We start from the raw sequence: 1,033,717 nt of genomic DNA on the forward strand, positions 1-1,033,717 counted from the left end.
TTTGGGTGAGTTCAGTCCCTGCTGAACTGCGGAGCCTTCAGTGCAGACAGCTGAACTGCCTTCTGAGAGCTGCTGGCACAGCTGCTGCCTTTGACGCTGCGAGTGTGGAGCTGGAGCCAGGGGACCCAATCCTATCCCTATCACTGCTGCACAGCCCCTGCTCAACCCTCAGCTGAGACTTCTCACCTGCCTGTGTCTCTCTGCAGGTTTTCCCTGCGGTCACACAGGGCTCCCAGCGCTTCCTGCAGAGGGCTGGTGTGAGACTCACTTCATTAATGTGTATGCAGCTCCTTGAGGAAAGTGTGATATATTGTAATTACAAAGTGCAGACAGTGTTGACAGGCTGAGTCACTTCTGCTGTCCTCACATAGCTCCCCTCCAGCAGCCCTGCAGCATCACGAGGTTAGAAACCTCTTTCAAAACGCTGACACCAACCTCCATGCCAGGATGCTGGGTACCACATGAACTGTGGTGGTGAATTTGAACCTTTTATGCTAAGCCTGAGCTTAACCAACTCTGCTGACCATGAGCTAGCAGCCCTTCCAGCTCTACAAGGCCCCAGATGTTGGAAGAGGGAGTTTACGAACCAAACCAGCAATATCAGTCCTACAGTAACGTGAAATTGTGTCCATGACTTTTATTTACTTGTGTGACTCTTCCCTTCCTATGTAAGACTAGAGTGGTGGTACTTAGCCAGGTAAAAGCTGACCTCATCTCTCTGCTCACTCCACAATAAAGAAATGGTTTCTAGAGCAGCTGAGCAAACACCGCCTGCTTTCCAGGGACTTTCTCATGTGTAACTTCACAGATATGCAGTAAATGTCACTGTCTCAGTGAGGACACTCAAGGCTATCATTCCATGCAACTGCCTGTTTTCACACAGCTTGTAGACCAATATCTCCTCTAACACTGAGCAGTAGGTTAAGGAGTTGTCAGGGGAGGACAGACAATAACATAGGCACATGCGCCAGCAAAGAACCATTGCATAAGCCTTGCTTAGTTAAAAATGTGAGTAACCCTGCATCCCAGTGTCTCTGTTTTTCTCATATGATGTCTTCCAGTTCTTCTTTTTCACCCTTAATGGAATAGGCAAATTTCCTGACTCTGTGGCTGAGCTCCTCTTTAACCTGTTTGTCTGACTATTGGCCAGGTGGAGGCAGTTATAGGGCAGCAAGTGAGTTGCAAACAAAAACCTCTGTGCTTAAAAACTTTCTTTCTGATCTAATGATATGCTTCTCAGGCATTTGTAACATAAATCAAAGGAAATATGAAAATTAAGGATTAAACTTAGTATGGAGGCTCATCCCCAGAATGGGAGGGGAGGAGGGACACTGGCTGTCTCACCGGATCATGCTTGTGGAAGGTGGAGAGCTTCCTGCTGTAATCCTTGCCTCAACTCAAGCACTCAAGCATGGATTGCAGTTTGCCTGCATCGAGATGTCACACACCTCAAGGTCAGTGGGTTTGTGGAGACATTCAGGGCTACGCCACTGGTAAGATCTTCGTTCTCTGCTTTTTCCAGCTCTCATGAGCATCCTCCCCCCCCCCGCCCTGTGGATGCTGCAGCAGAAATGAAGGTCGGAGCTTGGCTCCCCGCGTCCTTTGGCCACAGCCGAAGGTGAAGCCTAGGGGATGGCTGACCTGGGGGCCTTCTCTGCGTCGTGTTTCCCAGCTCTGGTTTCACAGGAGTCCTGGCGCTCTCAGAGATGTCCCTTTGCAGCAGACTTCCACTAGATGGGGCGATGTCTGACCCGCAGAGAGCCCAAGTGTGGTTTTAAACCAACCGCAGGGAAACGTGGTAGATTTTATCTGTTCCTAAGACTTCTATACAAAAGGAACGTTTCCCAGCCGAGGTACGTGAGGAAGCCTCTGTTTCCCTGTGGGGAAACGCAGCTTTCCTTCTACAACCTGGAACGAAATGATCCCCTGACAACCCCCACTGTGGGAGGAGTAGCCAGTGGCACTGGTGACCCTGTGTCACAAAACAGTGACATCCTCGTATCATGTCCCTGGGTCTGCTCCCTCTCCTCAGACACCCCCTCTCTGGGGTTGCCCCTTCTCTGCCCCTTCTGGTCCCCCATTCCTGGTGCACCATTCTTGTGACCACCCTCACAGCAACACAGTGCCTTCCCGAGTCCAGCTTGGCTTTTGGCAACTAGGTGTTGGTGAGAGCCTCTTGACACCAGCTGGAAGCTTTCTCTTCAGCTTGAGGGTCTGAATTCACCGAAGTTGCATCATGGAGCGATTTCACCCAGTTGTACTTGGCCCCCACAGAGAGCAGGGTTCAGGCAGGAAAGCCTGGACATCAGGTGTCCAAGTGCTGCTTCTACTTGATACCATACCAGTTCTGGAGAGGGTGATTGCACCCACATCTCCCTCCTGCATGGTACCTGACCACATCCAAGGCATTTACCTGGATATGACAGATCAGACATACTCCCCAGGCTGCTGCTCGGGGACCAAACACATTCTTCCTCCCTGGCTTTACTGCCACCAAATGCACACATTGCCAGAGTGCAATGACCACATGCAGCTCTGGTCTGCATGCCCCCATGCTGCACATCAGGGTGCGAGGCTGGGTCTGTGCTGGGGTCCATCTCCCTCAGCATCCCTTCTGGGGTGGCCAGTGCCACCAGAGCTCTGGAGGAGGATGCTCTGTGCTGGAGGCAATCTGGGAGAGCCTGCACCTGTGTCTCCTCACTCTGCTTTTAGTTGCATATTGGCTTGTGCTCTGAAATCCTGACACATCCATGCACAAAGGCATCCTGCCATGCGTGCATACGTCTCGAGAGCTGCAGTGTCGGGTGCTCATGCAAGGCAGTGTGCATCTCAGAAGCAGTCAGTTGCAGAGATGCAGACACAAGGCTGCAGAATCCCAGGCCACCAGGAGGACATGTGGGGTAATGGCCTGAATGGTGATGCTTTGAATTGACAGCAACCCTTTGCTTCTTAGAGGTGTACTGTGAGCGAAGATAGGGAGGGAGTGACAAATGGGTGACCAAAGATGGAGCAAATGGATTAGAGATGAAGACCAGCAGCGAGCCTGAGCTGGCTTTTCTGCCAGGTTTCACTGAGCAACACTCCCCCTGTCTCTTTGAGGCACTGCAATTCTGAATAACATTGTGTTTTGTAAGGCTGAAGGCTGTATGCGTCTGATGTTGCAGACAACTCTCTCCTTTTTGTAAACAGCAGCGGTCAAAAGATAAATCCATCTGTGCAGCAAAGAGGGTGAAAGCTGCAGGTAGCCTTAGCCCACATACTGAATAAGGAATAGGAAGTCTGGGCAGCCTCAGGCAACGTATTTCAGAGCTGACAAGCTGGAAGACGTGGCTTCCTTCAAACGTACCTGGTCTCCCCAGTGAGTAATGATAATAGGATCCAAGCAGGGAATCAGACATCAAGACAGGCTGAAGGTTACGGCATGCTATTCAGATGAGCCGGGCCCCGGAGAGGCGGCCGCTTGCTAAAGCTGCACAACTTTTGTCAAGTGCATTTTGAAAACTTTAACTGACCTTGAAGGGCTGGGATTAAAGGAACATTGATCTGTGGGAAACGGAGACCATTCCTCTTGTTCCACAGTACTTCACCTAATCACTGGAGCAGTGCTTTGATTCATGGACCTTTCAGTTTGACGGCCTTTCAGCTCCCTCCTGTTCCAAAGACCTCTTATGGTTTTTATGAGTTGGAATTGTTTCACCCACTAGGAAAACAGTAGATTCAGGGTGATTATTCAGCAACTACTGGATAACACAGAAGTGGTTTGGCATTACATAAGGACTTTTTTTTAGGCATTGCATACAGACAGACGAACATGCCTGGGAAACTGGGATGACCCTTCCTGTGGTTCATTGTGGGGTCTATTTTGGTGTTTGGTCTGGAGGTACACCCTCTGAACTCTGATGTAATGATCCCTCCCTACAAGATATATACCTTTTTTGGGGGAGGTGGTGGGATCAGCATTTCCAGAGTGCCTGGGCTTTTCCATTGGGTTGCAGATGCAGCTGAACTTTGCTGAATATTTTACCTTGAATCCTAAATGTAGAGAGACAAAAGTCATGGCAAGTTGTATGCTAATACAGCTTTACTGTCCTTATCAACACCGCTAAATAATGAATCTCCATCCGCAAAACAGTCCTGCTTGGTTACCCGTGAGCCAGCAGAGATTTGATCTGACTTCTGTGCTCCAGTTCACATGAGAGGGGACTGTCAGATGGGAAAAGCATTTTTCTCAGTTCACAGAAAGAACATGCCTGTTCTGCAGCCACTGAAAAGCCATAAATGTGACCCCCCTTCCCCCCCATGTCATGTGTAGAGAGTGGCCTTTTATCTGAGGGCTGCACATGATGGTGCTTGTGCCACACAGGGATTGTTCAGAGCTGAGCCTCAGCCTCACGTGCATCAGACCCCTCAGCTATCCTCTGATTCTTTGTGGTGGGCATAAGGCAAAATAAAACTGTTTTGCTCCACCCCTGTGGCATTTTTCTCAGTGCTGATGGGAAGGGTTTTGGCTAATGCGAGCACAGTGAAATGCCAGTTGCAGCTCAGTTAATGTATGCTAAGTAAGAAATTTAATTAGCTGGTAGTCAGTCTGCAGGCTAATTTCATTAGTTTGATGTGCACCATTACCTCTCCTTTCATTTGTATGAGAATTATACATTTCACTTGGATGTGTGTTTTTTCTTCCTTTTCTATTTACAGATTGTCCTCCCTGCTTCCTTTCACTGCCATCCATCCCCTGCTTGGTAATGGTACCTCAAAATGAGCCTCAAGTTGTCTTGGATAGGATAGGATAGGATAGGATAGGATAGGATAGGATAGGATAGGATAGGATGGAGTGGAATGCAATTGGAATGTGGCAGCCCAGCCTCATTAAAACTTGTCTTCTTCATGTGCATTGTACTTTGCACTTTTCAGGGGGGAGGGGGTGCAGATAATGTCTATGCTCCTTGACAGGGCCTTCCTCTTGTTCCCATTGCCTCTGGCTGAAACTTCCCTGGGCAGAGGATGCTTGTGGTTGTCATGTGGCTGCTCTCTCTGTACAATGACATTTCTCACTAACTATATTCACAGATCATATCCATCCATCCATCCATCCATCCATCCATCCATCCATCCATCCATCCATTCATCCATCCATCCACCCATCCATCCCATTTCTTCCTCCCTCGTCTCTGCTCCTTAAAATGATGCCATCTTCTTACTCATTACAGCTACTATGAACCCCTTTTTTATTTTGCCAATCAGGTGCTGCTGCTGAGGCTCTTTTCTGGCTTATATGATGCCTCACCTGAAGTGGAGTAGGCTGAGACCTCTCATTCAAAGAGCAGAGACAAATTGATTGGTGATGGTTTACCTCTCTAAAACTCAGGGTCTGCTCTTTGGAGGCTTTTTCAAAAGGCACTCATGTGCTGTTAGTTTGAGATTGTATTTGCAATAATTTCTTTCTGAAGCTTCTCTGTTGTGCTGTCTGTGCTGGAAATTAATTATTGAGGCAGCTTATTTACAAACAGTGCTTACTTTTCTTCTAGCACCTCCAATGAGATGTGAATAGCAACGTTTTTTGTTGCTGTCACAGAGAGGTAGATATATCAGTGTTAGGCGCCTGGGTTTTGTGCCCCAAGTCCATACTGCTCTCTACACTTCTTCACTGTTTGCACACAAGTACGGTGGAGATTCTGTCAATAACTGTTATGCGCCTTTTGCACTTCTTTTCCTACCCAGCCTCGAAAGATACCGAGCAGCTGAAAACTTCTGAAGGATTCAGTGACCTTCAGCAGGTTTTGTGTTGAACCCTGAAGCCCGTTATGGGCTGCAGCACTGCAGACTGTTTTAAATGAGGTCCTGCTAATGCATGGTGGGTAACTCTTCTTACCCCCAGGTCACCTCAAGTAGTGCAACCGGTAGTGCTGGCTTTCAATGTAGAGAAGAGGGCTTTGCCCTTGCCGTGCTCTGTCTGCCTGCCTGTAACATGGAGGCAATGGGAGTCCCAAGCCTCCCAGGGAGCCCTCCAAAGCACTGCACTGCTCCCCATGTCCTCTCAGCCAAAGCCAGGCTGCTCACAGAGGTGGACGATGGCCATCTGGGAAAGAAGCACTCACCATATGAAGTCCTTCAGGCCCATCTCTGCTGCAGACGGCGTGTCTTCTGGGGCTTGCTTTGAAATGTGCTGCAGTGACATGTGTCCACAGGGAGGAGCCAGTTCACCTGTGGGAAGGGGCTTGCCTTTGTTCATGTGTACTCTGGGACATCAGGGTTTAGTGTCTGCGAAGCGGCAGGGATTTCAAACCCACACTGGCAATGTTTATAAGAACAAACAATGGGGTTGGTGCTTCCCTGTCTTAGTAGATCTGAAAAAGGTCCCCTCCAGTGCCCACTGAAACCGCCACATGTTTCCCCAGTGACCTGGGCTGTGGTCCAGGCTGCAAGTGAGTGTGCCAGGGTTATCCAGCCGCTACAGCGATCTGCAGAGCCATAGCATGAGGGAGGTGCTGACATGTTAGCCTAACTGATTAACACCATCCATCAGTGCCTGATTAAGATGAGCAGAAATGTTTTTTCTTCCTCTGCAGCAGAAGAGCTCTCTTCTGCAGAAAGTGCTTCTCTTAATTACCACTCTGTAAACCCTCAGCGAGACAGAGCATCAGCATCGTAGCTTAATTCCTCTCTGCTGTAACAACCTTCTCATTTCATAAGTGCATAAGGCAGGATAATTCATGTGGGTTTAGGTGCTTTGCCTTTTTTTTCCCCATTTCATTTCTGTCAGAAGTGTCCTTTATTCAATAGTGGAATTACAGAAGATGTAGACAATAAGATGCCTATTCTTACAGCAATTAGAGGCAGATCCATACTGTAATCTTTGTGGGGTGGGATAGTTCAGGCAGAGATTTCAGATCCACTGTTCACAGCTGGCTTGTTTCTATTATCAGCTCATCTGAGCTCCTTCACTCAAAGTCTGGGTAAAACCCTCGTTTGACTGACGTCAGTAACAAAACTTTCATTTGCTTCAATAAGGTTGAAATTTCATCCACTTCTTCTTTTTTAATGTCATCACATGTTTAATTTGAATGAATAAAGTTAGTTTCTGAAGTGTTTCCAGCACTGGTACCTCAACTGCTCAAAGGAGTGTATCAGTGGACATACAAGAAAGTGTAACCCCATAGCAAACTTGATTATGGCAAGGAATCCCACAGGAAACTTAGACAAGGCTGACACTCATATATAGCAAGAGAGTAAAATAGCAGGGAGTGTCTGATGTTGTATGGTGAGATTTGGACAGGATTATATGAGGGGGAGAAATGAATGGATAGATTGCTTTGATGCTATGCCCTGAAAGGCTGGCAAACACTCGTCAAAAGGCATCAAGTAATTTTTGGAAATAAAGGTGAGTTTTTGCTGTGGTGAATGTGGTAAAGACAAGAGAGGGAAGGTAAAATAAGAATCAAATGCACAGGAGGGAAGGTAAGATATAAAACAACATCAGTCAGGAAGCAGGCATGGAGGGAGCGAGGAGCAAGACTCACCCTATGCGTCCCCTTTGCTCTGCTGGCATATGCAGAAAGTGGGAAGCAAATATTCATAGTGGTTTTCTAGCTGCCTGCTGGGTTAAGAAGGGATTATTTCAGCTGAGCCTGGAGGCTTGTGTGGCAGCAGGACAGATGAGAACCGTGGCCTCTTGCACCATGGTCCCGTTTGTGGGGATGTGCTGCAGTGACACAAAACCCCTTCCCAGACATCAGGGATTCTTCCAGGGCAAAACCCAACACAGCCAGTGAAAACTAGAAAAGCTGTTTTGCACTTAAAAGTTGCTTTCTTCTCCTTCCATCCAGAACAGTGCAAAAGTCTGGAGAAGGCTGGTTTAACAAGCCAAGTGAACAGGGGAGAGGTGAGGTGAGGATGCAGAGGCAGGCGGAGGGGAGGGCAGCCTCAGCAGGCACAAGAGGAGAAGTGGTGCAGGGCAAGAAGATTGGAGGGTGCCCAGTCTTCTGCCCTGGGTGATGGGAGGCTGGAGAGCTCAACGTATGAATCAGAGACAAATGCTGAAAAAGCCTTGAGCACTGCCAGCAATGTGAGCCTTCCTGAACTGTTTCTACAACAGGAAAGGAATGCCTACCTGTGCCAAAGTGGTTTTACCTGATGAGCTTTGATGAGAGGATTCAGTACTGCTTTCCACATATGTGGCACAAGTGCCTGAACAAGCCAGAAAGTGGTCAAGGATTCCCAGAAAGCCGAGAGCAGAGCTACAAGCCCAGTGACCTCAATTCTAGCTCCCAAACCCAGAACCAACCTTTTGCTCCACATTTCTGAATGTGGTTCTCCAGGTAGCAAGTGAGACGAATCTAGTCCCCAAACAGAGAGCTGGGGCAACCTTTGAGCACTTCTCAAAGTTCCAGGTATTTCCGGTGTTAAACTTCACAAGCTCTTTAGCCTTGCAATTGAACCTTATTTTGTTTGGTGCAACCAAGGCATTGGTTCCTTCATAAGGGAAGGAGGATTTTGTTTTTTCTTGTTCCCAAGGGCACTTCTCTGAAGTCTCCACCAGCATATTGCCGTATCCAGCTATAGCCACATCAACCCAAACATGGTGCTCAGAGCTGGGGGCAGCCCAGGCTGTGCCCCAGGGACACCACTGGCCTGAAGCTACAGCTGCAGCAGCAATGCCTGCATGAGCACAGGAAATGCAGCTGGCACTGCATGTTTGTGCCATAAGGAAACGCAGAGCCTGGGCAGCCAGTATGGCCATTCAAGAGACAATTCACTGAGTGTATCTCCATTCATCTCTTAGTCCAGATCAGGAACATGCTTTGGAAATGATAATCTTGCCTGCTTCCACTTACCACATTGGTCCTCATGAGAGGGGTCTTGGGGCACGTGTGAAATGTTCCATTTGCAAATATAACATTAAATCCTTGTGGTGTTGCAAAGACCCAGCTTATGCAGCCAGCTACTGTCCCAGTGTGGCAGACTGAGGTTTGTTCCAAGCAAAGGTTCACCTTGAAGCTCTTGTGTGGATGAGCAAATTAACAACCTGGAAAACGCAAAGACCACAAATGCCTCTGTGATCAGTTCTATCCAATCCTGGTAAGAACACGGTTTGGTCAGCCATGTATGAGGCACGAGAGACTCAAAAACTGCAGGCAGACAAAGCACATTTTATCCCCCAGAAGAAGGACAGGCTGTTACAGCCTGATAGCAAACAGAGCTCCCCAGGGAGATGCTCAGAGGCAGGGCTGTGCTCTGAACAGTGGCTCTGGCTTACCACAAAATCAAAACATTAAGGTTGCAAAAAGCCATTTAATGGCCCCAAAGCCCAAATAATGTGTAATTGGTATTCTCTGTAGGTTTTTGATTGATGATTTGGATGAGCAAAATCAACCACCCAAGAAATCCTACCTTATATTCACAGGGGCACTATTCATTTTTGTATGCCTTGCCCAAGACAACTTACAGCTCACACAGCTCAGAGTCTCACCTGTCTCCTTCCTCCCTTTTCTTCTCTCCAGCTTCTTGCTCCTGCACCACTGCTATGTGGAAAACTTCCAAAAGAAAAGACTACAAGTATTTTCCTGTCTTCTTCTTCTTTGCCCTCACTTCCAGACATGGTAACTTTTTAACACTTAATTGTTCTAATTGCTTAATTATCTGTCTCATAAAATCATGATTCACAGCTGTAAAATGCACTTTAGCTGCTGGATGAACATTACATTCGTTGCTCGCATAGAAACCGAGTTGAAGTTATTTTGCTCAGAGAAGAGATGGCCCAAAGTCAGAGCACCAGCTCCTGCTTCAAATCAAGTTGGGTTTGCTGTGGTTTCTGTCCCTATGGAGATGTCCCCAAGAATTCATGGGCCATATCACTGTGTTCCACCTCTGCAGGCTGGTGAGCAAGTGGTCAGTCCTGGGGAGACACGGGGCAGGTGGGTTTGTTTTACCATGTTTTCCATTTCTCTTTCAAGAAGATTATTACTTATAGGTTAAATAAGTTACAGCATGAATACATCAACACTTTGCTGTGTGGCTTCTATATGTGGAAACCACCCATAAACCTTGTCGCTGGGAGTGCCCAGCAGATGACCAATGTGACTGATGACACTTGGAAAAAGGGCAACAGCCAAATGTACAAAATGTGAGAAAAGGCAAAGCTGTCCCTGAGTGACAGAGGATTTGAAATTCCAGGAGGGATTTCCCAGGCAGTGCCTATGCCTTAAAGCAGGCCAGTGTCCCATGTAAATGGAATGCTGGAGCGCTGACCTGTCTATTCACCAGGGCGTGTGCAAGAAGCTTTTTGCTTCAACAGCAGCACTTTCTTGCTGTGGAAGCATGTGCTAGATGATCTCTTGCACACCCTAAATGCCTTTCCCTTCTTGAGGAGGACCAGGCACATTCACACCCTGGAACATGAGAGGTCTGCTCTTGATGCTGATACTGCTCCTCCCTTTCCGTATCAGCCCCATGCAATGAGCTTACTTGATATGCACACAGCCAAAGCTGAATTCGGAGCTGGACTTCTTGCTGCCACATCCGAAGTGCCTGATTATGAAAATGAGATCCTCAGATGGTCTTAAATGTGAGTCAGCTTCAGAAAATTTATTTTTTATTGCTTTTTAATTTTATTCATGAGAAAGAAGGCAGAAGGCAGAGCTGGAGGGAAAGCCAGACAGCATAACTGGGGAGCTGCACCTCCTGGGGACCACTGACATGCATCAGAGTGGATGTGACAATCTGTCTTTCAACCATGCACGCTAGAGCAGAAAGCATGGCACACTGTGCTCATCCAGTTTCAAGGAGGATGGGAAGGGCCTGCAGTACTGCTGCTAGAGGCTTTGGGGTCATGTGGGTCTGATTTGGGTTGCTCCCTGGGCATTGCAAACATGGAGCACACAGCTCCATGGTATTAGATTCATCAGAGCTGCATCAAGAGGCCCTTTTCAGGGCCACTTTTTTTCTGATGCTATGCAAAAGACTTCCCCTAGATGCACATATCATGCTAAGAGAAAATGCCAGTTCCCAAAAGATTTGGGAACACTTATACCAGGAAAAAACAAACGCAAACCAACAAAATATTAAATGGCTTCACTGCTTTGTAAATGATTTGTTAGCATAGTAAGGGTGAAAAAATCTTTCTGAAGTTGGTGTCTGAGCAGCACTTATATCTCAATTATCCCCATGTTGCGTCGCTGTGCATAAGATTATGAGCTAACACATTTTTCATATCTTCTTCAGCACAGGTTTAAGAGCAACATTCATCTCTGTTCACGTCAATTCTTTGGTCAACTGAGCGGCAAAGGTGATGCTTGCTGCCCTCTTGCTGGAGACTCCACTAACAAGGCTGAGTGATTTATTCATTAAGGGCAGGGAAATCAGGAGCGTTATTCAAGAGGCCCTGGTGGGAAATTTGCATGAAAATCTCATGCTGTTCACTTGCAGGAGCCCTTCCTGGCAGCGGGTGCCCTTCCCTGCAGTGCTGTCCTATCGCTTACTGCAGGAAACGGCCCTGCTCTGCTTCCACAAACACTTTAATAGAAATACAGCATGCAAATAACATGCAGAAGGATTTATTTCCCCAAAGCCATGGGACCAGGAAGCTGTTGTCTATTTAAACACCAAAAAGCTGGACTTTGGAGACTTGAGAGGTGTCTTGACAGCTCTGGCCATGTTGAAACACCAGGAATTTGCTCTGGTCCCATTAGAGATCAAAATCCCACATTTGTATAAACTTTGGAGATGCAGGAAAGCAGCTTCCCAGCTCTGCAGCAAAAGAGTGGACCAAGCTGGGCTAACAGGTCTCTGGTGTCTGGACATGAAAATGAATTTGAGTTTAATGTACAAAGTTTGGCTTCAGATCCTCAAATGGGATTTGCTGAAGGTCTGGTTATGCTTGAGTTTTATCTGCCTTTGTCCTGCCTGCTTGACTAAAGGTATTACAGACATTGGCCAGGCTAAATCCCTTTTCTGGTGTACATTAGCACTTATTCCAGATAATATTCTTTGTTTTGTTTCATGAATGATATTGGGACCTCAGACCCATGCCTGTATCCAGGCTTTATGTGTCTCTGTGCTGGGCTGAGACTGTGATGGTTACTGATGTCTTGGACTTCCCTTTCCCCCCCCCACTCATTTCATTTCCAAAGGTCCCTTTCCATATCTCAGACACTGTGCCCTTCTTCATGGTGCTCCATGCTTTCTTCTGTCCTTTCTTTCATGGGGACAGAGCCAGGTCTGGCTGTCCCTTACCTGAGGTTCACAAGCTGCATCTCATACTGAAGAAAAGTCACCACAGAGTCCAATGAGCAAGACCTGTTTTCCTTTTCCTTATGTTTTTCCATCAAGCTTTCCACGTGACTTCTCTGCTGTCTCCTATAGTTCAGCTTAGCCTTTTCTCTCTAAAGGGAATCTCAACATCACCTCCTTCTGGATGCCTGTTTTCCTGAAGCTTGCAAGTACCTAAGTATCCTGGAGATTCTCCTTTTCCAGTAGCAAATGACCAATGGGTATATACCTTTTTATGGAGGAGCACTGGCAGATGCCACCTGGTCCTTCAAGCATTTTATTTTCTTTGCAGGAGAATGGCACAGGAGAAATGTTAGAATTAAACTGAGGCTTTGGGTTTTTTTCCAGTGGACAAAATGTACTGGCCCATAACACACAACTAACAAATGGACATTGTCATTGAATCAGTCCAACCTGGCTTTTATGAGAGGGGATGTGATGTATGAGCCCCAGTGGAGAGGGAAGCTGCAGCATGATACGGGTGATGTGCATAGGACCTGATGCCTGTACGTTAGCCACTGTACCATCTGGTAATTGCAACCCTGACCTCAACCCACCAAGCAGCTGGCCACAGTCTCTAGGCTTGCCTTTGGCACCCAAATGTCTTTGGGATAGGGAGGGGTCTTCAGGAGGAAAAGCCCAGGATGGCTTCAGATGGTGGTTCCTTGCTGGAGATCTGATTTGAACTGCTGGGATTCATCCTTTAAGCAAGTCCGGCTTGTGTCCTGCGCGGAGGGCGAATTTAGGAGTGCAGGCTTTTGGGAGTGTTGATTTAATGATCATTTCAGCAGTCCCTCGGAGTGAGATGCTAGAGCAAAGACCCCTCCAAGGATTGTAGGACATCACACATAACCACTCAGTTCTGCCGCTGAGCTGCCTGCAACCCTCCCTGTGTGGGGCTCAAGGCTTTGGGCTGTTTTTGAGGGCAAGGCAATTTTTCCTTTTCTTGTTGTGACTCCCAATGCTTCCTGTGCCAGCTGCCCCGGGGGCCTGGGCGGGAACTGAAACTCCTGAGTAATTGATACCTTCTATAATTGCACCTTCGAAGCAGTTGACTGGCTCCTGCGACAAGCTCCTGAATAATTGAAGCAATATTTGCAGGTTTTGCACTGAAGTACTAACAGCTGTGGTATGTTTTGATATTTATGAAGCCCAATAAATAATGGATTAGTCAGTGCAGTGAGCCCAGCGTGATGCTTATTACTGCTGGAGTGCCGGAGCTGATGGTGTGCTATTCATCCTCTTTTACTTCCATTGTGTGGCTGAGTATGACTGGTGTCTATTACTGGACTTAATAGAGCTTGCTCACAGGTTTAAGTTACAGTCCTCGAGAGCCAACAGTGTGTTTTAATTTGTTCTTCACTCCACAGATTATAGAAAGACACGCTGGGACTATATTTCAGGGTCACAGTGCATTGTATTGACTCACAGATGTGGAGATGATTGTTTCTGCGGTAATGGAGATGGGCACTAGCCGAAGTAGCAGCAAGTCTTGGCATTAAACTGGGAGTTATACAAAATCCAATCTTCTTTGCAAGCCGGTCTGTGGGTGAATATTGTATGTCTTCTTTGGGATGCCTCATTCACTGCACAAACTTGTCTTCATAACTGAGGCAGTGCTCATAAGATTAAACTCTTCACCCTGCTTTCTGTTATCTGGGCAAATTGTGTTTTGTGGATGAAAATATTTTTACTTTGCAGATAATCCAAACGTATTCCAGATTTCCCCCCATCGGCGCAAGCTGCCCGCTGGGAAGGGATAAGACAGGAGGAAATAACTGTTCAGATCAGCAGATGGCATCCTACCACTCAAAAGCTTCCCTGGCGCTGTAAAAGTATGATAAATATATATTAGCAAGTGGCTGTGCTCTGCTTGTATCTGGAGTAAGCACTTTGGTAAAAAGCTGAGGGGTTTGTTCATTTCTTAAAAGTCATTTCTTTACAACTCTTAATACTTGCTTTGTCTGATTTCCCTGTTTCCTTGGGTGAAAAGAGATATTTATAGCTGACCTGCTCACCCAGATCCACTTGGTCCACACAGCTTATGCAGCGTGTGCCATCCCAAAATGAGCATCTGGAGCTGGCTGGATAAATTGTGCCCTGAAGTGCCTATCAGTCTCCTGCAAAAAAAGTTACAAAGAAAGCCTGGATTGGATGTCTCAACTGTAGAGGTGTTCAATATAAACATCAAATTTCACTCCATGAAACTGGCTGATGCTTGTCCAATAAAAAACGGTGGCACTGTAACTTAGAAGCAACTAGATGCAAAAGTTCCCAGAACAGGTAGCCCAAAGGCTCTGCAGGCAAAGGAAGCCTTTCCATCCAATGAAATGGTTTGGATAAGGATTTATTCCTTTTCTTTACTTCCTTTTCTGAAGGTGCTGAGTGAATGAAGGATATTTTGTCTTTAAAATCCTGATGTAGGAAAAGGCAGTGCTTTTCCAACTATTATTTGTTGGGCCATAAAATCTTCACCGAGAAACTTTGGGCTGAGTTTGTCTGCCGTTGCCACATTGCATGATAAATTGTTTAAAGCCTGCCACTAGAGGAAATGAGAAAAATTTCTCCCATCCCAATTTCCTTGCAAATTATCTAATTATTAGAGTCATCACAGCAAAACCAGAAGTCTTCTGGATCACAAAGAAATCCTATGCAGTTAATGAGGTTTGAATTTCATGTTTCCAAGGCTTCTACCTTCAAAAATGCCTCTTCAAGAAGAGCTGCTGCCCACTGTGAGGAGTCAATAAGGACGAAAAGTGTTGATGTAGCACAAGCTCTGGTTCCCACTCAGACTTGGGATGATGTTTGCTCCTTCCCCTACAGAACCACCGCCACCACCAGCAGCTGACAAACACCTTGTTGCTCGTATTGGCAGCCCAGGAGTGGTGATTCTGCTCATGTTATTGTGCTAGTCTCTCTGGCTTTCAGCACAATTCTTTGCACTGCTGACATGTGCTTACTGTTCCCATTGCCACTGCTGGTTTCCTCAGTGACCATTTACTTCCATGAACACAAGATGCAGGATAAAATTGAAGGCATGGCTGGCAGCTTTTGGGTGAGAATGTGTCCCTTTCTGTCCCCTCCCAGCACTCAACATCATCATGGGTGCAGTGCTTCTTGCTCCTGGCAGCTCCGAGGGTGCAGGCCTTGATGAGCAGCTCAGAGCCGCTGCCTGAGGGGAACAACCAAGAGCCAAATCTCAGCCATTTTCAACTCACTTTGCTTTCTAGACTCTGAAGATCTCCCACTGAGGCCTGCAAGCTAGTCGATTTAAGCTTACTGGTGTTAGGCTTGTTTTTCTCATCTGCTGTTTATGGACCTTAGTGCACAAGCTGAAAACATCTGGAGTGGAGGGTCTCCGTGTTTTTCATGGGCACAAGCCTAACCGTTTCAGGGGAGGGACTGCTTGTCAGGATGGGCTCTCTCATCTCTGGGCTCTCTTTTGTCTTTCCCCTTTCCTCTGGAGCACATTTTAATACATGGTAAACTTTTAGGTGCATTCCAGATTCATGTGATGCCTACATTGCTTTGATGAAGAAAGAGCCAAGTACAGGTAAACCAGCATCCTGAATTTCTTCCTGCCTGTGCATCCAAATGTGGATTTACAGGGAGCAAGCACCAGACAGAAACTGTGGAACAGGACCGGGTTCCTGAGTCTGCTCATTCTTTTCCTGTGGTGGTGCAGAGCAGAACATGGAGCAAAGGGCCTGCCTCATTCAGGTTTTGCTCTGGGCTTGGTTTTCCAGCTGAAGTATTTACCCCACTTTGAGGTGCTCCCAGACGAGGTGGGGGGGAGCAGGTACTCAGGAGCTTGTGCAGGCTGGCTACCAACACTCACTACAAAACATGTCAGTTTGAGTTACTGGACATGCTCAGCACAAACTACATTCAGAACATTGGCGACAGCTGGTGCAAAGACAGTGTAAAGCCTGGATACCTTTTCCAGCAAGGATGAGAGCATTCACATCAGCTCAAAGAGCTGTTTGTTGCTTTAAAAGGACCCAAAAACTACATTTATAGTGAAGGAAGGCAAAAAAACCAAACCAGCCTTGAGGGAACCTTGCTATACTGCAGGAATATGGGAGCATGATTTCCTTTTGCCCTTTCCTGAGGCCTCATTCCTCATTTGCTTTTTATTCTTTTTCTCTCTCTATCATGGCAATGAACATTTTGATTAAAGCTGTTGTCCCAGTGAGGAGGCAGAATGTAGCTTCATGTAATATGAGGCTTTTAATGAGTGTCTTGAAGTGAAAAAAAATCCTTTTTATAAAATCCATTTCTGAATCTTCTCCACCACAGCTGCCGGCAACACAACTGTTGTAGCAGAAGTTGCTGCTTACAAAGAACATTGATGATTGTGGGCAAATAATTGCGGCACTGGGAGAGTGGTCTTGCATTTGGCCATGGGATGGGGAGAAGTCAGTTCCCCCATCCTGGGGTAGATGAGGGGTAGAAGACCTGTTCCCAGCAGCCTTGCACCAGTGTAAGAGTTGCTGCAGGGGTGGTTTCTTCTCTCCCATGGGTCCCTGTTTCCTGAGGTCTCCCTGCTTTCCCCATGTCCCCTTTGGAGATAATCAGACAGGGTGACCCCAGCTGAGGGTACTCAGAAAAAGGGTGTCCTTGGCCTGTCATTTCTTGAGTGCAGTGGAAATGTGAGATGGTGTTTTCAGGTTTTCAATCACAAAATAAGCTGCAGACAGCATTTGGCTTTCGGGGCTTGTTTTGGAAATGAAAACTCTATTTCTGATATAAACACCTGAGTCACACACGAGGAGGTTTTAATAAAAGACACAGGGTCACACCAATGTCATGACGTTGAGATGGTTCAAGATGTACCTCTGTTAACACTTAGCAGAGATGACGGCAGCTGCTCCCAGAGAGCAGGATCATTGTTTACCAAGTTTTCCTGCCACGGAGACTAAATGTGTCTTCCTTTCCTCTTGGCTCTGGAGTAGGAGGAGAGATGCCAAAGAGGAGAGAGCCCTTGTTTCCATATACATGCTTCCATGGCAGGGGGGGTGGAATTAGATGATCTTAAGGTCCTTTCCAACCCTAACTGTACTGTGATTCTATGATTCTATGCTTGCCCAGTGGTGAGCTCCTGGCAGTAGCTGCAGGCAATGGGTGATTTCCTGCTCAGGGCTGTATCAATCTGATGGATTCTTCCTACAGCCAAGGCATGAGCCCCCCTGGGTTTTAGTGTTTCGTCTGTCTGCAGCAGCTGCAGTGGGCAGCAGGAGGGAACTGTGAGACCCTTCACAACTGTGTGCCCCTTCACAGCTGTGTGCCCCTTCACAATGGCCCAAGCTAGTTGGCTACAGGCTTTTTTATGCTCATCTTGTCATTTGTTAAAACCTGAATATTACAACACGGTCTCCTGTCCTTCCCAAACACTTCTCCTATTCCCCCTTCGCTTTGTGAGCTGCCTGGTTCTGCACCCACCACAGGTTTGGAAAGGCTGAGATTGAAAGGTGGATGGGGGTCTGGCTGGAAAGTGGGAGTCAGTAGAACCAGGCCAACACGTGTCTTCATAGCAGGTGGCCTAGTGCAATAGGGAGGACAAATAATTAATCTTTGGGGATCTTATCTTCCTTATTCCTTCACAGCAAAAGAATAAGAACCAAGCAAAGGGTTCAGATCAAGCATGAATTAGTTATTGAAATAAAGAATTTATTTTGCTTATGGCTTATTGGGAGGGCTTACCATGATGCTTTTATACGTCTCTTCCTAGTTTCCAAGGGGTGGCTGGGTTTGCTTTCAGACTGTAACCATGCTGAATGGGGAGAAGACAGAAAGATGAAGTGGGAAGCGGAAACAAATCTTAGGAAGTGCTCTTTGCTCTGAGCCTCCAGCCTCGAGCTGAAGTTGGGAGAGCAAAATAGAAATAAGCAAACAGCTGGCTCAGTAAGAGACAATGATCAGGGAACTGGCAACTTGAGCTTTTTCTGTCACCTGTTCCATTTTTTCCTTTTCTTTTGCAAATGAAAAGCAGGAAGTCCAGGGAAAAATGAGCACTGAGGGGATCCTCACCCCAGCCCTCTCCAAGGTACTTCGGGCAGCTTCACTGCAGCCCCAGGAATTACTGCAGGGCAGATATGTCCTACCACCTGACATGCAAAGTTAAAACATCCAGTGCCTTACCACTTCCACCTTGGGTGAGCTCTGAAGTGACAACATGAGCATGATTAGCAAAAGCAAGAGCATCTCTCCAGGTACCAGCACCAGCCTAATTCCTTTGGTCTCCCTCATGAAACACCCATTTCTCCCCATTTCTAACATCACTATCTACTGGTTTTCCCATGGGAAAGGTGGTATTGACATCCCATATATCCTTTCTATGTCACTCATTTGTTTTCCTTCCTACCCTTCAGAGATGCAGCATTTGTTTGGCCTGAGCTTGTAGGCAGAGCTTGGATGGATTTATATGCTCCATGTCCAAACCCATAGACAGTTACAAACATGGCTGGCTGCCTGGCTTTGTTAATTAGCTACCTCTGTGGTTTCCTTCTGAATTAGTAGGCCACTGTTCATTAGTTCTCTTCTGCTTTGGGATGCTACGGTTGAACATTATGGCATCCAGAAGCGCCAGTTAATTGAGAGTATAAGCTTGATTTGTTTGGAGAATAAAAAAAAATATTAGTTACATTTAGGTGATTAAGCAAAATAACAAGCAAAGCTACTTAGTACTAGTGCAATCTGCCTGCCCTGTAGCAGTGCTCAAGCCTCTTTGTTTCCTGATTCGCTGGCAACAAAGATCAGAGTAAGTGTCTACAATAGTTTCTTGGTTTTGCTGTGAAACATTAAATTCTCTTTCTATGAATCTGGTTCAAACTGGTATCAGCTATGGGGACATCACCATGGGCACTGACAAGGTGCAGGAGGTCAGCACGCGTCACTAGAAATCATCCTTGTCACACTTGTACCTCCAAGTACAAGGGATCACAGCCTTGATGCATGACTTCTTAGTCTTTTAGGGTTAAAAGGCCTTTCATGTCTATTAGGCCCAGAGACATGTTTGTGCAGACTTAAACCTTTCCTGATGATATGAGATGAAGAGGACAGTGTATTGTAGGGTATAGTCATAGACAGGACTTCTAATTTGAGCAAAAATCTCAGTTTTCCCAGGAAATCTATGAAATTAAAGGATTCCCTTTCCAGGTGTAATGAAGGTGTAGGAATATCCAGCTGATCTTGCAGACCACAAGGTGCCATTGCAGGGAACAGCTAGGGATGGCCCTAACTTGTGCCCCAGCTGTTTCAGTCTGAGATAGTCACTCCTGTCCCCACAGCCAGTGGAGTGAAATGGGCACATGGAAAAGGCGCTTGCTCATTTGAGGGAGGTCTCTGAGTTTGGCCCTGGCAGGGTATGGCTCTCCTCTTGGCTTGAAGAGGAAAAAAATACCCGAATTCAGGTGGGATGACTCCCTCCTCTTGCTTGCCTCTTTCCTGATGGAGATTCATCTGCAGAAAAATCTGCTATTGTAGATTCAGGGAGCTTTAGTGCTTGTTTCCCACTTCATAACCCACAAACAGCTTTGGGGAAAAGGGACAATGGATGAAATGGCAAAAATCCCCTTGGTCAAGCTAGCTGATGCCCGCAGGAAGCCTGTCAGCAAGCAGAAAGGGAGAAAAGGTGCAAAGAGCAGGGGGTGATAGCGGTCTTCTCATGAACTGCTACTTTGGGGTTGAACCCACTTCATGATACTCCATGTTTTCCCCAGAAGCGGTCACCATTTACCATGGTGACACCATTTACCAAAGTTACAGGCAGACTAAATGGAGATGTATATTTATTTATGAAGACTTGTTTTCACTTTTCTGAACTGCACCCTGGAGTTTGGGCTCAGTTCAGCAGGAACAGGGCTTCCAGCAACTTGATGCTTTTTTAAGCACTTAACACTAAATAACAGCAGTAGCAACCAGGGTGGTAAAATAATGTTTTATTCCATGAATGAACAAACACTACCATGCCACATCCTAAAGTTCTTTCTACAAAAGATTGTGGACAGAGCAGATTTTTACATTTCTCAGGTCAAGTTCATTTCAGGCTTCTGAGCCTGTTCAGTGTAGCAAAATCTGGACACGCAGCATTCTTATTGTCTATTTGGCATTTTGCCAGATAAAGCAAATTTATACCGTAGTTCTTGTTCACACAATGTCGATGCACTGTAAAGTAAAGAAGATAGTCAAACCCAAACTAGGCCATTTCTGTGGCTTATCAATATATTTTTCATGATGGTCAAAGTACAACCAACATTCAAAGCTTAAAATAAAGATAACAAAAAAGACACACTAAAGAACACAATGGAAACATCATCATTGCTGTCAGGATGGGAGTTTACCCACAGTACTATGTAAAAAGTAGAAACCGGCATTGATATCAAGCTGTCAAAACAAGAAAACGAATTACATTAATTGTTATATTTCCAAGATAGTATTTCTAAAGAGTCCTGATCAGCAAAGAAGTGTTATCGCATGCAGGCTGAAACAAGACTAATATTGGATTTGGGACCTGACAAAGAACTGACTTACATTCCTTTATATACAACAAAATGAAATATACAGTATTAATACTGGCTGTACATTTGGTCAGAGTATTTTACAAGGAGCAACACTAGTCAAAATTGTTGTGATGCAATATGTGGAAGTGAATGAAGGTTGAATGCTTTCACAAGAAGTTTTAAAAGTTGCTTTGCACTGCTATAAAGAAGTGTTAGATATTTTAAAGGAAAAATGTTTTTTTTCTTATTATTTTTTATTTTTATGCTTGACAAAACTAGTGTGAATGGAAGAGATAATTAAACATGTTTGGAATATGCTAAACATTGACCTGGAATAAAACAAAGCCACTGACAGCATATGTAATAAATCTCTGCACACTGGTTCTGTTTAAACAGCTTTTATGAGATGATCTGTGAAGTATCTGGTATAAATCCCTGCTACCATAGCCTCATCTAGCTGTTCCCCAACAAGTTGCCAACCAATTGTTCCAACACTAATAGAAGAAAAAGAATAATTGTGACCAGTGCCTATTTTTCTATAGTACAATAAAAATATCTCACTGGTAAGCTGATCTAGCATATTTATGGGCATATTTTTCAAGGCTGCCAAAGAAAACACGCAGTCTTGCAGGCAAAGGCTATGCTGAGAATGAGAGTGAGATTTCCTTTGCTTTATTCTAATAGAGTTTTTAATGTCTGGGTACCTCAACCCCCTATTGCCTCCTTAGACCCCTCAGGTCTAAAGTTACTTGGTTAATTCAGTGTAAGTTTTTTCCCCATATAGAACAAGCTCAGAAGCTAATACGGTAAGCATGACACTGAATGACAACAGAAGTAAAAGCTATATGAAATTTAGAAATGATTACAGGAAGGTAAAGATGAGTGTAACTGTAATGATATTTCATACAATTGAATTTGTATGTCCTGTAGCAATGACAAACCTTCTGAATAAGGGAAAGAGCAGGTTAGCGTGTATGAATCAGTAACTTTTAAAATAATTGTGCTATAATCTTTTCCATGTATTAGGTTAGATTTGTTTTCTGACACAATGTGATACTAATTGTAGTAACCTTAATGTGGATGATGGATTTCACTGCTACTGCTTGATTGCTTGAATGCAAAGAGACATTAAGTCTCCCAGTCCTCAAAGCGGTTTCTTGGGGTGTTCCCTCAAGTTCAGTGTCTTACCACCTTTACACACGAGAACTCACCTTGTGGCAAACATCAAAAAAGAGAAAGAAAATAAAGGAAAACAAAAAAAAAAAACAACCAAACAAATAAAAAGGTGATGTTGGTTGTGATGGTTTAATTTCAGACAGCAGTTTCTGCTGAGTTCACCATGCTTAATGTTCTTCCATTTAGGAAGGAGTTGCTGTCAAGTAAAGCAGATGAGCTGCTTTCAGTTTCTTTAAATACATGCTAACAACGTAACATCTCTTTCTTCAGGAAAATGATCCAATTGCATATTGTTAGAGAGATCTGCCTTGTGCTTAGCACGGACAAGTAGGGTTAATCGTCATCCTCCTCCTCTTTCAGTGGGGCTAGTGGGAGTTTGTCCTGAACTTGGAAACATGCCACAAAGAAGTTGACAATGGAGTTGTACAAATGCTGCTCCAATGCTGCATTGCTAAAGTAATGGCTTTCGTCAGGGTAAATCTGCAAAGAAACAGGCAAATACACACCATTAGGAGCTTAGATTCTCAGGACTGACCACCCATCTCTACAGCTTGAGCTGTCCTGCAGACACACTGCCTCTCCTCAGCACCATGTCTTCCCGTAGATGCACATGAGGTCCAGGGTAATTCAGGCACCATGGAGCTCTGGGCGTAGACTTGCATCTTCTTTCAAAAGCAAATTTTCTGGGGGAGTATTTTCCACTTAATTCCATTCTGAACAAGTTCAGGCTAAGCAGAACCAAGCCATACTTGCAACTAACAGTGCTTGGTCCTTGTGAAAACTAAAAAAAACCCAGTGCAAATCTTTGGAGAGAAATGGTGTTTGGTTTTACTGACTAAAGCGAGGACTTTAAAGAAAAAAATGTCATTAAGTAAAAAACTGAAATAAACTTGCCGAAGAAGTAATTAAATAGAAAAAATGTGGGAAGCTGAAATAGTTTAAACACAACTTTCTATAAAAATGGAGCCAGTAACTTCTGCACATAAGGAAAGAATGTGAGAGAATCATAAGGGGTTGTCTAGATTGGGATATTGAACAGGGGAAAAATGAATTTCTAGGGCTGAATGCTTGTAGGCAGGACTGAGGTGTCTCACTGCTGCTCGAAGTACCTAAGTCCCAGATGTAGATCCCTCAGCTCTTCATTCAGTCTTCAACTATCCTTTGATGTCTGTCAAGCCCATCAGTGCCTTCAAGCTCCAATGCACTAACGCTTCTTCACTGGGAAATGTGCAGAAGCATCTCAGCCATTGTAGCACTGACCCAATCTGTGCTTGGTTCATTGCTTAGTTCTCGCGTCTGTGCTCCATGCTATCTGCCTTTGTAGCATGATGGAATGAGCATATCCATAACATGAAGCTCTCCAGAAATGCAGCCAGAGGGAGCTGGTATTCAGTAAATCAAGTGTTAGTAGGACTTGGGCACTGCAACACAACCATCTGTACTGTGAAACTGTAGCATGGTCCCTGCCATGGATTGAGCCAGGGCTAGTTGCAATGTCCTGGCTGTAGCTTGGGATGTAGCAGAGGGTAGGGACCGTATCCCCATGCCTGGTGGATGGGTTCGTTCTGGAAGCCTTAATGGCTTGGACATGGGCCATTCAGCAAAACAGAGATGTAGTGGAAGGAGAGGCTTTCTAGACCAGAGTATGGCATTTGCAGCGGGATGTCAGATTTAAGTGACATTTCTGTGCTGAACTTTTCTGGTTAATTTAATTTAATTTAAATTCCTTTTTTTCCTGTAATTCGTCCTGAATTTGTCCTGCTGTTCCCAAAGAAAGTCAACAGACATCAGTTCCTTAGAGATATGTCTCTCAAAACCAAATCAAATCAAATAAGCATGTGAGTATATAAGAACACGTTATACGCTGGCCTTACTTCTACTGCCAGGCTGAGTTTGCAAGTGGCTTTTCAAAGCTTGTTTCCTAACAGCAGTTTGAGTTAAAACTGGGAAATAACTGTTCAAATATGAAAAAAAGAGACACATACTGTACCTGCAAGCTGTAATTAGCCTTTGCCGTAACAAGGTGTGTGATAAGGTCCGCAGTATGCTGAAAATGGATTTTTTCTGTAGAAACAGATTAAAGTCATTAAAGGGGAAAATTTAATTAAGAAAAATCAAAGTTATCCTAAACATGCAATGAGCTCAAATGGCAGGCTAACTTACCATCAGCAGTAGCATGAATGATCAAAAATGTCTGTTCCTTCAGTAATGAGACTCTGTGCGCCAATTTGTTGATCTGCAAAGGTAAAGGTTGTGATAAAAGTCTTGCTAGAAATTAGCAATTTATACAAAGAAAATAGAAGTACTTAATTCTGCTTGATACTTCATCACAAGGATAACAAGCAGAGAGCAGCACAGCACATTCTCTTGGCTACTTGAGTCAATTTAGAGGTAAAATAAGCCCCCACCCTGTCCTTCCAGGCTCAGTATCAGAGGCAGGAATTGGTCAGAGACCCTCGTCTGTTCTGATAATAGTCCTTCACTAAAAGCCTGAACTGCAGAACACATGGAAAAAGTCAAAGCGAATTCCCAGCAAATACAAAACACTGTTGAAAAGCATGCTCAGGTGTCTGTGCCTAAGAGCTCTTCAGAGAGCTGGAGTAACTTTGGTATAGTTTGAAAGCCAACCTCAATTAGCTTTGAGGGGCTGGGGGAAGATATGATGCTAAATTCAAGTGTCCACTGCTGTAGGGCTTAATTAATGATTTCTCTCATCCTCAGGTTGCTGGCTGCAGCACCTAAGCCTTTTGATGGTGCATAAATGTGTCCTGCACTCTTTTCTCCCTCTGTATGGCTCCTTCATTTCTGCTGCCTCAGATGTAACCTACCATAATACAGATTTTTTTGAGTCTGCATCAGGTCGTGGATTATATGACCTCCATAATGTCTGGTCCACAGGTTAGGAGCAGTTCTTCTCCTTAGTAATTCATGGTTCAACTATGGCGTGTAGGAGACGTGTATCAGTTAGAGAGTTGCCTGGAACAGTGCCATGCTCTCTGGAGAGCTCAGGTGCTGTTCCTAGCAGTTAATCCCAAATCAACCAAGAGTACCACTGTTTGCTTAGGCCAATTTTTCAATGCATGAAGAGCATGTGACAATTCAAGGCTCTAATTTCTGGAATATTTTCCTTTGCTTTCAGCTCTATTGACCTGTCTTCAAATTTCTAAAAGGACAAAAAGAGTTTGCAATGATCATGAGTGCAAAATTTGAGAGACAATGAACTCAGTGTTTAGAGAACCAGGATAAAGCTTTAACTGCAGGGTCGCAGGGTGCTACCTGGCTTCTCTGTAAGAAAACAGTTTCAAACCTTTGCTGACTTCATGTCTTCTAGCTGAAGACAAATCTTTCTATATAACAAATTTTGTTTGTGTGACTATTCTTTATTAGGTTTCTCCTCCAAGTAACTGAAGCACATGAACCAACTGATCCCATCACACATACCAAACAATATCTTTGTTGATTGGTACAATGTCTCCTTTTCCATGTTCTGATCAATTCTGGCACAGTTCTGCCTACCTGAAATATCTCATCTGTTCTTACTTTGAAAAGGCCAAGAGAAACTGAGCTTCACTTGACTTTGGGTCAAAAATTATGTCTTGGAGAGAATCACAGTGTCAAGTCTATTGGGATGAACTTTAAAGGAGGTTGTGACATTGCGTCTACTTGGGCGCATCTGGGTAACTCAGCCTCAATCTGTAAAACTGGAATAATCGTATTTACCCAATCTAGAAAGGCAGGCATGAAGACTAATCAATTAGCCCCATATCCATTTGTTACTATAAAGACCAAAAAAAAAGGCTGGAGGACACCCTCAGAATTTTACCAGCAAGCACCTCTTTCATATCCTTGCTCCTTTCCCAAAAGAGAACATATGGAGGAGGAGTTAAAATCAAATTTACATTTTATCAAGGAAATGCAGTGTCCATGCAGTTACCTCGTATGCTCTGTTATCAATCCCATGCAAGCCCAAGTATCTTTCAGAGAAGGCTGAAGCTTGAAAAGAAAAAATGAAAATGTCTCTTTCAGTCATAAGTGAGTACACTGCCGTTTCTGAGTCAAATACTGCAAAAGCTAAAATAGACCTTATTTTCTAACATTGCCTTAATTACAGAGGACATATTTCTAAAAGGTTTTGAAAATCTGCTAAGGATATGTATGATACCCCAGTCTTTCATTATCACCATTGTATTTATGGTTTCTAATCACTCACAGAAGAGCTTTCCTCTCCTTAATGCAACTGAGATACAAGAGAAAAAGCACTATCATGTTGTGACCCTTTCTCCTTTCACATGGGGCCATCGCCATCAACAGCTTACTGCAAGTTCCTGTTGGTCTCAGGGATAACTGTACAGGACCTGAAGGCCAGCTTAACACCATTGACTTTCATGGCAGTCCCCTCATTTTCACTGGCACTAAGTACAAACAGAACTGGTGTCCCTGAGAGAAAGGACCACCATGTGCAGTGGAATATTGCCGCTGGAAAGAGAATGGTGCAGGCAGAACGGACCACAGGTTGCATGGATGTATGGCTCAGGCAAGAATGAAGCACATTCAAGGCAGCCATGGAGGCTGGTGGCAGAGGCTGGAGGGGTTTAAAGCCAATTCTCCTTTGTTTAAAAGGACTGGGTAATAAAAGTGATTTGATTACTCTGACTACCATGTCTGGTCCCACTGGTGCCAGCAAAATTGCTCTTGAGGGAGAAAAAGGGGTTTATGGCTCGTCCTAAGAAGACACACAATACAAAACAGGTGGGATCTTTGGGAAGAAAGAGAAGGTAACTGGGAAAACGTAGGGCATAAACATCATGCGTGGTCAGCATGAGGGTCTGTGCACTTTGGGATGTGGATTACCATATAGTTTGAAGTCTGTCAGTGGGGAGAGGGCAGCTCCACAGGCGAACACCTGGTTCTCTTCACCAGCTGGAAGCATGTAAGTGCTCAGGTAGCCACCATAATCCTGGAACAGAAAGGGGACATTGGCATCAGTGGTCCTGTTGTGAGGGGCTTTTGGGTACAGAAACCCAGCAGCTGTGACCTTGCTATGAAAAATCACAAAACAAGGGACATCTCCCTGGCTTTGGCAGATGCTGCTGAAGATAAGCTCTATATTCATTGTACTCTCCTGAAGGCAGGAGGGTTGTGTGCCCAAGAGCTTACTTCTTTTCATCCCACTGTATGTCTGTAGGTCTAATCAGATATGACACCTTTCCAAAATATTACTCCAGTCTTTATTTAAAATGGACATCCCAATTTCAGCGTCTGCTGTCAGCCTGTTAACAGGTCTCTGCAGAGATGCTGCTGTATGTGTATGTATATGCTGTATGCATACACCTCTGCTGTACAGAGGTGCTGTACGTATGTAGGGATAGATACTCACTCTAAGCCTGTATCTCCCGCAATAAACAATTACTGCTCACAATTCCATTCTCATTCCAAACCATGGGTACTTTGCAATTGCTGTTTCTCAGCCGAGCACACACTGTAGTGCAAATCAGCCTCAGAAATCAATACTGTTGTTGTACATTTGTTCAACACAAGCTAGATCTACCCACATTGCCATAGGCCTTAAGGGACAAGATGAAAATGAAATTAAAGTCTGCAAGGGGGAAAATAATTTATCTGACAGAATTTTTCCGACAAATAGTCACTGTCTGCACTTGGAAATTAATTAAAAAGAAGTAATTGACTAATACATTGGTAAAATGAAAGCTTTCATCTTTAACATCTCTATCACGACTGATAGAAGCAGTCTATCTCAAAAATAAGTAATAATAAAAAAGCCACCACCAACATATTCAATAAATCAGGATTCAGCTCAGCTGCTTATCCAGATCAGCCAACTAAAAAAGCACAGAGGAACAAAGGGAAAACGGTACCTTCCCAAACACACCGACTCTCAATTTGTCAATGTAATGCTCCTTCAGCATTGTCCTAGAATATGAGAGAGGAAAACAGTGGATTAAATATATTTTCCACTTAGATATAACAACCACAGTATCATTTTTATCAGCTGGAATTTGGGGTGGCAGCAGAAAAATCATAGAATCACAGAACGGTTTGGGTAGGAAGGGGCCTTAAATCTCATTCAGTTCCAGCCCCCTGCCATGGGCAGGGACACCTTCCCCTAGACCAGGTTGCTCCAAGCCCTGTCCAGCCTGGCCTTGAACACTGCCAGGGATGGGGCAGCCACAGTTTCTCTGGGCAACCTGTGCCAGGGCCTCACCTGCTCTGGGCGACCTGTGCCAGTGCATCACCGCCCTCACAGTAAAGAACTTCTTCCTAATGCCTATTCTAAATCTCCTCTCTCTCAGTTATGGATCAAGCCATTACCACTTGATCCAGACTAAATTCACACTGCTTTCATGTGAGCCTCTAATTTAATCTTGCAACCTGTTGCAACCAAGCAATGGCAACAAATAGCCTGCACTACCTCAGAAAGTCATAATAAAGGCGATGCTATTGAACTACTGTAATAGGTTTTTTAGTGTGATTATGTGGAGAATAAATCTAACAATATGACAGGATTTGATGTTTAGGGTTATGCTGCTTCTTTTTTTTTCTGTTTTAGAAAGTTTGAGATTTTAAAGATGGATTTTTTCCAAGTACCAGGCCAGCAAAAAATTAATGTAGGAGCTGAAATTCAAGCTTACTTGATTGTAGCTGTATGACTGTACAGAGCTAAAAATAAATAGGTTTTGAACACATGATACAGATAAGTCTGCTGTAGTTTAGCCCTGTTTAAGGCTTATTTCTCTTCCTCTGCACTGGCTAGCATGGTCTTTATCTCACATACTGTCACTTGGTCACAGCTGTATGTCCACACTGTCCTTCCCTTCCACACACCATTAAGGCAACCAGGACTAATGACAATCTTGTGTTAATTATCATTAAAGAATTAATTTCTTCAATAACAGTGTCATTCACCGGACAGCTTCCAACTGATCCTTCTCTTCCAAAAAGCCCAGCCTCCTCTTAACCTCATGCAATAGTTTAGTGCCTTGGAAGCCACTCCCGCGGCCGTCAAACTTCAGCACGATGGCATTGTGAGAGCTGACCATGACGCTTTCCCACGTCACCTCAAATCTCTCTGTTACGATCTGGCTGCCTGGTGTCCCATCCCTGAAACAGAAATAGGCATCAAGCAAAAGCAACAGCAACAAGCATGGGACAAACACCCTCCCAGGGCCGTGAGCTTGCCATGGTAATGGGACTGGCAGCTCCTGCATGCGTTATAAGGCACGGCATGTTTCAGAAAGTGAACACCAGTCTCTGCAGTGATGATGTGCAGAAGGCTGGTTGTGTGGGTTGGGCTTTGAGTCTGGGATGGAAGCTACTGGTTAGTTTCTGCCTCCCTCTTCGCACAACAACTATCACTGTGCTGAGCTTTGAGGAAAGCACAGCAAGCACATCACTAACTGGGTAGGATTCTCCTGTGAAACCTGGGCAGCAACACAGAGGTCAGTTGAGTTTTTCCTTTCTACACCTGCTCTATTCTGTACTTATCTTCTACATTCCCCAGAGACGGTACTATTCTGGTGGAGGAATTTCTTGAGAAGAGCCTGGCTTTGGGGTGCACTGGCACTGCCAAAATATGTTGGATAAAGCTTGCAGGCATCAGTCATCCTATCCTTTACTTGCAAGCATTGGGGTTCCATTCACTGCCCTTATTCAATCAGCTTAGACCTTCCCACCTGGTTCTCAAGAGCGGTCATAGATGGAGCTGTCAATCACTTCTGTCACCACTGCTTCACTAGTATATAGAGGGAAAGAATACTTTGAAATTGATAAAACCATCAGCTTAAAAATGCCAAGATTGGCCCAAAATTTGTGTGTAAAAGGAAGGGGCAGGCAAGACTCCCTCTTCACCCTTTTGTTTGGAGTCAAATCCTGTACAAGGGAACTGTCTTGAGAAATATTGACCCCACTTCAGCCAGACAGCTGGGAAAAGTCAAGATATGATACTGATGATTAATATTTAGGGCTGGTATTAGTGTAGAGCATCCCACTGGTGCTTCCATTTACTTCTTGTCCTTTCTGGGGTTCTCGGAGACATCAGGCAACTCACTGCAGGATTTTAATGTGCATGTGGCTTCAGTCATTTGCATTTATTCGAGTGAGACCGAGGCACATCCAGCTTCAGAGGCAGCCTAATCAAGTGTTGTTAGCTTGATGAGTACCAATCTTCCTCAAGCACTTGTATAATGAAGTACATTTTCTCTGCAGTAATTTTGTGATGTAAAGACATGCTTATTGCAGTGGTTTTGTCCTTCATGGAAGGATGTGCAGGATGGCATTCAGGCCTTCATCAGGCATTCATCACTCCTGCATGAGGCTTCTCTCTTGTGGGGTGTTCCCTAGCAAGGAGCAAGCAACACAGTGGGATGCGCCAGGGCTAAACAGGCTCTTCCAAAGTCAGTGACTTCCCTCCCCAAGTTTCTTTGCAAATTGCCACAAAAACTTGGTAATGTGTATTATTACTGCTAAGTGTTGCATAAAGAAATACCCATCTGCTATGCCCGCCAGGAGAAAATACTACCTACTGAAAATAAATGCTAACATGGAGATCTTCAAAGGTTTTTAGCTCTCTCTTTACTGTCACTTCAGGGTACACTAGCATTTACATGGGAATGATTGCTGCACAAAGGTGTCTAAACTTGAAGCTGCATCCCACTGTAGAACTACCTGTTAAATGCTGGGTGAGTGCCCTAAGCACTGGGATAGAAAATCAACATCTGACTTTTATTCCTTCCCCTCCTGCTTCTGCCCCCCCCAGAATTATTGAACTGCAAGTTGAATATATGGAACAATTTTACCAAATCCTACAATGCACTCAGAGGATTTCACTAGAGCACTCTCCTGGGACCCAAAACCTTTGGCTCAAACACAGGAGAGAAAGGACCTACATCTAGCCTCTCCCAGCTTTGAGGTGAGATGGGGATAGGGGCCAATATGTTAGACTTTGTGCTAAAACCGAGTGGCATTCCTTGTACAAAACATATCTTAAAAGGTTTTGATCATGGCCAAGGTTTCCATGCTGCTCTCATATTATGAACAGAAAGAAAGAACAAGTGAGAACTTACACAACCAAAAGCAAGGGGTAGTGTGCGGTGTCCGAAAAGGTGGCTGGCTTTAAGATCTGCATTGGTAATTCTAGGGAAAAAAACCACAACCCACAAATAACAACATGCTTCAGTGTGGGAGCACTGACATAACTAATAGATTTTTCTGGTGGTTTTGCCACTTATGAGCAGGAACAAAACGGCATTTCATCGGAGGCACTGGTAAATAACACCTTAGAAACACATATGTTGTCAAAGAAAAGACTCATATTATGATAGCTGAGGTGACAAGAAATGTAAATCGGGAGTACAGCACGAGCTGTTCAGTCATGCATCACTTTTACAGCATTCAATTAACATCTGGCAATAGCTATAATTTTCCTTTTCGGCAGCTGGAAGAATGACACAGTCAGAAATCAATATTTCAGGGCAGAAGAGGAGGGGGAAAATCGGTGACGAAGATGATAATTTAAAAGCCAATTAAGTACGGTGGCTGGGGGAGAGAATGCGATTATTTTGCTATAATAGTATGAAGACAGATGGAGAAATATGTATTTTAATCCTAACTTCCAAAGGGCCTAATTTTGCTGTAAAATAGGAGGTAACTGTTCTGAAGCCCACGTTGTTATACTGGTACTGAAGCAGTGTTAAGTGAGAGATGTGCTCACCAAAGCATCATTTAACTGTTTCCTATGGCTTCATATCCATAGCCAAAAATGCTGCCATACAAATGCTTTCTGTATTAATGAGATCACATTTATTTTTAAAATGTTAGCTACAATCCAGATCAGCAAATGCCCAGCAATTAAATCGGTATTAGGAGCATTTTCAGTAGATTAATACACAGATTAACTACTTGGTTTAAGTGGTTTGCTTTGCAATTATTGTCTGACACTCTGCCTAATTAGTTATTCCATCTGAATGCTAATAGCTGCAAATTGGATCAACGGCCCAGGGACAGCCAAAAAGGCCATCGCTTGACTTTAAATACAACTATGCACTATGTGTCGTGTTCCCAAGGCTGTTAAACCCAAAGCTGTCAAAACACAGGGAGGGCACAGAAGAACAGCTACATGGCCAGCTTGTATTTGCTACACACACGTATATATTTTTGGTTAAATGAGCAAAATGGCATTTCAGTGATACCTGCTATTAAGAAATTTAGCATCAAGATGAGTTATTCCTAATAAGCTGCTAGTGTCACTATGAGTTGGCTCACAGGGGGATAGATGTGACCTTTATGACAGGCTTTTCCTGCCCATAAGGCCTGGAAGCACAGGTCTGTTCTTGTTCTTTTATGTACTGTGTTATGTTCCTAATGCCCACGTGGCAAGCAGAACATTTTAAGGCCATTATTATCCTTTTCAAATGGCAAGTGTCTCTCAGCCTTTGCTTTACATTTTATAACACCTGGTAATAGTTGAAATTAGTAACCTGCCATCCATCACACCTCACTGCTTCCGCTTCACTGTATCCAACCTTAGATGTACCCTCCTTTCTGTCATGGGAAATATCATGGGTCATACTTTCAACACAGAGTCTCTGCGGTTTTTTGAGAGTTGCACCATACGTGCAAACTGAGTTTTTCGAGAGCCACTGCGCAACTCTGAGTATGTGGATTTTCCACATATAGGTAAGACGTCTACATACAGCTAAAGGAGATGCTTTTTAGTTTCTTTCAGGTACAACTGGAGAGACAGTCAGAAAATGCTTTGGCTACTTGCTTCTAGGCTTTTCTCTCTCTTTCTGCCATATAGGTAAGTGGGGAATGATTATACAAGTGGCACAAATAACGCGACAGCTGCAGATATAAACTGCTCCAAGATTTCTGACTTCTGTACTCCAGGTGAAATCTCTTTTAGCTTTTCTCCAAGCTGGTTATTTTTTTCAGCCCCCAAATGATATAGCTTTGTTAGAGAATCTTAAATGACTCCGATGGCAGTTGTTGGCGAGTCATATTCATTCACTGCAGTTAAATATTGTATACTGAAAGGCAGTCACAGCTGTAGCCAGCCACCTACAGTATCCCTCTTCAAACCAATAATATGCCAGTCCAGCTAGGGAAAATACCCTGAACAAAAGGGGAACTGCACAGTGTCATCTCCCAGAGTGGCTTTTTGTACAAAGAAAATTTTTAAAGGAAATAAAAACACCAGCCCAGCCCTATCATTTTGCTTTTCTTCAGATGCATTCACATTAAATCCTGTCTCTGTAATAACCCCCTTATGTAGCACTTCCTAAGAGAGTGCTTTGCAAACTGAGTGAGTTTATTGAAAGCCAAAGTAATTTTTCCTCCTGCCAGTCTAGCCAAGATGACTGTATCATTTCACAGCAATAGCAGTGAAAAAGAAAAAGAGAGAGGAAAACGGTTACTTACTGTAGTCGTCTATCTTGATTTCCATGTACTCTACCTTAGGCATTTGCCTGTCATTTACAGCCAGCTGCACATTTTCATTTACCTCCAGCTCAAAAATTTCTGAAAGAAGGATAAAATCACAAAAACTATCGGCATTGTTTGTGAAAAAGCATTTTAGCATTTTATAGTCACCTTAATATTTGTCACACAGGTTTCCTTTTGAAAGGATTTCCTTCTAGTCCTCACAGATGTCTAATTCAGTCTTTGAAGTCACTGAAACCCCTTTTAGGTTCTGCATTGGCAGAAAGCTATATCCCTGAAATCTGACATTCAGCTGATTTACAGCAGATGGGAATCTGACCTTCTTTGTTGAGACACTACTACGGGTCCCACTCAGACATTTAACTGCCATGCAAAGCCAGATATCCTCAAGTCTGTGCCCGAGTTTTGCACACAACAATTGGGAAAAGGGAAGAAACTATGGAGAGTTTCAGGACATGGCTGTGCTGCTACACAAGAGAAAATCCATGCGAAGGAACACCATGGAGAGAGGAGTGGACAAAGACCATACATACAAACCTGCAATATCAGGTTTTGGAGCAATCAGGCTGGGTTTGAAAGAGGCCATTATCTCTGCCATGTGAACCCAAGGAAGGTTTGAAGTTTTGTACTAAATTCTGTGTTTCATTGTCTGTAACATTTTGAGACATACTGATAAACAGATGGGTAACCCAGGCTCCTCAGATCATACTTACAGTACCTGATTATCATGCGCTCATTGCCCATCTCTGCTGAATAGGCAGGCACAGCACAAAAACATGCCCTTCCCAGTTAATACATTTCACAGACCTTTCAGCAAAAGGATATTGGTTCAATGACTATTCACTCTGCTTCTGAGAAGCCAAGCTCATCTCTATTGAAACCACAACCCCCACAGAAGTGCCAAATCAACAGCCTATTACATTTAGTTAAATATTAAGATTCTCATTTAATTATGGCACACACAAGTAGCTTTATCAGCAGAAAGGGGCTTGCCACGTAGGGGAATTTAGTCAAGCTGTTTTATTTGTTCATATAATTGCATTCACAGAAAGCCAGGAAGACTGTGGAGAAAATAAAAAAGATTGGCATATCTCCTAAAGGACTTTCTTTTCTGCTCTTGGACCACAGGGAGCTTGAGTCTGTGGTGTACAAATGGTCATTGCTTAATTAAATGTAAGCACGCTATAATATTCAGTGCAACTCACTATTATCAGATTATTACAGCATACAGAGGCAAACTCCCTTTGTAGGGCAATGGGCTCATATTAAATGAGCAAATTCAGTAACATGCAACTGTCAGTTGCCCTTTATTCAAAAGAGAAAGAATGAAGGGGGGAAAAAAGGAAGCAGGGGAAATGCTAACTGTATGCCAAAAATCATGAATTTCTGCAGGGAATGTGTTCTGTGCATGACTAGATGGAGTTCTCTATGTAATAAATGCTATGCATGTATATCTATCAAAATAGAACTGGTCTTGGTGTGGTTTATGTTCCTTTTTGAAGCCCTTCATTTGCTGTTTCTGTTTTACAGTAACTCTCATTTTATTCACCTAAAAGTATTTTACAAAACTATACAGGAGGCTATAAAACAGCTCATGAGGGCTCTATGCTGTACATGCTGTTATAGCCAGCCAGCCGTCTCCATGTCTATGGTAAAATTAAGGTATTGTGTTTAAGGGGAAAAAAAGAGAGTGACTTTGGAGCTGCAGGTCAGAGCTAAGGAGCTCTCTTGGTCCTGTGGCAACACCCTCTGTGGGATGAAGAGCCTTGTGGGCATCACCAGGGCTGCTCTGGAGGTGTGCTTGGTGAGGGCACTGCTGGGAGGACGAGCAGGTGAGACCCTTGTGCAGAAACTGAATGGTCACTGGTTCAGAAGGACTGAAAACCCTGTAATTTTCTGTCAGTATTACTTAAAGAAGTAATTCTCGTATTCTTTTTTAGATTGGAATAGCTACAATGCCAACTTTTGCATATTTATAGCAGAAGTAGTTTCATGAGGGATCAGACCAGCACATGGAGCTGCACATGAATCCCACTACTGCCAGCAGAAGTAACCCTGGCTCTGCAGCAAGAGCCTTCCTCTGGACAGCAAAATCACTCAGCTCCATCATGGCACTTTTATTTGGAAATTTTAGACCTGTGAAGAAAGACAGTTATGAAGAAATTAAATGTTTATCTCATGGCCACCATCATAAGCAAGATGATCACAGATGGCCTAAGCCATGGGCCAGATCACGTTGTGCTGCTTTGCTTGGCAGCAAAGATGTCAAAGGACAGTCGTGTAGCAGTATAATGCTTTAACCTAACTTGTCCCAGGTTGCTGCTAAATTTTAAGCATGCCTTCCTCTGCAAAGGAACATTTTAATTGGAAAGAAGTATGGAAAAGATGGAAAGATAAATTAGAGTTAAATGCACAATATAGCTCTAACAATATTGGACACTGTTGACGCTAGATGGAACACTACTGAGCATTTGTATTCTAATGGCAAAGGATACAAAATGCCACAAATCTGATTTTAAATTTGATAAAAAAAACCAAAAAACATAATCAGAATTTGGGGTTTCATTCTGCACATCTTGCTTACAAGCAAACTTTTCTAGGTTGGGTAAGGGCTTGAAATGCAAGTTGCCAACAGAAACTGAGAAAACAGGGTACACCCAGGAACTGTATGACGCGAGAGGGAGTTGCATTTTTTTCTTATGTGCTCTGGTGCCACAGGAGTTTTCCTTTGACATTTCTCACCTTTAGTGGGAAATGAAGCAGCTCAGCATTTCCCAGAAACCTTTTAAGAGCCAAATTCCCTACTTTGCTCTGCTGCTTTGCAGAGGCAACAGCAGCGAGTTGTTGTAAATCCAGTTAAGTGAAACTGATACCTGCCATAAACTGATACCGATGTACAAAGCAGCTAGAATAAAAGTGCTCTTTATCATTTGAATCACAGCAGTGCCTGGAGTCCCTAACTGCAGGTTAGGGCTGGGCTAAGCTCTACATTAAAATGGAAGATAAGGGCTTTCCACTAAAATGATGGGAGCACATGAATCTTGATATCACGTGAGACTCAGTCCCACACTCTATTATGAAGTCTCCAGAGACTCATGAAAGAGTCTTGGTTTAAGATCCCTGTATAGAAGGGACAGAGAATGGCTATCTATCTGAGGCTCCCTGCCATGCTGACTTGGGATAAAAAAATTGCTCTTTTTGGATAATTTGTACTTCTATAGGTGTGACAGAGGAACCCCGGAAGCTTCATGGCTCTCTAGACTCTAAAGGGAGTCTGGTAATGGCTACAGCCAGTGTCAAAGATTTTGAGGGATGAAACCTGTATATTTGGAATAATTCTAGCTTCACACTGATGTAGATGTGAATCATCAGCATCAGAAAGCCTTATCAAACAGTAAGTGCTACAATCCCCATGAGCAGATCAGGAAACCAGGAAGGGGTACAACTTGTGGGACTCACTCCTCTCTGCTACCTCTCTCAACCTGGTAATCCGTATCAGAGTGATTTTATTAAAACCGTAGATTAAACTCAGTATTTCCTATTTTTGACTGGGACATAAGCCAGAATTTGTGAAAGACTAACAAGAAGTGCTTATTCTTTTGAGAAAGCTGATAACAAACATTACCAAAAAAACTGGGTTTGTACCCCAAAGAGCAAGCTGTTGCGATGGCAGCACAACAGATCTGCAGCTGCCTTTGATATGCAGAAGCCTTGCATTTAGGCATAGTCTGGGCTCCCTGCTACTGTAAGTTTACCAAAGAGCAGCTATATCTCACTGAACTGCCTGGCTACTTTTCCCTGAAGAATTGCAAAGCTGAAGCCCATCCTTACTCTGTGCATCGGCTGTGTTGTGAACAGTCACCATCGGTACACGGGGACCTTGAAAAGAAGAAGAAAAGGACTCGGTTAAATTTCTATCGAGGCACACACAGATACACATGAACCTGGTTTTGACTTTCATAGAGCTGAAGACTCCTGAGACTCGTTTTCCATGCAAGAGTAATCTAAAAAGCAAATCACCCTGGTATTATAAAGAGTCTATGAATAAATGACAGTACTGTAGACTCGAAGACATATGAGATTTCAAAGCCCTTTCCCAACAGACCACTAAATGCATCTTTCCCTAATTTGTAAACATTATAATTAGCACAAACACAATTAAATCACTTGCTTTAAAAATTATTCTAATGACACCCTAACATCACAGCAAAGCCTTTACATTTTGTATACTTTGGATAACTGTTGGTGTTTTGCAAATGTTTTGGGTTTTGCGTAAGGATTTGTTGCTTTTTCTTTTTTTTTTAATTAATTAACATCAGTTTGTCTCTAAAATGCTGTCTTAAAAAGCAGCATTTGGGTATTGAAATCAGTCTGCATTATACAAAGAGGATTATCATTATTATGCAATGTGCATGAGTGAACCACAGAACTCATTGCCATAAGATACTAAGGTGTTTAGGATGCTACGGTCTTTACCACACGATGCTATAGTCTTCAGTACAGCATGCTGTAGGATGCTATAGTCCTTAGCACAGTGGTGTGGATTCAGTTTTTTATTCAGAAAATCACCAAGTGGCTGATTGATAGAAACACAGGATGGTACATGAGATTAGGTTCATTTTGTAGTTATCAGCTTCTTTCTTTCTGGTTTTCAATTATAATTTTCTGATTTGGAGACAGGACTCTGGGCCAAGATGAGCTTCAGTCTGACACATTACAGCCACTCGCATGTTATTACCATACCTGTTTGTAGTTTTTCCAATGAATTTGACAATACTGCTCAGGAAGGTGGAAGAAGCACTGCAATGATGAAATGGTTAATTCTTAGGCTCAAAGACAGTGGTATCTTACTTTTCTTCCCTTTCCCCATAATGCAATATGATGCAACAGCAGCAAGCATGAGCAGCTGAGGAAAGATCATCTGCATGACCAGTTGAGCTTCTAACAGCAGGGCCAGAGCGCTCCCATGCTGTGTGTGGGTGAAGATCATAGATCATAGAATCATAGACTTATAGAATTGTTTAGGTTGAAAAAGACCCTCAAGATCACCCATAAACTTAACACTGCCTCGTCCACCACTAAACCGTGTCCCTAAGTGCCACATCTGCACATCTTTTAGATACCTCCAGGGATCGCAACCCAACCATTTCCCTGGGCAGCCTGTTCCAATGCTTGACAACCATTTTGGTGAAGAAATTTTTCCTAATACCTAATCTAGACCTCCTTTTGTGCAACTTGAGGCCATTTGCTCTTATTTTATTGCTTGTTACTTGGGAGAAGAGACTGACATCCACCTCCCTACAACCTCCTTTCAGGCAGTTCTAGAGAGTAATTAGGTCTCCCCTGAGCCTCCTTTTCTGCAGGCTAAACAACCCCAGTTCCCTCAGCCACTCCTCACAGCAGTTGTGCTTCAGACCCTTCACCAGCTTCACTGCTTTTCCCTGGACCCGCTCCAGAACCAAAATGTCTTTCTTCTAGTGAGTGACCCAAACCTGAACACAGTATTTGAGGTGGAGCCTCACCAGGCTTCATGGCAGGACATCTCTTGTATATACTGTATTTTCAGTTCAAACTTACCATGTTATGAGGGTGTGCAGCTGGTGTGGATAGCAAAGTTTAGAACTGTCTGTATGAAAGGCCCATGGAGGAAAAGTTATTTGAAACCATGATTCCTACTTTCTTGGGCTCCAACAATCTGGTGTCATGCTGCTAGCATTCAGGGGAAAGCTGTCATCGAGCTACATTTAATATCAAACAACCTAACAGTTTTTAAGCCTCAAAATAAAGGCAGCTTAAAAAGGCTTGATACTGACTGAGATTCAAGCCCCTTTAAGATGTCTTTAGTCCTGCAACCTACAAACAAATTCTGTGTGATCACTAGTCCTGTGCCCCAGCATTTTCTGCAGAGCTGGCTGAGAAAAAGCCCCTGAAATGCTGTAATTGACAGTGGGCACACAAAATGGCCACGAAAACGGTTACTGTGAGCTATCCATACCGATTCAGTAAGAGAAGTAAGTTCTTGAGAGCAAGAAAAACTTTAGGGTCATATGATTGTGCCAGTGGTTTCTCTGAGCTGTCAAGAAACCACATCTCATCACATACAATGCAGAGTGTTTAATGTAGACCCTACCTATACAGAGAAGAGGAAGAAGAAGGTTTTATTTATAATTAAGCCTGACTTTTGTTTCCTAGTAATTGAGAATTTGCTTCACTAACAATCTGATTTCTTTGTTTGCACCATTTTCTTAGAACGCAGCTAAGTGGGTATATGATGCACAGAGGAAAACCACGTTTTACTCATCAGGATTTAACTGAATTTACCTTTCCACTACCAATATACATTGATATGCAGACTGTATTTATTTATAAATCTTCCCTGCTTTTTCCCTTTAGTCCCAGAAGTCAGTCTGATGGAAATCCAACAAACCTAATAAACATGAGCATGATAAAATCATCACTGAAAATAAAAGGAATCCTCCCAAATGACTTCAATCAGAGCCACAGCAGTCCTCTAATTAACACAAAAATGCTTAACAAAAAGAAAGGGATGCAATGCATATAATCCTTTTATTTTCTAATTTGTTTTGCCTTTCTGTGTTGGCACTGGAAAACCTGTGAGAAACTACTAAATAAAGAAAAAAGCAAGTATGTAGTTCAGAAAATTCCATATATTATATATTGTGTTTCTTTAGTCTCTTACCACCTCACTGTTATCTCCCCAAATCAGCATTTTAAAGTGAAGTACCATACAAAAATATTCAGTTTGAGGTAATGTCAAATAAAAATATTTAAAAATGTGTTAGCAGCATCCATAAAAAATTACAGTTTTGAGTTGCTCAGTTTTTATTTTCAACAAATGAAGAAAAATAGTAAAGACAGAAATCTACAGAACAGAATCATCAGGTTTGCGATAAAGATTACTCTTAAATATTCTCAATGATAACATTCAGTTAAACAATGCATTTCACTTGTGAGCAGGCTGAAAGTCTGCATTAAGAAGAAAAGTCACTTTTTTAGGAACAACATAAATTGCTTATTTCAATACCAATATTTAAAGTAAAACAACCTAGTTATATGCCAGACTACGGCTTTTAATACACACGCATCAAAACTCTTTCAACACTCAGAAGTTCAGTGTCTAGTGCCTGACAGGGGCAGAAAGAAAGTCTTGAAATTAGGGAGTGTATATTCATTAACTGCCTTCCATACTTTATTTTTAAGCCTGTAACGGTGTGACAGTCCCATTACACATGCCATCTGGTAAATGCCATCCACTGTCATTTGCGGATCTGAGAGTGAAACCTAATTTGTTCAATGAACTGCTGGGAGCTGACAGAAGCAGAGTGAGGACATCCTCTGCTCTGTGTCCCCTCCCTCCAGAGCCCTTCCAAACAGGCTTTGATTGGGACTCCTGAGCCCTGGCACATTCTGCTGCTTCTGTTCTTTAATCAGCGCTGATGAGCGCCTGTGACTATCCGTCCCCCTTGGAAACTTTGCAAATACTCTGCCTCTTGCTTACAGAGGTCCTGAGTACATATGAGCATCAGGTCAGGCTGGATGTAAGCATTTGCTTGTGCTCCTTGCACAGCAAACCACAAAAGGCTCCACTTAAGAAAGTAAAGTAGACACTGAGCTGCTTTGTCCCTGATCATAGAATAGTTAGGGTTGGAAAGGACCTTAAGATCATCTAGTTCCAATCCTCCTGCCATGGGCAGGGACACCCCACGCTAAACGATGTCACCCAAGGCTCTGTCCAACCTGGCCTTAAACACTGCCAGGGATGGAGTATTCACAACCTCCCTGGGCAACCTATTCCAGTGCCTCACCACCCTCACAGTAAAGAACTTTTTCCTTATATCCAATCTAAACTTCCCCTGTTTAAGTTTTAACCCATTACCCATTGTCCTATCACTACAGTCTCTAAAGAAGAGTCCCTCTCCAGCATCCCTATAGGCCCCCTTCAGATACTGGAAGGCTGCTATGAGGTCTCCACGCAGCCTTCTCTTCTCCAGGCTGAACAGCCCCAACTTTCTCAGCCTATCTTCATACAGGAGGTGCTCTAGTTCCCTGATCATCCTCGTGGCCCTCCTCTGGACTTGTTCCAACAGCTCCATGTGCTTTTTATGCTGAGGACACCAGAACTGCACACAATACTCCAAGTGAGATCTCACAAGAGCAGAGTAGAGGGGCAGGATCACCTCCTTCGACCTGCTGGTCACATTCCTTTTGATGCAGCCCAGGATACAATTGGCTTTCTGGGCTGTGAGGGCACACTGAAGCGGGCTCATACTCATTTTCTTATCGACCAACACCCCCAAGTCCTTCTCCGCAGGGCTGCTCTGAATCTCTTCTCTGCCCAACCTGGAGCTGTGCCTGGGATTGCTCCGACCCAGGTGTAGGACCTTGCACTTGTCATGGTTAAACTCCATCAGGTCGGCATCAGCCCACCTCACAAGCGTGTCAAGGTCCCTCTGGATGGCATTCCTTCCCTCCAGCGTTATCAGCCAAACCACACAGCTTGGTGTCATTGGCAAACTTGCTGAGGGCGCACTCAATCCCACTGTCCATGTCAGTGACAAAGATGTTGAACAAGATCGGTCCTAACACCAGTCCTTGAGGGACACCGCTTGTTACTGGTCTCCAGCTGGACATGGAGCCATTGACCACAACTCTGATATGAAAAGGTAAGAGACCCAGAACATACCCTGTAGCTTGGGTGCCTGTTCACAAAATCACAGGCAGGCCACAGTCCTGCGTGATGAAAGGATGCTGCTGCTGCTGTTGGATTTCTTCCCTCTACCCCAGCTGCACAGGGGTAGTTACATGCAGGACCGTGACACACCCTTAGGCCTGGGACCTGGCACTGCTGCTCCCTGCCACTTTCCCAAAACTATTTTGGATGCTGGTTGGCACCATATGGGCTTTGTAAGCCCTTTATCCCTCTCTGCATCCCTCTGGAAGGAGCACAACAGGATGCGCTGAAGTGCTGTCAGTTGGAACTGCTTCACCTGCCTTGCAGGCTCCACTTCCCTCTCCTTGGGTGCAGCATGGAACCAACTCACTCCAGTAACTTCACAGCAGTTTTAATGCCGCTGCTTTATTTCTAGCTTAAGAGAAAGGAGCAAAACTACTGACAGAAGAACTTCTGTGTGTATAGACACAGAGAGATTTTCAACTAATAAATACAGCTAAAGGTCTGGCTTTATCATAAGGCCTCTGACTTTAAAAACATTACTGTCATTATACATGCTAGAAGTAAATTAAGCCATATCACTATAATGAAATGGGCAAATTTATCATGGAAGATATATCACTGTGATATGAAAGTGCACAGAAACTCAGTGCCTTAGTATTTTGAGAAGAAAAAGCATTGGCTGTGGCTTGTCTTTAATTTTTTAAGCAGCTTTCATTATTATTTCCAAGAGGATTATGCTTAAACACTACCAGAAAGAAGCAACTCTAGATATTTCGGTGGTAAGGTGTAGCTTTCCAGAATAAAAATGGAAAATCACACAACTTTGAATAAAACATTTACCAGACATTTCTTTGTAATACTTTTAAGAGAATATTCTTCAATATTCCTGATGTCTACATGATGTAAACATCATAGGGAATTATATCAGTTGCAACTTTAAACTGAAAATAACGTTTCTAAAATGAATTTGAAGTAAAATTTTGAAAAAGGTCTTAAGTATTCAGAAAAAAACCAAGAAAAAAAGAGGAATTGTCTTATTCTTCTCCTCCATATTCTCAAAGGCTTCAATGTGGCAGACAATTTCAGACCAGAAGCTAAATTCACAGTGTGTAAACAATGAAAATTCAAATACTCTCCGCCAGTGCCACCAGCATATCTCTTAAGCACTGATGAATGATTTAAAAGAGCAGCTGCAAGCAATGGGAGCTGAGAGGGTCTGGCTCTGGCCAAGTGAGATAATTGGCAACAGCCATCTCTGTGTACAGATTTCAGATCTCTTTATTTGCTAATCCATGAATTATTTATACGTGCTGCATAAAGTTCATGTGTTGGGGTGATATTATCAGCCTAATAAATAAAGACATGGGCAGTTCTGTGAACCACTGCTTATGATTAAAATATTTTCCCATTTATAGTATTTCCCGGTCTATGCTACAGACAGATGTTCGTGCCGTTTGCTTCGGCAACCTTGTTGACACAAACATCAAACAGATTTGTGCTGCTATTCACCCTCCCCAAGGCATTTAAGTTTTTAATCTAATCTTTACTTCCTCAAATGTAACTTCTCTTACAAAATCACAGAATCACAGAATGGTTTGGCTTGGAAAGGACCTTAATTAAGATCATCTAGTTCCAACCCCCCCCGCCATGGGCAGAGATGCCTCGCACTAGACCATCCTCTCTCTTTGCTTTGTTCACTCAGGATTAAAAATACCACTTTTGTTGAGATGTTTTAAACTACAGGTCTTTAACTATGCCACTGGCAAGTCTTTGCCTGTCTTAGCATATTAGAAGCATTCACCATTTTGCCATCATTGGCCTTTTAGGTAAATTCAGCAATACCTCTAACTCTCAGAAAAGGGGAACACAAAGCCCTCAGGAATGGTAGGAAATAAAAGGGAAAATAATCAATACTGCCTTGTTCTGGGGCAGTATGCAGGAGTGCACAAACCACAGCGATGGTACTGCTTGTTTCTGTCCTGTCTGATACTGGTAATAAATTTCATGCTTACTTTATGGAAAGCAGAAATAAATCTAGTTGTTCTAAGGCAGTTTCAGATAGCAGAGTCTAGAGGGCAAATGAGCAAGAGATTTGTCCTTAATTATACTACACAAAATAGGTCTGATGCATTTTTCAAAAGGTTGCTTGAGTGAATTAGCATGATCAGGACTTCAGTCCATTGTATGGGATTTTAAGAGGCACCTACAAACAGCGGTGCTGGAAGCTAGGCTGACACTGATTGGCTGTCCTATGGCCACTGAACCACAGAAGGACACGGGAACTCCAGGTCTGAGAAGACCCTCCCTTGCTTCTTCAGGTAGTTGTGTATCATAAAAGTATTGACAAACACCCTGTAAGTATAAGTCTGTGTTTGCTAATTCCCACTCATGTCTTGCTCTTCTGTTAGGAGCTGCCTTGAAGCTACACTGGCTGTCACTCAATTTGCACATTTTAGGTATTGTTTCAACAAGCTTCTTTCTGTTAATCATGAGTATTCCCATTACAGCTACAGCAGTCATGTGTCCCCAAAGCTCTCATCTAGTAGGATGAACTAGACTATTTTAGTTGCCTTTTGTAAGACAAAATTGCTTTTCATCTTATTCTTTAATATACGGTCATTTTACATTTAGTTCCTCCTTCCTAAACAGAAATGAGCAGGACTCTACCCGTGCTTCAGAAGGTCTCTTAACTGGTTCTTATGCAACAAAACTGCTGCTTGCCCAGTTCCATCCTAAAACTGTGCCTTTTCCATGACCACAGCTGGCAGGCATTTTTCAGACATCCAGGGATCAGTACTGCATGGCCAGGCACCCATCTGGTCTTCTGAGGCATTTGTAACTCTTGAGCTTCAAGCAAACAAGACAAATTCTTGCCCTGAGCCACCTTGTGACTAATTTTGGTCTTTGTACTATTAATTTCTCCCACTCCAGTCCCCCAAGACATCTAGCTTCTCCAGTATTTCTCTCTGCCTTCTGATGATGCTTATCAGCTCTGTGGCCTTAACAAATTCCATTAGCTGCATCCAGCTTTGGGTTCCCAGGCTGCTGGCGAGCAATCTAAGTAAGGTCATTCCCAAGGCCAGCTCCTAATGAACCCTGCTGCTGATCTCCCATTAGCCTTATATTTCTCTTTATCATAATCTACTGCCTTCTTTCATTTAGCTGGTACTTAACCTTCCTTTACAATTCTTTCACAAATCCCCATCCTCTCCCTCTTAATTAATATCCTCCAATGTATCACATCAAGTGGGCTGAGTGAAAGCATTTCCTTCCTTTCATGAGGTTTTAGCTAAGGTTTTCAAAAGCCATAATGCAGTAATGCATGTGGATGGTTCCAAAGAAGAACACAGAAAACCTACAACCTTCAAGAAATGTTCACAGTGCACAGTCACAAACTAGAGTGATAAGATCAGCACTGAAAAGGAAGTAGGTTAAGAGAATTTCCTTGCAGAGTTCCCAAACCTGATCATGCACCATGACTGTGTACTTGGAGATACAAGTTCCAGAGGTAGGAGGGGACCACTCCACCTCATGTGGGGATAACTGACTTACCAAAAGGCTGATGTATTTTGTTCTAGTATGCTGCTTCAGATGTATGATTGGAAGAACGAATCTGAGCAGAGAACTCCCCATAACCAATTTTCTTTCTTTCTCCAATTTCTAATTTTCTGATATTTCTAATTGAAGCCCACCTTAATTTAACCCCTTTTAATTCAATTTCAATCCAGACTTTCTGCAAACTTTGAAAAGAGATGAAAGCAAAAGCTCCCCATCTTTTAAATATAAGTTTCTTATTGGATGAATATATGCCAATCCTAAGGAAATACCGTATGTGGAGGAACATTCATGACATTTTCTGTATTCTCTCCCTATTTTGGAAAGTGTTTGGATAACTTAGGACGCCCAAGGAGGCTGTGGACACTCCATCCTTGGAGGCTTCGAAGATGACTAGTCCTGAGCAACCTTGTCTGACTTCTTCTCTGACACTACTTAGAGCAGGAGGTTGCACTACAGACGTCCTAAAGCTCCTTCCAACTTGAATTCTCCTATGATTCTCTGATTTTATGATTAAAAAGTATCATAAATGACAGTGATGTCATGATGGAGAGACTATGTAGCCAAGTTCCGGTAGAGCTTTGGAAGGGGAGGAAAAGTCTTACAGTCCCTGTTACTCCTTCCAGCTTCTCCAGTAAACATACTGCTGGTATATTCAAGGGAAAATGATATTTCTTTGTAATCACAACATGAAAGAAAATACACTCGTCTCAGTGCCATTCACAACTCATTAACACTGACAGAATAAAACCCCACTGCATATTCTGAGTTTATTCCACTAAAAGTGTATTATAGAATCATAGAATAGTTAGGGTTGGAAAGGACCTTAAGATCATCTAGTTCCAACCCCCCTGCCATGGGCAGGGACACCTCACACTAAACCATGTCACCCAAGGCTCTGTCCAACCTGGCCTTGAACACCGCCAGGGATGGAGCATTCACAACCTCCCTGGGCAACCCATTCCAGTGCCTCACCACCCTTACAGTAAAGAACTTCTTTCTTATATCCAATCTAAACTTCCCCTGTTTAAGTTTTAACCCATTACCCCTTGTCCTATCACTACAGTCCCTAATGAAGAGTCCCTCCCAGCATCCCTATAGGCCCCCTTCAGATACTGGAAGGCTGCTATGAGGTCTCCACGCAGCCTTCTCTTCTCCAGGCTGAACAGCCCCAACCAATTCTCTTATAACAAAATAATTATATCCTAGCTAGTTAAGTGATAACTGGTGATGGATATTAACTTGTCATGGTTTAAACCCAGCCAGACAGCTCGTTCACTCACTCCCCACCCTCACTTTTCCTTCCCCTACTCCCGGGGGGACAGAGAGGAGTATCGAAAGGAATGCAACTCCCCCGGGTTAAGAACAGTCCAGTAACTAAGGTATAACACAAATCACTACTGCAACCACCAATAATAATAATAAAGGAAATAACAAAGGAAGAGAACACAACACCTCACCATCAGCCGACCGATAACTCGCTCCCCTTCCGCCTGACCAAGCACTGACCGATACCTCCTCCAACCCTGCAGTCCCAGCCCTTCCGGGTAACTCTCTGTTACCTCCTGGGCATGACGTGCTGTGGTATGGAATACCTCTTTGGTCAGGCTGGGTCAGGTGTCCTGTCTCTGCTTCCTCTTGGCTTCCCCTCCTCCCTGGCAGAGCATGAGGCTCACAAAGTCCTTGGCCAAACCAAAACGTCATTGTTATCAGCTCTGTTCCCGAGCTGAAAGTCAAAACACTGCACTGCACCAGCTACCAAGGAGGAGAAAAATGAGTGCTACTGCTGAACACAGGACAAACAAACAACAAAAAACCCAGAACAACTGCCAAATGTAAATGACATTGCTTCACATTGTCTAGTTGTTAAGCTGTTTTCCTCTCATGAGTTCTCAGGTTTTAATATATCCTTAATGTACTGACCGCATTAATAAGGGACTAAACAAGTATTTTGCAAAGACAAAACAAAGGCCACCAATAAACCTTACAGCTGGTCCAGCTGGCAAACAAGGTGAAAGAAGCAGTTTTCCTTAGAGGAAGCTCTAAATCTTGCAGGATGGTAACATCTGTACTGTCCACAGCAGAATAATGAGTTCAACCAAGGTCACTCATATAGCTGGAAATAACACACATGCACCCTAGTCTCAACATGCAGGAGGCCACTGCCTGATTTGTTAAGCTTCATTATCTGAAGCATTGGAGGAAGCCTGTTGTCATGGTCATTTGTCTCCTATGAGTGGAGCTCAGATAAAATTTTATATGTACAGAATGACCAAATGACAAGAACTCTGGCTGCAAGCAGATGATAGATCATCTTCCTCTGGGCAATGTCAGATGGCTCATATTTAGAAGCAAGAGTCAAAATGAATATGGGATCAAAACATGTAAAAGGAAGGACCATAGTGCTTTACAGAATGAAGTAATTTTCAAGGGGATAGCAGTCTCACCTTTATTCCACAATCTTTTTTTTTTTTTTTTATGCACTGAAAATTACAAGTGTTTACTATTATTATTAAATATTTATTCATATTTTTCCACCATTTATACATGTCACTGAGTATTTATGGGTACTTTACCCTGCATTAAAGTTGTATAACAATACATTAAAATATTTTATAATACAAAAAAATGGCCTACTAAAAGGAAGGCAAAATGTGACTGGAACATCCACAAAAGCCACCATTTTAATTAATTTCAGACTACCTTAATAACTATCTATCTTGTTAACAGCTGATACTAAAGAAGTTATCTTTCAAATTCCGAACTACAAATAGTATCCTCTTTCTTCCTGGAGAAAAACTTTTTGTCATACCTTCTGGGTGTGCAAAAGGGATTTTTCATCCCAGCCTGCTATTTTGAAATGAGGGAGTGAAAATAAGAGAATGAGCACTCCCCATCCTGCCTATACCCATGGGATTTCTGACCCATGAACTGCGCACAAAGGAGTTGAAATGCAAGAGCCAGCCTTGGCTGTTAAGTAAGAAAGGGAGTCAAGTGAATACAAATGTGAATTATATAGTAATTATAATATAAATAGGACCCAGAGATTAAGTCTGTGCATGCTTTCAAACAGCAGAAACTAATTTAAGCTTCATAAGCCTCAGGAAAAGTTCCAAAAGGTCACAGTTTGCCTGGAAGCACTAATTACAGCCTCCCCCTACTGGGTATACAAAAACCCAGGCGTTGCCATAATCATCCTTGTATAGGAAACCATTCTGGTCACAACAGATAACAGCCACCCAGTGACCTAATATGTGAGCAACCACTGGGAATGCCTTCCAGGCATAAGCAGGCCTGCCGTGCTCATTCAGCATGCATTTAGCATGCGGCTGGGTAGGAGCCTGCACACTGTTGGGTCACGCCTGGTTCTTGGAGGCTGTTACCGCATTGCAAGACATTTAGCTGCACTTCATTGTCTCCATGTTTCCTACGCATCTTGGATTTTGTTAGCCAGATATTTTGGCTAGGATGTGTAGCTTATGCAGTAACACAAGGATAGCACATTCTTGTGGACTGCCTCTCCTGCTCTACCCAGAAAGACAACATCATGTTCAGACTCCCACAGCAGTGTCAAACACTTGCTTTCCACCCCTTGATGCAGACCCCAGATTCAGGCCAAGGGTAGCTCAGATGGTTCAGAGAATCTGAAACCCCATGAGCTGCACAGAAGGCAATAAATATCAAACCTTTCTGCTGAAGCATATTATAAACACTTGCTGCGATAGAAAACAACATAAATCTGGGCCACCAGATGAAAACTGTGATTTATTTTTGAATAACAGAGAATATAGATACCACTCTACTCCAGGGTGCAGTCATCAGATGGCCCATAACATACTCCCAAATCATCACTCTGTAGTTCTCTAAAAACTTTCAGCTAGGACTGTCCATTACCATCTCCACCTTGGCCACTTGGTCCCACCCCAGCATTTCCCACTCCCTTGCGTAACCAGGGATGTATGTACAATCATACAGCAAAACACCAGAACAACTTCTAGAACTGATCACAGCAGAAAAAGGAAGTTATAGTTAATTTTCATTCAGTTCAGTTCCTGTACTCAGCTCAGGGTAAGCTTATTCACGGTACAGCTAGCAAACTGCTGAAAAAGCCCTCAAGCTGGACGGGGGATGGACACTCTTTCAATGGCAGCACTGACTTTGTTTTCTAGTCCTTGTAGACATACAGTACTGTGGTCCTCCAAGGTGTACTGATGAAAAATACAGTAAGGCTCTTTATAGGGAGTTACTGCATTTCACAGCAAGGTAAGGTAAGGTAAGGACAGCAGGTAGAAATCACCTTTCCCTGAGCCTCCCTCTTCTGGTCAACCTCCTGGGAGCGATTGCTTATAGTGCCTGCAGTAAGGAAAGTATTTAAAGTTGGCTCTCAGCCTTGGCTGAGGTCTTCAGAGCTACTGATATGGCTGTGCTGAAGTGTGGAAGCAGTTGGTGCATATCCCATTAGTAAAATCCGCATCTGTGTAAACCAGGGCGTGCCTATTGTGCTTCTCTATCCATAGGCTTGGTTAATAGAACTTGGCTAATGGAACTCCTTTTCAGTGCTAGTAGTTGTTTCAGCATTTAATGAAGCCTCTTCAGATTACTTCAATGACATCATTTATTATGAACCTTGCCAAAGCCTAAATTAATTGCTCAGCTCTGTCCATTTCAGCAGGACCATCTGCACTTAGACAGCATTTACCTGAATTTCAGTAGAACTGCATCTTTAAGATGCTTTGCCATTACCAGGATCAACAGATTTATGATTTTATTAGTTGACAAGTTGACACTAAACTCACAGGCTTCAGATGTATTGCCAGGCAGTAGGCTTTCTACATAACTAAGTTTAAGTAAGGATTAAATGTAGGTATTTCCGCTCTGTGCATTTAATGTTTGTTTCAGGCCCTGGAGCAAGATACTTTTACCCACAGCATCAAGCTTTCCCCAGATGTCTGCCAGAGATGCCCCAAACCATGTGGAGTGGTCACCTGGAGAAGTAAAATAGGAATTTCAGCTTCTTGTCTCTCAAAGGTAAGAAAACTACTTTCTACATTTTAACCTGGGTGTTATTGGCAGAAAACACTCCTAATGAAACACTGTAGTACTTGACAAGCACTTTTTTCCCGGTTCAAATCCTTCTTAGATGATCAATACATCCATACCACTCACAAGGAGCAAATTTCTCATACACATACACATTGAAGGACCCTCCAAATCAAAAAAGCTATGGGATGACATTCCCCTTCGCAGCTGCATTGTGTCTCCTAACAACACTCACAGTGCTGTAAAACCATATAATACATAATGATGTGCTTCTAGCCAAAATGGGTTATTATGTTTTTCATAACTGTTTTACTGCTTCTATAAGTCAAAATTCAATCCCTCATTCAAGAGATTGTTGCCTATCTCAAAAGGCACTGAGGGATGCTGCAGTGGCACAGGAGACTGGTCTTGCTGAAGTCCCATCCAGCAACATGCCAAGGGGCTCTTCTGCTGCTCTGGGTTCCTCCAGCTCCCGCTGTGGCTGGTGGGAGTTAAGAGCATTCAGCACCTGGGAGGACCGGCCCTGCACTTATTAAGGCCTGTGATGTAATTACAGACTAGTTATTGAATTGCTATTGAGACGAAACATCGCGCGGTGCTGTGAGCTAACAGCAAACGTGTACAGCCATGGCTTGTTAACTCTTCACTCCGGAGTAATTTAATCATTTCACATGCTGCTTTTGCTACAGGAGTGCTCTCCTGCATACTAATAGTTGGGTTTCTGCTAGGAAGCTTTCTCTGCAGTGAACAGATTGAAGATTCACTGAATCTTTCAAAACCACTCTGGTAATTTATCCATCTATGCCCCTTATTGTCACTGCATATCTGAGCATTGCAGTCAGTAATGGACTGATTTTCATAACACCTCTAGAAAGCTGGAATTACAAGATATGCTTGAGTCCTCTAAAGGAGCTTGTGACAGAGAAAAAAATCAAACCCATGTGTCTTAAGTTGCATTTTGCAGCTAGGATTTCTTGGACCGCTGTTAGTAAATGTGTCTTTGAATTCTCCATGTCTAGATACAGGCCAACAAATTAAAACAAGCATAAAACCCACCTGTTTGTACAGTGTATGTATCATAGGTGTCCGCATTCAACTCAGGATTTAGAGAAGCTAACAATATTATATGTGACATGATTATTTGGTTACAGAAATGGAAAAAGGAAAGATATTCACTACTTCTTGCCAATATATTTGCCTAAATACTGAGTTGGTGTATAGTCCGTAAGTATCCAGGCAAGAGCTAAGCTGCATACTTTCATTATTGCTTGTACTGATGTTTACCTGAGCATAACAGCTACTAAGAACAATCTGGTGCCAGGAATGCTGTTGAGGAGACTGTGATATGCAAGACGTCTATGTGACATGTAAGGTAATACATAAGCAATGTATCCAGGTTTTGTGGACAAAATGTTGCTTTATGAACTTGTACTTTTTGAATGGTAGACACCCTAAAACTGACTTACGGTTCATGGCATTTGCTTGTCCATAGATAGTATAAAACCCCCTGTCTCCAGATTTCCCATTGCTTTCCAGGGATGGTAGGTCTGGCTCAAATGGCACAGGTTAAAAGGTCTGATTAAATGAAGGAACAGAGAAAGATGTATAAAGAGGTTCATTATTCTCCTGCCTGAAGGCATGAACCGACCTCTTATTGCAGGAGCTGAGCAGACATGTCCCTGATGGGTACATTATTGCAAAAATCCTGAAGAGGGTAATTAAGCACCATCCACCGGTGGAGACGGGTTACAGAACTAGACACATTTCTGTTCTATTCCAGTAGCCAATGGTGCTTTTCCTTGGAGAGCTGTCTTGCAATATGAGGAAAAAAATGGGGGTCATGATACTTGACTCAAGATGTGGCCACAGGCTAACCACTAATTCTCACTCTACTACTGCTCCCCACTTGGTGAAAGCATGAGAATGACCATCTGGGGAAAGGTTGCAAAGGGCTTTAAGCATCTTTCCATAACTCAAATGAAACACTTACTGTAGTATTTATTTTGCCAGCAATAAAATTTCTACTTCCTCTTCCCTGTATCCTGCTAAATCTCATAAAGAATTATCCTCAGATATTAAATAATATTAAGCTCTTCCTGTTCAAAGAGATATAGATGTACAAATTACTGCCAATAATGGCTTTGTGATGATCCCACAGCCACCTCATACTAATGGAGAAACTGAAGCAAAATGTGATTTGACACTCGTGGTGAAAGACAAATGTCATGATCTTCTTTACTGAGGGAGAAAGCATTCAGACACTTTTATTCAGAACATAAGCTCTTAGAAGCCCCCCTTTTTTTTTTTGTGGTGAATATTACAGACAAAAATTTCTCATAAGTGATGTGCTAGAACTACTACGTTTTTGTGAAGGTAAGTGTTGACTAAAGCTCATTCCTCTGGGACTTTATGGGATTTTCAGGGGAAAAAGTTCCCCAAACTCAACATTAAAGAAAGTGTAGATTAAACCAACTGAATCAATAAGAAGACAGGCAAAATAAAATGTTACTTTGTTACAGTGAAATTCATCAAAAAATCCAAGCATTTTACTGTTTTTAATTTAGCTTTTCTTTGGAGACCATTCAAGCCTACCCAAATCAGCTGGTAATCCTGTGAGAGAATAATACTAGGAGACTTTTTCAAAAAAGACAGTCTTTATACAATAACAGCACCTAAATATAGCCACAGTGCTAGAAATAATGCCAAGACTTTTATGTTTAATCATATTGTTAAAGAAAAATCCATGGGTTTTATGTCCCTGAGCTGATCTATACCAATGGTGATGGTGCTGGATGCACCTTCAAAGCATGTTCCCACCCACCCAAGCTTATCCCAAGCTGTACAGCACTATGCAGCATACAAGGCAGCATTAATGACCCAGTTTTCCCATTTTTCCAGCCACCTCCAGCTTCCTTTAAATGTTCTTTTGCACAGGAGTGCTGGATAGTGGTTTTTAGTAAAAAGACCTTGCCACATTATCAGAAGAAAGCAGGAGAGGTGCTAGTTAGGAGTCACTGGCTGGGTTTAGAAAGACTGCTGTGATCAAGGACATGAGCCCTGTTTTGCATCCTGGTTCCAACAAGCATAAATGATGAGCTGATGCTTTCTCCTAAAGCAGCCCTCATTATAGATTAGTGATTTCACTTAACATACTTTGTAGCTTAGACTCATGCACACTAAGAATTTCTGTATATGGGGCATTTTTCAGAAGTGTAACCATACACTTCAGACTTGTATCATCTGTGTGGGCAGGAGCTTGTGCTGTGACAACATCAGAAGACCTAAAAATCTCGATAGGTAAAACGACTGCAAACCATGAGTTTAGACCTCTCCATATTACAAGGCTGAACCTTGCTAAATCATGTTCTGGACTCTATGGCGTTAAAACGTGATTAAAAGTGAGGTAAAGACAACCTGCCACAAAGAAGAGGCAGATGATTTGATAAAATTTGGTAGTGACAGTCTTTTCTGAGTCCAGCAAAAATCTGGAAAGTAAAAGAAATGTCCTTTACAATGCGCAGATTAAACACAGTAAGTGGAAGCAGCAAGTAATGCTCCTCAATGTTCCCATGCCCAGATGGTGTTTCCGTATTCCACCAAGAGGGAGGAAAGAAGATAATTAAATTCTCAAGAAACCCTCTGAGGAGCTGATAAGTTCCAAGCTAAATGCTGCCTCTATAAACTTGGAGCACTTGTCTTTAAAACCCATAAATACACAGACAGAATGTATTACATGCACAGTGGTATGAGGAACTTGACTCAGATTATCAGTAATTTAGTTCTGTTGCTTCTTCAGTAGCATCAATCACTTTCAAAGAAGATCTTTAAATTGCAGAGTTTTCCTACTGTGTCCTTTTGCACCACTTGTTCTCTGTTTATGGGACTGACCAGAACTTTATCTGGTAGCACCTAAGTGCTATAAATCCTGTCTTTAAAGATTTCCCAGGCATCATTCAGCACTGAAGGGCCAGTAGCGTAGCTACAGAGCTGTTGTTATTGCTGCTGGCTCAGAGGACATACCTGGGGAAAAGCAGATGTATACCCAGATAAATCCCTTTCCTGTTGGTTCTTTAGGTATTTTATCAAACACAGCTCAGTTACAACATATTCTTTTGCTCTATATCTACAAAATTTCCAGCTAGGAAAGGCAGAAATGACTTCATTCCTGTTACCTGTGATTACTGATCTACAGCATCTAGGCAAGGCTACTAATAACCACAGTGTTAAGAGAGGACATCCAAATCAGGTGATAATACTGCCTCATTTTTGTTAGAAGAGTCTGTTTTGATTTCTCCAAAGAGCGAGGCATCTTTAAAGTCATTTGACCTGCTCAGTACTGGCAGTAAAGACTATCAGTCAGCTACAAACACAGGTTCCAGCAGAGATAACCTTCAAAGAGCTAGGATAAACTGTAGCAATTTTATGGTATTTTGATCAAAACAATCTTACTGTTTCTGGAGGAGAAGGAAGGACTTGAGACCTACAGAAGAAGATAGTGTTCCCAGTTCTGTTATACTGGTGTCTCTTTTCAAAGTGAAAGCTGATTTTTCTCAAATTGGTCAATGGATAAAAGGATAATATGCAGTCCAGAGGCAAAGGCACTTCCCTATCACCAGTCACCACGCAAGCACGAGACAATAGTTTTCTCTTAGTCCTCATTACAGTCTTCTCTCATCTGTGTAACTACCAATTTTCTTTGTGTCATACCTAAAAAATGATTAATCCCTTCCTGATAATGCATGATTATGGGGAACTTTAATTAGCAGGCTGGTAGGAATTCCATGAACAACACTCCCCTTATAATTTTCATCATGTATTAAATGGCATTAATTGCATTAATGTATGCAGGTGCCAGAGGTCTTCCTTTCTATTCCTCTTGTCTGAGCTAGAAAGCATTAACCCTTTGTGGGGAACCATACACCTCTGCAAGTGTATTGAGCTGGTCAAGATCAGCTGATAGCTGAGGTCAGTTGATGGAGGCTGAACAACTAATGTAAAGGATGCTATGATGCCACTGTCTGTAATAGCAGGGACTTGAACTACGGGATCCAGAAAATCTTTGCCAGTTCTGAACAACTTCACAGATTTTTTATGAGAGTGAAGGCACTGTATGCAAACCTGCCACGTAGAGCGTCAGACTACACATTAGCCTGCAACAGAAATGGTTGCATATCCTCTCTTCTCTCACGAACAACCTCATTAGGACTCAAGTTTTGATAGTGCTGGCAGGTTACACTTGGGATTGAGGGAAGGAGTCACTGAAGGCAACGTGCATCTGCTTAAAATGGAAATGCTAAAGCACTACACAGCTCACTATAGTGGTAGTTGTTGATAAGGCTTCATCCTTCTGAGGAGAAGGAGCCATCACCTAAAAACGGTCCTCAGTGCTTTACTGGCTCAGTGTCATTCAGCCTTGCACTGTGCATATCTGAGTCCCACTAAAGAAACAGGAATAAATTGCTTTCCACAGCCAAAACTTGTATTTTCTTACCCTTTTCTCCATGCAATTGATTTTTACATCCTATTCAAGATGAGAAAATCCCAAACTCAATTAAATTTATGTACAAAGTAGCAAAACCTTTCCATCCAGATCTTTTCTCTGTTTTTCTTAGAATCACTGGCAGTTTCTGTGCTGGTTTATGAGAAGAGGCAGAAGCGTAAGCCCATATTTTATGATGAAAATGACAATAGGAGTGACCTTGCTCTAGCACATATTGCTTTTTCAACAGTGTCTAGAGGAGATAATCTAACAGTAGTCTGCAAGGCATCATGTTTCCTTAGATCCTGCAACAATAATTCAATCATGAGCATATAAAATTAGATGAAAAATAAGGTAACTACCCTTCTGGGACTGAGTGGTTGCAATAAATATTGCCTCCTGACATAAGAATTACATTGTCCTCTTGAAAGAGAGGTTACCTTTTATTATATCATACTTCTCCCATTTCAGTCTGTGCAAGGTAGCACTGTTGTTAAGCATAGTCTGCAGGACAGCAAAAACTTCTTTAAGATAATTACATGCTGCCCCTAAGGTACCAAAGCAGTGAGTAGAAAACTTCCAACTCTTAACCTTTGGGATTTCTTTTTTAACTAAAGATATATTTTTTTCCCTTTTCATTGACTTTCATTGAAGTATCACAGAGTACTTTATAAGCATCAGTTGCTTAATCAAATCTTACAAACCTTGCCATCCATTTTAGAGAAGTTAAGCTGAGCCACAGTTGCGTCTGTGTTTCTAAACTCAGTGAAGTTTGCAACTGAAGGTCACAAGCTAGTTAGCAAAGAGGGATAGAGTGAAATTGAGGTATGGTGGAAGTTACTATCTAAGTGTCATGGTCTGACATAAAGTCATATGCAAGTCACGCTACAAACACACTTCTGTAGGCAGTCACAGAGTACACAGCAAGACCTGGTGCTTTTATGCAACGTAGATGGAGAAGAAAGTACCAAACAGCAGTAGCTAGTCTGCCACTCTCTGGTCATTAACATCTACTCCAACTATGAATTGGTGGGAGAAGCAGATGCTGGAACTGTTGGCATAACCCCTTGGGTAACAGATGTTTGTAAGTAAATACCTGTCTGCTCTGGTGGGCTGCTGCTGCTCTACCTGCTTGAGCAACTGCAGGGTAAGGAGGACTCCTTGGGGTATCCTCATTCAAGTAACTTTTCCATCTATTTATTATATATGTATATGAATAAATAGGATTTCCTGCTTATCAAAAAAATTCTACAGTATGGCTGCTTATAAGCAATAAAATAATACCCTGGGAAAGTGAGGCAAGGCCAAGCTCTAGCTAAGCACCTGTGGAGCTGTGGAAAAAGAAGTCTCCTATTAGAGGATCCAAAGTGATTCTCCATCAAACCACAGCAGCTCTACCTTGGCTGTATGCCCAAAGTCTGACAGGACGGGTACTTTTATCCATAAGTCTGCACTTCGGCCAGAACAGATGTTTCCACTGACCTCAACCTCATCAGGTATACCAGGAACCAAAGAGAGCTGACTTCTGTAAGTGTACCAAAGCAGATACCTGAAGTTAGATGCATCCTACTCAAAAAATACTAAAAAGAAATGTTCCTGTAAACTGCCTGAAAGCAAAAAAGTTGAAAGCCTCATTTTCAGTTATGTAAATAAGGAATAACTCCACCAAATGTAACGGACTGGTATTTTTATAAGATCATTGAAAATGGAAATCCTAGCAAGATCTCTCTATTCGTTCATGGATATGTACTTTGCAAAGGTATCAGAATGGAGGCATTGACATAAGCTCCATAGTTCAAGCTGGACTGCATTTGTGCTACACTGAGAATTTAGTCCTGTATAATGAAAATTCAGACAAAGATATGTTCAGCAAAACCAGATCTGTAAACAGATCTAACTTTAATGACCTTATAATGGAGGTCTTGTTTACAACAGCTAAAAATCTGAATAACAGCTTGTTATGCAAAATCATTATCTAGTGTACTTGCATTAATGTACACAGTAACAAAAACTCACTAATCTCTTCAGGTATCACTGCAGGTTTTTGTGAATAAGATACAATGCAATCCAAATATATCACCTCCTAACTGCTGATAAGACTCTGTAGAAATTTTAATCTTGTTATTCACAATGCTTCTAATCACCTTGGTGTAAAGAAAAGGACATTGTCTCTAGCAGCTACTAACACCTTTTCTTCATATGAAAACAAGAAGAAAAATATACAGGTTTTTTCTTTTAAAGAGAGAAAAAACTTCATAAGCATAATAACATTTACAACAAAACTGAATGTTTATTGGGAAATGACAATTCTCTGCATATGTCTGACATAACTATAGATTCAGAGATACACAGGTAGTCCATTAAGTTAATTAGTCCATTTTACAGTTAATGCTACCTTTCTGTATTGTTTTGCCAGATATTTTTTAGAATATCTATAAATGCACCCCAAATACCATTCATCTTCTTGGGACAGAACATGTCTTTACAAATTTCCATATCCAGACGTTTTGCTTAGTATTGTGTTAACCATTCTCCTTTTCAATCTGCTTTGATTATCTTGGTTATATCCCATTTTACCATTTCAAATACTTCTATATCCTTCTGTTCATCACAAAAAGTTACTGGCACCAATGAATACTTGACAGTCAGAGAAGAGGCAGTCCAGACATTTCAAACAGACCACTGATGTTCAGTGAGACACTGCTGAGTTGCTTAATGACAGCGTACACTCTGTCACACACGTTTGTTTTCTACTGAGCTGTTGAAAATAAGGCATTTTGTGCTTGCTTGATGGTTTGTAATACTTCTTTTAGAGGGCAGGCAGGCATTTGAGTAGCTTCAATCATAGTGAACAACTGATGTGTATGTACTCTGTGTGCAATTTAGGATAATTAAATAGAACTAAATTACATAGGATTAAATGCAATGGAGCTCTTCGTTTAGCTTTAACAGCTGGAGAAAGCTGATTTTTGTGACTTTTTTAGAATGTTCTCTATTCTTAGGCTTTTGGATACTATAAGGCATTTTCAACACAGAAAATCTCTGTTGGACCTGTAGACTCCTCCATGTTAAGGCAAATTTATGATGAAACAGCAGTGAAAACTAGATATTCTTCACTTGCATTGTACATTAGTTAGCTTTCTGCAACATGCCATGATCTTGGAAAATTGTCTTTTCATTGCAACTTTGTATGCCCCTGTTCACAGTACTGGCATGAGTTGATGCATTTGGACCTCAATCCCAGCCACCCACAGTTAATCCCAGCTTGCTGTCTTCTCTCTCACAAACTTTCTGATGTCTAGACAACTTTTTATGTCGTCTAGATTTTACTGGTCCTTTAACTTAAGGATGCTTGGCCAGTCTTCCAAAGCTGCCCACAGGTACACAGGATATCTGAGATATCAATGCTGACTCTAAATCCTGTCCTTAGGCACAACAACTTCAGTAATAAAACCCAACATACCTTCACATGTCAATAGAAAGTATTCCAGGTTGTGACTGAAGGATGCACTGAAATAAGTACAGTTTTCAATCAGGTCACAAGACAGACACCGCCTGTTGAAGTTCCCATTTGTGCTTGCACTGAAAAAGTTAATACAAGTCCATGAAGGTCACTGAGCAAATGTTATCTGGAAATAACATTACGTAAACCTTTCTGTCATTAGAACAAGAACATAAATATAATGCGTCCAGCATTAGCATGAGACTAAGCATATCCATGTGGTTGAGTTTAAATCGCAGAAATGGCTCCTTTTTTAAATTTTGCCAGAATGGAGAATACATAACAGGATACTGATGTCTTTTTTTTGTTTGTTTGTTTGTTTGCGAGGTCAGCTGGTTATGAAGGAAGTTATAGTTTTTAAAAGAAAATAGTGGTTTAAATTCCACAGGAGTAAGTCACAGTTTGGTGAACGAAGGCATGAAACAATGGAGCAGTATTTCTACACCTACTTACATTATAACAGACAACAAAGAGCTGGAATTGCTTTCTTTAAGTTTCTTACCAGTTGTCACACTGGTCTGATTTGCTACAGCTGTCTCAGAGGCCAGAGCCCTTTTTTGGGGTCTAAATAGTTGCCTTTATAACATCCAGGTGGAAAGGAACGATTACACTTCGGGATTCACTTTTTAAGAAGGTAACGTGGTGTGTCGATATGCTCAGAAGTGTTTTGTAAGAATCTACTATGTATCGAAGAATGAAGTACAGATTATAAGCAAATATTACTAAATAGCATTGTTGTTTGCATTGTCATAGCATTTTGAAACTTCAAAATGCTTCAAAACAATTAACTAATGGATCTTTCCAGCATGACTGTAAAGCAGATGAGTGTTTTTTTGCTAACATTCCAAGGTAGAAGGAGATGAGGCTGAGCACATGGTTTAGGGCCACAAAGACTGACCTGAGTAGCTCTTGGATTCTTGATTAGGCTCAGATTATGATTTAAATACAATTTGAAGCTACTAAATGAGACACAAAAAGGGGAAAAAAACCCAAACAGATCTTCATCTGACATAAGCGGTCAGAGCTCCAGTGGTGCTCTGTCAATGTCCATATGCCAAGGTTGCTGCTGAGCTGATGCCCTTGGGCTGGGATGAGAGGCAGTTGAACTACCCAGCACAGGAAATCAAATACCTGAAGTGAGGCCAAGATCACTGTGTAATCAAAGTAAGGTCAAGGACATTGACATTTTGGGCATCCCTTTCCTTGTTGCTTATGTGGGGAGGTGAGGTTAATGAGCACTAGGATGAGCTGCATGTCAAGATGGGTGAGGGGTTGGAAGCGCTTTGACTTATGGCAGCAGCTCTTGAGCGGCTGTGTCTGGACATGGGTTTGAAAATGAGATTTTCTTATTTGAATAGAAATGAATGGTCAATATAATTTTTATTTTTATTTTTTCTTAAGAAAATAATCACTGAGCTGAGCTACTCTAAAAAAAACGTGGAATCAAACAGACAAAGCGGTCCCAAAAGGAAAAAGGAAAAATTGTTCAATTTCAGATGATTTAGTTCATTCTAGTTTCCTTCCCACTGAGGAAAAAGGGGATGACATCATGTTAGAGAAGGAAAACGTACTGACTGTCCCTTATCAACTGAGGCTATCACCAGCTCTGCCCTTCGATGAAGATGCTGCGATAACAGCAGGGTAATTGAGAAGAAAAACAGGACAATTGGAATAATAATTCCAAAATGAACATTTAAAAGTTTGGGTTTCCTCCCCTTTGTAATCTCCTCCCACAGTACTTCCCTATAGCTACACTACCAACAGCTTACTATAAACCTACGTTTTAATCATCATACAGTTAGGGAGGATACTAAAGGGATTGTGAAAAACATTTGCAAACATAACATGTTGTTGTTTCTTTTCAAGATCATGAAGACGCGAAGTGTGATCAAATTTCTGTGAAAACTGCTATCCCAAAGTATAGAACCAGTTTCTACCATTAGTTTATGTAATTCTGAATTCTTTCCAGTGTTAAGCAGTTCTGTTGGAAAGTTTTGTGACAATTTATCAATCTTTATCAATCTTGGTACCATTTAAAATTTTCATTAAAATAAAAAATTGCTAAATGTAAAACATTTGCAAATGTCAAGCATTTTGCTCACTATTGCTATGGTGTTCTGCCTATTCCAGTGACGCACTGCAAGATCTTGCAATGCCATTAAAGACAAATATGTAAGAATCTGTTTCTATTGGAATTGCTTGTGTAAAATTGAAAAAATGGGACATTCTGTATGTGAAGTTAGTAAAGCCCATACCTGTATAAGTGTCGCCTCCTTGGCAAATCTTCTGTGCTGTGGAAATAACTGGAGGGAAAAAAAAAACGAAAGGCAAGTGTATAATTAAAAAGGTATTTTACAAGTATCTTATACAACATGTTCCTTTAAATCACCATTTTCCTGATCTTGTAAAGGCAAAGAAAGTTTAAGCTGAATTAGAAAAAACATAGACAGGGACACAGAGGCTCAAGCAAGGACATCATAGGTTGCACTGCAGTTAAAACAAGCATGGGAATTTTTGGGTCATATACAGCAGATCAAAAAGGATCAAGTGATTAAGTAAAAGGCCTTCACATTTTTACCTCAAGATTTCTGGCTCAGAATTTCCTTTAAATACCTTTCCTTTTTTTCTCTAGAACCAGTTTTTACTTCTCTGACCACTTTTTACTCTTTGTTAGATAGCTAATTGGGGTCCAATGCAAAACCCATGGAAAGGTCTTCTTTGAAAATGGGAGTTGGACTTTCAGGTAAGACAGAGTATGAAGTTGAAGAATTTTTTACTGTCCTTGATTTGTGCTGAGACTGTGGTGAACTGCTTTTCTGGCTAAACAGCAAATGCCCTACTGTATGGTGACAGCTTCTCAAAATAATGGAGAGGTGCTTCTGGAGGTGGCCAGCTCAGGCTGGTGTGCAGGATCCAGACTGATCCCCAGATGTATTTCATGTGAGTAATGACAGACCACAGGAGCAAATGTAGCACCCATGGGTAGAATAAAATGTCAGTACATTTAGCCTGGCTGATGAGCTGCACTTGTTTAGATATACATCTTGATTCCACAAATTGTATGTGGCATTTCCTGCTTGACTGGCCAGTTAAAATGCAAATAAGACTTTCGTGTTTGTTTGTCATATAGCTCTGCCATGTGCTATATTGTACTGAAGTTATTGGCAATTGAGGGCATTCGAAAACCCTGAAGGAACACTGTGCTCTTAGTGATAATGTAAAGTTTATAATATTCCAGAGACTTCTTACTCAGCTGCTCAGTGACATCAAGAAACCGAGAGGTGGGAGCCTTGTATCCACCTGAAACTTTGACTGGAAAGGAATTTTCATGGTATTAGATTCCAGAAAGCCTTTCAAATATTTTCTTATGTAAGTTCTTGAAATGTATTTTTAAAAGAAAACATTTACAGAAGGTATTTTACAAGCATAAAGGGCAACTGTGAAGAAGGGTTGGGTTTTTTTTTTTTTTGTATTCTACATAAATACCTCCTAATGCATTGATATTTTTGCAGGTCAATAAAAGATTCTTTCTAAAACTATCTAGGTGGTCAATGAAAACAGACTTCTTTCCTTCAGAGGCTGATATCAGAAGTTGCAGAAGGAGAAATCATTCATCTACACAAATGTATTTAATAGTCACAGAAAGAGAGGTTTGAACTATACAGAGAAAATCAAAATAAGACAAAATATATTAATGGTACAAGAGGTTAAGATAACATGGGGACAGCTTCTCATGCTCTCTTACCTCCATCTCCTTATGCTCATACATTTCAGATGCATGCACAATACGATTGTAACAAACCAGGGCTAAACAAAGGAAGACGGATTTGTCAGGCCAAAGTTTACTTACATTTTATGCCTCTTTTCATCATATGCCAATATCTTTGTCACATCCCAATCGCCAGATGTAATAGACTGTATGTTGTCACTGCTACTATTTGGCTGCCAGAAAGAGAAAAGAATTAGATTTCTTTATTCTTGAAAGAAGATATCTAAGCAAAGCTTCTCTTCTGGAAAAGGATGCTCTTTTGACTCCACTGCCTATTAAACATAAACCATGCATCTGCAATTTCCACCCCTCCTGCTGCTATTTCTGTGAATCTGCAGAAGTAATAGAGTCAAAATCATCTGAACTATAACTCCACTGAAGATAATGGGATGAATTCAGCACAGAACAGCTTCAAACCCCTTCCGCTAATCCAGTGTGCCAAAAAGCTTCTGATTAATCCATTATGGCAGTGCAGGAATTTACTTATTTATGTACAAGTGAAGAGGCATTATAAAAACAAAACAAAGCATTTATATTGTTTGGAAAGAGACAGTTGATTGACTTTTTTTCATCTACGTAGCTCATTTGGAAATTCTTGTTATCATATGCCCAAAAAAGCATCACTGAAGGTTTTCTTTTATGCCCTAAACCCACATTCTACATTTCCACCGGTACAAACTACTACTTTTTACTGCTTTTTGCTTTTGGTGATACCCAAAGCAGTGACAGCAAGTGAGTCACCTGTGATGATGACATGGTGATGTGGTAGAACTTCCCTCGTCCTCCCTGGGGAATGGCTCGGATGAAGAAAAACTTCCGACCATCCTTGGAAAAAATCGGCTCTTCATTCTGTAAACAGCACATTAAGTGATGCATTACTATTAAGTTATTGTATTTAGAATTGCTCAGCACTGCCAAACCCTGTGAAATTCATTCACAGTGAAATAGAGAGTGCTCTTTAACAGCAACCTGAGGCAAGCAAAAAGCCCACTGGAAACTGGAGAAAGTTTTGGAGATTATTGCTTCTTGCTCTTGGGAAAGCAGACACTTTTCAGCTGTAGGAAGACAGGGAGGCAGACAGCAAGGATTGTTCCTTGGCTATAAAGTCAACTCCCATTTGCAAAGCAAAAACTACACATATACACCTGACTGCTCAAAGCAGTTGGAATAAAGCCTTTAGAAATGGTATGAACCTTGCTGGCACAAGTGTGACAAACCCTGTTTACTTGTCTGGAAGAACTGGTCTTGAGGAAACACAACTAACAGCATCTAACTGCTGTCTTTCTCTAATCTCTTATTTATTTCAGTAAATTATTTACAAAGGGGAGGACATCTTGCAAAACTGCCTTTGACACAGAGCTCCCAGCTGAACTGACGATTGACTTTTATTGGGTGCTTAGAACTTTCAACCAGAGAGAGAAGAGAATTAGCAGAAGGAAAGCAAACATCACATATGGCATGCAAACATTTCCTGGAAAGGTCTTTATCTTCTTTTTGTACAGAAACCCCAAGGCACATGAGAAGTCTTTACTATAAGAGATGGTTGAACATCAGGTTGCAAGGGAAAGCAGAAGGATGGTCCATATGGTGTGACACAGTAGCACTGTACCAAGGGAAATCCTCTACTCTGAATCTTTAATAGCTGGGACTAAAACAAGAGCTCAACCTCTGCTGAAGCTCTCCTGTAGTATCAGTCTTTTCTGGGGACTGGCTGAGCCCTGACATCTCTGGTCCAGCTTTGTGGATCCATCTTCTTCAAGGGCAGTCAACAGGTAAACTGTTGTTCAGCCTTTTCGGGCTCTTCCTTTAGTTCAGTGTTAGTCAAACACACTGCTTTCTGCTTGGCACGCATCAAGATACCACATTGAACCAGCAAGAACTTGATTGCATGGTGAGACTTATGGTTAATGCAAACTTCTACAGCAAAGAAATAAACATTTTTACTTCTTATAAGCTAATGTATCATTCTAACTCTATGTTCCTGTGTTCCCAGCTCTTCACTGATTGTTTTCCACTATTTATCAGATTTATCAACACTGCAGTAGAATCCTAGAATCACAAAATGGTTTGGGTTGGAAGGAACCTTGAAGATCACCTAGTTCCAACCCCACTGCCATGGACAAGGTAGCTCAAAGCCCCATCTAACACAGACGTGAATACTTCTAGGGAGGGGGCATCCACAACTTCTCTAGGCAACCTGTGAGTGTCTCACCACCCTCACAGTAAAGAACATCTTCTAATATCTAATCTAGACCCTCTGTAAGGTTAAAGCCCTTCCCCCTTGCCATTTCCATACATGCCCTCGTAAAAAGTCCCTCTCCAGATTTCTTGTAGGCCCCCTTTAAGCACTGGAAGCTGCTCTAAGCTCTCCCTGGAGCCTTATCTTCTTCAGGCTGAACAAGCTCACCTCTCTCAGCCTGTCTTATAGGAGAGGTGCTCCAGCCCTTGAAGTATCTTTGTATTCTCATTTGAACCCTCTTCAATAGATCCACCTCCTTCTTCTGTTGAGAGCCTCAGAGCTGAATGCAGTGCATCAGGGGGAGGGGAGAGGGGAGAGAATCCTCTTCCTCAACCTGCTGGCCATGCTCTTTTGATGCAGCCTAAGATATGGTTGTCTTTCTGGGCAGCAAGCATGCACTGCCAGCTCATGTTGAGCTTATCATCAATCAACACACCCTTCTCCTCAGGGCTGTTCTCAATCCATTCGTCACCCAACCTGTAGCTGTGCTTGGGATTGCCCCAACCCAGGTGCAGGACCTTGTACTTGGCTTTGGCCTCGTTGAACTTCAACAAGTTTACATGGTCCCACCTCTCAAGCATGTCAAGGTCGCTCTGGATGGCATCCCTTTTCTCTGGTGTGTCAACAGCACTGTGCAGCTTGGTGTTATCAGCAAATTTGCTGAAGGTACACTCAACCAGTGCTGCTGACATAGATGTTAAACCAGTGTTCAAACTGTTTTCCCTCTTATTTTCCTGGCTTAGGTTTCAAGTATATTTTAAATCCATTCATGGCTTGTTGCAGCTGCATGAAATTATGGTTTCATTTCGTTCTGACATTGTTCTGGAACCTGAAACATGAAACTCTATATTGTTTTCGAATATCTTTCATTACAGAGAAACCCCATTGAAAAACAACTGTGATAGCTTGGGAGAACCTTCTGTTCGACAGGTTTTCCTTTACTGAGGTAAATAGCAATGAGTTCAGCTGACATTTCTATATCTGTGCCTACTGCATTACATATTCCAGCAATACATCTCTGCCAGCAAGAGCAGGCATTATGCAGATTAGTTTGAGCTTCATTCAGAGTTACAGGGGAAGGAGGTACATGGCATGGATGACAGATGTGAAGGCTTTAGCACTCGGTTGATGTTATGAGGCAGCCTGTGTGCATATTCCTGTTGCTGGAAAGACAATTCATTAATAAGCCCAGAACTTGGTTTAGGATCTTGACAGAGATGGTGACTTATCCTGGATGGCAAATGGTGGGGACATTAGGCTTTTGGAACAGGATTTTATACTGTAGGGAGCTACACTGGGCATGTAATTAAAATATTCTGCATGTGATATAAACAGTTTGAAACTTTGGTTAACTATTGACTGAATCCTACAACACCAGAACAGAAGGGCTCTCCTTGAAAAAAGTAGATCACTTTAATGCTGGTACAAGAAAATACTTTTCCTGTGCAGCAGGTAGGGAATTTTTGGAAGCTTTTGCCACAGGAGGCATATGGAAGCAGCTGGTATCAGGAAATACAAAAAGAGATTGAACAAACTCATGACTCATTAACAGATGCTAAAGGGAATAGACATGGATATAGTCTCAAATGTCTGTAATCATTTTATTGTAGATGGTGGTGAAATATGAGAGGACTGGACTATGGAAAGCAGCAGCTCACACACTGCCCCTAAATACCATCAGCTGCTGTGTCTGCTAAAGATAGGGTTGGAGCAGAGGAAGCAGAGGGGAGGCTCGTTGGGGTTCTTCTGAAGTCTTTATGGCTCTTCTTGTCTTCTTGCTCAGCTAGATCTTTCTATTCAGACAAATGAATTCTACCCAAACGTTCAAGACCAGTTACCAGAAATCCTCTGCTTCGTGCAGATGAAGGACAAAGCTGTTCTCATGTCAGCTGCATGCAGCAATAACTCAGTGCTCTTTGACCCAAGTATAAGGAAGAAAAAAAAGTAAGGTAACTCTTGTATGATTGATTCCACAGAAGCTTAAATTGAGCTTAAAACTGACTAAGTAAGTGTGACTAAATGTCCCATTTGCCTTTCTGAGTCCTGTGTGAACAGTCAGTGGCTGAGTTCAGAAAGCAGGTCTATCCAGAGCTCTCACTTGTGATGGGCTATTGCCCCCAGGGTGGAGGAGGAAGGATGTTTGGAGCTGAGGACTACCCAGTCATCCTCAGACCTGAAGGAATAATCACTGTACAAAGGATGAGCCTGTAGCTAGAGAAGAAATTGGTGGGACTAACCAACCTGTACCACTATCAGTAAAAGAAAGAGGCAGTAACTCCATTTCCAGCAACCTGTTTATCACTGTGTATCAAAATGATGCCACCAAAAACTTCAGCTTTGGTGAAAGAGGTAAGGGATGGAAGGCTGCTGGAAGGCATTGTGATGCTTGGGGGGCCTGCTGCTGGAGTTCAGAGCTGTGCAACACAGGTCAGCACAAACGGTCAGGAGAAGAAGAAACCAACGAGGGTCTCAGAAGCTTATCCCAAATTTGGCAGAATAAGTATGAATGACAGGACAATCCTAAATGCAGTCTGAACTTCTGTAGATCTTAAAGAGGGTCATGAAGTCCTGGAGTAAGGAATAACTATTTTTTAAAAAAGGTGGAGTGTATTCAGTTGTGTTTGGAGAGGGATCACTGAGCATCACCAGATCTGCAGCCACCTGAAGAAGATTCCTCTGGTGGAAGAAGGAATGATAAGGTGCATGCAGGATGGTGGGCAGTGCACTTTGAGAATGTGCATGACCAAACGTGCAGTGGGACAAACATTAAAAAGAGAAATTACCTACTTTATGGTCAGTCAGAGTGTGCGAAAGCCATGTGGACCCATAAGTACAGCACCTCCTAAACCATCCACATGTTAACATGGGTTGAACACTCATCATACTGCAGCACTGTGGGTTGCAGCTTCAGACTGGTCTGTCTGTGCTGTCATGGTTCAACATGCTGTCTGCCTCCTTCTCCACTGCTTCACACACTTTTGGCTGGACTACATGTATTTCCTCAGCAGATTCTTTGAAATTTTGTTTTACTATTGACTAACAATTATAATTCCATGAGAATGACATTCTTCTGGTTCACCCTCAAGTTTTAAAAAGAAAATGAATTAATTTGAATAACCCAATTCTAAAGATCCCAGAACTAATAATTTTGTTCTGTAGGTATTTATTCTTTCAGGGAAATGTCCCAGTACTTGAAGTGTCACAGTGCCATAGCTCTGATAAACAGGTAGGTGGGACATGAATGCTTTTAACTCTGCATTTTGGTAAACACTTTTGTTGAAATCCAAGAAAGTGTTAAAAATGCATATTGGCTTTACGGTGACGATGAAGTCATCTCCTCTTCTAGGCACAGGGGAAAGATCTCTTTCCATTCCCTACCGCCCTCAGCCCTTGGGGCAATGCTGAGCATCCCTGTCCCGACTCTCATGTGTGGCTGGGTGTACCACGCCAATGGCCATCTCTGAACCCAGGGCACCTGCACCAAAATACACGGTCATCATCTAGAGAGAAGCCCATGTCTCTGGATTTCATTCCCCTCCACTGGATCAAATCAGAACTCTTCATTTATGCACCAAAGCTTCTGTAGCCAGAAGCTGCTTTATTAGCTCTGGCAGATTAATTTGGATATTTGAATTATGGGGCTTTGGATCCAATTTCTACTTTATCCTTTCTCTTTTGGGCAACATTATGTCAGTTATGGGGTTGTTATATGAACAAAGGGCTTTACAGGATGAAAATGTCAGTCTTGTTTCTAAGGTTCTCTAAATTCTGTTTTTATTTTAAAAGTCATTTCATGCCATCTATTATCTACATGTAAGAATCATTACTGAGTCATCATGCTGTCAGGATTAAGGCAAGGGAGTCGAGTAGTAAAGGAAAAATGGTGTGAGGTTTTCAACATCTCAACCTTCTGACAGAGCAGAAGTCTTTAGTTTCAGACTGACATGATCTGAAACACTAGGGAAATAGGAGAAAAAAATTGAAAGAAAAATGCAACCCAAAGGAATTGTTATCAGAGTTGGCCAGCCAGCCCATGCAGGCAGTTCTGGAGGTTATACGTCTCTAAACAATTTTGTGGTAATCTCCTCATCCTGCCAATGTCAATGTCAAAGCCTACAGCCCTTGCTGGAGTTAGAATTACACCCTGGTTTATAATTAAATTTGTTCAGGCCACATTCACACTTAAATAATAAACCAATTAAAATGCCAGTAAAGTTTATCTTCAGCAGGTGCTTAGAAATTGTCTTTTTTCTCCCTTGCTGACTCACTGTCTGTATATGACCATCAATGGCACTACTGGAAAATGGCTTCATAAAAAATGGAACAAAATTGTTTACAGCTACAATTACTGTTTCAAAGAATTTATATATTTAAGCAAAAGTATGAGTGAAGTTCAGTCTGACTCTTGTGCTCAGAAGTGCAGAAGAAAGTATATAAATAAAAGCAGTAAAATCTTTCAAAATCCTCAGGCAGTTTTGGTGAACATGTGCCTGTTCTTTCTTGAGCAAAATGTTTGAAAACTCTGGCCCTGTTATCTGACAAGGAGCGACAGATACTTTCTAGCAAAACCTGTACACATACTATATATTTCTCATTACATTTTGAGTCATTTATCCTATTTTTCAGCTATGCAGACAGTGACAGCAGTATTTCTATTTGCCTGTGCTGGAGAGAGGCTCTCCAAAGATTTTGGACTTGAACAAAATTCATTCACGAACTTAAGCCCAGAAGGGAACATGAGATCATTTTCTATGACCTTCCACACACAAACTATTAAATGTCACTGAGTTACCAAACTACAACAACAACATTCAAATTCATGGGTCATATGCCCTATCTTAGAACTTCCAGTATTTCAGACAGCTGAAAAAAGTCAATGTTGTCATCCTTGGAGACTACTTTATATCCCTGGTGAGTAACTATTGATACTGACTTTTTTCTCTCCTCACCTCCTGTTTCCTGCCTACTGTGAAGTTTGCCCCTATTCCAGGAAGGCCAGATGCACATCAATTCCCATGAAAAAAAGCAAAACTCCTGTATACTTTTCAAACCAGATGTATGGAGTACTTTGAAGAAATACTTTAAAGAATGAGGCAAACAGTTAGATTCCTTGGTCCTACTGATTTGAAATTGGGGTACTTCTCAAAAGGAAGTCTGGTCGAAGAGGCATATAGAATAAGCTGGTCAAACAAGCAGTTACCCATCATACTGGCTGTCTACAGGACACCTGGCTCATATGCATATGCCTATACTAAAATGTCTTAACCAAGGAGTCTTCATCCTGGTCTGAGTCACACTCCTGAGCTCTTTCAGTAGCTGCCTAATGTGTAATTCATCTTCTCCTTAAAGAGGTTAGGGGACTTGCACTGGCATTGAACATTTTCACATCATTCTCATAATCAGATGCATGCACATGCCCAGGAAAATAACATTCCAGTTTTCTAGACTAATGTGACATATAGTTAAAGGTAACTGCAGAAAATACAATTATCTTAACAATCATATATTCAGTCAAAACTAGAATGTAAAGTAATTTTGTTGTCAGAAATACAGGTGAAAGAGCTCTATAATTCTTCAGACTCTTACAAAAGCTTTTGAAGAGTACTATCAAATGTCTCCAAAGTCCATAGCAAATGTTATCTTAGTTTAGTACTGGATGTCTGACTCATTTGGCTGTAATGAACATCATTCTCTAAACTCAAACTCGGTACAAGCTGTTGGGAGATGCAGCAAAACAAACTGTATTTCCCTGGAGCAGGCCCATTAAGGACTGGCAGATCATTTACTACAGTTAATCAGGACAAAGTACCATCTTTCAATGACTGTCCATGTAATAGGCAAATGACCAAAGAATCACAGCAGTGTAAAAACACAGGTTTCAGTATACTGCAGTAATGGAGGCCTCAGTAAATAGTGGTGAAAAGATTAAAACTATCCTTGAATTTATAAAATAAATGAAGCCTGTGAAGTTTGGTTGTTTAGAATTTTTTAAGATACAAAATATGGGCAATTTAATTTTTTCTTGACTTCGCTTGCCTTTTAAGGTTTTGTTTTCAATGCAAGCTAACACTGTCCTGCAGCACATATACTCTACTCCTGAGTATAGCAATAAAGGATTATTTGAAATTCTTGGAGCACAAAATCTATTTCCTCTGTAAAATCAATTTTTATTTGGATCAGACATAGCCCACTGCTGCAGGACAGCCACTGGAGAAGAGGAGATCATTGTTCCTGTTGTGAACTGATGTACTGCAATTTCTCCAGGTTCTCAGATCTTCTGAACAAGCTGTGACAAAAATGTGAAATGTTTTAAATCTGGACTTGGAAAAATATAGTACAAGATCTTTATCTGACAAGCTGCTCCCTGTCTGGCATTCACATATCCCATGAAAAACAGTCCTGTGTTGCGGCCAGATTGGTATCAGCAGCTTCTCTCTCAAGAACAGCTCAGTCAAATCTGAGGTCCCTTCACAAACTGACTCCTGGGGAAGTGTTATAAATGATCTTCCAGAGATTTACATGCTTGAGATCTACGTGGTTTATATAGGCATATGCTGGAAAAAATTCCAAACCGACATACAAACAATAAAACAAACCTTTTTCACAAAAAAAAAAAAAAAAAAAAGGATAAATCCCATAAATCAAAACTCCTTGTGGGTTTAAATTTGCTATATCTCCCTTTTTTTAGCGTCTATTTTCATCTTTGTTTTATTTCATTTGGGCAATGGCAGCACATAGCCATACAAAGTAATAGTATTATGTACTAAGTTACAGTGTTAGAAGAATTACATGGCAGAGTTGTCTGGTAAAACAGGATATTAAACTCCATCAGCCAGTTTCTCCCCATTCCATGCTCAACATCAGCTCTTGTTTTATCTGCCCCATTGACAATTTACCTTAATTTTTTACCTTTTTACATCTGCAAATAGCTGCAGAGTAATACAGAGAAAAATGTCAAATTTAGCTTAAGTGACTTAAAAGTCCTGTCTGCATGATTTTGGCTCTGAATGGACATATGCTGTCTCAGTAAAATTGACCTTTGATCTTCTGTTTTCAATAGTGGACTTCTTTCCTGCCTAGAAGATCAGAGAAGAAACACCAAGAAACACTGTTAAAAATCATTAGTCTCAAAGCAGGGTATGAAGGACCGACTCTGAGGTTGATGAGTCTTACAAAGATATTGTCAGTGGGTGAATTTGCACCAGCATCAGCTTTTTCATCTCTTTTAAATCCAAGTAAATTGCAGACTAAGAAAAAATGGGCTCTCTCAGGGAAGATGGCATCTTTAACAAGAACTTGTTAATTACTGAGAAATTCTTTTCTATAACACAGATCACGCCATCTCTGAAGCATCTTTCTCAGGTCTGGAAATCAGTTTTTATCTTTGGGGAAAAAACAATGAAACAAAAAACTACCAAAACCTTGATCACAAAGAGAAGATCATTATTACCTGTCTGTGCAGCCAGCCTTCACTTTCATCTTCATGTTTCTAAAACAGAAAAAGATCATTAATACCATACTTCTCATGTATTACATTTTGCTTGTCAGTGCAGGAAGCAGTTGGATTGAGTCTGAAAAGTTGTTCAGAAATACAAAGAAACTGTTTAAGCATGTGCTCCAGGAGTGTAATCCAACGGCTGCTCTCCTTGTCTCTCCTCCCTCACGAATAGGCATTCTCATTCAAGAAAACATTTTACTGTCTACAGTAAATCCACAAGATAAATTATACCCCAAAGAAATAAAGAAATAAAGAAAGGTTGAAATGAAAGTTGTTAAGAAAAGACTCTGCATGGTGCTCTATGCACAGTATTGCATCCTTTTTTCAATGGATGGATATACAAGAACAATTTTCTGCTGCGGAAACACCTATGCCAGTTTAAAAGATGGTATCTGGTAATACTTACACAGGTTATAGGAATACACCATTTACATTAGTGTGTTTATAGAAGGGATTAATTAAATATAATTAAAATGAAGGTAGATAAGCATGAGCCATTTTTAATGCCATTAGATACATATAACCCTATTAAACTAGAATGACACAAAGATATTCAGGATAAAAACTGTTGATATGTGTGTGCTCGTGCATACACAGTTATTTCAAGACAAGTAATCACTCTTACACACACACACACTGTTCCTGGCTATGTAGAAGATGCAAGAAGAACACCACCACAAAAGTAAACATTGCAGACACTGTTTATATTCTGTGATCTATGTCAGGTGACTTGTTGCCAGGTAAAATAACTGAAAGTATTTTCATCTTGCACAGGTTATGATAACCAATGGCAAGTGACCTTTTGGCTCACTTCTCCTACCTTCGTGCAGACTCCCGTGGTGGCATCGCATAGCGTCAGGATAGACACGTTCTGGGCCCTGTTCAGCCAGTTTACTGCCACCTTGGTGCTGGTTGCCCATTTCACCATGGTTATGTAGTAGTCCCTGAAAAAACAGGCATGCATAAATCACAGTAGTGACATCCTAATGAATTGAAATGTGGCAGAGCAGACAGAGGCTGCTGCAGGCAAATGGTCCAGGAGCAATCACTAGTTATTAAGAATGTTGCATCTTGATGTCTCTAGGCTGCCTTATGTATGGATTTCAAGCCTTAAAAATGACATTTTTAGGGCTGTGCAGGTGTTTTATCTGCCACTTCAGAAAGCCATTTTCAAAGAAGAGACAAATGCAGAGATAAAGAATCTTTCAAGCTATTCTGTCTTCCGAGAAGGACTGAAATGCCTGGAGCTACAAATTCATGCACAGGTGGAAAAGAAATTGCAAACAATTTCCATTCTGAGCACACTAACTGGCTGACTCAGACCCATCACTGTCAGGGTTGGATTCTTTATGCTTATGAAGAGTTAATGGCCTCTAAATATGCCTACGACACACCAAAATATCCACGAGTGTTACACTGAAAAGAAAATAGCAAGAAGGAAATAGTTTAGAGAAACACAGGGTTTCTGTAAAGCAGCTACATCTGTTGCCATGAAGACGCCAGCAGAGATATGACAGTTTCCATCGGCAAATCCAACATCCCACACTCCCTGTACCATCCTCTACTGCTGGACATATTCAGGTTGTGATAATACTTAGAATAAATCAGCAGTGTGGGCTGCACGGTCCTGTAATCAATATCTTTAGGAAAAGTCCTATACTTCAGTATATACGTATTTACATTGCTCACTGTGCTATAGTGAGCAATGGAACCACTTAGGTTGGGCTGAGCTGCAAAATACAGAATCACAAGTAAGTACGTGGATGGTCACCTCTTTAGAGCCAGTATGCAGAGGTACTTGCAGATGTCCACCTCTGCAGCAATTCAGGGCTTCACCAATTTATCTGTAGGGTAAAACTCTGGCTGAGCTGACAAAGCTGGTGATGTTATAAGATACTGCTGGGCTATGTGGGCCAAAGACATCCTTAAATTATAATATGACTTTTCACAGCATACAGTCTATAAAAAATTTATTAGTTCATTTGTTTGCTATAAAATATGCATAAGGAATTGTTGCTCTCATTGGAATTAATGTGGTGTGTCACTGGAGAGTACTTTATGTTCTGGCAAGCACTCCTACATATACTGAAGAGAAAGGGCAAAAGCAACAAAGACCCATTTGTCTAGCAAAATAACAAGTTGGAAATTGATTTTGTAGTTTTCAGTAGTATCTAGTGCCTGAATTTGGCTGGGGAAAAATAACAAAGGACCTCAATGATTGCATCCACTGCACTGGAAGGAAGGATACTTCCAGGTGAGACAACAGCAATCGGAATTTTTCATCCTGAAATAAAACTGTAATTTTACTCTTTATCAGTAACAACATAGGCCCTAAGAGGAAAAAAAGCAACAAAGCAAAATTAAACTGCATAACTGTCTCTTCTTTCTCTCCGAAATTAACTGAGCAGATTCAGACACCCCAGAAAAGGAGTGCAAACTTAGTACATATTGTGGCTTGAAGCATTTTTTCTGTAAATCCAATTTAAAGTTTGAAGGACATAGATTCAATTTTTACATCCCTCTCATTGTTTGAGCACAGGAGCCACAGTTCTTTCTCAGGAACTTTTAATTATTATTTTAGGTCAAACATTAAGTTCCCTACCACCCCAGAGATAGGTATGAAGTCTCAATTTCTCTCTGAAGCCTCTCCCAGCCATCAAGCCCATGGATACCCTAGCCAGCAGACACCTGCAGATACTTTTATAGTTATTATTCTAGTCTCACACCAGTGTGGAATCTTCAATTCACTTTACACATCTTCTGTAGGACAAACAGGTTTTATGTTTCCCATTTTGCAGAAGAGAATAAGACAATAAGGTGTGATTGATCTCAGTTAATTTTAAACAGTTCTGCCAGCTGCACTGGTTGAGCAGCCAGTGATGAGAAAGGGGGAGCCAGTGCACTTCCCAAGCCCTTTCTGCTGTCCTGTCCTAGATTTGATACGGAGCTGATGTAAGGAGAACCAGTTTCTTCCCATAGAGCAAAATCTAGACCAGCAGGCACCTGACCACGTAGATATCCACATCGAAGTGGATTACACCCTCCAAAAGGAAAGGCATAACTCATTTGAGCTCCTTTAGGAAGGGTGCAGTTACGTTGAGCTGTGCAATCTATTTCCCCATTCCAGTAAAGATGTTGCAGATTATTTTTCAGCACCATTATTTAAACCCTAATTTTACTTGGCTGCTTTCTGGAGGTATGAACCTAAATTATGAGGCATGAATCTACAATATGGATACTTGAAGTATGACAACAGTAATAAAGCCATAAACACCACAAAGAACAGACAGTGATATATTACATGGCAAAGTGACAGGCAGCAGTCCAGCCTGCGGTCCCTGGGATACCGCTGGTTCCTGCTTGTGGTCCAGACTCACGTTGTCTGAGCTCCTCCATTATTAATCTGTTCATGACCTATGCAAGGACCAATGCTGATATCTGCATTTGGGGAGATAACCTTTTCCTTTAATTTTCCATCTGGGATGCAAATATGATGTGAGAAATAAGCTGGATCATGGTCCAATTCTGAGAACCTGCTGATACAACTCTTGGAGTGCAATGGCTTGCACAAAAATAAAAAATGCCTGACAGGCATTTAATGTTTTAATACATCTCCTCCCCTTTCCCTCACCCTCCTGAAATCTCCACCTCTTCCCTTCACTTTCTTTTCCTCACAATAAAGCATGGCATTAGAGAAAATGTGGCAAAAATGCTGAGAAACAAAGATATTTAAAAGGAAAAATCACAGTTGTACAATTTCCCCCAAAATATGTTTTCTCATTATCAGCTTTGGAAATTTGGAAAATTTCTGACTTCCTTTAATTCTTAAAAAAAAAAAAATCAACAAAAAAAAACAAGACCCTGGCATATCTTCACTTTATTCTCAGCTTTATTAATTGTACTGAATCACTTTGCTCCAGATGAAAAAAACACCAAGGAGTACTGCTCTGTCCATATATCATCTGCTTGAACAGATTGAGCACATTGAAATGCTTCAGATAGGGCTACTCTGGTTGAAGATCCTTATCATCACTTCTCCCGCTTCTTTGAACCTCCCTTCTGTAACTAACTGTACAGTATATCCCTCTTGTCTATTTTAATGAAATGTTATCACACTAATCCTCTCATTTCAGAAAACATATGCATAATGAAAATGCACCCCTATTGCTCTAGCAGCACAACTTATATCATGCCCTAGGGATGGCAATTGCCATGGTTTTGATGAAATATACAGAGACTAATTAATGATGATATATTTCACATAATTTTACAATATTGATTGCAACTAAATAAATTACAGCCACCCATAACCATATAGAACAAATTTATTAACAACACTTGGATCCTACAGTGTGCAGTTATTACTATAATTAAAATGTTTCTGAGTCTCTCTGTTTATAGAGTAAGCTAGCAACAGAAAAATGATACTGCTCAGGAGCTGCAGTCCTGATACTGTGGTTCGGATACTGAGATGCTGAATTGCTGCCTGCTATACAGATCTGATGTTGAATTTTTGAAAGGCAAGTGCATTTATGCCCATTTGGTTTGGCACGGGTCATACATCTTTTGTTGCATAAATGGATTTGGAATATTTTAGAGTTATCCACTGAAAATATGTTCTGAGGCTGACACTAGGTTTCCCAGCAAAGAAAGGCAGCTCCCACCATAATGATCCCACCAGTCCAGTACCCTTTCATCAGATGGCTAAATAGCCTATCCACACACCTTATATATTTATCATGCATAATGAAGATCACCCCTGCACCCTCCCCTGCCCTGTGTCACTATCTCTGTGCTGCAACTGTATCTTTATTGGCAGTGGAATTACAGATCCAGCAATCCAATTTAGCATTCAGTAAAAAAAGGTTAGCATGCATGTTGGTTGGGCACTCCTACATGAACAAGTGATGGGCTTGGGAATGATTATCTTTCATTTGTAGGAACTTAAACATGAGAAGCTCAGGTTAGAGATAAGAAAGAAGTTCTTTACTGTGAGGGTGGTGAGGCACTGGAACAAGTGTTCCAGGGAAGTGGTAAATGCTCCATCCTGGGCAGTGTTCAAGGCCAGGTTGGACAGAGCCTTGGGTGACATGGTCTTAGTGTGAAGCATCCCTGCTTATGGCAGGGCTGCTGGAACTAGATGATCTTAATTTGTTTCCAACCCAAACCTTTCTATGAGTCTATGATCTGAAGTTGCTTCTCTCCTGAACAAGGTAAAAGTAGCTTAACGTAAACATAAATGTAAACCACAATATAACATAAACACACACACTGTAAACACCAATGTAGCTCAAGCTTTCACCACATGCTGAAGTTCAAGCCAAACTTTTAATCTCTTGCTGAATGCAGACTTAAGCGCTTACATAATTAGAAATGGCTATCTAAGTAGTTGGCTGAATTGCAGACCAACTTCTAACATACACTTGCCCTAAAACCAGCAAAAATCTTTCCTTTTTATTTTTAATGAAGACTGGGCAATGTATTTGTAGAATGTCCACCTGGTTTCATTCCCATGTTCACATCATGAAGTGGTGAGCTCACATTTGCTGTGTTGTAGGGCTGCCCTGTTTCTGCCTCATGGTCTTTCATACAGGCTGAAAACAACATCCCTCCTACAATGCCCGCGATTACACGTGAAATGAATGTGGGTTTATGGATTTGGAGATATTCTCTAAATTCTCTAAGTTCTCTAAAAATAACCGTATTCTGAAGTGAGTCTGGGTCACAGCGATTTCAAGTAAAAAACTAATAATGTTCTATAAAATACATGCAAAAAGGAAAATAATTTGAAAAATTTGTAGCAGGTGTACACAGAATAAAATTCTTCCCTAGTGGCAGGTAAAAATATTGTAAAATGATCTCGAAAAGAGTCAGAGTCTGATTTAAAACCACAAGAGAACTGATGTGCAGCATCCTGGGGTGAGAAAGCACCTACCTCATTCTCTGATCGTCTGGGGGAGTCATCTCCAGGTCGTGGGTAGGTCCGTTCAGACCAATCACATGCAAAGAAATAGTCGGATTTTCCATTCCAGCCTGGATTTTAAAATAAGAATAAATTATCATATCTTGCACAACACTGAATGGTTTTGATTTATTATACCTCCGTGGATTATAAAACAATTCCATTGTATGGGGTTACACACTGGACTGCTGCAGTTGTTCACAGGGAAACTGCAACTGTAGTGATGTAGTGGCATGGAGGTGAGGAAAGGTTGGCAGGCACAACCAAGGGGTAATTTTAATTAGGACATCTTTAGTCCTTTACCTTGGTAAAAAATACCACGGTGACTGGAAATACCTCTATTTTAATGTATCTTTTCATAAAAGGTTGTTTAACAGGGTGATGACAAATATAATAAAATACTGATTCATTTTGTGTTGCAGGAAAAGGGCACCCCTTAGTGAATCATTCGTTATTTTCCACAAAACCTGCATGCACGTAGATACTTCTCCTGTTAAATTATGGTTCAATTTGGAACAACATGTGAGGTCTTAGGTAACCAGTACATAAAGCAAGACACTCAGAAGAAATGATTGCAGCACAGCACACTCCTGTACTGTCTTATAATAGAGAATTACAACAGTAACAGCAGCAGTGTGTCAATACTGGGAGAGAGAACTATTTGTTTTATTTTCCCTTACCTTTGGATAATGATATGTTTTAACAGTAGGGTAAAGGCTGCCAGTGTATACCGGGATCTCCATAGTGGGGACTCTGGAGGCATTAATTGTTGCATACGCTAACCTGGTGCCATCAGGAGACCACCAATGAGCAATATGAGTCTTTAAGATCTCCTCTAATTAAGAAAAAAAGACAGGAAAGAGCAGGAAAAAAGGCTATCAGATGTAAATTACTAATTAGTAATAAATGAAACTGTAGATATGGAAATCCCAGTCTAATCACAGCACGGGAAGGATGCCACAGGAATATCAATTAAAAACACTCATTAAATCCATGTACACAAATGAACACAAATGATAACAATTACTCTGAATATATAGGTTATTAAGCATAATTACCTTGCTCAAGAAACATCGTATTATTCACATTAGTACACATATTATGACAGCATAAAAGGCCCTGCTACTCCTACAGTGCATCCTGTACATAGGAATATGTATTGTATCATCACACAGGACATATATGAACATATATCTATGCACGTGTTGGCAGTGCTTGGGTTCCTGCCTGTCTGATGGCAACATAACCAAGGCTCCCCCGGTGCTAATGGAGAACTATAATGACTGAGGGTTTAACTTGCCTTCATAAGGAGTTCACGAAGTCATACTAGGCACATATCAACGGTTTATAGTCAGATAAAAATGCTTCCGCTACAATTTAAATCTTCCTAAACTCTGTTGCCAGTTGGGAATAAACAAAAATAGCAATTTTCTGTACCTTATGTAATGCTGGAACTTGGAAACAATTTACAAGATACTAAGCTTTAGAGTCTGTGGCTTTGATACCATCTTGACTTTTATCCCTATTTCATTTTTAAAATCCCTTTTGCAAACAACTTTTCCACAAATAGCCAGCGTCAGAGACTGATTCTTTTTGACACTGAATTTTGGAATTACAGATATTTTTGTGATTGGAATAATGCAGTTGTTGCTGAAAAGGTACTCAGAAAGATATGAATACAAACATGTCAGAGTTGAAGTTTGTAAGGAGAAAACAAGATTGCCATCATAAGAAATCACTTTGCAGACTGTGAGAACCTAATTCTCATCAAACACAAATTCAAAGGACTTCTAATTTCTAAAACTTTTTCCATATCATTTAATATCCTTCCTTGTGAAGATGACTTCAGCTTATAGATACCCAGAAAACCTCTAACATTCACTCTTTGTCCAAATTGTCTCCAGTTACTCCAGTTACTGACATTTGGAAGACACTAATGTGACTTTTTAAACCTCCCATTTTTCAAAAGGTAATAATGTGATGCATTTTCATTAAGAGGCTTAATATCCCATGAGTCATTCCTATTTAAACCATACCACAAGAGCCTGCACACGCTGTACAGACTGATGGGCAGGAAGTCAGGTCCCATTACTTTAATGTGAGAATAAGAATTAAAGAGGCTGCAGAGTGTTTCTAAGCCTTTGCCATGAAGCCCTGCTACACAAGTCCAAGGAGCTCCGATATCTGCTATTATTACTGGTCATTGGAAAAACGAAGATTTTCAGAGTTCAGACCCATCATGTTTGGACATCACCTTATGGTGAGCCCTCAATCAAACCAGGACATCGCTGTGGCCTGAAAAATAGAAACTTACCAAAGACTGTTTTGTTTCTTTAAAAAAAAAAATCTTGGACGAGCAATCCTTGGAAAATAGACAGGCAATTATATACATCATGGAGAAAATTAACAACTTGGTTAATCCAGGCTTGCATGTGGTTTGAGATAAAACTTAAGGTACCATTAGAAAGGGTACAAGGGAAAATCATCCTAAATAGCTATGCTTTCTACAAATAAAAAAAATGAATCAATACTGAATGGCGACATGTAAGTAAGGTTTTGGAAAGACATCTAGGAAGTTGTAAGTATTACATGGGAAAGCATGTCTGGCAAATTTGCCTTGCTGCGTTTTTGTACCTGCTGTACGTACATCTGAAAGATGCTGCTTTTGACTCGTATATTGGTTGCTCATTGAAGAGATAATTAAAAGCATAAAGGAAAAGGAGTAAAAATGGATGGCAGATGAATCCTTGACATTTTAACTTTAATTAGGAACGACTTTATTCAGCAAACATTTTCTCCAGCATCTCAGATTAATGAAGCAGTTCTGTTGAAGGTCACATGCCAAGAAAGGTTTTAGAGCAGGTTTTGTAGTCCTCTGTTAATGAGATTTAATTGTGTGAACCTTTGCCTTGAAACAAAGCCAGGACCTTACCACTATTAGAGAAATGAGTTAGCTTCAGCAAACCAGAGAACATTCTTATAAAGTACAAAATGCATTAGTACCAGAAAGTTTCAGCTGAAATTACAACATTATTTGCAGACAAACTGTTCTTGGGGACACTTTATTCCTTGCACTTTCATTCACCACATGCTCAGAAAATCAGTTGTACTCAATACTCCTCGGTCTTTCTGAAGTTAGTTCAGATCCTACCTCTCGTATATGAGAAACCAGGTTCTCCTTAAAGACCAACCACCCACTCTGCATATACCTCATGACCACCTCTCTAAGAGTATAAAGCAATAATTGATCACAACTCAAAGCTTGCAGTTGCTGGATGTTACATGATGTAGGGATGCTGTGACTCAGCTGCGGAGATACTTCTCAGTTGCTGGTGAATTTGTGCTCCTTTCTCTTGCTTGCCAGCCATCGCACTGGGGCACACGAATCCTAGAAATAGTGAGGATGAAGTGTGCAGTTCTTTAACTGAAAAAGGACTTCTTAGACTTTGCGGCTGCGTTAAAGTGGTGTCTGAAGCAAAGCAGTGCTTATTCCACGTTACCACATTTACTATCAACCCTCTCTGAAACAGCTGGATGACCTTGTTTATAAGTAGTGACTCTTTGGTGGGGATATGTATTGGCCAGCTGGCAATCCAGTAAAATTCTCGTATTTAAGGAGTGTTACAAGATGTGCATTTTAATCCCCCTTCTAGCTGAATAAGATGTAATTAACTGATCATTTCAAAGCTCTGTGGAACAAAGAATTGTTTAAGCTAACAGACCCTCAGGAGGAGTATTTGAAGTCCGAGGTCGGAGTATATTCAGTGACATGAAGCAGAAAAGAAGTCCCTTGCTGCAGTTCACAGCTTCCAAGTAACAAGATGTGATGAGTTTGGGTTTGGATATAGCATTTGGCTGTGATACCATAAGGGCAATACCTGAATGGACTGCACAGTGGATGGACAATTTTATTAAGTGTGTTTATTCAAAAGTAGCCCAGTACATGTATAAAAAGAAAGGAATCATTTGCTTGTTGCAAGCTTTGAGTTAATGTCAGCAGTACTTGCAAGAGCAATGCAATAGCAGACTTGTATCTTACATTAGGTAAGAAACTTCCCAAGGAATCACAGGAAATAGGGCTGCAAGGGATTTCAGAAATTATCTGGCTTCTTCCTCCATGGGCAATATCCACTCCAATCCTGTAAGGAATCTTTACAAGTGGATTTTGCTATTCCTTTTGATACTGCTATAGCACCTTTGGCAGAGGTTTGGCCACAGAAATCAAACAGTTTCTATTTTCTACCTAACCACTGAACAGTCCCACTGAAGTGCATCTAGACCTCTGCCTTCTTTTACAAAATCAATGCAGGGAAAAGCATCAGGGATTCATCTTTTGCAACCTCAGTGGCAACCAGCAGATTTCTGTCATAGTGACCATGTTTGGAAATATAAACACATGGCTTTAATGTTATGACCCATAATCTGCCATTGTGGTTTTGCTCCAGACATTTCCACAACAAATCCACTGCCCATGCTTGCACAGAGTTCTAGATTGGCAGAGCTCCTCTTTGTTAATGGGTGCATCTAAATGCAATGGCCATGCGTGTTTCTTCATACATTTCTAAAAGTCTAAGTAGCTCTGCAGCCTTTGTCCATCCTCAGTCATATCTGTGAATTATGACATTCTGTTGAAGGTGGCAAAGTTGTCTTATTCTTAGGGAAAGGATGAAGCCTTCATGAATGACTAGATGGGAAATCCATCGGTAGCTTAAAGGTTTATTACAATTTTGGTATCTTAACAGTTTTATTCCAGTTTTTGAAGCTGCCACAAATAACTTCTAATTTTCAAGTGTGAATTAATGGAAACAGAGACTTGCAAAAGAAGACAAAGATGCTTGGACAGTCCTCTGACAGGTACCATTGCAACCCCTTTCTTGTTTTTCTGTCATCACAGTCACCAGAGGCATATAGCTGTATTAGTGTATAATCTACTGTGCATACTACAAGCATCAATAGTCCAGTTCCCATGTACAATGAAAACAGCTGAAGAAACCACCCTGATCAGTCACTTTCCTTTGGCTGTCCACATGCTTCTGCTCCGCACAAGGCAGGATCCTGTCAATTCACAGCCATCCTCCAGATATGCCTGAGCCCATGTGTCCACATTGCTATCCCTCGTTGTGAGTGCAGTGGAAGCCATACCAACACTGCTCTGCTGGTCATGGCACATAAAGCCCTTCTACAGGAGTGAGCAAGTCAGTGAAAGGCCGTTCCTAAGAGCTTTTCAATCTTTAACTGCTAATGTGTTCCAATAAGAAGGCCCAGGAAGTATATTACAATGAATGCAAAGAAACCGACCTTTTCTCTTCCAAAAAAAAATTACTCACAGATCTGTACTGCAGTTAAACAAGAGATCTTCTGGAAAGCTGAATGGTGTGTTTACCCTCGGTGAAGCCTGTCATGTTATACTGATGTATGGCAGTTAACAACTGCAATGTTATTGACTTCAAAAAAGTAACTTACATTTACAATAGTGGAGGAGATTGGAGACTGAGCAGGAAGAGGTTTTTAACTGCATCTAGAAAAGTAGAGGCTTTCTGCATCTTAAGAGGTCAAAATAAGGGCACAGTGGGTAGAGGTACCGAACAGGCTTCAGCTATTAAATCAATCAATTTCTTTTATACAATAAAAATTCTCTTCCTGTTCAGGACATTTCATTTTCTTCTTCAGTTGGAAATCAAACCGGTATTATGAGTGTTGTGCTCACAGAGGCCAAAGACAGATAATAAAGTTTGATTCTCCTTTGAATAGATTCAGAGATGTGCACACACACACACAAACATATCTAGTTTTCTGTCAACAGACCCATTGATTTCTGAATATTTCAATTTTTACACAAAGTATTATCCAAGATTTTGTCTGTCAGAGGGAACTTCCCCATCTATGTTAATTATTGCAGATGTGGTAAAGTGCAGCAATTCCAGGAAGCATAATCAATGGTTTTGTTTGTGCAATGCATTGTTGCTAGTGCTCAGATCATTAAGTATCTGGTGTGCTGAAGACATTTTGCTGCTTTATTAAAACTGTTAATAAAAAGGAATTTTAAACAAAATGAAATTAAAGCCTAACATAAAGGCCATGGCTTACACTAGGAAAGAAAGCTCAAAAGAATTTGTCAGTAGAAAGCATCAAAAGAACATGAGAGGAAGAGAGATCAGAGAACAGAAAGGGGGTCTAGGAAAGGAGAAAACAAAGACTTCTGAGACAGCAAAACCCCCAGGGTTCTCATAAAAACATCAAATAAATACAAATGCTTATTTGACAGCTGCCATCTGTTTTAAAATCAATTACTAGATCATCTCAAAGCACCAACCACACGTCCAAATTGATTACTATTGTACAGTTTGAAAGCAAGTACTTTTACCCAGTTATGGAAAATTCACTGTTCATATTGGCCTTCGCTGACATGTGTTTCAGGGAAGGCTTTAGAAGGCCACTGTGCCATCTTTCAAACACACGCAAGCAAATTCTTAAAAAGTTGCTATAGTGTAGATCTATACCAACTTCCATTAAGTCACTGCAATAGGTATAAAATGGGTGTAAAAGTAGCTATGTGTATGCAAATAGAATAAAACTGCTTTATATTTCTATACGCAATCTATATTTTCATGTGTTGACATTATTTTATGCTGATGTCAGCAACAGCCCTGAAGCATTATTGATTTCAGTGCAATTATTCCTCTTTCACAGTTGTTTAATTGAGTCAGGTGGAAAACCCCCTAGTTTTGCAGGGGCACTGAACAATTCAACAACCTTTCGTAGAAAAAAAATGTCTCACAGTCATAGAACCATAGAATAGTTAGGGTTGGACCCCCTGCCATGGGCAGGGACACTCCACACTAAACCATATCACCCAAGGCCTCGTCCAACCTGGTCTTAAACACTGCCAGGGATGGAGCATTCACAACCTCCATGGGCAACCCATTCCAGTGCCTCACCACACTAACAGGAAAGAATTTCCTTCTTATACCCAATCTAAACTTCCCCTGTTTAAGTTTGAACCCATTATTCCTTTTCCTATCACTACAGTCCCTAATGAAGAGTCCCTCTCCAGCATCCCTATAGGTCCCCTTCAGATACTGGAAGGCTGCTATGAGGTCTCCACGCAGCCTTCTCTTCTCCAGGCTGAACAGCCCCAACTTTCTCAGCCTGTCTTCGTACAGGAGGTGCTCCAGTCCCCTGATCATCCTCGTGGCCCTCCTCTGGACTTGTTCCAACAGTTCCATGTCCTTTTTATGCTGAGGACACCAGAACTTCACACAATACTCCAGGTGGAGTCTCACGAGAGCAGAGGGGCAGGATCACCTCCTTTGACCTGCTGGTCACGCTCCTTTTCATGCAGCCCAGGATATAGTTGCCTTTCTGGGCTGCAAGCGCACATTGATGCCGGCTCATGCACGTTTTCTCATCGGCCAACACCCCCAAGTCCTTCTCCACAGGGCTGCTCTGAATCTCTTCTCTGCCCAACCTGGAGCTGTGCCTGGGATTGCTCCGACCCAGGTGTAGGACCTTGCACTTGGCATGGTTAAACTCCATCAGGTTGGCATCAGCCCATGTCACAAGCGTGTCAAGGTCCCTCTGGATGGCATTCCTTCCCTCCAGGGTATCAACTGAACCACACAGCTTGGTGTCATCGGCAAACTTGCTGAGGGCACACTCAATCCCACTGTCCATGTCAGCGACAAAGATGTTGGACAAGACCGGTCCCAACAACAACCCCTGAGGGACACCGCTCGTTACTGGTCTCCAGCCGGACATTGAGCCATTGACCACAACTCTTTGCGTGCAGCCATCCAGCCAGTTCTTTATCCACCGAGTGGTCCATCCATCAAATTGATGTCTCTCCAATTTAGAGACAAGGATGTCATGTGGGACAGTGTCAAACACTTTGCACAAGTCCAGGTAGATGACATCAACTGCTCTACCCCTGTCCATCAGTTCTGTAGCCCCATCATAGGTCACCAAATTGGTCAGGCAGGATTTCCCCTTAGTGAAGCCATGCTGGCTGTCACCAAGCACCTTGTTGTTTTTCATGTGCCTTAGCATGCCTTCCAGGAGAATCTGCTCCAAGATTTTGGCAGGCACAGAGATGAGAGTGACTGGTCTGTAATTCCCCGGGTCATTCATTTTCCCCTTCTTGAAAATGGGGGTTATATTTCCCATTTTTCCAGCTGTTGGGAACTTCACCTGACTGCCATGATTTCTCAAATATGATGGCCAGCGGCTTCGCAACTTCATTTACCAGCTCCTTCAGGACCCCCGGATGGATCTCATCAGGACCCATGGACGTTCAGATTTTTAAGATGGTCTCAAACCAGTTCCTCTCCTACAGTGGGCGCAAGGTCTTCATTCTCACAGTCCCTGCATCTGCCTTCCAAGACTTGGGTGGTGTGGTCAGAGCCTTTGCCAGTGAAGACCGAGGCAAAGAAGTCATTCAGAACCTCAGCCTTCTCCAAATCCTGTGTAGCCAGTTCTCCTGAGAGCTTCCTGAGGGGCCCTAAGTTCTCCCTAGTCTGTTTTTTATTTGCTATGTACCTGTAGAATCCCTTCCTGTTATCCTTTATATCCCTAGCCAAGTTTAATTCTAACTGGGCCTTAGCTTTCCTAACCTGGTCCCTAGCTTCCCGGACAACATCCCTGTACTCTTCCCATGCCGTCTGTCCTTGCTTCCACTTATTATAAGCCTCTTTTTTCAATTGAATTTTCCTCAGGAGCTCCTTATCCATCCAAGGAGGTCTCCTGGCCCTCCTGCTGCACTTCCTTCTAGTTGGGATGCAACACTCCTGAGCTCGTAGCAGGTGATCCTTGAATATCAACCGACAGTCTTTGGCCCCCCCTGCCCTCTAGGGCTATATCCCATGGAACCTTCCTAAGCAGGTTCCTGAAGAGGCCGAAGTCTGCTCTTTTGAAGTCCAGGGCAGTGAGCTTGCTGCACGCTCTTCTCACTGTCCTGAGGATCTCAAATTTGACCATCTTGTGATCGCTGCATCCAAGGCTGCCCTGGAGAGTCATGTTTCCAATGAGCCCTTCCCTGTTGGTGAGCACGAGGTCAAGCATGGCACCTCTCCTTGTCGGCTCCTCTATTACTTACAGAAGGAAGTTGTCTTCTACACAATCGAGGAACCTCCTGGATTGCTTGTGCTGGGCCGTACCATCCTTCCAACAGATGTCAGGGTGGTTGAAGTCACCCATGAGAACAAGGGCCTGTGAGCGTGAGGCTTTTCCTATCTGTCTGTAGAGTGCTTCATCCACAGATCCCTGTATGTAGTCAACAAACATTCTCAAGGTGCTTGGGCCATCGTCCAAGAGATCCTTAAGAAAACCTGAGCTGCAGTGCTCACCCCACTGACCATTAATTCCTACTCAAAATACACAGTCTCCTCCGCCACTGACAGGCAACAAGCTCATGAAGGATAAAATATTACTTGCCTTCATGGTGGTTTTGAGGACTTGCTTTAGAAAGCATGCTTTAAACAGCAAACCCTTGATCCAAGAAACTCACCACCTGATGGCAGCAGCATTATGCAGGCATGAAGCTGAACAGACACAAGCAAGGGGCTCCCATGTGTTTGGCAGTTGCAGGAATGCGGCAGCCCCTCATCCCAGGGAAAGGAGCCCAGCCAGCTCCCTGAGGAGATGATCTGTGTCTTCTCAAGCACAGGGAAGGCATAGGCTGCATGTGCCATTAATTTCCCCTTAGCCGTGTGGTTTAATTGCTTGAGCACGTTTTCCACACACTCGGTCTTGCAACCCCTTGTTCCTGCAGAGCATTGTATTGAGACAGTGGGTGAGGGTTTGGCAAGAGCTTCCTGCCTTGCTGTGCCCAAATGCCGAGGACCTGGAGAGAAGCTCATTTCAGTAGGGTGGTTCATGCTGGATGCTGAGGACAACCCTATGGGACTCTTCATGTGTTCTGCATGGTCAACAAAGTTGTGTCTTGCCTCCACATCTCTTATCTGGGCCGCAGAGCTGCTGCATGCCCTGAGCCAAGCCCAAGCTTGGCAAACAGGCAAAGTCCACAAAATCTGAAGGCAAATGGGCCATGATCCACCTTTACTTCTGCAAGATGAAAGTGGCTCTGTGTAACACCACTACGAGCTGCTGTGCTCCAACAGAAGATAGTCACTTCTACATGCTCTCTAATACCTGCCAAGGACTCTTGAGGGAATGATACAGCAATGAAGAGCAAACAGCATCCAGCAGAGCCAGAGTATGAACATCGGAGGCAGCTCTGCCTGATGCCATGGCCAAATCCTGATCACTCCAGCCTGGGCTCCTTATCTGTAATCCCAACTACCTACTAATGCTAGTGGGGTAGGGTTTTGTTTTGTTTTTCCTTTTGGTTTGTTTGTTTTCTTTTTCCCTGGTTGGTTGTTTGTTTTCTCTTTCCCTGGTTGTTTGTTTGTTTTCTTTTTCCCTGGTTCATTGATTCTCCTGATTTGTTGTGTTCTGAACACTAAAGTATCATGTTCTTATAAGAGTCAGGGCATTGGGGTGTTGATTACAAGGTTATTGACAAATAGCTGCCAGACCTTCTTTGCTGTCTGAGTGCTTGGGGGCTTCAAAATATTGGTTGTATTGATTACAGTCCTGATTCCCTCCTCAGATACTTCTCTGCAGCTCCTACTAGAATACATGCAGGAGGCCAGGCTCAGTAATAACTAAGAAATCATTATTGTTTAAAGTCTTCCTCATTAATACAAATAGATTTGTTGAAAAAACAAAAACCAAACAACCAAACCTAACAAAATGGATGCACATAACTGTGTGTTGGCAACTGAGAAGTACAGTTGGATTCTCACAATTAAGAATTCAGCTATTTGGAAATAGCCAGAGACGCTGGGGGCTCCTCCAGGCCATCTTCACATCTCACCACACCAAGCAAACTCAGCTGTACAAACCCCACCTGGGTTGCAAAAAAACATGCAGAGGAACTGTCCCTTGGAGCTTTCCTGTGTCTGGATCCTGTGTCTCCCATGGGCTTTCCAGCACCCCAGAAGGTCTGCAAGTCCCTCCAGAGCAGCCATGGCAGGTAGGCAGGGTTACCGGACATCAGAGAAAATGCCATACTATCCTGAGGTAACATCAGTATTTCAGGGTCTTGTTCTCAATAAACACTGTTCTCTTTGGGCAAACGTGGCAGAACAACTCCATACCCTCCTTCTGCTCTCTTCAGAAGTTTCCTTTTCTGTGCTTCTGGCTTTTTCTGCCCTGTGCACCACCCTTAGCAATCCTTAGATTTTTGCTTTCAGAAGCATTAATGATTAACACTCAGAACAGCTCCTAACAATTGGCAGGTTTCCTCTTTTGGTGGTGTGAGTCTGTCTCAGCCATAGTAAAAAACTCTTGGACCATTCTGGCAAGACAAGCATGTAGACATTTCATCAGCACAGGCAAGTCTGTGATCTGTCAGGATGTCCAGATATAATAATGAAAATAGGACTGAATTATGAAAGTAGAAATATTACTTGGAGATCAGATAACCACATATTCCTGTTTCTCACTCACTCCGAAGAGCAAACATATGTAGAAAACCCATCCACAGCAGCACACTGCTGTATGCCATGAAGGCATAAATAAGAATGTATTTTTCGATCACCTGGCATAAACATAAACCCACAGGCTGTCGTCAGCTCTCCATGAAAGCCTGTTAGTTAGAGGCACTAAATCTGTAGAAACTTTGCCTGGCAAAAGTCTTCTGAGTCATTTGCACTGCAGCTCATTGCTGTGGGTAAATGTTCATTGCAAGGTCGTAGCATATCCTTTCAGTTGATAAGGACCTAGACAAGGCAAAATTCATGTTGTCCAACTGACTGGATGCAGCAGGGCTTCCTATAGGCAAATCCCAATTTTTTTTTTTTTTAATCTCCTCTTTTTTGTGTTCTTTCTTTTTCTTTTTCTTCTTCTTCCACCTCCACCCCCGCTGCTTAACAGGTTGCTATGGCTGGAAATACAATTTGCTTATCTGTGCGACGCAGTGAGACAAATCAAGGCTTTCATTATGTGCTGCATATTACTCTGTTCAAACCTGCTCAAGTAGCTTCCACTTCACCTTTCCTTTAAATTAAAAGTTACAGGTTCTTCCCAACTAATCTATGGGGTTTACGATAGGAGGAAGATGGACAGCCAAGGTTGACACTGGGGATCCATTTCAATAGCTACAGACATATCAAGAAAGTTAGTGATCACAAACCCCTCTGAATTTGACTATCAAAAATTCATTAGACGATTGCAACAGTTCAAGAACACAAGTGCCCAAAAGCAATCTCTTTTAATGTTTCATAAAGAAATTTGAGAGATAAGAAGACTGAACAGCCTGACATCGCTATTAAAGAACTTGATTCTTCAACTCCATGGACTTTTATCAGCACTTGCACAAGCTGTCATTTATGTGAATCACTCGCATGATTTATCCACCCTGCGCAGACCTGCTAGTCACCTAGCAGGAGTGCTAATATATGTCAGTTAATATTGCAAAATACAGCCCTGCTTTATAAAATGGGAACTGTAGCACATTGGCTGAATTAAGTTTAGCTCTAAATTTCTTACCCAGTTTAAACTGCTACAGTCATTGAACAGCTATTAAAAACCCACTCAGAGTTTATATTGACCTACTATGGCAATATTCACAGGGGTTTCAACCTGCACAGTGATTCAGGATCTGGATAACAAAGAGATTTAGCTCAGTAATGACTCAGAGAATTAATTTGATTTTACAGTACTGAATAATCAGAGATCAATAGAGTTATCCAGGAATAATAAAAAAGAGAGCAGGATAAAAACAGGATTCAAATTAGCTTATAGCAATATTTCAGAAAAAAACACTCATTAAATAACAAAACCATTTATTATTAATGAAGCTAATGACATGCAATGAGGTTATACCACTGATGGATTAAGTGTGGTTTGACTGCGTTTATCAGAATGGTGGCACTTGCACTTTGAACAGAAATTATGTTTTTCCTAGGTGCAAGTCTCAGGTAAGTCAAACCTCAGGTAAGTCTATCAAACAGAAAAGTCAAACATACCTGTAGTACAGTTCACCTATCAAAATATCTTTCATCTCTAGCCCCAGGAAATACTTATTTTCAATATTTTTGAGCTGTGAACTACTACTGCATAGTAATTCTAAATCTACTGGCAAAATCTCACATAGTCACCCTCTTTGGACCTCTTGGAATTACCAGGGAACTGCAGACCTCAGTCTAAACCCCACTAATGCCCAGACGATTCTTAGAGATGCTTTGGGTACAGGTAATGTCTTTAGCTGCAACATGACAAAAGGGAAAGCCGTGTAGTACCCTGCACCTAGGGCAAGGGCACCAAGTCTGTGTAATTCTGATTGACATACACAGCCCAGAAACTCCCATAAACAAGTGAGATAATAGTAAATGAAACACGATGTTTTACATATGCAGAATACCCAGCAGCAGAGAAAGGCTGGCAAAGCATAAATTGGTTTGCAGCAAACAACATTTCTGCCCCTAATACTTAGAAGCCCTCTATACTAATGGAATAAACACATGCTCAGACAAAGACAGAAAATTAGGAAACACCTTTGGGGGGCAGAAATAAAGCTACTGTGAGTGTTTCTATTCACATTTGTATGAAGGCTTCCAAGGGCACTGCTGGGGTGAGCAAGGTGGTGTCGCCCATCTCTTGCTTCCAAGAGGGTATTTGGTCTCAGTGCGTTGCCCAGTGAAGGTCTGGTCCATGACACACTTCTCATCACAGACATTACCCCCACATATGTCTGTATTCACTATTTTAATTTTTCAATTTATGACCATTCTAATTTCCTTGGAGAGTCCAAAGTTTGTGTCTCTAACGACTACTGGTTTTACTTTAAAGCTACAAGAATTAGACTCTTCTAATGAGAGTTTTAATTGCATAGTGAATTAGATACCAGATGAGGGTAACTATTCATATTGGCAGTAGAATTCCAGAGATTTAGATTCATTTTTTTTTTATTTTGTTGTATTGATTGGAGTTTTCTGTTCCCTCCTGCATCTTGTTTTTCATAGTTGTACATTGATCCTATTATTTTCAACATTTTAATTTCAGCTGACAAAACCCCCATCCATAAACCACCACATAAAACTTGCAGAAAAAAATTACCAAAATGCATAGAAATGTACACATAAACACACACACACACAGAGCCATGGAGTAACAGCAAAAACAAATTGTCTGTATAATTGAATCTAAAACTGGTAGGAACAAACTTATTAAAAATGAATATCATAGGCAATTAAAAATTTTAAGGAAAAAAAACCCTGATTAATTAACTGCAAATTATAAGTATTACTTTGAATTGTGTTGTACAGAACAGTATCAAATTACTAATTATCCTTGCCCACTTTGTTCAAAGATCATGAATGTGCATTTTAATTTACACTGGAGTAAGCTAAATATACTGAGAACCAGCATGCAGAATTCTGCAGAAATCACTGGGGAAGAAGGGAAACTCCTCCATTACCATATAAATGACATGCACAGAGTTATAAATGACACACACTAGATCCAGCTCATATTGTTCCTTCAGATGTAGCAGGCAAATACCGGAAATTAAAATAAAGCTTATAACCTACCAGATAATAAACGTAACCAATACCCCCAAATCCCCATCTACCAAAGATAATTTTGTCTTCTGTTTTTTGCTGATTAAGGGTGGCTTTGAAAAAAAACACCCTTCCTTTTCCCCTCTTTATCTGTTGCATTTATTGGCAGGATGGAGATGGCTCCATTTTTATCTACCTAACAGTTTACAATATCTAGCGTAAACTAATTTTCATTTCTAAGGCCCTCACAGCCTGCTCTACCCTTAAACACTTCCTATTTAGTAACAAAGACAATTCCCACATAAAAAAAAGACTCATTATAGCATCTCCTTTTTCCAGCGGTATATTTTCTCCATGACATCCACGATGCTAGCAGCTCTGCTGTGCTGAGATCAAGGCTGACCGGCAGCTCATTATTCCCTGAAGCAGTCTGGGGCTGGGTCCGGTTTTGGGGGTGTTTGCGTAGCACGAGGCACAGCCAGGCCAGCAATTTTCTAAATCATGTTATTCCTGAAGTATTTGGAATGGGATACACTCAGAGACAACAATTTTAACACATATTGCCCTTTATTTCTAAGGCTTCCTTGGATGCCCTTCATCTTTCCATGGTAACTTTCCTCCTGGAAAACACAGCAGCTTGAAGCTGGCTAAACATCCCTTCCCACCAATGATGCACGGCTGAGGCAGCTCCTGATGTGGGTACTGTGCCCTGCTTCTGCATGTGGGAACATTCATCTGAGAGGGTGGGTGTGATTTACTCTTCAGGACTCTTCAGAGTGTTATTTCTTTGTCATTCACTCCAGCCCCTGAAGATTGTGTGCTCCAGTCTGCAGTTATAAATCCCAATTACATTATTGGCACGTTAGGTGTGAGGTTTCCTCTCCATCAGGCTTAGCGGATTCCACAAGTACGTGAAAATGCTCAAACCATGGTTACATCAGGATTACACAGATTTTTATTAGTTTTCAGTGTGAAGAGCATTTCTTTAAGGAGTGCTAACAGGATATCTGGTTTCTGTTTCACAGATACGTGCTCACAAACTAAAACAGCCACCATGATATACTGCTATAAACATCAGCACCTGGTTGACTAATAGTCTGTAAATTATCTTTCTGTGCCTTGTGTACTGAGAGTGCTGGCTTACTGCAGGTTTAAGTCCAAAACTATAACTGGTATAAATAATATATCTAGTGACAGATACTGAATAAGTATCCAGTTTTTGTTTTTTTTTTAATGTAATATAAAGTAATGTAACAGTGTTATGCCTGGCCACTTTTGTGTTTGAAGGAGCCAAATCCACTTCTTTCATACCTGTGAATGCACTACATGATTCATTATTTTCTACTTAAAACAAAAAGTAGACATCTATTCTGGAAAAACTGCAACTATTTTATGCTTTCTTTCCTTTTTTCAAGTGGTCAGCAGAGTGCACAGTGTTTCCACTTGTCCTGGGTTCAGGATCTAAACTACAAACTTAAAATGAAGTCAAGTCAGCCAGGAGAAGTGACTCGTCATCTTCAAGTTATTTTAGCTGCTGCATTGAAGACAAAGGGCTAGTTTTGCCTCTAAATCATATTTCAGCTGTGCTTTCAAATGCATACTGTCTCCTAGAATAGAACTGGACAAACATGGGGCAGTGCTGGTCAGGGACATCCTCTAGATGTCCTAGGAATGCTATTTTGCCAAAGACAAATGCTTTGTGATCTGTCATTTACCATCAAGCACTTGGTGGACTTGCCTTTGTAGTTTCTACGCAGGCCAAGCAAATAATTCATGCAGGTGAACATCAGTTCTGGGAGGGGAACAGAAAGGTTGGCTGCTTTAATTGTAATATGCTTAGTTAGGGACAGCACTTGGGCTTTGAGCAACATGGCTACATCCATCACGTTGCCACTTTCCTCCTCCCCCAGAAAAAGGAGCATTCCATCCTCCAAGACTTGATGGAATGGAGGAAAACATACCTCTTGGCTTCTCCACTCTTTTTGCAACTTCCCTTCAGGCTGAGGTGCCATACAGCAGTGCTGTGCTGTGTTATCTGCTCATTAAAGATAACCTTGGGTCTCAGTAAGGAGTAGATCATGTACCGTAACACTTCCAAATGTCAGCTTGCACTAGAAAAAAAATGTTGTTCCGTCTGCATTTCTGACTTACTACTCCCACCTCCCATCTGGCACTGCATGCTCTCTGCTAATGCAGCCAAAACAACCCCGACAAAGTTACCATTTCTCCTTTTTGGGGTTATTATTCTCTCGCATCATTTTAAATCTCACAAAAGCACTGAAACATTTCTAATGCATGCCAAGCTTTCCTGGTTGCGTATTTGCCAGGTCAGCATCCAGTTCAAATTCTTCTCACTAGCAAGGTCAAAACCATGGCCAAAATTCATAGGTAGGTTTTTAAACAAGAGATACCCCCTCACAGCCTTGTGGTGTTCTTACCCAAACAATATAGCATTTTGACACAATTCAACATTCCAGACAAAGGGGCTCTTAGAAGAATCCTGAGTTCATGGGTGGGCAGAGCTGGACTTTTTGTTTGTGTCAATCTGTTGTCACAAGCCGTACAAGCAGAGAGATGCCAACTTCTTCCACTGTTGCTCAGGGTCTGGTGTTTACCAGTGGTGCCCATGAGCCAGAGCAGCAGCTCCACTCACAAACCTGGCTAAAACAGGGAAATTCCCAAATCTACTCCCTGCTCCACAGTGCCAGACAATAAGCACATTAACTCCCTGAATCTTCTCCTAACACTCCAATCCCACCATTTTTTTTTTTTAATCTTCAAGAGCTGATGAGACCACCATAATTATACCAGATGCCAAATATTAAAGGAAAGAGATGAGAAGTAGGAAAGGCTTCTACAATACCTATGGTTGGCTGGAAAATGATTTCTCCAGTGTATCATTGCACATGATACAATCTGGGCAAGACGTGCTAAATCACAGGGCTTTTAGACCCTTATCAAGAGCCTCCAACATACAGACCTTTGGGCAACACACAGGGTCTTGGGGGGAGAAGGATAGAGAGGAGGGAGAGATCAAAACCAAGATGACTTTAAAGCCCCGTAATTCATCCTTTTCCTTCTCACATACTGCAACTTTGTGATGTGCCTCCGAGGGGCAGCACAGCCTCAGTTATCGCACGTCAAATGGTTAAGCTGTTGGGGAAAAAGCTCTTGCCTCCTATCCGGTTCTCACTATTTCTAGCCTGCTGGTGATACTCCAGGATAACACGTAACAGTCTCTGGGTTAGTATGGGTCAGTTCAGTAATCAAGCGAAGTTTAATTTTTAAAATGAGATATTGAATCTTTTAAATCATCTCTGTGCCTACAGTCTGAGGCAGGGACTGAAAAATCAAAACAAATACAATAGATACAATGATCTTCAGATAACTCCCATCAAGTAAGATTTATTTTGATGTCTGTTTTCAGACTGTTGCCTTCAATTTTAAAAGCACAATAGCATGAAAACATAATGTTTTGCTTTTAGGAGCTGTTTGTCTTTGGTTCTATTTCTTGCCAGTTTCTCAAATCTTTAATCCAGCTGTCTTGAAAGCCTCCTTTAAAGAACTGCTTTTGATCTAGTCTTATGCAGTAGCAACCAATGCTGATTTTTTTTCTGCTGCTATTGTTGTTAAATCAAATACAAGACAATGACTCAACTTTGAGGAAAAGCAAAACTAATGTAGGAGGCAAATGCTTGTGAGTCATATGTGTAAAAAGGGAAGGACTGAAGAGATTTTATCCTATTTTCTGGGATTTGCAAATCAGGTAAGAGTCCATCAGCCCCTTCATCATGCAGAACAGAAGTAACAGCGAGGCACAGCTGGGGCAGCATTAACAGCAGACATTTGCCTTCTGCTTGTAAGGTACCTCAGGGATTGGAAAGGCTTCCGTTCTTGTTGAAATCCCTTGGGACCCACCCAGCCTTTCTGCACAGTGACTCACATAGACATATCTCTCCAGTTATGCATCCATCATGCCCTGTGATCAAACCTGAAGGGGGTTTAATATCATAATAGTATCAAAATAACCCTGCCAAGGGTCTGTGCTGGTGGTGACCCCAGGAACACTTCGAGAACAGCCAGATCTGGGTTTTTGTGTGGTGCTCTGTACCTAGGGGCCAAGGTGAGTTTCTCACCTTAGTTTTGCGTCCTAATTTCTCTCATCTCATCTGAAACCAGGTCAATAATTGTGTCTCAGTTTGTCTGTTTCTAAAAAGATGGTAATAATTCCTGTTCCACTAGGACATGATGTGAAGGTTTATTAATTGATGGTTGCAAATGGCATTAAGATCAAAGCAAAATAATTGCCTTGGTGAAGGTCATAATTAGATGTGTATCAAGAGATACAACTGACTGTCATCTTTGATGCTTATTTAATCTCATTCTTGCATTTTAGCTACAAGTGTGTGTGTGGTAAGGAGCAGAGCTGTTCTGACAAAGGCAACTGCTGTATTTAGCATGGAGTTTAAATGCTTTGCTACACTGGCACCCAAACAACCCCGTGAAAATAATGTTATACTCGTTGGAGACAAGAGAAAGGCTCACACTACAGGCAAGACAAGAAACAGACTTTGCAGTGGAGCAGGATGGACCTCTCCAATAGGGAAAGCAAGGGACCACATCAGCTATCCGCGGTCTTGGAGGAGAGGCTCACCTGGCTCTCCTTTGCTGCAGGTCAGCTCAGGGGCAAGCCTTAATCTGATCAAAAAGGGGATTATGAAAAGCTCATCTGACTCAGGCTGTGAAATCATGCTCTTGAATCCTAATAATTTCTACACCAACCAGTTGTCATGTCAAGAAGAATTATGATCTAAAGTCAGGGGGGGAAAGAACAAGCTGACACACTTTTGTGAATCCCAAATCCTGCTGCAGACAGATCTGGAAGACTTCTTGCTTGAAAAATAATTATGTTTCCATATAGTACACTCTAAAAAGTCCTTTGGGAAACACTAAGACTCATATTTCTAAATGTAATAGAACTGGAAAGTATTCCATGATTATCAGAAGAATCTGAGAAAATCAAAATTAACACTGTAATTTTGGAGATGATTTCAAGAAGACAAGCATCAGAATGATGGATTTTTGTACTCATAAAAGCTTATAAATGACCTCATTTTAAAAAGAGAACTTAAAAAAAAAAAAATCTTTTCTGCACTCCACTCACTTTTATACTGAATATTTTATGTATCAGGGTTTTGAATTAAAATTCAAATAACACCCTCCCCCCAAACACACCACCAAAGAACCAGCCGTACACACTAATCAAAAGGAAAATGGGATTTCATCTCTCATTGCTTATTCCTCATCAGGATGCTATTTGCATACTATATTTTTTCCAGCAAATCATGCAGATTTCTTACTGTTTGCAGCAATCCCATCGAATCCTCGACAGTGAGTAGCTGCTCCTAGTCCTCCATAGTCTTACCACATGGTGGCAGTATAACTTCCACCTTCCTGCTAAGGAGGAGAGTTGCCTCTGATTTCCTCCTTCATTACTTCTTACTCTAATTATTATATCTGCAGGTGGCAATTACAGTCTTCTGAGTTTCTGCTTTCCATTTCCTCTATAAATTTAATAGAGTATTGTTGGGTTTATTTTTCAAATAAACTCTGCAACATTTCCAAGGATATTAAACCCTGTTCTATAGTAGTTGTTTTTGTTTTTTTTTTTCAGCTAATGCAATACTGTATGTTTCTCTGATCTCTAATGAAGTTTTGAGAACCACTCTGGAATTATTCCTTTTTGCCAACAAGCACTCATATGCCCTTCAGTATTAACTCTTTCCCTACAAGTACTTCTCTCCTTTAGACTATGTTGCTTTTATTGCCTCACTTGAATTGCAGGGGAGAAAGGAAGGGGAATCTCAAATGATTTTAAACCATCTTAAAAAGAACACACAAAACACACAGGATTATGTACATAACAACAACAACAATAAAAAACAGTAAAAGAATCAGCCTTGAAAGGAATTACAGATGCGTAAGAAAAAGTGACCCATGAGAGCTCAGGGCTTTGTAAACCACACTAATGAGTACACTCAGTTGCAAAACCATCTAGGAGACCTAGCTACATCACCAGGAAATTATGTAAATAAAAGCACAGGGCACTTGATAGTTTGCTTTGGTAAGATGCTTCCACTCTGATTAATATCTCAAAAATCCTTTAAAAGTGAAAAGAGATTCCTTCAAAATCCACAACTAAGGAATTTGACAATAAGTAGCATTTTAAATAATTATGAACAAATTACAGTATTTAGGCCTTAGCAGCATTTTGTGTTGCCATACTCTTTGATGTGACTAAAACCAATAGACCAATTTTCCACTGCAGAGTGACATGCAAGAACTTTTATGGTCTTAAATGGTCTTATGATTGGAGAAGAGGGCACAAAAGATTTTCAGTCATTATTCCAAAAACTCAAAAAAAAACAAAACCCCCAAAGTAGTCTAATCATGATTTTTTGGTATGAAAATAATAGCTTGTCAAGCTGGTAGCACAAGCTGGCTGAAAGTGTGATCATTCAGGACCAAGATGACATAGGTAAACACAGAAATGGCTAACTACCCTTTAGAAGAAAAGAACTGGGAAGAACTGCATCAAATCCAGCTCCACATGACACAGCTGTGCCATGGAAATATTTCTCCAAGCAGGAAATCCAGTTTGCAATGGAAAGAGGGGAAAGCGGGTAAAGAGGCTGGGGAAAACAAGCAGTTGGTGCTGTTCTTGCTGGAGGCTGCAGACCTGAGCAGACAAAGAAACACTGGTTTATTCCTCAATCTTATCTCCGGTGCAGAAGCTATGGACTAGCTCTGCCTTGGTGGGCAATGAAACATAGCTTGTGATACATCACTCCACTCCATGTTTGCCATGGATTTGAAGAAAACATCTACTGGTTACAGCATTGCTCAGTCCTGCAGTCCTCAGCCCACATCCCAGGAGACCAGAATGTGATTAAAGGTTTCTGCCATCCACCTGGATGTGGTTCTTTCTGTCTGTCCCATCCTGGCTGCATCACCACACACCAGGAGCAGCTGCAACCTCTGCAACCTGTCCTGTTGCCAACACATTGCATTTGCAGGCACTTGGTGTCCCCAGCAGTGCACACCACAGCCAATGCATTCCTGGCCACTTGTATTTTACTACTTACTCCTCTGAAAGTTTTAAGATCATCTTTAAAATATGCCGTTTTCTTACACTTTTCTAATTACTTCTAACTCTTGTGGCATAGTTTCCCCTGTAGACCTGTACCCATTGAAGACTGGAAAACAGCTGGTGCAGAAGCTACACCATATGGTAGTTACTTATAGGAACATAAACTAATTCAGTGTTGAGGGTGATACAATCCCTGGATGCTTTATCTTTTAGAAACTGACAGTATGTCAATATGATTGCTTTAAAGATCTGTTCTAATTCTTCAGTTCTCCTGATGCAGAGCAAAATCCAGGTAGAGTCACCTCCATGTCCTGGTTTGTATCAACCCCATAGTCACCACTGGGCTTCTATGACCCGGTCTGAAAATGTTTGTACTGTAACATGCATGGCTTTCATGTAGTAAAGGTCTGAGGTTCAGTGGAGAGCAGGTAACCCGAATCACTGGTGTGAAAAACTCATTTTGTTTTCCCAGTACCAGGATCTGAGCACGCTGTTTCTCATGCCTCATGCAACATCAAGCACATGCAGCACAGTTTGGAATATTGAAGGTTGTTTTTCATGTACAAAGGTTTAACCTCCTGCCTGTTCTCCTGGAGGAAACAGTGGACTCCAGCTCTCCAGGGGCATCCCTCATCCCCAGCCAGCCCTCAGCAGTAACTCACCCTTGAATTTCACAGGTCATTACCTCCTCTGCTCCTCCAGCCAAAGACCCTCTCTGACCTCTGACTGTTTCCAGCTGGTATTAGATTTTGGAGCTGTAGTATTTGTAATATTTTTTTGGTTTAGGTGTTTTTTTTTTTCCCCATTAGGAGAGCTGACATTCTCAAATTATGAGCTTAATTCTGTCATTATTTCTGATATTCTTTTGATTTCCCTACTACTACACAATGGATAGACCAACTCTCTAGTGAGAATCACATATCTCAGCAGAATTTGCACCCCTTTCATGTAGCTTTCACTCATTCTAATTCAGACACAGTACATTTATTTTTGCCTTTTTATTTCTTATGGCAGATACTCTTTATTCAGGCCAAGGAGCAGTGAGACAAAGAGGCTAGCTACAGCCTGGAAGACTCTTACACGTGCACAGACCCCAAGCTCAATTCCACTGACACAGAAAGGATGGATTTTTGTTTTAACAGCAGAGAAACTGATCACTTAAATGTATTCTCTGCGCTTTATCATATCAAACCACAGGTTTGATTTCACGGAGGAAAAACAGCTCTCAAATTGGAGTGAATTTGCAAATACTCTTTAATAGTGACACTCTTTTTTTCTTTTTTCTTGGAATAACATCAGTTTAAGATAAGTTTAAGATAACATCAGTTTAAGATATTTCCTTTGCAAGACCCTCTCATTCAGCACCATAGTGCAGATCCAGAGCACCACTATTAGCTTCCATGGAGTTATTTCAGACTTCAGCTAAGCATGGCATAGGTCAAAATCTATGCAATATTTAAAGTGCTAGTATACCAATTAGTTATTAAAAATACCAGCATAATCAGAAAATGGGGACACAGATTTCTGATAGAATATTTTACCCAAGGCTACTGTAATGGATTTGGTGCAGAGAAATAGAACTCATGTACAAGCAGAAAACCATAATAGCTCTGTTACGCAACTTTAAATATGCCACTTTTTGGAAATACTTCATTTGGTGATACAGTATCTATTTTCAGATGCCTACCAGGGCTTCAGGGCAAACACAAACAACTTCACTTGCTGGATACCTCTTAAGAGAACTGGCAGCTGCTGGCTGACCAGTGAGATCAGGATGGACACTGGCTTCCTTCCACGGCCCCAAGGAGACCACTGACCACAGTAAATAGTATTGTGTTTTCCTTCCAAAAGCCTGAATGACGGTGATCCAAAAATCAGAGGATGGCAGGTGCTAGGTTTGGCTTGAAGCCCCCTTCCAAACAACCTTCTGCAGAAAGGGAAGGTTAAAGACCGGGTAGGAGCTGGCAAGGTTTATCACGGTGCGGTGCCGCATTTTGAAGCCAGTCCAGATAACAGCGCATTTTAAAGTTCTCAGGAGCTTGCTGATTTCTAGGCAGGCATTCATAATGTGCATTGTAAATGGTTCAATTTTCCCTGACCTTAGCCAACTGAGAAGGGCCAGCAGCCTCTTTGTGGTGATGCAACCCATAATGCAGGCTTCCTTATGACAGAGGAGCCGTGACCAAAGCAAGAAGGTGAGGGAACTTGTACCAAGCCTTTCATGACATGATCTGGTGAAATTTAAGGCTCTTGTCTTCTGCTTTAACATAAAAAAGGCAAAACAATGTCACATCTAGCTCACCATCCTTGCAACAAAATTATGTGCAGTGGAAATTATGTGCAGTGGAAATTCCCACTGCAAACGCTTGGCTGAGACCAAGAGCTGCTCTTCATTCTTACTTTGCCTGCAATTGAAATGGCCAGATTTTATGCACATTTGAGATAAATGAGGAGGCAAATAAAGGTGCACCAAAAAATAGTCACCTATATTTTCAACAAACAGCTAAATAATGGCTAAATGGGAATTGTACGGCCCTGAATGGTCAATACTGAATGATGCCCAATATGCAAAACAGAGGAAAGCTTTCTGTTTTTATATGGTGACAATGTCACTGAAGCACCACACTAGCTTTGCTACCTCACCTAAACAAGACGAGAAATAAGGGAACATATTCTACACTGCTTCCATAACATCACTGAATAACATCAGCATGTACTTGAGGACAAACCGGTGATTTTTAGTCTTGGGGTGCATCTGATGTTGTTTCCCAGTTCCAACTGTTTCCCTTAGCCCCATTTACCCCATAGCAGATGTGTAGAACTGCCCATTCACCTATGTCCATGAAATATCTTCTTTGTGACTAAAAATACCGAAGTTCTTAAAAACAAATTAAAATCTGTATTCACTGTCCCAGTGACTCTTCACATATCTTGTCAAAGAGGCTTCATTTATAGTCCCATCAGAGCTGTACCCTTTTAAAGTCTGGAGCCCTGGCTTTAGCATTCTTTCAGCAAGAGATTTATTTATCTGGTGTATCTTAAAAAATTCCATGATGACTCAGTCTAATTCTTCATATCATCCTCCCCTACCAGGTCTTGAAGCTACTAATTACTGGGAAAGGTTAGCCTTACACTGTGAAATATTAGGATATCTCATCTCCTTCTCTGGTAACAGAACAGGAATTTTAGGATTTACTTGTTTTCAGCCTCATTATGAATGTCTTTTTTCAAATTTGGGTATAATTCAACCATCAAAGTTCCTGTTTCTAAGCATAAGTTCAGCATTCTCATACCATGAAAAATGATGTATAGAGACAAATTAGGCAAGGCACTGCTCCGGCAGACTTATCTAGCATTTTCCCAGTATTATTACCACTTCCAGAGTCCCAGGATTAATACTTCTGAAGTTAAGAAATATACCTACTTCACTTACTTCAAATACTATAAGCATCAAAGATACTGCTCAAAATAATTGCTACTTGATTTGGCAGCTGCTACCAGGCACTGTACTTCTGAGACCAGCCATACATGCTCTAAATACACCCTCTGATTTTTGTGAGATGTTGATTAAATTATGGAAAAGATTTTTCTTTATTACTGTGTTCTCTTTCCTCTCTTTATAAAGCCTAGAAAAGGAACAGAAACACTATTAGCATGAATCAGCCCGTAGGTTTGGACGTGTAGTTCCCATAAGCTCAGAATGAGAGTTTCGGGAAAATGTATGTGAGGGGGAATTTGGAGCCTTTAGTAGATCTTGCAGCAAAAAATTCTGCAGTTTCATTGTCTTAATGATGATGACATCCTGGCTTCTCCCACCAGGTGTCACTGCGAAGTCACATAAGAGGATCTCTTAGTGATAACATAAGGCACAGGCAGAATGAAGATGCATAAGGCATACGAATCATCACTGAAAAAAGTCTTTTCTCACTGCTCCTCTTGCTCCCCAGCCAAAAATAAAGCACAGAAACACCGCTGTACATTAAGTTCAACAGAGCAGAATGTAAATTTTAAATGATGGATGCATACAGCTTATATTGCATAAGAGTTTTCAAAGTGTGCCATGTGAGCTAGGGTTGGTGCTTAGTTGCCAATGTGATTCTCTCTGACGTGAGCATGAGAAGATGTCCAGATGTGACATTACAACCACAGTGTCAGGACTAAGTCTGGAATGGGAGTGCTCACTTTGAGATGATCTTCAAAGACTTCCAGGAGAAGCCCTTTTCACTGCTCTGGTAGTGATATGAGATGAAGGAGTAACTCACATACAACTCTTCCTTTTGGAACCAAAGTCCCTAAAACCCCAAACCCCTGCAGACCAAGTTGCAAAATAGCTTCTAAGAGACTATTCTTCCATCTGAGGACACATGCAGAAAACCACAAGGAAAACCCTCAGCTTTGGGTTTTGGGATAGACCCATCTATAGGTGAAAATTCTTCCTTCCCCTCCCACCTGTGACAGGAGCACACACCAGCGTGCCCTATCCCACATCCACATGGTTTCCAAGTGTACAATTAGCAGCAGACCGCAACTCCAGAAGCTGTTCACCTTTATCTGTGAACACAGATTTGCCTTTAACAGTGCAGCCTAGAAAAGGTCCCTGTCCTGCTCAGCAAAGCCAAGTAAAGGGACCCAGAATTACTCTTCTGGGGTGCCCCTGGTCTAGCAGCAGCATGCCAGCACAGAGGGATATCCTCCTGCCCCATTCCCCAGGATTCAGCATCACACAGTTCCAAACTCAATGTGCTTCCAAACTGCAACACGGGGACACCATAACCTTGTCTTTGTTACTAAGCAGGATCACACAGGTGACCTCTGGCAGAGCGCCTTGTCACCCTTTCTCACAACACCTGAGCACTCTCCAAGTGCTTGGTAACACATTAAGATACTTTAATTACACCACGACGGAAAACATTTCTTTTGAAGAGTGCTCTAACAAATTGTTTAAATGAAATTAATTTTATCTGCACTTTACTTTTAAAAACGTACATTACTTTTGTTAAAGTCCTATATATGTAATGTCCATATGCATGCTCTTATCCTAGCGCTTTGGAAGTATAAAGTACTTTGTGCTATAACACCACTTGTTTTAAAATTATCTTTAAGACTCATTGTTGCTATAACATATTCTCAAACCAATAGCAATCATGTATCAAACTGAAATATAAAACATTCTTTGGTAGTGCTATGCATTTAAATGCTTAGCTGGTTTCAGCTTCAGAACTTTAAACTCTCTTTTATAGGATATCACTCCATTTTAGTATAAGCATCTATCAGGCACAGCTCTGAAAATATAAAGTCAGACTATGAAAACATTGTCAGTACTTATTTTAGTAATAAACCCCATGTTTAATCTATGCTTCCATGCTACAGTAATCTATGTATCAACCTATAACCTTCCAGCTAAATGCACTAAGTAGATTAAGCTCTGATTGATCTGCAGTGTTTTTCTCTATATTATCAAAAGTCTACAGATCAGCATAAATACCTTGAAGAATTTTTTCCCCTTTGGCAGATTTACAAAAGCAGAGCTTAACTTGAATTGAAATGAGCTTCTGCATTTTTCCAGGGCAAAAAGCCTGTCAAATCTCCTCTAGATCTGCTCTACTTCCAGACTTAGTAAAAACCTGTGATTAATAGTACAGTACATCTATTCTGTCGTGACAAAAAGCACGACAGAAGAAAAGTGATTCCCTCTGGGTCTACCATTCATACGAAGTGTCAGGAGTTACCCCAACAGTGGCACTGCTGGAACTGTCATCTGCATAATGTGCTGTGGAAACAGCTCTTGGAAAAGTGGTGTGTGTGTGTGTGTGTGTGTGTGTGTGTGTGTGTGTGTGCGTGTGGATTTTTGTGGATGTGCTCTTGCTGATTATGGTAAAAGACCTTAAAAATTTGCTTCCTCAATTCAAAACACCAAGTTGTTTTTCGTGGGGTTTTATGTGGCGTGTTTAAGGGAAGCAAGAAGCAGGTTGTGAGCTGTCACAGTAACCCAGCAGGTGCTGTGGGGAGGGCTCAGCTGCCACTGCTGGAGGTGGTGAACTTCAGCAACAAAAAGAGCATGCAAGGGAAGAGGAGCGCGCTGAACTCTCTGTGATCCTGTCTCAGCGTTTGTCACAGCTCCTTTGCAGACTATCTGCTGGAGATGGCTGCACAGATGGAATGAGATTTCTACATATGCTCAGCATCCATCCCGGGAGCTCGCTGAGATGGCAGCAGTGCAAACAAACATCGGTCTGGGCATCCCACCCAGCTCCATTAGGGAGATGGAAAAAACACATCTACAAATGCCTGTGGCAATGAGGGAAGAGGGAAAATAGCCCTGAGGTAGTAAATTTTAATTTTTGTCCAGATTTCAAGCAACTCTGGTCTGGTAAATTTGGATTTAAAATGTTCCGTTTATCCCACTGAAGAGGAGCCATCCATGAAAAGGAGCAAATTTGGAAAAAGAAAGGTGCCAGTAACAGTGTGCTGGCAGAGCACCCCAGCTGCTGCTATGGTAAAACTTCAGCCTCATTGACAATGATACCTGAATTCCCATAGCCTCTGCTAGGGAGGTATCATCCACCTCCCAGTGGTGGGAGAAATTCCAGTTTCTTCTGGGATCCTGCTCCATCCATCCATGCATGCAGAGACCTGACATTTGAACATTGCAGATCCATCTGATCCCATGGCACCACAGCTTGTTCAAGCATCTGCCATGAGTCTTCAGTCCTGACTCTGGTCCCAGGTTTACCTCCATCAGGACTGCACAAGTTGACATGGTGCAAGAGAAGCAGCTTGTATCACACAGTCTAGCTCTATTTGATCATACATTCATTCCTTTTCCCAGTACATTAACATAAAGTTATCAAGGAAGTTCATTATAGAGGACAAACCTGAAAGTCAATGTCAGCCAAGAAATTGCCTGAGCAATCCCGTAATTGAATAAAAGTATGTGTCAGCAAAACAAGTGTCATCACAGCCTTGCTGGCATGCTTGGATTTCACTGGCTTGACAAACGCCTCTCAGCACGGTGCTGTGTACAAGGCTCTACAAGAAGAGCTCATGTACTAAATGATGTTAATCAGCAAAATACAGATACTTATACGCACATTTGACCTACAAACAGCCCTGCCCACAACTTTAGCAATGAAATCAATAAATAATGAAAAATAAAAGAAAATAAGCATCTTGTAACTTCTTAGCCACTCCTCTGGTTACTTCTGTGCTTCACAAAGAGGACATTTACCTGCAAATATTCTGTGGTACAGGTTAAACACATTTAAATATCAAAAGTAATCTAAGCCACTATCAGATTTTTCTGCTGATGTGTTTGATGAGTTTGTACAATGATTTATGGGACCAGCTTAACTTGGAGTGGCAAGAAAAACAATTTAATTTCACTCTCTCATTTTTGAGTCCAACAGCCCCAGCTTAGCTGTGATACAGAGTAACTTAAGCAGTGATTAATATTTTTACACCAATTAATGGTGAACAGAATTTTGCAAACTATTCTGTTCCATTAAGCCTCAAGGAAACTGGGAGCAGCCCACAGGACACAGTTAATAGATGTATCTGGACACTTCTTTCTATAGAGAGAAGAAAAGTTTTGGACAGTTCTGGCACCTACAGGAGAAAGTGTGACTTTAGAGGGAAACTGTGACAGGAAAGAGACAGTGACAGGTCCCAAAACCAGGATCCTTGTGAAAAGGAACTGCTGGCAACATTAGCCAGCAACAGAGAGAGGCATGCATGTTGTGCACACATTATGTAATTATAGACATATATAAAAAACTTTAATTCTGATAAAATACTAGCTTAAAAGGCTGTAACATCCCCAAAAGAACTGGGGATTGATGAGATCCTTTCCTAAGATAGTGAGCAGGTGAGATTATTTTGCAAGCAACTGCTCACAGACACCTAAATGGCCATTTGCCAGCTGAAAGGACCAAAGTAAAGCAGTGCTCCAGGGGTGACCCTCTACCCCAATAGGCCAATTTTCAATAGAAAGAAGCCAATTACTGTGAGGACCTGCCTGCTTTTAGAAAAATTTTAGGTAGCAAGATCTGGGCAGCCTCCAGAGCTCACCTGGTGCTCTGGAAAACAACTGATCATGTAAAATTGTTTCTCCGGTCTTCCTTTAAAATAAAACCCCTTTCCCTGCCCAGTTCTGTCCTTTTCTGTGATTTGAAATCATGGCACATCTATGAATGATTGCAGGTGCCATTAAATAATGAAGCAGCTCTGTTCATTAAAGCCTGGTGATTTATTACCTTTGGACTAAAGGGAAGAAAAAACAGCCTGAAAACAGAATTCTTACATCATTTCACATTATTTCCAGTCCAGCACTTCAGACAACTGTTAGAATAGCAGATTTTCAGCTCTGTGGTCCACCAGTCACCAGAAATATAATTCCGAAGGTCTAATTCCAGGCAGTTCTGTAAATCTAGAGTGTGACTTAAACTCATAACTAACTGCTGCCCTAAATGTCATGTCCTACCTTCGTACAGCCAGTCGCTGAGCCCATTGAAAATAACACCTTCCTTTCCTGTGGAGACCACTCGGATGGCTTGTTTCCCCACATGGGCACAGTAATAGATGTTATTCTCAAAGATAAATATCTGATTTGAAGGGAAAAAGAAAAAAGAACAACATTAAACAGTGGCTCCATTATAAAGTCCTGCATTTCGCTTTTACAATAATCGGCAGTACAAAATCACATATCACAGTTTTATAGTACCTTTTGTCAAAAAAGGATTTCCACAGTTTGCTTCCAATGCCTAATCTATCTATTAGCTAATAGAAAAATGCTAATTCACAACAAACTGAAGCCCTGGTCCTTTGATACCAGCCTTACTTTTCCTCACTCCTGTCTTCATTTCAGAAATTGAGCAGTTCAGTTAGAGGGCATGAAATGAAGAATGCCATGGCTTGGGATTTTGAAAAAGTGGTCTGGGACACAGTAGCAGTTTTCAGAACTGATGTTGATGCTATGCCGTGACTGATTTGGCTACTGGAAATGGCTCCTTGCTTGTTTCCAGCTCCTGCTTCCTTAAAACACGGCTGTGTGGATTCCAGTTTTTAATGCAGATCCAACAGGAAAATGTGTGCATTGAATAGGGGGCAGCCTACGTGGCTGCAGCATGCTAGCCAACAAAGCACGAGGTTGATGTTTTGGCTGGGGAGCAAGTGCACATGCTATAAGGACCCAAAGGGGTGTGCCCCAGTCCCCAGGTTACCCTCCTATGGGAACCAGGGTGGATGGAAAAAAGGCACCCTTGTGTTCTCACCTCCCTGCCAGTATGGATGCAGCTGCCATAACCTCCAGCCTGCCTTTGGAAACCTCTCTCCTTCTGTTGCAAAAATCTAGTGGATTCAGGTTGATGAAAGATTACACAATCAAAATGTCATGGGACCTTGCTGCTCCTCGGGAGGACAAAGGCAGACCCACACAGAGGATCACCATCAGGTACCTAAGTCTGCCTCTGCAAACACCTGCTCACACACCTGGTGCTGTCTGTGGGAAAGCAATTCCATCTTTGAGAAGAATTTATAAACATAAAATTCTTATCAATCATAAAAAATTCAATTCAAGCTTGCCAGGAAAGGTGCCTAAGACAAGACTCCCAAATAAGCCTCCTTTTTTTTTTAACTTATTTCATGTGAGTCATTAGATCCCCTTGTGACCAGCTGCCAACTGGATCTAACTCCATTCACTATCACTCTTCGGGATTGGCTCTCCAGACAGAATTTTCACCCAGCGAAGTGTACCTTTGTCTAAGCTGTGAGCAGCCAGTTTCCCCAGGAGAATGCTGTGGGCAATGGTGTCAAAGGCTTTACTAAAGTCTAGGTAAACAACATCCACAGCTTTTCCCGCATCCACTAAGCAGGTCACCTTGTCATAGAAGGAGATCAGGTTAGTCAAGCAGGACCTGCCTTTCATAAGCCCATGCTGTCCGGGCCTGATCACCTGATTGTTCAGTACATGCGGTGTGAGGGCACGCAAGATGATCTGCTCCATAACCACCCCCAGGTCAGACTAGTGCCCTGGGTCCTCCTGGCCCTTCCTGTAGATGAGCATCACACTTGCTAACTTCCAGTTAACTGTGACCTCTCCAGTGAGCCAGGACTGCTGATAAACGATTGAAAGTGGATCAGCGAATGCGTCCGCCAGCTCCCTCAGTAACGATGGGTGGATCACATCCAGGAACAAGAGACTTGCGTGTGACCATTATGAGGGCTTCATTCTGCTCCCTATCCCTGCCTTTGAAATATTTTTAAACTTCATTCAGATTGCAGACATGTACTGAACAGGGTATAAGAAAGCCATTTAGACTGAAAGACAAACTGTTAATGTAATTTAGAAGACATTTTCAGATGGGTTTCTATACACCTGACGATACTGGAATAAATGTTAGGTATTTTAACCACAATAGTAGAATGTGATTTCTCATGTTACATTCATGAAAAGACAGAACTGGGAACAATATTTGCTTTCAGCTTCTGTTTCATATCCTATGTGTTTCACCTAAAGATGAGCTGGAAAGATTCCAGAAGAAAGTATAGATCCTAATTTAATTTCAGCAGCAGTTACAGCAAGTTTGCCTAAAGGTAAAAAGTATGACTGAAACTGTAGCTTGTTTTTGTCCTTTTAAACTAAGAAAAGCTGCATCCAATTAATTTTTTGAAAGTAAAAAAATGTTGTGGAAAATACTACATTCCCTTTTCTACCTTGATTTTTAATAAGCAGAAGAGCCAGATGAGGGATGCTAAGTAATGAATTTTATGTGTTAGCTAGTCTGCATACAGGAGGGTTGCTTAAATGTACATAAATATCAGGAAGACTAAGCAGAATAAGGTACTTTGCACCCAAATAAATCCAAATCTCTGTGCTCAAGAGCTAAACGAGCTGGGGACACTTGGGTGGGGGCTTTTCTACAACAGGCACGCAGTCGAGTTATTCAAACAATACAACCCTTCCCTTGCCCAGATTCTCCCAGCAAACAAAGGTTTTACAATATTTTGTACTGTATTAAATCTTAACTGAAATTACAGGAAAAATAAAGAAAGTGGATTGACAACCTGTTCCTGCCCTTTGCTCTGTAAAGCATTGTAATGTTTTCTGTCATCACTGTTTTGTCTTTCAAAGCTTCATGGCACTCATCAGGCTGCATGAGGTATCCAGTAGCTGCGATGGAAAAATAATATAGTGCTCTGACTTCAAACTGTCTCCGATATCATTCAGAGCCAAACTGCAGCACCTCACAGAGAATATAAAATAATCCTCCTAACTACAGTGCCTTCTACCCTAAAAATGTCAACCATAATCAAGATAAAAGATAACTGAAGCGGCCCAAGGAAGATTTCTGTGTAATGTATCTTATAAATTAGGAAAAAGCTTTTGAACTTCCGTTATTCATCAAAATGAAATGTCTTTGGATTACCTCATATTCTGGGTTAGAAATCTATTAGTATTACAAAATACCTATATAATACTTTTTTACTCTTTTGGTTCTGTGATATCAAAGCAATGCTTTGTATTAAATGATTACAACCCTCTCTGCTAATTAGAGGATAAGAAATTTTAGTAAAGAAAAACAAAAATATGTACGGATATCACTTACACATTATTTTATACTTGCTTTACATAACAGTTTTAGAGTAATATAGAATGGCAACAGAATGGGTCAAGCTCAATGGCTCATGCCTCTCTGTACAGGAGACAAAGACCAGACCCAAATTTTCTGGTGTCTTTTCTTTTGATGTGCCTATTTGAGCAAGAATTTGCCCCCGACATTCTTGCAATATATATGACTTTTATCATGGACAGCACATGTAGTCTAACGCTGCACACACCTAATGGTATGGACAGTAAACCTGTGCTGTGTCGGGAATATATCCCCATGTTGAATACCGTGTTTATCTGCATCATGACAGCCCAGAGGAAAGAGAAGATATTCTGAAAAAGTAAGAACAGAAACATCCATACTTAGACTAAAGAAACTGAAATCACTAACTCTATAGAATAAACAAAGAAGACATAATAATGGAAAGGATGAAGAAGAAAGGAAAAGCAGGCTTCCCCCTTTCTATTTCTCCAAAACAACAGGGAAACCAATGAAACCTAGAAGAAAGTGGTTTACACGTGGATAAAAATAGTTTTTCTGATCAAATTAGAAGTAATGCATGGAACTGCTACCCACCGGATGTAACAGAAGACAAGAACTTCATTCTCTTCCTGATGGGTATTAGGATATATGCTCAAAAGATGAAGTACTCAACAAAGATAACTGGAACATCCAGGAGGACTAAGAAGAAGGTGGTCTGGAGGTTTTGTTCTGGATTTGTTTATTTTGATGCATTCACTTAACCCCAGAACAATAAAAATCATTGGGGATTTTGCTGTTCACTTTATGTAGCTCAGGATGTCACCTGAAACTTTCAGCATAAGATATAACGTCATTAGCCTCTGTATCAATACACCACGAACTCATGTAAGCTGGGAAGAAATATCTGCCCATTTGCAACTTGCATTACTACTGATTATGTCAAACTATTTGACATCCTTGTGTGACACAACTAATATTGGAGGAAAAATACTAGACTGATTGGGCCACAAACCTGTGACAGTAGGAGATCAAAGATCAAATATTCATCCAGTAAGATAAATTTGCACAGTAAGGTAAATGTTCAAACTAATAACAAAATAAAATTTAATCCACTTAAAACATAGAAGAGCCTTAACAACACTGACTGACTTAAGGAGGAGTCATTTAAAATGTTTTTGCAAATGCTTTAAGGGCTTCTGAAGTAATGTTCTCTACCAAAGTGAACCAGAGTGGTATTGAGTAATTATGCTGCAGTAATTAAAATACTGGTACTTTTAAATGGATTAATTTATTCACCTTTTCAGGAATCTAATGAAAATAATCTCTTTAAGACCACTGCAAAAGTCACAGTGACCAACTATTCTGAGCAGATTAATATTCAACCCGACTTCCTTCCAGCCAAAGAGGTGAGTGAAGCTCCTGTTTCTTCACAGACCAAGAGAAAATAAAATCATACGCATTAATCTGCATTTTTACTGCTTCTATTTATTTTCCAACTGTAGAGTGGCAGTCTAAGTTTATGTTCTCTTTACCCCATCATCTCTAACATGTATAGCTTGTCGACTGAATGAGCGATATCACTCAAATTTATCATCTCCAAGCATAAAGTTAATGCCTGGATGCTTATTACTTTAAATTATTACCACATTGTAGAAGTCTGAATGTTTCCCTCACATTAGAAGGCAGCCCTCCACACTGCAAGGCGAGCCCACAGGATTTAATTGTGAGAGAGTAGTCAATATGGAAAGGTTGGCCACTTAACATGGACAGTTTGGTCAAGAAGAACTGGCCTTCATGTATAGACAAGCACAAAGTCTTGCCTTCATGCTGTTTTAAATTCCAAATCAGTCTAAACTTCCTTCAAGACTGAAAAAAACCAGCCACAAAATGGAAGACTCAGTGAGTGCAAGGATATAAATACAAATCAACATGCTACTCTCTCCTCATCCAACACAATGTACTTCATTGTTTTCTGTTTTAAAATATTAAAGCCTTCTCCCCATGTAGAAACCTGCTCTTTTACTGGCAAACCAGTTCACCTGAGGGCACATTCTGCAGAATAAATAACAGATTCATTTTATAATTCTGTGCATCTCCCAAAAATGCTTGTACAGAATCAGTAAAAAATATCTGTGTAAAGGTAATTATCCATGGACTACACTGTTGTAGATGTTGAACAAATTCACAGAAAGGGCACTTCCTGCCCCAACAGCATATCATTTTAATAGAAAAGTACTTCTGTTCACATTCTACATGTGAAAAAATGAGAGACAGGGACACCAAAGACAAGACTTAGCTGCCCAAACATAGGCATTTAGAGCCACTTTAAGCCCCTTCATGCATCTAAAACACCTAGCAGATATGATAGATGACATATGGGAAACCTCTGCTCTCACAGAGTAGCATCTAGAGATCACATACTTTTAACGCTATTTAGTTGAGGTACTCTAGGAACCTACGTTTAAATAGGTAAATCCTATTTATTTTAAATGTTGCACAGGAAGACTGGCAAAACCATGGGTCCAACTTGGGTAGCTTGAGCTCTATTCCAAACCATCAACCATAAAATCACTCTTACTGTAATTATTTTACATCAGGTAGATTATTGTAAGCTTGTGAAGACTGTGAGAGAACAGATCCAACATGTGCATCGCCCTGCCATGAAGTGCATGTCTATAACTGTCTGTTTATTGGGAGAGTGATGGTCAGCTTCAACATGATACACTTGAACTCATACTTCTTTTTTCAAAGTCAGACCTATGGCTACTGCAAAATCCCTTTTACTGAATGATAAAGTTCCTGTATGTATCTTGCTCTGTACATCTGCCGTTGTACATTGTCAGCATTGGTGGGATTCAATACTGTGTAGGACTTCGTGGGCTTTTGTAGATGGCATGATCTAGTCTGCCTTAGACAGATGCCAAGTAGAGCCAGCAGAGAGATGCTGGTACCAATGAAGACATAAAGGAGAATAAAATCTGCCTCACTTCAGGGATTATTCTACAGCAGCTTTTATGGTGTGCTGGGTGCTCCCAAGTCCATACAAAGTCAATCAATACAATTTGTATAAGTTAGATATCTACCACTTTGACTGAGTACAAATACCCAACATCAAGATGCCTTCATCCCCTCAAGCTGTGGACCATTAACTCTGGGACTAATGACAGCACAAACATGAATTTAAATTAGACTATCAGTAGATTAATATGGGAATAAAAAAAACCAAACAAAACCAAAAAGCACAGTAAAAAGATGAAATCAATCCGGGAGAAGAGACCATCCTCCCTCCCAGCACTACTGATAAGCCAGACTCTGGCTTCCTTGCACATATGCTTTAAAGTCTTCGAAAGCCCTCTCCTGCTGCTGCAGGATGGCACAGACTCAAAAGAAGGGCTGTAGCATATATTTAATGACTATTGCCTCAGTGTTGTTGCTCATAGTCCTAACCACATCCAGGTCCTTGGGCTCTTCTACCTAAACCCCAATCACATCAAATCTCTTCATCAACAGCCACCCATTTTACCACATAAATCCTATCAGAATACATGGGAGCAAATTCAGGTAATAATTTTAGGTAAATCCAGCCATCTGTAAAGTTAGGCAGTATAACAGTATAGAACCACATCACTTTGGTATATAATTGGGGAATCAACTGCCTGAAATAAAACTACGTGCAATTTAAGGTTCCTACCATCAATTATCCATTCAATCAAGAGTGCGTGTGAACTTTTGTATTGAGTTTACATGGCAACTTTTTGGTAGCAGCAAGCAAAAGAGGGATGAAGGAGTGGCTTCTGTGAGAAGACACCAGGAGCTGACCCCATATCAGACAGAGCTAATTCTAGACAGCTCCAAGACAGACTCACTGCTGGTCAAAGCTGAGCCCATCGGTGACTTTGGTAGTGCCTCTGTGACAATATATTTATAAAAGGTTAAAAACGCTGTGCAGCATATGTGAGAGAGTGAGAAAAAGTGAGAGGAACAGCTCTACAGACACCAAGATCAGTGTGGAAGGAAGAGAGGAGGTGCTCCACGCACAGGAGCAGAGATTCCGCTGCAACCCTTGGCGCAGACCATGGTGAGGCAGGCTGTGCCGCTGGAGCCCATGGGGGTCGATGGTGGAGCAGATACCCACCTGCAGCAGGGGGATGCCTGAAGGAGGCTGTGACCCCATGGGAAGCCAGTGCTGGAGCAGACTCCTGGCAGGACCTGTGGTCCCATGGAGAGAGAAGCCCAACCTGGAGCAGGTTTGGTGGCAGGAGCTGTGACCCCTAAGGGGACCCACTCTGGAGCAGCCTGTTCCTGAAGGATTGCACCCCATGGAAAGGACCCACTTTGGAGCAGTCTGTGAAGGACTGTCTCCCATGGGAGGGACCCCATGCTGGAGCAGGGGAAGAGTGTGGGATGGAAGGGGCAGCAGAGATGAAGCATTATAAACTGACTGCAACCTCCATTCCCAGTCCCACAGTGCCACTCGTAGAAAGGAGGTAGAGAAATGGAGATTGAAGTTGAGCCTGAGAAGAAGGGAATGTGAGGGAAACGAAAGGCATTTTCAGTTTTGTTTTATTTCTCACTATCTCAAACTGTTATAATTTATTGGCAATAAATGAAATTAATCTCCCCAAGCTGAGCCTGTTTTGCACATGAAGGTCATTCCTGAAAAGTCCTGCATAGTATTTTCTCACTCAATCCCACTGAGGAAGGGGTGTGACAGAGCAGCTTGGTGGGCATCTGGTACCAATCAAGGTCAACCCACCACAACAGTCCCACAGTTTAACCAAGCATGTGGCATGTTTTTAAAACTTTTCAGTATAACATACGTCCTTAAAATCTCTTCTGTGTTATTTTTTTTTTTGGGGGGGGGGGGGGGGAATGTCAAGGATGGGAATATTTTGTGCTGAACTGTGCATTAGTAGCTAGCTACATATTTATATGATTTTACATATCACATTGGCCTGAAAGCCTCAGGAAAATACACAGATTTAACTTCCCAATATGTCCAGGAAGGAGAAAAGTATTACCTCTTTATTTACATGCAAAGTAACAGGTTGAGGTCTGTAACAGAGTCACAGCACATAACTGGGGTTTGAAAATGTTAGATCACAAACACAGATAGTTTTGAGCTTGATCAAGCAAGCTCTCCCTGGAAATGCACTCACAGAAAGACCTGTCCATTCTTCCCTCCATTTCTAGTGCTCTCCAATTCCATTCAAATATTTTGGAGCTAGCCCTGCTCAAGCCAGGTTTGTTTTTCCACTGACATAGGAAACCTGGAAGCTGAGGACCATGAAAATGAAAAACTGCAAAGAAAGGAAGATATCCTGCTGTTTTACCCAAGTTAAAACTTGCCCTTATTACACAGAATCAGCATGCCCATTCTTGCCCATGCAGCATCTCGAAACAGAATGATAATTGTGTTTTCATTTTGGGATATGAAGGAAATCTGATGATCACCCTACTGGAAAAGGTTTTGTCATTTTCCAGTTATCATACATCAACTGCAGCAGAAAAATGTGTGATCTATTCAAAATCAGTTCTAAAGCTTGTTGTTGATTGGCTATGCATTATTTTATGAATATTCTGCCAATTTCTTCCTTAAACCTCATAAAATACAAACTTTGATGTTCAAATAGCTTCCATTAATGCATTGTCGTGAGTGTAGTTCTTAACGCATATGACATGATTACACCAGCTTTTACCAATTCTTCAAAAAGGGTGATAAAACCATAAACTGATCAACAGTGAGTTTACATAATAAGAACTATTATTTTAATTAGGCTTTTCTTGTTGCCATTTAAATATAGCTTGATAGCAGGAAAGAAACAAGACATAAGACAAAAAGCTAAAAAATATTTTCATTCTGTCCATCAGATGGTTCATGTTTGCAATTTAGGAAGGAGACAGATAACAGATATGATGGAAAAGTGAGATAAAGAATTTTTGAATCAACTTCTCTTTCTTTGCAAAACAAAAATATCATTATTAAACCCAGCGACAAACCAAAATGCCATTATTAAACCCAGTGACAAACCAATTAAATTCTTCCACACAGTCAACACATTGGAAGCACATCTTGATAAATTATTGACAGAAAAGGCTACAGTTTCAGGTTTTTATACCAGGATTTATCTTTGCTTTAATTCAAAGTAAGAAGCTAACTCCTGACCAAGCCAAGGATTTAGAAGACATGGCAAATAGATAAGGCTTACTTTAATTCAGCTCTCCCCTCCCCAGAGATGGGCAATGGTGACATTTAGACCAAAGTGAGGCCTATACCAGTTTTAAAATGATTGTGTGGGAAGGCTTTCAGGACAGAGAAGCTGAAAATACCCCAAGGGGCCACTAAAACTGGTAGTACAGATTAATGCACATAAGAATAGTGCTGATCCATAAACACATCAAAACCAGTATTTATGGAGGGGAGAGTGAAGGCTTGTTTGCATCTGATATCAGTAGTGAAAGACATTAACTGCATGGAAATCAATGCAACGAAAGGAAATGTAATTGATTCTGCAAAGGAAAACTGTCAGAGTTACTGTAAAAGACAAATGAAAAATCTGCTGCCTTCATTGGCTTCAATTACATATCCAGGAAGGGTAGTGAAGAAGAGTCACCACGTGTAAATTGTGTAAATATCCTGATTTGAGCTCTATATCTTAAAAATTGCTAATATCCCATGTAAAATACATATTTAAGGCCTTAATTTTGCTTTCACTGCACATGATCAACTAAGAGACTAAGTTGGAGAGAATGGAAAGGCATCCTCCATGTCTTCAAATAAAGAAGTATTTTCCACTTCTATGAACAGTGTCTAAGCCCCATTTAAGAGCTCCTGAGAGAGGATGTGGCTCTCCAGCTCTGGGGTGGGATTCTCTTCGGGGCTGGGGGACATGATCACCCTGTCTGTAGGGGGTGGAGTAAGTGAAGGAACAGTGGGAGAAAGTCAGAAGACTGCAACATCAGAGGTGTCAAAAAGGATGCTGGAGGATCTGAGAGACCCTGCACGAAAGAAGGTGCAGGCAGAACCTGAGTAGGTAGGGCTAGTAAATGGAGACTCCTGTGAAGGCTGGAAGCTGGTGACTTCAAGCACCATGAGGAAGAGTCCCCAGCTAAGGAGAAGCTGAGCACACCAGTCCACAGAGTAAAGCTTTCATACTTTTCCTGGGAAATTGCCATAGCTGGGTGAAAAACACAGATCTGCAACTGATATTATTCAGTTATTAAGCATTTTCTAGAAAGCCTATATATTGCAATACCCTGTTAGTAACAGGTTTTTTTTTTCTAAGATCATCATTCTTACTAAATCACATTTGTGGTGTATCTACAGTATTCAGTAAAGTCTGGAGACCTTTTCTCCAAGAAACGTTAAAGCTCCCTTTTGAAAGCAGAAGATTTTGTAAGATCCTGTGTTTTTTAAGGTCTTTAGAGACAATCCAAAAGTGGCAAAATCAATATTCTAAACTCCCATATAATGGGCTATAGGAGTAAGGACTGAATTCTATGATCTGGAGGTACATTCCCAAACTTTTTTCTCTTTGAATTCATCATGGAATAGATTTTTTGTATTCTCCCAGCTAAGGTCCTTAAGAGCATTAATATTCTTCTCAGGTTTCTACAAGCTTCTTTACATTTTTGACATTGCATCATTACAAACTGTGCATTTCCGTTAGTATTCTGTGAGCAGGCTAGTCCACAACATGTACGTATTCTAATCACACCTAGAATCTGCCAGAGTGCAGCCAAATAAGCAATTATTATGATTCTGGAGATTTTAAAATATATGTTTCAAGAAAAATAGATTGTCCTATTTTCTACTTTTCAGGGAAGAAAAAAGGTTTATTTCACCTCAACAAAGAGAGCCATGTCTGCTTGGATTTCCTTGCCCTGGATTCTAATGGGGTTATTTTAATTCATAACTGCCTTGTTATATTAGAGAATGTATCAGTAAATGTACCATTTAGTATGGACTCTGATTCTGCTTTAAAGTTCCGCTTGATGGATTATCTTGTATTCTGTAACCTAATATCGCTGACGGTTATGTAGGGCATCACTATAAATTAGATTATTTAATATGAGATGATACAGTGTTTCATTTGAAATATTTTATTGTATTATAGAATGAATATCTGGCTAAGGAAAGCATAGATATTACTTGTCAGCATAAAGAAACTGGGATTCAGGGTTCCTTCAGGTACACATCTGACCTTGGAAAGTGAGCTAGAGAGTGTAATATTCCTCTTTAATAAAGCGTTTAGTAATAGAAATGATAAACATCCATTCCAGCAACTGAAGAGTAGAGCTAACAGAACTGTTCCTAAAGCTTTCTCATGGCTCTGACGAATGGCAGTTTCTGGGGAAGGAGAGACCACCACAACACAGGTGAGCTACTCCACAGTCCCTTAGATGGTACTGCTTAGGCTTGATTGTGGCACCCTAACATCTTTCACTTGATTTTTACTCTCACCAATGAATGTTGCTATATAAAGTAAAATGTAACTATTTTCAGGGCACAAACCAGCAGCTTTCCGAGAACAACACTTTTCAGAAGTATTTATTTCAATGGACATCATCTACCAACCACGGTTTTGTAAAATGTCAGAAACCCTTATGCACAGACCTAAAGCAGATATCTAGCTGTTAGAACTCTGAAATGAAAAATGCCTTTAACAGAAGAGATATGTTCAATATCCATAAAGCACAACTGAAATTAAAGATACATAAACACTTTAAATCTCTGTAACGTAAGACAATTTTCAGTGGAACTGACTCTATGCTAGAGTTGCAGTGTTAGGAATTTTGCACTACAATTACATTTAAGTTACAGAGGAAGCCTATGGCAGTGTCTCACCTCCAGAGGTGATGCCATAAACACTATATCGTCCTATGTCTCATATTTGGATGTAAGAGCTGTAACTTCTTTTCTGATTTATTGATAAAACTTCCCTGGCAAAGAACCAATTTATTTTTTTTCCACTGAAAACTTTCATGCCCACAAAAAGACCAACATCTTATTTACAATAAAATCACTTGTATCTTCTTTCAGTAACATTTATTGTAGCATCTTCAATTATCCTAAATATCTTGCTCTTTTGCCACTGATGAAAATGCAGTACCAAGAATACTGAGATGGGAAGGGACACAACCATTGTTAGCAGAGCACATAACACTGACTGTGTCAAAGCTTCCCTTTGGTGTATGAGGAATGAATACATCAAGCCCACTGATGTCAAAGGAAATTACAGTGATGTGCAAAAATAAAAATAGGACACTATTGCCACTGTAATCAAAGAGATCAAAAAGCAGAGCGCTCAAAGGAAAATAAACACTTTTGCAATGGAATTTTTTGAATAAAAGGGGGGAGGGGGGTGTGAGGTTATGGGGGGAGAGAGAGGAAGGAGAACCCTCAAACACAGTAACTTGTCTAGGTATTCAGTATATGTATAATGCATATTACTGGGATTTCACTAAAAACTCCAACAAAACCAAAACAAAAAACCCAAACCAATCCAAACCATATTCTGACACTAGATAAGGGGAAGAAGAAGAGGAGACAGCGCATCATTATTCTAAAACTCTTGTTTTTCCAGAATGCAGGGACCATATAAAAAGATATCAGAATATCCCTTACCATGCTTAAATAGGGCTTATATAAACATTAGGAAGGGGAGGGAGGGAATGGGGGAGGGCTTTACTTCCTTGCAACTAGCAAGATAACCAAGCCAGAATAATTACACAGAGCTAAGTATTGATATAGGTGTCACTGCAAAAAGAGATGGTGAGAGAACAGCAGCTTGAAAATAATGATGCAAAAATCTATGAAATAATGGTGCACAAACAGACATAAAGAATTATACACACAGCAGTTCGAAAGCCCTGCTGGACTAGGAACAACAGCGGATGGTTCTGTACCTCCCGTGGAAATGGTTCTCCTCACTTGCTATCTGCAGCCCTTCTACCTGGAACTAAGCTGGCATGACAGACACAAATTCAAGCAAGGAAAAACCTGCTAATTAGAGGAGTTACTCCAGTTTAGTTCCAGGTGTCATCACTTCACCAGCTTTTTTGCATCTAGGTATCCTACTTGGGAAGACACTGTGCTACAGTGTTAAACTGATAACAACAAATGAGATGGATAGGTTAAGGCCTGGTGCAGCAGGATCTATCATTCAAATGTTTTAATATTTCTCTTACTTGTATCACACTTAAAACAGCAATATATATGACAATAAGTGTTTACCAGCATTAGCATTCACTGTTTGAGGACATCTGCAAACCCCCAACATGGCAGGGGCTGAAAAACTTGCTCCTCCTTTTTTTTTCTCCCTGGCATTTGCATTTCACTGAAATAGAGATTTCTTAACGCAACTTCTGCACCTGCTGTGAAACATAACTTCTATTACTTTAGAACCAATTATACACTTGATTGCTGCACAATCTACAAGAATAAAAGTTAGCTCTTGCTCCAAAAAAGTTCACACTGGAAAAGGTTTATTGACTGTGAATGCTGGAGAAACCAATTTTAACCATTCTGTGGGGTTGCAGTAAGTTCAAGGGCATACAAAACTTCCAACAACTATAATCCCCTTCCTGTATTTTTTTGGTACTTTAAAAAAACAGTGAAAACAGTAAAGAACTGACTGGCCAGGAGAACCTCAAAAAAACCTTTCTTTCTGCTGAAGAATAAATACTATGATCTATGAGAGAGGTTTTCTTGAATTATAACTGCTGCCGACAAAGTTGCGCAGAACTGCTTCCCCCAGCATCTGATGTGTCACCGTTATCATTAGTATCTGTCAGGGCTGCTATAGATTCTGATTTAAAAAAATAAAAAGGAAAATAGCAGCACAGCATTAGTTCTCCTGCTTTTGAAACTGGAGTTTAACAGCTCCTGTGAAATGTAATTCAGTGCTGTCAACACAGGCAAATATTGACTGCACGTTATTAGAGCGGGCCTACTGCTTGCTCCTTCCTTAGGTCCCTATTGTCATATACGTGTACCTACCTTAAAGCAAATATTTTGAACCTGAATGTGCTTATTTTGGGATGGCTTAGATTAAAGCCTCCTGAAATCTTAAGGTTTTTTGGATTCCTTTAGCACCTTAGCCACAAACATCCACTAGGCTGTCTCTTGCTCCTGAAGCAGTCCTTGACTTTAGCTGTGCTGCCAAGCAATTCAGCAAAGGAAACATCTTCACATCATCACGTTGTATTTTTTCTTGGTTTTGTTTTTGTGGGTTTTTTTTTGTTTGTTTTCAGTAAATAAATAGAGGTGTCCAAGCCTGTCAGTCACACAGGTTTCATGAAAACTGAGTTCATGGTCAGTGACTACTGAACCTTGCATAGATATTACTGGGGGAAATGCACCACAGAAACCTTAAGCCCTCTGCATGTGGGCAGAACCTCACTCTAAAAGATGTAACATGTGAAACTGATAAAATATTCCAGTAAGATCAATTAGCAGAAGCTTTTTATTTGTAGCAGAATTGAAATTCTGAAAGTGGGTAGCTGTTGAGTCATAGATCAGAAAAAGAGAAGAAATCTAAGGAGTGAAGATTTTAACAAGGGATAAACATACAGAGAACAGGACAAAGGTACAGCCTAAGACTTTTTTGCAGTCCTATGATGTCATCCACATCCCCATATTTCTAGAAAGCATCACACAAACTGAAGATAATACAGCCTAGTCCCTGAAAACCATCAAGGCCAGTGGGCTGATATTAAGGGGGACTTGGGCTGGTGGGGGCACCATTAAAACGGTAGACTGTGTTTATAGACATTTTGCATAGTCATTTGCACCCACAAATAGTGAATATATCATACTGCTATTCCAACTTAACAGTATTTTTCATTCATTCTACAAAGGCATAAATGATGGCTTATGTAGGGCAAGTGAGAGGAGTGACCCCTTTAATAATAGCCACATTTGGGAATTCTGTTTCTTCTGTACTGAAGTTAGTGGCTCTCTTTCTATTGACTCAGGAGCTTATATTGGGAAAGGCCAGATTCTTCTAACAGCTTTGGAAGACTTAATTTGTTAAGACTTTGGCTGAGCTCTGAGAAAGGCTGAAACATTTTTCCAAGGTGCCAGAAGCAACGGCTTTTTGCATTCTGATCTTCTGGCATAGATTTTCTCAGATCCAGTATCTGCCATTATTTATACAGTCTTTTGGCATGTGTGGCATCCTACAGGCTACTAAGAAGTCAAGAACCATGCTCTGAGGAGTTCTTCATCTAAAAATTGGCATATAATTTAATGAGTAAGGACAAAAGAAAACAAGATAAATAGAAAATTGCTCCTGGGAAAGTTCCACTGTTTATTTTTAATCGCAAAGAATGCAAATCATTCAGGCTGTTTCTGTTTCAGCTTTGTTTCTTCTTTTTTGAATGATTAGACATGCAAGAAAGAAAGGGGTCATACACAGCCACCAAAAGTTCCCCTAGGAAGGATGAAATAGAAGCTACAAAGGGAATAACAAATTTCAGAACCAAACCCTCTTACTCTCCTGCCCTACCTCTCCTTTGTGTTGCCAAGGAACAAACCAGGAGATTTCAAGGGGAAAGCTTTTTATTCCCTGAAAATTGGGGTATCTTCAAGGTGATGCAAAACCCAGTCACCCACCCTTTGCTCCCACCTTTCCTGGGAGATGCAGCACGAAGTCAGGTTGCAGACTGTGCACAGAGGGGGGCTGCTCTGAGCAGCACTGGGGCTGGCACACACTCAGGTATCTTAGCACAGTTGTAGGACCACCCTCAGATACTCTACCATGTGTTTGGTCCTGTAACTACCCAGAACCAGGGGAGCTGACAGGTACTTCTCAGTTACTACTTTTCATCTCACTTCACATTTTTTCTCTCCTTCTCCTTGAACACAGCCCAGCCTACATTTAGCAAACACATTCACATGATCAAGTTTAAATAGACTGATTTTTCTCTGCCTTTGAGCTTGATTTTGTCTCCACAGAAGGAGACACAAATTTCAATGGTAATTCTATTCTGAGTAACTCAGTCCTGAAATACAGAACAGTGAGCATTGTATGCGTTCTCTATCAATCACATTTATAATGCTTGTAGATTTTTAAACAAAACCCAACATTTTCTGTTACCCCTGGCAATTTTCTGCCGATCATTAGCTATAAATAGATTATATTGATGCATATAAAAGCCTGCTTATTTTATAAATAACTGCTATAATTTTATTTTAAGGTAAATGACTGGCAAGGAAAATAGCAAAAAGGCACATTTGTTAGAGATATGCACTAAACTACCAGTGACATGCTCCTCACCCACCCTGATTCCAGATGCCAGAGCAGGGAACACAGGTGAATTAAAGGCCAACAGATTTACATATTTGGAAGCCAACCCACCCTCTTATTTCTCATCCCCCCCCCCCCCCCCCCCCCCCCCCCCCCCCCCCCCCCCAGAAACAAAAGAACAAAATCCGCTTTTGCAAGATAATTTACGCGAAATTCAGTAGTAACAGGAATATTTGAAGGTACTTAAAAAAAATCTGCCATGTGACCCAAAGAAGTGACACATGCTAAACTTGAGGTCTTAGGGAATTCTTATGGAATTAAGTTTTCAATGTATATTTCTTAATAAAAATTAGTGGCTAATGATATAAATTTTTTCAGCATTAAAGGATAAAGCTGGGATTACAGAAGACTTTTATTCCAGGCTGTATATACTGTCCTGCTGTATGTACAATTTATCCATTTTGATATGAATATTTTTCCTTTCTGTATAGTTATGTTACTTTGGTAGAGAAGGCAATGGACAAAGTAAACTGGTCATCTTGATTTTGGTATGAAAACAAAGTTAAACCTTATTTCCAAAGTGGAAGTTAAGTACACCCATTCAGCTTGGTAAAACTAACATGAATGTGGATTGATAACATTCTGTGACTGAAGGTGCTGAAGGCACACAAGTTCACAGCAAAACTACACTGAAGACAGGAAGATTCACTTGTGAAACAGAGGAAATCACTGACTCAACTCAATATTAGCTTTCAGTTAGCAGATATAGCTTTTGCTGTACAGTGTGAAGCTCATTTCATTAGACTTAAAATAGAAAGAGCTAGTGAACACTAAATAAAAAATTGCTGGTCTGCTTTTGATTTCTTTGCCAGGTCCTAGAGGTATTCTCCATTTTTAATCATAATGGGTTATCAATTGATTGTACATTGTCATCAGTTGGCCAGAAGCCTGATGATGAGGTCCCACTGGTCTTCACCAATACATATAAGAGTTTGGTCATGATTAGAACTCAATCTCTGTGAACTGGTACAAACTGCTCAGCAGTGATGTGCTGGGCAGCAGACTAAGGAATTTGAAATGGCACATGTTAGAGGATGAAAGTGGGGCATGTTTATGTGTGCAATGAAAAAAATGAGCTCCTCAGAAGTCATTTTGCATAGATGTAAAGGCTGCTGCATCTTGACTCCTATCAGGTTTGAGGCCAATGACTCTGTCAAACTTGATTTTCCCAATGGAGCAGAGGAGATGCTTTCCTGTTCCTGTATCTGCTATGTTTCTCCCCTGCCTGATTTGCAGACTGGCAATTATAATGTCTCCTATTGCTGTTTTTTAAATCACAAAATTTGAAAACAATCTAGTTAAGGACACAGACAAAAAATCCCCAAGAGAGAACTGGGGACAGGAGACATATGCCAGATTTTCTCAGATAATGAGCTTTTATAGCTCATTTCTTGGTATAAAAATTCCATACCAAAAAAGAAGTTGTCACTTTTTCTTTTCTTGTTACAGTAAAAAGAGAGTGTTTGGAATACTTGATTTGCACCAGGAAATGAAGCCAGGGGATCTGGCCACAAAATATGTGCTTTAAAACCTGGGCACATCCAAGATGTCAGTGGCTGAGGGACAAAACACTGGAGATTTCAGGATTTTTGCAGTATGCAAGGCTCCATAAAACACAATGAACCTCTGACAAGTGGTTGTAGTATTAAAAAAAATAACCAACAAAACAACAAAAAAGCAGAGAACTCTGAAAATTTTCCAGAATCCACGTCTGTCCATTTTGCAAACAACTACAGGGCAAATTCAGGGCAAATCCATTCTAGACAGATACATGCTCCAAACAGGGAAGCTAATATTAACATATCCCTAGTGCCAAGTTTGCAAGTCTGAAAACACCCCTGTGAAGCAATGATATGCTAACTAAATCACACTGCCTATTATCTCTATAATCTGTCCTGTGTCCAACACTGGGAGAAGCAGGTGCATCCTTTCAAAGAGCTTTCATAAAGTGCTCTTTCTGTGTATTTTTAGACACAATTACTTTTCAGTAAATGCATATATTTGGGAATTTTATAAATAAATTACATGATAAAACAACCCCCATAACGAAACTAACCACACAGGTTTCAAAAAAACTAGTCAATATAGAATTATTCTTTCTGTACTTCCAAACAACAGCAGCATGGTCTCTAAATTCATTTGAACACTTATTCTTTCTCTTACCAGCTGTTGCCCTTTTGGACCCCAACCAGCATACTGAAGCTTTGCATTGCTGACCTCAGGGGGATACAAATTCTGGGGATCCCTGCAAAAAGAGAAAAGTAAGATTTCAGCTTCAGAAATGTCCTTAGTTAAGCTGGTGCAACCCTGTTTTGAAAATCCACCATGACCTTGTGAGGTGTCTTTCAGCTGAAATAACTTAATATTTAGTGCCAGATTTCAGTAGATTTTTTTACCGTAAGGTAAGCACTATACCGCTTGCAAGCACTGGTAAGACCAAATATTGAAATGAAAATTTTTGTTTCTTATATGAAGTTTAACATATTAGTTCCACTGCTGACTTGCCTAAGCCTCAAGAATTAGTCAAGGGATAGCAAACAAAGTATTTGTATTTATCAACACTTATGATGTCCACAAAGGATAAATAATAATTATATTTTTGAATCATATTGCTACAAGAAAAATAAATTTCATCGTCTTCACCCCATAGCTTTTCTGCCTGTTTTCCTTTGAACATGATGGCAGAAATGTTTAGCAACTGTATAACAACTGACATGTAGCCTGGCTTCGAAGGGAAAAGCTCCCATTAGTACCAAATACCTAATTATTTTTTAGAAAATAAAATCTAAATGCTTTTCTTGTTCTTTCATCCATTATCTTCATTTTGTAGCAGGACATCAGTGAGACGTAGCAAATGAAATATAGAAAAAGGAGGGGTTTTTTTGGTAAATGTCAAAGCAGCACAATGTCATTTTATCACAGCACAGACAGCGTTGCCTTGACTGTATTTATACTCAGCACAAATAACGACATTATATATTCTGAAGTCACATTGTTGCCACTCTGTATATAGTAATATTCTACAAAGAAGAACAGCAATAAAGCGTGGATACAGTATGCCTCATTAGAGGATCTCAAACTGCTTTAAAAAGGGTATCACTATCAGTGGCCTACAGATAGGAATAACAAGTCAATTTTAGGCCCTCACCACCTAAAAACAGCAAAAAGAACCAAAGCCTTCCTTGCCTTTAAGAAAAAGTCCTTTTCTTCTTGTACACAGTTTATCTCTTCATTAAAGGCAATGTTTTCCAGACCATATTTTCAAAACAGAATAAAACTGAATGCAATGATTAGACATTAAGTGAATTCTCTTTATTGCCTCTTTTGTGACGTGGTGCTGTACCACTGTTACACTGCAGCTCTGCCCTTTCAGGCAAGAACTCCCTTGGCTGCACATTCCCACTGCACTGTTGTAGTTTCCCTCTTCCATAACTCCTGCAGTTGGTATAGCAACTTCTGCTCTCCTGCTGGAAGGTGTGTATCAGTGGTTACAAATGATATTCCATAATGTCTGCAAGGCCCCTGGGAAGAGGTCCACAGAGCCAATTAAATTGCTCAAGATGACATGTTTGATGTAGATGGGATCCACTAGGAATGGGGAGGAGGAAGAGTGGTTTGTTGACACACTGACCCTTCGAGTCTCAGTGTAATGCAGGGTGCCCAGATAGCCTTTGGCTCTATAGACGAAGTGTCATCCACAACTGTTGCTGGCAGAATAAAATTTTATCCTTTCTTCTCATGGTTTTCAACCAGAAGGTGTCATTGTAAGGTATGGATAAGAGAAAACATAATTCTCATACTGAACTCCTGCTAACAGGAGCTACAAAATTCCCATTCCAGAAAGAAGAATAAACATAAATACAACTTCTTCTGGATCTTTTCATACTTATATGTATTATATACTTAAGTTTCAAGTCAGCTATTTCTGTTCAGACTCATTCTCTTTGGTTAGCTATCTTGATTATCTTAACAGAGAGTAACTGCTGAGTGTAGATGAAGAGAAAAAAATAAGGAATCAAATAAAAACTTCTTATGGAAGAAAAAAAAGTTCTTCACTATTTGCCAGACAATCTAGCTCTTGTGTTTGTTTTTTTTTACCCATGGTGAGGGGAGGAGCAAGATGTTACAGATAAAGGGGGAAATATCATCCCTAAATAGATTATACAAACTGTAAAAAGTCAAACCTGTAACACTTCAGGTGAAGCTAAGGGACAGATACCAATTACAGCCAATAACTCAGACAAGAGCCCAGACATGTCCTATCAGTTCTGCTCATTGCATCACCTTTTAGAAGAGGAAAACTCTAACACTGTAAGAAATGATGCATAAACCAGCTTTGGTAGCTGATAAGGCAGAAGCAAAAGCACTCCCTGCAACCTACCTGCAAAGAGCTCTGCTACGGACAAAAAGGCAAATCCATCTTCTCTTTTTTTTTTTGGCATCATTGAGAAAAAACAGACTTGCATCTCTTGAGTTCCCTTGTAAGTTCTCCAGAATGGCTGGAAAACTTCCTTTCGTAGCAAAATCTTGTTTGCTTGCTTTAACACCTTTTGATAAATATGTGGATAAAAGGGCTGACTGGTGGAATTGCATGTTGCCTGGAGGTGCCTGATTTACAAACCTAGTTACTGTAAACCACCTCTACATTCAGAACATAACAGCATGCATGTTCAGGTTGTGATGTAGGGCACTGAAGATAGGTGGTAGCCAGGCATCCATCCTCATGCTATGAGTTAATTCTTTTCTACCACAGGCTATGAAAGCAGTCTAAGATTATAGTTTCCCCCCACAAACATTCCTAAGAGATGGACATTTTCCTCTTTGTAGATTTTGACTTGTTCCTCGTCTCTTCTGAAGAGAATCGCCTTCCCCAGTGTTGCAACATTCACTTCCCCACGTGCAGGAAACATCAGCATCATTTGCAAGGGGATTAAGAAGACATCCCTCCTTGCCAAGTCTGATCTAGCAGGCTTCAGAGAAACAGCAGGAATGATCTGGAAATGGGCTATGCTAGCAGTGCCAAGGGAGACTGGTTCACCTGTGAACCTCACCATGAAAGACCAGATACCCACATACGTACTTGGGCCACATTATGTGCATGGACTGCAGTAGAATACACATGGAATCCCTCCCTGGTATTCCCAAAAGTGATTAAGGGATTCAGACCAAATGCCCACCTACATGGCTGGAGCACTTGCCCATTTTCCAGCCACTGCATAAATGGGTTCTCATGCAGGTCAGCTCCTTCTGTGAGGCATGTTATTGTTGATAAGCTACAGTCTTCCTTAGCTATACCCTTGTTTTTCCTCCAAACAGCCTGCTTAAAATTTCCCTGTATTTTTTTCTTGAATCCGTCAATATTATGGGTCATCTCAGCCTCTCCAAAGAGCCAGTGCTCCTCACAGACCCTCATAATTAGGACTTGTTTGGATCTGATCCTTCCCCTTGTGAGCTCATTTGTGTAGGATGCTGGCTTGGAAATGGGCTATTCTGAAAGTAGTCTGTATATCTCCTGTTAGTGGTTTGGATAAAGAATAAGGTTCATTACACCCTCTCACTGTTTTCATAATTTCCTTATGAAAAAGAACCTTAATCTTCATTTCCCACCAAAGAAATAGCAAGGCCTTATTATTTTTTTCATCTCTTAGAATGACTGATTCTAAAGCTCAGGAAAGAAGCGAATAATAATGTTATTTTAGGCCAGACAGAAGATGGAGCAAGTGCTGTATAAATTTTTCCTTGTTAAGGTGACATTGTCTGCACCATAGACTATTAAATTGCTCCAGACATGGGCATGATTTCAAAATTCAGTATTCAAAAAACATCACTAAAGTAGCAAATTGTAGTAAATTTGCTCATTTAGATGAAACTTTCTGCCAAAAATTCTCCCTTCAAAATTTCAGAATAAGGAAAACTCCTGAGTGCAATTAGTGTGCTGTCTGCCAAATAATTTTTGCTTGTAATTAAGCTTAGAACATATATGTAGAATAAAAGAAACTAATCAATCCTATCAGGTTGCCTGGTTTTGACCTTAAAGAATACTATGATTAATGAGGAACTAATTTTAAAGAGATTGTATTGCTTTTGGTGAAATTTTTACATGCATGTGTTCCATTTTCTGACAGTTTCTGACCAATTTCCCTCAGAGACCTTATGGCACAGTCTTCCGATGAGCACAAACAAGACAAACTGTTCTATATAAAGTTCTTCAAAACCATCTTAAAAACAATAGAATTTTTCCACTGTAATTGAGGGAGAGGCTCCTTTTACTTAAAAAAAAAATGTTTTACAATGACTGAAAAAGTCTGAAACTGAAAAAAGCAGTTAAAGTCAGGAGTATGTTATAGGGTGTTCTTCTAGGGTTTGATTTAATAACTATTTTAATTTTAAATACAGAACAGTAGAATTTGTACAGAAATTCTTTGCACATGCTGCCAATGTGAGCAAAAATGCAACAATTTGCACCAAAGGCTGCTCTACACATGTCCATCCTCTAAACAAATAACTAAAACTATGTATATGAGCTGGAGTGAGTTCTCAAGAACAACTTTGGAACTCCTTGATTAACTGTGCCATAATTTTGGAAAATATAGGAAATACATTAAGATTTCAATAGAATATGTAAATAAGTTAAAGAAATACAGTTAAAAAAAAAGTGTGGGTAAGGCAGAAATATCCCCTCTTGTTATTTGCATCAAGACAGCACTGAATATTTTGAAAGACAGCAGCCCTAAGTACATCAGCTTACAGTACTCTAAGGATTTTTCATGGTTAACTGTAAAAATAAATCTATCTATCTATCTACCTACCTACCTAAACTGTCTGTCTTAGCACCAGAACATCTACTTCTAAAAGCATAAAATCAGACAGCAGCTTAGACAGATTTCTTCTTCCTCAGAAAGAAGGAAAGAAAAATGAGATATAAACCACAATTAGAGAAGAAACCTAGAAAGGTTATAAAAACCTGGAAACTTCATAATATTTAAGAGGTTTGATGCATTATGAGAAAAAAGTACACTTTTAGAGATAAAAAGAAATAAAAAAAATAAAAGCATGCAAAACATGTGTTCATAAAGGTATAAAGAACCATAGATAAGGACTCATAGAAAGAGGGAAAGATTTCCAAGAAATAAGAATGCCATCTTTTGGGAAGCAAAAAGGCATTGTTAAACAATTAAATGACTTGTTTACTTCAGTATTCACCAAGGAGAAGAGCAGACAGGTGCCATTAAGAAAATTGCTTCCCAGGAGATACTCAGCCCTGCAGAGACTTGCAGTGAGATAGAATAAAACATAATGCAAATGGGAATCAAAGACTTGCCAGAACAGAAAATGGAGAAAGCAGACTGTCAGAAGATGCAACTAAAAGAATCCTCCTGGAATTGTAATAAAAGTACTTAAATAGATGGGGAAGGCTCTCCCATTCATCTAGGCTCATCTGCTATTCACTGTTTAATGCACATCTGCACACATGCACATATTCTCCTTACAGAACTTTTCACAGAACAAAAGTAGAAGGAGGTAATGAAAGCAATTTGAATTTATTAATTACAACTACAGATACACATCAGATCATTCAGCTGTTCTTAAAAACTGCTGAGCTCACCAACCATCTTGTCCAAGATGAATTAATTCTATGAATGTAAAACATAAAAGATAAAAAGCAAAGGAATCTAAAACATTTGTTTGTAATTTGGCAATCCAGTCAGATTCAAGCCAACAATGTGAGCTCAGAGGTCTGATTATAGTCTACCTGCGTCTGTAAAGCATCCATCAACATAATATTTGGTACTGGGCTTGCAAAATCTTGCTACTTTAAAATCAATCGCTTGTCAGAAAAGAAGCTACCAAATTCTGTTAGGGATTATGTGAAAAGATGGCACAGGCTTGCCTTTCTAGAGAAGATCTACAAAACCTGATTTTTAAAAAGCATCAGAGACTGGTATACAGCTAGGTGTCATGGTAATGCAGGCTGGAGGACTGAGGCCCATTGATCCAAATCTCTAGGTTTCCCTGAGTAAGCAAACAGTGGAAATGGTCCTTAGAAACTAGTAGCATTACTTTAAAAATGATGACATTATCATGTTTCTTATGTGACCCCTCTAAATCATAGATGACAGAGTGAATTTTTATTACATTTTTAAACAGAACTTTTGTTCCTGGAGTCATATTTTGTCCCCTAAGAGACAATGAGATGTGATAGCATTCAGGTGATATACACAACTGCTTAAAAGTAATTTTCTTTCACTCATGTAATTTTCTCTTACTCTATAGAAAGTTTCTCAGCCAGCTCTGATCTCAAAGCTACACAAGGCATAAAGAAAGGCACTGGATTTTATCAGGATTTCAACTCTATTTATCTATAACAGAGGCATGGAAAAATGAAAATCTAAATGTTTTAATGCTGTCAAGGCTACTCAGAATTACAGCTAGGCAAAGATTCAAAATACTGGTAAAAAAAAAAATACAGGTTGAGGACAAACAAGCCAGTAAACACAGATGTTTAAGGACAAACTCAAAGATCTCAAAAATGATGAGCACGGGATAAATGTACATGGTCATTCAGAACAACTCTATGAGTCCCCAGGAAAGGATGTTTGTGATGAAACCTTAGCATTTCCTATCCATCTGACCTTGTCTGACTTCCAAACCATGATAAAAATATATCACCATGATGTGATGCCTGCAGAGAGCAATATGGGTTTATTAGCACATAAAATGAGATACAGCTGTGATCTACTACTACCAGAGCCAGCGGAAGTGCCTCGTTACGATATGACTTCACTGGATGCTGGGTAACGCTTTGAATTAGGCCAAGAGATTGATTCTTGGGTTTGTTCTCTAGACTCATCTAATAGTTTGTGTTACTGCGTTTCAGACAAAACCAGAATGACTCAGTATTCTCCACATCTTTTAAGAGTCTTTGAGCAAATCTTATTTCTTCTCATATCAACAGGATAAGGAGATCTTGGAGTCTTGTGTATAGGTTCTCAGGAATATTGAAACACACTATTCTTCTAAACAGCCTCTCCCCATACAGACCAGGTTGTCATCAGTTAAAATAAACAAGGCATATACTTAATAGACTCATTATTTCAATTTCTTATCAACAGTGATATGATCACTTTCTAGCAATACCACAACTAGCCTGATTTCAGATAAATTTCAAAAGTGGACTGCAAAATACTCTCCTTATTTAAAGGACCAAAATATCACTCTAGCCCTACAGTTCTGCCTCATGAGGGGGCCTATAAGGATGCTGGGGAGCGACCATTACGGACTGTAGTGATAGGACAAGGGGCAATGGGTTAAAACTTAAACAGGGGAAGTTTAGATTGGATAGAAAGAAGAAGGTCTCTACTGTAAGGGTGCTGAGGCACTGGAATGGGTTGCCCAGGGAAGCTGTGATTGCATCATCCCTGGCAGTGTTCAAGGCCAGGTTGGACAGAGCCTTGGGTGACATGGTTTAGTGTGAGGTGTCCCTGCCCATGGCAGGGGGGTTGGAACTTGATGATCTTAAGGTCCTTTCCAGCCCTAACTATTCTGCAATTCTATGATAACAGACATGTATAAACCTTACATGTGCAAGAGAAATGCTCCCATTTGAAGTGGGGTGTAACTTTTGCCTTCACAACTCTACATACAAAACGTCCTTTCATTCCTCTATCTCCTTCTCATGTGTGACATGGAAAATAAGCTTTTCTATTCCTGTCTTATCTCCTTAAATTCATAATGGAGCATTCAATAAATTGAGGATTAGGGTAATGGGTGAAGAGACATCAGGGCTGGTGTGACACAGTCTGGGCTATCAGCCTGGGATTTTGCCACCTTTGCCATAAAGAGACTTTCTCAGTGTTTATGGTATCATGGAAAGCCCTGAATATGTCATCCTTTCTTCAGCCAATGGTCTTTTCTTGCATTTCCTGAATTTCACCCCATATGTTCTGAATTCCCTTAGGGGGCAGGATGCCTATTTTAAACTCCATGGCAGCGAGGAACTGGCCATAATTTTGCAGGTTTTGGTCTTCAAAACTGGCTTTTTCCGAGGTTCCCACATGCAGTAACACGCAGCGCACATTCTTTGTGCTGTGTAATCAAACAATACCGCACTGAGAGTTTAAGTAGGCTGAAAGAGTTTATCACCCAACTATGGCAACAAATAATCAAGGCCCAGGCTGCAGGGTGTCTCCACAGCCTGACAGCAGCGGAGCGAAAGCAGCCCCCCTGGGGAAACGCATGTTTCTTGTTCCTAATTTACTGGACCCCCTCCCAGAACCTTGAATATTAGGACAAAAACAAACAAAGAAGTCCCAGTCCCCACTATGAAAATCCACACACAGGACTATTTCATTTCTGGGAAGGTGATACATAGAAACAGCAATTGTAGGGGCTGTGGTTAGTTGCCTGTTCAGTGGTCTGCACCATCAATTTACACATTCTCTTTCATCCACCTTTTTTCCCTTTTCTGGGAAAGGGAACCAGTTCAACCTTGCTAAGTATAAATACAAAAGAAAATCCATGCCAACATGCCAAGTTTTGGTGGTGGTTAGTGTTGGGATGTGCATGTACCCTGAGGTATGCTTTGGAGGCTGACCACAACCTGGGGACTGGAGGAGGTTCATTTGCACTGAGACACACAGACATTTCCAACTCCAGATAAGCTGCTCACCAATGAAACACATTTTATTCAATAATATAATTTAATAGGAGCCCTGCCTCCATTTCAGGGTGCCCCCTCAGACTAACACCAAGGAAGAGTTTGCTTCAACCCCCTTTTTTTTTCTCTTCCTGATGAGCCATAAGCTCTTGACCTTTTCTGTAACATAAGGAGGTTGGTTGCTGGGCTTTTCTCTGCAAAAATGCTAACATCTGCATCTAACTATTAATTACCAAGATCTTTTTTAGTTCTTTTAGTCTTAGCAGTCATTGCTCTAATCCTTAATATCAAGTCCTCCCATCAGGGGACTATTCGTTGTTATTATTGCTATACATGGTTTCTAAGGTGTCCACCCACATCACAACTGATTCTGAAAGAGAGAAGCATGTGGTAAGGGCTGCTTTGCCTACACAGAAAAGGAACATTTACATGAAAACTGCTATACAGTGACCAACATGGGTGAGCAAATGGTAAATCCCCTCAGGAAATGGTATGTTGTTGAGCTGCTAAAGTGGATTTCTTCCCACCAGCACAGCCAAGAGTCCTGCCTGAACTGCTTTCTGAGGCTGAGCTGCTTTCAACCTGCCACTGCTTGGAAGTGAGTGCTGCTCAAATAACAGCTTTGCTTAATAAAATGCTGGCTCACTCTTTTTAAAGAGGTACAAAATGTATTCCTAAGCAATAAGCTGGTATGTGATTTAACCACTGTTCCAGTGATTTAAAGAGTGTTTAATTCAGATGATTATAAAAAGCAAGAAGTCCAACGGCTCCATCAGGGTTTGAGCCAAATGTCAGTAAAAACTGAAAGATCCCTACCCACTTCAGAGGATTTAAGGTCAGGCTCCACCATCAAGCTATCAAGTTTAACTATTTCAAGGGTCATTTTTCTGTTGTCAAAATACAACTGAAACAGCATGTCACATTATCAGGATGGTGTTATATCTAGTCTGGCATAAAAGCCACCACACTGCAAATCAGAGGCGTCTTAATTAACTATATAAACTATCTTGAAAAGACAATAAAAACTATGGAATGATAATGGTTAGAGGGAGGAGAGAAAAGTAGCAGTAACAGATTCTTCAAAAATTGTAGAATGAATATTTCTACTTTAAAAAATTTTGCACTGTTATTTGTTTTTACATATCTTTTTTATAAGGGTTTATTTCAACCTCCTTATAGCATTGTGGAAGGAAAATATTCAGCTCCTTTAAGTAAAATTTAATTAGCTGAAAACAGACTCTATTAATTACAGTACTTTTTCTTCTTAAGATAAAACGTGGACTCTAGTACAAGTTTATAAACGTTAAAAAGTTAAATTGTACAGCACTCTCTGCAGTAATTATCACACATCACTTCTGTCAGGTAAGCAATGTTTCTCTCCTTGCTTTGCAGATGGGGACACTGAGGCACAAGAAATTTCTTTAATGCTACAGAAAAGGTGCATAACAGGCCAGAACAAAATACAGTAGAATAGCCTTGGTCAAATGGACAGATGCCTGCAGCTAAGGCAGTTCCCTGAAGCTTAAACATGATTTTAAACAATGAAACATTCTCCTTTTACTGTGAACATAGAAATTTGGGCATTTGGAAGGAAAACCTTGTCTTTCAAAATATCTTATGATAGGGTATGCACAAATCTGATTAAGATTTATTTAATTAACTTTACCTCTTTCCTGCCAGTAGCTTGTACAGGAACATCAGTGAGAGCTCTGCAGAGAGATCTACAGACATCACTTTGAAAATCTACTCACAGTGAAGCACAGGTTCAGTCCCTCCTCCTGTTATCACTTCTGTGAATCTCCAATGCATATTTTACACTCACTCTGCTCATGGAACTTCTCTTGAAGTCACTGGGAGTTCAGTGTGGGGGATGTGTGCAGCATTTTACAGACCCTCAGCAGTGTAAGCAGGAAGAACTGACCTCAGCTCCACGATTGGTTTTGTGATCTCATGTTCCTCTGATTACACGATATACATTTGGTAAGAAATATGGATTCTGCTTAGGCATAAGTGTGTACAATTCCCTCACTCCCATACACAAAATCAGTGAGGAATGGGAATAACTTTCTCGTGATCCCTATATTTAGAATCTCCCATTGACATGCCCCAGCTGGATGTGCTAACACCGTGCTGAGAGCTTATACACAGGGGTTCGCACTAATCCCTGCCACTTAGCTCTGCTTAGAGGGATACAGTTCAGGCAGGACTGGATGAGTACTAGGAGGTCTGAGGAAATATATGTTCTATGCTGGGCTTTAATTCGGAGAATGCATACCTGACAGAGAACTGAGAAAACGTGTAACATTTCTGCTGGCCACAGCAAAAAGTTAAAGGCTCCTTGGGTACTCATCCAAAAGTAGCTCTTGCTTAGGACTTGCAGTGCCAGATCAAACTAGTGGTCCAGAAGAACACACTGGTGTGAAATGACTTTAATACTGCTGAGGATTAGGGGAACAGTATGTTCGGCCATGGCCTGACCATAAAGCCCCTGAACTTTTTTTATTAGTTCAGTGAAGGTTGTGAATGACCAAGATCATCCGTATTAGACTCAGTAGGAGCAACATTATTAAAACCCATAAAAGAATAAAATGATTTTTGGTGGTTGGATTTCATAAGTAGGTTGTTGCCTATATTGTATTGCTAAATTTTTGTTTTCCAAAGCTAAGAAAAATAATATTAGGAAATAACTGTATATGGTATTTGTGTTTCGCTTTTTCCCAGCGCCGTGCGTAAGAGCTCCCTGTTCCCTCATCCAGACCCACAGATGCTACCGTAGCAGCTACAAATTACAAGTAGCTGGCGATTACCATGTGGCAAGTGCAACTGTGGGGTTATGAGAGGAGGACTGCAAAAATATTTATAATGCAAACAGCTGTAAGCAGTTACCGGCAGATACATCTGAGCACCATTCAGAGGAAAGCAGATGGGAACGTAGGGAGGGTACCAGGGAACATGAGCAGCAAGCACAGAAGCTTGTTCCACTAGATGGCAGCCGGCGCCAGCATCTCAATTTTGGGTGAACAGCGGAATAAAAATGGATTTCAGGCAGGAAAGCTGAACTGAACATAACCTCCCTACACACCTCAGCCCAGGAATATGAGAACTGTGGATTCTAGCTGGCTCCCCTGTGAAAACTGAAAACCACGGGATATTGAAAACAGAAGGTAAATGTGGCAAAACCAGTAGGGGTTTCTACCCTGAGTTTCCAAGATGCTGTGAGGAGGCTGGAGTAAAAAACAAAAAGATATCTTAAACCTGTGGAGTAAATATCTCTGCAGGGATATTTATTCTTTCTTCTACTTCAGGTTTATCTTAATTTTTAAATAAGAGCCTTTGAGTCTATGTCATTGGTTTATACTAGTTGTCCTGTAGAGAGCCAAATTGTGCTGCTGCTTTTTATTGGGGAATTAACATCCATAACAGCTTTCATGGAAAAAAATGTTGCAGTCCTGCACTCTGTATGAAATTCCATTTGCGAATATACATGCTAAGGATGTGCCAAAATTGACTTGTCAAACTTATGGAAAGCTTAGGATAAAATCTGGAAAATACTGGTATTAGCCCCTTTTGACTTCAGACACAGCCTGAATCTGGAGAGTCTGCAGAACACAGCAAAAACAATTAAAAATTTCTCTTTAAAAAGCAATTTATGCTGGCAAATTAATGTCACTTTATTTAAAAGTGATGACACAGATCAGATTAATTGGCTTCCTTATTAGATAGCCTCAGCAGGGGTGTAGCAAGGGCATGAGCGTGTACAAAGTGTAAACTGTCTGTCCTTCCTGATGAGGCAGATTGCAGCTGAGGATGAGGAACAGCGTAGAGAGAGCACAGGGAAAGCCACGCTATCACAGCCTGGTTCCAGGAGCATCTAATGAGCAGGAGGGATATTGTGGAGGGTAGCAAGTGTGTTCAGCAGCAGTCACTACCTCGGCTGTTCATTTAGAGATAGGCTAATGTGCCACTGGCACATACCAACAGGGCATAAAACCTGGCGCCTACTTGCAGAAGAGGATTAACGCATTAAAAGAGTCTGTAGAAATGGCAAAATGGTTGTTGGTCAGTGCCAAAAGCTTTTGTCACTCGTGTTACAGTCAGGTAGAGGTCAAGGGTGCTGCCTAAAGGTTGCAAATTTTGTTGTGATGTTTGACAACATCAAACTGAACTGAACTTTGTGCTGTGTTGGTGTGCCTGGTCCTGCTCTCAACAATCTTCATCCACACAAATCCATCAGAGCAATATTCCTATGTTAAACATGAAATACATGCTGAACAGATTACCTGTTCATCCAACAGAGGCTCTACTTTCAGTTGATGTATTTCATCACCTGTTACCTACCCATGTTCCAGGGAAATGGCAATGTGCCACCCCTTCTACCCCTTGCACATACAATGATCACCTGGAAGATCAATGCAATTATTGCTCTACAATATGGTTTTCAATGCCTGTAAAAGCACTTTCAGCGTGTATCATACCTGTAGCAACACAGAAAGCGCAATCCTTCCAACCCTCCTCCAGCCTGTGGTTGCCTGAGCCATCACTACATCATGCTGTAGGGACACTGATGCCTCAAACACCTGTGTGCCTTCTAGCACCCTCTCACTTTCTAAATCTTCCTGTTATACTGGATATTTCTTCTCTGACACATCCACCCCTCCAACTGCCTGCACCACTACTCAACCAACATGGAGACCAAGCTGAAACACAGCTGAGTGTGCAATGCAGTTGAAGCCGAGGGAACAAGAAGCTGGTTGTTAGGGATGAAGAAAGATCATGCAGTAGTAGCAAACTGCCTGGATGACTGTATTGCTAATTTTTAGCAGTTTTAATACTACTATGCATGATACTTCCATTTTTTCCACCTTTATTTTGTCTAGAATAGAACTCTGTTGCCAGTCAAATGCTTTTGTTCTTAGCCCGGTTTATTGCAGATACAAAGCTTATGTGCTCATGCTGTGAGTTCATCCTGTTGCTCAACACCGTTTCAGCCCACAGGCTAATTTCAGATATATTGCCAGAAAGATGGAGTTTTCAAAACCTAAATAAATCCAGTCAGTTCCTGGAGGGGAAAAAAAAAAAAAAAAAAGGAAAGAAAAACCAAAGACCACATTGAGGCAGGGAAGGAAAAAGGAAAGAGACTGAAGCAGCCTGGGGCATGTCACACTGGGACACCAGATTTGACATGGATGACGGTGAGAATCCTCCTAATTCCTATGTTTCAGCTGTACATGGAAACAATTTAACCTCGAGCTCATGATTTTTTGTGGCGAGTCAATCACAAGACGCAAGCTGTAGGGAAGCAGGCTTCACAGGCTCCTGGGCTCATAGACTTTGAAACATGTATGTCTCTCTAGTACAGACTTTTTTCACAAAGTGCTGTTTCTCTGTTGCGAGATAGAAGCCAAAGAAAGTTATTTCAGCTTTGTTGTCTGGTTTTGGTTTTTTTTTTTTTTTTTTTTTTTCTCTGTTTTTGTTTTTTTTTCTGGTTTTGGGTTGGGTTTTTTTTTTGTTTTTTTTTTTGGTGCGAGTGGGTAAGTGTGTGGGACAAATCTTTGAGGAACACCTGAATGTAACTAGTATTTTCATGGTGAAAAAGTACTGAGAGATGTGTTTGTGTCTTGCTATTGAATCTGTACTTCTCTATTGTTAAACCCACTAGTTACTGTGCCAAGGAAATTGGATTGGATGTAGGTGTTGCAATGTCTGACTAACATCATTCTTGGGTTAAACAGTGAGGTCCCCTGAGGACCACCCAGTGGAAGGCTGCTGATCCACTGTACACAGGCATAGCGGGAGCTGCCTACAAAAAGCAGTGGGAAACAGCATACAGGCATGGCCAAGATCCTGCCTTCTCTCGGGGGTAGGCACCTGGCCTATGGATGCAGAAATTAACAGGACTTTAGGACCTGCTCCAGTGCTTTCCTAAATCAGAGACACAATAGTTTGTTTAATACAGTAGTATGAGTGGGAGAGAGTGGATATAAACTGAGAGGGAAGGTTCAGAAGGGATACAAGGAGATATTTTCTCCCCATGAGGACAGTCAGGCAGTGGGACTGGTTTCCCAGCAGTGCAGTCCCCATCCCTCCAGGTTTGGTTTTCAAAATCAAGCTGGATAAAGCTTTGAGTAATCTGCTTTAAGTGGGAGGTTGGAACTTGGAAGAGCTTTTCCAGCCTGAGTTACTTGGTGATCCTATGATCACTCTGTATATAAACCAAGCAAATGTTGTTTTTAATTTTGCAGGTTTTGTCAGTTATTGCAAGAATCCAAAACATTACTACCTGTTTAGCCATAATGTATAGAAATGAGCTGCAGGGTGATAGAGTTGGAGCCACGGGTAACCTGAAGCACCACAAAGCTGAGAAAGGGGAACTTAAACTGCAATTAATCAAAGCTACGGAAGGATCCCCTCAAGCTAACTGATGCCTGTGTTAAACACTGAGCCCACCTCAGGACCTCCAGTGAATGAAATGCACTGCATGATGGAAGTTTATTACTTGTAATGATACATAACCTTCTATGGTACATGCTTTAGGTAAAGTGATATGTTTTCATTAAGTTTAGAAATGCTGTGCAAAGCCTGTATGCCATTCCTATTTGTCTGCATTTACCTCACACTCTCTGAAAAGGTAAACTACAAACCTGAAGGCTCTTAGCTTCAGTAAAATTGTGAGTGAATGTATCTAAGCAGCATTGGGAACCTGGGAACAGACTACTGGTCTATCTGCCTTCAGATGGGATGCAAGACAGAGAGAATTTGTATCAAGGGAATATGCCAAGAGACACAAATGAAGGGCAATGACTCAATTCTGACCAAATATAAGTGACTAAACAACCCTGGATAGGTCCTCAGACAGTGCTCTGGTGAGGGGCCAACTGCAGCTCTCAGCCAGATGTCAACACATCTATGTTCTAGCCAAAAACTTGAAAACTGGAATATGAAATTCATATAGTCTGACCCTCTGGGGAAGCTGAGTACTTCTGTTTCCAGACTATGTCATCTTTTGTATGACACACAGCTCAGTGGATGCTGCAGCTGAATGCCAGACCATTGCAAACGGCTCTCATGGAAAACCATTTGTCACAATACACATTATTTTGCAGAATTCTTAATGGCTGAGTTTTAAAATGTAGACATTGAAAAATTGCTTACCCATGAGGTATTTTGCTGAGGACATAATATGCCGTATATGAATGTTGATACACCTGCAAAATGAAATTAAAAAACAAAACAAAACAGGAGATTAGTAATTGTCACCTGTGTTAATAGGGTTCTTTTTCTGCAAAAACAGTCTAGCATTTGGCTAGGGACCTCTTATAAACACTACAAATTCAGAAGTAGAAAGGAGCAATACATTAATTCACCTAGCGCTGTTGTGTGTTCTTTTAATCTTGTACTGTATTACAGTGTTTGGCAAATCGTATACTTCCAGATGCTCTGTGTCGTTACCATGACTACCAGGTCTTTGATTAAACTGGGGGCACATGGTCTCTGCAAGGGCTAAATATAGAACAATCATTAATGAGGACACCTTGGTCAGCTGGAGACATTCTCCGTCATCATAACAAGACACAACAGGGGTAGAATATATATTTTGTTGCTTTATACCCACACAAATAAAACAGGGAATTATGCTGGGTGATCTCAGAGAGGGTTGTAGGACTCTTGTCAGTCAGCAAACAAAACCTTATTGACTTAGGGAGTAAAGCTGACCTCACGTTTGTTTGATTGACATTCTAAGTTGCATCTTCATGCCAATTTACACTCTAGGCCTTCAGGAAGAGCTTGTCATCAGTTCATCTCAGAAGGGAGAGTTTATTACTTATTTTCTAAGTAGTACACAATAATACCAGAGTTAAGGTCAACAGTTTAAGAGTTGGTGACTTTCTGTTAATGACACACAATTGCTAACAGCAATCTGCTGTTGCCCCAGTTGAGCAGTGCTGAGCAACACAAGTGAGGGCACTAGTGTGAAAGGTCAAATATGAATGACTTTATACACATTTGTAGAGTCACTCACTTTTGCAATTCTGTCTTCTTACTGTATGCTACTAAATAAAAAAAGTGTCATCTGACTTCCACTTAACTCTTTCAGCCACTTGCTCTGCAATAGCTCTCATAAAGCATCCTGTTCCCAGAGGAAGAAGGAGGAGCTTCTTGAACACCTGTTTCATCAATCAAGCTTGTATGATCAAAATTCTTTTTCATAGGTACCTCTGGTTTTGCACAATTATTTTTTTTTTAATTTATGCCAAGAAATCATGAGATGTCGTGGATAGTGCTGCTACCTCAGCAGTGGCCATCCCAAGCACATTGGGATGTGCATCACAGACAAGTAAGCATGACTTACTACCTGTCCCTCTTCAGGGTAAGCCTGCATAGTGGTGTCTGTAGCAGGCTTACATATTTTGAGCACTCTGTAAAGAGACAGGAAAACACAAGGCACATCATTGTAGATGTAGATATTACTCCAAACTTCTGTTATAATTTGAACCTGAACATTAAATCCTTACATTGCTGCATAAACCCCATGAAAAAAAGGCTACCACGAGAGCAGAGAGGTGAAAGCATTGGATTTCCTTCTTCCTCTGTGCAATTCACTCCCTTCATTACAAGGACATCATCAGGTTATAACCTGAAATCGTATCTCCTTTTAGGCTTTCAGATACATAAAGACCCCTCCAGCAAGGTGATCCTGTACTGTATTGGTATCAGGGAAGGTCTAGGAACACAAATGAAGTCACTGCACACTAGCATTTATCATAGTACAGGTGTCCTTTTTAGATGCACTTTTTTCAGATAATGTCAATTAAATTACCATTATCTCATCTACATCCAATCAGACCAAAGAGCTCTAATTTTATAATGCTGATATCGAAGACCTGGCTGATGTATGTTGTTGCTTAGATTTTATTCCAGCTTTGGTGAAGTTCTAAACCTGCCAAAATTCCTTAAAGAAAATGCACCGGAAGACTAAATTTGTCTATAGAGCTGAAAAAACTAATTATAAATTGCCATTAAATATTGAGCAACTTTTGTTTTCAAATACCCTGGTAGTAGAACGTAGAAAATGATGTAGACATACAAATTGTGATCAGAGGCAAGGACTGCAGTTCAAGCTAATAAGCCATGCTCTGTTATCAGCTATCAGAGGCAGAAGCCAGCCCCCAGAATGAGTATGAGCAGATCCCTTCAGGGGAAAATAGAGAAGTGTGGCAGGCTGGATGGAGAAGAAACAGCCATGGAAGGTTTGAGCAGGGCATCTGCGTTGTCCCTGCTTGAAAGTACAGAGTCCCATACGGACTAGCCATGCTAGACTTTAGAGCTGTCTTAGAGCCATTAATGGAGACTGAGATAAAACTCTGTCTTTGCCAAGACAGTTTAGCAGTGGGGAAAACAAAAGTTACAGTGCTTTCAAAGAACTTTATTTTCTGAACATCATCTTTCATCCTCTTGGATCTTTGGCCAGACTCTAAAATATCTCACATCAGCTGTGCCTGTAGCATATAGTCTTCAAACGCTTGAAGCTGGCAGAGTTCATTCACAGCAGCAATCCTTTCTCAAATGAATCCTTAAAGTCAGTAGGTTTGTTCGCGTAAACAACTACTCGTATGATCAAAGATTTCAGGATCAGACATTTGTTCTTATTATAGCTCTTAAGGACAAGAGCACATGCAGCTCCAAAGTCCTTCTACTCCCTATTTTAAACCTGTTTGGAAAACACATTGTGCGCAACCCTCCCAAGCAGACAGGAATCCAAGCGAAATATCACTTAATGTCTTTTTGGGAAATTAGATGGCTGCTTTCCTCTTACTGCAACAGTAAACATTTGGCTGCAAACCAAATGAAGTTATTTTAACTTTTTGAGATAATGATGATGATGCTGTCTGCTTTATATCTCAACTAAAATTTCTGCTGGGGTCTAGCTTAATTAGGCTATTCACTTACGAGGAAAACCCCACACCAGGGAAAAGTGAAGGAATGATATGAGCACTCATTTGAAATTTATAGCTAAGCTTCAGCCACTGGACAGTGCTTAAAAGTCAGTATTCGTTTCATTTAACCTCCAATGTTTCAGACGCTTAGGTAACAAAAATAACTGTATTAACTCTCTATGTTCTCCTCTATCCAAGGGGTGTGGCAAAAGCCATTGTACTGATTTGATACACTTAGCCCTGATTTTGGGCTGGATCCCAGAAGCACACAGCTCCTGTCAGCAGAGAGGCATATTTGAAAGCAGCAGAGATTTTGGCAGGTCTTGTGCTCTGTAGACCCTGTATGCCAAGACATACAACAAAAGTTAGTACACACTTGGGACTGCTCTGAAGGGGTCTAGGTATTACCAAAATTGGGTCATAAAAGCTCCCATGCCAGCTGTGACCAATGAATGCTGTAAAAGTCATTATACTAAACCCACCATGTCAGAAACAGTCTCCCACTGGGCTTCTCATCCCAGGTCACAGCACAGATCTTGCTTACTTTCAATCTACATTATCTTCTGCAACATGCGTGTGTCTACACTGGAATCATAAAGGGGTTAAGAGACAGATGTATCTGTTTCCACTTAAGTCTTTGAAAGGCAATTATCTTTCCAAAATTCAGAAAAATACAGGACTGATTATATATGACAACATTTTGTTGTGAAGCCACTGACCTGACCAGATGACAGTGGAAATGCAAACACCGCAGCAGGTATAGCAGAAGAAAAGAGCATATGCCTTTTCCTGCCTCCAGATTCCAAAATAAAAAGTAAACTCTGGTTCCTGCAAGTTACAGAAACAAAGAGGCAATGTTTGCCACATTGCTGCAGAGCAAAGTATGGTGTGGATGGTAGAGCAGCATCTCCTTGAAGCGCTTGCTTCATCTCCAAGGGTACAGGTCCTAGTCCAGCAGGGCTTACTTACATAGAAAATATATGTTATTTAAGAATAGAATGGATTTGGACTCATTTATTCATTGTGACTATTCAAATACTTTAACTTAGAATCCATTGCTCTTGTTCTTGCCCCAGAGCAGCTGCACAAATACTTAGAATCATAGAATAGTTAGGGTTGGAAAGGACCTTAAGATCATCAAGTTCCAACCCCCCTGCATGGGCAGGGACACCTCACACTAAATCATGTCACTCAAGGCTCTGTCCAACCTGGCCTTGTGATGGAGCATTCACAAATTCCCTGTGCAGCCCCTTCCAGTGCCTCACCACCCTTACAGTAAAGAACTTCCTCCTTATAACCAATCAAAACTTCCCCTGTTTATGTTTTAACCCATTACTCCCTGTCCTATCGCTACAGTCCCTAATGAAGTGTCGCTCCCCAGCATCCTTACAGGCTCCCTACTTGACATGAGTTCAAAAAGACAAATGGAATCCTGGTTATCTCCCTACATTTCACCTGATTTGTCACACAGACACAAGCTGAATATGAAAAGCATTCACCTTCATTAACTTCTTGTTAAAAGTTTGAAATTGTCACCATTAGTTTCAATTTGACACTGCCTGCGCAACTCAAGGGATTAGGAAAAGGATTTAGATGTAAATGAAGGAATTTTCAGAAGGAGATTGTGAAATGTGTTTTCAGTATATTTTGGCTGGTATGAAAGACTACACTACCCACTGGGGATTTTTCACTAGCAACAGGAAAAAAGGAAGAGTTTAGTTTACACTTCCATCTTCTGTGCTGGTCTCTGTCACACTTTGTGGGCTGATACCATGCTAGTACCAGTAGTAACCAGCATTTAATTGAAAGGCTTTCTTTTATGTTTGTATGACATGTTGCTGAATCAATACAAACAAGAGGCACATCCAGACTTTCTTTTAAGAAGGTTTACAAGCAAAGAAGGGTGAAAAAACCCTTAGAAGAAGACTCCCCAAATCAGCCAAGACCTCTCATCTTCTAACAGGCTGTTCTATTAAAACAGATCATTTAGGGTCCTACCATTCAGCATATTAAACAGTTCATGAACCTGAGGTTAAACCCAGGTGGACTGGTTGCCATGATATCATGATTATTATTTACTCAATAAACACAGGAATAAACTATCCATTTTCTAAATGACTCCACAGAGCCACCTAGTCCTCATGCAATACTGTTATTTACATTAAAGAATTGTCTAGAAAAACTCACAAAAAATCCCCTAAAATTTAGAGTTTGGAAGAGAAGAGGTACAGGGCAGAGTAAGTGCAGGTGCAAGCTGTGTTACAAAGCAGTTTGCAAGGCTTAATATAAAATCTGTAGTATTTAGTGTCTTCTTTTTCAGAAATCACATGTTTCACCCCCAAAGTCATACCAGTACCCCCACATTAAAACAAACCTTCTAAATAGTTATCAGAAATAAAACTACAACGGTTGATTAAGTCTGAAAATAGCACAAATATATTTAAATGTAATTTAGTTACCTGGGTGAAAGGAATCACTTTTTATTTTGTAACAATAAAATATAACTCCAAATAATACATCCCCTCAGGATTCTTAGCAGACCTAAACTGTCTTTACAGTAAAAATACAGCACAAGTGGCTGGTGGAACGTGAACTGCCAGATGCATTAAAAGGGTTTCCCACAGAGAATTTCTAAAATGACATTTGCTGGAAGTAAATTAGTATCCTGTTTTCCTACTTGTGCTATGAGCAGACAAATCCCAAAATGCACATATGAATGTCAAATTGGTTGAATAATCCCAAATATTTGAAATAATTACATACTCCACCTTTCAAAATGGTCCTAGCACCCTTAAACAGTAACTCATGCGGTGATACAAAATACGCAGGTAAAAGATGATTTTCCATTTGGCCTTTAATATCCATGATATTTAACCAAGCTCTGAAGTTGACAAATTAAGAGGGAAAAGAGAATAAAGTAGAATGCAGGAAGGCTGCTGCTCTGCATTGGCAAACAGCTCATGTATTTGGTACCCTGCTATCTAATGATGACATGAAGGAGAGTGAAAATCAGGTTCAGAGTGAAAATCGGGTTCAGAATGAAAATTGTAAAAGCAAACTTTTCCTTCTCCGGTGCACAGTAAAGGATGACCCAAGTCACTATCACAATGTCATATTGATTCTCCTATTGGTCAGTCACCAGCAAGCAAATATTGTGTTATCTTCACAGGGTAACTATGTCATATATACAAGTCTTCCAGCAGAGAAAAAAAAAATATTGTCTGACCAAAAATATCATAGAACCATAGAATAGCATGGGTTGGAAGAGACCTTCAAAGGTCATCTAGTCCAACCCCTCATATCTCACTGCCAGCACATGGTATTCTGTGGAGAATTAAAGCATCTCACTGTACCTCTTTGCGGAACTTTCTGTATTTTTTATGAAAGTCAACATTAAAGACTAAATTTTTAATTAATGAGTCAACATCATTTGCCTTGACCAAAATTCTTTATGATAGCATTGGTTTCATTGGGGCCATACAATCTGAAAACTGAACTAAGGGTCCGTAACTTGAACCCTTCTGTTGCCATTGTCTGTTACACTGGCATTCTGAAAGAATGGAAAATCCATTCCTGTAACTGACCACTAAATTCTTGGTAATACTTTGTTCAATTTCTCATCCTTCATTCTCCCATGTATTTACGATTTGGAGTACAATGGATTATCTCTGGCTGAGGCATGGTTCGTGGGCAGTTAGGTAGTGGCCTTTTCACTGTTTTCTAACAGTGGAGACAGACTGGTCAGTGGTATTCTCCCCAGCCCAACTATTTTACCAAAGTATTACCACAATTTTATTGCTAATGGACACTCCATAGTAATCAGCCTCGAATTAAGTTTTCTCAAAAAACTATTCCTTTTGTATCAGTGTAATAAAATAAAATAAAAACCCAAGCAAACAAAAAAAAACACGCCAAAATCCATACTGGTATTTTGTACCCTACATTCAGGGAAGCTCAATTGCTTGCAAGAAGTAAATGAATCAATAAAGCCATATAATTTGAGGTCTTCTCAACATTCTCACCTTTCAAATTCATTGTGATACTGACCTATTTTGTTTTCCTCTGAGACAGCAAATTCTTTTTTGTCTCTACGTTGAATTATCCCTTTATACTTCATCACTTCCCAAGTAATACAGTCTCATGCTGTGTGCCAACCTTTTTCTATAGCCCTCCAAGGAACACTGGCTATTTCTCTTTGTCCCTCTAATAGATTAGGAAAACCATAATAAATGCTATCAGTGAGCATTTCCTGTGCCTTGGTTCAGTTGGCAGCCAAATAACCCACAGCTGTTATCGAATACCTGATTTGTGATGCTCTCATCCACTGCACTGTATTCAGCTCATCAGGCACATGTGTAATGTGGTCGCTGCCATAGAAAGTGCACACTGAGAGTGCTGTGCTACCTCAGGACAGTCAGGAAAGGACAGAGATGGGGGAAAAAGGACCTTGAGCAGGAAAGGAGGTAAGAAGAAGGGGTCTCTGTACCAATTGACATACAGGGCATTTGGCAACTTGTTGCCTTTGTTGTAATTGTCTCTGTATTCCAGAGGAACTAACCTAAAATAATGTTTCATGAAAAGGAATAAGCTATATACACAGGGAAGGCATGTATTAGAGTTGACTTATGGGAGGAAACCATTTTTCTTGGAAAGAGGAGGGGACAATCCCCTCCTGTGAAATGGATGAAATGACACAGCCAACACCAAGCAGTCAGTGTCTCAGAGAGACTCAATAGGTCATCACCTCAGCCCAGCCACACAGTTGTGAATAAGGAGCTGCCCCACTGCTACCCAATGCTATAGGAAATCAAGGATCAGTGGTTAGGTAGCTCCAGAACCAGGAACAAATTTTAGCAATCAATTTGGAAGAACGGAATAAAACGCTACGTATAAGGGATGAAATGTAGAAGAATGCAAGAGGCAGTATCAGGAAAAGTCTTTGCATGGTTCTGTTTTTCAAATCTTTAAACAAATCAAGCTCTAAGACTGAAAATTAAATCATTGCACTAGGAACCTGAAAGAGCCTTTCTCTATAAGCTTGTCCTTGGTGCATAGAGGACAATCAGAACAGCTCTCCCCTCACGTGGCACTGTGAATGTCCTGCGACCCACACTGGAGAGGCTTCCTCGGGGCAACAACAATCTCACATCAAGATGACATCAGGAAGGGACAGCACATTCATGCCTTAAGGACTTGCATTTAGAAGCATTTGTAACTCAGGCTCAAGCCGATTGTAGTAGGGTCATAGCTGCAGGCAACACACACAGTTAATATGTAAATCTCTCCCACAAACATGCTGTGGGAGTGCTGGATTAGAAGCTGATTTTCCAGCCACCAAACCAAAGGTCTCTGAACCAGCAAAGCCAAGGAGTTACTTCTTTGCAAATAGCATCTTCGCTAGTTTGCAAGATAACCATAAATAAATAGTGACAGCAACATTCACAACAGTAATAGTGGGACTGAAGTTTTGTAAGATAATGCTGTTACTTCATGTTCCACAAACTTGATTATCTACCTCAGTTGTTTCATGATAATAATTCTTTATTAAAAGATTTGTTTCCAAATTACACGTTTGAGAGCCTTATACTGCTGATGATGCCGAAGGGAATTTAAAGGCCAGCTTTAGGATTTATGGCTTTGTGACATGGTAGAGGCAAAGTGGATGCTCTTATTGTTACAAATGTAGCTCCAGAAGCGATTTAGGCTACAGGTATTAACACACAGCTTGTGTGCCAGATCTCACCCCTAGGAGACCGTTAATCCAATCTGCCAACTGCTGCTGCACCCTCATACAGCTCTGCCCTGCCAAGCAATTACAAAAGCCTCTTTTTGCTCCCGAGCCACCTGTCCCACACAGCGCTCCACTGGCACCATCAAGCGCTTGCAGTCACTGGCTTAAAGGACGACTGCTCCATTTTAAATTGGGAAATAAAATGGTAGCTACAAAGCACTCACTAGGATTTTTGCAACAGCCTTTGTGGACTTGCTCAGGTTATTGGGAAGCATCTATAATCAGGTTACTAAGAATTATGAGTGTTATGAATAATGAGCTCATTTTGTTGTTGATCTTGTTTTTAAACTGTTATCGGTATTCACATCGCAAGGTATAAACTCCGAGGTTCCTGACCCACTCTGCAGCAGGCATAGTGCAAGACTGGATGGAAATTCTCCAAGGGCTGCACTTGCCTGTTTTATAGTTCTGTTCAGAAACTTAGAAATGAGAATTAAATTATCTAGTACACAGTTAATGTTGTGATTCTAACATACCAAACAATATATCAAAGGAAAAGTAGTAAAAGAGAAACATTATTACCTAATAAGAGTACAAAAGTAGCATGGGACCAAATAATATTTTTAGAAGGAGACTACAATTAGACCAAACCCAGGAAACACAGAAAACCTGAAAATCCATTCACAGGCATACATACACCCACACCCACCCCCCTCAACTGTGATTCTCTCAGAATATCTGTGGTCATAATAACATCTGTATTATGTCAGACCGGAAGTCCACTTACTCTCTATCCTGGTTCAGACAGTCTCGTAGAATCATAGAATGGTTAGAGTGGGAAGGGACCTTAAAGATCATTCAATTCCAACCTCCCACCACGGGCAGGGACACCTTCCGCTAGACCAGGTTGCTCAAAGCCCTATCCAACCTCACCTTGAGCACTCCAAGGCAGACACAGCTTCTCTGAACAGTCTGTTGCACTGCCTCGCCACCCTCATAGTAAATAATTTCTTCCTAATATCTATTCTAAATCTCCCCTCTTTAAGTTTAAAACCATTTGTTTCAGTTTAAAACCCCCTGTCATATCCCCACATGCCCTTGTAAAAAGTCCTCCAGATTTCTTGTAGGCCCCTTTACATAGTGGAAGACTGTTGTAAGGTCTCCCCTGAGCCTCCTTTTTTCCAGGCTGAACAATCCCAACTCTCTCAGCCATAACCCAAAGCTGCTTCAGAAAGAAGACTAGAGTTAGCTTATTTATAGTCATCCTTCCCCAAAATACTTTTGCAGGTTCTCACAGCTTGGAGTCACTCTCTTTGCGGCTGTTTATTTTGAGGGATGTCCTTGCCATAGACCTCCCCAGTCATTCTTTACTGGCATTTACCCTTTTTTTCACCTACAACCTCATGTGGTGACACCCTCTTGACCCACAACGGTGCCAAAAGCCTGTTTGGGGTATGATTCTTCTGAACAGTCTTCAGTGCCTAGTTTGGCCTTAGATTTACACCCTGGAGTACACTGCTTATAAAGGCAGCCCTGGGTAGCTGATGGAGATAGGGAATTTACATTGTTCACATCTACATTGACTTGACTGACGCTCACCTTCGCTGGAGTTACAAGCCTGAATACTGAAGGACAGCATGAGAAATCAATGCTTAATTATGCTTTGAATGAAACATTAGATAATGACTTCTTTAAATAATAAAAAAAAAAATCTTGAGCTGAACAGACTGAACGTGGAAAGATTCTAAAAACCTCTTTTTTATGAAGTTTACAATGCAAATAGTGCAGCTTTGTAGCAATTATGTGAGAAGCTAGCCATGAAAATGGGCTGAATGCTTAGTACATCTAATTAATTTATTCACTTTTAAATAATTCACTTTAGTGGCAGAAATTAACAACTACAGAACCACAGCATGTGTTCTTTCTATTAAAATTTACTCTTAGCATATAAAAATTGCTTTTTCTACTACAGCAGTTGAAAAGGTGAATGCTACAAAGAAGGTAGCCCTGTCATTGAAGTATTTTACGATGGTCATAAGATCAGGGCGCTCTTTGAAGACTCAGAGAAAGGAATACAAGACAAGAAAGATGGGACCTTCAAAAAGCATTAGAGAGCAGCAGTTTAAGAGCACTGAAGTGGATGTGAAAGGAGAATGAAAGTATTCAGATACATGCCAGGGACTTAGTAAAAAATGCTCTCTCTGTTCAGTGAAAGATTTATTTTCCAGTTCCATATGAGAGCAGAAGATTCTGAGCTGTATCTCAAAGTACATGTAGATCTAATTCACTGGAAGTAGCATTTCTATTTTCTGACATAAGGAAAAATAAACTGAAATCATATACGAGACAGCGGGACATTTTGTGTGTCATCTCTTTGATGCTGTGGACACCTTCCAAGGGGGAAATGGACTGTGGTGATGATGGACATATCTTCAGAAAGTGGGAAGAGAGCAAACGGGACAGGAAGAAGCACATAGCAAGTTCTTTGCCTGCTCCACAACCTTTTACAGCACCAAAATCAACAGCATCACTGTACAGGTACACTTCGACGTAGGACTCATGCTTTTAAAGACCTGACTAAAGCCCCATGATTCTTTTCTCTTTTCAAGAAAAAGCTTTTTATGGGCAAAGAATAGAAGAAAAGAGAATAGAAGATTCCATTTTCAAATCTGGGTCATTAGCTGCCCAAGAAGGAACATTAATTGTTGGTTTTAACACAGCCCTGATAAAAACAGAGTTCTGCAGGCAGTTAAGAAGATAAAAGGCACTTGTTCAGGATAAACAGAGACACATACTCCTTGGATTTAGGCACATAACTCAGCTAAAGAGAACATTTGTATCAGAACATTTGCATTTCTGAGTGTAGGAATTTCACTGGGGTGCTCTGAATAGTAACATAGTAAGATCTCATTTTTGAGAAGAGGGCACTAAATGTATCTTTTTTTTTGCCTATTTCAGTGATTATAAATAAATAAATGAGACTGAAATCAGAAGAATTAGATTATAAACTCCTGGAGTCTGGGACTGCTTCCTATGTTCCTGCATAGACACCAGAATTAAATTCTTTCTGATCTTACTTTCTAATGCCTACTAAATAACAGTTCTTTTCCCATTTGGCATCCTAGTCTTACTGTATTTATTTCTTTAAAATTCTAAAACAACTATCTGTACTTATCAAAATCCCCATTTTAGATAAAAAAACAAAATGGGATTTTTTTTTGTCCCTAAAAATTTAAGAAGCAAAATTATGCTAAAGACAGGAATTCACCTTTAATGTAATTCTGAAGCCTCTGTATGTACCAAGGGCACTAGTTCTTCATTAAGTTTTGGGGTTTCTTTCCCCGATAGTTACATTTATTTCATTCCTCTTAATGCAAAGAAAGTTCCCCTGTTTCGCTACATGGATTCCCATATGAGTGCAAAGAAGAAAACTGCAGTGATTTTACCGTTGACTCTCTGATTTTGACTACCTAGGAGACCTTTATAATTATATTACCCATGCTTTATTCAAAAATAAATTGCAGGTTATTTTTAAGATATTTTGTGAATTTTGTTAGAACATTCATCTCTACCAGTCTGTCTGTTCAAGTTAGCTCATCTGTACACTCAGAAAAGGAAGTAGAATGAAAAACCTAATCTTATCCATGCAAAGATAAAATGGTTATTTTTGTATCACAGTGTTTTGCCTTGAGTCTTTTTATTTTCCCTTCTCTGTCTGATGAAAATCTCATTTGCTAAAGAAAACATTTACAGAGGAAGACTGCTGATAGCTGATGCTGACACATAATACACCTATGTACTCTTGCATGACAGGTTAATTATTTCTGACTTTTGAGATTACTCTGGTCTTCCCTGGAACTGTGGATTTGCTTTTCAGTTTACTGATGTATATCTGTGCCTGTGAATAAATGTAGGATACAGTTTGTTGACCTCTGCTACATGAGAAAGACTGTCCAACTTAGCTCGAAATATTATTTTGCACTCAGTCATGTCTGTGCAGTTTGAGTTGAAGTCTCCCAGTTCAAATCAGGATGCTTAAAGTTTAGTCCTAACTCCATTTATCTACATTATTAGAAGAACAGAAAGAGTTTAATCCTTTGTTTTTAAGAGAAAATAGTTAAAGCTCAGGGGTGGCACAGCAGCTGAAGTCAGCATACTCATTTTTTACTGCTCTTCGTTTCATGAAGTTTTGTTGCAAGAATCACACTAAACAACACTCCCTCGAATGGAGACTCAGTAAGAAATCGAGATTTGCTGCAGTTTTATTAAAACCATTGGTAACGCACGAGGGAGCATGCACTAGCAAAACTGGAATGTGGGGATGCAGGAAGACAGGTTGGGCAGAGCTTCACTTTCCAGTTCAGTCAGATAGATCATATCGTGTTTTATGAATGCATCTAGATCACCATTTCAGAAGCACAACTTCCTGCTGAATACATTGCTCAGTAAGAGGGAGCAACAGAGCTTAAAAATTGGGATTTTTATTCCAATAAAAATTGGAATAAAAATGTGGTTTTATTTTACGTTTCCACCAGGAAAGAACTGCAGGCCACAAGTAACCATAGTGACCCGATAAAAAGAGGATCTCCAGCAGTTCCTTCAGAGTTGAGATGATTCCACTCCTAGGGTACCTGCTAAGGATAATGCTGGGGTGAGCACTTTCCTTGGCTGTCGTGGTTTAAGCCCAGGCGACAACCCAGAACCATGCAGCCGCTCACTCACTCCCCCCCCCGCCTTCTTTTCCTGCTCCCAGAGGGATAGGGAGAAAGAATGTAACTCCCATGTGTCAAGATAAGAACAGTCCAGTAACTAAGGTATAACACAAACCACTGCTGCTACCACCAGTAATAATAATGATAAGGGAAATAACCAGGGAAGAGAATAAAATGGCTCACCACCTGCCTACTGATACCCAGCCCAACCGAGCAGTGATCTAGCCCATCCGGGTAACTGCCCCCGGTTTATATACTGGGCATGACGTGCTGTGGTATGGAATATCTCTTTGGTTAGTTTGGGTCAGGTGTCCTGTCTCTACTTTCTCCCGGCTTCCCCTCCTCCCTGGGACAGCATGAGACTCAAAAAGTCCTTGGTCAGAGTAAACATGACTTAACAGTAACTAAAAACATCGGTGTTATCAGCACTGTTCCCAGGCTGAAAGTCAAAACCACAGCGCCACACCAGGTACTAAGAAAAATGACTGCTACTGCTGAACCCAGGACACTTGCCTTTAAAGGGTGAAAATATATTTTCCATGGGTAATAGGCACAAGAAGTCTCCACCTGCCCGTTCCTCTTTGCTGAGATTCAGTGCCTATTATTTCCCCTTATTAAGACTGGAAAATAAAGGAAAAGTATGTAGATTTGTGATATGCCATTTCATTCCACTTTTTTTTTTTTTTTGCAGAATTACTGTGACAGACACTTAATTTGAACTAGAAACCCCCTGCCCCATGGCCCAAGGAATTTAGCTACCAAAATACTATTGCAGTTCATGCATTCAAGGGCCTAAGCCCACTCTAACTCCTTGTTTAAGCTGGAAATTTTCCTGTAATTAAACTGAGCTGTGCCAAAGCAGAAGGGTGCTGCTAAGAGCAAAGAGCCATTCAGGCTACATAAAAGAACACATTTTCCGCTAGAGGTTTATAGAGATTTGAAATGAACCATGAGGGTTCTCCAAAACAAATAAAATAAAGAATAGGTTTAACCTCTGTTCTTTCCCTGTGTTAGACCAAAATTGGTCCTGAAAGTTACCAATATGAAATTAGTTTCCACAGTTCCTCCTTCAAAAGGCAGCTCTAGGCTTAAACTTGTCACTAACTATTGCTCCTCCGTCCTGTGCCTGTGTCCAGAAATCCCTATTCTAAACAGACAATGTGACAGCAATTGGACAGAGTGATGACTGTTGAGCAGTCAGAACAAATATTGCCACCACCTGATAACATGTTTACTCGATTAAAATGGGTATCCCCCCTCCCATAGCAAGAATGTTTAATTTTGTAAGCATGTGCAGCAGAAAAGCTTTAGCACTGACAGGGCTCTGCTACCAAAGGCACAACTGAGGACATCTGAGAAAACAGTGTTTGCACAATACTGTAATAGAGTTTTGAAAACCCATAAATCCCTCAAGAGTTGTGTGGCAAACTTCCCTCTCTGTGCTGCTGCAGATATCAAATATTAATTGGGCTGAACCAATTACTGATACCAACACATGTCAGAAAACCTCGGCATATTGGTATGTCTGACAAGGATATTGCTGCTTCTACCTGAAATGAGTTTCATCAGTAGAAAAATTTCCCAGTTGCTCAGACTGCATTTATTAGCAGCTCTGGATTACTTAATGCCAGGTGACCACAAAGTGCTGATGTCCTGGGTGAAATGCCTACCTCCAGGTCTGACAGAAGAGCAAATGGAAATGTAGAAATGGTTTTGGATCAACCTACTCTGATGCCTTTGAAAATCCTCTTTTGTCTGTCTTGCAGTTCAGCCTGCACTGAAAACAGCAGATTAGGGAATTTATTCATGGTGGTTTTGAGATTAGAAGAGATAGGCAGTCTTTCACAAAGAGTATTTTAAGTAGACCAGATTCATAATTAAAAAGCCCTAAAACCATCTCCTTTTAAAATAAAGGATTGTCTGTAAATTTTGTGAAATATTAGCTGCTGCTTCAGCTTCAAATCCAAAGTAAACTATCACTCACAAATTAACCTCCCCTATGTTCTCAGTACTTTCTTGTTAATACAATACTTCTGGACACAAAAGTCTTAGCTTTTGTTATGTAAATGTAGCTGGAGCACTTCTGTTCTCCTTATCACTACAAATAGGATAAGAAGCACATTATTAAACAAGATATTTACTCTACTGATCCTGGCTGTTGAAATAATATGACTGAAAGCAGGACGCAAGAATACGTAAGAAGAAGAAGAAAGAAGGCAGCCCCCACTTTCATTCCCATAGCTCCAAAGTCACCCCACTAAAACCGCACACAGACACACTCATAAAAAAGGCTGCAACATTCAGAAGCTGCAAGCATTTCACTGAAATACTATAACTCAGCTGAACTATGTTAGTAATACTTATTGTATGGAAAGCAACTGAAGATGTCGTTTTCATAAAAAAGACCCCAAATTTAGCAAATCATTAGATTTTACAAGCGACTGGTCTATGCGGTTCTACTAATGCGTTAACAATTTGACTTCTGCTCATAACAGAAGCACTGAACAAGTCCCCCGATGAACAGACAAAAGACAAGATAGTTTGCTTGAAGATACATACATAGATGTAATAACAGAAAAGTATTTTTAACTCCATATATAAATACTATGGAGTTAAAATACAAACTCCAATATAAACTCCACAGTATGGGGACTGACTTTTTTTTTTTTTCTTATTTTTATGTAGGAATTGAAACTATGGTTATTTACCCTAATAACAGGTAATTAATTCTCATAAGTAAACAAATTTACAGTGCTTTAGGCTTGAAAATTGGTTTAGCCACTAGCCTTTGATAATAGTCAACTATGTTTATATTGCGCAGCTTTCTCCAATAGAGGAGCCCTGGTTTATGAGCAGCAAAGATTCAAAACTGCATTCATATGATAAAAAAAGATATGAAAGTTATAAACATAAGCTTTTTGCTGCAAACGCTCCACTCAGAAATTCTACTGATTTACAACAAACACCAAAAAGTAAACAAATCACTACACCAGCTAGCATTATTTTATGTTCTAACTGTGTTCACTTTACAGAGTGTAATCACTACACATTTTTATTGTTCCTGAACAACACCGGCTAGGAACGAAAAAAAAGTAAATTTGAAATATATTTATTGCCACAGTAAGAAAACAAGTTTATGCAAACCCATATCCACCACTGGCGAATTCATTTCAATTAAGTAATAAATATCATAGCTACAAGATTAGCAGTATTACTGATGATAGCTATGACAGTGTCTAATTTTCAGAGGCATATTTATCATAATAGTTCTCAACTCAAAAGGATGTTATGAGGATTCATTAATATTTATACTCATTAATGTTTTGGAAAATAACGAGCATTATAGTATTTTAATTTTTACACAACTAATTAAGCAGGATGAGGTTGTAATTGGAGTCATAAGCACAAACCCTGTTAATTCCACATACCAACTGGACTTGGATAAATAGTAAAAAAAAGAATAACAGCAAAATAATAATACGCTGCTTTCTATAAATAATGCTTTTTTACTTCTTTCATCTTCTAAATACAAAGTCCAGGGTTTGGACTATGTCTCTCCAAAGTCTCTTTGGTCCCAGCCCTCCCATGAGATCTACGGCAACATGCAGGGAGAAAAGAAATATGGAACTCACCACACAAACTAATCCAAGTAAAAAAAACAACCCAAACTTAGCCTATTCTAATTAAAATGATGATTAATTCTTTGCAACTTTCAGCATTATAAAAATTCATTCTTTCAGCTGCTAAAAGAGGTAATAGCATCTTTTGTATCAGCTATAAAAGTCTCCAAGCCCTAATTGTTGTTCAGAAGACTTAGCAGTTTGATCTGTATTAATCAGCCACAATTTCCTGCGTGTAATTGCTCTTAACTACCTCAAACATAGTAATGGACTGGTAAATTGGAAATGAAGAACAAATAGCTTTAAGAAAATTCTTAGCCACTTTATTTCCTCTCTTGCATTACTACAGTTATTCATAAAAAAGGTAATTAAATATTCTCTATTTAATGTCTCACCACATCACTTGAGAAAATAACTTCTCATTTACATTCCTCTATTTCTTTCATCACCATTATACAAACTCCACTGGTTAACTCTGACTATGACAGAAAGCTATGCAAGCCGATGCGGTTTGGTTACTCATTGTTATTCTTACACCATCATTCACCCAGTCACAGCAATGCTACTGACTTCAAGAGGTGGTTTGTCACTTATCTGTGACATAAATGGAATCCCATAAATGGGATTCCAGCCCAAACACCATAGAGATTTCTGTGTCTCCCCAGAGACATGGAACTCCCCCAGCAATTTGAGTGGAGCCATGTCCTGGGCAAAAGTAGCTTTGACCTGACATCGGCAGAGAGAGACTTGACCCTCTGCAATTTGTCTGCTGAGATGCCACAGCTAAATTTCCATGTGCCTGTGCGTTTTGGGGTTATTGAACTCTATAGCCAGAGCTCCGCACACTTGTTTTGTGAAGGATGATTTGAAATCAAAATTTTTCTATGGTTGTATTTATTCCCCAATGCTTTCCCAAAACTTCACCTTGTGGTTTCAGCCCCAGGTTGGACGTTTCTTCAGTGTAAAGAAATAAAACTCAAACAAACAACAAAAAAAATTGCAAGAGTATTTTAAAGACAAAGAAGCCTGGCGTCTTCCCTATGACCTTTCCAGAAAAAGAACAAATCTCTGTGTTCAAGGTTAGAAAAGCTCCCTATTAGCACAAGGCTTACCTAGAATATTGCTGCCTGAAAGATTAAACTTCTGTAAATACAAGCGCTGCAAAAAAAGCATTTACAATTAAATCTGACAGCCTGACTAGCCACAAAGTACCCATGCCAGTCTCACAACAGCCTGCAAAGCTTGTTGGGAGAAATATGTTTTAAGGAACATGCTTTAATTCAGCATCCTCTAAGATGATGAAGTGATAGAACAGGAAAACACATATCAGTTGCCTCAATATCTTTGCAAAAGAGGTGCCTGCCAGTCCAGGGCCATGTTATTCCAATGTGGATGTCAGTGTTCATTACCCAGACCAACACTAAGCAGAGTCATTTCTGTGCAAATAAAGAAAAACAGCCTTGGATGGAACCATTACTGTCAGGAAAAGATTTTGTGGCATTAAAAAAAAAAAAAAGTATTTCACTTCATTGGAGTGACACCCTATGTTTTTCTATTTTGATGTTTACTGCTAGCTGGTATTAAAAATAGGGGCTGAATCTATTAATAGCAGAATTCACATAAATGATTAATTCATATTATGTATATTAAAATATTGTACACGTATATAAATGGAGCACAATGGTATTGTGTAAAAAAAATTGATGAAAACATCTATACTCAAACTAAAAGGCAGCACATCACACTTTCAAAAGGAAAAAATAAAGCAACGCTTTCTGACACTTATAAAATAAGTACACAATAATTTCAAGAAGTCTCCTTTCTGAAAGTATTTGCAGACTTTAAACAAATGTCTTTTGACCTGAAATTTCCTTTTGACTTTGCAACAAGGGCAAACTGCCCAAGGCTTTGCTAATCAATTTCTTGTGTTGCAGAAAACAACAGAATTTGAATTTTGTCCAAGAATACAGTTTGAAATGCAGAAAATGTGGAAAGCTAACAAACATGCAATTATTTGCAGCCACAGTCTGCATACCAAGTGAGAAGAAAGCTGAATTAGTAATTTAACAGTTATTGCAACTTTAATACACAGAGCCACCCATCATGGCTTAAGGATGCAATATTCAAGATGGAATTTTTACTACCCCTCTATTAGTATGTTTCCTATTAAAAAATATCTTTGTATTCTTTGTAAGCATGGATCTTAAAGGAAAAAGGAGGGGGGCTTTTTCTGGTTTTTGTTCTTTTTTTTTCTTTTTTAGACGACTATTTCAGAAACCCATGATATCATAAACTCATATACGAATACTTGCACTATTTGCAGTCGTCTCTTATACTGAATACATTTCACATCCTGAAATCTTCCCAAGGGTCATGTTTTCAGCTTGCCACCCTGGGTTTTCCTTTCTGGAAGAATATGTGGTGCGAGGAAGTAAGCACCTGGCTGTGTGTTGCTCTTTCTTCTTCAGCCAGGCACTTTAAGTGCCACAAATCAGAGTTTTGCCTGTACCTCAAATCCAGAGGCCTGGAAACACTGAAATACAGAGAAGAGAATGCAGAGGGAACATGTCCAGCCTAGCCTTTCTATCGCCATCCGCCTTCTCCTCCTTTACTGCCTACATAAAACGGTCCTCTGCAGGCTGAACACAGAGTCTGGGCTGCAAAAGCCTGCATAACTTTGCATCTTGCAGATCTTCCGAGTATGCAGTCGTTTCAGTGGATAAAGGTTGAGAATAAAAACTGAATTTCTTAGTAATGCTTTTAAGGACTTTTTTTTTTCTTTTTTTTTTTAATATTTTTTGTCATTATGGACATTTTTCTCTCGTTCTTAGAGGAACTGAGGAACCCTTTCCCCTTAGGGCTCTTCCTGCTCGCACAATGCAGTGTTAGCACAGGGCATTCACAGCCAAAGGCCAATCTCCACTAAAAGAACTGAATTTTACAAAACACCTCTGGCACACAAGGCAGGGGGGTTTTCAGGCAAAGGTTTTGGTTGCTTAAGGGCCATTAGGCTGTATTTAGATTTAATTTAATGCTTCCACATCCATCTCTGTTCAGAGGTCTGCTAAGCTTCCGGTAAGTGAAGTCTCACCAGCTGCGTTTTCCTAGGAAGAAGTTATTATGAATTATCCCTAAAGTTTCTGAAACAGTTTTATTTGAACTTTTTCTAACACCAGGCATGGTTCTCCTGACTTTTATAGCACTGTGAGTGAGGAATAACTCCAAAGATGACAGCAGAGAAATCAGATGAGCAACAGAGCCACAACCTCTACAGCCTAAAGGACCAACAAATTTCCTTTGTTAGCAGCTGAAACTTGATTTATTTTATGGAAGAAAAATTACTGTTACTGGTGAGTGAATTATCTTCTTTTTGAGGAAGTGGTGCAATTCTAGATTATGGAAACAATATATATAGGGCTTATAGTTTATCCAAGTAGTACAACATAGCTATCATTCAAACATTTCAGGTCTTATACCAGCAGAATTTAAAAAGAAAATAAAAATTCCTCATGCCAAAGAACTGCTTCCCATGTATTTGAATCTTTAGTCATCATTTAAAAATTTGACGTTCCATTTTTCTCTTTTGAACTTTGGTAGAAAATTAGCCCTAATTTAAAACTTAGTAGTAACCCAATGGTGATTTCTTACAAGTGATTTATACCTAAACCTCTGAAGAAATGGATTTATAATGAAAGTGATAGCTCAACCCTAACTGCAGCACTGAGAATGGTGACACTATAATTAATGCATTGTTTCAGCTGTGGGAATGGTGACAGTTGTTTTTTTTGTTCTGGGGAAGAAATTTATAGTGTGACTAAAAAGGCAAAATGGAAAAAATATCACAGAAAAGAAACAGAACTCCTTTTAGCAAAGATATTAATTTACAATCCCCCTCCCAGCCTGGCAATGACAGTGTTTCCTCTACGGTGTAATTTATACCATTCTCCTCTACTAGATGGCAGTATGACATACGCTCAGAATATCTAAGTGAGGGGTTTTTTACTTGGTTACATAGGAAGCAATTAATTTAAAATATCATCTTACTAGCACAGAAATGGAAGGAAGAAAAAAAAGAACCACAAAAACTTGCCAGTGGATGTGTATATTGAAATCAAATCTATTTACTTACTGGTTCAACATTAAAAGCAAAAAGTGCATATTCCCGGTCAGGTGATACTTCGTATCGAATAGCCTTTAAAGAGACCTAGAAAATAAATCAAACATTGAAACAAGTCTTTTTTTCCAATGACATTTAGAACTAATTGTTATGACATCTTTCTAACAATGAAGAATAATACTGCCAGACCAGGAAAAATAACTCATCACAGCTCTTTTCAAACCTGGAAATGTAATGTGGGCACTTACACGCTTCCCTAACAGAAAGAATAGCTGCATTGCTGTGATCCTGAGCAAGCAGCCATCACAAAAACCCCCAGAACTTTCCTTACAAACTTAGTGCACCATGGCTGCCGGGGTAGCTGTGGGCAGCAGGCAGTATTAATTCCCTCTCATCACCTGCAGTCACTGGCCAAAGTGAAGGAGATAACAGTAAACACCTGCTGGAACAAATCAGTGTAAAGAAACACCACTACCTCTCCTGGTTAAGACATCAGTGGGAAAATTACCCTATTTTCCATAGTTAAAAAATTCTTTGGGATGCTGTGGTGATAGAGCTTTCCAGGTGCGCCCTGACCTGGGCTCTGCAAAGCTGAACTTCAAGGCTTGCTGACAAGAAAGGATGCCAAAATATCTCAGACTTGTCAGGACTTACCTTTTCTTTGTTCCACTTATCATTTGTATAGTGCAGGCATTTCTCCTTTCTGGTGTATTTCAACATAATACATTACTGGCACATATGACATCAAGGTCAGAGAGAGGTACCACTAACATGCCCCTCATACACTGCTCTTTAAATCTCACCTTCTCACCTAAAAAATTAGATGCAAATCCTTGCGAGATTCCCATTGAGCAAAATGGAAGGGGGAATTTGGGTTGCAGCATCCCACTCTGAGAGAGCTCCCCAAGGGCAGTGGGGGTGGAGGCAGTGAATGAAGAACCCATGAGACAGCCAGAGGCAGAGGGGACTGATTATAGAATTATAGAATGCTTTGAGTTGGAAGGGACCTTTAAAGGTCATCTAGTCCAACCCCTTTGCGAGGACCAAGTTCTTCTTCAACTAGATCAGATTGCTCAGAGCCCTGTCCAGCCTGATCTTGAATGTTTCCAGGTATAGGGCATCTATCTTTCAGGCAACCTAATGGGCTGATGGACCACCATGGATCAGAAGGAGGAGTACCAGGGGAGCCTGACAACCAGCAGTGTCATCATGAAGGCAGGTTTTATTTATTGTTATAACACAGCGAAAGTAAAACATGCCAAGGCAGCAAAAGTTTTTCTTACCCAGTGCTGGGAAGAAAGAGGCCAAAGACAATGTGCCTGGATGAGGTGTAACAGCAGCTCTTGTATCAGGACTTTGTGGATAAATGTGGAGGTGATACTTTGCAGATTTATTTACTGAGAAGGCAGAGGAGCAAGGGCAGAATAGGCAGTAGAATGGCCATGTCATGAAAAATAGGATTACCTTGTAACACTGCACTTTTCTTACAAAAATTAAAAACCAGGGAAATAAACAGAGGACAAATGGAAGCAGTTTTACTTCAACAGACTTTGACATTAAAGGAAGCTAGCCCATTCCTTGACCCTTAGCAGAATGAAAGGGGTTACACTCTAGTAAAAGAGGATTGCTTATGTGGTGTAGGTTGAAGGTTAAATGGCAATATGTGAAGTTTAAAGTTGGGTCCAGCAGTAATAATTCAGTGATAAATTCTTTTTCTCATTAAAAAGAATTAATACTGTTCTTGAGATTTTTATAAGTCATATACAGAAAAATAAAATCAACCTGGAATGTAGTTTTACAGTTTTCTTGTGGATCTACTTTTAGCTTTTGAGTTTTTAAAGCTGTTTTCTGTAAATCTTTGGTTATTAAGATAAATCTCTGTTAGCCATCCTCTACCTTTGTAGTTTTACAAAGATACAGTACAACAAAACCATCCTAAGTTAATCAAAGAGGTACTGCGGAAGTGACATTTTTTACCACAATGACATGATTCATATCTCATTGTCGATACACACATAATTTACTTTGGAAGTTAACTTCTTGCTAGAATTATTAAAAACACTCTGACATTTGATGTACTAACTTCTGCCACAATGCTGGCTTCATCTACTACAAAAAACAATGCTAAAAACCACTTTCATCATTATAAATAATTATCTGTATCAGCTGTGAATTCATTTTCTTTTCATTCATTTTAATAGCCAACTACTAACTTCTTTTCCCAGTAATTTCTTAGGGTTGCTGTCACATGCAACTCCACTTCCATTCATCAAGCCTACTCATTAACAACACTGAAATTACATTTCAACTATTAGGCAAGAAAAATCAGCAAACCCACAAATTAAAAAATAAGCATTTGCATGAAGGAATGTGGAGAATGCTACCAACACACAGTATATTATACCAATTGTCTTTTCTATTAAGCATGCAAAGACGAGAATTATGCATCTTTCAATTATATAGTGTATGCAAGACTAGCTTCAAATATCTATATGATACTTTCCTGTAGTATGAAAGAAACTGAGTTTGCAGAATAATAACAAAAGCTGGAATTCAATTTCACATTATCAGTCATAGCGTAGCCCATAGCATTACCAGTGTATTGCTTCTTGACAATACACGAAGTTGAACCCCAAGTCATTTTCTGCTTTACTGATCCAACTGCAAAAGAACTGTGAAATTCTGCTACTCATTACAGAAAATACTTACAATTTTTTTGTTTTCTATTAATATTGTTGAATTGTTAGTTTCGACATTCCTCAGAATCACTGTGCCATTCTGGTTTCTATAAATGAATTCATTGTCTACAAGGAAGAAAAGAGAAGAACATTAAGGAAATTTGGAATTGTCTGTGTAGAAGCCAGTTATGGACTTGAACCAAAAGTACTGCTGAGAACTTCCCTCTAAAGAACACATTTTTTTTTAACACAGCCATTGATGTGATGTTAAAATGGCTTCCAGGCTAGTCATTAAATAACATGGTTAGTGTTTGTCAAATGTTTATTCTGCCACACTTTCCCAGAGCTGAATGCAAGAGGGTGACTTTTTCTGAAAGCACATATACAGCTTGCTATATTATTAGTGTAGGAAAAAAGAAGGTTAAAAAACATTCCTAACACTTAAAGGTTTCCAAGGTTCTCACTCTCTGTAGGAGTTTAATAATCCAGATGCCTGGAAAGTCTCTGAAAGGTAAAGGCAAATCACCCTCTAAAAAAGCAGATTCTGGAACCTTATATTGTGCAGATCTTCCAACTCTGCCATTTGTCCTGCAAACTTATACCAGAAGGAGATGCATGCAAAGAAATTGCCATTTCCACATGGAACAAGACAAAGAAGCTTGTCCCTATTGCACTTTGGGACTACTACAGCACTCAGGACATCTGGACAAGGACAAGAGTCCCTTCCAGAATCCTGCACAGGCAGAAGACAGTCTCCAGCTCTCAAAGTTCAAAGCTTACTTGACAGAAAGGTTGGTGTAGACATACGAAAGAAACTCCAAATGAGGGTTGGATAGCAGGTCAAAGGTTCAGGATGAAAAAACATAACATTAAAGGGCTGTCATCTTGTCAGATGTCATAAACTGAAGTTCAAGTCTGATCAGTGCTTACACGCACTGCCTCACAGATAAAACATAAGATGTAAGTCCCAAGCATCCTACAAGAGTAGGGTTACTGTTTTTTTGCAACCGGGCTAAATGAAGATTGAGAACTGATGAATCCCACCAAACTTCTGCCTCCAGTTTGAGTTAAGGAAACAATTCCTCATTGCCTACCCTCACTGTGTTTACCCCGGGGTTGTTATCACAGTGCATCCCACAAGTGTTAGGGACACAGAAATGGTTAAACATTATCCATATTGGCTGGGATAAGTCAAAGGCAAGTTTAAATCCTACAAGATTCATACAAGCACAGACCCAACTTACTGTAACCACAAATGTGTGTGCTGCCCATCTTGGGGTAACATGCTGAAGACATGACTGGGTCCAGAGCCTCAGTCTTACAAAACTTTGGTGTACAGACCTAGCATACTCCTTCCTTATCTGTGTTTCAGTCTTATTTCTAAGCTGGTGATGACAATTCTCTTCACAGTCATTAACCACCTTTGAAAAATGCTCTGAAAGTGTAGATGAAAAGCTTTAACTTACTACTATCAATAAAAACAGTCATCTCCTACATATCACAGTTTTACATGTAAGTGTAGGAAGAAAAAATCTTTCCTGAGATTGGGATGAATCAGATTCTGTGAGGCCAAATGGTTGCTGCAACACAGACGATCCTCTCCAAACAACATGATTTTAGAGACTTCAGATTCTCAGTGTCCAAATCACAGCAGCAGCCCTTCAGTCTCATAGGTAAATTTCTGAAAGCATCTCTTTATTTCAATTATGGAATAAATTTTAGTAATACCTTGGGTCATCAGTAAAAACATAAATTAGGTAATTTGACACCAGAATAATGAAGAGAGCTCCTGTTTTGATTTGACAGTATTAAAATTTTGTCATTAGCTCTGGAGTGTTGTCCAAGAGCATGGTATTTTCATGCCTGATGATATTCTGGACCTTAAAATACTGCTTCATACAATTTATGGCTGAACAAACTAAGATTCTTAAACCTGGGAAAGAACTGATTGAACAGAACTAGAGCAGAAATCAAAACAGTTATAGGCAGCATAAAGAAGACAAATAATGAATGCTTGTTCCTTGCCTTTTCCAAAACAAATATTGGAGGCATTAAATTATACCAGCCAGTGACAGATCCAACACAAATAAAAGGGATTATTTTTTCACGCATAAAGTAAACAATCTGTGGAAGTCACAGTCACAGAGTAGAGACAGTGCCAGGACCGCATATGGGTACAAACAAGAATTAGAAAAATGGAAGAAAAATCCATCGAAGACTATGGTCTTGAGGTGAGACACTTTTCAGAAAGCCCCTGTACCTGTGATTCTGAGGGACTCAAAGTATATCCTGAATTATCATCTTGAGAAATTCACCTGCTTTTTAAATTCTTCCCTAAGCATTTGCTCTTGTCCTGACCCAGACACCAGAAGAAATGATGCAAAAGATCTCTGACGTCTGATCCAGCAGCGACTTATTTACAACTTTTAACTTCCAGCTTCCAGATCCTTAAAAATGCCTCTATGCTAACAATTTAGGAAGCTGTAGTCGTTTAAGACCAGCTGGTAATTCAGTACCACGCAGTCTCTCTCTCACTCCCCCCGCTTCCTCCCCCAGCTCCCAGAGGGATGGGGAGGAGAATCGAAAGAATGCAACTCCCATGTGTCAAGATAAGAACAGTCCAGTAACTAAGGTATAACACAAATTACTACTGCTACCACCAATAATAATAATGATAAGGGAAATAACAAGGGAAGAGAATACAACCGCTCACCACCTGCCAGCCAATACCCAGCCCGACCACATAACTGCCCCCAGTTTTACATCCTGGGCATGATGTGCTGTGGTATGGAATACTTCTTCGGTCAGTTTGGGTCAGGTGCCCTGCCTCTGCTTCCTCCTGGCTTCCCTTCTTCCCTGGCACAACATGAGACTCACAAAGTCCTTGGTCAGGGTAAACATGACTTAGCAGCAACTAAAAACATTGGTGTTATCAGCACTGTTCCCAGGCCGAAAGTCAAATCCACAGCACTGCACCAGCTACTAAGAAGGAGAAAAATGACTGCTACTGCTGAACCCAGGACAGAAGTGATACAATAAAAGGTATTAATGCTTCCTACACACCTGGCCTTTATATCCTTATACCATTAAGGATGACACATCATCTGTATGCCACAAAGGATGAAGTTATATGTGGAAAGTATACAGTCCGAATTTTAATTTTCAGGTATTCCAGAAATAACTGGAATAACTAAACTGAGACAAAGAATATTATGCAATTATGAGATATTTTGAAAAAGATTAATGCTTTAATTGTTACCCTATGTTGACAGCACAGAATGTTTTCTAACTGCATACTAAGTTCAGACAGAAAAATCACATTTTAAATATGTCCAGCTAAGCATCTAGGTAATTGTAAGCCTCTTAGGGTATTTTGTAATTGCAGAAAAAACTAGCAATGAAAAGTTCAGTACACAGGTAAGTATCTTATTAATCTAATGAGTCTGTGGGGCTGCTTTATTTGGTAGCTGTTTCTTGAGCATTGTATGAACTGATGGAAGTTACACTACTGCCCATAATGACATCGCTACTAACATTTTATTGTTCCCTATGCTCTAAAAAACCTAACATTTTAACAAACTGTGAAACTTCAAGATGACTACATAAAAGTTGCTCCACACTTGGAAGTAGATGAAAGAATTTCCATTATTTGTTAAGGTGTAACAAGTTTAAAATCAGGTGCAAATCTGCTGCATGCACTTCTGGTACAAATAAGGAAGAATAAATGAAGCAGTGCTGATTTGTTAGGGCTGTAAATCTTGCTATTATATTCAATACAAGCCATCAACACAGCATCTGAATTAATGAACAGAAAATTGGTCTGCTTAAGAGAAGAACAAATTGATCTGCATTATATTCCAAGCAAAACACTATGAGGTTTAGGTGGTCTGTATGTCAAATTATCATAGTCCTCATAAGAATCGATGAATAATATTCCTGGATTTCTGTTTGAAACATGTGATTTGTTGCAGTGCAAGAGCATTTATTTAAATGGGACAAACCTCAATCAAAGACAAAAAGCAATGCAGTAACCTCTGTCTGTAATGAATTCTGTCCAGCGAGCTGATGAGGATTTGCAGCCTGATTTATAGTTGTCACCACAGCTGATAAAGGTCATCACTGCTTCTCATGTTTTATACCTGCCTTTCTTTGGGGCTGGTTTTCAGTGTCAATGATGCTGAAAATGGTAACTTTCAGGCATAAAGCCATGTATTCCATTTCTTTAACAGCAGAGTTCACTTGACCAACTTCTTGCCACTCTTTCAACTTCCAGGAAATTGTGTGGTTGGTAGGATATATTACGTGTCTGTGAGTATAGACACAGGTATGTAGTCAGGCTTACGGGTGTGACTGATTCCAGAAAATACTGATTATTAGAAATAATGGTACAGAATCAGCATAGAGGAATGGGGGGAACTTTGGCAAAAAGTCTTAAAAGCCTGCTAAGCAGAACAGGTAAAATGAGAAAAGCCAACACCAAAAATGTATCTGCCATGTCAGAGCTTCCCAGCTTCTCTGTACACCTGTCTCAAATTCAGTCAGGAATAAACAAGCAGAGCAAAAGGATCTAGTGACAGGGAGCTCATGTCCCTTGCAGTAGCTCTTGTCCCTTCCTCACCAGGAACAGTACACATGTGAGTTTGCTTAGCCTGGCAGCTCTGCTCACTGGCCTCTTGTTTAGGCTGAAACAAGACAAAATGATGGGATTTTTTTCTAACAGAATAATGTTCTCAAAAACATTTTTAACAAAGCTGTAATTTGTTACCGGTTTAGCAAGTGACAAATGAAAAGCATTAAGAAAAAAGAAGTTATGAAATTCTGATGCAGAGCGTCAACAGTAAGAGTTAGCAAAAAGGAGAAGGTAGTATCAGGACTGTTAGGACAGCTCCAGTTGTTTAGAGCCACAGACTTAGAGGAAAAGGCAACTTCTCAAGTCCTGCAGTTTCAGATGAACAGACATGAAAGATAATTGAATGAGTCTCAGTCTGATGAAAGTCGGCGTTGAGGGAATTATCGTTCTCAATCCTTAAGATTAAGGAAGATTGGTGAATAAAGGAAGTTTAAGTCCTGAAGTTGTTCTGTACCATTTCAGATAAATGAGTCTCTAGATACCAGCAGAACCATCAAGTCTGGCAAGCAAATTATGCTGTGTCAAGAGAGCAGACGGCAGCACACCCGGCAGGAACGAGCCTGCATCGCTCCCCGGGGCCTGAGGTCACGTTGCACTGGTCCACATATGCTGCTGGGCTGGAGCTCTGTACTAGGACGGCGAATGTCACAGGGCCACAGAGGGAGGACTAGCACTCTTTCTCATCTCTGCTCCTGTAGGAAGGTCTTTGCTAGATGTGAACTCTGGCATGCCCCACAGCAGCTGGCAGGTACCTTGCATCTAATGGGCTTTACAGTGGTGTTAGAAATCCTGAAGGAGTCCTCTGAGCTTTGCAAGAAGTGAAAACACCACATCCTATTCAACCCAACGAAGCCAATTATTGCAGCTGAAAACAAGTCAAGAGCCTGATGTTATCACCCTCTCTCTTCCAAAAACTGAAAAGCTGTTGTGAGCTTTTTAATGACCCAAAGCAGTCAGGTCTTCAGAATTTTACTTTACCTCTGAAGGACAAGCCTTCCATCAGCCCTGCAGCACTGCCCACAGCGATGCAGGGCAGCACTCGGCAGTCAGCCAGGCTGACCCCCTCCCCCCTTTGCTGATGTGATGGCAATGCCTGAACCAGCCAAGGGTTTCTTGGAGTCCTCCCAGGCAGGTATCGATCAGACACAACTGGTTAGCACTTACCATCTAACAAGATAACAGGCAGGAAGGCTGCAACAGTAGGACAGATGCTTTTTCAAACAGAATTGTTATTTTCAGACTGGCAACAGCATGTACTACAGTTGTATTCATTTGGAAAAATACGTGAGGATGAGGCAGTGGAATTAGAATAAAAAGAAATAATTTTATTCTTATTTAGGATCCTAACAAGATTTTTGAAGGGCCAGGTGAGCCCCAGCACAGCAGATGGAGACCAGAGGTGGGGAAAGGATTCCGGCGGATTTGGACATGCCACAGCCCTCACTCCCAGGACACACACACCAGGGCAAAAGAAAAGGGTCCTGTTGGAGAAAGCAAACTTAAACTACCCACAGCTGACCTGCAGCACATGGGGTGAAACAGTCATACTGGCTTGTAGTGATTACCCACATTTGCAGGATTGGGGAAGGCTACCAGTTTACACTGAAACACAGTCTGTCTCTATGGGAACAGCATCAAAACCAAACCAGGTACCCAGGCAGGCTGTGGGCTGGGCAGCAGGGAGTGTTCACTGCTGTGACTGTCGGCATCTGCACCCACAAGCCAGCCCACGTGCAGCAGAGCTGAGGAGAGTAGACATCAGCACCAGGCACAGCACTGGATCAGTACAGTCATCCCCATAGCTCACAGGAGCATCCTGCACAGAAAGTAGACTGGGGTGATTTAGGATTTCCTGCAAAAAAAATACTGCTTTCTAAGGGACACAGGGAAGGGAATAGGACAAGCTGGGGTTAACAGGCTACTGTGTATGGGGCCAAGACCTTAAAAAAACTCTTAATCCTGCCAAATGCAGCAGAAGCATGGGTCTGTTATCTTCAGAGAATGATTCTGGAAGAAAAAAGATGAGGTTTTCGGAAATAATGGAAGCAGAGAGGAAAATGACACAACAAGGTAAATTCACAGAGGAAATAAAAACTGTCTGAAAAAAAGCCAGCAAACATCAACAAGAAGCACCAAACAAGAGGAAGAAGGTGAAGCCTGATATGAGCAGGGAGAAGGATGAATACAGATAGTCTTAGGGAAATACTTATTTCACTTTGTATTTAGTAGGCCTGCAGGATTATTGACTCATTCAGGACAATATCTGCTAAACAGGAGTCATGTAGGTGAGCAGACCCCCAGGATCTGCACTCCCTGGGGCAGGTGTGGTTTACTCCTCAGAATAGCACAGGCAATCAATGTTCAACAAACACTAGGACCATGCATGCTTTCTCATTGTTGTAAAACTGAACCACAGAGAACATAATGCAACATAAAAGCACAATCAGTACCCGATGGAAGCCTATTCACGTGTCCAGACAGATGCAATCCCAAATTCATGTGGAAAAGAAGACTGTTGTGATGATGCATTTAATGCTATGATCTGTTGTTCTTTTGAGACATACTGCAGTGCATCTATTTGATATTTATAGCATGTACCCATAAGCAACTGAATCTGAAATTCCCTCCCCAAAACAGAAGCCAAGCTTGTTTTGATACTAAGCTGCTTTCCAGAGAGAGAATGCAGAGAAGGCTTCCCATCCCCTGTCCCCTGATGCTGCAGTAAGGTGGCTCTGGGGTAACAGAGAGAGGAGGAAGCAAGGATCACAAGTAGTGAACAGCATTTACAGACTCAAAGCTTTACCTCACGCTCAGCGAGAGCTGGTACCTGAGGAACTTGGCACTTGTAACTCTCCACAGCCCCCAACTACCACCCTGCCTTTTGTCTTCAATCCGCCTGCCCCCACCAGCAACTCATTTTTCTTTAGCCTCACTACTCTGCAGTGCAGAAGTAGGAGTTATGCTTTGTGACAATTATGCAAGGGAGCAACAGGGGACAGTGAACAGCTTGCCTTTAACAACACTGCTACAGCCTTAAATTCCAGGAGACGACTGAAATCCCATTTTTATCTTTCTGGCATTATGGGTCATTATCCTTTTACTGTTTCCAGCTTTTCTTTTTTTTTTCTTTTTTTTTTCCACATGAGATTCTGAAAGGAAAACTGCTTTAGATAGGTGATTTACTGTAATTTAGCTAAATGCTGTATAACACATTGCATTGGTATATTAAGTAAGTACAACATGATAGAATGTGCTTTATTATGCAAGAAGTGGTTTTAATTGCTCATCATCTCAATGCAGTTGCACTTGGTGCACCAATATACCGCTTTTACAGTAGTAACAGTAATAGCTCAGGAAAATTCCCATATCAGTGTGCAGGCTTTTAAATTAACGTGTCAGATGCTCGAAGGAGGCCAAGTTCTGGGAAAACTTAGAACTATAAAAATAAGTAATGCCAGTCTGTTTCTCTTTTTTGTTTAATCCTGTATCTTTTAAGATCCAAACTCAAAAAAAAAAACCACCTTATTCAATCACATTGAGAGAAAACCTCGGCACCTGAAATCCAGGCAGAGCACACCTTTGAAATTTCAGTCCCAAATCTGAAACCAGGTACAATTATGCTTCTGCTTCTCATTTGTGAGACTGAACTCCACTTCAAAGACCCCTAATCTGGGAACTCTATAGGCTCAGATCACGGCTTAGTGTCATAGGCATGAAAAGCTGAGGAACCTCTGAGAAACGGAGAACATGTTTCAATTTCAAAGAGCTCCTCTTTCCTGCTTCTACCTGCTTTTATAACACGAGGAAGAAGGGTGGGGGGAAAGAGGGACACTACAATTAGGAAAAAAATGAATGAGAGTTCCTCTGGAGTAAATCCATTTTGACTCTTTCCAGGGCAAATCATCCCAATCACAAAATTGCTGCAAAATCCTAACAACAACAGTAAAAATATACACCTTGTCGCTTGCTGCTCTCAGTTTATCTCCCTGTAATGAATGACAGAAACACGGGGACTTTCAGCACACTGAACTGACTTTGCTGCATTTCAGAGCTGAAAAAACTTCCTCAAAAATTCTCTGCCATCCATTTTCCCTGTTCAGTTGTGCTCACGCCATGTGCTCTTCAAACCCTAGATGTTACAGCAGGAAAACTGCAGATAACCCCTAGGTTACCCAAGTCCAGACAGCTAAAGATACACTCATCCCTTGGATCCCCTACCACAAACTTCCTACATTCAGCACAATTGCCAAAAGCAATTTAACCACAAACAACTAATTTCCCAGGAAATGATCCCTTGATGCCTTTATCCACACCCCATATATTTTTCATGGTCTCACCATGTGTCAAAACAAAGTGTGGACAGCAGGAAAAATATATATCAACTTATCCCAGCTCCGCAATGTGGCTGGAGTGGGTGACACAGCCCCAAACACACAGTGGCACAGGTTTTACTGTGAGAACAAAAAAAACCAAAAACCCTCCACGGCTTTTGCCAAAGTTTTTGTAAGCTATTGTGAGAGCCTAAGCTACAATTCCTGCTTGGTTGTCCCCATCTTGCCTGCTCCATGCAGGTAGAACCACAGAATCATAGAATAGTTAGGGTTGGAAAGGAACTTAAGATCATCTAGCTCCAGCCCCCCTGCCATGGGCAGGAACATCTCACACTAAACCATCTCACCCAAGGCCTCGTCCAACCTGGTCTTGAACACTGCCAGGGATGGAGCATTCACAACCTCCCTGGGCAACCTATTCCAGTGCCTCACCACACTAACAGTAAAGAATTTCCTCCTTATATCCAATTTAAACTTCCCCTGTTTAAGTTTGAACCCTAACCCTAACCCTAACCCTAACCCTAACCCTAACCCCTTGTCCTACCACTACAGTCCTTAAAGAAGAGACGCTCCCCAGCATCCCTATAGGCCCCCTTCAGATACTGGAAGGCTGCTATGAGGTCTCCACTCAGCCTTCTCTTCTCCAGGCTGAACAGACCCAACTTTCCCAGCCTATCTTCATACAGGAGGTGCTCCAGTCCCCTGATCATCCTCGTGGCCCTCCTCTGGACTTGTTCCAACAGTTCCATGTCCTTTTTATGTTGAGGACACCAGAACTGCACACAATACTCCAGGTGAGGTCTCACGAGAGCAGAGTAGAGGGGCAGGATCACCCCTTTTGACCTGCTGGTCACGCTCCTTTTGATGCAGCCCAGGATACGGTTGGCTCTCTGGGCTGCGAGTGCACACTGCCTGCTCAAGTTAATTTTCTCATCGACCAACACCCCAAGTCCTTCTCCACAGGGCTGCTCTGAATCTCTTCTCTGCCCAACCTGTAGCTGTGCCTGGGATTGCTCTGACCCAGGTGTAGGACCCTGCACTTGTCATGGTTAAACTTCATGAGGTTGGCATCAGCCCATGTCACAAGCGTGTCAAGGTCCCTCTGGATGGCATTCCTTCCCTCCAGCGTATCAACCGAACCACACAGCTTGGTGTCATCGGCAAACTTGCTGAGGGCGCACTCAATCCCACTGTCCATGTCAGCGACAAAGATGTTGAACAAGACCGGTCCCAACACCGACCCCTGAGGGACACCGCTCGTTACTGGTCTCCAGCCGGACACTGAGCCATTGACCACCACTCTTTGCGTGCGGCCATCCAGCCAGTTCTTTATCCACCGAGTGGTCCATCCATCAAACTGATGTCTCTCCAATTTAGAGACAAGGATGTTGTGTGGGACAGTGTCGAACGCTTTACACAAGTCCAGGTTGATGACGTCAACTGATCTACCCCGTCCATCAGTTCTGTAGCCCCATCATAGAAGGCCACCAAGTTGGTCAGGCAGGATTTCCCCTTAGTGAAGCCATGCTGGCTGTCACCAAGCACCTTGTTGTTTTTCATGTGCCTTAGCATGCCTTCCAGGAGAATCTGCTCCAAGATTTTGGCAGGCACAGAGATGAGAGTGACTGGTCTGTAATTCCCCAGGTCATCCATTTTCCCCTTCCTGAAAATGGGGGCTATATTTCCCTTTTTCCAGTTGTCAGGAACTTCACCTGACTGCCATGATTTCTCAAATATGATGGCCAGCGGCTTAGCAACTTCAGGACCCATGGATGGATTTCATCAGGACCCATGGACTTGTGCACGTTCAGATTTTTAAGATGGCCTCGAACCAGTTCCTCTCCTACAGTGGGCGCAAGGTCTTCATTCTCACAGTCCCTGCATCTGCCTTCCAAGACTTGGGTGGTGTGGTCAGAGCCTTTGCCAGTAAAGACCGAGGCAAAGAAGTCATTCAGAACCTCAGCCTTCTCCAAATCCTGTGTAGCCAGCTCTCCTGAGAGCTTCCTGAGGGGGCCTACATTCTCCCTTGTCTGTTTTTTATTTGCTATGTACCTGTAGAATCCCTTCCTGTTATCCTTAACATCCCTAGCCAAGTTTAATTCTAACTGGGCCTTAGCTTTCCTAACCTGGTCCCTAGCTTCCCGGACAACATCCCTGTACTCTTCCCATGCCGCCTGTCCTTGCTTCCACTTATTATAAGCCTCTTTTTTCATTTGAATTTTCCTCAGGAGCTCCTTATCCATCCAAGGAGGTCTCCTGGCCCTCCTGCTGCACTTCCTTCTGGTTGGGATGCAACACTCCTGAGCTTGTAGCAGGTGATCCTTGAATATCAACCAAGAGTCTTGGGCCCCCCTGCCCTCTAGGGCTATATCCCATGGAACCTTCCTAAGCAGGTTCCTGAAGAGGCCATAGTCTGCTCTTTTGAAGTCCAGGGCAGTGAGCTTGCTGCACGCTCTTCTCACTGTCCTGAGGATCTCAAATTCGAGCATCTCATGATCGCTGCAACCAAGGCTGCCCTGGAGCACTACATTTCCAATGAGCCCTTCTCTGTTGGTAATCATGAGGTCAAGCATGGCACTTCTCCTTGTCGGCTCCTCTATTACTTGCAGAAGGAAGTTGTCTTCTACGCAATCGAGAACCTCCTGGATTGCTTGTGCCGGGCCATACCGTCCTTCCAACAGATGTCAGGGTGGTTGAAGTCACCCATGAGAACAAGGGCCTGTGAGCATGAGGCTTTTCCTATCTGTCTATAGAGTGTTATATAGTACTTTTGCTCCAAGCACTCCCTGCTTGCCACAGCCCAGTGCAGCATAGGTCTGCCTCATTTAGTCTGGCTTCATGCAGGGGAGTGAATAACCCAAGGTTTTACACGAAAATGTAATAATCCATTTGACACTGAGAAAAAAAGGAATCCATGAATAAATTTTCATTAGAATGTGACCCCACAGCTTGCTTTCTTGATTCCTCTGTGCATTTCCTTGACTACTTCTCTTTGCCACCAACCAAATTACACTTGTTAGCGGCCATGACAGAGAGAATGAACATATAAAAGGGCTTATTTTCCTTTTCATTATTATTATTGTGGGTGGAGTAGTGAAATGTCAGTAGAGACTGAATGAGACCTTTGTATATTAACAAGAAAATTTGCTGTGTATACAGCTCTGGATAAAATTTCAATTATCTTGGTGTGATTTATTGCATGAGCCCTTTTATGCTACCCTATCATTTCAGATAGGGTAAATCTATCTGGTGAAGTATGACTGTGTTGAAGTTTAGCTGTAAAAGAAGTCTGGCAGAACCATGGCCATCACCCTGACTTAAGGTTTGTGAAAATCAAGGCAGGTAAGACATGAAATCCAACATTCTGCACATTTTGGCTACCAGTCCATGTTTACTCTGTTTGGACTGGACACAAGAGGGCACCATATTACACAGCCGATGGAAACACTTTCAACACTTGCAAGAAACCATCAATAAATAATTGGACACAATGATGAGCAATGGACCAGGCAAGGAATGCTGCCTGAAGGAGCACGAAGGCTTCCCACACCCAACCACAGGGAAACTGCTATTGGAAGAACAGTTTGCAGCTATACATACAATCCCATTGTTTTTAAACTAAGTGATAATAGAATGAAAAACTTAGTGTCAATTAAGTACATAGCTTTCCCTTAAAATTTCAAATTTGCCCACAGTGACTGGGCCAGCTCCTGCAGGGACCCTCATGCTAAACCCAAAAAATTATTCCTGAATTTCTTATATCACTTTTTCTTGTCCCTATTCCTCTTTCCACCAAGGAATCAACATCATTTACTGCCTTGTTGGATGTTGGTCTTGAGTCAGTTGTGGTTTGCTGATAAAAGGTCAAACATGCTGATGCAGGTGCTGAAGTGAAGGAGCCAATAAGACACCTGGTTTAATCACAATGGATAAAAATTGGTTATGCCAAAAGAATGCCTGGTCCTTTCCTGAATCCTGGTCAACCTTTTGTCCAAAAATATCTTCTTAATGGGTTCTCTATGGATTAAAAACTTTCAGCAGGTGGCATTAAAATCAAAGAATGCCCTTATTCAATGAATATGACTTCTTCATAATTTTCTTGATTTTCTATCCTTACATAATTTCTTTGTTACTCAGGGCAACTCTTCTTTTTATTATGCATTTCCATGCTTCTGTCATGGTCTTTGTCCTCTTCTGAACCATGTCTACTCCCATTAGAATCTATCTGTTTTGGATAGAGCAACCCAAACTCACTGTAGCGATCAAGGTGATAATGTCCCTCAAAATGGATAAACCCATGCTATTTTCAGTATTGTTCTCCTCTGAATATAGTCCAATATTGTTTTCCCTAGAAAATGTTGATTGCAACAAAAAATTGATTACATATTCTCAGTTTCCTGCCCTGGAGAAGGAAAGCAAATATAAAATATGCAATTCTAATAAACTCTTTCATGTTTTTCATACTCATAGTATTCTGGCTTGATAATTTAGCCATATTAGCCATTCTGTGCCCATTAGGAAAAAGATAAGGCATACTACAATAATTGGCATATAATTCTACTTATAAAAATATCTTTGTTTGTGAGGCATTAAAAATAGAGAAGAAATAAAGAATAAATGTGAAAGGTTAATTTGTTTTAAGGCCATATCTTATTCATGCTACCAAGATTGGTATCAGCTAAATGCTTCAAGGTAAAAGGTGACAGTAAATTCTCACAAACGCTGCCCTTGAGATTAAACCTGGAATTAAACCCTGGAAGAAGTAAAGTAGAGAACACATGGAACAAATATATATATATGTGCACTTACATAAATGTACAAATAGGGATATTTTTTAAATGGCTTTATGACATTTCTTTATGTCACAATTCACAACACCCACTCCCACGGGGAAGGTGAATAAGGAAGTAAAAGATACTTCTAAATTATTAATAAGGGTCCTGGCTTATGCACAAGTTTTCCAAGAAACATGTCTTGTAAAATGAGTCAGTTCATCAACCAAAGTAATAATAAACAGCAGTAAAAACAGCTTCACATGGCACAGAGCATGTGCATTAACCCCATTATGGGGCAGATGGGCCAGCTCTATACCTCGCTGGCTCCACTCTCTGTTGATGCTGCCAGACGGCTGAGAAAGCAGGGCCAGCTGCAGGAGCAGGTTTGGGGCATGGGCTCTTGTCTACTAGAAAATAGGAAACTTGACTGCTGAGCAGAGAACAAGTGTTTATTAGGGTGACAGTAAATTACACTATTGGAAAACTTTCTGGACACTTGATCCAAGCAGAACTGATGAATAGTAAATAGTAGTAAATGTTTGTCCCAAGTTTTGCTGGTTCTTCTCAGCCTGCCTGAAGGTACCACAGTATTCAGATATTACTACACTGCATGTATGGCAAGGCCAATGCTTTCAAGGAACACCTGGACTGACTTATTCTGCATAAATGACCACATTGAACATAACTGCAATGAGCCCAGAGTCTCTTTGAATTGCTAGATTTACCACTCCTGCAATGTACAGCTGATTTTTACAAGGTCCTATGCATGCTAACATAACCATCATTTATCCAGTAGATCCAAAATTTTGCCCTGTATGGGGAAATTGTTTCTGAGCTGAAACATATTTTTCCCTCTTCTTGGCTTGGGCATTGAAATTTCCAACTGCCTTTTTACAAGACTTTATGTTTTCTCCATCCATGTAATTGTAAACTGCTTTCCTTGGAAAGTGAAAATGCTTTGAAGTCAATTATCCAGACTGAATGATAACAATTCTTAAGAATTAACAAATCAGGTATAAGACTTCAAAAGAATCTGATATCTTTAAAATGCATTTTCTAATGAAATTAAACATTCGATTCTTTTCATTAACTTTCAAATATGTTTACACTTTGAATGCCTATGCAGATATAATTTTAATAATGTTTTTGAGTACTAAAAATTTTAAGATTCATTTCATTTTCTTTCTGAATCAAAGTAAACATTTTTGTAAGTCATTTGTCCCTAGAAGCTGGGACTTTAAGTCAAGTAGCAAAATGAAAATTTGTCATTATACCCAGCTGTCAGCATCGTGAAGGCAAACACCATGCCCCATCGTACACAAACCTGGTGGTTACATGTTCAGATCTTTCTCTCCATCAATCAAATGTTCTAGTGAGTTGTTTCTCACTCTCCTTTTCCTTGTGCTTTGTTTTCCTTCTTTCATCTCTTTACACTTGTGTTCTTACCTTGCTAAGCATGAGACCAGAAGTGGATTTTAAGAGGTGTTACACTCTGATAATAAGGGATTATTTCTCAGCATTTCTGTCTCAGGATCACTTACAGGACCACCTTATTTTCTGTCAGGGATTATTTCTCGTTACTGGCAATGGAAAGAGATGTCCACTGTAATCAGATTTAAAACGCAGGAGTATGTGTATAGACCCAGCCCTGGTTTCACACAAAGTTGAGCAAGTCCTGCTGGGGACCTCTATCGCATGATTTTATGGCATCGTGATCACTCAGTATGGTATAATATGGTACCAGGTCATACAGATTTTAACTCTAACAGAGTGACTTCTGGGGTGAGGGCCAAACAAATTATATTACATGCATGCATATGCCTTGGAATTCAAATAATTTGAACACACTTGAAAGGTCAACCCCAATACTTCTGTGTAATCTTTGTATGTAGCTCCCATTCTCTCTAAAATTATATATTAGAGATGGAAAACATTCAAGAAATGACAAGGATGGTTCCAAGGCCCATTAAGCAGATAAGAGCAAGATTCCAAGTAAGCAAAAAGAAGAAGTTCCTTATGTGACTGGTCTTAGGCCAGTGAAACTAGTTGACAAAGGACATGGTGGATGCGAGAGGGTCTGGTGGACATCTGGTAAATGGCTTGGAGGAGAAAAACATTTTGGGTTATGAAATAGAATAACTACAACAGGATTTAGTAATTCCCTGACATAAAAAGTGTGTGATGTTTGCTGCCCTCTCACTCATCCTTGTGCACACATATTGACTGTCATGGAAACAGAATTTTGGTCTGGGCAAACCTTTGGTCTCTTCTGTTCTTAATTGAATTTTCAATGACTTAAGTTTTGTATATCTACATTTTAAAATATATTTCCTTGATCACTGATAATTATCTCATTCTAAATTTCTTTTAATGAATTATATAAGTCTGGTACTATTTCATGTAAGAAAACAAAAAATAGTACTGCTTCTTATATGTTTAACAGCTTAATACAGTCAGAAGATCCACCCTCATGAGGGACTTCCTTTTTTAGATATGTAACTCTTTGCCTGAAAAATTTTCAGCTATAAATAGCTGAGATAAAGTTTAATTACCAGAAATACAGTATTTCCGGTCTCCGTATGATGACATTTTCATATCTCAGCATATATATATTTAATGTTCATTAAAAGGAACAAGTGAAAGAATACATACTGATCTAATTAATCCTTGGTAAGCACTCTATGTTCAACAAGTGTCCAACAGCAGTGGAGCAAGTTCAGGGAAAGCTACTGACTTAGGAAAACATGCTCTGCACTAAGTAGAAATCTCCAAGAAGGAAGCAAAGTTGTATAGGGCAGTGTGAAAAACGGAAAATCGCCTTGGTTAAAAAAAAAGAAAGAAGGAAAGTTGCCTTCTACAGAATAGAGGGCACCTAAAGGTGGACTGTATAGAAAGACATAAACCTGTCTGGAAATCACTACTGAAGGTACCAGCAGTACATAATAATCATGATCAGCTGCTTAACAAGAGGCCCAAACACTCTGAAGAGTTCTCCCCTCTCCATCATCCCTTTACAATCCTCCCTTGAACGTGCTTCTTGCCCAGCACATCCTCCAATTACGCACTTCATTTCTCCCTTTGTTTTTCCCTATGTGCTCATCTCCTAGGTGATCCTTTCACAAAATGTTTCCACCCTTACACCAGCCCAATTGTCAGGCAAACCTTCAGAAAATTCATGCAAACCCTCATTTATAATCTCCCTTACCTACAGTTCAAAACTGAGTTCCCTACCTATCTACCCAGATTTTCTTAGCAGTGCTGGACCTAAATGAAATACATTCCTTACTCTTTCCAAAAGCAACCCTCCTCATGACGAGACACTCCCAATCTCCTAGGCAAGGGAGAAGACCATCATGTTCTGCATTCAGCTTGCTCCATCACCTAGAAGTACAGCTTTCCTTATTTCTCTCCCTCGTCTTTCCTGTGTTGCCTTCTTTTGAAGAGGCAAAAGAAACAAAACAAAATAAAACAAACCCACCATAAATTTATTTTAATAGAAATTCAACCATCCAGCCTGCAATTATGACTATTCTTTAAGAAGTTTATTTAAGACAATTTTTGACACAGCAGTCCTCCTTCCCCTGGGGCTGGGGACAACTGGAAGCTCACCCTTACCCGCTTGGCAGGTGTCAACTTAGAATCATATCTATCAGTGTCACACTGTTGTTCACGTGGATTTTTAACTAACACCCGATGAGACAACACATAATCCCTTTGCCAGTTAAACCCCTGTGAAACCAGTGCCTTTCCTTTGGCTCTGAGAACAGCAAGTTTTGACTTCAAACTACTCTGAACCACATGAAAAAACCTGATCCTTTTTTAACTGGATTCAAACTGTTAAGCACATAGGCAGAACTGCCCTGTGCGTTGCTCTTCTTCCAGAAGCAGAAACACTGCTGATGTGAGCCACATCTTCAAAAGTCCCCCATGGACGCAGCCACTCCCTGTAGCAGCATGCTGTTTCCTTCCTATTTCCATTCCTGCTGTTCTCCTGGGGTTTTTTAATCAAAAAGTTCCCCTCTGTGAACTGGGTGCAGCTGCAGTAGTCTGCCTGGCTGGCAGGGTAAAAGGACCCAGCACTGAATTTAGCAGCTTTGCCTTCACCACCAGCAACACAGAACACAGAATCGCTGTTGTACACCAGGTGTGACATAAAAGCGTGAAGATGGGAAGGACAGAAAAGAAGGCAGCTTCAATCTAATTCCCATGGATTTTTACATCCAATCTGCAAACAAATATTACACACAAAGGAGCCCAAGTGGTCCTAGTTTTCACACACCTGTTCAAATTATTCCCCAAAGCTGCTCCTCACTAGCAGACATGGTCACGGCAGTAGGCACCGCCTTGCTTCTCAGTTAATTGAGAGAAAAGCACTAATTTTAGTGGAGCTGGGCTTGAAAGGGAAATGGGGAATCTGTTTCAGCTAATGGCTGCAAAAAGTATAGGAAATTAGCTTGCTGGTCCAACATGTGAGAGTGTGACCATCATGTTGCCTGCTGGGGAGATGCCTATTTTTTCTGCTTTGTTTAAAATAAATCAGTGGGAACAGAATTAGGTGGTTATGGGGAGCAGGTGTTAGTAGAATCCAGACAAGAGGAAAAGTGAATACAAGGACATCTCCTGCCTCTTCAAGCCATCCTCTATTTGCTAACTGTTCCCTTTGATACTACCCTTCCAACTGAATGTATTTTCCAGCTCTTCATCTTGGGCCATTAAGCAATTTCTCAAGCAACATGACTGTACTGATTTCCATGCTCATTTTCACCCTTTGCACAACTCCAGCTCCTGCTTCTCCCTGTACACCCCCAAGATCTTCCCTCCTTTCCTGGGCTCCTCCCCAGAGTGACTGTGCAGCCTATCCTCCGTGTCCAGCCTCACTCTGCCAATGTCCTCCTTTTCACTCATTCCCTTTCATCTCACTCCTCCCAGGTGATTTTCATGCCAGTGGCCCTGTCCTTGGGCCACACTCTTTGCTCAACCTGGCAAGATGCAGAGACATATAGCAAATATAAAGCTAGCACACTGAACATTTGAGGTGATTTTTTTACTGCCTGTGAGCATTTAGATGTTCAGTAGCTAAAGCCCAATTCTGGTACCTCAAGAGGACACTGACTCAGAGGCTCAACAGCAGTCAGTGACACACAGGGGAATGCTTAGAATTTAGTAGGCTTTAGAAAAATCAGGTTAGCTCTGGAGGCTACTAAATAAAAGGATAAGCACATATGAAAATCTTGATCTCCTCAAGACATCAAACTACGCAAAAAAAAAATCCCCACAAACAACCCTCCCCCATTTGACCATTGCAGAATTACTTCTACTTTTCTAGGGCGCATGATTTTTCACAAACAGGACTTTCTCCAGTACATTTCTCCCTCTAAACTCAGAAGTCACTGTACATGCCAAAGGATGATTTTTCCCATGTAACATCAGTGCATGTGCCCCAGCAGCACCCCAACACTGCAGAGAAGCTAGGTACTGATGCAGTGGTGAAGCCACAGTATAGAGCTTCTCCTCAGCTTGCTCCTGCAGACTGTATTAATTTTTAAAAGAGCCAAATTGATTTCTCATTTCATTCTCTCAAGCAGTAATGAACAAAACAGCTACATGGCAGAAGTAGTCTCTTCCACAACCTATTACAGTATCTTAAAAAGCCATTAATTCCTAGGTTTTCTGTCTTTGGTGAATAGGTTACTGTCACCACTGAACTTAGGCAATTGCCCAGCAGCTGAAAGGCAGGAGTAGGGCAACTTTTCTGCAGTGCTCTGAGAGCACAGATCCACAGAAATCCCCGAATAAGATGATCCAGGATGGGGTCTAAAATAAAAATTTTGGTTCAAATGGAATAACATATGCCTTTCTTCTTTCTCATTGTAGCAGTTGTGACAGAGCATGATTTCTTACCTCCTCTGCTTTGGCAACATAGGACATCACTTTATGAAGGCATTTAAATTAGAGTAATCAAACATCTCTAAAGTGCATGGACACTTCCACTGACACCAACACAACCTAAAAGCTCACTGTGTGATCACTTTACTAACACTGATACCCTCATGAATCACAACAGAGTTCCTGAAGGCCATCCCCAGCAAAACCTTTGCAATGGGGAGTGTGTGAGCAGCACTGCCACACTTCTGTGAAGTGCTAGACCAGAAAAGCCTTCTTCAGTGCTTTCCCTGTATCTTCTTCTGTTCCACACAGCATTTTCCTTCAGTGATGTGCCTGTACCTCAGGATAAGGTCATTGTTACAGCTCCTCAGTGTTGTGGGGCTCTTTGCAATTGGGGCTGGAAGTTCACTGAAACCGTAAACACCACAAACCAATTGGTTTGTGCTGAGCTTCAGGTAACTTGCTTTGTGTCTCAGAAAATATTTCCAGAACATTTGAAAGGCCAGGGCACTCACAAAAAAAATTTCTGCCATGAGGTAGGATATGAAGTCTAGCACACCAGAACTGAGAATGGGACACATTTTCTTTGAACCATTAAGACCAGTAAGTGCATTCATTTAAACCTTTTTAACACATATATCAACCACATTAAAATTAGTTAACTATTAGTTAACTGTTTAACTAGGTGGGCAACAAAGCAAATATCCCAATAGAGTAACGCAATTTTCTTTATGCCTTCACCAGAGTTACACTAACAAAACGTGTGAGCAGTTTCTAGCTTACATCTATTTAATGTAAGACAGGTTCTGGGGAAAGTGTGTCGGCCTCATCTGGCAGCACCTGGGTTCAAGGGTACCAGCAAGGAGGTGTAGCTCCTTCCTAAACACAGGCCCCAAACATGCACGAGACTGCAACTACACTGCCCAAGGGAGACCTTACAACAGCCATCCAATACCTAAAGAGAGCTTGCAAGAAATCTGGAGAGGGGCTTCTACAAGGGCATGTAGAGATAGGACAAGGGAGTATGGCTTTAAATTGACAGAAGGCAGATCTAGATTAGACGTTATGAAGCAATTCTTTACTATGAGAGTGGTGAGATAGGTTGCCCAGAGAAGCTGTGGCTGCCCCATCCCTGGCAGTGTTCGTGCCAGGTTGGATGGGCAACCTAGTCTCCTTTGAACAACCTGGTCTTGTGGAAAGTGTCCCCGCCCATGACGGGGGCGGGGGTGGGGTAGAATCAAATGATCTCTAAGGTCCCTTCCAACTCTAACCATTCTGTGATTCTATGAAGACAGCTTTGTTCTGCCACTGACAAGCAGAAAGATGAGTCTTTCTTTCAAAGCTGGCAAATGAAGCTGCTAAGCCACTAGCCATCATATTTGAAAACTCATGGCAGTCAGGTGAAGTTCCTGATGACTGGAAAAAGGGAAATATAACCCCCATTTTCAAGAAGAGGAAAATGGATGACCCAGGGAATCACAGATCAGTCAGTCTCACCTCTGCGCCTGGGAAAATCTTGGAGCAGGTTCTCTTGGAAGGCATGTTAAGGCACATGAAAAACAATGAGGTGCTTGGTGACAGCCAGCATGGCTTCACTAAGGGGAAATCCTGCCTGACAAATTTGGTGGCCTTCTATGATGGGGCTACAAAACTGATGGACGGGGGTAGAGCAGTTGATGTCATCTACCTGGACTTATGTAAAGCGTTTGACACTGTTCCACACAACATCCTTGTCTCTAAATTGGAGAGACATCAATTTGATGGGTGGACCACTCGGTGGATAAAGAACTGGCTGGATGGCCGCACACAAAGAGTGGTGGTCAATGGCTCAATGTCCGGCTGGAGACCAGTAACGAGCGGTGTCCCTCAGGGGTTGTTGTTGGGACCGGTCTTGTCCAACATCTTTGTTGATGACATGGACAGTGGGATTGAGTGCGCCCTCAGCAAGTTTGCTGATGACACCAAGCTGTGTGGTTCGGTTGATACGCTGGAGGGAAGGAATGCCATCCAGAGGGACCTTGACACGCTTGTGAGCTGGGCTGATGCAAACCTCATGAAGTTTAACCATGCCAAGTGCAAGGTCCTACACCTGGGTCGGAGCAATCCCAGGCACAGCTACAGGCTGGGCAGAGAAGAGATTCAGAGCAGCCCTGTGGAGAAAGACTTGGGGGTGTTGGTCGATGAGAAAATGAACTTGAGCCAGCTTCAGTGTGCGCTCGCAGCCCAGAAAGCCAACCGTATCCTGGGCTGCATCAAAAGGAGCGTGACCAGCAGGTCAAAAGGGGTGATCCTGCCCCTCTACTCTGCTCTTGTGAGACCTCACCTGGAGTATTGTGTGCAGTTCTGGTGTCCTCAACATAAAAAGGACATGGAACTGTTGGAACAAGTCCAGAGAAGGGCCATGAGGATGATCACGGGATTGGAACACCTCCTGTATGAAGAGAGGCTGAGAAAGTTGGGGCTGTTCAGCCTGGAGAAGAGAAGGCTGCATGGAGACCTCATAGCACCCTTCCAGTATCTGAAGGGGGCCTATAGGGATGCTGGAGAGGGACTCTTCATTAGGGACTGTAGTGATAGGACAAGGGGTAATGGGTTCAAACTTAAACAGGGGAAGTTTAGATTGGATATAAGTAAGAAACTCTTTACTGTGAGTGTGGTGAGGCACTGGAATGGGTTGCCCAGGGAAGTTGTGATTGCTCCATTCCTGATGGTGTTCAAGGCCAGTTTGGACAGATCCTTGGGTGAGATGGTTTAGTGTGAGGTGTCCGTGCCCATGGCAGGGGGGTTGGAACTAGATGATCTTAAGGTCCTTTCTAAGAAGCAGTCAATCTTTTGGCCTGTGGATGAGTAGCCCAGAGAAGACTGCAATCCAGCTAACTTGTGTTTTAGCTCTTTAGCAAGGCAATTTTAGTCTGCCAGGATGCCAAAGCAGTACCTTAATGCAAATCTTTTTCACAATATAAAATACTAGCACTTACAAAGTTCTTAAGAATTATTTATAGTTTGCAAAGCAAACTATAAATAATTCATTTATTCCATACATATCTGCATCATTTGAAATGCATCAATGGTTGTATCAATACAGTGCAATGGATTTACAGTGCACAGGATAGACTTGGGGACATTTGGGCTATCCAGGTATTGTTGATCTGAGCATTATTACTACAGGTAAACTGAAATAAATTCCTTCAGTTATTACCTGATTATTTTTTTTCAGCATGGTAAATAAAACTTATTAGTTCTAGGTCATTAAATTTAATATTAGACTTTAAAAGAGCCTAGAGATTCTATGACATTATTAGTAGAACATGCAACAAAACATATGTGCTTCAGTAATAAAGATAAAAGAATGACTCTATTATATTTAGATATTAGTTACTAGTGCATTTTTCAGACCGAGTTTTGAGATAAAAGCCAAGCTGCCATTCTCAGATGTGAGATAGGCACACGCTGGTTCTGGCTCTCACTGAGTGAGAGGATTCCAAGTAACTGAGCCATTTCTAAACACGCCATTGAGAGCCTTTCCTAATTTACCCACTGTTCCTTTTTGAATAATAAATACAATTTTGCCAGTGTTTCAGGTGAAGCGAGTGGGCAGAGACCTCAGAGAGAAGGACTTGATTTTCATATTTTTTTAAGTCAACTTTCTATGACCCTGAATGTGTCCTTTGGTGTCCTGCACCTCAGTGCTCCTCACTGCTTGAATATATGGTGCTCTTCATTTCAACCGTTATTATTCTCATGTGGCTACAACCTCTCTGCAAGGACTGTCTTGCTGTGACTGGGCAGTGTCTAGCACAAAGATGCACTCCCGGTTGGAGCTTCCAGTCACTAACATACAGCCAAAAATCCTGGCAACAGCCACTGCTGTATACACTCTGTCTTGCAAGATGCCAACAGCAAGGCTGGAAACACATACTTCAGGAAGTAAGTAATGACGGCACGTTGCATCCAATCAATTGCAATAACCACGGGCAGTATATTAAAGGCTGCTATTATGTTTTTCTAATAACAATGGCAGCCAAGTACTTTTGATGTGGGAAAAATGTATTTGCCATTAAGTACAAAGACAGAAGATGAGCGTAAGTCTCTGAAAGTGATGATATGATTTACTCCCTACTGCTTTCCTTGACATTGGCCTCAATGCTGCCTCCCTGTGAAAAAGGAGTATCAAATTCACAGCTGATAGGAATCACTGTAGCTCCATAGAGCCACAAATACAGCATTCATAACCCAACCAGCTTCTCAGGCCAGGTCCGTGACTACGTGACTACAATGACTACAAATTACTGTCTTCAGGAGAAATCGGGTGACTGAGCTGCTCTTCAGCAGGAAATGCTGGCACCTTTCCTTATTCCATTTTTACCCACCATTACAGGAACACTGCAGCATCCCATGGAGCTTTTCAAAAACACAAGATAAAACCCTGTGTGGGATGAATTACAGGAAAAGCCTGGTAATTGTAAAGCCTAATTACAAAGTAATGTGGAGTTTGAGAGCAGAACTGCTAAGCAGTTAGAGACTGAACTAATGAGTGTGCAATCTGTCAACCGTGAGAAGGCTAACGAAAGGCCAGCACAGGACAATCCTGACACGGATAAGCAAACAAAGAAATGTCCAAATAACACATTCGAGATACACAGTATGAAATAAGCTGCTAACTGGAGCTTGTATGCATGCTTAGCATATGGACAACATAATTATACCTGTACAGCAAAGGCAAGTTCACAATAGAGGATGGTAATAGAATGGCGCGGGGTTCAATGCATCAAGGGATGAGCAGAAGAGCACAGAAGAGGGTAGGGGATGGATGGGGCTGGAAAAGAGACATGGCTCAGATTCTTTGCACTTGGATTACAGAACAGGGAAATGCTGTTTGATCTCTAACACAATCTCAAACTTCCTGTGTTTTATTGCTTTCTACCTACTATACCTTATATACTATACTATTATGCTATGTTGTCCTGAAAAGTGAAACACTCACAAGAAATCCAGTGTTTACTTACACTATGGAACAAATCTAAGTGATAATAGTTCCTGGCAGTGGAATTAGAAATAAACTCTTGAGAAGTCAATTCTGGTCTATGTATGTGTTGCTCCCCTCCAAAGTGTTCTTAACTGAGTCAATGACAACAATTGGACAGTAGAAGACAACAGCTAATTAAACAAAAAAAATCTTTTGTCTCATTAAAGCTCTAGAAAAAAGTTAAAATTGGAATTTGAAAACTAACATCACAAAAATTGTAGGAGATTCAAAGTTCCATCTTTCACACATCTCCCACTTTGTGTAAGTAAATTTAATTGCAATTCCAATAGAAAAGACGCAAACATATCCATAAACCAGCCACAAACTCTGATTGAAAGGTTAAAGCCTGTAATCTTTGCACTGAAACTGTAGTTATGTCAGTTTTGAGACAGGTTCTCACTTTTTTTTCTTTTTTTTTTTCTTTTCACCCTAGCTCTTGTAAAATCAATGGAATGACAAATCATATGAAGTTGATCAGAAATACATTATTTTTTCACTTGCCCACTGAGAATCAAGAAAACACTTAAACACCAGGTCATCCTATCAATTTCAGTGAGCTTTCAACATGTATTTAAGTGCCCCCCAGAATAGTAATTTTTAATTTTTGATTTTTTTTTTTTTTTTTTTAATTGTAACACTTGCCCTAAGGCTCATCCAAGTCAAAGGAAAGACCTTGCTCCTTCAGAAGGTTTGAATCAGTCCCTTGTTAAATGGGAAGAAAATGGGTATTATACTGACTGAACTATTTTGGGAGCAAATGCCTCAGGTGATTCTAATACTCCTAAACATGTAGCATGCTTCATCTTTGATGAGGCCACCAAACTCCAATTTTCTGCAATAATGAAGAGGAAGAGGAAGGAAACAAAGCTTTGAAGAGCCCAGATGACTGAATTTTGCAAATCTCTGAATGTCCAGATATCAATCACCATGATATTTTGCTATTTATTTAGCAGCGGCAGAAGGGGAAGAAGGGTACAAAACAGCTACCTACAATTTAACAATTATGCAGATTCTCCACAAAACATCAACTCAGTTTGTGAGTTGACATGCAATTTTAAACATGCAATTTTTGAATCTGTAATTTTTCTGCTAAGGCATTCTAGCACTCTTGTTATACCAAGTTTATTAGTTTGGCTTTGGCATTCCAAAAACTGAGAATAAGAGACCAATAGCAATGTGCACTTGGGAATCAGGCTACTGGTCTTTTGTCTTGCTTATCAGGATTATCAAGACCTTAATCAGGATTTCACCATTTAGCTAGAGAAAGCTGTGAAAAGCAACTATAATGCAGAAAAGTAATTAATGCTATAAAATGGCTCTGAGTCCTTGGATGAATGACATTGCAGATTAGCGTCTTGCCCTTAAATGTGAAGTCACCCTTGGGTAATTGTAAGAATATCTATTGACTTCATAAAATTTCTCTTGACATATTAAAATCATTATCAGTGGTGTTAGTAGCACAGCAACAGAACAAGTCCTTCTAAAATATCTGTGCATGTTTGCACAATACTGCTTAGTGCTTTGTCCTTTACAGGAACAATAATTTAGTAATTTTAGATCATGCAAGACTTATGTTAAATTGTGCTGGAGGCAGTAAGAGTACATGGGAGAATGGAGAGGGATATTAAAACATTCAAGATTGGAGTCTTAATAAAAGTTTATATGGCACCAGGATGTAACCATAATTGGAAAACCAATGGAAATACTTTTTTTTTCAAAGACTGCTGTTTTGTGGAAAATGTGCCTTACATCCATGTAAAACTATACTCATCAGAGGGAGATATTACACCTAGCTCTATGGCAATACTTCATTCTCTGTTCCTGCAAGTTTAATTCATTATCACTCCCTTGTACTCTAGCAAAGAAAGAAAATAGCACTAAAGGTCTTAATAATGCACTTCTTCCTTCATAAGGGACATTAGGGATATCAGTGCTAAAAAAAAGGATGCTAGGCAAATAATTCTGAATTGCAATGCAGGTAATATATTTCCATTATCCTCAGACCCAGATACTGGTTACGGGGATCACCATTCCTCCAGAGAATGCAGCCTGAAAAAGAGCTCCCACCCATTGGCAGGTGTGTTTGTGAAGGTGCATGTCATCCGCAATTGTTTTCCCCTGAAGTTGACTTGGTGGGAGAAGTCAGAGACAGCTGTACTGAGGGCAGCTGGGGAATGTGTTAATTCAGCACTACCCTTTAACACGTATTAAAATTGTTCCCAATGGACATAACAGACAAGGAAAGCCAAACACAAAGATTGATTTTACCCAGTTCCCCATGAAATTCAAAAGAAAAACTAATCACCTCAGTGATAATAGGAGTTGGACTGGAACCTACATGAACAGCATACTGCAAATCATTTTTTGTTGCCAAAGCTTGTTCTGACTGCAACAATTTCCAGCAAGAGCTGGAATTTACATCCCTCAAAACAGCTCTACTCCAGCAAATACTACATGCATTAATTCAAGCATTATTTGGTTTTCCCCTGACTAGAAAATGCAACGCAGTGGAGGATAAAAAGCACACATGGCTTGTGTATAAGCACCAGCCCAGCTGCTGCTACACCACTATTTGCCTGTTGCTTAGCAATGCTTCACCTCTCTGCCAGAAAAAAAATGCTTTGATGAGGGAATATAAACCTGAAGTTTATGGTTTATAGTAAAATAATGACTGCTAGTGCTCCAATCACTTCTTCCAATCACGTGCTACATCACATACTGAATGCTGGAAGCTTTTGGGACAAAAGGTGTAGTTTTCGGTGCCTAGCTATGAGCCCACCAGGAGAGCCTTAAACAAAAAAATAAAATAACAGTGCAGAGGTGTTTGCACATTTATCAGGAGGAAAGCTGGAATAGGAATTTGAGGGCACGGTTCTGGGCAACTCTAGCTGCTCTTGCTTAAGCATGGAGCTGGACAAGATAATCTCCTGAGATCCCTTCCAATGCCAACCATTCTTTGAGTCTGTAATTTCTGAAGCAAAATAAAGTAAGAACACAGTAAGAATAAAGAAGGAAATAAAAAAAAGAGGTTCCCAGAGAGCGAAGAAACAAAGCAAAGGCACTGTGACATGTTCATTCCTCACTCACCAGTTACCCATTTAGCCTCCGGGTCATGAATTTTGAAATCGTCACTGAAGAGATCTTCCACTGTTATCTTCTTCTTCTGAGACAAGCTATTATCTTCAACTGTAAAACATTCAAAACCAAACTGCCATTACTTCAAATCTGAAATGTATCTGAAAGTACAACAAATGTGAATAGAGCCATGTTATATCTCATTCAAAAATGGTCCACATTAAGCTTTCTGTTGCACATAAGCCACTTCCAATTGTCAGTTTTGTAAAAGGACTATCTAGTGGTTCACAAACAGAAACATCCTGGTCATTTATGCCTTGACTCAGCAACTACAAAACCACCAAGATATGGTCCAAATCACATATTTTCAGGCATAATCTGATAAAAAAAAATTAAGAGTCATGAAAACACACCTACAAATGTCATAGTGCTATATAACGCTGATTATACTTAGGAATTAAAACTACTTCACACTAAGACTATAGTGAAATCATTAGTTAAATTTTTAAAAACTAATTAAAAGTGACTAAACTTTTATAGCTTATATTTTTATTTCCTTAAAATCTGTCACTTTTCCCACAAAGAATTATTCCCTGTATGTCTTCCTCCACTGTCCTTCCTACAGGCCTCCCCACATTTCTCATGATTTAGTCAGAGGTCTCCAACAAACTTGTGATGCAAAGCACAATCTGATTTCTTCCTGCATATGTATTATTGTTACAAGGAAATCTGTCCCATTTGGATGTCACCAAGACTAAATATGCATGAATCTAGCTGAATGACACCAAGGCACAACTTTAACCACTTGAAGTTTGTCACAGCTAACATCTTCTAATTTCTATCAACACCTCTCCACTATGTAAGTTTACATAAACACAACGCAGATGCTCCTGGGCCTGTAACTCAAGTGTTTATGTTGAATCAATGGATTCTTGGGCCTTAGAGATGAAGAGCGCATGTACTACATCACAGAACTCTATAGTGGGTAATTAGTTAATATAAAAAATGGATTTTAATTTTCTCAAAGCTGCAATATTTAGAGAAAAATTAAACCCCAAAAATTTTTATGAACAAATTCCTTCTTCTCTTTTTTCCACCAACAGTATTTTTTTTCTTTTTTTGTTATGACAAGCAGTCACCTTTTATGAATAATTTCCATTCAACTTTCAAATTTTTGGTCAAAAAATATTTTCATGGAAAGCTTTCAGTCAGCGTTAAACACATTTGCTCTTTAAAGGAACATGTAAGGCCATACTCTGAGTATTTCACAGAAGGGATGTGTGCTTCAGCATCTCTCCTCACTACAGTATCCTCATGCCTGAAATTTGTTAGTATCATGCAGCCTTAGCTATCTTTAAAATTGCTTAGTACAAAACTCCTTGCACTGAATACGCTTGCTATTAGAAACTGTGGAATCAGACTCTCTGAAGCCATTTATTACACAAAAAAAGTCTTCTTTACTTACTTCCGCTAAATTGAAGCCCCTGAGCTACCTGAGATCACTGAAAATGACCTCTGAACAGTGTTCTGTTCCACTAAAAGGTGTTTCAATACAAACTATCATTTTTATTATATTAAATTATATTCTTCAATTTTATATCTTTTTTCCAAGCCTGGATGAGGTTTCAATCACACTTCTCAACGTGGCTTCCAAATACCAAGACACATTAATACAAGTCCTCACCCAAATCCCACTGTGTGACAGCATTATGCCAGGTTCTTCTGCATAATTTTATTTATTAAAATGGAAAATATAGTGCAGAGGAACTCCAGGAAACTGTTCCATGTAGCTCCCACCATGGTTCAAGGCTCCAGCACTGGATACCTGGGGAGATCAGGCAGTGTGGAGCATGAGGTTGGAGCCCACATACAGCCTCTGAGCTGGAGATTTGCAAAGGGGCAGGATGGGAAGCCCTTTTCATCCCCTCCTTTTGTGCAGGGTGGAGACAGCCAGTCTGGGAGCTGCACCACCTCTATACCCTCAAAGCACTTCAAATGTTTTGCAAGAGAAAGCTGGAAGAGGTAAAGGCAGCGACTGAAGCATGCACACTCAGGAGACTCCCTAAGGCAGAGAGATCCCCTCTCTGTCTCCTTCAGTGGGCTGTAGTTGTTGCTATAGGTCCTATAATGAACCATGGAAAACATTAATCAGCCACAGATCTGGGAAGAAAACAAATAGCTAAATAATCAATCAAACAATGATTTTTTAGTAAAGCATTCAGATTTACTGACCTCTCATCTAACTCACAGGTAAGTCAGAGCACTCATTATGAATGCCCACTCTATTCCCCCAGCCCCAGTGGAGACATGTGGAGGAAGAAGTGCAATCTTAGGATCTCAGATAATCCAGCCTGAGCAGCAGCCTCTGAGAGTGCCTTAGAGGATCTCAGCCAGCTGGTGGACACAGGCTGTGTCCATACTCAACTGCAGGGACCTTGGGAACCTCCTTGGATTTATGGAAGGAGAGGATCAAGCATGTGCCACCACCTTTTTGTGGTTGTTTCCTGCTCCCAGAAAACCCTGATGGCAGCTGCCACCCAAGCTGCCAGTATATCAGCATGGCAGCAGTGCCTGTGTCTCAAGGACTTGTGATTTGAGTGCCAAGTCAGAAACCCATCATTCAATCAGCAGTTACATGCTGAGAAAACCAAGTGAAAATCATGTCTCTTTTATACCTGACTCAAAGTTAAAGGCATGATGAGAACCCTGTGCTGCTTAGACTTTGTAGGTTCATCTGTCTGCATCTCATCCATGAAGTCAGTGCATCCAAAAGGATATGGGCTGGACTGATAAAGCCTTGTTCCCCAGAACACAAACAGAACAAAGATCCAGAAATCCAGAAAAAGAAATCAAAAAAGGGCTATGAGCTGACCTCCCTGCCTGTTTTGCCTCTGTAGTACCAATCATTTTTTTCAAGCTTCCTCTCAACTCTAGCAATGCTCGAAGGCTGCTTGATGGGTCAGGTTTCTGTTACCTTTGGGTTGCCATCTCTCTTTCCATCACCCTTGGGGTTCAACTATAGGTCAGTGTCAGACGCTTTCCTCAGATATGTCTCAGATTATTGTGCATTGCAAGCATGTGGACACAAACTTTCACCACTTAGTGCTTCTTTTGAGAGTTTTGTTCTAGAATACCAAAGGATATACGAATCCTAGAAATGCTGAAATTTTATTACGATTTTTATGAGACCTAAGCGTTAGCTAGCAATAAAGCACTGCTACCGTAATTACACTGTCTGCTGAATGCAAAGAGCACTCTTCCTAGTTTCTAAGCTAATCTTAAAGCAGGTTGAGTGACCTGCCTCTGAGATACCCAGACCAGCAGGGATTTCAGCCTTTCTGCAGCTGAATCTTTCTTTAAAGTTTTGGGCTGATTTGCAAAAGAATCTTGAAGAGATATATAAATCCCCTTTTCCTCACTTATTAAATAGCTTAATCATTATCTGCTCTCCTAAGTAAACCTTCCCCATTCCACACTTTACCACTTGCTCTTGGTTTGGCAGAAGACTACCCAGGAGACTACCCCCAGTTTTCATAGTAATGGGAAATACCGCCTCCATGATGCAAGTCATGGGTCCACTTTTCTTTGTCTAAACATGGTTCTACAAGACTGCATGCTGCAACACTATCCCATATGTGTCCCAAACTACTTTCTGTAGACATTGCATGATGCTCAGCACTGGGTTTAGAGCATCTCTGAATTGCATGCCTTGATACTGCACTGCAAAAGAGGCTTTCAAGCCAACAGCAAAATACTTAGAGAAGCATAGTTTCCCAGCCAGGAAGATGGCCAAGATAGGCAGGAACAAGGAAGGAATGCAGAGGTTGTTTGTACCAGTATGACAGTGTCAGGCTGGACTCCATTATTATCATCAGAAGGAAGACTTAAAATATTTGAAGTATTCTCAAGCATTGTGCTCTGCCCATGCCAGGCTGTATCACTCCACTTGAAACATTTCACGGTGTCTCAAATGTGAAAATGTTTTTTTTACTTTTGTTTTGTTTTTCTGATGTCACTCTTCACTTGGCAGCAGCTCCCCATCCACAAAACTGCTTTGCTTCCTTCCTTTGCTGTCCTCCTGTCCCTTCCTTGCCTCTTATTCAAATATCCATCACTTATTTTTCAGTTTGGCTAACAAAGCATACACATTTCTTCTTCCAGTGAACTACTTTGTGGCAGGGAAAGCAAACTCTGCTTCTCCTTTTGGATAGACTACTCCATCTTCCCCAATCCTACCTTGTTAGGATGTGCTGTCCCCAGTCAAGATTATCAGTATAATATTTTTTACATTTGTCAAATCAGCCTCTATGTCTCACTTAGCACTGGCCAATGGGAAATGCCTGTGAATGAGCCTCCTGCCACCCTCTGCCGTAGTCTGTCCTTGTAACAAGCTCCAAGGCCAGTGGCCCAAAGAAGACTGAACTCAGCTGCTGCCAAACCACAGCAGTAACCTCAGATATCTATTTTACCCTTGGCAGAGTCTCACAATGAAGCAGTCTGGATCTATAATAAAAACAGAAGCAGTACTGAGTTCAGAGGTTTTATATTTGCATGTGGTGGACAGTTCTAAAACACCAGCAGGGGAAAAAACAATCCAAATCCAGTTGACTAGCAAATAAGGTAATTAGAAATCTAAAAAAATATGAATGGAAATTTTACCATAGGAAATGACTGCATATTCCTAACTTTTAAGCACAGAGACCCTCTCAACGGTGCTTTCTGGAGCTGTTGCAAAGTACATAGTAATAACTGTGTTATTTATGTATATACATGTGTGTGCATACATATCCCAAACAGATAACGTCCTTGTGTATGCATATATAAACACACAAATACACTTGTGACTTTTATTTATTTATTTAATGTGGGTATTTCATATTACATTAAATACAAGGCCATTATAATAACCCATATTTACTCATGTTTTCCTAAATTAGAGAACATTAGCTACAGGTCTCAAAGCTCAGCACACCTTTTCTGTTTAGGCACTTATCAGGACAACAGAACTGCAGTGTCTGTAGTCACAATAGTCATTACTGGATTTTATGTGTGATTTTATTTATGGAGAATTGGGAGTAGGGCTCAGGAGAAGTCCTAAATGAGGTCGATAGTTGAACCCAGAATTGAAACAAGAAGTGTTAAATCCTCACCAGATATCATTCTGACCATCAATATAAACAGATTTCAACTGTATTTAGTACTATACAGGTATGTTTATGCTTCTCCCTATGTATCTGTCTATACAGAATCCTGGTCTTTGATGGAAACTGCGCAGTCTCATCTATGAAGTCTGAGCCAATGACAGGTTCTTGAAGCTCACAGGTTTAGAAATCTATGCTTTGGTGTGAAGTTTTGAAAAGTCTGGGGCTACACTTCAGTAAAACAGAAAGCAACATTTCCATAACTAATGGATAAGGGATGATATTTCTCACTGCAAGTAAGTGGTGCCTGATGTGAGTACAGCCCATGGACCATTCTCCAAAACATCTCAGAGATAGATGAAGTGCACTGTCCAAATGTGTTAAATCTGAACCCTAGCAAAAGTAATTTCAGAAATGACCCTTAATTAAGTTTAACCTTAATGAATTTCGTTGTGTAATTACTCTGGCATGACCATGCGCTACTTACATTTACACTAAAAACTTCAGGATAGCATGAAATAAACTGAACATGGCATGACAACATATAATCAAAGAATAATGTAGCAATTGTTCCACTCATTTTCAAATTAACTCAGTGCAGTCCTGTACTTCTTAATTTATCATTATCTCCAGTATTAGCAGTATGTGGGGTAAGAGCTGTGTCAGGGAAGATGGCCCAGATCTGCTGAACTGCATGTCAGTTTATAAAGTATGAGCTAGAAATTTCTGCCACACAGCTTAAGTCCCATTTTTCTGCTTCACCATCGTGTGCTCTTCCATTTCCTAAGGTTTCATTTCTCCCTTTTTTCCATCCCCCTCCTCAGCAGTGTGCTCTCTGTCCTGCTGTCCCCTAATCGCATGCACTCATCCGAGAAGTAGCCCCTTTTCTCCTCTAAGTCCCTCTGCAGGGATCCTTCTGCCTTCTCCTGTGTTTTGTAGCTCCTCACCATTTCTGATACTGAATTTTCTGTCTTGTCTCTCCACTGTTTGTCTTTTTGTATTCTGATCACAATCTTCTTAGAGCCATGAAAGAGCGTTATTTCTACTCTGTAAGTAGGCATGGAAATTTACAGGGCTGTATAAATAATAATAATCAATAATCATAATAATACCACATTAAAATTCAAGCCTACAACCTCAGCAGCTACTGTAAGAGAAGTAATTTACAGAGGTTATGTGCAAAGAACTTTGCTGAAACTTGGTAAAGGGGTAAATTTAAAGAATCTCTTATTAGGAAGTTACTAATTATTTACTGTGATTAAGGGCTATCTGCCACATAGTTATCTGGAATTGTTTTGTAAAGCTGAAACATGATGGTCTGATCTAAGAATTGCTCCAGCTGAACAGGGTAGTATTTAGGTGCCTAAGCATAGGAGATGCCATCCAGCTGGTGGCTGTTGCTCCATGTGGGCACGAACTTCAGGAAGTCCTGTGTCCTAACTGATTGCCCTATGTCGTTGTCTTTCATACCCTGCACATCTAAAATGACACTACCCATCTACATTTAGGCAGCCAAGTTTCACACTCCTACCTTTAGCTCCTCAGGTTACATCTTTGAATTGAAATTCAAAACTCAAAAACAATCTACCTCGGAATAGCCTGGAACTCAGCATCACATCAAGATAAAGAACAGAAAGGATGACTCCTTTGATGTCGACTATACAGTCAGTTTGCAAACACTTTACAGAGGAAAAACAGAATGGAAGTGAGTTAAAGGTTATAAATACCTGGTGTCAGGAGAATAACAGAGGTGACAATCAGGGAGCAGATAACGAGAATAACAAGTAAGGCAATTGCAATTCCTTTCCAGTTTCTTTGAGGAGGATTACTCCCCACCAGCTCCTAGAAACATCAAAGGAAAGTGAGCATTTAGAAAAGGCACTTAGACAAGGAAACAAACAGCAGAATCCAAACAGCAACCTATGTCTGCAGAAATACACTATGCACCATGGGTGAAGCCCGTAAGCCAAATACAATTCATGTAATTATAATACATTTTGGAACTAATTGAATCCATCCCAAGTCATTTTATGCCATGCACCCATAGGATGCTTGGTAGTGAAACCCACACTCTCCATTGCCTCCTTGCATATGGGCACCAGCTGCCCACACCAGCATTCATCCAAAGTCATTTATCAAAAGCCCATTTCCTACCAATCCTCATCAGGTCTGGGAATACAGAGTTTTATAGTAACTTTCAAGAGACTGGTATAATAAGATGCCAGAGAAGAATATAGGAAGATAAATAATTCACAGGGTCATGTACGGACATAAAAATCAATAAGAATATCCCCATGGTGAACTTTTCTGCTTTCCCAGAAAACATCACATCTCCTCAGGCCACTTCACATGCATTTCTAGGATGATAGATCTAAGCACATGAAGACAGGCTTCACGTCTAGCATATACATTAAATTTAATCACATCCTTAAAATTTTAGAATAAAAGCTCCATCACTATTCACTTATTAGCTTTGATTGCACTGTGGTTATACCATATGTTCTGTCTACGATGCATATAGCACTCTTGCTCTCAAGACTGAGGCTTTTTCGAAGTGCTTTGTTTGCATTCACAAGATCTTAAAAAAAAAATGCACTTTATCCTTTTCATGCTTTTTTGCTGGATTCCCTTTAGCACTGCACATTAAGTGTGATTTCATGCACGCACTGAAGCATCCCCCAGGAACTGTATGAAATATCAGTGCACTCCACTTCCTTGGAAGGCTGAATTCACTCAAAGGATCTGGCCTCACAGCCAGAAAGAATCCGGATGCGCCTCCTCCTCACTGACCTCACCAATTTAGAATTTTTGCCTCATCTCCTTTACTATGAGGGATGGTGGGTCTAAATCAGACATGCTGACATTCTTCTTCTTTCTTTTCTCATGAAAATTAAAAGCTTTACAATAGACTAAGATCTGTAACTCAGAGAGTTTGTTTCACTTACTGTAACTTTCTTTTTTATACACAGTAATATGACTTTTCCATTACAAGTGCTACATATTCGCAACAGAAAGCCAGGTTTGAGGCATTAAACATCTCAGGTAGCATCTGTATTTCATTATTTATTCTAGTTCCGGAAAAGACACAGTGGTTCTCTTCCTTCTGGCAGAGAGTTAACATCACCTCCCCTCTTTGCCTTCCCATCATTTGCACTTGGTTTTCTGTTGAAAATGAAAAACAATTAGAAGGAACAAATTTATAGTTTATTATTCTTACAGGAGAAAAATATGAAAAGTAGGTCAGGTGCCTTGAGAAATGCAATTTTACCAATAAGCAAACAGAAAGAATATAAATATTTGCATTTTTATAGCATCTTTACCCTACGCATGAACACAAATCTTAACTTAGCCTTCTAACACCTTTTTTTTTAGGAAACTGCTACAGTCTCCACTTTTCAGATGATGCAAATAGGCTCAAAAGAGAGTCTGTGACATTCCCAGGGTCACACACAAACTGTGAAATAAAGCCAGGAAAAAAAATCAAAGTCTTCCTAATAAGTGGCAGAAATATTCTTCCTTTCACAGCAGGGCACAGTGGGACCTAGTGGAGTGACTGGAAAACTGAGGAGAAGCAGTTGAGAAACCAGTCCCAACCACTCAGCCATGCTCTAAGAGTGTCTAAGGACAGACGTAAACACAGCCTTACAGGACTGATGGCAACAGTGATATTCCTGAAAATAACCTAACAAACCTCTCCCTTTCCAATGGTCAGAAGTTGAAAAAAAATGACAGAAAATAGTTCACAGACTTGAATTTGATCTATAAACCCAGATGTAGTTCAAAAGCTTATTAAAACCTTGCATTAAGTGAGGTTTCCCCATCCATGAGTCCCAGTGTGATGGAAATCCATACACATGCTTAAGCTTTCAGGATATCAATACTTCTACTGAATCCATTATCACATCATAATCCCATTAATTTTTCAAGCATCCAATCAATATTTGAGCAAAATCACAACGAAAGAAGGCTGGGAATTTCTAGTGTATCAAGAGGAGGAAAGCTATTCATAAAACAAACGCTAGGGTTTAATACACTGCAAGGAAGCAGAAAGGAATGATTTCAATTTAATTTTAAAACTCCATCAGGAGATTTTCCCTCATAAGAAACAAGAAGAGATAAATGACATCTCTAAGAAAGGTAAACAGCTTTATTCAGCACAGGTTTGGAGAGCAGCTTTTTTGTTCTTCTCAGTCATTTGAAATTTCTTTCAATGGAATAATTTACAGTAAAACTGCTGCACACACATCATACCACATGCATGATAGCACCACTGCCTTAGATCTTTCCTGTCTGGATTTCTGTTAATTCCAGAGAGACATTGCTGTGTCACTGTGACATGCTTTTACTTCCAGGAGACTACAGCCTCACCACCAGTTCAGGATACCCTGTGTCCTTGGCACCAAACTCCAACCAACTAACATGAGTTCCCACAAATGGACATCAGCTTCCTAGCCCCATTGCCAGGAAGGTGTTTAATTAAGCCCTAGACAGGTGCAGATTCAAGCACATAAATAACGTTCTTGAAGTGGCACCTCAAAAGGTTTCCAATACACAGAACAACACTATAATTTGACCATTCCTGAAAGATCCCAGCTTGCAGATATAAACACAGAGACTGAAACCAACCAGCAAGCAGACACCCTTCATGAACCATGGCTGCTTTGCTTGGAAATAAACGAAGCATGCACAACTTCTGCTCTGATGAAATGATTCTGCCAAAAACAACATAAAAGGAAACATTAAAGCAAAGTCACTCACCAGTAGGAATCACCTACTCTCTGCTTCTCACAAAGGACAAACACAACGCCTGCATGACCTCTGCAAGCAAGCTAAAGCCTTGTTTTTTCAGCTTGTTTTTTCTCTTTTTTTTCCTTTGCTGTTTGTTTTCCATGCCCTTATTTCTCTTACATAAAACCTTATTTGGTTTTGGATTAGGAAAGTAAAACAGATGTTACTACGGGTTTTAACATAAGCGCACTTCATTGATGCTGCATACTAAAAACTGTGAATGTTATCAGTTTCATCTTAATATATGACTGAAAAATAACACTACCCTCCTGTGAAGTTGACTTTGAAGCCATAAATCCAGACATCTACAGTATTTTAAGACTCTAAAATACAGATCTGTGATGACATATTTTCCTGCCTGTGAAAGAATCGCTGTACTGACATGTTACGGATGAAGGCTGGATGCTCTCCAATCCAAGATGCTGTCAACAAAATTATTTCTGGCATGTTTATTTGAAACCCGCCAAAAGTCTGCCAGCATAGTGGCCATATTACAGTAATACAATAGCTTCTTAAACCAAAAACTCATCAAGCACAACTTCTGTTTGGTTTTTGTTTGTAGTTGTTTGGGTTTTTTTTAATAGCCATGTCTATATTGCTAAATGAAAGAATACAAACATCACTTGTCAAGTACTGGTATTATTTAATAAAAGCTATACATCCTGGACCAAAATCTCTGAAGTATCAATAGCAGACGATGCGGTGGGCGTCTTCGTCTTTTTCAACTTAGAGTTGCCACTTCTGTGCAGCACCAACAAAACTTAAGTGTGTTATAGAGGAATATATACAATCTAGATCCATGTGCTGTATGTGAGCGCCTTGCTGAAGCACGTGACACTGGCCTATGGCTGCAGACAGGAGACTGAGTTCTAACCTCAGTTATACCAGCGTAAATCAGAAAGAAGAGGAAAAGAAAACAAAAAACCAGAAAACTAAAGAAATTAATGCTATGAAACAAAAGCAGGTGAAAGATATTATATTAGCTTCAGAGGTGGCAGGATGGGGTTTGTAGGAGTGGTTTTGTGTGGTTTCCTTACTTGTCATTCTTGCAAACTCTGCTTCTTGGGTTTTCTTTTACTTGTTTCTAAATTTTAACTAAATAACCTGAAATATTACACTAACAAACAAATAAATGAAAAATCTTCTAGCAAGCTTGCTAACACACAATTAAAAAAATATGTATTCTACTTTCAAATCCTAGTACCTTGTTCTGAATTAAAACTTCTGTTTGATGGCATAACAGTGAGTGCAACATCAGCTTACCCAATTTCAGAACATGGCACAGAACAGTAACTTTCCCGAGCACTTAAGGTGCAGGAACACTGCTGTCGCTGGCAAAACCTCCTGTGAAATTCAGTGGACAAATAATCTTGCTGTTAAGCAGTTCTCCATAATAAAAAATGTCTGCAGATTATAACTGCTAAACAGTACAACAAATGAGATAAAGAGCAGCTAACCCATATGGCTAGATTATTAATCTTGTGCTGCAAAAAAAGAAATGTTAATTGCAATGATAATGGCGGTAAACTAGATGCATTGCAGTGGTTACAGCAGGAGGTTCACTGAGACCTCTGATTATATGGCTGATCAACAGTGCCTTACTGTCATCGCACTCCTCTGCATGCCTGGATCTTCTGATGCTCTCCTGCCTTAAATTTAGGATGGAGGTTCTTTGTGGGTGGGAATCATTTTGGGTATCCTGCTGGGCACAGCAGAAACCTCAATCACTAAGAATTTACGCCGTATCATAATATGGACACACAATAATAAGCACATAACTGCATCTTTCTCATCTCTGAATTCAAGCTGAGTTACTTTTGTTTGGGGCATTTTTATTCATTTTCCTTCCTTTTGTCCTCCTCCCCACTTGCCTCCCTCCCCCCTTGCTGCTGCAGACACCCTGAGCTGTGCTCCAGCTGAAACGTGATGCTGAATAGCAATCAGTTTGCAAACAGACTCAGAGACAGAGCCTACAGCAAACTCAGCTGCTCAGATGCTAAAGGTGACACTTTAGAGTGAGAGGAATAAAAACTTGGTTTGTTTTTACAAATGAGGCATGGTGTGTATGTGGCTTTCCTGCAAAACCCCAACAGAAAGACTTGGAGGAATAAAATCATCTTGCCTGTTGCAGTGATGAAAGACAACTACATTATGTTTTTCTTCATCTTCTGTTGATAATAAATGCTTTTACTAATAAGGAGCAATGACTTACTAACAGTTAACATCTTTGTTTTCTAATCCCCAGCACCATGAGAAAAATCTTTTACCCTACATACAACACACCACACCACCCCGCCCTGCTCTTTCATGAATGCCCTAAAGCCATTGCTTTTTGGCCCTGTAGCTCCATCTCCTCTCACAATTTTCTGCAAAGTGCACATAGGAAAGTGCTTTGAGGTTCAGCATTAATGGAGTGTTTGAAAGCGAGTGAGAAAAAGGCTGTATCACTAACACTCATCTCTCTGTAAAAATAAACCTTGCGTGTTTTATGCTTTGACAGAGCTTTCAGTCTTGCATGTTCCCATTACAAAGCCAATAGGAGAAAGTGAATGCCATCTGCATCTTACACCTAAGCACTAGCTTTAACAGATGATGGGTCTTCCACAGTTTTAGAGCAGAAGGCACCAGATCCTCAGTTAGCATTGACTGACACAGATCATTTGCTCCACTGGAGCAAAGCCAGTCAGTGTCATCTACAAATGAAACGCAGTGCTACTTCTATATTTAAAAAAAAAATCTGTAAAAAGATCTAAATACAGTAGTATCTGGAATTCCTAGCTGTCATGTATTGCAGAAATGGGTATTTAATAGCTTCCCATCATTTTTATGAGCATTATGATGAAACAGTTTTGGATCACCTCCAGACCTAGTAGCACTGAAAGATTAATTTAGCATCTCTATATTTTGAACTGGCATTTCAAATGACTTTTGTACCCAAGTATAGAAGACACACTGCAACATCCTTCTACCCTCTTAAAATGTATAAATAAGCAGTGTTGCCATTTAAAGCATTCCCAAATTATTACTAGTGCTTAGGGAGAGAGTGACTACATGGAATTTCCAAAATAAATTAGAAGTTGGGAATGTGGACTCTGAAATCCTACCAGGAGCCTGCTCTCTAGGTCTCAGAAATTCAAGCTGTGAACACCAGCTGGACCTGTTGCATGAAGAATGGCTCCAGCCAAGAGCATGGCCATCTTCTGACTCATGGCCACGAGAATGGAGATGGCAATATTTTAGGTGTGTATTACACATAACACACGTGATTAGAGCTACTTTTAGCCGAGAACTATGATGGTCTGGATTTAATGCCATCTTATTAATCTTCTTCAGTTTCCCACCGTCAGTTTGGTTCAATCATCTGCTGTAACCTAGATGTTTTTTACAGCACCTGGTACGTGGGACTGTGAATCCTCACAGGGGCCCTTAGCTTCTACTGTAATTCAAGTTATAATTAAAGATCCATTCCCAATGGTGACAGAGCCCATAAAACCAACAGCATATCTTTGATTTTATTTCAGTGTTTGATATAAGTGCACACATTTATCCACTAAAACAGTAGCAAATCATCTCCTAGGATGAAATATCTGCCGCGGCACCAGTAAAATTTGGTTTGACGCTAAGGATTTTATTCTGTAAGAGTCTCTATGTTCACCAAACCTGTGAAAAGCCTTGGCAAGCCCAAATGCCACAGCTCACATCACTGACCCCAGGACCCATTTATGTCACAGCACTTGCTTAGCTCCAGTTTTCCCACTATAATGCTCTGACAGCCTGGCTCCTCCTACACTGAACCACAATGCGTACACAAACCTTGAAACGGTTCATACCCTTGACGAAAACAGCTGCAAAAGGTGATATCGCCAAGCCATGCCAGGATGACACCTCTCTACTCTATTTATTGACGAATTATGATCTCAAGAAATGGCAAAAGAAGCTTCTCTGCAAGATTTGAGAACTTGGCAAAACCACCTCCCAGTTTTGTTGTCTCCCCTAATTGCAGCAAAATGCCATTCTGCTATGTTTGTAAAAAGGCAATTATAATTTTCAGTCAAACTGTATTTCAGAAGAAAAAAAAAGAAAACTTCATTCAATTTATGACTCAGAACACCAAGAAATAATTTATGATTAGGGAAGTAGTGAGGTATTTAATCTCCCTGGGTAGAAAGACAGCATTAGAAGTTCTGTTAAATATGATATTTTACTAACTCCCAGGGTTTTTTGTTGGTTTTTTTTTTTTTCTTTTCCTGTAATCTAGTTTGTAAATAATTTGTTTATAAATGGCACAGGAAGGAAAACACGAGGTGAAAAGAATTTAATTCCTGAATAATTTGTTTCGGAGCAACGTGAGAAAGAGCTGTGAAGACAGCTGAGTTTTGAGGTCGCCATGCTTCAGAGACAGTGAGAAGAGGAATATAAAAATCATGTGTACAGCAGGGGGGGAAGAAAACAGGTTTATCAATTTCATTTTGCACTCTCCTGAGGTGCCTATCAAACTCAGGATGCAGAAATTGCACTGCGTGCTAAGAAAGTAAAAATTACCTTGTCAGGTTACTTGCAAAGACTTCTGTGGTACAGTAATTATTATATAAACTTATGTGTGAATTAAAGCAGCTGCAGGCTAGAGGAGGGCTGCTCCTCTGTTGGTTGACGTATGTAACTCTCATTAACGTACAGCAAAGTTTCATGTATATACAGGGAAACAGAAAACCAGAAAAAAAGAGAATAGAACCCTCAGTACAACCTACCATGCCAGCCACCATCTATCATTACTATCTAAAATAGATCGGCTGCTTTTTGTTCAAAATATGTCTCTCTCATCATCCCTTCTTATAGGATGACAGTGGATTGGGGATTTCAGGTGAGGTTCTTGGCTGTTGCTAGGGCTGTAACGCAACAGCTCCTGAAGTTCCTATGGCCATGGAAGCAGTAGGGCAAGTCAGGTCAGAGACAGGATGGATCCCAAAGTCCTGGAGTCACCTGGGAGGTGAGGGACATGGACAGACCAAGGGGCAAGAGGATAGACAGGATGGGATAACACTGCAGGGAGGATGAGGCTGCAGTAACAAATCAGAGCTTTTGGGGGAGAAAAAATCTGATCAGAGCCTGTAACAATGGGATTTCAAAAGGTACCTGAACCTCCATGCTGAGACATGACATAAAATGCTTTTATATACTGAATTAAAACGCCTAAATTAACAAGCATGTGATGATAAAATCTATTTTCTATGCTAACTAAAACACTCCCTGAATTTAGGAAAGAACTGGTAAAAAAATCATGTATTTCTGTCCTCCGTGGGACTCGAGTGATGTGTGTTTTACATAAAAGCTCGGTTCAGAAGGAAAAAAAAAAAAAAGCTAAATAAGTCAGTAGGATCTCACAAGAGAGAAAACTTCCTCTGCTTCAAGCCAGAATTTGCTATTAAGCACAATAACAACATTTTTAGTAGCATGCCTGATTCCTTTAATTTTTTCCATATATCATAATTAGTCAGATTATGGTGCTGCACTTCTCAAGCATGTGAGTATCCTATTAAAGTCAAAGTATTGTGTAGGAGGTATGTAAAAAGCAAGCTCCAGAGTTATTCTTGAAGTTAAACTTCACAGATTATTTTTATACATCTTTTACACAACTTTTATTTCAAACAGCAGTCATTTACTGTTTTAAAAAAAAACAAACAAACCACAAATTTGATGTATGGATGTTTCAAAGACAGCACAATTGCATTATTCATCACTGTAGAAATATTTATATTAAGATGCTACCTATCTTATAAGTTTACCTTTAAGAGAAGCTTAATTTTCTGTTGTTTCTAGGATCAAGTCATATTCGATGTGTGAGCCTCTAATGCCGTTTCCATCTGAAGTATGCAGTCAAGATTTTAATGAAAACTATAGAAGGAATGTTCTTCTCTGATACAAAGTTTAAGAGTGTTGAGAAATGTTAAAACAGTGCTTTTAAATTAAGACATTAGCAGTTCTTGGAGTAGGATGCAGTACAAAAGCTCTCTCCCAGCTAAGTCCCCTTCTCTACAGCCCAGATCTTTTTGCTTAGTATCATCTCCCCTTCTTTCCATCTCCTAAACCTTTCATTCCTGGTTTCATAAGGATATACAAACCAGTAAAGAAAGCAAAGCAAAGGGCAATTGTCCCAAGGGCAATTGGCAGAGGACACCTCTCAACCACCACAGCCAAACACTCTCACACCAAAACAGTCCCTGGCTCACTCTCAACCCCAGACTTTGCTGCAGCATTTCTGGTACAATCCTGCTAGTAATGGGCCAAAACCATGCCTGGGAGCATGCTAACAAACAACACCAGTGATCACCTATGCTTGATCTCCTGCACTCCTCCAAGCTACTTCACTATATAAAAGGAGCTGTAAACTCCTTCTGAATCCCAAGTCCTAAACCTAAGCTACAGACACAACTCACCCCCTATACTGCAATTATTACTCTTAAGGAACATAATTTGCTTGAACTTGTACTGTTACTCACGCAGAAGTAAGGAGCAAGAGACACAACAGCAAAAGGATGGCTGTCTTTTCCATTTTTATGTTGTTAACTATTTCTTTCTGGCTAGCAGCAACGTGTGAGCATTGCTTGGATGATGAGGCAGGGAGCAGAGTCCACAGGCTGCAAGATGGTCCTCAAAATAGCTGGGAGACATTTCAGTTTTCCTAGCAAGATTTGCTCAGGCTTTCCCCAGATATTCTTGACCCAGAAACCACATCATGGATACCCTAATTTGATGTTCATGAAGTTGTTTGGTTTTTTTTTAAGTCTAATTCCCCCAGGCTGTTGTCCAGCTCTAGTTTAAGAAAACTGCAGTTAGAAGAATTACAGCTCTTCAAAGGGTACTCAGGCTGTTTGATGACATGCCAGTGGGCTGGCTCAGCACGGAGTGCTGCTGTCAGGCAAAGTGACTCCAAAGTCTCCAAAGGTTTATGAGTCTTATGCTGGGTCTGTTTTAATTGATTTCTATTTTTACGAGGGTTCTCACAGCACATTACAGTCGTTTATTTTCATTTTCAGAATTTTCTGGGTGGCAGTAACCACAACCAACAAACAGCAAGTCACTTTTCCTCAGGAAAGCGAGATGCCAACTTTCCCATATTGAGCTGTGTTAACTGTATCGCAGCTCTGCAGGAGCATGACTCCTTGTATCGAAAGAATACTTCTCTTAGTAATTTTTTTGTTTGAAGGAAATATCCTTAATTCAACGCGATCCTGAGACTTAGCCAGTGAATTATAGAATGGATCTGAGGCATCCATGTTCCAACTAAAAATGAAAAACTGTTTTTTTCTCCTAAAAGATCTATTTCACAAGGGTCACAGACACCCAGCAGCAAAGCCACTGTATTATCATGATCATTCTTAATCTCCTTATGAGGAGAGGCTGAGGGAGCTGGGTCTCTTTAGCTTGGAGAAGAGGAGACTGAGGGGTGACCTCATCAATGTTTACAAATACATAAAGGGTGAGTGTCAGGATGATGGAGCTAGGTTTTTTTCAGTGATGTCCAGTGATAGGACAAGGGGCAATGGGTGTAAACTGGAGCATAGGAGGTTCCATGTGAACATCAGGAAAAATTTCTTCACTGTGAGAGTGACAGAGCACTGGAACAGGTTGCCCAGGGGGGTTGTGGAGTCTCCTACGTTGGAGATATTCAAGGCCCTCCTGGAGAAGTTCCTGTGTGATGTACTCGATGTTACCCTGCTCTTGCAGGTGGGTTGGACTATATGATCTTTTGAGGTCCCTTCCAACCCTTGGGATTCTGTGATTCTGAGATTCCCTGCATAATTCATGTTAGCATCTTAACTTCACTGACAAAAGCACCTCTCCTCCTGGATCATGTCACTGGTTTATCTGTCTGCTTTTCACTGGCTTCAAGATGTAAAGTTTCCACCCTAATCAAAAGTATTCCTTTAATTTTTTGTGATTCTCTCACTTCTGACATCAAAAGTGAGAGAGTGTGGGTTAGAAAGGTCTCCTTTGTATTTGAAACTGAAATTGAACGTAGGGATATCATATTGATTTAAACATGCTGTAGGATTTGAAAAGAGACAAATCACCCAAGCAGACAGAGTGATTTGTGTGTGGCAGTTTCATTCCATCCCGTGAAAAAATGCTCCCGAGATGAGAAGTAGAGAGGCAAGTGTTCAAGAAAGGAGTTTTTTTCTCCACACTCACCAGCCTATTATTCCCTCAAGAGGCAAGGTTTGGCTTCTGAAATTAAGGGGCAGAGAACCATGCCCACATTTCCCTACAGTGCTCAACAGAGCTTCAGATCAACTCCTGATCTGAACACACCTAAAAAGGTTATCTGTCATCATCTCTCTATCCATATCACTAACTTTGCAAGACTCAAAATCATCCTATATTCATGCAATGCTGCAACAAACATCCTAGTACAGACATCCCTACCAAGTACCCCAGACAGCTTTCTTATGCAATGTTGCAAACACCATGCACAGGTCAGTGTCCTCAGACACATTCAGATCCTTAATTCCCCGTGGCTTCACGGAATTCAGCTGACTAGCAGTCAAGGCATAGAAACACTCCTGAGGACTGGGGCCATGGTGCCTCCCTTTTCCATATCTAAATTCAAAGATAAAACTCTTCCATAACTAATAAAAGAGTTCAGAAGTGATCAGACATATAGCAATGAGAGAAGGCAAATGATGGTTAGGATACTGGTATTTTTAAAGAGAGAGACAAGCATAAGCACAGCCACGATTTAATTTATCATGTGAAAAATCTGTCCAGAGCAGAATGGGAATACTACCAATTAATATACTCTACAGATGTGTCTTTCCAATAAGCTGAGTTGCAGGCATCATTTTTCTTTGACACACATCATAAGGGAATGAAAAGGTTAATGTAGAGCATGTGAGTGCATTTTTAAAAATCAATTTAAGGGAATTTTCTCTGCTGTAGATTAGGCTTTGGCACCAGGGAAAACCATCAAACTCAAATTAACAAAAGGAACAAAAGAGGTTAATTAAAACTACATTATGATTGCATTGCTTATTGGTGCACACAAAAAAATCAGCAACGTACACTTCATTTTTACCTTCTTTGATTACAAAAAGGCTATTATCAGTGAAAAATGATGTTGAATCATAATTAGAAGCAGGACCCTCACTCCTACCAGCCTGCAACGTTCAACATTTTCCATAATGCAAGTCATTTTGGTTAGAAATCCCATTTGTCAGCTCTCCTCATGTTCACCAGATCGCAACCCCTCTATCTCCAGTCACACATGCTTCTGTATACTGTGTACTCCTGTATTCTGCAGGGTTTGGCTTCTGAGCTGCATATGTCCCATTCAGCCAGACCTTACATTGGCTTAGCTGCATCTGAAGGCACAAAGAAATTTAAGGTCAAAAATTATGAGGCTGTTTGACTCATGATATGTGTATAGAAGATCCAAACCAGTTTTCAGTTTTTCACTAATTTTAACTGGCAGAAGAGTGAACCTCAGCTGAAGTCCTGATTTGGCTCCCTTATGGGAACCCTTAACTTCATGGCATTGCTACAGGCTCTCTACTTCCCGTTATCTGACTTGCACACTGTTGACTGCTCTCCCCTTCACAAAGACTCTATATAGGCTTTCTTCTTTACTTGGAGAGGACACCCAGCAGTGCAGTGACATTCACACTCAAAGCCACAATAAGCACTTGTCCTCAAGGTGACAGAGCTCTACACAGTGTTTCCCAAAATTACCACCAGTCATAGCCCTTGTGCTTTTCTTAAGTGACATTTGCTGTCACCAAACTCAAGAATTGAAAGGTGGTGTCGAGGACAGCAAGATTTTATGACATGTTCTGTGTCAACGAAGTGAAGAAAGAACATGACACAACTGATCTGTGCTCATACATCGGCTGATGTGCTGCCAAAAGGTATCAGCAGCACAATGAAGGGACAGACAAGTTGTATGAGCTACTCCAGATAAATCAGCTGCGTTATTTTCCTTCCACTTAATTTACATAAATATCTGCATTATTCCCCTCTTGTATTCAGCAGGTTTTCATCTGATCCATCACTGAAACCTCCCTTTATGGACAGAAGATAATTTTCAACATAAAGAATCTGTTATTTAATGATGACAGATGAATCCTCAACCACTGTGAAATTCTGCATTGAGGAAGAGAAGGCCAAGACTGTTCTGCTCTTGGCATTTTTTGCTCCTGCAGTGTCCCACACATTGCTGACTAGGCCCCAGATTGCCCTGCCTGTCCCTACACAGTACGGTGCAATTTTGTATCTCTTTCCAGAAATTCTTCATCTGTTAGTAAATAATGGCAAGCCTATATGATTATATATAACTATACTAATTAATGTCTGACCAGGCTGCTGTAGACCATGTACTCCCTCCTCTTACGGGTAGTTTCAGCTATGAATGAAGGGAGTGTCAGCTGTTAGTCTGGGTTGCCAGGATAAAATATAGTGTCAAAGCCGCCTGAACATTGAAAACAAACCGATAAGACACGTTATTCAAATATTTGCAGTAATTTTTGTCACATTTGTTTGGACAAGGGAAATGAGTGAAGCAGGATAAAAACCCCCAAACCAAACCAAACCAAGAACCAACAACCATAAAACCAACCAAAAAACAATTAGATTCATTTACCACATTATATTGCTACAGCAGATATGTATAGATGCATAAATACACACGCACATGCACACACCTTTTTTCTTCCAGCTTCTTGGCATGGGAAAGCAGCAACTTACTCTCTACACATCCACCTACTTGGCTCTGCATGAGAGGGCAGTACTTTTTTACCCATTAGTTTTCATCCCCTTTGAAACGTGAAACAAACTGTCCTTTTGTAAGCTGAGCAGAGCTGGACCTTGGCTTCTCTTAAGAAATAGTTCACAAGTCAGTAGCTGCAGCCCCTTCCCTGGTGGGTAGGACTAAGTGACAGCAACGAACTGCAGCAGAGGTTTATTGTTCCAGCTAATCCCCTGCCCATACGGTGAGGGACTATGACTGTAGTGAATAATTAATGAAAAATGTGTCTGATCATAAATTCAAAAGAATCAGAGGAGCTGCAGAATTAAAAAGGTAGTGGGTTTCTTCTTTTTTTTTTTTCCTTTTCTTTTTTTCCTATGTGCTTCTTTGGGCCCACAGGGAAAAGGAAACCCTTAAATCTGAAAGCACACCCCATTGCCATGTGGGGTCCTGAGAGCATGGTGGTTGTTGGTGTGATGTATCTGCCCTGTGTGTCCAGCAGCTCACTAGGGCACCTTGAGCTGTGCTGTATCTGAAACAAGGATCTCAGTGCTACAATACCTGCCTGAGAAGCTGGGATAAATGCTGGGGGAGTCAGCCTGGGCTAAACTTAAGGCTTTTGCAGACACATGCTCTTGGGACTGCAGTGTGCTAATTTAAAGCTAGGACTTGTGACAGTGACTGCAAAGCAGACACGCTCTCATTTACTTTTCAGTAGGAAGAGGATGGAAGAGGAAAAAAAAATAAGGTTTTATGACCTCTCCTTGTTAACGAGAAATATGTTAAGGCTGTGCTTTAGTGTCCAACACTTTTTTTGCAGTCTTGAAATAGAAAAAAGCATTGCTTTTTTTTGTACATAGTATTTTGCCTTCATAAAATATCACTATTGTAGCCTTATAATGTAAAATGAAAAAGTTACAGTGTTTTCAGGAAATCCATATCAAACTAATGGGGCTTTACAAAGCTTGGATTGTTCTATTTTCATCTTCTTGGTATGAATTTAACAAAGAAAATCGGAATCTAGTTCATTCTCTTACATAACCCTTTGTGAAGGACTCAAAATTCACATCAACAGTATTTCATTCCTACTTTCCCCTTAATTTCCATTTTGTTTAATAGCTTCATCACTATTTATTTGTGATTTTGATATTTTTTCCCTTCCTGAGAGAGAGGAAAACTCTCCTGGGGAATAAGACAAAGAGCTGGAATCTGTCTGGTTCTGTTGCGCTTCTGTGAAAAATATAGTAACAAACAAACTCCCTTGCAGGGAGTAAGTTCAGTTTTACTTTTTTTTTCCCCAGGGGTCTGGTAACACAATTTGAGTGATGCCAAGAGTCCAGATGCAAGCGCCACGTGAGGAGGTACTCTCAGTGCGAGTTATGCAGTTGCACAGCACATCCCCTTTGCAGGCTGGAGACATGAAGTGCAAAATAATCAATCTTCCAAGGTCTTAACAAGCTCCTCTATTACAGGCCGTACCATGCAGTCAGTTTCTAGAACGACAAAAAAATGTCTGGCACAGATAGAAAAGACAGCTAGAAGTTTGTATCAAATTTCTTTGTGAAATTTCAGGAGGTACTTAACCTTTGTCCTATAACTTTTCATGGGAAATGAGAACATTTGCCACCCAGGCAGGAAGTCATTATCCCAATGGGAATGAAAGATGTCTTGATATAATCCTGATCCTTTGACAAAAAGAATTCTGAAGCCAAATGCCCTCGAAACACAAGCCTATGAAAAGTCCGTGCTTGGGTTCATGCGGAGCCAAGAGCCTCCCATATTATATACCATGCACACTTTATATACCTCTTAATTACAACTCAACTAATTTTTCACTTACATTAAGCCCTATCTAAAGCACTTAAATTCATAGACCAGCAAATGCATCTGTTGCAGAAAAAATAGATGGAAAAACCCAAATGAGAGAAATGGCTGAAAAAAGGTTAATTTGTATAGACTTTTCTCATGCTTGTACTAGTTCAATTTTCTGATATTGAACTATTCCTTTTCCACAGCACTCAGTCACTTTATGGTAGAAACGTCAAATCATGCATGGTGGGAGTCCACAGTACAGATTCAGTTTTTGATCCAGTAATTTGTTAACCTCACTTTGCAGTGATGCCAAAGTTACAAATACCTCACTGAGTAGTGATGGTAACCCCTAATCTGCATCCTCCTACCCCCTCACTGGTTTGTAGCTTTTGTTGCCACTGAATTCCCTACAGTTTTCTTTTTCATAGTGTGAGGAGATGGGAAACCCCAACTTTAAGAGCACACTTTTGTGGGGAAAACTGAGACTTTACTAGGTCATCTATTCAAGTTATTTGGGTAATTACATCAAAAGCAGGGCTAGGTTAGTAAAAACCATTTAGATTCCTGACTTCACTCAGTTTCACTGTAGGCAAGGCTCCCAAACATCTATAGAATTCGATGCCCCAGTCAGTAAGAACCTCCCTATTTGAGAGAGCACCCTTTAGGAGCCAAATTCCTATGGGTTCCCCACTCACATGCAGTAAAAGAGAATCTCCTGCAATGGTTTTGAGCCAGGCAAGTAGCCCTTGAAGGCTAGCCTAACACACAAGAGGGCTGCTGGCCAGGGCATGAAGCAAGGGTGCGGGTCCCTTGTTCCCAGAAGCCAGAGCTCCCTGTGGCACACCAACCTTCCTGCTCTGCTCCTTCATGCCAGTGATATCTCCTCTGAAGCTGTGGCCAGATAACAAAACACTCCTGCTCTGCAGCTGGTCTTGCATCCATGCCCACAGGCAGCACATCTGTGGTATGAGCAACAAGGCGGGGAGGTAAGGACATCATTTCAAGAAAGAAGAGCAGGCAGTTACAGCTAATCAGCTGTCTTCATCACCTTGTCAGGCCAGGAGCATTTAAACTCAGCTGAAGAATACCATCAGGAGTGCTACTTGTTATCTGCTGTTCTGCACAGGTAGATGTAATCTCCATATATTTTATTAGCTCCTGTTATGCTGAAGGAATGGATAAAACATACAGCTCCAGCTTACCACTTTTATTATCAATTATTAAAACATTTGTTGCAAAGGGAGCAAGAATACTGTTTTGCTCTGCTGCTGCTGGGATGATTGGAGCACTCACAGCAAACTGCCTGCACACCGTTCAGTCTGAGTCGGCAAAGACCGCTGTGATGGGTGGACACGGGATCAGCAAGAGGCGGGGATGCTTGGCCTGCATGATAATGGGGTTGCTCTTGGAATCAGCCTCCAGAAAAATGCTTCCCATGTCCAACAGGGATGACATTCCCCTTAGCCCAGATAGAATTTGTCATCCTCTGGGTACCACTTAAGCTCGGAGCTCAGATGGATGGTGTGTGGTGTTTGAGAATGATGTGCACAGTTCTTCTGAACAGCAAGTGCACCCCTTGTCTGCATGCAGGCCATCTTTTTTATTTGTTTGTTTTAAGGAAAATGTGGCAATTAGGCAAAGGAAAATAGGTAATTTAAAAAGAACAAAATCCAAACATGACTCTATTTTAGTTTTGCTTGTCTATCAATGCCTTATTAAATAACTGCAGTGTGCCTCGGAGTATTGATGATTTCTTAATCTAAATATAATACAACACTGTACGTCTGTATATTTTGGGCAGCTCCTAAAATCAGTAACTGCATATAAGACTTCACTAAATACTTTTTGAGACAAGTTAAGAAATGCTGTTGTTGGTTAATGCATTATACTGCATCATGGCTTTTCTGCTTCCTTTCTCATAAGGTGCTTCCTCCATCCACAGGGAAAATACTGTCAGGAAAGTGGAATGGTTTCCTTTGGTTCACATGTCCCATAGGCTCAGGTGTAGACGAATTGAGGAAAGCATTTAATGGGATGCCTTTCTGTAGTAGGGAAACCATATAAACTTGTGCTCAAGACACATGGACTTCAAAGGGATGCAGATATGAGTGCTTAGGCTCCTACATCTTTTGGTAAATATCATAAACTTGCTCTGCAGAGAAAGACCCAAGATACAATGTAGGTGGCTACAACAGGCGTATCCTTTCCCTGGCAGGATGATGCCTTCTTTGTGCACAAACCCCTGCATCACCTCCCTGCAGCACCCATCCCCCTGTGAACAGCGTGGAGGGCTGAGCCCAACTCATGGGTGTCTGTCTCTAAGTGGATCTGGTCCTTAATCAGGAAGGAGAATTATATATGGCTTTTCACATGCTAATGGCTCAAGAATATAAATTATATTTAATATAACATATTAAAAACCTCATAAAACTTCATCAACATGGCAGTATATATCCTGTGTTTTCCTGCTTTTTAATCATTTTAATAAATCTCATAGAAGTGATGCTGCAATGTAGCTATTCCAAGAGAAAATTATCAGGAGTGTAAAAATAAGGGAAACAGCCTGCTACAACACACCTCAGAAGACAAAACATGACAAGGTGTTTACAAGGTTCGGACAGAAAACAGAAACTCCTATTAAGTTTTGGTATGATTGATACTGTAGATTTAACCACTCCATCACGAAAGGCAAACCAACAAAACAGTGGTATGTTTCCTTGTCTTTCTTTAGCTTGTATCTCAAGGGTGCTTATAAATATTTAAACAGCTGCATCAGAATTCATCAGTTTTCAGAGAAAAATTAAACCTCAACATTGATATCTATGATATAATGACCTACAAATCAGTGCATAATTAATCTTGATACTAACTGCATACCCTTGTGGTTTATGATTTATTATGGGTTATTAATCTAACATCTATGGGTATTACTTCATGCACATACAATCTAATAACTGATGATGCAAGTAGCAGGTCCTACTTTATAATTAAGACATTAACATTTTTGGAAAAAAATACTTTTATATCAATTGATGGTACTCTATTTTCACTTCTCTCATGGACTTATTAAAATTAAAAATTATACCTGAAATATAGGTTATATACACATATAGTACTTACACTTCCATCTTCATCCTCATTGCCTTTTTCATAATGCTTCATATCGTATTTTTGTCATTTCAAAACAATCATAGAATCATAGAAGGGTTAGGGTTGGAAAAGACCTTAAGATTATCTAGTTCCAGCCCCCTGCCAACTGTGCAGCTGTGTCTGGTATTGCCCAGACCCAAGTGTAGGACCTTGTAGTTGGTTATATTGACTTTCACTGGCCCACCTCTCAAGCATGTCAAGATCCCTCTGGATCCCATCCCTTCCCTGAAGTGCATCAACCACACCACACAGCTTAGCGTCAATGGCAAACTTGCTGAGGGTGCACTCAATCCCGCTGTCCATGTCGTCGACAAAGATATTATATAGCTATAGTTTCACATACTTACAGCTTTCTTATATGTATGCTTATTCAGGGAGGATAACATCCTCTTTTGTTTCTTCTATTTAGACTGCGAGGGGTTTAAGCATTTCAAGAGGAAGCTCATTCAATTTAACTAACAAAGCTCTTCTGGACGATGTAACATGTTGTAGGATACAACAATTAGTTTTATTTTGGTTTGCAGCTCTAAATTGTCCTTCTCCCTACATGAACTCCAGCTACTGCAAGACAAGTGGTTACATACTCATCAAAGCAGCTATCAGAGATACAGTCCCTGTGATTGCCAGACAGGTCCTTGCTTGTCTTTGAGGAATATGTCCAGATAGAGCGAAAAGGGAAAGCCAGCACACGTCAAATAACCATTCTTTCATCAGCCAAGAAACATAAAGAGGAACAGAAAATAATGACCAGAACTGACCACAATACAAACATAACCATTCAAAAAGAAAAATTTCCTATACTAACAACACTTCTTTACTCCTATTTCAGAAAATATTCCTCCTCAGTCTAATAATTCATTTATAGACTCCTCTAAATTCAGCCAGCCTCCCAGTGAGGTAATGGGATGATTACATAAATTGGCAATTACCAGAAAAAATGCTGCAGCTTCTAAAGAAGACAGCTATGTTTAGGTTGGCACTGCATGGGGAGGGTGAGATGCAGGCAATAGACATATTCATATATTCACAATAAATATAAGATAATTTACTAGCAGTGATTATCATTCTGCTAATAACCAGATTTTCAAATTCTTAGCAGTCTTGACAATGGACACTAAAAGTTCCATCAAAACTATGACCTCCCTGTGTAAGATATTGTCCTAACATTATGTGTAAAGAGCTTAATTAAAAGAGGCAGTGTTGACTCTAAAGCTTCTGTTAAGCAAATCACTGTTGACAACCTGAAATGTTTTAACGTCATTAGCATACCTCTGAGGCAAGCCAGCAGCTGAAAGCCATGATGTTCTCTGAAATTGTTAGCGTTTCTCCCAACCTTGTTCATAAGAAAGGGCTTTCAGAATCTCCCTCTTCCTCTGTATATTGACACAATGTCAGAAAGTTGTTGATCTGAATCAGATTCATGTGAATTAAGATATATTCCAAGAGCTCTATCTTCTGCTACTGAATCCCATACCAAGACAATGCCTTTCAGCAGATTCACACCTAAAATTGCAGTATTCTGGCCACAGTAAAAAACAACTATGTTCACCATATGTTTGCTGGTTAAAATAAGATTCTTGCATAGATGTGACGGCTATCTCCTTTGAAATAGGCAACGAGCTACCACATGGATGCAGAAGTTAACCAGCAGTCAGTACACCACTAATGTCCAAGCAGGTGGTACTCCCTGCTGTAGCAAGAGACACATCCTGCTCCCCAACTCAGCAGTATGTGTTCACACAGAGAAATCAGCCTCTGTGCCCCAAAGTTACTCTTTCAGGTGAAAGCCTACTAGCTTTCCAAATTGCTGTAAAGTTGTAAGCCAGATCCATGCTAAGATAACAGCTGTTTGCATATGACACCCTTAGAAAGCAGCTTGCCATGCTGTCACGGCGAATAACAGAAATCTGCTTTAGTTTGTTCTTCCATAAGTATTCCCAGCTATGGAAAGATCTAATCCTGTTTGTAAAATTCAATTACGCTCTGAAAAAAAAAAATAATTACTCATTAAAGTTTTATATAAACAGTTCTGAGCCAAGAACAAAGCTGCACCACTACTTCAGTAAATTTCAGGATTAAAGAAAATCAATACCCTGTGTCATATTCCTGTAAAATATTATCTGCAGTATAGCTTGTTTTCTCATTTCACATGAAATTAAAATTTAAGTACAATTTTCAGTGGCTGCTATTATGACATAAACATTAAATAAAAAAAGAGTAAGAAATATTCACCTTCCATACAAGCATGTTTCTTTTTAAATAGGTGGCCAACTAATGCCCTGAGTTTTTGGAGTGGCTCAAGAGGCAGAAGCCTGGGTTTGAATAGCCACCCAAAAGGGAGGCAGCGTGGGCAGCACCTGCTTTTTATTAGACATCTATCACAGCAGTGCAATGACAGTTTTCATTTGCAGTGAACCAAAAATCAGTCATGCTGTTTTTTCACTTGCTATCTTTGCTTTAGCTTGGTATTTTCGCTTTCAGGGAAACCTAAGGGGGTGGGGTGGGGCAGGGAGGACGTTTTGGGAGAAGGAGACAGCATTAGAATTTGCAAATGTTTCTCTGGCTGGCGGTAACTTACAAACCTCAAGTGTAGAAACGGCACAACTGTGTTTTCTCTCTCTTCTAAAGCAGATTCTTGTAAGCCTGAACATTAATAAACGGTATTTTTATCCCACTGTGTCTACAAGGTGATTTTTCAAATTCCTGTTGGTTTAATAAAGAACCAGCACTTGAAAAAACACTGCTGTTTAGATAGACATCTTCAGACAGATTTAGGCGTTTAACCGGAAGAGTCAACATTTGCATTTCTCTGGCAGCATTACCTAGGCTTTCAGGGCAAACTTCTATACTGTTAAATGGGCTGCATGTTGTGCTAACCTGCATCCCTGCCTTGTCCCTAAGCATGTGCATACACTAAGTGATTCAACGTGGCCTGGCCCAGGCAGTGAAACTCAGTTGTCCACACGATAGCAACTCCTTGGCATGGCTTTGACCATGCCATTTGTTTGTTTGGTTTCTTTTTTGTAAAAACAAATAAATCCCAGGGGAATGTTTTGAGTTCAGCCCAAGAGCATCAACTGGCCAACTTGATTTGCAGTGTAAAAGAGCTTAACAGCGTGCAGTTGTCAGACCATATCCTTCCTCACCAAATAGGCTATTGCAACATTTAGTTTATTGGTATAGATGTGAAGTTTCTGCAAACTCAGGAACAAATCCTTAACGAGCCAGGAAGAAAGGCAGAAGCTTATATTTGTATTCTGTTGAATGCTTGCTGTCCCCTCTTACATTTCTGGGATGCATGCTTTTCCAGAATCAATGTGAACTTTATCCCAAGAACAATCTGATAAATTCCTAAAGAACTGACACGAAAATCTTGGAGGAAAGAAGAAAAGCAAGCCCTTCTCTTCTCAAATATTTAATAGGTGGAACCTGTAAAGAATTGTTGAAGATCTGCCAACATTTCCAATGATTTTCAAAGTCACACCATTTTCACTTGCTCTGGAAATGCTGATATCAGCAAGCATGCCCTTCTAAATAATTTATTGACATTTCTACATAAATTAGATACTTAAAGGTGAACATGCCATGAGCCTTGGGGAGGCTGAGTGCTCACTACATGGACTATAATCCAGACAGATTTCCAAACTGGCTTAAACCCCAGCAGGCTCACTGCTTGGAAATAGTTCAAGGACTCCAGAAGACTGCATTACGCTATTGAAATGTCACTTGTGGTAAAAAACATTCTACACAAAAATAAATCACCATCAGGTAAGGTATAAACCTCAGATAGTTACAAATTGATTATTTAAGTCACATCTTAGTTACTGCTCACAAAAATAAGCAACGTAAAAATATGTTTATTTCAGCTAAGGACAATGTATTATAAAAGACAGGGAAGTTTACAAGGCAGAGCCATCAGCTAAAATACAGGTATACGTAAAGTTTAATTTCTTCAGTAACACATTTTAGTCCTGCCTATCAGTTTTAAAGTCATTATGGGCTTGTTTCCTCCTACAACCTATATAATCGTAGATGGCTGGTTTGCAGAATTTGGCGACTGGAAAATGTTATGTTCTTTTTTTACCCTGTATCTACTATACTTAAAAAAACTCCTTGACAGCTAAGAAGAAAACAATCTGAACATGAAAGATATTTTGAGAAGAAAGTTGAGGAGAAAACTGTGAACAAAACTCACTGCACTAGCAAGGAGTAGATCAATATCTTAAATCTCAAAAATTTGTTTTGAGATGAGAGAGCGAAAAAAAATAAAAAAAATCAAAGGCAGCTCCCATCCTGCCTAGAGAATCACTGTAGCCAAGGTTGTGTGGCTATTGTTTGGATGGTTCCCTGAAATATATTGGTATAAGTGATTGAGAAAAGCAGGAGATGAATTCTAAAGGGGAGGGAAAGATGATAAAAGCACAATTTTCACCAGAAACCATGAGAGTAGATGCGGTAAAGTTGCTACTGAGATAGAAGAAAACAAGATGGAACATAAACAAAAATGGAAATAAGCAGGACAATCAGCACCAATATCTCAAGGGATTAATTAACAAAGTGTAAAACAAAATATCAGGAGCACAAAAGACTGATGAAATCAACACTAATGGCCTAAAATTTAGGCAAACCCTGAGTTACTGCAGCTGCATGGGGAAGGAAGACACCAGAGATAACAAGTGACTGTCAGTAAAGATGGTCTTATTTCCCAGCTCTCTGGGTGACTAACCACAGCTCAGCAAGAGATGGAAAAGGAGTGCTCAGCCCTCTGCGTATGAACGCGATTGCAAGTGCAAGAATTCTTGTTTGAATACAACCCATGGTTTGTATTTATTCAATGGGTTGATGTTCTCATCATTGGGAGTCTGTGGGAAAGGACACAAAGGAAGATGCCAGCATAGTTCACTTTTCGGCTGTTAGACAAAAAACTATTTGCAAGTGTTTCTTTGATCTAATTCACAGCACAAACTCAGACTATTTGGGGGGCCCAAACAAAATGAAGAAACTAAATGGATGGTGACCAATTAAACTAGGGAATTTTCAAGATAAACAGAATTTGTGCATTCTGTGTTTTTTCCTGTTTAGTCTTGAGAATGGATTAAAAATGTTTCATTGCCTGCTGTTATGCAGTTAATACCAAAAAAAGGGAGAAGATTAGACATTTGTGTACTTGCTGTAAACTATGAGCTTTGCCTTGCTCCCTGGCTCTGTGTGCTTTTCAGGATTTGTTTTTGACAAATCAGCTCTTAGGAGATCCAGATAATGGTTTTCAAGCCAAATAGAAAATAAGGTATAGAATCATCTTCCTTGTGAGAAAAGATGCAGCAAATTAGTTAATGAGAATTCAGTCACCATACTGATCTAAAACATGCCTGACTTCCTACCTTGCTACTTGCCATTCCTAACATTGCTACCTGTTCAAGATGAGACACCCAGAGGAAACAGAATCCTGCTCTCACATTTACACAACACCATTACTTTATTTTAATGACTAACACGCCCTGTTTAATAAAGCCCTGGCATCAACTTTATTACATCCTGTACTGCTAATGATTTGGTAGTCATCTAATGCATTAATCTTGATTCATGGCTCATTTGAAATATTTATCTAGTACAAAATGCTTAAGCGAAGGTCAGTTGCATGTAAATCTTCAAAGATAAATTGCAAGTTTTGTCTTGCCTCTAGCTCTAACTACCTACAGCCAGCTACAGACCAAGACCCACTGAGTACCGAGATCCCTTACTCTGCATCCACCCCACACACATTAGAAATGTCTGAGGCCCTGATCTAAAGCCACTAAAATTCCCTGCATGAACAGCACCATTTGTGGATGACCAGGAATCAACCTCAAAAGGCCTTTGCATCATTCAATGGATGAAGCAGAAGCCCCTATTACTAGGATATTAACAAATATAAGTGAGAAATAAGGCGTTGATATAGGTAAGTTTAGAACTGCTGATGCAGAAGCACATCAAAAGATATATGGAAACTGCTGAAAAGCACAGAATGGTACCTACAATATCCATAGGCACCGGTGACGCTGACAGGTAGAAGACAAGTTTATGAGATGGTCCAGCAACTGTGGGTGGCAAAATGAGCCACGTGGCAACAAACATAAGATTTTATTACTGAAGGAAGAAATTTATTTTCAATGCTTTTTGTACTTATAAAGGAACATATACAAATGCTTTTATCTGGTTTCATCATAACTTCTCTGACAGTGAAAGTACGTACTGGCCCTAGGAAACTCAAGTCATAGGACATGATGGGATCTAGAGCATAGGCATAGGGATGAAATCACTGGAAAAGCTAGACAGGCCTTTCTCTAAGTGTAAAAGCAGTACACTGAATCCCAGCCACAAACGCTTCTGCAAGCCTATTCCCAAGCCACATAAAGCAAGGTAAACAATAGAATGCCATAGGCTGTGAAGCCTGTAACCAGCTTTTTTGCCACTTTTCCTTTATGTATCTCAAAACACCTAGGAAATGTCAGTACTGCCTCCAGAAGCACTCACTTCATGTGCTACTTCTGCATGTGGTATGGGATTTTCTACTTGAACACTTCAGCATGGGTTGTTGGCTGCAAGATGCTGTTGAGGCTGAAAGTTAGCTGTAAAAGCTGTGGCTGCTGAGGACAAATCCTACACAGGTATCTTCTCTACACTTTGTTTGCTTTGCAGCTGTTTTTGTTCCCTGTGCACTGTCTGGTGACATGAATCATGGAACAGAAGGAACAGTTTAATCAGTAAAGTGTTTAATTGCTAAAAATTACTCCACAACCACAAACTCACAGCCAAGAGACAACACTGTCGCTGAAGATGCATTATGAGAGAGAAAGAAAGAGGTTTGAGTGTCATTAGCAAAACAATAATAAAATAACCAATAAAATTTGAAAATATGATCCAGTGAGAGCATATAAACATGAAACAGTGTGGTCCCCAAGATTCAATCATTTATCATTACAGATAATTCCATATAATGTGGTTTAAAATAGCAAGCTATGTTTGTATTTTAAGGTGTGCAGACATATTTATTACATGCAGCCAGTTTACTCATATTGCTTCACAAATTCAAGGAAAAATGCAGTTTTCATCAAAATGAATTACATTAAGTGGTTGCTGAACATTGAAAAGAACAGAGACTATTGCTCTAAAGCAAAAGATCTACCTGGAAACACATGTGAGACCATGAATTTCTAAATATTAAACAGTGCGTCATATAGCAATGATTAAAACAAATCTGTTGCATTTCTGATCCTTTATGTGCAATGCTTCCTTCAATACTTACTCACTTTGCTATGAAGATGTATGTAAAGAGCCCAGCAAAATAACCTGCCTCAGCACTGCTGTTGTAATTAAATGCAGTCACATGTTGGCACAAGTAATGACCACCATCTGTTCAAATCCATGGCTAGTCTGTCCTTCACCACAAATCACAAATCTCCACATGTCCAGCAAAATACCCATTACCAGCTGATTCTCCAAAGCACCATATGAATAATCTGAATATGCAACATGTTAGTTACAGATGAGTGCTAATGTATACAGCCTCTAAAAATGCTGGCCCCGTTTTGGATGCTTTGATACTAATAACATTAAATGCATAAAAGAAAATACACTAAATGACCTGGGTTGCAAAGTCAGGTCTCAGGAATTAGAAAAAGCCAAGACTTATGTTGTCTCTTCAGGCTGCAAGCATTTGGATGCAACATCATACCCTGGTTATAGAGTATTCTTGCCTAACTCTACCATCTAATTTATTTCACAAAGTTTATTTCACACTGTGGGTATGCTCAATTGCAACTATTCCACTGTTTTCACTCCATTTGTACATCTGGCTTTTTCACTACTCACTATTCAAATATCATTACATTAAAGATTTAACTCCTTTGAAAGTTTCCCATTAGCATGCCTCCACTCTTAGACAAGGTCTGAGCACTTGTGAAGGCTGAACTCTCCCACTGCTCATGTGGTGGATTTGCAAGCTCATGGTCTGCCTACAGAACAAAGCTCAGCACTTCAGCATTGCTTCGAGCTCTCATTCCTGCCTGGATTAATCGGGCATGGCTATGTCAGAGAGTATCACGTCCCAGCCCGCTAATAAAAATCTGGACACCACCTCTTCTGAGACTTGCACAATGGACATCTTAATTGTTCCAAATGAGAAGGAAATAAATGGAGCACATTTCTGATCCCCTTCATTTTGAAGATACCATTTGTACAATCATACCTGTATATAATTAGTTATTATGCATGATCCCTTCTAGGTCTCCCAATGACTAACTAAGCATCACACAATGTATATTCCCTGTGAGATGACACGTTGCCACATCTGTGGCAATGACATCATCATTACTGAAAATATTAGAAGCTATGGTCTGCCTGACATAAGTAAATTCAAGGGAATGAAATAAATACCTAGTTCCAAATTATAGTATCATCCATCTAGACTTTCTGATAGTCCTGAAAGACAGATGGTCTAGCAAATGGCTGTATTCATCATACAGATACAGATTAACTCCTAAGACATGTTAAAGCAGCAATATTTGCAGCAATGTCAACCTGCAGGTGTGAAAGGGGCCTTCTGTGAAATAAATCCGTAAAATTTCAGACGATTCTTCTTTCAGAGATTCTTCACTATCAAGAAGTAGTTTAACGATAAATTGAAACTATTAACTGATTTCCCACTAGTAGTAATGAGTATGTCAATCCCAGACTCCATGATTCTTACTTTGAAACAACTCTTTTAGACAGTTGGAGATTTGCCTTGCTTCCCAAACTGTGCATTTGGTGTTCCTGGGAGAGCACTGACTGTCATAAGACAAAGAAAGTGCAGAGGAGCAGCTAATGGGAGCAGTAAGGCTCAGTGTTCAGGCCTCTGTCCAGCCCTACTATCAACTCATATATATATGCATGTGCTGCAATGTGTAGGTATACGAATACATTTGGGAGACACATCTTATTGCCTTACAGTGCAGTCATAGACTTCACCGGTGCATAGTCTTACAAATAGCAAGGTTTTGTGTATTGTATACAAGTACAAAACATGATTCTTGACCTTCTCAAAGTGTTATCTGAATTTATCACCTGACAACTCTTACAACAAATAATCCCAATTAGTTCTCAAAATAGGAACTCTGTACCATACTCATCTTAAGGGAGTTTCTGAAAGCACATACTGTCTCTGAAAGAAAAAAAAACCACAAAGTTAATCCTTACATGATTTATTATCCCTTTCATCTCATGCAATAATTCAATTGCTCTTTGTGTCATCGTCTGATCCTGTAGACCTTTCTCTTCTAAGTTGCCCTGTTTTTTAGCGAAGAGAGGAAGGGATGCAGGATTAGGTCTTGACTTCCAACCAATATTGTCCTCAAAGCAAAATACTGCATTCTGGCTGCTCTGAATTGCCATAATAGTAGGTGGCATAGAGAAAGGGAATATTTCTTTTGTAAATAAGGTTAAAGTATGGTGCTTCAGTTTTTCATTTGAAGAGAGCAGAGAATTTCCTTCTCCCAGTCTTACTGGATTCAGAAAGTCACCCAATAGAGCATGCGAGGATGGGATGCAGAGTATCTGTGGAAAGATCCATACGGTACATGCAGATGGGATTAATCTACTCATTCCCTAGATGTAACTGCAGTTTCACAGAAATTCGCCTAAAACCACATTTATTTGGCAGTAAATAAGATGACTAATTGCAAAAGATAGCTGCACATAAATCCTAGGCTGAATTTTCTGGCATATTTCTAGTTGTCATATAAAAGAAAATGACATACTCTCTCAACTCATTTTTCCTAATTAAACGCAAAATATGACATTATTCCTACTACTCTTATTGGAGGAAATTAAAGTTATTTCAGTTTAACTATGAAATGCAGCATATGGTTCCCTGATTACTGGTATACTGCGCAGCAGAAGTCCTGGGCAGATGATTTCAGGAGAGGATATGACAGTGCCTCCTACTGAGACCCAGTCAATCCAGACTTGCAAACTGTTCTGTATAGGGTTCTGTGAAGGTGATGTGGCCCTAAAACAATGACTACAGGATGTAACATCAAAAAAAACCATAACCCTACAACAGCAGTACAGTGCAAGACATGTTCTGGATCTACAGTGGGTATTTATTGTTGCTGCCTTTACCTACCTAAGAGCTCTGTCATTCTGTCCACATAATGGGAAGCAAAATATGCGGGTTTATGAATTGCTTAACATCTACCAAACAATACAATATTTCCCATGTGGAAAAACACATGCTGAGAGGAAAAAAGAACAGCCCCTTTCATCCCCCTCTTCCTGCCCCCCCCCCCCCAAAAAAAAACCCTATAATTTAAAGTGCAACATTTCTCAGCACTGGACATAAAAGATAGTAAGAACTGAACACTGTCACTTGCCCTGACTGTCAGCCTTTCTTTATGCATGAGAATTTTGAAGTCTAATGAGTATGCACAGAGCATTCCCACTGATTCACCACCACAGAGAAGAGATTTGGCTGGGATTTCATCCAGAAAACAGCTAAGAAAATATCAAAATACAGGTATGGGAGAAGCTCTGCTGTGCTCCAGGATTCTACCTTCCCTTTGTAATAGAGTGATCTCATGTGACTGCAGCTGTTTTCTTTGCCTTGCTGCATGTAAACCATCTTTTAAACCTCACTTTTCCATTAGGAAGCTCTCCCAGACCCAAGGAAAATACACTGCATGCCAGGGCTCTTCCTTGCAAATCTCATACACTGAACATCTCTGCTCTGCACAGGAGACCGAAACATTTGGATACCATGGCCAAAAAGACAGACGAGCACCATTCTCCACTTTTTTTTTTGAGCATTGCCAACCCTTCAGTAATCAAAGATCATGAGTCAGACTGATTCATACAACAAATTATGAAATTACTTGAATATTTTCAAACAGAAAACCTAAAATGTATAATTAGCTCTCTGGATTTGGTCGTTCCAACACATTCATTTCAAGGGCTTTTTTGTTTTCTTGTTTAATTGCTTTAAGTTGAGGTCTGCATGTAGCCACTTGCCTCCTGGAGCAGGGACATCAAGTCAAATGTCAAATATTGTGAGAACTGTGATAAAAACATAGCTTACAACCCAGCTAAACTTCCCTCTCCATTCATAATTTACCAGAGGAAGCCAAGTAAGCCCAGATCTGCTGCTCTTCAAATCTCACTTGAAACTTGTTAAGATGTCTATAGAATGCCCTTGATAGTGGGAGAGAAGGCTGCAGTATTTGTAGCAACTGTGTGTGGCTGGGATTATAATTAGATGGGTCAGGAACACAAACAACAGGGAACAGACCACAGAATGATGAGAATACAATCTTTTGCTGTTTTTCCATCTTCATGAATACATCTTAGCCTAGCAATACACTGGGCCATTGACTCATCAATGCCAAAGACAAAATTTTGGATCATAAGATCTACATACTGAGCACAGTTACACTGACAGTCCTGAGATGCTGGCTACTCTTGGAAATCTTAAAGTCAAAACCAGTCTTTTCACTTCAGAGATACTAATCTCCTTTCATTTGCTGCTGCTTAAGGAGTGTCAGCAATGATAGGACTGCAGAACACAAACCTTAGATGTTATTTAAATATATCAATTCAGAGGGAAACATCAGCAAGATGCAGGAACAATATGAGCAGTTCTATCAGCCAGAAACATTTTATATCTAAACCTTGAACTTTCTAGAGGAATATTCAGACTCCAAGAAACAGCAAACCGCTGTATAATTCATCTTCATAATCTTGATGTGTGAATTTTATCACTGACATACTACCGCACTCCTGGCTTTTATTGTAGTCTGATTCCCGTTAAAGGTGTCCATTTGGCCTTGTTGAGGTATAATGCAATAAAATCACCTTTTTCTGTTTATTTATTTTGCAGTGAGTGAGGGACCCAACAGCATTCTCCTGGTGGGAAGCTAAAAGCTAGACTTACACTTGTTTCAACACTGTAAATCTATTGCAATACCACTGATTTCAGTGACGTATTATGTGATTACATCTAGAGAAAGCTATAGCTGGTGATGCAAGCCGTTCTCCACATACAGCTGGAAAGTGGGAAAGTGTTTTGAGAAAATACAGCTGTACATTTGCCCCTTTTTGTAATCTTCTGCAGCTATCTGCTACTGACCATTGTCTGAGACAAGGCACTAGACTAGATGGATCCTCTGTCTGCCCTCCTAACACCTTTTTATGTGGGTTTTTTTGTAAAGCAAAATCTCTGAAAGTGCACCTAGCCTACTCATTTAGCCTATAGAGTCATGCCTCAGAATCCATTTCTTTAATTACATACAATATTTGGATCCTCTTTTTAAGGGGAGATTGTAAATAATTCACTGTTTTATACATCTCAAAAATCACCTGGTATTGAACAAACCATTTAAACTAACCTGGTTAATTTGGAATCGATAATATAATTAATTGTCAACTTCATCTGTCTTTTGAAACAGTGGAACAAAATAGCTTGTATCAGTTGAGGACCGTAAGTCTGTGTGAAACACTGGAGTTGTATTCCTGCTTCTCCCTCCTAAGCAAGATTAATCAGCAGATGGGTTCCTTGGTTTTAGGAATGCTTTCTAAAAGCAATTAATGACAAAAGAAAAAAAAAGGTTTCACAACTTCATCAATCTGATCTAGTGTCTGATTTGATTTTTAAATTGTTAGGCTGAATTGTACTACTTTATGTAAGTCAGAAGGACTTGTCCTCCCTGTGTTACTGTGACATTCAGAAGTACTCTTGGGCTCACTTTGCTTGAAAGAGGCTCAAGGTACAGAGACTAACAGGAAAAAAATCACAGTCTCATTGGCTCCAATGAAGGAAGAGTTCAACTTGAAAGACTCCTCCAGTGCCACCTGGTACAGTACACAGGTCTTCCGTTAGTGCCACAACCACCAGACATAGCCTCCCTCACCCTTACAGAGGAAAAAAGAACCCTCTTAGATTTATAATACAGTGCATATTTCACACACCAGCAAGGGCAGCAAGCCTACCAGAAAAGCAGGTTGTCACCAACCTTACCACTCTCTTGACTGCTAATGACCCAAAAGCTGAAGGATCATCAGAAATGATGCTCACACTTAGTTTTCCTAATTACTGGTCAACCAGACACAGGACTAGAGGGAATAGCCATGGCTGAGAGCTCCCAAACAGCCCACACTGCAAAAAGATGAACTGCTACAGAAGTTAATTCCTTCTCCTGCAGTGGAGAGCTACTCTTCAGACTTTCAATTTCCTGTAATGTCCAGTCCATACATGCTACAGATCATTATTATTTAAAGCCGTTTCTAAAAAAGCATTTCTTTTATCTATCTTTCTCTTAGCAGAATGGCTTTCCTATCCCACAGGACCTGTGCTGTAGAATGGAAATCAGGACAGTCTGGAAAAGTCTGTTTTCCATTTCTACCCTGAGAGCAGCTTTGGGGGGTCCAGTGCTCAGCCAGGAACACTGGTGCCTTGGTTTGGTGTGATGCCAGGCAACATTGTAAGTGAAGATCAGTGGCAAATAAAGGGGCCAGAAAGCTATAAATAAAACAGTTAGAAAATGTATGCCTCCATGGAGATATCAGAATGATTTAATGATTTAAAACTTCCTTTGCAGAGTCTTCCGATTCCCATGACTCTTACTTAGTTTAATAAAAGCTGCAAGCACACAGATTTATTCACTAGTATTGGCAAACTCCTGATATTTCCTTAATGATTCTGTTCCTTTAGCCATGCAATTAATAAAAAAATGCCTTTTTTTAGGAAAAAAAAAAAAGGCGGCTTTAATGGCGCACAGGAAGTTTGTTAACATGATTTGAATGACCCCTTAGAGATTCAGAAAACTGAAAGGTAATTCAAGACAACATAACAGTTTAGATTTCCTAATTTCTAAGACAATCATTAACTTCTTGAGAACTTAAATCATGATTTATATACCCCTGAGGCCAAAATCTCTGGAACAGTTAAAAGCCCTTTGTTGTTTTAGCTGACCAACACAGTATGGTATTGCAAAGCAACTACTAGTGAAGACTGCTCTGGTAGTTGAGATTTCTTTGATGTGGAAAAAAATATATAAAAAAGAAAACTTGCTGTCGTGGTTTAAACCCAGTCAGGTAACTCGTTCGCTCACTTCCCCCCTTTCTTGCCCTCCCCCTGCTCCCAGAGGGACGGAGAGGAGAATCAAAAAGAATGCAACTCCCACGGGTTGAGATAAGAGCAGTTTAGTAACTAAGGTATAACACAAATCACTACTGCTACCACCAATGATAATAATGATAAAGGAAATAACAAGGGAAGAGAATACAACACCTCAGCACCAGCTGACTGATAACTCGCCCCCCTCAGCCCGACCAAGCTCCGACCGATACCTCCTCCAACCCTGCAGTCTCCCAGCCCTTCCGGCTAACTCCCAGTTGCATCCTGGGCATGACGTGCTGTGGTATGGAATACCTCTTTGGTCAGTTTGTGTCAGGTGTCCTGTCTCTGCTTCCTCTCAGCTTCCCCTCCTCCCTGGCAGAGCATGAGGCTCACAAAGTCCTTGGCCAAACCAAAACATCATTGTTATCAGCTCTGTTCCCGAGCCGAAAGTCAAAACACAGCACTGCACCAGCTACCGAGGAGGGGAAACATGACTGCTACTGCTGAACCCAGGACACTTGCATGCAACAGGATTGGTTTCCAATACTGTTAGTGCAATTTACTGGTGGGCTCAATGTGGCCCAATGGTTGATGTTCGACCCATCTCTCCTTATGAGGTATTTCTCTGATCCCTGATTTGGTAACTGGTCCAGCAGCTGGACTTCTCATGAGCCCTCTGGAAATTGTAATGCGCTGTCCATAAGCACAAGTAGGACTAGTGAAAACCAAGTGTGCGTCTCAATGACTTGCAGATTTTGGAGGCTTTGTCCTTAACATTGTGCTGTTGGCAAAGTCACACTCCCCTAATGGAAAAGACCAGCAGCAGGAGTGACAAAATCAGAACAGAGCCCTGATTAATACAGTTTGCCTCGTTGCCCTTTACTGTATCTCTAGTGACAACAGCCAAATTCAGGGCTGGCTTTGTGAGCAGCTCAGAACCCAGACTGCATGAAAAAACAGATCCCCCTTCCCCTGAAATCTCTGCTTGTATGACTCAAACACTCTGTGATCATTTCCATTCTCCCATAGCAGATGCCCCTGTAACACATTTGTTCTTGCAGGTTTACTGATTAAAATAGCTCAAAGAAGAGTCTATGTGACTTGGCTTTTAATATTTTATTTTAAAAAGACAGAAAATCACCCCCCCCATACTTTGTTGACTTGCCTCATTGGATAACAATTTTTGGCAAATGTTATCACCCAGCTGAATTTAACACCATGCTAATTTGTCGCAGTACTGAAAAATACAGAGCACACTTGTAAGAGTGTTAAAAACGATGACGACAAGAACCCAAGCTCTTCTCTGATAATTACTAGGAATCTTGTGCCCTTTTTACAACTGAGATCTCCAGAGAAATTCCCTCACCCAGTTTAAAATTTTAAGATGAGCTGCAGCAGGCAGCAAAAGTAGTCATCAAATGCTGTTCTTCCCATGCCAGCCCTGCTAACTTCAAAGAAGATGCACAGGAAATGGAGAATAATTAAGCCTGATTTTCAAAACACGCCATCTCAATACAGAGCATCACTGCTAAACTTTGTCCAGTAGCTAATTTGTCAGTTACAGAAAATTTGAGAGAATTATGAGAAACACTCTGGGGACAGAACGGCGTCCCAAATATCACATTTGATTATTAACCATTCTGAGGAGAAAAGGGATCTGATTCAAAGCTGAAAACAACTGAAAGATTAGTTAAGAGTCCTCTCTAAGCAATATTCTTAATTAAGTTTGTACTCCAGTGGGAATGCCAAGTACAGGTAAGCCTGAATATATGTAAGAAGTTATGCCATAATAGTGATTTGGTATATGAAAAATTTGTATGCTCAAAGTGCAAAAAACCAGAACTTTGCTCCTTTCTAATGTATAACCATGCAAACCTCTCTGGGGTTATTTTTAGACATAAGGTCCTTCTTTGCTTTTTGAATCAGGTATGACATTTTCATCATGCCAGATTCCTCTCTTTGGGCTTTTTGTGTGCTGGTAAAATACAGGGGCTTGTTAGCTCTTCTGATGCAACTAACTCAGCATTTGGATCCCCAAAAGCAACTATAATGTATCTGGGCAGAGAAATAGCATATGCCATGTCTTGTGCAACAAAAGCATCCAGCAACTTGTATGAGGTAACATAATATTCATCCTCCCAGTTAAAAGGGCACAGTACATTAACAGGCTTGTACTTCCATGCTTCAGGCTCCCAGGTTCATCGGGGGGGAGGGGGAATGTGGCAGTAAGTCCATTTGAAGAAATATTTCTAACTTTGGAGCTAGTAAAAAGTTTTGAAACAAGAGTGGTGAGCCTGACACGATACAGTCACTGAAAGCAACACTTCTGCTGGGAACGTGCCAATTTGGATGAAATCTGTGGAAAAGCTGTTTTATGCTTACAGTGGTCTGAACATGAGAGAGACCATAGCAATAACAATAGAGGTAAAATACAGTTGAGGGACCAAGAGTAACAACTCGGAAGTAGGTCAGACAAATTTACCAGTTTCAGAGCTGAGAGCTGAATTTGGCCACTATTGTCCCAGGTGAGTGTGGTTTTTCTCCACATGGCCAATCTGTTTCTCTAGTCCAATTAATATTTAATTCTTTATGCAGCTGCAACAAGAAAGACTGAGAGAAATCCAGCCCACAACAGCTAACTGCTACTGGTTAGCACATTCCTTGGGGAGGAGGGAGAATGGCAAATTCCCTCATTCCTCTGCAGTTCTTAACCAAGAACTTAGTTCTTGGGGTTTCATCCACAAAACAATCCCCTCCCAAAAAAAAAAACAAAAAAGCCCCCCCAAACACAAAAAAACCCACCCACCCAACCAAACCAGGAAGAGCATATCTTAAAAACAAACAAACAAAACAAGACACAGAACCACAAACAAACAAGTCCCTTAAACAAACCACAAACCTGAGCATTTTCTTAGAAATATTTCTTCCACAAAGAACCACAAAGTGTAGTGCAACTTTAGTCCCTCTGTGGACTCTTCAAGTCAGTGAGACTCTTCCTGTATCTGTTTTTCAGGAAAAGCTACAGTTTTTCCCTCCCTTTGAAGACATCTCACAGCAGGCTTTGCACCAGCGGCACCCAGACCTCAGGTGAGTTTGGCAAAACACACCTTTCTCTCCAAAGATTGCGACCCAAGGTTAGTAGAAGTGATCAGATTGGTCAAAGATTGTACAATCTTAAGAAATAAACATAAAGGTTGAATAAACAAAAAAAGTTTAATACAGAGTAAAAATCCTGTGATGAGGTCTAGTTTACTCAAGCCTTTTATGTAGGTCAGTCCTACCCCACCCCTTTGAGATGTGGCAGCTCTTTTCACCTCATCTCACCTGCCCTTCTGATACCCCCCCAAAGCCACTGGTATTGTCTGCATCTTCTCAGCCTGGCTGAACCTCTTCTGAAGAGTGTCAGAGGTGCGTATCAAACCAGATGGCTCTGTACTGTCTGATATCCGCTGAAACATCAATCAGGATGTGTGATACCACCAGCTAACACAGTTCTGCTTCTCTCCCTCCCTTCTTCCTTCCCATTCTTGGTTATTTTTTATTAGCAAATTAAAAACTCAGTATGTGCCCTGATGAAATCACTACAGTAGTTAGCCAACACATTGCACGCATTACTTATCACAAATGTTTCTCCTGCCATTCTCATCCGCAAGTGAATCACAAGCCAAAACAGCCCAACTGTGGATAATATATGTTTTTCAGAAGCTGCTCAATACACTGAAGTTACCGAGGGATCCGTGGGGGTTGAATGATTCCCACAGCTACCACAGTGCTAAATACCAGCTGCCCATTGCTAAGACAGCCGTTTCAGCAATGGGACACCTTCAAATGAAGTAGCCAGCGATATTTCTGCAAGAAACATTACCTATGTGGGGAGAATCAACACTGCAGAAACTAGACACTGATCATTGCAGAGTCTACATCTACACCATGTAATGGAAAAATGGCTTATCTTCTGGCACTGCAATAGTCAGTGTACAACGCCAGCATTTATTGACCTATCCATTGTGACACAATTAATGGCAATTTGGCTCCAGCAAAAATGCATGTGATTGACCCTACTTCATTAGTCTGGAGACTATGTTACAAACTGAGAGCAAAGCAGTATGATTTAACAGATGAACTACAACAGCCAATTCATTTAATCTTATTTCAACTCTGACAAACCCAGTTACCTTTCAGAGACAATATATTAATGAAACACCCTCTATACAAGTATTGGTACAAGATTAAAGAAAGTAAGTGTCTTTTCTCTGGATTTGTATTTCAAAGATCTCCATGTGCTTAACTTGATTGATTCAAGCACTAGGTATATGACACCACACATTTATAACACAACACAAAAGAATTCAAACAGCAGATAGCTGACTCTGCAATAAATTCTTTTTCTAAACTAGAACATCAGCTTATGAAGCTGTAGCTGCAACAATATGGAGGTCTGCAAGAAACCATTGCTAATGACAGACAGGCTAAATACCTTTCGATTATAGGCTGTGGTGGAAAAACAAATAAGGCAATTTTTCCTAGCCTCCTGCACTTTTATGTGGTGCAGACACAGACAAACCCTTGTGTGGCCTCAGCGAACCACCTGAGACTACAGAGCAGCCTTGACATTGGTTTGAGTGGGCCAGAGCTCCAGTTCAAAGGGCAGGAGCAAACCAGACCTACAGCCAGCCAAAACTCGAGAGGCAGAACATTATATTAATAGCAGTAACAACAGAAAAGGTTTCTGACAGAACATTTGCTTAATAGAAAGTTGATTTTTTTTCCTTATGATGTTTCCAAAATGAGTCTGCTCTTGCCTGTTTTCAGAGGTATACTAGCCACAAACCAAGACAGATAATACATTTTAATTTGGTTCAAAGCCATTAGTTTTTTTTCCCAGCCCTTGGGGAAGAACCATTTTTTTGGTTTTGCTTTAGAATTGCTGCAGAAAGAAAAAAAAGAGATCATTTGCACAAGACTATGATGGTCTTCCCATACCCTGCAGATGCACCAGGACAGCATGGGGAAAGAAAAGAGCATGCAGCCCACAGTGGAAGAAAAAGCACTAATTACATTTGGTATTTTCAAAACACCAAAAGGACATTAGGCAACTAACGAAGTTGCCTAATTCCCTTAGGCAATGTGATAATCCTAGCTAGACCAGAAGAGTGAGACAGTACACCAAAAAACCTGCAGTTCCTTCTGCGCCTGGCTCTCAGCTGGGATAGCTCAGCATCTGCACAGAAAGGCAGAGCTGTTTTGCACCCGTTGAGAATACGGCCCAATATTATTAACATCAGTTAAAAATGTTCCACTTTTAACATTATCCATTATATTGTATTCTACAGAAAAGAAAACCTAACTCACACAACGCCGTTTTTATACAGTACCCTGGTGATACAAAATCCACTATCAGACATGATCTGAATTAGGAAAACTATCATTCACCCTGACTTGTCATTGATCACACTTCCCTTAGAGACTTAAAACAGCTGAGAGGAACAGTTTATGCTGAATAGACTTGCAGAAACCTCCAGCATTGAAAACCAGCATCAGTCCTTTCAGGGCTCTAGCTCCTGTGGGGAGTGGGAGGAGGAAGAGATACGGTTGGCACAGACTGCAGCATGCTGTTGCTGCAAGGGCTACTTGCTTTCACCTATCCTCCCTTTAGCATTTGTGAAGATACGTGTTATTTCTGCCTTCAGCATTCATTCAACAGTTCTTGCTGGGTTGTCTTGCTATGCCACTTATTTTCTAACGGATGGTTCAAGCACATGATTAGCCTCAGGTTATTTGAGTCAAACTAGCAGGCAAATTAGAAGTCTAGAGAAATTAGGAGCAAAAAGGCACTTGGAAATGAGCACTGAAAGATACGCAAACTTGTCTCAGACCCTCCTCACACCTCCTTCTTCTGTTGCAAAAGCCAGGGGGAGATTGTTCTACTCTTTTCTTACAAAGCTGAGGGATTTAATCTTACCTGGCTTCATGCCTCAAAAGTATATAAAGTTGCTCAGGGCCTGTTGTTTTCTGTAGCTTCCATTTTACACTCCTGTCCTACATCTTTCTTACCCACTTGCTCCAGGTGTTTTGTTCAGGAAGGGGTATGGGTGTTGTGTTGTTTTGGGTGTTTGTTTTTTTTTTTATTTTACAAATTATTTTGATTTTTTTCTTTTGAAGATAATTTGTTTGCTGGAGAGAAGCTTAGCCTGTGTCCATCAATTCAGCAGTTAAGCCTTCTTTTGTTTTCTTCTTGTGAGTTTTAAAGATGTAGATTGGATAGTCTTGAATCAATGATGTTATCAGTATTATTTTTTATTCTAATGCAAGCAGTAGCCCATTGCTGATTTCCAGCACAGAATCTCCAGTCATTTTGATACAGTTCAGCTTTAATAGACTGAATCATTGGCTGCTTTTGTCTCTTACATAAAAGAAGAATCAGCCTCAGTAATCAGAGCTAAATCTCAACACTAGGAGGAAAAAAAACCCACTCTACTTCCCTGTGCCAAAACCTCCACATGCCCACTGCATAAAGAGAGCACTGTTAAAATCTCTTTAGCCAATGCCTAATAACCAAAGATCTTTTAATCTGGTGAGATATTTTACCAGCACTTTGATAATTAGAAGAAAGACATATTTCACCCTATTAAATTGCCACGGAACTGTCCATAAATTACTCATAGTAAAATTCACCTGGCAGTTTCAGTTATTTCTCATTTTGCACCTTTTACCATATGAAAATATTCAGGTAAAGGTTCTCCCATGAGACAAAAGACATTTTTTCATTTCATCCTATTAAATTCCCTTTTCTGATTATTTTAAGTTGTTAAAAAAGAGCAGGTTTGTCTTCCTCTAAAATCTACCCTTCCCTTACTCACTTTTTACCCATAAATGACAGTTTTGCTGCATTTCAATTACATTGGCATTACAAGACACACTTTGATATGACAGACAAATGAGTCTGCTTGTGTGCATCACCCTGGTGAAAAATATTCTGTAGCAGAGAAAGATTTATGACCTTATCTCTCAAATACCTTTCCAGGTATCATTCTACTACATGACACGCAAGTTCAGCAGCAGGGCATGCTGCAACAGCGCAGCACTGGAAAGAAAGTACCATCTGTTCATTGGAATGGCTGGTTTTTAATGAAGGCTTGTGTTCTCTGAAACTTAGGATACTCACTTCTGAAATCATTGCTACATACAGCACTCAGGAAAAGAAGAGAAAGGAAAGCATCCTGTTCCAAAAATAATTGTTACAGTTCCCAGTGCAAGTCAAAGGGGCAATGTTAGGACTTCCTACCAGAAGTGAAAAGGACTTCCTATAAGAAGTCATTCCTGCAAGTCAAGTTATTGCTATTCATGAATCATAGAATGTTTTTTGGAAAGGAGCCTGAATATCACCTAATTCCACCCATCCTGCCACAGGCAGACACACCTTCCACTAGACCAGGTTGCGTAAAACCCCATCCAACCTGGCCTTGAAATGAAGATGCTCTAAGTTCTGCTCTCATCCTGGGTTTCTTTTAAATGCTAACACATTCAGTTGCCATAACAGGAGAATTAGTTGAAATTCAGGCTAGAAAGAAGCAACGCCAGGTATGAAAGACAGCAACAAGGCAGTGGTCCAGCTGAGGACTGTGGTACAATGGACAGGCAGTTTGCCTCCACCTTTCTTTGACTCAGGTCTGCTGGAATTAGCTCTTCTGAGAAAATCAGTATTTATTACTTCAGGACATAACAGTTGCCTACCACATGAACTCACCTGGAAGACTGGAGGGTTTGAAGACAAAAAGATTAAAAGCTCTTGCAACAACAAGCAAGAAAAAGGTCTTATGCAAGTAATGGATTTTTTATGGTTTTTCATGTTTTCAGGTTTGTGAACAATTCTGGCTGGAAGAAGTTTGGATCTGCTACACAAATTTCATTGTATTTACAAGAGTAATCAGTGACAAACAATTCCTAGTAGTTGAAACTTGCCCAAGTAGTAAGATACTATTGTATGACTTCAATACTATTTACAGGGAATGTAGCTTGTACTAGCAGTACTGGGACAAGCATGAGAGCATTGATTCACATATTTGTTTTCATGGATTTCTAGAGAGAAACTGAGTTGCCCTGCAGGAATGAAATATAAGCACACTCCCTGCTCTCTAAATAGGCAAAACCATCTGTAAACTTTTCTGTTGAGCTGAACTGCCGAAGGAAGCATCAGTATTTCAGCCCCTCAGAATTGCGCCAGATATTATCTATATAGCAGATAAAGCAGAGATGCAATTTTACAACTTTCTGTAAGGAAGTGTTAGGGAAGAGTAGACAGAAGAGTTTCTTTGGTACCAAATGACCAAAACCATTTGGGTTTCCATCTGCTGAATATAAGCAACTGACCCAACAGTTCCTGAAAAATACAACCGAATGGGTGAATTTTAAAAGTGATCAAAAGAAAACGCTGCAGAGAAATATAACTGGGAAAAAAATCATCCTTTAAAGAATGTTAACTTCCTGTTCCCCACAATGAAATGAATGAGAGATGCCTTCTCATCCCAAAATGAGAACAAATACCGTGGCCTGAAATTCTGCCACAAAGGATACGCTACAACACCCTTGCGATGTTTTGTACATGCCAGACAGGTTCCCCCCGCATCATTATTTCTATTGCAAAAGGCTCTAGTCAAAAGTGCTTTCACAGTTTCAGACATTGCAACTGATGCATAACCCCAGCTTAAAGACAAGTAGAGCTTTATCTGAACTGCATGAAATGACTGAATATGGAAAAGAAACAAAAAAAAGAACAAAGGTAACAGGAATAGAATAACAAAGTCACATAGATGCACAGCCTGACCATCTTCAAATTCGGTTTCAATTTTATTACAGATTCCAGTAATCAGGTAATTTGTTTGTAAGCTAGTATCCATTCTTTTTGGCTAAATTAACATTAATGGACAAAAAATCTTAAGGCCTTAGCTATGTATGTGCTCACACACCTAGTTAGGATTAAGCCCTGAACATGGAAATGTCCTCTCATGCCCAAACTGACCGGGCAGCTCAGCCTTCATAGTCATGATCTCTGGCACCTCTGGTGAAACATTCCCCAGGATGATAAACAGCATAGTTGATTCAGAGGCATGAAATTTTCTTGAGGACATTGGTCTAGTTAAGAGCTAGACAAACCACTGAATAGTCATCAGGTGAGCCTCTGGTCACCGTGGATTGACCAGTTAAATTTACAACGGTGGAATATAGATTAGTACTGGCCACAGAAATTACCAAACTATTTTTGTTGTGCTTTCCTGGTATATACTGCCTATTTGTATTTCTGAGTGAATTTTGCTCTCTATAACAAATGATTAGACCTTAAAAATTGTTAGATTGCATTAAAAAAAAAGGCTATAATCAAGTTGAAATTACAGAAATATTTTATCAATTTCTCTGTACAGGAAAAAAATCTGTTCCACCTTGATTTATGAGGCACAAATTTTCAAAGAGACATACACAGCTGGTGTAATAGCTGGTGTCATGAGATCATTTAGTAATTAACCATTAATACTATAATCTTTGGGCACATTAGGACAGTGTTAAGGGCCTAATTCAGAACTGCATTTATTTGGATATCTTGATGCAAACTTTTAAAGTTTTCTTATTTAACTTTGTATAAGCAGATCATGATGGTACATATCCTCTAAGAGAACATCCATTCACCCTTACTCCAAGGATACATAGAGACAAGAGATCACATCCAGGGATTTGCTTTGATATCCTTCCAGTTCCTATTTGAATGACAAAACCCACCTCAATCTTTGTTCCCTTGTTCTCATGGGAGAGCAATTTCAAGAGAGAGCTGCCAGTAGCCTTGTGTAAACATTTAAATATTATGTTTTATCCATGAAAAACTGGCAAGATTTGAAGATCTGAATATCTTTTATAGAGCAACTGATAGTTCTGACTGAAATAGAGGCAGTAAACTTCAATATCAGTACAAAGTAGGACACACTGTTCTGAGCTTCGTTTAGTTGTGTTAATTAGCTAAACAACTTGAGAGAAGAGTGTCACGAAGGGTAACCAAGGGAAGAGGTGATAAGGCTCATTTCCTTATCAGTTGGACAGAAAGCATAACAGAAAGAGCTTATCAAGAAGGAAGGCTTAGAAAAAAGATAGCAATTCAAAATAAAAATGAATCTGTTTTGTCTGTATTTCTAATATCCCTCAGTTACGTTTTTTATCACAAATCAGCATCCTCAAAAGTATTTTGTACATCTCCCTTGAGAAGCAGGCTCAGTAAGTCAGTGATAAAGTAATATGCTTCTATGAGTACGGGCTTTTCTGTCTTTTTCCAATTATCAGTGCAGAAGTATTTTGGTGCAAAGTCACTGTTTCACTCAAAGAACTCCAGGAGGATATTTGGTACATTAGAGAAAGTACATCACACTCTAAGGTTTTCATGTGTAGAGCTCACTGGAGATTTGGTCGTCAAGAACATTTTTTTGTGGTGGCTCTGGATATATTTTGGCAGCTTTTGTATTTATTGTTACACATAACCTGATTCTACAAAGCTTCTGATAATCAGTTGGGTGAGGTTTGGGAGAGTTGTTAAAAAAAGGATAGAAAGGAGAGGATAAGCATATGTTACTTTTTCAATGCAGGAAGTAATCATGGAGTGATTTTCTGTATCCTGCATGGGGTAGTAGCATAAAACCCCTAGACATTTTCTAGTAGTGTGCTCAAGTGTGCTGTTCAGGTGGTTTCTTCAAAATTATTCCATAGGAAAGTATCTTGCTGCACAAAAAGTTGCACTGAGACGGCTGAGATGGGCTATGTGCACTTTCCCTTCAGTGCAGATGCAGCAAAGTCTAACTACATTATGAGCATGGGGTGTGTTTTGAATAATAGCCTGTTGTGTAGCAGTAACAGTGTAGGCTTGATGAGTTTTCTATGAAGAATACTTTATAGATTGCTCTTTTTTCTGTTGAACATGACACCTACAAAGTTTTCCTGATATAGGACTATTCTTAGGGAAATTTGATGGAAGACAAGGTAGTTAAAGAATTTGTGCTGAAAAGACAGAGAAAAGACCCGTCATACTGGAGAATTACATGTCCTGCTCTTTTCAATCACATTAGTAAGTGGGTATATACTTGTCTGCTATCCGTACTGAAAATTCACTCTGGATGTCCAGCTGTGATTTTATGTTGCTTTACAAAACCCTAGCAGCTATTAAAGTACATTTGCTCTGGGGATTTCATTATATGAATATTTCAAAATCTATTTGTCAATGAATAGCAGAATCTCCAGTCGTTTCTTGGAGGTCAATTCACACTGAATGTTTGTTGCCTTCCTACTGACAGCTGAATGACAAACCAGTGCAAGCAGAACCATTTGAAGTAATAGGAAACGAACCTATTTCTATGCTAATATGTTTGAAACACTGTGTTTCTCTGACAGTATCACAATGTTGGAGTTTATAAAATGTCTACACAATATTTGTTTGCTTGCTGTGCTGATAAACAAAGATTCATTATTCTAATTTTGTCCTTCATTCTGTGTAACCTTTGCAGAAAGAAATAAAAGCTCATAAATAACAGTAGTGATAAATTAGCACAGAGAACTAGACATATTTACATGGACACAGACTTCATATTGAAACACTAATTGCTGCAGGCAAATTTAGTTTTCCCTTTAATCAGATTTTACAGGTAATTAGCAGTCAACTAAGATTAATTACAATTCATTTTGTGTTACTGTCATCTTTTGGTCACAGAAAGTTTACACAGTATTTTATTTGCCAGATGCAAAAGCTAGCTCTTACATAGACATATCAAGGTTACACTAACATGTTTTTAGTTCACCACACACCTCTTAATTGTCTTAGAAATAGGCTTTTGCATGAGATACCTGCTGGGACTCAAAAGAGGCATACCAGATCTCCAGCAAGCCATTCAAAACTCCCATAAAGCTGCAAGATGATCCACCCAACCAGACTTCTGCTTTTTCAGCTGTAGTCAAAAGGGTTATCAGACCTGTTCAGTACATCCAGTGTGAGACTGCACTTCCATATCCCACCCCATGCTTCCAGGCAGCCAGATTTATGCAGTTCTGCAGCCTCTCTGACACTCCTTCCCCCAGCTGCTAATACGTCCTTCAGCTGTTGAGGAGCTGTACTGCATTGTCAGGACAGGATCTGCCAAATGTTCAGAGAAGCTCAGATAGCTGGAGGGCTCTCCAGGTGTATCTTGGTATTGCAGTCCTTCCAGTCAAGCAACCCCATGCATGCAAAATATCTCACATCATAGAACACGCCCCAGGCAGCCCAGGGGATATTGCCTGGGACCTGTCTTAATGAGGCTGGGCATCTTATAGAGACATCAGAATAGCAAGCAAGCCTGTAGATTTATGGCAAAATTTGGATCTTGGAAAGATTATGGAAAACTCAAGGTATAATTGCTTTGCAAAAATGTAAGGTAATACCTTGACAAGGCTGCAACTTTTGACATGGAACCAGGTTGCACCATGCTGAGATGCTCTTGCCTTGTTTCATACTTTGACATGTCTATAATTTTGGTCTGCTTTTCTCTCTCCTACCACAACCCATCTGCTGTCACTACTCAGAAGTCTCATACAGGAGCCTCCCTGCCTGAAGGGCTAGTGCTCCCTGGCTGAATCAACTTGATTCACCAAGGCTCACTGTCAAGTTAATAGAGCTACCAGTTTCCGTCTCCTCCCAGGCCACTTTGCAGACATGTATGAAGTCCCTGTCTTTCTTTATGCCTTACTGCATCAAATAATTGAGTTCACATTACAGATGTTATTCTATACAGAACCAAAGCACCTCCTGACCTGTCACCATTCAGGAATGAGAAAATGGAGAGCAAAGGAAATGAGATTTTAGGCCTCATCACATATAGTCAGCAATCAGAGCTGCTACTGAAACCAGAAAGTACAGAAAATCACATCTTCTGAAAACCTGTTCAGAAAGTGAGCTGTAAAGGTCAGATACAAAGCTCATAGCAGGCTCATGGGCTCCAGCATCCCAGAAGGCATCAGGGCTTAACTCTAAATATCCTACTTCCTGGGTGCAGGAGGTTTGAAAACTGTATTGGGGTATACTTCACCTGAGGTGTAGAACCGAGAAAAAGGTCTATCAAAAGACAGCAGCTGAAAGACAGAAATCATCAATAAACAGTTCTCAGGAGAGCCACGCTGCCTCTGTGCAAATGAAAAGGGTAGCTCTGAGCAAAATTCACTTGTAAGACAATTCTGTGAGGGGGTAGATCCCTCTGTGGAGCACCAGTGGCCCAGTGTCTCACAGGCTATATCTCATGCAGATCCCAGGACACAGTGTTTCTTTTTTGGCTTCCCTTAAGACTTTCTAGGCATGGTAAACTCTAACGTGGGTGACACCAAGACTTTGTGAATCTGGGGACACAGATGTCATAGTCAGATGGACAAGGTAGGGGCAGAGAAATGTGGAACTGATCTCTCCTCCTGTCACCTGCAACTTGTGCTGATGTTAGGTGAGAAAACACTCTTTGATGGGTTTCAATATTCCTCTCCAAACCAAAAAAGGCTCAAATGTCATAGTCTGATCTCAAAAACAAATGAACAGAAAACATTGTGGGAAGTCACACAGACATTTTCCCTTTCGGTTTTCCTATTGCCCTCTTCTCATCTACTTCAACAAAACAAAAAGAAGAAACAACCCAAAATGCATGAACAAAAATGAAGTGGATATAAATTTACCATGATTGTTCAATGTGTCTGACTGTGGAGCACACTGAAACTGCTTAGACTGGATGAGGAAATAAATCTGATTGAGAGGTGAACAACTGGGAGTATTTCATCAAACTCACTTGAGGCAGGAAAGCAGAAACACACATAAGGTGTGCCTCTGCAAAGCATCCAGGTGCAGTTACAAAAATCACAAAGTGCATTGTATATGTGTAAGAACAGTTTGAAGAATGGCAGGGTTCCCCTCACAACAGCATGGAGAACTGTTTTATGTAATATCAATTGCCCCCTGATCAAGTGAAAATTCTATTGTGAACATCTGCCCCAGATACAAACCACTCAAATGCCTGCAGACCGTCAGAGCATCAGGATGCTTGTTAAGTCTATGAAGCCTTTCTTATAGCAGGGCAATATGGCCTTTGAGTTGACCATGCAACTGTGATAATGCAATTGTAGAGTCATGACACAACTGAAAAACAAAACCCTCTGGCACCCCGTTTTTGACTTCTCGGGATGAATCATTCAGCACTGAAATAATTTAACAATACCCTGCACTCATAACCTGTTTTCATCCAGTAATTTCAAAACACTTTACAATACTTGGCAAAGTTTAACCTACATTACCCCTGTGAACTAAAAGCTACTCTACAGAGATTCTTTTAGAGGAAAAAGTGAAAGAAGGTCCAGTGTGAATAAATGACATTACCAAGGCTACTCTAAAAATCAGTGATAAAATTGGAAACAGGAACACTGACAGTCCAATTTCCATCCATTAATCTTGGCAGAGTACTTCTTTTTCTGCAGCTGTGCTGTAGAGGTGATCACAATGACTGACTGTAGCAGTCATATCTCCTAGTAGAAACAAATGTATTAAAATTAATTAAATTAAAAAAAATAATTTAATTAATGAAAATTAATTCTGCCTGCACATCAATTCCATCTTTGCTTTTTCTTAATCAGAGCCTGCAAGCTTTTTTGCTTACCGATCATACATCTAGAGAACTACAGACAGAATACCAGCATCACTTTCTGGCACCAGAGCAGCTGTCTGGTTCCACACTGGCCTCTGCAAAAACCATCTGACTGTGAGGTCTGCAAGTGTCCCAGCACTGTTCTACCACATGAGGTGGTGGGGTCCCGAAAGGCTGTATTAGGCATGCTCAGCTGCTGTGAGCATTATGTCCACTGCTGTGTAAAACTGGTCTTCTTTCATTAACGTAGTAGAGGAATCCTTTCCAGCATTTCTGTGCTCCACACTATTATTAAATTGGAGAATGACAGCTTTAGTAAGTCCTTAATATCTGCTTAGTATTAGGAGGATATTTTTCCTGTCCCCTTCATCATACTTCATGGTGATCCATGCAGTCATACAGGAGTGAAAAAGATGATGAGAAAACACTCAAGAAAGCTGACCTGTTGAGGCCAATACAGAAGGAACTGTTGCCCTTGTTCCTGCACAGTTCACACTTGAGGACATGGACAGACCTGACATAATGTTTTTAATGTTCCCAGTTATTCAGTTCCTTGGATCCTACTCTGCAGGGTTCAAGGGACTGCCCTTGTTGCTGTAGAGCAGTAATTACACTACCACAATGTGGTTTCAAAGAAATAAGTTTTTAGCTGAAGTTGCTGCATGTGTGAAACTAAAGTAATGATTCTGGCAAAATGAAAATGGGGCTTATGATTGTATCTGTGTGTTTGCACAGCATCTTGCACCAGTTCTGCCCAGGGCCTTTGGGCACCACTGCAGCATTAATATCAATGTTCCCTACAGACAGAAAGTTCATTAAACTCAGTCAGGAAGCGAAGTGAATTCAGTAGACAATGGAAAGACCAAAAGACCAATTAAGTGAGGCCTTATACATCATTCATGGAGGCTTCCACCAGATTTCAATATAGAAGTCCTGCTTCAACAAGCTAAGCAAATAATTTATCAAAGGAAATAAAAAGTGAGAAAACTTTCCATACTTATATATGATGAAGTATTTAAAAGTATTGCTGCAGTTTATGCAATACTTCAAATGCTAAGTAAAGATCCAGAACCTAATTTACATCAAACAAGTTCTTAATATATACTATATTAACTTTAAAATCAGCAAGAATTTATATAAAAGGAGTTATAGCTGTCTCCACAAAGAAATCTTTAATTCTTTTCCCTTTCAATATTCCTCCATAAGTACTGCTCTCTAAATTATTTTTTCACTAAAATCTCTGAGGCTGTGGTTTAGATTTCTCTGAACAGCATGTTGGAGCATGCTGACACTAGCATGTATCTCTTCTACCAGGCTTCTTATCTTCCATCCAATCCACAGTATCAATACTCTCCATTGCCACACTCCGTTTTCTTCCTCTGACTTAATTTGTATTCTTCTGATGCAATATTCTCATCCTTTCCCAGTATCTCCTTATGGCAGAAATGCCTTCAGCAGTAAAAATACATTAGACGCTTCTCCCTAATTCTGAGTCACTTGTATTTATTCTGAATCACTATGAAATAACACATTAAGCTCTATATTTAGAATATGTTGCAAATATAATGGGATTTGAAATATATTTCAACAACCACCTCATGCCATAAATCAATATGAGCAATGAGTCAGGAGTCTGCAAATACATAACTAGAAGCAAAATCCAGATCCTTCATGTAAACTCCTACATAGTAGGAGAGCAAATTAGCTATCTGAAGTAACTTCAGACATCTAATTTTGAACTATACTTTCAGATTTTGAGGGGTATGATCCTCTGACTTTAGAGGAACAAGCATTTAATAAGATATGACTCATTAGATAATACCTTAGCTCATGGACTCCCAAACTACAGCACCTGGCAGCATATCCTCAATTAACAGGTTTTGGGCCAGTTTCACACCACACCAGCAGGCAGTTCACAAAACAGCCCCCCAAAAGGATTCCCACATGGGCAAACAAGAACACAAATAAACCAGAAAAATATCAACAACAAATGAAAATTCAAAGTTTACCCTAAACTTTATTTTCTCATGCAATTATGTACAAGAAGATTTGGGATTCTTTTTTTTTTTTTTAGAGTAAATAATTTCTGAACAGGAAAGGGGGAAGACACTGATCCATGGAAATACACACAGCATTCATAGAAGCAGATGCTCTCATGGTGCTGCTGTATCTTGGTTTCATTGTTAACCTGCATTAAAAAAAACCCAACATAATTTAAGAGAACCCATCAAGAGCTTGATTCCCTATAACATTGCAAGTTTCCAACATATTAAGAGATAGCTAGAAATCCTACAGTGCTTTCTTAAGGATACTATTCTCTGCAAGTAACTGCTTTAGATGCTGCTTTCATGTAGTATAATCTTTCATGGAGACAGAACATGACCATGGTACAACTTTTCTCTTACAATGTAGTTCACATTATGAGAAGTCTTCACATAACCCCTCTTGGTTCAATGTCTGTAAGTAGCACCAGTCCAACTTTCAGCAATCATGAATGAAAATATCAGGCTGGAATTTCTTCAGCAACAATACACAGCAGGAAACTATGCAGCATGACTGAAAATGATTAATAAGATCTCCTTGAAATAGGGCAGCGACAAAACTCTCCTAGTACTTTCAAACCCCAGTCAAGTAAAACCAAACTGAACTAAACAACAAAGTGAAAGTTAGATACTATACTGAGGACCAGAATGATGCTTTATCTGAATGGGTATCCTATTTCCAAGTGTTACTAAAACTTTTAACCTTGGAAAGGTGCATATGTGTTTCACAGATGAGAAACCCAGAACAAGTGAAATCTTCGATAACAGTACATTTCAGTATAAAGAGCTATGCCTTAGAGAGCAAGCAGGGTTAGGTAAGCAGAAATCATGGCCCTGTATGGGCTAGTTTAAAACTCCCAAATTGCATGAATACTTCAAATAATTTAGTAACATTATTTACTTCAATAAAAAGTAGGTACTGCAGGCTTACCAAAGGAATATTTCAGTATACTTAGTTTCTTAGGCCATTTCCTTCATTTCAGTTCTGATTTTATAACGAAAGGTAAGACCTAATCTCAGGTCAGAGATGTGTGCTTATTAATCTGCTTTCTGGGAAGGGAGGTTATGTCTATTTATCTTTGTGTATTAAGGTTAACTATGCTGTCATTTAAGGTTATGAGGTGTCCCCTTGTTTGCGCTTGGCAAACTAAGACAAAATGTCATCCTTCATAATGCTGATTTGCCTGATCAAGAAATAATTCAGCAACTGATAATGATACCAAGAAATAGATTTACTAAGAGATGACACAGGACAAGACAGTCATAACTATTCTTCAGAAGGGAAGACAAAAATGCTAGCAGTTAAAACAGAGATCATCACCACTGAGAAAAAAGTCTTATATATAATGTGTTGGGGGGGAAGAAATAATCAAATAATTCTGCAAATTATCATTCTGACATATACCTAATCACAACCCTAGTCAACTACTGCCAGCCCAATGAATGCCCTGAGCACAGCACCCGCTGCCTCAGAGAAAGAAACCCATGCCACCATAGTAAGAACTTCCTTCTTGAATCAAAATATAAAATTCCCTTGTGAAGGGGCCTTACACCTGGTCAAACCTATTAAACATCTGGTAAATAAATAGTAGAGTATTTAAAATAGATGTCCCTAGCATACAGCAAAATATTGATAACAAGTTTAAATAATAATCTACATTAATAAAAATCTCTGCAGGAAAAAATATTGGTGCATAATACATAGGAAATTAGAACTGATATTTCTATAATGCTGCCTGTAAAACATACATACACATAAATTTATATACATGAACAAACATACATACACACATACATGATCCTGAAACTTTCACACACCAAGACATTTTAATTTTACTTCCCCCCCCCCCCCCAGTAAATCTCAAAATGGTTGCTTCCTATTCCATTATACTTTCTTATCCTCTATTTGACAAAAGTTCTTCTGTTGCATGGTGGCTGTGATAAATAGGCAGCCTATGAAAGCAGTATTCTTTATACAGCTATATGAATTACAGTGTCTTTTAATGACTACCTACAATTTTCAGTAAAGGAAGATTTTGTTATAGATCAAATATCCTGGACCCCCTTTCAGTAAAATAAGGAACAGAACAATTGACTTTCTGTAGTTCTTCAGAACAAGAAATCAAGAATTCCAGATGTTTCAAACAGTTTTTAAAAATGCAGACAATGCAAGTCTAGGTGTATTTATGCATAAAATAAATGGTCTTTTATTCTAACTTTACATGACCACTTAAAATAAGGTCTGTTTTTCTGCAGTAGACTGTTTCCCTTGGGTTGCAGACAGCAACCTTGAAACCTTGTACAAAAGAATGCAGATCATGATATCCCAATAGTGATGGAGGATTTAAAGCCCCACTACTGAGTACTTTATGGTTCTTTCTTCAGCATTTCAAACAGGGAGGACAGTAAAAGAAAACAAAATGTGTTTTCACGGGTACTTCTAAAATTGGGTGAATATTGACAGACAAATTCTCAGCTGCATGTCATTGTTTGCTTTGTCAGTATTATATGAAAATTTTTTAATTAAAAGATACCTCCTGTACTCTTAATGGATCTGCTTTTATGAGTCAGGTGTACAGGATTTGCCCATAAATGTGACACAACCAGTAATATAAAGGCTTGAGAAAGAAGTAACTGCAATAACAACTTATACTTTATTCATTACAAATACATAATTAAGATGTTTATGCAACTAGAAATGGAAAGAACTGCAAAAGATACGGGTGAAAAGGGGGGCACAGAGCAGCTTAGTATTTAATAAATGCATTGGCCTCCAACTTAAATCATGTATATTTGCAACACATCTTAAAAAATTAAGCTGCATGGTGACACTTTAATCTGGTCCTAAAGCAGCTGGAAGTTCTTTGTCTCAACTGCATTTAGAAGAAATCAGAAGCACTGCCACGCATACAGAATCAGAACATGTATCCTTACTCCACCACACTTGTTTTCTTGAACATAGCAGCTCATCAAGATAATATATTTGTTATAGAAAAAAATATGCCTTTAACTGGAATTATTCTACACCTGATATTAGTCTTTTCTTGTGCTTGCATTTAGCTCCTTGTAGTTACCTGCTTCTTTTTCCCCTCAGTCCCTCCTACTTCTGCTTATCTCTTCAGTATGAGTTGTATTCCAGAAAACAGCCCTTTGGGGGCCATGACTGTTGCTTACTGGGTTTTTTTTTATTCATGCCTAGCCCAATACAGCTTAAATTGTTCCTGGCCTTCAGGTGGTATTTCAGTAACGCATGCTAATATACAATAATAAAACATCTGTGTGGTATGGGAGTATCCTGGATGCTTTACAGAAACGAAGAGAAATACAGATCCTCTCCTGAACTGTACATGACTTCAAATTTCAGTTTTGCAGCCTCATCTCCAAGAGTACATCCTGAGGGTATACAGAAATCACAGAGGAGAATTAGTGGCATTTATAATGGCACACTTTTTGCTCAGAGGTATATTTTCCTGCCTGCAGAGTCCCAGTGAAGACTACACGGTGCTGTGTGGGCACAAACATCCAGCCTGAGAGCAGCTAGCTACAGGAAAAAGGTCTGGGGCCAGGAACTCTCGTGATGAGTGATTATCAGCTTGCTAGCTCTGGGCACCAAGGAAGTCCTGAATTCTCAGAGGCAGAGAGAATTACAAGTAGACTTCTGCACACTCATTGGAAGGCTAATGTGAGTCTACCTCATTTTGGCCAGAAACCTTGGACACAGGTTGCAACTTGATTGTGTGGGTGATACAGACAATGCTGCCATCTAACCAAAACTTTATGTATTGAGAGGGAAAAAACAAAAAACCCACAACAACTAAAGGAGGAAAGGAGAGGAGAGGAGAGGAGAGGAGAGGAGAGGAACTGAATCAAAGAGCGTTGAAGAGTTCAAGATGGGGAAAAAAATACCCAACAAAAACCAACAACAGCAAAAAACCATACATGCACATACAAAACCCCCCCCAAAAAACCTCAACGCTCCCCTCCCCCAACTAAGGAAGTCCAGTGTACCTCTGTTACAAGAATGTGGGGAGATGAGCAGGTAGATGGAGAATAAACAATGAAAATTACAGAAATTCAGGAAAGCGAAACATTACAGCTATAAGTCTCAAGCGGCTATATTCTGTGTGTGGATCCTTGATTTGTCAAACACTAAAACTGGAGCCCTATTCAGACCTTCACAGGAAAGAAAGCCTTACTTATGCTAATATAACATTATTCAATATACAGAAAATACACATACATGTAATTCCAGCTGTAAGGCCTTAGTCTGCCTGGAGATCTTCAAGCAAATTGCAGTCTTTCAGGTGGAGATTTACAAAGCTGTTGAATCTGTACTACATGAGTTTTCCCTCTGATGCATCTGAGACAGAAAAGCTATCAGCTTCACACTTCATTTCTGGCGACATATATTATTCTTTTGGGAATTACCACAGCCACCCAGGATTTAGAGACTACTTCCCAAGCTGCAATATTCCTGTCACTTAGCACTATGAAATCTGAATTTCTTTGCTTGATGAAAACTTGTGGGACAAGTGTTAAAACATAAAGGAATCCTGAGAACTGCAGCCAAACCTAACAACTTCCAATACTTTTTTGCTCAGAACCTCAAAAGTCATCTCCTAGACACTCAAAATTAACTTAAAATTTGCCTTTGTACAGTTTATGAATTCTGGTTATCTTAGAATCATAGAATCATAGAATAGTTAGGGTTGGAAAGGACCTGAAGATCATCGAGTTCCAACCCCCCTGCCGTGGGCAGGGACACCTTACGCTAAATCACATCACCCAAGGCCTTGTCCAACCTGGTCTTGAACACTGCCAGGGATGGAGCATTCACAACCTCCCTGGGCAACCCATTCCAGTGCCTCACCACCCTAACAGGAAAGAATTTCTTCCTTATATCCAATCTAAACTTCCCCTGTTTAAGTTTGAACCCATTATCCCTTGTCCTGTCACAACAGTCTCTAATGAAGAGTCCCTCTCCAGCATCCCTATAGGCCCCCTTCAGATACTGGAAGGCTGCTATGAGGTCTCCATGCAGCCTTCTCTTCTCCAGGCTGAAGAGCCCCAACTTCCTCAGACTGTCTTCATACAGGAGGTGCTCCAGTTCCCTGATCATCCTCGTGGCCCTCCTCTGGACTTGTTCCAACAGTTCCATGTCCTTTTTATGCTGAGGACACCAGAACTGCACACAATACTCCAGGTGAGGTCTCACAAGAGCAGAGTAGAGGGGCAGGATCACCTCCTTCGACCTGCTGGTCACATTCCTTTTGATGCAGCCCAGGATACAATTGGCTTTCTGGGCTGCAAGCACACACTGAAGCCAGCCCATGTTCATTTCTCATTGACCAGCACCCCCAAGTCCCTCTCCGCAGGGCTGCCCTGAATCTCTTTGCCCAACCTGTAGCTGTGCCTGGGATTGCTCCGACCCAGGTGTAGGACCTTGCACTTGTCATGGTTAAACTTCATGAGGTTGGCATCAGCCCAGCTCACAAACGTGTCAAGGTCCCTCTGAATGGCATTCCTTCCCTCCAGGGTATCAACCGAACCACACAGCTTGGTGTCATCGGCAAACTTGCTGAGGGCGCACTCAATCCCACTGTCCATGTCAGCGACAAAGATGTTGAACAAGACCGGTCCCAACACCGACCCCTGAGGGACACCGCTCGTTACTGGTCTCCAGCCGGACACTGAGCCATTGACCACAACTCTCTGTGTGTGGCCATCCAGCCAGTTCTTTATCCACCGAGTGGTCCATCCATCAAATTGATGTCTCTCCAATTTAGAAACAAGGATGTCATGTGGGACAGTGTAGAATGCTTTGCACAAGTCCAGGTAGATGCCATCAACTGCTCTACCCCTGTCCATCAGTTCTGTAGCCCCATCATAGAAGGCCACCAAATTGGTCAGGCAGGGTTTCCCCTTAGTGAAGCCATGCTGGCTGTCACCAAGCACTTTGTTGTTTTTCATGTGCCTTAGCATGCCTTCCAGGAGAATCTGCTCTAAGATTTTGCCAGGCACAGAGGTGAGACTGACTGGTCTGTAATTCCCCGGGTCATCCATTTTTTGCTTCTTGAAAATCTTGTTTCCCTGAAACTTGGTGTTGCTGAAAAGAGAGTATCAAATCTCTTCTAATCCACACAAAAAGGGCTATGGAATTTTATATCTGTGATCTGCACAGAGTTACAGCCCAAGTCAGAAAACTGGCTATGGAAAAGGAAACTACTCCATGTACTGATCACCCAGCCAGCAGGTCAGCCAGACCATGCAACTGCAGAGTTCATCCTCCATCCTTTTGCCCATGTGGAGGCATTAATACAAGTCTCTTTATTCCTGTGCAGCCACTAATTTTCATATTGGACTTAATATTTTTGAGATCACTGCCTGCTCTGCCACATTTGTCTGAAACCAATTGCTGGATTCCACAGTTAGTGACAGAGATGGACAGAAAGGTGCAGGCGGAGACAAAAAGCACGGCTGAATGTATCTTCCCAACTCAATCTTAGACGTGCTTTTTTTCAAATAAGAGGTTTTGGTGTCAATATGCAAAGACCTTGTCCTACCATTATGTATAGTTTTAGGTATGAACTAACCTCATAAATAACTTTATTCCATTTTTTTTGTCACATTCCAAGCTTCCTATATGAGTGTTTCACTTTTGCTCATTTCTCCGCAGGCACTACCACTTCCTGTATTTCCTGCTGAATTTCTGAATAAAAAGTAGTTCCTGAATCTGGGGTTTTGAAATTACAATAAAATTACTGTTATGATCCCCTCTGGTTGAATACTGTCTCATATCTAGTTTCAATGTAAGCAACTAAAACATTTCTTCTATATGAATTACAGCTAGTAGTTACATAATCTTCTAGCAATGATTGTTGTTCTTTGCTGAGATATACAAAACAATTTATCCTATAATTCTTGCAAATGCAAAAAGTCTGCTTTCCAAAGGACTAAATAGCACATACTTTTAACTTAGTTTACAATAATTTAGTTTATTCTGCCTACAGCTTCTTAAACCAATAGATCTCAGGTTCTGTGGTTATTAATGAGCAATGTTTAGCTCATGATAAATACAGAAGATAAAATCCCTTCTGCATACTAGAAATCTGAATACAGAAGGTAATACTAATTGTAATTCTCTCAGGAAGACAAGAAGTGTTCTGTAAATGCTAAGAAACTTTCTTTCATTTCAAGTGAAACTGAAATAATGTCTGTACATATTTTGTAAAACCATTTCTCTTTAAGTCATTCTTAAATACATGTATCATTATCTGAGATGGGGTATACAGAACTTGATATGAAACTATAGTTATGTGATACAAAAAAACACTACAGGACAGCCAACTCATGTAAGATATTTTTTAAAAGTATTAGTTGAAACAGTCTCCTAAGAAACTGAATGGTGCTGAAGTATTGTGGATCTCCATGGAAGGCAAATAATGTCAGCTGTTAGAGAACATTGCAGGAAACCAGAAACAAGTGAAAGATCACTTAAAAATGAATATAACTGAAACGATAACAGTAGGATTTTGTTCCTTAATCACAGATGTCATGTACTATTTTAGATGCCATAGGGCATCCTGTTTGTTTTCTATCTGCCACTCCAGAAAGATGCAGGTCTGAAGTTCTCTGTATATATCAGATGTCAAGGCTATGCAAGAGTCTTGGACAACTAAGGGCATGAAAATGGCACAAGGCATTTACACTTCAAAAAATTAAAAACCCTTCCTAATGCTAAGAAAAAAACTATCACCATACCTGAAATCATTTGCAGACACAATGAGTAACTGTGAGGTAACGGCTGCTTATGTGCAATATCATTTTGGCCTACCCTCAAGCTTTGCCTTAAGGTCAAATCATAAACATGTCTGACATAGATGCTATCTTACACCAGGACCAAGTTCCAGCTCTTAGAAATAAGAAAGGCTTTAGTAATTATCACAGGAATTTTGTCTTCAGTCTAGTTCCTACTGGAACAGTCTCACATAAATTTCTATTGATGTGTGTCTGTAGGCTCTTTCCAATAACTCTCTATGTAGAAAAGAATGTAACTGATTTTTAGGCAACCTAAATATACTGCAGGTCTATTAAACAAATCGTATAGTTTAATAATTACTCTGATGACTAATGATATCACTGCTTATAGTCAGCAATGAAATTTCTCAGCATTATTGTTGCCTTGGTACAGTAGGGATGTTAAGAGGAATGCAAGTTTAATGCTTGAGGATGTTTTCAGTTCCATTGGCCAAAGGGGTTGGAGTGAGTAATGACTGTTTCATATAATGTCAAATAGAATACCTTTATCAGAAACAGAGCGTTTCTTCCAACACAGCACTTCAAAGAACATTCTCAAGTCACTGCGAGATTGTTCCTAAAGGAACTTCAAACACACTATTGTTAATTTAAGCAAATTCATGCTTTATGTAACAATGCCTTCTCCTATGCAATAGTGTTGAGCTTAAAATATCTATCAGAGTTCATGCAGTGCTGAGCAGTCATTTTTCTGTTTACAGGTATCAAATAAATACATTAAATACCACACTTTTTCTAATAGTAGCAATAAAACTGAACAGACAGAAATAGCTCGTTGAAATGCAGCGAACTATTCATAACACAAAAAGTTGCAAAATATCATTATAATAAAAGGCAGCCACAAAGCATAGCTAAAAGTCTCTTATCAAGAGACATCAATAACGTCTTTGATGTACCTAAGCCAAAAGTGGGACTCTAAGAAGTATTTTCTTAGAACTGCACAGGGAAAGGCTCATAATATGTACACAAGAGAAAATGCTTCCAAGGCACTCATTCCAGCACATTTGCCAATAGAGAAAAATGTACAGTAACTGCAGACATGCAAATTGCAGACACCAACAGTTTATTTCCTTTTTCTCAGGGGCAGACATTGCCCCAGTGGGCAGAGAGAAGATGTCTCACCCAAATTCACTATCAAAGAGCTGTTTAAGGAGGAAACCACACGAAGGCAATGCAGTTACCAATAGACCTGACGGAAATAGATGCAGTAGTAGCAAATGTGGAATTTAAGATTTATTGAATAGCTCCTATATTTCAGGCGTACTCCAAGCACAACTGAGTCCAGAATTCTCTGCTAGAACACATTTGTTAGCAGATTGCAGACGTTTTCCCACATAAATAGGACTGGCATCCTGAGGTCAAGAGAGGAGCACAGAGGGATGAAAGCATGGAATAATATTAAATCAGATCTCTGCTGAAAGAAGGTTCAGAGAGATTCTAAAAAAAGCCCTGATTTCGACTAGCTCTGCACTGACAAATTCCCGAATCCTTCCCTTTTATTGCTTACAGTATTTCTCAGATGACATGTCTTTGAATAATTTGGATATCAGATGAAAACCAATCTATCCTGTGGCTAGATTCTGGAAAAAATATGTCATCTAGAGCAGATTGCTAAGAAATAGAATTTTGCTGAAATATCATAGATCTGCAAGAGTTCATGGAAGATAAATAACATGAGCTTTTAGCAAGCATTGTAAGTTCCTGGGAAAGAAACCAAGAGTCACAAAAGAAATCAATATAACTGAAAGGATAACGGTGTTTCAAGTAGGAGGGCTTAGTCACTCCAAATATGTTGCCTTATAGGCACTTTTTAAATACTATCATTTCAGGAAGCCTGATGTGCAGTGACTGGTTACACTACATTCTCTTCCTATTTATAAATAGTAATCCTAGTTCCTAGAATTAAAAATTGGGTTTGGTTTTTAAATGGTTTAGTTAGAAATGTTTTCTGTCATGATTTGGAGAATGGCACAACTGGAATATTTAAGCCAATTGCTATAGATATGGCAGACCATATCTTGCTCACTTTAACAAAATAATCTCAGTGATGGACCCATTGCAATGGCTCAGGCAGATGAACAGGTACTCTGTAAGGAGTGGGATGGTCTAGGTCCTTCAATAGGCCAACTTGGAGAAATGGAACAGCTCAAGAGCTCCATAAACTTTCTACCATATGATGAAAGCTACCTCCCATAAACTTCTCCAAAGAGTCATGCTGCCACAGTAATGAAGAATGCTGTCCTTATTTAGCTGAGGAATAGCTTCTCCATCCAGACCTAGAAAAACAACTGAAGTCTTGGAGGAAATGGAATATGAAAATACATTAGTCATTAACTTCACTATTAAATGGAGCTTTATAGTGCACACCATAATTCACTTTCTGGTGAAATCTCATTTCCACATTTTTTCTTTATCTTCCAGAAATTTACTGGGATCAAAGTTTTTACTCTCTTTCTTGCTAAATTAGCTACCTTGGAACAAAGAACTAATTTTTTTTTTTCTTTCAGAGGAACATACATCAATCTCACAGATGCCCACAAAAAATATAGATATGCACTAGGACATGGAGTTTGGTCTCAGTCTTTCAGCAATATAATCTTGCTCCTCCTAAGAATAAATCTTGAAGTGTAGTAGATAGATGAGTGAGATTTCAAGCTACAAAATAACAGAGACTTCCAGAGTTTACTCATGTCTTACAGATGGGCTTATGTGAGTGCACACCATGTGAGATCCCCACTGTCCTTAAGAACATATTTAACACATAATATTAGAGATTTAGTAATACATTCCTGTTGTGTAAAAGAATGAAACCTTGTTATTCTTAAGACTAATTTATACCTAACATTTAAAATCTCATCATCATACAGACTGCTACTATCTCATTAGGGTTGTTGTTAGAGGTTTTTTTGGTTCAGTAATAATAAACACAAAAAAAAATGAAACAATAAAGAAATGTGATTTAAAACAAATTTAACTTTACACTTCAGTACTCATAAAACAGAAAGAAATGAGATACTAGGAGAGAAGGAATAATGAAATCACTTTGTTTGAATTCCCCTCTGAATTGTGTTGCCAGAACCACTGCAGGCAACAAGCAATATAGAGTTTCTCTTCTGTGCCACCATTCAGCTGGGCTTGTAAACTGCAGGTTGAACTTCCCTCGTGAATATAACAATGAGAGAAGGGGTTCCAGTTGCAAGTGCACTTTTCCTCACTTTCAGTGTCCCACTGGAGAAAACACTGATTTTTAAAAGTTACATTCTTTTGGCATGAACACGTTACTCATGTCTGTTCATTGATCCTAAGCATTCTAATGTGCTCAATGTATAACCCTGTACTTTAGGATCCTGGTCAAATCCTAGGAAGAAAGTGCCCTTTCTATTGTCTTCCTACTCTTTTCTGTTTCAGTATTTGTGCTCATCATCAAGATGATCTCGTACTTTACACTTAGATTTTAATTTCTTTGTAAATAGAGACCGTCATAATGGCCAGAACCATTAGGTATTATTACAATATGAATAACAACTTGATAATCTAAAAACTAGGAGTTATACTTGGTGGCTAAGAGAGAATAAAAGGCATTGGAAAGTCAACTGAATTAGAAAAATTAGACAAAAAATTAGAAAATGGTTTCCCAGAAAAGCTTGTATCTTCATCTAGTCTAGCCACCCCTACATGTGGTCATTTCCAAAACAGAATTCAGAATGATAAACCCTGTTTAGCACAGTAAAGAAGCAGTCCTCCACAATGTGCATCTCAGTTTGTACCTGGCCATATCCGTGCTACTGACAGTTTATTATTGCTATTTCATATCACAACTCACCATGGTAGGTGGAACCCATTAAACAATGGAAAAAAGATAGTGTGCTTGAGCAGTGGGCTTCCACAAGGGAGAGAGCTGACAGAGGTTTTCCAAAGCACTCCTTTAGTTTGTGAAAGTGGCCAGCTTCCTGGAGTTAAGATAGGTATTTAAATTCAATTGCTACCTCTCCTGAATTCTAACTATGAGGAATACTTGTATTTACTTCTGCAACGTCAAAGGAAATAATGTTTTCCCTGTGAGGTCTCATAAATTGTAGCAGTTAAAATGTTTCTTCTTTACCGCTAAGAAAATATGCAGGATCAGGGAGTCTATGCCAAAGGTATGGTAGAAAATTATACTGGGAGTGGGAGGAATGTATTGTAGCATTGACTTCAGTACACTCTTATTTCCAAAGTCAAATAAAGACATGGTAGGTGCACAGAGTAAAGCTGTGATGAAAAAATTTCTCTTTTGAAGGGGAAAACAATTGCTACTAACATAAGATATTGTATGTATATAAGGGATCAAAAACGTCTTAAAAGGGTGCAGAAAAAAGAAAAGGCAAAATGTCAGACTGTATGTGCATGGAAGAAGAGAAATAAATTAACACTGCTAAAATTACAATTCTGACCCAACAGCACTGGATGATTTTGCTAGTGATTCTGCAGACAATTTTGAGCCTGAATTGAAGGAAGTCTCTCCTCTTCTTCAGTGAGAGGAAAACAAGTTCTGCTCCCTGAAGGCCAGATTCTGCCTCCTCTGTGTGTAAAACAGGAATAAGAAAAAAATCCATTTGTCAATTTATACTGCCAAATCTTCACAGCAGTGTTTGATAAGAACCCGACACAATAGGAGTTTAATCTATGATGCTTGCTGTAATATAAATAAATGCTAAAACTTGACTCTGAGTCATTTAAATATGACTCTGTATGTCAGATAAAAACCTCTATAGGTTACCTCAAAGTTTCTGATGTTCAGAATCACGTCAATGAAATTCTGAATTCAAGGTTAATAAGACCAGTGCTGCATACCCATGCTATGCACTAGCAAACAACAATAAACACTGCCAATACCTAATTTTAACATCTCACATACAAGGTTGTTCTAAATAAAGCAAGCTAACAGCCCTTAGGAAATACAAGAACTTCACTGGGTTCAAGCATTAAGTAATGCGTTTTTTCCCAGTGTATTTTTCAGACAATTTGCAATATAAATCACAGTTTGTGACTTGCAAGTACTCACCACTGGCCTAACTCTGCTCACACTAAAGTCATCCATAAATTCCTTTTATCTTTTCCAGCAACAGAGACAGGATAGAGCCAAGTGTTTTTGAAAATCTCACCTCTATGCAACAATAACAGACAAAATCTGCCTTAAGGTTAAGGTTCACAGGTTCACACACAGGCAGTAAATTGGGAAATGTCAGATTTAAGCCTCAAGGTCCACAAGCTCTAATTCAGCCCCTTGCACATACGTATTGTCCTACAGTCTAATTACATATCCTCCACACTTCCAACTGCCTCAGACATTCCATCAAGTGGCTGGTGCTCACACACGTAATGAGGCCTCTTCAATATTTCATTTGATCCTCACCGTTGTGTGTGCAGCCTTATTTGCAGCACACAATCCTAACCTGCTTTAAAGGCAGATTTATCAATTTTCTCATAGCAGTTTCTATGGAGCTCATCACTACGGTATGTGAGTGCTTCAAACATTCACCACTTTCTTTCCACAGCACCTCTACATGGCAAAGAGAATATATTATCCCATTGCACAGACAGGGAGCTGAGTCAGAGAGTGATTAAGGCCAAACATTTTGCTAATTTAGGGTGTTCAATTTCACTCACCTGAGATCAGTTTTTTTTCTGAGTAATTATCATAACTTTGTATAGTTAAGTATAGCTCCTATCTAGTTCAATTGTAGCCAGAAATGTCTAGCACTTCTGAAAGTCAGAAAAAAAACCCCAAACCTGGTTTAGAATCCAGAGTCTTACTGAGCAACTAAATCCAGCTGAGCACTGAGAAAGAAATAGGACAAACAGGAACTAAGAAACCTGTGAAAAATTTGGCTAAGGGGATCATTCAGGTTCATATAGAAACTACAGCACAAGGGTGTGAGAGGGCTCAGTAGCATTTAACCTCCTCAGCCGCTAGACCATCTTTCTCAGTCCCTACACCCTGTCTGGTACCTTCAACAACTAAACCCAAAATCCTAGATAGTAAAGTCATCGGTATTATACTCCAAAAATCACCTTTACTATCAAAGACTGCTTTTCTGAAAGCCCTTAAATTAGACATTTGGGTTTTTTTCAAGCTTCCTAACATTTGGCTCAAATCTTATTTGATTGTTTCTTTGGATAGGAGAAGTTGGTTTCGGTTGGGTAGGTACATCCATTTATGTTTGCATGTTTGCATGTATTTCTTGCTAATACATGGATGTAATGAAAATAAAAGAAATATTTTGGGTGGTTTTCTGTATCATGAAACTTTAAAAAGGAGTCAAAGTTAGTCAAACAATCAAAAGCATATGAATTAGATATGATTAAAATCTAACTATTAAGCCAAGAAATAGAGGCAAAGGTTTACCTTACTTAATTGGAAAATATTTCTTGAAAACAGCATTTACTGCAGTTAATCAAGTGCTAGAATCCTTTTCTTTTGGAAAATGCGGGACTGTGGGGGCAGTTCCATGCCACTTTTTCTGCTAGAGCCACAAGGATGGGGAAAGCCCACTTGGAGTATTTCAGGACAGACAGAGTCTATAGTTTCAGATGCAGAACTGCCAGAAAGAAACAGTGTGATTCTACTACTGATTTTCCTTCTTCCCCACACATATATTTTTAACACACTACTACATCTGTTTTCAAGGGAAGGCTCCTTTTCCTCCAGCCTCCACACTTTCTCTTGTCCCTCCTTGTCCTCGTTAGCTGGAGCTTACTGAAAATGCAGTTGCTTTACCATTTTATGAAAGCCAGAAAGAGAAATTGCAAGGGTTTTCCTGAAAACCTCATCATATTTCTTTCTCTCAGGCCAGTGACCCATGGCCACAGAACTATCTGTCTAGTAGGACAGCTAAAAGCAGCACTGTTAACGTGTCGCTCATGCCATTCCTATTTGCCCGCTAAGGAATGACATATATTCTGTCCCTCAAGGGAAGCAAATACATTTGCAGGTTATAAAATACTCCTGTCACTGCTGGGTGAGGACAGAAGATACTGAATTTTCTAGGAGAAAGGCAAGTTTGATGATGGAAGCATTGAAGACTTGGGAGGCAAGGGTTAAGTGCCGGGTCTAAGACAGCTGGATCATCTCTTTGTGCCTCTATCCTCTGTCTAAAAGAAAAAGCGCAAATTAAAGGTAAGTGTGCAGCCTGTAATAGTTAGGAAGACTAACCAAAAAATGCTCTGTTCAAGCTTCATAAGGCGTGCTAGCATCCCTATCACTGAGGTTAAATTCATTAGCAGTTGTGAGGCACTCAGATACAAGAGGAGTTTTCATCAGTGCATCCAACAGGCAGTTCTGGGGCTCATTTTCTCCTGTCTGCAAAGCAGTCACCCACAGCACTTGGATTCTTTTACACAAACCAGCAGATATAATGAAATTCTTTTCCCTTCAGGAACAAATAAGAAACCACTTCAAATTTAAAGACATCTGAAGGGAAAGGGCACTGTGCTTTACTCTAGAAATGAGACATTTTTCAGAAGGGGTACCAATCTGCTTTTTCTTTCCCAAGTCAGTTATTACTTTGGCCAGCAGAAATCCAGTAGAAACTGGAAAGTACTGCCTCTCAAAGGGGTGAGATACTGCCCAACATCTTTCTGGAAACAACTTGGCCTTAAGACAGTGTTTTCTTGCTTTCAGGTTCAGAGCTAGTGGGTGCTGGCAGGCACAAGGATTCATTTGCTGATTTTCATGGTGGGGTTGCATGCCTGTGTATCTGTTTGTGCATGCATGAACATATATAATCATAGTGTTCACAAGTACTCCTGATGGAGTGCTAATATCCACCCTTACTTGTTAGAGTCTAGGAGGATTTTGTTTAAAAGGCTGTCAAATCCCTAGAAGTGCCCATATAAAGCCAAAGAGCCAAGGGTGTCTGATGTTATTTAAAAGAACTGGAACCTGAGTAATTGAATGAATGAATAAATGAATGAATAAATCATTGTTAACATTGTCAAAATGCTTAAGCAATGTAGGACATGTCTGCACCTTGCAACAAACAGCCTGAAGCCAGTGCTGACCCAAAGTGATAGTCCCCACAGCAGCAAACAACACTGCACATCACCGGCTCAGAGGCTGAAACACAGGAGCAATTTAGCCCTGGGCAAGTCACTTCATTCTCGCATTAAGCTTCCCTTTCTGCCAAGTGTGGGTAATACAGTTTACCTACATCACTGAGATGTCAGAATGAATACTTTTAAAAGCAGTTTGTAACATAAAGCACCAAGAATGTGTTAGGTATTATCGCTACATGTGGAAAGCACCATTTTAGCAGCACACACCTTTCTGTAAGTAGGCTATATTTAAACAACATAATCCCATAATTACATTTCATTATCATTAATAGTATAAATATTTATTTTAGAGCATCTCCTGTCCTGTGGTCTTTCAGAGTCTGTTATATTTCAATTAAAAAAGAAAACAAACTATATTCTATCATTAAAATGCCAATTCAGTTCCATTACTACCTCTTGGATGAAAAGAAAAAGATAAAACTCAAGAGGATTATCTAATGCCTTAAAATCTGAGAAAATGCTACCTTTTCCTTCTTAATACTGATCAACAGATCACCCTCAACTTTGCAAAATTAACCACCATAATTTGACTACGCAGAGGTTCAAATGTGTTTGCTTCAAGTGTGCTACCATTTTAGTTGTTTTCAAAAGAAAACAGAGGAGAAAATATACGGCTTCTAGCAGTAGAAAGCTTTAAAAACCCATCCTTTTTAATGCGCAAGAAAAGTGAGCCTTCAAAGCCTGTGCATAAGCACCTACATAATTGGCTGGATTTTCAAGAGCATTGAGCTTTCAGTGGTCCCCAGTGAGACCAACAATAGCTTTCGGATGCTTAACAATTTATCACAACTCAACAGTTTCTCCCCCGGGCATTATTTACCAACTATGTGGCATAAAGAAAGAAAAAACATTTGAGACTGTCATTTTGGGTTGGACTTGGACACCTAACTCTATTAGGCTCCCCTAAAACACCCCCGAGTATCTTTACATGTTTTATTCCTGGATCTTAAAGTGAAAAAACCCCACAGACTTAATTTAAAGAAACACTGCACGCTAGGACTCAAATCTAAAAGCCGTATCATGCTGGTAAGGGTTACATAAAGTAATGATTAATTAATCTTTTTCCCCGTTCAGGCTTTACTTGCCTGTCAATAAAAGACACTAGATGACTTCCTGGCCAAAATATGCATTATTTCCAGCTCCCTAATGTCACTGGAAAGCAGGCAGCAGTTCAATTTGCCAGCAATAATTCACTGTGCAGAATCAAAATTCTGCAAGCAACCTCTTCTCATCTGTTACTTTCAACATCTCCCACAACTATTTGATTTTCTTCCTGGCTTTTCATGTTAACTGGTCATCTCCTGCCAAATCCCAGCACTCTAAATAAGGCTCTGCAGCTTGTTCAGTCATTATAGCTGTGTTTCAGGCATGCAGAGTGCATCTCACAATGAACGGGATCGCATCTTTCAGTGGCATCAGTAAAACTCAGGAGGATATTTGTCCCAAATGCTCTCCCCCCAAAAATCAGGAACTAGCCCAGCTTTTTAAAAGTTGAATATGTGGCCAAAGTTTGAAGCATTACCCAACTGAGAGTAAATGGTTAGCAGGCTTTGGAATCTGCTGCTAAAAATGGATGGGAGCCTTCAGTGCCACCCTCAGCCATCTGCCTCTGCTGCGGTGTCAGAGAACGCTGCAACTGAGGCACCGGGAGGATGAATGCCACAGCCAGGCAGCGGGAATCGACTGCCTCCCATCTCCCAACCCCTTTACAAACCACCTCCCAGGTGGGAAGGACTGAATCAAAGAGACTAGCAACAGCAGCAGCTAATTCTGCAAAAATATTTCTTCCCTTAAATCCATAATTCCCGCAGGCACAGGTGGATTTTTCCTTGTCTTCTCTTGCTCACTGGAATTTCACAAAGCAGACAGCAAAGATTTCATTGGTCTATTTGCTTAAGCTAATAGCCTGGCTTAATACAAGGGTTTTTTTGTATCTTCTTCTCCCTCCCAGGACATGAAAACAAAAGGAACACGTACTGATAGTTAACATTTGCAAAGACAATCAGCACACATGAACAAGTGAATGCCACTCTTTTTTTCAGGTTCAGGTCTTCACTTTTGCACGCTGCCAACACAATCGGTCTTGAAGAATCCCTTAACTGAAGTTGATCTATTCTTGAGTTAATTGTATTATTCACGTTGACAAAGAATATAAAATATCCTGTTCAACAGATTTTTGGCTTTGGGCCATGGACTGATTTTCATTTGGTAATTGAAGGTTTATATGATGGAAAGAAACTCTGTGGAAACTGTCAAGACAATGAAAAGCAATGAAGTATAAACATCCGAGTGTCACCTAAATTCAGTCTCCTTAGAGCAACTGTCATCTCTTGTTTTATCAGCAGTTTCAGCAATAAAAATAAATAAAAGTTATGCATTACACCTGACAAGCAGCCAACCACACGTAAAAGTACAAACAGTATTTGGTGAATAGCTTGCAACAAGTTATTACCTTTCTCCTCACAAAAACAGTTTCTCTGTGACTGACACAAAACATTTACTCAAGAAATGGGCCAAAGAAAGACAAAACATAGGTTCAGTGGATATTGAAAGCCGTGCTTCTTGTAATCCATATGCATTCATGACCAAAGATACAAGATTCTGGATAGAACAGAACGAAACATAATCAGGAAAAAGGTTTAAAAAATTATATCACTGTCTCCCTAGATAGTCACTCCCCAGAGAAAAGAGCACACTCACGTAGCTTTGTTATAATCTCTCAATAACTGCTTTCCCAAACCTCTGCCACATATATTCCTCTTCTCCTCTGCAGCATTACACACAGCCTTGTGTATTACAGTAGACTGTGCTGCAGCAACTTAGCTGAAGAAAGAATTGGTTCTTACTTAAACTTTTTCATAGAGGTCAAGGAAAATGACAAAGAAGCTATTTGGGAAACAAAAGCAAAGAGAAATAAGCTCTAGTTTCAGTAGGAGGACTAGAAGTAGCATGAGCACTGAGCATCCCACTAGGATTCATTTAGGCTTATATTTTTAGCCTCAAGTACATGCATTATTTCTCATGTGTATTTTACATGGCCTGTTGAGCTCAATTGCTCCATATCTTTGTGTACATAAAACAGTATTTCCTTAAATCCAAAGTATTGAGCTTTGCTGTGTGTCCTCCTTGCTGCCCTAAGGATCCACCATATCATCGTCATTGCACCCAAGGCAGTCCTTGAACTTCACATTCTATGCCAGCCCTTCCTTGTTGGTGAAACAAGATCCAGCATAGCACCACTCTACATTGGCTCCTCTATCCCTTGGAGAAGGAAGTTATTATCAATCCATTTGACAAACCTCCTGAATTGCTTATCCCCTGCCGTGTTGTCCCTCCACCAGATACTGGGGTGGTTGAAGTCTCCCATGAGGACTGGGCCTTGTGAATGTGAGGCTGCTCCTATCTCTCTGTAGAGGGTCTCATCCACTCAATCTTCCTAGTCAGGTAGCCTGTAGTAGACCCACACTATACTGTCACCTATTCCTGCCCTCCCTTTAATCCTGACCCATAAACTCTTGGTTGGCTCCTTATCTATGGAGCTCCATGGAGATTTGAAAGACCTCCTCAAAATATTTTGAGTTAGATGATTTAGTGGTAATACCCCTGCATGAATGAACTGCACTTCATAGGAAAAAAAACAAGCAAACAAACCAAAAAACCAAACGACCCAGTGCATCATAGTTTTAAGCAGTCTCTAATTTACAGCAGGGTGAACACTGAAGACTTAAAATCTGGGCTTAGGCTGTGACAGTGGCTGTGTGCTCTTGATCACTGTAGTCTTTCTGGAATTCGCACCAGGATACTGAAGAGCAAAAAAACATGGCTGCCTTTTCGCATGACACAGACAATTTATTTACTGACCCACCCAGATGCTAAGAGCATTATAACTGACTGAAGCAGTTCTAAAATTTATAGAAACTTACAGGCATTCATAGGAACCTACAGGAATTTATAGGAAGAACACTATCTAGCATGAAGATTTGGTAGTGGACCTACTTGGACCCCAAGTACATTCTACTCACCTCCCACCTCAAGGTCAGAGGGAGACCAGCATGAACAGTATTTCCTCACAAGAAAGAAGATGGGAGCCAATGGGTGCTAAAATAAATCTTTCAAAACAAATGACGAGGGAACCAGGTCTGCAACCTTATTCCAGCAAGTAAACATGGCCTGATTTATATTGTGGTCCCAATCCTGAAGTTCATTCCCAGAGTTCCATCAAAGTTCACATATCAACAACCTGAGAGAAATTTTACTTCTGAAAGAAGCATTTCCTATCATCATGGCAGAACAGTACAAGACAGAGATCAACTTGAAGTATTAGCTTTTTCTATCATAAAAGCTGTATGCAAACAGAATGGCCAGCTGGAATAAAACTGTAAGTTACAAGTTTGTTGCAGATTTGTTACAAGTTTGTTATAGATTTAAAGCCTCGATTTTCTACATAAGGTTACAAGTTTGTTATAGATTTAAAGCCTTGATTTTCTACATAAGGCTTTTCAGGTTAGTGAAAGATACCATAGGGGCCAGCTCAAAGCTTGATGAAGTCAACAGATTTATTCTTAATTTGGCCGCTCGCTCAAAATATCTCTTCATCGTATTTCAGATATATGCACTTTCTAGAGTTCCTTAAAGTTCTCTGTTTTATACAGGGATACTCTGTCAACATTCAGCCCAGTATCAATGATGAATTCGTCAACACACTTGAGTGAAAGATACCTCATACATAACAGCACAGTCTCCTTATCTCCCTGGAGGGCATTGGAAAGCCCAGATTGTAAACAAGGAACAAAACCAAATGAAGACGTCACCTATTTACTTACTATCAACCTTAAAGATGTTATAGGCAGGAAGGTAACATTTCTTAAATAGATGAGCAGTAACTGAAGTCAGCCACTTCTTTGAACAAGGGAGCAAAGAAAGTCAAAACATTTCCTCAAATATATATATTTTATTAATGGACATATATTATTTGCTAAAGACTTTCCAGGGCTATTTCAATCAATTTCTCTTCATATTTTTCTGTCCCATACATTCGCAACTGCTTTTTGTTTTGTCTGGCTGTTTTAGCTTGGATTGTTGGAATAAAACATCTAATTATAGAATGACTTTCAACAGCAAAGTCAAGCATCAATATAATCCATTTAAAACTATGTATTATACCTTATGAGAAAAAGACCATGGAAAAGAATTCTATTTAATGCAACTGAAGCCTCTAATGATTAAGCTTACAAAGATTAATTTCAAATACTTATTAGATTCAATGTATCATCATTCTCAGCAACATTTGTAAATTAACTTTTACATCAAGGATATTGGGACATGAGAATTATAAAAACTAAGGCTGCTATTATTATTAGAGTCTACTAAACTGTGAAGTGCCAGGCTTCTCAAGCATAAGAAACAAAGTTTAGCTACAAATTTCCTGCTACAAAGACTAGTCATGCTTATTATACTCAGTGCAATGGCATCTACAGAATATGAAATAACAATAAAAAAGAAAAAGTTCCTTTATCTGTCCTCACCTTCAGCAATTCCTCCTTTTTATCTAGTACCGTAGTATCTCAGAAAAATAAAAACCCTGAAGTTTTTGCTTACTTCATCCTTGAAGGTATGTAGCATTTGCTTTGCCGTAGACTGTTTTGTGCAATTAAACCCCCATGACTTCATGGCTCTTCTCTCTCTCATTTTCATATGGGTTAAGTTGCAGTATGTTTTACCTGTCCATCCTTGAGTTTCCCTCTACCAGTAGCCACAAAATGCGGCATATGTATTTGAAAATAACCTGTTTGCTCCTGGCCATGGAAACAGAAAGATAAAAATGTAAGGCTGCAATATACTTAAGGACGGTTACAACTTAATGTACCATTCATTAATTCCTACAATCACATTACCACTAAGTATCAGGCCCCTTTAAACCCTACACAAAAAGAGTTGAAAGGTTGGTCACAGTGGGTGATTAAGCTAAATTAAAGACCCAAAATGCATTTCACATAATATGCTACTTCATACATTCACCCCCAGTCAATTACATGTTTATTATGGTATATCTGACAAGCTAAATTAACAATAAATTAATATCTAAGTTGCGATTTCACTTTTGTCAGTAATATACTGCAACTAAACCTTAAATATCTGCATGGAACTATTCAGCTACACACATAAGCAACGGTAATGGAGTCAAAAACTGCAGACTAATTGCTTTAGATGAAAGCTTATTATCTCTCCAATTTCAAGCTCAGCAGCAGTTAAGCAGTAATATAAACTACTTTAGTCAAAACTTTGTGAACCTTTTATAAAATTTACTTTTATTTTTATCTCTTTTATTTTTTATAAACAATAATAGCAACAGACATTTGTTTTAAAGCTGACAAAGGTAAGGATGTAACATGGTTAAAAAAACCCAACCAACCAACCCTTCAGCCTTCAGATTTGCCTGTTTTTACTATTTCAATGAAACTGTTCTTCCCCTTTCTAATGTGCTTTTGCACGATCATTTAATGTGTAAGTTCAGTTTAACTCAAGTAAGTGCATCAGCCTGTTTCATCCTCATTCACCATGAAACATACTCAGGGCTTAATTCCTCACTCATCTTAGACTTGTGTGTTCACATCTGTAAAAGTGGGTGCAGCAAGGGCTCAAGGCTTCCCCACACAGGGAAGGTAGCAGTATGTGTATGCCCACCAAAGAACTGTAAGGGACACAGCAAGTCTGAGGCAGCAACAGAGAGACAATGTCTAGACATTCCTGCCACCTTGGTGATTCAGCGGGATCCCAACAGCTAACTCTCTCTATCCCAGCACGTTCTAACTAACCTCACCTATCCTCTGCCCATGATCACCTGCAATTTGGCTTTTTTCTTTTAAGGTGGTCATAGAGACAGGGAAATGCCTTCTAAGAGCATTCCTCACTCTCAGTGATGCAGGGAGATTCCCTTACCTTTTTGCCAGCCTCTCCCATCAAGACCGCAGAGCACAGCCACGATGCTGGTGCTACTGGGCTATTTAACAAGACAAGATCCTGAAACAAGTCCCAGCACACTGGGACGAATCCCACTCTGAGAAATTATGGTCTATCTGCACTTTTCACCTGCAGTTTCTGTGACAAAATAATATCTCATAATAATAATAGCCATACATGCTTGCCAGTTACCATACATTATGTGCATCATGTGTACATCACACAGGTTGTCTCCCAAAAAAAAGCTGTATTTCAGCAGCAGAATGGTACGAGCAATGAGGGCACACTCAGGGATGGGTAATGCAAGGGAGAATGAGAGCAGCAGAGCCCTTTCCCTGGGCAAGAAGAGGACTTTAACCCTTTTCTTCCTATTGTTCTTCTGGGAATCTTCTCCCCTGGCAAAGACAGCTACTGCTTTTTCCCCAGTGCAAACGCCCCCCCTCCCCCCCCCCCCCCCATGTGACAGAACAGAAGACAATGTCTTTAGCTAATGCATTATTTAAGTACTTATTTTGAAGGCGGGGTATTTCTGAAGAGACACAGGGTATCTGAGAGCTGGCAAAAATACAGCTATCTTCTCTGCTTCACCCAAAGCAATAAACAGTTCGTAGTGTGTTACAGGATGGAGATACTCGGACAAATCACTGCCCAAGCCCACAACATGAATACCCAGCAAAGGCAAGAGAAAAGGCAGTGCTCTGAACTCCCTTTGGCAAACAAGGCTTGCTGCTAGTCCTCACCTTGCACCTCATTACTCTGTTGGTGACAACACATCACCCACAGACTGCATGGGGAACAGCCGCTGTCCCTCACTGTGAGCCCTCAGGAAGGTTGCAAGGCCTGCTGAGATCTTTCACTGAATGCCTTCCTGGTAATGACAAGCATCATTGCTCTCTCTGTACAACTTGGCTGTGGTAAAGGAGACCATCACCCTAACCATAACACTGTTCAACATGGCCACAGCTGATTTCCCTTCTTCCCCTGCCTCAATGCTCCTGTTGCCACCTCCCTCTGGGACAAGGAAGGGTGTTGCCATGTGCTCCTTTCTTATTAACCAGCTGCCTACTTGGCAGACTCTTCCCCTACAAGCATTTTCCACCACCAAATCTGATCTTGCTTCTGCTGCAGCTCCCATAATTCCTCCAGATACCTAATAGTAACTCTCTAGCCCACTCATCTTCTCTCTCATTTTCCTTGATCTGTGGAGGATTTTCACCAATAGCAGTGGGAAGTAGCTATGTCCTCTCCACTTCCATCACACTTCTCCACAACTTCCACAACTTTTGGTAGTGCTTTCTCTCTACAAGCACCAGGCTCTATGCTTCAGCCTTGGCTCATAGCCTCATGTTGACTTTCAGGAAGATGATCTCCATCAACCTCCTGGGCTTCAAACTTCAGCATCTGGCTTCCACTTCTGAAAGGTTTTGTTTTTACCCTTGACCACACATCTCACTGGCTCATCATCTCCCCATTTACTTCTCCATTTCATCTCTGTGCCTACTAATTACACCACAGTATTCCTGTTGAAAAAAAATAAGTACTCCTTCTTGAAAAAGGTCTCTTTTCATTATGCAACCGAGAGATGAAAGAAGAATCTCTCTTTCACCTCAAACTATAAAATTGCTTCAAGTTCCCAAAATCTTAAAAATAAGATACAATCCCAAAATTCTCTGCATTATCTCTCTCTCATTTGAGAGTTTGCTTGTAAGTATCTGAAGTCCTGCCAGGATTTACCTCTATCTTGATCTTTTCCTGCTGAAATTCTTATTCATCTCTAAGTCTTCAGAATAAGTTTTAACTTTCAGGTTTTCTTCTATGTCCCTTTACCTACACTCTCTAAACATCAAGGAGTACGTTTCTCTGATATCTCAGGCACTCGTGCAGCCCGAGTTACTACACTATCTTTGAACTTCGTATTTAATTTACTTATCCTCAGGAGAACCTCCAGGTCTGTTTTTGTTTTTTTTTTTTCCAACTTAAGGCAGCAATGGACTATCTTGGCAGAAGAGCAGCTGCTGACTGCCACCAAGGATCTAAGTCTGACATTCTTGCTCAAAGACACAATAGAAATCTGTAGCACAAAAAACCCTAAGTTTCATGTTCCAACACTGAACCACCATATAAAGCCACCTGATAATCCCACCCAAACATTGCTATTAAATCAGAAATTGATATTAACTTACCTTTCCCTTCTTGATCACCTTCATTGATTTCAAATATAGATACCTCTCCAAATTCCTTTTAACAAAGCTTTTGAAAACTTGCTCAATGCACTCTCACTTCTGCAGCTGGTTCTTCTCCACATCTGCAGTGGCCGTTTAGTGAAGAAGTGTGCTCAACTTTCCTTTTCTGCTGCTGCATGCACTCTCCTTTCTCTGAATCTATTTCACTTACTTAAATCCCACTTAAGAATCAGAGAAGACAGGATGGAAACACAAAAGAAAGAATGAAAGGAAGGAATAAAGAAGGGGCAAAACAAAAACCAGTCCTGAATGCAAACCATACAGAATAAACTACATAAATAATAGATATTACTGTACTCTACAAGTTTTAAAAGTGCTACCTTCTCTCATATCATCCAATGTGACTGTGATTCACCACAACTCAGTGCATGATAAAGATTGCAAAGAAGCAGCATTAGAGGCCTAAGAACTGAAAGCAGATAAAACCACTGTTCATGAAATGACTGGAGCAAGCAATGCATAGCACTGCTAATGGTCCACAACTGGAATGAAGCATCAGATGCTCTTAAGATAAGAGTTAAAAAAAAAAATCTTTTTTTTTTTTTTTTTTTCTTGTGGAGTTCAAACACACTCTCATGAACCCTAGATATCTGGTGAACTTCAGAGACAAATTATTCTGTGTTGATCCAACAGCAAAAGAAAGACTTAATGAGACAGGCTGCAACACAAGTTACCTCTGACAGGAACGGAGAGAGCAGCAGTCAACCAACACCGTCCCAAGGACAAGTGGTAGAGCACGCCCCATTTGATCTGTCAAGGTATGGCCAAAGTGTACAGCATACGTGATTTCAAGTAGCATCTTAAGGAAGCATACCAACCCTTACAAGCTGTGCGCTTAGAGGATCACCAACCATAATGTGGTCTTGACACATCTAAGGGTTTCTAGAAGGACTTCCATTCCACTGAACAACAAGAAAGCTTTTCTACAGCCTTCTCCTTTTGAGACTCCAGTTTTATGACAAAAATGTTTCCTTCCATCTCTATCTCTCCCTCCCCATTACTTAGCTGCCTGCATTCCTCATGGTGAATTAAAAGCTTGAAAAGACTGCTAGTTTGATGCAATTTCATGTTCTTGAATATTGTGTTCTCAGGAGCACTATTACAGAAATTTAATCTCTTGAGAAATAGATCAGATGCCATTAACAGAATGAAACACAAATGTTCTCTATGACTTCCTGAAGAAAGACTGTGTTGGGTCTACAAGATATGTAATTTACAGAGTTGTTATCAAGAAAAAAAAAGTATTGTCTCATATAAACAATGTTATTTTATAAAAATTATGCATTTGAACAACTAGCACTAAACGGTTCCATTAAAACTAAAACCCCGCTTTGTTTCCTATATGTAGGTCAGAGTCGGGTTTCTTCTCTTTCCCTTCTCTTTGGCAGACACCTTCCAAAAGTGAATGTTGCCCCCTGACTTCTGCAGAGCTGTAATAATCAGAGCCAGAATACTGCAGCAAGGCAGTGAGAATAAGGGATTCTCACAAGCAGGGACTCACCTTTGGGATACAACTGTTTTCAGCCCCAGCCAAGAACATAGGAGCTGCACTATCACAAGTCACTGAGATAATATGCTAAATTAGCTCATCTCCTGGGAGACCCACTCCTATCTGTTCAGCAGCTCCAGGCCAAGCTCAGTTCAGGCCACTGGGTACTGCAGAGGTATGTTATGGTGCTCTTCAATTTCTCTGTGTGGATTTTATCCCACTGGGGTGCTGCAGTGGGGATTGACTGTGCCAGCCAGTGGCACCGTAAATCAGGGCTTTCTTGTAACAAATTCACAGCTCAGTCTGTTTCCTAACATGAAGCTACACTGCATAATCTCAAACCTTCCCAAGAAAACATAGAGGATTTAGTGGTGGTTCTTTGTGGTCTAGCATACACCAGGGGAAGGTATTGACAAATAAAAAGGCAACATACTTTCCCTACTTCAAGAGATAAAATTCACAGCTTACAATATGTGCCTGAACCTGCTGTACACTACAGCCTATTTACAACGTGAAGAGATCCCGCACTCTTTGGAGCCAATTTGTATTGCTCACGTGATGTAAGGAGGCTTTAGTGTCACAGAGAAACAGGATTGTTGCAGTCTGTCAGGTAAAGCATGTTGAACTAACCAAGACACTTGGCACCCAAGGATGACGATTTTCTGGACAGCACTTAGGTGTGCGAAGCAGATCTGGAATGATTTTAAGTCACAACTCACAGGAAAAGGAAAATAAAAAAAAATAACACTTAAGAATATCTTCAGATACAGGAACATAACTCACATGAAATTACACTTACTTAACTGCATTTCCCCCACCCCCCCCCCCCCACCCCGTTAATGACATGGGCATCCAGCACTTTTGCTCAATTCAGGACTTCACTGCTGACTAAATTTCTCAGTTCTACTCATCTACTATGCTCTAACTCACATTTTTAGCTGCCTCAGAGCATACAAACTGTCTTCTTTCTGGATAAAGCTACATGAGAGGATGCTTTTCAACCACTAATGGACATTCAAACCAGCCTAGAACTAGCTCAAAATATCCCCCTGTCCAAAATGTGTATTTGGGACCTCAATGCCACCTCTCTCACTCTCATGGGGTGGGTCCACACTACTGGGTCCACACTACTTCCCAATGTAAGCACACCCATATTTTTTAGTTTAATCTGCTCTGTGAACGAAGTAACAGCATAAGACTTAGCTCATCATGGCTGAGGATTCACAGCGTCTTGAAGGAAGACAGCAGGGTACATAGGGATTGCTACAGGAATCCCAAAATTACCTGATCACAGCTATGTAGGGGAAAGCCCTGCACAATGTACCTAAAGTGGAGGTATTTTTTTATTTTAATAAATATGCCCAAATAAAAGCACATTTCAGCATAGTATATTAGATACTCCAACTATACTCACTCTTCATGATACTACAGACTATTTCTGTGAAGTACAGAGTGGCAGGGGAATATTAGAAGCATGAAATATTACTCTTTTCATCATTTTATTCTTGAGTCTGACTAGGTTTCCCAAGTTAAATGTCTTCTCTCTCCACTTGAAGGCACCTATTATTTGGAATTCCACCTGTTCTGTAAAATTTAAAATTGATTACCTTAATGACAGCTAATAGGCATAACTGTTCTATTGATCTGACTCCACTCCTCCATGTAGCCCACTTCAATAAAAGGCAACACTCGAGCTGGCTCCTTACTTAATTTTTGGTCTTTTATATGGAGCTGCACACAATCATTAACAACCTTGTCTAGGACATGTACAGGGTAGAGCAAGATCTCACTCTCTCTGACAGTTTTTCTCTATGGAGCAAAAGAAACAGGAACAATCATTTATTCTGAGTGTTCAAGTACCTAATTAACCAATCAACCCTTTAAATATGTTTTATAAAAGGTGGTCTTTGAGAATCTGTGATCATGCTATCCTTGATATGCTGACTCATTTTTTAAAATACTTAAAAGTCTCATTTTAGCACATTATGCCTCTTACCACATCTTCATAAAAACCCAGCCTCCTTATTTTTTATGTATGACTGTAGAGCTATTTACATTCCCAAAGGTCATTAAAAGTAACAAGAACTGGGCTAAACTATGATAACAAATTTACAGGCTTACATTGAAATATAAAAATCTTCAGGAAATATGAATTACTAAAGCACATTGACACAGTTCTTGACCTGTTGTTGCTATTTTCTTCTCCTTTTCCAATGGAAATGTGGTTTTAATGGTGTATTCACACATCCAGCAAACAATCCCCAAGACAGAGAACAAGATTCACTAGTCCCCTTGAGCCAGAGCCCAAGTCTATTAGTATCTGCAGGCTTTTCTATGGACTTCTGAGCATTGGGTCTAGCAGAAAGCCAACTACAATCATTGTACACTGCACGGTATCCAACTTCAACCATTTGAACAAGAAACCATAGCTGTGTCAAAAGCACCTAAGCATACAGAGACTAACACGTTCAACTTACATCTTGATCTAGCAACAGGACTTGACGGTAAGAGAGTGTTACGTATCACTTGCACTTTCTGTACATGATGCCCAAAAGGCGTAAAGTTCAGACTCATGAAAGAGATAAGCAAGGTGATAAATGATTAAAATTCTGAATAGTTTAACTGGCATGGAAGTGAGCAATACTGCTTATCAGAAAGAAACTATATAATAACATTTTTAATTTAAAAAAGGAAAGAAAGGGATGCTTACTGCATGGCTTCAAGTAGGTAAGGCACTGCATTGCTTATCTGCACATCCCAATCATTTCCTAATTATTACAATTTTTGTAAATCTTGAGAACATGCCTTCATTTGCATCTGGACACATGGGTCTGAATGAGGTTTTTTCATTTATGCCTGCAAAGCTTCTGCAGATGTTTTCAAACTTTCCACACCCTGTTCCTGCAGTGCCTTTTCGTGCCCAGCTTCTGTTTGGGTTTGCATGGTAGGACACAGCATAGACTTAAGCCAAGTGTGTCATTTGCCTGCCTCTGGATCCAGGGAATGTCACAGCAAGGAATACAGAAAAGGGACAGTCACAATCTCTTACGACAGCAGCAGCTGCTTCTGAAAAAGAGTCGGGCCCCTACAGACAGACCAGCACTTTGCCTTCAATTTTCTCCCAGCTACAATTTTCAGTTTCTTGATCAGTTTTAAGCAAGCAAAAAAACCTCAGCAATTCTTGGTGTTCACAAGCCTGAAAATAGAATTTCATCTGGAAAAAGAATTTGGATAGCGTCTTTTTTCACTTATGAACTGGTTTAAGTAAAATAAGAGGTTAGATCTGTGTTTAGTGTTGGAAGATAAAAGTACAATCAAAACAATGGACACAGATTGGATTCGACCCCCCACTGTCAAACCATTTTACTAATCATGTACTGTGAAAACAACAACAAAAAATGGAAGTGAGCAAAGGTGCTTACAGACTCTAACATTAATATTCATCAATATCATTGATATTTATATATGCTTGATATTTCTATCTCATGCTCACACTAGGGCAGAGCTGAGAGAGCATGCACTTTCAGAATATTTAAGCATACCATATGGGTATAATTGCAACTCAATCAGTTATAGAATAAATTCAATCAAGACTCTGCATAATACTAAAGACCCAGTCTAGGCATTTTATATTTCATACGGGAAGAGACAAGTAGCAAAGATGTGGCATGCCAGTAGCAAAGTCATGGCATGCCAGCAGCAGAATGGCATTACGCAGGTAGCACTACTTGAAAGAAAAACATTGCTCCTTCTTAAAACACAACCGACTTACACTTCTTGACTTACAAAACCCAGCAGTTTTGCACAGCTTTAAGAAGCAGGAGGTGACAGCCCCACAGCTCTCTTTGTTCAGAAAAGGCACTTATGCACCCCTGCCTCCCAGGAAAACAGCTAGGCTAATTTTAATCTGCAGCAAACTGTGACAAACATACATATGCCAACAGAAATGGACAGGGAAGCAGAGAAGCCCAACACATGTAAGGTTAAATGAAGGCACAGTTTCTTTACCCTCAGTATGAAAGTTGTTTTTTTTCTTAGTTTCACTGAACCATTGAGCCTGTTTTGGACATTAGTAAAATGTCACCCTGAAAATGCAGATTATAAAATGCTGTTTGTGGTGCCTGGTGTCTTCCCTTGCTCTTCCCTTCCCCAGTTCCCTAAAATAAATCACCAAGTTTAAAAGAAAAAAGAAAAAAAAAAGAAAAACAACGTGCGAGGCTCTCAGCTCATCGAGCCAGGAAGAACTATTTTAAGAATTAATTTGTGCCCTGAGAGATCTGTTTAAATTATCCTCCCATGCTGTCCTAACTGAAGATTAAAGCAGCGAACTTCCAATGTCTTAACGAGACGATGAAAATTGAAGAACTGGAGCATACAGGCTTCCCCACAGTCCCCCTAGGCACAGGGCTGAAGCCGGGGAGGGGAAGCTGGTGCCAAGGAGGATGGAGCTGCTGGTCTGCCGGTGTGCCAGGAGCCCACAAACCTTTGCCATCCTCAGCTGGAGCTCTGAGATTGCAACCAGGCTTTCCCTTATGCCACCACTTTCTAACTGTGCTATTCCTTTACCAGTGAGGATATGTCCCCTTTTTCTGCCACCCACTGCTTTTTTGACAGGGAAAGTTTTGACTTCATTTTGTCCTGGTAAGTGCAGTCAGATAGAAATACACTCTGAAAACTAGGCACGACAGGCAAAATTAAGTCTTTAACTTTCTACCTTTACAGAAACACATAAAGCATCTACCAAGTGAAATAAATGAATCAAGTTCAGATATGGTGTGAGCATTGCAATTTCCCCCAGAGTCAGTGGGAGTTATGCCTACTTACAGCTGCTTCCCCCCCCCCCATCACTGCTTGTACACACACAGCCTGAGCACACGCTGTACTCTAAATGTCCCTCCAGGACAATGCCAGACAAAAAAAACCCTCCAAAAACCCCTGAAAGTGCGTGACAAAGTAGGAAGCTGAAACCCACTTTTGCAGTTTTACATCCACCTGCATAGGGGCTGTTAAAAACCTTTACTCCCTTCCTCTAGCGAGAAGGGGCCTCTGTCCCAACATCCTGCTCCCTCCCCCTTGCACATAAGGAACAAGTTACAGAACAAACCTCTATTGCCTTCAGCAAGAGGTACAGGCTGTTAAAAATAGCACAATTTCAGCTCCCCCCCAGCCTCCACACACACCGAGACAGCAGACCTTGAACCCAGCTACACAGTACTTTCCTCCTGCCACTGACTGGTGACTCAGTTGACAATTTTAGGAATGTACACCAAGAAGATTAAAATATATATATATTAATAATAATCATACACAAAACACAGAGCTATACAATGCAAATCTGTATTTGTTTGAAATTGAGGAAAATAAGCATTACCTGATCTTGTTGTTGGGCTTGTTTCCCTGATGCATTTTGCTCCTTGGCTGTAGTCATGCTCACCTATTTGTGCCCACTGCAGTGGCAAACAAGATTTTACAGTGTGTGTGCGTGTGTAAGCTTGTCTGTGTGTGTTCAGACATACATGCACACACACACACACACAAAGACTAAAGGGATAAGGATGAGTAACTAGTCCATCACTTAATCACCAGCTGAGAAATTTCCCACCCCCACAAAAAAGAAATAAATAAAAATGCAATGTAAAAAAGCACTAGTCTAGCTGTCTTCCCCCTTGAGCCTCTAAAATAAAAGCAGAAGCAGGAGCAGAGAGAAGGATGCTGTGGGGGCTTCTTCAATTAGCAACAGCCTCTGCAATCGTCACAGAAACAATGATAACTGCTTGGCAACCAGCAACTGGCAGCTCGGAGCCGGGAGGCAGCGATGTGGTCCTCGCTCCCCACCTCCACGGCAGCAGCCCGCGCGCTGCGCATGCACCGGCCGCCTCGTAGCACAATGTGCTGCTCGCTGGCAATGAGCAGAGCTGAGCTCGGCAGTCATCTCCCCTCCCGCAGCAAGGGGAAAGGGGCGCAGGCAGCCGGCGCTCAGGAATCAAATCCCACGTTCCCGGTGCTGCTGGCAATGGGAGTCCCGCAAACAGAGTTTCCAGCTTCTCCCAACTTGCACAGGTTTCAGTGCCCTGGCAGTCCCTGGCTATGAAGGAAAGCTGTGCCAAGGGCAGCCTCTGCCCCGCTGCCAGGGCAGTTTTGAAGGATGCGGCATGGACTCAGGGAAGCAGGTTCCCACTGATGGGACACGGAGAGCATCAACACTCCCTGGGGAGCTGCTTGCCTCACTGCCAAAGGGTGGTGCGTTCATCAGGGTGAAACATGTGCCCAGCCTCCCCCAACCCTCTCCATGTCCCTGATGTGACGCAGGCCACTTTGCATTTCTGATATCCTGGCTGCCTCCTGCGTGCTTGCAGCTGCCATGTAGGTCACATTGCCGGGTGACACACCACCAGCGCTGCCTGCTCCACTCCACGCTGCCATAGCTGCCATAGCATATTCCTGCCATAATGGAGGTATCTCCAACATGGTGGAGCTGTCAAAGAAGCCTTCCTAGCCCACTCACCCACCTTGCTGTCAGCATGGGGTGACATGGGGTGTGCTAAGCACAAGGCATAAAGCAAGTACCAGTATCCAGTAACACTCAGGGGATCTTAATTGGACAAAACTTAGAGCAACATGAAGTTTGTTCAGTATTCGCTTGAGACTGGTGCAAGTCATAGCCCACCTCAATATCAGGCAACATGAAATTCCCATGTTGCTCTCTTTCCAAGAGCACCTAGATCGAGCCCAGAGCTTGCCTCTGTGCTGTTGTGCTGTACAAAGCTAAACTTTTTCTCACACACGTGATAGAATCATAGAATCATAGAATTGTTCGGACTGGAAGGGACCTTAAGATCATCAAGTTTCAACCCCCCTGCCATGGGCAGGGACACCTCACACTAAACCATATCACCCAAGACTCCATCCAACCTGGCCTTGAACACCACCAGGGATGGAGAATTCACAACTTCCTTGGACAACCCATTCCAGTGCCTTACCACCCTCACAGTAAAGAACTTCCTCCTTATATCCAATTGGATCTCTGCCGAGTCCACAGGTAACTAGCTAAGGAACGGGAACATGAGAGTATTTATCTGACAAAGAAGTGATTATGCCCCATTCGATCCTCAGTTTTACAGCACAGATTTATTATACATTCACCAGGAACACTACTTCGCTAGATGCAGTGTGCCCTTACACCTGGGATAAATTTGATCCTGTTTCAGGAACATATCAACAGCAGGACAAGTTTTCCTAGACAGTATCTACTAGCTACCAGTCAGACCTCCTAAACATTTAATAGAATCATAGAATGTTTTGGGATGGAAGGCACCTTAAAGTTCATCCAGTTCCAAGCCCCCTGCTATGGGCAAGGACACCTTCCACTAGACCAGGTTGCTCCAAGCCCCGTCCAACTCGGCCTTGAACATGGCCAGGGATGGGGTTCTGTGTGTCCCTGTGGGGAGAAGACACAGCTTCTCTGGGCAACCTGTTCTGCATTTTCACCATTACATATCACATCAGTTTATAGAAACAGCAACATAAAAGATCTCCAACACAGAATTTTGCTGGTAGGAAAACTGGACAACTTTGCCTGGTCCCAGGAGCCAGGATCCTGGCAACAGTTCATTAAAAAAGTGAACAGCACCTTTCTAACAAGAAGCAATAATTTACAGTTAAATCTAACAGCCTGTGTCAAGCTCTTGCTGGGTTATATTATGACATGGTCCGAGCTTACAGTGCAATTTTATCTCTTCAGTCCCAACAGTTTTAGTCACAATATTTTGTATACATTTATAGAGAGGTTATTCTTGCTTACACATTTTTCCCAGTCATCAGAACAGAATTGCTTTCAAGGTCTTCTAGAAGTGAATCAGTTTGAATTTTCCAATGGGCTTGGTCTATTTTTCTACCTGTAGTGGGTAGGAATGAAGGCTTGCCTTACTCCACACTTTAGCTAATTTTCTTTCCAAAAGGAATTCAAAGGAAAAAAAACAAAACTGTATTGGTTGGGGTTTGGGTTTTGGTTTTGATTTTTCTTTTCTGTTGTTTGATTGTTTTGTTTTTACTTTGTTATAGTATATCCTGTGAATTTCTGCAAAACATCCCTTTCAAAACATAGACCATTCACTGTGTCCCTGACCACTCAGTACTTACACTGGCAATCACTGAACTTAACTGCACTGCTGCTGAAAATAAATATATTTGTACCTATCTATTTACCCTTGCCTAGCCTACCTATGTGAATTTAATTTTTCCACAGTTAACCATTAAAGACAAGCAGTTTTCACTAGTTTTCTTGAAATTGTCACTCCTCCTTACAATGTAGATATTTCCAACTAAGCTTGCTGTTGGATGCACAAGAAGTTAATTGTGTTAATTAATCCAGCAGTTAGCTGTCCAAATGCTTATGGCTTAGCCTTATTACATAAGTGCGTTACTATGAGAACTGACTGTTCTCACTTTACCTCCCAGTGTTTTGGTGCAGCTACCCCAGTGTTATTGAAATGCCTTGACCTCTGCTTGGAGGTGCCTCTACATCACCCTTGACCTGTGCAGGGGTTTCATCCTCTCAGATGGCCACGAGCTGCTGCTCATTGACAGGAGGATGTGGAAGTCACATCCTCCAGCTCTCTGCCACCATCCTTCCTCAATAAAAGGGGTTCAGCCATTCAGAAATACTCATTATTAACAGACATAGAAGAATCTGCTCACGTATTAACAGGGCTGAGGCCATCCATCCTGACCTCTGTGCTATGTTAGGGTACCAACTTTATTGCTTGGCTGAGTCACCACTCATGAAAAATTAATACACCTCTATCACAGGACAAGAATCAGTATGTTGCTCATACAGAGCAGCTGCCCAGGCAGAAGGATTTATACAGACAGCCCCATTTAGGGGGTTGCAGGAGGCACTGGCAAATAAGGACCCTGGGAATATAACTTTCCCATCCCACGGCATCCCACCTGATCACAGGAACACAGGCAGCACATTGTTCCTTCCTGCCAGGTTTGAAGATGCATCAGGCTGTTCATCACCTACCACACATCACTTGCAACAGGTTTGTCTTCATTGGCTGCCTGGGCTGTGTAAAGAAGCTATCTCCAGTTCCATCCCTGCCACACAATATCTGCATTCCCATCATGAGCATCTTTCATTAATCCATGTAGTCAACATCATGCCACCACTGGGACAACTCAGGAGCATTGCTATGAGCACAGACGCTAACCAGGATGCATGTTCAAAATGCTAACCTACACCCATGTGAACGTCATCCCCACACTTGACAGCAATTAGCTCCTCTGCCACCAGGCAGGACAGCCAGTCATTTTCCTCCTATCGGGAGAGGAACCAGTGACAGGTGAAAGGAAGTCTTCCCAGCTTCTCAACTCATCTTCACCCAGAGTGCTTGTTTCAACAATATCGTGCAGTGCTGCAGTAAGACAGATAATTTTTAATTACCTTGTAACAAATTAGTCACACATGTCCTACAGCCTTTCCCGTTAGAAGGGAAGTGCTTCATTCTCCTGAGACTGGCAGGAACAGGACTGTGGCCTAGGATCATTCTCAAAACACTCTTTGGAGTTCTCAGAGACCAGCTCTACCACCACCACAAAGCTCCCTCATGCTCAAAGATTGTTGCAAATCTTTTACATTGCAAATAGAAAATAATGCTGCAATGGCTCTGCAAGACAAGGTGGACTAAAACCTTAAAAACTCATTGCCATAAAGACCTATGAACTGTCAGGAGCTAAAGCACAATAACTATTGTTTATGACCATGCATTACAGCAAAACAAGGTAGGGAAAAAAAAAAGGCAGTTTGTTCTTACTCCCGAGCACTTTTAAGCAGATCAATTTACTAAGACTATCCTTGATTCTGCCCTTCCATGTAGGCAAGACTCTCTGCTGTCTGTGGATGCTGAGCAGCCACTTCATGGGAAGCAGCAATGGGCTCTCAGGAGTCAGGGTAGAGCATTCCCATTGCCTCTATGTTATAAAGGCCAGATCCAACAGCAGTCTATGTTCACAGGGAACCCTCCAGCTGCACACATCTGTTCAAGGGAGTATAGACTACGCAAGGGCAGTAATAAGCCTGTAGCAGCAGCAGGTACAGTTACTGGATGCAGAACCCTTCTGCTCCTTTGAAACCTGGTGTTCTGGCTGTACCACACTGAGCTATTTATTCCCTCTTCATTACCACATCAAGGAAGTTGAAGCCAGTGGGCAGAGTGGGTAAAAATGAATTCTACTTGATTAACTATACCTTTGAACAGTCTGCTAATGTTCTGCCCTCTCCAGATAAAGACCAGATCCCATGGAGAGCTATGTATCTGAAATTCTTAGTGGATCTAAACCATTAGAACCCAGGGTGCGGTAATGTGCTACCTCTAGCAGAACACACCACATGATCTGCTTTTGTACAGCCAGTCCCTTGGAGCTTCACACTCACTACCAGCTCCCAATGGTTTAGCTGGTTTGCTGTCAGTTCAGAGAGGACACATGGCCTGGGAAAGCACATACTGTGTTATGTTATGATAATGGAAAAACCTATTCACAAGTAGTTTACAAAGGGTAAGTCCTAAGGGCTACATTTTTTTTTTTTTTGGGATGCAGTGTCATGGAGATAGTGAATGTTAGTAAGATAACTCAGGAAGAGACACAGGCTGCAGCCCAGACACTCACTAAAAGAAAGGGGAGATGAGCCTGTAAAAACATCGTAGCCATGGATTTCAGCATTCAGTCATTTGAAAGGTGACTGAGGAAGCTTGGATCAAAACAGGATGCAAGGGGAACAGTGCTCAGTATGTATTGGTGCTGCTTTTCAGGAGGGGAAACAGGAGAGTGGGGGCACAAGTTTGACATCCTGCAACAGCTGTCTGAGAAGAAGGTCTACCTGACTCATGCTCTCCTAAGACAACTGCATACTCCCCAAAAAGTAAATCCATTTAATCTCCAAGTCTGATTCAAAACATCTGCAGCTGCCCTACTGCTCCACTATTCCGGCTTCCTTAGAAAATTTCAAGGAAGAACAAGAAGGGTCTTCACAAAGCAGGATGTATGTCTGCAGGACCATCATCACGGTCCTGCAGATGTGCCAAGGCATGCTGGTGACAATTCACTCTCCTCAGTTCCAATGCCAAGATATCATCCACACAAAAAGCGGTGGCACAGCGCCTCTTCAGTCTGGACTTCTGTAGCCCAGAAGCACTGAGTGAGAGGGATCTGTGCTCCTCCACTGCAGATCCTTCTGAAGGTCAAGTGCTCCTCACGTAGGGGATGCCAGAGCAGGACAGGCAGCTGTGAAACCATAAGGGCTGCATGGTTAGAAATTCTCTTTACAGGAGTTTATGTTTTTAGATGCTGCAAAAGCAGCCAGTCATCCTGCCTGTTCATTGTCAAGATTTCTGTTCTATGCTCATCTGAATAAGCTTCGGAGAGGGAGAATTTGATTTTTCTTTTGTTCTGAAAACACAACTTGTGCCCTGCCCCTCTCCAAGAATGTGACAACAGTAACATCACATTAGTGCACAGCAATGCACCCAGTCAGAATTGGGAATTGGGAATACTTAGGTGGTAGGTCAGCTGACATCAGCTTTACTCCTACAAAGGCAGCAGAGCATCTGTATTGCTTACACACCATCCCTAGCACTGCTTCTCAACCTTGTTCCATACTAGAAGACAATAAAAACACTAAATCTTGTTCCAAATTAATCCCTAAATTTAGCAAGACTTCTCAGCTTGTCAAAGGGCATCCCCAAAATAATCTTATTACCAAGGGGGGAAAAGCTTTGGCCTTTAAGGATATGGATTAGTTAACTCAACCTTGCATCAGCACTGTTAATACTGCCTCCCTCTGGTTGTCTCCAACATGTTTGTTCTGCCAAGGGTTAGTCACGGGGGAGTCTATGTCCAGACAAATTTTCAGAGGGTTTACTGAGGACCTCTGTAGCTTAGGGACCCACTCAAATGCTTTTCCAGATTTCAAAGGTTCTGTGAACATGCTAGAGGCAATAATAGATGATGGAATATAATTGCAGATAAAATTATATCACGTTTCCATTGCCAAGATCATTAAGAAAGAAATTTGGTGTAGTATTTTCATTTAACAGATCAAATCCAGTTTATTTACTCAATGCCTTTAATTAGCTATTTGCATGAATGTCTGTTCCTACAGGGGATACACTTCAAAACATTCCTCCAAGCTTGAGAACTCCTGCTATCTGAAACAAGCAGGTATGTGCAGCAGAGGACAGACAGACAACAGGCATTGCAAGAATGACTTGTGGCTCTGTATAACAGTCCTATGGTGTTGCTACCATTTGTGCACTACAAAAGCCTTACTAAGTTGCTTTTTTTTTAGCTTTGAGTATGAGAAGATGGTTTTAAGTGATTAAAATAGTTTTATTTGATACGCTGTATCCTGCTGCTTCCTATTTCTCGCTGCTGCTCCAAGTTCCAGGACTGGGATTCAAGCTGTGAAAAAGTCTGCTCACTCACGCGCAGCAAGGGCTGTTTGGCATAGCACTTTCCTGCCTAAACTGGAGCGTGACTCTGGGGAACACAGCAGGTACTTGTGCCCTTCTCACTTCTGGATTGTGTATCCACTTTGGTTTGCTTACCCTAAAGATCAAGCATGTGTAGTGTCAGAATTTCCTACTTAAGTGGATTATATTTTTCAAAAACATTACTTTTGATTGACAGTGGGGTTAATGTTTTGAGTCAGCATATATACTTTAATACATCTTTCCAGCCTCAAAGGCACATGATTAGAAATGCCATAACTGTTTGGCACTACGTTATCCCTGCAAGGAATACAGACTGTACCGCTGGCTTTTTTCTTCCCCTCTGCCTGTTCCTGCTGGTGTGACCTTGGCAGCTGTAATGCAACAGATGCCTCTTTCTCGCTTGTTTATCTGTGCGTGAGAGACTTCTGAGGCCCCAACTTCAGTGCCAGCTGTGAATCGTCTCCAGATTGTTTTTTCAAAATTTGCCTCCTCACAGTCTGGCTTAGTATTTCTGCTCCCTGCGATCTTAGGGATCAATCTTCACTGACATTCCCCCCCCCGCCCCGCATTATCATTTCTGAGCAGCAGCTGAATTCCTTCCTCATTGACTCAACATGAGCTCTTTTTGACTGTTGTTTTAGGAGTGGAAGGATTTATTTCTTTCCTCCCTACTTGTTTTCCTCTTTATTTAAACATAAGTTTTACAGAACAGCTGCAATATAGATTTTGTAACTCAAAATAGCCAGGTCAGAAAATGTAAGAGACCACCAGCAATGAGAAGAGATAACAAAATACACCCCTCAAATCAGTGTCAAACAGAGAATCCCCATCTTCACAACAGCTGCAAAGATATAAGGCTATTTAGCAGCCTACTGCTTGGAAAAGGGAGAGCCTCATCTTCATTTTTAGCTCAACAGTGATTTATAGGATGAATAAATGATCTGCATATAAGATGATGACTGGTTTAAATGTAAATGTTGTGAAATTCTTATGTAAGCGGATACCATTGCTTGAGAGATCCTTGTACATAAAAGCCACAGCTGGAGCAAGTGGCTTTTTAAGCATTTGTTTTATGAAGTACACTTTTCTTTGCAATGGTTGTTATCTTTCATTAACTTTTATATCAGCTTTATAAAAAAAACCCAACCAACCAAAAACTTGAACTTACAACATGATCCGTACACTTTCAGTACTGAGGTTATGCAAAATACTCGACACTGGTAAATAGATGCATGTAATATACTTTCATCTTAAAGATGTCACATCTGATTGAAAGTTATACTACCACAACTGATGAGGTCTCAAAAGTGATGCAGGCAAAAGGACCAAATGTCCTCAGTTACGGAATGCAAAACCTGACAGATGGCTGCATCGGATCCCATAGGCTGGGCTCAGTGGAGAGCATCTGCTTAGGACTACTACCACCTGTAGCAAAGGGTGCAACAATTGGACCCTGATGAGCAGTGGCCCATTGAACACCATGGTAGCCTTGTGATAACTTCTCAGAAACGTTCCCAAACACCCAGAGGGGCAAAGGTGTCAGCTCTGCACCGGCACTAGTATCTTCACTTAAGTTTACTGACTTCCCAAAATGCTTACTGAAGTTGGATGGCTGGTGGTGGTCACTGCCCTCAGTTACTGGTGGGGGTTGTGATGACTGCAAGTGTTTGTATACTAGTGTGCTTTTTCTCAAGTAGATCCCTTGGGATGAAATCTGTTATGGTAAACATAGGTTGCTGCATTCCTACTAGCTGTACAGTAGATAAGTTTTTCTACTAGCCCAAAATAGCCTTTTCAAGAGTCTGAATAATGAAAACACTGCAGACACTTGTCTTCTCTAAAACAGTCACAAAGGCTCTTCCTATCTGCTTCTCATCTTTATTTTTGGGGAAGGCAAACCCACAATATATTCAGATTTGAAGGCATAAGGAAGAGGCAGGAAACAACACTTGGGCATAGTCCTAATTCACTGGGCGGGTGAAACAAATGGTGCACAGTTTTTTGTCGCTTCACTCACTTTCCCCTGCTGTGCCTCAGTACCCGCCCTGCATTCATCTTTCCAGATTGCATGTCTGGCACAGTACATGCACTAAATCAGAGGACAGCTGAAACTTGTTACCAGTATTCTGAATGCCCTCTAGTGGAAATGCTATTTATGGAAAATGGGCCAACTGGAAAAGCCTCCCCAGAACCCTTAACACAGATGTAAAGGTCTGTCTTTATTAAAAAAAGAGAAAGAAGGGGATGAACAGAGTTGACTTATTACTAGTACAGCCTCAATAATCTGGTTACCTTGTGAAGAAGCAAAGAAAAACCATAACGACACCTTGCTCTAATTTAAAAAAAGAAATGACCAGCAGTTTTGGTGTGCCAGTTGGAGCACCTTTGAGTGGTTTCGTTTTCAGCAGATGAGAGGTGTTTTGGGGAGTGTGTTAGCACTATGTCTTTGTTTTAAGCGCCTCCATGGGGTACTCTTCAATTCTGAGAATACTGCACCAAATCAGAGTCCCAACTCACTCGAAATCAGATGACATGGTAAATAAAGAAAGTGGAAATCTCACTTCATGATGAGCAAGCACATATGGTAAACTACATAGCTTCCTTAATTCAAACTTAAATAGCATAAGTAATTCAAGTACTGTAGCAGCAAGGTCCTGTTCCCATCCATTTATTCAATCTGCTTATAACAAGAGAATTGACGCAGAAGGGATACATGAGGTCTGTATATCCTATATGTCTTACTGAAACATGGAGAACATTGGGGCTCTGCATACATCATAAGACCTCTAAAAAGCGATAAGACATCCTTTACTTAGCATTGATAATCACAGAATCATAAAATAGTTAGTGTTGGAAGGGACCTTCAAAAGTCATCTAGTCCAACCCCCCTAAAATGAGCAGAAACGTCTTACACTAGATTAGGTTGTCCAAAACCACATCCATGTTCTTTAATTACAGAGACATAGCAGGTATTCAGCAATGCCACCTCAGGCACTTGGGCAGAGCTGAAGCAAGGGCAGATTGCACAGCACCTGGTAGGCCACAAGCAGAGGAGATGAGAAAGCCCTCCCATCTCTACTTGAAATTACAGGACTGCTTTAACTTTGCCCCCACCTGTCCCTACTGGAAGCAAGAACAAGGCTTTAAAACGCTGTGACTGATGGCAGCACAAGAGCAGCAGCAGCAGAGGTGGGATGTCCAAAATGTACAGGGAGCATAAAAGTCTGTTGCTGGGGTTCAGGACTACTCCCTGTGTCTTCCCATCTGAAATGTTTGTTCCTTTGATGTCTAACCCCCAGACAGAGGAAGGGTGAAGCAGTAATTGTAAGTAGCAGTGATTTAGGTACATGTAATTGCTCTGGATGTCTAAATGCTGCTTCAGAGTCCCAGGAGTACTGACCAGCATTCATTAAGTGGCTGAGGACCTTAACACAGAGAGGCTCGGTAAGTCATTCAGACTGCCCCACTACAGTTTCCAAGGCTTCACTGTTTTTTGTAAATACAAATAAAATATGTTACAGCCTTCCTAAAACATTACACAAATGCTTACTATGATGTACTTAATCATGCCTTCCCACACACAACCCAAATCAACAAATGCATCCTTTCTATAACAAGAGGGTTCGTCTCCGATAACACAGTTTTCACCATATTATTGTTTGATATGGTATCTGTGACCTTTCCATTTTACCATATTCTGAAGACAGTGAAGAAATAATGAGACAAACATTTCAAAATAGCCTACAGCTGAATAAATAAGTACATCCCTGAACTATTCCACGAGAAAAAAAAAATTAAAAAATCTGTGATTTCCTTTAGTTTAGAAAATAGCACAAGGATGGGAATTTGAGATATCTGGAGACTAACAGAAAGTTCCATAACATTGCTATGCAACTCCTACGCATCCTATGGGCTGAAAAAAAAGCTATGCAAAGTTGCATACTTTTCCCCTCAAACATATATATCCCTCAGGAAACCATTCAAGTATTAAATTTGAGCTTGAGTGTGATAAAGTGTACCAGACAGAACCATCTGCTTGTCAAAAATAACTAATGCATGTCTTATTCGTATACCTCTCAAATTGCATGTAATCGCATATGCGTAATATGGCTCTCATACACATTAAAAAAATCAGATCACATGTACATCACAGACAGAAGTGGCACATGTGATTGCCTACATATGCTGTAGTACAACAATGTCCACAAAAAAGACAAAAGCTGAGCCCGCTCCTGCTTCCAGTTGTCAACCCAAGACTTCTGTTATCCCAGCCTATGGTCTAGTTACAAAAAGGGATGCAGAAGGACTTAAAATACCACACCTAAATGTCAGCAGTAGGAGACAATAGCAGATCAATACCAGGTGCTTGGATCAGGCTTTGCTGTGAACAAGGTGTTCTGAAAGGCCCTGGGTTATTGCCCAGCTCTACCTGGGAAATATCTATAACTGCAATGTGTTGCATTTGGAAAGCTTATGCTTTGACTTCTGCTGGTGTGGGAAGTAGCTGCAGAGCAGGACATTTAGAGGCTTAAGTTGCAAAAGCCTGGAAAAGTGGAAATAGAAGTTGGCTAGCAGAAAAAAAAAAATCAATTCTGTGCCTTACAAAGCAATCCAGAGCACTGAATAGTTGGTTAACAAGTTTTCACTCTGTGTTGTAGCTTGGTGACATCAGAACAAGCAACAGCTACTCTGAAAGGATTAGTACGAGGAGAAAGCACAACAGATTGATGGGAAAAACATAAACATTCGTGCTTGCCCGTAAATCCGAGCTCAGCATGAAAGGAAAACTAATGTACTAAACTTTAACAGACAGGATTCTTCAGCAGGACTTCAGCTGATCACTTTGCCTCTTCCAGTAGTCAAAAAAAGTCAAAGTAAATGGGCAAATTCTAACCAACAGATCAGGCTTTTAATTATGTCCAGAAATGAAGTCAAGAGACAAGCTTTCCAAAATAGATTAATCTATTTTTAATGTTTTTCCCCTTCCTAGATGCCAGAGACGGGCTACATGTAATTAAAAATTACAAAAATAGCAGAGAACAGTCAGTTATAGTCTTGAAAGGATGCTTTCATTTGGTATTTCATGCAAAGTGATTTAACTGCAGATAGTACTGGCAGCAAAACCACATACACCTGATTCAAAAGTTCATCTTATCAGTTAAGTACTAGCTGTGTGTTGGTTTACCTCTGTGGCAGTGGTAGAATGCAAACCAATACTAATTTATAGTCCATCCAGCATTAAATTTTGATGCTCTCTTATTGACTAGTCCCTTAGGATGGCATGAATGATAATAAAAATGCACTCTTTTGTATATTATTGTTAAATAAACTCAGCAGGATCATTTTCTTTGGTACAAATATATTCCTTGGCAACAGAGGATTCAGGCCATTCCCCTAGAGAAACCTTTTTTAAAGATTTAATTTTCTCCCCAGTAAGAGTATGGGATGTTAACAGAGGTTAACACAAACATAGATGGTAGAATTAATCCTTATGATACATGTAGACCTTTGCTGAAAGAGCCCACATTGTGTCACAGAGCATGCTACCAGAACGCCTCTTCACTTTGAGTACCCTGCCATGAGGAAGAAGGGGTAGTTAATTTACCTGGGACAAATCCTTTTCTATAAGACAGAAACTTCAGTATATTCATCAGATCTTGTACTGTAAATGAGGTTTAGATTTCTATAATCAAAGTTATCTGATTGCTTTAAAAGACTGATAGAGCTTCCATCCTGGTAAAATCCTATGCATCTTCTCTCAGATACTAACACTCCTTGACATTACTCTGGCTCTGTGAAGTGGCTATAAGTGCCTGTAAGTGCAATGCACATCAATTTTAAAGCCTCCTTACAGAGTCAGAGAAGTGCAATGCAGGCACAGTATAAATGAAAACCATTTTTGTCTGATGAAGTCAAAACCAAAAAGCATCTATTCATAAAATAGTCCTGTAGTATAGTTGACTGCAATCAATGCAGTCAACATACTAGAAATCTGTTGTAATGAAATTAAATGAAAAAATAACCTTTTTTTTTTTTTTTAATTATTTATATTACAGCAGCACCCAGGAGCTGCACAACCCAGGGTTCCCTGTGCTTCGTACTAGAGATGTTTCCAACAGAACAACAGACCCTGCTGAAAATAACTTACAGTCACCAGAGGAATAATTTGCCTGGAATCTGCCCAGCAAGCTGCTGTCTCTTCCTAAAGAGACCATTTTTACTATCAGTGAGTTTCTTTGTCCACACAGGACAGACATTTCCTTTTTCAGCACTCACTTCTGAGGCACCCAGTTAAAAGACTCTGTGTGTGCAGCATTGCATCTCTCCCCATCCTTTTATAGACTGTTTCAAAGTACACTTCCTAGACACAAAAAAGCTTGAATGGTTCACATCATCATTCAGTAGCATCTGTTGATGTTATATCTCCATTAGGGTTGAGTGAGGACTTAAAAGACAATTCCCTGCACAGGTTTCCAGCCTCTGTCAGTCCTCCATTAGCAGGTGAAGTTTGATGCACCCTTCACTGAACTCAAGGTGTGTTTCTACTTGCAGTACTGGGCTTGGACACTGAGACCACAGCATTGCTAGGGGCAAGGACCTGGGCTTTACCCTACAGCTCAGCATTATAGGAATGTACAGCTCTGTGTTAAGTACCAGGAAGTAATTCCAAGAACAGGGCTTTCTGCCTTTCATAGAATGCATTTCTAAAAAGTCATTCATAAATAAGACTCCTGATCCATATGTAGTGGGACACAATGGGTATTTACAGTCCAGAATCCATTACAGTAAATATTGCACTATTTACACTCATCTGCCATAACTCTAATACTATTATTATGGCTGTCCCATTTAATGTAGTCTAGAAATGCTCTTCAAGCCAGTATCAATTATATTTCCAAATAAACTAATGCTTTGGGTTAAACAAAGGGAAAACATTCTTCCTCTGAGAAATTTAATACTTCGTATCTACATCTATTGCAAGTAAATCTTGTGTTTTATTCAATTAACTACCACAGAAGACTACAATGATCCAGAAAACATTACATGAAAACATCAATGCTACAATAATAACATTGGATGAGCCATGAACTATTACCAATAACATAATCATGATGCATCAACCTTAATAAGAACTTCAAAATAGTCCTTTAATTTCACAGTAATTATTTAACATTATTTTCAACTCATCTCCTTTTCCACTGACATTTGCACAAAGCTGTCTCTAATTTAAAGGCTGATATTTTGTGACACATGGCATGTAAACTACCAGGTAGCATGAATTTTCTAGAATAGTATGTGTCTCATCCTCTTCAACATCACTGTTTGCAGGGCTAGATACTGCAGGCATGTCAAGACAAGCACTTGGTACCAAACCCAAACAGATTTTTTTCTATTTTGCAACCCTACAAGTCCCCAGTGATGGTCTGGATTTGCCAGTCTAAGCCTTACCAATCTTAGGAAAGGTTTCAAATGGAATGCCTTTGACTCCTTTCCCTTCTGTACTAAAACCAGAACCAACTCAAAACCCAAATAAAACCCAAACTCAGAGGTTTAAAGATGAGATACAGGGAGAAAGAATTTCCAACCTAACCCATTGTGCCATCATATTTGATGTAACAAGAAATTTTTGCAATATAGTCTCACATAATGGGTGCGACTTGATCAGACGTATCATTCCAGCCTCAGTGATGCTTTCAAAGGCAATACTATTTCTCATTACATGCACAGCACAGCTCTTAAAATGCCACTTTTCTCATACAGATCAGGGTCTTTCCAGCAGCTGTCTTTATAATTATGTTTATTATCAGCATCAATTTCCGTTTCACCGTTCACCTCAGAGGAACAGCAGATGCCTTTCAACATTTAAAAGGCAAACTGACAACAACTGCTTTACCCACTATGGAAACACAGTCAGCGCTGGGGTGAAATGAGGCAGCTTTTCCCAAATCACAGTAACCCCTAATAGCAAGTTAGTCACCAACTAGGGAGTAACACTGGCCATTTTTTTCCAAGATTTCCTTCAGCTTTTATTCAGGGTTGAAATACATTTGCACAGAGGGAATGTATGTATAAATATATACATAAATACATATAAGCATAAATATATTTATGATGGATAGTGTGGAGAAGCATGTTTGGAGAGATTACTAGAAGCAACTAAATCTTCAGGAAAAGAATGATTTATTGAGATTTCTTTAAACTCCTCACTCAGTGAGGCATGTGAGAAACCCAAACTCCATTAAAAAGAAGAAAACAATCAATTTCTGGTCTTCCTGAAGAAAGGGAAAACCTTGACTTCATTAACACAGAAAGTGCAAAACCCAGAAGAGAGATGAAGAGGCCCCAAAATACATTCCTTTTTAAAATACCAATACTCTCTATTTTAAATGCCAATAATATTTTTCTTTTCTTTTTAGTATGGATTATTACTTCTCGAGCATTCAGGTCTGATATTGCAGCAGCTCATCTACCCAAATGTTTAGCAAACTTGACAATACTTAGCTCTAGTATCTTCAAAGCCTGAGAAAGCACAGGAACATCATCATTTCACTCATCAGATCTGTTTAAGAACAGTACAAAGTATCGCTCACAAGCCATAACAGAAACAATATCATCCCAGCAATAAAACCATGGAATAGAAAAATCACAAAAATATTATCCATTTTCAAGTTTCATGAAAAAAAAACCAACGATCAAAAGTGAACAAGATTTTGGTCATGCTTCTTTCACTGGAGAAACTCTAAAGGAAAAATTACAGCTTAACACAGAGTAATGAAATTAAAAATTTTATCCTCAGCTTGAAGAAGGCTGCCTGGCCAAAACTGAAATTAAGCTAGCTTTCAATATGTAAAATTTAAAAGCTTTTTCTGGTTTTCTAGTTACTTTTGCTAATGTTATCTGTGATGCAGAAATGCTAAGTTGAATGACTGCATGAATCTGTCAAATATCATAATAAAACTGGATGCAGAAAACTTCACAGGTAAGGCTATTTCTGAATGAAGGATATCTCTGCATGAGCAGGCAAGATAAAAACCAAAAAATACATTACACTGGATCAAACCAATGATCAGTTTAACTGAGCTCATAGTGTGACAGCCAGAGTCAGCCAAAGTGCAAAAAGACATTCACAAACCTGCTTAAAGGCACAAATTTTCTATTGTTGAGATATTAATATTCCTTCCAAAAGCTTTTTTTATACAATTCTAATCTTTATGCTTACAATTGTGAATGCTTTTTTACCAAGTAAACAGAGAAGCCCAGAGAAGACCTGACTAGAAAGTACAAGTGGATAAATTAATTGTGTAAAAAGCATAATTAATTCCAGGAAGTGTAAAAAACAGGAAGGATGCTGTACTTTCAGCTTAGCCTTTATCTTCATCCCTAATACTTAAAATCTGACTAAAGTCATGGAGTTTGATCATCCCTGCTAAAGCATGCTACTGCTATTCATTACAGCAGCAGTATTCTTAATTTTGGTACAATTTTCATATTCTTCACAAACCTGGAAGAATTTTTCTCTTGCACCTTCTTGTGGCAACAAGCTCTGTGTGTGAAAATAATGTCCCTGTATTCAATTTGAACTCAAACATTGGAAATTACAGGTTTTCCAATAGTTCATAAGCTTTTGTTTTCCAGGGAAGTGGTGTAATCACTGTCCCTGGAAGTGCTCAAAACCTGTGTAGATGAGGAGCTCAGTGATATAGTTTAGTGATGGTCTTGGCAGTCCTGTGGTAATGGTTGGACTTGATGATCTTAAAGGTCTTTTCCAACCTAGTTGATTCTGTTATTATTCAGATTATGCCTTGCAGCAGAACTTCAAGTGATACAGAGAAATATCTGGGGGAAGTGGTAAGAAGGAAAACTATTTAACAAGAGTCTGGGTGGGAAATCTTACTGCTCTGTTTTATGCTACTGTGGTTTCTTCCTCCCTGTACCTTGGAAAATGACCATGGCTATTTGTCTAACTGCATGTGAAGAAGAGGAAAAGATGTTCTGATAATCTGTTTAGTCCCATCCCCTTCTTTTATCCTCTTTGTAAGAGAAAAGGGCTCCAAACTTCCAGGTGCCTTGGCTCTGTGCACCACACACATTCCTTACCTCTTCTCATACCGCAAGGTTATTTTGTACATCCCCAATTGGAAACACGCTTCTTATTGCCTGGCTGCTGAATGACTGATTATTTCTCTTTGTTCAACAACCTACTGTCTCCTCCTACAGGAGACCATTCATTTCTGCCCAAATCCTTCATGCCTCAGCACCTTTCAAACACTCACCCAAATCCCTCATCTTAGGACCTTCCTATCCCCTAACCATGCCATAGGTCCATTTACTGCGTCTCACTTCTGCCATCTCACTTACTGCATCTCACCCCATGCCTCAGGCTTCCTCATGATGTTCTTTTTGTGGTCTCCTTTCCAAAACTAAGTAACACCAATATTTTAAAGTTTTCCTATGCATTAGATTTACTCAAGCCTCAAAACATACTCATCAGCCACCTCTGAGCCCTGCCCTGCATGCAGTGTTCCCAATGAAGTTACAGTGCTTAATTATATTAATATAATCACATTATAATTACCCTCTGTATTATCCTCCATCCCATGTTTTTTAATGTATTTTAACATCTTGTTTGCATTTTGTTAATTCCTTTTTTTCTGAATCCTGCTAAGCTCCTGGCCTCAGTGATGTATTGTGGAGATGTAGCTCCAGAGGTGCACTCTAATCCAAGCAATTACTGTTGTCCGTTATCAACTAATTTCCATTGTCTACAGAAAAACTCAAGGTCACACTATTCCACTGCAGCTTTGGGCTGATCACCCAAAAGAATATGGCACTAATAATTCCTATTTAAATGCTACAACAGATGAATAGCAAACACATTAACAGTAGTTCAGCTATGAAGATTATGCTAGAAGTGGAGATTATCACAGTGCCAGATCCCTGAAGGTGCTGAGTACTCACAACTCCTATTTGCATTCCTTCTGGGTCAGTGCAAGAGGGCTGGTTCTAGTATGGTAGAGTGCAACACAGAATTGCAGTGGAGTGCATGGAGTGCATGAAAACTGCCTTCCCTTCACACCATGGTGTCATGGTCTGACTATAGCTCCACCTGCTTTGAATAAAAATCTCACCTGCTAGAAACCTGCTACAGCTTTTTCTGTCTGCAAAAGAACACAAAACTCCCTGAGAAAGAAATGCATGCCACCAAAAAGGGAAGGGGGTGAAGGGAAGGGTGTAAAAAAGGTGGTCCATCCAGTCCAAGTCTACTTACTGCCTGAGGACATGGCAGGGTAGATGTAACACTGACATCTACACTTTGAAGTGCGAGGAGACAAGCAGACCACTACGCCTGGGAAAGGGATGGACAGCTGCCCACTGCTTCCTGGGGCTCCTGTCTCCAAAGTAGCGTGGGAATCCTCCCTGGGGAAGAAGCCCAGTGCAGAGAGAAACATTGGCACTATCATAGTGCATTCTGCATCTTCTGTTAAATATGTCCTGACATCACATTCAGCTGTGCTTGAAACAGTCCAGTGTGTCATGATTAATACTTATGAAGTCAATCATCACCCCTGACAGAGCTGAGCTCCTTCAGGTATAGAACTGTGCCTGAAGGGCAGTCTCTGCCAACAGCAAACATAAGATTTTTACACAGGCTAAAGGTTATCATGCACAGCTTTGAATGGTTTGTCATGGTCCTGCCCCCTACTAAACTTGAACTATAGCACAAGAAAGGACAAGATTTACCCCTTTTCCCCTACAATATTTTAAGTCTAATGCTCAAAACAATGCAAATGTTGCACAAAGATGTGAAAGAGTGCACATAATGCTGATAGACAGTGCAGAATGCACATTTGCTTTCCAGCTCTCAGTTATCCTTCTGCAATTTTAGTGAAACTATTTGTTCTTCCTGAGCTAATTTTTAATCATTTTCAGGAGATAATGTGCATTTATTAAGCAGATCAATATTTTGTATGCTATGCTTTCAGGAAAGTCAGATGAATTATACACTGCTTGACATTTTTCTTCTGGTGCAATAACATGTTTCAGAAACTCAAGAAAATTTATAAGCCAAGAACTCCCTTTTCCTGAGTCCAAGCAAACAACCCTCTATCATGTGCTTGCAGAAGTGAAACATATTTCTCCCTTATCAGTTATATTCTTACCAAAGAATTGCATTGACACTGGATTTTTTCCATGAGCATTGCTTATATATAGCAACTGCATTAGCCCCTCTGGCAATCCTCTTGAACCACCCCATCCTTGGATATGGATCAAAAAATAGTTGCCAAAGCTTTCAATTCCACTTGCTGCTTCAGTCTCAGTTCTCAGATGTAACTCATCTGGACTCAGTCCCTTGTCAACTTTTAACAGCTCTAATTGCCTAACTATCTGCTCTGGCATAATCATAAAACCTTTTAGCATTTTGTATTGCCCCCAGGAAAATGCATTCTAGTCTCTGCAACGACCTTCAGCTTTTTCTCTTAATACTAATGGCAAAGAACTCATGGAAGCTCTTCCCAATGACGACTGTCACTCCCTACTCATGTCTCTTAAGGCCCCCGTTGACCTCTGCATTGCCCCATGTGATATTTAAAGACACTGGTGCTGTTTATCTGTAACCCAGTTACTATCTAACTGGCCCAGCATAATTTTTGGATGCTTTTTTTATTATTATTATTTTTAATTTTTTTTTCATAGCAAGGATGTGACAAGACTGACAGCTGCATTGAACAAAGGGCCTCATTTATTTTTTTTTAAAGGAAAGCCATAATTAAACATTCTGTCACTCTATCTGTACACGTGCATGCACACATTCATTTGGGAATTCACTTTGGATGTGTTCTAGTTTAGACATGTAATTTTCTTAATTCAAACCTCCATCACATTGGGATGCTCACAAGGGGAAGAGAGAAAATAATCTGAAATAAAAACCTGTCAGTCCTTACATCCAAATCTTTGAGTTTCTGATGTTTCTGATCCTTGCATTCATCTCTGTTTGCAGAGGGGACTGAATGGCTGAAACACTGGAGGGAACATGTACTCAACAAAGACTCTTAGGGCCAGACTCTCATTTACATTACGCTTCTTCCTGTGCTACGCTTGTCAGAATAATGTGAGGGGGAGTTAAAATAAATTAAAATGAGAATGAGGATGTCACCCCTTTTCCTTTATGCCATCTTTCCCAGCAATTCAGCTTTTTGCTACTGTTTTTTCTTCATATACTACACAGACTTTTCTAAGCACCAGGCTAAACTATCCATCACACACGATCAGCTCAAATGCTTTATTGCTGGTGCCAGTTTTCCCATTCTTCAATGCATTTTATCATGCATTTTCCCTTTTGCCACAATGTTACCTCTGCCATAATGGCTTTCTCTACTGAAAAAGAGGTTGCTCTGTCCCTTGGGTTAACCAGCCAATCCAAGTTAATTTAATCTAGTCTCACTAACCAGCTCCCTCTTCATCTTCACTACTATTTTTTGTGTATAGTCAAACACCTTGGTAGTAAAGCACATAGACCAGTAGCTGTCAAACAGAGAGGAGAGATTCCCATGTCCCATATATGTATGACCTGAAAAGTCCAAACAGGCACTCAGCTTTTTGGAAGCAATACCAAATGGCAAACATAGTTCTACTTCCCTCATGAAAAGCTTTCAACTAGGCCAGGTTTTTTTAACCACATCCCCTTCCTCCACTTCACCCAAAAGCATTAATTTTGTGTTATGCAGAGATAAAATTAACTTCATTATCTGTGAGTGTTTATCATTTCTATGTCCCTTTGTAGTCTTTGTCTTTTCTGCCTATTACTCCTAGTTCCTCCCTATGTGGCATCACACACAAATTCATTAACAGGCTGTTTACTCCCTCTTCAGGATCATTAAATGAAGATGCTAAATGAGACCTGACCTAACACAGACAGCTGCAATAAGCATTTCCTTGTAAATAGGGTCTTTGTCATTTATCAAAAACTTTGTACTAATTTTCAGTCCACTCAAAGCTGTTTGCACTGAGGCAACTTCTACAAGTTTTCAAATTTAAACTTGGCCCATTATTTTACCCAGACAGAAGTTAGTAAAAAATGCCTGCAACACAAACCCAAGAGTTCTTCAAGATATTAAACTGATCTCTGCAGACTCTCCCTCCAAGCTGGTAAGAAAAGCTGAACACATCTATTCCTCATTGCTAACATATATATAGATGTGCATCTGAGAGATGCGCATCTATATACATGACAGGTGATATAGATATGCATACATAGAGTCATCAGCAGAACGAAACAGAACTGGTGATCCTCAGTTGTCTGCAGAGTTGGAGAAGCCATGTATAGGGTACCATCAGCCCTGGGCTGTTGAAGGACACAAATCAATTGGAAAGAGTCCAGAAGACACTCACTGATCTCCAAAAATACATCATATCTGAGGAGAAACTTAAACGAATTCAGATGGTTTAATTTAGAGAGACAGAGGCTGAGGAGATGTAACATCTCTCAGGAAAAGCGTGGGTATAATTAAACTTGTCTTCAGACAAAAGGATGAACTAGATGACCTTTAGAGATCCTTCCCATTCCTATTTTCTCTGATACTTTGATTGTGTAGGTCGCCTGCCCAAACTTCTCTTACAGACAGCAGGCATCACAGCCCTGAGCAGGTCCTGCAGCCCTAAGGTTCTTGTTTTAGACCCAAAATGTATCTACTGCTGCTCCAGGGTTGCATCTCCCCTTGGATCCTTTGGATGAGGCAGCAGATGCTCCGTCTCCTGCCAAATCTGGATTTCAAGGGCAGGAAATTCAGCAAGTGCCATAATAAGGGCAAGCGTTGGAACTGCTGCACCTCAGGGTGCCAGGGCTAAGGTGGAAGTCTTCACACCGGGCATCAGAGAGCATCTCAAATGTGGATGTTTCACTGAGACACCCACACCAGAGAAGGGAGACACCCAACAGCCAGTAAATCCCTTCTGGAAAGGTAGATCTTGGTGGCACACTAAGGACAGGGAAGTTGCTTGCAGCATTGCTCTCTGTTACATGATTCTGTCAGCTCTTTGCCAAAGCAGGATATTTCTCAAGTCCTGCTGCATTTATGTTATTGGCTTTTTTTATGCTTTTAACCATCTTCTTGGCCTCTCTAATGAAGAGGTGTCATGGTGCTCACCACAACTTATTACCAGAGATCACTTGCCTCAAAGCACTTCCCTATAGTCTTTATTTCTGCTAATACTTACAGACAAACATTTTCCCTCTTTTCTTTTCCTTAACAAACAAGGCAATGTATCATTCTCTGCTCATCCCTCCTCAGCTATCACACTAGGTACTAGTCCCTACAAACCCTCCCTAGCTACTGCCAGCATTCTGATGAAGGAATGTTTACCTTCCTACATCTATCTCCACCTCCAAAACAGCTGCTTCTTATGCTCTTTTGGATTTGTGAATTCATACAATCTATTTACAGATATAAATACTTTAACTGTAGTAAGTCTGACATGTTTTCTTTCATAGTCATGCTGCTTAATTAATCTGAAAAGTGCCCATCTCTCTTTCCTTGGAGCAAGGCTTCTGCTCATGTTTGTGCTCCCTGCTGAACTCACCATCTCTTCCCCTGCTTCCCTGGAGATATTAATTGTTCCTTTTTCTCATGTATTGTCTGAGGTATTTTCTCAGCCTTCTCTGTATGGGCTGCATACAGCTGAGAAATAACTTCTCATATTTAGAAACAATTGTCACCATGGCAGTTTGGAAGGAGGGATATTTGGCTTTAATCAGACACCTTGGGTAACTTCAAGCATCCCTCCTGTTTGATTACTGAAAGGGGAAAAACTACCTGCGTTTACTTTAGAAATATCTGTTTGAGACCTAGCTGTGTAATCCAGCCCAGAGAGGAGATGCAGCTCTTGGAGAAGCAAGCACACAAAACCTTTTCTTCAATCACAAAGATTCATGGAAACATTTCCTTCCATTTTCTCATCTTATTTACCTACAAAACATGCTCTCACCCCATCCCCTTTGGCTCCTTGCAGCTCTGCTCCTGCCCTGGCTCTCTGTAGAACCTCATCCCCACAGTATCCCCAGGCCAGGCAGGTTGCCCCACATTTCTAAGGAAAAAGGGAGACTATTGCCAGTTCACCTTTCTTCACAGCAACTCTGCTCCCGCTGACCCACACAGCCCAGCACTGTCTCCTCCTTTTTCACCTGGGAAGGCAGACAGATGCATAAGGCACCGGGGGAGTTGAATTCACTGTCAAAATACGTTCCCTACAAACACCCTGCTGGCTGATAATGACTGTATCGCTCCCCTCCACCACCAAAAGACAGAGGAGAGAAGCACATACCCAAAAGCTTAAATGACAAGCCTCAAATGACACAATGTTTTTTGTTTTCTCCCTCCTCATCTGCAGACAGGCATTACCGGCCCTGAGATCTAGTGGGGTATCACTAAAGGAGGTTAGATTAGCACCTGTGAGCAGCGACACCCACATAGGAAAATACTCGCACTGCATAATTATAGACATTAGGTAATACATGCAGGAGTCCTCTGTGCCAATTTTGCCAGAGAGCAAGAAGACAAAGAAAATATTCCCTTATGCTTGGGAAAGGGGGGAATCATCCCTCCTTTTTTTCCCCACTAAACAATATGTAAAATAATGTCCATTCCTATTTTTTCTATTCTGGAGAAGCAGGTACCCTGGACCCTGCCCGTCTGTGGTGCTTCCCATCCACCACAAAGCTAAGGTCCATGGACAGCAGGATGACTTAGCACAACTCACAGGTGGGACTCTGCCTGACTGGGTTTCCCATGGCCTTGAAAGCTGCTGATCAGTCCTGCCAGAGCCTCACAAAATGTTTAAAAGCTAACCAGGACTCACATTCGGTATCCAAAGGAAACTCTAGAAAGGGTTCGCATTTGGCATCCAAAGGCATTGCTAGGACCACTTTGGACACTTTGACAAGTACCCTTACCACGTACTATATTTATTTATATATATATATATATATATATATAGACACACATGTGAGATTTTCTGCAGTGGTTGGTTGATTTCTACTACCAACTGCTTGTAAATCTATATACAACAGCCTCTCTAAGCAGCTGAATGTGTCAGCTGTATATATTTCTGCTGCATCCATGGCTGCAGCCTGGCCGTCCTCTAAACCAGGTATTACTTTAATGAAATGCTAATACTCAGAAGCAGCTGAGCAAGTGTCTGAGCAATCAGGCAGCAAAAACAAGCAATGAGTTAGAGAATGGATTATCCAGATTCCAGCATCCAGAAAACTATCTGCTACATCTATTTTTCCCCCAGTAAAAAATACTGCATTTAGTAAATCTCTTTAATTTACAGGAAATGAAGTAGAAAAAGGAACTAACCACAACCTTGAATACAGTCAGGAAACATCTTAGATGAAATAAATTTGCAGATGGTGAGAAATGAAGAATGGGATTATAATGGACTATTTCAGTACAAGTTTTTGATGTTTTGTGGAAATGTTTTTGGTTTTCTTTTTTTTCTAAGAGAAATGTTTAATGACAACTGCTGAAAATCTATACAATGCAGTACTTATGAACACCATGTGCTGCCTTGAAGTTGTGAGTGTGAAATTCCATGCAGCAGCAAGAAAACTACTAACAGAAGAAAGAGTATTAAAGTATTTCTATTCTAACACTTTAACACTACGAATCCCATGTGCGATCTTATGGCAGGCATAAAACTCATGTAATGTACAACTCAAACAAAAGAAGTTTGCGGAGCAGGAAAAAAACTCTGGCATATTATTCAAATGTTAATCACATCCAAAAAAGTACTACAGGCATAAGTATTCAACCCTGTAAATCATGGAAAATCACTCAGAATATTTCATTACCCCTTACATCTGTCCATCATCTTTGTCTGAGCATCAGAGCTTTGCACTGAAAAATACATCTACATCCAGAAATGCAAAATGGAAAGGAAACCCCCAGAAGTTTTTACTACCTCCTCCTCACCAGCAGCCTGCCAGGAAAAATCTCTTTCTGAATCCAGCAGCTCAACACACCGAAATCTTCTGGTTCATGATAACCTCAACCTCATCCTAGCATTTTGACCTCTCCAGAGAGTCTGTCTGGAGGTAAAGATGAGCTACATACTGCAGCTCTTCTTTTCCAAGGCAGACTAAATGAAAATCTAAAACAAAAGCGAGGTGATACAAAAGGTACAAAGCCTTTAAAAACCCTAAGACTTCTGTTCAATATGAAAAATAGTGGAAAATGTAGTACTTTCTTTGTAACCTCAGCTCGAGTGCTCTTCATTTAAAATCTCATCAGCATAATCATCTCTCTTTTAAAGACAGAAAACTAGTGCCCAATTATGACTTATGGTCACTAGAAGCCATTATCTTTGCTTAGTTGTGACTACAGCTGTCACCATATAAATTGCATAGACCAACTGGGTTACCATTATATTAGCCGTGACAGCTAATAATACAAATACTGTTTTGGGTCCTAATGATACCTCTGCTGCAGATTCTAAGAAAATACTTGTCTTATTAGGTGGTGAGAGTTGCTTCTTGGGTTTGGTTTCTATATAAAAATCTAAACACATGAACAGAGCAAAGAAAAATGTTATTTATAATCCTAAATATCATACCATTCCCCAAAGTGACAAGATCAATATTGCAGCTTGGCGCTTGCTACTGTGACAGATGGTGCTATTAAAATACTGAACGTATCTTTTCTGCAGGAAAAAAAATCATAAGTGAGGACATTATACATTGTCCTCATCCAATTTGCATTTTAGGTTACTAAAAAATGGTAAAAAAAAGTAGGAAACACGTGTTCTTTTTTCAAATATAACAAAACACTAAAATAGGACTATTATATCCTTTTTTTTTGGAACAGAGAAGTGAGAGATGCTTGCAGCAGTCTAAAGACTGTCAAAAAAGAGTTTCCATTATGTTCCCAACTGTATTTTGCATCAATTTCACCATGGCACTTTCATTTTAATAAAAGTCTGTACAAGAACAGATGAGGTTAGGAAGATCACTGATGCCTTTGTGAGCAGCTCCACTCGGTCTGCTGGGAGCCTTTTGCAAAACACACCTCAGAAAAGCCGAGTAAGAGTCAGTTGTTTCCTGATTCCTCAGATATTTTAAATGAAGATTAGTTTAGACACTTACTCTGGGTCAGCACTCAGGGAGCTCATTGTACTGCGGAAGATCCTCCCAGCTGAAATCTTTTAGGCTGAAAGCCATTTGCAAGTGCTTTGGCAATTGAGATTACTCATTGATAGAAAGTTCCCCATTTTTATTCCTACCTATTAAAATTTCCAATTTGTTTTAATTACCTCCCTAATCCCCATCTCCAGTGTTTAATTCTCCGTTGTGAGTTTCTGAGTTGCAATAATTGGCTTTGCTCCAGTTATTTATTTATCTGCTCATTTAGATACTCATACTCAGAAGAAGAGGAGGTATTGGATGGTGAATCAGAATTTTTTTGTATTAGTCACAGCTTTGCAGATTTTTCATGTAAACCTAGACCTGACATTGCCTTTCGCATACCCTTTTTAAAATGGCAACTTTTCTAAAGCAAGTTCTGTTAATTATATTCTTTTCATTTCCAAGGAATTCTGGGCATTGATTTTTTTCCTTGTCTTTTTTTTTTTTTCTTTTTTTCATAATAAGAATTGGCTGGAAAAGTGAAACATTCCCAGTGGGAGAAAACCAAATCTTCCTATAAAAAAATGTTTCTATTTTTCAAGAATCTTCTGAATGACAAGTCATCAAAGTAAAGCAGGGCAAACTCAAGGCAGAACCTTCAACATTTGCGTTAGCAAGTAAAGGTATTTCTTCCTGCCTGCTGCTGGATCCCAGGTACAGCAGCCCTTGCTTTGTAGCCCCATCTACACTGCCTGATTGTTATTGCTATTACTGTGGGGCAGAGCCCCCATGTGCTTATGCTGATGAGAGGGGTTTTTTCTGTTGATGGTGTTACACTACCCTGAGCGCTGTGCACCAGGCCCAGGTTACGCACACTGCCTCCATATGAGGACTGTTGTATTAACCATATACACTCTTATCAGTAAAATGAAACAACTCTATTTTGACAAGGCCACAACCTTGATGTTGAATTTCTATTACATCAAACAAAAAACACAAGAACACCTCTCATTTCAGGTGCCTGTGTGTGGTGGAAGGTGAGTGTCTTGACCAAAGGGGACTCTCTTGGATGACAAAGCCAACACAACTGGACAATTTAATTTACTATCTACAGGACACATGCCAGCGACTGTAAGTTTCTCTCCACAGTCAGTCCACTCATTCAAATGCTGGTTTCTTTAAAAAAAAAGGATTTCTGTGGGTTTCAGAGCTCCTTCAGTAGTGCTGGACAGGTTTGGGTAATGACACAGAAGTTTAGGGACGGCCGTTGACGGTGGTTTTCCTGGTTTTTTCACAAGAGGAACTAGATGGGGAAGATGTTTCTAAGGCTTGGAAACTGGACAGTGGATGCTGGCAATAGGAGGTCTTTTCATGTAAGAGATGAACTTTATTCTCTGGACTAGCAAAGGACAAAGGGTTAGTCCTAATGAATGCACGTTTTTTTAGGAGAATGCAATCTAAAGGACGCTTCTAATATAGGAGAATTTAAGAAATAATAAAATCTTGCAATCATGAAATATAAAGTTCAGTATAAAGCATATAGTCATTATAAGACCACATTGAAGCTGATGAATATATCACATCAGAATCAGGAACTCTGTTCAAAAATTGGGGTACATGATGAAAGAAAGGTGAACTTCTACATAACACAGGATATAAATTGGTGCTGGTCTGTAAGAACTGATTCTGTCTAATGCAAAGGACATAAATCTAACTTTGTTTTAGTGTGCCTTCTAGCTGATACTTGACACACGCTGCAAACCTGCTGTAGAAGAGCACAGTGCTGTACTCTAGTTGCTCCAGTGGCAGGACAAACTGCCAACTGTTGTGCTTTACAGAGGGTTAAAACAGCTGTAGCTAAAAAAAATAAAATAAAATAAAATAAAATAAAATAAAATAAAATAAAATAAAATAAAATAAAAGGAACATCTCCCCTCCCCACCATAACTGCATTGTCTCCCTTTATTAAGGACATGACAGGATAAAAGAATGGTGGTTAATGGTTACCTTAAATAGACACTAGAGAACTTTCTGAAGCTGGAGCCTTTCAATAAGGTGTGATTTGCACCCCAGGCAAATAAAAAAATAAAAAATAAGCAGCATGCTGTTGGTAATGAAAATAAATAATATCTGAGCAACTGGTAGAAGAACCTTGGTAAACTGGGGAAAGGAAGCCAAAAGGTGCTTTGGAAGAATCAGGTCAGATGATTACTCTTACAAAGAGCAGAACTATATATTTATAGGGATCAGACAATAGCATTTTAGATGCTGTCAGGCAGGGCTAAGAAAGGATAGCCTGACAAGAACAAATCCAAGAAGCCTGATAGAAGACGTTAACCCTGGTGTTACTAAATACAATGTAGTCGATCCTGATGTCTAAATCCTGGAACAAATTAGATATCAATTTAAATCAGGAACTGCTCAATGTCTACAGATTTCCATTTTTGCTGAATTGAAAAAAAAAGAAGAAAGAGCAAGCTGAGATTTTTAATGTTAAGAACAGAATGTAGAACGAGAATAAATAAAATCAGAAAAGGGAAAATTAGGAAATTACATGAATTCCAGTCTTATACAAGCACTGACTCTGTAATTAGAGGTGACTGAGTCGACAAGTCAAAGCAGTCACATTTTAAACAGATTAATCTTTAAGCTAGATTCTGCTAGAAGCAGCAGAAATAGTGCTCTTTATATAACCCTTTCTTGTGTCTAGGTAAATAGGGGAAAACAAACCAGCCCTAGAGCAGACTGGTGGGGAATATGAGAGCCCTCCACCAATTACACAGGAGAGAGAGCCCTGCAGGACTTGGTAATTCTCCTCCAAGCTGTTTAAAGGCACAGACTTCAGATGGCCAGTTCTTCATCTGCACAATGATTGCTTTTGTTTACTAACTCAAAAGTCCTCTAGGAAGTCCAGCACGGTGTTCTTTACTTACTGCCATGTTGATTTAAGACTCTGTTATTCTCTTAAATTTTCCCTTTTCCTTTTAGGGAGTTTCTAAATATCAAAGGAAGTCACAGTAATTTTTTAAAATCCTTTTTTTTTTTTCCCCTACCCAGACAGCCTTGGAAAGAAAGTCCCCCCAAATCTGTGTGCAGTTCAACAAAGACCAACTTGTAAGAATCCAGGGAAGTCCACGAAAATAAAACAAGCAAAACTACCAGAAACTCCTTTCCCCAAATACAATACCAGCAAGATGCATAGGTCAGGCCAGAAAAACACTCAGGCAAAGAGAGGTAAGTAATAGCTATTCACACATGTACACAGTTTCACTTTCTGGGTCTACTGTAAACTTCCTACTAAAGAGGGGTTGGTAGTGAGGTGAAGATAAATGAACCAAGATCATGAAGGTGAGGAGTTACCCAGTTCCTGATATACCAGCAGTGGGAAGCTCACAGGAAAGTTTGTTAGCAGCACCACTGCAGTGTAAAAGTGGCGATCGAAAGAATGAGAAGGTAAATGATTCAGTCTGACAGCAGAGAAACTAAATGGATTTCTTTTCATTTCTCTTTCACTTCAGAAGGTGAAGGGGAAATATCCATCCCAAGGTGACACTTTATAGGTAATGAAGCTGAGGAGCTTGCAATGGCAGATGTATTGAGAAAAGAGGTGAAAGAACAGTTCAATAAATTAAAATGCAATAAATCATTCAGGCTGGTTGGTATCACTCCAAGAACATAGAAGAAATGAAGGTGAGTGACTAACATAAATGTGTATTTTAGTACCAAGCCATTTGAAACACAGCTTCAAAGTGGGAGTGGGTGGCCAAAGCAATAGCTGTTTATTAAAAAGGATGCTAGAGGGTGAGTGAGGGTGAGGAGCTATGCATTACCCAGTCTTGCCTCAGTAACAGGGGAGGGCAGAGGGGACACTGAATGAGAAAGAAAAGGATGGCAAAAAGCAATTCAGCGCTTATTAAAGAACAGGCAGAGATGACCCAACCTACAAACCGCTGTAATATTTGCCAAAGCACCTGAGCCAAATAAGAGGAGAAAGGAAAGCTGGGGTCAAGCCACTAAGCATGTTACTTTCTCAAAATAAATGTTACAAAAAAGCTGAAGAATAACAGTGGATTTCCAAAAAAGACCTTCCAAACAGACTGTCCTCAGGGTGATATTTGAGTAATAACCCAGGAACAGAGAGGAGTAGACTTCTATCACACTTTAGGAAAGCAAGCGTAATACTGGATGTGCCTTTATTCTGGCATACTGCAGGTTGACAGCAAAGAGTCCTAAAGCTCAAGGGCTGCTCCAGCTCCTGGACATGGGCTTCATCTGACTAAAGGAAGATATCCACTCCTATGCTTTCCATGTGATTGGTAGCTTTCTGGTCAACAGCTATCTGTCAGCACATCCCATAGTGATGGGGTGTGAACCCAAGTGAACCCAGGTACGAAATCACACACTTAAAGTGACATTTTCTCTCCTAGGACTAATGAAGAGAGTCTGGAGGGACTAGATCAAATATAAACCCAGATATGAATTTTTCTGGCATTTATACTTCAGAGATACCTCGTACAGTGTGATATCATTGCCTTTAAGACACCATTTTCAACCCCCCCCACAGCAAATGTGTATCAAACCTGTATAGAACATGCCAACACTACAGAGCTGATTCACAGCAAAACAGGGTCCTGACTACAACACATTAGCTGCCTGTGGTATTGAGAGATGTCAAGTGAAGATTACAGACTAGTTGTTTTGAAGGCATCCCATACCTGAAATGCAAATCAAGTCTCCTCCAGCTCTTCAAAGCAGGATCAGCTCTTAATCACAAAGGTTTACCCTTCTCAACTCCTATAGAAGAGCAACAAGCAGGGGAGGAGGGCTGAAAACACCAGACAGCTGGAGTGCTTTCCTGGAGAGCTATTATCTGCTCAGCCAGGGATGAAGCTCCAGGGGGGACACCAAAACCTTTTAACCTACTTTTCCCTCCAGTCAGACATTAAAATGCAGCAGCTGTTTCCCCATGGAAGGCAGTGCTGTGAACACAGCTGGATTTTCACTCCACAGATGAATCCTACTGAGGCCACAGTCTTCCATGGATGGGTAAGAGAATGGATTCTCTCACAAAGGCAGGCCTTGCTCAAGCTACGAAGCCTCAAGGAGAGCTGACTGACAGGTTATGTGCATGTTATTTACTGGCAGTTAAAAAGAATAAAATATTAAAAAACCTGAAAAAATATTTTACTTGGCTTATTCTTTCTTTCGCATGAAAGATCACCTTTTTCTCACTCAATATTCTTAGGATGGACACAATCCTATCAAAAGAACAGATACTGCAATGATCTTATTAACAAAATGAGGTTATTTTACATGACATGGGTTTGGAGTTGGCAGAGGAAAGCCCACAACTCCAGTGACAAGCCCAGGCACTGGATCTCCCTGAAGACCACAAGCCATGTTCTACACTATAAAACCCCAAAGTTGATGGTAAATTCACAACATCCATCTCCGATCTTGCTGGAGTTTCAGAGACATCTAAATTTACCAGTCTCTTCCCCTCAATTCTCCTTCTCTAAATTTAGGATTCAGACAAACTAAGAAGCGAATAAGATTTTTTAGAGACAAATGTTTACATAGCTCCTCTCTGAAATTTCTGAGAAAACAATCCTTGCACTCCCTTGGTTTCTGCCTGCCAGATCTGTCAAGTGAAGTGAACAGTTTGAAGGGGTTAAGTCAAAACTCACAAATCAATTTAAATGGTAATCCAAGACCTATTTAACTTTAAGGGTGAAGTTTGCCACTTGCTGTGCTGCTTGTAGCAATTTCAGTCCGTCGCTGCAGGAACCCAAGCCTAGACCCAGGGAACCACCGAGATCAAATACTCAGCTCAGACTCCAGCGTAAACACCTCTCAGCTCTTTTAGTCCTCTAACTCCAGTCCCCAAAACTCTCTGTGTTGAGCAGATCCCAGAAACAACAGGAACATGACAGATTTTCATGAGGGCTCACTACAGTATGTTGTGAACCTAGAGGCACCAGCATAACCTGTTAAGAGATATCTTTCTACACACAAGAAGGAAAAAAACTACCTTAATATCCTGAGATCTCAAAGAGGATCATCTGAGGCAGACCTGCCTGGTCCTCTGCACAGCTGTACTAGTTACAGAATTTAATTATATAACATTTAATTGTATCATCCCCACAGCAGACTGGGGTTGAGGAAGTTTAGGTGATAGTTTCTCCTATTCAGTGTAGCTGAGAGCATGCACTTTGCTAATCATAGAACCATAGAATAGTTAGGGTTGGAAAGGAACTTAAGATCATCAAGTTCCAACTCCCTTGCCATGGGCAGGGACACCACATGCCACGTCACCCAAGGCTCTGTCCAACCTGGCCTTGAACACTGCCAGGGATGGAGCATTCACAACTTCCCTGGGCAACACATTCAGTGCCTCACCACCCTTACAGTAAAGAATTTCTTCCTTATATCCAATCTAAACTTCCCCTGTTTAAGTTTGAACCCGTTACCCCTTGTCCTATCACTACAGTCCCTAATGAAGAGTCCCTCCCCAGCATCCTTATAGGCCCCCTTCAGATACTGGAAGGCTGCTATGAGGTCTCCATGCAGCCTTCTCTTCTCCAGGCTAAACAGCCCCAACTTTCTCAGCCTATCTTCATACAGGAGGTGCTCCAGTCCCCTGATCATCCTTGTGGCCCTCCTCTGGACTTGTTCCAACAGTTCCATGTCCTTTTATGTTGAGGACACCAGAACTGCACACAATACTCCAGGTGAGGTCTCATGAGAGCAGAGTAGAGGGGCAGGATCACCTCCTTCGACCTGCTGGTCACGCTCCTTTTGATGCAGCCCAGGATACGGTTGGCTTTCTGGGCTGTGAGGGCACACTGAAGCCGGCTCATGTTCAGTTTCTCATCGACCAACACCCCCAAGTCCTTCTCCACAGGGCTGCTCTGAATCTCTTCTCTGCCCAACCTGTAGCTGTGCCTGGGATTGCTCCAACCCAGGTGTAGGATCCTGCATTTGTCATGGTTAAACTTCATGAGGTTGGCATCAGCCCACGTCACAAGCGTGTCGAGGTCCCTCTGGATGGTATTCCTTCCCTCCAGCGTATCAACTGAACCACACAGCTTGGTGTCATCAGCAAACTTGCTGAGGGCGCACTCAATCCCACTGTCCATGTCAGCGACAAAGGTATTGAACAATGCATTGTTGAACTAAGGCAGGAAACTACTGGCTGTTTGCTTTGCACCTGTGCAGTTCTCTAGCTGTCTCCCACACAATTATTATGGGGCCTGTTTGCAACCTTCAGGTCTTCAGAATTTATGTGTAGGCACCAATGACCAGGGGGGATACATTTTAGAGAATTCTCAACACTTCTAAACTGTGAGCAAGCCTGACTCACAGATATTTATTCTTAATCCAATACATTTATCACACAAACATATACAGAAACCCCAAAATATGCAAAACCTTGGATTGCTTGACATTTGGAATTGAACTCTGTTCTACCTGTGCCAGAGGGAGTTTAGTCATACCAAGCATTGTACAAGGTGAGTATATGTATAGGCAAACCTGTACAATTATGATATGGTTAGATCTTTCTTTTTGTTCTGTTCTGTTTTTCTTTTTTTACTGTGTGCACATTTCTAGGCACACCTTTTCAGACACTGAAAAGATTACAGTACTTCAACACTTGACATTTCTTTATCATCTTTCTTGCAAAGATTCCAAGCAATCTAAGACAACAAGTATGTCTCATAGCACGACAATAAACTCAATACAATTATTTCCATTTCAGCCACTCAGGAAGCTAAAAAGTAACCTGCCTAAAATGTAACAGCAGAACCTGGAATAGAAGTTTGGAGCTCTGGCTCTGGACAGTGATCTAACTACTGTATATTCTGGCTTCTGCATGGATTCAATAAACTCTGCAGGAAGTCTGGTTATCCAGAGAAAGCAGGCCCCAGTGGATAGGGGGCTGAGCTTAGGAGACAAAAGTTCATTCTTGGTCTTCCACGATTATTCTGAGCAAGCCACAGTCTCTGGCTCTCTTTCCTGAATAATAACATTAATGGTACTGCTTTATTGAGCAAGTGCATTGTTGGAATTAACCCGTTGCTTTAATTGGTGCATTGCTGCAGATTATTAAGTACTGTTGAACACCTGCATGCTAGGATGAAGATAAAATTAGCCTTTGCTTTAGCTGAATTTATCTCGATTTATCAGCTACTACTTCTTGAAGCTTTTCCTCTGCAGTGCTTTTTCCTCAGCCCTCTGCACTTATGCTTAAGTGAAATGATTGTATCCCACCAGCCCTTTTGAGCAGGATAATTGGCAATTACTTATTTTTGACATATGCAGGAAATCTAGTAAAGCATAATTCAAATTCTGTTACCAGCTATGAACTCTTTCTGCAGAACAGTGCATTACAGTGCTCATCTCCACTGCCAATATCCCTGGCAGTTTTAATTCAAATCTCAGAGTATTATGTGGAGCACATTGTTTCTTATCTTCAAGCTCCATGCTAGAGAAATTCTTTTGTTGTGTAACCTTGAATCTTTTTCCTACACTTTTTGAAACTCCTTCAACACTTGACTGGTTAAAAAGAAAACAGAACTGATTTTATCCTCCTTCTCTTTGTTTTCATGGCTGAAGCTTTCTGTATAAAGTGTACTAATTACCTCTTGCTCTTATTATAAACAAATATCTCTAGCCATGCAAAGTGCCAAACATCAGCTAATCTTACTAAGACACTTTTTAATGAGAGTAGAACGAAACTGCCCACAGATATGCCTGGTGGAAATCTACCTAGAAACCAGAGTAATAGGCTCATTATAAAAAGATTACACATTTGATATGCAGCTTCCTCGGTGGGCACAACATGTGAGTGGAGATTATCTGTGTGCATTTAATAAAAATAACTTTGCCACTGGTAAATTATACCTTGGGCCATTGAATGCAACGGGTATACAGCACATCATTGTATTTTAGCTGCATCCAAATCTTGATGGATTATCCCAAATATCAGATCATGCAGTGGCTGAATAAAAAGTCATTAGTGGGTGTTTTACTTTCATAACTCATAGTTGCTGAAAGGAACAAGTTGGTTTGGAGACTGTGAAACAGAGAACCCCAGCTAAATTTTTAAATTAGGGCTTGTTTTCAGTTAGTAGAAGTCTTCTTAGTTTTGTTTCTTTCTGAAGAAATTAAAAGAATAATTTGAAAAGAAAATACTGGAAGTTAATTGAAGATTTTTTGGTATTTCTATTATTTATTCAAGTCCCAGTCTTAATAAAACCCATGCCAATCTAAATAATATTTCTAGGGAGAAGCTGGTGCATTGACCCAGAAAACTATTCCACCCAACTCCAGCTGAAGACAAATAAGTGAGACTAAGTAAAAAATCCTTTGTCCTCTGTGTAATGTCTAAAGAGAGATTCTTACTCTTCAGAAATATCAGGGCAACTTTTAGAAGTACATGCAGCACAAGATAGCATATAATTTATTTTAAAATAGAGTGCCACATTTCTAACATTAGTGTTTATTGGGAATTTCTGTACAATTTAATTATGTGGTGTGTGAAATTATCGATCTGGTAGTTTAAACACTTTTTAAAAAATTCACTCAGCTATAAACTATTGGACTTTTTAATGATGTCATTCTTATAGCTTACCATTATCAGTGCAATAAAAGAGAAGCCATTTCTAATTAGATTTTCTTAATGTGATACTGTTCATTATGGATTGATTTTCTCTTTCCCTTGTCTATTTCTAAATAAGTTAGGTGAAGTTTCGTTTCTGTGAAAGTAGAGGTTAATTTTCACTGGCAAAGAAGCAGAGGTATTGTACAAAAGGTTTATGAAAACCTCTTTAGGAGACTTTGTAAAATCACCTCAGTGTTAAGTTTCAGTACCATTAGCATTCAAGCCCTAAGCTTCAGCTTTAATAGATGTTGAAAGATTTGCAATATTACACAAACTTGTGAAGAGTCTGAAACTTTTTTCTTTAATGAACATAGATTGCACTACAGCAAAGCACTGCTGTTCAGCAGTGGTGCTCTTGCAATGAAGTGATTCACAGAAATAAATTAATGACACTACTACCAAAGTGATTTGCAATAGGGATTTTAGTGCTGGTAAGTAGAGGAAAATGAAGGGCTTTTCATAGAATCACAGAATATTTTGGGTTGGAAGGGACCTTAAAGCTCATCCAGTTCCAACCCCCCTGCCATGGACAGGGACACCTTCCACGAGTCTTAAAATCCCACCCAACCTGGCTTTGAACACTGCCAGGGATGGGGCAGCCACAGCTTCTCTGGGCAACCTGTGCCAGTGCCTCAGTACCCTCACAGTAAAGCGTTTCTTCCTAACATCTAATCTAAATCTACCCTCTTCCAGTTTAAAGTCATTTCCCCTTGTCCTATTCCTACCTGCCCTTGTAAAAATCACCCTCCATCTTTCTTTGCAAGCCCCTTTAGGTACTGAAAGGCTACTATAAGGTCTTTGCAGAGCCTTCTCCAGGCTGAACAAGCTCAGCTCTCTCAGCCTGTCTTCAAAGGAGAAGTGCTTCAGGCAAAGAAAGTCTTAAAAGTTCAGATTGATGCTGGATCTTCCCATTATTTATTTAAATCAGATAATTTTAAAATATTCCTTTTGCACATCATGAACTCAGAGCTTTGCAGAGAACCATGATTTCAGGTAGACTTCAGTGAAAACATGGAAGTTATTCGACACATGATAACAGCGGAAACAATCCCACTTCTAAAATCACAGGGAAAAGAAACGGAAAGATAAAAGAAGGGGAACAAGTTTCATACCATCACATTGGCATCACAGAGTGATCGATTCCATTTAGCTGAGTCAATTTGCTGGAGCCCTCTGGTCTTCCTTGTGTTACTCAAAGAACAATGGAAGAGAGGTATTGACTAAACTGCAGCATTTGCTGCTGCGCAAACACATCCTGGTGGCATCCTGGTGTGCACAGAAATTTGGAAGGGTTAAATGTAAAGACAGCAGCTCTAGGCAGTTGCTAGGAGATGGTGTCCTGCTGTGACACCATGCATCAGACAGGCTGTTCCAACAGTACAATAGTCCTGTGAGTCACCAGTTGTATGTGCCTTCACTTGGTAGAGAGAAAACAGTTCTCACCTGAAGGTTAAGCACTCCCCAGCCTTTTTATGCGTTTTCTTGGATTAATTATGTTTTTAAAATAAATTATTTAGTGTGATTTCCCTCAGGCCTCAGTAAATCCTACAAAACCCAGCAAAGTTGTGGAGATCATCTTTACTTAAGCAAAAAGAGCAGTACGGAAGTAGTGCTCATGGCAGTCTGGAGGACAACTACTCTGAGCATGAGTGAGTGTTGGGATTGAACCAACCAGCTGAATTTCTGGTCCAAAGATCTTGAAGTCAAGAAGCACAAAGGGATGCCAGGCAATAGCAGGAAGGCATAAAAAATGAATGACATACGGATTATTATAGTAGTGCCTGCACAGTGTAAAGTAAGCCAACCTTTGAGAAAGATGTCAGCGTGAGCAAGGTTGTGGCTGGGCAGAAAATGGGAGGATGTGTTAAGTCAGTGGGTTAGTCCTGTTAATTTTGAAACATTTGTTACCATCTTAAAATAAAGTCACATTGAATGTCTGCATGTTGTACTCTTACTGACAGGAAAATTTACTCCTATGAGGAAACACTGATGAGAGAGCTTAAAGAAAGTAAATTTTAGAGTATTTATGACTGCTTATGCTAAGAGAGGAAGCACATTCTTGTCTTTAAGGAATACATGTCAAATCTGTATGTTTTGTCTCAGTCTTGCTTTAACATATTTGACAAATCACTTCTTGCGTTTCTGTTGTGCATCTGTAAAGCAAGTATATTGATGTTTCCTTTCACATTCTTGTCTGATCTTTTTAGATTATAAATTCTACAGGGCCACCACATTTCTTTATCATTAATGTAATATGCCAGCACTTTAGAAGCATTAATGGATTATACTTTCACTTAACCTCTCATACTAAACACTAATAATAATCTCCATTTTGGAGATGGAGAGTTGAAACACAGCTCAAATTAACTGATGTACCCAAGGTCACACAAGAAGACTGAAGCTGAGCCAGGGCACTGACCCGAAGTTTTGCCCTACGCTTCTATAGGAAAATCATAGGAAACAGGTGTAGAAGAGCCTGCAAGATGCTGTTTTTCTACCTGTCTTTCCAAAGCCCTAAGTAACTCCCCATAGGCCATTCCTGAAAAATGTTCATCCAGGATGACCGGAAGCAACTTCACTAATAGGGATCCTGCAGTACTGAAAGCTGATCCTATACCTCCTTCGCTTAAAATTACCGCTATTTCTTAATGTCTAATGTCAATTGCACATTACTGAAGCCTGTAATTTCTTGTCATAATAAAAACCAAACCTATGACTTATATTTTTCCAACACTTTTAATTGAGGCCTTCTTACAGTGTTATTTCTCATGAGAAGACATATTGCACAATGATTTAAATGAAATTCTACAGCAACTCATTAATTTCTACTGCTGTAACCTGTGTCCCTTCCCTGTCATCCTTTTATCCATGCAACTTCAAGAGGTGTTGAGTTTGGCTCTTCCCCAGGCTGAACAAAGCCATCTTCCTTAGTGTCCCAGATCTTGACCATCTTGGTGGCCGCCTCTTGATTCACTCCAGTTTATTAATGTCTTTTTTTTTCCAGGGATCCCCAAACTGGACACAGTACCCCAGACGAGATCTCACAATGGACTGAGGAGAAGGACCAGTTATAAAGCTTGGAGAAACTGCACAGAAATTAAAGAAATGGGGGGGGGGGGGGTGTTGGTTGGGAGGGGTGGAAATCTGTGCTTGGCCTAGCTGGAGGAGTCAGATAAGTCAGCTGGTCAACACTGTTTTGATAAGAAGCTTTTTTCAAAACAATGGAAATGTTCTTAACAGGTTTCTCCTTTTTGCAACAAATACTAATTTTAGTACCAAATGACTGTCATGAAATAAATCTGGTTTGATTGATGGAAGATTGGCCACTTCACCTATTTACCAGACTACCCACAGTAACCAGGCAACTTATTTTGTGACATGACTAGAGGTGCTCTTGAGTCCAAGACAGAAAACAATATGTAATTCTGTCAAGGAGAAAATAATATGGAGCTCAAGAGCTGTCTCCCATGAAGGATTTACAGTGCCAATTATAAATACATATTTTGGTTTTAACTTCAAAACATGAAAATGCACTCCTCACCCCCCCCCCCCCCCGCCCGAGGAAGAAATCAGGTTGGCACAGATTTTTCTCTAGCTCATCTTTTAAAATAGTATTAGGCAAATATGGTATCAGACTAGTTTTGCTGATAAATGCTTAGTGGTTTTGGCTCATGATTACACCTTCAATACCAGATCAAGTCAATAGGATTAGACCCATAATGTCTCTCACATCTCTGTTCTGCACAGCTCAGCTTCAATAAAATATATTTAAAGGATATTTACCTGTCTCTGAAAGGTGGTATGAGGATAAATTCAGCAGTATTTCCACAGTACACTGGAAATATACCTGAAATTTTCAAAGCCACCTAGTGGATTTTGATGTACCATTCCCATTAACGTCAGTGGGAAGTGCATATCTCAGAAATTTCAGCTCTAAAGCACTCCAATACATGAAGAATAATGATGAACACAAAATTTAAGTAGGGAATGTAAGAAGATATACCTAAATCAGTATTCCACATAGACATTTTATTAATATTTTTACATCCTTATATGAACTTTAGGAAATTAAATCAGTAAAATGTGAATATTTTTTTTCTAATTACCCTGTTAAAATAAAAGTTAATCAAATTATTTTTGGAGATCAAATCTTATGATTGCCTCATTAATATTCTCTCTTCTCCTCAGGATGAACAATACTCACACTTACCTCATGCTTATATTAAATTAGGTGATGCTAGAACCTCTTGTGCAAATTGACTTAATCTCCTTAATAATTATTCTATACACAACATCTGGGAGATTCTGCAATTTACACCTTGACAGGAAAGAACTTCTGAAGATATCAGATTTGCTCATTTTGAAAAAGTTTTATGTTTAAAACAAATTGGAGAGTTGAAATCCACTCTCTGAAACTCTTGGCTTCTGTAAACTGTTTTCCCAACAAGGAAAGCAAAGAACAAAGAAGCAACAAATTAAAAACAAAACAAACAAACAAACAAACACCACCCAACTAACCAACCAAAACAAATCCATGTTGGTTTCAGAGTGGGTAAGTGTGTGGTACACTAAAAGAGACAATGAGTAGCCTCTGCTGATGGATTCAAAGGGAGAAGCACACAGTGCCCTTACTTTAGGGAGCGAAATGAATGTCTAGGAAATTGCTTTCCTTGACATGTATTGCTTACTTACCTGACTTTTCAGACATCCACAGCTCTCTCTATCATTTGTCCTTCTAGTCTCATTCCACAGTTGACCTATATGAAATTTTCCTTCTAAAAGTGAATGGTTTCAATTGATTCTACGAAGTCTCTTCTTTTGGGTGAGCCTATTTAATCAAGCCAAGAATCAAGCCAAGCAAAATCTAAACCAGAAGATCTCCAAAGTGTTCAATGCTCCATTTCATGTCCTGTTCCATGAAGAATGACTTTCAAACCTATTATGTGATTTGGACTAGTCCACAGCAGTCAGTTCCATGAGAAGATGGCACCTAACAGAGTGTGACAGGGTAAATGAAATTTTCTATCAAACTTACGCCTTTGCAGCCGGTACGCTGTCATCCTAACACCCCAAGACGAGCTTAATGAACTTCCTACTTCTCTTCTGTTGTTACATTCTGAGCTATAATAAGCTCTAGCAGGACCAAAAGGGACCAGAAGATGTAAAGCTCCCCAATGAGACAGCATACTGACCCTTCTCCATTAGGAACACATGTTAAATCTTCATTAAGACCGACACTATGATTATATTCTACATATCTCTGGTACTGAGGTAAATTCTTTCGTACAGGTCTTCTGAAGTATCTTAGTATCTACACAGTTCTCAGCCCAAGGAAGCCGTGCAACATATGAGCCTGCAGCTTTTGTCATATAACCTCATCTCCATGAACATCATACTGCAAGTGATGTGAATGGTGAATTCTTGTTTACCAGTATTTCATCCTAAATCTTCCCCAGTGTGAAAAGACCACTCGAGTCACAAGGCAATAGGAGAAACAGGTTCCTAAAGTAGTGTTTAAGCAGTAATTCTTATTAGTGTATTCTTCTGTGCTTGGAAATATTTTGTATCACAGTATCACAGTATCACAGTACGTTAGAGATTGGAAGGGACCTCGAAAGATCATCTAGTCCAATCCCCCTGCCGGAGCAGGAACACCTAGATAATGTTACACAGGAATGCGTCCAGGCGGGTTTTGAATGTCTCCAGGGAAGGAGACTCCACAACCTCCCTGGGCAGCCTGTTCCAGTGTTCTGTCACCCTCACTGAGAAGAAGTTTCTTCTCAAGTTTAAGTGGAACCTCTTGTGTTCCAGTTTGTACCCATTACCCCTTGTCCTATCATTGGTTGCCACTGAGTAGAGCCTGGCTCCATCCTCGTGACACTCCCCCTTTATATATTTATAGACACTGATAAGGTCACCCCTCAGTCTCCTCTTCTCCAAACTATAGAGACCCAGCTCCCTCAGTCTTTCCTCATAAGGGAGATGTTCCACTCCCTTAATCATCTTTGTTGCCCTGCGCTGGACTCTCTCCAGCAGCTCCCTGTCCTTCTTGAACTGAGGGGCCCAGAACTGGACACAATACTCCAGATGCGGTCTCACCAGGGCAGAGTAGAGGGGAAGGAGGACCTCTCTCGACCTACTAACCACCCCCTTCTAATACACCCCAGGATGCCATTGGCCTTCTTAGCCACAAGGGCACAGTGTTGGCTCATGGTCATCCTGTTGTCCACTAGTACCCCCAGGTCCCTCTCCCCTACACTGCTCTCTAACAGGTCATTCCCCAACCTATACTGGAACCTGGGGTTGTTCCTGCCCAGATGCAGGACTCTACACTTTCCCTTGTTATATTTCATCAAGTTACTCCCTGCCCAACTCTCCAGCCTATCCAGGTCTCGCTGGATGGCAGCACAGCCTTCTGGCGTATCAGCCACTCCTCCCAGCTTAGTGTCATCAGCAAACTTTCTGACAGTACACTCAATTCCCTCATCTAAATCATTGATGAATATATTAAATAATACCGGTCCCAGTACTGACCCTTGAGGCACTCCACTAGTTACAGGCCTCCAACTAGACTCAGCCCCATAGACTACAACTCTCTGGCTTCTCTCCTTCAGCCAGTTCGCAGTCCACCTCACTACCTGATCATCCAGTCCACACTTCCTCATTTTAGCCGCGAGGATGCTGTGGGAGACTGTGTCAAATGCTTTGCTGAGGTCAAGGTAGACCACATCCACCGCTCTGCCATCATCCATCCACCGTGTTATTTCCTCATAAAAGGCTAAGAGATTGGTCAAACATGATTTCCCCCTGGTGAAGCCATGTTGACTGCCCCTCATAACCTTCTTATCCTTGATATGCCTTAAGATGGTACCAAGGATAAGGTGTTCCATCACTTTCCCAGGGATGGAGGTGAGGCTGACCGGTCTGTAGTTACCCGGGTCCTCCTTCTTGCCCTTTTTGAAGACTGGAGTGACATTTGCTTTCCTCCAGTCCTCAGGCACCTCTCCCGTTTCCCAAGACTTGGTAAAGATGATGGAGAGTGGTCTAGCAATGACTTCCGCCAGTTCCCTCAGCACCCGCGGGTGCATCCCATCTGGACCCATGGATTTATGGATGTCCAGATTGCTCAACTGGTCTCTAACCCATTCCTCATCGACTAAGGCAAACCGCTCCGTCGACCTGACTTCATCTAAGGTCTCAGGGGTACAGGGCTCTTCAGGACTGCCCGCAGCAGAGTAGACAGAGACAAAGAAGGCATTCAGTAACTCTGCCATCTCTTTATCTTCTGTCACCAGGGCACCCATCCCGTTCATCAGTGGGCCTACATTGCCTCTGGTGTTAGTTTTGTCTGCCATGTATTTAAAAAAGCTCTTTTTGCTGTCCTTGACCCTTCTTGCCAGGTTTAATTCTAAGGATGCCTTAGTCCTCCTAGCTGCCTTCCTACATCCTCTAGCAGCAGCCTTATATTCCTCCCAAGTGGCCAGCCCCTCCTTCCATGACCTGTAAACTCTCCTCTTCCACTTGAGCATACCCAGCAATTCCCTATTTAGCCACGCAGGTCTCTTGGCCCTCTTCCTTGACTTCCTACGTGTCGGGATGCTCCGATCTTGAGCACGGAAAAAGCAGTCCTTGAATGCCAACCAACTATCTTGGGCCCCTTTACCTTCAAGCAGCCCTGCCCATGGGATTTCCCCTAGCAATTGCTTGAAAAGGCCAAAGTTTGCCCTGCTAAAGTCCAGGGTTGCAATTCTACTTGGTATTCTACTAGTCCTGCCACACAAGATCCTGAACTCCACCATCTCGTGGTCGCTGCAACCAAGGCAGCCCTCAACCCTTACTGCTTCGACCAGATCCTCCTTGTTAGTGAGGATGAGATCCAGCAGCGCTCCTCTCCTGGTCGGCTCATCCACCATTTGCAGGAGGAAGTTATCATCCACACACTGGAGGAACCTCCTGGACTGTGGCTGGGTTGCCGAGTGGTCCTTCCAGCAAACATCAGGGAAGTTAAAATCCCCCACGACGACCACGGCCTGTGACTGTGAGGCCGCTCTCAGCTGCCTGTAGAAGGCCTCGTCAACTTCCTCACCCTGATCCGGTGGTCTGTAACAGACACCTACAACAGTATCCCCCCTGCCAGCCTGCCCCTTAATTCTCACCCACAGACTCTCAACTCGCTCATCATCTGTCCCTGGACAGAACTCGGTGCACTGTAGTTCCTCCCGCACATAAAGAGCAACCCCACCACCCCGCCTGGCTGGCCTGTCTTTCCTGAAAAGGACATAGCCTTCCATGACTATATTCCAGTCATGTGAGCTGTCCCACCACGTCTCTGTAAGAGACTCTGTAAGAGTCTTTGTAGACTAATAAGCATACAGATTAAGTAATATAGACACAAAGTTCCTGTTATACTAAGGATTAATCGAATAATTACATGTTTTAATAAGTGCTTATATCTTAATTCAAAAAGTTTATGAAGATCTGGATCCCCTCCAAAGTTGCTCATCCATCCACCCTCTTAACTCAAGAGAGTTTAATAAATACACTCTGATGAGTTTTAACCAATAGTTCTCCTGGAAATTCAGAAAAGCTCTGAAATTCTCAGGTAAAAATGGAACAATCTTAAGCCAGAACAAAACACCATTTTTCTAACTTTCTCAAAGGTAGAAATTCTCTCTTGCAATTTTTTCTGATAAGTATAGCTCCCCTGAATGAATATGCTCAAATGACTATCAACTAAGTTATCAGAAGCAATAAAAACCCATGACAAAAGGAAAGATAATACAGTGGGGAAGGAGAACTTTTTCAGCACATTACTGAGAAACCATTAGCAAATAAAAAAAATAAAGACTGTTTTCAAGTAATACCTGTTAATCTAATTCATGAAATGTTCATACGCTTAACTACTGAAAAGCTTCATTCACAGCTGAGAATAACCAGGGATCTTTGTGAATAGTATAATGGTATTAATGGGATCCTTTTGGTTTATGTCAGAATGGGAGGTAGTGAACCCATGCAAGAGGAATGGAAAAGTTTAATAAACAAATATGAACCATGCCAATGGCATAAGAAATCTGATGGTCTGTATAACTTGGAAAAATATGCACCGGAAATCTTGTGTATTTAGTTTTATTTCAGACTGCTCCTTTTTTCAAAAACTAAGGAAAAGCAGCTCTGAGTTAATTAAGATAGGCTAGTTTGAATCCAGACGCTAAAAATGTTCATTAACAGTAGTTAATTTTTTATTTATGCAAACCTGAGGCCACACTCAGCTTAGGGTGGAGAATTCACAAAAATGCTTATAGAGTGCTGAGAATGAATTAATAGTGTTGTACAACTGGGTTAGTGCATAATGTTTCACTTTTTTTCTTCTCTTTAGTCCCTTTTCTGAAACATTACATATTGATCATTGCCAGAGGCAAGATACAAATCCAGTAGATGAACACCTTTTTGACAGGAACTAGCAAACCAGATACTAAGAGGAATTCAAGCTGGACTTGGAACATGGATTTGGTGCCAGGCTCAAGGTGAACGTAACCCAAGCAAAACTGCAAAAGGTGACTGTTTCCCCCTGCAATTCAGTTACTACATATGCAACAGGACATCCATCTTCTCCAGTTTGTCTCAACAATGGAATAAACGTAGCACAAAATGCTAGCACTAAAAGGTGCTCAAGTGGCTGTGAGGAAATGTATCTTACATATGACAGGGAAGGATCCAAACATCTATGGAAATGCCTGAGACTCTAGGTTAGAGTTATAATTTACACATAAAGGGTAATATCATTAATTTAGAAGATGGTTCCTCCTCCTATCTGTGCTAATTCAGGTGTTTTTGGCACTTGCCTTCTAGGGTTACCGTTTCTTTTGCTGACTCTGCGCTGAAATACAATTTCCAGTGAAAAATCTCCTCAGCTTACCTGAGGGATATGTACCTGCCACATTGGCCACACTTTGATAATGGGAACTTTCACTAAGACGAATGATGCTGTGGTCCCAAAGTGCTCAAAACCACAAGGGTCCACTTTATATATCTGGGGCAGAGTTAGCACTGCCAAGTCTACAGGAAGGCTGCAGTAGGGTTTGTCACCAGATCCTTTGAATGTTGACCTTTGAGGGGAAAGAAACATGCAGTCTAGCTGTGCAAACCCAGAGTTACAGAGCAATCCTACATGAAGATGGGCAGTAGAGAGGAGATATAAATCTTAATGAAGACTTCGAGAAATTGCAGAAGTCTATAAAGAAGACTGTACTCATGAAAAACTACCATGAACAATACTAAGTTGTCAGAAATTGTTTCCAAGACAGCATGAACAACCCAAAGCACTAACAACCTGCCTAACAACCATGGTGCTGATGTCTCTGAGGAGACCCCACTGTGCAAGTTGTAACTACAGAAGAAAAGCTGCCAGGCTACCTTGTGTGGTACACTTTGTACTCATTGACAGGACTAGTGTATTAAAGCTGCTTGCTAATTATTACCATAGCAATGCTTGATTGGGGAAAGATGTGAAGGAGCTGCTACCTCAGAGGATCTGGCAGTAGCCAGCTATTGTGCCACCTTCCCATCACATAGGACTCTGTGTTTACAGGGTTCTCCCTAAATTACCTTGGCTCATTCATGCTGTGAACAATATGTCAGGAAAGCAATGGGCAGGCTCTTCCCCGCAGGAACCGCCTTTTGTATTCCTAACAAACTGCAGTAAAATGAAGCTCTGGTCCACTTAGCAGCTTCAGCACACTGTACTAACCAAATTAAGTATGTTTCCTGGAAAGATTCACTATTTTGCAGTGGAAAACTTTCATGGATATTGCCTTGGGAATGTTTTCATCCACAAGAAACCTTGTGGAAAGAAGCAAAAAATATTCATAGTCCTTTAGTTTGGGTGAAAAATCAAGGAAGTTGTTCTCCCTTTTTTTCTTTGTGAAAGGGTAAGTTAGGTCATCAGTTTAGCTAGAGATCAACATTCACAAACAAGCACTCAAGATTATTATCAGTTATTTTATTTGGATGATAACTATAAATTGTTTGTTCATGTTACAAATTTAAGAAGCCCCAAATGGACTCTGGGTATTATACTGAAGCTTCGATATTAAATATTTAGGTTTTCACTGCTTTAACAAATTGGTCAACAATGCCAGTTCTACAGCAACGTATGCAGTAATAGTTCAGGAGCAGTGTATTTTTGATGAGTTACGTGACAGATTCACAGTATCAATTATCTTTAGATTTGTGAAGTAGAACAGAGTTAAAATGAAGCACGCTGTACTAGCTCTTAATGCAGAACTACAGAATATATAATTTAGCATTTACTTTACTGGCAGCATTACCTATATAATGTGTTAAGGCACAAAATAGCCTATCAAATGCATTAGCAAACAAAAGCTATATAAAGTCTCCTAGAACCAAAAGACAACTTATAAATAATTCAAATTACCATGCATTAGGAGTCATTCAGATAAAACACAAAGTGCACTTAACTTGTCCCAAAGAAAACTTTAAATTATCTGAATAATTGTATATAATATCAACATAATATTTCAGTTACTTTGAAGGATAAAGTTGCTTTCTTGGATGACTTTGAAGACAATTCGCAAGCTTGCTCAATTTATGCTGACAGTAATTGCTGTACAGCTGCCTGATTTAGGCAGAGGCGAAAAAAGCAGGATGCACTGTACAAGTTATAACTACAGAAGAAAAGCTGCTGGGCTACCTTGTGTGGTACACTTTGTACTCATTGACAGGACTAGTGCCAGCTGTTCAATTACCTGTCCAGAAAAGACACTGGTTTAGTGGTAGCTGTACTCATAAAAAAAAAAAAAAAAAAGACTTTGGACTCACACAGTATTTATCATTAGATAAACGAAGCACAAAGTAAGATTAAGATGGAAGATTTGGGGAGTATCCCAAAATCATGCTTACAGAAGAAATTTTATGTTTCATGCCAGAAATATCAAAGTTATCAAGGAAGTTATGGAGTGCTGTGATTCTAAACAGTTTGTTGAATCATGTCTTTACCTATTTTTCATTCATTATCATCCATGAAATAACAAACTACATGTACAAGTTTGAAAATACACAAACACAAAAAGTTCCACGCATTCACAGAATTAGCTGTACACATTCAATTTTAGAGGTGGTTTTCTCTCCCACACTGAAACCCATCCTTGCATTAGGTCAGATAGATACAGCAGTCACAATCCATACCGTTGTTTCTGTGGCTTTCAAATTTTGCCAGGAAACCTTCAAGCAAAAGCTGTGCTGCAACAGTTAACAACTGAGTAATGACAGACATATCAAGTCATCAATGTAAATGGAGGGCAAGGGGGGGGGACAATTGTGGTTACATGATTACCATGAAGGTCACACAGCCTAAAATATATATTAAGTGCCCTTATTTATGCTTTTTGTAGCTATTAACTCCTAGAGAAAGAGTGAAGAATGACCCCAGATGCAAAAAGGGGCCGAATTTTGGTGTTTATTTTCAGCTGATAAATACTCAGCATACAGCAAAGACTGAGCACTCTGGTATAGGCATACATCCTCCCAGACACACACAGAACGCCAAAGCATTAACATGCCTTTAGGTAATCACTTTCTTCAGGAAATATTGCCATTATCCTCAACTTATTCTCTTCCTAAGGACTGCAGCTGACTAATTACTGCAAAATAATTTAGGAACAATTAAAGCATTTCTCATTGCTTGTCATTTGACTGAGAGCAAATTTCTTGACAGAGTAATGAGCAAAGGCATACGCTAATCACCCATTAACTGGCGGGGTGCTTAAACATCACTTCATCTTGCTCTAGAAAAGGTTGTACACTGCTTAATTTAGTGACATTGGTTTACAGGTTGGCTCACAGTTTGAAGGCTGCTCAAAACAGGATCCAGATCTCTACTGAACTGAGTATCACATGATACAGAGTACACTTTCTTTTGACTGCAAAGCTGAGATATTTACGCCTCCTCTTCCAACCTGTGGTCTTTTAGGAGGGGTATTTGTGCCCTAGACCAGATGTAACAAGCCGCAAGACTAAGACACCACATACAGAAGTTCACACAAATGATTTTCACACTAAATATTTGAGTAAGATTTGCTATAGGCAACAATCAATTCTGGGTTCTTTTAATGACACAATTTTGCTGTGCTTTACTGAGTAGAGCACAACATGAACTGATGCTGCCCCATCTGCCCTCAGAAGCAGTAGATTCATAATTTAGGGAAGCAGCTCTGTTACTAGCAAAGTCTGAAAAACTAAGTACAGGAAAGAAGAGCTTTGCATGACCTTTCTTCATGTGACCCCCAGATAACAGAAGAAGAGAGCAAGAAACTAGTACTTTGTGCCCTCTCCAACTTGACCTCACACTGCAGTCAGACAAGTTTTGCTCTACATTTTTCTTTGCCATTATCTTCCACTCTCTGCAGAGAATCTGCCGCAGAGGATCCCGATCAGTTTATAAGCTGATACCTAAATGCCCTCTCACTGCTTTTGTTCTGACTGTGAATGCCAACTCTGCTGAGACCATGCAAAACATTATCATGTCCTCAAAAGCACTGGAAATTGGATTCACAGAACTCTTCCCTGGCTGCTTATTTTTAATCTGATTTTTTAAAACCTGGTTGTCTAAGTAAATAAATCTGGTGCGACTATGCTATGTGTGTGCCTTATGTGCGCTTATTTTTGGACTTGTGGCTAATCAACAAAATTTGGCAAAGAAGTAAAGTTCAACAAATATATTAAAGGTCCCAGAAGTTTTGTGGAAACAGGCAGCCTCATTGGGAAGACAGATGAGAGTTACAGAACAATGTGATAGATGATGAACACAATCATGTTAGCAGGCACTGGAGAATCTACCCCAAGGACCATCCACAACAATCTGGATTCAGAAAATTCACTAACTACAAAACTAAGGCTTTTAAATAAAGGAAATTTGTTTTCACAAGGTTGCTCAGATGCACAAAACTTTCCTGGGAAGATCTGTAATCCTCTGTTGCAAATAAAATATGCACTTAACCTTTACAGAAGACATTTCACTTGCCTTTACTGTTTGTTTGTCAGTGAATCAGACTTTTAGTTTGCAGATCAATTTCACAAATTACATAAATGCAGAGTAATTTCTTGGTACTTACTAGAGAGTGCAGAAAACAAGACACAACTGAAGTGACTCTCAAAGATTTTAGTGAAATAGCCAAAAGTTTAGAGTTTTTTGTTAAAGTGCAGGATTTGGGAGGATGGTGGAAGACTCTAGGTCTGCAAAAGATAAAGCCACATACTATTACAGGATATCAGTTAATAGCAACATGCTTTTAAATCCTTGGCCAGTCTAGGACCTTTCTAGTGAGTATTTCTAGATAACTGGTAAGGATGGGTAAGGATGGGTAGGTATGAATGTCACAGGTAATCCTAACAGAAAACTATGCTGAATCCTAGAGGGTCTATCTTTTTAAAAGCTACACTTTCTGCTAGTCCTGCTATTATTGACTTGGTACACACAGGCTGAGGTTAATTTACACCTCTCTGTCAGTGACCCTCATGGAAACAACTTTGGGGCAGATGCTGTATTCCTTTTGTACCCCCAACTGTTATGGAAATTCCTCCAGCTACTGAGCCCTGAAACTCTTAATTTCCTTCATGTTTGTACAGAAAAAGTAGCCCTTCTGCAAATTACAGAATCCCTTGAGATTATCATAACATTTTAGTCACCCAACAAGACAAAATGAGATCATTAAGCAAGTCAAATTTTGCTTTGAGGCAGAGATTATTCAAGGGTGTTTCACTGTCATTGATCTATGCACAAATCCAATCCTAATCACTGCTGTGTCTGAACACTTCTCCCTCTCCCTCCTTAGTGGATATTATCTTCCCAACATGCTTGTGTAGTGTGGAAATGTTATTATATGTGGGTTTGGGTTTTTTTTTAATAGGAATAATCAATTTGCAAGGTAAAGCAAATACTTGTCAAAGCATCTGAGACTAAGGAAAGAACTGAGCCTGGATCTCCAGTAATGTCTTGTCCACGGCACTGTCCTTCTCACCCATTTCTCATGGAGCCTTAGGTTTCGGCATGGAGGACACTGCACGTAACATGTCCCAAGAGAAACAGGGAGGTAGAAGAGGCACAGTTTTTATCAGACAGCTGTAAACTCCAGGTAGGCCCCCTGCAGCCTCAGAGTAAATGTCTGATGTAATAAAATCCCTGACAATATTGTAAAGATTTGCAAAGGGACCTACAGCCCATTGGTCTGGGAAAATGGTCTGAGATTACAAGACTATGCAAGAAGGTAGTGATTGCAATACAAGCTTAAACCAAATACTTTGAAAGTAGGCTCAAACCAGCAACAACCTGCTTTTCTTGATTAAGTTTTGCAACAGGAAGACCTGATAGAGCTGCAATTCTGAAGGCAGCTGTCAGAAAAATGAAGCCTCAGTATGGATTTCAGTGTGGCTGTAGCTGAAGAAGAGTTTTAAAATATTTATAGGACATTCACAATTCACAAATTATAGGACATTCAACCAATCACACTGTCAAACTCTCTGAACATCCTTCCACTTGCTATCTACACAGCAGTTGCTTTATGGTAACAGTTGAAGCATGAGGGTACAGTTAAAAAGAAAATAATAATAAAGAGTTATTTTCTGCCTGCAGGAAAAAAAACCCATACCTCTACCACAAGTGTTTAACAGTGCCCTTACCCAAGTGTTATTTTACTGTCTGCTTAGGCATCGCACAGACTGAGCAGCTTGCCACCATCCTTTCACCTTGATTAAACTTTTCTGAAATCTGGCTTGTGACTGCAATGGGGAATAGCCAATAAAGACTGAAACTAATGCCAATCACAATGCTGGGCTTGCATGTCCATGGGAAATGTATCCCTAGGTTTCAAACACAGTCTTGATGCTTTGGAATAGGACTCTTGAAACTGACTTGTGCCTATAGAGGTGAGAATAGGAAGGTGATGGTCCTTTGGCCAAAGGGCTTTCAGGGGCCCAACAATATTGCAAAGAGTTTTGCAAAACCAGAACAAAAGGGTTTCTCTTCCTTAAGGTAAAAACAGAGGAAACTTTACACCTGGGTCAACTTCTATTTCCAATTAAGCTCCCTATGAATTTTGCCACGCTCATGCGATCCAGACAGCACCACTCAGACATCCGATCTTTGCTCATTGCAAGAGTTTTCATCCCCAGGTTATGAAGTTTTTTATCCTCCTACCCTGTGTCAGTCAACCAGCAAAGCTGATCCAGTTCTGTGGCCCTCTACATTGTCAGGGTGGCCTTGCGACATTGCATTTGATAGACAACTCCATACTGCTATGGCATTATTTGTATACTGACATCAGGGCTGGAGAAAAACACAGTGTAAAAAAAAGACTAGTATACAGCAATAGCTCGTATTACGTAGTCGTACTGATCAGTGCAGGTGGGTATCCTTTATAGGGCAGGTGGTTTTCACACTTCAATCATTCCCTCACAACTTGCAGATTTCCACTTCAAAGATTTGGCAGTGTTGAAAAGAGGTTTTTCAACCTACATGGAGTTCATTTAAGTTAAGAGAGGTTCATCTTCCCTAGATTTGTACTGCTGTAATGGCTTCACTGCTGCAGTATTCAAAGCTCTCTCTAAACACCTTTTGGTGAAGCAATATAGCTCTTCTTGAGAATGACTATTGTATGTGTACACCCACTGCCATGTGTAATGTGACTATGGCATACATGGAGTTTGCATGTCTTGAGTGTACAAGTAAGGATATTTATGTATATATGTAAAAACAGAACACAGAGATTTAGGGCATCTGCTTCTGAATTCTTTTGAATCACAGTTGATACCAAGAACTTCGCATCTATGTTAAACTGCTATTCTGCTTTTAAGTATGTAATTTCTTTGTTTTTTTTTCAATTTCCTTCCCCTATATTGAGGTTGTGAGGATAAGAGAAATTTTTGCCACTGGCAATGGGCTTGTGAATGAGGGGATTTTGGTTTTATGAAAAGATCTTTTGCATGAAGCATGCCTTGGCCAGGGCTCAGCTGAGTCCCAGAAAGACTGGTGGTTCAGCTCTTTTCCACTGCAGGGAGGCCAGAGGAGGGATTACAGCTGGTAAGTAAATAATGGACTTTGATACTGTGTAGAGCCATGTAAGAAACTTATCTGAGCATGCCAGGAGCCTCTCATGAACCACTTTACAGATGTGGCAAGAAGAGAATTGTGAGACTTGACTCAAAGAAAACCTATCTGCTAGTTAGGAGATGAATCCTTAGATGACTGACCTAAATCCCTAGTAATGTTGAAGAATGGCACAGAGAAAACTGTGCTAAATGCAGTCCTATAATTTAATCTTAAATCTTTCTGTAGTCCTATATGTATTACTTAGCAAAAGATAATACCAGGAACATTAATATCGAGAAAAAATGTAACAATACATGAAGGAGATTAGCAGGGACAAGTAATAACTGGAGGTTTCATCTGTTCTGTTTAGCTACACTAATAGAAATTAAAGATTTCTAGAAAACATTAGAAGTAAAAAAGATTCGAAAGAAGTGGCCTGGAGCTTTCTAAAGCAGAAGTCTGAAAGCCAGCTGAGTTCCAAATCAGTGAATAAATATATTCATTACCTTACAGAGAGTAAAATAACTTCATATTAGCAGTATGGATATTTGTTTACCATGCTTGTATGAAGATAATTTAATAATACTATATTTAGTCGCCTAACAGAAATTAAGCTAACTTCATACAAGTTATAGGATAATAAAAGGCAGACTGGTTTCATACCAAAATGGTGTTCCTTGGCAGTGAACCTGTTTTATATTAGCAGATGGCCTGAAACCTCTCCTGAATCTTAATGTATGCCTCTGAACTGAGGTAAGTCAGGGAAGATTTTCTCCCTAATTAGGTTATCTGCCTGTTAATGTTCTTTTTGGGGGTTGATTTTAACAAATTCTCTTATTTTTTACATTTATTTTCTTATCACTTCCTGTCCACATAATCACACATTCATATATTCTGTGTGACTGTAATGCATAAATCTGTCACATCATCTCTGTATCACCTTTTATAAGCCTGTAAAATTTGAAGTCAAATTATTTGTATTTAGTAAATTTGTACTTGTAAAAGAGCTCCATTTCTTTGGAAAATGTTCTTCCTTTGAATCTCATGATTCCAAACTCACATCTAGAGTCTATATATCTAAATTGCATACTAAAGTGTTATCTTGAATGGTGTATATACTTTGATAATGCAAAACACTATTAGGTTTGAAAAACTTTGCACAGCTAGTGCATCTGTTTGCTTCCATTATGGCACATCTCCCCATCAGGTGAAACGCTACCCCAGACTATTCTCAGTGCTGGATGTCTGGGGAGTGACACACTTAAGCCTTTAGGAGCTGCAATGCCAGCTCCCAGCTGCATGATGAGGTTGCAGGAGGTCTGCACTGGTACCGGTAATGGCCATGCCATAGAGAATGGCAATGTTTGAGTTGTGCAAGCCTGGGGAAGCATCATGGCCCATGGACTTGGCCCATCTCTCCCATCTGCCCAGTGCATATTCAGCTGGGAGAGCTTCATCCAGACTGCGAGACAGACATGCTCTTGAAAAACCTTTGGAGAAATCACTAGCACTAGACTGGGGAGTGCCTGTTTAAAAGGAAACAGACATTAAAGTTGGAGTAGAGGAAAAAGCTACTACTTTACATTTCGCCAATAGTTCCTGTGGGCTGGTGTGTAAAGATACAGTTTTCTAATATAGAAAACTAATGCTAGGCTTCTAAGCTTATTTGTAGATGCTCACAAGTAAGCTGCTTTTGAAAGGTCCTGAGTAACTCCAGCACATACAGCACTGAATATCCACATCATGCCTCTAACTCTGGGAGAGACTTAACATCCTTATGGGGAGCCTAGCCTGTAAAATGAGGATAATGATGCCTGCCCACCTCAAAGGGCTTCTCAAGAATTAATTACTGCTTTTGTTGTCCTGGGAAATTTCTAAGTATTGTGGAAGTGATGAGGAATAAATTTTCCTATAGGTAGTCTAACAGATTGTTTTCTCTGCACCCATATCAACCACACTGCACAGACACTGTTTATGCTAGAACAACATTAGTACTTCTCAAGTAAAGCACTGCTGGTGCAAAAAAGGAAATAAGAAACTTTTTTCCCCTAACAGCATCAAGCGAAAATATGATAAAATCTGCAAAGCAATTAGATGCGGTACCACCATAGCCTCATGAAGGCTGGAATTCATTGCAGCAGTTGCTGTTTATCCTCACCGCATAGCACAAAACATAGAAATTACATTTACCCTCTGCAGATCTTGCCAAATTCAAAGACCATTGTATCCTGGGAATTAGTGACAGAAAACAACCCTGACCATTAGATCATTCAGATCACCTCCTTACTGATGCAAGACTGTTCTCCTAAATCAATATTTTAGTCTTTCTTCTAGGTCAGGTGAAAATTTTTGTATAATGGAAAAGGGATTTAGCTGCATCCCCTGGGAACTATTCCATAGCTAAAGAGATGTTAGAGGCAGAAAGCTTTGCTTTATATTCAGCATACATTATTCCATTTAAAATTTCACTCCTTAAATGTAAATTAAACTCCAGCTTGTTATGACAAATATTTTCTCATTTTCCTCATGTTTACATCTTTCATAAATATGTAGACTGTTATAAACTCATCTCCACATTACTCTTCATTAAATCAAAGCATTTTATACATATTTTAATGTTCTTTCATACACTAATTGTTCAAATCCTTTGATCATTTCCTCTCACTGTGTGTAATCCTATGAAAGAGCACTGAAGGAGACAAATTCACAGCAAAAAGCCAAACAAACAGGGGCAAATATGATTTCTGGGTTTGACATGGTAGGAAGAGAGGCCAAAGGAATCTCTTCAAGATATTCTTGGAAACACTTTAATCACAAATGAGGAGGTAGAGTCCTCTTTGCACTATCCTGGTACACACCAGGTAGACAAGAAATTCAGCGAGGAGAGACTGAGGAAGGAAAATGGGCACAGTTAACACATGTCTGAAGGGTACCAGCAGCAGCACACCCAGCTAGCATCCCTGTGAAGGAGAGAACGCTGGGCACAAGGCTGTGGCCAGACCTGCTGCACCCTGCAGCAAGGATCAAACTCCTCAGGGGACTCCCCCAGGTCCCTGAGTGCTCACTGGTGGAAAGCAGCAGCAGACTCACCATCAGGAGCAGTCCCAGGGATGAAAGAAAGAACCTGAGTGTTTTTAATAACGAATTGCATAGAGCTCACTCTCTTTGCAAAACCTCCATGAGATGTGTCTGGATACTCAGACATTGTCCTTGGAACAGACCAGTGGTGTTAGAGTGCTTATAAGCAGAAACATTAAAAATACTATCAGTTTATGTAGAGGCATGATTAGAAGTAGAGGTGAGGTATGCATACAAGAGGAGGACTTACCACAGAAGCTAATAGCTGGCCTGAGCAGTGGGCTAAGTCTTGCCAAAAGGATCTTGACCCCTGCTTTTTGGATAAGTCTGTCAGCTGAGCGTAACTTCTGCCAGAGTTGAACTTGGTATCCAGATACCAGAGTCTAATTTGATTATCACCCATAGGAATTCCATGCACAGGACAGCTAGAGCAAACTGTACTGACTTTAAACTTAGAGAGCAACATAGATGTGCTTAATGGATGCCTTGCATGCAATCCTATTGCAAAAATCAAGTCTGTAACCTGCAGCGGTCAAAATTAATCTTCATACATAACTACCAAGCAAACTCAGAGACAATCATCAAGCCTTAGGGGGATGGGCTGAGAAAGCAGAGGCTTCTGCCTTACTTAATATCTACAGTTTTCATATATCAGCTTTTGTAGTATGACTAAACCAATTAGTTATAAACCAACAAATGCTAGTTCATATTTAAAAGGCAAAAAGCTGTTCAAAAAGAATCCATAAATAATTTATGAGTCACCACAAATCATAGGATTTAGGGGGAGTCATACATGTGTCTTTCAAAAATATCTCAGCCTTATATTTTTATTTTATTGCTTTTAAAATAAACTGAATTTATTCAAAGTAATCTATACTATTACTGCTTCATCTTCTGAGCAAACAAACAATTCTGGCAGAGCTGACAGGGAACACATAGAATGATTACCATTGGAAAGGACCTTAAAATCACCTAGTTCTAAAACGACTTAAGCTAAGAGCTGGAAGTCTCAGTGTCACATCTTTTTACAGTACCTCTGTAAAGAGCAAAGTGCCAAAATACTTCAGTCCACCCTAGTGTGGCTTTTAGATGCAGCTATCAGTCTTGATATGCTCCAGAAGGGAGCACCAAAACAAAGACAGTGTCCTTCTGCGACAAGACTTATTGCCCTATCAATTACTATACATAGCCTGAAACTGTAGCAGATGTTGAGGAGAGTAATATCCCGTCTACTTACTGTCAATCAAGTTACTTTTTCAGAGATACTTGGTTCTCAGGAACTGCTCCACAGAAGCAATAAAAGCAGCAAAATTCAGGAAGCAGCCATAAACCTGTTTCATTCATGTGGTCCAGCAAGAGCTTGCTCCAGGCTTTATGGGGAGCAACTACACAACAAGGCAAGAAATGCTCACTAGAAATCCTTTCCACACTCCGTACAGATCAGATCCCAACTTCAAACATCATAAAATCTATCACACTATTGACTTTCCAGCTAGGAGTCTGGCCATATTCCCAAGGGGCCAACCAATTCAACTCTAAAGCCTCCCTGCTTGCAGAAGTTCAAAGTCTAGACATGAATCTTGGGGCAAATCTGCGTACCCTCTTCTGAGTCACTGCACATCTTTATTATCTGAGAACATTTGTGTGACACAGCTTTACTACACTTAATGCAGCCCAGCTACTCTAATGCATTAACACAATAGAAACGCTCAAGACAAATGGGTACTTTGAATGATAGAGAGCTTTCAGTAACAAAAATGGCTTTCTCAGATGGTTGAGACTAACAGTCAACATATTAAGAAAGACCTTTTTTTTCCCCCTCTTCATCTCTGAGGCTGACAGAATTAGACTACATGCTCTCAAATGTACCCCAGCAGGTCTCTATACACCCTGCTGGTTATATATGCCCTCTTGGGCTTTCTAACCATACAAGGGTGCTTGCTGGCATCACTCACCTCCAGATGTTGTCTTTTCCTTTGTGCAGAAGATGGAAAGGGCATTTTCTTTCACCAGTGAGTAAGAATGACAAAATTATGTCTGACCTCAGAAGGGTGCAAGAGACCCACTTCTTCACTCTTGTAGGTATTAGACGAGAACAAAGTCAGCACAAAAATACTTTTTACCCTTACCATATTGTCTGACACATGAGTTATTTGGAAACCATTAGTAATAAAAGGAAATAATCATGGAAGAAAATGGCCGTAAATAAAACAATGGTATGTCTGAAGCAAGGACAAAAGAGATGAAGGAACTCCTCCAGTAGCAAGATGGAAAGAAAAATTCCTTTGTTTATTAACCTGTAGTAAAACCGTCCAGACTTCACCGAGAGTAATGAGGTAACTGCATTCCTGACCAATTCTCCATCTTAGGATGACTTCAGCCTCGGTCGATGATCACTCTGATTTTCAGCATATGATATTAGGTGTGAGCAAAAGCTGGTCATCCAGCCTGAAGACATGAACTGATAACTGCACACAATAAACAATCTTGTCACAGAGCACCTAGTAAAACACTTAAAAGCAAAGGGATTAAGTCTTTAGAGTTCGGTAAACTTGAGTTTACATAAACAATTTTTTATGAACTGAAAGATCAGAGATCACTAATTTTAGATGGCTTTTACACTCACCAAATTCGTGTAATTATGCAAACTTCTGCATTTGCAGAGGCATTCTGAGCTATTAGCACCATTTTTCTAATATGTGCAACATTTTACTAGAAGGTCACCATACTATTAATGCTATACCTTCTCTAAATGCAGCAATTATCTACCAAGCAGATATGTGCTGTTGCTGGGCAAAGGAGAAGTCATCATTACCATCTAAGGGGACAGGGTGAACAGGAGTCCCAGTACAAACACAATAGTTCCTTTAAAATAAGCCAACAAAAAGCAATAATAAATTATTATAACTAGGCCTTCAGTGACTGCTTTATTTGCCATTAAATTCTGCACATTAGTTTGCAAGAGCATAATCTATAAAATCATCGGATTAAATATTCAATTTAGCACGAGGCACATGCAAGTTTAACCACCAGCAGTTTTCCTCAGGTGCCAGCTTGGTCCAGGTTCACACACTTCCTAGCTTACATAAACTATTCCTTGTATCAAAGATGCATGAAACCTTAGGTAATAAATACTTGCCCTCTACTTGGAGGAGGCAAACTGTAACTGAGCTGTGCAAGAAAGCATCTGTAAGAAAAGCATTTTTCAATAGAAGTGCCAGCAAAGGGGAAAGGGCTGCTCCCTGCTCAGCATTTTGTATTGGAGAGGGGATTAATGGCACTGGCTGTGGCACCAACAAGCTCTGTCCACAACACAGCCTCGCTCCCATGGTCCCACTAGACCCCAGAGACCTCTCACCTCTTTGGGTGATGGGGAGGTAGTATGTGCCAGAGATCTACCTTTGTGCTGGGACCATGGGACAGGGCTGAGCAGGATGACCCATCTGTCTTGACAGGCCCTCAAAGGACCACAAAACTGCCAGTCAAGAGCCACTGGCAGTCTGTTCTCAGGCAGAGAAACCACTGAATCCTACTAGCGAGGAAGTGTTCTGTAGTACTGGAAATGTGTGAGATGGAAGCTTACATTTCTCATTAGCATTTTGTCAGTCCTTTAAATACGGGCAACTAAAAGTCCTTATTTTTTTCATGAAAAGCTATTTTTGGTGAATGTAAATACATTTCAGCTTCTCCCCCATTAACACTTTTGGGAAGAAAAACACATTCATGGCTTTTCCCCCTTTCTCAAGAGAGCGAAAAGGCTATTTAGGAACTTAAATTAGGAGGACTAGACTCAGGTTCCTGTATCTGATAGTGGCATATGGACTCTTTATTTTAATAAACCCCAAGACTCTACCAAGAAGATCATTGTGGCTATATAAAATGAATCAATTGCCAAGTACCAGTTCCCCATCCTTGCTTTATTAGTGCTGAGAAACCTAGTCCATGGGAGCCACACATGCTGATGCAGCCCATGTGGACACCTTCAGAAAGAGCTAAAGGAGACTGACCTGTGGTGGTAAGAGGTCCCTCCACCCTGGAGGTAAATAATGCAAAAATCAGAGAAGCTGCTCATGTTGGCCCTGAATAGGAGAGCTCAATTCCACTGCTGTCCTTCCCCTTTCCCCTCTCTTTAGAATTTAAAAATAAACTAAATCAATTATGAATATGTTGCATCTCATTTAAATAAGAGCAGAATATTTGGAGCTCTCTAGCTATGCAAGCAATGTAGCTAAGCCCCTGTGCCACTTGGCTTCTTAAATTAGATGCAGTCACCCAGAAGACCCTCAGCATCTAATTCTTGACCTATCAAAACTGATGGAGGTCTGCCAATGGCTTCAAGCAGGCCAGGATTTTACTCCAGAAACCTCGGAACTCATCATTCAGGGTCAAAATGCTGACTAGAAATGATAAAGTAGGTTTTGTACAGCATGCTGTCATTGCTAACAGTGATTACAGACATTAGCACAGCATCAGTGAGATCGATTTCCGAATAGATGTTAGCATGTTTTATTGGGAAGTGAGGATCACAGGTGAAAAGCAATTAAAACAAATTAATACTTTAAACAAAAGTTTTAAAACATGCACATTTTCATTTGCTTGCTGAATTTTGCATTCCAGCTTTACCGCAGTGTGACATTTTGAGAGTATTATTTCTGTAAAATGTTGCTTAAAATGCTCCCCCTGTGGTAAAGAGGTTCTGATGTCACCCCCAGTATGACTGTAACTCAGACTGAAATAAAGTTAATAAACAGGCAGCTTCTCCTATATTTACAGACAAAATAACCTCCACATGAAAGGAACTTGCTACGACAGCCAAAATGTTGTGAGGGGCCCTTCCCCTCCAGGTCTTCTTGGCAGTTTATTACCAGGGTCAGCCATCTCACGGTAAGGGAGATGAATACACAGCCCACCAGAAGGCCACCCTTCAGTTCCTGATCTTTATAACTGTGTCTTAGCTACATTACAACCAACTCTATACAAAACCCTCATACCACCAGGATAGTGAATACCTACCTTCACTCATTTTTTAACAATCCAATTAATTAATTTTGTCTGACAGTGCAGTAAACATTTATAGATATGTTTAATTTTATGGGCAGTCTCCACAGAAACTAAAATAACCATTGTCAGGAGTGAAATTACTAACGTGAATAAGGGTTTGCAGGATCAGTGCATTATGTTTCCGATATTTAGTTTTAGCCATAGGGGTTTGCAAAATTCAAATGGAAAGCAGAAACAGCATTTTAAAACAGCATGTGCAATTTCACTTATTCTACATTTTAATCTAAAGTTGCAATAGGATATATTTGTAGATTGCTTTACAAAGCCCATTAAAAAAATTAAATCAAGCCATTTAAAGGCTGGTCACTGAGATTTGTAAGCATGTGTAAATTCTCTAATCCAGTTTACATTTAACAGCTTTACCATCCTTGGGAGTCCCTTACTAACCTTGGGGAATGGCAATCACAGATCTAACACTTACATGTGTACTGAATTAAGTAGTTACCATTTTGGACCAATACAGCAGATATTAAAAGTTAAGTGTAACTAGAAACATTATAAGAGTTATAAAAGGAGCAATACACAGCAATATCTCTAATCTACTTTTCTACTAATTTATAGTTTCACTAATTTCACACTAGTTTGTTTCATTAGGCTCACAACACAAAGGACAAGCCCTGAATGACTAAGACCAGTTCAAACAAACCTATCTTTGCAGGGAAGACCTCTGCAGCACTAACTGCCATGCTCAAGAACATTAAAATGTCTTTCATTATTATTTTAAATCAATGCAGCTTGTTTTCAGCCATCCTCAGCAGCAAACTGCATCACAGACAATGCAGCAGTGCCAAGTGGCCTCCCCAAGATGAGCATTTGGACTTTTTCAGTTTCACGAGCAGAAAGCAGTAAGTGATTGATTCACATTTACATGCAATTGGTTGATGTTTTGTAGTTTTCCTGGTTCACTGAGTACTTTCCACACAAGTCCTTTCGGCATGGCCAAGTCCTGGGCCAGGGCACAAACTGTGGGTCTGGAAGGGAAAATGATGGAGCCTCCTGACTCAGCCATGGAAAGTCCCTGAAATTAGGGGACTTGAAGAGGACATAGCCAAATCCTTCCTCAAACAAGGGGAATACAAGCCACATAAGTCACTGTTGTTCCTTACCTGGAGACTGAGGGACTGGAGTTGGTCCCAGCAGAAGCTGTGGTGTAGTGAGCTGCTGCATCCAAATCCCTCCTTCCTCCTCCTTTTCCTCCCCCTTTTCCCCACCAGCTGATCATCAAAGGTGAGGAGAGGATGAAGCAAAGGGAGGAGCACAAAACCAGAAATCCTGACCCCTCTGTCTCCCTGTGGTAACACAGTAAGCAGTTTCCCAACCCACCTCCCACCCCTGCACCTCAGATTCAGGAAGCCTCTCAGACCTGCCAGCACTAACCAGATCAGCATCAGGCAGGTCACCGGTGCTCATGCGACGGGAAGGCTGCTCCAGCTCCGCCCGGGCAGGCACCCATGGGTGCTGCAGGCTCATTCTCTGCTGTTGGAAGGCAGGAAGTGCTCAGCTAGGGGCCAGAGGCTGTCCAAGTCCTTCCACGCCTGACTGTGTTGAGGGTCTTCTGAAGACTTTTAGATACCTCCTCCCTCTTTCCCACTTTTCTCCCAGTTGTCCTTTTCCCATTAGTGCTCGCTGCAGAGGATGAGAGGCACCCTTGAAAATGGAAGGCAGGGGTGTGCGGGCTGCTAATTGATGTACTTTTGCACCCATTAGTCTCCTCTTAAAAGCTACTAGAGGGAGGGGCAGAAAAGAAGTCATTGAGACATTTCCTGAGATGCATGCTTCCTTTCCTAAATCTGTCTTTGCTTGTTCAGATCTTCAGTGATCAGCTTATACTATGTGCATACGCTTTCTCAGGCAGAACAGGCAGAGCCCCTGCAGGTTGCAATGACACAGCACAACCCAAAAGTACCTGTCCTGCACACTGAAAGATAAAAATGGCATTCTCTGAAAACGTTTAAGCTACACCATATTGCTGCCTGATGGATATGTTATGGAAAACAGTTAGAATATATAAGGCCACACTAGGTGGAATTTGCACTCAAACCCTATTGCCTCAGCAATGAAACTGCAGGTCACTGCCACCTGAGGGAGGGTGAAAGACTTTTTATCTCAAAGTCAGGATTACAAGACTGCATATACATTCTGTCAACAGGTTTAAGCATTGCAGCCTTCCTGCTTTTGGGTCTGGGTGGTGAGGCTATAATTCTTTTAAATTGTAATGCATTTCAAAAGCACTTAAATGAGACATTCTTTTTACATCTCAGTCTCAGTCCCTATGCATACTAACACAAGCCACCTAAAGTAATATTTATCAAGATATGTTTTTAAGAAGCAGCGAGAAAGAGAAATAGGTCCAGAGTCAGTGCTTTTATACGAATTTACAGCCTAAAATACACAAATTATGAAGTAGAAAAGTACAGCTTCTTGATGGAATCAGTGACAACTCCAGGAGCTGTTCTTGAAGAGAACAAATTGCTTCAGCCCACCACCATAAGCACTTCCCAGAGCAAATTACAGGGTTTTTTCAAAAATGCATATTTACTCCAAATATCCCTTCAAATACTTGGCATGAAAGACCATAACAGGGTTTTATAGCTGTCACAGTCTATCAGGTCAAAAAAACATTCAAAAAAAGGGAGTTTAAATACTTATAGGTATGATGGATCACAATGGCATGTACTATTGAGTAAATAATGCGTGCTCTAAACATTTTCTAAACAAAGGTTTACACAAGAGACTTGGTGGCTCTGAAGTAGCCATTACTTACTTTCATAACAATTTTTATGTTTCCATGACGATTGCTTTACTTCTTTATTGCTAACAAAACCTGGCACAGTGTTCCTTCCAAGCTTGGTGCAAGTTATCTTTGCATCATTAACAGCCATTACTAATGAGCTCTCGAGACAGCCCAGCATGTAAGTTAAATATTATAACCTTCAGTCCTCAGGATAGCCCAGCATGCCCATTAAATATTGTAATCTGTAATCTTCTTTATAATGACTGTAGGGGGATTTTTTTTTAAGCAAAGGTACTCAGAACTGAGTACAGAAAGATTGATTGCTTATTGTTGCTGCTGGGTTTGACCCTATAATTAATTTTCCTGGTTGTTTTTCTTTTTCTGTTAAGTTTGGCTTTCTGCACTTAATTAGCTGAGTTGGCTGTATTTTCAGGAGGGTTTAGGTACCAGCCACTTCACCAGCAGGAGTGGATAGTTGCTGAACACTTTGGAAGATGTAACTGTCAGTGATATATGCCAACACTTCGGAGATCCACATGAATTACACGCCAGATCAAAAGTTAATTGAAAACTAAGAGAACCTTCCCATGGATATCAGAAACTGCTGGAGAAACAAGTGAAGTTTCCCTGCCTTTTGCTGAAGGATATTCTATTCGGTAGGAAAAATGACTGATACTTTCCAAGCAATGCTATCTTCTAGTGTATATAATATTTCAAAAATATCTTGAAAGCTTCATACTTTAATAAACAGTTCCTACATCCCATTTTTATTAATATGTTTTTAAAAGAGGACTAGATAATTAGCACTATGAGTCAGGAATAAATCATCATAGCTCCACTGCTTTCAATTTATACTGCTTGTGAGAAAGGCTCTCTATACCTTTCTGGAATCACAGAGTGAATTCATCATCCCCAAATAATTAAGGATTTAATTTAATTATCTGTTAATCTCTTCATTTTATGACTGGATTCTGAAGGATGGCAAGAACTATGGAGAGTTATTGCAAGGGATGTTAATGATAAGTACAGTGTAAATCATGATTTTGATATATCCATAAATACTGAGCAAGTTAATGCCAAGGGTTAAGTGGAGAAAGGGAGTGTGCGCCATATCATAGACATATAATATCCTACATAAATACATTATGGATTATTAAAAATGCACACTCTGCACAATAAAAGGTCTACCCCTTTTGTTTCAATTCCAACCATAAAAGCCCTCTTCAAGATTTTGACATTCTTCTATCCAGAATAGTTTGAAGTAAGAAAAAGAAACAGTAACATTTAAAAGTGACATTTGCTTCTGCAGAAATTTAATTTTGAGCTATATTACCCTGAAATATCAGGTACCACAATGATGGAATAGGGACAAATGCTTTAGGGAGATGAGAAAAAAATGCATCAGTTAAAGGATGCTTAATAGCCTGCAGTTCAATAGCTTTCACAAATAGGAGGTAAAGGACAAAGTGTTCAGATGCACAACAACATACACAGCTATATGCAAGTAAAACATTTCCATCCAAGAAGGACATTTTGCCTCTTAAAACTAAACCACTCCCTGAGCCCATTTAAGAACCATGCTTTGACTATGGTAATTATCTCATCTCACTTAATATGATGTAGTATCTACTTATGCTTAATGGATATGTTTTAATTTCTAAGGAAACTGTGCCTGTTTGCACAAATGAAACTTGTACGATGATTAAAATATAATTTTCACTCAGGCAATAACACTTTTCAGCAAACAAAGCCATAAATAGAGACGTTACTTCTATTTAAAGAGAGACTTAAAAATGTGGAAATCCTCTACTATTCAATGAATGTCCTCACTATGAATTGCTGTATATTATGGAAATCAGCCATTTGTCATAATTGCTGGAATCTCAAATCAAAGCTGCTTTCAAGTACTCAAGTTGATATTATCAGGAAGCAAGTCAACAGATTTTCAGATCAGGGAAAATACACCTTATTTTACTAATAATGCAAGATATTTTATGTAACTTAAATTAACTGGTATCAGATCCCCATCTTCTGAAAGCATCCAAACAAATTCATTTAATGACTTTAAAATTACTTTTAAAATGACAACTGTTTGTGTCATATTTAACAATGAGAAAAACTGACCCCAAATTTCTCAAGAAAACCTATGAAAGTCAGTTTATGAGACATCAGAGAGATGTCCATTTCACTTGTTGCACCAAATTAACTTCATGTCTGGTAAAGAATTATCTGTTCATTTTCTCTGTGGTCTTATTTCCAACCTATAAGACATATAATTGCTTACAAAGTCAATTTGCCCTAATATTATTATTTATTTCATTTTACTATCATGCTAGATTCCAATGCCACATGCGCTTTAAGTACGTTCCATATAGTTCAGCACCACAATGTATTTCAGCTCTAAAATACAGCTTGAGGAGAAAAAAGATTTTTTTTTGGTAATTTTTTTTTATATTCAGCCACCCTTGAATGGCATTTTTAAAGGCCACCTAGGAAATCAGTTTAGCTTAGTTTCTTCAAGGGGTTTTACTCTATAAATGCTGTTGCTATTGTTTCAAATTCTCTAGAACTTTTCTCAAAAGTCAGATTAACCTGAATGCTTAATGTCTCCAGAAATTTGCAAAGACGCAATTGATCTGCAAGACAGGAAATACACAATCAAACCCTGTAATGAAAAGTCTGATCAAGTAACGTGCATGCAGAAGGACAGCTTGTCTGCAAATATCAAAATTATCTGCTTGTCTTTTGTTCATTACCATTGCAATCTTTCCAATACACTAATGCATATTTTTCACTCACCCTCCACAATTTTTTTAATCTCTTCACTCTGGACAATTTGGATTTGTTCATCTCTGATGTCTGCAGGTCAAATACGTATCCTATATGGCTGTAAATATTTCTACAACCAGGCAGGTGCCTTAAAACAGTGGAGTGATATTCTTGAAAACAGAGGCACTCCCTGGCTTTTAATGCTGCTTCCAATAACCACAGAGTTCACAGCTCAGCATAAAGTAACCAATAGCTGAACATGACATTAAAAAAAACCCACAACAAATCCTTCTTTGAGATCAGAGAGGGAGAAGTCTTGATCCATCCAATTCTTGATTTAGGTCAGTGAAAAAAAAAAAATAAGTAGATGCTATTATGCTATTATGTCAGCCATCCAACTTTAAGAAGACTTGTGAGCTGACAGTCGTGGCATTTTAAAGCACTGTCATGATGAGTCTTTACAAAAGGATTGCTTTAATCCTATATAAAAAAAAAATTAAAGCTACTTAAGATGTATGAAAATCACATGATATTACAAAAATATCTGGAAGGTGCTGCAATGGAATGATGCTGAGAAATACCTCATGGAGTGTTTTCTACTTTATTTTTGTGGTTTCCTAAGGAGGTAAGGTTTATATGGTGGTGGGAGTGTGCATACCTGTCATTCCTCCCAAATGATTCCTAACCTTTTTTCTCTTTTTAAACAAAAAAAATAAAAATCTCATAAAACAAAAGTCTCAAAGATGCCAATTTGTAAGTTTCCTGAAAATCAATGAATGACACAGGAAACTGTACTGATTCTTATTCAAACGTAAAGGAGGCAGTGAAAGAATCTATCCAGGAGGGAGATTCCATGGAAAGTCACAAATTTTGCTCACTGTTCATGTTATACAGCTTGCAGGTCGCTATAGGAGAGAAGAGCCATTTGATTTTATTGTTCACTCATCTAGGCTTCGTATGCTCCCTTTTATAATTCCAGGAAATGGAAAAGAAAGCATAAAATGTGTGAAATATCCTCTCTGGTAAAACATAAAAACCCCACCATATTTCAAGTCCATTTCTGGAATGAGAAAATAAGTTTGTTTGACAAACACTGATTTATTACAGGCAGCTACAACTTCAAAGCTACCTCCTGTGGTGTGCAACGAGCCATCCCTACAGATGTGACTACGTAGAGGACACCCATTTAAAGTGTCAGCTCTAATTGAAAGCCTGGTATTGTAACAACCCAGGTACTACCTGGGGGGAAGTCATTCAACAGAGATTCATAAAAGGGTTTTGCTTCTAAAACCTGGTATACAGACTGCCTCTCTCCACAAGAGAAAAGGGGTGACCACCACTTTCTCATGTGAATGATACTACTTTCTTTGCCACATTGTTTTAGATCCTTATCTTGGTGTTATAGCATCACAGAAACCTTCTCTTCCCATCTTAAAATACTGTGCAGTGTGTACCCAATCAGGTTACGCTGCATAGAAGACCACCTTTGACATTACTGGTCAATATTGATGCAGCCCTTATGAAACTTTCTCTCTTCTGCAAGGAAAGTCTAGAGAGAAGTGCTGTGGGTCTGAAGCTGCAAGATTTTGCTTGTGCAATGTGCCATTACTTACACAATATAGCAGAACCCTTACTGGGATATATATTGAGCAGTAATTCAGGACTTGAATCATCAAACTTTCTAATGGTCATGATATGTTCCACTAAATGTAAACCTCCATTTCAAATGTGGATACCAAGTTTAGTTGACACTAAGAGCTGTTATGTACTATTTTCAGAAGAAAATGATAGACCAGACCTACGAGTCTATGTCATTGTTTTATTCTCACTTTTCATGTCAAAGTCCTAATATTTTTCAACCAGGAGCATTCCCATTTATTTTAATGAGAGTTTAATCTGACATTTGTTTAATAAAGAATGAAAGTACTCATGTCTTGTTTTTATGTAAAACAACTAGCTATACCTTATTAGATTTTCTATAAGCACTTCACCCCCCTTTAGTAATCAGCTTCACAATTATCTGACAACAGTATTCCAAACTTTAAATTTTCACACTTGTCAGTCATTCTGACGATGCATTCTTAATCTGCCTGTCATTGAAAAGACAGATAAAAATATTCAAATTTATTAGTGTTTATTGTTAGATTAGTTTATGATCAGTTAGATGTACAAGAATGTCTAGAAACTCTTCTTGATGTTATGCTGGGTTAGTACTGAGGCACCAAGCACTTGCAGTTGAGTTAAATGCAGACAAGTGCTGTTATGGGAGCAAAAGCACTAACTGTAGGTGCACTTAAGGTCCAGTTGTATGACTTCTGCATGTAACTGTGCCTCTGAACAAGACTGACAGCTTTATGTTAACACAAGCCTGCTAGCATGAGCTGGGCCAGTATCTTAGTGCCATTCCCCTCTTTCCTATCTGTTTATGCACCACCAGACACATACAGCTGAAGGTGCATTTTCCTAGACTCCAGTGATACTCAAAGCAAAATTAAGTCATTCCTTGAAATGGTTCCTCTAAGCAGTAGAAGAATCTGCTTTATACTTCTTTGCCCTCAAAAGATGGACATAAGCTTCTGGCTTTAGGTATTGTAATAAATGAAATTGTTCAGGACATTCCTTTTGCTTGGCATAGCAGGGATTACAAATAACACTGTAGGTCCAGGCCAACGTCAAGCCAAATGTGACTCTACCTTGTGGCTTTCTTCTTCGTGGTTTGAATATTATGGTTAGAAGCCATAGAAAAAGAAATTCTGAATTTAACCCACTTCAGAATCATTCAAAATGCTCTCATCAGTTTAAGGGCTTTTGACATTGCAATGTGCTGAAAAGTAGCTTCCCAGCACATTTTTACCACAGTAAAATCCTAATGTTTAAATGGACTGGTGTAGTTCATTCACTATACTCATTACACTGACAGGCACACTTCATGAAAATAACTTCTCCCTAGATTTAAGAAGTCTGAAGCCCACAGATGTCAAAGCACTGGCATTTCCAAAGTATTGCTAATGAGGTGAAGGAGCTGGAGGTCAGAGTTGAGCCCAGCTATTAATGACCAAACCACTCTCTCATGTCTCCCAACTCCTTTCCATACACTCTGGCCTCAAAACAAACCTCTGAGCAAGTGTAAGGTGTCTGTCTAGCTCCTGTCCTTTCCTCACTGAGCCATACAACTTCTCCTACATAACCAGCACTTTGTAAAAAACAGAATCAGCTGAAGAAAAGGAGGCAAACATAGGTACACAAAAGCCATATTCATGTTTTGTAAAAAAAGCAATGGAACATTTTGGACATGAAAACTATCAATTTCTCCTCAAATTCTTACAGATCATACTTCAAAATTAATTTCATCCATTTGGTTGCCGTGGTGGATTACTCATTAACATCGTGTTAACATTGTGCCATTCAGCAATAACTGCTGCTGTGGGGTTTGCTGCTTTGCTTCCAGTAAGGTGAGATGCTCAGATTTTACCCAGTAATTTAGTTAAACATAATGGATGCAATCATCCTAGAGTATTTACTGCAAGCTCAAAATCTCACCTGAGCTGCATTTACTGACAGCAACAGTGCTATGTGTGTTCCTGTTAGTATAATCAGCCTACTATAGCAGCTCTCAAATTAACATAAGAGGAAGAAGATCTGATTGTACTAATCAATCACAGGATTATAAACCACCAGGGTGGAAGGTGGTGAAACAAAAACCTGCATTGCAAGGAGCTATTACTCTCAGTCTTTACTATTATTTCCAGTAAAGACTAAGAAATATTAGTAGGAAATCACAGAGTACTGCTGACAACTCATTTGGGTAGTGGGCACAATTTTGGTCACTCATATTCACAAGAAATGAAAGCAAAACTGGAACAGACACAAATAATGGCTGGCAGATGATTGGAGCAATGGAGAACCTGTCACATTAGAGAAACCACAGGAGCCTAATTAAAGTAAGGCTAAGAGGGGATATGACTGCTATCTATAAATATACTGGGAAAAGAAGCAGAAATGGGGAAGAAGAGCTATTTAAATCCAAAGTCACAGGACAGACATCACAGAGACACAGGACAGATGTATAAACAAAAAATCACAAATGTAAGCTAAAAATCAGAAGATGGTTTGTGACTATCTAACTCTAGAGTACCTTCCTAGTAAGAATAGAAAGGAAAAAATGTTAGAATCATAGAATATTTAGGGTTGGAAAGGACCTTAAGATCATCTAGTTCCAGCCCCCCTGCCATGGGCAGGGACACCTCATACTAAACCATCTCACCCAAGGCCTTGTCCAACCTGGCCTTGAACACTTGAACCCATTCCAGTGTCTCACCACCCTAACAGGAAAGAATTTCTTACTTATATCCAATCTAAACTTCCCCTGTTTAAGTTTGAACCCGTTATCCCTTGTCCTATTGCTACAGTCCCTAATGTAGAGTCACTCCCCAGCATCCTTATAGGCCCCCCTCAGACACTGGAAGGCTGCTATGAGGTCTCCATGAGCCTTCTCTTCTCCAGGCTAAACAGCCCCAACTTTCTCAGCCTATCTTCATACAGGAGGTGCTCCAGTCCCCTGATCATCCTTGTGGCCCTCCTCTGGACTTGTTCCAACAGTTCCATGTCCTTTTTGTGTTGAGGACACCAGAACTGCACACAATACTCCAGGTGAGGTCTCACAAGAGCAGAGTAGAGTGGCAGGATCACCTCCTTCGACCTGCTGGTCACACTGCTTTTGATGCAGCCCAGGATACGGTTACATGATTCTAAGATCCAGTTGAGTAGTTTATGAGTGGAACAGGCTGAAAAAGTGCCTGCTGTATGAGGGAAGCAAACTACCCTGAAAAGCTACTAGCAATTTCTTACTCCTCACAGAGGTCTTGTGACAGAATTAGGCAAACATCTTTCCATGCTGGACCTGCTGCTGGGCTGCACTCTGAGCACCAGCTGTGACCCTCTTTTGCTGGTGAGAGTATACTGCCCCATGAAGTGGTCTTAGGACTGCTCTAACTTTCACCATCTACCTATGTAAGCCCATGGGTCTATATGTCACCAAAGTATTACCTGCTCGTCAGGTCATGATCTGATCTTACCCCTGCACTGTGGATCAGTCACAACAGCTAAGTTCAAATCCAGAGCCGATCGATTTCAGTAACATAGTAAAGGACAGCATAGATGAAGCCTTATTTCCACCAGAATTAGACATCTCCTTGTAGCAAATTAGATTCACATGATACATTAACACTGCAAATCACATCTGAGTTTGAACCTTTGCTTTTAAAGCTAATTCAGCTCACATTTCAGCTGGTTGATTCCCAAGCTGAAGAAGGCACAAGACTCTGTTGGTTCACAGATGCGACAACCCTCAAAGCTTGTTCATTATCAAGTCCAAATGTGTAAACCCTGGTCTAGGGTTTATCATTATATGAACTCCCTCACTTTAACATCCTTCATCAGCATCTAGATATTTTCCTGGATTCCAGGCTGCTACTTAGTTGTTTTAACATATCCATCATTATTAACAGGAGGAATTTGATTGAACATGATCTCTGACAGTTAACAGAACCAATATCTGCACAAGTCCATGGTGACACCTAAGGAAGGAGATGCAGAATGTTACAACAAGCAAAGAAAAAAAAACACCGCAAAGAAAAGCTACAGAGAGGAAAAGGTGGCAACCTGCAGTCCTGTTTGCTCATTAAGTTCTCATGACTGAGAGCAGGAGAATCACACACTGACTCCTGTCAAAGCTCATGAACTGACTCTGGAAATGGATATGGTACCTAAGGCCACAATCCAACCCAATGAAGAGCAAAAATGAGAAGACAAACCCATGGAGAAAAGCAGACGCACACACACAAGAAGTATTGTTGCAAAAAGAGCAGCACCTGCCAGAAGTAAAAGGAGGGGAACTGAAACACCCAACTCGCCTTCTCATTTCATGAAGATCATATAATGGCTGAGGCTTGCAAATGTCTTAGTGCACTTGTGCACTGTGATGAAAATGGGTGCAAACACTCAAAGCTACTGTGTCAGGTAGATGCCGTGCTCAGCTCTGCCCACAGAGAGTTGTGGCTCATGGTCAGAATCCTGGAGAGAAAAATTCTTACCTATAATAAACCTAGACCTTTCCCCTACCTCTCCAGCCAGAGCTGATCATTGCTGTCCCCAAATATAACAGCAGCTTTTGGCCAAACCCCAGAAAACTGAAACGCTCCATTCTTTCCTTGCCACCAAGACTGGTTGTACTCAGTTTGCCACTGACAGCACTGATTCTGCTGCATGCTTAGAAGCAGGACTTTGCATGGCAACCTTTGCCTGTTTACAGCAGTGAGGTAAGGCACCCCCAAACTGTATTTTCCTGCTGACTGCCACTATTGGGAGACTAATGATCAACATGCCCATTGCCTACCCCACATCACCCGCCCTTGTTGGTGCCCAAAGATGACTGAAGATGAACATCTGTTCACTTCAAGACAGTAACAGACAAAACCAGGAGATAACTTTTAACGATGCTACTCCCTAAAATACAAACCACACTACAGTATGCGGCCCCCCAGGCTGTGCCAGTGCGACTGCTTGTGGGGTCACGCTGTGAGGTGGATCAGAAAAGTCGTCTTTTTTTACCACATTATTTTCAAGGCAGTCAGTTCACTTATCAGCACACTGATCTGGCCTGCAGCATGGCTATGCCAGCAGTTACACTGGCAAGCTGAGGGCAAGCAGCTACCTTTGCAGGCGTTACCTTCCAGCCCCTCATGCTGGAAGCTGCAGTGAGCTTCTGAACCTGCACCCTGCTCCTTGGGAACACCAGTCCTCACAGGGTGAAAATCAGCCCTTTGCAAGCAAAAAGAACTAGGAACAAGGCACAGTACAGCAGTATGAAACAGTACAGTTAGCAGGAGGAAATAATGTATATTTAATGGTCTCTACTATTTGTAACTAGAATACATTGACGCACTGAACTAGACAAATAGGAATAGGAAAAAAAAGTTCTTCCTCATATATGAGCATGCACACTTGCAGGCATGGAGCTTTTGCAAAACATAGCACCTATTCCTTAGCTATTCAAAGCCACACTCAGCGGCTGATTTCCAGTCTGCAGGAGATGTGGGAGAGAAGCTTTGAAAACAGCATGTGCTCTGGGTGAAACAAAATAATCTGAGACAACCTGCCATCACCCCTGTCTGTCACAAAATGCCCCCCTTGTTGTAGATTTTATACTTTTTGCAAGCAACGTCTTCATCACACTCAGCTACACAGATTGTAGGGTTCCAGTATGAGGCATTTAATAGGGTCTCCTTCCCTGCATTGCATACGTTCTGCATCTCAGCATGTATAAAAGCTATTGAGCATAGAGAAGAAAAAGCAACAAGATTCTCAGATCTCCACCAGTGTGTTTACAGCATGGTATCCAAGATACTCAATGCCTTCATGAAATTCAGTCCTAAGAGGCAAAACCTTCTTATTCATATTTAAGGTAAATACAGTCAGTAACTAATATTTTTTTTTTCATTTTGTTTTCTAAATCAGCCACCTAAAAACTTCCATTTTCAGTTGCGTGGCACGCCTAAAGCAACAGCTACTCCTGATTTGCACGACTGGGTTCACTAGGGAAGAAGTTCCTGCTCCTTCACCAGCAGCACCAGCATTATGTGACATGCTGTTACATTCAGGAGCCCAATGTTTTGGACTGCAGAAAGGGCTGGGAGCAGCAACAGAGACTGAGGACTGTGGGGGCTACTGACCACTTTAAGAGACATCTGGTTGAACTGCTCTTCTTACCTGGGAGCAAGAAAGCTCAGAAAGTGAGAAGAAGAAATAAGTGGATAGACAGAAGCGCAAAAGAAAGCGCAAACCTCAACTATGCTGGCAGTCTATGAAGAGGCCAAATTTATCACAAATTGTTAAATATGCATTGGCAAAAGATCTGGGGTCCATGGGAAGCTGCACGTTTCTGAGATACCAGATCTCTCCAATCACTCCAGCTTTCCATGTACCCTGCAGCTGGGGCTGCTCAGATGAGCAAGGACTTTCAGGACAAGCAGCTCCAGGGCTGTTCTCCACTGAGTTTCTGTAGCTTGACCGAGCTCAGAAAGCAGGGCACTATATACCTGTTCTATATACAATGAAATAAAGTGAATTACATTCCACCATATTGCAAGAAAGTCCCGATGTTCTGAAATAAAATGAAAGAAAGATACCTTACAAAGTAGAAGTAGAGGGTTAAGCCACTCCTGTCAGATATTTGTCAACCCTAGATCAGAAACTTCCACTGATGGAGACCTGACAACCTTTGCAGGCAATCTATCCCAGTCTCTACAGCTAGAATAGTATTTTTTTCAAGCTCGTTATTCTACGCCATGCCTACACAAGACCTAGGGATAGTTTTTCTCCCTCCACAATTGCTCTTTAGATAAATAAAAACTGTCACTGGGTGTCCTTGTGAGGGAAGGCATTAAACAATGCCTGGTTTTGCACTTTACAAATTAATTTTCCATCCATGGTGTAACATTCATTCTCAGAACTCACAGTATGTTCTTTTATAGAGGCAGGTTCAGTTTCTCTCCCTTATCAGGTACAGATAAAGATTTCTACCTAGTATTTAACGGTGTGTTGCTCTCTGGGGAGTGTGTTTATTCTTTCTATTCTGTTTGTTGCTCTGTAACATTGATTCATGATACAGCACTGTGCCTTGCAGTTTTCTACTTTTGTTTATACATCCTGTGCAGACCCAGGTTGTTAACAACGGTAATGGGTTTCCAGCCTTGGTATTATTTCCGTTTGACTTGCTCAGCCACCTAAGTCAGCCAGTCCCCAACCACAGGGGACAAAAAAATTAAAACCTGAAAGGTCAATGAAATAGACTTGAAGAAAATACACAGCAAGGTAGTTTCTACTCATAAGAATATAATCTGCACTTTAGACAACCAAATATTGAATTATAAACAACATGAAATATAAAGAAATTAGGACAAACACAGACACAGTGACTTTGAAAGATAACCAGGCATGGAGAAGGCAGGTAACTCTGTATATCTAGAGGTTGTACGACCATCCCCTCAGGGTTTTTCCACCTCCTTTAAAGGATAAACTCTACAAGGGAAATAGAAGGCAAATCACTGTCTCTGTTCAGACAGATTTTTCATCTGAAGTCTCCACCAAGGTGAACAATTAATGTTAATCTAGAGGGCATTTTGTGTAATCAACCATTAGCAACGCAATCAACCCATTCATGGCCATCTAGTCCTAACACATTTTGTTCATTATGAAGACAGATCATTTTGAGCTGCTAGTTAAAAGTTAAAAGCTCCTTATCCCACTCCCATAATCATCTAGACTCCGTTAGATGTAATTACTGCCAGGCAATAAGGGAGACTAAGGAAAGGGGCAGACTGAAATATGTCCCCAAGTGCCTTAACTGTGTTGTGTCTTAATTCTTTAAACCCCTTATCATTCTAAAAATATTAGCTTAGCCGCCAAAGGTGGGACTCATTTGGCAAAACACAGACATCTGCCCTGTAAAGGTCTACATCTGAGCTAGCCATCCTCGGCTCCTTTTGCAGATGATGGCGCTCAAGCCAGTGGAGTCACTGTCTCCTAAATCAGACATCCACACCAGGTCAGAAGAGTCATGACCTGGAAGTGCTGGTATTGCTCTTTTGATTATAAAGGGAGCCTGGGATGATTAGATCAGATGGAAATGTCTTAGCTTGATTAAAATGAATTCTGCCCTGTGAATCTCCTGAGGAAATTTTCACCTCTCATAAAATCCACTGTGTTGCAATCCTTGCAAATGTTTTGCACTTAGAAAAAAGGATTCGTGTGCATCTGGATGCATGTGTGCATGAGAGGTCAGGATGAATGATAAATGTGCACAGGGCTGGATACACCAGATACTGATATCCCACAGGGAAGTGCATTTCTTTGCTCTATTTACTAGAAAAGCAGAATTGCTGGCAGGCTCCTTCTGCCACTAGATTTCCTAGCAGCTGCCCGACCACCATGTTAGTGGTTGGTTAGGGCACTTACAGCACTCTCTAAATGCTTAATATTTTATTCCTCCCTTGCAGCATCTGGTGTAAGTCACTTCTGGAAACAGAACACTGGACCAGATGGACCATTAGTCTGTGACATTCTGATCTGGTAATTCCTATGTTAATTTTTATGACAATTTAGATGGGCATTGGCCACAGAGACCAATCTGAGTCAATTTTATTATAGGAAAAGGATGCCTTTCCCCCTGTTCCTTTCCTATTTAGAAACATATATGGTTTTGTTTGGCTTTTTTTTAAATAGAGCTTTTCACAGCACAGTACCTGGAGAGAAGAAAGGAGCACTGCAGACTTCAGGAGTCAAGACCTGGGCTCCCATTGCTACTTCAGACATACAGTGAAAATGGAAATATTTTTCACAGTTGCTATCTGCAGATTTGGCAGATGTTTTTTAAACTTTTTATGAACTTAAGTACTGCATGATATGTACTAGTAAATGCAGTGTTTAGCAGCATTACAGTCAGCATTGTACAGATGCCTGAAGGCTCTCTTATGAGTTGTGTTGGCTGGTACTTAGAGTGACAGAAAAAAAAAGGACTATAGTACAACATGCAATAAGGATACAGTTTTAAAAATTCTTGGTAATCCTGAGCATATCAAAGTCCAAGAGGTCCAGCATAAGCAAACATAAAGGCAACTGATTTCTGAATATCAGACTTCTTTCCAGATTACATTTAAGCTTAAAGGCATCCCAAACTATCAGGTATCATTGAAATACCACTCTGCAATACAAAGTCTGATCTAAACTACAGAAACACAGTCAGAAGGTTAGGCTGTGCCCCCACTTAAGGACAGTTTGATTGATCAAGGTCAGCTATGTATTATACTGACAATTTTATAGCCACATAATTTTCTCTAATTAAACCTCCAGCTTCTATCTAGGTACTTCTCCTTTATGTTGTTTTTGCTTATACATCCTTATGATGCCATGCTGTGAAAAATTATATGGGTCATATAATTTAATTTTGTCATTGCTCTGTTCTTACTTTAACATTTTAATTCTAAACAACATAGAACAAAATTGAACAAAAAAAAAAAAAGTCACGACCAAAGTAGTGTAGTTAGATGTGAACCCTTGCAGGCATTTTAGAGATTAGCAGGGTAACAAATTATTAGTTCCTCTAAATATCTGGATCTGGCTAAAGAAACTAATCACATAAAACTGAATCATTAGCCTTTGGCAAACTGCCTCAGTTTCTGTTAGAACAGGCTGGTACAAGTTGAGAAATTGAATGAGGTTTTTTGGTTTGTGGTTTTTTTTTCGTTTTTAAATAACGTAGGAAAGTAGATAATTTTTCCCTGATAATATTTATAAATGAATAAGGCCTGAAAACACCCAAAAGAAATAGATTTGTTGTTTGCCAGCTGAGTTCATGAAATATTCCTTGATGCTGTATGGCCTTTAAAATATATACTGTGATTGCACTCAGAGGTTAATAAGAAAATTCATGTCATTTTTTTGGCTGGGTTTTGTTTCCTTAAGTGACAGTGATGAAATGTTAAAGTGGTGACTTTGCCAATGAGTTTCATAGGGCTGCACGAGCAATGACAGATTTGTCACTGATTAAATGGAGTTTGCTGCTTGAACTTTCTCTGGGATGGGTTTGTACCAATAAGGCATCCCACTGAGTAGAGAGGACACAATGCTGCATCACTGCTGGTGATCAGACATGCAGCCATCCTTCCCATGTGATGCTGCAGAGGTGCAGCAAAGCACTCTGGAGCACCAGAGGCAAATGCTACCCTTGTATCTGACATCCAGAGCCCAGAGAAGCCAAGCTTTAGTGGCAAGAGCGTCCTGCCATTTCCGTACACCTTATGAAAGAGAGGCTCATTACTCAGATTGCTCAGACAGAGCATATTATCTTGCTGAAATGCCTCTTTTCCAGCTCACCCCTCACATCTGTGTGGCCTCTCTTCCAGAACAAGCATTTCCCAGAATTGTTTTTCTGTTTCACAATAGAAACCAGTTGGACTAAACCCAGTCATGTAAGAGTGCATCTGCACAGGCAGTCCTGAGCAGTGGAATAGCATCCAAGAGACCGTTTATCTCAGAAATGTCACTTGGAGAATGTTTCTGTGTTACCTGAATAGCCAAGTGTCTGATTTGCACTGAAGTGAGTATTTTGCTGTAATATTTTTATATAAAAAAATAAAGTAAATTATGATAAAGGCCTGAACAAAATACAGCCTCATACAGTAGGTTCACAGACTCTATAGCCAGACTCTAACTCAGCTGTTCCAGCTGTTCCAATGAAGGTGCCTGGGGATGGGGACTTCCATTGGAAGAGGCACACAAATACAGAGCCTGTATTTGGCAAAGAGAAGCATTCATATTGAGGGATGTGGAAAATTCAGTTCTAGGACTTCTGCAAAATATGGCACAAAATTCTGGTTACCTCATCATGCCACCCCATACCTCCCCATAGTGCATAGGGAAGGACAGCCAGGGAAGCAGCATGGGGCTGCCATGCCCAAGGGCAGTAAGTAACTTGCCAGGAGTGCTGCTCCTGGGGCCACAAATGTTCAGGCTGGGATGTGCTGGGTACCCTCTGGAGGCACAGGAGCCACAATATGGCTGCCTTTTTCTGAGCCTTCCCACAGAGCTGGGAGGGAGAGGAGGCTGAGAGAGAAGGAATTTATAAGAAGGGACAGTAAGGCAAGCCTGGAGCTCAAAGATACGGGATAAGAAAGATCCTCTTAGAGCACATCTGAAGAGATTGAAGGCCAGAGAAGAAAGAAAAAGAGAATCTCAAGAAAACAGTGATAAAGCAGCATGGTGAGAAGGATATGAATAAGTGAAGGTTATGGGAGGGGGAGGTTGCTGAAAGGCGAAGAGAGGTGCCAAGAGGAAAGATACCCCGTCCTGACAAAGTGAGGACATACAGAAGAAATGCTGTTATATGGGACAGAGTAGCTCCTAGCTCCCAAAATAGAACGTAATCTTCTCCCCTATTTACAGTAGGAAATGGCAATTCCTATCTATAGACATGTTTTAACAACTTCCCATTTTTTCCCTTTTTTCCCCTTGCTGCCTCCATCAAAACCTTCAACTGTTTGAAGTCACATTAGGCAAGTTCAAGACTATGCTAATATTCATGTAGAAAAATTCCTCATAGCATGCCTTTACCTGAATACTGGAGCCAACATTTTTGTGGGATGAAAACTTTCTCCTCTGAAGTGCTTATGAAGGTCAAGTGCATAGGAGAAATCCATTAGTTAGAAAGGCGTATTTTGGAAGAGTTCTGGATGTTTTGCTAAGACAGATGATTTTTCTGAACTGATTTCTGAAAGGAATAAGCCTTTGAAAAAATCATTAATTCCGTCCTGAGTACAATGAACAATAAGGAGAACAAAGAAAAGGCAACATCCTGCTGAGTTCTCTGAAAAGGTATAGATTCAATTTTTCTTAAAAGATAATATCAGAAGCATTACTTTTACTACTTTTGTTGATTTTTACAACTGACAAAAGACGGATGCAATCTATTCAGTATGTAAGTGGGATGATTAAAATATCTTGTTAGATCTCTTGGCTAGTTTGTTTCTTTGAAACAAACTAACTGTCATATTTTCCCTTCTTTTAATTTTACTCAAAGTGTTATATTACAACACTGCTGCTGGAATTTAGTGAGTTAGTACAAGATTTTGGGAGCCTCTTGTGTGTCTAACAGGGAGAAAGTTGAAGTGGTATCACCAATCCAGGCAACTTTCAGTGAGAAAGAGGGTCCTAAGTTTTGTCACTGGAAACTACAGCCCACACTGCTCTCCTCCTGTAAGTGATGACTTTGGGAATGGCTCAAAAAACCATGGGAAACCTACGCTCTATATAAATCCCAAATTTATACTGCATACAAACCTCTGGACAAGCAAATATATGCTCAGGTTGCATTCAATTAAGTTCTGCAGCCCAGTAGGAGAAAGTGGACATGTGCTTCTACCTGTAAAAATTCCAACTCACGTGATACCTGGAGTTAACGTCAGATAGCAGTGTTAGCCAGAAAGCTGAGTGACGCTAGAAGGGCTCAACACCAGAGATTTGCAGACGGAAAAGATATAGCCATTTTCCTCATAGCAATGTGGTCTTACAAGTTCTGGAGACGGTGTTGCGATCTCCCAAGCTCAGTTCAGTGCAGTGGCAGGAAGCAATGCAAAGTCTATATTTGAAAAACAGGGAGTCACGAGAATTTCTAGGTCTGGCTGTACCCATTAGAACCCAATGAGGATCCCCTTAGCAGCCACCACAGCTGAAGTGTGTTTCCCATCCACTGAGAAGGAAATAAAAGGCTTGTTGCTAAAATGGGCTGATGAACAAAATAGCCTATCTTGAAAATATGGACAGTCAGGAGGAAAAAAAAAAAGCATATTTCTTCAGCAGCACTGTGCTAATATAACACTTTCAGTAAAATTAAAAGAAGGGAAAATATGACAGGGCAGCAAATCTTGATAAGCTGATATTAATGACCCTGCCTCTTGTAATGATCAGAGAGGGAACTATCTGGAACAGGCGACTTATTAAGTCTTTAAGTATAAGCAATATCTCCTTGTAAGAGTGAGAGGTTCAATTAAATAATCTGAATTAGTTTTGAAAGTTTGGCCAAGGTAGCTTGTCTAAGGGAGACCGTCTCTGAAATGAGCCTCCATTGGTGGAATGTGCTTGGTTATAAGGTAGCAAATTCCATCAAAATTATAGTATTATCAGTAATGTCACTTTCTGAATTTGGGAAGACAGGATATAGGAGGACAGTGGTGAGATTGGGTGAAAAATCACTGGGTCTGTCAGAACAGTCAAGCTTCTAAAAATAAGCTCGATGTTTTATTCATATTCGTAAATTACTAAATTTGAAGTCCCTTCCTGGTGTTCAGCTTCCAGCAAGGATGGAGTTTGCCTTCTGCCATACAGATGACCCTTGTCTTCAGTTATTCACACATGCCTCAGAAAGAAAGCACTGAGAAGGTAGCACTGAGGGGAAACTATGGCAGAGGCGACTGCAGAGGAGTGACAGCAGAGGATGCAGAATAACCATTCAATGTTCTTTCTACACTGACTCTCTGAGCATACTTATTTATCCTAATAACAGCTAATATTTTCAAAGTTTGTTGATTTATTCTTTCTCTCTTTCTTTCTTTCTTTTTTTTTTTTATTCCTGAGGTTCAGATATTAATTTCCTGTGTATAACTGATGCATGAGTCAGGTAGATTTAGTAAGTGATTTTTTAAATCTAGTTTTTAAGGTATATACATACATTCTATGTCAACCTTTGTACACACACCCAGGAGTCCTGTAGTGTCAGTCACTTTTGTATTTTAACTGACCACTCAGTAAACCAAATGCTATAAACTTTGGGCACAATAACAGCTCATTGCATATTGCTGATGTTTCTTTAAGTTTTGATTTGAGTAAAGAGTGTGAGAGCTCATGACACATGCCAGGCTATCATGTACTGGTTACACAAATATTAGCGACAATTCCCTGTGTTTACTTTCCTCTTTTGTAGGTAGTTTTTATAAAGCCTTTCTCATCTTATTCACCAGGCCTGGACAGGCAAAAGACACTAGGGGGGCTGTTTCTATTTTGTCTGATTTTTTGCTTCTAAACTACCACCTTTTTGCCCTAGGAATTTCTTCCATTGTCATTAGGATTCTATGAAATTAGTGGCAGCAGGGAGTCTCTTTGAGTTTGCAGTTTCAAAGAACACCAAGTCTACTGTGCTCCTCACGATTTGCCTTTTTTCTGTTAATAATTGCACAAATGCTGTATGGATTTGATGAAACAATGCACATTCTCATATTTTCCTCAATATCAGAGAAGCAGTCATATGAATCGATAAAAACTATTCCATTTTGATATAGGTTTAACTCTTGGAAAAGAGTGAAAGCAGTGAAGAAGAAAGGGTTAATAAAACCGCTGTAGGGAAGCATGAAAGAAATCCAACCAGGAGAAATGAGACAGAAGTAACCCCTCATCTAAACTCATCAGAGGCAAAAATGTTTCCATGGTACGAATAAGCAGTATTTCATGCTGTAGAATAACCTTCCAGTCTGTTTCACACAAAACAACAGTTGACTGTATCTACAGCAGAACTGGACAAGACATTGCACAGCAGGGGATACACAAACCAGATAAGCTAAGAGTTATTTTCCAATTCCAATTCTTGATGCTTTTGGCAGAGGAAAAGAACAATTGTTTCAGTAAATTCTATAGATCTGTTTACAATACCAAGCAGTAATGCTGCAATCACTAAAGGTCATGACTGTAATTAAACAGCATTATTCATTTTTTTGCCAGTGCCTCATTTTCCATTTAGATGCTAACCCAGCCAAGCTAACAGCCACCCTTAACTCTAATTTTAAAAAATACATATATTTCAGAGACTTCATAGCTGGACATTTTAGCCTCTTTTGCTCATGCAATGCTTAGAATTTGCACCTTGTCACACAAATATAACCATACATAACTCCTAATGTTTCCTGCAGTCTCAAGGTTAAAATTAATTTCCAGTGCTTGCCTTGTATTTATAGTCAGTTGGGATAGGGCCGTTTTCCACCTAATGAATAATCATTAGTAAACTTTACTGTATTACTTTTTCAACTGCTACTATTGTTCTGGGTCTTGATTTCCAGCTCTGTACCTTTTTTTGCTATTTGTTTCTTTAAGGATTAATTGCCATCATACATGGAATTCTGCCCTAGTGCTGCAAAGGTAACTTCCGGATATGAAATTCATATCCTCAGTTTACCATTAAAGGCTGATGGAGAGAAAAGTTATTAAAAGCTCCCTGTGCAGAAAAGCCTCAGCTACTATCGAAAATACTAAAAAAATTAGTGGAATGGATAGAACCCATGAGTCCTACCATATGAGATATATAAACCATGTAGCTCCTCACTGCCAAGGTGCCCGTTGCTCTGCTCAAACCCAGCAGTAGGGCTTCTAAGGAGGCTGTCAGAGGGCTGCTCCTGCTCTACATTTTGGACTTTGGAGTTTATCTCATATCCTCCTTGCGAAGTTAGCCCTGAGCTATTTACAACTGGAACTGATCCAAAGTAAGGATCAAATACCTGCTCTGAACAAGCAGTTTCTCACTCAGTTTTACAGCCAGCAGTCTGCGAGCTGAGGGAGCACAGAGATTTCCTACAGACATCACAGATCAGACTCTTCCCAGAATCAACAGTCCTGAGCCAACCTGTTAGACCCAGCATGGCCCTGTGGTCTTTTCCCAGAAATACAACTTATAACTCTCCTCACAGTCATGCAATTCAAAATGTTTTCTAAATGGTCTCCAGCCACAGTGTATTGTAGATTTATCATCTCCATGTGTTAAAAAACATAATTCAGCACAGCCAGAGATGTCGAAACACTGAATTCTGAGGGACTTGGCTGCAGGGATAGAAAGTCGGCACAGATCATAGAGGAAGAGAGCCAAAAATGTCAAAGACTATGAGATCAGGAGAGAGATGAGGCTGGAGAAAGTTCAGAACCACGCTCGGACAGTGCAGCCTTGCAGCCAGACAAAACTGCAGACAGAGAGTCCTGGGTTACGGTTCTCTGACAGTCCCTCACGGTGATCTTAGGCAATTATTCTATGAAAAAAAAGGAAAAATCCTATAGTGCTGTGGGTTTGCTGTGCATAAGGCACTGTGACACTCCTTAGTTAAGCAGCACCCTGGATGCTGAATTCTGGCTACCCGGTAGCTGTGATCTGTACTCCTTCTCGACCATACAGAGTATTATCGGTAACTTCCTACCACCACAAAGCCAGCAACATTACTTAGCTTTCAGTTACATAAGTAAAGCAAATATTATGACCATTATTCTAAGCTATAGAAAAGCCTTCCCTATTTCAAATGTTTGTCTCAGCTAAACTGAACGCTTTGATGTCTTTGAATCCCTATTTCTCAGCAAAACTATGCAGACCTTCAAAGACATCCATTGACTCAGGAAAGGGGAGAAAATGATAGATCTGAGTTCCCTCTCTGTTTTTCAACATTCACCCTGTGCAACAGATTTAAACAAATTGAGGGATCCAGAACATCTCGAGTTCAAGTTTTGCAACTTGAAATTCCAAAGCATCACCCTTTTATCTCCTATCTGCATTTCAAATTGTATTTACCAAGTACTTCAATTTTTGCTTTATAACAGGTTATTAATCTGACACAGGATTTTGCAATACTTATGCATTCAAATTCCTGCATAGTTTAGCAGATACATTGACCTTGCTATTATCCTTCCTTTAGGAGATTTATACAGCATTCCTTCTTTGGAAAGATCATTAATTAGCATGCCAATAGAAAAAAATGAAATTGCCTGCCATCTCCTATGTAAATGCTTCCCCATCTGTTCCTTTCTCATTTTCTCTGCACATACTCTACCAAAGGTAGCTGTGGTTTTTATACTGCTCATAGAAAATAGTACATTCTTTGTTGTGCCATTTAAATCTGTTAAATTGTGTTGCATTGTGAAATGTGGCTCTATTAAAGTAATATATAGTTTCATGAAGTCTCTCCGAATCTGAGCCAAGTTCCAGCAAAGGTGGTGGCTGTCCTTAATATCTATGGATTCAGCTTAAAGACTAAAGAATCAGGAGTTGACTTTTTTTTTACATCTTAGACTATTGCCAGTTAAAGAAAAAAATATCCGCAGTTATTAATTAATAACAACTTATAGGAGGATGCCAGTAAGTCCAGTGAAGTCTACTAGTAGTTTCTACATGGCACTGTAACATCCTTCGCAGCTTTCTGTTCTGCTGTGTTTCTCATAGACTTTTTCTTAGTCAAAACAGCATCTACATGTAAGATTTTTATTATTATGTTAGAATGTTTAGAACCGATTTTCAAAGGGACTATTGTTACTCAAGTAAATATTTCACAAAAGGTGGCAACTTTGTGTGGCAAAAATGTAAATGCCCATCTTTTTCCTTGAATTACCAAACAGTTCAGCAGTAAATGATTTAAGGGGAATTCAAAATAGTTGTACTTGGCAGTACTGCTAAGGAGCCAATGGAGATAGTTCAGTTGCCTCCCATCCCAAATGTTTTGGACTATATCCTGATGTACAACAGCAACAATGTCTCATGTCCTTGGCTTTTCATGTAGAGGGGGCAACAGAAATGCTGGATGACCTCATCATTCAGTTTGAAGCAGTAGGTGGATCTGAGGTGGATCCCTTGATAGTCCTCACTCACCACATCTTGGTGCAGGCTAGGAAATGGGTCTAGCACAATGAATAGGTTCCTTTTGGATGAAACCACACTAGCAGACCACCTCCAGATGTGCACATAATGTGTTCCAAACATTAAGGAGAGCACAGAGGTCTAAGACAATGGACTGTGAAATCCTCCAACATGTACTGAGCACTCGTTCCCCAACATTATGCTCACTTTGAGCTCATGCAACACTCAGAAGAGCTTCTTGCACAATGTAAAGGGACAAATGTGTCTGTCCCCGTTCATAATTGCTGATCTCCAACAGCCCTAATGGTGCTCTGCAGGACCATCACAAATCTGGAAGGCCTGATGATGCTCTAAGTGTTTCCGTTACTGGCAGGAGAGATGGATCATTTATGAATCATTCTCCTTAGAGAAGGGAGGAGAAGGGGCTAGGACAAAAGCTGTTGCCTCACTGGGAAGGGAAAGAGAAGGCAGAGCTGCCTTGTGCAGAGTGTGCCCCTCTGTCCCACAGAGCATAGGAATGATCTGGCTCTGCCTCCCTACTACTTTGCAACCCTCACACACCCAAGGTGTAGCAGCTAGCAGAGCTCATGTTCCCCCTCCTCCATGTTCTCTCCTCTCTGCCATTTCCAAGTAAATCTCTGGATCAACTGTTTATTAGCCCCATGCTGCCTCATGAATCTGCTGCTTTTCAGATGCATTTTTCCTTTGCAAACAACTGAGACCCCAGTCTGAGGTCTCCTCAGGACTGTTGGAAGAGTTGAAGGCACACCCCAAGGCACATACAGTGCCAAAAAGGACATGGGGAGATGCATGTGGAGTAACCATGCTTGCCCAAAGGGGGGACTGAGTGTCTTTAAGGGGTGTGAGTGTGTATTTGTGAGAGTGTGTTTATGGGGTGCTAAAGAGATGATAGAGGGACTGAGTCAACATGGCATGTGGTATATAGTACTGTCATCTGTAGGAAGCATGGTAGTGCACTACTCCTAAGAGTGCTAGGCTGAGAGGCAAGCAGGACAGAAGCAAAAGTCTGGTAGGACAGCTTTTCTCCAGACAGCTTCAAGTCACACACATGGTGGAGATATTTGGTGTAGGATATCAGACTAACTCTAACCTGAATTGACAGAACTCTGAAATGTGTATAGTGGAGGATCCTACACATCAACTGCTTTGCTCTACTGATATGCTTCTACTATGCTGCATCACCTGCTGATTACTTTTAGCTGTCATTTTTCCAGGAAGCTACACTCTCCGTGGAGAATGAGGCACCTGAATGACATGAAACACTGTGGTGTCATTTCTAAAACAAAATTATTTTGATTGGTTTTCAAACAGAATTTCATATTTGGGTGTCCTTTAAAAAGCAGGGGCACGAAAGAGAGGGGTCCAACCCAAAGATGGCAATACCCATTACATATAAAAGGAATGATTTTCAACTAGAATATTATCATAAATGTTTCTGATTTGGGAGTGCAAGATTTTGTTGACTACCTGATTGCTCATCACTTCCCACCTGGTAACTGAAGTCTTTCGTGATCAACTCAGCATGTGTCACAGAAAAGCCTTTCTTTGCAGTGTGGTTGTGTGCTGTATTGTTGCTTTAGATTTCCTCTTTATTTCAGGTTGAAAATAGTTTTCTGCTCACTTATGTTCAACAAAGTTTTGTGTACCACATTTCCAATGACTTTTCTGGACATGGAATTTTAAAAAGTAATTAGCCAAATATATTATCAAGTTGTCTTACTCATAAATATCAAATAGTATCATAAAAGAAGCATATGCTGTTGTGCTTCTCCAACTGGGTGCCAGATGGCAATACTAAGATTCAGACAGACTCTGTGTTAGTGAGTTGAGAATACACCTCTCAAATAACTTTTTCTTAGCAGTAGGAAACACAATTTACAGAAAAGTCAACATTTTTTCATGGAATACTTCTGCTCACATGTTTTAGTTTTTCATATCTGCACTACTGAAATACAGTGTTTTGGTTTATCAAAATGAATGCAAACATCTTCATCTAGGTTAACCACACCCTGGCCTTTCCTCATCCTGAGCTGCTGGAATTCTCTCTTTGTCATAGCTCTGATACCTGGCAGTCCTGTTTTCATTATAGACCTGGGTCTCAGGTGTCAGAGTCTTGGCTATGGTTGATATGAGCACAACACCCACCTAGCACAATACCCACCCATGTGTCTTCTACGCATCGAGAATGTGCCTGGGAGGCAGGATGAAGCACTTCTGAACAGTATGTTCAGTAACAGATTTGAATGAAGGCAATGCACCCATCATAATTCACTTAAGCATCTGAAACAAAACTAGTTTAAGGACACTGAGATATTTCCCTTCAGCCAAACAAAATGTCTTTCATGTCAAATCAGAGATATCAGAGATTCTGATTTTCCAACCAGGTATATAAGACTCCTGAGAGAAAGGGAAGGCTCTCCTGTGTTTCTGCATCCAGATAAGACAGGATGTCTTTCTGGACGACACATTGCAGAAATTGCAGGGTTTGACTCAGAAACAGATGAAATCAAAAATAAATAATAATCACATGATGCCATTGTCTTTTGTGAATTTAAATCCTATAAAAAATAGGAACCTGAAAAGCACAACACACACAAAATAAGAACAATAAACCATTAAATGCAAATAACCTGAGAATGAAACACAATGGGGTTTTTTTGTAATGAGGTTTACAATGTAACTGAGCCTATTCCAGGGTGATAAACTGCAGACACAGTGACTTCCAACCTTTGATCATAAACCTGACACCTCCTGGCCAGCCAGCTTACCTTGTCTGGTACCTGGCTCATTAGGCTACTTACTAGCACACTACCCAAACACAAATTTAAATTCTTAAAATTACTGGGCAAAGGAATGGATCAGGATTGTTTTGTCATTACAGTGCAGCATGATCCCTTCAACATTCAGTGATTTCGAGTTTCCTGTCATTCTGAAGACTGCTGCAGAGTTTGTGCACTGCAGTTTGCCTTTCCCTGTGCAATCTCTGCCTCCTTCTGCATGTAGCATTTCCCTAAAATTTTAAGACCTCATTCATGTTCATTTCTAACTTCTTGCAAGCCTATGGTTACTAGACAGAAGATGGGAGCTCTGTCAGCTCCATACACAAACAATGTCATACCAGGTTTCTCCTCAATGTTACCAAGAAAGGTGCTTTCTGCTGCTATTCATTTTCATGTTCAGCACCTTACTTAGAAGCTCAGAACTTTGCTTGAGTGTTTAACCACTTCCATTTTCTTTTCCCCCCTCCACAGACACAATGGGTTTTTTCCAATATAAAGGAGCAGCACAGAGTCTTTGTGAATTCAAAAACATTTTAAAAAAGGGCCTTACATTTCAGCTTCACTCCTTCTCACCAAAGGCAACACTGAAAACTTCAAGGAAGGAGTTCCTACTTAAGTTCTTAAGAATAACTTTCGTTTAATGTTACCTCCCATTTCTCCCTATCAAAGCAAAGAAGAAAAGGTTTTCATTTTGCAGTGAACAAATTGGTTTTGTAATAGGCTCATCACAGAATGAGTCTGCATTTCTGGTATAGTTCTTCAGTTAGAGAACAGTGCAAGCCTGAACTCCCCAGCCCTCAGAGCTGGCTGCAGTCACGACACACCACTGTGAATCTACATCATGCAACATGGCTCTGAACATTCATTCTGCATACATAAGTGCAAACTTATTGGAACACTGCTCTTTAACCTACCCATATAAATCTCCACTTCCCTTTTCACACCAAAATAAATGAGCCTTCAGTAGCTTTGGACCCTGGAATCCTCTGTGACTTAAAGCAGCCTACTTCCAACAGCTTCCTCTCAACAAATAAAACAAATAGAGACAGTTATTGAACTTTCTGTATTCTCATGTAACTAGAAACTGATTAGTCTGATGTGCCAGAGAACAGGGAACATCAAGTAATCTCAGATAGTGTCAACAGACTTTCTAGAATATCTACAGAATCACAGCAGTGGCAATCCTGACGCATCATGTCTCGCTGCAAGCCCATCCGTTCAGTTCTCATGAGATACCACAGTAGCCCTGGAGGGAGAGATCAGATTGGTACTCCTGCTACATCAGGATAAGGATGCTATATGGTGTTTTGTGCCATCTGTTCTTCCAGGTTGTTCTCCAAGTGTCTCATGAAGATATAGCAAAGCATCCAAGGATACTGGAGTAGTACACTGTCACCCTTCCTTCATAACTGCACAGCGTTTTTGCAGGAGTTAGGAGTAAAACTGAGTTCTCCTGAATATTTCTGATACATATACAAATAGCATTGTGTAGTGTCTAATAAAAATAAGTATCATACATTATATGATACTTATAGTTTTTTTTTTCTCTTGTCAAGCGTTTGCATTTGGAGCTGAAGGTTGTTTTTCCAGAGTAGCACAGCAAAGCAACAGTCTACCTTTCAGCTGAATGTGAATTCTGAACATACATACAAGAAAGCAAAGGCCTTTCAGACTGACACCAAAACTACAGAACACGAGACCTGAAAACTTCCTTTGACTTAATGCATACTCTTCACGTAAGACAACATCCTTCAACAAACTCATGTGGCTGACTTGACCACAAAGTACATGTTATCATCTCTGACTCATCCATTACAGCAAAAAGGTGAAGATACTGAAAAGATTACCTACTGCACAGAGTGTACAGGAGTGATTTGCATCTCTCGCCTTAAATTCTCCATGGCATCTGCTAGCACATCATCTCTACTTTAATTTAACAGACTGGGGATGTTGCTGCAGTGCTCAAGACCCAAAAGTCATAGACAAGAAAGGACACTGAGAGAAACACTTCAGGAGCATTTGTAAAATCCAGCATACGATGAGAAAATGAACATGAGCCAGCTTCAGTGTGCGCTTGCAGCCCAGAAAGCCAACCATATCCTGGGCTGCATCAAAAGGAACATGACCAGCAGGTCGAAGGAGGTGATCCTGCCACTCAACTCTGCTCTCGTGAGACCCCACTTGGAGTATTGTGTGCAGTTCTGGTGTCCTCAACATAAAAAGGACATGGAACTGTTGGAACAAGTCCAGAGGAGGGCCACGAGGATGATCAGGGGACTGGAGCACCTCCTGTATGAAGATAGGCTGAGAAAGTTGGGGCTGTTCAGCCTGGAGAAGAGAAGGCTGCGTGGAGACCTCATAGCAGCCTTCCAGTATCTGAAGGGGGCCTATAAGGATGCTGGGGAGGGACTCTTCATTAGGGACTGTAGTGACAGGACAAGGGATAACAGGTTCAAACTTAAACAGGGGAGGTTTAGATTGGATATAAGGAAGAAATTCTTTCCTGTTAGGGTGGAGAGGCACTGGAATGGGTTGCCCAGGGAGGTTGTGAATGCTCCATCCCTGGCAGTGTTCAAGGCCAGGTTGGACGAAGCCTTGGGTGAGATGGTTTAGTGTGAGGTGTCCCTGCCCATAGCAGGGGGGTTGGACCTAAATGATCTTAAGGTGCTTTCCAACCCTAACTATTTTATTATTCTATGATTCTGTGATTGTGCAGTGGGGACATCAGGCATGGGCAGTCCTGCAAACAAATGGGAGGCATGCAGTGAAAATGCAGCAAGGGAAAGGAAGGTTCCCCTCCCCAGTCCCCTCATTACCAGGTTCCAGTGGGTCCAGACCCCAGGGGCACCAACAGCCTCTGAAAAACCTCATCCTGCCTCCAAGGGTTTGGCTGCTGTTGCTCCAGGACAGCTGCGATGCAGTGCAACTGTAACTTGGTTTTCAGGCTGCTGGGCTTGTGTGAAATGAGCTGGGAAAAGCCCCCATTGGGGGCTGATCCCTTTGCTCAGCTGCTGCCTGTGCTCCAGCCCTACCCTGGGTCTTTGACTGGGTGCTGCTACATCTGAGCCAAGTCCCTCACTGGTGCTGATTTGCTGATTTGAATTCTGGCTCAACTGTGGACCTATCTTGTCCTACAGACTTCCCTGGAGACCTGGACCAGCTCTGCACACCTTGCTCCTTGCTCTGTCCTGCCTTATTAGCCCCATTGGCTCCCCAGCTTCTGGCTGACCTGCCCTTGCTGAGAAGACCCACTTTGGCTCCTCCCCAACATATACTCTCTAACAGGATCCTACAGTCACTCCCTGCTTAAAACAAGGGATGTAACACCTCAGCATCGGTTCAGATATTATCTATCAAGGTATAAAAGTAGATTCTGCACCTCAGAAGTGCATTCCTAGAATTCCCAAGCACCTAGAAATTCAAACAAACGTTTACATAAATACCACATACTAGCGTGACATAAAACCACTTACATTTGTTTCCTGCCTTCAAAACTGCCTCAGAAGCTCTACAAATTCAAATGACCACCTCACATTCAAAGAAAACAATCCCACAGGTTTAAATATTGTAGTTTAACGGAACATTTTGCTTTATGTCCCCTTTCAAAAGAAATAACAGATGCCAGAGGAAGGAGTGTGCCAGTGTCACATCGCAAAACCTCCTTTTGCCTGCATTTCCAGGACAACTAGAAACAGCTTGGTCCCTTGCTGACCTCAATACTCAAAGGCTGAAGAGAACAATCACAGCCCTGAAAGCAGACCAAACAGCTGAACAACAAGGAACCTAGAAGGTATAAAGTCAAACTCTTTTTCATAATGGTCACACACAAATCGATAGTCTTTGATACTCATAGTGATTCTTAAATTCACTAAAGCATCTTGGCCATTAGATTCCAAGTTCCCTGAGTTGGAAATACTGAAAAAAAAGTGTTCAACCTCAGAGTCCTCTGAGTTTCTGAAATCCTTACATCTCACTAGACTCGCTGTTCACTTCATTGCAGGGCTGCAATGAATTTGGGATGAGGGGGCTCAATATAACCATTAGTATCATAGAAAAAGCTGCTGGTTTTGAACTGAACTGAGTTCAGGACATGTTGTTGTATTTTCTCTTGAGTCAACAGAGCCTAAAAAAAAATAGAAATAGCAGTGCAAATCTAGTAGGGTCTTGTATCATCTACTGTACCCTTCAGATGCTCCAGGGCAGAGACTTTTCTTGTTCTTCAAATTTTTTAATATGCAGAGGTGCTATTATTTATCAGACTGATAGTTCTATGAACAAGCTACTCATCCAAAAAAATGCACTTACTTACAGAAGAGATAATTAATGAGCCTTATAATTTTGCCCACAACCCTTTCTGAAATTAAAGCCTTGTGGACTTGTTGTCATGTAAATATCTACCAGGAGGCATTGCTTGCCATTAAGTACTACTATTAAAAAAAGAAAAATAAATCCATGAAGAGGACTAGAGAAGAACAAAGGGACATGGAATAAAATTACTTCCCAAGGATAGCTGCAGAACAAATGCCTCCTGCAACCCAAACCTTTATCTTTAATGCATCCTTTCTTCACACCCTATGTAAACACATATTCTGGATTTTGAGCAGTTCTTTCATTATAACATCATTATCAGTAACTGTTGAGAAGCCCACAGCACAATCTATTCCTCCTGAACTTTCCTTAATTGTCACTAGATGTAGTCTTAATGGATTGCCTAAATGTGTCAGTAAAAATTAGAGAAAGGACTGTGGTTCAATGAGGTTAAACTTAAATTAAAATCTGGGCTTTTACAAAGGAACTGAGAAAGACAAAAGGTTCATTCTTTTCTTGTTTTACATTTTTTAATTAAGCATGGCTTGAAAAGCATCTCACACTACCTTTGAATTTCTCATTCACTTATTCTTCAGGCAGAACTGAGATCTCAAGAGAGACAGGGGGAAGTCTGAGACACAGCAGAAAGTCAGTTACCACTTGCCAGTTAAACTTAAGGAGTTTCCTCTCTCACAAAAAGCCCCCAAGCCTCTCAATGAAAAGTATGAGAGGCAACCGTAAGGATGTTTAGCACAGAACAATGGGATGGCAATGACCACTTGCTTGTGAAAGGGAAAAAGAAAGAAAAAAAAAGGAAAGGATGAAGAAACAGGGTTTCTGAGGAACAGCAGAACTGTGATTAACAGAGCTAAGAGATCCAGAAGTGTTAAGTCATGCTGTGGGGTTAATAATTCTCAACCATCTGTAGACATTTCTATAGCTAGAAAAGTAGATCCTAACCAGGTTAAAGTACCCACTGTGACAAAAGGAAGCACTGCTCAAAACAGGAATAGCTTATTTTCTCTCTTATACCTGCTACTTTCACTGGAGTCTAATCAGTATTTAATACTCTACCGAATGGGGCAGGAATAAGGCTTTTCTGTCTCATATCCCTAGGCAGAGTTGTGATCAGTGACATTTTGAGGTTGCTGTCACATTTATTTCATTAACTTAAAATAGCACTGCATCTCTCATTTGGCAGTGCTGTGCCTAGCTGCAAGGGCTGTGAAGAAAACCTGAAACAAGTGAGCTAAGCAAAAGCACTGAATTCCTACTCAACATATAGACAGCTGTGAGACAACAGAGGAGTGGGGGGAAGAGCAGTATCTGTTCTAGTCTCTTCAGATTCTCAGTCATGAACTTTAAACAAACCCTGAACTGGAACACTTACTTCATTAACTGTTTCCCTTTTGATGATTTTTACATGCAAACAGCAAGTACAATTATCATACAGTACCCAAATGTCTCACAGGCATGTTTTGGACCAAATGCCTCATTTATTTTCTGTTAAAACTTGCCACTTCCACTATGACAACTTCCACAAGGCATATGCAGAGTCTCATGCCATGCTATAACCAAACTTCTGCCCAAGTGTGGTCATGCAAGCAACATCCCTGAGTTCCTACTACAGACCACTGAGATCCAGTCAATGCAGCTAATGGAGTTTCAGGCACAGTTCAATTGATGAGACATAGATTTCTATCTTAGGGTGATCTGAATTCTTCTGACTCCAGTAGCTTAATCAACAACCTCCACTATCATGGGAACTTAGTGGGCTGGTTCACATTTAGATGTCTACAGTTCAGATCCCATCTGTAGGGTTTGTTTTGATTGCCTCCAACAAACCATGAGATACAAGCAGAGTTCCATCTCTCTCCTGTGAAGGGGCTGTTTTTCTGAAGATGGCTTTTTCTATTTCCTTACAATGTTTAAATATCCTGTGATATTCCAGGTCTGCTAATATCAAACTTACATGTTTGCTCTTTCATTAACAAAACCCAACAAAGTTTTTTCAGCACTCTTGGAGCTGCAGCCAAGTGTTCTCTACTGCGTGGAGTAAAACCAAAACTTCTCCCTTCAAATCTTCAGTGTAGCTTCTCTGTGAAGCACAAGTGGGAGAACAAGGGCTAAACAAGAACATTCACTTACCAAGCACCAAAAAAGGTGTGCCATAGTATCATTTTGTGTTGCCCTGGCTTTGCATTTGTATAGTGAGCTGTACTGCTTGCCTTTTGGGCGTCAGCTGTATTGTTCTCTTTGAACAAGTTGAAGAATTATTATTTACTATATAAAGACCTATGTAAGTGACCCTCAAACTATAATCTGAAACGTGTAAGTGGTCTGACAGGTAATGCTATATGGTTCACCATAAAATCTCTGTCAGATTAAAGTTGTTGATAGGGATCTGTTACAGAAGTATGGTTTGTCAGCGATCCCTAACTTTGGAAACTACTGCTTTTTCTTAATCCTTACAGAAAAGTAAACAAAATAAACCTCCTTGATATGTTTGCCCTGTAACAGAGGAAGAGAACTGGGCTTTCTTAAAGATCTAGTTTTCAGTAAACACTGTTCTACACCAAGAAAGTGATAGGTAACACAGTAACCTCAGTGGTCAAGGAAAATTCATAGAATAAAAGCTCACTGATTGTACACCATAATAGATAGGTTCATCAAAAGGCCTATTGAAAGACTGTCAGGAAAGATCGTATCTAGCCACAGAATAGTGAGTTTATTCTAAATTTCATTTTTTACATGATTCAAATGTGGCTGTTCTTGAAACATCTGTGTATAAAACACATTTTATCTGGTCGAAATGACATTGCTGCTCTGTCTCTGCTTTGTCTGGAGATGTGCCCAAGAAATGTCACTATATCATTTGCAATGAGACATGGTCACATAAATTCCAGTGTCCTGAAGCTTATCCTTTACAATAACGTATGCAGCTATTAACGACTTCTGAAAGAAACAGCATAGTCAGTGCCTATGTATTTGAAAAATAGGCATCTTTGATACTGTATGCCATTGTTTTAATTGAGCTTGTTACTTCTGAAAAAAATGACCTTCAGTACCTCCCACTGGGCCTCAGAATCAGGGGTTATTTTAGAAGCCACTTATTCTTGTCTTGCCTCAGAACAAGTGACTTGGTGCCTTCATCTGTTGGCTTAATCAAGGAGATCAAGTACACAAAAGGAAAGACACATTTCCTTTTCCAGTAACATGGGGAGAAAAAGTAAGCTTCTGGAAAGAATGAAAGAAAACGTACATTTCCCAGCCAATGGACTGATTTATGTTTACAGTCCTACTGTCAGTGGCTGCTGCCTTTACGTGATTATCTTCTGAGCTGTGCCTTTTTTCTTCTGTGGGACTTCCAGGATGAAAAGCTACCACCTGGAAGCAGGCAGCAAATTTGCACCATTTGTAACTGGTAGGGTCGAGAATAACTTCAGTGTTTTCTGCATTATCCCATTGCATTAGGAATATGGAAGTTGTTGGTATCTCATAAATCAGTATCTGTATAAAGGAATGTCACAAAAACATGCACCACCTCTATCAGTGCAAAGAGTACAGCTCACTTTTAGGTTTATTTCAGAGTCATCACTTTGAAAAATAAACTATCAATAAACAAAACAAAAAATAAAATCAGAACACAGCCATCACCTTGGGAGTAACACTTTCCTATATCCTAACAAACAAGCCCATCAAGATCCCATCAAGAAGAAAGGCATCACTTGAAAGCACATGAAAGTACGACAAATAACTTTCACTTTCTCAGTAATTTTTATCCTTAGTAAAATGGCAGAACTGTCACCAGAATATTTTATAAAACTAATATTTCCATTCAATTTAATTATATGCCTAACATCATTGAGAGAAGTCACTGCCTAGTTCCAGATGGTATTTGAAATATATTGGGTTTTTTATATTAGAAAGTGTGATTGTTAAACTATACTGATTTTTAATGAGCCTCTCAGATACATAAAATACTTTAAAAGTAATATTGATAGCAATGTTGGCACTTTCTATGAAGAAAAACCCAATTTGCATGAGAAAAGAATAAAGCCAAGGGTCTACCAGCCTAAAAACTGACTCAAAATATTTGTATTGTAAATACAAATAAAATGCTTAATAGGGGATTATTTTTTCCCTACAGGTTCAATTGAGGTGGTAACTCTTTAGAGTAAGCAACTGAAATAACAGCTACTTCCCTGCAACCTGTGCACTGATGAATCGTGATTTCAGAAGCCCTTTTTGGCCTTCAAGATGACTGCGCGCAGTCAGGCAGGCTGAGGACCAGGCTGAGGACCAGCATCTGTAGCACAGCTAGGACAAGCTGATTCCCAGGTCTTCAATCACAAGGAAATATTATCTGATCTGCCAAACTATGTGCTGTAATGATGTTTAGTTAGGACCATATGGGAAGTTATTGTGAAAACTGAGTATTTGGTATCTGGAAAAAGCCTGTCACACTCTGGGGAGCGATAAAATAACATTGAAATTGCAGCAAAACCAATCTGTTTCTTTGTTTCCTTTCTTCTCCATGAACAGGGAGTTGTTGTGTTACTAATACCAAGCTGTTCTTGATCTCCTGACAATGTCACTTGTGCTGCGGCACCGTTTTCTGAAGTGGGCAGCAAAGTGCCTTTTCACTCCTAAGAGGAACAGGCTGGAGGAGGTGGCCACCTCACTCACTACTGAGGGCAGAAATAACTAGTGACCTGGAATACCAGAGGCGGAAAAGACTCCATGGCTGATGAAGAGTTTGAAGTGGGGAAAAACTTAGCTTTTTCCATCTCCTTAACCCTGATGTGATGGGGAAGCTGTTCCCAGAGCCACAGCTTCCCTGTAGCTCCCTAAATGGGGCACCTGACACAGACAGGACAAACGTGCAGAGTCACATGTGGGTACAGTGGGGTGGAAACAAGGGCAAAAATCCCACAGCTCCTCCAGGACATCTGTGCCTGGTTATTAGGGCCTGTCACCAGATGGTGGCAGGATACTAGGGGTGGGATTCAACTTGCAGAGTACCTAAAATTAAAGGACCTACATCGAAAATTATCTTTGATTGTCTAGGCATAATTGACCGTATTGGCTAGATCTGTATAGTACCTGTAACGGGCGTTTCCAGTCATGCAGACACTGATATTTAAGTGCCCTAATCTCCAAATTTAAGCCACCTCCAGAACCTTGTAACACCACCAAATGGCTGGCATTTACATGGCATGGAGTGGCTGTTCAGAGCAGGCAGCCAGGAAGGCTGGAATGACCAGAGAACTACACTATTTCCCATTTTTTGTTAAAAATATGTAAGAAAATAGAGAAGAGGCCCGTTTAAAATACCTCTCTATAAAAGACATTGTGTTTTTTGTGCATCAACATTATCACATGAAAAGGATACGAGATCATATTTAGCCCAATTACAAATCAGAATTATCTGCTTAGCATTTCTTTTTCTATAACGTTACCACTTAGACCACAGCAAAGGAGATATAGCACCTGTATTTTAATTCCTTGGTTTTGCTCTCCCCAGTGTGTCTTAAAATCCCTATCTTTACTGGAAGTCATTGTGTGTCAGGGGAAAATTTGCTGACTTCTGCATGCAGGAATTCAGATGGGATAGTCCTTTCTGACATTAACATCTATAAATGTGATTATATTCACACTGAATCATATGGTCAGCTACAGCATGAAGAGGCCAAAAGTTGACATACTGTTGGGACCCAGAAAGTCTGTTGACTTTGAGGTTATTTCTCTTACATGTAATTGGATCTAAGGTGTTTCTTCTTATCTGCAAAAAAACCCTCCATTTACTTCCAGGACAACCTACATCTTGAAGCTGCAAAATGGATTTGATGCTTATGTACCATTTTTGATGGAAAATCTCCTGTCCCACTTTTCAGACATTCTTACAGAAACGTAAAAAGAATTTGGAGAATGCCTTAAGTCAACAGGATTAAGGACTGTCAAGTACATTGCTTAGAAGGTGTAAGTCCTATCTACGTGCTAAGGATTTTATTATACTTTCATGAGAATATTTCCACTGGCAGTTAGGGATGTTTCTAGGGTTTAGCTTTTTTCTCTTTAAGACAGCTAGGGAGGTAAAATAACTGCCAGTTGGGATAATAAATTGAACCCCTGCCTCCCCAGCTTTCTATTGTCAGTTTAATTGAATTTGTTGCATAACGTTTAATCTGACATCCTTTACACTTAATGCTGTATTATCAGTGTGTACAAGTGCTGATGACTTGACCATGCATCATGCTGCTCCCTGGGGAAGCCACCACAGTGCAGGGAGATCTGTGACATGGAGAAGCTGGAAGGAAAGACGTCAAGGTGAAGCAGGGAATAAACATGGCTTTGAGGGATAGATGAACCAAAGGAAGCAGCGGATATTAGGAGAGCAGAAGAGCGTGGCAAGCACAGAGAAAGACTAAGCACTCAGAAAACTGGGCAGCATTAGAGAAACAGGCAGAAAATAGGGAAAGTTAGAGGAGACACAGAAGTTAAAAGCAGCAACAAGCTGATAAAGTCTGACAGACACAATCCTAGCTTTAATGAATCCCACGTGTTTGGGTGTGGTAGAAACATACAAAGCAAATGATGCAGCCCCTGTCCTAATGAAATGACGATCTGCATTTAATTCAGACACATATGACTGAGTATAGGAAGTACTTTCTGCAGTTTGGTACTCTACAGCCTAATAAGTGAGTAGGGAACCAGGACTCAGAGTGGTGTCTGCTGGAAAGAGATATATTAGACTGATCCTGGTATACCTCAACAGATAAAAAGAAAGATAGAAAGAAAAAATAAAATAAAAAAAAAAGACAAAATACAACAAATCTCAGAAAAGTCCACTAGAACATTTTCAATATAAATAATTTTTAAAAAATTCTGTGTCAATTTTCAGAGAAAAAGCAGGATTTTAGAAAATATCTAGGAAAATCATAGTGAAATACAAAGTTTTCTTTTTCTTCCCCACTCTCTTCCCTAATCTTTCCCTGTTTCTTCTGCTTTCCCTTTTTCTCTCCAGTTCCTACTAGACTGATAGAGCTTTCAGAGAATTCACTGTTTGACTCTGAAAAAGTTCATAAAGTAGTACTGGGTTGTGAAAGAATAGTGAAAAAAAAAAAAAAGTCAAAATTATAAGTCTCCACTGAATGTTGCAGACATATGAAAACAGCTGGGGGAAGGAGCTAGCGTGCTTTTCTGACCTGGCAGTGCTTATGTCCAAATCACTGAAACACAGTCAGCAGCAGAATGTAAGATCTCAGAGTCAAACTCTCTAGGGCAGAGACCATCTGTCTGCTTTGTGTTTGTACAGAACCAAGGCTGGTGGGGTGTTTGTTAAAATTAGAAAATAACATTGGCTTTTGAGCTGAAGGGAATTTAGAGACTGTACTTTCAGAATATAGTTAGGTAAACAATGACTTTGACTGCTTTATTAAGTTAGCCTGTCCATGAACCAATGGCTCCAGGAGCCAAGAATTTTCTGTTCTGGAAATATCTGCATTTAACCAAAGGACATGCCATTTACTGGGACTTTAATGCTCTATAATAATACAACCCAAAGCACAATAGTGCTATTGTCTGTTCTAATTCTAATTAAACTCCCACTGCCCAAGTACCTTGCTTGACCATGAACAAATTTCATCATTCTCAGCTGTTACTATCAGAGATGGAGAGAACTAGAAGAAAAACATCAAAGAAACAAGATCTGACATCTATGAACCAAAGAAGAAAAACTAAAGGGTTGTATAGTCTGAGATGCCTTTATCTAGCCATCAGCTGCTTTGATGAGATCACTCAGAGCATTACACAGAAGTGGGCCTGAAGGTTTTGTTTCTTAAACATCCCCTTCACTAAAGACAGACTCACTCAGTGCAGTTCCCATTTGTGCCTGTGGCATAAGGGACATGCTCATCACCAAAGGAACAGGAAGGGAAGGAAAAAATCTCCCTCTGTCCCACTCCGAATGTAAGACCTAGTGCTCTTCTTTAGTGTTCAACTGCCAGAAATGTTGTAATGTTTATCTCATTTTCCTCCCATAGAGACTGATGCTGATCACTTCATGCATTCAAAGACACTAAAAATGACTGGTACTGTCTTAGGCTTGGAATATAATTAAAATGTCTAAATAAAGGAGAGTTCATCCTGTTGTAAATGGCCAACTTTGATGTTGTTTTGAATACAATCAAGTATCTTCAGGGCTTTGGAAGTTACGAAGTGGAAAACGTATTGATCAACAGTGTAACATGGATTATAAACACACAAGGGTGAATTTGTCTCACCACAATTCTTGGAATATACAGTATAATTATGTTGATAGATACAGAGTTCTCTCATTAAACTTACTTACTTTCTAAAACTAGATTTAAGGACAAGAAAGTCTAACAGAAAGGTCCAGCTAATCCAAATGTAGTAAATCCTCTCTGGTAGACAAGTCAATTTAAGACAAATGAACTTTGGCCATACAGCACAAAGAGTGTACTGCAGAGCTCTGGATGTCATGCTGCAAGACAGTGGAGCTGCCTAGGTGAAGCAGATACAGATGTTGAAAAGTACAGTATTCATAAAATCTGTCAGACGACCAGGTATGGAACAAGAGAACCAAGCAGCTGTACAGGCACAGCCCAGGTTCCTCTGGCACACACAAAAAAAAAAACCCGCTTTACACTTCAAATGAGTTGCCTGCAAAGGGTGAAATCAGGCAATCATTTTTTGCTTCCAAGACACATTTGTTCTTCCTTTTCAGATATTCCAATCATGCTGTTAGAGGAAAGCTGGTAAGTCAGACTTATTGTCAGTGGGACCAGAGGTTCATGTATTCTGGTTTCACATTCTTTGCTCCTTTCTAAGTTGAAGTAGACAAAATAATAAGCCATCAGCAATTGCAGGCTTAAACCAGCACATTATCATGCTTTCAATGTAATTATTTCATCAGATGGAGGGAGGCCAACTAAACTGATAGGTGTGTAGTGCATGAAGATGAGCCTATCAAACAGTATTTCAATCACATTTTACCCACAGAAGCGCCTGCTGTATGAACTTTAGAAGCTTTTATGAATGCCTGTTTCTCTGAAGTGGAACCTGCTGTGGTTTGTTGCGGTTTTCCCAGTTGTTTTCTTCTTCCAGGAATTCTTTATTCTTGCTGGAATAAGATTACACTACGATTTTAATGAAAAAATATTTTCTTATTATTAAGCTATAAGCCATAAAGTATCTGGTTTAGTTTTAGTTACATTTAATTTTTTAATTCAACTCACACTTTGAATGAAAACATCAAAAGTCAGAACCATGCATTTACATTAGTGCTACAAGTACTTCTGTACCTTGGCCATTAAGTGTTATACAAAAATGGTCTAAGAATGTCCTCTACAACAAGTGTGACAAACTTTTAAGTAACAAAAGAGATTACAAACAGAAAAAAAGAACTACCTCCCTATTTTAGAGTAGGCATATACTATACATCTTGCCCAAATCACAGTCAGAATTATGTGTTGGAAGTAAAAAATTTTGAGCCAAGTCCAAGCAAAAGAAAGCACTCTTCCTTCTTTACCTTTTCTTAAGCATTCTCCACTTTTTTCTACAGAAAGATACGAGGTGCAACAGTCAAGCTCAAACAGAAATAAATACATCACTGTGACTAAAGTGCTTCCCATCTGATGGATGTATTTTTCTCACTAGTTGCAGATGGGGGGAAAATGCCAATGCCTGCATTTATTTTGATCAATAGCACTGAAAAACCTCACAAAACCCATCTGTAATCTGAGCATGCCCTTGAATGAAGAAAATACAATAAAAAACACTTCCTTCTGTGAAGAAGCCACGAAATAATGCTCTTTATTATTTGTCCAACCAAAGGAGATTGCAACCTCTGTATCTCAGAGTCCATTTTGGATACTTCAGACCATTTTTGTGGCAATGTGTCAAGCAAAATTTGTGTTTAAATATACGTTAGGTTCAAAAGTTGTATTTATTATTGTTATTGCTAAAAATAGCAGCAGCATCAAAAATAAAATTTTGGAGCTTTTTGGTTTTGGTGGGGTTTTTTTGTTTAGGATTTTGTTTGTTTTTTAAGACATCAGAATTTAAAAGCTTAACTCTGTGCACTGAACACAACCAAACATCTTTCTTTTACATACCAAAACATAAATATTAAACCATGGATAGCATTCAGACAGCTTAAAGCACAAGCTTAACAGAATTAAGCATAAGCTTAAATACTGTGGATTTTGAAGGGATGGAAGCCCATTTTGAGACATAAGTAATTTCCTTAACTGGGCTAATGATTACAAATGCATGTTACAATTTCACGATGTACCAAGCTCAAACTGTGTTTGGGAAGGGCACATCTGCCCGAGTTTCAGTGTATTTGATTTTATAAATACCAGCTTCACTTGATGCATGAGGAATATATTTAGCAGGCTGAGAACTTCATCTGATCAATGACGAGCAAGCAGTTAATCAGTAAATCAATCAATGATACTAACACAAGCCCCTTCTATAATGAGGCTTTACGGAGATTTCTGTTTAGTGATTTATATCTCAATATCAAATTGTGACAAAAGTATGGAGTTCAGATCCAGACTTTAATACATAAAGAACTAAGAGTGTTTCACATAGTGATGCTTAAGTTTAGAAGAAATGATTGAGTGCATGACCCAAATCCACAGAGGCTTTCTGCTTTCAGTGCTCTGAATCATTTGTCCTTCAAGGGTATTAGATTTTATTTGTTAAAGTTTACTAGCGAGAGAATGAAAAGACCTAATTTATTTCCACATTTTCAAGCTCATATTTAACTTTTCAGAACAGCATACAATTTCTGAAATGGAATGCATTTCAATTTCCAACAGAATTTGCACCAGGCAAAGCTCTATGCTCCATTACTCATTTGTTTCCTTATAAGCAGGAATGTTAAAAAAGGGACATTCTGTAAATGGAATTAGTTTTTTTAAAAAAGAAAACTACTAATACCATATAATCTCCTCAATTTCTCAAAGTTTAGTCAACATTGTAGCCTGCAGCTAGGACCAAAAGAAGGATTTTTTTTTTTTCATTTACTGATCAAATTAAATATTTTTGATCCAAAACAATACTGAACTCACCATGGTCTAGTGATGCACCTTTCCCAGAAAACCTCTCTCTATAAGACATCTGTAAGATGCAAAAGATATTTACCTCTGATAATTATTAATGGTACATTACCCACTAAGAGCATAAATATACTATAAAGCTTTTGAGATTTAGCCCCATACCTTCCTTGTATATATAGCAGGGAAAAAAAAAAGAAAGAATTCTGTCCCTGTGCAAGGTTAGATCTTTAACGTCACTGAAATATTGCCATTTCAGCAGGCAAAGACTGCAAATGCTGATCATTCTCCAGCATCCTTCACATGTCCTACTATGAAGGACAGTTAACTTCTGCCAGGAACTAGGAAAAAAGACCTGTAATTTCTCAGCACAGTACATCCCTAGCATCCCCAGGCTTGACAAACATGGGTGCTCAGACTGGGCATCTATTTTGGGCACTTCAGGCATAGCTGTTGTGACTTGCTGTTATTTATAAGTTTCAAACCACCTGCATTTCATTTATTTTCACTGCTCCCTTTGGTAAAGTTTTTGTCTTCATAGGAGGTACCAGAACTATGACCACTGATATCAGTAGGACCAGGATTTCATTGACCATCTTTGGCACTACACCACTCTGTTCATGAACATCCACCCTAATGCTCACAGGCAAATGGCACTGAACAGTGCTAATTATGGTCTAGAAACTTGGTGTGAAATACCAGCCTTGTTATTTGAAGTCAAGTTTAGTGTTGGGAGTAATATTTTGCATTATGTTATAGTAGTACATATAAATATTACATGCAATATAATATGCTGCTTTTTTTTTTAAAAATCTATCATTGTACAATCACTGATCATAAGGAATCAACAGCTGTAGGTTTGCTATACATTGAATCTGAGACACTGAATGGGAATAGCCAGCACAGAGTAAGGAAGAACCCGACCTTTTTGCAAGGATGCACCTGATGAATTGCAATCTTGCCCTGGATTAGAGGGTGGGCAAAGAGTGAGTCACAGAAAACAGAAGCTGCCTTGGTCAATGACTTGTCCTTACATCACAGCCCTGAATTACTGAGTGGGGGATAGTGAAAACGATTACTAAATTTCTCTAGGGCTATTAAATAATATCACCAGTTTGGGCATAATATCCTCAATCAGACTATTTCTGCTATCAATCACTTCAAGCCTGTTCCAATGCTTAAGTATTTTTAGACTCATAGTTTTTTGTTGCTAATAAACTTCAATCTTTCTTACTAAACATTAAATCCATTCACTTTTACTCTTGTTTCTGACTCACTGCTCTCCATTTTCTAAGCAGCTCTTCTGCAATGAAGATGCCTTGAAATCCTCCCATTTTAAATCAAACAAACTCAGCATTCCAACAGTGTTATTTTATTTCATTTTTTAAATCTTGTCATTCTTCTTGCTTTCCCCTGGATTCTCTTGTATTTGTGGATATAATTCTTAAAGTATGGCTCAAAGCACAAAAAGTATATATAGCAGAACTATTTCCCACATCCTGCTCATGCTTACTCCTATTAATACATCCCCACATGAAATTCTCTTACATCTTTATAACAGCATCAACAATGCCTATCTGCTTTATGATCCACTCTAACAGCAGGTCCCTATGTGTAGTGCTACTGCCCAGTGAAATACTCCACATTTTATAGCCTTCAGTCTTGTGTTTAGTGTTTATTTAACCTCATTTTAATGATTTTGAGCTATTTGGCAAGCATATCCATGTCATTCTGTATTCTAAACCTGTACTTTGAAGTGTCTATAACCCACCCCAGCCTGGCACCAACAGGAAATGTTAGAAAGTTAGATTATTCTCCATCATCCAAATCACTGAAAATACTGACAGAAACAAGGCCCAGCACTAGATGCTTGGGTAAATTCCAGTGAAATGCTCTCCCAGGTCAACAGCAAACCATCAGTAGGTTACCCTAGTGCTTTTCAAGTAGCTCTACACCCAATCAAATGATTGTACCCTAATGCATTTTCTTCTACACCGCTTGGGAAATGTCGCTAGGAATGGTGTCGAAAGCCTTACTAAATTCACAATATATAACAACCACCACTTTTTATCCACTTGGCAGGTCTTATCTTTTTACAGGAATGACACAATTTATACTTGACAAATCCACATGGCCTATTTTTATCTCCTTATTATGCTCTACAGGCTTATTAATGGATCATTCTGGGCTACAGGAGTCAGGTTGACTAGTCAGCCATTCTCTCAGGCTTCTTTTCCCTCCTTATGTTCATTCCCCAAGTATTCACAGGCAATTTCAGTCAGGCACTCCTGAATTAAATGTGTTTGACTTACCTACTCAATTTGCAGCCTTTTCTCCTCTCCTGTTTTTACCTGGTTACCTATCTCCTTGTTGAAATTAATCACTTTAATTACAGGATCACAAATTTCTTTCAGAAGAATGAAACAAAGCACAATAAAAATTTCAGCCTTTTCTCAGCCATCTTTTCTTTCCGCATAAGTACTTGCCTTTCACTGTCATTTGCCCTGCACATGTCCTAATATATTTAGACTACCTTTTCTTCTTATTTTTTAGGTGACTTGCTTGATGGAAGTTATTCTATGCCTTAGCTCAGTTTCCAGTCTTCCAAAATTCTTACGTTACTCCTTCATGTCTGGCTTTCTAAGTTGCCTTTTGAAACAGATAACTGTTTCAGCCTCTGAGAGCTGCATCTTATGTAATTTGTTGCCTACACTAGAAAATATCAGAAAAACTACTTCACAGTTTCCCCCACAGCATGTTGTTAGCAGTCTGCTTGGCTGCATAAAGACCTATGATCACAGAAATACCCCATCTGTGAACCTGCCCTACCAGACCACACACATCCACTGCAAAGAAGTTTCAACTCATTTAAAAATCTGGTCCAAAATGTGTGTATCTTTTCTTTTTCCCAGTGTGCCTACTTGTGCAAACGCCAAGTCTTTTTTAAGACAAAAATCCATGATGAGCCAAAGCCACAAGGAAAGCACTAAATGAGCTATCATTTGTGGCTTTCACATGCCATTCTTTATTTCAATAATACAATTTAAAATTATAGCAGTGAACACACATAAATGTCAAGTAGAATAGCATTTAGTGGAGAAATAAAACAGAAACAGGGAATCTAATTGTTAGGCTATGCGCTGAAGTCCTGTCCTACCTTTTTTCTGTTCAAGTTCTACAGCTGTTGCAAAAGGCTCTCTGTCAATATGGTCGTGTATTATTGTCAACCTATTTGTCCTTTCGATCAAACTGACAGCAATTTAGCCTGATTGCTATGCAGCTGGAGTAATTTGGGCCCTGCTATCCCAGCTGCATTTCCATGGCTTACTGCAGCACACCTGCAGAAGGACTGCAGTCCAATGGCTGAAGTGCTACAAAATACCCTATTTTGACCGTATTTATGTCTGAAGTGGAACAGCTTAATTACAAGGGAATTGGGATTGAGCACTAATGGAAAGTTGGGATGTTACCTGATACAAGAAGATGACTGCTGCTACTTCAAATGCAAAGAAATCTTTCTGACCGCTTAACACGGTGGTGGTTTTTACTATATCACACCCATACGCTGCAACCAAAATCCCCAGCCTGAAAAATAAATTAAAATTCAAAACTCCCTCCAAGTGTGTGTGCACTTCACTGCACCTGCACACATCCATCAGAGCCAGACTCAGAAAGTGTTTAATTACAATGCAAAATCCTGCGCTTGTATGCTATTTCCCACCCTTTGGTATCAGAGCAATAGCACCAAGAACTATTGTGAATCAGTGCCTCATTTACCACCCACCGCTTAATGTAAGCCGTTGACTAGGATTGATTTCAAGGGTAGGTATTTGCTTTTTAGCTGGGTTCTCAACCAACCTGTTGTAGTCAGTCAAGGGCACTGGCATTTTGCAGGGGGAAGGGCATCTCCTCCCTTTGAAACTGTCTCTGTGTTCCATTAGTTTTGAACAATAAGCAAAATTTACCACATAACCTGGACCTTCATTCACCAGAAGGGAGGTGGAAGCCTATTCATTGAGAAGTCAGGGGAGCAGCACAAATTGTTCCCAGAGATCACAAACATCAACTGGGTTCACAGGAATAACTCACTGACTGATAATTCATCACTAAAAAAATGCTTTGTTTTCAATAATCAACCTTGCCCTACGCAAAATGAAAGATGAACCTGAAAATGGCTCAAGAGAACAATTTGTAAAACCTGTGAACACCAAAACTTAGCTTATTCCACTTACCAGTATCACTGCAAGAAACAACTGACTTCAGCGCTCTTCACCTTGTTTGGCCAATTCCCATATCACTATACTTTTAAGATTACTATTTCTTCATGAGGTTTTACTCTGCCCAGTAATAAATCCCTGAACACAGTAAGGTAGAGGGAGAAACAGTTCAAGGTGAAAATAACAAAGTTTGATTTTCCAAGCTAGTCCTAGGTAACAGGTTAAAAAAAGAAGAGGAGGACCTGTAATTATTTGATATGGTGCCAATTATTAAAGAAAATTCAGCTGACCAGAGTTCATTTCCCATGCAAAGCTACCCTCCCCTGAGACTGCAGGCAATTGGGCTATGAAGCCCTGAGCATGAAATAACAGCATCTTTGGGGATTTCAACCCATTTGATCACTTTAATAGAAAAAGTGATGCAACACCTGTTCATAATCACAGGGGTTCCCTTATATAAGTCAAGTCACTCACTGTCATAGGAGAGTTGTGACTCCACACACCAAGCCAGTATGTGTGCAACACTGGGGTTGTTACTACTTAGTAAAGGCCCAATCATTTGAGATACTGCATCTCTGATTCTCAATATACCCCCTGAAATTAAATAATGAATGATAAAAACTCAGCACTTCTCGGGAGAAACCCTCTGATGGACAAACACATACTATACATTGTCTGCTCCCAGTACCTAAGACCTGGGCACAGATCTAAGAGGGAGCAGCTGGAACCCAGCTCAGTATTAAAACTGATTTATTTGCAATGCTAGTAGTCCATTGAGCTCCATATCCTTTGCAACTTCTCAAATGGCAACTGGCTTCTAGAAGGAGGCTAAAGAGAGGTAGGCTTGGGCTTGGAAGAATGAAAATCATCAAGTAACAAGGGCTTGTTTAAAATTGAAATTACTCCAGAAACAGCTGTTCAAGAAAAGCTATTCAAAATAACTCACCATGTGCACAGTCTTACACATATGAAGTGTCTCAAGATGAGGCTCTTGGACCCACTTTGAAAGTGAACACCACCACCTAACTCTATAATAAACAGAAAAAACACCACCTCACTGATTTCAACCCATCTCTTAAAAAAAAAAAAAATCCAGAAACTGAACTTAGGCTATGCCCCAAGGCCCAGCAGAAGTCAATGCCACAATGTGCTGGGCCCACATTTAAACAAAATTAGATTTACCAGCTACTGTATGTCACTAAAAACTCAGAGCTCCAGCACTGCAAACACAAGCATGTCTATGCCTTGCCAGGAGCCTGGCAGATTCCCGCTGTTTTCATACGTGAGTGATCAGCTGTAGGATGAGCTGCTTTAGCTTAATCTACCTGAGAAGCAGAGGGTAGGAAAGCCAAAAGAGGGGCCCACTGCTGTGATGAGATCACAGAGATTCAGGAACAGAACTCCTGCCATGGGCCATTAATACCTGAGCACCTTCTCTTCCATGCCAGCATGCCTATACAGATTACACTGACAAGAGCTTGCTTATGTATCATATTCATGTAAGGCTCTTGCACCTTCCTGACAGGAAACTAAACTGCTTTTGCCATTTCTTCATTTCATTTTTCAGCAATTTTCCACCCGTGTATGTGGGAATTTAAAAGAGTGACAAACTCATTTTGGGTTTGTGCTGCAAATGTGATCAGCTGGGGTTTTGTTCACATATCACTACTGTCTGAATAGATTTGCCAGACACTCAAACCCAGCTAGCACTGGATGGAGCTTGGGTGAGTGATGTACCTTCCAACTGACCTGATAAACTAGCAATCTTTAACTGATATGTTTTGTCTAACTTGCAGAAACTGCTTTACAGTTTATAGGAATCACAAATTCTGGCTTTCTGGAGTCTTCAGTTCTACAAGTACCTGACTTCGCATTTGGATTCTTCATTAAGTGCCACATTTCTCTAAAACGAAATATACCATGATTACAAACGCATAACTATAAGGGGGTGAAAAAATTCAAGTCTGGTTTCCATAACGGAATGCAGGAAACACAAATGTATATACAGCAAGCACTTTTCTTCAGTCCTGTATTTCCCCTTTTGAATAGTGAGTTTCACAAGGAGAAGACTCTCCCAGCACATTTTTGGAAAGCATGAATAATATGGATCAAAATTCATAAAGAGGTTATCTCTAAATATTTCTACATTTCATGTTAGTTTTCCTGCCTGCTACAGACAGATAATTTTCTGTTTTTTTTACAGCTCTTTCATCCTTCCTCTCGCCCATTGACTTAGTCCCTACCTGCATTTCTATCATGTCTGTATTTCTTTATTGCTTTAATCCTTTAGATGTAACCTTTAAAACCGAGCTCTTACTATTTCTTGCCATCTTAGAGTCACATAGAAAACAGCAGAAGCAGCAGTAGTTTATTTCAGAGTTTCAACAGAGCTATTTGGAAATTTTAAAACTTTTTTTTTTGGTTTCCTGAGGAAATTCTAATACTTGTTGCCCCACACTTCACCTATTGACTTATAACCTCCAGTGACATCTGCTCAGGAGAAGGCTTAGGAATAAATGTCTGGCTTAAGGAGAATGAAAAACCTTGTGGCAAAGACAATCCCCCAGGTCATGGCTGGTCAGATAGCTAGCTATCTGATCAGTAACCTTATTTTCCATGGTGGGAACTTCATTGCTCAGTCTGATTGGATGACCCAACCATGATCAAACAAGAAGGTTTACAACACAAGGCAACTTCTAGACTTTAAGACATAGAAAACCATGCAACTGCAAGATGAGTTCAGTGTGATGCATTCTCCAAGAGGCTTCACCTTGTACCTGCTCAAGGGTAATGCAATAAACATTGAGCATTTAATGGAGAACATGACATGGATGAGCTGAGGGTCCCTGTGAAGAGGCCTTGGGTCTGACTGCAACACACAATCTACTATGTCCTATAATTTAAGGCATTTATTTGGCTGTAGAACTCTTGCATTTGACTGTCTCACTGTTTGCAACGTATTTATTCTTTCTGTGGTGAAAGGAACTGATATTTACTCTTTAAAGGGTGGAAACCAAGGAACTGAGAAACCATGTGCATTGTCCAACTGTCTAAAAAACAGAAATTGAGCACAAGGACTAATCTACTCATAACAGACTTAACTAGTAGCTGCCTAGCCTCTGGAGGGTACCTCTGTTCCTTCTGACAAAGAAGAGGCATTTGAGCTTTAAGCCCCTCCTTTCAGGATGGAGTCCTGAGCAAACCATTCCTTCAGGGCTTGGCACTTGTTCCCTCTCCTTATCCATCTCAGCTGGATGCCCTTCCAACAGGAACCCTAGAAAAGCCTTTAATGTGCACAATTGTTGGAAAGGAAGCAGAAATCTCAGAGAAGAAAAGACATGCAAGGGAGTAATGATTTTATGTAGCTTTGATTTATTGACTAGTTGAGGTTATGTACGTATGGTTATTTAACGCCACTGGCTGGCTGAGCAAACCTGTTACCTAATTCAGAGTGCTTAATGCTGCTGAATGGTCATTATGTTGCTGTAGGCTTAATTAACTGGTGGGTGGCCTATAGGTTTTAATATAGGTGGGAAGATTTTCTGAGTTTTAAGAAGAAAATATTTTATTATTCACCTTCTTTTTTTTGCATACTGTCTCAGTATGGCCTATAAAAGATGTCAGAACACTCATCTGTGTGTCATCATCTTTTTTGTCTGTAGCAATTTCATTTTCTTACACTATTCATAAATATTCTATCCAAAGCCCTAGCCAGTAATACTTAAAAAAAGTGTAGGTTTGAATGCATTTATGTCATCAGAGCCTTTCACGTTTATATTTAGTTGGTATCTTTCAAGATTTGCACTGAGCTGATTTGATGGTGGAGTATCAGTTTAGCCAGCAGACACTGCTCCAGATAGGTCTTAGGGCAAATTCAGTACAAGTGAGGTGATGAGCTTCATGATTTGACAGCCCCCTTTGGTTTCTGATTTTCATGTTTTTTAAGTGTGTGACTTAAACCTGTAATATTTCCACAATGACCCATGTCCCTGTGACATTCAAGGGACAGTCACTCAGACTGCAGGTGTTTTGTGATTTATGTCAGAACAAATGGAGCTATTCAATTTATCCTACATCCAGGACGTTTTTACATAAATCCTGAACTAATCTCCTCTATGTCAGAAATTAAACCCAGAATTACCTATCTGGAGAACATCTGCCTTTTCAGCAGTGAAAACCAGCTACTTGGAAGAAATCTTTTAGCTGTTAAGGTATGTGGAAGGTCCTAGAAAACCTTCCTCAGAAAGGCAGGCACAAATATGTCTAATGCAGAGTTCCTGCAGGTGATGACCATGTTTCTCAGGAACATCACAAGCTGACTCACAACCCTGATGATGATAAGATCACACTGTTAAGGTAAGAGATGCTCTAAGATCCAGCTACATCTCCCCAAGGGAGAGCAGAAAGCAAAGGGATTATCTCCATCTTCCCTGACGCTGGCCTCTGGAGGGTAGCAGGGATGACATGCACACCAGAGGCACAACCACAAGATATGAGAAGCCCATCTTCTCCAAGAAATTAATCTCTTCACAAGCATCTCTGGGCTAGCTCCACACCATTCCTCATTGGAGTGTTTTGCTTCAGAGGGTCTCAGTCCAATATGTGTCTCTAACTGGCTAAGTGACCACTAAAATCTCGTTAAAAGATTTGAGAAAATACTGGTCCTTTTTATACAATGTCACTTCATTTGTTATGAATCACTTAGTTCTATATATTTACCACTAGTGCATTCAGAGGCAATTACTTTGCTACTGTAGACATTTTCTATTACCTGTTTCTCAGTGTAAGCCACTCTTAACAGCGCAAAAGGTGTCAACGAATCTGAGTTCTGACCCACTGGAGGTTTCTTGAAAAGCACTGAAGTGGTTAATTTATACAACTCTAGTAAGAATTGAAGTGCTTTACAACAAGAACATCATATAAGCTCGCCTAAATGTAGGTATTCAATTGAGTCTTGCAAATTCTACTTGCCCACTCAGCTGGGACAAGTAATTATTTCTGATGGACGAGTAAAACGTCATTAGTATTTCCATCCTGCTAAAGCTGGAAGATTAGTCTTTGTGGCTGAGCTGATAAATTTCCATGACAGTTTTGCAAGGCTGAATGAATTAAAAGATGTAGCTGGGCTTTTAGAATTAAACACAAAGCCTGTCCTGATAGGCACGGGCACAGCCAAAACCCTTACTCAAACAGGGAGCCTCTTCTATAGGCAATGGCTGCGAATCCTATAGAAACACTGACAACTACCAAGCTTAAGGTCTTGCTTGGTCTCCCCTGTTTAATAAGGAACAGTCATTGTCTGAAATGCTACAGAAGCATCTAATAGCTGAATAACATACCACGAGTACATACACCAGACAGTATTGTTGTGTATCTAAAACTCCTATTTACCTCATTCCTGTATGAGTCTTGATCACATGAATCACACTTCCTTCAGTGGCCCTGGCATTACACCTTCTCTCCTGAAACACCTTTCAAATCATTTGTACTCTTTTCCTCAGTTCAGTGTTAATGGCTCCAGGCACCCAATACCCAGGTGAATGCCTGCATGTAGTGGATACAGAGTACAGGCAGGCCATGCACTGTAGAGTCTATGCAAGGCTGATGGAGGACACAAAGCCTTTCCTCAGAAGAACAGGCAGGAGAGGTCACTGGCAAGGAGCTGATTGCAGGAGAAAGATTTGAAGATTGCATTAGTCTTCACAGCTCTTTAAGAAAAAAATCTTTTCAAATGAAACCTTTGGCTTGAGAAATAGTAATAAGCACCAGTTCCTAGGATTACTCTGACACTTGAAAAGAAAGGGGTGTCAGAGCAGGAATAGCATGAAATAGCTGGGAGAACTGACATTAAGTGTCTGAATTTGATTACTGCATCTGTATGTGCCTTCACTGAGACCCATCCACCTGCAGCCTACCTCCACACAGAAGTCTGCTTTGAGCTTCCGACATTTCCACCAGCATTCACATGCATGGAAGAAAGCTTAGAATCAATTACATGGTCACATCTGTGCCTTGTGCCTCAGAGGTCACATTGCAATCCCTTGCTAAAGCAAAGGTGTACACTGGTAAAGGCTGTTTGCACAGCAAGGTGAGACAAGGGAATTCACAACTTTCACCCTATATCAGCTTTCTAGCCCCTCCTGCTGACATATCTATACCAACAGTTCCGCATGCCTTCTGTAAGGATTCACCACATCCTCTGCTCATGGAAAGGTCAGCTACGTACATGACAAAAAGGTCTTGCTGTATTTTAAACTGCCACTTATGCTAGATGAGTCTTTGAGGAGACCTTTGTTATGAAGTCCTTATAGAAAAAATGTACTCCAAAATGCCAGAAAAAACAACATTCTTTCATGCACTCTGTGTTTCTCTATTCCTCTTTGTTAATAAAGACTCAGGAAATTACTGCCAGATCCAGATTTCTCATACCCTGATTAACAAGTGGATGTTGTGACATTGTTTAATTGCTAAATAAACTCACAGTCTGAAAGTAACTGGAGACCAAGAAGGACAAAACCAAACGCAATATATTTACCAGATGTACAGAAAAATGGCAAGAAAATCTGCCTAGCAAAAAATCTGATCAGGATACATTACAAAAAAGTAGATGTTAACTAGATTTTTTAAACCATTTTTACTGACATTACTAGATAGGGTTGAGTGCATGTCAGGAAAGATTCTTTGGAAAGTATTTAAAATGTAATTGTAAAACATTTCATTCGCGAGAAAAACCAGAAATTTTTAGCAGCTCCAACTCCTGTCTACAGAAAAAAAAAAAAAAAAGGAAAAGGGAAGAGGAAGGGGAAGGGAAGGGAAGGGAGAAGGGAAGGAAAAGGAAATGGAAAAGGAAAAGAAAAAGGAGCAAAAGGAAAAGAAGGAAAAGGAAAAGGAAAAGGAAGGAAAGAAAAAGGTATCCCCTGGCCACTAATAACATGCTCTCTTCCCTTTCTCTTGCCTTACTTCTGTACACTTACAAGTGTTAACAGCTCCAGGCTTTGAAAGTACATGTACTCTCCCACCTTCATTGCCTTTCCTAAAACCATTAACTTTCATATTCCTTTCACCTTGTGAATTCTCAAAACAACCACTCACACGTCTTTTTTTGACTTACCAAAGTAAAAACTCATTCAACCATACCTGACCTGGGGAATTTGTCAGCTGGTGGAAGACTAAAACTGAAGACATTCGCAGAACATAAAAACACAGCAATATTTTACCTGACAACTTTTTTATCAATCTATGCAAATATATACATTGCTCTTTGGGTTTTATTTCTTTATTTATTTTATATGCAACCATACACAGGAAACTATCACAGTGGCATTAATGGCACAAAGAGATGTAACCAAATAAATGTGCTGGATCAGGATTATTCTGACAAGATTCAGTGTAACAAGTATATAATAACACCTTGTTAATCACCAAAACACATTCCCTTACAGACACCTCCCTTACAGACGACACGGCTTAGACTGGCCTGTGGGCAGCATAACCAGCTTTGACAAAGCACTGAGAAAAGAGATCATTAGTTTCCCAGAACAGCATGTCCAACTTTCAAACCACTGACAAATTATCTCGATAGAGGGATACAGTATAATCTCCCACAGTCTAGTGGTAAAACAGCAAGAATCATAAGAAGAACCCCAAAATGCCAGTTTATTTCAATGATTTATTACATAATTTGTAACCAAATTATTATTCTCCTGAGTGAAATGACTGCATTTTTGATCATGCTGCCAGGAAGAAAATTAATACTATCAACTACTAAATCAAACCAACAGGTTAGAGACCATGTGGAAAGGGAATGTAACATGCCATGTGCAGGGCACACATCTTCTCTCCCAGTGACATCACCATGAATGTATCCACAAGCTTCAGTGGAACTAGCATTAATGCCAGTAACTGGCTCTAATAAGTAAAGACAAAAGAGCCAACGTCACAGATGTAAGCAGGATAGGAAAGGAATGACACTGAGATTTGCTCAAGTGACTGTCAAGTGTCTTGAGACCAAACCTTCATGGATGACTGAATGGTGAAACAGCTGACAAGAGCCCAATGTAAATACATGTAAAGCACATGCAGCACAAAGGAGAAACAATCCTAAAGTTTACGTAGGCAGTGATGGGATCTGAGCAATTAGCACTCAGGGAGGAGAGCTTGTGTTATAATAAACAGGCCTATGAAAATGTCAGCTTAGTGATCAGGAGCATTAAAGGATGCAAATCAATGCTGAGAACAATTAGGAAAGAAATACTGAACAAAACAAAACCACAAAAATCATACCACTGTATAAATCTACAGGACATCCTCATCCTCAAGTCAGTGTCAGCTCCCATGCTGCTCCCTGCCCCTAAAAGTATATAGTAGAAATGGACAATATGCAAACAAGGGCAAGAGTGATGAGCAAAGTCAGAAACTGGCTTCCACATGAGGAATAGCTACATAAATTCAGACTCTTCAGCCTAGAATGAGATATGAACACAGGGGTCCATATAAGGAGGTGTGGAATGGAAAAGGTGAGCAGGGAATGTTTGTTTATTCTATCTTCCAATAGAATAATCACACAACATCACATAAAATGGCCTAAAAGGTTGTATAAATTAAAAAGCTATTGGAAAAAATCATAGAAGAAAAATTCATTCAGGATTACTAAATGCACAGAGAGCGCTGGCTCATGAAATTGCTGAAGGCTAAAAGGATGTCCTTGAAAACATCTAAGAGTATGCTTCTGAATCTGAAAAATCTATGAATTTCAAGATCTTCAGTTATCTAAACAATCGAACCAAAAAAGACCATGTTGGTTTTACAGTATCCTTTTTAAAATTTCTTATTCAGCGATAGAACAGGAAAAACACTGTGATCATAACTTCCAGAGGATCTAGATGCTGAAATGTGCTCTGCACTCAAACAGCAAAGAAAAATACACAGGAGACAAGGTCAATCTGCAAACAGTCTGAGAATAGATGAAAGGGCCAAGTTAATTGGATAAATTTACTTAATTACTCATTGATTTAGCTTTAGCAATATCCTACTACAGCATTCTCTATTTCCTCATACTTTATTGTGGAAACTCAAACAGTCTCATGTACTTTCTTGATTATCCAGGAAACAAGTTGCTGGTAAGTCTGTTTTTTATCTCCAGAAACAAGCAAACAAAAAAGTTTGCTAACTACATTCTAATGGCTTTAGCCTTTTTCATGCTCTATAACAGAGTTTCAGATTGTCACAGCAATAGATAATCCAGAAGAACTCCATCAAAGTGATCAAAACATGCATGACATATCAGTGTGCTTTTTAAAATGTCAGTCTGCTCTGTTAAATCATGCTTAAGCTGTAACAACCTTCCTTCTCAGCAGAAAGCCTTAAGAGTTGTTCATGTTTTGCATTAAAACCTTGGTAAATATCACCAGACTTAGAAATCCAAAAATATCGAGCTGCCAGCAGCACCATCATTTACTCCTTTTGGTTTAAGGATTTTGCTAGATATTGGCTCACCAGAAAAATCCTTTGCCTACTGCTCAAGAGCTATAGATCTTCACCTAGAATTGGCTGGGCAGATGACAACTCTCAACCCCGATTTTGTTTACTGGAGCCCATAGGGAAAACACTTTCTGTTTAGTTCTTCCTCTGCTAGCCAAGAAGCAAACCAGAACCTTTTCCAGCAAAGTAATCATAGCAGCTATCCCCAAAGCCTTCTCCAGCTCACCTTCTTATTCAGGTGTCCCCCACCTCAAACACAAAGAAATACTCTTTCAGTCAAAATGTGGAAAAGCTCTAGAATAATGACAATCTCTGGAAGCAAATGTCTCAGTAGGCAATTTTGCGGTGGAGATGGGCTGCTATTTGATGATAAGGGATGGTGTCAAACAATGTAGGATTCATCACCTGTATCATTTAAGGAACCAAAATTCTTCCAGAATGGACATTTATAAATTCATATTTTGTAAGCCGTTCACCTGTGGGAGTTATAGGGATACACTTAACCCAAAGGAGAGCAACAGCAGCACTTTTCTGTTTATGAGAAACACTTGTGACAGCTAAGAATGCTGAGCACTGCAACGAACTCCATGGGACCTTATCAGTAGCATGTCCATAGGTCTTGTTTCTGCACATCTCTTCTATGCCCCCACAAAACTCCTCCGAAGCACACAACAAAAATCTCTTTTTATTTTTTTTTTCCATAGCACAAAGTATGTACTTTCCATAGTAATAAAATCTACTGAAAGACACTGCTGAAGAAAGCCCAGGAGAATTTCCAGTCCCTTCCAGCACAGCTTCCCAGCTACCACTGACAGATCTTTGTCTTCTCTGCCCTGAACTGTTCTCTTCACAAAAAAGAGCTGGGCATGCATTATTAGAAAGTTTCTGCTAAAATCTAACCAAAATCTCATTATTGCAAATTAAGATTTCCCAGAAGAAACACTTATAAAAAAAAGTCTTTGCACAGCTAAGACTGTTAAAATTGTTTCTTTCAGCTTTCTCTTTTTTTCAACTAAACAAATACAGTTAGTTTTTCAAACTTCTGTAATGTTTCTCAACCCTTCCAAGTTCATCTGGACTCCTTCCAGCTACCCTAATTTTCCCCCAAGCATCATGCCCAGTACTCAGTTTCAGACTTCTCTAGTATCAAATAGAGCTGAGTAATTACTTCCCATAACTTAAATACAACATATCCGTCAATATACACTAGAACGAGCATTACCACTTCTGCAACTGCACACATTTTGGATCTATATTTAACTTGTCATCCACTATATATATAAGCCACAAACCCCCTTTTCTGCAGAGAGCTGCATTGCCAATTATTCCCCATTTTTAACTTGTGTCATATGACTTTCTAACTACAATACTTACCATTGTTTTTTATTGACTTCTAGCTTATTGATTTTACACTATCATTCAAATTTATCATGATCATCTGAAATTCTATGCCTACCCTCTTTGAGAGTGCTTGCAATTACAAATTTTGCAATTCCTTATTCCATTATACAAAATGCTTACAGAACAAATACATACTCTCACCTCCTTATATTAAAATAACAGCCTTTGTAAGAAGAGCACAAGCATGTGGAAGTCTATAATAAGATACAATCATTGCAAGTACGGTATTTCCATTAAAAGAAACACAAAAAGAATTCTGCAGTTCAGAATTTGATGAATTCAAGGCCACTCTTCCCCAGAACCTCCTTCCAGGAGTACTTGTAAAAGAAGTGGCTGAAGGTAACCCTTCGCAGGGGTCCTACAGTGCTTTTTACATGCTGACACACTACTCCTAGGAGAAACAGCAATTAAACAGGGCACTTTCAAAGGCATAAATTTCATATTGTTACTAACATTAAGCTAGAGTCCTGTTCTGCTTGGCAGCCAAACATTTGCATCAATGTAGAAGAAAATGAGCTATCCAGCACAAGAGAATTGCCCATACAGACTGAATTATGAGCTTATATCTAAATCATTCAAATCTGCTTGAAGAAATGGTAGCCTATTACTAATATGCCTACTTCATTATTTAACACAGGAATATAACTCTTTGAACAGATACTGTCAGCTATCCATAAAGAAAAATTGCCGAGCTCTATGTACATCCACTTGCCAAATTAGTTTAGAAACAATGGACTTCCTCTTCAAAAAGGAGTCGGGAAACATGAAGTGACTTTGCAAAACATTAATCTTTCACTTCAAAATATTATCATCAGATGAATGTCCTGAACCTTTCTTCTGAAGCTACTAAGCAGGCTCAAATTCCTCTTCAACTTCTTTAACCAGAGACACAGATCTCCTTGTCGTGTTCAAAACACCATTTCAGGCATGAAGTGAACATAATCTAACCATTTAAGGCCCACTTATGTAGCTTGCAGTCCCATAGGATCTGGGAGGCTCATGAAGTATTTATCCTCACCACATCCCTGGGAGGTAAGGAATGTTATTATCCCCCTTTCACAGTCAAGGACTGGAAGCCCAATAGATGAATAACTGCCCATCTATGCAACAAAGCTCATAACAGTGAGTCCTTAGGTTGCTGCATCCCAAGTCTGCGCAGGAGCCGGATAAGAAATGTATTTGTGAGTGAACCATCACTCAAACACAATGTCCTGCTTTGGCAAGCAGGCCTTGTGCCACCATAACATGCACCAGCAATATGGGATCCAGTAACTCCCATTCATTGTATAGATTTCTCCTGCACTTGCAGGTTTATTAGTCCGGAAAGGATATTGTGTGCTCTCAGCTATTATTTCCTGCATACTACCTCTGAATTAGGATCACGGGATACGTGCAGCAGATTCTCATACTGCTAATACAGCAGATGTTTTTAGGAGGTATTCAAACACTAGTAAAACTCAGTCTACATTCACATGATAGCTCCGATCAAAATATGTCCATCAATTAAAAAGCCAGCTCAAACAATTAACATTTATTTAACTTTATTTTCCACCTTGAAAATCTCAGTTTGTACCATTACATCTCAGATCAATGCTAATGCACAGCTTGCAAACTCTATAGCATTAGTATGGTGGGAAGAGAAGTATAACAAGTAAATTCTGCAGTTGTCATTTTACCTAACGATAAAACACTCCCCAGAACAAGTTTTGCCTAAAGGACCTGCAGCACTAGCAAGTCACCTGCTGCACTGTATCCTTTGGTCATACTCCATGGCATCAACCAGTTTCAAATTTCTTCCCCAGGCAACAATCACAATAAAATATCTTGTCCAAGGGTACTGCTTGCCCAGAAATACAACTATCTAGGGCATGGGAGAAGCAAGAGGATTACCAGAGGTGTATATAGGTAAAGAGTAGCCAACACGCAGAAAACAAAAAGGTATCACATAGGAAGACGTTGCATGTCAATATAAGGCAGAAGGAGTAAATATGGTTCTGGTATAACCTGTACTGCAACAATGTCCTCAGTTATCCGGCTCCAACACAACATGAAACAGAAAATTCAGAGAATCAACAGTGGTGCCGACAGACCCATCTGAACAGGGATCAGTAAAGCACCCGCTGCATCCAGGCCTGCACAAGAAACCTCTAGCCCAATCCTCTCCTTCCCTGCTCCCACCAGACTTCAGAGTTTGGCATCATTCCTGCTGAATTCCCTCCTCCCTGGAAGAGAGAGCTCTGCTTACAGCAACACCCGATCCAGTGAGCAAAACACAGAGGTTTCTGGTCACCCAGAAAGATGTCAGTTTTTAATCTTCTGGCAAACATTAGGCATCCTCATCCAGCATGAGCAGCTTGAGACACACCTGATGTGTCTCCAAGTGATTCCATTATCCCTGCTCCTTCACAGGTAGCAAAAGCTTGTAGGGGGTCTGGAGCCTAAGTCTGTTGGCTTTAAATATTACCACCTGTCACAGCATGCTCAAGGCACTGAGCATGCACTGAGCACCCACCCCAGCCTGCCTACCTGTTCCACTGGAGCTGCCTCCTCTACAAAGAAGTCTTCCATTGCTGCAGCTGCTCACGTCTGTGCGAGGATCCGGGGCGAGGGGCGGGGATGGGGGTGGAGGGGAATCCTGGAAACTGGCACAACCTAGATACACAGACTGGCAGAGCAACCAACGTTTAAAAAAATCTTAATTAATTACACAGAACCCAGCAAAATCCTGAACCACTGAGCTGACTCCGGGGTTGGTTTTCCTTTTTTTTAAGCGCTCGTTACTTCGATGAGGCAGAAGGTACTTTCAGAGGCTTTTTGCTCCCTGTACAGAAGTAAGCGATGATAGCAGCCATCCTTTGAAGAAGACACATCACCAGCAGCTAGCGACGTGCCTTGGCATGAAGCTAAAGCATGACCAGAAGGTGCTTTCTATCAGTAGCAGCACCTCAAAGAAGACAGTTACTTAACCACTGCAGTGCTACAGTGGTGTTTAGAAGAGGTTTTGGGAGCACAAATGTCCCTTTGGAGCAATAGCAGATGGGAAAAGCAAGATGGAGGCACCCTGCAAAGGTACACTGAATGGGGACAGGCTTTGCAAAGTCTGATCTTGTGCCACCAATCGTGGCCCTGTACAAGTCAATGGCTTTAAGTGACTCCATAGGGAGGAAATTCCTACCAGGACAACAGCTCAGGCACTGCCTTGTCTTCATCTTCAAAAACACAGCGGGCTGCACCCATGTGGCTGGGATACATCCCCTTGGCATTACTGGCAAACTTCCCTACTGATTCATATGGGTCAGGGTCAACCTGCAGACATGGACTGAAACAAACTCTCTGGTGAACTTGCAGTACTAGCTAGAGGTTTTCATAATTCACAAGGAAAGTATTTAAAATAATCTGAACAGTGGCAAAAAGCTGCAGAGGATTCCTGAAGTAATAAGAATATATTCCCCAAAGAGCATGGAATTGGAAAAAAAATAATTAATTGAAAAGTAAGTGATGTGGGGTGAAGAGTCATATAACCAATGAAGGAGAAATGCACTTCAGATCTTCACGGAAACAAAATTAGTTGGAATCTTTTTCAGCTTTTCACATCACAGCTTTCTTCCTAGCAATCATATAAGATCTTTTTTTCTGATGAAGTAGAGAAAACAGACTTCCAAAGTTCAACAAACTCCAGTGAACTCTGTAAAAAAATAAAATTACTTGGAAACTTGTTTTTAGAACTACTACAGTACAATCAGACACCAAAGAAGAACCCTATTGAGTTCATTACTAATGAAATGACCTTAAAAATCTACATTTCATTAAATGTGGTATGCACTAAAATGCCACAGGAGAAACAATATGTTATTTTATTTAGTAATATCAAAAGCTGTCATTTTCTGCAGCAACCTGAGGCTACAGAAAAGCATATTCCCATGAATAATTAGCATTTGGCATTAAGAAGTATTTTATCAAGAAAGCTGCCATAGCTCTAAGTAGCATAACTAGAAGTGTTGGATAGTATTAATGAAAGGTTAAGGTGACTGTTGTTCTTACCTATGAATTCGTCTTCGTGGAGTTAAAACCAGAACCTTTTAATCATTGCCAATTTTGTTTTAATATTAATGAAAATAAAACCATATGAAAAGTTCTGTACAAGGAAGAGGAAAACCAGATGGAAAATATCAGCAAGAAAAAACATTACTCGCAACATTCTGACTTGAAAATGGCACTTTTCCCTGTAAATAAATAGCCCAGTTCAGGAAATTCCGTAAGAAATTTCTTAATTTTAAGGATATAAGCCTTCTGGCATCACACTTGGTGTCTCAAAATCTAAGCTGCTCTCTAAATTTTAAAGGACAGCCTTTTTCTCACAGACATTATTTCCCTCACCCTTTAAATATGACCCATTTTTTTGTTGTCATATGTGACTTTCTTGAAATAGATGGGCTTTGTGTTCTTTCACATCACCAACAGATCCCAGCTATCAATTTTTAGTATTGACACAAAGATCAGTATAAGGAAATCAGAAAACTTTCCCATTCCATCATTCATTCTTATGGGCAATTTACACAAGGTTTGAGATGGTGGATCAAGAACTAGCCCTTGCAGGACTGATAACTACATTTGCTCTGCAATGATTCTCCATATATAATTACACTATGATACAGTCCTTGGCTATTTTCTAGTCTAACCAGGCTGCACATGTTCTCCATCCCTGGTGGTGTTCAAGGCCAGGTTGGACAGATCCCTGGGTGACATGGTCTAGTGTGAGGTGTCCTTGCCCACAGCAGGGAGGTTGGAACTCGATGATCTTAAGGTCCTTTCCAACTCTAACTATTCCATGATTCTGTGTTGAACTAGTGCACTTGCAATTTCTTGAGTGCCATGTTGGGCTGTGGTGCAGAGCCAAGAAACCCTAAGATGTTACATCCAATACCCAAAAACCATTGTTCTTGGGGAAAGAAAAGGTTATGCCTGATGAGACTCGATCTTTAGGATGTCACTCTTTTTTCTTACCAAAAGTCTAGAAACTATCTTCTGATTTACGATAATGATTACTATTAATTTCTAATTTCCCTGCATACTGATTTAGTATTTTTATAGTTATAATCCCTTCCCTCTTTGCATTTCATAGAATCATAGAATCAGAATAGTTAGGGTTGGAAAGGACCTTAAGATCATCAAGTTCAAACCCCCCTTCCATGGGCAGGGACACCTCACACTAAACCATCTCACCCAAGGCTCTGTACAACCTGGCCTTGAACACTGCCAGGGATGGAGCATTCACAACTTCCTTGGACAACCCATTCCAGTGTCTCACCACCCTCACAGTAAAGAACTTCCTCCTTATATCCAATCTAAACTTCCCCTGTTTAAGTTTGAACCCATTACTCCTTGTTCTATCACTACAGTCCTTAACAAATAGCCCATCCCCAGCATCCTTATAGACCCTCTGCAGATACTGGAAGGCTGCTATGAGGTCTCCACGCAGCCTTCTCTTCTCCAGGCTGAACAGCCCCAACTTTCTCAGCCTATCTTCATACGGGAGGTGCTCCAGTCCCGTGATCATCCTCGTGGCCCTCCTCTGGACTTGTTCCAACAGTTCCATGTCCTTCTTATGTTGAGGACACCAGAACTGTACACAATACTCCAAGTGAGGTCTCACGAGAGCACAGTAGAGGGGCAGGATCACCTCCTTCGACCTGCTGGTCATGCTACTCTTGATGCAGCCCAGGATACGGTTGGCTTTCTGGGCTGCAAGCGCACACTGAAGCCAGCTCATGTTCATTTTCTCATCAACCAACACCCCCAAGTCCTTCTCCGCAGGACTGCTCTGAATCTCTTCTCTGCCCAACCTGTAGCTGTGCCTGGGATTGCTCCGACCCAGGTGTAGGACTTGCACTTGTCATGGTTAAACTTCATGAGGTTGCCACCAGCCCACCTCACAAGCATGTTGAGGTCCCTCTGGATTGCACCACTTCCCTCCAGCGTATCAACCGAACCACACAGCTTGGTGTCATTGGCAAACTTGCTGAGGGCGCACTCAATCCCACTGTCCATGTCAGCGACAAAGATGTTGAACAAGACCGGTCCCAACACCGAACCCTGAGCAACACCACTTGTTACTGGTCTCCAGCCGGACATTGAGCCATTGACCACAGCTCTTTGTGTGCGGCCATCCAGCCAGTTCTTTACCCACTGAGTGGTCCATCAGTCAAATTGATGTCTCTCCAATTTAGAAACAAGGATGTTGTGCGGGACAATGTTGAAGACTTTACACAAGTCCAGGTAGATGACGTCAAGTGCTCTACCCCTGTCCATCAGTTCCGTAGCCCCATGATAGTAGGCCACCAAATTGGTCAGGCAGGATTTCTCCCTTGTGAAGCCATGCTGGCTGTAAGATCTCCTCTTACTTTTCCTCTGAAACCCATAGGTTAGAAAACAAGAACAGTATTTTTCTTTCTAGACTATGGGGTCAGGTCACTTAGAAGACTATTCCTGAACTAAACGCACAGTGAAGTGATCCTCTTGTCAAAATCAGGGTGTCAGAAACTTTACTGAGCTTCAATTCCCTGAAGTTCATGGCCTTCAGCAGTTGTTGGAGATTCTGGATTCAAACTGACATGCAAAAATCACTGCAAATCTTTGTCAAAGTTGTTTGGACTTTCTCTTTTGAGATTCTGTAATCTCTATTTGATTTCTCTGTGAAACTATAAAGGAATCCAGCCTTGCTTGAAAAAATCACAACCCTGAGGAACCTAACCTTCATTTTAAGAACTTACACCCAGGAGAGTTTGACTTTCCCTTAGCCTTTCTTGCAAATATTCTGCACAGGTCAAATGACGAGGAACATGTGTGTATCACACACTGTCAAACACATTGACGTGCATTCAAGAAGTAACAGTAGTAGTCTCTCAACCATATTAGGGCCAGGAGAACAATACACATTGCCAGAAGAAGAGGCCAATAGCTTGAAATACTCTTGGCTCTGTTCAAGACACATTACGGACAGAAAAGAACCATAATCCCTTCCTCTCCTCTTTTCAGCAACATTTCTCACTTCAATCCTTTTCCCAAGTATTTGGATGAAAGTTATAACAATTACTTTCTCTGACAAAAAATTCCTCTCTACTAATCTTTGCATTGTAAACAGAGAGTTTAGGATGGAGGAATACTTTTAAAAATCCAGATAGCACAGCTCAGTTTTATTCCTTCTTTGATACTGTTCTTTTTTATGTTACTATGGTATGTGTGCGCCATGTGAAAGTGAGGTTGCTATGGAAACTACTCATTATTTTTCAATAGTAGGCTAGCTACTTAATAAAAATCCTACATCTTTTTAATCCCTGGAGAGTCCTAATTTATCCTGTACACAGACTTTCCTTCTTGACAGTTCCTTTAATATTCACTGCACTGCAGTACACATGAATCTGAACTTGTCTAACAAATCCACAACTTACTTCCAAAATCAACTTTCTGGCAAAGTTTGGTTCTAAAAAAACTATTTTTTTAGCTCGGCTGTTGCCTGCTTATATTTCTCTGGCAGGCAGTAGGTATGAATAGCAGAGCTGAGAGCAGACCTCTGCAAAAGTCTCACTGCTTACACAGGCAGACATGGAAAAAAAAAGTAAATAACCTTTATCTATAATAAATGGTAATAGCTGCAGGAAGGAAGAACACGGTCAGAAGTGTTAGCCTGGAATTTGGGGTTAGTTCCTTCTGGTGTCATAGGCTTCCCCAGCCAGCTTAGGCAACAGTCTCTTCCTCCCTCAATTCACCACCTACAAAATGGTATTTGGAGCCCTCCTCAGACAGACTAAATTTGCCAGTGATCATCTCAAGCATTAAGGTAACAAGATACATCAGCACAGTCAGTGGGTGGGAGTCGTGGGACTTTCCAGAACTCCAGACTGTCACCATGTGGTACAACTTGCTCCTCTGCTTAGGCATGATACTGTCCTTCCTCTTTTTTTTTCACATTTTTGTCTTAAAGAAGCAGATGAAGAAGCTATTGATGATGAACCGATTAACTCCTTCCTACCCAAATCCATCTATATTATTACGTTAAGTGAGAGAACGTTTGTTGGCTGAGGATCTCATTTTTATCATCAGCTGGTGCCTAAAAGAGGATCCTCAAAAGGACTAGCCTCTCCCAGGCAAGACATTCATTCTCCTCTGAGAATGTGACTATTCCAAAATATTCATTCCCCTCCAAGGATCTGCCTATTCCCACATTTCTTGCTATTTATTTGAAGCAGAGCAGTGGCATCTCAGTAACACTCATAAGAACAAGAAACAAAAACTAGAAGAGACACCGTAGCTAATTCTCCCATCCTTTCTGCAATTAGACATATCTGAAGCATTGCTAGCACTTCCTTAGATTATTACAAAATTCAGCTGCTTCAACAAACGACAAAACTCATCTAATAATATACACTGAAGAGCAACAGGAACTCCAGAGTTTAATGAAAGCAGAATTAGACTAAACCAAAAATAAACTCTCAAGTATTTCAGAGATTTCAAACAACATTTTCACGGTTGTCACTGTGACTCCTTTTTTTGCCAGTGACATTTTCTTCTAAATAAACTTGCATGCATTTCATGTATGTGCAAACACATGTAAACCTGATCAAAATTCAGTCACAGATAAGAGCAGCTAAAGGAAAACTTTTAAAGCTAGCAGGTCTTTCTATATATAGTCAGCTTTTCCTTCCAGGATTTTCAAAAGGAATCAGTTTTCTTATTCACTGCCCATGAGACCTTGCACTGTGCCATTTATTCTAATCTTAACAAAGGGAAAACATTGGGGATTTAGTTCACCAAGCTTTCCTACTAGCACACTGCTCACAGATATTACATACCAATATCAGGTAACACAAATAGCTGAGTAATTTGCCACATGCAGTCTGAAAGGCTTAAATTCTCAATGTCTTCATCACCAATTCAGGTAAAAGACTGACAACATGCTTAATATTCTCCCCAACCTTTTTGTCTGGTACTTATTGCTATGCCAGGACAAGGAAATCCAGAATTTATTACTGTTTGCTGTAACTGAAACTCCTTTCTGCAAGGGTTTTTGGCTTTTTCCTGACCTCAGCTCAGAAAAAAAAATGTCTGTTATTCTTTCTGTATTGCAGTTTTACTTTGTTGAACTCTGCCACTTCTTTAACATTTCCCCAAAAGAGAATATAGTCAGTAATTATTTTCCAAACTACATTTATGAAAACACAGTCCCTGAAACTATAACACTCATAAATATATCTTAAATCACTTAATTGAAGAAAAGAGTGAGTGGCATGCTACAGGCGGAAACTCAAAATGATTTTTGTTCTACTTCAGCAGATTAAAGTAAGAAAGCCAAAGCTGAAACTGAAAACAGCTGAATTAAGCAGGGAGGGAAAAGGGAGTGGTGGTAGTATGGATGCACTGACATCTTCAAAGTTCTTCCTCTGTAGCTCTTTCCTGAGCTTTATTTCTCTCAGTAGAAAGAATTTCTACTCAGCAAACCCTGCCCTCTGCTGACTAAATGCCTTTAGTGCCATACATATACGCACATTTGGTTTTTTGTCTATTTACACACTGACTGCAATGAAAAGTGCAAGAAAAAATCCATTCAGTGATGTGGTTTGGATTTTATTTATTCCCTTTTAAGGTCTACATAAAAATATTTTGTATACTTCTATTTCAGAGAAATGTTCATGTTACCTTACTCTAAGGACCACTGTGCATTATGTATATAGAGTTTGTGTCATATTGACCCCTGCTTCTCTTTCATTTAAACAATCACACTTTCCTGATTGTTCACACAGAACTACAGAATTATTGTCCAATTTCATCCTTCTGCCACTGAAAGGGCAACCAGCTCAGCCAGTTACACTGCTATGGAGAATACCCTTCAGTCTGTATCTGACCCCACACCTGCAAAGCTGAGATACACATTCCACACACGGGGAATTGCTACTTTGAAGTCACCACAACACCAGGCAGTAATGGCAAAGAAATTATGGAGACAATAAATGATTGCCATAATCAGGGTCCTAGAATTATTACATCTGTATAGTCAGAAATTGAAGCCTTCCACAGACAATGGGAAAATGTGATATCCAGCTATGTACATGATCTTTGGCAAAAACATTTTTTTAGACTTCATCTTCAATAGCTATATTTAAGTACATTTGCTAGACTATTTTTCCAAACTGTCACCAGATTAGCATAAAAATACGTTTCTATCTTAACTATATACACAACGTATGTCTCCCTTTCATTGTATAAAAACTTACATGGTTGTAGCATGTATACCTTTATGATTACCATAAACCAAAATCCAAGCAGTCATCAAAATCAAAATAGCACTTGAGAGGCAGAGATCAGCAGGTCACTGGCATTTTAGAGCAGTGGCCAGCATCTACTGATGCACTGGCAACACTGCTGAGAGCTGCCAGGTGCAAACACTGCATTCCTCTCTCAAAACTGAGGAGTTACCAGAATTTTCAGCGAGGCTTTTTTTTTTCCCTGCAGATTGCTAGGAAGCAGCAAGGCCTGGCACAAAGCTTGTCATGCTGAGACACATCTGGACAGGCAGGTAGAAATGTCGGGGAGAGGCCCATAAATCACAGTTTCTCCCTTGCCCAATGGCTCTATGCCAGAACCTCAGTTCCAGGCTGGGAGCTGCACAGTGGAGGAAGAGCTGGGTGCCAAGTTGCAGAGGAGTCTTCAACACAGGCTCCAGATGATCCACAGAGCACTTAGCTGGGGCTGGACGATAGCTGAAAGAGTGGAAACAGCTGGGAAAACTGGCAAACTGCCATTCTATTGCTCTCATTACTGCAGGACCCATTTGCCCCATGGTGCTAACACTGTAGCTACAAAGATAGCATGAGAAGGTATTAAGCTAGCACCACAGCTAAAAGACATCCCACTTTCTCCATCCTCTGCCAGTGACACACGTCTCTGGGACCACATGGCGACATGTAGTGGGGAAGTTAGAAACAGACCCAGCAAAGGGATGAAAGACAAGTTTTGCCCTGCCCCAAAACTCACTCTCTCCTGCCAGCACTGGAGATGGCAGCTAACTCTATTCATTTTGGTATTCATCACGGACATAAGAGACCCCCAAAATGAAAAAGATTCTTAATCCTCATCCAGTGGATGGGCTAAGGAGAGAAAAGCATTATTGCTCAGCATTGAAAGCTGTCTGATTGCTCCTCAGGCTGATCTTTCAAGTCAGCAAGGCTGTTACTCTGCCCTCAGAGGATTCACCAGGAAAGCAAGACATCTGCAGAGACCCAGCTCCATGGTGTGAGTCCTCCTGCTGCTGCTCCAGGGATGTGCCCTCCCACACAGCCTAAGGCAAGGAGTGTGCCACATGCAAGAGCACAGCCATCTTGCTAATGCATGACATGAAGGCAAAACAAGCATGAAAAGAAACAAATAAAGTAGTAAGAACAACAGAACTCAAAGCACAATCAAGAGAACAATTATCAGCCCAAAAGGAAAGACATTTTATGCCCTGCTACCTTCTCTCAGTCACGGGGCTACTGCTAATTAGAACAGATATAATTTTCAGGCAGAGTGTGATTTTCAAGTTGATGGTGTCCTTAAAAATCTCTCCTGGCTTTCATTGCTATTCATGGCACAGCAGTTTGCTCTCACTTACCCTGACTCAGCAAAGGCAGCATGTGCAAGCTGACTTCCAGCAGCTGCACACAGAAGGTCAGGCAGGTCTCTGGGGGTGATGCATGCTTAAGGCAGATGTGGGCACAGACTCAAAATCAGTCAATGTGATACTGAAGCTCAAAGCTGCTATGGAGCTGAAGAGGTGTCATCAGTTAACAGGTGCCAGATAACTAGCACATGTGGGGCACAACTAGCACTTGAAGCAGTGGGACAAACCAGAGCACCCTAAATGGCCATCTAAAGTAGCCATTACTAAAAGCTTGGGCAAATGAGTCCAGCACAGTTTTCTACAGATCTCACAGCAGAAGGATAAACGATCTTACTAGCCAGGAAGATGGGCTCTGTCACTGTCTAATGCTTTAAGGATGATGAAGTACGAGGAGGCAACTCAAAAAACAATAGTCTTCCGAAGTCTCTTTATATGTGGCATGTCTCCTAGGAATTAGACCTGAAATTGCACAGCAATAGGGCCAAACCAACTAATGTAGACAGTAGCTTAGGCCCTGAATTTTCAGTCAGAGTACACACCACATAGTTTCATCAGCTCATGTAATCCACTACTGCGGATGCAGTGTCAATGCGAAGGAGTGTTTCTGCTGCCACAGTGATAGTCAAATTGCTAGTTTACTGAAGACACGCTAAATGGCTTGGGGATACAAAGAACATTTCTTTACTGTTGACAATGCTGAGCCCTGTTCTTAATACTAAGAAAGTAGTACTAAGTACTGGAAAAGGAGGGAGAAAAAAGAATAGACAGTTTACTTCTAATTGTCTTTCCTCCGATTCTGTCACTTGCTTTATATTCTTGGTTTTGTCTCATCCACTCCTGCCATAAATTTCTGGCTTGTAAGGCCTTTTACCTGTACTTCAGCACCCAAGGGATGCAAGACATACACAGTGCCTACCTTCTGTCACAGAGTTTCCAGAGGACACAACCAGAGGGTTTGAGGGAACACTGTGATCTTCATTTTGGTGGCACATCCTGTTCATGCTATTTTAATTGTGGTTTAGTGGCTTACAGCCAAGGCAAGGAGTGAATTTTGGGGCAGAAGGCAGACAGCTTTTTACTTACATTCCAGTCTCTTATACCAGACACAGCTTCAAATCACCATATAGCTTAAAAACCACATTACAATGCACAAGCATGCCAGCCTGGTGACAAAGCCACTGGGATGAAAATCAGTGTCACACATCTATCCACGTCTCCTTTTTCTGTGCATTGCCCCTCTTTCTGCTTGTCTTTCCTTTCTTTTCTCTTCTTCTCCTTTCCTGGAAATTTGGAGAACTTCTATAGCAATTTGAAACTCATGCAAATTTTACACAATTCTCACTCGGGAGCTAAATATCAAAGTCAAGCCTATGTCACGCTGCAGGAGAGACTGGTGCTTTCTTTCTCACCTCCAGCACAAACTCACAGCAAGAGAGCATGAAAGGCAGCAAAGCTGGCCTCACATACACCTTCTTGGGAAGCAGCACCTTAATTTCACAGTAATTTCATCTGCCCTCCCCATGCCGTGTATTTCAAACGTATTGCTAATGCAATCCAAAGACTTCCAGAATATCCAGACCTTTGATGCTCACCCTCACTTGGGGAAACCAGCCTAGTTCTTCACCTCACTGGTAAAAAATAATACAATCCTCACTTAGAATAGTTTGGGAAATTTAGTGTGTTGTGCTCATGGATTGTTCTGATTGGACACAAGGTCAGCCTCTATCAGTCTCAGTTTCTCTCACTTTGCTAGGCAGTAATTTAGACTGCGGAGGGGAGAACTGTTCTTTGATATACTAAGACAGAACATAAGGGAAACTATTCTACAGTGTCCCCAAAAAAGGATTATCCCACCGATGTCTCTAAAAGTAACGGGATAAGGGCTGACAAGGTCATATGCAGAAATACAGAATTGATAGCTTCACCGCGGGGGTAGGGCAAGCAATGAAGGGGGATGTCAGGGCTCAGGTGTGTAGGAATAGCAATGCTACTGTTATTTTCTTCTCTTCTTACAAAGACCTCTTTCTTTCTTTCTTTTCCCTTCCAAATAGCAGGCAGCTAAACTGCAAAGCTCATTGCCCCAGGATGTTGTGTATGCCAGAAATTCATGTGTTTGTATGAAAAATCTAGTGACACAGCCTTGGGCACAGAAACATCCTCAGCGACAGGCTGCTGGAAGGACGTTGGGGGGCATATGCACCATTCTAAAATCCTTTCTCTAGGCAACCACTATTGACAATTGTCAAAGAGTTGAAAAAAAAAAAAAACCCAGCTATTTTTACCTTGGGTGTGATCCAGTATGCACTCTGCTATGTTTTAATACTGGAATTTACTTGGTGTTTTCAGCTTTCTTTTAGAACCCTAATGCCTGAAACCATAGAAGCAAAACATAGAAGACCTTAAGGAGACTTAGAATTGATTAATCTCCTGATTATCTTCAGCAAATCTCAAACTGTGGAGACTTGAGTTTAAAGCTGCCAGAAATCAGCAGTATTGATGTTGCACGTCTTCCATTTCAGTGCTTCCCTGTTCTATTTCTCCATGATAGTGCATTGCTCAACTCATAAAGATGCTTTCTCCTGCTGTCCTGTGCCAGGAAGAATCTAAGACGCACCAGCAACAAAGGAGTTAGGCTATAAATTGCTCTGGAAGCTTCTCTCAGCCTACATGTTTGCAGTATGTATAATAGCAAGGCACTTGCATGTCCTGCCTCATTACACACTACCTGGTCTTGCGATTCAACAGGGATCATTATGTCAGTCTTCCCAGTGTCTCCATATCCTGCGTACCTTCCTGGCAGCAGCAAAGTAAAGAGAGCAGAAAAGTAAAGATTTGACAAAGCTCAGCCACACCTGATGCTCACTCCTGGGAGGGAAAGCAAGCTGTGCAGGACTGTTCCAGATGGCAAAACTCACACAGCTGAAGCTGCAGAACAAGTCCTGCTGACCTGCTACCACCAACTGATCAATGCTGAGTCCAATTCCTCTTTGGGGATTTCCACTGACTTAGCTCCTTAAAAGGAAGGAGTTCACTACTCTGTACACTGATCTGGAAAGTGGCAGTTGAAGGGAACGGCAGAGTAATGCCAAATCACAGATCATATGTAATCCTATTAATGGTGTCTAAATACAGCAGTTGTAGTCTTCACTGCAACCACTGTCTGCTGTGGTCCTCACAGGATGGTAATTCAAAATGCCTACAGTGAGAGATTAATGCACACATGGACAGCTGGTTTGTCTTAAACTGAGATCCAGAGCTTAAATCCCAGAGTCATGCTCAACCCCTGTGGCTGGCCATGAGCCACTTATATTCTATGGTCCATAGCCCATCCTGAATCAGCACACTCAGCTCTCAGAGGCATGCAGCAGGGTTTGTTCTGTGAACTGAGGGACTCATTGAGATTCTAGTTATGAAACAGGATACTTCAGGGATGTCCATAATTTGAATACTTTAAAGTCAAACTGGACAAAATAGAATTTATGATGGAGAAAAACCTGCTCCTGAAGGATAGGACATAACCTCCTTGGTCTCCTCATCAGTTCAATTGTGTTATGAACTCATGCTAGAAAACATTTTGCCCAGTGGAGTAACACTAGAGCCATCCCGCAAAGTGTCTGTTTAATAAGCAGACCTAAGCACACCAGGAAAAACAGGACACCAGTGCTGAAGACCTGCAGATGTATCTGGTGAAGCACCAGTTCTCTGCAAATCACCTTCTATAGGCACTATGAATTTCAATTTAACCACACACAAAGTTATCTGGGTTAGTTTACCATCTATCTTCATACCCTCTCAACAGGGAGGAGAAATTAATCCTAAGTGGTATGAATTAATTTGAATTTCATGACAAGAGATACGGATCAGGGAGAAATAAATTAAGAAGGACATTATATCTTCATACCCCATGGTAGGAGACTGCAGCTCACTCTCCCTTTGTTCTAGCAAGTTCAGGTCCTTGGAGCAGTTAAGTCCCAGCAGCAAGTTCATCAAGGCCGGCCATTGTCTCTGGCAGCCATAAGGAGCCCACAGTGAGGTTTGTGCTGCGAGGACTAAACTCCTAATGGCATCCAGTCAAAATAGACATGGCTACACTTAGGAGAATTGCAGTTCTACCTCCACAGTTACAGTAATTCTATTCCAGACCTTTGCAGAAGAAAGTCAAGATTTTATTTTCTGACATTAAATGTCAAAGGTAGGAAAAGAAGTGAAAAAGGAAGCGACATTAGCACAGACTCACATTTATCAAGCCCTAGTTTCTTCCCCTACCATATATTTTGAACGATAGAAAGTTTTTCAGTCTCCCAGCAGAGATCAAGGCTTGAAATCTGAAGCCAGACAAATTCAGGTGAAAAATGAGGCACACAGTTAAGAGCAAAGTCATTAACAGCTGCATGGCTTAAACAGTTTGATGGATTCCCTATCACCTGGGCATGCTCAGAACAGACTGGTTATATTTCTCTGATTACACTCTATCTCAAACAGCTCCCCAGTTCAAAACAGGTATAATTCATGGAAGCTCATGACCTGTGGAATGAAGGTGACAATCAGACAACTTCAGAACAATTCAACCTCATGTAGCACTTTGCAGTTTTGAAGATGCTTTTCAGCCACAACAAGCACCAATACTCCACACATTGCTGGGCCTTGACTGGATAGGATGAGACACAGCTCTGGTTCTACTAACATCTACAACACAGCCCTGGCAGCAGCAGTTCTGCTTACTCCATAAGCATAGGAAGTGCAACATTTCCTTAGCAAGCACTTTCCTATTGTCTTCATTAAGCTAAAAGAGACAGATGGATGGAAATATCCCATGGACCACATCTGACCTGTGAGCTACCAGAAGGGCTACCACAGCCTAGATGATTGCAATGAATTTAACTTTCTAGCAGACAAACACATCTGTATTAAGTTCACCATTCCTTAACTTATTATAGTCCAGCCTAAACTGATAAGAGGAACTGCCGGGCAGTAAAGTACCCTTACAAGTTTTGGGTGAAGGAGAAATCTTGCAGATGTAATCAGCACAGGAGTTATCCCGACATTTGTTGTGGGATGGTGTAGAAAGAGTAAGCTGGTTATTTGAAGAGATGAGAGACTCTACCAGTCTCAGGGAAAATGAGAAATACAGTTCCCAAATTAGAGGCATATTAAAGCGATACTTCATCAATAGTTAGGAAGCATGAAATGAGATGAATAGGACAGGGATACTGATGCTTTGTGCACTAAAAATTCAACTGAAGGTTACAAGATTAGTCACAGATTTGAAGCAGCACGGCAGAGAGCTCTCACACATGCTGATCAGTCCATCACCATATTATCATAGTGCCACTCACACATCATGACTCCACTGGTCAAGGCACAAACAGGCTGTCTCCAAAGGATGGACTGCTCCTTGGGGCTCAGATGCAAATGGGCAAGCTACAAGAAGCAATATAACTATCAGCTGACAGATGATTTGCAATAACTTCGTTTGTGCATACTCTTTGCCTTTGGTAAATATAAACTCATCTGGATTAGGTTAGCCTTTACAGGGCACTTAGTGCCTGAGAGCTGCACTTAATAGTTCACGTGCCTGAACTCTGATTTCTTCTTTACCAAGTAGGTGCAAGTTCATTGCATACATCAAGTTCATTGCAGACATCAAGCTGCCCTTGTTTCAATATGCCTACATTCAATATGCCATTAATTTTCCAAGCAATGCTCTTTCCAACACATGAGCTCAGGGTGGTTAGGGAATACTGAATATTGTCTGGTGCTCTCAGAGCTACAAGTACTTTGCTCATTCAGTATCTACTCCCAAAACCATGGTTCTAAAGTAGCAGAATCTTGTGACTTGAAAATCATATAAATTGAACATAATTATGGAAAACAGTGAATAGAACTACCTTATTTTTCCAGCTAGTTCAAAACTATTCCTTTTAGCATAGAACATACCACCAAATACTGCTGTATCTGATCTTAAATTCATAATTTATTGTTCCTGAACACAAAGTACTAAATATTTACAGGTCACAAATAGACATTGAACTTTCTTTCCAGAAAGACTTCTTAATGGTCTCAGGAATCTCACAGTTATTAAGCTTTCCTCCAAAGAGAAGGTCTTCAGACTTGTTTTCATTTTCATGGCCAACTCTATGCAAACCTTCTTCCCAAAAGACATTTATGTCCTCAGAGCACACACAGGAATAATTTTGTCTGCATTCATTCATAAACCTGCATTTGTTTCTTTTCATTTTCCTCCTCAAATATACTTCTTTGAGCCACTCAAGACACGGGAAAATTTCTGTTTTCTAGGTATATGAAGTTTCTCCAGCCTCAGAGAATTTGGAAACAGATCTTTTGTCATATAAAGCAATAAAAATAAAAAAAAAGAAAGAAAAAAAAATCCTGTGGTGCTACATTTCTCTCTTAGGAGGACTACTGTTTTCCATTAAGCAATACTGAACATTTCTTCCTATTGACTTCTCCAGGAACTGTTCGAAAACCCTAAGGATGCTCTGTTTTATTAAAAGTAGGAAAATCCTCTAGGTATGTTACATCAGCTCCGAAGTTCTGCCTGATTGTAACTCAGACGTGATATCCCACAGAGCAGGAAGATGAATGGGAGACAGATTTCAACTAGTCTTTCTTAGGAATAAAACCACTGAAGATATGAAAGATAAATGTTTCTTGAAATGCTTTGGTAGAAATAAACTGGGTGCAGTAACGATTAGAATATAAAATTCCAGAATAACATGCATGAGAACAAGAAGGATCATGAAAAAATAGTTGTACTTTTATGTATTTGTGGACACTGCTTCTTTCAGCTTTGTGGTTTTTGTTCTGCTGCTTGACCTCCAGATTTTGAAATATGCTGGAGGAGGATATTGTCATTCTTTTCAATGTGAGTTGATCCACTTTGCATGGAATACTTAAATTATTACGTAGGTCAGAAAACAATATCAATTCTCTACCATGGCGAAATTTGATACCTAGGTTTAAAATTTTGCTCTTGGGAATGTTTAATTATTTCTGTAAGTTGATATGGTTTCTGTAAGGCAGAGCAATAAAATCCTGTGGAAATTTTCTGAAAGATGATTTCACCTATCCAAACAGATTGCTAACAACTCCCTCCTCCTTTTTTAATTTAGCCTAAATTAAATACTTATTGCCAAAACTGCCTATAAAGTCAGAACAATCTTGCCAGTTTCATGAAAACTGAAATTACAGAATTTTGGACAAAAAAAAAAAAAGGAAGAAAAAGAACAAAATTAAAATTACAGTTCATTTCAAAAACAGCTCAGTTAAATTTACCTAACCACCCCGGCACAAGCCACATCCTCTCTGTGCCAGGAACTGTATGAGTAGCAATAGAAAGGTAGGTTCTACCAAAAATAATTTCTTGTTAAAGCATGGTACAAAAGACAGACAGATGCATACAAAAAGTGGAAATGTGTCAGAGACAGTCGATCTAATTTCCTAATCAGATTGTTACCAAATTTCCTAATTAGAAATTACCAAAATACATTCTTTGCTATCAGAAAAGAATTCAGGATTCCCAGAATACTACATACTTCCAGTGTCCTGACAGCTATGAAACTACAGAGAAAAGATGGACCTATTTCCCCACAATAGGTCATTCTTAGTGAGGATGAGAACAAAACTGTTCTCAGTTACTCTGTTAATTCAACAGCCTGTGGTCACACTCTCCCACTGATGAATCACTGGGGACTCCATTTGCTGTCATGTAGTGTCATCTCTTGTTTTCCTGCTTGCTTTTGTAAGATGAGCTTGCTTCTGAAGACTCAGTGGTTTGAGGACATAAAAGAGACAGGGTTTGTAGGAGGAAGTGCCATTAAGTCAACTGATGTAAGAGGAAAGGCTTCAAATCTGAAGGACTCATGCACTTGAAAGTTTGTCTACCCACAAGACCAGTTACCCTAATAGAAGATACTACTTTTCCCTACAAGTCTTGCTTTAAAACTAAGTATAGCACAATATCTGGGGTTTATATAGGACTGATACAGCCTAATGTAACCTTAACTTAGCCTTGCCTTGAAGCACACTGGGTTTTCCACTACAAAAGCCATTGCCTCATGAGGGAATTAGTAGGGCCCATGATGACATACATGGCTCAAAAAACCCACAATCATGCAGTAAATGAAGTATTGAGCTGGAAAGAATGAGGAAGAACAGTTTCATGACTAAGCAAGTGGGCTGACATCCTGAAGATGCAGGTGATTTCCCTGTCTCTCATACAACCAGATTCTGTGACGCTGGGCAAAACATTCAAGCTGAATTCTGCTGAGCTCTACAGTGTTACTTCACAAACGTTCACCTCTGGGACTTCTGATACTACTTGTAGAAATGCTGAGGGTCAGCATTGTTCCTGAGGTCACAGATTCCCATAAAAATAGTCCCCACATCAAAATATTCTAGATGCATTAAGATTGTTCCTCAATTCACTATCTGTGGAACGGGAAGAAACCCCTCCTCATGCTCAGCAGCCATCTTGTGAAAACAAATGCACTAAGTTTTGAGACATTCAAATACTGTGGCAGTAAATGCTAGAGAAGAGCTGATGAGAAAATTAAATAGTATCTGAAGGGAGTGCAGATTAAGGCCTATGGCCATACACTAAACAGCAGGGAGGGGAATGAAATGTTGAAGAGTTTTTCATTAAACTACTGTGAGCATGGAAGAGAGTCCTGTGCAAAAAAAAACCCCAACACAATCTCATGCAATCATTTAATTAAAGACTAACATAAGGCACACATGGAAACCAGAGTAATGAATACAAGAAAAAGTTGAATGAAGGGATTCACTGGCAACTTTAAGTCCAGCACTGTCTATATTTTCTGAGTGCCTGACATGGTGATCATTTCTCTGATGTATATTTATATTGTACTACCATTCAGAGATACCTAAAAAATCCCCAACAACTGCTAGCAGTGACAGAAAGTTTACAGCTGTATGAGTAATCAGCAGATAAATTAGTTCTGACTAATATGAACGAGCAGCAGCTGAAAGCTGGCACTGTCTCAGCACAGCCCAATGCTGCCAGCACCCTCAGCTCTTCCACGAGAGTGCCACATTAGTCCAGGCACATATCGCCTTGGTGTGAGGGAAGCTCATCCCTTGGGCAGACATGGCCCTGGGGAGGTACTGATTTAGATCAACTGTGTGTTTGGTGGCACGTGAAGTTCCAGCTCAAATAACCATGAAAATTCTGAGTCTTCAACATACATTTCACTTTCAAGCAGTATAAGCTGTACCGCTTGATCTTTGCTGTCTTGAGAAATATTAAAAGAGGCAGGAGTTTTAGTGCTTCGTAGTTTGGACATTTTGTTGAGTGAATCATTTCTATCACAATGCCTTTTAGCCCATGGCTTAAAAAAATCAGGAAGAATAGAAAGCACAAGGAAGATTACAGGATATAATAAGAATGCTTCATCTTACTATCAGTGTAGAAACAGTATCAGATGGCTTTTATTGCATAACCGAAACCTTCTGAAAAATCCGCCCAATACCACACAGGGATTTAAAAGCTCCTGAAAAATTAAATGGCATGCAGGAACAGAAGTCAGCTTTTTAACTCCCAGCCATGTGCTACAGCCACAGTGTTTGCTGACTTACTGCTCACATGCAGCATGCTTTCCCCCTGCTGCTAGGACGAGATAACTGGAGATTACTTTGGCAATTCCCACCACACCAACATATCTGCTGTCCTGTGTACCCAAAACACTTCTTCACAATTATGAGAAGTTGTCATCTGTATTCCCTGCCTCTAATTGCATAGATATAGCATCACTACCTCTCCCACAACGCACATTTCAGAAAGCTCTACTTTTGCTTTTCCCCTCCTGCATCGTCCAAAAAGGGAGAGGGCCCTTCTCCTCTGTTGATGTTGGAGTAACTGCTAAGTAATTTGCTGCCTTAAAGTAGTCTTGCCATATTAAATATCTTCATACACATGCCTCTCATTGCTTTATTTGAAGTGGCTACATTAGCTTTAAACAAGTTTGTGCCAAAGGTCAAATTTTCAAAAGTGCTCAGGGCCAGACGCAATAAAGGACACAGCTGCTTACAAACCAGGCACTGGTGAACTACATTATGAACATTTGGAACCCACTGTAAGCTTGAAAAATCAGCATTAGAGGTACTGAGGGGAAGAAGATAACAGGAAGAAGCTACCCGGCATGTGTGGTACCCCTGACTGGGCATTTTGTACATTCACTATCTGCTGAAGAGCAGAGCCTTAGAGCTCTTCCCAACACAGCAGAGCATTGCTTACTTTCCCTCAGTTTCCTTTCCAATTCACATGCCTTTCCTGTCTTCAAAAAGGTCAAGAGAGAGGAAGGCCCTTCTGGGTTTGCTGGAACAGCCAAGAGCTCACCCTGGGAGATCGGGTTTGGAACAAGGAGGAGAACCAAACCCAGACTTCTCACCAGATGAATGCCACAGCTGCTAAAGCATCACATAGCAAGACGGCAGTTTTGCCTCCTCCAGGCAGAGTTTCTAAAATAACTGGCATTTTATAATGGACTCAAACTTTCCAATGCATGTTAAACCGACTCCAAACCCACATAATGCAATAAGCACTTGAAGGGCACCAGGTGCACTCCTAGATGAAGTGAATTCTAGCTTGGTCTGTTTCTGATTCACAGAGAGACTTTAATGGATTTGGGTGCTTACAGACAGCACAGTAACACAGACAGTACTGCTCTTGCGGCTTAGGGATCATTTATAGTAAAGAAGAGAAATATCTAGTAAGGGTGTTCAAACTCTGAGTTAATTTGCTTGATCATTTGGATGTACTGAGCTACTAAATCCTCTTTAGAAACCCAAATCTGCAACTCATATAATCCAGAAATAGTTTGCATTAAGATTACATTATAGTGGTCCTATAACACAAAACAAGGTGGCTGATATTATTCCAGTAACTTCTCAGCCATATCTTTGTTACAGAGACAGGCAAAGGTCTGAAAAGGGCCCTGGGACTCTGTAGAAACACTACAGCAAAACACTTTAGTGAAAAAAGAACATACAATTCTACAACAATAATGAAAAAAGAACTGCTCTGATTTAAATTTGCCCACACAGACCATTTGTAACTTCAATGCCTATAGATGCTTCTGCCCTTGTAGTGACAGACCTCTTAATATCTAGCCTCTTGAAATGTAAAAATGTTTGGCCTACAGGGGAGGTAGGGAGAAATCTTTAGAGAAATATCATATAGCTGATACACTTGACACAGTATGTTTAAAATGCAGCAAGCCAGGAACTTTAGAATAGACTTGACTGAACAATCTTAAAAATATGTGCAAAGGGTGAATTCAACGCTGTGTAACTCATTTTACTCCTTTTTTTTTTTTTTTCTTTTAACAAATACTCAGTGTAATAACCTTTCCCCCTTTCCCCTTCAGGAGATTCTTTGAAAAGATGTTTAGCCTGCATAATTAAAACTGAAGCTCCTGTTACCTAGCTGGAGGCAGAGACCTCTTCACTGGCTACATTCAAAATTTCAATAGATTTAGTTGTAAAAGGGGACCTTATCTTTTCTCTGCTTCCAAGGGCAGGTGTGTAATCCCATAAAAATAGAGTTACTAAGATCTATCTTAAAGCTAGATATTACTTTTATCTTTGCCCATTCTTCCTGGAAGACTCTTCAATATGCCAATGCTCAAGATCTTAGAAATCTTATAATTCCCAGCCTAAACCAATTTATGGCCAGATTACAGCTATCTATTCATATTCCAACGATATCCTTCATCTTAAAAAAACTTTACTGTCTCTGGAGAAGGGCCCATTGACCTGAATAAATGCAAAAAAGTGATTATTGAAGCTGAGCAAGAAAAATGCTGGGAATGCCTGTGTTTGTTAATGAAACACTCTGCTAGATAAATATCCTGAAGATGGGCAGATTCTCCATTTCCACCACTACCAGCAAAGGGAAGAGACCAAGTCATATAAAATTCTAATTTCCTGCTTTCATAACAGGTAAGACCCATTAAGTATGAAAAGCCTCCTTGTCTCTTAGCAAGCACAAGAATTTACACTCAGAATCTCTGAAAATTACGTCACTCTGAAGCCAAATACAGATTTTGGCGCTTTACCTTGCTGGATTGCTTTGAGCTCCAGGGAAGAAAAGAGAAGTAAGCACTAACTATGACAGATATTTATTCTAAGTTTTCATCAGAAAGTTTAGCAATATCCATAGACAAACAACAACCCATTTGACTTAAAGATTTCTTCACCCAATCTTAGAATTTTTGCATTCAAACTGAGGTTATAAGGCTCCATTTCCAGACACCTGGTTGCCTACTCAACCCTTAACAAGCCTCTGCCTGGCGTTCATGAAAATAAATGAAACAGAAAATAGAATAGAAATAGTCACACTGCCTTGTGTGTTTGGAAAGTCAGAGCTAGCACATATGAAATGGGAGAGAGGGATAGAGGGAAGGCAGTCCCTAATGCCCAAAATGTATTTTGCAAGGAGTTGATCAATCATTCTTCTTTTTTTTTTTTTTTTTGTAGAAATGCCTTGAACAGAACAGAATGGTTCTGGATTGGTTCATCACTTACAAATATTAGATGAAAGTGGATTCAGTTTTTGGTTTGATACAGCATGCTGGTGGAAGAGTTTTCTAGATGAGATACAGGCAGTATGCATAAAACCAATCTACTTCTTTCTGCTTTCTGGTGCTGTCCAAGGCACTGAGTTGAAAAACACAGGAGTGGGCTGCTGCCAAAATCAGCCACACAGATCTCACCACTGCTAGAGACAGTGATCCTTGTACAATTCACCTACATGGCTTGTGGCGAACTGGAAAAATCTCTGTCACACACATGTGCTATCATTTGTTCTTTAAGTTACTTTAAGCATAAAACCTAGCATTTGATTAGTCTTCCCCTCAATTAATATCTACCTCAGCAATCTGTCATTCAAACAATGCTCACCAAATCCTTCATAAAGATACCAAAGCCTTTTGATTGAGTTGTCTCACGAAGCCTTGTTAATAATATACTTTTGGAGTGCTTTTAATCATTTTATGAAGTTAGGAAATCCTCATCTATTGAACTCCAGTGGACCACAGAGAAATTTTATGGCTCGTCACCAGTCGAGATCAGGTGGAAGGAATGCAGACTGGGGCTTTCAAATTAAATTACAGTTTTTCAGGTTGGACTGGTACAATCTGTCTTTAGCAAAAGATGAGCCTTTTATGGACCTTTCTGAGCAAATTCAATCCTCTGATTCATACTGCTGCTCCCTACATTTTATACTAAATTGCACAGTTAAAAAGCTGACTATGGCATTCTCATGTGTCTTTCCAGCCCAACAGTGTTGTGCTGTCTGCCAAAAGCCCACTTCCAAAAGATCTTCAGCTTAGCATAGACAGGAAGAAACAGTGAAGGAACATGGTTGTAATGTGAGGGATTTCACATGCAGATTTAGACTGGGATCAAACTGGCTTTAACCTTGCTCTTAACCTTCACCTTCTCTCTCTGGTGCCATGAGGCACTTCTTTCTAGCTCATCCAAAGAGAAAGCCACTACAGAGCTGTGCAGTTGCTATGAGCATCCTTGTATCTGTGAGAGAGAGTATTCCCTCATGACCCGATATGAGACATAACAGATGACTCTCTTCTACCTCTCCTCTAATATGAAGCTTGCACAATGCCTGGAAAAGAACAGCTTATTGAGGAGCATAAAATTTGCTGACTGAACTGTAAAAACAAACAAAAGAGAAAAATACCCACAAAAGTAAATACTTTTGGCCACATTTACACATGTTCTGAATTTGCATCCCCGGAGTGTGCTAAGTGACCTTCCCTGAACATTCACAGGAACAGAATTTCAACCCACATTGAGCTTAAATGCTCACAGACAGTGAATGTTTGAGTGATGCTTTCTGAAAGCTTTCTTACCAGAAGCCTGATCCAAGCCCATGCCACGAATTCCATTCTTGCAAACCCACATTGATAGACCTGGACAAGAGTTTCCCAGAATGACTGAATGCAAGAATAAAGGGGTATAGAAAATATGCTTTTAAGCTACAGATCTCCTAGCTGAGCAGCGTTGTATAATGGTGAAAGGCCAAGAAAGATAAAGAGTCAGCCTGAAAAGCCACGTAACTGCAATCAGGTCAACACAACGTAGGAATGCAAGTGATAGCATGGGAAACTCTCAGCACACATTTGTAAGTGAAGGCCTGATGATATAAGATTCTCCTTGAGATCTCTTCAAACCCATGCATGAAACCGTATGCTTCTGTACAACCCTGTAATACAAACACTGTTAGTCCAGGCTGAAGTTACACAAAAAAGGGATATATAGTGCTGTAAATGGAAATGGAAAGGCACAATGTTTTGTAAGTGCCAAAATATACCTTGAAATTTTACCCACAATGCAAATGTTTCATAAGGATAATTTTTTTTTTTCCTGAGATTGAAGCTGTAATACTACATAACTGGTCACTAATTAAGTATTTATAGAATATCTACTTAAAAACATTACAGAAGAGTAGAGGATAAGAGCTATACAAAACCAGCTTTTTGGTCAGGTATTTTATAAAGATATGAAATACTTGAAGCATTCTAAAGAGAAAATACACTGGTAAAATTATCATAGAACCAAAATATGGGAGAAATTACTTCCAAACTCTCCCTTCTGGGGACATCAGAACACTTCAACAGAGGTGGGACAAGGGTGGGAAAGACATTTCAGGAAAACATACAAGACAAAAGGTCCTCTTCTCCCAGATTAAAGAGAACCTGCCCTCCGAGCCAGAGCTAAGTAGGCTTAGTAGGGGGAAACAGCAAATGTAGAATATTCTGTCTCAGCCACATGAAATATTTTGCCCTACAGCATAAAGTATTTCAGAAGCAAAATTTACTGGTTTCCAGTATCAGAGCTGGCTTCCAGTTCTGTGCATCAGAGCTTTCCTCTCTTCTTTCGCTTCACTGTCCCTTGTCTCATCGTCTTGCTGTTTTTTCTTGGTTTTGCAGTCTGCCTCATTCCTTCCCCAAGTGGCAAATTAAACAGAGGACACTGCTTGAAAATTCACAGCCAGCCTCTTAATCAGTGCATCAAAGCTGTACTTCCTTTTGGGCTAAAAAGTTGCCTCGTAGAGGTTTTAACACACTAAAACAGCCAGAATAGCCCAGCCATCACATATGCAAGACACAGAGTCTTTGAAAACAGGAAAAAAATGAACTGTAAAGACAGCAACCACAAATTACTCCATTCTGCCCATCTTCCTTTCCACATTTGCTTCCTTTGTTCTTTTTCAGTGGCCTTTCCCACTTTCCCAAGTACATGACTTTTAACCCAGACAACCCTTCCATCTATCAAGATCCTGAAATATATGTTTAAACTCCCCCAGGACAAACCTTGTCACTTTACAACATTAGCTCACATTTCCATCTCTGACAACTTGTGGCATGTTTTCCCTCAACCAACAACCACTTTCTTTCCTATGACACATAGCACTTTAGCAGCCAAAGCACAACAGTCTGATAACTGTTCATCCAGTGTCATGTATCTTCTTATTATCTGCTACATTATCCTTATCTAATTGCATGCACTTTGGCTCAATCTGACATTTTCAGAAGTACAGATGCTTATTAGCTTTTCTCAGCTAAAAGAAAAAATGTGCATTATAGTGATTATTGGCTCCTGGCACTGCCTGTGAAACACTGCAATGAGAAAGACCTTTAGCCCACCATAAACAAGCACAATCAGCCCTGTTTTGATTACTAGCAGTGCTCTCACAAATGTTGCCACTGTCAGAATTTATGACCACACTGCTAATTATTAATAATCTCATGTTTCTGTGGGTTCTATTTAGCCAAAAGCTTTGGGCCAAAAGTAAAACTTATTTAATTCTGCACAACCACAGTGAAGCCACAAATGAAGTCATGACCCTGATTCCCTTGTGGTGTCCAAAAATGCAGTCCAGCCCCAGAGGGATAAATAACTACCTGAAGGTCATGCAGCAGGTCAGTGGCAGACCCAGGAATGGCAAGACTTTCCTAATGGTCATTCCAATGCTCTATCACAGGTCCATGCCACCTCAAACAGAAAGTACAGAAGTGTGCCCAGGAATCAGTGAGAATTACCCACTCCTTGAAGAAGCCTCTTCCAAGCACACCAAACTCAAACATAGAGAGGCAGGTACAATAGACTGGGTTACTGTGATCCTAAACCTTGGCTACTTCACTCTTTATTAATTACTTTTGTTTGCCATGAATCACTGTACACATTTTGGCAAGTGGTGTTTGTGCTGCAGTTCACAACAGAACAAAAAAGCTGCCTTAACAACACACACTTTATTAGAGACACCATTGTAGAGCACTAAAATACCTCCAGCATTTTCTCCAGGTGCCTCTTCTTGTATTTGGGATTACAAAAAACCAAATTAAAAAATAAAAATGAAAAAGGTTAATATAGAACAGATAGAAGAACTGTATCAAGTGCTTACATTCAGTATGTCTAGCAGGAGGAATAGTAGAAGTGGAAATCTTTGGTTCACTATACACTGTTCATGTCTTTATGGCAACATAGCTGTTGATTCCTACAGCTTTCCTGTCAACAATGCAACAGACTCTTGGTCTTGTAAATATTACCTTTCTTTTTTGGCACCTAAAATAAATGAGAAAAACAAAACCAAAGACAAACCATATTTCATATAGATTATGCAGAAACATGACAAGGGATTTAGCAATAAATGACAAACAAATAAAGATAGGATTCTACAGTCACATGAAACATAATCCCATGAGCATTCTGTGCAAATCTCAGAGCTGTGTATGCAATAAACTTATCTTGAGACAATCAATCTCTTATGCAAGAGGTCAAGCACTATTTAAAGCAGATCCCAACATCCTCTTTCCTCTCTGCTCGAGGCTTCTTGTGCTCGTCTGGAACACAAGATAACCTAACCTGCCTGTCCTCAGAGGAGAGGAGGCAGGGGAGACAGACAGCAGCTGAAACTTGCATTTTGTAATGCCAGAGGGCATGTCACTGTGAAGCGGCTGGAGAGAAGCCATCAGGTTTTTGCTGGGAGATCCATCTTTAGGCGCCAGGGAGGAGAAAGATAAGGTTGCCAGCAGCCACCTGTTAGATAGGGAAGAAGAACTGACTCATGGCTTCCTGGCAGTGCAAACAAAACTGAGTTCTTCTCCCATGAGGTAGGGCTGGGGAAATGAAGAGAGGAAGAACTGAGCTGCACTTGCAGGCTCTATTGCTCTTCAGGTACTGGGAGGCCTGGGGAGCAAATGGGAAGAGCCATTCATTCCAGAGCCACCTCCCAAAACATCCTATATGCCAGCAGTAGCAGCAGCTGCCACCAAATTGCTTTTCTATGACCCTGGCTCAAGCATAAATGTTGGGTTTGTTACTGCCAGCAGTTCATATTTTTCCTTCTGCCAAAGGCTGGCCATATAAATCTAAGTCATCTTTAGCCCACCTTAGCAAGAGACTATGCAGAACACTTGAGTTCATCTTCACAGACACAAACTCTATATGCCTGGGCCCTGCAAACCACTGCTTATACCCTTGAGAAAGGACAACAGGCAGTACCAACTCTCCTGCTGCTACCCAGATGGTGGACATTATTCTCCCTCTGCCACTGCCAGAATGGGAGGAAAGCAGCAGGCACAGGGATCCCGTGTAAATTGCCGCTAGCTCTGCTCACCAAGTGTCTTCAAATCTACAGCTTGGGGACTGCAGTAACATCTGTAATTGCTCAGCCTCCATGGGTTTCACTTCTCCTCTGACCAAAATACCACAGTTACTTTCTATAGAGAGCTGAAGCTCATTTTAATGGAAAATAAGGAACACATACATACTTTTGTCATAAACACTTTAAAATTAATGACTATGGTATAACTAGAACTGAGGTTATCAGGCATTTCCCACTGTTGCTTTTCCATTTCATGTAGCTCCCTATGTCCAAGATAGCAAGCCTGGGGAGAAATTTGCATTTGCTTTTGAGGTCTGCCTCGAGTGAAATCTACTTGAAATACTGGAGCAGATGCTACTGACAAATACAGTAAAGAAAAAGAAATACAGCGACACATCAGAAATATTATATAATGAAAGTACTACTATATTCCTATATTTCCTTTTAGATGCTTTAAATCTCCCTTCTCTCAAAGCAAGCTCCAAACCATTAAACAGCTACAGGAAAACGTCAGACATTTGAAATGTCATATGAAAACTGTCACTGATGAGTGCTAGATACAGCAAAGACTTAAATGTGCTGCACTTCACAATTAGTTTGCACCTGTAAGAATATCCTTGGTGATAACTGGAATAATTTTTAGTCTTAAAGTCCCTGTGGTCCAGAACCAGGAACCGCAGTAGTTCATAGGGCTGAGCCACAGCAATCCAGCACTGCCACAGAGCTGAGATACATCTATGAGACAGTGTATAAACTCAGCCTCCAATTTTCCACCTGCAAAGTGAAGAAAATAAATGCAGTTTTAAAAGGCACAGAGACAGCTACTCTTGGAAGACTACACAATAAAAGAGCTCTCCTAAATAAGCACTTTGTTTGGAGAAAAATAATTTACGCTATGCAAGTGATAAGCAATCAAAAATATTCTTAATGAAAATCTGATAAGATTTCATCAGCAGAGATTCACAATATTGACCTTTTTCACATTATCTCACACGCTCCATTAGCTTTTCTTAAACTTACTGCTTGCAATTAGGATGAGTATTAGACACCTCTCTTCCTCTCTCCCTTGCTCCACATTACAAGTTCCCTGAGGCTTAAAAACTGCATTAATCTTTGCTATAATCTTTGGGAAGACTTTCACGTGCTATTTTAACAAAACAAAGTATTAAAGTTCTCTAAATTAAAGTGCTTAGAAGCTGAAAAGTAACTAAAACTCCAGTTGAATGTGGGAAATTAAGGTTCACAAACATTCTACAGGTGGAAAAGTTGTTAAGGCTTGTGTTTCCACTACGCAAAACCCACAGCCTATTCACACTTCAAAACACCTTACTGGACTGTACCACTACACTTTCTCTCCGTTCCCTTCTACACTGTTCTGTCGTGCAAAACATATGTGTGCCCAATGCCCATGTCTTACTCTCATTTTTAGTTACATACTGGCAGTAAAGACACAGTAAATCTCTTCACATAAACTAATATACAGCCTCAAAATACGTTTTAACTCAGTTAACTCGCCCACACTGAATCTCATCATTACCAAACACCCGCAATTTAATGAATACAGATAACATTTTCAAAGGCACATAAATAAGTAAGAACCTGATCCAAAATGAGTATTGATGCACTTAACTAGGAAATAGATTCCAGTACATATTTCTGGATTCAACCACAAATTTATTTTCAAAACCCCTGAATTTACCAACCTAAATTATCTATGTGTACTTTTGAAATATTTACACTGTATCACAACCCAGTATGAGTGCAAGAGGCTTTTGGGAAAAGACTGGGGTTTTTATTTTCCCCTGGAAGAAAAGAGAAATAAGGAATATAACCCTCGTGTAGGTACGAGTACGTAAACAAGTGCTGGTTGGTGCTTTAGTATAAAAGCAGTGAAATGCCAAGAGCTCTACAGGAACAGAGTAATCAAGACACGCTGCCACCCCTTGGTTACAGGATGGAAATGCACGTACATCACGGCAAGAAGCTGGGAATAGCTCAGCACCTCAGGCAAAAATCCCAGTAAAATCAACTTGCACTTAATGAACTTTAATGGGAGACTTTGCTGGACCATCACAAGCATAAATATATTAGCCCAAATTAATATATTGGGTTTTATTTCAAGGGGCAAAATCTTCTGACTCCCAGAGCTGTGACAGACACCCTACGAACTGTCTTCTTTCTGGCCTTTTCTGAAACAAAAATATACAGAGGAACATAGAGCAGCACACACTCATAAGGTTTTTTTACTCATCCCCTGTGACTTTGAAAGCTCCTTGAAAACCAACTCACGTTGCTCGGACCCTGGGTTCAGTGTCTTCTGCACTTGAGCTACTAGCTACTAACTCGAGAGAAATAACATAAAATGAGTACTCTACATGAGGTATCCAAACTTATTGCACAGCTCACTACTATTGGAGAGATGATTCAGCCTCTTCACATGGTTATTCCTGAATACTTAAAAATACAGTCTCTCTGGCAGATTTTTTTTAGTGCATACATCATCATCATGGCTAGTAAGGACTGCAGAAACAGAGCCTGATTTTAAACTGGCAGCAAATATCACAAGGTAGTTTAATTCTAAATATAGCTATAAAGCAAAATATAAAAAATACATCACCTCCAGATCAGTGTCCATTATTCAGTAATCACAAAATATGACAGGCTTCCATGCAAATAAAACCCATGACTGTTAGAAGGTTTGAATTATTTCTTTTGAAGGAAGTAAGCTGTAATTTTTATTAATTTCAAGAGATGACCTTGCAGAATGTCAGTAGAGCCTAACTTTTTCCACTGAAAGAGCTAGTCCCAGCTCTCTATATCTTAATGGCTATAGGATAACTGAGCTCAGAATCCAAGAACTCACCAAGAAGAGACAGAAGATTCTTTCACACTTAAACAGTAGTTTCTGCCAATAAGCACAGCAGTTCAGATCTATAGATAGACTTCTGGTTACAATCCAGATTACTCTATTTTACTGTAATGTTATGATTCCTGCAGTCCTACAAACCCTTCTACACAATCCAACCACTCATCTCTTTGGGAACAGATCATACTATATCTGAAATGCCTGTTTTCTGCAGCTCAAGCTTCAACCCTTCTGAAACACTGTCCTTGACATATTTCTAGGAGGCAATACCTCTTCCCATTAGACAAATAATGAACTGAAAATTAACACTTTCAATTACATGCAACAGCAAGTCTGACATATCAAATTACAATTTTTTACACTAATGGCTTTGATTCTTGCTTTCTCAGACTCACTCCATTAACAAATAATAGTTGATATACTTAATCCTTAATTTATTCAAGCAGGAAACACAGTTTTTCTGAAGCATTTCAAAATTATCGCTATTTATATCTGAATGAAAAATTTCTCAAAATGTAAATCAGTCTGAACAGTCACTTGTAAAACTAGCACAGTATAATGTATTGCCAAATGCAGTTTTAAGCAAATACAGGAAAGCAGGAAATATTCAGAATTCAGTTACAGAAAAAATATTCACAGTACTTAAAGCTTTTGGAGTTTGGGTCTGGCCATTTTAGTATGTTTAAGTTGCCTATTAAAGCCAATCGGACTTTTGGCTAAGCAATGAACCTGTAAGAAAGCAGCATATGGCTCTTGATATAGAAAAGCTTTACGATGTTTTAGTGCGGGGTTCAATAGTTTTAACACATACAAAATTTAATTTAAAAAGGAGTTCTGTGATCATCATTTTATAGTCAGCACCTCATAAAACAGATCAATATCTGTGTTACAGAAAAGTGCTGAATTTCTTATGCACCTGATTAATGCACTGTTATCATCCCAGTAATTAAAAGGAATAGGGTTATACACAATCAGCATGATACATCTTACTCAGCACCTCCTGGCAGTTGCCTGCAAAAATTAAACTCATTAATCACTGTGATGCCAAAGAAGAAAAAGCTTGGAAAAGATAAAAAATCTCAACTGAACATCTTGCAGAAAAACCCTTCCACAGTACAATCTGAAAAGCATTAACCTCATCTCTCTAAAAAGGAGAACTAAGTTACTAAAATTCTTCATAACCTACTATACCACCACACTAGATTTTACTAAGAGTCTTAACAGATATTTTCTCATATCTAAAATTATTTAGTAAAAAGGTAATCCTATAACAAAGCAAAAAAGTAATCAGAACTTAGTTTATAACTGTTGCGATAATTAACTTCAGTATCAATACTGTTACAGAGTCAATTGGGAAATGGTTTTCTTGGGTCATTTATACGGGACCTAGTTCCCTCATTACTCCTCCCATAAATAACATGATTATCTCATCAGGCTAATAACATAAAAAATGTGCAGTATCAAACCCACCTTTTGTTCATAAGCTAGATCTACTATATATATTTTCTCATATACCAACCATGATTTGAAACAGTATAAAAACTCATTAAAATGCTAAAGAATGTTGTGACTTCTGTTTTGCTATGCTTTCATATTACAAAAACAATGTTCTCAAGTCCATCTTGATGGTAGCTGTAAAGCAAAGTTATCATACTAAATTACAATTATCATACCAAATCACAACTGTCTTTGTTTTAAATTTTGTTTATCACAAAGTTACTGCTTCCTCCGTGACTTCTTATAGATTTCATCTAGTAATTTTCCACCAGTAGTACTTTCAGTAGGCAAAATGCTTACTAACAATACTGTGACCTTCAAAGGCAAGACCGTGTCTTTCCCTCTGTTTGGTACTGCATTGAGGTCTGTACTGGTGCTTAAAAAATATACTACTGAATGCAGCACAAATTTCAATAGGGAAAGTCATCATCAGTAACCTATTAAAAACCTCAAATATCTCCTGATTATTAGTCACACTACAAAGTTAGGAACAGAACATTCTCATTCTCAGGTTTGTTTTGGTAATTCCAAGTGTGGAGAGGTAACTAAACTTTGTTTCTATGTGTTTAAGCTCTGGATTTTCCTACTAGATTAATGTTGAAGGATGAAAGACAAGTGTGAATGCCCTACTATAATATGTGTGTAAAACACAATACAGAAGTCTAACCTCCTTAGAAAGGGGTTTCCAATGCCATCTCGTTAAGACCTTCCCCATGATAAGCAACAGCACATGCTCTTGGCACCCTGCACAGACAGACCACCCTCCTTCTCTCATGGTCCTGGCTCATGGTCCTTCTCTCATGGTCCTGGCCTGATGCCTTCCTTGTTTTTCCCTTTGCCTTGGAGATTTCATGCTCGGGGCTGCGTTTGCCCATTCTGGCCTGCTGCTGCTGGGCTCAGGAGAGAAGCCACATCTTCTCACTGCTATCTCTCCACAGCCAAGCTCAAGAGCCCATCGCCAGTTCATCAAGGCGCCTGGCCAGGCTGGTTCAGCACCGCGGAAAGCTCCTCCCCACTGGGACAGGATGGTTCAGCACCGCGGATAGCCCCATCTGCCAGACCGTGTGTATTCAGCACTGCGGACAGTTCCTCACGTCTCTTGGACAGACGGTACAGCACCGCGGACAGTTCCGTCAGTCCCGCCCCACTCTGGCCCTCCTCCGTGTTCCCCGCAGGCCGGACCCCTTCCTCTTCTTCCTCCAATCCATGCTTTAAAGGCCATTTCCACTGGCTTCGCCACGACTTTACCCTTCCTACCTTTCCGACCTTCCACCAGTGACCCCTCAGCGCAGGCTGCCCTGTCTCTGTCAGACAGGAGCACCCTCGAACTGCCCAACCCAGCTCACTCCACTTTCTTAGACACGTTGCCCCCCTGTAAAAATAATTCACACCAAGCACTCACGTGCGTTTAGAAGTCACCTCAAATCCCTTTTTCTAACCACGTTTTTTGCACTTGATTTCAGGAAACACCTAGGCAGGCACCTTTCCCTCTACACATGGCACCACCCAACAATGCTCGCCACCTATACACAAACCCTGACAAGAGAAAAGAAAAAAAAAGGGGGGGGGGGGGGGAATATTCATGAACTCTCCTTTTAAGTAGTCCATATGATTCTTCTTAATATTATTTTGGAGCCTGTCAGCACAAATCATTCGCACATGCTAAGCTGAGTCCTTCTCTTCCGGGCTCAGCGCTTCTGGTTATCAGAGAAGCGGCTCCAGACATCTGCCGTCTCCAAATACAGGAAAGCGAAATTAACAGTCAAATAATGAGGGAAACGTGTCCGAGCCCAGCCCTGGCGGCGGCGCTCCGTTGGCGCATAGCGACACCTAGAGCCAGCACGGCGCCGGGAAGGGGCCCGTCTCCTCGACCACGGGCGGGTGCTGGCGCCCGGCACGGGGAGGAAACGGGTCCCCTCCGGCAGGGCCAAGGAGCGGCAGAGCCAAAACTGTTGCCAGTGAGAGAGTCACGGGGAAGAGTTAATCTGGTGTCCAGACACCACCGGCCCCTGGAGCCGCCAGCGTGGCAGCCGCCTCCGGGAGGTTAAGGTCGATTTGTATCATCGCTAGATAAAGTGCACTTGCTCTACGGACCGCGAAGGGCTTACGAAGGGATGGGGAAAAGGGCGGGGAATTAAAAGAGAGCCAGGGGAAGTTTCCCTGCGAAAACAACTCTCCCCGAGTGGGGCAGCCCTGCTTTCTCGCCATTCCTGGGAGGGTTCTCGGAGCCGGAGCTGAGCCCAGCCACGAAGCTAACGCGTCCCACCCTGGCAGGAACTGCTTCTAACAGCCCAAAATATTAATCTCATCTGCAGCCATTTGCTTTCCCTTGTGAGCGCTTCCAGAGAGGCAAAACACACTCAGATTCCTCTGCAAACCTAATACCACCCCAAGATGGGGAGCCACCTGGTCCTATATACCGCTGGCCCTTCTTCGACTCCGCACTTTCCAAATCCCCTCTTTCCGCCCTCCTCCTGAGCAAACTAAGCGCCATCGACCCAAGCTAGTTTAACCCCATAGGGCCCAGCAGCGAGTCCCAGTCTGGCAAGTCACCCGTTACTAAGGCGATATGTAGATGCACCCTCTGAAGTCGCAGCTCTCCGAGGCAGCGGGGGAGCGGAAGGTGTGTGGCCGAAGTTAGCGCCTTCTCCGCGGGGGCACCCCCGGGGGCGCCGGGGAGGGGAAAAAGAGGGAGAGGCCCCGAAACGGCTGCTCGGGGGTTAAAAAGTTTCCCCGCTGCCGGGGTGGGGGAAGGCTGACGGGAAAGCGAGAAGGGAGGGACGAGGTGAAGCCTTCTGCCCCGGGGGAGTGTTGAAGGATAAAACATGGAACAATTAAAAATAAAAGGGGGGGGGCGGGGGGGGTTTGTCGCCTCGCTTGGAGAGAAATCACTGGGGCTCGCACTTGCTGTTTCCCAGCGCTCTGCCCCGGTGCCCTCAGCCCCGCTCCACGGTAGCGTAAGAGCCGCGCAAGAAACCAGGAGACAGGGAAAGGTGCGGGGGAAGCGCGGGCTCCGTCCCGTACTCTCCCTGGCTAGTACTTCGGGGGAAAAACTGGAGCACAAAGACCCGCTGGGAAGAGCGGACAAACCGCAAGAAATTGCTGCCAGCCTGGAGGGGCACTCGGGCACCCGGGGGGACGGGGAAACGACACCCACAACCCAACCCAACGCGAAGGACACCGGCGCTTACATCCTCCTCCTCGCAGTCACTTCGAGACTGGTACTGGAAGCGGGGCCGGCTGCTTTCCTGTTGCAATGGACGCGAGGTCTTGCCGGCAGCGCCGTCCTCCTCGCTGCTCTGGGCGCCCAGGAGGTGACTTGCTTCGGGGGGAACGGGGAAAGAGCGGGAGGTGTTGATCTTCCCACTGAACCGCTGGTACAGTGAAGCCATGAAGTCAATCCGCGGGAAACGAGGGGGAGGGAGGGAGGGAAAGAGAGAACCTTCTCCCTGTCCTTTTTTTTTTTTTCCTCTCCCCCTCCTCTCTTCTTTTTTGGCTACAGCATTCTATACGCGGGTGAGGATCAGTCCCACATCAGTGGAAGGGAGAGCGAGGGATCCTGCTCTCCGGTCCTCTGCACCGGCACCCAGAGAGAAGCGGGGGGGGGGGGGGGGGGGGGGGGGGGGGGGGGGGGGGGGGGGGGGGGGGGGGGGGGGGGGGGGGGGGGGGGGGGGGGGGGGGGGGGGGGGGGGGGGGGCGAGAGAACAGAGAGGGGGGAGTGACGAGGGGGAGAGAAGATAGATTGATAAATAAATAATAAAATGCAACCGAGCCGTAACACCACAGGCCCGGGGATGCTGCACCATCCAGTGTTGGGAAGGGGAAAAAAAAAAAAAAGAAAAAAAAAAGGGGGGAAGAAAAAAAAAGAACCAAAACACTCTACGAAGACGTACCCCCGATAATGGCGCCTGAGTGGATCAGCATTAAATGTGCTTTGGGGGTGTGCGTGTGTGTTTGCAAAAGCAGAGAGAGAAAAAAAAAAGAAGGGGGGCTGGCTCAGGCGCTGGCTGTCAGCGGCTCCCCAGGCAGAGGTGGCGGAGCAGTCGCCTCCGAGGTCGCATACCAACAGTGTGCACAAGCGAGAGGCAGAGTGACAGAGTGTGTGAGACGGAGTGGAAGGGGCTGGGAAGCCTCATTCAAAGCACGTTGCTCTTCAGGAGAGGGGAGGGCTCTTCTACAATCATCTCCTTTTCGGCACCTTCTTTTTCATCTTCTATTTTTTTTATTTTTTTGTTTTTTTCCCGGGGAAACAACTTAAAAAAAAAAAAAAATAGCAACAGACACCTGATCGCAAGTCGGGAGAGAGAAAAAGAGGTGGGGAAGGGAAAGGCGAGGCGGGGAGGAGGGAGGCGGGACCGGCAGCTGGAGGGTGGCCGGAGGCCCGTGTGCCCGAACGGCTCGGCCTCGGGGAAAGGGCAAGGGGAGGGAGGGCGAAACCACTCGGTAAGCCCTGCCCTGCCCCAGCCGGCCGCGGGCATGGCTCCGCCCGGAGAGGGCAAGCGCCCGGTCCCGTCCCCCTACCCCGTCCCTCTCCTTCCCTGGCCTCCCCAGGAGGAGGCGGTGGGAAGGGAGCGTGTTGCGGGTTTTTGGAAGTGGTTGTTGTCGTCGCTTTTTAGAAGAATCCGGTAAATTGTGTCTCTTACTATTTTTGTATTAATTCGTTTTTTGCTGCATTAAAACGTGCTTCAGCGCCCCTCAGTGGAAATCCGCCCGAAGTGGCAACCGGCAGCACCGGCCGGGGATAAACAACCGCGGTCCCGGCGCCGGGGGGTAGGCGGCCGGGCCGGATCCGGATCGGAAACGGGGTCGGGATCTCGCCCGGGGAGCAGCGGCTGCCGCCGCGGCCCTTTGCGCTGCCCTGGTGTGGCCCTTGCCCGGGGCCAGCGGCTACACCGGCTCGGCCAGGGGAGCCGCGGCCGCTCGTTAACGCTCCCGGAGGGAAAAAGGGGCATGTGCTCAGGCAGCACCGGGGAGCTGGCAGCGGGGTCCAGTAAGGCTGCATCGGGTCCGAGGGTGACGGTTCCTGTTGCTCCAACATCAAGCTCCGCGGTTTCCATAGCAACAGATGCTTAGGATTAAAGGGAAGTGGGAGAGTTGCTGTCCCCTCCTTTCTTCCCCGAAATCATCCTCTTTGACCTCTAAGTTTGCCAGAGCTACGGGGATTACAACACACGAAGCATAAACCAGAGTTTGCACATTCCCACTGACAGACTTACTGCTGACGAGCTCACAAACTTGATTATACTTCAGCAAGTGGATTTGATGGGCTGAGATTTCAACAACTGCCTGATCAAAAATCCCTTTACATCTGAATAGTTTCATTCTCTGCTTTTTATTTGTGTCTTCAAAGTCAGGGATGAAAAGGGAAAACTTATCAAGAGAGAAAACAAAAACACCCTGCCTCCTTCCTGAAGGAACTTGAAAGAAGGAATCATTTTGATCTTCACAACTGAGATCCTGACATTTAATTAAAAAACAAGATGAGCACACAATGCTCTGAAGCAAAGGTTTAGCTTCTAAGTTATGGCAACATGCAGCATAACAGACATAACTTTCCAGAAGCCACTTGAAACCCTCGTAAGTTACGTTTCAGACACAAATCAACTACACACTACCAAAAATCTGGACAGTTAGCTCATCTGAATTCCACCTTAACCTGCTTTAAGAGTGACCTTCATGACTATTTGGAATTGGTGACAACTAACACTAAAAGAATAAAATAAAGAAACAAGAGAATCAAAAGAAATAATACATTTTTAAATTCTATGGAAAACTAGGACACAAAGGAATAATCAAAGAAAGCCACAAAATGGCAAGATGAAACCACAGGCAGAAAAAAGTCACCCAAGATTAAATGTCCAAAATAAAAAGTCTCAAAGAAAGTACAGAAAAAAGAAAACATTATACCTCACAGCTCAGTTCTAAACTCAAAGGGTCACTAAGGACCACATCAATTCCATATACATTCAGTTTGTGGTTATAATTCTTAAGGACCAAGATTTCACATGATCAAATTTATACAGTCATACATGCGCCTATTGTGCATGTATGTGTGTACATAATTAATGGAAAAATTGCACTAAGTGGACATAAAATTGCAACATCAAATACTTCAAAAGCTTGAAAGTACTTGAAAAACAACCAGCAAAATGGGCCTCATCCACCAAGAAATCCTGATCATGCAGTTTTGGGCTATGATTCGTTTGCCCTGAAATAAATAATTACAGCTATTTAAAGGCCTTCCCGATTCCAGCTCTCTACTCTGTGACAGACCAGGGACAGAAGAAGCAAAGTCCTGTCATATCATATTGCAGTGGGTGGAGGAAAGTGGTTTAAACCTGTTGGGAGCCACAAGACACAGTTCTATGGTGATGCTACAGTGAGAGTGACCTTGCATAGAAGGGCTGAGCTAGAGGCAGAAATATCTTGAATAAGCCCCTGCAATAAGATGCACCAGATTGCTGGTGATGCCTTTATTGAAAGCAGAAGGATTTTTCTGAGTCAGAGGGACCCAGATGATTTCATTAGAGACTCTGGAGAGCAATTCAGTCTGCCTGTGCACAAGTTATCTCAGGATGTAACTTGTCCCTCACAAGCATGTGTTATGGTGGGCCTGCCCTCCTTTGCAGGGAGGGACACAAGCCAGCACCCCTGAATCACAACCCAGTGCTGGAAGTCCTCTATGCTCTGTTTGCAATTCCATGGGTAATTTGCTGTTCACCTGTGCATTACTTCGGGCGCAGAGTCCTCTGCAATGCCCTGGTTATACGACCAGGTACTGTCATACAGTGTGCACACCAACGGGGCATGGAAAAGAGGATAGAGCCAAAAAAAGAAACAGGAACCACTGAGACATGATAACAAAATGGCAATAAACACCATATCAGTAACCAGGGTTCCACTACAACAGAAGACCTTTTCAGCCTTTAGCAAGATTTGAGGCAAAGAAAGCAACGTGCATCATGAAATATGTTTAAAGAGGCAAAATATTTCAGAAGTACAAATGTAAATCTTGTCTCTAAACACACATCTCATATGTAAGAAAGATCCTTTCCCTAAATCCTTCAAACAGATCCCAAGATAAAAATCAAGGCATTTCAAAACAGTGTCCTCAAGCATCTCTTAGTTGTATATATAATTCAGTAACCAGAGTTTTACAAGAAGCTTTGACTCCTAACTAGTGACATTTCAATCAGAATAAAGTGTGTTAGCTTAAGCTATTTTCCCTGCAGCAGCAAAGTACATTTTACTGACATTTTTAAAGCATGCAGATAAAAAATGACACTTGTTTTTTCACTTTGTATAAACAAACAGCAACCCCACATTTCAGCACTATTAATGTAACACTATCAAAAGCAGGTCAAACCCAAGACCTACTGCCTTTAAAACTGTACATAACAGATTTCTTTTTGGACAAGCTTTCTCAGAATAACACTGGCAAAGAAATAACCCAGCAATATTTCATTTAGATATTTTTTTGTAAAACATTACTTCTGTCTGTCAGGGAATTCAAGCACTGTTATTCATGTTCCATTCTTCTGTTCTGAGTAAGCAATTTATGTTTGCTTAAACTTTGAACTTGTCATCTAAATAATACAGAGCTTGTTGCAGACAGAGCTAAACATGTTTCTAGTTTTCCTGTGGTGAGAGTTATAAGCACCTGTTTAGTGGATTTTTAAATAAGAAATATTTTTAAAAAGTTCAAGTGCACTTTTTATTATTGAAAATATTATATTTTCCTTTTCCAATGAACTTTTAAAGGAACTTTATAATTTCCTGATTATCTTTTCATATCATTCTGGAAAATGACAAATTAATATTTGTTCTTAAACGACTGTACTTATTAGTAAAATCCCTCTGATTTTTTTGTAATAGCAGCTCTCCAGGCACTACAGGAACAAACTTACACTGTTCTAATACCTATTACTATTGTCAGCCACGATAGAAACATCCAACCCATGAATCTCTAATGGCCCCAGGCTTATGCCAGCTATACATCTGCTGTTTAGTGTCATCTAAAAACCCAACCAAAGCAAACCAGAGAAGAAATTATCTTTCCTATGTCAAATGCACTAATTCAGCAGTCCTCAAGGACATACTTGATTGTTCATTTTGATCTAATGTGAGTGCTGGGGGGAGCAAATAACTGTGTTAAGGTAAGCGACGCTAGGAACGCTGAAGACTGAGGGGTATTATATACTGTGGCATCAGTATGCTGATCTGTTCACTTTCTTATGTCATCATTTGTGCTAGTAACATTTCAGAGCAAATTCTGTAGAAATACAGCATTGGACAGTGAGTGAGCTTGGGACACAGAGAGACGTGATTCTCTCTAGAATCACAGATATTATTGAAAAGTCTTTCAGGCCTTACCAAAAACCCCAAGCAAAACCAAACCCCTCAAAAGCAAACAAGCTAGCTTTCCTGGCTGCAATAACAGAAACATTGGGAGAATTAGTTTTCTGCGCATTGCAAGAATAATTCAATCTTCCAGAACTGGCTGAATGAAAGCTTTTTGTGAGGAAAAGAAAGCACGGATACTCAAGTACTTGGAGCAGTAGGCAAAGGTGGCTTTATATGATACAATATTTTAGGGGGGGGGGGGAAATACCAAAGTAGGCTGGAAGAAAAGGCTCTTCAGAGGAAGAGATGGACCCAGAGAGAGCAGTGAAGAAAGGAGAAAAAAGCACACAGAAGAGGCAGGGACACAGTGAAGTATCAGGTGGGTTGAGAGAGAAAGGAGACAAAAGCAAGTGAGGTCAAAGAGGCAGAGAAGAAATGGACCAAAACTGGCAGAGATGGAAATCACCAACATGCCTGGAGAGTAGAGAGGTAGGTTGGAGTGGTACAAGGTTAATTGGAGCCACACAGAAGGAGGATTTTCAAAGCCAGAGAGACAAGCTGCTCCAGAGGGTGCTTCTGACACCTGATGGATAAATATTTGCTCAGGGGTCAATAGACAGGTGATTTTACTCACTAAGAGTCTTGATACCCACTAGGGCCTAATAAAATGAAATCAAGAACATATAGCTGAGTATCAGCAAGTACTTCTTGGTAGTGTGAGCAGGATTGTTTCCAAAGGAAATGGGTGAAAGTCCTAATGCTGAGGACATTTATAAATAGCCTGTATGAGGCACTAGAAAATGTGCTGTAAGGCATAATCCTGCCAACTGGCAAGAGGAGAAACCATATAACCAAGGAGGCCTTTTCCATATGTTTTTTTTACATTTTGCAACTGGTGCAGGGGTGGTGAAAAGCAGGGAAAAAACAAAACCCTCAGAAGAGAGCACTCAGGAAAAACAGTTGTGCAAGTTTGCTGCTGGAATAGGTAACAGCAAAGCCTAAATGAGAAAAGGTACAGATGCACATGTGTTTGTAGAGCTCTACATCACATTAGGGTCCTGGCCTACAACTGGATCTAGTATTGACATACACGCAAATAGGAATTTGTGCTGAAGACTGTCTTTCTTGCTTTAATTAATATTCTGTCTTTGGAAGCTTTATTTGAGAGAAGTTAGGATGAGATCCCAGTTCCGTGTCTTCAAGAGAAGCCAGGAAGTTAAGCATTAACGTTACAGATAAATACATTTTTCTTAGGATGCCAAGAGCCATTGGCAGCCATGCAAGACTCAGCTAATGTTGCTAAACTGGGTCCTCACTATGCATATTCTTCTCTACTTTGGAACTTGCCAGTTTTTGATATTTGTGTCAGATATGCCATGACAACAATCAGTTTGACTGATTAATATTATCTCTCAAGGGGGTTTTCCATAAGAAAAGGAAATAAATTCTTCAGAAAGGCAAAGTAGGCTGTGGCAGGTCTATCAGGAAAGTAACCATCTTGCCAAAGTATCTACTGGCACTTCAGTCAGCTACTTCAGATGGAATATTGAAGCAAGAGAATATTCTCAGTATTATGTGTGAAAGGGATGCACAAGATTCCTGCTCCATCTTAAATGCCTGAGCCACATCTGCACAAGCTTAATTGCCCATGTTGGGAGAAGCTGCTGGGATTCTCTAATTCACCATTATAAAACTGGTAGCACACAGAAGCAGCATACCTTGGAGAAATTCTTCAAGGAGAAGTTCTTGCCAAAAAGAACTTGTGCATGCAGAATCTTAGAGAAACAGAAGGGATTTAACCAGTCAGCATTTCAAATGCATGACACAGATTTCCAACAGAGTAGACAAGGCAAAATACTTTGATTTAAAGACTTCATTACAATACAGAGATTTTCTTTAAACAAATCTGTGACTCCTCGGACTAGCTGTCACTAAATTCACAGCTTGCTTGTTGCTTGGAAAAGAACTAAGTCTAGATTTAATAAAAGACCCAGGGGATGTAATGACACAATTTTAGGTTTTGGAACCCCACAGCTGAAGGAAACCCCTAGAGATATATATGAATATACAGACAGAAAAGCATATGTAAGGAGATGGACATCTCAAAGAGGCTAGCTGCCATTAGGCTAACAAAATACACTCTACTCCTTTGCTCTCACCCTGGTCCTGCCAGACATACATTTCTTCCTCCAGTTTGGCACAGCCTCAGCATGTTTGAGTATTTCTGTCTCGCAGCCTTTCACAAAGAAATGAGCAATGATGGAGGTTTGTAAAAAAACCAATCCTGTGAGAGAGCATGTTGAGTATTCTCTAGGAACAGGGAATCTTGAAGGCTACAGGTACAATTCAGTCCAATTTCTGTCTCCCATCAGGACTACAGACAGGTGAGGAGCTGTCTTCTCAGGGCCATTTTTAACGTACAGAACTGCCATTGTAGGTACTTCAAAAGTTTTCAGACTGAACAGAAAATCATTTAATGAGCTCCAATATTCTGGAGTGAAGTGGGCTATAAGCAGGAACTTTATGGAGCACAGTTACAGATTAGCTGTCGGAAGTTCCCTGAAATCACCTAAAAGTAAATAATTCCTTTTTGTATTTGGCACTAATTGAATTGGTAGATGTTTGTGCTTCTTCATTATTAGTGCTGGTGCATGTTCTTTCCTACCCATTTGTCTTCATAAACTGATTAGGAAAAAAGCTTACCAATTCACTCATAGTTTTCTAAGAATAAATTACCCCATTTGTCCATTTCACCTGCCTTAGTAACATGAAGCCTAAAACAACTGAGGCTCTTGGAAGCTATTTTAAAGATTTGTTAGTGCTTTCCATCAACTGCCATTATGTAACAGCAAATATTCACGATTATAAATGGCTGTCCAAACAGTGTACTCATTTTCTGAAAGTGGGAGACACAAGGACAAGAATGGAACACTGATAGGAGATTCATAAATTATGTCCTTTCTGATTTAAACAGAGGTTTACGAGCACAGTTATTTAGGATCAACAAACAAGCCAACCAAAGAGAGATTTTAATTTTAAATATATCTTATAATGTGCTTTGTTTTAACTCATTGACTATGTGCTTCCTTTTAACCTTACCGCATTAAAGTATGTCAAGCAGAGGCACTAAATTCAGCTTTGCAAAGGTATTTAGCAATGTGAGGTACTGGAGTACACATTGGAATTATCATAATCAGATCAGTGATGGCATAATCAATATGAGCTGCTGCTTTGGAAAATTCCAGTGGATATTCACATGCATTTTAATGCATTCACTGTATGTACCTGAATTTAGGGGCATTTGATTTCTAGTTGCTCGTTAAGCTGATATATATATATATATATCTTATTGGCTTGCTAAATAGCTTTAAAAAATAAACAAACACAAAGCTATGTGAAACAAGACATGTATATTTCTAGTCCCTTCTGACTTAGAGGTAGATCTATATGTATATTTATTTGCCAAGGAATCGTAAAAGTATACCAAGTGAACCAAACTAAAGAAAATGTGAAAACTAACTTTAGGGATGTTCAATAGTTTCACTGCAAACTTAAAAGCAAACTAGGATTTTGCTAAGCAAGAAAATACAAGCAGCTTCATCATGATCATGAATACAACTATGACAAAGGCAATCCTGTGAAATTTTGACTGCAGCTCAATAATTTCAAACCTCTGAAAGAAGTCTGATTTGCTCTTCTAGAGAAAAATAATTAATTCCCTCCAAGTTATGCAAGCACACAGCAGTACTCAGATCCTCTTGTTCCTCTCCACAAAGCAGGCAAGCAGCAACTAGGCAGCTAAAAATGTCACAACAGGGCTCTGAGAACTAACCTTTGAGCCCATCACAGTTTCTGCAACAATGACATCAGCAAGACTTCAGCACACAGACATAGCTGCGTTTTGTAAAAGCACCAACATTGAAAGCAATTGTTGAAAAAACGAAGCCACCATGACTTAAGGCAGTAAAAATTTCTGATGAAACACTACTTGCTACACTAGCTGAAGCCTCTCACCAGGAACACTATCAGCAATGAGCAGACAGAAACAGCACCGCCATTTATCTGGAATTTAAGATTCTTGATAATCATTGAATTGTTTCTCAACACTACCACTTCAACGATTTCATATAAATAACCACACTAAAACCTTCTTCAATTTCAAGAGACTGAGCAAAGTTTACCATTTTTCTGTGGGAATTGTTTATTCTAGCCATTATTCACCAATTTAAATATGTCTTTGCCTATCCACGAACTCTCTAAACCAGAATTCACTACTGATTCTGGGGATAATAAATTTCTTGGAAATATCCTTTACTGAGAAAAGAGTATCCACATTCAAAGGAACATATCCCTGCGATGGTATTGCTTAGTATTTTTGGAAGTGGACGACACCTCAAAACCAATTAGCATGGCCTAATTGTGTCATCCAGAAACACAGAGGTTCTTCAAGATAAAGCTCATGCAGTACTGACATTTGCGGCATGTTATGACAAATGCAGGAAATAATTTGTCTGAAGTGGCAACATTTGCTGGATAACAGAGATGACATAACCAGAAAATGGGACAGTCACCCCAAAGAGGGGCAAAACTACGTTTTGGCTAGAATTTTACATGTCACATTGGACTTAGCAAAAATTTAATTACCTGGGAATTTTCCCAGGTATCTGCCAGAAGCATCTGCCTCTTCTTGAGCTTTCTTTGTATTAAAGAATTTAAAAGAAAGTATTGCAAGCTGGCTTGTATCAGAAATAGTGTGGCCAGCAGGACTATGACAGTAATCATCCCCCTGTACTCAGCATTGGAGATGCTGCACCTCAAATACCATGTTTAGTTTTGGCCCCCCCACCACAAAAAAGACATTAAGGTGCTGAAGCATGTTCAAAGAAGGGCAATGAAGCTGGTGAAGGGCCTACAGTACAAGTCTTATGAGGAATGGCTGAGGAAATGGAGTTCTTTAGTCCAGAGAGAAGGAGGCTCAGGGGAGACCTTATTGCTCTTTACAACTACCTGAAAGGAGTAGCAAGATGAGGGTCAATCTCTTCTCCCAGGTTGTCCTGACAGGGCAAGAGGAAATGGCCTCAAGTTCCACAAGGGGAGGTTTAGATTGGTTATTATGAAAAATTTCTTCACTGAAAGTGTTATCAAGCAAAGGTCTTTCCCAAACTAAATGATTCTATGATTCTATAAAAAATGAAAGAAAACACTTGCAAGGGGCTGAGGGACAAGGAGCCCTTTGGAATTTGCTAGTCTCTTACATCTTAGTGTTAATATCAGAACACTCACCAAGGCCTCTTTCTAAATACACTGGCAATGATTTCATCTTTGGTCTGCTTTTTCCAGTGAGTTCTAGAGAAGCACTGCTTAATCTGTAACATACCTATGTGTTCAGTTTATGATTCAGGGCTGAGGGGCTCCCTGTTCTTGACACTGACTCTTGGCTGGGATTCTCATGATGAACTTGAGCTTCCCTCTTCACCACAGGCAATTCTCTAGCCAGGCCACCTAGTTTAAAAGAAGGCAGAAGCTGCACGTCCTGCCACCTCTCAAGCCCCACATGTGCCCCAAAATGTTTTGAAGCAGGTTTGTGGGTCAGCTGCAGTGTGGGCTGCTGGCATATCCCAGCTTAGTACTGCAGCCATGGTGGGAAAGGTATGATTGTACATTTCTGCTTATTTTAGGAGCAGCCTAAGGCAAGTTTACAAAGTAATCTCTCTCTCTCCTTTGTGTTACCAGTAGTGCCTTTCTATACAAAAAATAAAATTACAAAGATACTTAGATGTTCACAGTGTAGTTTCTAAGCTGACAGCAGGCCTTTAAGGTGAGAGCACAGACATTATATTGAATATGCTCCATCACATAATTTTTTGTCTATTATCTAGTTCATATTAGAAAATAGTTGTCATTTCTTTATCAGATCCATTTGGAATTGCTACTGTTGGATCCTGCCCTCTACTGACATGCTTCTCTTGTGAACACAATGCAGTCTATTATACACATGACAACCTAGATGGCACACTTTAAATCAGATGAGTCTTTTATGGAAAGAAGAAAAAAGAATTATGTGAGGACAAAGCCCCACATAGTAGTGATTTCTATTTCCTATGCCAAATAACTGAGAGGGGGGAAATAAAATCAAATTTTCTTAATTATAAATTAATTCATAATAATAGTCTGAAGATACTTGCGAAGAATACAAGTTTATAAATAAGAGTCTGGATCACCTTCTACTCTTCAGAAATAAAATTGTTTTGTTTATAGTGCTTGTCAAGCCTGTTTTCTGAGTTTGATACAGAAAACATGCAGACCTGGTAGAAATGGCAGTGGCAAACAAACAGTTGTGCTGTTCTGCTAACCTGCAGCATTAGCACACACGGCACAAAGCACTGCTAGTGGCAAGTGAGCACTTCCACAGCACAGAGCAGTGCTAGTGGCAAGGGAGCACTTCCACTCCTTCCAGTCTCTGCCCTCTGCCCAGCACAGGCTATTATAAGTGACAACAGAGTAAGCATTTTGATAGCTGTTTTCACTTAAGGCCCTTAAAGTGGAGACAGCATCCATTATGACTTACAGTAAACTTCTGAAATAAAACTCCTTGTCCGTCTTTTACAGATGAGACCAGCAAAGCTAAGTGATTTGCTCATGCAGGTCCATACTGGGGGCAGAAGAGTGCACAGACTTCATCCCATGGCCATTTATTCTACAGGGTAATGACTCTCTTTATGTCAAGGATGGGGAAAGCTCACCAGAATTAGAAGGAGGTGGAGCATCAAGAGAGATACCACTTGCTAATTTCGGAAGCAATGGGCCTCAAACCAGGGCTATTCGTCTGGTCTGGTACACAGCTGCTTGCTTAAAATAGGCAGCTAAGAGTAAAAAAAAAGCTCAAGTCAGAAAACTACACCATGGAGATGGTAAAACATCCCTGAGAAACAGAATTCTTCCTAAGTCATTATCAAAGATGTCACTGATGTGTGTGAGTTCAAGCAATTGTGCTCCTTACACCACAGTCCTACATTTGCCAACTTCAGTCCTGAGAAGAACCCTAACATGCAGATTTCCCTTTCTGTAGGGTTCTCGAGTTGTTTATTCTAGCCCAACTGACAGGAAAGTCAGAGTTACTGCAGGCACAGAGAATGCTTTATGCCCTCCATAAAATCATTTGACAATCCAAGGAAAACTTTCCTGAGTCTGTTGTTCAGATTTCAATGTGATTAACTGTATTCAGTGGAAGCTTTACTTGTGTAAGGACAGCAGGGTCTGACAATATCTGAGCAGGTCAGCCCAAAACATTAAAATGATTCATAACCCTAGAAATAAACATTTGAAAGAAAACCTTGTAAATACAGATCAGCATCACCACTTGAGGGTGCTGCAGTAGTTCTTAAATATTAACTTAAAGATGTGCTAACAGGCAGGTACTGTACACAGAGCTACACAGCAATAATTCACCTAATTACTTTCATGGAGGCACTCGGAGCATTTGGAGATAAATTCACACAAAAACCAGCTGAACATATCTTCTTCTGAAATACAGGTTTAAATTCTAAAACCTTCCTAGCTAACTAAGGTGATAAAATAAAATTCTCCTTAAAAAGAGGTGGAAAAAGGAAAAATGCAGTAGAACAAAGGAGGACCCTCCATTACACAAGCACATGCATTTCAAACTTCAAAAAATTCATTACAAGTATAAATTCTCAGCTCTTCATACACATTTACTCTGACTGTAGTATAAGCAAATGTTTTCCAAGGCATATCGAATTGATTTTGCTATAAACTATTACAGGATTATAGTCCATTTGAATAGTCTTCACTACAGGAAACACACAGAACTAGTCTCTGTAGGAAATATATTGAACAGTCAGTGAAACACAAAGCAATACCAAAATATAATAGAAAACTGTTCAAAAAAGCCACAGCAATCTAAATGGAAAGCCTGAGTCAAACATTATCTAGGGTTCTCCAATTTTGTAGAGCTTCCCTTTTAACATAAAAACATTATTTGCTCATGAGGATATAAAAAAACATGAAATAAAGAATAGACAATAATGAAGTTAAAAGAAACTTTGAAATCACTATATATGTAAAAGCATAGTGACTGCACATAAAATGAGCTCTCATTTGGAAAGCATGTTCAATTCCATTTCTTTTATCTGACTCATATCAGATATTCAAGAGAACTGGTCAGGAACTATTTGATGATACTCATGGAAAATGCTGATCCATGAAAGCTAAAAGTCTGGTGGAAAAAGGCCTGTTTAAAAAAAAAAATCCCAACTCAAAGACATTTGTGGAGGGGCATGTTTTGCTTAATGTCAGAAGAAATAAATGGACCACTTCCAGACTGAAAATAACACGATTTTTTTTTTCCAGAACTGAAGTGATTTTGAAATCCCAATGAAGAAGGGGGGGGGGGGAAGTCTGAAATAAAAATAAATCATTCTTTGGCTTGCCACAATGCAGACATTTCCAAGATTGTTTACCCATCCTAATTCTGAGCAGCAAAGTTTTGAAGCTTTGAAACCCAAATCCTTCTCAGCTCTAACTTCTGCGTGTGCCGACTAGAACATGGTAGATTGAAAGGCTTTCTAAAACTATTGAAAAAGATGATGATCAGCTGGACCTTCATCTTGAATTCAAAGCACTGCAATCAGCTAGAATATTGCTCTGGCACAAGGGTGAATCTAATCTATGAACAGATAAGTATTAGGAATAGTCCTTTGCAATGAGAGGTAGAGACTCTCACTTTCCTTCCATGTCCTCTCCCTTAGGTGACTGTTCAACAACACGCTGCTGCTGAGGTTGACACCACCCATGATCCACAACATGCATTTCCCAGGACTGTGGAACTGATTGGAACTGATCCAATTTTAAAAGACTGATTTAACACAGTACATATGCACAGCTCAAAAAGTGCTTGCAATGATAAAGGAAAAGCAATGTGATGAGAGTGACAGGGTGATTGTATCAAGAAGTTTTCAAGAGCCAGAAATTCATTCTGCAAATGATAGAATTACCTACACGCTACTTCTTTGCTCTTAGCCCTCTAACAGACTGGAGTCATCTAGCACCTATATTAAAATATTCAGCATCAGAAAGAGCAAAAGCTACTGTAGATACTTTACAAAGACAGGAGTAATCACTGAGAATATGTAGAAAGACATTATTTTATTAGGGCATCTGAAATTAGAGACAATGTATCAATCATAGAATCATAGAATAGTTAGCATTGGAAAGGACCTTAAGATCATCTAGTTCCAACCCCCCTGCCATGGGCAGGAACACCTCACACTAAACTATGCCACCCAAGGCTCTGTCCAACCTAGCCTTGAACACCGCCAGAGATGGAGAATTCACAACCTCCCTGGGCAACCCATTCCAGTGCCTCATCACCCTAACAGGAAAGAATTTCTTCCTTATAGCCAATCTAAACTTCCCCTGTTTAAGTTTGAACCCATTACTCCTTGTCCTATCACTACAGTCCCTAATGAAGAGTCCCTCCCCAGCATCCTTATAGGCCCCCTTCAGATAGTGGAAGGCTGCTAGGAGGTCTCCATGCAGCCTTCTCTTCTCCAGGCTAAACAGCCCCAACTTTCTCAGCCTGTCTTCATACGGGAGGTGCTCCAGTCTCCTGATCATCCTCGTGGCCCTCCTCTGAACTTGTTCCAACAGTTCCATGTCCTTTAATGTTGAGGACACCAGAACTGCACACAATACTCCAAGTCAGGTCTCATGAGAGCAGAGTGGAGGGGCAGGATCACATCCCTCGACCTGCTGGTCACACTCCTTCTGATGCAGCCCAGGATACGGTTGGCTTTCTGGGCTGTGAGGGCACACTGAAGCTGGCTCATGTTCATTTTCTCATTGACCAACACCCCCAAGTCCTTCTTTTCAGGGCTGCTCTGAATCTCTTCTCTGCCCAACCTGTAGCTGTGCCTGGGATTGCTCCGACCCAGGTGTAGGACCTTGCACTTGGCATGGTTAAACTTTATGAGGTTGGCATCAGCCCACCTCACAAGCATGTCGAGGTCCCTCTGGATGGCATTCCTTCCCTCCAGCTTATCAACCGAACCACACAGCTTGGTGTCATCGGCAAACTTGCTGAGGGCGCACTCAATCCCTGTCCATGTCACCGACATGGTCCCAACACCGATCCCTGAGGGACACCACTCGTTACTGGTCTCCAGCTGGACATTGAGCCATTGACCACAACTCTTTGTGTGCAGCCATCCAGCCAGTTCTTTACCCACCGAGTCATCCACTTATCAAGTTGATGTCTCTCCAATTTAGAGACAAGGATATCTTGCTGGACAATGTTGAACACTTTGCAATAGTACAGGTAGGTGACGTCAAGTGCTCTACCCATGTCCATCAGTTCTGTAGCCCCATCATAGAAGGCCACCAAATTGGTCAGGCAGGATTTCCCCTTAGTGAAGCCATGCTGGCTGTCACCCAGCACCTTGTGGTTTTTATGTGCCTTAGCATGCCTTCCAGGAGAATCTGCTCTGAGATTTTGCCAGGCACAGAGGTGAGACTGACTGGTCTGTAATTCCCTGGGTCATCCATTTTCCCCTTCTTGAAAATGGGGGTTATATTTCCCTTTTTCCAGTTGTCAGGAACTTCACCTGACTGCCATGATTTTTTAAATATGATGGACAATAATCCCTTTCGTTATAAAAAGTGTGTTAGAAATAGGCAGATAACCTTGACATTATGTGGGGTTTTGTACAGCCTGTTCATTTCTACATTGCATTGTTCAACTAGTTATTTTTAATTTTTTTTTTTACTTTGCAGACAGTGCCCTGATTATTCCTCTGAGAATGGTAGCCTTTTAGATACTTTTATAAATGCCTTTATACATAATTAACACTAGCACACTTTCTTATACCAAGGTCACAAGTACCAGATGAACCTTTCCAATGAGCAAAAATAAAAGATATGTATAGTTTTTACAAGTTAGAGAACTGCTGTGAGGACCTTTTTAAAAGATAAAAAATACCAGACAAAGATAGAATACCATCTTGGCCTCATTTACAGCATGAGTCCATCTCACACAGGTTTATGTGGAGCTCCAGCTTGGCCTACACATACAGAAAGAGTCAGCAAACAGGCCACAGCCAAGCGATTTGGCTGTCAGATACAGACAGCAACTCCTGATTACTGGCTTACATCTTTACTATATGGGAAATAACACCTCCAGGAAAGTGATGCATTTACCTCCTACTAACTTCAGTCAGACCAGGATTAAATTTTGGGCAAACTACTCTGATTCTGTTTATATTACCCCAGGAATAAAATACATACATAATAAACTCCACCTACCCCAGAGGGGGCTGTGAAGATTAATGGTAGGAAAGCATCTGAATGCCAAGGACAGACATTTGTCCTAGTTATGTCTACATATGAAAAATGAACAGACTCGTTTGTCTCTCAGAAAATGGTCACAGTTACTTTAAAATACATATTTAAGCTAATAGTTGTGAACTCAAAGACCAGAATAGTTGAAATTATTAACAAGTAACATGTAACACTGTAAATGTATTTCACTGGGAAAAGGTCAGCATCAGAGATATGAGACAGCCTTTTACATTAGAGTAACTCACATTGCCTTCTCTTCATCAGTCATGTGTTTCCATAACTGTGCTTTCTTTCTGTCATCTTATTTAACAAAAAGAACTTATGTTTTGTGGAAAACAGCACTACAGAAAAGGCATATCTATTAACTCTGCCACTGCAAAATCTTTCGTATTAGTGTTAGTGGCATTCAGAGTTAATTTTTTCAATAAATCATTTTCTTATTTATTGCACACTCCTACCTTATATTTCATTCAGTTTAATTATATCAGTAACATGCTGGGTAACATTTCTAATTTTCCTTCTGTAAATAACTGGTATCATAGCAAATGCCTGTAAGCACTCATTACAGATGAGGAATGCTTGTCACTCATTAAACCACTGTGGTTTGCTATGCACAAATGCTTTTAAAATATTCAAAACTTTGGGCTAAAATATGCCATTCAAAGCAGCATGTCTTTGCTTTGTGTCAATGTACACAGGAGAGAGTGACAGCTGTGTAAACACTGAATTAACAGCATACAGCAAAACACCCTGAATTTCTCCATAGAAGCATTTCAAAACATCTGCCCTCCTACAGGCAGGTCTTGAGCACTGCTTTTTGTGCAGAGCAGGGTCAGGATCTACCATGCTTTTATTGTACTTCTCTGCAGAACACATATAAAGGAGACTGTTAACAAAGTGATTTCATTATTCCTGCTCCATATTCTCCCTCCATCGCTCCACTAGACGAGCAGGAATGCAGCTACTGTTGAGATAATTAGCACAGGCAATTATTAAGAGACTCTTAATGTTTCACTGAAACACAAATAGAAAAAGATAAATAATTCCTCCCTTAAGATCAAAACCAGAAAAATAATTAACAGCTGGAGGGGAGGGGCAGCAAGAAGCTAGAACACACTCCAGAACTGCGATCTGCTACCCAATTTCTGCAGGAAAATGTGTGTGTTTGTGCATTATACTCTTTACTCAATCACCTGTCCTGCATCAGCAAAACATGTGCAAAGTTCTCCACCAAGTTCAGTGATAGCAGGATTGCATCTGATTTGAGAAATACTCATCCTTACAAATGATGAATGGCGACCCTAATAACATGATCATATGCTCCAGTCCTGCAAGAACTTTCATTCTTTTGTTTGAAATGTTTGCAAGATCAGGACTACAGCTTTACATTCTGGTGGTAACACTCTGGACAAGGACTTCACAAACCAGCACACTCACCTTTTACTCTGTGAACAGCTACAATCCTTCCTTTACTCCTTGCTTTTTCCAGCTCTATCATTCTCATTCCTGTTAAGGATAAAACTTGACTACTTCTCAATACTTACTAACTTCTTGTGCTCCTCAGGAGAGTGAAAAACACACAAAGCAGAATTAAGACTTATCAACAATCTTGTGTTTTAATTCAGGACCTCTAGAAAAAGCATCTGAAACTAACTCATCCTTCCTTTCATTCTACTCCAGGTAGTGCCTTGCCTCTACCTGACTTCTCTTTAGAGGACATTTTTCTGTGCTCTGGAGGGATATTCCCCATGCTCCTCTTCCCTAGGACACACAGAGCTCTCCCCAGGCTTGTCACTACGAAAGGCTCCTTGCTTGCTAAGCCGAATCACCAGGTGTACTTCTTCATGGTGTGAACATACTCTTCTAAACACAGCCTTGGCCACTCACAAGCAGGCAGGCAGTTTAGAGTCTGTACAACTCTTGGTCCCTCCTAGCTTACCTACAGAGAGGGAAGATCATCTATTCCACTGGGACAAGCCACCACTATGCTTCCTTACTCTTAAAAGGGGGTGTTCTATGCTAGAATATCCTTTTCAAAACCACTGCATTCCGAGGTTGAACTTTTCAGGCATTTTGAGGATTTGGTTGCCTGGTTCCTATTAAGTTTATGGAAGTAACACCTCCTATTTAAGCACGAGTGCTTATTTATATTCTGCTTTGAGACGTGTCTTTCTGAGCTTCTGTTTGGGTCTGTCAGAGAAAAGTGTTTGCTGGACAAACGGCTATACACTGATGATGCTGTGTGTAAAGAAAACATTTCCCATCATAGTCTGCCATTTACACATCTCTTCCACAGCTCTGCCAAGCTTCAGAGCATAGCAGTGGAAGATACACATGTATTTCACTCTTACACACAGCTGGGTCTTTTGGCATCAGATGAGCAAGTTACATAGCTAATACATAGCATATAACACACCTCACTTGCTTCCTTCGCGTAAAAAACACCATGTGCTCTTGCTTCCAGACTGCCTCTCCACACAGGATGGCCAGAGAGCTCTGCAATTGAGGGCAGCATAGCACAGGAAGGCAGGAGTACAGAAGTATTGTTTCTATGCTACATCTTTGTTTCTAGGATTACTGGTGAGCTGATGAAGTATGGAATGATTTACACTGATGTCTTAAAAATCATCAAACCAGTGAGATGCTTTCTCTCTGTAGCACTGAGCAAAGGGGAGTTCTAGAGGAAAAAGCAATTTATAAAGAATAGAATGGAAATACTGCATGTGCTATGACAACTTGTTTATTTAGATTTAAAATGATTAACAAATTTGCCTCTTCATGGGTCTCAGGGCCCTAACATCATTAACTACTCAACACTTCAACAGCTTTATAGTAATCAGTTTTACAGAAACCCTGTCAGCCAGCTACTTTCACAGCTATCACTTGCTTCAGTGCAGAAGGAAGAAAACCACAGTGCTCTCTGCCTTTTGCAACATATTCTTTAAATACGAGCTATTTCAGATCTGTGATTAGAAACACAGATGTCTCTCAGACTCTCCAGAGTCCTGGAGAACTTCTGCTAATTGCAGTAACTTTTAAGAAGCATACAGATCAGGCACCCTTCTAATCTCATCTTGATGATGCAAGCATGAGCCTCATTCTGGACAAGCTCCAGGCACAACAGATCTAATTGGCATCTTATTCACCACCCATGACCTAAAAGAGGCCAATGAAGATTCTGGGCTGGCACCCCAAGCAGCATGTTTCCCTCAGAAAGGAAAGATCAGTGCATCTCCATAGGTGGCCTGTGACAGTGCAACAATAACCTGGCCACGGATGACCAGGCATGAACAAGACATAATAAGAAAGGTCAGCAGGTATTGCCCGAAGGGGTAGGTGCAATTCCTTCTTTCTAAGGCACAGATAATACCTGCTTCCTCATGTTACCTGCAAAACCTCCATGTATCTGTAGATGAAGTTCAGGCAGCTTACCTTCATTCATCCACACCTAGACGTGACTGGAGAGAGAAGTTAACTTCCGGAACTCCAGATTCCCATTTGAAAATGCCAGTGCTTATATATACATATGCAGGGATACGCATGCATATATACACAAAGCAATGGCATGGCAAAGTTTGAAACCTGAGTGCAAACAGGAGACATGCAGTGCTTCCAAAGTCTTGACAGTCTGAAGCTGGAACCCAGGCTTGATCCAAACAGTAACAGTCTTTTCACAGTCTTAAGACATTAGGCCTCTATGTAGTGAAAGAAGAATTGAATTCTCCCGACATTGGCAAATCAAATTCTGATAGGTACTGGCTAGGGGAGTAGAACATTTATGAAACACAATGTTCATTCCTGGTATTATTTATCTGTGAGGAACCAGGTTTTTTGTTTATTTGTACAGAAAGTACAGCCGCAGCATGCTGTTTAAATGGGCAATCTTTTGATATTTTAGTATGCTTTTCTATGTATACAATAGGGCAATACTTCACTCTCCTCCTGCTTTCTGAATTTTACCCGTGATGCCCTTGTCTGTACACATCTTTCACGACTCTGGCACAGATGAGTACTACAGACATTTCAAAGCACCACCAGTCATCTCACTAGTGTACTACAGTGCAGTAAAATATATGGCATATTGTAACTACAAAATACATTTTAATCTTTCCAAAACCTGCTTCCTGTTGATGACCCATAAAGGGGAAAAGTTCAAAATACTATTTCATTACTTAGCTTCCCTGCCCAAGCTCCTACATTACAAGCTGAGAAATGCTATGAGTCTGAATGAACCAACCATCTGCTATGACCAAATTTCTTCCTACTATTTGAAAGGCATATATGCACAGGAAAAGCAATAACTTTCTATATATGTCAAAAGGGCACAAGAATCCTTAAGTTCAGTGGCCTATTCATACAGTATCAATGCCATGAACTTGTATTAAGTGGGCACCATTCTTTTCCAGATAGAATTACACAGCTTTCTTTTTAGCAAGCAATGCAAAAAACTAATGGAGCAGAAAAAGGGTTGCATGAAAGCAATTTTTGATACCACTCACTTTGCCCATTTCCTTACTGCAGATTTCCTTCCTATTTCTTACTCTCTTAAATCAGAACGGCAACCTTTGCTTTCTCAGATTAGCACAATGACTTAATGCAGACATTTTAAGCCCACCATCACCATGATTAATGGAAATAGATTTGTCCCTACTGCTTAATGTTAAACAGCTGAGGTCAGGTTATATGCAAATTTAAACTTCAGACATTCCCACTGGCGTCAATGGGATCATGTATGGAGCAAAATGTTGCTTCAGTTGCAATTCTGTCTCCTGAAGCTTTCCACTGTAACTTAACGCACGTCTTTGATGATGTTCTAATGGGTACATAGCAATGAGAGTCATTCACAGCAGATGGTATTTTGCACTGATGCTCACAGACTGCAGTACTTGGATTTGCCAGCCATATAACAAACAACTGGCCTAAAAGCACACAATAAAAGCAGGGAATAAAAACCAGACATGGATTGGTTTTGGAGCAACAAAACTAGAGGAGCACACTTTTCTATCAAGACACAGCTAAAGGTTAGATTCTCTAGTGTCTAATGAAGTATCAGTGATTTGTCCTGCAGGTGAGGCATTTCATAACAGCTGTTACTTTAAAAGGCTTCTAGTGCTTGATAAGACTAAAAATTACACCACAGTCTCCCTTCAAGGGTCTCTGAATTGTGTCTTTTCTTACCAGACTACCTATTTTCAAGGAAAATTGTAGCAATATAGACTTCTACCCTCACAGAGCTTTGCCAAAGTTGGTTATAAAATTACTGAAATAGGGAAAATAAGACAGAAACACACAAGCATGACTGTGAATACCTCACCCTCTTTGGAAACTGGAGGAGAAAGACCCCAAAAAACAACCAAACAACCAAACCAAAAAACCCAACCAAACAAACATGAGAAAACATTAAAAAAGTATACTTACTATCTACAGCTGGGGTTTTCAGTCAATGGAATTAAACATGCTTAAAACTTAGAAGGTCTGAAAGCACATTCTGGAAAGGGTATCCTCCTCGCCACTGACTAGAGAGAGCCCCTGAAGTTCCTGAACTGAGTGTCTAGAATAAATATCCCTTAAGTTGGCCTCAAAGCATTCCTTTTCATGAAGCCAGGAAGTTTCCTTTGAACTATGACAGTTAAGTTTTAATGTTCTCTGGATATTAGACAGTCTACGAGCAGCCCCACGAGCATATGGTGAAGCTGATTCTGAAGGACTGCCAGGGAAAAAAGTAATTGAATCATTTGTTGTGGCTGCCCCATCCCTGGAAGTGTTCAAGGCCAGGTTAGACTGGGCTTTGAGCAACCTGGTCTAGTGCAAGGTGTCCCTGCCTGTGGCAGGGGGTTGGAACTGGATGATCTTTAAGGTCCTTTCCAACCCAAACCATTCTATGATTCTGTGATCTACACTGAAGCACAGATAGCACAAAACCAAGGGGTGGCAAGATCTTAAAAGTACGGAGCTTTTTGACACTGTTCTGGCATAGACATGATACATTCTCTGGGATATTTGTGAATATTAGGATGTGGTGTGATGTGAACAAAAGAAAGAAATCGGCCAGAACAACTGCTCCTTTCATCGGTTCAATGTGCACAAAACAAACTGCATCACATGTACCTGGCCATCCTGTCATCTCCACTCCTGCACCTGTCACTACTGCAATGACATTTGGGAACACATCTTCAACTTTATTTCTGCTAATGTTCCAACCCAAGCTCAGCTGCAGTCACTGGGGTTCTGTTCTGACATCAGCAGGATAACTGGTAAGCAAGGACTGCATGCATTTCCTGAAATGTCTCAGCAATCTTGTCAAATACCTGAACACAACTAGGGAAATATCAAGAGATGAGGAGTTAGAATTAGTGAAAGAAAAAGGAGGTTTATTATTTATATTCCAGCAGCAAGTAGAAACCCCAACTGTGATCTGAGTTGCAGTGTGCCAGACAACGTATCAACAGTGGAAGCCAATTTTGGCTCTGAAGAGCCTACAGTCTTCAGAGGCAAGGCAGACAGAAGGTGAGAAAAGAAACAAAGAGTACTAAGATACACACAGCAAAACAGTTACAAAGCTAAGAATAAAACTGTCTCCCTCCAAACACGAAAGCTTCTCGGTCCAGTCTGTCATACTGTCTGCTAATCAAAACAGATTGACATCTGGAAGGTATTCACTTTCCATAGGAATAGGATTTCTGCAAGTTAACCTATAGAAGCCCCAAGCAGAAAGCAAGCTGAATCACACCTCCAGAAACCCAAATGATCAGTTTATTCTACTATAATTCTTTATGAATCCATACTAGGTTATTGTTCCTTTGTCCTTTACTTCTCTTTTACCATCCCCCCCTAAGTAGGTCACCTCAGCTCCTAAAGTATGAAGCCATAAGATTATGAAAGCATAAAGGAGATTTATTCCTCTCTGTATGCACGATCTTCTCCACTGAAAGAAGTATGGGAATAACTACAAAGTTCATCATCGACTTCCAAGAATAGACAAATGCCTTAGTTGTGCTCCTATGGCATATCTGAAACACAGGCAGGATGAAACCTACAGTGAAGACAGAAGAACTCTTACCATTAAGATGTCCACTAAAACATTTGGTCATGGTCCAAAGGTGGTAAAAGGTCAGAGACTAATTTCATTTAAGAATTTTAATTTGCTAGACTTAACATAAGGCCATTAATGTTTGGGTTTTTTTTTTGCATGTCTCAGACCTCTCTCTGCTTCTAGATACACATTTATATTAAAATTATGAATTACAAGGATCATGATAGACTGCCCTTTGCTAACCCCTTAGAGGGCTCTCAGTTACAATGATTCTTCACATGTGATCCTTAATTACATTTTGATAAGTTGTTCTTGAGAACATAAAATCCACAAGCCAAGCTGACAGAAATTTAGACCCTGCACATGCTTAAAATACAAAGTCTTCGCAGAATAAAATCAAGCACTTTTTTCTCTTCCTCAGTACTCTTCTTTTTCTTTTTTTGTACAAATTTCTTTTTGCGCTAATTCCAGAGGTCTCAGTTCACACCACCAAAGAATTATGGACAGCACACACATGCTCACACATGCAGATAAACACAGAGTGTTCAACAGAATCGGGAAGTACCTTGATTCACAAGTGGCCATTTAAATAAATATACTTTAGTGCTGACATTTCAGTCTTATGAAGAAAGCTTCTGACAATAGACTAATAGTGTATGTCCTTAAGAAATTAGTTATGTAACTCCATATTCCAAACTTCTCTAAAAAAGCAGACTCTTCTTGGCATATATAAGAAATAAAATTATGTGGAAAATATCCTTAGAAAGTTAAAGCAGAAAAGAACAAGAATCCATAGAATTTGTATCTTTTAAGGTGTTCCTAACACAAATTTTCATTTACATTAAAAGTCCTCTAGCTTCCCTAAGGATCAACAATTTCCTAGGAATGAACTACAAATCCATGGACTCTACCATCACCAGAAATACCATCTACATTCCTCTGCATCTATCCACTCCCTCAGGTGGATACCTTTTTCAACTAAAAGCAGCCTTGCTTGCTGGGCATTCTTTATCCGTGCTTCCCTACTTTTGACAAAGCAGAGAACAAAACAGTGAAAGTAAGAAAGCTATAATATGCAAATAAATCAATGAAGCTTACAAGATGAATTAGGTATCTAGCTCTGCTGAGATCTGATTCCAATGAAATCAAGGCAACTATACTAGTGTAGGGGTCAGCTGACCTGGAGTTTTCATCAGATCCACAGAAAACCTGAAACTCTTAAAAACACTTGTTAATAATGCCAGATGACACAGTTATGCAATTATCTGGCCCCTTAGTTTTGCAGTTTACGACCACTAGCAAGTGGCTTTCCCACACTCTGAAAGTCTTTCTGAAAAATAGTATTTACAATGCAGAAGTTGATAACACAGCACTGATACCAGAAACTCTTCTCAAGTCCTTACTTCGTGTCGTGGTTTAAACCCAGTCAGGTAACTTGTTCACTCACTCCCAGTGAGTGGTGCCGAGCTGACAACAATCAAGGTCCGTGTCCGTCTCCCCCCCCCTGCACCGGGGCTCTCCCCTTCCCCGCTCCCGGAGGAACGGGGAGGAGGATCGAGAGAGTGCAACTCCTACGGGTTGAGACAAGAACAGTCCAGCAACAAATCACCACCACTACTATCAGCTAAAACAATGATAAGGGAAAATAACAAGGGAAGAGAATACGATACCACCGGCCAAGAAAACGAGTTCCACCCGGAAGCTCCTGTCCTTCCGGGTAACTCCCAGTTACCCCCCACCCCGGGCATGACGTGCTGTGGTATGGAATACCTCCCCGGCTAGCCCGGGTCAGGCGCCCCGTCTCTGCTTCCTCACAGCTTCCCCTCCTCCCTGGCAGAGCATGAGCCTCACAGAGTCCTTGGTCAGGGTAAACATCACTTAGCAACAACCGACAACATCGGCTTCACCAACACTGTTCTCAAACTAGAAGTCAAAACACAGCACTGCACCAGTTAACACAAAGGAAAAAACATGACTGCTACTGCTGAACCCAGGACACTTCGACTATATCCAGGACTAGGATATAGGTCTCTTGTCAGGGTTAGGAGAAGTTAATATCCTGTCTCAGTGTGTGCAAGACCTCCTAATGCCTCCAGTAACTCAGTTCAGGTTCCTCATGTGTCTAGAGTCTTTGAGAACACACCATTTGAAGAACCATTTTTTTCACACTATTTAGTTGTTGCAACATGCTCCAGGAAAACTGTGAGCAGAATCACTGCCAAAGAGAGGGCACACTGAACATCTACTAAATTTTGAGACTTCGTTTGACCTACAAGAGCAGTGAGCTTAATAGTGCTCCATCCATTAGTATTACTGGCCGAGGCTGCTCAATAACGGCTTTACGATGAAAGCATAACAGCCACAGCAGTCATAATTCTTACTGTTCTTGTGGACAATGACTAAATCAATACCAAGTACCAGCCTCAGAGTTTCCAGATAGCAATGTGGTAAGTCTTCCTTCTTCATATAACTTCACTAACAGCATGCAATAAACCATTCAGCAGGCACAAAATTCCTGCATTTGAATACAACAGAACAACCTTTCCCCTTCTACATTGTCCTCTGTTGTGGAAACAGAGCAGACAGGCCAGTGTAAAGTATACTACCTGGACATACATTCATTTCTATGCATTTGTTCCTGCACAGCAAAACTTCTTTTTTGTGGTATTTAGATGAATGCACAGTTATACAGCTCCAATGCACCACAGTTGCCCATTTTCAACCTGCATTCTCAGGTATGTCTGCAAGGTCACACAAGAAAACCTAACAATGACAGAGAAGGATCTCCAGTCAACATTGTGTCAGACTACCCTTAGAAACCAAGTATGGTTTCCAAGTAAGCTCCCTTTATAAGTAATAACCAGTTCAGGTTAGGAGTCATTTGAACTGTTTCAGCATCTAGTTCGTAACAGAGATGCACTCTGTGCAAGCCTTAGTAACTACATTCACTAGATCCCCCCAAATTACAGTAGGGATGACCAGTTAAGATGTAACGTGTTTACCATGCATATGGCTACATTTAATCAGGAATCTTGATTCAATCATCAATTAATCCTGCCCCATGTCTGTCAGTCTCCTAAGTGAACCATAACAGTGTCCTCTCATAAAAACAGTGTGAAGAAAAAAATGTATTAAAGATTTTTATATGTGGCTATTATGGCAGTGTGGACACAGAAGGACAAGGCAAAGCTGAGAATGAGTAGCCCTCAATAACCATATATTCTGACACCTTTTTGAGGGAATTCAGGTAAATAAGGGGATCTCTCCAGCCTTAGGAGAGAGCAAAGGAGACACCACAGCTGTTAAGCAAGGGTGTATATTTGAGGTCTAACCTGAATTGAATCTAGCCAGCACTCTGTGCAATCTTCAAATATGCCAAAATCAAAATAAACCAAATATGGTTTCTTAATTGCATGCATAATCACTTCTGTAGTATAAATATAAATACCATAAATAAAGACACTGCACACACAAAAATATGAACAAACATTCATTTTAAATGTCTGCAAAACTGCAAGCTGCCTAGGATGCCTGACTTCAGTTCCACATCTGACATGAGAGCAGAAATACCTTTGATTTTCGGCCATTAACTCCCTTTTGAAACTGGGATGCATAGGCCAGTTGACTTGAGGGTGTGAAAACTGCAAGGATGCTTAAAGAATGCCTGTGAGTTTACATACTTGTGAAGTTAATCACCAGTGAATGCAAAAGCAAAAACAAACAGAACTGACTGCAGCCACAAAGATGATGGAAAGGATAGGGTAAAACCACAATCAGCTTCTTTCACAGAAGATTGCTGTTTTCTAGTTCAATACTCATTCAGAGGCAATGAAGAACAGTGGCTATGTAACAGTCCCTAAACTGCTCCATGCGTATGCAAGCATCAATGTACCAATGTATTTAAAATCCCACTAGCAGACCACTAAAAAAACATTGTTTGGCAGTGTCTGCCACACTCAGAATCAAGTGCACGGAGAAGCCAATCTTAAATCTATAGAGGTATTCAGATGTGAGTCTCTTGCTTGTCAGATCTGGGAATGTCCCCATGCATCACAACCCAGTGAAAGAAAAGAACTATGAAACCAGGCTGCTGTTGGAAAGCATGCATCCTACAGGGTCACAGCACAGAGGAGAAACCATGAATACTTCACATGCAAGATGCACGAGCCAAGGGACTTGAGAGTGCAAGGTGGAAGCCAAATGTGTGATTTTATACTTGATGTGCAAGACTTGTCAGGCCTGCCTACAGCCTTACAAAAACACTCTCCAGCCAATACTCAGCCAGCTGGTTTGTATTTTTGTGGTATTTCCTAGAGGCAGAAAACAGAGTTTGCCCACAAACTGCATTCATATTCTCCTCATGTAAATTTTATTTTTCAGCACAGCTATGGTGGGTTTAATTTCACCTTGATTTCTTTGGAGGGTAAAAGTGTTACAAAAAAAATACATTTCTTCTGCTTTGCCTTCAGCCTGCGAATGACAGCAACATTCTCCCTGCGAAGAAACTGGTAATGCTGCAGTGACTTTTATCACTAGCACTTATATCTCCTGGATATTAATAGATGTTTGGAAAATGCTGTAGTATCTCATGATTTATAAAATATAACTGGGTATAATTCTGCAAAAGGATGAACACCTTTATATCAGGAGCTGAGCAGATTGCTTGTTTTACTCTGCAGTTTATGTTAATGGACCACTAAGTTTTGTCTTGGAAAGGTGATGTTAACATCACAGACAGGACAGATCTACAGTCTTATGCAGTCAGCATCTACTTTGTCATGACAAGGGTATAGATGTGCTCCTCCTACCCACTGCAAAGCCAACATATGCGAGTGCATCACCTGTAACGTATATCTCTCCAGCTCATTACAGTGCACAGGCATGTCTTATTTTGGAATAAGCTGACCAGTTGTATTAGTCAATACCCAAGTATCAAAATTCAGACAGATTTTAAACTGGAGAAATAATTTTTAACAATACAATAAGGACAAGAAACTACATTTAAGTGAAAATAATGAAGTACATTAGCTTGAGAATTTCCAGATAGATGGAAGTTCTGAGGGAAAAGGACTTGTATTAAAATGAATCTTAAACTCAGCACAATACAATAACATCATGCTTTTGGAAAGTGCAAATACTGTGCTGTGACCAGTAAAGGAAAGATTTTAATACATTTCCAGTAAAATTTTCCTTTGACTCTGAATTCAGGGTTCTGTGCTCATTTTGTAACACAAAATGTAGATTGGTTTGGAGACAGCATGAAGAAAAACAAGAAGAAACACTTTACACAGAAGGAAAAGTAACTGTTTGAGAGGGGTTAAAAGAAAGCCCAACAGCTTTTTAAGAACCACTGGACAATGAAGTAAGTAAAACCTAATATTCCCATTTAGCCCTATATCTCTTTTTGGTTGCTGTTGTTGTCTGTGGGGGGTAAGCTTTTCTTTCTTGTTTGTTTTTCCTATGGATGAACAGGCTAGAATGTCCACAGTCTGGCTTTCAGGTCCTCATGGGAGACTGCAGGGCTTAAATGTACATGGAAAAAATAATTCTATTCTATGGAAACCAGACACATTTGAAATTACAGAATTCCACAAAAAAAAACCTTCAGAGCCTGCAAATCCATCATGTGTCAGAGTAGATATTTTTCAGATGGTTTTCATTATACTACACATTTCTCACTTGATTATACCCTGATTCCATTCTCACTTTAGCAATCATCACTCCTGCTGACTTCAATAGCATTATTCCTCCTGTTTTTATAATATACTAAATAAGACTGGACCCAGCCCAAAAGGAGTAAAATGGATTTGGGATTACAAAATCTTAATGTTTGAGGCTTTTTTGGTTGGTTTGTTGGTTTGCGTTTTTTTTTTTAATTTACTACTGTTCTCCAGGTTTCATTTATGCCTATAAATTGTCCCTTTGATGGCAGTGGCATGAATGTATTTGTTTAAGGCGCTGCGAGCCTTCCATAAGCACAGAGAGACAGATGAACCCCTGCAGAACCCTGCAGCTGGGACTAGATTGATCTGTAACTCAATCCAGCAGTTCTTAAACACAGGCAACATGAAAAGCTCCTCAGCAAGATGTTGAATGCAGCAGTCTGTTTAAAAACAACAGAAGTGACTGAGTATATTCATCTCATTGTAAGAAAATGCTCACAGAATAAGACAAGCCTCCTCAAAAGACTGCGGTTTGCAGTTAGTTGCTGTGATTGCATCCCCTGGTGATTTGCACTTCTGAGATCATGAATGCAGCAGCATGAAGTAAGGAATACTGAGAATCTGGGGCTCTTTTTAGACCTCAGCCTAACCTTTAGACAAAAGTTTTAATGATCTTCAGTATTTCACACACAGGCTGGATCTGAGGAAACACTCACACAAGAATTATCCCAACAGTAAATCTAACAATCTACATGTTAGAATGAACTGAAAATACTCTGAAACTACATTCTACTAACTATTCTAAAATTACATCCAATATTAAAATACGAGAGATCCCCAGCAGTGCCACATCATTGCTCAAGTGGGCATATTCCACACAAATTTCATTTTTGCAGACATAAAGCTTCTTCAGCTTCACAATGATAAACTGGAACTTGTAAGATTTGAACACAAAACTCATGAATGAGAGCTTGCCTCTGTATATCTTGGAGAATTTTCTGAAGAAGTCTATGCCCAAAACAGGGGCATGCCTATTCAATATTGGGAACACTGGACTGCCAAAGACAGCATTGCTGAGATATCCTTCCCAAAGCCCCTCCAAGAGTAAATAGTCCTGACATCCAAGAAGATACTCCCCCTCTTAAAGCTCTAGGGAAATCATAGTATATAACTTTCAGTTTGTTTTTTCTCTAAATACAGTTGTCTTTTAAAGAAAAAACACGGTAAAGGGTCTAATTCTCAGTTTAGTAGAAGTTAGGTTAGGTCCCCTTCCAAAACACTGCTCTAACCTGGAAGTTATGGATATTTGCCACTGGCGAACAATGCTTTTAGGGATCCAGGACATATCAATTATATGTCATCAGCCTTTTCTGGTTACCAAACTTTTTCACAGAGGCTGAGCCTAAGGAAATCCACTGTGCCAATAATCACCAAGATTATCTTCTGTTGCAAGTATAAATAGATAAGGTAGAAGTGGTTTTCAGGAGGAAAAGAGTTTCATTACTTTCACAGCAAAGGAATTCTGTCTGCCTAGCCACACCTCTCACACCTTTCTTGCAAGAAGTCATTATGGCTTTTATAAAGGAGAATTTCTGATTTCTGCACACAATATAAGCAGAAAATCCTGGAATCCTAGATAAAAAGTAAAAAAGAAGTGCCTAGAATGGAGGTAAGCCCATAAACCATTTGGCAATGAATCTCAGCTCTGGAGCTGGGGTTAACTAAGGACACCATGAACACTTCTGTGGATCATCAATCAAGATAAGCACTCCAAAGGAAATACTTTGCCTCCCCTCCCTATAAAAGAGCTCCTGCTGTTCCTCACACAGTGCACAGTTGATGGGAAGGAATTTCAAGAGAGAACTGTTCCCGATTGTTCAGACTGTCAACAGCTGAGAGGATCTCTAACAACCTAGTCACAGAAGAAATTTTGAGCGCTGTCTCAAATCCATGACAATTGTCCAGGCCAGGGGTCATATCCTCTGGCAATTAGTAGAATAAATCAGTTTGTTAATCACCTTGGAGGAGCAAGGACCTGATCAGTGGGGAGGTGTTGCCCATGCATGACAAAAGATATTCATATAATCACATAGCTAGAATGACCTGTTTTGGATGGCATATCCTACCTGAAATAGCCTGGAGCAAGAGAAGTGCTGTTGACAAATGGTAGCTGAGCAAAGCTGTTTGGGTATGCAGGAACAGTATGCTGCCTTAAGCAGTGTAAGTGGATCTATGTGTACACAAAATTACATCTTTGAAACTATTTCAAAGTTGGAATTGCAAGAAGCTATTCAGAAAATAATGTAAAATACAGGTCTAGTGGCATCAATCAGAAGTTTATAACCCTTCCACTTTTGGAAAAACTGCACATAACTGAAATTGCAAGAGCAAAGCAGATTTCTCCTTCCTCATGAGATTCTTTGAACCACTGGCATGGACCAGAAGTCTGTCACATATTGGTGCCCAGAAAAATGGTCAGAAAGCCTTCCAGTCTTATATAAGGTAACAGACAATATATGTTGCAAGTAAAGCCTATCAGACAAACTAGCACAGAAGCTCTACCAGGTCCTCTGTGGACTTGTGTGGCACAGTTCTGATTAGGTTATCATAAGGAACCCTTTTTGGCCACAAAATCTATTATTCTTTCTATCATCTGAACTAGCATATCATCAGAGATAATTTTTTAAACTGTCAACATTAGAGAAATTCTGATTACTATTCAATCAATACTCTGAACACTAAAATAAATCCCTAAGGGCTCCAGTGTGTTTCTAATGTATCAGTAACAGACTGTAGTATTTGCCGAACCCAAAAGGCAAAGGAACAGGAATCCAGGGAAAAAACTCTAGTATGTATTGAGAGGACCAACCTCCCTTAACCTCCTCCTACACAGGAGTAGATTTTTCAATAGTGTTTCAAAGGACAAGAAAGTCTGTTTTGAAAAGAAATTAGTAGACATCACAGCTGGCAAGACACCAGCTCTCCCTGAGGCATTCATGTTATGAGCTAATTTGATGAAATATTTTAATCTTCATCTCAGTTTTATTCTTAGAGATCCTAAATGTACACATTCATCTATAAGCAGCCTTACTGTAGACAAACATCTTAGATAATCTCTTTTGATTCACCCCATCACATCAGGCTTGGAAATGACATGAGGATGAGGCACTGCATAGTGCTGCCTTTCTGGCCAAAGCATTCATCCGGAAAAAAGTCAGGAGAGAAGAGTCATCTACTGAAATGCAAACATAGGCCAGTGGAAAGAGAAGAAGCTAGAGTTCCTTCTCCTTCTCATCAGTGCACAGGGAGCAATAAAAATCAGGCATCTAGTCACAGTCTGGCAACAGCCTCTGAGTACCTCTCCTAGTCTAATACAAGCAGTAGCCCCCAGCCCTAGTAGCTCTTCACCTGCAGAAGGTCAAAGGCCAACATGCACAGGGTTTCAGTAGACAGCAAGCACTACTTTAAAACCAGCCATTAAACTAACCTTGGTTTACAAAATACCTCATGGTGCTCTAGATCCCTTTGAATTATCTGCAGAGGAAAAAAGAAAAAAAAAGAAAAGAAATCCACAAATTCTCCTGACTGTCTTGTCCAAAACTGTGTAACCTCAGACATGTGGGATGAGGGCATCATGGGCTTTTAATTTTGAATTGGTATCTGTAGCTCCTCAGCAACACTGTGCACCAGAGTGGAAAATGCCTTACACTCAGATGACTTCTCAGTCAGCATGGTTAACTCTCTCACTGATGTTTACATTGGAGAAAAATGCTATGCAAAACAATTAGAGCATTTAAAATGGTTTGATACACACCAATTTTCCAACTCACAACATCAAAGAGGCTTTTTTTTTTCCTTTTTTTTTTTTCAGATTTTTCAACAGAAAACAAGAGGACTGGAAAATGGACTGTATTGGGTCTGCGTGGCAAGGGTTTTTTTTTGGTGGGGGTGGCTACAGAGGTGGTTTCTGTGAGAAGCTGCCAGAAACTTCCCCTGTATCCCACAGAGACAATGTCAGACAGTTCTAAGACAGACCCACTGCCGAGCCCATCAGTGGTGATAACTATGTTACCACCTTTGGGATAACATAGTTAAGAAAGGGGAAATAACTGCCCAACTACAGCCAGAGAGAGGAGTGAGAATATGAGAGAAAAACAGCTCTGCAGACACACGTCAGTGAAGAAGGAGGGGAAGAGGTGCTCCAGGTGCTGGAGCAGAGATCCCCCTGCAGCCTGTGGTGCAGACCATGCTGAGACAGGCTGTCACCCTGCAGCCTGTGGAGGTCCACAGTGGAACAAATACCCACCTGCAGCCCATGGAGGGCCCCACACCAGAGCAGGGTGATGCCCAAAGGAGGATGTGACCCCATGGGAAGCTGATACTGGAGCAGGCACCTGGAAGGACCTGTGGCACCATGAAGAGAGAAATGCCCACACTGGAGCAGGTCTGGTGGCTGGACTTATGAAGGTAGAGAGACAACTGGTATAAAATTAAGCCTGGGAAGAAATTAGAGGTGGGGGAAAGGTATTTTTAAGATTTAGTTTGTATTTCTCATTATCCTAGTCTGATTTGATTGGTAATAAACTAATTTCATTTTCCTCAATTTGAGTCTGTTTTGCCTATGTTCATAACTGCTGAGTGATATCTCCTTGTCCTTATCTCAATCTACGAGCCTTTTATTGTATTTTCTCTCCCCTGTCTTGCTTAGCAGTGGGAGTGATTGAGCAGCTTTGGTGCATACCTAGCACCCAGCCAGGGTCAACCCACCACATGGACACACAAAGAATCAAGCTTTCTTCCTGCCCCACATGAGTATGTCTATGTATTTTCATTGATTGATTTGAAGTCTATTCTGACCACTGGAAATTTGTACATATAAGAAAAGGCAATGTCCTGGAAAGGTCTAATTATCTCTTTTGGGGTCTAGAAGACAAATTAATTTGATAGAGAACATGAGAAGACTTCTACACCTAAGCAAGTCTTCCAAAATTTATGGAGGCATTCTTTTAAGATGTGTATATTTATGGGTTGGTTTGTTGGGATTTTTTGTTTTTTTCTTTAATGATGGACTACAGAACACAGGGGTTTGGCCCAATCTGACAGAGACATCAGTCTTAAGGTGACATGGGAGCCAAACCAGGAATATCTCCTTAAAATTGTACCTCTTCTGAGCAATAGCAATTCATATGAGAGATACAGACAACAAAAGGCACACGGCTGCTGCATTTGAAGCCAGGTATTGTGTCAGAAAATAGTCGAGTATTTCCTAAAATAAATCTCAGAGCATACGGTATAGCACTAGACTTCTGCAAGGGAAAGCCTGCCAAATCTATTCACACCTAACAAAGTGTAAGTGAAAAGAAGCAAAGGGTTAGACAATTTCGGTTTTCTAGCCATACACATTCACTAAAAGACTAATTTTTATCTGCATATATACACATAAACAAAAAATCATGAGAAAAGCCAGTGGTGAGCTACATATTCCAAATTTTAAGATTACTGTATATTGCTATTATTTCTCATATTTTCTAAAGTCATATCACCATCTTTTAAAAAGACTGTAGAATAAAGTAGGCAGCTTAAAAGCCTAAAGCTAGGAATACAATCCAGTCCAACTATGCTGTAAAAGTATTAATTAAGAAACTTTAGGAAGGTCAGGGCAAGATATTATTTAATACTGTCATAGTACCTGTGGTGTCCCAGTGCCAAATCACAAGTAACAAAGAAATAAGGTCCTGTCAAAGGCTGACTGATCAAGGCTAGATCATTCCATCTTACATTATAAAGACAGCAGGTTACTTTTTAAGAAACAAAAGGAGGAGATGCAGCTCTAAGAAGTCTCCAGGGCACAACAGGTTGAAGGTAATTAGCTGATTTACTTGGAAAAAATAAGGAAAATTCCTATTGCTAAGCACATGCTTTGGTTCTATAGCTCTTGCTTTTTTATACCTTTACTATACATTTGTTCCATTTTTTTATCATTAAATCTTGTCTACTGATTCGCAGCAATCAGATGTCTGCTATGGGGATCCATTATTCAAGTACAGACACGCAGAATTAAGACAGGGTTTACTACCAACTCAATTGCTCAGTTTCAAATGCCTACTCAAGTTGTCAGGCTGAAAAATATATACTATATACCATATACTATTTCTTAGTATATATTAGTCTCTGCTACTCTGGTAAGCAGTGTCAACCCGGGATTGTGACCATCATTCTTGGTTCTTGTTTAAAAAACTAAAAGAGAGTTTAGCAAAAGGCCAGACCTAAACTATTACAATCAGATGAAATGCTTTGTGAAAGTCAAACACAGCGTAGATTTCAAAGCCTTAAGAAAATAACTGTTTATCCACTGTAAGAGTTCTTTAGACTCTCTGTAGTCGATCTCCTAGAAAAAACAGTAAGTGAAGTCTCACTAACTTCTGAAGTGTGAAGACAATACTGACAGCTTGAGCAGTGGGATTAAGAAGTGCACTGTGTTCAGGGGTCCACCTGTCACTGGCATCTGGTAGCAAGCTGTAAATGTCTTACACGTAACTTATTTTACTAAAAGGATAAACTAGATTTAGTAATGAAAATCCGTTTTCATTAAAGATTTAATAGAGCTTGTTCTGTTAAAATTCCTGTTGCAACAAAAATTGTGCAAGTGTTTGTTCTTGCCCTCTATTTACAAGCAAAGCTAAGAAGTAAAGAATTTCTAAATCTGACATTTCCTTGCTAAGAACATAGCTCAGTAATACAGCAAACCTGGCTGTGCAGCTCACAGCACCAGATCAAAAATCTTCTAGCTATATGACACAAAACATAGTCCAGTGGAAACTCATCCTCCTCATCTGAACTCATTCCAGAAGTATGGATAAGTTGAGGCTATACCAACAGGCTTTTAGCGAGATCAGGTACAGTTTTGTCTTCCACAGCAGCCCTGAAAGCCAGCATGCACACTACTGAAGTTGACAGGAATGTGGGCATGTGCCAAAACCCAAATTAGATCCAGTTCATCTTGCTGGGTGATCCAGTAGTCCATAGATGAATACAAATTATTCTGAAGCCATAGTTTCTGTCTTATCTGGGAAACACAGGTTCCTGGGTTCAGCTGTAACAGTTATTTTTCTCCCTCTTAGTATCTGGTGCAGATAGGCCTGTTTCTTCCCACAGATCTATACTGCCCTCAAGCTTTATTATACTTTGAAAAGCTTCTACAGCAACAGTGCAAGACAAGTCTGGACCACAACACAACACAGAATAGCAAAACTAGCTTTGTTTACAGTGCTTCAGCAGCTCTCGGCAATTCAGCAATTCTAATACAAGATCAGAAATACAAATCAGAAGACAGAAGGCAGAAATAATGTTCACCTTGTCACTTCAGAGGTTGTCAAATGGCGGAGCTCTTGGTAAGTTTTCTAAGGTGCTAAGGGTCTAAAAAAATATCAGAGTAAGGCTGCAAAACAACTGTTTTTGGTTTACCTGCAAAAAAATCTTGGGAATCTGATTTTTCAGTGAGTCCAAAAACCTGTTTTTTTCTTTGCACATAAAAACTTCATAAGAATGATGAGTTTCACAACTAAAAAATCATAATGTCTGTTGGAGTGGTGTACAAAAATTACTCATAGGTATGGCTGGATGCAGTCTAATAGCAGGGCTCTTCTGGAAGGCAGGCCCAAGAGAACTTCTCCATCACAAGGACACCAGCGAGTCTTGGCTTGGACCACTTCTGTTCAATTCTACAAAATGCTCTGAAAGTGCACAAAATATAACAGAGTTCGCTGGGGTTAAATACAGACTTGAACTGACCTCTCCACAATCAGAATTAGATCAGAATGTTATCAATCACACTTCAAACATTTCTACCTTGTCAAGGATGTATAGCACTAACTCCTGGTTGGCTATGCTCATTTTTTTGAGGGGAAATAACCAAAAAAAAACCCCCAAACAACCATAATAAGCGATTTAATAACTCAGTCATCAGCTGAAGGCATGCAAACACACACTATACAACAATCACATTTAGAACAATGTGTTGTAATAGAAATGTCCTTAACTTGACACACTTTATTAGCATTGTGGTTTTTTTCCTACAGTATTTTCACACGCAGGAGTCCAAGGAGCGTTTGCTCTGTTTTAATGATGGGGTTTGATGTCTGAAATGACATAAAATGCAACTTCTGCACTATTTGGGCCTTGGCAGTTAACTAAAATTGATCCTCAGTCCTGTATTGAGCTAGATGTTGGAACAAGCACCACACCACACTAACACAAGCAAGACAGCCTGGTACCCCACCCACCATGAACTACGTTATTATTCCTTATAACATTCATAGCTTTTAAAATTAGCTTCAACTGAGAACGTACTTTAAGAGGTTAAAGACAAACATCAGTTGGCATCTGACAGCCAAGGAGACATGGGAGAAAAACCACACCTCTTAAAGATGGTCCCAAAAGACAATTAGATCTCTCAATATATTCAGCATCTCCATGGAAGCTCATTCCTGGACAAAAGAACCTATTTCACTGTATGGATTTTCCTGTACCTGTGGTCATCCTAGCAGAGAAGAATATTGCTGTACCCACTTCTGTTCTAAGCACTCGGATTAGAACTTCATGCAGCAGTTGAATGGCACCAGACAAAGTCATAATTCTGGTGCGTGAATGGTGCTCATAGGTACTACTCAACCTGAATTAGTTCTTTTTTTTTAAGCTTGGGGAACATTTCCTTGTAAATAAGGGAAAATGTAGATAAATTACCACCTTCTGCCTAACTGGACTTCTTAAAATTCTGCTAATGCTGTGCCATATGTCTAGTACAGTTTGTAATAACCTGGAATTAACGAGAGGATATTTGAGGATCTATTATCTTTTTGGTAACACCTGCTGCACTTAAGTCTTAGAACTCTACTGAAGATTTATTATGTCTCGATAAAAGTGTGGTTTTCACATGCGAATTTTCATACTAGAGAAAAACTTTAAAAAATATAAAACAGTGTTTTCTTGCCTCTGTGTGTGCATACTTGTATATTCTTCACACTTCACTCTATCCAATTCATCAAGTCATTTTTATTCATTATATTTCCAAGTAGTGCCCAGAGGCGTCACTGAATCACAGTAAAATTATACACCAAAAAGTCAGCACTTCAAATTTTGAACAGGCATGAATTAAAATTCCAGTGCTGGACTTCCCAAAATACTGCAACCATCCTAAAAATAATGAGGTCTAAAAATTATTTATTTATTCACAGCGCTTTTATTTGCCATTCACTTTTCAAATAATTAAGATTTCTCTTTGCAAGTTCCTTCATAAGCATCATGGACAGAAACTGCCTGTAGTTGAATATTAGATTTTCCAATAAACACGTGACTGCAAGACCGTGACTGTAAGATGGGAGTAAGCTCACTATAGCATGTTAAGCAACACTGACATACTCTCAAAAACATAACAAATGGTAATACAAAGGCTATTAATGCCCTAATGTACTTGAGAGTACAACAGGCAATTATAAAAAAGATAGGAGATGAACATAAGGTTGTAACAAGACCATAGCATAAATGGAAAAGATATTTGTGTTTTAATAAATATTAATTACTTCTCAATCCAGAATGTGTACATCTATGCAACCCCCCTCCCACCACCACTAAAGTAGATTAGTCTAGTGTTTTTGCAACCTATTAATATAAAATGCTAGTAGGAACACAGAACTTCTTTCATGTCCCAATAAATTTAATTAAAGCAGAGGTCTGCTGGAAGACAATGTAAGTCAGTCTGACCAAACTGGCAGGGGTAGTGCGCATTCAGTGATGGAGCATTCACTTCCTCAGTATTATGCTCTGACCTTTCAGTTACATTTCTTCTTGCTGCTAACGCTTGTACATGCATGTATACAGATAATACAGACACAAGAGTGACACCCTATAGAGTTTCTTAATGCTTGGTAACAAGGGATGTTTCTCCCTTGTCATAAGGGCAAGGGATTGATGTCTAAGCAAAGGGAAGGAAGCATGTACTCTAATGCCAAGCTGAGCTGCCACTTGAAGAGTACGGTCTAAATACAGCTGGTCTTGTGAGGGTCCTTCCTAAATCTGGTTACAGGAAGACCCCCCAGAAGGAGGAAGTCCCACTAATCCCAAATAATACCTATGTCAAAAGTATTCATTGGATTTCAGGATCCCAGAGGACGAAGTCAGACATGAGCTCAGTGCAGCTATATGAGAAATTCCCAGGGGTTCCTAAAAAGCAAAAGGAGGGACAGGATCTGTTGCTACCCAGATGTATCACCTGCTCAGTTTCTAGCTTATGGTATGGTACTGAACCTGGACTGTCTTTCAAAAATACGAGACAGCATAACAAATCTAGCAATTGCAAAAGAGTGAAGCATTTCCGTATGTTGCTCTATACCTTTCAATGCCCTTTACAAAGCAGGTTTGTTCTATTTTAACAAGTAGCAAGAGACACAGAAAGCCTCCAGGGTTTACCCAAGGACAGAGACATCAATGCCAGTGCAGACAAATCAAAGCACCTCACTAGATGTTATTTGCTGTGTTTAGAAAATGCTGAATTTGTTATTTCTCTCCAATTTCTATTTGCAACAGACTAATGTGACAAAGATCTGATTAAGGATTCTTAGTTGGATCATTTGTGGAGAGAGTGCTTTTTAGATACATATTGTGGATAAAGGTTAAACAAAGGGGAATTTACAAAGCCACTGAGAGAAGTAATTTTCTTTTGCACACATTTCTCCTGTATTCATTTTTCTCCTGTATAAAACTCCTCTTGCAGCTGAGGAACAGATTTGTCCAAGTGTTCTTATTACTGAAAAAACAGCAAGGTAAACTGAGAATTTCCCCGGCCTAAGGGATATTTACATTTATTTAGTTTTTGATCTGACAGACACAGTTTATCACCTGGCTCTTTACGACAGGTATGCTGCTTAAAAATACAATGAAACAAGACACCCAATGTCAGTTTGAAGGACTCAGACCTATAACCAATGAAACTGTTTAATTCAAAATACATAAACAAGCCTAGAAGCAAGAGTGAAACCCCAAGACTCCTCTATTCAAAGATAAGCGCTTCCATTAGCTAGCCAGTGGGTCCTGTGGTGTCCCATAAATCCCACACAGCATGCAAGCTAGCATTTTAAAATATAAAGGGAAAATGCTCTTCTCATCCAGGAAGAGACATATGGACTTAAGCACACTCAGGCAGAGGAAGGGTCTCATGCTTTATAAAGGTGAAAACTCTAACAACACGGTCCTACAGAAAGATAAACTATCCCTCCTCTGTATTCCTCAACCATTCTAACTGAAGCAGCCACTGTAAGTGGTTTTTTTTCAGTAAGATTTGAGGAATGCCTGGCAAGTACACAGTGGCAGCCCCTACTAAAACAGCCTTGCTGGGAGTTGGACACTTCCTCTTGACATGGCACAGGCAGAAGGCTGTTCCACTTTGGAAAACAGAGACAAACCTCAGCATACAAAAAGAGGCTGTCTGGGCATTTGGCAGACTAAGTTGAAAAAGTAAGATATTCAAGTCTTGCAGGAATACTGACTTTTAGCCTGTACCTTAGCTAAGGTTCCCAGAACTGTAATTCCAGATTTACATGCCTAAATTTTTGACAGCTTCAACTTTAATCAGCTGGATCCTGGCTTTGGATTAAGCTCTCATTCCCTACAATCAAAATGTCTCACCACAACTTTACCCACAGTCTGTGCCAAAAATAGGATTGATGTGGACTGAGAAGAACCAGAGGTCCAGATTACTATAAAATTATTACTCCAGCCATGTGTGAAAAGAGAGCAATAAAGATATGAAAACCTGTGAGATGGTCAAGAGCAAAATATTAGAAAGATGAATACCCCTAAAACACAGACACGTAATAGTAGATAACAATATTAATGAATTAGTTTTCACTGCAAAAAAATTAATAACATTTTCTATTGCTTCATATATTGCTGAATCATTTGCTTACCGCATTGGCCAAACACCATGAAAGCAGAAGAGAATAAAACAGATTTTAGAAATAGTTTGGTGAATATATAAGGCAATCAATATGTTTTCACATAGTTTTCATTATTACATGCAGTAGTTCTGCAAGTATTTTTCTATCAAAAGAAAAAAAGTTCAGTTTTAAAAAAGGAAATTCTTATGACCTATAAATTGATACAAAAAATACAGAAATATAGCAGAAGATCATTCACTAGAAACTAAGGCAGGCAGATAGGGATTTAGATTTGTTGGCAACTGGAGGAAAGCCATTTTCTACACAAAACCTTTGCACAAACACGGAGAGAGTGAAAGAAAGAACAATTTGTGTGAACAGCTGACTATTAGGAATAAAAAGGAGAACTTTTACAATGCAATTGTGGAAAAAAATGAAAGGCTTATGAGACAAACTTGCCAGGAATAATGTCTCAAATCCAGTAACAGCTAATAAAACTGTTTAGTAAGTACTGACATTCAAGGGAAAAAAAGAAAGAAAAGAAGGATGACAGAAGGAAACCTGGAGAGAAATACCTTTCCTCATATAGACAAAACCGAGAAATAGAACAGAGTGGCTGGTCATTGCTGACCAAGCATTGCTGAACAACATAATGCCGAGGGGTCATGACTTGTAGTAAGTAGGACCCCTCTGTAATCAGCATGTAACTCCGAAAGCATCAGAGATTCAGAGTCAGAGAAACGTTCGGGACATTTGATTCTATCATATAGGAGAGAGGCTTGAATTGCATCTGACCTTAGAGAAATGGTTGCAAACAGCAAAGGTAATTGAACTGACAGGGAAAAGGTTAAAGCAGTAACATTCAGAACAAGTACTGAAGCCCAAGCTAAAAGGAAAGCAAGCAGCAGAACCAATACACAGGAATTCAGGTCAAGGGCACATGGAGGGGGTTGGGGGATAGAAAAGCCCAAAGAAAGACAGGCATGTCACACGTGCTGGAAATCAGTAACTTTTAACTTTTAAAAGCACAGCCATTCAGACGAGAAAGAAGGCAACCTATGCAGTGATTGAAGAGGTAGAGATTTCCAATTAAACAGAGCTATACAATCTGACTTCAACAAATCCATGGGCTATCAATGTGTACGCACTGTAGGAAAGAACTGCCAACAATTCAATCACCATGTTGGCAGCTACACTATTAGGTCAATGACCAATTCTGTTCCAGCAGGACTGAATAGCCAGCTGCAATGTTATCCCTACAACACTGACAAGGCAGTAACTGCAGACCATAACACTTGTGAGCAAAAGCTGACAACAGACAATAAAGCCATACTGAGGCCAATGGGCAAATGTGAGATGTTGATAAGAGATCCAGAAAACCAAGAGCAAGTACTGCATAAAGCTTCCAGTAGCTGCCATGCAGGAGAATCATCCACTGCTGGGAAACACAAGCTATGCATTTAATCACAGTGCAACATTAGAAAATCTTACGGTGACACAGGAGGGAGAACTGTCACAAGAGGCTTTATGCTGCATTGTATTACAATCAAAACACAAAGGTTTTGAGATAAGGGACTAAATCATGGCAATCTAGAGCTAGAAACAACCATCCCATATATCCCAGAAGGCTATTGAAATACAGAATTCATGGGAGTCACTGAAAAATATCATGGAATTAAGAGCATTTTTGCACCCACTGATACAACCACAAAGCTGACGATCAACAGAAAAAAAATCATTTATGAATACTGAGGACTGTCTTTGATTTGAATCCACTTCCTACAGCACTAAATGAGGAAGCATCTGCTCACAGGTTGCTGCTTCGGTTTCTCTAAGCTGGAAGATCTGGAGATGTTCAAGCATGGACTGCTGAAACAAAAGGAATGTTTGCCACACATAGCACATCTGTTGTGTTTAATTCAGACAGAGCCCTAAAGTACACGCAGCCAGAATGTGGTGGAACATATAAGCATTGTGGAGCCAGTTCTTCCCATTTATCCATGGAGGAAGGCAGAAGCAGCAGTAGAGAAAACCAAGAGAGTAAACAGCAGAGGCAAAGGGAAAAAATTGGACTTCCTACTCAAGAATGTTGAAACACTGCAATTGTCTCTTTCCAGAGGACAGAGACTCAGCATTCTGCTTGGTGTCTTCATAACAGACAGTTACAGCCTAGCAGAAAAAAGACCATCAAGCCAAGAAAGCAGCTAAAGGAAATCCAAACCAGGGAGGTATCCTACTGAAGCAAAGAAGCTAAGAACCTAAAGCTATCGCAGACAGAGGATCTGAGCTGCTTCCAGCTGTGAAACAGCCATATAAAGTAAACAAGCTAAACTGCAGTAGTAAACACACACTACTAAACAGCTATGTTTAGTAGTGGGAAGTGGAGAAACCAGTGGAGAAAAGGAGAAGTGGGGAAAGCGGTGAAGAAGGTAACTATGTAGTGGTTACAGTGGTGACTGGTGGAAAGAAAGCGGAGAAGGTAACTATGGAGTAAATGCAGAAAAATGAACCAAAAGGGGGGACCAAGGCAAGCAAAGAGAGCCTTCTGTTTGCTTTATGTTGAAGAGGCAGAACTCAACCTAGGATTACTACAGTGCCAGCCAACAACAAAGTCCTACAAGATCAACAATAATGGGAAATGACTGGTCAGTGTTTATCAGAGCACAAGGTGTAGGTGATCCAAAGGGCTTGTTATTAACAGCCACATCCAAAAATGCACTACAAATTGGTAACCACGTGTCCTGCATGCTGCTATGCAAGACACAAGAACTACACAGGACGCTGCATGGGACTTGCAGGACGGTGAGCAGGTAGCAACAGGAAAACTTTAGCAAAGCAGCAGAAAAGAGATCTGCTCATGTATGGACTGAGTATCAACCAAAATTGTCACACCAATGTAAAAAGGTTCCATTAACCTATGGCAGTTTTACTTTCAGGAATCCCAAGTCCTCTCAGTTTATTTCCCAGCATGTGAAATGATCTCCACTCAGGTAAAATGAGAATGAATCACAACTCTGTTGTGGCAGGGGGTTGTTCCTCCTTGCCCAGGCTGTTAATGACTGCCTCAAGCACAAAGCATTCGAGAAGCAGGCTGGAAATGATATTAAGTGATCAGCCAAACTTATTAAATGCTATGGTGATCCAATTGCACTGAATTAGCATATTTTGATAGACATGTACATTAATAAATATGAATATAAATCCTTCATATTTGAAATTTTACCAATTCATTTTGCATGCATAGGTTTTCCAGAAATCTGAACGTATCACCAAGGTTCAGATGGCAAGTCTCTTCTTAGGGCTTCATAACTGTGTGCTCAGTTCCCAGGCAAGAGCTGGGAATATTACTAAAAGCTTTATTTTTTTTTTTCTCAAATACAACTTCAAGTATGATACCACATCCACAATGAGTTTTTCTTGCCTAGAATGAAATCACTTGCCATCTCTTCACATCTCCTTGAAACGGCAAGTTTAAACACCTTTTCCCCTGCAGTTTTTCTGCCCTGAAACCACTTTGTGTACATTACTTTCTCTTTGTGCTTCTACACACCCACCAAACTCCCTCAGGGAGCCGTGACTGGATGTTTTCCACTCCTGCTACTGCCAAATGTCTGTAACATCCACAGACCTATTCTGTGCTCACAGCTACTCTCCTGAAAACATAGCTGGGCACACTTCTGCTGCATCATCCTCTGCTCCATCTGTTTATTTTGTTCACCTTTTGCCTCTTGCTGTCCATCAGGAACATCCTGTACAACCTGTGTCTACCACATCTGGCTGTGTTCCATGAGTGAAGCCCACAGGTGCTCCTGGAGTATAAATAATCACATGAACCATCAATTCTCAATTCTCACCAGGACACATTATTCTGTTCTTGCCTGCAGCTCTTAATTCGCTTCTGCCTTTGCCATTACTTATGATTAAAAGCCCCAAGTCTGTTATTTAACTCCATGAAGCGTGCAGCTTGTATGAGATGGTGTACAATGCAAGCTGAATCTTTCAACTTGAAACACTTCATTATATTAAAAAGAAAAAGCCTTATGATTAATCTTGATTTCAAGCCACAAAATGAAACAGTTTAAAGCCATCTTATTTCTCACAGTAGGAAACAGAATACACCAACAAAACAAAGTAAACATTATAATAAACCCAATTATTACCTTCTATTAGCTAAGTGCTTAAGGGATGAAAAACACCAGCATTTTAACCTAAGTGAAGCATCGCTGAGCCGTTATCCTGCAAAATACTTTCCCCTCCTACTTTTGGCTTAATCCTTAAAGGCATTCAGGTGATCAATCTTATAGATGTGCATGTGATAAACCGAATTTTGGGACCAACTTACAGTTCAGTGGTTTTCACATCTCTCATGGACTAGCATCAGCAAGAAATATGAGGGATGCTGCATAACAGTTCCTCCCTTAATAATAAAAACCCCCATGTACATTTACTAATTGCACTAACCAAAAACCTGGCAGCAGCATCAGAAGGGTGAAGGGGAGGGACATCCAAGAGGATCCATCAAGCAAATAACTAACCAGCCGACCTCACTTTGCCCAGTTTGGCACTGTGCACAGCTCCAGACCACAGTCTGGGAATAAATCTGTCTCCCTCTCCTTCCCCAGGGTTCACAGAAGCCTTTTTTCCTCCTCAGAGACAGGCATGGCCCCACATGCTGCTAGCAAGGCGAGTGGCCCTGGGGTGCTTCAGCCCAACACCTGCTTCCCACCGCACTGCAGCGACAACAGGCATCAGCCCTTCCACCTCAGCACTTGGTGGGGGAGAAAAACAATTTCCATAGTAATTTGTTCATTGCTGAAACAGTGAAAACACACTGTGAAGATTAATTTATCCCTCCATTTAAAGGCTGTATTTAAAAGTGGCTTCAGCTGGTGTAATTCATCCCTTGTCTGAGGTGAGGTGCCTCCTCACAACCAAGCCAAGCGGCCTCAGCTGTCCCAGGCAGTGAGATGGAGCCAGAGGGGAACAAATGTCTCCATATAACAAAGCCTTGGTAGGTTTTTCTCCAAAGAGGGCAAACTAGAGGGAAGCTCACGATGCTGTGCCCTGTGAGCAGATAGGGAGGCTCACATCTGGGGGTGCAAGGGCAGGACACCTACCAGCTTGCTGACAGGTGTGGAAGCCGAGGAGAAGGAGGTGATGGCCACCTTCTGCTGAGCTGCAATCATCACCAACATTGCAGCAAAGCCAGTGGGAGAAGGTATCCCCCTTCCCAGCCAGATCAAGGCTCACCCTGCCCCAGGCCCCTTCTCCAGCTGAAGGCTTTGATTGATCTTGACCCTGGTGCCCTGGAGTCTTCTCAAAAATGTTCTCATCAGCTTCCTATCGCTTTCCTCTGGGTTTAATCAGTAACCAAAATAAAAATCACCGTTTCCCCTGTTCATGGAAACAAGGATCTTCCTTTCTTGGGCCATGTGTAGCAGTGGGAAGGGCTGGTCCAGTCACAGCCAGGCCAAGGCACAGCTGCCTCAAGCCCTCAGCCCAACCAGTGCAGCAAGCTCTCAGCTTTTTTATTTCTACTCCCATCTTCCACGAGCCTGAAGTGGTTTACCGTTTGGTTGTGATAACAAACCAACAATATTTATGCTGGTGCCAAGCCTACAGTAAATTACAGCAGCATCCAGGAAAATATCCCCTTTTGCTCAGCAGAGTATGCCATTTTATTTATGTCACACATACACCTGAATATTGAACTCTGTATTTAAATGGGACAACAAATCAATACTACACAGGAAATGTGTGTGGGGAGGGGAAACCCAAAGTTTTTAGTTTTGCTCCCAAAACAGAAATTCGGAGGAGCAGCAGGAAAAGATGCTCTTGAGACTAAATAAAATTCATCTGAACACAGTACCCATAATCCTTATCTCAGGAAAACAATTACTATTACATACCAAATTAATTCTTGCAATGTGTTAAAATTAATAAAATAGAAGGGGAGAGATTGGTACAGATGATTTTTTATCAAATTTGAATTTACTTGCCCGATTTCAGAATAAAGTTGATTTAAGCTGCTCCATTTCCCAAAGTCTAATATTATGTGTTGGAATTTGCAGTAAATTGATAGCTATTGTTTACTGAAGGTTAGGATTATACAACTAGTTTATGCATAACCAAGAGACACAGAAGAATTTAAAAGACCAACGATGTATCAGATCACATTTCACTTTTTCTTTTGAATAGTGATCAAGTTGGTTTGAAATATTCATAGAATCACCATAGAATGCTTCGGGTTGGAAGAGACTTTAAGGATCATCTAGTTCCAGCCCCCCTGCCATAGGCAGGAACACCTCACACTAAACCATGTCACCCAAGGCTCTGTCCAACCCGGTCCTGAACACCACCAGGGATGAAGCATTCATGACTTCCTTGGGCAACCCATTCCAGTGCCTCACCACCCTTATAGTAAAGAATTTCTTCCTTATATCCAATCTAAACTTTTCCTGTTTATGTTTGAACCCATTATCCCTTGTCCTGTCACTACAGTCCCTAAGGAAGAGTCCTTCCCCAGCATTCTTTTAAGCCCCCTTCACTAGACCAGGTTGCTCAAAGCCCTGTCCAACTTGGCCTTGAACACTGCCGGGGATGGGGCAGCCACAACTTCTCTGGGCAACTTGTTCCAGTGTCTCACCAAGCTCATAGCAAAGAATTTCTTCGTAACATCTAATCTAAATCCACTCTCAGTTTAAAGCCGTTCCCCCTTGTTCCATCACTATATGCCCTTTTAAAAAGTCCCTCTCCAGATTTCCTGTCAGCCCCTTTAGGCACTGGAAGCTGCTCTAAGTTCTCCCCCCAAGCCTTCTCTTCTCCAGCCTGAACAAGCCCAGCTCTCTCAGTCTGCCTTCACTGGAGAGGTGCTCCAGTCCTCTCATCATCTTCATGGCCTCCTCTGGACTCACTCAAGCAGGTCCATGTCCCCCTTGAATTGGGGGTCCCATAGATGAGTGCAGTACTGCAGGTGGGTGCTCACAAGAGCGGAGTAGAGGGGCAGAATCCCCTCCCCTCATCCTGTGGGTCACGCTCCTTTTGATGCAGCCCAGCATACAGTTGGCTTTCTGGGCTGCAAGCACACACTGCTGGCTCATGTCAAGCTTCTTGTCAATCAACACCCTCAAGTAATTCTCAGAGCTGCTCTCAATCCAGTCGGTGAAAGCTATACAATAAAATAAGGATTTAACTGTTGCAAGGCAATAGAAATCACTATGGGAAATAACAGTCTCTGGCTAGATCCTGGAGCGAATTGTGGTTACAGTAGGACTCTTTGCATGAAGGAACAGAATACAGTCAGACCCTTTTATTTGTGTGCTGTATAGTAAATTATATCACAAGCATCAGCATTCTGAAAATTTTCACGACTGTTTACATAATACTGCTCTTGTATTTTTTACGACAGACAGGTGATGGTGATGATGTCCAAACTAAAGGCCATCTCCCCAAAGCATAAAAAATTCACATATCCTCTAGACTCTTAAGAAGATGTTCGATCACAGAGTGTTACAGACAAGAACATGCAAAAGTAAAGTGAACAAAAGTACACCCAAAGTGAGAGAGATGAGAGACCTAATATTACAAATGTTTTTAAAAGAAAACAAAAAAGACAACTTCATAACAAGTAAGCATTTTTCTTTCATTTTCCTTATATTTTGTTCTTCATCCAATATTTAAAGTGACCATGAGATTTTACTTAAATTATGTGAATCACATCATTAATTACAAGAAGACTCATGCCTTGAGAGTTCAGGAAGTATATTTAGTCATTTCAGCATCTTAAGTTTCTCCCACCTCAACCTGCAAAAGTCACTAACTGGATATAAGTTTTTTAAACCCATTAAAGAGCACCCTCTGAATAAAGTTCATCCCTTTAAGCTTCCCACTGAGATGAGTCTTTTAACTTTCAGGACTCACCAACATGAATTCATAAGCTTATTAAAAGCACCGGTTTGTGGTTAGTACGATTTCCTCCTACTCTAAGAAGGTAAAATTGAATCTAAAATTGAGGTTAGACCAGCCACCTTTGAAAGGAACCAGAAGATCTGATGAACTCAAGACAGGTAATCTCTAGCTTGCTAAGGCAGACACAGTGTCCAACCTGCTTTACTGCTGCTCTGAAATGTTTTCCACCAACTTCAATAGGAACAGGAAGGGTCATGATGAATAGAACCTGAATTGTATGCATCCCTTTCTTTTTTTTTATCTAGTGACTGATCTAGAGAAGTGGAGAGCATGGAGGTGAAGGTTTAAGGCAAAGAGTTGGCTGCTGTATCTCCATGATGAAATAAACAGAAAACATTAATTTTGCTTTTATTAAACACACATCACCTGTGTGCTTTGGAGAAATTAAGTATGTGTAGTTTAACTACAAAGCAAAACACTATTTTGAGAGGAAAAAAAAAAATCATTTGGAAAATGCTGAAGCAAAGCATTTTGACTTAAATATCTTTCTTTCCCTTTTCTAAAGTTCAAAGTGATTTGCCAAACTCAGAGGAAATTTATGCACAACTTCTGGCTGACCTGAAAATACACCACTGTATAAGCTCACTATTTGAACAATTTTATCCTATCTAAAACGCAACATAGTACATAGCATGATATGTAGTGTAAAAGTCCTTCATCCTTCATGTCGCACCAAATGCCCATGGCAGCTTATTGCGCACAGGACTCCAAAGTTGCAAGAACCTTTCAAGAACGTATTGCAAGAACATGTCCTATACTTATATAGGACACACTAACCATCAAGAACACTAACCTCCACTGAACCTGGATTCCACACCTCTGAAGAAGCATCACTGATCAATATCGAAGCATTCACAACAGGGCCAAGAGGATGCTTTTATGGTTATGATTGAATGTAGGCATTTACTGCCAAAATGTGTTAAAAATATTTCCACTGAGTAGATTTCTGTGTTTTGTACTAAGGCCATGTATCAGTAAAGGAGCTCTCAGAATAAACATTTGACACTGGCAGATTAATTATCCATTAATAAATTATCTCAAATTTATGGCCCTGGCATCACATGTGAGAATAGGTATCCACATAGTGTCAACAGGCTCATCAGAATTGTCTTGACAGTTTAACATCTTTTGTCAAACTTTGCACCTCTGCTCCTAACCCTCCTTCTCTGAAGTCAGCAGGAAATTCACATAATGAATGCAAACATTTTGCTTTGCTGAGGATGTTTCTGTGACTTTTTTTTTTATTCCTACTTGCTTTCATTTATAATTGCTGCTGCTGTTTTGCTTTTATAACACAATTTTCCTACCTGGAATTGGTTTGTCCCAATTACAAAACAGTACGAAGTTGGGTAATGTGTGTATTTTTTCCATAATCAATATTTAATTATTTTTTGCCTCAGATATTTCCCTTCTGATGAAAGTCAAGAAATGGAGCCTGTAAAACCTCCATTAAATATATATATTTTTTTTTTCTTTCAAAAATAATTACAAATATGAGGTTCCTAACCCACACTCCACACCAAAGAACTCTCTCTCTGAAACAGACTATCAAGGCATTGTGCCCCTCTGGCACTTAATCTACCCATGGATGTCATCCCATTTCTACCTAGGAAAAGCTGAGTGATACAAAGGATATATGAAAGTAACCTCTGTTCCAAACTTCCTGACATTTTTTTTGCTAGTATTTACAATATACAGTAGCAGATACACTCTATACTGCTGAGAACAGTGGAAGCATAAAGCTTAGCATGGAGCTTCTCAGGCCTTACTCAAAGGAGATCCTGGATATACTTTTCATAAGTTAAGCATATACATTATTTTACTGGCTACAGTTTATTGATTTTCTTATCTGCTTTTAGGAGGCCATTTTTTTACCAAGCACATGATTTATGTCTTCTGTCACCACTCTTGATCTTTGCCATAGATTATTTATTTAGGCTAATAATAAGGTACCAATGTGTACCATGAACAACCATTTCTGGAACATCCACTGCTTTTTCTCTGTCACACTAGTCTGGTCTGCTTTCCCTTAAAGACACTTAAAAGTGAAGAAGTCCAGTTTATTGTTCATGCTATAGAGGGGTTTCCACCAAAAGAACTCAAAATGCCCAATTTATTCCCGCTGTGTCATTTGTTAGTTTATTATTTTACGGTAATAAGTGTAAGTTCCTATCAGACTGCAGCCTCTCGTCTTGCTAATCAAGGCAGTGCATGCGGACTCTTCACAGGGGCCAACCATTATCAGGAAGTAGCTTATTATCCATCAGCAAAGTTTCAGCTCTTGATTACTGACCTAATTATTCTGTACACCACATGTAACTCAAAGGGACACGATAACATTGTAGAACTGTTGAGTTCTACAAGTTCAAACCATTTTTGTTGTAATACCCCAGGCATGGTAGACCAGTGTGACTCTGTGCTAATAAGCATCGTACTCTGGTACAAGAACCTTTGCACAATTTTACCCTGTTGGCTATGTCTGATGATCTGCTTACATCAGAAAGCAAATAAATGAATATTTCTCTATAACAAGTTCTAACCCGAGGGTATGTAGTTTCCCACCTAGACTAAGAAAATTCATGGAGTCAAGAGTCACAACTGCTTTTTCATTGGCAAATTTATTTTATAGCTACAAAGATAAAACCCAGACAATCATAATTTGGCCAATATGTACTAATTAAAAAAAGAAATCGTCAATAAAAATGAAGAATCACTCTTTGTGCAGCCTCCTCAGCACAGACTTTATTTAAGCATGCTCTCGGAGTAAAATACAGATGCAGAAGTAATTTACATATTCAGTTACAATCGCTTGCAATTACCACCTAGCGTTCATCCAAACCCCAAACTCCATAATTAACAATATATTTACATGTATATAATCCCTTAATTTGCCTAGAGAAATAATATAACTTAATAAGATATTTTAAAGTAGTGGTGTAAGACTGTGCTAATAAAATTTTTGCTTTAGTGATATACTTGTCTAAAAGATATCCTTCATAATAGCAAAGAGGTTTATCAGCTAGAGATCCATTTCATTAAGACTAAATATGTGACTACTGCATTTTTTTCAGATATTCTTTGTCATACAGAAATGCTGAAATCCAACCCCAGAACAACACTTCAGAAAATGCATCTGTACAGAGTAGCACTGAACATCTCTTCTGTATCATATACTCCAGAGAACAGAAAAGCCTTCCACTAGATGCCTATCAGAAGCTGCTTTTAACAGTGAGGTGACATGCAAGTAGTGGTATTATCAGCTTGTTCCCTGGGTTGCAATAGGCACCAAGAATGAAAGCTCACATCAGTTAAGGTTCACCTCACATTTCAGAGATTTAAAGTGATACTTGCAGTTTTCTGTATTGCTAAGGGATCCATCATTTCAAAACAGCATCACCAAATGAGATGGATCCTTTGTGGTGACCGCCACTGGCATGAAACAGCTTTGCATTTAAGCCACCAGAGAATCCCTGGTCAATTAAATACAGCCATAATTGTTAGCATTTATAATTTTTAACACAGCCATACCCTATAAGGTCTCACCAAGCTCATGATTTCATTGATATTTTAAAGAAAAGAATGAGTAACTGCCCCTTCTCCCAGAATGGAGTTTTCTTATGCACAGCTGTATGTATGGGCCAGTATCGATATGCATTTTATTATCTGCATTGATGTGAAGTCCTGAGGCAATAAACAGTACTGCTACTGACCTGCCTAATAACCCCCATTTTTATTTCTCTGCCACTGCGTGGGAACAGGGATATAGAGGTTCATGATTATGTCTTGTTTTTTTTTCCCTGAAGTGACGAGTTAAATTGAGGTGGACAAATGAACCTTTTCAGGGCTGGTGACTAAATGTCACACTTAAGACCCTCTCCTTCCAGTACATGAGCTTATTATTTAGAGCTCACAGCAATAAATGCTGTTACCCATGCCGGGGTATGGGGCAGTATGTGGCTGTTGGGAATCACATGCTCTCCTAGAATGAAGCAAATATGGCAGGTCAGGGATTATCCTCCAAGTCACTGGGAATAGCTGTCAGAACTGGGAATCAGCCTTAGTATTCTTAGTATTTCTTGCCTTGCTATCTCATCCTAGAATCAGTTCTGACTGCTGCATGTTCTGTGGCACATGTTGTCAGCAGGACTGCAGAAGGCGTTATGTCAATCTGAATTAAAATGCTGTCATTTTTGATTGGGATACCTCAGTGATTGCCTTGATTTCACTTAACGCCTACAGGTTTGATTTCCAGCACCCTTATTTTGTCTGCTATCCCTATGAAGAGGATACTACCCATTGAATTAAATAGAACTAACAATGTCAACATTACCAATATCTTTACATTCCATAAAATCCCTGCAACAACTTGTCAAAGCTGAAATAATAGAAATACTGCTGTAGTGAACAAAAAGAAAAACCCTACTTTACCAGTAAGCCAGGAATAAAGCTACTTGAGATTTTCTTACTATTATCAGATGAGGAGGTGGATCAGAGAAAGACACAGTTATGCAACATCCAGTAAGGACAACTCTCTCTTCTGAACCAGAAACTGAGCAGAGTATGGTTTATCCAGCGTACAGCCCTCCCGGTGTCTCCTTTCCAGCAAAGAGTACCATGAAAAGCTGCAGTCTTACAGACCCCCCAGAAAATAGAAACAATTGTGGAAGCAAATACAGGAGGAGCCTTTGACTGTTCACAGAGACACTTGCAATGTTGCCTGGACTTCCTTCACTGTGTACTAATATGCATGTGCTTAAGCTCTCTTCACCTCTGCCTCTCACATCTGCCCCCAGGCTTCACTTCACACTTGCTCCATTGCTTTGCTTTTAGCCAAGTCCCAGAGGAACAAGCAGAACCACTGTAAAATGTCCCAGAAGCTTTTACGAAAGTGCATATATATAAGGCTGCCTTGATGCTTGTATGATGTCTAAAATGTGGGCTCCTGACCTATTCCCCACAAATCTATCTCACACAAACCACACATTTCCAGGGTGAGAGCTGCCTGTTCTCTGTGTCTGTAGTGTCTAAGATACGAGGGCTCTTTCCTTGGTTACTTGGTAATAAATGCAACTTTATTACTTGCTAACAAATGAAACTGATAATAATAAAGTTCTTCCCCAGAGACAACATATCTGTTACATCTACTAGGAAAAAATGAACGACCTCATTTTAATATCCTTGTATATGGAAAGACCTCCTTAATCAGCATGAAGCTTAAATGAGGTACTTGCTTAGCAGGAACTCCCACACAGGAACTGATTTTCAGCAAATTGTTTGAGATGGCCCTCCACTCCGGATAATTTTCAAAGTGATTACTCCATCATGCCCGAGGCTGAGAAGCAGGACATTACAGGAACTAACAGGTACCTGTGTCCTCTAGATTACAAGCTGTGACATTCAGATCAATTTTTACACGGCATCACATCTCACAGCTGCATTTGGGCTTCAAAGCCAACCCATTTCAGTATTCAGCTACATGGAGAAATTAACTGCTGTGCCTACAAAGCAGAAAAAAAACAACCCATGGCTACAGATAAATTAATATTTTTCCAGTGCATACACTCTAATCTGGAATAAAATCATTCTGAAATAATATTTATTCTGAAATTAAGACCTATGTAGCAAAGAAGTATAATTAATCTTTTATATTTATATTACTTTTCATTTGCAGAAAATGAGTTCCTGCAACATTGATTATTACCCTGCATGGCTACAGTAACCAATTAATCACTGACGCATGTGTCAGCACTCCCCCTGGGTGGTTCCAAGGTAGCCACACTGCTCACTAAGTTGGCAGCTCCCTCTTGTTTTGCCTTCACCTGTTGAACACCATTTGTCCCAGAAAAGGCAGGGAATTGAGAAAAGGCACAGGTAGTGCACACACAGCTTATCCAGGCTGTTGCCACACTGCACTACTCTGCATCATACATATCGTGGGCTACTGTGAACTGAACCAGTTCTGTCTATATTATCACTGCTAATTTTGCCTTGCAAGCACAGCTAGTAGTTCATATATGAAGTACAGTTAAAAGAAAAACCAACAGAAAAAAAAATTATATTTAAGCCCAGAAGTAAACCCCTCTCTCCCTTCATTAAGTCCTGTTTAAGCTCATCTAACATCATGCCAACACTAAATTGAGAGGTCCTTTCTCCAGCCCCTTTGCTGCATGCTCCTTGTTGGACCAGATGCCATGCTGTGGCTCAGTGAAACAGATCAGCTCATTCAACCAGCCAGACCCAGCAAAAGGAAATAAGATTCAGTTTCAGCTGTATCAGTGAGCTGATCTCACTGGACATGAGTACTGCTGCTGAGCAAGGAAAGGCAAAGTCTCATGCAGCCACAGGAGCACAGAGAAGCATGGGAGGTAGTTTTAGACTGACTTAGACTGCAGAACTCTGTGCTGAGAGCAGCCATTCAAACTGCTCTTCAGGTATTAGGAATCCCACACGTAGGATGGAGGAAGAAAGGAGTGACAGGACAGAAAAGTACTTGGATGTGCCATAAATGTCAAATGCAGCTGACCACTTCACTCAGTCGCTATCACAACCCCACTAGTCCTCCCACCAGTGCCAAACACTGAATCAAAACTTCAAGCAGAGATCTGAAAAAAAAGATGGTCAAGTGGGAACCTCTTAAAGAGCATGAAAATGGAATGATTACGTGTGAAAAGGATAATTGATAAAACAGCGCCCTGTACGGACCTCCTGACAAAGGTACACCCTGAGGTTCATGCAGTGATCAGCTGTACCACAGTTTCACCTATGGGCCTTGAAAAGTGGCAGGCTGAAAAGAGAGACAGGAGAACCATTCCCCAATGGTTCATCCCCAGCGATACTTGTCAGATACCTATTTTCCACATTTTATTTTCAGCCTTCCTCCACACAAGATTTCAATGGGCCTTGGCTAAGTGCTCACTATCCATAAATGAAAACTAAGATACTGCAACAAATCACTCCAGATAATAAAATACTTATTAAGAATCTTTTTTTTTAATTCTTTTTGAATTTTGAATAAAAAAAAATCATTTTTTTATGATCAAATGCTGGTACTATAGACTTCTGAGCTGCCCATCCTCAGCTTCCTTGATAGTCAACAGCCTGTGAGGCAGGATTCCTGTCTTCCTAATGTAGGGATGTGAAATAGGTCAGGGGAATTGTACCCTAAACATGTCAGTTTCTTTCACTGACTATAAAGGAAGCCCAGAATAACTACCAGAAATAGAGGCATTCACACTGTAAATGACTTCTGGTATACATTTTGCTCAGATCAACCTTTTGGTGACTTAGTTTCCCTGTTGAATAACTGGAATGAAGTTATTTATTCTCCTTTGAAAAGCAGTATTATCTCTGTGGACAAAAAATATCACAGAAGCTAAATGCTTTTAAGAAACTGTATTTTCTGTTTTACTAAACGGGCTAAAATTAATTGTACCTAGTTAAAATAAATTAATTTCTTGAAATCTAAACTGAATTCCTTACAGAAATTATCTAAATGGTTTTCATAAATCAGTAGTCTTGAGACCTTTTGCCCACAGCACATTTCAAAGTTGTTTCTAACATGTAATCAGCATACTATAAGAACAAAGTAACTCCTCTTAGAAACGAACAAAGTTCAAAAAGACATCTGTATTGCTGAAATCACAAAGGGAAGTGTGATGACCTTTTAGTCACTTCTGATGTAAAAAGAAAAACTAGGTTTATGTTTCTCCCCTAAACTCTGCAGCTTTTAATGAACAATAATACCAGATTCGAGGAGTCTAGTTCATAAAAAATAAGGAAATAAGTTGTCATTCACCCTAGTGAGGACAGGCTTTTATTCGACAAAGAGAGTGTCACACTCCCAGGAGACTTGTGCCAGAGACCCCCAGGAATCTTTCTCTAATTTAAATTTAAGATGACAACCTATTAGAATGATTAAGGTCTGGAGCATCTTTCCTGTGAGGAAAGGCTGAAGGAGCTGGGCCTGTTAAGTCTAGAGAAGCAAAGACTTGTGGGGGGGATCTGATGAATGTATATAAGTATCTGAATGGAGGATGTCAAAAGGATAGGGTGAGACTCTTCTGATTTGTGACAGGCAATAGGATGAGAGGGAATAGGCATAAACTAAAACACAGAGTTCCACCTGAACAGGAGGAAGGACTTCTTTACTGTGGGTGTGACTGAGCACCGGAATAGGTTGCCCAGAGAGCTTGTTGGGTCTCCTTCCCTGGAGAATAATTTAAACATCCATCTAGACACAATCCTGAGCAATGTGCTATAGGTGATTCTGCCTGAGCAGTGAGGCTGGACTAGACCTTCAGTGGTACCTTCAGGCCTCAGCCATTCTGTGGTTCTATGATTTCTGCCCACACTCTGAGCAGAACCACCTGCTTCAACCATGTTGAAATCAGCCACTGTCTCTCTGTGCCCCTCCATCTTCCAGCACTCTTAACGCATCAGGAGTAACTGCATTTGACATCTCTAAGCTCTTCCACCCAAAGGATATCTGAACAAGTTGATTAAAGTGGCTCTAGGACTTCAGCACAAAATTTTATTATTTAATAAAATCATTATTTAAAATTATTTAATCAGCCCCCCCAAAAGGAACAAAACACACAGAGCAGAAGAGGAAAGTAGCAAAAAATTCTTGTCTTACACTTGCTCTCTTTGTTTAGCCTTTTTTTTAAGTTCCCCTTAGTTTAGCTAACTAATTCCAGCTTGAAGCAGCAGACTATACTGCTTTCAACATGCCCTCTCTACATCATTTTTGTTAAATTGTTAGTCCTTTTCACTGTCCCAGAGTCTCTTACCATATTGAAACATCCTCCTCAACTAGGGCAAGAGGACCATGGCACCAATTTCTAAATACCACAATGACAGTATGGCTATGGAATAGCACTGGCCACACAGAACATTACCTTGGAATTGTAAGGTTTACATCTACCCTGTAGCAACTCTGCAGTAACTTGTCTTTGTAAACACGCTCTGTGTTTTCTCCATCATTGCCCATTCTTAGCACTGTCTACACAGCTATGTTACGCCAGGACTTGGCCTGAGAAATTAGTCCTTCAGGGTTTTAGAACTGATTATTTTTCTAGGTGTCTCCTTTACATCAACGTCATTCACAAGTTACCCCACATGGATTTATAATTTCAGTAATTTATGAAACAATAATACTAGTTAGAACCGACATCTTCAAAACTAGTACTGCTTCACTGGAATTTATTGTGCTGGAGCAATCACATCCTCACCCTCCCCTCTTTTTCCTGGATAAAGCTGCACGATCTTCAGAGGACCTAGATTACAGCACTGAATAAAGCTAATACCTGAACTATAAACAAAGCCCTTGAGCCCAAAGAAAAACAAAAGCTCTGATAGTCCTAAAAGCCACAATAAGAGAATGCCACTTAACCTTTAGTTTTGACTACACCTGAGATATTCCATCACCTCTGGGCCATTACAGCTTTAGACCTGCTCTCAGCAGGGTTACTCAGGATTGTGGATAAGGCACTAGTGCCAGCTGATTGTTCATCATCTATCACTGAAGGAGTGGGACACTTTTAGATTTCCCAGTGGAGTCCAGGCCCTTAAGGCTGCTCTATACCTTATCAGGAAGGAAGAGAAGAAAAAAGGAAAAAGTGCTTTGCTTTGACATCAACCTTCAGGGATACAGCAGTCCCCAGCAGGAGGCACAATCTTGTAAAACAGATTGTACTGCAAAAAAGTTCAACTATCACCTGAAAATGCTGAAAGTTAGACACTGATTCTGCATTAGAGAAATTATTTATTTCTTTAGCATCGTTACGTACATCGACCTTAAATTAATCTCATCAGTCAGTTGGCTGAGAAATTAAAATCTCATTTCGAAATATTGAAATAGCTTCATTTTGAGATGTTTGTAATGGACTGAAGAAAATAAAGGGACATATATACACACTCAGCATTCAATATTTAAACTTATTTGGAGAAGAGAAAGTTATACTCAATATTTTCCATTTATGAAAGTGGATCTTAGTACTAACATGCTGGTCTGAAGTAATTATTACTAACTTTGCTAATTCTCGCAACTTATTTTTTAAACTTGCAAGATTTTTTATAAATTTAAAGTTTGGAAAAGAATTTTTTGAAAGGAAGGAAAAAAAAAGGAAAAGGTATTTTCAACAAATTAAGACAGGGCATAGGGAATATTTAATCAAGCACTGTATTAATGAAAGACACTTTAAAAAAAATTATTTACAGCCAGATGACTACTTTCAAACTGGTAGATTTCTTACTAAACCTGAATTTGGTGAGCTCTCATCTGCCTTTAGAGTGATGGCTTTCCATTTCCTTGTGAATTTTTTTGCTGACACCATAGTTATTTTGGAGACTGATTTTTGCTACCTCTTGGACTGTAAATCTTAAATTATGAGTTTTCTGGGGGCAGTTACCATGTTTTTATTCTGCTCTGATCTCCAAGGGAGTCCTGGTCTGTAACTTAGGCCTCACAGGCACTAAAATCAGAGATGGTCTTTCATAATTAAAGGCAATGATCATGTCCCACATCTCACAACATCTTTACTTTAGCCATTCAGCCAGAGGTCTCCCAACAGAGTACAACACACTAGGCAGCTCTTAAGGACTCTGCAGCCTCTGGCACCTTGTGCTGTACGGTGAAGCATATCTTCCACTACCACGCTGGAGAACAGGGACTCAAGATCTATTTCTGTAACACTGGGGAGAGATTTGACAAAACAGACTAAGGAATTGTTGTCGGCAGCCATTAAGGTTATAATGATTCACAAGAACTGGGCTCAGGGAGGGTGAGAAATTAGTTTTTACCATCCAATCCCATAGCTTTTTCCAGACAACAATTAGACCCAGGTTTGCTCTTGTTTTAACAGAAGTAACGTGAGGTTTTGGGGATAAATCAGGTAAGGACAGATTAATTCTCCATCCACAAGGAATCATTTCCTGATCTTTGTCTTTAAACAGCTTAGGGTGCCTCTCCTTATTCTTACTCCTCTCTCATGGAAAGAGTTTCACTCAAACAGAAACTGACAACATCTAAATTTACTCCAACTTCACTTCCTTTCCATCAAAACTAGTTCTGAATGTGAAAAGCTTGGTGAAAATTTATGATGTTGAATAACGCTGAAATGCCAGCTAGCTTGTTTTGACCAAACCTTACACTTCACAGAGCTCCGACATTGCTTTCCTGTGATACAATTTTCCTTTGCTGAAAGAGAATTTGGATCCTAGCATGGAAGCCAAATCAGTGCATCACAGTGATAAGACCTAACAGCAGTGAATAAGCTTCTGCAGTGATCTCATAAACCTATCCTGTGGGCAAACTCTGCTCTACTTTCACAAGTCTGTTGTAGCACTACTGAATGTAGGAATTTGGAAACAAGCCACAAGACTGTGCCCTTATTTGCATATTAATCCCTACAATGCTTTTCCATGTCACAGCTATTTCACAACTTGCAGATATTAGTGCCAACTCTGACTTCAGAATAAAAGTTCAAGACCTTTGCTTATGTGTGCACTGGACTTTTTCTAACATGAAAAGAATGGCAGTAGTTCTTTCCCCACATCTAACTTCTTTGGCAACACACTTTGAAGAAATGACAATAAAATTGCACTAGTTGCAGATCTCCAACAAATGGCACCAAATTGTGTCATGAATAAATAAAATAAATCCAAAGCACCTTTCTGTGATCAATGCACAAATAATGCTGAAAGCTCAAAAACACAATCACATTTGTTATAACCTTCTGGTTACAGGCAAAAAGAAAGAATCGTTTGATGCATAACATACTGGAGGAGCCCAAACTCTGACTTTTCTTCACTGGAGAACTCTTCTCTCAGACTGAGTAATTATGCAATAACTATGGGAGCAGTGACAGGGTGCTGTGCTTCCTTTATACTCTTTCTTTTAATTCTTATTTGCTCTAATAAACCAGGGTTGGCTACCTTGAGTGTCCTGGCCTCCCACTCACAGTAGCAGCTCCATAATCTTAGGTGAGGATGACACTACGCTTTAATAACCTCAGAGGGCAGCATGCTTCTCTTTTCCAAGTCCCAAGGGTCTCATTAGAGGATCTGCTAAATCAGGCTTGTATAGTCTGTCATTAACTGCAGAATTTAATTAGTCTAAGTTTGCACTGATTTGCATTTAGGAAAGATTGAAGCTTGCCGCGTTGTTGCTGTTATCATGCTGCGTTTATCTTTTCCTCTCTTTTCTAATGATTTTTTTCAGTCCATAAAGGTCAGGAGAAAAAACATTTCAGGAGCAAAGCCACTCCTGAAGATGCACAGTCATACTGGGGACTTAGACAAATGCTTACTAGTAACAGAACAGACTTAGCAGCAGTACTGGAACATACCTACCCTACATATCAGAACAGCCAACATTAGCAAAGTATCATCAAAAGAAATTATGAGAAGGACAACATGATGGAGCTCTTGCACTGAGACTCTGATTACACCCATGGGACATGCATTTGCAAGCTGCATATTTTAAAAATACAAAGTCCCTGTACCCATAATGTCATTGAGAAAAAGCCCACTGACATCAACAAGAGCACTGTTAGGCCTGACAATTTTAGTAATCACATCTGTGATGCTGAACTGCTGATCAAGCTTTTTCCTGGTTTTTTACCTACATCACCCTGAATGAAGACTTGATAAAAAACAGCCCAGATTGTTCTCTTACTGTTGGAGTTACAGTGGTCTTGCCTACAGTATTAATATTGTTTATATTCTGACTACCGGCAAAAAAGAAGTTATTTCCTTCAGAGTTCTTGCAATGTCACTGGAGAACAGGAACTCTGTTGCTGTAGCAGAATGCTTCATTTCCCATCTTGCAGGGTCTCTACCATGAGAAGTTCCTACTTCAGTTCTTTGTACAACACCACAGATCTGAGAAGCCCTGAAAAGCTTTTTCTATTCTCATTCTAAACACAGTCAAACATAATCACTCAGTGCCAAAAGGAAAAGACTGCAGCTGGTAAGGAAATTAAATTTACTCCAGATCTTCCAGTAATGCATTATAGGATAAATGATGGAGAGATAACAATCAAGACATGCATAAAAATGTTTCGGAGAGCACCTTAAAAGTTTAGGGCTTTATCTAGAAGAGCAAAAACTCATCTACTGACCATGCCTTCTTTTTTTCTTGTGGATGGATTAATAAGACAATGCCTTAACAGAACAAATAAAAAGTTTATTCTCTAGTATTCATTTATCACACGGCTCTCCTGAATCCCAGTAAATGCTAGATCTTTTGCCAATTTTTTTTTGTTTGTTTTTTAAGGGAAGATGTAATTCCAAAGATCAAGACTTCTGAGATAGCTCATCAATTTTTCTCCAGTGCAACCCACCCCTTACTAGGCCTTATTTTCCAAAACCACAGAGATCCTTCATTAAGGATCTTTAAAATGTCTTCTTGAACACTACAAAAACAAAAGCTTCCTACAAAAATCGCCCCTGTAATTCTTGCTTTCACACCATTTGGATTAAAAAATTGTATATTAGAAAAGTATTGTAATTAGAACATAAAAAATTACATATTAGAACATAAAAAGAATCATGCCTCTCTTTTTTATTTTTACCTGATGAAAAGCATATTCAAAGAATTTCACAACTTCAGTTGAGAAATTAAAAAACTCAATCGAAAATGCAGAAAACCCAAATTACTTCGCTGCTTTTCCAGCCAAATTCATACTCAAAAACATTTTGATGTTTTATATTAACTGAGTATTAGGTTTACTGGAAAAATTGACAGAAATTCTAACGTATGAATGATTTGTGGAAATTTTTTCACCCTCTCTAAAATTGCTTTCAAGCACATGGAATGCATTGCTAAACACTATACAGAAATGATCCTGTTTAGCCTATTAGATTTCAATTTACATCAGAGAAAAATGAATTTGTGAAGTGTTTATACACACAAAGAAGCATAACATTAACTGCACTGTGGAGATGTTATCACTTACAGCCACTGAGTGCCTCAACTACAAATTAGAGGACAATTAATTTAAAATAGTCCTGTATTAAACCATAGACTAGTTAAAGGAAAAAGCCCTAATAGTTCCCATGATAGAATCTTCTTTATAAGAAGGACACGGATATTATATCAATTTACTTAACAATGAAGTATTGGAGCAGGTTGTAGGTAGGCTTTACCTTACACAGTACAAGGGCTTAAGTAAGATTTAGAGGCACATCTCACCAATCATCCCAAATTTGTCTCAGCCTCACCCTGAGTTCCTGTCTTACCTCTATCTCTACTGCCTTGATTCCTGCCTCTTGACATGCATAACTGAAGTCATTAGCTCCTCTTTCACAGGGTTACAAGCAATCAAAAATTATGTGATGCATGCTTTGAACACAAGCAGGTGTGCCAAAACCACAATCCCTGATGCTGGAAAAAGGGGAGGATGGGTCTAGCGTGGCTCCAAACACTCGCTGCATCACCACTGTGTAAGACCTGTGCTTGGTGGCCTGCAAATGCTCATCCACGTGAGCATCTCTGTACATGACACTCTCCAGTGAGTTCCAAAAACAAAACACAGACGCAAGCTGCTTGTGTACTCAAGCAATTACAGATTCAACACCTTGGCTTTTGCCTCAGCCTCAGATGAGGAAAATTATGTCTGGTCAGAGCCAAACTCTTTCAATTGCATATTCAACTTTTCACTAACCAAACTGTTTCTTACGGAAGAATTTTTAATATGTATACTGCATTTCTCTTTTCTAAAATTTTCTTTATATGCCTGTGTAGAAACTCACTGCAAGTTTCAAGAGAACTTTTTACTTGGAAAGAATTTTATTCCTTTCTAGCTCTTAGGAAAATGCACTTGGTTTTGTGATTTTTATTTTCTCCTCATTTACTGAGATACCAAAGTTTATTTTAGGTTATTAATTTTAGGCTATTTAAAGTTTTTCAGCATATTCAAATATATCCGCAACTCAGTCTACACACTTGGAAAAAAGAATGCATGTATCAGTAGTGAGTAATATATACATATTAAAAAACAAAACCTTCCTTCTTGAAGCATACTTCATGTTCCGTAAAGCCCCACTGAAGATCATACATATCTTGGGTAACTGTGCTCTTTGCAGCTGCTTTGCAGTATTTGGCAGGGTTGTTAGGGCCACAAACAAGTAGTTTTCTGTGCTGTTCCAATGACACTTGAGGAGAAACAATGATATCAGAAATTTTCAACTGCCTATGTAAACTCTTACAGTTATTCATTTAGTTGTTTTTAATCTTTAAATATGTTCTTTTTATTTTCAAAATGTTATTTTTTGTTTTAAAACTCAAAGGAGGATTAGTGGTGGAGGAATTCTAAAGAATGGCAAAAATATGTGAATTTCATAACAATTATAAGGTACTGCATGATTTCCCATAGCCTTCCCCAGTGATTCCTTCTGTATCATTATTTCCCCAGGAAATATTAATCTGTGACTGCAATAAAGTAAATCAACACTTTTGCATTACTTCATGACAATGCTGCTATTAATGTTTTGCACCTCCTAATGATGAGGACAGACTTCCTGTAGTAAAAGCTACACATATAAAAATGTAACTGAATTAAAACTGCTGGAAAACACACCACCCTTTTCCCAAGAAACTAAAAAATAATTTTAAAATAGCCTTAATAAATTACAAGCAACTTTAATTAAAAAAGGGGTTACAGCCCAATGCTCCCACTGCCAGTAATAAAGCTTTAATCAGTAAGCTACCTCCTGCAAACAAGTCCGTGTACATCCAGAACTCAAGTTTGCAGAATGACTCTATCATCCAGACTGATATTAATTCTGAAGAAAAATCAGGACCTCTGAATTATTAAGGAAGACTATCATTGAAGTTTTCATTGAACATCCGTATCCTGAAGCTATATAAATGTCACAAAAAGCCATGGCACTTCGGCTCTGATTCAGCACAATTCTTAAACACTCAATCAAACCACCTCTGTATTTCAAGCCAAGCAAGTGCATGGTGCTCCCTCCTGAACCAGGCCTCAGACTCCAACTTTGCATTAAGAAGTTGTCATTATCATGTTTCTAAGCAGACCCTAGGGTCATAAATTCCACAGGAAAATGCTTATATACCTCAACAGAACCTGCTTTGTCTATAGAGTGAAAAGTGCTACAAATTAAATTAGGATATGAATTTATAGTCTATTTGCTGTTGCACGCCAATTCCCCAGGTGAATGCTTGGTGCCCTTGCTCATTATAACTTTAAACATTTCCAAAGTATACTGTTTAACAGCAAACAGAGGTTTTCTTGATAAGGACTAAAGACCTGTTTACACTGAGATTCTTGGGAAGATACATGTAAATTTACTTTGTAGATAAGTGAGTTATGCCACATTAAATATCTGAGAGGATAGTCCCATATGGAATTAAAATGGCTTTAATTTAATTTATCTTAATCCACTTCATTAATAAAATAAATAAAATTAAATGAAGGCTACTTTAATTGTGAATGAGAGTTGTGTGTGGCTTAAATATACAATTTACAACTATTTAGTTAATTCAGATGAGCACTGCTGAGGACCCCCAAGTAGACGAGCTCTAATAGCGGCCAAACAGAAATAAGAAGGGGCAGGTGGTCTTGTATAAATGTTCCCCCTCATCTCCAACACACTGATATGGGAGAATAGTAGTGCTGAGTTTTCAGAGTGGCTCCTACATGGTTAATTGTGGCCATATTTTAAGAAGATGCCATTCTCATGGTACCTCTGGAGCAAATCTCTTTACAGTTCTTTACACACAGGATTCTGTGTTCAGTTTTAGTCCTTGCTATACAAAAATGATGCGGACAGGCTGGAAAGGGTCCAGAGAAGAGCCACAAAGATGATCAAAGGACTGGAATGCCTGCTGTGTAAGGAAAGGCAGAGAGAACTGGGTTTGTTCAGCCTTGAGAAAAGAAGGCTCAAGGGAAACCTTATCACCACATTCCAGTATTTAAAAGGTGGGTACAAAGAAGATGGAGACTCCCTTTTCACAAGGAGTCACATGGAAAAGATGAGGAGTCATGGGTACATGTTACTTCCAGGGGGATTCCAACTGGACACAAGAGGAAAAATTTTTGCAGTGTGAACAATCAGCCACTTGAATCATCTCCCCACAGAAGTGGTGGAATAACCAGTGTTGGGTGCTTTTAAGATTCAGCTGTATAGAGGGAGGGGACATCTAGTCTAGGTCATACTTTGCCAAGAAAGGTTGGACCAGATTATCCTTGAGGTCCCTTCCAACCTGGTATTCTATCATTCTATTACAATCACTTGTAGTCAAATGAATCCCCGTGTGCTAACTGGCAAGAAGAGGGCTGAGACCCACGGGCTGTAAGCCTGGGAAAAGGCAGGCATTCTTCCACTGTGCTAAGCAGAACACTCAGCCCTCGCGCCCACTCCGGTCCGCTGGCGCAGCGGCGTTCAGGACCACGGACAGCCGCCTCTCCACCCACAGCTTCACCAGGTGCTCCCTCCGTCATGATTCTTAACTTTGCAAAGCGCCCGTCCAAAGAAATGCCCTTGAATGGAGATCCAGAGGGTAAAGTGACGAAGTAGTGATCATTCTGAAAGTGCAGTGTTCAGGCTGGGCCTTTCCAGGCCATTTGGAGGATTATTCTATTTCCTGAAAACAAGGCATTCAAATCTCATCAAGGCTTTTGGAAAATATCCTAAATAAGCAGCAATCTTTGCCCTTTAAAAAGGATGCTCATAATATCATACAAAACTCACTTAAGTAACTAGTTGATTCTGTGGTTCCAAATGATGAGGCACAAAGGGAAGAGCAGTTGATATACAGACTTGGTTTTCTTCCTCACTTGTGTTACTAAAGCTTGCTGAGGAATTCTGGCAATATTCAGACTGGATCAGGAAGTACCTTCCTGGTGTGCCCAGCTGTGAGCTAAATCTACTTGAAATTAGGTAGCTCTACTTTAATTTCTAAAGGCATTGTGTGGGCATGCACGGATACAAACACCATCTCTCAATAAAAACAGTGAGCAAACCTGCTTTTGTACAGGAGCAGAGTGCTGACATCTTGGTGTATGTGTTGAGCTGGACTTAAAATGGAAAAGAAGAGTAGCAAAATAGTGCACAGAATCCATTTTTTTCTACAGTGTCTGCCATCCAAGGATCTCCAAATGCTTTAAAAGTTACTCTTACAGCAAGCAGTACAATACTCCCATGTGATAGGCATGCACTAAGCTGCCCACTTTACAAATAGGTAAATACAGATACAATGAAGTCCATTAGAATTTGCTGAAATAGAGATATTTTTTGTATCAGATCAGCTTCATCAGGGCATATCCCTGGCACAAATATGTTACAAACAAGCAGCATATCTTATTCTTCAAAACAGGATCATACTCCATTATCAACAAGCTGCATACTGAACTGAGGGACCACATTCACTCCCAGTGTTGGTCCATAATACCCTCATCTCAAAGGCAGCCAAGAACAGATACCCCTTCCATGCTTGTCTGACAGGCAAGCAGTGAGCTTTTATAGATATGAAAAGGAGAAAGGACTTAGTGAAGTCAGCTCACTGATGTATTCTATGTATGAATACATAGAAAATGAAGACAAGAAAAGCTAAGAAAAAGAAAATTTAATAGAAAACCCTAAATTGCCTTCTGCTTCCTTTGCTGCCTTATAAAATGGGGACCCAATATTCAATTTGTTCAGGTTTGCAAGTCTATAACAGTAGCACTTGCAGCAGCTGTTTTGGCACCAGTATTAACACTTCACCTTTACATAGATTTGAAAGACCAATACAATATGATTTTCCACTAGAGACAGTAATTAAACAAACAACAGCAAAAAAAAAAAAAACAGAAACAACCACCCACCCAAATCCTTAAATGAAGTAATTCTTTGATATAATTTGCCCAATGGCTGCTTGAAGTTTAATTGCTTTAACTTTTAGCAATGAATAATAGCCACCTATACAACAATCTGATTAGAGAGCATAGATTCCATTTGTTATAATTAAAAATCTTGTTCAATGTCTTTCGCTTCATTGGTCATTTAGTTAGAAAATGCAGAGTAATTTATGGAAATGATAATTAGGGTCATTTATAGGATCACTCCTTCCTACTCATAGCCCCAAAAGTCTCTGCTGTGCAGAGCTAGGGCAGTCCAGGTAGAAAAGAAACAAAAGCATCCTTTGCAACAAAAACATCCTTTAGTCTATTTGGGTCAGTTTGCTGATAGCCATGAATTTTTGTTATTACAAAAAAAAAAATAAGACTGTGGGTAATGGCAAGAATAAACGTCCATATGCACTGCAACTTTGAGATGAAATATTGGTTTTGCTTTAAAAAACCCACATCACCTCAATCTCAACAGCAGCTGGCACCCAAACTCTGTGACAGCTTTTGTGTACAGAAATATGCAACTACCTCACTAGCAGCTAAATTCTGTGCTTTGGATTCAGTATTTATCAATTACATTTAAAAAAAAAACCAAGCATATATAAGTGTTCCTTGCCACACTACTGAGTGGAAAAAACAGTAGGAGAGAGGAACACTGCAGTGCAACATAGAAATTCTCCCCGGTAGAATTCAAAGACTGTCCACCTCTCCTGTACATCACACCAAAATAGACAGAAATACACCATCACACTGTAAAGGTACAGAGAGGTGAACCATGAGGAGAGCACGATTATCATCCCACAGTACACCTACAATCACAAAAAAACCCTGAAGGAAGGAGAGGGTGGAAGCTACACCTTCTGTGCTGGGGATAAAATCAACCAAGTTAGGACTGCAGTTAAAAACTTTGTTACTGATGCTTTCACAGATAGCATGCTGTCTACGCAGGGAGTAACAACACTGCAAGAACTGAAAAAGTATTTAAATAAGTAATTACTTAAATAAGTAATCCTTTGCAAACTGGCACCAAATAACTCACTTAGAGGTGTTTTACAGAAACCTGCTTTATGAAAAAAATAGCAAACCATCAGGCCAGCTTTTGTGCATAACTCTTTTCTGAGTCAGCTGGCACCATTCTTGTAGATAGCTGCCAGCAACCAACCTTGGTCCCTAGGATCTCTCACCACTAACTCAGACCCCTGAGAATACAGCCCATACTTTACCAGCCACACAAACCTGCTATGGAATAAGGAATATCTTAAGTGATAGCACTTCTCTCAGACCTATTTGTCTAAAGCCAACACACACATGCCAAGAAATTCAGCAAAGCAAACAGGGACAAAATAAACTGTATTTAGAACAAATGAACAGAGGTAGGACTGTGATCAAGGGCAAGTTTAAATGCAGTTCAGGTGCGATAGCAGCTCTGGTATATCTATACAAGCAGGTCTGGGATGATATTACACTAGTCATGGGAATGTGGGGCTCAGAGCAGCTGCCTGACCCAGATTCACTGTCAGTGGCTGACTACTTGAAAACAGGATGAAGAGTGTCTTTATGTGCTGTGGTTTCAACCTGGGCACCATTTCCTACTTTGCGCTCCTTTTGAAAGACGTAACTGCATATGAACTTCATGGAGAATCAAGACTTAAATGGGTGGCACTGAAACAAGAGTGAATGCCCAGTGTGGGATGTGGATGCCATATTCAGCCAGGCATGTCTGACAGTTTTGTCCATTTGGAGGTCTTAAGAGTGGTCATGCAATCCATGGTGTATGCCAAGGAGTTCAGGGATGCTTTCAATACTTATCAGTGCACTCTCAGTAATGAGTGACTTTGAAAGTACATTTTTACAGGAATATTCATGGCTGCAAAGGAGCTATTGCGTTCTTCTCATAAAAGCTATAATGACTCCTCTGCAATAATCTCGGATCCAATGAGACATCAAGACAAAGCAAGCTACACACACCCATTACAGATCTCAAACAGCAGATGTTTTTCTATCTGATGAACACAGAGAAACAAGATGCTCCTCAGTATAACATGTCTCCATCCTTTAGACAGTTTAGACCCAGTTCTGCTCACTTATCTATACAAGCAACACGAATGGAGTCAATTCATGATTGAAATACCACGCTGGATATTATAGAAGCTGTGCATAGGATTGTGGTCTTGCATAAACAAAGGATGAATTAAGCACTGACTAATAGCTTGTGCCTAAATATGCTTTCCTCAGTCAGTTCAATTTACAAAGCATTTTTAATGGTATTGATAGGCTGTAGATGGATGGGAAATTTATGTACTAAAAGGCAAAACCAAGGTGAGGAAAGGAAATTAAATCTCCACGTAGCAGAAAAATTATTTCAGTATTTGTTTTTCTTTCCAAGGAAGATGAAAACAAGGACTGTTGAAACTTTTCAGTAAACAAATTTTCAGTTCCCATCAATCAAAATGTCTCATTTTATTAAACCCAAAATAATTAATTTTCCACATATTATTTGTATACCATAAAAGCAAACTACCATCAAGGATTATATTTCAAAGGTTTTTTTCCAGATGTCAGACTTTAACAGAATACTTTAGTTCCTCTTTTTCTAAGCAAAGGATTATCAAAACTATTATATCCTTACACGAGGTTAATGGCATGTACACAGAAAGAAATATTTGATCTGAACATTTTACACTGGATTCCACTGTCAGTCTGGATTTTCTCATTGACTGAAATATTATCAATTTATTAATACATAGGATACTGCATGATTCAGTAAAAATAAAAATAAATTGCTATGCACCATCTGTGACAAATATTGCTTAGATTCATAATGCAACCCTGATTCAGACACAAATGTGGACATGAATAGAGGACATTATTCTCACTTTTCTTTGTAATTTAGAATAAACCTGTTCCACAAGTATAGCTCAACTGCTATTGTACGGATTTACATGTTCCTACCATCTCTCACTAAACACTATATCTTCAATAGATTAATGAATTAGTATCAGTTACTATAATGCTAATTATAGACAAGTACTTGAACTTGGCATAGTAAGACACAGTTTATGTACTAAACAAATGCAGGTGGATAGTATGGGAGCTTAAAATACCACAGTCAAAACACACCAGGAAAGATAATGGAAGAAATTTTTATCCCTATTTATAAATGGGGAATGGAGATAAAGACCAGTGAGAAGCTCCACACAGAGTGCAGTTACCACAGGAGGAGGTAGTAGAGCTGCCCTGAACTGACACAGCTATCCTGTGCATGGCAGCATTGTGAGGTATGTCTAAGGTCACACAGGATATCAGTATCATATTCCCTCTAAATTCAAATTTGTTGCATGCCAATCCAAGTATATTCACTGCAGGACAGTGTTTCTCCTCAGAAACTATATGAAATGTCAAAACCTGCATGAGGGAGATAAGCTGAGGATACCACAATGGTCACTGCTCAGCATGGGCTCCTGTAAGCATTACACTTACTGGCATTTTAATATGGTTTTGGGTTTAAATTTTATTTTTTATGACTAGTTCAGATGCAATGCCCAGTGGTTAAATATCACACTCTCTCAATCACGTGCAAAGGCCCTATGTCTTCCATTTTAACAAATCATAGTTGTTTTAAATGACCCGAAGCCTCCAGTAGCCAGGAAACCTTTAAAGCCATTTGACTCCATGCAGCTCCAGCAGGCAAATGAAGTGGCAACAGTGAAATGTTACCACACTTTAATCAAAATGGACATGAAGGGCAACATATACGAGAAGAAAACCATGTAGACTATGGGACTTATGCAACACATTCATATAAAAGATTTACTATCTAGATTAACATGCTGAATTTTGATCAGACGTTTTGCATTTCATTACCATAGGTTAGTCCTTCCTCTCATTTACAGTCAAATATCTAGACTTGCTTTTCTCCCCATGGCAGGACACATTTGCATTAACAACTTAAGTTGTTCGATATCATAGCAATGCGGCATAGAATTTTCAGTCAGATTGCATGACACATACTTACACTCTGACATAGCATACATAGGACTGTATCAGCATTCTTTTGCTTCTTACCCCAGTCTGTCTTTGTTATAGCTGAGAACTGTTAGTGCTTTTCTTCTCATTATAAAGTTGTTTCTCTACAGAATCATCAGTATCATTTTTGCCTCTCCTCACAGCTTCAGCAGACATTTCTGCTGCTTGCAAAAAAAAACCCCAAAAAACTGTATAACAAACAATTCCACTGCCGTGGGACTTTTGCTAAGATCAATTTGCTTTGCCTCACACTCTCCCATCCTCTTATGGATAGATGCGTGCTCTCTCTCATTTTACTGATGCCGCAGAATCCTGAATGGACCTTCCTGCTGATGGTGCTTTGTTTCACTTTGCATCACAAAGCAGATCCCTGCATCTCATCTTTACCCTTGATGATTTTATTCTCATGACTTAACAGCATTTACAACCAGCTTTTTAAAACTAATGCTCTATTTACCCACAGAAAGGGTACAGCTTGGCTAATCTCCCTTTAGAAGGACTTCTAAGAATGGAAAAGTAGTAAAGCTGGTATGGGAGTCAATTAATAAAGAACTACAGGACAGGAATATAATTAATGTTTGTCTATACATGTTTCTGGAAAATAGGTCTTGTCAAACAAACCTGATTTCATACAAACCTGATAACATACAGATCCTTGCTGCTAGCATGCTATGACTGAAAGACATAAATTCCTGAGTATGAGTGAAATTAGTGCGACAAGCCTCAGTGCAAGACGTTATAGAAGACAGCATTTATTTACAAAATCTGAATATGCTGGTTTTATTCACTCATACTCACTCTCTCAGACTTCAGTCATCACACTGTCACATGCACCAAGACACAAGCGTTCAAATGGTCTGGCTGACATGAGTTGCACGGACAATGAATATCAGCTACTATGTTCTTGCACCAACACTTGTTTTTTCTTGACTGATGATGACAAGCTAGTTTTTTGGCAGGTCTTTTACACCTTTTATGAGCCAACAGTTGATAACAGGTGGTACTTTGTTTCAGAATCTTGCCTACTAAGGCATTCTTCAGTATTAACAAGGTCGCAGCTCTTTACCTGGCTTTGCTTGCATGGAGTATGCCTGAAAAAATACACAGCTATCTTGCTATAGTGTAGCTCCTCGTTGGCCTAAAAGGAGAAGAAAGTGTGCAAGTGCGCATGATGTGCTAGTTTCTTGTGACCTTTTAGTGTCCTTAGAGAGCAAGGACTTCTGCTAGAGATGGCTATACTGTGACGTTTATCAGAGCCCAGGCCTTCTGGACTTGACAGCAGAGCACATTTTTCAGTTTTATTGCTGTAAACAATGTTCTTTATTATCAGTACATGACATTCTTCTCACGTGTATTTTGTTATTTTTTTGGTGTTTACAGAAACACATTTGCATCTGTATTTCATTCATACCAATCTTAATTTTTCTGTTAAAAGTCTCTACATGTTTAGTTACATGAGAGAAAAAGCAGCGTACTATGAGAATCTCCCAGAGAAGAAAGCACAAGATACTGAATATAGCAGAGTGGATGTGCCAGTGGGACACATTTACAAGGCACAACAGAAATAACTGAATTCACTTCTCAGACACTAAATGTGTTTACTGGGCTCAGCCTGTGTGCGATCCAATGGATTCCACTAGCCTCAAGCACAGTTTCTCCTGTGTACACCAATGACAAAGACATTACGCTATGATTACTTTAGATGGCTGGGAACTAGACCCTGTATCCTCCAATTCAACACTTCCTATGAGCTGCAAGTTCTTGATAAGCCTGTGCATGAATTCATAAGCTGCAGCATTCTTTCACATATGGATTCTACCTGGAGACTGCACGTGTCCTAAATTAGTATTTATCTCACTCTTTACTTCACTTCAGGAACCAGGACAACAGCATCTGTGCTTCTTACACAGCAATTTACCTCTAAGCTGCTTTCCAAGCAATACTTCTAGCTCCCTGCAAAAGGCACAATTCACAAAGACAGTCCCCTCCAGGGCCTGCCCCAAAGATGGTGCACACTTACGCCACATCTCCTCTTTCTGCAACTCTCTCCAGCTTTGTCTCAGTGGGACTTGCTCTCCCAGCCTCAGTGTGCAACACGCAAATGTTTGAACATCACAGAACAAAAGCATCATTCAAGACACACAAATCCTGTGAGGCCAGATGGGAACCACCCAAGGATACAGAGTAAGGTGGTGGAAGTGCTCACCAAGCCAACTTTTAATCATTTCTCAGCAGTCTCCTGGCTAACCAGGTTGGTCCCAGTTGACTGAAAGTTAGCAAACATGATGCCCATCTACAAGAAAGGATGGAAAGAGGTTCCACAGAACGATAGGCCTATCAGCCTGACCTTGGTGCTGCGGGAGGGTCCAAAAGGGCTGTCAAACATTGGAACAGACTGCCCAGGGAAAGGGTTGAGTCACCATCCCTGGTGGTATTTAACAGACATGTAGATGGGGCACCCAGGAACATGGTTTAGTGGTGGACTTGGCAGTACTAGGTTAACAGTTGGACTCAATGATTTTAAAAGTATTTTCCAACCTAAACAATTCTATAACTGAATGCTGCCCTTTGATCTGAAAAAAAAAACAACCTACAGGTTAATTACTTTAATTCTAGTAACAATAAGGCCACTTGGGGATCAGGGAGGTTCCTGCCAAGTGACGTTCAACATGGACTCATCAGTCAGCTCCATAGAGTGCCTGAGCAGTGTGGTCACAAGCTAGTTCACAGCAATTACTCATGCAGCTGGAGCTCTCTTCAGTACACAAAGATTAGCAAGCAGGCAATGGATGTTAGCAACCATCAATAACTATCAATTTAGGATAGATTCAGACTTGGACTGAAGATAGAAAGCTTCCCCATACCCAAATGCAAATTACCTAAAGCTTTCCGGTCTTTTCATTGTTCTGCTTCTCTTCAGTTGCATCTATTCAGAATGTGTCTTCTTTAATACAACAGAAGGCAGAGAGCTGAGGGCAGAACTACAGCCATTTGTTTCCCTTCTGTGGATTAGCCCACTTTGTCTCACTGTTTTCTGTGATGTCACTGTTAATACGCAATGCTCCATAAGGACAGAACTCCTGAAAAACTTAAGAGGCTAGGTTAAAAAAAAATAAACCAAAACAAAACCAACAAACGGAACATGAAAATTAAGTACTAGGGAACTCTCTAGAAGCCAGAGATTCAAGTGTGATAGAACTGTGTAAACAGCCTAAAAAGAACCTTCAGAGCCAAGCCAGCCTCTCCTTGAAAATACGGGAAAGCTAAATTCTGTGCCACTGAATACAGCTAAAATGATCATACTCCTCCTCATCTATTTAATCTCTCCCTAAAAGCATGTGGCTTTTTCCTCTCATTTTAACCCATTAAAACACCTGAATGACTAATACAGTTCTCACTGCTATGGTTTTACACCTTGGCAAGCTGCTTTCAGCCATACTGTGGGGTCATTTTCCTTTCTTCCTTTGGTAAATAATATCCCCCTTATTTCTACAATGGCACTCCATCTTATTTCACTTGCTTTAGTGAATAGGTGGACAGACCACCTTTGACTTCATGTAATTTTTCCTCTTCTTGCAAAACTTTGGAGCATCAAACTCTTTTTTTTTTTTTTCTTTTCCTGTACTGAGTTAGAATCCTTTTAATTTTTTTTTTTTTTTAATTGTAGATACAGGCATGATGGACTTTGACTAATATTGCAAAGAAACCTATAAGGACATTGTATTTTATGAAAAATAAGTGCAATTTACACTTACAGCCAGCTTCAAATCTTAAACACTCCAAATCATGGTCAGGTGAGGTTTACAGACAAGTACATGCATAATTCATGAAAGCATAGCCATTATTGGTAGCTTTATAGAATAAATAGTCCTTGGGAGACACTGTGCATTTGAAGGATGCACCACATTCACGCTAGCAATATGGAGCCAAGTTGATATTTATGGCATACTCACAATCCATTCAATTCTGTTTCCATTTGAACACACTGGTGAAATACAGTGCAATATTCTGTTTCAGTTACCAGCAAAAGATACACAACATCAAGCAGAGCTCCTGATAGCTGGAGAGTACAGAAGAACTGATGACTGCACAGGGTTCACTGGGGATCTTGTTATGCCAATCTAATTAACCTGGAAAATGCTCAGCTAGCACCATGCTCTGGGCTCGCACAGATGGAAAACAGGCTGTTCAACTACTGTGTGTGCAAGGCAGACTTCTCATAACTCCCAGGTCAGCAGAAACATTTAAGCATATGCTTACCATTAATGTTAAACAGGTGCTTAAGTAAGCTGCTGAACAGGGAACATAACAAGGAGCATGCCTCTGGAGTATATGGTTTTTGCTTTAACTGTTATTACATAGAGGTTTTATTTATTGATTGCCCTTAGATATTACCTACAGCCTCCTTTCCTTACCAAGATCTCAGTGTTATTAAAATCTGAATAAGAAAATGGTGACAGATGTTCTCTTTTTACAAAAACAAGGTGTATCTGTAAATCCCAAGACACTGGAACAAAAAAGAAGATAAGAAAATGCTATTTTTAAAATTTCTGGAATATTTTCTAGATTGATTCCTACAAGAATGTCCAAATCCAACTGAAATTTTCCTTAACAAAGATTCTAACAAATCATAAATTTAAATGTACATGGTCAATGCAAATGAAATAAAATGCACATAGACTAACAAAATCAACAGGGAATATACATGAACCTCCCTTCCCTGAGAAAAACTCTCAAAGGGTGAGATCAGGAAGAGTTCAATCATACTGATATGAACCACAATTAATTTCTGGATTACTGCTGTACCAACAGTATTTCACATATCCTTCATGTGGACCACAGATCCGATTTTTAATAGAGTCAATAAACTCAGAGCTCATGAATAGTAATACTCTTGCATTACAATTATTCGTTTTATAAACTAGATCTTCATAAAAGGTACTTTCAGTCCCCTCACAGCCGGATGAGAAGGCATTCATATGAGCATATTTTTCACATCCTGATAATTAGGCACAAGAAAAGAGCAATGCAAGCTTTTTCCTAGGTTACTTTGGTTATATCATACATTGCAGAAGAACTACTCAGTATTTACAGAAAATATGACAAGCTATCATTTCTTTTTTTCTCCCTGTTTTTAATAACTTCAGTCCCAAATGATAAACAAATAAAAACATTTCATTTCCAGCATGTCTTCCAGTTTATCATTACTGAAAACAATCATAAGCTAAAATGCTGGCATGCAGCACGCTCTGTGAAACATTTGATGGAGTGGCTGATGGTGTTCTCTGTGGGGGACAACTTACAAAATGAGATGAAGTCAAAACTCCAGAGTACTTTTCTTAACCTGCAGCATCCTCTGGGATAAGCACTTCACTCTGCTTTTCTTCTGCTTGCTTTCTTACCCTGACCTTCACATTTTTTTTGTCAACTCCAGCATACTTCACTGTTTGCTGTCTTTAAAAAAAATACTGGGAATCCTTAGGGACACAGAACATGGTGGGATTTTGTGCCAGACTCAAGTCTGAAGGTACCTGAGCCTCACAGAAATTTCTTACTTATTGCAGCAGGAGTAGTAAATCCTTTAAGTTCAGCAAAAGTTTTGCTTGAGTAAGTGCTGAATAATGACTACAGAAAGAGGCCATCTGATGTGTGACTGGAATTCATGCCAAGTCTAACTGTCTTTACACATGCCCGAGTTGACAAAATCTTCTAGCCAGCATTCCCTGTCAAATGGAGGAGGATTTTTCACAGCATTGGCCACCCTGTTTAGCATCCAGTGCCTCACTGGGCATGCAACATTCATCACTGCAGCTAACCCCACTGCCTCAGTTTTCTCATAATTTCTTTGACTGGATATTTGGGTGCATCTCAGTGTAACTTCTAAAGTTATTATTCTGTAGTAATTAGGGATTAGATGGTGGAAATAACTCATAGCTGGCAATAACATCAATAAACATTGACTTATTGACATGAAAGAGGCCTTATCACAAAAAAAAAAGTCTTGTATTGGTTGATGGACATCATACACAGAGTTTGCAATTCTCCTGAGCCTTGTAAATGAAAAAATTGGGAACCACCTATTTACAATGGAGGGCGGAACTCTGATTCAGCTACACATGCAGTAATTCTGTCCCCTGGTCAAAATACCACAGGTGATCCCACTGCTCCTGTTCCCACCTTTTACTTCGCTAGTAATGAAGAGGGTATCACTGGACATACAGATCTCAGAAGAAAAACTTTGTGCTAGGAAACCACCTGCAAGACACACACTTCTTCCCAGTGCACAGCATAAGCACAAGAAGACAGGTGCTCCAGGGATTCCCAGGACCTTACCAACACTACCACAGATGCGCAAAGCCGGTTCTTACAGAAGCAGTGTTTTAACATAACCTTGATAAACCACTGCAACCAGGACACTACAAATGAAAACTTTGCTTGCTTCAACGTCCTCAAAAGGATAGAAAACCTATAGTATCTACAGGTGAATACATGCTACAGCTGGGACACGGTTTACCATGAGCATTTGGGCTCTAATGGTTTAGATTTATTCTGCAAATTTGATTTATTTTTAATATTTTATTCTCAACTGCAGCCTTTCCAAAGCGACTGAACACTACAGGAACTTGCTAAGTGTGACACTCCATTGGGAAGGAATGGCAAGCTTCCTAAGTGACATGCATTAGTGGATTACACAAGACTTACAGTACATAAAACAATTTAATAAATGGGTTTTGCTTGCTAATCTCACGAGTTACTGTTCAGTACAATACTATACAGACAACACACATTCAAACACACAGACCTAGAGAAATAAATGCATGTATTGTAGTTGTGATGGCATTAAACCACTTGGATTAAGTCATTTCAAAGCCAAAAGTACATTATAATGTTCTATGACAGCTCTGTATATACGTAAACCATGGACCAAACAATTTCTGCAGGAAGATGCCATCTGGCTGGGATGGAAATCCTCTCCTGATACAGCAGGGAGAACCAACCCTCTGCACAAGCATGCTAGGACCTGGGAAGATTAAAGCTCCAAGCATGCAGCTCATGTACACCCACATCCCACTGCAGATTTGATTCACAGACCCTAGATAGATGTACAGAGCAGTACTTGTCTCACATAATGGCAGAGGCCTAATTAGGTGCTTTAGTGTCATCCGAAATGCTCTGGAATATCTACAACTATGTTTAAACAACAGACTCAAGACTCGGCTATCTGCAGGGTAGATGCTTATAGTTCAGCTAGTACCCCATATATCCTTAAGTCAATTGAGAGAAATTGGCATTTAAGAGTGCAGGTCCTCTGGCCCATGTTACACGTCTACATGAAGATGGGATGAATCATGCCCCAGACTCCACTGACTAAATTACAAAGGGAGCCCGGGATGACTAACTTAGATGTAGATGCCTACACTGAAGAAGCCAATGTTCAGTCACAAGAATCCTATCGCCATCTTGTTCTAATGAAGACTTCAAGAGCCAGAAAAACTACCACACTCCAACAGAGACTGCTTCAGTAACTCATCACCTTCACTGTACAAAATGGACACTTAACTTCTACTCCAAACTCCTCTGACTCAAACTTCCAGCTTTGAATCTTGCTCTGCCTTTGTCAGTTACAATAAAGAGCCTGTTGCCACTAAAGGTTTTGTACCAGCCAGAGATAATCTTCAGCATGATTCTCTATTGCATTCTCCTTTATACGGTCAGTTAGACCAACACTAAGCAAGTGCAAAACTCTGACAAGAAATGCAACCTCCGAGATACACAGGAGTGACACTTGGTCAAGGGAACATGCTGTGAAGTAACTTCTGGCAGCTGAAAGACTCGTTCCACACTGCAGAGAGGGGAACTCTCCTCATCAAATACAGCTTCAGGCCACCAACATCTCCAAAACTTACATTTAAGGTATTTATCTTAAGAAAGAAGTAGCAAATCCAATCATCATTAACGAACAAAAGTAACACCTCAATTACGGATGACTGAAATTCTGCCTTCCTGATTGCACAGACAGCTCTGTGGCTCGTTTGCTGCTCAGGGGTCTATTGAGTGACAGCCAAGTGGGTGCATAAAATCAGAACAGTCCCTTCAATTTCTCCTTTCGTACTGTTTGGAAAAGCAGTGAAGAGATTCATAAAGAGAGGGGAGGGCACAGACCATTCTGTGAAGAGTTAAGACTCAGAGTGGGGAGGGAGAAATGAACACAAAAGTGTTCTTTTTTCCTTGCAAGCAAGAGGAACCAGGGAAGCTGCTGAGTAATATTGGAGAGAGATGCAGGTGTGAGGAGCACCATCAGATTCAAGATTTTGAACCTTTCTGATTGTGAGAGTTAAAGTTACACCGCAAGCTCCCCTTCATTTTCACATTGCTAAATAGTGAGCTAGCAATGTGAACTACTGCACATGACTCACGTATTTATTGAGACAGCCTGGCCCAATGTATTTCTCATGGTACCTGCAACTTCAGTGGCTCCCTTACAATCCCAATACACCATAGACAGGCTCTGCACTTCTATCCTCTAAGTAAGGCTGCATTTAAAGGGACATTCTACATTAAGTAGACAACACTGGGATTCTATTGGCTATTTCATTGTGGAGTTCCCTGACATCCCACCTCACACACGCAAAGACTCATTATTTCCATTAACTAGCAACATGGCATTGAAACAGGCCCAGCAGACCTTACAGCCTTTCCACTGGGCGGCAATGCGGCAATGCCAGTACCTCCTATGGATTGCACCCCCTACTGCATATATTCTCCTAAGGGGAACACTTGTTCCCCTTTATGCCTGACCCAGAAAGGATACCAGACTGTTACAGTCTATAAAATACAACCTGCTTCTCACTAAACAGCAACAGACACAAAGATTTTCTGCCATAATTCTTGCTGTAGTTTGGCTATGGAATTTCTGCCTGTCTTTAAACTTCATTTGGAGTCATGATAACTTACCTGGGAACTGGTACCAGAGCTCCCTGCTTTCACTTCTGGAGGTCCTTGTGTTTCAGCCAAGGTAGTAGACAGATAATGAACAGCACACAAAATTTAGCTTCTAAATCAAGTGGAATCTGAGACAAAGGGAAGGATAAAGTAGCAAGGAGTCTGCACTGGATCAGAAAACTCCACCACTTACTTCAGGGTGTGAGTTTCAAGAAAAATTAATCTCTATGGAGCTACCTTACATCATGGTAAGACAGCTCCATTCTTGGCTGAGAAGCATCACACCATGTTTTCACTGCAATGTGACTGATCAACCTGCAGCAATAAACCCGTAGATAAAATACAGCAAATAAGGGATATCACAGTGGAACATCAATGTCATTTATTTGTGTTTTTAATATGAATTTACTGTTCATGAGAGGAACCAGGAATACAAAATGGACAGGAACAAAGCTGGGTTTTCTGTCTGCCTGCACCAGTTTATCTCCAGGAAGAGCAAAGCACTCCAATGATCAAAGAGTAGCTTAGTCTTCATGCCATTTGTACTACTGAGGTCTCTGAGACCTCTGAGGTGTCAGCAAACTTCCTAGAGAATAACACTAGCAATTGGACTTCTTTTTATTTGTTTTTTATACATACATCCAAACTGCAGCTATAAGAGTTGGGATTTAAATGATCAAACTAAATATCTAAATCTACAGACTCTTCTAAAAGTCCCCTCAATGAACCGGAACTGCCTCTTTTGCCCTCTTCAGAGATTATTCATCAGAGTAAAGCAGGAAAGTGACATATTAATCACAGGTTCTCTTGGTAGTTTCCAAACATTAGAGCAGCTGCTGAGTAGACTGAAATTCAGAGTGGGTTTCACAGCAACATCCTTCTAACAGAGGCAGCTACCTACAGCAGTGTTCACTCCTTTCACCGATGACTAAATGTGCCAGAATAACTGCATGCTCATGTATAGCACATTAAATTTTGCCTTCAAGACCTCATGCATTCTCACTAAATCTATTGTTTCCCCTCACCTGATTGTCTACATCCAAAGATAGCAAGTAACTCCTTTTTATCTCTGTTGCAGATACACCTCTACCAAATTGGGTCCTTACAATTTGCATGGGTGTACACAAGAGAAAAATCTGGCACTACACTAAAGGTCTTCTTCAAACAGCTCTTTTTGATGTTATTTGCTTGAAAACCCATGAAGAGAAGAGAAGAGAAGAGAAGAGAAGAGAAGAGAAGAAAAAGAAAAAGAAAAACGAAAAGAAAATAAAGAGAAAAAAGAGAGGAAAAAAAAAGTCCATGTACATGGTAGATCAGTCCCTGGGAAGACACAAGCAAGAGTAGAATAAAACAAGTGTAGTTAATATTGTCCTTGACCTGGCAATTAAATGTGTAAGGGAAAAGACAAAAATATTTTAATGAAATAAATTATATAGCTATATGTGAGGTTAGGATCAAATGTAAGTGCATTAAATTTACCTCAAAAAGTGACAAACATTTATCTCCACACCCTACTGTTGTACATTAACTTGAAAAAGACTGGGGAAAACTCACAGTTTATGTCAGTTCTTACTAGAAGAAACCACTGTGTATCAATCACTCCCTACAGCATTTATGTAAAATTAAGAGAAATCCCATTGTAAGAGCTTCAACTACTTCTGTAAGTTACGTTCCCCCAGCTCAAATGATGAATGGGAAACAGAGCAGTAAAATTAAAGTAGGCATTTTTCCAGGTAAATGTTCTGTTTCAGAAAAAGCCAAAACAAAGCCCTGGTGAAATACTGTCACAAGGAGAAAAACATTTATCTCAGTATCACAAGAAAGGCTTCAGTTCTGCTGGTCTAATTAGGTAATAAAGAAATCACTGGTGTTGTGATTCTATGACCTATCACTGCACTTAAAAAGGGCGCACTGCGTGGCCAAGGAGCAGCATGCCACTATTATCACTTGTTGTCACATCATTTTAAGAATGAAATAGCTCAACTTAAGAAAGATTTTTAAAGAGAAGAAAAATCAATACATAGTTAGAAGCTTGTCAAGATTCTAAGCAACAGCAAAACCGCCAGAAAACAAATAAACAAACAAAAACTGCAATGGGCTCTGAATTTTCAATGACTATTCAAATTCTGTTGGGCAATTAATGCGATGCACACTGTACTGCACCTCCTGGGACTCCACACATAGCACACTTCCCAACAGCTGCCGGATATTGAGAGAGGGCACTGGCAGCATGAGGTTTTGACATGATTCATTCAGGATTCCAATTTTAATTGCAACAAAAGTGGCAAGTAAAAATACAATTTTTTAAAAACAATAGGTTAGGAAAAGGGCAAAGAACTAGTCTTAACTTGCTAGCATGTCCATTGAAAGCATACCTAAGATTTCAAGATTAGGTCCACTAATTATTATCTCAAAGAAATATAAAATCTGGCCAAGTATCTTAAAGCTTAAACAGTCACCTGAATTTAATTCTTGCTTAAATAAACTGCAGATCCAGTTACAACCACAGACCAGATTAACACTGAAACCAGCTGTGTCTGTTTTAGGTGGCCCATAAAAACACAGACCTTAATTAAAGAAATCATCTGTACCAATGTAACAGTTTCTTGAAATTTCATTGACAGTGTTTCAATAATCAGTTCTTCAAAGGAAAACCATGCATTCAGGTCCAGGGAGCCTGCCCTGAGTGATGCTGAGAAACAACTGTGACTTAGCAACCTGGGGGGGTGGATCCTGCTCCCATCTTAATCAGAGGCAAAAACTATTCTCTGGCAGAACGCTTTGAGTAGTTGCGGACAGCCCTTGCTACATAGATCTGTGTGCAGATCGATCACTCCAGCCTTTGCTTGTCTTGCAGAGATGGGGGATATGTAGATCCATTTTGCCACTCTGAAGCCAAAAATCCCAGCAGAAGCTCCAGCCCTCCGCTGAGTGGCAGTGGGGGAATCCCTGCCTGCTCATTCTTCCCTGACTTCAGAGACCAGCAAGGAAAACGTACAAGAGGGTTTTATTAATTCTGTGACATTGTGCATGTAAATTAGGTTAATCCTACACTTTAATCGAACTATGTCATCTCAGGTGGTTAATTATTTTTTCTTATTGATAGAGAACATCCTAATCAAAGACTATAATGGCCTCTAGGATCAGTAGCTTAAGCAAATAATAATTTGAATTTCCCCATGGTAAGAAAGTTCCATCACCAGATATTTCCCAGGCATTTAAAAGGCATAATGAAAGGAGCACAACGCAATCAGACAGGCTGTAAAATCCTGGAAAAATGTTTGCAGAAGTTCCCATTCAGTTCCCTTAGCTGAATTCACAGGTCACATAGCACTGCACCTTCCTCTTAACAGCTACTGCCAAAAAAAGCAGTATTACTGGAGTTGAAAAAGGAAGCATTTCCTTAAAAAGCCAGCAAAGCATTTTTACTATGAAACTTAATTAAAGGATGGAGAATACTTTGGCTGCTCTTTGAACACGTCAACACAAGGCATGGCAGAATCGTACACTACCTCTGCATTAAATATTAGCGTTTCACAAGGGAGATAAAATACACGTTGGAGTGCTCTGCTTCAGAAAAAGGAGGGGACAGGAGACCAACAGGTACCCTTTACAAGCTTCGGGTTATTTGAAATAAGTTGCTTTGAAACCAAAGCGCCCTGAAGCCATTGCGTTTCCGTCCCTCCCTCCCAGCCACCTTCCCCGGGCCGCTGGCAACCCCCGGCCCCCGGAGCCGCGTCCCCCCTCCAACCCCAGCGGCCCCGCTGCCCCCGGCGGGCCAAGCCAGCAGGCAAAACACACAAATACATCTCCATCAGCACAAGATGGCAACCTGCACTTCTTCCGGGAGAGCATTTTTATCTTCTTTTTCATATTTTTTTTTTTCCTTAAGGGAGGGGGGAAGGTGATTTACAAACCATCCCGAGTACGGTTTTTTAAAAAACGGCATCAAGACAAACGCTTCCGCTAGTAACGCCGGAGGAAAGGCAGGGTAGCCCCCGCACCCCCCAGCTCACACACACCCCACCGTGGCCATCAACTTGGCGAAGTTGGCCGTGCCGAAGGAGCGCGGCCCGGGGTCCCCCGCCCTGCCCGCACCCCAGCTCCGCTCGGGAAGCGGGGTACGCCCCGCAGCCGCCTCATCACCGGAGACCCCCGCCGGGAGCAGGGGCAGCCGCTAAGCAAAGCTGCCCCCACTCTCGGCTCAGCCCCAGCCACTGGGGCTCCGCGCCGACCGTACGAAAGGGTCCGACAGCACCGCGTCGAGAGCCCCGCCACTTACAGTCACCGGAGGCGCCCGCAGCAGCCGCTTACCATCATGTTTCCTTGCATTTTAGCCGTTTGAAACATTGCCTTTTCCTTCATTTTCGCCGTATGTGTGCGTGCGTGTGCTGCTCTCCCAAGAGTTACTTAATCCAGCGGCTGGATCACTTTAGTGAAGAACTGGCGTGCACTTGCGGTGCCTCTTTTTGGTGTGGGGTGGACTGAGAGCAGCAGAAGGGGAGGGCGCCTGCTTTCTCTTTTTTTTTTCCCCCTTCCGCACCCTTTCAGTATATATTTTTCTTTTTGCCCCAAAATAACCAATTTTAAAAGGGCAGTAAAAACGAAGCCGCCCCTGCCAGAGGGATGGGATGCAGGAGCGGCGGGGGGCAGTCGGCTCTGTTACCACCCAAGCTCGCCTATTGCCCTGTGGGAGCCTACGGGGCGGGAGGTAGCCGCGCACACGCCCCCCGCCCCAGCCATGCCTGGCTGCCGCCCCGGGCCCGGGCGGTACCCCCGAGCCAAGGCCACCGCGGGAGATTGGGTGCAGGAAAGGCGGGGGGAAGAAGGGGGGACGATAAATGAAAAGAGGGAGCTCTCTGTGCCCGGCTCGCTGCTCTCCCGGGGGGGAATGTGTACACGCTTTTTACAAACAAGAACCGGGGAGGGTAGTGGGGAGAGGAGCCGCCTTTCTCGGTGTTAACTGTTCACCGGCTAGAGCCGGCGCGGCCCCGCCAAGCCACGGCTGATGCAGAGAGGGTGGGGAATAGAAATAACGTGCCGCGGGTAAGCCGGGGTACGCGCGCCTCGTTTCTTTAGCTGCGTCCCGGTTCCCCCGCCTGCAGACCTCCTCTGCCACCCGTACCGCTGCCCCTCGCCTGCATGATGTTCAGGGCGCTGTTGGGGCGAGGGGGCGTTTCCGGAGATCTGCCCCAGTACCAAGATTTGGGATGCGGGATGAGCCCCTCTGCACACCGCAGAACAAGCAGGCGGTGCCGAAGCTCGTTGCCCGCCCCGAGGTAAATGCAAAGACACAGACGCGTTGGGCTGCGGCTAAACCCGGCCGTGCCCTTAAGCACCTTTCCAGCAACGTCCGCAGCTCCCCAGTGAGGTTTTCCACCGCTGTGAGCTGTAGTCCCTCAGCAGAGCTGCATCACAGGTGGCTGGAGCAGCTGCTGGAAGATGGTCCTTTCCCGCTGCCCTTGGGAGGACGTGGCCGCTCCTCGGCTTTGTGCAAAGGTTTACACCTCAGCCCGCACGCATGACAAAAATCCTTGCAGTTATCTCTTTTGTCTCTCCTTGATGTACCAGAAGTAACTACAGCCATCTCCAGGATAACTAGGTGCCCATCAATTTCATTTGGCATGAACAGGGCTGCTTCCGATGATCCCCACTCAAAAGGAGAGAAACTCTGAGAAGTGATTTGCTTAATAGCTGAGAAGGGAAACCAAGAAGAAAAGGCAGAAACTCTTGTCCTCCAAGGTTTAACCAAGCCAGCAGCTAGAGCAAAAGCTCTCTCTGTTGTTTGGATTTGATTTTTTTTTTTTTTTGGTGGGGGAACTGCAATCCTTTTCTTATGCCCATATGTAGCATCTTGAGCACCAGTCCTTCACAGCTTGCAGCATCTTAATTTCATAGGCAATGGCTGTTCACTAGAAATAAGACACAGCATGTGCAATCCCATCACATTGTTCACCCTATATTTGTCTTTAAGCCACCCAGCTGTTGAAAGATATTCAAATACAGATTTTCTCACCTAAAACATTAAGCATGTATCTTGGAAATGACGGTAATGGGGAAGAGAGATCCTGAGACATTTGTGGGAAACGCCAATGGCAGGTGATGCTGGTGGCCCTGAGGGTTACCTGTAGGAGCTTCTGTTCTACAAAAATGTCACCCCTCACTTGCAGGTCTTAATTATCTTCTCCCTTGTCTTTACTTGGGAACTGCTTACACCTGCTTACATGGCGCACCCTGCACAGGAAACTCTTCATCATGTTCCTCAAGCCTCTTGCTTTCTTTACTTCAATTTTGATGTTTTATCAGGCAGTTCCTGTTGCATCTTAATATTTTACCTTCAGGTGCTTTAATTATGTATGGACACAAAATACTATCTGCTTCACAGTCAGTAGTCCCATTTGCCTCCTGCATTACTTTATACACCAGTAGAACTTTTTGCCATATATTGAAATCTGGCACTAGTGCTTTTTTGATATTTTTCCCTCAGTGTTGTCATAATGCAGTTACTGGGCTTGTCTGTTTATTTTTATTTAATATTTATATGCTAGTGGCATAAACATAGCAATTGCCTTGACTAAACCAGCTTTGTTTAAAGTTGAGACTACTGGCAAAATGATGTTTCACTTTTGTCAGTATCCAATTGTTCAGTTGGGTTCTTTTCATTATTAAATACCAACCAGGGTCCATTTGGCCACATTCATACATAACTGGATTACTGGTTTTCCCCTCCCGCTGTGAACTATGATACTCCCATCTTCATCATCCAGAGATTTTACAAGAAATAGGAAACACAAGTCAGTGTTTTGAAACACTGTGCAAAAAGGTGACATTGGTGATGTTAGAGCAAAAAAATCCCATTACAAGAGAGAAATTCTTGTTTACCTCTTTCAGTTATCTTTTTTGACTCATTAGGCACTTTGAGAAAAGACATAGGGAATGCTTTATCTCTGAGAGTTTTATGACCAGAGTCCCCCTTTAGAGGTTTCCAAAAGCTGACTGGACAAAGCCCTGATCAACCTGTTGTGATCTCAGAGCTCATGAATGCTTTATCTCTGAGAGTTTTATGACCAGAGTCCACCTTTAGAGGTTTCCAAAAGCTAACTGGACAAAGCCCTGATCAACCTGTTGTGATCTCAGAGCTCATCCTGCTCTGAGCAGAAGGTTGGGCTAAAGACCTCCTGAGGTGTCCTCCAACCTACATTATCCTAGGATCCCTAAGATCACAACAGTCCACACTGAGTGACCCTATGTTACAGATTAAAACATCTGTTTAAGAAATTACTATTGTGTCATTTATTTCTTCAGATGACTCCAAAACTACATCCCTCATATTCCCAAAGACTTCAGGTTCTGCCGATCATGTCTGTGGCTGGTATTTTTCATGGGCAAACCACTTTTGTTTGGCTGATGGAACAGCTAAGATTGCTCTCAGATCTTAAAGTATGAGACTGCAGCAGATTTGTATCCCCAGATGTGGTCAGGTGATTCCATTACAAATGTCATAGATTCTATGATTCTAGATACAATGGTTTGGGTTGGAGGGAACCTTAAATATCATCTAGTTCCAACCTCCTTTGACCAAGTTGCTCAAAGCCCCATTCAACCTGGGCTTGAACACCTTCCAGGGATGAGGCATCCCTGTCCTTAAGGTTTGGGACATTTAAGACAGCTAAAGATGATACTACCACAATACTGCCTTGAGTACATTAACCCCACTGGACTCCTTTTCATCTAGCATTCAAACAAATTTAGAGCTTTTATTCTTGATGGATCTTCTCTGTATCATTGTAATGGAAATTCACTAGAGGTGCAACAAATACTCTCAGTGAACGAGGACTCAACTTTTTTTTATGAATAGGAAGTGAAATGGTGAATGCAGAAAGATGATCTGAAAGGTCTTATATATTTTTGAGGGAACATATTTTTACTTTATTTGAATGATGTGTAAGGATAGCCAATCACCCTGGGACCCAAGGAAGTTGTATGATTTAAGTAGCTAAAAGCTTCTGTATTTAAGGTCAAATACCTGGCCCAGGAAACCTCAGTAAAACATGAAAATGTTTCTTCATCATGTCAGACTTTTTCTCAGAGGCAAATTGTTACAATTCATGACTTTTGCATTCACTGGTTTATCTCAGTGCACCTCCTTTGTCAGCAATTACTTTTGATAATAACACGGAAAAGTTCAGCCCAAACTCAGCTGCATCTTAATAGCAACCTCTTAAGTGAAACCCCTGTATAAGGAGGGTTTTTTTCTGCAATCTGTCCCTTGGTATCCAAGATGCATACTAGGAGGAAAACCCTGAGAACTCAAACAGGGTTTGGTTTATATCTGATCTAGAGATAATCTCTGTATCTCAGATACTATGACAAAACCAACATGGCATCTTCATCTGCTAACATTTTTATAGGCCATTTTGAAGAAATGTGCTTTCCTCACATCCCTCACAGAATGAGATATATGGAAAAAAAAAAAAAAAGAAAAGAAAAGAAACAATCTTATAGCTTATATTCTGTGTGGGTTTCAGTACTCTGAGGCTGACTTCCTTTATCTGAAAAGGAGCACAGGCTACAATGCTTACATCCTATTCACAATACTTTACTTAAAGCTATGATGATAAGAGAGTGGGAGAATTTATTTTATCAAATAAAAACCCATTCAATGCATTTGATGCTGGCTCTCCTTCTCACTAGCCAAACAAGCCTGGAACAGTCCTTCTGAATGGAAGGGAAGAATTAATTTTACACAGTATTAGCCGGCTGCACAGCACAGACTTTTATTTATTCCATATTTTAAAAGAAAAATATTTTAAGAATGTAAGGCCACAGACAAATACAACAGCTGCTGTACCAGAAGTCAGTTCTAAGAGCATCAGGATTTCCCTTCCTCTTCTTAATTTAAGGTTACTTTTTATTCTCCCCAATTAAAGTATTCATGTTTTCAAAACACAACAAATGCCTTTTACTTCTAGGTCAAGACCCTTTTGTGATGATCCCATCTTCTTCTGGTCAGCCTAATCACACAAGCCTGGGCTCAGGCTTCTCTCCAGCCTAATTTCAGGACTGTGCTCCCTCAGATCAGGCCAAGTCATACTACACCTTTGCCCTGAATTCTCCCTGTCCATTTTACATCGCCATCAGACACAGGTCCACAGCACATTGTTTTGTTGTGCAACTCTCATCTTTTTCCCTTCACTATGCTAGTAGGTTGAACAGAGCAGCAGGGGATTCTGACATGCACCTTCTGTCAAGCCACCAGGAAAGCTAGTGCTTTTCAATAGAAACAATGAGGAGGAAGTCAACCCAAATGCTTGAGATCAGAAGATCTTTCAGACTGGAAGGACCTCAGGAGGTCTTTAGCCCAACTTCCTGCTCAAGCAGAGTCAGTTCTGATGTCAGACCAAGTTGGTCAGAGCTTTGTCAAGTCATGTCTCGAAATCCTCCAGGAATGGGGACTACACAGCTCCAGTAGGCAACCTATTCTGACAGTTGACTGTTCTCACATGCAAAAAGATTTTCCTTATCTTCATTTAGTCTGAACTTGTCTTGTTTCAACTTATGCTCATTGCTTCTCATCCTGCTGCCATACTTCCCTGGGAAGAGCTTGGCTCCACCTTCTTGATAACCTCCCCAAGAAACTGGAAAGCACTCTAAACTCCCACCCCAGCCCATCTCTTCTCCAGGCTGAACATCTCCACATCCCCCAGACTTATCCCTTCCCTGCAAGGGGTAAGTGTTCTAGCCCCTGACCACACCTGTGGCTTTCTGCTGAACTTGCTCCAATTTATATCAGCCTTGTAGTGAGGGCCCATAACTGGACCACACATGTGGTCTAACCAGTGTCAAGATAAGGAGATAACTGCTGAGGGAGAGGTCATCTGTAGCACTCACTTTGGTATTAATTTACAACATTCAAGAGGAATGGGACTGGTGATGTCCCAGATGAAATGGTTGAGTGTTATCTTGTGCAAGCCTAACGGAAGTCAGAAACACAGCTTTCATAATAGTACATATATTTAATAACAGTATTTAATAATACAATACAAAGAAAGAGAGTTAGAGCAAACAACTTTTTTTCTTTCTAAGTGGATCAATTTGGACAATTTCATTACTTAAACCAAGTTCCATGTCTATTCTGAAAAATCTTCACTCCTGCTATGCTAGATCTTTGCCTGTGTATTTACAGCTCCTTGCTCCTTCTAGCCATGTCTTCTAGAGAAGAAATTGGAGAGAGAAAGTAAATACGCTGTTAAATAGATTTTAAAATTACTTCTGAGGATTGCTAATTCTTCAAGAAATTAGAATAATGACAGTGCAGCTGCTGTTAAAAAGTTAATATTTGCTAGCTCTTATCGCATGAGGGTACTTAAGCCATCTTTGTTAACTCAAATGGGAGAGGAGAGTCTGAAAAAATGGGAAATTCTGTTATCTCAGAAAATATCCTTTGTTCTGTCTGTTTTCTAAGGAAAAAAGGAATATGATAGGAACCACTGAATTTTAGAATTGTTTATATTAGGCCCATTTATTTTTTTATTTTTTTTAACCCTTACCTACATTTTGGTGTGTTACTACTAACATTGTCACTGCATGACAACATTCTCTTCCTCTCCGCATGTTGTCCACATTTCTTTGCAAACATGGCCATATACTTCTCATCTCTCCCAGTGAGACACAGGACTTAGCAACATTACATGCTCAGGAAATATGCAATGGCACAGCTGAAAACTGTTGCCTTTGAGAAGAGACTTACTGATGTGTTCCTGTTACACCAATAGGAACATATTTTCCCAAAGGCATAGCTGGACAGTTTATTTCTCAGGTACCAATTCCATCCTGGGGGAAACAGTGGGAAGCTCAACACATCTGATTTCCCCTGACATTACCCAGACACTAGTTGCCCATACATGTGCTTTGACATTTAGTTCTTAAAAAAAAAGTAATTTGTTAGATTCATCAGGGATTTGGCTTGAGACACATAACCTCTGGACAGCTACCTGGAACACAGTCAACTCCCCATTATCCGCGAGTGAATTATTCAGCTGCAAATAGACCATAAGATTGGTACAGGGATCCTCAGCTTGTTTCATGTAGTCTATGATAAACCCAAGAGCTTACAAGCTCAAATGGGGCACTGCCTTCACGTTGTTATGCTGATACCTTAACTAGCCAAGACAGAAACTCTCAAAAGCAAATCAGATGAGATGTCTCACACTAAGATATGTAACATTAATGGATGTGCTGTATTTTTACTTCCCTTGAATGACAGAATGGTTTGGGTTGGAAAGGACATTAAAGATCATTAAGGGCTGGGACACCTTCCGCTAGACCAGGTTGCTCAAAGCCCCATCCAGCCAGACCTTGAACACTGCCAGGGATGGGGCAGCAACAACTTCTCTGGGCAATCTGTTCAAGTGCCTCACCATCCTCACAGTAAAGAATTCTTACTAATTCCTAATCTAAATGTACCCTCTTTCAGTTTAAAGCCATTACCCCTTGTCCTATCACTACTTGCTGTTATATTATTTCAAATTCTGGGACTCAGATGAGCCTCTGTCCATACTGAGCATGTAAGGTTTATTCCTAAGACAGGCAGCCTGGGTGTGAGGCAATGTTGACAGCTGCAGTCTAGGACAAAAGGGCAAAATATGGAAGATTTCTACTAGAATTATAGATCCTCCCTTAAACCTTCTGTTTTGGGAGGGTTTTTTGGAGCTTTTTTGGGGTTAGGTTCTTTGTTTTGGTTTGTTTTTTTTTCCACATGTTGAGCTTCTGAACTCCATTAACAAAGGCTAAAAATATACATAATTAAAATAATTACTTTTCCATGAATGAAATTATTGAAGTTGCTAAAGGATTCAGAGAAGGAGGAAGAGCATTCAGAATATAACTTCTCAGAATGCTTGGGCATATGAAATTTAAATATAAGGGAATGCTAGGAAAATCTGGGCAGACTCATTAGACTAATAGAAAGCATTATGAGACCTTGCTTTTCAGGCAGGTACCACTCCTGAGTTTTCAGAACTAGTTTTTTTTTATAATTTAAAACCTACAAATTCTGTAGTAGAAATGACATTCACCTCATAATCTCTTCTAGCAAATGTCCTTACCCTTATATGTACTTTGGATTTCCGGCTGTACCAATTCCAATGCCTAACTGATGGATCACATTTTCTTTCCTAAATTAAGAGTACCCTGTGCTACCCAGCTTCTCTCAATAGAAGTGAGTACTGCAGAGTTTTAAAAGACAAACATAAAAATACACAAAAGCATAAGTAAAACACAGTATGCTAAAAGCAGCATATGTGCTAAGCTTTTTTCATTAACACTGAATTGAAAATACAGACAAACTTGTGTTAAACATTTGGAAGTTTGCTACGCAACATATTTTATCCTCCAGAACAATTTTAATTTTACTTCAATACCATTCTGACAGTTACATTTTTTAATGGCTATTATATTGAGAAGGCAAAAAGCATCAAAGTCCCTTCACTCAAGTGTTCACTCCTGACAGTGATTCCAGCCAAGTTGGAAAGATATCAAAACCGCAAGTCCTAGAACCAAGAATCTCACATATTGCCAAGAAAATGCCAAGCATTAAGAGCCAAGCGAGCTCATCCCACTAAAATGGACAGAAGTCTCACCATTGAATTGCACAGATACAGCCAGTGTCTAGCCATAAACTTTCCTTCAAGGTGCAACACCACCATGAGTCAAGTTCACTATTGGTATAAAACTGCACATTTTCCACTTTAGCCAAGTAAAAAATCTGGACCCACGAATGAACCTTCTTTTTAATACATGCCCTGATCATGGCATATTGCTTCAAGATGGCATTCTGTCTTGGGTATATGTTACTTCACTGCTTCACTATTTCAATGCAGTAGACTTGCAGATAACTTGTTTTGTGAATATCAATGTATTTCTATTTAATTCATGAAATTGTATAGGATCTTTTAGGTAGATAATTTAATGCTTGCCAACTTCCATTAATTTTTAACTAGATTTTCTAGCCTGGAAGACATACTGAAACATTCTAATTTCAGATCAGGTGGGTCTATGTTTTGATTAAAGAGCCAATTTTTTTTCCTTTCATTGTGATACGGATGATTAAATTTCTCTGCTAATTATCTATATCACCTCAGAACACCCTGTGCCTGACATAAAATATTTCAACAAAATAAGACTACATTTAATTGCATTACTCCTTTTTTTTTCTGATGAGAAGTTGATATAAGCCTGTCAATTCACTTTGAGGAGTTCTCTACCTTGAAGGCAATGTCAATGCTTCTTGCTGTTGACGTTCCTTCCATATCTGCAGATATTCCTTGCTCTACTTTTCAGCGGACTTTCAGTGGAATTTCACTAGAGTGATGACCAAATCTTGCAACATGGGCATTGTAACATAAAATTTATTCTTCCTGGGTGTATGCAGAAAGTTAAACTCAAATTCTCAGTTGTTAGAGATTAGGTAACTAAGTCTTTTTGAAGTGGGTATCATAGCTACAAAAAACCTGTAGCTTGGTTGGTGTGAAGCAGTTGTTAGAATGGTGTTATGGAGTTCATAAAAGTCAAAGATTTAGTTAATCAGTTGTATAAATCACTTAATTTTCATTATTTGAGTTTATGAAAAGTAGGAATTCTCTAGAGCAGGGCCTGCTTTTTATCACATTTCTAAAATGCTGGAGAAAACAGGGGCCTGACTTGTATTTGATAAATCAAAATTTTACAGTGCCCCTGACTTCTATTTGATAATACAAAATTTTACAGTAGAGTAATTGTTTGGGTTTTTTTTCACTGTTAGTAAGATGGGCCCAGATTAAGAGTTCGTCTCTGAATGCCTAAAACATTCAGGAAGAATAGTCAAGGATCTAATTGTTTTTGTCAGGTTTCAGATCTAAACCAAGGTATTTAAAATGCAAACAATAATGTACATCATCATTTTGCCTTCAGTTAAAAGCTCAATTGCTGCCTAATATGGGGCCAGCACTTTTCCTAGTGGAAGCAAAAGGAACTTTGGGAAAGTTATTATTAATTTTTCTAGATATCAGGTTAGGTTACAACCTTTGGGGTAGAAGAAACAAAGTTTAAACCTGCCTCAGACTTTATTTTCATTAAAAGATATGGCCATAAGCTCCATTTTACTTGGAATTATAAATTAATACATCTTCTTAATTTACTTTCTGAGACATCCTATTGAGTGTACTTTAGATGCAGTCATTTAAATGTGGGGAAACATCTAAGTAAGGAAAATGTGTTCATTGCAACAAATGCCTGGAAAGCAGCAAAGAACAAGCTCTAGAAGTCCCATCAAAAAGAATAAGGATTATGTCATCCTTCACTTACAAAGACACATAGATCTAAATGAATAAACCAAATCCGCTGACTGAAATGGGTTTTAGAAAGCTACTTGCACTTGTTGCGGAGAGGTGAGTGGGACCTCTGCACTGCGTTAATTTATGCAGATACTGCACATTTAAATACATAGCAGTAACACTATTTTGCTTCCATACAGTGATGCAGAGATCAGATTGCTGAGGCATTCTACAAACAGATATAATACCCCTTGCCCAAAACTCTGTAATTACTCCTGAGGAGTAACAGCCCAGGCACTCACCCGGTTCCTGAGTGACCACCCTGCACGGACAAGCACCAAAGCTTGAGCTATCCCTTTGCAGCAAAAGACTTTATGCCTGAAGTCTGTGGGGAAAAGATGGCATATGCTGCGATCTGATCATTGTGTTGCCATTACAGCTCCTTCGCATGTGGCACAGGGGAGCATAATTTCAAACAGCCTTTTGGGTGCTGCCACCTCTAGCAAGCACATTCCCTGGCTGATCCCAAAATCAAGGGATTTTAAAAACGTGTTTCCCAGAGCAGCAGTGAGCAAGGGATCCTGGCCAAGGCTGTTGGCAGGAGGAGACGTTGAGCTGTGGACCCAGTGGATGAGCAAAGGCTACGCCTGTGATGAAAAGCAGGATGCTTGTCTGGAATGCAGTGCAGAGTCTCTTTGTGATTTCAGTGGGCATTTATTATCTATTTTGTTTTCTATTTCAGTATTACTTGTTCTCTTTCTTTTTTATCTGAGAGAGGAACTGAGTTCAGTGGTTGGCTTGGCAAGAGGATATTACAGGGAGGTTTTTGCATAACAAAATATAATTAGAAAATGTAAATATAACATAACTCCATTACTGCACTGAACAATAAAATAACTACAACACAGGCCACTCTGGCTCTCCAATAATTCATCATCCAAATTATATACCACATCTCTCTCAGACAGTCCTTTTCCATGAAATTCATCTTGCCTTGTCATGGCTGAAAAACAAAACCAACTTATTAAATATCAGTAAAAGTGAAACAATGAAGCCCAGTGTTTGGAATACAGCAAAAGAAAACATTTCAAAATACAGCTGATTAAAACTTTCTCTTACTGACAAGAACATATTTTTATGCCGAAATTTTTAAAGGAGAAATTACTCTGCATGAGTAACTTGGGTTTGAAATGCAGCCATTTTGCATCATGGGAGTTAATATGCCATTAACTATTTCTACAGGCTTGGAGCCCTGGTTAAATAACATTTGCTTTCAACTACTGTATTCTTTACCGAGTGTATTATACACATGCTAGGTACAGACAATGTGACTTGCACAAGGAATCTTAACCAGAAACGACAAGGGCATGAAAAGCCAAAATACGGTTACAAGACAGCAAAAATTTCTCCTTTTCCCCCCCCAAACACAATCAAATATGCAAACAAAAAGAAAACATGAATATTTGTGGAAATTGTGGCCATGAAAGGTTTTATTTCTCAAAACCTGCAAACTGCATCTCAAAATTGTTTAGTTTGAAAAGATTTTATTCAGTATGTATTAAGCCACTAGTTTCCAGAGAAGCTGAATCGTGTAAGCATCCAGTAACTGTTGTATTAACAACATTGGATACTTTGGGAGGAAGAACCACCCTGCAGGAAGACCTGGACAGGCTGAAAGAGTGGGCTAACAAGAAGCTGCCTTATGAAGTTCCATAAGGACAAGTTTTCTTTCACCTGGAAAAACATAGTCAAGACTGCAGCACAGTCTGGGATCTACCTGGCTGGGGAGCAGTTCTACGGAAAGGCATCCGGGGGTCCTGGTGGACACAAGCTCAATAAGAGTAAACAGTGTATGCTGCTGCGGCAAAGAAAGCCAGCAGGAGGCTGGGTTACATCAAGGGCATCACCAGCAAAGATGAAGATGCCATCATCCCACCCAGTGCTTGTTAGGCCACACCTGGAATGCTGTGTTACATTTTGGTCCTGCTATGCACAAAGGACTGCTGGGAAAAAAAAAACAAAAAAAAAACCAACCCCCAAACAAACAAACAAACAAAAATACAAAAAAAAACCACACCAAACCAACCAACCAAAAAAAAAAAAACCAACCAAAAACAAAACCACAAAAAACACAAATAAGCTAAAAATGTATTTATTTTAAAAGAAAGACTTTTGGAACCAACATTTGCATATTCTACATAGGAAAAGCTATCTGCTAGATGTTTTACAAAGTGAACCCATCTCAGTAATCATTTATAAAATAAAAAAGAAGCACTGTACAAGTGGAATCACAGATTCCAAGGATGAAATAGTGGCAAATTCAAAATGTAAACAGCACCTTTTAGAAATCTATGCTGTAACAGGACACAGAGATCAAGCACACTGCAGAATCAGAAAAGTCATTACCACAGTAATTCTTCAATGGAAACACATGGAGCAAAAGCATTAGAAGATCCAGAGGCCTAAACCAGGACATAAGTGGAATTTAGATTTTGGGTCTAAAGCTGAAATCATAAAGATTACTATTCAGCCCTCACACACTCTGATATAGCTTCAGTTCCATTGGCAGTGGGGTTTGTATCCTATAAAGTTGTTCTGGGCTCATATGCACCCGGGCCCCTAAACACAAACGTCCTGGTTTTGCAGAGTCATAGTGCTCCAAAGCTTGCCTGTGTGCTTTGGGTTGCCAGCAAACAGCATCCAGCAATCACTCTACAGATTTTGGAAGCAATTTTTAGGGTGAATATGACATTTTCTCAAAATTTTACTAAGAGACAAAATTTGTCTTCCTATGTCTGCTACTGTAGTTAGAAGTGGATTGAGATCCTAACCTTAGGCAGCATGTCACTCTCTTTCACTTCCATGCAAATGCTTGCTATGTCCTTGAAACTGAAGTGTTTGGTGTTTTTACAGAATGCAAAGAAAGTAACCCCTGAACTGAAAACAGACCTTACAAATTTGAACCAAAGTCAGACTGGAGCAATTTGCTGTAACTCCAAGTGCTGTATGAGGACGGCCATTATAGTTGTTATGCCTTATTCCCTCTTAAAATCATTGCAGTGATTTTTTATTAATTAAATAAAAAGTAGGCACATTTTGGTACAAGGAATGAATCTGTTCCCTAGTCAGCTGTAATATAAAGCATGTTAAAGCAGTTGTTCTGATACTATTTCCCTCTTTGTAAGAGAATTTGAAATCAAAGGTACTTATGAGATGGGAGTTCAGTATTGTGTTGTCTTTTTCCTGATGTTCCTCAGGCTGCTCTTGCCTGTGCAATAAATACTCCATCTACTCCGTTTTCCGCTGAGTCTGACTTCTGTGTGAATTTATGCATCAATGAAGTGAATAAATTAGATGTGAGCTGAGATGATGGAACATAAGAGAAATTATTTTCTTTCCTTTATAACTCCCACAGATTCATTTTAATACCACAGCTATTGTTTTTAAAAATAAAAATGGAAGACTACCAGTTGAGTTAACACGATAGCTCTGCAATACCTAGAGAACAGATTCAGAGCCAGGCTCCTGAACACAGGTGTTTCTTCTCCTTTAGTGTGCATTACAGAAAAATAGAGTGATTCCAAGTACTCTATGAGAGGTGCTGCACAACCCCCACATTGAGCAGTTTCTGTTCATGATCCAGGTCCTTTTCTCAATTTCCCTATCTACTCCCGAACCTTTTTAAATGGCTTATCTTTGAAAATGATCAGCCTATCCTTCAGATTTAAGTTTCCCAAATTATTTTCCATTGCTTGTTTCCTTTTTCTCTGTTGAAAGCATGTTTTTATTAAAATAGCCTGTGGAGTACACTGCTCAATCATCAGGACTGAGCTAACAACAAAGATCTGCAATGTCTTTAGATGCCAGGTTTATATCATAACAAAGTGGAAATCTGCTTGCTTCCCCACAGGTTGCATAGTTCTAGCCTTTAAATGTAAAAGGAACTAGAGTGCTGTGACATTTTTATGAATACAGTAGCAATTATGTAATGGACATAAGTTTGTAGATCTTATTAATTACTGAGGATTGATACAGCACAAAAGAAAGATGGTTCAATGAAGACTTGTCATGTCTGCTGATATTGCTGCATGACCTCGGGCAAGACATGGTTGAGTTCTTGAAATGTCTATAAATGGCCCACTGACTTCAACGGGGCTGAATGCCAGGGAGCAGCAAAAGCAGGGTTGCTCCATGAGGGAGAATGAGCCAGGAACCAGGGGTAACACAGAGCAAGCCCCCACTGATAGGACACTGTCCCACAGCATCTGAGCAGGACCACGGTGGTAACAGGTCCACCCATGAGGTGTAATGGCGGGTCACGTCCAAGCCTATTCAGCTGGCTCCAGCAGGAGACTGGTCTGGAGACCAGCTTTCATGGTTTGTGGACCATCCAGGGAGGGCAGTCAGTGCCAGGACAGCAGGGGACAGGACTAGGTTCACGGACATCTACAACATAGTTCAGGCAGGCCCTGAACGCAAGCTGAAACTGAGGTCCTGAGCCATGAGCAGAGAATATGGGCAGAGGTCCAAGATGAGGCTGATCAGGACAATCCAGGACTGTTCGTGCACTCAAAACCAAAGTGCCAAAAAGCCTTTGAGGACCGAGATATTAGTTTCTCTGTGCATCAGTCCATGGAAAAATTAGAATACTACTATAGCTCTATTCCAGGCTTATCCTTAGAAAACCCATACTGATCTCCAGGATTTGTCCTAGTAATTTCACTTAGAGGCCAAAAGTAAAAGTTTTGTACTGTCAAAAAAAGAGCTTGTCTAGCATTAATGCAACTGTTCAGGTCTCAAATGCATACTCTGTTCTTGAATGTCCATTAATGAAAAGGAAAAAAAATTACATCAAATGTCAGAATTTGCAGGTCTGCTTGCACCCACCAGACCCATCCGACCCCTCCAGGCACTGAGCAGGGCCCATGCAGCAGATGCATACCCTTTGCCTTCCATAACCAGCCTTACCCATGAAGCTTACAAACCAGAGCTGTATTATCTTCCTTGTGCAGGAGTTCTGTGCCACCCAAAGAGACCTAAAATCTCAAATTTCAGGAAACATGGGATTCAGTACGTCAAGGATAGGACCTCCATGAAGTTCTACTTCAGCACAGAGGGGCCAGTTGGGAACAATAAAAAAAATACCCTAAACCCTAAATCACAGACACTTCTTGTCAGAGTAATTTTTTCTGCAGTTACACCTCCCAACCTGAGGAGTTTGAAATGGTTTCTGCTTTCACATTTTGCAGGGCAACCAGAATTTGTCCAGCCTAAGAAAGCACAGCATAAAGTTCCCATAGAGACTGAGACAGTGGCTGGGACCTATTAGACATGAATTACTGGGATAAACGCCAAGCTCTGATTTCACCTAAGGAGATTCTGAAGTCAAAGACTGACAAGGTTGACCTCCCCCTTGACTTTGAGAGAAACCTCCCTGTTCAGAGCAATTACTGGGCTCTCCACCAGTACAGTGGTCTTTCTTTTCCACCTACCCAGCATTCAAATATCCAAAATTTTTTTTTTTTTTTTTTTAATTTTAGAAAAGATTTCTTCCCAAACACAAGCAGCTGACTCTCCTCTGCCTGCTTTGTAGTTGTTGCCCCTGAGATGAACTGTAGAGCTATGGGCATATTAATTAATCATACACCTTTCACCACTGATCATTCGTTGTCTATCCAATTTTCCCAGAGACTTGCTTTAACTCTAAAATTGATGGTGAAATAAACAGACAAATAAATCAGCCAGCCAGAAATATCTCCCCTTCTATTACCTGACACTTTAAGATATGCTGGTTTCCTCCTCACTTCCAAATTTAGTCTTGACCAATGGGCAGCTCAGATAACATTCAATCTCCATGCCTCTTTCAGGTTACCCATATATAAAACTATCATGACATAAAAGCAACCTGTTGGCTCTGGAAAACTACAGTGCTGTTGGAAAGAGCTTTTTTCATTTCAGGGCTTTTCGCCATAACCTTCTAGCACACCAACATGTGGACACACAACTTCATAACAAAAATATCTGAGCTTTGTGAGCATATCACAGCTCTCAGCACGGCTTTATGGTTCACACTCCTGCTGGGAGCTCCAAAGATGGTTACAGGGGAGCTGCAAAAGTAGCCCACAAACTGCCATCAGCTGCTTGTAATGTGTTACCGGCACTGTCACAGATAGTGACAATAGTTCCCCGCTGTGCTGGAAGGTGCTTTTTCAGCACTGGTAAAATCTGGACATGGTCAGAACAAAGACCTACTGAGCATTGTCCAGTAAGCCATTAATTTTCTTTTTGGAACTAATATATGTTTGACATAGCATTTCTGGTAGTAAAAAGAACCTGGCAGACCAAAAAATTATAAGCAAGGACAAAAATTTGAAATGGCATGATGAAGGCAATAAACCTTCATTACAAGCTCATTCAACAGAGGAAAACAACAAATGAGTAATGACATTAAAAATGAGACAAATCTTCAGCCAGCACAAGTCAACACAACTCCATTCAGGTCAGAAAACTTACACTGATTTACATTAGAAGAACATCTGGCCTCATATACCTTATGATTCATTACAGCAGGATTAGCTTCCATGGGTATCACCTTACAACTCTGGGATCACTCTTGCAGAGATGATGTCAAAACACTGTCTGTCACAGATACACATATATTTGCAACTGCTACTAAAAGCAAAAGAAAACAACAAATAAGCCTCAAAATCCCAGTACACACTTAGAAATCGGATGCACCGTCATTTCATGCCTTGACTGCAAGTAGCTGCATCCACACTAAAAGCGTTCAGTAAACACATGGCACACAGCCTGACTGGCAGAGAAAGAGCAGGAGCTGCAGCCCCTCAGGGGCTATTCCCTGGCTGTGAATACAGCTTGCTGGAGACCTCAGGCCTTGCTAGAAACAAGCTGCTGGAGGAAAAAGAGCAGATCTGTTGTGCAGATGGCTCCTGTCAATCAGTTGTTAGTTTATTCCTGATGTTCAGAATTACTCCCACTGCAGAAGCTTTTCATTCCCACCCACCGACCCCCCCCCCCCCCCAAAAAAAAAAAAAACAACTCTATTCAAAAATAGCAGTGTGTAAACTCCTTTTTAATGGAGCAACTCTTGGCAAAATAATTTAGGGAACAATTTACAGAGCAAAGATGACTGACTGGAAAATTGACACAAAAAGAAATATATAGTCTTGAGGATGAAGTGTGTATGTGTTATATCACGTAATGGAAAACTTCCTTGGGAATAATAAGAACTTAACATCTCTAGCTGGTCATAAAGTCAGTGATGTAATTTTGCTATCCAGTAGAGGGCAAACTTAGTCTATATATTCTCAAAGTGTTCCTAAAACAGTCAACAGCAGATGTTCAGACGTGTTTATCTTTCATTTGATAACCTATAAAGATATGCAGCAACCTGCAGTACCAGAACTTATAAGATGAAACAGCATCAATCATACTTAGCATTCAGTGGCTCTTCAGCCAAATCAGTTTTTATTACAAAATCAACAACCTGATAAGGAACAATATACATTTTAGATATTTTCCGTTAAGGTACTGTTTTATTCCATTAATTCCAATATTTGATTAATCACTAATTACACACCAATTTTCTGGAGGTTGCCCACATATATAAAAGAGAAATTAAGAACTCGCCTCCCTGCTCTTAATAATACGTATCAGCACACCTGCTTCAAGCAGGCTTTTTTTCACTTGACTGCTGTCTAAAAATGAAGCATCTGCTTGAAAACTGGGGTTCTGGGTAACACGAAGGAACACAAGCATTTTTGGAGAATGTTTTCTTCATGAACCTCTTGCCTCTAGCATAAAGTCACACTATTAGTCATACACAGTGGCCACAATCTTTCCAGCAATATGTTATATGGTCCTGGCCAGATGAATTGAATAGACCATTTTTTGATTCTGAACAATTTTCACATGTGTGTCCTGTTCCTCTCATAGAACTGAAGACTCACGGGCAACACATAGAGGTGCAACAACTTCAAATCCAGCTCAGACAACTCTCTATAGGATGAGCAGCAAAAATATCACCCTGTGGTGGTGTTTATTCTTGTTGGAATTCTGAGGGAGACTGATGAAAGACACTTCTACCCCAAGCCCTCCACAATAAGCTTATCCCCACAGGACAAGTTGTGGAGGCACCATCACCCACAGTGACTGAAGAAAGAAGGGGTTCTGCTTACTCTTTCCATCACCCAATACACTTACCACTATGAGATGTGGAGGTCAAGTAGCAATTAATAATTCCTTACACAGTAACTTTTAATAATGGTAGAGCCAAAGGAACCAGAGCTGCCCTGCAATAGGTACCATCCATGTGCAATAGTGGCTCCTCAGGGAAGCTGAGCTCAACTTAATTCCAAAGCAGTCCCATGGCTCAAGGGACTGAACTTTTACTTGCAAATCTGCTACCAGCCTGATGGGTGATCATGAGCAAAAGATCATTTTCTTAGTCTCCATTGCTAAAATAAGGCAACACAACAGCCTGTATAAAAGGGCTTAAATGAAAAGCACCATCATGTCTGAATTCCAGGAATACCACTATTACTGTGATCCGTCTTGCTCATTACAGTCTTCATCTTGAAAAGAAACTGAGCAACCTGGCTCAGACCAGCCAAGCATTTATGTGTGTACTTTGATCTATGGTGGCTATTCCCATGCTAAAAGCTCAACGCGTTATTAAACCCGCTACTGGACTGAAGCTCCGCAGGACCCAGATTTCTGTTGGGTCTTTAGACACCAACAATGATATCCTCTCTATGAAGACCCTTAGCTTCTCTAAGACCTTTAGGGAGCCAAAAAATGGTATAGACACACATATGTAAAGCACACATATTAATATGCACAAACACACTATTTACACTCAAGCAAATCCCCTAGAGCTCAGTCAGTGAGGCTGGCATAGGAAAGTCTACCTGAAGAGTTAATTTCTGTAAGAAAAAACACAGCACAAGTAGTTGCAGCTGTGATGCTCTTTCAGCAAATCCATCTCATGGTCTGTCCAGTTGATGCCCCTCCTAAACTAAATGAGCCATATCCCATTAATTAAGCCTTCATATCATTGATGTTGCTAAGGACACCAACCTGTCTGTCTGAATTTGCCATCAAATCTATCAGCACCTTAAGAGTTATGTCCTCTTCCTTTCCCAGACCTATCAGCAGCTGCCTTGCCTCATGTCTCCCACAAAACAGTCACTTTCCTCTGAAGATGGCTGGTATAGGCACTAAAAAGAAGAATGGGAGACACAAAAGAGACACAGAAATGTAAGCAGCAGAAATATTGTGCTGATCTAAGTCTATGTTTCCCTTTTCAGAGAAGGAAAAGGCTGCTGCAGAGCTCGGAATAAGCCCTGTCTTTCAGTGTGAAGTATAGCTGAGAAAAAACATCTAATTAGAAAGTTAACCTCCTAGAAGCAGACATGGCCCCATATCTACCTATCTGCTCTCCATTTTGAAAATTCATATAATGAAGTCAAAACTCTCCATCCCAGCAGAAATGCTGCAGCAGAGCAGTAAGTAGCTACACAGTAACAGCAAGGCACTCCAGGTTTCAGTTTTACTCCCACAGTGATACCTATAACCTCATTCACCATGGGTGAGTTTTCTGCAGAACAACAGACCTCAAAACTTTGTATTTTTAGACATTTTACATATAGAAATAAAAAGAATTAAGGCTTCACTTATTTCACTATGCACAGGCAGATTATAAAAGATGTGGCTCTAGGAGAGATGCAGTATTGAGTACTAAGCCACGGGTGAATGCAGGTCACAGGTGGCACCATAAAAGGAAAGGACAAAGAAAAGGTTCTGTGCAAGCAGAGAAGCAGATGCTATCAGGCAAACATCTTCATGGGTCTGCTGAGGATTGTGCCATTCCTGCAAGATGTGGTTGAACATGATCAGTTAATAGCAGAGGCTGTAACACTGGTCAGAAGCTAAAGTTCTCAGAGCCAGAAACTGGACCAGTGGTCATATCCAGTACAGCCAACAGTATGTTGCTCATGACAAAAAATGGAATTCTCTTAGTAATATGAATTCCTAGAGATTCTAGCTATTAAATACTGCTAGCGGCTGGGCATTATGCAATGCCAAGGAGACTAATATTTTTGGTTTCATATATGCATTGAAAAAAATAACCAACCTTAGCTGGGGTTTGCGCAGCTCAGCGTAGTGAATCCAAAGTTAGCTATTTTATTTTTTAAATTGAGTCTGCTTAATCCTTCCCAGACATTCCAGACAACCATCTCAACCCTTTTCTATTTTGCTGTATTATTTTACATACATAAGCAATTTCTGTTGTTGCAAAAAAATATGCTCAAGGGAGCTAATACTGAGGAATTAGAAACTCATTCTAATATTAGACTGAGTTAGCAAGGACTCCAATTTAGTAGCATCAGAGCACTTCTCAGGGGGTCATGTGGAAGCTCTCCATGAAGACCACAAGCCACATAAGCCACTGCAGATTTCTCTTGTCAATCTCAGCTGAAAAGCTTACCTACCCACAGATGTTAATTTGGCTCATTGCTGGTGAAGAGGACTCCACATCAGGCACCACACATGAAAGAATATCCAACTGCTCCATCACATCTCCTCTAGACACCATGGTTTCACTGGTGAACCCAAGAACACTGTTTCTTCTTGGGATGTCTCATTTACTTCTGATACCGGGTAAGATGAAATGGTCATCACAGTACTAGCTTCTCAAGCTGAAAGTACTATGCTAGAAACTAAGGAAAGTACAAATTGAGAACAGAGGAAGGGATGACAGCAACCTCTCCCTTAGTAGCCGAGACACACAACCTTAACACACCATTTTTACAGCCACTTTTCAAAGGTGACTTTTCCAGCATTAAGGGGCTGGGGATATTTCACTGTCAAAGATCTTAACATTTTAATACATTTATTTCATTTATGTACTTCAGAGACACACATGACAGCATGATGCTTTCCAAGAAAGCAAGCACAAGATGAATAAGACAGCTATTATAGTGAACTCTGGCTGTGAATTTAATTCTTCTGCTTGACACAGGCACACTTGCTGAAGAGTCTGAGCCAGAGATGCATGTTTAAGCAGGGCACTAAATCAATATTTACCATAATTCTGAAAGATGTCTGAGCACAGCCTGGGAGCCAAGGCAACGCTTGATGCATAACCATCAGTGAAATACAGGGCTCTAAAACTTTCCAGATAACAAAGTGCTCACAGGGCACTGGATGGCAAAGACAGCTAAATCCACATTATAATATATATGCCCAGGCTCAGGCAGTGCTGTTCCAGCCTTCCATGCTGTATTCTCAGCTACAAAACTTCTGATAATAATTCTCTTTTTTTTTTTTTTTTTTGTTAAATGCACTGTCTGATAGTACCTTTGCTTCTTAGAGACAGTTCTTGATCTGTGGTTTCCAAGACCCTCTGCTGTCCTCCACACACTGAATCATCTGCTGGAGAAGAGCATATCTGTAAATGCCAAACCTGGTTTTGGTACTCAGTGACATCTGAATGAACCCTCTGGTGCCAAAGGCTGTTTGAGCAGAACTGATCTGGATCATTTGGTAACAAAATCAAAATCAAAATCTGGGGAAGCTGAGTTCCCCATGCAGCATAAGAAATATGGAAGGGGCTCATTGCAGGTATATTGCTGGAAGTAAAAATTCTGAATTTGAAAGGAAAATTGACCATATAAGTTTCTTGCCAACACAAAACTAAAGGAATAAAAAGCCCATCACAATACAGGAAAGTTGCAAGTCCAAAGCATTTTAATTAAATATTGAATATTAAATATAAATAGATACACAACGAATAGCAATATGAACACTTTTGTCTGACAGTGTGACAGCTGAAATGAATCAAAACAGTAAAGTAAAAATGAAATATTTTGTATATTTAAATGAAACAAAGCTGACAATATTCATTTACATAACTGTATCAAAACCGAAACCAATATGTTCCTGTAAAATCTGTCTACTTTCATTAACCTGCATTTCCTGATAGTTGTTAAATTTGAAATGCTTCATCATCTCTAATTGAGAGACCTCTTAAAGTCTATAAACTGCTTAAAACAGAAAGTATTTTAGGTGAGAAAGGAGATGCTAGGTATGTGAAATGGTCATTTGATGATGGCAGGTGCAAGGAATATGAAGAGAGAAAGGAATAACACATGACTTCAGAAGCTTTTGTGAAATATCATATATGCCCTCTTACTAGCTCCTACACATTAAATGGTCTCCCACACCTGAAGCACCAGATTTTAAGTTGCCTCTAAAGTTCTACTTCACCAGTGAGGCCAATAAATGTCACATTTCTTGGTATAAAGAGTGTGTGGAGAGCTTGTGTAACTGAATTAATAAATCTGTATTAATACCTGTTCCACATTTCCCAAAGCACCTCAGCTATGTGCATCTTTTAGGCTCTGACTCTTCAAAGGCTTTCACAGTTGCTTAACCTGAAGCAGACGAACATATATTTGTAAATGTTACATCTATTTTTAAAATACATATATTTTTAAAAAATTAAATAGATACCTGAATCTATGTAGTACTGAAGCATCAGAATATAAATTCCCTGAAACTGTTTTCGTATGTATCTCATACACTGCTGTCAACATCTTTGGTTCTTGCCCTAAAACTAACAGAGTGTGATAGCTGCAATAATAAATAAAGAGGTTTTCAGGACATGCTTTTGGGAGCATGTGAAAGCATGAAAGAGAACTATGCGCTTGACAAAAGATGAAGCCAGTTTCCAGGCTTGGATTTACTCAAGGGACTTCCGTGCCCCATGTGACCCTTTGCTGTCACGCCACATGCCCCAGGCCACATGACATCTTTTTCACAGCTTCTCAGCCCTTTCTGAACAGAGTGAAGTGCTCAGGCCACCAACCTGTGCACCGGCACAGGAGGAAACTTGCGACATTAGCTGTAATGAGACAGCATCCTGCAGACCTATTACATAGCAGCTCCTTCTCTGGCATACAATTGCACATGAAGAAGGGGGAGAAAGGGGAAACATCCGTTCAAAGTCTATTGAAGAGATAGCAGTGGAAAGCAACACGTAAACTTTCTAGAGCATGGAAAGGGTTTTGTGTTTGAAATAAGCTCAGAATTTTATAAATGCTACCAAAAATAAGAAATACTGCTATTTCATCAACTGCAGATATACTTTCCCATTTTTAATGCAGATTACTTCTTCTTTATTGAACCTTGAATAGAGATGACTGCTGTTATTATTATATCTGTTACCATAAACAGAGGTGAAACAAATAAGACTAGGTGCTGAAGAGAATGATGAAAATGTTCACGCCAACACAGAACCTGTGCTACAAGTTAAAAAAAAAACAACCTTGTCTTCTTCAGCTTAGTAAAAACAACAGCACAGAGGGGATATGAATGTTGTCTATAAATACATCAAGGAATACAACAAGAGAGGAAGGAGAGCTATTTAAGCTAAAGAACAACACTGGCACAAAAACAAACGGATATAAATTGGCCATGAATAAATGCAAGCTGAAAATTAGAAGAACATTTCAAAGCAGCAGAGAACTGAGCTTCTTGAACAATTTCCCACTGGGAGTAATGGTAGCAAATGACCTAATTTGTTCTAAGCTGGATCAGTTAATTAGTTTATGAAAGGGTTTATCTGACAGAGGCTGGGTATGGCAAGGGGCTGGCCTCAGCCCCAGGTATCCTTTACAGTCCCATGTTTCTAAGTAATTCAAGGTGCTAATTCAGTTCTTTATTGAATGTTATATTATGATGGACGCTAAATCAAAGATTTTTTTTTCCTGTGTGATTCCATTATGTAATGCCACTGGTGTGTATGTTACTTTCCAAATACCAAGAAAAGGTACCTGCATGCAGGAGTTATATTTTAAGACACACGCAATTAGCACAAGCAAAGTGGTGTGGTGCTAAGATGCGTAAGAGTATAAGAAATGGAGGTGAAAGACAAAGGGAAGGCGAGACAAAAGCACCATCCTTGTGAGAGTGCACAGACGCTTTTAAGGGAAGCAAACCATGACATTTCCTTACAACTCTTAACATTTCTATTTCTTATTTTTATGCACCAAACACTGACTGTTTCAATGAGATTTAAGCAAAATTGTGAAGGTGATTCATAAATTTCCGAGTAAAGCAGGTGGAGATAAGTGGCACTCTGTAGGACAGGCACTGTTCTTGGTTACTCATTTCTGGCTGTTCATCATTTCCAGCTGCCTGACAAGGCAGCTCTCTTTCTGCCTTCCAATTTGGACATCTTTTCTTGGTATCCCGTACCCTGGCTGCACTGGCCTTTGCCTTGATAAGTGCTGATGCATTTATGGAGGTGCACAGAGAAGAGCACAACTACTTCTATTACATGAACTTCCCATCCCAACTCTCAATCCTCACTTGGTTTGGGGGTTTTATTTTATTTTACTTTAAGGTACGGAAACATACTTGTGTCATTTGAACAATTACTTTACAAAAATGTCAGGCAGATGAACTGAAATGTCTCATTTTCCAGACTATTTCCCAATGCAAAGCATTCTATGAGGTAGGTTTGCTGAGAAATCTTGGACAGGACTCTGCTTTTTCACATACTCTGATGTGCCCGACCCTGTCCTTCCCTCAGGATGCAGCCTCTCTCTGTTTTCAGGGTTTGAGGGGAGGAGGTGGGGGTTTCTTTTGTTGTTTTCATTTGTTTGTTTGTTTTTACTGGGGTTGTGATGTTGGTCCTTTCTGGGGTTTTTTGTTTTGTTTGTTTTTTGTCTGTTTAGTTTTTTAAGGTAAGCGTCCCTCTCAGAGGGAATTTACAATGCACCTTCTGTGTCTTAAGGGACTACCAAAAAGTATTTTTAACAGATGTGGCATTTAAGGGCAGAAGACAACTGAACTTCACAAACAGGGTTATTGTGGAGTGTCTGTGGTCTCTTGTTTAAATGTCATTCTGGTACTTACTTTTTCCTTTGAAAAATTAAATGGTACAATTGAAAACTGCTTGTGATATTTCATTTTCTGTTTGAAGTTTTTATATGGTGGTTTTTGTTTGGGGCTGTGTTGTTTTGTTTTTTGGTTTTATATTTTTTTTTTTAAGTGGATAACTTGACAATGAACTGTGCTGGTTAGATTGTGAAATAGCAGGTTCTTCTCCTAAGGATACATGTGAAGGATATAATGTCCAATTAACTAAGAAGGCAACCAAAGTTTTGAAAGCATCATGGAACATCCTGCATAGATCACTGGGAGGATGACCCCAACAGTGATCTGTGGGGGTAGCAGGAGGGCAGTCTGAAGACAAAGACTGAAGCACAGGACATCAAAACTTGTTCTCATTTCGTCTTGTGTCTCTTAGTATCTAGTAATTAGTGGCAATCCTGCCAACCTTTCCTCAGGTACGCAACTCCCCAGCATCAAGCTTGTACATCAAGCACATTTTCTTCTGCTTCAATCCACTGTGACACACAAGATACACAGCTCAAAACTGCTTGCTGGGTTACCAGTTTGCATAGTTATGTCTATGTAAAAAGATAAAATAACCCACTGAACAGTCTCCTGTCTGGAGGCCAACGGGTATAGTTCCATCCATCCATATGAAGTCCCTTGGTTCTCCAAAACAGGGAACATATGCCAACAGCCCACTAGGAAAGGTCTTTAGTCACTGCTATGGCTGGAGATGTGCCCAAACAGTTCTGTGGATAGCAACAGATGAAAACTGCCAGCAACTCTGTTAACAGACTAACAGTATGGACAACCGCAAGCAGCTGTCAGGCCGTCTTGGCCCTCTGTAGTTCCCTAGCATAGATACACTCAATACATCAGACATCTGAGAGTGAAGTGAGACCTCTCTAGTCATACGGTGCTTTCACAACAGGAAGAAAAAGACTAACAATGATATCTTTTTCTTTTTTTTTTCCCTCCTAGAAAATCCCTCCTAAAACACTATGGGAGAAATTATGATTTTAATCCAAAACCCCCTAAAGACAAGAAAAAAGAGACTCACAGGGATTTTGTTAGGCTCTGCAGACTCACAGGATGTGAGAGAATGTAATGTAATGGATTAGAAACTAGTTAAAAATAAACCAGCAAGAATATACAGCACTTTTCAACGTAGTGAGGATAGGAAGAGGTTTTCCCCAAGATCTCTGCTTATAGATTTGAGGGGTAATATGATCTCAAAAGTGGCAACACTTGCAAGAAAGAAAACCAGCCGTTGTCAGAATAGGAAGCACTGAAAGGAGCTGTATTTACATGTTAACAAGGCAAATGGCAGGATGATTAGATCAAATATGGTATTTTGTCAAATGACCATCATCAGTGAGGCAAAATTTGACAAAATTATGCAACTTTGCCTATTTCAAGTTGGGTGCCAAGCTAATGCAGTAAGTAAAAATAAGCACATATAAAAAGCATTAACCATAAAGGACAGATCATCAATTACTGTAAATTGCTCCTAAAGCCAGTAGACCTAAATTAATTTAGGTTACTTAGGCTACAGTGTTGTGACAGTAGTGATGCCAAAAAAATATGAAAGCAATCATAGATTATTTTGAATGCCTGTAGCATGAAAGGGCACTTATAAAACAGGAGTGCTCTACAAACAGAAGAATTACCAGTAGTCTAACTATGAAAGAAACATACAATACTTGTACATTCAACCCCCTGAAAAAAAATCCTTAGTAGGGTAGCACTGTATGTAAAAGGTTCTGCAAATAGATTAAGCTCTTGAATCTGCATGGATACAGACCACATGCTATTGGAATATAAAAAGACTAATATGGCTTACTCTCTCACTGTACAGTAAAGTTATGCTGAGCACATAGCTTCTGAAATGGACAAATGAACAACAGACCAAGTTTTGTGAACAGGGCAGCAACTACTTCAACTATACGCACAGAAATTGATCAAATGGTAAAAAAAGCATAAAGAACAAATCCTTGATGCTGTAGGTGAATGCATTCTGAAAGAGCTATGTTTAGATAATACAAAGGCATAACCTGGTTTTCCACTTATTTTCAAGTAACACAGTGACTGGTGCATGAAATGAATGAACCCGAGTTGTTACACTAGAAGCTATCACCCAATTTACAAGTTCAACAATACTGGGAGACAAAAGACAGCAACAGTGAAGATGGAAATTTAGATAAGAACTAGCAAAAACATCAAAAACCAATTACAGAAGTTTTAAGGTCCAACCCAAAGAAAATAAAAGTTATTTTTGATCCAAGTGCTTAGATCATCTTTGATGTTTTGTTTTGGTGTATGACAGTCAGATATTACCCTAATATAATTCTGCTTACTCTCAGGAAAAATTCACAAAATCTATTTCTTGGAACACAGGGGAAAGGTGATGTCCTGAAATATAATTCAAAAAGTAAGAGTTTTCTGCTCACAGTACTGAATCTCCCTTTTTGCCAAAAATCTTTATGAAAGAATCTGTGGTTTTGTTTTCTTGGGGGCCATGTGGTAGTCTTTTCTATTCTGTGCCTGCTTCTGGACACTGGACAGGCATGCACCAGCAGCTATGCCCAGATTCCTGTGTCTGTGTCCAGTCTTGCTGTCATCCACTAAGTGGATCACATCATAGAAGGAGATCAGGTTAGTCAAACAGGACCTGCCTTTCATAAGCCCATGCTGACTGGGCCTGATCACCTGGTTTTCCAGTACACGCTGTGTGATGGCACTCAAGATGATCTGCTCCATAACCTTTCCCAGCATTGAGGTCAGACTAACAGGCCTGTAGTTCCCCAGATCCTCCTCCTGGCTCTTCTTGTAGATGGGCTTCATGTTTGCTAACCTTCAGTCAACCAGGCCTTCCCCAGTTAGCCAGAACTGCTGATAAATGATTGAAAGTGGCTCAGTGAGCACTTCTGCCAGTTCCTTCAATACCCTCAGGTGGACCCCATCTGGCCCCATAGATTCCTGTGTGTCCAAGTGGTGTAGCACATCACTGAACCTTTCCCCGTGGATTATGTGGGCTTCATTCTGCTCGCTGTCCCTATCTTCAAGCTCAGGAGGCTGGGTACCCAGAGAACAACTGGTCTTACTATTAAAGACTGAGACAAAGAAAGCATTAAGTACCTCCACCTTTCCATGATCCTTTGTTACTAGTTTTGCCATCCACCCAATAAATCATCCTTAGCCCTTCTTTTGTTGATGGGGTATTTATAGAAACATTTTTTATTGTCTTTTATGGCAGCAGCCAGATTAAATTCTAGTTCAGCTTTGTCCTTTCTAATTTTCTCCCTGCTTAGCCTCACAACAGCCTTTACTCCTCCTGAGTTGCCTGTCCTTTCTTCCACAGCTTACAAACTCATGAGTTCCAGCCAAATCTTTCTGTTCAGACAGGCTGGTAGTCTTCAGCACTGATTCATTTTTTTGGCACATGGGGCCAGCTTGCTCCTGCTCCTGTAAGATTTCCTTCTTGAAGGCTGTCCAGCCTTCCTGGACTCTTTTGCTCTTCAGGTCTGTCTCCCAAAGGATTCCACCAACCAGTCTCCTGAACAGCCCAAATTCTGCCCTTTGAAAGTCCAAGGTGGCAGTTCTGCTGACTCTTCTCCTTGCTTCTCCAATTGAAAACTCTGTAATTTTGTGTTCATCATGTCTGAGATGGCTTCCAACTATCACATCATCCACAGGTCCTTCTCTCTTCACATACAACAGGTCCAGCGGGTATCTTCCCTAGTTGTCTCACTCAACAGCTGTTAAGAAGTTATCTTCCACACACTCCAGGAACCTCCTAGACTGTTTGCTCTCTGCTGTGTTATATGTCCACCAGATACCTGGTAGAAGTCCCCCATGAGAACAAGGGCTAGCAAATGTAAGACTTCTCCCATCTGCTTATGGAATATTTCATCTGCCTCTTCATGCCGATCAGGTGGTCTATAACAGACTCACACCATGATATCTGCCTTGTTGGCCTTCCCCCTGGCTCCTGCCCATAAACATTCAACCCTACAGGCACCATCATCAGCCTCTAGGCAAATTACTGAAGTTTAGCCAGTGTCCTTGCAAAAATGAACCTGGCTTGAATAAAGTCCATAGAAAGCAGCATAAACCACAGCCTGAAGTCCGTAACTGTAACATTGTGACAGCTAAGATTAAATATGAAGGCTGATGTTGGCATCCATCTCATTTCCTCTGACACCCTAACCTCAGGCAATGTCGGATATTGTCAATGGAGAGAAATGGGCATTTCCAGCAGTTTCATAAATGTCTCAGCTAGCGAAAAGCAGTCCCTTAGAGGTGTCTCTTTCTTCCTGAATATCGTTCCTTCAATGACTAGTTCACCACAGAAATTAATCCTCATGGCCCTCAGTTAGGAGGAATGAATTGCACCCTAAACAAGCAAAGAAATTAGAAAAAAACCAAGGTGCTTGTACTGTTTTATACATTAACTGTGGGCATTTCCACTAGCCACAAAAAAAAGCTAATCTTTGTTTTAGGCTCGACTAGTTTCACTTAGCTGCTGTAGCATTTCTTAGTTCTACACTGTATTGGAGCATGACTTAAAATTGGCAATAACAGCAAAATTCTTAATGGATACTGTGGCCTTTTACCCACTTTTCTCTTTGCTGACAAAATGCCTTTTTGATTCAGGATTTTTTTTGTTGTTGTTTTTTTGGTTTTTTGTTTTTGTTTTTTTTTAATGAAGATGGCATCAACCTCCTTTTTGCAGTTATGGGGTGGGTTGCTGGGGAAGCTGCTTGAAAAGACTTGCCAAGATTTCACAGTGTATAAGATGGCCTTCTTATGTCTTCGTTGAGATTGTCTGGGTCCTACAGGCTATATATATATAATATTGCAAAAATAACACCAAAGGATAATTTTCTCTTATAATGTCAAAGTTTTCAGTGATCAGGATTGCCAAAAAAGCATGATTAATTATCTTAATTACCTTTACACAAATCCTCTGTGTTCTTTTCTTCCCCTATGCATGCCAATGCATTCCTGCCATTGTAAACTGATTTAAAAGTCAAGGTATGCAGTACTTTGTATAGAAATTACTTTTTTTTCCTCACACACACACAATTTACCTGCAGCTGTTGTCACATCAATCCTTCTTCAAAGTTTCAGTATATCCTTCTGTACATTTCTTTCAGCCTGATGTAGTTTTGTGACACCCACTACTTCCTCCATCTCTTGTAATTTTATGCATCTCATTCAGGTCTCTTCACACTCAGTTCTTTCACTCTTAATAAAAATGAATTTTCTTTAAGCTGTCTTTTTTAACATGTGTACTGTCAAAGCTTACTCATATTTGTAATGCCAGCGTCTCCTGTTTTCCCCTGGATATTTACATTTTTTCTTCCTCCACAAAACACAGTGTTTCAAAGTAATAAAGTAAGAAATGGAAAGTATGCAATAGCAGGGCTTTCTTGGAGACAAGGATAAAGATGCCCAATTTCACAGGACAACATGCTGATTCCCAATCGTGTTAACAGAGTTCAACGCATTAAATATAGCCCCACGTCAGTATTTTACACATTGGCTGTGCACAATAGACAGTAATGGCTCTGTAGAAGCTCTTAGGGCATTTTATGAGAACTCTCAACACGAGAAAGTCTTTTATGCTTTTTGACAAGTTGATCTTTTAAACTACTCCAGTAAAGGGAAGAATGGAACAAGGAAAGCTAGAATTTTAGCTTTTGCTCAGCATGTCCAGATCAGTGCTAATTAAGACAAACTATAAAAGACTGCTAGGGGTATCAAATCTAAATGTAATTATGTAAAATGTAACTATTAAAGACAGATCAGAAGGCTTGATGTTGAGTTTTAATGAATCTCCATTTTTTCTCATACTGAGACACCTGAAGATGTATACAGAGCTATCTGAAAAGCATTCACAACAACCCAAATTTAGACCAAACTCGCCTGATTTGGGGTCTTGTTATGACAGACAATCTATTAAAGAGTTGCATAATCCTTTGGCTGCTCTATATAGGCAATCAGTGGAGTGAGCAGAGCATTGAGGTGACGTGATTTCAGTAATCCATGTTCCTGAGGAGGCTTACAGCTCCATTCTGAATTAGATGATTTTTTTTTTCCTGGGCATAAAAGCGTAATTCTTTTCAAGGTCAGATAAAGTGTGTTGTAATAACAGAGGTGGGAAGTACTGAAGGCATTTAGTGTATAATCAAGCCTGCATTATTTCTGGCAAAGATGGCTCCCCAGAGATGAAAAAGTACCTTTTTTTTGATGTGTGTCATTGATTGCAATGTGCCATTCAGAGTTGGCAAAATGTTTAGGAAGGAAAACTCAAAATAGCAGACTCTGAACAATTTGCCATGGGCAGAAGACTACATTCTATTGATGTAGTTCAGCCCCCCCCCCCCCCCCCCCCCCCCCGCCTTTTTCCTTTCTGCCTGTGAAGAGAAGGGATATATTTTAGTAGATCAATTGATAAAGTTGGAAAAACCATCATGGTTTTGGACACACAAAGACCTTCTCCAGGTCTGACACACACCCAGCAATCTTAAAAACAAATGCAAGGTAAGAACAGCTGTTCAGAATTTAACAAATTATCTGAATCAGACCATCTGAGAGAAAACGCAGTGTGCACCTATGAAGCAGAAGGGGATGTTTGGTAGAGGTCAGGGTGATAAGATGGTTTCTCCTATGGGAAATGGAGAGGAAGACAGATAATTCATCAGCGGTGCAACATGGAAGAGTTCCAAGGAAAACAGAAAGTTTCCTACAGATACAGCTTTTACCAAGCTGGTATCTTGGGTTCAGCTAGACCCCAAACTGAAACGACAGAGATCAGAGGTGACATCAGGGCTCGCCACCGGAGTTAAGCAGGGGGAGGGTGAGACTATAGCACTGTGGAAATCCAGAGAAGGCTGAGGACTCTGTGTGCAGTCCTACCAATCATTACAAAATATTTTCCTGGAGTGCTGCCACCATCCTTCAGTGGGACAGCAGAACAGCACTGTCAGCTATGCTGAGTGCTGTAGAAGATCCAGAAGTGGGAATAAGAATCTGCTCTTTTCCAGAAAAGTAGCAAGGATGCATTCATCACTGCTCCTTCCCGTCTGCTTCCTGGCTTGAAGCCATACTGGGGGAATTTACAAAGTCAATGTGGCCAAATCCAACTTTTCTTGAAGTATATGCCCAAAACTCTACAGTTCCAGTCACCAAGCACAACTCTCACAAACTCTTAAAGTTTAGCAAAACCACCCAAACACCAAAATTACAAACCTGAAAATATAAAGTATATGCTAGTGTAGATTATCAGCGGTTTAGAATGTTCAGAGTTTTGGTTTGTTTTTTTTTTAATCTGCATATTATAGTTACACCTGAATTCTATGCCTGGTACAGACAGAGGATGGGATTTTCAAGAGTACCCTTGATGTGGCCTGATTCTTGCCAAGGGCAAACTCACTTCAGTTAACTAATAGTCACTGCCCAGCAAATGTGTCATCTTGAGTTATCATTTTTTCACTGTACCAGGACACAGCATGAGTTAAAAAGCCCTGAGGATTTCTGGGCCCTGAAAGACATGTAATTACCCCGGAGATGAGTACAATAACTAAATGCTTTCTAAATCCATATTTTTTTTTCCTGCTGATTGAAGAAAAGGGTAACAGAAATGGCTGAGTGGGTGAAAGATGGAAAAGCATCTTTGCACCTGAACTTCTGATATTCCTCTTCATCCTGATTTTTAATTTCTCTAATCTGAGCTGTGAATTTCAGGGTCAGTAGTTAGTAAGAAACAGCCAAGATAATGGGAGACACGTTTGTTCGTGAGTCCACTGGTATTGAAGTGTTACTAGGTCTTTGCATCTATACTGAAACTGCTGGGGCTGAAGGAAGCCAGTCACCAGCCAGCATGATGAAGTCAAGAGTGAGTTCGTGCAATACACAGAAACATCCACTGGAAAGGGATGTTTCTATGTATCTCTCCAAGGAAATGATCTATGAATTAAGGCTGTGAGATTTTCACAGCTTTCTCACTGTCAGATTGTTGTGCTGTCTCTTAAAGACCTGCTGGTTACTTCAATTTTGTAGCACCTGATCCAAAGGTTTTCTCTAACATGGTTTCTAAGCTTATTCTAGACAGACTCTCAGGAAACATTTTCAAACAAATATCCAATGCATCTGAGATTTCTTCTGTAAGTTTTTTGGCTAGGAAACATAGCACCATCACTGGGGTGAAATCTCTCACATGCCCATGTTTCACAAATATGTTCCCTCCTAATACATTTCGTATTAAGCAGTAATTTAGTATAAGCCAGATGTTGCCTGAAGTTTTATACAGGTTTCATTTTCCTTTCTTGTTACATAAATCAAAATGTTCTGGCGCACTAAGGTGCCAAGGTCACAGGAAAAAAATATATTCCCATGAACAAGGAAGGTAATGGTTGGTCTTTAGAATTTAGTGTAATGTAGATTCAATTTTAATTGAAATTCAGAAAAATTACTGCAAAACTTCTCTTGTTCCTGACAGTGTGAATGACACCAATTATGAACACTGATGAGCAGTATGAAAAGGGTTGTACCCAGAGACATCCAAAGAGGGGAAACTGGGATAAGTCTGCCTAGCCTATTTATAGCCTTCATGTCACATATCCATTTGGTGGTATAGTTCAGTAGCTTCCCTACTACAGCTTTAACATTACATCTTATCTGTTGATTTCCTTGGGGTTTTTTGCATCCTGCATTTGAATCCATCCAAAGCACTTGCAAGTCAAACAAGTCCCAGTCTGAGTCATGCAGAGTAAGAGAACACAGTCCTAAATTTTACGCTGAAGTTAACTAAGGTTTTTAATCATTCTTCAAAAAAAGCCAAAAATATGGCAAAGAAAAAAAAGGCCTAAGGGTATGCCCTACAAATGCCATTCTAAAAGGATAAATCCCACTCCTTGAAAAGCTACCCCAAATCAAGAAAACTTTTAAAAGCCTTCCACTTGAGAGATGCAGGTTCCTCATTTGGAAACTGCTAAAGCACCCAGTTCTACTCATATGTTTCACTCTACAGTGTTTTTCACATTTAACATGCATTTTCAAAAGAAGTTGGTTTCATATTTGATTGCAACATTCCCAAGATGATAAAATCACAATAGTCTTGGATGGATCACAAAGTAAAAGGTCATTTCCCACATCTCAACTTTCCAGACACCCTGCATACTCACATGTCTCTGCTCAGTACTACTGATAGTCAAATCTGCTGCCCCAACAGCTGCTGCTTGTTCTGATGCTGAAATAGGGTCAGGGTCCAGCTCTCACCAGATAAATGACAACAAGGAGCAAGCCCTGAGTTCATCATTAGTTCCCTTAGTTCATCATACGCCTACAACAGGATCCTCTCCACCATATGGTATTATATCATTAAAGTTGATGAGAAAATGAAATTCAGGTTTAACTCACACAATGACACTTGCTTTCATTACTGCCTTAATACCTCTGCAGGGCCAGTGCTTGCCAAAATACTGTCACGACTGAGCCTTTGGGTTTGAGCCTATGGATATTAACTATGGCACAGAGAGGTGAGGACTAGGAGAAATACCTTTGAAACAATTCATGCAAGAAAACTGCTTAAACTGCTCCCACATTAGCACCAGCTGGGTTGCAGCTCAGCACCTGCTGGGTCCTACCTGTGGCTGCCCCCACCTGCCTTCACACTCAGTATGGACTGATAGCTGTATTCTAGAAATAGAAACAGAAATAAAGACATTAAATTAGAATCAGTCCCCTACAGATGGCTCTGTCTCTATAAAGGCCACCTGCTCCCAAATTAACATTTGTTTATATATAAATTCAGAACACCATAATAAATTAACACCCACCAAACAGAAATGAGCTCTTCTGAGTGGTTCTTCTCTTCCCAGTGGATAACAGGAGAGGGAAAATGCTATTTTACCCTGAAGGCATTCACAGCAGAAATTCAACAGCAACACAAACAGTGTAAGTATTGTGGATGGAGTAAATACTTCCCGGGTGCCAGCATTCACTCTGCACAAAAGGCTTGGATAGGACTGCTAAGTCTGCAAATACCAACTTGGAGTAGACAGAGTACCTATATCACCCTCCCAAATCTAAAAAAAGAAATATACAGCCAGGTATTAAATCAATAAAGCAGTGGAGCTTAAAGTTTATGCAAAAATGAAGAAACTAACAGGTCAGGGCTTGGAAGCAGTAATAATAAAGAAGAAAAGCCATGATAAAAATAAGTTTTAGCACACTGATCAGCAAACCAATTTGGAGCTGTTTAAAAGATTAAGGATTTTTACTGTAAGAAAAAATATCCCAAAGCCATTAGTCCAATATGCAGCTGAAATGAAAGCAGCAAAGAAAATGCGTGGTTGCTAGGGGAATATAATGTAAATCAAAAGTGCTACTATAATTGCTGTACACTGTAAGGAAGTGATAAGACCTTTCTGGATATATTATACCTAGTCTTGGTTATCATATCGAGGAAAGCTCCTATGCTTTTTCAAAGAATGCAGTGCAGAGCAAAACAAAGTGAACAGCAAGCCTGCAAAATGTAAATTATTAACTACAAAAAGAGTTTGAATGAGAAACAAAAAGACAAAAGACAAAAGCTGACAGATGTGAATCTGAATATTGGGTATTTTTCATTAAAAAAAACCAACAAAACTCTATGGAGGCCTGTCAGCCCCAAAGTTTGGTTACTTATTAAATATTTGTCCCTTCTTCAATCAGTGGACACAAATGGCTCCTAACCATTCCCATGTCCACCATCTCTCTGAGGTTACAGTAGATAGTGGGATAGTTTGACAAATGCTTACACTCCTCTCATGCAAAGGAAGAAAGTGTGGAAGTCCTTATTTGAAAGTGTATCTAGGTAAATACCATCCACACCTACAATCACATCTCACAAGTATGGCTCAAACTGCCCGTTAGCTGTTTTCATTCCTTTTTCTCTTAAAATTTCTTGCACACATAACCACACAATTGAAAAGCATCAAAGGACACTAAGTCTGGACACAGAATTTTTTATTTATTTTTTTTTATTTTCTGCCCAACTGCTCCTATGGAAACTGCTTTCCTTCTGTTCTCACTTATGCTGTCACTGGAGTCATAAGTGAGTGTTAGCTCAGTCTCCCCTGGGTCACCACGAGGCCCACAGACCTGGGGCTTTGTATGGGGGTCATTTGTCCGAGGAATCCCACTCATCATTGTAACTTATTAGACATTACAAACAACCTGCTCAGTCCAAAAATTAGCAGGACCTGCTAAAAACTACACACTTCCATTTTATCTGCTGGTCCTAAGGGTACAAGTCACAGGCTGCATTACAAAAGGTCCATAACTGTCACAGCACAGCCAACTCTCACAGCAATAGCTGCTCCTCACCTAAAAAGGGCCCAAGCTTTCCTTACAGCAGGAATGCCAAGAGTTCAGAGGGAGATGTAGAGGAGACCTAATGCTCCATCATTACAGTCTTGCCTCAGGAAGGCAGCATGCTCTAGATGGCAGTTTCTTTGCTAGTAATTTCTTTACTGGGGCCACCTTCCAGAAGTCTTAAGCATAATGCCATATCTTCTTTATCTATTAGCAACCCATAGCCCTTTAAATAGCAGCATATGGCTGGCTGGAAGAGCAGAGGGAAAGAAAACAAGGGAAGGGAGCAAAATAGCTCTCTGGGCAATGGAGCTACCGAAGTCCTGTCTTCCATGTCTCTGTGGCTCATGGCTAGATTCTCTGATATCTGATAAGGTATTAGCTCCCCCTGACACTTCCTCCTTGGCTAGAGCATTTCTATTAATCCTCCTCTGTACAGTGCCTCCAGTGTCCTAGCGAATAAATCCACACTGCAGCTTTTTATATGGTGGAGGCATAAAAAGAGTCTCTCTCCTCTATGAAACCACTGATTTTCATGAAGCTTGTCAAGCCTTTAATCAGATTTGGTTGACACTGGCCAGATGAATCAAAAAACTACCGGGGAGAAGGAGGGGAAGCAACTGTGCATTCACACACACATCGTGATCACGTAACACCTCATTTTCCCAGGAAACCAGACTATAATAGATCTTGCTCTCTGTCCACACCATTGAGCAACCATTTTCACCAGAATGAAATTATTCAGACTATATCACAGAGGCAAGTTCTCAACATGTACACTGTGCTAACTATGCTCAGTCAATGCAGAATCCATCAGCTCCAGGCTCTGAATTAACATGCAGACCAGCAATACAAAATCCCAGTCTTTTTTGTAGTTTCAATTCATGAGTTCAAGCAGGGATGAGCATACTTTATTTTTCTCCCCAGATGGTTGGAAGCTGCCAAGTAATTTATCAGCCTATGTTCTTCTAAAAAAAATTATCATGCTTTTTCTTTCCTGGGTGACTTCTACATCCCCCGCTGACTGGTTTAATGGTACTGAGAGTTATGGAATTATATTGTTTTTATTATGTGCCCTTTTTATTTTTAAATTGCATTTTGACACATAGCCTATCCATCCACAGGTCTTTAAAGACGCTTTGCCCAAGTGTCTCCAATATCCAAGTAACAGAATGGCCACCTTGAAGAGACACTGAAAACAAGACAAGGTGCCTTTGGAATGCCAGTGCTCATTTTGAGTCCTTTCATTTTGCTCTTCTATAAAGATGCCATGAAATCACTTACTGACTTGTGAAAGCAAGCGAAACACTTCAGGAGTTTTCCTCTGGATTTTAGTACTAGCCTGGAGCCACGTAGAGCTATCATGAGATTGCATGATTTTAAGAAAAGATTATTCTCTTCACTAAGGCTTCACAATGTTGGCATCTTCCTGCCTCTTGCACAACCTGTGGGACCAGTCCCCTGAAAGAAAAGAAGGAAAGGGCCACGTGTCTCTGTGCTAATAAACTAACCAATGTCAAGGACCATTCATAGGCACTAGTACCAAAACCTTTAGAAAGATAAACTGTTAACACAGTCACAAGCATGGTTTTGGCCCTTGCCACCTAATGCTCTCCAAACAGCTCCTGGGTATAGTTTGGGTATTAACACAGGTGCTAGCCCACTGCTGAAAACCAACTGGCATCCTATTTGGGAGGCTCCAAACAGTTAGCTGTAGAGATGCAAGCAGTTTATACCAGATGGTTTCAGTGCCTGAGAATTGTCCCAGGCACATTTAATCTACTGCAGTTGAGGCAGCCTGTCACTGTAAGGAAAGAAATGTGCAGGCTGCTTTGCACAGGGACATCATGTACTCTTCTCCCATTGTGTCTCCATAAGGACCAAGCATTACAGAAGAGATCACACAGAGAAGCAGCAGCAGAGAAGGGAGCACTGTGCCCAGGGATACCAGGGACAATTAATCCAATCCCACTAACAGTCCAAAAGCTGTTGCTGGCAGGTTACAGGGTAGCAATCCAGAGACTGCTCCAATGAGGAGCACACCAGGGAAGGGAACAAGTCATTCCACAATGGCCAACTGTTGGCACCCAGGTTTCATGCCACACGAGGTAATTCAGTCTCTTGAGAGACCCAATGCACTTGCTCCAGAAATGATCAGAACTCATTTAAGGTGATGGTAGTCATCTTGTGTAACACAGTGAAGACTTGAACCAGGAACAACAACCTTCCTGGTCCATGCCAGAGCCCACAGCTGCACCAGGGCTCAGAGCAGCACCTATGTTTCTCCAGAGCTCAGCTGAAAACTGTTTTGCACACTCAAGTGGACTTATCCCTCTGCAGTTCATGGTCAGATGGAGAGAGTCCTCTCCTGGCACAGAAAACCCCCCTACCACAATTAGCAGTCAGCTGTACAAAACATCACCTAACAATCTGTTTCAAGCTTGTACTTCAGGGCACAAAGCACACACACATCCCCCAAAACAGAGATGCCTTGAATGCTCCAAGCAACATCTTCCTACCAATTCTGAGTTCAGCAGCAGCAACAAGACACCACCAAGTTATCCCTGTCATCCATTGGCAAGAGCTCTTAGGATCAAAAACACCTCAGGAAAGCCAGCTGGGGCCCTGACTGCCCCCTTCCAGACTGCAGCTACTGAAGAGTCAGTAATGCCTTAAGCAGTGGTAACTGGGGACCTACAAGCCTTCCTGCACCTTCTGCCCCTGACCTGCAATGAGATAGTGAGCAAAACACTTTGCCTCCCCAGTTCCACATTTCACATATTACTTGTTGTTTACTTTGGGAGATGATCAACAGTAAGGATGGTCTCTTAAAGCAGTTTAAAAAGCAGCTAGCACTCATCTAATAAAAGGCTCACTGTGATTCAAAAGAAAAGCAGTTCTGTGATAGACACTTGTCAAAAGATATTTGATTTTTGCCTCTTTCTCTCCAGTGCCACTTTTTCCTTTGGTTCATTTCTAATTCTGTTCATTTGCCTCAACCACAGAGGCCAGTATAAAGAAAGCTTTGGGAAATCTGCTGGCATTATTTAAAGATTTATCCCTGCTGCAACAAAATCCTTTCATGCTTCTGATTGCTAATTACAAGCAAATACTTTGATAGCTGTGGAAATCAGTTAACTATCCTTCACCTTTCAAGGCGCTACGGCAAACTTGTCACTACATACTAGTGCATGTCTTAATCCAGTTTGATCATAACCTGGAATGAATAAGCTAAGAATAGGCTCATGCAACTGAGCACATGAAAGTTGAAAACATTTGCTTACTATTTGGGGCTCCATTTCTATTTGAATTAATGAGTGTGGTGCTATAAATATCTAATTTCCATGAATTTCAAATAATGTTGAAAGCACATCTGGGATGTCAGTGTTGGGAAAGAAGCATCTTTGCTTCTTTACTGCTGCAAACCAATGACATTTCCATTTTAAACTGAGGTTCCAGCCAAGTCGCAGCAGGAACTGCGACTTCTTCCTGCCAACACTTGACTGTCCCTGGAGGATTTTTAGCCAGTGACCACCTGTGCTGGGAGAAATGCTACAGAAGCTGGCAAAACCCCACCAACTCTAACCTGCTTAAGTAACTGTTAAAAATACTATTCACATGAACAAGTAAAAAGAACAGAATTGAGCCACAAAGCCAAATTCAGCTTTCCTGTTTGAAGACACATATATTCAGTGTAAGAAAGTATACTTCTGTGATTTAATTTGGTGCATGCAATTGAAGGATATGTATTAGGATGCTTATCTTTTCTCTGGAATATATTTTCGCTCTGAATGTTACTATGAATGTACTGCCTTATACAGTGTTTTTTGTTTATCTGACAGCACATTCAGCCCCTTGATAGTAGGCTTTGCATCTTGAGTTTGAATATGCCACTGTCACACACCTACAGCTTTCCATCATAGACAATAAATGCATTTATTTTATTTAATTTTACTGCTGAAATTGGATTTGGATGCAGAAATGTTAAGTCCCAAAACAGTGGTTCTTGTTGTTGCTGTTGTTGATTTTTAATTTTTTCCTTTTTTTTAATGCACAAGCAGACAACTGCCTCTTTCCTCAGTCACAGCAGTTTTAGGATCCATATGTTCTTCAACAAGACCCGGCAGAAGATTTCTACTGGAACAGATTTCCACCAGGAAAAGCCAGATTGAGAAAACCAGCTCTGTTTATGCAATCATAGCAATTTTGTCAAAAATTTGGAGGAAAGATAAATTCTGATTTTTAATCGGCTCCAGTCTCAGCAGTTGATTCATGCACAGAAAAAGTGCAGAATTGGAACCTCATCCTTTATGGATTTTTATGTATTCTGGCTCCTTGTGTAAAAAACTTGAATGAGCAGGGGAAAAAAAGCCTGGATCCAATTACACCATTAATCACTTCTGCAGCCTGCTAGTATGAGACTTGAAGTGGCTCTCTCTTGATATTATGAGGAGAAAACAAATCTCTACCTTACTACTGCATTAGATTTATGTGCATGTCAGGCGCATGGGTTGCTTCCACACATATCGGTGTGCCTCCAGCAAGAGCAGTGCTTCAAGAAGAACTTCAGGACTGGTCAACAGGGCTTTGCCTTCAAATATTTCAAGCAAAACTGTGCCAGCTTAGTCAGCACTGAATCACAGGCTAATTCACTGCATTTTTACCAAGATGTGCATTCTCTGTTCCTCCATTAGCCGCATTAAAGCAAGGACAGCCTGTATTACAGGTTCAAATGCTACAATGCCTGTCTTTATTCTGCAGCTTTCAAACAGGTACTGAAATTTTTCTATTATGAGTGATATCTGCCCAAATCCATGAATAAAACACACTAGAAACTAGAGAAGCTCCTATAACCGCTGGCACTGAAGCTGCAGCCTTTAGTTCCCAAAGCACAAATTCTGTCTCTAGAAATAGAGAGGACAGGTTTGGTTAATAGAAGTAGCCCTTGCAATCACCAGACCTGAACCTGTCAGCAACCCACACTTACTGCAGAGCAGATGAAAGTTAAGAGGGAGCTGCTAAAAGGAAAAAAAAAAAATTAGAAAGAAGAAAAGAACCAAAAAAAAGGTCAGACTCTACCAATGAAGTAATGTTTCCAGGTCAACAACTCCTGAGCCAGTAACCCGCATAATTAAGCACCACACATCTCTGTAATTAACCTGCAAAACCATGCTAATTAGGAAAGTGAGAAGAGAGAGTATTTGGAACACCAGATATTTATTTTCAAGAAAGGATATACACCAGGACAAATGATAGAGGAGCTCACAACTTTTCTTCAGCAAAATAAGGAGGACAATGTTTCTTGATCACCCACCAGTACTTGAAACAGACCATGCTGGAATCCTGACAGCTCCATGGGTTTCACTAGCCCCTGAAAAACATCAGATAGGGAAACCTAAGAATGTAAAGATTCTTAGGTTTGGGAATTCACAGAATCATAGACTACCAGATTGGAAGGGACCTTAAGGGTCATCTGGTCCAACATTCCTTGACAAAAGCACACTCTAGACAAGGTGGTCCTGCACCATGTCCAGCTGAATGTTAACGGTGTCCAGCACTGGGGAACCCACCTCTACCCTGCAGATTAGTCCAGTGGCTGATTGTTCTCATAATGAAAAACTTTCCTCCTGTCCAGTCAGAATCTCCCCAGGCATAACTTGTGCCCATGGCCCTTCATCTTTTCCATGTGACCCCTTGCAGAAAAGGAGTCTCCATTTTGTTTGTAACCACCCTTTAAATAAGGAACATGATGATGAGATCTCCCCTCCTTTTCTCAACACTGAACAAACCCAGTTCTCTCAGACTTTCCTCACAGGAGAGACTTCCCAGTCCTTGGATCATCTTTGTGGCCCTTCTCGGGACCCTCTCCAGCCTGCCTGCATCTTTTGTACAGAGCAGGGACCGAAACTGGGCACAGTATTCCAGGTGTGGCCTCACAAGCACGGAGTGGAATAATGGCATCTTCATCTCTGCTGGCGATGCCCCTGATGTAACACAGCCTCCTGCTGTCTTTCTTTTCCATAACAGCACACACTGTTCACTCCTACTGGGCTTGTGCAGGGACCCCCAGGTCCCTTTCCACAGATCTGCTCCTCAGTCAGGTAGATCCCAGCCTGCCCTCTTGATTGTATTTTTTCCAGGTACAAGACCTTACTCTTGCCCCTGTTGAACTTTATGAGGTTCTTGTTTGCCCATTCTTACAGCCTATATAGGTCTTCCTACAGGGTGGGTCTCCCTTCCAAAGTGTCCACTTCCCCACTCCATTTGGTATCATCAGCAGTAAACAAGTGTACCTCACCATCAAATCTTTCTGATGCATTTACTATCAAATTTTATTAAATTCCTGGTTTATATCAATAAGCTGCTTCTCTCTTACAAATGAAATACATCGCTTCATCTGCAAATATGTTAAAGAAGAAAAAAATAATCACATACAACCTTTACGCAAGAGATTTCTGGGCTGCCTCCATGCAGCATGGAGCAAAATTGCACTACATCTGTCAATCTGAGGATGGAGGGAGCTAAGGTCCTCATCACAGACTGCAGTAAACAAACTGCTTAGAACACAGGATCAAATCACCATGCCCTCAGCCCAGTCTGCTGCAGCCAGAGTATTTCAAGCTCTGCTTGTTAACCACATTTTCAAAGACTGATCTTCAGTTCACATCTCCCGGCTTTCTTGTATGAGCTGTACAACGTCAGTTAATTGCCTCTGTCTGAAGTAGCCTCCTTAGCATACAAAATCTCCTCGTGTCTTGTCTTTTTTTTCCCTCCTGCAGTGCACCGTGAAAGGAACTTTAAAAGAGAACTACAGAAGTAACTGAAAACCAAGCCTTTTCAGACGGAAAGGGGCAGGATGAAATGGATGTCATTGTAAATGTTTTCCTCTTGTGAAAGGGAGCTGTTTTTAAAAAAAACTCTTTAATTGACCCCCTGGAGATCAGGATCTCCATCACTGGGGTACTGTGAAGGGCAAACAGCAAAGGGAGCTTGCTAAGCTGGAAATGCATGGATATGCACTGCATGATACACTGTGGCAGGAGGGGGTTGTAATGCTTGGCAGCCACCCAGAGAGTGAGAAGGGCCCTGCTGAGAAAAAGCCATGCTGGCTGCAAAAATACAGTGCTGCAATTCCTCTTTGGCCTCAAGGTTTCACACCCAAACGTCACCCCAAAGGGGAGGAGAAAGAATAGCTTTCTGCTGGGAACGGCAAGCAAGGGTTAGGTATCCCATGTTCTCAATCTAACTCAAACATTTCAGCATCATGACAGTGTTGAGACTCAACTGATCCATTACTGTTGATCTCTGGCTGCTGCAGTAGTTTTTGGGATGTGGGAATCTAGTGCCTGCTGGAGCAGCCTTAGAGCCAGCTCTGTTTCCTGTGCTGTCCTGAATTTCCCTTGGGGTATTTGGCTATACCCAAAGATCAAGGTCAAAATATTCTGTAACTGCTCATATAATACTCACATTTTCTTCTGAAACTCTCCGTCTTAGGCACAGTGCACAACTATGATCTTAAACTAGCAACCAACTATCACTGGTTATCAATCAATCCATGAATGCGAGAAATGCACAAACACCAATAGTACGTAACTGCAGCCCACTTGTTCTGGTTCAGTCAAACATGCTATTCATTCCTAAACAGCATGGTTTTCTCAGTCTGCTATCTTTCTGATCTTTATTTGAAGGAGGAGGCAGCTTTGTAGAAGCACTGTGCCTGGTTAGGCAGCAAGATACTTTAATAGGCTGTGTCACTAATCTAGAAATCTAAAATTCAGCCACATCAAGGCAGGATACAAGTCAACTTACAGAAAATTAAGCATGCATGTATTCCAAAAACTTTCACTGCCCTTTTTCCTTCATATAATGAAGGAAATGGAAAAACAAGGATGTGATAAAGAGAAAAGAATGCCAAACTTCCATTATCAAAATATTTTAAGGAGCAGCAGAGGAATCTAGTGACTAGTAGAGTGTGTATGAATCCAAGTGAACAAAAACCTCAGCTTGAATGAGGAGACCTCAGAGCTTCTCTCAAGACAGGCATCTCTTCTTCCCCACCCATAATCAGTCCTGGGGAACAGAGGTCCTCTGTGAAAAGGTTTCAAGCAGCATTCAGGAAAAATAAAAACATAGCTTAAAACACTCAGGTCACTATTCAGTCCCCTGCTCTTGTTCTCTGCATGCAGCAAACACAGGAAGAAAGCGAAATGACTGTTGTTCAGGGCTTTGCAAACTGGAGCTAATTAAATGTCATGGAGGAGTTTTGCTCATGACACTTGGCAGAAGCCAAGTGAAGGATTTATGTCTTTTCACATATCATGAGCATGCCATGCAGAAAGCCATCAGATGAGATCAGATGAAACAGGAGATCCCAGAAAAAAAAAACACCCTTTGCAGGACTGCAACCTTACAAATAATAAATAATTCAGAATATTCTGTATATATCCCATAGGATTTCTGGGCATTAGTGCTCTTTACCAGTGTGATGTTGCAATATTTCACAATATGCAGTAAGAACAGGGAGACAATTCATCATTTTTAGCGTGAAGAGTCCATAGAAAATTTAGTAATGGAGCAAAACATTGATAAAGTCCCAAACCCTAGATTATATGTACTGTCTTGCAGAGAATTAAGCACTTCAAAATAGGATTTTGCCATTTTACTGCACAGGGACTTGTGAAAACTGGCCTGAAACCTCCAGAAACTGCTCAGCAGCAGCCCGCAGGGAAAAGCTAAAAAATGGGATGTCTTGAATTCTGCACCCTTCCATCCCTTGGGGCCAAGAGGAGACTCCCACCATCTCCAGATTCACACTGCCCAGTCTTGCCCTGGACACGTCAGCATTTTTTTCCCTACAGACTCAGGGAAAGATGATGCCTTTCTTTTAAAGCAATTCTGGGAGAATTTGGAAGCAATAATGGGAGAAACAAAATCTGATTTGTGTTTGTGGCATGCTTTTAACCTCCTCTCCAGTTCAATACCTCAGTAAATTAGGTGGATATTTAGACACACACCTCTCCCCCCCACCCCCCTTTTTTTTTTCTTTTAATCTCAATCCTATCCAACCTGTTAATCAAGTAAAGAGGAGGGTCACAAAAGTAAAATTATCAGAGAGATGAATACATCTATGAAGACAGGCTGAGAGAGCTGAGGTTGTTCAGCCTGGAGAAGGCTCCAGGGAGACCTTTAGAATAGCCTTCCAGTACCTAAGGAGCACATATAAGAAAGATGGAGACAAGTTTTTTAGCAGGGTCTGTTGCAATAGTACAAGGAGTAATGATTTAGACTAAAAGATGATAGATTCAGACTAGACATAAGGAAGAAATTTTTTATAATGAGGGTGATGAAGCACTGGCACAGGTTGCCCAGAGAGGCAGATGGTAGACACACCATACTTGGAAACATTCAGAGTCAAGCTGGACTGTATCTGAGCAACCTGATCTAGTTGAAGATGTCCCTGTTTATTTCAGGGGGCGTTGGACTAGGTAAACTTTAAAGGTCCCTTCCATCCCAAACTATTCTGTGATTCTATGGTCATAGAGCTTTGAGGACTGGTGAAGTCATGTAACTCATTGGTGATGCACCTCAGTTATCTTCAGAGTTAGTGGCAGTGAAGCTGATGGCACTTTTGGACTTTTACCTTGCAAAATTTCACCTCAATAACGCTGTTAAGCATCCTCCCATTATCACATATGGTCCTCAACTCTGACTACACAAAATTAATATTTACAAATGCAATCCATTTATTTGATTTAATTTGTAAATAATTCAAAGGCCAAATTTAAATTTACCCAAAACCATGGTCTGTTTCATTTTCACAAAACTGTTTCTACTTTTGATAGCTAAAAGATGGAAGCAAGGGGCTGCCCATGAAACATTCCTGATGGCTGTGGACACTCCTAAGTCAAAATCATCAGGGAGCAGTTTTAAAGAGCTAGAGCATTTGAAGTGTTTAGATGTGTAAGCCTACTGAAATTAATGCAAGATAGGAACCTACATTTCTAGAGTACATAGGCCATCAGCAATGGCCAGTGGTCTCCAAGGATGCCCCTAGACCACCTATGTGCAAACACCTTCCTTCTGCCAGCCAGAGGAAAAATAACTGAGTGGTTGGTTTATTGGCAGACCACAGTGAAGCCTGGGCCCTTATCTTTTGCTCTTCCACAGACTGCCCAGAGGAACCTGGGAAACTTAAGTGAGCTTCAAAATTACATGGCCTGTGTTTCAGGAAAGCACCTGTGGAATGCTCAAAACAGAAAGAAAGAACCAAAAACCATAAAAACGCTACAAAGAGCTCACAAATACCACTATATTTCATGTTTCAATACTTAAGTGACTAAATGTCTCTCAAAATCCGGTCCTTGCTGTCCTTATTTCTCAGTTGCACTGACTGTAAAACTGCACTAATCTAATGTAATCCAATCCAGTCTAACAGCAATCAGTAGTTATCTAAGAAAATCTCATTAGAGGTTTTGAGGAGCTGAAACACTACAGCAATGGAGTCCACAGAAATATCCTAGCTGATGAGTGCATCTTCCTTCACCCCTATTCTCCTCTCTCTGAGGCTAATGACTCTAAAATACAGCTTACTAAATTCTGGCAGAGTTTTGAAAATAACTTTCTAATGTGTCCACATTTTCCCCTTGAAGTTGATGATTTCCCCATTGAATTTTAAGTCATTCTGTCATTTAGCCATGGAGTTATTTCTATATAGAAAAATAGATCTTCTTTAAAAAGCACAACTACATAAAAAACCCCGCCAAACTCTAAATGTATAAGCCAAAGCTACTTACCAGAAAAAGAGACTAAAACCATGTATGTTTCCCAAAATAGAGCCTTCAAAAAATCTGCTTATCTCAAAGTTCTAAATAATTTAGATTCAATTTCCTAAATATGAAAGAACCAGGGTAGGATGCTAAGACTGTTTCTATAACAAGAGCTGTTAGCAATACTGACACAGCTGATTTTTCTTTACCATCAGCCACATGCTGGATAAAGTCTACTGAGACTATGACAACAGGACTAAGAGAAATGTCACCATGTCAGCATTAAACCCATGTTAAGGGAGTGTAAATGAGCCTTGGCCTTATTTTGAACACTGAAGTAAATACCTCGTCATTAGTTTTTAGAACAGTAAGGGGAGAGGAATCTGCTGTGGCAAAAATAATATGGTATCAGCAGAAAGCAGTGTATTTTTCAACACAAGATCTCATTATTGATTAAATTTATTTAGAGCAACATTTACGAAATAAGGCACAGCCTGAAGTGGTAGCTGACCAGCTAATGTTTGCACTGTGCCTTAAAGGGCTCCCAAAGGACCTTGCAGTCAAAGACACCAACACTGATATCATGCTCACAATTACAGGCAAAGTATGATTTAACCTTGCCTGCTTTATCTCCATTTGTCTGCTGCTCAGCACAGAGATTCATAAATCTTCTACACACTGATACCAGCATTTTTGCAACCCTTCTTCACCCATTTCAAAAGGATTGGCTTGGCTGGGCTAACCTTTAAAAAAAAAAATAAAAAGGAAAAAGGTATCTTTCAATTCATGTAAGAATCCCTTTTCTCTTGGTCCAGACAACAGGCTGCCTCTCGAAGGATTCATCAAGATTGAAATGCAGACATCAACCTAAGTCTGCTGCCACAATTACCCTGATCAGAATAACCCATGCTCTTCTGAAACCTGAATTTTAAGAAAATAATATCAGTCATTTTTCCCCAAGCTCTCATTGCTGTGCCTTGCATTATTAAAGATAAATCAATCTCAGGTATGCTGGCTACACCCTAGTATTCAGCCATCTGTCCTGACCTATAAGAAATGTCCTGGCTCTTGGGAAATGGCAGGCAAGAATTTAATACCGTAATTCTTCCCAGCTTTTCTTACCCTCACTGACAACTAGTAACACAGTAGACAAGGCTGACACTACAAGAGGGATGTGAGATTAGGATGCTTACATTTAGGTGCTTATACAAGTGCCAGGTGTCTAAACTCCCACAGCGACCTAACACGGAGCTTCATCACTCTCTAGACTCTACACCATTGACTACAACGTGAGCTTAGGTATTGTCCATCCAATTCCACTGCCTGAATAAAGACACCCATCATCATTTGAGATGTGCTGGCACTACCAAGATGTGATGGCAGACACAATCCAAGTCCCATGGGAAATCCATATTACTGTGGAACAGGAGCAGACAGGACACCTGGCATATTTCACACAGTACTAATGCTGAAAAATTCTGCCCCTAGGTTACATGTGAGAAGAAATTAGATGCCTAAATATCAGTGCTTTTAAGTTTAATCCTTAAACTGAGTCCTATCTTTCAAGGATCACTTTACACTGATTACCCAGCTAGCTCAGAGAAAGAGTTTTAATCTGAGAACTCAAGTCAACACCTCCGCATCATTTTGATGGTATTTTTACACCTCTGCAGCAACGCTGGCTATGAACTTGAGCTTTTTTTTTCTTTTCTTTTTTGTTGTATTAAATTAAATTGGAAACCTTGGAAAGTAAATGAAATTTCATGCTAGGAATGCTGCTACAGTGGTGCTTAGGAGCGCTATTACAGCACTCAAGCATGTAGGCAAAACGTGAAGACTCTTTCACATTTATACATCAGAAAGAAGGGCCTTTTTAGTGATACTCCAGTAGACCCTTCCCACTCATCAGAACAATCCCTTTTTCACCAAATACTACCACTTGGACTATGCAGTGCTGACAAGATCATGCATACTGGTTTTCAAACAGCTCATGGGACAGTAGATACCTATCCTCTAACACAAAGTAAACATACACCTTTGCCTTGATAACAGTTACATTTTATCATCTTATTTTAGTTTTGGGGTGCATCTGTGTGCTTCAGTCTCTGCAAAGAACAGAACATTCTATTCCTACAAAAAGAACGTCTATTCCTCCATTGGATGCAGTCATTGTTCATAGCAACTTAACTAAGACAGTAATGCTGCTTCGAAGTCTAGGAACAAGAGTGGTAGGACCACATTGCAACTTCCTAGCTTTCTCCTAACTCTTTTCAATTGCTATTTCCAAAGCATGAGAATACAGAAGTGACAGCTTAATTCTATTGAATAATTTTTTTTTTTTTTCTTCTGGATGATCTTCATATCAAAATCAAAATCTAACAAATGCTTACAAGGAAGTAAGAGAGGAGCTTTTAAGAAAGAATAAGTCATTTGTGGTGATTCCTCTACAAACTAAAATTTAAAGTGCTGGAGGCCTCATTTTCATACAAACACTAAAATTTTAAGCACCAGGAACCATAGCTCTTCATTACTGGGTTCTTCAATGAACTTTATGCTTTACACTGAAAAAGCTTAAGAGGTAATTTTTTCCATCAGCACACAAGAGATTTAAGTATGTTCCTTCTGATGACATCACTGGAAGTTTGAAGTGGACATCCCTCCCATGCTTAAAACAAAACCAAAATAATCTCCCTCTCTTTTAGCTAGTCCATATAGGCTGCCAATCACACTTTCTCTGGTGAAAAATACATGCTGTAAAATATAAAGAAGCTACATCAGGAAAGTACCTGAGGAAGGATAACCACTGGAGGTCACTCAGAATATTTTGCTGTCAAAGACTGTTTTAACTGAGGTATTTTTATCATAATACTGTGATAGTGCACAGCATTGATTACTTTCCATTAAAGTCATAAAAAAGCACTGAAGTTCCCTACTGTTCTAAAAAGAAAAGTGGATAAAAAGAGGGGAAAAAAAACCCCTAACACACACTTGAATTAGTACCATAAATAGAGTTTGAGGGTCCATAAACAATTTCTTTCTTCCCTTCATCCTTGGCTAGTATGTCCGTTATGAAAATACATGGCTAGAAATTCTATGTGCAGTTTCTGAGTGGCAACTTAAAATACCGTTGCAAAAGCCCATACTGCAGCAGCTAAGAGCCTTCACCACAGTTTTAGTGGCTTGTGTGAAGCCTCAATCTGAATCAGTTCCTTTGGTGTCCCAGAGTTGGATAAACCAGCAAGGCAGTGTATGTTTTTATGCTATAAATGCCCTCTATGGTCAACAATTCACACAGAATAACAAAAATCACAAGCAATTTTCCCCTACTACTTAAAGTAAGGGAGAACCAACTGGTTTTATTCACCAGAAGTAAATTAACTTCTTTGTAAAGTGAAATATTCAGTTCCCAGTAAGCGCAGAGCAGGTGTAGGAAGGAGGCAGGAATGAACACTAAATGAGGGAATGAAAGACACAGGCAAGGTGCAGCTATGCTCTGTAATACAGTTGCAGCCTTAGGGAATTTTAGCAATATCAAGATAACTCAAGTGACTAAAGTTGGAACAAATCAAAAAATATGGAGGTACAGAGCATGCAGAGAGCAGCAGGGACTGGGAAACTGAAGGATCGTCCTGACCTGCTGCAGAAGAGATCTATAACTATAAAGAGTTGCTAAACTTGGAGTAAGCGACTGAAAAGCTTTGGTGGCCTCTGCTGGCAGATTAATTGTGCTATGGGTGGTCAGACAAGAGGACTGGCAGCAAGGCAACACAGCGTATCAAGAGAAACATATTACACTGCATGCTTCCATTGGGCCCCAGGTGCAACCCTGATTCATGTTAAGTAGCGTAAAAGAAACCCCATGACAATCAGTGGGATCACACACAGAAATCAATGCTAAGCAGCAAGAATATAAAGGTAAGAATAAAATCCTTAGTTTGAGGAATGACTATAAACCAATGAACAAATTTAAAACGTAAGTTCTTTGATGTAGGAAGCAGTAATATGCTCTCTGGCTGGAAAGCCTCTTGTTCAATCGAATCCCAATATGCAACTAGAGTTCCCATGGAGTGCTTCAATAGAAATAACACTTATGTGAGTCCCTGCTGCTGGTCCTTTCCTAGACTTGTTACTTATGAAAGACTATCTGATCTTCCACTTAGGAGAACAGAGTTCAAGCAGTGGCAAAGGCTCTCTGTGAGGTCATTATCCAGCAAATCTGACCTGAATAAAAAACTGCACTAAAAATCTGCAAACACTAGGATGTTCGGATGCTATGGCAAAGTCCAAGAAAAGTCAAAAGCCTAGAAGCATAAATTAATATACCAAGAAAAGAAAAAGGCATATGGTGTACCTGCTGCCTTGAGCAGCAATAAATTACCAGCAGCACACATCTGACTGCATAATTTCAGCCCCTTCCTAGTATTCCAATTCTAGATGCCATCTGCAAATAAGCAAGCAAGTTAACTTCAAAATGTTCATGTCCTGCCCCTTTTCAATCTGCCAGAAGAACTGAGAGTAGGCTAGTACCTGCCACCTTTGCCACCCCAAACCTCTCACTGAGGTCAAGCCTTGGCTTTGCTGCAGTGTGTTTCATTCTCCCTACTAGAAATCACCACACCTATGATTCCTGTACACACGCTCCTTTTAAACTATTCAAGGTTTTATAATTTTAACAATATTCCTTTCAAGTGAGCTCAAACACTGACAAGCTCCCCTCTTCTCCACCTGCTCTGTGCTTGTAACACAACCTTCACCTTTGGGAATACTTCCCTTCAAGGTCATCTTCTGCAGCAAGGCTTGTGGGTCAAGGTTTAAGGACTGTGCAACCTCCTCTCTCTATGTCCCTCCAAAATCTCCTTTTCTTCATTACAAAGGAGGATATGTTATTAATGACACTAAAGTCTGCCAAAAATCTCAGATTTTAAGCACAGTAACAAAAGGCCAACAGTAAGGATAAGAAACCCACTTAGTGGGTTATCAAGTTGTTATCGTCCACCAAATTGTTCATGCAAGGAAGTGCTCATCCTTATTTTTACCAAGAGAAAAAACTGAAGCATGGGCAGAATATCTGTCCCAGTCTCGGTGAAGCACAACTACCACTGACTGCTGCGAGTTCCCATTAGATCCTCAAGACCATGCTTATGCTGGGAGGTTAAAAGCAGGTTGAAGAACATTTTCTTGATGGCAGCATTGTCTGGCACTGAAAGACAATGTGACAGTGTGAAAATGTAAAGCCTAAACCACTTGGTCAGTATCCCAGTGTAACTCAGGGCTTAAGCCAGGAACTGGAACATTCCCCTTGAGTGCTAGCGCAAGTCTTTTAGCTAAACTTTATTTCTGGCCACATCATGAAATGCAAATCAACTCTACCTATACCTAGGTTAATGTGTGGAAAAGCAGTGCTAACTGATAGGAAAACTATTTCATTTACAAAAAAAAAAAAACCAAAAAAACAAAACAACACAACCAAAACCAAACAACAAACAAAAAAAGGATAATTAAAAAATCCCAGCATGTCATTCTGTTCATTTTGTTTTAAAAGCAGCATAAAAACCTCCAGCCTAATGTAAAGATCATAAACATCAAACCCTTTCCAGACCAGGCATGGGAAAACTGCATGAAAATAAAGGCGTTAAATGAATGAAAGCAAATGTCTTTTCTATGTTAACAGTGTTAATATAGAAATAAGCCAAATGCATTCTAGTGAATAAAAAATTGAGTCTGAATTTAATCCCTTTCTTTTTCTTCTTTTCTACAGCCTAGTCCTTTGTACTCCCATTGATATCATGGCCTCAAGTGATCCTCACAACATTCACAGCATGATATTATATCTATCTTATTGGGAAACAAAATGATAAAATAAATCTATTATTTGACTTAAGCGTTAAAGTGTTTAAATGGCTAAGCTGATTTGATTATCAGCCCATTGGTCTTAGTATTATAAATTAACCACACAATTTTGACAGAGCTTCCAGCTATCTAATGCCTGAAAACATGATTTTGTTTAAGCACTTATTGTGCTACGGTTTTTTATTTTTATTTCTTGAAATATCAATTAATTGGTTCTGGTCAATAAAAAAATGTATATAAAAAGGTTTACGGTGGAATGACATTCGCACTCACACATTTGCTGTGTCCTACACCAGTTAAAAAGCCATTGCAGTCTCCAGTTACAGTGCTCAGAGCTCCGGCTGCACTTTTAAAGCACCAACTGTTAGTTAATTTTGTCAGCATAAACACCCAATAAAATTTTATGGTGTGTTTGGCTCTCATTAAAGATGAAAAACAGCAGGAAGAGCAGCACCCACAAATAAACACAGACCAGGACGGCTCTGGCATCACCAATACCCAGAGCTCATTTTGATTTGGGGCTCATGGCTCCCCATGCTGGAGGGCAGAAATATGGAGAATGAAATCCCACACACCACTGGAAACCCACTGGGCTCTGCACAGCCCTACCATAACACTCCTAGCAAACATTTGCTGGGGGAAGAATGGTCCTTCTCCAACCCCTCCCTCATGCACCCCCTAAAACCTTAAAATAACACCTGTTCTAGGCTAAGCATACAGTTGCTGGTGTGTAATTGCACAAAGGTACAAAGCCCACAGCTACTTTTGCTCCCTTTCACCCCAAATACCCTACACAAGACGCTCCATCAACACCAGGACTAGAAGAGCCTGCTCCTCCCCAGGCTGCATCTTGCAGTCAGATTCCCTCCAGTCACGGAAAGCATGACCCCTACGAGGAGGGTTTCTGATCACTCAGGGCATTTGTAAAGTCACCCTGGCCATTTCCTTTTGTGTTCGCATCCTTCAAAGGGGCATTTGAGCTTTCCACTGAAATCTGTAGTCCTGAACCTGCCACCAGCCCTCCTTGCAAAATTTCTTGTTAATGGGAACTTTACAAGACAGCTGACACTCAGTCCCAAGAAGCACTCGGGGAAACGTGTCTGGAATTAACTGACAAAACCCATCAGGTTTACAGGTCGAATTACAGAGAAAGCAGAGTTCACGGTCTGAAATAATACACGGTCTGGTCAAGACCTTGCTCCTTCAGCTGTTACTCTTGAAATCCTTAAGGCTGTGTTACTTCAGGTATTAGAAATTTCTAAAATATACTTTCCATTTACATCAACTGAAGCAAAACTCCTCTCACTAATTCACCACCTGTACCAGATAACGTCAAATGGAAATTTAGAATTTACAAGACAGAGAATGTGATAAGAATTAATTTCAAACACTTCCCCATAAGTTCCCTGGCATTTTTCCGTGATTTAGACTTGTTCTTGTACAGAACCTTGTTCTGTAAGGATCCAAACTAACACCCGATTTAGAGTGGACAGAGGACGCAAGTCTACAGTTTGCTCCTCCTTTGCCCACAGCTTTCTCCTGTTGACATCTACAGTGGGCAAGAGGCAACATGCTTTATAGAGAGGGATATGCTGGTGGGATGTCAGGAGCACATGCTGATGAGCCAGCAGGCTTTTAAATGGACAATGGCTGTTACCTTCATTTTCCATGGCCAACATGCTCAGCTTCAGACTATCGTCTCTACCTAGCCTGCAGCTTTCACAGAATTTAAGATCATTATTATTATGTTAAGCTTGGCAGATTTGCTGGTTTACACTCAGCACCTTACTTCACTGCCTACCCCTTCTCCCGGCTTTTTGCTTAAACCATCAGCAGTCTGAAGGCAAATCCATGTTTATATGGGGCTACAGCATCCAGCAGGATTGGGCCTCGATATCGGCTGGGACTCCCCTGCAGTGCTGTATTGGCCTACTCTGAAAGGTTCATGTTTTGAGATGGCAGAGTAATTTCCAAGGGACTGCCCTCTAAGCAAGACTGGATTTTGAAGATAGCTGAGTGATAATGTTTCAAAGCCCTGCCAGCTACATCAAGTCCTACTTTAATACTTACTAAGTGTGGAAGTCAACCTTGCATTCCCACTAGTGTATTAAAATTCAAAAATATACTGCTTAGCTGTGCCTATACATGGCAACTTATCACACACAGTAAAATAAAATGTGTGAGTAAAACCGGACTCATTCCTGCTTCAGCAGTAATACAGAGGAGCTACGACAGCATCCTTATCTTCATTTTCTGCATCCAAGAGTGCTAGAAATTCTGTGGCTCTATTACTGCCATAACTTTAGAAGTATTGAATCTCGCTACAATTAAACCAACATAAATAAGTAGTAATTCAACTGAAACTAGTGCAATTCACACGAGTGGAATAGTTCATGTAAAAGAGAAGAAAATTAGATTCATCCAGTGTGGTTGCACTAATTTCTTATTAATTGCTGAAAGAATAAGCTAGTATAAAAAAAAAACCACCTTTCTCATACCTTCTTAAAAGGACATTACTGACCTGTTGACCATGGCTATACAAACACTGCACTGTCCCTTTAGATCAGGGCAACTCCCTGCAAAGGTTCGTTTCTGTAGGAACACCCCACATGAGCAATTTGCTTTTACAGGTTAATTTTGTTCTTTCCAGAACAATGAGAGAGCAACCAAGGGTGCAATCAAAACTCGATTTCCAGTTCAGCTTAATTGAGTGTACTTTACTTTAACAAATACTTCAAATTACTTCGTTGAGTTGTTTTCACACCCACTTTCTTACATACCAATACTGCTAATTAGTACAATTGTCTCTCCTTTAAAAGGAAAAAAAAAAAACCACAACCCCCAACACAACAAGCTGTCCAAATGATTTGCTGTTATCCTTGAGCATTCATTATCGTTGATTAAAAATCAGGTTACAGTTATTCAAACAGATGTCCTAACCTCAACACTTTGATTCAACAAGTTTTTTTAATGCTTACACACTTAAAGACGAGAGAGGAAGGGTGGTTGCTTAGAGTCTGTTATAGCCCAAAACATGTCCTGTAAAACACAGGAATCCATGATGGAAATGCACACCATTTGTTCAGGTTTAACTCAGTATTGTTTTATTTTACCATACAGCCTGATTTACTCTCATCATTCCTGTTGAGCCAGGAAAACACTTGTCTCCTACTCACCCATCAGGATCAGGACTGGGAGCAGGTTAAAGCCTAAAAAATATTTAAATGTCTAATAAAACATCAGTGCAATTTAGGTAATAAAATGACTGCATTGCCTTCAAAACACACACAAGCTATTCAGGTACTCATCAGTGAGGCACTACCAGAACATATAGGCATATGCCAAAGGACTTGTACTGACATCTCACAGCACAATGGGTCTCAGGGTTAGGTGACCTGATGCAGAAGACAGACACTGACCATCTTCAAGAGTGAGCTCCACACAAAACCACACATTATAGTCATTCAAAAATGTGGCCAGAGAGAAGTCAAAAGAGATCGAACCAGCTGTAGTCTTGTGCCAACCAGTGTGCACTAATGCGCAGCTGAGGCTGGTGTACAATGCTGGAGGCTCTGACCATTACCCTCCAGACTGTGCATGTCAGCCATTGTTTTGGCTAAATCTGTTTTCATATAAAATAATGAGACTGTGCACCCCACTCTCCCCAGGAGACACTATGGACTTCTGTCTTCCCCACTCCAAAGAACAGCCCTGTGCTCTCCACTGGTCCCTCTCCAAAAGAGAGGTAGGAGGCCTCCTGCTATGGAGCAGCCTGTCTCCTGATAGACATGGCAGTCCCCCAAAGGACAGGAGCTAGTGGGTCTCTGAATCCTCATCACACTTAGGACACCAGATCCACAAATCCTGCTCCATGGGTACCTCCTTGCTCATTGTACCCACACGGAGGATCCCAAATAGAAGTAATTTCTTTCTTTAGGAACACCTCTGATGTTTTCTGTGGATTTTCCTCCCTCAAGATAGATGAAATTGAGAGTTCCAACGTGAAACAAAGCGCTTTCTCACAGCATCTTCCTTGGTCCTAATCTAAGAACACAAGTCACATTTAAAACACAATTTCTGTGCCTTGCATTGGCTGGCATGGGTCTTTGGACTGCTGAATAAAAGCCAAAGCCAGGATTTGCAACGTGCAATGCTGAAAAGCCCAAGTCCCCATATGGAGTTAGCCCTCATTAATTCCTTCAAGGAGTCTGTCAAAATGTTACAGCTCGGAAGTGAACCTCAAATTCTTACACCAGAATCTGAATATTTTTCCAATAATATGCACTTCCTTAATTGGAGCCGAAGCCTGCTCCCAGCCCACACAAGAGAGGTGCTTGGTTTCATACAGACTCTCAGCGGCTGTAGGGCTCACCACCCCAACCACCTGAACACATCAGAAATGTTCCTATGACAAAGCTTTTCATTACAACATTGGGGTGAATCCTCTTGCCTTCCTCCTACAAATTGTCTTAAGAAAGGCAACAGGATTAGTCACAGGCAGGAAAAAAAGAGCATTAGAAGCTGTATGCAACACAAACTGTCTCAAAAATAGTTCTCCAGCTATAAATCACAATCTTGCAATAGCACTCAAGTGGCTTAGAGCTAGATCTTGGTTAAAATCAGATAAAAAGCATTACATAGAAATGTAAAAAAAAAACAACGTTTTAGTGGGCATGTGTTACTAGAGTTTGGAATTACAATCAAGCTATCTACTTAAGGACTTTAATCATATCTCACCTTTAAAGTGTTACCTCCTTTGCTTATCACAACTGTGCAAAGCTGCAAATCTTGCAAAGGAAATTTGAAGTCTAAGTGCCCATTGCCTAGTTAGAGGAAAACTCACAGTGAGGCCAGGAAGAAATGAGTGACCTTGCCTCAGTGAGTTGGCATTGGCAGCTTTTTTGAGTTGACACAATGTGAGGACTTATGTTTGGGGGGGGGGAACCCAACACACACTAACAAGTTTTTGGTTTTTTCATGAGCAATGGAAACAAGTGTTTGATTTACAATGGATTTCTGCCCCGCATTATTTGCACAGTCTACTCCCATTTGCAAATACCCCAGCTGTCACCCATGTCTGCCTCTTTTCCACCATAAACTTTCAGTTCTTCTCTAAGTTCCTGCTATACTCCTCCTTTTCTCCCATTCCCTCAGTCTTTACATAGCTGGTGACAGGCAAAGGACAGCCCGTGATGTTGTTACAGTCACGTGCTGACTGGGTGCCTGGGACAGGGTGAGTAAAGGAGGTATGGGCACATTTCTCCCTGTTTCTTCCTCTGCTCTGATATTAAATAGTCTTTCTCTATTAAGCTACTAATTTCCACAACACTTGTAGAAAGCTGTCATTTTCAACACTTCTGTTTTATGTGCTCTCATTTCTGAACTCTGCAAGGTTTCCTTGCAACTGAATCAGTCAGTCATGCATGGAGCCTTCTTGTGTTTTAATTAAAAACCTGAAACCATTAAGGCAGTCAATCTTCTGACTTGAAAAAAAAAATAAAAAATTATTTCCAATGGAAAAATATGCACATCCTACAGCATTTGAAAATAAGATGAAGATGCCTTCAAGACAAATACAAATGTATCAATTATCATGTGCTAAGAATACACACATTTGAGCCCCAGCTCTTCCTTCTCCGTGAAAGTGTCACGTCAGCAGCTTGATACAATAAATTCTTACTGATATGAAATAACCTTAGCTTTTCTACCAAAAACTCAAAGAGAAACAGAAAGTGCAAGGAAAGGAGGCCCAATGTTGAAATTAGAGAAAATATCCACAGTGAACCTTCAATTTAAGGCCCCTGAACTACACGAAGTGCTTATGCATGTGTTCAACTTCAAATATATGATTAGTCATGGAGCTAAGTAAATAATTTCAGGAGAGTCATCTAATCTGTTTGTGTACCTCCACAGCCCTCATCATGTCACATCTTTTAATACTCACATAGTCTTATGATTAGTGGGTTTAATCCTAAAAAGATCATATGAGAGAAGGAGATATAACTGTATTCACTTTCAGAAGGAGAGGTATGAGAGAAATCTCCGTGCCTAAGAGTTTGTAGAAGGAGGTCTCCTCTGACCAGACATGAAGTACCCAACCACGTGAACAGAGCACCAGTATCTCCAACAACAACACTACATCAAGTGTAGAAGATGGAACAGGAAGCCAGTATTGAGAGATGAAATAAAAAAAGAAGTTAGCACAGCACCATTTCTGGTGAAAGGTAAATTCTGCATTTCTTTAAGGTGCATCCCATTAGCTAATGCAGAATCATGACTCTTTACAAAGTGCTAGCCTGAAAAAGCCATTTGAAATCTTTGGGGTGCAAAAAAAAATATCCACCATAAAATAGAAACATAAACACTGAAAAACACTTCAAAGAGTTGCAGAAGAACAGTGCCATCAGAATTGCCTACAGGAGGGCACATACACCTATAACACTAGTTTATAGTGCAGTGCATCAGTGCTTGCAGAGAAGGACCATGTTCATTACTACCAACAAAAGGTTAATGCACATTTGATCTGGGCCAGGTGCAAGTACCCAATTCATTTCAGTTGAATTCAGCAGAGTGCACAATAAGGTGTTTTATCACAGCTAATTTTTTTAATGCAGGCTATGCAAACACCCCATGGCAAGAAGCAAAAGCAGCAGATAAAGATATACCTGATCCCACTTCACACACCAGCACAAATCCTTACCTTAGAACCATTTTAACCCTCTCTGAAGCAGGAGCGCGAGTTAGGACGGTTCCAGCACTTAGGGCTGTGAGGCTGGAGCACCCTGAGTCCAGGGACTCGGTTGGGCACCCCAGAGCCGCAGCCCGAACACGCTGCCCTGGGCGCGGCGGGGCGCAGTGCCTGCCCGCCCGGAACCAGGGGCTCCCGAGCGCGGTGGGCCACGGAGGGATGCTCAACTTCGCCAAGCGATGGCAGCGCGGGGGTTCCTGCCCGGGCCGGGGGCACGCTCTCAGCCACAGGTTTAGGGTAGAAGCAGTGGAGGGTGCGAGCCAGGCAGCCTCACCTCAAGGCACCCCACCGAGCCGCGCTCCCTCCGCACCCCGCGGCCGGTCTTACCTTGGGCCCCTTGCCGCTGGAGCAGCGGACGTTGTTGGTCACCCCGGCCGTCTGGTTCATGCTGGGGCCGGCGGGCGGGCAGGAAAGTTCGGCTCAGTGCGCGGCACCCCGCGCAGCGTCGTCCGCGCACCCGCGGAGCGGCAGAAGGATGGAGAGAGCGGACCGGTACTGCTCGCTGCGGGACTTTGCCCCTGTCCGCTGGGGTCTGCGCGTTGGCAGCGCTCCCGGCTTCCCGGCTTCAAAACAAAACCCGAAACACCCCCCTGCCTCGCTCTCCCCCGCCCTCCACAGCAGAGGAGAGGCGAGCCTAGTTCTGCCCGCCCCCCGCCCTCCAGGGCCGCCGCGGCAGCGGGGAAGGATGGATGGGATCCGCGCTGCTCCGCGGGACGCACCGCCCCACGCCGCGGTGGCCACAGAGCCCGGCGCGGCCTCGCCCCCGACTCTCCCCGGGGAGCCCTCACTTCTCCAGCGGTATTTTGTTTTAATCTTCCCCAGCGTGGGCCGTGGGAAATCGCGTTAGAACCCGCCCGGGTTTCCCCCAGGGTCGGGTTTGACCCGCTGGTGCTGGGGATCCAGCTGTTTCCAGTGAATTAAGTGCTTGGTTGTGCTTTGATTGACAGATGTTTACTTAGTGCCAAGCTGCAGGATTTGGGTCTTACTTTTTTTCCATAATTCTTCTTCCAGGTGTGCTAGAGTTCAGGGCTTTTTTTGGTTTGTTTTGGTAAAATAAGGGCTGCACAACCGACTCGGCATTGATGGTAAAACTGTGGTCTTTAATTTTTAAGGTTTTGAGGTCATGAGTCATTATCCAGATATTTTCTCCTATCCCTGTTCCACCTCTCCACTTCAGCCCATGAGGCCAGACGCTGTCTCTCTGTTCTTGCAACAAAAACTCTGCGAAATTCAGTTCACAGAGTAGCAAAACCAAGACAAACGGTCCCAAACACTCCCCAAAACGCACAAACAAAACCCGTACAAGCAAACAAAAAAGGCTAAAGATAAAAGACCCACCTTATGCGTGAGTAATAAGGTCTAGATAGCCAAGGCTAAGTGCATCCCCACTTCACCTTGTCAAATTGCTGTTTGTTTAATAGATAGCTTCATGTATGTTTGTCATGTTTCTACAGCATATTTTAAAATTTTAAATAAATAAAGTCCTTCTTGACGTTGATCCTTTTTCGGTGTAAGAAGGACAGAAATGTTCCGGTTGCTCATCATGCACCAGAACCAGCGCTGCTTTGAAGAATCCCAGCTCCTTCATTTCTGAAGAGCACATACCCCATCACATGCTTAAATGGCTGTATCTTCCAGCCCAGTGGCTAAAATGGATTTAGAGAGGAAACTGTGAAGGGAGATAGCAGAAGAAAGCATAATTAAAAGGTAAACTCAGTTAGAGCCCGTGGTCTTCCAGCTCTGGGGCAGGAGAAAGGTCCCAAAACCACAGTGTATTGTCAAACATTCCTCCCTCTCAGTAGGGCACACTGGTTTTCAGAGTAGAGTAGACATAGCAGGACAGGTTTGATAAGAGAAACAGGTCCCTCAGGGTAGAAACCATCTTTTCAGGGTCAGTCCTTCCTCTCCAAGGAGCTCTCATGTTGTAATGACCACAATCTTCTCTCATTGCTTTCCTAAACCAAGGTGTTTAGCTCGCAAATGTTGCCAGTAAGTCCATCTCAGGGATGTGTGTCCCACCAGCCTCTGTGAGTCATGGGTGCTGGCACCCTGGCTGAGCCATCAAGCATGCTCAGCCCCAAATACCACATTAGCACTATTCTCTGGTACAGCCCTCTAATGGCTTTTACTTTTTTGTACAGATTAAGATCTGGAGTTTACAGCTCCGACTGCTGTTCAAGCTTTCGTATCTTCCCAAGCATATGTCTGCTAATAAATCCGACTATAGACTTGGAGCTGCATATCTGATGGGTCCTGGCTGCATTATGCTTTCTCAGTATGGTGTGTTGCACTGAGACATGCAGAAGTCCCTGGAATTATTTGCAATTGTACAAACACACAGAACAATTTTTGAAGAAAAAAAAAACAAAACACAAAAACCCCCAACAAACCAACAACCAAACCCCCCCCAAAAAAAACCAAAACAACAAACCTAACCCACACACTCCCTCCCCCCCCAAAAAAAAAGAAATCAGAAACCCAAGCCCATAAAGGCAAACAAAGCTGCCCAAAGATATTTTAAATCCATGGTAAACCCTTGGCCACTACATGGAGCAGGTGTAAAAAATCTGTATTCTGTTGCACTTTTAAAAGCAAATTCTTCATGGAAAAAAAAAAAAATGGGTGGGGGTAAGAATAAAATATATTCTTGCCTACATTCTTCCTCACACAACAAATTTTGCATTACACAGATGGATCATGGGACTGTTACCCCATGCTGTTTTATCACAGTTTTGTCCTGAAGCAAAGCAGGATATGAAAGATACCACTCCACTACCCTTTCCAAGGAGCAGCCTTCTCTTCATTCTGCAGCCAGCCTATTAGAGCAGGCAGGGAGTCTATTTTAACTATAGGGCACATTTTGTCTTGTACCCTGCCAAGAGTGAGTCAGAGAAAGTCTCCCGCTTCCTCTAATTTTTCCACTTAGTGCTTGCCCCACTCATGGGAACCTCTGTTCAACCTGAAACCAAGACAAATCTTATGGCATTGGACTTCCCTTCTATATAGGAAAGGGCAGCTTCCAACTGGGATAGCGAGGAGAGTTCACAGGAGAAGGCTTTTGCTTTCAAAAATATAAGCATGTTGATGTTTACTGACCCTGGAGAGGAGACTGCTGAATGCATGGTGGAAGCGCAGTCTTTGAAATTTGGGAGGAATTGATTCAATTCCAAACTCTGCCCAGGGCTCTCTACATGATCCTGGGGAAAAAAAACATCACCACCTTCCTTTGCCCTTCTGTGCTCCTCTTGCACTGAGGAAGATCCCACTTCTGCTCGTCCACTTACAACTTCCCTAAAGCAGCACATATCCATGCAGTCCTATAGTCTAGCATAATCTGGCCCTTCTTTCAGTGAGGGCCCCTAAATATTGCAGAAAAGCAAATGTGAAATCATCACAGCCTGTTGCTCTTTAAACTGTAGTATTTTATATACCTAGACAAGAATGGACAACGACACAAACAGCACAAAGTTTTCAACTGCCTGTGAGAAAAGCAATTTATAGATTAGCATTCATAGACTGTTCAGTGAAGTGCAAAGGGACAACAATATACTGTCATATAAGCTGTAGCATATAAACATCCCTTGGCATTTTACACTTTGAAAAGGATTATACATAAGCTCAGCTGAGAACAGTATTAAAAGGAATCTCAGTCATACTTTTGGGGAGTATTTAGTAAGAGAGCTAATCTGTCTTTGGAGCTGAGCTAAAGCTATGTAAAATGGATGCAAGGAAATTCATCCAATCATGACAGAAGATTTTTTTTAAAAAAAGGAAACTTTTGAAACCAAAATGATGTCATAAAATTTAGTAATGTGTTAAGTGCCTTTTTTCTTTTGAGTTCTTCAAACTCATACTTTATAGATGAACTCTGTAAAATTGAGAGAAAATCAGAATAAAGAGCTTTACATATTTATCCTGACTCCAAAAGTTGAGGCTTTAGGAGAAACATCTGGTGTCACAAAACTCAAAGATAAAACAGCAGGACTCCCAATGTTGTTAAAGTCAGTTAGTTTCAAGTCCCAGTCAGACTTAGATGAGCACCTTTGAAATATCTCCCCATTTTTATAAGTCTTTCCCAGGAGCCTGTTTTGATCTGAATTTGAGCTCTCTGGGGCATGGTATCACATGGTATCCAGCAGCACTTGAACTTGTTCTGTCCCCCTTATTTGGGTCTCTGTAAAGGGGTTTTAAGGTTTTCACAATAATATGGTGAAGACACAACACTTCTGATTTCCTTCACTGATATTTTCAGAAGAAAGCTGGCTGAGCTAGTCTAAAACGTTACCACTGTGATTTTTGACATTTTGTACCTAGAAAGGTACGCCCATTCTGTACAGGTCAAAAGCTGTAGCAAGGCGCCGCAGAAAGTCTGATGAGAACTTGCACAAAGGTCAAAGTGTTGCAGAAATTGTCAAGGTTTGCCTTGCTCTCCACCTTGGAAGAGAAATGCGATTAAAATTCTGGTTTAAGGAGAATGTTTAGAAAGATGAGTAGTCAACATTCAGCGAGCATGGAGAAGTTGAGAGCACAGGAGACAAAGAGGATGTGAAAACTGAGACCACGGAGTGCTGAAGAACACAACTCTAAAAATCAATGCAGTGATGGATCAGGAACGAATACAAAAAGCACAGCACGGGAAGGCTATAATTAGATGATTTAGTCATAGCCAGGAACCTGACTGAGCTTTTTGAATTCACTCAAGTGGACACGGTTAATGCAGAGTTTAGCTTGATCATTACAGTTCTTCTCATGACAGCAGCGCAGAGTAGGTTCACAGTGTCTTTTAGTCTCTTTTATGTCAAAATAGGTGAAAACCCGCTAGTACACACAAGGGGTCTCTCACATTATAGAGATCTGATACCTGCAGACAAGGCCAAGCATCTGTTCCAGCTGTGCTTCTAGGACCACTGATGTGGACACAGCAAAATGCTGAAATCAGGAATAATCCCAGCAGCACTTGGACCTTTTTTGTCCACGCTGTGCTCTGTGGCTCAGTAGTGAAATTGCAAAGAGCCAGTCTCCACTCCCAGTTTCCTTTCATTGCTACTAACAGTGGAGGTTAATTAAAGCTAATGCAATGACGGGGAAATGCCAGTGTAGAGTAACACTGATGTGAACATTAAGCCTCCCCGGAACAGAACAGAGCCATGCCAGGCTTTGTGAACACGCAGGGAAAAAGAGGGGTTTGGAGTTCCCCAAAACCTTGATCATGAACAGCAATATTTGCTCAGCAGTCTATAATATATCCCTGCTGTCTGTGACTTAGGGTGAATACCCAAGGTATTCACAGAGCCCAGCTTGGTCCAATATCTTCTCCCCAAGAAGGATCAATTTCAGTACTGAAGTGAGTGCATTTAGACCTAGCTCACAGCATCTCTGCAGTCCCCAACAGCCTTAGCACTGACCAGTGGCAAAACCATTCCTGAAAGAAGTTGATCCAGTGAGAATGAGAAGTGTACAAGAGCAAAAACACCCCTCAATTTTCTGGTATTGTTCTCCTCCTACTGTACTTGATAGCAGCTTTCACTTTGACCATGTCCATCCTTGTCTCCTCAGCTACATTTTCCAATTCTTCTTTTGTTCACCCAAGATGTGATAGCAAAAGGGAGTTTAAAAAGCAAGCAACAATTAATTCCACAGATGCTGGATCCCTCAGCTTGACCACAATACTCCCCCTGCCTTTCCCTGCCTACTTTTCCCACTGTCACAATTCAGGAGGAAGCTCAAGCAACTGCACATGAGTATGGGACCTAGGATCCAAGCTTTGCTTTGGCTCAGCTACTGATCCACTGAGTCCTTTCAGCTCCCTGGGTCCTCCACATTTTCTTCCAGCTGCAAGTCAGCTGAGCAGCTGCTCTAAGACTCTTGGAGCACAAACACACCAGATTTGGTAAAGGACTTTAATGGTAGTTTAGCACCCAAGTTAGAAAACAGCCAACCTCACTTTTGTACTTTGTAGATCCTACAGGCTCCTAAATTCACTAGGTATCAGGGATGCCCAGAAAGCCCCAGCTGAGACACTCAGCCTCCATCCCTTGAAAGTTATGAACTTGCCCAGCATTGAAATGAGGGTTTGTAAGGCTAGAGAGGAGAACACCATCTACAGGCTGATGAGAAGGGCTTTTTCTTAGTGTTTCTGAGGTTTGTGCCTGATTCTGGAACTGCATTTTACTTTGTTATGCAGCTGCTGGGTAAGCAGTCCTTTGGCCAGATTCATGAACACTCCTGGGTGAATGTCCTAACTATTAGGAATGTTTAAAGCATGGAATTATTAAGTAATAATTTACTTATCCCATTTAGTCTATGATATCTCCTTATCAAGGAATGTTATTCATCAGTACCACTCTAGCTCTCACTTTAATTTATTTACACTTAATGGCCTTTCAAAGACATCTCTCCACATTACTTTCAGGCACAAGAATATATATGGGATATTAAATAACATCATGATATATGACATGTTGCAAAAATATTTCATATTTATATATATTATAAACATAGGAAAAGTCATCCAATAAACTGCCATCAAATGTTCTTGAGGCTAGATTAAGGCTACATGAGGCCTTTTAATTTAATAAATCAATGGGAAATAATTTTATTCAAAACTCACCTTTGCAGAAGCAGCTGTTTGAAGCAGATAAAAGACTGGTATATCTGTATTGAAAATGAAGGGTATCTATCTAGCTAAAGCTCTAACGCTACCTTCGCATGAGTGAGAGGGTTTTCTGCAGTGATGCCATAATCCTGCCGACCACAAGATGGTGCAACATTTTGGCCACGCATGAGTTGGGTGACACGTTTAAAGAGCGTCGCTGACCCTTGCACTGGTCACCACATAGATGTTTCGACACTTCAGGTCACTTTTGGCAGGTGTCAAACAGCGTGCAAAATCCATACTACTAAAAAAAAAAAAACCAACAAAACAAACTTTACGAGATACTTCTTTAGAGAAAGTTTCTCTTTAGAGCAAACTGAAGAGAGAATTTTTGCTTATAAAGGGAGGGTTTTGAAAGAGAAAAATAGTGGTTTTTTTTTTCAGGAAAAAAAATCATTACAATTTCAAGATCCACAAGTATGTCAGAAAAAAAAGAAAGGAAGAAAATTAGTTGGAAAGACTGTCATAGAGTTGCTCATAGGAACAGTAACACAAGTCCATTTCCCTAGACTTGTCAGTTGCTTTTCATCTGTCATGTTGTGAAAACAGTTGTCTTTCAGAGAAGCAGCAGGAAATGCAGCATGGGGTCTGCAATCCCTCTGTGGATCCTGAATGTCAGAGAAGTATAAGGAGGCTTGGATCCACCAAATTAGAATTTTTATAAGGAACAATAATGTTTTGAAATCAGAACATTAGAACTTTTCATCAAAAAATATTGTTTTCTCCAACCATCTTAAGGAAAAATATTTTTTTATTTTCTTTGAGGAGGTCAGGAAATCCTCACTGCCTTTACCAAAATGAAAACACAGTATTTTTCAGCAGTCAATTCTGATGGAAAATTCCCAAGCAGCCTTAGTTTTCATTTTTGTTCTGTGTGAACTACTTTTTAGCATAAAGGATGTGCAACACAGACACACAGTATCCCCGAGGCAACCAGAGCATTTACTTAAATGGAAAAGGAATAGCAAAAAAGGTGTTTTAAACCAAGATTCTTGAAACCAGATGAGTTATTCTGAACGCTTCAGTTATTGGACAACCAGCCTGAAAGACCTTCCTCATTTTCACAAAGCGCTGAGCCATGAGCTTTCACTCCCTAAAATCAGGAGCTTTTAAGAGGACTTGCATTAGGCTCCCAAAGAAATCAAATAGCAGCTTCTGAATTCTGAATTGCATTTTAGCTGTTTACTTGGTCACCTTGCAGTGGAAATCAAAGAGGATGAGCACCATGACACACCAGTTTGCAGCAGGTCCCTCCAATTTACAGTAGTCTATACTACCCCCCCCCCCCCCCCCCCCCCCCCCGGTTGTCTCTTCTGGTTTGAAGGAATTTTACTCTCCCTTTACCTTCCTGTTCTTGACTTGGTTAGAAAGTCAAATAAAAAACTTTTCCAACCCCAAACTCTAAGCCCATAGCATTTGCTGTAAAATGTAAAATTCTCCTATTTGACTACATCAGCACAATATTGACACATGTATGTTAGAGTCAATGATAAACCCGCTGTTAACTCCACATAAAGACTGCCTATTGTCTTCCAAGACTTGCTGTTCAAACCTCCAAGTTTTACAAGCCAAAAAAAGAAAGGCAATTTGACATTGAAGTATTTTAAACTCTGGTATTTTAAAGCCATGGTCGGATGCACAGAAACACGAATAAGCTGGTGAAGGTGACACTAGAAAATAAGAATTGCACAGACACATTTAATCTGTATTCCCTTTCTGTGGTATTTCTCTTTAGTGGTGGAGGGTTGATCAGGCCAGTTTGGTACAGCTGTGGGTGAAGTTTACTGGGGTGGAAAATCTACTACTCCTCATTTCAACACACTGAAATAACACAATTGAGCAGCCTAAGCCTTGGGCTGGGAGCCCAGGCTAGAATCCTGTTCCCATCATGGCCACCACAAGCTCCAAAGAAGGCAAAGAGCCTAAAAACTTATGTCTAGAGAACAGTGAAGCAGGCGCATGAAGCTATGGGACACTGGAATTACCAAACATAATGTTTGGAGTGATTACCCAGGAATCCACTCTATCTTTAATCTACCATTTCTTAAGCATTTTAATCTTACAATTCCAGTGTAAGTATCATTGGCTTGGTGTTGTGGTTTAGCCCCAGATGGCAACTAAACCCCACACAGCCACTCATTAACACCCTACTCTTCCATATCGAATCAGGAGGACAATCAGGAAAAAAAATGTAAACCCCATGGTTTGAGATAAGAAAACTTTAGTAATTGAAATAAACTATAAAAATAATAATTGTAATTAAAAGGGGGTAACAAAAAGAGAGGAATAAAACCCAATAAATGTAAATGAGGCACAATACAATTGCTCACCACACGATGACCGACCAGAGCAGAGATCTGCCCTTCCAGATAACTCCCCATAGTTTATATACCAGGCATGAGGTGCTGTGGTACAGAATACCCCTTTGGCTAGTTTGGGTCAGGTGTCCTGTCTCTGCTTCCTCCTGGCTTCCCGTGCCCCTCCTCAGTGGGAGAGCGTGAGACTGAAAGTTCCTTGATCAGGGTAAGCACTACTGAGCAACAACTAAAGCATGAGTGTGTTATCAGCATTGTTCTCAGACTAAAGCTGAAACACAGCTCTGCACTAACTGCTAGGAAGAAAATGAGCTCTATGCCAGCTGAAACCAGGACATTTAGGCATAATTTACCTTATAATTATCACAAGAGATGTTGTTGAATCCACACTCACAATCTGTAAAACAGCAAGAAAAGTTATTGTTCTTGGCTGAGACTTAAAAAAACCCCAGCCCAACAACAAGAAAACCCCCAACAAAAACCCAAACACAGGAAGAACTCAGACACAGAGAAACATGTTAGTAACCATAACTGAAATACCACAGACCTCCCTAATACCAATGTTCTGCTTTGCAAAACAAGTCAATCTGCTGAAAGATGGTGATGACTACTGCAACCTGATGGACAGAAAAATAAAGTAAATGAGGCACATTAATTATGTACAGAAAGATAAAGCTTCACCAGTCTTCCTTCTGTCTTCAGCAGCAGTGCACCAGACAGCAGGATTTAGCCTTGAATACATGGTTTGTGGCAAGTTTTGCTTATCTCTTGAACAGGGAGGAAGCCATCAGAAGAGCAGGATGGGTGGCTCTGCTGCTCAAAAAGAGCCTCTAACATAGGACTTCTGCTCCTGCTCTGTACTGTGATGCTGAATTTGACCTCAAAGGTAGGCCCTGAAAGGCAGCTGGAGATGAGCCAAGTTTCACACCAGCCAGATTTTTCTTTTTGTGCTATGTGGTTTGTTTTTCACAAGACCTTCAGTTTCAGGGGTGGTCTCAGAAGAGTTCAAACACAGCTTGCGATAGCAAGATTAGCTGTTCATCGACTGTTCATCCATTGTGGATCTTATGGTCTGTATTTTCTTACTGAAGCCTGATTTTAGCCTGCATTAGTTACTGCCTGAACTTAGATTAAACGTGGCTCTGAGCATGTTCTCCATCTCATCCTCAGAGCCGGTCCTTCAGCCTCACCTAGCAGGACTACCTACCTGGGTACCTCTCTTCCTCTGCTCTTCAGAAGCAATCACACTCTCACCCCAGTGCTTCCTACTTGTGAGTAGAAAATTAAGTAGGAATTCCAGCCCAATGCACTTCAGGGAAGGGCCTGGTTGTTGTGTCAGGTCTATGGCCCCCAGAAACTTGATGCTGCAATCAGCCGTTAGATTGTATGTGGTCAACCCTTCTGTCAACACAGTGAGATGGCATCTTCAGGCATCCCTAATTCCCTTCAAGTTAATAGGGTTTATAAAGCCTGCTGCCAAGGGCTATCAAGACACCTACAAAAACTTTTACAGCAGAAAGTACCCTTATGGTGTAAAACCTGAAAACACACATTATAACATATGCTATTGTCCTGGGTTCAGCAGTAGCAGTCGTTTTTCTCCTTCTTAGTAGCTGGTGCAGTGCTGTGTTTTTGACTTTCAACCTGGGAACAACTCTGATAACACCAATGTTTTTAGTTGTTGCTCAGTAATGTTTAGTCTGACCAAGGACTTTCTGAGTATCATGTCCTGCCAGGGAGGAGGAAAAGCCAGGAGGAAGCAGAGACAGGACACCTGAACCAAACTAACCAAAGAGGTATTCCATACCACAGCACGTCATGCCCAGTATATAAACTGGGGGCAGTTACCCAGAAGGGCAAGATCACTGCTTGGGTCAGGCTGGGTATCGGTCGGTGGGTGGTGAGCGATTGTGTTCTCTTCCCTGGTTATTTCCCTTATCATTATTATTATTGATGGTAGCAGCAGTGATTTGTGTTATACCTTAGTTACTGGACTGTTCTTATCTCAACCCATGGAAGTTACTTTCTCTTGATTCTCCTCCCCATCCCTCCGGGAGCAGGGGGAACAAGATGAGGGGCGAGTGAGTGAGCAGCTGCGTGGCTCTGAGTTACCGGCTAGGCTTAAACCATGAGAGCTATTTACCAGGGCATTTCAGCCACAATGTCTGCCATGGTTTACCTGGGGTTTATTGTTCGCTTACTTTGGGTTTAGGTTTTCTGGCTTGGTTTAGTTTAAAGCAGGCTTTACTATCTCTTCAGGGGTAGTTATCTGTAGTATTGCTGCATGGCAACAACTTTTAGTTGCCTGGGAAGACAAGTGAGGTATACCTCAGCAAGTACATTCAGAAGAATTAATAGACAGCAAGAGAAAACTTTTGAGATGACAGATTCTCCCTGCATCAAGGCAGCAAATGAAGCAATCATTGCTATTGCAGTTACAAGAAGAATTAATCATGTGTTGCTGTGCAGCTGTAAGTGCTTTTTCTTCTTATTTTTTCACCTCCTGCATGCTGTTTCTGATGTATTTATCAAACCATTTACAAAAATAAGTTCTTTTATGTGGACGCCTAAATAAAAGTGCAAATCATATAGGAGCTTAGAAAAAACTTGACAAGAAGGCTCTTGTTAACTTAAATAGATCAATATTTAACAGCCACTTACTTTGAAATATAGAATCTATCTAGGCTCTCACCCAACCTCGGTATAAGAGATCAGTGAGGAATAACTTGCACTACGAAGCTGTCATGGTTTAACCCCAGCCAGCAACTAAGCACCGCACAGTTGCTTGCTCACTCCTCCATGGATGGGGGAGAGAATCAGAAGTGTAAAAGTGAGAAAACTCGTGGTTGAGATAAAGATAGCTTAATAGAACAGAAAAGGAAGAAAACAATAATAATGCTAATAATAACAATAAAAGAATTGGAATATACAAAACAAATGATGCACAATGCAATTGCTCACCACTCACCCACAGATGCCCAGCCAGTTCCCAAACAGCAGCCCTCCAGCCAGCTTTCCACCCAGTTTATATACCAAGCATGATGTCACATGGTATGGAATATCCTTTGGGCCATTTTGGTTCAGCTGTCCCAACTGTGTCCTCTCCCAGCTTCTTGTGCCCCTCCAGCCCACTCACTGGCAGGGCATGAAAAGCTGAAAAGTCCTTCACTTAGGAGAAACACAACTTAGCAACAACTAAAACACTGATGTGTTATAAACATTATTCTCATACTAAACCCAAAACACAGCACTGTACCAGCTACTAGAAAGAATATTAAGTCTATCTCCATCAAAATCAGGACAGTATGCACCCTTTATTCTATATCATTTACATCATGCCCAGGTCCACACTTTCCAATATATCCCAATTAATCACCATCGCTTTTTGAATCTTTTGATATATACACCAGATATTACTCCCTTAGTCTATGGGTCATCTCTCTAAGATGTCTATTGAGTTCATTTAGTCCATGACCTCAGGCTCTATCTGTCATAGTGATCCTTCAGGGCAGGATAGTTGGTGTGTGGTGTTGGACTGTCACATGCTGAAACCATTCTAGTTCTACCACCACTGTGCTTGTTCAGTTCTATCGTAAAAATTCTGTAATATTTCTGATATGGCATATAGCCAATCCAAAACACACTATACCCACTACTAGGAAGAAAATTAACTCTATCCCAGCTGAAACCAGGACAGATGCTTTAGAGCAACTCAAAAGAACTCATCAATAAGATGAAAAAGCTTGTGTTGCAAGCAGACACTAGTTATTTCTAATTAACATTATATGAATGCTGTTCAGTTTTTTAAACCAAAACCAGCATAGCTTACGTAGTTAAAGAAATATGGTCACTGTTAATTTCAGTCTGTCTGGGAAGGGGAAACCAAGGTGATTCTTTCAGTGATGAATTATTTAAAATGAAAAAAAAAAAACAATTGACTGAAGTGTTATAGTCAAGCCCCACGAACATTAACCTCGCACTATACATAGATAGTTCTATGACAACACATGTATATTCTTAATCTGACAAATAAATTCAGCCACTGGGGTGCTTTTGCTGACCAGTTACGTTTAGAATTAATCAACATAGGACTGATTGGGAGGTATGTTACTAAGATAGCTGTTACAGATATAAAACTCTTATTTTCTTCATTAAAAGTTAAACAGAAACAGCCTGGCATTAGCAATCATTGCAAGTGCATGCTTATTTGTTAAGAACTAGATTCCAATTGCTGTTTCAAAGCCAGTGGGCCTGACCTTATATTCTTTTCAAGAAAAGCTTCTGGTTAGGCCATCTGAGGGTGGGTCTATGGGATGGTAAGAGAAAGTAAAAGAGGGATCAGGATTTCTACATGTGCTGTGTCCAGTGCAGATGTGATCCAAAGAATATCCAAATGCTGAGAGTACTCAGCTGGATCAGTAGTGTGCACAGCTAACCTAAGCTTTAAAGACTATGGTAAAAGACTATCAGGAGTGACTCAGCACATATGTTTCTTCAGTGTTAAAATGAGCAACTCAACTGCTTTTATTATTTGTTCTAAAATGTTGACTGCAATAAATGAAAATACTTATCCATTTGACACTGAAGGCCACAACAAGTTCTTGAAAACAGAGATCTTAAACTAAACATTAGAAATCACCAAAAGATGGCACTATGAAAAACAAACATACACTGAAACAAAAAAGAGAAGCGAAGCTCACTGAAAAAAAAACAAAACCCAAATCACCACGTGAATCTACCTCCAGATTGCTCCCCACCTTCTTTTTCTCCCCACAGTTCATTTCAGTCCTTCAATAAAATATTACATTTCTCCTCTTCCAGGCCATTTAAAAACTTTGTATTTCTCTCATACCAAGCAGCACTACCAAGACATAAATTTTACTAGTGGAAGAGAACATTGGGAAAATCAGGAGAGAGAATCACACAGGCATTAAGGAAATGAAGGCCACATTCTTATAAAGGGAGTTTTCTGGTCTCCAAAATAGGGAAAGGCTCAGATGAAGCATTTGTTCCAGCTGGGATGTTCCTAACAGCTACCCTGGATTTGGGTTCTCTAAGTATTAGTTGGCTTCATACTGCAACCCTTTCCTTAGTGAGAAATTGCTATAATCTTGATCCCTTCTCTCCCAGGCTATTTACACGAATCTCATAATAACTCTGAGACTTAATTCTCCAACCAATCTGCTTAAAAAAGGCCAGTTTCTTCAAAAGGTGTTAGGAATGAACAGAGCAATTTTTATATATATATTTACATATATATAATTTATATCATGCGTATATAAGATATAAACAGAGATGTTCACCCAAACATGCGCAGTATGATCATATGTATATCCGTAGGTACAGAAAACTTGAGCTGAAGGATCAGCCGTGTGTCTGCCCGTGTCTATAGCATTTCTTCTCAAGTTGCTGACAGATGACAGATGATGAGGACGTAGATTTATTGGGAGTCTTGCAGTATGTGATCTTAATTTCAGCCTATGAAGTTGTTACTGAGCTGCTTGTTCTCCGCTTGCAGTGTCCCAACCCATTTTGACCTTTGGAGGCTAATCAAAGCCTTTATTCTTACTGAGTCTTACCTTTGGAGTTGTGGAGTGGGGAGAAAATTTAAACTGCAATTCAGTTTTGGCTAGTTTTCAAGTTTTATATTAAAAAAATATTTTTAATTCAGATTTTAGAGCTAAGCGGTTTTTAGCTGTCATCTGTGATGGCTCCAGTGCCATGTCCAGCATTTCTGTGAACTCAGTAATCTTGACTGAATAGAGAAGAAGCTATCAACTGAACAGGAAGTTCTTTATTCTGTAAATGGTTATTAGGGTACAGAAAAAGAAAGTTAAACTTATGTAGCAGCCTGATTTATGTCAATTCATGTAGCCATAAATTATTACCTGAGAGGGCCTCTGAATATACATAAAATATACATAAAATACATAAAAAATATAGTGGAGGTTACAAGGGTTTCGTCGCTCCTTTTATGTGTCAGCAAAAACTTGAAATTCAACAGTGTTCTTGCTGGGCTTGCACCCTTTTTTAAAAAAAGGTTACAAATGCAGTTTGTGTATATAAAAGCATTGGCTTTACATTCTCTTTCAGTTTGTTTGATAAGAAGGTAATACCATTTCAGCAGTGTTGAATTGGCTTGTTCTTTTTATAAGGTCTTGGAAATGGTAGACTAGAATTTTCTCCACTTTAATTCTGTTTTCTTCATGGTTTTGATTTGGTTTTCCCTTCAGATTGATTTTCTCTGGCAGATAGATTTGCTTGGAATCTGATTCTACACAGCTGAGACAACTCTCCAATTACCACCACATCTGTGCTTCTCGCAGTTTTCAGAGTATTTACTCTCCAAAATGCTTTTTTCACCTGGTTGAGAGGGAAACACCCAGCACTGGATCAAAAGAAAGCCTAAACACTCACTGCTGCCCTCACCACCCTCCAGGTAGTGAAGGACTGCACATCTTTAATTTGAATATTAAAAGTCCCAACATGTCTCAAGCAATCTGTAGGGGAAGAGTTAAGAGAACTGCCTGGAGAATATCAATAAGGCTATGTTTGTCCATCTGCCTCTCACACCCTGGGCTGATGACTATCTTGCTGATGCAGATCTGTAAATCACAATCATCAGTTGTTGCATTCCTTCAAAACCTGGCTTGAATGGTATGTTTGGTCTCCATCTTTCAGAAATAACCAGCTTCTTTAAACACTCTACCAGGATCTGGGGAACCTGAGTTAGCTTTCTTTTATCATAGGTGATTAAAGGTACATCTCCTACCTTGAGACTAAAGGTGAATCAAGGATATGTATGGAGTTCCTTTTTGCAGAGGGAGCTTCTCCTTGTTGCAGCTTCTCCATTGCATTTTTAGTAAAGATCCTCCAGATCCAAAAGCAATGCTCAAATGGCTGTTGGTTTAAGCACTTGCAGTAGTTGAAGGGAAGTAGGAGGCTGCTAGGTTGCTCACTACCTTCTATAGAGATTGGGTACTGAAGGCTCTAACATGCTTGGAGGTGATGTTGGTGCCTTATGGCTACTGAATTATCCAACATGAGGTATTGTGTGATACGTAAGCCTTGCCACCACTGCAGTCTTTGCTTTGTAAGGCAGTATTGATCTCTATTATATTTCTCAAGGAGAGAATAGAGCTCAGGAATTAAACCTGAATGGAGGAAAGTGTTGCATTAAGTGCTTGGAACGTGGAGGGATTGAGATTTAAGAAACACATCTGCCTGTTGCATCTGTTATCATCTGGTGCAGACACCTTCCTGTCTGGTTTGCGAACTCTCTTCTGAAGTGCTTGCTTTCCCCAAATATTCCAGGTGTTACACGGGACAGCAGGATAATGCCTGGCCATTTACAGTACAAGGGCCAAGTATTCAAATTCTTCTTGGGCCAAGGAGACTAAAAGGTGGCTCCCACCTCTCAAGACATCTACGGCAAAGGAGGAAATTGGTCCTGGGTCAACAATCTTCTCACTAGACCTGTGAAAAGGAATCAGTGTAGGAGTCAATAGGCACTTTCCCAAGACAATGATACTGGTGAAAGATACATCAACAAAGGGCCACATTTTTTTATTTTTTATTATCAAAAATTACTATAAATATACAGAACTTTATGAGAATAAAGGGTCTCCAGTAATATGTAACCTTAGGACTCACACAAAGATGTGCATGATGACTGCTACAATTATACTTTGTCATAAAAGTTAAGATTTCTTTCTGTCACCATGCAGCTCTGCATGGTTTAAATTACATTCATGCCCATTCTCATTATTATATGTTACAGGTTATTAGTTTGTGTGCTAAAAAAGTAACAGGAAAGAAAGTGGAAAATGCGTTACATTGCAAATTTCTTTCCTGCCACATAAGTTATAAGTTAACATATAATGTATTTTATTCCTAATTAAATTAAGGCAGGTCCTTTTTACACTGCTTCATTATCCATTCACCACAAAGAGGCATGGCCCCATCAGTCTTGTGATGAGATGCCGCCAAATAAAGTTATTATGGCAAGAAGTAATTTAGGGAGAAGCTATTAGCTGGCTTTCTACAAAAGCAGTTTCTAGTCTTATTAGCTTGCATTATATAGTTGAAATCGAACTTACGTAGCAGAAACTGAATTTAGGAGGGCACATTGAAACATGCATGCTACCCATTTTTCAGCCTAACTGTAGGATGTTAAACTTCCTTTAGAGAGAATGGAGCTTATGGTCCAAGATCTTGAGGTGCACAGTCAGCACCTCAGTTGAAGACAATGGAAGAAGTCATGCATTTATGATTAAAAGGTTTATACAAAAGTCCTGCTGATATCTATTTCTCACCTAAATTTGATAGCAAAAGTCACCAGGCCTGAAAAGAGACCTGCTATCTCTGCACATATTGCAAGCACCTCCACAAGCTGTTCATTTACAAGAACAACTATAGCCTGTGCATGTGTAAATCTTATCATATGCAAATAGAAGTTTACATGATTTGACTGCACAGTGGTGAGCCTCCGTGTGCATAAATATGCATTAGGGCTAGGCTTCAGATTAGAGAAATCTGATCCTACGAGGTCTTAACTGAGCTCTGCAAAATTAAAAACTTTTGTTACCAGATGTTGCTTTGAAGTATTTTGACTGAAATATTGCCTGTGGGTTTACATGGGAATAAAACAAGAGGAAAATTTGTCCTCTTGGAATGTTCTTACTGGGGGCATTGCTACCATTTCAGTCATATTACAAGGAATTGCTGTATAATTTATTCTTAGAATTTAGAAAGTGCGATGAAATTCCAACAGAGGATTTTGTAATGTCCACCCAACATCAATCAGTATTCAGATTTGAAGCCAGCTTATGAAGCAATGACTGATGATGAATTGAGTTAGGACAGAAAAATATTTAGTCACAGGTGTTTAAACATGAGTATTCACTTGCAAGTTATTCAGATAGGGTTAAAAAGAGAAGGGAAAGGGAACATACATGGGGAAGGGGATAGGATGGAGAAAGAACATTTTGGAGCTTTTTTGCCTCAATTGGAATTGAAGTGTATTGGTAAAATAAACCCGGGTTCATTCTTAAAGATGAAGCACACAGCAGACTTGGATTAGAAAACCCAGACTCATGACTTTTTCATGACACTTTGTTGGTTAACAACAGCACTGATTGTACTGTTTTGTTCAGTCTTGTTTTCATCTGTGATTTAAAACTGTGTTCCATGGAGGGTCCTGCCGGTCACCTGTATTGCCAACAGCTATAGCCACTTGCAGTCTGTGCTCAGTGGAGTGCCTCAGTATTTCTTACGATAAGTATCAGGCCACTGACTGTAACATCTCTGTGTACTGAAATTCTTACCTTCACCAGGTACGTTACCATTACCATTTAGAAAGGTGTAGCTTTGGGCTCATAAGACTCATAAGAAAATGTATGCAGCTTTTGGAAGTAGCAATGCTGGAAAAACCTCTCTGGCTTCTTTCAGAAGTGCACCATTTCAATATATTTCATGACCAGTCATATAACAAAGAACTGTGAGGTATACTTAGTTTATACCCCTGTCTGCTATCATTAAACTTGTGCTGAAAGGTTTTGACAACAGTTAGGTCCTATTTTGGAGCCATGCGTGAGTGAGTCCATTCTAAAGACTCTTTGAAGAAGAATCAGCTCAGGACATCTGGCATCAGCCAAACATACTGGGAGGCAGGAGATAGTATAGAGAAGGGAGAGGACTGCTGAAGACTTTCTAGAATATGAATTACTATATTCTATAGGATTGAGTTCTATGCACCTACACTGTGGTCACATAACTCAATGCAGTGACAGCTCAGTATGACCATAACACTGCATGGAGAAAGTGTGAGGCTATACAGGATTAAAACCTGATACCTTTAAGGGTCTGTGGTTGTTTGTGTATACTTTGATTTCTAGATAAACCTCATACTCTTTCTGCATGATCTCCCATGACATCAGTAAGCACAAGCTTCTGCAGAAACTTGCTTGGCTGTGGTGATATTGACAGACTGTTGTAGCTCTGAGGTTGCTAAAGGACCAGAACCCTCTATAAAGAACTTCTGGAACAGTAAAGGAAAAGCAGAGGGGAAGAGACACACACACTCACAGAGAGACATCTGGTGAAGGTAGAGAGACTCATCTATGACCTCAGACTTCCCCAGGAAACTTGAAATCAAGCGATGAAAGTTGTTCTCCAGAAGAGTTGACAGAACAAAGGAGAGAGAATAAAGGAATTCAGTGGCTCAAATTGCTGTAGCATTGGTCACAGCTCTGGATGCTGCTGGTTGAATCTCATCATAGGCATGTATAAAAGCAGGTCCATTGCTCATGCAGAAAGGCCCTGAGCACAGGCTGTGCAGGAGAGTGGAAGGTGGTATTGCAGGGAAAGAAGGGGCCAGGACTGAAATTCATCTTGAAATTGCAGCCTCATAAAACTCACCTTCTCCTTCGGATTTGGAATTATGATGGCCAAGGAGCATGGCAGTTTAACAGTCTGGCCCCCAACACTATACTTCAAGCCCTTCTCTGACACATGGGTTTTCAGTGCATGCTGTTTTAGTCTTCAAAATCACTTTCATAAGTGGAAACAGGTAGGAAGTAGTCACTGAGGTAACAGTTCATGTACCTGACTACATAATCAAAAGTAACACAACAGCAGTAAGTCAAAATACTTCATCACAGTGAACCTGTCTCTCCCTAGGAAGCCTTCTGGATGATACTGACCTTGAAGTTGACATTAGATTTACAGCTCAATTCCCTTGGGTAATGATGCTGATTACATCCACGCTAAAAGAGCAAAGTAAGTTCACTTCCTTCCCCTCTGTTGCAAGATTTCACTCACAGCTGTCACAGGGAAAGCCTATGACAGGTCCCTGAATTGCTTTAGACATTCAGCAGCTGCAGAGCTCTTTCGAAAGGATAGAAATATCTCCACTGCTCCAGAGCAGCTGACAGCTGAAGAAAGATGGTCAGCTAAATTCTTTATTGTAACCACTCCATATACCAAGATAAGTAGAATGATTAAACTGATTTATAGTGCTTGGATACCCAACTGCTTTTCTCCCCAAAATAAGATCTGCAGAACAGATACTCAATTGCTTAATGAAAAGAAACAACCATCCTTCTGTCAACAGCGGTATTACTGAAATGTAAGAAGAGGGATTCAAAATTGTCAGCTTAAGGCACATTCACCTTTCACATGTGTCTTGAGTCAAAAATCCTGGGCTCAGACTGACTGAATTTGCTGGGACAGGTATTTAGTATGCCTAGCAATAGGCAGCTACAGTGGAGTTGTCTGCCTCTGAGTTATACTAAGGGCTCAGTTTCTAGTCAATGCAGATCTCATCTATCCTTCAATGGAGTCTAAACCAGAATAATCTCACTGTAGAATAGAAATCTAAAATATATCAGATGACTCATCTCTAAAACCATGTATTTCCCTCCAATTTAGCTTAAACTGCACTTGCAGCTAAGGTTGCCTGAGAACTGAGAAAACCAGGCACATAGTAAATCCACTTATATATATTAGCAAAATCATCAAGAACCTTATCCCTGTTGTTAGGCAAAATCCCTGCCCTGATCTAAGCTGTTCCACTAGTTGCCACATTAACAGTTTGCACACTTAAAGGGTCAGCAGTCACCAGGTAAGTCATGATGAAGGGCAGGGGGTAGGGTTTTCAGATAGCTTTTGTTCGCTATCACTGAAGTATTTATTCCCAAGGCCTTTTTGACAACCAGGGATAGGGAGGCTGCTGGTAATTTTCAATAACATAGTAGCATTTGAATTATGAAGCTCTTTGTTTCTTCATGTTTCAGCGGGCATTAGACCACCAGCAACGCTGGGAACAAATGCTGCTGGTAAATACACTTGACAGGGAGTATTCGTAATCAACACAGCTCAGCACAACCTTTAAAGGAGCATACCTGAACGCGACTGCCTGAGGCAATCCTGTTGAAGTACATTGACACTGCATATAAATCTGAGGCAAGATATCTCCTCAAAACGATCCTAAAGAAGCAGTGAGCTTTAGGGGCTAGGTAAGACACTACTCAAGGCAGTTCATGAACAGTAACCAGCTTAGGATTCAGACTGAGGACTATGATGTAGGTTTAGCATACGCTGTGAATGTACCAGCATAGCTGCTATAAATGTATCTTTTAGCATATGTAATAAAAGCAGGTCAGGCAGTAATCTTTGGTCTCTGGTCGCTGCAGCACAGGTTGGGCTTGTCTGTACCCTGCTTGGTGCTAGCTCCTGTTAGAGAAGACCAACATCCACACTACACAGGACTTGGCTCTGGGCTTATTTGGAGATGGTTTTGGGGAAGAGAGCAAACAAGGGAGCCTTGTGCATGTACTGCCTTCTTCAGGCACTGCCTCTATGTAGTACAGCCTTAAAACCATTCCAAATTTTATATTGGAGAAAAAGAGTTAGGGAGGCTGTCGTGGTTTAAACCCTAGCCAGATAGCTTGTTCACTCACTCCCAGTGAGTGGTGAGTGGTGCTGGGCTGAGAGCAATCAAGGGCCAGCCCCCCCCCCCCCCCCCCCCCCCCCCCCCCCGGGTCTCTCCCCTTCCCTGCTCCCAGAGGAACGGGGAGGAGGATCGAAAGAGTGCAACTCCTACGGGTTGAGACAAGCACAGTCCAGCAACCAATGTACAACACAAATCACCACCGCTACCGCCAACGACAACAATGATAAGAGAAAATAACAAGGGAAGAGAATACGATACCACCGGCCAAGAAACGAGTCCCACCCCAAAGCCCGTGTCCTTCCGGGTAACTGCCACTTACCCCCCACCCTGGGCATGACGTGCTGTGGTATGGAATACCTCTTTGACTAGCCTGGGTCAGGGGCCCTGTCTCTGCTTCCTCCTGGCTTCCCCTCCTCCCTGGCAGAGCATGAGCCTCACAAAGTCCTTGGTCAGGGTAAACATCACTTAGCAACAACCGAAAACATCGGTATCACCAGCACTGTTCCCAGGCTGGAAGTCAAAACACAGCACTGCACCAGCTACCATGAAGGAGAAAAATGACTGCTACTGCTGAACCCAGGACATTATCCACCCCTTATTCCATACCATTCACGTCGTGCTCAGATCCCACATTTTCAATACACCATCGCTCTCCCACATATATACATCCATATACACACAGACCAAAAGAAAGGGATCATTTTCTTAGTGCATGGACCAATCTCTATAATGCTGCTGAGTCCATTAGGTCCATGATGTTAGGTTCCATCTCTCATAATAATCTTTCAGGGCAGGAAAGGCTGTGTGCAGTATTGGATCGTTGCCTGCTGATGCTGGTCATTCCTTTACTGCAGAACTGATCCGGTTCTATCATAGTTCATTCTCTGTTGGGATGATGGCTGGAGGGAAGTCAGGGCTAGTCGCTGATGACCTGGAGACATCTAGTTGATGGGCTATAAAAGTATTACACAGCAGGCAACAGCATACAATTAAGTTCATTGGCTGTTTTCCCCTAAAATCAAATCCCCTTGAGGTACACATCGGACTTCCCCATCTTCCCGCATTACCCACCAAGTATATCCAGGTCCCTGAGCAAAAGCAATCCCAGGCCTCCCCATATTTATACTTCAACCATCATCCTCCATACCAAAGAGGCTTTAACCACTTGGCTTGTTTAATTGCAGCACGTTTCACACTCGTGAATAACCTGGGCAATAGTGTCCATTGTTAAGTCCACCCCTCGGTCACGGGCCCATCTGTATGTTGCATCTCTGCCCTGATGGCCTGAAGTGTCATGGGCCCACCAGGCCAAAAATAATTCACCTTTATGTTGCCAATCTAAGTCCATCTGAGCCACTTCAATCTTAGCCGCTTTATCCACTTGTTGGTTGTTCTGGTGCTCCTCAGTGGCCCGACTCTCAGGTACATGGGCGTCTACATGATGTACCTTCACCACCAGGTTCTGCACCCTGGCAGCAATATCTTTCCACAGTGCAGCAGCCCAGATGGGTTTACCTCTGCGTTGCCAGTTGCTCTGCTTCCATTGCTTCAACCACCCCCACAGGGCATTTGCCACCATCCATGAGTCAGTATAGAGATAAAGTACTGGCCACTTTTCTCGTTCAGCAATGTCCAGGGCCAGCTGGATGGCTTTCACCTCGGCAAACTGACTCGATTCACCCTCTCCTTCAGCAGTTTCTGCAACTTGTCGTCCAGGACTCCATACAGCTGCCTTCCATCTCCGATGCTTTCCCACAGTACGGCAGGACCCATCAGTAAACAAGGCATACTGCTTTTCACTTTCTGACAGTTTATTATATGGTGGGGCCTCTTCAGCGCGCACCACCTCCTCCTCTTGTGACATTCCAAAATCTTTGCCCTCTGGCCAGTCCATGATGACTTCTAGAATGCCTGGACGACTGGGATTTCCTATTTGAGTTCGTTGTGTAATTAGTGCAGCCCATTTACTCCATGTAGCATCAGTTGCATGATGTGTAGAGGAGACCCTGCCTTTGAACATCCAGCCCAGCACGGGCAACCGGGGTGCCGGGAGGAGCTGTGCTTCAGTGCCAATCACTTCCGAAGCAGCTTGAACCCCTTCATAGGCTGCTTATTACTTGGTGGAGACATTGCTGTTATCTTGTTGATCACATCTGTGGGGATCTGTCTACGTCCATCTTGCCATTTTATTCCAAAAAATTGAATCTCCTGTGCAGGTCCCTTGTCCTTACTCCGTTTTATGGCAAAACCAGCTTTCAGCAGGATTTGGATTATTTTTCTCCCTTTCTCAAAGACTTCTTCCGCTGTATCGCCCCACACAATAATGTCATCAATGTATTGCAGGTGTTCTGGAGCTTGCCCCTGTTCCAGTGCAGTCTGGATCACTACATGGCAAATGGTAGGGCTGTGTTTCCACCCCTGAGGCAGTCGGTTCCAAGTGTACTGGAGACCCCTCCAAGTAAAAGCAAACTGTGGCCTGCACTCTGCTGCCAAAGGAATTGAGAAAAATGCATTAGCAATATCAGTTGTGGCATACCACTTGGCTGCCTTTGACTCTAGTTCATACTGAAGTTCTAGCATGTCCGGTACGGCAGCACTCAATGTTGGTGTGACTTCATTCAGGCCACGATAGTCCACTGTTAGTCTCCATTCTCCATTAGACTTTCGCACTGGCCATATGAGGCTGTTAAAGGGCGAGCGGGTCCTGCTGATCACTCCATGACTCTCCAGTCTACAGATCAGCTAATGGATGGGATTCAGGGAGTCTCGGTTGGTGCGATATTGCCGCCAGTGCACTGTTGTGGTCGCAATTGGCACTTGTTGTTCTTCGACTTTCAGACACCCCACAGCAGAAGGATCCTCTGAGAGACCAGGCAAGGTGGACAGCTGCTCAATTTCCTCAGTCTCCAAAGCAACAATACCAAAAGCCCACCGGTACCCTTTTGGGTCTTTGAAGTACTCTCTCTTGAGGTAGTCTATGCTGAGGATGCATGGAGCCTCTGGACCAGTCACAATAGGGTGCTTTTGCCATTCCTTCCCAGTCAGGCTGATTTCAGCCTCCAGCACAATCAACTCTTGGGATCCTCCTGTCACTCCAGAAAGGTTCCACCCCTTGACAGCTTGATGGCATCAGGGTACCCTGTGCACTGGTATCTACTAGAGCCTTATACTTCTGTGGGACTGATGTGCCAGGCCATCTGATCCACACAGTCCAGTAAATCCGATTGTCCCTTACCTCCACCTGGCTGGAGGCAGGGCCCCTCTAATGGTCATAACAGCGTTGGACACTTAAGTCATGGTGAAAGGGATTATTCTTCATTATCACAGGAGCTGGAGTAAAATCAGCTCTTCCACTCCATCTGGGAAACTGAAGAACCAGAGACTGAAGCCGTAGCTCTCATGGGATGATCAGGCTTGGCCCTTGCTCCGCTCTTCAATTCACTCACCCGTTCCTCCAAAGCTGAAGTAGGTTTTCCATCCCACTTTGTCATGTCTTCTCTGTGATCCCGCAGGTAAAACCATAGGGTACCCTGTGGCTTATACCTCCTGTATCTCCTCTCTTGAACAATAGGACACCTTTTGTTAATAGCTGAGACGTGTGTTGGTACACGTGAGGAGCTGGATAAATCAGATAGATTGTCCCTCAATTGTTCGAGGTCCTGGGACAGTTTTTTCACAGCTGAGATGATGGAAGGGGTGAGATTGTCTTCGAACTCTTGGAGTTTATGAACCATTTCATCCACTGTTAGTGGTACTATGTCATTCCAGGTTACTGTTTCCAATGAATGGGCATATGATGATGGTGCATTCCGTGTAAGTTTTCGCCACATGGGTTGTGTACACCCAACTTCATCTGGATCTATGGGTGTATCCCCGTTATTCGGTTTGATGTGATAGATCATCTCTACGATGGCTGATTCCCTCAGAGACTGGATGCCTTTGTCTATAGTATTCTACTTGGCAGAACGACTCGTAACATCGTCCTTGTAGAGAAACCTTTCTTTCACAGCTGCCAAGAGCCGCCTCCAAAGGCTGAGGGACTTTTTCTCTCTTGCAATTGCTTTGTCAATTCCCCCTTCTCTAGCAAGTGATCCCAGCTGCTTGGTTTCTGAACCTTCTAGTTCGTGACCATTGGCCCCATTGTCCCAGCATCGAAGTAACCAGATGATTATGTGCTCCCCTGGTTGATGGGTAAAATCTTTTTACATATTCCGTAGCTCGGTTGAGGTTCAGGTCGAGAAGTTACCTCTTCTTCTTCTTCTTCATCGTGTGATGATGACTCCTGATCAGATGCTAGACCAGGTGGGGAATACATTGTTTCTTCATCTTGCTTCACCCTTCTTGCCTCTTTTTTGCTTTTTCTCTTGCGTACAGGGGCAACTGATATTGGTACAAATTGGTCCTCTGGTTTGGCTGCAGTGATTATCACTGCGATTTGAGTAGCGACTGTACTTGTTGCTGGGGGTGGTGCAGCTGCTGTGCTTGGAGCTGGGGTAGCCACGCTGTCTGTTGCAGTTGAAGTTTGAGCAGCTGCTGTACTTGCCACTGGGGTAACTGCACTGTTCATTGCAGCCAAAGTTTGAGTAGCGACTGTACTTGTCGCTGGGGGTGGTGAAGCTGCTTTGCTTGGAGCTGGAGTAGTTGCGCTGACTGTTGCTTTGTCCTCAGATCCATCGACATTCTTTTCCTTTTGAAGGTGCTGGATAGTGTTGAACAAGGCCCTGTAAGCATAGGCCAAGCCCCAGCACGTTGCCGTGATTTGTCCATCTCTGGTATGGCCAGAATGACCGCACACCTTATTTAAGTGTTTTACTAATTCTTCTGGATTTTGCAGTTGTTCGGTGGTGAAATTCCAAAGTACTGGAGGGGCCCACTGACCTAGATACTTGCCCATACTATCCCCCACACCCTGCCATTCATGACTGTCCAGCCTCAGGGAAAATCTCTTGGTCCTCCTACATCATCGTTTGACCCCAGACAAGACCCAAACATGACTCTGCTTAACTCTTGAAATTGGTCATGGGCAAAACACACTCTGTATGCGTGCCAACATGGTGATCCTCATCACCATCAGCAAACAAGTCTCAACAGCATTAAAAGGCCATTCAAAAACTTCAAAACTCTCAAATGTAAATGGTCTGGGGGGAGGACTGGGAGGGTAAAAGAATGTCTCCTTCACAGGTTGAGCACCTGAGAAGGAGAAAAAAGATGTGTAATTGCTAAGCACTTCTATTATATACCTCCCAAAGTATAAAGGTGGTGACCACACTGGGAACATAAGCCAGATCAGTTTCATGATCAATGATTCTATTGTATTACAAGTCATTACCATAAAGTACAATGGGACAAAAACCTTAGCCCAAACCCCACACTTGAAAAACACTAATACAGCAAATACTGGATGGAAGTAAGGTACGATATACTGAAACTGTGAGATCAAGAGGAACAACCTTGAGAGCCAATAAATCAGCATTGTGACGAGTGACTATTAATCCAGTCAGATCTGTCGTTATCTCAACCCCTTGTGCCCCACGTTGGGCGCCAAAAGAACTGTCGTGGTTTAAACCCTAGCCAGACAGCTTGTTCACTCACTCCCAGTGAGTGGTGCTGGGCTGAGAGCAATCTGTGAAATCTAAGAGGCTATAGTTAGGCTTTCATTCCAACATAACAATATAAACCTAATCTGGGAGGTCACTAGATCATGTAAATTCAGTGATTCACACAGAAATACTAAGTATACGTTTAAGTAACTTGTCTTACTGAATCTTTGTGCCTTATTCTCAGAAAAAAAAAGTGGTGTCTGAGACAACACAGCATATCAGTACTAACCCACAGTACTTCTTACATGCTTTGTATTTTTGGAGAGCCAGACAGCTTTCTTTGGGAACAGCAATGCAGCCAGCTATTACCATATGCTGTGTGGGTTCCCTCTTTCCGCTCGTCAAAGGAACTGACAGCCTGGCCTAGCCAGAAAAACAAAACAATGTACTTTACACACACTAAAAGACGTTTTGAAGGTTTTGTTCAAAGTAAAACATGAGGTCTTACAAGGGAAAATTCAACAGACAAATGTCAGAATAGCTCAAAACCTGGGGCACTGGTGACCCATCTTCCCACTTGAGTCAAAGTACCATTCTCCCTTGGCTTCTTTTCTAACCACAAAGGACCCTTGGCCATTGGGACATTGGGTACTTCAAACAAAGGTACATATTTTATCCATTTTGTCTAAGAATCTGCCTTTCACTACTGAAGACATGGCTTTGACCAGCCATTTTCTAATGAAAAATCCTTTTTTTTTCTTGGTATTCTGAGAGGCTGAGCATTTCAGTAGCTGACCTGTGCACTATCCTCTTTTCTTTAAAAAACACTAGTCAGGTCACCACAGACTTGATTTGTGCAAACATTTGCACAGATATGTCAGTGGGAGTTGCACATGTGGAGTGCTGAAAGGCTGTACCTGTTAAACATCCCTGTTGCTAATATGAGGATTACTGTTCTGGGTTTCACATAATGTCTTTGTTCCTTTTAACTACATTGTCTGCTCTCCCAGAGGCTATTATTCAGTTAAGTACTTAGTTGACATCAAAGGTGTTCTACTGAAATCTACAGTGCTAACACTTACCTGAACTCCTGCCCTCCTGAAAAACACGTGTAAAATAATGCATTGCTTAGTGCAGTTGACTCTCAGCTATCTGGGCTACCCATTAACCATGCCAGAACTTCAGAGTTGGCTCAGCCCTAACTATGCTGTTGGAGGAAGCACATGGAAAAACAGCTGTATTATTTCCAGGGCCAAAAATAAGGCCATTTGTTTTGGGGCTATGCCAAATTGAATTTAAAAACTACTTTGAGTTAAAGTCACTCTGTCTAGAGCTGGCATGGGTACCTCTCCTTAATATTGCCTGGACCAAGGTCTGGACCCCTACCTTATGGTTCCACATTCAATCAGCTCGGACTGAGCTGGGATCATTTGTTCAAGCCATAATGGAACAAGGTAGATGCATCTTCCTATTTCCTGCTAGGAATCGTGACCAAGATAACAAACTTTCTGCCAGAATCACCTTCAGGATAACTGTGCAAAACACTGAGGCTATGACTGTCTCACGACAGCCAGGCTGTCATATGCAGACTGGATAGGGTGCATTGACTCCTATGACCATGGGTAATGAGGGATGGGAGAGAAGGATTCTTTTGGCCAGGTGGTGCCATATAGTCAGGATGTGGAACTGAGTCTGGGAAAGTATTCCTGAATCCCTTGTTACAGGCATACCTTAAGCATCTTTACAGCAGTGAGGATTTCACACTGCTGGGTTTAGATCAGAAAGGCCTTTCTGTTTTCAGTCTCTGTGTTGTTAGCTTAGTTATGAGGCTAGATTTGAATTAGTCCCATGCATTTGCACTGTCCCTTTGCTTTTAAGTGATTCCTCCAGGAACACAAAGCATGAAGAGCTCAGTGCCGTGAGAACCCAGTGGCTACACAGCAGCCTGCCTGGGCCTGGGGTCAGCCGGAAACAAAACCAATACACTTGAATGACCCCATCCATCCCAGGGTACTGGTGTTACCTGGGATTTACTGTTTCCAGAGTATTCCAACATACCAACACCCTTGGATTATGGAGGGGTAACTGTGATGTCATAGTTACACTCCAGTAAATGAGGTGTAATAGTTAAAACCACACAAATCTCCACTGTTAACTATAAGTATAGGCTCAGTAATAACAAGATGCTTCTTCAGCCTTACACTTAGCAATTCATGTAAGAGATACAACTGCAGTAGGCTACATGGAGTATTAGTTATTTGCTTTTTCTGATTAATATATCACCCATTTTACTTCTTCTAACTTCTAGATTAAGCTGTTTAGGGAAATGAAAGTGTCAGAAAGTAAACTTGCTATGGACTTTTTGCCTACTGCATTTTTCTAAATACATTTTCCTAGAGTTACTTTAGTACAGATGTACATCACAGAGTGAAGTTCATTGCAAATACAGTGTGTTAATTAATTTTCTACCTATTTCAAAAATGTCTGCAGTAACATATCTTCACTCACAGACCAGAGCACTGAAGTAAATCGGCCTTGTTCATTCTATGTCAAAATATACATACACATTTTATATATGCAAGATACATGGAAAGGAATAATTTGAGTGACTTCTGTTTTGAACAAAAGGCAAGGTCTAGGCATCTAATTTTATTATGAAGTTACAGCTGAGCTGCCTGAAGTTTCTCATGCAATTTTGCATCATGAACCTGCAATAGAATCTGTTTTTCCAGGCAGTTTTCCTACAGTTCCAATGAAGTTGATTTATGACCCATCCACTTCTACATGTTACAGTGACAATATTAGCCAAGCTTCTTCAGTATATATCCACTTTTAGATTTTCTTAGAAAAAAAAAGAAAATTACTCTATATTCTTACCCAGAGTATGGTTTGTATTCATGCTTTCTTCCCCTTATCATATATAGGTTAGAGGAGGAAGTTAAAGGAATATTTCTTGGGCAGTTTCCTTCACTTGGACCTTAAAGCAGTATTGCTCATTTCTCTTACAGGAAAAAGAAAAAATAATAAATCCCTTCTCTTTATCGAGTCCTTACTTTCCCCTGTCCCCAAATTCAAGACACTTACCCAAAGCACCCTAAGCTATAAAACTAATGGGCCAACGATCCTGCTGTGCTTCATACAACAGTAAGGTCTAATGACTCCTGCACCAACTGTAGAAATTATTGGACTCCTAGCACATCTAAATGCCCAAATTAGATAAGATTAATTTAGAAGAAGGTGCAGATGGGGCACAGGACTTCTCATTCACACCTGCAGCAGCTGGTATGTTGATTTGTGTGCTGCCTTCTTCCTGCAGGCACATGGACCCTATCTAACCAGGCAGCACCCCTGCCTGCCTCCTGCCTGGATGCTCTGCTGGGGCAGAGTTTTTCCAAGCTGTAACAGGGAGTATAGACTTCATGGGGGGATAACAGAAGAAAGGGGAAAGGATGCAATCCTTTCTCCTCCTCCCTCCTATGAAGTTGACGATGACGAAGAGGGAGACAAATATATTTCCCTTTTTCCTTCCCATGGGAAATCGATTCCTGGTCTCTGGAATTAGGGACAGCTGGGTGTGATGTCAATTGTACATAGCTCATCCATTCACTGGGACTGATCGTGGAGTGAGCACTAGAATTGCAGTTCCAGTTTGGTCAATTCAAAATACAATTAAAGAAGGGAAGTTAAGTGGCATGATATAAATGGAAACTGCAGGACACAGAAGTAAAATGTCTGTAATCTACATTTTGAAGCAGGCAGAAAAGAGCTGTGGTGACATTCAAAGCATGAAATATTTTATCTAAAGCAGAAGAAAGGAGTCCATTTTTTTCACAGTACGAGCGATGCTTGTCACTGAAGGAATCACATTTTATTATTTTTTTCCTGCATGGTGTGTTTGCTGCCTTTATATTTGAGAGCTCGGTGTGGTACCTGAAACATCCTGCATGGCTTTCAGATGCATTAATTGTGAAGCTGGTGAAAAAAAAATAGACAGTGACAGACAAAAGCAGCAAAAAAGAAAATTGCCAGTGGTTTGGAGAGAGAGGGGAGATAACAAGCAATACAAGGAAAGCTGCAGATAGACATACCTTGATGATTTCTTTCTGATTCAGTTGATGCATAATAATTGACAGAGCTCCACTCTCAAGAGTAAGCGAGAGAAAGAGGAAGGAGAGAGAGTGAGATAAAATCAGACAGAGAAGGCTCGGTTGCTATTTATTTCAATAATTTCCATCTGCCAGCATTAAGCTTTTGTATCTTTGTTATTCTAGTGGTGATAGATGGGGAGGTAAGAACATCGAAACCTAAGCTTTATCATCACTTATCTTCCTAACAAAAGACAGGCAAAATAGCAACTTCCTTAATAAGACAGGATGATAATGGATAACGCTGGGATAAGTGGTTTCCAAGGACACCGCCTTCGGGAGGAGACAGGGTTTGCAGTGCCAGTTTGGCAAAGACAGTGCTCAGGAGAGCAGCAGGTTTTTCTACGCTCCCTGTGGGTTAGCAGCACTGTACATATTTGCTGGTCCTAGTGGATGGGTGGTCTCACTGGTGCTCAGGAAGCTGATCCCAGTGTGGTTCATGCCTCTCTTTCCTAATGCTGGAAAACAGGCAGCCTGTTTTCCACACCCAGAGGCCTGAAGACACTGCAGTGTGGGGCAGTCTATAGAGATTTGTAGCCTTATCCTGCCTATGTCAAAAGGAGTGAGGTATTTCCACCAGTGGCTGAGTCAACCACTCTTAAGACATCTAGGTTAATTATTTTGAACGGAGGGAAGGGTTAAATATGAGCCTAAACTTCTTGTTTCAAACTCCAGTAATGCTTGAGAAAAAAGCCTGAATGCAATCTATCTTGGGAAATGGAAAAGTCTTGATTCAACTAGACGCTTAAGCAAATATATATCTTTTTTCGACAAATGATTCATAAGCAGTTGTTTAGACAGTGTTGAATTAGGGCCAAGTTTACCATTTGATATTAGATTGTGATTTTTTTTTTTCCTATTACAAAGTAGTGGAAAAAGGCAAGACAACATTTTTGTAATAAACATATTAGAGGATCTTGAGAAGGGCACATAACAATTCCACTTTGGTTTTCCGGTAGAACTAGAAAATGGCAATGGCTCTCCTTATCTCCTCTAAAGTTGTTTGATTTCTGGAAGATATGCCTTTTTCTTTCAGAAAATTAGAAGATGCTTTTTTGGGAATGGACAAAATTCAAAGGGTTAGACAGCAAAATCCTGCATTGCCAAAATGCTTCTTATTTCAGTGAGGCATCTTGTTAAAGTAGATTGAGACAAAGTGAAGACAAAGCCTTGGCAAAGTTGTTTTGACAGCATCACTGAGACTTAATGGAGAGGATGGTTCTAATGTTAGAGGATTTATGCTCTTTAGAAAAAGAAAGAAATCATATTGGAAGTTGGCTCAAGTAATCTGAGTTCAAACTGGGATAAAATTCTTCTCTAATACTCATTACTTTTAAGAGTTTTAGCTGAAACCCTGGTTCACGATCATGTCATTACCAGGTCAAACACAACTGCACTGAAAACATATCACTCCAACATAATTCACTGTTGCCTAAAAATGCAATAGGTTGCTGAGTATTGCATGAAGTGACAATGACCATCTGCCTAATTCCAAATAAACTGTAGGCCTGGTTATACTGTTGGGGTAACACATGCAAAACTACAGCCCTCCTGAAACCAGGTACAAGATCAGCTTTATGAACTCAGAGGACTTTGAATACTAAATAGATCATTAGACCCATTATTTTGACCTCTTTGGTGTCTGTCACCATTCCAGTTCACAAACAGGTATTCTTATTTAGCCCAGAAATTCATGTTTCTTTATAACTTTTATTCTAGGAAGCTGTGCTGACTTTAAGGATAGACAAATGGAAATCCTGTAATTTCCTTTGGGATTTTTTTTTCCAGCAGTTACATCATCACACTAATACAAAACATGTCCTTCTTTCAAATTTGGCTTTGTTTTCACTTCCAGACATTTGTTCTTGTTATCCCTTTCAGAAGCAAGACTTTTCCTGCACATCAGTATGCCCACAGCAGCAATTCAAGCTGATTCTAATCTTCTCCATTATCTGGATGGGCAAACCTAAATGACCTGGTTTAGGACATCTTTCTCTAACACTAAAATAATTTTTGTAGCTTTCATTTGCAACCCTTTTTAAATTAATGTGCTGTGAAACATGGATTAAGACCTGTCAGAAGCAAACTCAATAGATGGAGCATTAGCTTTCTGAGTTGGTGTCTGTCATCATCTTTTTTCATTCTTTTCCTGTTCAGGAAATATGGCTTTAGTGGAGAAAAATAAATTCATATATTGTCTAATGTGTAACACATCAACTGTACTACAGCACAGGAACATAGACTCTGATGTGTGTTGAACATATTGCATCTACTGCACAACGTACAAGCTGTACATTTGTTCAGCATTGCCTGGATGGAAATGCAAACCTTTGACTATGTGCCATCTGAAGTCTCTGCTTCTCCATTTAGACTACAGCCACCTCAGCCTTTTGTAATTCAGGAGACACATAGGTGTCTGCCATCTGTATGTTCATGTTATTGTAGCTTATCTGAAGGACAAATATTACCTTCACCATTGTTTGACTTTACCTGTTCACATTACCTGCTTGCTGTCCTTAATTCAGTCACAAGACCCCACACATGTGTGGATTTTTCACCAGTGTTATTTTTCATAGACTAACACCTGTTTTTCATTCTTCACACGGTGGCCCATGGGAGGGAAACGACCCTTGTTGTTATTTCACTTGAGCAGAACCTCTGCATGTTGCAATGGATCACCTTCTATCCAAGAGCCCTAGGGTGGAGCAGAGATTTGAGCTTAAGCTGCAGAGGCAGAGGGGTGAACCACTCAACAATTTCATAGGAAAAGTTTCTCTCAGAGATCTCTGAATTCAGTTGACATATTAGTACATTCTGTTAAATTGTGTATATAACCTGTCTAGATTATACAGTCCTTGTAAAGTCACTGTGCCTAGAGAATTAGCTAATCAATCCCTGTCTGAGTGACTGAGTACTGACTAGCAATCTGCCTACAGCACTTACTTCTTTAGCTTTTATTTTCATCTGAAAATGTAGAAAGCTGGCATGCAGCTTAGGGAATGCTTAAATTGTTTAAATACGACATACCCAAATACAGATGAAATGCATGTAATTTATAAAAATATTTTTTAAACAGATGGAATGTCACATGTTAGAGAACAAGATAAAGAAAGCTATTAGAAAAGAAACTAAGCACTTTCTAGGTGGCTGAGGTTGTGCCCAGAAGAAAAATAATAAAATAATATGCTCTATCAGAATAAGTGCGCAAGCAGAATACAAACCAAAACTCATGCTGAATAATAACTTAATATTAATTTTGTTTAAATCTTCGAATAACCTTTTCAGATGCATCATTTGCAAGAATCTTAATCAAAAGATGATTAAGGCATATCAAGACCTCTTAGAAAAAATAAGATCAAATAAGACCACTGACCTAAGTGAAGTGTAACAAAAGGCGTAGACTAGATGGTATTCACCAAAACCTAAAGGCTCTGAAGTATAAAACAGATGAGCTACTAGGTAATCCATAGTCTTCTGTTTAAAACTATCTTAATACCAGAGAAGTATATGGCTATCTGAGGCCAAATATGTTGATTTAAAAGAAAGTTGCAGAAGAATCAGGGAATTTCAGCTTTGGGGAAGAATAACATTCATACTGGATAAACTGGTCGTAGTTGTACTGTAGAACAAAACTAGCAGGCATGTGGATGAAAACAGTGATATAAAAGGAAAAGTCAAGACTTGTAGAAATAAGGGCTCTGTCAGATGACAGATTTCCTTACATTTCCTAAAGGCTTTTGAGAAACTGTTTTACCAGAAATTCTTAAAGAAGTTAACCTGTTTTCATACAGGAATGAGAAGGTCTTTGCATGGATGAGCAGCTAGCTGAGAAGTAGGAATAAAAGGGCAGGAATGTGTGGGGGTGTCACCAGTGCCATCGTACAGATGGTTCCAGCACATGCACTTTTCAGATAATACATAGAGGATGTGGGGAAGAGTCCTATCAGTGACATGGAGAAGCTTGCTGGTATCTTATTACTCATAGTAGTAAAAGTCAAGCTGACTGCAAAGAATTGCAGAAGAATTAAATTATTATGTGACTACATGATAAAATAGCTGATGAAAAGATGCAATGTAAAACTCAAGTGTGAAGCAAGGTGCTTAGTTTAAAAAATGCAAAAAAACATAAAAAAAGCAGACTCATAACTTTACGTACATTATGATGGGCTCTGAGTTAGTTATTAGCACTCAAGAAAAACATCTTGAGGTTAGAAAAGTCACTTTCATACATCTATTAGTTACATGTTCAATTGACAACTGGAAAAAAGAGCGGAATAGAGAATAGAACAGAAAACATCACTATGCCATAATGCAATCTGTTAAATGATCCCATGTCTGAAGTAATGTTTGCAATTTTAATCCTTCCTCTTAAAAAGGATACAGACAATTGGAGAATGTTCAGGGGAAGTCACAAAGGTGAATAGAGGTAGGAAATTATTTCTATACAAGTGACTAGGTTGAGTAGAACCACTGAGTGGAGATAAAAGTTGTTAATGTCACAGTGGCAAGGTGATGGTTGAACGTAGTCCTCAGAATACTGGAATTAGAGGTCATGAGGAGCTGATGTGAGGTGGCAGGTTTAGAAAAAAAAAAAAAAAGGAGTGGGTACATTTGCACAGGCTATGTAAATGCTGAAAATTTGCATAGGCTTCAATAAATGTCTGTGCAGGTTCAGGGAAGAAAATATTATGAAGTGCTGTTGCACAGAGGTGCCACCCCAGGCAGCTGGAGCAGGCATGGTAGGAGGTTGGGCAAGTGCCAACGGGCAGCTGTGTTGGCTGTGAATGCTCTCCTCCCTAGTTGTGTCAGTGCAGCACCCAACAATGGCATCAAATACATTTTTCTGTAGGTTCTAGGAGAGGAAAAAAGACTGTCTGAGGCACAACTCATTCTTCATACCACCAGGCAAGGGTGTATGGTTACCAGCTCAGAGAGAGGGTTTTGATAAGAAAGCTCAGTAGAAAAGACAACTTGCACACCTTAGAAAAAAATAGAGCAGAGGCTCAGCCCCCTGCCACCTTCTCCTCTGTGGGCAAACCCTCACCACAGCCTATCATCCTCACTGAACCCTGGGAGGTGCACACAGTGGTGCTGTCAATGTGGGCTGCTCCCACCCGTGGGGACCCCAAGCCCCTGGGAAGCGTAATGCTTCCAGGAGCTTCCAGCCACACCTTCCATCTTGCAAGATCACTGAAGTTCAGCATCTGTTCTGGCATCACCTGTTGGGGATGTCTGGCCTCCAGGGCCATCCGTTTCTCCCCAGCCACATGAAAGCTGACAGCTTGGTGGGAGCAAGGGTGAAGATGTATGAATTACTCCTGGTAACAGTCCTTTGCTCTGGCTAGAAAGTGCCTGGGGGTCTTTAACATTAATGAAAGTCAAGCTGTTTTTATTCAAAATGAGGATGAAGTTGCTGCATGATTAAAACAATCTAATGGCAGGAAGTCCAGTGGGAATTTGCAGCTTCCTCCATAATTGATTTTCAAATACAAATGCTTTTAAAAGCAGTAATGTATCTGTATAATGCACATCTGATTTGCAGCCTAAGTGACAAACATCTTGGGGTTTAAAAAATAATCTCTTCTATTTAATTTTTTCCCGTATCCTTCTGAAAATGTATCCACCACAGCCTGAGAGACCATAACAGCCCCAGTGAAGGATATTCTGATGCAACAGCCACTGCAAACAACTGTATTACCACATCAAGTCAAGTAACATGAATACAGCGAGGTGCAAAATGATATACTCAGCATTACCATATATATTTACCCAGGCTAGAGCTTGGTGTAAATAATATATGAGGAATGACTCTTTACTGTATCCTAAGGGAGGAACAGTGGTTACTACAGATCATTTTAATAGAACATAGTTTCTAGCGGGCCTTGGAAAATTCCAGCTATAAAACTTCTGCCATAATGTAAAGATGTGCTTGCCTACGACCTAACTTTTACAGATGTTTGGATCACCCATAAAATGCCTTTTGGGCAGTATTTATTTACAAATAATTCATCTGAATTTACATGGAAATGCAAAATGCACAGAAAGCTGCTTAACCCCAAAGGTCTCATATTGAAAGCTTTTCCTCAGCCACCATCCCTTTTGGTTTTTGTGTATGGAGGATCAAGGTGACTGTGATGAATCTGGGATGCCAAGAAACATGATGGAGAGGTGGCAGAGAAAGCTGATTGCAGGAATGAACACACGGGTGTTGGGACTGTAAAGGAAGGAATGGGGTTGGCACCACTTACAGAACAGAAGTGTTCAGAAAAACACTTATTGAAAAAGCAAAAGAAAAAAAACATGGATACAAGGATAGTTATAAGGGAATTGTTACTGCCAGAGACTATAGGCCACAAGGTGTTGAAAAATACTGATAAACAACATCAGAGAAGACTAAGCATCAGGGAGTATGGGGGGATGGGGGGGCGGAACAGAGACCTAGAGATACAACCAACAAATTGTTTTCAGCAATTGTTCAGGGAGAAGCTGAAGATGGGTGGAGAGCAAGCCAGGAAATGGTGGGGGAATATAACCTTGAATTCCTCTTTGTCATCAGCATTCCCAGTAAGCTGAGTGGAGAAGGAAACCAGGGAGGTGATAAAGCTATTAAGGAAGCATGTGAGTACAGCCCTGGTAACACGCTGGGTATGATGGGCAATGGCTTGTAAAGCTGGCTTAGGTAGTGAAGTGATACAAACACTGTTTTTTCCCTCAGAAGTATTTGAGTATTGAAGGAGTGTCCCACTTCAGGAAAGATAGCTTAAAAAGAAATAAAGGCAGCCAAAACATGATTTATCAATGGGGAAAAAAACCTGGGAATAAAGAACAAGTGAGAGACCTCAAAGTCAGAGTGAGAAAAACAAGCGAGAATGAAGGAAGAAAAGACAAGAAGACCATGAAGAAGGAAAGAAGGAGGACACTGCAGTTAGCTCCTGTGTCACAGTTTGCTAGTGTGGGATTCAATCTGGGAGCTGAAGTCATAGCTAATGGAGCAGAGGAGAAATTCTTGCAGGAAATTCTTCCAACATCCCTGAGTCCTCAATGGGTGGGTAACCATGGGTAACCATGCACTGGCGTAGGTTAATCAAAGCTGGAATGTAAAATGAAGTTTTGGGAAGAGATTGAGCACGTGAGGGGAGAGCAAATGGAAGAGAGAAAGGCACAAAGCCTCAAGGACAGAGCAGATCGAAGAGGAGAAGACCTGGTCACTGAGCCAACATATCCTGCTCCACAGAAGAAAAGTGCCTGAAGCCACTTGTTATTCATGTTCCAGAGAGTGTGGCATGGAAAGTAACTGAGAGGAAGTTATAATCAACATAGAATCATCATAAATGATGAAACATCCCCCCCCATGATCACATTAGCATCTGAGTCACTCAGCTTCTTCATTAGTCTGTGCTGAAAAAAAGAAGGGGAAAAAATTAGGTTTTTTTTTTGTGGGTTTGTTGTTTTTTGTTTTTTTTTTTTTCTAATAAGAAGCTCTTTTTTTCTGAACAAGCAAGAAAATCACAAACAAGCATCCCAGAAGAGAGTTCCTGCACAGAGCTCATTGCAGGTTAGTTGTACATCATTTTATATTAAATGTTGGATGCATTGTTGCCATTTTACATTTCCCAGTAGAATAATGTTTCTACTGTGATTCCTTTCTCTTGACAGCTCTGGTAATACTCGATGTGGTGGATAGTGGCTTGTAAATTCTGCTCAGGATTTAAAAAAAAAAAAATTAAAAAAATAAAAAGATTAAAAAAACAAGAAGAAAGGAGAAAGAAATTGTCTTTAATTTGGTGTTGTGGAAAAGCTATTTTTCTTCCACTCTGATGGGTCTTTGCACATGACTACCAGAACTCATCTACCTCTGCCCAGACATGGGCAACAACAGGGCCAGGGGATATGAGAGCTCCCTTTCCTTTCCATGAGCAACAATCAGCGTATTGAGGCACACCTCTGAGAATAAGGGTTTAGGGAACACGAGGGCATTCACTTGCTCTGAGTCCTCCTGTGGCTGTGAGATTGAAATCATGCTTCCTATTTTGCAGCAGTAGTAAGGTTTCTCACAACAGAAATGTGTCCTTGTTCTCTTTGTGTCATGTAACAGGCAAAGCCAGTAGCACTTTCTTTCCCATGGGTGGCCCATTAAAACCTGATTGCACCATTAGTTTTCAGACATTTGGGACAATATTTTTCATTGCAGGATTGGAGAGATGGAGGGAATCAAGCCTGGAAGAAGCCAGCTGCCTGTCCTGGCCTCCTGCTTCCTTCCCAAGCCTGGAAGAGGGTGTCTGGCCTCATATGCAATAAAGATATAGCCATGAGCTTGGCAGTTAGAGGCCACCTGTAACGTGACAAATATCTCCTAGCATGATTTCCGACCTTTTCTTCCTGTATCCATCAATGTTTTGTCACTGAAGGGCAAAACTGACACCAGGCACCTCTGTTTCCCCAAGGGCTATCATTAGTTGTCTTTTAGGTAGCAAAACCTTGTACACACATATGAAAGGGGGAGCAACAGGTGGGTACCATGCTGAGTTTGAGTATAGGAGACTATGCTCTGAGTCCTGGTTGAAGTAAGTCACTAGCCTTGTATATCTAGATCCTGACCAAAAGGACAGCTGTAGCACCAGGTAATATGAACAATTTTACAAGAACAAAGAATTTAAAGAATTCAAAGCTTTTAAAACCTGATATTTTATTTATTTACTTATTTATTTTATATTTTACATGAGAATTGAAACAAAAAATTCAGGACTAATTCTGCTTTTACAGCAGCCTAAAAAAGGGATTGCAATGGAGAGGAGTTAGAATGGAAAAAAATCACCGTTTATCTTTCCATATATTCCCCTCCTGTCTGAACTATTCCCATTAGCCTCTTACCTCTATTTGTATACCATGTTCCCAGGCCTTGCCAACCCTAAGTTTTCACATCTACTTGTTTTATGCCATTAAATTAAAAGCTGATCTCCCTGAGGTCAACAGTGACTTTCCCTCTGCTTTTACAGCTCCCAACATAATGGGACATAGCCTTGAGTAAAGCTTTAAAGATGCAATATAATGCAAAGTGCCTATCAGTAACAGCAAAATCACATTTTCAATCCCCTCTTGAGAAATTATTTAGCATGAAAAAATACAGGAAAAATGTCTTTAAAGCCAGAAGGGACTTTGTGGAAACAACCTGTTAGGCCTCTGTGTAACATGAGTCCAGGGCACAGCTTTGTTAATTCATGCTTCAGGTGCAATAGCTGTAGTTGGATTAGAACTATTTTGGTGTGAGGGGATTTTCTTTTTGGTCAAAGGTTGCATCTTAGTGCTAGAACATCCACCATATGTCTCCACAAAAATAGGTGTCGTCAAAATCCTTCTGCATCCCAGAAATGCAGTACAGCAGCTCGGAAGGGACAGCAAAACTGCTCACTAAGTCAACTGGTTGCCAAAGAGTACCTTCACAAGGCTGTATGCTCATGCACAGGCAGCATTAGGTGATTGTCAATGCAAATTACAATGGTCAGTGAAAAAACAGTCAGTAAAAAATACTAATATCAATTTTGAGCTCAGTGATAGGTTTGTGTTTGTCACATCGTGACCATCTGGACTTCCTCAGGTGCTGCTGGATACCTGTGTGCTTCTCCTGACTTTTGCTGTTCCTGTGTAACAGAGATCACACACTCAGGGCAGGGACAGCAACACACATAGAATCATAGGATCATAGAATCAGCTAGGTTGGAAGATACCTTTAAAATCATCAAGTCCAACCATTGCCACAGGACTGCAAAGGTCACCACAAAAGCATCCCACTGGCCCTAACTGAGCCCTGAGGGACACTATTAGCGACCAGTCACCAACTAGATATAACACCATTTACCACCACTCTTTGGACTTGGCCATCCAGCCAGTTTCCAATCCAGTGAAGATCCACCTATCCAGGCCATGAGAAGTCAATTTCTCTAGAAAGACACTGTGGGAGACAGTGTCAAATGCTTTACTGAACTCCAAATAGAAAATGTCCAAAGCCTCATCAACCAGATGGGTCACCTTATCGTAGGAGGAGATCAGGTTGGCCAAGCAGGACCTGCCCTTCATGAACCCATGCTTACTGGGGCTGATTCCCCCATTTTCCTGCATGTGCTTTATGATCTCAGATCATCTGCCCCATGACCTTCCCCAGCACTGTGGTCAGACTGACAGGCCTGTAGCTCCCAGGGTCTTCCTTCCTGCCCTTTTTGTAGAGAGGTGTCACGTTGGCCAACCTCCAATCCTTTAGGACCTGCCCACTAGACCAGGACTGCTGATAGGTGACAGAGAGTGGCTTAGCAAGTTCCTCTGCCAGTTCCTTTAACATTCTTGGGTGGAACCCATCCAACCTCATAGGCTTGTATGCATCTAAGTGGAGCAGGAGGTCACTAACCATTTCTTCCTGAACTATGGGGACTCCAATCAGCTCCCCATCTCTGACATCCAACTCAGGGAACTGAGTACCCTGAGGATGGCTGATGTGACAAAGACTGAGATAAAGGCAGTATTAAGTACTTCAACCTTTTCCTCATCCTCTGTCACTAGGTTTCCCCTAATATCTAGTAGAGGATGGAGATTCTCGTTGGCCCTCCTTTTATGGCTAATATATTTGTAAAGGTACTTTTTATTATCTTTCATGACAGTGGCCAGATTTAGTTCCATCTATGCCTTCGCCTTTCTAGCTTTATCTCTACATTACCCAACGATATCCTTGTACTTTACATGGGGCGACTGTCCCTTCTTCCACAGGTGATAAATTGTCTTTGTTTTCCTGTGTTCCAGCAATATCTCCCTGTTCAGCCATGCTGGTCTCTTTCCTGCCGGTTTGATTTTCAGCACATAGGGACTGCCTGCTCCTGCACCTTAAGGATACCATTCTTGAAGAGTGTCCAGCCTTCCTGGACCCCTTTGTCCTTCAGTAATGTTTCCCAAGAATTTCTGTCCAGCAGCATCCTAAACAGGCTAAGTCAGCAGTCTGGAAATCTAAGCTGAAGGTTTTGCTGGCTTTGTTCCTGTTCCTGATGTCTCTAAAGATTGAAAATTCAGTCATCCCATGATCACTTTGCTGAAGATGGCCTCCAACTATGACATCATCCACCAGTTTTTCTCTGTTTGCAAACAGCAAATTTAGACAGGCATCTCCCCTAGATAGCTCACTAACAGCTGGGTTAGGAAGTTATCTTCTACACCCTCCAAAAACCTCCTGGATTGTTTCTTCTCTGCTGTATTGTACTTCCAGCAGATCTGTGCACAGGCATTTCTGTTGTACGTTATACATCTTACTGCTATTTCAGGTAAAACTGCATGCTGGCAATTTTTTGACAAATAAGCAACAAGTAATGAATGGACATAAGCAGAATGAGATTTTAAAGTAAAAGCTGGGTGATCCACAGGTCATGCAACTAGTAGGATAAATAACAGATGGGAAAGGATAATCTTGGATTGGAGGCTTAATAGTGAAAATGTAACAGAGTGACTTAAAATGAACTTGCGATATGAAACAGTCTCTCCAGAGCAAGGCTTAGATCCTCCAGAGCCCTGACACAGACCCCCTGTACTCCAGCAAGGATTTGGAGTCAGGAGCTGTAGGAGCCAGCTCTTCCTGAATTATAGCAGAAAATTAAAGAAGACAAAAAATAAGCCTTTTTAATCCTGAGAAAACACCTGTGTCTTCCATTTATAGACATAAATGGTGATATTAATGTTTGAAATAGAGTGACAACCAACCATTAAATCTGCTACAAACAGGAATAGAATTATTTCAGGGTTACTGAAGTCAGTGGTGATCTAAATAGGCATGAAATGAGGATTTGAATGAATGTAGTGTTGCTTTCCTTTTCTTTAGAGCCACAACTGGGATATTCACACCACTGATACGGGAAGCAACCACTGTTTCTGGAAACATGACACATTATCAAGCATAGGGAACCTCCTAGGAAAGAGACTGTGGCAGGCTAGGAGAAAGCATAGAAAGAAGCCATAGGCAGCGTGAGTGACAGTTTCCTGGCTTTATTAAAAGCCTTGTGGTTGCTTTGCTGCTTTTTTTCCTTATACTGTATAAAACACACTCCCTGGAGAAAGCAGGATTTACTCAGCTAGCTGAAGGTTCTCTGCTATTCAAGCTACCTAATTACAAATTACGTCACATCAACTCATCTCAACCCCCATGCAGAGGGATTATAGACCATTAGGGAGTCAGATGAGACCACTAAGTCTCAATTCACTTTGAACATTTCACAGATAGCTACTAATCACAGGCACTCTGTTCTGAGCCAGATACGAAGCAGGGTCATGTCTAAGCTGGTAAACCAGTGTACCCACTGCCATTATTCTCTGGGTAAACACAGGATGCATGGGTGAAGGCAGGTGACCTGGGCTTCCTACATGTGCAGCTTGCAGATTTTTTTTAACTCAGAGTGAGCGTATCATGAGCAGAAACTCTCTGGTAAACTGAGATTTACAGGAGTTATAGGCCATTTGCAGGGTGGCACTGTAAATCAGATGCTTTGAATTTCATTCATTTAAATTCCCTTTCCAAGCTAGAGGAATGAGCATTGCTGCCTGGAATTTTACTGCTGCAGCAAATAATTCAGTGTTGATTTTGTTTATTTGCTGAAAGTATGAATCTGCTGGCTCCTGAGAATTTGATACTGAAAAATGGCAGCAACTGATTCTGTGAAAGTTCCCCAGAAAGGCACAAATTCTCTTCTTGATTATATTGAAGTGGTACCTCCCAAAAAAACCCACAAAGGACCTTTCCTGGAATATTACTTACAGGTTTTTGACGTATCTGTAGCTTTTCCTGGAGTCTGCTTTGCTGCCTCACCAACTCTCCCAGGAAATGAGAACAAGCTGAAAAACAAAATTTCATACCCAAGAAACATTCTCAGATTTGAAATTTAATCTGGTACCATGATGAAAACAGAAGCTCAGTGTTATTTGTTTGTGGTTTGTAGCTGTTTTCTTCCCTTAACACAGAATAGTTTCAAATAATGTACTTGTCCTTATTGAAATATTTTTCTTGAAAAGATCAAGTAATTTTATTTAATGAGCAATTCTTTGCTTTCATTTTGTTATTTTAAATTGTACGTTGTATTACACATTACAATTAATTGGTCAAACCTCCAAGGTGAAGCATTTGAATTCATAGAAAAAAAAAAGCACGAAAAGTGGTTAAGGTGGTAGTTCTCAGGGAAAGGTTTTTACAAACCAAAGTGGCAGTAAAAGTTTTGTATCATCACCAAATAAGTGATTCTCAAGTGAGCTGCTAGCAAGCTCCAAGATGGCTTTTTCAGGCCAGCTTTTGGTCATGTTTGACATTTTATAAGCAGTATCTGGCAGTATCTGCAGATCTAGTTAAATAATTGTGAATAGCAGGTTTCCGAAGGTACCATCTTTCCTCATGAATTTTGTATGCTGAGAATCAGCACCATTAGCCAGTGTGCTGCCTTGGTGTTACAGTGATGTGACCTCTGTACAACATAGGTCCAGCCTTACTCACTAATTCAATGTGTGAGCAGTAGCTGGGTTAGAAATTTGATTTTCATGTAGTGTCTAAAAAAGCCTCTTACATTCTTCATTCATAGAGCAGCCCAGACAATACTCTGGGGGATGGGCAGAATAACAGTCACCCTGATGCTGAGGCAGTGGCGGGTGCATCACGTGTCTGCATTCCTGATTTCCCTCGTGTAGAAGCCTGTCTAGTGGTACTTTATGATCACCTTGTTTAATGGCTGCCTAGACACATGGTGAAATCTCCATCCTTGAAGACATTCAAAATTCATGGCCTCAAGCAGGCAGATATGAGCTGGCCCTGCCCAGTGACAGGGACTGGAGTGAATAAAGTCCTCTTTGCCAGTGGTATTTCCATGATGAGCAAGATCATTTATGATTCAGTGCAATTTTCTTAGGCATTCCTTAGGTATCTGATCACGACATCCCTGCAGGTAGAAGCCAGACTCCCCTTGGTTTTGCCAGTGCAGTTTCACAACCATGAGCAGATTGGAGCAAGGACTACAATAGCAGCATTTTTCAGCTAACCCTGGGGATTCTAAAACCTGTCATGAACCAAGAGGAAAGCTTCACAGGTTTCAAAGGGCCATTTACTAACTGTGCCTTTTTAATACCATTGTGGAGATAGGGGAGGATGCTAGTGATGTGTGGAGCCAGGCAGATCAAGATCCTTCCCTATTCTGATGGCTTTCCTCAGTCTTCTAAAATGAATATAAACAAAGTGGTGATGCACCTTGAGTGACATAAAAGCTGCAACAGAAGACATATCCTGCAAAGGCAAGCATTCTTGGATATCTGGACACAAATACCCCATCTTTGAGAACTGCAAGCACTACTCTGTTCATCTGCTAGCTAGAGGTATGGAAAATATGTACTATTTGGAGTTATGGCCTAAGGTGGTATTTTGTGACTGTGACTATAGTTTATTATTTCTTCTGGCTCTCCTATCTTAACTGTTACTAATATTCCTTCCCCTTGTGTCAGTAGAGAAAGAAGAAGCCAAACTGGGTAATACGGTTAAATACTACTCTGGAAGTCATGTCTTAAGGAGAAACTCTTGAGGAGTTAAGCAGCTAGATCATCTTCAGGTCTGAGCTGACCTGGTATGGGGCCTCTGGAGCCTGGCTGGGTATATTTAGATATTAAGGACTTCATTCAACAAGGTACTTAATCATGTGCCTTAATATTATGCCCATGAGTACTCTTTCTGGACCTCAACAGGAGTCCTCGTCTCTCTGACCTTGTTCTTGAACATGTAGCTACATCAGAAGGTTCATCTGCATTAAGGACCTTAATTAGAAAAGGACTTCATCTGAAAAGTTCACAGCTGAGCTATGTACAGCTAAGTGCAGCTTCTGATCAGTCACTCTGTGTGACACACCTTAGCTTTAGATATCTGGATTTGGAGGTCTTGTCCAGAAGGGTGAGATTAATCAGAATAAGCATTTGGCAAGACATCTTCTCTCAATATGCTTTGAGAGCTGTAGGTTGAAAAGTTCATGGGCATCCCAGTAGGACATGTGTATCATAACCAGGTAACTTGGAGAGAACAGTACTTTCAATAACAGGGAGACTCAGCTGGGGAATGGAGAAATAACAGCCTCCTCATGCTAACACATAGGCCTTTTAAAAGAAATGTACTCATAAGTAGCGAGGGAGAAAATCAGACCAAGATAGAAATGTCCCCTGGGATTGAAAGGTCTGGCTGCTTTCAGAAGGCAGCAGACCCCTCACCAGGCAATATTGCCTTGTACTGTCAGTGGGTTTGGATAACTCCAGTGTCAAACACAGGGCCAGTGAATGGACTGAGATTTCCCGGTTATAAGAGTGTCCATGTAATAATTTGTATTTTCATAAAATGGGGCCAGATGAACTGCAAAAGTACAGCACAAAGTGAGCATTGACACTGCACAATGAAACCAGGTTTCTGTACAAAGCTGCAATAAAATAATTTTACATTTATCATCCCACTTAATTGTAATGGGTCTAAAACTAATGAGCCTTACCTCTAAACTCCATTTAAGACAATAGTTAATTGCTTGATTTTAATAAATGCTGGCAGAACGGTGAGTATAACTATGACTGAATGCTCGATTACTACCTAGGCTAGAAAATGAAGGTATACAGTATTAATGATATACACAATCTGAAAAGCAATTAGGATCCTGAAGATAGAATAGTCAACTCACTTAAAAACAGGGTAATAAATGAACTTTGTCATAAAACATAAAGCAAAAAGAGGTTTCAGTAGCAAGAAAGCTCATAGCCTGGGATTTTAGTTTGATTCATTTCTCATTCCCCTCTTCTCTAGCTGTGACGTGTTCAAAACCTGTCAACACTAGTGTCATGGGAACACAAGAGAGGCAAGCAAAGAGCAATACATTCATGCTGAACAGCTTGTGCTATACAGGATGGACATATTAAATGCATTAGAGAGCTCAGCTTTACAGCAGCACCAATAAAGGAAAGGGGCACATGGCAGATCTGGAAATTGAGGGTCAGAAATGAAAAGAAGCACGGTTGCTGAAAGAGCCCATGGGATAGCATTGAACAGAATTAACCTTCGTTCACATATGTCCTACACTTCAGAAATACAGTGGTGTATTTCTAAACCTACAAAACTGGTGTGTGGGGATGCGGTTTCTACTCCTACCACCCATCTAAGTCATTATAAACGTCTTGCTTTCCCTGGTTATATTTCTCCTATTGACATTGAAAACCCTCTAGAACAGAGCACATTTCTTTGTAAATAGTGTTTAACAGTAGTTGTTGGGCCTTCAGGACATTTCTGGCATCTGCATGACTGCACAAAGGACTGATACCTCATAGAAGGAAACCTTCCCCATCACGTGCCTTCCGAGTATGTCATTGTCACCTGTGCCAGTGAACAATGCTGCCCTTGTGTGGCAGGGGAAGGGCATGGGGTGGAGGGCATTTGGATAAAAGTTGTTGGAAGTGACTATATGACTTTTCTCTTACACCTACCTGTATTTTTAATTAGGAGCAATGATACTGATTCAATGTGAGAATGTTTACACATATGATCTTTTTCATCAGGCATGGAAGAACAAGTCTAATTTTCATTCAGTTTCTTCATCTTTCAAATCTTTGAGATGTGTAATATTAAGGCTTCACCTCTATTTCTCCCCATTAGGAAAAATCAGATTCTTTCAAAAGCATAACAGCATACTGTAAATGGCCTTTAACTAATACATTGCACAGAAACACTGTACTACCTCTCCTTTTGATTTACAAATTATATATTCCCCAGCAGCCCAGGCAAAGTTCTGCTTGCATTCATTAGTGAAGCTGCTGCCTGAACTCAGGATATCTTCTGATCCATTTCCTCTTTCTTTGACAAATCTCTTTTCTTGGCAGTTTACAGCATAAATTTCCATTTTCACAATTGCTTTTTTGGTTCCTTGTTCCATGGCTGATTGTTCTCTGTTTATCTATATTTAATCACTTTCACTATTTGATATTACATCAGAGTCCAATTTCAAAGCCCATTATCATTTCTTGGTCTTTAGCATAATTTACAAACCAGAAAACCTTGATTTCAGTGTCCTTATACCCAGTGTTAATATAAAAAATAACAAAGCTCACATCCCACAGCTGGCTTCTGCAGAGTCTCTCATGGTCATTAAATTTATTTTTTTAAGAGGGGGTTTCTAGAATTAGCCTAATTTTAAACACTGCACTAACATCTCATGGCTCTATAACTCTGCCTCTTAGATGTTATTTTAATTGGAAACCAAGGAATTGGGTTAAAAGCTTTATGAATATCCTACCCAGTGTAATGATCAGTTTCATTACAGAAGCCTTTACGCTGACAGTAAAACTCAACATGTTCTAACAAGGTAGTGAAGCAAAACCCCCTTCTCATGAAATCACATGGGTTTTCTGAAGCAGAGCCTGCATCATATGTTTTGTGTCCTTTAGAAGCAGATCCCTCCTTTAAACCAGTTCCATTCACATGAGATAGAGCACTGTCATGGGGTGGCATGAAGCTTTGAGGATTTTGTCCAGGATCAAAGGTGCAGCCTAAGCAGAGCATGAAAATCCTGGTGACGGGTGCTATTGCTGTCTCTTTGTTATTAGCATGGCTGCTCAGTGGAACTGCTTTTCTGAACAAATGTTTGCAAGATGAGACTATTTCCACTGCTTTTCATTCTCTATTTTCTGAATCCCATCAGCTAGGGCTTGTGTATTTTGTCTGGAGCAGGATGCTTGCCTGTATTAATCCTTGAAGCGACTCTTATTGAGCCAACTTTGACACCTGTAGAGCAAGGTAGGATTTGTGTGCTTTGACTTTTCCATGACTTTTGATTCAGGGGCTTTGTCAAGGTATTACAACTTCTCACTTGATGGAAAACAACCTTCTTTATGCTTCTTGCCTTGTGAACAGGCACACACATACTAAAAGCAAATACCTGCACACATTGTGATCATGGCATGATTACTAAGCTCCTTGTTTAATGACCTTCTTTCAGTTGCTTTAATTTTGCCAAACATCCAGTATACATCCTGAATAAAACTCACCAGCATGTGTCTGCGTCAGGCTGAATATGCACAGAAACTCTCAGCAGAGGCTGTTTTGAAGGGAGAGTAGATAAAAACATGCTGCACTGCTCATGCCATGCAATACTTAGAATCATAGAATTACGGAAGGGACCTTCAAAGCTCTTGTAGTCCACCCCCCCTGCAAAGAGCAGGGACATCTCCAACTAGATCAGGTTGCCCAGAACCACATCCAGCCTGGCCTTGAGTGTCTCCAGGGATGGTGCAACCACCACCTCCCTGGGCAACCTGTGCCACGGTTTTACCACCCTCACAGTAAAGAATTTCAAACCATCCTTCTAACACTTGAGACTTTTCCTAGCAGCTTTAGTACCCCTTCCCTGATGTGAAGCTACGGCAGGAGAATTACCTTTATACCAAGGGTAACTGTGCCAATCCCTAGAAAATCTGTTGAGCTGAAGTCTTTGGAAATCACCTATTTATTTTTTTTTTCCTTTTTGACAACAAACATCTTCCAGGCTGCAGTTTTCACTGAGGGTTCTCCAGCCTTTCAGCTTTAACTCCTCCTGAACTGCACTTGGATGGAGACAGTGACTGAATTAGTTCTTCTTAGCTCCAGGGCAAACCCAAATGTTCTTGCAACACATTCCAGCTCCCCAGTGTCAGAGGGAGGCCAGGCATGGAAATAAAAATGTTTCTGTCTCTCTTGTGTATTCCACAGTTTTTTCTTCTTTGCTCCCAGTGCACCTGTAGAACAAATGTGAGGAGGGGAGTTGATGGGCTAGATAGACAGTCTGGTGAAAGAGGCAATTAAATTAAGTAGAGAAAGTTAGGCAAAATGTTTGGATAAAGAGATGAGCACAAGAAGGTAGAAAAGGAGCCTAGGAAAGGGGAGAAAAAATGGGACCAAGCAGCAAAGAAGGAAAGGGAGGCACACCTGCTGCTCAAAGGTGAGCAGAAAAAGCTCTGACCACCATGGATAGACAAGACCTTCATCACACTCTTCGGCCACCAATGGAAAAGTGTGAAACGCTCTGGCCAGCTGCATACCCTGTTTTTCACTGGGCACAGTGACCTACTACTGCTCTCCTTTATTGATCCAAAAGACCAAAACTGACACTTTCCCTCTGCTGTTTTTGGCAGATGAACTAATCTATACGACGCCATGTACTGAGATTTATCCTGTGTGGTAGGGAGATTCTCTTTAGGTTTTTAGAAGATGGAGGAACCTTCATGTTGAACAACTTTCATTGGAAAATCTTTACAGAGACTGCAAAGTCAAGCAGCCAAAAGTTAGGAAATGTGGACTGACAACAGAGATATTGCTGTGAACACTTACTGTAACTCAGAGACATGTAGAAGCCTTAAATCCTTCAATTGTTAAAAATTTTTGTGCCCTTCTCATAAAATATCTAAAATGAAAAAAATCAGTTCTGTCACCAGTTATATCCCATGCTCTTTTCTTTTGTGTCTGCAGATGTTTACAGGACATCGGTCAAGAATGAATTTTAGCCTTTATTATCTTTTTCCAAAGGAGGGATAGAATTTTTTGACATATAGAGCAGTGAGTAAAAGTTAGCCAGCTTTATGTGGAGATGGAGGTAAATCTATCAATCTTATTACCTGCTTTAACATCTTTGAAGGTGAAAATTGATTCTTTCATGTAAATAGATCTTTCTTATTTTGCTGGTTTGGGCTGGAATAGAGTTAATTTTCTTCACAGTAGCTAGTATGGGCTCTGTTTTGGATTTGAGATGAAAACAGTGTTGATAACACAGGGATGTTTTTGCTACTGCTGAGCAGTGCTTACACAGAGCCAAGGCCTTTTCTCATCCCTCCCCACCAATGAGGAGGCCAGGGGTGCACAAAGAGTTGGGAGGGGAACACAGCTGGGCCATCTGTCCTCAACTGACCAAACGGATACTCCATACTATGTGATGCTATGGTCAGCATGTAAAGCTGGGGGAAGAAGGAGGAAGGGGGGATGTTGGGAGTCGTGACATTTGTCTTACCAAGTAATCATTAGTTATGACGGAGCCCTGCTCTCCTGGGGATGGCAGAACACCTGCCTGCCCATGGGAAGTGGTAAATGAATTCCTTGTTCTGCTTTGCTTGTGAGAGCAGCTTTAGTTTTACCCATTAAACTGTCTTTATCTCACCCCATGTGTTTCCTCACTTTTACTCTCATGATTCTCTCCCCCGTCCGGCTGCAGTGGGGGAGTGAGCAAGTGGCTGGATGGTGCTTAGTTGCTGGCCAGGATTAAACCATGACACTTATTTCCAGTATTTAAACAAACAGTTCAAAACAAATAGAGGCAATTATTATTTTTCATTAAAGGCACCAGGTTGCCATCCCTTGCAACAAAAGGTGATTTATCATGCCAGCAGTCTGAAATACACCTCTGGAGGCTATCTCCCGTTGCTCATTTTGGACAATAGAAGGAATGAATTCATGAACAGCCATGAGACAGAAATGAAGACTAAGAAAAGCAAAAGAAACTCCAGTTTATTCCCTGACTGTTGCAAGATTCCCTCATGACACTGGCAAGTACTATGACCCTTTAGTTTCTCTCTCAACTTTTTCAGGAGACCACCATTCACCAGTGTTTATAGAGCAGTTACTTTAGAAGGTGAGAGCAGAACTGCCTCCTTACTGGGCTCAGTAATTGTTCTGAGTCTACAGCAGTTACAGGAAACAGTGTGGAAATTTGTGTATTCATTGATGTTTAAAACTGTGAAGTCTCAGAGCTTTTTTTTCTATGCATTTTACTCTTTTTTATCTAACTAGGGCTATGATTCACCTCACCAAGCTTATGAACCAAGCTAATCACTCTTCATTGTCACTGGTGAGACCATGGGCACTTTTGGGGGCATGATTTATAACCACTATTCACGATCCCTACCTCAAGCTGCTCAGTTTTCTCTGTCCTTTGTGGCTTCTATCAGCTTGCATATGGATGTCTACACTACAGAGGAATTTCAGCCTCATTGCCTGATTTTCAGAAGACCTAAACATCCAACTTGTTTAAATTCAGAGGCCTGTGAAGCAAGGTTGATGAGTCTCCTTTAGAGCAGCTGTGTTAATCCGCTTATAAAATTGAACTCATAGTCTCCAAAGCAGATGTTCTGCCCCCATAGAAGTCGATAAAAGTTTTAGATATGCTGCAAGAGGGCGAGGTTTCAGCCTTTGCTGTAACTGCTCTAACTCTTTCCCGTTCATTTTATTAATCCAGGTTCGATTATTTAGCTCTGCTCAGGGAATCTGGGGAGAATCAAAGTCTAACAAACTCTTTTTCCCCTGTACAGGAATGGTCACTAGCTACTTAACTTGTGGATGTCCAGAAATTTTATTAAAATGTTTTCTGATGGTCAGATTGAAAGATTGAATTTTTTTGAGTTGTTTAGAAGCTGCAGATCTCCTAACTTCCACTGGTGTTTTAAATACTTAGAGCTTCTTGAATAAGGGCTGAAGAGCAATTAAAATGCAGTGCCTTCAAGCACTGTAGACAGAATGTTCTCAAGATTACTTTTTGGGGCAATGACTTCTATTCCTCCTAATTTATATTGATTTTGACATTTGAAAAAATTGCACATTTGAGACAACACCCAGTATTTTTTTAGCTTTTCTTGACTGCTTTGTAACCAGTTTTGTAGAAAAGTATTTTTCTATTTTCACTCTGTCTCACCTTTGTTACAGAAATGCTAAAAGACCTCTTGGTCTCACTGCAGATTGTGCAGAGTACTTCAGCTCTTCAGATCTGAATTCTGCAGCCTGAGATCTCTATTTTCCTAGTTTATTTCTTGCTTGAGCTCAGGCTCAGTTCCTAAGAACTAAGTTAATTAGTCTTTGATCTTTCCTTCTTCCCACTCAGTCCATTTTCTCTCATATAAAAAACCAGTTTTCCTTCTGGAGCTGATCTTAGGGGCCTACACAGAATGTGAGCAGACATCCCCATGAGAGACAGGGGTAGCAAAGGTACCCTTAAGGCCTCAGATCAAGCCTGAGCTATGATCTTGCCCATCTCCCAAGTATTGTGATGGTCAGAAATATCTGATCAGAAATTTTTCAGCACCCCTACACACACTCTACTTGTTGCACAAGGTATTGATAGTTTCTGAATACTTATGATTGCCTTATTAAACCCTGAACTGCTTTTGCAGGTTCTTCCAAAGTCTGTGTTGAATGTTTGATGTTTTTCCCACAGATGTTCAGCCAAGCTTCCTGGTGGAAGGATAGTTTCCTTCAACCCAGATATGCAGTGGTGCCTGCCTCCCTGCTCCACACTGGAATTAAGTGCCTAAATTCTCCTGTGTCTCTGGAGCCCTGTCCAGGAGAACACTGGCTAAAGGACAAGAGATGTAGGGAGTAAAGAGGGATGATCTGGAGAGGTGAACACCTGTAGCAATGAGAAATAGTTGCAAACCATTTCCAGGCTTGGTGTGAGACCACAGGCAGAGCAAGCAGGGCTGGAGGCACCTTTGGCTCAGCTGCTGATGGAGAAGCTCTTGTAGGGGAAATCCTGGTCAGGCTCAAACATTGGCCCTACCGGTATATGGGGAAATAACCTCCCCCTCCTGAGACTCTTGAGTGACACCTAGTTCTGCCCTTGACTTTTGTGAACCATAAGGATTTCTGAGACATGAAACTGAAATTAAGCATGTGCAAGGAGAGATATATGTAAGCCCTGAATTTATTGTCTGTCTTATTTCACGATTGTTTGACTCCAATCTCAATATCCTCCTTAGAAAAATTCGGAAGATGGAGTGTAGCTGTAGACATGAGATACCACATAACTAATCAGGGCTCAGTCAGAACCCCAAAACAAGCAAGCAATATTAGAATCATGGTTCCACACTCATTCCTGATTCATTTTTGTGAGATTTTTTTCCCAAAGAAGTCATATTGGAATAAAGGCCCATGGTGATATTGCCTGACCTTGAAACTTTCATCACAGAGCAACTGAATTAGAATATAGAAAAGAAGAAAAAGCTGTTAATAGGATCTTCAGGGGGAAAACCCACAAGTCTAAGACAGAAATATTGCATTCAATCAACATAGCCTTTGAGCCGAGTTCTGGTGGAAGGAGTTCTGTTAGTTTCAATGGGCTTATTCTCAAAGGACAGGGGAAAAGTATATAAGCCCAAGTGCATGACATTTGCAGCAGTTCACTATATGATACAGGTAATTACAATTGCCCTTGTGCACAGCCACTTACCTGTAATTAATTCATAAAAAAATTATTACAAGAGTGCTGCTCTGGTTAGATTTCGCATTGAACTTCAATAGAGAATTCTGCTGCTGCTGAATACTGAGAGCTAAAAATAATCAATATGAAATAAGGGCTACCATAAATACTGGATGGGACTGATTCATCCTACATAAGGAAAAGAATAGGAAATAGAGTAAAAGGAACTGGTTCAGCATTGAGGGAAAATTGATTGAACATGAGGTGGTGAAGAACTGTACTGAAGATGCCTTCTCCTTCCCCTCATGTGGGGTGGAAGTTCCTCTGTTTGGGCTTTATATGGTGTATGCTGTCAAATGGTCCAATTTTCAGCTCATAATCTGAACGTTGACTGCTTGCAAATTAAGCATGGGAAAGACACTTTTATTTTGTTTAAAAGAAAAGGCAAAAAAACAGAAAGGCCAAGAAAAATTCAGCATCATTTTTTTGCCTGGATTTATATGCGGCACCAGGACAGTAAGCCACAGAAAGGGCAAGTTTCCATCTTGCCAAGAGCTGGGATAGATTTAAAAGGATTTACAGTATCGACTTTAATAAATATTCTTTCCAATATATTCATATCACTGCTATCTTGGTTTTCACTGCAGTGACATTGCTTTACCTTTTCCATCTAGTTTGACTTACTTTACTAGTGATGTGTTGTATCTCTGTGTCATTTTGTATTTATATGTGGAGTTAAGTGAACGCAGCTCGATAAAATTAAAGTTTAGCAAATTGTCTTTGAAGGGTGTTTGCATTGTCTGTTCTGGGTTCTTGCATGTGGACGAAGCTCATGTTCCTATGGCTGCATTTGGGCATGTGGGCATATCACTCATTAGCCTAAATGTTTTCCTTCTCTTTCCCACTGCCTCTGTCATCTCTCTGTCACGGGGCACGTAAGGAAACCACATTGTGCCGTGTGCATACACATTACATACCAGCCAGAAGTCTGTTGTTGAAGGACAGGGTTTTCCAAAGAAATATCTCCTATGGTGTCAGAAGCAACCATGTGCCATGTAGGACTTCTTCAATAAAGCCACCACAGCTATCAGACCTCCCTTGTACCAGTGACAGGATATGGCATATCTAGGGTTTGCACACAACATACCTGCTGGTGAGAGCTGGAAAAGGGGTCTGTATCATTATGAAATGAATGAAATATGGCTTTTTATCTTGAAGCTGCAGAATGTCACAAGACTCTTCCACACCTCATCAGTCAGGCACTGATTTGGTTAAGTATCTTCCCCTTTTCCTGAGTCATTTTTGAACACACAAACATCACAGACCTTAGAAGAGATCCTTAAGTAGGATCTAACTTTTTCTCGCTCTCTAGTGTGAAAGCAAGCTGTTCATTCCTACCCTATTGCTTAATTAATTAAGCAAGAGTTAATTGCTTTCAGTAATTAATCTGGAGTAGGACTTTCTTTCTTATCCCATGAGGAATTTTAGTTTGTTTAAGTCTTTGATGAGACATTTAAGTTTTTTGAAACTCCACCTTCCTCTTTGCACTTGCAAAACCCTATTTATCTTCATGATCATTGGCTCATTGCAAATAATCCTAAGAGGTTTGTAAGACATAATTCTTTTTTTATAAAAATCCCATTAATTCTTCGAAATGTATCAGTTTTTCATATCAGTATTTTCTAATCCTTTTTTTTCATTGTATCTTACACCATTTTTTCTGGTGCAAAGACAGAATCACTAATCGCAGGATCCTTACGCCACTCCTAAAGCTTTTTTAAAGAATATATGCCACTGAGATGGTATTTATGGCCCTGCATTGCTTAGACAAGAAAGCTCAGTTAAACAATACTTAGTGATTCCTCAATTTAATATTTGAGTACTATTTGAACACTTGAGTTAATATCATCTGGCTTTAACAGTTTGGGCCTGTTCAACCTATTAATTCACTCCTAAATCTACTCTATAGGACCTTCATTTCAAGCCACTTTTTCCAACTCTGGAGCTATAAAGCATGGTTTGGGTATAGGAACCTTCCAAATCTGTACTCAATCATGAAAGAAGAATTTCATTTCACTTTTTGGTAAAATAGCTAGTACTTCACTCTCTAGTCAAGGGTAGCTTAAGAACATAATAAGAGGGAGCAATACTTGAAAGTATTTTCTCAGCTTTTGTTGTCTGTAATAAAATGTGGAAATAAAATTAATATCACAAGCCTTTGTAAAAAAATCCTTCGAAACCATTAGAAGAAGGCACGACTGAAGGAACAGAACTGCACAAAAATGTTTTAATTATACATGTGTAATCATGGCAAATTGACTATCTTCTGGAACTTCTGACTTAACTCCCCATAGGTTTGGACCTGCTGCCTTCTACACCCCTGGGGATATCTTCTCCCTTCAAAGAACTCTATTTCTCTAATCACCCCTAAGCATGAAAGCCTGGAGCTCATTGCTGTCTGTGTATTTTATGGTAGGAGCAACCTGCTCCTGGTAGCCTGTATGCAAATAAAACTCTCAGGAAGATGTTTTTTAGCAATTGTTGTTAAAGGGAGAGTGGGTCTGGGGAACATCAGCTTTCCATAAGTTGTACCCAGGAGAATTGCCTTGGTGGTTTTGATGCTGTGGTATCCAGACCTTAAAATGACATGCATCTGTCTGTGCAAAAGGCAAATCTATCCTTAAAAGGTGGGTGGGTACCCCTGAGCTGTGCTCCCCCCAGAATGTCTTTGCTCACAGCATGCTGCAGGAGCTGTTACCGGGTGAAGCCTATAGGAAGCTGGGGCTTTACCCACCGGTGGGTACATGTCTGCAGGCAGGTTTTGTAATGGGAACTAGCCCTCCCCAGCTCCCTCTGGAGCTGGATGTGTTCATTTGAACACAGCCTGAAGCAAGTCAGATGGCTGATAATTAATAATTATCAAGGGAGCTCAGGATAAACTACTCCAAAGAGGTCTCCTACCTTGGGTCCCCCCTGCCTGGCTTGAAGTCCTCTGGAAGCAACATGAGTAATCAGGGACCCCAGGGGCCCTCAGGCTCCCTGTCAATATTTTTTCAGCCTGGCTTTCCCGTGTTCACTGACAGAGCAGGGACTGAGAGAAGATGGAAATGCAGAGGAGAATCTCCCTGAATTTTGCAGTTCCCTGCCCTCACTTCATCTCGCTCTGCGTCGGAGGCTGCCGTAGCTCAACACTGATGCCATATGTCCAAGGGCGAGAATAGGAGCAGGTTGTCCCCGGGCAGCTGGCCAGGAGAACAGATGGCCATGGGAAGGCACTAAAGACTGTGAATCAACCTTGCATGTGGAGGGCACAAGTCAAACAAGAACATTTAAAGGTCTGTGCAGCATGCACTCAGCCATCGGTGTTAATGGAGAAGAGATGTCATTCGGAAATAGTACTGGAGATAAAGTAATTCTTACTAGTGTCATTGTATGAGTCCCAGTTACGGGGACTGCTTGTATCTGAAAAACTAAATGTGGCCCACCTTGTGCTGCTCAGAAAGAAGAGGCTCTCCTGTTCCTGAAATATTAGTCAGTATGGGAAAGAGCTTTCATTTCAGCACAGCTATTTATCTGTTTGTTTTCTTTCAACAGCAATCAAATCAAACCAGACTAAATCATTCTGAAAAATCCTGGATGTATCAAAGTTCTGTGCATACTTGATGCTGCTCCAGATGCAGAACAGTGCATCCTCCCTTGGAATGAACAGTCTGCGGCACGGAAGTACCCTCTGAAGTCAAAAAATCTGTGCAAGGAGGCCAGCAATACCTCCTGTTAAAATTGCAGATGGCTCATTTCTTACCTAAACAAGAAGCAGTGAGTGTCTGGGAAGTGATGAGTGAGTTTTTGCCTGCTTGGCCATGCTTTTGGCCACCAGGTCAGGAAGTTACTAAAATCTGCTGCAGAGGATATTTACTTCACAAACAGGATAAATCCATGACCACTCAGATGAGAAATTAGTCCTCTTTGCTTAATAAGTTTTGCATGCGTGCTTCTTCCCGATTTGATTAAACTTTCTTTTCAATTCATTGTTTACAGTGGGGAAATCTCTTTAGGTTTCCTTTGAGCAAAGAAAGCTGTTTACCATCTAATAGAGGGTTACTATTATCCTAATCCAAACCCTGCACTAGTCATGTCCTGACTACTTTAAGGAAACAAAAACCAGATATTTCACTGCATATTTTCTGTTGTTTTCTTGGACTCCTTTTTTGATTCAATATTTTAGCATTTACAAGGGATAAATATTTTTTTAATATGCACAAAGGTAACACTCATTGTAATTAAAGTTGCATAAGAGTTTCCGTAATAAAGGCACCTGATTCCTAATTAGAAAGCAACAGATTCTGTTCTTATTCCTTTACTAACATTGTTCACTGATGAATGATATTCATTTATAGATCTACTGGGAACAGCAGTTTAAAATGGCTGAAGGAAGATGCTTAAAGGGGTGATAAGAATCACTTATAGAGCATTAGAAACTCTGGTGCATAAACACATCATTAGCTGTCTGAAAACAATTAGAGTTTTACTGCCAGGCAGGTAGCACACAGGAGTGACAGAAGTCCTGGCTGTCACACAGCCTCTCTGTGTACCCTTGTCACCATCTCTTGGAGATGAGCTCCATGGGGGTTCTCAGGTACCTGGTGCTCTGAAGCAGTGGTCAGTGCCTGTACACCACTGCAGGTGTGGGCATTAGCTTCTCAGGGACATGTTCCTGTAGTGCTGTCCCATCCATGGTCCTTTCACTAGTTTGATAGCTGGTGGATAGTTTCCTAGCTGCAAAGCAGTTCAACAGCAGGGTTAAACCTCTGGAGGTGTCCACACTTGGTAGCAAGGCTTCTTATTTCTTGATATTTTTTTTTATGCAGGAAAGAAAATGCTCCATTGAGGCATTGAGATATTCCCTATGCCTACTCAAAGGGAGGGATAGAAGTGAAATACTTCTCAGCTCCACAAACAGCTCTGAAAAATGGAGTGGCTGGCACAGGCAGGGACCTCACCACCCAGGTGATGGGCTGAGTTATCCACAGGACTTCTTTACCACAGTGCACCAAGCAGCTCAGCATCCACACCTGTGTGGGCACTGAGGTAGAAAATCAAAAAGCAAGCAAGAAGCAGACCCTTTTTTCCTTCCTGCATAACCATGCTGGTGTTGATGATGGCTCTGAGCAGCAGCACTTGCATGAGAGCACTGTAGATCAGAAATACCCTGACTCCCATGGACTTTGATGTCTATGCCTGGGTAGGAAGGTTAGAAGCACAAAAGGAGACGTGCAAAATTAAGTGCCTCTAATTTAAATAGAAGCTGCTCTGGAGATTGCCCCAGGCCATTAAAGAGACAATGACACTCAGTAACATCAGGGATTTCTATTTAGTCCATGCCATGTTTTCCTCCTCATTTTGGCTCTCCAAGTAGCACCGGGTGCTTCAGCTGCTTAGCCTTGTGTCCTGGACACCTTGGCCTTGGACACAGGAAAGGAGCAGTGATGGCTTCAGGCTCTGGCCAAGAGGGGCAAACACCTTTTGCAGGATGCTGGCTCTTCCAAGTCCCTCCAAGCTGCGCAACCTTCACAGGACTGTCTAAAGACAGCCAGCCCTTGGCTGTAAAACACCTTTAAAGATTGTCATGCAGGAAGTGTGGGCCTAAAGCCCACAGTATATTTGTATTCTGCTAGGAGAAAATAAATCAGGGAATGAATGCAAAGAACTTTTTCACTGGCACTTTTTTTTCTTGCCATTTTACAGCAATGTGATACGAAGGAGGGGCACAGGGCTAATGAATTTCGACCTGTTTAGTCATAAAGATTTATACCTGTGTCTTAGAGCTAATATTGACCAATCAAATGGGTTCCCAAATCCTGCCCATTTTATAAAAGTTAATCATATCCTCATGGCAGCCCAGGTAGAAAATATATTTTGATCTACAACTGTACTAAAATGATCAGTATTTTATGATGATCATTAACAGTATTTCACACTGGAGAGTTGTTATATTAGAAAACAGTAAAATGGTGTGTATCACATAACAGTGTTATATTTGGGTACCACACAGAATACCAAAGGCTTATTGAATTTGTGTCTGAAGGAGACATTTGATAAAAATGTGACCATGACAAGTGGGAAAAAAATGTATACTTTTCAGAAGTTTGTTCTGCTAACATGCAGTTGGTGCTAGCGTAACCATTCTGACTTTGATGCTGTAAGTGCTCTTGGTCCATGTATTGCTTTGGAGAAATCATGTACAGAGCTGAATATTGAGATGTGATTCTTCTTTGGATCATGGTACTTGCAGAGGTTGTTGGTGTGAGTAGGCTCAGATGTGATTTTATTCTTGCAGCAGAGGCTGTAAAAATACATAATTGATGGCTTCTTTTAACTTTTTTTTAACTCACCTTGTTTCAGAAACTGTTTCCTGAGCTAGCGTTTAAAGCCAAAGAATATTAACACTGGATATACCTCAAGTTGGTTTGTTGACGTGGCCTCTGGCTTAATAAGAAAGACACAAGTACATAGTATAATTGTCCCAGAAAACAAATGTGATGCTCATAATCATGACACCTGAGGGGCCAAAGGGGAGTTGCTTCCTAAAATATACATATGCATGGATGTGAGCTTGTACAGTGCACAGTCCTTGGATGAGGATATTCAGAGAAGAAATCTGATGGTTCATGGTCCAGCAAAATCATTGCTTAATCAGCCTTCAGAAGCAGCTATAGATAACTACACCGCTACCATTGCAGAAACCTAATTGACCTTTCATTACAGTGGATTTGAAATAAAAGGTGCAGGAGCGTGGGACTGAAAAAAAGGTCAAGAGGATACTTTGTAGGCAGTGTGATTTTCCTGCCATGTTGTTGTCTTGATAAGTAACATCTGAAAGCTTCAGCATTTTCAACATTTTATGCACAGAAGTAAAGCAGCTGGCTTTTAAGAGGTGGCCACTTATGGAGGTGCCTGAATCAAAGCTGAGTTTTTAGCAGTCTCCTTGCAACTACTTGTATGCTGACCCTCTGGAAATATCACCTGGGCTGTGTCCATTTTGAGGTATTAATTTAGGTGTCTGAAATGTAATCTGAGATGATGCTTTCTGTGTGGTTCACCGCAGAAAGGGGAGGAGTGACTGCATCTCAGCTCACTGTTTATTTTGTATTACTAGGTATGAAGAGATAGATGCAGTGTAAAGATGGGAATCTGCCATACAGCTTCCCTTTACTGTTATCATAGGAATTGCATTCACTTCCTGAAGCATTTGTAGATGCAGGAAAAATGAGTGTGGCCAACAGGTCACAAATAAGGTTCATTTCTACTGTATGTGGGCTCCTAGGAACCAGAAACAACTCAACTCTCCTCCCAGTTCACTGGTTCACTCCTTTCCCCCATTTTATGTGCAAATGTATAAACGCTCCAAAGAAGGCAATTTCTATCTGTAAATCCAAATCAATTTTAGGCCAAAGGCACTAAAACAAATAAATCTGTGGCAAGTCAGGTTATCCAGACCAGGGGAAAGAAGTTCAAATAATGAAGAAAACCCCAGACATGATGCAAATATTCAAAGTGATTTGGATCTGCTCAGAGAGTGGCAGTTGTGCTCATGGATAAACTAGGGTTAAACCTTCCAGTCTTTCAAATGCTGATCTTTAACCTGCTTATTTGCTTATCACTCCTGTGTTTCATGATTTGCTTCATTTCATTGCCCTGAGTTTTGCTTCTTCCATCTTGTGTTCAGAGCCTAAGTAACGTACTTTCTTATCTGTTTTCCAACAGCTACTTGGGAAAGAAACGAAACCCAGAAAACCTACTAATTATTTGGCTGATCATTTTACAGAGCTGGAATAAAAAGAGGAGCTAGACATATGAATGCGTTACTTGTCTTGTTTTAATCATAATTGTTACTGGGTTTGAATTCCTTGGATGGAAGTTAAAAAAAAAAAAAAAAGCACTCTTGAATTAATCGTGAAAAGCTTGGAAACCAAGAGAGTTGACAAAGCACTTTAAAAGCCTGTCGCTCCGTGAATGGCAGTTGATAATGAGCTCACAAACTTGTGACTTGTGAGAGCTCATCCGTGAAGGGGGAATGTAAAAATTGCTTTTATGACTTTTAAAACACTCATAACTTTATTAATCTCCCTTTTTCACTAGTAAAATAAGTTTAATTGCCCTTCATGGCTGAGGAATTATGCTTCTGAAGTTATTAATTTTTGTCTTCTGTTGGAGGGATTCTTTTCTTTTGCCTTTTCTTGTGCATCTATCAGCTGTCAGCACGGCAATGAAGAGAGGGGAGGAGAATGCTGTCACCAAAGCCCTGGCAAACCATTGATGCTTAATTCTCTGTTTCCACTTGATGGGTTTATATTGTGCCGGTTTTTCCAGTGGTGTGAAGGGAGTAAGCTCTCTTGTTCCCTTTGACAGTCAGTGAAGGCTGGGAGCCTCATAAACATTTCACCATAACAAGCTCTATAATTAAAAATAATTATAACAATGAACATTCAGCAGCAACCAGTCTTCATTTGAGCATGTTTAGTTTAGAAATAGTATCTTGTGACAGAGCCGTTGCTGCTCTAGTTTGATGCACAGAAAATGAGGTCTGACCAATGTGCAGTCATCCTGGAAAGTTTTGGTCCATGATTACACATGTGCATGTCATGTAGTACAGGATTTCCCAGAGATCATGTTGGCTGAAGGTCTGCTACACCAGTCTGCTTTGGAAGAGTTTCTCAGACCTCTGCTTGCCAAACTTAAGCCAGACATTGTGAAATTTAGCTTGTAGGACCCTTTTTGCTCTTCCTGAAGGTGGTCTTCAAGGAGGGAGAGCAAATAGTGGACCAACAACCCTAAACTGAAAACTGTTCTCATGATTTTTCATTAATAGTGGTTTTTTCTCTGTTTTTAATGTAAGCTAACAACATTTGGAACTTCTTAATCTGTTAGAGCAAATATTTTATAATAAGTTAGGCTGTCAATGAGAAGAGATGTGATTTGTCTGCAGAAAGGCCTAAGAACTCCATCATGGAACGAAGTGCCTTTGTGCTGGTTCCTGGGAAAACTTTTGGATGAGGAAGTTGTTACCATTCCTAAGTTTGCGCAACAGCTCACTGGAGACTTTGGCATGTACAGATAGCACAGTACAACACAAAATAACTCTGAGAAAGATGGAATCCAGAGCTGAAAAGCAGAAATTAAGTGGGAAGCTTTATTCCAGGGTAAGAAAATGAATAGACAGAAGGTGGAGAGCAAAACACCCGAGCAAAGGGAGCATTTATTAAGAACCTGGCAGCCAAAACCAGGCATATTTTATGATTGTAGTGTCACTGTCTCCTGGTTGCTTGGCTCCCTTTCTAGCTAGCCAGCTTGTTTGATCCCAGAGATTTAATTTCCCATACACACAGTTTGTCTCATCACTTTCACTTTTTTATTAGCGGTGATGGAAAAGCCCTGCTCTTCTTTTTTGCATTTTGGCAAGATTCAGAAATCTCTTCAGCAAATTAACAGGCTGGTCATTGGCTGAACCATCTCTTTTTAAGTGACCTTAGATACTGGAGCAGGATGTATTTCAAGTCATGGATTTCAAGTCATAGATTTCAAGTTTAGTGCAAACTACATTTGTTTTGGCAGCAGCAGTGGTTGTGGAGAGGCAGGGAAGTTTTGAGTAACTGGTTATAAGGACCATATGTAGCTCTAACATTGCAATCTAGTTACTTACTCTGGCAGAATTTCCAATTAAGCAAAGGAATCTTGCTGACCAAGGTCTGTCATAGAAATGGGTACAACTCATCAGCTCTTGCAAGCAACTGTTTCCAGAAGACCAGGATGGTCCCTCGCTCACATCAGTTAACAACGATTCAGAGGTTTCCCTTCCCTGTAGTCCTATATGGTAAGGTAGGTTTTATAAGACCAAGGTTTTATAAGATGTGCCTGAGACAGGGATTTGTTCCTGATCTCATTCACAGGAGTATCTTTGGGTGTTGTGAACCCTCTCTTCAGAACCAGGACAACAAGCAAAGCGGTTAATTTAGTACTCACAGATTCAGCCAAGATGCCCAAGTACTTCTATGACTTTGCTTTTACAAATGAGTAGTGTAGGCTCCACCTAAATGAACATTACACTTCTGCAGCCTACAGATGAATAAGTCTGCCAAGGTGTTACCTTCAGATCATGGAAAGGAACAAACATTTTAAAGTCATGATTGCAAATGTCTTTAGGATGAGTTGAAATGCATCTTAATGTCTTGAAAATTCTCGGGCTGAATTTCCAATGGCCACAGTGGGACCCCAGGGTAATTACACAGAAGTCTACATTTTATGTGCCTAAATTCTGTTAGATTAATTCCATAGTAATGATCATACACAGTGAGTCAATATTCCAGTCAAAAAGGAGCCCTCAAATTAAATCTTTTGATTGCCATCTTGTCCTTCATAATGCATGGTGAAAATAATTTCCTTTTGTTTTAATGTTGTGATTTTAACCTGGAAATTCAGATGAGTCCTGACAGCTGTAACTATGCAATACACTTGTAACTATGCAAACAGCAATGTTGTTTGCAAGATTAATCAAGAAACTGGGATTTGCTTTAAATTACATTTCCTTCCTTCTTCTTTAGAGTTCTTATTCTGCCCTGTAAGGTGAAATGTGTTAGGTTAACTGCTTTAAGAATATTAAATGGAGATTTGTGTTTGCAGGATCTATCTAAATAGCATCTCACCCTTACAGTCTAATGGGATTTGAATAATGTACTGGTATCTAACCTCTGTAAACAGATTGAATCTAAATTATTTGTATGAAGGATTCAAGGACATCTGTTTTGTCCTTGCTGTTATTCCCTCTTGCCCAACTGGTATACAGCTCATGAAGAAAATGTTCCTACTTTTGAGACTGATGCAGAAAGCATTTCTAGAAGAGGGCACAATATTACAAGCAGAACTCTGAGCTCATGGAGGACAATTTGCAACAGCAAAGCACTGCTACTCTCAAACTCATGATAAATTTTCCTAAATTCTGTATGGCATGTCCGGCTCCTTGATTAGGTAATTTGGTATAGTAGAAATTGTTTTTATGGGTTCAGACATGAATGAGTCTCACTCTACCTTCCATCACCTGTTGCATCAAAAGAGTGTTTGATAAAAACTGATTTATTGACATTTTTGCAAAAGTTAATGCTCCCATGGGGGATCAAAACTTTTGAACAGTGTCTGTTTCCTGCTTGGATGGTGATGGGAGCTTGAGTTGAAAGCAGCCTTGCAAGAGCTTCTCCATCTGGATTACATGAGTATCCCCAAAGTGCAGTTATTACATCCAGCTCCTACATGATCACTACAGCAAATGCACAATCCATAGTTATTATTATCTTAAACTATCCAAACGTCTCCTGTCTTAGTGTAAAAGTGCAGCAGTGCAGAATAACAAAAACCTGCCCTTTTAGACCCTTTCTGTATCTGCAAGATAAGTTTCTATTATTACCTATGTACAATTTGATCAGTTTTGCAGTGAGAACTACCAGATTCTCTGTCCAGAGTTTTTCTCCCCGTATCAAAATGTACAAATTGGTCTGACACTTAAAAATTGGTTTAGGCACACCTGGAAAGCTACACTGAATAATTAAATGCTTTGGGTGAAAGGTGACAAGAAGTGAAGTCTGTCCCCTTGTTTTTGGTTGATCCATTGCTTGACCATCAACCACTGTCTCATCTGTGGAGCTGCGGAGTCACTGACCACACAAGGAACACATAAGTGCATAGGGTACGTGCACAGGCACAGCCCTGATTCCCTGCTGCACCACAGCTATTGTTACAGGACAAATCAAGTGACTTCCATAGCTCTCATTCAAAGGCAGGTGTCTGCCCAGGTCTCCTGAGCAGTGAACAGCCCAAAATATAGCCCACTTGGATCCAAGACACTATTTAGTAGTGCCACTTCTTTACAATGACTAGGTAGTAAAGTTTGCTTCCAACTTGGGTAGTCTGAGTAGATACTAAAGCTAGGTTGAGAAAATCCAGGTTTCAGTTTCTTCATTGCCTGTGAATGGTCTCTCCCCATTTAGCGCAGCAACTGCCTCAGAAACAAACACACAGTAGTTATCAATCAGGTACATCATGGTAAGGTATTCTGCCAACCTGCAAGCTGTTTCTGAATCCCATTCCCATGATGGATAATGACACGACTGAACCAAAACACACCCTGTAATAAAAAGAATTGAAGTCATGGTGGAAATTATGTTTAACTAACAATCAGTAACATCGTGAATCAGCCACAAGCATTAAATAGTTACACAAAAACCCTCTCACACTCCCAGGAGTTTTCAAGCAGGAGTGAAAGATCATCTCTGTGGCAAGATTTCTGTCTGCTTCTGGCAAATGCAAGGTCAAAAGATTGCAGATAGTCCATGCAAAAACTGTACGGACTTTTTCACAGCTGATAAGATAGAAAGAAAGTCCAGGAAGAAAGTAAGAGGTCAAGTCAATCCTGCAGATTCATACAGAGTCATGGCACCTCTTCAGATCGAGCAGACCACAGCATCTGATTCTTGATTGCACTGAACAGCTCAAGGTGTGTGTCTCCTGTACCCTCTACATAAATCTGGGTTAATGACACATTGTTGTATTGCTGCTTTCTGTGGCCTCCAGGCATTGAGCTACAAATTTCAAAGCCCAGAGTTTGGGTAGATGTTGTTAACTTTGCAAAGGCAGTCTGAAAAGTCATTGTGACATTCTAGAGTATTTGTTCTTTACCTTATGTGTGTACAGTGATTTAGAGAGCACAGAGACAACTCAAGACAGAGATACAGCCAGAAAACTCTAATCAAGGAGAAAGAGGCAAAGGATATGTTTACCCTTCACCTTTCTTTCTTTTCTTTACCTGCTCCTGTTTGCCCTGTCTTTCCCGACTGCTTTACTTCCACATTTAAAGTTTTTGCACATCACTACTAGGCTGGACTGTTCATACTAACAGCTTATTGGCTTCATTGGTTCACAGTATTAAAAGCTCCCTTAGACCATGAAATTTTAATAAAGTGAAATATGTTCATTCCTGTGAAAAAGTAGATGTAGGGAAAACAAATTGATCAGGAATGTCTGATAATCAGTTTCCTCTGGTAAGCACACAAAATAATTATTTATTCAGACCCCACTCTTTAATTTTCCTCCTCTGCTCATGTATCTTATAGAAAATCTATCAGCATTTCCCTGCTTCCACCAGAAGTAAAATGATATCTTAACAACACAGCTTTCAGATAGAGATCGTTCAAGTATTGTGTAAAAGTATATCATCAAAAGCAATCCCCTCCTGAAAAATGTTCTTCAAAATCTTAAATCAAGCCCACAAAACAAAGATTTGTCAGACTGAGAGCATTCATTGCAATCAGAGGTTTAAAAATAACAGCATAATTCAAACTAAGAAGTGGCTGTTAGAAACAATATCGTGGTCTCTTTTGTAATGGGTGTTAAAGATTTAGTGGTGGCACCAGCAAACGGAGGTCATCAGTGCCTCTGATCCAACCTCTGGTCAGTTTGCTACCGCTTTGGGAATCTCTCTTCATAAAACAAACTGGAAACGAGGGGTTAGAAATAGCATGTTTGTTATTGACCACAAGTTTAGAGCAGCAGCATGTTAATTTTTGAACCTCTGGGTTTATGTCAGAACTGGTGGTCTTGGTAAGGAATATGGTTCAGTTCACTATCAGGGCAGAAACATGGTCCTGTCCCCAGACACCTTCCACATATGACACAAGTCCACAGAAGGGGCTTATTATAGCCAAATGCGGGTGTCTGGAGTCCTGGTGAGAACATGACATCCATTATAGTCATCAGTGAAATAAGTGCTTTTAGATTGAGTCATCTAAACAAAAGAACTCAGACTGAAGTTACACCCTGCCTGTGCCTATCCTCCCCATTGATGGTAAGGGTGGCTGTTTCAGATGGAAATATTCACTCTGAAAACATCCCAAGTTAAACAAGGTGATTCCACCCCAGAGACCTGCCCAAGGGAGATGAATACAAGTCTCATCAGCTGGCATCCCAGCATGACAGAGACAGAGGTAATCAGTTCCCTTGTTCACAAGTGGATCCTGAAGACAGTGATAACAGTTAAAAATAAACTCTCTCTGCTGTGCTGTCCTGGAAGATTAAGATATTTCCTGAATGGCCTACAAGAGATGCCCAGGGGGATGAGGGACAATCAGTCTCAAAATTTGTGCTCAGCCAGCACTGCTGGTTCAGGTTCTCCTTGGCTGTAGGTGAAACACCTATCATCACATTCAGCAGTGCCCTTGGGCCAAACTCCTGGAGGGGATACCAACCTCAGCGCTATGGATGACACCCTCCTCAAAAGCATCTAGGTACCACATTCCTCTTCAGTTGAAAATATATGTTACTCTGCATCAGCCATTCAGGTCGTAGAAAGGGATATGTGTGGCTCCTAGTTTCCTTTTCTCAACGAGCTCTCAGCAATTACTCATATCACGCTTTTGGAGTGCCTGCCCTCCAGGAGCACTTCTAACCCATGAAAATAGAGTGCAAAGAGAAAGCTGTGGAAAGTGTCTCAAACTAATAAATTCCTGCTGGGGAGAAGGAAGAGGATGTTTGTCTCTGTGTGTGCTGGGCTGCTTATTCAAGATTGATTGCTCAGTTGAGCCCCATACTGGGAAGCTTTCTTATTTCCCTCTGGCAAACATTAACTTCCTTTGCTTTCCTGTTACATTAACTAATCCTAGAGGGAAATATTTTGCTGACTACAACAGTATTTTTCACGTTAAATTATTCCACTTGTGTGCAAATCTGGCCCTGCGAGGTGCTCAGTCCTCTCTGCTCTCTCCAGAAATGGGTCAGAATGCAGAGAAGATGATGGTTTGCAAAAGGATCATAAGATCTTCCCAATTCATGCTCACTGCAAACAAAACAAGGGAAATGTATCATCCAGTTGGCAAACCTGCTAAGTAAATATCAATGCGCATAAGAAAAGCAGAGCTGGAGTACATAATAGCTGTGATAAAGCTGCCAGAATAATTAGGAACCAAATTCATTATTTAACAACTACTTGATGAGCTTGCAAATGTTGCACATATTGGACTCTGAAAGGAATCTCCCATATTACAAGGACACCTTACTCTTCAGGTAGCACTGGTGGCTTTAAAAATGTTTTGTTAACTTTCAAGAGTTTTTTTCATGGCCCTCCACCAGAGAGAAAACTCACATTTCTTGTCCTGTTAACATCACTCTGTCTGCTCTGTAAGTAGGGCCAATCTCATCAGACCAGTGGTGTCAAGTTAAAGATGAATGAAAATGTTATGAGGCTGCTAGAACTGGTAGTAAATCAGAGTAAATAATTTCTCTAATCAAATTAAATCCTATCATTCCTCGATAAAAAAGAAGAGTCATTCAGGACCTGGCCTGGGCAGCCTGTTTTACTAGTTACTTTCTTCATGGGAAAATCAATAAGAAATGAACTTTCTAACACAATCATAAACTTGAACTTACACAGAAGGATCTGAATGGGATTTTCAGCTGTTTATTTCCACCTTAAAGTAGCTGAAGTAGAAGTAAGTGGAAGCAAGGCATGGACTTGTTTATGTCCCACCAGCTTCAAAAAATGTGAATCAAGAGGGAAGATTGTATGATACAATTCTTTGTTCTCTAAATTTTTATTTTTATTTTTTTAATACAGAACTTGAGGGGAAAATAAATGGAAGCCAGGATGACCAGGGTAAAATAGAATGTCTTGTTGAAAATCTTGTTAAGGCAATGAATGGGCTGAAAATTTGTTTTAAAGGTTGAGGGGTTTAATAACTTCTGGGCATTTCTTTTTAAGTTTGACTCATGTTTGAAGAAAAAATCAGCTTCACCAGGGCAGTATTAGAGGCAAAGCAAGTGATCCGGCTTCCTAAAATGTACCCGTTGCCTTTTACTTCACTGATGAACAAATAGGGTTTGCTAAGGATAAGTAAACAGAGGACTCTGATGTTCAGATAGAGAAAAAAAAATTAATTCCCTCCACATGCACCCCTGGGTGCCACTGAAAAAGAGAGCAAAGTGCTGCCAAGGACTTTTCAGCATTGCTGATTTTGGAAACCTATAGGCAGCAGCTGCAAGCTTCCTAAATTATGTATGGGTGCTACACGAACCATGGCTTCCCACTTATAGCAGATGAGACCTTCGGAGGTCAACTCTGCTCAGAATCAACATATCATTTCTGAAAGTGTCTGCACAGCTTCATCATAACAACCTGCAAAGGTGGAAATGCTGGTCCTTTCTAGTAGCTCAGTGACCTTAAAAGTTTTTTCCTAATGCTTAAGAGTCTTGTTGCTGCAGTCTAATGCTGTTTCTTTCCCTCCTACCCACAAGGAAGGGGGTGAGCAGTTTATCCCTTGCTGCTTATAGTAAATTTTTTGCATCTCTGAAGGCTGTTTCTGCCCCTCACCTCCAGTTAACTCCTCAAATCTTCCCCAGGTGGTCTACATCATTAATGGAGCATTCTGGACTGAATGCAGTGCTTGAGCTGAATCTGTTCTCTTCCTGCAGGGAATGGAAGATCACCCAAGCCACCACCTTTAAGCATCTCAACATGATGCCTAACTCCATGACCCCATTGATGCATTTGCCATAGCACTTACTCATACCTCCAGATTCTTTTTTGCAGCACTGCTGCCCACCCTAGCACTTCCACTCAGCTTCCATCCAGCTAGAACCTGGCACTTGTCTGTACTGAACAACTGCATCTACTATATCTCCAATAACATTTCCTTTGTGTCTTGTATAGGAATGGGTCCTAACACATAAAATTGACAAAGACACATGTTGAGTTTTTTATGATTTTTCTTTGTTTGGTGGTATTATAAGCCAAAATTATGTAAGAAATTTACCAACATCAAAGCAGCATCGACTCCTGAGCACCAGCATTTCCTCCGGGCATTTTCTGTAGTTTAGGAGCATGAGGGTGACTTTGACTCTGCCACAGGTTTACACAAATGAAATCTGTGGTGGATTAATTTTATGTTAAAGAAAGCAGGATTGAATGCATTATTAGTCAGGTTTACAATTCAGGTGCCTTTTTAACTAACCTAGAGAAAGGCCTGGGTACATATTATCCTGAACTGAAAGGATACTTGTGGTAGATGTTTCAGTAAAAGCAGTCATCCCACCTGCTTCGGTCCACCTGGAGAAAAGTATCCTTGGAAATTTAGTCCCTGAAATTTTCCCTAACACATTCCTGTACACTCAAATCAGGAGATAATATGCTGTTATTAAGGACACAATGGATACAGAAGTGATTTATAATCTGATGGACTTTTACAGACTGAAAGAAAACAAGCTTTTTGGGGAAAAAAAAAAAAAGATAAAACATAATCCTTGTGGAATTGTAACAGTAATTCAGGAAGAGTCAGTCAGCCAGTTTTAATTTCAAAGGTAGCATAAATGAGGTGCCTGAATCCAAGTGTTCATGCCTGTTGGCTGCTTTACTATCAAACCATTTCACTTTCCTTAACAGCAACAGGGACATTTCTGCACTCACATCACATGCCGTGCTCAATGGGAGAAAGGGCAAAACCTTCCCAATTTCAAAGATGCTGCTCACCATGATGTACCGACTATGTAAATCACCTGAGAGCTTTTCATCTATGATCAGCTGCTACAAGGAGCTCAGTACTCCCCTGATTCATGTACTTATGCTTCAGAAAGATCTTTTGCCTAGGCCTGACCACAATCCCCATGCTGATCAGCATATCAAGCACCCCATCAATTTTAAGTTCAAGACGCCACCACACTATGCAAATGGCAAGATTAGACCTTTCATGGAGTTTCCTCACTGGTGATACCTAGGGGATCAAGCTATGAATCAGGGTCTCACTGCGCTAGATGGTAAGACAGATCTTGTAGCTTAACACAGATATATTGCTTTAAAAGCCTGATATTTCATGTGAAGGTGCTGAGGCAGTTAAACATGACCTCTTATGCATTAAAACCAGGAATGAAGTGTGTTGCTGCAGCAAGCCATCCAGGTCGATGCAGAGATGATTTTATATACATAAATCTTCACACACTTTTTAAAGATTAAGTAAATCGTTTCATATAATTCCTAATAAGACAGGCAGTATTGGCTTACTAAAGCTCCCATCCAGTTTAAAGCTAAAATATTGAAAGAAAAATATTAAAAATTACAAGTGATCCATGAAAATCAAATCTGAATAATATTTATGCTACAGAAGAGGTTTTGGTGTTATTTTTTCTGCACTGATCTAAGTTATTCATTAAGCTAGACGAAGTTTGAAGGGAGAAAGTAGTATCTTTTGTTGCAGTAACTAACTGATTTGCTTTGAAATAACAGTCAGGTTTCAGGCTCAAAAGCTCTTTGAGGGTCAGTGATAGGTACAGCAAACTTCAAAGGTAAATATGAGCTAAGAACAAAGGAAGGAATGTAACTAGGTTCTCTTAATCAGTTGATGGAGGATAGGAGAAAAAAGTTTGGTAACTGTGGCACAGAAGAAAAGATATTACAAAGCAAAAGGTGACACAGCAGTATCTTCTACTGGAAAGAGATATGCAGAACAAGAGAAAGAAGAGAGTGAGAATTCATAGCTCATGGCACATGGGTGGTTTTTGCTGGGAAGCAAGTTGAAGTGATGGTGAAAGGGAAGAATTATAACACGCCATAAATGTTTGCCTCTGTTGATGCTGTTACTTTTTCTTATCATAAAAAATGTGTTTTGATGGTCACATTTGGAAAGTGCATTGTAGCTTTCTCTTGAGGATCAAGCCTGATAGAGTGGAAATTAGAGTGGCTGTGCTGTAAAAGTTTGTTGTCTACTAATAGTTGGATGGGTTTGCCCTTTTGCTTTGTTTGTGCTATTTTTTTTCTGATTCCTAGGGGTAGTTTCATCCATAAAGTGTCTATGAGAACATGTAGTGGGTGAAGTATATTACATTTTGGAGGAAAGGCATAGCAATCAGGGATATTTTTAAGATTTGGGGATATATTGAAAATTTTTGTACACATTATTCAAGGAATAATCTAATTCCGCTTGGTATATGTTGTCCAGTGTTATTTTCCTTGTAATGTTGAGTTTAGTGATCTGTGGTGCAGCTTAATATTTGGGAAGCAAGTTTCTGAGAAAATGTAGAAGTTGAAACTTTTTTACTATCTTTGTTGAAAACAGTTGCTGGTAAAGTAGCATCTTTAGACTGTTGAGGGGATATTGTTCCTCTTAGAGCAGATGTGGTGGTGTTGAAAACACAACAGCCTATTGTAACTTTATTGATATATTTTGGGTGATAGCTGGCCTTGTGTGGGTGGGTGTGCTGACTTGTACATTTGTATATAGCATAGTTTTCTGGCTACTATTTTTATGCTGACCATGGTTTGCTGGACTTCGATACAACTAAAGCAGTGTTCCAGAGACAGTTTGATGGAGAACTGAAGTGTATTAAATTTATCACAGAAACCAGTGAGGGAATTCAAGCTTTCAGTCCAGACAATAAAGATGTTATCTGTGTTTCTCAGGTAAAATGCTGATTAAAGCTGGCTTCAAACTATGGTTGTTTTAACCTCTTAAGTATTGAATGATGAAGTTGTCATAGGGTGAGCCACTTCAGTGCCTACTTTTTTCATGCAGTCTGGAGGAACTGTGTTGGTGAGGGCTATGAAAAAGACTAACTTGACAATATATCTGGTCCAGCCTGTAGGTTGGCCTTATTCTGACAGGTCCTTAGTGCAGGCTGTAGGCGCGCAGGACAGGCTGCACTGCCACTGAGGGTGCAATAACACTGAACATCCTTCCTGACTAAGATGGAAGCATCTAGTTTAAGCTATACTATCAACTTAATTTATCTTTGAAAGTGAGAGATTGGGCTGGAAGAAGGGTTTGTTTACCTAAAAGTTTCCCTTCCTCGGACAGTGATGACAATCAATTCCCAAAACTATTTTACCACTCTCCACAAAACTTGCCTCAATTGCGTCCTTGGTCCATCAAGCTTCAAGGCTTGCTAAATATTTCCATGACTTTTCAAAGCAGTGCCATCTGCTTCATCTGCAGCCTGGACCAACATCCCTGAGCCCTGACTGGCCGCATAACATGGGAGACAGCTGCTAAGGCAGTGGCCTCCTCCCACCAGTCCTGTTCAGCCACTGCTGATGTTACATCTCCTCCAATGTTACATTTCCTTTGATCACACTTGAGAGCAGTTGTTTCTCCTGCTGCTCACTCTGACTCTCTATTCAAGTGCCCCTTAGGTCCTGCAGCAACTGCATTGGAGATATATAAACTGTTAAAAAACAATAAGAAGTTAATCTAAAACCCACTACACATTACTGCATGCAAGCCAAAGACACTGGTTGAATATATCAAGGGGAGTGACAGTTTGGATTTTTGACAACCATGTAATGTATTGTGACCAAATATGCAGTCACCATTCACAGGAGAATTATAGACTGGAGAAGGAAAAGAAAATGGAGCATCTGACAGCAAAATAATTAATTCAGATCCCACTATTCAGAGTGCTTAGGCAGACAGCTGTTGGCTCAATGAGAGAGATACAAGGGGCAGGCAGGGAAGGCAAAGAAAGAAGCGGAAAACCAGTCTGGTGGAGGGAATAAGAGGGTAGGTGAGAGCCAGTGCTCAATTATCAGGTTTCTGGGGGAAGGAGAGGGAGATCTGATGTATTTGTGAAATGTGGAAGGATCATGCAGGTGATGCTTTGGTAGGGAGGGAGTGGTGCAGATTTGTGTCTCCTGCCCATCATTAAGTGCAGTACTCACAGGGAGCCCTAAATGCAGTGAGCTGGGAGAGCACCAGTTTGCAAACAGGCAGGTCCTTCCATGTACAAATCTCCACAGCTTTGCTGACTGCCTCTGGTGAGAGCTAAGCTCACTTGCACTGCTTCCCTACAGGCAACGAAAACCTTCTCATGCCTGAAGTCACCCTCCTGTACCAGCCTCATTAGCCTGCAGGGCTCCATAGCATCTGGTCTGAAGCATCTCAGTGGGCATCAAAAGCCCAGTCCTGCTGCCGGCAATGGTGGTGTTTCACCCACCTACAGATGTGGGCTCAGAGTCTGTCCTTGAGTGCTGGATTCACTGGTCTTGCTACATGGCCACCAGCCCCTGCCAAACCACAGAGCAGACCAACAGGACATGAAGCCAAAGAGTAAAATCAGCTTTCAAAATGTTGTGAGCCCAGCATTGTAATAACATTGCAATATCAGAAATTGTTCTAGAAAATAGGAAAAAGGTAAGTGACTCAAGAATGTGATACTGGAAAGAGTACCACTTGGAAGTAGAGAAACATGCCACAGTTTAAAAAGGCACAAGCAGAAACAGAATAAATCTGCAGAAAAGAATGTATTATAATAAAGAAGAAACTCACTGATAATACTATAATGGAAATGAGAGGAAAAAGAAAGGATAGCTGAATCTGGGACAGAACAGCATGTAGGAAAACAGAGAACCTGATTAACACAGTGCTGCAACTTTCCTTTGAAATGGGAAATGAACACACTGAATATTGCAAAAGATACAAATTATAGAGCGGGAAAAGGAAACACGTTTGTAGAGGCTGAATCACAGACAAGAATAAAACTGGACCAGGGAGAGAAAAAAAAAACAAAAATTATAGACAAGGACAATAGGCTTTTGCGCTGAGTACTAAAAGGGAAATTACAGACCTGGAATGCGATTCTAGGAAAAATAGCAGCTGTACAACGCAATATGGCAATGAAACAATGATTGTGAAAATGAAAAGTCACTTATGAGGAGAAATTGCATCCATGAAAACAACAACGGCAATAAAAGGATTAACAATATGGGAACAACTGAAGATGAAAATATTTGGGCTAGAGAAAGGGTGCTGATGGCACAGAAATCAGTGACAAGTCAAAAGCATGGCTTTCAGAGTATTTCTTTGCATCTTGTATGAAAGACTTACTTGCACCAGATGTCTTTCCCTGCATCTCTAGGAAGGCACAGATTTTTTTCAAGATTCTTCTTCTTCTTTATTATTAGTATTAATATTGGTATTGGTATTGGTACTAGTATTAATATTACTATTGCTGGCATTGTAGGAGGTTTAATGACCTCAGCCACGGGTCACAGCTCCATCTATGCTATGCACTGTACAAACGCTCAGAGCAACTTTATGATATATGGCACTGCAGAAGGAACTTAAACGGAGCAGCAGGAGAGGCAACAGTTTGGTAAATTCACAGGTCAGTCAGCAGTGAGTTTCTTGGCAGTGCCACTGAAGACACAAATATGATCCAGTGCTGCAAATGATGGTTTGGACAGTGCACTAGTTAGGTCCAAATCTGGCACAACCACAGGACTACTGGGTAAGTTACTTGTTTGTCTTTCTCTTGCACAGATTGACACTCTCTGATGATTAGAGAACACATTCAAACAATATCAAATGATTTGAGATTGCTACTAAACTGAAGTACACCATATCGATTTTGTTATTTAGAGCATGACATTCAATCAACGATATCTGCAAATTAAAACTGGTATGAAGCCGGGGAAAATACATAGCTTTTAAAGTGTTTTATAATGTGAGGTTTAAGGTCTTACCAAAACATAGAATCATAGAATCATGGAATCGTTAGGGTGGAAAGGACCTTAAGGTCATCTAGTTCCAACCCCCCTGCCGTGGGCAGGGACATCTTACGCTAAATCATATCACCCAAGGCCTCGTCCAACCTGGCCTTGAACACTGCCAGGGTTGGAGCATTCACAACCTCCCTGGGCAACCCATTCCAGTGCCTCACCACCCTAACAGGAAAAATTTCCTTCTTATATCCAATCTAAACTTCCCCTGTTTAAGTTTTAACCCATTACCCCTTGTCCTGTCACTACAATCTCTAATGAAGAGTCCCTCTCCAGCATCCCTACAGGCCCCCTTCAGATACTGGAAGGCTGCTATGAGGTCTCCATGCAGCCTTCTCTTCTCCAGGCTGAACAGCCCCAACTTTTCAGCCTGTCTTCATATGGCAGGTGCTCCAGTCCCCTGATCATCCTCGTGGCCCTCCTCTGGACTTGTTCCAACAGTTCCATGTCCATTTAATGTTGAGGACACCAGAACTGCACACAATACTCCAAGTGAGGTCTCACAAGAGCAGAGTAGAGGGGCAGGATCACCTCCTTCAACCTGCTGGTCACGTTCCTTTTGATGCAGCCCAGGATACGGTTGGCTTTCTGGGCTGCAAGCGCACACTGAAGACGGCTCATGTTCATTTTCTCATCAACCAACACCCCCAAGTCCTTCTCCGCAGGGCTGCTCTGAATCTCTTCTCTGCCCAACCTGTAGCTGTGCCTGGGATTGCTCCGACCCAGGTGTAGGACCTTGCACTTGGCATGGTTAAACTTCATGAGGTTGGCATCAGCCCCCCTCACAAGCGTGTCAAGGTCCCTCTGGATGGCATTCCTTCCCTCCAGCTTATCAACCGAACCACACAGCTTGGTGTCATCGGCAAACTTGCTGAGGGCGCACTCAATCCCACTGTCCATGTCAGCAACAAAGATGTTGAACAAGACCGGTCCCAACACCGATCCCTGAGGGACGCCACTCGTTCCTGGTCTCCAGCTGGACCTTGAGCCATTGACCACAGCTATTTGTGCACGGCCATCCAGCCAGTTCTTTATCCACTGAGTGGTCCATCCATCAAACTGATGTCTCTCCAATTTAGAGACAAGGATGTCGTGTGGGACTTGCACAAGTCCAGGTAAATGACATCAACTGCTCTACCCCTGTCCATCAGCTCTGTAACCCCATCATAGAAGGCCACCAAATTGGTCAGGCAGGATTTCCCCTTAGTGAAGCCATGCTGGCTGTCACCAAGCACCTTGTTGTTTTTCATGTGCCTTAGCATGCCTTCCAGGAGAATCTGCTCCAAGATTTTGCCAGGCACAGAGGTGAGAGTGACTGGTCTGTAATTCCCTGGGTCATCCTTTTCCCCTTCTTGAAAATGGGGGTTATATTTCCCTTTTTCCAGTTGTCGGGAACTTCACCTGACTACCATGATTTCTCAAATATGATGGCCAGTGGCTTAGCAACTTCATTCGCCAGCACCTTCAGGACCCATGGATGGATCTCATCAGGACCCATGGACCTGCACACATTCAGGTTCTTAAGATGGTCTTGAACCAGTTCTTCTCCTACAGTGGGCGCAAGGTCTTCATTCTCACAGTCCCTGCATCTGCCTTCCAAGACTTGGGTGGTTTTGTCAGAGCCTTTGCCAGTGAAGACCAAGACAAAGAAGTCATTCAGAACCTCAGCCTTCTCCAAATCCTGTGTAGCCAGTTCTCCTGAGAGCTTCCTGAGGGGGCCTATGTTCTCCCTTGTCTGTTTTTTATTTGCTTTGTACCTGTAGAATCCCTTTCTGTAATCTTTAATACCTCTAGCTAAGTTTAATTCTAACTGAGCCTTAGCTTTCCTAACCTGGTCCCTAGCTTCCCGGACAACATCCCTGTACTCTTCCCATGCCGCCTGTCCTTGCTTCCACTTATTATAAGCCTCTTTTTTCAATTGAATTTTCCTCAGGAGCTCCTTATCCATCCAAGGAGGTCTCCTGGCCCTCCTGCTGCACTTCCTTCTGGTTGGGATACAACACTCCTGAGCTTGCAGCAGCTGCATCTTCAGAAGATTATATCCAGTTTGCAGACAAGAAGCTAAATCACCCAAGACTGCAAGTACCAAATACATTTTATAACAGAAACATTACAACAGAACTTGGACAAGGATAAGGAAGGAAAGTAAACAAGACAGTAGTCTGTACTCAGAAAATCTTGCAGTGTCACCAGAAAGAAGGCATTAGCTTTCTTTGACAGGAAGTAAAAAAAATAGAGGTGGTATAGAGGACAGATTGTGGAAGAAGACCTTAACACTTACAGAGAGCTGTGGTGCTCCTTTAGAATGCATAGAAGCACAAAAGCAAAACCAGCCCTTTTAGGCAGAGCCTAAGTAGATAACCTAGAGGGAGAGAGGTGAAAAGGTGAAGTAGCAAAGTTTAATATCCTTTTGTAACTTGGTTCCAAAACTACAAATGTATATTTTTTTAAGTAAAGAGTACTTCTGTTCTTACACCTTGAACAGAGCTGCTACTGGGGTAATATAACACACAAAGCTTTCATTATCCAAAGAATAGCAAATCTCAGTATTGGAACGTTATCTCACCGAATATATCCTGTCGATAACTTACCAAAATGCCCAGCTCCCCATCTGCTCATATCCAGGCAATACTATGGTAAAACCTTCCATGGGAGCTACCAAAACTGCTAGTGAGAAGCATGGAGAGACTTGACAGATGAAGAAATGACTGCAGTGGGCAGTGATAGCCAGAAAAGCTTTCTGTCACACAGAAGCAAGGGAGAGCTCATGCTTAAACTTTGCATGTTCATTGGGATTACAGGTTATATTAAAACTATTTCACTGAGGTCTCACACAGGACCAAAATCAGACAGTACATTCAGATGGGAAACTGAGGAACTCCTGAAGCCATTTCTGCTGCAGTCAGCCTTGCATGCCAGAGCTCCACTGACTAAAATCCAGAGACCAGGCAATAAAAGGATTTACAAAATCTCTGTCTACAGCAGGTTGTCTCTCAAATGCTGTCCTCTGTAAAGCATGGAGCACATCTCTGAAGAGCATCAGTAATCCTTAGAGGTCAACAGGAGCCGAGGAGGGTACTCTGCTCCTCACAGACTCGGTCCTCCAGTGCAGTCAATCATCCCTTTGACTGGCATGCTCCATGTGGCCTCCTGAGCTGTTTCTGGCTATCAGGAAATTGAAGCAATTCAATAAAAATGGAGAACAGGAGTCATGCCATATTGTTCTGGGGCTGGGTGTTGCCTTTGCATTGTGTTTCATGCCATTAAGGTTTTTTATTGACAGCTTCCTTCATGTTGCTGACTCTTATGCTTCTTATAAATGACTGGGAAAGGTCTTAACATGTGCTGCTAGGCAGAGTCTTCACTGACAGAAATGCAGTAGTCTGCTACTAGTGCTCGAGTACTGCACTTACTGTGCTTCCAACTCAGACTCTGGCAAATTCCTTCCATCACCCCCACAACTGCAGTAAGGCATCCAGATAAATCACTGTCTTTAGACTTCCAGACAGTGCTCGGCACACAGCACCCAGCCAAAGAAGAGAAAGCAGTCCACATGCTGTGCTTTGGGCATATTATCAATTAGGAGATTTCCACAAGTGCTGAGTGCATTTAATTTCTCTATGCAAATGGCTCATTCTGGAAAGCTCACACCTTCTGGGGGGTGCAGAGGTGACTAGGAGAACCATCAGTATCAGTGAAAGAAGCACAGGAAATATTCTCAACCGACAACTCAGAGCCCTTTAGATTTGTTTAATTAGGTTTGCAGCATCTCAAATGCCCTCCCTCCCTAAATAATAAAGAAACTGAATTAGTGTTTTGACCTAATATTGGTTAATATACAGTATTGTTTAGACAAGAGCAATCTTAGTAAAAACACCCTGTTCTTAGCACAGGTTGAGATTACGATGTTCACAGAAAATGCTGTGAGTTCCAAGGCTAATTCTAAGGGAAAAGGTGAAATGTGAAGGAGGACCTTTAAGTGAATAGCAATCCAAGTTAAGCACATTTTAATGAAAAGGAAGAAATAGCTGTGTACTGCTGCTGGTGCACTAGCGTTTCATCCAATAGCAGAGTCTGATGAATGTGTTTGTTCACTTCTTTATTAGTTTTGCACTCTGACCCAGATTCTCTGTGTCAGCCTGTGGATTTAGCTGACTAAATGAAGACATCTGTAGCTGAGCTAGTTACTGTAGGTTTTCCTTTAAAGTCATTAGAGACCCAAGTGAATGGGGACAGAGGTGGGGAAAATCAGTGTATTGAGAGAGACATCTAAAACAGGTCAGGTGACCTCATCTCTTAAACTACCTTTTTCTCTCCATTGACACAAAGATCTCCATAGAAGAAGATCTTCCTGATAAGTCTGAATGGGGAAAGTTATTTTGATTCCTTTATGATCATACTTAGGTCTTACAAAGCCATTTTACTCATATACCCTCTTTTTGTGGAGTCATCTCAAACCATTAACTAAAATAATAAAGGGGGTATGGTGCTGTAGTTCCTGACAGACTTACATAGGAAATCCATGTCCCTGAGGCCTATTAGCATAGCCTAGGAGTAGCCTGTGGTCTTTAGACCACAAGCAAAGGCTTGAAGATACAGGAGGCGTATGGCAAAATTTTGCTTTCAGGCCCTTTCCTGGTAGGTTAAGCACATGTATATTCATGCAATGTGCATAAATGCTGCTGCATTCAGAAGCTTTAATTTTAACTCCCACCCCTTGTTATTGTAGTAGACTTATTCTGTTTCTAGCTGTCTCCACAAAGGTTTCACTAGAGGGCTCCTGTGGCTCAAGAACTTATTACTTTATAATTTAAGTTAGGGCAACCAGGGGAGTTGAGTCTTTCTGTATCACTTTCACAAGGACATGCACTGTCTTGCTGTGTGCTGGATGAAAGCAGTTGTGCAGGTCCTGGCAGATAGCCTTCACCACCACATAACATAGCTCTTCCACATTGCAAGGACAGTACTCATCTCCCCAGTCAAAAGCATGAGAGGAATGATTACAGCATCTGTGCTGTCTAACATGGGCTATGGGAGGCCATAAGCAGCACAGCTACACTGCAGTCACTGCTGATGCCCTTTACAGTTGTATTTTCTTTTTCCTTGGTTCATTTTATATCTCAGTGCACATGATGGTTTTTTTTTTGCCTCCAGATTACACAGAGCCAGATATTGTTTTTGCAGGCATTTGTTCACCTTTCCTTCCTAGCCAGCTTTATGATTCCAGTTGCCAAATTCCAAATTGACAATGAGCCAAGCAGGCCACTTCAAAATCAACCACGGCAGCTTAAAAATAAGTGCCTATTTCTAAGCGATGTACATAGGGTTGATTTGCTCCTTTGCCCATGCCTCTGGTTGACATCCCCTAATAGATACTCCTCAGTTAGCTGACTGGACTTTATGCCCATGCTTCTGGCTTGCAGGAGGTCATGAGAGTCTGGACACAGCCCTAGAACAGATGTTCCCAGTGCAAAAGCTGGTTTTGACCCAGTGGTCTTTGCCTTGAACCTAATGCTAGGTCTACCAAGCCTTTTTAGCAGCTGTTGTGTGCTCTGAAGTACTCTTCAAAGCCATCACTTGTTTTCCACTTTGAAATGGTGAGACCCACAAGAAATCCAGTTTTCTCCGAAGTGAGGTGTGATTTCTTTACCCGATATTTAACGTACAAATCGGACCTCTCCTCCAAAAGCTCTTCCCCCCTTCACCTTACAATGTTGTCATTTATACATCCAAAAATGAGCAAGCATCCCAAAAGTAATTGTATTACCAAATGTGGATGTTAACATAGAAATTTTCTCATGAGGCTTTGGAGATTATTTGACACAGTCCTAATTAGCAAGTGCTGACATATAATTAGAGTAAAAAGCAATTAAATCAAAACTCATCTGTTTTACACGAACTTATTTCCCAATTTTACAGCAGCAGCATATTAGGGCCATGGTGCCCCACATGAGAAGGAAAGGCGAAGTAGCAATTGAGATCACAAGTCTGAAAACCAAAGTTTCCATCTAAGATGATGAAGGAGACCCCAGCAGTATGGGCTTAAGAAACTGTAATTGCACTATTTTAGAAATATTCTCCATGCACTAGACGCCTTTGTGCTTCTGGTGCACCAAGCAGAGCATGACGACTGGTTAACAAGGGAAACAGAACTGGAACTCGAGCCCTGTAGAAGCTTCTATTTTTTTGGCATTTGTATCCTGAAATTGTTTATCTGAACATCTGCTTCATTAAGAGATATTGTGATGCTATTTACAACAGCAACAAAGAGCTACAGAAAGCACTTTTTCATCTCTTTTTCCTACCCATGTTCCACACCCCGCTTCAAAACTTTTCCACTACAGATGTATGTCACAACACTTACCGGTGGCTTTCGTTGTGCTTCCCCACAAACAATGATACTATTGTGCTTGGATGAGCATCTTGGAAAGCAGGCCACTGATTTCTGAGTGTTTCTGAAGTAACAATCTAAGCAATTTTGTTGTTATTTCTGCTGTTGTGAGAGACCTTACACTGGGAACAAGGGCATATCTGCAAGTAATCTGCAATTACCCAGATATTGTCAGCGCGCTGCTTAGACTCAAGTTGAATTACAGGCATGGTTTTGGAGTCTTGTGCTCCACTGACAAGCAGCTGCATGAGGGAGGCAGAATTTGAAGCTGTCCCTCAAGCAGGATTGGAAGCACTGCTTTTATAACATTTTCTCCTTCCTCAGCTTCTTTAATACTTCATGGGAAATAACAAAGATTACTAGAAAAACCTGCATTGCACATCCCCTTTTAACAGGAAACCCCATTAACTTTATGCTGCTTAGTTGTTACTCCGTTCATTCTTCCTACTGGTCTTACCTACTGCTGATTTTCCCTTTGACTATCTATTTGATGACCTCCTGCTCTAGCCTTATTTAGAGAAGTCTGGCCAATGATTACAGTATTTTTAGGACAATACCAAGGATCCTATGTCTCTACACTAATAGACTAACACTATTTTAATAGAATAACTGAAACAGCCAGAGTGGATTGCAACCAAATGGACCTCCCAAGAAATGAGCATTCCTAAGCAGTTGCTTAGGAAAGTGCTAAGACTGCGAAAGAGATGGGTGAACAGTAATGCAGGACCTTGAAGACCCAAGCAAGCATTATCAACATCCAAAAAATCCATTTCCTGCCAAATGCGAACAGCACCTAGAACATCAAGAGCCTGGATTTATGACTGCAGCTTCCCCATGGTATGGCAGAGCAAGCATTAATCCAGACAGAAATGTAGATTTAAAATAATTTATTCACAGATATTTGCTTATCTTTAAGCAGACATGACTTGCTGGAGTAGGATGAGTGGGTGTTGCACCTTGCAGGCTGTTTTTTAAAAGAAAAGCAAGCCATATCTTTAGCCAGCATGTGTTGGCACTTGTTCCTTTAATAACATTTGGCACAAACACAGTCAGGCACCCTATCCTTTGACACAGCTTGTTCCAAGACCTACTAGTCATCCACAGTCTCCTAGGCCAAAAATTAGATAAGCGGTGTGGATATAGACCCAAAATGTCAAAACAGTGAGCAGCAGGGGTATTGAAGAGCTTTTAACTGGCATTAATAAAAACTAGGAAACTGTGTTGCTATATGGAGAAATGTTTGGTTCAGGGTTCAGTGATGCCTTAGTGAAGAATAGACATTAAGAAGCATCAGTTACTCCCTCATTCTCTACCTCCCTTTGCTATAGGCAGAATCCTGGACAGAGGACAAAATTTAGCCAGATGAATTTAATACCAGCTTTTTATAACATTCAAAGCTAGAATCTTCTCTCATTTGCCCTGAAAAACTCCCCTGACAGTGATAATGTCAGATAGATTGCTACAGGTGAAAATCTATACCGAAAGAAGACAAATCCCTGGCAAGTCTGAAAAAAATATATCAGAATCATTCACACTCAAAACTTAAATTTCCCAACATGAGTCTTTGGGACCCAAAGCTTTTTACCCACATGATTAATCAAAGTAACTGTTTAAATAATAGGTTTATGATTTTTGCCTGGATCCTTTCTTCTCAACCTCTACTTTTCATTCTCTGTGTGATGAGCAAATTATAAAAAAGGTATTCAGTGGAACATTGCCCTGCAGAAGAAAAGTCTTCAATTCTGAATCAGTATTCCTGGTTCTTCTATCAATTAATATCCTAATAAACAAAATACTTTTTGCTTAAAGCTGCTCATCAGAGAGCTATGCTTTCTGGGGATTTCAATTGGAATTTTCTTAAGGATAGTATTTTCCATCTCTTCTAATACTGTTTTTTCAGTTACAGTGTGAATGAAACTATCCAAATTGTTTGCCCCTCCATCACTATCTGCAGCGTACATGAACAGGAGGGTCAAATGCAGAGTTTTGGACTTTTATAGTGGCTATGTAGTGTCTTGCAACATCATCGCTGACTTCTTGTTTATTCCAATGAGATGCGCTGCTTTAGTGCCCACTCCATCAGAGACAAAGGTGCAGAGCACACAGTAGAGAGCAGAAATAAAGCCAAAGAAAGGATAGTTTGAGGAAGAGCTTCCAAGCATCAGGTCTCCTAATTTATGAAATATTCTAAGAAGAGTGGCTGAATTTAGATAAGGGCAGGATGAGAATGTGCATAGGAAAGACATGTCTGCAGGAGTTATAATAAATAATTTCTTCTTCCTTATGACAGTTTCTTGTTTTCTGGAGCCCTGCTGAAGTAACTTCATGGAAAGAGAGGGTAATCTTACCATAATTTTTTGTACTGAAACAAGGTCTTCACCCCATGCTCCTCTGCCAACCAGCCTGATCTGGCAAGCACTCAGTGCTGCTCAGTAGGATCTTTCCTGTTTCAAGACATCACTTGTCAGATGCAGATGATACGTGAGGTCCTAGTGAGCAGAGAAATCATGGTGCTTGCTGCAGCCAAGGAAGGCAAGGCTTTGTCCTCCGAGAAATTCCCTCTAGCTAGCACCCACATGCATTGCTTCAAATCCTCACCCCAACCATATCATTCTCATACATACTCCAACTGATATGGCCATTTTCAATGCAGAGCACCTGAACTAGCAAGACAGTTTTACACTTGCACAGGCATCCACATGCTCTGTCTGAGGTCGCCAAGCATTAAAGGTGGACCTTTCTCTAAGGAGGCCTTCCTTTTCTGGGACCTTGCTGACTTCACAGTGAATGACACATACCCAGTGCACACATTCCAGTGATACAGGTGAGTCTGAGCTTTAAAAGTCTGCCAGAGTGAATGTAGGTAAATACTTATGTCCCTAGGCCATTATTTTTCCAAAATTAACTCTATGAGATTAGGCACCTGAATGAAGTCCTTGGGTCATTTTTTCTTTTTTCAGTTCCTTGTGTCCATGTCAGCTCCTGGGCTTTGGCACATGGAAATCCAGGCACTTACTTTGCTTCCTGGATAAATATTTAGGAGTTTAAAAAAAAAAGAAATAATGTTCACCATAGTCTCCTAAATTGATTACTACAATAAGCACTAAACAATGTGAAAGATGTCAGCTGGAAGAGAGGAGCAGGTACTTTATGGCTTAAAATCATCCTTTGGAAGTACTTGAGATATGTGGAAGCCTCTCTTTGTTTCATATTGACAAATGAGAGAACAAAAACAAACAGTGAAGTAGGAAAATCTGAGCACTCTATTCATTTCCCTCAACACAATGCTGCCCAAAAGACGTCTTGTCAGAAAGACTTTGTTTCTGCTCTTTTTTTCCCTTTACCCTCTTTCTTGGATTCTTCTGATATTAAAATTTTGTTGGTATTTGAACAAGTGTTCTCTCCTGGTGTAGGCTTAGTGTAGTCACTGCACTGTGTCACACATTGAAGCTGAGAACTGCCTTCTGTTTCACAACCATGGTAGTTCTGCAGAGGTCCTGCACTCCAGCCCCATACATAATGGGGATCTTAGCCTACTGTTAGACTTTGCAAATGCAGCTTGCTTCAGCACCTTCAAGGGAAAAGGCTAGTCTGTGTTTACCTTTGAGTTTTGTGTTATTGGAAAACAATAATAATGATGGAAACCTCAAAATTCCATATTGTTGAAAAGGTACTGAACTTAACTAGCATTTATGTTGCTTGGGCAATGCAATGTCTTCTGCTCTAAAAAGCAAATGCTTTTCAGGACCAAATACAAATTTTTTACCTGGCCCTTGCAGGACTAATTTCTGATCTAAAAAGAAATGTATCCAAATATGCCAAAGGCACTGACATGCAATAGAGCAATTACAATTACATTACATTACAATTACTCAGATCTCTGCTGCCCCCAAAAAACAGCTCAGGAGAAGGAGGATGCCAGTACCCAATTGCAGTCAGGATACAGCCATGAAAGAATGGTTTTAACCTAGGACATTGTCATGGTTTAAGCCCAGCAGTAACTCAGAACCCAGCAGCCACTCTCTCACTCTCACCCCCTCCTTCCTCTCCCCCCCCCGGTCCCGGAGGGATGGGGAGGAGAATCAAAAGGATGTAACTCCCACGTGTTGAGATAAGAACAGTCCAGTAACTAAGGTATAATACAAACCACTGCTGCTACCACCAATAACGATAATGATAAGGGAAACAACAAGGGGAGAGAATACAACTGCTCACCACCCACTGATACCCAACCCAACCAAGCAGTGATCTAATCCTTCTGGGTAACTGCCCCCAGTTTATATACTGGGCATGACGTGCTGTGGTATGGAATACCTCTTTGGTTAGTTTGGTTCAGGTGTCCTGTCTCTGCTTCCTCCCAGCTTCCCCTCCTCCCTGGCAGAGCATGAGACTCACAAAGTCCTTGCTCAGACTAAACACTACTGAGCAGCAACTAAAAACATCGGTGTTACCAGTACTGTTGTCAGGCTGAAAGTCAAAAGCACTGCACCAGCTACTAAGAAGGATAAAAATGACTGCTACTGCTGAATCCAGGACAGACATTCTGAGCAAAAGCATGAAACTGAGGCAAATCCCTGGTATACAGAGAATACTTGGTGTGCATCTTCCACCTGTTACAAGCAAATTACTGCCACACTCTGCTCTATAGGATTCAAATGTGCAGTCTTCAGAAATTAAAATTGTAGGAGCCGCATATATAAAAACACCACCAAGAAAGGTACATCTGAAATTTCTAAGCAAAACTGTTGGAGCAAGATAGTATGCAGAGTACCCTTGTAAATTAGGACATGAATGTTTTTCACCACTCCCTCCTGTTCACAGCCCTCAAGCTAGAGGAGATGGAAGGATGAAAAGGGATGAGTATGAGCTTTGCTATATACTCACACCAAACTGCTCCAATTTGAGCCATCTAGAAATGGGGAAATAGTCACAAGTGGTGGCAGTTGCATCACTGGATGTTAGTGACTGTACACACAAACAGCTGTGCTGTGACCATGTCAGTCCAGGTGGGCTATCTCGACTGATCCTAGTCAGTGTAAGACTGAGACACTGGAGTTGTTTTCTAGGTACTTTCAAAGCCCAGATATATGAAATTATTTTGAGTTGAACAAAACAAAGTACTGTATATACTCTGGACAGTCCTGTAATAGTAAGGGCATGAATTAAATGACCCAATAAGTCTTGTCTGTCTCTAATCTCTCTGATTACATGAGATATATGAGAGAGGGGTTTTAGAACCAATAAAATTCATAGGCTAAATATCTTTCATCCAGGAGAGAGAGACAAAAAATGAAATGCGTGTTAAAAACCAATAGCTGTGTTCATAAATCAATTCATTCAGAAGACTCTTTATTTTCTTTTTCCAGGCATTTGGGTAAAAGTAGCTCATGAGAAAAAGCTTTAAGTAATGCCTTAGGCAATGGAGAAACACCAAATCACTTTGCTGCTTCACTGACATGTTTAACATAAAAGAAATTTAAACGTGATCATTTTTCAGCTCAACAGTTTTTGAGTTCGTAATGAATAAAAATTTGGGTAAAGAAGAAGAAGAAGGAGGAGAAGTAAAAAGAACCATTACATTAAAAAGTACTTCAATCAGTAGCCTTGTGTTCTGATGGAGTAGGCAAGAGCATTCGTAAGGTATATTTTTTGCAGCCTATAGCTAGATTTACCATTAATGTCAAGGGTTTTTTTTTGTAAAATCTAGGTTATTCTCAATGGATAAAGATGAACACAAATTATGTCAAAAAGCATTTTCCCCTGCTGGTAATGCTGTCTACTTTGTTATGCTTGCTTCACAAAAGCTACATGTTACGTTTGCTGGTGCAACTTGAATGCTGAATTGTACATGTGAGGCACAGCATATTGCATCTTGCCATGATAAGTAATGTTTAAAAAAGTAATTTTTCTTTGTTTAGCTTAAATCTCACAAAGTTATTAATTTCTTGGTTACCTCACACTGGACCTTGGCCTGGAGAGGATGGTTCTACCAGTTCTGGTGGTGACAGTGGTGAGGACAGACTTGTGCTATCAGGCTCTACCTCTCTCTTCATCCCAGCTCTCCCTTTCTTAGTAAGGACCTAGCCCACCCCATGCCCAGCGTGGAGAGTGGCACAGAAAGTGATACTTCGAGCATGACTGCTGTTGCCCTGAAGATGAAAAGGCATTAGAAACGAACTACTGCTTACAGACTTGCTTTACCATCAAATGGCTTGGAAAAGTCTTAAACTAGGCACTGTAACAAATGCCAGCTTAGTCATGTTTCATTTCTTCTATTTAACAGTCCTGAGCATTATTTTTCTTACAGTGAGGTAATTATGTGCATCTGTCATGTCTTTGACGTTTAAGGTTATAGCCATTTGGTGAAACACTAACTGAAAACTACAGTGATTCAGAGTTGTTGAATTTCTAATGCAATATTAATCCTCACTCAGCCTTTTAAGCAACATGCACACACTTTCCTTTATGCCAGTCATTATTTTAACAGGGCAATCCCAGAATGCTTCTGTCTCTGCAAAACAGGTGGACAGTTATTCCTCGTCTCCAGCAGGCAATGGAGGGATTTCAGAGTTTCCCAGAAAAAATATGTACTTTTCAGTCAAGGTGTCTTTCTTTACGCTATAGGTACAACACGTGAGGAAAGGCCTCATGAAAAGCACCACTGATGTCTCTTCATCACTGTCAGAGGCTGTATCTGGAGACAAAATAGTCCCCAGATATAAAGTTAAGCTGGGTCTAAGGGCAGCAAAATAGTTCACATGGACTGGGACCCCTGTAACACTCCTGGTGCCAGAGGCATTCCTCTTGGTGATGGAGAAAAGTAGCACACATTTAGGCTGCTTTTAACTCTGCTGTCATGAAGGTCAAAATCTGGCTCACTGGAGAGGAGAATTAGGCCAGCCACAACTGCTTCCATAAACACCACCTTGAGCACTGCTAGGTAAGCATTTTCCACACCCCCATCAGTGTAGGGAGAGCAGAATTTTATCTCTTATTTCCCCATCCTCCGTAATTTGTTATTACTTTCTCTGGAGGTGCCTCACTGGTCCATAAACCACAAGCCACTACTGGTACCACTAAGGTTATTTTCATTGCTTCACTTGCAAAACACTTTCTAAAACTCAGTGTTTTATACTCTGTCTTCCATGGAGCCTGGCAAGTGAGAGGACTATTTCTATGGAGTCAGAGAAAGGTAAGTAAGAAAAACAAGCTTATTTTCTCTAGTCTTAAATTTGCTACACATGCATCCTCCCCACCAGGGAACAGTTGCAGATTAAAAGTTAAGAATATATACATTTGCAGCGAAGAGAACTTCTAGTAGACAGAAGGAAAAAAACCAACCTTCTACCCATCAAGGATGCATTTAGTTGGCTGCACTTAAATATTTCAATCCACCCTATTCCCCCAAGTCTCTCTTCATTGTCAGTGAAGATCCAGGTAAGAGAGCGAGCAGTGTCTGGGGGGGATCACCTCCTCTGAAAACAGGCATCTGTAACACTGCTGTCGGTGCCCATTTCTCTTACTGATTGTCAAGGAAGCCCAGGATGAAGGTATAGATGGCTAAAGCTATGTAAGATTAAATGCACCCCAAGCAGCTGAGCACAGCAGGGCTCAAGAGGCAGCTCTTCTACCCGTAGCAGTGCGTGATCCCCCCCACACCATGCTGAATTAAAGTCAGAAGTCTGAGAAGTGCTACTGCATGCTACTCTCCTGTCCAGTGTGTTCGTTACTCATTCTTAGCACCTTTATCTGCACAATGCAGTGTGCACCCTACATAAACAAACAAACAGGCTTGTCTCATTGGAGAACAAAGGGAAAGACAAATACAAGCAAAGCTGAACTATCATTCTGTCAACAGGCCTTCTGTATCAGTATCAATATTTTAAACAGTTACCTTGGCTCTGTTACAGAATGTGTGCTGCCTTGTTTTCTCAAAAGAAATGCAACATTTTTCTTTTTAATTTTCCAAAAATATTCTGCAGATCCAGATATGCTTACTGCCTGTTTACAATCTGAAAGGAAGAAGTGAATAGCACTTGAAAAAGAAGTTTGATATCCACAGAAATAGTTCTCTGCAGCTCCAGAGGCCATTGACACGCTATGCTCAAAAGATGGCTGGAGTAAAAAGAGGTCTGAGGAGGAGTTTCTAAAGTGTGGAATTTCTGATGAAGTTATTCTTAAACCCACATTGCTGTGCAGATAGTTGGGCACAGAAGGGATCCCCCAGGGCTATGTTCTTCTCTCACTTTGCATATCACTGCCAGTTCAATGCTTTGGCTTAGCTACTAATAGTTACTAATGATGAAGAGCTGAGCTGCAGGATTTAACAGATCATGCAAAGTAAGATCTTGCAGCTCTGTCCTCCAGCAGGAGAGACAGACAGCTGATGCACGAAGGGCAGGAATGGCTGAGTGGCCACACTGAGGGACTCATTCTGCCAACTGCTCATTTTTCTCTTAGCTCTTTCTCCCCATTTAGGAAAAGTACCTCAAATGCAACATGACCGACTGGATGCCTGGTTATTAGTGACATGCCCAAACAGCTCCTCTGATCAGCCTTGGAGTCATGAATGACCTTTGAAAGGCTGTAATGCCCTTCCTTCTTTTTTCTCAACAAAATTCTGTATCCCCTGGTTTCTGATCTAGACCAGCAGGAGGTCAGTGCACAAGTCTTTAGCCAAATGTTCTCCCCTGCTTGGAGGGAACCAGACTGAAGACACAAATCAGGTTCTGCAAAAGGACTACACAGCCAGGCAGGGACCCCCACCCTGTTCCAAACCCCACCAACTAGCCAGTCTTGATGCATTCCAGTAAGTAAATCCTGGGTGCTGGAGGACTACATGGGAGCAATTGTAATTCATCTAATCAACTCACAGCCTATTCTTTGTTCTAGCTAAAGTGAAAATTGTCATCCTGCTCCAAGCGCGTCAAAGTATTTTTAAAAGTGGAGAGCACTGATTTAATAATTTAATAAGCAGTATTACAGGCATTAGTCTTTACTGTAATCTGCACACACAATGGAAGCAACCATGCCCACCTTTTTCTGGTGTCCATTCTCTAAGTGCAGGTCCCACACTGTCTCCCCTTCTCCTAGTGGGAGAAGAGCAGGTGACAAACCTGAGCTGGTGCTGCCAAGGAGAGCAGTCTCTGCTGCCCTAGGTCAGGCAGATAAATTCACATTCTGCTGCACACAGATCTGAGCACTCTTGCTATGAGGACCACCCTTCTACAAGAGCACAGCTTGGACAGAGAGAGAAGCAGTGGGGAGCTATGTGCAGTGGTTCACATGCAGGTAGCAGGCCCTGTATACTGCAGGACCAGCCCCACTCTGCACAGAGAGGGAGGTAGGCTTAGGAGAGCTGCCCTTAGAGGAAACTGAGCAATTACTGAGGCTGAAAAATGAGGTAGAGCCTGCTTCTTTCCTTCCATATTTAGTTCTTTTATACCTGTAATAACAACACAACTTTGATGGAAAATGCAGTTTCTGGCACATCTCATGAGTTGGAAGAATTAACAGTTGTGAGCCACAGCAAGGTATGAGGCAGGTAGATACTCAGCAGTGTGACTGGCCCTGATGGCAGATAAAAAGATGCAACGACTTTTTAGGAGCAGACAAATCTGTCTGTGACCCACATAGCAGGGAAAGAAAAGTCATAAACAGTATTGCAGTGAGATATGGGAAGTGCCAAAAAAAAGAAAAAAAAAGGGGGGGGGGGGAAATTCCATCTCTGGTACTCTTGTTTCTGGTTTAACCTGTTCAGAGATGTGCTTATTTGCCTATAGAAGTGATAGCGGAACCAAAAGTTCCACGAACAGTCAACCTCTTTCCCCTTGGCTTCTTCTCCCATACCTAACATTGAATCAGGACCTCATCAGAGTAAATGCTGCTTTGTTGCTTAACTCAGGCCCCAGTGTGAAACTGTCCAAACATCTCTCCTGTCACAGGTCAATGGGACCCTGTGGTAAATCATAGCTCTGCTAGCTGACCCCAATATGCAACTGTATTTGTAAATGTATTTGTGTGCAAGATACAGCAGGATTCATCCAGACACAGGATATTGGTACAAAAGGCTGCTGTCTGGCTTCAGCTGTGATTGTTTATCAAACCAGAGATAACAACCGTGAAGACTGAAATTAGCTATGCTCAAATACTTTTGTGATTGAACTCTATTACAATCACACTAGAGGCTGCAATTGTATGCTGTTGTATGCTATTCAGGTACAAATCTACTTTTTTATCTCTTTTTCTAGTCCCTGGTGCAATATACCTGCCCCTCTTTTCTCTCTGGTGTGGGCAAGACTGTCTCTAAATGGTTCTTGCCCTATTAGGCAGAGTTCCTAACTGATGGATATTTTCTCATTCACTCAGTCTTAAGCATTTTCTCACAAGATCTCTAGGAAAATTCTTTAATGATTTTTCTTCCACTTCAGCTGCTCTTTATGAACAAGGACAGTGAGTGGACTCTCTAAGTCTCCCTGGAAAAATGCATGTTTGGCACTGCAGAGAACAGGGCATAATAAAAGAGAGCCATTTGCAAAGATTCCATTTGAGTCCAGATTTTGAAGACGCAGAGTAATAAACAGCACTGCATAGTAAAGAGTCTTGATCACTTTAAACTAAAGTCCACAAGAGAACAGCTTCCTGTTGGAAGCGGAAGAAATACAAGACAGGCCTTCTATGACCTCACCCTTAAACTTTGAGCATTTAATTACAAAATTGTACAAAGATTTTGAGAGAGGGGTTAATGCATTCAGGAAATGACACATGTACAAAACATCAAACCTTTGAGTTTGCTGGTATTTTAAATTCTGTTTAACTGCGGAAAAAAACCCTAGGTATTAAGTGAGTTACCAGAGCCAAGGGAAATCAGAAAACTTTTAGAAGAGCTTCGTTAGGACTAAAAGGAACCAAGAAACGTCTGCTTAAAAAGGTCTCTCTGCATGTATTGACAGTTCAAGTAAGGCAGTGTATTAAGACCATTTAATAAACTGTAAGGTTAGTGCAAGTCTTTGCACACATTTGGATTACTGAACAAAAAGTAACTGATGTTTAATCCTCAGCAGTATCATCTGCAGTTCATATTGCAGGTGGGAAAAATTACATTGTGATTAAGAGATTTATACATGGTCATAACCACATGGTGTTAATGTCATCACTATAAGCTAGCTTCCCAGATCAACAGGCTGCCTGCAACTTACCCCCTCAAAGACATTTATTTAGAGAGTTACCAAGGGTTTAGTTGCCTTCTCTTCTATCTTACTGTAGGAAGACAATTGAATAAATGTGAGAATAGCAGGGTTTGGAGATAAGGTTAGATAAAACAGAGAGACAAAAAAGTTTCCAGAAAACTACTCTATAGTAATAGATATATAAGATACACAGAGTTCAATAGGATTTATAATAATCATGGAGAAAGACAAAAAGACTGTGACACAGGGAAATGCTAGAAAAAAATGGCAGCAAGTTTATGTTCTTCCTGACTTGAGCCACGTTATGGGGAAAAAAAGATCTTAGAAACAGTTTTGGTTTGATTCCATTACAGATGCTGATTCCTGGGGATACTACGGATAAAAGCTTCATGTCAAAGGAGCATAATGTTTTTCACTGCATTTGTTTTCATAAACCAAGAAAGGGTGAACACCCACACCCACACACTACATACTTCCTAAATCCAGAGAAGTGGCAAATGCAAGGAACCTGCTTTTCTCATTGTATATGGCCTTTGCCCACTTGTAGGCTGTTGAACAAAAATGCAGCAAAAAATTCAGATTGCAAAGCCAAGTACTTGAAAATTTTGAGATTTCTCAGTAAAAGCTAGCTACTTCCTCATCTGTTTTCTGAAAGAGCAGAACCGCTTTAACTAAAAACATTCCATAAACACAGCCTGAAGCTAAATGAACATGGAAAATTCAGATCAAAAAGGTTGTAAAGAACTGATTAAGGAAAGGAATTTTAAAATGTTTGCAGTCCCAGGTCTGCATAAACAAAAGCCCAAACACTTCTTTTGTCAGATGCCTTCACCAGAGGAGATTGTGGAAGCTGGTTCCAAAAGGAAGGAAAATATCTCCTGGACCTGTTCCAGGTCAAGAATGATCATGCCATGGTTTGGGTGCCATCATTTCTACACAAGTCACACCTTGGCACAGCTCTTCTTGTGGTGTCGTAGGATATTACACCAAGGCTTGGCATGACTTCTTACTAGTCTGACTACCTGATAGGTATCCTTGAAGTAATAATTTAATAGGGTTTTGGGCAGTAGTCCATTTTAAACCCTAGAGATTGAAAGCTGCTTCAAGCTTTGTTTTCTATTCAGCATTACTAAAGAATGCTGAGACTCTGAGCACTGCACTTACTTAGAAAAATTATATCATCTATGTGTATCATAATAATGCTAAGCAATCATCATTGTCTGGGATCAGCATCCTGCCATGGTGGGGCTTAGAAGAATATATTCCCCACCTTCTTAGGGAACCACAGATTGCTTTTCCAGGCCATTTATAACTACCAGTATGAAATCTGGGTTTTGGTTGTATAAGTTTTTCAATTTATTTACATATTACTCTGTTAATTTTAAGCCAAATGCATTAGGCTTATTACTGTTTATCGTCTGAGTTTTAAATTTTGAATATGACATTTCCAAAATTTCTCATTAATCATAAAGCCATAAAGGGCTTCGTTTTTAACCAGAGCAAGAGAAGAGCTGCTTATGATCACACAGACCTAAACGCTAACATCTGAAGAAAAATCCTGAGTATTTGAAGCTTTGTGAAAAAAATGGCAACGACAGCTGGTGCTTTATAGAGGTAAAATCTTTCACACTGTTACAGGTAAGATAACACTTGCTACCAGCTGATAAAATGTATGTGTAAAAATAAGCTCTGTAGATGAGCTTATGGTACTGTATAATAGCCAAACATCCTGCAGTAAATTTATTTTCACCCATCGCACTGAGGCTTATACAGAAACTTCTCACTGAAATGCAAAAAAAAATGCAATGTACACAACAAAGAAAGAACCTGAGTGTCAGTATAAGTCAGATTGTTGCGTTCTTGACGTTTGTAATTTTCCATAGAGTGTATATCATACAGTGTGGTTAGAAACTGCAAATGCGTGCCTAGGAGTTTATTTGGGAAGATGGGAAGAACTGATAGCTCGATAAGGTCAAAATTCCAACCTAAATAACTTGATGTCAGCTCTTGGCAATGTCATTAGTGAAGTTTTGTCCTTGCTTTTCAGTGTAAAAAGCCAGTTCTGCCTTCTCTAGTCAATGCAGGTAGTGCTCAAAGTGTGGCGAATAAGAATTAACTATCTCATTGCGGTTGGCTAACTCAATACACATTGATCTGTGGGCCCTGTGACCTAAAAAAAAGACAAACTATATTAAACTTTGAAATAATGTTAAATAAGGATGGACTTCCCGTCCCAGTAGCACTGTTGTGGTAGAATAGTTAAAACACATTGGCTTCAGGAAACCATAAATTATTGACAGTGATACTCCTTTGTCTAGTTTGATCTCAAGCCAAGCTGGCTGGCTTGCTGATACAGAACACATCACATTCATATGAATCTGACACAGTTCAGACAGAACTCAGTGGTATAAGAGAAGACATCTCAAGACACTGTGACCGAGACTACTGACTAGTAGTATTTAAGACATTTTATCTCTAGCTCTGCAGCAGAGTTCTATGGCATTTTACAAATCCAAACACTTTAGAGGTCTGTACAGAGGATCCCAAGTAAAAACTGATTTGATGAGTGCTGTTCCTTACCAATGGGTAAATTGGTGGGATTATCTGTAAATCAGCTCTTCCTTGGCCAGTGCAGGCCTGACAAAACTTGGAGAGAAGGAAGAAGACCCATCCTCTGTGTCCTTTTTCTTCCCACATGTCCATGGAGAGGAGATCTCAGAAAAAATTGCCAGGAGTTAGGAACAATTTTTTTTCTATTTTTTATCGCTTTTTAAAAATTTATTTATTTTTAATTTTTATCTCCAAACCAGCTAGAATAGTCAGCACAGTTTTATAGAGAAAGTTTATTGGCATTCTTTGGAAAGTTTTAACCACAAGTAAAGAGGATCCATAAAAAGTTGAGTTTGAAGGGCACAGCTATCAAACACCAACTCATGAGCTGGCAGTGCAGAATAGAAAGAGCTTGTAGAAGCAAAATATCTTCACTTCTATACTGTGGCATTTAGCTTGCTACATTACGGCTTCTAGCAACAACAGGTGGCAGGAATTTAAAAGAAAGTGAAGCATTCACTCTCTTCCAGTCCCCTCTAACCAGTTTTACAAGCTAGATCATCAAACAAGAAAAAAAACCACGATAAGATCATACTCAAGGACATGTAAATGTAAATGTCAATAACGCCTTGCACCAGTCTCCTGACACATCACAACTGACAGCAGTTGCTAAGTGTTATAGTCTGGTAAAAAGAAAAAAAGGAGAGTTTAATAGAGAGATTTTTTGGTTTTAATTTTTTTTTTTTTTTTTTAAGTGAGATTAAATGAGACCTCTTCACTGGACTTGTATGCTTCTCAAAAACATTTTCCCCTCTCAGTCCTCTCCACAGGGTATTTCCTATCGTTGGTAGAGCAAAGGATGTTCTCCAAAATATCTAATAGCAAAGGAAAGAAATCCTTCCAGCTTAAATAATTCAAGGAGGATTCTTTAATCTGAGTTTCCAAATTCCAAAATTCCCCAAAAGTCTGGGAAATCCAAGTTTGGGTTTTTTTTCTAAGAAAGCCTCCAAAAGTAGAACAGAATTGGACATGGAATAAATATACATTCTTTCCCACCCCTCCACAGCAAGATGTGAGCACATCATGGTGAGAGCCTCCAGAGCATCTGAACATCTTCAAATGATATATTTAGAAATTGACACTTTGGCAAATCATATGCAAATAAATATATGGCCTGAAATTTCACAAAGCTTAGATTTGCTCTGCTTATTCGCAGTCTCGGTTTAAGTGACTCAGATGATGCCAAGGTCTGTCCCCTGCAGGAACATTTCCCAAAGTTACTTCTACAATGTCAGGATAATCTTCCTGGATGTCAGATGAGGCTGTTCCGCTTCCTTACTCATGTGTATAACATTGATTAACTTCAGAAAGTCCTGTCCTTCTCAGGGCCACTGTGGAAGGAGACACTTTAGTGTGGAGGGGAGACAGACTGTTGGATCATTCACCCTCCACAAAGCACCCAAATTGCAACTGTGTTGTCTGCTTTTATCTGTGTCATGCAGGTCAGATATTTTAAGATAGTTATAGAAAAGTAAGAGAAGTACTTATCAGCATTTTCTAAATCACCTGACACTCACTGAATTGAAAGAAAAACAGTCAAGGTGCTTTGCATACCCTGTTCAATACCAATACTCAAAAAATGTTTTTTAATATCCAGCCTTCACATTGTCTTAGACATAGAAAAAACATACATAATTTTTCTAAATGAGAAACACACAGCTTAGTGGCAAGTTATTTCCCCTGCTTCTAAGAAAAAACAGAGCTTCTTGTTTCTGAACAGCTCTGTAGGTCAGGTGAAGACAAATGAACTGGTGTACAATACTTCTTTTTCAAAACTGGGCTCAGCTTTTTGAGCTTTCCTACCCAAACATGTGAATTCAGGTCAAATCTGGCAAAAGACAAAAAGTGGGAGGAAAAAAATGCAACCCCCAAACATTTCTTTGCCACATTCACTAAACAACTGTTGTGGTCTAACCCCAGCTGGCAACTAAGTACCGGACAGCTGCTTGCTGACTATTCCTTCCCTCTGCATCACCACCACACATACACAGTGGGATGGGGAGGAGAATCAGAAAAAAAGGTAAAACTTGAGGGCTTGATTTTGATAATCAAAGTAAGGTATAGTATAACACATACTACTACTGCTAATAATAATAATGAAAAGGGAAATAACAAAAAGAGAGATTTAAAAAAAAAAAACACAACAAAAAAAAACAAACAACAAACAAGTGCTGCACAGCACAATTGCTCACCACCCGCTGACCAATACTCAGCCCATCCCCAAGTAGCAAAACAGCCCCTTCTGGGTAACTGCCCCCAGTTTATATACTGGGCATGACGTGCCATGGTATGGAATACCCCTTTGGCTAGTTTGGGTCAGGTGTCCTGTCTCTGCTCTCTCCCAGCTTCTTGTGCCCCTCCTCACTGACAGAGCATGAGGGACTGAAAAGTCCCTGATCAGGGTTAAGCACTACTGAGCAACAACTAAAACATCAGTGTGTTATCAACATTATTCTCAAACTAAACCCAGCACGCAGCTCTGTAGCAGCTACCAGGAAGAAAATTAACTCTATCCCAGCTGAAACCAGGACAGTGACAGTTTCTGACTTTCTTTTTAGCTGGCTCAGAGAACATTTATCCTCATACTGCAGAACTTCCCAACAACCCACACTGATCAAAGAGATAGAGTGGGAAAAGAAAACCCACACAAATAATGTGCTACATCAGTAATGTGCAGTGGAGTGTGGCTGCTGCATCCCTGCTTTAGATATCTCCTCTATCAGAGGACTTTCTATAAGTACCTTTTCACCTTTGTTACGTACTTTTTGCCAGGTACCCTAGGAAAGCTACTGCATCCTGTGCTACAGGAGAAATCAATCCACTTTCCTACTCGTCAAAAAGCCAAACATAGGAAAAAAATCCCTTCTGGACCTCAATGCATAAAAGCCACAACAATAGGGGATATAAAGACTTATGCCACTAGGAGTACCCAGATCATCCTCACTGTCACGTGTTTCTAACCATAAGCATTCACTACCATTTTTCCCTTCCAGCACCCAAACTAGGACTTAAAAATGTGCAGAAGAAGTCTTTCCTGGCCCCCTAAATGGCCCGGATGAGAACCAGAGCAAGGGGTTAATATGGCATAAATTTAATATCCATGGACAGCAAGAAAATCAGATTTTCAGTTTGCTTTTCCTAGTAGAGCTCTTGGATCAAAACTACCTCAGTTCCTCTAAATTGTGATGATTAAAAAGTCTTCTGAAAACAAACTGGATGACCTCCTTTGGAGAATTAAATCTTTTGCACTGCTGAAATTGTTAAAGAAAAAAGTAATTTATTTTCACCAGCCTGATGAGATCTGCCTTTCTCAAGCTTGCCCTAGCCACCACCACTAATGGCCAATGTGCCTGCAAAGGCCACGGTACCTATCTATCACTGGAAAGCAATGTAACATTGTCTATCTTGTCTATCCACAGTCCCTTGCTCATGTAGACAGAATATTGTTCTGCAACATGACTACAGCCTTGGAGATGTTTCCCTTGTATGCACCCTGAGGACACCTCACTAGGAAGGGGCCCCACCTTTACACCTACTTCTGCCTTGTATTAAGTTCTTATTCACAAAAAAAAAAGAATATTCCTTTAAATAGGACCCTTGTAAAATAAAATTTACTTTTGTACCACAAGGAAAAATTCCTAAGCAAATATATTTATTAAACCTTGTTTTCTGTGGACTGAAAAAACATGCTCTGCATTATGGTGCTTTAAACGGTGAGGGATTTAAGGACTTGAATAAATGTGCTTAAATCAGGTCTTCATCTTATGAAACTCTACTTATTTCATGAAATCTGACAAGTCTTGCAAAGTGAACACTACATATGCTTGATGTAATAGTAGGTTAAAAACAAACAACAAAAAAAAAACAAAACAAAAGGTTAAATCAAACTTGCAATGCTGTTCCAGATAAAGCAGCTCAAATGTAACATTATGTAGATCAGTTCTGCTGAGATCAGCTTTCAGGTGTTGCAGTGCTGAGCAATGGTATAAAATCCTACAAGCCTGTTTAAGGCTGGGAAGGATGTAAGTGATAAAGAATTTACTTTGGATTCCCATTCCGAGGTTCACTTCACCCCTTTGACTTTGCCAGATGTCCCTCTGACACCACCAAAAGCTCTGGGTATACAAAAAGTAAAGCATGTAATCAAATGCATTATGTATTAGTTTTTGGCACTCCTTAAAGATGACTTAGTTTCTCTTGCCAGACATTTTCTAATTATTTTTCTGCTGCTCTAAGAGGTGACTGTTCTGCTTGTCTACACCTTGTTTCCATGCTGCATACGCTTTTGCTTTTAGTCTGATATTTATCACTCTGTGTTTATCCTTAAAAAAGGAATCCATTTCCAGTATTTGTAGTTATTAATTCTTTCATCTCCTTCCCCATGTGTTTCATCCACAGTGCAATGCTACGTGGTTTATATTCATTATTGTGCTATTATTTGCCTTAAATATGTTTAGCACTCTTGCATGAATTATTTTTGACAGCTGAACAAAGGCACGAAGTTAATCCAAGAAAGCAATCTGCAGAAAGTGCTATTAAACCAAGAGCAGGAGTGTCTGTGCAATTTACCCTGCCCAATGAGGTACAGTAAAAACTGGGAATCATCTGTCTACGAATAGCATCACACTGACAAAGCCAACAGCACTGGAAAGTCATGGACTAGGTTGCTTTGTCTGCTTATCCACCCTTTTGAAACCTTTATAATATTTCTACTTTGGGTTCCTAACAATAAAGGTGAAGTAAGTCAAAATGCCAGGGGTCCTGTTTCAAAAATGAGGAGAGGATATTTCTGCTTGTTAGTCAGCAGTCTTGCACCAGTGCACTCTCCTGACCACAGAATAAGAAGTTAGTGTATAGGGCAACATTTGGGCATGACACTGCAATGACACAACCAACGTCCCCCTGCTGCTGGCCAAGTTAACCAGGGCTTGTTAGGGAAATATCTGCACATTGCTCAATTTCAGAGTGATTGTGCTGTTAAGCAAGGGTGAGTGTCTATGTGTATGTGTATCCTCTAGCCTCAGATGCCTGGCAATATTCCTCCAAGTGAATGCTGGCTTTCTTGTTGCAAGGACACATTGCTGGCTATGGTAAACTTGTCAATCAGAGTGCCCCAGGGCCCTTTCGGAAACTGCTTTCTAGTGAGTCAGACCCCAGCCTTTACTAGTATGTGCTGTTATTCCCCTCAGGTTCAGAATTTGTCATCCAAGGAAGAATAATCTTTCTCTGATGGAATCTCCTGAAGCATTGACATTGATCAGCTTCATGAAGGCCTTGTTTTCCCATTTTTCCAGTCTGTTTGATTCCATCTGAATGGCAGCACAACCATCTGCCATATCAGTGCCTCCTCCTATTTTTTTATCATCTGCAAACTGTCCTCTGTCCAGGCCATTAACAAGGATGTTATAAAATACTTGTTTCCGTTACAGCCCCTGGGTCACACCATGTTACTGGGCTCCAGACAGACTTCATGGCACTGGTTACAACCCTGTGAGCTTAGGAGTTCAGTCAGATTTCAGTCAACCCCTCTGTCCACTTTATCTAGTCCCTGTTTCATCAGTTTGCCTATCCACTTCTTCCCCAAAATGCAGCGTGCTGCCTCCCATCCACTGCCACCTCTATGTGGGGGCTTTTTTTCTGTACTGAAACGGACACAATGAATTATACTTTGGAGATAACTTTATCCGTTAAATGTAGAAGAACTTTGCATGATTTATTTAATTTTAGCATGGTTTGACTAAGTGAAGTGAGTCCCACCTTAGAGATCATATTCCAACTGCTATTATTCCAGTTGTTAATTAGCACAGGCACATAACAAGCCTCTTCCAAATACCTCATACCACTGCCTTTTTGATACATAGCTCCTTACAAAAGGCAAGCAGGTAGTTAGTGTAGCTTCTTGTTCCTAGAAAGTGCAATAACTGGGTGACATTTGTCATGCTGAAGCTGGTAGAAGCTTTGCCACAGTCTGTAGAAGCTTGATTTCAGTCTCCTCTGTCTGTCTGTATGCCTATCCCAGGAGACAAGGGAAGGGTGTTGGCCACATGAGGTACAGATGAGTGCCTGATTCACTTAGTTTTAATATGTTCTCAGTTTTTAATGGAAGGGAATTCTTTTTGGAAACACTAACAGATCCGCACCACTTCTACTAAACTTGCAGCAAACATCCTTTTAAGAGACGTGTTCACATGTTTCAGATGCTGGTTATATGCCATACATACCTCATCCTTGATAACAGACCTACACGGCTTGTTTCAGTCTCAAGTCCCTGATGTATCACTCAATAGGTTTCTGTTCTGGAACTGTAATCTTAAACCCCCAGTTGCTCACAGGGCATGTAATAACATTCAAAAACCTCCATCATGCCAGAAAAGTTATCCTTTCTATTTCAGTGAACACAAAACTGTACTCTCTTTTAAGGTTGCTTAACTTTCAGCTGTTAAAACTGAAGTAGTCACTTACCAAAAGCGCTTACATACATCCCAGAAGTAATAAAAAGCTAATGTCTCTTCATTTCTTCATCTTCTGCAAGATGGCCTGAGTTCTAGCTCACTCAGCACTAGGAAGTATGAATAACTCTCAAGTATGGATATAGATAAATGCATATATTATTGCTTATTACGGATAAATGTACATGACAGAAATAGGAGTAACAGGGCTCACTGAGCAAATAGGAAAGGGCCAGGACTTCAGACCGGCTGAGGAAAAGTCACTCTGATTAAAAGGGCTGGAGGCAGTAGGGCAAGAGCTGCTGATCTTACTCACAGATGAAGAAAACATAACCCTGTCAAACATAGACCTTCCACAGCTCTACAACAGCCCGTGCATCCACTTCCCACATACAAAGCACTACTGTCAACAAATAACAAGTTATAGTTCCTCAGTATTGAATCTTTTTCAGAGTTCATTCAGCTTTTTATGAGTGATCCTATTTTCCCATTCATAATGTTAACAAATAATTGCAGTGTTCAGACAATCATGAATGTCAAGAAACTATCTGAAGTTTTCAAAGCAGAAACTACAAAATAACCCAGATGCTCACTGCATGCCAGTAGGGTGTTTTTCTTTCTGGTCTGGGAAGGAGGAAAGGTGGAGTTGGCCACGGATTCATTGTTGTCCGAGAAAAAGGAATGATGTAGGACAACCAGAGACTCAGGAGAAGACAAATCCCCTTTTTGTCAATGCTAATAGAGAAACCTTTACTTTATCACCATTCTAATGGCACTTGGACATTCTCCATTGTTTCTTCAACAGGCTGCAGCCTGAAAACTTACCCATTACACTCCTGTCTTCATGAACTGCCCTTTAGCACTCCTATCTCAGTTCTGTGTCTATCCTATCTCAGGTTTAACTAGAAGGTCTAGAAACAGTCACCTTCACATTGCCTTTACATAGAAGCAACATCACCAGGCTTATTTCATGTGAAGGAGAGTTGTGCTATTTTTTTTCCGTATGAAGGGATCAGTAATTTGAGAACAAGTCTGGATCTTCTAACTATGCTCTCAACTGTGACTAGGAAATAGATTATTCTGTCACCAGAAGACATCAGAACATCTGGGGCCATATTAGGTGGTTTCATAGAAAGTGAGAAAACAAAATTAAAAAAAGAAGACTTCTCATACAGAGCAATCTACCGTTTGATTTTGAGACCAAATAAGCATTTAATTTCAGCAGTGCCTAAATGTTTTCCAGAGATAAGGTAATAATATCACAACTTCGGTGATGCCTGTGCAGTCCAACATGTGATAGAGCAGTCTCAGCAAAATGAATCTGGACAATATAGTCAGAACAAAGCATTTTCATCTCATTAAAGAAAAAATGATTTTAAAACCCACTTTGCTTTTCCCCTGTCATATTTTGTGAAAACTGGTACATTCTTACAAGCTTTTCTGTTTAAATAATCATGATCTTTTTTCTTTCTTTTTTTTTTTTTAAACCTGAAGGATCCAAACTTTTTCACAAGCTCTACTAATGATTCTTTCTTGCAGATCAGACATAAGAAAGTCATCCTTTGATTAACTGTGTCCCACACAGTGGAAAATAAGGACAGGAGCATGAATTACACCTATTATTTAATGGAAAAGATCCAGCGAAATGTGAGGAACCCAGGAGCAATATGTTCTCTGGGACCATTCTGCTGAGAAGACAGATTACTGGGTGCTGGAAAAGCCACAGTTTTTCTCTGGCTATAGATGCAGCATTTCAAGAACTGGATAATTACCTAAAGTGGTCAGCTATTGAATTTTTTTATTTCCCATTGGTATGAAAAGTAAGCACATACACTTTGCCAAGCAGAACAGTAATCAATAGGTAATGGAGAAGTAATTTGTCTGATGACATCAACTGGATGCCAGTCCTTCAGCACCTCTATTAATAAATGTCATGTACTCATGCCAGGAGACTCGAGATGACATTGAGTTTTGAAGTCATAATATTGACTATGAAATATTTCTAAAATAATGTCTCAATCAATCTATATTGCCAGTTTCCACATGAGATTCTGGATCAAATTTACCTCTCATTTCCATTAGCTGTAGCTCAGAGCAGCTCTTCTGGCTAACTCCAGTCTGAAATGAATGCTGATGAAGTCAAGAGTCTAGTTTACTGCATAAATATCAGATGAAAGTTTAATGTTTTTCAAGTTTCTAGTAAACCTCTGTCATGGGTTCAGCAGTAGCAGTCATTTTTTTCCTTCTTAGTAGCTGGTGCAGTGCTGCAGTTTTGACTTTAAGCCTGAGAACAGTGCTGATAACACCAATGTTTTTAGTGACTGCTTAGCAATGTTTAGTCCGAGCAAGGACTCTGTGAGTCTCACACTCTGCCAGTGAGGAGGGGAAGCCGGAAGGAAGCAGAGACAGGACACCTGAACCAAACTAACCAGAGAGGTATTCCATACCACAGCACATCATGCCCAGTATATAAACTGGGGGCAGTTACCCAGAAGGATTAGATCACTGCTTGGTTGGGTTGGGTATCAGTCTGTGGGTGGTGAGCAGTTGTATTCTCTTCCCTTGTTATTTCCCTTATCATTATTATTATCGGTGGTAGCAGCAGGGGTTTGTGTTATACCTTAGTTACTGGACTGTTCTTACCTCAATACGTGGGAGTTACATTCTTTTGATTCTCCTCCTCATCCCTCCAGGAGCTGGGGGAGGAAGTGAGGGGAGTGAGCAAGTGGCTGTGTGGTTCTGAGTTGCCAGCTGGGCTTAAACCACGACAGACTCTCAGGGTGAATGAACATCTCTCTGCTGAAGCCACACAGCTCACCCTGGAGATCTACATGTCTAGGTAATTTTTTTCCAGAAAGGACTGATACAGTGATAGGAGTCCTCTTCTTGAAGTAGTTAATTCACTTTTTAAATATATTTCAGAGGTCCAGTTTTCAGCCTGGACTCTGTTTTACCCATGCATATTTTCAGAGACCGAAAACCTCTCACGGCACTGCAAAGGGGAGGGATAGCACTAAAAACAGCTTTGGAAGCAGAGGAGACCTTTCCTTACCTGGGGGACTAAAGAGTCCTGTGATTCTTTCCTGCCATCTTCCTTTTCATTGCATCACCCCTCACCTGAAATCTTGGAGGCAAGTTTGCCACCGTGACTCCTACTTGCAGGAACAGTTGCAGTAGCTGCAAGAGCTGTGAACGATCTGCTTTCTCTTTTTCCTGTGGAATAGACTGGACTTATATCACTTGTATCTTCACTCCAGCCCAACATGCCCAACTTTTCCTGTTTCTTCCTCCCAGATTTATTCCACACTCACTGTTTTAGCCCTTTTCTTTCTGAGACTTCTTCTAAAGCCTCTTGGCTTTCATGAATTCTTTTGGTTGTTCCTAAACACTGTGATCATATATGTTGTTATGCTGTTTATGAGTGAAGCAAATTGTCTCTTTCACTAGCACTCAGGGATGTGCAGTTGTGAAATGAATGAATTTATAGACTGTTGACTTTAACTTTGAAATAGGTCTATGATGCTGAAGAAAAAATAAAAATATTGTCCAATAGCAGCTATTAAATAGGGCAGCCTCAGAAAGCTCTTCTGAAATACACAGACACATTAAAAGAAGCCCTTCATAAAGGACTGAAACTCTTCTCATAGGTCCAGTGGCGACAACATCAAGGTTGCAAAATTCAGAATGTAGAGATATGGTTGTGTCAAACTGTGTGTGACAGCACCCATTAACAGTCTGTTACACTTGAAAATCTGATGCAATTCAAAGTGAAGTGAGCAGATTTAACACAACATGCTCCCAGCACACTCCCAGAGTCTCAGAGAAGCTCTGCCTCTATTCATTTTGATTTTAAAAGCAATTAGCTGATACAAATTAAGAAAAACAAGTGATAACCATTAAATTTGGCTTTAAAAAGAACATTCTAACATAACTCCCTTGGTGTCAAATTTCAGAAGTATTTGCTAGATGAGGTACTAAGTATTAGTAATAGAAATTATTCCTTATTGCTGACATTCAATATGCAGAGTAACATGAGTGTCGGCTAAGCACCTACACTAAAATGTCCTTTCTTTCAGCTTAGTGAAGTTTTACTGCAGTCAGTAAAAGTGGCAAGTATAGGGTAATTTTGAAAATCAGGCTGCTTTTATTTCAAGGATATCTCTGGTGCTGTCAACCCACTGGCTAAAATCCCACCACCAAAATCCCATGGGAAACGGAAAAGACTGGAAGTGCTGGCACCTCCTATGTCCCTGGAGCAGCCTGCAAGGGATGTTGCTGTCGTCCCCTTCTGCTTGTTTCCTTAAACAGGGAAGCAATAATATTTTTTCCCTTTCAAACACCAAACTGAATGAAGAAAGCAGTTTCAGTGGGAGTGAAATGCAGCTTTATGTAAATGAAATTCCCTGCAAATTCATATCTAATTTTCAGAGCATTCTTTTTTACAGTTAGCGATGAAAAAAGGGGAAGGAGTTTAGGAATATTGTTTTGTTTCCAAGTTTCACAAATAAATTCTTTCCTTTCTAACATGATGGAACATTTCATTTTAACAGCTTTCAAAATAAAGCTCTTGAGTTATTATTTTGAGGGCACCTTTTCCATTATAAAACAGATCTACATTTGAAGAGCAGAGAAAAAAAATGGAAGGCTTTTACAACCCACCCAAATGAAACTAAACATTTAAAAACAAGTATTATTATTACAATGTAAATAGATCCCCAGAAAACCAGACACCATCACAACTCAAGAGGAGGCTGAAGAAAGAGGTCTGACAAGCCCTACAGCCTTCGTTGTCTATCTGAGGTGATGCCCAAGACAGAGGAGCCATGAGGGTGGAGCTAAAGGTGGTTCATCATACATCTATTTGCCCATCCCCACTTTGTTCCATTAAATCTCTGCCTGCACACGTGATGTTGCCACACACCAGACAACACAGCCAGCCCTTCTGTAGTATTGTGAGCTGCTGACCTCTCCTGAACAGAAATACAGACCATCTGCAGAGAAACTCAAGGTCTTCTGTAACTATTCCTATTTCTGCTGTGCCTTTGCAGTTTTTTAACATCTTAGAATGTTGCAACTTTATCTTACAACGTTGCACTCTTTCAAGCCCAAATCCACAAAAAAATATTGTTCCTGTTGTGCTGGAATTTAACTGTGGATCACAGTTTACCGTTGGGTTCTGGCCACACCTCAAGGTCGTTGGTTGATGACTATTTGTTGGGTATTCAGTCTGGCATGTGGGCCTTACTCCTTGCTTTGTATAGCAACATTACTTAAATAAAAGTAAAGCTGATATCAGAGATTAGTTGGATGGAAAAAAAAACAAATTACTCTTTCTCTATCTGGAAATCCTAGCAGAAGCTGCACTTGGATAAAGTTTTCTACATGACAGCACAGAAACTGCACTGCCCAAATACAATAATCAATTGAAATCTAAGATGTTGTCTATAGTTTTGAAAGCTACCTAACTTTTGTAGAGGTCTCACCATTTCCAAGAATGGAAAGAACATTTCTGAAAATGCTCTTTTGCTTCTTTATTTGCCTTAAAATTTTGACAAGTAATTTAAATGCCTTGTGGAAGCTAAAACAGTATAAGTTTGCATATTTATAAGATATGATGAGAAGACCATCCTAGCCAAATAATCTGAAACCTGGTTCTTCAGGTGACAATAAGAGGTCAAGCACTAGTTGCGTAATTTACTATGTGCCATTGCTCCAGAAGCTGGCATGAGTCACTAGATACTAACACAGAGAAAATTATTTCTTGCTATTAAAAAAAGATATCTAAAAAGAAAACCAAAGCCACACACCATGAAGGTACATTCCTAAGTTTGTTTCAACCACAGACTTGCAAGCTAGTAACCACATTTTGTTTTCATAATGCCTTTCTCCTTGAAGATGAAGAAATACTTGCATTTCTTTGCTAGGTATGTTCATATATCAAACTGGAGGCTGGAAAGACACTGGTTTTGACAGGTGCTGATCCCACTTGGCCATAGAATATCCTGGCACACCAGCACTTCCCCAGACAGTTGGTTTTGTGCTCACCAGAGCTAAAATATAGACATGGAATTGATTTTCCAGGGAAATGGCAAAATGTATTGAACAATTTGCAAACTATTTGGAAGCAATGAGTGTGACTGTTGTTTTTATTGATTCAAAAGGATTCAGATTATGACATGCTGGCAGTGAAATATGAGAGCTGTAGAAACAAAGCCTCCATGAGGACGAGAACACACCTACTTATGGGAAATATCCATCAAGCATTTTGCCTTCAATGTTACTTGAGATGATGTTTACTGCATTGATTTCTTACACACACAAGCACCCCAAAAGCATTTTTGGCAAGTTTTTCTTTTGAAGTGCTTAAAAAATATGCTTTATGATGATCTTTGAAGAATTACAGACACCTAAGTAGTTCATGTGTTTAATTGCAACTAATAGAAGAACTAGAAAAAAATTAACAATTAAGAGGGATTTTTTACTTAACTCACTTTGAAAACAAATTCCGTATTGACAGATCCTGTGAGAGCATAAATGATAAATGAGGAGGTGAAAACATTTGTTTCTTTAGCTTTGTAGCTTGAGATGTTTGCAATATGAGAGACAAAGCAATATATTCAGTGTATTAGATTATACCAACTTTTCCACCAGCTGAATATAACTGAGTGTGTGATGCTGCAGGCAAGAGAGTAAACAAAAAGCCACGTAGTCCTGTGGTTTATCAGGTCTCAAAACATTTCGTCTCAGCTTTTACACAGGCTCTTTACATGTGACCTTGGACAAAGTACCTAGGATAAAATTTTCCAACACTCAGATCCTCAAAGTCCTCAAATCAGTGGAATGAGATACCTGAATTCTTTTCAAAAAAAAAAACCAACAAAATTTAGAGAACATAAGTTCCTAGGTTTAGACAATTTGCAGAAATGTCACAATTAGTCTCCTTGTTCCTACTATTGCTTATAGCTCTATCGCCTGTATCTGTCATATCTACTTGTACTATGAGCTCCCCTCATCACAGCAATTGAACAAAGGCAAGCAAAATGAGGTGGCAGTCCTGCTCTATACTTTACTGTATGCATTAACTGTGAAGCAGCACAGTTCTGTGAGCACTGAAGTCTCATGTCCCCTCCTGTCTTGTGTGTGCCTGGCTTGGGCTTAAAGAAAGTACACCGCTTGACTCAGAACTTCCTATGATTAGATAAGAAAAGGTAACTATCTCTCTCTCTCCTCCTTTTCCTCTTAGTTTGGCACCTCTTCAATTTGAAATCTCTAATACTCAATACGAATGAACTTCAGGCTGCAGGCTTTAACTCAAAAACTTCTAAATATAGACTTCATCTTGGTGTTCATTTCCACAAAAACTGTTAGAATTGCATTATTCTTTCTACTTTGTCACTTCTCACCAATTTCTCTGAAGCTTGGCAATGGTTCAAAATTATTACACACATACTCATACTTACATTCCTTATTATGCCTCAGGAGAGCAATCTCAGTAATAATAACAATAATAATTAGAAGTATCCAAAGGAGGACTACTTTCAGAGCAAGGAAAATTGGAAGAAGGAAACAATCACTCTAATGCAAGTGTTCTGTCATAAACTAATGAAATTGCAAAACAGCAGAACAACCCTGGTGAATTGGTGGGGGTCTGATAAACATGAACTTGCTCTCTGTGACTAGAAGAAAATGCTATAAGAAAAAACAGTCTTCTCATTCTTATTCCATTTGGATAGATCTAATGATAACATACATAAAAAATGATGTATATGATCTGAACTATGGATGTTCAGAAGTGTAACGGGTACAAATTGATTACATAGGTCAACAGAAAATCTTGATCAAGGAAACAGGTCATAGACGGTGTTGCCCTGAACAGCAATACTTATGCAGAAGTATCTTACCTTGATATTGAAGAAGACAGTGACAAAACTTCAATGGAAGCAGGACTTCAGAGAAAACAGAACTGGAGCCAACATTACACAAGACATCAAATTAATTTTTAATAAACTGTTTGTGGATCAATCTTAGATTTAAGTTGTTATCAGTAATATACACACTGCAACGATGATTCGGATGTTCTACAACAATTATGACACTCAGAGACTCAGAGTTATGATTCCTTTATGACAGGGTTAGTGGTGTACTTGGCAGTCCTGGGTAGCTTTTGGACTTGATCTTAAAGGTCTTTTCCAACCTTGCTGATTCCAACCTAGTTGATTCTATGAAATCACAAATTCAGTGTGCTTTATAATGGCAAATATAGTTTCCTTTATGTTTATAGTTTACTCCTTTATAGAGGAGTAACTGCACACTCTTCTGAGAATTACATAAATATCAATTATTCTGTCTATAAGCATAGCCACGGAAGCTATTTCGTATTGGTAGTATCACACAACAGTGTGTGTGATGGGAAATGTTCTTTCTCATATTTTAAAATTAAAGTAATAATGCGCCACTGTAATAAAATTCTGGCCCAGGAAAGTGCCTGGTTAGCAGTGATGTGGTCAAACTCAGAGCTGCAGTTAAAACCAGGTTAACAGATGGCCACATTTCAACCTTCACTTGTTGCAATCTATGCTGTACATCTGCCCTGCTTCCCAATCTGAGCGTGCTGCTGGCAAATAACAAAGAATACTCTCCAGTCTGCCATGAAAATTCAACACATTGCAAAAAAGAATTCACAGATGATTTTGCTTCCAAGACCTGGAGTTGCAAAAATCCCACTGACTCCCTGGAAGCAAAAAACAAACAAGAAGGTAAAAGAAAGCTCAAGTTTAAAATGCCTATCATCTATGTATCTATTATTGAGACCGTTGAGATGGAAGCTGTCTGTGAACTCAGAAATGGTGACTATAGGGAGCCTAGAAGCACAGAAGAGGGACAAGTCCTCCAGCACCTATGCTCATCGGTTTTGTTGCAGAGGCTTGCTGTGTGTGTGATCTGCAATAAGTGAAGCTGACCACTAATTTTCAATTAACTTTATTTCTTCACTGAGACGGTGAAAGAAAGAAGGAAGAGGGAGCCTGGCAGAGGAATCAATAGAGTAGAAGAGTTCTAGAGAATACAAGAATAATTTATATTTTCTGATGGGGACTTTTAGAATTAAATACTTCCTTATGAATCAGTATTTTGCAACACCAGCACTTCCAAACAGCATGTTTATTATAGAAATTGTGAAAGGGGAAAAAAAAATTCCTTTCTAGATTTCTTGAATCAGTTTTTTTTGCAGACTTCTGCGATTTTAAAGCACAGATTTGTTTCGTTTTGAGGTGTAAGCAACTATTAAGGCATTGACATGTCCCTCATTATGGAAATTCTCTTCTCCACATAGTCCTGGTTTAAAATTTTCTGCCCCTTCTTCCTCTTCTCTTGCAAATACAAATGGAAATGTGAACTCAGCAATGGAAAGCTTTTGCTTCTTTCATTGCTGTTCACGATAAAACACAGCAGAAGAAACAAATAAAGGAAAAAGGTTTTCTCTCCAAAAAAGGTTGAGATACGTTTCCCCTTTACACGCTTGTGTCAAATCTTTTTCAGCCCTGTCTGACAACCATTCATGTGGCACCTCAAAGGGAGGAGAATTTGGTGTGAACACTCTTAAATGTTATTTTTTAAGTCAAAGTCTGTTTCTTTTTAAAAAGAACACAAAAAATAATTCACACACACAAAATAATCCAGGACATTATGATTACCCACAAGAAAACTGTAAAGACTTCCACAATGTAAAAAAATCTAAATATTTCTGTCTCTGAGATACCTTGATTTTTAAGCTGATAGAATCCCTGCCACAAAGGTAAGCTTATGCAAGGGCTCAGTTCTGGATGGTGCTGAGCATTGTCACCCTCATTTGAGAAAGCACATAAGCATATGCATAATTTCAAGCACATCAATAATCATACTCCCTGAATAAAGTTCAGCCTGAAGTAATTCTGAGAGAAGGATCAAGTGCTGAGCACTGAGCAAAGCAAAATCCCAAGCTGCACTGGGTCTTAATTTCTTAATCCTCTGAAATGTACAAAGTAAGGAATACTTTTTTTTTTCAAGCAGCTATTCCCCCTTGGGGTTTTCCTCTTGGAAGTATGAGGAATTTGTATTCCAAAGGAATTCAGGTGCTTTAGACTTTACTGTCTATATCCCAATACACCATGATCCTTTCTACATATCTTGGAAGTTTATAATCCAAGGTGTCCTTGTCCGGTAAGGTCTAGAAGAGAAGTCTATAAAAAGTTTGGATTTGGAAGGGATCTCTGAAAGTTCACCTGGTCCAAACCCTTGAAGGAAGCCTCCTTCAAAGTTATATGTGATCACTTAGGTTTCCCATCCAGGTAGGTTTTGAATATCTCCAAGGACAAACAATGAAGAGTCTGCAACCTCACTGAGCCCCTGCTCCAGTGCTTGCTCTCTTAGAAGCTTAGTCTTCGTGATTCTGGCCCTGACCAGTTTAGGGCCTCACTACCGGATTATGATCAGCCTTTTAACACCTTTCTTTCACTGACAGGCCTTACCCTAGGGACTGTGGATCAATTCCCACAAGAAATTTATAACCCCTGGAAAAATCATCCCATAAATTGTTTCCCTCCTGTACCCAGCACAAATAGTGCCCAGGCTAACACCGAGCCCAGCAGCACTGTGCACTGGTTACACTTACACATCTCCATCTCCCTGTCTGCAGTGTGCTCGCACATCTGAGGGTTAGCTCTTCTGTAGAGCAGAAAGTTTCTCAAATTACTCAACATTTACTGTGCAGTGAGAACAGGCACAGATGGGAGGGTGAGATGCTGCTGTGTACTCGAGGTAAAGGGGTGGCCATGACCTCAGACCCCACTGAGCAGGGTTTAGCAACATCATATTTTCCAATGATAGGAGTGAACATGAATGTTTCCTAGGGAGCAGCTGTTAATCCTATGCATACTGCTATTCCCACTATCTTCAGTCTAGAAGTTGCTGAGTTATTAAAAAAGAGGAGAAGAAAACAATATATGAAATAGCCTTCAAACACAGCTTCAAAGAATAATTTGACATGCTTTAGCCATAAATAGATTCCATCCTAATTAATTCATCATATTAATTTCTTCAAATGAAAGGTACTCATGAAATGTCTGGATTTATCCCGGGTTTTGTGAAACTGTGACTTGTCTGCCATTTCAGTATCCCAGAAATATATAGGCTCAAAATAGCTTTGAAACAAATACTGATCAGGTGGTCTGCCAGCTGAGCACACTGTGTGATGTCAACACTTGCTTCATTAATACTAAATTTAGTACATGCCTTTGATTCATTTTGATGTCTGTGTGAAAAATAATTGTAGAGTATGGAGGACAGGTCCTGAGGTGGACCCCAGAAGGTCTGATCTGGGGGCCTGGTTTTACAAAAGGCTGCCAGTGTCACCTGAGCCAACTCATACATAGCTCCTACAGTGTCCACATGTAATCAGTGGAAAGTCTTGATGTCTGCAACCTATCTGACACCCAGAAATTCACTACATGGGGTCTGTTCCCCTACACAGGACTCCTGGGAGCTTCATAACTATGTCCTTTCCTTGCTATCTACTTCCTCCATCCTGAGAGTGCTTTATGCTCAAGTGTCGTGGTTTAAACCCTAGCCAGGCAGCTTGTTCACTCACTTGTTCACTCCCCCCCCCGGGGCTCTCCCCGCTCCCGAAGGAACAGGGAGGAGGATCGAAAGAGTGCAACTCCCACGGGTTGAGACAAGCACAGTCCAGCAACCAATGTACAACACAAATCACCACCGCTACCGCCAACGACAACAATGATAAGAGAAAATAACAAGGGAAGAGAATACGATACCACCGGCCAAGAAACGAGTCCCACCCCGAAGCCCGTGTCCTTCCGGGTAACTCCCAGTTACCCCCCACCCTGGCCATGACGTGCTGTGGTATGGAATACCTCCCCGGCTAGCCCGGGTCAGGCGCCCCGTCTCTGCTTCCTCCTGGCTTCCCCTCCTCCCTGGCAGAGCATGAGCCTCACAAAGTCCTTGGTCAGGGTTAAAATCCCTTAGCAACAACCAAAAACATCAGTATCACCAGCACTGTTCCCAGGCTGGAAGTCAAAACACAGCACTGCACCAGCTACCACGAAGGAGAAACATGACTGCTACTGCTGAACCCAGGGCATAAAGGATTTTGAAACCTCACCTATCATAGGATTTAAGCCAATCTCCTGTGATCAGAAGCCCGTATAGGGAATACATCAGTCTATCTATTTCCTCCTAAGGTCTTTGGCTTCCTTCTAAAGCATTTCCTATGGGCCAGTATCAGAGACAGGGTACTAGACAAGGTGTATTTCAGGTCTGTCTTCAGGTGGCAAGGTTCTTCTATTCCCTGAACTACCTGGTCTGCCATTTTTCCTAAGACTGGGGGACTTTGGGACATAGAAAATATCTTCTGAGGTTTATAAAAAGCTGTGTAAATTTTAGCTAGAAATTTATCCCTCTAAGCAATAATGGTAAAGCACTGTGTGTGAAATCAAAGCTTTTAGAGATAAATGGTTTTATTTTAGAATCTGTGCTCTCCTTACAAATCCAAAACTCATATAATGGTGAGAAATAGAAAAAGTTCCTTGATGGTGAGCCAAAACCTGCAGGTTTATAAAGTCCTTTTTCAGATAAAACTTATATGTCTTACATTTGATGACAGTTGAGTGGAATGGTTGATATTATTTATTTTTTTGCAGAACCAAAATGTGTGGTAAGCGCTTGCAAAGGAGCAAGAGCAGGACAAATTCTTTAACTAAAAAGAGCATTTGATCCATGGATAGGAGTTACTGTCTACTTTAAGTGATGGCAGACCATTTTTCAACCTTTGTTATGTTTGAAATACATTACTTGTATTGGGTTTGCCTGGCAAAGTTTTGTTAGTGAGGGGAGCTACAGGGGTAGCTCCTGTGAGAAGCTGCCAGAAGCTTTCCCCATGTCTGATAGAGCCAATACCAGCTGGCTCCAAGACAGACCCACCACCAGCCAAGGGTGAGCCCATCAATGATCATGGTAGTGTCTGAACTGCCATCACACTGATAAATATTATTGTCAGAAATGTTTAGCAAAATTCAATATCCAGATCTGGGACATAAGGATGTTGGTTTAGTTGTCAGAGTCATCGATCCCAAGACTCGTCCAAAACACCTAGAGACAAATAACTTCCTTGACCTTCCTTTCTCTGTGTGCAGTGGTTGGGCTTGGTCTTATCACAGTCAAATAGGAAATGCATTTAAAAGCTCCTTTTGAGTAGCTACCACTTCAGAAATCCTCCTGAAGGAACTTAGAAATACTCGTTGCAAAGCTTCCTTTTAACTCTTTCCTTTTTTGCTAACAGAAGCCAAGCCACTAGTTCTAATCTTGCCCCTCCGCTCTGAAGCAGAATAAAATGTGCTATTTTTCTGAGCTTCATGATAACTTTTTGAAGTGGACAGTGCTTTATTTTACAAAGGAAGAAAATGAACAGATGATGCAAACTGTTCCAGGGCTGAGCTTCAACACAGATGTTTTGATCATCATTTGCTGTTTTTTCCACTGCCCCATATCCCAGGGCTGTGGTGGTATCATGGTCCTTTATCTCTTGTTGATTTTCCTTGTTGCAGAAGACAACAAACCTGGTGTGCTAATCCAGAAGAGAGCCACAGGTTTACACTGGCAGCTTTAGAAAAAAAAAAAGATTAGGATGATACACAAGGTCATGATAAGACTCTTATCTCTATTAATGTCAAAATTATCAAGAGGATTCATTTCATGTATTTTCAAAGCTTCTATATGAGCTACAAAAAGCTGAAGCTAAACTCATTTGCCTGAAGTGCATTCATTAGCAATGCAGAGCCTGATCAGAGCTGTATCACATGTGCTTGTGGTTCCATTAGGATTTGTGGTGAAGGGCTGATCAATAACTACTGAGCTCTTAGGGCTGCCAGAGGAAAAAAACTATATATAATCCCTTAAAGACCTTAATTAGGCAAAACCAAAATTATTATCTTAATAAGCCAAAAGTATTTAATATTAATCTAGTTGCAACAACTTCTGCCTGAGGATTGGGGATGGCCTATATTAATCACTAAGTGTATAAAAGCAGGTGATAGCTGATAAAAGAAGCAAAGTAAGCAGCATCTGCCAATGGGTCTGTTTGGCAGTTTGTCTCCTTGTAAGCACTAAGCTGTGGGAATTTTTGTCTTCATTTCCACTGAGCTCAATGTTCAGAAACTCCTGATGCTCAGAAATTCTAAATGGGGAAATATTTTCGAAAGACTTCTGTTGCGAGCAGCCAAGGAAATGCTTTTGAGTGTCTGGAGGCTTTGTGTAGGTCAGAGGGTCTCAACCCCTTCTATGCTTTGAATTCATATCTCCAAAGAGAATAGTTTCAACACATTCTTTGTCTCATCACTCTTCAGTGTATCGGCCTTGCATTTTCCTTGTTCCCTTTGCAGTATAGCTAGAAAGATAGAGAGAAAAGAGAGAGAGAGTGGGGATTTTTCCCGTGATCTTTGGATCAAGACTTCATAATCTAAGTCCTTAACCTCATTTAAGGATGTTTCTAATTAATTTGATGCCTATATTTCATCAGAATAGACATTATGAACTTAACAAAAACACTTCAACCTAGAGATGCTGAGAAAAAAGCAAAAGACAGATGCATAGGCAGAACGGTTAGATCTAGCATCAGGCTTGTAGCTTCTGAGTACTTAAAGCTTTTTACAGTTAAATCTTTTATTATGCTAGAAAGTAAACCAAAGGTTTGACAGGCTGGTCATGGTGAAAGGCAGCAAAAGGCCCAGCAGTAGAAAAGGAATTTTGAGAAAACAGAATGCAGATGTAATATGGAGGGAAGAAAGAGGAAAAACACTGCTCCAATACATGTCTGCCTCCCTCATCTTATCCAGAAGTGAGCACTTTGCACTGAGGGGTACTGAAAACTTTCTCTTTTCCTTTGGAAATCATGGAGAACACATTCAGTAAGCAGAGACATGATTAACAGTCTGCCATTCCCAAGACAAACCTGATTTATTGCAACTATTTCTCCTCAGATACCTTCTTCTGACAGGGTTTGGAGAGTGTGAACTCTCTCAGTATTGCTGCCTTCTCTTTTTCCTCACCAATGGTCCATTCCCCAACCAGGAAGGAGACAGGAGGCAGATGCACAGGACTCTGCCTTGGGTGTAAAGCATCTGCTCTGCCATTCCCTTGATGCTGGCAAGAAATAAGCATCTAAGCACCTGGCAAGTCTATGCGTATAATTAATCATAATCTTCCCTGATATTTTCACACTTGTACTATCAACTTTCTAAAATTATGTCCACTATGTACAGATAACAACATTTTCCAACAGCTTTGGTGATCAGTCCCAGATGTTTCACTGGACTACTTTTTCAAGAAACCATGTAGATGAGGTGTCTGTGAGGCATAAAAATGTTAACCTAGCCCAGTTTCCCCACTTTACCACTAAAACAGGCTTCATCCAGAAGCATGGTCTATAGGACACATCTGTTGATTAAAGCAGGTATATGTTCACATCTGCAACTTTAGCTTGCACTGTCAGCTACCATGATGATACAAACAATGGCACTGTCAAAGATCCTCTTATTTAGCCATCTGTGCATACAATGAGGGTACATGTGCCAAGGCAGGATAGGTCTGACTTGCCTTGCATCCCTGCCTGTTTGGCTTTCCAAAGTTAGGACACGATAAATAATAGCTCATTTCAGCTCAAAGTTGCTGCATTTTCTTTGGTAGAGCAGTGCAAATAAGCCACATAAGAAGTATAAGCTACATAAAAAGTATATACATGAGAAGTATATCTGATTAGGATATACAAACTTTTATTATAATTTATAATACTGCTTGTTCAGAAATCATTATTGTGAATAGTAAATAACATTTCCATTTTTATAGCTGTCATAAACCAATAGGCTTGAGCCTTGATCTCCATACCGCCACTTATTCTTTCATAGTATGTTTTCTAAATATTCTGCCAACCTTTCTACCACACTATGAGTGATCTTTCCATCACTCAGAGAAGATGTGAAGTCTGTTGGGTCCATAACTAATAACTTCATTTGGATAGTGCTTGGGTTTATATCCTTACTGTCCAAAAAGGTTTGTATTCACTTGTAGCAGCCTGATTTGAACTAGGCTCTGTCACCTTAGAAACCCAACTTGTTACCAAAAGCAACAGCTTTGCTTCCTTTATTTGTATTAGATTTGCCTCCTTGAACAAAAATGGTGATCTTACATATGTGGTTAGCCTGTTTCCTATTAGACCCAAGAATCTAATGGTTTTCACTGGTTCAAAGAATGAGATGCCAGAGAAAGACATCTTCTGCAGGGATGGCTAAAGAGACACCTCTATATGCAGTAATTGGAAAGATAAACAGACCGGCAAAGTTATCTACTGGCGAGTCATCTGAAGCTGATAATATACAAGCAGCTACTTAATGAGATCAACCACATTTTGTAATGCCTACTGAAAATGACGCCTGGCTTTAGGGCTTTTCAGGGGCTGTGACTGAGCCAGCTGGAACTGCTTACATAGAGCAGAGGCTCAGGTTAAAAAATGATGATCAGCCTGAATTCACTCTGTGAGCCTCTATGGCAGGGATGGACAGCATGAGAACAAAAGCAAAATTCTAAAGGAGAGCCTGGAGTACCAAAAGGTGTTGGAACTCACTAGAAACATAAATGAAATGTGATTTATTGTATCTGAAGCTGGTGCATGGCAGCAAACGAAATGAAAAGGAGGTGAAGGATAGAAAAAATCTCAAAGGAATAGAAAATACAGGTGAAAGTTCCTTACTGCTCCACAGTTCCTACTTTATAGAAGTTCTCTTTGCCCTAAAGTTACAGGTAAAAGAAGAGTTAGAAAAGTTTTTTTCACTTAGGGACTGAACTGTTAACTATTTCTCACAGTAGGGTAAGTAGGCCACAAGAATAAATAGTCTGCACAAACACAATACCACACTCAAATTGTGGAACTCATTGTTAGGATGTATCGTACAATCCCAAAGAAAAAATGGATAAAAAAATAAATTCGTCATAAGCCATCTTAAAGTGTGGCAGGTCTAGTGGAGGTTAGTAAACACAAATGTTAGAAGACAAAATCTTTTGCGATTCCCTGGCCCCTTGTTATTTCCTGAAATTTGCTGGGCAGGTGAGAGTTCGGTTTGCTCTCAGGCAACAGCGTTTCCAAGAGCCACAGCCCACAGCATCTTCCTGGTGTTGGATTGTTGATTGATTGCCCCCATTCCTTTAGATGCGTCTTCTGTCTTTCTTTGATGCCCTTGATCAAGAGATTCTTTTTTTGTCTGACATTTTTGGTTCCCAGTGGGTTTGAAGAGGTTTGCTTTCTTACTATTTATGAAGCTCTTGAGTGGCACAAAGAGTGACCACCTGTCCAGGTGCAAACACAGGAAGAGCAGGATTTCTTTTCAAGAAGCAGGTTGTTAAGCAGAGCTCCGCTTCTCTGGTCAATTCATTTCTCAGCTGCTGTTTTTAATTTTAGTCCACTCCACTTCAGATGACGCTGATTTCACCCAAAATGTTACACATTAAAACAGGAGTTTCATGCAGCTCCTGACAGACACTCCTGCCTGCAGTCACTTGTGCTTCCCCAGTAATCCTGCTTCGACACAGACATGGTATTGTCAGTTTCAGTGCATAAAACTCCTCGTCATTTTGGACGTTCATTTTCAGGGAAAACAAAGAGACACTGAAAAACACAGGAAGCATCACAGAAGATAACTGACATTCTGCACGTGAGCAAAATACTCCATCTTAAACTTGAGTTGCACATATTAGTAGCCCTGCCCTGTGCTTGGATTTCGCTCTTCCCAACCTGTTGCCTTTACTGCTAAAAGCTCAAAGGTAAAATGTAACACATGACTTTGAACCATAATAAAGAATTAAATCAAGGCTCTGACTCACATTTCAGAGTCAGTTTAAGGGCTGTTGAAGTTTAGGCTCTCTGCATCCGTCCTTACAGTGCTATCTAAACTGAGCTTATAGCTACCCCTGAACTACTACAATTCACAGAGCCTGGATTAATGTCAATCACCACCAACTCCAGTTTATCTTAATGCCCTGGGATTCAGCAGACCTGATTTAACTGCCTGAAAACATGGTTACATAGTTTGATAATGCTGTTGGAGGTGCTGGTGCCATCACCCCTCTGCCTTGGGTTGTGTGGTCCCAGGGAGCCCCTCTGGATTCAGCCTCATTATTTTGGCTGCATAATCACATCTCTGGATCAAGTTCTTCTCTCTCCCTGCCTTGCCAAGGGCATAGGAGGCTTCTGGGGCAGAAAGCAATACAGACTTTGTCTTAAACTGGCTATTAAACTGCATTCTTTACCTGATAGTTTTACAGGCTAACAGGAAGAGAGACCAAATCACCCTTTTTTGTTTGAAGAGGCTGTTTTCCTGGGGTTTGTTTTTCAGACGCGCTCCAAGGCTGGTGTGTTACAGCTTGCGCATGTTATTGTTAAAACCCTCAAGAAACAGTTATTGGGGGGGGGGGGGTATTTTATTGTCTGTGAAACAATAATCTTCCACATGAAAATCAAAACCAAATCACTCAGAAAATCCTGTAGAGACTTAATTTTGCTCAGCTTCAAAAGTGCAATAAAAAAAAAAACACTTTTGCCAGAAAACAAACATCACGTATTAAGCCTTTTTATCACCATGTCTAATGTTTTACTATCTGTGAAATCATATTTTCCAGGATGAACTGTCTCAATACACTTCTGAAATATCCTGGTAGTGCTTAGTGACCGTTTGAAAGAGGAACTCTGGCCTAGATGCAGACAGAGGTCACCTTTCTGGAGGACAGCACAAGACACTCAGCTCCACCCAGGAGTGTACAGGAACCAGATTCAAAAATATGCACATTCTCCATTTCACAACAATTCATCCTCTAAACTCAGGGATTTGAGGGCTATTGGGAATATATTTTCTTTCTTCCTAAAATACTACGAAATCTTTAGTATTAGTACTGATAGTAACAGTGACCAGCTTTTGTGTACATCTTTCATCAGCATTAATAGCTCTGTTTACTCTTGGGGAAAATGAGGCATGGGGAGGTGGTGACACTTCTCCATTGACAGCAAATTGGACATAGTGAAGAAAGGAAACTTAATGTCCCCACTAAATATTTCACCCACTAGGGTACATTTCTTTCACCCACGAGGAGTGGTTGCCTACCTTAAAGACAGTTGTGATAGGAAGAGAGGCTATGGCTTGCCCAGGTAACCATGGGAAAACAGAGGAAGAGCAGAAACCAAGCATAAGCTCTCTAATGTTGATAACGGTGTGTACTTGGGATGGAAAGAAGAGAAGAAAAACCCAGATGTACCAGCATATGCATAAGTGTCTTATCCTGTTACCTCAGGATCCTGTACCATATCTTGACACAAAATTCACCCAAAGTGGAATCCTGGAGTTCTTGCTGTTTCAGAATTTCCACTGATCTCTGTTTTTCAAGACAAGTATGTGGGGACCAGTTGCTCTCCACTACTTGTGTTTGAAACACATGCTAAGAACTTCCATGATTCAGAAAGACCTTTCAATGATTAGAAACTGTCTATTAAATATAAACACACTGCTTGTACTTTGGCTTGTGGTGTTCCTGCCCTGGATCATGGTGAAGGGATACAGTTTTATTATTCTTACTAGATATTATTAATGTTGTAGTCAGGAGAAAACATCTAAAGTAGTGCTACACTGCATGACGTGCTTTAGTGCCAAGCAGTTAATCAGAGTTCTCAACATAGGGAGCTCACATTTTACATGAAAACTTAAGCCTAATATTTATCCCCTCATTTGCTTTCCCTTTTTTCCTGAAGCAGACAAGTAATTTCTCCCTATATCTGCACAAACCCAAAAGTATTAATTCTCCATCTTCTTTCTATGCTGGGAATGCCATCTGGGGGCATCTGGATCTATTGAATCTATTGAATTCAATGCATTGTGTCCGCGTAAGTAATAAAATTATGAAAAATTTCAGAAATGTTACGGTAGTGTTCACATAATAAAAAAAGAAAGAAGCATGAAGACTGAATCAACTGTAATCTCACAAGGATACACAACAAAAGTTTGAAACAACCTTTCTCACTGTTTAGATGACCCAAGTAACAGAGTTATGGCTCTGTGACTATTTGAGGTCCTTGGAACTTGACAGCAACTGAAGTAAACCCACATTTTCGGTTCCCTATTTTCTGTATTAAAAAAGAAGGGGCAGGTCCTCCAGGTTTGTCTTTTTCAGAGGAAAAATAAAAATATCAAAATATCAAAACCTCAGATTGTATTGGAGCTAGGAGGCAGGTGTTGTTACTGAGCTCCCAAAGCACAGTATAACAACAAGCATGATGCCAGACGCAGGGGTTGGACTTCACCTTAATTCTGTGCCATGGGTACATCGGTTAAACCCTGGCCACTAAACCCGTAGATCCTTTGTAGCAATGTATTGCAGCAGGAACTGGAGATCTGCCTTGCAGTCCTGACAAGTCCATCTCACAGAGTCTACAAAGTGTCTTTCAAAAACTGGAATTCAAAGTATTTTACTAATAACCAACAGACTGTAAATCAGGAAAAAAGATTTCTAGACATTTTAGAAGAAGGTCAAGGTGCAAGCGCATGGGCTGTCTGGCTAGCATATGAATCTTTAGCACAAGACATCTTCAAGAACAAGTTTGACGGGGATAACATAGATAAAGGTGGTCCTGCCTTAGGCAGTGGATGTACTGGCTGAGCGCTGGAGGTCCTTTCCAATACTACGATGCTATGAATTTGAGAAATCAAATGACTCCTCTCAGTGATTCCTCCTGGGAGTTTAGGGCAGACCTTACTACTCAATTTCTTTGCAGGAAATTGTAAGTCATACATCTTCCTTTCACTCTGTGAACACTAAAACTGCAGAATGCAATTCACACAATGCCTTTAATATCACTACTGGTGAGAAAACTGATTCACCATCCTAATGCCTTTCCTAATAACAATTCATCTGTTCTTTGTTCTCCTCTGAAACATCAATTTTCATAATCACGTCACAGCTGTTTTATTCCGCTTCATCATCAGAGGAGGAGTTTAACTGCAAGAAGCATTAAGTTGCAACAATACAAAAAATATCAAACAGAGACATGGAGCTGATTAGAGGGAAAAGGCAGATATCTGCTTCTCCTCATATGGTCCTTCTAACACACTTTGCTCTGCTCTTGTCAAATGGAATTCTGCTCAGTAACAGTCCCCACATGATCTTGACGTATTTTTATCCACCACTGTGTTTCTCTTAACTCTATGCATTTTTCAAATACTTTTCTGTATCCCACCAGATATAAGCCTTTCCACTTGTCTTTCTGTGTTCTTCAGGGTCTATCCTTGGCTTAGATGTTGCCTACTCCTCATCAGAGAGATGTCATTTCTCCCTCCAGCTGGCCCATTATCTTTCACTGCCCACATGTATTTCCAGACAAGTGCCTTAATTTCCATTCTAATGGCAGAAGCCAGAAGTCACTGAAGTCTTGCCTCTATCTCCACATGTAAACAAAGATAGCTTTCCTTCCAGAAACTGCATGGAACATGAGGCCATTTGGATGCTCAGATTTTCTGAGACGTTCATCAACTCAGACTGCTTGAACATAGTCCAGGCAATGAGAGCAGCATCACAAATCCAACCTCTGCAAGAGTTTTCTTGGCATTGTGACTTCCATGAACATAACAATGATCAAAATAACCCTTTTCATACAACAAGCTCAGAAGTAACTGGATCAAAGTACCTCAAAATAGAAAGTGCTACTTCAAATAAAGCAGCGAATCAGAAACCTCATTAGATAGTAGAACTATCTATCTGAAGCACTACAACAATTTATAGAGAAGATTCAGTTACTGGATGTGGGTTGGAAGGACATGAAACTTTTCAAGAAGAGCTAACTTTCTTTAGCATTTACCCACAGAAAGGTACTGAGCCACATATAAAGGATCAAATTCTGCTCTCTTTAAAGCATGTCAATCCATTGCAACTCTCAGGATTTCTATAGTTACAGAAGTGAAAAAGAATCAGATGTAGTTAACACATTCCATTTTAGTAAACAGGTGTGTATGCATAGTATTGCAATAAGAGACTGATAAACAAGTGGGCAGCAGTAAAAACTACATAAAATAAGTTTAAAAGAATATTGAAAACCAAGTTTAAAATATCACAGTCTTACATCAGCAAGTTGGTCAAATGGAAATGAATAGGGTACAGACTGTACTAGATAGAAGATATTTTAGTAGCTGAAACATTGGATTAGTATGTGTATTATCTGGCAGATTATGTCTATAACTACTTAATTCCCTAATACATTTGCATGCACTAGAAGGTTTAAGCAGTCCACTCCAGATTTAACTAAGTGGACTGGCAATGTGGACTGAATTTAACCTTGCTGTGTCTGTAATAAAATCTCCAAAATGCTGTGAGGTTACAGTAGGACTGAATACAAACCTGTGTTAGAGCAGACAATTCTATAATTCCTTCTTACATATAGTTCCTGTTACCCATAACATGTAACAAGCAATAAAAATTATGTTTAAGAAGTATAAAAACTTCGCATTTTGATTTTTTTATTTTATTAAACAAAGGAAAAACTGCTACAAAAATTGTCTTTAATGAGTTTGTTGTGCTTTACTGTTAAAATCCACTTTTAATGGTAGCATCATGGAGAGAAATTCAATTTGTTTTTTCTCTGAATTCACACAATGAGGTGGAAGCCTCACTTCAGCAGAAAACTTGCCTTGTTCACAGCAGCTCCCCTTTTATTTTCCCTATTAATTTTCAGCTTTTTTTTACTGCATATACAAAATCAAAAAGTGGTTTGGGTCAGAAAGGACCTTAAAGATCATCTAGTTGCAGCCCCCTTGCCACGGACATGAACTTTTTTCACTAGATCAGATCGTTCAGAGGTCTTGAACACTTCAAGGGATGGGTTATTCAGAACTTCTCTGGCAACCTATTCCAGTGCCTCACCACCTTCACAGAAAACAATATCTTCCTTTCATCTAATCTAAATCTACCTTCTTTGAGTTTAAAACCAATACTCTTAACATTATAGGCTCTTGTAAAATGCCTCTTTGAAGCTTTCTCATATGCTCCCTTTAAGTATTGAAAGACCACAATAAGGTCTGTCTGGAGCCTTCTTTTCTCCAGGCTGAACAACCTTAACTTTTTCATCATTCTTCATAGGAGAAGTGTTCCAGCCCTCTATTAACTTCATCATCCCGCACTGGACCTGCTCTAACAGGTCCATGTGTTCTTGTGCTGGGGGCCCTGGAGGTGGATGCAATATTTCAGGTGAGAACCTGACATTTATATGTTGTCTAGGGTGCCTCCTTTCTTACTTATTTTAGAATAGCTAGTTTATATCTTTTCTGCAGATCCAGTCTTCCCTGACCAGAAAGCTCTGCTACTCTTTTCAAAGAGACATGTTGTAAAACCATTTTCATCAAGAGAGACTGCAAAGCCATCACCATCCCAAGGCAGGCTTGGGATGCAACCAAACAGGGATTGGCTGAAAAGTGCCAGAGCCAGTGCACTTTTGCTGCTCTAATTCCTTCTGATGAGCTAATTCAGCAGGAGACAGCACCCATGTCCATGGCAGAGAGAGTAGTGAGCCAACTTCATCCATCCCCCTGTTCCCACCAACGTCCCGCCAACAATTGTTTTAACTGGTGACTAAACTGTCAGATATATTTTGACTTTTTGAACACTGCCAAAAATTTATAGCTTTCACAAAACCAAACAGATGTCACACCTGGAAAGCTCAAGCTTTCAGCTCCTTCCAAAAGCAGGATCCCATTGCCTTGAGCAAGGCTGTGCTGCAGGTACATTAAGAAGGGCTACAGAGCTGGAAACTGCCTCTGCAAAGATATATTAGCAGCTTGCATTTTCTCTTTTTCCTTCTGTGGTCCCCTGCTTAACAATCTTTCATTTTAACACACCTTTCCCACAGAGGACCGCTGATAACAAAAACACCCTGCAATAAAAAAAAGAAAATAATTCAAAAAGAAGAAGGATTAAACCACCTAACCCCAAGGAAAAAACTAATCTTTATTTTCAGTCCAATTTCCAAAGTGATCTTGAATATGCTATTTTTACCTCAGCAGTCTAAATTTTGTTTAGCATTATATTGATTAGGCAGTATTTGATGAAAGGCACTTGTAAGCTCTGGGTTTCTCTTACATCTTTGTCATTGGTTCATCTTTCACGAAAAACTTCGGAGCAGTCTCCTCATCTTTTATTCCCAGAAAGCCATGAAAAGCTGCTTGTTTTCCTCTACAGAAAAAGAGTTATTATTCTGATGTAGATAAGCCATTTGCAATAAAGTTTTTGACAGCATAAACTAAGGCAAAATAAATTTACCTATATAGGCAGGAGTAAGTCAGTATGTTTATTTCAGTAATTGCAAACTGTAGCTCATGAGTTGATTTCCTGTTCAAGTTTTGAATATTCTTGGAAAGACCTTCACTTAGTGCTCTATGCAATACTTTTCTATACATTTGAAATCAGCCATTCTACAAAATCCAGGTTGCCCATAAGAAGGTTCAATACACCCAAAATGTAAATGTAGATACATTCTACAAAATAGAAGATCCTTCTCGAAAGAGTCATTTCTGAGCCTACCTGTGAGACATGGAGCTTGGAAAACAGAGATACAGAATGGATTTCTCAGCGATGTCTATAGGGCAGAGGACAGTTCCAGGTTGAGCAGGCAAAGGGAGAAAACACATTCTTGGCTCTCCAAGGATGCATTTGCTATACTGCCCACACAGAGAGAGATGCCAGGCTTGGGCCAGACTTTTGCTGCCATGGGAATGGGATAGAGAAAGGTTACAGCTGGAAACAGCAGGAGAGTCTGAGGGAGCCTGATAGGCCACTCAGGTTGGTGGTGGGCAGCACCTCTTCTCCCAGTAGTTGTAACCCTGCATAATCCCACCCCTTCTTTAGGAGCTATAACAATCCTGGCTGCGCAAAGCACCATGGGCCATGACCACCTTTCCACACTGATGTGTACCATAGTACCCCTTCTCCAGAAAATCCATAAACACCCAGTTGATGCAGTAATATGCTGAAGTAATATGCTGAAGAAAGTGGCTTTGGCTCATCAAACTGAAGAGGTGATTGTGCAAGAAGTAAAGAGAATTCAGAGACAGAAGGTGGAAAACTGTTGCACTGTAAAAACTACTGGCACTAGCATGTGCCTCTGATTAGTTTACAGCAGCTGCTTGTTTTCATCTACAGATGAAAGATGAAAGATAAACGCCTTCTTGAGCTTTCAGAAGACTGCTTATTCCAAATGGCAAAACAAACGATGTTTTCTTTTTGTTAGAAGGGGAGAGAAATTACAATATATGAAGTTATGAACTGAAGATGAAAATATTCATGGTTTCGAATAATTAAAGAGCCTGAAACCATGTCTAGAATAAAGACAGATTTCGAGCAGGGAAAAATTCTACTCACAATAGTAAGCAAAGGCTGTGATTCTAATTTCAGATATGCAGTCACCTACCACCAGGCAAAGGGAGTGGGAGGGTGAGAAAGGGGGAAGGAAAAATCAGCTTGCACACATTTTCCCAGTGAATGGTACAAGCTTCAGAGTGATGTGGTTTGAGTTGTAGCTGAACCAGGACAGATAGACTTGAAAACACTTAAGGCAGTGGGTTAAGGCATTGTCCTTTGAACACAAATGAGTTCAGTTCAAATCTCATAGCGAACAACTAAGAATTAATTAACTTAAGCTTTGTTGGACAAACTCACCATTTAATTTAATGTAAAGGGCTATAATTTCCAGCCTCTGCTCTGGAGAAGATCAGTGAAGGAGCTGAGGGGCTTGTGTGAGACATTTTCAATTTATTTAACCGTTGTTATCTGAGCACATTGCAATCCAACTGTAATAGACTTCTCTGCCCTCGCAGCATTCCTGTGCAGCAGGGAAACACTCTTGCTTCTGTTTTCCAGCTGGGACCTGAGGGTTGAGGTCTAGTCCATTGATGGAGTGGGGCATTGCAGGGTTGAATGTTACCATAAATTTGTCTGCAGGGGTGAAGCTCAGAGTTACTAGCTGGAGCACTCATCAAGAAGAAAGCCTAAGTCTGATCCCTCTGATAGTGTGGGTGTTCATCCTCATACCCCACTGCTCTGGACAGTGAGAGGAGAGCCATGTGCCAAGGGTTCCCAAACCCAAAGGTAGGTGTTTCCAGCAGCTCATGACACTGGCCTTTTCACACTGGCTTGGTCAGGAGAGGCTGGAAGAGAGCTCTTTTTCCTCCAGAACCCTTACATCACAAAGCAAGGTGCATAATTAATTACAAAATTAAAAGGCGATCATAGTGGTTGTGCATAAATTAGATGCCTTCCCTTAATTCTGGGTTTCCCTAGCCTGTGTGTGCTTGACTTTGTAATCTTAGTGATGGTTTAAAATAATTTTCATGTGTTTAACATAAATATACATTGTTATCTTCATGCCACTTACGGTTTATACAACCCCAAAGGACAATTCTTATTATCTATTCTGACTCCAACCATCTGCTGTAACACAGGCCAGAGAATGCCCTTTAATGATTTCTTTATGCACACTCTAACTTTTAGCTATGATTCTTCTTTCAGAAAGCCATCTCATTGACGCCCTACATTTTTTGCACCTCTCCTGGGAACTAACTGCTTTTGAAGCCTGAGTTTCCCAGACTCTGCTATGAGCAGGCTATTAGGCTCAGGAGGTACTTTTCCTGTGTGGGAGATTTGACAGTACCCCTTTTTTCATGTGGTGTTGCAGGATACAGACAGCTCATTTACTAGCTTGAAAATGTGGTGTTCATCTTAACACTTTGCAAGGGAAAACAATATGATCAGCTTGTTAAAAAAGGGGAGCTGCAAAATGAAAATATGAAGAAAGCTGCTTGAAAATATACTCCTAATATGACTCAGAAAACAATCAGATGCTCAGTCATAGTTCTGTCATCTTGTGCTTCTCAATTTAAAATATGATGCCTCTTTACAGCTTTACCTGTGTTGTTTGTCTCTAGCTAAAATTACACGCAATCGACTTCTTAAAACCATGATGTACGATCTATAAAGACAAGTACACAAAAGTGAGGCTGGGTCTGAACATGTCCACTCTATCCTGTCCCTTCATGCACTGCTGTAAACTGATACAGAAAGTATCAGAGATTTAGGGGCCTAAGTATCACTTCAAATACTGATAACTGAGAACACAGAAAAGAGAGAAACTGAGTCGCCTGAGGGATTTTATGTGTTGTTTGCTTTTCATCTTTGGAAATAGGACTGTGGCAAACACATCCCCAGGTTCCTTCCTGTCTATTTACAGCAAATAGACTCCGCTATCCTCTTTTTTAGTCCCTGTCTTCCCTCCAGAGGCTGATTCCAGGGAAAGCCGATCATGATTTGCTTTGCGCATAGCAGAACAATTCCTCAGAGCTTCAGAAAAGCTAGTCAAGAATGGGGGGTTTAGTTTTTAATTGCATGAAGTGTATTTATAAGTGAAACCAATGCAGCTGTTTTGCCTTTTTTTAAGTGCTGATTCCAAAGTATTAGCACATACTGTACACGAAAAGTGCCAGAAGTAGAGGGCAAACCAGTGTGAGTACCTAGGAACCACACAAGATGTCAGAGGACATTTCCAGAAGAAACCCAAGGATTTAGCAGCATAAATCATATTGCAACTGAGGTACGTGTTTCTAAACCCCTTAAGTCTGTTTTTAAATCTCCTATTTATATCCTTATGGTCAAAATAAAGTTTGTTTTCTGCACCTTTTTTAATCTTTTCTGCTCAGAGCAGTACCACAAATATTTAGTGTGCCAGTATGTTGCTAAATTATTCATGCTTTAAACTCATAAATGGGAAAGACAATCTTCCTGACTTTACATGCTCTCCTGAAGAAATGTATTATTCATCAGTGATTTTATTTTCATATGCAACTTATTTGTCTGTCAGTGCAAAGCAGAGTTGGAACATAAGGGGAAAACTGACAAAACATTTTAGAGGTATTTAATTTTACCCTATTTCTTTTCATTATTCACAAAAAAAAAAAAACAACCAAAAGCTGTCAGCTAGACATACATGAAAATACTTTAGATGGTTTTAATGCTCACAAAATTGAGAGGTGTTATTACACTGGAGCAAAGCACCACCATTTTTGGGTCACTATGGTGACATCTCAGAGCCGTGTAGTGAGGGTCACTCCTCCTCTGCTGGGTGCTGTCCGCACACCAAATGGATGAGTTGCGCCTGCCCAGTGGAGCTCGGAGCTCACACAAGGTGGGAGACAGGGAAATGAGAAATCAAGGGACAGTCCCTTCTGAGAGATGTTAAATTAAATGCGAGTGTCAAATAGGGCGGCCTGTCTGTGGTGGGCTCTGGAGGTCGGATAGGAGCTGCAGTCTACGGGGCATGAAAATTACATGGGATGAATGAGCATGAAAGTGATGCTAAATCCCATGCCAGAAGGGCACTGTGATGTACCATTACCAGTTATGTTTTGCTTACAATTAAGGCCTCTTGTTTATTTGCTTTTAGCAAATGACTTCTATAATCTAACTTGAATGAGAAAAGCAAACTGGGACCATCCTCTCAGAAGCATTACCAAAATATTTGATCTATTAATGCTGTCAACAGGGTAAGACATCCTAAGAGTCAAACTGAGATATTTCTGGAAAAGAAAAAAATAAAAATATATATAAATATATATATATATAAAATATCTGAAGTAGTGAAAAGTGTCTAGCTATTGAAAGGAAGAAGAAAAAGTCAAGGCCAGTATGGACTGGGAGGGGAGCAAAGCCCTAGACAAAATGAGCATTGTGTTTCTTGTTTTAATAAGGAGGAAGATGCAGGATTTCTTGTAAATTCCAGGCAATGAGGAGAATGGAGCACATCTAGAAGAGTGCAGTCATATCCCAAGTAAAAGCTAAGTCCAGACACCTCAGTACACTCAGGGGACTTTAAAAATCTCCAATCCCGAATGCTGGAAAAAAAACAAAACGTAAAATCCAATCCCAATACAAGGAAGTATAAAAAGCTTGCAGGATTGGGAATAGTCCCATATGACTGGAAAACAGAATGGCTGGGGGGAGGATGAAAATAATCACTGTGAGCCAAGGACTTTTCAGATGAGATATTTCCAGTAATGGTACAGCAGGGCAGGTATTTTTCCACAGGAAAAATCAAATCCCTGTCTTTAATACTTCACTGCACAGCTCCAGTCACCTGTGATCTGGAACACTGAGCATGGTTTGGAAGGGGTAACCTGGTCTAGTGAAAGATGTCCCTGCTCATGGCAAGTGTGTTGGACTAGAAGATCTTTAAAGATCCCTTTCAATCCAAACAATTCAAACCATTCTATGATTCTATGATTGTCATAGATCTGATAACAAGAGGTTCTGATGTACCATTATAGCATGAAAACTGCATGATTTCTTAGGCATTGTTAGAACGGTTGATGGGTTTGCTATGTGGGTATTAGACATGGTTTTGCAGTAGAATAGAATTCAGAGCAAGATGCCTTAGAAAATGAGAAACTTGATGCTTCTGCCTTGTTTATGCTCCTCTGGTGTATGCATGATGTAAGAAAATTTCTTTTTACATTGTGGCTCTTGAGGACATATCTCCTCTTTCCTTGTGACATGTTTAAATAAGCCACACAAACTGAATTTTTTTGAGGCAGGCTAACTAGTTGTTCCAGAGCTCAGTGTGGAAATTAATCAGTTGAACCGGTTTTATTTGAATTAGGAATTTTCTAGAAATCATCTTCAAAAGTTCCTAAAATGCTGCCCACCAAGTGGCCTCATAAACCTCGAGCCGCTGATTACTGAGGAAGTGCCAGCACTAGAAACGGCATAGATATATTAGCACCTTAGTTAATATTTCCTGTGGAAATGCCAGATTGATCAGCTGGACCGTAGCCTGAGCAGGTCTGAGGCTGCAGGACCGCAGCTGCCATCTTCCCACAGTTCGGCACTGTACCCTGTGCGGTGCCAGTGGGGGTCACTACTGGCTCTCATCTTCTTTGCACTATATTCTATCCCATAGTTTGACATGCCATAATTTAGGATACTGAGGCACAAAACTGGCAGTGAAATCACTCTTCGAGTTTTGAAAAGGCCCCTGGAATGAAGTACCTGTGTTTCAGGCTGCAGATTCTTGACAACAGAGGCAGTCACACAGTGTTTGCTTGTATTCAGTTTGTTCAGCACATGCTCATGAGGCTCAGTCTCAGTTATGGTCTCTGGGTGTCTGCTGCCTTTGCAAATCTTTCACCAGGGGCACAAATGGGTGAGGTGCATTGGGGTTTAAGACCTTTCTGTGGTACAGAATGTTTGAGGAACTTTCTTCCAAAACTTGTCAAATAAGTGAGATCTTATTATGAGATGCTGGGACTAAAGGATTTCATTCAGATTAATTTTAAAATATTAGCTTCAGAAATAAGATTCTTGTTCCCAAGCTCTGTACCCAGAAATTAAGTTCATAGCTAAAGACAGAGGGAGTGCTTTGCAGCATCTTTAACAGGTCAGGAAGCACCCGAGGTCCCACTTCTGTCAGTGCCCTTTGCGTGATCATTTCAGAAACATTCACTGGTAATGCAAAAAAAAAAATTCTATAAAGAAATCCCAACTAGAGTGCAAGACCTCTGAAAACTCATAATCCTGATGGAAGACTTATAAAAGATCCTGGCACCGAAAATTATAACCTTTAAAAGCTGAATGGAGGGATTACCCTTCTGGGAAGATAATTGCTAGCACAGGCGTTGCCCTGGGGCACTCCAGTTAGTTTATTTTCAATATTTACCATCTTTCCAAGTGTGTAGAAAATGGTCATAATTTAGGATTAAGAAGGGTGAATTGGGTGTATCTTTGATGAACATGGATTAGAAATACCCATTCTAGCCAGCAGTCAATGCTTTTCCTATCAGTTCACTCTGGATTTAAGTTTCAAATGCAGGTCTCAGGCAGCAAAGGAGATATATAAAAACAAAATGGGGTTAATAGATTGTACCCTTAAGTTTTATCCACAAATCAAGAACTGAGTAGACCACCAGGCCTGGAAGAAGTACAAAAAAAGGTTTGTTACTGTATGTGACTTTTGCTTGAAAGCCTATATTGTTAATAATGAAAAAATACAGGGAAAACGACAGTCTCACATAAACTTTATGATACTTCTTATTCTGAAACAAGGATTGGCCCAGCGGGACAGGGTACTGAAGAAAAACCAGCTTGTATATTTGTCTGTTGCGAGGCAACAATGGCCATTGGGTTACGGTACCTCATGTCTTATGGAGAAAAAAAACTTATATCAAATTTAAAAAAGACAACACTAAAGGTGTAAGCTTTTACCATGCAATGACTGCCACTGACAGCTCTCAATGTTTCAAATGAGAATATATGTAACCACTCACAGAAACAGAGAGAATAAATGCTGACCACCTTCCAACCTCCACCCGCTTTTTACCATTGCTCTTCCTTTCTACATCCTCTTCCTTGGGGAATTTGAAAGAGCCCTCTTCATGGAGACAGTGGTCAGAGCCAGCGGTCAGAGCCAGCACAAAACCAGACAGGCAGTAAAGTATTTGCAGCTTTCAAAGAGAACAAGAAAGTTCTACCTAACTCTAGAAGCACAAAACAGAGCAGATAAAAATAACACTGAAGTTAAATATGGAAATAGCAAGAGACTTTGCTGACTTAAAAGGCAATATTCAAAAATATTTTTGGCACAGTAAATGGATGCAGAATTTTAGAAACAGGATTTGGGACAAATTTGAAAAAATATGAAGTTTGATGTTTACCCCACTTTTTAAAAACTGCAAACCAGCTTCCATTAATCAATAAAGCCCTGCAAACATGACATGACCTGTGCATGGGCATGGCTCCATCAGAGCTGCCTGCCCAAGCCTGACTGTTTGGTTCAAACACTGCAAAGAGTACACTGGACACAGCTTAAAAACTTGATCGTGGCTGAGACAGAAAGTGCTATATGTAGATTTAATAGCAGTAAAATTCTATTCTCGGCTGCCATTTGAAGGCTACTTTGTCTGCTTCTAGAGATAAGTCAGGATTTGGCTGCTAACAGACCTTCAAGGCAACTTACTGTAGCTAGTGTGCCTGGGGAACTCAGTTTCCAGCGGAGATACGGCTCTGCCTGATGTTTTTAATGGTCTAAGATATACAAGGATGACTCAGGGTAGATACACCCTCAGGCACACTGCCAAGAAGCTGGGATCTGCCATGCTGTCTCCCAGGTGGTCAATTTGAGCCTGTATTTGGGAAAACTATTAGAATGATGTTTTCCTACTGTCCTGAGAACCTCTTGTGTTTGTAAAACTTGAACAATCCCAAGCTCTTTGGCTCTTCAGCAACGAAGAGGTGCAGAAACACAACATGTGAAGCACTGTTCCACCCCAGTGAAAGACTGTGTGCTCCTAAAGGGAACCAGGTGTAATAAGACCAGTAACAATGCCAGCATTGTTGGCTTTGGCATCTCCTTTGAGAGCTGCCACACTTTCTGCAAACATCCCTTAATTATACATAAAGCTTTTAAGACTTAAAAAGCATTGGACACTGTTTGCTGCTTCAGATGGATTAGCTGAGTCAAGAAGGTGCTCAATGAGTTTCCTGTATCACACAGCAGCATGGGCATGGTTTCTTGAATAAAACCTGATAATCCCAACTCCCAGACTTTTGCAAAAGCCAATGGATCTTTTCTGTGGTTTTCTAGAAGTTTGCATGCAGATGCTCAGGGTGCACAACTAAGTATGTACATGGCCAGAGCATACAAACAGGAGGAAAACAGCATCACAACCAAGGAGTTTAACTATTCTGCAGTCATCCCTTGCCAACAGGATCAGCACACCTCAGCTACAGTTGTAAGATAGTGTTTGTGTGTTAACTTGCTTCTTTGTTGAGCATTTATATCAAAGCCGACTGTCAGCCTAATTCTTCATGCCCTCAGACTCCATAAGCAGTCTGGTCACACCTGCAGTAAAGATTTTACCTATTAAACCCAAAAGCAAAATGAAAAGTCGGGAGGAGGGGAAGGGGAGAAGGGAGGGGAGGGAGGGAAAGTGGTTTTCCTCTCTGCAGGAAGCCAAAGCATTTGTGCTCCTGGAGAACACAACAATTCAGAAACCTGCAAAGTCATCAGGAAAAACATGCATATGTTCTTCAGATAACTACAAGTGTTAGAACATTTCAGGGGAGGAGCAGAATTGCCCAAGGCTCCCAAGGCAATCTGTCAAGGAGAAGTGTTATCAATAATTTATTAAAAGATGAATAGTCAGCAAGACGGTACCTCGTGCACATACCGTACACTTAGTGGAAGTAAAGGCACTGAGGACACAGCTGTATGCATAGCTGCTTGGGGGAGTAATTTCATTAAAAGCCGTGGCATTGCGCTGGCTGAAGCAAAAGGAGAGCATTAAAAGAGGGTGTTCTGGGTTAGGTGGGAGGGTTTCACACTGCACTGCATGATGTAGTCTGGGCAGGAGAGAACCTTTCTCTCTTCTCCCTTATTACTAGCCCATGGTTTGCAGAACAGAGTGCAGCCTCAGAGGAGGTTACTGCACCACCACTTTTCCGGAAAGTGAGAACAAACTGAGATTGGAGTGGCTATACATTGTTTTGTGAATCATAGTCAGGGGGTGGGAAAGCTTCACTCCATAATTTCAGGGCACACAGTATCACAGAATGGTTTGGGTTGGAATGTACTTTAAAGATCATCTAGTTCTAAATCATCTAGTTCCAAACCCCTGCCATGGGCAGGGATACCTTCCACTAGACTAGGTTGCTCAAAGCCCTGTCCAGCTTGGTTCATTGATAAGATCAACTGCTCTATACAGCAGCTCTATCAAGGGCAATATTGTCATGTCCATGTTAGAGGATGAAGGAGCCCCAAGCCTTTACAGCTGCAGATTTGGAGGGTCACCTGTACCCCTTTGTGATAGCCCCAAGCTTTATCTCTGCTGTAAGGACATTAACACTTACATGAAGTCAGGGAAGAGTCTTCCATTCCCCTCAGCAGCGATCATGGGCCCTGGCATTCTGCTTGTGCTCTGAGTTAAAAGAATGAGAAAAATGTCACTGTTTTAGTCTCTGAAAATGATGATTTGGCATTTTGGTGGAGGTTTGATTTCCAGCTGTATCACAGATTTGCTATGTACCCTTGGGTAGCTGCCCTATGTCATCTGGGACCTTCTGCAGCCAACAGATACTGTATGTGAGTACCTGCTAGTGGAAAGGGAAAGGAAAAGGGAAAGGGAAAGGAAAAGGCAAGGAGAAAAAGCAAAGAGGGAAGGAAAAGAAAAGGGAAAGGAAAGGGAAAGGAAAGGGAAAGGAAAGGGAAAGAAAAGGGAAAGAAGGGAGAGGAGAGGAGAGGAGAGGAGAGGAGAGGAGAGGAGAGGAGAGGAGAGGAGAGAGGAAAAAGGAAAAGGGAGGGGAAAAGGAAAAAGAAAAAGGAAAAGGGAAGGGAAAAAGGAAAAGGGAGAGGAAAAAGAAAGGAAAAGGGAAGGAAAAAGGGAAAGGGAGAGGAAAAAGGGAAGGGAAAGGGAGAGGAAAAAGGAAAAGGAAAGGGAGAGGAATAAGGAAAAGAAAAAGGGAAAGGAAGAGGGAAAAGGAAAGGAAGAGGAGAGGAAAAAGGAAAAGGAAAAGGGAGAGGAAAAAGGAAAAGGAAAGGGAGAGGAGAAAGGAGAAGGGAAAGGGAAAGGGAAAAGGGGAGGGAGAGGGAAAGGGAAAGAGAAAGGGAAAGGGAAAAGATAAAGCAAGATTTTATCTGAGGCAAAAATAGTCACCAAACCTGAAGAGGCAAAACCACGAGGTCCCCCTAGCCTGATGGGGGCATGTAAAAGCTGCACCAAGACAGGAAACTATTGGCGGCTCACAAGAGAGGCTACTCCTGTTTGGTTCCACACCCAGGGTTGTGTGCTGGTATCAGTCAGTCAGCTTAAATGGCTGTTATCTTTCCTACAACCTACTATTCGAGTACTTACCAACAGCCAGCAGAGCTGTCTCCTATGAGAAGTGATTTCAATTCTTTGGCATTGGATGGACAATGGACATAATGCTGTAGATAGGGAGACGTGAGAATTTGAGAGGTTGCAGTGGGCCAGCATGGCCAAAGATAAAAGTTTGAATGAGTACTGCTGGCTCCTAAATGAATCCCCATGGAGAGAAGGAGCAACTTCACAAAGCCCTGAAATGGAGTCAGTGTTGGGGAATGCAGAAGGGCAAAGGATCAGATTCCAGGAAAGAAACACACAACAAGAAGACACTAAAGGACTAAAGACACTCAAGGTCAGCAGCAGCTAGTTTGGATCAGATCTATCAGTCCAGGACGACTCTGAAATTGGATCAGGTCATACAAAGTCACCTAATTTTTCCAAGCATGAAATGGAAATTCTGCATTTGCATTGCCATGAAATTTGCATTTAGCTTTGTCTACTTAGAAGGATAGATAGGTGCTCATTACTAAGTTTCAAATGTCATACCCCTTTGGAGATAAACACTGAATAACTCTGTGGGAAATGCAGTTCACAGCTTCCCTCTTTTGTAGCAGAATCAAAGAAGTACCTGACCTGTGTAAGTGTTAAGACACTCACTGTACATGTCCTTTTCAACAGGAATTTAAAATATTTGGTGTTTCCTGAGATCTGGTCTGAAACCCCTCTCTGAGCAGAGAACTAAAAGACAGCAGAAATGTTGTTTGATAGTGACCCAGGGAGGAAAGGAAATGCCATAGGCAGGAAGCAACACTATCTCCATCCTCATTTTCCTGCATGCAGAGGGTTGTGTCCCAGTCATAGACAAGTGACAGTAAATTAATATGTTATTAATCTAGGAATTTGTTATTTGAACACATTGGCTATCTGGTGAGAGGAACAAGCATCTCATAGTTGAAATAGAAATCTGTGTGACCTTCTGTTCAGACCCTAGCAGTGAGCTGGACTATTTTAAAGATGCTCTAAGACCAAGATACAAGATAATTCTTTTGTGTTTGTTTTGCTTGCAGTCTCCTGCAGATGGGCCAGAAAAAAAAGATGCAAAAAACTAGCACAAATCAAATACCTCCTTCAGCACACTAAGGAAGGCCAATGAAGCAAGTAATTTTCCTAGATATGGGAAGACACAGATATGTTAAGAAGGTCCACAATGCTAGGCCCTGATAACTGACCAGGAGATGCATGTTGTCTGAGCTCTGTATGCTGCTACTGCAAAGCTCTTTTTCTTGAACACAGAAAGTGGAAGATTTGATAATGTCATCAGTAAGATGGTGAGGAATGGTTGAGGGGCATCCTTTAAGAATCTGGGTCTCAGTTCCTATCCTCCAACAGTTCAGTCACCTTGAAATAAATTGTATCACCGCAATGACAGTGTAGCTGCAGACGAGCTATGGCCTTTTGCCTAGGCATCAAGTTCAAGACGAAATCAAGCTCATCCTATTGACCAGCAAAGTAACTATGCTGGCAAAATTTTATTGTGTAGAAGCCTAAATGTCAATGAATGGAATTCTTTGTTTCAGAAGTTATATTATTTTTCTTGGGTAATGATTATTAGTGGCAAAGGAACTCTGTCTTTTTAATTTACATTTTCACATTTTTATTGAAATAAATTCAGACCCATGTTTCGAAAAAGCCTTTCTAGGTCTTCCAAGACTTTCATACAAATTAATTTTGTTTGTATGAACTTCTCAGGTTGGCAGATCAAAACAAGGACAAAATTTAGAAGTGTTGAATGGCATGATAAGTAATGATTGTTCATTTCCAGCATCTGCCACCTTCTGTTTCTCAAGTAATGCTCCTTTTTCTCTCTAAGTGCTGTCTCCAGATAAGCACCAAGACATATTCACATCCTTCCAAATTGTGATTGTGCCATCATTGCACAATTTAAGAGAATCACTGGAAATAAGGCTCGGCCTGTTCAGTCTCTGTACCCTTAATGTCATAGCCTTACAAAATAAAAGCTTCTCAGTTGCTATTCCAGCTATGGCACCATCTAAAGATCCCAATTAAGGACCAAGGTAGTGTTAGAGTCTTTACACAGTGCTTGTCAGGAATCTAGGTTTCACCCAGCTGGTTTTGGCTTCAAGGTAAATTTTGCCCAGCTGAGTGTGCATCCTAGGCCATTAGAAGTTCAGATAGAGTGGTGGCCTTCAAAGTGTTTGGATCCATTGCTGAGTTCAAGAAGTTACACTGTCTCCCCATATACTTACGGAGCAAATTCAGAGGGAGAGCTCTGGGGAACACATCTTTGCCATAGCTTGGCTGAGAACTGAGCATTGAATTACAAAATCGGTAGGGCTACCAAAAGCAAAGCTCCTGCTTCTGGGATGGGGTTCAGACAGAGCTGGCAGCTCTCCTCCACATGTCACAGAAGGGACAGCCCGATTTCCACCAGATAATAATCTTTTTAACTACGAAAATGTTGAGGTATGTCTGTAAATACGCTGAGACACTGTATACAGCTGATGTAAATCAAAATCATAAACCTGGCTTTGACCATCTTTAGTAGCTCCTTGTGGAATTAGGAATCTGAAGTACAGCTGCTGGAGGGGCTTTGGGGAGTATTTGAATGATAGCCCACTGGTTACAACTCACAGAAGGAGAAATCTCGGTGTCTACTTCTGTAAGTTATATTTATACATTTACTAAAGGCTGAAGTAATTCAGATATTACTTACTTATAAATATCCAGTACTATGTTGGGAATTTCTAAGTTAGATTTATTTTTTAATTTGTTTTTAATTTTTTTTTTTAACTGAGATGGATGCATCTAGGAAAGCTCTGTTAGTAAATTGAGGAAGAATGTAACCTTTAATTTGCAGGTATCTGTCAAGAGTCTATTTGGAACACTAAATTATCCCTGTAGATCTCTAAATGAAGTTGTATCTCTCTTTCATATTACATTATCCAGATAACTTTACTCTGTTGAACTGTAGAGATAAATTTAGAATCTAATGGTCTAAGGCAAAGGTTACCAGGATGACTGTGTGGTCAGACCCAACCGTGGTGTAAAGAGGTGGAGACTTGTTGAATTCTAGTCACCAGGGCTGCATTTCTGACCCACAGAGTCAGGAAAATTCAATGAGTTATGGCAGCAAGTTGTCTGTAAGCCTCAGCTATTAGACTAAATACCAGAGGCCTTCTTAGGATTGATGGAGTGTGAAGTCTCTTAGAAATTGTAAAAGAAGAGCTCTTAACCCACAGTTTATTTTTGGTACTTTGCACACTCCCTCTTCCCCAGAGCAGATGCATAAAACAGAGCATCTCTTAAAACTGCATACTTGCCTTAATGCCTCAATGACTCATTGCCTAATTCCAGTGACACCCAGGTCTTTCGGACGTATCTTTGGGGGGCAAGATGCTGAGGGATGTACTTCCAACTGTATGACATGCTTTCAGGGCTGCGGATAAAGCTGTGCAGATTACTCCAAAAGGTAGCACATCCAAGACTCAGCCAATGTTCAAACACTGCCAAGACAGCAAATAAAAACCCTCAGCAGAGGGCAGCGAATAACAGCTCATGTGGAGATTAATTCCCTACACGCACCCATGACATAGCCCATTCCTTCTTCAAGTAGAGGAGCTCAGGGCAAGAAGAGTTTCCCCAGATCACTGCATCTAGACCCTTCTAATGCAGCCAGCCAAATTATGTGCCATCTTCAGAATAGTTTTGTCTTGTATACTGATCCCATTCAGAAGCTGCTCCAGAACCTCACTCCTCTGATGGTTAGAAATTTCTAACTTAAGAGTATCCCCAGCTAGCTGTGTTTGCCTGTTCTTTCACGTTCATTAATCTTCTCTTCTCTGGCGCAGGGTACCCATCCTGTGTATTTGCTCATCCTTACATATTTGCTGACAGTGATCGTACACTTGCTCATCATTCTTTTTTTAGGCCATAAGAGTTATACTCTTCTGTACTCTTTTCATAAAAAACACTCTCTTATCCATTCTACCTTCCTGTCAGCTCATGATTAATCTTACTTGCATGTAGTGGCCAGAATTTTACATTTATATTTTAAATAGAAATTGTTGCAATTCCTCATACCTGAACAACGCCTTACATGGTGGTGCCATGACCACCTACTAATCTACTGAGTGTGCTTCACCCAGTGCAGCCTACCATGTTATTTGCCTCTTCATAGCTATGCCATATGTGTGGCTCATAGCCGTCTTGTGAAGGAAGGTATTTCTCTTTCTTTGACATTTGTCTTTCTTTTTTCTATTGCATGATCTTTCAAAGATCCTTGAGAAAGGACATCAGTAACTTCCCTGAGACTGATGTAGCTCATCTCTGTGCCACTACTAAAACTTCCTTCTCAGTCATTTCCTTATTCATCACTGTCCAATTCTTGCACTGGCTCTCATGTTTTCTGATTTTATTGACAGTTTCCCATATGGCACTGACAAGGGAAATCCCTCTATGATATGATAAGACATGACCTTTTTTTCGAAGTAAGGTATTGGGCAGAACAACATCCTCTCCCTTTGATAAAACTATGTTGATTTTTAGTCTGCTTCCCGCTCATCTCCATGGCTTAGATTGTTCCTTGCCTTCACGCTGATTCAAAGACTTTTGCTATAGTTACAATGAGATTGTTACCATTTAGTTGTCTCTGCCGCTTTCTTTGCTTTTTTTCTCAATGACAACACTTGCCCAACAGTCATAGTATACGTTTATAGAATTGCCACTGTGAATGCAGTTTCACCCTTCTGACTTTTGGTATTGCGGGACAATGATTCTCCAGTCTCCCCAAGAGGAACACATTAATATCTTTGTGTTCACTATTCCCTCAGATTGAGCAATGTTTTTTTTTCCATATGTACATTCTCACTGGCCAGCATACCTTTACTTACACAACCGCCCTCATCCACCTTTCTGAAAACTGGTAGTAGGTAGACAATTAGGTTTTGACCTATATATTGTTTATTCTTAAAGGTTATAAAAAAACTTCTTTCCTTGTTCACCCACTAAGCTTGAGATGAAAGGGGAAGTCTAGTGGTCATCACAGCATACACAAGAAAAGGGAAGATGGCCAAAAAATTGTTAGTAAGGCAAAGCTGCATTTAAATGTAATCCTCCCTTGCTGTGAACTGCCCTGTTTTACAGATGAAGGATGATCTGGCCACATAGGATTTCATTACCTTTTCTTTTATATGCCAGCACATTCAATGTTACAGCCCTCCCACCTGTCGTCTTTAGTTTATTGTCTGCCATTACTTTACAGTGCTAAGCGCAGTCTAAACTGAGCTCCTCACAGCAGATACCTGCCATTTTAGAGGTCCAGAAAGTGCTTTGTCTAAGAAGATGTCAGAGTAAACTATAAGAATGTAATAAAGATGACTGGAGTTCAATTATGCTTGCTAACTGGGCTTTGAAAATGGTGTCTAAAGATCGTACAACAAATAGACAAAGGATAGGCTGCAACTGGGAAAGCTTCAACTCCTCTGCTAACTCTGGCCTGGTTCTGTGACCTTGGGTCACTGTTTCAGCTCTCTAGACATCCCTTTCCTCTCCTAGCTTTTGTCCATTTGTCTGCTTAGTTTGCTGGATTTCTGGGGACAGAAGTAGATTTTTCTTTCATTTCTTTTTGGTGCCTGATGCTTCTCACAACACAATAAAAAAATACCAACTCCCTCAGGTTATATTTCTGTTCAACCCTCCATCCCCACTTGAAATCTGAGCTATTCCCTTCCTGACCAGAGTGTTGTGACAAGCAGGTGCACCACTTGAGAGTGTGAGCTTTCCTCTTGGCACAGTGTGTGTGCACGTATGGAAGCAGGGCTGCAAAGGAGTAAGGTGGCTGGCTTCTTCACAAGCTGAAACTGGAACTTTATTTGAAGTAAACCTCAGGGGAGCAAGAACATCTTTTCTACTATTTAAAGGGCTGTGCCTCAAGGTACAGCACTCATTTCTTTCTGCATCATGCCAAAAGCTTTACAGTAAAGTATTTTTTTCTCACTTTCACAAGGAATAGGTATTCATATCTTTTTGCTAAATTACTTAAGGCCCTTCTGCCTGCTACCAACTTTCCTTGGCTGCTGCTGCCTTCTCCCACATTGTCTTTGCCAATGAACATTACAACATGCTGCACATGCCCCAGGTGCTGGGAAGGTACATCTATGCTGCTGTTTCTTAGCCCATGCTTTAGCAGCCATTGGTGCCTTGTGAGATATTAGAAAGTCCTTCACAAAACTGTTACTAGAAATGAAGCTCCAATGCACTTTCGCCTGCCCCCATACATGGAAGTGAGCAAAAACTCAGCATAACACAAATGAAATAAGAAATCACTGCACACTGGCCTTATTTTCATTTACTTACATATAAAAAAGTATTGCAGCATCAGCTCAGAAGGTGATACCTGAGGGATTTATTTTTCCAGAAGCTTTCATATTTCTTTGATTGAAAGGGAAGTCAAGATGTTTTGACACCTAGCATCCTGCCTGTGCCTGTGGCCTTAGTTCTCTACTAGCACATATTCATATCTGACATGTGTATTAGCTCTCCTGCCTTCTTCCTGCAGAGTAAGCCACCTCACCACACTCTTTCCTTAGGAGAAAGTCATGAAAAAGTGTGAAGAGACAGATGACCAAGGAAAATAGAAGCAGCTATCCCCAATAGGATGGCTTAAGTCTAGCTCAGATAAAGTCCTCAAATTAACTGAATGCAGAGCATCTCCACAAATTGCTGAATTATGTCAAATGTTCAAAGCAGATAAGGATCAATGCAATGAGCTCAGCACTGGTGAGCTCAGCACTGGTGATAACATGGCATTTTTCACCACTGCTAAAGCACATTTTCAGATACAGCAGGGTGTGAAGATTGCATTTTCAAAGGCAGAAAGCTTCCCTTCTTCGTAGTATTGCTTTTCAATAGATTACTGAGAAGTCACTGGTGTTAAACTTTAAACTTCTGGGACTCATTTCTGTCATAGATGTGTGAGATTTGCTTCTTCAGGAGTCGTTAGCAAGGTTTGAACCCCTGACCTGTGGAGCTGAACACAGTTCTACACCTCTCAAACTCAAAGCTGAACTTCACCAGCTGCATTAGACTCTTATCTTCTTAGACAACAGGGATGCATGACGTACACTTTGAAGGCACCTGCAAGTTCTCCTGAAGCCAACTATCTGAGGGCAAGGATTTGGCCTCTCAGTATTTTGTGGATTTCCTTGCTCAGACCAGTCAATTAAAACACACTGACATTTGCTACAATATTCCATTTCCAGCTGTCTTTTAGAGTTTTTCAACAGGCTTTGGTGCCCAGCAGGAGCTATAACTGGAGCAAGTCTCTGACATTTTAAATTCAAGCAGCCGTGACACTTGCTGGAGCAACCTTTCTGAAGTCAGTCATGTAATGCTCTCCTCATCCACCTGTCCAAGTGGGTCTGACTTGAGTGAGTGTTTGTGCAGATAGAATAACTTTTCTTTGGTAAATTATTTACTTCTATTTATTGACGAAGGTTGAACTGAAGGTGAAGCCAACATAAAATCTTTCCCGTATTCATAGGCCAGAAGAGAGAGAGAAAGTAATTTAAAAGGAGGGAGACATGAACTTTGTGACTTAGACCAACTGCAGTAGGAATATGACAGAAGACAAAGATGTTCTGAGCCCCGAATGTATCAGTGTGAGCTGTAGAGTGCCACCAGAACACTGCTGGTTTCTATCAGGTCAGCAGCACCCACTGGTGATTTAAGGTTTCCAGAAGCATTGAAACACTGAACTTGGAGGGTGGGTTGGAAGGAGAAAGATAATTGGAAGTAGAAAAACACAACCATGTTTCTGTGCCTGCCTGAATGAGGTGATGGTTCTAAACTAAGTGTACCCCTACTGAATGGTCTCCAAACAGTAGAAATTAGCCTGTTTAATGGCATACTTCACAAAAGGTCACTGTGGTCCTCTTCAGTGCATTTCAGTGCTCAAGCCATGTAACAACTTGCTTTTACCTTCTTTTATAGCTGATCTGACTCAAAAGGATGCTTTGCTGCCAAGAGGGTTTGCCCTCTGGTTAGAGACTCGTTCCTGTAAGATTTGGAACCAAGGGACAGGGAGGAATGAGGAGACTTTACCTTATATCCTTTTCCTCCTGCTCAACAAAAGCCTTTGAATTTTCTAATTTTATTTTTCTTTCCCAAGACCAGGTCATTTTTGCTGGAGAAGATGTGAAACTAAAATCCCCAATCAGTAGCTGAGCAGAGAAAGGAGACACAAACCACTTTAAGTAAAAAACCATGCATGAGCACGCATTGGAATAAAGTGGTATCAGATATACAGGGGAGATTGAAAGAGACCCTTCCCCCCCCAAAAAAACATAGTATCCTCAGGGCATACAAGAGAGGGACTTGACCACCAAGCTATTTTATCTCTCAAGTGGCTCCGTTCCTCAACAGCCCTTCGTCATATCTCAGGAAAAATGAATAAGTAAACACAAACATTTTGATAGGTATCCCATGTGTGTGGGTTTAGCACAAAGAACTCATTGAAGCTTCAACATTTCTCATGACACAGGAAAATGGATTCACACTCACTTTTGGTGACAACAAACCATTTTCTACTCTGAGCAGTTTGCATTCAAAACTCCCTCTTAATATCCATCCTTCAGCCAGCTCCTATCTATAATATGTGCCCCTTCAAATACACTTCTCATGGGTTTCTGAGTAGCTCTTGAAGGCTTATCTACCACATGAGAATTCAGTTGCTTAGGGTGTTGCTAAGGACCAAAGCTCGCTAATGCCCAAATAAAAGGCATTTTATTTAACATGATTGATATACCATTCTTAATTTTTTTAATCCTTTGAAGGGCCTGATGCTAAGAGGTAGATCTATTCTCAAACAACCAGGAATTATTAATCTTTTTTCTTATGCAGGAAAATTGATAGATTCATATAATATAAAACAAAGGTGAGGAAAAAAATTAATTTATACAAATGTCTTACTAGTTAAATGCTTGCTTCTCTTTCACATGACTGAGGAGTACAAAGAGATTGGCAGAAGGAAAAGAGTTTTTCAAAACTAAGCATTTCTTCCAACATCCTCTTGTCTGTTTTCTCTCTCACACAGGAATTGCACACAGACAGCTTTGTGGCAATTTTAATGACTTTTGTTAAGCTACTGAATGAGGGGAGGAAAAGCTCACCCACAGGGAAAGCTGACGAGCATAAAAATAACAAAGGGCCAGAGAGATTTCACCCAGTTAAAATATTTCTTTATAAGGCCACTGAACTTTTTCAAACAGTAATCATCTACTGCTTTGAGATGGAGAAACACACCACCACTGCATGGCCAGGGATGCTGCCATGGGAGCGGGTGCATTGTCACAGCCTGTAGACACCAGCATACAGATGAACCTCCCTTTTGGGGTTAGCACTCTTGCAAAAATATTATCACATGCTTTCTTAGAGCTTGTTCATATGTGGAGGCTGTTGTCTGGAACAATGAGGTCCTTCTTTATGCTTTGCAAAGTATCTGCCAGCCTCGTGCAGGTGGCTTAAATGAGCAAAGATGTCTCAGGTGACAACAGGTATCCCCTCAGGATCAGCCATAAATTAGAGCAGCCTTACTGCTGTTGCACATTGTGCCTTGAGGATCCACGTGGATGTGGCAGGAATTTGATGTTGCCAATTAGAATCTTTCCCTTAGCCATGTTTATAGCTGCCATGTGGAAAGAGCAGACACACTGAGCCATGTTTTCCTGATGAATTTTCCATCGGGGAAGGCACTTCAGTGCTCTCAGAAAAGGGCTACACAAAGAAAGGAGAGGAGAAAAGCTTCAAGCAGTTGAGAAGATCACCAGCCCCACAGTACTGGATCCACTTTTGCTGACTGCCACTAGTAACTCTTTTTCTTCTGAGGTTGTATTTCTGTCCTTCATTAAAATTAATTCTTACAGTAGGAGTTACAGCAGGGGAGACAGAAAGACACAAGTTTTGCAGAACATCTCTATTCATCATACACCTAAGTGCTAAAGCTTGTCTTGCACTGGACTAGCACAAGCCAGAGTGACCCAAGAGTTCTAACCAAGACAGTGACACACTCTGCCATATTTGCAGTCTGAAGACACTAAGAGCAAAAGAGAATCAAGGCAGTGCTTTCTCACCTTCCATCAGATGGTTCTGTCTCATTCAGCTGAGCAGATACCCTCCAGCCTTTCACCCAGGACATGTTTTCAATTGGGCTGAACAAATAAAACCTATAAATAGTCCCAGCACTCATGTGTGTGCTCCCTTCCCTCTGCAGAGAAACCAGGGTCCACACACGAGGTGGGACTCTGGGAGACCAGGTGGACAAGATAGTCCTAGATAATGTAGGACAGTTGCACCAAATCTTGGAAACCCACAGTTTGAAGTGAGAGGAAAAGGCTGTACAGGTAATTAGTCCTGAAGTGGCATAAACATGGAGAGGCCTGAAGTATAAAGATTTAAATAGAGATTGAGCCTTGCAGAATGAGACATGCAAGTTGCAGCAACCAGTGGGAGGACCATTTTCGTCAGTGAGGGCTGAACTCATGGAAAAGGATGGCCCTTAGCTCTCCATCTGTCTATCTGCAGTGTCTGATGAGTCCTCATTTTCCAATCTCCCAATAAAATTATTATGCAGTTTAAACATTCATTTAAAGTAATTCACTTCTAGATGATTTCAGAGTGTTAAATTATGCTTGATTACCATTTCCCTCCTTACTGCCATCATTTTAGATGCGGCGCAAATTTTATTTGTTTTAGGTAGATGAAAGACAAAAAGAGACATAAATCTTCTAGCGATCCCTTGAAGCTAGCAACCTTTTTCTTCGGAAAAGCAAAACAGATGCAGGTGTATTTACCCTTCCTCAAATATGACCAAGTAGCACTTGAAAATTAGATCTCAGCTGTTTCTATTTGTTCTAAATATTTATTTAAGCTTCTAGATAAACATTTGTCAGCATTAAAAATATGCTGTATTTCTACTTCATGGCATTAATATAAATTAATATGTTTAAATTATCTTCAACTTTTTAATGGAGTTAGTTTGCAATATATGTTTAGGTAGATATGCAACTTCAATAGCAATACTTGTTTGCTACTTACATTTCACTGAGCACTAAGATAAGAATTTCTGGCATAAAGAAACATAGGAAATTCTGCCAATGATTTATGAAAAGCCTCATTTAACATTAATAGAGCTACAGGAACCATTTGCCCATGGTCAGTGCTGTGTTCTTAAGTCAAAGCACAAAGATGTGCCTCAAAATGTGCTTTCCAGTGCCACAAGAGTAAAGTAAGAGAAGGAGTCAGCTTTACTGCTCAACCTTAACTGCAAAGTAGTTGTTGGAGTAACAGAGCCAAAATGCATTTAGCAGTCTCAGGTAGGACAATACAGCACCCAGGGAAATGCAAATGAAATCCTGAAATTCTGACATCCTTGTTCCTGGGGATTTCCAGTTCACAGCACATGCTCTGTAAGACTATAAAAAGGACTGTAAAAGTGGTAAATAGACAGCAGAAGAGACCCCATGGCCCCAGGACAAAAGGTGAAGGAAAGCCCCAGCAGCTGAGAGTGCAGGGGTGTGCCACCCCCTTCCTATATGAACTAAACCAAAAATCTTCCCAGATCTAGAGAAGGAAATAACATAACTGTGTTGAGATCACAGGAGAATTCTGTCCTAGAGAATTAAGAAAAAGCCATACCCTCACCTGCTAATGAAGTAAAATCATAGCATTACACAAAGTACATAGTATATAATAACACTATGACATTTTTGAGTCTTCCTCCATGTCTATTTTAAATGTGGGCTTCAGAAATTTTTGGAGAAAAGTGTTTAAAAGTCCAAAGCTTTTCACCCTTTATCTCCCCAGTTTAGCCTCCACACTTTCCATTGACACACTGGCAGTCTTATCATTAAATAAGATTTCCAAAGGGAAAGAATGATCAGAACAGAAAGAAAAAAGCCCCCAGCAGATAATTTTCAATGGTCTCTGAATTAACAGGATTCTTGGTTGAGCAAAGTTGAGCCCAAAACCTGAGCAGGGAGGCTCAGGGTAATGTCGTCTTCAGTGCATTGGGGCCTGGATGCTGCAAAGGCAGGAGGGCAGTTGTTTGAGAGCACTGAACTGAACATGGAAGATAAGCAAGACAAATTGTTGTCTCCACCAACTTGTACCCATGCTGGGTTAGGGAGAGTTGATTACACATCTCCCTGCCATCAAACCACTAGTGGAATCACACTCCTTTGGCTACTTTCATACATACATGGAAATACCTTACAAACTGAATGGTCTAACTGCAATAACCAGCCACACTGTGAAAACATGAGCATACTCCAAAATGACCCACTTACCGCTTGCCCAGGCTGCCACAGGAAAGGGAACCTCTCCTCTCCCAAATGACAGTCTCCTCCCTCCAGTCTGTCCCATCCAGCAATAGAGAAAGATGCATTCCTAACTTCAAAAAACCGCATTGATTCTAACTTCATTTCAAGGCATTTAGCTATGAGTCTCTCACCAAGTAGCTCAGTGAGAGGGCAGAAAGTGATGTTGGTCTTTCTCCTAAGTGCATAGAGGCCAAAGAACTTTTACAGCTCTGTCTATTCTGCCAGTCAGCCAAATCACTCCTTCACAAGCCCAAAGGGCAAAAAAACAGTTGTCAAGACGTCATTCCTAAAAGGGACAAAGAATTCCCTTTGTCTTCCTACGTCCGCAAAAGCCTCTTCACCTCTGAAGCTCCCGTTGCTGCAAATGCTTTTCCTCTCTGATTCACTTCAGATCCAGTTTGCTGCTTTTGTCCCTGCTATTTGGTCTGTGCACACCTGTGAAGCCAGGTATTATTGAGGTTTCTGTATTTTCTATAGTTAAAAGGGTTGGGAGTGGTAAGTCCCATCGCAGTCCTTACAGCTGGGTATTCCTCTTACCTCTGCCCAGTGTGGTCTTTTAGCAAATGGAGGGCGCCATTACAGAGCTTTCTGCCTCATCCCAGTCCTCCGAGCCACACATTGACTGCTATCTCATTGCTTTCCCCTGCATCCCGTTCAGAGGTTTGCTAGCCCAAAGGCTGAGCTTCAGACAGCAGTTCCTTTTAAAAGCAAGTTACCTTTTTAATGAATACTTATCACTTGTAATTATTCTGCTCACAACTAGATGACAAGCTATTGGATCTAGGGCTGGGTAACAATATTCTGCCTCATTAAAACCTCACTCAAATGTTCTAACTGTGTCACAGACACAACCCTCATCTGTTTCTGCCATGAGCTGTAATTTCGCTGCAATCACCAGGCTAAGTTACAAACTACAAAATGTTACCCCCTAGCATTCATTTGACAAAAGCATACCAGTAAATTCTTTTCAATAGCATTCATAGCTTTCACACTTTTCTGATGTAAACAATTCCAAGGCAAATTTCTTCTGCAAGAATACCACCAGAAGGTTGAGGTGTTGACTCATGCAACAACCAGTGAATAAAGAAGCTGACCACTGTAACAGTGATTTGCACACAAGCAAACCCAGCAAACAAATGCAGAATTAGCTGAACTATTTGTAACCAAGACTTCTTAAGCTCTTTTCTTAAGGATATAGAATTTAAGCAGCTATATTCTTTATGTATCTGTGTGTGCACAAGAGAAACTGTGAGAGTCCTACTATAATAAAAACTAACTCGGCATAGGAGCAGAATTCTCAGAGATGTTTCATGAAAATTGGCTGCCAATGAAAGCATGTAAAGTACGAAAAGATGCAGCATGAGCACACACTTCATTAGACACTAGACAGCCAACCACAAGATATAACCTGGATGATAACACTGCATTAACTCCAGTGCACACAGACCAATGTGCTGTTAAAAGGGAGGCCTGAACACCCAGCATCCCTGCTGCTTTTAGCATGAAGTACTTTGCTTCACAACAGGTTGGGAATGATAATTGCACTCAGTGGTGTAGTAAATCCTCCCAGGAGCTGAAGTAATGTGTAACTTTTTAAAGTGTTAATTTCTGAGAACAAGAATTCCAAGTGAAATGCCTGCAATAAGTGAAGAGCAATGTTTGTTGACAGGCAGTCTTTGTGGAACTTTTCCGATCAGTTCCATGCACAATTCCCACGTTGTCTTTGACATTTGGAAGCCCTTGAGATTTAAGTATTAATCCTGACTTATCTGTATCTGCAGGTTTTAACATCAATATATTTAAAGTTTCATCCTACAGAGGACCTCTGATCTTCTCAGGAGCTTGAAAACACAACAGAAGGTAAGGACAGTTAGTGGAAAAAATAATGATGCTAACACAGAAAATATTAAATACTTAAATAATGACCTCACTGCCACTGAATTGAGAAAGATAATTAAAACCCCTCACCTTTATATAGTTTAAAGGGCAAGCTCCAGTAAAGTGAACCACCAAGCAAGCAGAGCCAGAAATTTATGTGCCCCTGTTGCCACAAAGTGCCAAGACTGAAGCCATGGTTAGATACGATTGAAGCCACAAGTAATGGTGTTGCAGCGCTGATTTCTATTATCCTGCTATAAAACACCACTTTCTCAGTGGAGGTGTCACAAAAAAGTGACCCCTATTTTTTACCCAGATCTTTTGCTTGATTCATCAAATAGCTGGCAGGCATGGCTGAAGAAAGTGTGCTCCAAAGCAGGAGCAGGAGCAAGTTGCCTTTCCTCAGGGGGCTCGGAACTCCTCCAGTTATTATGGTGACCCACTTTTCTGGGATGTTTTTTATGGGTTGATTGAAACCTGAAGCAAATCTCAACCCTCATTCTAGGCTAAGGCTGACTCCTGCTTGTTTTCACTGAGGACCTCTCACCTTCTGACAGATGGCCTCACTGTTTCAAGGACAAATTTTTGACTCTTCTACACTGTGCAACTATGGGACACTGAAGAAACCCACCTGGTCCACATACTTGTGAATCAGCAAGAGATCTGCACATCTATGAACATTTTTGATGTCCAGGCTTTCATTAGGGTTAAATGTTTACATAATAAAAGCAAAGTAAGGTTTCCAGTGAAACACATTCTCCAAATATTTTTTTTTTCATTTCTAAAGGAATAGCAAAATAAAATCACAACATGAATTGTATTTTATATAGCTATTTATTTAAGCACACTTTCAACCCTATGGAGGAGATGATTTCCCACTTCCCTGACAGGAAAAGACTATATAAATATCATAAATTCAAACAATGACACCAAGTAACCATAGTTTATCTGAAGAAATAATTCAAAATGAAAACTCAAAAGACTAATGACTAGGCTAATCCCAAAGACAAAATGATTTTCTCTCTTCTCAATCCAAGAAGCAACCCAGTGCTCTGTGATGCAGGGCAGTATCCTCTAGATATGTGCAGAAAACACTACACATAAGCAAGCTGTTTGGTGAAACATTTGGCTATGACACTGGAGGAAAAAGGCTTACACATGCTAAGCACAATTCTTTTACCTTGCTGACTGCTAGACCAGAAAACCTTGACATGTCTAGGCCAGTTTGAGAAGGTTATATAACGTTTTCAAGAATCATTAGGTTTGTTATCGAACGTCAGCAGGAGGATGATGCTGGTAATTAAACAGGTGACTAGGCAAAATAGTGTTACCAAACAATTTGTCTCTCCAGAGAAACCTGAAAAATATTTTCCATTAGTAAGAATCCGATTCTGCTGCCATCCTTTGCGCTGAGTAATAAGTAGAGCAAAGATAAATGTTTGAGTCACTTTATAAAATCAATATGCTATCAATGAATTTTGTATTTATGTTCCTACAGAGCATCCAAAGTGTTATCTGCAAGAGTCTTCACGATTTTAAAGGATAATCAGAAAATGGCTTAGTGACATCATATCCATTTATCTTATATAGTCACTCCAAAGGAGGTCAGTTATGAATCTTGTAGTCTTATAACTGCTTATACCAGTTAGTTCTGTCTTCAGACATATTGGGGGAAACATGCAACAGCACTATCTGCAGAACTGTTCTGCTGTGACTTGCACAAGCACTGATGGCCTACAGAGAATAAAGGGCATAGATTTTAAATACTGCAAATGCCACAAATGTTAATAAGAGACAGGGTAATGCACCTGCACAGTTTAGCAAATCAGGTTTTTTCAGTCTGATTTCTAAGCTGGATGATGCCACCTGACCCAGAGCTGTTTAGGTGGGCAGCTTCAGTATCTGTTTCAGTGGTCAGCCTTGGGTGGTTGACCTGAGCTAACGTAGGCACTGTCAGTCATGGAGCTGCCTACTGACACTGTGGATGGCCAAGCTGACCCTATCAATCGCCCACACAAAATTTTGGTTCATAAGTTACTAAAACTGTACTCTCCTTCCAGACAGAAACTTTGATTTGGGGAGCTTCATCAGGGTTCACACATGGCCAGTAGAATAAGAAAGAAATTGAGCTCACTTTCAGACATCTGAAAAATGGATGGTTTCATCTGATAGTTTCACATTGGGCTCACTTTACGGTCAATGGAGAGAAACTGGCAATTCTAGGGTGGGAATCATATGACTAGTTTTAGACCATAGAATCATAGAAAGGCTTGGGTTGGAAGGAACCTTAAAGATCATCAAGTTCCAACTCCCCTGACATGGGCAGGGACACCTCACACTAAAACAGGTTGCTCAAAGTCCTGTCCAGCCTGGTTTTGCACATATCCAGGGATGGAGCAACCACAGCTTCCCTGGGCAATCTCTTTGAGTGTTTTACCACCCTCACAGTAAAGAACTTATTTCTTATATCTGATCTAAATCTACCTTCTGTTAGTTTAAAGTCATTACCCCTTCTCCTGTCACTACATGCTCTTGTAAAAAGTCCCTTTACAGCTTTCTTGTAGGTCTCCTTATACACAGAAGGCATCTGCTTCAGGAGGAGATGAATTGCACCATAGAAACCAGTGTCTTATACTGACTAAATGTCAATTGATTTAGTCATGGTGGACATATTTAGTGGACATATTGACTAGCTCATACAGATGTCTGCACTGTAGATATCTAGATGTACTCAGACAAACCTCTGTGTGCGGCCATAATTTCCTAAACACAGGTGTACTTGTCAGGCAAAACGCCCTTGGGTATGTGGGATGTGAATCTTGCTGGCATGACACAAAACGTACAGAAGAATTGCCTCCCACAGTGACAGTGTTTGGATGGAAGACTCTTGGACATCCCAACTGCAACAAGTGTGTTTGCAACTGAACTGATCCACACTGTATACATAAAATAAAATTAATGACATTCCCAAATAAGTAAGGCGTCCAAACTATCTTTTGGTGATAGTGTCAGTAGTGACAGCTTAGGGCTGCACACATTCAGTGAGAAAAGGAGTTTGGCCATCTGTGCTCAGCAGTCACATCACGGTGCACGTTGTCCTCTGCCAGGCAGAAAGGCCTTCCCAGGAAGACCTTTGCAGCTGTTGCCAACTGCAGGCACTGATGCAGAGCTCCCAGTGCAACTACCACTTTACATAGTTTATTTTGGAATCTTACTGAGCTCTGCTTCAAGAGCTGACAAGTTACATTACCATTATCAAACTAACTGAAAGGTAGTTTTGTTGATTAAAGCAATCCAGTCTAAATTTATTCACATAAAACGTGTAGTAATTTTGTGATGTTCCAATGCTGATCTTTGGCTGAAACAGTTCTTTTACCTCATGTTTTCTCCTATGTTATACTCACAGGTAAGAAGAGTTTCCTGCAATCTCCATATGCACCTTTTCTTCCAAGGACATAAAGGGAGAAGAGAGCATCTCATTTTTCATCCTAGGTAAATTAACAAATAATCTCCTCATTTGTAATATAAAAATGCTGCTTAACTAACCCTATACGTCTCTGTTTAGTTCACAGCAGGAAAGCAACCATTTTAAGGTGCAAAATATTTTTCTTCTCAAATGTTTGTTAGAGAGGATTAAGACTGGTCTTTCCTTCCTCTAGTTTGGTACTACAGGGATTTACACCTGGTAAATCTGATAGAAGCCTAGAGAGATAGCTTTTGTTCAATAGCAATTTTTGTCTTCTTCTCTATGCTTTTCTCTGCTTTTCTCCACAGTTCCAAATACTAAAATATCAGCCTTGTTGCAAGTCATTCACATGAGGAAGAAGTCACTACAGATTAGAATGAAGCACATTAATGTATGAAATGCACTAATGGAGGCTGGAAGAGTAAATAGTTAAACGATGGTGGAGTAAAAATCCAATCCTTTGCGAATCTATGAAACAAAACAAATTTACATCGGTCTGAAGCTGTGCTCCAGTACTAGACTGAGATCAAAATTTGACCTTACGCTGAGACATAGTTGAACTGTTGGAAGAAAACTGATGCCTGATCAGACAGAAATTGATGCCATATGTATTAATAGATACTCTGCTATTTGACCTTATTGATATGTTGGAATGAAAAAGTTCTGCAGGGATGTATTAGTTTGGAACAGATCATAGGTTGACTGCCAACCAAGATCTGCCTGCCCCATAGGTTTGGAGACCTGGTTTTCTGTTACCTTGTCCCAGCTCCTTGGCCATCTGCCAGGGTGTTTATCAAGAAACTTCATTGATTTTCCTGATTTTCTCTGAGCAGTCTGCACTTTCATGACTTGTGGGTTGTTGCTGTTGGCTAGGGTAACAGTCACCCTCAGCCACTCATTACCAATGATGGCTTTATTCCCTCTGAACAACTGTAATAATGGAATAGGACCACAAAGAGAGAAGACATCAACTTTTCTTATGACAAGTTCTGGCATTTCAAAGGCTCTGAAGAAAATTCTGCATCTTGCATGAAAATCTGAATCTGTCTACAGACTTCACACCATGGAGGAGAAATGCATCTTTTTTCCTGTTTTCTCTGTACCTGTGCTAAATTCATTTCAGCACTGTCAGTGGAGTGAATTTGGCCTTGTGTAAATATTCACTGACTTTGGAGTGTTATGCAAAAGGAAATTTATGTCAAAACTGAAATCTATGTCAAAACCATGTTGTTGGTTGTCATCAAATAAGTCCAGATGCATTCACTTCCTGACATGGCAATAAGCATGAGGCACAGGGACTACTTCAAATCATTTGTATTCTCAGCAGGATGCAGACTGCCATGGACTGAATGGGATATCATTAGCTTCACAGAATTTTTGAGCATTCAGTACAGGTCTTAGAAACTGCACAACAACTGCCTTGTTTTACTTTTCCATAAATGCATACATTCAGGATAATGTTTCATCTGTGTGATAGCAAGCGAACTATATCCTTTCACAGTAAATCTAACAGTGGGTCATAAGTAGCATGGGCTGAACATGGATGCCTGGGTTGTGAAGTCACCTGTGAACTCCAAGAACATAATCTACCTCTAGTAGGGAGTCTGAGAGTCCAGAGACTACAAAATATCTAGTTTGGCTGAGCAAACCATATAGAAGTTTATGAATCTCCATGTGACAGCCCTAATGAGTTGTGATTATTTGTACCATTAAACCTTAAGCACACATTCTGTATAGGATATCTGTCTAAAAGGAAAATCTTGTCACTGATTCCAGTGGCATTTGGATCAAGTCATTTATCCACTTGCATAGAAAATACGATGAAACTGTTCAGTTCAGGTATTAATGAATGAATAAGTTATAGGTCATTATTGTATGCTGCATCAGTTACTCTGGCAGTGGTGAGCAAAGCAAAAACACTAATTCCATCACCTGTCAGAATGTGAGCTTCACTTAAGAAAGTGCTTGTTTTCTGCATAAGGATACGAATTCCTGGAATTTCTGCTGAGATGGTGTTGATCTATCTGTGATGCAAGAGTTTCAGATATTCATGAAATACACCCAAGTTCCAGCACTTTAGAATCAGGAAATTGTTGTTATACCAGTCCAAACCAAATACAGAGGGAAAATAGAAAGATTGTACAAGTGTGAGAAGCAAACTGGGTTCACAGAAAGCTCAACAACATTATTGATAACAGTCCTTAAAATATCACACAGCTACATTCTGCAGCTGGGAGCATCTCCAGGAGACTTAACAGCAGACCTAACAGCAGTGCTACAAAATCCATGAAGTTTTAGGTCCCAGCCTGGCACAACTGCTAATGTGTTTATAGAGGAAAATCAAATTGTGTTTTAAACATTAAAAATTAGAGCTTGAAGCAAAAGACTTGGACAACTTGAGCTGGTAAAGCTGATCCAAATTCAAAACACACTGACATGTGTCTTTGGCTGTGGGAAGAAGTCAAGGAGCAGATTAAGGTATAGTCCATGTTTTATCTTAACTTTTTTTTCCTTTTATTACATCAAGCTACAAGTAGGCTTTTAAATATATAAATAGCCTGTAGGTATGTGGCATGGTTTTCTGAGGTTCTTAAATGCCTTCTGCTTCCACTGATTTTAATGGCCATGGCTTTCATACAATAATTAGGGCACTTAGTATTTCTTGGCATGTCATAATATAGAAAAGGTGGTACTTCTGGTACCTCACATAGACCCTTTACAAACATAGGAAAGTCCTAAGGCCAGGATTTTCCTGAATCTTTGTGTACTGGGGGGATGTTTCAAGGTACAGAAAACACAAATCATCTCCTCTTGCAACTATCTAAGCTTCAGTGACACTCATAAACCTGACCAGGTTCAGTCAGAGATTAGTACAAATTCACCCTGAGCTTTCAGTGAATATATCAAAAATTTCAAGTTTGCAGCAAAACCAGGAATTTGTTTCTGCAGTTTTCAGTTTCTGGCTGCAAGTTTCATAGCACTTGTTTCCTGTCTCTGATAAATGCCTTTTCAAGTTGTAGGGCTCCCTTTGAAAGCACAAAAGTCATTCTTCTTTGAAAAATGACTTCTGTGTGAGATAGGTATCCCTATGATCAATTTTTCATGCTGCCCTTTTTCTGTCTTTGTGAGATTTTGATTCTTAAATGATAACATCCTAGAGTCACTGCACATTTTATTTTAGCTGAGCTATCATTAAAAATAACATCCTCATCACAACTCTCCCAGATAAATCATGTTATTTTATGCAAGACATTCTCTTTTTTTTTCTTTCAGCAAAAATAGTACCAGGGCTTCTTTCACAGAGAACAGCCTGCAATGTTTGCTCTCAAAGAGATAGACATAGCTAGAGCTGGCTCACCAGCAGTCAGGAATTGTAGGCAACTTGCTTCGAATTGTTTAAAAGCAAAGCTGAGTGATTGTCAAGAGAATTTAAACTTGAGACATTCAAGCTCAAACACAGACATCTATCATTCCTGTAAATGAATCCATTGGCTGGGTGCAGTGTTTGGCTGGTGATGGTCAATAGCTCAGACTAGATCCATAGAGCCAAATAGACCTATACCCAACTGGTGGAATAAAAACAGTAACAAGAGTACTGTGAAATTTCATGCTTTTGTTTTTAATTATAGCTCTTAATTTGACTATGATTAAAATAAGTAGTATTCTCAAAAAGATTGTTGTAGGCAGCTTAGACCCAAAGTTTATAAAAAAATCTCAGAAAAGATCTGCTTCTCTGAAATTTCTGGTGTGATTTCTTGAGGACTGATCCTGTTAGAAGTCTCTTTTACAAAAAATTAGTTAAAACTGGAAAACTAGACATTTTTTGTTTTGGTGTTTTTTTCCAAAAGGAAGTCTTAGAAAGGTAACTAACGTTAGTTATGAGATTGCATCTTCTCCAGTATTACACTCATGAACACAATGGAGGAGGTCCCAATACGGTGATGAACTCTCGCAGAACAGAGAACTCTCAAATGTCCTCCTTAAGCCACCATTAGGACCTGGAACTTAAACCTGCAGCCATGGGTTTCCCATCAAGAAGAGCTCCGCTTATTTAAGTCAGCATATGCTCAAGCTGTCGATAAATCATGTAGGTGACAGAATACTGTTAACCCAGGACTCCTATATCTATGAGACACAGAGGAAAACCCTGGAATGTTTTCCACATGATTTGATAATAATACACAGTCCTTATGCTTGTCCCATTCTTCAAAGTAACAGTCTTTATATATATATAGCTCATATGGCTTCTTTATGGCACTTTATGTGCAGAGTATATTTAAAATTACATGGTTTTATTTTGAATTAATAATTCATCATGTAGGCTGGTAGCACCTTTAAACCTTCAAGAGGACTTTACAGAGTAAACCTAGAAACTAGGGATGCTCTAAATGTTTGCATAGAGCCTTGAATCTGTACAAGCTGGATCTGCACTCACGAAGCCCAGTGTAACATTCTCAAAAAGGCTTTTCAGACTTAGAGGGAGGCTATTTGCATAGCTCTATGAGGCAAATCCCACCTGGCCTCTTCAACAATGAAGTTCACTGAACTTTCAAAAAGCCTGCAGCACTGGGCTGCACAATCAGACTGTGGAGATCGCCCAGAAGACCTCTCTATGGTAGATGAGCATTAGGGCCTTCACTTTATGAACAAGCCCAGAGGCAAAGTTGAAAACTGATCAATATACAGATAGAATTAAGGGGGGGGGGGAGAGAAAAAAAAAAACAAACAGTTTAAATAAATTATTTGTTACACATTATTCATTCAGCATCTCTTGGAAGCAAACAAATTCATAGCAAAGTCTGGAAATATTGCGCTGTTCCAACATTGGTGTGTTTTAGCAGGTTTCAGCTCTTCTATTTTTTTTCCAATTTGCAGACCTTGAGACATTTCCCACAGAGGCAGGAGCCCCTGAATAGTGAAGTTAGCCTGAGAATTTGTTCTCTCATAATTACTCTTTCAGGTTCCCTAAGAAGTAAGCACAGACCCTCTTAGCCCCCTGCCCTCATCCTCCCAACAGGGGACTCCAGACCACAGATTGAAAATCAAACCATATAGATTTTTCTGCATCTCTCCAGCCCAGACTGCCTGTAGCTATCTCTATGAAACCCTCCCGTTTTCAGAACCTGTTCCAAACACACTGAAAACCAGACAAGAACAAAACAAAAGTAACATATTGGAGCTCACAGAGTTTGAATTCTGTACATCAAAAGCAGAAAAGTTCCATTTATTGTTTTCAACATCTAATAGCTTTAAACTGCTCTTTTTTTTTTTTTTTCCTCCCTCTGATGGGTCCTCTGAATGCTGGACTGTAAAAATTTTGTTATAAGGAATAGACCAACTTCTACTGACCAGTCTTTGCACAAGGACTCTCTGTGTTCTAGGGTCTTGCTCATGTCCTGGTCACAGCAATATGTCTCTCAAGTAATAGCAATCCAAATCACAGCTCAGATTGTTTTGTGCCTTCATCTGTTAACATGTTTTGAGAAGAGGAAACAAACTCAGTCTCAAAAACTCTAAAGCAGATCTATGTGGTCAGAGCATCTCATTAACTGGTTGCGGATGGTAAATTTCTATTTGCTTGTGTTGTTACCCACACTCTTTCTCACATTTCCCACAATATCCCACTGAAGATGAGTGCTAATACAACAAAGGTGTACGAAGTGGAACCGCAAAGACAACAGTTATTTTCAGGTATTCTTCTGCACTTTCTAAAATTGATGGTGATTCTGGAGACCTCCTTCTTTTTTTGAAAAGGTCTGGTCATCTCAGATTATTTTGGATAAAGTATCCTCTGGTCAGGGAGGACAGTGACAACTGATCTTGGCAATTGTTGATACAAAATTAGAATGCCGAAGAAATAGGTAATCTGATCAAATAAGAGATAAGGAATAGCTGGGAAGCTACAGAGCATGAGGTACTTAATTACAAATGGCTTTTATCTCAATTCAAGTCAAAATTGCACCCTAGACAAATTTGGCTTAATCTGTTCCAGTAAAGCAGCAGCAAGAGAAATAACTCGACATTTAAGAAGCAGAAGTGATGTTTTTATGTTAAATAATCTGATAAAAACAAGGCAACCCTGTTTCTTGCTCCCTGCATAATTAACATGCTGAATTGTCTCCGCAAATAACACTTGTCAGTGGCTCATAAAAGGAATCCGGTGGCGCCTGGTAATGTCAACTTCTGCTCTAAAAAGTGGGATTGCATTAATGCCAGTGTGAAATTCTGGGTTTATTGCTTCTCAGTGGTTTCCAAATGAAATGGACTCGGGAACTGAGTCATTTTCACATAGGGCTACTCGTGTCTGAAACACGCTCTCCTGATGGAGACAAAAGAAAAGCAAAAAGTATACAGTGTGTAACTAACGTGACCACAAATCTTTCTGTAGACTTAAATGAACGCTTTCCACCCCAGTAGAGCCTCCCGCAGGAGTCTCAAACTCCAGAGAGAAAAAAAAGTCCTCCCACAAGCCAGTACAACATTCTGGAGACCATACCAGTTTACATCAGTCTAGCTGGAGAGTCAAATAAAATATCCAAGAGAAATTGAGCCTGTCAGAAATAACACTGGAAGTTATGATGGCCCCAAGACTGACACCCCAAGTTATCTGCTAGTCTTTACATGCTGCAGCTGCATCCCTACTCACCCTGGATATAGCTAAGCCAGCTATATCCATGGGTGCAGTGGTCCCACCCGAGGAGGTACACATCTGCTCTCTTAGGAAGCAGCTTGGGACTGAGGATGAAGGTGACCTAAGGATCACGGCCTGCATGACCTTCACATCTCAAGAGGCTTCAAAGCCTACCTCTGGGCACATCTTGTGCTTACCAGGGCCTTAGTAACACCCTGTACTCTTGCTGAGAGTTCGTCATAGCAAAACATTCTAACCTCAAAATGTCTGTAGCACATATGGCCTAGGATGGGTTTGGTTGATCTCTTGGAGCTTGGGGAGGACTGAGGAAGGGTGAGCCAGGAGGCCTGGCTATGGAGTATCATATTTATCATATATCATATATCATATGCAGTCAAATACAAAAGCTTTCAATCTCTCGCTGCCAGCCATACAGGTATGCATGTTTAAAATTTTGTGGCTTGTATTCATCCTACTTCCCTTTCCTTTTTCTTTTCTCACCTTTCCTCACCCTTTTCTCCTGGGATATGTCCTAGACCATGTCCCACATCAAAGCTTGGCACCTAAAGGTTTTGCCAATGGCAAAATTTCAGGTATGTCCATGCTGCCTCCGCAAAGACAAGAGTTTCCATGACTTCAGTACTCACAGTCTGCAGTGTTCCCAAAAATGAATTGCCTGCAAAACATCAGCAAGAAGGAGCTTGTGATGGAAACTGCACAGAGGACACAGGTGACCATGGGAGGATACAAAGCCTGCTGGGCTGCTGAGGAGGGCTAAATGGTGATCAGATTTAATATAGATCCAACCCTGTGAATGCTCCAGCATCCATACAATAGATCAGAGCTTGCTTACAGTTCTGAGTACATCACCCTGCCAGGATGGCTAGCCAGGCTGTGGTGATGCTCAGCCTGAACAAGCATGTCAGTGTGGATAATCAGGGAGCCAGGGACTGATCCTGAAGTGATTTGATGATACAGATAGAACCTTTGGTTCCAGAACCAGAATGCCAAATTCTTGGTGCTGCTGTAAACTGTTTTCCCATGCTTATTTTTGAGGGAAAACTGTTCTGTCTCTCTGGTCAGGTGGAACAGAAAGGTGATATGATTTCAGCAAGACATTGACAGATTTGTAGGATTTGTAGGGAACGATTGCCTTGCAAAATCTGATGAGTTGCATGAACTTAGACCCCAGCTTACATGACCTATAAAGACCAGTCTATTCTGTGTACTTAAAAGCACCATCTCATTCCATCTCATAGGTAATTTTGTGTGTGAAAGGCTTGAGGTGAAGAAACAGAAATCTTAAATTAATTTTGCAACAAAGGCAAAAGTTCTGCAGCCCTAACTGCTCTCAGAAACATTTTTTTCAATGCCATTGGTTTCAATAGCTTTGCACAGGCACAAGTTCTTGGAGCCAGAAAAGAGACTGATGATAACACACACAAAGAATCAAATACACAGTTCATTGACTCTTTGCTGTACAATTGTCTCGGCTAGAACAGTAATGAAGCGCATTTGTCACCAAAACCAGGCAATCTTCTTGAAATAAACATAGGAAGCCACAAATCTATGGATAAGAAGGAGTCATTTTTTTAAAAAATATTCTTTTTAGAAATGTACTCTGAACCATTTTCTGCAGTGCCATATATTGCAGTTTAAATGATTCACATACTGGCTTACTTCACAATGTGAAAGTGATGTATTGTCATTTTTAATTTAAATACAGAAAACTCCTGCCAGTGTACTGATGCTGGGTAGGAAGAGAATACAATCAGGATCTTGGGAGCTGTTGCAAAATCACAGCTTCTATAAAATCTATTAGTAGAGGATCACTGAAGGTATTTCCCTGCCACCACCATAAACGGAGGATTACATGCATGCCATGATTTCAAAAAGGACTTGATTAAAGTATTTAGTCCAAGACCAAGATATATTCTTTAATTAATCTCTCCAGTACATTTCAGTTACAGATTGTCCTTTATAGATGGTGTTTTTATGGTAACCTGAGCCAAATCTTACTTAATTTTGGGTTTGGTTTCTATATGATAAATGACAAAAACAAATAAATACCCTACAACATTATTGATAATTTGGTGACTATTAATAGGCTAGTAAGATACAATTTGCCAAACCTGTCACGATACAGGTATAAAATGCAAATATTTCTAGCAAGCTGTCAGTCAAAGAACTATAATTGTTCACATAAAAGGTATTTGAGTCAATAATTTTCCTAAGTCAAGAAGAACAGATGTGATTGCAATGTATTAATTATGTAAATACATACACATTTTTACAAGGGATGTTTCATGAATAGTACTCTATTTTCAGTTAGTATGTAGCATTTCCTCATATTTACTTAAATATAAGAAACACATTCTACATTCATTAGGTGTTCTGAGCCCAAGGGTCTGATATTTATGAATGTTGTATTTCATGTTTATCTCAGTAGCATACAAGTGTATGTACTGCTCAAGGATGATGAGATTCTCCAAAGCCTGTAAGCTGCTGCCAAAGTTACTTTCTATCACATCTGCGGAGAAGCTCTGTGACAGAAATAATAACCTGCTGTGGGTCAATTATATCCGCACTACCAACATAACTCTCCTGAATGGATCAATTAGAGCAGATGCTGCCAGTGAACCACCCTACAAATGTGGAATGGTTACCCTTTAATGACTTTTTCCCCCCTAAAAATCTGAAGACTGTGGTAATTTGCAATGCATGCATTAAATAAAACAGAAACAAACTAACAAAAGCATTCTTTGCAACTGCTCGAATAACAGGTATTTCTCCAGAAGCTAGTAGAAAAGGTAGTCCATCCTGCCTTTGAAAGCTTTCCATCGTGCCTCACTCGAGTGCATGCTCCTGGCTATGGGTTGGTTCCATTTACCCAGGCTCATGACCTTGAACATAAACAGTAACTATTGAATTTTTGTCTGCTATTTATAAGTGCATGGTATCTTTTAACCTATAAAGCACAATAGAGAAATTGTACCCTGTGCTTGGACTTCACAGACAAAAAAAGGGCAATAATTTAGCAAAATTCATGCTAAACCTTCTTAGATTCAGCCAGTCCTTCTGCTTGCCTGTTAAGTCCACAGTCAGATCTTTGCCTCCTAGGCACCCCTTCCTTCGCTATTCAGAAGGGAATGAGATGTACGCAGGGGATGCATTTAGAAGTATTGCAACCCTTTCCTAGGCAGATGATCAAAAGCTACTAGAACCCTTGGTCCTTGTTCTACTCTCTCTCTGGTGCCCATGGCCTTGGATCTCTGTATATGATGACAAACATGTACAAACTGTGGATTATTACATTAGATTTGTGTTGGCAGATTTTTCAGAGGAAGGGCAATATCACAGATCTGAAACAGACCTTCTAGCTGCAGTCCTTGGCTAAAACCACAGAAAGCTATAGCTTCTCAACAGCATGACTACAAAGAAGTCTTTACCACACCTAACATAATATTTTTACCCATAGAGTCATTCTCCAAATGTTTTAAGTTGAAATTAGAAAAGGAAAAAATAGAAAAAAAAATACATCAACTTGAGGGGGCATCTTGCTTGGAGATCTCACAATAGTTTAGCAGCAAAGTTATTGACAAATGAAACTGGGAGTTAGAATGGAAAATGATATAAAACTAAACTGTATGAGGCACTACTTGCCTTGCTCTGCCTCTGCTCCTCATGCCCCTTTGCCAGGTGCTTGGTTTTGTCATAAGGATCATAGCTCATAAGATCATAGAACACAAGGTTGGGATTAACCACAGGCTGGTTTTCCTCTCTGAACTGAGCTAATGCCCAAGGAATGAAAGAATTTGACTCTCTCATCTGTTCCCTTTCTGCTAACTATCAGTGTTTTCAGAGTGAATGTCAAACTAAGGCAGAAGAGGAAAAATAGTTTTGGTACCTATTGCAATGAATCACAAAGATCTGCATAGCTAAATCAAAATACACAGGGAACTCACAAAGACATTGGCAAGTGGAAGTAAGATCCAGTCCAACACATGCAAGAGGGAAGAAATATAAAGGATCTCATTAAGTTGCAACTTGTCATATTTACAATAATTCAGGCAAAATGCTTTGTAATACGTATACTACCACTACTCTCGTTTGTGTCCCTTTCTGGAACAATCATTTACAAAAAAAAATCATTTTAGAAACAATTTCACATTTGCTGTTTTCCATAAGTTTATTTTGTGTGTACTTTTGCTTTCCTGAGTGGAATGGGCAGCAACCTGGTCAACATTTGATGCTTAAGTTGGAGCATGGGCTAAAATAAGAAACTGTGCGAAGTCCAAGAGCTCTGATGCACAATATAAAAGTAACCAAAGTTGGAGCAGGTAGGTGATATGGACAGAAGAAAGTGTAAGATTGACCAATTTATCACTATTAAGACTAGTGGTCCTACAGATGGCTCCAGTGCTTCAGCTGATCAGTGTGGCTGTGACAAGTTCTAAGTTGCTCTACTTTCAAGATCAGACCAGGGGAGTATCATTACCAGAAAAAAGAAAAAGAAAAGAAAAAAGGAAAAAAAAAAAAAGCTTTCTCTCCAAGAAATATCAGTTCAGTAGGTGATAAATCTGTTTCATCTCACTTTTGAAGCAAATTACTCCAGGTCTTTGACAACCAGCTGTGAGTTAGTGAGTTAGGCATAATATCAACGTGTCAGGCTTTGCATCAGGGGGATACATTCTGGCAAAAGAGGCTTTCAGATAAAATTGAAGTGGTTTTCTAAGACATGAGAAAAGAATAAAATCATTTTCCTGTGTCCATAGAGCAGCAATGACCAGAATAAAACAAACAAGATTTCTGGCATTAAAATGTTGTCAACAAACAGTCTTAGAGCCTGGCTAGTCACAGCCTGCCTTTATCCCATACAAATTGTTTGGCTTAAGTAGCATAAAGAGTGAAAAATTTCCTGATCTTAAAACCTGACACAGTCCTGGCTCTGTTCAGAAATTAGCCTTAAGTTTGATAGCAAAATGAAAACAACGTGAATGAGAAACAAGTCTAGATGTAGGTATATATTTCTTTGTGCAAAAGTAGGGAGGGATGGGAGAAGCAAAACATAGGAGTAGCAATGAAGAGAAGGAAATCAAAAGAATTAAATAGTCATGCAGAGCCAGATGCTCAGGTGAGATAAATCATTGCCACCCCACCTAAGGTCAATACATCCAGACAATTTTTATGTGTAATATAAGAACCTTTGACTTCATCTGTGGTAGACCAATTACATTTAAGCCTATACCAATTATTTTCAAAACTGGCTGTAGGCAGAGAACATGACACTCGCTTCTCAAAACTTGTCCAGTAGACTCATTTTTAAAATAACATTTCATCCAGGCTGAAATGGATGGTATGCGTTTTGACAAAGGGTGTTAATACCACCTCCAGCCAAAATTTGAAAGAGCAGTCACCACCATCCCTGACACAAGGCAGTAGAGAAAGGCACCCACTGCAGGCAGATTTGTACTTTTCTCTCCCTCTGTCCAATTGGTTCCTGTGGCTGAAAGGAACATGTGAAATTCTCCCAAACAGCTTGCTGCCAACATCCAGGGATGGGGGTTGCCTTGCACTTTCAAGGCAGAAAGTACTTTTTGCTCTGCATTTGTATAGCATCTTACAGTCTGGGACACTGTCTTAACCCTGAGAGGGTGTAGGTGCTTCCAGGAGACATACAAAAAGCATCTGAACATCTTTGATCACACTCTGTTGCCAAACTAAAACATCTCTGGAATAACTGAGATGTGGTGGATAGCTTCCATGAGTTGAGTGCTGTAGTGGATGGATGCAGATGCTTTAGAAGGCACAGATATGAGGAGAGGCTTGCCCTCTGTGTGAAATAGCAGTTCAGATGCATGGAGCTTTTCTGTGAGACTTGATGGGAGGTTAAAGCTTGGGGGTCAGGATCAGAGGAGAAGCCTGTGAGGGTTATATCTGCTTTAACAGGATAAAACCAGGACACACTCCCAGCCTTTATTAATCTGAATGAACACTTCAGTGTTTTTACAGAGCTGTTCTTGGAAATAGAGAAATGTTTTGCGAGAAACTGTTCGCATGACTGAGCCCAATATTTATTTTGTTGCATTTATGTCATGAGAGCTTTCTAATAGGAAAAGATGTATGTTGTAAGTATCTACATAATGGCTTCCCTCCAAAAGGGCCATTACAGTCTGTAAAATAAATAGTATTCATTTAATCTCTTTTGTAAATATACACAGTTTGGAGACAATAATAACACAGAGAAAGTAAATTAAACCACAGAAAACCACTGCATCCAAATGAGTTTACGAAGCCAAGGGAAAAAAACAACCACAGGATAATGGAAGAGTATCTTGTGGTAAAGGTTCCCAGCTCAGCAAACTCTTTAAGCATATGCTTAATGGAAGAAAGGACTGAGCATGGCCCAATGTATCTTGCAAAATCAAGGGTTTAGTTATGTAGAGACATATAATAAAACAAAAACAGGCGACAGCAACCACCTAGCTGGATATGGGTTGTTCAAACCTCCCAAAGCCATTTGGATAGTCCCCTATTTGATAATCTAACAAACCCCTCAGATCATCTGATAAGACCCCAAACCAGGAGTCCACAATGACTCAGCTTTCCAGGGAAACAGCTTCTCAAGCAGCAGCCTCCATTCAGCATCAATGTCTTTGTTCTTTCTTCAGTTTATGACTTCAGATTTGAAGCTGCAAAAGGAGTACTGCTTGGCGATGTTCAATTTACCAATAGAGTCAGGCCACTCCATGTCTATCAACCCTCCTGTCATTATTATTCATTCCCCCAATACTACTGTCATCAGCATGCTTTGTCAGGAAGGATTTTTAATGCTTTCTTTCAAAGCATTGACAGAAGTGTTAAATAGCAGTCTTAACTCACAATTCACCCACTCAGTAAAGATCGCCAATATACAGGAGTGTTTTGAGTTCTTCCCATTAGCAGTTTTTAATCAATTTAAAGTATCTATGTCGATTTTCTATTTTTTTTGTGTGGGACTAAGGCAAATGTTTTAGCAAAGCCTGAGTCCATCAAACTGATATTATTTCATTTATCAACACAGCTTGTAAATCCATTGAGTAAACTTATTCACTTTGGTTTGACAAGATCTGTTGCCAATAATCTTAGGTAGACTAGCATTAATTACATTACTGTCTTTTAATCCTTTATTAGTCAAATCCCAGATTGAATGTTCCATTATCTTCTCTGGAATCAATGTTATAGTCAAAGAACTCTAATTACCCATAGTCATTCTATTTATCCTTTAAAAACTTTGGTGTATTCAGTTTCCTGCATTTTCACAGCCTTGCTAGCCATCAGTTTCAGTGAATCTAAAAGTACCTTGGCCAAATCCTTTAAAATTCTCAGATGCAATTAACCCACCTTTGCTATTTTACAATCCTTTCACTTTTTGGAGTTACCTTAGGAGTTGCAATGAGAGCACACACTTGTGCTGCAGGGTGAATAGCACTGCTGTAGCATCTACAAGACTCCTCCAGAGAGACTGGGCTTAATTTTAAGGCAGGGAAGAGAAAGACCCCCTTCAGAGTGAGTAGCTGAGTACCAGGTATCCCAGCACACTCTCCATCACAGGCCCCAGGAGCAAGGAATTCCCAGGGGAGTCCAGAACTGCCACTGGTGCCAGCTTCTTCCAGGGGAAGAACCTTTCTTGACATGAAACAAATTTGTTTTCACTTTGATGTATGGAGCAATCTATAGACTGCTCATGAGAAAGGCTATAGATTCTCAAAGCTGGGAGAAATTTAGACTGAAATGGAGCTGACTCAGGACTCTCTGAAATCCAGGTTTTTTAATTCAGGGATTGCTGAAGGATCAGACCGATGAACCCCTGACACTCTAGGAGTAGTTAGTGAGCAAGTACATTCTGATCCCCACTGTGCACAGCAAAGAGGACTAGAATTTTTTACGACATCACTGTGTCACTGTTTACTTACTATATGATTAACATGGTGGCACCAGATACTGGAGTTTCAGCAGCAATTATGCTGAGAATAAGTTCTTTTCTGCCTTTCTGTGTTAGCACTATAATGTCACTCAAACAACTTTTTGTTTGTTCATTTTGAAACATTCTTGTGAAAATGAGAGCAGTAAAGCAAGGTTAATCCCTCATCTCCACTAAATTATGTCCAAATGCTTCAAGAACAAGTTTTCAAAAAGGATTGAAAGCCAAACACTGCCAACACAGGGCCAATATGTTTTATGGGGTTTTAATTACATTACTACTGAATTAGTCATCTACTAAGTTTGTCTCACTGAATTAACAGTAAGGTAGTGGGAAAACCACAGGATACATAATAAACACTAAGCATGACAGTATGAATTAGCAAATCAAATGGTTTTATTTACACTTCATAATAAAACCTTTTTACTTACCTTTTGAAACAAACCTTTTTGACAGTCTTTTAATTTCTGCTTTGTTATTTACTAAACACAGACTTGACAAATCCTTAATTCTCTTGGCCTTGTTCAGAAGGCATTTGGTTGTATCCAACTAATTCTTTTCTAAATTTGGAAAGAGGCCTGTATTTTGCACCTAATTAATATAGGTGAAGACATACGTACAGATAAACCAGCCAGTTTGCCAGGGGATGTGGCCTATACGTTTCTACAGTGCTCAGCTCATAGATTTTGCCCTCAAATTGGCTGAAAGACAGTGAGCCTGTCCCTTGCTTCATACAATATACTATAACATATCTACAATATAGCTTCCCACTATTCCCCAGGCCCCTGCTCCTCACACCCCTTAGTTGCAAGATGCAGATAGGTGCCAATATACTACCTATATACCCACAATGGCATGTCTGAAGAACTAAATAATTAAAGACACCTCTACCAAAGGCTGGAGAGTGAAGAATTGCATAGCATATCTCTAGCAGAACCCTTTCTCTCCCCAAATCCCAAACTTTCCACATTCTTCTGCACCCAGAAGAGAATAAATAAACTCGATGAACTCATTGCCTGTAAGATAAAATGAGAAAAACAATTTTATTTAAAGGTTTCAATGAAGGATGTCATGTTTTGCTGCTGTTGTCATTTGCTTTTGTTTGGGGGTTTTGTTGGGTTTTTTTATAGTATAAGTCTCAAAGGCTTACGAAATTCTAAAGTATGAGATGACTTTGCAGTGAAAAATGATGCATTCAGAAAATGTCAAAAGCAGAATGTTTTGCTGCCTTCAAACTCTTTCCTTAGGTTTGCAGGGGGTGACCATGTGTGATAGGGAGAGACAGGGTCGCTTAAAGCACTTTATTTGCTTTGAGGAAAATACTGTTGAAGCTGATAGATTCCTGCTATTTTATTATATATATATATATATATATATATATATATATGGGTAAAACCATGTTTTCTTGACAGAAAGTAATAATAATAGGAAATTACAATCAACTCTGGGAGCAGCCCCATCACTCATCTGCTCTGACACTGGTATTAAGGACCCAGAGGCCAAATCCAGGAGTTTTACTTCTTCATAGAGGGATTTGCTTCTGCTTGTGATTGCTATGAGCCTAACCTCCCTGCAGACAAGGTGCTGAAGAAGGATATGCAACATACACTCAATCCTTTGCATTTAAAAAGTGTTCACACCTTTCTTAATGCAGCATTTTCTAATAAATTACTGAAATTGCCTTCTTCTTGAGCACAGATGCCGAGTGTCCTGCACAGCTAACCACTATAACCCTGAGCACAAATCCCAGCCATGTGTGCGATCTCATTTGGTTCATGGAAATATTTATACAGCTTATGGAGACACACAGTAAGTTCCTGAGGCTTCTTAGTAACACTAAATATCTTGTTATTATTTGTTCGTTGCCTTGGGTAAGAATTACTAAACGGGTGATTGGCTTAACTGTAATGGAAAAAGGATATGAAAATAATAGGTAACAGCAATTTGAAGCAAACAATTCAAAGCATCTCCATTAAAGCATCACCATAAGCATCAGAGGAATGGTTATGAAGCGGTAGCACAGCACTTTCCTTCTTAGCTGTTCCTTTGTGAGAAGGAAATGGATCAGGTAAAAGACAGAAAATCTATATCCATTTTTTTTATAATGGCGTATTACATCAGACTAACACCTCCATATCATATAGCAATTTTATAGCTTTGCCTATTGGATTCACATGAATTTGATATCTGACTTTATTCACTCAACACTACTCAATGTGGGCACAAAAGACTACAGCATACCTGGTGAATCTGTATGAAGGCAGTCCTTCTACCTTGTTCTCCTTTATGCTCGTGCCTTTCAGTGGAGTTTTCCAGCACTATGATCTTTGATATTCACCTTACATGCTAGCGATTTTGGTTGTTTCTTCACTAGGGATCAGTTTTCTCAGGTATGGTAAACCTAACCAGGGATCACTTCTGGTTCCCTGGACCTCTACTGTGGTGGAGACTGGAGAAGGGATATGGAAGAGGGGATTGAGTGCACGCTCAGTAAATTTGCAGGTGACACCAAGTTGGCTGGGGAGGTTGGTCTGCTGGAGGATAGGAAGGTTCTGCAGAGGGATCTGTAAGGCTGGATCAATGGGCTGTTGCCAACGGTATGAGGATCAACAAGGCAAAGTGAGAGGTCCTGCACTTGGGCCACAGCAGCCGTATGCAACACTAAAGACTTGGGTAAGAGTGACTGGAAAGCTGTTCAGTGGAAGAGGACCTGGGGGCACTGACTGATGACTGAACATGAGTCAGTTTGTGCCCAAGCAGTCAAGAAGGCCAACAGCATCCTGGACTGTATCAGCAACAGTGTGGCCAGCAGGGACAGGGCAGTGATCATCCCCCTGTGGTGAGGCCGCACCTCGAATACTGTGTTCAGTTCTTACCCCTCACGACAGAAGAGATATTGAGTGCAATATCTGGAGCAGGTCCAAAGAAGGGTAATGAAGCTGGTAAAGGGTCTGGAGTACAAGTCCTATGAGGAACTGGGATTGCTTAGTCTGGAAGTCTTGGAGGAGACCTTAATTGCTGTCTTACAACTACCTGAAAGGAGATTGTAGTGAGATGGGAGTTGGTCTCTTCTCTCAAGTAACAAGTGATAGAACAAGGTCAAATGACTAAGCTGCATCAGACTTGAAATTAGGAAAAGTTTGTGCACTGAAAGGGTGATCAGGCATTGGAACAGGCTGCCCAGGGCAATGGTCGAATCACCATCCCTGGATGTGTTCAAAAAAACTCTAATTGAGGCCCTTAGTGACATGGTTTAGCGGTGGTCTTGGCATTCCTGGGGTAACAGTTGGACTTGATGACCTTAAAGGTCTTTTCCAACCTAGGTGATTCTAGGTTGGAATCCTGATGATTCTATGAAGCATCAGTTATCTAATGCATGGTGAAAAGTGTTAGCAAGGGATGAGCAGCTCCATTCATAGGCTCCACTGGAATGAGACATACTATCCATGCTCGGATGTAACGGCAGGAAATGTGGTCTGGGCATGGGGAGGAAAGCTGTGTCCTGCAGGAATTCCTGAATGGTACATCACTTCTGTTGCTCTCCAACAACCACCATATGCAACAGGAACAGACCCTGGGGAGCTCCAGATGCACAAACAGAAATGCTCTCAAATGGGTGAGTGAGATCAGATTTCAGAAAAAAATGCCCAAAACCAAATCCTTCAAAGCCCAGATTTATTAACACTGAAGAACAAATCCTGTAGGAAACTGCAATCTGTTCTCAGATACCCTCTCAGTGACAAAACAGGGTCTGGTTTTGGAGTATATCAATCACTGCATGTGCATCAAGTGGTATTAATAGCAACCACTGTTAGCAAAAGGATGGGTCTACAAAATGCATGGGAAATTCATAGAATCATAGAATAGTTAGGGTTGGAAAGGACTTTAAGATCAGCAAGTTCCAACCTCCCTGTCATGGGCAGGGACACCTCACACTAAAACATCTCACCCAAGGCTCTGTCCAACCTGGCCTTGAACACCGCCAGGGATGCAGCATTCACAAGTTCCTTGGGCACCCATTCCAGTGCCTCACCACCCTTACACTAAAAAACTTCATCCTTATATCCAATCTAAACTTCCCCTGTTTTCTAACCTATTACCCCTTGCCCTATTGCTACAGTCCCTAATGAACAGTCCCTCCCCAGCATCCCTATAGGCCCCCTTCAGATACCGGAAGGCTGCTATGAGGTCTCCACGCAGCCTTCTCTTCTCCAGGCTGAACAGCCCCAACTTTCTCAGCCTATCTTCATACAGGAGGTGCTCCAGTCCCCTGATCATCCTCGTGGCCCTCCTCTGGACTTGTTCCAACAGTTCTATGTTCTTTTTGTGTTGAGGACACCAGAAGTGCACATAATGCTCCAAGTGAGGTCTCACAAGAGCAGAGCAGAGGGGCAGGATCACCTTCGACCTGCTGGTCACGCTCCTTTTGATGCAGCCCAGGATACTGTTGGCTTTCTGGGCTGTGAGTGCACACTGAGGCCGGCTCATGTTCATTTTCTCATCAACCAACACCCCCAACTCCTTCTCCTCAGGGCTGCTCTGAATCTCTTCTCTGCCCAACCTGTAGCTGTGCCTGGGATTGCTCTGACCCAGGTGTAGGACCTTGCACTTGTCATGGTTAAACTTCATGAGGCTGGCATCAGCCCACCTCACAAGCATGTCAAGGTCCCTCTGGATGGCATTCCAGATCCTCTCCTACAGTGGGCGCAAGGTCTTTATTCTCACAGTCCTTGCATCTACCTTCCAAGGCGTGGGTGGTGCAGTCAGAGCTTTTGCCAGTGAAGACTGAGGCAAAGAAGTCATTCAGAACCTCAGCCTTCTCCAAATCCTGTGTAGCCAGTTCTCCCAAGAGCTTCCTGAGGGGGCCTACATTCTCCCTTGTCTGTTTTTTATTTGCTATGTACTTATAGAATCCCTTCCTGTTATCCTTAACATCCCTAGCCAAGTTTAATTCTAACTGGGCCTTCGCTTTCCTAACCTGGTCCCTAGCTTCCCAGACAACATCTCTGTACTCTTCCCATGCCACCTGTCCTTGCTTCCACCTTTTATAAGCCTCTTTTTTCATTTGAATTTTCCTCAGGAGCTCCTTATCCATCCAAGGAGGTCTCCTGGCCCTCCTGCTGCACTTCCTTCTGGTTGGGATTCAACACTCCTGAGCTTGTAGCAGGTGATCCTTGAATATCAACCAAGAGTCTTGGCCCCCCCTGCCCTCTAGGGCTATATCCCATGGAACCTTCCTAAGCAGGTTCCTGAAGAGGCCAAAGTCTGCTCTTTTGAAGTCCAGGGCAGTGAGCTTGCAGCACGCTCTTCTCACTGTCCTGAGGATCTTGAACTCAACCATCTCTTGATCGCTGCATCCAAGGCTGCCCTGGAGTGTCACATTTCCAATGAGCCCTTCTCTGTTGGTAATCAGGTCAAGCATGGCACCTCTCCTTGTCGGCTCCTCTATTACTTGCAGAAGGAAGTTGTCTTCTACACAATCGAGGAACCCCCTGGATTGCTTGTGCCGGGCCGTACCATCCTTCCAACAGATGTCAGGGTGGTTGAAGTCACCCATGAGAACAAGGGCCTGCGAGTGTGAGGCTTTTCCTATCTGTCTATGGAGTGCTTCATCCGCAGGTTCTCCTTGATCAGGCGGTCTGTAACAGATCCCCACAGTAATGTCCCCCATAGCTATATTCCCTTTAACCCTGACCCACAAACTCTCTGTGGACTGCCCACCTGTCCCCAGACAGAGTTCCATACTCTCCAGCCTATCCCTAACATAAAGGGCAACTCCCCCTCCTCGCCTGCCGGGCCTGTCTTTTCTAAAGAGCCTGTAACCTTCCATTCCAGCACTCCAGTCATAGGAGTCATCCCACCATGTTTCTGTGATACCTATTATATCATATCCCTGTAGACATGAACACACCTCTAATTCCTCTTGTTTATTCCCCATGCTACGGGCATTTGTACAGAGGCATCTGAGCCGAGCTCCAAATGAAGCCGGCTCATTGGCTGGGGTGGCTGAAATATCTCTACATCACTCAGAGCTTTTTTTATAGGTTCTGGCAACTGACTGGGTGTGTTGGGATGGAATGATTCCCGGTCTACCTCACATGTACAGACATCATGGGGCAGTGTTAGTAATTTTTTTCTGCTGCAATTGACTTAAAACATATCTGATTCATAGGACCTTGTACATCATTTCATTATGAAAGATTTCAATGCCAAAATGGAGGAGAAACAGGAATGTGAACTCCTTCAAAGCTGTTCCTCATGCAGAGGTTGCTATCAGATTTGTAGCTGGAACATGGTGATAAGCTCAGCTCCCTCTCCATTTCTCCCCAAAAGACTCTCTAAACCTTCACAGTAGGATCCTCGCTCTGACTGAAGTACAAACTAATGCAAATTCCCCTGTCTCTTGAGCAACAGAAGAAGTTCCATTCAACTGATTCTAGCAGATATAACGTATCAGCACTGGCCTTGGGGAGACATGCAAAATGCTGTAAAACAGAAATTTACCGTAAAATATACAGACCTGTCCTTTTGCTTGCAAAACACTCTTCTGCGAGCAAGCTATGCTGTGTTAGAAACTGTTAAGTCCATAGCTCCCCATATTACTCCTGATACAGCCACCCACCAAGACCTCCATGGAGTAAAGAGACATAACTGACCCTGTTCTCTGGTGAAGAAACAGCCATAGAGTCATTAAGAGCAAATGTTCAAAAACATTGACATAAACATCCTCTGGTCTTCTTTCTGACTGTAAGGCAGTTTTCTGATGGACTTAGATATTTCTTATAAATTTGATACAAAAAAACTTAAATACTCAGCATGCCTCAGAAACGTCATTTTAAGAGGACTGATGATGTGCTTACAAAAAGCAAAAGTAATATTTGAATTGACAAGTGGAAGAAGATACAATTCCTTGCAGAATCTGATGAACGGCAGTGGCAATGCAAGGGGGAGGATGGAAATAGCCAGCCAGGCCTGGGGAAATGACAAACTGGCACCACTTATTTTAGCAGGCTGGCTGTGTCACAAGATGACACCCCAGGAAACTGCCTGCCTGTGGCAGAGCACAAGGTTAGAAGAAGGCTCAGAAAAGTACATGGTGATCACTGTCTTACTGGAGCTCCAGCAAAATTCACAGTCTCCATGGAAACATCTGAATTTTACTAAATCAAAACAATTGGAAGGGAAAAAAATGCCTTGTTGGTATTTTCAGACCATCTCAATGGGATAGTTACCCTCATTAACAATTCTCTTATATCTATCAGCAAGTTTGCTGATGACACTAAGCTGGGAGGAGTGGCTGACACGCCAGAAGGCTGTGCTGCCATCCAGCGAGACCTGGACAGGCTGGAGAGTTGGGCAGGGAGTAACTTGATGAAATATAACAAGGGAAAGTGTAGAGTCCTGCATCTGGGCAGGAACAACCCCAGGTTCCAGTATAGGTTGGGGAACGACCTGTTAGAGAGCAGTGTAGGGGAGAGGGACCTGGGGGTCCTAGTGGACAACAGGATGACCATGAGCCAACACTGTGCCCTTGTGGCTAAGAAGGCCAATGGCATCCTGGGGTGTATTAGAAGGGGGTGGTTAGTAGGTCGAGAGAGGTCCTCCTTCCCCTCTACTCTGCCCTGGTGAGACCGCATCTGGAATATTGTGTCCAGTTCTGGGCCCCTCAGTTCAAGAAGGACAGGGACCTGCTGGAGAGAGTCCAGCGCAGGGCAACTAAGATGATTAAGGGAGTGGAGCATCTCCCTTATGAGGAAAGACTGATGGAGCTGGGTCTCTATAGTTTGGAGAAGAGGAGACTGAGGGGTGACCTTATAAGTGTCTATAAATATATAAAGGGGGAGTGTCACGAGGATGGAGCCAGGCTCTACTCAGTGGCAAACAATGATAGGACAAGGGGTAATGGGTACAAACTGGAACACAAGAGGTTCCACTTAAACTTGAGAAGAAACTTCTTCTCAGTGAGGGTGACGGAACACTGGAACAGGCTGGCCAGGGAGGTTGTGGAGTCTCCTTCCCTGGAGACATTCAAAACCCGCCTGGACACATTCCTGTGTAACATTATCTAGGTGTTCCTGCTCCGGCAGGGGGATTGGACTAGATGATCTTTCGAGGTCCCTTCCAATCTCTAGCATACTGTGATACTGTGTGATACATCTGATCTGAGTACAATGCATGTACTAGTAAATAAAATGTCCTCTGACTCTAACTAGCTTAAGTCTAGCTAAACTCAACTCTGTTATTCATGTGCAAAACACAGTGGCTTGTCCTTAAAGCCTGGTGTCCCTCTCGCATTCCCTAGCTGGCCTGGGCCAAGCAATATTTACTAATATTTGGTGAGTATAAGAAAGCAAGTTCTAGGTCTCAGGTTTATACTCTAGTTTTTCCAGAATTTTCCCTGCTGAAACAAGCCTTTAGCTAGTCTTTAGTTAGCCTTAAAGGACTAGCTAAGAGTGAAGAGAGGGAAACTCCTCCCTGAATCAAGTGAAGACCATCATTCCTTGTGGGTATGCCACCCACATATCTGGGCCAGGCTGACTCTGTCACCTCCCAGTTGTGCTCTTCTTTTTTTGTACAAGCACAAAAGTGGTCCTCCCTGGGGCAGGCATAGGTACTTCTGGATTGGTCCACCTGTAATCAAAACCCTGCTCCCAGGTCCATTTTCAGTAGCTGCAGTCAGTCAAGGTTCATGCTGCAAGTGGGTTTTTACCCCGTCATCTTCCATTTGATGTATCTGCTGTCTCATCAGGGTGCAAGACACTTGCTTCATCTCTGTCCAGAGATAACTTTCTTGTGCACATGCCACAAAAGCTAGTCTAGTCCCCCTCTGACCGCACTGATCTCATCTCCATGGTGCCCATTATTGCTACCTGCTATCCAGATCATCTCAGCCCCTTTGGAGTCCTGCCTCTCCATCCCAGGAGTTACTTCATTAAACCCAGATACTTCCCTCAGTTTCCTTGCATCTGAAGGTGATTCACTTTCACCATTTGTCCATTTAACTACATCACAACAACCTCCAGAGATGTGATCTTTAGGCCTAAGATATTATTTCTCATTTACTTGCCATCATTCAGGAACAGGTCTCACCAGCACACTTCTGCTTGGTGCGTGTATGCTGATGGTATACTAGTATCCACTGAAACTGCTTGTTCCTGAGGTGCCCTTGGGGGTGTCTGGCTCTCTGTCAGATATTCACAGTTGGATGAGCAACAATTTTCCAGAAGTGAGCACAGCAAACTGAAGCCACTGATTGCAGGCAGCTACATATGTTGACTTTTCAACCCAAACCTAAAATCTGAAGTACGGTTATTTTATTTTTCAAGGAAGCTGTGCTCCAGTTCTGCCTCCAAAATGCACTATGATAGGAATCTTTCACACAGTCCTATTCCTCAGACTTGCCTGTCAATTTTTTGTTAGAAGGTGATGCCTTAGCACTGTGGGGTTTCTGCTTTTGTTTCTAGATTGAAACTGCTCTGTTCTGCATTAACTACTGCCCTTGAAATAGCAAGAGGAAATGTATTCAGAGCAGGGAGAAAAGAAAAGGAGAGTTGGAGCAGAAAAGGTTCAGTTAGGTCTGGCTCACATTCACTTAAACATGACTCAACCTTTGTCTTCATGCCCAGTCAAGAGAATCTGTGTTATGATTTATCTCCCCCTGAAGCAGATGTCTAAGCAATCACATACATCATCCTATAAATTGCTCCTTTCTGTTAATTGACTGAAAAAGGATATAAAGTAAGATAAAATGGTTCCTGTCTCTGGGAGGAAGAACTCAAGCACTCAGACTGATCCCACTCTACCTGCCTAATTTAAACAAGTTTCACAGTTTCCTTCATAATCGGACACAATCTGTCTGTGGGTGGAATTAGTTCTCCTTAGAAAATGCCAACTGGGAGCCTAACCAGCCTATAACTAACTATACACCGGACACCCACTGAATATCTGACAAAGATGACACACAACCCTCCATTCATATTTCTGACCTTCCCTGTCTCTGTGTGAGGAATGTAGAAGCATAAAACACTGGTGGTGATGTAGGTATGGATAACAGTGTGGTATGGGGCATATTAATGTTACCCATAACAAATTGCTGCTAGCAGCTGCCATGATCTGCACAAGAGGTGATCATGATGCACAGGTTTCCCTGTTCGGAGTACAACATTTCTAGCCTACATTTATATTCAAGACTGGTCCTTATTACATGTCCCAGGGGTGTGTCACCACCAGCGTTCAGCAGCAGTAAGTTTTCTAACGTATTAGAAGTGTTTGATCAAGTGTTAAGTCAATCTTTCACACGCCTGTCACTATGTCCGCACAAGTTCACCAGGCCTCGTGCCATCAGCTTTCACCATCTACATGACATCTGGAATTGCTTTTCCTATGCTTATATAGAATTATATAGAATTAGAAGATACTGTCATTCCCCATCTTGCAGGCTGATTTTTTTCTTTGCTTACAAGCAGATTCTTACTCTTGGATGAAGAGCTGGAGGATTTCTTCAGAAGAAGCTCTGATGTTTTTCTGCCTTAAAATAACTAGACTCATAAATAAAGCAGAACTGTGCCCTGGGAATCAGATAACTCTGCTCAGTATGTGATCACAGGAAAGAGTTGAAGACCTCTGTGGCCTTGGTGATTCTCTCTGTTGAGTAGCTGAAGTGTTCCTGTGCAAATAAGGCTAAGGAGACACCAGGTTCTCCTGTCAGTGATTTTTCTTCCATAAGTTTAAGTGATTCATCTGACCTATCCTGGGTATCTTCTTTATGACAAGGTGAAGTGTGTCTGGATCAATGGTGTGATTCTTCCCAAGATAAAGATGACATCTAAGACAGGTCAGGTGAGTTACTTCCTAAATACACCTATTTGTCGCCCTTAATTTTAAAGGGTGATACCTAAATTGGGTGAAATTGATCTTGGCAGAGAGGTAGACCCTAACACAGATAAAGTAGAGTTTGGGAGTTATGCAGCAGTTCAGGGAATGAATGGGGAGTAAAAAGCAGGTTCTGTTTCTGTCCGTTGTATTATTTCTGTTATATTGACCCTATTCTCCTCAGAGCTCGTAAGCAAAACCACGTATTTGGAGCCTGATATTTGAGTTGAAAGGCCAGTGGAAGGGCAGACACTGAAACTGCCTTTACGCATCATAAAGAAGCAATAAAGGGCACAAACTTGTTCTTCTCATTTCAGCTTTTCAATTCACCAGAAAAGGGAAAAGCTCCCAATAGTGTACATGGTATCCAGAGTTCGTAAGAGCACTTGTTGCAAGAACTGACAGAATGGTGTCATCTTCTCTAACAACCTACGGCAACAAAAAAAAGCTTCATAAAATTGTCTAGGAAAAACAATCAAATCCTAATGAAATTACAAGAGGCTGTAAATAAGACTGCCAGCAACAGCCTTGCTGTCACGGTCCTATGTGCTTGTAACAAGAATTTCATTGGGATGTTCTTACTTTTCAAGGCTTTGTTTCCAAATGAAGACCTTGGCAGGTGGGATATGTGCTTTACTGATCTACAACTGATTTAGCATTTGTCATCTGGCAACCCAGGGAAATACAGACAGTATTCCAATGTGTGTTTTACTTGTGTTTCACTGATCTCTGCACTCCTTTATGTTTCATTGAGTGGCCAAGCCTACAACAGGGGCTGTCAGTGCTGAGAGCTGGTCAGTGGGATAAATAAATAATGATGCACAAACCACTAGAAAAACACATTCAGAAATTATGATGTGTCATTAGGTATCCTTATGGGTTTCTGTTCACTGGAGTTCTTGCCAACACTGTGACACCATTGCCGAACTAGATGGGACTTGTCTTTTCCCAAGGGAAAAAGGGGAGGGAGCAGTAAATACTTGTGATGCATCACTTTTGTTGTTGCTTTTGGGGCTTGGATTTTTATTTATTTTTTATTTGCTTTCAAATAAAAAGAAATATTTTTCAGGTGAAGGATAATGTTTTCCCTCATTTAGCATCTCCTAACTGCATAGCTTCCTCTTGCTATAGGTTTTGCTAGGATGGCCTAGGCATGTCTTAAGTCTATGATAAGTTTTCATCTTATCTCAGGACATTTTAAGTGAAAGAGTAAAAATGCCAGAGGCTCAGCAGGCAGCAGTCTGCTTTCATCTCAATTATGTATCTTTAACCAGTTTTGTAGCAGTGTTTAATTGCACAGCGTAAGAGACACTGCGTGATGATTCAATCCCTGCATTAGTGATTTAGAAACATAGTTTTCTTTCCCGCAAAAACTACTCCAGCTCTGTCCTGTAATCCTGCTCATCCTAAAAAGACCTGAAAACTTATCACAGACATCAGTACATGCAGAATAGGGAACAGATATTTGTAAATTAAATTAGAATATCACCTGATGTCAGTGCAGATCAGTTCCTCACTCTAAGGTTTCTTCCCAATACCACTGACCCAGCAAAAAGAAGATTAAAAGAAAGACAAATTAGAATACATATTTGGGTTATGCTGACATATGCTGAAGATTTCTTGGAGCTGTACCTAAGAAGTGTGGAATAACAGCAAAAAATATGTTAGGTTGTCTGTGCAAGGCCTGCTTGGCCAGGTTTGTTTTTCAGACCTGTGAGGTACCATATGGTTCAAACACACGCCCAAAGGCTGTGGCTGGGTTGTAGCTGGAGGAGCTTTTTCTTCTGTGACACTGTTAAGATTGCCTCCTGTCCCACCTTGCAGCCACACTGCGAGTACAGGATGTCTGTACGAGAGTGGCAAATGGCCCAATGGGTGTGAATTAGGGAGCAGCATTATCACTCCCGGCAAAGACCAAGCAGTTGCTGTTGTTGAACTGAGAAGCATGGAAAATGAAATTATTCTCCAAAATTCAGGAATTGCTCTTATTTATTTCTCAAGCTATCCTCCACCCTACTGATGAAGGTTGGCTAATCTCAGGAGCACTTTGTATGCCTGCAGCTTCCCTGACTGGATCCTCTGAAAGGGTGATTGCAATGACCTCAGTGAAATAAGAATTACATTTCTAATGTATCAGGGATTTCAGTTATCTGCACTGGTTCACTGAAGCAGATGGTGATATAGAAAGCAACCCTTGTCTTGATACTGAGCAATGCACTGGATCTGATTCAAATATGCGCAGTGGAAGCCCTGCATTCTAACAGTGCCTAAAATGTTCTTAGAATCAATACCCTTATAAAAGCAACAAAAATCCAGTATAGTAGAGCTAAGCTCCAATAGACAGCTTCAGTAAAAATGAGGAAGGTTGTTAAAAAGTTAAAACGGTCAGCTAAGGGAATTAAAACCTTTTAGGTAGTATGGAGACTACTGAAGGATGCAAAACTGGAAGCACAGCACCAGTGAATACCATCTATTAAGAAAGTTTTGGAAAAGGATAAAAGGAAACCGGTGTGATGACACAGCAAAGAAAAAGGGGTTATTCAAATCAAGAAGGCATCATTTAACAGATTGAAACTGTACCCAAACCAAATAATAATAATAAAAATAATAGCAAAGTATCATAAATACTTTTTAGTAAGCAAAAAATGAAATAAGGGAGATGAAAAAAAGCCACTTCAAGGTTTTCCAGGAACTTAGCAGAGAGGCTTGGTGAGCAAAACCAGGGTGCACTGCTGGGATTAATGGACATTTAATCTCAATTGGTATGACTGTTCTTATGTTCTTACACTCTTGCGCCATCTTGCACTGGCTGTTTTCAAAAGTCTAAGCCTGCATTTTGGTGTTTCTTTAACTTATTAGCACAAACCTGTTGTTTCTTCAAACTAATACTCGATATAAACACTTCTGCACATAGCACATCAAAGAAAGGACACAAAATGTCAAAAAGCTCCAGGGAAGATAAAGTTTTAGGAAGCACTTAGTGCTAGTCTAATTCTGCCTTTTTTAAAGCCAGGCAATCCTCACTACAGCTTTTTAGTTCTCATCTGGGTAGTAGAGAGTTTATTTGTTCTAAGAGCTTCAGCAGTGTTACGGGGCAGCTCTGCTTGAGTGTGTATATATAGACAAATGACCTCTCCACTCACCCCTGGTGTGCAGTACAGCTCTGAAGTAGTTTACTATTTGGTCATGTTTAATATCCAGGCCTTCAGTCTCCAGATTGTTTCTGAAGATACTGATTTATCAAATCACAAGACATGGGATCATCATCTAAAAGTACAAACACAAAGGTCTTTTATTTGGCTGTTGAAAAGACTGAACATCTTGTGGTCATCCTCCGCAGAGCTGTGTCTTCTGTAGCTGCTGGCTGTTTCTCACCTCAGCAGCACAGATCTTTCAACAGCACGAAAAGCCAGCTACAGCAAGGAGGGCAGCAATACAAATCATGGAGTAGCCAAGTAAGTAATAAAGACTGCTGTTGTGCAGGGTTACAAACCTGCCCACAAAGCAGCAAACACTGCTGTCTGGGAGAAAAATGAATCCTTATGGTCCTATTTGTTCCCCCCTTTTAGGAGCCAGTGCACTGGCTTGTGGAAATGTATTACTCAATGCTGAGAAGCAGAAGTCTCTAGAGCACTGGTCTCTGCAATTTTACTTTTCCCCTTAAAATTCATGCTTGCCTCAGATCACAGCTTTCAACAAAAGAACCAAAATCAGTATCCTCTCCTTTTCTTTTTTTTTACTTTTCTCATACAAGAACAGAAATGTTTGGAGCTTCTGATAGTGACCCCACATCTCTTGATTTGACAAATCAACGTGACTGGAAGCAGCATGTCCAGGCTTGCATACCAGATACAGCAAACCAGGCAACTGCACCAGAGATTTACTAGTTATTTCACAGAGAAAGGGCTCCTTTAATTCTTTCTCCAAGTCTCTCAGCCACATGGGTTTTGCAGCCTGATAGTGAAATGAATGATAATAGGACAGAGTCAGAAACCGCTATTGCCAGTGAATTTTGCATGGCAAGTGCTAATGTATGGTAACAATGGGCAGCAGCACCAGTTGCTGAGACTGGTGGACAGACTGATCTGAATGTAACAAGAGGACATAACTTGTTCATTTGTAATTCAGCATTAGTACACTCCATTCTCCTCTAGAGCACAGGGAATGCACAGAATAGCAGCCTTCTGTTGTCATTGAGATGCGAGGAGCATCTGCCTTGGAGAAAAATCCTTGGAAGAAGCACTTTTCATGTCGTTTCTGCAGATTCCCTTCAGAATGAAAATCACTTCCTTGGTTTCGTCATAAAAGAAAAATAGACTTTTTTGTATGGCTTCGCAAGAAGAAGAGTTGGCTTTGGTTTGGTTTCCCCCTCTGTCCTCCTGCCCTTTTATCCTCCTCTCCCCCTCCCCCCCCCCACCCCCCCCCCTACCCCCACCCCCAAGTTTACTGCTAAAATTGGGTTTATCTGTTTATTAAACCTAGCTCTTCGGGCCAATCTCCACCTAGATAGAGACCTCACAAACTCATGAACTGAAACATATCTAAGACACATAAATAGTAAACCAAATTCTGATCCTACCTTTGTCATAGTATGTCTAAACCAACTCCACTGATTTCAGTAGTGTAACTGCCCTTACCATGCAGCTATCATCTCCCGTTGAAATAAATGGTAATGCAGGAGATAGTAGGGGAGATCTGCAACTGATAGATTATTCTGGTTCCTAAAATTGGTGATCCATTAGGCTGCAACATCCTACAAGATATTTCTATCTTTCATTAACTGTTTCTGCTAAGCAAATTTATTCCAGTTCTATTCTAAACCACTGTGACTTGCCTGATTTCAATAGCACGCATTTGCCATTAGGGACACATAACTGTACCATAAATTCAAAGACTCCAAGTTTCCACATATATATTTTTATTAGGAATCTTTTAAAGTTTGAGCATTTGGGAGAACTGGAGTCTTACTGGTAAGGAATTTCAGAAATGGATCTGGATCTCAAACACCAACCAGCCGTCAAGTACAATCAGGCAACATGATGGTGTGACAAGAACATCTGGATGTGGTCCTGGATTCCCTTTGCCTCTCTGTAAGTAGACCTGGACATGTCACATAATTTTTTTCTTTGTAGCAGTGTAACAGGGAAAATAATATTCTCCTTTTAATGAAGGATCAGATCTGGAGCTGGAAAGCCTACATTATTTTTCACAACTGTGTATTAATTTATGACAAAATCAGACAATAAATATGACCCTTTCCTCCTGGCATTTCCCTCTTCACATGTGCTAGCCCTTTCTACAGCCGTCCGCTTTGAATCCAGACTCCCTAACAGTTAATCAATATTTAACCCTGAATCCACTCAATTATTCATTTGAACAACAGCCTCACATTAGTGTCAATAAAAAGCACCAGAAAAGATGGAGGAAGAAAGAAAGCTGTTTGAAAGCCTCATAAACAATGATGAATTAAAAAATGCAAGGGAAAAAGGTGGCTTACCAATAAAGATCATCTTGCAGATCAAAAGCAGAAGTCACAGGAGACCTACAAGGATGCTGGAGGGACTTAATCAGGAACTGTAGCAATAGGAGAAGGGGTAATGGGTTTAAACATAAATAGGGGAAGTTCAGGTTAAATATAAGGAAGAAGTTCTTTACTGTGATGGTGGTGAGGCACTGGAACAGGTTGCTCAGAGAACTGGTAAATGCTCCATTCCTGACAGTGTTCAAGGCCAGGCTAGACAGAGCTGTGGGTGACATGGTCAAGTGTGAGGTGTCCCTGCCCATGGCAGGGGGGTTGGAACTAGATGATCTTAAGGTCTTTTCCAACCCAAACCACTCTTTGATTCTATGTACATCACATTTTCAATTTTATAAATCCATTGTCTGCAAATTATGCACTGAACCCAGCCAAAGAAAATGGATTTTAACAGGGGCAGCTTGACCCACAGAACTCCTATGAGGTGATGAACAGAAAGGGGTCTTCAGCCTGACTTCCAGATCTGAGTCTGAATTTGGACTTGATATTTGGCAGAAATTAATAAACTAATATTTTACTCAAAGATAAATTCACTGAGAAGTCTGTGAAACACCAACCTGAATATTCCTATTTTGCAATCCACCTTCTCTGTCCCTTTACAGTGCTAATAACATAAACATTGTCTACATCACAGCAAGCAGTGCTTATGGGAGCCTCTTGAAGTTGTAGCTGTCCCCAGAAAAGCATAGTCATGACAAGGAAAAATCACACATATACAATTATACATACACATCTTACTAGCTAACCATCTTTGAAAAGCTCTGAGCAGTGGCATTCACAGCGCAAAACATCTTGGAACACCTGCTCCACAATAAGCACCACAGCTTATAGATATTGCAGGGCCTTTCACCTGCAGACAGTTGCTGCTTTCCCCAAACCTGGTACCAAGTAAACTGAGTCCCTGAGACTTGGCTTATTCTTTTACAGATTCAGAAGTGCTGCTTGTTTCTCTGAAGGGTGTTTCCATCTCCACCCTCAAGATGATGACACGTTTATCTCTAGCAGCACCAGTGCAGTTTGTATCCATGAGAGCGAAGCTAGATTCCCACATCTGGCATCTAATTGTCCCTTCCAACATCTGCAGCTCCTAACTGGATCTGACATCAGCGTACAGCAGAAACACATCCCTCCTTTCAGCACTCTATATCAGAACATTACCAGGTGACAGCTGATGGTCCACACACACCACACTGCATCCTAACAGTGCTGTATATGTATGACAGTCCTATTCCATAGCTTTTTTGGTTTCACTTGATATAAGACCCTGACTTTTTGTGTGATGGAAATTACTGATGCAACATTTAAATCCACACTTCACAGTAGACTGGATGAGCTTATGGCCACCAACCTGTTCCCATTCTTAAGCATTACTATGTCAGGTGTGTAGTGAAAAAAATATTGGTAAGTGCAAGCACTTATTTAGCTTCAGGGACCTGAGAAAATAGTCTAGAGTTATATTTTCTCCTATCAAGAAAAATATATTTATATTTTTTTAACTAAACTAGACATTACTTTTGTGGGACACCAAGATCCTTTCAAAACTTTAAGCTATTTTACCACAGACAAAAAGACTGCTCATTTGAAGTCAGCAGAAAATACCTTTGTTTTCTCCTTATTGTTTTGCTTTGTGGTTTTGTTGGTTTTTTTTTTGGCTTTTGTTTTTTTAATGTTTTTTCTTGTATATTGTAAGTATTTTATTCCTGAAAATATTTCTACACTGTCTCTCCTGAAGCATAGGAGCAGAAACCAGATTTACTACTGAGAGCTCCCTTTTAAAACAAATCAGGAATATATTGTACCAATCACCATTAGCTGGAAGAATTAATTGTTTTTGTGGGATCACACCTCCAGCAGTAGTTCTAGAAACCAAAATCCAAAGGTTACCCAACTGAGCTATTACTGTAATTAGTAGTAACACCACTATTATTCTAATATGTAACCTCTCTAGCTCAATCTATAGCTCTCCAGGCCCAATCTATTTTTGTCAGATGCTCTAAAGGATGTCTGAACCCACAAAATACAGATGCAATTTAGAGGCTGCTTGTGAATACATTTGAGCAATACTGAATTATGGCAAATTTCTCCTAATACTTAAAAAAGTTAAGATATGGTTTTTGCTCCCCTTGTGCAAAACTATTACCCTTCTCTGACTTCATTGACATTGCTTTGCTTTCTGCCTTTGCTGCCCATAACACTAGTCTTCCATGCTTGTCAGCCACAGACAGCAGTGTCAGAGCTGCTCTCTCAGTATCTCAGACACTGCTGTGTAACATCAGCCTTTACACAGCATCACGTATGCCAGCTGGAGCTTCTGAGTGTCTCTTGAAACCCAAGGTCCCCGCTAAGACTTAGTCTTAGACCCGCAACAGTAGTTCAGTGAATAATACCATCAAAATCAGTGTCTAATTCCTATCTGGACTACTGCATGCCTTTGAGGACCTGGGTCTTGGCCCACACACCAATAGCATTTGAAATAAAGAATATGTCCCTTGATAAATGCTTTTAATGAGATCAAGATTAAGGAGTGTTTTATAAGGCAAGTTAAAAATTATTTGTCCATTTAAAAGTCACTAGTCCAAATAACTCTGGTAAGAAGCTGATCTCTTCTAAAGGCTCTAAGTTTCCAGGGGCAGAATGATTGAATTTTCCAAAATATTTATCATAATTATGTTTTGTTCAGAGATTAGTTGAGCAATCCTCTTGGGATCAATTATGACTTATCCTAAAGCCAGAAGCAAAACCAGGTTTTTTTTGGTAAATCACACTGGTATGAGTACCAGCTGCTCCAAACAATAAAATAGCTCTTTTCAATATTTTAACATGCTAGTGAAGTTATTAAAACGTTGCTCTTGGTCATTCTTCAGCATTTTGCACAGAGCGCTTGAAGGTTAGTGTGGCTGGCAATTAGAGAATGGGGTATGCAAAGGAGCTCTTGAGGAACAACAAACCAGGCGCAGGAGTCTAATAAGAACATGTGGTTTGTGTAAGACTAATATTGTTCTGCATTTTCTGATGAAAAGAAGAAGCAGGTTAGAAGGTCAGAACAGAGCAGCAGAAAATAATCCAAGGACCCAATTCTGATTATCTCATCATTTCCTACCTTTAGCAGCTGTAGAAGCAGCTTTCTCATGTCCTGCTCATGCAAAAATTAAAGCAGAAATTACTATTAACTTCAGCATGAGCAGGTTGTTTTGGGGTCCTGGTTTTCAAGCTCTTTTTTTATGGACAGCATAACCCACCCCAACTCAATCCATGTTACATAATGATATTCCAGGGTTTGCTTTTATTTTCAAGGCTTTTGCTTTCAGAAAAACTTTGTACATATCTATATGCATTTGATATCTTCTGCATTTAAAAGATGATTCTGAATATGATTAGAGACAAAAGGAAAAAGCAAGTAGTTCTCCAGCATCTTAAAGTAGCTCTGCCTTGCTTCTCCATGTTGGTAGATCCCTTTCAGTGGTGGTAAGGATTGAATTAGAAATGTCATATACACAGATGTAGACACAGCATGGGTAAACTCACTCTTTGTCACAATTCACAGATCTTTTAGCAGGCAATTCATGAGTACGGGCCATAGCTCATGTAGGTAATTCCTACAGCTCAGTCGCATACAGCTGAAAGCCACCAAGGTATGTCTGTGTAGGCTTAGTATCCATTCTTTCCTTCAAGCTGCTGCAAGGGGAGCACAACTGGAGCTAAATACCATTAGATTAGACTTCAAACCCTCTTTTAGCAATCATGCACTACAATTAAGTAGGGTGCTGCAGTAGGTAGCATCACAATCTGGCACCTGCCATATTTAGGTCAAAAAAGCACTAGCTTTACAAACACTGGGTGATGGACTCAGTCCTTACTTCATTTACTTCACTCAGATGGCTTGGAAAAGGCTGAGTAAGGGCAACAGAGCAGTCAAAGGGCTTCACCTTCCAGCTGTGCTATTCAGCAATAATATAATTTGCAATCAGCCATGAATTTGGATATTCTCAGGAAGTAGCATTATATAAGGCATTTTCACAGAAAAGTGAAAAGCTTCACAACCTGCATTATTCTGGATTCCTTTGCCATCATTCGTTCTCCATAACTGGTTTAGAGAACCTGACGATTAGTTAAACTTACAAGAGTAGGGTATTTTAGGGGTATGTGTATTTTCCATGGCAAATGGTCTACCCATCATCAGAGAAAGCAGATTCAATTCTCAGGAATTTTCTCTCCCCGTTGGAAAAAAAAATCTTTGCTTTTTATGCACTGTGACAGATCTCCTTTCTGTATCAGTTGAACATTTATTGCAAAGAAAAAGATTTTGATGGGCAATTTCTTTTGTGATACTTCACACACACATGAAAAAAAAGGATTTATCTGTCAGTCTGTATTGTGAACATCATCATCCAGTCAGTAGTAAAAGGTAAATCAATCGTGTGAACCAAACAGATCAATAAAAGATGGAGCAATTAATTTTGCTCAAGACACTTTACAGGATATCATTTGCCTAACAAGGAACAAACACAATGACATCAATATCTTCTATGGGTTAGAAAGGCTTGCCATGAGAAATAATTGGAAGTAATAATAAATATCAGATTTCTGAGTTTACAAAGATTAAAGCATTGTAAAGTGTGATCTCTCCTGTGAAAAGATATTACTTCAACAAATGAGGAGTACTGTAAGCAGGAAGGAGGAAAAAAATGTAATTTTCACTACCTGAAATTTGAGCCAGACAGATTGAGAGACAGTGTTTAGAACACATACAATGTACTAATCTTACCAATGGGAGAGAAGCATCATTTAGTATTTACTGAAAGTAAGTCTGTTGTCCCTATAGAGCACAGGCCACCATAAAAAAAATACTGTCACCTGTCTGCCAATGGCCCTGGATAGACTGGGAAATCTTCACATCAGAAGGTTTCCTCATGGGAAAAGACTTCTGCTCACAATGTCAGCAACAGAATCAAGGTCTGTGTGGAGATGGATGCTGTTAACACAATGTATATCTGCTATAGGCTGTCCCTGAAGGACACCCATGGCTCTCAAACTCCTCAAAAGCTACACAGCTGCAGCAGCTGATTGAGCATCTGTAAGAATTTATTCAGTCTAATTTTTCAAGTAAAGCTGTATGCCAAACCAACAGCCCCTTCCCCAAGAGCAATACCAAGTTATTTTGTTTCACATGGGTTCCACAAGCACATAAGCATTTGGTCAATTCACAAATCTACTTGCACTGGGTTTGTACATGACTGCATAAAGGCAGGGCTGCATGTAGGCAGATCCCACTGAATATAAAAATACAACAAAAAGCTACTAAAGAAGGGTGAATCAAGCTAAGAGGACATTGCCATGAGCCTGGAAGTCTGTCATCTGTTTGGAACAAAGCTGGAATAGAACATCCTGCCCCTCTTCACTCTTTTCTTGACCAGCAGCATGCTCTTAGAAAACTTTTGAGGCTTCCACTATCTAAGCAAGGGCTAAAGAAATGCTGGAAAGGTCTGGAAAAGTGGTGAAATTCAATAAAAGTAGCTGTGTAACTCGGGGGATGGAAAGCTTGAGAGTGTGACTGATAACCAATTAAATACAGGACTAATGAGCAGGCTGCTTCTCGTCCATCAGAGGACTAATGAAGGTCTTTACATGACACATGATATTTCTATGAAGGAGGATAAGTAGACTGGGAAAATGTTCAAATACAGGATTTAAAGATACATGTCATGAATTAAATACTTAGTGTTGCTAAATACTGGAGCTAGTTTGTCTGCTAAGACTATGGATAAAGTAATTAAGCAATGAAAATAGGCACAACAGATGCTTGATGAGAACCATTGAAGTGATTTTCCAATTGCTACATAATACATAAACAACTGGTCAAACATACACACAAAGGAGCTGCATCTTTAATACTTTGAGCTTGGAGTTTTGGGGACTCTCAGCAGCATTAAAACTGCATACCTGAAGGCTCTGAATAATGGAACGCACTAAATCTGGAGTTGTACTGAGCTGCATGACCAGGCAAAATTATATGAGTTGGCCTGAAGAACAGGTAGTGTAGTCACTGCCTATTGCTGTCAGTACTGTCATTTTGGTGGAGTTGCTTCTGATCGGAGTAGGGTAAATGAGAAAAGTAGTTTGTGTGTGCAGAACGACAGGTATGTCTAGTTCTGACACTGTGGCTGTGCAGGTAGCTGTACTGGAACACAGAGGGGAAACAAGCAGGATAATAAAGAGTAGCAGAGGGCTGTCGTGCACTGGAGCATTCCCACCAGACTAAAATAGACTGATGAGTCTCCTGGTGTCTTAGTGACTTAGTTTAGAAATGGCTGCACAAACAGGCAAACAGAAAACCTGTCGGGAGGCTGTCAGGGCAAGAGTGCATACAGCTGACAGTGGCAAATCCAAAGATAACACACAAAAAAGCCCATTAAAGGATCACAAGAAGATGAGAAGGGAAATTAGCCAGGCACCAAAAAGCATCCCGTTAGAATGAAATTTGGTGTTAACAGCCGCTACTTATAGTCATCATATGGCCTTAATGAATAATTTGTCTTTGCCAAAGCCTGCTGTCCCTGCTGCAAGCCACCATGTTTGATGTCCTTTTAATGGTCCATGAGCTCCATTTGTAACAACCCAATTAACAATCAGGATCTGCTAGCTCTAATCATCATCTACTGTTAATATTGTTTCTGTACTGTCAGGAGTTTCACAGTTTGTTAAACTACATTTTGCACAGCTGAAAATTTCAAATTCAAAGAACTGCTCAACCTGTTAAGCTTCTGGAGGGAAATGAACTGGTAAGGATGAGAAAAATATAGCTACCAAAGAAGCAATGCCACTGAGCTGGTGCAGTAATTCCTCCTTTTAGACCCAATTCTTAGTTGCAAAGAACATATTATGTGCAGAAACCATATAAGCTTATGGACTGATGACCAGCATTCAGAGATATACCAAAAGGGACAGTACATGTTGATTTATTTACTGGTATGCTGACAGAGGAGCACACGCTACTGGGTCATTACAGCTGAGCATCCCTTCTTCCATCATGCAAATCAACATGCTGAAAATAAGTGAAATCAGAGAAAAATTGCTATCCCAGACACACAGTGGGCCCAAACCTGCACAGCTGTGAATGGACCAAATTAAGAGGATTGGTGCTGTTTTGTGAGCCTGATGTTTCTTCTGAGTTAAAGTGCACTAGGCTGTGCAGAGTGTGTCCTTTCATCCCACTTCATGTAGGAGTGTACTAAGGTCATGCTCTTCTCTGGCTAGGGGACAATTACAGGATGGACCTGGTGGCACAGATGGAGTAACCCACTTCCTCATAAGAGAGAAGTGCTATATGTTTATTGATATAAAACAGTGATTTAACAAAGTTTGATAGTATATGTGACAGTGATTTAACAAGGTTCAGTGGTAAAGTGCACTTCCTTATTTACTGCATAGAGGATAGGGTCAGACAAAACTATCAGGGAGACCTTCACACTGAGTTCAGAAAGGACACCCTTGCTTTTCAAACTTCTCAGAGAGGAATCTAGGTGGAGCTGGATCCAGATTTAGCCTCCAACTTGGTCAACAGTTTATGTCTAAAGGATTATAGGTGCACAATTAATCTTTTTAACTACTTAGCTAGGATTTCAAAGTTTAGCATGCCATTAATTCCCTTACCAAGAATCTGTTGCGGCAAGGAATCTCTCAACCTCAAGGAGTAACCTTGAGAGGCATCCCTACTCAGAGGGATATCCTGGCATTCAGCCTGCTGCCATACAGGAGAGCTCAACAGACCCTGGGCTGGCCACTATTTATGGAGTGAGATGATTGATTCATAGTCATATTTGCATACCAACTACAGAAACTTGGCTCGAGTCAGACCTTGACCAGGACTTGACCAAAAAGTGGTGGTGGCGCACAGTGCTCAGATTAGTCCTTGGTATTGTGTTATCTGTCTTCCTAGAACTGAGTCAAATACATTGTCACATCCATTACCACCAGCACTGGCAGTTATCACTTGAGCTGAGCTGGAAAATAAAGGTCAGGTGGAGGGGGGTACACTGCCACACCTGTAGAAGGGAGATGATTTCCTGAGGTTATTGCTACTCTATTACCACTGTTATTTTGCTTATGTTAACAGTGTCAAAGTGGTTAAAGAGTGGTCTGTAATGTGACATCTGTAGTTTAGATCTTCTTGAAGTGCACTAGTCCATGTCATTTGGCTTAACACAATCCTTCACAAATAGTGGAAACACCCAGTTATACAAAGGGAATTTCGGTACTATACAGAGGCCAACACAGAGGTAGGATGGAAAAATATTGATTCGTTTGAGGGGCAAGCTATAAAGTCTGGCTATATATATTCTGTCTGCTAAATTACATCATATGAGCCAAACAAACAAAAAAACCACACCACAAACTGCAACAGCTGATGAACCCTTTACATAGTTGTAATCACTTTTATGGGGTTCACTGATGCAAAGGACAAAATTATAATCTGATGATGATGTGGACTGACTGTCTATCCACTAACAATGCCCTTTCAGTGTACTTAAAGGTCTACAATACATGGGAAATAAACAATTTTAGAGCATCCTTCACATCACCTCATTATCTCCCTTGAATATAATCCAGTTCAGGACAGCAGACTCTCAACTGTACCTTTCAATGCTTTTGTATATGTTTAACATTGCTGTTTTCTTAGAAACCATGGAAGCACATAATGTATTACAGAAATTGACAGTGGCTAATTTAACTCTATTTTTAGATATGTTCTTGGTGATGTATAAATAAATTAGGATTTTTATAATGTCCAATTATAGATACTGAAAGAACAGATCAGTCCAACATCAGTTTTCTTTTCATCTTCCTTGTTGATTCATGTGTCTTGATTTTCTGCATAAATTGGTAATTCATTCCTATACTGTGTAGCAATTGATAGGTAGCAACCTGGAAAGCAACAAACTAACTTTCTATTTTGAAGTATAAATAACTACCTTTTTGCAGCAGGTTATTTTTATTTTTGCATAAACAGAGACAGAAAAGAAAATCAGAAGATCTTTGAGATTCAAAAAGATTGAGACTAGGTTAAACCCAGAAAAAAATCCGTGTATGAACAGAAACAAGACTCAGAAGTTATCTCACAGCATTCATATATATTTAAGGGCAATGTAAAAAAAAAAATAAATGGTGTTAGCCTGATCTTTTATATATGTAGTTAAAGCAGCAAGGTCTAAATATGTGCAAATTATGCATGGGGTTAATGACAAGTGAATGCAGAGCAATGCACAGAGGCAAGTGTAACAAGGCTGCCCCAAATCACCAAGACCTTCCTTCAGCTTCCTGATAAATATAAGTTCTGTAGAAAGCATCTAGGTTTCTGGAAAGCATGTAAAGTTTTCCTAGGATAGCAACGGGCAAGATGATTTTTACTAAGACTAGCAGATTTTGGTCTCAATAACAGAGGAAGACAGAGGAAGAGAGAAGGATGTAGAAAGCGACTGATTAACAGCAGCACTTAGACAAGATCAAGCAATCTAATAAAATTAAGTATCTTTGCAAGACCAAAATAAGATCCAGAAAACCAAACCCTATTTGATTTGAGTAATAAAGATGTTGTAGCCAATAAAATTTTATGTGGAAACATAATCCACTAAACTGATAAGAGCTAATTTCACCCAGAATTGTTAAGCAGTTACCAAATTACACTTCTTTAACTTTCTTTTAATGTCAGTTGTATTTCAAAGACTGTGACATATCTCAGGGTAGAGGTTGACTTTCCATACTGTAAAATGCTGAGCATCCACATCTCACCAAAAATTAAATATGTGCACATAGAGAATAAGATACGAAGATAATTATTACTTCTTTTCTGATATTACTGAAAGCCTTTACTGCCATTCAAAGACTTGCACCTGCACCAGCATGTCAGGAAGATATTTCCTGCCCAAAAGATATAATCATGTAATTGATTAGCCTTTTTTATACTTGGATGGGCAGGTAGAAAGTGCTTTCCTTTACTGAGTTTAGAGGAGGCTTCACAGCCTCCATCTTTATATATGCGTAATGTGAGCACTTATATCTGACCTATATGGTCAATGGAAAGAAATAGGCACTTCTAGGAGCTTCATCTGACTCAGATGCCTGCTTTCAGGAGATGAGTCATACCTTAGCATGGCCTACTTGTCTCCACTAATATTAAGGCTCACTGAGGTCATTAGGTCAAATATAAATGGAATCAGACAGCCTGCCCACCCCTGCTAAGTGCACCAAAATGGTAATGTAAAAAAAAATTACTGTTGCCCTAAATTATATTTCCTTCATTTTTATCCTCATTTCCTGTCTGAACCAGCTCCCTAGAGATGCCATGTTGTTGCTGGAGAAAGTTTAATTAATAGTTTGGTTCTCCACAGCAGAAACGTAATGCAGTTCTCAAAAGGGCAATGTTCAGCCACAGATTTAGTGGTAGCCATGTCACAATCCAAACTACTCTAGGTGCATAGGGAACAAGCAGAAGATGCTATAGAGAAGAGAAACATCGTGTAGCTCAGTGTGTCAAAATGGTACACAGTTTGTGCCATGCAAACATGCCCTGGACCTCCAGACAATGTGTCTTCTAGCCTCCTCTTCCAGCCATACTTTCTGTACTCTGCCTCTTCAGACCACATGATGAGTAGTGACCCACACTTAGAAATGTGATAGGAAAAGAGTGTGAAAGAGTTGTAGGATGGAGATACATTCTCTGACATGTCTTATGGCAGGGCCTATGGAAACATGGGGGCCCTCAGGGAGATGGTTTCTGGGTTTGTGCCAGGGCCACTCCCTTTTACTCTGGTAGGACAAATAGAAGAGACACAAACCACAGTGTTTCCCATTCCGCACCTGTATTCTTGCTACATAACACACAATTTGGCCTCTGTTTTGAGATTCCAGGTTCAGTTGATCAAAATATGATCTACAGACCAATAATAAACTATGAAAAGCATTCTCATTTCCTGCAGTACAGTAACTGATGTTGATGCCAGCTGACTGGAAGATGCAGGGGATGATAGGGAAATCCAGAAAGCCTGGCCCTAAATCCTTGAAAGTTATTTCTACTCTCTGCAGAGGGTTTTGTATGCCAGCACCTGTGAACCTTTCAGGGAACTCAGAATTGTCAGCACTGTATCACTACTAAGATATATTCTTGTATTCAAAAAGCAAGTGGCGGATTTATGATAGTTTCCTTTTATTTACAGACTAGCCAGGTGATTTCTGTATTGGCAGTGGCAACCTATGGAAAATTTTAGTTGTGTCAGTATTTCTATGAGTTTGAAGCAAAGGAAATTTTGATCCCAGCAGTATGCAACCCACAGTCATATGCCACGTAATGCTCTCAGTTGGGCTAGCCTGTCGCCTTTTATATACACGCTTCAAATGTATGTTAATCTCCACTACAATAAGTAATCGTGGCTGAAATAGCTAGTCTGCTGAGAATGTTTACTGATTTATAGTCCATACTTGTCTATCTATCTATACTTGTAGATCCATCTACTACTGTAGCTGCACAACTGCAGTTCCATTTGTGTGGACTCTTTATGGCAATCAACCACAATTTGCAGGGTAACATTTTTGCCTGCTTTCCAATAGGAGTAAATTCCACAGGTGGAAATGGAAGTTTTGGCTGTCACAACAAAGATCTGTAATTGTACAGTTATACCAGTGGATGAAAACGGGGAGATCTGAGGTGTAGGCAGAACTGTATCATGTACAGTTCCTTTTATAGTCTAACTTAGTTGCTCATCAATGAACTGTCATGAGAATATATGCAAATAAGCTGGAGTTATCAAGAAAGAAGTACATTAGAATATCTCCTACTCCGCTAGAAAATTTAACTTGAACACTAGAGGAGAGGACTGAGACTGGCTGTTAAACATAATAGTACTTATGAAACCTACAGCTCAGAAATTGCCTAAACTGTTGACTAAAAGAAGCTAAGGGATACATACAGCAGAAAAGCTCTGTATTCAGTTTATGCTGGTCTCTTAAATGTTTTGTGAATATCAGTGCCTATGAAATGTCAGTCGTAGGATGAAGTGCTAGACAAACTTTTGAGTAGTAAACCTAACAGATTCAGGTCAGGTACTTGAAGATGACTGAACACCCTTTTCCTGCCATATAAAATGGTTCTAAAGCTCCAGTCTTGTCCTTTTAAGAGCATTGTCCTCTGTCAACAATTTCTGGCAACAGTGTTTAAATATTCACAGTCTGGGGCCTATTTCACATGGTCTGGGATTAAAAAGATGGAAAAATCTTCTGTATTATTTGCACAGTTTCAGAGTTCTGATTCACTGCCAATGGATTTTTGATTAGCCTTACTCTACCTTTTGAGAACAAGCCTTTAATGACTGCTGTCACAGTCATTGTTGCATGGGTTTAAGGCTATGGTGAAACTTGGTGCATGGTGAAGCAGTAAATGCGAAGCAGCTTGCTGATGGAGCTGCTCAGGTAGGCTCATCTACAGATGTTCAATTAGATATGAATTAGATATTTAAAGGGTAGAACAAGAAAGACCCAGGAGCTCACAAGTATAGAGGCAGAGAATCAGTATGTGACCTTTCATAGGCATAAGTGGTCCATCAGCTTTCTGCAAACTGATAGGCATCTTTTAAATAAGTGTTTCATCTCATCTTTAGTGTCTAAGGTGTGTGGTATACATTTTTCTGCGGAGTTTATTTCGCTTTCCATTGATTAAAGGGTAAGCTCTGATGTCTTACCTAAAACAGATGACTTACTTTAAATGGCTAAAATCAGTTGAGATGAGTACCCCATTCCCGATATGTTATTTAGAACTGTGATGAAATCAGTGGCCAAAATACCTGAGAAAAACCAAAACAAAAACCACACACAAATATTCACTGCAGTAACAGAGGAAGAAATAGTAGCAAATAAACCTCAAGCAAATATATGCTTATTATAAAGAACTTGTGTAAGAGGAAGTGCCTATCAGAACTAGGATAGCCAAGTTATTCAGAACAACAGAAGTCTCAGTTTCTCTTCTTTGGAAGACTTAACCCTGAGAACTCCCACCTCCTCTTTTCCTTTCACACACAAATCTTCTTTATCTATCAGTTTTACCTAAATGGCCCTTTACAAAGCCTTGATTATATTTAAGCTGGATTCCTTCACACACTGTGTTACAACCTTCAGATAGCTATTCTGTTATATCCAAAACAGTGTTTGCATGGAAAATAGATGTATATAGAGGTAGGTATATAGATAGATAGGTATTTAAAGATTACTTCTTCATACTTCTTATACTCTGTCTAATTCTAGCTGGTATGAACAGGCTCACACGTTTAGATCATGATTCAGAGCTGATTAAACTCAATGAAAAGCTCACACTGACTCCAACAGACATTAGATCATGCTCACAGAGAGGATAATAGACCTTTCAGCAGAGGAAATGAAAGTGTAATAATACACTGGCTTAGTGTATAATCATGTCTTCATCTAACAGCAAGCCCCAGTGTCTGTAATAGTCCACTGGTTTTGTACAGATAAAAGGCTTATTTTTTTGGCTCAGATCTTACTCTTGGTATTGAAGGTCATGGATTTAATTTCCACCAATTTTCAGGTCTTACTCTTTTGGTATTGAAGGTCATGGATTCAATTCCCACCAACAGCCAAGTCTGAAGAGAGGCAGATGTATCTGTATATGGAGGCAGCTGAGGAACAATGTGAATTCAGGATTTTAGACTCATTTGACTAAAAGAGATAATATCTAATAGAACAATTTAGTTCCTGAATTCTTGAATCATGTATTCTTCCTCTAATCCTCAGCCTCAGAGACTATAAAACCAATTCTTTTTTACTGGCAGCATATGTAACTGGCACATAACTCTAAGCTTTGCTGACAGAGGTAGCTTTTGAGTACTGGCATTTGTGATATCAAAATATATATAACTCTGGTTATTGCAAAAGCCATAACACTACCACTAAACTGAAAAATGTCAGCTAATGTTCCCAGACTTTGAAATGTTGCCCATCCTGGTACACTGTCAGAGTGTTTCCAAGGGCAGATTTGACCAGTTTCTCCCAGAACCTTACAAGGTTTCTGAGCACAGCTGGCTACTCCCAGTAGATTACTTTTGAGAGCAAGAGAACCTGTCAGTATGGACATGGGCTGTTTGGTACCACTTGAACATAGTGTCAGTCCCAGGGAAGATCTAAATCTGTCTCCCCACATCTTCGTCCAGCAACATTCCCAGAGGAAGAGTCCTACTGCAGAAGTCAGTTGCAAGTGGTATCACTGCATTTTGAAAAGTGGCCAGCTGCATTGGAGTGAAGAATATTGTACTTTCTGGTCTTTTTCCTGTATTATAAAAACTAACCTGAGGAGATTTTGACCAATGCTAATACAGAAAAACACTAGATAATAAAGATTTATATAAGAACATGTCCATCAAATGTACACATTTTCTACTGACATGTATCTTTTGTCTGTACTGTAGGTAAGATTTGAAAAGAAAAAACAGTATGTTACTGATTCAGCTGCTGATAACGTCTTATCAGTGTTGTACAAAAATGACTCACAGAGTAATCATGCAGAGCTTTTCCAGCTCATACCTGAATGAAACATTATTGACTGCAAAATGGAACTATCTATAGAGAAGAAAGCAATATACATACCCTACAACTGTGAAAATTTCCTCTTTTGTACAGTCTGTCACTAGAAGAAGCAGAAATAGCAATACCAAAGGACACAAAATTAATTTCAAGACACCGATATAAACAATATAGAGAAGGCTAACTTCAGCTAATCAACTTTGTCAGGCTTTCTTCTGTTACAATATACCATGAATATTATCTCTCACGTTCCTTACAGGAAAGACAAATGGGAGTTTGAGACAAGAAAAGCTCTCTAATGACAGACTCTGACATGTATGGGTTGCCAGGATTAGTGAGAATGTATTCTTAATCAATCATCTCCTTCAACCTGCCTTCTTCAAAGTTTCTCTTGTAGCAGTTTCCAAAGCTATAATATGCCACATGTTCCTGCAGTCATGCTTTCATTTCTAAGTAGGCAGTTGTAGGAATGCAGATGTTTCCTAGATTTAGCAATAACCTAATTTTCAAGATGTCTTCCACTAAAATTGCCAAGAAACATGATTGTTATCCCCATCTTCTGGTATTGTCTTCAATTTCATTGCCTATCAATCAGCAAGACAGATCTTCACATGCAGTGCAGGCCTGTAATGGTAGAAGAAACTTCCTTTCAAAGTATTGCATCCATTTACTCTAGTGTATAAGTAACATACAGTAGGTTATAAAATGGAGATAATGTTCAGCCACAGTTATTACAAAGCCAGAGTGTTTCCATTTCAGTTCTCAAGTCATATTCATAATATTACTATTGCAACTATGGCATAACATTATCGCTAATCACAGTATTATAACTATAAATAGACAAAAAGTCTGATACTGTAATCATTATGTTGATTTAGTTACTACATGAACCTCAACAATTGACTCATACAATAAATCTAGCTTTACAGCACCTAAGTTCTTCTAGTGCTATGTTATACAGTATCACAGTATGCTAGAGATTGGAAGGGACCTCAGAAGATCATCTAGTCCAATCCCCCTGCCGGAGCAGGAACACCTAGATAATGTTACACAGGAATGTGTCCAGGCGGGTTTTGAATGTCTCCAGGGAAGGAGACTCCACAACCTCCCTGGGCAGCCTGTTCCAGTGTTCCGTCACCCTCACTGAGAAGAAGTTTCTTCTCAAGTTTAAGTGGAACCTCTTGTGTTCCAGTTTGTACCCATTACCCCTTGTCCTATCATTCTTTGCCACTGAGTAGAGCTTGGCTCCATCCTCGTGACACTCCCCCTTTATATATTTATAGACACTTATAAGGTCACCCCTCAGTCTCCTCTTCTTCAACCTATAGAGACCCAGCTCCCTCAGTCTTTCCTCATAAGGGAGATGCTCCACTCCCTTAATCATCTTCGTTGCCCTGCGCTGGACTCTCTCCAGCAGGTCCCTGTCCTTCTTGAACTGAGGGGCCCAGAACTGGACACAATATTCCAGATGCGGTCTCACCAGGGCAGAGTAGAGGGGAAGGAGGACCTCTCTCGACCTACTAACCACCGCCCTTCTAATACACCCCAGGATGCCATTGGCCTTCTTGGCCACGAGGGCACAGTGTTGGCTCATGGTCATCCTGAGCCAACATCATCCAGTCTTCCTGCCTCGTCTCACAAAGTCTAAGCGTGTGGGATTTTATCTCACTTTAAATATCCACAGAAAAGATATCAACTGTCAAACTAATACTTCAGTATCTCTTTATGGTCAGCAGGAATAATTGGATGCTTCAAGGACATCATTAATTTAAATTATTTTAGCATGAGAAGAACAACACCTTATGAGTCTCGTGTTTTGACTCTGGTGTCTGTAAAGGAAGGCATAGATGTAGACATCTACGCAAATAACTCCTATGCAAATAATCTTTCTGTGTGAGCTTTTCCGAAAAAATACTGACTTCATTCATGACATCAGGCAAAACTTGAAACATTTTGGTTGTGAACACTTGAACATTTTGAACATTTGAAACATTCTAGAGACTGAGAATGTCCAGAAGGCTTAACAAACTGTGCACTCCTCATAACTTCTTAACTGTCATTTCCCTGCCGCTTAAAATTTTAAATACTCAAAGTGATGTGGTCAATAAAGCTAATAATATGTGTCATTCCACCCTTCAGAAAACAATTCAGTGAATGGCAAATCCCAGGGGGCTCTTTTTTGAAGTAATAGCAAAAGAGCTAATTGAAAACAGCACTTGATTTTTATGAGGTTTGTGATAACTATGAAAAACACATTCCTTGCAGTGATGAGGCTTTGTTGAAACCACTGTTTAGGGACAGAAATAACTAACCAAGATAAATTGGGAAATGCAAAGGAGAAGAGTGAACAAACACTACATGAATCAAATTGTTTTATCTCATTAGTGAAGTACTGCGGCTTAGAGAAAATCAGCACTTCCAGTCTCTGCTGTGCCAGTTCCAGCAAGAAGCCGTTAGACTCTTCTGCTAATGCTTGTGCACATACCTGCAATGCACTGAATACCCTTGACTCCCCCAAAGCCAGTCATATCAAAGCATAGATCCTTACAACACCTGAAGGCCAGGAACTTACCATTCTTGTTGTTCAGCTTAGGAACTCCAGAAATCTGTATCTCTGTTGTAGCTTAACCCTGCAGGCCGTTAAACATCACGTTCGATCATCCCTATCCCCTGCAGTGGGATGAGAAAGAGAACTGGGGAAAAAAATCAAAATTCATGGGTTGAGATAAAAACAGTTTAATAGAACAGAAAATGAAATGAAATATTAAAAATAATAATAACATGACTAACAATAATGGTAATAAAATATACAAACCAAATTGTGCACAATACAATTGCTCATCACCCACCGACCAATGCCTAACCAGTTCAGCAGCAGCCCTCAGACAGATTTACCCCTAGTTCATATACTAAGCATGATGTCACATGGTATGAACAGTTTGGGTCAACTGTCCTGGCTGTATCCCCTCCCAGCCTCCTTGCTGGCCAGGTGGTGTGAGAAGCTGAGAAGTCCATGACATAGTGTAAGCACTGCTCAGCAACAATTAAAACATCAGTGTGCTACCAGCATTATTCTCAGACTTAAGCCAAAGAACAGCACTGTACTAGCTACTAGGAAGCAAATTAACCCTATCCCAGATGAAACCAGGACAATCTCATAACATCTTTCTTTTTTCCTTCTGTGACAATAACAATAGATTTGTTGATAGGTATAAGCTACTAATACATACTTACACTTTGAAACAGAGAAAGTGTGAAAGCATTCTTAATTGTGCTGAATTATGATTAATTTAATCATTAACTGCTCTGATTAACCACCATAACCAACAATAAACATGAAGCACTGTGAACATTTCTCGTTTGCACTCTGAAAACTCAGCTATTCTTGTTCTTCAGACAGTGAGGTAAGAAAAGTAATAGAAACAAGATGAACCTTTAAAAAATATTGACAGCGATCCTTTTTCAGTCACTCTGTCATTTGATCCCTTTGTAATATACTTGGAAAACTCCTTTAATGACAATCACTTACAAAAGACTATTGTAATAAAACAAACACTAATAAACAGAAGATACGGAACCCAGTGATTACTAAGCAGGAATTTTTAATTAATACTGGCTGAATTATTTATGGCAAAAGATTCACTCATATAATTGCAAAGCCTTTCATAAGAACACAGGCAGCAAATTCACTTATCTATTCTTACATTTTAAAAGTACTTCAGTATATATCCTTCCTATAGCAGACATAAGATCAAACACAGAAAAATCAACAACATAACAAAAACAAGCTGAAGAGTGAGAGGACTGCTTTCAAAACAAAAACAATAAATTGCTGTTTAATTATTCAGTAAAATCATTTAAAACTAGAAAGGCAGTGGGACTGTTATTAATGTTTCCATTAATAGGCAGCATGTCTTTGCTCCTATTAGGTTTATTACTGCTAGCAAGCAGCTGTCACTGTCTGAAAGCTGCTCCCTGCCTTAAGTTGTTCTTACAAGAACAGGATTGGATCAGTCTTGGAGAAAAGTATGAAGAACATGATCTTCTTTAAAAAAAAACAAGTAAAACAGCACTTGCAAAGCAAAGAGGAGAGATGGTCAGCTCAATGGTGTCAAAGGGCCAAGACATCTGCAGTGCTGCCCATTGCACAGGCTCTTAGGCACATCAGTCTGATCACTAAAGCCCCAATGGTGGGCTAAAACAGCCTCTTTCGAACATTCATCATCTGAGCATCCCTGTGACAGTACACACATCATGGCATACAGGAGCTTCCTTGTCTCAATCCCAGAATGACCAGGACAGAGGATATTGACGAGGCACAAAATGACAGAGGCTCTCTGTGAAGGCTGTGGGGCTTTATAATACCTAAAAATTGAAGTAGTGGTTTAAAGCAACAAGAAATATCCTGGAAGTTTATTAATTTCCCTTAATGTGTTCAAGGTGCAGGATGGGGTTTAGCTTGTGTAGTCTGAGAAAGAATGAAATTAATTAGAACTAGCTAGGGATGTTTCCTGTCTGCTTCATATTTGTTGAGGTAGGGAGTGGTTCAGACAGGACTTATAATTTAGTCCATCTTGAAAGTAACGCAAAAGCAGCTCAGGAGGAATTTTTTTTGAGCTTGGTTGTAAGTCATGCAGAACAGACTCTTTGTAGTTCAGGAAGAACATACTGTTCACGTGTGTCTAACAGACATTGAACATATCACTCAGACCAGAAGTGTATCCCCTGCTCACTCTTTCTGATTGTTAGTTCTGAACTGCAGAAAATAGGTGCTGCCAAATTTGTATCACTTCTCTCTTTTCTGCTACAAGCATCAGATACGTAAAGGCATTTGAAGAAGCAGGTCTAGTCTCAAGGAAGCTCTTGTTTTCCTTCACTATAGCTCCAAAGCATCAGATAAAAATTAATCCATGCTTGAACTGATTCAGTCTGAACATTGATGAAACACCAAATATGGCAAATTTTTTGGAATAATGCCCAAGACAAGGAGCTTACCCAAGAACTGGCCGTGTTTGGTTTAGTTACCATAGAGTGCAATTAGAATGCAAACATTGCAATGGGGACAGGGGTATTTGATTTACTTTGTTTACATAATAGGAAGCACTGATTTATTCTTTTTTTAGAAAGCACCTAAAAGCACAGTAATGACTCCATCCTTAATGCTTTCTTTTTGTTTTGTTTGAACTCATCATTTGCAATCTATTTTTTAGTTTGCAGCTATTAATCTGTCATCTTTGCAGCTCATCTGCCACCTTGTGGTGCCGTTGCAGATTTTTCTTGGGGCTGAAAAGGAAGAACAGGCTCTTTAGCAAAACCTCTGCAACTGCTCTGCTTTTGGCAACCTGGCAAATACAGTGGCTTTCATTATTACTAGCCTGATTAGGCTTTCATTCTACAGTGCAAAAAATCAGAAATCCAAATACTCATCCAGTAGGCCATGTCTGTAAACTATCAATGTATGTTGCTCTGTGAGCCTTGTATACGTGCATATGTAGGAATAGAAACAGTCACATCGTATGCGTGATGTTCAGAATACATGTATCATATAGTATGGCATATATATATATGTGTCTTAACAGAATGACAGAAAATAAGGCTGAAAAATACCTTGTGAGCTCACCTAGTCAATCTTCTGCAAAGCTGGACCAGATTTAACAGATTATTCTTAGCAGGTATATAAGCTTTTCACAAAAACATCAAACAACAGAAATTGCCCAGCCTCCTCAATAAACTATTCAAGTGCTGTCTTGCTACTACAAAGCTATTCTTCATATTTAAACTAAACCTCTGGATTTAATCCCATCACATTCTGTCCAAAGTGGACATTATGAATAGTTTATTCCTTCCTTTCGCATACATGTAAAACATTAATGAATTGATATCAGTTTAAAATGTTTCTCTGACATTAACTGATTCTGATATAGATAAATGGTGGATATTTACTTTAGAATTATCTGGGCCTGAATTATTCACAAATAACTAAGGATTTTGCACATCCAATTCAATTCTCATTGAAGATGCTTGATTTCTGAAATGCCTTTTTGCAAAAATAGGTCTCTGGATAGTGAAAAAAAATTAGGAAACTAGAAACCAGGGTGCCAGAAATAACTAACTGGTTTTGAAAATCTAAACACAGATACTGGAGAGAATGAATCAACATATTTATCTCACGGTGATAAAAGATTTAGCTAAAGAGGGTCCAGTTGCTTGATCTTGCTTTCTTGAGAACTTCCAAAATTACAGTCTGTAGTGTCTCTCCCCCAAAAAATTTACCTCTATTTTTTTATATTTTAGCTCAATTTCCAAAACAAGCTGCTATTCCTTCTGCTGCAGTAGAATGCATTTACAGTTGCACTGCACAGTCCACATGTTAATACCATTGCGTGAGCTTCACAATTACCGCTCAAAGACAGATTATATCTACACATCAATAGGATCCTAGAGGACATGCCAATTTGAGGTGTTCATAAAAAGCAGTCACTTTTACAGCTAATACCATGCCTATTAAAGGTACTTATGTACATTGCTGGTATTAAAGGCCTCCCTCAACCTTATCTGGTTATTTACTGAGATCTAGTTTTATACAAAATGTCACCTGATATAAAGTTTCTGTGTCTGAAAAGGTGAAAGAAAAACGTGTAGCAAATCACATCAGGGAGATGAAATAGTTTAACATTCTTTTCAGTCTTTGCTCTGAAATGTTCCTCCCATCACCAATTCTCTCAAAGTCAGAAATTAAATATACTTGCTGCCTTCTGTGCCTACTGATATTTTTCTCCAGGACTTTAGTCCACATTGTCTCTTACTCACACACCAAAAGAAAGGCTAACACAAGATTCTCAGTCATCTACAAATATGGCAATATTGACTTCAGAGACAGAGACATCTCCTTGCACATAAGGTTTGCAGTCCCTTGCAACAGCTATATTTTTATCTTTAGGTACAGTTTGAAAATGTTAACCCCTCATTCACACCAGCCTGGGCTCATCCCATGTCAGTACATGGCAACAGTTATGGATCACTTCTACAGCATGCTCCATAACTTTTCTGGCTAAAGCACCAGCCTTATACTTTTAGCCTCAAAATTGACTATAATAGCAAGTGGTTTCACTTGGTCCTGAGCATCTCAAGTGATCAGAAAGCTCTGGCTGCCGTTTATTGAAAGGAGATAAAAATTTCAAACTCAGGGCACCACAGAGGGAAACGATTGATGCTTCCCTTGGAGGGTCACTATAAGTTTTGACCCAGGGGGCAGCAATGGCATTTGCTGAAGGCTACCCTCCTGCAAATTTAATCATGAGCTCAGGATGTTGCCCAGGTGCAGAGTAAGGCTGTAGGGTTTAAGATGATTTTGTCTGTCTAGAGCTGCTGAGTATGAAGAGGTTGAAAAAATACCTGCCAGCCCTGTGGCAAATGCCTTTCATCTCTCTCAGAGCAAAACTGAGTACAAAAATGCAGCTCTTCTTTCTGGTGAAGCATCATAAACTTGTCAACCTGTCTCCATTGAGGTGACTGATGCCTGGGATTCAAGGATGTTTCCAGTTCCCCACAGATCTGCCCTGCTGGCCTAGGGGTCCCCCACGGTACCCAAGTGTTCTCTACAGAGAGCCACCAGCGTGCATCAGCCCTGACAGTTTGCTAACATTGGGCCTGATGCTTGTGATGTAGAAGACAAATCCCAGCTCCTTTCTCAATACTAAGTATGTACTGGGAATGGAAAGGGAAATGTGCTTGGTGATGGGTGTTAGGTAAGGGGGCTCAGATGTTGTGGCAGCCATACATAGGAAGCAGAAAACTGCAGTCACCATCATGCTTCAGTCTCTCTGCCAGACCTGAACCCTGATGCTGCTACTCCCACTGGTAGCAAGCAATGCCAGAAAGCCTCTCAGGCAGCATATTGCCCTCAAGAGGGAGGAGAGCACTGCAGACTCCTGCAGATACACTCTCTTTGTTTTCTGATCAAATAGAATCTACATGATGTAATCCTCACCAACAACTAACACACATTTTCCATGAGCTATGAGCTAAAGATTTAATGTAAGTAGTCACTAAGTACAAACTGTACTTCAATGCTTTCTGCTTGAAGTGTGTGAGCTGCAAAATAAAATGGTGTTGATAGCTGCTTTAAAAATAAAAGGGTGCAACAGGTCCAGCTGCTTCTAGGATAGAAATATAATGTTTCATTGCAGTTGAGTTTCCACTTATGAGGTGTGCTACAGCAACCAGCGATCCCCACAACTGTGTAGGTCACTATTGCTTCTGAAATGGAGAACAGCCACCTACTCCATTCGTTTGATGGACAGGACTGTTTGTATTGGGAGCAAACACAAGATGCTCAAGATTATTAAACTCCTTGAAGATAGGACTTCACATAGAAACTACAGGAAGAGCTTTTCTGTAAGAATCAATGTCCACCATATTACAAAGGAGACCTGTACACTGGTTCCTTCCAGATCAAGCAATAACATGAGTGTGATGCAAAGGCGTCAGAGCAGCCTCTGTCACAAATACCTTCCAAGCAGTCCAAAAAATAACTCTAATGAGGCATAGATACAGTCTGAGTAGGGAACACAGAAGATATCTTCCTTGTGGCCACTTAAGACAGATTGCAGATGAAGAGTTCAAAAGTAGTGTTATTATACGGGAAAAATAGAAGTATAAGTAAGCTGACAAATGACTGCATTCTTATCTAGGATGTCTAAAAAGGAAGAGGCAATAGAAGATTAAATAAGGTTGGTAGAGAAGAGGATAAAAGATGGAAAATATTTACCAGGGCCTTTGGAAGTGGAAGAGAAAGGAGGAAAAATAAACTTTACAAGCTAGACAGCATCCCTGTAGAGCATCTGATGAGATCACAGCTGGGTCCCATGTGCTACTGCTTCTTCAAATTTCTCACATATGTATGTAAGACCATCTGCATACATTATTTTCTATTTCAGAACTAGTCCAAAGAGCTCCCTTGAATAATACATTTTTTATCCATACCAATATTTTAAAACAAAGCAGTTTTGCATTATTTGTTCCAATCTGTCTGCAGTTTAAATTATGCTGCAGCAGACTGTTTCAGCATGAATTGCATTTGAAATATAAAATTGTTTATGCTGCTGTTTTCCCCTTTTCCAATTGAAAACAGCTCAATGTACCAGTTGTAATGGATTTTTAAACACATTTATCATCCAAGAATCTTTCCAAGGAGGAAAAGCCAATAAGTGGAACAAAAACGGACCTTCCTTACAACATTTCCCCATGGATGGCTGTGCGCTCCACAAAATACTATGCCAGAAGCTTACACCCCCTAACTACATTTTCTCTGTATTTGTGATGAATCAAATTTTCAGCTTAAAAAAAAGAGCAAATTCTTTAAGTACTGAATTAACAGAGCAAGATTTTCTTTGACTTTCTCAACACAGCCTTCCTCCCTGCCATTCATTATGCAGGAAAACCCAAATAAAACTCTCGAGTCTGTGGAGCATCCCCAACAAAGACTTGTTTTTCTTCCGTAAAGAGCTCAAAGATAGTTATTTCCCAAATGAATAGACCCAGAAGTAGTTAAGAAAAATCACCAAACCTCCAAGTTCATCCTGTTCTGATTTTCATAAAAGTGACAAACAATGGCAAATTATTTGCCTACCTACATAGCACGAACACAGCCTTCTGCTCTTACTCTGGGAGGCACTGAAAGCCTCTGTTACTCCCATATACATATCTTCTCTAGATGCGAGGTTATTGAAGAGAAACCATATTGTTATTGTGGTGATATCGTGCATCTGGGGAAGTTCTTTCATGCAGGGATTTTATTTTATGACTTTATTTGCCCAGGCAGAAAGAATTGTGAATGGTTTTGGGGTTGTCTGTAGTGAGAGCTTGATTTGCTTTTTTTGGAACATCTCCCTACACAATGCTTGCATTGTATAAGATTTAGTAAGAACTCGGATTAAGAAAATATGTAGATTCCATGGCATAGATACTTCTTTCAGCAGGAATTTATTTCCAAGATTTACCACTGCTTGGGGATAATAAAAAATATGTATTTGACTTCCCCATTGGCTGCCTTAAAAGAAAAGATTCTTGAATCTGGACTGTCAATAAATACCCAATCCATTAGTAAAATAGACAGGGCTATGTGGATTTTCAGCTCTAAATTACCCCTCCAAGGGCACTGTTATGAAAATTTCATTAATCAAGTAGAAGATAAGTCTTCAACTTCAGAATTAGCAATAAAATGTAAAAGGCATACCACATCCTAACAAAAATAATCAATAATTATGAAGAATCTAGGTAAAGAGCAACATCAGATTCATTAGATATCTAAAAAGCATTTGAACAGGGTTTTAGCCACACCTAAGAAACAGCTGTAGATGCAGGGAACCGTACAAAATTGAACATGCCAGTTGACCCAGAGATGTAAGTGGCCAGGCTTTTTCACAGTGTTGCACCTCTTGTAGAAATGGCTGTTGTAATAGTTTTATGGTCCAGAGGAGAGAAGTAATTTATTCAACAAGTTCACAACGAAGATGGACTTAGATCACAGGGAAGACACTGTAGAGCACGATCAATAGATTGTCCTTATCCAAACTTTTTCTGAACATAGACTCTCTTTCTTGATCTAGGTTGTCAAGGCTCAGGCCAGTAAAACTGCTTAACATTCAGAATTTCATTGTTTACACACAGGATGACAGAGCGGAGTACATCTCTGATGTATCATTTTCTACTCACTCCTACACTTGTCCAGGAATTTCTTTGATGAAGTCATGTTTTGCCATGGAATCATGGAAAATAAGATTAGGAGGGACCCTTAGATGCAGAATCAGAGGGACCTTTGCCATTCTTGACACAAGCTTGTCCATCTTGTCTTTTGGTTTTTAAAAAAAAATAACAAAAAAAAACAAAAAAAAACCAGCTGCGATGATCCCATGATCTCCCCTTAAAGACAGCCAAATCTTGGTCTAAGAGCACCATGGGAAGACTGATTGCTGAGAGAGAAAATATTAAAAGATACCTGAAACATGGATAAGGAACCTTCTTCAAAAGGAATAACTTTCTTATGACATTTTTTTTTAATTAAAAAAAAACATTAATTGAAATAAAATGAAAAACCACAAAATGTTTCTGCAGTTGTAACAAAACAAAGAAATGGAAATGAATGGCAACAAGAACGCAATCAGAGGCGGCCAGTTTCCTAAACCCTCTTGTTCTATAATCACAGCTGCATGAAATATGTAGGCAAAAGCCCAGCGTTTTTCTCAGAAAACAATTTATATCCTGCTAGGACAGTAAATTATGCTCACTGTTACTTTTGAAAACGTCTTTAAAGAGAAAGGGAAGAAATTACGTATTTCAGAGACCTCAGCCTGTCAGTTCTGACTGCACAGGGTGTTGTGCTCATTTGATGTCTTTGCATCTTTATTGCGCCTTTAATGCGCATTGACTTAACGTGGCAGACAAAGCTTAGCTTTTCTCTGAATTTGTTCTACAATATCTTTGAGAGTAATGGTGCAAAACATCCTCTCAATCTTTTTCCTCCCATGTATGAGTGGGGGTGCATATATGCATGCCTATGTGGGCATACACATGTGCATCACTCATGCATTTGTGTAAACCGTATTTTTTATACTTGGGTGCTAAAACAGCTTGTTAACATAAACATCTCAGTGATTTGTTTAGAAATTCAACTGGCAATAAAAAACAGATTCTGATAATCTGATGTGACAGATCACTGGAACAGGTTGCCCAGGGGGGTTGTGGAGTCTCCTACGTTGGAGATATTCAAGGCCCGCCTGGACAAGTTCCTGTGTGATGTACTCTAGGTTACCCTGCTCTTGCAGGGGGGTTGGACTAAGTGATCTTTTGAGGTCCCTTCCAACCCTTGGGATTCTGTGATTCTGTGATTTTGTGATGTCTTTTTCTTTCTGGAGTGGCCCCAGGAACTTATTTTGGACCTGATGTTAGCAGAAGCTGAATGCTTAAGACTCTGCTTTTTATAAGGATTTATTCCTGACACATATTTGAAGATCTCACTACTGATTGTGTGTCAGAATTTACACATCACATGGCCAAAACCTGCTGTAAAGGTCCCAGTGAGATTTCCCATACTCTAGAGAGTATGGGGCCTGCCCATTGCTGGTCAGTGTGTACCCATAATAAAAGAAAAGGCTGTTTAAAAATCTTTAGAGCTTAAGTTTCTACATGGTGAATATATTAAAAAATATATCTATTCTTGCTTCCACCCTTTTTTATTGATAGTTTGCCATATAATACTATAACTACAAAGCTACTTATGCTCTGTAAAATGCTGCACAGTTCTGACCTCAGAAATTTGTGATAAAATTGGGTGGTGATGCTACTGTTGGTAAGGGTGGAGTAAGGCAACAGGCAAAATCTGTAACAGGTCTCTATTACCTGTTTTCTCAAGTCGTACACCAAAGAACAGAACTGGCATCAATACTGTCATTGTCGCAACCACATAATTAGAAATCTTTACGATTTGCAGAATTTACACCTCTAACTTGCCTCCAGTTATTATACAAACATTCTAGGTCATTAGTATTGCAAAACATGTCCATAACATTTAAACTGACCTGTGTTTTGTCACAGCAGGGAAGACATGCCCCCTTCACAGTTAAGCCTCACTTTTAAGACAACAAAATAATAGAAGACAAAATACAGGATAACAGATCAATATATGGAGAGCCTGAGGGTTGCTGACAAAGAAGAAAGGGGCCAGGCAGGAGGATTTTATGTGATTTTAGAAAGTAGGAAGAGAAAATAGCTAGGAAGAGGCAGAATAACAGATGTGTAGCACACGGAAAAGAAACACAGAGAAAGGAAATGTGAGAGGAGTGGAAGAATTTCAGCATACAAAGAAAATGAGAGCAAGTGAGAATGTGGGGAAGAAGAAAACTTTGTCTAACAAAGAGTTTAAAAAGAAATGGAGCTACACTAATCCTCACAACCCTATCAGGAAATGCCCAAAACCAGGAATGTTTCCATCCCAATATGTAAACCATGAAACCCATCCCAGCCACCTTCAACCCAAAGAGAAAACTGCCCTCTGGTGAGAAATCACCCCCAAATTTGTGACTTACCAATGTAGGTCACCAGTGATGTTTTGCAACTGCATTTTTCCTCCATCTTCATCATGATGTCCTAAAATTAGGACCACCTTCCCTGTTCTTTATAGAGAACATAACCATAATACAGATAAAATACAAATTTAGCATCATAAACGAAGAGAATACCTTCACATCAATTTGCTACTATATGGTGCTAGGGAAGCGTTACAACTCTGTCATTTGGCTGGAAAGTGGGATGGTTGTCTGGGGAGAGGTTATTTTTGTTATGTTTTCCTGTTACATTATTGTACATAGTGAGTAATCTCAAACCAATGAAACCGGTTTGAGGGCTGTAAAATTCTAGGTTAAATACTTCCTTCCTACCAATAAGATACCTTTGTCTGGAGCCAGGCTGATGTTTCCCGAAATACCGCTTAATATGATTCAGGTCACTATCAGCCACATTATCAACCATCCAGATACACTTCCTCACCTCAGACCATGCTATGACCATTAGAATCAAATATTCAGAAATCATTAAAAAGACAAATCAAAATAAATCCATGACTGTATGTGAAGAGATCACAAGGGAGTAGTAAAATACAGTGGTTATCTGCCAAGAAAAAGTGAAAGGATAGAAAACACTAAGGAAAGATCCTGTGAGAGAAAAACATGAAAATTGGAAGATGTTAGTTTGTAACTTTTAGTCTTTCCATTTTCTTAGTTTTACAGTGGGTTTTGCCCACATTTAGGGTAGCCTTACCTATCTTTTGGCACAGCAAGCCTAACCTAGATGGGGTTATAATCCTTTCTCCTAAATTACCACTTTCCATCACTCTCATGCCACTTTCCACCACCCTTATTTATCCCTGGCTCCCATTAATGTATAAAAAGGTAAGAGTCTTCATAGACCTCTGCAGCCCTTTGCACTATGTACTGAGGGAATGGATCTGTGATGATTCAGGTCTTTCTTGTTAAACCCAAGCTGATCATAGACAACTATCCTGTTAGGCTTTCCAACAGTGGTGATATACAATTCCTTTCTGTCATCTCCCCATACTGATTAGTGTTTCCCTGAAGACACTGGAATAGCATGATTTATAGTACCGTTAAATAATTCATAATGAATGACTCTGCAACTCCTTCAGACCATGAATTAGCAAAAGACAACTTTTGATGATTTTTCAAGATTAGCCCCTGTGTCCCAGTCAAGGCAAAGAAAGGCTGGAGTAGTGACAGTCTGAAGATGGAAACTCTCAGGTCACTCCCAGGTTTCAGAGTGAAATGAGTTCACAGCCATGCTTCAGAATCCAAAGCTGTCTCTGGACATTCCTGCAGTGATAAACTCAACCCACTTCTACAGCACATTGAGCTGTCCTAGCAAATGTGAAGTTGGGCTCAATGAACTGTGATTCTATGCCCTAAGACCAGGCTATGTCAGTTCCGAGTCTTTTTCCTAGGGACAAAGTGCAATCCCTGCCAAAGGCCAGAGACAAAAACTGCTGGAGACAGACTGAATGAAAACTCTAGACTTCCCTTCTGATTTGCAAGTTGGAGAATGAATGCCCACATAAAAAAACTCTCTTTCTTTCCCATCAGCAGTTGCACTGTATTTCTGGAACTACAAAACTGTTATTTGCTATCGCCAACTTATGATCTTGGGAAACAAAGCCCTAACAAGAGCTGAGATGATGACTGGGCTGAGCCCAGTAAACTCTTATCACATGGGACCTGCCAGTGGGATATAGGGGGTGAGGGATGTTACTGTAGCCAACTTCAGGCTTCTATAGTACTGACATTGTAAAGCTGAACCACTCCGTCTTAGCCTAGTAGATGGAGAGAAAAAGACATGATGTATCTGATTTATTTTAAATATCAACTTTAGGAGTTAATATTCCTTCTTCTTCCCCCAGCTTTTATCACTGACCATGACATCATGTGGTATGGAATATCCCTTGGTTCAAATGGGCTCAGCTATCCTGACAGTGTCCTCTCCCACATTCTTATGCCCCTCCAGCCTGCTCGCTGCTGGGCTGAGGAGCAGAAAACCCCCTGGCTCTGTGTAAGCACTGCTCAGCAGTAATGAAAACATTCCTGTGTTATCAACACTGTTTTCAGTGCAAATCCAAAACAGAGCCCCATACTAGCTACCGTGATGAAAATTAACTCAATCCCATCCAAAACCAGCAAGCACCACTACCCTGGGCAGCTTCAGTCAACTGGTTTATCTGCACTGCAGTTCTACACCGAGTCAGACATGTCCTACTACTCATGGCTAAATTACATATAGACATGGTATTTGCTAGTCTATGCCTCAGAGATGCCTCTTTCCCACTTACCAGCTTGGGAATGGCAGGGGGAACAAATAAGGTAAAAAACCCACATCACTGTAGGCAGTATGTTTCTTGAAGGAGAATTAAAAATCCATATGAATTATAGAACATAGGAATGAGCTACTGTAAATTCATCTGAGGTAGTGTTCAAACCTTAGAAGGTAGCAAGATTACTTCACCCCAAATTTTCATCATACTTTAATATTTTTTAATGCAAACAACACTTCGTGTCATCACTTTCTTACAAAGTCGTCTTCTGGTTTTTGGAATCAAGTCTCATTTACACCAGGAGAAAAGGCTGGGGAAAATGCTGTCAGGTAGTATGGAAGAAGGCAAGCCCTACTCTTTAAAAGCTCCCTGCTGGAACAGAAACCACTTAAGCTGGGTTTACTTTCCATGGTTCCCACTAGTCCCTTGGAACCCAGTCAGGAAAGCCTCTGACAGATATATTTTATCTGGAGGAAATCTGAGATGGAAAACTGCATCATCCAGGTAACCTCAGCAGACCAGTACCAATGAGATTTCTCCTGAGTGCCTTGTGCATTGGACTACATGTACTAAGGGTTGAAAAGCATTTTAATCTGCAGGTTAACACAAACCAGCTGTCACTTGAAGGCAGAGGATCAGGCACCCATTTATACCAGCCAAGAATCTGTCCCTAAGGTCCAAATTAGACCTACAGTTTCCCAACATGGAATAGTAACTATGGATTTTAAAGACACTTATTTTTAGTGCAAAATAGTAACATGAATGGGAATGCTCTGGAATAACTTTAAGGGAATGTTATACATGTGTCTTTAAATTATATATACTATGTTTTGTTACATGTTATGTTATTCCATTAATATGTTTAAGCTTCTAATATTCATCAGAATTTGAAAAATTACCTATACAAAAAGACTGTAACTAAAGAATAGGTAGCCAGATATGGCTCACCATGCCAAACTGAGCTTGTTCTCACTACTCTGGCTATCTGAAAGTCCAATTTGGGCTCCTTGGGTAGTTGGTGGGGAGAAGAGCACCACAACAGAACTATTCAGCCCATCTTCAGGCAGCTGTCAGAAAAATCAGTATGAATTTCTCTTGTAGAATAAATGGGATTTTCTACATGGGGTATTTTCCAACACATTAATCACACTGTGATTATATAAAGAGCATGATGGGAATTCATTTCAGCTAATACTAACTATTTAGCTTGGCTAGTTTTCTAGATTTCCACTATAATTAGAGGCACCCCTTGAGAATAATACATCCCCTTGCTCAGATACTGCTGTTAAGACAGGATGAATTACCTTCTGGGAATGCTGCTTGCTCCCTGTCAGCTTCAGTAGGACCATGATTTTGGTGGGAGACTCTGGACATGAATACAGTTCAAACAGTATATTTGTGCTTTTATGTGGACTACAAATACAGTTCTGTCTTTCCTGTTACTAGTGGGTCTGGATCCTCCAGTATTTTGCTGGGAATACAGAGTCTCTTGTCAGAGCAGCAGTGAACCACTCAAAAGATGAAAAGATGGACACTGACTGAAAAACTCACAGATCAAATGGTTGAGCGGGTTGCCAGGTCCGGAGAGAAGCAACGCAAACATTCCGATACCTAAAGGGGCCTTCAAGAAATCTGGAGGGGGACTTCTTACAAGGGTATGCAGTGACAGGACAAAGGGGAATGGCTTTAAACTAACAAAGGGTAGATTTAGATGAGATATCAGGAAGTTCTTCCTATGAGGGTGGTGAGACACTGGCACAGGTTGCCCAGAGAAGCTGTGGAACCCCATACCTGGTAGTGTTCAAGGCCAGGTTGGATGGGGTTTTGAGCAACCTGGTCTAGTGGAAGGTGTCCCTGCCCATGGCAGGGGGTTGGGACTGGGTGATTTTCAAGTCCTCTTTCAATGCAAACCATTATATGATTCTATGATTGACCCATGAAATCTAATTACCTTTGAACAAGTACACAGATGCATATAGTTTTCAAGTACTGCTTTCACACAGAATGATGAATATTACTGCACATTATTTTCTCCTCTCAGAAGAAAAGGTTAAGCATCCTTTTGATTGACAGGCATAGCAGCCAGAACGCTACAGTAATATAGACATATGAGCAGATAACGTTTAGCAGTGCATTTTAAAGGTATGACTAAAAATGTACACATAGAAATGCTCTTGAAAGAGAGGTGAGTCAGACATTCAGCAATTACATTGTACTTAAAACGAGCGAGAAGGATGCTGGTGGGAGGTCATGAGAGATCATTTTGTCAAGCAGTGTTAAACGAAGCATTTGCCTTGTGTCTTCCTTCAGAGCTACTCTGTGAAACAGAGCATCTAGTAATTTAAAGGTGGAATGAAGAATAGGCAGTGAGTTTTCAGAAGAAAAGTCTGGCCATATTCATTTGCTTAAATTTGCAAAATCATGGACAGGAAAAGATGAAAAATGACTTTGCATGTAAGTCAACACACCTCTGCAGGCTCCAGCTCTCTGCTGAAAGGTGAAAAGAGATTCTGAGGGTCCTGTGCAGGATCTTTGCAAGCAGTGAGACGTATTTTCATTTACTGATGTTTAATTCTGGCATCCACTGACAGGCAGAGTAGCTTGGATGCTGAAGATGTCCCAGTTTCTCCACTGAAAGTGTGGTGCTGTTATCAAAATCATGATGTCACTTATATTATAGATACTATGTATTTGGAGTGAGATATTCAGGACATACAAGACTGCCTTGGTGTTTCCATCCCCAAAATGTATTTTCTTCAGCATTTTCATCTCAGCTCAACATTTTTCCTGCCTGTCTTTAGTTTGACCATTCCCACACGACTTGAGAGCAACAGATAGGAACTCCCACTGACTGAGATAGCCATTTGAAAAATGGCTTGATCATACCAATCTCCTGCAACCTTGATGTGAAGTACCAACTGCAGTCCCTGTGCAGTTCTGTGTTCTGTTTTGGCTATTTCCCTGATCCAGCTGTGGATTTGCTGATCCTGTGCCAAGTATTCTGGGCCTTCCAAAGTTCTTGGTGCTCCCCAAGTGTCTTCTTATGCATGCAATACAGTTATATTTAATATTCCTTCATCAAACAACAGCACACAAGGGCTTGACACTGATTTCCTTGGAACAGAACATACACATAGTGTAGCAATGGCCATTGTTCCAAGAGGCAAGAATCTGAGTGCCACTGATTATTGCGAGAGAAAGGTGTCCAACATGAATGTCATGCTCCAGCACAGCTTGGCATATTTAAAAATCACTAACTTTATGCTAAATACAGATGTTAAAGAGCCCTACAGTTGCTGAGCTGACTCCTTAGTTTGTCCTTTGTGACTGTAGTGAAAGTACACATTAGCATTTGCCCTTTAATGGGATTTCAAAAGCCTTTGGAATCCTTTAACAAATAAAAAAAAAAACAACAAAAAAAAAAAAAACAGAAAATAAAGCTGCACTTTCAATTAATGAGAACAATTACTTCTAATTACTTCTAAAGCTCAGACATTTTTCAAAAGAAGAGATATCATTTTGCTTTAATTGCTAGGTGTGTTGAATAGGCAATTAAAAACACATAAAATTTGGACCCACAGATAACAAGGAGCAGATTTCTGTCCTGAGCAGATTACAGTTGTGAATGTGCCTCTGTTTTCACTTTGAAACCTACAAAGGGGCTCCCTGGGCACATTCCATGGTTCCTCCGTTATTGTCACTGCAGGTACGATATCAGCATTTCCATTACAAACACTGAATATTCCTGCAGATAGAAGCATGGCATTACTCAGCCCAGGAGAGCTGGGTCTGTATTGTTTTAAAAACATTGTGTTGCTTGGGCTTTGCATTCTGGAGCATGAGCTTCAGCAATTGAACAGTGGTGGGGACTGTGTTGGTCCTGAAGTACAGATGCTCTAAAAGAAATCATCTCCCTAACAGAAATATGCCCCTTTACCCCATCTGCACCTCTCCTCCAGGGATATATGCTACTAACCTGCTGGAGGGACTAGCTCACAATTGCACAAAATTGGTAGGAAAAAAGGAATTCATGTGATTTCTCACTCTTTCTTCTGTTCTCACTCCTGCAAACACTGAACACACCAGCTTTATTGAGGAACTTGCTACCCCTTGAACTGAAGAAGGCAAACCCTAGAGAGCCATATTCTTTTCTGCTACACAGTATCATCATGGGACAAATTTACATATGAATCAATTTGTGATGCTATTTATCTGCGAACCAAGAATGACTTATGCAAAACAACAGTCACAGTCACTGAATGTACTTTGCAAACTGGCATAGCTTCTGTATTGCAGCCCCATTCTGGTTGTTCATTTAAATACTGCCTCTTTCCAATACCCTTTCTCAGTTAAGGAAACTGAGGCTCCCTGATGACACTAATAAGGAAATATAAATAGCAATTCCCAGAGATTACTAAAGGTTGAAAGGATTGCAAGTGTAAGATAGCCTGAAGTCCAAAAGTTATGGCTGCCCGTCACTCCAGCCCATCATGCTGTAGGGGTAGCAGTGGGGTAAAAAAGTGCAATCCAGGATTTATTCATAACAAGTGCTCACACCAGCATGCAGAACACATATTTGAAGATCCAGACTGCTGTCTCTGAACTTTCCCTAGCATGAAAGCTAATATGCTTTAGAAGATTCTTCAAGTTATTTTTCTGTTCATGCAGCCCATTGAATTTTAGTCATACCTATAGTTAATAGGGGACATTACTATACAATGGGTTTTCAAAGAAAAAGCAAACCAGTAATTGCTGTGGTTTTTTTTTTTTTGTTAGGTCTATGCTCAGGAAAGCACAAAGTACATATTTCATTTATCATGATTTATCATGCACATAAACTTTTCCATCAAGACATCTTTACTTGAAATGCTTGCATGCTTGGAGCAGATGTGGTTTAACCCCAGCTGACAGCTAAGTACCATGCAGCTGCTCACTCACCCCTTCCACTCAATGGGATGCGGAGGAGAATCAGAAAAAGGTAAACCCCATAGGCTGAGATAAGAACAGTTTAATATTTGAAATAAAGATAGCAATAATAACAATAACAGGAAATAGAGGAATCAAACCCAAGAAAGACAATTGTCACACAACTGCTCACCACCTGCTGACTGATTCCCATCCCATCTCTAAGCAGTTATCAGGGGCTCCCAGCTAACTCCTCCCAGTTTATGTACTGGGCTTGATGTGCTGTGATATGGAATACTCCTTTAGCTAATTTGGATCAGGTGTCCTGTCTCTGCTTCCTCCCGGCTCCTTGTGCCCCTCCTCACTGGCAGACCATGAGGAAAAGTCCTTTATCAGGGTAAACTTTATACTAATAATCAGAGCAGTTTCTGTACAAATGAGAGTTTTGATAGTAAAAAGCTCTAACTTATTTATTTATTTAACAGAGATACCTTAAGTTTGGTTTGCTTAGCTGATGGCATTCACAGTGTTGTGTCCTCCCTCTGCTGACGACCGCCCTACTTTGTACTCTCTTTACTGGAGGATGTAGCTCATTTTGCACTTTACAGCATCCATCCCAAAAGCTCCCTGGTACCATAAAGGATCAAACCAACAGGTCCTTCCGAGTTCCTAAAGCAAAAATTCATGGCAATGCATCTAACCTGTAGAGACAGTGTGATGATACCTGTGTTACTTCCAGTCCCAGATGTTGAGGGTCACTCCAAAAGAAGCTGCCCAGGAAGCAAAGTGTGCCAATGCTGCGCTGAGTATCACCCTGCTGTGCTCACTGCTGACTCTGGGTGACTTCAGTATCCATGATACAGCTCCTGAACACTAGATCTTGTGATTTCAGACCTCTGCCTCTAGCAGCTAGCTCCCAAGAGGCACCTGCCAACAGCTAAATCTCACCCAGAGAAATTCAGAAACTTTATGGCAAGTAGAAATCAGGACTCTGGAGTCTGATCTGATTCACCTGAGAAGCAGAAAGAAGAAGATCCTTCACTTAGTGATGTTAACCTGGGAAGAGGAAGACCCTGCCTAACGGATTGTTAGGGGAAGACTTGATATGCAGAAGGGCATTATGCTCCTTGCTTTTCCACTTGGCTGCTCCAGCTTCCCCAGCCATCAGCCCCAGGACAGTTGAGCATTGCCAAGCTAAGCAAAGAAAGGATAGAAAATAATAAGTATGAATAACAACTGATATGAATGAGCTGTGTAAATGAGGAGAAGTGATATTACTGAGAAGGCTTCCTCAGGCTCCAGCACATTTGGGTTCTGCATCCCTGATATTTTTCCTTGCTTTGTGTGTACAGAAAGAGATGCAGCACAGATGGAGAAAAAGAATTGCAGAGCTTCAGACACAGAGCCTGTCAGTACAACTGGTGAGGAATTTTCTGTTTACAGGCTTCTGTCCTCTCAAAAGATGAAAGTTCATCAGAAGAGAAGGCATTTGAGCGAGTCACCTCAGTGGACTTGAAATAGAATATTTCTCTGTGCTATCAGAGAAAGGGCAAATGGTAAACCTCTTGTTTTGCGCCGTGTTTGCATGTCACATTCAAAAGCATTAGTATAAATGAGGATTTATACATCTGAAAATAGTCCTTCAACATTAAGGTGATGAAAAAATATTTGCCTGGAAAAGTTTGATATGTACAATATGAAAATATTCCATGTACAGAAAGCCAAGTAGACCCAAGTGAATATTTCATACTTGGAGCATGAGATGCATACATATTACACTACATCAGGGAGTGCTAAGACATATTTATAATTTGAAGGACTTCAGATACTGAAACAGCTTCAGTGTAGAAGATGAGATATCAATAAAAAGGGAAGTAATCTTGAAGAGAGCTGTGTTGTATTCCTGGGAAAGCAAGGCAGCAAAGATAAACTGTGACCATAGATGCGTACTTGGTTGTCTGCCTTTATAAATATGTATTAGCTAAAAACAAGTATATCTAGTACATCTGTCTCAACGTGTGTAAAAACCTAATCAATATGAAGGATAAGAGAGTACAGGTCTGGTCTGGTGAATGCATAGCTGTAATATATGTATGTTAATAGAAGTCTGGGATGGTAATGAGTGTATGGATACTTCTATAAATATGCACACATGAATTGTTTGCCCTGAACTTTGCTCTTATTGGCAATGCTGAAGCAGCGGTTTGGCATTGCTCTTCCTGACTGGGTCACTACTAATCAATAGCCTTATAAATCAGAGCTTTTAGTCCACTGCCAGCCCTTTTTCTCATGCAAACACTTGTCAGGATAAATTAATGACCAGTCAGGTCCTTCCCTCGTCTTGCTGTTGCATGGAGTACTGCCTGCATTTATTGTAGTAGCTGTAATTGTTCCCTTCCTTTGATGGTGAAGGAAAGAGAACACCATCAAGTCCTGCTTTCTCAGTGGGACTTCTAGGCTTGCTGAGAGGCTCCTAGACTTGCTCCCAGTTCACGCCCAGGTAACCAGCAGGGCAGATCTCACTTTGGGAAAAAAAAACTCAGCTGGAGCAGGAGCATGTGAAGAATACGGATGGGAAGCCATGTAGTGCAACCACAGGCACAGACAGTCCAACCATCCAAACTATCGTCTTACAGATGAATACAAATATAAAATTCAATAAACAAAAATAATAACAGAGAACTTCGTCAAAGTGAAGGAAAGTTACCAGGCAAGTCCCTCACAGATCTGTCCCAGGGTCTATTCAGCTCAGCATATTCATGAATGGTCTGGAAAAGAGAATAAATAATATAAAAATATTCAGAATAGTCAATTCTGTGCTGATTTCAAAGACTCACAAAAGGATCTCACAATGCTGAGTGACAGGGTGATAAGATTGCAGTTGAATTTCAATACTGATGAATACAAAGTAATGCATTTCGGGAAAAAAAATAAAACAAAGCATAATGACACAGACAAAATTATAGGTTGTAGGAATTATAAAGAGGGAAGAAAAGGAGAGGAGAGGTCTGTATAGCACAGACGAGAAAAAATACAAATAATTATTCATAAAGCCCAAGACCTAAGCAGTCTGAAATAAAATGATCAGAAGGAAGGTTTAAAAGAAACCAAACACAACGGAAATTACTTCTTCATACACTTCACAATTAAATTGTGGAATTCATTGCCACAGGAAACTATAGAGACAAAAGTAAAATCTTGTTCATAAACAGCCTAAACTCACTGATACAGAGTTTGTCATTGCATATTAATGATGGCTCAGAAATTGTCTGGAGTCCTGTTTGCCAGGAGCTGGTAGGATGTACTGGATAACTTCATACACAACCTCTTAATCCTCATCCATGTGAATCACTGATTACTTACAGTTGACAGGATTAGAGACTATATGCTTTTTGTCCAGCTCAGAAAGCTGGTTCTTACATTTTCAATAACACTATACTTTATGCAATAACCCACTTTTTCTTTTTTTTTCTTTTTTTTTTTTGGGGGGGGGGAGGCACTATAGAAAGTTCTGTACATTTCTATCAGAACTAGGTGTGGGGAAAAAAATGGAATATACCACTTCTTAAATTGCCAGCCTAAAAGAAAATGTATTATTCTACTTGCTTTCCTAATTACTGGGATAATATCCATACCTTAATCAGCATCCCTGCTTCCCCATCTCTCTGACCTTGCCACAGACTTGATTCTTCAAAGCTGCACAGCAATATAGGGATCATCAGTCATGAACAAAAAGTGTCCTGCTTGTCAGTACAGATTCGCAGTGTGGCTTCAACCATATCAGAAACTCAGTACAGCCCCAAAATAAACATGTTGTTTCATGAGTGGTAAAGTTAAAAAAGACTAGTTGATTGCATATTTGTGTCCTACATCCTACAAGTCAGGTTTTCTGCCTTTCTGCCTTTTCTGCCAGTACTTTCAGCTCCTTCCAGTAGACCTTTTTGGGTCATATATAACATGGCTTGTGGGGACTGACTAGGTGTCTTTTACCCCTCAGGATGTATGAACTTATAAATGCCTCTATCAGTGGGTCTCACCAAGTTTTTTCTTTGGCATTCTTGTCCTTTATTTACCTAAGTAGGTTTAAGAGATATGATTAAGATCTTTAATCCTCCATCAGCTTTGAGTGAAAATGGCCAACTGCATCAAAAGCTGCAGGAGGAGAGCCAACAGATCAAGAGCTTCATTGCACAACTTTGAATATAAGACAAAAGGGTCATATAAAAAGTGTAACATGCTGCCCTTTGGCTATTTGCAGAAATTCTGAAACTTCCACCCCTGGGGATATAGTGATTAAGAGAGAATCCCAATATGTATTAAAGGAAGTGCACCCTTTTCCCTGATATCCGTCACAGACAGAAAAAACAACTTCCAGGATATTTTAATTTACAAGAACATATTAGGAAATACAAGGGCTTTGAAAGAAGTGCCCAAATCTGTAAACATTTTCAGTGTTTTCTGTTTCACTATGAAGAGAGCAAATAGCTTTTCCTCTACAGTACCTGATGAAACAAGAAGAGACAAACACAGCCACACGATGGAAACAAATTGCAGACCCCATCCAATTACACAGTTCAAAATCTTAAATCATATGAACTGCAAGCCAGGTATTTCAGTTCAGTTTAGGTCAGTTCAGTTTAGAACAAGAAGAAAAGAAAAAATAGAATTATTTGAAAAAACTCAGTTTGTCTGAAAGCAAAACATTGCAAGCCAGCCATGAACTGTAAGTTCAAACACCTTCGCTAAAAGCCTCTATTCATTTGCAGTTTATTGCATAGCATGAAGCTGCCCCCTCTGGTTATATTATTTTTTAAATGCATGGAAGAGTAAAATATAAGATTAACCGTATGCAATATATATTCATTAGGCAAATATTGAGATGCCGAATCAAATACATTACTTTACGTAAAAATTCCTCATAAAATATGAGTGGGCATCACATTTAATACAAATCACAAACAAGTGGCAAATGATTGCCCTGCACTCAAAAATAATATAAAATAAACACCTTCATATGCAACAGTTTCACCACTTACCTCCAAAAGCTATTCATATACACAATCCATTTATAACAGTAAACTGGATCTGGGTTTTGCCATTTTACAACTATTATTCCCTCAGGAGGGAGACAATATGAAACTTTATGGCAACTTTTCTTTTACTTAATGCTGCACGTAAATTGTTAGCAGCTCACAGAAGCAGAACAAGCAGCGTGAGTCCCATTTTCCTTCCACACTTTCTTATTATTTATTTCTTTTTATTCCTTCTCCTTTTGAGAAATGTTTTCCATTAGAATATATCCTTTCACATCAAAATATAATCATTATTCAGGGGAAAAAAAAAAAGTCTGTAGGTCAAGATTCATTACTGCCTGTTAAGAGACCAGTCATTGCTATGGAAGGGCAGAAAATCAGCTCTGTTACAGAATCAGTACAACACTGAACCAGATGAAAATAAATTATTTGAGAAACAAGGGCACAGTTTGTTGGAGCAGCACAGGGGTTTACCATAAAAGACGCTTTCTTTACACAGGTGAATGCCAGGAGAAGCATGAGGACAGTCAATTCACAGAAAGATGCCCAGAGCTGGCACAGCACTGGAGAAAGGCCACCGCCCTATTGTGGAGAAGTGTAATGTCTACCCCTCTACCAGTCAGTTCCTGACTCCCACATTACATCCCTCTATACAAGAGAGCCTTGCCTCCAGGAGTAATGCATGGCCCTTCATGCACAGCAAGAAGACGCAAGAAACCCCACTACCATTGTTCAGCCCTGCCCATCCTTGTTTCAGCCATGATTTTAGTTTTAAAAAACAATCTTCATTATACATTCTAATTCAATGTAGTATTCTTTTAACCTTAATAGGTATAAGATTATACATTGTACATAACTTCAAAGGCCTTCAAGAGGCTTAGATTCTTAAAAATTCACTTTTCCTGTGATCAGTCTACACTGTGTGTTTTTTTACATTAACTTATGGAGAAGACTTGAATGTAACGGCCTCAAGGATTTAGCCCTGCGTTTCTGTTACTAGAGAATTGGTCAGGGTACCTAATGGCTGGGGCTGGCAGCTTTTGCTAGAACTATAAATCCAAGCTAATATGGAGTCAGGAGAATAATCAATGCAAACTTTCATGTGCATCCACATCAATCCAGACAGTTTCACCATTCGCAGGCACATCACAGAGCAGATTCATAGCTAACAGAGTCTCTGGAGGTTCTATGATGATTTACACTAGCTAGCCTACAGTTTCTGAGTTTTGGACTTTTACATCCCAAATGGGCAAGAGTCTCTCAAAGGAAAAACAATAGGAAACAGAAAGTAAGATATTAGAAGGGCGGGGAAAGAAGGTGTGTTGGAGCCCTTCTGTCAGAAAAGAGATCAACACAAGCTCTCAGAGCTTCCGTGAGGATACACAAGCTGAACTGCACCGAATTGTAGCTGCTAATCAAAAGGGGTTGAGCTCCAAGATTGCTATTTTGCCCTCCTTTCTGTGCTGTCTGTATTCTATTGCTCTATCAACAACCTCTTTCTCCTTCTCTCTGTGCCTTATTATCGCATCCTTCACTCCTAAATCTACAAAAACATGCAATATACTGAAATGCCATCATCTATCTTGCCCAAAGGATGAAATTCTACCATTTGAATTAAAAGAAGGAAAAATAGCACGGTTTATATCTTATCAGGCAGAATTACTACTTTAATCCAGCATACTGGCTACAGTGGAAAAATTATGGCCCAGAACCCCTTGAAGACCACTTCATTATGTTTTAATTACCTATGACACTGCTGCTGTGATAAGAGACACAGCGTATTCTTGATTTCTACATGAATCATGGTAAGTGACCTGTTTGGCCCTGATTAACGTAGTACTATGAGACTAATATGAGTGATATTAGGAGAGAGTATGACAGTGCCTTCCCCAACAGAAGCAGGAGACATGCTTTGTAAGTTAATATACAGTTTTGCTTCCTCCCTTTTAAAATTTTAGAATCACAGTGCTAGACAATGAATCACCTTTCATGATCTTACAACTATTTGCATTTGTATTAGGTACTTTATACCTAGTTTTCAGGGGAGAAGTGGCTACATTGCAACAAGATGCTGGAGAGTCAGCTTCAAAATTTGCATAACTGATTTGAATATTCCATAACAATATTTTTCTTCTTCTGCCTTAGGAACCAAGTACTGCACGCTAATGTGTAAAATATGACTATCACAAATGGACAGGCATGAAAAAATACACAGAAAGAAAGGGAAAAGAAACTGTATGCCTTCTTCCAGCCAAACCAAATGGCACTATCTGCTGTTAACTTGACCTATTACACCAAGATGGTGGGAAATCTGTTGAGGAAGGCAGAAGCAGGACTAAACAAAAAAAAAAAAAGGAAATACTGCATTCCCCAGCCATATATATGAAAACAAAAACAAGCTGATGTTATTTTTTATTTCTTCCCCAGGAATAACATTTTTTGACAGTGCTGAGATTAACCGTAGCCACATGCTCAGAATGTGAGGCCAGACACTGCACTCAGAATAACACTTTATGACTTCATTCCCTGGTAAGTCTTGCTAAGCTTCTCCAAAATTTTTGATGCAGAGCATTATCACACTGCTGTGGTATTGATTGATCCACCGCAATATGGGCAGGAGGTGCTCACATAGGCTTGAAATCCCATGCTTGGGTTTGCAAATAGTTCCCCTAGGTAAGATTTATGTTAGTGAGATCGGAAGAAGTGAAGCAGAGTTCACAAGGGTTTTAGAGATGTAATTCCACCTCCTAAATAGTTTGTGTATTTTAAAACTCATGAGTAAAAAATGCATATATTATTTACATTCATTGTTCACGAAAACTGTGTTACCGGAGGGTTCTCAGTGATTATGCGAGAAGGCTAACCTTCCTACTTTTCTTAACACAGTACCACAATAGATTTTGGGATCATTTTTAATTGGTGTCTGAGAGAAAGCTGTAGTAATTCAATTTGATACTACTGGCCAACAGACAGCGTGGAGCACCCTATGAGCTCAGAGGATAGCACTGTATTTGCTGAAACTACTAGCCCAGGGGAGCTGCAAAATTAGATCCAAGAAAGAGAACATAACCAAATGAAAATTCAAATAGCAACAGAAATGTAGATTGCAGAAGACCGAGGATGATGAGGGGTCTGGAACACCTCCCGTATAAAGATAGGCTGAGAAAGCTGGGGCTGTTCAGCCTGGAGAAGAAAAGGCTGCATGGAGACCTCATAGCAGCCTTCCAGTATCTGAAGGGGGGCTATAGGGATGTTGGGGATGGACTCTTCATTAGGGACTGTAGGGATAGGACAAGGGGTAATGAGTTAACACAGGGGAAGTTTAGATTGGATATAAGGAGGAAGTTCTTTACTGTGAGGGTGGTGAGGCACTGGAATGGGTTGCCCAGGGAAGTTGTGAATGCTTCATCCCTGGCAGTGTTCAAGACCAGGTTGGACAAAACCTTCCATGATATGGTTTAGTGAGAAGTGTCCCTGCTTATGACAGGGGGTTGGAACTAGATGACCTTAAGGTCCTTTCCAACCCTAACTATTCTATGATTCTATAAGGATTCTTCTTCTACTGAAGTCGTGAAAAATGACAGCTATGACGCTAGGGCTTATACAACATCAACATTCAAAGACCCTTTGAATGAACAATACTGCATTTTGATTAAATTGTTTAGGATACTTCAATCACTATTGGTTTTTTTTCAGATTAATTTTTTTTTCAATTATTATTATTGCAAATTGATCTACACCCCCAGAGCTTACACTGTGATAGTAGCAAGTATAAAAGCGCAAGGGTGGCTCATTACAGAACACAAGCAGGACCTAAACTATTTCCCTATATCAGTCATACATTAATTTACATTAGTTACTAATTACCAGTAGTTAAACTCCTCCGGCTCACGCAAAGAAGACATAGCAGGAAGTTCCTAAATCTCCTATATAACTTGGCATGTAAAAAGAGCCCTGCTGTAACTCGGCTCTGATCTAGAGCAGGTGGGAAGTACTTCAGTCAGCCACTTTAGCCTCAGAAAATACCAGGACATCAAATTCTGAATGTTTCTACAGATTCCAATAAAACTCCACTAGAAAAACTGTTCCAATGAACTATATTCTCCCTTATACTTTTAGAGCTGAACTTTGCTCTGTTCCAAAATGGTTCCATGTCAGTTTTTAATGGTGTGTACTTACATTAAACATGAATGGGATAAAAGATGCTCAAGGTAAAGAAAAATTTTATCTTTTTTTTCCAAATTTCCTGCAGATACAGACACACTCTTCCTGGACAAAAAAAAAAAAAAACAAACAAAAAAACACAACCCAGCCAGAAGTGCAATGAATATGGTTAGCATATCTATAAGCTGTCTTTCTGTGCGAAGAACTGATAAAACTATTCCTCTGGAGAAGCAGCCTATAAGAAATGTGATGCAGAACATAAGTGCAAGCTCCATAGAATAATCAATTGCATAAAAGCTTGGAAGCAGGTGGTTATGCAGCTATTCTACAAAAAGGATTTGGAGTTTCTAGGGGATCACAGAGTAAACAGAAGTAAATGTCAAACCTTGTAAAAATGAGGAAAAAATAAAACAACAAAACAAACAAAAAAAAATAACTCTTGAAATGCAGACAGAACTCCTTTGCAACTCAAAGCTGACTAAAATGCTACGCTTTTCTTTGAGCATCACAGTTCAAGGACTGCATGGATCAGAGAGAGCAGAGAAAAACAAGAGCTCTAGAAAACCTAACCTATAAGAAAGACTTGAAGCATGGGGTCAGTTCAGTCTGGAAAGAGGAGGCTGAGAAAAAAATAATATCAACAGCATAAAGGAGATATAAAAACCAGACAAAAATTAACTGTTGTTCATGCCTGCTAAAGCTAAGAGAACAAAGAGCCTTAAGCTGCACAAATGGATGCTTAAACACTAGTAATAACTCTTCCAGTGTACAGATATTTAAGAGCTGGAACAGACAGCAGGGAGGAGTGTAGGCTGTTGTCATTATGGGTTTCTAAGAACGTGGCATCTAAACTTCATCCTGCACCAGAAGGGGGAAAAAAAATATTCCTGGTATCACCTTTAATAAGCATGTACCTATTTTGTCTAGCAGATAGCCATCATCCTTCAGATTCAAAGCAACAGGGCAAAACACCCTAGCCTTATTCTGTCAGATAAAGGCTTCTGGCCTATTTGTAAAGGCTGGTCTGAAACTGTTAATTAAACTATACATGTGAAATGCTTCAAGATGCTCTAAAACATGAAAATGGGTTTGGAGCAAGGAGGAAAGAAGCTAGGACAAAGACAAATGCAAGTGAGAACAGAAGTAAAGAGTAGATGAAGTTCTGCTCTTTTGAGTCATGCTGGAAATCCAGGGTAGTTTTCCTCGGGTTCGCATAGGCGCAATTAGTAGCAAAAAATCATCTCTTTTGTTAAACAAACTAGTTAAGGGTGCCATTTGCAACGTTAGCATCTAGCTACTCTTGCCTTATCCAAATCTTTACAGGACAAGGGAAATAGCCTGCATATGAGGTGTGTCAGTGTCACATCTCTGTCTCTGGTGAATGTCACAGTCTTTCAGCTACATAATCGGATTGCTGATCTTAGTGGCAAGAATGTTGCTGGGTAGGGCGCAGAACTGGAAACAAGATGGCTTTTTTTAACAAGAAGTTCAAGACGAATCCAAACTGGATTAGGACTTTCTAAACGCACATTGCTCCCGGGCCAATTGAAGAAGAGTAGGTCCTCCAAGAAACTGGGGTTTTCTGAGGAGGCAGCTTTCTCAGTCTGCTATTCATGTGCTTCAGAGTTTTTCAGGACAGGTAACTTGTGCATTCTTATTTCTCCTTTTGTAAGTTTCTCATTACATTCTTCATGTTGGCATTGCTACCAACTCAACCCATTTTCCATTCACTTGTACAGTATCATCCAGACCTATTTCCACTTGATGCCTCCCTGTTCCACCTCCCAGGCCCTGCTCCCACATGGGCTTGTTTTCCTTAAAGTTCTCTTTCCCTCTTAATTCCTGTGCAAAGATTTTTGGCTTCCGTGACTAATTACCTAAGAGGAATCTAAGGCCCATAACCCAAAAATCATCCAGTCTTGAACCTCTGCAGAGTGCTGGCGTATTGTAGATAGCACTAGGAACCCACCTTCAGTACCACCAGCTGACAGCAGCAGGTTTGTAACTTATGGGCCACTTCAGGTTTCTCTTCACATGAGGCTCTATTGAGATTAGTTTCTTGCAGCCTGAGGTTGCTCCTTGCACACTTGATGCAGGGATACCCATCAGCCAGCTACCAGCATGCCCAGCACACTCACAGCAAAATGTCACAATCGCATTGGGTTTCATGTCACATTCCTCTTTGTCATTCACTCTGTCACTAACGAGCTGCACAGAAAATGTACCTGCTTTTAGTGAAATGAAGAATATGGAGCTATTATTTTACAATATAAGAACACACCTGCACCCGTTATTACAGTGTTCATGCAGTCGGTTAGGAAGAAATCAGGAGCAGGCTGTAAAACACATGCCATTATAAGCATTCCCCGTATATTCTGCAGACTAGCAGTCATACCTGAATAGGAAATATTTCTGTGCCTGAGAAAGCAGTCATACAGGAATCCACTTGGCATTGTATACTTCCCACTGTCCTCATGATGCACTCCTGCCTCTTTGCTAAATACTAATGAAAGGAAATTTAGGTGTCAGCCAAGGATAGCTGTCTATTGCACGTATTTTCCACAGCCTCCCCTTATAGTCAGTAAGTGCAAAATTCACTTTACCTCACTCCAGCCTGGACGATCAAGGGAATTTAGAGGTTGGATACAGTTAGAGATTACAACACATGCAGGTGTGCAATCATATATGTGTGTCTACTTTAATGTTCAAATATACTGCTTGTACTGAGAAGGGTGCAACATGATATTGCAGGAGTTGAGCAAACTTTCCTTTTCATTGTTCCTTCTGCAGTCAGGTGACACCCAAGGACACAAAAGAGAATGGGAAATCTGAAATACAGAAATTAAATGGAAATTACAACATTAAATTTGTTCACATGTTACTAAATTCAATACCATAACAATGTATGCCCAAAGTGACAAAAAACATACTATTATTCTTCTATAGCGGCACTTCCTAACTTTTTGAGATATTGATTTTGCAATTTGAACAGCTTTAAATGTGTATGTGTACAGTTAGAGAGTGACTTCTGCATTTTTTTATAAAAAGAAAAAAATTGAGTACATCCAGTTATTTATTAGTCTTTTAAAATGTCTGGGTACAAATTTTATAATTGTGTGCAGTTTAAAGTATTTTGGTTTAGCATTTAGCAACAGTTCTACATCTCTGGATCAGTATATTTTCTCCTCACAGCTTTTTCTAAGCCAAGACACAATCTCTTCCTATGTTCCCACAGATAAGACCAACACAAGTGTTGAACCCTGCTTTGAACATAAGAAAGGAAGCTACTACTGGAATATGCTCTCTGAGAATACTGCAACTGGTGATCCTCATCTTTTTTTGCTCTCAAAGGACCCCAGGTCTGTTGTTCTTGAGGTCACATGAATAATCCTTTTGGGGATGGTCTTTACAGGACTTCAAAGATGCAGGGTGTGTGTCTGCCCATAGGGGTCGAGATGATCTGAAGGAAATGTGGGAAGGAGAAATCTGTTTTTGCAGATGGCTATTTTAGTGTCCAAAAGGTTTTGCCTAGTTTGCTATTGTTCTTTCTTTCCTTAATTTGGCTGAATTTTTAAGTATCTGGTAGGGTGTCTAGATCCAGGAAAAGGTGTTCTGTTAATGTGCACGTAGAAATTGGGAATGAATTAATAAAATGCCACCTCAAACTAAAAGGGGCTGACATCTTATTGCTTAAATATAAGCGTTTACTGCAGGTGCAAGTTTTTCTATTTCACACAAAAAGAAACTTAGAATTAAAAAAAAAAGAAAAAAAAAAGGAAAAAGAAAAAACCTTCATGTTTACTCCTTTTGGCGAGGGTTACAAGAAGCAATCACTTCATCCCTGAGGGATGCCACTTCTGCAGCACATTGCAAAAACAAAATCCCACCCACACATAAGAAAACAGAACACAGTGTTAGTTAGCATAATTAGACTTCCACTTCAGTATTTCCACTCTTGGCATTCATCCTTTGCAAGTTTTGCCACATTATTAGAGACATTAGTGGTTGCTAATACACATGGATGCAATTAAGAGAAAGTAAAGAAAGGATTCACAAACAAGCAGAGGAGCTCTGTATTTGAAGAGGGTATAAAAACTGAATCTCTTATTCATTTTTCTATTTAAGCTGTGAAAGGAGGATATAGACTGATCAGTATGAAGGGCCTTGCAGCAAAGCTTGTAGTATAGATAGGAGAGTAGATTAAAGGGAAATTTACACTTTGTGCTGTTTCTTTTTTTATAGCATTTGTGACTGCTCTTCAAAGTGAGGAATGTTTTCACTTGGATCTGTATAACAATGTTGTTGACACAGAGGGCATAATTCTACACACCACTAAAGTAATCAAAAACCACTGTTAGAAATAAGTCAGTGCAGATTTTTTCTTTTTTTTTTATCTCAGCCCCAGAGACCTTGTAGATTTTCAGCCAAAATTCTAATAAAATAATTTAATTTCCTGATAACCTACCTTTAATCTAAAAACAACGTCTAAGTTCCCTTTTTTGGAGAATTTCCATTTGTGTATATTTCCGGCAGAACATTGTAAGAGCCTCGCTGGGAATTACCACTTAATGAATAAATGCCAAAGCTGAACTGAGAGTTTACTTCCGAAGCTCTCTCTTCAGGCTTTCCAGGGATATTGACATGATTCTGATTTTAGTTGGGGCTCCAGAGGAAACTCTGAATAGAATTAATTTAAGACAAGAAATTCTGCCTTGTGTGCTACCCAGGGGCCTCAGGTTTTTATTGAGGTCACTAGGCAGTCATGAATACATACTGAATATGAACAGTTGTCCAAATGGCTCTGTGAAAAAAGAATAGCTGCTATATCGGCACTTAACTCTGTGTTTTCCCTGCTGAAGATGACGAGTTTCCCATTTTTCAGTAGGAAGCTGCATAGAAAGATGTTTGGAGGACAGCAGAAAAGGATATAAGCCTGAATTCTCCTTTGCTTGTGATTGCAAGCGCATCTTCCCTGAATACAGCTGAATATAGAATGAGTTCACGTAGCACTCAAACACATGAAGTAGGCTGACTCATAGAGAGATTCAGCGCATGTCAGTTCAGATAGTAAGGTAGGAGCATGGGCTGAGCAGTCCAGCTATAGATGTCAATAACTCCACTGCTGAGGATTTTCTCTCCTTCTTTAAGAACAGTGGGTTCTCAGGAAGACGAATTGGTCCTTCCAGAAGCAGTGAATACTCCTTTCGCCAATCCAGTTTTTAAAATAAAGTGCTGACAGAAATTCAAAACTGCTTGAGGGTACCCTTCATAGACACCTTTTTTGGGCATGTAAAATTTGCATATCTGGTTATATGCCCTTAAAAAGCAAATGAATAAGCTAGTAGTGAAATCTAGACATTGCCTACTAATTTTGGAGCTGATAGGGGCACTTAATACTAACCTTATGAGCAATCACATTGAATTCAAAATGTATTAGCCCAGTAAGACTCTGTCTTCTCATAATCATACTGAAATGTTGTTCTCTATCACAGTTTGAGCAATTGCTGTGAGCTGGTGGATAATTGTAGGCAATTTCAACAGTACAGGCAAACTGACTCATCTCTTGCAAGCAAACATCAGGAGGGAATAGCAAGAAACATTTACTTACCAAGTAAATGTTGATCCCTGAAAATGTTCAGATCCAAGCACCAATGGCTTTCATGAAAACAAAAGCTTGATTTTAAATGTAGTTGTATTGACAGGAGGTCTTTGGTGGCTACCAAGGCACCTTATGTCCCTGCTCTAGATTTTGAGATATTCAACAGCAGTGATCCAATAAGATCTGAGTAAGTGTTTTAACCCCATCAGAAGTAAGGGAACATTTGGGATCTGGACCTTTTCTCTGCAGGGCTGCCTGAGAAAAACCTTCTGGGGCACCAGGACTAACAACTTGATAAGGAGTTAAATACCACATTATTTTGCTTTATTATCAACAGGAAGCTAAGAGATTTGTAGCATGGCATGGTTTGATTCCATAGCAGTTAGGAATAACCATGAATAAATCATGGAGATGCTTAGGTGTGTTCATATATTTGAATTAGAACATGTTTCCTAAGCTAATTAAAAAATATTCATCCAAATTATTTAGACTGGCACATATTCCATATTGGTCACGTCATCATTAGACATATTTTCCCCCTGAACCTATCGACAGACTAGTTTGCAAGCATATGTATTACCTGCCTAGCAGCCCCTGAATTAAAAAGGGGTAATTCTCTAGAAATGTTTTATCTATGGGTTTGCGTGCCTCTCCATATTAGATCTTCACCCTCAGTTCATAATATCTAATTACCCTGCTAGCCTGTGCTCAGTTATTTAAAGCCTAGCCCTTACTTATTGTATTTTACAGTTTAACATTAATAAATCAGAGGTTAAGTGGCTCAATATTACAAAAGGAGTCACTAGCTCAGTAATACAAAAGGAGTAGGGATTATGTTGAGCTCCTTAATATTAGTAATCAGGATTTAAAAAGAGAACAGAGAGCAACAAATGCTAGCCACAGCAGGGTACAAAAGGGAAAGTTACTGGTCACAGAGAAGAGTGTCTCCTACCTGAACTGCAGACAGCTCTGAGCAGGTCCTACAATCTGTTGAATGCTTTTCCCCTGGAGCTTGATAAAATCAACAGAAACTTCAAGACTTCAGTGGCTCAGATCAGGACAATGTTTTATACAATTAAACCTGAATAATCTTAACTCTAAAATAGATATGATATCATTAGATAACTTATTATTAGATAAATTGTGGCCTAAGTGGGGAACCAATGTGCATAGGGCAGGATGACTTTATTTTATTAGACTAGCTGATATAGTCAGAAAACCATAAAAGCTTTTGATCATCTGTTACATGCCTATGGGGTAAATGGGATGCTTGTCATGGTATGAGAGGGGAAGATAAGCTAGACAACGAGCAGCTTTGATCTTCCAGATAATATTACAGTAAAATCCCAGTCCTACTAGCCCTGAAGTGTTCAGAGCTCTTTGGTTTTCTTCTTTCTTTCCTTCCTTCTTTCCTTTTATTTTTTTTTTTGGTTTGGTTTTATTTGGGAGGGGCATGTGGGTTTGTTGGTTGGTTGGTTTTGTCTCTGAGGTTCAGATGTACAGTCAGGTTACTGAGGAATGGCTTCCATGGGCTAGCTGAGCCTTGATAACTTCCAGAGCAAATACAGTGTAATACAAGTTATTTTCATCTCAGTAGATGAAGCTTAAGCCTCATTATCTCACACTTACCAGGACTTAGAGTTCTCCAAATACAGTTATTTCTGCTATTCTATTCTTGTCTTTTCAGATACACAGAGTAACATTTTATGCCTCCTGTTATGAACTTAAGCTTAGACCGTCTTCCAACAGCCTTTTCCCTGGTTTTTAGGACGGCATTTTGACAGTTTGAATGAATTTTACACAAGAAATCACTATCACTTTCTACAGTAACTGTAAACTGTATCACCCTTCTCCCAACATAAGTCACCAAAGCAATTTCCCACTCTTACACAAATACAGCTTTTACTATTCTTGAAACAGCAGTACTACTAAAAACTGGGCTGCATTACGAATAATGTGAAGTGAGGTGATTCTCCCACTCTGCTCTCATGGGACAACCCCCTACCCCCCGCCCATTGCATCGCATTCAGCTCTGGGACCCCAACATAAGAAGGATATGGAACTGTTGGAGTGAGTTCAGATGAGACCATGAAGATGATCAAAGTGCTGGAGCACCTCTGCTTTGGAGACAGGCTGAAAGAGTTGGATTTGTTCAGTCTGGAGATGAGAAAGCTCTAGGGAGACCTTAGAGCAGCTTCCAGTGCCTAAAGGGGGCCTATAAGAAAGCTGGAGAGGGGCTTTTTAAAAGACAATGTAGTGACAGGACAAGGGGGAATGGCTTTAAACTGACAGGGGCGAGATTTAGATTAGACATTAGGAAAAAATTCTTCGCTATGAGGATGGTGAGACACTGGCATAGGTTGCCCAGAGAAGCTGTGGATGCCCCATCCTTAGCAGTGTTGGACGGGGCTTGCAGCAACCTGGTCTAGGGGAAGGTGTCCCTGCCTGTGGCGGGGGGTTAGAACCAGATGCTCTTAAAGGTCCTTTCCAACTCAAATCATTCTATGATTCCATGAAATCAGGATTTCAGTTCATGTTCCTCTTTTCCCTGAGCTCAGCATAACTGGCCTCTTTTATAGAAATCGTTTTAAAGACTCACAGATGGTGGGACTTGCACAAAGCTTATCAGGATTTAAGAAGTCAAACATCTTCTATGACTCAAATTATTAAGCCGATTATTTTAAAAGCCAAAACATTCCTAACACTATTGTTCTCAGTACTAATTTTCCAGCATAGGAGCTCATACCTGTATAATAAAAGAAATCATTCCCTGTTAAGGATGAACGCTCTATTTTCAAAACTCAGTAGTAGGTTTTTAAAATCACCATGCTCCTAAGCCAAACAATTCCAATTACTCTTATTAATGCTACTGTAATTGCTTGCAGTATCTTTTTAACTCCCACACTGAATACAAGGTTTTTGCATTCTAACAATAGCCTTTGACTTGGAGTTTGCTTCTGAAGGCACACAAGCTTTTAGGGAAAGGTGAAGCAAATAGAAGAATAATTCTGAGCTCATGGAAAAGCACTGAATCATTGTCGGAAGCTGAGTTCAGTGACACTCAGACTCAATTATCTGTCAAGAGGTGAATCTAAGCCTCCCAAGGTATAGAGCATTCCCACTTCCAAAACAGCAAGACATTATCAGTCTGTATGAAAGCTGACAGCAAAAGAAAATGGTTGTTGTGCAGCAGGGAGTAGGATTCAAAGTATTTTGTCCAGCTGAGGGCTGAAAACTAACTGGGTCGCACCAAGATCGGCGCTTAGTAACAGGCAAGAAGAGAGGTGCAAAGAAATTCATTTGCAAGCATGCAACATTTGTCATAAGGATATTACTTCCCCCATGGAGTCTCCATTTTTTCATTGTGAAGCTTGCCTTTGTGTGTGGGATTTTGTGCTGTTATTCTCCAGCCTTCCTTCCCTCTGGCAGAAAAGCATCAAAACAAAATACCTCTTTCACAGAGCTGTTGTTGCCCAGCTCTTCAGCAGAGGTAAAACCACTATGGTTTACTTTGAAAATGCCATCAAAAATCCAAGGAAAACTACTCAGTTCTTCGTGCACCTTAGCAGGAAACCCTCAAGCCTGCAGCCTTCCTGGCATCTCAGCAAGAGGAGAAATGGAGATGCTCACCTGACAGATACCAGTGTCTGCACAGGAGGAGAACTGATCCAAGAGCCAGAGTCACCATTAGCTCATTTTTAAAAAAAAAAAAAAAAAAAGGCTTTTGGCAAATAACCGTCTGGGAGAGCTGTTTAGAAAAAGATTAACAGGGAAAATCCATTCAAACGTCTTTGGAGATGTTTTGGACTTGCACCCATGGCTGCCCCAAAGCTGGGAACCATGGAGAATTGGCCCTTAAGCCATGCAGTGCCTTGCCCTAGGGCTTCTCATAGCTGTGGCTCAACCTCCTGTATCTCCTCAGCAAATCCTGCAGGTACCAGAAGCAGGTCATGGCCTTGCAGACTTCCATACTAACACTTGTGTACCCCTAAACTGCTCTGTCCCAATTCCCCAAATCGTCAGTGGCTATTGCAAGCTACCAGCTCCTTGAGATCATGTAGATGGAAGCACATGAAGTGAGATGTACATTTAATACTAATTGATACCAGGAAAAGATAAGAATTAACCCGAAACCATGAGCTCAGCTTTGATTATTTAGGTGCCTTTTGTCTTCTTATCGGAAACAGAGTCCTACCTAAATCACAGCTACGTATGTACAGACATGGTCCGTTATATTTCTTCTTCTATGAAGGGAATGTGGCTCTTCATAAGATGAATGCTATCAGCAATGCCAAGCAATATCCATGTTGGGAAAATATTGCCTTATTTCTGAGGAAACAAGTTGGCCTTTGACAGAGCAAGACAGTTTTATGTAACCATCGACCAATGTCAACGAGATTTCTACAATAATTATCTTCTTTCCAACTCCAATTTCGAAGAACATCACCAGCAGCAATTCCTTATCAATTTATATACAAGCACTGCTAGAATATCCTTCACATCAGCAACACATACCTAATTATTTTTAGTGATCACATTATGTAAAATACTTCAGTGACCAGAACCTAAAATGAACCAGATTTGGGGGAGCCAAAAAACAAAAGACCATCATATCTCATTTAACTTTACTGAACTCAATTTACTTTTATGAGATTCATTTTTTTTAAGCTATCATTTTTACCCACTTATTATTAATTTTTTTTAGTTAGGAAATAATTTGCATTGTGAAACTGCCACCATTTTCCTGATATAAGTGCTGAGAATATTGCTGGAAATGTGCTTCTGGCAGTCTCCTGTAATGAGATTTCTCTGTCATCAATGAGTTTGGACAGACTTGGGATGCTGTTTCCAGGGCTGACAAACTGGAGGCAAGAGGCAGTTGGGGTATTATCAGACACATCCTAATCCTTGCACAACACCACACAACATCAACTCCATGACACAAGTCCTCCATGCTGCTTTGAGGACAGCTGTGCTTCCAGCATTCTCTAATCAAGCTGTTTCATCTATGCTGTATCACTACTTGTTTCAGCTGCTCTAGCTCAAGTACAGAAATACAGTGAAGGAAGCACAGATACAAGTATCCTACTGTTATTATTCATAGATGCGTTCATCAGTAAATAATAGTTAAAAGTCCTCAAGTAGATACAAATATTTATTTGCATCCCAATACCAGACAAGTAGTGAGAGAAAACATAAAAATACAAACAGGTTATTATATCAGAGGAATGAACATGATTCCTGATGTTGTCTAGAGTCTTTAGAGTCTGTGAGCAGATGACTGTTACTGTGATTTAGTCCTTCTCTAAGCTTAGAGGTAATGTTAACAGGAGCTGAACAGCAGGAAGATTAAAATGAGAGATCCCAGGGGAATCCAAGAGATTCCTCCCAAAAAACCGTTTCACAATACCACTGCAGGGAAAGACAATCTATGTTTTACATAGCATGGGCCAGACTCTGAGCTGTCTTATAACAATCTCCTCATATAACAGATATGGGACAGCAGGGGAAACAAGTACTATGCTAAGTTATTTCATTCTATTGCTATAAATCAAGATATTCATTTATACATTTTTCATTCTCTAGTGTTTGTTATTCAGCATCTGCTGAAAATAAATCAAACCCAATGTCTGTAGAAAGACAAGCAAAGGACCACAGCCCAACAAAATCAGTAGAAACTTTTGAACCAGGGTGCTTACATTCACCTCTCAAGCTTTATGGACCTGTCCTGGCTGTAAAATGGGGAGAAGCAGGAAAGAGCCTTCTTATCCACACTGGGACAATGCTAATCACTCCATAGATTGCTAAGGCAAAGTGTGGCTTGAGGTTAATTGTGCCTTTAGAGAGGTTGGAGCAGAGTCCATGGGACAGGCCGTTTGACTCTTGTTTTGTTTGCATTGTGGCTCTCTCCACATGATGGCTGCCCTTGATGCTAATGGCATGGGAAGGAAGCAGTACCTCCTTGAGTTATCTGTTACTGCTGCTGCTGATTGTTGGAAATTGTCTCTCACTTAAAACTGCAGTTTTCCATCTCATGCTGAGTTCTTTGTTTGGAGTTGCCCTGTGCTCATGATCAACATCAGTAAACACAAGCATTCTCAGGAAGAAACAGTGTGTGACAGTTGGGTGGGATGTGGCTCTACTCCTCCCTCACCACTAGGCTTTTCACATCAGGCCCTGAGCATCTCAAACTAGTGATGCTTTTTGAGAGATGGGACCTCATGCTCTGAAGTTAATGGAGACAGGTGTATTACAAAGAAAGAAAAGCCATTAGGCCTGATTTATGTCTACCTCTGAAGTACTACCAGTGACAGAAAAAGATTTAGGAAGAAGTGGAGTTGTTTAGGTCTCCAGTACCTCAAGGGGCTGACAAGACAAGTGAAGAGGGACATTTTGCATGTGCATGTAGGGACAGGACAAGAGGGAACGGCTTGAAACTGACAGAGATGAGATTTAGATTGAACATTAGGAAAAAAATTTTCACTATGAGGGTGGTGACACACTGGAACAGGTTGTGCAGAAGAACTGTGTCTGCCCCAGCTCTGAAAGTTTTCAGGGCCAGATTGGACAGGGCTTTGAGTAACCTGATCTAGGTGAAGGTGGGGTTGGAACCAGATGATCTTTAAGACCCCTTCCAACCCAAACCATTCCATGATTCTGTGATTACTTTTCTTTTTCTAGAGGTAGGTAGAAATCCTATTCCAAAAATAACTTAGAAAGATGCTAAAGAAAAGGTGTGTATGCACAAAATTGAAAATAGCACTGCATCCACTGGCAGGGAAACCAACAGTTATTTCCACATATGCCAAAAAACATTGGGGATGACTTAGTGGGCTCCCAAATAGTAGAATATCATTAATAAGAATGGTTTTCAGTAATAAGCTGCACAGTAATGTCCTTTGGATTTGAAAAACTGTCTTTTTCTGTCTGGATAAAGTTGAAACATCTTTTCTCATTCTCCAAATGAAAATGAATGGAACAAAACAAAAAACATATAGCTTGAGAGAGAATACAAATTCCTTGTCTAAGGGAAAAATGTAAGTGCACGGGAAATTTGTGGTGCAAATTGGAGATGAGAGTCTCTCTGAGGGGAGCAATATGAAAGTTCATAAAAATGCAAAGAGATTTGAGAAGTTTTGCAATAGTTATTTCTATCAGATGGGAAGAATAAATATATAAAAAGAAAAGTACAAAAAGAAAAGTGCAAAAATGTACAAAAGTACAAAAGAAAAGTGCATATAGAAAGTACTGCAAGAATACCAATAGAAATTCTAAAAGCATACAGAATATTATTTGTAGGAGCAGAAAGAATGGGCAATTGATATCACAGGGAAAGGGCTGGTAGTTATATCAGAACAGGATCAAAGTCAACATCGGTCTCTAGCATTATATCTTATTAATTAAGGTTACTTGAGCATGAGTGACTGGCAGGTGAAGTGGGATTGAATTGTTACATGAACCTCAATAGAATTATTATCCACTGCAGAAGACTGACAGAAAGTTGACAGGTTCGACTCCATTATGATAGTCATGGACTCCAAAGATAATTGTGACCAAAAGCTTTGCCAGAAAAAAAAGAAGTTATATCCTGACCTTAAAATAAACAAATAAATGATATAAAACACTACCAATAAAAAAAAAAAAAAAAAAAGAAAGAGAATCTAAACCTTCCATTCCCTTCCATTCTCTTTGCAGGAGAAGAAAATAGAGTTATAATTTCCATCTCAACATTTCATTGAAATAACTGGGTCCATTAATACTGATAAGAAATGGTAAAATAAAAAAAAGACTGTGATAAAAATACTGTACAGAAACTTTTTGGAACAACATCACATAACCTATGCACAGAGAATATAATCAGGGAACGTATCCTTACATGCATCTTAGATCTAGAAAAGTTCCTCTTTGATCTAGAGAAAGCTGACTTCATAAAGAAAGAAAAGTATTAGTGAGTGCTGGTTTGAGAACCAGTATTTGTGCTGATGCCTTTTGAATTCGTGACAAGGAGATCTGAACCTCTGATTTCAGGAAACATCCTGAGGAAGCTCTGAGCATCCTTCATCTAGTTCTTAGTGAAAGACAGAAAATATTCGGCTTCAGCTTAGTCTAAAAGAGGAAGGAGAAATCTCTCTGTGCCTTTTAATTTTATTAAAGCTAGTAAATTTAGAACATGGAATGTGCTTTTTCCTTTTAAGCAACTCAGCAGAGGGCTGCTGAAGGTTACTATTTCTGCACGTCATATACCACAATTATCTGTGAATAACTACAGAATGCACTAACAGCTTGAAGCTCTATGAAAAATTGTAACAGGTTTTTAAAAAAAGAGAAATAAAGATAACTAACATAGTGTAAACATTAGAGGTGGATTTTTTCTAGGTGCATAATATATATTTAACTCAGTTTATGGTTTAGTCAATGATTTTGAAAGTCCCTTCCAAAACCAGGAAAAAGACACATGACATTTGGGAACCAATCCAATTTCCATTGCACTCTCTGTTATTTTTAAGAAAATCAAGTGTTTTCTCAGGGGAGGTGTAAAGCAGCAGAATTAAAATAGTATAGACCAGCTCCTACAGGGCAATGAAGATAAATCTATGCAGGGCCAGCTGCTCCACTCAGAAACCCCAGAGTAAATTCGCTTCATTACAAGCCACCAAAATTTCTCCAAATGCTCGCTGGTTTAGCAAAGAAGAGAGCCCAATATCAAATACTAGAGTTTTATTATCCTAAGGGGCAGGGGGAGCTGGGGAGGGAGTGAAGGAGGAATCACCATCAACAGGTTTTACAACCCACAATGACTTCAAAACTGGTCTGAGGATTGATACAGAAATAGATACCCAGCAGAGACACACACTTTACTCCTCAACTCTTTGGACATTCAAGAAACATGCCCAACACCAGTGCTTATACCAAATTATAGCAATAATTAGCCATTGAAGCTTCAGGGCTGTAGCATGGGGAAAATGCAAGAAATCCCTAATGTCTCTATGAGAGTTCTCCCAGGAACCAGCGAAATCAGGAGGTGCAGAGTCGTCACAGGTGAGGGGAACACCTGGGAATAAACTAGGTGACAAAGAGCAACTCTGCATGATGCTTCCACAAGAGCACCAATATACTGAGAATCCCATTGGAGGACAGTGGTTGAAGGAGCCCTTTCTAGTGATGTGAAGTGCTGAGCTGTTTCTCCTGACCTTCAGCATGGGTGACCAAGTGTGCCTTCTCCACATGCCCTTGGCTCATCAGAGTTGCTGAATGACATTTTAAACAAAACAAAAAGACAGAAGGTTCTCCAGCTGCTGAGAGGACCTGAGACAGGCTTATTGTGTAAAGTACTGTCCAAAGAGATAATCATTTGAAGTCTAAATGCTGCAGGAACTGTGACCTCTTAGCTTTCATGCATGAGCTACACAGTAATTACCACCCTTCACCTGGTCCTACTGGACTTTTGCAGTCTTTTTCTGCAACTCTAAATCAAACGCTTGCCCTCCAGAGTCCCCCAGAATCAAAAACAAGCCATGGAGCCAGGCCATCATGTTTTGCTGAGGTTGTACAACTGACAGTTTGCAGCTTTCCCAAGAACAGAGGAGCAAAACTTTAACGTACCTTGCAAGTTCAATGTAGTTACTTATGTACTTTGATATTTCTGCTCCATGTTTCCTGGTGAGTATGTGGCCTGTACAGCAGGAAAGGGGGGGATATTGCCTTTAAACACACCCGGAACAGTGGAATGACATGAGGCAGTATTAAATCTTTCCCCATGAATAACTGATGAAGTTGCTTAGCACTTGTACAAATCTTACCCCTCAGACCAGATCTTGACTCTCAGTTTTTATACAACCCCTGGTGCCATTTTTGCAGTTTCAGAGAGTTTGGGAATAACAGCAGGTGTGGCTCTGCACAAAGGCTGCTTTTCAGTTAAGAAAGTGAAAGATTAGGGGTAAAGCAGATTGGCAGGGGTCCTTAAAGCCATTCTCCCTGTGCCCAGCAGTGGCTAGATAGGGATAAGGAAACAATCTCTTCTGTTGACTGTTTAACCAACACAAGGCTGGAATAAAGCCATTAATGGATTGCAGGAATCACAGAGGGGCTGGTGGATAAAATTGTATGGCATGCCCTTTTCCATTATTTCCTGACTTAAATCCCAACTGGAGGTTTGTTAGCCCAGCTCTCAGGCTCCCCTGATCCATTTCTACATCCTCAGTACATACAGGGCAGTAGGGTGCAACAGTTGTCAACCATGTGAAAGGGAAGATTGGCTCCTCAAGCAGTCCATTGCTGTAGTTTGTGAAATACCTTCTGGCCACAGGGAGACCAAGCAAATCTTTCAGTAGGAATGCACTTTTTTAATTGCCAAACACTGGCTTTGGGTTGAGCATATCTAACAGAAAGGAACAAATAAGTCAGTGTGAGAGAAAGTGAAATAGATGTAGGACAGGCAGATTCAGTCTAGTGCAGCTACAGGGTTTTTTAAGTAGAAACTAACCTTCTAAGCATGAATTTTAGTATAGGAAACCCATTTAACTTACAGAAGTCCTGCATGCCTAGACAACATGAAGAGAAGAAAATCAGAAAGTCCTGGGGCAAAGACACAGACTCAAGCAGGAAAGCACCCAGAAATGTGGCCCCTAAGAGAAAATAAGACGATGCTCCACTGTGGTTCAATATGGCTGATAGACAAGGTAAGATCCTCAAAATAAATATGAGAAAATTTCTAGGAAGAGTATAAATGTCTTAAAATCTTTGAAAATTTGAATCTCTCTGTCAGTTGAACAATTTGACCACATAGGTACTTTCATTACTTTTAGGATGAAGATGTAATCTGCACAGAGGTTATAGACAATATTTCTTCCTTTATAATTCATCCCTTACCTTTCCTGGGGAAAGAACACCTCAAACTGGCTTTGCTCCTCTAGCAAATGACATGCAGGACAAATCTGCAGTATTTTTGTATTTGCAGACATTAGCCTTTTAACTTAGAGGAAGGAAAACTTGAAAGGACACGCTCTTAAGTACTTTTCCTATAGTTCAATTTGTTTTCCTTCTCTCTTCATAGTTTGCAGCAGCCTCTTAGGAGCTTAAAAATAAACGTCGTTTCATTTTCCTACCATACATGTCTTTTTCCATTTGTCAAACACTAATTCCCTGCACCCCTTGTGTTACTAATTAAGCTTAAAATTAACATGCAAGTAAACAGCTAGAATCTCATTTGTGCATCTGCATCATCAGAGATGACAGGAAAAGAAATGTTATGTCAAGTCCCTAATTCTCACAGCACGTCTCTCAGAGCACAATGATGGCAAAACCAGAGAGCCTTGCTATTCCACATGGGTAGTATAAGCAACGCTACATTTTCAAGGCAACCTTCACTGATTCTCAGATGAAGGGAAGGGAGAAAGTCTTAGCTTGGAAAAGTCCACAAAAAGCTACCAAAAATTCCATCTAACCTTTGTTTCTCCCAAAAATTCACTCCTCTCTGATTGATGTATAAAGAAAAAAATATTTACTACAAGCCAATGGGAACAGCAATTGACAGGCAACCACCCAGGAGCAGCTTGAAGTATAGAAAAAGGAAGAGGTTTTAAAAAAAACCAGGCCATTGCACCCATGTGCGCAGCACAGCTAATGAGCTGCTGTCATATAAGGAACTGAGACCATTTCTATGTCCATACAATAGGTTCAAGGGACTGAACTTTCCCCTGCTCCATATGTCATTTTTCTACATGTCAAAAGGTGAGAACTGAGCGTGTTTTAGAATAACAAATTTTGCTCCCACTTTCCACAGGTTTTAAAAATTGGGCAAAGCCCCAAACAGGAAATCAAAGACAGTGCCATACTGCTTACTTACCTGTAATTCTATTTTTTTAATACCTAAATATATAAAACTGCAAGTTCTAGTCTGAATGATTTGTATTAGGCATATAGAGAAGCCCCTCTGGCAACAAACTCGGGAACCCTTTGAAAGCCACCTATTTTTGGAGATCAGAGACAAATCCTTTTGATCAGTAACCAGAGACAATTCCTTTTGATCAGTAAAGGAAGAGTCCATTGCACCCCAAATGAACTGTTTTGGTTCAAGGCAAATCTCTGAACTTCCCCTACTTACGTGGAGGACACAGGTGGACATGCTGCTCTCCACCAGCATGACACCTATTTTTAGGCAGGTGAGGCTCATGGGGGATGCTCCAGGGCTTGTGTCACTGCTGGTGCCTGAAATACAAAGCACTCAGACAGAAACCCGACCTTGAGGTCTCCTTTCTTCCTTTGATAATTATTTCCTCTTGCTAAGTCTAAGACTAGCAGTGATAACGGCTGTGATTGCATGCATAAAGGAAGCATACTAATACAATTGAAATGCTAATAGCTCTAGACAACTTGCAAGAAGGTATTTTGTGCCAGTGAGCACTGAAAAAAACACAGAGCAACTCTTTTCTGTCTCAGCCTCCTCACAGGAGAGCCCATGAGCTGTTTCAGCTCTTAAGACACTGTTGTCCTCCGCACTGCACTAAATGAAGCTCCCTTGCATGAAAGGTGCATTACCCACAGTGGGCAATGGTTTAGGGAATTAAGGCTGTGATATAATCCCTCTGATTAGAAGTCTACTTTAATACACAAATATTTGGGACCAATTCCATTGACATTACTGTTACTATCTTCCTCCACTGACATATTCTGATTACACTGCAACTCATTCACTGAGCAGAGCACTGGGACAGTGTCTCACAGTAGCGGCATTTCTGGAAGAAATATTCTTTTACTAATCAAAGTGATAGAGGTACGACCTGTAGTAAGCAGCTTTTGTATTCTGAATCTTTCAATGAAGTTATGGCAGCTAACTGGGGAGGGAGAAGCATGAAAAGGCCAAATATTTTAAATGCAAATGTTTTCGAATTAAACTCTTGATTGTTTTCCCTAGGTTTTGACATTCATGGTTTCAGCTTTCTCCCAAAGCAAATTTCGCAGCAAATTCTTCTCCCTCTCCCTGCAGTAACATCATATGAAAGCAATTATAACATCAGCTCTTCTCTCTTGTATCACTTGGACACATAATTTCCTGCCTTTATTGAAGATACTCCTGCATCAAGCTGAATAATTAGCATTTGTCTAAAGCATATCCCTTCAGTATTTCATGTTATTTCTTAAGTAAATACAGGCTATGTAAAGCTCTAAATGCTGTTCTTTCTATGTCAACCCACCAAACCACTTTAGGCTTGTATCTCCAGATGATTTATGCCTGTTTTCTGACATGGAGCCATTTCCTTCAGCTCAGATGGTGGCTTAATGCCTGTCTGGCTACCTAAGTGGCAATTCCATCTTTAATTAGAAAGTACTATTTCCACAACTCCACATATCTGAGAAATGAACTGTTTGTAATGTCTCCTCTATACAGAGCTGATCAGAAAGAAAATTTGGCAAGGGTTCTGCAGTTTCCTGTGACTGACACCAGAGACTGGCGTTGGAAAATAGAGTTACTAGTGGAGCTGGATGCCTGAAGAGATAAATTCAGCTCTCATTCTAACAGATTCAGACTGACAAGGACAGGAAAGTACTATTATCAGCTAGGCAAGACTGGGATTTGAACCTGTTTCTGCCAAAGTGCAAGCTGACATCCTCTGCCCGGATTCCAGAGGTAACACATACCACATACATATGCAGGCTGCTACATCTCCACTTCTATACGAAGAGCAGAACTTACCATAACAAGTGGCTCAAATACCACCACTTTCATTTCTCCTCTTGGAAACTGAATGCCACTTAAGTACTTACAATTTGCATACCAAGTAGTATATTTTCTAAGGATTACAGTCACCCTGAAGCAGGGGATGAAAGCAACAACAAATGCTAGCATCTCTATCATCATTTAATTACGTACCTCGGTGTCAAACAGCCACTGCGTGACAGTATTCAGTCTGTACTTCAAAGTGCGTAACAGAGTGCAGGACAGCCAGGTTTGATAGCAGAGATGCTGCTTCTTAAGCAGCCCAGGGGAAGAGTTGGTGCAGGAGCGACAGTAGCATCTGACAGCCTGGCATGGACAGCACCTCCAAAGAAGGTGACACTATGGGAAAGTAGAGTCCTGTCTAAAAGACTGAAAAGGGGAAAGAGCTCAAAATGGGTTTCTGGAGGAAGACTCAGCCTTCTCACCTACTGAAAGCTACAGAAAGTCAAATTAGCCAACTCTGAGAACCAAGGCAAGCTGTGCATTTCTTAAAGTAGAATGAGATGTTTTAGGCAGAATGAAGGAGGACCACAAAGATGCTCAAAGGGCTGGAGCACTTCTTCTATGGAGACAGGCTGAAAGAGTTGGGGTTTTCAGACTGGAGAAAAGAAGGTCCCTGGAACACATTATTTCATGCTTTCAAAAGAGGCCTTATAAGAAAGATGGAGATAAACATCTCAGCAGGGTCTGATATAATAGGACAAGGGTAACAGCTTTAAACAAAAGGAGGACAGATTTAGACTAGATATAAGGAAGAATTTTTTTACGATAAGGGTAGTGAAACACAGATTGCCCAGAGAGGTTATAGATGCCCCATCACTAGAAACATTCAAGGCCAGGCTGGATGTGGTTCTGGGCAACCTGATCTAGTAGAAAATGTCCCTGCTCATTGCAGGGGGATTGGACTAGATGACCTTCAAACTTCCTTTCCAACCTGAAGTATTCTATGAATTTCAAGCTATAAATAAGGAGCATGTTTTGAATGGAGAGTATAAATACTCATAAACATAGTAAAATGCTGGACTCTCCATCTCAAGAGACAGCTGAACAATAACGGAGTAACATGATAAAAGCTGTGGGAAAAAAATTGGCCCAAAGCATGAAGGTTGTGCAGGAATTTCTGAGCAAGGCCGTTTGCTCCAGGGAAGGATTCGCAGGCAGTGTGCTGAGATGATAACCCTTGTCCCATCTGCCACAGCCAGTGGAAACACGGGAAGTGAGAAGTCACACAATCCCTCACTTGTGAGCACCATGAGTCCCTCATGCACAACCTGTTGTTCAACCAATCAAGCAGGCACCTAAGCAACACTATCTACAAACAAGATACAGCAAAACACACAGGCCTCTAACCATAGTGAAAAGGAAATCATGCTGCTCCTCTAATGGTCTGCAGCAGTGAATTGTCATTCTGCTATATTTACCTGCTAAAATACTTGCCTTACAAGCATGCAAAAGAAGTAAGTATTGGTCTCAGGATTCATTGTGATATATTGCCACAGACTGGGATGCTGCAGTACAATTAAGCCCAAGCGACTGCTAATATTTCCACATACTCATAGTCCAAAAGACGACTATCCCCCCACGAAGCATCACAAAAAAATATCCATTAAAGTTTGACATTTATAGTGAACTTTATTTTTAGGTAGAATCTAAGTCTAATGATTTTATTACTTTTTCATCCTGTAGAAGCAGTCTTTACAATTCAATTAATATACCAGTACAGGACTCACAACTGAATGTTACAGCCTTGAAGGAAGAGAGAACCTGACGCAAAATGCAGCAGAAACAAAAGGAAAACTAATAGAATAATAGAATAGTTAGGGTTGGAAAAGACCTTAAGATCATCAAGTTCCAACCCCCCTGCCGTGGGCAGGGACACCTCACACTAAGCCATGGTCCATCTATCAAATTGATATCTCTCCAATTTAGAGACAAGGATATCGTGCAGGTCAAGCTCTTTACATTGTCCATACTGTGAAGTCTGCTTATGGAGAAAAGTGGCATGCCTGTGAGATATAAAAGCAGGATGAAACCTCCACTACTTTAGTAATTTAAGGGGTCAATAGGCCAAGACCTTGAAACCATGGAAATGTTATGTGCAGTAGAGGAATTACAGGACACTCCCAGGGCCAGACCCGATAATTACGTTTCCGTGCATGCTCTACTGGCCTATCCAAGGCAGCTTTTCCTGCCCTGTCCCAACACACCATCCTCTACGCAAATTCAGAGGCACAGCTGTGTACACATCTCTAATATATGAGTGAAAATGCTTTGCTCCCACTTTGTGTAAACAATATGAGATTGTAATAATATATTAGAAAATTTTTCTTTTTTTCATTTGAACAAATTACTTTGAACTTGACATGGGTTGTCACTGGCATTCCTCAGGGAATTGGTATGTTTTCCAAATCACTGTGTTACAGAGCAAGGGGTTTAGGGTAGACTTGGGAGTAACGATTGTGAAAAATTGTTAGTGGGTTTGAAGCCTCGATATCATACAAGACTTGAGACAACAAGAATATTAAAGCCTTATCTGATAATGTCTTTAATGCAACTTAGCTGGTAGGAAGCTGGTGGTAGTAGAACTACATGTGTGCACATGTGCTTTATCGAATGGAATTTTGCCACATACCTTGCTCTGGCAGTTTGGGGACCGTCAGCAAAATGCCCCTTGATGTCTGCTGCACGGGCACACAAATACACAAGAACTCTGCAATAAGTGCGAATGTGGGAGTTAAAAAAAAAACACAACAATCTTCTGTAAACAGTTTGCCGCACCTGGAATTCACTGTGTCACAGAGAAAAGTGGAGATTTGAGATCACCAGGATATGGCTGTGCCGCAGGAAGTTACAAGGTGCTTTACAGGGCATTATCTTTAAATTCCATGTGTAACAACTTCTCACTTTGTTAGTGTTAGCTGGGTAAAGAACAATACGTACTGTTCTTGTATTGTGCAATGTTCTCATAAACATCTATAGCTTGGTGCCTCTATAGCATGTCACTTTTGAGACTGAACAGCATCTACACTGACAAAAGTGAAGCAAGGTCTGAGTTGCTAGTATTCCCAGAATTGCTTTAAAACATGAGAGATTTTTTGGAGGGACAAGGCCTATAACAGAGATCTTCATCACCAGCTGTTGCTACAATTTCACCCAGTTGCTGGGTAAGCTGTGATTTGTGACCAGCAGCTGTGCTGACAAAAGCTTTGCAGTGTGTTTGCATGGCACATGTAATTTTGCCACTGCGCTGCCCAAGGGAAAGGAATAAGCTGTGACAGCAGAAACTTCCCTCATATAAGTTGCCTGAATTTTGCCAGTCAAATACTCATCTATACACTACCTTGGCCAACAACCACAACCCTTCAGGTCTTATTCTTCTTGAAAGTCCACAAGACATTGGCTTTGGATTGTCTATGTAACATCAAAAATAGGCCTGCTCTCTTGTGTTGTTTGTCACTTTTGACAGCATTACTCATATTTTTTTTTCTAAAGTTTGCCCTAGGTCTACGGTTTTATACAGAGCCAGTGAAAATGAATCACCAGAGAACTGGGGAGCCATTCCTACCTCCATGGCTACAGCATCCGGACTCCTTCCTGAATGCAGGGAAAGAGTGATGCTGGTAAGCTCTCACACAACTACTCTGCCTGGCTGTTATTAACCAGTTTTAACCCTGTGCTTAATCCTCCCTTGTCCTACATTCCCTTTGGCATTTTTGTTTCATTTGTTTTCATTAAAAAAATAGAAGTATCACCTGAAAAAAATTACCCACACAAAAGAGAAGCAGACAATGTCCTGCTGCTCACACTTTGTTGTGTTAATTCCCTGAGCTATATTGATGGTATAATCAGATTAAAATGTTCAGAAAGGGATCATACTAAGGCCAGGAATCATGAATGGTGGATCACACTTTCATTATCGTCATAAAAAACAGATAAATAGAAGTGAAAATGGAAAATAAATTGAATTTAGTATAAGCAGTAAAAACTCTTCCAAAGGATTAGCTGAACACTATTAATGATGCCAGAGAAAGTACTTGATTGTGGATGCTGAGTAATAGCTCTATAATTGTATTCTTCTTTCCACTTTTTAATTATTATTTATTTTTACTAAAAAAGAAAACCTGAAGCCTGGACTAAAGACTAAGACTCTCATTCACTGAGATGAAAGAGCTGCCTTCAACAGTACGTTGTATGAAACCAAACCTCAGGAAAGCAGTTCTACAGACCCCAAGCAAATTATGTCTTTCAGGGAACTGAATTTAAATCAGTGCCATGTTTCATAGCTGGGTCCTGGTATTGAAGCTTTAGGACGTACAAACTGGAAAGAACAGGAAAGAAATAGAATATCACTATTTTGTGTTATTGACACTACAGGCTGGAATATAAACACCTGAAAATGAAGTAGAAAAATTCAAAGCTGAAGCTGAGAATTTGGGGGGGGGGGGTGCAGTTCAGTGGTTCAGTGAGAAGTTGACAAAAGGAATGATATTTTCAAGTCCATTTACATTAAGATTTCTGGCAGATTCTGAAATGCAGCTTTCCTCTTATTCTAATCACAGACTACTGCAGAATAAAAAAAAAACAACTTCTGGCTGGTCGAGCTCAGCAACACAATAATAATTCAACAAAGAAATAACAGCATTTCAGCAACTAACAGTAATTCTGTATTGATTCAAAACTATGTTTAAAACAACATGTAATTACCTTCAGATTTGTCCCTTTCATTCAGAGATTATATGGTTTATATGTAGCCAAACACTAGAAAATGTACTCCAGCCAGGCCTTGCCCTGGCTGAGGAACGTGCTGGGATCCAGGGTAGAAGCTTTCAGCCATCTCCCAGTGAAATCGCCCTTTTGCAGATCACCTGGCAAAGCTGAGCAGCAAGTTCAGCTCAGCTTGTTCTCGTGTGCTTTGAACTGTTTAACATCTTCAACAAATCCTGCGCCTAAGAGCTCATAATTTTATGTACTGAGAGCTCCATTAGCAAAGGCTGTCAAATGACACTTTACATTATCCAGTTGCTTGCAGGTGTAGTTTTTGTCAGAGGTTTCTTTTTTGGAGAAGAGTGCACTAAGAGGTATTCATTACATTTCTCTCTTGGTTTTAAATATACTGATTTATTTCCATTAGCTTTTTAAACTCAGAGGCAAATCTTGTATTCTTGCACATATAGATTCATTTGCTATACTTAACGCATCCCAGGGCAGAAAATTACTTAAATTTTTTGCACAGGTTTGATGCCTGCTCCTAAATAAAGCAAGCTCCTGATTTTATGAGTAGTAGCAATGGCATCAAGATTATTCTCATGCCTGGGTAGCAAACATGATTCATCATGCTTGACTGTAAAACCCTGTGAGAGCTGAAATTTGGTTACCTCTTGAAAGCCTTTCTTAGCTACATGCAACGGTTATGTAACAAGACAAGGCATCCCCAGGTATCCTAAACACAGCCTCCTCCATCTGCTGAAGGTCACTCACTCTTCTCCAAGCTCATTTTCAAGGAGACATATTGGGCATACATGGCAGTAAGAGACTTTTAGTTTGAGTGAAGACAGACTCTACAAACCACTGTAGTTTTATAATGTTTGTTTTGATACAAAGCATGCAAATAGCATCCTGCTTCGCAAAGAATGACATGCAAATTACTGAATCTCTCCAACGCTTTCCGCATTTCTCATGAAATTCATCTACCACTTATTTATCCAGAGTCTAGAATCAGGAATTCATTTGGAAGTAGAGAGGCCTTCCAGATATTTAATTTTTGTTTAAATATCATTTGAAATTATAAATTATTGTGATTTTTTTTTTATGGTTTTACACTTGATCATTATTAACTCATTTCATTCAGTAATTAGAAGACAAGGGACTTTTGCAGACCTAAAGGCTATGTCCTAGCTGAGAATTTGCCATGCCTTAATCATCCCAAGCAACACTGAGTGCTTCTCAGAGACCTCCAGTGATGGACTGTACGTTTCCCACACAGCTCTAAATCTCTTCCAAGAAGCCTTTTTCCTCCCCTGAATGCAATTCTAACCTGAATATTCCTTTCTGTGGGTTAAACTCACTACTTCTTGTCCACTCCTAGAGTACTGCAAAATTCATGCTTCATATTGTCAGAGATTTGAAGGACCAGATCACATTGTTCAGGGTCTCTACAACTGCTCAGCATTTTCTTTAAATGTGTTACCGATATGTGCATGTAACACTGCAGCTGAGAGAGAACTGCTGCTGACTAAGATGTGCATGGACTTTAAGTTTCTTGCAAATAATGGATCTCTGAGGCCAACAGAGGAGTTTACAAAGGCACAGCACAGTACATCAGGGGTATGAAGATGTCACAAAAGGACAATATACAAATTTAGACTTTCCTACATTTTCTGAAATGTGATTATCTGGAAAAATTTTTCCCCTAGGATTTCATAAATTCATTTCTCTAAACTATGCAATAGGGAATTAAAAAAAAAATCCAATCTTTTCAATTTTTCTGCTATGAGTTCACAAACAGTTTCTTTACTAGCTTGGGTTGTAAATGTTGAAGAAAACATCCATTTCCAAGGAAATCTGTTCAGAGGCCCCACCATCTAATAAAGTCTGCATCCCCCACATGACTCCATCTGGGACAAGCACTTCTGCTGCAATCACAAGACAGACATGCTGTGTTTCTATTCCCACTCCTTCTAACTCTGCTAGAATAATAAAACAGCCCAGGTTCTCTGCTGGGATCTGGGCTGTCCTTTTCATTTAGGGCTACTCTGGAAACTGCTAATGCACAACATTTTGCTACCATAATTAGGTTAGTCAGGAGCATGAAACGAAGTCATACTTCTAGCTGACCAAATTAAGCTTGGCAATAAAATCAGCCTTGTAACTATCTTGACATAGTGCTGAAACTCATAACTGGGAGATTTGGCAATTCTGTGCTGCCATTTTATTCCTCTGTCTTGCTAGTCAGTGGTTTCTAGAGCTTGAATTTAAATCTCCAGTCTTGCTAGCCGCAAAATGGGTGATAAGAATTCCTGATTTAGCTTTTTAAGCCCTTCAGTGATTGTTTAACTGTTCATGGCCAATCACCTGTTTTTCTGGTAGATTATGATGCATAAGAAATGCAATTAGGTGCGATTTGTGGTGCAGTTTTACAAAGCCACCTTTGTGATGAGAGAAACAGGGATGCAATTGGGGAAGAATATGAAATAAAGCAAAAGCAATCAAAAGGCTAAGTCAGACCACAAAGAAAGTAAGTGGCAGTATAATGTATTTGACAAGCAGAAATATCAAAGCTAATAAGGTGCAGCTGTGCAAGGCACAGGAAGCTGTGTTTAATTTTGAATCATTTATAAGAATCCATTCTATTGCTTGTCACCATATTAGCATATTTAAATAGTTTAGCTTGGTTTCATCACTGTGATTAAAATTGCTGACAAGGTTGGAAAAATAATGATGAACAGAATCAAACACAGCAAATAGTTGAACTGTCAACGGGCTTACAGAGGCATTAGGAGCAGTAGCAAACCTAACACAACAGCAAAACCAGATCACTAGGGAAAAACTCAGGAGGCAAAATTATAAGAAGTGATTGTGTTTAGAAACCTTTCTTTTTTGTCCTGGGTTCAGCAGTAGCAGTCATTTTTCTCCTTCTTAGTAGCTGGTGCAGTACCGTGTTTTTTGACTTTCGGCCTGGAAACAGAGCTGATAACACTCAAATATTTGGTCTGGCCAAGGACTTTCTGAGTCTCATGCTCTGCCACGGAGGAGGGGAAGCCAGGAGGAAGCAGAGACAGGACACTTGACCCAGCCTGACCAAAGAGGTACTCCATACCACAGCACGTCATGCCCGGGGATGTAACTGGGAGTTACCCGGAAGGGCACTCACTGCTTGGTCGGGCTCTTTCGGCAGGTGGTATTGTATTCTCTCCCCTTGTTATTTCCCTTATCATTATTATTATTGGTGGTAGCAGCAGTGATTTGTGTTATACCTTAGTTATTGGACTGTTCTTACCTCAACCCCTGAGAGTTACATTCTTTTGATTCTCCTCCCCATCCCTCCGGGGGGGAAAGGGGGGGGGGGGGGAGGGGAGCTCTAGAAACTGCGTGGCTGACCTGCCAACAGGGCTTAAACCATGACACTTTTCCACTTTTAGTTCACTCTTTGAATTAGATCATAGCTGAAGCTGGTGTCCAAGCAGGTAGAAGGTACACGCATCATGCAAAAAGACATGCCTTAAGAGATACTACTTCTCAAGCAATTCACTCAGAAGTGAATATGTCTGATATGTCCTGTACTGTTTGAGATCTGTTGACGGGCAGAGTTAGCTGGCACATCACTGGTTCCGCCAAAAATAATTGAAGGGACTGACAAGCGCTCAGAAACATCAGGAGCTTGAAAACTCATGACATCTTTCTGAAAATATCTTTTGCTTTAAGAATTGAGATTTGCAATGTTTTCTGATCTTAACTTGGAAACCAGGGCAGACTTTTAATTGGTAACTGAAAAACACTGCAAGTAAAGGCTTTAAGGAAAAGCATTGATGGCTCTTGAAGACATTGAAAGGCCTGGCAAGTATCTCTTTTCTGCATGACCCAAAGTAACACAAAGACTAATTACAATCCTTAAGCAGAACAGTAGCTTCAAACTCGCATTAAGAAACAACCAGTGTGATGTTGAAGAGTATTCATAATGTAGAAGTTCCTCTGAATTCCCCACTGTCTGCAAAAGTTTATTTTGAGCCACTGGGTTTCTGAAATCCCACCTCATCAGAGCTTGGAGTCAGAGCTGCAGCTATTTCTGGAGTGCAAGAATCACAGACACCTGGAGTACTACTTTTCTGAAGGACTCCCTTCTCTTCAGGCAACACTGCCTTGGGCACTGCACACTCATAATGAGACGACATCTGTCCCAGAGTCACCTCCACAGACCCATCTCCATTTCTTATCCTTTAAGCACCCCAGAACACTGCAGCATCCCCATTCTGAAAACACAAAATCTGCATCTTTAAGCCTCAAAACAATATTAAAATCCTCCCCTCTTCTAAGGTTATACCAACATACAGACAGCGCATCGTGGCATGTATGGGAATTAAGCTCATGTACTTTCAAGCTAGCATCCATGAGACCATTCTTCTCCTGTGTAGGGTCTACAAGTCTTCAGAAGCTAGGCAAAATCAGAATCTCTCTGTTCTTACCAAGAAGGGTTATGGGCCAATAACCCCAGGTTTAGATGCTGCCCAACGGTTACTTTGCTCACTCCCAGGGGCAAGTATTAAGTGTTGGGAATGTGTGGACTACACCCAGCATCTGCCTCTGTCCTCTCCTGTAGATTGTGGCTTTGTCTGTCTTTATACAAGTAGCTAAGCAGCAGGAAAGCATGCTAAAGCTCAGTGGGAAGGTAAAAAAAAAAACAGAGAAACCCACTGATGTGTAATCAGAGACAGAAAAAAAAAAAACATACAAAAGAGATCCCCCTTATTCTTGCAGCACTCTCTCTTTGTATCTTTTTCACCTAAGCTTTTTCCATTGAAAATGACAGAAGGCAATATGTCACCGAGAGTAGAGATGACAACTGCAAACAGTAGGTGTTTTCACTAGAAATTGCCAGCACAAATTTTGATGTCTTTCTTCCATGGAGGCCTTCAGGGAAAAAAAATGATGCCTTAGAGGTTTTTTGAAAAGCTGGAATATTGCAATAAAATATAATGCAGTACAATGCTATATAAAATTTATGGGGTGCCTTTTATGAGAACTTCCCAAGGGGCTTCATATAATAGCTATAAAACAGTAAAACACATCATGGCACAGATTTAATTTTGAAAATGGAAGAATATATATTAATGATTTATCATCATTACTCTTCATTGGAGGTCTGTGAACACTAATAAAATGGTTCTATCTAAAGTTGCTTTAGGTGACAGGCATTTAATGTCTAAACATGGTTCATATTTTTAAAAGTTTAATTAGTTGATTAAAACAATACCAAAACAAAACCAAATATGAACTGTTTCAGCCAGGAAGAGTTTCTGAATTATTAGATACTTTAATCTGTTCATCGTTCCCTCAGATTACTGAAGTCCTTCCCTCCCAAACTTAAAAAGGGACAACTGAGATGAAAGCAGCTGAGAACATTATGCTCATTGAAATATACACCCTTATACCATCTAACCTGTCAAAATGCCTCTTGAGGAGAGTATGTAAAGAAGGAGACAAAGAACAGTAAGTGGGAAAAGCAGAGGAACATATATGATCAACAGCATTAGAAATGCTGCGGATCCCTTTCACACCTCTCCTCTGGCATTGCTATAACTTACTCCTCCTATGCCCCCATCACCACCTGGACCACCTTACATATTAGAGGTTGACTCTAGATGTACAGTGCAGATCTTTCCCTGCACTCCATGGGTTAATAGGTAGAGACACCATTTTCTATTGAATCAAAGTTTAAGTCCTCTGAAATGAGAAGTAGCACCAGATCTCTAGCAACATGTTTGAACTGCAACTCTGCAAATGAGTTGTTTGAAGAAAGATAAGCCAAGCATGATGCAACACACAATTAATAGGCTGAATAAGTTATGAACTAACCTCAGGGAATAAAATGTGAAGGAATTGTGTCAGGTTTACAGCACTTTGATATAGAAAAGAGGTCAAAGCTGGGGGGGGGGGGGAGAAGAATATCAAAGTCAAAGACCAAAGTGGGAACATCAAGTCAGATGGGGCAGTAACAATTAAATGCATTAGTGATTTTGAAAGCTCAGCAACTATATTTATCTGCTTCTATACACTTAACACTAAAGTTACCAACATCCAAGGAACCTAGAAGCATGCAGGAAATTGAAAAACCAAAAAGTATCCTGGGGAGTCTGCTGGGCTACTTCTTTCAGCAATCTATCTGTAAGAGTTTAGGTTGAAGAAATAGAAGTTTTGGTTTGTTCTAAACCCCAAGGTCCTTCATCCCACCCTGGAAATGAAATAGAGGACTGTCCTGGGTTCAGCAGTAGCAGTCATTTTTCTTCTTCTTGGTAGCTGGTGCAGTGCTGTGTTTTGACTTTCGGCCTGGGAACAGAGCTGATAACAATGATGTTTTGGTTTGGCCAAGGACTTTGTGAGCCTCATGATCTGCCAGGGAGGAGGGGAAGCCAGGAGGAAGCAGAGACAGGACACCTGACCCAAGCTAGCCAAAGAGGTATTCCATACCACAGCACGTCATGCCCAGGAGGTAACTGGGAGTTAGCCGGAAGGGCTGGGACTGCAGGGTTGGAGGAGGTATCGGTCAGAGCTTGGTTGGGCTGGGGGGGCGAGTTATCGGTCGGCTGGTGGTGAGGTGTTGTATTCTCTTCCCTTGTTATTTCCTTTCTCATTGTTGTTATTGGTGGTAGCAGTAGTGATTTGTGTTATTCCTTAGTTACTAAACTTATCTCAACCCGTGGGAATTGCATTCTTTTCGATTCTCCTCTCCGTCCCTCTGGGAGTAGGGGGAGGGAAAGAAGGGGGGGAGTGAGTGAACGAGTTACCTGACTGGGTTTAAACCACGACAAGGACCATCACAAGAAAGTGTCCAGGAAACAAAAGCTCTGACTTTGAGGCAGATGTCTAGAGACAAGGAAAGTCATTTGTCGTGGACAAAGACCACATTTACATGTGATGCACCCAGAAAACCCCAATCTCACGTTCTTTAATTTGACCTGATATTAGCGTATCTGGGAAGACTGGCCTGCAGAGATGCGTTCAGCAGAGCATCTGCCTAAGCTGACGCAGCCTTATCCAACAGAGAAACAAGTGACATTCTCACCAGAACACCCCCAGTACACAGACTGCTGTGGATGAGAACAAATGTATCACAGCAGCTGAGCATACTTATTGGCTTTCAGAAGACCTATAGCCCTATCCCTGGTGCATGGGAGGCACAACCGTATGCAGGATGTTTTTTTCTCCTCAGGAGAGTAGTTCACAGTGATCTTCTGACCCCATTCATGCACTTGTGGCTGCCTCTACATTGCCTCAGAAAGGGGACATATGGGCATATGCTTCCACCCTCTGTCCCCAGCCTCCATATAGTAGAAATGCATTTGTTCTTTTGCCTGGAAATCACTGTAACAGTGAAGTGACCAACTGGGTTCCTCAGCTGTCCCTCCAAACACTCTTTAGAAGAAAGCAAGAGATAAAGCCTGGTCTGGTGCAAAGGCAAATCCGGAGTAGTTCTACAGTATGGCAGACAAACAATCTAGCCAGTCATTCCCTGAACCATCTTAGTATCTGTCCTTATCTCTGGGTGAAGCTGAATAAAATCAAGTCATCCGTATTAGTTAAATGAAAACGTTTCTGATCGCAAAGCTTTCTTTGTATTTGCTAACAGGAAGGTAAGTTCAAACCTCGCTGTCACCAAAGTCCTTGTGAATGCCACATGGGATGAGTGTTCTCTGTTGACAAAGGACATACACTGGTCAGGGCTTGAAATACACACATACACACTAACATAGCCTGCAATAGGACTTGTCAGCCGGGATATCACCCACCAGGCTTAATAGCTCTGACTTATCCAAAAAAGCTGTAAATGAACAAAATCTGTATGTTTTAAAAAACAGGTAATCAAAGCCCTGCAGTACTGAAATGATAAGCTCAAAGATACAGCATAGGAGAAAGCTCCTTATTGCTTAATCCTCAGCTCTCAAGCAAGCCAAGCGTAAAATCCTTTAATCAAATCTAATAACCTGGGATAATCTTCAAAATAATGACTCCAAGGAATAAAACATTCCTGCATTCATTAAACCCTGAGTTTTTAAAAGAACACTTTAGCAGCAGTGTTAAAGGAATTCTCACATGTTGCATTATGGATAACTTCCCACAAGTAAGAACAAATATTAAAACAACAATAAGAAAATTGATTAGGCATTCTGATTGTACTCAAACCACCTTCCTCAATAGACTGCAGCTATTTTTCAAACAGAAAGAAAAAACATGAAAGTGTAACTGTATCAAACACTGAAACACTCTGTCCTGAAAAAAATCATCCCAGGCATCAGAAGTATTCACAACTCACAAGAAAAGATTTATTAGGAGGACAAGTCTTGCTTTTGTCCTTTTTTCCTCAGGTTTTTTAGTTGCCAAACAGTCTTTGGGGCCTTTGGGTTCATACACATTAACAAACACACAGCAGCATTCATTTCTAGGAAATTCTGTCTACAAATATTTTGGAGAACTAACAGTACACAAGGCTGAAATGCATTGCCTCATGGACAGTTTTAGTGCCATTGAACACACCTAACTGTACCTTAACTTGAATGATCTCAGGGTCTGACAAAAGCCACCTGAGACCCCTCTCCAATTGGTAGGTGACAGACGATAGACAACTTAGTCCTAGCTCCATCTTTAGCAATTATGTTTTGCCTGCATAAGATGCTTTCAGATTTATTCAATTCTGAAGTATAACAAACATTGAAAACAAACAAACAAAATAACCCCAAACAGTCAGAAGCTGATAAAACATTTCATTTCATATGGTGAACAGTCATACCTGTATGACAAACAAATTACCATGAAGACATTTATTTTTCTGCTCACTCATCAATTGTGAAGTGAGAATGTAGTATTTACACATTTTACACTGTTAAACAGCTCTCAATCAAAGGCTTACATATGAATTTCACTAGCTGTCTGCATAAAGTGAGCAGTCAGCTATGCCATGTGGTATTATCCCTCTTTTCAGTGACTAGGTGTCTGCAATAAAAGATAGGGCAAGAACAAATTATTACTGTCAGTGATATTCCTATTCTTCCTCATGCTATTCTGTATACAAGCCAATATGGCATTAGTAAGAAGAAGGGTCACTGCCTCCAAATAGTCATGCAAACAAAAATCTCATACCCACACAGAGCAGAAAATTAGGCTGGAAGAAATCCAAGAGGGCATTAACTAGTCCAGCCATCTTCCTGCCTAAGGCAGGATCCCTACAGACATTCCTGATGAGTATTTGTCAAACCTACTCTTAAACCAGATCTAATGGCAGTGTCTCTGCACCTCAGTTTGAATTTTCCACACTGCAGGTCAGGTCTCTTCCTGTTTTGAAAATGCATTTACAGAAGATCCATTTTTAATTTAAATAGAGACAATAAAGGGAAAAAAAAAGTAAAAAATAATGACAAAATAAAATAAAGAAGAGAGGATGTTCTCTTCAGCATTCTTTCTGTATCTTGAACTAGCCCAATTCCTTCCAGATTTCCTTGTAGGTGGTATTTCTAGCTGTTCTCAGCTAGAGAATAGGGCATCACTTTCTTGAAGGGCAGCACCAAAAAGAGCACAGTTCTCAACATAAAGTTATGTAGAAGCAGAAATTATATCACACTGTAGACTGTGCTCCTGTTCGCATGCCCTGTGACACTAACTCATTTGCAAAAGCTTGCTATCATTCACGTGTGTCTAGGTTGCGGTCCTCTACAACCTCTTCACCCGTCTATGAATATCCAGATAGTTTTCTTCTCATTCTGTACTCATACACTTGATTGTTCTCACATAAATGTAGTTATTCCCTATTACTATTCTCACTTTTCAGATCATACCTCCATCCTGTCAAGATTTGAATTATTGTCTGTATCACACTGATAAGGATTCTTACCTTAGTATCTTCTCCATTACACAGGTCACTAACAAGACAGTGGGCGCAACCAAGCTCAGAGAAGACCCTTGAAGAACTTCACTGACAATACCCTCCATTTCAGCATGAAATGTTTGTGTGCTATGTTGTTGAAAGAATGAATCTGCTACCAGTCATTTCCTCTAGACTATACTTCCCTAGCGTCCATTCACATTCTGCACCTTCATGGTATCTTACTCGTCTCCAAGCACTCTCAGGGAAAAAAAAAACAAACAATAAATCACCACCACGACCACACACCAAAGTGCTTAAGGCTGCTAAATCTGCTTTGGCAAAACACTTCGCATGACTCTTTTGAAAACTCCTCCTGCTGTGTTCTTTTGCCTGCTCTAGGCTGGCATTTCACTTCTTTACCTAATGGCAAGTGAACATCAATACAGAATGCATTCACCAGTTTAAGCTTCTCCAAATCTGTCTATTAAGTGTCAATATTTGGACTTCCTATAACTAATGCGCCTTGCTATTTCATCTCACTCTATGTCTTGACCATTTTGATTAGGTCACTGAGAGCTCTTGCAATGCCTTTATTTTCCTTCTTTATATCCTGACCTAGTTTCTACATTCTCTATCCTTTCCTCCCGTCTTTGAAGTCAATGAAAGGCTCGTAATTTAGCCAAGTTGATCTCTTACTGAGTTCTCATCTCTCCTCCACAAAGAGAGAGGTTTATTAATATTCTTCTTTAAGGAACTGCCAGCTTTCTTAAATTCCCTATTTCATCCGTCTTGCCTTCCAGGCAACACCTAACAATTTTGTGAGTGTTGAAGTCTTCCTACTTGAAATCCATTGTTACAGTTTTGCGACTTATCTTCCTTCAAGTCCTATGAATCATAAATGTATCATATCATAACCATTCTCTCCTAACCTGGCCTTTGCCTAGACATTGTCAAACAACCTGTTTCTTCGTATTGGTCAGTATCTAATCAAAGTTCACCCTATTCTAGTTATCTAAATCATCTTTACCAAAGTCCATCAGAAGCACATTCGAAGAACTTGCTAAACAGAATATCTCTGAAATACATTTTCTTTGCAACAGATATGTGGATAACCAATAACTTGCATTAAGACTTACAGCTCCTTCTGCTTATTCTTCATCCTGCTTGCATTACAGTGATTGCTATCCAGTCCCTTGACTTTATGAAGAGCAGCCCAGCCTGGTTTTTATGTCCAAGTCATCATTGTATATGCTGCTGCTGGGACTGATTAATTCAGTCAAAGATCTTCACTAATCTCCATTTTTACTCATCGTCAAACATCATTCTTGGGTGAGGAATACAAAGGCCTCGTGGTATGTATCCATGCATTTGCTTCCAAGATACATATTGACACTCCCTGTACCCTGACCCCAGACTGATTTCTTTCTCATCCTTTCCTCTTTCCAGCAGCCTTATAACCATTTTGACCTGCAGTACTGAAATGTTCACTGAATAGAATAAAAGCCCCACAAAGAGGGAATCTGAACAGGTCACTGAAATTGAAAGCTGGATCTGTACACAGCTGACCACAGTAGATTAGTAGATTAGTTGATTAGTTGACTTAAACAGTTCAGTTAAAAAGCATTTCATTGCAGAAGAGAGGATGATCTAGCAGCAGCACAAGGGAAGGACAGACAAGAGGACAACTGAAGAGGGTAAAAAAGATGTTCACAGGAAGAACGGTGCTCAGAGAGTCCCTGGCCCTGGAGATTTTTCAAACTGGAGAGGACAAAACCCTGAAGATGCCAAAGCCTGTTCTACTGGTCTGTGGCTGTGATCCTGTTTCTTGCCTTGTTCCCTCCTTTCCTAATCCTGACTTTTACCATCATACAGTCAGTGTCATAAAGGTTTCCACCAAACTTCACATCCCTAACACTATTTCTTTGCTTGTAAGGATGAGGTTCAGCAAAGCGTCCACCTACTCATAGGCTTCTCAATCACCTGTGTCAAGAAGCTGTTATCAGTACCTTCCAGAAGCCTGCTGGACTGCCCTGCTGCATGGCCTTTTCAGAAGATATCGTGGTAGCTTGAGTCCACCATGAGGTCTAGGGCTTGCAAACATGACTCTTCTGCCACTTGTTTGAAGAATATCTAATTTACATTTTTCTTCGACCTGTGAATGCAACGTGTTCTGTGAAAATTAATACAAAAGCTCAGCAAAGATGGAAATGCATTTACAGATCCATAGCAAGTCTAGAGCAAAGTGCATTACTTATTAAAAAATTGCAATCAGGAGGAGATGAAATGAAGAGACAAATTGAAGGACCCTTTTCTCTGAAGATGGGGTCATAAAAGACTTTCTTATTAAAAACCAGACAGGTTATAGCTATTAAAAAACAAGTCTGTGAGCTCTACTGGAATGGATTTGACACTACTGAAGTCAAGATATATACAGATACGCATATATCAAGCAACAAAGAGAAACAGTTACACAGAACCCTAGAGAAAGGCCAAGAAGATATATCAATAAGCACCTGGAAGCAAAACTGGGAAGTAAATGCAACACGCATGTATTTTGTAAAGGGTGGAAAGCAGGAAGCAATGCCAGTAATACAGCAACTAGCACAACTACAGGAAATACCCCTGTTCAGGCAACTGCACAGGTAAATGAAAAAAGGCTGCATTGCTGTGCAACGTTTGGGCTGAAGCGTACTAAAAAGCCAATGGGATGTGTACTTTAAACACAGAAAGAGATTTTTAAGGACCATTCTTAAGAGATATTGTTAATTAAATAGTACTCCAATAACACACATAAAACATACAAGGTGAACACAGAAGGACGAGTAAAGGTAAAGAAAGCAACCAAATTAAGTACATTGGGAACTGCTACATTTCACTAAAGAATACCCTACACAGAGTTCAGAATACGAATATGACCAAACACTGTATATCAGTAAAATCACAGCAGTTCAAAAAAAACGTGGAGCCTGTCCCATCTACTGTAGAAAACCAGGAGACATCATTCAGAGGGGAGCCAAATTGACAGCTCTGATTTTTCCTTGGTGAAACAATGTTATATCAAAATGTAAAAAAAAACCTTTTTCATATTACCTAGAGAAGCTGCTGAATCTTCCTCACACAGGAGTTTTAGGAAACAGGCTAGACAAAGGTCATACATAGATAGCCTGGTTTTACCTACACAACTCCATCAAAAAGAGGTGGCCCTCTAGCATATTTACCTTGCACAGTAAACTTCCATTGCAGTAGACACCAATTTCTTCACCTTGGAAGAATCCTAGGCTACAGCACAAGACAAACAAAAGAACAACTTTCTGGCATCAGCAGCAAACACCAACTTTTGACCTGTTGAAAGACATTAAACTCTCTTCATAGAAGCAGCGGGAAGGGCTGAGAACAGTCATGCCACAAAATCACAGAGCAGGTTGTTTATTAGTCTCTTATGCGCCCACGAGTTTGAGAGCTGCTTGAAGATGTGTACACAAACTGAAATAGATAGTACGTTTGTTATATTGACCTAAGCAAGGATCTATGAATAACATTTCCAGGTTTCCTATGGAGCTGCAGTTTCAAAGCAGAAACCAATCAATGGGTACTGGCTGCAAGACCCAGAAGAGAAACTAACAGACGTCACCAAAGAGAATTTTGCAAATATAGAAATACTTCATCAGAACTGAGGTTCAGCTTGGGTGCTATTAGTAACAGCACAAACACTTCTGAAAGCAGCTAATGATCTGAAACAAGCAGTAAACCATCATGCAAACGTGATAAAAAGCTTTGCACTGAATCTGCAAGTCTGCAAAATGAACCAGATACAAATCACTCAAGAAGAAACATTGCAAAAAGTAGGGAATCAGTCTGTATGCATATTTCTGCTATCAAAACAGCAACACTGTTGTCTGGGGTGCTTTTCAGGACTGAACAAAACAGCTCCTACAGTGATGGAATACCAGAATGAATACCAGAATCAGAAAATCCCAATAAAAGTAAGATAGTTCTCATTTGCCCACAAATAAATGGAGGCATTAAAGCAACACTGCTATGCAAAATCAATCAAGAGATGCTGAAAAAAAAAAAAAGTATTTAAAAAAAAGAAAAAGTGTTTCCACACAGTTACAGAAAAAAATAAAAAAGGCAAGAATTTGGCAAAATGGACAGTGCTAAGCCAAGATATAATGTTCCAGAAAGAATCATTTCAATCACAGTCACTAATGAAAGATGAAAGATGAAGACAAGACTCTTAAGGGAATCAGGCTTTTGAGAATCCTGAGAATTTGACAAAATCAGGTGAAAGGGGTAGGCACCTGAAAACACCTGCATTAACAGCTCAGCAGCATGTTGCCCCAGAGGACTGCAAAACTCGCTTAGAAAGAGTGTGCCCCCTCCTAAGACACTGAGACACATTAAAGATCATGAAAGCAAATTAAAGGCTCTTTACTGTGAGGATGGTGAGGCACTGGCACAGGTTGTCCAGAGAAGCTGCGGCTGCCCCATCCCTGGCAGTGTTCAAGGTAAGGTTGGAACCGGCTTGGAGCAATCTTGTCTAGAGGAGGGTGTTCCTGCCCATGGCAGGGGTGTTGGAACTGAGTGATCTTTAAAGTCCCTTCCAACCCAAACCATTCTGCAATTATATAGTGTCTATGAAATGTCCTTCCTTTAAATAAAATTGTCTTTGATGGTCAAAGGGTACAGTCAAGCAGCATTTTTTTTCTGTCACTTTGAGCATTACACAAGAACCATGCTTGCTAAAGAGTTCAAAAATGTTGAAGAATGGTGATTAAAGAGCTATTTTGTAGTGAACTCTGCACAAGCTGTTCCTGTAGTCCAATTCACTCTCTTCAGTACTCTGTAACAAGAATGAGTTAAGTTTACATCATTCATTATTACTGCTGCAATCATAGTCTTGAGACAAGATTCATATTAATCATTTCTGCTTTTGTTGCATCATTTGTCAAGAAAATGAAGAATAAGAATTTCAGCACCTAATATGCGCTGTGAGTTATAGGTCTGTGGCAGGATTATACCTTAGCTTTTCTGATAGTTGTTAGCTCTCCATCCTACCTTTCTCTGTATATATCTGCTTGAGAACTGACTTAAAACCAACCCTCACTTAACTTTTCTGGAGAAATCCTTCACTTCTGGATCTGGCCAAGCTGTGACACCTCATAAACATCCAAAAGAGGGTAGTAAATCTATTAATAAAACATTCCTCAGCCATAAATCTGTTACCAGGTCAATCCATTTTGAGGAGCTTGCTTCCAGCTTCCCTCCGAGAGCCTTAGCATGAGTATAGTCCTTTTGCAGTGTTACAAGGTCACAGGGCATCAGCACCCTTTGGTTTTTGTGTGTGAATCAGGTAGTGGCGGGAGGGAGGCATGTATAAAGCCACAAGTGCATACACGTAAATTTATATGAGTGTATACATTGATTCTTCACATAAAAATGTCTGAGGTATTTGGTGCTTTCATTACCCTAGTCTTTACTGGGAAGGTGTTCTCTCAGTCCTCCTACATCCCTGTGCTTAGGGCAGATGAAGGGCAGTGAAGTACTACTTGTGGCAGATCATCATCAAGTTAGGGCCTACATAAGCATGTACCAAGGGACATGAGAACAGGCAGGATGCATTCATGGCAATTGGCTGATGTCATTAAGAATCTACTAAGTCTTTGAATGGTCACAGTGACAGGGGAGGCTTGTGATGACTTGAAAAAGTCAAGTATCCTGCGCATCTCCAAGGACAGCAAAAAAGAGAAGCTTGAGAAATGACAATTCAGCCTCACCCCAGTCCTGAGAAGGTTATGGAGCATATCCTTCCTGAAGGAAGTTCCAGGTACGTGAACAGGCAGGCATTTGGGATCAGCTAGCACAGATTTGCCAGGAGAAATCATACCTGACAAACCTGATTGCATTCTACAGCAAGAGGACAAGAAAAGAGCAACGGATGTGGATTTAGCAAAAAGTTTGGCAGTGTCCCATGATACCCTTATAGCCATGTTGGTGACATATGGAGCAGATGGGTTCTGAGAAATGTGAGCGGATGACTGTCTGAACTGTTAGGCAGATGTAATATTAATAAGAGGATAAATGTACAACTGGAGGCCAGTTGCTGGTGCTATTACTCAATCACTGACACTAGGGCCAACAGTGTTTAACAGTTACATTAACAACTTGGGCAAAAGCATGGACTCCAATCAGCAGTTTCACACAGGTGATACCAAACAGGAGAGAAGTCAATACACTGGAGGGCTACCATTTATCATTTGGGGGTACTTAACAGACAGGAGAAACAAGCTGGCAGGAATTTCCCAGAGTTCAGCAAATGCAAAGCCCTATACGTGGGAAGAAATAACCTGCATGGTGACAGGCGAGAGAACAATCAGCTGGAAAGCAGCTCCACAGATAAGGACCCATAGGTCCTGGTGGACAAATTGAGCACGAGTGAGCAGTACACCTCTACAGTAAATAAAAGCAACCAAATACTGGGCAAAGCACAGGCAGCAAGTCAAGGGAAGTGATTTTTTTTTTTTCTCTTTATTTGGCACTTGTAAGGCAGCATATGGAGTACAGCATCTCACTTGGGGCTCCCAGATACAAAAGGGACACAGACATACCAGAGTACAGCAGATGGCCACCACAACGCTCCAGGGCCTGAAGCACATAAAGTACTATGAGAGGCTGAAAAAGCTGGGCTGGTTCAGCCTGGAAAAGAGGGAGTATCTAAGGGAGGATGTTATTACCGTCTTTAACTACCTAATGGGCGAGTTATAAAGAGGACACACCAAAACTTTTCTTCAAATGAACAGCAATATGACAAGGGATAATAGATTCCAGTTACCACAAGGAAAATTCCTATTAGATATAAGTAAAAGCTTATCGCCATAAGGGTAGTCAAAGCCTGGAATCAGTGTCCTCAGAGACTGAGGAATCTCCATTCTTAGAAATATTCAGAACCCAACTGGAAAAACCACTGAGCAACATGACCTGGCACTGAAGTTAGCCCTGCTTTAAGCAGAAGACCAGAGAGGCCTCTTCCAACCTAATTTGCTCTATGAGTTTGTGATATAAGATAAAGTTCAACATCATCCCTTACTCTGCCTTTTTCTTCAGCCTTACAAAGTTATTTGTGTTGCTCTCTCAAACACTCAAATGGCCCCTCCTCAGGGAGCCTTCTTCCACATCTTTAAACCTTTTGAAATATTCTAACGTAGCCTATAATTGCATTCTACCTTTGTATTATGTATGGAAAGCGGCACATTTTTGATATGAAAAATAAAGTCACTTGCAATGTACATGCTAACAACAGGGAAGCTTGAAGTGGAATTAATGACTGATGAAACTACAATGAGTTGAGAAAAGGGTAATGAGCTCCCTATAGCCTCTACCATGCTGCCCACATTCCATTATCCTCTAAAATCCCTTTCTTCAAAAGTGTAGATTAAAATAATGTGAACTGAAATTAATGGCAACATCACCTTAATTAACACAATAGTGCAAAGCAGTTTGAAAGTAGCTCTGAATGGCAATGAACAGCAGCCATAGAAGCAAACAGATGTATGGATAGGTGTTCCAGAGAATTCTTTTCTGTAAATAATTTCTTGCATAGACGTTGATTCCAGGAAAGTATTTATAACTCTTCCTTATTCCAAATGTATGTTAATATTTCAAATTAGATGTTCCAAAACATTCACATCAAAAAAAGAGAATAGGCAGATTTCTGGTTTCATCATAAACTTGCAGCAATGGAAATTGTACAAAGCTTTTGAATATATTTGTGTAACTTTATGGATTTCAGTCAAATTCTCAAGTTCCTGCAGGCCTTCCAACAGCTGCCTCCCACAACAGACAATATCACAGAGGAGAATGAAAAATGGGGAAGCCTCTATCCTGCTCCAAGACACTTCTTGCATACTAAATTGTCTCCCAAATGGTATCACAGGGAATTTTTATAAGATTTATTGCCATCCTCCTTCACAGTCACCATTTTAGAACAGCAGGATATCTTTGGAGCTCTGCTGGAATGAACAATTAGGTTTAAACCATTATTAGGGCTCTCCAGGGACAGATATTTACAGAAGAGGAGAGAAGGTTCAATGCTATCAGTATCTTGGAGTCTTTGCTCAGAAAAACGTAGGGTTTTTTTCACTGCTGTAAGTTGGACTGATTTAGATTATTGCTCAGTTCTTGGGCAGGCTGACTTGTACATTAATATCATTTCCATCTCTGGCCACAGATTTAAGGATTTTTTTTAAGAGAATTTTTTTCTCCAAGTAACACACTCCAGCAAACACAGTTTATATTGGGAAACTGACAGGAGGAGACAGGCTGTGTTAGCTGTACCATTGTGCTGCACTTCTGACTTCAGGGCTCGAAGTAGTTCAGGGCACAGGCAGGACCAGCTACAATTTGCTGGCACCTGTCCCTAAAAACACATGGACCTTCAGCAACCACTGTCCCAGCTCACATCCCTGGCAGGGACACACACGTTCCAATAAGGCAGTTGCTTCTTCTTGCTCATACATTTCCTGAGCTGTGCTGGGAAAGCCACAGAAGGTATCAAGCATGAATGGTGTAGAAATCACTGGCTATCAGAGTATCTGCTGCCCTGACACTTCTCTTTAAAGCCTGTTGCAATAACTGTGGTCCAAGATCTGCTCCTAAGGGTAAACTCAAATTTAAGGACACTGATGTTGCCCACCACCACAATGTTGCAAGGTGCACTGCACTGTGGTCCTTCTTACATGCAAGGTCTTTGGTATTCCTTCTCTTGCTCGAGAGCTCTAAGCTGTATTTGAGGTTGTTCACTGAGCAGCCACTATGAGCTAGATAATGAGGTGCAAAATAAAACTGAATAAATTCTATAGAAATGTGATGACTGTCAGGTCTCCTTCATATTTCCCTTACAATAAGTTCCAGGCTTCTTTAGCTTTCACTAGGCTGCAGTAATCACAAGAGGCCAAAAATTGCTATTCTCATCAGACTCCATTTTTTTTCCCTGGCTGGTGCAGCCTCTATGGCAACAAGACACAGACAGTCTCCTTAAGCTGAAGTTTTATAGCAGTAAAACAAGGGAAAGGAAAACTTGCAGGGCAAATAAGTGCTCTTCCATGATATCTAGCTGTGTACTGTCTCCTTATCAGTATGTTATTCCTGGGGGCTATGCACTCTGCAATTGAGACTCTTTTTCCCATGTTTGGATACTGGCTTTAAATGACAGATGCCTTGCTTGTGAAACACGAAAGTGATCTTGAGGGTAAAAATAGCCAGAAAGCACCTTAGCAGCAGCTTTTCTCATATGCCATAGCTATGAATTTGCATAGCTTAAGGGATGCTGAGTAGCGCTGCCTCAGCTGCTCACCCAGCTTGCTGTATTAATGCGTGTAAATCATGCCGTGTCCTCTCATGGGATGGCACTGGTGATAGCTAGGATGCAGCCTCAGGGCCACTGTGCTGGCAGGTATGCTTGCTCTTCTCTTGTTCCAAGCTCACACCGAAGCAACTACAGGTGTCTGGTGCATACATGAAGTGTATAGCCCGCTCAAACTCCAGATGCATTCACATTACTATGGGTACACTTTTTCACATGCAGATCAAGAGCAAACCAAGTTCATAACCATCTACAAAAGACTTACTGTATTTGTATTCTGCCTCCTTTTGCAAAGGTTAGATCCCTAGTTCATATTTCCTCCAGCTCCCTGCAAAAGACACTTTTAGGATCCAATTTACCTGACCTATTGACTAAAAGGAGCACAGGCTGGCTGTGTTCAGCTGCAAATGACTAGATTACAGACATGTAGAGCTGAACAGGATGAGGTCACCCTTAATAACCATACAGCAAACTGAACTGAGAAAGAACGATATCAAGCCTGCATTAAGTTGTTCTGACACCCAACAGATGGAGCAGACCCTCCGCTGGGCTTATCTGAAGCAATTCTGCTGACTTCTGTGGAGCTGCACTGCAGACCATCATTACTTTCGTGAATTAAAGCCTGGCTCTTTAACATGGTTCCATTTCAAACAGCATTTCTGGAGTCCACTTTAACTTGGGGTCCAATGAGTGCAACAAAGGACTCAATTAAAATGAAAGAGATTATAATCTATCTTTTTGCTGTTCTTTGTTTCCCCTAGACAAAACGCTTGCAGATTTATAGCAAACAAGATAACAAAGTGAAATACAGCTACTATTGTATGCATCAGCACATGAAATATGACCAAAACTCCATCTTCAAAGCTATCACAAGAAATATTGTTTGTACTGAGGGTTCATAAAGTGCTCTAGCAGGTCATTACATTTATAGTCTATTTTTTCTTTCCTTAAGATTTAACTTCAATTTTTACTCAAAAATCTAGGGCCAGAAAAATCACATTTGGGCTTAAAAAAGAAGTAACAATCCAACTCTTTCACTCATTTCCTCTCAATTTGATAAGTTAGTCTTGGTACCCAACTTAGATTCTTTCTCCAGTAATGCATAGTCATTACAAAGCTACAGTCTCTTAAAGCAAAGAGCCAATATTTTATGAATCATTACAGTAAAATAGAGTTTAGAGTAGACTTTAATATTCCTATTTCCCAGTTGTGTTGCAGCAATCTAGCAGCCCTCATGAAATATCAGCAAATCCCGTATCACCCTTAGTACTTGTTGGTCTCTTCCTGGTTTCAGATTAATGTGCCAACAACAAAGCTCCATAATGAGAAAGTATACCTGCTTATTGCTCAGAGAGAGGATGAAATTTGATAGCTCCCTGAACTGTGTTCCTATTACTGAAATCCTTTCTTGAAGTGTGTTATGCTGGAATGCTTCTAAAAAAAAAAAAAAAGGGGAAGCCTAATAGGACCAAACCTAGAAGTAAACCCCGGATTATTTCTCCATGGAGAAGTAACCTAGGGTTTACTTGTTTCACCATGGACAGTGTATACCCTGCATAGGCTGAAGCAACAGACATTGCTTGCTATGGAGCAGAGGTCACAGAGACTTGTTGATACTCAAGCAACACTGAGAAACAAATGTCTTGAGTCATGATGAGCATATTTGTATCATTTTATTTAATTTTCCATTCCTGTAGCCCTGAAGCTCACAAAACCTTGTGACAGGGTTGCCTTTGTCATTAGCAGGGATGATGCAAAATAACAGTGGTAGTTGCAGGAAGCTGTCTTCAGGGTATTGATGCCTACTGAGCTGGCTTAGACAACTTTGTAGAAGTCTCCTTTCAGATGAACAGGCAAGAGGAAAGGGTGAAAAGAAAAATGTTACAGTTTTTCTTAAATTACCAGTGAAGCTTAAGAGGCATAGCAATAGAATTATTAAGCCAAAACCAATTAATATACATCTCCTGTGTATGACTCAGGTGAGCTCTTAACAACACCGTGATGGCTATGGAACTCTGAAATCTAAAAATAGAAACATCCCATGAGAATATAGGACTGCCCTTTCACAAGACCCTGTTGACATCGTGACTGGAGATCGCCACGTTATATTTTTGTTATCATCATTCTCAGAGTGCGGAGAGCAGGAAAAGGTTCACAAAGGATAAAGAAAAGTAATCCAAGGTCTGTAAAATCAGCTTTGCACACAGAGATTTCAAGACAATTTAGCTTAATGAGGAATTAGTCCATAAATACCTATTCAAAGAGGAGATTTTTCTGACTTAACAGGATCTTTAGGTTAGAAGACAAAGGCATAAGATGGTCCAGTGTCTGAAGTTAAATTCCAGCAAGAAATAAAATTAAATTTTTATGCAAGATTAATGACTAATGGGTGCTTACAAAGTACTAGAAGGTGCCAGCCATCCCTTACAGCCAAAAAAAACCAAAACCACCTTTCTAAAATACATGTTTTGGAAAAATAATACTTATTCTGAGAGACTTAATGCAACACATTTCAATAAATCCCAATATACTTTTACAGGCATTTCCTTTCCCCATGTTTCTGCAGAGGAAAATAATGCTGTGTTCAGAAAGTGCTACAGAAATTACTTTCAAAGTAGTTTCTTGCATCAGGAACCATGTCTTTGTGTTTTTCATTTGGCATTTCTACAAGGCAGATAGGTATTAGCCAACAGCTGGGATTTCAACTCAGGAAGATGATACCTGCATCAAAAACGTTCAAGTCCAACACCCAGCAAGGTGTAGGACTTGAATGTGAATGGGGGCAAATTTAACCCTGCAATCACCTAGGCTCATCAGAGAGAGAAAAACTGGGGTATGGAGGTGCCAATCCTTTCTATTTTCATGAAGAGCATTCTCAGATGGATAGACATCAGTATTTTATTTCCTGCCTACACACAATAGCAACATACTCCTTCCCACTCTCTATGCAAACCTTGCCAAGCCTCTTTCCCCATTCAGAACAAGTACCTAAATCAAAATGATCACCCCCCTCTGTGCTGTTCAATAACTAGAAAGGCCATATGTGTGCACTACCCACATAAACAGAATCTCTTTCAAAAGGCAAGAGCACAGGTGCCCTCCGGTTGCTTAAAAAAAAAAAAAAAAATCTAGATTTGTCTCTAAAAATTTCCCAAAAACAAATTATCTTCTTGCTTTTTATCTCATTTACATACTAAATTGTTCATGCTTTCTAATTATATAGGAATATACTTCAAAAATAAATCTCTACAAAAAGAGTAGGTGTTTTAATATTGCTACAAAGTTCTACTCCCAGTCCTTGCTTAGAATAAAATTGACCTAGTGAATTACATGTAAAACAAGAATAAACCTTGTTCTCTTAATCTTCTAACATGCCAAGATGGGTTTCAGGGAATGCCCATGGATGATGGATACTGACAGGCTATTTGTAATTCAGAGAGTATCTGTTGAGTGTTACTGACGCTTTACACTAAAAGACAAACAGAGAATTTTGTAGGCAATCCTCCATCCATTCCCATAATTAGGAAACTGCCATCAATTTTCAAAAGATTTGGATCACGAGTCCTGTCCCAACCATTTTTCCAAGATTGGTTTGGGACTAAAAGGGGTTGGGCAATCACACTGCCTTTGTCTGTCCTCTTCACATCTGAACTGCTAAATCAGTTTCAGTGAGAATTTGGAGAAAGTAACTGAAGTCTTAAATGCAAATTGTCCCTAAAAGTTTTGCAAAAAGAGGTTCCAATACAGGCAAGAGAAATCGGTTCAGCATGACTTTAATTATGGAATTAGACATCAGAGAATCCCCCTGAGCGCAGACTGTTACAAATGCAGTTACAAATTCAGAAGTTTCAGTCAGAGCCTGCACTCAATTTGATGAGGAACAATCCAAGCACACAATATAAAGCCACAGGAAGCCAAGATTTCAGTTCCCTCAGTCACAGAGCAAACTTTTTATTTTATTTTTAAACCTGCCCTGATCTCATTTCTGCAGCTCTTCTAAATGCTTGCAGGCTCAGCACTAGCAAGTTAACTCTCACTCACAAGCCAACTTTACCAATATTCAGATGCTACTCACCAGCAACATGTTGCAGTTTAATGAAATGAGATATTAAGGAAAAGCAGCTTAGACTCTTCCAGAAGCTGCTGATGTCCATGTAAGAAGCACCAGCCAGTTTCAAGAGGTTTTGTTAGAGCCTAGGGGATTTTTTATTAGAGCCTTAGGAAACAAATGAGATTTAAAGAAGGATAAGGATTGCAATTAGCACACAAGATAATGATTCAGAAAGTGTAGAGTACTGCATGAAAGGTAGAAGGATGCCAGAAGCAAGAGAAAGAGAAAGTTGTGAGGTAGGAGGAGATGCTGGCAGGCTTAGAACAATGTGCAGCCTCTGAATATGTAGTTGGTAAGACTAGGGGAAAAAGTGGGCCCCCTCTGGAAGGGGGCAGGATATGGAGAAGGCCAAGGTCCTCAATGACTGGTTTGCCTCACTTTTCACCAGCAATTGCTCCAACCACATCACCCAAGTCACAGAAGGCAAAGGCAGGCACCAGGCAAAGAACCACCCAACTTAGGAGAAGATCAGGTTTGAAACCATCTAGGGAACCTGAAGGTGCACAGATCCATGGGACCTGATGAGGTGCATCCACAGGTCCTGAGTCAGGGCAATCCCAAGCACATATATAGGCTGAGCAGAGACTGGAGTGAGAGCAGGCCTGAGGAGAAAGATTCTGGGGTGCTGACTGATGAGAAGGTCAGCCTGGCTCAGCAATGCATGCTTGCAGCCCAAAAACCTAACTCTATGCTGAGCTGCATCAAAAGGAGCATGACCAGCAGGTCCAGGGAGGGGATTCTCCTCCTGTACTCCACTCTCATGATATACCACCTAGCGTACTGCATTCAGATCTGTGGTCCCCATCATAAGAGGGACATGGACCTGCTCAAGTTCAGAGAAGGCTATGAAGATGATCGGAGGAATGGAGCACCTCTCCTATTAAAACAGGCTGAGATAACTGAGCTTGCTCAGCCTGGAGAAGAGAAGGCTCCAGCAAGACCTTAGAGCCGCTTCCAGTGTCTAAAGGGGCTGACAAGAAAGCTGAAGAGTGACTTTTTACAAGGGCATGTAGGGATAGGACAAGGGGTAATAGCTTTAAACTGGCACCTTTAGATTAGACATTAGGAAGAAACTCTTTTGCTGTGAGGGTGGTGAGGCCCTTGCACAGGTTGCTCAGAGAAGCTGTGCCTGTCCCATCCCTGGCAGTGTTCAAGACCAGGTTGGACAGGGCTTTAGCAACCTGGTCTAATGGAAGGTGTCCGTGCCTGTGGCAGGGTATTGGAACTGGATGAGTTTTACAGTCCCTTCCAACCTAAACCGTTCTATGAATAGCAGGCAAATGATAAAGTCAAAACACATCAATTGGAGAAAAGGAGGCAAGAGAGTCTGGCAAGGACAGGGACATAAGGAATATCACATTGAGTATAAGAAATGGTACGAAACTGCCAAAAATAAACTTTGCTTCATTTGGCAAACACACAGTTCTTTAGGAAAGGTGCACCAAATCAGGTGGTTACTTTGCATAAAGCCGTTTTCACCATCATATTTACATACATCTTGTAGTGCTTTTTCACAACTCGAGTTTAATTTTTCATCTCCTCCAAGACATCAATTGTCTATTGATTTCTTCATTGCAGAATACATTGGCCTCAACTTGAGTACAAAGGAGATTAAAATGGCCATTGATTTAGAACAGTGAATTAAAGTCAGTGTTGACACACTCACAGCTACTCACTGAGAAACAGGACCACAACATTCTATACCCAGCTCACCATGAAAGCAAATATACAGAGCTGCTGTGTAAACTGACAGCCAGATGAAGGATGAGGCAGCCAAAATGTTAGGTCCAGTGGAAAATAACAGTTTCTGTGGAATCAAAAGTTTCAGCAGGATCATTTCTATTTCCTAAAGAAAACCATTTAATTTCCACTCTTAACCTGGCTATAAGTAAAGTGAAATAAACTATGGAATGATTAATAATATTAACTTATCTTCGGTAACTATGTGTCTTGGCTCATACTTATCTTTTTGGTCAAACTCTTCTTTCATTTCCTCAAAGTCCCAGTGACTGTTTCCTTATGTTCTTTAGCCACTTTCATTAGGCAAGGTGCTGTTCTATACTTCACCCTGGTAAATCGGAGATCACTTCAGCAAAGACAAGATGTTGATTTGTTGTTTTAAGGGGAGTTACTTCGGATTCATACATGTGTAATTGGAATTGAGGCTTTGCCCACTGATTATAAACAGAGATATGCACATTTTTTTTGAACCTTTAAGGCTACAAAGTCAGGTACAAGACTTTTAAGACTTTGACACAAACTCACTTGTTTGTACTATTACTCCTTACTGCATCACAAGATCAGAGTTTAATACACTCAATCAAAATGTGACAAGAGTTTAAGATCAGGCTAGCTACATTTAATACACAGCGGAGGCAAAGGTCTGGGCATTTTAACTTACTCAGCAAAGTCTGAGCAGGAGATATGACACTGGCTATTTGCTTCGTCTGATGTAACAGGCAACAGGACAGGACACAACACTCAGAGGAAGTCTTGTACATGCCAGTGATAAACAAGGTTTCCCAAAAGTTCTTTGTAGTTGTCTAAACAGGTTGTCATGTTACAGTGCTCACAGACAAAACCCTTCTTTAACTAAAGGGTTTTACTGGATTGACAAGAGCTCAGTTCCATCCTTCTCGTTCAACAAATGCAGATTGGGTTAACGCAAGGCTAAACCCAGGGATAACACAGACCTCAGGATCAGGCTTGGATTGCCCAGCCTTTGTTTTCATTGGTCTTATATCCAAAAACCCCAAAGCCAATCTAAAGCAAACACATATAAAACCGTTCAGATTCTGTTCAATGGAACAGCAAATTGGACACTTAGGAAGAAGAAAATGTGAACAAAAAAAACTAAAAATGTCAGACTATACATGAAGTGAAACAATTTGACACATCCCATTTAGCAGCAGAAGGTGCTAAGATTTGAAGGTGCTAACAGATTTCAAACAACATTGCCATTATATATTATTTACTGCATTTGTCAATTGAAAACACTATAGTGATCATGCATGCTGTCTAAAAATGCTCCTCCACTGTACTCAAAACAGCTGAGGGAAATAATTTTAAGAGAACACATCTGCTGATCTGTGTCTTACAAGTTGTTAAAACATGAGTGCTCTCTAACCTTAGCTTCAGCTGCTTCCAAGGTTGGGGAATTCCTGCTGCTGCAGAATGGACTTCCCAGACTGCACTCAGCATGATGTGACTTCTGACCTCCGTCATTAATCTTGCCTTCAGAGTTTAGTATCTGACACGTTTTTTGTGCAGCAGTCATCCCTGGCAGAACTGCAGGAGGAACCTCAGGGGAAGGAGACCACGGCACAAGCCAGTCACCTTTATTTTCTCTGTGAAGCTGGCTCCTGGTCAGATGCTTCTTCAGATCCAATTACGTCTTTGAAGTCAGCCTGACTTTGAAGTTTGCAAGCAACAGAAACTGTAACATTCAGAAGATTTTTGATAGGATCAGACCCAAGCAAGAATGGCTTTCTTGCCTGTACTTCAAGAAAAGGTTTGCCTTAACAGAACGCACATGATCGACTAAATGTCACTGGTAAGTCTAGGACTTAAAAGACCTCAGAAGTTACTCACAGGAGAGTTTTATGCTGTGTAGTGGATCTCTGATTCCACCGAGTCTTAGGTTCCTGTTTAAATACACCATGATTTATACCCTAATTAGGCTATTCATTTAGCAAGTCTAACTGCATACTGATTTCACTATCTTCTAGGAGAAAAAACTTGGAGAGACTAAGTAAAGTAGGAGTGATATTCAAGTTCAGGTAGACATCTACATCTGTCATTTTCTTTTCCCCAAGTGTGAATCCAGTCATTAAAATATTATGTTAACACACAAACATATTAGATGTTATTATGAGATAAAAGCTCAAGCATTCTGTAGTCAGGCTACATCTTCGTATTCCAAAAAAAGATACTATCTAGGAATACCTACATTAGTATTTCATGCTCCATTATAGGACAATGGGATATTTAATAACAAAGTAATCTCATTGATCTGAATGTCACAATTTAAGTTTTACTCGGAATAAAAGAAAATGCAGTTTCATTTAATTCATTATCTCTTACATCATAACATTCTATGATCTATGGCTGATCTTTCACTGGTATTACTAGCCATGGGAAACACCCACTACAACAACATTTAAGGTTAAAAAAATAAACTAAAATATAATAGAAAGAATGCTTTATTTCTATCCTAAGCTTTTGGATTTTCCTCTAAAGGAAAAAGACCAGCGTTCTCTCAATGACAAGAGAGCTAACAGGAATTCTAAGGAGAATGGAAGAAAGCCCTAATAACTCATCCCAAAATAATTAAAATAGCTCTGCAGCTATTTAATCTTGCCAAATTAAAGAGGGATTCCCCACACACATCTGAAGTACGCTTGGGAAAACTACTACCAGAACATGTGCAAAGAGATGATAGTTTGTTGTACCTGCTAGTGCCACATCCCAAAACAATATTATATAATCTTTTAGCAGCCACCAAGTACATTGGGCAGGGTGAAAACATGCTACAAAGAGGCTCCCATTCTGCAGAAACTTCAATTATTTGCTTTAGTCTCATTGAACTCCATGGGTCTTACACAGGAAATACACTTTTTGAAGCACAGTGTATCTTCCTCAGTGAGGATGGCCTGTTAAACTCTGGACTAAGTTCTTGCCCTCATATAAGCATTTCTCATTAGGTACCTGGAGAGCAGTCATTTTTGACCTAAAACTAAGATCAATGTCTTCACTGACATCTTCAAACAATCCATTCTGCTCTCATCTACGTTGTCCCTCTGCCAGTACTGGGAAAATGAAGCAACAGGACTAAAGCTGCATGGTTCAGCCTCCCCTCTGTGGGAATCAATAACAAAACACCCGCTAGCTTCTGTAAGACAGAAATAAACCTTCAAAGTCTGGGAGCTTGCCCTGAAGTCCAGCAATGCTTAAGAAAAAATAATAATAAAATAAATTAATTTAAAAAAATCAGATAAATGGCTTCATGGTGTTTCTAATGCATTTACAATTTGCCTTATGTAAGTGGTCTTGGCTTCATAGTGAATCATGGAATAGCAGGCTGTAAGGGACCTCATGGATCATTTGATCATCTGGAGCAACCATCTCTAGGCAAAGCATGATCCAAACCAGATGTCTCAGCACGCCATCTAGCCACATCTTAAAAGAGCTCAATGCTGGGGAAACCATCACTTCCCTGAGGAGATTATTCCAATGGCTGATTTTTCTCTTGTTCCCACAATTAAGTTGAACCCATCATCCCCCATCTTTTCCATCTAATTCCCTGTAAAAAGAGAGTCTCTGTCCTTTTGCAGCCACCCTTTTAGGGTTGAAAACAAGTCAGGCTAGACCTGAGGCCACTGAACAATTGACATATGTCCAATAAACACACTAAGATGTTATTCACTTACTTATAACAACGTAGTTTCTTATCAGCTCCCAAGAGAGAATTGTCCATGAACTACACATGGAGCATGAAAACAGAATGTTGTTGTCTCTTTTTCTTAAGTTCTTCTACAAAATTGTTGAATTCTATAGAACTGGATAATTCCACACTGAACTGACAACCTAAGCTAAAAAAATAAGGGTTTAGCTTCTCATTTAATAATTCTGAAAATGTGATTTATTCCCAAGTAATTACTTCTGCATTCAGTAAGTAAATGCCACAAAACAAAAAGAAAACTCTGGCAGTCACCAATGAACCAGATGCAGAAAAACTAGATGCTAGGACTTTACAAGTCCAGGCAAACACTAAGAATTGTTTTCAAATATACCTATGGCCACTGACACGGGTTATGTATCTGTCCCTGAAGGATAGATCAGAAGCACTATGGTCATCTTTAATCTTGCAATATATTTAGCTTTGCAGTTAAATTTTTGTACTTATTACTTTAAAAAAGAGGTTCTTAATGCATGCAAGGAACTAAAAAAAAAATATTCCTTTAAAATTTATATAAGTAACCCAGTATTTTCTTCTGATAAAAGAACATCAGACATATGGTAAGGCACTTGTATACTTCAAACACTATGGTAATTCTCTTCCTCCTTATCTTTACTGAAATGATCTAAAACACTCTTTTCCTCTTCAGCATCAGCCTTTTGATTGGTAATACCTGTGCATCACTGCATGCTCAATTACATTACTAATGCACCTGCATTCATTGATTTTTCAAAAATGGAGACAGCTGCATTTCACTGTCTTGTAGGCAGCTTTGCATCCAGCTATTATGACCTATCTAAGCAAACTTCATTGGCAACCACAGCATAGTTATTATGCCAAGCACCACATTGCTCCTTTCAGAAGCTTGTCTCAGTTGCTTGTTAATGGTCTATACACCACACATGCAGGAATAGTGATTAGTGTCATGTTCACTCCTGTTGGCACTGAAGGGTTGGTAAAGGCATTCACTGATAGTGACTTTGCAAGAGATTTCAGTTTACCAGCTTCCTCTTACCAACAAGATCTATAAAGTCACACTTACCAAAGTCCTCTAAAAAGTCAAAACAGGAAAAACTGTTTTCGATGCCACAGTTTCAAAAGAGAATGCTAATTCATTAATGTCAGTAAACCATGTCCATGTCTCTTACAACTTTTTATCTACCAGGCAGTGATAATCACTGCTGAACAGAAGGCAGAGAGCCCAAGACTGCTTGTTTCTTCAGCTCTGTTCTGTATCCATTACCTGATACAAACAGTATACACAGAAAGCCACTAGAGCATGAATCCTCAGGAGATGAGTGCAGAAGTTCTTTCGGGGCTCTAAGTTTATTGGAATCAGAGAAGCTCACAAGTACTACAGATAGCTTGCACACCACATCTTTCTAACCTGTTTTTACCCCCATTTTTCTAGCGAGAACATGGAAAGGCTTGACTTGCTAATGAGACTAGAGACTGGATTTTGTGACCTGCATCTGTGTTCCTAAAATAAATGTTTGTGTGTAATCCCATTTCATTTCTCAGCATCTTTAATTGGTATCTCCTTGTAAATGCTGAATACTATATTAATTCTATGACTTTCTGTGTCTTCACACAGCTCTAATGATCCAAAACATCCCATTTGGTGAATGTGTTACCACTCTCAGTTCCAACCACACTCTAGTAGGACAGACCTACAGCCAGCAAATAAGATCATCGGGGATACATGTGAGCATGCAGATTATTCTTTGTCTGAGAGCTTTTCAATCTCTCCTGGTATCTATAAAGCAGAAATCCAAGAACATTTCTCTAATACTGTTCTGCAGATACAGTGTTGTGATGCTGATTTTTTTTTTTTTTGTCTACTCTTTCAGTATTAACAGCCAGGTAAAAAGTCAAATCAACACAGTCATCCAGCTCAGTCTAAAGTAGACACCTACAACTGCCCATCTCTTCAGTCTACTTATGTTGCTGCAAGCTGGAGTAGCAAAGACACAAGATTAATGTTTCTTGTAAACACAAGATCTTGCTCTAAAACAAATCCTAACTTCTGAAGGCTAAATTCTATAGGACAGTATGGGTACTTCATTAATTTACCAAGAGAATGATGGTGCCACTGGTTTTAGAAAATCAATATTAATGGACCAGAACAAACAGAAGCAAAATCTGTTTTCAGTAGATCTTTTTATTCCACCTGCATTTACATAAGGCTCATTAAAAGAACTTATTAGCACCTCTGTTTCGGCTGATGAACTGCTTTTGTGTCGCAGTAATTTTGCAAGAAAAAAAAAGATATGATCGACTAAAACATGTTTCAAAGCAAGGAGACCATCCTTTATACTTTGATGTCGTCTCTTACCTTTGAAGCTTCAACTCATCCTCCTGTGAAATCTGGAATTAGGAAGCTTCATTTCTCATGAATGCAACATTTTCTACTGCAGCTTATATACTACTAATGTTAGAAGTATTTTACACTTCTGGGGTATTTTATTCTTGATGTTATATACACTGATAACAACTACCAGAAAAAGGACCTTCTGCAGTATTTGTATTGACAATGGCAGGAATCCTCCCACATGTCTTCTTAGAAAAGTTATTTTCCACTTGTCCATTCTCATCTGACATACTGCACTTACCCAACACTTCACTAGTGCTTTGTCTTTTCAAGCATGCGTTTTATTTCTGAGAGATGTACTGCAGCTCGTTGATCAACTTGCAGCCCATCTCAGTGATTCCTTTGAAGGCTCCCTGATTATAATCCTAATGTCCAGGGGACATTTTGATTACATTCAAAAGTATTTTACCAGGAAACCACTTTCACAGTCCTGAGGATTCTGAATCTGCATTATTTCCTTTTTAACAAAGCTTTGGCAGAATCAGGAGGTGGAAATGGCTGTGGATCCGGGTAGCTTAGAAGAATATCCCATTAGAGAGCATCCATTGCTGACACTAAGATGGCCATTAACATTCCTGAAGTAGCAATTCTGACTTATTAGGAAAAGAACTCCTACATCAGTGTTCACATCTTGAGATGACACAAGTATGTAATCTAGAATTCTTAATTACATTGTAAGCAGCACAAGTTTACCGATACCTTTCAAAAAAGACTAAAAATATCAGATATATAAACAATAAATGACACAGCCTAGGTGATTATCCTGAGAAAGCTGTTCTCTGGTGATGTTATCACATATAAAAAGATGAACTTTAGGGAAGACCAAAGACACTTTATTGCTCAATATCATGGCCACTACTTTTGATGCTAGATAAAGTCATACATTCAGGTAACACTTTTAAGAACCATGGATCATAAGCTTCACATTGATGAAATTTCAGCCACTACTGACATGCAAAAAAGAAGACAACCAACCATTAAGTGATTTATTAGAATAGCCTCAGCCTGGCCAGAAGAAAAATATTAGTGCATAAAGATTACCATATGTACACGCTCTTTTACTTTCCAAAAGTATTTCAACCATGGACTGTCTGCGGTGAGTACCAATCATACTGACACACAGTGTCTGGAAAGCTATGAGGCAACACAGAGAGAGCACAAGCAGAATCAGTGAGCTTGAGCTAAACCCCCATCAGTGGATTATTTCTGTATTTACGGTTGGTTGCATTAGAGCCTTAAAGGGCTTATGACCAATACCAGAGATGTTAACATCCCTTCAGGAAGGCAAGACATAAGCCCTGAAAGAAGGAAAAGCTTTGCATTTTCTTTAGATGAGTGGAGATATGATTTTGCATGGATCACTAAGGAAAGCAATAATAGCCTTAAGGCCTATTGCAGTTTATGCAAATGGAGTTTCTCTGTAGCTCATGGTGGATCATCAGAAGGCAACATGCAAATGGAGCAGATCATAATAAATTTCTATAGCTTTAAAGAGCAAAACTGTTGAAACACTTTGTGTCTGAGAACCTTGGGGGAAACCAAAAATGACAAGGTTACAGAAGGGAGAGAAGTGCCTTTAGCATTACCGACAATCACTCATATGGATACCCCAAGAATAACAGCAAAGGTAAGTGTGGGTCTTGGAAAATTAAACTTAGAAATAACAGGATGCATCTTGGTAGCCTTGTGCATGGCCAAAAATATGTCAAGCTTTTCTTCCGTATACCTTATACATATGTACACAACTTTTCTAACTCAAAGAACAGTACATGAAATGGTTGAAAATAGCAAATTTTTTCTCCACAGCTGCTAAACCTGAAATCATCGTTATACAAAAATATCTCCAAAAACTGCCTGTTTCTTTGTGCTTCAAAGGGGAAACAATTCATTGTCTGATTATCTGCCAGGCAGCAGTGAAACTTAATTTACAATAGTTGCAGATGTAAAAAGGTTACTGCAATCAAATAAATTGCTGGGACTTTGAAAATGCTACCTCATTTGGAGCTGCTAACTTTAATTTTAGTATGTCTACGTTCAAAGGAAAAGAAGAATAAATATTTGCTTCCAGCCAGGTGCTTCTCTCCCATACTGCGCAACACAGCAGAACACCAGCAGAAAGTCATCCTTTGATCTGGAAGTTGACATAAACACAAGTCTTCAGTTACTTGTCATCTGCCAAGGGAATTTCAAAATTATAGGAAAACTGTTTGTCAGCTTCCTTCAGCACAGCAAAACCAGACACATCCATGCAGGTAATTACATAGTGTATTGAAAGGATCTTAAATATTTTGCAACAATTGCCGCTTTCATTAAGGACAAGAGGCGGCTTACTTTTTCTTCAAGTGGAAAAGATGAAGATAGAAGAAAGACATTTGTGGTGATGAATACTAAATATGTGCTAAAATTGCATCATAAAAATTTCAAGGTGTTGTCTTACAAGTAGAAGAGTTTTACCTGGGATGCACTCAATGCTATGACATAAACAATTCACTGAAGAGCAAGCTACAACCAAAAAAAAAAAAAAAAAACCAAAAAACCCCACATTATTTAGTCAGAATTGTAACTTATATAAAAACATCTCAGAGCAAAAAAAGAAAATAAGGAAAATTATTTCATTCAGTGATATACGCTGGCTCTTGGACACACAGTTTCACAACAAATAAGACAATCTTACCCTGAATGTCATTCTTCCAAGTGGGGAAAAAGGGGAAGGAATGTTGACTTTTAAGGTTTTCCCAAGAACTGATGGCCCAAACCTTAATAAAAGGTTGGATCTGAACTTTCTGTGTTAGAAATACCTTATACCTAGTGACTGTGTGTACACTGTGCTTACACTGAGTACACACAAACTTCCAGAACATTCAGCATCAGTTTTCTCAACTTCGTTAAAAGATGTGCAATTTACTGCATCCTTTCCTATCTCTAATGCAGCAATGGAAGGAATATTTTTCTCTGTAAATAGATTTAGACAGGTGCAGCAGCTTGTTGAATATGTATTCTGCTAAAGCTGAACTATTAAAACTGTGAGTGGAACAGGTATGGATTTTTATGAGTAGGCTTCAGAAAACAAAACGTACTGAAATATACGAAAAATGATAACATGTAGCATTTTCACCAATAAATTCAGCCTTGTGATGACTGACAGTACCTTTGAAGGCAGTAGAAATATACATTCGGGACAAAAAACACATGATTCACCAAGGGAAATGCTGTTTTCCTGGAAAATTGTCTTAATAAGGCCTTTTTCTGCACTTTTCCATGTTCCTGTCCTGGCTTAGATCCATTCCCCATGCCCATGATACAGTGGCAAAAAGCCAGTTAGTCCCAAAACGTCTCAGTTTGCATTTCAGAGGACACTTCAGACCAGGCTCCATCCTCCAGTGCTGCACACAGAGCCTGGAGTGTTTCCCAAAGCCTTTGCGACTTGCAACACGACTTTGCTGAACCTCATTTTTCAGCAAGGCTTTTCAGATAACACCAGTTCCTGTTAAAATTTACCTTTGGTAATGCAACATTTATGGTTTGCTAGATCCACAAATTAACTATCCATGTAACATTTACTCTTTTTCCTTAATGTGCTGTTGAAAATGAGTAAAATCTTCTACAGTTTAGAAACATTGTAACTAGCCCATCTTAGAGATAACAAGAGAGCCCCAAAAATTATCTGTTGGTATCCATTTTGTGGGCTTAATTTCATTTTCTTGCTAAAGCCAAAAGCAATCTGTCTGCAGAGCACTTGAAGAAGCAGCAGTTGCTGCGTTACCACTTTCAAACAAATCACATCGGTATTGTTTCTATCTTATGGAAACGGTCCCAACTTACAGGAATAAGCACAATTATGTATTTCTTTTTCTATCATTTAAGCCACGAAGACTGGTCTGTAAGAAAAGTTTAACTATGACAGTGAGCCAGAGGGAACCAAATTTATAGGCAACAGAGCAGCTTTGCCAAAAGATCCTTGTAAGCTAAACCTGTTTCTGTTGCATTCAAAACAGTTTGGTAAGCAACATTCCCAGAAAGCTTCCATGGCTTCGTATGTTTTTTGAAAGATTACAGATTCCTAAAAAAAAAAACCAACCCAGAATAAATGTGGCATAAACATCTCAGTATCAACTCTGGAGGCTGGCTTTATTAGCTTCGCGATTACCCTACTCTTCATTATAAATATACCCCCACACACATTAAATTTTTTAGGGAGCTTAGGTTTTGTATATTATCCATATTACTGGAAGATGTCATTTTATCTAATTTGGGTCTTACGCCAAAAGATAAACAGCACTTTCAGCTTCTAGTAAATTGTCCTGAAGGTTTTCAGTACTGCCTGGCAGGCTCGAGCGTAAAGTGTAGCAGAAACAGAATTTCATTTCGATAATGAAGTTCCAATTTTATAGTGTGATGAGATTAAGAAAGCCAGGTAACTTTACAGGCTAAATTATGGGTACGTAAAATTGCAGCATGCTAAACATTTGGCTACTACTTTATTATTCAATTATGTATTAATATGGAATTAAAAGACATCACAGTGCAATTTTATTGCTAACCACATCTGTTTGCATTTTTTATAACCAGCTACTTAGTCCTTTCATAAAAGATTTCTTTTATAAGGTTTGAATTACCATGCCAAGAGAAAATCTGTAAGAATTCAACAATCAACAGGCTTGATCAAAAAAGTGTAATAACAGCCTATACTGGAGAATTGTGCTTATTTAAAGTGTGCTCTTAAGATAATTTCAAACTTTAAATGAAAAGCTTAAACCAATGTGAATTAAAAAGGGGGAGGAAGTCACAAAATCTGCCAAAAAAAAATACAGGCTCTAAAATGGCTGAGCAGTCTGTAGTGCGAGTTCCGGTGCTGTTTTTTTCTGTTCTGGTACTTGGGCCAGACCCCCAGCTGGACTGCCCATCTCACTGTGGGCTACAGCTTATGAATCCCATACAGCTTTGAGGTGCCTCAGTTCAAGACTACAGCTCACCCAGCCCAATCATGAAGAAAGGGATTACAACTACCTCTAGTCCAATTCCTACATGCCAACACAAAAGCATTTTTAAAATCAACTTTATTCCCATTTGCAACCAAAACAGAGAAAAAGCAGGTGGATTTGTTCTAGTTAATGTCAACAGGGCACATATGAAAAAACTTATGTTTAAATTACAATGGCTCTGCCTGCATTAGAGTGTTTTTTAGTTTTAGAGCAACAAGGAGGTTTTGAAGTGAATTCCCAGGTGATCCTGATTTCCAATGCATTGGTTTGGTCTGCAGTATGTTGGCATAGGCAAAATAAACTTCCTCTAGAGGAAACTGCAGAAGCTCTTCCCCAGGTGTTTACCAAATGCACTCCAAATCCCACTCCCAAATGGGACATAGGGATCCAAACCAAGGGCCGGTCCTTTGGACAGCTTCAAGCTATATGCAAGGTGGAAATACTCACTCCAGAAGCCCAGGTTAAATTTTTACATGCCTATATGTAGTAGTACAGGTGTATGCAGAAAAAGCCAGTCTCATTGCTCTATGATGCTCATATAAATCCAAGTATCTCCACTGGCTGCTTTTATTTGGTGTTAAAACTTGTACATATTCACTGGCATAAACACTGCACTGTGAAAATCAGCCTGTTCTCTCTTTGTCAGCGATAACCATCAGGCTGGGTATGAGACAAAATATACACATAGCAGAGACCAAAACAAAACCAATCTGCTTTTTCATCCTAAGGGAAAAGAATGGCATCACTCCAGGCTTGTGCAGTTATTTAAATGTTTGGGGTTTTTTCCCCTGGAAGAACCTCATGAGACAAATACCTAATTTTCTTGGAGTTCCCAAAGAGGCAGCAGTCATAAAATCTGTGTTTCAGCATCCTGTGCACAGCACAGACAATGTCAAGCAGAACAGATGTCACCATGCTCTCACATAGAAACTAGGAAGCAAACAAGTGGCCTGGGTCTTCCCTGCTTGCCGATTCAGCCGGCAGGCACAAGAGGCAAGCATGGTTTACAAACAAAATCCACTTTTCAGTTTCTGAACAGCTCTTCGTAGTACAAACCACTGCAAAACTGAGCCTGCAACTTAGCGCTACATCATCTTTGTAGCGTTGTTTCTGCACATTGCCAGCTGAGTAAAGAAATGGCAGGGATACAGCTACATCCACAAGCTGTGAGTTTACATCAGCTTGAGGCTTTGACTCCTACTCTAGCACCAGAAAGCTCATGGCTCACCCACATGCAGCAGCAGCCAGCACCTCTGTCAAGAAACAGATCTCCCTTGTGGGTGGTTCTGTGGAAACACAGAGCAAAGATAATCCTTATGTCAAAGACAAGAAAAAAAAAAGGGAGGGAAAGGAGAAGAAAAGAAGAGGGGGAAAGGAAAAAAATTAAAAGAAAAATATTAAAACCTCACAGGAAACCGGAGAAAAGTCACCAAAGCCAATGAGTAGGTGACTATCTGCCCTCCTCAGAAGTGTGTAGGACAGCTGATGAGCTCAGAGCCAGGAGTCCCAAGCTGTGTCCAGGAAGTCAGGAGAATACGGGTGCTGAGGGAAATAACACATTGTTTGCTGGAGTGTATATCTGGCAGCTAATGTGGGATGCAGAAGCAGGCAAAAATATTGAAGGAAAACCAAGGAGACAACTAAAACACAACTAAAAGCTGTAGTGATGCGGTACAGGAGTCCTTTCCAAGTAGTGCACTAAGTGTAAGAGGTGTTGACACTGGGCATAAGGAGGCAGAAACACAAGATATAAATGAAACAATGTGATTCAGAAAGATGAGTCATGGCTGCTCCTGGTAAACCACAGTTACAACTGTGTTGACTTCTTGGGCCAATCCATGATTTACTAATTACTTAAATGTTGCGTCATTAGTCACAAAGCCTTGGCTGGGCACATCTCTCTGTATGTTTGTGCATGAAGATACTCAGAATGCAACATCATATACAAAACTTCCTGTTTCTCCTATAAAATCCCCATGCACCAGTTCCATTATGCCTATAGCTATAGACTGGCTTTTGTGCACAAGCTGTTGCCAACCTCTGCTATTTGTTTATCGGAGTCAGCAAGGGAAGGGAACAGAGTAAGAAGCAGCTCTTTCCTTAATCTTCCCATGAAGAATTCCTAGTCTGGATAAACAGCTTCCCCATTATCAGTGTCCTTGTGAGATAAAATACATTGAGATCTGCGCCTGTCAGGAAAAACAAATTGCAATAGCTAAGAATGTGATAATAAATACAATGTCATAGCCTCCAGTTTCAAAAATTAAAGTCATACCTTACGACATTTACCTAGAAGTGATGCGCAACATTTCCCTCTAGGCAGTAAACAATAAGAATTAATCAAGTTGTATACAAGGAAAGGGCATGGTATCACCTCTGCTAGCTGTTCTGCTTTCGGTACTTTGCACACCTTTTGCCCATTTCAATTAAGAAGATTTTATGGCAGCTGAACTATTCCTAAGGTAATAACAGTGACTCAACAAGCAATATTTATCTCTGCATGTGAACAGTAAGCAGAGGACAATGAATACCTAAATTTAGTATTTGGCCAGGCACCAAAGGTACTAGAAAGTGATAGATGCCAAATTAGAAGTGAGAAAGTCAGTGAATTATTGGGTACACCTCTACCTTTTACATTGCACTTCATGCTAAGGTCTATGTAGCAGCCTGATAACAAAACCAGAACCAACTGGTGGTTGATGGCAGAGCTGAGCAAAACAACGTAAATGAGCTCTCTATTACCTAGCTCCGCTTGTCAACAGGATGTTTTCAGCCTGAAATCTGTTGCAGGAGCATTCCCCAACTCTGCTTTTTTGGTAACAGCAGCGTGAAGATGTTGCACATGAGGCAGCGGAGAGTAAAAGTCATGCAAGCTCAAAATCACACCTCAAAAGCAAGTGTTGGGTTGCACCGTCTGTCTGGGCATTTCAGTGCCAGCAACTTGAGCCATTCTTTCAGGCTAAATCAAGATGTATTGACAGCTGAAAATTCAGCTGAATATAAAAGGGTCTTATGTCATTCATTGATTCAATTTGCCTTCTGACAAACACAGCAGGTAGCTGGTATGTTGGGAAGACAGGGGTCCAAACAATTACTCTCTGGTACCTCTAGATTTGCACAGCAAGACAGCAGTTGATTGTGTTCAACAGCACTTAGGTCCCCTCTCATGGCAAAGATAGGCAAAAGCGTCCTATCTGGCTGGCAAGAAGAGGGGAGCAGCATCCAAGCACTTGAAGAAAGGCAAATTCAACAGACTACTTGGGACACAGTGAGAGTATTGGAAAGGAACTGGGAATATCTCATGTGGACTAGGTACAACAGAGGGCATCTCTCTGATGTTATGCTCATTTACACAGACCTTTTGCCTTGGTATGAGTGTATTAAAAAGGACACTGCTGCAAAGGAGACATGGGGACTGAGGGAACAGCGAGATTGTCACCAACCTGCAGCAGAAATCCCTGGGATGCAAATCTGAACTGCTGGATGAATATGTGGAACACCAGCATCTGCAGAGGTGGGAGCACCCTTCAACACTTTGCCTTCGAAATGTTCTTAGTAACATGACTTAATTTTCATGGCAGAGTCTATAATCTAAGCTGTATGTAAGTCACATAGCAGGGAAGAAGCAGTGGAGAGGATCTGTTGCACTCTGCCTCTCATTATCTGATGGCAAGAAGTGAATAATTCACAACTCTTTAATCCTCATTGCAGTCTATTCCCACCAGTTTTGTGATTCTCTATTAGCTCCTTAACTATCATTAAATTAATAATCCTCCTACTTTGTTTGCAGTACACCCTTCATTAAATTTAGATGCCTGCCGTTCATCTTGTATACTCTTACTGATAGACGTGATACTTCTTAGAAGAGCCTGAGCAGCTTTGTGGGGTGAGCAGAGCATGGAGATATCCTGTGTTCTGCCCACACACCTTCATGTGGCTCCCACTCTCTCAAGCAATGCTTGCACATACTTGGGTGCTAGAAGTCAATAGCAAAGTGTAGGAGGTGGCACACAGTAAACAGCATAACCCAAAAACTTCCCATCCTTTCCACAGCTGCTGGGCCTGCTGGAATTTGTAGCAGCTGAGCTGTCAGCTCAAAATCCCTTTCTCTTCCATGAAAGGGCCTTAAGAACTCAATCTCTTTGGCTTGCTGTAAATACTCGCTCTATGACAGTGATCCAGGCTCTATTACGGAGTAGTGAACTACTACTGACTACAGAGGGATTGCAGGGGGACTCTAAAGTCTCATACAGTCAAAGAAACCTTACCTGCATGCTGCCTAAAGTTACAGAAGACAGCACCAGCTCTGACAAGCAAGGACAAGATGAGACCACTGCCTGCATCTGTAACTACTTTGTTGTTTGCCTTGCATAACAAACATCTGGTTTAGACAACTACAGCTCTTTGGATCGTAGATTTCCCCCTTTTAAAACCTCTTGAGGCTGCTGGGGAGGGTCCCCCTGAAAGAAACCCTACTTAAATATTATATCCCATTTCCTACCTTCCATTTAACAATTGCTTGCTATTTGCTTAACTTCAGGGGACTGTCAAAGATGCTTTGTTTTCTTTTATGCTGCTCTAACATCTGTTCCACCTTTTTCAAAAACCAGTAAGTCCTGATTTAAGGTTACACAACATTTAGTAAAACACATCTCCCTTTTGGACAAGATTGCTCTTTTTACACTATAAAACAGGATAATTTCCTGGGAAACAAAATTAAGTAAAAACATAAATTACTGTTCTGCTTCTCTCTTAAAGACTATTTTTCTTACTGCTCCCTAGAGTTTCTTGATATAACATTTATTTCACTTTTGCGTGATATTTAGGACTCTCATGAAGAGGAGCAGCCACTTAACGATATTAAAATATTTATGTCAGCAGTATGTTAATAAAGAAAGCAAAGCTATTTAACCTCCTTTTATGCAAGCTGGTCCTCCCCATGTGCAAACACACTGCAAGAACAGAGCTAGAGAGGCAAAAAGAAAATTTATTTTGTCTAAACAACAGAAGCTAGAATAAATAGAAAAATTCTTTATCTGGAATGCTTGGAAGTATAAATATGAGAGAACTGGAAAATGCTTTGTCTCTTGCAACAAGCATCTCCCTTCAGCACACAAAGTCACAACCAGAGCAGTGCCATCTGCCCACTCTACAAGCCTCCTGCCATTTTTCCCCTCACACCAGCTTGCTGCTGGCAAGCTAAGCCAGTCCACCTATGGAAACACCCTCCAGACAGTCGTGCATCCTTCTCCTTATCTTTGATTGTACATGGGCTTTGGCTAAATGGCAGCTTACACAGAAGTTTCAAAGGGTCTTTTGACCAGGGTGACCTTTAAGCTGTAGACACTCCCTAGAGGGTGGAGTGTGTCTGTGCTGTCCCTTCCCATTGCACAACACATAATATTAAGCAGCTGTGAGGACACTACAGCCCTATAAACTCAACACTTAGGAAGTCTCAGCTTTGCCCAAGGCCATACTTATGCCTTCAGAGGTAAGCTGGCACATCCAAGAATACTTTTGTCTGTGAATGGACTGCAGGCGGATCTCCTTGGGTTGTGACATTGTAAAGCCATACCAATGAGTGGCACATGTGGACAGTCTTGGCTGGAGGTGCTAGAAGTAAGTCCTAGCAATGCAATATATCCATTTTCAAGAAGATATTATTGAGGGTTTCTTGGGGTATTATGGCTTTTTCAGTTGGATCCCCCCCTCAAAAAGTTCTTTCCTACATCCCCAAAAGATCTCAACATTAAGACCAATATGCAAGGTATGGTTGGTGGTAAACATGATTGTTTCTAATGGGGAGGTCATTCATAATTCTCATTAGAGATCTAGACTTTCAGTACATCTGGCCCTGGTATTACATTGTTCATGCATAGAATCCTGAAGTTCAAATCTGCAGAAGCTACCCTGCACAGCACTGATCTTCTGAAGGCCTGAGCAAGAAACATGAAGAGGCATTCATTGAGTATTCATTGTAGGAACATGAAAACAGGTACTTGAGTGGATTGTACGTGTCAGGAGAAAGATGCTGTGACAGGTTTGGTGCATTTCAGGTGACCCTTCAGTTCCGACAGATTATCAGGTAGGATCCTTCCCTGCACAGTGGAAGACCTGATGAAATACCCCTTCTGCCATATTTAGAGTGGCGCTTTGATTTTGGCTCTCTTCTCTCAAAGAAAAATATTCTCTCTAAAGGACTTCAGTATGCACAAGACAAACTACTCCCCTCCTCCTCTCATTTCGTGATGACACAGAACCCCACGTAAAACTAATCGCTTGCTACCCATGACAAATATTCATCAATGGGCTTCAGGCTGGCCATACCTCTCCTTCCCACAAGCCGTGAAGTACTAACTGGTAGAGGTCGCAAGTTATCCTTCAGATCAACCATTTCCCACCGTTATGGTGTGTGTCCAGAAGTTTTTCTTATCAAATACCCATTTTCTTGACAAACGCAAACACCTCACGAGTTCTTGCTTCACTTGTTTGCTTCTTGCAGACTTGGAGGTGGAGAGGACCTTGCACCCACCATGGACTTCCCGACCACAGGGATATTGATATCATACAGTCTTTTATTCCCCTGCGCTACATAATACAGCACACACTGAGCTCCAGAACCACATGGGAAAAACTCAAACATACACATCAATGCCTTATCAGGTGCAAAGAAAAACATTTCTTCCCAACACAACACATCTTACAAGTCTTTTGGGCTTTCTTCAGCAAAGATCACACCAGGTTATAGCCATTAGAGCTGCCCTGCAGAATGACCAAGAGAAGGCAGACAGCAGCAGGGAAGAGAAGTTGTAAGCCCTGTCTGCGACTAGGAATGATAAATCAGCAGTTACATCCAGGACTTTTATTTGGAGAATTGACCCATGCAACCTTTGGATCACAGCTTGCTGCTGTTAGTGTAGTAGTTTTCTAGTGACCCTGAAAATACAGAGCAGAAGGCTCAGAAATAAATGTCTTTTACTATACCCAAGCTTTAGTGAGCATCCTGTATTTCAGGTACTGGACCACTGTTTAAAACTTTAAATGAGGCATTATAACCTCACCAGGATAAGCAAAGAATTTATCTTGAGCCACTGTTTGTCAGCATGACTCTGACTAATAGCTGAAAATTTACCATATTATCTTGGGAAGCTCAGCTTCTGCCAGCTGTGCAGGGGCTCCTTGGTTCCACTCAAGTAAGAAGCTGTTTCAATGGAAAAAAATACACTGAAGCTGCTTTCTATCAGATCAGAGACTGCAATCACTAATTCAGTCAGCTCACAAGGACTCAGAGATCCAAATATCTTTCTGCTTTTTCCATGGGCTTTGCTGAAGCTGGCATTATCATGCTAAATCACAGCTCAGGACCACTGTGCCTGTACAGATTTATCAGAAGAAAGTTATTAGGCATCTTCAATATAGTGCCAATTATGCAGTTCCTGACACATAATTAACTAAGGCCCCAAAGCACTTATGTATGTGCACTTAACTTCAACACGTATCTAGCATGCACACAGGTCCTTTTGCGAGTAGGGGAAAAAATGGAAACTGTAAGAACTGCTATTGGGCCAGCCACCACCAAGATCAGACACTTTACTAGCTGGGTAATGACTTATTTTTTCAAAAGTATCTATATTAATCAGACGACAAAACCAGTTTCTGGAGTGACCTAATCATGAAGCTGTAACTACAGTGATATAAGGTCAAAAATACACAAGATCTGAAGAAAATAGTATTGTTTACTGCATGGTATGTAGTTGAGTTAAAGGTTCAGACTTTAGGTAGCAGAAATCTTTCTCCAGCTTTGTAAAGCTAAGATTCATCCCATTTGACCCAAGCTGTCTACAGGGAAGCTATGTTTTAAAGAAGTCACACAGGATTTACCTGTAGTTAATGAAGAACATCTCTAGATACCAGTTCATCACATTCAAAGGTTTCCAAGAAAGGTAGAATGAATCACTGTTTCTCTGTTGTTGGAAAAGCACACACTAGTTTAAACACATTGGTTTCATCTGACTGAATGCATGGGTCCATCCAAGTTACCTGCCTCTCTACGTAACTGATTAAGACATCCATGTTGCGACTAATATGCCACTAAGTAGACATCTAAACTGAGATGGCTTACGCCCTAAACATACTGGTTTCTCTCCAGCCTGGTCTACATTGATTATCTTAGCTGCAGAGAGCAAGCTAATCCCATAAACATAGGAGCCTAGCATTGTTTTGGACATTGTGGTTATCTTCTATGGCCACCAGCTGCCATCCCAGAAGGCTGAAGGTCTGGAGTCACTCTCTTAGTACCACTGCATATCATGGGAACTTTGGGAGTGAAATCACATGAGCCTTACACAACCAACACCCAGCATTACCTAAGGCAAACCCGTCCTGGTCTTCTACCCTGTTAACAGCCTGGTGGGGTACAGCAGATCTCCTAATTGCCAAATAAAGCAAGAAACAAAAACAAGTGATAGATGCCACACATGTACACAGCTAATGGGCTTTCTTAATGAATCTAGGAGGCTAAGTTCCACTGCTCTCACTTTCAGCTGAGATCAGTTATGTATCACTCGTCATTCAATTACAATCAGGCATCATTTCAGAGAAAAGTAGTATATTTTTCCAAAGAGCAAAGAACCTGTGAAAAACGTGTATTGACTTAGAAGATGCTATGCAGCCTGAACTACAGCAGTGTAAGCCTCTCTGTAATCCATTATGGCTGTGCAGAATGTAATAAAACTACTACAAGGTGCTCTAATTCCATTTACTAATAATCATAAAAGTATGAAATGTGTCTGATGAACCATTTAGAAGACAGCATTTTCCATAGATGATTTGTAGTCCAAAGAAAAGCCTTTAATACCATATAAATTAGATTTTATGTACAATATTTAAAGCCATTGCAAAGGAGGTGTTTTTGTTGTTTTATAGTCACTGTTCAGTCTTCACTGAATAATTTGTTTGAAGAAAATGCTTGGCTTTCAAGTTCTTCCCAATGAATCACAGAGCAGGAGTAATATCATCATTTGTCACCTTTTATCTGCAGATGCCATTGTGCTCAGCGTAGCTCTACCCAGTTAATCTGCACAGCTTCTGATGAATTGCATTTAGTAGAATACACAAAATTATTTTGTGCTTAACTAATACCCTGAGAAGCTCCTCTGGCAAATCAATTCCTACATGCTGCAAACACACAAACACTTTGCTTTTCCAGAAACAGAGGCCAAGTGTGCCAGAGAAATAAATGGATAAATTAATCAACCATTAATTGATCTGCTGTAGCATTGGAATCAGCTACTTTGTAAGTGACTGCCATATTTATTTATTTTTCCTTACCATGAGCTTTTGCCATCACTAGGCACTACAGCATCTTGGAGCATACGGCTGTTCTCATTCCAAAGCTTCAGCTGTGGGGTTTCTTCTCACACATTTGCTTTATGTCATCTTTGATCTCACATTTCCATATAAAGACTCTGTTTAAAGGTAGTTTCCTCTGCTCCTATTTCCTCCAGGAGAGGAGTTTCCCACTAGTTCCTATGAACATTAGAATGTTTGCTATACTGAATCTATTACACCAAAATACTGAAGTTGTGTCCACTGTTTCACTTGGCATGGCCTTGCAGAGGCAAGCAGACACCAAACACTCCCTTGCACCCATGCCAGGCCAACTCCACATTTGCCTTAATCTCCTCTCTTCCAGCCAACACAGGTACCTAACATTATTTAAATATTGGGTCACACAACTCAAGATTTTCATTTGTCCTCCAGAGTAATCAACATTTGAAAAATCAATCCAGAAGACACAGTGAAGTAGAAACTCACTCCCTCCCTAGGATTTCTGAGCATCCAGAAAGTTTTCAGCAAACCATTATCTCACTATCAAGTCTCGTAGAAGCAGCAGTGTTGGCTAACGCTGCCAGTGATGTGTGGGGTATATTAAAAGGAGCACAGACTCACGCATGCCTCTGCCACCTCCATTCAACTTTCCCCACCTGCAGCTTGTGCTTGCAAAAAAGAACAAGGGAAGAAAGCTGGAAATCTGGCACTGGGCTGCCATATATTTTTGTTAGAACTTTTTACCAAGACCGATGTTATCATCAGCCTTTGTTCCTTTTATTTCCTCCCCCTCAGTGGCACAAAGCAAATGTCTTATCTCCAAATGTCCTTCTCATCCTTGAAAAGGGAGTCTCTGAGGTCAGCTCTAACAGCAGCCAGCAGAGGAGGAAACCTCCAACATGAAGCACTTCTCAATTCAGTGAATTTAGTGAGTTTAGTCACTCCCTAATTTCCAGCAAAGGAGGGCCCAACCTGTAAATACACCTTTCCATTTGAGCTTACTAATGAAAAGCTTCCCATCTGAAGCTGCATATCATGAATTCAGTAGATTACAGAGGATTGTAAATCCACTACAGACCAACAGTGCTGGGATGAAACACAGACATTTTGTCAACCCTCCCATCCCACCCTGCTGCACCAAAGAAACGTTTGGGAAAGAATTTAGGGACTTTTGAGAAAAATCTTAATTGTGCATTTAGAGAAAATACTTAATTTACTTATTTCTTGAATGCAAACTTATATGACATCTAAGAAGTCACCATTTTCCTTACACATAAATGACTGGGAAAATCTCCTTTGTCCAAAAAGGCATTACCAACTCCAGCTTAAGTAAAGTTCGATCCCTATGATGCAGTATGTAATTCTCAGTTACTTACAATTATTCTTCCATACCCCATAGACACTCCTACTCTAGGGTAACATGGCCATTTTTCCAGCTTCAGTTCTCAGTTCAACCAGTTTAAGTTGTGTTGCAAAAAATACTTTTGCCACAATAAAGATCTACAAAGGATTTATATTCTCATGATTATATTTTCATAACATGCAAGTCCTAGCCACACTCCTGGAGATCAGCTCTGTTGGGCATTGAATAACCACCATCCTAAGCAGCATTTGGGTAACGCATGACTAAAAGCGGGGTGACTAGAGAGGCCAGCACTTCCCCACTTTGTCACCTCAGACACCAAATAAGCATTTGCACCATTCAAGTCTCCACCTATCACTTTCCCTTCCCCTGTACACACTATCTGATTTGCCCATGTATTTCCACCTTCCCATTGAAAGAATAAACTGTCACAAAATCTTACCTGCTCACAGCAGTGCTAGCAGCAGGGAATGGAAGAACAGCAAAAGCAGCACCCCTGGTTTCTCTAGCCATTGCTTCATTCAGAGCAAGACTTTAAATACACCAAGTGCAGCCACACAGGAAAGTTACTCTTATTTCACTGCAATCAGAGCAGCTGATTTATGCCAGTCAAGTGGGACTTGATCATCTAACCTGAGCAAGGCAAACCCATACCACCTGCTCTCGCTCCACAAAAACTCCTCAATAATAACAGACATTATCCAAAGGTACTGCTGGCACAGCAGACCCACTATGATCACCAACCAAGACTTCAGTGAGGGTTTTGGCTCATTGGGCTCTATGCACCATAAACTATAAAAATAGGAAAAGGCAGCAGGGGAAAGATTTCCATCTTTCCCACTCTGGTGTTACCTCTAATGCTGTCAGTACTTGGTCAGCATGGTTTTCACATTCCAAGCAGCAAAAACATGAGAAGAGTTGTAAATCCTAAGTTTCTAACTCACACCGAACACAAAACTTTTGGAGTGATCCATCTCACTTGCTTTCTAGCCTACTGCCTCAGTACATCTGACCATTGCATTCACTCTCTCAGTAGTCATTCTGTCCTAGCATGCCAGAAACAGCATTGCACAGCTTAAACTAGAAGAAAATAATTCTTATTCCAAATTAGAGTTATCAACATGTAACTAGAGCATACCTCTAAAATCTCCCACCATAGGCCATACTTTCCATTACAGTTTGGTGTGAACAGCAAAACAGTTAAACCAAGAGATCAAAACCAGGGCTAGAAGACAGCTGCCACTTATGCCAAATCAACGGGGAAGAATTAATGGCTGCAGGTGCTTTTGACTGCTACAGGTTTTGTAAAGCATATGCTAGAAAATTGGGTGAGTTTGTTACAGTCTGAGGTGAACTCCTGAAAGTTTACATTTTACCCAATTTGTTGTGTAATTACAAGTGTTATCAGTTTAGTTTGACTTCAGTATATTTCTTCAAGAACAGGCAGTACTTTTCCTCACTGGGCAAAATGATCTCTGTGGTAAAACCTTTAGCAGCCAAAAGGCACAAAAGTTTGACTACAAATTCTCAGGACTTCTGTGAAAACATGAAAAAGAAAACCTAGAAAATCCCCTGGGAAATTGCCCAGAGGGGAGATTATTCAGCTGTTGTTCTTTGCATCCATTCTTTATTCATCAGTCTTGAAAAATTCAAATACCCTACCAAAAGCATAGGCTGCATTTTGAGCTTTATGCCTTCAGTGAAGTGCTAACAGTGACTGTTGAAGTGCACTGTATGGTGTGTCACAGTAGACACTGCACCACCACCCAATCGCAGCCTGGATTTATAATTTGGATTTCCAGCACCCAGGTGCAGGGGCAGTTTCACGCAGTCAGGGAAGATAAAAACAACATGTGAGTGACGAGGACACTCAGAAAGCTGTCATACCATGCACATACCGGTGGAAAACTCACTGATCATGTCCTCATGCATTAGTTGTTGAAATTTTCTGCCAGAGACAACAATTTCCAAAAGCAATGGAACAAGGCAAAATGAGCCTCAGTTCTTACCAGAACTGAGCCAATAATTCACGGCTGATTTTTAACCCGGTCAAAATACCTGCTGTTTTGCCTAAGGAAAATAGGGCAATAGAGGTAGGAAAGTTTTAAAGATGCGGTTTAATTTATCCCACTTTCTCCAGGCAGAGCTGATTAATGTAACTTAAACATACACGTCCTCCCCATCACAAGCAGTGTGAACAAGACAGCATCTCCAAAAGAAGCATGTGATTCTTGAGGCATGAAAAAGATGTCAGACATTTCCCCAGTGGAGTATCCCAAACCAGGCTCAGCTTGGCAGCCAGACTCTCATAAAGGAAACTCACACACCTGTGTCCATTCCACCGACTTTGGTCAAATCCCAGGCAGATGTAAGCCCATATGGAACAGACTGCAGGACCAAGATATTGTTTACATGGAAAACCTGTCACTATGAAACAATTCTATCTGCAGCTGTCAGCTAAATCTCATTTGAGAGAACATGTCCTGCCAACAAATGCAGGCTATGTATTTGTGAAAGGCAGGAGTAGCACATTTTCAGCAGTGCTCCACACTTTTTAATGTGAGTGCTAACGTTTCTAGCATATTACCTTCCAAATGTTGCGGCACGACATGCTTTATGGGAACTAATGAATCACACAGTAAAAACTAATTGCAACTTACGTACTGTTGTGAACTGAGTTTTGCAACATAAAAGCAATCAGCCAGCAATTAAAATGCTAATATGGGGCTAAACCTCATATAACTGTTTGCCAAAATCTAGTGCAATACAGCACTTCCTGGAGAATCTTGAACAGATGGAATTTAGTTAGTATGTAGTCATTTCATCAAGCTTAGAAACCTTACCATGCTGGAGGAGGGTCCACACCATGATGCATTACATATTTCCAGCATTACAAATGGTGGTACAAGATCATTATGTATTTTCTTCTTTTGACTGGCTTTTTCTATTCACACATAAATGATTAATAAACTCTTGGCAAGTCAGAAAGGAGTGGTAGACAGCAGTTGGTCTCTCCAAACACAGTCACGTTAAATTTCCTTTTGTTGTAATATAGATGGACTCCCAATGTGGTGGTGGTTATCATCAAACCTACTTACGTTTTTAATTATAAAAGCTCCTCTTTACAGATTCACTAGTGTAAGATTATGAATTGAATAAATGACATTTTAATTGGGTTCACCTCCCCCACATCCATTTTTTCTTCATTACATTCCTAATACTGAAACAATTGAAATATATTAATTAATTCAAGTAGGGAATTATTAATTTTCAACATCATCAGCCTTGAAGAAATTACCAGTGGTCCTGGAACAAAGCTCCCAGACGATGAGAAGCTACTGACTGTTCTCTGTATCCAGTTCTAACACTAGTCACAGGAGTCTTCATTTTCTCAGAGGACAAGAAACGTCTCAGCAAGGTATAAGCCTGGGAAGTTAGCAAATTATACTTTAGCAAGCCTCATTCATTGCAGGTTAGCCTTGAAGTTTGTTTGATCATTATTAGCAGCAACACTGGGAAAGCATGAACAACCTCTACGCTGAGGGAGTAACCCCCTTGTCCTAAGTCATCTGCCAATAGGAACCAGGAAAGGAGACCAGAGTAAGCACTGGGGAGTCACTAGTGTGTACATGGTGATGCCAGCCATAGCCCTATCAGCTCCAAGTTATCCCACATAACATGGAAAGTCAATGACAGTCTCAAGAATGTCCCAGGTCTTGATTACCTGGATGAAGCTGTCTTTCAGCCACAGGAAAACTTGGGTCATGGTTCTCAGGTCCTTGCACCCACCCAAGCACAAAAGCAAGGCTGAATCACCGCCTGGCCATAGTCAGACAGAGATTATTAATATAAACGCATATAGACACAAACACATAGACACAGATAATTAATACAGATATAAAAAATGGACTGAATTCTTTTCTTCTTACTCATCAGTGGCTTTTGTATCTTCTGTAAGGCTTTCAATTAAAAAATAAAGCTGTTTTTCTCGCTTTCTTTACAATCCCTTTTCCTGTGCAGTGCTCTCCAGGAGAGACTCTACATGGAGGACCATGTTTCTTGCTTAATAATCTCTTCCTTTCCATATAATTTTATCCTTAACATCTCCAAATGCCTATTCCCCTCATCCCCTCCTCTCTCCAGCCTGAGGGCCAGAGCAGTATGCAGGTAATACTCCCAGCTAAAGCCCAGCAGTACAATCCCATGCTCAGCACACACTTCACCACCTGCATTCCTCTCCCATGCATCCACTCTAAAAGGAAACAGGACAAAGTACAGCAACAGTGTGAAGGCACGACAGATGCCTAAGAAGTAGAAGATATCCCAAAAGCCAAGAAACACCCCTCCACTTGCTCCAAAGGATAGCAGAGCTCCTAAATAAGAGGAGATGGGCTGGGGCGTGCTGCCATGCTTCACTGCTTCACGTAGCTCTACCAGCATGTCAGAACCGAAGGCGTCATTTTGATCCTACTTTAAATTTATGAAGCAGTAAACCTATTGCTCAGGGTGGCAAAAGGTGAATTGCCATTAAAGGAGTGACCTGACTCAGAAAGAGGTCTGTCAACAGAGGAATTGGAAACTTAAAGCATGACTTCCCAAATTACTGCTCTGAGATTGCTTTGGAAGAAAATTGCCAGGAGGAGCGGGGGGGGTGAAACCACACTACAAGTTAAAAGTGTCTTTCATGACAGCGAGGCAGAGCCTTCATTAGCCAGGCTAGGAAAGGAGCAGACTTCACAAAAACCTTAGTATTCATGGGAATCATAGAGATTTGCCTCTATCTGTTCCCCCAGGGAACCCAAAACTTGGCAAGAGTGCTTATGATTCTCTCTCAAAAGAAAAGAGCGCTGGTGTTCACCCTCACAGGCAATGCATCGGTTCAGATACAACTTGTCTTTCTCAATGAGGGTTTTATGTTAAAAAATAAAAGGTGCTCTTCTCTAAGGTCCTCAGTACAGAGGAGAGGAGCAGTACCTTTATTTCACAGCAGTGAGGAGAGACTGCGGCTAATTGAAAAATACACCTCGCGTCACACACCACCTTAGGTAAACCACCCAATGCCATCATCACTGCATCATTCTCCTTCACTTATAGCACACACAAAAGGAAACAGGCAGTAAAAGTCTGAATCCCTCCTTCCAGACACCAAGCTTCCAAGCCTTAACACAGTTAACACTCACCAATTTATATGCTGACTGGATCCTATAGCACCACCACTGCTTTTAAGTAGTTTATTCATCTTGCAGTAGGTGCAGACGCTCCTGTCTGACCCAATTCTTCACTGTTTTATTAGTAACTGCAGCCTCAATTCCCCCTCATAAAGGGCGAATGGCTGTAAATAGCTCTAGGCAGTGGAAGCTGGCTGATATTACACACACAATGAAATAACGTTGGTTTGTATCTGCTGAAATTCTGACCCTCGTAATGTGTTCCTGTATACATTTATGATAAGCTATAAGCACACATATAATCTATTTTTTACCAGGCAGAAATAGCCGCAGTGCACATGTGAAGCATAAATACGCTGAATTTAAAAGTAAATAACTTAAAGAAAGCTGAGATGTAAGTTGGACGTGATAAAAAATGCTGCCATAATACCTTATAATATTAAACTCTGACATTCCCCTCTGATGTCTTGAGATAAATATTGCAGTAGGGTTGAGGATCTCATTTCATTGTGCCCTGGGAAGGGATTGGGTTCAGACTACCTGCTCTGGGAGCCTTCAAAATACCCTTGCTCAATGAGCATATAATATATTTTCTTTGAATAAGTAGACTGGTTTGGGTTGGCAGGGACCTTAAAGCTCATCCAGTTCCAACCCCCTGCCATGGACACAGACAGCTTCCTCTAGACAAGATTGCTCTAAGCCTGTTCCAACGTGGCCTTGAACACTGCCAGGGACAGGGCAGCCACAGCTTCTCTGGGCAACCTGTGCTAGTGCCTCATCACCCTACAGGAAAGAATTTCTTCCTTATATCTAGTCTAAATCTCTCCTCTGCCAGTTTAAAGCCATTCCCCCTTGTCCTATCCCTCTCCGGCTTTCTTGTCAGCCCCTTTAGGCACTGGATGCTGGTTTAAGGTCTCACCAGAGCCTTCTCTTCTCCAAGCGGAAAAAGCCCAGTTCTCTCAGCCTGTCTTTCAAGCAAAGCTTTAAGATAAATGGGAATCTGAGGACACCTGAAGCTCTGATGTTGTATTATTGTAACTGCGTGCACAACAAAACTTCTCAATGAGCAGTGAAAACAGAAAAGTTCTCTTCTGATTTAAAACTAAATTGTATCCTACACAGAAATAGTATTTCCAAGGAAGACACAAAAGCAACGACATAATCAAAACAGCTCTGTATTTTCTAAACTTACACTTTCTTTTGTTTTATTCTCATCTTTCACTCTAATAGCACAGCAGAGTGAAGGGAGGAAGGAAAAAAGGACTTTTGCAGTTAGCAAGAGGATTGTGATAGGAGCTTAATGTTCAGGAATGATATGAAGCAGACAAAAGAGTACAGTCATGTCAAAAAGAAAAAGTACTAAAAAGCACTTTCGCTTCTAACATAAGGTCAAGGGAGGAACCTGGCATGTAATCTTTCACTGCTTTGCTAGTGAGAGACTGAGCCTCTGGATCAAGCCCCGAGTAAGAAAATAACTCCATTAAAATCTGACAGCCTGTTCCCTCACAAGCAAATATTCATCTGAGGTTGCACTAGCAGCTGGAGAATTCACATATGATTTCAGGAGCCACCCTCCCACACAGGGCAATAGCTTTCATTGTGGGAGAGAGTTCAAAGTCATTATTAGAGACCTTTCCTGAGGTAGGGCTCAGCTGCAGGACATTGGTCCCTGGCTCCCTGGGCACAGCAAAAGACTCAGGCAGGTGGGTTTTATGTACAACATGAGGCCTGTGGTATGCAGGCATCCTCATAGCTACTTCTCACCACCAGCACTGTGAGAAACCAGCACTGCTCTTCAGCCAAATTGGAGGAGTGGAGCTCCTGGGATCAGTGATGAAGGCTAACTTTTAACTAAGAAATGAACTGAAATGTGAATCAGATCATTGTGAGGAGTCAGAAACCTGATTAATGAGTTCAGGACTCACACAGCCTAGACCCAGTTGCAGAATTTTTTTGACAAGGAGCACTAATGAGGTGAGTGGAAACAACAGATAGAGAGGCACCATGGATCTTGCTATATTGGCATCGTAGATAAACTTTGCTTCAGGTGACCCACAGAGATACAAGCACTGACAAGAAACCTGCTGGAAAAGGACAGAGCAGCAGGCATAACCCAGACCCTAATTCAGCCATATGAAGGGGCTTCAGAGCAAGAGGCAAGAGAGGATGGAGAGGAGGAAAATTATCAAACCCAACTCAGTGAGAAGTAAACCTTCAGGGGCATTTTTGTGTTTTGCTATCTTTCAAATGATGACCATCCTGACTTCAAATAATAGCCCAGAAATCACTCAGAAATAACCACCATAGGAGCCAGGGCATATGAAAATAAAGGTAAAAATTAGAAAGGGGCAAAAGGACAGGATGTTCACTGCAAGCAAATCGTCAGCCTTTCCAGAGAAGATTAAAAAAACAGATAAAAAACCAAAGCAGAATGCAGAGAGAGAGAGGAGGAAGAACAAAGGTGTGAGAAGATGTAAGAGAATGGTGTCCCAGTGTGCAGCTCTCTTCCAGGTTATAGGTGGGCCTGTAAGAAGGAAAAAAGCAGGAACAGAGTAAAAAAAGGTCAGGGAGTAAAGGATATGGGAAACTTACGCTATCTGAAAGAGACATATCTAGGCATCATGACCTGACAGAAGTGAGATGGGATGGTGGGAGAAAAGACAATAGGAAGAGGAATGAAAGGAGCAGGTGAGGTGGTACCCAGGCACCAGTGGAACAGCTTTCACCAGAAAAGTGTTATGAAAATTTTATTAAATAGCCTCTTATGGGCATCTGAGGGTTTATCACAGCTGGGCAGTGGGTACGGGACTGCCCAGCTGTGACAAACAGCTGGGCAGTCCACCATCCATGATCTGGTGGACCCTGCAATAGCTGGGAGAGGTCAAGGTGTCCTTGTGCTTGGGAGTAGTCAAGAAAATGAACTGAGATGGGAAGAACTGAGGTCCCTGTGGAGGGTACTGACTTTGTACAAAAATAATGGGCAAAGTCAGAGAGGTGAGATTTGATGAGGACAGAGACATCAGGTCAGTGAGATGAAGGCTATAATTGAATAGAGAGGTAGTAGCAAAGGTAATTAGGGCTCAGTAAGCTGCAAAGGGCACAAATTAAATGAGAATAAAACAGAAGTTAAAGCACAAAGACCGTCAGCTTGCTGGGTTTCTTTGCCAATGGCAATCTGGCTGATGAAGATCAATTAATTGAATTCAAAGAGCTGGGATGAGCCAGGCCTCCTGGGAAAACAGAGTCTGAGTCGTAAAGAGGAAGAACAGAGCTGGGTTGCAGAGTGAGTACTGGGTGGTACTAAACAAAAGTAATTTGGGCTCAAAAGAAGATAAGAGGGAGCTGCCATGAAAGGAGAAATTAGGGGACAGCATTGGCAGTGCAGGGAGGAAACTGCTGAGAGAATTAAAGTTTGAGAAAAGGAGCAGAGAGGAGGAAAACTGAAGAGAGGACAAAAAATTGCTGCCAGAAGTGAGAAGAATGAGGAAGACAAATTAATCTGTGGTGCTGCCATGTTGCCAGATTGGAGAGGTGGGCAGTTGGACACCTTTCCAACTCCAGAACCTCTCCTCTAGTAAGCGGCCAACATACCCTCTTGTTGAGGAATCATTCCATTCAACACTGTATGTCACCAGCTTTCCTCTTCCCTTTGCGCTGAAGCCATGAGGTGTGTTAAAACTGCCAGATGAAAGGTACAGAGTCATCCTTCCTGTTAAACCGTGGAAACTGTCAACTGGAAAGCATCACTGGTAATTTTCAGATTTCTCTCTTCCCTCTCTACTCATTCCTACTGGGGAAGTCTGACTCTGTGGTCAGAAATTTAGCTGCACTGAGCCATTCCCCAACACTTCCCAGGCACACGATGTTCTCAGAAAACAACTTGCAGGACTCTTCTATCGCCTGGTGTTGGAGAGGCTCTTAGGCTGCTTCTCGGAAGGTTGAGGGTGGAATCCCTGCAGGACAAAGTGTGGCTTGATCCCCAACAAGAGCCTGGCTGTGCTCTTTGGTGTTGTGTGAAGACATCAAGCTTTGAGAGGGTTCTAACTCCATCTTCCCCATCAAAACCAGCCAGAGGTCTTTGAAGTCCAAGTTCTTCACTTTATCAGAGCACAATCTAGAAGAAGGTAACTTTTAGATAGCTGAAACCTGGGTCTTATGGGTGTGATGAACCAGGATCAAAAATTAGAGGGGTCATAAACAGGTCTGTCCCCTTACTCATATGTTGGGTCTATTTTTCCCAGCTGGATCTCAGCCCAGCGACTTTCAGTGATTTCTGTGGCTCCACAGTCTCTGCTTCCCTCAAAGTCTGTGAGAAATGCCTCTTTCCTTCCTTCCCTCCCTCTGAAGGTATGAATGTGGGTCTACTCCCTGACTCCCTTTAGGTGTTCCTGGCCACCTCCTCTTTCTTCTACAGCCCCGTTGCATGTTTCCCTGCCCCTGCGCACTGCATCCTCACATTAAGGAGGGTTTCCAGGGGGTTTCCCCAGTTAAGTGCTGGCTGGGAAGGAGCAGCTTGTCCCTCCTAGGGTGCTTCCTGACCCAAAGCGTACTGGCCTGGACAAGGTGATGAGGCTGCTTTTTCCTTGCTGCACAGCTCTCCACACTTTACCTTCTACACCTAACAATAACTAAACACAGATTTAATCCCCAAACTTCTCGAGTTCATGTTAATTGGATTGGTAGCCTGGAAACACAATACAGTGGTGAGATTTTCCACAGTTCTGATTCAAATAAGATAAAAGTAGCCCCAGAGAAAGATAAGCTTCCATGGATATTTACACACTTCCCTGCACCATCTATCCAAAGAGGTGCAGCAAATGGAACTGATGCTAATCCTGCTAAAGACTGGTGGTGGATATAAGCCAAAGGCAGAAGTGAATTTACCAACAGAGCAAAATCTGCCAAAAGTGATGGAGAACCTTCCTTTCATTTTATGTCCTTGAGAGGAAACAGCAGGTTTGTTTTCTAACTAGCTATGTAAGATTACAAGATGCTTTCCACTGTGGGACTGTAGGTAATGCTGATAAAAAAATAATTCGCCACTTGAACAGTCTATATCCCAGCCAGTGCACAATAAGGATGGAGATAAGGACAAGCGGACCCCTGTCTGCGTTAAATTTTGAGAAAGAGAACATCGACTATTACACATTTACCTTTTCTGCAGACTGCTGCACCTGACCACGTTTGTAAAGCACTCTTAGATACGCTGATGGGGAGCTTTATTATCTGCATCTATACCTGATGTTGCTGTTACTATTATTTAATTTTTAGTCAAGTGGACTGGTCTATAGCATAAAAACAACATAGTTATGAACTGTTAATTTATTTTATGGATCCTGGTAACATGAAAATAGTCAATAGAGATTAAGGTTCCACTAAACCAGGAGCTGAACATATGTAGAGCATGCAGACCTTACCCAAAGAGTTCCTAAAAGCAAGAATTATTTTCTGGGGATTTTTTTTATTTCTTTTTCTATTTTGCAGGCTATGAACTCTGTCACAGAAAAGAATAAGCATTTAACCGTTTGTTTAATGGCTGCAAAGCCTCCTCAGTGAAGATCAGATAAAATAGAAATCCAAGAGAATATGGCTAGGATCTGACCTGAGAAACACGTCAAACCAAACCAGACATTTCTGCTGCTCATTTGGCTGAGAGTGCATACCCACTGCACTGTCAGTTGTAATTTTTGACTCAGAAATTACTGAGTGATAAACAAAATTTGCAGGGCTGGCACTTGCTGCCTGCCCTGAAAAGGCAGAACTTTTCCACAGACTCCCGGGACAGGCTCATCCCCTGTAGTCCAAGCTTGGCAACACTGGAGAAGATTTTTGCAATGTTGGCTGCTTTTTGTCCACTATACAGTGGAAAAATCTATGGATTGCATCTGGTTTTTCTTCTCAAAAACTGGCTTGGGTTTCCAGTACTACTTTGATTAGACTGGTCCAAGTTATGCAGTCAGTCCAATTTATATTCCCAAAACAAAAGACTGAAGAGCTCTGACTGGAGTCTATATTTTCTGTCTGGTTGCTTTTCATTTCACACTTCTTTGTTTTAATTACATTTTAAGATTAAATATGGGGATTGTAGTTAGCTGCACTCAATGGATATCGTACAGATTTAACGGTCAAAGGAAAAGGAAAAGAAGAAAGACAACCAATACCTCATCGTTTGCTGTGGTTCCTATAACATGTGCAAGTCAAGATGAGTGAGTTTTAATAGAAATCTGGCTTGACTGTGATTAAAGGAAGAATTTGCTGAATGAATTCTTCAGCTCAAAAGTATGGGCTTTTAATTTTTTTTACATGTATTAAGCCTAAAAAAAGCTGATTCTGCAAAGCTTTCTTGACCTCTCTGATTGCAACCAATTACAAGATGGATGGCCTGGAATTAAAAGTATCAGTATGATACAGCAGCTAGCCAAGTATGTCTTAGACAGCTCAACAAGGAGATGATGGGGAGGAAGGGAACATATGGATTTTATGATTCCTTTCATTAAGGCAGTAAAAATCCTGCTTGCCTAGACAATATGATCTTTTTTTAAAATTAATAACAAAAACAAAGCTAACACACACTTGCTTTAATATTTTTTAATTAATGTAATTATTACTTAAGTAAAAGCTGTTCTTTTACTTTATTCTCATTCTCAACAGCACTGAGAAATGTTTGTACACAATCAGTATGTCTGAACAGTCCCCCAGCTCTCTTTTTGCACCCATCTGATATGGCTTCAAGAGAGATGTTACCCAGAATGGCCAATAACATTGCAAACGGTGCTTTCACAGCTGAACTGGTGAGGAGCAGAGTAGCCTGCAGGATGTGAAATGGCTGAGAGAGTTTGTAATGCTATTTGTAATGTTATGTTTCTTGGGTGACATGGTTTAGTGTGAGGTGTCCCTGCCCATGGCAGGGGGGCTGCAACTTGATGATCTTAAGGTCCTTTCCAACCCTAAGTATTCTATGATCCTATGATTCCATGTTACATTGCATCTTGCACAGCTCTTACATTAGAGCTCATACATAATTTTTGCTATGTTGCTACAAGAAAAACAGCATCTGTACCTAGTAGAATGGATTTCAAAGCTCCAGAGGATGACAGGGGTGATAGTCCTGGGGAAACAATTTCCCAATGTTCAGATCTTGTCTTGAGGTCCAATGGATGTGACACTAGTGGTTACATGGTGAACTTTATGATCTCAGCTTTTTATAAAGAAAGCCCTGTGAAATTCCACACAAAGCAGCCTGTCGCAGAAATTCACCATGATTTAATCTACAGCTGCACCTTCACACACTTTTTTCCATATATATGTCATTAAATGATTCACAAAGAGGGAGAGATATGGCTGTAATTTCCTAAGTTCTTTACATCTGGAATTGCAATCTTAAAAGTTTCTGACATATCTTTCATGTTAGGAAATAGATATAATAAATCACAGTGTTTTCTTGCTCCAAGTTCTCTTTAGGCATAGAGATATTGAATAACGGGAGTTAAATAAACTAATCAAACACTTGCAAAATCTGTCATAATCTAAATCAAGAAGAGGAATAATACCAACAGCTCTCAATGTCCAAACCTTTGCTGACTTTGAAATCATTTCTCTGACAGTAAACTCATTAGCATTTATTAAGAGCACGAACCCACTTATAACTATCTGGACATAATCCTCCTCATAACTGAGCATTAGCACCACTGACCATGAAGGCCAGCAGTCCTGTAAGCATGAGGCACTTCAAGGATGCTGAGAGTTTTCCAAATGAACTCAAACATCAATAGCTTATGTGATGAGCCCCTCACTGCAAAACCTAATGAGAGAGTTTAATTAGATGCACCTCATCGGCTTGATGGAGTATATCTCCTTTGACTGCCAAAGGAGTAGAGGTTACTAGCTGCTTCATAAACCTGTCCACTTAGCTACATAAACCCAACCACAGATACCAAGTGACTTCTGGGCTTCTTTGGAGGCGTCTAATTCCTCTCCCCTTTTCAACTCTCATGCACAATTAGCTGGCAGTATAAAATGCCAACTCTGTGGCTGAAGAGGGAAATGAAATGTCAGGACAAAATACACAATTATATCATGCTAGAAGAAAATCAAAACCACCTTCTGAGTTTCACAAAGAATATGGTGTACTAAACAGGAAACAATAAAAAGATTCATTTTTTTTAATCCATCACATTTAGGTTCTTATACCACCCTTACTCCTCAAAATCTGAACCCTCAAATATATTTAGATAACTTATATGAATGGAAATTTGGGCTGAAGACCCTTCCAGGTAAAAACTGTGATGTGGCCAGTCTGTGGGGGCCTGACGGAGTTGTGATACCTTGCTCTGCGGTGCTTGGAGAAGAGGGCATTCTTTACTTTCTAGTCTCCGTACAAAGAAAGTTTAGTATTTGAGGGTGATCATAATTCTTTATTCTCATGCCCACAAGAGTGATGCCCAGAATTCAATAGGCAGTTGTAACCTTCCCCCACATTTTTTGTTCTGTACTAGCTCAGTAAATTTGTGCAGAACTATTAGTTTAATCAGTTCTACAGTTTTTAGAGACACTCCCCCAGAACACTACTGACCCCCAGTTCAGAGTGAGTGACTGGAATAAAGAATGCCACTGCTGAAAGTAGCATTCTACACATCTCAGCCTTAAAAACAGACAAAGAGAAAATGAGATATCTGACATTTTTTCACTGCTTAGTAGCAACCATAATGCCAAGGCAACCTGTATATATACTCTAGTACTAAAGGGTTACATTTCCTAAAATTACCTTCTCTTACTTGCTGCTTCTTCCATCTGAATACTGTTTCCCAGCACTAAACCAAGTAGGAAAGCGCTATTCCACTTTACAAATGGCAAAATGGAAGGACCTACCCACCTCTGACCCAAAGATCTTTCACAGATGAGGTCTTTCAGAACACCTACTCCATCAGGTCTAATGAATGGTGTGACTCACAGCTAATGAAGTGATATTTGCATTACAAAATAATACAGCTCAGTAAATTGAACAAAAAAAAAGAGCTGGAGTTGGTAGGATAGGCATCAGCTTTGCAAAGCTGATGGTAAAGGCCTTTTTTTTTTCTGAAATGACAAGGAAAGCCAGCCAATTTCAAACAAAATCCCCATTTATGTAGTTGTCAGCTCTTCCCACTAGAATCATATGTTCCATTATACCAAGCACGCAAAGGGCTCCCAGTGGACGGACATCAGCCTAGCTTTGTACCAGCGTCCACAGTCCTTGATGGATTATTTTAGCCCACCACCTTTAGATCCTCAGCAGGGCACACGCAAAGGGAAACTTCTGCACCAAACCTCACCTCGCTGCAGTAAGGTGTATAGCACTCAACTGCAGTGAGAAACATTCTCCTGTGGGTTCTGTGCTGTGCATTTAAAAACACAAACAGTGCGTAAACAAATGGGCTCAAGTTAATTAAATCAATAGCCCAAGCAAATTACTTTTTTTCAAGTTTAAGTTTTATTAAGCGCTATTTTACTGGGAGTTTATTATCAGGATAAAGACAGGGTAAGGTAGTGAGCTAAACACAAAGCACTGAGCCTTCTGGGAAATTCTTTTTCTATTTGCCCAGTATGCTAGTACTAAGCCTATTACTCGATTAAGTGCTTCACACAATGTCCTCTTCTGGTTTACCTAAACTAATATAAAACAAGATTGCTAATGAGATGCTTTGCACTTAGACTTTTATTTACACAAGAAGTGGGAAAAGAGAAGAAAACAACCCCACCAGAGTTAGAGCATTCATACTTGGTTTTATTAAGACTACGTAGACAAACAAGTATAGTGCGTTAGCTGATCTCAGCAAAGTGACAGTTTTCTCTTTCCTGCTGTCTTGAGTGAGAAGCATAGATTAAACTCATGCTCCCTCATAGGTCCCTCTCAGGATGGTCACAGACAGCTCTCCAAGGGAGAAAGAGAAGGCCACACTTTCAGACATGACTGACCAAGTGAGAAGTTGTAATGGACGGGAACCTATCTGAGAGCAGATTCCCACTCACAACTGAGAGACATAACAACATATGTTTTTGTCAAAGTGTATTTGGTAAGGTATATATGTGTATGTTCATTGTGACTGTTTGTCAGAAAGAGGCAGGAAAACATAAGGGTGCAGCTGTTCTATGACCTTCATAGTTAGCCACACCAGGGCACCTGGCCAATGCTCTCAGCATGGACAGTGAGATCATGAGAAACTGCATGGCCCCAAGAGTAAGCAATTAGAGATTTGGCATAAAGCCAGTTGTTTTTCTAAGGGTACAATAGCAGGACCCTCCTGTAGCAAAATTCAAAGCCTCGCCTCTGGGTGGACACACCATGTAGGGATTCTTCCAGTTACCTGAACCTCCTGACATCAACTGCTACAGGGCTTCCCAGCTTGAAATGTGGGCTTGGATGATGAAGATCAGGTGGTAATTGGTGATGTATTTCTTCTTAATCTGTTCTCCCTGTGTAGTAATGGTATGACGCATTTCTAATTTTCCTCTCTGCTATACACATATATATACCTCTGATTTCCTTTATGGAACTTACTATATATAGGTATATACCTGATTTGCGTTAGTATGCATTTACTTTATGTATGCTTATCCATGTTAGTGTGCTTGTTTAATAAACTGTGCATGTTATACGGCTAGTGTGTGGTCATTTTGTTGAGTACCCTGCCTGTCAGCAGAACAGAAGTTCAGATCCCATACTTGTGACAGAGAGCAGGGCTACCAAATACCAAGACTCTGGATGTCTACAGTGAAGAACTTAATGCTGAATTTAACCATTTTGGTGTCTTTGCATACTTAATGAACATGTTTCACCTGATCCATTCTGGACATCTGCTTCATGGTAAACACTACTGGAGATGAAGAGAGTGTAAGTACAAGAAGATTCGTCAAGTGTGCAGGTGGTGCAGCCACTCAGAGACCCAGAGGCCAAAGAAACCAAGAGACAGGGTCAAGATGCAGCAATACTGAGGCTGACAGAAGAGGGACTCATGCAACACTGTAAGCATCACGGAGAGATACGTCAATGAATGACTGGCTATCACAGGTCAGACATTCATCACGATTTCCACTATGCTTAAAACCAGTTGACAGGATAGAAGTTGCTGCTTCTTTTGTAGCATTTAGGACATATGTGGATTCCAAGTTCTTGTACTGATCAAACGTAGCTCCTCTCCCCAGTTGAGCAACCTTCAGAATAAAGTAGAGATTAACCTGAAGAGAGGGATTGAGAATCCATAGCTGTGGAGGACTGGAGGGAGAATGAAAGTGGTCAGTACTAGCCCTTCTAAAGGATATTTGGTAGCCAGACAAATTTGAGCAGAAAGGATTTCTAGAAGATGGTGAATATTTCCTTTAAAATTACCTACTTATGTTAACTTCTATGAATTTATCAGCCATACATTTCTTCTTAGAAGATAAACCAGGGAAAATAGATTGCCTTGACAGACGATTGCCTTCTTGATTTAAAGTAAGGAGTCACACAATTTCTCACACTTCTCAGTCCTAAATCCTGCTTGTTTTGGGTTTGTAATCAAGCTGTGTATAGGCAGTAAGCATGCATTTTAGGTGTTCTTCAATCTCCAAGCAATCACCTCGCAAACAAAAATAAAACAGTCACATTAGCACTTAAGAAAGGGACCCAGAAATCCTAACGTTCCTCTTGTACAAAATTTCCAGGCTCCCCTGTAAATCTCTTTCCTGGAATGGGAGGCAGAAGGACAGGTAGCAGTGGAAAGAGGGAGTTTTCTTAAATAATTGTGACAATGAAATAGCTAATTTCTTCCCCAGCTGCACAAAAGTAACTCCACAATGTGGGAAGGAAATTGGTCAGCCACCCAGAGGTACTCACCCATCCTTATTTCTTCTCTGTGCTCTTCTGTATTTTCTGAGTGGCAGTCTGTGAAATAGCTCATGTAAATACAGTGCAAGCTGAAATAGCCTCCAAGTCTAGTTAGTGTCACTCGTGATATGCGGCAGTGAGTTTGGCAGAAACTCAGATCATTAACCAAATTTAACCCGCTACTACAGAATGCCTTTGGGCTCTCAGCTGGCTTTCTGCCTGTCAATAATTAAAATGCAATCTAAGAAATAATGGGAAATTGCTACTTCTGGATGTTTTCCTGATAGCTGGGCACCAGTTTCCTAGTTCTGAACTGTAGGAACTTTCAGGCAGCTGCTACCCTTGAGCAAGGAAACAGCAGGGCTTGGAAAAAGAGCTGCAGAAAGGGAGAGGAGTCACAGATCCAGAGGACTGGCTTTTCTTCCTACCTGATGGCCTTCAAAGCTTTCCCTGAGGTTTGGTAACTTTTCATTGGCTAAATGTTTCCTCAGGGCCAATGCTTATGTGCAACAGCCCCAACGATCAGTGTTTGATTACAGCACTCAGGTAAGTGGAGGTAAGAACCTCAACAGCTACAACTCAAACATAACCTGAGCTACAAGCTATAGGAAAGCAGGGGTTGCATACAGCATAACATTGACTAAGGGGATTTATACTGAGCCTCTGGAGAAATGGGAAGGGACTTTGGCTGACTCCCAGGAGAGAAAGGGACTCCATCCCACTGGATGCGATGACTGAAGTGATTTCCTTCCAGGGAGGGTACAAGCTGAGGAGCTTGGGCAGGGGAGGAGGGATTCAAGCAGCAGCCAAGCATGCAGAAAGGGTTGAGTTTAGTCTTCATTAGTACACAGACTTACTTGAAGTAAGGACCAAGGAAAGCCCTTGCTCACAACATCCTTCTATTATGTTAAACGACACCTCTTCCTTTTCATCTGTATTTACACTGCTCTCATGTCAGGCTGTCACAGAGACAAACTGTGCACATTCGATGCTTAAGTTTTCTTCATAAATCCTGCTGTACAGCCCTCATTATCTGTGCTTGAATCCTTTTCAGTCCATCAATGTGTCCCAGTTATGACTTGTCCAAGGAGACAGAAAATTCAAGGCACAGCAGCTCAGGCACAGTGGAAGCAATGTCTTCTTGTCCCATGACTCCGTGCCACAACACCCATGCTCTCTCCCCTAATTCTAACTTTCCCTACTACTCCTTTTGTCCTTGGTCCTGCCACTGAGTCTGGGGTTTGTGACAGGTTTTTCTTCTCAACATTGCCTCTCGTCTCATTTTTTTTCTGCCTCATTTTCCAATTGCTTTGGTAAATTTGTTTTCGGGAAGGAGCTGAAACATGACTTGTTTGAGCTGTTTCTATTGTAAGGCCCCTTGTCCTGCTGCTGCCGCAATGCCACTGTCCAACATGTTTTCACTAGGTCTAAGCACTTAAAAATTCTATATTAAACTCCTAGTACAGACTTACTTAATACATGATTAAGGAATTAAAAGGAAACTGCTGCAACAAGCATTTTTTTTCCACTAAAGCCTCTATATAGAAAAAATTGATAAGATGTCAAGTTTTTCCTTTAACCAATTTATCTTCCCTGCACACTTAATAGTAAGATCATCTTGAATAACTAATCCACAGCCATAAAGCAGAAGCTATCATTTATTTTATCATTTGCATTTAAACAAAATTATATTAAAATTCAGCAGGACATGATATGTAATCTAATAACCTAAGGTAATGCAATTCCAGTCCATGTAGCAATCGTTCCCCCAAATACTCTGACCATACACGACTAGCACAATTTACAGCAAGCTTTATTGTATTTACTGTTATAATATGACTAGAGTCAGTAATGAAAAGAATAAATGCTCTTGGCTTTAAAGAACTGATTAGCTGAATCTCTAACACTCATTGGCAGAAATTTCATTTGCTCTAGTGCATCAGCTTTGTCATATCATCAAGGCTTCTGATTTTTACTGAAACAACAATGTGTATCTTTGACAGCTACTTGAGGGAATTCATTACCAAAGTATATTTGTTAGTGAAACATAATCACTGGTAGGTCAAACACGACTATCTTTACTCTTACAGAATATCAAGTCAGTATCTCAATTTCCAGTCAATTCTACCTAGCCTTTAATTGTGTCTAAATCTACCATCAAAAGCCTCCAGGTCTCGACTTCTCCTACAGAAAGGGCTTTTTATCACTGTGACAGGTCTGCCCAGGGATGACTTGCATTATGACCCCAGCTTGATGACAGCACCAGACTTTTTTATATAAATCTAGAGTATGGCTACTAACTTCAGCACCATGATCTGCTTCTGTGAAGTAAGAGAATAAACCACAAAAAAAAACCAACCCAGTATACACATAAGGAAACCATAGACTGCTAGAGATAATGAGGGTATATTGTCTGCTCTTTTGCTATGCATTTTACCTATGCAAACTTTATTGGCTGTGCTAAATGCAGGCTTGGATGAACTTTTGATCTGACCTTGTACACTCATTTTAATGTTTCTATGAACTGTCCATTCGGTAAAGTTTACAGTAGAAACTATTCCTTCCCCATCAGACTGATAGTCAGCATGGTTTTCCTCATATTATACGGACATGTTAACAGGCCAAAAAGGTATGAATGGGATTTTTCTTTTCTTTTCTGGAAAGCTTTTCTATACTTAAAGCAGCCTTTTGCACATGAAGGGATGGAGTTGCTAGGTTAGCTCTCCAGGGACTTTCCTCTAGTATAGGGCAGCATGAAGTCTGCAAGACACTGGTAATCTTTAGGGGGTTTTCAAGCACCTTCCATGAAACACTTCTCATCAGAAGATTGCCATTGGCTGAGTGGGTTTTGGGTCAAATATCAGTATATGTGAAAGGTTTCAATCTTCTGCATTAGTCACCAGGAGGGAAAGACATCAAACTCCTCTTTCCCTGGAACCACAAACGCTGCACATACACCCTCTTGTAACTGTGTGCTGTAACTCTTTGCCACAAAGAGAAAAATTAACGCATCAGTAATACAGTGAGGACTGAAGGCAAGTGGCCTTGGCTGCTCCATGGGGACCCCAAAACGAGCCTGTTACTATATACCCGTGCCTGAGCTGGGCACGGTTGAGAAACAAGCTGAGGAAAACAAAAATGACCAATGCCTTCCTTCTTGTATTGTCGGCCCAAGAAAGTTTCTCTCTAACTCTTACTGTTTGGAAAAGTTATGCCAGCTTAGTATGATAGCCTTATAGGGGAACAATTCAAGTACCCTCAATGACAGGTATGTTACCTGTGACTACTGCAGGGGCTGATACCTACAGTGAACAGATGATAGCTGCATCACATGCCTAGCAGCTCTAAAAAAAAGGTACCCAGTGCCTACACCAGACTGGCTCAGCTGAGATGTTAACCTGTCAACATAATGTAACCTTTCTCCTTATCACTATTTTTTCAATGAGTTGTCTCAGTGTGGTGGGCTCCATGACAGCCCAAGGGCAATACATTTCACAAGTTAAATATTCACCAGATTTATTCAGACTTCAGGTTCACATTTTCTACCTCTCAGTTTCTCACTGTCCTCTGTTGTTGAATTATGGAGAGGGACCTACAATCATTTCATGAACAGGGCGGTTACTGCTGGTCTCATTCTGTAGGCTGGAGAAGCCCCAGAGGTGTCTCAAGGCTACCTGGGGGGAATAATGGCACTCAGATATCTGCTGATATTAGAGGAAAATCACAGATGTTGCTCCTAAACCTTAACGTCTTCAAATAATAAACTATTTTCTCTCTGCTTTATCGGCTATTTCTTCCAGCCTCAGATTCTTTACCTCAGAGCAATAATTCATCAGAAAACTTCCTGGTGAAATTGCATTTGTTCCTGCACTCTGCATTTTATTCCTTGTCTATCAAGCACTCTTTTGCCTACCTGACTTGCTTGACTTGTGCTTTACATCTTTAACTGCTTTGCAATTAATCTTCACTGCAACTATATTCCATCCCTATTGCTTTGTTCTTTTTATTGGTTATACATTTCAATCTCCCCACCTGATCTGTTATTATTTGCTTGTAAAAATGCCTGTCCAATTTCTGATGTGACAATATAACAGCCTTAATTTTCCAGGTAGCTGGGAATACAGCTTCACACTCAGTTCCATGATTTAGGGAGTATGAAAAGAATCTAAGAGTGCATGTACACAGCACCATGAATAAGAAAGCAGAAATGCCAGAGCAAACGATACCCACCCAGGCTCTGGAACAGCACAGCCCTACCTCTGAGTACATTAGTTTTGCTAAGAGGTAGAGATTATCAGCTTGTGTTTATCACTGTGCCAAGAGCAATGAGTTGCTCTTAGGACTGAGCTAGTATCTCCGCATGACTCAATAGCCCACATGATAAGAGTCTGCATCAGATAACTCCACATTTACTTGCTGATGTTTGCACTGAAATCAGCTACAAAGCGTAGACATGACTAAAGGCAGATCAAGCAACAGTCTTCTAGTGTAGCTTTGCACTAGGCAGGGATGCAAGAGGCTTAAGAAGACATGGCCATTTTTGACAGCTCAGGCAAAAATGAGGTACAGGAGCTATCAGTCCCCTCCTAGATATCTGTGGTCCTCTCCCACTGATTGCCATTTACCAGTGTAAGTGAAGGGAGCTGCATTCACACAAACCTGCTCTGTAGAGGTGTTCCAAATGTGGCATTCAACCCTCAGCCCTGGGGAGGTCATGCTGCCTGGGCATGATGCCTTTCTTGAATTGGTGAAACTCTTCATAGATGTTTCACACGGCAAAATGCCCACCAGCAGCTTGCTTACTGAAGCTAGATAACTCGCAAGCAAGTTCGCAGACAACACAAAGCTGGGAGGAGTGGTTGATGCATGAGAAGGTTGTGCTGCCAGCCAGAGGGTAGAGCCTTCTCACTAGCCTAGAGAAATGGGCCAACAGGAACCTCATGCAGTTCAACAAAGGCAAGCACAGTCTTGTACCTGGGGAGGAACATCCCCATGCAACAGTATATGCTGGGGCCTGACTGACTGGAAAGCAGCTTGGAAGAAATGGTCCTGGGGGTCCTGGTGGACACCAAGTTGAATATGAGCCAGTACAATGGCAACATACCCTTGTATCTAAGAAGGTTAACAGTATCCTGGGCTGCATTATGAGCATTGCCATCAGGGGATAGCATAATGGCAATTACAGGCAAAACTGGTCTTAAATGTTTCTTGAATAGGTTAGAAACATGCTGGCTCAGTCAGTGATCACTCAGCCTTCCTCCACTACAACCCTTACGTACATTGCCCTGCAAAAATCCCTCGAACCCTAGTGCAGTGAGCCAGGGTCTGCCTACAGCACACCTTTGCAGAAGCAAGACTTCCTAGGGCCGGCAAGAAAAGATGTATTTTTGCAGAGAACATGTATTTGCAATTCCTGTCACTGTGAACAAGCCAAAGGTCAGTTCTCACCTCTGCTCATCTCCCCAGCACAACACAGTCTCCCTCCCCAAGACATGACCCAGACAGCTTTCTCCACTTAAGAATGCAGTAGCTGCACCGCAGCTGCCCTTCAGTCATGCATTCTTACATTCATAGATTTGTAATGCTGGAAGGGAACAATATGATCATTGAGTATGACAGCACCATAACACAGGGCGTAACATTTCACCTGGTAATTCCTGCGTAACTTCTGCTTGAACTGAGTAAAGCTTACCAAGAGAAATCCAGCAGTGTGGAGAATCCACAAAATCATTAAATGTAACATTACTCGGCTGTTGCCCTGTAAAAAGTTACTTCATGTTGCTACTCTTAATATGTTCAGCTTGAAGTTCCAGGCAAAGGATCTTACTATGTCTTTACCTGCCCACGTCACCAGTCCTCTGCCTTCAGTAACTTTTTTCCCCAACATAGGTGCTTACAGTCTGTAAGAGGTATCTTCATTTCTGAGTAACCTTCTTCTTGTAGGTAAGCTTTTTTCCTAAACTTGAATAATATCAAGTTAGTAGTAATTACTGCACTGTGCCTTTATTCAGACCCCAGGATCATTTCTGACCAGTGGGCACTCTACTACAGCAAACAGCAGCAATATCACTTTCTTCCTTCTACTATTTTCCCCTGGTTATACACCCAAGGCTCCCTTTAGCCACACCATTATATTGGGCCACTGTTGTACACTGTTTATTGACCATGATCTCCCACTCTCTCCCCATGTCAGTGCCTTCCAGGAGGCAGCCCCACATCCTGTAAGTGCTGTGTACATCTCCCCTTCCCAGAAGCATACGCTAGCATTTGGTTACATTAAAAGCAGTTCTTATTTAAATCATTACAAAACAATGTACAACTGCCCTTCCCTTACCATTATTCACCACAGCCAGCTATTGCTCCAAGCTGCAAACCTTGATAGTAACAAGCTGATCTTTTCTTTTAGATCATTAATAAATGCATTGCGCTGAGCTACATCTGCTGTATAACTACACACCGAGATCTCCCGGTAAGTCAGCTTTTTAAGACATTTTGCATGGCTTAATATGCCATTTACTGTGAGGCTTAATAAATGGTTTAATGATCATTTAATACCACTATACGTGATAGCTGTAATACTCTCCCCAATGTCATTGGCCCCAATTTATGTCATCCCCGAGGGCAGATATACCAAGGATTACTTTGGCCTACAGACGTTTCAAGAGATACATATCCTTCTCTTTCGGAATGCCTGAGTTATGCTGTAAACATCAATACAATTTTAATCTAAAGCCAAAGAGAGCAACAGTACACAGCTACATCTCTATGCCCATACACATCCCTACACACATCTATAAACACACAGGGCATATGCATTTGCCAGATGTGTGGGTATGCAATCTTCATCCGTGTCTCTGTGCAGATGTATTACACCAACATATCAGGAGCAGAGCAGCACTCTGATTAGGACTTGCAGCGATAGATGACCAAAACCTGTCACTTGGACTGTGAACAGCTCACAATACTTCAGCAGATGTGTACATGATGTCCTACGTTACTAGAGGAATGGTCAGTACTGGGACAGGTGTATCAGAAGAGCCTTTAGCAATCTGTACTCTAAATATGCAGTCAAATCTCCAGCCCCGTCTGGCATGATTATACTGACAATTCGTCAATACTTGTTAAAATACCCCATGTTTTCAGGGTGCAACAGGGTCAAGATCCAAATTCAAAGGTCAAGACACATTCATACACAGTTTCTGAAAAGTCACTCACCTTACAGATGTGGCTGTTCAGTGCTATGACCCCCAGTAACCCCTATTTGGCTTTTGCAACTTCTGTCTGAAGTTTGAAAGCCAAAATCAGTCCTTGGGAAGATACAACTCCATTGGCTGCAATGTGGTGTGATCACCTCAGGTGTCCATCTGAGACTCAACTTTACATTCTGTGGTAACATCCTTGTTGGCAGGGTCAGGTGAGTATTTCAAAAGCCCACTGATGGCTTGACAGCATGAGGCCCATCAGTTACAAGCTGAAATTTTTTGGACTTTAACAGGGGTTCTCCTCCTAAATAATTTTGATGCTTTGGAAAATCTGCTCTTTCTAGTTGCCTTTTGTTTAACAGCAGGATTCTCTGTTCCTGGAGAGGTTCTGTTTCAGTTGCTGCTGTTACAGGGCTAGTGAATATGAACGGAAGGGGAGAATAAACGGCTGATCTGTTTATTTTGATGACTCCCCTCAACGCATCTGGATAGAAAGATACAGAGAATTATTGTCTGGTTATGTATTCTTTGGCATTAATCTCAGCATCTGAAATGAAATGTTGGGCTATTATGAAGTGTGAACGAGCTTCTAATGTGATAAGGAAGGTGAAGATTTGAGCAGTGGCTTGGTTTTCTCGTTGTTCATCTTCAGTGTGCCAGATGGTGTGTCACTGGGCTTTTATTGGCTCTTTATCAGTTTTATTAGCCATACGATTTAATTGATCTTATTTTGTCTGAGAAAAAAATCCATTCAAAAAACTATAGCTTACAAGAGCAGCTCCCTACCTTAAAGAAAAAGAAGGGTGTAACAAATACGAAGTGTTGAAGATCAGAGAGCTTAGAAGGGCTCCAAAAAACATGCGTGCATGGACAGGCACGTCATCAGGAGATGAGGCCACCAGGAGAGGAGGAAGAAGGATGGACTTCATCAAATTGGAGGAGACTGATTGCTCCTGGAGATGCAACTGAGAACAGGCAACAAGGTACAATAATCCTGCAGAAATAGCAGTGCAACACATGCACTGCTGTGCACACTCCATTGTTCAGGTGGGAGGCAGTCTGCCACATGGCCTTTGGAAACATCAATAAGGATTAAAGAAGCATGAACAGGCTGAGATTTATGTCAACAGCATTTCTAGAAGGGCTGTTTTTCAGATGAGGAAATACAAGGTGCCCGGAGAAGGCAATTTTCAAGGTCCCAGTCATCCCTAGTGACAGACATCACAGTTGCAGTCTGCAGCTAGGACAGTAGCTTCATCATCCAGTACCACCACCTCTGGGCACTACATCTTGTCAGTGTCTACATGGAGATGTTTATATGTGAGCTCCCATTATATCTGACAGAGACCCAGCTCATGAAGTTAGTGAAATCTAGAAAGTATACATCTCACCTTACCTTTATTTATGCAGAACTAAACAGCTGCCTGCATTCTGCTGGCTCCATCAACTGGATCTGCATGGATTAAAATCAGAGTTCAGGCACCTGGCTCACACGTGGCCACCTTGATCTAAGAGTTTAACTATCCCTAAATGTAGGACAGACTGAGTCCCACCAGTGGTTTCTGAAATCAGGACTAGAATATCTTTTTCCAAAGATAAATCTTTTTTTCCATTCCATGCTGGAGTATAGTTGAGGCAAATTTGTGTAAAGTAGACATCCTAAATCCTGGGATATAAACACCACTCAGACTGATGGCCATGGCTTTTCTACAGTAGAAAATGGGCACAAACAGGTAGCAACACCACTATGCTGCAGAAGCAGTGCCAACCCTAAAGACAACACGGGGATTTATAAACTGCTACATAAACCTCACACAGTGCCAGGAACAAGCAAGTGCTCAGCCATGTGGTTCTATGTCTCACACCCTGCCAGTGTAGTGTCACTGAGCTGGAGGTTTAGGGATAGAGCAGGTTCTTCCATGTTCTACGAGGCAGAGATTTCCAAGTGCTTGTGAGAGCACATATCCTATTCACAGCCATATACGCTCCTTCAGCATCTGGGCCTCTATGAAACACCACCTAACAGCCTTCTGATAAGAAAGAGTGTTTCATAGTCAAGGTTAAAGCAGGAAATCAAAAATGAGCACTGTCCCTCTCCCCACAGTCCAAATGGAACAGGGAGAGACACAAATAAAAACCCCAGTCAAGAGGAGGGAGGAAATGCTGATGGAAAGAGAGTGTGAGTGAACATTATGAATCCCATTACACTTCTATCTCACAGAGCAGATTGCTGCAGGCAGGAATTTCTGACGTACAGTCTAACTTGCTGTAAAGCCTTATCGCATATAAAATTGCAGTAATTATAATGCCTAGGAATGAGACAATGACAAATGAAAAAGCTTTCAGAAGTAATGTTCACAACACACTGCCAGCAAAACACACGATCTATTTAATTAGTAAAATGCCATGAGATACTGATCAATTCTCCATTCGGAGAGACTGTGAGTAAATATGCAAGAGTGTTATGATACAATGAGATGGCTACATTAAAGACTGAAATATATGTGGCTGGTGAGATGCAGACACTGCACATTAAAATAACACAGTGTATCATAAATTTAATACACTTGACATCATAATGAGCAATGAAAACTATGTCACCTATGAAAACAGCTGCACATCCTTTACTACCAGTGGCACTAACTGCTGCAGACTTATGTCAACTTTCCTGGTCACTGGTCTTGCTACTCCGGTAGTCAAACGCCACCAGAACAAACAGTGGTCTAAGAAGAACCAATGGGTTTTTGTTTGGACAGCAGGAACCCATCATTCATCCATGCCGTGGTGCCAGTTCTCTAGTCACGGGTCATTGCTCCATTTTCTTAGCTCTTGGCTTTGCTCCACAGCTCAGTTTAGATAGCAGATTCCACACCCTAAGTCAGATACAGTCTCACCAGACACAGCCCTTCATAAATGGTCTTCCATCTTCTTCCTCTCATGCTTGGAGACTAACACATGCCTTGATCTGTCCCTGGTGGATGCGTACCTCTGCTTACTTCACCACATACTACTTGCAGCAGTTTCTTAACACTCCAAGTCAGATATTCCAGGCTCTACTTCTTTGGCCACAGAGTCTTTCTAGCATCCCCCAGGCCAAATTCATAGCTAAAAATATTCTCAAAGTGGGATTCAGGCTTCACAAGAAGCCCTGGGAAGTAGCCTCAGCCATCATGAGTTTCTTGACCCTGCAGAGATGCCAAGGGATAACTTTAATTCTGGGTAAGCTCACCTCCACCAACATGGAAATCCCAAATGGCTTTGCTGTGCTACATCAAATTGACTGTGGTGGGTTCATCATGGTATTGCTGAGTTTCACTGGAAACAGATGTGTTAGCAGGATGAGTGAGTAATGAAAAGGTCATAATGGTAGACTATAATGAAGCAGGCACTGTCATCAGTTCAGGTCCCTGTGCATATTTTAGACCTTTCTGTTGCATTTTTCACATGTGATGTGGAATATTTAATATTTATGGAACCCCAAGTGGTCCCCAGATTGTCTACCCAGAAAACCATAGTCTGTTCTATAAGCAGTAACTTTGATTTAACATTGCTAGTGTCTCTTCCTAAATCAGTTTTGATGTCTCCAATTCCATGCCATCATAGCTCTGTTTCAGCAAGTGATGCTATGATTCACAGCGAGCAATCTGGTCCATCAAATAATCTATTCCCTTACCTCAGTAATTATTTTTAATGGGTGATTTATGCTTTTCTGAGTAAAGCAGATTAAAAGCACAGCACAGCATATTTCAGTGTGTGGTACTTATCTACTACTTTTAGGATGTGAATTTGAATTGGTATGTCTTTCTCAATTCCAGGGTTGACTGATACATCACAAAATGTCACTTCATTAGGGGACAAACAGAAATAAGCCAGCCAGAACAATTTTTATTGATAAAGTAGAGCAGAGAAATATCAGGGTCACTTACCATTTTGTATGTGGGGAACAGGCATTGAAAGCTTTATCGGAAAATTCTCTCTGACAGGAATGCACTTAATCTGTGTCAGAGATAACACAGCCACAGTAATATATTGCTTGATATTTATAATAGCTACAGTAGATAGCCCTATCCAAACATGCTGTTTCAGCACTTCACAAGGCTTAAACTACTTTATGTCAAATGCCTTTTAAGATTTAATTTGTCCCTATTTTTTGTCAGGAAAATCCAGTATTCAAGCTTTTCTTATGTGCATATTGCAAATTCTCAGCCGTAAAATAAAGCACATATGGTGCAATGTGCTCTTGATCACACAGGTTTTGCTAGGACTCTTGCAGCTTCCGAACCTGCTTCTGCATGATGCGATGGCATACAGTTTCAACATGGTGGATGCGACTCCTTTAGCAGGCAAAATGTTAGCAGAAATGCTCAATAACATTGTCTTTAAAGGTGACTTACACTTTACGACTTGCTTAAGCCTTTGGAAATGAAACTGCCTTTGCGTTGCTCCAAAATGATGTATCTCTTATTGCTGTCACAGCAGGAAAATGCAAGCATGGTCGGTAACACACATGGGGACCATCCCAGTCTGATGACATCCCCAGTTCCAGGGTGAAGTACTGCCTATGTAAACAAAGCCATGATTTGTGTAGTGTTTTATGCATTGTCTTTCAATTAAATTACAATAGTTAAGTGACCTTATCTTTCAGTCACTGAACTGGAAGGAATCTAAACAAACCTCCACCAAGAGATACGCTTCTATACCTGTTGACAAATACCTCAAACATCGACAGCTCTACATTTTTCTGAGTAAATCTATTCAACATTTCATTACCAAGTTTTTTGTGACGTTACCTTAAATCTTCCTTGTTGCAATGAAAATCCCTCATTTTTCACCTTAATCTCCAGGGGTTTGAAAAGCAAGTTAATCTTGGTAGCAATCCTCTGTGTATTTGAAAACTAGCAGTACTCCTCTTCAGTCTTTTCATATTTAGGCTAAGCAACTGTATTGTTCCCAATCTCTCCACATTCTATTTTCTATTAATTTACAGTAGGACTTGGCTACAAATGAATGAAGCTATATGTAAGTGACCACTACATATGTATATATGTAAGTGTATATATATATATGTATATACGTAAGCGACCATGTTTAGCTTTATACATGAAAGCCAGGTGTCTAAGATCCCAATGTAGTTGACAGTCAGCAGTTTAGAGAATTATTCCATCCATTATAAAGCACATGTCTCCACTGGCTATTTTGCCTACATCTTCATAAGCTGTATGGACATCTGCTCCGCTTGCAGATGCTTACATCTTCATAAGCTTGGACATCTGCTCCGCTTGCAGATGCTTACACTGTAGCTACAAAATCTTTAGTATCTAAAGAAGAAATCAAATAATCCCCATACAATTTTCATTGTTTTCCACTGAACCAGCAGAGTCAAGCCTCTAGCAGAGCTCCAGGACTTCCAGCCTACACCATTTGGCTTACATCTTTCAACAATGGCATTCTAAAAGTTTTCCCCAAAATTATTTATTTGCATGTTCTATAGGTATAATAAGTTATTTACACCGCAGACAAATAATTCACAAGACCCCTATCCTGGCAGGAACTTTTCATCCAGGGCTTTTTTTATGGCAGATGTCCCAGTTTTGGGAATCTGAAAGAGATTAAATCTGGGGCTGTGGAGCAGTTTCAATGCTTCACCAGCCAGACAACAACTCTAGTGGTACTGGGAATCCCTGTGACCTTTTCACAGAGCCAGATGCATTGTATATAAGCAGGAGGACTGCACAGCTACATAGTTGTGTCCTTATAAGGTGATGTGGGAATAAGCTTCAGCATCTGGTGCTGATCAAGGTGGACTGTACCTTTCTTAGCCTGTCACCTGTAAGTCCATGCTCATATGTATGGTACACAGATGCAGCTGTGGTGAATGCGGCCACAGCCTCTCTTCACTGTGGAAGAGTTTCACATGGGTACTGCTACCCAGGCAACCTGAGCAGCCTCTAGACTGCTGCTGTTATTTCTTGTACTACAGAAATGCCAACCCCTGCACAGACACACAGCAAGAGGCAGTCCCAGGACAGGCATTTACAGACAAAACAGACTTGGCAGCAACAAACAAAAGGGAAAATGCTTTCCAGGTCCAGATCCCCGGTCTGGCACAAGATCCATAGGAAAAAGCATTCTTCCATCTACCCACTCTGTTGCTCTATACACACATCACCTTGTAGACTCGGTGGACAGTTTATCCACTGGAACCAGCCCCAGCTCCTGGCAGCTGTGCCTGTAATGGGGAGAAGGGAAAGCCAGCACATGTTAACTGCAGCATATTTCTGGAAGATGAGATTGGAAATGACTCCAGCAACAGCTGCCAATTGAAGCATCTTTGGCTACAGATAAGGAAGAAAATTTTGGTTTTGCCTGTGCTCCCCTACAGACCAAACTGATGTTCCTAAAGAACATCTAGAAAGCAGCTCCTGCAAAAGTCACCTGAAGGGCAGGAAAGGGCAAACCACACCTTGCTCTCTGGGTTGTTCAGAAGGAATAGTTCAAACTGTGATTTCGGTTTTCACAACTGAGGTGTAGCATCCTCCCTTCAAACTGGAGGTCCCCGAAAGACAGGGAGGAGAAGGAAGCCCCCACAGTCCAAGGGAAAATGGTTAGCAACCTGCTATACCACTTAGATACACACAAGTGTAGGGGACCAGATGAGATCCACCCAAGGTTACTGAGGGAGCTGGTGTTAAGTGCTCACTGAGCCACTTTCAATCATTTATCAGCAGTCCCGGCTCACTGGGGAGGTCCCAGTTGACTGGAAGTTAGCAAATGTGATGCCAATCTACAAGAAGGGCCAGAGGGAAGAATAAGGGAACTACAGGCTTTGAGTTGGGCCAGGGAAAGTTGAGGTTGGATATTAGACAAAATTCCCTCGCTGAAAGAGCTGTCAAGCATTGAAACAGGCTGCCCGGGGCAGTGTAGGAGTCACCATCCCTGCAGTATTTAAAAGAAGAGTAGATGTGGCACTCAGGGACATAGTTTAGTGGTGGACTTGGCAGGGTCAGGTTAATGGTTGGACTTGATGCTCTTACAGATCTTTTCCAACCAACACGATTTTATAATTCTATGATTCTCAGTGCTCTGTAATGCTGGGCAGAGGCTGAAACCTAGAGATGGAAAAAAAATTTCCAGAAAATTCCCTTCTTAAAAATAGAAAACTCTGTTTGGGGGACTGAATTTTGCATAAGTTTGTTCGATTCATTTTGAGAAGGAAAAGTGAGGCAGTTTTCAAGGGCTCTGATATATTTTACTTTCATTTTTTAATTATTCATTTTGTTGTGTGTGTTTAAACTAAACATACTTTTCATACTTTGAAATGGAAACATGGAAATGATGTTTTTTCCTGCCCAGAGAAAACTGCTCACTGAGAAAGAAGGCTCATGGCAGTGGTGTAGATACACATTCAGCTCTTCCTGCTCCTCTGTGAAGTTCTTGACCTCTCTGCCTATAGTAGTCTTCCCAGTATCACTAGCTTTCTGCACAGATCAGCCTGGCTGGGACATTACGTGTGGCTGGAGCTGAAAGAGTCATTGATTTCATCTGCACTGAAAACTACTCCATGCTCTGCTTGATTTTAGTGCCGCTTTTGTGCAGGAGTCTTTTAGACCTGACACCCATTATCTCCACACACAAAAATGTATGCTGCAGCCTTGAATTACAAATGCCAATAGGCCAGTTTTAAGGCATTAGATTTTTGGATCAGCTTGCTGTAAAAGATGTACAGATACGAATCCATCACACACATCTGAGACATCTCGCTACTGCTCTAGTTCAACAAAGCGGATTTTGAGGTATGGGGCCGTCAGGCAATTTATTTTGTCTCTGGCACGTTGAATTTCACACAGGTACTGATATTCAGAAATAAAACAGTGAAAGACTTGACCAGAAAGGAAAAGGGTCACAAGTTGTACTCTTTATACATGTGCAAACATCTAAAAGCCTGCAAGCCGCACAGTAAAGGCAGGAAATAAGGAAGGTTTGAGGGTTAATGGCTTTGTCACAGAAATCCTGCTTGTTTTGATGTACACTCTTGGCTCTTGCTACACCTCAGTTCTTCCACCTGTAAATTGGGAACACCGGCATTGTAGGGCTCATGTGACCTTATAGGGCTTATTTCATTGGCAGTTGCAAGATGATCTGAGCAGGGAAAGGTGCTAATTCAATCTTCAGAAAGCACCAAAACCTTTTTACCAAATCCAAACGTGAGAAGAAGCAGAAGCTGTTATAAGAGAAAATCTGCAGAGCCTTCACAAACTTTTAAAGAAAACAGACACAGAATCATTCCTGTATAAAGCCACAAGTTCAGCAGAAAAAACCTAGGGTCAAACTGCTGAAGCCAATGGGTGTCATCCCACAGACAGCAAAGAGCTTTGGATCAGGCTGTTGAAGAGCAAGCACACGAGTGAATGAACATTCCATGAGCAAATGTGCTTCTCACCAGAAAACACCACCTCCATACAGCTCTACCAACTTCAGGTATTACAAGGGACATTTCTTTTTTAAACAGATACTGAGTTATTTGCCTTTCCACTGTGGCAGGAATTCATTGCAAGGGGAGCTGAAAAATTCCCCTATCTGGATGACCAAACTTTTTTCTGGAGGTCAGACAGGGAAACAAACTTAGTAAAACTCAGTTTCTTATGCAGAAAACCTATTCCAAATCCTTAAATGTGATTTTAAAATGAGTTTGGAAAACAACAGTCATGACAGGTCGGTGATATTAAAATTACTGTATAATGATGAGAAAAAGCAGGGATGAAGCTGCATATATCTTAGACAAAGAGCTCCCTCTAGCTAATCAAATCATGTTCAGTAGCACAACTCTTTATTGCACCATAGAGCAACACTGCACATATGCACGTTGTACCTTACAGCAAGTAGCATAGTGTATAAGCAGTTTGAAAGCCTACTTCTCATCATCCCACAGGTTAGAGGACAGCAATAAATACGAACAAGTAAGCCATTAAGTTTGGCTTCCTGAGATGTCACTTCCGAGGTTATTTCCTTAATGTTAAATCCAATCTGGTTAAGAGAGTTTTTGCCACTTCTTGTAAGTCTCTTGGCATCTTACCAAAACAACCCACAGCTCTCAATATTGTTATGTCAATCTCTGTAATGTAGCTGATGTTTTCTCTCTAGATTCACCAGGAGGAGGTGGCTAAACAGAAATTGTTCCACTACCTTTGAAGCGCAGCCGTTTTAGGGAGGCCAGGCAGGACTTCTTCAAACACATCTGGCAGCACTAGCCAAAGGATGGCTCCCATTTCTAGAAAGCAAATGTGGAGATTGAGCACTACCCCAGTAACCAACACACTGGAAGCATATTCATTATGATACACAGCTACTTACTGGCCAGGAGAAAGGGACAAGTGCTCCTCCAGCAAAACAGACTCCTGGGAACCTAACAAGGGCAGAGCCTACACTCACTGCAGCCATGCTAATTAACATCATTCCACCTTCCCAAAAAGGTTGACTCCACCTGTTTGAAATTCCTCTGAATGCTGATAAATTCAGGGTTGATTCATGGCTCATGACCAACCTACTGCCCAACCTGCTGCCTCATCCCCAGCAGAAATGGGGCACAGATCTTAATGCATCTTAGGAGCCCCACACACCCCTTTCCTGAGCCTGCACAGACACATGGGATCCAAGTTACTGTCTCTGCTTCTGAAATGCCTACATGCCCAGCAGCAACATCCCTGCACTGTGTATTAGGCAGCAGCAATCATGCCACCCTGCCCTGCTTTCCTCTCCCCATCCTCAGGTATGAAGTAGGAGGTACCAAAAATACACCAAAGAGTGGCTGCAAGGACTGCCGGAGGGGTAGAGGAGGTGGGAGAGGAGATGAAAACAGCTGATTTTCCAGAGGGCAAAGAAGTTTACATCCATGGAGATGGGGTCACACTTCCTAAATCTAACACTTGCAAAGGTTGGACCGTGCTGCTGCAAATAAGGAGGACTCATGTCATGCTTTAATCCTCTGCCAAGAACGTCAGCACAGTTTATGAGGAAAACAAAGTTACAGCTGCCCTGTATTGCTTTACTGAGCAATAGAGAAACTGGTTTCTCAGTCAGCTGCATCTGTCTGGGGGTGATGCCTGAACAGAGAGCTGGGTTTGGATCTCTAGCACAGCTGGACAGAACTGTGATAAAGACCAGGGAGGGTCGTACATGGCAAGCATGTACGACCTTCCTTCTCCTGCATCACAGAGCACAGGCAGCACCATGTGAGGCCATGATTTGGGGTCTGTAACACTATACATCTACACCTAGATAGTACCAGGTACTTCAGTCTCTGCCAATTTTCACCCTTTGTTGAGTTTTCCCAAATACAGACACTTTTTCTCAGAAGTCATCATGATTGTTCTTGATTTATGAGCCATGAAGGAAGAACTGATAAAGAAAGTTAATGGAAGTAGGACTTAGAGTAAAACAAGGCCTTGATGCAGATCTGTTCCTGCCTTCTCCCAGCTCCCACAAGACTCACTTCAGTATTTCTCTTCATTAGGGCAACACCTAACCAAGTAATTAGACACCATAAAACTTTAACTTACAGCTTTATATAACTTTCCCTGAGAAATAAGTCCTACCTAAAGAGAAGGAAGCCAGGAAGGGGAAAGTTAAATCTATTTGTCATCCAAGGCTGTGTCAAGACTCTTATTTTTAGTTAAAGCTCATCCTCTGTATGAACGCACACAGTGCTCAGACTAAGGCTTGCATGTTTCCTCGCCTCAAAACAAAATCCTAGTTAAATACCTACTCCTAGCCAAGAAGAGCTTTATGTACAGAACAGCAGTTGGACTTCAGAGATTAACTGCAAAGCAGTTTTCCTTCATCTAAACTTAATTAATTGGCATCCTTATCAGGTTTTAGAGAATTGACAAGAAATCACCAGCATTGTACAAAGAAAGTTTCTAGAAGCAGAAAGGTTTAGGCTTACTCTTCTGGTAGAAAAAATAAGATAAAAATTTGTGTTCCTATATACTCTCTAATAGTCTAATAAACTACAACTATCTGATTTTCTATTAAGGGCCCAAAAGGCAAAAAATTCAAATAGAAATGCCTTCTATCACTATGTTCTGCACATAAAGCTATATATTGATGCAATAAGAAAGTTAATTGGTTTCATGTTGCTTGGAGTGCACATGGAAGAAAATTAAAAGAACCCAATCGCTATCTCTAATTAGAATTTCTGAGGAACAACATTGCAGAGATGGACTGTCAGCTTCCTGAGGCATTTCCAGCTCATGCCAGTCAAATTTATGCACTCCATTTCCAATTAGTACCTTAATTCCCTTTCCATAACTAACAAACTAGTGCTGGCTGCTAGTTTATTTTAATTCACAGAGTCACAGGCATGCTAACACCTATCTACCAATGAGCAGCTGGCCAACTGGGTAAATCACTCTATTGCAGTGATGTCCAAACACTGCTACACAGCATATTTCTACTATGAAATTAAACCCATTAACAATCATCACCTAGGAGGCCACGGTACTTCTGGTTAAAGGAGAAAAGAAGTAGGTGAAAGATAGTAAAAATATTTTGCAAGCAAAATGGCTGTTGGAAAACATAAACCAACCCCACAAGAAGGCTTTCATAAATATTCCTGCTTTACTCTTAGGGTCATTTGGCACTTTGGGCTCGACTTGATTATCAAATACAAACGCATTCTACTGCATTGAATCTGAAAAGGAGGCTGTCAAGTCAAGCACAGCATAAAGTGTGCAGAAAGGACAGCTGAAGGATGAGGCAGGGTGGTGTGAAATCTCACCACTGCCAGGCCGTAGTTCACATATGCTTTCCTGTTTGCCTTCAGTCAGATCAAAAACTAAAGTTTCTTCATTATTCCATGATAAAAAGCTTAAACTTTAAACTATCATTCAGATCACTGCCAACCATATCCTGGGCTGTATCAAAAGAAGCATGAACAACAGGTTGAGAGAGATGAGTCTCTCCTATACTCCACTTTCATGAGAATCCCCCCTGCAGTAGGGCATTTAGCTCATGTGCCCCAATATAAGAAAGCTGTAGAGCTGTTGGAGTGAGTCCAGAGGAGGCCACAAAGGTGCTCTGAGGGCTGGAGCACCTCTGCTATGGAAACAGGCTGAGAGAGTTGGGCTTGTTCAGCCTGGAGAAGAGAATGCTCCAGGGAGACTTTATTGAGACCTTTGAATATTTAAAGAGACCCTGTAAGAATGATGAGGACAGACTTTTTAGCAGAGCCTGCCACAACAGGACAAGGTTAATAGCTTTAAACTAAAAGAAGGTAGATTTAGGCTAGATATAAGAAATTTTTTACAATGAGGGTGGTGAAGCACTGGCACAGGTTGCCCAGAGAGGGCAGATGCCCAATACTTGGAAACATTCAGGGTCAGGTTGGACTAGATCTGAGCAACCTGACCTAGCTCAAGAGATCCCTGCTTACTGCAGAGGGGTTTAAGGAGATGACCTTTAAAGCTCCCTTCCAACCCAAACTATACTGCAATTCTTTGAGTCCTCCCCAAGTACCCAACTATGAACATCTTTAAAAAGCAAGAAATCAGAAACTAGGATATACAAACTCACACTTGTTTTGTTCCTGGCACTCTTTCCCTATGCTGGCCAACAAAGCAAATGAAAAACTCCTGCTGCTACTCAGCAGCTTTGCCACAGTTAACTTGTTTTATTGAAAGACAGAGGGATTTTCCTAGAAGGGTCAGCACAATTCTGACTCTAACAGAGACCATCATACCCTTCCTGGGACAGAAGACCCCTCATCCTGGCCATCTGGATGCTAATGTGGTGTTAGATGAGAGTGGTTTGTGGGATGACAAGTAGCACAGGATGAATACATGCACGTAACAACAGAGAGGCTGTTACACACAGCAAGCAGCACATTCTGTCTGCGGCACAGACTGACAGGCAGGTGTAAATAAGAGCAGGAAGAACTAAAACATGCTTTCTACAGAAGCATTGAGCTATTTCCCGCTGCTCCTTCGGTGCTACTCACCCTAATGCTCCCCATCTTGGATTCAGAATTTTGATTTTTTTTCTAAATACAGTTTTCTGCAGAAAACACAAGACACCACCCTGCCACTCTAACTGTTCTAATGAAGGGTCTTCTTAGCAGATTTGTTTTAACCTAAGACATAAACCTTACTTACAGGAGCTAATAGCTATGCAGCCATTTCTGTGGCTGGGAAAAGGAGAGGTAGTGTATGTGATTTGTACTATTTCTATGCATGCAAAGTGTTACTCCACATGTGGCCTATATGGGATGTAAATTATAGCTATGTATCAAACACTGAGTTGTATAAAAGCTTCTCTTGGTTGCACTGACCAGAAGATGCTATTTACACCTGGCAGTTTCAGGATCCTATACAACCAGCAGAGAACTGAGACCACCCTCCCCCAGATAAGCTGCAAGATACCCTTGGATACAGAATCCTCCTACCCCACCACCTCTCCTAAGCTGTGCTCTTCTAGAGATGATAAAGATAGAAAATGAGGAACAAGCAGCCTTCCCAGACCCAGTTTAAGTGACTGCTGAGCGTTTTACTCTGCGTTTGATCTCCAGTGAGACAGTGAGCACTGGACAGTGCTAGATGGAATCATTACTGACAGTGAGGGATCCTGCTAAGGCTGATGAGAGACACATTTTGACTGTATAAAGGGCACATGAAACCGGCAAAATCTGTCAATCAGATTCCTAATTAACAACATTGCCTGAAAGCTCTCCTCTGCAGATTCTCACTTCTGAAAAGGAGAAAGTAAATCAAATCCAGGCTCTTGAGCTGCCTTCATACTTCCATCAAGTGTCCCAGTTATATTCCAGCAAAGAACACTGAGGTAAATGACAGATTTTGTTAGCATCTTCGAAATCCTTGAAAAGGCTCCCTATTAATACTTGGCCATGACACTACTCTGAAAAGTGTAACTAAGGTATGCTTTCAAAAGAAACTATTACAGCATACAGGGATTCGTAATACAGATCAGGGAAAGCTGTAGCAGAATTAAGCAGTATGATACATTGAAATGACCTTGAAAAAATTACTTGGCAATATACCAGGAGTACTTTGCCTACACAAAAATCAGAGTAGTGAAGGAATTAGCTGCCCAATAGCTATGACTTTGTACTTCTGTGGTAGGCTAACCACAGTGGTGCAATTTAGTTTTGCTTATGCAAATGTTAGCTGGAGAGAAAAAGGTCTGCATCAGTTGAAAGTTCATGCAATGAACTGGCCAGAAGCTTGGATTTTTTTGCATTATCAAGTGTAACGGCAGGATTTTGACACTACAAGGATTTAAAACTGACTAGAAAGCAGGAACCAATAGGTTAATGGACACTGTTCAAGATGGTGATGGCGGATGGCAGTTGGGAAATTTTTCATACAAACTCAAGAAAAAACAAATTATTTCAACTTCTTACTCAAGTTTAGAACAGCAAATAGGCAAAAGTACATCAGCTTTTTAAAAGCATTTGAATTTTTAGAAACTTCCCTAGAGAAAATTACAGAGGAATAAAAATACTTTACCCCGTTTCCATATGGGATAAATCATAGAACCACAGAATGGTTTGGTTTGGTTTGGAAGGGACCTTAAAGCTCATCTAGTTCCAGCAGGGACACCTTCCTCTAGATCAGGTTGCTCCAAGCCCCATCCAACCTGGCCTTGAACACTGCCAGGGATGGGGCAGCCACAGCTTCTCTGGGCAACCTGTGCCAGGGCCTCACCACCCTCACAGGAAAGAATTTCTTCCTAATATCTAATCTAAACCTACCTTCTCTCAGTTTAAAACCATTCCCCCTTGTCCTGTCACTACATGCTTTCTTCTCCCACACTGCGAGCCTGCACAGCAACTCAGGTTCTTGCTTAGGACTACCAGTAGTACTGTGGTAATCATCAGGACAAAATGTTACGCTATGATAAACCTAGCAATCTCCAAGAGAAGATGGATACAGAATTTCACCCAGCAGGTCCACACACCTATGGAGTAAAGGCATGCAGAGAAAACAGCCCATGTGCTTTATACTAAATGTCAGCTCAACCCTCCTCCCTGTCCCTCTGTGCCCCACAACTCTTTGTGTTCAAAAGTCAACACACTCCAGAGTAATGCAGCCATCTGAGTGAATTAACACTATTTCTGACTCCCTAAGAAAGCTCTTACAGTTATGCATGACATATTATAACAGCTTGACTAACAGAATCGCACTGTGCTCTCAAGCAAGAGGATAAACTGAAGACACCTTCTGCAGTACCACTGACAGGAGATGCTGTCTGGAACCACTGTTGTTGCTCTTCTATTTTCAGCCTGGAAAAACCAATGGTTACTCCATCCTGGCTGCTACCAGTGCATGCTTTCCATAGGCGACTCCTTCCCAAGCAGCCTAAAGCTCCACCTTGCTGCCAGAAACATATACTGGCAAAGTCCTTCCCAGCCAAGGAGGCAAGAGACTTTAGCCCTTGTGAGTACATGCTGGTGTCTCACAAACTTTGCTCCAATGTTGCCAACAAATAACTAATAACTAAATAAATGAACATTATTCCGGAACACTAACCCGTAAAATACTGATCTTCTACAACCACCAACAGCCTCCGTAGCCATGCTATGCTTTCAAAAGACAGCACTACAGCACATCAGAAATCCATGCGATGGATTTCCAGGTGTCCCGATGAAGAAGACTGTGTTGTCTGAAAGAGCATCAACATAGATGTAGCAACATCTGAGCCGCTTGTGTTGCTTCTCAGTCATTCAGAGAATGAGCACGGGCTGAGCTGCCACACTTCCCCTGGTGCATTCACAGGGAAAATTTTCCTCCAGAGAACCCAAGAGCCCTGTGATGTGCTCGGCACTACCGATCAATGCGGCTGAAAGACCTCTTTTACTGAAACACCCTACACCCTCAGGAAAGCCAGTTTTATTAAGACACTGCGTGGGTAGTCCAGCAAATCACCCATCTGTAAACAATTTAATTAGAAGCCTGTCCTCAGAGTAACGTGCTAGTACAACAGCAGCCCACAGCAAGAGAATATTAATAACCCTGTGTGCAAGCAGGGAAAATGCTCCAGTCTGGGCTCAGGGAGGAACTCTGAGCTTCAGCTCTGTTTTTACCACTGACACTGATCCTTTGTATGCTCTACAGCAAGTAATTTACTCTCCTTTGCTTCTCCATCTCCAAACAGGCCATAAAAATGCTTAGGTGACTAAGTGACTCGTTCTCTGTTACTTTTTGACCATACAATTCATAATGTGGTTTAAAGAGCCAGTATAATGGTACAAATAAGCGTAGGTAACAGCTTATGCCTTTTTCTTCTTTGGAGTCATTCCTAATAGGTTAACTTACCTTCACCATATGAATCACGTCTTCATGCTGAGGAACTTGGGATGCGCCTCAAAATTTAGAGACAGTTGACTTACAGCAGTTTGATGTCAATGGCAATTGCTGTTGTCCACTACAGAGCATAAATAGATCAGACAGGAAACGACCTTACAAGAAGCAAACACGGCTGAAACAACAGGACATATGGCAGTAATTTTCAGTGCAAGACAAATAGCTAGATACTGTGCAGTTGAATAGCTTGAATGATAGATGGCCAGTGTATAATAAAAACCATCATACAGCAGCTGAGAGCAGAGAATGGAAATACCATGTACAGTTTTATGGCAACAGTGAAAACATGACCAAGCTGTAGCTGTCCAAATGCCCTGAATGGCAAGTGTTAAGCTGACCATAGGCAATGCTTCAGACTGGCTATAAGTGATTTCTGAATGGTCCTCCTTCCCCTTATGGGTTGCTCAGGTTTTAGTCCCCATCTTTTTCAGTCTGCACATGTTTAAATTCTAATGCATTGCTCTCCTTCTCCTGCCTGCTTTTCCTCAGAAGCTCTCGTTCTTGTTTGGGAAAAGGTTACAGCAATCCCAAATGATACAAAATTAATTCATAAAGCTATTTAGCAGTTTGGTCTTTACCTTCAGTGGCAACAACTAGAGACCCAGGAACAGGAATTACAGTCCCTGATGAACTAACGTCTGCCTTTATGATACTAAAATAGAACTCCAGAATCTGAACTCCCTATTACTGAACTACAAAGCTATTATAACCTTAGTTGATGTCTCTAGCACTTTATAAATCCCAATATAGCAAGTCATTGCAGTGCTGCTTGTTAGAAGGATGAGATGTTGATAGTTCAGTGAAGTTAAGAAGCAAAATAACTTTAAAAGCAGAGTCATGAAACACAAAGGACCCAAGAACAGCTACAGACCAGGAGTAAGATGATTTCAAAGATGTCGTAAGAAGATCTTTGAACATAAGCAGTACTGTCATAAACAGCAGCAATGTGAAATGAACCTTCTCAGCTCTGACACTGCACATCAACCCAGTGCCTTTGAAAAGACGTAATATTCAGACTCACATAAATTACACAGTTAAAATACAGCATCATGACATACAACTGAATAATGAAGAAAGAATGCATGGAAAGAAAGAACACTCACAGTTTATCTCATTGTGACTGTTACACTCAATTTAGTGCTATATCAGCTGATAATTGGTACATGGATGTCTGAATCTACTCAAATTCAGGACATGAAAACATTATCAGAACTTCCATTAAGAAATACAGGGTCTTTCCCCGCTTCCTTTCTAGGAGTAAATCAGTTTCATCAGCATTTCAGAGGGCTTAGTTCTAACCTGACGCTCTCAAACTAAGTCCAATGTTTCTGAAGATGGGTTAGCAAACATCTGTTCTTGTTGAAGACCAGATATACCACCAGAAAACCTGAGCCCGAGCTTCCAACACAGATTTGAGCTTCTGGAAAGAAAACTCTTCTCACCTAAGCTCAGCTGCATATCTTGTTCTAACTTCATGGAAAGAAACAGGCACTGCCACATTCATCTGACCTATTTTAGACCAAATTGCACTCATGGGCACATAAATCCTCTCCTTAGATCACAAAAAGAAAGCAAAACTGATGGATGAGCTCAGATTTAGAAATTGTTGAGAATCAAAAAGTGGAACAGATGAATTCTGTCAAAAAAAAAAAAAAAAAAGAAAAAGCATCTCTTCTCAGGAATATAACCCCATTTTCACAGCACGCAACCAAGTTGACTACCCACTATGGAATCGAGACTATTGTGAGGACTGTTTTCCTCACATGAGAACTGACACCTTCAGGAAAAGGAACGGTTATAAAGTAACATGTTTTTCATAACACTTCCCCTTCCAGGTGGATTTGCTCACATCTAGCTCCACTCTGCAGCCCTTCACAGAGCTGCCCAGAGAGCTGAAAAACTGTAACAGCATGGTTGACAAAAGAGAGCTAACTAGAGCAAAAGATGCCAGCGTTGACCAGGCAGGACAAGCTGCTGTATGTTTGCCTTACTGCTCAGCGCCTGCCATTTCCCACAATAATATCAGAGATCATCTGGATTGAGTAAAATTAGTATCTACCATTAATTATTGCTGCAAAGGTCTGGTAACATGCTGAATGCACTTCTGACAATAGATAATATTAGCAAAAATATTAGGTTTATTGGAGTTTTGCTCACAAAACCAAAAAAAGCGCTGACCAAACTATTCAGAGAAGACTTCTCAAATGAAATGAAAACTCATGCTCCAAAAACCTACAACAAGCAAACAGAGCAAGAGGTGGTGAGAAAGTGGTGAGAAATCCTGGAAGCACTTGCCTGTCATCCCAAAGGAAAGGTAAACCCCAGCCAGACCCAATCATTGTGAAAGCACACTGTAATAGTCATACGTGATTTATGACACTTACATTAGCATCATTTGGAAAAGACCAGTTTCAGTTTAGGGATTTGAATGCTTTATTTTCCACAGGGAAAAAAAAAAAAAAGAAAGAAAAAAATGACAACCTGAAAGAGTGCTTAATCAAAAATGTTTTATGGACTAACCTAATCTGGCTGAGAAAATGCCAAGCAGCTCATTGTGAACCTTCCTCAAGTCATTAAACATGTACTACTCTGGGACAGCCAAAGCTAATGGGGCTCTGCTGAAGGACTGTGCCTTTCCTGTGATCTAATCGATCCCATTTCAGCTCCCAGATGTGCTAATCCAGAAATCACCACTATAATTGATACTACTTGGATATGTTATTGGGAATTTCAGCAGAACCCAGAACGGGGTGAATGAGGAAAATGGAGTATTCTAGCTTATTTTAAACTTGCCTCATTTGAAGAAAGGTGGCATTTACCTTGATGCCCATGCTGCACACATGCTCTTGCCTCGTTCATCTTCCAGCTTATGAGTGCTGTGCTTATTACATTTCTGATCATAAAATATAGTAACCAAGCCATTTTCAATGCTTTTTTTTTTTCCACTCCAGCCAGCCCTTTGCTTTTTTTGCATGCATTTAAAAAAATGTTAATGTTTAATGCAGGGCATCTTGCTTCCAGAAACTACAGAACTATCCCTCTGAAGGCAGCAGAAGCCAAAACCCAATCCTGAAAAGGACTATCTCTGTGCACTCACCCCCAAGACATGGTCAGAAGCTCAGTGGGCTGCTGATCTGCCTGGTGATTTCTAGTAGTGTCTGAAGCAGATAAAAAGTAGCTGCAAAGAGGAAGATCTACTTCCAGATAATTTATTATTCAAGTGTAAAAGCTTAATGTACCTATTTGAACAATTAAAGTATGCTCTCTGGAGTGTAATTGTCTTTTTGCTTCTGAAAACACAATTGCTCATGAATCAATAAGTGCTATGGCCAGGACCCCAACACACATTTAATCACAGGTTGCTTGTTTCTCTCTACACACCCAGGAGGAAGAAATAGCTTTAATAATAGACGTCATTAAGGAAAGATTTTGAGAAAATTAGGAACCTCACACAAAATTCACTGGGCTTCTGGGACAAATTTGGTCACAGCTGGAAGCGTAATACATTCAAGGGTGGCTGATCCTACTCTAATACAATTTTTATAAGACTTTTGCAGTCCTGCTATAAAAGCCTGTGGCCCAAATCATGATTGGAACAAGCAGTCCTTCCCTTGGGAAGGAACTGAGCTGGCCTTGCTGCAATTTACTTAGTGTAATTTCTGGATATTTATATCTATGCAGTCTAACTGATGATAGTACTGATCTGTTGCCCAATTACAGTTAGCCCCAGAAGAGTAAAGGGAAATTCATTTCAGCGTTACCTTCAGTTATTAAGACCTTGGACTACTCATGACCCAGTGTCTCCAATGCACAGGACAGATTTAAATTACTATTCTGTGAAAGATTTGCTTTCTTTGGGTTTTATCACAAGCACACAGCCAAGCCTATGAAAAAGAAAGCAATGCATAGTTTTGAAAAAAATGACACCACTAAACTTGTCATCTGCTGGTCTTAACGCTTCATTTTTCAGTACTATTCTGCTGCTATGCAAACCATGCTGGCTACTGCATCTAATAGCAAATTTAATTCTGCTTTACAATTTAGTTAACTTTGATCCATTTGGGAACACACAGGATCAAAAGACTGCAACTTGCCAAACACTGGGAACTGTATTCCTTGTTCTGAAAAATGACTATCCAAAGAAAATGTTTCTAACAGAGCTGCCCCAAAAGCCTTCCCCTTTCCAATGACAAATACAATTTTGTCACAGCAGATCTTTTTTGTTAATTTAATCATTGCATCAAAATATCCATGTCAGCTTCTTAGGTCCAAGACAGAAGAAAACCAGGGCAGAGAGGAACACGGGAAACACCATACAGACAGAAAGAAGAATTTTGACTACAATTTCAAAGCAGCTTCTGCTTGAAGAGAAAGGCTTTAGAGCTTTAATGTTCATGCAATGCACACAGCAGACTAGTTCCAGCCACCGGGCCTTATTTGCGGCAATACTCCAGAACAGATTGTTCAATTTATAGTTCTGTAAAGCCATCCAGAGAAATGTAAAAGTCAAGCTGGGTTCTTTTGCCTTCTCACATGCTCCCACCAGGAGGAAAGATTCTCAAAGACAAATCAGATGCTCGATACATCTCTGTAATGAGAGCATTACTGAGGTAACTCATGCAAAATAGTGAAAAATCTAAGGAAAACACACTGTTAACCACGACAAACTGCAAAACCCACCAACCCATACTACAGAAAGTTAGGAGTATAAGCTGACGTGTACTCTTACATATGTAAAACTTACACATTTAAATATTATTCTGACACTAAGAACTGTGACATTGGCTTTAAAATGATATTTGTTTCAAAACAAACTGGAGAGTCTTCATTTGTCATTGTTACCTGACAGCCCAAGGTCCACATTTCTTCAGCAACTATAGTAGATGTATTCTCCTAAAACGGGATCATGTGAAAAACAGCATGGCAAAGATGTGAAACCTTAATAAAATAAAATAGCCTGTTTAAAATCTTTGGTATCACTCTGCCACTGAAAATACACAGGTCCAATTTATGCTGGTAAATTAAACATCCCTATTGTTCAATCATAAGCATGATCCATAGCAACATTTTGGCCATGGCCAACCATCATTGAGCCAGTTAATGCCAGAGCACAACTCTGGAATTAACGCAGTCCAGAGAGCAGCCCAAAAACCAGCCATCGTGCAGTCACTTTATTGGCAAAGTCTTCATTAAGAACAGGCTATTTCATGCAAGTGTGTCTCAGTGCCAAAGAAGACTTTTGAGCACAATTACTTTACAAGTATTGCTATAACCACTCAGAACTGACACGAAGAAGCAAGATGATGCATTTTTGAAGTTTGTATTAGGTTTGATAATACCCCTTAAAGAGAATCATCCAAGTTCAAGGAAAAATCAAATAGCATTTAGTTTACTTGCAATTTGGCAGAAAGGAGCCTAAGTTTCCCATTTGAGGATTCAAATAACAGTTCAGCACTATTTTGCTATTTCAAAAATGAACCTTAGTTAAATTCTCATCCATTTTAAATAGCATCAACGTTAGCTTACCTTCATTACAACTAAACGACTGCAGTTCTTCAGAGAAGCGTTGACTGCAGAGGTTCTTAGAGTAAATAATTTAAGATATACAGAAGTAAAATGCTTAAATCCTACTAGTTGTGTAATATGTAACAATATGTCATGAAAGCTCCCCTTCACACTCCACAGAGATGAAGAATCCAGAGCATCTAGCTGAGATGTCTCTGGTTTGAAAGAAGAATGCAAAAAAGGAGCAAGTTTAACACTGCAAAGCTGTCACTGAAGCTTGCCTGTTTCACTTCCTTAATACCCCAATTTAAGGGTCATCTACTCAAGATCCGAGTTACCCTAAGCAGTCTTTGATAAACTCAGGGTGAGGGAAAGAAACAAGCATAATATAAAAGAAAAATATCTTGCTAGACAGTATCCTTTAACAACATTTCCCATGATAGGTCACTAACTCCTTAGAGCCAGTGAATTGTAAACTGCGTATGTGTGAATTGAATGTTAGAGGAAAAGTGTTCGTAATCCCTCTATTAATCCTTGGCATCAGGGCACACTCAGTATAATTACAGACTGTAGCAGAGTAATTTGAAAACTTTATTCCACAGGGCCATAATTATATCCTAGCTGTAATCCTTTAATTGCCAATATCATCTAATGCATTATAGACATACCATATGACTAGATGAACAAACGTACTAAAACATTCTGCAAGCAAGCCACAATAAAAGCGAGAGCACAGCCAGTGATGCAGGCTATTAAAAAACAGAACCACATTAACAAGCATCAGAATACAAAATCCAGAAACATCAGGACTTCTACTCTCACTTTGCATGTTGGCTGCACCAATAGTTGATCTTCAAGAGTACCTGACTGCATGAACAATTAGAACTACTGAAAGAAACCTGGCATAAATTGCTGCTCATGTCCCTCAACCATCAAGTAAAGGACAGAAATGGATTTCTAGCAATTCATTGGAAAGACGTTATGAGGACTTAAATGCAGTAGATGCTGAACCAGTCCAAAATGGAGTGAAACCGTAACAGACCATGCACGCAAGTGCTACTAAGGACTGTCCTTCTGGTCACCTCTTATTTGCATTCTCCACACTATCAACATTTTATTTTTACCCTGGAAAATAAGAGCCAAGGAAACTGAAACAGTTTGCGTAAACCTTTTGCTTATCTACAGCCTAACAGCATATACAGCATATGGGACCATAAACAAAAAGCTTAAAAGGAAACATAATATGGAGCCTAGTGATTATTCCTAGGTAGGTAATGCAGTGTTCAAGAATCTATGATCCAACAGTTAACGTATTTGTAACCAATGATTACTACTACAGATGCATAAACAGTTAAAATGCAGAAAATAGAACTTGCCTGCTCCAGTCCTGGATCCTAGATCCAACTTCTCATATGCTCTAGTTCAAAAGCAGGTGAGACCACTTCAACCTGATGAGAAGTTTCCGCAGCAGCTGTCCCTACCAGATCACTACCTTAGAGGCAGGCATCACCTACCATATTAGAAAGCCTGAGCCCTGCCAAGTTAGAGAACTTTGAAGGAGGATAACGTAACTCCCCCCTCTCCCAAGTGCATCCTGTTTCTGAATCCAAAGTGTCCCCTGAGGCACTTTTACGCTCCAGAGAAAGGACAACAAATACGTATTAGATAAGGACAGGGGGGAATGGTTTTAAACTGACAGAAGGTACATTTAGATTAGGCATTAGGAAGAAGTTCTTCCCTGTGAGGAAAGTGAGACACTGGCACAAGTTGCCCAGAGAAGCTGTGGCTGCCCCATCCCTGGCAGTGTTCAAGGCAAGGCTGGAAAGAGCTTGGAGCGACCTGGTCTAGTGGAAGGTATCCCTGCCCACGGCAGGTGGGTTGGAGCTGGGTGAGCTTTAAGGCCCGTTCCAACCCAAATCATTCTGTGATTCCATGGTACAGCTGTGCCTCATACTTCCTAAAGGCTGGTTCTGTCCCTGCTCATTAACTTCAGTCACCTTAAGCCCAGATCAGGGGATCCTTATCACCCAGCTGCCAATTCTGTGTTACTCTATAGGCCAGGGAGGTTCCTGTGCCTCAGCAGACTATCTTTTTTGTTTTGACTAGATCTTTATTGGAACTGACACAAACCATCTGTCTCCTGCACCAAACTACAGATTACCAGTAGCAACAGAATTACAAACAATACAAGTTTACATTAAAAATTTATCTTTCATACACCTGTATCTACCACCTGTCAAAGGCAGTGAACAACCTTCCCTTTGTAAAAGGGGCTGAAACTCTTCTCATTACCCCCACAGGGTGCTAGAAAAATAGGACAGCTGAAACTGCTGAAAAACTGCTTGAAATGAATGCTGGGCTCCCAGTTAAACACTGCTCCTTCATTTACTGCTGTACAACAAACACTGTAAAGTATCACTTGTTAAAGTGAACATGTGTGTGATTGCACAGGCATCAGAAACACAAGATGTATGGTGGCGATCATCCTCATAAAAGCCCTCTATTATCTGACTTTTCAAATCCACATCTCATTGTTTCCCATGCAAAAGGTTAATTGTTCTTCCTTGCCCTACTTAGAGGAAGATAAATTGAAAATGAGAAATTCCTTCATGACTTTAAAAATACTCATCTATAACACGAGATGCTGTGTTTGTTAGGGAATATAAAATCTTCAATTTTGGAACAGCTGATGAAACTGAGAAGATGTAATGGGCTCCTGGGACAAGAATCAAAGCAGCACTAAACTTCAAACTAGATATAAGTAAGAAACGATGAGTAATAATATAACCCAGTTATGTTCATCAGCTGAACTCAAAGGAAATAACACTAGAGAAGTAGAAGAGGTGACAGGGAGTTTAATTATTTACAGGTACTTATGAACCCCCTGCCTCTCCCCAGTTATGAGACCTAGCATTTATTGTAACGTACTGGTGTAAAACGAACAGTCTCATTTAAATCCTTAAGGAATTACAAAGTGCTCCCTTTTCTTCCCGATTTCACCAGAGAGAAGCTGAAAAATAATCCAAATGAACTGGATTTAGCTTGACCTCTGCTTCAACAATAGCTAACAGCAGCAGACATTCTCAGGCTGGCTCTGGAGCCTTCCATCTGCCTGGCAAGAGAGCACTGCAAGACATGAATGCCACTTAAACTGCACCACATATAGAGTGGACAAAATCTCCTCCTTGAAAAACACGACAGGTGCTGGTACACAAGATAGCCACTGCCTCCCAGGAACTCTGCGCTGAACACTTAGAGAACACAGCACAGCACCTGTTTGACACTCAGTGTTCCATGAGCACATCAGAACTGCTGTGCTAGCACACACTTATCTTGCACACGAATAAGCTGCAGTTTACAGGAGTTACTCTCAAACAATTCATAAAAAAGGTAAGAAACGTGACTAAGACATAACAGGTTAGCACTTGGACTAAAGCTGTGAACATATAATCAGGACCACAAAGGTTGTTCATTTAAATAACATTAAGGCAAAAAATCCTCAAGTCGATTGGAAGCTAAAGGAGCAAAGCACTCATCTTTCACTACTTTCCATGGGCATAGAGCAGTGAACTGAAGCTGCCTTCTTCCTCATGGAGTCTGCCCCCTCAACCACACTGCTTTACTGTTTACCAACAATAGTGCCCAAAGACCAAAATCAGGGTGGGAGATCTTTTTTAATTCTACCTTTGAGCCTTTAAGAATTAGAGGCAACATCTGTGCTAGATATGTATTTTTATAGTCAAGTGAATGGAGAAAGCACTGCCAAAGGATAAGTCAACCAACCTGGTTTAGATGCACGTGCTAGGATGAGATGATTTGGCCTCGGGATGTAATCCTGCTTTGAAGCCCAACTGACCATCATGTTAGACATGCACACCTAAGAATTTGACAGTTATGTTGGAGCAGATGAATGCTAAGGTACTGTCTAAGAGGCAGTCCCTAGGAAAAGATCAGGAAAAAAGCACACAGAAATGAAATGACTTGCTCAAAATCAAGTGGGGTGGTCAAGGCTGATGGGGTAGGTAGCAGTAAGGAATGGAAAAGAATTTACAACATAACAGAATCAATAATACCAAAGTCTTTTCCACTGACTTTGGGTCAAGCCCTGATTGTTTACCAAAGAATCAGATGTGAAACAGCAAGAACAAAAGTGGCCACAGAAGCAAGATGTGAATACATACTATTCTGCCTCTTTCTTCCATCATACACATTTATAGCTTGCAGAAGAGGAACACAAGAAGTTGAAAAAAATATGCAGACACTCCATTGTTTTGTGCTTTAACAGGTTACAAAAAAGCTCTTGCTAAAGACCAGTGTGTGAAAATGAGATAGTTGGCTATTCCTTTGCCACAGCTTTACCTGAGCTTTCATTCACTGTAACTATCTGACAGCTACGACACAGTGCTTCTTAGTATTACACAATGTGCTTCTCAATTAAGCAGGAGGCTGCGTATCTCTGCTCAGTATCCCTGGTGGTTTTAAATAAGTTCTTCACTTGTTCCACCTCCAACACTTGTTTGGCACAACAGTAATGTTTCCAGGTGAGAGAGAACCCAGTGATCATAAAGAATGAATTATTTACAGAAAGATGAGTACTCCACATCAAGATTTCAGTAGTAATAGTTAACTGGAACTACCACACTGCACATATGCACAGTGTTCTTCAGGTTCATAAAAGCCTTAAGTGCTTTTAAATACTACTGAAAAAAAAAAAAAGACTCAGAGGATCAGCTGCAGGAAACAATGCCTTCCACTTTTAGAACATTGACTCAAATCAAAGTTAACCAAAGTTAAAACACATCATCTGCTAATTGGCTGATGGAGACAGGTAATCCTTTTTAATGGGTACACGGTACCATAAGCCCCCAAAGTCAGAAGCCCCAATTATAACTACACAGATAAGACTGAACTTCATGCTGCAGTTTAGCTTACCTATGCAGCCCCACCACTGGAGCCATTGACTTAGATCTTTACAGTGCTTTTCAAAAGCATTTCAAGGCATTTCACAAGCCAAATTAATAATAGTAATAAGAAAACAAATGCATCTGCCCTAATGCATTAGGTCTAGAGAGAGCACTCCTCAAGAAATCACTTTGCAGAACTACACCAGTAACTGCTGGTGTGCAAGTGTCTGGAGGTACACTAGACACCTGCCAAGCCCTTCTGGCTTTATGTACTGGATTCAATTCCTTCCTCTAAGAGGATTCAAAGCCTACTGACATGCTCCTTCTCAGGTGAGCACCCAAAACAAGGAGAGGGAAGCATTTCCAGGTCATTGTGGTTATTCATTAACTATTTGTAAGAAATCCATAAAAAATAACTGATAAGGCAAGCTTACTTGCCAACAGGCTTGAATTAGCCAAACAGCAGTCAACAAGACAGACGAAAAGGGGCTATCAACTCATATTTGCATTTGTTCTCTGGCACATCTCGTCTTCTTTTCACCCAATGACTTCTTTTAAACTCACATGGTCTCTAATCCAGTAGGTAGGTCAGCCTTCCAAAAAGTTCAAGAACAGGGAAACTGTGCTTCAGGACATTCAAACATCCTGTATTAGTATTCTTATTATCAGTGGTTTTTAACTAAGAGTGACCACAAGTATATTTCCTCATTTGCTTTCAATGTGAGCCTTGCTTACTTTCTGAAGGTTTTTTTTTTTGCCAAAAAATGGGTGACCATGCCTCATGTCAGAGGTGTTTAGCTAAAATACCACCTCCCGTCAGCTCTTAAGGGATGTCAGTGCCTGGCTACAATTGGTTGCAAGCCACATGTAAGTATGGCACATCCCCAGCATTGTAGCAGCAGGTGAGCATGCCAGTGTTTCAGCCCACTAAACGTGTAAATCTTCCTCCAAAGCCCAACTCCAGACACACTGTGTTCATGGTTCTGGATTCTGCTGTACAGGCCAAAAAACCTAAGTAGCCAGCTCTGCAGTGACAAAACTTGAAACATAGATTTAAGCACAGACACACTGATGTAACACTGGAACCAGCTGAAACAGTACACCTTGTATTAGATTACCCACTTCTTTCTTGGAGAGAGGATTGAGCAAAGTATGCTTCAATGCATTTCTTCTGACAGCTGAGTTTGAAGTTCAGAAATATTCAGAACTGGGCTTGAGTCAGAGTCCCATTTTGGTTAGTTTCTAATTTATGCTGAACAAATAATTGCATGGTCTCAATACCTCTGCGCCAGCTAAAACCGAATTGTTGTGTCTTGCAAAATTCTTATTGGGCTACACAAACAGATGCAAAACCTCTGCTGACAGATCAGATAAACACCGACAGAGTAAGTAGTATTTCCTACTCTATTTAGATTTAAACCACAGAAGAACAAGCACCATGTTCGTAACACAAGGACATGTACCCATAATAGGGTAGTTAAGCCCTGGAACAGGTTGCCCAGATGTTCAGGAACCTCCATTCACAGTTACTTAAAATTTGACTGGCCCTGAGCATCCAGATCTGCCTTTGATGTGAGCCCTGCACCGAACAAGAGTCTGGATCAGAATCTCCAGAGGTCCCTTCCAACTTCAGCATTATTATGATTCCATGCATATTGACATACAAAAGGAAAGGTAACCTTGTGAGATAAACTGGAAAAGCATGCAAATCAGGACTACCACAGACATTCATAAGGATGTTAACAGCTTTTATTTCACTGGTGCAAGGCCCGTGTGTCATCCACCACTCACCAACATCAAAACAAAACAGCATCTTCTATAAAACAGCTTCAGAAAATTCAAAACAAAGTAACAGTGGCTATAATAAACTTCATACAATATTTTAAATCGCTTAGTTTGTGTCATCCAAACATGAACAAGTCAAGTTTCTAGCATACATGGCTTTTTTTTGTTTGTTTTCCAAAAAATACCAGCACAACTCCAATACATGCCTCACACCTGGAAATGCGTAACATCACTCCATGACACTGATAGCTGTTCGTGCTTAGAACTAGTCATCAATTCACCCTATCAATATCATAAAATACAAAATGATATGAAAATCCTACATTTACAAAGTACAGTCCCAGTCTTGCAATCTAATCCATCTGCGCAGGTACCTGTATCCACTCCAACTTCCCTGAAGGCAATGTGGTATTCAGTGCTCCATTGCTAAAGATTTGATTGCAAAATCAGGGCATAAGTAGGAAAGGTTTAAAACTTTCCACAAGCAGTAAAACACTGCCTTATTCTTCTAGATTCAGCTTCAGTAGTATTTGCACAACCTCCTAAACCAAGACTTACCTATTTTCAATTACCTCACATTTAAGAAGAGGGAAGGATAGGCTTTAAAGTAGTCAGCAGAGAAATGGCTTTTACTGAAATGACTTGGGGCTGTAAGTTGTGCTTTAGTGCACAGTGGTGATACAAATGCTTCCAAGAGTTAAACACATCCTCCTTCAGTATTTACAGTATCTGCTGCCTTCCTCTGCATTACATGAGTTTCTTCACCAGCAAGATATCAAAGATCTTGTTTCCATTAGACGAGCATTATGACATGACTCCAAAAACAGGATTATGACGACAAATACTAGGGCCATACTCTTCATAGTCTTTCTTGGTGTGACATACTTGGAAAAACTCTGGCTATGAAAATATAAAACAAACATCCTCAAAAGCATAAGAATATATCAAATAGAAAAAACAACAAATAAACTAATGCCTTAGTATTTTTGTAGATTGCAGCTTTATGATGTGTTATCACCTTTTTGAAAGAGTAAAGCAAGAAATACTGGGATATAAACATAATCAAGAAAAGCTTAGACAAAAGACTGCTTTTAAACGCAGCAATAAGAAAACTCACTTGGGAGACAGGATTGCTCCCATTTTCCTGTATTTGCTTCTCTCTTTTGTTTAAGACCATTGATTTGGATCGTATACCCCTAAACTCCTAGCTAATCTCTAGTGCTGACTTGAAGAATAAAGGAACTATACTGCAACTACCACAAAAAACTACTTCAAAATTACATCAAATTATGATAACCTTACTCAAGTAGAGCTCCCGCTTGCCCTGTACAAATTTTACTGAGATACAAACTGCGTAAAGGAATATGGAACAGTTTAGGCTGCCACAATGAAAAAGTTTAAAACTTAGTACTCAGATCAAATATAGCCAGAAGACAACATGCAAGTAAAATAAAGTTTTTAAAACAAGAACAACTTTGATAAATACTTACTGTTGAAGCCAGCATGGAACCACCAAACCAAACTGCATATCGCTGCATGTGATGTGTTATCACTTGAACTTCAACTGGTTTGGGCTAAGAAAAACAGTTCATATTTAGCTGGTTTAAATTTTCGGGCAAGATTCTGACAAACCGACATCTGATCCTTGAAGACACAGACATCTTCACCCCTCTGTCACTATCTTGCACTTACTACTCAGTCTACCATATTCCCAAGGAGACCAAGTCATAAAACTCTTTATGATTAGTATGGCACAGCAGTTAAATCCCTCTTGCCTACTGCATAACATATCTCCTACCAGAGATTGCCCTTAGAGGATTGCTCACATTTCTATGAAGACATGTCGTACATTGCAAGGCTACCAACACATTCAACAACACATACATATACACTACTCATTTAACACTGCATTTTCACTAGTGAGATGAAAATTTTGAACTTTCTTTCACTACTCATGTAATTAATGCACTTCAAATGGCTACTTACTTTTATCCGACCACCACTGAGTTCCTCACTAAGTCGCAATCTCGCGTCCACTACTCTTTTCAAATCCCTTTGCAGTCGTCGTCCAAAGTCCCTGAACATCGTGGATCCTCCTGAGAGAACCACATTCTGTGCACAAATTAAAGACACATTTTTTAAACGTAACTTCAAGCAAGTTTCCCAAAAGCTGCAAATGTGACTACGTGGATCTTAACATCATTAGGAAGCTCACAAGCTATACAGAACACCTTAACCGCTGCTCAACTTCCATAGGAGGTCCATGGTCCCCCTACTTTTCTTTCCCTTTTTAAAGAACAGTTTTAGGTAGAATATATTGCCACAAACAAGAAGGATTCCATTAAAATAGTGAGCTAGTACCCTACATGTGCATAGCAGCAGGAAAAAAAACACTACATCTCAAGATATTTCCCAGGGATGCTCACTGTAAGCAGTTTTAGCCCTGATATCAAATAGGGTTCTAGCCTCATGATACTACTGTTAGCACCTTCCCAAAAGCTGTAAAGTTATCTAGAACTTATTTTCCTCCTCTCCAGAGCTAAACTTCTAAACATAGCAACCAGCAAGTCCAATGATTCTTCAAAAAGGTACCACACCTCCAAAGCGGACTGCAGTACAGAGAAAAGTACAATTCCTTTTCACTTATCTATACCTGCTTGCCAGGAATTAGTTTTGAGAGCAAAACCAAAATCCTCTTAGACTGGTTTTAGAACATCTCATCCTTAATTCTGGTAATGTTGCAGGGTTATACACTAATAGAGAAGTAATTTCAAAGGTGGGGAGATTCAAAACGGGAACCCTAGAACACTGGTGGCAGCAAAAATGCAATTCATAATGAGAAGAATGAAATTTATATGACAAAACTGCATATGTGTCCTTGCATACTGCTGCAACTGCAAACCAAAGTGCTAACTAATGCTTACGGAAACCACTTATGTGCCACAGACACGTCCACAAAGGACTCAACTGAGATCAAGAGTTCATTACACACAGGTCAAATTATCTCTCAATATAGTTTCTTTCTCAGCAATAGTTTTTGACACTTCACACCAAGACTTTGCACATAACTAAAGAATCCCTGAACCACCTTTTTCAGCCAGGAAGCCTGCATACAGATCTGCAGTCAAAGACATATATAATAAGCATTCACACCTGTAGGGTGCAGAAGTTAAGTGCTTGAATTTTGAGCAACAGATAACAAGGAAAAGCTTGTAACTTGTAAAGTGGGAAGAAGGCTGTTTGTTTGAAGAAACAAAAAAAACAAAACCTCTGCACATCATAAAAACCATTACAGTAGGAAAAATGCATTTCTTCATACCTTTGGATAAGTGACAGTATAAGAGAATGCATAACAAGGCAGGTGTACTTAAAAGAAAAGCACACATACCCATAACTTTACTGAAACATTTTCCAAAGACAGGGAAAAGGAAAGGAGCATATAAGCAGGATTCAAAAACCACAGCTGCACCTGAAATTAAAAGTAGAAGGGAGATTCTGCCTGCTCCCCCCATACACACAACATTTCTTCCCTCTGCCTCAAAGTGGTCACATGCTCCACATGGGAATAGAAAATTGGTAATGGGAAAAAAAAAAAGACAACAGCCAACCTAGAGTGATGAAATAGTAATTAAAAAGATGCCATCAGAAAATATTACCTGGAGATAATGAAGCTGGCGAAGATGGTAAAAGCAGTAATTCTATTCAGAGCAAATTAAACAAGTGGATGTCCATAAAGTGGACAATGCTACCACTAAATAAATTTCAGAATACACCTGACAATAATTGTTTGAATATATCCCAGACCAACTCAAGCAACTACAGAGTTCACAGTAATATTTAAGAAGATCCTTTATGATTCCAAGATTACAAGATAAGAGGTTACACACTCCTCAGATTATGATTCTTAAATCATTTCTACACACTGAAATAAGTAACAATAACATTGGTCAAGGAGAACAGAAGCACTGGGATAGGCTTGTTGAAAAGGTGAGTCATCTCATTATCCCATACTGGACAAACCCAGCCAAGCAGAACTTTGGATATAAGGGACCAGGTGATATCAACCACAGTTACAAGATGGTTAATTAGGCTGTTACAGTTCCCCTGTTCCCTGCACTTCTTATCAGCACTGGGCCAAATCTGTACTAAGTTCTTAGTAGAGGGATTGCTCAAGGATGGGCTTCAGTCAGCTATCACAACTCAGTAGATCGGTCTTCTGCAAGGAGGTCTTGAAGCTAGGTAATCTGTGCTCACAATGAAAGCAGAATCCATACACAGTCATCACCCTTAAACACCACCACTTACAGAAGACCAAATGAAGGTGAGAAGAGACAGTCAGATAAAACAAAAAAACAAAACAACAAACACACCAAGAAAAAAACCCAAACTTACTAGTGATGCTTGGGTTTTCACCACCTTGGAATTCTCTGGCCTCACAGAGAAAGACATCAAGAGAATTAGGATTTCAAGTATCTGTTTACACCTGATTCCTTTAAAGAATTTTACTCTATTTAAAGAATGTTACTCTATTCAAACACTCTTTGGCTGGTTTAACAGCTCTGAGCATACCACAGGTTTCACAGCTAACACTGATTAGCATACCATCTGATGGAAAAAAGCTCCAGCTGATTTTTAGTTTTATAGATAGCCGGTTGAAAAAAATAAGTTGTTTCAAAAGAGTGTGTTCCCCGAGAAGGACAAGACCTTCCACACACCTTCCACAAGAAGTAATGAAAGTAGGCCATTTCCAGAAGGAAACTGCAGTAAACTGTAGTCGTCTCAGAGGGCTGGCAAGAAATTTCTCACTTCTCATCCATACCCTTTGTTTCTCATATGAACTCCAGCATATTGAGCTTTTCTCCACACCATTCCTGGTATTATGCCTGTACAGTGTAACGCTGCAGAGATATGACTCTACCTAACAAAACAATACAGTTACTGGAACAGAAATCTCTACCTAAATAAAGCTTACATCAAAATTACAAAAGTTAAATTAGCTTCTGCAGAACTCGGCACTACCAAACACAAGGCACGGAACTCGCCTGTGCATCTTTACGCTACACTTTGCAACATGGTATAAGCTCACTCCCAGCTGGACACTTCAGACTCTGCAGCACCAAACCGAGAAGCATCCACCGCTTTTCTGGGTAAATACAAACTTCAACAACACATCCCAGTTTCCCTTCCTTCCAAACGACAGTCTAAATTAAAGTTGTTTAACATGACACAACCACACCACCAGAGACATGGAATGACAGCAATACATAACAGTTAATAAAAATTGTTATGCGTAAAAACTGGAAGGTTCACAAGCTGAAGCCAAGCACTTAATGAGCAAGTGAATCAACCTATATGCCTCTTAATTTAGTTAAAAGAGGGCAGTATTTGCCAAAATTGTATGGAAACTATAAGGAGAAATATTATACATATCAAACAACAAATACATTACAAAGAGATGAATGTACTGTGAGAAGCATTTTAAATAAGTTTGACTTTTAATGATGAAGAAACAATTTGTTTCTTGAAAAATCACAATTTTCAGTGCTCACTGAACAGTTTGAGTAATAGCACAAGATTTCAGCACGACTTATGAGCATGTTGTTATGCAGAAATATGTCTGCAGTCAGACACAAAAGTAACCACAAAACACTGTAGATGTACTGAGCCACTGTCAAACCAGCTAGCACAGGTAATGTCATATATTTAATCACTTCTTCTCAGTACTCCTGTGCTACTCTAACACTGTTAGTCACTTCAGGCTTCCATTTAAAGTAGCAGGAAAAACCTCTCCTTTCCCATGTCTTATCTTCAGAGCTGATATGATGCAGATCTAATGGCCTGGCAGTGTTTCCAGGCTTACCTCACCCACAGAGCCTCCCTGCTCTGCACTTAGTAATTAATAGCAAATGTCATTTTGCTGAAGCCCAGACAAACAAAAGTCAGTTGAACCCCGTCCAGTCTTCTGCTTGAAGATTCCTACAATTTCGGAGGGAAAAGGCAAGAACAGGGTTGATACAGCAAAAAAGCTGTACCCAGCACAGGCTGGATTTCTCCCTGCAGCTCAGAGATGACAGCCAGACTCTATACACCAGCCTGACAGCGCCATCTACACACCACACAGAGTATGGCAAGATGTTTTTGCAGGAAGTATTTAGCATTAATTCAAGTTAGAAGTAGTTTTTAGAACTTCTGAAAGCCTTTTGTCCAGTTACTGTAACTTTTATTTTACACTGTAAGCCAAAACTCAGGACCTAAGTGACACATATTAGAACAAGCTTCAAAGTATTTCCAGGCTCAAGAGAGACTTTTAAATAGCAGTTAGTACTGAAAACGTCCAACACTGGCATCTGTTGTGGCTAAACCACAGAGCAGATGCTTCCCACTGATGCAGGCTGGGTGTGCAGTAGTTACACTGTGTTTAGTAGTATGCTCATAATAATATGAAAGCTGAGAGAAGTACCACACTTTTCTGCAGACCATATGCCGCATCATGGCACTGCTCTCTCCAATTTCTCCACAATTCTGTGATATCAGAATTAGATAAATATAAGGAAAGGTTGTGGAACAACATTTTAAGAAAAAAGAAAGCTGAAGAATTCTCAAAAAAAACAGGACTAGATGAACTACACATCATTCTTCCCAAAGAATGCCAAGGGTGATGCAAGGCCTCACTATGCCTCACAAAAGCTTGATCACATTTCCAGCTGCACACAGAATGGGTCATTTTTCAGTGGAATTCAACACAGAGGAATGATCAACAAAGCAAGGCCACCAGATTATTTCAGCCATGCGGTAAGATCCAAAATTACCCTTCTTACCATTTCACCTGAGCACTCATTTTAAATTTTGTTCTGCTTTCCATAGATTTGGGTTAAAACAAAAGAGAAAAATCCACCTTTTTTCTTCAATTTTCAATGCAAGTTCCCCGATTCTAAACCCAGCAGCACTCCTCCTCCATTTCAGCAGAAAGCAGCTCATCCCAAGAAATACAGAACTCTCAACTTTGTGTCGGAGACATAGAATAAGAATAAAAATCAGTTCTTCCAAGCAATCACATTAAGATGATGTAATCATGGGAATTAAAAGAGCGCACCGCTGGCAACCATTACACAATTAAAAAGCCTTCATCCCATGCTAAAGAATGTATATGCTTCGCATTAATCAGCTACAGGCTATTCAGCTATCCGGCTGAAGTCAGTCTTACGAAGGTCCTGCTGGTCCAAGCATCAACATAAGGTAAGATAACTGGCCTCATACGAGAGATGTTGATCAGACTGTAAAACATGGATACCAGCAATCAAGCTAAAAAAAGATAACACAGGACATCAAAAGATGGGTTGTGAAAATGCTTCAAAGGCTACATGCCACATACAATCTGCAAGGATACTTGCAGGTATTTTCTGCATAAACACTCAGGAGTATCCAAATACATCTGATGAAAACCCATCTTCAAAGCACAGGGCTCTGGCTGGTCACCACACTGATTATGGTGAGGAAAGAGTAACTTAAATTTTAAATACCACTTTCTGAAGTCAGAGATTTGACTTAACTGGAACTTAACTCTCACTCTAATAGGTGAGGAAAACTACCACCTTTTACACAAACAAACATCTCCATACTATCACTTGATGGTGTTATTTCCAAAAGGGCACTGCTGCTGCACAAATAGAACACAACCAGGAAGCATAGTATCTGCTGCCAATACAGAAAGAGCTTGCCACAGGCTATGACTGTCAGTACCTTCCTTTTAATTTCTGAAAGAATCAGTGACTGAAAGTACTCTCTGGCCTACACCCTGGGCAAGCTTAAGCAGGTCTAATTATAGTCTCTTGAAAGACTTTAAGTCTCAGTATACTTTAATACTGGGTCCCATACCTGGCTAAAACAGCAGACAGTGGGCAGATCAAGTCAAGACTATGAAACGAAGATATACATATTTGAAACCACTGCTTAATAAAGTGGGGAGTGGAAGGGAGTGAGAGGGATGAGACCATGATGCAACCCTTAAAAGAGGCAAAAGCCAAAGACTTTCATGCACAGGAATTCACATTACACATCAGATACAGTAACACCCCCTTGCTACAATTCCTCAGGGATAATACTTACCTACATATCAAGCCTCTTGTTACAGATAACCCTTCTTTCAGAAATAAAAAGCCACAAATATCAGTTATTCTTCATTCAGAAGTGGCACTTTGTTTAACTTGAACTTTATTTCTATTCAAAGTTCACATCTCTCATAGTGGGAGAAGTGGTAGCTACATACATACTTCATGGTGATGCTGATATTTAGTCTTCAAATAAGTTAATCTTACAGCAAGTAGACTGTACCTTATATAATGGACGCCGGACATCAATGGGACAGTTCTGGATAACTTCGTCAACTACATCCGAAATGGATTCCATAAAATCAGGATTAGCAAACTAAAAAGAAATAGAACAGGCATTACATTCTTCATCTAGAAGAATAGAGAAACAAAAAGGCAGAAGTGAGACTGAAAAGAGATTTTGTAATAGCACATTTAAAAGGGGGTGGGTGGGAATCATAGTCAGCATTACCCCTGCTCATCACTTATTCTACATTATAATAAATTCACTTTTGTACAAGGGAAATAAGAATTCCTTCTTCTGATGAGAAATTCAGATTATGTTCCTTGGTCATAAATTCACTGTTTACAGTTTCTGCAGTATGAACCTACTATTGTATGTGACATGAGTTTGAGTTGTCCTGCAATATTAAACACACTATTACTGTGCAGTGTGGTCCTGTCATTCATTTTAAGTGAAATCAAAAACATCCATGTGCAAATCTGAATGTTCCCCTGTAAAAAAATTTTCAAACCTACTAAAATACATATGTTAAATTCTCACCAAAAATTCGTTTTTTTTCCAAAGCATGCAAAATCTCTAACATTCAAAAAAGCACAAATACTTTAAGGTCTTCAGTGGAAATTCCCATCAATGCAAGCACCAATACAGTGCTAAAGTAAATTTTGCCATTTAGAAATACTAGACAGTCAGAGCTGCTAACACTAGAAAACACTGAGTACTAGTGGCAATTTTCCACTTAAAAATTGATACGAGTTCTAAATAAAAAAAAAAAAAAGAAAGAACAGTTTATAGCCTAAGCTTTGCCCTTTCAGAGATTAAACGCTGAGAAATTAAATTAGTTATCAATACATAGTAACATATTAGTTTTTATATAAATATATACGGATATATGTAAGGTTATATAATTTTAAAAGTTTCCCAAAGCTGTAGAAACCATTCCATTCTTACATCCTAAACAAGATGAAGTATCTAACTGGATAAATAACAAAAGCCAAAACACAAGTACACATTGAACTGAAAGAGAAGTTAGCAAAGAAAGTGGCTTGGAGATCAGAAGCTGTAAGAATGATGTGAAAAATCCCCAAGAATTCAAGCTAATTTCCATAATAAGAATTAATCATGCAAGCAACTAAAACATGAAGCTGCATAAATTAGAAGAAAGAAGTAGTGTTACTACACGTGGACAGCTCTCATCCTGAATGAACTACAGCCTGAAAACTTCTCCCAAGCTCTCCATAAAGATATCGATAAAACAGCCGGGCAAAAGTGATAAGTAAAAATGAAATTTATGGCATCCAAAGCAGAGTATAACATGCTCCCAGAATGGGGACAAGAGAACTGACATGTAAAATTGCAGTCTGCTAGCAAATACCATATGGTTGGAGAATGGCAAGTTAAATACCTAATTTTAAAAGCATAGAAATAATTTGGATAACTACAAATGCCAAAGCCTAACTTCAAAAGTATGAAAGACTTCAGAAAAAAATTTTGAAAACTGAAAATAGGAAAAGATTACAAGACAGCTTTACCAAAGGCAGCTTTTACATAGCTAACTTGATACCCTCTGAAGTGAGGAGTTAACAAGGTCCAGCGAGAAACTCTCTTTGGATGCAGTACATATCATCTAGTGTGTTTTCCTTGTCTAGAAAGTCAGGTCAGTTTTGGCTTGTTTGTTGTTTTTTTTTTCCCCCAAAACAGGGCCAACAGACTATCAAGAAATGAAGAAAATAGAAATTAGTCCTTTAACCTTTTCCTGACAGTCTTTGAAGGGACTATGGAAAGGGAAGCTATTAAAATGGTGTCTGGCATGGTATTCAATGCCTCTCTGTAAAATCACTTTAGTAAATAAACAGACAGGACACACTATTTAGCACAGAGGTTTAATGTTGGCACTAGATTAGACAACTACAAAGTGACCACAAAAAGATTAAGGCTGGAACGTAGTCAAAAGGTGACAGAATGAGGTTTTTTAATATTCTTCTGATAGGAGGAGAGTAGACAATGGGAAACTTCACCGGTGTTAACATGGATCTTGATTAAATTCTTTAATACAGGCTATGGGTGCCTGCAACAAACTCAGTGGAGTGTGCAGGAATGGAGAGGACCTTCTCTGCTATGCGGTAGCATATTAAAACTTGACTCTTCCCTCTCCCACAATACCCTGAAACTCGTTCAAAATGAAGGACCAAACCCCAGACAGACTAGCTATTGTAATATTTCCCAGAACTCTACATGTTACTTATGACCACATTAACAGAGATTTTAATGGACTTCCCCCAAGGACAAATTTAGCGTCATGCTTTATAAATTTATCCAGTATTAAAAGTCAGTGTTCAAGACTTAGAATACTATCAATGCAACACTATCATGCAGTGTAATGCCCAAAGGGATTGGCAACATAATCAAACACACAGTGTAAAGGCACACTGCTGTAAACCTTTGATGAAAGAATGAGGGAAAATACTATGTAAAGTCTGTAAGTTCAAACAATTTCTCCTCAATTTTAGATTGCCTTTAAAGAAATAGAATGAGATGCATTTAAAACATTGGGACACTATAAAAATAATTATCTACTGTGCTCACGTTTTCCTGCGCTTAACTTACCAGCACCTGTACATAGTTGTAGTTAGGAGACTTACTGATAACTTAATGCCACGTGATGGCGCACTGGCACCAAAAATGTTAATACCTCCCTCCCCCCCCCCCCTCTCTTCACTGGCATAGTAAAGTTTCTGTAACTTAATGTTGCTAGTCCCTGTTCTTACCTCGGGATGAAAGAAAATTTCAGGTCCAAGGAACCTTTCATAACCCACATCTATAACAAACTTGGTTTTGTTGATTGCATTGATGCCAGTATACTGTTTGATCCATTTTCGAGGATCTCCATCATACTTAGAAAATTCTTTCACTATGTCAGGGCAAATGTAACAGTATTTCTCCTGTTAGAAAATATCATACATTTAAGATCGCCAAAATAATTATTCCATCATTAAAACCAAGTATAACACAATCAGAAAACAACATAAGCATTCTTACTGATGGGGCTGTTCAAGAGATGTTCTCACCCAAATGACTACTGAAGACCCACTCAACCCTACAAGACAGTGCACGACCTATTTGTTTCAGTAAGATTACATGCTGACTCATCTAGATTAGTCTCTCAAAATGAAAACACTGCAACCATTACATCTGTGATGATCAAGAAGTTCAGTGGCAAGCTTTCATTGCAAGATCAGACCCACACAATCATCCTACTGACATTACATACATTTATTCTTTATTAAAAAGCAAATATTAAACAAATCTAAAGCTTAAAATGCTGATTTAATCTGCAGAACACTCCAAACAGTCTAGCATGAAAACTTTCTTCCTCTTTCTCCTTCTGCACTTGGATAAACCACCAGAAGCTTGCATAATTACATACACTGCCTACATTTGCATTTTTAAGAGAGCCACTGGCAACTTGTTAAAGACAAAAAAATAGCTCAAAGAGTTTTATTTATGTATTTATTAAGAGATAAAGAAGGGTGTACCTTTATGGCTTTTGCTGTCTCCAGAGATTGTTCAGGAGGAATTCCCACCTCCCTTTCCCTTAGGAGCTGTTGAATAAAGTAAGTAATATCTCTACCTGCAATGGGAATATGTTTGATGCAACTTCCAATTACATAGCCTTCTGCCTGCATAGGAGGAGAGGAAAAAACATTTAGGGAAAATCTTACTGTGTGTTAATAATTAATAATGAAACTAACATTCATTTTTATAATACTTTGTTCTGATTTTTTATTAGAAGTAAAATCTTGAAACTGCAAAATTACTGTAAAAATGTGCAACCCAGAGGAAAGGGGATATTATTTTTCTTTAGAAGACCTTGATAACCACATATAAACAGGTACTGGTTATCTAATAGATAATCAGGTGCAAGACAAAAAAATCCTGCACACATTAGAAGACAGTCTGATCAGATGGTTCCTTTTAGGCATGATCCAGAAAGCAAATGTGATATAAACAGAACATTTGTGTCCTGTTTGTAAGTGAAAATTTAATAGTAAAAGGTATGAAATATATTAAGATTCTCAGATACTAAAAGATAAATTCAGAAGCATCAATGATAAGCAGAATAAAAGCCGGAAACCTATTTACCAATTTTTTTTTTTCAGTATGCTTTTACTGAAATCTCTGGTACTGCTGAACCAATATTATTTCTTCCTTTGCTTTTCTTACACTTTTCAGAGTTTCATTATGGTAAATGCTGGTTTTTCCCCAGCATTTCTCATATGAAAAAAAATACTAAGAAGACCAGGTTAATAACAAACCGCACGATGAAGAGAATAAAATTTTCATTTCTAAAATAACTGATCATTCAAGCATACTATATGCTTCAGAAATACACAAAATGACATCAACAGAACAGATGTCAGTATGCAAAGACAATTTTGTATTTTTAACACCCTAACATAATTAAGCTGTATGAGATCAACTCTATATATATCTCTATATGAGCATGGACATAAAATCTTTCAGTTGTTTCCATGTAAGCAGAGTTCACTAACTTCTAAAATACAGTAACATTATACAAAAAGTACATGTTATAACCTATATTAATCAAAAATGCAGGATGTTTCCTGTCAGACACTAGTGGCAGGCAGGAGATCCAAAACCATGATAAGCATTAACATTAAACAGAACTGAGGCATGACATTAAGACAAGTTTTCACACAGAAAAAGCCTCTAAAAGATGGCCTGAAAAAATCTTACTGTGACCTTCCCATAGTCTGCAAGCTAAAATAATTGCATAAATAAGTTCACAAAATAAAATACACAGTTTTCAAAACATTTATAAGGGAGGAAAAAAAATTAGTTTTCTTTGACACTTCTAATTTAAATCCATAGTAAACAAACCCTGCACTTGTCCAAACTACTGATCATTTCAGACTGCATCCTGCTACATACCACAGGGATTACGTGGGTCACTCCGTCACCACTGTCGATGACAATTCCAGTCAAAGTGCGTTCTCCAACCTGTCGTGATGTCCAAGAGGCAGCTAAGGCCAACACTGCCTATGTGAGAGAGTTTATATTTAGAAGCATGCAGACTGTGCTAATTTACAATCTCAGAAAATACTGTTTCAAACATTTTAGACATGCATACAGAAGAATATACATACTGCAGTTATACTGCACTTGAGAAGTACATATTCACTTTGTTCACCTGAACAGCAATGTAAAGTCCTGGTATGTTAAATGATTCAAACATGATTTCTGCGAGATACTCTCTGTTTTCTGGAGTGTTCAGAGGAGGCTCTGTCTGCAAACAAACAAACAAAGTTTTGAAAACCACCTCAATAGAGTGCTAAAGGTTCATACACTGATTAGCTTGGTATGGCAATCAAACTCGGTGCACTCAAAACAGAAAATTTCAAAAGTACTTCAAGCAGTTTAAACAAAGTGATTAAAGCTTTTCAAAACCAAAATCCAACCTGCAGTAGCCTGCATCACAAAGTGAACACAATTTAAGCATAAGGCAGCTTTGATTATTTTCCTCCTCCCTCTCCTCCCACCCCCCAGGTTGCTGAAGAACTAAAAGACATTTACAGGAAAAAAATCCTCCAACAGCAGTACTTGCGCTTGGAACATTATTTAGTTCTAGTCACACAAAAATATTTTCTTACCCAGTCTCATTAACTCACCATTAAAAAATAGTGATCCTCAGGTTCAGCTCGTAGGTATTTAAAAATGACCTGCTCCATGAATCTCTCCATGAGATCCCAGTCTTCAACAATACCATGTCGTATAGGCCACTGAAGCAAGAAAACCTGTCAACACTCTAGACCATATAAAGATAAACCCAGAAACAGCCTGAAAGGAGGCTGTAGTGAAGTGGGGGGGTCAGTTTCTTCCCCCAAGTAACAAGTGATAGGACAAGAGGTAACAGTCTCAAGCTGCAGCAGGGGAGGTCTAGGTTGGATATTAGGAAAAATTTCTTCAGGCATTGGAACAGGCTGCCCAGGAAAGTGATGGAGTAACCATCTCTGGAAGCATTCAAAAAACAGGCAGATAAGGCCCTCAGTGATATGCTTTAGTGGTGGTCTCGGCAGTCCTGAGGTAGTGGTTGGCCTTGATGACCTTTTCCAAGCTAGTTGCTTCTATGATCTTCTGCAAGAATAAAAATGCCTCATTCTCATGGATGTCTTATCAAATCCTCCATTTTAATTTTAATTTAGAGGCAGTATTTTAAGTTATCTCCTGCTCCCAGGTACTTCAAATTGTGATTCTAGCTTGCAGGACTAAAAGCCAGAATACAGACTCTGTTCCTAATGCTGCTACTGGTCTATTGCAGGACTGTGTTTTAATCTCTTCTTGTATAAATTTCGTAATTTATAAAGTCAAGAACCATACTTGGCTTCAACATGCCTGCCAATCTATAAAAAGTAATAAAGATCATACAGGCTACATATTTTTTCAACAAGAATCCTGGCAAGGATGATGTTTACATTTTGTTCAATGTTAAAAACACAGCCGACATTTAAGTAATACAGTAGGACATATGAAATATGATTTTTTTCCACAAAATTCATAAGCCGGTAACATTTTCTGGGTACAAGAAGTCTTTTACTCTGGTATGGAAAATACGACTCACAGAAAAGCCGCACTGAAGACAGCCCTCCACAAAACAATTGCAACATTCCCTGAAGCAAAGTATCCAACACATTCCCCGATTCATATGGCATGCTAAGAGAATACACTTCTAGCAAGAATTTAAATATTCAGCATTTATGACTGTTTTAATAGTCAGTAATTTTGAAAACTGAACAGCTGCACCATATCAATGGATATTTACACAAGGATTCCAGCACCAATCACACAGGACAGCAGTATTAAAACAGATATTAACAAAAAAGGTAAATCCATGAACCATATCATGCAATTTTTAAGAGCAACAAAAACACTTTACAAAAAAGCAAATGTGTGTTTTAAGTGGCAATCAGAAAGTCCTACAACATTATATAATAAAAATGTGAAACTTTGGAAAGGCTTCTTAAAAACACTCAATGCTTACCTTTGTAGCATAGGTAGGTTTATCTATGGCTTCATCTCCTATGAAAAAGTCCAGATCATCAACACCTTTCATTACCCTCCTCTGAGCCTGGTCACCTACTTTGGCTGATTCTCTGATTGCAATACCTTAAAATAAAACCCAAATAAATCAAATCAAAACTAAAACTGCTAAATACCAAGTAATAAATATTTATTTATTGATTGATTCTTTTCCAGAAATAAAAACTGGGATATAGAAAGCATAGTTTCCGGAAGAAATTAGGTGATTTATTGGCAAGCCAATATAGCAGAGTTCATTCTCACTGCATCATGCAGGGTTCTGGTCACCCGTCCCTCATTAACATAAATAATAACTTAGAGAAAATCTTAAAAATGTATTCTGTTATAGACCGCAGCAGTCACTGAATGTGTGCAAGTGCAGCATTCCAGTAAGCAACATGATTTTCTGAGTTTCAACTCTAGAATTAAGTGAAAGAGCACAGGAGGAGAAGAAAATAAACTATGTACTTCAGAAATAAGTATTGGAGTCATTATCCCAGTTGGTGAGAAGGAAGGGGGGAAGGGAAAAAGCAATTTGCAGTGCTACAGAGAAATCTTTGGAGACACTTATGTTTTCCATTAGTAGGCTGCAACTATCACCAAAATTATTAGATGATGGCTGCTATAGGGAAGAAGATGAGACAGCAAAACACAAATCTGGGGCAAACTATAAATAAAAATGAAATTAAATACTCTTAAAATATAACCTTATTTATATAAAGGTTGCTTTTAGTATGTCATAATCAGATCTAAATAACATACAGGAGAAAGTAGACAGGTATCCACAAACACGCCAAATACTATCAGCACCAAAAATTACTGATAGGCAAACAATTCTTTTGAAAACACATCGAAATCCCAAGTTTATAGCTTTATAAAGCGAGATTTATAACAAATTCACAGAAAAGTCCTGCCATCCCACTTCTTTAACATAAGACATTTGGTCTTTACCAGCTGTTTGGGTTTAAATCTTTTGCAATACTTAATATAGCAAGACTACAACCAGCACTCCAGCTACATTTGGTAAAGACCATGTCCACCTATATTATTTCCCTTTCTTACTTTCTACAGTGAGTAACTACAAGGCAGTCTAGATGCATTAGTATGTCATTAATTGACTAAGCTTACAAAAAGTAAAAGGCAATATTTAACGTAAGTGGAGATTATATATTTATGTCTAATGACATCTGTTGTCTGTGCTACTATTTATAAATATGCATAGCTAAGACAACAATTAAAATCATGAAAACCTGAAAGGTAAAACATTTTAAACAAGTTTAACATACAAAAAATTAAATCTGCTCAACAAAAGCATGCTAAATGGGCAAAAACATTTTAATTGGTAAATGCACATCCAAAAAGAACATTTTCTAATAGAAACAACTTTTTTGACTATTAAATTGTCTACAATCCCAGACAATGTAAATAACGCAGACACCACCTGCACTTCAGTACTTAATTTGATTGGAAACCTTTCCCAGATTATCCAGGCAGTAACCATGGTGTCAGGTAGACAGGAGGTAAATTGCACTCTGTCTACTGAAGAGTCCTGGCAGAAAAATAATAGAGATAAAAAGGAAATTGGACTGGAGTTCTCTTCATCTTTGTCATAGCAACCAAGTGCTGATTTAATGAGCAACAGTACTAGCTCACTGCAAACAAGGAGTTCTGTTTAGCTACACTCTAGCCAAAGATGCTAATGCAATGAATATCGCTTCCCAGATGGACAAGAGACTATGAAGGCCAAGTTGGGAGTTGGGAAGCACATCATTTACTCATGAAACTGGTCAGAGATAGTGGTATATATTAGAATTTGGAAGGACAAAAAAGTTACTCACATGATGGTATAATGAACTGAGGTTCTGTATTTCCTGCATAGCCAAGTTTTGTATACCTAAAAAAAGAATGATCACAAGGTCATTAGACGTACTTAGATGTAAAAATAAAAATAGTTACAATTCACTACACAATGGGAAGGCCAAATACATCACATACCACATCTACATTTTCTGGGTTATGCTTTCAAGTGTCATCCTGCTGAGAAGAAAACTCAGAAGTGGTAAATATTTTAGGTGTTATTTATTTTTCAGACACCTTCAGCTTACAAACTTTGGTAGCGTTTCCTCAAAGTCTGAAAACTGAGCTCTTACTTTCTCCATCTTGTTGACCAGCTATAAGAGAAGAATCATAGAATTACAGAATAGTTAGGATTGGAAAAGACCTTAAGATCCTCAAGTTCCAACCCCCTGCCATGGGCAGGGACACCTCACACTAAACCATGTCACCCAAGGATCTGTCCAACCTGGCCTTGAATACCGCCAGGGATGGAGCATTCACAACTTCCTTGGGCACCACATTCCAGTGCCTCACCACCCTAACAGGAAAGAATTTCTTCCTTATATACAATCTAAACTTCCCCTGCTTAACGGGTTACCCCTTGTCCTATCACTACAGTCCCTAATGAAGAGTTCTTCCCCAGCGTCCTTATAGGCCCCCTTCAGATACTGGAAGGCTGCTATGAGGTCTCCATGCAGCCTTCTCTTCTCCAGGCTGAACAGCCCCAACTTTCTCAGCCTGTCTTCATAGGGGAGGTGCACCAATCCCCGATTATCCTCATGGCCCTCCTCTGGACTTGTTCCAACAGTTCCATGTCCTTTTTATGCTGAGGACACCAGAACTGCACAGTACTCCAGGTGAGGTCTCACAAGAGCAAAAAAAGACAAGCAGGCCACATTCTACCCTTTGGCTAGAATAAAAAAAAAAAAAAAAAAAAAAAAAAAAAAATGGTTGTTCAGATCCTACCTTTGGGAAAGCTCCCATGAACAAAGATGTCATTACACTTTGCATATTTTGTTAGTATCATCAAATACGGGGGGGGGGGGGGCGGAATTGTGTCTTAAGTACAAACCACAGTTCAAAACTCTAGTTGCAATCCTGACACAATTCCCTTTCATGCCTTGCACAAACTATTCACTTTGACACAGATTTAGTGCTTGTGTGTGGTAATATATACATATTACACCAAAGTAAGCATGCACTGATAAAATGCTTTAGAAACAGGCAGTATGAAGCACTTGTCCATCTCTTTCAATATACATATCTATTTTAACAAATAAAGGATTAAAAGAGAAAAGAAACAGGTAAAGTGGGGAAGAAAAAAAGAACAGGAATTTCCACAGAAAATCTCAAATCTCTTAAAACACCTCCATGGTGTTACTGGCTGCAAACTAGTTCAGGTTTTTAATAACTAGAAATAATTAACATCCCACACTATGGAAAACAGCTCTAGTTCCTGGGGGGAAAAGGGGAGAAGGATGACACCCCAGCAAATTAATTAAATGGTTGCAGAGACTGAAGATTCAAACAAAAGTACAGTAATAGCATGACTTGAAGGAAATGAGCATTATTCATATCCATTTTTACCACAAAAACTAAAGCTATGACATTCTTAAATGAGACCAATCACTGTCTACGTCCCAAAGTGAATTTAAGGTCTTTGCCTACACCCTGCTCTCAATATTTGCAAACAATATTATGCCACTGCTAAAGCAGAGGGTTGCTTCTTCATCAACAGCTTAAACAGCAAGTTCCTCTTTATGGAGGAACTGATATAAAAACACTCCTTAAGAGTCAAGTTGGCTTAGATAAAGGAATTAAATCAAAAGCGAATTAGCAATGACCATGGAATCTAAATATTATATTTTCAACTTATTTTCAAAGCTACAGCTTCAACAGACTTCAAATAGTAGTTAAAAAAGCCACATTCGCCAAGGCTAAAAAGACTACGGTGTTCTGAGGGCAAGGGTTGGTTTGTAGTATTTTTAATCATCATTATATAGGCATAGGCTTTCAGTCCAATCCAAAATGTTTATGCTCTTTTTTTTTTGTGGCTCTTAAACATAATCAGGTCATTAGATTAGGCTGATTTGTAGAGAAGGCCATTACTAGCAAGAATTCTTTTTATGAGTATTATTGCATTTTTTTTTCACATTTTAGAATAAGGCCTAACTAGGGAATATTGTTAAACTATAGCAAGCAACAACAGGAGTTACATTGGGATTTAAGACATGTAACAGGATACTTCGTTCCTCCCTCTGAAGTCAGTTTTGCTCAAATGCACAGCGAGGACCAAGGAAACCAGTTTTGAATTCAAGAGACCTAGTTCTAAGGCTTTGAAATGGCTATCAAGTATAAACGTCAAGAAAATAGCCCTTCAAGCCCCAGTGACAAAAAACTAAGTCAACATATCCATACGCATGTACATACCCAAGCATATAAATATGTATATATACTTTTTATACTATTCTTATGTGTGTGCACAAATATATATATATAAAATTAAAAGGTTCCTGCAATGTAACCAAACTCATTTCTTAAACGGAAGTCTGGCCAAGAGTTCAGTTTGACATCTTTACCCCCTCTATGCTCCCACTAACTCTAAACTCATACCTACTCACAGTATTAAAAAGAAAAAACCCTCCAAAATTCAACATGGGCTATCAATCTGCAACAGCTTTACTTTTCCTCTCAAGCAGGGATCATATCTCCCTACTAGAATTACTTGTTACCAAAAGCCTATAGCTCAATATTTTATAGTTTTATTTTTTCACTAGGTGAATTAACCCTGGCTAAAACTACAGGATAAGCTTATTTCTTAGTATCACTGGAAAATGGTTCTCTTCAATGAACATATTACGCAAAGTAACAACAACTGCTTTTGCATCTCTTTAATCCATAAAGTTTAATAACTCAAACTATGAGAATAACTAATTTCCCAGTTCAATGTTGAAGCAAGGAAGTGGAAAAAAAAACGTTGTTAAAGTCTATTTAGGATCAAACAAGAGACAGACTTGACACGCAGGTGTATTTCAGGTGTTTTGACAAAACTAAAAGGAAGGAAAACTCAAACTACTCTCAGAGAAGGAAAAGAGATAATGAAGTTGGGCTGCCCTTTCTTATCCAGTAGCCTATTCACTCAGGATATGGCAGACTTGGTCCCAGATTTTTCTTCTGCCCAACAGGACCCAAACACATTCCACCTTCCAGAGCTAAAACCATGAATACATTACAGTGTTTGAGTGACCCACTTCCAGTATCTTCTACAGATATTCTTCCCTTTTATACAAGATATTTAAATATTCATTGACCTGAAAGGCTCTGGACTTAAGAGTTAAAAGAGATTACCTGGTCTCCAGTCCCTTCTCCAATGAATATTTAAGCATGTAATACACGTTTTTCTTTCTCCTGGGTTACAGCCTAGCACTCTAATGGTAATGCAACATCTTGTGATCAGTAAATTACAGAGACAGCTGTAGGGAATGCATAGATAATCAGTATTGCAACTTAATTTCATTAAAAGTAGCAGATTTATTACCAGTGAGATAGGAACCAACTGGAAACTCTCAGAAATATAGCATACTGGAGGCTGCATTAAAGATCTGTAGGAAACTGATACAATAGCTATGGCTATTTCACGCAACGGACTTTGGAGGGACTACTAATTTTTTAAAAATCATGAGAAATTATTTGTTGTTGAAACGAAAAGTTTCTAAAAATAGTGTTGTCTCCTATGTACCACTTTTCCCATGTGATTAGTTAGAACACAAATCAGTTTCACTACCGTTTGCATAAGGAATGGCTATCCTAACCTTGTTTTCTTCTGTGGTCCTACCACAGAAAAACAGAAAAATGACCATAAAGATATACAAATGAACCAAACTTGAAAACAGATGCTGTACCCTCAACCACTTTGAGGACCAGAGAAATATACTGAAAAACTCTTATTAAGCATAAGAACAATGTAATTTAGGCATTTAAAAATCACAAACTGGAGCAATTGCTTTACCCATCTCAGAATGCAAGACATCAGATTTTTCTCTGGACAAGTATGCAAAAGACCAATGCCCAGCTGTGAACATTTTAGCATTTCCTCAGTTTCTATTGCTTTTTGGTCCAGATCTTTAAAACAATGCCTTACAAGCACCAAAAAAACAAACCATAAAACAAGTTTGAAATACAGATTTGAAGTGACTGAGAACAGCAAAATGCTTTAAGAAAGTCTGGTAAACAAACAAAAAGTAACCTCTGCAGAGACAACACTTTCTCTGACAGCTAAGATGCCGAAATAGCTAACAGTTACTACTGCCAGAACCCCTGTGACGTCCTGCTAGCCATAAAGAGCCTGGATTATCATTATGACAAATATGCCCAAAGAACTCGCAGCACAAGTTATTCATAAAACTGTGGAAAGGTACTTTTGAAACAAAGGAGGATGAGATGAAAGAATGGAAATAAAGAAAGAAGGGATGAAGGAAGAAATGTCAAATAGAAAAAAAAAAAAATCTGTCTGCACAAATTACCCTAAAGCATCAGCAGCCACCATAAGAATAAAGTGTACATTAGAGCCATTGCTTTTTTGGGGAGTCCAGCACTTTACATGACTGAAGCCTGTGATTATAAACAACAGTTAATTAACTCAGGCTCCTTAGATCCAGAACAGCAATTACAATTCTGCCTATTCACAAGCCGTACATGTAAAAAGCAGAGATAATACTTGGGTAAAGCAACATAACACCTTCTGAAGTTCCAGCTACATTTGGCTGTTCCAGACAGCAACATCTACAAACACTTTTCAAGTTAAATTCAAGTTTAAATCCAAGTCAGCTTACTTATCCCAGAAATCAAGTGTTTACCTCTAATCTAAAAGATTTTGCCAAAGTAATTTTTCATTACTAAAAGAAAAATAGACTACAGTAAAACACAGCCAAAAAGAAGTACCTACCCTGCAGTGTCTACAGACACACGCTGAAAAGGAAAGAGGTATTTTAAGATATCTTTGTTTCGCACACCCACCTACTAGCATTCTGACGTCCCACAGCTAAATGATAATAAAATATGGTTCATAAAACTAGTTATGAAGTTTAAAGCTACCCAAAACAGCAACACAAAAAGGTGTGCTAGTCCTAAGAAACTAAAAATAGCATGCCCTTCTCCACATGAAGACCGATAGCAATGTGTAAACTGATCACGAGGAAAACCTCATGCAAAGAAAACAAAGATGTAGTGCATCAAAACTGAAGTAGGACAAGTCATCTGCAAATACTAATGGAAAAGATGGCAAATTATTATCGCTTTCTGCAAAATGTGTGAATACAGAGTGAACAGTTTATAACAAAGTTCAAGTCATCTACCTAATAGAGAAAAGGAACGTTATCCTGTCCTGCTATGACAATGTTTCTCACTATAAATCTGTACCTATTTTCTATAGTGCCCATTGTTGACTTTTTTTTTTTTTTTTTTTAAGAAATTCCAGGATTTTACAGAACCAAGGCCTACAACAACAGAAAATTAAATCAGGCTCCTCTGGCACTAAAAAACAACAACAGTCTTTCCCACTAATTTCTTAAATCCCCTTATACAAAAAGAAGAGGGATTAGTGCCTGGACAAGGCACCTCATTCAGTACCAGAGATTTAAATAGAAAAATGTATTTTATATACACAACGTTGCACAATGCATGTCTGAATGTACCTTTTCCTTTCTGCTATATGTTCTCCCAAGTTTTTCATCTGAAAGCTCTTTGATGAATTATTTGAATGAATCGTTTGAAGCTTGTGTATTGTTATATTCACTCTAACAATAAGAAGGTTTTCAACCCACACAGAGGAAAATTCCAGAGACTGCGTATTCAATGAGTCAAGCTACTTCTTCTGCCTGCTTTGGTTCAGATTCTTATTTCTTCTTGAATTCTGCAAGGTAACTTATTTCAAATTCAATAATCTCATTGTTGAAAAGTCATCCATATTTGAGTGCTCCGCAGCAAAGTCAAGCAGAAGTCTTTAAAACTGTCAAGTTAACATCCCTGTAACACCAACAGTTCTGTGGAGAACAGGTATTTAAATATCTTCACCAAAGAAACAGAAGGAATCCAGGAAACTACCAAGAAGTATGTCAGTCACAGACCGAATTACATGCAAGATGGAACCTGGTCTCTATTCCCAAAGTATTCAGCTGTGGATGTCAGTATTCCCCACTGAGGGGGCCAGAGCTGATTTCTGACAAGACAGGGTATACAAACAGAAGCAGGACAGAAGACTTCTAAAAGTTTTGTGATAATTTAATACAGAGGTATTTCACAATACGAAACATTTTTTCAGGAGAAGGCACTGTGACACCACACCACTGAAAAGTGCTCATAAAAAGAACTCAGAGTTCCGTGGAGACCTCATAGCAGCCTTCCAGGGGCTATAGGGATGCTGGGGATGGACTATTCATTAGGGACTGCAGTGACAGAACAAGGGTAACAGGTTAAAACTTAAAATAGGGGAAGTTTAGACTGGATATAAGGAAGAAGTTCTTTACTGTAAGGGTGGTGAGGCACTGGAATGGGTTGGCCAGGGAGGTTCTGAAAGCTCCATCCCTGGCGGTGTTCAAGACCAGGTTGGACAGAGCCTTGGGTGACATGGTTTAGTATGAGGTGTCCCTGCCTACGGCAGGGGGGGTTGGAACTAGATGATCTTAAGGTCCTTTCCAACCCTAACTATTCTATGATTCTATGCTTTAAGTTTATTTGGGATTTTTTAAGATGGTTCAGTTTCAGAAACTCTAAAAGTTATCTTTCCAAGCATTAAAGACATGAAAATAACACTGCATATTCCCTGCAGAGGAAAGGTCTATTACTGCAATAAATTAATGCAATCGGCGACATCAAGGCAGAGCCTAACAAGTAAAGTGAGTCATGGACAAGCATATTCTCCTCAGAGTTGTCCATAACTGTTGGGTCAAAGGAAAGATGTTAGCAGAAGCAGACTACATATTCAGTATAACCTTCATTACAGCTCCCTCTGACACATCCCACTTCTAAGACTCAGAACTGGTCTACTGGATAATAAATGAGACTTCTCTAGCCATAGCCAGGTATGAAAGACCTGTTCCTGAAATGCCTCCCAAGCACAGACTCTGCAATCTAGATTCACTGTAGTCCTCAAACACTTGAGTTACAAAACTTGTGGTTTAGCTTAATGTAGAACAAGTCTCACACTGATTTGACAAAGGTTAAGAAGGGATGACCAAGAAAGAGCACCTGTATAAGGCAGCAAGTTCCTATCTCATTGCCAGTTGGAGATAATAGCTAAAAAGATTAAAGGTGTGAACGCTATCTAGAAGCACAGCCAGACGCAATCCAGCAAGGTCACTGCAGTCCAGGTGCTGTACATAAAGGAGACACCTTATCCAGCAAGCACACCTCACCTGCCTCTGGACCACAGTCAGTGCCAGTGGGTAGCTCCCAGGCAAAGTGAACATGTGTCTCCTCTCTCCAGGCCGTCACTTAAACAAGTCATGCCCAATTTTAGCATTTTAATCATGCAAGACTTCAAAGTCAGACAGCACGAACAAGAATCGTACAAACATCATAAAACGGTCTGGGTTGGAAGGGGCCTTAAAGCTCATCTAGTTCCACTCCACCTGTCACGGGCAGGAACACTTTCCACTGGACCAGACTACTCAAAGCCCTGTCCAACCTAGGTCTGGATTGGAAGAACTGGACCTAAGAGAAGAAAAGGGCACATCGAAACACGCCATTCCCCAGAGGCACATGGCCTGCCCGGGGCACAGGGCAGGACTGCTCCAAGCTCCTAACAGGGAGGGAGATACTCAAAAAGAAGATACTCAGCGGAGAGCGGTGCGCAGAAAGATCCGGGAAGGAGCGAGACCCTCTGCCACAGCGTCAAGAGGAGACCAGGACACCTGGCATGAACCCGGACCCGTGGCAGGGGAAGGGACTCGCCGCTGAGGCCCTAGCCGGGAGCGAGAGGCGGCTGAGGGGCGCCGGCACAGCGGAGGCACCCCCACTCCCCAGAAAGACGACTGGCGGCGCCGGTCCCCTCTGTCCCCACACTCACCCGGTGCCTCCGTCTATCACGCAGGGGGGCAGGTAACTCGCCATGCTGGGGAGCCGGCACTGAAGGCGCTACGCCACCATCCAGGCGGCGGCCGCCGCCGGCTCCCCCGGCCCGCAGCGCGGCCTCACTGCATGGGCGGCGGAGGGACGGCGGGCACCATGCAGTCGCCTGTCAGCGCCGCCCACAGAGCGCATGCGCCGCCCGCCGCAGCCACGTGATGCGGCCTCAGCCGCCGGCCGCCCCCGCCGCTCGCGGGACGCCATCTTGGGTGAGGGCAGCGGAGGGATGCGGGCTTGTGAGGGTGTTCCAGAGCCCGCGGTTCTGGGCCATGGAAGCGGGTGGGGAAGCTTGTCAGAGGCCGTGTGTGTCAACAGGGCCTTAGGCTTGTTCTGGGCTTGGTGCTGTACTTGCCTTCCTGCCATCTGAGGGGTTCTCCATCACCCAGTTCTGTACCTGTCAGCCCCAACATTGGCCAAGATGGATCTCATCGGCTTAAGAGCTTGTTTCAACCCATGTATGACCACAAAGGATACAGTGAGGGGGAGGGAGAATAAGAAAGGGTTCACCACCCCCCAGCAAACACTGCAGATGCTGCTTCTCTTCAGAGCAAGACTTGCCTCACAGTTCACATTTCACTGAAAATGGGGTTTGCCCCAGGAAAAAACACCAACATTGAAGCAGTCAGTTGTAAAAACCCCACAAAGCTGTGTTTCTCTGGATGCAGGTGGCCACGCTACAGCCCACAGATGTGCCGGGTTGGCTGTAAACAGGCTCCAGAACACATTATGTTGGTAAGCTTAAAGCACTTAATAGGCGGCAACAAACATCATCTGCAAAGTTGTTGATGCCTAATTTACATACGGGATAATGATGTCTCATACATGACTCAATCCTGGTCATACTGTGAGTGTGTGGTAATGCCAGAAATAGACCCTCTAGATGGCTGAGCCTAAGCATGAACCACAAGAACAAGTGTGATTCCCATGAGGGTGTAGTTTCCTGTCACCCTCTCCCACTCCACATCGCTACATCAGAAACACATGCAGCCCAAGGAGTTGTATTAGAGAATTAATGAGGCATATCCTCTGGTCCTCATACCTAGTCTTGGTGTGATGGCTATAGATGGCGTGTATGCCCTGGAGGGAGTTGTTCAGCCGCTATCAGAAACTGAGCACACTTGCTCAACACATTTGTTCACTCTGTTCCCCTCAGAGATTTTGGAAGATACAAAGCGTGGTGGAAAGGAGCCAAATTTGTTTGTTGGAAGGGCTCCCTTATCAGTGGGTTGAAACAGCTAACACTCAGGCTCTAATAAGTAGGCTCCATAACTGGGGATTGAAGCTTGATGAAAAACTGCGTGCCTCCATCTTCAGGCCAGTCACATCAAAACAACACATGAAAAGCACTGCTTTAGAATCCATCAGATAAAAGAAAGAATATGCTTTGACTTTTCTGGCCAAAATTTCCCTTCTCCCATGCTGTTGCACAATATGGTGTGCTGGGCACAGAGAATATCTGTTCATATGCTATCTGGGCACATCACTGTAAACTTTCTTATAATTCACAACTTTCTTTTTTTAAAGAATTTTCTAGCTGTTACAGCTGAGAAGAACATCTCATCTAGAAACTGAGGTATTGCCATGGCTCACGTGCAGCCTACAGGTTCTATATAGACATTCACTTTGCAGACAGCTGCAGAGGTTTGAAACATTTGTGTCCTGCCCTTCTCTACTCAAACTGTCTTTCAGGGTCCCTGGGGCATTAATTACTACCCTGGTAGCTCTCCCAGCTGTTTGTGTGAGTGCTCCCTAACCCAGTTCAAGCACAATCAGCTGACATAGTTCAAACAGTTTAAATAAGAGCTATGCCCTAACTCAGTTGATTCTGCCTGAAGTGGGTTAAGAACTGCTCAAACAAGTTGCTTTGTTAGCAGAAGTGAGGGGAGGAGTAAAGCACAGTAACATCTTAAGCTGTTCCAGCTGAATCCAGAAGAAGACAGCTGTCTGTAGTCTAAGTAACATAGACAATTGCATGGAAAACCTGGAACAAAAATTGTGCTATGAAACTATGATAATATTCATCAGCTGATGGTCTTACAGGGATGAGGAATGTGAAAGCATTCATTCTTCTGGTGACTTATTAGAAATCAAGTATCCTGGGCTGCATCAAAAGGAGTGTGACCCGCAGGTCGAAGGAGGTGATCCTGCCCCTCTACTCTGCTCTCGTGTGACCTCACTTGGAGTACTGTGTGCAGTTCTGGTGTCCTCAACATAAAAAGGACATGGAACTGTTGGAACAAGTCCAGAGGAGGGCTGCGAGGATGATCAGGGGACTGGAGCACCTCCTGTATGAAGAGAGGCTGAGAAAGTTGGGGCTGTTCAGCCTGGAGAAGAGAAGGCTGCGTGGAGACCTCATAGCAGCCTTCCAGTATCTGAAGGGGACCTATAGGGATGCTGGGGTGGGATTCTTCATTAGGGACTGTAGTGACAGGACAAGGGGCAATGGGTTCAAACTTAAACAGGGGAAGTTTAGATTGGATATAAGGAAGAAGTTCTTTACTGCAAGGGTGGTGAGGCACTGGAATGGGTTGCCCAGGGAAGTTGTGAATGCTCCATCCCTGGCAGTGTTCAAAGCCAGGTTGGACAGAGCCTTTGGTGACATGGTTTAGTGTGAGGTGTCCCTGCCCATGGCAGGGCGGGTTGGAACTAGATGGTCTTAAGGTCCTTTCCAACCCTAACTATTCTATGATTCTGTGAGTCTATTTAAATGACAGTAATAAGTAGTTCCTCAGGTAGAAAAGGAAGGAGGAGACACTTGATACATACAGTTTAGGGAATGATAGATTCTTCCAAAAATCATCATATGGCATTTGGAGGATATTATGGTCTCTCCCTCAGAACACAGCCACTGTTGTTGACATTTCATGCTTTAAGCCCACAGGGATCATTATGTCCTTCCACTCTCAGCACAATAAAGGCCACAACAGTCAGCTGAGTTTAAGGTATACTGAAAGGGAAATGGAGAACCCAGAAGTGTATGTGGTCTGTTTGACTATCTGTAGAGCCTACCATGAGTTACACAACTGAAGCTATGTTGTTTTACATTGGTTTGTCTACACCCCTTTTCACCACAGCATCCAAATGCCTTCCAGGAATGCATTAAGTGATGTGGCTAATACCTGCCATTCTTTCATTTCAGTCTCAAAGAGAACTGTGTAGGCAGGAGAGGATTAGGGGTTTACTTTTTATTTTAGGGTTTTATCTTAAAGTGTTGACGCTACTGTATGTTTACAATAAAGAAGGTAATCTAAAGGAGTAGAAGGTGGTGGAATTTTGATAACCCTTTAGTCCCATGAGAATTTATTCAACGGTAACAGAGTAGCTCCCAGGAAACTTTGAAAAAGCAAGCCTGCACTTAGCTTTGAGATGCCAATATGCGAGAAAGAGTGCTTTCGATGCATTTATGCTAGCTTTGTGTTATTAAAATGAACTGCATGTTGTGTTCTGGGTCATGCATCTTCGAAGCTGATAGTGTCATACCCAGATATATCACACTGCTATTTCAGAGGAGGGGTAATGGAAACCCAGCTTTGGTTACATATATTATCTTCCATGAGGAGTCAGAGTGCCTAAATAAAATGCAGGCACTAGCCTAGTGACAGCTCAGAGTCCAGGGCCACCACAAAGTATTAGCAAGTTAACCAGTTGTGTTTGCATACCCTCAAAGAAATAAGACTACAAAAAAGGGTTTATTTATTTACATAACCTCTCCCCTTCCTGAGATCAGCTTCAGTCAGCTTGTCTTCATTGCTGAGCTGATCTGTAGGAGCACTGGGCTATCTTAATGGTACTGATAAGACCTAAGATCTGTGGAAGGACTGTACTGCTGGCACTAGGTTCACACTGCCCAAAGAACTTACCTGCAGGCCACATGTTTAAAGGGTTAGTTCTAAGAGTATGTTCTTCCCTGACTTCTCATTTAGTAGACACCATCAGAGAGGAGCAGAGAACATTTTCCTCCATCTCTGCCTCCTCAGAGAGGTCATCACTATCTTGAATCAAGTAACATGAGGGTAAGGGAGCACTAGCATGCATCCCCTGAAGCTTCTGTTCTGTCCAGCTAGTGTCTGGACAGCACTCATCCTTTAAACTTTGATTTTTGCCAAGTGGTGGAGAACTGTTACCAGATCATGTGTAGTGAAGTACTTTTGAGTGAGATAAACTACACCCTCTGATTTTGTTCATTTAACCTGGCAAAAACGGTGCTTGCATCTTAGTCACAAATACATGATTGAAGTCTCAACTTGTTTTCTAACTCAGTGACCACACAAAAAAGACGCAAGTCAGAATCTCAAAAAGTAGCAGCATGAAAGACAGCTCTTTAAGCCCTTGATCATCTCAAACACGAGGCTAGTTCAAGGGCAGCTGTCACACAGTTGTCATCATACAATCACTAGGAAAGGTCACCAAGAGATGGTGTTCACGCACTAGCAACCGCTGAGTATTGCTCAATCACTGGAAGGTAAATTGCTGGAGAAGCTAAGCTTCCCCCTTGGCACATGAAACAAAGCCAAAAATAAAACAACCCAGCAACGCAGTGCAAATTATTCGTACAAAGACTTATCTTGTAGAGCACACATTAACCTATTATATAGTCTTTATGTCTACATAGAACTGTACACAGCTATTTCTAAGACCATTCTCCAGCAGGGTACTTCAGTCCAGCTGCAATTGAAAGCACATAAATAGTCCCACTGAAAACAATGGAATTACCCATGTACCTAAAGTTGTATGTCTTTTAAATATGTCTGCAAATTGGGGCCTAAACAAACTCATTCCTACTGAACAACTGACCTTACTATATTGTGGCAGAAAATGACAAGCTACTTATGCAAACAGACTAAAAAGTGTTTTGTGTCTTTTAAATTATATTGGGGTCATACGTTACAGGGTAAATTAAAGAGGGTTAAATTGGTTGATGGGAGACAGAGATGTATGTCTTTTGGGTAATAGGTGACTTATTTCTGAGTGTCTTTCCTCATTGTATATCCCACTGTTGTGGGATCCTTTTTATTTGCTTCATAGATTCATGGGGGAATATTGCCATTTCTAGCACCTGTCTGTTCAAAAGAGGGCTTTGTTTCACAGGTAAAAATCCTCCTGTGTTTCTCAAGTTTCTAAAACATCTTGTGTGTCTGATTTTTCTGTGCTAGGGTTCAACAGAATCAGAATCCAATAATGCTGTTGATATTGTATTACCAGCCATGATATTATCAACTGCTTCCTACCTTCCTCTTTCTAGAAACCACTCTACATTTACTACTAATGTGTATTTTCTTAAATTTTGCACAGTGACTTCCTACTTCTCTTTCCTGAATGGCCACTGTTAATTTAGATCTACTCAGAAACATTTCAGATTCTATCTAATCTATTTTCTATTTATACCACATTCATCACCATGGTAGCTGAATGCCTTAGGAAGTATCTTTGAGGTAGAGGCTATGCAAGGCTTATTTTAAACCACTCTCATTCTTTGCCTTTAAAATTGAATTTTAACAACTTCATCTTACCCCAGCTGAGAAACTAGCCTTTTGAGCTTCGCAAGTAAGTCTGAAATTTGAAGCCAGTCCAGCATGACTTGAGACCCAGTTTTAGCTGAGAATATCAACTGCAGTAACTGTGACACCTATTTAAATAATCCATTTTTATTGTGATAGTTCTCTTACTCTAAGGTAAATGTTATGATATAGAGTGCTCATGATAAATGAAAACAGCAGTTCCTCAAGCAAAGCCAGTAGACTTGCAGTAAACTCTCATGCTCACTTTCACCTATGTTAACAGAACAGTCTGCCTTGAAATCTGGTTATTATTAATGATACAGTCAAACTTTACATATATATATGTATATATACAATGACAGAACTGCATTACATGGCTTTAAAACAGAACACAAAATTTTGCTCCATATACTCATTCTGCATGCTTTGTGATGCCGCACAATGGATTTTGGCATAGATTACACCTCAAATTTTAAAAACAATTACCAGAAACTGAGTTTTACATCAGGATTTTATACCTGTACTTCTGAAGAAATGCAGAAAACAACAGGTCTAGCTAGCATCTAGGGAAGGGCTGGATTGCTCCATTCACCCCTATCTCCCTAAACATTAGCAGCAATATACTTATGAATTGCAAATTTAATGAAAAAAAATATTGAACATGGGAATAGCATAAAGTCAGCTGTATTTGTCAAATGTTTATATTAATTGGAGTATTCACCTTCAAATTCTGTCTTTGGCTTTTCAGTTTGGTATTCTTAGGAAAAAAAGCTTGTATTATCTGACAGCTTCTTTCCTCCTTCCAACTTACTCACTGGGCAACTTCAACCAAGCTTTTTTCAAGGGTAGAGGCCTGAAAGATGTGAACATTTCTAGTAGCTGTGTAATGAAAATAACCAGTAAGCTTACAGAGGCCAGTATTGCACTCACTCACAGAGAGACTGCAGCATCAGCACATCCATATTATTAGACAACACAAATTATCATGGCCAAGGCAACTTCCCAGGTGCTACTATCTAAAGGACTATTTGCTTAATTTGCCCAAAATGGCTGCAGCAAGCCAGCAGAACTACACAGAATGCAGCAACACAGCAATGACTGTCATCACTGGAGCACGTATGGCCACCCGAATCTTTATGTGCTTGGAAAGAGATGCATTACAGCCAGTTCCAAAAATGGCAGTTCAGGCTGTTTAGACATACCAAAAAAGAAATAGATACAAGTTCCTCCAGGGCTTCTCCAGGATGCAAACAATAATCCAGCTCCACACTATATAGAACCACCCCCGCTATGAGAAGCGTGTCATTCAAAAGCGACTGCACACATACATGTACGTGCAGAACCTCTGTTCCAATGGTTTCCATCCTTCAATAAAATTGCCGGCAGATTGAACTAACCCTCTTTTAGTCTAGCTCAGAAACTGCACATAGTGTCTCCCTGTGAATGGAATATTGAATACTGAATGGAATATTTTCTCCTATTAATTGCTGAGTCATTAAAATACCATTCAGATAGCTTTTACGCAATATAGCTGTTACCACTATCAAACATGCTCAAATTTCATAGTTTGGTAAGTTTCCCATAACATACTGTTCATCTGTTTGTCACAACGATACCATATGAAACCTCATCTGAGGCCCACGAGAGTTGATGGTAATACAGAACTGATTTCTTCACACAGACCATGAAGCAAACAAGAGATCACAATAATCTGGTGAGAGATGATCTTGACATCCTCCAGCCCAGCCTACCTCTGCAGATATGTCAGCTAGACTTGTTTGGACAAGCAGTTTGTTTTTTGTTTTCTTTTAAAATACATCAAATGAGTCAACACATCAACAAAGCAGCAGCATATTTTTCCAGTTACTAAATACATTTGTTAGCCAGCCAAGCCAGAGGTATCAAGAAGCCTCTTTGTGGAGATGAAGTCTTTGGTTCTTTAAGTCACCACAAGCACTGTCACACACAACACAAACATCATTTTGATCTAATCAGGTCTAAAGAAAACAATTACTGTAGCTGAACACAGCTGTCCAAAATCACAGGCATCTGAACTGCGTGTGACAGGATCGACCCCAGAGGCACAAAAAGGGGTTTGACCAAGCCTTACCACAGGAGTAGGGCACTAGTTGGTCTGAAGCACCATTATAAGCAACATGCCATTGCTCATCTCCTAAACCCCTGCTATTTATACCAAATATCCTTCCAAGTCTGTGTTTAACTTTCTCAAGTAGCAGAACTGTTTTTAAAAAAAGGCTTTTGAGGAAAACTCTGTGAATTTTTCAGGTTGCAACAAGTCACACACCAGAAGGGTTCTGAGGCTGGTACTGGCACACAGCACTTGGAGGTGGAAACCCAGGCTTCCACGGAGGCCAGGGGCTAATTCTCTTCAGTAACATGAAAATCCTGGCATATTCTTTCTGCCAGTAGTGGAACAAGCTGTTTCCTTCTCCAAGGCCTTCCCACAAAAAGATTCACAAAAGCTGGAGCTGGACCTTAGTGCTAACTCAAGCAAATACACCTTTATTGGGCATTTGCATATTAAAACTGATCAAGATTCCCCAAAATCTCTAGTTGGACTTAACTCTCTGCAAGTATTTATCCATTTAGCAGTAAAAATGCTGAATATGGTGTGTTGTTTTGACTCCTAAGTTCACAGATCCAACATCCAACAGCTGTTACCTACTGCAGAGTGCGCACACAGTAGTTGTCCTGCTGTTCATTGATGTACAGTTTTTCTGCTTCCCTACTTCAGGCACCATAAAGGTTTATGCCAGCCTCAGCACTTCTAAATTACACAAGCTTAGTCACATCAAAATTTAGTATTTCTCTACATGAGATATCAAAGGAAACCCACCTTCCTACACTAGTATTTTCATATTCTGCTATATCAAAAGATTACATTCTTAAATACTCTTTAATGCTTCTTCCCCCTCAGCTCATGTATCTCCATTAATTCCTCTGCATCCAGCTCTGCTTGTTTTGAGGGGCTGAAATAGATGTCAACTAACAGACAAACTAGGTCTTTTCCATGAAGTACAGAATTTTGCTAATGAATTACAAAATGTGTTGACACTACTCCTGTATAAAGGCAACCCTCCATGTTTCAAGTCTCCTATATCATAGCACCAGCATTTGTGAAAACAAAGACTTTCAAGTCTATGGACACCTGGTTTCACACAATACCTTCTCACATACACCACAAAGTAAGAGGTCTATTCTGCAACTGGGAAAAAAACATTACAATTGCAGCACCTGTAAATATATGTAAACTGTTCTAATCTATGTATCTCAGCTATGGGTAGCAGTGATGACGCAGCATGGAGTGGGCTGTGGGTGATTAACCAAGTGGGTGGCTCTTCCATTAATCTCTTCATCCTGCTTGTTGCCCAAGCAAAGCAGATCAAAGCTGAACTGAATGTATTTACCCACTCTACAAGCAGACACACAACTGAGGCAGGCCACTCTGCTGTTCCGTGAGTCCTTGCATACCAAATTTCCTCTTGCCTCCCACTCCAAGAAACATTAAGGTATGTAGCAACTTTTTAGAGAAGCTAAGGAAGAAGCACTCTGGTACTTTTGTGCCTTTCCTCAGCTGCTTTTGTTTGGTTGTTTGGGGGGGGGTGTGTGTGTGCATAAAGTCAGCTATAATTACAGTAGCTGAGACTATCACATCACGAGGTTGAAAGTCAGAAAGACTAGATGCAAGCAATGAGGTGAAGATTCAGTACTAATGATCTCAAAGCCTGACAACAAGAAAGTGGATATCACACGCTGACAAAATAAGCAGATGCAATCAAGCAGCAGCAACCTTTACAACAGAGCAAGTTTTTCATCTTATCTATTTATTGCAGACCCAGTATTACTTTTCCACTTAGGCAGGCACTCTAGCTCCCTCAAGAAAGGTATGGAATTGCCATGACAAAAACAGGAAAGAAAAATGTTTCTTGCTGTTTGAAAAATGTATCTGCTTCACAGCTTTATGGATGAAATATGAGATTCTAATCTAATTCAGGAGCTCAGAGTTACACAGAGTGAGGCAATAGTTTAAAGATTATCCAGCAGTCACATTCTGCCTGGCACACTGCAGGAATGCAGCCACTGCATCATCATGTTGTAAACCTTTAGTTACTTTCTAATGACAGTCACGGCTCATCTCTGTGCATCACACCCCTGCCCCCAGCCATTCCTGCGGGAGTGAGGAAAAAGCTAAACACTTTGTTTGTTCTGTACTGTACTTCTTGAACACAATTCAGTTGGGTTTTGGGGGGTTTTATAGGAAAAAAAGTTTTCCTGATTTGATAGCCAGAAGGCCAGATCCTTCCTACCTACATCACCAGCAGATCAGGCAGTTCAGGGGTACTCACTCTCAGATAGTGATTCTGACCATTTACTGCAGTGCCAAATAGCTCATGGAGGAGCTAAATGTATACATACACATGTATGTGTGTACCGTTGTCATCATTTTGGAATACAAACTTACCTGAGATCTGAAAAATAAGAAACACATTGAGCCCCTAAGGGCTGCCTCAGAAATTTCTGTGAAGCTTTTGTGCTTCCTGCAAAACTCCCTGGAAAAAAAAAAAATAAAATCTTAGTATATCCAAGTGAGCCGTACATGAGAGTTCACTGCAGAACACAATTGGAGATGACAGTGGAGGTGGTGAGCCATTTGTATCATAACTCAGTGTCTGCAGCACACTCCTAAGATGTTAAAGACACAGAATTCTCTTTCCCACAGCTCCCACTTCTCTAGGAAGATATTCCAGCCATCAGAATATGAAACGTTCAATCCTGCTCCCAGGCATTTCCTACTGCAGCTGGTGCACTGAGCTGCAAAGAGGACAACATTCAATGGGCCAGTGAGAAAGTAAGCATGAACCTGATTCATTACTAATGAGCATCTCCAAAAGGCAAGAATCTGGTTCTTACTCAGGGGCTGCTTTTATTTTTCTATTTAAGAGTCCACCTGTCATTACCTACCTTCTTAGAGCTTGGTATCCTTGATCTGTAAGGGACGGAGACATCCCCTATGCATTCCCAAGTCAGGAACTGGTTTCAGACACATCTTCATCCATCACTTCTCATGGGTTAGCTCAAGAGCTTCTTCTTCAGCCCACAGGCTTCATCATCCCATACACACAGAATGAGAGGTATTACCTCTGGCACACTGACCTGCTTTCTGAGCTGTCTTTCTTCACTTTTTACTTGGAGGCTCATAGGACTTGGGTCAGCTGCTTGGAATCACTGCCTGATGGCCAAGGCTTGGTTTTGAAGCATTATTTCACTTCAGCCTAGTGCCTGAAGCTACTGGGTATATTCAAGTCTTCAATGGCGTTTTCTAAAGTACTTGGGCAACCTCAGACCCTTAGAGTCACTTTCAAATTGACTCATTGAAAACACTCTCTACAGCCTCCAGTTATCTGTTCAGGCCAGGAGGTTAAGTAGGATCAAAAAATAAAAGAGGGAAGATACATACATATATATATATATACGCACATAAACATAATGATAATATTTAACACCCCAATAAAAAAGCATAGAAAGATATTTTACAAATTACATAAACCATTAAGTTTCTGAGTACAAATGAGGAACTCCTTGATATAAACCAGGGAGACATTTCCCTTTTGGTAGATGATTCTCTGATGGTCCACTGTTTTCTTTTATCACTGCTTCAAACTAAGTGGCAGCTCCTCTGTTTGAAGGTAGTGAGGTTCGTATCATTAAGACCTTCACTAGTTAAAAAACTGTTATTTTAAACTGAACTATATGACAAACAAGAATATAAAAGATCTTGACTATTGCTTGACAGTTTCTTTTGAATTCCCCCTCAGTGCACTTGTGAGCGAGTTATTTTTTTCCACATCCTCACCCAGCAAACTGTAATAGGGATGTCTTGTCACCTTGCAGGTGGCAGGAAGAAGTCATCACAAAAAGGAAATCTTGTCATAGCCCGATGAGCGTTATTTTCAGAAGCTTTGTCTGCTTAAAGAATCCCTGCTCCCACAGCATTCCCCCTTGTCCCTCCTAAGTTGCTGCAAATAAATTGGAGCAGGGAGCTGAGCTGGCTAACCCTCCTCCCCCTTCTTTTTCAGCCAGGATTTTTTCAGCCAGATTAGCTCCCCCTTTGCACTTCACCACATGTCCAAATGCTTGTGCCAGCATAGCAGAAGGAGGAGTAAGGAAGTGGGAAGGAGTGGCTGGATATAGGAGGAGGTGAGGGAGCAGAAGGGACAGCTTCAGTGGGTCTAAGACCTGCAGCCAAGAAAACTTAACTACCTCGCTGGAATCAAGTACTTTTAGGGTGTCCTTGTGAAGATGGATGTGTTCTCTCCCTGAAACATTTTACTTGATGAATCTTTGTGTGCTACTGAGTGTGTAATTCACTGTAATGGAGGTCTACCACTGTAGGTACTTGTAATTTTCCAGCGGGGACATTACCTGCTGACAGACACAGGGTTTCAGACAACATCACCTTCAGTGTTTTAGCCTTTGGGCCTTCGTATGCCTCTAACTTTGTCCTAGAGCACTAAACAGATTCTCACCTAAACCAACACTGCAGGCAGGCATACTGCTGCCTGCAGATTTCACACAGCCTACAGCACAATCACAGAACCTGCAAGCGGCTCAGATATATTTAGAATCCCACATTGTCATTACTTTCATCCTGGAAAACGGAGCGGGGAGGAATAAAGAATAGAAGCAGATGATAAACTCACAGCTGGAGAATGTCAGACAGCTCAGCACTGGCTGGGCCTGGTTCTCCTCTTGTTTAACTGAAAGGGAGTGGATGACCCTGAGAAAAAGAAAATCCACATTTATTTATCTTGCCGTGGTCAACACCTGGCTATCCCTGTGAAAACAGTGCTGTGATAATCTGCCAACCTTTGTTTTCTGTGCCAAGTTACCACTGCCACTATAGACTGAGCATGCCAGTGGGAAAAGACACAAGTCAAAAAACTGCCTGTGAAGAGGGGAGCACACAGCTGCTACCTGCTACCTGGCTTGAAATACCCACAGTCAAAGCTGAGCAGGACAACATGCCATAAGGATGAAAGAGACTGATCATAGGAGGTGATAAAATGACACAAGAAAGCAGTGGTACAGGAGTTCATCTAGCCAAACAGAGGTCAGTGCATAGTCATATGTAAGCAGAATGCTTGTAATTAATGATTTAAATCACAGTTGTTGGCTAATACGCTTGTATTGTGAAATGTGATGTTTTCTCCAAGACCAGATTCCAAGAGGACAATACTGAAGATGCAGCTAATGTTTGAATGCTACCTCCAAAAGGTTCTTCCACAGTTGTGCAAACATCAGGACTGTTCCCCCTTCCTTCTCCAAGCCCCTTATTTATGTCTGCATTAAAATGTTAGCAGAGTTGCTTCCAAGGAAGGACCAAACTGACCTGTTTGTGCTCCCTTTCACGGCTCCTGAGAATCCTCGTCTATCTAGCTTTGTTAATTCATTTCTTGAGAAGGTGAATACTAGCTCATACAGCCGTCAGGCCATAATAATGAGTAAAATCACCCAGATTATACCTTATTTTTTACCTACCTTTTAAATTAACTTGGGGGGTTGGGGATTACACCAGTAAAGGCTTTTGTCTGTCAGGGCTTGCTTTGTCAACGGCAAGCCTGAAAGGGGAATGAAGAGAAAGATCTCGGTGTTTTATTTAAGGCTATTTTTATGGAACTGTTAGGTTCACTTTAGAAGGGCAGGCAAACACAACAGTCAGGTGAAGACTCCAGATGACAAGATGAGAAGAGCTGTTATGAATCCCCATAACTCTGTTACTTTCTAAATAATCCATGTTATCCTTAAATTCAGAAAATAACCCACCAATATGAGTGGCCTTGTATTCAGTTAGAAGCTGTGGTATTATTCTCACAGTCCTAAACATATCGGCCTCAATTTCCCCTTCCTTCTTGCAAACCAGTTCTGTTCTTTCCTAGCCCTCTGCTCTCAGCATTCTTAGTTCCAGTCAAACCAATGGTTCCACTTAAGTGATGCACATATTTTAGATGTTTCCATGTTCCATTTTCCTCCTACAACTGCATCTCATCCTAAGAAGCAGTTTTTCCAGTTAACATAGACACAAATCAGCAGCAGAAAGTTTTGCTGGAAATTGCAGTGGTCTTTCACAAATGCAGACCTTTGTTGATGGCTGTAGCGTGTCAGAAACCCTGCTCTTGATGTGTTGGACCCTTGTAGTCATTTTTAATAGCACAGGTAACTTCTGAAATGGCACGTGGCCATGGCAAAGTACTCAGAAATCCATGGTCATGGGCTGTGCAGCTTCCACAAGTCTGCTATCACTGACAAAATTTCCATGTTGTCTTAGAATATCTTCTTTGTTATTGACCATCTATTAAACAAATCCAAGCTAGTGCTTGCATGCAGATCTTTGGGAAGCATTGTAACACATTTCTTGCTGCAGTTGCTACACTGGGTGAAATCACTCTTGTTGAAACGCTTCTGCCGTCAAGAGGATTTATACGAAATTATTTTAGCCTACAGAGCTATTGCTCACAATTCTATTGCTCTAATTCCTCACAAATTAAAGGGCAGAAACTGCCCTCTGCCTTGCGTTGGGTCAGGCACCAAAAAGTTTTTGGATCACCTCTGTTTGGCCTAGCAACAGGGTGTTTTCTTCTGCACACTTGATTTTGTTCTTCAGAATTTCAGGCTTTGTTCTTGAGACCATGAATTTCACAGAGGACAAATTAACCTTTGAGATTGAGCAGTGTTTTGAGGTCTTCCTGTAACTGGCTCTGTAGTCACCTTTGCCAACCTAAATCCAGGTTTCCAGCATGAGACAGTCCTGCCCTCTCATATCTCTTGCTTCATGTTGCTATCTCCACATCAGGGAACTAAGCACTGAAAATGAAGGTAGGCGCCTTCCTCCCACCTCCTTTAGCTCCCAGCTGGGTGGCTGGCCTGAGCTCACTCAGTACACCACCACCACCACAGCCCAAAGGAGGCAGCAAGAACATGCAGCACAGAGAGAGATCATGTCTTGCAGGAGCAACTTGAATTTATGTTGGTTTTAAGCAATCAGGCAACTGCAGCCTTAATCTGCACATCGAAGATCTTAAATTACTCAGATTTGTTTTAATGAAGTGCTTAATTTTCACAGTTAAGGTTCCACTATAACACTATTCACTGCTGCAGTGCTTGTCAAAGATTACGGCAGTGAAAGAGGTGACTGTGTTTTCGTGATCTGATAAAGTATGTCAGAAAACCCCATTTGAAAGAATGTTATCATATACTTTTTTCTCTAGAGACTATCATTATCAAGGTCTCAGTTTGAACCTTTTCTCAAACTTGTAAGAAGTGTCTTGTGCATCATCAGAAAATTCTGCTGCTTATGTGAGTGCACAGATCATGCAGTTGATGAAAAAACTTGTGGTTTATATATTCATATATATATTTTTAGAACTCATTTTCTGCAGATATACTTGAATGTTCACTTACAAATTTGCTGCTTCAGTGGACATTCCTATCAGCAGCTTATTGTGAGGACATTTGCAGAGAATGAAGCACTGAAATAGGTATGAACACAAGCAAAGTGAATACACTTTAAAATCAGAGAAATGATGGTTATCACAAAGTGACTTTTTGCACTAGTGTCAGGATGCACTGAATGTAGGAAATCAAAATACAGCATGATGTTTCCCTGCCACAACAAAGCTATTTTGTGCCACCCTAACCTAATATAGTATCAGATGGCTATTTTATTTAACAAAAAGTAGAAAGAGGTTTACCATCCTAGGGGAGTGTTGGCATTTCAAAACCAAAAGAGCAAAGTCTTGTACTCTAATCCACCAGTGAGCCAACAAGAACATTTTTAAATGTTTCCTTTCAACTATGGCCCTTTATTCATTCAAGTATCCTAGTATGATTAAATGTAAGATCTCTCAGAAAAATTGTTTCACAGGACAGTTTTCACATTGAAATTGTTAACCTATGATAACCTCTAAAAAACCTTCCGCTGAAGTTCTGAAGATTAGAAATCCATCCAACCCATTATCATTCAATCAAAAGAGAGTCCACAAGAACTTTTTGTTTCCTACCAGCCTGTATTCTCTTGATTACATAACTACTGATCAGTGAACTGTTGACTGACTCAGTTCTGTGTCCTTCCCACCACCATTTTCCACCATCATTGACAGAAGAACCGTGAGCATGGCAGATGAACATTGGTACAGCATGCTCTCTTTGCAACACTTTACATGTGCAACTTCGTAAGTGTCACTGCAAGTCACCTTACATAAAAGAGCCTGTAAGGCTGATGTAACATACGCCATGGATAGTATAGTTTTTCATAGTACCAGAAGACAGAATGGCTTCTGACAAAGCCATTGGAAAGCCATCTTTGAGTCACACCCATGGTCACAGATGTCCAGATGCAAGAAACCTCTAAACAAGAAAAAACAAACAGATCTGGGGAGGCCACAAGCAAATTTGCTTGTGACTCTTCTAGCTGCTGTGCAGAAACAAAGATTATAGAATCAGAGAAACAAGAATAAGTGCCTAAAGGCCATCTGAACCAACCTCCCGCTCAAAGCCAGACTATCACCAACTCTAAATCAAATCAGGCACGGCTTTATGTGAGTCTTGAAAACCTCCAAGGATCAAGATTCCAAATAATGTCTTCCAGTGCTGTACTGTTCTCCTATTGAAGAAATTTTGCTACTGTCCAGTTTGAATCTCCCAAGATGCAAACTGTGGCCCTCAAGTTTGCCCTCAGTTTCCAGTTCTCACAGTAAGTTCCCAGTCTGTATTGCTGCAAGAAGTTTTTCTGCTCTAGGTACCAAGCTTCACACACCTTACTGAAAGTCTTAAGGTGCAATCTGCAAGTGTTTCAAGATCCCTCTGGACTGAAGCTCAGTTATTCAGCGTGCCAATCATTTCCATTAATTTATCATCATGCACAAGTGTTCTGAGTTTGCATTCTCACTGATCACAATAAAAATGCTGAACAATATCAGCCCCAGTATCAACACTGGGGTACACAGCTATTGAGCATCAAGCCCCTAGTAGTCATTCTCCAAACCTCATGTCCCAGCGAGTTTTCACTGATCTAACAGTCTGTTCATCCAAGATACATTTCCTCAGCTTCACTATAAGAATGCTATGGTGTCAAAAACAATACTGAAGATACATACATCCGTCACTCATCTTTTTAGCCAGCCAGTTCACCATAAAAAGCAACCAGGTTGGTCAAGCGTGATTTACTATTGATAAATAAATCTATCCTCACTCTTCCTCGTTGTTACCTTATTGTCATTTGTGTGTTTGTAAATGTATTCCAAAACGATGTGCTCCACGAAGAGCTGACTTGAGCTTTAGTTGCAGTGGCAAGGACAACATCATACAACATCTGAATTTATTCACAGATACCCAGATATTGGTGTATGACTGATGCAAACAGAACAGTGCAGGTGTAGTCAGGTTAGCTCAGACCCTACAGCTTACCCACAACAGTACAGACTAAAGTGTTACTGACCAAGGTTATGATGGGGCTTGTAGCCATGGTGCAGTAAGACTGCCACAGTAAATCTGTCTTCAGTACCAAAGACGGCCGCTCACTGCAGTAAAGAGACTCCAGTTCTTTCTAATAGATTTATTTCACAGACATGTAGACTAAGTTGCATATACCTCTGGGGTGAATGCCCTGTCAAGCCCCAGTTTCAAGACAAAAATAAAAAAAAAGAGTCATACCCTGAATAGGGTCTGGAGTGTCATCACTGAGGTGAAAGTGTGGTATAGCTTGAACATAAGTTTATAGCCTTCTATGAAAACATACATTTTTCTATTACTACCAGTAGCAGATCTGACAGCTGTTATATCTCTTTACTTATATTTTATGCTTCCTAATTCTAACATATGATGACACTTCACTTCCCAATATCCAATTTACATTCTTTTGATGTATCTTTTGGGCTAGTGCATAAGCACATTGCAAATAGTTTAGTGCTCAGTTTAAGGCAGAATATATTCCCAGAATTCCTCTGGCAATCAATTATTTATTACTTACAAGTGTTAAGATCAAAACAAAAAGAATAGATGTATATTCCACACTGAGAGGAGGTCCATGGGGATAACAGAAGACAGAAACTTTAATGCTAAATTTGTGTAAAAAGGGTAAAATGGAGATTCCCTATGCAGTTTAAAATAAAAAATAAAAAAGAAATCCCTGGATTATAGAGTTATTCTTCTTGGGCTTTATCTCATGGCTAGAAATGCACGCTTGAACTGTACCATTAGTTCTTTGTACCACAGGGGCGAATTCTAGTTTGCTTTCACCAAGGAATACCAGTCAGCTTAAACCTGGCACCAGCTATCTGCACACATCTTTTATCAGCATACCGATGGTGACATATATAGCTAGTTAATTAAAAATACTGATTCATTTCTATTGACAGGCCTAGGATTTATGTTAATATTTTCAGCAAGGTCACACCGCCTGCATGGCTTCTTTGTAAACCGTGGAATGTGTAAAGGTTTGCTTGAGTCAACATTCAAGCAAAGGGGAACTCACAAGAGTGGAATTTAGAAAGATCATTCATACATCATTGAACAGCTCTGCAGAAGGTGAACATTCTCACAAGCATGTTTGTCTAGGGCAAAATCTGCACTATTCCCATCAGTGGGGTACTAGCAGCAACGGAGGCTCACGAAGTCAAACTCAAGACCTCTCCTTCTGTGGGCTGCAGGTCAGAGCTGAAGTATTCAAAACGAAACTTCATCTGTACTCACCACTGGCTATGAAGTAATCTTTACAAATCACATGCTCTTCTCTGTAAGCCTTTATTTATTTATTTATTTATTGCTAACCTTAAACTGTGCCCCAAAGACAATCAAGAAAATACCCTTGGCCAAGTCACCAATACAAAATCAGTCCTTATCTGTCTGATTAATGTCTGAGTAAGGAGCATCTGGCAGCTTCGCAGTGAGCCAGTGCAGGATTATTCAGACAGGACAGAAGAACCAGCAGGAAAAGAACAACCTGGTAAAAACAAACAAGGAGTAATTCCAAAGCAAGGAGGAATTCCAGCTCAGAAATACAAGCTGATAAAAGGCAACCTGCAGAAATAAGAAATCTAGACATAAATACAGGTGAATGGCTACAGAGAGATGTAAATCTGCAAGCTGAAATGTAAAGCAGAACATCCAGCAGCCAGCTATGAAACTCAAATCACAGGTGCCCGAACTTAATAATGAGCTGGGTTGTTTTTTTCACGGCTAGCAGTCCACCTGCCAGTGGACTGAATTATTTTCTCTCTCTGTTGTTTTTTCCAGGTCATGCAGCAAATCTATCACCTTTTGTGAGGTCAGTGAAATTAAAACACCCCGTAATTTAAGTTACTTATTTCTCAAGTAAACAGATAAATTAGAGTACCATAAAAACTGAGATGTATCTAAAGACAGTGGCAGCTCTCCAGGTAAAAAGAATCGGCCATCTGCTCTAAAACAAAATCTAATAAAACACAGTGACAGATCACTTCACTCACTGAGAGAAACTTGGAACAGTGGGGCTGAAAGTCAGCAATGTGAATCTGGAAGAGTCACATAACAGAGAGCTTGCAAATGATCCAATGGGCAGATCATCATTTGCTTTGCCACATGTAACATCCAACATCTACCTCAAGTCTTAATTTTTACTACTGCTACTATTATTAGTAATAATACTATATTAATATTATTTACCATTAATAATCTTTTTTGAGGTCTACTTACGACTTTGGTATGGTCTTTAGTTGGTAAACCTTTGGGGTTTTGAGCATTACTACACAAAGGAATAGGTAAGACAAAACTAGAAAATGAGCCCTTTCTATTTTATGTCTTGGAGTGATTCTTCCATTTAATGACTTTTCAGAGAGTCAGTTTGTCACATTTGCAGTGAGGGTATTTAAAAGTCTAGAGGTTAATTAGAAAAACAACAGCTGACTTTACTGAGAGTTTAATTCAACTCTATGAACAGAGACAAACTGTTTTCAACCCAGAAGATCTGTTTGGAGCTGGTTTGTGCTGGAATGTCACCCACACAAATCTTACGAGGGAACATTAAGTGACAATACGCTCAAAATGATGAAGCGTCTGTTGGAGCAAAATCTCTGTGGCTAGAAAGAAAATGCTTAAAGGAGGAAACATTTATGTTCCAGTTTCTAATTTAGCTATTATTTAATTAAATATAAGAGTCTGATATATTTTTTTACAAACATTTTCAAACAATCTAAATTTTTTGTCACCACACCGAGTTTCCTCATGTTTTTCCCTTTTGTTTAAGCTCTTACCTCAGGCCTTGTTCCTTGTGTTAATTCTTTAGACTGGCTCTGTACTGTAGACCAACTGGCAATTTAAAGTTAGGACTTTGCTTCTTAAAAAGAAATTAAACATTTCTATAAACATTAGATTCAGTTCCCTACAGCCTCAGAGCACCTGGGCTAGTCCTTTGTTCCTCCAGAACCCAGCCTAGTTTCCTACATGTTGACCAAAATTAGCAGTGATGAACATCTGAATGAGCAGATATTAACAATTAAAAAATCAAAAATAATTTTGCTCATGGCTGCAACTCCACTTTAAATACCTTCTTCTCTTGTACTGCCATTTTCTCTCCCTGTGATGAAGGTCTTAACTATGTGCAGTGGAAAACACAGCATCTCAGGATAGAAGATGTTCAAAATCAAGATTGGGAAAGAGCAATTTTCTCCACAATACACATTTTGTAAGGAAGGAGATTCACACCCCTAGAGTCTGATCTTTCTGCTGTTACAGAAGTCATTGCTCTTGCTGCTCAATTGCTACATGAACAGTGACTGTGGCTCCAGGGGCACCTTCAGGCTCCCCACATGCCACACAAAGGAAGACTAATTTTCTGCCTGTAGAAAGCAGTGCTGGGCCATAGAGTCCCTGGATACTATGAGCTACTTATAGCTATACTGCATTAAGGAGGATTCTGCATTAAGGTGGTTTCTGCTATTTAAGAAGGAAGAGTAAGGAGCGGGTAGGATCATCCACTCCTGGATCACACACTATCATTAAGAAACACTACAGAGAAATCTGAAAGAATGGAGACAGAATATATAAAAAGAGGAAAAAAATAAAAAGAAGAAGGGAAACCCCCCAAACACAAACCTAAAAACAGACAGTAAAATCCTGGCTCTGCTGAAGCCAATGGTCAGGAGTTTTCCTGCTTATATATGTTACTGTTTTTCTCCAAAGGAGCAAGGTAAATGCAGAGGTTTATTTTGCAGATAGAAAACCGAAACAAAAAGATGAATGGATAAGAAATACATAGAGAGCTTTGAGGAAAATACTACAATATGAAATTTGTTGAGCTGCCAGTGATGCTGACTGATGAAGTGCAGCGAACAGGTTAGTTTAGACAAAGATCTACATAAGGCTGGTTTGGGATTAAAATTTTAAGTTTGCATCATGGCCAAAATCTAGCTTTTGATCTGCAAAGGAGAGAAGTGATAGTATTGACAAACAAATGAAAAGAAAAAAGCAGCAATGTGAGTCTCTATGAAGGAAGAGTGCTGTCAAAGTATCAGTTTTCTGACTTCATAGTATCATCTACACTATATGGAGCAAATGGATGTGAAGGGAACATATGAGAAGTTGTGGCAATCTGCCTGTCAAGGTGACCAGTGTATTAGATTTACACTTTCCTAACTGTTATGTACTAAATATGTCAAGCAATTAAATTCTTTCTTTTTTTTTTTTTCACTGCTCCAGTGAATTCAATGTTTTTACCCTCTCTATGGAATCTTTGTTGCTTGATCTCCATTGAGCTGTGATGCTTCATCTTGCATTAGATTGTAACACCAGAACTGTGTTCACCCATGCAGTAGAAGAGCTTCCATAGGACCCTCCTGGGATACAGGCAGTGGTAAATGATGTGGTAAGAGTGGGTTTCAGTCAACTGGCATTTACGTGTGCTGTGTATTTTATGTCTTTGAATTCAAGTAGCAATCACTTTTTATAAAATGAATGCAGTGGCTTTAATTAGAGGACAACAGCAACAAAGAACCTGTAATTAAAAAAAAGAAAACATATTGTGTGGTTGATGCAGTGAGTAGTGTCTTTGTCGTAAGTCACAGCGAGTCTACTCTTGGGTCAGGTTCAGTCATCAGTCATCAGTCAGCTTCAAGCGCGATCACTTCTAATTAACAGATCTTTTGAACTCATCCAGGGAACATGGTCTGGACCTCTAAGGTAACATGACAACAGTCAGACATGCAGCTCTTAAGGTTTCTTTCCCTTATATTGACTTCTTCCAGAGGCAAGGTGGAGACATCCTTTAATAAAATTAAACCAATAGTATTGTAGTTGCATTTTTATGCCATGTGTCTGTCTATCCCCCCTGCAGCCATCCATATCTTTCTCACTAGAGAACCACATTCCATGCTCTTGGTAATTTTGTATGTGTATCCATAAACAGAAAAGGAAGACTACTATGGCTGTGCAAAGAAACTATCTCCTTTCTGTACTTTAATGACCAGTATTAGGACTTGACACTAAAAGGACTGGTTTGAACTGGGTTAAATGCGGCTGACTTTGTGGAGGCAAGCAGCACCCATCTAAAACCTCCAATTAGGGGCAACAGTAGGGTGTTTTGAATTTGAGCTGCATATTTTGGGCTGAAAGAGGGTTGCAGAAGTAAACAAAGCCACAGCCTTGCACCAGAGGTTAGATTTATCTGATCTATGGTACATTCAGGACCAAGACAGCAAAAACTTTTTATACAGGCAAACACGACTTCTTTGAAGAAAGAAAGAACTCCACCACCAGTTTCCCCTGCTAAGGACGTGCAGTATCACCAATAACCTCACTAAACCCAAACGGATGGTATCATTACAGCTCCTTGATATGCAGATACACAGGGGCTGCTATTCTTATCCTGGTGGTTTTGCATTTAGCCTGTGGAAAAAACAAACAGGTTCTCCCGTGTTTTCCCTGTGCCCATCCTTCTCGCCGCCACAGGTTGCACAACAGCAGTGGACGGGCCATGGTGTGCAGGAGGAGGCAGTCCTGCTGCCGGCCACAGCCACCCAAGGGACTCACCAGTCAGTCCCTGCCCCGAGCATCGAGCATCACACGAGCCCAGCTCATTCAAGGTGCGTATTTAAAATGTTCCAGAGCCCTTTTAAGCTAAGCCATAATTGATAGCTGGCTTTTGCAAAGAGCAATTTCGCAGGCGTCAAGAGTTAATTGTGGCCACGCGGATGAGCTTCCCTTGACTCACATCTACTGCTGTGTCATGGATGAGCATCCCTTCAGTCACACCGACCGAACTGCCCTCCTCCATTTCATCAGGGAAGAAAAAAAAACCACAAACTTATGAAAACAGAGGTCCTTTAACTAAAAGCAAATAACGCACCACCTTCCTTCAGCGACCGGTCCCTCAGGACTGCGCCGCGATGCTTACACCGGCACCGCGACACGAGCCCGAGCCAGGACTCGAACCTGCATCAAAACGCCTTCACCCTGCCCTCCCTGGGGCCGAGACACGCATGCGCAGAGAGCCACTCAGGCCTACGAGGGCTCGCTCGGGGGCGCAGCGAGCCCGCGGCAGCGCGCATGTGTAGTGGCTTCCGCGGCCCTGTAGCGTGCGCTGCGCCCCCTCCCTCCGCTGTGCCATGGGTGACCCGTTCCGGAGGGCGGAGTCGGGCACTCAGGTGAGGCGCTGCCACCCCCCCATCCCTTGGGTTCCCCTCAGCCACGGGCACCGAGCTCCGGGCACCACCTGCCCGTGGCGGCCGTGCCCAGGCGCTCGGGGAGGGCGAGGGGAAGCCCGGCCGCTGCTGGGGTAGGGGAGGCACTGCGCGTTCCGCTCCGCCCAGCCCGTGCTGGCGGGGCTATGCTCCATCCCCACCCCCTTGGGGCGGGCGGAGGGAGCGCCCGGGGGCCGCGGAGCCTCCCGGGGTAGCGGGGTGTGAGGGCAGGAAGGAGAGCCGCGCCCTCCCGCCGCCGCAGCCGCCCTTCCCCCCTCCCCGCAGCCGGGGGCAGCGGGGCCCTGTCAGCAGTCCCGGGGCGCGCCTCACGCTGAGAGGAGGCGCCCGTGGGTGTTGGGGCCCCCCTGGAACTCCTCGGCTGTGCTGGTGGGGGCAGCGGGAGGCTCCGGCCGGGTGCTGCGTGCAGGGACCCGGGCTGAAACCCTGTTGTGGGTTCTCCTGCAGCGGGGGGCGTGGGACGAGGTATTCGGGTGCTCCAGTAGTTCCTGTGTAAATGCCGCCTTCGCGCTCTCTCCTAAACATTGGAGTGGATGCAGTAAGGAAGAGTCGTGAGGGAAGTTTTTGGTTAAATAAACAGTTTATTTAACCAGAAGCGGTGGAATTGCTTTTTTTCGGAGAAAAGGTATTTTAGTTTGGGGTGTTGGTTTTAGGGGTTGTTTTTTTTTTCCCTGCTGGATGGTTTAATTGGCAGTCACAGAATAAGGATGGTTTGAGTTGGAAGGGACCTTAAAGACCATTTAGTTCCAACCCCCGTGCCACAGTCACGGACACCTTCCACTGGACCAGCTTGCTCAAAGCCACATCCAGCCTGTCAGTCAGCAAGTTAACTGCTTGAAGATGTGTGTTACTATGTCAGAATATTAAAAGTAGCGCACATACAAGCACAGAAACGAGTAATAACTTCTCATTAAAGCTCCATGGTTTTTCAGTAAGAAGCCTTTTTGACACTTAAAAAGAAAATGCAGTAACAGCTGTGCTACAGTGAGCACGTGTGCACAAATGATGGATGTGAGTTGTGCTCTGTGTCCAAGTGGGTAAATGCATTTATTGTCTGCATAAGCAGTGCTAACAGGGAGTGTACACGGCAGCACCGGTAGTGGGATGGATAACCAAACCTGAGCAAGGGAGGAATTGATAACTGATGGCTTAAGGAAGGTTAATGTAGGAGTACATTGTCTAGAAAAAATGGTAAAAGCCCTTGAAACAGAAAATGCTTGATTTAAAACAATACTTCCTCAAATAGCCTTGTGTGTAAGGTCAGGTCTGTCTGAGAGTTACACTAAGACCGCAGTCTTGTACTCTTATTGTTGAATGTAATTAATGCAACAAATTAGAACTTCTTGCAAAACACCTTTGGTATATCACAGTAAAATAAGTGATAAATTGCTTGCATAAGTCTGTGTGCCCATAGTTTACAAAAGCTCAGTCAGAGCAGTTACAGTGGTTGAAAATTAAATTGTGCCTTGTACTTAAGGTAGGTTTGCATGTGTAAATAGCCTGTAGGGTAGCTCGCAGTCTCTAGCAGAGCTGGAGTATTTAATTTGAATTTCTTTAACATTTTAATGAGGTAATATTCCTTAAATTTATGCATAGCTTCATTGAAACCAATACAGTTTAAGCATGTAATGTGTTAGTGGGACTGTCCATACACATATTTCTTTATTAAAAAGATTAAATTGATAAATTATAAAAGACATAGTTGAAATATTTGAGTCCCGTCAGCCTTGTCATTAATGGAATTTAACCCTGCTGTCACCTAATTCTTGCTGTATAGCTAGTTTTCTGTACCTAATTGCACATATGTGCAGTTTCTTGCTAGCATAATTACACTTCTGAGAACACCTAAGAGCAAAGATCTACCACTAGCAGGTTGCTAAGAGGTGGCATTTTGTATAAAAGAAGGCAAAAAGAGCATTATGAAAGAAGAAACGAGCATCTACAGTTCAATTATAGAATCTGAAGTCTCTAATATGTGAGCTGAAATTGTTTGGGTGGGTTTTTTCCCCAAGCACTGCAGTTCAGAGGCTTTCCTCAGTGGTGCTCCCCTTCTCTGTTCCATATACTGTCTGTGACAAAGCTTGGGACACCTCATGTCCACCAAAAAATCATAGAATGGTTAGGGTTGCAAAGGTCCTTAAGATCATCTAGTTGCAATCCCCCTGTCATGGGCAGGGATGCCTCCAGATTACCCTTTAAATGCTGTAGCTTTTTCCCCCTCCTCATTTTACAGGTGAAACGCAAGAAGGCAAAATGAAGTGCCTTCCCTGGAGCAGAACGAAGGTGGTGGTTGCCCATTTGGGGAAACTCAAGTTGTCCCTCTTTAGTATTAGCAGAGGTGAGGGATACTGGTGTAGTACCTCATCTCAGCTTTGCTTACATCACTTCTGTAGTATGGACAAACCTTTGTCAGATTTGAAGGAAATCTGTTCGCTGTTTCTGCCAGGAACCCCACTGCTCCCAGCATGACACTAATGAGGCAAGTGCCGTTGGAGATTCTGCTTCAGAACTCGGAAGTAAATACAAGTTTGATAAAAACACAGGTGTGCCATCATCACTGAATTAGCATAAATTACCTACATGAGCAGTGCTTGGAGTAAGCACCTGTAGTTACTTAAAATGAATATATAAACTCGGCATTTAAATAACCACAGATTCATATTTAAACTCTAGTGATTGACCCACCATGTATTTCCAAAGCTCTAGCAGTGTGCTTAGAGGAGTGACAGTCTAAGAAGACAGGGTCTCATGATTTCCCAACTACAGAAGATATATTCATTAATGTGCTAATAAACTGGGGAGCATGAGGCTGCAGAAATGTGTTTAGACCCTCAATGGCTGTGACTCACAGCACCCACCATCGAGCCCCTGTGATCGCTGAGCAGTGCTTCCTTTGCTAAAACATTAAGAGCATCAGAAAGCGGCAGCCTGTGGTGGTTTTCCTGTTTCTCCGGACTTCCACTGCCGGCTGGCGGGGGTTAGAGGTTCCCAGCCCGTCTCTGTGGTGGTGCGACCTCTCCTTGCCATCTGGATTATTGCTTTGCCCAGGTCCCAGGACCCTGCTGGTTCCCAAAATACTCAAGAGCTCACCTCGTGAGGGTTTTCTGTGCCATACAAATGCGTGAAATGTATGGGGTGCATCTGCAGATGCACAGCAAGGTCAACTCAGGTGCCTTTTTATGGCCCTTCAGTGGACCTGTCAGAAAACTCTTCTGAATATGTGTGAACAGGCAAACAAAGGCATGCACACTGACATTTTGGTAATGGAAGGGAATGTTAAAATGTCAGTGAAAATGTCACATTTAGATTCCCATTGTGACCATTTGAAGTAAATTCAGGGCCATTCAATGGAGTTTTATTCTGCTGTTAAAGGCAAACACACACAACTGTTTAAACAACTTGTAAGACAATTCAAAGCAGATGTTGCTCATAAATGTGGCAGGGAGGAAAGCAAGATAAGGCGGTGGTGTGTTTAAAGGTGTGTGCTTACTGCACCTTTTGTGACTGGCTTTAAGGAGGATGGGATAAAACTGAATGGAATTTATTTAAATCTTTAAATGGTAACTGGGTGTCTTGTAGAATTAAGTATTTGGCACTGGGGTGCGTGCTCTGGCAATGCTCTGAGCAACCGGATCGTTTCCTTTCTCATGTGTGTTAATACATGTAGGGAGTAACAGCTGTAGCACTGGATAAAATGTGCACTCTTGGATTACAAACATATGCCTGAACTACAAATAAAACAAGTTATGTGGATACCTGTCTACTTCCTATGCAAATATCTGTCAATTTAAGAAACTGACCATGAACTTTGGACTAATTTGTTTTACAAGGGGCTTTGGAGGAACTTGCTTTACAAATTCAGGCTTGCTTTAGAAAGGTTCATGTAGAGCCACTGGTGGCTAATTACTTTTCATCATCCTTAATCCATACTCTGTTTGAACAAGTAATAATGATATAATAGGGCTGTAGTCCAGAAGAGACCTGCGTAACTTTTCAGATGAAATGTGCATGGTTTTACTTACAAATGCTCAGAGGGACTGACTCAGGAGGCTAATGATGGGTAATGGTTCACCTCTCGAGCAACAGTTTGTTGTGGAGGTGATGGTTATTACCCAGTTAACTTCTTTCCCTGTATTCTGTTCAAATGGCAACACTGTATACCTGGGGTGATCCCTCCTGCTAGTCTATCTATGCAGCTTTTTCTTTTTAAGCTTTATTCCCCTAATGTATATCCACCTTTTACTGCCATTGAATCTGCATTCTTTGTAAGGATGGAACCTTCTGTTGCTGTAGTCCAGACTATAGGTTTCCATATGTATTTATGAAAACATTTTTTACATCAGAGTACTGTTTTGATAGGTTTGTCATGGAAAACTCTTCAGTTCTCAGAATCCTTTACATCTGATTCCCAAGGCCCATGATTTTGAGTTAACAGCATGTCTTTCCTGTCTTTTCTTTGAAAGCTACTTGCACGACTTGAGGGCAGAAGTGCTCTGAAGAATCTTGAACCTTATCTGTTTGCTGAGGAAGGATCTCCTGTTCATGGTAAAAATGTATTTTTATCCCATTTATGGAAGAATGTTGGTGTGAAAGTATGCTCAGAACAGCAGCACAGAGAGAAGCATACAAGTAGATTTTTTTGCCCTGGATTCAGAATTTCAATTGTTAATGTAGTTTTATGCAGACTAGATAAAATGAAATAATGCAGAGTCACTATTCTGAACATTATTAAATGGAATTTAAAATCTACTTTTTGGGTATCAAAACACAGGTGTAGGTGAGTAAATAACTAACACGTTGGTCTGTTTCTAGTAGTTTTACATAAATTTGTTCTAGATTATGTCAATTAACCTTTTTTTCATCAGTGGTCTAAAAAAAACACCAGAAAATCATAAATTTGGAAAGAACCTGAGGATCAATAAACAGCAAAGAGTTCAGTTGTATGGAGTGGTCTGAGGTTCATGAGCAAACACTGTCAATAAAGCCAAGTCATCGAGCTATTCACTCTTGGCCTGAAAAATCCTGATTATACTGAGATGGAACTTTGGAAACAATTCCATTATGAATATAGGTACTAATCAGCTAAATGAGTTTGCAGATGATGTTAGGATCAAAGTGGCTTATATAGACCTTCAGTGAATAAATAAGAATTTCACACTGGAGGAATCAGGCTACCTCCCAGTGACACCAGCACAAGTTTAAGGTAGATTCTTCTAGCAAGAAGTTTTTGAGATCAAGATTGGATGTTTTAAGGAAAGAAATTATGGAGCTAAGGAGAAAACACAGTAATTGATTATTCAGGGAGTCAGACTGATTTTTCAGATTGTGTAAAACTTCATGGATTTCACAGTGGAGGAGACTAGAAATCTATAGTAGAAAAGGCGTTATGAGTGGCAAACTGTAGGGATTGTGCTGGGATGAATTAGTGAATGAATTTCAAATGAAAAACGTGGCTGCAGTGGTTATCAACATATTTGTCTGCAATTTGAAGTTTGGGGTTTTTTTTCTGACGTGTACCACAGGAAGCAAATGTTTGAGACTAAACTGGCCATGTTCTGGTAGAACAGACTGTCAGAAGCCTTCCTGGGAGTTAGTAATTGTCTTTGCTGTCACAGCCCACAGCATTATGTAATTCCATCATCAAATTATCAGCTTTGCTCTTAAAAGCTGTGTAGGTTGTTCATGTCTATCCAAAGACTGTTCCAGAACCTTAGTTCTAACATGGCTGGAGACCTTCTAAATTCATCACTGGTTTCTCTGTGCCAACATGATCGTTGAGCTTCTGAAGCACTTCTTTTTTCTGCTTTTAACAAATGGCATCAATTATTACCCGTATTGGTCGTGCTTTTTGGCTGACATTAATGAAGCTGCGTAACATTTTAACCCAGACCTTTAGCTGCGTATACATAAATGGACTTCACCTTTTATTACATTTTTGCTTTGTCTTTTAATACCACAGTATTCATGTGAGTCCATATGCTATTTTGATGTGTGTTCTCATTATTCAGTCTTAAATTCCTGTTGAAGACCTGCCTCTCCATTTGTCATGAACTTGACTTTTAGTAGGTCACTGTGGAATACTGTAATACATTGCCCATGAAAGCCATACTGAACAGCTCTTAATCTAAAATGCTGTGATTAAAGGAGTGCAAAGACCTAAATTATTCTTTTTCCTGCTGGTATCTGAAACATAGAGATGAAGTTTCAATAAACTGCCCAAAGGTTACATCATAGTTAAGTGTTCATAACATGTATGTCAGAGTACTATAAAATAGGAACAGCTAATATAGGTAGTGCTGTGATATTCTAGTCACTGCTTCTAATTATGATGGATTTGCATATTGAAGAACACATAAGCATGTTAATTACATATCATTTAAGCTCTTCTGGAATGGAGCAAAAGTGACACGAGCTTTAAATAATCTTCTGCTGTTGGCAGTTGTATTTCTCCTGTGCCACTGGTATGAAGTTGTGGGTGTCAGTATAAGGCTCTGATAATTCAGCAATAGTATGACACCCAGAATTAACTTGAAATAAATATTAGGCCTTTCTACTTTATGGATAAATGGTACAAATATTAGTGACAGCTTCTGCACAGTATTGTAAATTACTAGTCTAGTAATGTTGAGGTATCTGATGATGTGAAACCTGCAGAGTTACTGCTGCATATTCTAATAGCCAGTTTGTAACTGCAGCATCAGAAAACCAATGTTTGCTAATGTAATGATCACATACAAAACTTAATTCAAAAGAGAACACTGAACTGATGACCAGGACTGAGCACGGTTTCAGTCAAAAATCCATTAATGTTACATAAATATTTACATTTATGCAATATCATTTAGTTTATCCTGTAGGCCACTGGGCAGCCGTGTACTATTGTGCTCTTCAGTATGTCCTTCGCGGGCCAGTTCAGGCTACTGTGAGCCAAGCAATGTGTAAGGTGACTCCTTAAAAAGTACTTCTTGAATGTTCAGTGCTGAATTTCATAGGAAATCATTCTGCTCATCCATCTTGATCTTGTAAATCTTTACTATCTTAAGTCTTTATTAGCCCATCAGTTTGTTTTCACACATTTTGCCAAGCATCTACTGAGAGGTAGTAGGACAGCACCAATTCTAAGAGGAAATTTTCCCATTAGCTTTCTTCCATGTTAAAGTGTTCCTGCTGCGTCTCTCAGACTGTTTTCATCCTGTAACAGTATTTTTTTACTAATCTTCCTCTCAAAGTTATTTTGACATTAATAGACGATGCCAGTACTGACCTGCTGTGAGGGTGTCAAAGGCTTCTTGGAAATGTTGCTAACCACACTTCCTCCTCTGCTGTATCATGGGTTGTCCTCTCAGACCGAAAAGGATGAAATTTCCCTGTTATCTTACTCTAACAGCCTTGTCGCTAATTTAATGAAACCCTACATTTATAGATGTTACTATAAATGGCTTCTGTTTTGCACCCGTCCTTCTTGTGGGCAGCCTCTTTGATAATCATGAAGGCACAGAAATCCCTGGCTCTCCTGAGGTTTTCTTGAAGTCCAAGCTGTTACTCCTTTCAGAGTGACTTAAGTGTTTTGGTCAAACTACAGCCCAGATGTGTCTTATTCAGCAGTGTTGAACAAGCTTTGAAGGGTGCTTAACTGTCTTGTTGTTACAATTTACAAACCACCGCCACAAAAACTACTAACAATGATTTTTCATGTAACTTAGTACTTTTACTTGAATAAATCTGTTAGTTGTGCCCATAAAAGCTCATCCAGTGTTATTCTGTAACACCCAGACATCCTGATAGAACGTCTTCAAATGAATAAAGTCATAGAATCATAGAATGGTTAGGGTTGGAAAGGACCTTAAGATCATCTAGTTCAAACACCTTGCCATAGGCAGGGATGCCTCACCCCACACCGTGTCATGTCCAGCCTGGCCTTGAACACTCCCAGGGATGGAACATTTACCATTTCTTTGGGCAACCTCTTCTATTTCACAGGGAAAGCTTTTCTGAATCATTACCAAACAGTAACTCAGATTTGCCCACTGCTGCTTCTCAGTGGCCATGTATAGCTGCTGGTTTGTCTTAAGCAAGTTGTATTTTGCTGTAAAGGTAGATGAAGCAATCGGCACTGCAGATTGGCCAAGTCAGTGACTGGCTGGCAGAAGCGTTGTGCCAAAGCTAGTGGCAGACAGATGCACTTTGTTCCTTAACAAGAGGTTCCTTATGCAATTGTTCTAAAATATTTCAGTAGATGAAATGTGAGGGAATGACCTACCCAGCACGTTTAAGAGGAGTTCTTCCAAGTTGGTATCTTATCCTAACAGGGCGCGGTTATGTTACTGGCACAGTCTGTGGCAGCAGAGCAGCTGCTGGCTGCAAGTGGCTGAATTGGACATTGCGACCTGTGAATAGGAAGAGAAAATGAAGATTTATGTCATAGGAAGTTTAGTTGTTGTTCATCTCGAAAGTGGGGAGAGCCACTCAGAAAAGTGAGGGTTTGGGAGGCAATCAAGCTTTTTTATAAATTTCAAGGTATCAGAAGTTCATAAAATGGAATTGCACTTGTGGAGCAGCAGGAATTTCATTTTCCATAATGGCGAGCAGTCTGAGTGTCACTGGAATGGACAGAACTGTCACATCAGGTGTAAATTGCTTTCAGCACTTCCAATGGGTGAAGTAAGAGCTTAGTTTTTTCCCCACCACCCTCTGTCCCTCTTCCCAGGGCATATCTTGACATCGTACACACTTAAGAACAAGGACGTCCTCTGGAAGTTGAGCAGTGACTTGAAAAACCCTGTTAACTCAGACAGGCAAAAACATGTTTAACTAAAGTTGTAATTAATTCTCTATTCTTGCATCCCCCCTGTGAAAAGCTGTTATGCCATTTGCACTTGCCAAGGCCATAGAAATCTCTCACCTTCCTGCAGTTACAGTCGTGTGATTCTCCCTCCTGCATGTCTTCACCCTTCTGCCTGAAATCCCAAATGTCATAAATAAATAATCCAGTCCCCAAAATTAAGAATTTATAAAGAGCATCAAGTAATTCAACTTTTTTTTAGAGTCTTGCTCTGATAAAAGACATCAGAAGACACTGGAAAAGACCAGAATATCTTGCATTCACATCTGACAAAAAACTGCTTTCCTAGTAAAGCATCATGTTTTTTTAGTATTTTAAATGTGAGCTGTATTTTACTGACCCATGTGGAGCAGGTGGTTAGGCTGAGTCCATTTATGAACAGAGATCCTGTGCTTCAGACAGGAGAATCATTGCCTGGAATTGAAGGAATCCAAGTCCCCTGTGCCAAAACCAGCAGTTTCATATTATGATCACCGCAGAAGAATATAAGTGCTAAATAAATATACTGGCATTCTCTTTACTGGTCGCAGATTGCCCTTGATATCTCACGATGTGCACAGACACTGAACAAGCATGTAGCGTACATGAAATGCTGAAGGACAGTCTGTGCTGTAAAAATACATGTGCCAACATCATTTGGACCTCTAATATGTCAAATTTTTGTGGTTTGCTTGTCCTCTACTTGTTTATTTATTTCTTAGTTTTGTGTGTGTAGGATAAATAGATGGTTTCTTAGCCACTCTTGTGTAGCAGCTTCCTTTTCAGTCTTCATTTACCTGTAATGATACACATGAAATCTAGTTGCCAACCTTTTACTGATACTGGTGTACTAGATGCTGTTTGCAGGGGCTTTTCCAACCTTTGTTCCCAGTCGATTTTTTCCACTTCAGAGGCCTTTCTTGAAAACTGGAATTTCTTTTGGTAGACACTAACCAGGATTTAAACAATTTTATGAATATTAAATTTTTCTGTGCCTTTAACCTGAAAGAGGGGAGATTTAGATGAGATATGATGGAGAAGTTCTTTACTGTGAGAGTGGTAAGGCACTGGAACAGGTGCCCAGAGAAGCTGTGGCTGCCCCATCCCTGGCAGTGTTCAAGGCCAGGTTGGATGGGGCTTTCAGCAATCTGGTCCAGTGGAAGGTGTCCCTGCCCGTGGCAGGGGGCTGGTACTGGATGAGCTTTAGGGTCCCTTCCAACACAAACCATTCTGTGATTCTAAAATGCATTTTCCAATTTCTGGAATAGTGAGTACTGGTTCAGTAAACACTGAAAACTGACTCTGAGCGGTAAGTACTCCTGCCTGATAACCTACTGCTCTGTTTTTGAACAGGAGATGTCATTGAATTCCATGGACCGGAAGGAACAGGAAAAACAGAAATGCTTTATCACCTGGTAGCCCGCTGCATCATCCCAAAATCAGGAGGAGGTCTGGAAGTGGAAGTCATGTTCATTGACACAGACTACCATTTTGATATGCTTCGTCTAGTTACCATCCTTGAGAACAGATTGGCACAAAGGACAGAAGAAATGATCAAGCAATGCCTGGGAAGGCTCTTTCTGGTGAACTGCAGTAGTAGCACTCAGTTACTCCTCACTCTCTACTCCTTAGAAAACATGTTTTGCACTCACCCCTCTCTCTGCCTTTTGATTTTAGATAGCATATCAGCTTTTTACTGGATAGACAGAAGCAACGGAGGGGAGAGTCTCACCTTGCAGGAGATGAATCTGAAGAAATGTGCTAACTTCCTTGTAAAGCTTGTGAGCAAGCATCACTTAGCCCTCTTTGCAACAACACAGACGCTTATGCAGAAATCTGCAAACTCCGCAGAAAGCTTTTTCCCTTTAAAACTGACACACGAAACCGATACAGACTATAGACCATACCTTTGTAAATCATGGCAACAAATGGTAACCCACAGGATATTTTTCTCTAAGCAGTGTAATTCTGACAACAGCAAAGGTTTCACAGTCACTTCTTGCCACCTCAAAAGAAACCATGTAGTAAAACGTTCATTTAGTATCACAGAATGTGGAGTGCAGTTTTAATTTCAGTTTGGTTTTTAAACGTGTAGCAAATCCTGGTGCTTAATCCTCACTGGGTCTAGGTAGTTTTTAGTACCTTTTAAACTAGCTGAAGAAGTTTTGTCACCATTCTGTCACAAGATTTTAATTCGGTGCAGGGCAGGAAATGTTAATCTGTTTGAAGTACTGTATACATTCAGTCCAAACTAGCGAGGAATGTTGAAATTACTTGTTTGTACTTAATGAATGAAGAGATTAAATCAAGAAAATCATAATCAAAGACATTCTGAACTCCTAGGATCCTTCAGTAATCTAACCTATGTATTACGTGGCCAAATGCACTGACTTCATTTCTGGGTCTTACTGCTTTATACTACTTTTCCAAACTACAGAACTAGTAGCCTTGTTGTCCATGGAGGAGACTGCAAAAAGGTGAGTGTTCACTGTTTAGACATCCTGGTCTAGGTTTATTCCCGGTAGCCTGGGACATATGAAATGCATTCACAACTTTGCCTGAAGAAGAGGATTCATTTTCACAGCCTGTTAAACAGTGGTGACCTTGACCATGCTTCCCCAGTCTCTCAGCCTCTCTGTGTTAGCGTGTGCTTGGAGAAGTGAGGATTGCAGGTGTTTTGACCCTTACAAACCTCTGGGTCTGAAGAATTTACAGTGATCATAAAAATGGAGGCCTGATTGCCTTCAGGAGCCATGAAGGAAAACTAAAGACACAGCTCTGGGTACCTGTGAGATTGTGCTGCATGCAGCAAACAGTTTAGGCTTTGAAAATAATGGCATGTGGGTTATGGGTTGTTCTGGGTGCGGGGGGGTTGGTTTTTGTTGGTTTCTTTAGATGTATGCACAGACATATGTTTGTGTTTTCTTTCTCTGCCCTCCCTCATTATTTCTTCCCACTTCTTTCTCTTCTCCCACTCTCTCTAAGAAATCCAGGAATGCCATGCCTCTGGTCTTCACCAATATGTATTTGCCACATGTAGAACATTTGTGTGCAGGATTTGGCATGCAACATGTTGCAATTCTGGCAAAGAAGATTCAGAACTTATGGGAAATGCCCTACAGTTCTGGCAAAGAATAGCGTATTATTTATTAACCTAGAGTGCCCTTTGAAAGCTTCAAAGTGCTTTACAAGAAAGAAAATTGCACACAGTACATTATTTAATACAAAAACTTACATTAGCTTACAAATTTAAATTACTCAAACAAGGGGGAAAATATTTCTCACAGCAATATTCGTTCAGTCATGTTGCACAGCTTGTTTCATAGTTTAGATTGAAGAGATTGTTAACAAAAATGCATATTAAGAAGAGGTATCTAGCATAGTATCTTTTTGAGGAGGATGCCTAAAAAACTCTGTTGTGAGACACCTTTTAATTTCCTAACTTCTGAAGCCAGCTTTTTCAAGCTGAACATACATGTGGGTTCCCAGCTGTGTGTATCTCAGCGTGCATACCCAGACCTCTGTATGTAGAGCTAGGAACATGTATCTGTACTGTCATTCACAGAATGTGGCATCTCTATGATTTGGCTGGATTTCTGCACAGGCAGTGATTGTCCCACCACCGACAGCAGCAAATACCAAAGTTTTGGGAAGGAGTGTGAGACACATTGGTTTTCAGTGGCATGGCCTCCCTGAGGATGGGGCTCGGGTTGCTCCTAAGCAGAGCTATGGTCAGACCTGTGTTTGATGGATGTTGATCAGACCTACCTTCAATGAATTCATCCAATCCATTTTTAACTCTCTCTCTTGGGTTCCACCGTGTTTTTTCACGATGAGTTCAGTTTAATTATTTTTCTGTGGGAAAACTTCCTTTTTTTCTTCCCCTCTCATTTTAAACCTTCCATCTGAATGCTTCCTCATGCTGTCACTTCTTTTACTGTGACACATGAGCAAAGTTTGCCTTTTCACCATCTCTGCAGAGGTGATAACTTTATAGACTGTCACTTCATTTGTGCTTTCTCTTCCATCAACACCAATACTTACTTTATTTCAGAACTTCTATAAGTGCGCAAATGCATTAAAACATACAACTTAACCATTCCTAGACTGGACCCAAGGGAGAGGTTTTTACATGAGGAGACACTTCCATTCAGATTAATTATAAAGGGCTTACATGATTTTTTTTGGTAAAAAGAAAAGAGGAAAGATTTAAATAGAACTATAAAACTTTTAAATGTGAAAATTACCAGACTATATAATTTCTATTACAAAAAAAAAAGTCAGTCCCCTTTTCTATTGGAGAATTTAGCGCTACTGAGATTAACTGCTTTGTAAAATTGTATTTACTAAAAAATGTGTTTGAAAAAAAAACCCAAAACAATGGAAGTGTTCTGGCATTCCTGTCTGGAAAAAAAGCTTTTATGTTACTCACAATGTAGTTGATATTTTGCATTGTACAATAAAAGAAATGCCTAAATGGAAATGAAGCCAAAGTTATAATTGATCAAAAAGAGCACCTCAGGAATTTTTTTAATTTTCCAGTTTTATTATACTTTGAAAAAAAACAGATTTACTTTTTTTGAATTCTCTGGTAATTGCAGTATTCATGCTCTGCACGTTTACTTTAGCAGCATCGCAAGCCTGGCTTTCAGAGGTGCTGAGCATCTCCATATACCTGTACATTTGCAGGAGGGATAGGCAGTGTGCAATCCGGGAGTGCACTGACCTTACTTTCTGCTAAAATTATGCCATTTAGAAAAATGAACCTTGAGGATACAAGTCTAAGAAAGATGCAGTGATAAAGAGTCTGGGAAGCAGCAATTTTGTTCATACCTTAATGAACTGTGGATATTAAAAATGTTTTTTTTACCATTTTTTTAAATGGTGAATTATCTTTATTAAAACTATGTAAAAATTGCAGTTAATGGAGAATGCAGTTTCTCCTTGTGAGAACAGGAACAGTATATTAAATGTAGCATTATATGTAGTTTATAGCATTAAATCCATATTCTCCTCTCTCACCTAGACCTAAGTTACCGCTCAGCCTCCAGCCCGCTGTCTAACCTGGAGCAACCTGTGCTGCCGCAGCTCAGTCTTCCAGGGAGTAAGCACCTTTTGGGTTAGTAGGTCTGTGCCACTGGAAATCAGCCCTGCAAAATATAAATGCATGTCATTAGGTATGAGGCTAGAGCACATGTATTCCTCAGCTCCCATTTCTCCCGGTATTTCTTAGAAATGAAAATCGTTTCATGTCAGTATCATTGTTCTGCAGCTCGGTGTTGTATTATTGCAACTTTTTATAGGCATAGGAACTTTTCACATTCCTTAGAATTTTTGTTTGTTGCTTCACTGTTGGATTTAAAGCAGTGAGCTTGAAACAAAGAGAAACTAGTTCGCCCTTTTTTCCTCATCCTTTTTATAATGAGAGAGCTTTTCAGCAAAACAAAATTAAGGTTTTAAATTTATTTTCAAATTAAACCAGTATTTCTATGGACATCTGGAAGGAAAATGCCATTTTTATATTCAGCACAAAGTTCTTTCTATTCCTAGACCTTTTTATAGAGCAAATAAAATACAAATAATGGTTTGCTTGGTTTAAGTTTGTACTTGCATACAAAAATTCAAATTTCCTTTTTCTTACATAACTGATTCCAGGCAGTTAATTTTCCATAGAGCTTGGAAATGGCAGAAGATAAAGGTTCTCATCTGGAAACATACCTGCAGTTGTGTTTTTACTGGAGGCTAATGGACAAAGGCAGACGACAACACTATTTGGATGGCTGCTGGCCATAAAGCTTAGACCATGTCCTGAAGAGGAACATGACAGTTTAGTTATTTTCTGTGGCTGCTCTAATAATTGTCTCTTGAACCTCTTTATTCAAATGTATTTCTGATATGCAGCTATCATAGCATGGCAGTGGCCAACACCATTTTGCAATCAGCAAACCTTATGCCAAACTTAATACCCATTTCAGGAGAAAGCCATGCCACCAAACTTGAACTTGTATAGGATGTTGCAGTGAATAGTCACCTGCATAAAAGCTGCAGATAGTATTAATGTTTCCAACAGCTATGCAGCAGTGTGAGACTTGGGCATTTTGTAAAGAAGGGGAAACTGGAAGAACCTGGAATACCTTGAGGCTTTGGCAGTGGAGAAAATTTCCAGACAGAAAGGAGCATCAGTACCATGCATCTGCAGGATCTTCAGGGTAGAAAACTCTCATGCCCTGCAGCAGTCTCTGAAAGAAAAGATTTGGCCATCCCTGCGCATAAAAGAAGACAGGAGAATGGCACTGAGCGATGACTAACCTATGGTATGACAAAAGGACTCTAGAACTGTTCACTAACATGTCTAGCTAGCATGGTAATACTTTCAAATATAAAGTTGGTCATAGCTGACCTGTAGGTTCTTCCCACCAAAAGATGAAACTGGTGATGGTTAACACTATGTAGACGCTATATAGCTTATTTATAATGAAGATATAAAACCCTGCTTCTCTGAACCCAGGAGGAATTAAATGTAAAAACAAACTTCCTTTTCTTATGTTGTTTTCTTTTTTCTCTCCCTTCCAGCTCTAGGCGCCTTCCCAAGAGTCATCACTTAGCTCCAAGAGCACTCACAGCTTTCTGTGTCAGGCATGTGCTTTACTGGAATTGGGTAGTTTTCTCCTTTGCTGAGAGTTTATGTGTACACTCTTTATGATCAGCATAGACTGGGAGAGACCTGAATACAGAAGACTGAACCCATGTGGCACATCAGTGTAAGTGGGAAATAACTTTGGAGACTTCATTCTATATGCAATCGGGAGTAATGTCACATTGGAGTAGATGCTTTTGAAGAAACATGGCTGTGACTTTCCTTGGGAAAAGGTTGGCAGTCTTCCCTCTGCTTTCCCGCACTGCTTTGCATCCTACCCCAACCAACTGGTTGGTGTACCTGTGTGGGCCACAGTGCTTGAGGACAGCAGTGACAAGATGTCACCGCCTTGCCAAATGCTGGGGAACAGCCATGTTCTGGATCTTGGCACTCATCCTGCAGGAGTTGGCACAACCACTATAGTTTTTACTTTAAACCATTTGCCAGGCTTCTTTCTCATACATGAAGCCAGGCCTGTGCTAAGACCTCCTAGCCCTGGGGGGAGATAAGGAAGATAAGAAATCCTGGGGGTTTTGAGTATAAGAAGTACAAGATTCTTAGGCTGCTGCTATAGAAAGGCCAAGCAAGGCCATGAGGTTCCTGGTACTGGCTGATAGCTGTCAAGGCCTGAAAGGTGGCTTGGTGAAGGCCAAGGAACAGACTCCACATCTTCCTCACCAACTGCTCATATTGTGAAGGGATGAATAGGATTTTTGACTTAGAATCTATGTGCATACTTTCATACTTTACCATACTGCTGAGAGAGAAGACCATGCTATGGTGGGCAGTATTATCTCTGAAGTGAATCTCAAGCCTTTTGCGAACTCCATCACTGATGGTTCTGTCTCCAGCCCAACATCTCCATAGACTCCCAGTGTCCATCTCCATGAACGAACAGCAGCGATCAGTGAACATCATCACATTTGCCTTTACTGGGCATGAGGGACACTGTGTGTTTTGGGCATCATCAGCTGGAGCAGACCTGAGCCACACTTTCCAACTTTAACCATCTTCCATATCTGACATGATGTCACCGGTCAGTGAAAATGCAATAGCAAGCCCACACCCTCTGAACAGCCAGACTTCCAACTGCAAACCCATCCTCTGCCCTCAGTGAGCGCTCCAGTAGCACCACTGCTGAGCCCCCAGCTGAACCCCAATCTCTTGCACTGTGTTTTCCCTGAAGAATCCTTTTTCACAGAAGTGCACAACTCCAGGTATTATCCCACAGTTATGTAACAAATCCATGCCATATTTGGACAGTGCAATGAAGGGGTTTAGAAAATCGGTGTACGTTAGCGGAGATCTTGTCAAGGCAGGCTGGTTTCTGCTCAGTAAAATCTCAGGCAGTTTTAACAGCTCTGAAGCTGCTTTTGACTTGCAAAACTGCTAATATTTTGCAAGTCAAAAGCAGCTTCAGAGTTGTTAAAAACAGTATTTTTAGGTACAGAAATTACTCTAGCGTGTCCTCAACATTATAAGGTCAGGAGAAGCCTCTCTCTGCTTTGCACAGTGGCAGTTGTGCCATTCCAGCTGCACAGCATCCAGAGGTGTTGCTCTGCTGACTTCCAGCAGTACATCACCTGCTGGGCTTGCCTTATCCCTCCTCGAAAAGCAGCATGCCTTTGCGATTTGGGTTCATGGATGGGGTCATGCCCTCTGGCCAACGTCCTGCCTGCAGCAGGGTAGGTATGATGGCATGTATGTCTTCAGCAGGTTCTCCACACAGTTAATCTGTGGCTGGTCACATCCTGCCTCACTGCTGTGGAAAGCAGCGCAGTGGAGGAATAGCCCGGCTTGTCCTGGGCACCTGAAGCCACCCCTGAAATGGCGGAGGTTTCCTCTCCAGGTCCAGAATCCATGGAAGGGCAGCTGGGAGAAAGTCTCCAAGGCAGAGCTGTGCCCCAAGTGAGAAGAGGCTCTGAGGTATAAAACTGTGAAAAGTATTTAATAAAAATTGCCTGTTGCAAAGCTGAATAATGTAAGAGCTTAGTAATTTCTCAGCCTGCAAAGCTATCAACTCACACGGCCAAACCGTCCAGAACTGGGGAGTTAACTACTGCCCAGACTGAGTGAGGAAGTGAGAGGGGGAAGCGCAAGGAAGAGGGAGGCTGTTTGGGGAGCCTCTCACGGCTTTACTAAAGCATGGGAAAAAGGAAAGCCATATGGTCAGCAGAAGTTGGCAGGCAAAGGGCTCTGTTTCACTCAAGAGCCTGTGAAAAATGCCCACAATGGAGAGGAATGGCTTCACTAGAAACGGCAGACTCCAAAATGGTCAGGAGGTTGCAGGAACAGCCAGTGGCCACCACGACAAAGAAAACCTGGCTGGAGAGGACATACCACCAGAGGTGCAGGTCTGCTCCTGCATGTCCTAGTGGGAACAGCTCATTGCCACTCCAAGCTCCTCTCATGGCTCCTTCCAGCCAAAGGTGGGAGAGAGTTCAAGCCATTCTGACAAGCTGAAGACTGGTGGGAAGCTATTCTGTCCCCATGGCTGCTGGGCAGTCTTGCCCCATGGTGGGGAGTTTTTGCTTGCAATGTCATGACTGAACTTTCCCTCATACCTTAACATTGTGATTCTGCAGCGAGGCTAATGCCACTGTTTGCACTTAGATCACTATATATATCAGAGGTACTTTTCTGACAAGGAAGTCCCATTTTGTGAAGTTGTACAGGTGTTCCTACTTTCACCCATGATCATTTCACCCATGAAAATGATGCTATTAATAAAATCTATGAATACCCTAAGCAAATGATACAGACCAGTTGCATAGTCAGTGAAGCTACAGAAGCCAGCAGAGCTTTGAATAGCCCATGCACTTAAAGGAAAGGGCTCACTGTCTTTAAAATCCATGGATGTGTTCAAAATATGATTATTCTGCTGTCTTGTTCACACCAAACCTTGCAGGCTGATGCCACACAACCCTTCCCATTGATTGATGCAGCCTGCAGGAGTGCTCTCAGTGTATTAAACTCAAAGTCCCTGGCTGAAGATAATTAACTTAAACATCCCTGTCTCTCGGAGCAGACGCACAAAAGGATTTGCTAGCACAGCTGTTGATGTGGAAATGTCCTGCGGGATGCCGTAAGCATCTTAACAACTGGCTGAACTTTCTCCTTCGCTCCCACAGGTGTGGTTAACTAAAACAGCAGCCAGTGCTGGCTGGAGACAGGCCCAGTGCCTGCCAGAGAGTACCCATGATCAGCTCAGCTTTCCAAAGACACTGCTGGCTGATAAACACTTGGGAAAAGAACACCTTCCATGAGACCAGGTTGCTCCAAGCCCTGTCCAACCTGGCCTAGAACACTGCAAGGGATGGGGCAGCCACAGCTTCTCTGGGCAACCTGTGCCAGCGCCTCACCACCCTCACAGGGAAGACCTTCTTCCTAATGTCTAATCTTTCAGCTCAAAGCCACCCCCCTCTTGTCCTACCCTTACATGCCATTGTATAACCATCCCTCCTCAGCTTTCTTTTTGGCCCCTTTAAGTATTGGAAGTGAATGTTAATTGGAAATGAATGTTAACAAGTTAAAGCAGCATAACAGAGTGTTGAGATTTCAAAGCAGGCTTTTCTTTCTGTGTGTTTGGGGTTTATTGCAACTACTAATATCTCTTCCAGGAAACAAAATTTCCCAACACTTCCTTTTCTGCTAAGTCATACAGTGTGTGTGGTATCCTACCCACAGGAGACCTAAGAGGCAAAAGGCAAGGAAGGGGTACAGTCTCTGGGTTTATTTTCTGGACTGAAGCCATACTGCAGTTTGGACTGCGCATTACACAGCAGTGCTGTTCCACTTATGGATTGATCTGATATATCATGGGCAATGGGAGGAGGGGGTACCAGAAGACAGTGCAGGTGGAGCTACAGACAGAGGTATTTAAATGAACACAGTGGATATAAAGAGGACAGAATTCTGCAGTGTCTGAAACCCAAGAGTAAAACTTTGAACTACTCCTTCTGAATTTGCACTCTTACATATACATCACGGCTGCGTTAGAGCCTGAAGATGGAAACCAATTCCTAGGTCTTTTGATCCCAGAACCTGTTTTCTCTGGGAGCAAGGTCTAGCTTCTAGGAAAATAAAGGTAACACAAATGGAAGTGCTGTTAGGATAAGAAATCACCAAATACCAATGTAAAAGTTCAAAATGTGCTGGGTTCCCAGTGTTCAGAGTTGATGCCTGGCTAATCTCTGCTCTGGAGCATTTCAGTGTCACTGTTGTCCTGCCATTTATTTGAAGCCAAACCCATTATTTTTGGGAACCCAGTAGGTTTTCAGACTCTCCTTCAAAAAACCATTCAGTACAATTATGGGGTAGGATGTACTAAAGCTAAGTTTTAATTCATCAACAGACTAAGCCATGCATTTATCTGCCTCTAGGATTCTTGTGAACAACAGCAACACACAGATAGGACTGAAGGCATTTCATCTTGCAAAGCCATCACGATTCAAAACAGAACATTCAAAGGGAATAGGGAAACCTTTCAGCTCTGGCCATGTGTCATGAAAACTGAATGCAAGGTACATTTTCTTACACTGTGGCCTCCTGCCCCAGATTTCCTCCCTCTCTGAAGCTGTGAGCAGAAGCTCAGGGCAGTGAATCTCCTCTTGCTGAAAGAAGCCCACTGTAAACCAGAATAAATACAAGTAGATACTGGAGTAGAGGCTTGGAGCCTCGTCTCATTTTGGACTTGCTTTGTCTCCTTCTCACTAGTTTATTGGTCTTGATACTTAAAAGCAGATCCTGATAATCCTGGGTCAGGTGGTGTTAGGTTTTGAATACAAAAGGAAAGAGAGGTCAGAGTGGTTTTGATACACAGAACCAACCCTCCCCCCAGTCCTATGCAGCTGTGTAAAAGCCTTAAGTACTCCTGTACAAGGAGTACTTACCTTTTCTAGCACTTAAGTACTACCTTTTTGTAGAGGTACAGCTGATGCCTTGTTCAAGTATCTATTTTTAATGCAGGAAAGGAAACACAGAAGATAGTTTAAAATGCAGCTTGCCAAAACTTCTGCCACCAAACAGCAGAGCTTAAAGGTCTGTTTAAGACAATTTTAGCAAACAGAACTCTAAAAGGCTTCGGTATAGTGCAGCTTTGCAACAAGTGGCCACAGAATAGGTTCTGTAGTGCTGTCTGTTAGCTGGGTGACACTATTGCATATTTGCTAGATGTCTGTGTAGCTAACATTCACAAACAGGCCACGGTAACTCCAGAACCATCTACAGCCTTAAATGCTAATGACTACAGCAGACAGAAAACAATAAACCTATCAAGAAAAACAGACTTGAAACAATGTGAAGAAATGGATGCAGACAATAAAAATAGAAACATTTCCCCTGTGAATATATATATGTATATACATAATTAGAGGCTAATAACTAATACAGGTCTTGCTAGTGAGAAGCTAAGCTACTCCTTGAATGATTAACTCGTTACTTATCACCAGACTGTGGATATCTTGCCTACAACAGACTGCCTAATACAGATCTTTTTCCAGTTCATTTTTATCAGTTCCCTTTGTCAGGCCCTGGTGGCATTGTTTGAGTTTGACTTTGCACAGAAGCCACTGACAGAGCATTGCCGAGCGTGCTGCTCTGCTGGCACGACTCAGGTTTGTCAGCGCAATAGACAGATCTCAGCCGTGCACCCCAAGTTCAAGACGCCTCCTGCCAATCCACCACATGCTAAATTCCAGTAAATTGCTTAATCAACATAACGAATGCAAACCCACTCCAGTCTGCACTAGAGGTAGCTGGAAATACCCTCTCATACATCACCAACAATGCCTGACATTTAACAATGCAGCCTAGATTTTATCTGCTCCTGAGAGCTGCTCTGTGCACACCCCTTGTAAAATTTCCTATTTCATTGTACAGGAAGTATTTCTGGTTAACTATTTTGGTAGTCTCATTTGTACTCCCTATTTCTAGAAAGGCTCATGTGTATGTTTAATGCATGAATAGTTCAAAGGGAGTCAATGGGAAAATTTATATCTTTAAAGTTAAGGGTGTTCACACCTCTTTATAAAGTCAAACTGGACTTTGCAACTATACCTAAAGCTTTTCTTCACCTGTGTCTGCCAGAACACACATAACACAACCAGATTTCTAACACCAGTCCATTGTTCCTCCATCTGGAAGCTCAAAATCCACCATTGACTTTTACAACCATCATACATGGCTGTCTTTCTTTTTCCTACTTCTTTCCCAAAATGCTCAAAACATGGGGCATGAAAACATGACTGTGGTGAGTAGGAAGGCGCGAGCACAGACAGATCCAGTTGATGATGACTGGAGCAGGAAGGTGGGCCGTGCTGGCAGTTGCTGTGGTCCCACATTGTGATTCAGAGGTTTGTGGTGGTGCCCATGGATGGGCTCACAGCACAGAGTGTCCTGTTACCAGACTGGGATGACCTGCACCCATTCCAACTTTGTTCTGGATCAAAATCCATGACCTAGACATCTTCTCTTGTCACTCCCCTGTATTCTTCATGGCCCAGTCACTTGTCACATCAAACATCAGTCATCATGTGGATGGCCTAACAGCACACTAATCTTTTGGTATAAGTGTTCCACTCAGAAAAAAAAAAAAACAAAATATAATAATCTGTGTCACAGGTAAAAAGGTAGCTGCATTTTTCCTATCCCAGTCTCATTTTCTCTATTGCAAGGCTGGGCCAGTCTTAGACTCAACAGAGTAGAGAAGTAAGCTCAGTAGAAAAGCACAACTGCTGCCTACGTAACGTTAAACTACCAAGTAGAAACAGCATTTTTTCCTCAGTGATTGCATTCCCTCCCACTCTCACACAAGCCAAGAGGAGTCTCTTGTGGTTACAGCCAGGGAATGGGAGACAAGCACCGGGCTGCTCTTGGCTCGGCTGGGTTTTTGTTTGTGTTGGACACATAGTGCCACTCCCCTCATCAGCTCCAACGTCCCAAAAGCAATTTGTTTTAGGTTAAAACCAGGAAAGTCGGTGCTTTCTTACCAGCGCACACTCTGGGGAAGGCTGCCCTGCTGACAAAGCAGCTGTCCCATGTTGTCCATGTCCAAGAGCCGTAGGCCCCATGGCTCCCACCCAATCTCAGGCGTGTCAGAAAAGCATAAACACAAACTTCCCAACCTTTTGCTACTAAGCCAGCTATAGTGCTGGTTTGGCAACTGCAACACTCCATTCTCAGCCTCATTGGGCCCCATCAGAGCCACGTGGACACAGAGATCAGCTCACGCAGCTCAACTTGCAAGACCAGTGCCTTAATTTGTCATGCTCATGTAATAAATCAATTTATTTCCTGTAACCAAGGGTTAGTCAGCAAACTCTTACTCATGCATTTCTCATAGAATAAGTAAGTTACACTTCCCAGTGGCATTTGTGTGAATGCGGTTCTGACTGTGGCCTTGCCTTTGCTTCAGGAGAAGCAGCAAGGTAAGAAAGACTGGTTTGCCTGAGATATCAATTCTCTTGTGACCCCTCACAAGCAATAAAGACCTAATTTTTCTACCCATGGTGAAATGGTGCTGGATTGTGGTCTGCACTGTGTTCCCTACACCATGGCATAGGAGAGGGATGTTGTCCTCCAAGCACTTGGCCTGACCTGGATGCAAGCAGTTCACTTGCACCCCTCTGCCAACCCCTGGTTCATGTCCCAGGGGCGTATGCAGAGGTTCTTTGTGCCAGAGCTTTCCCACTGAGCCATGGGAGATCTCACCTATCCTTCTGGGCAAACAGATTGTTGCAAGAGCTACCTTTGGTTATCAGCATCACCAAAGGCACCTCTGCAGCTCCCTCTTCACCGCACTCAAACTGGTGTGCTCAGGTGAGCCTGCATGGGGGCTTGGAGCACAAAGATGTCAACATGAATCCCCTCAGCTCTGCTCCTCCCAACCTCTGTCTGATGGTTCTGTAAAACCTACGGGCCCATGTGTTTGGCCTGCCCCATGCAGCTGTGGAGTTCTCTCTCAGAGGAAGCGTCTCCCCATGGATTAATGTCTCTAAGAACTAATTATTGGGTAAGCTGTATAAACAGTCCCTGGAGTGCCTCTTCAGTACTCAGCTTTTGGGCTCAAACCAGGCCGAGCAGGCAAGAGGAGTTTCAAAGGACTGCCTGTCGGAGCAAGGGATGATGTAGGTGACTCAGTGGCTTTATCTCTCATAGCCTAAAAAGACAGAAATGTCGACAGTGGTCATTTGGGGTGAAAATTTATAGCTTATTAATTAAAAAAGGGGAAAAAGAAAAAAAAGCACCATTTCTAGGCCAGATCATAGATTCTGGGCTGCCATCCAGTGTCAGGAAATGTTCCCCTCCCGGCAGGGGATCCAGGCTAAAAGGTTATTTAATACTTTCTGGTTGATTTTGCATTTGGAATAACTGCCTTAAATGATTGGTTTTGGCCTAAGAAACTGTTTGCTTACCTGGCACCTGAACCTCGGTGATAAACTTTAATGTCCTCCTCTGAGTATTCCCGCAGCACGCAATGGAGACTGTGTGCAGTCCCACTAGCTATAAATCTGACCTTTTTTTAAGGAAAAATTCAAAATCAGATGTTGCTCACTGTCTTCCAACAGTCTTCCAACTCCCATCTATCCATCAACATCCAAAAGTTTTAAAAGCCCTGCTTAAGCATATCTCCACTCCATTGATGGAACATCCTTTAATATTTTATAGCTCTGACTCGCATGTCTAAAAGTACTAATTAATCTTGCTGGATAAAAACTGGCACAAAATGGCACAAGTGAGAATAGCTCCATCCTTCCTCCCAGCAACCATGTGCCAGTTCATCTTGGAGCATGTAATGATTTACAGTAATAGTTTCAGGCCCGTAATGGGGCCAATAACTGGCATCTGGAAGCTGTGAGGCTCCTTCCCAATGGATGCCATTCACATATAGTTATTTAATTAACTAACGGCTCCACTAGCATAAGCCAGTGAAGGGTCCATTAAAGCCTCTTCTTTTTTAATATCTTCCAAAGTAAGAACATATGCTGAGCACTGCCTTCCCCTTGGAGAGAGCTTAATGCTGCAACCTGTTTATCTTATGACTAATTTTCAGATTCCACCTTAACCAGCTGCTTTTCGCTCAACTTTGGGCTTCAGCAGAGAGCGCACTGCCGAGCGCGCAGCAGGAGCTGTGGGATAGCATTCTACCTGCATGTGCTCATTGCCGTGCGAGGTGCCAAACCCCTGCAAGGGCTGCCTGGGTGCACGTGAGGCGCTTTGCCCTCACCTGTCCCTCTGCTGAAGCAAACAAACACAAAGTAATAAATAAATCAAGGTGTGGAGTTCATTTGGAACAAGGAAAGCATCAGTGGGAAGGCAAACCGCACCAGACACTGGAGGGAGTTGGTCAGGTTTGCAAAAAAGCATTTGAGAGCCCGGTCCCATGTGAAACGTGGAAAAGCCATCAGGAGCCGTACAGCCAGCAAAGATGGGTTTAGTCTGGTTACAGCACCAAAGGATTTTGCTTCCCAAACGATGAGGATTCCTATTCATAAGGTGCAATTAAATATAAACCATGTCCAAATGGGTGCTGGTCTGCAGCAGGGTGAAGGGCTCATCCGCCAGCCTCGCTGCTTCTGCAAGGAGCTGAAGCAGGATGTAAGGGTCACTTCCCATGCCACAGTCTGGGCACAAACACTGGTGCTGTGCAGCAGGCATTATCTAAGGAGCTGCTTCATGAGGATGTAGGAGACACGGACTTGGTGAACCTCTCAAAAGACAAGGATGTCATTTAACAACTGTCCAAAGTAAGCACTGCTGACATGGCATAGCACTCGCTCCCTCATATTGGATCGTGATATATAGGACATATCAAAAGTTCCATAATCCCTCATGCAGAATCCTTTTCTCTGGCTGTAACGTGTTGAGTTGTTCCTCCACCTCCTGCTTTCCCTCCCACCGGCCCGCAGCACAGCCTTCTGCCTTTTGTGGTGGCATGCTGCAAAGCTTTGTTAAAAACCTAGTGCCCTAGAGTAGCCATCACCGAGAGCACCTCAGCTGGTGCCTCACCCCTGTGATCTACCATGGATCATCCAAGGGTTGTCAGGAAACCAGGGGAAGGCCAGCAAGAGCTTGGGTTGATACCCTTGTGTGAGGGATGTCAGGTTTGCTTTGCATAGGTGTTAGGTATGGATGAGTGAAGGGGCATCTCTTTACCTTTGATGTTTTATGGTCCTGCCTAGGTAGAGCCTTAGGCCTGACAAGCCCGAAAAGTTCAGCACCGAGGTCACTTCCAAGTCCATCTGGGCCTCTGAAATTGCTCTTCAGCCTAAAACCCCTAAAGCAATCAGTCTGTCAAGGCTTCTAGGGCATGGCAAGACCTCAATGGTAGAGCCTTCCTCCTTATGAAAGGTAACGGTAGTCACTGCTGCTTGCAGACAGAGCAGGGAATGCAGAGGATGTGGTTCCCACATTTAGGCAGTGGCTTAATAGTAAAAGCACTCTCCAGAAAGTGGCACATGGACCAAGCTCCTTCTCCTGTAGGAGGACACTCAGACACGCATCTCCCACTTCCCTCAGCAATATCTGACCCCCTGTGACAATGCACTGTCCTGGGCAGGAGGTAGGAGGGAGACACCATGTTTGTCGTTGCTAGTGACTGTATGACCAGTTATTTGCACAAACTCCACCAGAACTCAGGCTCTCACATCTCAGAAGAGTGCCAGAACCAATAGAATCATAGAACCAATAGGCCATGTGAGGTTATCTCAGCTAACTTCTCATATCAAGTAGCTAGATACCTAGATGTCTCATACATGCAGCAGAGAAACAGGCATTTCCTGTCCTGAAAGGAGACAAATATCTCTCTTGAGTCCCTTTTCCTCTCCACTGACTGTATGTGGAGCCTGGGGTGACTAACACAGTCTTTGAAGTCCAGCTGTTCAATATCTAAATCAGGGCAGATAAGCTCCCCCTTTCGTCCCTCCACCCCTCTCCTGTCTTCTCCTTCTATCCCAGCAAACCTCTCATGTTGTCACAGCTCTAACAGGAAGGCCTGGAAGCACATGGTTATCCCAGTCCCCTTCAGAACAACCCAGAGTTAGGGGTTACAAGGCTCACCATGGTGCTGTGGGCTCAAACCATCTCCAAAAGCTCTCCTGTGACTCAGAGACCCTGCAGCAGAGTTGGTTCATGAGACAGGGCTTCCTTTCTCAGCTTACGTTAATAGACAAGACGGACTGCTTCCCGGTTCTTTGCAACAGATGCTGCAGAATCTATCTTCTGCAAAGACCTGTAAAAAGAGTATTAATTAATATGGTAATTGATACACCGTGGCTGCTTTGTGCTTTTTGTGGAAAGCAAAGCAACTATAAACCCAGCTTAACTAGCTGTTTTGTTTTGGTGATTTTACATCTTAGTACTCCAATGAATGTACTCTTTAAATGGGATTTAGGCCTAGCATTACTCATCTTCAAAATGTTAGAAGTATCCCACAGTAGCCATGACTTCAGGCTGCTTGATTACTGTTCATTTACAGATAAATTATCTCAAGGTGGAATGAAGGTTAAATCCATATATCAGGAAGTAAAATATCTCTGGCAGATTTTGCAACCAAACTAAAACCAAGCAGCAGAAAATCCAAAAGCTCTCATAGCTGAAGTTACACTTAAAAGCCAAACCAGTTAAGATCAGGAAGTGCATTCTGTAGCAGACAGATTCCCTGCTAGAGTTTATTTCATGAGATTCTATCATAGGTCTCAAGAAAAGATTTTGACCAGCTACAGCCATGGATTTTGACCTCTGCAAGGTCTTAGGCAAGTCCAAAGATCCAGTGTGGGACCTTTGTGTGCTGCCTTCCTACCCCCACATCCAGCCTCTAGACCAACCTTCTGTTTCTTCCCTAAGTTTGCAAACACCTTAGACTGAACTTCTGAAAACATTCAGAGGTTCTTTGATTCTCTCCTGTGGAAGAAAACCCAATTCACAGCCCAAGAACTCCCTGGGCTGGAAACACAACGCTGTGATTTTCTGTTTCCAGTAGTGTTGCTGGAGGATCAGTATCGTTAAAACCATACGACAGAACTTTCACTGGACATATGCCGTATAATGTATAAACACTCAAAGGATTAACAGCAATCAGGGGATATATCTCTAGCTGTGCACACACAGCAAATCTACAAAGAAGGGATTAGAGATACAGGATACAAACCTGCAAGGGAAAAATACAGGGGAGCCAGGAATGAAATCACAAGAGAAAGGTTATTCCTGCATTTGTAAAATTTTATACAAATCCTTGTGTTACATGACAGTTCATTTGTGTTGCAGCAATATGTAGAGATCCTGCAATGAGAGATAGGTCACAAGATGCTGGGGTTTGTACACACTGATCATGAAACAAGTATCTATGCCCTGAAGCTGTCAGCCCAAGAGCTATTTCTTGCAAGTGCATCCACACGGCTGTACTGTTGATGTGTGGAAATCCAGTCCTAGGCATTAGCCCAAAATAGTTATTTAAAGAAACATCTTTATGATTTCAATGCTCATTATCAAACTAAGACAGGGTTATTATGAATTTTAACAAGAGCCACGCACACCCTAGCTAGCTTTACTCCATCACCCTGTTACTTAGCAAGTTTTTCCTAATCTCCAACCTAAATTTTACTAGCTGCAGACAAAGGTGGTTCCTTCTTTCCTTGTCCCCCATGGCCACAGGGAAAGATTTATCGCTATCCTCCTTACAATAAACCTTAACATATTGTACGATTTTTATCGTGTCTCCTCATTAGACTCTGCTGTTCCCAGACTAAACAAACAATCCTTTCAACATTTCCTCCTAGGTTGTTCCTTCTGTGCCTCCAATATTTCTCGTGTCTCTCTGCTGGACTCTCTCCAGTTTGTCTACATTTTCCTTACAGTGCAGTGCCCAAAACTGGACACTGTATTCCAGCTGAGGCCTCACCGGTGCCAAGTGGAGTAGAATAATTATCTCCTATGTCTTAGGTTGCAGTTGCACATCCTGTTCTGCCTGCAGCTGAGCTGGGTGAAAAGTTTATTTCTTTTCACTCACTCCAGCTGCTTATCACCACCGCTCAGCTGCAGGCTCTCCCCCTCCCAGGTCAACCAGCATAACCGCTCCCTAACACAATCTGGGTAAGGGATCCCGGTTACAGTCAGTCATTCAAGTAACAGGTCTTTCCTGATCTTCAGTTTAACAGACCCAGGTAGGACTGAGGTATAATCAGGTATGAAGTGTAAAGTGTCCCTGCCCATGGCAGGGGGGTTGGAACTAGATGATCTGAAGGTCCTTTCCAACCCTAACTATTCTATGATTCTATGATTCTATGAAACTGAGACCCGATGTAGGAGGAGATGATGCGCAACAGGGTTATGGGCAGTGGCTTTCGCTGCTGGAGTAGCTGCAGCCAGAAAGGATATCTGCTGTTGTCCTTATATCCAGCCTTTAGTCCACTGTGCCCCAGTCCCTCCCAGTGCTGCTGCCCAGCTGGGAGGTCCTCTTTTTGCATCTCTCCTCCCAAGCGCAGTAGTTTGCACTTAATCATCAGGCTGATTTTGCAACATTTTTCCCCATTGTCAATGCCATTCTAAATCTGGATTTTGTTATCCTGAGTAAGACCATCCCAAAATACCCAAAGAGGTATTTTGTAAGCATATTCACTGTTCTCACACCCAAGGTGATTATGAAAAGTACAAAGACAACAGCGAGGTCTGTCTGAAACGCCATCCCTGTGTGATAGCAATACCTTCACAGCCCTCACCTACAGTTTCTCATCCACTTCTGCAGGCACCTTATGGTGACAAGGCTCTGTGCCTGCTCACAGCACCGCACACAACAGGGTCATAAGGCTTACCAGTGTCACAGTACAGATTTCTGTTGCTTTCTTCCACTTGCTCTACCTATAGAGAACACTCAGCAGAACACCACATGGGCTTCTCACCCTGGCAGGAAAACTACAACTGAACAACTTGGAAATACTGTACTGGTGAGACTGGAGATGAGCATTTCTTTTCTTAACCCGTTGCTTCTGCAAAGATATGATGGCGGTCTGAGCTGGCTGTGGATCAGTCGATCAAATTCTGTGCTGCTCTGCAGAACAGTGTGTTTTGTGCTCTGAAGAATGAAGGCTTGGGAAAACCACAATGCTAAGATGCTTTTGTCACAGAGCAGCAGAAGCCAAGGACTAGGGACATTTCTACACGAGTCAGGACCACCAGATACAGTGTGACCATTGAGGGAAGTAACCCTGAGGGAATGCCTCCCCCCTTCTGCTGTTTAAACAGAGTTATACTCATTTTCCTTCACTGCTTTCAGCTCTGGGTGTACCTGCATCCCACCCTTTGCTTATCCATGCGTTCTTTCCCTGTCCATCCTCATTCTGTGTTTTTTCCATGTTCTTCCTTCCATCTCCTCCCATTGAAACTTCCCTCCAAGAATTCTGCCCAGCACAGCTTCTGTTCATGCTGCAAACCCTGTTGATTTTCTCAGGCTCTTTGGAAGTGGAGGGTTAGGTAGTGCGAGCTGATGGCAGGATGAAGTAATAGGAGTAGAGATGAGGTGAAGTTCTTGTTCTGCCTTGAACACAGACTGCCAATCACACCATAATAGATGGTGGTTCTAGGCAGGGAACAGCTTTTCAGCCCACCAAAATTAGACCATTAAATGGAATTTCCTCTATGGGCTAATCAGGATTTGAACCCATTGCTCTGGAGATAAAAGGCACAGCTCAATCTCCTGATCTGCGAGGTCATCTGGAATACAAATCAACGTTCGTGTATTCATTTGAAATGTTTTTCTGTAAGAGATTTTTTTCCTTCTTTTTCTTTTTCATCTGCTTGTTAGTGCCTTGTGCCTAAACTGGAGCTGTGAAGTGACTTTTTCTCACTAGAGGCTAAATAAAGTACTGTACTGTTTTTATAAATGTCCTAAGCTTTGCCAGAAGGCTGGCAATGAAAGGCTGGCAGGAGACAGGCACCGTCTCTGTTCTGTATCACGGAAGTAAGCCCAAGGACACTGGCCAGTGCCTCCCATCCGCGGGAATGTGACCAATTAGCACGCAGATGATGTCATTGGATGGCAAGAGCACTTCCCTCGCAGCTCTCCCTGCTCTGCCAGCTCCAACCTTCAGTGTATTTTCCTCAGTCTGGTCCATGTACTGTAATAACTAAGTCAACTGGAAAAAATATTGAAGAAAAGACTGAGGAAAAACAGAGTGTAGGGGCAGCTGGAGCCAGCAAAGAAGGCACACTGAGAGTTATAAGGAAGCTTTGTGCACAGCGTCTCTCGACTTCAGGATATTTAGTTCCACAGGAGTTGGAGAAGATGGGTAATAAGCTGGCCTTTATTTTAAGGGATATCCCTTGTAGTGTCAGCTGCATAAAGATCAGTCTTGGGGTATGTGGAAACAGTGCTAACAGTATCTCTCTTTCAGTACCTCCCGCTGCTGACTCCATTGAATGGCCTTGGTCCAGCTAGAGAGGAAAAAAGCCTTCCATCCCAAAACAGCCTTCCATCCCCAAACAGTCATCAGTCTGAAGCAAAAGAGGTGATGAAAAGAGGCTGCGAGTGATGAAGTAATTATTTATAGAAAGATACATGACCACAGCACTCAGGTGCCTGCTCAGGAACAGGGCCGAGTACTGCTAATCCTGAATGTGGGGAATATGTGCCTGTGCTTCCCCCGCTCCAAAGCACGCACTGTGCACCACCCCGGTGTAGGCGAGGAGACCATGTCTCTTGGCTTCATGCAGATGAAAACCCTGTGCACAGGGTCACGGAGTACCAGCCTGGGCACAGGATGAGGCTACTCCAAGGGCAAGCCAGGAAGGTGAGGGCCAGTGAGGGACATTGCCAGGCTCAGATGTAGCTGCAGCATCACCCAGGCAAAGACCCAGGGTAGGGCTGGAGCACAGGCAGCACCTGAGCAAAGGGATCAGCCCCTGTTGGGGTTTCTCCCAGTTCATCTCACACAGCTCCATGCCCAGCAGCCTGCTCCCAGGTTGCAGTTGAACTGCATTGGAGCTGACCTGGATCACCAGAAGCCACTCAGAGGCAGGATGAGGTTTTTAAGAGGCTGTTGTTGCCCCAGGGTCTGGATGCACATGATAGAATTGGCCTACAGGGCTGACTACTCCATACAAACTATGAGTCAAGACAGCCAAATGGCTAGGTGCAATTCAGGAGTATATGCATATTTGAAAATCATTTTTTATTATTGTGAATCAATACATGCAATGCTGATTATGCATATATACAAATTCAAATTCACTTTGTGTTATTGTGAATCAATACATGTAGTGCTGATTGTGTATATATATACAAATTCCAACTGGTCTTGTGTTCTTGAGAATCAATACATGTATTTTTGATTACACCTATCCAAGGTTTTACATTTCATAGCTGATGGGGGAGAGCCAGACTTTCAGGATGGATATGAAGAAGCAGCAGTCTTGAAGGCATTGAGCAGAATGTCCCAGGGACTAATGTGTTAAAGTGATCAATAAACAAGTTTCAAATTTTACTTGGAAAGAAATTCAAAATCAAATTGTCTCGAATGTATCACAAGGGAAGGCCACTCGAAGTGTTCTGTTGTGCTAGGCAAGCCAGCAAATGTTCACACTTCCTTTTAACCACAGTCACCTGCACACAGTTAGCGAACATTTTTCTACCCTCATCATTTTGCTCCCACGCCAATGCTTTTCTGTTCTACCTCCATTACAAAACTGGCTTCAAATCCTGTCTCAAGATGTGACAGAGATGAAGAGGACAGATTGCTGATGGGGGCTCTGGCTGACTGGGACATCACTGGTAGCTGGAATGTGCTCAGACTAAGGAAGAGCAAAGGAGCCCAACCCTTTCAGATGCAATTGGAAGGTTCCAGGGGACTTATCTCTGCCTTGTGAAGCACTTTGCAGATCTTCCAACTGGTAAAATGTAAAGTGACACTAAGTGAAATAAGCTACTTTATAATTCAGCTCTAAGTATCTTCAAGGGCCATACGACTGAATTATAAATTGTTTAATAAAATAGAAGCTTCTTCTTGTTCTAGAAGAGTTTTCTTTTTAATGGCTACTTCAGATGTTCAGTTAAATGTATTGTGACCAATGTAATTACCATTTGCCCGTTTCTCAAAATGGTCTAATCAAGCACTAGTGGGCTGAGTAGTTAATATGCACAAATACAGTGCTATGAACTCTTTTCTTGCGGATTTCATCTTCCATTTCCACTCACCAGAAACACAAAAAATGTGGAGACAAAGGCTAGCCATAAAAGCGTTATAGGTAAAACTAGCCTGGAATAAACACAGGCTCCAAAATCAAAAGTAAGGTTGGGCCTAACCTTACTGAAGGAGGACAGGAGAGCAAATCAAGTGGAGAAAAAAAAAGCAAAACAAGCAGAGCGAACTACTTTTAGAATGGGAGTTTGCTCATGTAATGAAAGGGATTACATCATGTTTGTCTGCAGTAGTGAAGGGCTGAACTCGGTGACCTCAGATATCCCTCCCAGCTTCTCAGGCACACAGATATCATTTCACTGAGCACAAAAGAAACACCTGACCCCGCTTCCTTCTGCCACTGAACCAAACGATGCAGACTGTCTGTGGGCAGGAGAAGCAGTTTATGTATGGACTGCTTTTTAGAAAGGTACTGGGAGTGTTATCCCTGCTCCTCAGCCTCTGGATTTAGGCAGAATTTAGGCACTTTAGCTCCAGAGGTGCAAAGGCAGAACTGTCTTATCCTCAAGAGGCCCTTCTGCTCAGCTTGAGAGCCTGGTCGGTCTCCCACCAAACCACTTCTGCAACCTAGATTTAGGCCAAATCCTTCGAATCACTTAAAGGGCATACTCAGAAGATGCTGGCAAATGCTAACGGAAACACAGTGATGAAGGTGAAAAATCTGCCCATTTTTTTACAGCAATTTGGACACACACTCTGGAAGTAGACCAGTTCACTGTGGGCTCTGCTCAGCTTAGTGCCACTCACTGCTTAGAAAAGAGTAAACCTAGCTCAGTTTGGAATCCAGTAGAAGAGGTTCCTCCAGAGCCAAGAGCCCAGAGGACAGCAGTTCCCATGGGCAGCCCTGAGGCAAGGGCTGGGGCTCTGGGGAGTGAATGCAAATGCAGCATTTAGCACTGGCTACATCCCACCACCACCTCCTTCACCTAGGAAAGCAGACTGGCTTTTTGACTCACTCTCTGCATATGAAGCCTAAATGTCTAACCTAAGTGACCTGGCTTGACCCACTGCAGCCAAGTCACATAGTTTCAGCTGTTGCAATGACTAATGGGGACCTAATGAGGTGGTCTTTTTTCCTGAGCTCAGTTCCTCAACCCAACTTCCCTGGTATAAGGCGATTTGCAACTAGCAGCACTGTGACTAAACAGATAATAATAGTTTCAGGTTGTGCTGCACAGACTTTTACAAGTATTTTCAAAATGCCACTGAGCTTTACAGTGCATTGCTTTTCTCTGCAGATTGAAGGAACAGCACCCACCAGCCCTATGTACAACTTACGTCTGTCAACAGTGATAATTCATCATAAATATTGTTTCCCCCTTTGTGGGTGCTGTCTCAATCTCTCCTTCAGAATGCAACAATCACACTGTGCTGCCCATTCCTTGAAGTAGCTGGTATTCACAGACTCATAGAATCACAGAACAGTTTGGGTTGGAAAGGAACTTAAGATCCTAACTATGATTCTATGATCCTCTAGTTCCAACACCCCTGCAATGGACAGGGACACCTCCTACTACACCAGGCTGCCCAACACCCTGTCCAACCTGGCCTTGAACACTGCTAGAGATGGAGAATTCACAGCTTCCTTGGGCAGCCTGTTCCAGCACCTCACCATCCTCACAGTAAAGAACTTCTTCCTTATACCTTCTTACCTGAACTTCCCATTTTAGTTTAAACCCGTTACCCATTACCCATTAAACCCATTACCCATCGCTACAGTTCCTGATGAAGAGTCCCTCTCCAGCATCCTTGTAGGCCCCTTTCAGATACTGGAAGGCTGCTATGAGGTCTCCACGCAGCCTTCTCTTCTCCAGGATGAACAGCCCCAACTTTCTCAGCCTGTCTTCATACAGGAGGTGCTCCAGTCCCCTGATCATCCTCGTGGCCCTCCTCTAGACTTGTTCCAATAGTTCCAGGTCTTTTTTATGTTGAGGACACCGGAACTGCACACAATACTCCAAGTGAGGTCTCATGAGAGCAGAGTAGAGGGGCAAGATCACCTCCTTCGACCTGCTGGTCACACTTTTGAGAGCACACTGCTGGCCCATGTCCTGTTTCCCATCAGCCAACACCCCCAAGTCCTTCTGTATCCCTTCTTTGGCATTTTGTATTGCTACTTTTGTATTGCCATTTTGGGAAGAAATGGGTGTATGGACTGCATGCAGAAACTCAGCAAGAGCTATTGTTCCTGCTGTGTTCCTGCAGGCAATGTGACACAAGCAGGCTCCAGAGCCTCTGTCTCTCTTGCAGAGGCAAGATCCAGCCAACAGCTCCTGCTGTGCATGTGGCTGCACCCCTGTGTCCCCCCGACTTCAGCACTCCAGCTGCTAACACAAGGTGGATCCAGAAGTGCTTGTTTAGGTTTTCTCCTGTTTCTTTTTCCACCCCAAATTTTATTCTGTCAGCACAGGCAGGTGCAGACAGATGTGAGCTCACCCAGCCCCTACTCCATGCCAACCAAACTTGTGCCAGCCCCTGTCTAGGAGCCACAGAGCTGTATTAGCATGGCTCAGTGCCCGAGCTAATGCGCCTGCTGAGGAGGCATGGGCAGGGGAAGCTTGCATCTGTCTGCACAGAGCCTAACAGGTCTGCCCTGGAAAGCTGAGGACCAGCTACCTCTCTTGAATAACAGACAAATTCTTCTTAAATATGGATACAGGTACGAAAGCAAAGGACTCTGATGATTTCAGGGAAGGGCCTGTTCTCTTTCTTTGAAACTGCCACAGATTAATCCAGCAGAGACCCTAGGAAGAGTACAGCAAAAGCCAAGATGCTGGGGAGCTGGCCACCTCCTTACCTCTGCTCTGGCCCTCCTAGCCCAGATTGCCTATGTTTACCTTCCCTTCGTTGAGGGAAATGGAGCATAATGTGCACTTTCCTAATGTAATTTTGGCCGGCAGCTATTGCTTGAAAGCTTTATGGTGGTCTGACATTAAAAAATTATAAATCTGTTAAAAAAGGTAACACTTTCCTAGAACATAGTCACACATTATAGCCTATTTTGATAGAAGGAGAACTGTACCAGCATCCTTCAGCCCATATGTAGGGATGTCAAAGAAAAAGAATCATTTTCAAAAGCAATTCCTGGCTGCTAATTAAAGGTTTACTATCTGATCCTTTGTATATCAATATGGTGATTCAAGGCTGTTCCCATTGCAATATGTAAGTGCATTCAGTGTTTCTTTGTGCAATAGCTACTTGGCTTACCATGCTAAGACATAACTTCCAATGTTTGTGACCAGGTGGTAAATGTCCAGCAAAAAAGTCCAGTGTTGGTGTGCCCAGTTTTCTCTTAAAGATAAGGAGAATTAGGAAGGGTGCTAGTTCTTCATTTGGGCTACTTTCAGATAAAAAGTTTCTGAATGAATTTGCATTAGGTAATCAAAGTTCAGCAACCAAATCTAACCCTATTCTAAAACTCCCATGAGCTTCACACACCAGAAACATCTCTCTCCCTTATTTTTGTCTGTTCCCTCTCTCTCTAACCATTATAATCCAAAAGCAGTATTTTGTGGAATGGGAATGACAGACAATTCTCATAAATGAAACAGACTTCCCGCAGAAGATCCTAGGGTTATTTGAAAAGCAGTATGTTACCCTGAGATCTGGCCATGTCTGATAAATATTCAAATTTCAGTCATGTTTTGTTATTTGGAGTAGCCTTTCTATTGTAACCTGTCTCCGTACAAGCCTGTAGACAAGTTAATGTGAATAAAAGGAAGTAACTGAAATCAAGTCCTTGAAAAAAATCAAAAGTAGAAATTGCAGTTGCTGGATGTTTTCCTTCTGCATCCAAATGGGTCAGCATGGAAGAAGGAGCACCTACAATAAAATCAGTCACTGTATCACTGTGATTCCAGAGGTTGCGTATCCTAAGGAAAGTCCAAACTGAAAAGATCGTACTGTGCTGAGATGCCTGAAAAATTATTTGGGTTGTGGCATGCAACAAACATTTATTCATTAAAGACTTGCAATTGTGACCCAGCCCTTCATCTTGCACAAGATCTATAAAAAAGGCTGAGTGACTATAAATGTGTCCCTTGAAGCAAATTATGGAAGACATTATAGGAAGACTGGTTTCTAGCCAGCTTTTCCAGCTTAATGAATTCCTTTCAAGGATGTGTGAAAGCTCCATTGAGACCAATGGTGAGTATCCATGGACTCCTCTAGGAAGATTTTATAAGGGGTCCTGACTATTGTAGTCTTATTTTTCTTCTCTTTTCAGTGAGCAGTTTTAGAAAATAATTTGAAATGGTAATGCTACAGTTCAAACACTTGCCACTACAAGAACAGACCTAACCAATCCATAAAGTCAGCAAAAGGCTCTTAGGCAGTTCAGTTTTATCATGGTAAAAATCAGCATGTGAATTATTACAATTTGTGTGCTGACCATTCTGGAAGAGATAAAAAAAATATTCTTGTACATCTTCCACGTTAAACCCCCATTAATTTAATTAATGCACAGATCTGTATTTTCAGTGTGCTCCTACAGACATCAGCTATACATAGATACGGAATGAGAATACTAAGATACGAGGAAGGCTTGGCTCAGATCAAATACCTGTAGGTACCTTCTATTTATGATACTTCTCGCAGCAAAAGGACTTTCATCTACACACTTACTATGTTATCATCAACTGACTTCACATGTTCTGTTTCTCCATTAACAGAGAGAGAAAGATAATGATCTGTAGTGTTTCTCCAGAGAGAGAGAAACGCTACTCTAGAGAATGGTCTGCTCTTTCAGAAACCATTGCTTCAATCACTCCTGCCCAAGATGTTGATGACTGGAGGAAGTGAGGGACAGAAATTATGAACTATATGGAGAGAACCTACTAAGGGCAATGAATAGGAAAAAGAAGGATGTTTCACCTGGGAAGGAAAAGGCACAGGGCAATAGGGAAAAGTTGGTAAAGAAAGAGAACAGCATATAATGTGCAGACAGAAAGGATGGGACATGAATGAACGGAATAAGAAAAGAAAAGGGAATGAAGTTTTAACGGAAAAGTTCATCACGAGATCCTTATTTGTCTGTCTTCCCATCTAGTTGTACTAGCAAATCCTGATATTTGGCTTTTCACTTAGGTACTACAGCAAGCCACAAGACACAGAGTTAACAAAGCATTACATATGCCAGACTAACTGTATATGCTGCTGGACCTTGTCAGATTAATTCCTGCAACTGCTGTTGGTACACTTCTTTGTAAAGTGCTACATAAATGATAATTCTTGTTATTATACAAAGAGATGAGCATACAGCAGGAAGTGTTGCCACATGTAACAGAAATTACACACACATACTAGAATACCTGCCATGACGTGTCACAAGTAACCATACAGGTCTACAGGCTGACTTACAAATTTGAGTTGCCACCTAACTACGGGTGCTTTTGTTGTTATCAGTAAGGCCTAACATGCTGTATGTTTGTATAGAAAAGACACGCACAGCAGGAGTACCTTGCTATAGTCTATATAGATGAGCAACATGCAAGAACCAGTTTGGAAAGCTGAGACATAGATTCTAAGCATTTCCCTATTTTATTGTTTTTCAGACTACAGACAGAGGAAAATTAATTCCCCATGTAATTCTATTGAAATCTAGTACATTAAGTGAGGGACTGCATTTATTTAAGCCTGTACCAGTATTTATGAGATGAATTTAGGCCTGGAATGTGTTGGCTGATGGCCCTTTATTGGGAGATGAACTGGACCGCTTTGCTGGGAAGACTCCCCAGCCACTGGGAGTGACAGTGGGGAGGAGGAAAGAGAAGAAAAGGGCAGAACAGAGTGTCAAGACCACAATAATTAATGCTTTGTGAGGCAGAAAAGGAGACAGACTCACAGGACGGCAATTCTAGCATTTTAATTCACATGATGTGGAGTTTCAAAGTCAGATCAACAGCTTGAGTGCAGCTTTATCTAAACAGAGCTGTACCACGCTTCCCATTATTTAAAAACACCCATGGCAAGCATTCAATTGTCCTGCCAGAGCAACAGACATCCTGCCACAGATGACAATAGGAGTGGGAATAATACAGGTGGGGCAATCTTTTCATCCTTTTGCATTTTAGATTCTAGAAATACACCTGACTTTGGTATCACAGGAGCAGAGGCCTGCACAGCTGAGAGTAAGAGATGATTCATTTCAATACAGAGATGATGGTTTGGGTATATTTGAAAGTAATTAGAGATAGTCAAGCTAGAAAGAAGCTGGGAAAGACTAAAAAGAGAGGGAGCATGAAAAGAAAGTGCACCTCCTCTTCACAGAAACTAACACAAGAAAGTTGTAGCCTCCTCCAGTGTTTTGCAAACCCTGTAAATTAATTTTAAATTTCCTTTTCCAGTTATTTAGAAGTTCCTAAGGCTGAAGAATGCACCTCTTGCAAGACACAGATTGTTGACAGTGCTTTAATATGGAGATAAAAGTCCATAGCCTTAAATAAAGTGGGTCATCGTGCACAAAAATGTACGTGCCCTTTGAAACACTCAGCAAAGTGATCAAGATTCAATAATGGTTTCTTCAGCTTTCTACAGGGGAAGCAGTTTAGAAGCAATGTGGCAGCCTCATGGAAATTGCAACATGGAAATAACTGCTCAATTCAACATCCAAATTAATAACAGAGTCAATGTAGGATCCACTGAGCTTCTTTAGTTCAGTTTCAAATATTATTTGAAAATACTACCAAATTTTAGTTTGTCACATACATTTATATTTGTGAAACATGACATCCCTATGTATCTGTTTCCTCCTGTAGTAGCTGGGCCTTGGAGACTTCCACCTTTTCTTTTGCAATTAGACTGCCACAATTATCTGTAATTCTGTCACCTCTAGAGTGGATTACACAATAATGTAGGGCAAGCAGAAAGGTACCTTTGGGACCACCAGTCTGTGGGCTGCAGAGAAGTTTTGACCAATGTGCTCATACAACACTCAGGCTCCGCTCATTGCTTTGGATACCTTTTCAGTTCTAGGTATAATTCACATTTTTAGTGATAGATAAACTGTTAAGTCTCTGATGATTTGGAACCCCATTTAAATGTTGTGCCTCCTTCAACAATGCTGTTGGAGTTTGGTTTTCCAAAGCCAACAGCTGAGTATTTTTGTTCTGTACGTCAAACCCTACACTTGGTACATTTGGGGCTTCTTAAGTCAACCCAAACATTTCTAGTGTTACTGTATTTACATTTTTGTATTTGCTTGGTTGGTTTTCTCCTTTGCTGCTGGATTGGCAGGGGTGGGGTATTCCTAGCTTCTTGCTGAACCCTCACAAAAGGCAGATCACCTGAGACTGGAGGTCAGAAAATCCCTTGGTTTACAAATGTTAAGCACAGGTGTACCAGGGGACGAAGGAGTGCTGCAAGACTTTTCCTCTTTGTTAACACAAGCAAGCAATACGAGCTCTCCAACACTAAGAAGTATGGCTACGTATCAGTAACCATACCATCAGTATGGTCCCCTCCAGCCCAGTCAGGCTGGAGCTGCACCCTGAGATGCTACGTAACAAATTAAACAGGAAAATACGCATGTCCGAAAAGAGAATTATCACTGTTGATGTAATGACTACTATGCTTCCCTGGAAAATGCAACATAGTGTGGTACTTTGTTCAGGCACTTTTTTTTAAGCCTCTATCGCCTGCTCCAAAGGTTCAAGAATTACCATTTGACCCTCAAAATCATAAGCCTGTCTGTAAAATGATAAATGTGGAGCTCTTTTACTTTGCTTTCTGTTTTCTGAGCCGTTAGGGTGCACCTGGGTCACACTTGCAAGCTTTTTACTCTAACCATTAGGACTAGAAACTTACTTTAAATTAAAGAAAGAGGAAAGCTGAGTTTCTAACCTCATTACACAACTCTAGTAGCTAGAGTGTAAGTGAAACATCAAACATCACAAGACTTGTGATAAAATCATGAGTGCTGACAACATCAATTTAGAGTAGGAGGTGGGATAGCAGGGGAAACTCAGGGCAAATGGATTTACTTTTTATCTTAATGTTTTTACAGCCTGACTCCTTTTATCTTTAATCAGAAGTTTTCAGTGGCAGTTCTTTCTTCACGTAGCTGTGCATGACATTAAAAGGTCACTTCTGCATTAATACCTGATGCCACTTGCTAACTGCATCTTTCTATGAGAGATAACATGAAAAGGTAGGTGTACTGATGGTACACCTGGTGCTATTACCACAGCAAAGAGGTATTACGGAAGTACAGGTCATAAGTACATGACTGAAATGGTATTGAGAGGGATTCCAGTTCCCTATTGTGTGTGTGTGAAGAATACAGGATGTTTCTCGCAGCTATGATATTTACAGCCTAAGTGAAGAATTCTCTATGGAGAATTTACCAGTAAAGATCCACATTCTTTGCTACAAGACATTGCTTGCTATATCTTTTATGCTTCAAAATTATCTCAGTGACGAGTAACATGGAAACTTACACATCTGCGTATCGGTAAACCTTTCACTAGAATAAATTTGCTGTAATTAAGCCAAGTAATTAACAGATCACTATGACTATAAATCAACAGACTGGCCAGATCAAGAATTCAGGTCAGTCTTAAGTAATGCCAGAGTGGCAGCAGTGACAAAATGGTCAGCTGTCCCTCAACTATTAGTTTCCAAACTGTGTTTCTACTGTTTGAAATCCTGCAGTTAGAGGGATTAGAATGTACTACTTAGAATATACTCACTGCTCCATTCAACCACATGCAAAGGGTTGTCGTTGGTAGTTTTCCCGGCCACCCACTGGCTGTCACTGGCCTGATCTGCCACTCATCTGAAAAAGGCCAGGGCTGCACAGTGGCCAGTTAGGAGGCAGCTCCAGCACAACAAATACTCTTGCTCTACCATGATAATCCTGCGATTTAAAGTAGGAGTTAAGCCTGGTCCAAATGGCCAGTTCAGCTGCTTTGCACACCACCAGTGGTACAAGCAGAGCATGTAAGTGAATTTCATGGTGACAAGCCAAAGTTTTTATATGACGTAATGCTGATCTTATATATCTTCCACTCACTAAACAGCCTCCAGTCCCATGTGGGTGGGACCGAGTTCTTTAGTTCACGCTCAGGGATGATTATGTTGCTAATTGCAGGGAGAAACACAACCCCTGTGTAAACCGAGAGGAGGTGCTGAGGGTCTGCAATGCGGCCCTTGCCACAGCAGAAGTGATTCAGCCCAGGGCTGTCACAGCAGGAACAGTTTCTCACACTGCACCACACTCAGTGTGAAGGCAGCAAGGTTGTCCAAGGGCTCTACAAGGTGCATTTTTGCCCACCCCTTCAGCTGCAATGTTGGCATTGCTCACAAAAAGCTATAACTCTCTACTCTGAACTAGGATCAGTGCTAGGAAAGAGGATGAAGGCAGAAACTGATGCAGGGGAGCATCTCTCTTAAACCTTCCTCCTCCCCTCCCTGTATCAGAAGTGTATACTGAGCAAGGAATTTTCCCCAAAGAAAGGATGTTATGCCAGAATTACATAAAGAAATCAGAATAATTATTCCCCCCCCCCCCAATCATTAAATTCAGGAAATTCAAGACAAGTATACATGCACAATCTTGCAGTACCAAAATGCACAACTCAAAAATCCAAATAACTGTAGATTTGTTCTGATGTGATACATAACCATGTGTAACTCACAAGCATGACAGAATTTTGCAGTTCATAGTTGGAATTTAGTAGAAAAACAATTTAAAGGAGAAATTCGTTTCAGAAATGCATTTCAGTACATTTTTGTTCCACATATTGCTACAGGAACAAGGTTTGACACTTTCATTCTCATGCAGCTGATCTGGTGTTCAGTCCAATTTGATAGATTGCATCTTTCTATAAAACTCGACTACAGAGGTCAAAGAAGGAAATGCACTGTCATCTCTGCCTGCTTTCTTGGTGGGAGCACTGAGGTTAGCCTTCTGGATTGAAAATCTTACCACAGAGACAGAAAACAAGATTGGCTAACCACAATGACTTGACTCAAAGAATTAGCAACACTGACATAATGTAGGCATTCCTTAAAATCTAAAGTCAGAGTTCTGCCTATTTTTTAAAATAAACAGCAATCCAAAAATCTAGGGCAATAAAACTCCATAGGCAGCTCAGAATTTTATTTCAGCCAACATCAATCTTCTTCTTTTCAGACAAGCTGAATTATACTAGAAAATCAGCAATGTTAGATCAGTCAAACCAGCTGAATGCAAAAGCTGAGGGAACAGACCAAATTTGTATTGTGTATACTGAGATAAAGTAAAACTGCTTATAAAGTTAAATCTTAAATAAACATGAACCCTTAGCAAGAGTATACAGGGATAAGGAAACACTACAGCCTAAAACTTCTGAGAGGCCTCTGATTAAATATGCAGTGAAGTGGGAAATGGACTTGGGTTTCTTTGGACTTCAGAGACTGCAGCTTTTGCAGCCAGAGCTTTAAAGGAGCTAAGTCAGGCTTACTACAGGGAGAGCGATAGAGCCACAGAGTGCTAGGACTAACCACCCAGTAGCATACCCAGTTTGATGGATTCTGCAGCTTACACTGCTGGAACGACACTGTTAAGAGGCACATGAGCTAGCTTGTTCAAAGCATCTGCATAAACTAGGGCACTGCAGTATGGGCACTCCTGGGACTCACGCTCACTACCCTTATGGATTTCATTGCAGTGGCAAGATGTGACATCCCTGCCTTTCTAGCGGACGACCCCTTCCTGCAGAGATGGCAGATGCAAACATGTGCTAGTTGCTGAGTCACAGATGTGGGTATTAATCTTCCCTGTTAGTTTAAACTGATTTATGTTAAAGATACCAGACTGAGAGCTGCTGAGCTTCAGGAACAGCATGTGTTTTTTTTCTGTTGATCATACTATAGTTTCAGTCAAAACTGGGTAATAGAACCTCCAGCAGCTGAGGAACGGTACCCATGGAAATGCTAACCACACTGAAGGGTCCTCTGTCAAACCCCATGAGACTCTAAGAGGCTTACACACTCTTTTCGCCAAGGACCTCTTGTCTTACGTCAGCCATGTCTCTTAAAAACAGATCCCTAATTTGAAGCTTCTAAACCAGATGGGACACGGGTTTTGAATGCTCCAATACAACCTTCCTCAAGCTTGCCACATCTGTAGGAAAAGAATATCTCATTGCTTTGTAGGTTCCCTGGAATAACCTTTAACCAAAGGAAACAGTACAGAAACTGTAACAGAAGAATACAAATGCATACACAGACAGCACAACCCAATAAGAAAATAATTATTTTCTCCTCATAGAATCGTATCATAATATCACAGAATTCATGGTTTCGGTTGGAAGGGACCTTAAACCCCCACTGACATAAGCAGGGACACCTTCCACTAGACCAGGCTGATCAAAATTCTGTCCAACCTGGCCTTGGACACTGACAGGTATGGGGCAGCCACAGCTTCTCTGGGCAATCTGTGCCAGGGTCTTACCACTCTCACAGGAAAGAACTTCTTTATATCTAATCCACTCTCTTGCAGTTTAAAGCCATTCCCCCTTGTCTTGTCACTACATGCCCTTACAGAAAGCCCCTCCCCAGCTTTCTTGTCAGCCCCTTTAGGCACTGGAAGCTGCTCTAAGGTCTCCCTGGAGCCTTCTCTTCCCCAGGCTGAACAACCCCAGATGCTGATAAGCTGCAGGAGGCCCGTCACTGTTCCATCCAGCAAGCAAGCTGTGAATCTTTCATGGCTAGGATTCACCACCCCCATACAATGATTTTGATTGAGGTTTTCTCCAGGAGTGCCCAGAGATGAAAAACCGAACTTCCCTTAACACAGAGCTCACAAGGTCTGCTCTACTGCTATTCAGCAAGGCATCTGAACTTGTCTGTGGAAAGCAAGGTAGAAAGGGGTAAGAAGGCCTCAAGGTTACGCCTCCGTTCACTTGGGATTTGTTTGGTTTCCTTTCACAATACAATACAGTAAAGGCGGAACAGGTCTACTGGACCACTGAGTAGATCCTACTTGAAGAGTAGGAATAATATTCCCCCACAGCCATCCACAATGAAGAACGTTCCAGTTGTCAAAATAATTCTGTGCTGAACAGCAAAATCCACAGGTGGGAAACAACTCTCCGGGGTGCTTAATAACCGCACATACTTAACATCAGCACTATTCTCTCAAACAAACTATAGAGCATTTTTCTGTGGTGCCCTCCTGCCTGTTGGCCGAAGGGATCAGAATCCTGAGTTGTGTCCCAAAAGGCTGGACCCAGACTACCAACTGGTGGGCTGGTTCTTGCCAAGACATTTCTGGAGGAATTATAAAAATCCTTCTTAGAGAAGGGAATTACACATGGTACTTAGGCAAAACAGGCATTCCATTTATAATTACTTTTGCTATTCCCTCAAGAAAAAGAACTTAGTAGTGCAGGATACAACGGAGAAAATTACTTATGTGTTGACACAATATAAATAGAAAACAGATCTGGCTGCAACTAAGTGGGAAATGAAAAACATGAGAAAATATGTAACTGAGATTACCAATTGGGGGGATAAACTATGACCACTCTAGTGCATTCTGTCCATGGGAGTACAGTCCCTCACTGTGCTTTATGTTTAGATTGTAATTATGTGTGCTTATTTAACAATAAATGCATAATCTTACTTTACATTTATTGGCAAATTGTTTTCTTTTCACTGACCGCCTTGAACACTGCAAGACAGGCAGGCACTCTTCTGCAGTGCAAGGCAGAGACCAGGATATGGCTGCATGCAGTTCTGCTTTAGTGTGTTATAGCACAGGTTAGGGAGGACAGGAGTGAGTATACCATTCACACTCACATACAGTGACTGAATGCAGTACTATTACCTAAGGAATGATTTTGACCATATCTCTTGTGTTCATAAACACGCTCCTTTTACTTGGGCTGCTTGTCTGGGTATGTCCATTAATGCACGTCTTCTGCATTATATTTATGAAGAATATTTTTATCCAGCATCTTCATTCTTAATATTAATGATTTATCACATATGATGCACTGTATTTTTATAAAGCTGTAAGATACCATGGTGATTAACACCATATGAGAATGTAAATAGAAGGGAACAGGATAACAGAAATGTCCTCCCAGCAGATACAGGGCTTTTATTTGGCTTTAGGGGAAGCATCTCAGCTGCATGATTTTACTCTGTACATAAGAATTGTAGGAGTTCCATAATAGAAGACTGTCCTGCTTAACAACATTGTAGAGAGAAC

The 1,033,717-nt window shown here is 40.7% G+C and overlaps 3 protein-coding genes and 1 long non-coding RNA gene across 15 annotated transcripts; 1 reads left to right on the forward strand and 3 right to left on the reverse strand.

Annotated features, from left to right (window-relative positions):
- Window positions 1–20,192: 20,192 nt before the first annotated feature.
- DPP6 (dipeptidyl peptidase like 6) lies at window positions 20,193–584,842 on the reverse strand. 8 transcript variants are annotated; one of them, XM_057416431.1, is made up of 26 exons: window positions 584,617–584,842; window positions 201,794–201,908; window positions 194,938–195,036; window positions 167,234–167,328; window positions 164,537–164,611; window positions 143,562–143,614; window positions 127,916–127,997; window positions 109,331–109,451; window positions 79,821–79,975; window positions 79,114–79,211; window positions 73,999–74,122; window positions 73,131–73,169; window positions 64,183–64,290; window positions 63,523–63,614; window positions 61,928–61,975; window positions 59,634–59,752; window positions 37,233–37,280; window positions 33,381–33,479; window positions 31,025–31,094; window positions 28,869–29,063; window positions 27,821–27,875; window positions 26,796–26,901; window positions 25,879–25,937; window positions 24,108–24,180; window positions 23,935–24,008; window positions 20,193–22,424 (listed from the first exon to the last, which is right to left on the reverse strand). In XM_057416431.1, exons 1-26 carry the CDS (start codon window positions 584,674–584,676, stop codon window positions 22,278–22,280), a joined length of 2,409 nt encoding a protein of 802 aa, XP_057272414.1. In that variant the 5' UTR covers window positions 584,677–584,842; the 3' UTR covers window positions 20,193–22,277. The 8 variants fall into 8 exon arrangements, 7 of the variants coding, with proteins under 7 accessions (XP_057272414.1, XP_057272416.1, XP_057272413.1 ...); XM_057416433.1 differs by lacking the exon at window positions 584,617–584,842 and adding an exon at window positions 524,636–525,090; XM_057416430.1 differs by lacking the exon at window positions 584,617–584,842 and adding an exon at window positions 439,395–439,801.
- A 317,774-nt stretch (window positions 584,843–902,616) lies between these two features.
- Window positions 902,617–904,530, reverse strand: LOC130603061 (uncharacterized). The gene is made up of 3 exons (XR_008973057.1): window positions 904,327–904,530; window positions 902,993–903,221; window positions 902,617–902,841 (listed from the first exon to the last, which is right to left on the reverse strand). It is a non-coding gene; the product is annotated as an uncharacterized LOC130603061 (long non-coding RNA).
- Window positions 904,531–939,187: 34,657 nt separating this feature from the next.
- Window positions 939,188–964,744, reverse strand: ACTR3B (actin related protein 3B). 2 transcript variants are annotated; one of them, XM_057416519.1, is made up of 12 exons: window positions 964,569–964,744; window positions 956,506–956,561; window positions 954,630–954,754; window positions 953,260–953,370; window positions 952,782–952,877; window positions 952,523–952,630; window positions 951,106–951,249; window positions 950,338–950,511; window positions 947,573–947,665; window positions 941,228–941,353; window positions 940,732–940,815; window positions 939,188–940,141 (listed from the first exon to the last, which is right to left on the reverse strand). In XM_057416519.1, exons 1-12 carry the CDS (start codon window positions 964,610–964,612, stop codon window positions 940,046–940,048), a joined length of 1,257 nt encoding a protein of 418 aa, XP_057272502.1. In that variant the 5' UTR covers window positions 964,613–964,744; the 3' UTR covers window positions 939,188–940,045. The 2 variants fall into 2 exon arrangements, with proteins under 2 accessions (XP_057272502.1, XP_057272503.1); XM_057416520.1 differs by lacking the exons at window positions 956,506–956,561; window positions 964,569–964,744 and having other exon boundaries at window positions 953,260–953,396; window positions 954,630–954,751.
- A 22,934-nt stretch (window positions 964,745–987,678) lies between these two features.
- Window positions 987,679–998,844, forward strand: XRCC2 (X-ray repair cross complementing 2). Of its 4 annotated transcripts, XM_057416525.1 has the most exons (6): window positions 988,787–989,847; window positions 990,106–990,210; window positions 990,319–990,415; window positions 992,336–992,417; window positions 998,047–998,276; window positions 998,371–998,509. In XM_057416525.1, the coding sequence occupies exons 3-6, from the start codon at window positions 990,338–990,340 to the stop codon at window positions 998,395–998,397; spliced, it is 417 nt and encodes a 138-aa protein (XP_057272508.1). In that variant the 5' UTR covers window positions 988,787–989,847; window positions 990,106–990,210; window positions 990,319–990,337; the 3' UTR covers window positions 998,398–998,509. The 4 variants fall into 4 exon arrangements, with proteins under 4 accessions (XP_057272507.1, XP_057272508.1, XP_057272504.1 ...); XM_057416521.1 differs by having other exon boundaries at window positions 988,810–989,847; window positions 998,047–998,844; XM_057416523.1 differs by lacking the exon at window positions 988,787–989,847 and having other exon boundaries at window positions 990,087–990,210; window positions 998,047–998,844.
- The last annotated feature ends 34,873 nt before the right edge of the window (window positions 998,845–1,033,717 follow it).

Source organism: Pezoporus wallicus, unplaced genomic scaffold, assembly GCF_028554395.1.
Source record: "Pezoporus wallicus isolate ANWC-B61680 ecotype Strahan unplaced genomic scaffold, APGP_CSIRO_Pwel_v1 contig_3847, whole genome shotgun sequence".
Lineage (NCBI taxonomy): Eukaryota > Metazoa > Chordata > Aves > Psittaciformes > Psittacidae > Pezoporus > Pezoporus wallicus.

Excerpts from the sequence above, each read along its gene's own strand:
- DPP6 (XM_057416430.1), bottom strand. The coding sequence starts at position 439,595 with ATGGCTTCACTGTACCAGCGGTTCAGTGGGAAGATCAACACCTCCCGC. Across the intron at positions 74,123-79,113 it reads CCAGACGATCAGAGAATGAG|GGACTACTACATAACCATGG; the intron begins GTAGGTGCTTTC and ends CTGTTTTTTCAG. Across the intron at positions 22,425-23,934 it reads AGGCTAATTACAGCTTGCAG|ATTTACCCTGACGAAAGCCA; the intron begins GTACAGTATGTG and ends GTTTCTTTGCAG.
- ACTR3B (XM_057416519.1), bottom strand. The coding sequence starts at position 964,612 with ATGGCGAGTTACCTGCCCCCCTGCGTGATAGACGGAGGCACCGG. Across the intron at positions 951,250-952,522 it reads TGACCCACGTAATCCCTGTG|GCAGAAGGCTATGTAATTGG; the intron begins GTATGTAGCAGG and ends CCTCCTATGCAG. Across the intron at positions 940,142-940,731 it reads GTTCCATGCTGGCTTCAACA|CCAGAGTTTTTCCAAGTATG; the intron begins GTAAGTATTTAT and ends ATATTTTCATAG.
- XRCC2 (XM_057416521.1), top strand. The coding sequence starts at position 990,338 with ATGACACTAATGAGGCAAGTGCCGTTGGAGATTCTGCTTCAGAACTCG. Across the intron at positions 990,416-992,335 it reads CAAGTTTGATAAAAACACAG|CTACTTGCACGACTTGAGGG; the intron begins GTGTGCCATCAT and ends TTTCTTTGAAAG. Across the intron at positions 992,418-998,046 it reads GGAAGGATCTCCTGTTCATG|GAGATGTCATTGAATTCCAT; the intron begins GTAAAAATGTAT and ends GTTTTTGAACAG.